At 43.9% G+C, this 1,153,433-nt stretch overlaps 1 long non-coding RNA gene, 1 other non-coding gene and 1 pseudogene across 2 annotated transcripts; all 3 read left to right on the top strand.

Annotated features, from left to right (window-relative positions):
* The first annotated feature begins 146,296 nt into the window (after positions 1 to 146,296).
* LOC126204575 (5S ribosomal RNA) lies at positions 146,297 to 146,414 on the top strand (annotated as a pseudogene).
* Positions 146,415 to 201,738: 55,324 nt separating this feature from the next.
* Positions 201,739 to 917,115, top strand: LOC126203055 (uncharacterized). Its single transcript, XR_007540220.1, has 3 exons — positions 201,739 to 202,072; positions 773,648 to 773,701; positions 917,054 to 917,115. It is a non-coding gene; the product is annotated as an uncharacterized LOC126203055 (long non-coding RNA).
* Positions 917,116 to 1,047,317: 130,202 nt separating this feature from the next.
* Trnaa-cgc (transfer RNA alanine (anticodon CGC)) lies at positions 1,047,318 to 1,047,390 on the top strand. Its single transcript has one exon. It is a non-coding gene; the product is annotated as a tRNA-Ala (tRNA).
* Positions 1,047,391 to 1,153,433: the final 106,043 nt, after the last annotated feature.

The raw sequence follows: 1,153,433 nt of genomic DNA, 5'->3' as shown, positions 1-1,153,433 counted from the left end.
CAAAATGTTTTGAATGCATTTACATGGAATGGACTGGCGTCTCTGTTATGTCCGCTTAGACCATTCATGTACTTCGTGTTCTCAGCAACGATGGAATGTTTATGCATAACAATGAGCCATGTCACCAGTCCACAATTGTTTGCAGTTGTTTTGAAGTAGATTGTGGACAACTGGAGACAATGATTTGGCACGTTGACCTGACACGAATCCCATAGAACATTTGTGGGACACTATCTAGAGGACAGTTCTTGAACAAAATCCTGCTCCGTCAGCAATTTATCATTTATGGACGACTTTAGAAGCAGCATGCATCAATATTTCTGCAGGAAAAGCGATTTTTTTTAAGTCATCAGTCTTCAGACAGGTCAGGTTTGATGCGGCCCGCCACGAGTTCCTCTCCTGTGCGTTTCTCTTAATGTAAGAGTAATACTTGCAACTTACGTCATCGATTGTTAGCTGAATGTATTCCAATCTCAATATTCCTCTTCAGCTTTTCCCGTCTACAGTTCCCTGTAGTTCAATGGAAGACATTCCCTGATGTTTTAACAGTTGTTCTATCATTCAGTCTCTTCTACCTGTCAGTTTTTTCCACATCTTCCTTTCCTATTCTGCTGGGAACCACCTCCTTACCTTATGAATCCAACTAATTTGCAACAGTTGTCTGTCGTACCACATCTCATAAGCTTAGATTCTCTTGTGCTTCCGGTTTTCCCACAGTCCATGTTTCACTAACATACAATGCTGCGCTCCAAAAGTACATTCTCAGAAATTTCTTCCTCAAACTAAGGCATATGTTTGGTACTAGTATACTTCTCTTTGCCAGGAGTCCCCTTTTTGCTAGTGCTAGTCTCCTTTTGAGGTCCTCCTTGCTCTGTCCGTCATTGGTTATTTTACTGCCTAGGTTGCAGAATTCCTTAATTTCATCAACTCGGATGTTAAGTTTCTCGCTGTTCCCCATTACTTTCGTCTTTCGTACCGTCAATCAATATTCTGTACTCATTAGACTGTTCATTCCTTCAGCAGATCACGTAATTCATCTTCACTTTCACTCAGGATAGCAGTGTCATCAGCGAATCGAATCATTGATGCCCATTCACCTTGAATTCTGATTCCACTCCTGAACCTTTGTTTTATTTCCATCATCGCTTCTTTGTTGTACAGATTGAACACTAGGGGAGACAGACTACATCCTTGTCGTACACACTTTTCAATGTGAGCACCTCGTTCTTGGTCTGCCATCCTTTCTATTCCCTTCCGACTCTTGTACGTATTATACGAGTATCTTAACCACGTCTCCCTATAGCTTATCCCTATTTTTCTCAGAATTCCAAACATCTTGCACAATGATACTTCCTGGCAGATTAAAACTGTGTGCCCGACCGAGACTCGAACTCGGGACCTTTGCCTTTCGCGGGCAAGTGCTCTACCATCTGAGCTACCGAAGCACGACTCACGCCCGGTACTCACAGCTTTACTTCTGCCAATATCTCGTCTCCTACCTTCCAAACTTTACAGAAGCTCTCCTGCGAAACTTGCAGGACTAGCACTCCTGAAAGAAAGGATATAGCGGAGACATGGCTTAGCCACAGCCTGAGGGATGTTTCCAGAATGAGATTTTCACTCTATATTTTAACGCTATATCCTTTCTTTCAGGAGTGCTAGTCCTGCAAGTTTCGCAGGAGAGCTTCTGTAAAGTTTGGAAGGTAGGAGACGAGATACTGGCAGAAGTAAAGCTGTGAGTACCGGGCGTGAGTCGTGCTTCGGTAGCTCAGATGGTAGAGCACTTGCCCGCGAAAGGCAAAGGTCCCGAGTTCGAGTCTCGGTCGGGCACACAGTTTTAATCTGCCAGGAAGTTTCATATCAGCGCACACTCCGCTGCAGAGTGAAAATCTCATTCTGGATCTTGCACAATTTTACATTGTCGAAAGCTTTCTTCATGTCGACAAATCCGATGAACGTTCCTTGATTTTTCTACACTCTTGCTTTCATTATCAATCGCAACGTCAGAATTGCTTCTCAGGTGCCTAAAGCCAAGCTTTACACATTACCGACTTTCTTTTACATATTCCGTGTATTGTTGTTGTAAGTAACTTGGATGCATGAGCTGTTAAGCTGATTATGCGAGAAGTCTCGCACTTGTCATCTCTTTTCCCAAAGTCTGATGTGTATCGCCAGACCCATACATTCTACACACCAAGGCGAATAGTTGTTTTGTTGCCACTTCCGCCAATGATTTTAGAAATTCTGATATGAGTTAACCATCTCTTTGCCTTACTTGATCTTAAGTACTCCAGATTCTGTTACTGATGATGATGATGACGATTTTGTTTGTGGGGCGCTCAACATCGTGGTGATCGGCGCCCGTACGTGTTCCAATATTTCCCTATTCAGTCTCGCCAGTCCCAGGGTGGAGAAAATCCCAGACCTGATCGGCAATATAACCCGGGGCTCCGTGATTCAGAGGCAGCAAATTCTGTTACTAGATCCCCTATCTCTTCTAAATCGCTTTCTGTTTCTTCTTCTATCACATCAGACAAATCTTCCGCCTAATATAGGGCTTCCGTGTACTCTTTCTATCTATCCACTCCGTTGAATTTAACAATGGAATTACCGTACACTCTTAATGTTCTCACCCTTGCTTCTTAATTTCACCAAAGGCTGTTTTAACTTTCCTTTGTGCTACTTGAGTCCTTCAGAAAGTCAGGTCTTTTTCGATTTATTCACATTTTTCATGCACCTCCTTGAGACGTGGTACTTTGGGAAAGGCAGGATTCAGTGTGGATGCGGCCATACTCAACCGTTGGTTTCTCAGATTTTTTAAATCACGTACACTTTATTTGAAATAATTGCAAATAAGGTTGACAATAAGGAACAATTATCAAATTTGACTGTTAAGTCGCAATGTATAACAAAAAATTTCTTAAGCAAATTTCACTCACGGCAGAAGGCCTTATTGACCAGAAATTAAACTTAATTGTTGGCTGAAGGCCTCAATAATAATAACTCAAAAACAATTTGACGGCTGAAGTCCTGGATAACAAATTCTTAAGAACGAATTAAACTTCTCCAAGAGATACTAAAATATTGTAAAAACGACAATAATCAAAAATTTTCACTATTAAGAGACAATATCTAAATAAAAATTCTTAAGATGAATTGCATTCACGACTGAAGGCCTAATTGACAATCATCACAATCTGACCAAATCAAAAAAGAAGTGGGTGTCTGACAGTGCTTCAAGGATCGAACTGGTAAAATCGCTCAACTTCGTAAACGATTAGACAGGCAGCTAAGAGTTTTATTCACTAAACCGAATGGCATCTAAAACTAGTGACAGTTAAAACACAGGCCAACACTCTTGTAACCTCTACCTAACGTCTTATAACCAACACAACGATGGAATAACCCAAGCAAGACGGAACCGGCGGACAGCACTGTGACTACAGAATCCGGTGTTTAGAACATCCAAAAGCAGAAGGACACAATACGAACAAAGTAATCCAAAAGAAACAAATATCTGAAGCACAGTCAAGGAGGCTGTCGATTTACATGCCTTACCGGACAGCAGCGGCATGGCAAGGAAAGGTACACAGCCGCAAAAATATGCTAATCTTTAGGGCAGGTAACTGGGGCGTTAGCGGCCACTAGGCAGAAAAGTACCGCTGGTTGAACTTCATAAATAAACACAAGGAATCCAATGATTAATAATAAAAGGTGGATGACGCCTAGTTAATTTTGTCAACTCCAAACACTCCACTCATTGCTCTTCGTCTCAGCGACCCTGCGAGCAGCAACGCGCGAACAAACGGCGTGATCTCAAAGTAGTGGAGGTGTCACAACTGGGTTAATGTTCACTCCGCTAAAACGTCCTGGGTCTGGTGGAAAACGACGTTGTCACCCTCGCAGCTACAGCATCTCGATCTAACAGTGCCTGTGTGCCGCCCAATGTGCTCCGCCCCAACCGAACTACATGATACACTCCAAACTGGAAAGCATTTGATGCCCTTCCCACGATAGGACTAGGGTACTAGATATCGATAACAGCTGCTGCTGCCACTCGCGGACAGACAACGCTAGCAAATGTTGTGGTGCCAGTAAACAAGAGGAGAAAACGAGAAGCCACTGTCCCTCATAACGATGCCAAACTACCAACGGCATCAATGCGAGCCGCAACACGGCTCACTCCTATTCATTTCATTCCTCAGCAACTTGTAGTTCTGTTTCCCAGAATATATGTGAACACTTTTGTACTTCCTTCTTTCATCGACCAACTGAAGTGTTTCTTCTGTTACCGATGGTTTCTCCGCAGTTAGCTTCTTCGTACCTATGTTTCTCTTTCCAACTTCCGAGATAGACCGTTTTAGAGGCGTCAGTCTCTCTTCAACTGTACTGCCTACTGAGCTAGCTATTAGTTCTTGTTGTATCTATAGATTCATAGAACTTTAAGAGAGTCTCGTTATCCCTTATTACGTCTGTATCCCACTTCTTTGCGTATTGATTCTTCCTGTCTAATCTCTTTAACTTCAGTCTACTCTTCATCACTACTATATTATGATTCGTCTACATCTTCACCTGGGTACGCCTTAAATTCGAGTAACTGATTTAGAAATCTAACTGAAATCTTCCTGTAACACCTGGCCTTTCCCAAGTACACCTCCTCCTCTTGTGACTCTTGAACAGAGTATTCGATATTACGAGCTCAACTTAACTTTCTCCTGTCTCATTCCTTGTCCCAAGCCCATAATCTCCAGTAAGCGTCTCTTGTACTCTTTCTGCTACAACTCCATTTCAGTCCCCCCCTCCCAACACCCCCCCCCCCAACCGCTCCCATGACTATTGGATTTTCTGCTCCCTTTACGTACTGTTTTCCCTTTTAATGTGCGCATATACTTTTTCTATCCCTTCAGCTTGCGACGTGGGCGCATGCATCTGAACTATCGTTGTCGGTGTTGGTTTGCTGGCGATTCTGATAACGAAAATCCTATCACTGAACTCTTCACGTTAACACAATCTCTGCCCTACCTTCGTATTCATAACGAATCCAACTCTCGTTATCCCATTTTCTGCTGCTGTTGATATTACCGTACACTCATCTGACGACAGATCCTTGTCTTCTTTCCCTTTCATTTCACTGACCCCTACTATATCTGGATTGAACGTCTGCATTTCCGTTTTCATATTTTCTAGCTTCCCTACCACATTCAAGCTTCTGACATTCCACGCCCCGACTCGTAGAACGTTATCCTTTCGTTAGTAATTCAATCTCTTTCTCATGCTTACCACCCCATTGGCAGTTCGCTCCTGTGATCAGCATGGGGGACAATCCCGGAATCTTTTGCCAATGGAGAGATCACCATGACACTTATTCAATTACAGGCCACATGTACAATGGATATACGTTATGTATTTTTTAATGTAGTGATTTCAGTTGCCTTCTGCATCTTCAGGCCGTTGATGATTGCTGCTATCTGAGCCTGTAGGAGCAGATACCCACCGCAAGGAGAAGAGAACGCACTGAACCTCTGTCCGCTCCTCCGCTCTCTTTGACAAGGCCGTGGGCAGAATGAGATTGACTTCTTATGCCGCAAGTCTTCGGCCGCCAACGCCAAATGTTAATCAGAATGTAATCGGTGGCGTGTTTTGAATCAGGGACCGAGGATTGTTTGATTAATAATCAAAGACGCTATCCCTAGACCTGAGAAAAATGACGCCTGACATATTATTATTAGAAGTTCAATGACGATTGTTACATGAGTGTTATTGGAATGTAATGTAAAGAAGACAGCAGGTGCGCGATTGCAATCCGCGCGTCATAAGTGTGAGACTGATTTTTCCAACGTAGGCGAGCCAGTAAATAAGTTCTTCGATTTTATGGCACACAGACACGCACACTATGCTTAGCATTTCCCCTAAACTACTGCCGGTAATTTATGTGCTTGTTCCTCTAAATTGGCCACAGTGAACTCATTTCCCCTATTTGACTTAGGGCTTGTGAGACTGATAGCCAGTAAATAGATTTAAATCGACATTCGACGATTGTTTCAGGCTGGCGACGCTGAGGGCCGCGTTGCGGCGCTGGTGGCACACGGACGAGGAGCGCTCAGCACCGGACACTGGGGCTGGCTCTGCAGCGGACAACGGAGTATATCACCATGAGGGGCAGAGCGGAGGCATCGGCGGTAGCGGTGGAGCTGTCCCAGCAGCGAATGTCGGCGGTATTGCCCCCACAGTCCATTTTCCACAGAGCTCCACCTTGGCACCTGAGGACAGCTCCACACCCACGCAGAGTGTCGAAGGAGGTACATGGAGCAGTTTCGAAGACTGGACCAGAGGACTGGCCAGTCTCACCTGGAAATACTTTCACCATCAAGTTAGGGGAAAAAGGAATGCAACGAACTGCGCGTGCAAGTCCTGTTCCTCCCGTGTGAACATATGCTCAAAGAGTTCTCATAGCGACGGCGCCACGGTGTACAGGAGTACTGCTGAAGAGGCCAAATGCAGCTCTGCCGATGTGTGTGATAACGAATGCGGCATTAACGCCGACTTCTCCGAGCCATACGAGATCTGGCCCAGTCCACAGCAAGTCACCATCTACCCCATGCTGCGAGGGGAAGCAAGAGCATCGAGCAGCAAATATAACAGCTTGCAACCGGGAGACACGAAGCACATGGTGAGGCGCCGGAAAGACCACGTTGGGAGTCCCAGCAGCAGCGGTCAGAGCGATGACTCTGGCAGCGGCACCAGCAGCGACGCCAGTTGTAATTCGAGGAGGGACAATGCGGCTCGACGGCGGAGCGACTGGCAGCTCTCCTATTGGAGCAGCGACGAGGTCGCAGAGCCCAGTGCCAGGCCGTTCCGAGAGAGCTTCGGGAGTGTCTGCATGTGGGGCGCTCGAGGACACCGCTGGCCACAGTATGTTGTCACCAGGAGAGCCAACATGCGAGCACCCGGCACCAACAGGAGGCGCAGCACTCCAAATAACGCGACGGGTATCTACAGTGGACGGATTGTAGAGAAGTCTGGTTGCCGTGGGGCTGAGACTGTTAGTGATGTGCCACAGAACCTCGACAGCAGTCTTCCTCGCACCACCGATGCTGCTACAGAAGAAAGTACGACATTCAGGCAGAAAGATTTTCCGGAAGAAAGCGACGCCGAGCAGAGTTTGTTGCGAAATGAGTATGGTGGGAGAGGACCGAAAGATGTTGCCAACAGACAGCAGCGTGCGCGACTCAGAGCTCTTGAACAGAACGGACAGGCTATGTTGGCGTGGATTCGGCGTCGGTCGTCGTTCCGACCTGACAACACCAAAGACGACCGGTCCCGCTCAGCCAAAGGTGGGTGCAAACGTCTTCTTTTTCATTCAACTAGGCGCTTAACACCATCCAACCGTTGGTTCTTGATAAGCACGTGAAGGTGTGGCGTTGGCTGTGGGCACAGCGCCCTTTGAGGGTTAAGGAAAGCAAATGTGACACTAAGAAAACAGTCGTGGTTATTACTACAATCTCATGTCTGAAACAGTTCCACTGGACTGAATAATGTAACATGGAACAGAATAAACAGTAGCAGTCCCATTTTAATAATGAAGTGGCAAGTTGTATCGAGAATGAAAGTATAGATTCTGAGTGCAAGAGCACCGGCGGCAGCAAATATACCAATCATAATTCATACGTATAAAATGAATGTACATATGTATGAATGTATGCATGCATACTCCACATTTCCTCCAAAGCCACTGCACCGATTTCAGCCAAACGTGATACGCATATCATTTACTGTCTGGAAAAATCAAATTGGAGGATTTGAAAAAGCAGTTTACCCTACAACGCGTGAATACCCATATTTTAGTCATCCAATGTTTGACAATGAGAGCACTTAATGAATTGCAACATACTTTAAACATCGTTTCAAACACTTAAGAAATTTTTTCTCGCTGACGACCACCACACAATGACGAGAGGAGAAAATTTAATCTGTTACTGCAATTTTGCTGTTCATGCAGCAAAATTGTCGCGTAAGCATGGAGTCTGAATTTACTTCTTCTTTACTACTAACTGTATCCGCCACACATTTGGCAAAGAGTATTCACATATACCACTGAATGTACCATCAACATTTATCATTGTACGACCCATAGTTCAGAAGATATGACGCTTTAAACACAGAGATGCTTGGAAAAGTGCCACATTATGCAAGACGTTTACGTTTGTTACTTCTTTACTACTAACTCCATTCGCAACATATTACGCAAACAGGTTCCACATATGTCGCTTAATTTTCCTACAAAAATACACAGAGTTCAGGAGAATGACATCATAAACACGGAAATACGTGGAATCCTGACGCATCATGCATGACGTTTTCATTTATTACTTCTTTACTATTAACAATTCTTACAATACGTTTAAGAGATAGCAGCAGTGTACAAAACTGATACACCTAAAAAAATTTATCATCGTGCTGCATATACAAGTAGTTCAGGAGATAGGAGACCATAGACATGGAGCTGCATGAAAATGAAATTGCAGGGCGAAGTTCGTTCCAGGTGCAGGTGAAATACATGTACAAATATGTGCGAAATATGTTAAATATACACTCCTGGAAATGGAAAAAAGAACACATTGACACCGGTGTGTCAGACCCACCATACTTGCTCCGGACACTGCGAGAGGGCTGTACAAGCAATGATCACACGCACGGCACAGCGGACACACCAGGAACCGCGGTGTTGGCCGTCGAATGGCGCTAGCTGCGCAGCATTTGTGCACCGCCGCCGTCAGTGTCAGCCAGTTTGCCGTGGCATACGGAGCTCCATCGCAGTCTTTAACACTGGTAGCATGCCGCGACAGCGTGGACGTGAACCGTATGTGCAGTTGACGGACTTTGAGCGAGGGCGTATAGTGGGCATGCGGCAGGCCGGGTGGACGTACCGCCGAATTGCTCAACACGTGGGGCGTGAGGTCTCCACAGTACATCGATGTTGTCGCCAGTGGTCGGCGGAAGGTGCACTTGCCCGTCGACCTGGGACCGGACCGCAGCGACGCACGGATGCACGCCAAGACCGTAGGATCCTACGCAGTGCCGTAGGGGACCGCACCGCCACTTCCCAGCAAATTAGGGACACTGTTGCTTCTGGGGTATCGGCGACGACCATTCGCAACCGTCTCCATGAAGCTGGGCTACGGTCCCGCACACTGTTAGACCGTCTTCCGCTCACGCCCCAACATCGTGCAGCCCGCCTCCAGTGGTGTCGCGACAGGCGTGAATGGAGGGACGAATGGAGACGTGTCGTCTTCAGCGATGAGAGCCGCTTCTGCCTTGATGGTCGTATGCGTGTTTGGCGCCGTGCAGGTGAGCGCCACAATCAGGACTGCATACGACCGAGGCACACAGGGCCAACACCCGGCATCATGGTGTGGGGAGCGATCTCCTACACTGGCCGTACACCACTGGTGATCGTCGAGGGGACACTGAATAGTGCACGGTACATCCAAACCGTCATCGAACCCATCGTTCTACCATTCCTAGACCGGCAAGGGAACTTGCTGTTCCAACAGGACAATGCACGTCCACATGTATCCCGTGCCACCCAACGTGCTCTAGAAGGTGTAAGTCAACTACCCTGGCCAGCAAGATCTCCGGATCTGTCCCCCATTGAGCATGTTTGGGACTGGATGAAGCGTCGTCTCACGCGGTCTGCACGTCCAGCACGAACGCAGGTCCAACTGAGGCGCCAGGTGGAAATGGCATGGCAAGCCGTTCCACAGGACTACATCCAGCATCTCTACGATCGTCTCCATGGGAGAATAGCAGCCTGCATTGCTGCGAAAGGTGGATATACACTGTACTAGTGCCGACATTGTGCATGCTCTGTTGCCTGTGTCTATGTGCCTGTGGTTCTGTCAGTGTGATCATGTGATGTATCTGACCCCAGGAATGTGTCAATAAAGTTTCCCCTTCCTGGGACAATGAATTCACGGTGTTCTTATTTCAATTTCCAGGAGTGTATGTGAAATACATTTTACGTACGCGTAAGCGGTAATAGCCAAGGTAAAAAGCCCATCCTTAAACCATGGAATGATTTCAACCAAATTTCGTCAAGATCTGGAAAAAAATAGTATGTGGATAACAAATATCAGCCTCGTATTGGGATGAGCGTCATAATGTGGAGAAAGTAGGGGGGAGAAGGAGAGGAACAGGCAGCGAGGGGCAAGAAGGAAACGGACAAATATATAGGGGTGAGGAGGAGATGGACAGAGAAAGAAAAGACCAGGAGACGGACAGAGACATGGGGAGGAAGATATCAGCAGGAAGAAGGGGAGGAAGATATGCACAGAGAGAAGGGTGGAGGGATGGACAGAGAAAGGAAAGAGGAGGAGGAGATGAGGAGAGATAGGGAGAAAGAAGATGGGGAGAGAGGAGAAAGGAGGAGTTGGAGAAAGAGAGGCGGAAGAGGAGACGAAATTAGAGTATCAGATGTACACAGGGGGAAGGAACAGAGGGGGAAGGAGCGGATGGACATAAAGCGAGGAGTGGAGGAGCTTAACAGGGAGGGGGGGGGGGGAAGAAAGTGGACGGAATGGGGGGGGGTGAAGGAGGATGTGAAGGAGGAGATGGATTATTACTGTAGTACACTGGAACAAATACGAGGACTCCCAGGCTCTGCCGGATACTAAATCTGGTCCTATATAACACAGCACGTCACCTCAAAGTGACAAAATAGCCAAGATGCTCGTTTAGAATTCTAGTGGTTAACTGCCGAAGTATCTGCAACAAAATGCCAGATTTGAAGTACACATAAAAAGAAGTGAAGCTCACGTAATACTAGATATAGAAAACTGGTTAAAACCTGAAATCGATAGCAGTGAGGTTTTTGGGGAAAATTTAAGCGTATATCGAAAGAGTAGGCTAATACGAAATGGGGGTGGTTTATCTGCGGCAGTAAACAAGAAACTAATACCAATATCGTCTCTGAAAATTGCTTAAAACAAATGGTTCTAAATCCCATTGATGATGTAAATAGGATCCAGTTTCTTTGAGGATGTTTACATTGAAACTGGTATCGTCTATCATGAGATAGTTATAGCAACAATGATTGCCAAAACATAAGCGCAACTGAAACAAGTAGAATGATTTATGTATTGATTAAAGAAAGAAGCAGCTGAGAGCAGGAGCATATAGGGAAACTATGCCTCATTTTCAAAATAACATTTAAAACGCACTAAATACATACGTACGTCGCAGTTCATGGAGGGACTCTCTATGGCGTACAGTCGTTGCGCCGAAACCTCTGAACAAAAGCGAGACTACTGCATAATAGGTGTAAGACAAAGAATAGGGCTACAGATAACAGGTGCCAAATAAAACACGGTTCGCTGTCAAGAGAGCAATGCATGATGCCTTTAGTGACTATCAAAGCAAAATACTGTCGAAAGATATTTCACAAAACTGGAAGAAATTCTGCTCCTACGTAAAGTTCATGTTCATTCATGGACGAGACAGGATCTGAAATTGAGTATAGAGAAGCTAAAACATAATGATTAATCCTGTTTTCAAATGTTCCTTTACAAATGAAAACCCAGCAGTAAAGCCCAATTCAATCCTCTTAGCACTACAAAGTTGAGTAAATAGGTATTAGTGTCAATGGCGTTGATAAAAATCTAATGTCATTTGAACAACGCTCCAGGGTCTAATTGAATTCCTACCAGATTCTATGTCGAATTTGCGTGTGCGTTTGCACCTCTTTTATCTACAATGTACGGAAGATATCGTGAACAAAAGCTGTGCCCAGTGGTTAGAAGAAAGGAGCAGCAGAAGTGATCTACGAAACTACCGTTCAATACCCTTCACATTCAATTGTTATAGAATCTTAGGACGTACTCTGAGCTCAAGTGTACTGACTTATCTGTAACAGAATACCACTTACATGCCAACCAACATGAATTCCGAAAAAATCTATCATGTGAAACACTAACCGCACTGCTCTCACATGACATCCTGGTAACCAGCGATCAAGACAATCAGACACATTGGCACACTGTTTCTTGACTTCCAAAAGGCATTTTACTCTGTATCACACATACATTTACTATCGAAAGTACGTTCCTAAGGTGTGTAAACTAATATATATGACCCTATTGAGGATTTATTGCTGGAGAAGTGCTACAACATAGTATCTCGCATGGAGAGTCATCGTAACTTCAGGGATGCCTCAATTAATTAATTTACTTATTTATTTATTTCGTGTCTAGTTCCGTAGGACGAAATTGAGGAGCAGATCTCTAGGTCGTGGAAAGTGTCAGTACATGAAATTACAACATAAAGTAATAACAGATAAAATAAAATATTTATGAACCCAAGAAAAGTCAACCCATAAGTTTAAGTAAACGCAATGAGCAATATAAAATAACACAGGAATCAGATTAATTTTTCAAGGAACTCCTGGACAGACTAGGAGTGACCCATGAGGGAACTCTTCCGTTTCGATTTGAAAGCGCATGGATTACTGCTAAGAGTTTTGAATTCATGTTGTAGCTTACTGAAAAAGGATGCAGTAGTATACTGCACACCTTTCTGCATAAGAGTTAAGGAAGTGCGATCCAAATGCAGATTGGATTCCTGCCTAATATTAACTGAGTGAAAGCTGCCAATTCTTGGGAATAAGATAACGATAGTAAAGAATGTATAAATTGAGAGGTCAATATCAGAATACCCAGAATAGTGAACGGGGGTCGACAAGAGGTTCGTGAACTTACACCACTTTTTGCCTGAACTTCCCATTTTTGAGCCAAAAATACCCTTTGAGAGTGTTAAGAGTTGGACCAAAGTATAATAATAGATGACATAAGCGAATGAAAATAAAGAAAGTAGATTAATTTTCGTGTAGAACGATCACATACTTCAGATACCGCTCGAATAGTAAAAATGGAAGCATTAGGTCTTTGAATAATATCATGAACGTGGGATTTCCACAACAGCTTACTATCTATTCTATCTGGAAACCCAGAAATTAGAATTGTTCAGTTTCACTTTCATATGCCCAATCTGTGAAATTAAAACGTAGGGTTTTGTTGAATTGTGTGTTAGAAACTGTAAAAACGGAGTTTCACTGCAATTTAGCATCAGTTTGTTTTCTACAAGCCATGAACTTATGATGTCATGAACTGCACTATTTGAAACAGAGGCAATAATGCACACAATATCCTTTAATACCAAGCTATTGTCATCAGAAAAGAGAAATATTTTAGAATTATCTGTAATAGTAGAGGGCATATCATTTATATAAATAAGAAACAGGAGTGGCCCCAACACTGATCCCTGGGGCACCCCCCATTTGACCATAAACCACTCAGACCCCACATCACAGCCATTTTAAATGTTGTGAATAGTGACCCCTTTGCTGTCTGTTGTTAAAGTAAGAGGTGAACTAATTGTGAGCTGCTCCCCGTATTCCATAGTGGTCCAACCTGTGGAGAAAATTATTGTGGTCAACACAATCACATGCCTTAGTTAAATCTGAAAAGATGCCTAGCATTCGAAACCTTTCGGTTAATCCATCCAGTACTTCACAGAGTAAAGATAAATTGGCATTTTCAACTGTTATAAAGCCGAACTGAACATTTGGTAGCAAATTATGTTATATCAAATGATCAATTATATTTAGATACAAAGCCTTTTCAATTTAGCAAATACTGATGGCATAGAAATAGGTATAAAATTGTCTACATGATTCCTTTCTCCATTTTTATAAACCGACTTTACTACTGAGTACTTCAATCGTCAAGAAAACTGACCATTCTTAAGGGAAAAACTACAGGACTAACACGTGCAGCATAGTACTTTAATATCCTACTGGTCACTCCATCACATCCATGAGAGGTCTTAGTCTTCAATGTTTTAATTATTGACACAATCTCTCCCTTGTCGGTATCACAGAGGAGTATTTCAGACGTAAATGTCAGAATGGCTTTTTCCAAGAGAGTTACATATTTGCCTGTAGAAACTGTTTTTATTTAATTCACCAGCAATGCTTAGAAAATGATTGCTATATATTGTACATATATCTGACTTATGAGCAACAAAAATATTTTTACTATGGACTGACTTCATATCGTCGACATTGTCTTGCTGACCGGAACTTGCTTTACCATATGGTTTTAAATTTTTCCTGTGAATTAGCTATTCTATTTGCCTACCACTTACTCTATGCCTTCCTAATAACACTTTTAAGCACCTTACAGTACTGTTAGTAATGGGCAACTGCAGCTTAATTGTGACTATTTCTAACATTTTACTATAATTCACACTTTGTTCTACATGATATACTTATCCCATCATTCTGCCACCCAGGCTGCCTTTTACTGCTAGTACTCTGTTTATAACGTTATAATGGAAAGCAAGTCTCGCAGAGCATGAGAAGTGTGTTAAAGAAAGCATTATATTTTCATTAAGTTATTGGAACTATAAACATCTATAACGCTAGGCATATTTTTTAATTTAACTAAGGCGTTTGATTGTGTTGATCACAAAATAATGCTGCAGAATTTTGACCTCTACGGAATACGGGAGTAGCTCATAATTGGTTCACCTCTTACTTTAGCAACGGACAGAAAAATGCCATTATTCACAATGTTGAGAATAACTGTGATGTCGGGTCTGATTTGGGTACAGTAAAGTGAGGGTTCCCAGGGATCAGTGCCGCACCTGTTCATTATTTAAATAAATGATGTGCCCTGTAGTATTACGAGTAGCTCTAAAATATTTTTGTTTTCTGACGACACTAGCTTCGTAGTAAAGGCTGTTGTGTGCAACACTGGCTCGGTTTCAAAAAGTGCAGTTAATGACCTAAGTTCATGGGTTGTAGAAAATAAACTACTGCAAAATCACAGTAAGACTCAATTTTTATAGTTTCCAACACACAATTCAACAAAACCTGACGTTTTAATTTCACAGAATAGAAATATAATTAGTGAAATTGAACAGTTCAAATTTCTAGATGTTCAGATAGTAAACTGTCGTGGGAGGCCCACGTTCGGGATCTAGTTCAAAGACTTAATGCTGCCATTTTTATTATTCGAATGATATCCGAATTGAGTGACCGTTCGACACGAAAATTAGTCTACTGTGTTTATTTTCACTCGCTTGTGTCGTATGGTATTATATTTTGGGGTAACTCTTCCCATTCTAAGAGGATAGTTTTGGCTCAAATACTTGCCGTTCGGGCAATAAGTGGTTCACGAACATCTTGTCGACCCTTGTTCACGAGTCTGAGTATTTTGACATTGGCCTCTGAGTATATATATTCCTTCCTGTCATGTCTTGTTAATAATATTAGCCTATTCCTAAGAATAAGCAGCATTCACTCAGTTAATACCCGGCAGAAGTCAAACCTGCACTTGGATGGGACTATCTTAACTCTTATGCAGAAAGGTGTGCAGTATACCGCTGCATTCATTTTCAATAAGCTACCACTCGAACTCAAAAATTTTAGCAATAATCCTCGCGCTTTCAAATCGGAACTGAAGAGTTTCCTTGTGGGTCACACCTTCTAGTCTGTCGAAGAGTTCTTTGTAAAATTAAGCTGATTTTTATTGTATTGTAGCTTGCGTTTACCTAAACCTATGGACAGACTTTTTCGGATTTATAAACATTTTATTTTTATATGTTATTACTTTTATGTTGTAATTTCATGTAGTGACACGTTCTGTGACCTTGGAGATTTCCTCCTCAATTTCGTCCTATGGAACTTGACGTGCAAATAAATAAATGAAACGAAATTAATACTGAAATCACCACATATAACTAATTTTTGCTACTTCCTATAAAGTGAACCAAGAACTCACTCTAACTTGAGCAGAAATGCTGTGAAGTCAGACTTAGGGGACCTATAACGAACAATCAGAAATTTAGCTTCACTAAACTCAACTGCTCCTGCACAACATTCAAATACATGTTCAGTGCAGTGCTGTGATATATCCACTCTAATGGAGTACTGTTTTTTACGTACATGGCCATTCCCCCTTGCCGAAAAGAACTCCTTAAAAAACAGCCAGCTAATCTGTCTTCGTAAAGGAAGCCTCTGGATTGCCAAATTATTTAAGTGGTGCGCCTATAAATCAGTAATGGTTGAAATGGCTCGGAGCACTATGGGACTTAACATCTGAGGTCATCCGTCACCTAAAATTTAGAACAAAATAAACCTAACTAACCTAAGGACATCACACACATCCATACCCGAGGCCGGATTCGAACCTGCGACCATTGCGGTCGCTCGGTTCCAGACTGAAGTGCCTAGAATCGCTCGGCCACTTCGACCGGCTATATATCAGTAATGTCAGAGTCAATATCTATAAGCAGTTTACTAACTTTATCTCTAATACCTCTTGTATTCTGGTAAAGTTGTAATGTTGTTGCTTTAATTTGGTATGAGAGCGGTACTGATAGACAATAAAAGCAGGTTAAAGCTGTGAGCTGTCTGGGGAAATTAACCTTGCATTACTGAGCAACTGTTTCACCAGGCATCCAGTCTAGCTTACCGAATTCCCAACCAGACTAACATTAATTATAATCTTTTAATAGTCATACGACAACCGGTGATATATATATATATATATATATATATATATATATATATATATATATATAAGAGAATTTAAATAAAAAGAAATAAATCAGTTTATATTTGGAAATTTATTTTAACATTGATCATTGAAATTTCAGCATATTAAACGTGAGTCATAACTAAGCTGGTGCCTTATTTAGGACTGTGAAAATGTGAGTTTGTAATCTTACGGAACACATCAAATAGGGAGCCAGGATTGGGAGACTACATACAACACTGCATTCATCAAATAACACACAAAGAACGTTGAAACATATGCAAGAGGAAATTAACCACAACCAACCGATTCAATTTTCACCCAAAGAAGTTACGTTCGTAGCGCAATCCTGTCCGTCATGTAATTACCACACAGTGGTATACTAAATTCATACTAACTTTCTGTGAAATCTTCCCGGAAAGAATAGCTGAGGGCTACGTTGATGCTTTCACCACATGCTTCACGTGGTCAACTTGGTTTATACAAAGAGTGTAAATCCACAATAATTTTGATAATTAAAATAAATTACATCGAAACGCAATTTACTAAAGAAAAACCTTGAACTGGTTACTATCGTCTTACTATTAACCTGATGGGTCAAACAGTTATATAAGCACGTGGAACTGGTCTCGCAAAGTACACCCCACGTGGGTTGAACATAAAGAAAAGTTGCTATATTGAAAAATATTGTCAATACGAGACGTTATAATCACACAAGCATTCGCATTTAAGATTGATGATCTTAGTTAGAGTTACTGATCAACACGTGGTTCCACTTTACTCACAAAGTAGTGACAAAGCAACTACCGGAAGATATTCTGAACTTCACACGCAAATTACACTGCGTTGCAATTTAAGATAACATTAGATATTTTAGAGATAAACCTGAAATAAAAGTGATTAAATTTTCAGTTAGGCTGAACTTAAGAAATCCATTGTGCTACGGCTTAGCAGACACGCGCTTAGCCGGAGATCTTACCACTTCAGACGCTCGCCGCGGACCGACTGACCTGCGCTCCTACCGAGCGTGCTTCCCAAATACAAACGGAAGTGACCAGAGAGGCAGCTTCCTAAACCAACATGACAAGGGACAGACAGGACCATACTAAGCATAGAAACCTCTCTGCTTTTAGAAAGCGTAGCTACCTGTTCCGACGTTGGTCCTACTGTTCTCTAGCATACAGGCTTGTCTGCTACCATCCAGCATGCAACTACAAATACATTTGCTCATTCATCCTCTCACACAGAATGGAAGGGGGATGACAGTATTTTATCATATACAGTATATAAAAGAAAGCGGATGTAGGTTCCGTATGAGACTGTGTGACATGAATTACATATAAACTGTGTTTTAAAGTGTAGTAGTGTGACAGATCGTTCTTGTTTATGTGTAAAAGTAACACGTTTCACTGCTCAGTCTCCTCCCAGATAGTCAGAAACACCACAGTAAATTTAGAAGAGGAATTTATGCCGTAAATGACAACAGATTTAAGAAATTAACATGAAAGGAATCCAACAGAGATCTTTCAAAGCAAGCTAATTCCTTCTTTACTTGAATACCTGGCCACCTCTGAAGTTGACTCCTCTGCCAGAGGTACTTCCTTTAAGAATGTATACCTATCAGCTGACTACATTCTAAAAATGGTGCTGCTTCTGCAGGAATTTTTCCATGAGTGACACCACCACCCCCACTACACTGAAACCTATAAGCTTTGCCAGTCTCCTCTTCCCATACCGCCGGCCGCGGTGTCTAGCGGTTCTAGGCGCTCAGTCAGGAACCGCGCGACTGCTACGGTCGCAGGTTCGAATCCTGCCTCGGGCATGGATGTGTGTGATGTCCTTAGGTTAGTTAGGTTTAAGTAGTTCTAAGTTCTAGGGGACTTATGACCACAGATGTTGAGTCCCGTAGTGCTCAGAACCATTTGAACCATTTTCTTCCCATACCCATTGAGGTGCAGGTCATGCCTAGTAAAACTCGATCTACTGATAGACTCAACTGGCACCACTGAAATGTTACCCATGCCCTCTGCCATCAGTGCCTTCTCCAGCCCATGTTAACGCGCCTAACAGCCGCATTAAGATGAGGCCGATCATGACGCTCAAACAGTTGCACGAAATGCACATTAGTGCCACCAGTTTGCCTTGCTGTCTTTACCAGGTCACCAACTACATCAAATTCCCCGTCCCTACCAAGCCTATTCCCTGCCCAACCCACAATCACTAGCTGATCCTCTTTTGTAAAATTCCTAGATACCTTCCCTATGCTGTGTTACCCGAGCCAACCCTGCACTAGGCTCCACAATGCTGGTGACATGGTACTCACTCCCCAACACTTCCTGCAACTGCTGGCCCACACCTTTACCATGCGAACTACCTATCAGCAGAACCTCTTTCTTTCTGTTAGAATTAGCAACTAGCTTAGGATTTCTAGCCGAGGACTGCTGTATCTTCCCTAAACCTACAGCTACAAGAGGCTCCTCTCCACTCAACTCTGACAGTTCGTCAAATCTATTGGATATACGCAAAGCACAACTATCTAAATATCTCCTCCTCCTAGCTGCCTTCTTACCAACAGCCAGTTCGCATCCCCCAGCGCTGTTAACCCTTTTACCATGAGTGAGATGTGTGGGCTTTCTTGTATGTTGGTGAGTAGTGGGTTACGGTGAGCGATATGTTCAAAGTATTTTCATTGGAAGGAATGCAGCGGGGAATCCAGTGGGCATTCTAGTGAGATCCTCTCCTGTCGAATACAGGATATGTAGGAGAAATTAATAGGTGAGGAACAGGAGCCCTTCAGGTGCAGTCACAATAAGCAAAGTAGGCACTAGATAGGTTGAAGCGTTTGCAGTTGGAGTAATATGGGACCTCGGGTACTTCTAGATACGACTATGACAGGTGACACGTACGCAAGCATCCTGTCTCATCACATGCATTCATTCATGTCCCATGTCCATTGTGCATTCCGACGAACTTGGGCAATTCCACCAGGACAATGCGACACCCCAAACTTCCAGAATTGCTACAGAGTGGCTCTAAGAACACTCTTCTGAGTTTAAACGCTTCCAATAGCCACCAAATTCCCCAGACACGAAGATTGTTGAGCGTATCTGGGATGCTCTTACCAACTTATGGACAGCCAAGCAGGATTCATGGTGTCAGTTCCCTCCAGCAATACTTCGTATCCATGCCACGTCGTGTTGTAGCACTTTTGTGTGCTCGCGAGGGTCCTACACGATATTAGGCAGGTGTATCAGTTTCTTTGGCTCTTCAGTGTGTGTTTAGTGCTTCTGACCTTTGTCTTTATTGACACAACTGTTTCTATGGTGTTATTACAGCAGTCAGTTATGTGAATTCCCTATGCATGTTTCATAGTGTGCTCGTTTGACAACAGACTTGACCTGTGTAATTGTGTTTGTTGGTTTTATTGGTTTTAGCTCAGGATTTTATACTTTTTCTAGTTACTTTGCGCTTGGTCCTCTACGAGTATGTCTCTCGTAGCCGTGATATTGCCTTCATCTGCTGATTATTACTTTCGTCGCTTTGAACTTTATTGTAGTTTCTGTTTTACTCGGGTGGGCACACAAGGTGGCTTCGTTTTTAAACTGCAAGATAAGCTAGCAGGTGTCGGAATAATATGAGATTTCACTCCAAAATAATGACTGAGGAATCTTATGACTGCTAAATGAGACACGAATTATAATTACTTTGATTTGTTAGAGGTAAAACTGACAAACATTGTGCCGGGGGAAAGATGGTAATAATCGCACAAACGAATTAACTGCAATCGCAAAGTGCCCAGATGTGAACTGAATACAAATAGTTCTACACAATGCAATACGTAACACCTGTGGTTGGTGTTGAAAGTAGGCTCTTCTTAGCCTTAAAATACAAATCTTCAGAGGGAAGCTTGAAGTAGCCGAAGTACCATAAGACGACTTTGATGTCCCTACACATTATCTCGCGGTTGCAGCTCGATCTCATCATAGTATTGCAGGTGGACGATGAAGTGAGTGCAGAATCAAATACCTGTAAACCAACGACCCTCGCGATTGCCTGAGTCAAGATCTTCCCGAAATACGCACCAATACAACATCTCAGGAGGCGCAGCAGGGAAGCAGAGTCGACGTCGGCTCTCAGTGTGGAATTCTGGCTGCGAACTCTCTCGAAAATCGAGTGATTTCTGATTGACAAGGAAACCAAGCATTCCTGCCGTTTTCTGCTGCTGATTGGCTGGGCTCCGGATCTTCCGAGCACCGACCAACAAAAATGCTGAGAAAACAGTAGTCCCCTTCATGCATCTGGTTACCCAAAAGCGTTCGTCCTAATTCTCCTACCACCTTCTACAGAAAAATATCATTTCACTCTCTCTCTCTCTCTCTCTCTCTCTCTCTCTCTCTCTCTTCCTATCTCTTTATGATCACTGTAGCTATAACCTGCAGTTTATTGACGTTAGCCAACCCTGGCAGTTCATACCTTGAGTAAATATATACGATGGATAAAAAGTAGAGGCCACACGGTTATAACTCATAACAGATTTTATGGACAGATTATTGTATGCCCCAAGCATTTCGATTATCTTTCCCCACACCATCAGCGCATCCATATTTCCCAATGTCTCGCAAAGAACACCCTATGCCACCATGAGGTCCTTTCATTTTGGCGAACAAGTCGTAATCACAAATACTCATATTACGTGAATAGGATGGACGTTCTTGTGCAACGTAGCTAGCTCTTTATTCCCATAAAGTAATGCGTGCTGACGACAAGGGATCTCAGATCGATTCCATATTCCTAGATTTCCACACAAACGACTATTAATCAAATTGCGTGCATATGGAGTATCATCTCTGCTGTGTGACTGGATTCGTGATTTCCTCTCAGAGAGGTCACAGTGCGTAGTGGTAAACGGTAAATCATATAGTTGAGCAGAAGTGATATCTGGCGTTTCGCAAGGTAGTGTCATAGGCCCTCTGTTGTTCCTGATTTACATATATGATCTACGTGATAATCTGAGCAGCCCCCTTAGATTGTTTACAGATGACTGTAATTTACCGTCTAGTAAAATCATCAGACGATCAATTCCAATTACAAAATGATCTAGGTAGAATTGTGTGGTACGAGAAGTGGCAATTGGCACTAAACAAAGTAAACTGCGAGGTCATCGACATAGGTACTAAAAGAAATCCGATAAATTTTGGGTAAACGATAAATCGCACAAATCTAAGGGCTGTCAATTCGACTAAATACCTAGGAATTACAATTACGAGCAACTTAAATTGGAAAAACCACATAGATAATATTGTGGGGAAGGCAAAACGAAGACAGCGCTTTGTTAGCAGAACACTTAGAAGATGCGACAAACCCACTAAACAGGCAGCCTACATTACATTTGTCCGTCCTCTGCTGGTAAGATTGACGGATGACATCGAAAAAGTGCAAAGAATGGCAGCTCATTTTGTGTTATCGCGCAGTAGGGATGAAAGTGTCACTGATATGCTACGCGAGTCGGGGTGACAGTCACTGAAATAAAGGCGGTTTTCTTTGCGGCGAGACCTATTTACGAAATTTCAATCATGAACGGAAAGATTTAGGTGTTCCTTTTTCCCATGCGCCATTCGAGAGTGGAGTGGTAGAGAAATAGTATGAAAATGGTTCGATGAATCCTCTGCCAGGCACTTAAGTGTGAATTGCAGAGTAACCATGGAGCTGTAGATGTAGACGTTTCAGTATCTCTGACTCCGTCGTACTCCGAGGTCCTGCACAGGCTTCGCTGTGTAGCATCGTGCACTGTCATGAAGGATGATGGGTTGCAGTGCCAGAAGGAAACACTCTTGTGCGTTCCGGCCATATGCCACTTCAGTCTTGATCCACACACGTTCGTCTTTCCTAAACATACAGTTAGACCACTTGAAACGGTCTCCCACATTTTCAGACAATGCACCCAGAACCTGACTGAAACATAGCTGTCGCCGCTCTCTGCACTTCTTCAATTGATCTGCTATCAGCTGCAGACAGCGGGTATGCCATGTCGTGCACATCCACCATGATGGGGCAGTAGTAACACTCTTTTTTATTCAATCTATGTATTTGTTTTTTGCAGTCAGTACGTTTAGTGGTGCCTAACGTTTTCAAACGGCCGGACCTTGGGACCTCAATACGGCTTTCACATATTTCTTTGTATTCAACGCTTTCTGCAAACAGTCAGCTACATACAATAGAATCTCCTCACTCCACTTCTTGGTTGTAAAACGTCTTCGACAGGAGTTTGCACCACGGGAGATGCTGCCTGTGTTCATTCTGAACAAAGCTGAACATCCCACCAGAGCGATACAAAAGCTTATCCAATGGCCGGTGGGTGTTTGCACTCGCCTCTCCATCGGCGGGTCTGTTGTGAACTGGCTGTGCGAATGGCAACCTGCTGTTCCTGGCGATCTGCATGCTTTTTCCACCTCTCGGAACGCTTTCAGCGTTGGCTCACACCTACAAGGAACGCAAATTCGAAAAAAGTGTAAAAGAAGAGTAAGATTGCATTAGTCAGTTACCAATTAAACATGCGGTGAAATGTGTTTTTCAATATGATTTTGCATACGTTAGGAGGACATGACCGTATGCAGAGGAATGGTCGTGTAACAGGCGCTCCTCATATCATGTGTACCTTAGTGTATCTTGTAGTCACTCATTTCCCATTCCGTGGATGGAAAATACTCAGGTTATAAAGTGTCCAGTATAAAAGCATGGTCCCTGCTACGAAAACTTGGAGGAACCAGCCGCATCACTCGAGAAGAAAGCCCCACGACACCTAATCAAATTGCTTTGCACGTTATTAAAACATCTAAAGGTTTAAACCACCGAGAGACAACAATACGCAATAAACGTGAACTTAGGAAGCTAAGAGCAACAGCCAGTGTTGACACTGAATATTCATGCGACACCACGCCCGAAGAGATCTCGTCAGCAATAAAGGACAAATGGTTCAAATGGCTCTGAGCACTATGCGACTTAACTTCTGAGGTCATCAGTCGCCTAGAACTTTGAACTAATTAAACCAAACTAACCTAAGGACATCACATACATCCATGCCCGTAGCGGTCGTTCGGTTCCAGACTGTAGCGCCTAGAACCGCACGGCCACTCCGGCCGGCAATAAATGACACAAAACCAGGTAAAGACCCCGGCTCAAATGACATCCAGAGTTTCTTATCAAGTCTGGCAAATATACCAAAATATGGTTAGCAAAGTTCTTCACATCACTACTGCAGACAGGAAACATACCCCAAGAACTTAAACGTGCCAAGATAATTGCCCTCCAAAAGCGAGGTAAACCGGGAAATCTACCGCGAAGCTACCGGTCCATAGCACTGCTTAGCATGGTGTACAAACTTCTGGAACGAGTACTACTTAACAGGATCGGTCAGACAATACTCACGGCCATCCCCATAGAACAAGCCGGCTTTCGTCCCAACCGAAGCTGTGCAGACCAAGTCCTAGCCCTTAAAACACATATTTAAGCTTGATCGTAAAGAAATTAAAACCATCTGTGGCCTTCATTGACTTGTCAGCAGCCTATGATACCATCTGGCGACAAGGCCTACTCTATAAACTGATGAAAATAATTCCCTGTCAAAAAGTGACAAAGCTGGAATGAGATTTGCGCTGTTTCAGTGACAAAGCTAACTGGTAACATGATTGGTAACAGAGGATTCCAGGTCGTCACGGGAAACAGTCAGTAGCCAGAAATTCCTTCAAAATGGCTTACCTCAGGACCCGGTATTAGCCCAACGGCTTTTCAGCCTATGCATTGCTGACATGCCAGAAATAGCTTGTAGGAAACTTTGCTATGCTGATGACTGGTCCATTGCAACAAGGCAGACCGATTTTGATACAATGGAAGAAACCATGACATCCGATCTGTCTGGCCAGGCAGCATACTTCAGTAAATGGAGGCTTAGGCCTAACGCCACGAAGACAGAAGTAACTTGCTTCCACCTCAATAACAGAGAAGCCGACAGAGCTCTGGAAGTATACCGTGACGGCACGCGCCTCAACCACAACAAGGGGCCAAAGTACCTAGGGGTCACGTAACACAGAATCTTGTCATTTAAATCACACCTTACAAAAGCCGCTGCGAAGGTGAGAACATGAAACAACTTCATCCATAAACTCTGCGGAACCACCTGGAATTCAACGCCAACAACTGTGACGACGTCTGCGCTGAGCCTGGTATACTCTGCGGCGGAGTGCTGTACACCAGTATGGCTAAAAAGTAGTTATCTGAACGAAATCGATGTCGATGCGCATTATTTCAGGAACCGTCAGGTCTACACCTAATATATGGCTACCTATTCTGTCATATACCATCCCAAAAATACGGCAAGAAGCAGCCTTGATAAGGGAATACAACAAGATAGAATCAAACCCTGGGCAACCGATAAACAGCGATATACCTGATCTGAGTACCAAGAGTCTCCTTTCAAGACGTCCTCCTCCTCCTCTTGCTCTTGACTGCCTCAGTGGGTCTGACATCAATTCTTGGAGAAGAGAAAAACGCCCCAACAACTTGCCATCTAATACCTTGTATTACTGAGGAAGTTCCTGGGTTTGATCAGCCCCGCTAGACCTGGTCAACTCTGAACCGATTACGAACAGCATGGAAGATGTGCTGACTCACTCTTCAAATCGGGACTGCTGTCTTCACCAGCATGTGACTGCGCCGCGCCTAAGCATACCATCCAACACATCAGAGATCAATGCAGTGCCACAGAGTTCAGAGGGGACTTTGAATAATTCATCATGGCATCCCAAAAATCCACTGAATATACACTACTGGCCATTAAAATTGCTACACCACGAAGATGACGTGCTACAGATGCGAAATTTAACCGACAGGAAGAAGATACTGTGATATGCAAATGATTAGCTTTTCAGAGCATTCACTCAAGTTTGGCGCAGGTGGCGACACCTACAACATGCTAACATGATGAAAGTTTCAACCGATTTCTCATACACAAATAGCAGTTGACCGGCGTTGCCTGGTGAAACATTTTTGTGATGCCTCGTGTAAGTAGGAGAAATGCGTACCCTCACGTCTCCGACTTTGATAAAGGTCGGATTGTAGCCTATCGCGATTCCGGTTTATCGTATCGCGACATTGCTGCTCGCATTGGTCGAGATCCAATGAGTGTTAGCAGAATATGGAATCGGTGGGTTCAGGAGGTATATACGAAACGCCGTGCTGGATCCAAACGGCCTCGTATCACTAGCAGTCGAGATGACAGGCATCTTATCCGCATGGCTGTAACGGCTCTTGTAGCCACGTCTCGATCCCTGAGTCAACAGATGGAGAGCATTGCAAGACAACAACCATCTGCACGAACAGTTCGACGACGTTTGCACCAGCATGGACTATCAGCTCGGAGACCATTGCTGCGGTTAGCCTTGACGCTGCATCACAGACAGGAGCGCCTGTGATGGTGTACTCAACGACGAAGCTGGGAACACGAACGGCAGAACGTCATTTATTCGAATGAATCCAGGTTCTGTTTACAGCATCATGATGGTCGCATCCGTGTTTGGCGACATCGCAGTGAACGTACATTGGAAGCGTGTATTCGTCATGGACATACTGGCGTATCACGCGGAGCGATGGTGTGGGGTGCCATTGGTTACACGTCTCGGTCACGTCTTGTTCGCACTGACGGCACTTTGAACAGTGGACGCTACATTTCAGACGTGTTACGACCCGTTGCTCTACCCTTCATTCGGTCCCTGCGAAACCCTACATTTCAGCAGGATAACGCACGACGGCATGTTGCAGGTCCTGTACGGGCCTTTCTGGATACAAAAAATGTTCGACTGCTGCCCTGGCCAGCACATTCTCCAGATCTCTCACCAATTGAAAACGTCTGGTCAATGGTGTCCGAGCTCGTCACAATACGCCAGTCACTACTCTTGATGAACTGTGGTATCGTGTTGAAGCTGCATGGGGAGCTGTACCTGTACACGCCATCCAAGCTCTGTTTTACTCAATTCCCAGGCGTATCAAGGCCGTTATTACAGCCAGAAGTTTTTGTTCCGGGTACTGATTTCTCAGGATCTATACACCCAAATTACGTGCAAATGTAATCATATGTCAGTTCTAGTATAATATATTCGTCCTGTTAATACCCTTTTATCATCTGCATTTCTTCTTGGTGTAGCAGTTTTAATGGCCAATAGTGTATACAAGGATTAGATGCTTGTCTGTGAATATATGCAATGTTTTGCAATATAGAATAAGGTGATCCAATACTGAAATGTACTTAAATGTCATACGCTAAGTAAATCCCATTCCGTTGATAGGACATACTGCCACTTCCTACGAGGAATTTGTATGTGGCAGACGTTGCACTTGCGTCCTTTTTCAGACGTTTAGTTGCTCAGATACAGATACTTGGTTAGTGTTTTAATCTGTTACAGTTTTTCAGTTTGCTTGCTTCCTAAAGACAGAGCTGTGCAAACAGGGCAGCTGCTGGCCCACTTTTAGCCTTACGTTGTAGCTTCTGGCCTTTCTTATAGTGTCTTATCCGGTTCTACTTGCGTCTATTTAGACTCTGAGTCCTTAGCAGCTCTTGCAACGTAGTTTGACATGTACACTGTGCAGTGATTTTAACTGTGTACATTGTTATCTATACAGTGTGGAGAAAAACTGTGTCACGAAATTGTACCCCAGGATAGCTGATGCCAGTAGGAACCAAAATTACTGATGTTGTATTGATCGACAACCCATCATTTTTAAACTACGGAAACTTGGCGTCACGGGCTCCTATTGACCGCGGGATTGCGCTGTTGCCGGCGAATCCGCCGGGATCCTGACACATGCATTGTAGTTTCTTGATACGACGTACCGGGAACAAACCCGTCAACAGCTGTTAGTTCAGGCACAGAAAGTCTTTTACAAATTGTGTCGGCCCTGAAAACGACCTTTTTTGTAGTCAGGACATCGTTTACTTAAAGCAGGTGGTCGAACTGGCGACCGTCTCACACGACACAAGCTTGGTAACGTGGAACGGTGTCTTGCCGAACTCTTTCAAAGATTCCCGGCATTGCCCTGATGTGATTGGCGGCATGTCCAATGCGATCCATTAATTCCTTTTCGTTTCTGGGTGGCTCGCCTCCGGGTGGGTGAACTGGAACTTTGAAGAACCCCGCGGAAAAAAGTCCGGTGGTGTGAGATCTGATGATAGTGGGGGCTATGTCCTACGAGCAAGTCTGCCAGTTACCCGGCCATTGAAAAGTTCATTTAAATATCCGCGCACAGTAGGACTGTTATGTGCGGGCGCCCCAACATGCTTAAATCACATGCGTACCCTTATGTCCAGGGGAACATCTTCCAACAGGCCGGGCAGAGTTTCTTGCAAAAAGTGAAGGTAATTTCCCCGAAAAGTCGAGGAGGTGGACGGACCGGCCCAATCAGATGGTCACCCACAGTACCTGCGCAAATGTTGAGCGAAAATCGTTCCTGGTGTCCGTGGACGTACGTGACGTGAGAATTTCCCCTTGCCAGTTACGAACGTTGTGAGTGTTGTAAAGGCCATCCCGATGGAAGGTGAACTCGTCGTTGGCGGGGAAGTCTGGATCTCGTGTAGCACGTCGCAGAAACCCTGGCAAAAGCCTAGCCTGTGTTCATAGTCCACCACAGGGTTTAGGTCTTGGACAGGGTGGAAACTAAATGGACGCGGGCCGTCATCCCTCAAAAAACCCCGACTAACCGATGAGTGATCCCCATGTCGTGTTCAACCGCTCGAATACTTGCCATAGGAGCTTGTTTGAAGCGCTCGAGGACAGTCTCTTCAAATGCAGCGTCCCGTCGTGTTCGAGGTTTTCCAGCATTACCATGATATCCCGCTAACGAACCCGTTTCGCCAAGTCGCCAGTGAATTGCTGTAAACGTTTGCGGGTGTGGGTGGCGTGTTTCTGGGTACCGTTCCTCATACAGCGGTCGAGCTTCATGCGCATTACAGTCGGCTAGTCCATAAACGAAAACCATATCTCGTTGTTCTTCAAACGAATACTGTGTCGTCATGCTTACTAAATCCCATGTGAAATGTGTGTGGTCCAAAGCGATACTTACGTGTGAATGCCTCCGACGTGAGGTGGAGACAAACAGAAAGACCTGTTCGACACGTGTGCATATCATGCTGGGTCAGTGACGGGGCGAGGGACGTTTGTATATGGTAACCGACAACCTTAGCGCTGCCCGTCAACCGACGAGCGGCAACAGGGCAATCCCACGGCCAATCGGAGCGCGTGGGACCAAGTTTCCGTAGTTTAAAAATGGTTGCGTTGTCGACCTACACAACAATTGTAATTTTGGTTCCTAGTGGAATCAGCTTCCCAGGGTTAAAATTACGTGACAGAATGTTTCTCTACCCTGTATATTTTTTGACTATTTTCTTTTGTTCCGCTGGTAGCTTTCTCACGGGTCTTACTGTACAGACATAAGTCACTCCTGGATATGGGGCTGAGGCCCTGAAGCTGATTGGTGTAAGACTTCAGTAATAAAACGTTTGTACAGATGTCGCAGAAATTTCAGTTATGAACCACTAAGCAATCATTTTTCTCACCCTCCTTGCCTGAATGGAACGGAAAAATGTCCTATAACCTGGTACAATGAGATGTATTCTCTGCCATACACTTCAATCGTTTTCGGAATATAGATGTGGATGTAGAAACTAATGGTTTGACAATAACAACATATGTCAGCAGCCTTCTTTAGAAATGAAATTATTAAATTCATCATGTATCTTTAGGTTATTTCATATGTCTCATATACCACGCATACGAAGGTTTGTCGTGATATAGGTCTGTAATATTTTCTGCCAAAAAGTCAGTAAATTTGAATATCGTTTATTCGATTCAAGTGCGCTGTTTTCTGCCATTTCATGCTGATCTACCTCCTCTTCCCTTCCCATAGCACTATATTCACCTCCACTGTAAGTTGGTTCTAAATTTCAGGCTTCCATTTCTTTTCTTAGTACTGGCTTGTCATCTGAGCTCTTGACATTCGTATAGCTGATACTCTTTTGTCCAAGGACTGGCTCCGTTTAGTGCTAGCTGGCATCTATCCTTCTCATGCTCATTCTAGTCATTATTGCTTTGTCACTTTGCACTATCAACTTAAGTTTTTGGTGTCTGTGTTTCCTTTTGCTTAACTCGTTCGTTACATCTGTGTTTTTGCTCCATCCGACTTTTTAGTGCTTTTCCCATTGTAGAACAGAAAAACCTTCACAAAACATCACTGTGATCGAGATATGTGTGTGGAGTGGTAGCAGAAATGCGGAAGCGAACAACATAGCCGGCACGAGTAGGGACGCAGTGCACTCGCCACCTGCGCCCGCTAGAGTGCTGACACCCCTCAGCGCCGGCTGCCGTTTGCTGTCGGCTGCCGGCGGCAGACATCGATTATGTAATCCGATTTGCGAGTGGCGTCGCGAGTTGTAGCTGTGGCAGCCGCCGACTAATTCTCTCTTGGGGGTTACCCGGCTCGCCGCGGAACGCTGCGGATACAGCTGATGCCGCTGCTAGACACTACCCCGGCTGTTTGGAGAAGACCTTGAAATCTATGGTGTTATTGCTCAGTGTTTACTGCTTACACGCACTGTCGTCCATTAAGCGGCAACACGAAGAAGAAGTTAAACAATGAAACCACATGCGACCGTGTTGGCATTAATGGTTATACACTTGTCTTGGTTCCAAAACTTTTCTCTTTATTTTTAACTTCTAAAGACGCGTTTCACGTTACCTCATCATTAATACTGAACATCGATAGACAATACCTTGTTACTTATAATCATCGCATTCCAACATCAACCCCCCGAAACAATTGTAGTTATTGTGCATGTGCAGTATAGTGGAAGGAATACGTGATTAAATTTGGAAACGTTATTCCGTGCTGCTCCAATTTAAAAGACACAAGGCCTTATCTTAAGTCAGTTCGGTGGTCTCGCGGTTCTAGGCGCGCAGTCCGGAACTGTGCGACTGCTACGGTCGCAGGTTCGATCCTGCCTCGGGCATGGATGTGTGTGATGTCCTTAGGTTAGTTAGGTTTAAGTAGTTCTAAGTTCTAGGGGACTAATGACCACAGCCGTTGAGTCCCATAGTGCTCAGAGCCATTTGAACCATTTTAAATCAGTTCTTTCAATACGGCTGAAGGCCCAAGCAATCTGACACCTTAAGAGCAAAACAAATTTAATCTAAAATTCGGCTGAAGGGCCATCACTTAAGACTCAAACCAAAATAATTTTTTAAAAGGCCGGAGGCCTTACCTTAAAAGAGTTCCTTAATTAGGCTGAAAGCCCAAGCAAACTGACACCTTAAGAGCAAAACAACTTTAATTAAAAAACAGCTGATGGCCCATCACTTAAGACTCAACAAAATTAAATTTTTAAAAAGGCCAAAGGCCTTACTTAAAACAGTTCTTTAAATTAGTCTGAAAGCCCAAACAATCTTACACCTTAAGGGTAAAACTTAATTTAAAAAATCGGCTAGAAGCAAATACAAACAACAAGAACAAATAAGAAAAGGCGGTACACCCAAGTGCGCTCAGAAGTTATTAGGGTCGGCCTGAAATTCAAACACTAACGCTAAGTTAGGTGAGCCAGGCAGTCGGCCCAACCATTCTCGATCCGATGACAACCCAACCAACCGACAGTCAACGGACCCACCGACAAGATAACTGCCGCTCCACCCGACCAGCACACAACAGGGAGTTCAATGGAACAACGTAGAAGGTATTGGCGCCCACAACCAATTATACATTGAGCTGTCAAACCATACACCATGCTGGACAGCGACAACACGATGAGTAAAATACACTGCATGAATTTAAGTCAATGGCCAGGGCAGGTAACCGGAACATTAACGACCACAAGGCAGAAGATTGTCCGCAGCTCGTGGTCGTGCGGTAGCGTTCTCGCTTCCCGTGCCCGGGTTCCCGGGTTCTATTCCCGGCGGGGTCAAGTATTTTCTCTGCCTCGTAATGACTGGGTGTTGTGTGATGTCCTTAGGTTAGTTAGGTTTAAGTAGTTCTAAGTTCTAGGGGACTGATGACCATAGATGTTAAGTTCAAAAAATGGTTCAAATGGCTCTGAGCACTATGGGACTCAACTGCTGTGGTCATTAGTCCCCTAGAACTTAGAACTACTTAAACCTAACTAACCTAAGGACATCACACACATCCATGCCCGAGGCAGGATTCGAACCTGGGACCGTAGCAGTCGCACGGTTCCGGACTGCGCGCCTAGAACCGCGAGACCACCGCGGCCGGCAGATGTTAAGTCCCATAGTGCTCAGAGAGCAGAAGATTCCGGTGTTGAACTTCATTTCAAACAACCAAATACAGTTAAACTCCACCGGAGGGTGGCTAAAAATTGCCAACTTGAAAACACAAGTTGTTGTTCGCGGGAATGTCCCAACAGCAGACAACGAAGTCCAACGAGGTCCAGAAACGGTGCAAGGACCAAATATACGTCGGCCGATGAGACGACCAACCGGACAACCAACCAACGGTCGTCCCGCTCCAATCTCCCTCCGTCGGACAGTCCATGTATGTCGCCAGCAGTCGGGGAGTACTGGCTGTCCGCGTCTCACCGGCGCTCCGTCCCGACTTCACTGCTGCTGCGTCCCGACTGCACCGCTGGTCCATCTCCAACTGACTACCAGACACACGATGACCCGGAAATACTATCGGTAGCTCCAGAGATGGTACGGCAGTGCAGTGCTGCTGCCGCTCACCGGAAGATAAGGCAGGAAGTTAGTGACGCCAGTAAATGGAATAAGAAAACGAAGGCATTACTTAAAACAGTTTTTTAAATTAGGCTGAAGGCTGAAGCCCAAAACAATCTTACGCCTTAAGGGCAAAACAACCTCAATTTAAAAATCGGCTAGCAGCAAATGCAAACAACAACGATGTCTGTCGTCTTATCTGCTGAGCAGGTACATATATGATTTCGATTTCCCGCTCTAGAGCGCGCTACATGTAACTGACCGCGAAGAAAGCATGTTTCTTTCAACTCAATACCATCATATATAAATGTTTGTCCTTGCGCATTGTTAATAGCAGTACTAAACGATAAACTGGTGGAGAAGTACAGTCTTTTGAACTGAAATGTAGGTTCGTAGATGTTCGTAGATGAATTTTCTTTGCTTTCTTTACATCTCCATTAAAAATCTGAGCACCAGTAATTTCGAACTTAAATCATAATTTTATTAATTCTTTACAAATCAAAAAATGTTTGGCATCAGTCCGGTTCCCAGAACTCCAGAAGAGAGACGTTGACTGTGGATATTTTATAATAGACATTGCTCAGAGATGTTGCTAAGCCCTCCCAAAGATGTGCTATTGTGTAGTAGAGGTACCGGTGTGTACCGCAATTAGAACAACCACCTCTGAAGGTCTCGCTGTATGGTGGTACCACATGCAATGTGTGGTTTTCATGGGCAATAAAAAGGGCGGAAATGATGTTTATGTCGGTCTCTATTCCAATTCTCTGTACAGGTTCCCGAACTTTTCGAACCGAGGTGATACAAAACTTTTTTGATGTGTGTATTCTGGAGGAGCAGTGCCTTTGGCATAAAGTCACTGATGCTATTGGGAGACAAAGGCATCTAGAGGTACACAGATGTACTTCTACGAATGTTGCGTTCAAAGCAACATTCAGCACGCAGTTTGTGCTATATGATTGTAGGAGATTGTGACAATGGTTTTATTTACAGTGAACTTACTGAGGAGGTCTTTGACAGTGAACATAAGTATAACTAACGTTACTATGACGTAAATTTTAGTCTGTAATACTGCATTTATGTGTGGAAATATATACTTTTTATATATTGGTTCAAATGGCTCTGAGCACTATGGGACTCAACTGCTGAGGTCATTAGTCCCCTAGAACGTAGTACTAGTTAAACCTAACTAACCTAAGGACGTCACAAACATCCATGCCCGAGGCAGGATTCGAACCTGCGACCGTAGCGGTCTTGCGGTTCTAGCACGGCCACTTCGGCCGGCTTTTTATATATTAAAGGCCCATTTCTGCTTGTTATTTATGACTATGATTTGTTTTAGGCATTATGAGTTCTTGCTGGTAGCGAGATGTGGAATTGTGTCCAACACAAATGAAAAATTGTTTTCATCTTTTTCTCTCTTTTTCTTGTTGAGACACCGCCTTTTTTTTGTCTCCAGTCTCCTGATTGATGTGATGCGGCCCGCCACGAATTCCTCTCATGTGCCAACCTCTTGATGTCAGAGTAGCACTTGCAACCTACGTCCTCAGTTATTTGCTGGATGTATTCCACTCTCCGTCTGCCTGTACAGTTTTTTCCCTCTACAGCTTCCTCTAGTACCATGGAAGTCATTCCCTGATGTCTTAACAGATGTCCTATCGTCTTGTCCTTTCGCCTTGTCAGTGTTTTCCGACTATTCCTATCCTCTCCGATTCCCCGTGCAGAACCGCCTCATTCCTTATCTATCAATCTACCTAATTTTTAACATTCGTCTGTAGCACCACATCTCAAATGCTTCGATTCACTTCTGTTCCAGTTTTCCCACAGTCCATACTTCACTTCCATACGATGCTGTACTTCAGACGTAGATTCGCAGTAATTTCTTCCTCAAATTAAGGCCTATGTTTCACACTAGTTGACTTCTATTGGCCCGGAATTTCTTTTTCGCCATTGCTACTCTGCTTTTGATGTCCTCCATACTCCGTCCGTAACTGGTTATTTTGCTGCCTAGGTAGCAGAATTCCTTAACTTCATCTACTTCGTGACCATCAATCTCGATTGTTAACATTCCCGCTGTTCTCATTTCTACTACTCATCATTACTTTCCTCTATCTTCTATTTACTCTCAATCCATATTCTGTACTCATTTGATTGTTCATTCCATTCAGCAGATCATGTAATTCTTCTTCACTTTCACTCAGGATAGCAATGTCATCAGCGAGTCTTATCGTTGATATTCTTTCATCTTGAATTTTAATTCCACTCCTGAACCTGTCTTTTATTTACATCATTGCTTCTTCGGTGTACACATTGAACATTAGGGGCGAAAGACTACATTCCAGTTTTACAACCTTTTTAATCCGAGAGATTTGTTCTTGGTCGTCCAGTCTTATTACTCTCTCGTGGCGTAATTACACATTCTATGTTACCCGTCTCTCCCAATAGCTTACCTCATTTTTCCTCAGAATTATGAACATGTTGCTCGGTTTTACATCGTCGAATAATTATTCCTTGTCAACAAATCCTATGAACGGTTCTAGATTTTCTTTAGACTTGCTTCCATTATCAACCACAACGTCAGAATTTACACTTTCTAAGGGTGAACTGATCGTCACGTGGCACATCCTGGATTGTTTTCCATTCATCTGTATATTATTCTTGTCATCAACTTGGATGCAAGAGTTGTTAATATGATTGTGCGATACTTCTCGCGTTTGTCAGCTCTTGCTGTCTTCGGAATTGGGTGGATAATATTCTTCCGAAAGTCAGATGGTATGCACCTGGCTCACACATTCTACACACCTATGTAAATAGTCGTTTTGTTGTCACTTTCCCCAATGATTTTAGAAATTCTTATGGAATGCTATCTATCCCCGCTGTTTTATTTGACCTTGGGTTGGGTTGGGTTGTTTGGGGGAAGAGACCAAACAGCGAGGTAATCGGTCTCATCGGATTAGGGAACGACGGGGAAGGAAGTCGGTCGTGCCCTTTCAAAGAAACCATCCCGGCATTTGCCCGGAGCGATTTATGGAAATGACGGAAAACTTAAATCAGGATGGCCGGACGCGGGATTGAACCGTCGACCTCCCTAATGCGAGTCCAGTGTGCTAACCACTGCTTATTTGACATTAAGTCCTGCATAGCTCTTTCAAATTCTGATTCTAATACTGGATCCCCTATCTCTTCTAAATCGACTCCTGTTCTTTTTCTATCACATCAGACAAATCTCTCCCCTCATAGAGGCTTTCAATGTATTCTTTCCACCTATCCGCTCTCTCCTCTGCATTTAACAGTAGATATCCTGTAGCACTCTTAATATTACCACCCTTTCTTTTAATGTCATCGAAGGTTGTTTTAACTTTCCTGTATGATGAGACGGTCCTTCCGACAATCATTTCCTTTTCGATTTCTTCACATTTTTCATGCAGCCGTATCGTCTTAGCTTCAATACACTTCCTATTTATTTCATTCGTCAGTGACTTGTATTTCTGTATTCCTGAATTTCCTTGAACATTTTTGTACTTCCTCCTTTCATTCAAAATCTGTAGTGCATCTTCTGTTATCCGTGAATTTTTCGCAGTTACCTTCTTTGTACCTATGTTTTTTCTTTACAACTTCTGTGATTGTCCTTTCCAGAGATATCCATTCTTCTTCACTGTACTGCCTACTGAGATACCGCTCTTGCTGTATCTATAGCCCTAGAGACCTTCAAGCGTGTCGTCATTCCGTAGTACTCCCGTATCCCACTTCTTGGCGTATTGATTCTTTGTGACTAATCCTTGAACTTCAGCGTAGTCTTAATCACTACTACATCGAGATCTGAATCTATATCTGCTTACAATCCAGTATCTGATTTCGGAATCCCCGTTTAACGATGAGGCAATCTAACTGAAATCGTCTCGTATCACTCGCCCTTTTCCAAGGATACCTCCTCCTCTTGTGATTCTTGAGCAGTGTAATCACTATTACTAGCTGAAATTTATTGCACAACTCAGTTAGTCATTCTCTTATCTCATGTCCCAAGCCCATGTTCTCCTGTAATCTTTTCTTCTACAGCCTCCACTGCATCTTCATTCGAGTCTCGCATTACTATACATTTCTTATCTCCCTATACGCACTGTATTACAGTCCCGGTATCCTCTTACACTTTATCTATCTCTTCGTCTTTAGCTTGCGGAATGTATAACTGAATCGTCGTTGTCTGTGTTGGTTTGCTGTCGATTCTGATAAGAACAGCTCTATCTCTGAACGGTTTACAATAACACAATCTTAGCCCTATCTTTCCATTCATGTCGAATCTTAGTCCTTTATACCATTTTCTGCTGCTGTTGATGTTACCCTATACTCGTCTGACCAGAAATCCCAATCTTCTTTCCGCTTCACTTCACTGACTCCTACTATATATAAGGTGGTCCATTGATAGTGACCGGGCGAAATATCTCACGAAATAAGCATCAAACGAAAAATCTACAAAGAACGAAACTCGTCTAGCTAGAAGGGGGAATCCAGATAGTGCTATGGTTGGCCCGCTAGATGGTGCTGCCATCGGTCAAACAGAAATCAACTGCGTTTTTTTAAATAGGAACCCCCGTTTTTTATTACATATTCGTGTAGTACGTAGGGAAATATGAATGTTTTAGTTGGACCACTTTTTTCGCTTTGTGATATATGCCGCTGTAATAGTCACAAACGTATAAGTATGTAGTATCACGTAACATTCCGCCAGTGCGGACGGTATTTGCTACGTGATACATTACCCGTTGTTAAAATGGTCCGTTTACCAACTGCGGAAAAGGTCGATATCGTGTTGATGTATGGCTATTGTGATCAAAATGCTCAATAAGCGTGTGTTACGTTTGCTGCTCGGTATCCTGGACGACATCATCCAAGTGTCCGGACCGTTCACCGGATAATTATGTTATTTAAGGAAACAGGAAGTATTCAGCCACACTTAAAACGTCATCCATGACCTGCAACAAATGATGATGCCCAAGTAGGTGTTTTAGCTGCTGTCGTGGCTAATCCACTCATCAGTAGCAGACAAATTGCGCGACAATCGGGAATCTCAAAAACGTCGGTGTTGAGAATGCTACATCAACATCGATTGCACCCGTACCATATTTCTATGCACCAGGAATTGCATGGCAACGACTTTGAATGTCGTGTACAGTTCTGCCACCGGGCACAAGAGAAATTTCGGGACGATGACAGATTTTTTGCACGCGTTCTATTTAGCGACGAAGCGTCATTCACCAACAGCGGTAACATAAACCGGCATAATATGCACTACTGGACAACAGAAAATCCACGATGGCTGCGACAAGTGGAACATCAGCGACCTTGGCGGGTTAATGTATGGTGCACCATTATGGGATGAAGGATAATTGGCCCCCATTGTATCGATGGCAATCTAAATGGTGCAATGTATGTTGATTTCCTACGTAATGTTCTACCGATGTTACTATAAGGTGTTTCACTGCATGACAGAATGGAGATGTACTTCCAACATGATGGATGTTCGATACATAGCTCGCGCGCGATTGAAGCGGTATTGAATAGCATATTTCATGACAGGTGGATTGGTCGTCGTAGCACCATACCATGGCCCGCACGATCACCAGATCTGAAGATCCTGGATTTCTTTCTGTGGAAGAAGTTGAAGGGTATTTGCCATCGTGATCCACCGACAACGCCTGACAACATGCGTCAGCGCATTGTCAACGCATGTGCGAACATTACGGAAGGCGAACTACTCGCTGTTGAGAGTAATGTCGTTACACGTATTGCCAAACGCAATGAGGTTGATGTACATCATTTTGAGCATTTATGACATTAATGTGGTATTTACAGGCAATCACGCTGTAACAGCATGCGTTCTCAGAAATGATAAGTTCACAAAGGTACATGTATCACATTGGAACAACCGAAATAAAATGTTCAAACGTACCTACGTTCTGTATTTTAAATTAAAAAACCTACCTGTTACCAACTGTTCGTCTAAAATTGTGAGCCATATGTTTGTGACTATTACAGCGCCATTTATCACAAAGCGAAAAATGTGGTCCAACTAAAACATTCATATTTATTTACTTACTACGCGAATATGTAATAAAAAATGGGGGTTCCTATTTAAAAAAAAAAAAACGCAGTTGATATCCGTTTGACCTATGGCAGCGCCACCTAGCGGGCCAACCATAGCGCTATCTGGTTTCCCCCTCCAAGCTAGACAACTTTCGTCCTTTGTAGTTTTTTCGTTTGACGCTTATTTCGTGAAATATTTGGCCCGTTCACGATCAATGGACCACCGTGTATACACTGGGCCATTTCACTTCACTTCCCAGCTTCCCTACCACGTTCAAGCTTCTAACATTCCACGCCTGAGTTGTAGATTGTTGTCGTTTCCTTGGTTATTCAATCTTTCTCTCATGGTCACTTCGTCCCTGACAGTCTCCTTCCGTGATCTGATTGGGAGCCTATTCCGGAATCTTTTGCTATGTAATAGTTCATTTTGACACGTTTTCAATTACAGGCCTTATGTCCTGTGGGTACACGTTATGTGTTGTTAATGCAGTGGTTTCAGTCACCTTCTGCATCCTCATGTCGTTGATCATTGCTGTTTCCTCCGACTGTAGGGGCAGTTTCCCACCCCAAGGACAAGAGAGTGCTCTGAACCACTGTTTGCTCCTCCGCCCTGGCAGAATGACGATGACTTCTTATACCAGTAGTCTTCGGCCGCCAATGCTGATTGTTGATCAAAATTTAAATGTTGGAGGGTTGGATCCCGGGACCGATGGCGTTTTGATTAATAAGCAAAGGCGCTACTTCTAGACCACGGGCTTTCAAATATGTCATGAAATTATAAGTAGTTGAAAACTGTATGTCCAGTGATGCTAAAGTGAAACCACCCCCCTAAAACAGGCGTATATTTGCATTTTGCCAATTTTGTCTTGAACACGTGATGCTTCCAAAACGAAACTCCGTCTCTAAATCTCGTAGAAAATCTAAAGATTTCCGGTCGTCTGTAAGGTACACCAGTGGCAACACGCAATAAATATCTTTACTGCACGCTAATAGCAGTGATGTTATTGTTGACCGTGCCACTAAAACGCTGTTACTAAACACGGTTTTCCCAAATTCTTTCGCCGACGAAGGCGATGTAAATATTCCACAACTCGAAATACGAACAGCTGCCAACATGAGTAACATCGAGGCAGGTATCCTCGGTGTAGCAAATCAGCTTAAAACACTTAAGAAAGGCAAGGCTTCCGATCCACATTGCATTCCAGCCAGGTTCTTTCCAGAGTACGCTGACACAATATCTCCATACGTAACAATCATTTGCAATCTCTCGCTCATAGTAAGATCCGTGCTCAAAGACGGGAACGTTGCATAATACCTAAGAAAGCTAACAGACCCATGTCACTGAAGTGGATTTGAAATAGGATTTTGAAACATATATTGTGCTCAATGATTCCTTCTTGTGAAACGCAACTAGCTGTTTATTCTCAAGAAGTAATAAGTGCTATTGACAGGGAACGCCAAATGTATTTGTAATTTTTAGATTTCCAGGACGCTTTTGACACCGTTTCTCATAAACGACTTAATCAAATTGCTTGCCTATTGAGTATCGTCTCAGTTGTGTAAATAGATTCGTTATTCCCTGTCACAAAGGACACAGTTCATAGTAATTGACGGAAGTCTTCTGATTAAACAGAATTAATATTTGGCGTTCCTCAAGGAAATTGTGTAAGCCCTATGTTGTTCCTCACCTACATAAATGATTGAGCGGTCCTCAGAGTATTTGCAGATGATGCTGTGACTTACCGTCTTGTAAAATCATCAGATAATCAAAACGAATTGCAAAATCATTTAGAGATGTCGTGTCCTGCCCACTCGAATAATATGAGATGTCTAGGAAGCTGTTTTCTTGGACAGTTAGACAACAATTCAAGCAAATCTTATTAATGGAGTTAATTACAGTAAGTTAAATTGATAATCTCGTACCGCGCGCTGCAGAATTTGAATCCGCGCCAGACGTCATGGACGTCGAACACCCCTAGAGGTCTCTGCACCATCGCGCCATAAGCTGTGGCGGCGCCCGCCTCCTGGCCCGCACTTAGTGTGAGGGCGCCACAGTGGAACACGTGGTTCCAGCGGCCAAGAGCGGATCCCCAATAGTGTATTTAAGCGCCTGCCTCTCGCTCAGCCAGCCTCCCCCCCCCCCCCCCCCAAATTCCCTGCAGATCCTTGAGCGTCATGCACTCCGCCTCGCCTTCCGTATACGCCTCCAGTCCCCCACGCGGATCCTCTATGATCTCATTCCTTTCCCCCATCTGCTCCTCTTCCTCGAACATATCCGCATCCTTTGCACCTCCCGCCGCCTTGAACCCCCTCACCCCCTGGTTGCTCTTCTCCTCTCCCATCCCCGCCCCCTGCAACGTTTTCACTGTTGCGTCCCCCCTACCCTCCATCTCTACACCCTACATCTCCTTTCCCAAGGTGGCTTCCATCAACTCCCCCTCCCGGATGGTGCCCTCTCTCCCTCCATTTATCCCTCCTAACAACTCTGATCCTCACTCCCCTCCTTTCCTCTGCCCTTTCCCTGGGCTCCTTCTTCCTCCCCCCTTCCATCCTGTGCTTTCTCCCTGCCTACCCTCTCCCTTTCTCCCCCCCCCCCCGAGTCCTTTTGTACTCCCCTCCTCTGCCTTCCCCACTCCCTGGCACGTCTGCTCAGCACCCACCACCTCTCTTATGGAACCTCATCTTCCATTGGCTCCTTTCCCCCCTCCCCCTTCACTTTTCCTCTCCTTCCCCCCTTTTTTTTTACCGTCATCTGACCAGTTTCCCCCCACCTGCTCTTGGGTGTGGTATGTCATATTTGTGCCAATTTTTTAGTGCAGTTTATAAGTGAGTGTTCAGTGTTGTGCGTCTTTCCACTGTGTTGCGAACAGAAATCATGCTGTCGCTGGGTGTGCGTTTTATATCTCTTGCGAACAGAACCCAGACTGTCGCCGTGTTTTTTAATTCTCTGTCTATTATTTTTCTGCTTCCTGTGTATTTTATTAGCATCACCAACCCTGTGTTTTATGTTTTCAGCTCCAGAATTTTCTGCCATTTTACCTTTCAGTCACCGATTTTATCGCCAACTGTTCTTATTATCTTCATCTTTTTAAAACAAATTCTGTAGGCTGAAGAGCGGCGTACTAAGCTGCTGCCAGCCCGCCCCCTTTAGGGGGAATCGAAAATTAAAAAAGGAAAAAAAAAAGCTCAGGCAGCCAGTCTTACCTTGCGTGCGTCTGTGGACTTATCGACTTACCTTAGACAGCTTCTTTCTTGTTTTGCGTACGAGTGGACGTGGTTTTCTTGTGGTACTGTTGTTTCGATCTTGTTGTTGTTCGTTTGGTCCTTCGTTGGTCGTGTCCGTCCTCTCCCCTTTGTGTTATCGTTCGCGGGCCGCTCCGTTGGCCCCGCCGCGCTTTCTTTCACGTCAACCCAGCGACCTACCAGTCGCAGTTACAACAGACAATACTTTACGTATTTTTAAAGATGGGACGCAAGCAAATTGTGACATCCATATAATTCAAGTCCTTCGATATATACAACTTCCGTGCAAGAAAATAATACATTTCAGAAGTGACGGCTATGGCGGCTCATATTTTAGTGCGGCCGCGGCTAGACGGAGCGGCGCTTCTACTCTCTTCGTGTAGCTGCCGCTCGTGTCGTGTCGCCCTTGTCAGCGTGCAATTGGCTGACGTCGCCTCACAGCCCTCTCTGCTGTTACGTTCCAGGCCGACGTGCCGGCGCTTGGTGTTACACCGGGTCATTCCTCCTCCCCCTCCCCCCAAAGCGACGGTCCGTCGTCGTGTAGGGAGCGCGACAACGGCGGAGGAGGCTGGATGGTGGACGCTGGACCGTAACCTGTGGCTGCAGGGTACGTCAAGCTTCCGGTCGTACACAGCCATCCGGCCTCCGATCTGGCGGTAACGTCCCTCGGAAAACGACCAGAAGGGTATGCGTCCACCTCCTAAGGCCCATAACCAGATGTAGAAGACGTCGGCTGCTGCGGCGTGGGTGCTTCCAGCTTGATTGGTAGGACGAGAGGTGGTGGAGGAAGGAGGTGAGGGTTCCGTCTCCATGGATTCGTCCCGCTGTGTCGTGATGACACCCTCTGGTGATTGGCGTGGTCGCGCTATCCTCAGGATCCGCGAATCTGGGGGAACAGGCACAAAACGATCACCATGCACATGACAGTGGGGAATTTGATTGTGATGTCGGCGCTGCAATCCGTCTGGTCCTGATATGAGATACTTGCAAGCCGCAAGTCAACGAACAAGCTCAACTCGCTTTCACAGTCTGCTGCCGCTAAAAACTCTGTAAAACACAATATCATGCGGCGCGAAGCGATACTTGCGGCCTTCTCTCGCGCCTGATGCTGCGGAGAGTGGAGCAGGTGGAGCAGTGTCCGATGGCGGCGTCCGTGAAGCAGTTCCGTCGGAAATGGTCCATCTCGTGAGGGCGAACGATAGGAGGCGAGAGACAGCTGCAGTGCATGATCCCTGGTGAGTGTGGAGAGAGGTTTGGCTGTCTGCTGCTTGAAGGTTCTGACAAAACGTTCCGCTTCGCCGTTTGACTGTGGATGGAACGGTGCACTCGTCAGATGCTGTATGCCATTGCGTTCACAGAATGTTCCAAATTCATTGACGTGAACTAAGGGCCGTTGTCTGACCCAATGGCTTCAAGTCAACATTCAATGCAAAAAGTAAAGAAAAACGCCTGAACTGTGCTACGTGATGTTATTGAGTTCACTGGCACAGCAAAAGGAAACTTGCTATACGAATCAACCACAATTGAAGAACGAGTGTTCCTAAAAAGTCCCTCAATGTCTGTGCACACGTTACCATGGTGACTGCGACAGGCCATGCAGATAATTTTTGTGGCGGAGAAGACTGATTTTCCACACATGCGTCACACTGTGACATCATATGTTGTATTTGGATGTCCATGCCCTGCCAACGACGCGCTGACTGTTTCGTACGACCAATACCCCAGTGTCCTTGGTGAAGTAACTGCAACACTTCTTTTTGCAAAGCTTTAGGGATCAACACTCGTGACTGTCCACTGTAATTTTGAACAAGAATCACTCCTTCCTGTGTAGCGAGGCTATGCCCACAAGCAGAGTATCAGCACACTGCTGAGTCATTTATGCTATGAAAGGAACGAGGCCAAGATGTGAGAATGTATTTTAGCAAAATGTTCAAATCTGAGTTATCTTCCGTGGCCTGTGCAGCATTCCTCTAGTTCAGCGGAAAAGATTGAAGCAATTCAGAATCCTGAGCATCGATGTGACAAGATGCAACAGAAGCGTATCAGGGCCAATCGGAAGACGTGAAAGTGCGTCCGCATTACCATGTTGAGCTGTCGGACGATACATAATCTCGTACTGTTACTGAGACAACAACAAACCCATCTTTGCAGTTTTTCAGCTGTTCGTACAGGATCTGGTTTCGTCGGATGAGACAAAGACTGCAAACGCTTGTGATCCGTTACTAAGTAGAATTTTATGCCACACAAATAATGGGGCAATTTGCTGACGCCATACAAAATAGCCAAGCTTCTTTCTCAATTTGAGAATAGTTACACTGAACTTTGGACAACACTTTTGATGCGAAAGCGATAGGCCTGTCTTTACCACCAATTCTGTGCGAAAGCACCTATTCCATAATAGGAATCGTCAACTTGGAATACAACTTGTTTGTCTTGATCAAAGTGAACTAAGCATCGATCACTGAGCAATGCATTTTTAAGTTTTGGAAAAGCTAATTGGCAAGCATCTGTCCTAACAAATGGGACATTCTTGCGACGCAAGCGAGTTGCAATGGAGCTGCGATTTGTGCAGTATTCGTTTCATCCGCATATAAGAGTTCATTTTACCTAACATTGATTGCAATTCTGTGACCTTGCGAGGAACATACAAATCTCGTATGGCTAAACAAATGCCACTGAAGGGGATGTACACCTTGGCTGTTTATGACACGACGAAGATACTGTAACTCAGGTTTAAAAAATCACACTTGTCCAGTCTACACTTTAGTCCTGCAACCGAAACTAAGTACGCAAATTTTCAGTATCTTCTTCAAGTCTACGACCAGCTACGACAATATCATCTAAATAATTTGGAGAGTTAGGCACTTTAGCAGTCAGCTGTTCCAAATACCGTTGTAAATTTGGGGGTGGGAAGCACTACCAAAAGGCAAATGCAAATATTAAAAGAAGCTCAAATGAGTGTTTACTACACACACTACTTGAGATTCTTCACTGAGCAGTATTTGAAGATATGCATCGCGAAAATCAGTTTTGGAAAAGTAGCGACCAGCGCCTAATCTGTCCATGAGGTCCTCTGGGCATGGCAATGGATAAGTATCAATCATAGTTGTGGGTTGACTGTAGATTTAGTCAACACAGAGGCGAATGCGGCCTGAAGGTTTGGGGAGCAAAACCAGTGGAGTTGCCCATTGTCTAGCTTGTATGGGCACAGTAGGTTCGGTGTCCTGAAATTCTTTAAGTTCAGCAGCGACTTTGTCCCACATGGCAATAGGAATAGTTCTGGCTCGGCAAAGTTTTTGCTGAGCATTTTCTTTCAGAGTAATGTGTGCAACAAAATTGTTAGCCTCGCCTAAACCTTCAGAAAAGAGTTCTGAGAATTCTTTTAGCAAACTAGCTGCACTGTCTTGTGCATGAAATGCAGACGCTGACAACAAATCAAATAGTTTCTCACAATTGCGTGATTTTAGCACCGCAAAAGTCACCGTGTATGCGAGAGATACATGGCAGGCAAAGTACACTTTCTGAGATTGGGATAGTCTTGTCCATCATAAGCCATCAATTGAGTGCTAGTTTTAGAAAGGCGTGGGGAGCCTAACAGCTCATATGTGTGACGATTTAGCAATGTGACAGAGGCACTTGTGCCAATGTGAAATTTTACATGTTTCCCGCAAAGAAACAATTGGACTGGCATATCACTGAAGAAACTGCTTGTGTGCCGGTTTTGTGAATCCCTATTGCAGACTATGAAGATACTGCATTAATGACATGGACCTTATGACTAGATTTTTGTGAGAGGGTCGAATTCTTATGTTTGTCCTTTCTTGCGACAAGCGTAACATTGAGCTTATTGGGAGGGACAGTCCTGGCGTTTCTGCTGTGGATAACACCAGGGGCAAGACTTAAATCCGTTCGCCATGTGGAGCCACCTGTTTAGCTGCATATGCGGCATGGTGCCTATTTACTCGGCATAGCGAGCGCAAACAAGGGACTCAACCTGACAAATTGCTCGCTGCTCAAATTTAATGGCCGACAGGGCACATAAATCTTACTAGTATTTGAACTACCTGTTGAAATGATGGATCGAACTGTTTCAAAATCTGTTTTCTGAGTTTGACAACAGTTACAATTTACAAGATCGAATCACGCAACATAACGTCTGAATATAATGCGCCACAAGCAAATTTGAATTAGCGTTCCCTTGTCATATCCTACAAATCTGTTACCCACTTGTGATAAGCTTTTTCTGGCCGTTTTTAAAATTAAAGAATTGATATCTAGCTGCTACCACATACACTTGTTGGTCATAATAGTGAGTTAGCGAATCTACAATCTGATCATACGAAAGTTCACTCGGAGTGGCGTTAGGAAGTAATTTCCGAGTTAATCTGAACACTGCACTCCGATCGTTGATATCATATAGGGAAGTTTCACAGTACCTGGTACGTTGTGAGCAGTTATGTGGGCTTCAAACTCTTGCAACCACTCGAGCCATTTTTGATCATGAAACTGGCGGAAAGGCGGTATAGCTGCTCTAGGTGTTGCTTGTTCCGTTGGGCGTGCAGCGTTAGCCAGTAGCTTCTGCACTGTGTTAAGCAGTGTAGACATTTGCCGAGTCTGGAACTGAAACATCTGCATGAGCTATGTTGCATCTAAAGCTGTCAGCTGTGACGCCTGAGCAAGGGGTGGGATTAGGGGGGGCGTAGTCATGTTGGAACAGATAAATGAAAGTAACAAAGGCAAGTAAGAAAAAGCAAAGAAAAATTCTGCAAGATGTACCTGAAAACACTGCTAAGCAAAAACACCCTTGCAAAGTAAAAACAAGAGAGAATTAAGACGCCAGCAAAACACAGTAAAAAATTTCGTGGCAGTGAAGCGGGGGGTTTGTTTGTGAATCTTTGTCGTCAAAATGTCGTGTCCTGCCATTCGTCTAACATGGGGTGCCTAGGAGCTGTTTTCTTGGATAGCTAGACAACAATTCAAGCAAATCTTATTAATTGGGTTTTTAATTGACAATAATTAACTTTGCGAATTTACAAAGATGGGTCGCAAACAAATGGTGACATGCAAATAATCAATGTCCTTGGATGTATGTGCAATTTCAATGCAAGCAAACAATACGACTCGTCTTCTAGTGCGCTCATCTTCTAGTGTCGCCGCGCTTTTATTCTCTTCGTATAGCGACCGCTCCTGTCGTGGTGTCGCCCTAGTTAGCGTACTATTGGCTGACATCGTCTCTCAGCCCTGTCTGCTGTATCGTTCTTGGCCGATATGATGGCGCTTGTTGTTACGCCGGAACAACAGAAGGTATCTGTATGGAGAAAAAATGGCAGTTGACTCTAAATAGTGAAAAGTTTGAAGTTATTCATTAAATTTCGGTTACACCATAAGTCACACAAATGTAAAGGCTGTAAATTCAACTAAATATTCAGGGATTACAGTTTTGAATAACTTAAACTGTAATGAGACGTAGAAAACTTTGTGGGGAAAGCAAACCAAAGGCTGTGATTTATTGGCAGAACACTTCGAAAGTGTAAAAGGTCTATCAAAGAAACCGCTTACACTACGCTTGTCCGCCCTTTTGTGGGGTATTGCCGTGTGGTGTGGAATCTGTATCACGTAGGATTGACGGAGGACATCGAAAAAGTTCAAAGGAGGGCACTGCGTTTTGTATTATCGCATAGTAGGGGAGGGAGTGCAATGGATATGATACACGAGCTGAGGTGGCTGTCATTAAAACAAAAGCGTTTTCGTTGCTGCACGACCTTCCATGAAACTTTCAAATATTTTCCTCAGAGTATGAAACATTTTCTGGCACCCACGTACATAGGGAGAAAATAAGAGAAATGAGACCTCGCAAGGGAAGATTTAAGTGTTCATATTTCCCGCGCGCACTTCGAAAGTTGAACGGTGAAGAGTATCTTAAACGTGGTTCGATGAACCCTCTGTCAGGCACTTAATTGTGAACTGCAGAGTAACCAGGTAGATGTAGATGTATTCGTTGCTTACTATGATAGTAAAGGTCATTTTTTTGAAAAATGTAAAATTATATTTTTTTCATATTGCTGGGACTTAAAGGATTATACACTCAAAGATTTTGTACATGTAGTTACTTTCTTTTGCACCATGTATATTTTTTCATTTAATGGAATCATATGAACAGCAGTCTGAAGTTAATTGACTTACACCAGTTCTTTGTTCAATTTCTAACTTAAAATAAAATGGCGAATGTAAAATTTTGCTTGGGGAACTACATGTGGGCGGTTTACCTTATACGGTGGCTATTTTATTCACAGAGAGTTCTGACGTGCTGTAGTTTAACCGTCTGAACGAAACATTGATCGAAGTTACGGCTATAGTTGGCGTTATCAATACTAATTGCTGTACAGCATCTGATGGAGGCGAGAAGTGTAGTCCAAAATAGCTCATTCGTTGTTTTACAGTGAGTAGATCTTTTATTGCGTATTGTCGGTGTGTGAGACCGTGCTCCTGAAAGTGTTTTTTTGCCTGTCTCTCCGACCGGGTATGTCTAAAATTGTTACGTTTTTTGTGGTCTGCTTGACCGGCGTTCCGCTCTACCTAGAGTTCTATTTTCTTTGTCTCATCATCTGATAAGTTCGATTGAAAGGTCTGCAGTCGACGTTTTTGTATTCATAGAGAAACGAATAAAGTAACAACTTGCATTTTACTTTTTAATTTTTCTCGCACATATTCTAATTTACTACACAAATTTGTTGCAGAAATTGAAATATCCCTATTAAAAATTCGTTAAAATGCACTGGATCTAGCCTTCTGGGTTTACAAAAGACATAACCCTACTTTTTTATGTCCCCTCAAAAAACTATGCAGCTTCATTCATCATTGCATCATTACAGTTACACTTACGTTTGAAATGATGAACCTCAAACCATATCTTTTTATAATACCACAAAAAAGTGGAACAATCATACTAGATATGAAGTGTTGCGTTTTTTCTCCTAATCGTGAAACAAGAACGAGGCCGTCGGACATTTCTTACAGCATGGTAACCATGACTGGAATAAGAGCAATTAGTTATTACGGACTGTGTGAAGAAAAAGAAAACCCTACGACGTTTTGATTTCTTGGAATGACTTCCTCTATATGTCGTACATGCTTTCGTGAAATCCCGACTGCCAAATTCGAGGTTGCCTCAAGAACTGTAGAATATTATTTTATCTGTACAAGAAGAGGCAACAAAAGAAAAGAAAATCGTTAGCCTACGCGATAACTTTTTATTTCGAGTTGATGACATTTTTAGTCCATCGGACAAGCTTGAAGAAAGAAAAAGTTTTCAATTCTGCCCGTATATAAAAGAAAAAAACTGCCAACAGGTGTATTCCTTATGAAGAGCCAACGTGCTTGTAGCGTTCGCGTAAAGTGCGCAAAACATTTGCGCTGAGAAATAAACTTTAACTTTTTTCTTGCTTTACTTCTGGCTATTCTGCTTCTTTAAATTGTACCAGTAATTATGTTAAAAATGTATTTCTAAGTGAGAAGAGTGTTATCAATTAAATGTCTTTCTAATAATAAATTTATATTTATTGATATTTTAACAATGGTTATGGTTTATGTTTTTATACCTTAAAGAGTGATAAAAACGATGAAGTGCAAAAACGTTAAAAGAGAGAGAAAAACATAGCTGAAAAGACTTAGAGGTCTAGGGGACTGATGTTACATCTTACTGCCGAATAAAAGAAATTCCACTACTTAGAGGGTTAACAGCTTATACACTAATGGCCATTAAAATTGCTACACCACGAAGATGACGTGCTACAGACGCGAAATTTAACCGACAGGAAGAAGATGCTGTGATATGCAAATGATTAGCTTTTCCGAGAATTCACAAAAGGTTGGCGGCGGTGGCGACACCTACAACGTGCTGATTGATTGATTGGTTTGGGGATGGAGACCAGACAGCGTGGTCATCGGTCTCATCGGAGTAGGGAAGGATGGGGAAGGAAGTCGGCCGTGCCCTTTCACAGGAACCATCCCGGCATTTGCCTGGAGTGATTTAGGGAAATCACGGAAAACCTAAATCAGGATGGCCGGACGCGGGATTGAACCGTCGTCCTCCCGAATGCGAGTCCAGTGTCTTACCACAACGTGCTGACATGAGGAAAGTTTCCAACAGATTTCCCATATGCAAACAGCAGTTGCCTGGTGAGACGTTGTTGTGATGCCTCGTGTAAGGAGAAGAAATGCGTACCATCACGTTTCCGACTTTGATAAAGGTCGGATTGTAGCCTATCGCGATTGAGGTTTGTCGTATCGTGGCATTGCTGCTCGCGTTGGTCGAGATCCAATGACTGTTGGCAGAATATGGAATCGGTGGGTTCTGGAGGGTAATACGGAACGCCGTTCTGGATCGCAACGGCCTCGTATCACTAGCAGTCGAGATGAAAGCATCTTATCCGCAGGGCTGTAACGGATCGTGCAGCCACGTCTCGATCCCTGAATCAACAGATGGGGACGTTTGCAAGACAACAACCATCTGCACGAACAGTTCGACGTCGTTTACATTAGCATGGACTATCTGCTCTGAGACCATGGCTGCGGTTACCCTTGACGCTGCATGACAGACAGGAGCGCCTGCGATGTTGTACTCAACGACGAACCTTGGTGCACCAATGGCAAAACGTCATTTTTTCGGATGAATCCAGTTTCTGCTTACAGAATCATGATGGTCGCATCAGTGTTTGACGACATAGCGATGTACGCACATTGGAGGCGTGTATTCGTCATCGCCATACTGGCGTATCACTCGGCGTGATGGTATGGTATGGGGTGCCATTGGTTACACGTCTCGGTCACCTATTGTTCGCATTGACGGGACTTTGAACATTTCAGATGTGTTACGACCCGTGGCTCTACCCTTCATTCGATCCCTGCGAAACCCTATGTTTCAGCAAGATAATGCACGACGGCATGTTGCAGGTCCTGTACGGGCCTTTCTGGATACAGAAAATGTTCGACTGCTGCCCTGGCCAGCACATTCTCCAGATCTCTCACCAATTGAAAACGTCTGGTCAATGGTGGCCGAGCAAATGGCTCGTCACAATACGCCAGTCACTACTCTTGATGAACTGTGGTATGGTGTTGAAGGTGCATGGTCAGCTGTACATGTACAGGGCATCCAAGCTTTGTTTGACTCAATGCCCAGGCGCATCAAGGCCGTTACTACGGCCAGAGGTGGTTGTTCTAGCTACTGATTTCTCAGGATATTGTTGTTGTTGTTGTGGACTTCAGTCCTGAGACTGGTTTGATGCAGCTCTCCATGCTACTCTATCCTGTGCAAGCTTCTTCATCTCCCAGTACCTACTGCAACCTACATCCTTCTGAATCTGCTTAGTGTATTGATCTCTTGGTCTCCCTCTACGATTTTTACCCTCCACGCTGCCCTCCAATGCTAAATTTGTGATCCCTTGATGCCTCAAAACATGTCCTACCAACCGATCCCTTCTTCTAGTCAAGTTGTGCCACAAACTTCTCTTCTCCCCAATCCTATTCAATACCTCCTCATTAGTTACGTGATCTACCCACCTTATCTTCAGCATTCTTCTGTAGCACCACATTTCGAAAGCTTCTATTCTCTTCTTGTCCAAACTGGTTATCGTCCATGTTTCACTTCCATACATGGCTACACTCCATACAAATACTTTCAGAAACGACTTCCTGACACTTAAATCTATACTCGATGTTAACAAATTTCTCTTCTTCAGAAACGCTTTCCTTGCCATTGCCAGTCTACATTTTATATCCTCTCTACTTCGACCATCATCAGTTATTTTACTCCCTAAATAGCAAAACTCCTTTACTACTTTAAGTGTCTCATTTCCTAATCTAATCCCCTCAGCATCACCCGATTTAATTTGACTACATTCCATTATCCTCGTTTTGTTTTTGTTGATGTTCATCTTATATCCTCCTTTCAAGACACTGTCCATTCCGTTCAACTGCTCTTCCAAGTCCTTTGCTGTCTCTGACAGAATTACAATGTCATCGGCGAACCTCAAAGTTTTTACTTCTTCTCCATGAATTTTAATACCTACTCCGAATTTTTCTTTTGTTTCCTTTACTGCTTGCTCAATATACAGACTGAATAACATCGGGGAGAGGCTACAACCCTGTCTCACTCCTTTCCCAACCATTGCTTCCCTTTCATGCCCCTCGACTCTTATAACTGCCATCTGGTTTCTGTACATCTCAGGATATATGCACCCATATTGCTAGAAAATGTAATCACATGTCAGTTCTAGTATAATATATTTGTCCAATGAATACCTGTTTATCATCTGCATTTCATTTCTTCTTGGTGTAGCAATTTTAGTGGCCAGTAGTGTAAAACGAAGTGCGATCAAGTAGACGGTAGAATACACGAAATGTATTTGCAATTGCGAATATGGAGGGTCATCAGCTGTGTAATGGAAGGACGACAATGAAAAAGTGTACCGGACCGGAACTCGAACCCGGGTTTTCCGCTTATCGCTAGAGGTCTCCTCACTATTAAGCTATACGAGCACGACTCATAGCCAGTCCAAAACCTCTATATGTCGTCAATCACGTGTCTGCGTTCTGTTCTCAAACATCCATTATGTATATTCCCGTACATTCGGGACATTTTACAAGTCGCTTGCCCAGTATCGGCGAATAAATACGACATTGCAGTGACTGTTTTATTCCGAACTACGGTGGAATGTTCCTTTGGACACGCATTCATGTCCAAAGTAACGTCGCATCGTAATTTGGAATAACACATGCACTGTAGTATCATACCGTGTCGTATGTCTAGGTCTGCTAGGCCTGGAGTTCCACGAAAGAGGAGTTAATTTCAGGGGGAAGAATGAGAGTGCCATTACGACGCGGCCTGCCCGCAGTGACTTCATCGCCAGCGCAGAAGGCTGGTGCGCGCGTGACAACAGGGCGCGGCCGTCGCCGGCAAGTGTCTGCCTGCAGCTCGTGCCGCGGCCGCCAACCGCCGGCAAAAACCGCAGCGCCGGTCCGGGCCGCTCAGGCGTTTTTGCTGCGACTGAATAATGGATGCTGCAGCCCAAGCCGCGACGCTCTGGCGACGGCAGACCTCTTACGTGATGTTCTGTGCAGCGTTGTGACTCTACACAAAATGCTGCAGCGTCTCCTCATGCCGCTATTGTAAACGCCAGTTCGGGTTTCCCAGTTTGTGAGGGACGGAGATTATTCTGAGGGCTGGGCTTTCCTTGATCTGTCTGAATGTGGTCTAGGCAGACCATACCGAGTGAAATGGTTCAAATGGCTCTGAGCACTATGGGACTCAACTTCTGAGGTCATTAGTCCCCTAGAACTTAGAACTAGTTAAACTTAACTAACCTAAGGACATCACAAACATCCATGCCCGAGGCAGGATTCGAACCTGCGACCGTAGCGGTCTTGCGGTTCCAGACTGCAGCGCCTTTAACCGCACGGCCACTTCGGCCGGCCATACCGAGTGAAAAAGTGAGAGGTTTCCACAGGATGGCCAGTGTTTCATAACACCTTTCGAGAAAGAAATTTATAAGGAAATAGCAAATGCTATGATCGCTAGCAGGACTTTGCCAATAAGAAGGTCTTAATTCTATTTCAGGAGTAGTTTAGCCAAAAGGCCTAAAATAGGCCAGGAGTCAGCCAGTAACCCTCGTTGGGAGAGATTTGTGATAAGGTGGGGCTTTTCAGCTATCAAACGTCATTGCAGATGACCACCAGCTGTCACTTTTATGCTCAATGCAAGCCAACGTTATTTATTGCACCAGAAGCTATATTTTGCTGCTTAAGTTGAAGTCGTTGACTTCAAATGTTGTAGTGACAAGCTGGTTACACTTTGCTTCCCGTTGATAATGTCTGCTGTTCGAAACAGGTGGCATTGAGTATAAAAATAAACAACTGATGGTTATCTACAAGGTGTACAACTTTGCTTCCACCGTTTTTTCCCCAATGTTTGAGGCGTTAATGAAACAAATTGGTTACACATGTATCATTCAAAATATTTTCCGTGGCTGGATACTACTTTCTCCCATCTTCCGGGCAGTGTACGGATCCCGTGTCGAAAAAATTGTTCATCTTTGGAAGTCATCCACAAATCGATCCAGTTTGTGACTTCTTCATGAAATTGGAAGCCTTGGTCAGCCAGGCCATGCGCCATTGATCTAACCAGGTGATAGAGGGAGCAATGTCTGGAGAATACGCAGGGTGGGGTGGGACTTCCCATTTTAACGTTTCCAAGTACGTTTGGACCTCTTTTGCAACGTGGGGTCGAGCGTTGTTGTCCTGCAAAATCACTTGTCTTTTAATGCCCTGCTCAAACGCATTAATTGCGTTCTATAACGAGCACCTGTGATTGTTTCACTTGGTTTTCACGCCTCATAGTACAAGACGCCGAGGTGGTCCCAACAAATTCATAGTATGATCTTGGAGCCGTGGTTATTCGGTTTGGCCTTCAACGTGGAAGCATGACCGGGATATCCCCATTATTTTTTGCGTTTAGGATTATCGTAATGAACCTATCCCCGGTCACAATGCGATGTAGAACTCTGAAGCAACTGTTCACAAACACACAAACGCTGTTCAACGTCTCTTGGTTTCAGCTCACACGGGACCCAAGTTCCTTCTTTCTGAATCATGCCCATAACCTTGAGACGTTTTGAAATGGCTTTCTGTTGCACTCCCACTAATCGTGCCAATTCTTCTTGAGTTTGACCCGAATCTTCACTCAGCAATGTCTCTAATTCTACATCTTCGGAAACTTACTCTCTTTCACCACTATGTCGGTCTACGAGGTTAAAATCACCGGTTGAGACCACTCACGACACGTTCTTTCACTAATCTTTCACTAGTAGCGTGCTTACCACACGTACTTGAGAGTATTCGATGAGACTCAGCCGCTGTTTTCTTCATATTGAAACGAAACAGTAACACCTCCCGCAAATGACGACAATTAGGCTCGTAAACTGACGTTTTCAATCAAGAACAACTTTATCATGCAGAAAAAAATCGACTAATGTTTGAATGAGGTTATGTTGACCCAGGTCCAAGCTAACTGCCTGAAGTCTGCGATCTGCTTCTTTCGACCGCTACTTACCGTTGTCGCCACCTATCGGCAAACGGAGGAAGCAAAGGTGTACACCTTGTACAATAAAGCATCACAGCTGAAACGCCCCCCTAAACATGCAGGGAAGAACAGGTAATTAAGATTGCGGAAAGGGGAAAATAAGGTTGGTTTCAGTTTCGCCTTCTAATTGTAATTTATTGTAATTTATTAACGCATTTACAACCAAAGCGGCATACAGCCGAAACTTTACCAAATGCAAATCTTTCACGGCTAAAGGCCTCCAAATAAGAAATTTTGAAAATCAACAAGTTAAAAATCCAATTACAATAGCAAATAAATTTAAAAAAGAACTTATATCACAGCTAGGTGGAAAGCCTCAAAGCAAAGTAGATAGAACAAACATATGCAAGGTGCAATACAAATGGCTACAGGACACAAATAAGTTCCAAAATTGTAAAATATATTACCAAAGTCTTTTAGAGGCAGAAGGCCGCAATGTTTAAAAACAAGAAATCTAAAAAAATCAACAAGATAAAAATGAAATTAAAAAAGCAAATAAAATAATTAAAAGAAACATATATCACAGTTAGGTGGAAAGCCTCAAGGCAGGTGCAATACCAATGGCTGAAGGCAACAATTAAGTTTCAAAATTTGAAAATATATTACCATAATTCTTTTAAAAGAAGAGGGCCGCAATGTTTAAGCTTGAAAGATAATTTTAAGAATACAGTTGCAAGGCTGAAAACCCACAGTTAATTTAGCATTAAAAAAAAAAAAACTATAACCATAAGCCTTAAATTTAAAGTAGCTGAAAACAGATAATTAAACACTGTTGGTAAAGACAATAAAGACAACGGCACTCAGAAGCCTCCAGTGAGGTCAGTGAGGTCAGTCTGCCCTCCTTCACTTAGGTGAGACAGGTGGCGAGCCCAACTACTTTTGATCCATCGGAACCCAACCATGGGACAGCCACGGGCCGACCGACACAACGACTTGCTTCACATCAATCAGTACATGAGAACTCAAACAAAAGGTTACAAACGTGATAATCCACAATGGAGTATGTATTATCTGTCAAAATTACACACCATGTTGGACAGCGACAACAGGAGAGGAAAGGACGCTGCCGGAAATTACGTTAGTGGCCAGGGCAGTTAACCGGAAAACTAACGGCCACAAGGCAGAAAATTCCACTGGTGCACTCGAATTGTAGTCAACCGAAATACTTAATCGCACCGAATGGCGGCTAAATTTCAGCAATAGAAACACTCAGTGTTGCTCCAGGAAAACCTCCCCAACAGCAAACCACCGAAACGAACCACCACAACATGAATGGACGTGGCTTGGGTAGTTGAAACCACTACTCCACTTTGACGTCCTGGGTCGGTGAACCACGAAGCTATTAGCGATAGGATAGCCCCACACACGCTCCGACACTGTGCAGGAGCCGCCAGCGGACCCAGCCGTCTGCACCACGTGGAGATAACTTCCCCGGTTCGCAGCAACCGCCGACTCCTCTCAGAATGCCGACAACATCTAAAATAGTCATCAGTGGAAATAACGCCAACTACACACAACCTGACGAACACTTGCACGAAAACCTGAACGATACCCAACAAGCATGACAAATCGGGAGTCGATGCGCACACACACACACACACACACACACACACACACACACACACACACACTCACACACACACACACAGCCGACTCATGAACGATCGGCGAGCCAAAACGCGTCGTTCGGTTGAACGGCCGACCGACGATCAACCAAGACCGTGGCACGGCTCAAGTGATGCCAGGCGGCAATGGTCGAGCGAGCGATGTCGACGCAGACATTACTGCTGCTCCATCCCGACTGCACTAGTGGCACATTGCCACTCCCCGACTGGCAGGTCCGGACTGCGCCCAGACGCGTTCCTACCGACTGGCAGACCCGAACTCGCGACCCGAACTCGCTTACGACAGAAAACGACTGGGAACTAATAGCAGTCAACCAAAGATATTACGAGATGGAATATATCGATAGGCTTCTCACGGTCAGGCAAAGCAGCGAGTCAGTGACAGTAGTAATTTATAGTGAGGTGAAAGTACGTTAAAAACAGGGTGAAAAATACATGATGGCGGGAACAGGAGACACGCACGGCTCAACATCCTTGTGGATTCGTTGCACGACTGTAAATTGGTGCCCTCTCGGGCGGAGGAACACTTCCAGGGTGGAGTTTGGGGGTTGGTAGTCTGTGATCAATGAAAGTCGCTCTCCCAGCGCCAGGCATTTCAAAAGTATTCTAGAATGACTTCCCACGTGCTTGCGTAGGTACATCTACATCTACATGACTACTCTGCAATTCACATTTAAGTGATTGGCAGAGGGTTCATCGAACCACAATCATACTATCTCTCTACCATTCCACTCCCGAACAGCGCGCGGGAAAAACGAACACCTAAACCTTTCTGTTCGAGCTCTGATTTCTCTTATTTTATTTTGATGATAATTCCTACTTATGTAGGTTGGGGTCAACAAAATATTTTCGCATTCGGAAGAGAAAGTTGGTGACTGAAATTTCGTAAATAGATCTCGCCGCGACGAAAAACGTCTTTGCTTTAATGACTCCCATCCCAACTCGCTTATTATATCTGACAGACTCTCTCCCCTATTACGTGATAATACAAAACGAGCTGCCCTTTTTTCCACCCTTTCGATGTCCTCCGTGAATCCCACTTGGTAAGGATCCCACCCCGTGCAGGAATATTCTAACAGAGGACGAACGAGTGTAGTGTAAGCTGTCTCTTTAGTGGGCTTGTTGCATCTTCTAATTGTCCTGCCAATGAAACGCAACCTTTGGCTCGCTTTCCCCACAATATTATCTATGTGGTCTTTCCAACTGAAGTTGTTCGTAATTTTAACACCCAGATACTTAGTTGAATTGACAGCATTGAGAATTGTACTATTTATCGAGTAATCGAATTCCAACGAATTTCTTTTGGAACTCATGTGGATCACCTCACACTTTTCGTTATGTAGCGTCAACTGCCACCTGCCACACCATACAGCAATCTTTTCTAAATCGCTTTGCAACTGACCTTACTAGACGGTAAATTACAGCATCATCTGCGAACAACCTAAGAGAACTTCTCAGATTGTCACCCAGGTCATTTATATAGATCAGGAACAGTAGAGGTCCCAGGACGCTTCCCTGGGGAACACCTGACATCACTTCAGTTTTACTCGATGATTTGCCGTCTATTACTACGAACTGCGACCTTCCTGACAGGAAATCACGAATCCAGTCGCACAACTGATACGATACCCCATAGGCCCGCTGCTTGATTAGAAGTCGCTTGTGAGGAACGGTGTCAAAAGCTTCCCGAAATCTAGAAATACGGAATCAACTTGAGATCCCCTGTCGATAGCGGCCATTACTTCGTGCGAATAAAGAGCTAGCTGTGTTGCACAAGAACAATGTTTTCTGAAACCATGCTGATTACGTATCAATAGATTGTTCCCTTCGAGGTGATTCATAATGTTTGAATACCGTATATAGTCTAAAACCCTACTGCAAACCGACGTCAATGATATAGGTCTGCAGTTCGATGGATTACTCCTAATACCCTTCTTAAACACTGGTGCGACCTGAGCAATTTTCCAATCTGTAGGTACAGATCTATCCGTGAGCGAGCGGTTGTATATGATTGCTAAGTAGGGAGCTATTGTATCAGCGTAATCTGAAAGGAACCTCATCGGTATACAATCTGGACCTGAAGACTTGCCCGTATCAAGCGATTTGAGTTGTTTCGCAACCCCTAAGGTATCTGCTTCTAAGAAACTCATGCTAGCAGCTGTTCGTGTTTCAGATTCTGGAATATTCCATTCGTCTTCCCTGGTGAAGGAATTTCGGAAAACTGCGTTCAATAACTCCGCTTTAGCGGCACAGTCGTCGGTAACAGTACTTTCGGCACTGCGCAGCGAAGGTATTGACTGCGTCTTGCCGCTTGTGTACTTTACATACGACCAGAATTTCTTCGGATTTTGTACCAAATTTCGAGACAATGTTTCGTTGTGGAACCTATTAAAGGCATCTCGCATTGAGGTCCGTGCCAAATTTCGCGCGTCTGTAAATTTTAGCCAATCTTCGGGATTTTGCGTTCTTCTGAACTTCGCATGCTTTTTCCGTTGACCGTGCAACAGCGTTCCGACCTGTTTTGTGTACCACGGGGGATCAGTTCCATCTCTTACCAATTTATGAGGTGTGAATCTTTCAATTGCTGTTGCCACTATATCTTTGAATTTGAGCCACATCTCGTCTACGGGGTCAGGGATTTTCTCTGCCTCGTGATGACTGGGTGTTGTGTGATGTCCTTAGTTAGGTTTAAGTAGTTCTAAGTTCTAGGGGACTGATGACCATAGATGTTAAGTCCCATAGTGCTCAGAGCCATTTGAACCATTTGAACATCTCGTCTACATTTGCATAGTCAGTTCGGAAGGAATGGAGATTGTCTCTTAGGAAGGCTTCTAGTGATACTTTATCCGCTTTTTTAAATAAAATTATTTTGCGTTTGTTTCTGATGGATTTGGAAGAAACGGTATTGAGCCTAGCTACAACGACCTAGTGATCACTAATCCCTGTATCAGTCATGATGCTCTCTATCAGCTCTGGATTGTTTGTGGCTAAGAGGTCAAGTGTGTTTTCGCAACCATTTACAATTCGCGTTGGTTCGTGGACTAACTGCTAGAAATAATTTTCGGAGAAAGCATTTAGGACAATCTCGGAAGATGTTTTCTGCGTACCACCGGTTTTGAACAAGTATTTTTGCCAACATATCGAGGGAAGGTTGAAGTCCCCAGCAACTATAACCGTATGAGTGGGGTATTTATTTGTTACGAGACTCAAATTTTCTCTGAACTGTTCAGCAACTATATCATCGGAGTCTGGGGGTCGGTAGAAGGAGCCAATTATTAACTTAGTTCGGCTGTTAAGTATAACCTCCACCCATACCAATTCGCACGGAGTATCTACTTCGACTTCACTACAAGATAAACCACTACTGACAGACACAAATACTCCACCACCAATTCTACCTAATCTATTTTTCCTGAACACCGTCTGAGACTTCGTAAAAATTTCTGCAGAACTTATTTCAGGCTTAGCCAGGTACTGGTAAAATCGTTTGCCTGTTTTCACGGTGGCTGTTGTTTTCTAGTCAACGTATTCCTACGCTGTCTCACCTATATATAGTGTAGCTCTGACCAGGGGACGGACCTGCCAGTATAATACAAGGAGGCGAATATTGTGTTGTCAGCAGAGAAGCAGTAACAGCTAACGAGTCGGTCAGGAGAGTTGGGTGTCTTTGAACGGGGGCTAGTCATTGGACGTCGCCTGACAGATCCATCAGGAACATTTCCATCCTTCCAAAGCTGCTCACGTCGACTGCTGATGTGTTTATACAAGTGAAAACTCGAAGGAAGAAGCATAGCTAAACAGATACCAGACAGACCTGATATACTGACAGGCAAGCATTTTCGGACATAACAGAGGGTGGTTATAAAAAGGTAGTATGAAATCGGCAGTGGGTATCACTCGTGAGTTCCAAAGTGCAAACAGCAGTCCAGTTAGCATAATGTCCGTGTGTAGCGACGTGACGAGAATGGGATACAACGATCGAGCTGCTCATTTCCGTGGCCATTGATAAGCAACATTTTACGTAGCATTAAGAGCGACACATTTGGACCGTGCGTGACTAGACATGAGTGATTTGGAGTGATGTGCCATACCACACCTTGTAGTAGGGAAGCTTTTCAGTTTCACTGATTCCTGGATAACGCTAGCTGTCATCCTGTGTAGCGCCTGAAATGAAGTTCAGAGGATGCACTTTTGGTGATGTTACAGTAGGAGTGTTTTAAGGGGTTCAAAAATGGTTGAAATGGCTCCAAGCACTATGGGACAAACATCTGAAGTCATCAGTCCCCTAGACCTAGAACTGCTTAAACCTAACTAATCTAAGGGCATCATACACATCCATGCCCGAGGCAGGATTCGAACCTGCGCCCACAGCATCAGCGCGGTTCCGGACTGAAGCGCCTAGAACCGCTCGGTCACAGCATTTTACGTGGGTAAAGTGTGGTGTTCTTAACTGCGCCCAAGGGAACGCTGAATGCAGAAGGATAGAAACACATTTGACAGTACTGTGTACTAGGGTACACCCTGGGATAAGTAAACTAACGAGCATTGTTCTGCTGCAGTAGAGTGGTGTATTATGCGTATCCAGATATCTTCCCCTGCAATGCCAGAGACAGAGCAGACTTGGTTCATACTCAGGGAAAATCCCAGCGAGAAAGGATTGGAGCAGTAGGAAACGAGAGAACTGTTGCAACACCCCGAATGAATTGCACCAGAAACATAACAAAATCACATCTTGGCGATGAAGGGATATAATCATAATCGACACTGCACGAAGTCTCACAAGAAAGCTTAATTCAGATGCAAAGGTAACTCTTCAGAATTCTGACACTGTTGTGGATTGGCAAGACAGCCAATCCACTAGGAGGAAGCCGAAAGGCACGCGTTTAAGCTCACGCAGGCTGGCGTGAGGTCTGGAACAGGACAAGGAATTGAGACTAGCAAAAAAGGTACGTAGCTTCTGGAATACTTAACTTTAACCCATAATTGGTGAACATCGCTCTTGACGGTACGTGTTTTACAGCATCAATAGTGACTGGTGATGACGCCTTGCTAGGTCGTAGCAAATGACGTAGCTGAAGGCTATGCTAACTATCGTCTCGGCAATTCAGAGCGTAATTTGTCAGTGAACCATCGCTAGCAAAGTCGGCTGTACAACTGGGGCGAGTGCTAGGAAATCTCTCTAGACCTGCCGTGTGGCGGCGCTCGGTCTGCAATCACTAATAGTGGCGACACGCGGGTCCGACGTATACTAACGGACCGCGGCCGATTTAAAGGCTACCACCTACCAAATGTGGTGTCTGGCGGTGACACCACTGACACAGCAGGAAGAGCGTCCGAAAGGTGACTTTGTGGAATACTGTAGTGACCAAGAGAGCTGACCAAGCCAAAGAAGCAGAACGAATATGCCGTTCTATTTAGAAGATTCAGAAAGTGTTTCCGCTTACATTAATTCTGGCAGAACATTTATTTCTAGGATCGTTTGGTATGGTGTATATATGCCAAATCTACGTTCTCGAGCTTTAACGTGGAGGGCCGTGTGCGGCTCGCGTTGATGCCGTTCATAGCTTGGAATCTTGTAATAGCGATAGTGGCGTCTCGTTTCCTTAATGTGTTCACTGGAGCCACTACGTTTGCTCGCCTTCTTCCACGTTTCAGGCAACTTTCGGTGGCAGAAAGACCTCGAAATTTTCAGACTTTTCCAGTTTTTCGATTATAACTCGAAATTGGCCCATATTTTGGAAATAACCGTTCTATCGGAACATAAAGAGGACAAAATCCTGCGTCGATGAAAAAAAAACTATAAATTAATCCAGTAATTCGATGTTTATAGGGATACAAAAAACAGCAAATTTTTTCGACAGATATTCTAATAATTGAAGCGCTGTATTAGATCTAAACGCACATTTTCCACGTACCTACTCGTACATCCATTCAAATACATATGATAAAACTGGATTTTATTACAAACTTAGGGGAGTTGATCGTTCTTCATCCAGAATAAATTCTGCCTGAAGGAAATCACACATGACTTATAGCGTCAATGTCATTGAGTAGATAGGTACACGTGTACATCAAAGAAGGCCGCTTTGTGAGTGGTTTCGTAACGTTGAGGTAATGAGGGAAGGAGAGAGTTCGTAGAGAGAGGAGAGCAGGCAGCCCGTTCCCCTCATGTGAGCGGGCGTTGCGCCTCAACGGGATCGAAGAGCTGATCTGACAGGGATAGATGTGGTCCTGTCAGTGACAAATTTTGAAGCTCCTTGAATCTCTTCAACAAAGAGGGACTATTCCAACATTATACGCTATGTACTAGTGAAACGGTCCATAGAGGCAGAACGAATGGGTAACTGGAATCTACAGCTAATTATTATTAAAAGTCTTGCCTTTCTTTCATGCAGCTGGGCATTTGGCATATGCCGAAATTGCTCATATTTACATACACGACATGATAGCCTCGGAAGAAAGGATGGACCCCCCCCTGAGTTCGACCATTTCAACATAGGACATTTCACCATGAGACGAAGTGAAAAATTTTGGCATCCTGTTTGGTCGGACATGACGATACAGCAGGCATTCATGGGGCGACCTCACTGGTGATAGAGCCGTCAGTGAAAGTGACGAAGGGAATATCAACCTGCAATATGCGTGTGAGACGTCATGGGAACCCACTGCCAAGTGACTGCTGTTTCGTCTGGGCATCACGCCGATGCAAATCCTACAAGAGTAGTTCAAGCCAATGTTCACTCTCGCACAAAGAAGGCATGGTTTCACTAGCATCCTCCATTTCGGGAGACTGACATTATCATGTAAACACACAATGGAGTAATTACGAAGGCTTTCCCGGCGTAATAATTGATAATACTCTTCTCGGGTGTGCTGCCGGATCATAACGTCATCTTGACACAATATTTCCGCGGTCCAGCTGGCCGCCATCTTCAGGTGAGAGTGCTGGTACAAGATCTCGCCGGCGAGATCGTGTTTTTCCTGTCGAAAAGGCAGGCCTCAGCTCTTCTAGTCGATTTCGATCTTCCATGGAATCGCATGTACTGTCTGGGGAGGGACAAGAACACAGTGCTGGCTACTGAGCCAAAAGTGATAGAAAGCTGTCTCTGGAACCACCTGGGGGGGGGGGGGGGCCTTTTGGGGGCCGACTGACGGGAACTGGGAGCAGGTCGTCGTCCGTCATCGCCTGGGTGAGCTGCTGCTGTCGCTGACCTCTGTTCCTGTGGCAGACGTGGATGGCGCCAGTCCCTCTCTCCCGATGGGAGGCCACAGCGCTTCTTGAACAGTGTTCGTAGTATTACTTGACAGAAACACACTCAGTTTTGTCATGGAAGGATCATCGAAACAGACTCTGAGGTACATTAATTATATACATTTAGTCACTAGCAAATTACCAACAAATAACAATTTGCGTAGTTATTTTTTTTTCCAAATGACTTGACTTTGACATGCAACAAACACCATAGCCTGCAAACAAAAAGCCACTACAACCTTGCCGACCGCTGCCTTCACAGGAAGTGAGATAAAAATCAAATTAAATTAGAGTTTAAGGACCAGTAATATCCACTAAAAGTGTTACATCCTGGAGAAAATATTAAAAGAAGATAAATTTTGTTTTAAGATAGAAATTTAACGCTTGCAACTTATGTGAACTCAATTCCGGTTTAATATAACCAAATGGTTCAAATGGCTCTGAGCACTATGGGACTCAACTGCTGAGGTCATTAGTCCCCTAGAACTTAGAACTAGTTAAACCTAACTAACCTAATGACATCGCAAACATCCATGCCCGAGGCAGGATTCGAACCTGCGACCGTAGCGGTCTCGCGGTTCCAGACTGCAGCGCCTTTAACCGCACGGCCACTTCGGCCGCCTAATATAACCAGCTGACAGAGAGTTACAACACTTTACAAGCTAGCCAAGATCTTTCCTAACTCTTTGCAAGCATCACGGACACTTAAATTCAAAACAACTACAGAAAATTTACGGCACTAAAATAAGTGGGACCACACATTAAGGACGTTTAAAAGAAATTGTGTCACCAAACTCATAATATAACTTAAACAGTTTAACTTATGTTCTTAAGATAACCAATTCTTAAACCCACAGAAGCATTACACCCAGTGAAATTCAGCAACCTTAAAGCCCAGACACACACCCGAGCGTTCAGAACACAAATGATCCTCTTGTCCAAACGCCACTGAGATTACAACGTAACGCTCACCATATACTGAAGTGTTGCTTCGTTCTCCACCAGAAAACATATCTAGGGAAGCATTCACAATAGACAACTAATATGGACAGTGGTTGATAACTCATTCGGTGTTTCTAGTCGCTGATGTGCAGCACCTCTATTCATAGACCGCGTTCGGCAGCTAATCATGCGTCTAGCACGGTTATTCCACTGCTACGAGTATTACGTCGGCCAAGGAAAGACAGCACGCGTACAAGTGCGAGAGCGTCACCACACAGCTCCGCAGAACCTTCGCGCAAACCGCAAAACAAGAGACTCGCTGTTGCAGACTACTAATCCGGCGTAACGTATAGCACTGCGGGCAGACGGGGCGTGGAACGTACTTAGCCGGCCCGTGCGTACTCCTTCAGTTTAGAGAGGCGCGAGCCTCTCTCCTCCTAGAGAGGCGGAGCATAGCGCTGCATCGATTGCGGCCTGAGATCTACGGCAATCGATCACGGAGCGGCTCAGTTTTCTGCAGGGCTTCAAGTACTATGAGCGGGGTTGGTAGACGCCTTCTCTTTATGCAGTATGATGGGATCACAGGATGCCTGTCCATCATCTTCCAGAAGCTGTCAGTGGCCTCACTTGGTGCAGGCGCCGCGTCCGCTAATGCAGGCGAAGTCTCCAGCCTCAAGTGGCTGAGTCCATACGCCCCCTCAATACGCGCCGGATGCTGACCTGTCTCCAGCACCTCAAATGCAGCCTCAACAGCAGTCCATCCCTACGGTTTCACGAGTTCTGTGTATTTTTGTTTGACTGCAAGGGTAATGACAGATCAAAGATTTTTCTTTTTTCTTGCCAGGTCTCTAGTTCTATTTGTATCTATAAGACTGAAGAGGTGGACGCAGAAGATGTTCAAGGATTGTGTGTGTCAGTTTTTACTTGGTTCAAATGGCTCTGAGCACTATGGGACTTAAATGCTGAGGTCATCAGTCCCCTAGAACTTAGAACTACTTAAACCTAACTAACCTAAGGAAATCACACACATTCATGCCCGAGGCAGGAATCGAACCAGCGACCGTAGCGGTCGCGCGGTTCCAGACTGTAGCGCCTAGAACCGCTCGGCTACTCCGGCCGGCTCAGTTTTCACTGTTTGGTATGTGTTATGCACTTTGGTTTGAGCAAGGGACTCAGTGTACTTAGTTATGCAGTAGTAATATACATGAAGCAATTCTAGCCGAAGAGTAGTTTATGGTTAAGTGTATGCTGGTAGCGTTTTTAAGCGCCTGCCAAGTGTTGTGGTTTTCTATCCTTTGATACTGTTGTATAAACGTCTGAACGCCAGTCGTGTCGTCAATAACAAATGGGAGCAAAATTTGAGAATTTTATCAACTATTGTACGTCAATTACACACGTGCAATTCAAATATGCTGAAGTAAGTATGCCGACCGCGGTGGCCGTGCGGTTCTGGCGCTGCAGTCCGGAACCGCGGGACTGCTACGGTCGCAGGTTCGAATCCTGCCTCGGGCATGGGTGTGTATGATGTCCTTAGGTTAGTTAGGTTTAAGTAGTTCTAAGTTCTAGGGGACTTATGACCTAAGATGTTGAATCCCATAGTGCTCAGAGCCATTTTTGAAGTAAGTATGGGCGATAAAAAAAGACCAAACAGCGTTAGAGGAGAAAAAGAAAAACGCACAAAGAGAGAAAATGATATTGGCTTTTTTGCTGCTCAAGAAGAAGAAGAAGAAGAAGAAGAAGAAGGAGAGAGGAAAAAATTGCCTTCTCGGAGTAAAATTCCCGTTATATTCGTATTTGTCCAGTAATAAAGAATGCTAGTACTACGAGGAAGTCACAGGAATAACGAATGAAAGCTGCTTGTCTGGGAAAATATAGTGCGAACAGGTGTCTGGACTCGAAGGTTATCCTTAATAAGGAAAGTACTGGCAAAGTGGAAATTTCACTGAACACAATAGAAATAAAGTAAATATTCCAACTTCAGTACAATTTCTCTTTGTTGCTGGCATCACTGTTCTGTTGATCTCAAGTGTTGTAACAACTGGAGTGTAACTTGAGTTGGTGGATGCAATTGCTGATCTTCGCTTCCTTGTTAATTGATTTAACGTTAAATGTGGTGTCGGCTAAGGATGAGTATCTTTTTGGTTTTGATATTATACTCTTTCAAATTCTGAAGTTGGCATGGGTCAAATACAGGGAGGAAAAGGCTATTTTCAATTTGTACAGAAACGAGATGGCAGTTGTAAGAGTCGAGTGGCATGAAAGGGAACCAGTAGCAGGGAAGGGAGTGAGATAGGGTTGTACCCTATCACCGATGTTATTCAATCTGTGTATTGAGCAAGCAGTGAAGGAAACAAAACAAAAAAATTCGGAGTAGGAATTAAAATCCACGGAGAAGAAATAAAATCTTTAATGTTTGCCGATGACATTGTGATTTTGACAGAGACAGCAGAGGACCTGGAAGAGCAGTTGATTGGACATTGTCTTGATAGGAGGATATAAGATGAATATCAACAAAAGTAAATCAAGGATAATGGAATGTAGTCGAATTAAATCGGGTGATGCTGACGGAATTAGATAGTTGGTGAAATTCAAAAGAGACGGAAGTTTGATCGTTTGTTCTATTGGGTTCCACATTAAGTAATGCATTTTGGTAAATTGAGCACTGAATAACTTTCTCGTGTCATCTAGTGTATACACTAGAAATTGTTGATGCTCCTTAATGAATATACAATGAAGATCCAAAGAACTTGTACACTTGTGTAATATCTTGTAGTGGTCCCGCGAGCACGCAGATGTACTGGTAGTACATGTCTGAAGTAGTCCTGCAGGACTGTCCATAGATACGTAGGAATACGACGGGGTGGAGATCTTTTCTGAACAATACGTTGCAAGGCATCCGAGATATGTTCAATAATGTTCATTTCTGGAGAGTTTGGTGGCCATCGGAAGCGTTTAAACTCAGAAGAGTATTACTAGGGCCACTCAGTAGCAATTATGGACGTGTGGGGTGTCGCATAGTCCTGCTGGGATTACTCAAGTCCGTCGAAATGAAGAATGGACATAAATGGATGCAGGAGATAAGAAACGATTCTTACGTACGTTCACCTGTCACAGTCATATCTAGACATATCAGGGGTCCCATATCACTGCAACTTCACGCGCCCCACACCATTACAGAGCCTCCACCAACTGAAACAGTCCCCTACTGACATGCAGTGTTTATGGATTCATGAGGTTGTCTTCATACACTTCCATCAACTCGATACAATTTGAAACGAGTCTCGTCCGACCAGGCTACATGTTTCCACTCATTAACAGTCCAATGTCGGTGCTGGCGGGCCCAGGCGAGGCGTAAAGCATTGTGTCGTGACGTCGTCAAGGGTACACGTGTTGACCTCGGCTCCGAAAACCCATATCGATGATGTTTCGTTGAATGGTTCGCTCGCTGACACTTGTTGATGAGCCAGTATTGAACTCTGCAGTAATTTGCGGAAGGGTTGCACTTCTGTTCAAATGGTTGGTTCAAATGGCTCTGTGCACTATGGGACTTAACAGCTATGGTCATCAGTCCCCTAGAACTTAGAACTACTTAAACCTAACTAACCTAAGGACGTCACACAACACCCAGCCATCACGAGGCAGAGAAAATCCCTGACCCCGCCGGGAATCGAACCCGGGAACCCGGGCGTGGGAAGCGAGAACGCTACCGCACGACCACGAGATGCGGGCGCACTTCTGTCACGTTGAACGATTCTCTTCAGTCATCGTTGGTCCCGTTCTTGGAGGATCTTTTTCCTGCAGCAGCGATGTTACCGGATTCCTGACATTGACGGTACACTCGTGAGATGGTCGTAGGGCAAAATCACCACTTCATCGCTACCTCCGAGATGCTGTATCCCATCGCTCGTACGCCGACTATAAAACCACGATGAAACTCACTTAAATCTTGATAAACTGCCACTGTAACAGCAGTTACTGATATAACAACTGGGCCAGACTCTTGTTGTCTTATACAGGGTGTTACAAAAAGGTACGGACAAACTTTCAGGAAACATTCCTCACACACAAATAAAGAAAAGATGTTATGTGGACATGTGTCCGGAAACGCTTAATTTCCATGTTAGAGCTCATTTTAGTTTCGTCAGTATGTACTGTACTTCCTCGATTCACCGCCAGTTGGCCCAATTGAAGGAAGGTAATGTTGACTTCGGTGCTTGTGTTGCCATGCGACTCATTGCTCTACAGTACTAGCATCAAACACGTCAGTACGTAGCATCAACAGGTTAGTGTTCATCACGAACGTGGTTTTGCAGTCAGTGCAATGTTTACAAATGCGGAGTTAGCAGACGCCCATTTGATGTATGGATTAGCACGGGGCAATAGCCGTGGCGCGGTACGTTTGTATCGAGACAGATTTCCAGAACGAAGGTGTCCCGACAGGAAGACGTTCGAAGCAATTGATCGGCGTCTTAGGGAGCATTCCAGCCTATGACTCGCGACTGGGGAAGACCTAGAACGACGAGGGCACCTGCAATGGACGAGGCAATTCTTCGTGTAGTTGACGATAACCTTAATGTCAGCGTCAGAGAAGTTGCTGCCGTACAAGGTGACGTTGACCACGTCACTGTATGGAGAGTGCTACGGGAGAACCAGTTGTTTCCGTACCACGTACAGCGTGTGCAGGCACTATCAGCAGCTGATTGGCCTCCACAGGTACACTTCTGCGAATGGTTTGTAGGGAAGCAGCCTACTCACGCTGTAGTAAATTCACATCAGTCTTTCTATTGTGTGCCAGCCAGTCCGCTGTAACTAGCTCTGACGTCATAAATGTTGCGCAATACTTTAAAAATCAAGCAAATAACCTAAAACTTTTCTAGCATGTCAGAAGTAATACTAAATTAATGTGTGTTGAATATCAATTCGAAAACTTTAACCATTTTCGAAATTTGGACGTTTTTCTGTAAAAATCATTGGCGCAACAGAAAAGAGGCAGAGACTTCAAAATTTATATTTAATGTTTCATAATGATTTAATAAAAACAGTACTTTGGATTTCACAAATTAAGATTTTAGTGGAAATTCATGATTTTCTGGTTTTCGTCTCAAAACTTAAGGACGTAAGATAGATTAAGTAGGCTGATAAATAAGGCTATGATGTTTAGATTTAAATAGGTTGGAGATCCGCTATAACTATGAAGATGTGAAAAGTTTCTTTTGAATACCTATAAAATTATAGCGATAGCGTATCTCCAAATGGCCATTTCAGAGCTCATCTACTGCGTGCAGTGTAATTAAATTAATTCTCTCGCCCAAAATATTCAACTTAGCCACGTCAAAATTTTATTATCAATACTTACCTACTTGCTGAATGCACATTTAAATTGAGAGCTTCATCGGCCATCAGCAAGAGAAGCTATGATTTATTAAATATCTTAAAGTTGTGCATTACTAGCCCAGCGGCTAGTCGGGAGAGCCGATTTGATCAGGCGTTCCCTTAGCCGTCCGCACCGCGGCTTTATATATAAAAACGCTGCGCGAGGAAGCAAGGCCCCAGTTCTCTCCAGACGCTGAATAACACGCCATCTGTATCGGGAGTCGCGTCGCGTCGGTATCACTGCTACAAACAGCCTCGGATGCCGTATTAAGTTACTAGAGATGCGCGTAACCAGGAAATAATTTGCGAGTGAAGTGTTAATTCTGGGATGATTTTCATTATCTAGCTTCAGTTTGCGTATTGTCGTATTCTCATGTACCGTCGCGGGACAGACATTCTACCAATTATTTAGCGTGGCGTTTGATGAAATATTAGCATCAAATTATGGCGAGCATTCATTTTAATATTTAATTCGGACATTTATAGTTGCATCAGCGCATTAGACTCTGAACTGCTCTGTTAGTTAGGTTGCGTGTATACTTGTGTTTTTCATCTGTGACTTTCAGAATATATTCAACTATTTTAGAAAATAGTTTTTGATTATAAATCCCGGACAATCTCCTAATTCCTCAGAGCTATAAGCTGCAGCTATAATTGTATTCTCAGATGAAGTGGGCACTAGGAATTCTAATTACAGGCTTCACGTTTTGCTAATCACTTTCTGGTTGCTAAAGTGTAATTAGAGAGCCAGTGTTGAGAACGGCGAAAGACAGCATAAATAACATTCTAAATAATAGGAACTGATTTTACATTCTTCAAACATTTATACAGCAATCATTATTTTCACAATAAACCGCCGCCTCACAGGTTCATCCAACAATGTGTCAATCCTCATTTCAGTGCAAATGTTCTCTGGCGCTAAAGACTCCACTGTTGAGCGCCCATTACACCATATAAAAAAAAAGTTCTCTTTACGGATGAGGCTTCATTCCAATGTGATCAAATTATAAATTTTCACAAGCAACATGTGTGGGCTGACGAGAATCCGCATGCAATTTTGCAATCACGTCATCAACACAGATTTTCTGTGAAAGTTTAGCCAGGCATTGTTGGTGATGTCTTGATTGGGCCCCATGTTCTTCCACCTACGCTCAATGGAGCACGTTATCATGATTTCATACGGTATAGTCTACCTGTGCTGCTAGAACATGTGCCTTTACAATTACGACACAACATGTGGTTTATGCACGATGGAGCTCCTGCACATTTCAGTCGAAGTGTTCGTACACTTCTCAACAACATATTCGGTGACCGAAGGATTGGTAGAGACGGACCAATTCCATGGCCTCCACGCTCTCCTGACCTCAACCCTCTTGACTTTCATTTATGAGGGCATTTGAAAGCTCTTATCTACGCAACCCCGGTACCAAATGTAGAGACTTTTCGTGCTCGTATTGTGGACGGCTGTGATACAATAGGCCATTCTCCAGGGCTGCATCAGTGCATCAGGGATTTCATGCGACGTAGGGTGGATGCATGTATCCTCGCTAACGTAGGACATTTTGAACATTTCCCGTAACAAAGTGTTTGAAGTCACGCTGGTACGTTCTGTAGCTGCGTGTTTCCATTCCATGATTAATGTGATTTGAAGAGAAGCGTTTCCGAACACATGTCCACATAACATATTTTCTTTCTTTGTGTGTGAGGAATGTTTCCTGAGAGTTTGGCCGTACCTTTTTGTAACACCCTGTATAAGCATTGCCGACCGCAGCGCCGTATTCTTTCTGTTTACATATCTCAGTATTTGAAAACGCATGCCTTTACCAGTTTATTTGGCGCTTCAGTGTATTTAAACATTGTTAAGGCCCAGCAGGCCGTTGTGGCTGAGAGGTTCTAGGCGCTTCAGTCCGGAACCGCGCTGCTGCTACAGTCGCAGATTCGAATCCTGCCTCGGGCATGGATGTGTGTGATGACCTTAGGTTAGTCAGGTTTAAGTAGTTCTGTTCTAGGGGACTGATGACCTCAGATGTTAAGTCCCATAGTGCCTAGAGCCATTTGAACTGTTTAGGCCCACAATCCACAACCACTTCCCACCTCCAATGTTTCCTGCGCCACCATACAGGAGGAGCGTTCAATAAATAATGCAACACATTTTTTTTTCTGAAAGCAGGCTTCTTTTATTCAGGATTCCAGTACGCATTATTCCACACTGTTTTGGCTACTAAACCTTATTTTCTAGGATAATCTTTGTTCAGTACATCTTTATATCACGTTACTGGAAGAGGCTATTTGCCTTGCGTGGTACCACTCTACTGGACATCGGAGCCCATGTCTTGCTGTGTTAATAACCTCCCCATCATACAAGTACTACTTCCCATGGAGTGGACACTTCATTGGGCCAAACAGATGGGTAGGAAGGTGCGAGATCAAGCTGTAAGATAGATGAGGGAAATCAGTCCAAGGACGTTTTGTGAGTCTCTCTCGGGTGCGTAGACGTGTGTGTGTGGCTCTGCGTTATCATGGAGAAGGAGACGTTCATTTGTATTTATGTGGAGACGAAAACGATGGAGCTTTTCTTCAGTTTCCTGAGGGTAGCCTAGCACACTTCAGAGTTGATCGTTGCTCCACGAGGAAGGACATCAAACGGAATAATGCCTTCAGAGTCGCAGAAGACTGTCTCCATGACTTTACTGGTTGAGATTGCAACTATGAACATTTCCTTCGGAAGAGAGATGATTTGGTGCCACGTCGTGGATTGTCGTTTTGTTTCGGTTAAAACCGATGGACACATGTTTCAGCGGCTGTGACGACATTGGGCAAAAAACTGTGACGTTGAGCCTCGTAACGCGCGAGCAATTCCGAACAGATTGTCCTTCGTTGTTCTTTATTGTCTTCTGTTAGGCAACGAGGAACCCCGCAGGCACACACCTGTGAGTACCCAACTGTTGGACGGGTGTGCAAACACTACCAACAGACACGTTCAGTTGAGCAGCGAGGTGTCTGATTGTGATCCATTGACCACCTCAAATGTGTCTGCACGTTCCAACATTGCTGGAGTCATAGACGTGTGCGGCTTACCGGTGCGCGGGAGATCTGACTGGTTTTTCCGACCTTGTTGCGATGATGACAGATGCTTCGTCCAATGACTCACTGTGCTTTTGTTCACTGCCAGGTCTCCGTAGACATTCTGCAAGCGGCTGTGAATGTCTACAATGCCTTGGTTTTCCGCCAAAAGAAACCAAATGACAGCTGTCTTCTTGAAACGCGTCTCCGTTACAACCGCCGTTTTGAAGGCTACGTATAGCACTGCCACCTATAAAAACTTCACGAAATTGTAGAGACTGAAGCGGGAATACTCCACGAAGACCCACAGCACACTCCGCATCTTTGAAAAAAACTTACCAAACGCCCCTCGTATGAACGACATGCTGTATAATTTAGAAAGTTCCGTGAGGCTTTCGTGAATGTCGCTTTTGTATGCAGAGAAGTACCAGCGCTAGAAAGTTGTAATGAAACGCAGAAAGGCTGCAGCGATTGGCAGTTGAATCTCAACGTTAGCTACGGAACGTATCGAGCGTAAATAGAAAGAGCCCTGTTGTATGATTACACGATTGCAGAATAATTCTGGACACAGTCACATCCATTAAATATCTGTAGCGTGCATAAGGAAAGTCTTAAAGTCTGAGGGTCGGTTGCAAACCAGAAAATAATAAGGAGGGAGGAAGACAAAGAAGCAAAATCATCACGAGAGTTACAGAATGTTACTCCCCTTTAACAACAAGCAGTTTCATGGATCCACGGTACGTCGCAGCGGTTACTGAATGGTGCTGATAAAAACAAAGGTAGAAGAGGGCAACCAAGCCACGAGCGGTCGTCCGACACGAGTGCAGTCACGGGTAAGACAGATGACAGACAGATTAATTTGAAAGAATCCTGAAGAGCTGTAGCCCATCAAAGAAGGGGGTAGGTTACGAAACCCTCGTTCGACCAATAGCTAAATATTGCTCGTCAGTTCAAATGTGTGTGAAATCTTATGGGACTTAACTGCTAAGGTCATCAGTCACTAAGCTTACACACTACTTAACACAAATTATCCTAAGGACAAACACACACACCCATGCCGGAGGGAGGTCTCAAACCTCCGCCGGGACCAGTCGCCGAGTCGATGACTGCAGCGCCTTAGACCGCTCGGCTAATCCAGCATGGCTGTTCGTCTGTATGGGGTCCTCACGAGACGGGACTCATAGAGGAATTAGGGTTGATCCTAGATGAACAGCATTTTTCGCCAGGGGTTTGAGTAGTGGCCGTGAAAGCGGCAGGGAGATGACCAGAAACTCAAAGACTATGAAAATGAATCTTACCGAAATCGTTGTTCCTGCGAACCATTAGGGAATGGAACAGGAAAGAAGGAAATTGAAGTACACGACCACGACGTACCATAATGTATCTTACGGAATACAGATGTAGATGGGGCTGTAGACACAGAGTGATAACGACACGCCGGCCGAAGGGGCCGTGCGGTTAAAGGCGCTGCAGTCTGGAACCGCGAGACCGCTACGGTCGCAGGTTCGAATCCTGCCTCGGGCATGGATGTTTGTGATGTCCTTAGGTTAGTTAGGTTTAACTAGTTCTAAGTTCTAGGGGACTAATGACCTCAGCAGTTGAGTCCCATAGTGCTCAGAGCCATTTGAACCATTTTTGATAACGACACAAACACATAAAAACAACGTGGCAAGAAGGACTGCACATGAAAAAATTCTAGGACTATTAGACTGATGCAACAGCTGTAATCTGGGCCGCGATTACTGCAATACTGTGTTCATGAAGTGCCGTAACAGATTACTGGCAGCTAAATTGAGATCTCAAGTTACCACGCGTCGCTTACCACTTCCATCGTACCACAGTCTGCCTCTATGGTCAGCGTGGTTGAATGTCACGTGAAAGCCCCGAGATCGATTCCCTGCTGGTCGGAGGTTTTCCCGGCTCTGGAACTGGGTTCTGTCTTCATCATCATTTCATCATCATAGAAACGCAAGTGGTCGAAGTGGTGTCAAATAAAAAGACTTGCACGAAAGGGCCGATCCGTCCGAAAGGGCAACAGAGACTTGCATGATGCAAAACTGGAGTCAGTGGGGACTTTCTATGGCATTCAGCTTTTCATCGACGCATTGTCCGTCTCAAAAGTGACGAAGGCTCACCAGAGAACCGTAAACTGTTTACGCCTCCAACTGTGCGGGCCACTGCTGAAGTTGCCGGTAGCATCATATTGTACATAGCTGATGATTTCTAGCAGATTTCGCCTATTTTAAGATACGTTTTATTACATAGCAGATTCTGTCATACAACATTGAAAAATTTTGGGACTAATTTTTCTCAAGACAGGATATTCGTAATTAATGTAGAGCTTATTCACGATTGATACCATCCACAAACAGTTACGTTAAATTCTGTTTCCTAGTAAAGCTCAGGCAGATTTCGGAACAACAGTCCCTTTTCACGACATGTCGTATAGACATTCTGTGCACCTCATTAGTTGTGCTTTCCTTTTATTCGAAAACAAAATGCAGATGTATATCATCAGTCATGAATTTCGTCAGTAAAGTCGAACTCTGTTTCGTACTATACCGTTGTACTTACACCAAAGTTCGTCGCGTGTTCCGTACTCACAGATCTAGATGTTTGAGGCAAGATATATCATCTCTTCATATTATACTGGATATAAATATTTCGAAAATCGTATTGTCACACTCAAAACAGTTGTACTGAATACTCTTTGTTAATTCAGTCAGATTCCGCCAGATGCATACGATAACGGATACAACCGGTGTTAGGGGCGAGAACACGCGCTTAAGGATTTGTGGGCTCAATAGTGAGTTCTATGACGCCTTCCTTTTAGGTGTGGGCCATTGCGGCGATCGTTAATGTGGATTCTGCAGATGTGACCAGCAGTAAATTCCAAGGCGTGCGCTGAATTTTACTGTCGCGCATCGGAAGAATATCGAACAGTAACTCGCCTTTGGAGAATGTCGTCCATGATTGAAGACTCCCAGAAAGCTGAAATTTCCCTCGAATCCGGCGGCATGGTTTCTTTTCTAATAAGCGACTGTCAAATTACAACGAGACAGATGTGAAATAAATACGTACCCGTAAACCGTTTATTATATCTAAAGTAGTCGGCACAACTGTTAATACACTTATTCCACTGTGAGACGAGAGGTCAATGCCTTCATAGGAAATTGTCTGCGATTACCTACAAAACTTGTACCAGGCTTGCGACTCTACTTCCAAAACAAATGGACGGTAGCAAATGTCTTCCTTCACGGCGCCAGAAATATTAGAATCTCGTGGGGAGATGTAGGGAGTGTATGGTAGCTTTGCAACTGCTTCTTAGCTGCTACAGTCGAAACATCCTTGCAGCATGTGGGCCTAGGTTGTTTCGCCTGCGCTGCAGAAGTTACGCTGGAAAAAGCACGAAAGGAAGAAGGAAGATTAGTGTTTAACGTCCCGTCGGCATCGAGGTCATTAGAGACGGAGCACAAGCTCGTATGGTCTCAGGGACGGGGAAGGAAATCGGCAGTGGCCTTTCAAAGGAACTATACCGGCACTTTCCCGTAGTGATTTAGGGAAATCACGGAAAACCCAAATTAGTATCACCTCAAGCGGGTTAGAACCGCCGTCCTCCGGAATGTAAGTCCACTGCTCCACCTCGCACGGTAAAATTCGCTGGGAAGCCCAAACGTGTCCTCCACACTGCACTGCTCTCTCCCCACGCGATTTCCATATTTTTGAAGCTCCAAGGTGAGGCATTCGTAGCCGTCCATTTTCTTCCGACGAAGAGGTGTAGACGTCCGTACAATCACGGTTCCGCAGGCAATTGCAAAAAGTTTTCCTCGAAGGCATTCACCGTCTTGTCTCCACTGGGATAAACATATTAACAATCATGGCGATGCGTTCGGAAATGATAAACAGTTTTCTTTCCTCCATCTGCCTCATTTTCATTTGATTGAGGCTTATATAATTTAATAATAAGCTTTCGGCAATGCATATAATAAACTAATTGCGATATTTCAATCTATTATGGGTAACGAAATTCACCGAACCGATGATTAAATAATCAGCGGAAAAAATGCTCCTGTTGGAGTACAAAAAAGGCCAATACGTTCCTCCTCCAAATATTCTGACAGAAAAGTGTGGAATCAACTTCAACCCGCATTCCACTTTCCTGACCAATAATTTTGCCATCCGAACGTATTTGCACCCTTCGAACACAAAATATTTTAAACCGTTTTATCTGTAACTAAGCCTTCGGACTCAGCGTCACCCTCACACTGACACTGCCTATGTAATTATATCTCTATCTCGTTATCTCCTTTATCTATCGTTCATCTGTACTATATTCCACAGAAACTGTCACCTCTCTAACTTACATTATCTCCTTTTGTTTTCTTTCCCAAAGGCACTGTCTCCACTATTCATCGGAAACTCAAAATTTGTGTGATGTTAAACTTATTTTTCCCCTATATACACGTGTTTAAAATTCGGTCTAAAATCTGCTGTCGCCTGTAACTGCGTGCTTGTTCGCATCCAAGCCTATATATGGTCCCCTATCTTCTGTATTTTTCATTTTCACTGTCTGTTCTTTCTTTTGCTCCCACTGCTTCATGCTTCAGTTAGCATCCATCTCTCTTTCTCCTTTACCAGCACTGTCTCTCACTGAACATCAGTACCTCCCCTATCTTTCGTTCCCACTGCTATTGCCTTCATCCATCTCCTTTTTTTTTCTCTGTCACTGTCATTGTCGCTCCCCACATCAGGGTATCCTCTATCTGTCTCTACCACTGACGCAGTCGTAACTGTCTGCCTGTTACTTCTACCATTAGAAATGGCAAATATATTCACACGCCAAAATTTCTGGTGAAGAAGGTGGAACGAGGACTGAAGCAACCGGTTCCCCAATCTTGTCAGTCTTTTAAGAAGGTACATATGAAGGGCTTATTTCAATAGTGATACAAGTCCATTACCTCTACTTTTCTGCCTATAGTGCTTCTGAAATTAATGATCCAGACAAACAGAAAGAAAGGTTCATCTCTAGCAAGAAGCCATATGCTTGATCATTTCTGGTACCTCAACTGCAGATTTTTCAACGCTCATTTAACTTTAGGACTCTGTATCTCAAAATGAACCAAAGTGGACTTGTACGACTATTGAAATAAGCGCTTTATATGGTCCAACAGGAACATATTTCCACTGGTTCCCTTCTGGTGCCGCTTATGTAAAACAAATTCTATATGTTAATAAAATTTTGAGAATTTAACATACTTTGACATATTTCTATACACTGACACATATAGACAATAAATAAATATTTTGCTCATCGATTGTATTTCATCGATAACACACGTTTTTTGATTTGTATGTAACAAAAGTAAAAATGGTGTAAGAACTTTTTTGCTGAATTTACGGGGTTTTTCCGTTTTACATAACTTTTGGCAGTCATTTGAATTTCTTTTGAGGCATGTTTTTAGCCAATGCAATAGCGTTTCGGGCATATTTGTACAGGAGTGAAGTGCCTGTTATACAGAGACAGTACGTCATGATGTTCTATTGGTGAAAAAATGCTGGCTAGAAGCTCAGTTTGATGACGTCAGAAGAACTGCTGTAACCTTCGAGCCCTTGGCACGTGTTCACTACGTCAATTAAAACTATATTTATGCCTCATAACGTGTGTTATGAATACGTGCATGTTTTACGTGCGTAAGTACGGCGACTTAGTATCTGTGGATCTCGGTAACGGATAATGATATTGAAAAAGTATCAAGATTCCGCGAGATCATCTTAAGTACACACGGTAAACATATCGACGATTTGCCATGAATAGGAATTATAGAAATGGACATCCCCACAACTGAAACCAAAAATCATGGTGTTTCGGAAGTACACTGTGTTTTTACAATGGGAAGTGGCGTTTCTAGATGAATGTTTAAAGACAGTAGAGTAAAAATTTAAGCCATTTGCTGTGGTTTGGTATTCAGGTAATTGTGTCACAATTACGGTAACTTTGAAACTCTGGATCTCTGTAACGAATAATAATATGGAAAAATTTTGGATGTTCCTGGATGCTATCACTGTGACACATTGTACAAAATTTCGATGATGTGCCATGTGCAGAAGTTATAGAAATGCCCATCTGCACAACTGGTACTTTTCGTACACAAAAATCACAGTTTTGTCTTTTTTTTCTCAGGAACTGTCCATTAACAAGTGGTGCTTTGTAAGCCGCTTAAGGGGCTCCGGAAAGGCTCAAAATCATGAAAAGTTCAATTACTTTTTTGCGTTTTCTGAATTTGCAGACTATTACCTTTTAATAGATATATAATTTATTCAATTCCGAAGACTACAACTATTTTTAAATTTTTTTTGAAATGTGTTCTACATGGGCGTGACCCACTGTGGCGCTGTTAAACTGCTGTCAAATGGTGTTATGATTAACGTCCGTGTTCATCAGGTACATTTTAGTGATGTGAGATAAAGTATGTATTGTGGCTAACCTGTGATGGTTCAATATATATCGCTGGTGTGATTGTCGATTGTTTCATGTTTATTTACTCTGTCGTTATCTCGAAAATATTCGTAATTCATTCTGTTTCTTGAGTCTCTGTTTTGTTGAAGTATAATAATGAGTAAAAGTAAAGTTATTAGAAATCCTCTGAAGGCTTTTAAGAAAAGGAGAAATGTTGGAAAGCCAAAGGTATTTAGAAATATGGGAATGAAGATAGGTTCTAACATGGTACGAGCGATGCTTGCTTTAGACAAGGAACGCCTTCGGACTGCAGACAGGGCTGTAAAGAGTCTAGAAATACCAGCAAGAGTAAACAGGAGGAGGAACAAGAGGAAGCTGGAGGAGGAGTTTGCAGAGGATGAAGATAATCCACCCTATGGACCTGGAATGCACTAAAAAGTTAATCCAATCTTTGTCGCTCAATTCCCAAAACTTTTATTTTCTCATACTAATTACATGTTTTCTAAGGATCTTCCAAACATATTTGTTTGAAACTTTCATTAAATGTTACACAGTACCTTCTGCATAATTTAACACAGCCTTTTTCCAAAAAACTGTATATTTTTGAATATATAAATAAAAAATTGCAAAAAAATATTGTGAATTTTCATAACAATTGAAAAAAAAATCATCTTTAATAACTGAACTAAAATTTTGTAAAATCCCTGTGTTAAGTTGTAGCCCATATTCCAATAAATAATCTGTAAAAAGTTCAACTTCCTACCTCAAATACTTTGTGAGGAAAGATGTAATTTATAAGCGTTATTTTAACATTGCAAGTATAGGGCGTTCTGGAGCCCCTTAACATACACCATCATAGTGCACACCTAATGCTAAAGAGCCAACCGATTTGATCAATGTGTCTGTGCTAAAGGAAGTATAATTTTGACCCTTTACTGCAGGATAGCTACAGTAGACCCGCTCTTCTGATGGTCGCTAGTCTAAGGGCTATCCCGAACACTTGACCCCTTATATCTGTGATGAATAGGCCCTAAAAAACGAATTTTCGAGCGCGGCTTCTCGTTCCTGTTCGTACTGTGTACTGCCGTGCACCGACCGATACAGAAACGACACAATCCATCATTGACAAAGAAAGGAATAATTATCAGCGAAGTGAGACACTGCGGCCGTATCTTTACACCTTACGAATGCACGGTAATCCGACTCGGACAGGTCGTGTGGCAACAGGAGGGAAATTACATCCGGACAGTTAACGAGCGCCTCTGGCGCAGTGTGATGCACGTTTTTGTGTTCACGAGTCGGGAGGGGAAGGTTGCTCGTTCGTGGCCTTCAGCTAGGAACTCACCGGAGCGGCTCCGTTACGTAACGTCGAAGGGAGATTCACAGCAGCAGAGTCGAAAGATCCACATTTGCGTGATCCGCATTGCAACGAGAACAGGTGAAATCAAGTATCATTAAATTCTTTAGTCACGTTGTGTACAGACTGGTTGCCACCACGTGAGAATAACCGGAGCTAATGCACCGTTTGCGGCAACACTGGATACTGCCTTCTCTCCGCAAACACACGTTCGAGATATTAGCAGTTCGTGGGTATCGACAGTCTACTGCAGTAGACGAACAAAACAGGACGGTCAAAGCGATTCCTTGCCCAAAGCTGTACCCCTCACCAGCAAATAATTGCTGAAGTAACACGTTCCACATCAGCAATAGTGGGTTGCTCCACCAAGTCATTGTATGGGCCTTACTTTACCTTGTCATCTTGGTTAATGTAGAACTGTTGTTTAATTATATTTGTTATCTGTCTACTTTTAATTTATTACAGAATTTGTTTGAACAGCTGGTCTTGTCAGGTATAATAATATAAAATAATTGGTCTTTAGAGCGTTGTACATCCTCGGTGGCTTGCAGCCTGACAGCCTACATACATGCGAAGGTAATGTAATATCACTTGCATTTACAATCCCACTGAGTCTATATGACTCACTTTACACAGTATGTCACTATGAACTCTCGAGTTCTGTATAACTATGACATAGACATCGTTTTATGCCATTCACGGTCTGATTGCTTTGCCTACCTTATATTTTCTAGCACTGATGACAGCTACTGTGTAGATGAAATCTAGATCTGCAAGGAAGTACAGATTGAATCGCGACTGTCTGGGACTTAATTCCAGCTTGAATTACACCACAGTTGCTGTGCACAACTGTTCCAGGCTCATGAGATAATTACTTTCGTTATACATACGAAAATATCAGTTATTTGTAGGAAGATATGAACATTTTGGAGGTGCCATGCATCCTACCTGATATAAAAACTAAAGTAAATCTTTGTATTCAGTAGAGCAGCTACTGTACACGTTTACATACCCAAGCTGCACCATCGAATAGATATCACTGAGTGCTGTGTGCACTGCCCACTTATGTAAGAAAATGATTGTGGGTACAGAACATACGTAGAGATGAAATTATTAGCAGACTGCTGGCCCAGATGGGGCATTGCATCAAACCAATCGAAAGACTGGCTTCCAAAGAACGTGAAAATACATAATGACGGATATGGAAGGTGTTACACCATAAACTCTTGACTGAAGATTACCAAACTGTACTCCAGCACTTCAGCGCCTTTAGTGTACGTAATTAAAATTTCATCATCGTGGTAGATTATTTTTCAGTACGTAAATAAGCGATTCCGAATTGTGCGAGTATGTGTTGGCTAACGTTACTGGAACGTTAAAGGTGGAATTCGCAACACAGAGGCGGCACATAACCACTTTTCGCCATCTGTTGGCTTTTGAGAAAGGTTGAATGATTGGCATGTGAGACTTGGGAGGATTATAGCAACAAATCGCACTATTTGGCCTGTAGTACTATAACTGCAGAAACTGTGGTGACGAAATGGTCTAAGGAAGGACTAGTACGAGAAAAAATCGTAAATTTTTACGACTGAGGTTGATTGAGGTGACCGCAACGGTCGCAGGTTCGAATCCTGCCTCGGGCATGGATGTGTGTGATGAGTTGACCTCCCAGATCGACCGGCGTCTTGTGTTGAATTGCGACCAGCACGGAACTTGGCGTACCTTTCCACAGCTGTGGTTATCGACAAGCGTGATGCCGCATACACATTCTTCATTCTCCGATGGGTGTCTACGGACGTTTGTCCTTCGGCAGCCAAATAAAGGATAATAGCACTGGTTTTAATGTTACCAAGTTCACTTTTCCGCATTTACCGAACACACCTCGGAAAGTCACAATCCCTTACCTACTTGTTTTGTATGCCCACATCAAAGTCGTACTACGTTGCATATACGCTGCAGTAATGCCCATAAACGGAAATTTTATGATCGCACCTTATATTAAAGCTATTTCGAAGACATATTTAAGTTTCGAGTTACATAATGTCATGGCTAGTAAAGTTCTATACATTTTTAAAACTAGTTGTAAAACGAGTGGACGATGAAGACACACGTCTTCCTTCGCTCGCCATCTTCTACTTTGAAACGGAAGATGGTCTTCTATCAACGACCATGTGATAACGAACTGAGTTTATTTAATGTCTTAAGAATTTTAAGCATTTTGAAAATAGAAAGTTGTGTTAATTTTCAATTGGTTCTATTTAAAAATGTATTGAACTAGTAACTGGTCTTCGATTGTATTTTCAGTTTATATGATTTCACTTACTAATTATTGGTGTGTAGTACACAAATAATTTAAGATAGACTGTTATATACAGTATTGACAAGATTTTCTCTATAGCGACCCTTTAATTTTCTTTCTTTTTTTGTTTCATTTGGTACATGGCAGTGCTTAGCGACAATACTTATTTCACCTGGTGAAAGAAGGTACACCCACAACCGCAACTTGTTGTTATTGTAACGGCCTAAATTTATATGTGACTGTATTCAATGCAGCAGATAAAGTTCACTGCAATGAGGCTTCAGTGCAATTTGAACTCTTGACATGTATAGTCCTACTTTTGTTTTTAAACGCTTCTCCACTCTTCAGCAGTCGCCCTGTATTTCCATTCTCCAGCTGTCACGATCATGGCAGTCTTTCTCTTTCAGACCTCTCTTCCTTTTGTAGCCGCTCCCACCCTCCACGTTAATTTCGGCTGTATATGCACCCTCCTTTCTGACGACGACCATTCCAGGATCACTTTGGCCATCGTCTTTGTTACATTTGCTGTACATAACCATACCATTGAAGAGGTATATTCTGAATTCTTTGCTCAACTGGTTGTCCCATATCCATTGTCTCTCTAATTTCCTCACTTCTTCTCCGTTCTGTACTGGATATCCTGACTGCCTTCCTTATTTCATCCATCCTTCCATCTCTGCTGCCTGTATTTTGTTTCTCTGTCACCACCCAAAGTCAATACAAGAGGGATTATGCCAAATAATGGCTGAAATGTATTAACTTTATCTGCTGCATTGAAGATGGTCACTCAGTGATCGAAATCTAGATCTGCTACTGGTTGCTGTAACTTCTTTCACCAATTAACTTTCAAATTTCAATAGAGTATTCTTTATGGATTCATTACCATGTTGTATCTTGGAACAGTTTTTCACATAGGAAAAAATTACTTTTGTGTAAAAATTTGTATTTGCAGAGAAAGGCTTCAGCATATAAAAAGTGAATGCTGTTATTTAAAAATGAAATAATAGAATGTATTAAATTTCTATTGGACAGCTGGCTGGAAGTGACAGTCTGAAAAGTGTTCCAAGGCACAATAGTATCCCCAATGTAACAAATATGTTTTAACTAGCTCTCTACCCTTCAAGACCAGCTTAACAATAGCATTTTCCAAAATGGTTCAAATGGCTCTGAGCACTATGGGACTTAACATCTGAGCTCATCAGTCCCCTTGAACTTAGAACTACTTAAACCTAACTAACCTAAGGACATCACACACATCCATGCCCGAGGCAGGATTCGAACCTGGGACCGTAGCAGTCGCGTGGTTCCAGAATGGAGCGTCTAGAAACGCTCGGCCACAACGGTCAGCAGCATTTTCCAGCAGGGTAATGCACACCGCAGTTAAAACCACAAACGCCTTGAAGAATCTTCGACAGATCTGCCCAGTCCATGAAATGTCACCTACACACCTATTTTCATATCAGCCTCCAGCCAGCATTCTTCATACGCTGGCACAATATGTGTTTCAGGCATAGCAAAACATTCCCGAAGTTGGTATTTGGAGAACACCTACTTCCATACCATAATTAATACTAGAGTCTATAATTTCCGTGCGATAGAGTCTGCAGCTGCGACGAATTTTTGGAACTATTTCGTGATGCCTTCAGTTGCCATTCTCTTTATTTCATGTACAATTGTACAATTTCGGCACTAGGCCGTTTTCAAGTATTTTATGGCTGAGTGTTTAGTAGTAAATTATGCCATGTACTTCCTTGCTCCTATGACTGTATATTATGCTCATAAAATAAATGAGAGTGGTTTTATGCTGTACAATCATAAATGAAATCAAGTGAATGGCAGCTGAAGGCATCAAGAAATCATTAAAAAAGGAGTGTAATCGTGCCTGTGGTATCATATCTTGTGTTAAATATCCGTTATGTGGTGAACATCTCCACAGAATTTCATAAATATCATGTTGGCCTTTCATGGTTTTCATTTCCGTCAGCGTGCGTACACACACACACACACACACACACACACACACACACACACACACACACACACACTGATGAACCAAAACATTATGACCATGTGGCTTAAAAGCGTATTGATCTGAAACTGCCCGCATCTCGTGGTCGTGCGGTAGCGTTCTCGCTTCCCACGCCCGGGTTCCCGGGTTCGATTCCCGGCGGGGTCAGGGATTTTCTCTGCCTCGTGATGGCTGGGTGTTGTGTGCTGTCCTTAGGTTAGTTCTAAGCTCTAGGGGACTTATGACCACAGCAGTTGAGTCCCATAGTGCTCAGAGCCATTTGAACTATTTTTTGATCTGAAACTCAACATAGCAGAGCTCCTGCATAATACAGTTTTAGGAAAGGCCTTATCAAACCATTACAGCAGGATTCTGAGTATGTAATATAATTAGGCAGCCCTCTAGAAGAGATGAAGAATGAACGTATGCAGATGGTTCGCAATAAAGTTCCCGTAATCTACAGTTGTCATCTATCACTGAGGCTTCAGAGCATAATATTAACCCCACTGGCATGCCTCTGTGATCCAGCGAATGCTCTGAGCAACAGTTCGCGTGGATGACTGCGATCATTGACGTGGTGTAGCAAGAAACGTGATTGTTCCGAATAGGCGAGAATTTTCCGATGTTCCACTGACCAATGTCGATAATCCCCTCTCTACTGCAATGAAAGTAGTTAACGGTATCGTAGGGCCGACGTCCGAAAACGTAGCGGTCGTTTACAGCAGAGCTACATGTCGAACAATGTGCAATGAAAGGAGTTGAGCAGAAGACTTGTGCATATACCACAACCGTTCTCTGTCGTGAGGTCTCCTGAAGACCGCCACACATCCTAGTGTACAGAGCGAGGAAGACACCGAATTCTGTGACGAGGAGTGAACGTCCAACACCTTATCTACTCATGATTTCACCGCCCTTCAACCACTTTTCACACATGCTCACAGCAGTAGAACGCAAACTGCTGACAGGTTGACATAGATGTTCCCAGGCGCTGGATAATAACACTGTGCCCTCTGTCGAAGTCACTTACGTCAGCGGATTTCCCCATTAACAGCCCACACCGTAGCTAGGACGATATCCCTTTAGTCTCCACTCCGCTTATATATTGTCCTTATCCTGTCACGTGCCGTACTTTTTTCTAATGACCAGCTTCTCTCTCTCTCTCTCTCTCTCTCGCCTATTACGAAGTAATAGGTGACGGAAATATTTATTGCAGTAGGTCACTACAAGAAACGTTACGCTGTCTGCGGAGCTATGAACATAGTTTGTTGTGTTATTATCCAAACAGATACAGCAAAAAGATACAATTTTTAAATGGAACAATACTTGTTTCTACGAGGGCAGTTCAATAAGTAATGCAACACATTTTTTTTCTCGGCCAATTTTGGTTGAAAAAACCGGAAATTTCTTGTGGAATATTTTCAAACATTCCCGCTTCGTCTCGTATAGTTTCATTGACTTCCGACAGGTGGCAGCGCTGTACGGAGCTGTTAAAATGGCGTCTGTAACGGATGTGCGTTGCAAACAACGGGCAGTGATCGAGTTTCTTTTGGCGGAAAACCAGGGCATCTCAGATATTCGTAGGCGCTTGCAGAATGTCTACGGTGATCTGGCAGTGGACAAAAGCACGGTGAGTCGTTGGGCAAAGCGTGTGTCATCATCGCCGCAAGGTCAAGCAAGACTGTCTGATCTCCCGCGTGCGGGCCGGCCGTGCACAGCTGTGACTCCTGCAATGGCGGAGCGTGCGAACACACTCGTTCGAGATGATCGACAGACCACCATCAAACAACTCAGTGCTCAACTTGACATCTCTGTTGGTAGTGCTGTCACAATTGTTCACCAGTTGGGATATTCAAAGGTTTGTTCTCGCTGGGTCCCTCGTTGTCTAACCGAACACCATAAAGAGCAAAGGAGAACCATCTGTGCGGAATTGCTTGCTCGTCATGTGGCTGAGGGTGACAATTTCTTGTCAAAGATTGTTACAGGCGATGAAACATGGGTTCATCACTTCGAACTTGAAACAAAACGGCAATCAATGGAGTGGCGCCACACCCACTCCCCTACCAAGAAAAAGTTTAAAGCCATACCCTCAGTCACGGTTACAGTCTTCTGGGATGCTGAAGGGGTTATTCTGTGCGATGTCCTTCCCCATGGTCAAACGATCAACTCTGAAGTGTATTGTGCTACTCTTCAGAAATTGAAGAAACGACTTCAGAGTGTTCGTAGGCACAAAAATCTGAACGAACTTCTCCTTCTTCATGACAACGAAAGACCTCACACAAGTCTTCGCACCCGAGAGGAGCTCACAAAACTTCAGTGGACTCTTCTTCCTCATGCACCCTACAGCCCCGATCTCGCACCGTCGGATTTCCATATGTTTGGCCCAATGAAGGACGCAATCCGTGGGAGGCACTATGCGGATGATGAAGAAGTTATTGATGCAGTACGACGTTGGCTCCGACATCGACCAGTGGAATGGTACCGTGCAGGCATACAGGCCCTCATTTCAAGGTGGCGTAAGGCCGTAGCATTGAATGGAGATTACGTTGAAAAATAGTGTTGTGTAGCTAAAAGATTGGGGAATAACCTGGTGTATTTCAATGCTGAATAAAACAACCCCTGTTTCAGAAAAAAATGTGTTGCATTACTTATTGAACTGCCCTCGTATCATGCACTGGAATCAGTAACACCAGCTCTGTATACATCAATTTAAATTACATTCCTATCACTTTTAGTTTGGGAGCTACAACCCTTCCAAGTTTCACGGGCAGATACCACACACGGTGCGCATAACGCAATGCGCCTTCTAAATGCGGTGCGGCCGAGTTGTAACGTCACAGGTGTCACGGAGCGAGAAGCTTCCTCGATGCGCTGTTAGACTGCCGACTGCCGCCGCACCCGGCTGTATACCTGACTGTTCGAGCCACAGAAACAAACGGGGCTCAATATACCAAAGTTACTGACATCGGATGAAGATGGCATACACGAACAACAAGTACGTTGACTTGTTGCTGATGTTCGGCGAGTGCCAACATGATGCTACTGAAGCAGCCATGGCATACGCCGTGAGATATCCAAGGCGAAGAGCTCCGGCAGCCATTACGTTCTTACGTGCCGAACAACGACTTCGGGAAACAGGCAGCTTGGTAATGCGCCGCAGTAACAGACGAAGAACTGCAAGAAGTGAAGAGACGGAGGTGTTTGTTTTAGTTTCAGTACACAACGATCCTCATGTCAGCTTACGAGCCGTTGCTGCAGTCGCTGGTGTCAGTCTGACGTCTGTGTGGCGTATAGTACTCGGCCACAGGTTTCACCCGTACCACCTGTCACTGACCCAGGAGCTGCATGGGAACGATTTCCATGCGAGAGTTACATTCAGTGAATGGGTCATGCGTCATTTCACGCTGGAGTCTTTACAAGGTGTTATGTTCTCTGATGAGTCCACGTTCACAAATTAAGGTGCAGTGAATTGCCATAACGTGCACTACTGGGCCGCAGACAATCCTCGGTGGGTACGACCTGTCGACCATCAACGTAGGTGCTCTATTAATGTATGGTGTGGAATCCTTGGGGATGAAATCAACGGTCCACATTACTTCCCAGGTACACTTACAGGTGAGTTATATCGCGCGTTATTAGTTGATAGTTTGGGTGATCTCCTTGAACATGTGTGTCTACACACATGAGAGTCCGTATGTGGATGCAGCACGATTGTCACCCAGCCCATTCTGCGCATGCTGTTGTGGAAGAACCAAACAACAGGTTTGCAGGAAGGTGGTTGGGGCACCTTGGTCCTCATTCATTTTGTGGGGATATCTGAAGGATCGTGTTTATGTCACTGAGTCCACATCCCCAGGTGATCTAAACCGGTGCCTCGAGGACGCACGTTGCTCCGTGACACCGGCGATGTTACATCTAGTCAACATATCCTTTAGAAGGCGCATTGCATTGTGCATTCAGGAACATTACCACACATTTGAACATCTCATAAATCAACTACCCACCGCCTGAACACCCATCACCCACCGCACAGCCATGTATTATGTACAGCGTGTGGTATCTGCCCCTGAAACTTTGAAGGGCTGTAGCTCCCAACCTAAAAGTGATAGGAATGTAATTTAAATCGATGTATACACTGCTGGTGTTACTAATTCCAGTGCATGATAGAAACAAGTATTGTTCCATTTAAAAAATTGTATCGTTTTGCTGTAGATCTTTGGATCATAACACAATAAATTATTTTCGTAGCTCCGCAGACAGTGTAACGTTTCTTATGGTGACCTACCACAATAAATATTTCCATCGCCTATTACTTCGTAACTTACAGAGACAAACACATTTAATGAAACACTCTGTATATATATACTGATTAAAATATCGCAGCAAAAAGCAATTGATGCAGAGTAATAAAATTTCGGGAATAAATTTGTCTAGGTAACATATTTCAGTGATTAACATTGCAAGATCACAATTTAATCTAAGCGCTAGATAACCGCTGCAAATGTGAATTCCTGGTACAATAGTAACGGGTAGAATCATAAACTGTTAAATACAAACATGCACACGTGCACGCATTCTGTTGTAAAGGTGCCGGATGTCAGTTTGTGGCTTGGATTTCCATGCCTGTTGATCTTACTCGATCAATGCAGTGACCGTTAATGATGGTTGTGGATGAAGCTGTAGTTCGATGATCCCCCATACGTGCTCGATTAACGACAGAGCTGGTGATCCAGCAGGCCAAGGTAACATGTCGACGCTCTGTAGAGTATTATGAATGAAATTCACCAACAGCTGTGTAACTGAAAAGATATTTTGTTTTATTTTGACTACCGGTTTCAGCATTCCACTGTGTCACCTTCAGGCCCCATATACATGTCTCAGACAATGTTGTCATATAATATTGCTTGAGAGAAGCAAGCAGTGTAACTGAAATGTTATTTTATTTTATTTGACTACCGGTTTCGGCATTCGACTACGGCATCTTGAGGCCCATATGCATCCCTCAAACAAAATTGTCATACAATATCGGTTGAGGAAACCATAGTGGACGTCAAGATGGTATAGTGGAACCCCGAAACTGGTGGTCAAAACAAAAAAGAACATTCTATTAGACGGTTTTTGGTGAATTTCATTGATAATTACTAGACCAGCTCATATCCCCTGTCTGTGATCGATCAACAGAGACACTGTAGAGCATGTTGGGTTACAACATCAGTATATGATCGAGCGTTATCCCATTGGAAAAGCACACCCTGCAATGCTGTTCATGCACGGCAGTACAAAAGGTCGAATCACCTGACTGATCTACAGTTTCGCAGAGAGCGTGCGTTGGACGAACATGAGAGTCGTCCTGCTTACCTATGCAATCGCGTCCCAAATCATAACTCAAAGTGTAGATCCAGTGTGACTAGTAAAGCTGCAAACAGGTTTGGTGCAGGTCTTCAGCTATCCTCTTTCTAACTAATACGCGGCCATCACTGACACCGAGACAGAACCAGAGAACACAACACACCTCCACTCCATCCTCCAATGAATTCTCGCTTGCCATCACTGAAGTCGCAAATGACGTTGGTTTGGAGTCAGTGGAATGAATAGTACAGGGCGTTTGTTCCGTAGCTGTCCTTGAAGTAACCGATTTGCAACAGTTCGTTGTGCCATTGAGGTACCACCTGCTGCCCAAACTGCTGCTGCAGATTCAGTATGGTGCGACAGAGCCATACGCCGAAGACGATGGTCTTCCATCTCGGTAGTGTCACGCGGACGTCCGCAGCCCAATCGCCTTGTGACTGTACATTCACGTGACCTCCGCTGCCAGCAATCACGTAAAGTGGCTGCGTCCCTAGCATGTATTTCTGCAGTATCGCAAAACGAGCATCCAGCTTGTCGTAGCCCTATTACACGACCTCGTTTAAACTCAGTGAAGATAACTGCGGCTTTATCGTCTTAAAGGCATACGCACACTTGACTTACATTAACTCACTACGTCCAGCCTCAGAGGTAACCCGATTTACAACCTCACTCTTACGCGTCCAGCCTCAGAGGTAACCCTATTTACAACCTCACTCTTACGCGACTCGCGTGAAATTTGAATGGACACCTTTTTTCAAATGTAGAAACGCGCCCACAAACTCAACTTTCCTATATGTAGCAAACCTCCATCTTGTTGTGATTTTTTCCGTATATATATATATATATATATATATATATATATATATATATATATATATATATATATATATATATATATAATCAGGGCAGCGGAAAAAGCAAAACTGACAAGATAATATTTTTCCATCAGTCTATAGGGACAGCGGAGAAAGCAAAACTAATCAAATAAACTGTTAACTGTTCATATTTGCAGCCATTCTCCTTCAGTACTGGTTCAGTTATGTTTCTAAATTACATAAACAAAAACATTATCCGATTTTTCAACATAAATGTCTGTTATTGTTCTTATCAAGACATGTTTCAGTTGTTTGTATTAGGAATTGTCAGTGGTTTATAAAACTTAAGAGAGATAATTTTTTAGTTGTAGGGGAGAGTTTTGTACCTAGACGATAGTGGAAGTAGTTGATTTTGATCAGTACGTCATTCTAGCTGTGGCGTCGGTGGTTACGATTCCACAACGTAGGTGCACGTTGTCGTAAGTTGACACTAAGAGAGAAGACTAACTACGCCGACCACAGCGCCCTCTGGCCGACGCTGTGGAGCTCATGGAGTGCCGTCTTGATTTTCGCCCATTTCATGAACGGCTGACGGCCTGGAAATATCGCTTCTACTACCGAGTTGGCTACCTTGCTATTGAGACGTTCAGTTAAAGTTTGGACGGCAACGAGTATTTGTTAGTTTTGAGATTATACAGAACAGTCATCCTAACTTCACAGGATTAGACATGGACTACGACTTCACACCTACGTGCTCATCCAAGCTAAAGTTATGTATGCATTTGATATTTACTTGTGTTTTTGACTCTATTAAATCCATGATTACTCCCGTGCCAACTGGGATGCCTACCGCAACTCCATTCACACCCAGGTTGACGGCCACGACCTCACCCTCCAATCTCCTGATGACATCTCTCGCGCTGCTGCCTTCCTGCACCAGACCTTGTCTGACGCCGTCGCCACCCATATCCCAAACAAAGCCATCCTCCCTCACCGCCCCGCCCTGCCTCCACAGGCCGTCCTTCTTCTTCGAGAGTCCCGCCGCCTCTACCGCTCTTTTCTCCGCACTCGTGACCGGGATACACTTACCCGCCACCGGCAATTACAACGACACATCCGCAACCTGCTTACTGCGAAGAAACGCCGTGCCTGGCGCCAGACATGCACACAACTCAACACCACGCTCCCCATAAACTCTTCCAAGTATTGGTCTGCTTTCCACCGCCTTACTGGGAACCGCCCCACCCCCCAGTACCCTCTCTTCCTTCATGACCGTCCCTTTCCTGACAACCTCAGTAAGGCCAACCACTTTGCCTCCCACCTCTCTGATATTTTTTCCATCCCAGATGATCCCCACTTTGATTATTCCCTCTTCCCTGATGTCATGGACTGTACGAATACCTCTGTTCCTCCCCTTGCTCCTAGCTTCCAGTACTTGGGCCACACCCCACCATCTGAATTTAACACTCCCATCACTACCCAGGACATCAGCCTCACACTCCGCACTAAACGCAACACTGCTCCCGGCCACGACTGCGTTACCTACCGCCACCTCAAACACTGCCCTCCCTCGTTCCTTTCCATCCTTGCCACCCTCTACAATGTCATCCTTGCCACTGGCTTCTATCCCGACCTGTGGAAAACCTCCCGTATCTTGATGTTCTCCAAACCCAACAAGCCTCCATCTGATGCCACTTCCTAACGTCCTATCTGTCTCACATCGGTGTTCAGCAAGCTCTTGGAATCCATCCTTTCCCGGCCCATCCATCACCACCTCCGCCAAAACCACCTCCTCCCACACACCCAATGTGGCTTTCGACCTTCCTTCTCTGCTGATGACCAACTCCTCCGCCTCACTCATCTCCTCTCCCTCCAGCTAAACTCCCGTCGCTCCGCCATTTCTGTCTCCCTTGACCTCGAAAAGGCCTATGACCGTGTCTGGCATCCCGGTCTCCTGTTTAAACTCCACACCTACGCCCTTCCTATCAACTACATCCGTCTAGTGGCCTCCTTCCTCTCCCACCGCCCCTCCTATGTTAACATCCATAATGCCAATTCCCACACCTTCTACCCCTCTGCAGGTGTGCCCAAGGGCTCTGTCCTCTCCCCTCTCCTCTACGGCAGATATGCCCAACCCCCCCCCCCCCTTCCAGTACACCTCTTGCAATATGCTGATGACACCGCATTCCTCGCCCTCGCTCCTACCCTCCAACGGTCCCAACGCCTTCTCCAGAATCACCTTGACCTTTTTGCTGCATGGTGTAACCAGTGGCTCCTGAAACTCAACCCTTCCAAGACCCAGGCGATCATCGTAGATCGTACCACTCGCTCCTTCCGACTCCTGGATTTCTCCCTTACTGTCTGTGCCCGTCCTGTCCGCCTCACCCCCACCCTCACCTACCTTGGCCTCACCATTGACCGTCACCTCACCTGGATCCCTCATCTCCGCTCCATCCAATCCGAAGCCCACAACCGCCTCCGACTCCTCAAACTCCTCTCCGTCCGGACATGGGGGTTGCACCCCTCTACCATCCTCCACACCTACCAATCCTTAATCCGTCCCATCTTCTGATATGCCAGTCCTGCCTGGATATCTGCCCCCCCCCCCCCCCCGAATTCTATAAGTCCCTCCAGATCCTTGAGCGTCATGCACTCCGCCTCGCCTTCCGTATACGCCTCCCGTCCCCCACACGGATCCTCTATGATCTCATTCCTTTCCCCCATCTGCTCCTATTCCTCGAACATATCCACATCCTCTACACCTCCCGCCGTCTTGAACCCCCTCTCCCCCTGGTTGCTCCTCTCCTCTCCGATCCCCGCCCCCTGCCACGTCTTCACCGTTGTGTCCCCCCCTTCCCTCCATCTCTACACCCTACATCTCCTTTCCCAAGGTGGCTTCCATCAACTCCCCCTCCCAGATGATGCCCTCTCTCCATTTATCCCTCCTATCAACTCTGATCCTCACTCCCCCTCCTTCCTCTGTCCTTTTCCCGGGCTCCCTCTCCCCCATTCCATCCTCTTTCTTCCACACCTCCCCTCTCTTGGCCCCCTTCTCTCCCCCGAGTACTTTTACATTTCCCTCCTCTGCCTCCTCTCATTCTTTTGGGAAGTGTAGCGAACTGTCGGTGGGTGTGCTCTTTTTATCTCTTGCGAACAGAAACGAGACTGTCGCCATGTTTTTTAATTGTGTGTCTACTATGTTATTTGTCTGATTCCTGTGTATTTTAACAACATTGCCAACCCCTTCTGCTTTCTGTTTTAACTTTCCGCATTTTTACGCCATTTTACACTTTAAGTCACCATTTTATCGCCTGTTTTTTCTTGTTCCTTTCTTCTTCCTTTATTAAAAAAAAAACTCTGTAGGCTGTAGAGCAGCGTAGTAAGCTGCTGCCAGCCCGCCCCCTTCGGGGGGAATTGAAAATCAATAAAGAAAAAAAATTGACTCTATTAAAAGTGTTGAAGTTACATGCAGTACCGAAGTGCTTCATCTCTCCTTCTCCTACTCGCTTCCTTCACTCTCGGCCTATATTGCAGAAGCAGTTCACAGGAGCAGGCCCACGCGCCGCCTATACCGGCGGGATACGAAAGTGGCAATTTATTTTCGTATCATATGAGGGTATGCACGCTAGAGATCTCCAAAAGCATTTTCCGCCATTTGCTACAGTTTTTGTTACTCCTGTTCAAAAGCTTGTCTTTTGTGCAACATGTAAATATTTCGAATTATACATATTTAAGTGCTGTGTAGTATACATTCATGTTCAGAAAAAGCAGAACACCGTCAACAACTTGAGATAGGACGCTCATATTCACAGGACATATATGTTCTGCAGAACTGATTAGCATTTGAAACATGTCGGCTTCTGGTTCAAAGTTACCATCGATATCGGGGCGCGACAACACCTACCACTAAAATGTGCCTGCGGCTCTCGTTGTCACTGTACACAGAGGGTAATGGATCAGTGTGACTAGAACAGGCGTGCAGGGTGCCTCGCAGACGCATGAGCGAAGCTTACCGTCAAATCAGTGAGTCTCAAAGAGGACGCATTGTTGGCATGAGAGAATGTGACACATCGATCCGGAAAACTGTTGCTCGTATGGGACTACGTATTTTGGCAGCGCAACGGACATCTGCAGAATAGTTCACGGATGGCCATAGAACACGACGAGTTGGGTCAGGTCACGCTTCCCATACCTCCCCCGTGAAAATCGACAGCTCACCCGAATGGCACTGCAGGACAGGTCTGCGTCCTCTTCGGCTTTGGCACAACAGTGCAACAATGTAACAAATCGTACACAGTCAGGGGGTGACAGTCCGTCGCCGTTTATCACTGCATCGGTTACGTGCGCGTCGTCTACTTCTCCGCTCACCTTTAACGAATGGGCAGAAACATGGTAGGCGGCAACAGTGTATGGAACGACATCACCGGGAACGGGAATCGTATCAGATATTGTTTTCAGGTGAGTCCAGGTTCTGTTTGTTTGTAAATGATATCCACATATCTTGAGTAACAGAAGAAATATAGCCGGCCGGAGTGGCCGTGCGGTTCTAGGCGCTTCAGTCTGGAACCGCGTGACCGCTACGGTCGCAGGTTCGAATCCTGCCTCGGGCATGGATGTGTGTGATGTCCTTAGGTGAGGTAGGCTTAAGTAGTTCTAAGTTCTAGGGGACTGATGACCACAGATGTTAAGTCCCATAGTGCTCAGAGCCATTTGAACCATTTTTTTTGAAGAAATATTGAATTTAATTGATGAAAGGAGAAAATATAAAACTGCAGTAAATGAAGCAGGCAAAAAGGAATACAAACGTCTCAAAAATGAGATCGACAGGAAGTGCAAAATGGCTAAGCAGGGATGGATAGAGGACAAATGTAAGGATGTAGAGGCTTGTCTCACTAGGAGTAAGATAGATACTGCCTACAGGAAAATTAAAGAGACCTTTCGAGATAAGAGAACCACTTGTATGAATATCAAGAGCTCAGATGGCAACCCAGTTCTAAGCAAAGAAGGGAAGGCAGAAAGGTGGAAGAAGTATATAGAGGGTTTATACAAGGGCGATGTACTTGAGGACAATATTATGGAAATGGAAGAGGATGTAGATGAAGATGAAATGGGAGATAAGATACTGCGTGAAGAGTTTGACAGAGCACTGAAAGACCTGAGTCGAAACAAGGCCCCGGGAGTAGACAACATTCCATTAGAACTACTGATGGCCTTAGGAGAGCCAGTTCTGACAAAACTCTACCATCTGGTGAGCAAGACCTATGAGACAGGTGAAATACCCTCACACTTCAAGAAGAATATAATAATTCCAATCCCAAAGGAAGCAGGTGTTGACAGATGTGAAAATTACCGAACTATCAGTTTAATAACTCACAGCTGCAAAATACTGACGCGAATTCTTTACAGACGAATGGAAAAACTGGTAGAAGCCGACCTCGGGGAAGATCAGTTTGGATTCCGTAGAAATATTCCAACATGTGAGGCAATATTGACCTTACGACTTATCTTAGAACAAAGATTAAGGAAAGGCAAACCTACGTTTCTAGCATTTGCAGACTTAGAGAAAGCTTTTGACAACGTTAACTGGAATACTCTCTTTCAAATTTTGAAAGTGGCAGGAGTAAAATACAGGGAGCGAAAGGCTATTTACAATTTGTACAGAAACCAGATGGCAGTTATAAGAGTCGAGGGGCATGAAAGGGAAGCAGTGGTTGGGAAAGGAGTGGGACAGGGTTGTAGCCTCTCCCCGATGTTATTCAATCTGTATATTGAGCAAGCTGTAAAGGAAACAAAAGAAAAATTCGGAGTAGGTATTAAAATTCATGGAGAAGAAGTAAAAACTTTGAGGTTCGCCGATGACATTGTAATTCTGTCAGAGACACCATAGGACTTGGAAGAGCAGTTGAACGGAATCGACAGTGTCTTGAAAGGAGGATATAAGATGAACATCAACAAAAGCAAAACGAGGCTAATGGAATGTAGTCAAATCGGGTGATGCTGAGGGGATTAGATTAGGAAATGAGACACTTAAAGTAGTAAAGGAGTTTTGCTATTTAGGGATGATGGTCGAAGTAGAGGGGATATAAAATGTAGACTGGCAATGGCAAGGAAATCGTTTCTGAAGAAGACAAATTTGTTAACATCGAGTATAGATTTAAGTGTCAGGAAGTATTTTCTGAAAGTATTTGTATGGAGTGTAGCCATGTATGGAAGTGAAACATGGACAATAACCAGTTTGGACAAGAAGAGAATAGAAGCTTTCGAAATGTGGTGCTACAGAAGAATGCTGAAGATAAGGCGGGTAGATCACGTAACTAATGAGGAGGTTTTGAATAGGATTGGGGAGAAGAGAAGTTTGTGGCACAACTTGACTAGAAGAAGGGATCGGTTGGTAGCACATGTTTTGAGGCATCAAGGGATCACAAATTTAGCATTGGATGGCAGCGTGGTAGGTAAAAATCGTAGAGGGAGACCAAGAGATGAGTACACTAAGCAGATTCAGAAGGATGTAGGTACTGGGAAATGAAGAAGCTTGCACAGGATAGAGTAGCATGGAGAGCTGCATCAAACCAGTCTCAGGACTGAAGACCACAACAACAACATATCGGTTCGGCCCAGACGGGGAGCGGGACCACAGTGACAGCATTAGCAGAAGACACAGTGCCAAATCAAGGCCCTGTGGTGTGGAGTGCTAATGGCTACAACGACAAATCACAGCTGGTGCGGGTTCAGCGCACTGTGACCTGTGTGGCCTACGTGAATGGCATCCAGCGACGCATATTCATACCCTTTCTGCACAACACCAGACGCCGTCTTGCAGAAAGACAATGAAAGACCACATGGTGCTTTCACGGTGTCACAGGATGTTATCCTTGTGCCGTAGCCCGCCAGATCATCAGACTTGTCGCCAATCGGAAATGTTGGATATTGTGAAAGCACGCATGCAGGCTGTGACACAATGCCAACCTCGACAGAAGAATTTTGGCAGCATGGATGGCTATATCACAGGACCCCCATCAAGCCTTACACGCGTCGATGCCATCATGCCAGGTACAAATTATGTGGGCCCGTGGCGGACCCTGTGCCTACCAGGCAACAGGACACATGCTGAACCGAAGTGACTGAAATGCTAATGATTTCTGCAGAACATAGTAATGTTCATGTCCTGTAAATATGAATGTCCTATTTCTATTAATTCTAGGTATTCTGTATTTATCTGAACATGAATGTATTAAAGATATTTGCAATATATTTACTTCTTAGTTTTGTGGCAAGTAAAATTCTACATGTTTTTAGAACTAGTTGTTGTGTCGATTCCCTAAGGTCTCGACACAATGAGTGGCTAGGTGCACGCGAAACTAACGCAGACGGGCGTAAATTCTGAAACAGGAGACTGGATGAAAAACTATAAAGAAAAGAACGTATTGGGTAGATTACTTAACTTTTAATGTAGTCTTGTTCTTGTTGAAATACATCTCTTGCATAGTAGTAAGCAATTAGCAATGATACACATGGCGCCTTGCTAGGTAGTAGCGATGGACTAGCTGAAGGCTATTTAATCTGTCTCTCGGCAAATGAGAGGAATACTTGGTAGGTCTAGTCGCAAGCTATGTCGTCCGTACAACTGGGGCGAGGTCAAGTCCGTGTCTTGTGACCTGCCCTGTGGTGGCGCTACGTTTGCGAATACACAGTGGCGACACGCGGGTCCGACATGTACTACAGGACCGCGGCCGATTTAAGTTACCACCTAGCAAGTGTGGTGTCTAGCGGTGACACCACATTCCTCCCCCGCAAATCGGCGAACGGTCGTGAGATAAGGCTTCCGCCCGCCGTGGGGAGGACCCCATGTTGACGTATGCGATGAGGTGGGGAGCCTAACAACAGGCGAGGCTGTGCCACCCGCACCCGGCCATTCGGTCCGAGGGGAGCTAGGAAACGCCTGCAAACCTAGTCCAGGGTGCACGTCAACATGAGGTGTATGCGCACGTAATGAGACAGAAGGGTCGACCTCCATGTGGTCGGAGCACCCGACGGGCGAAGACGACATCTGGTCCGGAGCGGGCAAGAGGTCCATGGCGGAGGACGGCTGGTCACGGGAAGCAAGCGGCGGCGCGTGACCCAGGGAGGCGCGAGGCGGCTGCAGCGAAGCGTCCGCTGCTGGCGGCGCCGGCGGCGGCTGCGGCGGCGCGCCGCCATGAGGCAAAATGGAAGGCAGCGTCGGGAACACCTGGGGATGAGGCGAGCCAGTAGATGGGTCCCCAGGGCGCTGACCTGACGGCTCCGTCGCTGAAAGCAGACGGGGAGCGGCAGAACCCAGGCGACGACAGAGGCGCAGCTGATTGAGATGCCGACGCACCTCACCAGAGGCCCCCAAAACCAAATACATCGCGCGGCCGAGGCAGCGAAGAATGCGCCCTGCGAGCCAACGCCGTGAACCGCGATAGTTGCGATAATAGACAACGTCGCCAGGAGCAAAAGCAGGAGACTGCCGGTGCACAGGAACCTGATGTGGCGGATGCAGCAAAGACATCAAAGTTCGATGAGGACGACCATGAAGCAAGTCAGCCGGCGAGCGACCATCGCGAGGCTGAGAGCGATATGAAGACAAAAAGAGCAACAAAGCGTCCTCCCGAGAATGCGACTCTTTCAACTTCAACATCTGTGACTTGAAAGTCCGGACCAAACGTTCAGCGGCACCGTTGGACTGAGGCGAAAACGGCGCGGATGTCAGATGTTGAATACCATTGGCCTGGCAGAATGACTGAAATTCTGCGGACATGAATTGTGGGCCATTGTCGGAAACAATAGTCTGCGGAAGACCTTCAATGCAAAAGATAGCAGACAAGGCTTGGATTGTGGCAGAAGACGTCGTGGAAGACATCCGGACAACAAAAGGAAAATTACTGAAAGCATCGACCACAACCAACCATCGAGCATTCCAGAATGGACCAGCAAAATCGATGTGCAAGCGTTGCCAAGGGGAAGTGGCTTTCGGCCATGCAAAGAATTTCCGCGGCGGTGCGGATTGTTGTTCGGCACACGCCACGCAAGAGGAGCACATATTCGCAATCGCAGCATCGATTCCGAACCAAGTACAGTGCTGTCGAGCAAGTTGTTTCGTTCGCACTATACCCCAATGTCCTTGGTGAAGAAGCCGTAAGACAGAGGACTGTAACGAACGTGGGACTACGACTCGGGATTGATCATTATCGGAACGCAACAACAAAACACCACGTCGTACAAAAAGTCTCTCCTTGTGAGCAAAAAAACGGCGAACCAAAGGATCCTCGATCCGTGACTTTGACAAGGGCCATTGCGTAGCAACAAAACGCAAAACGGGAGCAAGGACAGGGTCAGCAGCTGTGGCAGTAGCTACACGACGAAAATCAAACGGAAACGATGCGACCACGTCATCGGCTTCCGAATCTATGAACATGCAAGCAAGTTCGGAAGAATCGAATGCTTTATCCTCAGCAACAGGCAAACGGGACAACGCATCAGCGTTGCCTTGCTTAGCAGTGGACCGATACAAGATATCGTAGCGGTACTGCGAGAGAAAAAGAGACCAGCGAATGAATTTCTGCGCTGTACGTGGAGGTACAGGTTTGTTCGGATGAAAAAGCGATGTCAAAGGTTTGTGGTCCGTGATGATTGTAAAGTGACGACCATACAAGAAGTCATGGAACTTGGTAACACCAAACACTAGAGCTAAAGCTTCTTTCTCTATTTGTGAATAATTTCTTTGCGCAGATGAGAGCAATTTGGACGCAAAGGCAATAGGGCGATCATGCGAGCCATCCTTGTGCGCAAGCACAGCACCGATCCCGAAATCCGATGCATCTACCATCAACAAAAGGGGTTTTCGGGGATCGAATGGCGTAAGGCAAGTATTTGAAAGCAACGCCGATTTCAACTGGCGAAAGGCGCGTTCGCATTCCGTCGTCCAGACGAACGGAACACCTTTACGGCGTAAGCGATGAAGCGGAGCTGAAATGGAAGAAGCATTGCGCACAAATCGATGATAATAATGTACCGTACCCAGCACACTCTGTAGCTGTGTTAAGTTCTGCGGTGACGGCAAGTCCTGAATGGCACGAAGGTGCTCTGGACTCGGATGTATACCTTGGGCGTTTATGACATGGCCCAGGTACGGTAAGTCACGAGCAAAAAACACACATTTGTCCTTCCTCAAGCGAAGCCCATTCTGACGCAAGACCTGAAATAATGTTCGGAGATTCTGCAAATGTTCGGCTTCTGTCTGTCCTGAGATCACAATATCGTCCAGATAGTTCGCAGCAGTAGGGACCGACGCACAAATAGTTTGTAAATATTGCTGAAATAAAGCAGGGGCGGATGCACACCCGAATGGCAGTCTTTTGAAGCGATACAAGCCAAGATGTGTGTTTACCACCAAGACGCGCTGGGATTCTTCGTCCACAGGTATTTGCAAGTACGCATCTGCGAGGTCCAATTTTGAAAAATACTTTCCCGGGCACAGTTTGTCAAAAAGATCTTCCGGGCGGGGCAAAGGAAAAGTAGCAGTCACAAGTTGTGGATTCACAGTTGCCTTGAAGTCCACGCAAAGTCTCAATTTTCCGGAAGGTTTTGGCAAAATTACTAAGGGTGAGGCCCAGAGAGAAGCCTGCACACGTTCAAGTACACCTTGAGATTCTAACTCGGCCAATGTTCTTGCGACCTCATCACGCAATGCGTGGGGAACATTGCGCGCTCTGAAAAATTTCGGTTGCGCGTTGTCTTTCAATTCCAAATGTGCTTCATAGTTCTTAGCGCAACCAAGGCCCGGTGCAAAAATGTCTGCAAATTCTTCACAAAGACTAGAAACACTGGCGGAAGGCACAGTCTGATTCACTGATAGGACCTGATTTACTATAGACACATTAAACAATTGAAACAAATCTAAACCAAACAAGTTCACTGCACTAGAAGAACGAAGAACGTAAAATGATACAAGTTTTGTTTGGCCCTTGTATGTTGCAAGAAGGCTGCACTGTCCTAACACAGGTAGATGCTGTCCTGAGTAACTAGTTAACGTAACATTTGCGGCACGCAATGGCGGGGCGCCCAGTTGTTTGTACGTGTCGTGATTGAGCAAGGAAACTGCAGCTCCGGTATCGAGCTGGAATGGTATCACTTTTCCTGCAAAGTCTAAGTCCACAAAAAGTTTATTGTCCTGTTGACGACAAGAGCGACTGTCTCGTGCAATTTGAACTGATACAGGTCCAGAAGCACTTGCAACTTTACGGGATTTCCGGCGACGTCGACGCACACTTTGGGTGGGACGAACACAGTCACTGTTAGCTAAAGTGTCACTGGACGGGTGGGCATGAACTACATGAATGTCCATGGGCGAAGGTCCACGAGCCTGATTGTCCTGGGTTCGATTCCGGCGCGAAGCAAAAGGCCTGGAAGTATTGCGAGTGTCTGATCTAAGCTTTTTCTGGCAAACACTTTGTACATGTCCTTCCTTTTGACAGTAAAAGCAAATAGCTTGGCGTGACGGGCAATTTTCACGCGAATGTCTAGTTGCACACCGCGGGCAAGATTTCACTGCATTTGCTTGCTTACGCGGCGCACGTGGTTGCAAGCTAGGCGGCCGCAGCGAAGTCGGGCGCGAGGGCCGCTTAGCGTCCCGTGCAGCGGGCCGGACGGGCCGATTAATGTGACACACGGCTGGCGAAGTTTCAAATGATGCCTGAGCAAAGTCAAGTGTGTCTTGCCTGTCCAATATGTCTATCACTTGTTGCAGGGAGGGATTAACTAGCTTCAAAATCTGTTCCCTTATGCGAACATCAGAAACGTTCTGTGCAATTGCATCACGCACCATAGTATCTGAATATGGGAGGCCACATTCACAGGCAAACGCGCAGTCTCTAGTAAGGCCTTGCAAAGTTGCTACCCACTCCCTATTAGTCTGACCGGCCGTACGTTTTGTACGAAAGAACGTATACCGTTTTGCAACTACATTAACCGTTTCTTTGAAATAGGCATCTAAAGCCGACAAAATTTCCTCGTAGGTCAGAGTTGCTACGTCGCGTCGGGGAAACAATTTCACTATCACCCGGTAGGTAGACACACCGACACAAGAAAGCAAAAACGGCTGCCGCTCTTTACCTTGAATTCCATAAGCAGTGAGGTGGAAGTTGAACTGATCGGCCCACTCAGTCCAGCTTTCGGTTGTGGCCTCGAAGGGCCTAAATGGCGGTGCGACAGCGTTGTGTGGCTGCGGTAGCGAAGAAGCGGCTGCCGCCGCATCGGTTTGCAGCGCACGTTGACCCTGGACGAGCTGTCCAAGGGCTTCCAATAACGCCTGCGTCTGCTGATTCTGCAAGCGAAAAAATTCGGACAGTACATCTGGAGAATGCGGCGAAGCCATGACACAAACAAATTAGAGCAAGTATAACACAAAGACTGCAACGTGGGCGCGGCACCACTCCTCGGCGCCAAAATATTGTTGTGTCGATTCCCTAAGGTCTCGACACAATGAGTGGCTAGGTGCACGCGAAACTAACGCAGACGGGCGTAAATTCTGAAACAGGAGACTGGATGAAAAACTATAAAGAAAAGAACGTATTGGGTAGATTACTTAACTTTTAATGTAGTCTTGTTCTTGTTGAAATACATCTCTTGCATAGTAGTAAGCAATTAGCAATGATACACATGGCGCCTTGCTAGGTAGTAGCGATGGACTAGCTGAAGGCTATTTAATCTGTCTCTCGGCAAATGAGAGGAATACTTGGTAGGTCTAGTCGCAAGCTATGTCGTCCGTACAACTGGGGCGAGGTCAAGTCCGTGTCTTGTGACCTGCCCTGTGGTGGCGCTACGTTTGCGAATACACAGTGGCGACACGCGGGTCCGACATGTACTACAGGACCGCGGCCGATTTAAGTTACCACCTAGCAAGTGTGGTGTCTAGCGGTGACACCACACTAGTTATATAACTTCTGGACGGTATAGCCATACTTCGGCACTCGTGCAACATTGCGTACCTCGATAGAGGAGAAGGTCTTTTACCATGGAACATGCGATATCCTTGAAAATGGTAATTTGAGCTAGTTTCCAATAGCTTCGACCTCAAAGTGTACTTAACTTGTAACTTATTTTTGCTAGTACTTCTGCTTTATTTGATGACACTTATCGACTATTAGTATGTTGTTGTGGTATTCAGTCCTGAGACTGGTTCGATGCAGCTCTCCTGTGCAAGCTTCTATATCTCCCAGTACCTACTGCAACCTACATCCTTCTGTATCTGTTTAGCGTATTCATCTCTTGGTCTCCCTCTACGAATTTTACCTTCCACACTGCCCTCCAATACTAAATTTATGATCCCTTGATGCCTCAGAACATGTCCTACCAACCGATCCCTTCTTCTAGTCAAGTTGTGCAACAAACTTCTCCCCAATCCTATTCTGTACCTCCTCATTAGTTATATGATCTGCCCATCTAATCTTCAGCATTCTTCTGTAGCACCACATTTAGAAAGCTTCTATTCTCTTCTTGTCCAAACTAGTTATCGTCCATGTTTCAGTTCCATACATGGCTACACTCCATACAAATACTTTCAGAAACGACTTCCTGACACTTAAATCTATACTCGATGTTAATAAATTTATCTTCTTCAGAAACGCTTTTCTTGCCATTGTTAGTGTACATTTTATATCTTCTCTACTACGACCATCATCATTTTGCTCCCGAAATAGCAAAACTCCTTTACTACTTTAAGTGTCTCATTTCCTAATCTAATTCCCTCAGCATCACTCGACTTAATTCGACTACATTCCATTATCCTCGTTTTGCTTTTGTTGATGTTCATCTTACATCCTCCTTTTCAGACACTACCCATTCTGTTCAACTGCCCTTCTTTGCTGTCTCTGACAGAATTACAATGTCATCGGCAAACCTTAAAGTTTTTATTTCTTCTCCATGGATTTTAATACCTACTCCGAATTTTTCTTTTGTTTCCTTTACTGCTTGCTCAATATACAGATTGAATAACATCGGGGAGGGGCTACAACCCTGTCCCACTCCTTTCCCAACGACTGCTTCCCTTTCATGCCCCTCGACTCTTATAACTGCCATCTGGTTTCTGTACAAGTTGTGAAAAGCCTTTCGCTCCCTGTATTTTACCCCTGCCACCTTCAGAATTTGAAAGAGAGTATTCCAGTCAACATTGTCAAAAGCTTTCTGTAAGTCTACAAATTCTAGAAACGTAGGTTTGCCTTTCCTTAATCTAGCTTCTAAGATGAGTCGTAAGGTCAATATTGCCTCACGTGTTGGAATATTTCTACGGAATCCAAACTGATCTTCCCCGAGGTCGGCTTCTACCAGTTTTTCCATTCGTCTGTAAAGAATTCGCGTTAGTATTTTGCATCCGTGACTTATTAAACTGATAGTTCGGTAATTTTCACACCTGTCAACACCTGCTTTCTCTGGGATTGGAATTATTATATTCTTCTTGAAGTGTGAGGGTATTTCGCCTGTCTCATAGGTCTTGCTCACCAGATGGTAGAGTTTTGTCAGAACTGGTTCTCCCAAGGCCGTCGGTAGTTCTAGTGGACTGTTGTCTACTCCCGGGGCCTTGTTTCGACTCAGGTCTTTCAGTGTTCTGTCAAACTCTTCACGCAGTATCGTACCTCCTATTTCATCTTCATCTACATCCTCTTCCAATTCCATAATATTGTCCTCAAGTACATCGCCTTTGTATAGACTTTCTATATACCCCCTCCACCTTTCTGCTTTCCCTTCTTTCCTTGGAAGTGGGTTTCCATCTGAGCTCTTGATATTCATACAAGTGTTTCTCTTTCCTCCAAAGGTCTCTATAATTTTCCTGTAGGCAGTCACTATCTTACCCCTAATGAGATGAGCTTCTACATCCTTACATTGGTCCTCTAGCCATCACTGCTTAGCCATTTTGCACTTCCTGTCGATCTCATTTTTGAGACGTCTGTATTCCTTTTCGCCTGCTTCATTTACTGCACCTTTATATTTCCTCCTTTCATCAATTATATTCAATGTTTCTTCTGTTACCCAAGGATTTCTACTAACCCTCGTCTTTTTACCTACTTCATCCTCTGCTGCCTTCACTACTTCATCTCTCAAAGCTACCCATTCTTTTTCTACTGTATTTCTTTCCCCCATTTCTGTCAATTGTTCCCTTATGCTCTCCCTGAAACTCTGTACAACCTCTGGTTTAGTCAGTTTATCCAGGTCCCATCTCCTTAAATTCCCACCTTTTAGCAGTTTCTTCAGTTTTAATCTACAGTTCATAACCAACAGATTGTGGTCAGAATCCACATCTGCCCCTGGAAATTTAAAACCTGGTATGTAGTAGAGTAATAATGTAATAGGTAGCACACTAAATACAGTACTGACAAGATTTGCAACGGCTTTAAATTTGAATAGAATATCTTTTTACATTTGGGAAAAACCTTGATTCAAGGGAGAAATTTCTGCTCTGAAAAGTGCTCCACAATATAACGCTTTCCCCTAATTATTTTATAAGGTGGTATGGAATGTTTACTGACTGCACATTTAGGACAAAACTTGGTGATATAGATTTATTTCAAAACTTACATTGTGTTCATTTAGTGCTTACACATGAGCCAACAGGGAGAAAAAGGATAAGTTACACAAAAGTGTGTGCTAAATCACAATCCCGTAATTATAAACTGTAATGTAACCTATATTCTTCGCTAGGAACACTACATACCTGACAAAAAAGTTTCCTTTAGTTAGCAAAATTATCTCTTTCATTGTTCGTTGTTCACATATTTAATTTGCAAAAATAATTGCTAACATTTATTCTTTCCTCGATGATAAATATAACTGATGTAATATTAGGAAGATCAGAATACTGGCTTACTTGGCACTGGTCTGCGTCGGCGTGAGGAAATGACGATGTCAGTCTTCAGAAATGATTAACAGAAATGATGCATATTCAGGGCGTCGGAAACTAGATTATACAACTACGCTATGAAGACCCGGATACAGGTGATAATACGATTGAAGAGAATGACTGAATGGACGGGAAAAGAAAGAATGGAGGAGTAAAAATAGCTTGATAAATAATTTTCAAAACCAAGCCTCAGACATTCTGAAGAGCGAATTCTGCAAGAACTGTGAACTGCAAGGAGATGTAAATTTTAATCTTAAAAACCGCTCAAAACTGGGGATCATTCAATGAGCAATGCGTGAGGTGCGTGTAAGATATTATTAGGATGGACTGGAGACAGATGAGTAGGCTGGAATGAAAGACGTAACTGAACAGTTCATTTCCGAAGCAGTTAAGTGTACTGTTCGAATCATTCGGGAAACCAAAGATAGCATTCTATTGTTAATAATAACACTCTATTTGGCTTTAGAAACTTTGGGGTAGTAGATAACATGCTTTAGAAGTAGATATTTCCTATAGCTAAATTGTAATAATTATTTCTTAATTTAGAAAAATGTAATTACTTCAGTAACGAGTTTCTGACGTAAAAGGTTGTTTTTCTAAAATAAACGTATTTAGAAAGCTAAATAATTAATTTTGGTGCTGTATTCTGCTTTTAAATGAAGATAAAACGAACACAGTGTTATAAGCAATCATCTCCAGTTATTTTATTTGACCGTTCAGTTGCAACAGCATCAGGGTGACACTGACCTTCTGTTCTTATAACCCTACAATATATTTCCTTTACTTTATTAATGCTCGCAAATATTTGACTTGAAATTTTTAATATCTAGTCAAAAAAAGAAACAGTTCCAATTTTAATGTTTTTTTCGTCATCGATCAAGAAACTGCATTTCGTTGGCACCGTCTTACCTTTGTAGTTTCTATAACATTTCGTATGTAATTGTCTTCATTATTAACACCACGGTTCCGGTTTGCTTGATCTTCATCCTCACAGCTGATATTAGACACAGCAAACTAACTGCAAAAGGGTATAAAATTAGAGCAACACTAGTTATTAAAAGAACACTAGGTTAACCTGGATGCAACAACTCACTAAATGACTGGTGTAGAATGACGGCAAAAGACAGGTGGTGTAACTTGGAAAATAGTAATATCCGAAGTCACTAACAGTGCAGTGTTGACAACGGACGTGTTATTTTACTGCAGAAACAAGTTGTGAGATATCACTTGCTGCGTTTCCGCACTAAACTCCATCTATGTTTGCGTAATAACTCATGAGATGCAAGGACAGCTGGCGGGTTTCTCCACTAAAATTCATCTTTACGGAATGGGTTATCGATTCTGTGAGAACACTATTTTGTGAAAAAATATCACTTAACAAGTGTCTGAAATAAACGATTTAGTTATGACTGAAATGAAAATGTAATGCAGGTGCGCAGGGCATCAATCAGGTGATTAGACAGTAATTGATCAAGGATATTCTTTTTCATTTTGTAGAAGATAAGATCAAGTCTACGCTCTAATCGCAATTGGATGGATGACTGCAGGTATCAAAAGTGAAAGAATTAATTCATGTAGCTGAAAATTGTAATTAATGGAGAAATGTAAAGAGATGTTAAACCAACAAGGAATGCCAAATGGTTGGCGATGATGATATTGTGTGTGTCGTGCAAGTATAATTACTTTAGAATGACGTTTTCACTCTGCAGCGAAGTGTGCGCTGATTTTGAAACTTTCTGGCAGATTATAACTCTGTGCCGGACCGAGACTCGAACTCTGGACCTTTGCCTTTCGCGGGCAAGTGCTTTACCGACTGAGCTACCCAAGCAAGACTCACGCCACCTCCTCCCAGCTTTACTTCCGCCAGTACCTCGTCTCCTACCTTCCAAACTTCACAGATGTTCTCCTGCGAAGCACTTGCCCACGAAAGGCAAAGGTCCGAGTTCGTGTCTCGGTCCGGCACACAATCTGCCAGAAGTTTCTATAATTACTCTGTTTTACACTACAGAGTGACTTTCTCCCTGTGCAGTAGTAGAGTGAGGTAAAGACGTAATTGTTTGATAACTTACTTGTTACTCCAGTACCTTCCTAGCGGACTTCAAAATCCCTGGGCAGGCGTCCCATCAGCCACGCGTATTCACTTCTACACACTGATCTACTACGGTGTGCAGAACTTCAGGAAGAACTTACCGGTCGTATGACATTTCATTGGCAAGTAACATAGCTCGTTGAAACTTGAACCACTGGAAAAAAAACTGCTACAGTACAGTAATGAGGTAACTTAAATAAATACGCAATGAGACAAACAGAAATAGCATCTCTATTCAACCACAATAATTAAATAATTACACTGAAGTCACCGCGATTTGTGATGGTTCAAATGGCTCTGAGCACTATGGGACTTAACATCTGAGGTCATCAGTCCTCTAGAACAGAACTACTTACACCTAACTAACCTAAGGACATCACACACATCCATGCCCGAGGCAGGATTTGAACCTGCGACCATAGCGGTCGCGCGGTTCCAGACTGAAGCGCCTAGAACCGCTCGGCCAGACCGGCTGGCTGTGAGGGTTCCCCGGAAATTATACAAGGAGGGTCATGGTCCTTAGTAAGGTGTGTGATTACAACGGATGGAAATGAAATCCTGGCAGCGGGCTCCCACACAAGATTGGTAAGGCGTTGTTGTGGTAGGAAGTTCCATTCCTCCATGAGTGTAGTTGGCAACCCTGGATGGTCGACGGTGAGTGTGGACGTGTGGCAATACGTCTCTCCACCGTATCCCACATACGCTAGATGGGTGCGGGGAAACGGAAAGTCAGTCCACTAGCCGAATGTACTCTCGTTCCAACAGCGCCCCCACGTGTGCTGTTTGATGTGATCGCTCACTGTCATCCATAGAATTGAAGTCTGGGCCAAAAACACGCCTAAAAAGACGCACGTGGCGGGGGAATATAGCGTCATAGTAACCTCGATCTGTGAGTCTGCCATGTTCAAAGATTAGGTCAGTACACCCATGCAACATCATGCCTCCGCACAGCATAACACAACCAGAACAATTACGTTCGGCAATATTCCCGGGTGCATTACGTTTTCCAACCTCTCGCCATATGAGGGTACATCGAAAATCGCTAGCCAGACTGAATCTGGTCTCATCCGAAAAGAGAACATTGGTTCAATCCCTATGCTACTGTGCGTATCGCGAACGGTGCCGACAATGTGCATGTGTCAACGAAATACGACTTACTGTTCGTCTTGCAAAGTGGCCACTCCCATGCAGTCGCTGTCCCTCTGCGGGGCTTGAGGTTGCATGCCTTGCAGTCCTGTTACATATGGTTGCAAGTGCACCCGTTGTTTGCTGTGAGATCCTTTTCACCAGTTGCACAATGCAGTGGCCATCTGTTAGTGTAGATGAGCGTGGTCGAGCACCTCCTCTCCTTCAAGCAGGCCTGCCTGTGGTTCGGAACGCTCAACAATGTTGGGCTATCCTACTTGTATACTACTGGCCATTAAAATTGCTACACCACGAACATGACGTGCTACAGACGCGAAATTTAACTGACAGGAAGAAGATACTGTGATATGCAAATGATTAGCTTTTCAGAGCATTCACACAAGGTTGGTGCCGGTGGCGACACCTACAACGTGCTGACATGAGGAAAGTTTCCAACAGATTTCTCCTACACAAACATCAGTTGACCGGCGTTACATGGTGAAACGTTGTTGTGAGGCCTCGTGTAAAGAGGAGAAATGCGTATCATCACCTTTCCGACTTTGATAAAGGTCGGATTGTGGCCTATCGCGACTGCGGTTTATCGTATCGCGACGCTGCATCACAGACAGGAGTGCCTAGGATGGTGTGCTCAACGACGAACCAGGGTGCACGAATGGCAAAACGTCATTTTTTCGGATGAAACCAGGTTCTGTTTACAGCATCATGATGGTCGCATCCGTGTTTGGCGACATCGCGGTGAACGCACATTACAAGCGTGTATTCGTCAGCGCCATACTGGCGTATCACCCGACATGATGGCATGGGTTGCCATTGGTTACACGTCTCGGTCAGCTCTTGTTCGCATTGACGGCACTTTGAACAGTGGACGTTACATTCCAGATGTGTTACGACCCGTGGCTCTCCATTCCATTCCTGCAAAACCCTACATTTCAGCAGGGTAATGCACGACAGCATGTTGCAAGTCCTGTACCGGCCTTTCTGGATACAGAAAATATTTGACTGCTGCCCTGGCAAGATCTCTCACCAATTGAAAACGTCCGGTCAATGGTGGCCGAGCAACTGGCTCGTCACAATATGTCGGTCACTGCTCTTGATGAACTGTGGTATCGTGTTAAAGGTGCATGGGCAGCTGTACCTGTACACGCCATCCAAGCTCTGTTTGACTCAATGCCCAGGCTTATCAAGGCCAGAGGTGGTTGTTCTGGGTACTGATTTGTCAGGATCTATGTACCCAAATTGCGTCAAAATGTAGTCACACGTCAGTTCTAGTATAATATATTTGTCCAATGAATACCCGTTTATCATCTGCATTTCTACTTCGTGTATCAATTTTAATGGCCTGTAATGTATTTCATCATTCTTCCAGTTTCTCTATGTTTCTTCCTGCTTCGAAGTCCTCCAAATGTGGTCTCTGGTCCATGTTGTAATGAATGACACCGTAACGACGCACAGTAACTGTTCGCTGATTGGCTGATTTTCCCATGTCTTCAGCTGCCTCGTGTTGCGGGGCCAGCCCCATATGGCTCCGTAGTCACTGTGTGCTCACGCTGTGTGACGTACGCGATGGAAGACCTCTGGCAGCATGGTGCAGCACATTCTTTCATTTCCACCGAGTATTTAGTGTATTATATTACATTCTCATATGACCCACAGAGCAACATAATATCGGCCAATCCAACGTAAAGTGAATGGCAGAGGATGCGTTTTGTTTCAGTATCATTTCTCTCCCTTTCTGGTCCATTCGTCAATAGTGCACGGGAAAGCACTAGCAGAATACTGAAGTATTGTTCCATGTACGTTAGCCCAGTACTTGGCCATATCTGTAACTTTTCCTTTACGGGTGGTCGGTTTCCTGACCGTTTAAAGTAGTCGGTAGTGAAGCCACTTTATAAAAAGGGAGACAGGGATAATGTTGATAATAATAGACCTATTTCTATTCCATCTGTGTTTGCTAAAGTTATCGAGAGGGTTGTATATACAAGGTTACTGCAGCATTTAAATTCACATAATTTGCTTTCAAATGTACAGTTTGGTTTTAGAAATGGATTAACAACTGAAAATGCTGTAGTCTCTTTTCTCTGTGAGGTTTTGGACGGATTAAATAAAAGGTTGCGAACGTTAGGTGTTTTCTTTGATTTAACGAAGGCTTTTGACTGTGTTGATCACAAAATATTACTGCAGAAGTTGGACCATTATGGAGTAAGGGGAGTAGCTTACAATTGGTTCGCCTCTTACTTTAAGAACAGAAAGCAGAAGGTAATTCTCCGCAATATTGAGAGTGGTAATGATGTTCAGTCCCAATGGGGCACTGTTAAATGGGGCGTTCCCCAAGGATCGGTGCTGGATATGCCTTCTAGTATTACAGGTGATTCAAAAATATTTCTGTTTGCTGATGACACTAGCTTGGTAGTGAAGGATCTTGTGTGTAATATTGATACATTATCAAATAATGTAGTTCATGAAATAAGTTCGTGGCTTGTGGAAAATAATTTGATGCTAAATCACAGTAAGACTCAGGTTTTACAGTTTCTAACTCACAATTCAACAAGAACTGATATTTTAATCAGACAGAATGGGCATATTATAAGCGAAACGGAACAGTTCAAGTTCCTAGGCGTACGGATAGATACTAAGCTGTTGTGGAAAGCCCATGTTCAGGATCTTGTTCAGAAACTAAATGCCGCTTTATTTACCATTAGAACAGTATCTGAAATAAGTGACATTTCAACACGAAAAGTAGTCTACTTCGCATATTTTCATACGCTTATGTCATATGGTATTATTTTTTTGGGGTAATTCTTCTGATTTAAAAAGGGTATTTTTGGCTCAAAAACGGGCTGTTCGAGCTATGTGTGGTGTAAGTTCGAAAACCTCTTGTCGACCCCTATTCAATAGTCTGGGAATTTTGACATTGCCCTCACAGTATATATTTTCTTTAATGTCGTTTGTTGTTAGCAATATTAGCTTATTCCCAAGAGTTAGCAGCTTTCACTCAGTTAATACTAGGCAGAAATCAAATCTGCATGTGGAATGCACTTCCTTGACTCTTGTGCAGAAAGGAGTGCAGTATTCTGCTGCATCCATTTTCAATAAGCTACCACAAGAACTCAAAAATCTTAGCAGTAGCCCAAACGCTTTTAAGTCTAAACTGAAGAGTTTCCTCATGGCTCACTCCTTCTACTCTGTCGAGGAGCTCCTGGAAGAGCTAAAAAATTAAGCAAATTCCAGTGTTACATTCTTGATTTTCTTTATTTAAACTAACGACGTGTCGCCTGAATATGTTTCTTATATTTCATTTTATCTCTTTCTACAATCTACAACTGAATATGTTTCTTATATTTCATTTTATCTGTTTCTACAATCGTGTTGTAATTTCATGTACTGACTCGTTCCATGACCATGGAGACTTCTACTTAATGTGGTCCCACGGAACAATAAATAAATAAATAAAAATAAATAAATAAAGACGACTTTGGGGAACCCTTAGTTTGAGCTCTGACTTCCGTAATTTCCTCCGCATGGTCATTTCGAAAAATGTAAATCTGAGAAAATAATATGATTCCTGATGCTTGTTGGAACGTCAACTATCGGTATTTCAACACTGCACCTTGCTCTGCTGCACAACGTCTCGCTCGCACGAGAGTTTTATTGAATATTTCCGTAAAGATTTCGCACTTTCTAAATGGAACGGCAACGAAACGCGCCGTCCTTCTTGGGATATTCTCTATCTCTTTTAATAATGTAAACTGGTAGGGTCCAAAACTGTCATACAATACTCACGATACAGTCGAACCAATTATTAGGTGGCCACTTCTTTCTTGGCTGTATTACACAATATGTGTGTGAGACTAATTACATTAACAGGTTAATCTGTGGGAAAACATAATGAGACAACAACAAATTCTTACAAAAGTGCCCTGTCAAGCTAGCATTGGTCCCCCGGCAAACCAACGGTAGTTCTGCTGATAGCTTCTCTGCTTACAACCTCTAAAAATGCTTCTAAGCGAGCCTTGTGCATTAATATCGGCGCCGTCCGTCTATAAATACGACGCCAGATTTACGGGCGGAAGGCTGTGCCCTGAGCCGATGCTGAAGGCACCGTATAATATGTGTGCACTGACAAATGTACCAGTAGCCATCCGTGGTCGTGTGCTTCCATGTTTACGTAGGCTGTTTAATGGCGTTACCAACATAAAAACCTATACAGCCTACTTACACATGGTTGTTTTCCAACACTGCTGCCACCTCAAACATAAGCATGCGGTACTTGTCTCGTCTATGGATTTAATGTTCCTGAAGTAAGCGCATAATTTCAGGATTAAAAAGGAGAGAAATGAGTGCATGTGTACACTGCGCATCACCGTGAAATGAGTGGCAACTTCAAAGACCTTGGCGCCACGTGCTCCGATATGCTTCACAAATTGTATTCCCCGTGCCGAACGAGCTTGCACGGAGTATACGATTAGCCGATTAGGCAGGTACCAAAGGTCCCTACACTGCATGGCGTTTCACCTCTTGTCAGCTGAAGTACTTTGACAGATGCGAGCCAGCAGGACAGCAGTCCGCCAGATTCATTTACACCGACGTGCCATGAAAGGAAGAAGTTGTAGACTTGCGTCTGGTTCCTTCTCTGGTCTAGTTCACATTTCTGGAGGAAGGTGAGGGATTTCGGTTCTTCAGAAAGCTGCCTGTTACAAATAGGTAAGACTACTGCTATTCATTCATAAGCCACTTGTGGAAAAACCGAGCGAGGCGGCGCAGTGGTTAGACACTGGACTCGCATTCGGGAGGACGACGGTTCAATCCCGCGTCCGGCCATCCTGATTTAGGTTTTCCGTGATTTCCCTAAATCGCTCCAGGCAAATGCCGGGATGGTTCCTTTCAAAGGGCACGGCCGACTTCCTTCCCCATCCTTCCCCAATCCGATGAGACCGATGACCTCGCTGTCTGGTCTCCTTCCCCAAACCAACCAACCACTTGTGGATCTCGTGCTTTAACTATATTTTCAGATAGTGAGAATTCAGACCAACATCGCCACCTGTTTGGCGAATTGCTACAGGACTTTCTCATTCCCTTTTGAGCTAGTGGAACAAACGTGCACACCTTGGTGCTGATATCCGGTTACAAATTTAACAAACTTCAGTAGAAATGACGCACGGTATGTCGCTTTCTCTCTTATAAAATATTGGAAAAAGTATGTAGATCTCCTTATAGATATTATCGGATGATTGAGTTTATCAAATGGTGATTCCCAGGTATTGGTGACCTCTGTTGTCCGTTAGGGACTACTATTTCTGTACTATTTATTTTATAATATGGTGGAATTCATTTTCTCAGGTTTTCGTATGAACACTACTGACCATTGCTACACCAAGAAGAAATGCAGATGATAAACGGGTATTCATTGTACAAATGTATTATACTAGAACTGACATGTGATTACATTTTCACGCAATTTGGGTGCATAGATAGTGAGAAATCAGTACCCAGAACAACCACCTCTGGCCGTAATAACGGCCTTGATACGCCTGGGCATTGAGTCAAATAGTTTGGATGACGTGTACAGGTACAGCTGCCCATGCAGCTTCAACACGGTACCACAGTTCATCATGAGTAGTGACTGGCGTATTGTGACGAGCCAGTTGCTCGGCCACCATGGAGCAGACGTTTTCAGTTGATGAGAGATCTGGAGAATGTGCTGGCCAGGGCAGCAGTCGAACATTTTCTGTATCCAGAAAGGCCCGCACAGGACCTGCAGTATGCGGTCGTGTATTATCCTGCTGAAATGTAGGGTTTCGGAGGGATCGAATGAAGGGTACAGCCACGGGTCGTAACACATCTGAAATGTAACGTCCACTGTTCAAAGTGCCGACAATGCGAACAAGAGGTGACAGAGACGTGTAGCCAATGGCACCCCGTACCATCACGCCGGACGATACGCCAGTATGGCGATGACAAATACACGCTTCCAATGTGCGTTCACCGCGATGTCGCCAAACACGGATGCGACCATCATGATGTTATAAACAGAACCTGGATTCATTTGAAAAAATAACGTTTCGCCATTGGTGCACCCAGGTTCGTTGTTGAGTACACCATCGCAGACGCTCCTGTCTGTGATGGAGCGTCAAGGGTAACCGCAGCCATGAACTGATAGTCCATGCTGCTGCAAACGTCGTCGAACTGTTTGTACAGACGGTTGTTGTCTTGCAAACGTCGCCATCTGTTAACTCAGGGATCGAGACGTGGCTGCACGATCCGTTACAGCCATGCGGATAAGATGCCTGTGATCTCGACTGCTAGTAATACGAAGCCGTTGGGATCCAGCACGGCGTTCCGTATTACCCTCCTGAACCCACCGATTCCATATTCTGCTAACAGTCATTGGATCTCGAGCAACGCGAGCAGAAATGTCACGATACGTTAAACCGCAATCGCGATAGGCTACAATCCGACCTTTATCAAAGTCGGAAACGTGATGGTATGCATTTCTCCTCCTTACATGAGGCATCACAACAACGTTTCACCAGGCAACGCCCGTCAACTGCTGTTTGTGTGTGAGAAATCGGTTGAAACTTTCCTCATGTCAGCACGTTGTAGGGTTCACCACCGGCGCCAACCTTGTGTGAATGCTGTGGAAAGCTAATCATTTGTATATCACAGCATCCTATTCCAGTCGGTTAAATTTCGCGTTTGCAGCACGTCATTTTCGTGGTGTAGCAATTTTAATGGCCAGTAGTGTATTCATTAAAGTAAACAAAAATCTTTGTCAATCCATATCGCCACGTGGTTTTCGCTCTGACACCTCATGGCAACTAACTACATTTTCCTGTGAGGTTTACTCTGAAACTGAAGCACCTTCTCACTTTGCAATGCACACGTCTCCTATTTTTCGTAAGCTTTTCAGCCATCAGGCAACGACGCTGTGGTACAGAACCAAAGACGCAGCTTGGAGTAGCAGTTTGATAATTTTTTGGTCCATCACAGCTCATGATACAATAGTTATGGAAAGGTATTTATAGAAAATGGCAAGTGCATCTGCACCACACGAGTCTAGGCTAAAAGCTACTATTAATTACAAATGGTTCAAATGGCTCTGAGCACTATGGGACTTAACATCTATGGTCATCAGTCCCCTAGAACTTAGAACTACTTAAACTTAACTACCTTAAGGACGTCACACAACACCCAGTCATCACGAGGCAGAGAAAATCCCTGACCCCGCCGGGAATCGAACCCGGGAACCCGGGCGTGGGAAACGAGAACGCTACCGCACGACCACGAGCTGCGGACAATTAATTACAACTCTGGTCTTTGTTTAGGAAGCGAGGATACGCAATGTTCCAGTCAGAATAGAGTACACAAAATTAGCCCGATGCTCTGAAAGGTTTTACTCGGGCTTTGCTCAAATTTTGGTAGTCAGATTGTGTTATCCAAAGTATTTAAAAATCAGTATTAGATCAGGGCGAATCTTGTTTTCAATTTTGTTTTAACTTGCAGTAAAGTGTTACAAGACGTGTAGGAGGGTTTCACAAGGGTGAAAAGTTGGAATAATTTGGGTTTGCATCCCTCTGCATAAGCTCTACGGAGTGGATCCTCGAAAACAGTTATTGAATTTTATAAACAGGTTGTAGGAACATATATCGCGTCTTCGTTCGAATGTGTCCCTTCTTAAGATCATTCAGTATATCTGTTACTCCACTACCGCTCGGGGTAGCCGCGCCGTCTTCGGCGCCTCGTCACGGTTCGCCCGGCTCCAACCTTCGGACCTTCGAGTCCTCTCTGGGGAATGGGTGTGTGTGTGTGTGTGTGTGTGTGTTGTCCTTAGCGTAAGTAATTTAGATTAAGCAGTGTGTAAGCCGAAGGACCGATGACCTCAGCAGTTAGGTTCCGTAGTAACTTACCACAAATAAAAAAAAAAGTCCTCTTCACTGGTCATAAAAGCAAGTCATTATTACTGCAGCCCTTCTTTGAGTACGATCGGTGTCTTGATACCGGTATGGTACACAAGAACAGCAGTCAACAAACTGCCTAAAATTGTCTTTTGTAAACAACAGTTTCCCACTACACAAAAACTAAGTCGTAGCCTGCCCTTTGGTTTACCTGAAATTGAGCCTCCGACAAGCGAGGCGTGCTTGGGTAGCTCAGTCGGTAGAGCACTTACCCGCGAAAGGCAAAGGACCCGAGTTCGAGTCTCGGTCTGGCACACAGTTTTAATCTGTCAGGAAGTTTCACAATATGGTGTTGCTTAGTACCTTGGAACATTTTTCCTTTCATTGATAAGGACAACTGAAGTTTTCTGAATAAAGCAGAGCGAACCCGTGCTTTATTTTAATTTATTTCTTAAGGGATATTTTCTGAATATCTCGGCTATAAGGGAATGTGACCTTCCGCGACTCGACAGAGAGTAATTGTGGTTCAAATGGCTCTGAGCACTATGAGACTCAACTTCTCAGGTCATTAGTCCCCTAGAACTTAGAACTAGTTAAACCTAAGTAACCTAAGGACATCACACACATCCATGCCCGAGGCAGGATTCGAACCTGCGACCGTAGCGGTCTCGCGGTTCCAGACTGCAGCGCCTAGAACCGCACGGCCACTTCAGCCGGCAGAGAGTAATTGTATTCAGACTGATTTCTTTCCCCTATTTATTTTCATATTTGTATGTCACAGAAAATTGTTGCCCAACGGGGAAAATGTAGGCGGTATGCGTTGCGTGTTTTACTTGGAAACAAACTTGCCACATTCACTCATTTTAGTTATTTACTTATTTATGTACACGTCAAGTTACGTAGGACCAAATTTAGAAGCAAATATCCAAGGACCTGGAACGCGTCAGTGCATGAAATTAAAACATAAAAGTAATAACACAGAAAAATAAAATATTTATGAACCCAAAATTAGTCAAGCCATAAGTTTCAGTAAACGCAGTCAACAATATGAAAAAATAATCAGCTTAGTTTTTCAATGATCTCCTCAACAGAATAGAAGGAGTGACCCATGAGGAAACTATTGTTTCCATTTGAAAGCCCGTGGATTACGACTAAGTTTCTTGAATTCTTGTAATAGGTTAATGAAAATGGATGCAGCAGTATACTGCACAAGTTTTTGCTCAAGAGTTAAGGAAGTCCGATCCAAATGCAGATTGAATTTCTGCCTAGTATTAACTGAATGAATGCTATATTAGAACAAATAAGCCCTCGGTCACAAATATTAAGTCAAAATTGACCAGGTTTCGACGCTACTATGAGCATCATCTTCAGAATTAAACTAACTGGTCTAAAACACAATAGGTATGTAAAACATTAATAAACTAAAGTGTGTACTGACTGGAAAGAGATGCAGTACTTACAAGTCACATTCTAAAAAAAATCTAAGCCGGAAAGGCGACGTCATGAAAAATTGTAAATAAGATAAGATGGCGAGCCGCTAAGGGCTGCTCGTACCTGAGTGAACACGGGTTGCAACAAAACTGAGGTGCCCACGTTAGAAAGTGTGGGCTAGTAAACATGGTGTTGCTACGAGCGCCATCTAGTAGCCGCAGAAACAACTAGGCTACTGTACATTGAAAATTAGTCACATGAAAATATAATGAAGCTGATTCAGGCATAACGTAACACCAATAATAATAAGATGAAGTTACATATTTATCTGCTTTAAACAGATACATTTTTTAACGTAAAAAACATACAAGAAAACAGCAAAGACGTAACAGGAAAATAACATTTCGGCAAACTGCATGAGGAAATCTGAATCAAAGATCAAGCAACGGCTTTATACAGTCGAAGAAGTTCTTATTTCGAAGCTGCAGCTTTTCGTTGAGAATGAGGCCATCATGACGAGATAGATGTTTGAAAATCTCCAATTCCTCTAAAACATCTAACCAGGCCCCTTCTTTTCTGTATGCAGAATATTGCTATCGCCAATGGCTTTAGGTACGTCTCCAGTAACTAAGAGATGATCGGCAAAGGATGAATTTAGGGGACTGGTGCCGTTTTTTCTCAAAAGATGTTCTTTATATCTGATGGTGAAAGCATGTCCAGTTTGCCCTATATAATAGAAGGAGCAGGTATCACAGACGATCTTATAAACGCCAGAACTTTCTGTAGGGCAGCGAATGGATTTCAAATTATGAATGAAGTTTCTCTTCAGATTGTTATTAGTAGAGAAGGCAACATTGGAGTTGTATTTGTTGCGAAGCATGCGCTGAATCTGATAGAAAATGGGTCCTACGAAACGAATAGAAATACGTTTTTTTGCGTTAACTTCAGTGCATGAGGTGTTGATCGTAGTACTTGCAGTTTTCTTTTTGAGGATATCGTCTACTATGTTAGGCGTTTATTCATTATTGACTGCTATGGTTTTAAGTAAATTAATCTCCTCATTAAACTTTTCTGCTGAAAGTGGTGGACGGGAGAGTGAAAAAAGTTCATTTTTTGAGACTGTGGATGAAAAGAGGAAGCCGGCCGATGTGGCCGTGCGGTTTTCTTAAAAGCATATTTGGTGCGTGGCAATACATCTGCAGAAAGTAGACGTCGCGATGGAAAACGTGAAATCACTCGTCTGGCCTCACCTGCGTTGTGGTGCGTCTCCCCAGACATCAGTATCATATTATTGTAGTCGTCGCTGGAGTAGATTTCAGTTTTACCAGTTTGTAAGATCTGACTCGAAATACAAGCAGACCTTATCGAAGTGAAACCAGGAGGAAAACGCACGCGGATGAAGGCACAGCTCGGCGGAGGTTTGCTTGTACGTGTACTTTCCCCATGGACAGAAATGGCGAGGCAACCCTTCTAGCACTAACGTAGGCGGGACACATAAAACCACAGCGAACGGCTGGTGTGGGCCGCCTGGTAGAGGAACGCCAGAGCGACGCTATGAGGATGCATAAATGACAAGTTGCCGCAGCGACGGTTTTCTGTTGTTCGTTTTGATAATTGCATATTAAATACTTATTATGTAAGAACGATAAGATATCGTGGGTTAAATATAAACGATATAGCAAATCATTCAGAAAATACCACTGAACAACCTGAGAAATTTGGTCGCTGCTCTTCAGGTTTAACCTCTACAAGGTGCATTCAAGTTCTAAGGCCTCCGATTTTTTTTCTAATTAACTACTCATCCGAAATCGATGAGACTGGCGTTACTTCTCGACGTACTCGCCCTGCAGACGTACATATTTTTCACAACGCTGACGCCATGATTCCATGGCAGCGGCGAAGACTTCTTTAGGAGTCTGTTTTGACCACTGGAAAATCGCTGAGGCAATAGCAGCACGGCTGGTGAATGTGCGGCCACGGAGAGTGTCTTTCATTGTTGGAAAAAGCCAAAAGTCACTAGGAGCCAACTTCAAAGTTGTTATCACGAAGAAACTGTTGCGTAACGTCAGCTCGATGTGCGGGTGCGTTGTCTTGGTGAAACAGCACATGCGCAGCCCTTCCCAGACGTTTTTGTTGCAGTGAAGGAAGGAATTTGTTCTTCAAAACATTTTCGTAGGATGCACCTGTTACCGTAGTGCCCTTTGGAACGCAATGGGTAAGGATTACGCCCTCGCTGTCCCAGAACATGGACACCATCATTTTTTCAGCACTGGCGGTTACCCGAAATTTTTTTGGTAGCGGTGAATCTGTGTTCTTCCATTGAGCTGACTGGCGCTTTGTTTCTGGATTGAAAAATGGCATCCATGTCTCATCCATTGTCACAACCGACGAAAAGAAAGTCCCATTCATGCTGTCGTTGCGCGTCAACATTGCTTGGCAACATGCCACACGGGCAGCCGTGTGGTCGTCCGTCAGCATTCGTGGCACCCACCTGGATGACACTTTTCGCATTTTCAGGTCGTCATGCAGGATTGTGTGCACAGAACCCACAGAAATGCCAACTCTGGAGGCGATCTGTTCAACAGTCATTCGGCGATCCCCTAAAACAATTCTCTCCACTTTCTCGATCATGTCGTCAGACCGGCTTGTGCGAGCCAGAGGTTGTTTCGGTTTGTTGTCACACGATGTTCTGCCTTCATTACTGTCGCACCCACGAACGCACTTTCGACACATCCATAACTCCATCACCACATGTCTCCTTCAACTGTGATGAATTTCAATTGGTTTCACCGAGCGAGGTGGCGCAGTGGTAGAACACTGGACTCGCATTCGGGAGGACGACGGTTCGATCCCACGTCTGGCCATCCTGATTTAGGTTTTCCGTGATTTCCCTAAATCGCTCCAGGCAAATGCTGGGATGGTTCCTTTGAAAGGGCACGGCCGATTTCCTTCCCCATCCTTCCCTAATCCGATGAGACCGATGACCTCGCTGTCTCTTCCCCCAAACAACCCAACCCCTCAATTGGTTTCACACCACGCAAGTCAGAAAACGAATGATTGCACGCTGTTCAAGTAAGGAAAACGTCGCCATTTTAAGTATTTAAAACAGTTCTCATTCTCGCCGCTGGCGGTAAAATTCCATCTGCCGTACGGTGCTGCCATCTCTGGGACGTATTGACAATGAATGCGGCCTCATTTTAAAACAGTACGCATTTTTCTATCTCTTTCCAGTCCGGAGAAAAAAAATCAGAGGCCTTAGAACTTCAATGCACCTCGTACTGTAGGCAAAATGTTGTAGGAAATAAGAATTTAACGTGTGTCGCTATCGAACTACAAAGGAATCGCCTGAATGGGGCGGAAACTGGTAGATGCGCATAACAGACAGACAACAGATGATTACAGTATCGTAAGAATTGGCTGACCTATTCAATAGAAAGGGCTACACAAACAGAACAAGTCAATAAAACGGTGGTCCACTTGTAGACCTTATAGAAACAGTGATTCAGGTTGGTATTAATTGACAGAGTTGATGTACGTCCTCGTAAAAGATATCGTGGTAAATTCTGTACAACTGGAGCGTTAAATCTTAAGAAATTACTGGTCGACGTGCCCGGTTTATAATGGTCCAAACGTCGTCAATTGGTGAGACGTCGCCCGCATCTCGTGGTCATGCGGTAGCATTCTCGCTTCCCACGCCCGGGTTCCCGGGTTCGATTCCCGGCGGGGTCAGGGATTTTCTCTGCCTCGTGATGGCTGGGTGTTGTGTGATGTCCTTAGGTTAGTTCGGTTTAAGTAGTTCTAGGGGACTGATGACCATAGATGTTAAGTCCCATAGTTCTCAGAGCCATTTGAACCATTTGGTGAGACGTCCGGCGACCTTGCTGGCCTAGGAAGGGCTCGACAAGCATGAAGTCGTGCAGTAGGGGCTCTCACTGCTCGCTGGTTGGCGTTATCTTGCTGAAATGTGAGCACAGTATGGCTTGCCATTAATGGCAAATAAATGGGGCACAGAACATCGAAACACCGTTATGCTGCAAGGGTGCCGCGAATGACAACCAAACGGTCCTGCTATGAAATGAAATGTTACCTCAGACGTTCATTCCCGGTTGTTGGCCCGTATAGCGGGTGGCTGTCAAATTGGTATCCCACCGCTATCTGAGGCTTCTTCGCTGGACATGTGGGCTCAGTTCAAAGCGGAACTCATCAATGAAGATAATTCTACTCCAGTCTATGAGATGCTAGGCCAAAGACGTGTCTGGAGAACCCCTAGACAGCAGTGGGATACACAATCCCACCTGACTGTCGCCCCATACAGCCCGACAACCAGGTGTGATGGTTTGGTGTTGTTTCATTTCAGCGGGCCCGGTTCAGTTGTCATCCGCGCGACTCTTACAGTACAGCCGTACGTCGACGATATTCAACGCTCCGTTTTATTGTCCTTCATGACAAACCTTCAGGGGTTACATTTCACCAAGATAACACCTGAGCAGTGCGTGGCTCGTGTTCCCGCCGTCATGGATTTTACACCCTGTTTTTAACGTACTTCTACCTCACTACGTTAATTTAAATTACTAATGTTATTGAGTTGCTGCTGTGCCTGACCGTGACCGGCGCTACCAGCGCTTGTTGATATATCCCGTCTGGTAGTATCTTTGCTCGGCTATTATGACTTCCCGGCCGTTGTCTGTCGTAAGCGAGTTCGGATAGCGAGTTCCGGTCTGCCAACCAGCTGGAACGTGTCTGGAGAGCAGTCCGGACCTGGCAGTCGGGAGGTTCAATGCGGCACTAGTGCAGTCGGGTAGGAGCAGTAGTGAGGTCTGCGTCGACATGGCTCGCCCGACCATTGCCGCTACTTATCACTTGAGCCGGGCTACCGTCTTGGTGGATCGTCGGTCGGTCGTCCAACCGGACGACGCGTTTTGGCTCGCCAATCGTTCATGAGTCTGCTGTGTGTGTGTGTGTATGTGTGTGTGTGTGTGTGTGTGTGTGTGTGCATCAACTCCAGATTTGTCATCGTGTGTATTTAGTTACTGCTGGGTATCGTGCAGGTCTTCGTGCAAGTGTTTCTCAGGTTGTGTGTGTAGTTGGCATTATTTCCACTGGCGACTATTTTAGATGTTGTCGGCATTCTCTCGAGGAGTCAGTCGGAATGTGCGAGGAGGAGAGTTCACGGTGGCAGTTCGGGTCGTGAGTTGGACCCTGGCAGTCAGTTGCAACGCGTCTGGAGCGCAACCCGGCCAGCCAGTCGCAGGCTTGCAGCAGCAGTGAGCCCTCCGTGGACATCGCCCGACCGACCATTGCCGCCACTCATCACTTGAGCCGGGCCTGACCTTTGGTGGATTGTTGGTCGGTCGGTTCGTCCGAGGACATGTCAGTGCGGCGTAGTCGACTGGCCCGCTGTCGGTCTCTGCGCAGTGTCGGAGTCTGGAGCTGTCCGCTCTGTACGGGTATCGCCGCTCGCCGACCCAGGACGTGAAGGTTAAGTAGTTTGAGCACTACGTTGTTGGTTCCGCCGTTGCTGTTGTGGAGGTTTTCCTGTGAGCAACAAGGAGTGAAGTGTTCAAGATAGCTACCGTCAGGTGGAATTGATTAAATTAATTTATCCACAGTAAAGTGCACCAGCTGAAACTATCTTCAAAACAACTAATACAGCAGAAATTGACAGAATACTAAAAATAGAAAGAAGAATAATCAGGTCATGTATAAATAAACAATTAAAAATAAATGGACATAGGAGAATAGCATCAAATGAAACAGTATATAAGAAAATAGAACCAGTCATGAGCACAATCAGGAAGAAACGCATCTCATTCTTTGGACATCTGATGAGAACCCCAGAAAACAGAATTAGTAAAAAAATAATTAAAAAATTGTGGAATAGCAAGAGCGACATTAAATGGATCACAGAAATTAAGGAAGATATAAAAGAACTTCAAATTACAGTAGATTACCTAAAAAACAAGACAGAGAAAACCAGAATACTGCAAGACCCGCAAACCAGACTACAAATGAAAATCAATAAAAGGAGTACAGGAAGAGTTGTCTCAGATGAAGAAAGAAAGAAAATATCTGAAAGAATGAAGAAATATTGGGCAGACAGAAGAGCAAAACTTCTTTCATATAAGAATAGCCTCTAATAATTATATTACCTAAACATCATATTAAGTTATTGTCGAACCAAATTGTATCCATGTGTAACAACTTGTTTAGAACTTTGTATTTTTGACTACAGTGGTCCAATGAAAGCCATAAAATAAATAATAATAATAATAATAAAGTGCACCAGCGGAATTTTCTGCCTTGTGGCCGTTAATGTTCTGGTTACCTGCCTGACCGCTAACGTAAATTCAGGCAGTGTTCATTTTGGGTGAAGTTAACCGTATTATCTTCTTTTGCAGTTACGTGATACCAGTGGAATTTTCTGCCTTGTGGCCGTGTTCTGGTTACCTGTACTGGCCGCTAACGTATTTTTTAGGCAGTGTCTTTTCTTCACCGTTTGTTGCTGCCCAACATGGTGTGTAGTTTTGGCAGCTCAGTTAACATACGCGTTTGATTGGGGATGTGATACTTACAACTTTTTGGGACCTTCAACTTTCATCGTCGTCGCAAGCAAGTGGTTGGTAGGTCGGTCCGTGACTGTCCCTTGAATCCGACGAATCGAGTGTAGTTGGGCTCACCGCCTGTCTCGCCTAAGTGAAGGAGGGCAGACCGATCCTCTGGAGGCTCCTGAGTGCTGTTCCATTAATTATTCTTTGACAGTGTTAATGTTGTTGTAATTTATTTTAAAAGGTTTTTTGGGGATTTACTGTATTTTAAATTTTCAATTGGGTGAAGTTAATGGAGGGCATTCAGCCCTGGAAACATGTTCTCAGAGTTTCCTTCAAGTCCAAACATTATTGCCTTCGGCTCTTTAAAGGTTATTGTAATATCCTCTGAAAGATTTTACAAGAGATTGTGGGCCTTCCGCCGTTGGTGTTGCAAAACGAAATTTGTAAACTTAATGTATTGTTTTACCGATTGCTGCAGTATATTATATATTTCCTTGATTTTCAGAATTTAAGTTTGCGGCCTTCAGCCATCTTATTGCGTTTGTTTATCTCCTTCTGTGCACCTTGCGGGGCATCAGCCCTTTTAGCATCTTAAAACATTGTGGCCTTCTGCCTTCAGTAATCATCATAGTATATTTGGAATTTTGAAGATTTAATCCGGTGGCCTTCAGCCGCCCTGGATGCTGATATCGCATATGTATACGATATATATTATTCGTAAATTTAAACGTGTCATGTCTTTCCAAAGTTTAACTTATTCTGCAGCATTTGTTTGGAGGCCTTCAGCCGCGAAGCAAATTTAATTCTTTCAAAAGTGTAGTTGTGAACTAAATGATAATAAATTACAATTGTGAAATGAATCCGACCGCAACTCCCTTGGCCCTTTCCACAACCCTAATTACCCGTTACCGCTGCATGATTTAGCGGGCGTTTCAACGCCCACCTGCACATGGCGAGAGTTTGTTCTGATTGTCTTCTCGGTTGACAGACCTTATCTTGACCAGCAAGGTCGCGGGATCTCTCCCTAATTTAACATTCGAGGCTTTTGACGATCTAACGCCCAGCTGGACAGAATTTGCCACGATGTTTCTGAGGAGGACCATCCAACAACTCTATTAATCAATGCCGAAAGCTCCTCGCATAGGGGCCAGAGGAGGGCCAAAACGTCTTGAATAAAGCATGCAATTCTCCGAAATTGTAATCTTTTGTCTGTCTGCACCTGTATATCAAATCTACCGATTTCCGTCCCACTCGGATATTTCATTCGTAGTGCGCTTTTTTTGTCTTAGAAAGTATAGTTTCAAAGTAACATAGATATTTATAATAATAAACCGAATAAATCGCGACAATTTAATTACTTTGTAAAGATGTCACGGGTCCCTTATTCCAATTTATTCGGAAAGTGTCACTGAACAATCTTCAAAACTTTGTCGGTGCACTTCGTGTTTATAAGCAAATTGTTGGAGAAAAAAATGGTTCAAATGGCTCTGAGAACTATGGGACTCAACATCTGAGGTCATCAGTCCTACTTAAACCTATCCTAAGGACATCACACACATCCATGCCCGATCAGCGATTTGTGCCACATTATAGACAGAAGGCAGAGGTTTCACCGATCTGTTACAAGGGTCGTAAAACCTTAACACAACACTACCGACCTTCCACACTGAAGTCAGTTTTTCTTTTCTATAGAAAATACTGTGTGCTTGAAAGTACAGCGTGCTTGCACAAAAAGTGCTCGGTTTACTTACCGGGGCAAAATCAGAAAAAATACCTGACTTTCGATCTTTGCCTCCATCAGCGTCGTCATGGCTAAGTATTGTGTCTGCTTAAGAGTTATCGGTGATGGAAAGATTTCTATGCCGGCCGGAATGGCCGAACGGTTTTAGGCGCTTCAGTCTGGAACTGCGCGACCGCCACGGTCGAAGGTTCGAATCCTGCCTCGGGCATGGATGTGTGCGCTGTTTTTAAGTTAGTTAGGTTTAGGTAGTTCTACGTTCCAGGGGAACATAGATTTGTATGTAGGAATCAACATGATATACTTCGGCAGCTGTCAAGTGAAACACAATTTGATCTAGTCATGAGTGAGGATTCGAACCTGCGACCGTAGCTGTCGCGTGGTTCCGGACTGAAGGGCCTAGAACCGCTCGGCCACGCCGGCCGGATGTTAGAGAAAATAAGGATTTAATGTGTGTCGTTGGCGTGCAATATACTGTATTATGAGTCGCACACAAAAGTGTTTGACAGAAACGCTGGTTGTTTCTGTAGTGGGGAAGTTAACCAGGATATTGATACGATTACCTTGGCACTGAAGAATTTTATTTTGTACCTCAAAGCACGGGGCGAGTGTTCCGCTACATAGTCCTACACTTCAGTTCAGCAGGTCTCCATGCGTATGTAGGATATGTAATGATGTAATGGCAGCTTCAGCTTTTTCTTTATTTTCTAAAGAAAAAGAACGAACATGAACTACTTTCGCAAGTCGACGTCTTGACCGTAAAAGACGTAGCTCAAGCTCGAATCGGCACGAGCAGGGAACGGGATTAGCCTTGCTGTTGAGTATTCTCCACACAACATTTAGGGAAATAACGGAGTGTGTGTAACTGTAAGGCATGAACGGGAAGCCTGTGCAGCTGATCCCAGAACATACCAGCTGCAAATCCACTACCTCAACAACAGCGCCACCACTTGGGTTTCATCTTGGAAGCCACGTGTGGCGTCAGCGGTGGCCTTGCGAGCGCTGTAGCAAACAACCAGCGCCACGTGGCAAGCAAAACGTGGGTACAGCGCTGCAGCACTAGCGGGTGACTGACGTGGGGGGCGATGTCCCAGGGATCCGGGTCGTCGCCCGGCGCCTGTTTTTGCCGAGAAGGACGCACCTGCCGCGTCCCACGCCGGAATATCTCGTCAGTCGCCCGAGCGGTCCACGGCGCTGTCAGAATCCACAATGACGACATCTGAAATTCATTTCTGTCTGGCGACTCGTTACCTGGATCTTACTGCGCTCCACAAAGAATACGAAAAGATCGCCGAGTCGCTTCTGGGAATCGTTGCTGCCGGTACTTGTCATTCACTAGTACGACACGTATTGTTGTAGCGTCTCCTTTACACAGTCACACGACGCCACTTCTATGGCAAGATTGGGGATGTGGTTGAGTACATATACATTTAGCAAATGAGCACGGAATTGAAAAAAAGAAAAAGAAAAACGCCACCAGATCATACCGATAAGGAAACACTACAGGAATTGATGGAGCAGCCTGATAGATTCAATATTGGATACCGTGGCGCTTCTTGTAGCATCAGTTCAACGTACGTCACTCGATCAGCGATTTGTGCCACGTTATAGACAGAAGGCAGAGGTTTCACCGATCTGTTGCAAGGGTCGCAAAACCTTAACACAAAACTACCGACCTTCTACACTGAAGCCAGTTTTTCTTTTCTATAGAAAATACAGTGTGCTTGAAAGTACAGCGTGCTTGCACAAAAAGTGCTCGGTTTACTTACCGGGACAAAATCGGAAAAAATACCTGACTTTCGATCTTTGCCTCCATCAGCCTCGTCATGGCTAAGTATTGTGTTTGCTTAAGAGTTATCGGTGATGGAAAGATTTCTATGCCGACCGGAGTGGCCGAAAGGTTTTAGGCGCTTCAGTCTGGAACTGCGCGACCGCTACGGTCGCAGGTTCGAATCCTGCCTCGGGCATGGATGTGTGTGCTGTTTTTAAGTTAGTTAGGTTTAGGTAGTTTTACGTTCTAGAGGAACATAGATTTCTATGTAGGAATCAACATGATATACTTCGGCAGCTGTCAAGTGAAACACAATTTGATCTAGTCATGAGTGAGGTTTCGAAGACAATATATGGGGTACAGAAGTTGGACAGAAACATAGAAAAATTTACGAGGAATCTAAGCTTGAACATCAATGCAGATCCTAGCTAAGCCTGCAGGTTTCGCTGTTTTATTTGACCGCAGACGGCATCTTTGCAATGTCCATAATGCTGTGCAACGTCATTTGTCGTCAGAACAGCGTTCTGTGTAGTTGTAAGCATTATGTCGGACCTGAGTGAATGCGAATGTGGGCAAATTGATGGTGCTTGGTGATGGGTGGCCGAAGTGTGCCGTGTTTCAAGAGGCGCCATATCCAAGATTTATACTGCATTCACACCGGGAAAGGGGGGAAAAAAACATATTCCGCTAAGCCAGGAGTGAAAGTGTTACTTTCAGTTATAGTGATAAATAAATGTCGTGTGACTAGGGCCTCCGTCGGGTAGACCGTTTGCCGGGTGCAAGTCTTTCGATTTGACGCCACTTCGGCGACTTGCGCGTCGATGGGGATGAAATGATGATGATTAGGACAACACAACACCCAGTCCCTGAGAGGAGGAAATCTCCAACCCAGCCGGGAATCGAACCCGGGCCCCTAGAATTGACATGCTGTCGTCACGCTGACCACTCAGCTATCGGGGGCGGACAGTGATTGTGATGGACGGTCGTTGGAGAGGTATGAGACAAAGAATAACACGAAGACGGCTTCAACAATCACTGAAAAGCTGAATGTTGCAGTCGCGAACCCGGTTAGCACCTAGAAGCACGAAGGGAGCTCCATGAACCTGGAACTTCAGGGCGAGGCAGGAATTCCAAGATCACTTGTGATGTGAACGCCCGCAACTAGAAAATGTGCTGCCGAATCCTTAAAATCTGGCCTAAGGTGCAATGGCAGGAAATCTGCTGGTCGGATGAGTCTTGTTTCGCACTGTTTCCAAATTTTGGCTGTGTTTACCTCTACCGTGCGCCGCCCCAGATTTCCGATACAAATTGCTTGCTGATAAAAATGAAACATAGCGACTGGTGGGTGATGATTTGGGCAGCCATATTGTGGTATTCTATTGGCCACGTGATACCCTGCAAGGTCGCGTTACACCAACTATTATGTGATTTTGGTTGATAAGGTCCATTCCATGGTACAATGTACGAGGGTCACTCCAAAAGAAATGCACACCATTTTTTTTATCTTATATTCTACATATTTGAAAGTTTTACAGTGTGTAGTTACATCCTTTAGGAACAATATTTTCATTTCTCCACATAATTTCCATCTCTCTCAACTGCCTTACGCCATCCTAGAACCGGCGTCTGTATAACCGCATGATAGGATTCTGGACCAACCTGTTGGAGCCACTGTTTGGCAGCGTGCGCAAAGGAGTCATCATCTTTAAACCTTGTTCCACGAAGAGAGTATTTCAGTTTTCCAAAGAGATGATAGTCATATGGAGCTAGGTCAGGACTGTAAGGCGGGTGTTTCAGTGTTGTCCATCCGAGTTCCATGGTTTTTTGACCGACATGTGACCGTGCATTCTCGTGCAACAGCAAAACATCCTGCTTTTGTCGATGTGGTCGAACACGACTGAGTCGAGCTTGAAGTTTCTTCAGTGTTGTCACATATGCATCAGAATTTATGGTGTTTCCATTTGGCATGATGTCCACAAGCAAGAGTCCTTCGGAATCAAAAAACACCGAGGCCATAACTTTTTCAGCACAAGGTGTGGTTTTGATTTTTTTTTCTTTGGTGAATTTGCATGATGCCACTCCATTGATTGCCTCTTCGTCTCTGGTGAAAAATGATGGAGCCGTGTTTCATCAACTGTCACAATTCTTCCAAGAAATTCATCTCCACCATTCTCGTACTGTTCCAGAAATTCGCAGCATACCGTTTTTCTTGTTTCTTTGTGAGCCACTGTCAACATCCTGGGAACCCACCTGGCACAAACCATTTTTAACGCCAACACTTTCAGTATTCTGCAAACACTTCCTTCCCCTATCCCAACGTAGCATGACAATTCGTTCACTGTGATGCGTCTGTCAGGAGTCACCAATTCGTTAACTCTCTGCACATTGTCTGGAGTGTGTGCAGTGCGAGGCCTGCCGCTGCGAGGACGATAATATTGCCGTGCCCCCTTTCATCACGTAACCTGCTTGCCCACCGACTAACTGTACTGCGATCGACAGCAACATCTCCATAAACCTTTTTCAACCTCTTGTGGATGTTTCCCACTGTCTCGTTTTCACAGCACAGGAATTCTATGACAGCACGTTCCTTCTGACGAACGTCAAGTGTAGCAGCCATCTTGGACATGCTGTGACGGTGCCACTCACGGGAACAGGTTAAACTAAGTTTGAAAACAAGCAGGAAGAATGTATCTACACACTGTAAAACTTTCACACATGCAGAATGAAAACTGTACTTTTACAAAAATAGTGTGCATTTCTTGTGGAGTGACCCTCGTATGTTCCCCTAATTCCGATACTACGTTAAAGACGATAGAGTCCCTGCTCACAGAACCCGCATCGTCCAGGGCTGCTTTAGTGAGCACGAAGATGAATTGTCGCATCTTTTCTGGCATCACAGTCACCCGATTTCAATATTATCGAGCCTTTGTGGTCTACTTTGGAGAGAATGGTGGTTGATCGCTATCCACTTCACCGAGCGAGGTGGCGCAGTGGTTAGTACACTGGACTTGCATTCGGGAGGACGACGGTTCAATCCCGTCTCCGGCCATCCTGATTTAGGTTTTCCGTGATTTCCCTAAATCGCTTCAGGCAAATGCCGGGATGGTTCCTTTGAAAGGGCACGGCCGATTTCCTTCCCCATCCTTCCCTCACCCGAGCTTGCGCTCCGTCTCTAATGACCTCGTTGTCGACGGGACGTTAAACACTAATCTCCTCCTCCTATCCACTTCCATCACCACAACCTGAACATCCCACTATCTGGCAGGAAGAATGGTACAGAATTCCCTTGCAAACCATATATAATCAGTATTTAACAATTACGAGACGACAGGAAGCTGTTTTGAATGCCACTGGGTTACATAGTCTATTTTATTCATAGTAATGTGTAATGGTTTCCTGTGTGTTTTTGTCCGTATCCAGTAGATACTTGATACCATAGTTTTTGAATTCCTGGTGGCCTTCGGTATAATTGCACATTGTCTAGTTGTAAATGGAATGTTTGCTTATCGAATATGGCACAGGGCAAAGAATTCAAATACTGAAATGGAATGAAGGAAGAAATTCCTGACAGTTTATAGTCTTTGACAAAATCCAGCCGCCCCAAAGACTAAGTCCGAAGCGCTCATTTAAGACGACAATAAAACTGCCCGCCATTAATCTAAACAGTTTGGCTACATTGGAATATTAGAAAGTGCTATCCAGCACTAGAGCCACTTGTACCTACACCGACAACGGTAGTTCACGTGTAAATGCAGACGTTGCAAGCGGAAGGCGAAGTGAGAGAGAGAGAGTCCAGCCAGTAACTCGGTATATAAAGATGAAAAATGGCTCTGAGCACTATGGGGGTATATAAAGATGAAAATCTAATACTCATAGAGGATTGCAATGCGGTTGTAGGGAAGAGTTACAGATCCGTGTGGGCTTATCACTAGGAATGAGAAAGGGGAAAGCGTAATTGAGTTCTACAACAAATTTAAGATAGTAATAGCGAATCATAAGTGGAGGAGGCATACTTGCAAAAGACCGAGAGATGCGGGGAGATTTCAGATACTTCATAGGCAGAGATTCCGAAATCAGATATTTGACTTTAAGGCAGATAGATCACAATTTGGTAATGCTAAAGAGTAGGCTGTAGTATAAGGGACCAGTCAGGAAAATACAGTGCGCAATGAAGCAGGATACCGAATTACTAAGGAATCATACTCCTGAACTTCTATTAGTCTATAGATACTGCGATAATGAATAGCTCAGTGGGCTGTTCAAATGAAGAGGAATGGACGGCTCTAAAAAGGGGAATCACAGAAGCTGGAAAGGAAAACTTAGGGCTCTGAAGAATCCATGATAACAGAAGAAATAATTCAGTTGATCGATGAAAGGCTGAAGCATAAAAATGTGCAGACAGATGAAATGATAATGTGGCATTGATGGCTGGGAGGCCCCAACTGTGGTAGTTCGGCCACCGGGTTGCAAGTCTTATTTCAAGTGACGCAACATTGGACGACTTGCACGTCGGTGATGCTGAAACGGTAATGAGGACAGCACAACAACCAGCGGAGGAACTCTCCAACACAACCGGGAATCGAGCCTGGGCCCACTGCATTGTAGTTAAACTCGTTACAACCCAGCAAAGCAGGTGGACTATGTTCGGAGAAATTCAGAAAGAAAATGTTCAAATGTGTGTGGAATCTTATGGGAATAAACTGCTAAGGTCATCAGTCCCTAAGCTTACACACTACTTAACCTAAATTATCCTAAGCACAAACACACACAAGCATGCCCGAGGGAACCTCCGCCGGGACCAGCCGCACAGTCCATGACTGCAGCGCCCTAGACCGCTCGGCTAGAAATTCAGAAAATACTTAGGAATGAAATAAGTAGGAAGTGCTGGGAAGCTAGGAGGAAGTGTCTGCAGGAAAAATGTGAAGAAATCGAAAAAGAAATGATTCTAGAACGACTCAGCATGTAGAAAAATCAAAATCACGTCGGTGAAATTAAAAGCAAAGCCGGTAACACTAAGAGTGCTATGGGAATTCGGCTGTTAAATGCAGAAGAGAAAGTAGATAGGTGGAAAGAGTACATTTACGACGTCTACGAGGAGGAAAACTTGTTTAATGACGTGGTAGGAGAATAAACAGGAGTCCGTATAGAAGAGATAGGCCATCCAGCATTAGAATCACAATTTAAGAGAGATTTGGAAGATTTAATATCAAATAAGGCAAAAGGGTAGATAACATTCCTTCAAAATTTCTAAAATCATTGGGTGAAGTGACAACAAAACGACTATTTAAATCGGTGTGTAGAACGTCTGAGCCTGGCGATATACCATCAAACTTTCGGAAAACATCGGATATTTCAAGAATTGACAAGTGCAAGAAGTATCGCACAGTCAGCTTAGAATCTCGTGCACCCAAGTTGTAGACAAGAATAACAGACAGAAGGATGGAAGAGAGAAAAAAAAAAAAGAAAAAAACGGAAAGAAAAAGTATGTGTTACATGACGATCAGTTTAGCTTTAGGAAAGGTTAAGGCACCAACGAGGCAGTTCCGCTGTTGTGGTTGATAACAAAGGCAAGACTTAGATCACTCAAGACACGTTCATAGGATTAGTTGACAATGTCAAGTGGTTCGGAATTCTGAGAAAAATATGAGTAAGCTATATGGAAAGAAGACAGGTAATATACTGTAGAATGTGTACAAAAATCAAGACGGACCAATAGGAGTGGAAGAGCAAGACCGAAGTGTTTGCATTAAAAGATGTAAGACAGGGACGTAGTCTTTCGACCCTAGTGTCCAGTCTATACACTGAAGAAGCAATGACCAAAGTAAAAGAACAAGAGTAGAATTGAAATTCAAGGTGAAAGGCTATCAACGACAAGAGTCCATGATAACATTGCTATAGTCAGTGGAAGTGAAGAAGAATTACACCCCTTGTTGAACCGAATTAAGGGGCTCCGGAAAGGCTCAAAATCATGAAAAGTTCAATTTTTACTTTTTTGCGTTTTCTGAATCTGCATACTATTACCTTTTAATAGATATATAATTTATTCAATTCCGAAGGCTACAACTATTTTTAATTTTTTTTTGAAATGTGTTCTACATGGGCGTGACCCACTGTGGCGCTGTTAAACTGCTGTCAAATGGTGTTATTATTAACGTCCGTGTTCATCAGGTACATTTTAGTGATGTGAGATAAAGTATGTGTTGTGGCTAACCTGTGATGGTTCAATATATATCGCTGGTGTGATTGTCGATTGTTTCATGTTTATTTACTCTGTCGTTATCTCGAAAATATTCGTAATTAATTCTGTTTCTTGAGTCTCCGTTTTGTTGAAGTATAATAATGAGTAAAAGTGAAGTTATTAAAAATCCTCTGAAGGCTTTTAAGAAAAGGAGAAATGTTGGAAAGCCAAAGGTATTTAGAAATATGGGAATGAAGATAGGTTCTAACATGGTACGAGCGATGCTTGCTTTAGACAAGGAACGCCTTCGGGCTGCAGACAGGGCTGTAAAGAGTCTAGAAATACAAGCAAGAGTAAACAGGAGGAGGAACAAGAGGAAGCAGGAGGAGGAGTTTGCAGAGGATGAAGATAATCCATCCTATGGACCTGGAATGCACTAAAAAATTAATCCAATCTTTGTCGCTCGATTCCCAAAACTTTTATTTTCTCATACTAATTACATGTTTTCTAAGGATCTTCCAAACATATTTGTTTCAAACTCTCAGTAAATGTTACACAGTACCTTCTGCATAATTTAACACAGCCTTTTTCCAAAAAACTGTATATTTTTGAATATATAAATAAAAAATTGCAAAAAATGTTGTGAATTTTCATTACAATTGAAAAAAAATCATCTTTAATAACTGAACTAAAATTTTGTAAAATCCCTGTGTTAAGTTGTAGCCCATATTCCAATAAATAATCTGTAAAAAGTTCAACTTCCTACCTCAAATACTTTGTGAGGAAAGATGTAATTTATAAGCGTTATTTTAACATTGCAAGTATAGGGTGTTCCGGAGCCCCTTAACAGCCTTATCTGTACAGAATATGTACTGTGTGTAAATCAAAGAAAGACGAAAGTAATAAGAAGTAGCAGAAATGAGAACAACGAGCAACGTGACATCGGAATTTGGGATCACGAAGCAGACAATTTATGGAATTCTGCTACTTTGGCAACAAAATAAACAATGGCGGAGCAAGGAGGACTTACGTAGGAGATAAGCACAAGCGTAGAGGCATTCCTCGGCAAAATAAATCTACTAGTATCAAACATAGACCTTAAATTTAGGAAGAAATTTCCGAGAGTGTAAGTTTGGAAGAGGGCTTTGAATGGAAGTGAAACAAACAGGAACAGAAGAGAATCGAAGCATTTGAGATGTACTACAGAATAATGTTGAAAATCAGGTGGGCAGATAAGGTAAAGGATGAATCAATTCTCCGCAGAATCGGCGAGAAAAGAAATATTTGGAAAAAAAAGGACAGGAGGAGGAGCAGGAGCAGGAGAAAATTTGTGTTAAGAGACGGAGAACAAGCTCGAATTATGGGGGATCGAGAAGGAAAGCGGGCGCACCCTTTCGAGGGAACCATGCCCATATTTTCCTTGAGTGATTTAAGGAATTAACCGAAAACCTAAATCAGGATGGTCGGACGCGTGTTTGAAGAGTCGTCCTCCCGGATGGAAGTACAATGTGCCAACCACTGCGCTACCCCGTTCGGTACCGGGGGATAATTTCCATGGCACTAGAGGGATCCCTACAGTGAAAAACTGTAGAGGAAGACAGGCCTTGGAATACACCGAACAAATAATTTAGGACATGATTTGCAGGCACTACTCTGAGATGAAGAAGTTGGCACAGGAGAGGGATCTGTGGCAGGTTGCATTAAATCTGTCAGAAGACTACTGACTCAAGAAAACCTTCTTCTGATCTAGTGGTAAAAGTCGCGCACTTTAGACAGAAAGTTGCGAGTTCGAGTCCTCTCATTCCTTTAACTCTCTGCCACGCACCTAAGTGTGTTTCGCAGAGTAACCATATAAATGTAGAAATCTGAATTTGTTTTCTGCTGTAGCCTCAAAGATAATTTGCTTCGTTTCCATACCGACTAGTAATAGCAAATCCTTCCAGAAACATTTGCCCGAAAGAGCTCGTCTGTGCAGCGAGATAAGAACAATTTATACTCGCGAGTTTTCTCGCAATGTTCCCACCACCGGCCACTGACTACCGGGTCACTAGGTGAACTGATGACATTCAAGCAAATCTGTTTGCTGCTTTGAACTGGAGCTTGCTATATCCCTCCAGCTGTCTACCGAATCTTGTCCGTTCAATGCAGATGTCGCAGTTCAATACATTTGGCATAAATGTTTCGAATTGCTTCCGCTGACTTCATCCTCTCTACTAAACCCTTTGTGCACAATACGTGAAGATTCTACTTCATAAGACTGAGACAACACTTGTAAGATCCGGTCAAACAAAATCCAATACATAAATGATTATAATCAAATTAAAAAATGATATTTGTTAGTAATATACGTGCAGACACAACCAACAAGCAGTGTGTGGAAATGAGACGTCGACCCTTAGACACCGAGAGTAGATACTGAGTAGAGCTATTAAAGCACTCCGTCTTCAGGCCACAAGTGGCCCATCGGGACCATCCGACCGCTGTGTCATCCTCAGATGAGGATGCGGATAGGAGGAGCTTGTGGTCAGCACACTGCTCTCCCTGTCGTTATGATGGTTTTCTGTGACCGAAGCCGCTAGTATTCGGTGGAGTAGCTCCTTAATTGGCATCACGAGGCTGAGAACCCCGAAAAATGGCAACAGCGCATGGCGTCTTGGATAGTCACCCATCCAAGTGCCGGCCACGCACGGAAACGCTTAACTTCGGTGATCTGAGAGGAACCGCTGTATCCACTGCGGCAAGGCCGTTGCCTTTTGGTGCTCTTAACAGACGTCTTTACAGACGAATGGAAAAACTGGTAGAAGCGGACCTCGGGGAAGATCAGTTTGGATTCCGTAGAAATGTTGGAACACGTGAGGCAATACTAACCTTACGACTTATCTTAGAAGAAAGATTAAGAAAAGGCAAACCTACGTTTCTAGCATTTGTAGACTTAGAGAAAGCTTTTGACAACGTTAACTGGAATACTCTCTTTCAAATTCTGAAGGTGGCAGGGGTAAAATACAGGGAGCAAAAGGCTATTTACAATTTGTACAGAAACCAGATGGCAGTTATAAGGGTCGAGGGGCATGAAAGGGAAGCAGTGTTTGGGAAAGGAGTGAGACAGGCTTGTAGCCTCTCCCCGATGTTATTCAATCTGTATATTGAGCAAGCAGTAAAGGAAACAAAAGAAAAATTCGGAGTAGGTATTAAAATTCATGGAAAAGTAAAAACTTTGAGGTTCGCAGATGACATTGTAATTCTGTCAGAGACAGCAAACGACTTGGAAGAGCAGTTGAACGGAATGGACAGTGTCTTGAAAGGAGGATATAAGATGAACATCAACAAAAGCAAAACGAGGATAATGGAATGTAGTCAAATTAAATCGGGTGATGCTGAGGGAATTAGATTAGGAAATGAGACACTTAAAGTAGTGAAGGAGTTTTGCTATTTAGGGAGTAAAATAACTGATGATGGTCGAAGTAGAGAGGATATAAAATGTAGACTGGCAATGGCAAGGAAATCGATTTTGAAGAAGAGAAATTTGTTAACATCGAGTATAGATTTAAGTATCAGGAAATCGTTTCTGAAAGTATTTGTATGGAGTGTAGCCATGTATGGAAGTGAAACATGGACGATAAATAGTTTAGACAAGAAGAGAATAGAAGCTTTCGAAATGTGGTGCTACAGAAGAATGCTGAAGATAAGGTGGGTAGATCACGTAACTAATGAGGAGGTATTGAATAGGATTGGGGAGAAGAGAAGTATGTGGCACAACTTGACTAGAAGAAGGGAATGGATGGTAGGACATGTTTTGAGGCATCAAGGGATCACAAATTTAGCATTGGAGGGCAGCGTGGAGGGTAAAAATCGTAGAGGGAGACCAAGAGATCAATACACTAAGCAGATTCAGAAGGATGTAGGTTGCAGTATGTACTGGGAGATGATGAAGCTTGCACAGGATAGAGTAGCATAGAGAGCTGCATCAAACTAGTCTCAGGACTGAAGACCACAACAACAACAAGAGCTTTAAGAATGAAGTTATAGAGAAAGTGCGGAACTACTGCTCATGAAACTAACACTCTTTTATATAAACGTGCTATGGGATTCGGAAAGCCTTGCAGAAGGCCAGAGTCCAATGCAATTGACCATAAATATTTTTAAAAAATGTGAATAGTCCATATCGTTCGCTTTCACGATCGCAGCTCTATTGCGGTAATAAGACATGTCTTTCAAGTATCTAGGAGTATCGTTGTAAAGTGATTTAAGGTCGCATGACCACATAAATATAGTTATGGAGAAGGTGAATGTCAGACTCAACTTGTTGGGAGAACTCTAATTCACGAACGAAAGAGGTAGCTTACAGGTACCCTTTTCACCCTATTTTTAGTACTTTTTGTAGCTCTCCCATTCTTAACAAGTTCTTGTCACGGAAAACAGAGATGAGATGCAAAGATGGCTAGGATTTATTTAGCCAACGAGAGAGTGTTAACGAATGATCAACTAAATGCTGTGGGAGACGTTACAAGAGAGAGTTGTGCAACGCGGGAAGCCTTACTCAGACAATTCCCGGAGGCCACAGTTCGAATCAGGAAACTTGTAAATCGAATAATGATCGAGACGGTAATAACTGAGTAATTCGGATACAAAGGGATAACGACAACTCTTCTCGCATACTACTGGAGTAGGGAACAGGAAGGGTGGAGGTACACTATGGACCTTCCACCAGACACAATATTGTGGTAAGTTGCTATGGGACAAAACTGCTGAGGTCATCGGTCACTAGGCTTACTCACTACTTAATCTGACTTACGCGAAGGAGAACACACACACCCATGCCCGAGGGATGACTCGAATCTCCGACGTGGCAAGGCGTTTTAGGCACGCGGATACCCCGCGCGGCACAATATTGATGCTCGTCGATTACTCATGTAGCCGTAATGTAGGTGTAGAAGACAACACACGTTGTGTGATATAGGGTCTTATATCTACATCCGAATCCCGCTCCAGCTACTGCCGGGTCTGGGTGCTGATGAGTCCTCTCCATTTGGCTCGATCCTCCCACCACTTTTCTTCCTCCACTTGCTGCCAGGTCACACCTCTCCTTTCTAAAGATATTCTCACTCCCATTTTCCACCGTGTTCTCGCGCGCCCTCTAGGTCTTTTCCCGTCCATCTTTAGTTCTTCCATAATTTTGGGGAGTCCCTGCCCATGCATCCTCTTAACATGACCATACCATCTTAATCTCTTTCTTTCAATTTCTTCTCTCATACTTTCTTGTTTGAGGTCCTCTCTAATCTCTACATTCTTTACTCTGTCCATTCTTGTTTTTTTTTTTTTTTTTTTTTTTTTTGCCGGCCGCAGTGGTCTAGCGGTTCTAGGCGCTCAGTCCGGAACCGCACGACTGCTACGGTCGCAGGTTCCAATCCTGCCTCGGGCATGGATGTGTGTGATGTCCTTAGGTTAGGTAGGTTGAAGTAGTTCTAAGTTCTAGGGGACTCATGACCACAGCAGTTAAGTCCCATAGTGCTCAGAGCCATTTGAACCATATGAACCACTCTTGTCTTTCCCTTAACTGCTCTGAGAAATTTCATTTCCTCTGCTTGCAGTCTGCTCCAGTCCCTTTCTGTCATTGTCCATGTTTCTCCACCATAGGTGCCAATAAGGATGTAATAATTCTTATACATAAGGAGTTTTGCTCTTTCTGAAACATCATTATTCCAAATCAGGTGTTTTATTGTTTGGTAGAAATTGCCTCCCTTCTGTAACCTCCTATTAATTTCTTTCGTTATTCTTCCATCCCTAGATATTTCACTCCCTAAATAAGTAAAACTTTCTAGCACTTTGAGGGGTCTTCGGTATACCAAAGTTCCTCCCCCTCTCCTTCCCCATCCTTCATTTCCAACTGTGAATATTTTACACTGGAGTTAAAATTGTCAATACCCTTCTATATATGACTTAAATTTAATACATTTTAGTGTCATAGTCCAATAATAGCAATCTATTCTTTTCCTAATATTGTTGATATTTCAACCTGGAATTTCCATTGTCTGATAGACGTGTAAATAGTAGGCACCAATTCTCCCTTAATATCTGTCTTAATTTATCAAGAAATAGGGATGACAGTGGTACGAACTGTAAGGTGTAGCCTTCAGAAACTGACTGTAAAGGTAGAGACTGTAGAGATAGCGGGTTCATATGCTTGCCTTGATAGCGCTCGCAGTGACGACTGGCCGCTCTGTCGGGAATCCCCTGACGTCGTTTGAATGCGGCATGCAGGAATACACAGAGCGTACCACTCTCGTGTCTGTTGGCAGCTTTGCAGACCTGGAGATTTAAACTGGCCGAAGTAATATGTTTCTTGCCTCACTGGTATACTCAGAGCAGGGCTCTCTGGTATTCATGACGCCTATCATATGGGATAAATTTCACAGAATTCTCCAAGTTTCCATTCGTAATACACATTTTTTTCCTGATGAATGATTACACAAGCAGATGCTGCACCTTCTCTGCTGACGGACACACTTGAATGTTTTGTTCGCAGTACAAACAACCAGTCTTACTGGATGTGTTAGACCGTTGTTGGACCTTGTGCTTGACATTTGCTTCTAAATCATTGAACCTTCACAATTGACTCACATTTAGCAGTTTGAAGGACACGAAAAGGGTGTGTGGCTCGTGTCCCCTTGTACTCAACAGCTACGCCAAGGCTGCTATTACTATGTATATAGACAGTTTTTCGATCCGGGGAATCAATACTCTCGACGATTTTTGACTGTCAGCGACATTAATACGAGCAAGGTCTCGGTTCTGGGAATCCCAAAACTTTGGACAGTGTTTTAATTTTAAGTTTCAAGTCGAATAACAAATGACAATGAAATATTTTTGTTTGATATAATTACAAATTAACAATTTTCGTATTTTTTGCTTTTCTTGTACTGCGAAACCTCGCTTCTTGCCAAATTTCATGATTCTAGGTCAATGGGAATATTCGACAAATTTTAACAAGTGGGTTTGCGACTATCAAAACAAGTGACATAAACGGCCCTATCTTTTGATTGCATGTCTTAGAAGATAAACTATTTTAGACCACCAAAGGACTACAGTCCTTTCTACGTGAGATGAATTTCAACTTGACACGTTCAGCTACTCCTGAGAAGAACGGGTCGTAACACACGGACAGTAGGATAACATGGCGAAAATATTTTTTTTTATCTGACAGATTTAAAAATTAACAATTTTCTGAAATTTTCTTTTATTATTACTGTGAACGTTGCAGCTCGTCTAGTTTGTGTTTCGATGAGTGACTTAGCGAGTGTCAAAATATGTGTGGTGCCACCGCCAGACACCACACTGGCTAGGTGGTAGCCTTTAAATCGGCCGCGGTCCGGTAGTATATGTCGGACCCGCGTGTCGCCACTATCAGTGATTGCAGACCGAGCGTCGCTACACGGCAGGTCTAGAGAGACTTCCTAGCATTCGCCCCAGTTGTACAGCCGACTTTGCTAGCGATGGTTCACTGTCTACATACGCTCTCATTTGCCGAGACGATAGTTAGCATAGCCTTCAGCTACGTCATTTGCTACGACCTAGCAAGACGCCATGTTCAGTTACTATTGATATTGTAAATAATGTACAGACAAGAGCTACGTTCAGCATTAATGGATTAAAGTTAAGTATTCCACCAGTTACCTCCTTTTTTCTGAAGTCTAAATTCCTTGTCCTGTTCCACACCTCACGCCAGCCTGCGTGAGCTTAAACGCGTGCCTTTCGGCTTCCTCTAACATTCGTGGGTTGGCTCTCCTGCCAATCCACAACAATATGTACCATAAATGGCCATAGTTCTTGATTTCATTGACTCAGAAGCATAGATTTTTTACACTGCTGGGGGCCTATAGACCTTATCATGTGATATAAATTTCAGTTTGATGCATCTAACCGTTAGTGAGAAAAAGGTTTCTAATAGGCAGACAGGCAACAAAGAGATGTTATATATGGGATCCATTTTTACTGATTAACGGACAGAAACCTAGAGACAACAATTTGAATGTGTAGAATGGAATGAGAAGCGTGAAAAGAATCTTGAGAGAGAATGTACCATTGTAGAAGATGATGCAGGTCTTTGTAACTCTCATAAAAAAAAACGGACACAAGAGAACGTGAGGGAAATGTGACTGCATCTAAAAATAAATTTCCCTCCCGGTAAGCTTCTGTGTCTTTACGCACCCCCCTCCCCGCCCGCTCCCCCTCGGAGAGTGCCTTGCCCCCCTCCCACAGGGTGCTGCACCAGCCTGCAGTGAGTGTGCAGTGTCTAGAATACCAAAACTGTTGCTTGACAAACTATTATGACGTCACAACGATTTCTATTAATGTCTTGCCATTACAATACCATAGATTAACGGACAAAGTGCCCAACACACGCAAATTTGACAATGGTGTTTAAGACTTCAGGTTAACAGTATCTCGACAATTCAGCGCGACGCTACAGCTCGCGTCCACCATACTTGACACCGGTATCAAAGGACTCACTGTTTCAGTGCTAACTTCACGGTCTGTCCTTATTGGATAAAATGATTAAGTGAATATCGCAATGGAAAGAGCACTCACTGTGAACAAATAGTGTTTAGCTCCCTTACTAAGAGAGAGATTTCATTCTTCGTTCTTGCACTAACCTGATTTCATCTGATTCAACATATGTAAATTCTGCGCTACCAGCGCCGGCCGGAATGGCCGAGCGGTTCTAGGCGCTACAGTCTGGAACCGCGCGACCGCTACGGCCGCAGGTTCGAATCCTGCCTCGGGCTTGGATGTGTGTGATGTCCTTAGGTTAGTTTGGTTAAGTAGTTCTAAGTTCTAGGGTACTGATGACCTCAGAAGTTAAGTCCCATAGTGATCAGAGCCATTTTTTTGCGCTACCAGCTACTGCAGAACATCCCGATGACGGCTGTGGAGGTACTACTATCTTGATAAGACTAGGAACCGTATATTCGCAACTGAACTTATCTGCCTAGGTGGAAACTCTTGATTTAGTAGGACCAATTTTAAAGGTTTCTGGACATAACACAAAATCTGGTCAGTATATCGCTCATTGAACACTGGTGTGACTTGATCAGTATTACTGACAACAGGTTATGTCAATACTTAGAATTCGGCTTGGGGTCTGATACTTTGTAATCGTTCTTTCCCTGTGGTATTTGATATTAAATGTCAGTCGCAAACGATTACGAAAGTAAATAGAGGTAGTGTGATTATATGAAAGATGCAAGCTGTAATGAAATCAGTTTAACTAGTATTTGTAGATCTGTCGTTAATAAGATGATGGTGTGACCGCGAGGAGAAAATTTGGAAGAAATAACGCCTGTCTAGGCTTTGTAATAAAATGAATCTACCAAAATGACATCGGAATTCGTAATGTAAATTTAAAATGAAGGCAGGTTCTTGCATTGATCATGCGTCATGCATTTAAGGGTGCTACACTGGCGACCAATCACGGCATCATCGAATTAAGACAACCGAACTGATTCAACCTCTCCGAGAAACTGCTGAACAAACGTTTAAAAGGCAGGTTAGGATAAGCAATGTTTAAAACTAAGTAATTGCAGTATACATCTAACTAAGACTGTCATTGTCGTAACATATAAAAAAAGAAAGTGGGACCATCTTCGGCCTGAGGTGGAGTCAGGAGAAGCCCCAGGAGAAGAAAGTAGTAGTTTCTGCAGTGCCAGCATTATATAACTGAAAAATGAACATTGAGTACTTTTATATACACATACCACAGACATACATTACTAGACTGGCAAAGGCGTAGCTTTTACTAAAGCCTAACCTTTGGTGTGGTAAGATGGCGGCGTCAGGAAGTTTGTGTGTGGTACTAACACAATTTTCTGAAACGAAATGGGGCAGTGAGCTTTACGAGATGGTTTAAAGAATTTCTGCAGCTGATCAAATATTTGCGTACTAGTCGAGTGTATAATCGTGTTATGAGAAGTGCATCAAGTTAAATATATACAAGTTTAAAGCAGACTAAAATTATAGTAAGAACACGCAAACGAATAAAGGAACTTGTTATCAACGACAAATAGCACGTTCTACTTATAGCGCACTTTCATAACTAGCATACCATTCGAAGAAGAGCCAAAGTTGATCAAATCTTGCTAAAAGCACACCATTAAGCTGCGTCTTTTAGTATTAGATTATCAAACCTTCTCCAATATACATAAACTATTTAAATAGTGCCGGTATTTCGGATAATGTAATTATTTGCCAACGGACTTGCCGCAGTGGTAACACCGGTTCCCGTCAGATCACCTAAGTTAAGCGCTGTCGGGCTGGGCTAGCACTTGGATGGGTGACCATCCGGTCTGCCGAGCGCTGTTGGCTATCGGGGTGCACTCAGCCCTTGTGAGGCAAACTGAGGAGCTACTTGACTGAAAAGTAGCGGCTTTGGTCTCGTAGACTGACATACGGCCGGGAGAGCGGTGTGCTGACCACATTCTCCTCCATATCCTCATCCAGTGACGCCTGTGGACTGAGGATGACACGGCGGCCGGTCGGTACCGTTGGGCCTGCCAACGCATGTTCGAACGGATTTTGGTTTAATTTAGTAATGTAATTAATTAGGCTTACATGCAGTACAAAAGCAAAAACACGTAAGATGTTTCTAGTTGTGCTAAAGGTAACTTAATAGTAATAGTTAATCCCATTTTTACGAGTGTTTTATCAGTAAATAAAAAGGTGTTTACACGTGCTCTGCACTCACAGCCATACTGCTATTCTAAAGCCCTGGCTTCAGTGACACCAGCGATACTGTATACGGAGCCAGTCTAGTAATGTATGTCTGTGAGACGTACATACTCAATTGTATCATCTCTGGGTTTGGCAAGCTGTCAGTTATATTCTGCAATGTTCTATTACAACGCACTGACAGAATAGGAACAACAGTCGTGAAGATAAATGAAGAGGTCAATCTTACAGTCTTGAACGACGGCGCACCTGCACGTTGCAGGCCATGAAAACGTGCCACTACTTCTACTCGCTTCACATTACGGGAGGTGCTGCAGGAACCACGGAACCACGGAACCACTAGATTCGGACCACCTACCAATTTTTGTAACGGTTCTGAATAACTCACGTGTAAATAAAATGAACGCTCCAGTTTATAAGTGGAACACCCGAAACGCGAACTGGGAACTATGTGAAATGAAGACTGTGAAGGAACTGAACAATTACGCCAATCGTGACAACGTTTACAAAGACTACTCCAATTAATTAAAATGATGTAACATGCCGGTGACACAGTAATCCCACTCTATATCATTACCAGTATTTGAAACTTTACCTTCCACGGACAGTTGCTCTATAGACTGAGCAAATACGAAAGTACGATCCACACCGACATTCACCCCCCCCCCCCCCCCCCCACCCCTCTCACCCGCAGCTCAAAAAAGTCGTATATGAAGAGCGTCCATTATGCCTGATACATTATTCACACATTTTCCACACATTCTGACTGCAATTTTACGTCCATCGTCCTAGATCAAGTGGAAAATGAAGTGAAAAATATTCAACAGGAGAATTATCTACGCCATATTGTCAATAAAGTATTCTGTGAAAATGGCCTGCACAAGGCACTGGTACGGGATACGAATATCGCTCCAGGAACGTTCAACATATCGTATAATACAATCAGTGTGCTTCTTGAAATGAGAAAAATACTCCACACAGTATGATTCAACTCATACTGATACCCCAGAGCTGAAAACAGCATGGAATGTAGCTATTTACAAGAGTGAGATGCCACAGGTAGCGGCCACATCATTTATACATACGGTTTTAGAGAAGGTCGTTATTCCCATCGCATTATTTACAGATATCCAGCTTTCATTTACAAGGAGAAAGTCTGACACCGAGAGCAACGATTTACATCAACTTTTGCTAGGACTTTGTATATTGAAAATTAAGAAACACTCCCTAGTTTTTGAAAATAGAAAACCTAGGTTAGAGGAGATGACGGAAAATCGTATTTTCAACACTATCCATCGATAGGTCCTCTAAAAACCAATGTTTTTATAAATACCTATACTATGGAGCCCAAAGTTCGAGTTATTAATGTTTTTGTGTTTGCATGCTCTAAATTGGGTACCCGTCTACTAAAGCCATGTCGGTGGCGAGCTGGCAAGACGCTAAACTAACAAACGACAGTCCGTGTTCGATTCTTGGTACTCGCTTTATTTTATTCGTTATTTTTTTATATGTGAAAATATTTTTCTTTGCCTTTCGTTGAAATCATACATCGGAAAACATGATAGTCAAACAAGTACATATAACTTACTGACAATTACTTTCATTGTGATTCATGGTGCGCTACGATAAGACTTTCTTAGATAATGTGAAAGTGATACCACCGAAACGTAACTCTATCACCCGTGTGGCGTTTACATTTTGTCCCATGTAAAGAATTTCATCTCACGACTTCAAAATCATGTGATATCACAGCAAAGCAGAAAATGACAACATATGGTTGATGCTATCAAATTTCATTCGTTGGTCCATAACCAGTTGTCCGCGCCTGTCTTTCACAATAGTCTTTTATGCGCTTGGTATGCATGAAAATTGATATCTGTCAGCCCTATTTATAGAAACTTGAATGAGATATGTTTTCCACGAACAGTGGTACCCACAATATTTCGCTCGTGTGTATCGTATGATGCGAGAAATATTTATATTATGCCTGTTTCTATGATGCGTTTCACCCCAGAGATTGCGAGAGCGCTCACGAATAGACCATTACGCAGTAACATACGTTATACTATATATCATGATGAAAATAACTGCAAGACTTTCAGTGTGCCTTTTTGATTGTTAATTACATTTCCCGATGTTTCACTTTAAAAAAATCAATAAAGAGGGCTAAGAGAAGTATTCTGATGCTCGATCACCGGCTTCCCTCTGCTAGGCGTGTAAAATGACGGTTACCCAGGTAACAGCATGAAAACACAGAAACATTAATAACTCGGACGTTACTAATTTGGATCCCACATTACATAAATAAAAATGTTTGCTTTTAGACGATCTATCGACCTATAGCACTGAAAATACGATTTCCCGTCGTCACTTTGACCTAGACTTCTTTAAAAAACTAAACAGTATTTCGCAAAAAAACGAAACATGTGTCTCTTTATTTTCCATATCGAATGTCGTAAGATTTGATCAAAATGAGTGACCCACTTTTCAGACCCCCGCCTTGTTAGTAACAAGGCGTACTACCTGGCCGTTTATATAGACATCACCGATGACTGTGACTCTATCCTGCAGCAGTGCAGCACTTTAAAGAACCCTAGCATACCAAGTATATCTACCCTCTATACTTGTACATTACTGAGCAACACAATATTATTTATACGTCGAGATGATGGGTCATACGAAAAAGTTTGCTGCAAAGTTCAACTTATTGCCGTTCTTTTCTAATCTGTACATTGCGAATCTACATTCATTTCTGACAATGCTTGTTTACTTTACTGTTTGCTCAATATGCAGATTTAATAACATCGCGCGGGTGGGTGGGGGGGGGGGGGTGTAGCTGAGGAACTTGTCTCACTCCCTTCTCAACCACTGCTTCCCTTTCGTGCTCATCAACTGCCATCTGGTTTCTGTAAATATTGTAAATAGCCTTTCGCTGCCTCTATTTTATCCCTCTAGCCTTCAGAATCTGAAGAAGAGTCAACTTTGTCAAAAGCTTTCTTTAAGTCTAGAAATGCTATAAACGTAGGTTTGCCTCTCCATAACCTATCTTCTATGATGAATCATAGGGTCAGTATTGCCTTGCGTGTTCCTAAATTTCTACGGAATCAAAACTGATTTTCCTCGAGGTCAGCTTCTACAGTTTTTCCATTCGTCTTCAGAGAATTAGTATTTTGCAACCGTGACTATTTAAACTGATAGTTCGGTAATTTTCACACCTAATTCTCGCACCTGTCAACACCTGCTTTCTTTGGAACTGGAGTTATTACCTTCACCTTGAAGTCTGAGGGTATTTTGTCTGTCTCATACGTTTTACTCACCAGATGCAAGAGTTTTGTCACGGCTGCGTCTCCCAAGCCTTCCAGTAGTTCTAACGGAACGTTGTCTACACCCCTGGCCTTGTTTCGAGTTAGGTTTTTCAGTGTCCTGTCAAATTCTTCATGCAGTGTGATATCTCTCGCTTCATCTTCATCTACATTCTGTTCCATTTCCATATAATTCCCATCAAGTACATCGCCCTTCTATAGACCCTCTATAAACTCCTTCCACCTTTCTGTTCTCCCTTTTTTGCTTTGGACTGGTTTTCCATCTGACCTCTTGACATTCCTTTAATTTTCCTGTAGGACGATAGTTCAGGTATACATGCCGACGTCGCAAGCTGAAGATGAAGTGTATGACGATACTGAAATGGTAATACAGTACATAAAGGGGGATGAAAATCTAATAGTCATTGGGTAACTGGAATGCAGTTTTAGGGGAAGGAGTAGTACAAAGGTTACAGGAGAATGTAGCCTTGGGACAAGGAATGAGAGAGTTCTGAAACAAGTTTCAGGTAGTAACAGCGAATACCCTGTTCAAAAATCACAAGAGGAGGAGGCATACTTGGAAAAGGCCGGGTGATACGGTAAGATTTCAGTTATATTACATCTTGCTCACTCAGAGATTCCGAAATCAGATACTGGATCGTAATGCGTACCCAGGAGCAGATATAGACTCAGATCACAATATAGTAGTGATGAAGAGTAGTCAGGAAGAACCGATAAGCAAAGAAGTGGGATACGGAAGTACTAAGGAATGACGAGACACGTTTTAAGTTCTCTAAGATTATAGATACAGCAATAAGGAATAGCTCAGTATGCAGTACAGTTGAAGAGGAATGGACATCTCCATCACAGAAGTTGGGAAGGAAAACCTAGGTACAGAAAAGGTAACTGCGAAGAAACCATGGGTAACAGAAGAAATACTTCAGTTGAACGATGAAAGGAGGAAGTACCTAAATGTTCCGAGAAACTCAGGTATAAAGAAACACAAGTCACTGCGAAATGAAATAAATAGATAGTGCAGGGAAGCTACGATGAAATGGCTGCAGGAAAAATGTGAAGATATCGAAAAAGAAATTATTGTCGGAAGGACAGACTCATCATACAGGAAAGTCAAAACAAACTTCGGTGACATTAAAAGCAGGGGTGGTAACATTAAGAGTGCCACGGGAATTCCACTGTTAAATGCAGAGGAGAGAACTGATAGGTGGAAAGAATACATTGAAAGCCTCTATGAGGGGGAAGATTTGTCTGATGTAATAGAAGAAGAAACAGAAGTCGGATTAGAGGTGATAGGGGATCCAGTATTACAATCGGAGATTGAAAGAGCTTTGGAGCACAAACGAGCGCGCGTGCGTTTGTGTGTGTGTGTGTGTGTGTGTGTGTGTGTGTGTGTGTGTGTGTGTGGTTTATTTTTGACGAAGGTCTTACTGGCAGGAAGCTCATTTGTGACAGTCTTTTCGTTGTGGCTATCTGCGACTCAGCATATCCGCTTTATGGTGAGTGGAATCTATCCTTTTCATAATCTGACAGAAATATTTTTTGTAAGTTCACTGTGAGTACACATTGTGTAACTCTTCTGTTACTGATTGTGGAGGACATTTATGTGAAAATGGGATACAGGACTGAATTTTTACTAACGGAAGATACTGTATGGTAAGCATTGTTAGAAAAACACAAAGTGACGTAAGTGACTTTCGTGATGAATGTGGTTCTGAAGCTGATGCTCTTGCGGCAGTTATGGACAATGGGGAAATTGGTCAGTCTGCCGAAGCTCCAAACAGCGATGAAGGGAATACACCATCCCACGGGACTGATCACCCTGTAGTTTGATCCCTTTAGACCCCATACCAACCAACAAACCAAAAGCCGTCCACTGTAGGAATCGTCATTCTTGGAGCACAAACGCCCCTAATACTAGAGGCCTGTTAATTTCTGATAACATTGAAATCCATACTTCAAGAGTGAGGAAATAATAGATGAAGGTTTTTACGAATAATTGGGAATACCTCAGAGTATTTGTGTAGTACGTGCATTTCATGAAATGAATAGCATCTTCGTCTAAGTAATTTGTCAATAAAGTCTTTAGATCCGGATCACTTTGAAGTTTCATCATTTAAAACCTTCCCTAGCAATTTTTGCTTAGTATCGATCTGTGGATGCATTAATACCAATATTGACTGAAAAAGGAAATGACAGAGGTTAAATAAAATGCATTTACTGTGTTAGAGTCCAGTTTAATTACAAAATTATCTTTATTCAGGCAATTTCTCCACAAATAATTCAGGGTTACTGTGACCATAGAGTACAGGTCGTGTGGCAATTTTAGAGGTGTGCACCAGCGAGGACAGTTCCCATTTTGCGGAATGGACTGATGAAGTAAAATAACTTTTACATGGCTGCGACCCACGTAACATATTACACACATAAAAACAAGGTTTTTCGTGAATGTAATCTCTATCACAGTCAAGAATTCAAAAACGAAAGGCGTCTGGGAGGAAAACAGAGTAACTGCCATTCTATCCTGTAACATAGACCGATCTCTGAAGTTGAAGCCACTCATAGTAGGGAAATCTGCGAAAACCACACTGTTCCGAGGGAATAAAATCGCTCGTCATAGCGCATCACTCAAAAAAATCATGGTTGACGAAAGGATTGTCTAATGAATGGTTGAGCTCGGTTAATAGTGATATGAAGAAAGAGGACGTAAAACGACAGCCTACGGTAGAGGGAAGATACAATTCAATCACAAACACGCCACTACAGGCGCACAGCAGGCAGCTAAGATAGGGTCATATTCGTGTTGACAGCTGGAAGCAGGTGGACAGGAGTACGTGGTCGTCTCTGGACTTCCACCAGCCGCTAGGGTGACAGCATGACCGGGAAAACCCGTCCGTTTGGCAACACAATGGCTGCTCATTTCTCATTGCCGCTTTTCGCGTCCAGTGCAAAACTGATGCTTACCCCATAATTAATAACTATTGAACCGTATGTTTCACTGAAGACTCTGTAGCAAAACAGAAGCACAATAACGGGTGTGAAGACGCGCCTTCTATATCCCTGTTAGTTTATAGTTATTGTACGTTAAATGTTCCTGAGTGTAAAAGTGAATATCTCGGAAACGAATTATCCGATTGCAACAAACAAGGTGTCTTCGGGTACATCTCATAGAACTGCACCGTACTGTGATAGGAGCTTTACTGAAGTTGCTCATAAATTTAAATGAGAGTTCAAAAATGGATCTGAGCACTCTGGGACTTAACATCTATGGTCATCAGTCCCCTAGAACTTAGAACTACTTAAACCTAACTAACCTAAGGACATCACACAACACCCAGTCATCACGAGGCAGAGAAAATCCATGACCCCGCTGGGAATCGAACCCAGGAACCCGGGCGCGGGAAGCGAGAACGCTACCGCACTAAATGAGAGTCCGAAAAGCGGAATTCGCACAATTAAAAATTGCTGCAGTACTGTTAACTTGACATACACAGCAAATTATTTAATGTATGATTTAAATTGTTTGTTAATATTTTCAATTATAAATCCGCGAACGGAGTAAAATCACAGAAGTTATTGTTTATAAATAAACTATGGTAGATAAAGAGAACTGATAACAGTACAAAATATCTCGAAAAATTTCACTGTGATTTGATGGATCATGTGTGAATAAAAGGTTAAAATTGAGGATTTCAGCTATTTTCAAGGTCAGCAGTTTAACTCACTTCAGTGGTCCTTGACCGAGGTTTCCTGGGTGAACGCCAGCAATTTGGAGGGAGGCTAGGTTTGGACGTCGTTGGAGGTGTCAGGCTGTGTTAGTCTGTGTTAGGGTAAGATTTTGTCTGATGAGCGATGAAATAGCTGTTAGTTCAGAGTACCTAGTTTGGAGATAGGTATTTTACGACACCTGATGAACTGGTTTCTTTTTAGGTTGCGGGTGGTAAAAACCGCACTTACAAGATTTCAGTGTGTAGCCATTGTGGAATCTATAGTTTGATATACTGTGAAAATTCAACGGCTTTCTAAAGACAACTCACACTATTAATCGTGGATTATTTGACCGCCTCCAAGATCTTAAGAATTTCGGCAAGGCTCTGAAATTAATTTATTGTCATACAATTATTTAAAAACAGCCTTGATCGCTGCCGATGTTAACTTCCAACCGATTTCGGCCTTTTAATTACGAGCCGTCATCAGAGTTTGCACTGTAATAACAAACGTAAGAGTTCTATATTACATAGAGGAGCTGATGATGTAAAAGTATAGCCTAAAATGATGCGTCATTAGCCATCTGTATGACGGCGTTGGCTCCTGACCCGCTGTGCTGGCCTCACTCACTGTAACAGCTGCTGATGGCTAAGTAGCCACGAGTTATATAAGTAGAGAGAGAGGGCGCTCCAGAGCTCAAGGCATCGTCGTCAGCCAATGAGGAACGACTTACATATCGTTTTTAGTCTTCATTATTAAATATTTTCCTTTTAAATTTAACTAATCAGGAAGCGATTTTATATTCATTTAAGGTTCATGACCTATAGTACAGTCAGCCTCATAAAATGCATTAAAACTTAGTGTACTTATTTAACTGACGTCAAGAGCGTTGTCTGGAGGAAATAATTATCAATATAAGTTCGTTAATTGTATAGATACTGCTATTTATTCGCAATAAAGCCAAATGTCTGGCGTATGAATACGAAAATTACGCTTATTGACTTATTTGTATTAGTAGTGTACTACTGACTACAAATACAAATGAGTCAATATGTATAATTTTACTAGAATTCTACAGACTAATAAATATAATTTTCGTGTTAATACGCCAGACATTTGGTTTTATTATAAATTAGCCATCAGCAACAGTTATATGGAGTGAGTCATCCAAAGCGGGTCATCCAGGTGGGTAATGATGTATCATTTTAGGCTATACTTTTACATCATTGGCTTCTTTATGTAATATAGCATTTTTATTTTTGTTGTTACAGTGCAAACTCTGATGATGGCCCGTAATTAAAATTCCGAAACCGGTCAGAAGTTAACATCGGCAGCGAGCAAGACTGTTTTTAAATAATTTTATGACAATAGAGGTCGCCTTTCTCCAACAATATTATATAGGATTATAATTTATTGTGAATTGTGTCCTTCGATTTTTCTATGTCGTAATTAGAAATGAACTCGAACTCGTGTAACTTAAAAAAATACGTGAGTGCGTATGTTATTTTGCATAACACATCTTGCCTGTATTTAAATGAAATACTTTCGTGCAACGAATATGAGTTGGCGCCCCACTGCCGAAACGTATCCAAACGTGTAATTGCAACCACATTTATGGGGGCCTGTTTAAGTGTCTATGCTGTGTAATGTGTGGTATAGATCTTGTGCGCAGTTTACAGCTTTGATATTGGGCGAGCTGATGAGAGAGGCTGTATTTAATTTCGTCATCCACACCACTTGCACATTCTCAAACAATCCACACGGTCGCAAGAAACGCGAAATTTTACGGTTTTTTGACAACTGCACCACACGTAAGAACCCACTACCATGAGACCACGAAGAACTGTTTTTTTCTCACCCGAGAAGAAATTAAGATTGCAACCGTTCGACAAGGGCATAATTCAGATTTTTCAAACTGTCTACAGCAAAGAAATTGTTTCACTTTTGTGGGATAGCATTGAAAAAAATAAAAAAGCGGACATAACAGTTTTGACCGCCTTAACTGTGATTGATAAGGCTTGAAAAAATATCTGCGCTACAACTCTTTCTAGATGCTTCAGAAAGTGCAAGTTTGTAACGCAAAGAGAAAACACGAAACAGCCATCAGTCGTGATAATTAATTAAGTCAATCCCGTCATACTCAGGGTGGGAACTTCCTCCCATCTGTGGTAAGTTAACCTTTGAGGGCTCCATCCATGATGATGTCGGCGCACATGGTGCCCTAACCGATGCTGTCAGGATGAGGACGAAGAAGATGACGAAGAACCAACACGAACTCGAGTCACATTGAACGAGTCAAGGTCCTCTGTCCATACCCTGCACTGCTACACCCTCACAACGGAAACGAGTTAAGGTTTCTTCTCAGCTCTCATCACTATCAAAAGTTCGCTGGACAATACCAGATAGAGGTGTCTCTCAAAAGAAAATTACCTTCTTTTTTTTTTTTTAAATGACGTGTAACATTTTCATTGGTATGTTTTTCACATACGGTAATTACGTACCACATGTATAAATGTATGTTTCATTTTGCGCATAATTAAAATAAAGATGAATGTATATATGTATGTACTACAATCTCCTTTCAGTCAGACTCTCGTTTATTTAAATTTTTTCCTCCGTCCCTCTCGATTATTTGAATTGCTATTATTATGAACTCTCGGTAATTTGAACTTTCTGCATGGTCACTGGAGTTAAAAATCATCGAGAGTGACTGTAGTACATAGATTACAAGTTGTCGCAGTTGTGAATATGGGTGAGGGGATTACCATTTTCCGTATCTGCCGTAAAACCAAGAGAAACTTCCCTAAATATTTGGTCAGAACCAGGGTACTGGATCTACTTTAATTTACATCTCAGTGAATAGGTTCCAGGCAGAAAATATCGTAGTGACGTGAAATGAAAGTGTATTTCTTCATGTATGTCAAGTCGATGGCTTCGTCTACATATGCCCAAGAGGAACTTTATATTGATATTTTCTGAAATAGATGTTTGTTCCATTTCTTAGCTACGAGATATGACCTTTCATTGGTCTTTTGATATGCTAATTCGACTACGGTGTGGAGCCAACAGCCTTTGGTAGTACATATGATTCTTCATTCTTTTTACCCAACTCTGTGTTAGGAAACACTAATGTCTCTGCCGAGGACATGTAAACAATACACTTCGTAGTGAAAGGTTTCGGAGGTATGTGTGATATATGTTGCATGTTCTGACATATATAGAGCTATATTTGTTATTACATGGTCGATACGTTCATTTGCATTTTACACAAGACATCTGTAGATGACTTACGTCGAAAACCGTTATAATGTGGGAAAAGAATTTAACAGAAAGTTATAGTGACCCCCATTTGAGATTCTATTCAGACAACGGTTAGTCAGAGTCCTAGCATGCTCGAGGTTCGTTGCCAACTTTTAGAGAAGTAGAGCTCATTTGTTATATTTACTGACATTGAATACTATTGACTGCATCACCTATTTCAATGCAACTTTATACAAATGACCAGCCATGAAACTTTCTTCAGTTTTTATTGGCATTTGAGCCTTACGACCCTAGTATCATCTTACCAAATCTTGATAGTTGACATACAAACAGCAACTGTCATTCGTGCGTTTTAAGTAAGTTACATTTTTGAAAATCACGTCTTCTCGATAACCACCTTTCAGTAAACCACGTAAAGCACTCAGTGAGGCACTAAAACATGTTAAAACGCAGACCGTATGAAACAAATATTAAAGCATTACAGAATAGAAACATTGAAGGTATGCTGCTATAAATTACATTCCACTCCACATCAAATACTAAGACTGCTAAGCCACATAAATTCAGTGACAGCTATAAGAACTTACACTTTGTTCTCATTCAAAACTTAAAAACTTTTCTGTGGGTGATTGATTTACCTGTTGTACACATAATTTTCCACACAATTGCCTGCGACAAGAGAGGAACACATGGATTAGATTTCTATCAGGAAGGAACACGTAAAACTGTAAGCACCCTGTCGGTATGACTCGATGAATCGGCGACATCATTGAAACGAAACGAATCCTCAGCATCTGGTGGTCCCCAGCGGGCTTCAGCCTTCTCAAAACTTCGCCTTTGTCCCTCTAAGTACTCGAAAGCGCTGAGACTGCTTTTCATTGCAAAGAATCTGGCGGTCTCCTCGCCTCTTAGAATTTTCATTACCCTCTTTCTTTCTCCTTTATCGAGTCCGTTCCTCTATGCTCTCTGTATTTGTGCTGCGAAAGTAATTTAAGGAAATTTCATACTCTGCGAACCACTTAGAAGTGTATGGCAGAGGCTACCAATTGTATCACATCTTAGTGTTTCTTTCTGTTCCAGTCGTGTGCGGTGCACAAAAAGAATGACTGGAATTATGATGCATAAAAAGATTGGCTAGAATGTCTTTTCAAAGCCCCAGTGTGCACTATAACTGGTCTAATGTTGCATTTCCGGCTCGACCGGCACCGATATGTAGGAATCGGAAGTATTTTTCTATATTCTTGTCAGTACTGGTTTTTGAAACTTTGCAAGTAGGCTTTCGCAGAATGGCTGGCATTTGTATAAAGCGTGTGCTAATGTCGGCCTTTTCAGAATTTCCGTTTTACAGGTTTATATGCTGATGAAAAAAACCAACACCAAAAAAATAATTAATAAAGAGTAATGAAATTTCGGGAACACTTTTGTGTGGATAACATATTTAAGAGATTAACATTGCAAAATGACAGGTTAATGTAAGCGCGAGATAAACCATGGAAAATGTGAAATGATGACACATTAATAAGCGATGTAGCCTTCATGATCTTGAATACGAGCATACGAGCATGCAAGCGTGCATGCATTGTATCGTGCAGGAGGCAGATGTCAGTTTGTGGGGAGTTCCATGGCTGCTGCACTTGGTCGGTCAATACAGGGACGGTGGTGGATGATGCTGGAGTTGTCCGATGGTATCCCATATGTTGTCGACTTGAGACGGATCTAGTGGCCAAGCAGGCCAAGGCAACATGTCGACACTGCAGAGCATGTTGGGCTGTAGCAGCGGTATGTGGACAAGCGTTATCTAGTTGGAAAACACCTCCTGGAATGTTGTTCATAGGTGGCGCACGACAGATACAATCATCAGATCGATGTACAGATTTGCAGTCAAGGTGCGTGGGATAACCACGAGATTGCTCCTGCTGTGATACAAAATCGCTTCCCAGACCGTAACTCCAGATGTAGGTCCAGTGCGTCAATCACGCAGGCAGATTGGTTGCAGGCCCTGAGCTTTCGCTTTCTAACCAACTTAGGCCGTTACTGGGACCGAGGCGGAACCGGGTTATATCCCTCCAACGAGCTCCCGATTGACACAGCTGAAGTCGCATATGGCGCTGGTTTGGGTTCAGTGGAACGCACGCAACAGGGCGTCTTGCCCAGAGTTGTCGGTTGAAGAGTCCGTTTCGTAACAGTTCATTTTGTCAGTGTGGACCCAACTGCTGCTCAAATTGCTGCTGCAGATGCGGTACGATGTGTCAGAACCACACGCCGAACACGGTAGTCTTATCCCTCGGTACAGTCACGTTGCAGTGCGCAGGCCAATCTCCTTAATACCAACCAAGTCTTTCTGAAATATCTCAGAAACAATATCTAGTTTCGTGTAGCCGTATTACAAGACCGCATTTAAACTTAGTGAGATGTTGATAGTGTTTTCTTTGTCGTCTTAAAAGCGTTCTTAACTAATACCAACTCATCACTGGGACCTGTTTTCTCAGGATGGGGCAGGGTAAGGTTACGATTGTGGATGGGGCCGTAATCAGCTACTCTCGGTTGCACAACAAATACGTAAACTTTATTCAAAAAATTAAAATTTTAAAACAATCTCTTAAAAAAACACAGTTGACTGTATGACGGCTGAAGGCCTTATCACCAAAATGATGAAATAATTGCTCGGCTGGAGGCCACAACAACAATAATTAGAAAATTATAGCCGGCCGGTGTGGCCGTGCGTTTCTGGGCGCTTCAGTCTGGAACCGCGTGACCGCTACGGTCGCAGGTTCGAATCCTGCCTCAGGCATGGATGTGTGTGATGTCCTTAGGTTAGTTAGGTTTAAGTAGTTCTAAGTTCTAGGGGACTGACGAACTCAGATGTTAAGTCCCATAGTGCTCAGAGCCGTTTGAACCATTTTTTAGAAAATTATAAATACCCTTAAAACATCATCACAATCAGGCCAAGCGGTTCTCAGCAAGTGTTCCAAGGGTCGGCCTGAGAAGGTAACTCAAACATAAGGTAAGGTGAGACAGGCAGCCAAGAGTTTTACTCACGTAACAGGATGGCGACCGAGTAACCAATCCGCCTAACGTCCTGTCACCGGTACACCGACGGAATATTTTTAGGCAAGGTTGAAGAGACAGACAGCACTACGTCTTCAGAAAACACCCAAGGCCGGAGCAAACACTATTACCAAGGTAGGCCTCCCAAAGAAATATGCACAGTACAATACAAGAGGCTGTCGAACTACATGGCGTGTCGGACAGCATCAACATTACGAGGAAAAGTAGACTGCCGGAAAAGTACGCTAATCTCCAGGGGAGGTATCTGGAGCATTAGCGGCCACAAGGCAGAAAATATCGCTCGTTGCACTTCACTAATAAGAATAATACTAAACTCAATGATGAATAACAAATAGAGAAATGCGGCTGCTGTATTTCACCGCCTCGAAACAATTCACTCATTGCTGCCAGGCTCAGCGGCCTTCGGAGCAACAACCCGCCGACCAAAGGCGAGATCTCATAATAGTCGGGGTTGCATTAACAGTTAACTCTTCACTCAGCTTAGACGTCCAGGGTTCGGTGTGCAACGACGTCGTCGCTCTCGCAGCTACCCTCCTCGACCCGGCAGTGGCAGCACGCCGCCAGTGGCCCCGGCTTGCACTCGCGCTGCACGGACCTGCTCGCTGCTGCGCCCCAACCGAACTAATCTCCGTTCGCAACTCCCACCCAGTCCAGTACGCAGACAGCATTAAAATAACTGCTCTTTCAAAACCACAAGATACACACGGATCCGGGAAAACAATTTCATCAGCAATTCACAACCAGACACTGTGAAACAACATGGACGAATTATAAGTCGGCACAAACACAGAGAAGCCAGAAGTGGTCGGAAGACCAAAGGTACGGCGTCCGCTGCGACGACCGACCGAACGACCGACCAACGGTCGTCCCCACTCAAATCAGGCACGGGAAAGATCCCAGTATAAATCGTCGTCTCTTATTGCCATGAGGTCACTTCGACGGTCGAACACACACAAACACACACACACACACAGAGGTGATATTTGCACTACTGGAATATACGGTCCATTCAACTAAAACTCGCTGAATCCAGTCCTTGACGTGGTCGTGCAGCCTCGCGACCACATCCTTCCGTCTTCCCTCGCACAGTGCATGTGTGTCGCCAGCGGTCGGGCGAGTACTGGCTGTCCGAACCTCACTGCTGCTCCGTCCCAACTCCCCTCGCTCGACACACGACGACCCGAAAATACTAGAGGCCACTCCAAACATGGTACCACAGTACACGCTATCGATAAGCGCAGCTGCTGCCACTCACGGGAAGACAAGGCGAGCAAACGTAGTGGCATCAGTGAACACACTAAGAAAACGAGACGCCATTATCACTATTACAAGAAGCCAAACTATGAACGGCATCAACGCGAGCCTCACACGGCTCAATTACGTCAAAGGTAACTGCTGACCGGTACGGTGTATAGTTAAAGCAAACCTGGATTTGCATTCTCATTGAGGCGTTACTAGCCCGACTTTTATGCAACTGGCACGAAATATTGATAGACGTCATCTTTCAGATTTAGAAACACGTCTACCAACTTTTGTTTGTGTTTCACAAATTCTTCGCGTTGCGATTTCCGTCTCTCAGTGTATTTCTCTAAGAAATACAGCATCCAGCCACTTTTTAATGTACTTTTATTTATACTATTACGCGTTTCGGGCTTTCACCCTTCTTCAGTTGCAGCAATACGTATTTAAATATTCAATTAGCACATCGTTAAAAACATCTACTGTAGTTTGGATGATGCAGCTGCAATTCACAAAATAACAATTTCGCTTATCGACCACACTTTGCACAGGGAAGGTGCCAGCATCCGAACTGCAGTCGACGTTTTCCTCGATGTGTTGATTGAAGACTGAAATATATATTACGCCAACTGAAGATGGGCGAATGCCAGAAACTGTATCAGTAGAAACAAAAATACATAAAGAAGTAGCTGGTTGCTCTGTATCATAAGGCATTTGTGCTGCTAATCTTCGAATTCGTCCATCACCACCCGTTACTTCAATTTGGTATGCGTCTTCCACACTGGAGCAATGCTCCAAGACGGGGCGCATAAGTGGTTCAGGAACAATCACCGTTGTGCCTGACTGGATTTTCACAGCAACATTCAATGAATCGAAGTCTGTAACCTGATGTACCTACGTTCAGGTTATGTGATCGTTCAATGTCATTTCCATACAAATTTTCACGCCTTGGTATTCATAAGAGTTGACTGGGTCGTGTTGTGTGACTAGGGCCTCCCGTCGGGTAGACCGTTCGCAGAGTGCAAGTCTTTCGATTTGACGCCACTTAGCGACTTGAGCGTCGATGGGGATGAAATGATGACGATTAGGGCAACACAACACCCAGTCTCTGAGGAGAGAAAATCTCCAACCCAGCCGGGAACCGAACCCGGACCCTTGGGCTTGACATTCTGTCGTCTGCAGCTCGTGGTCGTGCGGTAGCGTTCTCGCTTCCCACGCCCGGGTTCCCGGGTTCGATTCCCGGCGGGGTCAGGGATTTTCTCTGCCTCGTGATGACTGGGTGTTGTGTGCTGTCCTTAGATTAGTTAGGTTTAAGTAGTTCTAAGTTCTAGGGGAATGATGACCATAGATGTTAAGTCCCATAGTGCTCAGAGCCATTTGAACCATTTGACATTCTGTCGCACCGACCACTCAGCTACCGGGGGCGAAGAGTTGACTGACTTCAGAGTTGACGAATCCATTGTAATCATACTTTTACTATTTTTCTGCGTTTTGTGATGTACGTAATTTTACACTATTGCACATTTAAAACAATTTACCGATATCTGCGTCAATTTGAAACTTTCGTCAGATCGGCCTGGATATCTGTCAAGCTTTTCTCAAATAGTACTACTGGGTTGTTATAATTAAAGTGCAGCTACTTACGGAGGTCCAGTAGGGCTATAACCATCGTATCACAGCGAAATTTTGTAAATATGCTCCTGCATTAACGCCGAGCCGATTTACACTGAAAAAAATTGTTTCCAATTACGCTACCAGGTGCGTAGCTGGCGCTGTACAGTTTCTCGTTGACGTCTCCGGTTGTCACATTGAATAAATTGTGTTAATGTTAGTAATGTAATCAACATTGTCTTCCTCAGTTGTTTGAACTTTTGTACGCACATCCCTTTACCACCCAAGTACACATGAAACTATTAATATTCGTCTTTCTTGCGTTCACAGCGCCCGTTTAAACCTGGTGACCAAAATTGGAGCTAATTTTTCTCCAGCGTAAGTCGGGTCCCCATTAACATTTTAGCATATCATCCAAATGAGCTCCCATACAATAACTACAGCCCTCAGTGGACCTCCGTGAGTTGCGCAATGTAATTATAGCCATCTGGTCTATTATAGAGCACTGCATCATCTGCACAATGCCTTTAGTCACTACCTAAGTCGTCTGCAAGGTCATTAATACACAATATCCCCAACAAGGTCCCAGCGCATTTCCCTGGGACAAGCCTGACGTTTCGTCTTCCTCTTTCAACGAATCTCCATTCCAACATAGAGAGTTGCGTCCTCCCTCGAAAGAGATTCTCAACCAAGTCACACATTTTATTTCAAACCAAATGTGATCGTACTATTGTTAACAAACATTGGTGTGGTACACACCCAAATGCTTTCTAGAAACACTGCATCTACATGATTACATTGATCCATGGATTCGAGGAGATAAAGTAAAGAAAAGCGCGAGGTGGGTTCTTGATGACCAATGTTTACGAAGCCCATACTGGTTCACTTGAAGTAAAGCAGATAATAAGTTGCAGGCAGATGTAGATCTTCCGATGACATCAAGTAATAGTTCTGTGGTGTCGTCCGCAGAAGGTCTTATACGAAAGCTGGTATCTCACGACGGCGCCAGAAGTGAAGACATTCGCTCACAAACGCCTCAAGGAATCTGTGACGTCGGTATAGACAACACTCCCTCCTCCTCCACACCAAGTTCTTCCTTATGCCTTCGCAGCCAGAAAGTGATCGGTGTTAGCGCGCAGTGCCAGCCAGCCAGCCTCTACGTAGTCTACCAGCCTCTACGTATTCGGTGATCACTTGCAATCATTGCTAATGACCACTGTAGTGTCTTAGCACAGATCCGGCTGGGTGTTAGTAGTTGTTCTGAACCTATATCCACGTACAGACAATTGTACTCTAATGTGAAACTAAAACTCTGCAATGAATAAAGTGCTAACGTAGCGATAGCATCAGATATGTGTCATCTGTGTGGACAGTAATTGTTTTTCCAAGTTAAGTATTTACATTATTCAAGTTATAATAAATGACTGATACAATAAAGCAGAGTCTATAAAATTCGACGGAATGTTCCTTCGGTCATGTACGAACTGATACTGCTGAAGATTGACAGCCGTATTAAATGATGAAGTTGATCCGCAAATTGCGAATACAATTGTTCACCAGCTACAAATTGACAAGTCGTCGTTCCTGTGCACAGCCTGTAATCATACTCCCCCTTTTGGAGGAGGAGATTTTAACTGAAAGTCGCCGTCGACTGTTGACAGATAAATACGATATTGCAGTGCCTGCAGTGTTAAGAAGATGGGTGTCGTAGCAACGGAACTGCAGTTTTCCATGAGACGCCGAAACCGATCTTGAGGGATCCGGCGACCCAATGGAGCACACCCTCTGAGGCACAATTCTAGCGGCTTGGTTACAAGAGAGCTCTCTGTCGCCACGATATAGGGTCGCTGCTGGCTACAACTCAACCCACTCGCATATGGAGCCACTTACCTTGGTGCGCTATGCAGAAGCCGTCTAGGCACTGCTCCGACTTCTCCACTGTTGCTGTTGTAACAGCTGGACTCTGTTTCTTTCTGCATTATTTGTGACGTCTTTGTACACTTGGAAAAATACTAGTTAAGGAAATCTTTTGTTTGCTATCACGTTTACTAATCAATTCTGCTCTTGTCCTGCTTTCCTATAGGAGAGGTTGCACAACATGTTGTTGTCCAACTCTCCTTACTGCTGTGTACAAGGTCATACACAACAAATGGAACTTGTAAGTTGCGCAACATGTTGTTGTCCACCTGTCTTTACTGCTGTGTACATGGTCATACACACAAATGGAACTTGTAATTTTAGTATCAGCATGTGACTGGTTTGATGTCACCTGCCATGAATTCGTCTCCTGTGCCACCCTCTTCATCTCAGAGTAGCATTTGCAACCTACATCCCTAGTTATTTGCTGCATGTATTCTAGTCTGTGTTTTTCTTTGCAGTTTTTACCGGCTACAGCTGCTTCTAGTACCGTCGTAACAGATGTCCTACCATCCTGTGCCTTCTTCGTTTCAGTGCTTGCCATATATTCCTTTCCTATTCGATTCTCCGGAGAACCTTATCTGTCCACCTAATTTTATCATTCTTCTGTAGCACCACATCTCAAATGCTTCCATTCTTCTCTGTTCCAGTTTTTGCAATGTCCATGTTTCGCTACCGTACACTGCTGTCCTCCAAACGTACATTCTCAAAATTTCATCATCTAATTAAAGCCTATGTTTGATACTAGTAGGCTTCTCTTGGCCCTGAATGCACTTTTTTCCTGTGCTAGTTTGCTTTCAATGTCCTCCTTCGTGCGACCGTCATGGGTTATTTGCTGCCTAAGTTACTGAATTCCTTAACTTCATCTACTTGGTGATCACCAATTCTGATGTTACGTTTCTCACTGTTATCATTTCAGCTACTTCTCATTGCTTTCGTCTTTCTTCAATTCACTGTTAGTCCATTGTCTGTACTATTCATACCATTCAGCATATCCCGTAATTCTTCTTCACTTTCGCTGAGGATAGCAATGTCATCAGCGATTCTTATCATTGATATCGTTTCACCTCCCATTTTAATTCCTCGCTTGAATCTTTCTTTTATTTCCATCGTTTCTTCTTCGATGTTTAGACTGAACAGAATGGGCGTAAGACTGCATCACTGTGTCACATCCTTCTTAATCCGAGCACTCGGTCTTTGTCTCCCACTCTTATTGTCCGTCTTATTTCTTGCACAAAATGCATGTTACCTTCTTTCCCTATTTTTCTCAGTATTCCGAAGATCTTACACAATTGTACATTGTCGAAAGCTATCTTCAGATCGACAAATCCCATGAGCGTTTCTTGATTATTCTTCAGTCTCGATTCAAGCATCAACCGCAACGTCAGAATCAACTCTCTGGTGCGTTTCCATTTCCTAAAGCCAAACTGATCATTACCTAACAGATCCTCATTTTTTTTCCATTCTTCTGTATATTATTCTTGTGATTAATTTGGATCCATTAGCTGTTAACGTGACTGTGCGAAAATTCTCGCACTTGTCGGCTCCCGCAATACTCGGAACTGTGTGGATGATTTTCTTCCGAAAGCCACATAGTATGCTGCTAAACTCATATATTCTACATATCTCTTATCCTATTGACTACTTTACTCGATCGTAAGTCATCCAAAGCTCTCTTCAGCTCTGATTATAACACTGGATCCCCTATCTTTTAAATATCGAATCCTGTATCTTCGTCTATTACGTCATCAGACAAATCTTGCTCCTCATAGAGGCCTTCAATGTACTCATTCCAACCATCTGCCGTCTTCTCTGCATTTAACAGTGTAATCATATTCTACTCTTTATTTAAACGCCCTTACTTTTAAATTCATTGAATTTTGTTTTCACTCTCTCATATGCTGATTTAGTCCGTCGACAATCATTTGTTTTTCAATTTGTTCGCATTCTTGGCTCTGAGCACTATGCTACTTAACTTCTGAGGTCAACAGTCCCCTAGAACGTAGAACTACTTAAACCTAACTAACCTAAGGACATCACACACATCCATTCCCGAGGCAGGATTCGAACCTGCGACCGTAGCGGCCGCTCGATGCCAGACTGTAGCTCCTAGAACCGCACGGCCACTCCGGCCGGCTGTTCGCATTCTTCCTGCTGCCATTTCACCTTAGCTTCCTCGCACTTACTATTTATTTCTTTCCCAAGTGACTTATATTTATGTATTCCTTAATTTCCCTGAACATTTTTGTACCTCCTCCTTTCATCGATCATATAGAGTAGTAGGGTCGCCCAGAAAGTAATGAACCGAATTTTTCTTTCTCAGCCGTAAACAGTGGTACGAATGCGCCAATTTTCCGTCACTTCCGACACATTGCGCAGCTGCAGGACAATTTCAAAATGGCGTCTGTAGGTGGTGTACGTTACAAGCAACGTGCCGTCATTGAATTACTCACTGCAGAGAAAGATACTGTGGGGAATATTCACAAACGCTCGTGCCAAGTCTATGGAGTATCTGCTGTCGGTAGAAGTCCAGTTAGTCGCTGGGCACGGAGGGTGAGGCCATCAGAGGGCTGTTCAGCGCAGCTCCACGATTTGCAGCGGTCGAGGAGACCATCCACTGTTGTCACTGTTGTCACACCTGACACATTGCAGCGAGCTTCCACTTGTTTGGATCATTAAAGGATGCCATTCGTGGAAGACATTTTGAGGACGATGGTGATTCACACGGAAGAAGTAGCTCCACCGCCTTTACAAGGATTGGTACCGACAGGGCATACATGCCATTCTTTTGCGCTGGAGGAAGGCCATAGAATGGGATGGAGATTACGTGGAAAAATAGGGTGTGTAGTTAAAACACCATACTTTCACGTGCGTAATTCTCATTATGTTCAATAAATAATTGTTGAAGGAACAAAATGCAGTGCATTACTTTCTGGGCAACCCTCGTATTTCTTATGTTACCCATGGTTCCTTCGCAGTACCTAAGTTTTTCTTTCCAACTTCTGTGACTGTCCTTTCTAGAGATGTCCATTCCTCTTCAGCTGAACTGTCTACTGAGCTATTCCTTGTCGCTGTATTTATAGTCTCAGAGAACTTCAAACGTATCTCCTCATTCCTTAGTACTTCCGTATCACACTTCTATGCACACTGATTTCTACTGGCTAGCCTCTTAAATTTCAGCCTACTCTTCGTCACTAGTAAATTGTGATCTTAGTCTATTTCTGTCCCTGTATGCACCTGCCAATCCAGTATTTGATTTCGGAACCTCTGCCTCATCCTTATGTAACCTTCCGGTATTTCTTGGCCTTTACCAAGTGTACTACATCGTCTTGTGATTCTTTAACGGTGTATTCGCTGTTACAAGCTGAAATTTTTTTGGAGAATTCTATTTCGCTTGCTAAAAAAACTTTCTGTGGACAAGGTCACATAAATTCTTCTTTATTTTTGACAACAGATTTCGACAGATATGTATTCATCTTACGGCCTTCAAAATACCTATTGTTACAAAACGTGTTCATTGTGAGTTGGAACTTCATGCCATGATGACATTATGGTAGATAGACAGCGGCAAAATGTATAAAGATTTATCAGAAATGAGACATTTACATCTGAAAAGCACTTTGTGTACATGGCCATGTCCACATACATTATGATTCTCATTTCCCTAGAGTCATTTTTGTTTTTCCGTCCAGAACTTGGATCTTCTCGACTGGGGGTTGGAGTCAACCATTCTGTCACATTTCTTAATGCAATAATTTACCAACAGCCGTATGTATTGTAGAAATTTATTTTATGCACTTCTTATATAAGAAGTTGTAGAAATTTATTTTATGAACTTCTTATATAAGAAGTTCATAAAATAAATTTCTACAGTGCATACGGCTATCGCGAAATTCCATGCGAAAGTCGTGTAACTGAAGGCAATAGAGCGAGGCTGGAGTAGTCAGCACGCGAATTAAGGCCAAGGTGAACACGGGCCGCATATTTACAGATGTAAACTGACAGGAACCACCCGCGACACTTAAACAAAAGTACTTCCAGCATTCTGCTCTGGTAGTTTCTCTACCTGAGAATATTCTGCTTCATTTCAACAAACGTTAGGTTCCGGACTGTAGCGCCTAGAACCGCACGGCCACCGCGGCCGCCCTTGTTGTTGCTCTGCTATGGACCGTGGGACAATGGCTGGCATGTATTTCTTGAAGCAATAATTTACCAACGAACCTGCTTTTGTCAGGTGACCTCGCAGGCCATGAAATAGGACCTGCCCGTGAAATCCAGCGACCAGGAAATACTGACCAGTACTGCTTCATCGTATTTTACTGTACATCTCTGAATAGCACTGTGTAATGAATGGGTCTGTCGTTAATTCATAGCACGTTCTGTTTTGGGACAATGTAAAAACGATACAAAAAAGCCACTTTGTGGACAAGTAAAGTATAGTAAACGGGCATCACGTTTTCCTAGTAATAAAGTTCGTCCCCCTTGTTTCGTTGTAGGAAACAATGACTGTAGGCCTACATGTAAATAAACAGCACATTACGTGTAAACTTGTACGCATGTCAGTTGTAAATAAGCTGGAAAATAGTAATTCTAGACAAAGTGGTAAACAAGTTTACTTTCATATCTCCTTAAGATGGCTTTTCCGACCACACGTTCCCTATTTCAAATTGTTCAGTGGGGCATTCTCTATGTCCTGTTACATTTTTGCACGCGCTCACGGAAACACCCTTAACATGAGGTGGCATTTTGGATAACTTACAAATTTACCACGAAGGGGGCAAATCCATCGTATATGTCGATGAAACATATTTTCATAATTCGCTGTCTACATCAAAAGAGTAGTCACATAGACCAAGGGAAGAATAAAAGTACATCTTTCAGAAGAACAACCTCTTACCTGTAACAGAAGCGGGTGCAAACGTATACGATGGTGATTCAGAAAGTGTTTGCACTTTTTTTTTACCAAGTTATGGCTGTAAATGCGAAGTCGATACACTCATTCATAGTGGTGGACCTTTTTTGGACCGACCCGGTGATACCTATCAATAGCTCTGCGGCACGGCACTCCTATGCGTTGCAAAGATGACGGTTGTGTTTCACACGTCCACAGCTTACGAGAAACGAAGTGTGATTCGTTTTCTATGTAGCAAGGAACTAATGCCTATCGAAATCTACAGGGAAATGCAGTCCACTTTTGGGAAAAGTGGCTCGCTTTGAAAAGTGTGAGATGGTGGTGGTGTTGCGAGTTCGGAAAAGGCTGTGAGGAGTTGCTTGACAGTGAGGTTCACCGCTGATTGAGGACGTTTCCTGTGTAGATGCTATGATGAATGCGGTCGGCGTCTGCACTTCAAGGGCATTTCCCGGCAGCTTGGAATTTCGTGTGGTAGAGAGGGATCGTTCACGGGGCTTTAATGTACCGAAATGTTTCATGTCGGTGGGTGCCTCGGCAGTTGGGTGACACAATGAAAGACAATAGGATGATTGTATCGAAATGCCGAGGAGGGTGACAGTTTCTTCGATCGCATAGTTACTGGCGATGAAACGTGGCTACTGCATTTCACATCGGAATAGAAGCAGCAGAGCACGGTGTGGAAACGTAGGGGGTTCGACTGCAAATAAAAAAAAAAAAAAGAAAAGAAAAAGAATCCGTTCAGTGAGATCTATTGGGAAAGTCATTTTAACGGTCATCTGGGACCACCGTGAACAACTCCTGCTGGATTTAATGCTGCTAGGTGCAACCACCGATGCCGGCCGTTTATTGTTCCAGACTGTCAAGTCTGCGCGTAGCCATCAGAAAGAAGCAACTATTGACTCTCTATACGGCCAAAGTGGTTGTAGCGCGGTTATCCTGCACATCAGTTCGGGGCCACATGTGGCAATGAGAAGCACTGAGAAACTCTGGTTATTTCACTTCGACAGTCTGGTCCACCCACCATACAGTTTGGAAATTTGTGCTAAGCTTCAGTGGAACCAAACTGCTGAGGTCACCGGTCCCTAGCCTTACACACTACTTAATCTAACTTAAACTAACTTACGCTAAGGACAACACACACACATGCCCGAGGAAGGACTCGAACCTCCGATGGAGGCAGCCGCGCGAACCGTGACAATACGCCTAAGACAACGCGGCGATCACGCGGCTACTGTCTAGACCTCACCCCCTTGTGGTATCCATGTTTTCGATCCGCTGAAGAAATTCCTCGCACTACAGCAGTTCACCTGCAATAATGAAGCCAAGACATCAGTCCAAAGGTAGTTCCACAGTCGGCCGGACTAATTCTGCCACAGGGACACATCAAATTCGGTGCTGCGATGGCACTGATGTCTGAACCGGGGTGGGAAATATGTGGAAAAATAATGTGAGGTACGTAGAATAGTACGTGTACTTAACTGTATGCATGTTATTTCGGCTACTGAAAAAAAAGGCAAAGACTTCCTGATTCGACCTCGTATCACGCGAATGTATTGCTGTATGAAATGCAAGAAATTTTTTCATCTCTTGGAAATATGTAATGGTTTTGCACCACATACGGACAGAAGAAAGATGTAGTCCTGTCCACTTGTACCAACGACGTATTGTACAATAAAACTGGAACTTAGGATACGCCCTTAAAATGACCAAAGGTTGGAATTGACCAATCACCAAGGTAATAAAAAGATAATACAGCCTACCTGCACCATGTTTTTATTCTCAAAACACTTTGAGGCTGTGAACCCCCCACAAAATAAAACTTTGTTCTGCTCCGAACGCCTTTTAGCATTTGATTGGGCGTAAAATAGATTACGATGAAGAGAAGAAGTAAATTTTTCAAAGTATTGAGCCATAACTATTCACTTAAAGTTCCCGCATAAAATAATACCACATTTCGACTGATTTTCTGTCATCTCTGGAACATAAGTTAATACCGAAAGTGCAGGGTAATTCGTTTATTGTGCTTAACACCGCTGATTTAAACTTTTGTATTTGTCAAATTATTGGTCGTACCGACATAACCTATTAATACGACCGATTACAGGCTAGCTATTGCTCAGAACTTCTGCGTGATACGAGGATTTTGCGCGAAGGCTTTAGCTGTCGAGCAGCAACTACTTTACCCTGTGGTGTCCATTCAAGGAAAGTTCTACCTCTACAATTGTTCACTACCCTACTGCTCCGTCTGCGAGGATAGCGGCCATGTTACTTTCTGCACACAGAACCGTTTGCAACTAGAATACATGGATATTTAGAAGCAAAAATGAAGCGACTTTCGCGACTGGTCACTGGAGAATGCACATGGTGGTTTGGTGAAACAGGGAAGACATGTCTTTCACAGTCTGAAATAACAAAACTGTAGGTGAGAGCCCTTACGATAAAGAAAAAAAGAATCGAGGACCGCCGTACGTCGGTAACCAGAAGGTGGCAGAGTATGTAAAGATTTGGAGGTTACATTATGTGGTGTCACTGCCAGACACCACACTTGCTAGGTGGTAGCTTAAATCGGCCGCGGTCCATTAGTACATGTCGGACCCGCGTGTCGCCACTGTGTGATCGCAGACCGAGCGCCACCACACGGCAGGTCTCGAGAGACGTACGAGAACTCGCCCCAGTTGTACGACGACGTTGCTAGCGACTATACGGACGAAGCCTTTGCTCTCATTTGCCGAGATACAGTTAGAATAGCCTTCCGCTAAGTCCATGTCTACTACCTAGCAAGGCGCCATTAGCCTTAGATAGCGTGTATCTAAAGAGTCTCACTTGTATCGCCACAATCTCCAGATGTCTCATCAAGAACTATGTATACAAAGGATGGATTAAAAGATAAGTACCAAAGGAGCTACGTACTTTTCTTTATAGCATTCATTAAGTCTCCTGTTTCAGACCTCACTCCATCCTTCGTGAGTTAGCACGTGCATCTTGGCCGCCTATTTCAATTAGTGTACGTAGTGTTGGCAAGTCTGCCGACACTACACATTACACTGAGGTGCCAAATGTCGTGGGATACCTCCAAGCGTCGTGTCGGAACTCTTTTTGCCCGGCGTAGTGCAACAACTCAGCTTAGCACTAGCCTGCAGAAATACTGAGCCATGCAGCCTCTCCAGCCGCCGATAGCTGCGAAGGTACTGCCGGTGCGATTTTGTGCACGAGCTGATGTCCCGATTACGTCGTATAAATATACCATGGAATGAATGTCGGGCCATCTGGATGGCCAAATCATTCACTCCAATTGTACAGAATGTTCCTCAAACCAATCGCGAACAACTGTGTTCCAATGACATGACACAATGTCATCCAGAAAACGTCCTTCGTTCAATGGCGGACAACGGCCTCCGAGTGGCTGAACATAACCGTTTACAGTCAATAATCAGTAGAATTGGATCAGAGGACCCAGTCCACACCATTATGGAGCCAGCACCAGCTTGCACAGTGTCTTGTTGACAAATCGGGTCCATGTATTCGTAGGGTCTGCGCCACGCTCGAACCCTACCAACTCATACCAACTGAAATCGGGACTCACCAGACCAGGTCTCGGTTTTCCATTCGTTTAGAGTAAAAGAAAAAAAATCTTCAAATATGTGTGAATTCCTAAGGGACCAAACGGCTGAGGTCATCGGTCTCTGGTCTTACACACTACGGGGTGCATTCAAGTTCTAAGGCCTCCGATTTTTTTTCTCCGGACTGGAAAGAGATAGAAACATGTGCATTGTTTTAAAATGAGGCCGCGTTCATTGTCAATACGTCCCAGAGATGGCAGCACCGTAGGGCAGATGGAATTTTACCGCCAGCGGCGAGAATGAGAACTGTTTTAAATACTTAAAATGGCGACGTTTTCCTTACTTGAACAGCGTGCAATCATTCGTTTTCTGAATTTGCGTGGTGTGAAACCAATTGAAATTCATCGACAGTTGAAGGAGACATGTGGTGATGGAGTTATGGATGTGTCGAAAGTGCGTTCGTGGGTGCGTGACAACAAACCGAAACAACCTCGGGTTCACACAAGCCGGTCTGACGACATGATCGAGAAAGTGGAGAGAATTGTTTTGGGGGATCGCCGAATGACTGTTGAACAGATCGCCTCCAGAGTTGGAATTTCTGTGGGTTCTGTGCACACAGTCCTGCATGACGACCTGAAAATGCGAAAAGTGTCATCCAGGTGGGTGCCACAAATGCTGACAGACGACCACATGGCTGCCCGTGTGGCATGTTGCCAAGCAATGTTGACGCGCAACGACAGCATGAATGGGACTTTCTTCTCGTCGGTTGTGACAATGGATGAGATGTGGATGCCATTTTTCAATCCAGAATCAAAGCGCCAGTCAGCTCAATGGAAGCACACAGATTCACCACTACCAAAAAAATTTGGGGAACCGCCAGTGCTGAAAAAATGATAGTGTCCATGTTCTGAGACAGCGAGGGCGTAATTCTTACCCATTGCGTTCCAAAGGGCACTACGGTAACAGGTGCATCCTACGAAAATGTTTTGAAGAACAAATTCCTTCCTGCACTGCAACAAAAACGTCCGGGAAGGGCTGCGCGTGTGCTGTTTCACCAAGACAACGCACCTGCACATCGAGCTAACGTTGCGCAACAGTTTCTTCGTGATAACAACTTTCAAGTGATTCCTCATGCTCCCTACTCACCTGACCTGGCTCCTAGTGACTTTTGGCTTGTTCCAACAATGAAAGACACTCACCGTGGCCGCACATTCACCAGCCGTGCTGCTATTGCCTCAGCGATTTTCCAGTGGTCAAAACAGACTCCTAAAGAAGCCTTCGCCGCTGCCATGGAATCATGGCGTCAGCGTTCTGAAAAATGTGTACGTCTGCAGGGCGATTACGTCGAGAAGTAACGCCAGTTTCATCGATATCAGGTGAGTAGTTAATTAGAAAAAAAAATCGGTGGCCTTAGAACTTGAATGCACCTCGTACTTAAACTAACGTATGCTAACAACAACACATACACACCCATGCCCGAGGGAGGACTGGAACCATTGGTGGGAGGGGTAGCGCAATCAGTGACATTACACCTCTAACCACGCGGCCACTCCACGCGGCTCATTTAGAGTCCAACCAGTGTGGTCACAAACACAGGAGAGGCGCTGCAGGTGGTGTCGTGCTGTTCGCAAAGACACTCGTGTCGGTCGTCTGCTGGCATAGCCCATTAAAGCCAAATATCGCTTTAATGTCCTAACGCATAAATCAGTCGTACGTCTCACATTGATTTCCCCAGCTACTGCACGTAGTGTTGCTTGTGTATTAGCACAACTCTACGCAAACGCCACAGCTCTAGGTTACTGAGTGAAGGCCGTAGGCCACTGTGTTGTCCATGGTGAGAGGTAATGCCTGTAGTTTTGGCATTGTCTTTCGCGGAATACTGAAATCCCTAACGATTTCCGAGGTGTAGTATCGCATACGTCTACCTCCAACTGCCATTCGACGTTCAGAGTTTGTTAATTCCCTTCGTGAAATTTAATCACATCGGAAACTTTTTCACATGAATCACTTGTGTACAAATGACACCACCACCCATAATACACTGCCTTTTTGTACCTTGCGTACGCAATCTGTATGTGTGCATATCGCTATCCCATAATTTATGTCATGATATCTCAGAGCATCTCGGTGGTAAGATGGTTCGGAGATATTGTACCATCTTCTAAAAAGTTTTTAATGTGTTAAATGTGTCTTTTTTCTCCTTAGTGGAACGAAATTTCTAGCATAACTCGAATAAGGCTTCCTACCGATTGTGGTAGACAGTAAACTAAGTAATCTAAAACTTTGCTGCTACGCCAGTCTACTTTGTAGTAAACCAAAGCAAGCTAATCTGTCATAGTAGTGGACTGCAGTGATAATGAATGGGCCCTAGTAAAGTTATGGAAAATGACGACGACACGATAGAGGTCGTCATCTCTTCTCATCGGGAAAGCGAGCTCTGGAATAAGGAGAAGGAAGGAGGCGAAAGATATCGTAGACACTGGCTGGCATCAAAGAAGTCAGAGAAGTGATAATTTAAAAGCTTGCCAAGAAATTGTTTCACGAAATTAACTGTAATTATTTACAGAAAGAATCATTTTTCTTTTGTACAAACGTTCAGCTGTAAGAAATAAACTCATTCTAAATTACACACGACTGTGAGGTCTGGGAGTGAGTTGGGGCTGCAAACCGGTATGAGTGTTAACCGCGAACAACGTGCTTCTCCACAGATTACCGTCGCTTTCCAACCGCATTCATCACACAATTATATGGACATCAGAGGTAGGCCAGATTCTACTCAGACCACGCAGCAGAGCACTTTCACGTGGGCGGTTGTTAACACTGGGCGTGTAACAGATAGGTGGAGAAAATTCACTGCTGCATCGTTCGCAACTCGTGCAGCTAGTCAGAACGTTTATCATACAGTTCCGAGGCGGACGGGAAACCCAGTCCATAATGAAGTACGGTAAAAAAAAAAGCTGTTCAAATATTGACCGGTGGTATGAGTGTTGGCTATTTGCTTTAAAAGCTCAGTAAAAAAAAGATAAAACCATGCACAAAATGCAAAGACTTGGTATCCTATGCGTAAAGCACAGTTATATACTAAATCAGTTAACACATGTAAGTACTTTTGGAAAACAGTAAATGACGTTTATATTAAATTATTGGCTGGTTTTGCACTGACTACCTTCAAACTTTGGAAACCACAGGTTATTCAGTTTTTCAGTGTAAAAAAATATCCCACCTGCTACGAATGCAGTTTACAAACAAAATATAATAAACACTTAAAAATTCTAAACTCTTACTTGCGCATAGTGATAGTGACTTCAAGTGAAAAAAAATCATATCGCATACCTGCTAAAGCATTAAGGTCCAGGTAATTTTACATAACAATAATTGCCAACTTTAGGGATGTGTAAATCGATAAGCTAACATATTTTCATTCAGTGATGTTCAACGGGATAATACTCTGCAATAACTCCTCACTTAGACAAACTTCTCAAAAGAAAGTAATTAGAACTATACGTGGAGCTCACACATGTAATTCTGGATGTTAACCAGTTTCTCAGTATATTCATTCAATCATGGAATCTATTGTCAACAATTCATTGTCATTTGATAACATTAAAAAAGGTTCACCAATACAATATGAGAAGAATAACTGATCTGCACTTTTCTCTAGTCAATCTAACTTCCTTACGGAAGGTAGTGCAATGGTCAGCTATAGCACTCTTTGTCAATGTGTGAATTATTTTTAAATGTGGATTGCAGTTGTACTTTCTTAACAACTCCTGCTATATTGTAGAGGAATTCCTGAACCGAATGTATACAGTGTGTAACAAGTACAGTATAAGTGGATATATTTCTATTGGTGACTGAGGTTGGTATCCTGAACAGCATTACATCATCTGTAGACTAATAATTGTAGCTGTTACAGGTGATATCTTCTTAGACTGGTTAGTACACCCAAGTACTTGTAACAATAGCAAGCCATTAATGTTTATTTCCTCCTCGGCAGCACGTCAGGTGTTGAAATGTACACCTATGTATGCAAAACGATTAATCTCTTATATACTGACACATTTTGTGATGTGTTGGGAGAAAGACGGCTAGAAGCAGAGAAATAAACAACTAACACACTGCAGTTTGTACACACACTGACGGAAAAAATACCAACACGGACATATGGGAGATGAGATTTGATAGGGGTGTTTTCACATCTGGAGCATGATGTCTATTCAAATGTCGTGCCAGTCGAGTAAGAGTGGCGCCATTGTCACGATGTACATCAAGTTTCCTTTAAATACACGCTGTAACGATCGTGAGCGTTAGTTACCTTTGAGATTGGAAGTGAATAGTCGATGTTAGTCTAGAATACCTTTAGGGAGACAAAGAAGCTTTAATCAACACCTTGTTGAGTTTGGACGATGTCATGTAATAGGGCTACGAGAATCTGGATATTTCTTTTGTGATACTGCGGAAAGATGTAGCAGAAATGGATCTACTGTACATGACAGAAGGCAGCGTTGATCACGAGAACGTGTGGTCGCAAGAAGTCCGGGCTCCGTACGGACAGTTGGCACTAAGGAGAGGGAAGACCATCATGTTTGGCATATGCCTCTGGAGCATCGTACTGCATCTGCAGCAGCAATTTGGGCAGCACTTGGAATCACAGTGACACGACGAACTGACACAAATCGGGTACTTTGACAGCTTCGAGCCCTGCACCGTGCATCCCACTGACTCCAGATCAAAGCCATTTGTGGAGCAGCAGTGTCAAGCGAGAGCTCGTAGGAGGGCAAGATGAAGATCTGTTGTATATTCTGATGAAAGCTGGTTCTGGGTCGGTGTCAGTGATGGATGTGTGGTGGTCAGATCAGTTGATGACATGTAACCAGCCTATCTGCGTGCTAGACACATTGGACCTACACTTGGAGGTACAGTCTGGGGTTCGACTTCCAGTGACAGTAGCAGCAATCTACCCCACGAACCCTGATGGCAAAATCGTACAGTAATCTGGCGATTTGCCTTTGTACTGCCATTCATTAAGACCATTCTGGGGAGGAAGGAGGGGTGGGAGGACGAAATTTCCAACAAAAATGCTCAAATGTGTGTGAAACCTTATGGGACTTAACTGCTAGGGTCATCGGTCCGTAAGCTTACACACCACTTAACCTAAATTATCCTAAGGACAAACACACACCCCAACGCCCGAGGGAGGACTCGAACCAGCCGCACAGTCCTTGACTGCAGCGCCTAGACCGCTCGGCTAATCCCGCGCAGCAATTTTCCAACAGGATAACGCATGCATTCATACCACTGTTGTGATCCAAAATATTGCCTTGGCCTGATCGAGCGCCAAATGCGTCTACAGTTGAGCACATACAGGTACCATTCGACGAAAAGCCCACCTTAATTCACAAACAGTATTAACTGTCTCCATATTGACCAACCAAGTGCAACAGCACAAAGCTCCATTCCACAAACTGACCTCCAGCGCCTTTATACCATGTATGCACCTTCGTATGCTTGCATTAAACATCTGGCGGTGATGTCACTAACGTACCAGAATTTCACATTTGCAATGGCTTATCTCACACTTACATTTAACTGTGAGCTTGCAATGTTAATCATTTAAATACGTAACCTAGAAAAAGGTATTCCCTCTATTTCATGACTTTAATTATTTTTGTGTGCTGGGACTTTTTCCGTCAGTGTACCTAGGTACCAGTGATCGTAATGTCTTCACTTACATCCCCACCACCCTAAACGCAAACAAGGTGAATCACCTAAAGCTTGCGCCACAAATATTGTGGAAATAGAAAGCGCTGTTGATGTACGGTTTTCACAGAATGGACTGGTAGTCAGGGGCTAGTACTGTTAGCCAATTAACAGATTGTAATTGTGGTGTCACAGCCAGATACCACACTTGCTAGGTGGTAGCCTTTTAAATCGGCCGCGGTCCATTAGTATACGTCGGACCCGCGTGTCGCCACTGTCAGTAATTGCAGACCGAGCGCCACCACACGGCAGGTCTAGAGAGACGTCCTGGCACTCGCCCCAGTTGTACAGCCGACTTTGCAAGGAATGGTTCACTGACAAATACGCTCTCATTTGCCGAGACGATAGTTAGCATAGCCTTCAGCTACAATTGCTACGACCTAGCAAGGCGCCGTATTCAATTGATATTGAGATTCTATTAATGTATCATCAAGAGCGATGTTCTACAAATGTGGATTAAAGTTAAGTATTCCAGAAGCTACGTACTTTTCTTTATAGCATTCATTACGTATCCTCTTTCAGACCTCACGCCAGCCTGCGTGAGTTTAAGCGCGTGCCTTTCGGCTTCCTCTCATTGTGTCTAGGCTGTCTTGTCTAGACAAAACAGTAATAATGTTTATAGAGTGCTTTTTGTGCGAACATACAATTTTTTAAACAAACTAACGCCAGTTACACGAACAAACTGGAAATAGGATATATTAAAATGTCAGTGGTGTTTGTTGCAGGATTCTGGTGCGAGTTGTTTATGAGATGTTGTATTTTGAAAAGTTCCCACACTCACACTTGTACAATACCCGTCGTAGCCCTCACTAAAGAACAACATAAGTGCATACTCAAGTTAGGTGGATTCTGACGATTAACGAGGAAACTGATCATTGCAGGTTGCGTTCAAAATGACAAATGGCAGCGGCCGTAACGACTGCTGCACACAGCATTTCAGCGGAATCATCCGACCAGGCTTCAGTAATAGTTCAAATGGCCCTGAGCACTATGGGACTTAACATCTGTGGTCATCAGTCCCCTAGAACATAGAACTACTTAAACCTAACTAACCTAAGGACATCACACACGTCCATTCTCGAGGCAGGATTCGAACCTGCGACCGTAGCGGACACGCGGTTCCAGACTGAAGCGCCTAGAACCGCACGGCCACACTGGCCGGCGCTTCAGTAATACCGGACCGTTAAAATTAAACTTTCCCTATTTAACAAATTATAACTTGGAAACTAATTACAGTACGAGCACCAAACTTGGTAGCATTATTGTCCAGAGTATGTGGGTGTTACTAATCCACCTGAAACACCCAGTATATGTACTTACGTTTTCTGCAATATTTTGAGACTTTCTATGCGTCAGAGCACCATCGTCCAGTTCCAACTATGGCCACCAGGTGCCGTGATCAGTCATCGTGATTCAAAGTCTCACACACCTGACCAGTCGTATTGCGCTTGTTGACGTGTCAACATGAGCTTGGACAAAAGGAGCAGGGCATTACTGGTGAAGCCCTGTTATCGAAACAACAGTAATGCGGCAGCTACACTTCCCGAATATTGCCGGCTGAAAGGATTACGGAAGCTCTTTCTCCATGTGCTGTGCGGAGTATGATGAAGTTCAACAGGAGAACTTGGCGTCACTCTGGGAAGAGGCTGACGACCAGTTGCAACACAGGTGAGGGCATTACTGGTGAAGCCCTGTTATCGAAACAACAGTAATGCGGCAGCTACACTTCCCGAATATTGCCGGCTGAAAGGCTTACGGAAGCTCTTTCTCCATGTGCTGTGCGGAGTATGATGAAGTTCAACAGGAGAACTTGGCGTCACTCTGGGAAGAGGCTGACGACCAGTTGCAACACAGGTGAGGGCATTACTGGTGAAGCCCTGTTATCGAAACAACAGTAATGCGGCAGCTACACTTCCCGAATATTGCCGGCTGAAAGGATTACGGAAGCTCTTTCTCCATGTGCTGTGCGGAGTATGATGAAGTTCAACAGGAGAACTTGGCGTCACTCTGGGAAGAGGCTGACGACCAGTTGCAACACAGGTGAGGGCATTACTGGTGAAGCCCTGTTATCGAAACAACAGTAATGCGGCAGCTACACTTCCCGAATATTGCCGGCTGAAAGGCTTACGGAAGCTCTTTCTCCATGTGCTGTGCGGAGTATGATGAAGTTCAACAGGAGAACTTGGCGTCACTCTGGGAAGAGGCTGACGACCAATTGCAACACAGGTGAGGGCATTACTGGTGAAGCCCTGTTATCGAAACAACAGTAATGCGGCAGCTACACTTCCCGAATATTGCCGGCTGAAAGGATTACGGAAGCTCTTTCTCCATGTGCTGTGCGGAGTATGATGAAGTTCAACAGGAGAACTTGGCGTCACTCTGGGATGAGGCTGACGACCAGTTGCAACACAGGTGAGGGCATTACTGGTGAAGCCCTGTTATCGAAACAACAGTAATGCGGCAGCTACACTTCCCGAATATTGCCGGCTGAAAGGATTACGGAAGCTCTTTCTCCATGTGCTGTGCGGAGTATGATGAAGTTCAACAGGAGAACTTGGCGTCACTCTGGGAAGAGGCTGACGACCAGTTGCAACACAGGTGAGGGCATTACTGGTGAAGCCCTGTTATCGAAACAACAGTAATGCGGCAGCTACACTTCCCGAATATTGCCGGCTGAAAGGATTACGGAAGCTCTTTCTCCATGTGCTGTGCGGAGTATGATGAAGTTCAACAGGAGAACTTGGCGTCACTCTGGGAAGAGGCTGACGACCAGTTGCAACACAGGTGAGGGCATTACTGGTGAAGCCCTGTTATCGAAACAACAGTAATGCGGCAGCTACACTTCCCGAATATTGCCGGCTGAAAGGATTACGGAAGCTCTTTCTCCATGTGCTGTGCGGAGTATGATGAAGTTCAACAGGAGAACTTGGCGTCACTCTGGGAAGAGGTTGACGACCAGTTGCAACACAGGTGATTGATGAAATCGCTGTTGCCATAGCAGACAACGCTGTTCCCGATCGTCGGGCAGTGCGCGTACTGCGTCGCGACTGTTGAACATCCCGTGGTCCACTGTATGGAAAGTGATTAGAACCATTCTCAAATGGTATCCGTACAAGATCCATATCCTACAACAGCTTGCACCGCAGGACGCACAACGACGCGTTGTCTTCGCTTTTCACATTCTCGCAAGGATTGAAGTTGACGAGGTCTGGCCCTGGACCATCCTATGAAGCTCATTTTTCCCTGACGGGTGAGACGAATACACAGAATAGTCAGTCACTATGAATGGAGTTCCTCTGTATGGTGAACGTGTCACCGTATAGTGTGGCCTCACGACTACGTTCGTCATTGGCCCACTCTTTTCTGAACAGGTTGGCACTCGAGCACCCAAGAAGTGGAGTGCGACTGGTCAGCGTTACTGCGATATGCTTTACCAGCAAATCGTATTTATTTTTTCAGACATAAATATCACACTTACAAAAATAGGGTACGGTTCTAAAAAAAACTTTATAATCGTTCTTTAATACTACCTCCTAACTTCTTACTAATCGCCCTGAAACACCCAGTATATGTACTTACGTTTTCTGCAATATTTTGAGACATTCTACTACATAAGGTTTATCATAAACATGGTGTACAGAACATGGTGATAACTAGATAATAGTATGTGAGGATATGAAATGGAACGATCGTATAGTCTCATCTGTATGTAAAGTAGACAGCAGGTTTGAGTTCATTGGTAGGATAGTGAGAAAATGCAATCTACAAAGGGGATCTAGATCAGAATATTGATCAATTTTGTGGAACCCAGATCAAATAAGACTAACAGATTGTGGTGAACGTGTACAAAGAGTCAGCACGAATGGTCACAGAGCTTTTCGAATCATGGAACTGCATCTCGAAGATGCTGAAAAAACCTAAATTCGCAGACGCCTGAAGATAAGACGTCAATTATTCCGCGGGGATCTATTTGTGACGTTTAAAGGACAAGTATTACAGACGGAATCTAGAAAAATACTGAAATTTCCTACTTATCGCTCCCGGAGGACGACGGAGGAAGATCAGACTAGTTCACTCTATCACAAAGTTGAACTCCATACGTGGATGGAGATGGAAGAATTTTACTAGGTGTTGCTGTAAAATTTTCAGCATCATCTACCTTGCAATTCAGAGTATATATATATATATATATATATATATATATATATATACTCTGAATTAAGCGTATACTCTGAATTCATCATTTTCCTTGGGCCCTTATCCCACTTCAACGGGGGGTCGGCTTTGTTACTATGGATGTGGCAATGTTGTGTCAGAGGGCGTCCGGATACGCTTCCTGTCGCCGCCCCTTACTCTCCAGGATGGAATCAGGTTCGCAGGAGAGCTTCTGTAAAGTTTGGAAGGTAGGAGACGAGGTACTGGCAGAAGTAAAGCTGTGAGTACCGGGCGTGAGTCGTGCTTCGGTAGCTCAGTTGGTAGAGCACTTGCCCGCGAAAGGCAAAGGTCCCGAGTTCGAGTCTCGGTCGGGCACACAGTTTTAATCTGCCAGGAAGTTTCATATCAGCGCACACTCCGCTGCAGAGTGAAAATCTCATTATGGCGGATCATATTTATCCTGACCACCCTAAATAACTGTTTGTCCAGACGCAAATTACAAAATGTTTCAAGCAAATGTTCTTTAGCCGTCAGGGGGACATCAATCAGCATGATTGCCTTCGTTGTAGGTTTGTTTTTTTACAAAGATACGAACAGCGGTATGACTTTTTTAAATGGCACCCTGTATTATTTTTCGATAATTCATTTCCTCTCCTACATATCTATTCAAAAATATATCACAGTGTACCATTCACCGAAACACAACGTTATTAATTACATAATACAATATTGACATTCTCCCAGTGCTTAGTGCAGATACTCGGGGTAATGGGACACATCCATGTGCTGACATTGACAGAGGACAAATGTGAACATAAGTAGAATGCACACCCGTCATTCCTTCAACCAGTTGAAGAGTTTTGTGTGTGGAATGTATACCAACGAAGAGAAGACAGAAATGCTACTCATCTATGGGGAATGTAAGTTAGCAAAACAGTAATAGCAGTACTGTTTTCTTATATAAGGGTACATTTAGTACAGTACTTTAGTCCTTTTAAATACTGTTGTGTAGAGCAGGCATACAGTAAAGGTTGCCCTTCGTATAAGCTGTATCGATATAACGTTTCTTTTATTGTTGTTGTTGTTGTTGTTGTTGAAGGTAGGCGAAATGCTACGCAGGCAGTGAAACTGTACAGATAGCGATATCCTGACAAGAACCCACCTTCCCGACGGATGTTTTCCCTTCTTGTTGCGACGCTCCAGGAAACGGGAAGTTTCAACCCATGACAACGCAATCGTCGTAGCACTCGTACAGTTGCTGTTCTCGCTTCCCTTGTTATGAATCCACATGGGAGCTCATTACAGCTTGAACACGAGATTGGCATTCCTAAAACCTGTGTACATCGCATTCTTACACGTCACCGGTTCCACCTTTACCCTGTATACCTACATCAGGAATTGCATGGGAATGGTTTCCAGAATCGTCTACAGTTCTCTCAGTGGGCACAGCAGCAAATCGTCGCGTACCCGAACTTCTTCTCCAGTGTTCTATTTACCGATGTTTGTACCTTCTCAAACAAAGGACAAGTAATTACAAGGAACATGCGTTATTGGTCCAGCGACAACCCACAATAGGTGGAACATCAGCGTCAGTGGAGAGTTAACGTCTGGTGTTGGATCCTTAGTACTACAATTATTGGTTCTTATTTCATCAATGGTAGTCTAAATGGCACAGCGTATGTCAACTTTCTCAGACGACTTCTTCCTGCTCTTCTGGATGAAGTTTTGCTAAGAACCAGTGTGCTTATGCGGTATCAACACGATGGATGTCCAGCATATAATGCCTTGCTTGCACGTCGTGTTATGGTTGGTTGGTTGGTTGTTTTGGGGAAGGAGACCAGACAGCGAGGTCATCGGTCTCATCGGATTAGGGAAGGACGGGGAAGGAAGTCGGCCGTGCCCTTTGAAAGGAACCATCCCGGCATTTGCCTGGAGCGATTTAGGGAAATCACGGAAAACCTAAATCAGGATGGCCGGACGCGGGATTGAACCGTCGTCCTCCCGAATGCGAGGTCGTGTTATGAACCGAAGGTATACTGCCAGATGGATTGGTCGAGGAGCAAGAGTTACTTGGCCTGCTAGCTCTCCTGATTTAAATCCTCTGGACTGTTTTCTTTGGGGATGCATTAAAGACTTTGTCTATCGCGATATCCCAAAAACGAAAGAGGACATGCAGGAAAGTATAGTGCTTGCTTGTAATACTCTTTAGCAGGCAACACTGGAAGCAGTAAATAATTCTTTCATTCGGGCGCACAAGTGTGCCGGCCGGGGTGGCAGAGCGGTTCTAGGCGCTACAGTTTGGAACCACGCGACCGCTGCGGTCGCAGTTTCGAATCCTGCCTCGGGCATGGATGTGTGTGATGTCCTTAGGTTAGTTAGGTTTAAGTAGTTCTAAGTCTAGGGGACTGATGACTTCAGATGTTGTCCCATAGTGCTTAGAGCCAGTTGAACCATTTCTTTGCACCAGAGTACTGGTGTCCAGGGTCGCCACTCTGAGAACCTTTGAATGTTCTACTCCTGGTCAATGGTACTACGAAGGCAATAATACTGATTTTTGTCCCCCTGACGGCTAAAGAGCATCTGTTTGAAACACTTTGTAATTTCCATCTGGACAAACAGTTATTTAGGGTGGTCAAGATAAATGGGACACCACCCATTTTGTTGTTGTGTCTTGATCTGCAGGAAAAAAAATTTGCGTTTCATGCTCAATATGAGCTCTAATCGCTCTTATCTTTCCTCATGATTCCTATGCGACATCTACACATAGGTGAGAGAGGCCATAGAAGAACTTCTGATACCATGTCCGACCACTTTTTCCATATCAAAGTGTAGCAACTCGACGTGGCATGGACTCAACAATTTGTTTGAAGGTCTCCGAAGATATATAATTGAGAAAATGTTGCCGGTCCAGAATTTTCCCATAAATGTTCGATAGAATTCATATTGAGCGAGCTGAATGGCCAAACCATTTCCTCGAATTGTCCAGAACGTTCTTCAAACCAATCGCGAACAATTGTAACTCACTGATATGGCGCACTGTCGACCATAAAAATGCCATTGTTTGCGTATATGAAGTCCATGAACGGCAGAAAATGATCTTCAGGGAGCCGGACATCACAATTACCGCTCAATGATCGGTTCAGTTGGACTAGAGGACCGAGACCATAACATGTAAATACAACCCAGTCAATTAAGGAGTCACCATGAGTTTGCCAGTACTTTGTTGACATCTTGGATCAATGGCTTCAAAGAGTCTGCGCCACGGCCTCATCTGACCAGGCCACGGTTTTCCAGTTGTCTACGGACGGCCGATATGGTCACTCACCAAGGAGAGGCGCTGTTGGCGGTGACGTGCACTCGTGTCGGTCGTGTGCTGCCACAGCCATCAACGACAGATTTCGCTCCACTGTCCCCTACGGATACGTTCGTCGTATGTCCTACATTGATTGCCGTGGTTATTCCACGCACTGTTTCTTGTCTGTTAGCACTGACAACCCTACGTAAACACCACTGCTCTCGGTCGTGAAGTCTGTCGGCCACTACGATGCCCATGGTGAGAGATGATGCCCGCAATTTAGTATTCCCGGCACGTTTTTGATCTCGGAATATTGAATTCCCTAACGATTCTGAAATGTAATGTCCCATGCGTCGAACTCCAACTACAGTTCCGCGTTCAAAGTTTGTCAGTTCCCGCCGTGGGACCCTGATGATGTGGGACACCTTTTCAGATGAATCATCTGAGTGCAAGTAACAACTCTGACAATATGCTGCCATTTTATACATTTTATAATACTACAGCCATCTGTATATGTTCTCATTAATGGCGGCAGAATTTTCGCACAGTTTTAGGCAGTTCTACTCCTTCAAATTTGATTAACCAGATTTCGCGAGTGTAAAGGCAATATTTCCAACATTCGCATTTCTATCTCTCAAGCATCTTTGTTAGACTGTATCATCTGAGATGCACCGACCGGCTGTAATCCAAATTCGTTCAACTTTGCTGTCGTGCCTGCTCGGTGAGGATTCAAACCCTTCTGGATCAGTGTTTTATAGTTAGCGTCTTTTAAATGTTTTTCTTTTCTAATACTGATATGATACGTTCGTTGCATTTAGTCATTTCTTAGAATTTTTTATAAATATTTAAACGATGTGACGTGCTCATCGGACCAAGCGCTTATCTGTGAAGACATTCCAAACTGCTGTAGCCTTATTATCAGTCGACATTCGCACAGTGTTGGATCCATTTCTGAAATACGCTACAAATGTATCTACTTTTTAATCTTCATCTACCAACTGCAAGATGTCGTGTGGGAATACAACAGACTGTGTTTAATGTAAGAGGTTTCTTGTCTAGTTGGATCCCGATCGTAGCTATGGCGAATTTCGAGATCACCATACAAGAAAATCAGAAGCACTCAACCCCGAAATAAGTGCAAAACAGCGTGCATTCAGAAATGTGGTAAGGATTTTGTTCAAACACTGTCATATATGTAACACGCAATTGGTACGTGGCAAATGTCATAACCGACTGGTATCATGTCTTTCTTAGCAGTTGATAAAGGGGCCGGCCAGTGTGGCCGAGCGGTTCTAGGCGCTTCAGTCTCGAACCGCGCGAGCGCTTCAGTCTGAGGTTCGAATCCTGCCTCGGTCATGGATGTGTGTGATGTCCTTAGGTTAGTTAGGTTTAAGTAGTTCTAAGTTCTACGGGACTGATGACCTCAGATATTAAGTACCATAGAGCTCAGATACAGTTTGATAAAGGCATAAGCAGACAACGATGAAGCATATTTATGATAACAAAAGTATTACAAATAAGACTAGAGACAAAAATTGAAGTAACTATGTTACGACAGAAATTGTCCAGTTCAAGTATTGTAAATCTCAAATTCATCCCAGGTCAGACTTCAAGTGTTTCACGTTCTTTAGTTAACAAACAATCAAGCATAATAAAAAAAATCCGAAAGGTCTAGACGTGAATATGCGTAAAATTTTCGCAAGTAAAGTGGTACTTTGCACTCAAACCAAGGATCGGATGACAAGAAACTCAGGTTCAGGTTGAACAGACGACGTACTGCAAGTAACGTCTTGTTCAAGTAATATTGTTATGCGACTTCGTCTCACATATAAAAACAAAACCATTCGTTGCAGAAAATAGTATACTTAAAATGCCTTTAACGTCAAGATTAAATGCATTTGGAACGTAAATAAATATTGTGTTACAGCAACAGAAAAGCTTTTGAATCTACATAACGAATATCTAACGTAAGATAATATGATTACATTAGAAGACATTGAGTGGTAACAGGGATGCGCGTACTTGAGGACTGTAAAATGAGGAAAGTCACATTCATATATTTTTAAGTGAAAGACGAAAAACTTCCCACAAGTTGAAAAACTTTTTTAATCGGTCTTTTTTTTTCCAACCTTTACTTAGGTTGCCATCTCACTGTAATAGGTTACTGCATAATTAAACAAAGATTCATTGTGATATTTATTACAGAAACATGACTGGTCTAGCTCTTTCAACAAACAACTTTCTTTTTTAAATATGATATGAAATATGTAAACAAGACCAAAGAAGCAATAAATATTAGCATTTATAGGTTATTCAATATTGCCAGGAATCCAAGAATTTAAAAAATCAATAACTTAAAAAAAGTCGTAGGTGTGGAAGGTTAATGAAAAGTTCATTGCACTTCTTCTTCTGATGAATTGGAAGAAGCATCCGAAACAGCTCTGAAGCAGACTAACTTGCTATAAAATTCCATGTCTGATGTTGGTACATACTTCTTGGGAAGCTTCATGAAGTTCTGAAATTACACCCATAAGGCATTCCCACAGCAACAAGCGAACAGATACAAAGATCTTTATCTAAATCGCCTGTGCCTTGGAGCTTGTTAGTCCTAGCTATGAGGTGAAATGAAGATCCTATCTCTACATGTTTCTCAGACGCCAGAGTTTTCTTATACGTACAACTGAGGCGGCTGAGGGAAGTGGTTCACTGGCCTACTTGCACTATCAGCAAACATGAAAACATATGAATTTTTATTATGTGTGGCTTTGCACACAATGCCCGGTTTATGACTCCACTGTGTAGATGTGTTGCTTTAGACCATCGCCCCAGCCGAGGCTTCTGCTGGTGCCGTGGCAGGTATCGTGGCATTGTTCTGCTGGAGCCCTGTCTCAACGAGGGGCTGCCCTGTCTGTTCAGTACAGCTGTGGGCTTCTCCAGCAAGATTACTAACTGATGGGCTCGCCACCAATTGCTTTCAACTCCCAACAAGCCATTCCTATGAGTTAAGAATCATAAAAATACCTCATGCTTTTAGTTCCCTCCCACACTCCATCAATGTCTGCTCAGACCATTAACTTTCTAGAGTCTTGCTCAAGGTGAGTCAGTTTGTAATAAAATATTGAATAATTTTCTGTATGCTAAAAATAGGTGAGAGAGTAACTTGTCCTCTCTTATGTTATATGTGTGGCTTTCCATAGCGGTCACCCATACAATTAGCTCACTTAGAGCCACTTGCTAAGTATACATTCGTTCGAATTTCTGGAAACGTTGGAAGACTAGGAGAACTCATAAACAGGCATCATGCCCCCGGTGCTCTGGAGATGTCTGGTACTACTAAAGAATCTGTGTTTATGATAGGTCAGCTTTTCCCCAGCCATGTACTTCGGTCCCTGTAATAGGAGGTATGGCAGATTGGTTTTTAGAATGGAAGTTCCTGGTTTGCTTACAAGTCGAATCGCTATGCTGGCGATGAGTATGTTGGCTTCATTGCACGATTAGACGGCGATTTTGGATGGGAACTAGCTGAATCTTTCTGAGTTCGGAACTCACTAAAGTCATTTGTTAGAAACGGTATGGGTTTCTCATGGGTGCTAATTTTACTATCACTTCAGTATATCCAAAAGAGGCAGAACTCGTACTCTGTCCAGTAATGATTCACCTCATATATCGTGATGTTGAATCCGGTCGTCTTTCCCTTCTACTGTGAAGCACAAGCCATTTTTTGCGACTCACCTTTGGCTAGAAAATGGTGAATATTATTCTGCGAATGTCTGAGAATTTGCGTGTGAGCGTATGTGTGTATATGTTGCGCTTCTCACCTATCGTTATACCTACTGAACAGTTTCGATTAATACAGTTTGTCTTTATGGAGCCATAGTATTAGCATTTTGATGTGTTCCACATTTAATCTCCGTAGTACTTAAACAAACATTCGTATGTTCTGTTCATCAATTATGTTCGTTAAATGTTTCCCCAATGTGCGTAACAGCACCCCATCCCTCCTCCTGTGATCAGTGATCTGAAGCACCTGGTAAGAAAAAGCTGCTAGGAAAAAACTAATGAAGTTGAATCCGTGATCGGACGATCTCAGGTCCGATAGTTGGATTTCAGTTGCGCATTTGTCTTTGAAGTAGACACTAGGACTAAATTCACTTAATCGTTGTAAGACCTCAGACAACGTGGCACTCAGGGAAGGAAGAAAATGTAAAGCACTGTATTTGTTCAATAGGAAGTTCGCAGCTTAGAAATTTCCCTATTATAGGCCGACTGATCTTCCCGCCAAAGAATCAAATACCAATATTCAGACCTTCTTAAAGTCAATAAACGAGGGGTTTCCTATTAGTGTAACATAAATTTACTAAAATATTTAAGTTTTAATGTGTATAATCTCATACTTTTTATTGGTCTGGCTCAAATGTCACTCTTCACACAATGTAGATAGATAATGTAAATAATTTTCTAATTATTTTTTATCTTCTGACAACTTGACCAGACGTAAAAAGTATTGAACGACCTGCAAAGAAACCAAACGACTGCTCAGAATGTCTCTTATACACTGCCCGACGGAAAAGATGAAACACCCAGAAGACATGGTTGGACATCAAAGTAACTCGTACGTATACACTCCATCAGCTGTGACACAAATGATTAGAGTACCGATTCTCTATTACCTGTAGAATGACAATCTGACTGCATTAGTGTTGTTCGTGTGTAGTGATGTTACCAGGTCTGGCTGGATACACGATACAGTATACAGTACAGTACAGTACAGTACAGATACAGTATCACTGTAAAGGACATAGAGACGCCATGCATTCATGTGGAACAGCATTATCAAGACTTGACAAGGACTGAAAGGTGCCTCAATGTTGGGTCTCATTTTGACCGCCTGTTCGAATCGTGCAATATCCAGATTTGTGGAGTATTCAGACGTGACAACGACCCAACATCGGAACGTGACGGCCGGCATATTTCTCTTCAAAATTCTGGTCTGCTACCTCTGGAACAGAGATGGGCGACCTGCTCCTAAGCTGATACAAACGAGTAGATACTTCAATGGAGACTCAAGCAAAAAGAGCGATAAACGTTAACTCTTGCACTTATGGAGTGTGGGACTGTGAGTGGTCGATTAATTGTGAAAATAATATACAAACAGTCGTTATTCTTACAGATTATCTTTTGGGCTCCTGGTTTCGATTTCTCAATTTTCAGGTCTCACACACACACACACACACACACACATGCAAAAATTAATCCTATACGTTCACTGTCCAAAAATATGTAAGGATACAGGCGATATTTTTTAAATGAACGACATGGTAGCCCACTACAATACAGTTGTTTGGTCGTCTTGTCGATCCAGTTGTTTGATATATATTTCCTAATACTAGTCGTTCCTCACATGTTTCCTGTATGTCCGTATTTCATATTTTGGTCTATGTAGATTGAGCTTTTTATTTCCCCGACGCTCGTCTGGTGGTTATGGGTACACTGTTGACGCTTTTGTAGATGTAACTGTTACCTTTAGACAAAGAAAAAATGGTTCAAATGGCTCTGAGCACTATGGGACTTAACATCTGTGGTCATCAGTCCCCTAGAACTTTGAACTACTTAAACCTAACTAACCTAAGGACATCACACACATCCATGCCCGAGGCAGGATTCGAAACTGCGACCGTAGCAGTCGCGCGGTTCCGGACTGAGCACCTAGAACCGCTAGACCACCGCGGCCGGCACCTTTAGACAGGTACGTCGCTATCTCCTGATGAGTTTTCTTATCTGTAGGCTCATCTTGTGGTCACAGGATATCTACATGTTCAGTACCCTACCAGCTCATCTTTCATTTGTGGGTGGGTCACATTTCTCATATTTTCTTCCTCTGCCACTAATCTGATGACCAATAACACTAATATCTATTTTACTAAATTATTTATATTATGTAGTTCTGACACCTTTGTCTCACCACATTCATCGGTTAATTATTACAGTTATTTTCCCAATACGAGCATTTATTATTTCTATTATTTCATTTTACTCTTTTATCGTTTCTTACAATTTTATATTAGTTTTCTGACAGTTTTCTTCAATACTTTCCATAAAAAGTAAAGGAGCCTTGCTGCCTATATCCCTATGTATTTTCCGACAGTAAAAGTATAGGATTAATGTATGCATTGCAATAATACTGCGGCGTTTTTGAGTTATTTCTGACAGATGACTTGTGTCTTGCACAGTGTTTCCAAACTATGTTATATATTCATAGCACATCCTTGATTGTACCCTGATGTCTCGCAATTTTTACTGTATAGGGCCTGAAAATGACTCTATTCGGGAGTCGCAACTGATAGCCTAAGTAAACAGCTATAAAAATATTGGGTGTTGGTATATTATTTTTCCAAAGGAGTACTATTTCTTCGGATTTATAAGTCACTCCGGTGACGTAAATGAATTGAACAAGGATTTTACGGCATGTTGTCACGACAGCATCCCACACATTGCGCTGTATTAGTCTGTGTGGCAAAGAGCGTTACAGTATGAAACGTCTTCCAGGTGGCAGAGAAATACTCTGATACGGTATGTGTGTTCTGTTTACGTCAACCTTACTGGTGTCAGAAGCGTTTGTCAGGCACAGAAGGCACAGAAAATGAAGAAACGGTGGATTAATGCAGAAAACACTTTCTTGCCTTTTATTTCCGCGCAGTCGTTGCCATCGACACCGAAGCCGACAATTGGCAACAACGTCGCAAGTGTTGGGCGGATGCTGGTAGTCGTCGCACAAGATGCCGCTGCAGCCAATGATGCGTGCCCGCAGCGTCCAGCCTCCACCAGCTGCTGACAAGAGCGACCTCTGCGGACTGGATAAAGTTCAGCCATGCGTGGGCCACAGAACAGCTCAATTGGTCATGGGCTAGAGAACACTGCCATGTGTGATGTTGTATTAGATTGTTGTGAAACTTGGATATAGAATTCTACTACTGGACTAAAAGCTAAGTAATGATTAGATTACTGCTTATTCGTGTGGATTAATTATTTACTCTTGTCTAGGCTCCTACTGAGACGGTTCTCTGCTCCACTATGCCTGGCCATCCGTCTTGCTATGGAGGTATCCCATGGAGGGATACCATAATTTCCGTTCTTTATTTGAAAAGGCAGCTCCAAGGAATGCATTGCAGCTCATTTGGGAGTGAACGAGCTTCAGCAAATGACTCAAAAGAGCTGTTTCTGCACTCTCAGCTCCCCTGACACACCTAGCTTGCATACGAACTGGCTCCCACCAGCTGCTCACCATTCACCAACCTGCACATCTCTCGCCAGTCCGCTCATTATTCACCTCTCGCCGATCCACTCACATTAGCTGTTTTCCAAGATGCTTACCATTCACTGCAGATGAAAAAGTTCACCATTTAGTGCTCAACAAAATACTCATCGTCTGCTGCTTGCCAGCCACTCCCCTAGCATTCCCAACTCCAGTTGGAGCAGACCACAGAGTGACTCAGCGGTCTTCGACCTAAATCATCCTTGATACAGCATTCTCCACTGTGTGTAAATTCGACTCATTTTAAGTTCCCACTGTTTAGAAAAGCACGTCTCAGCAGTAAGTATTTTAATTTCTCCACATAACGCATTTGTCTGTGCCTCAGGATTGCCTCTGCCTGAAAGACGTGCAAGTGATATACGAGTATGGCATAAATTTACCAAACTGGATGGGAAAAAGGAAAATGCCGCTTCTCCCAGCAAATAACTCCCTGTTTCTTTGGCTACTTGTCAAGTTTGGAGAGACACATAAGTCAAATACCTCTGGAATGGCATGGATCAGTAACCAGTCAAGATCACAATGAGTCGATGATTCTTCTGATGACACTTAAGAACTAGTTACGAATACTCCTTGCCAGCACCAGCTTTTACATCAGACGAAGTTCCCATTGTATTGTGTTAAAACGTGTCTCAGTCTGCACCTAACTCGTCGTCGTCGTTTGGTTCCTGACCAGATGCTGATTTATTTTCTTTTGTGATGATCTAATCTCCAACAATCGTTTACGACTGCCAATAAGTAAATCTGTCAATGTTATAAAGCTCATCATGTTATACAAAATTATGGTACTGTATTGACAACATTAAAAAATATAAATATTCAGTACTGAATTTACCCAGACTTCTAATTCCCAATTATCTGATGAAATTAAAAAGGATTTGACAGTTTCAAAGACAATGACAGTTGGACAATTACAAACAACATGAGTTCCATGCACTCACGGCACATTTCGTGCATAAGAAATCTTACAATCGTACCTCTTGAGCGGTTCCAATCGGAAGAAAGACAAACTACACAAAATATTTCAAACTGAGTAAAAGTTACTGTCGCTAAACACAGCACCAAGTTTTAAAACGCTGCCATAATGACATATAGTGCCTCAAACATGAAATAAACTGTCAGGCTTTTGAACATTCCACACATTTATGCAAATCCTTGAAAATTAATCGTGCAACGTGCAATAAAGTACAAAATTCAATATTGAGAGCTTTTGACGAGAACAAAATATCGGTTATATTTCTTAAAAAAGGTTTATCTTAAGATAACATACGGAAACGTAATAAAATTAAAAAAAAACACGTCAGCAACCATCTACCACTATAATATGTGCGAATTCTTCAGTCTGAGAGGAATCTGTCAAAGTCAACAAATATACACAGCAGTGATATCGTTGCTTCCCGGTATGTCGCTCCGTCTGAAGCGATCATGGTGGGAAAAAACCTGAAGATGGTTAGAGGAATGGGCTGAAACCGGCTGCTAATGAATAAAAATCAGAAAACGCGGTAGGGACTATTTTTATTTGATTTTTAGCATTTCATACCAATAGCTGCTCTGCTCCAATTACAGAATGATTTATAAAATTTTAAATATTTGTCTGATGTGTATTTGCCAGAAAGTAGTGGTCTTTTCAGCTTGTGAGAATCCAAATAGCTGGTGTTGCTAATGCTTCACCATTTGATTCCTAAAATGTTGTATTATTCCCAATATGTCTAATATACACCGAGAAAAGAAACACGCACACACTTCATGGTGAAACGGGTCAAATTTTGTTTGTAATCATAACTCTCATTAGGTTCTCCTCGTAGACACATATACTGTCACGTTGGTTGCAATTTCAGGAGGTAGGAAATTAATTTCATTTATGTTACAGTTTTTATATTCTATTTTGTTATTAATAAAATTTATAATTTTGGAATTTTGTTGTGGTATTGTTTAATTTTAATGTATATGATATTTAAGCTACTTGGAAATTTTAAAACTAGAATGTAGGTAACAGGAAATTATTAATCCTCTTCTATGTTCTAACAAAACGGGATAAAATAAGGTACAAGTTCAGATACGTTAACACTGAATTAAACAGGGCAGACGCCTTTCTTTAATTTGTTCTCGTAAGTGAATGAAGAGTGCCGAATCCTGGAAAAGAGCTAATTCATTCCAGTGAGTGAGTAGTTCTGATCCGATCCTAGAAACGAACAGTATTGTTCATCTGTGCTGCCATTGCTGGAACACATGGACTGCTGATGAGTGGCGTCTGAATTTCAGTGACGAATCATGGTTGTCAACTACCCTGGATAACCATCGTGAGTGAGTATTTTAGAGAGCTGGCTACAGGTGCAATTCTTCCACTGTTTTGGGTAGGCTCACTGGTGCTACTCGCGGGGTCATGGTGTGAGTAGCCATCTGGTACGACTTCACATCACATCCGTTAGTGAGTGAGAAGATTTTGACAGCTCAGTGGTACTCACGGACATCCTGAGTCCCCGTATGTTAGCCCTCACACGATAGCATCAACGTGCTACTTTCCAACACGACACGCTCGTCCACCCGTGACACGTGTCTCAATGAACTGTTCGCGTACTACTGCAGGCAGCAAGATCTCAGTATTTGTGTGGGACGATCCCCGCATCAAATGCATCCGTGTGCCAGCTTCCAGTGTATCAGAGACCAGCTACAACAGTTGTGGGCTATATTGCCTTAAGAGAGGATAGAATGGCTTCAGGAAATCTTCCCCAAACGAATCAGTGCGTCAATCCGGGCCAGACGGATTGCAACGTCTTACTGATACGTTGACACATACTGTAAAGTTATTCGGGAATTTGACTCGATATTTTTAATTCTCAGTTCGTGACGTTCCATTTCAGTTCCTCATCCCAAGTGCTTCGAGATATTATTATTATTATTATTATTTTTTTTTTAATGAACGAATGAGTTCACTTCAGGGTCAAAAGTCATGGGATAGCGAATTGACGGTAGTATCGAGAACACAAGATATAAAAGGCAGAGCCGGCCGCGGTGGTCTCGCGGTTCTAGGCGCGCAGTCCGGAACCGTGGGACTGCTACGGTCGCAGGTTCGAATCCTGCCTCGGGCATGGATGTGTGTGATGTCCTTAGGTTAGTTAGGTTTAAGTAGTTCTAAGTTCTAGGGGACTGATAACCACAGCAGTTGAGTCCCATAGTGCTCAGAGCCATTTGAACCATTTTTTAAAAGGCAGAGCATTGCCAAAGCTTTCATTTGTACTCACAAGGGAACCTCCCCATCGCACCCCCCTCAGATTTAGTTATAAGTTGGCACAGTGGATAGGCCTTGAAAAACTGAACACAGGTCAATCGAGAAAACAGGAAGAAGTTGTGTGGAACTATGAAAAAAATAAGCAAAATATACAAACTGAGTAGTCCATGTGCAAGGTAAGCAACATCTAGGAGAGTGTCAGCTGACGAGCGCCGTGTCCCGTGGTTAGCGTGAGCAGCTGCGGAACGAGAGGTCTTTGGTTCAAATCTTCTCTCGAGTGAAAAGTTTAATTTTTTATTTTCAGACGATTATTAAAGTTCAGGCACTCACACATAATCAACTTCGCTCTCCAAAATTCTAGGGCATGTTTAGATTTGCTTGGACATATGCAGGATTTGACGGTCTACACACGGAAACATTTGAAAACGTAAAAAACGTATGTTTTGACAGAGCACAGGGAAAACTGTGCGACTGTGAAACTGTTGCATTCATTTGTTGCAGTTTATGTGACAAACTCTTATGTTTTCATCACTTTTTTGGGAGTGATTATCACATCCACAAGAAAACCTAAATCGGGCAAGGTAGAAGAATCTTTTTACCCATTCGCCAAGTGTGCAAGTTAGGTGGGTCGACAACATATTCCTGTCATGTGACGCACATGCCGTCACCAGTGTCGTATAGAATATATCAGACGTGTTTTCCTGTGGAGGAATCGGTTGACCTATGACCTTGCGATCAAATGTTTTCGGTTCCCATCGGAGAGGCACGTCCTTTCGTCTACTAATCGCACGGTTTTGCGGTGCGGTCGCAAAACACAGACACTAAACTTATTACAGTGAACAGAGACGTCAATGAATGAACGGACAGATCGTAACTTTGCGAAAATAAAGAAAGTAAAATTTTCACTCGAGCGAGGACTCGAACCAAGGACCTCTTGTTCTGTATTTGCTCACTCTAACCACGGGACCACGGCGCTCCTCAACCCAGGTTGTCCTTGATGTTGCATATGTTGCACATGGACTACTCAGTTTGTATATTTTGTTCATTTTTTCATAGTTTCACACAACTTCTTCCTGTTTTCTCGATTGATCTGTGTTCAGTTTTTCAAGGCCTATCCACTGCGTCAATTTATAACTAAATCTGAGGGGGGTGCGGTGGGGAGGTTCCCTTGTCAGGTCGTTCCGTGCGGGAAGATTTCCGACGTGATTACGGCCGCCGACGGGATTAACAGACTTTGAACGCGGAATTGTGGTCGGATCTAGACGCTTGAGACATTCCATTTCGGAAATCGTTAGGGTATTCAGTATTACAAGATCCACTGCGTCTAGAGTCTCCCGAGAATACCAGATTTCAGACATCACCTCTCACCACCGACAACGCATTGGACGATGGGCTTCAGTGCCGAGAGCAGCCGTGTTTGTGTACAGTTAGCAGTGCTAGCAACACTGCATGAAATAACCGCAGAGGTAGCCTATGACTTCTTTCACCTTAGTGTATGAAGACCAGCAGAGGACCTATAATGCGTCTTTAAGGAATCTCAGATATAGCTTCTGTTGTACACAGTTATTATTAACTCTGACCCGCCGGCAGAAAACCCCGACTCCAGTTTCACTGCTCGGAACACGGCCGTTGCTAGGCGTTTTGCCGCCATAGCTAAGGATTGAAAAATGTGGGACGTATGACGAACATATCCGTTGGAACAGAGCAGGAAAATGTGGCGTTAAGGGGATGTTGCAGTAGACGACCGACGCGTGTGCCTTCGGTGACAGCTCCAGGACTCGTGACCATATCCGTTGGACCCTAGACATGGTCTGGTCAGATGAGTCATGATTTTAGTTGGCAAGACGGTGGAGATAGAGTGACGCTCAGACCCTGCGAAGTCATGGACACAAGTAGTCAACAAGGCATTGCGCAGACTGGTGGTGGCTCCATAAAGGTGTGTACTGGGTCCTGTGGTCAAACTGAACCGATCATTGTTTGGAAATGGTTATCGTCGGCTACTTGGAGACATCTGCATCCATTGATGGACGTCACGTTCCCAGCCGCGCGGAATTAGCCGAGCGGTCTATGGCGCTACAGTCATGGACTGTGCGGCTGGTCCAGGCGGAGGTTCGAGTCCTCCCTAATCTTTATAAAATATTCACAGTTAGCAATTTTTATTTCGAAACTTCCTGGCAGATTAAAACTGTGTGCCGGACCGAGACTCGAACTCGGGACCTTTGCCTTTCGCGGGCAAGTGCTCTACCGACGAGGTACTAGCAGAAGTAAAGCTGTGAGGACGGAGCGTGAGTCGTGCTTGGGTAGCTCAGTCGGTAGAGCACTTGCCCGCGAAAGGCAAAGGTCCCGAGTTCGAGTCTCGGTCCGGCACACACTTTTAATCTGCCAGGAAGTTTCATATCAGCGCACACTCCGCTGTAGAGTGAAAATTTCTTTCTAGAATTTTTATTTCATTTGTGTACAATATGTGGTGAGAAACAAGATGATCTGTATTTAAAAAAAATAGTTGTGATTATATACATGTAATTAACATATGTTTGGTAGACATTGTCAAGTAGGGGACAGGCTTTCCGTTATTTTTATAAACATCCTAAGTCAAGATTTAAAAAAAATCCTTTATTGAATACTAGTTCCAGCTCAGTAACGAGCCATTTACATATTTAATATACAGAAAATTGCCTATAAGAGGTGAGCAGTAGCATATTACATTTATATTTAAATATTCATTACATCATACATACCAATATAAATTACTACAATTCAGTGCGTGTCAGCCATCAGGCATTACACATCATCATAATCTGTTGAGATGAATCGCTCGTGTTGTCATGTACATACCGAAAAATATAACCTAACGTAGAAGGGCGTCATAGTTATATATATATATATATATATATATATATATATATATATATATATATATATATATATATATATAGAGCAACGACGCTACGTAAGTGGCTGACAGCCGTAATAGAAATACTTCCTTGCTTCTGTAGCTAGCATTGTGAGGGATAAGTGTTATTTACATTTACTGGCCGGCCGGTGTGGCCGTGCGGTTTAGACGCTTCAGTCTGGAACCGCGTGACCGCTACGGTCGCAGGTTCGAATCCTGCCTCGGGCATGGACGTTTGTGATGTCCTTAGGTTAGTTAGGTTTAATTAGTTCTAAGTTCTAGGCGACTGATGACCTCAGAAGTTAAGTCGCATAGTGCTCAGAACCACTTGACCCATTTTACATTTACTGATGTAAATAACATCCACAGATGAAACTAACGCATATCACTCACAATGCTTGCTACAGAAACATGGAACTACGAGTACCTGTATTACTGCTGTCAGAGAACGAACCACTTGCTTAGCGTCGTTGCTACACGGAAACATTAACTGCCAGATGGCGATACTATCCAACGGTTTTTTACAAAGCCGTAGCACTATAGCAGAATAAATAATGGTAGCGTAACGAACTTTTTTAGTAAATTTACATTTTCCATTATAAGATTGTCCTTAGGATAACTTAGGTTAAGTAGGATATAAGCTTAGGGACTGATGACCGTAGCAGTTAAGTCCTATAAGATTTCACACACATTTTCACATTCCCAAACAAAGACGGAGTTTTTACGGATGACAATGTGCCATGTTAGAGGACCACAATTGTTCGCGATTGGTTTGAAGAACATTCTGAACAATTTGAGAGGAAGATTTGGCCAGCCAGTTTACCCGACGGGAATCCCATCAAACATTTATGGGACGTAAAGGAGATGTCAGTTTGTGCACAGAGTCCTGCACCGGCAATATCTTTGCATTGTGGGCGGCCATACAGGCAGTATGGCTCAATATTTCTGCATTGGAGTTGCCACGCTGGGCAATAGTTCACCTTAGTGTATTAAGAACAGCATAGAACTTGTAATGCTTCCTTAAGAAATGTCATAGATGTTTTCCCTTCCGTTATTATTAACTCTGACTCTCCAGCGGGAAACACCGACTCCAGTTTCACTGCTCAGAACACTGCCGTTGCTAGGTGTTTTGGCACCCTAGCTAAGAATTGGAAAATGGAGACACTCTTTTGTGCTGCCATCGGTCTCCCCGTTAACTCCTTCCCTCTTCCTCCTCATCCTCCTCCTCCTCCATCATCACCATCACCACATCCAATTGCACAACAAAGTAAATATACTTTTAAACTGAATGGCCAGACGTTCTCATTTCCTGTGGATTGTATTGAATTATCATGCTTTGTCCTCAATTCTTCTGATTCAACCCTTTGCAGTCCCTAAAATTTTGCGGCAGTAGGTGCCAGCCTATTCTTGCCTGATGGTCGAACCAGCCCTCGCTCAGAATACACAGGAATTGTTCAGCCGGTGTGACTGTTGCCTTTGCTGCCACAATTAGGGGTCCTTCCGTATAAACCAGTGCTGATTCAAGTGACGTCGCTCCAGCAGGGGAGCCAAGAGATGTCTGTTGTTTGAACGTGTGACTGGGGGACCCAGGATGGAAGCGCGGCCACCGCGTCCGGCCGCAGCTTGCGGCGCGCGCCGGTTCGCGGCGCTGCGGTCGCCGTGACCATGACAACGGCCCGCGCTGCCCGCCGCTGGAGCCCCAGCTTTCAGTCTGCCGTCAGCACGGCTGGGCGGCACGTTGCTGCCTGAGCTCTCGCCGCGAATCTCCGCACGCTGACCTGTCAGGACGCTACGCTGCGCTCCGGTGTGACGCTTCCGTTTTGCCGGTGGAAGTTGCGTGTACGTTTCGACAACGTGTCCCTTCTCTTGCTTTTTCCCGTCAGTGACGACTCGCACCTTTTCTCTAATATCAGTTTTTTATCGACTGAGGTGCGGAAGTTAAAAAAAATAATTGTTTTTCATCTTTCCTTCTTTTTATTACTGTGTGGATTCGCGACGAGCTGTGAAGTCAGCAAACGAGCTACCGCGGACGGCTGCTGCAGACATGAATACGATAAAAGGTAAGGCAGTACACACACGGCCCTGTTCATTGTTTACCTTTCGCTGCACGTGGTCTGTGTTACGACCGGCTCGCGCAACACGTGCGGGAAGCTAATTCCTTTCCTATGAGTATGTCTGCAGTCATCTTGGCAGTCACTGTTTTGTACCCTGCAATTTCAGTCATCACCTCCTCGTCTCGTCATAACAATGTCGTAATGTCGTGTGTGTGTTTTATAATGGCGCACTTTTATGTTCCCTGAATATGCACCGCTACAGTTAATCAAAACTGTTATTCACTCACTCACGGCAGCACAAAAGTACAATTACCCACGAGCCTCTATACACAATCGTTCGTGGTGACAGGAAAGACCAAAATATGAGCTTCAAACCGATTATTCATCACCTATTTGTTGGTGTAGCAGTATTTAACTTCAGAAGGCATTTGTAAACCGAAACTCGTAGTGTGTAATATGACTGACAAGAGCTTCCTATTGAAATTACACTCTAAAATGAAAATTGCACCCTCATTTGACAGACCAGCTTTAGAACCTTATGCTAAGTTATTATTGAGGTCGGCATCCAACACACAAAGACAGTCACTTTCTGTCATTGTACCTAATTTATGGCTAGTACTGGGTGAATAAAAATAGTCACACCCATTTCGGCTGATGATGCTATATGAGAGAGTCGTATTAGAGGAGCAAGTGCTAACGGAATTGATGAAGCTTGACCAGAAGGTAATTTAGCACACAAACATGTCATAAGAAGGTATTAAACCATTATTAAACTTGGAATCCGATAAATCTCCCCTCATAGTCGTCTTTAAGTACATAAATAGACTGTCGTGTCGTCAAAGCAATTATCGAATTATTTGTACTTGTTCTTATACAGCTTCATAGTAAGAGCCTTTCGCCACCTCAATAGCACAGACATATGATATGCGTAAGCTTTCATCGTATCACCTGTATTCACCACAGCAATTACACAATTTTCAAGCTAAAATAGAACTAGGCACCACTTCCAAAAGAAAAGCAAACAGCACGATCTCACAATAAACATGAATACTTGTCTGTTGAGATAATAGCTGAAGATCAAAATTCTGCTTAAACTGGTAGCAGTTGTGAAAAACGTAATTTAAATTCTCAGTTTGCTGGTAGCAGTTGCACAGTAGATCTCACAATCCAGCTACGATCATTCCAAAGTGCTGTTCACTGAATTAACTTAACGATATTTCATGAATGCCCAAGAGAGGCGAACGAAGTTGTTACTTTTGCTGTAATTTTTGATACCGCAAGATGATAGGAGGAAGGAAGGAAGGGAGAGTGCACAAGCAAGAATGAAAACAACAGAGTGAAAGTGTCTGGCACTGCTGTATTCAGTTGCGGGACACACCTCGTAATACTCCACTACCACTGGTTGAGAACGCCTACAGAAGGTTTCGAAAGTTCCAAGTGTTTACAAACAATCTAAACCAAGTGTCAGCAGTATTATTAACACTATCCGAAGAAAGTTATTTTAATTTTCTGATGAATAAGAAAGACATAGTTATTATGAAGTTTCAAGAGATAGTTAGGTACATTTTCCTTAGATCTGTTGCACAGTTTTGAATGAAATGATGTAGAAAGAGTCATTTTGAAATCTAGATATGCAAGGAGCTCATTAAGCAGCCGTAGATTGATAGAAACCTTAAAAAGCTTTTCGTTAATACAGCTTATCTCTTTCAAGAGTGAAGAATTCCAGCGTGTTGTCGCACGCGTTGTCACTGTCACCGGAGACGATAAACTGATAGGATACGCGCGTCGTTGTCATGTTTGCGTGACGCGGATCTCTGCTTTTGTGGTCGCATCAAGGTCGCTCTTAGTGCGGCATTCTTCTCGTTTGCCCCTTTTTACGTCCGCTGACTAAGCAAACGTGCAGCCAAGGGAAATCGTGCTGTCCTATTCTTAAAGCTACGGTACATTCTGGTGACATTCCAAATGCCAACGACGTCATTTCTTCTATTTCATGTATGTGTGTCATGGACGATGTGGTACATCATGAAGCTCTGTGCACCAAACATTAGCGTTTTAGTACTTCCTATGATGCTTGTCATTAAAAAGATAAGTTCAGAGTTTGTTGAAATGGTAGGTTGTAATAGTGACAATACGAGAATTTCAGTGGCCCACTTTCAAAGATAAGAAGTTTAGTGTTTCGCTAGTTGTGCAGTTGTGTACATATATCACGCAAGGGATAGTACACATATAGCGGGTCGTCTCTGCACATTTACGTATAGCTAGTACGTGAAGTATGGAATACGTCTGCCAAATATGACTTCAGATGGTTATATGTAATCTCTAACAGCTAAGCGCAACGCACTGAGTCAGGTCTACAACATTCCATCGCCGCTGCTGACGCGCAAATAAAATGTGTTCAGGAGGACAATGACACAAACAAGTTAGTCTCATCGCTAAACGTGTTTAAGATTCAATTATAATAGTGGTCGGAGTGATTACGACCGAGATAACCTAACGTATCGTTAGGGAGGGCGTTATGTGACGCTGGAAAATTAGAAATGAAAGAATTCTTTACGGAAATACACAGGAACTTCCGAAATGATCTTTAAAACTTTGATTACGTGATGGGGATAGGTAGAAAGATGCACGATGTACACACACACACACACACACACACACACACACACACACACACACACACACACCTGTGTTTGCTTGTTTGTTTTTGCTGGTAAGGCGTCGACGAAACCGGCCAACGCCCGACAGGTGGCATAGCGTGTGGAATGATTGACAGGCCAAAGAAAAGATAACACGCTGCTCCAGCGGAACGCAACTAGTTTTTTCTTTCGGGCTTTGTGGAGGATACTTTTTACCAGACCCTGGTACGGGACCTGCACGACCTGTGAGATCGCCTCAGAGCAGCAGTTGAGCACATTAACGATTCTAGGCCGGAGGTGAGAGGAACTGGAATGTAGCTGAGATATGGGGTGTGCTATAGATTTCGCAGACACTGAACTCTGTTGAAACGATTATTAAAACTTGAGGTGGTTGTGACCACTATGCCGCAAACCATATCTTTCTACCAATGTCCAGTTCTGAAATATACGAGATCAAAGTTGTAGAGATCATTTTGGATTACCTTGCGTATGTAGGTATATATGAAAAACAGACACAAAATGACGCACAATACACACAATAAATCACTCAGCACTGCAATATCAAGCTGAATAGCAGCAGCCAGGTGAAACAACGGAGCTAAATGACGTCACAGAGCAGCGCATGGAAAGAAAAGAAATGAATTGACTTACTGGTTATCAACACACCCAAACTGCGTCAGGAAAAATACACATGAAACATAGCAAACAGTCATAGTCAATATAGCACTCAATACATGATTTTAGCTGGAACTGTGAGCTTAGGGCCGGCCGCGGTGGCCGAGCGGTTCTAGGCGCTTCAGTCCGGAACCGAGCGACCGCTACGGTCGCAGGTTCGAATCCTGCCTCGGGCATGGATGTGTGTGATGTCTTCAGGTTAGTTAGGTTTAAGTAGTTCAAAGTTCTAATGGACTGATGACTTCAGATGTTAAGTCACATAGTGCTCAGAGCCATTTGAACCATATGTGAGCTTAGGTGAAACAAAATCTGGTGATTGGCAGATTATGTCTCAAAATAACGTGATACACTTCAGTAACACACTGATTTCCTCGTAATTTGCTCTTAGGATGATGCCTTGTGACTTTAAAATCGATTTTAGTTGGTAGGTAATAGTCAATATAGCTATTAGAAAGTGAAATAATAATAAAAAATATGAATCTACATGGTTACTTCGCAATCCACCTTACGGTGTGCAGTGAGTAAAAATAGAACCAGGGAAAACTAATGATCTATATAACTCCGTGTGGGCCCTTATTTCACGTATCTTACCGTCGTGGTCCTTAGGCGCAATGTATGTTGGAGGCGAGGGAATCATTCGGCAGTCAGCTTCAAATGCTGGTTCTCTAAATTTTCTCAATAGTCGTCCTCAAAAGAAATTCCTCCACGGATTCCCATATGAGTTCCCGAAGCATTTCCCTAACGCTTGCATGCTGTTCGAAACTACCCGTAGGAGGTGTAGCAGCCCGCCTCTGAATTGGATCTCATCCTTGGCTGGGCCAAATAGATGGAAATCTTCTCCTAGCCGACGAGGAACCCGGTGGGGAAACACTTTTGAATGCAACTGTTGGACGAGCGTGTGTCAGCACTGCCAACACAGGCGTCCAGTTGAAGAGCGAGGTGTTTGATGTGATCCATCGATCATCTCTAATAAGAGTGTCCACACGTTCCAACATTGCAGTAGTCACAGTTGCGTGCGGCTGGCATGCACGCGGGAAATCGCACATGTTTGCGTGACCTTGTCGTGATGATGAAAAACGCCTCGCCTAATGACTCGCTGTGCTTTTGCTCACTGTCAGGTGTTCATAGACATTCTTCAATCGTTTATGAATATCTGCTGTGCTTTAGTTTTCCGTCAGAAGATACCCAAAGACAGGTTTTTGCTCGGAACGCATCTCCATTACAGATGCCATTAAGGCTACCCATAGTGCCGCCACCTATAGGAACTTCATGAAGCTACAGGTGCTGAAGCAGGAATATTCTACGATGTCCCACAACTTCCGTTTCTTTTTTTTTTTTCTTCAACTAAACCTGGAAAAGAAAAAATTAAGGGCTGCATTACATATTGAACGACCCTCGTACGATACAGAGACATGTAAACACAGTTCCGCATTCGTTCCATAGACGGGCCACTCGGGTCTGACCGACCACCGTTTCGTCCTCTGCCAATAGCGCCATTGGATGTACGAGGGCAGTTCAATAAGTAATGCAACACATTTTTTTTCTCGGCCAATTTTGGTTGAAAAAACCGGAAATTTCTTGTGGAATATTTTCAAACATTCCCGTTTCGTCTCGTATAGTTTCATTGACTTCCGATAGGTGGCAGCGCTGTACGGAGCTGTTAAAATGGCGTCTGTAACGGATGTGCGTTGCAAACAACGGGCAGTGATCGAGTTTCTTTTGGCGGAAAACCAGGGCATCTCAGATATTCATAGGCGCTTGCAGAATGTCTACGATGATCTGGCAGTGGACAAAAGCACGGTGAGTCGTTGGGCAAAGCGTGTGTCATCATCGCCGCAAGGTCAAGCAAGACTGTCTGATCTCCCGCGTGCGGGCCGGCCGTGCACAGCTGTGACTCCTGCAATGGCGGAGCGTGCAAACACACTCGTTCGAGATGATCGACGGATCACCATCAAACAACTCAGTGCTCAACTTGACATCTCTGTTGGTAGTGCTGTCACAATTGTTCACCAGTTGGGATATTCAAAGATTTGTTCCCGCTGGGTCCCTCGTTGTCTAACCGAACACCATAAAGAGCAAAGGAGAACCATCTGTGCGGAATTGCTTGCTCGTCATGTGGCTGAAGGTGACAATTTCTTGTCAAAGATTGTTACAGGCGATGAAACATGGGTTCATCACTTCGAACCTGAAACAAAACGGCAATCAATGGAGTGGCGCCACACCCACTCCCCTAACAAGTAAAAGTTTAAAGCCATACCCTCAGCCGGTAAAGTCACGGTTAAAGTCTTCTGGGACGCTGAAGGGGTTATTCTGTTCGATGTCCTTCCCCATGGCCAAACGATCAACTCTGAAGTGTATTGTGCTACTCTTCAGAAATTGAAGAAACGACTTCAGCGTGTTCGTAGGCACAAAAATCAGAACGAACTTCTCCTTCTTCATGACAACGCAAGACCTCACACAAGTTACATCAACATTAAATTATATTTTTATACATTTAGAGCTAGCCACCATTCATCATCCCAACTAGCAATTTCGTCACGTCATCTTGTATCCTCCTACAGTCACTCAACTTCGGCACCTTCCCGTACAGCACAGCACCATCAGCAAACAATCGCAGATTACTGGCCCCCTATCCACCGTATCATGTACACAGTAGAATAAATAGTATCTCTTTTCCGTGCCGTGGTGATAGGAATGACCAGCCACGACTCTGCAAATGGGGACCAACAGCTATACGTAAAATAATGCAAATAGCGTGTTCAGCACAATGCAACGTGCAACAATAAGAAAGAACGTTTTTTAGAAGGATAGTGTTTCTAAATACTTCAGAACATCAATGGCTACTTACAGTTACTATGGTTTAGAGGAGCCGATTTTAATTAGGTCTAACAGGAACGAAGTAATAAGATGTAACATACAGTTTCAACTGAACTTCAGTTGTGTTATCCGAAAACATGATTCTACTGGTGTGGTTCGGATTCATAAACAGGTAGGTCCTATGTGAAGATGCAGAAACAGTGTCCGGCGTGTTCCCAATGCAGACGTGTTCCAGTCACTGCAGTCGGCGCCTCCAGTCGCCTTAATCGTGCGCAAGCTGTTGCACATCCAAGTATCACGCACGCGCTTGTGAATCCGTTTCGACATCGTTGACAGAACAATGGGCATTTCCAGGACACTCAACACAGTATTCGCCCCAGCGAACCAGCGCACGTCTGTTCTTCTTGACTGGTGGAACGGGACTCTGTTTCTCTTGTGCACTGTCTCTTTAAGTAAATGCAGTGACATTGTGATACTTAAGATCAAAATTTTACGTTGAATAATTCCAACAAATTAACTGTGTAATCCAAATAAACAATTTTCAGAATTATTAGTCCGCAGCTCGTGCTCGTGCGGTAGCGTTCTCGCTTCCCGCGCCCGGGTTCCCGGGTTCGATTCCCGGCGGGGTCAGGGATTTTCTCTGCCTCGTAATAACTGGGTGTTGTGTGATGGCTTTAGGTTAGTTAGGTTTAAGTAGTTCTAGGGGACTGATGACCATAGATGTTAAGTCCCATAGCGCTCAGAGCCCAGCCAGCCAGAATTATTATCCAGGACAGAAAAGTCACCATCAGTCGTATTATCCTCCCTATTTTATTGCAGATCTAGATTTCAGTTATCATCAGTACGTATCCTCAGTGGGTTACAGGTAGTCACGTAGAGACAACTTAATTCTAGCGATTTATACAACTGTATAACTTCGGTGGATACAGTCATCAGTCTTAACAGTGATAGTTATCCGCTTCTTCTCCATTTGCGAATAGTTCCCTCGAGCTCTAATTAATGCTGGGATATTTCTACAATCATTACACAAACATTTTGCTAGCACAACATTTTAGAGGTCCGCTACTACTCATCATCATCATCATCATCATCATCATCATCATCATCATCATCATCATGTGTTCTTCCAGAAGGCAGGTTTTCGCGTGGTAGTTCTCCAGGCTGTCTTGTCTGTTCAGAGTAAAACTGAAATTTAGGCTACACACACTAAATTCATCAAAATACGCAACCTGTACAATTTATATAAAACAAAACTGTTCGTGTTACTTAAGCACGTATGCAGATGGCGTTGTTAAAGCGCACACAGGACACGAAAGGACAGTGCATTGGGGGTACTGTCATTTGCACTCAGGTGATTCAAGTTAAAAGGTTTCAAAAGGGAATGAACAGACTTTGAATGTGGAATATTAGTTGGAGCTAGATGCATGCGACATTTATTTTTGGAAATTGCTGGGGAATTCAATATTCCGAGTACAAATGGCTCTGAGCACTATGGGACTTAACTTCTAAGGTCATCAGTCCCCTAGAACTTAGAACTACTTAAACCTAACTAACCTAAGGACATCACTCACATCCATGCCCGAGGCAGGATTCGAACCTGCGACCGTAGCGGTCACGCGGTTCCAAACTGAAGCGCCTAGAACCGCACGGCCACACCGGCCGGCTCAATATTCCGAGATCCACAGCGACAAGAGTGTGACGAGAATGCCAGATTACAGGCATTACCTCTCACCACGGACAACGCAGTGGCCGGCGGCCTTCACATAACGATGGACGGCAGCAGTGTCTGAATAGTTCTCAGAGGTAACAGGCAAGTAACTCTGCTTGGCGTAACCGCAGAAATGAGTGTGGGACATACGACTAGCGTAGCCGTTAGGACAGTGGAGCGAAATATGGCATTAATGGGCGCAAGTGCCTTTTCCAACAGCACTACATCGCGTGCAGCCCCTCTCCTGGGCTCGTGACCATGTCGGTAGGGCCCTACGCGACTGAAAAACCGTGGCCTGATGAGTCACGACTTCAGTTGCTAAGAGTTGATGGTACGCCTAGAGCAGGGCTTCACAACATACGTGCTCGCGGAGCAAGCTGTGAGCAGCAAGGCGCGAGCACTGAGCAGCGCGAGCACACTACCCCCACTACCGGACCAGAGCGCAGAGTGGGGAGTCACGTGGGGTACACAACAGCTGCCGCCAGTCGATGTAAATCCGCGGCCACCTGCAGGGATATCACTCACCAATTATTACTGCGACAAATGAAACAAATAAAGGAGAATGTACACATGCCACATAATTTTATTAGCTTAGTGTATGCCTCTACCATCTCTAGATACTGAAACTAAGAATTCCACGACAATCCTATATTTTCAATACTTTCTTCAACACTACTTAAAATATCACCACTGGTTGTAGTGTTCTTCATGGCTACTACATCGAGGAGCTCCTCCCTCACCTGAAGATCTCTATTAACAACTCTAATAAATATGGCAAGCTGCGCTGTTCCAGTGATATCAACACTTTCGTCCAGTGCTAGAGAATACGCCATAAAATCTTTACAGATATTTGCAGGCTGGCTCTGGACGTCGTCTGCCATGTCCTGTATGCGAGGCATAATGGTCATGTTAGATAATGGCACAATCCGAAACTGTTCAACTTGAGATGGACACAAATGTTCCGCTGCAACTACCAAACATTCCTTTATTAAATCGCCATCAGTTAAGGGGCGCAGGGATTTTGCTAAAAGCAAAGCAATTTTGTTACCCACTCTGAGAGCTGCCTCAGTTGATTTTTCTTCGTCGTCCAGATCATCTTCGGATAGCTTCCTTTTAAGTTTAATAACTTCCTATGCACGAGCTGGTCAATCACATTTTCCACATCCGTAGTCTTTCGCGTGGTACGACATATAATGTCACTGCAAATTAAATTTCGTAAAAGAATTCAGCGTTTTGTGACATACTAAACATTTTGCAACACCATCTTTTTCTGTAAACAGATACAATTCCTCCCAATGGGGGTTGAACTGCGAAAGCATGGTTGGGGTTACACAACGGCGACTTCACATGATTCTTAACCAGCGAAGTGACTGTTAAGAGCTGATCTTAGTACTTTAAACGTTACACAGTCGGCGCGAATTCAATAGGCACGCTGCGGCCCTATTCAAACGTGCGCGCACATATCCCCTCCCTCCCCTCCCCTCCCTCCCTACTCCGCGACCTTGCAGCTGCTCGCGAGCACGTGCCTGAGCAGACGCGAGTACTCGCGCTCAAAACCGGCCAGTTGTTAAGCCCTGGCCTAGAGTATGGTGCAGACCCCACGAAACCATGGACCCAGGTCGTCAACAAGGCACTGCGCAACCTGGTGGGGGCTTGATAATGACCTGGACTGCGTCTACATGAAATGAAATGAGGTCCAAATGAGCCGATCATTGTTGTTTTCGATTACTTGGACGTTTGCAGCCATTCATGGACTTCATGTTCCCAAAAAGTGATGGAATTTTTATGGACGACAGTGCACCTTGTCATCGGGCCACAATTGTTCACGATTGGTATGAAGAACATTCCGGACAATACGAGCGAATCATATGCCCATTTATCGGGAGGTCAGTTCGTGCACTAATTTCGGTACTGGCAACACTTTACAACTGTGTACGTCTACAGAGGCGGTATGGTTTAATATTTCTGCAGAGGACTTCCAACGACTTTTTCAGTCCATGCCACGACGAGTTATTGCACCACGTCTGGCAAAAGGAGGTGCGACATGATGTTAGGAGGTATCCTGTTACTTTTGTCACTTCGGTATGGTCTTGCCCGTACTAATCGGCTTGCATCCACGACGTTTCCAACATGTACATCTACATTTATACTCCGCAAGCCACCCAACGGTGTGTGCCGGAGGGCACTTTACGTGTCACTGTCATTACCTCCATTTCCTGTTCCAGTCGCGTATGCTTCGCGGGAAGAACGACTGCAGGAAAGCCTCTGTGCGCGCTCGAATCTCTCCAATTTTACATTCGTGATCTACTCGGGGGGGGGGGGGTATAAGTAGGGGGGAGCAATTTATTCGATACCTCATCCAGAATCGAACCCTCTCGAAACCTGGACAGCAAGCTACAACGCGATGCAGAGCGCCTCTCTTGCAGAGTCTGCCACTTGAGTTTGCTAAACATCTCCGTAACGCTATCACGCTTACAAAATAACCATGTGACGAAACGCGCCGCTCTTCTTTGGATCTTCTGCATCTCATCTGTCAACCCGATCTGGTACGGATCCCACACTGATGAGCAATACTCAAGTCAAGTCTAGGTCGAACGAGTGTTTTGTAAGCCACCTCCTTTGTTGATGGACTATATTTTCTGAGGACTCTCCCAATGAATATCAACATGGCACCCGCCTTACCAACAATTAATTTCATATGATCATTCCACTTCAAATCGTTCCGTACGCATACTCCCAGATATTTTACAGAAGTAGCTGCTACCAGTGTTTGTTCCGCTATCATATAATCATGCAATAAAGGATCCTTCTTTCTATATATTCGCAATACATTACTACATTTGTCTATGTTATCGGTCAGTTGCCACTCCCTGCACCAAGTGCCTGTCCGCTGCGGATCTTCCTGCATTTCGCTGCAATTTCTAATGCTGCAACTTCTCTGTATACTACAGCATCATCCGAGAAAAGCGGCATGGAACTTCCGACACTATCTACTAGGTCATTTATACTGTGAAAAGCAATGATCCCATAACACTCCCCTGTGGCACGCCAGAGGTTTCTTTAACGTCTGTAGACGTCTCTCCATTTATAACAACATGCTGTGTTCTGTTTGCTAAAAACTCTTCAATCCAGCCACACAGCTGATCTGATATTCCGTAGGCTCTTACTTTGTTTATCAGGCGACATTGCGGAACTGTACCGAACGCCTTCCAGAAGTCAAGGAAAATGGCATCTACCTTGAAGCCTGTATCTAATATTTTCTGGTTCTCATGAACAAATAAAGCGAGTTGGGTCTCACACGATCGCTGTTTCCGGAATCCATGTTGATTCATACAGAGTAGATTCTGGGTTTCCAGAAATGACACGATACGCGAGCAAAAAACATGTTCTAAAATTCTACAACAGATCGATTGTGTAGAACTGGTACCCCGTCAGGTCCAGTGGACTTTCCTCTGTTCAGTGATTTCAGTTGCTTTTCTATTCCTTGGACACTTATTTCATGTCAGCCATTTTCTCGTTAATGCGAGGATTTAGAGAAGGAACTGCAGTGCGGTCTTCGTCTGTGAAACAGCTTTGAAAAAAGGGTGTTTAGTATTTCAGCTTTACGCCTGTCATCCTCTGTTTCAATGCCATTATCATCCCGGAGTGTCTGGATATGCTGTTTCGATCCACTTACTGATTTAACGTAAGACCAGAACTTCCTAGGGTTTTCTGTCAAGTCGGTAGATAGAATTTTACTTTCGAATTGACTGAACGCTTCACGCATAGCGCTCCTTACGCTAACTTTGACATCGTTTAGCTTCTGTTTGTCTGAGAGGTTTTGGCTGCGTATAAATTTGCAGTGAAGCTCTCTTTTTGCTTTCGCAGTAGTTTCCTAACTTTGTTGTTGAACCACGGTTGTTGAACCTGTCTAAAACGCATTTTACGATTGCCTTGAACTTCTTCCATAAACACTCAACATTGTCAGTGTCGGAACAGAAATTTTCGTTTTGATCTCTTTTGTAGTCTGAAATCTGCCTCCTATTACTCTTGATAAATAGATAAACCTTTCTCCCTTTTTTTAAAAAATTTCCTATTTACTTCCATATTCAGTGATACTGCAACGGCCTTATGATCACTGATTCAGTGACCATAGCCGATAGGAGTATTACAATTTGCAACACTACCGTCTGCTGTAATTTCATCATCAGTTTATCGGCAATCGGTTCCGACGATACATTTCACCATCATACATTTAGAGGCCGTGGTGTTGACGAAGTGTGTAGTCGAAACCCGTTGCCAATAAATTGACAACGAAATTACAGCTGACGGTAGTGTTGAAAATTGTAATAGGCCTATAAAATGTTAATGTTGTTCACGCACTTTTCTTACCTATTTAATGCACTTCTGTCATTATGTTGCAGGCATTTAGACACGACCAGTAATGAAGTATAAGTGCATGGCTCATTAAAAGCATAAATTTGGCAATGACGAACCGGAGCTGGCGCGCAGACAAATTGAGCGAATCGATTAATTCCTTTTGTGAAAGATTTAAATAGGCTGAAATTATTGCTCAGCTAATGACACCCTTTGTCTGTGCACCGTTCGGATTTTATGTGCAGAAACATGAAAGGAATCACTTTTACCTCGGAGTTTTTAGAAGCGTGCCACTTCTGTACTTTAAAATCATGCGAATCGATTCAAACTGTACACTAAGGTAGATGAATGGATAAAAGTGAAACGAATATTTTTCATCCAGTAATATTTGTCCATTATCGAGATGTTTTTTTTTTAAACAGGGCTAAACGTAGCACGTAAAATTCTTTCTTACGTCAACTGAACGCGCGAGAACAGTTTAAGGGGAATCAGCCAAATAGAGAATGCATTCTTAGGACATAACTGAAAACTTGCTTTCAAAAACTGAGCTTTACTCGGATTTTACCCACAAGAGACACGTTTTTGTGAGTTCTTTTACGTGCGCCGTTTCTGTGTACCAGACTTTAGTGAATCTCTTAAAATCCTGAAGAAGGTAGACGTATACATGCAATTAAGGGGAGGTTTACTATCAGTACTACGAACGGACTGATGTAGTTGCAATGGGAAGCCCGTTGTCACCTATTGTGGCCAATTTGTTGATGGAGAATTTTGAGGAACGTGCATTGGAATCAGCGACCTTGAAACGTGCGTGTTTTTTCAGATATGTAGACGATACTTTTGTTGTTTGGCCTCATGGTAGTGAGAATTTAAATCGGTTTTGGAACACCCGAAATCATTTTACCCGAATATTCAGCTCACTATGGAGGTGGAAAAGAATGGATGCCTTCCCTTCCTTGATGTGTTGGTCAGAAGGAGGACTAATGGTACGTTCGGACATTCTGTGTATAGGAAGCCTACTCACACTGACCTGTATCTGCGAGCTAATAGTTGTCACCATCCAGCTCAGCGTGAAGGAGTATTTCGTACCTTGGTTCACAGGGCCCGCGTTATCTCAGACCCTGAAAGTTTGGCAGCTGAGCTATCACATCTGGAAGACACCTTTCGTCAGAATGGTTATAGTGAGAGGCAGATCAAACGTGCGTTGCTCTATCAGCCTTCTGTGCAACGGGTGAGTGACGATAGCAATGAAGTGGCACATAAGTCTACGGTCTTTTTGCCTTACGCGGGAAGCATTTCCAACAGGACTGACCGTATTTTGCGGAAATATGATGAGAAATGTGTTTTTCGACCACCTTCTAAGATTAAGGCCCTGTTGGCGTCCATAAAAGATGATCTTGGTTTGCGTAAGGCTGGCGTCTATCGTATTCCTTGCAGTTGTGGCATGTCATATATTGGTCAGAAAATCAGGATTGTGGAAGACCGGTGTATTGAACATAAGCGTCACACACGCTTACAACAGCGGAGCAAATCCGCTATAGCAGAACATTGCCTTGACACCGGTCATCCTATGAAATACAACAACACGGAGATTCTGGCTTGCACTTCCAGCTGTTGGGATAGTGTTATTAAGGAAGCTGTTGAAGTCAAACTATCAAGCAACCTTATGAACAGAGATAGTGGGTTTTGTTTAAATACTGCTTGGAATCCGGCTCTGGTCTCTCATCAAAAAACAGAGGGACAGAATTAGTGCTACCTTACGTGTTGATTAATAGTCACTATCTATATTTCAGATGTTGGTTATCTTTGTTTGTATTGACCCTTGTTCTGTGTGTGGTATCTTCGTTGTTTATCCTCTGTGAACCGAGGTATTAAATTCCCTTGCACATTGCTTCCTCCTTGCATTTGTGCCTTGAGGATAGCAGGGTGTGCTCCTGTCGAAATATGGGCGGTGGCCGACGACGTCACCCGGCAGCAAACTCGTAAGTTATTTGAATATCTGAACTATGATGAATTAAAGTGAAATTATGGTAAAGGTGTCATCGTCATCTAACGAAGAGCCGCTACAACTCGAGAAAGCAGCGGCAACCTAACTTCCATTTGGTGTCGCCGTCTAATGGCGCCGGCACCGTAACTCAGCGTACTTGGTCAGAGGACTGGCTGCTCTCCGCAATAATAAAAAAGAAACTAATTAAAGTATTCAACAACCAACCTGGTGTTGTGTGACATCCTCCCGGACCAAATAACTCGAACAATGACAAAAAAACTACGAAGTGTCTGGCAGGAAATTCAAAGGCTGTAGGATCGAATCCTCGCCGCGACATTTTCTTTTTACTCTGCCTTTTAATCTATTCTCCTGTCAATCATGTGGAGATTCGCCAGAAGCGAAACGTTCCCTGGATTCCACGTTACACAGTAGCTCTACTTTACCCTGTTGAACAGCTAGACAGGGGCATGCCCGTCATCTAAGCGTTTCAGAGCAACTGTGTATCGAAAGAACATGCGAGTGCTAAACCTTTTGTTTTCGGTTATTTATGCGTAAAGTAAAATTCTGCATGGGATGCAGCTTTCCTTCTTTTTCTTAAAGTAAGTTTTGTAGCGGCGCAGCAGGTCACTCAACTTTAAGCTTTGTTTTCCTTGAGTCACACAGATGTGAACACTGTTGTATGCGTGGTGGCGCGAGAGATATTTGTTTCGGACATTTCAAATTATTCAGGATACTGGTGAACGAATCTCCACTCACGGGAAAGAAATTCAGGTCTTTTCAAAGTCATATTGACACAGATTTTTTTCACACGGATTCAGAAATTCTTGCTGATATACAACATTTCTAGAAGCCTCTATAGATGGCTGAGGGACGCATTTTGATTTATGACAGTTTTAGACTGTTAATTTCTGCCGCCCTCAGATTAGCGGTCACTATTAGCAGTCTGAGTTCACTGAACATTTTTCAAACAATGAGCAGCCAGTTACTCAGCTTTCAAGTATCGTAGGAATAATGGCGAACAACGGAAAGATAGCACATCACCATCAGACTGTGATGCGAGAGTTACAATTTGAAATAACTAAATATTTAAACCCAGTTACCTTGAACCGATAGAGAATAATTTCATAACAATAGACCATATGAATCCAAAATATGTAGTATTTTGTTTAAAACGTTTTCTGAAATGCTACTTCAGCAACTTTATTTCACTTGTATGCTATATGTTCTTTCAGCAGCGCAGCAAGAAACTCAGCTTTCCTTAAAACAAACGTAGGTATGGACACGACTCTTCGCCTGACGCAGCGAAGAGGTCTGGCGTAAAAGGTATACGACAGAGTTGCGGCTATGAGCCTGAAGAATGTATCACAGTATGTGCTAAGCTTCAAGACAGGAGTGCTTAACACGACCTAGACATGTACAACGCGCATCTTTTCTTGTTTTTCTGTTATGTACACCACCTCATCCAGCCTCCGAACATACTGAATCACTGACGTATACATGTATCCATGATTCACATAGAATGTTGACGTTGATTGTAGAGATATTACTTACGTCACGATGTGCTCCCATCATTACCATGAGATGTCACCCCAAACAACATTTCAGTATGGACCACGTAACATTCATGCCTCCAGACAACTTTCTTTCCATGCACTGGATATACTCCGTATGTTACATGGAAGTGATGAAAATTCGGTTACTTAACGCTGAAACTTGTTCGTATTTATTTAAACTCGCGTCTATATGTGCCTGATTGATATCTGAAGAACTGATATAAAACTTATTTTGATATCAAAATACGTAAATTTTTGGGCAGGACAGCAGAACTGTGTTACAATTAAATTTTGAACAGTAGTATGTGAAGCTCACGCTACAGGATGTGAAATTCAGACTAGCCGGTGAATTAAACAATTCGCCTGTGTAAAAGCAACCCGTTTTCAATAAAACTTATGTTTGTGCTATTTTACTCCAGACAAATGACTCAGCCTAGAATGTCGGTCATACATATTGTTAATATTTATCTTAGTATTGTAAACAATAACTGTGCCACAACTGTAAATGTAATTACAGAGTAGATCAATATAAAAATTAATACATTTGTCTATCTCATACACTACTGGCCATTAAAATTGCTACACCGAGAAGAAATGCAGATCATAAACGGGTATTCATTGGACAAATATATTATACTAGAACTGACATGTGATTGTATTTTCACGGAATTTGGGTGCATAGATCCTGCGAAATCAGTACCCAGAACAACCACCCCTGTCCGTAATAACGGCCTTGATACGCCTGTTCATTAAGTCAGACAGAGCTAGGATGGCGTGTACAGGTACAGCTGCCCATGAAGCTTCAACACTATACCACAGTTCATCAAGAGTAGTGACTGGCGTATTGTGACGAGCCAGTTGCTCGGCCACCATTGACCAGAGGTTTTCAGTGGGTGAGAGATCTGGAGAACTGGCCAGGGCTGCAGTCGAATATTTTCTGTATCCAGAAGGGCCCTTACAGGACCTGCAACATGCGGTCTTGCATTATCCTGCAGAAATGTAGGGTTTCGCAGGAATCGAATGAAGGATAGAGCCACGGGTCGTAACACATGTGAAATGTAATGTCCGTCATTGTGAACAAGATGTGACCGAGAAGTGTAACCAATGGCACCCCATACCATCACGCAGGGTGATACGCCAGTATGGCGAGAACGAATACACGCTTCCAATGTGCGTTCACCGCTATGTCACCAAACACGGATGCGACCATCATGATGCTGTAAACAGAACCTGGATTCATCCGAAAAAATGACGTTTTGCCATTCGTGCACCCAGGTTCGTCGTTGAGTACACCATCGCAGGCGCTCCTGTCTGTGATGCAGCGTCAAGGGTAATGGCAGCAATGGTCTCCGAGCTGATAGTCCATGCTGCTGCAAACGTCGTCGAACTGTTCGTGCAGATGGTTCTTGTATTGCAAACGTCCCCATCTGTTGACTCAGGTACCGAGACGTGGCTGCACGATCCGTTACAGCCATGTGGATAATATGCCTGTCATCTCGACTGCTAGTGATCCGAGGCCGTTGGGATCCAGCGCGGCGTTCTGTATTACCCTCCTGAACCCACCGATTCCATATTCTGCTAACAGTCATTGGATCTCGACCAACGCGAGCAGCGATGTCGCGACACGATAAACCGCAATCGCGATAGGCTACAATCCGACCTTTATCAAAGTCGGAAACGTGATAGTACGCATTTCTCCTCCTTACACGAGGCATCATAACACCGTTTCACCAGGCAACGCCGGTCAACAGCTGTTGGTGTATGAGAAATCGGTTGGAAACGTTCCTCATGTCATCACGTCGTAGTTGTCGCCACCGGCCCCAATCTTGTGTGAATGCTTTGAAAAGCTAATCATTTGCATATCACAGCATCTTCTTCCTGTCGGTTAAATTTCGCGTCTGTAGCACGTCATCTTCGTGGTGTACCAATTTTAATGGCCAGTAGTGTAAAACTGCTTGAAAACTGACAGATATCTACTTAAATCTTTAGCTTGTATTATGGCTCTGAAATGATACTATTTTCGCGATTCACTCTAGTAATCATTCTACCTTACAATGGACACGAATATCGATGTTAATTAAATTTATTGGCCTGCATGTGCTCACGAACGCTCGCCTACACTGCAACCTCTTGCTATTAGGAATCTATTATGACTGTCGATAATAAGATTTCATTTACCGTATTTAGGATGTGCAGTGCAAGGTGGTATCATGCAACCTTTCATAAAACGCTTCTTGTTCTGGCGTAACCACAAGCACCGGCACGAAGACGAAGAGAGCGAGTGCAGTGAAGACGGTGAGACGATTTCGGGCAGTAGCCCGCTGAATAGGACCGCACCAAAACAGGAGCGGCCTCTACAACAAGAGAAAATAACCGCCGCTACTGCCAGCCTCGGCTGCACAGTATTAACACAGTACTAGACTTTGCAAAAATAGACATAATGTCTGGAGGAATACCACAATCACTTTTCATACACTGTTACTTATAATCTGTCTTGATTGCAAAAAAAAAAAAAAAAAAAAAAAAAAAAAAAATTTGCATTTCCGGTTTCGGTTTCTCTAGAACCATCTCATCTTCAGATCTGCAATTTCGGTTACAGGGGTAACCCGTCCACAATCAGCAACCTTCACATGCTGTGTGATAAGGTTGCTGAGTGTGGACGGGTTACTCCTGCAACCGACATTGCAGATCTGAAGATGGTTTTAGAGGAACCGAAACCCGTCATACGAATAAAAAAAATTGCAATCAAGACGGATTATAAGTAACAGTACTAGACAGCATAGTACTAGACGGGCATTAGTAGCACAGTAATAGACCGATACTAGGAGAAATCTCGTCTTAGAAGAGAGCGCTACGATACCAGTTATTAGTGATACATATCCATTGTTTGTATGGACATTGTCTATAGCGAAAGACATTGACTATTTGCATGTCACCTATTGCTTACAACACCGTTGTTAATTCAAAGTTAAGTATTATCAATACGCTTAATTGTAAATAAGACTATTAATGTGGTTTGCTTGACTTGCTGTATAGCCCTCCGAGAAGCAGCATCCTTTAGGCACCCTATAAGCGACGAGTGGGCAGGATCCCACAGTTCTCAATCACAGTTCACGATGTGCAATGCGAGTGTAAAAACACTATCATTAAAAGTAAAGAATGAAAAAGGAGGAACTGAACTTAACGACTGATAGATGAGAACAATAACTTCAGGTTCAAATGCCTTTGAGCACTATGGGACTTAACTTCTGAGGTCATCAGTCCCCTAGAACAGAACCTAACTAACCTAAGGACATGACACATACAGATTCCGGAGGCAGGATTCAAACCTATGACCGTAGCGGTCACGCAGTTCCAGACTGTAGCACCTAGAACCGCTCGGTCACCACTGCCGGCGCCAGAACAAAGACTGAAGTGTAATTATGCTTCATTAAACCATTACAAGAATACACCCTTTAGTAAAATTCTCACAACAAGACAAGTCAGCAAAATATTTCTTAATAATTTTCCTGTGTAAAACCATATTTTGCATTATAAAAATTCTACTGCAAACTTGAGGCATACGCAATATTATGAGAATAAAAAATTACGCAGTTACAAATACATATAGAAGAAAGCTAAATTACTTTAAAATTCCTTTTTTGACATTCTTGCATTCATGTACTCTCATTTCCACAAAAAATTTTCTTCAGAAGATATTATTACAAACTCCTTTTAAAATAATGCTGCTTCCAATGCACGGCAGGTCAGCTTCCATCCTTCCCAAACCATGTACATTGCTATACTGTTAACAAAAGAAGGAACCTCTGAGGTCTCAGGAACAGCCTTACAAAGACTATATCGATACTACAGATACACATTTATCAAATTCACATTCATGGCCAAACTACATGAAACTTGTCATGGCAAATAAAACAGCCCCCATTCTACGCTGTTTTCCGAAATCTGTTCATAACTCTATGGAGTGGCCAGCAAAGAAAATACGCTACGCTACGTATGTCGTCTAGCGGTAACTACTTAGCGCTACCCATGCAAAGCCGGGCAGGGCCTCTGGTACAACATATTACGACACCCTTCCAATCGAATTAGGGCAAACATCTGAGGAATACTAAATGCTTCCCTGCTGTTCGCAGTACATTTGAATCGAAGTTTTAATCACTAAAGTTCCATCACTGAATATCCATCTGATGCCGTCACAATAATGTTTCGTTGCGTTTCCCCTTCTGGATGTTTTCCTTTTTTTACGAACTGTAATCTGACATTTTTTCGCTTCCCTCCAGCGAGTATTCTATGAGCCGTCGCGTCTGACGGGTCCCCTTTGGCAGCGGCACTGCCCGCGCATAGTAAACAACGCCCCCGAGCCGAGCAGCGTGGCTAGCTAGCCGCCCGCGTGCAGCTTTCTCCCGGCCGGCTCTGCCCACGCCGCCGCAGTGACTCGGTCGGCCACACTCGCCACACTCCACAGGCGGGTGTCCTTCTGGCCGGCCGTGGCTGCGATCCGGGTCACGGCGGCCCGCCTGCGGTCTAGGTGAATTCCCTTCCCCGCTCGTAATTTCCTGTGCAAGCACGCCAGCCCGACCTTTATAAGCCACCTGCTGGAACGCGTTCTGCGGCAGCCTGGCGCTTACAATCGTCGGCTTTTGAACTGAAATACGAGGCTGGGGTAGTTAGCTCCTGAGGAACGATGAGTCGCCCTTTATGAACCTCCTGTGTGATGCGTTCGCTGCATGGAATGAACCGTAGCCACAACGGCGCTATGCTGAGCTGCTCTCGTACGTATACACTACGGTACACACTCTTGTCACCAACAAAATCAAATTTAGCATCAATTCCACGACTACGAATAAAAATAGACGAAGTATCGTCTAGTAGGAACACACACAGGTTTATCAATATAAAAGTTCACAGACGTGTCACTTGTGCTTCCAGCCCACGACTCATTGATCATTATTGTTCTGCAGGCAATAACATCACAGGGTGCAAAATTCTCCAAACTCGCCGGCAAAGATTATAGAGGAGAATCAATCCGAACAATAGCTACGCTAAGCGATGCTTGGCCCACTTCTTCCGAAACGTTTGTCACTGCGAAGTCCACTTTGCCACCATGACAAACAGCTGGCACTATTACAATTTCGGACATAGGCCATTATCAAGAACAGATGTTTTAGCTTTAACACTAGAACCGCTGATATTTGGACATAACTAGAACCTCGGCTGGGTCGCTAATGACCCGCGATCTTTTCCTTTATTTCCCCTATGTCAATGGGTTATTGTTACTGCCAATGAATCTATTGTTAGAAGCACTAGGAAATTTAGAATGAAATTATCAAAAATAAACAAGGTTTACACAAATTATAATTTTATATTTTAAAACTTACATGTATTTGCTGAGTGTTTTTACTGGCTACCGTTACATAATGAAAACAAATAATAGTCTTTTGATGTAAATTTGTTGCACACAGTTTTCTTGCAGATGTGACACTTTACAAATGATTTGTTTCCTTCACAGTTAGACATTACAAGGCAACGTGTTCGCTTTTTTTGTGTCAGTAATATCTTCAGGTCTGACAGGGACGCTAGTCTTTCTAGTCGCTGCGTACTTCGCAGCAAGCTCCTCCCCCAGCTGCAGGATGAAATCCTGCGTTTCAATTTTTTATCATTTAGAGAATTGAACAATACCCGCGCATTTATCCTAGCCAAATCCAGCAAGTTGTAAACCGTGTGAACAGGCCAACGTCTCGATGGTGCTTTGACAGAGTATTTGCGAGCCATTTGGTCGACCACGTCCATATTTAGAGCAGTTATAAAACGTAACTGTATCTGGCTTTTTTATACCATGCTCAATCGTCACATAAGGATGCATAGTGCTCAGAATCAGGACATTCTTGTTGATCTTACCCTGATAAACAGTGTGGTGTCATCTTTTTTCAACAATACTGTGCTGTATAACTGTTCTCCTCCCTTCTTGATGCAGACTGGTATTTTCCTGCGAGATCGATTTATTGTGTCCACAAGACTCGTAGAATTAGCTTTCAGTGTCTCAGAGAGCGCTGAGGAGGTGAAAAAATTGTCACATGTTACATTTATTCCTTTGTTGGGGTAAGGTTGCATCAATTTTTTACAACAAAGTCACCGAGACAGTCATCACTCCACCTAGTGTCATCCTCCCCTAGGTAAGGGATAGCATTCACAATATATTTTGAGTCTTTATCTACCACCATTGCCCGTATTTGTCCGGTTTTGAGGCCATAAACGGCGTGAATCTGCAACGGCACTTTGAAGGAAAAAGCTGTTCGTCGGTTGTTATATATGGACCCGGTATGTAGCTAGACTGTGCATTCGCAATGAACTCATTCCAGATTTCTGGTACCAAAGCAAACTTGTCTTCTCTTAGTCGTTCTGATCATTTGGATCTAATGACAGATTTGAGAGAACGCATTATCTCTCTGAATCTGTCGCGAGCCATTGTTGATTTCACAAAATTATTTCCCTACTTCACTGACCACAAAGTGTCTAGTTCTAAGCTCTTAGCTCCAATAGCACCACGGACGTATAATATAGCTATAAAAGCTTCCAGTTCTTCAATTTTTATAGTCCATTCATCTGAGCTCAGTACACGACGTGCTTCAGTTTCTATACATTTTACAATTTGTTTCAAAATTTTGTCCGTTATCATTAGATGCCATGCACTGTAACAGGTCTCATTCACGTTTCGTTTTGCATGCGGAGTTGGTCCTCTCCTATCTTTGAAAACATTCTGTTGTCCATATTTTCCAGCTGAACAGTCACCTATTACTCCAACTTTCCAGGTTGTTCCATCGGGTGCTACAATATCGCTACCTGAAGGAAACTGAAGTAGTCCAGAACCCTGGGCATTTTGTTGTCCACGCCGACCTTGAGGACATCCACTTCCTCGAGTTGACTTAGTCTTTGTGGCAGCTGTTCCTGTAATAGTAGTTATACGTACTGGAACTCGATTTAATATTGAATATATTGTGTAATATTAGAACAAGAAAAACCTTCATAAATGTAATATGTAACTTGTAAAAATTCAACACGAAACAAAGTATAAACATAACTGTTGCAATTGAAAATAGTGTCTACGCAACATATACATAAACAAAAATTATTATAAAACAAACACATAAACAAGCATACCTTTCTCATCAGCATTCAGTAGAACCTTCTCAGGAGTATCATCGTCTTCCTATGAAGAATCCGGAACTACTGGCGATGGAAATTCTTCCTCATATAAAGACTCCAGCGGTTCGCCCTCAGAATCATTATCTAACATCTCAATACTTGGCGCACCATGAGCGGTGGCTTAGTGGTTCACCACCAACGCCATGTACAACACAGGTCTTCTAGTCCTTGACCGTTATATGCACTGAGGCCACACTCTGCACACTCACATCCCACCTCTGGATGGCGCCACTGTCAGTACGGTACATGTACATTTTAAATCAGGGCCCAGAAAACCCCAAAATCTGCCATACATTCTCCTCGTCCTTCATCAGAACGATATACCGTAAGGATCATCAACTGCAAATTCGAAAGCGTCGAATCCTTCAGGATGGCAGCTAATTACTTCATATGTGTCAGTGTCCAAATGTTGTCAGTTGGGAGAGATCCGTCAACTTTGCTGGCCAAGATAGGATATGGCAAGCACGAACTCAAGCAGTAACTGTCACCAGGGGCGGGCAGGCATAATCTTGCTGGAATGTATGTCACGAAGAGTAACAAAAAGGGGCGTAGAACATCACAGATGTACTACTCTGCTGTAGGGGTGACGCGGACGACAACCGGACGGGTCATGTTATGAAAAGAAATGGCGTCCCAGACCATCAGTTCTTTCCGTATGGCTGGCGACAGTCAGGTTGGTATCACACCGCAGTCCGGGTCGTCTCCAGACGCGTCTTCGATCGAGAATCTCAGTGACTGGACTGGAAATTTCTTCAGAGATGAGTCTCGTAGTCTCCTTTGGAATTAATCCCTGATGACTGCATAAGGACTAGAGATAAACCAAAACCTTGTTGACCTACATTGTGAAACTCTTTTCTTCAACAAATCATCCATTTTTTCTTAAACTCTAATCATTTGTTTGTCTGTGCATGTACACCACATCTTCCGATCTCCCTCCCATTCGGATAATTCGTGGTGCATCCGTGTGACTAAGCCATAGTGTTCTCAGTTCTCAACTGCGTAACATTTCTATTATTTCGTATAAAAATGCGGTAATTATGTATTTTTGCATCAGAACTGATTAGTATAAATTCCAACCACAAAATTGTACAACCAAAACCAATTTTAGGATGCCATGGCAACAACCCAATGAGAGTGAGAAGCTACTTGTGCTTAAATGCAGCTAAAGAGCCTCGTTAAAATAACAAACAAACATTGGAGACAATTTCTGGACATAAGGATGTGCTCTGTCATCCCTGATACTGCACGGACGGGTGTAACCGGGACTGGAAGCTGGAATGAACCTATTGCCCACTTCAATGTGCCTGTGATTACTGCTAGGATGGATTGCATCTGCATCGCATCCACGCTAGTACTACGTCGACTGCTGCTAACACTAGGAGCCACATTAAAGTGGTTTAAGGCAGAACCACTAATGTAAATTCAAAAAGCTGAAAAATTCCCTTGACTTACTGTTAAATTAGACGTATACGATTTTTCATTTGCCCAGAATGACAATCCCGTTTCCCTGTGCTGAGTTATTAAAACCTAGCTATTGTCACAACTCAATGACTACGATGTCTGAAATAATAAAATTGTAGGCCTTATACGCTGCTGGCTTGACTGCTGTTAAAGTGAGAGCAATAACAGCCCTCGGTAGCAAAAATAAAGTCTTTTGATCTGGTTCGACACTTCTATGAGTGCCTCCATCAGAAAGTTAAACATCCAAATTGACCTTTACCATAAGTACAAATATTATGGGAAAATTATTTTATAAAAGTATAAGTGCTGACTAACAGCACAAGAAAGAAACTGTACTTACATGTCACGTATAAAATAAATATCAAGTGGTACGTGAGTACTGGTAAGCGAGTGTGACTGTATTACTTTCAGTTACAGCATTGACACAGCGAATGTCAGTTTCGTTACGAAATTCCACTTTCATGGCAATGCGTCGTCGTAATAATAAATTATTAACATCGAAACTTAATTTATATTTCATATTATGTCACTACTTCTAAAGTTTTTCTCAGGTAAGTATTAGAACTTTTGAATGGATTGTGCCGTACTGTACTGCTCTTATGTGTGCTTACTCTCAAAACAGTTTCACGATCAGTCCGGGTGACAACCATTAATTTACGCTGGCTAATTAGTGTGAGAACATTACAGCGTCTCTCTTCACTGTAAACCACCAAAAGCTTGTAGCCAAGGTCTCTTACAGGTGTGCCGAATTCATTACCGATACACACATCAAATAATGGATTATAATTTCGGTTACAAGTGTAATTGGGCATATCCACTTCGTACGTAACCATTTATATATACAGGGTGGTCCATTGATCGTAACTGGGCCAAATATCTCACGAAATAAGCGTCAAACGAAAAAAACTACAAAGAACGAAACTTGTCTAGCTGTAAGGGGGAAACTAGATGGCGCTATGGTTGGCCCGCTAGATGGCGCTGCCAAAGGTCAAAAAAATAGCAACAGCGTTTTTTTAAATGGGACCCCCATTTTTTATCACGATCAATAGACCACTCTATATATATATATATATATATATATATATATATATATATATATATATATATATATATATATATATATATATATGTTGTTACCTTTCTGATAAGAACAACCATCAGCTGTACAAGGGAATGACGACGATGAAAATTTGTGCCAGACCAGTACACGAACTGGATTTATATCTTCACACGATCAATCGGCTTAACTGATTTGACTATCGATGCACGATACGAGCTGTACTCGTACACACATTATATAATTCCTGTACCTGGGAGGACATTTTAATTGAAAGTTGCTGCCTGATATCGAAAGTACTTACACACACACACACACACACACACACACACACACGCACACGCACACGGGCGTTCACAAATATCAAAATGTATATATACCTGCGTTGTTTAGTTTTCCTTCTGCTGTTGTTGTCGTAAATGTGCTACTGTCGTTTAATTTCGTAAATCGTTTGGTAATTCAGTATTCCACGATCCACAATGTAAAGAATGTGCCGACAGCACCACATTTCAGGCATTCTCTCTCACCACATACAACGCAGGGGCCGACAGCCATCACTTAACGACCGAGGGCAGCGGCGTTTGCGTTGAGTTGTCAGTGCTCACAGCCGCAGCAATTAATGTGGGTTGTTCGAACAACACATCCTTTACTACAGCGTTACGAAATTGGGCGTTAATGGGCTATGGCAGCAGACGACCGACGCGAATGCCTTTCATAACAGCACGACATCATCTGCAGCGCCTCTCTTGAGCTCACGACTCCATCGGTAGGATCCTAGACGACTGAAACAGTGGAGTGGCCAGATGAGTCCCAATGTCAGCTGGTAAGAGACCGTGGTAGGGTTCGAGCGTGGTGCAAACACCGTGAAGCCATGGACCAAACTTATCAATGCAAGTTGGTGGTGGCTCCAGAATGGTGTGGGCTGTATTTACGTGGAATGGACTAGGTCCTCTCGTTACTTGGAGACCACTTGCAGCCATTTATGGACTTCACGTTCCCAAAAAAGGATGCAATTTTTATAGGTGACAATATACCATGTCACTGGGCCACAGTTCTTGACCGGACAGTTCGAGCGAATGATTGGGCCATCCACATCGCCAGATGTGAATGCCATCGAACATTTATAGGATATAATCGAGAGGTCAGTTAGTGCACAAAATTTTCCATTGGCAACACTTTTGCAATTATGGACGGCTGTAGAGGTAGCATGGCTTAATATCTCTGCATGGGACGCTGCACTATGCCTGGCGAAAGGAGGTCCAACACGATATTACGAGGTGTCCAATGCCTTTTGCCACATTCGGGTATGTTGTAAATATGAAGTGAAATTACAAAAGAATTTTTGTATATATACAGTACAAAAAAATTACCAAAGAATTTTTGTAAATATATATCTATTGTTCTTCATTTATGAAATACCTTCTCTCTCTAAGCCTATCAGATTTTTTTATATACTGATGATTATAGGTCAGAAAATTGAAGCGCCAAAAAACTGCTATAGGCGTGCATATTGACATACAGAGATATGTAAACAGGAAGGACACGGCACTGTGGGCGGCAACGTCTATATCATACAACAAGTGTCTGTCGCAGTTAGATCGGTTACTGCTGTGACAATGGCGGGTTATCAAGATCTAAATGAGTTTGAACGTGGTGTTACAGTCAGCGCACGAGCGATGGGACACAGCATCTCCGAGATAGCGATGAAGTGGGGATTTTTCCGTACGGGCATTTCACAAGTATGACATGAATATCAGGAATCCGGAAAAACATCAAACCTCCGACATAGTTGCGGCCGGAAAAAGATCATGCAAGAATGGGACCAACGACGACTGAAGAGAATCGTTCACAGACGTGCAGCCGCGCGGGATTAGTCGAGCGGTCTTAGGCGCTGCAGTCATGGACTGTGCGGCTGGTTTCGGCGGAGGTTCGAGTACTCCCTCGAGTGTGTGTGTGTGTGTGTGTGTGTGTGTGTGTGTGTGTGTGTGTGTGTGTGTGTGTGTGTGTGTGTGTCCTTAGGATAATTTAGGTTAAGTAGTGTGTAAGCTTAGTGACTGATGACCTTAGCAGTAAAGTCCCATAAGATTTCACACACATTTGAACAGACGTGCAACCCTTCAGCAAATTGCTGCAGATTTCAATGCTTGGCATTGAACAAGTGTCACCGTGCGAACCATCGACGAAGCATCATCGACATGGGCTTCAGGAGCCAAAGGCCCACTCGTATGTACCTTTGATACGCTGGGCCCCTCAACTCCGACATTGGACTGTTGATCACTGGAAACATGTTGCCTGGTCGATCGAGCCTCGTTTCAAATTGTATGGAGCGGATGGACGTGAACGGGTATGGAGACAGCGTCTCGAATCCATGGACGCCGCATGTCAGCAGGGGACTGTTCAACCTGGTGGTGACTGCGTAATGGTGTGCGGACTGTGCAGTCCCTAATTCGTCTGGATACGAAAATCCCTTGCATCCATTCATTGTGCACTCCTAGGGGGAAATGTTGAGAGGGTGGAGGAGGATGTGGTGGACAAAGAGTATGAGGGGGGGGGGAGGAAGAGATAAGGACATATGTCCAATCCCTGTACATATTTTGCTATATTGTGAAGCATTGCCGAATTCGCTAGTCGTATAGACGTTTAAGTTTAGCCAGTATACCTTTTTTTGTATAACTATAATAAATGGTGTTCTCATATTAACATGAAATTCATAAATACGAGTACATTGAAGTAGAAGATGGAACTTATGTAAATCAACTTGGAATTCGATAATTTGGTTAACATGCTCTGTGGAGATCTATTTTACGTTATAATAGCTGTATCTCTGTAACAATATACGAGTAGAATGCTTTATTTGACTGAGTCAGTCCTGCCGTATCCTAAAATACGTAGTATTCCTCCTGTAACTATAATGTTCCTCCTGTAACAATCCAGATGTTTGAGAAAGGTTTGCTGGACATGCTACCAAATAGGAATGCCACGTAGACAGTACATGAGAGGAAAGCTACGTTACTCTCCGTGTCTGGTTCCCGTGGCTCTTCTCCCCACGTTTAACAATTTTAAAAGTGCTGTGTAAGCTCAGGTAACGAATACTAAATGTTCACTTTCCTTGTTAACCCCGCAGAGGTCTTCTCCGTATTCTGCCACTATATCCTTCAAGTGAATGGGTTTACATTTAACGAGCGATGGGTTCACATTTGACGACTTACTGTGAATTTTGAAATTGTCGCCGGCCGCGGTGGTCTCGCGGTTCTAGGCGCGCAGTCCGGAACCGTGCGACTGCTACGGTCGCAGGTTCGAATCCTGCCTCGGGCATGGATGTCCTTAGATTAGTTAGGTTTAAGTAGTTCTAAGTTCTAGGGGACTAATGACCACAGCAGTTGAGTCCCATAGTGCTCAGAGCCATTTGAACCATTTTTTGAAATTGTCGTTAGTGTTGACCCCACTCAGAAGTTAACGCTTAAATCTGACACAAAACGAATGGACAGATTATTCGTTATTCATTTTTCGATCGGATATTCATGGGAATACTATTTGAATTAATACTAATACTTAACCGAAACATTCTGACACCACGCAGCGTGGTGTAGTGATTTGCTCGTTGGACTCGTGTTCTGGCAGTTAGGGATCATCTCCTTTCATCAATCCCGATTTAGGTGTATCCTCAGATCACTTAAGGCAATGTCAAGGATGCTTCGTTTGTTTGCTAGTGTTTCCCTGACCACAGGTTTGTGCCCTGCGTGGCCGGCCGCGGTGGTCTCGCGGTTCTAGGCGCGCAGTCCGGAACCGTGCGACTGCTACGGTCGCAGGTTCGACTCCTGCCTTGGGCATGGATGTGTGTGATGTACTTAGGTTAGTTAGGTTTAAGTAGTTCTAAGTTATAGGGGACTGATGACCGCAGCAGTTGAGTCCCATAGTGCTCAGAGCCATTTTTTTGTGCCCTGCGTCCAACAATACTGTCGTTGACGGGTCATTACACCATAATTGGCCGTCTTTCTGAAATATGTACTTTCTTTTCATGTATTGGGGTGACATTTTCAACTGTATCTATACTATGTGATGAAGTGCATATCGAGTAATCATCATCATAATACATCTCATAAACAGTCACTAAAATCTATCGGCTATGCAGAACATTTTCCCCTTACTATGATGCGTAGTAAGTTGTTGGTAAGAACCTGGTACACTAGAGATAATTCAATCTAATACTGAAATCGACTGCAGTTGAATAAACACCTGTAAATTACAGATGAAGATGTCCCTAATACATAAAGAACCAGTAACTGCTATCGTCGAATGATCTACAGGAAGAAGCACGTACAGCGCTCTGACATTACCAGTCAGTAGTCTTCTTCTTCATCGGCGTCGTCTTATTCTTTCCACAAGAACTAGGCCTTGGTGACCTGTTCCGGCTTCATAGCATTTATTGCCATCTTTTTCTTGGTCTTCCCGCCCTTTTTCTTCCAACTGGCTTGTATTAAATGCTGCTTTTGGTAGTTTTCTTTCACTCAGATGTTTCTTTTTGCACTAGTATTTTATCGTTTAGATTATGTGTTTGCAGATCTCCTCTAATTTCGTCACTTCTAAATCGATCTCGTTTAGAACGTGTTTTTACACACGTTGGAATATCGTGTCAGCTGTTCGTCCGCGGGTTTTATCTAGTCTCTCTCTCTCTCTCTCTCTCTCTCTCTCTCTCTCTCTCTCGTTCTCTCTCATTATCCACGACTCGCTTCCATAAACCAACACAGGGACAGCTATTACATTATTGAACCTGAGAGGCGCCGCACATCATTTCGAACTTATTTAATATCTATATCTCTGCCGCGTGGGGAACCGAGCGGTCTTGGGCTCCTTGCCCCTGTTCGCGCGGCTACCCCAGTTTGAGGTTCGAGTCCTCCCTCGAGAACGAGTCTGTGTGCTGTACTCAGCGTAAGTTAGATTAAACCTCAGCAGTTTGGACCCTTAGGAGCTTACAACCACTCAACTCCACGCATCCCATCATGCTGGCCAAGCGCGAATGATCTTTCTACCACCAAAAGGATTCGAATTTGCTACGTCTGGACGGTGTATCACAACACTTTCTCTGCTAAGGGCACAGGAGTGTATATGAACAATATTGTAGCCCTTTTCCAGATATATCGGTAGTACGTACGGGAGGAGCACCGATTTTACTGCTAGTCTCCGGCCCATACAGTCGAAGTGGAACACTCATACGTTGTGTATGTCTTAATGAAGTTGCATTCAATTACAGAACTTGTGTACAGCCACCTAGGTTGTGCAAAATTTTTGTCAAATTGACCATGGTTTCGACTACACTGTCTTCATCAGAATAAAAAGTTACATAGGATACATGTAATCACATCGTGGTTGCAAACGTCTGAGCAAAAGTGCTCTCTTCAAACAGAAATGTCACAGGTATACAACCATGGTGTGATTACATGTATCGTATCTAACATTTTAATCTAATGAAGACTGCCATAGTGCAGTCGAAACAATGGTCAATTTGACAAAAATTTGGTGCAATCTAAATGGCTGTATATACGTCCACTAATTAAATATCGAACGGTTGCTGAATCACAGCCAGTCAAAATATTTGAAGTTGCATTCCTAGCCTGACGAACAAAAGAGAGGGTCTTCAAACATGCTGTTGTTGTTGTTGTTGTTGTTGTTGTTGTTGTTGTTGTTGTGGTCTTCAGTCCTGAGACTGGTTTGATGCAGCTCTCCATGCTACTCTATCCTGTGCAATCTTCTTCATCTCCCAGTACCTACTGCAACATACATCCTTCTGAATCTGAATAGTGTATTCATCTCTTGGTCTCCCTCTACGATTTTTACCCTCCACGCTGCCCTCCAATGCTAAATTTGTGATCTCTTGATGCCTCAAAACATGTCCTACCAACCGATCCCTTCTTCTAGTCAAGTTGTGCCACAAAATTCTCTTCTCCCCAATCCTAATCAATACCTCCTCATTAGTTACGTGATCTACCCACCTTATCTTCAGCATTCTTCTGTAGCACCACATTTCGAAAGCTTCTATTCTCTTCTTGTCCAAACTATTTATCGTCCATGTTTCACTTCCATACATGGCTACACTCCATACAAATACTTTCAGAAACTACTTCCTCACACTTAAATCTATACTCGACGTTAACAAATTTCTCTTCTTCAGAAACGATTTCCTTGCCATTGCCATTTTATATCATCTCTACTTCGACCATCATCAGTTATTTTACTCCCTAAATAGCAAAACCCCTTTACTACTTTAAGTGTCTCATTTCCTAATTTAATTCCCTCAGCATCACCCGATTTAATTTGACTACATTCCATTATCCTCGTTTTGCTTTTGTCGATGTTCATCTTATATCCTCCTTTCAAGACACTGTCCATTCCGTTCAACTGCTCTTCCAAGTCCTTTGCTGTCTCTGACAGAATTACAAAGTCATCGGCGAACCTCAAAGTTTTTACTTCTTCTCCATGAATTTTAATACCTACTCCGAATTTTTCTTTTGTTTCCTATACTACTTGCTCAACATACAGATTGAATAACATCGGGGAGACGCTACAACCCTGTCTCACTCCTTTCCCAACCACTGCTTCCCTTTCATGCCCCTCGACTCTTACAACTGCCATCTGGTTTCTATACAAATTGTAAATAGCCTTTCGCTCCCTGTATTTTACCCCTGCCACCTTCAGAATTTGAAAGAGAGTATTCCAGTTAACGTTGTCAAAAGCTTTCTCTATGTCTACAAATGCTAGAAACGTAGGTTTGCCTTTTCTTAATCTTTCTTCTAAGATAAGTCGTAAGGTTAGTATTGCCTCACGTGTTCCAACATTTCTACGGAATCCAAACTGATCTTCCCCGAGGTCCGCTTCTACCAGTTTTTCCATTCGTCTGTAAAGAATTCGCGTTAGTATTTTGCAGCTGTGACTTATTAAACTGATAGTTCGGTAATTTTCACATCTGTCAACACCTGCTTTCTTTGGTATTGGAATTATTATATTCTTCTTGAAGTCTGTGGGTATTTCGCCTGTCTCATACATCTTGCTCACCAGATGGTAGAGTTTTGTCATGACTGGTTCTCCTAAGGCCATCAGTAGTTCTAATGGAATGTTGTCTACTCCCGGGGCCTTGTTTCGACTCAGGTCTTTCAGTGCTCTGTCAAACTCTTCACGCAGTATCTTATCTCCTATTTCATCTTCATCTACATCCTCTTCCATTTCCATAATATTGTCCTCAAGTACATCGCCATTGTATAAACCCTCTATATACTCCTTCCACCTTTCTGCCTTCCCTTCTTTGCCTAGAACTGGGTTGCCATCTGAGCTCTTGATATTCATACAAGTGGTTCTCTTCTCTCCAAAGGTCTCTTTAATTTTCCTATAGGCAGTATCTGTCTTACCCCTAGTGAGACAAGCCTCTACATCCTTACATTTGTCCTCTAGCCATCCCTGGTTAGCCATTTTGCACTTCCTGTCGATCTCATTTTTGAGACGTTTGTATTCCTTTTTGCCTGCTTCATTTACTGCATTTTCATATTTTCTCCTTTCATCAATTAAAGGAAATCGTTTCTGAAGAAGAGAAATTTGTTAACATCGAGTATAGATTTAAGTGTCAGGAAGTCGTTTCTGAAAGTATTTATATGGAGTGTAGCCATGTATGGAAGTGAAACATGGACGATAACCAGTTTGGACAAGAAGAGAATAGAAGTTTTCAAAATGTGGTGCTACAGAAGAATGCTGAAGATAAGGTGGGTAGATCACGTAACTAATGAGGAGGTATTGAATAGGATTGGGGAGAAGAGAAGTTTGTGGCACAACTTGACTACAAGAAGGGACCGGTTGGTAGGACATGTTCTGAGGCATCAAGGGATCACAAATTTAGCATTGGAGGGCAGCGTGGAGGGTAAAAATCGTAGAGGGAGACCAAGAGATCAATACACTAAGCAGATTCAGAAGGATGTAGGTTGCAGTAGGTACTGGGAGATGAAGAAGCTTGCACAGGATAGAGTAGCATGGAGAGCTGCATCAAACCAGTCTCAGGACTGAAGACCACAACAACAACAACAATATCAATTAAATTCAATATTTCTTCTGTTACCCAAGGATTTCTATTACCCTCGTCTTTTTACCTACCTGATCCTCTGCTGCCTTCACTACTTCATCCCTCAGAGCTACCCATTATTCTTCTACTGTATTTCTTTCCCCCATTCCTGTCAATTGTTCTCTTATGCTCTTCCTGAAACTCTCTACAACCTCTGGTTTTTTCAGTTTATCCAGGTCCCATCTCCTTAATTTCCCACCTTTTTGCAGTTTCTTCAGTTTCAATCTGCAGTTCATAACCAACAGATTGGGGTCAGAATCCACATCTGCCCCTGGAAATGTCTTACAATTTAAAACCTGGTTCCTAAATCTCTGTCTTACCATTATATGATCTATCTGATACCTTTTCGTATCTCCAGGATTCTTCCAGGTATACAACCTTCTTTTATGATTCTTGAACCAAGTGTTAGCTATGATTAAGTTATGCTCTGTGCAAAATTCTACAAGGCGGCTTCCTCTTTCATTTCTTCCCCCCAATCCATATTCACCTACTATGTTTCCTTCTCTCCCTTTTCCTACTGATGAATTCTATTCACCCATGACTATTAAATTTTCGTCTCCCTTCACTAACTGAGTAATTTCTTTTATCTCGTCATACATTTCACCTATTTCTTCATCATCTGCAGAGCTAGTTGGCATATAAACTTGTACTACTGTAGTAGGCATGGCCTTTGTGTCTATTGTGGCCACAATAATGCGTTCACTATGCTGTTTGTAGTAGCTGACCCGCACTCCTATTTTTTTATTCATTATTAAACCTACTCCTGCATTACCCCTACTTGATTTTGTGTTTATAACCCTGTATTCACCTGACCAAAAGTCTTGTTCCTCCTACCACCGAACTCCACTAATTCCCGCTATATCTAAATTTAACCTATCCATTTCCCTTTTTAAATTTTCTAACCTACCTGCCCGATTAAGGGATCTGACATTCCACGCTCCGATCCGTAGAACGCCAGTTTTCTTTCTCCTGATAACGACGTCCTCTTGAGTAGTCCCCGCCCGGAGATCCGAATGGGGGACTATTTTACCTCCGGAATATTTTACCCAAGAGGACGCCATCATCAATTAATCATACAGTAAAGCTGCATGTCCTCGGGAAAATTTACGGCTGTAGTTTCCCCTTGCTTCAGCCGTTCGCAGTAGCAGCACAGCAAGGCCGTTTTGGTTAATGTTACAAGGCCAGATCAGTCCATCATCCACACTGTTGCCCCTGCAACTACTGAAAAGGCTGCTGCCCCTCTTCAGGAACCACATGTTTGTTTGGCCTCTCAACAGATACCCCTCCGTTGTGGTTGCACCTTCGGTACGGCCATCTGTATCGCTGAGGCACGCAAGCCTCTCCACCAACGGCAAGGTCCATGGTTCATGGGGGGTCAAACATGCTGGCGGATTAAAACCGTTCGTCGCACCAGATTCGGGTACGCAAGCTTGCTTTTCGCGGGCAGTGCAGTTACCGACTTTTCGTTCATGATAAGAGACCTAACAATCCTAATATTGAACGGCTATCGGAAACATCGGCATCAATTGTCTGGCACATTACGACGTTTTTCACTCGAAACGAGGACCTATCTCATGTTAAGCCCTCCCTTATTCTCAGCAATTTTGGCCAACTCGCTGCTGATTGAGATGCCACTAAAGAATAATGCAATAAATATATAAGAATTTCGTTCTTAATAAAACCGTCTTTTCTCCTGGATTAGATAAATAATTGGTACTTCAGTTAAATTAAAGAAATAATCGTAATAAATTATTCTTCTCTAACAGCTGCAATTTCACATAACGATCTATTTTCATCTTCCCTTCTTTAAAAGGAAAATTATGTAAATAATAAAATACACACATCAAAAAAAGTTTTGCTTCACCCTGGTTCCCAGAATTCCTGAACATAGACGTTGGGCCCGCATCTCGTGGTCGTGCGGTAGCGTTCTCGCTTCCCACGCCCGGGTTCCCGGGTTCGATTCCCGGCGGGGTCAGGGATTTTCTCTGCCTCGTGATGGCTGGGTGTTGTGTGCTGTCCTTAGGTTAGTTAGGTTTAAGTAGTTCTAAGTTCTAGGGGACTTATGACCACAGCAGTTGAGTCCCATAGTGCTCAGAGCCATTTGAACCATAGACGTTGACTGTGGATACTGTATCACAGACACAGCCCCTTTGACTGTTAAGAGATGTCACTAAACCCGCCCAAAGATGTAAAGAACCATGGATGAGCAACGCCTATTAGACGGAGGGGGTCCGACAGCCGATCAGTTCCAGTCATTACACCAGGAGGGATGTACACGGCTCTTATTGTCTGTAATTCAACCATGCCTAGACGGTCAATACCGCTGTTCGATCGCTTGTTACTTTGTGCCAGGAAGGGCTCTCAACAAGGGAAGTGTCCAGGCGTCTCTGAGTGAACCAAAGCGGACATGAAGGAGATACAAAGGGAGACGAACTGTCGATGACATGCCTCGCTCACGCCGCCGAAGGGCTATTACTGCAGTGGACGACCGCTACCTACGGATTATGGCTCGGACGACCCGTGAACGCAACGCCACCATGTTGAATAATGCTTTTCGTGCAGCCACAGGACGTGTTACGACTCAAACTGTGCGCAATAGGCTCCATGATGCGCAACTTCACTCCCAATGTCCATGGCGAGGTCCACCTTTGCAACCACGACACCATGCAGCGCGGTACATATGGGCCCAACAACATGCCGAATGGACCGCTCAGGTTTGGCATCACGTTCTCCTCACCAGTGAATGTGGCATATGCCTCCAACCAGACAATCGTCGGAGACGTGTGTGGTTCCCTGTTGTTTTGGGGTGGCATTATGTGGAGCCGACGTACGCCGCTGGTGGTCGTGGAAGGCGCCGTAACGGCTGTACGATACGTGAATGCCATCCTCCGACCGTTAGTGCAACCATATCGGCAGTATATTGGCGAGGCATTCGTCTTCATGCGCGACAATTCGCGTCCCCATTGTGCACATCTTGTGAATAACTTCCTTCAAGACAGCGACATCGCTCGACTAGAGTGCCCAGCATGTTCTCCAGACATTAACCCTATCGAACGTGCCTGGTATAGATTGAAACGGGCTGTTTATGGACGACATGACTCACCAATCACTCTGAGGGATCTACACCGAAGCAGATGAATTTGAGGAATTCTACTACCTAGGCAGCAAAATAACCAATGATGGACGGAGCAAGGACATCAAAAGCAGACGAGCACTGGAAAAATCGACATTCATATCCAGGAGAAGTCTACTATTATCAAACAGAGGCCTTAATTTGAGGAAGAAATTTCTGAGAATGTACCTCTGGAGGGCAACATTGTGTGCTGAGGAAACTAGAAAAGAAAAGGATAGAAGCATTTGAGATATGGTGCTACAGAAGAATGTTGAATATTAAGTGGACTGATAAAGTAAGGAACGTGGGAGGTCTGCACAGGATCGGAGAGGAAATGAATATGTGGAAAACACTGTCATTGAGAAGGGGTAGAACTATAGGACATCTGTTAAGACTTCAGGGAATGTGTTCCATGGTACTAGAGAGAGCTGTAGATGGCAAGAACTGTAGAGCAAGACTGAAATTGGAATACATCCAGCAAATAACTGAAGACGTAGATTTCAGCAAGTGCAACCCTGAGATGAAGGGATTGGCACCGTCTAGGAATGATGACTGAAAAAAAAGAGAGCGTAATAGATATACCACAACCTATCAACACTCTTCCTAGAATGAATTTTTTATTCAGTAGCGCAGAGTGCTCTGTCTCGAAACTTTCTGGCAGGACGCAATCCACTTTAGAGTAAAATACTTTTTTTGGGTTCTTCAATCTTAAAGGATTTAGGTTGAACCATGAAACAGATTATTCACTTCAATATTTTGGTACCCGTGTAACATTACAAACAGTAGAGGTAGCATTAATATGCTTGGTCTTCTTGTGAATCTTATAGTGCTTCTATTTCTTTCTTGGAGGTATTCGATGTTTGCGCGAGTATCTGTTATTTTCCTTGGAGGTATGGGATGTTTGCGTGAGTACCTTTTTGCTTTACATTGAACCTCTTCTGCTGATTCCAAAGATATAAAAGCTTCCTACAGTTCCGGTGCATTAATAAAATGTATTGCTGGGGTTCGCAGACTGAGCGCTACAGCATATTCGTTACTTTGTCAGTTAGACATACGTACGGCTCAGTGCTTATTGTCGTGCTTTATTTGGAAAAAGATCCAGTTTTTGTGCAGCGATATTTCAATACATATTTTCTGTTTGTGCTTGTCTGTTGTAGTAAACCGATTTCCAGCGATATGGAATAAATCTGGCTGACCTACCGAAATAGAGATAAAAAAAGTCCTTTTAACTAAATGTCCAAAGAGGCTGGCACGACATTTTATCTTGTCTGGTGCAGGAGTATAACCATGGTGCTTTTCGTGAGCATAACGATATAATCTCTTCGTCCTGGAATCTTTTAAGGGAGGTCATTGTGTGAATCAGCCTTTTCACAGGAATGTTCAATCTTATGTATGTTATAAAGTATCTCCTCCGCATGGAGTGACATAGTTGGACCTTTAATCCGCGAAAGTGGCGATTTCCAACGTTTTACTTTTGCAGACCCTGACATCAGAAAGCATTAATCACGCCGAAAAACTTTCAAGTAATGCGTCAGTACTGTAGATAACGTATTCCTTCATACTCGATTACTTGATGTGGTGTTACGTCTGTGTTGGCATCATTGTTGCTGGTACGTGAACCAGCCCTCTTCTCTGTTCCTGTTCGTTCGTGTTGCCACTTTTAGCAGATCATTATCTCCCTTTACCGTAACCGGATGCAGATCGTTCGCGCTCAGGCACTGTTAAAGACCGGGGTAGTACAGTGGTTAGGATACTGCACTGGCATTTAGGAGGACGACGGTTCAAACCGGTATCCAGCCTCACTGATTTAGGTTTTTCGTGATTCCCTTAAATCGTTTAAGGTAAATGCTGGGATGATTCCTTCGAAAGGGCACGGCCGCCTTCCTTCCCTAATCCGAGATTATGCTCAATCTCTAATGACCTCGTTCTCGACGGGACGTTGAACACTAGTCTCTCCCCACTTACTCCTCAAGAAGTTTTGCAGGCCAAGTCATAATGCCCATTCCGTCACACTTTAGTGCGGAATTCACAGTATCTTGCCGTTTCTTAAGAAGTCCATGAGCACCTCGTTACACGGGACACGATTAAATAATCCATCCCCACACGAAAATTAGGCGGTAATTCTTCCATAATGGCCATCGCTCACTTTTCTTTGTAACCAGTCTTCTGGCTGATTTGCTGCAAACCGCAGCATTTTCCCACATTGTGGCAATCTCTTCATCCCAGAATAACACATGCAAACTTCTAAATCATATTTTCTGTACAGCGTATTTCAGGATGGATAGTAAAATTTCACTAATTAGAATGAAATATGTAATGTAACAGGTGTCCACTTTTTATAAGTTACAAACATGGATCTCGTTAGAAAGTATCCGTGTCACGATTTGGAACCCCATATGCTACAGGTTTCTTTGTGGACTACAATTATTATTTTGAAGTTCAAGTTTTGTAGATGTGCTCGAGTTAAAGTAACTGAATTTTTCACCTGAGGATGTCATGATTTCTACTTCTACTGTGTCGTTTTAGAATGCCTCACGGATTAGCACATAGTAAACATCTCGATAAAGAGTTTCTGTACGAGTATTGTAACAGAAACGCTGCTGCTTGTAGAGAATACGCTACGGTATTTCCTGGCCACGGAGCTCCAGACTCAAGAGTGTTTACTCGTGTTTCCACTAAACTGCTTAAGTCTGGTGCAGTGCACAGCAGTAATATTTCATCTGAGTGACAACAGTGGTTCAGGTACGCATGCTGAATTCGGGAACAGAAGATGAAGAGAGAGGGAGAAATATGTGCGCGTACTGAAGAGTAATTCAGTAGATAATGGAAGATAAAAATCTAATAATCACGGAGGATTGGAATGGGGTTATAGGGAAGGAGTAGAAAAATATGGGCTTGGTAGTAGGAACGAGAGGAGAAAGACTAATTGAGTTCTCTAATAAATATCAGTTACTAATACCGAGTACTCTGTTCAAGAATCACAAGAGGAGGAGGTATACTTGGAGAAGGTCAGCAGACACGGGACGATTCCAATGTGGTTTCATCATGGTAAGGTAGAGATTCCGAAGTCAGCTATTAGATTGAAAGGTGTACTCAGGACCAGATACAGACTCAGATCAAAATTTATAATGACGAAGAATAGGCTGAAGTTTAAGATATTATTCAGGAAGAATCAATGAGCGAAGAAGCCTGATACGGAAGTGTTAAGAAAGAGGAGATACGCTTACAGCTCTCTAAGACTACATTTACTGTGATAATGTAGGCAGTTCAGTTGAAGCAGAATGGACATCTCAGGAAAGGGCAATCACAGACGTTGGAAAGAAGAAAACATAGGTACAAAGAAGGTATTTGCAAAGAAACCATGGATAACAGAAGAGATACTTCTGTTGATCGATGAAAGAAGGAAGTACAAGACTGGTCAGGGAAACTCAGGTATATAGAAACAAAAGTCACTTAGAAATGAAATAATGAAAAAGTGCAGGGAAACTGCGAAGACATGACCACATGAAAAATATGAAGAAATCGAAAAGGTAAAGTTTGTCGAAGGTCTGAGGCAGCATATAGAGAAGTTAAAACAACCTTTGATGAAATTAACATCACTGGTGGTAACTTTAAGAGTGCAATGGGAATTCCACTGTTAAATGTAAAGGAGAGAGCTGATACAATGATGGCCTCTATGAGGGGGAAGCCTTGTCTGATGACATGATAGAAGAAGGAACAGGAGTTGGTATAGAAGAGAGGGGATTCAGTAGTAGAATGAAATTTTAAAAAGCTTTATTATACCTAAGATGAAATAAGGTAGAGGTGATAGATAACATTCCATCAGAATTTCGTTTGGGGAAGTGGCAACAAAACGACTATGGATGTGTGGACTGGCCGTATACTACCAGATTTCGGAAAAATTACAGACACAAATCGCGAAGATAGCAAGGAACGATAAGTGCGAGAGCTATACCACAAGCAGTTTAACAGCTCATGCATTCGAATTGCTTACAAGAATAGTACACAGAAGAATGGAAAAGAAAATTTGGGATCTGGTAGATAACGATAAGTTTAGTTTTAGGAAGCGTAAAGGCACCAGGTAGGCAGTTCTGACGTTGATGTTGATAATGAAAGCAAGACTGAAGGAAACCGATACACTTTCACAGAAAAGCGGTTGAGAATGTAAAATGATGCAAGAAGTTCGAAATTCTGAGGAAAATAGGGATAACCTATAGATAAAGACGGATAAAACCAGCACCAGCACCAGAACCAGCAGGAAAATAATGAGACTGGAAAACGAAAAAAAAAGTTTATTAAAAAGGGTGTCAGATAGGTGTAGTTCTGCTTCCCTGCCGTTGACTGTATTCAACGAAGAAGCAACTACGGATATAAAAGGTGGGGATTAAAATTCAAGTGGAAAGGATATCAATTACAGGATTCGTCAATGACATTGCTATCCTCAGTAAATGTGAACAAGAATTACAGAATGTTTCAAATAATGAACTGTTTATTGAGTAAGGAATATGGATTGCGAGTGAATCGAAGAAATTCGAAAGTGATGAGAAGAAGCAGAAATGAGAACTGCGTGGAACTTAACATCAGGATTGGTGATCGTGAATTAGATGAACTTAAGGATTACTGCTCCTAGGCAACAAAATAGCCCATGACGGACGAAGCAAAGAGGACATAAAAAGCAGACTAGCACTGGCAAAAAGGGCATTCTTGGCCAAGAAGAGTCTACTAGTATCGATATAGGTCTTAATTTGAGCAAGAAATTTCTGAGATTTTGCTTTTGGAACGTATGGGAATTGATGCATTTGAGGTGGGGTACTAAAGAAGAATGTTGGGTATAAGGTGAACTGATAAGGAATGTGAATATTCTCCGGAGAATCGGCGAACAAAGGAATATGTGGAAAACACTGGGAAGAAGAAGGGACAGGATGAAGACATTAGGGAATAACTTCTTTCGTACTAGAGGGGGCTGTAGAAGATAAAAACTGTAGAGAAAGATAGACAGGAAGGCATCCAGCTAATAACTGAGGACGTAGGTTACAAGTGATAGCCTGGGATGAAGAGGAGAGGAATTGTTGGTGGGCCGCATCAAACCAGTCAGAAGACTGACTATTTACTCAGAAAAACTTCCTCATAAAAAGATTCGGAGGCCTTCCTTATCAGCACGCCCCTGTAACTATTTTACTGCTGCACGGACAGTACTTCTTTTTCAGTAGATTGGCTTTCAAGACGTGCCCACTCAATTATATTAATAGTAAGACCCAGTCCTCGAGAAGAGAACGACCCGACCGAGAATCGAACCCAGTTCCCTTCGCTTAGCAATCCGCCGCGCTTATCGCGTAGTTACCGAGGTAGAAGCCGATTGACAATGAGCAAGATTACTTCACGAAGTGTCAGACTGCACTCTGGAGACATAATGTATTCAAATTCATTCGTGAATTCAGAATGATCGAAATCGTGAATTGTTAGAGAAACATCTGATAGGCGAAAGATATGGATTTCCGCTCTAAGAAAGAACTAATTTATCGATGTAGTTAATGTAGAAGAGGAAAGCGGTGATCGTAAGTTTCTTAAAGCAGCAGTGATTAAACGTGCTAAAACGAATTTCACGAAAAGTAGAAAGATATGCCTAGTAAGACACGTAACTGAGAGTTATAATTGTCACCGAGAGGGTGGAACTGCGACTCTCGGTGGCAGTGGCGAGGTGTATGGAACGGTTCACGTCGACCACAGAGGGACCGTAGGGCGTGGCCAGTGTTTGGATTCATGACAATTTTCTCTTTGCATTTACAGCAGAGGGGACAGGAGGGGTGGTGGCGTTAAGTTCCTGATCAGAAGCCTTTGTGCCATTGTCCTGGTGGAACCTGCAAACCGCGGTGTCTCATGAAATGAAGGCATACGACACTGTTGGTGGTGATCCGTCTGTCGGATAGGTACGTTAAGGTTGGCGACCTCCTTGGTGCTCTTCGAGAGGTGTTAGGCTATGTGCCGGCACCGTATTTCACCCAGTCCCTTCTCCCATCATTTCCAACACGAACACGACCCTTACAGTACACACAACATGCATCACAGTGACCTACACTTAAATGATGCACTTAGACGAACAACTTTCATAAGTGGTTCATTCAAATGAACCTGGTCAGTGTGTCTACCCTTGCCTTAGACGTAAGGTGGCACCACGTAACTGCGGGGATGGTGGCGCCATCTATTGGCAGAGAGACTGACGCGTGCCACTGTTGTGTTGCATACCGCAGTGTGGTTTCACGCCGAAGAGAAGGTGGTCACGCATGTTATCGTCCTCTACCGAACATGCAGGCGAGTAAGCAGGAACAACGTGGTGTGATTCGATTTTTGGCAGCGGAGGGAGTTGGAGGCAGTGAAATGCATCGATAGATGAAGGCTGCGTACGGTGAGTACAGTCATTAAAGCGTTGTGAAATGGCGCAAACGATTCCTTGAGGAGTACGAATCACTGGAAGACGATGCTAGTTCTGAACAGGCTCATCGTGTCATCACACCGGTAATGGTTGCAGAAGTGAATGCTTGGACAAAAAATGGTTCAAAGGGCTCTCAGCACTATGGGACTTCAGAGGTCATCAGTCCCCTAGAACTTAGAACTACTAAAATCTAAGGACATCCGTGCCCGAGGCAGGATTCTAACCTGCGACCGTAGCGGTCGCGCGGTTCCGGACTAAAACGCCTAGAACCGCTCGGCCACACCGGCCGGCAGTCATGGACAACCGTAGAATCACCGTGGACGAGATCCATCGGTTACTGGGTATTAGCGAGGGCACCGCCCACACCATAATGCATCAAGACTTGAACTTTAGAAAAATCTGTGTGCAGTGGGTTCCCCACCAACTGACCGCCGAACAGCGCAATAGTCGAATGGCGCTATCTTTGAGTCATCTGCAACGTTATCATGAGTAGGAAGAAGGGTTTCTGTCACGTATTGTCACAGGTGGACCGGAAAGCAAGCAGTGTAAACATGCGTCTTCACCACCTCCAAAGAAATCAAAGGCTGTGCACGCCAGTTCTGGTAAGCTCATGATGTCCTTCGTTTTTGACCAAAAGGGCCCTCTGCTTGTCGAGTTGCTGGAACGGGGAACAACCATCAATGCTCAGCGTTATCAAGCCAGTTTACAGAACCTTAGACGAGCCACCAGGTCGAAACGACGAGGCATATGGTCCAAAGGCGCTATCCCCCTGTGTGATAATGCCCGCTCACACACGGCCAGTGCACTGAAGACGGCATTGCAGCAGTTTCTGTGGGAAACAATGGAACATACACCGCACAGTCCAGATCTTTAACCACGTGACTTTCATGTGTTTGGACCTCTAAAACAAGCTATTCAGAGACATCGATTCGCAACGGGTGACGAAGTGTGTGACTGGGTTCAGACCTGGATCCCGACAGCAGCCTTCTTAAAGGATAGAGTCGACCGGCTAGTGTCGTAATGGGATAAATGTGCCAGCAGTTTTGGTGACTATTTTTGAGTATGTGTACTGTGTATAACTACACTTTTGATTTAGTAAAATCGTTACCGTTACTTGACACAAGTGACCCGGTTTCATTTGAATGCCACTTATATTTCGCGAAGGAAAAGTTCTATGGGGGCGAAGGATAGGCTGAACTTGTCCTTCTAGGGCTGCCAGCCTTTCATGCCATACGACTTTACTTATACAACTGTGGCGTATCACTGGCTACAACTGGATAGTATTATATGATCCAGTTCAGACACATACATGACGAGAAAATTTTAGAGGGTGAAAGAAAATAAAAAAACAGCAATCGTTCCGTAGCTGCGTTAGGAATGTAATACCAAAGGAGAGACAGGTTCCAAGAACAGAAAAAAGAGAAGGAAAGCTGAACGAAACAAAAATTAAGGCAAGGCGAGGAGAAATCCGAAAACGGTCACTGACTTTGACAGTAAAATCCTACCTACCAATCCTACACAAATTGTAAAAAATTTTGGTGTTAAACAAAGACAGCAATCACATCACCCATTCAAAGAGTCGTTGATAGGCGTAATTGTACCGAAATTGAGGACAGAGAAGGTTCTTCACTTCATTCATCGCACGAACGCCGAAGCGACAGATATTGAGATAAATGATTGCAGAATTTCAAATTATCTGAAATAGTTTAAAAGAGAACAGGTGACTGGTCCTGATGAGAAACTACTCTGTGTAAATTATTTCGAAAACAACTGGCTCCCTTCTACCTGCAGTTAATCGTTGGTCGCTGGACCAAAAATCAAAGATACTGAAAATCGAATAGAATCTCGGTTTTAGAAGGGTCAGGAGACAGATATCACTGACATTAATGTGTTGTAGATTAAGGGAAACATTATGTGCTCACCTATTATAGCAGTTTTAGAGAACGCAAAACTCTCTCTTCTTTAGAAGTCTAGTTTCTGCAGACGTCGATCTTACGAAAATCAGCTCGCTCATTTCGTCCGTGGGATTCCACAAGGCAATAAATACCGGTCCCTCTTTGATGTCGTGTTCTTGTACAATGTTGGAGCTTACAAGATAGGAGAACAACTCTGCAATTGAATTGAGGACCTCCCGCCGATAGGACCCGGCACGTGTCTCTTAGGGCAAGGAAATCGTTACTGTTCACAATTTGTGTGCTGTGTATAGCTGTAAGCAATGTAATTGCTTTTCAACACGAAGCGTTAGTTGTTTCCTACCGTTATTAGTACGACATTAAACTGATCTTAATAGGTGGACCGTATGCATAAATCTCACACTTGGTGTGTCTATATTGCTAAACGATTGAAATGATCTCACACTCACCCAGCTCGGGCAACATCTCACAATAACTACTGCTAACATGACGTCATATTGTGAGGGTTGCCTAACTAATGGCTTCCAGCGGACCCAAAAAATTGATAAAAATGTTTTAAATGCCGTCATAATGTACTCATTAAGAGGTATAATCTTACGTTGATGATTAATAAACGAAACGGTGTATAGGTCGTGTGAGGTATAAGTCACGACACGCAAATTACCCAGATTACATTCCTCTACTATTTTAGAAAGATATTACTTAACTACTTCCATAAACTTTACACATAATTTCAAACATATTCGAAATCTTTCATCGTAGTCACACTCACAAAACAACAAAATTATATTCGTGCAGTAAAACTGTAGCATGAGGTACGAGGTAATTTATCCTTCCTTGCTACTAACTCTATTCACAATATATTTTGCACACTGTATCGACATATACTACTTAATGTACATGCAAAATTACATCACTGTACGACACACAGTTCAGAAGTATAATGTCACAGACACAGGGATGGGTGAAAAATTTGCTTTCTTGGAAGTGGGGGTGTTTTATACACGGCTTCTAAGAAAGCGAATTTCTTCGTTTACTTCCTGCCTCTTTTCTGCAGTTGTTCCTCTGTATTATAATGTGTTTCCCGAATTGCGACAGCCGTAAGGAACGGCCGCGTACTTTGAGGCGCCATGTGACGGATTCCGCGACCCCTCCCGCTGGAGGTTTGAGTCCTCCCTCGGGCATGGGTGTGTGTGTTGTCCTTAGCGTAGGTTAGTTTAGGTGAATTTCTATATCGTGGAAGTCTAGGGACTGATGACCTCAGCAGTTTGCTCTCTTAGGAATTCATACACCTTTGAACCCTTTTGAATTGCGACGAGATAAATTTTGTTTTCCTTCAGTAGTTTCGATAAACATTCTCTTAGATTTGCCGATGCCGTTTACATTTATTTGGAGAATTCGAGCCGAAGGTACAAGATTTCTTGTCGATAAGTTCTTAGAAGAACAGTTTTCTGAAGGCAGGGTTTACAGTTTTCTGTCTTGCTTGGTCAGTAGAACATTTCCTGGTTTGTCTGACCGCCAGTATTTGGTAGTTCATTTAGCGTTATTCAGGGTGCACCTCGTGTAAGCGAACTAGCTCTGTACCCCAGAACATTAAATAGAATAGCTTTTATACAAAAAATTGTTACATGCGTCCATTCTCACCATCAGTGCTCAACCAACGACTTATTCTGCATTGACGTAAGTCGTCTTAAATAAACATCAACATTCAAGAAAGGCAATAGGAGTAATCCACTAAATTACAGGCCCGTATCATTAAAGGCGATATGAAGCAGGGTTTTGTAACGTGTGTGTTCGAACATTATGATTGACCTCGAAGAGAACGATCTGATGATGGATTTAGAAAACATAGTTCTTGTGAAACACAACTAGGTCTTTACTCACCCAAAATGTTGAGTGCTATCGACAAGGGATTTTAAATTGATTTTGTATTTCTAGACTTCCAGAACGATTTTGACACCGTACCTCGCAAGTGGTTTGTAATCAAATTGGCTGCTTATGGAATATCGTCTCGGTTATGCATCTGGATTCGTGATTTCCTTTCAGAGAGGTTACAGTTCATAGTAACTGACGGAGAGTCATCAAATGAAACAGAAGTGATTTCTGACGTTCCTCAAGGAAGTGTTATAGGCCCTCTGCTGTTTCTCATTTGTGTAAACAATTTAGGACGCAAAAATGTTCAAATGTGTGTGAAATCTTATGGGACTTAACTGCTAAGGTCATCTGTCCCTACGTTTACACACTACTTAACCTAAATTATCGTAAGGACAAACACACACACACACCCATGCCCGAGAGACGACTCGAACCTCTGCTGGGACCAGCCGCACAGTCCATGACTGCAGCTCGGCTAATCTTGCGCGGCTTTAGGACGCAATCTGAGCAGCTGCCTTTGGTGGTGTTTGCAGATGATGCTGTAGTTTATCGTCTGGTAAAGCCTTCAGAAGATCACAACAAACTGCAAAACGATTTAAAAAGATGTCTATATGGTGCGAAAATTTTCAAGTGAGCCTAAATAATCAAAAGTATGAAATCAGCCACATGAGTGCTAAAAGTAGTACGCTAAACTTTGGTTACTCGATGAATCACTAAAGGACGTAAATTCAACTAAATACCTAGGAGTCACAGTTAGGAACAAATTTATTTGGAAAGAACACATAGAAAATATTGTGGGGAAGGCGAACCAAAAATTGCGATTTATTGGCCGAAAACTTATGAGATTCAACAGGTCTACTAAAGAGACTGCCAACACTAAGCTTGACCGTTCTCTTTTGGAGTGCTGCTGTGTGGGATCCTTACCAAAAAGGATTGACACAGTACATCGAGAAAGTTTAAAGAGCAGCAGCACGTTTTGTATTTTCGAGAAAAACAGGGGAGACAGTGTCACGGGCATAATACAGGATTTGGGGTGGACATCTTTGAAACAAAGGTGTTCCTCATTGCGGAGGGATATTCTCGTGAAATTTCAATCACCAAGTATCTCCTCCCAGTACGAAAATATTTTGTTGACGCCGAACTACGTAGGAAGAAACGAATATCATAACAAAATAAGGGAAATCAGAGCTCGCACGGAAGTAGTCCAGTTTTTTCCGTGCTCCATTCGAGAGTGGAATAATAGAGAATTGTTGTGAAGGTAGTTCGATGGACCCGCTACTAGGCACTTATGTGTCATTCGCAGAGTATTTTCGTAGGTGTAGAGACGTCATTGTCGCAGGCCTCCTGAAATGTCTTACCTTAATGTGAAACATTAATTAGTTTTTTCTTTATTTATCTTAAGAATTGAATATAGCGTGACCAAACCATGTTTTTAATTCACTTTTATTAGAAATTTATTGTTATCTTTGCTACACTTTACGAATAAACCATATCAGTAGTGTAGTCAACATGATAGAAGCTCTGTGCGGATGACGAAGTTGTACATAGGTAAGCCGGAAAGCCAGAAAACTAACCACTTAAAGGAGACCCGTGGAGGATCGATACCCCACGTTGACCTGCAGCTAAATCAAACACGTGTTATTGCTAGATTACACGATTGGCGGTCAGTCACAGGAAAGTCGCAACCACAAATATCAGCGAATATGTGCTCGCAATTATTTAAGGTGAAACAATGTTATGAAAGTGGTTGTAAAGGGGACATTTGGCTTAAATTCGTTGTAAATGTGGTCCAGTCACGAAGGTTGTAACTTAGAAAACCCTCGGACGGCTGATTCAGTTGTCTTTATCATATGAGACACTTACAGACAGAATAGACATATCCAGCTATCTAATTTTGCGTCTCGCATTATAACTGAAACCATTTGCTGTAGGTAGGCCGTATCCCTATGTGAAATTAACCGCTAAAAAAAAAGGTTACATAGCCAAATAAAGAAAAATGGACCCAGTTGAAAACAGCCCACTGAGACGATGGCAAGAATTTATATAAAAGTAATCAAGGGTATCCAGGAGAGGCACTAAGTGCCAGCAACGCCGACGATATGGATAGAATCCTTGGTGTTTCTCATGTGTATGTCATATCGAAGGACAGAATGTGATCACTGCTAATATTGATAAATGTTACGACACTGTAATCATCCGTAGCATATTTCAAATGAAGAGATCTTTCTGTTCTTTTTATAATCTATATGAACTGTTTATATCATCTGCAGTACCCTTTACTAAAGTCTTGCATAACTTCTTTTGAACTATGACTAAGTTACATAAATGTACACGGTACGAGCGGTACAGCAAGGAACCTAAATCATAGCCAGCACGCCTTTATGTAGGTGAGTGGCCTTAACCACGCACAAAAATTCTTTTTTATAAATTTGGCCACATTTCTTTAATTACAATTTTATTTCGTATTCCACCTAACGGCCACCATCTGATCTGTCATGTCATAAGATATGCAGTATGAAAATGCGATGTACAATTCTTTGCACATATTACTAAAATATGATGGCAGTTTCCCGAAACACGTTATCAAATTAGAAACAACAGGGTAACCAAGACTGAAAAATATTGTGTGTTAATATAAAAATGAAGAACGAAGACGGCACCGAGTTCAGCGTCACGCCGGTGTCTAGGTTAATGGAGACAGTGGATTGGTGCGGAGGAAGCTACACGCAGCCTGTTTCAAGTATCTATGCCGGCATTCGTCAAAAATCATTTTGGGATTTCCATAGAAACGAAAGATGACTAACATTTTATTGCAGGACTCTGTAACTTATCGATTTAGTTGGTTGGAACGGTTTCTTTTTTCTTTTTTTTTTTTCGTACCAAGTAAGTAATAAATAAATCGGCTTGAATAGCTTTAACGCGGACTGGAACGGAATTGAGGGCTATTTAGAGTTATGTCAAATAACCTTATTGCTGAAACTAAAATGAATTACACTCCAGGACGTAACGAAATAGTAACCAAATAGAAATAACTTTATCTGGCCTGAATAACGTTCACTAGAGTGTGGAACGGAAACAACTATTGGTAACGTCATGTACCTTTCTCGTTGCAACGAAATACAATTATGTTCCGTAAACACAAAAAGGTAACTAAACTAGTGGTGCAGGAGCATTGCACATACTTTCTCGAGCTTATAGTAGCAACATTCATAGTGACAAAGTGAACGGAATTGGGGTCAGTCTGTACACACTAAGTTGGCGTCTGGGCTGCCGGCTAGAGCTTTGAACGACTGGCTCTGCGCCCGTTTGAAAGGAAAAACCGGAGCTAGCCCGTATTCAGCTAATCAGCTCGCCGCCTTGTAACAAAACTCACCACGTTAGGTCTACCACGCTGCTCTGAGCCAGCCGTGCATCGCTTGAAACCGAATCCTCATTCTTGTGCTTCGTCGCCAGTAAGATTACCATTTGGTTCAACCTTTTATTTTAATGATTATTTTATTTATTTATTATTATGAATTTATTGAAATGGTGATTAAAAATGAAGGAAGTTTGTTGAGAAGTTATGGCAATTTTAATTTCACAACGTTCTAGAGAAATTCCGTTGTACTAACGTTTTGCACAAATTTGAAACCTATTTGTTTAACCTTCATCCAACATAACCTATTACGTATTTATATGCATATGAATATACTTACACTAAAGCGCCAAAGAAACTGGTATATTGCCGCTGAGGGTAGCCGAACGGCCTAGGGCCTATTGTCACGGTTCGCGCGGCTTCCACCGTCGGAGGTTCGAGTCCTCCCTCGGGCATGGGTGTGTGTTTCGTCCTTAGCGTAAGTTAGTTTAAGTTAGATTAAGTAGTGTTTAAGCTTAGGGGCCGACGACCTCAGCAGATTGGTCCCATAGGACCTTACCACAAATTTCCAAAAACTGGTACAAGCATGCGTATTCAAATACAGAGATATGTAAGCAGGCAGAATACGGCGCTGCGGTCGGCAACGCCTGTATAAGACAAGTGCCTGGCGCAGTTGCTAGATCGGTTGCTGCTGCTACAATGGCAGGTTATAACGATTTGAGTGAGTTCGAACGTGGTGTTATAGTCGGCGAACGAGCGATGGGACACGCTGTCTCTGAGGTAGCAATGGAGTGTGGATTTTCCAGTACGACCATTTCACGGGTGTACCGTGAATATCAGGAATCCAACAAAACATTTAATCTCCGACATCGCTGCGGCTGGAGAAAGATCCTCCAGGACGGAACCAACGACGACTGAAGAGAATCGTTCAATGTGACACATGTGCAACCCTTTCGCCAATTGCTGCAGATTACAATGCTGGACCATCAAGTGTCACCGTGCGAACCATTCAACAAAACATCATCGATATGGGCGCCGTCCGGGGTGGCCGAGCCGTTCTAGGCGCTTCATTCCGGAACCGCGTGACTTCTACGGTCGCAGGTTCGAATCCTGCCTCGGGCATGGATGTGTGCGATGTCGGTAGGTTAGTTAGGTTTAAGTAGTTCTAAGTTGTAGGGGACTGATGACAGATGTTCAGTCCCATAGTGCTCAGAGCCATTTGAACCATTTTCGGAGCCGAAGGCCCACTCTACCCTTGATGACGGCACGACACAAAGCCTTACGCCTCGCCTGGACCCGTCAATACCGACGTTGTCCTCTTGATGACTGGAAACATGTTGCTTGGTTGGATGAGTCTCTTTTCAAACTGTATCTAGCGGATGGAAATGAACGGGTATGGAGACAATCTTATGAATCCATGATCCCTGCATGTCAGCAGGAGACTGTTCAAGCTGGTGAAAGCTCTGTAATGGTGTGGGGCGTGTGCAGTTGGAGTGATACGGACTCCTGATACGTCTAGGTACGCGTGGGGCATTGACACTTACCTAAGCATCCTGTCCGAACATCTGCATCAATTTGTGTCAATTTTGCATTCCGGCGGACTTAGTCAATGCCAGCAGGACAATGCGACACCTCACACGTCAGTAATTGCTACAGTCTCCAGGAACACTCTTCTGAGTTTAAACGCGTCCGCTGGCCGTCAGACTCCCCAGATATTAACATTATTGAGCATATCTGGGATGGCTTGCAACGTGCTGTTCTGAAGAGATCTATTATCCGTCTTATTCTTACGGATTTATAGACAGCCCTGCAGGATTCATAGTGTCAGTTTCCCCCAGCATAACTGCAGACATTAGTCGAGTGCATGCTACGTGTTCGCTGGGGCCCTACACGGTATTAGGCGGCTATACCAGCTTATTTGTGTATTGTGTATTTATATGCAATATATGAACACAATTTCCTGTAAGTCGTAAAAATATTAACGGGTGCAGTACTCTGGTGGAGTGCTTATCTGACAGGGTGTATGCAGTTGTCTAGTTGGAAGGTAGAAAATGAAAGTTTAACAAAGCGGGAAAGATAGGGAGGGGAATAGCGAGAGGACAGCGCACAAAAATGTGTTAGAGTAGAAGGTCCTGATTCATTCACTCTACCACTACGAATTTTGCTACATATGACTCATATGTAGCAAAGCGAAAGTATGTGAACTGTTTATGCACCATGTGTTCCAAAATTATTTGTCGTTTCCGGAATACATTGATCCTAAAATCCATAAAAAATTACTCTAGGTCGATTTCCTAAACAGTCCTATTCTCTTTTGAAACTTCCAAAATCTGCTGTGCAAATTTTTATGAACATCGTATGTAAGTTTCAGGTTGATTGGGAATTGGCGTAGTTTACACAAAGCTGAACTAATTTGCTGCTACTCACTCCCAGTAGTACCGTACGAGGAAGTAAGTATGTTCACCACTTGTTCTTTTTGTTTGATTTTTGGAGTCTGGACAAAGAGAGGATACTTCATGGTTTTCAAAATATGGAAAGTAAAATGATAGATATTTGTCAGTGAATAATACAATAAACATTTCGTGATAAAACGTAAATTTATATTGCAAACACATTGTCACTCAGTACAAAACCACTACATATACGGCTTACCTTACGTAGCTGTCTCCATCATCGACGACACATATTCCAAATCAGAGAACAGAGAAGAGCATCTGTTTTCCCCAGAAGACAAAGATGATGCAGTTAATGGGGATGGGGGAGGATGGTCAAGGAATGTTTTCTGCACAATATCCTTATTACTGTGCAGGAACAAAACACCGTTCACCTGATCTTCGCCACGTTTGTAGGTCAGTGGGTTCATCGTGTATCGCAGAGACGAGAAGAGCCGCTCCACGGTCATCTGCGTTGCTGCGATAGCGAGAACGGCAAAACAGAGTGCATATAGTTCTGGCTGTACTAAACGGTATCCCTCTCGGTATTGGAGACATCTGTTCTTGAGTTGCTTCGTTCCTTCGAAATAAGTGCGGAGTTTGGTCTTAATATACAAGGCCGTTCGGTTACTCTCTCTCGGAGATTTTTATCGTTCGGCATTCCTCTCCGCCAATAGTCGCTGAAGTTGGTCATCTTCCTCATAGAATTCATCATCCACCGTACGCCCTTTCGCACTTCTTCATTGCCAGTTTCGGAATCAATTACCTTCTGGATGCTAAACCGTATTTTACATAGCTAAGAAATAGCAGCTTCCACGTCGGGGATGCATTAAGAGAGCCGACTTGCAACCTGGATAATCGAATAATGCCTTATATCTCACTACACCACTTTCATACATTTAGGCGCGTTCTCTGTTGTCCATTGCTATTTTCAAGTTCTTCATGAGATCGCTGAAGTTTACAAAGCGCATAAAAGTCTCCCAAGAGCAACCCTTCCTCTTCCAAGGCGGTATTTGTGGGTCTGATAGGGTCAACAGAGGATACGGCGCTGTCGAAAAGGATGAAATTGCCTGTAAAAGAAATAGCGAATGAAAGTTCTGGTTCTTCAGCGGCATCATGACAAGACGACCCCCTTCTAGTGCTGATATCTAGCGGGAGAGAGCCTGTTGCTGTCTTCGTATGAGGAGGGGGACCGTTGCTAAAGAGCAATCTTTGGCCACGAGGTCATCCAATGCGAAGGAGAGAGTCGCCCCGATTCCGTTGTCAACAGCCAACTGCAGGGTATGTGCCGCACATCATTCCCGTCAAATAGTAACTCACACTCAAGCAATGAACAATCCTCATCCCAGACTTCCAACGTAGGACTGTCTTCACGCAAAAGTTCAATGGCCTCCGGCATATTACACCCATTGCCTGTTGTGAAACTGACTACGTTTTTGAGCAGTACATCGAAGCGCTACACGAACAGAAGAGTTTCTCTCTTGAGATGGACCTGCTAGTACTTTTCGAATAGTTCGACACCTCTCAGCGTCCTAACTACGATCTTCCAATCTTTGACATACTGAACGTTTAGTCCTACAAAAGTCGATGGTTTTTCTATGATGTGCCAACTTTTAAGGAGGCCAGTCTGCACTTCAATTCCTGGATTAATTTTGCTCGTACTACGGCAGCAGCCTCCGCAGTGAATGGAGGAATGGTTGCAGAATCCACGATTGAAAAGTCACAGAATATCATTGTGTTATCTTTTCGAAAAACATTAGCACATGAAACAAAAATAATAATTCTAGACAGTTAAATAAACATGAAACTTTGCGTATTTTCCTTTGCAGAGCTTACTAAAACCAACAGAACTGACATTGCTTTATAGCCGATTCAAAGATCTATGAAACTAAAAAAAAAAAAAAAACACGTACATTTATTTTCTATTTAAAAAAAGCTTCGGAGGTAGACCAGGTTAAACAAAAATAATCATCACAGTAAATCTAATTATTTTGCAAGAAACAATTTTTTAGACAATTTTCTAAACCTTGTGATGTGACGTTTAGAAGATATAATGTAAATAAAGAATTTACTGTCAAAATTTGTTCATCATTCAAGAATACACAGCTTCTATTCTTATACTCTTCCATCTAGGATGAATATTTAACAAGGTATTAAAAATTTTTACATTTTATATTTCTTTTGCAATGGCAAGTGAGCATATGATATATTTGCAACTATGGGACGTCGTGGCTAGAGTGATTCATATATTACGTCACTTTGTACAATTTATTTACAACAAAAGAATTAATTACTGATACTAAAGACAACCATGCACACAAAAACATTAACGCCTCCCCTCCCCACCTCCACTCAATGATTGTGAGGGCCTACGAACGCACAATACCCCGTTCAGTGACTGCTGCCCCGTCGCCTTAGAACATACGTGCCTCCCGGCGGACGGCACGCCGTTGCGAGTGAACGTATCCCACCGCAACTAGCACCACGTCGTAATAAACAGCCTTAAAAATGCAAGCTCCCTGCGAATCCCGCAGGCGCTCCTTATGATCAAGAGCGAGCATCTCCCAAAGACAAACACCTTCCATGCGTGGCACTATGGCGTGAGGCAACCACTGACAGCAGTTCATGGTGAAGGCGCAATAATACTATGTCACAAACTTACGCCGGCCGGAGTGGCCGTGCGGTTCTAGGCGCTACAGTCTGGAACCAAGCGACCGCTACGGTCGCAGGTTCGAATCCTGCTTCGGGCATGGATGTGTGTGATGTCCTTAGGTTAGTTAGGTTTAATTAGTTGTAAGTTCTAGGCGACTGATGACCTCAAAAGTTAAGTCACATAGTGCTCAGAGCCATTTGCAGAAACTTACGGCACCGCTTCCTCGTCGCCCCAGTACCTTCTCACGCCAACCATTCGTGCGCTGACATCCACCGTTAGCCACGTATGATCTATGCAGTGTGTTTTCAACTATTGCGACGCTACACAAATAACAAGCAAAAAATATTCTCACTAAAGAAAGACGGCATAAGATCATTCCAAATAGCTTTAATCGTTTGCACAGTAAATTACGTCTGCCAGCGCATTAAAACTGCCCACAATTTAGGGTAATATTATAATCATTAATATTTTATCTAAATTTAATGAACCCTTCTTATGGCCGGCGAAATAAAATCATTCCATTTTGACTGGTTTTCTTTCTGCGATAACAAGTGATTATATGAGACACATTCAAGCGTGGGACATGTCGGGTTTCACTCTTTTCGCCAACATATAAGAAAAATAGACTATTGGCTACTCAATGTCGAAAGGCAGAAGCACAGAAATCGGTTATGGGTTGCTCGGTCTGTAGGTGTTTGCACTTCTGTCAGAAAAATGTAAAGATCTGCTTATGCTGTCTGAAGCATTGGTAACTTGATTTTTTGGGAGGCTTTATTGTCCAGAAGGGTGAACGCGTGTCGTGTCGGGCACCATTTCCTTGCGCATTCCTTATTTGGAGGGCTGGCTTTTCAGGTTTTTGTAGCCTTTGAAAAAATCTTTGTGGCATCTTTGGCTGTGCTTCGTGAGATTCTCACTTTGCCTTCCCTGGGAATGTAAGTTTCCAATTAAAATTTTGCCAAGCATCGCCGGCCGGGATGGCCGAGCGGTTCTAGGCGCTACAGTCTGGAACCGCGCGACCACTGCGATCGCAGGTTCGAATCTTGCCTCGGGCATGGGTGTGTGGGATGTCCTTAGGTTAGTTAGGTTTAAGTAGTTCTAAGTTCTAGGAGACTGATGACCTCAGATGTTAAGTTCCTTGGCCGGCCGTGGTGGTCTAGAGGTTCTAGGCGCTCAGTCCGGAACCGCGCGACTGCTACGGTCGCAGGTTCGAATCCTGCCTCGGGCATGGATGTGTGTGATGTCCTTAGGTTAGTAGGATTTAAGTAGTTCTAAGTTCTAGGCGACTGATGACCACAGATGTTAAGTCCCATAGTGGTCAGAGACTTTTGAACTTTTTTTTTTGTGCCAAACATCACTGAATCGAAATTCTATGCTTTTAAATTCAGTAAGCACATTTCACTTTTTTAGCCATATTCTTGCCATACATGTTCACAGTTAACAAATCGGATTCCTTCGGTTACGTCAAAAAGTGGTTCAAAGCGTGTTACACAGAATGAACCAAGATTATAAAAGCGTGTCAAGCACGTGAATGCAGTGAACATACAGTCTGGGGAACAGCGGCATTTTCGATTAGTCATTTGGGATCATTTAGTTTTGCGTGTAAATGATAGTTTTTAACCTAACTGAGCGTCGGTCGATGATATTATGATATGGCGGTAGGTGTGGATACTGGTCACCCAATCACATGTAAAAATTATTCAAAATGAGGTTACAGGTAATGGGGTGATACTGTAGTGTACGTTTGCACTGTAGCTTGTACGAAAAAGCTCGTCAGCTGGAGAATTATAGGCGTGTTAAATGAGTTCTTCTAGATAAATACGTCAACGTAATGTTCAAGGGACCCGGAGACCCGGAGTAAACTGACATTCTCATTTAAACTAAAGATTCCGTCAAACTTCGTAAAGGTTTCAGATTCCTTTGTAACGAACCGATGAATAAAATCAAATAATGTGCCATTTTGACAGCATTATGGGCAATAGACAGCGGTAACACCCTGAAGAAGCATTGGTGGGTGCATAGAACTATCGACATGGTACTCATCCTAATGATGCAACAGGCGCAAATGTGTTAAGCTTCTAAAATCTAGTCTTTTTAATTCGAATATGCTCTCCATTGTGTTTGGACCCGACAGAACAATAGCCGTGACGTTGTCGATAGTGTGTTCACTGTAATGAAAACAGTATAACAACAAATTGGAATATCTAAATGAGAATATGCAGTTTAATTTTACGATCAGGCAATACGTTTGGGCCCGACCCCATCCCATGCTCTATCTCATTTTTGTACACGACAGGACAGAATTATAATGGAGTATGCAATACACAGGGTGTATAAATAAGTTTTACTTACTGGCACTCTGTAGGTACAGTGCGAAATCAAACACTTTGATTCGCCGAAAACTCAGAAGTCGTGTGATTACAGGTGATATATCCTGGGTTTTTGAGTACGATGAGACAAAACTGCAAGGTGAGGAGGGGCACACTGAGACATCTACTATAATGATAAAGTTCGAATGAGCAAAACAAAGATAAAAATAATGATTATTTGCTTTTTTGACAGTAGGGCCATAGTTCATAAAGAATTTGTTGTTACAGGACAAAATGTCACCCAAGTGTTTACAAACATGTCCTTAAAATGCTCAGGTAGAAGATGATTCAAGTGATACCTGACACTGCAGAAAAGTGTATGCTACATCATGACAGCGCCCCATATCACACGGCCACGTCCTTCATGGTGAATTTTTACCCGAAAAGGCAGTATTGTAGTTTCATAGCCCCCGTGTTCACCTGCTGTGACTGCTTGAGCCTTTATTCTTTCCCCCAAACTAAAAAATATTTTTAAAATAAGTCATTTCGGGACTGTGGAAGACATTCAAAAGAATGTGATCAACACGTTAAAGGCCCTACCAATGGAAGGCTTACAGCGTTGTTGGCAAGACTGGGGATAAGGACTCCGCCGCGGTATAGCTGCCGAAAAGACGTATTTGGCTCAAATGGCTCTGAGCACTATGGGACTTATCTGAGGTCATCAGCCCCGTAGAACTTAAAACTACTTAAACGTAACTAACCTAAGGACATCACACACATCCATTCCCGACGCAGGATTCGAACCTGCGACCGTAGCGGTCGCGCGGTTCCAGACTGAAGCGCCTAGAACCGCTCGGCCAGAAGGCCGGCAGACGTATTTGAAAGGAAACTTTACTGTTATTTGAAAAAAATAAGTAGATAAAATATCAGTTCCATTACTTTTCTCCCACGCCCGCGTTCCCGGGTTCGATTCCCGGCGGGGTCAGGGATTTTCTGTGCCTCGTGATGGCTGGGTGTTGTGTGCTGTCCTTAGGTTAGTTAGGTTTAAGTAGTTCTAAGTTCTAGGGGACTGATGACCATAGATGTTAAGTCCCATAGTGCTCAGAGCCATTTGAACCATTACTTTTCTGACTTACCTCGTATTTTCAATCCCCTATTGCAAATCAGTGTCAATGACTTGGGTTTGTAATTCAGCGAATTACGCCTGTTCCCTTTCTTGAAAATTCTTTCCAGTCTTTAGGTACGGATCTTTCGTGGAGAGGGCGGTTGTGTATATGAAGCTACTATACCAGCATTGAAAGGAACCAATTAGGCATACAGTACGCCTTTACTGATTCAAGTCGCTTCGCTGCTAGTAAGCAAAATTAACCTTATCTTCAGGCAGGAAGAAATACGCATTTTGTGTGGTATTTAAGCTACCTGCTAGAGCTCTTCTCCCCCGCGCCATGCGTGATCTGCAAATGAGCCCACGACGTAGCAGAGACAAAGCGTGCCCGCATGCAGAAGCCAACTTGATAATAATAAGCAGTTCCGGAAAGATCGTCTTGAGCGCATGGCTGTTCCACGTATCAGCATTGTTTCTACCGACCACGTACAAACATTATCATTTCTCAGAACCTTCCGTATCACCTGTAGAAGACAGACATGCTTGATATACAGTGCCGTACGACACAGTGAAGGAGGCTGTTTTAAGAAGTACTCAGCCACGGAAGGAGAACAGGAGACGCTCATGCCAGGTCTGTACCTTCAGTATACTCTATAACAAAACTGTTGTTGTCTCTCGTAACTCAACAAGGACGCTTTAAGAGGCTGCTCCTAGATGCATCCTGAAAAACTACAGTACTAACCATTAAAATTGCTACACCACGAAGATGACGTGCTACAGACGCGAAATTTAACCGACAGGAAGAAGATGCTGTGATATGCAAATGATCAGCATTTCAGAATATTCACACAAGGTTGGCGCCGGTGGTGACACCTACAACGTGGTGACATGAGGGAAGTTCCCAACCGATTTCTCATACACAAACAGCAGTTGACCGGCGTTGTCTAGTGAAACGTTGTTGTGATGCCTCGTGTAAGGAGGAGAAATGAGTAGCATCACGTTTCCGACTATGATAAAGGTCGGATTGTAGCCTATCGCGATTGCGGTTCACCGTATCGCGACAATGCTGCTCGCGTTGGACGAGAACCAATGACTGTTAGCAGAATATGAAATCGGTGGGTTCAGGAGGGTAATACGGAAGGCCGTGCTGGATCCCAACGGCCTCGTATCACTAGCAGTTGAGATGACAGGAACCTTATCCGCATGGCTGTAACGGATCGTGCAGCCACGTCTCGATCCCTGAGTCATCAGATGGGGACGTTTGCATAACAACAACCATCTGCACGAACAGTTCGACGACGTTTGCAGCAGCATGGACTATCAGCTCGGAGACCATGGCTGCGGTTATCCTTGAGGCTGCGTCACAGACAGGAGCGCCTGCGAAGGTGTACTCAACGACGAACCTGGATGCACGAAGGGCAAAACGTCATTTTTTCTGATGAATCCAGGTTCTGTTTTCAGCATCACGATGGTCGCATCCGTGTTTGGCGACATCGCGGTGAACGCACGTTGGAAGCGTGTATTCCTCATCGCCAAACTGGCGTATCACCCTGTGTGGTGATATGGGGTGCCATTGGTTACAGGTCTCGGTCACCTCTTGCTCGCATTGACAGCACTTTGAACAGTGGAAGTTACATTTCAGATGTGTTACGACCCGTGGATCTACCCTTCATTCGATCCCTGCGAAACCCTATATTTCAGCAGGATAATGCACGACCGCATGTTGCAGGTCCTGTACGGCCCTTTCTGGATGCAGAATATGTTCGACTGATGCCCTGGCCAGCACATTTTCCAGATCTCTCACCAACTGAAAACGTCTGGTCAATGGTGGCCGAGCAACTGGCTCGTCACAATACGCCAGTCACTTCACTTGATGAACTGTGATATCGTGTTGAAGCTGCATGGGCGGCTGTGGCTCTACACGCCATCCAAGCTCTGTTTGACTCAATGCCGGTTGTATGAAAGCCATTATTACGGCTAGAGGTGGATGTTCTGGGTACCGATTTCTCAGGATCTATGCATCCAAATTGCGTGAAAATGTAGTCACATGTCGGTTCTATAATAATATATTTTTCCAATGAATACCCGTTCATCATATGCGTTTCTTCTACATCTACATCCATACTCGGCAAGCCACCTGACGGTGTGTGGCGGAGGTGTAGCAATTTTAATGGCCGGTAGTGTATTATGAAGAGGAGAAGGCGTTGGACAGATAATGACCTAACAGTGAGCCACACACGCCGGCGAGCAGTTTCCATTCACAGACAACAATATGTGAAACAATGTGTTTCACTGTGACCCGCGGGGATGAGCTGTGGCTTATTAAGCCTCTATCAGCGGCTTGGACGACCTCCTTTCCGCCCTCCCGCCGGGAGGAGTTTATTTTAACTCGGCTGCGTATTGGGCACTGCCTTTTTACCCACCGTCATATGCTAACTGTCACTACCCCAACACTTTGTCCACATTGCACTCAAGTTTGTCCGCCACTTCCTGACGGAATGTCCATTTTTTAACCTTTTACGTTCCCGTTTTTCTTTGATTTCATCATACATGTATGATGAAATAAAAGAAATTATTCAGATACTGTAGGAAAAGGGAGAGAAGGAAACGTAGTTGGTGAATATGGAGTGGGGGTAAGAAACGAAAGAGGAAGCCGCCTGGTAGAATTTTGCACAGTGCACAATCTAATCATAGCTAACACTTGGTTCAAGAATCATAAAAGAAGATTGTATACATGGAAGAAGCCTGAAGATACTGACAGGTTTCAGATAGATTATATAATGGTAAGACAGAGATTTAGGAACCAGGTTTTAAATTGTAAGACATTTCCAGGGGCAGATGTCGACTCTGATCACAATCTATTGAACTGTAGATTAAAACTGAAGAAACTGCAAAAAGGTGGGAATTTAAGGAGATGGGACCTGGATAAATTGACTAAACCAGAGGTTGTACGGAGTTTCAGGGAGAGCATAAGGGAAGAATTGATAAGAATGGGGGAAAGAAATACAGTAGAAGAAGAATGGGTAGCTTTGAGGGATGAAGTGGTGAAGGCAGCAGAGGATCGAGTAGGTAAAAAGACGAGGGCTAATAGAAATCCTTGGGTAACAGAAGAAATATTGAATTTAATTGATGAAAGGGGAAAATATAAAAGTGCAGTAAATGAAGTAGGCAAAAAGGAATACAAACGTCTCAAAAATGAGATCGACAGGAAGTGCAAAATGGCTAAGCAGGGATGGCTAGAGGACAAACGTCTCAAAAATGAGATCGACAGGAAGTGCAAAATGGCTAAGCAGGGATGGCTAAAGGAAAAATGTAAGGATGTGGAGGCTTATCTCACTAGGGGTAAGATAGATACTGCCTACAGGAAAATTAAAGAGACCTTTAGAGAAAAGAGAGTCACTTGTATGAATATCAAGAGCTCACATGGAAATCCAGTTCTAAGCGAAGAAGGGAAAGCAGAAAGGTGGAAGGAGTATATAGAGGGTCTATACAAGGGCGATGTTCTTGAGGACAATATTGTGGAAATGGAAGAGGATGTAGATGAAGATGAAATGGGAGATATGATACTGCGTGAAGAGTTTGTCAGAGCACTGAAAGTCGAAACAAGGCCCCCGGAGTAGACAACATTCCGTCGGAACTACTGACGGCCTTGGGAGAGCCAGTCCTGACAAAACTCTACCATCTGGTGAGCAAGATGTATGAGACAGGCGAAATACCCTCAGACTTAAAGAAGAATATAATAATTCCAATCCCAAAGAAAGCAGGTGTTGACAGATGTGAAAATTACCGAACTATCAGTTTAATAAGTCACGGCTGCAAAATATTAACACGAATTCTTTATAGACGATTGGCAAAACTAGTAGAAGCCGACCTCGGGGAAGATCAGTTTGGATTCCGTAGAAATATATCAACACGTGAGGCAATACTGCCCTACGGCTTATCTTAGAAGCTCAAACCTACGTTCCTAGCATTTGTAGAGTTAGAGAAAGCTTTTGACAACGTTAACGGGAATACTCTTTCAAATTCTGAAGGTGGCAGGGGTAAAATATAGGGAGCGAAAGCCTATTTACAATTTGTACAGAAACCAGATTGCAGTTATAAGAGTCGAGGGACATGAAAGGGAAGCAGTGGTTGGCAAGGGAGTGATACATGGTTGTAGCCTCTCCCCGATGTTATTCAATCTGTATATTGAGCAAGCAGTAAAGGAAACAAAAGAAAAATTCGGAGTAGGTATTAAAATTCATGGAGAAGAAGTAAAAACTTTGAGGTTCAACGATGACATTGTAATTCTGTCAGAGACAGCAAAGGACTTGGAAGAGCAGTTGAACGGAATGGACAGTATCTTGAAAGGAGGATATAAGATGAACATCAACAAAAGCAAAACGAGGAAAATGGAATGTAGTCGAATTAAGTCGGGTGTTGCTGAGGGAATTAGATTAGGAAATGAGACACTTAAAGTAGTAAAGGAGTTCTGGTATTTGGGGAGCAAAATAACTGATGATGGTCGAAGTGGAGAGGATATAAAATGTAGACTGGCAATGGCAAGGAAAGCATTTCTGAAGAAGAGAAATTTGTTAAAATCGAGTATAGGTTTAAGTGTCAGGAAGTCGTTTCTGAAAGTATTTGTATGGAGCGAAGTGAAACATGGACGATAAATAGTTTGGACAAGAAGAGAATAGAAGCTTTCGAAACGTGGTGCTACAGAAAAATTGCTGAAGATTAGATGGGTAGATCACATAACTAATGAGGAAGTATTGAATAGGACTGGGGAGAAGAGAAGTTTGTGGCACAACTTGACTAGAAGAAGGGATCGGTTGGTAGGACATGGTCTGAGGCATCAAGGGACCACCAGTTTAGTATTGGAAGGCAGTGTGGAGGGTAAAAATCGTAGAGGGAGACCAAGAGCTGAATACACTAAGCAGATTCAGAAGGATGTAGGTTGCAGTAGGTACTGGGAGATAAAGAAGCTTGCACAGGATAGAGTAGCATGGAGAGCTGCATCAAACCAGTCTCAGGATTGAAGACCACAACAACAAGGACAACGTTCCCGTTTGTGTTTGACTTGTGTCATCGGCCTCTTTAGCAAAAGATGCATATGCTATCGACCGCGTCTTACTTTTTATCCACCGAAGCAATATAGCGAGTGGCATTGAATTTTTAGTTTTGGATCTCAGTTTCTGTATGATGTGTTCTTTAGCCCTTTTTCCACGCGCCTGTTTTTAGCTGTCTTCTATTCTGTCTGTTGGGACTGACGTATAGTTGCTTAACTCCTCTCTCTGTTCGTGTTCTATAGTTTTGATTTTGCCGCGTATGACCCCAATGGTTTTTTGCGCCCTAAAGAAAAACAAAACCACTCTGATCCGTGATCTTGGCGGTCGTACATTAAATTGGAAGGCAACGTTTTCACATTACGCTGTGAGCTTTATTTCTAATGGCCATGAATGCATTCCCAGAATAGCGTAAAACTACGCCTTCAAATGTATGAATGCTGTTAAATACACTCATTAGCCAACATGAAATGCAGATTGCGAAGCTACTTCATATTAAGCACGGAACAAACTACATTTGTTGTTGCAGCAGACTTAAAAAAAAAACTTACGCATCCTCTATCGTATACCGGCTGCAGAAAGAGAAAACAGAAAACAAAAGAGAGCGAAGGTCAGGTCAAGGGAAAAAAAAAAGAAAATGAAAAACGATTCGAACGAAATTATGCGTGTAACCATACGTCATAAACGCATATTTTTGTGGGGCTACAGTCAGAGAGACGCGAATGCATGGGGGTCAGTATCTCTGAAGAGCTGTTCGCGAAAGCTTCCTCTCCTACCGAAATCGTTGGCTTTTAGGATATTCTACAGATTTACGTAGCTGCGAATCGAATTTGAATGCAGGAAGCTGGAGTATTTACGGCAAGGAAATAATATTTCGGAAACCAAGCGGGTTTAAATGTAATTTTTTTCCGTTTTCGTCATTATTTTATTTAAGTAATTGATTTAGTTGTTAGAACACGCTATCTTGGCAGAAGTATCATGACACCGCTATGTAATACAGAATTGCTCATTTCGTGCCACGAGAGGAGAATACTCCCTTATAAAATGAAACAGAAAGTATAGGGTTTTCAGTAGAGAAACAAAAACAGCAGAATGGGTCGGCTAGGAGAGCTCACTGACTTCGAATGTGGACTAGTCATCGGATGTCAACTGTTTAACAAATCCAACACATGCATTTTAAACATTCTAAGGCTACCAAAGTCGACTCTTGATGGTGTGGCTGTCAAGTGAAAACACGAAGGATCAACAACAGGTAAGCCAAGCCCAGGCGGCTTTCTCGTACTGATTGAGAGGGACCATGGAGAATTGCAAAAAAGGGTTGTAAGCAATAGCATGAAATCGGTAGAAGGAATCACTCGTGAGTTCGACTGCTAGCAGCACCAAGCTAGACCGAGTATGTGCGTAGAGCGTTAACAGTAATGGGATACAGTGATGTACACTGAAGCGCCAAATAAACTGGTATATGCATTCATATTCAAATACAGAGATGTTTAAACAGGCGGAATATGGCACTGCGGTCGGTATAAGCTCTAGTACCTTCCGCCGCGGAAGTGTAACACGCGGCAGAACAAATGGACGTGGTCAGCCCATGGAGGGCTCCGCTTCCGCGGCGGCTATTCCGCGCAGCGGCTTTCGCGCAGCGAGGGCGCCACCGCTAAACCACGTGGAGACAGCGGCCAATAGCCACTCCCTCCGGTTTCGTATATAGGGACCCGCTCTGCCCTAGTCCAGAAATCCATGATCCGCCCCATCCTTTGTTATGCCAGCATCGCTTGGATTTCCGCCCCGGTTCTATAAAGCCCTCCAAATCCTCGAACGCCATGCACTCCGCCATGCTTTCCGCATCCGCCTTCCGTCCCCCACGCGCATCCTCTACGACCTCATCCCCTTCCCCCACCTTCTCCTTTTCCTTGAACACATCCGCACACTATATATTGTCCGCCGCCTTGATCCCCCTCACCCCCTGGTGTCTCCCTTCCTCACCACTCCCAACCAGTTGCCGCGCCTTTACCGTTGTGTCCCTCCCTCTCTCCATCTCCACACCCTCCATCTCCTTTCCCAACACAACTTCCACCATCTACCCCTCCCGGATGATGAGCTTCGCCCTGATATCTACCCTTCCTACCAACTCTAACCCCTCTTCCTGCCTCCTCCTCGGGGCTCCAACTCCCTCCTCCTGAGCGGCTTTCCCCTCCTACTCCCCCTCCATCTCTTGTGCCTCCTTTCAGTGTCTCTGCGCTCCTCCTGCCCTGTCTTCCCTTTTCCTCTCCCGCCCCACGTGTCTCCTGCCTCTTCGTGAACCCACTGTTGCCCCTCCTCTCTTCATCCCGCCGCTTCCTCAGCTGCCCCATGCTCTCCCCTCCTTTTCCATCCTGTCTGACCTTTCCCTCGGCAGGTCCCACCTGGTAGTTTTGCTCTTCATCGTGTGTGCTCCAAGTGGGTTATAAGTGTGTTGTTTCGGAGTGTTTTTAATACTGTGGCTAACTTTTAACCTGTGCATTCGCATTCAGTGTCTTCTCTGTGTTTCAAGAATCGCCAACTGTGTTTTTAAACTTTCTGGTGACTTTTTTTTAACTGTCCCCCATGAACGTCTACATGTCCATGTCTTTTTACCTCCATTTTCTCCCCTTCCTCTGTTTTATGTTCTCCTTTTTTATCTCCTTATGTATGTATCATTTTATTCTTGTTTTAGTTGTCGTGTCTCTCGGCTGAAGAGCGGCGGATTGTGCCGCTGACAGCCCTCCCCTGCCCATATGGGGCAGGGGAATGAAATCACAATAAAGAAAAAAAAACCTAGTCCAGCCAGTCTGGTACTCGCTCTGGATTTCGTTTCTATCTCGGCGGTACTGCGTTCTGGTCGTTGCTCGTTGTTGACATTTGCCTGGCTCTGGTTCCGAGTGGATTTACGTTTGGTGTTGTGGTTTCCACAAGCCTCCGTTGTTTATCTCTTCCTTGTTGTGTCGCTCATAGTCGGTCGTGGTCGGTTGTTGTCAGTTGTCGTTGGTCTGTCGTCCGACTCGTCCTGTGTTTAGCCTGGTGGTGCGTGCTCCACCACCGGCGGCTTCCCCGCCTGGCGGCTCCGATCCGCAGCCCAAGGTGTTCCCGCTGTTGGTTGCGGTTACAAGATAAGCCAAAAAGTGTCTGGCGCAGTTGTTAGGTTGGTTACTGCTGCTATAATGGCAGGTTATCAAGATTTAAGTGAGTTTGAACGTGGTGTTATAGTCGGCGCACAGTCGACGGGACATGGCATTTCCCGAGGCAGCGATGAAGTAGGGATTTTCCTGTACGACCGACTGTGAATATCAGTAATCATACAAAACATCAAATCCCCGTCATCGCTGCGGCTGGAAAAAGATCCTGCAAGAACAGGACCAACGACGGCTGAAGAGAATCGTTCAGCGTGAGAGAAGTGCAATCTTTCCACAATTTGCTGGCCATCAACGAAACACCATGGATATGGGTTTTCGGAACCGAAGACCGCCTCATGTACCCTTGAGGACAGCACGACACAAAGCTTTACGCCTCGCCTGGACCCGTCACACCGACATTAGACTGTTGATGACTGGAAACATGTTGCCTGATCGGACGAGTCTTCTTTCAAATTGTATCGACCAGATGGATGTATACGGGTATGGAGGCAACCTCATGAATCCATGGACCCTGCATGTCAGAAAGAGACCGTTCAAGCTAGTGGAGGCCGAAATACTGATTTCGGTTTTCCCAAGTTGTTTCTCGGCGCGAGACCGTAACACTGTCCCTCCTTTCAATCGTCGTACGAACATCGAAATGTCAGATATTGAGACAGCCGATCGCGGAACTGAAAATCAGCTGCAATCACTTAGTAGTGGAAAGGCTTCAGGACCAGATGAGATACCTATAAGATTCTATAAAGATTATGCGAAAGAACTTGCTCCCCTTCTAGCAGGAATTTATCGTAGATCGCTTGAGCAACGAAAGGTACCTAACAATTGGAAAAAAGCCATTATAGACCTATATCGTTGTCGTCAATCTGTTGTAGAATTATGGAACATGTTTTATGCTCAAGAAGTATGAGGTTTTTGGAAAATGAACATACCCTCTATAAAAATAAACATGGATTCTGCAAACAGAGATCCTGCGAAACTCAGCTAGCTCTCTTCATGAGATCCACAGTCCAGTGGACAACGGCGCACAGGTTGATGCAGTGTTTCTTGTTTTCAGCAAGGTATTTGACACTGTTCCGCATCACCGTTTAATGAAAAAAATACAATCTTACAGAGTATCTGAGCAGACCTGCAATTTGGCTCAAGAATTTTTTGCAGATAGAACTCAACAAGTCGCTCTTAAGGGAACTAAATCGACAGATGTAAAGGTAATTCCCGGAGTATCACGAGGAAGTGTGGTATGACCGTTGCCGTTTACAATATATACGTAAATGATCTAGTAAAAAGCATCGAATGCTCTTTAAGGCTATTCTCAGATGATGCAGTTCTCTACGCCAAAGAATCAACGCCTGAAGATAGTAAGAATTTGCAGAACGAGCTCGACAGAATTAATGAATGGTGCAGACTCTTCAGTTGACCCTGAACGTAAATAAATGTAACATGCTGCGCATACATAGCAAAAGAAATCCACTACTGTGCAGCTACCCTATTGATGAGAAACAGCTGCAGACAGCGTATGCCGTAAAATACCTTGGCGTAACCAAGGTAATGACCATATAAAACAGATAGTGGGAAAAGCTGACAGGCCGGCCGTTTTGGCCGAGCGGTTCTAGACGCTTCAGTCCCTAACCGTGTGACTGCTACGGTCCTTAAGTTAGTTAGGTTTAAGTAGTTCTAAGTTCTAGGGGACTGATGACCTCAGATGTTAAGTCCCATAGTGCTCAGAGCCGTTTGAACCATTTGAAAAGCAGACGCCAGACAGATCCATCGCAAGAATTTTAAGGAAATGTAACTCATCCACGAAAGAAGTGGCTTATAATGCGCTTGTTCGCTCGATTATTGAGTATTGTTCATCTATCTGGGATCCCTATCAGGCAGGACTGATAGAAGAATAGAAAAGACCCAAAGAAGAGCGGCGCGTTTCGTCAGAGGGTCGCTTAGCTGGCGAGAGGGCGTTACAGAGATGCTAAACAAACTCCACTGGCACACGCTACAAGAGAGGCGTTGTGCATCACGGAGAGATTTTCAATTGAAATTTCAGGACAGCACTTTTCAGGAGTCGGACAACATATTACTTCCCCATACATGTACCTCGCGTATTGACCACGAGGAGAAAATTCCAAAAATTAGAGCCAATAGGCTTACCGACAATCATTCTTACCACGCGCTATTCCCGAGTGGAACAGGTCTGGAGGGATCAGATAGTGGTACCAAAAGTACCCTCCGCACGCACCACTAGGTGGCTTGCGGCAGTTTCAGCAGGACAATGCGACACCCCACACGTCTAGAATTGATACAGAGTGGCTCCAGGAACACGCTTTTGAGCTTAAACACTTCCGCTGGCCACGAAACTCCTCATACATGAACCTAATTGAGCGTATCTGTGATGCCTTGCAACATACTGTTTAGAAGAGATCTCCACCCTCTCGTACTCTTACGGATTTATGGACAGTCCTGCAGGATTCATGGTATCGATTCCCTCCAGCACGGACTCGTGGTTGCGTGGTGAAGAAACCAGTGACAAAACTGCTCCCGATGTGGTCGGTTTGTCCCTAGTATGCCTTGCACACTCTGTAACTGATAAAAACTCTGAGGTTATCAGTCCACTACACTTAGAACTACTTAAACCTAAGGACATCACACGTATTCATGCCCGAGGCAGGATTCGAACCTGCGTCTGTAGCAGGTTTCTTTGGCTATTCAATGTAGTAGCTCCTCACAAGCCAGTTTTGATAGTAAATGCTAAACGACGCTTAGGTGGAGTGACAGCGGCGCTAGTGGAGAGTGAATGACTGGAAACGAGTGTTTCGAGTTGTGAATCACGCTATACGCTGTGGCAGTCCGTTGGACGAGTTTGGGTTGGGCATTATCTGCCACGAAGTGTACCGCCAACACTTTATTGTGTTACGACATGAGGGCGTTTTTCGTGATTAGGGTATGCTCCCCTTATTCCGCTTGAAAGAGCGCTCAATGTAGGTTGATATGAACACATTTTATTGCATTGTATATTGCGTCCGTTAGGTGAACAGTTCGGAAACATGTTAGTGCACCCTGTCATAAAGTGGCAATGGTTTCCTGAAATGAACTGACCTGGCCAGAGTCTCGACCTGAACCCGACGGAGGACAGTTTTTGATGTTTCTGAGCAACAGTCATACAATGATTTTTAAATGAACACAGCGCCATTTGAATGTATTATTGATTATTTAGTTACGACCCAGATTTCGGTCTTTTATGCAATTTTTCAAGAGACTGAGTTTCATTAACATATATTGCAGGACATCAAGCTAAAAATTGGCCATAAAATTAAGAAAAATATTCGCTCCCCACGAAATGCTAACCTAGTGTTTCGTGGGGAGTGAATATGTTTGTTAATTTTATGGCCAATTTTGAGCTTGATGTCCTGTAATACATGTTAATGACATAAACGTATTCACTAGAAAATGACATTAAAGGGCGAAACCTGTGTCGTAATCAAATAAACAACAATACAGTCAAATGGCGGTGTGTTCATATAAAAAGCCAATGGGAGAGCTTTGAGATTTTGAACATCGACTAATTCAAAGTGTCCCTCGAGAGTTTGTCATTAAAACTAAGGGTTGAAGTACCCCATATTAATGTCCACTAAAAGGCATCCGGATATTTTTGATTAGATAGTTTTGCAAACTGTCGTTTGCTTTAATCATAAATACATGTCTGAATGACGCTAAATGTTGTTATTTTTACATAAAGAAAAGTATTTTCTCAGCAACCGTCAAATCGTGAGCTACACTCTTGCTTTTTTTATACAGGATAATTTTTTCCACCGTGCACAATCTCTAGGGTTTGATCGACGAGAGGATTCGGAACAAAAATGGTCTAAGGAACTTAGGTCCGGAAATGCATGGTTTCCGTGCTAGAGACCGTTTATTCAATCATACATTGTTACAGGTGCTGCGGTCTTACGCGCACTGTACCATGCAGGCACAGTTACCGTATGTGTTAGAAATGGTTTCAATGTTCCTCGACGCATGCGTATACGCACCGTAGCATTTTCTGCCTCTCAAGTTCACGTCGGTCAGGCTGCATCCGAACAGTGTCAAAGGCAGCATGAGTATGCTGCTCCAGTATCTCTACATCTAGAATGGGCTCTACATACACGATACTTTTGAGATCTTTCTGAGCGCCTCGTGACAGGCTGGAACTTCCGATAAAATTTCGTTTCCATAAGCCGTAGTTGAATGTGACTACAAAGAAGGCCACGAGGAAATACGTTTTATCTTACTAGATTAAACCTGTTCTTGCTTCATATAACGACGGAGCTTAGCGGTGTTCACCCCTCCAGCAGCCTAATCCGGTCACCACGCCTCGCCAAATGTTCGAACACCAACATTAAAAAGCATTTTATTACTGTTATATTGCAGAATCTATTGTGTTCTACTTAAGACGTTAACTCTAGGGCACTGAGTGTTGCTACAAAACCGTCGTAAATTTTATTACTTCAAATTTTATTCAACGGAAGTCACCAAGTTAGTAAATTACCATTTTTAGATCTCCAGTGGTATGTTACATACAAAAAAAGTACAAAATATCACGTTTTATACCCTACAATGACAATTTATTGCTCCACACGTTACTGTAAAATAAGTCAAAATGTATTTTATGTAGTAGTTACAATATATTATAACACCAACAATATTTGATATACAAAATGAGTGGGGAGTCTTCTGCATTAGACTTTTTTAATTATAGGTAATCAAGACCTATCTCGGTGTTGTGCAAAAATATCCCCTTTTAGCAGTGGTTACAACGTCTTCGTTGTAATCGAAGGACAAAACGAGCATACTTTTTTTCCTTGAGGTGGCTGTTGTTTTCACTAAATTCTCCAGTGTCTGGTTCTTATCAGCTTGTTCAAGCAAATCGTGCGGTATATTAGCGTCAAAATCACTCAGCAATACCCATATGAGGATAATTTCAGCAGCAAAACACGAGATTAGCGCTGAAGGGGGTCAGTGTGATACAAAATAACATTCCTGTAAGAATGACTGCTTGATAGTAAACAGGCAACCCACTGCAAAACATCGTCAATGTTTACGACAAGGGCGCCAGTGCCAGCTAACTGCTGGAGTCGGGCAATAAATAATTCCAACGTTGTTAAGAACATTGTTTGCCGTAAAGCTACGCAAGAACACATGTCGCTCATGTGTCCTGATTGGCGGGAACCGTGAGACATGTCAACGAGGATTTAGTAATCTAGGGTAACTATTAGTAACTGATGAATGGATTTAGGTTTCGAAATATCTGTCGTGATAAAGAAAAAGTTTCTCTCATACTGAATACATTTAGTAAAACACATTGTCTAATACTTCAACATACGCACATGTTACCTCAGGCCACCGAAATGAGAAGAGACACGCTCATTGCTCTGCCCTTCCCACATCCATTGCGTAAGGTCACTTCCGTACCTTGGGTGCTCCACCAAATTATTGCAGTTTAAATTATATCTGTACACAACGAAAATTTGTTGCAGTGACCACTTCTACCATCATCTGCCTGCAATTATCTACTATCTATTGCTGGCCCCAGTTTTGATCACAAGCAAGGTAGATTATTCCTAGACGTCGGTCAGGGGCCTGAAGATGGTGTTGTTAAACGTTGAATCTGGTTGTCCAATAAAATAAGGTTCAAAATTGACGGCTGAATGGCGTTTAATTTGACATCATGAAACGAAGACTCCGAAAAATGCCTTAACCGATAAACTTAAATTTTAGTAGCATATCTCTAAGTATTGTTTTTCTTCTGGGAGTCGAAAAGACTGGGAAAACTGATGCTTGCTTCTCTCTCTCTCTCTCTCTCTCTCTCTCTCTCTGTCTTTCGGCATCTGTCTGATTCCCTTTCACTCTCTACTCATTGGAATAAAAAAAGAATGGGACAACCATCAAACGTACGAGAAATATTGCACTGTGTCTCTGCCGTCGTATTTGCGTAGCAGAAAAATTCCGCACACGTTTATGACCTTAGCAGAAGGTAAAACAGAACGCTGGCTGCCGCAGGAACATATCGCGAGAAATGTGTTCGCCTACTGACAGGAGAGGAGTTTCCAGTGCGAGTGTGAAGCTCGGTCCTGAAAGTCCAGAACAGAAAAAAGTCGCGTGAGTGAAAAGGAACTCTCTCTCTCTATCTCTCTCTCCCTTGTATGGTGGGGAGGGGCGGGCGGTTCTCTTTTGTCCTGCTGGCCCTTCACCCATCGCTGTCAGTAGAGTTCCGCGGTTCCAGCGCTGGAACTCGAGCGTTTGAAACGAGTGCCGTATCCAGTCGCAGTGCCCTCCTGTCATTCATCTGGTGGAAACAATGAAAACTGTGGCGCCAAGGCAACTAGAGAAGTTTCGTAATATGTCGGAATCGACTTTGGAAACAGTGGAGGCAGGTTCTAGTCTGCAAGACTGGGTTTGCGCCGTAGTCCGCCCTCAGACGAGAAAGTGAGAAGGCCATATAAAGCCGTCTAGGTCTGAGGCTACCCTCCCCCTATCGAGCCAAGAGACGGGACAGAAAGACACTGGAATAGCATGCGGGAGGACGTCGTTTCAAATCCACCTGCTATCATCGCAGACACCCAGATTTGGGTTTTCTGCGATTTCCCTAAAACGCTTAAGACGTCGCGATGGTTCAGTTGTAATGTCACGACAGTGTCTCTCATCTACCTTCCCCCATCCTATCCAGTGCTCCAATGATCGTATCGTCGAAGGAAAATTGAAATATAATGTTCCTTCATTTCGTCCAGCATTAAACGTCGGATGGAATGCTTGTTTTCGCGACTGATCCAGTAGCCGAGGGGACAATGAACTGTGCGGATTTCAGGGGTGGAAGAAGCAGTTCTTGCTTCTTGGTGTGAGGAGTCTTCAATCGGCACTCGTAAGCTGCGCATTAAATACGTGTCGAGCACTGAACTGCGTGGATAGTAATGTGGAAACCTTACCCTGCAATTCACAGAACTCGCAAGTTTTAAGTCCTGTAAAATCAGCATCAGATGGAGGTAATGGCTCTTTAGTACTGTGCAATGGAATATCACTTTCCTGTATGAATATCAGGAGCTCAAATGGAAGACCAGTACTAAACAAAGAAGGGGAGGGTGAAAGTGTAAACAGTATAAGCAGGAGCTATATAACCAAAATTAACTGGATGGAGATATTATAGAAAGGAAAGACGAAGTAGATCAAGACGAGATTGGAGATATGATGTTGCGAGAAGAATTTAACAGAGTGCTGAAAGACCTAAGCCGAAACAAGACAGCTGGAGTAGGCGACATTCCCTAAGAACGGCTGATATCGTTGCGAATGCCAGACATGACTAAACCACTCCACTTTGTCGTCAAAATGTGTGAGACAGGGGAAAGACCCTCTGACTTCAAAAGGAATGTAATAGTACCTGTTCAAAGGAAACCAGGTGAAGAAAGGTGAGAATATTCCCGAATTATGGGTACAATATGTCATGATTGCAAAATACTAACATGAATTTTATACAGAAGAATGGAAAAACTGGTAGAAGCCGACTTCCGGGAAGATCAGTATGGGTTCCGGAGAAATGTTGGAACAAGCGAGGCAATACTGATCGTACGACGTATCATAGAAGATACTGCAAGAAAAAATAAACTATATTTTTAGCAATTGTAGATTCAGCGAAATCTTTTGACAATGTAAGTAGCAGGGGTAAAATACAGGGACTGGAACGTTGTTTAAAACCAGGCGATAGTTACAAGAGTCAAAATCCCTAATGTTGTTTGTCTATAAACTGAGCAGTCTGCGAAGGAAAGCAAGGAGAAAGTTGGAAAGGAAATTACAATTCAGGGAGAAGAAATAAAAAGTTTGAGCTTTTGTATGTCCATCCTTTTAGCAGGACGTTGCAAATGCCAGACATGACTATACCACTCCATTGTCGTCAAAATGCGTGAGACAGGAGAAAGACCCTCTGACGGCCGTTTACTATCGAGACAAAAAAAGAGAAAAACACCTATAGCCGTCCTTATGATTTTATTTTATTTTGTCACTACCAGTTTCGATGCTTCATTGCGTCATCTTCAGGCTGTTTTGATGCGGTACAGGTTGATACGATCTCCATGCATAACCCATCAGTTGCCAGCACTACTGGATTCGCAGATAATCTGGAACTCACGTGTCAGCACTCCAACCATCTGCCCTGGGCTTCGCATGTCGACAGAGGGAGAATGCCGACGTCTCTGTAGACTTCATGGAGCAGGATCCTCCAGCCTCTGTCCCGTATTGCAGGGAGTGTTCGAAGGCTGGCACTCGGTTGCTGCCGAGATGACACACCTTTCATTTTTACCCTCCTCCCTTTTCCTCGCTATGACTTTCCTCCAGTGGAACGTTCGTTGCCTTCGAAACAACAGACTTCGACTGCTCTTAGAACTGCAGCATCCACTTGTTCTCTGCCTCCAGGAAACAAAATTGCGTCCTAACGACCGCTCTGAGCTCTCTAATTTCTTCCCGGTTCACTTTGACATTTCCCCCGAGGATGGCATTTCATCTCATAGGGGAGTCATGCAGCTCATCCAGAATTATGTTCAAAGTGAACCCATCTCCCTGACTACCCTGCTTCGAGCCGTTGCAGTCCACATTTTACTTCCTCACTAGCCCTTTTCCCTGAGCACAATTTACATCCCTCCGTCACCAGGGCAGACTTACTTCAGCTTGTTGGGCAACTCCCTCACCCCTTTCTACAGCTCGGTGACCTGATTGAGCACCATCCCGTTTGGGCTCGCCAAGAACCTGTCAGGGAGGTGCCCTCTTGGCTTATATTCTCAGTCACCTTAACTTCATTTGCCCTAACATAGGAGAACCCTTGTTCCTTTCCGATTCCATTCACACCTATTCCTGTTCGGACCTCTCCTTCTGTACTGCACAGCTTGCCCGTCGTCTCGTCTGGTCGATTCTGAGACGTACTCGGCCGTCCCTGGTTGCCGAGCGGTTGTAGGCGCTACAGTCTGGAACCGCGCGACCGCTACGGTCGCAGGTTCGAATTCTGCCTCGGGCATGGATGTGTGTGATGTCCTTAGGTTAGTTAGGTTTAAGTAGTTCTAAGTTCTAGGGGACTAATGACCTCAGAAGTTAAGTCCCATAGTGCTCAGAGCCATTTGAGACGTACTCGGGCAACCATTTACCGTGTGCTATCCGATTGATCCGATTACTGACGCCTTTTCCACCTACGTGCTCACCCAAATTGCAAATTTCTAAGGCTGACTGGCAGCTTTACTCCTCCCTGGCGACCTTCGACGAACAACGTTTCCCGGTTGCGATAAACATTTAGAGCGTCCCACAAATGTTATCATTATCGCCGCAGAACGTTCCATTCCTCGCACTTCCTCTTTGCCGCGCCTTGTCCCGGTCTCTTCGTGCCGCGCGGTGTAGCCGTGAGACCCAAGGCGCCTTGCCATGGTTCGCGTGGCTCCCCCCGTTGAAGGTTCGAGTCCTCCCTTGAGCGCGGGTGTGTGTGATAGATTAAGTAATATGTAAGCCTAGGAACCGATGATCCCAGCAGTTTGGTACGAAAGAACTTACCACAGACTTCGGTCCCTTTGTGGTCTGAGGTGTGCCACGACGCATTTCGCGTGTGGAGACGTGCTCTCCGTGTTTTTAACCATTATCCTACAATGGCCAACTGCAGTCGTTGAAAACAGTTGCGTACACAGTGTCGTCGCGTTCTTCGGGATAGCAGAAAAGCCAGATAGATTCCTTTTACTAGTACTCTTAACAGTTCCACACCATCTGTCGTGCGGGCCAACCTCCGACAGCTGTCTGGGACCGTGGTCCATTCCTCTTTTTCGGGCCTGACAGTAGCAGATAATATCACAGTGGACCCTACTTCTGTCTCACCCTACTTCTGTCTATTGTGTGGAGATTTTGAGCTCCCCCACCCACTCTCACTCTTCCCTCGTCTATCGGAAACGAGTGGAGAATGCTCAGGCGTTACCCTTCTCTTGTTAGAGTGTTACAATGTCGCCTCTCCTATGAGGGATATAGGTCATTCTCCCACTTCATCCTGATCCTCTGCCCCAGGGCGACGATGTTCATATTTAGATGCTGCAGAACCTTTCTTCTTCATACTGTACATACATTCGCATCTAGGCACTTGGAACGTTCCCTAGACGATGGGGTGAAGCCACTGTCATGCCTGTACCTAAGCCTGGTAAACACCTTTCCCCTCGTTATCGCCCCATTTCTCTCAATAGTTGTGTTTGCAAGGTGGCGAAGTACACAATTCATGCCCGGCTGGTAAGGTGGCAAGAGTCTCGCAATTTACTAACCACTGCACAGTGTGGATCCCGAGCACGCCGTTCTGTGGCTGGCCATATCGTCACTTGCCAACCCCGTCATGAATGGTTTTCTGTGGAAATACCAGACTGTGACGGTTTTTCCCGTACTCTCTACTCGTTGGGCTTCCATGGCTGCACGCTCTGTTTCTTTCATGAATCGTTACAAGACTTTTCAAGGTACACATGGGTTCCGCATTGTCGGACACCTTTATCGAGGAAAACAGTGTGCCTCAGGGTTCCGTTCAGAGCCTCGTCCTCTTTGCTATTGCCATTAACCCTTTTAAGGCCTGTCTCCAGCTGGGAATTGCCCAGCTCTCTTTTCGTTGGCGGTTTTGCCATCTATTGCAGTTCTCCATGAGCGGTGTCTTCAGCGATGTCTCGATCGTCTTTTCTCATAGAGCACCTCATAGAGCATCGATAACGGCTTTCGTTTTTCCACCGACAAACCGTTGGTATGAATTTCTGGCAGCGCAATTGGTTTCTTCCGCCGTCTTTACACATTGGGCATGTTGATCATCCGTTAGTTGAAACTACGGAATTCCTGGTGCTCGTGCTCGATAGAAACATTCTCGGGTCTCCCAAGTGTCTTTCTAGCCGCGCGCTGTATGCGGTGCCTGCAGTGTACTACATGTCCAAAGCGGTACTTGCTGGGGAGCAGATCAGACCCCCAACCTCCATTTGTATGTCACTTTTTCGTTCTAAACTATTCTATGGATGTTATGCATCTACACGTCCATCCTTGGTACGCATCCTCAATAATATTCACCGTCATAGGATATGTTTGACATTGGCGCCCTTTACACATGCCCGGTTGAGAATCTGTCTACCACTATCATACCGCTGTGACTTTCCCCTCAGCAGATACGCATGCAGTTTGTCTTCCATTCCTCGCCTACTGCTTTGATGACCCCTTTGACGCCAGTACGGGACGCGTCCTTCTTCTCTGTTACCTCCTAGAGTTCGCCCCCGGCTCTTGCACCAGCTCCTTAAGTACACGCTGCCTGTCACTTTGCCGATAGGTGTGAATTCTTCGCTACCTTGGCTTCGTGCAGCCGCCTTTGTTCACCTTGGCTTTCGTTCACTTCCTAAAGACATTACTCCGGCCTCGCTCTGTCACGTAAGTCCCACGCTCTTCGCACGAGACTTAGCGATAGTACCTTTGTGTACACTAATGGCTCTCGGACTGTGGTGTTGGGTGTGCCTTCGTTATTGTCTATTTTCGGTAACTGCTTCCGGCACACTGCTCAGCTCAAAAAGCCAGTCTTCTGGTCCAGACTGTATACCAATTAGCTTCCTTTCAGAGCATGTTGATGCATTAGCTCCATACTTAATCATATACAACAGTTCGCTCGACGAATGATCCGTACCCAAAGACTGGAAAGTTGCACAAGTTACATCAATATTCAGAAACGGTAGTGGGAGTAATCCATTTAATTACAGGCCCTCGTCATTAACGTCGATATGCAGCACGATTTTGGAACATATATTGTGTTCGAACATTATGAACTACCTCGAAGAAAACTGTCTGTCGACACATTGTAAATATGGGTTTAGGAAACACAGTTCTTGTGTAACACAATTAGCTCTATTCGCATGAAGTGTTGAGTGCTATTGACAAGGATTTCAGATCGATTCCGTATTTCTGGATTTCCGGAAGGCTTTTGACACTATACCACACGAGTGGATTGTAGTGAAATTGCGTGCTTATGGAATATCGTCTCAGTTATTGAATTGTGATATCATGTCAGAGAGGTCAAAGTTCGTAGTAATTGAATGAAAGTCAACGAGTGAAACAGAAGTGATTTATGGCGTTCCCCAAGGTAGTGTTATAGGCCCTTTGCTGTTCCTCATCTATATAAACGATTTGGGAGACAATCTGAGCAGCCGTCTTAGGTTTTCTGCAGATGACGCTGTCGTTTGTCGACTAATAAAGTCAATTTAGTAAAGATATCTGAATGGTGCAAAAATTGGCAGGTGACCCTAAATACCGAAAAGTGTGAGGTCATCCACATGAGTGCTAAAAGGAATTTGTTAAACCTCAGTTACACAATAAATCAGTCTAATCTAAAAGCCGTAAATTCAACTAAATACCTAGGTATTACAATTACGAACAACTTAAATTGAAATGAACACATTGAAAATGTTGTGGGGAAGGCTAATCAAAGGCTTCGTTTTATTGGCAAGACACTTAGAAAATGTAAAAGACCTACTAAGGAGACTGCCTACACTACGCTTGTCCATCCTCTTTTAGAATACTGCTGCGTGGTATGGGATCCTTGACAGATAGGAGAAAGTTCAAAGAAAGGCAGCAAGTTTTGTATTATCGCGAAATACGGGAAAAAGTGTCTCAGAAATGATGCGGGATCTGGGCTGGACATCATTAAAAGAAAGGCATTTTTCGTTGCGACGGAACCTTCTCACGAAATTCCAGTAACCTTCTCCTCAGAATGCGAAAATATTTTATTGCCACCGACCTATAAAGGGAAAAACGATCACCACGATAAAATAAGGAGCCCGCATCTCGTGGTCGTGCGGTAGCGTTCTCGCTTCCCACGCCCGGGTTCCCGGTTTCGATTCCCGGCGGGGTCAGGGATTTTCTCTGCCTCGTGATGGCTGGGTGTTGTGTGCTGTCCTTAGGTTGTTAGGTTTAAGTAGTTCTAAGTTCTAGGGGACTTATGACCACAGCAGTTGAGTCTCATAGTGCTCAGAGCCATTTGATAAAATAAGGAAAATCAGAGCTCGTACGGAAAGATAGAGGTGTTCGTTCTTTCCGCGCGCTATACGAGATTGGAATAATAGAGATTTGTGAATGTGGTTCGATGAACCCTCTGCCAGGCACTTAAATGTGATTTGCAGAGTATCCATGCAGATGTAGCTTTGCAACAGAGCTTTTCGCCCTGTATCGGGACACACAGTACAGGCTTTTCAATGGCGTCATCTTTTCGGACTCTCTCGATGGCCTTCAGATCTTGTACACCGTCCGTCACTGAGTGTAGCGGCTACAGGAAAGCTATCACTTGCTCACACTTGATGGAGCTATTGTGATGGTCACGTCGGTCTGACGGGAAACTTGGCAGTCCTCGTACCTCGGCCCGATAGTTCTTAGCAGGTGGTGTTACTTTGCCATCATCACTGGTCCTCCCTTCACGGGAACAAGCTCTGGTGAATTAAGCCTCTTCCATAGGCTCGGACAACCACCTCGCGGCGAGAGAGCCGCGAGGAGACCAATTTAGCTAGGGTGCGTATCGGGTACTGTCTTTTTTGTCATGGCCATGTGTTAGGTGGTGCTTCTCCACCACTATATGCCCACTGCAGTCAACCTGACGGTTTGCCATTTGCTGACGGAATGCCCTTTCTTTAATCTCATGGTTCCCATATACAAACAATCTTGTCGGCAGAACATCCGCAACTGAGCGGGGACCAGAGCACAGCTACGACACCTGAGGATGGGCTTATAACAGTCGGATACCGGTCGTGTGAAAATAGAGTAATTTACAACTGAAGCTGTATTTTCAACCCCTGTTCGCATATACGTTTGACATCTGAGTTATCAGCTGCTTTTGCGAACGACGTGCGGGCTGTCGACCGCGTTTTACTTTTTATCCATCGTAGCAATGTGGTGAAGGACATTTAATCTTTAGTTCAGAACATCAGGTATTTTATGGACCTTTCTCCAAGTCCCTTATTTTAGGGGTCTTAACTCCATTTTTTCTCTTAGTGTTCTACGGCTCTGACAAGTTGTTTTTGCGCCATAGAATAAAAAATAAGTGTAAGTCTCTCAACCAGCCGAAATCGACCAAACACCTTCGCTTATATCCTAAAGTGGTCAATTTCATTTCATATCGCTTTGCGAACGTACGCCCAGATATTTAATCTACATTTACATCTATACTCTTCAAACCACCGTGAGGTGCATGGTAGAGGGTACTTCCCACTGTACCAGTTATTAGGATTCTTCCTTCACCTTCAAGTATGGAGCGAAGGATGAATGATTGTTTGAATTTCGCTGTGCGTTCATTAGTAATTATCATGTTATCGTCACTATTCCTATGTGAGCGATACGTAGAGGGTTGTAGAATATTCCTAGCGTAATCAGCCGGTTTTTGAAACTTCGTTAACAGATTTTCTGGGATAGTTTGTCTATTTTCAAGAGTCTTCCAGTTCAGTTCCTTCAATATCTCTGTGACACTCCCACGTATTAAACAAAACCTGTGGCCATTCGTGCTGCTCTTCTCTGTAAACGTTCAATATCCCCTGTTCTAGCTGATACAGGTCCCACACACTTGAGAAATATTCTACAACGGGTGGCACAAGTTATTTGCAAGCAATCTCTTTTGTAGACAGATTGCACTTCCCCAGTATTTACCAATAAAACGAAGTCTAGCACCTGCTTTACCCACGACTGAACATACGCCACCATTCCATGTCGTACCCCTACAAAGTGTTAGATCCAGATATTTCTATTAGTTGTACCGTTCCGACTCATTGATATTATAGTCATAGGATACTAAGTTTTTTCATTTAGTGAAGTGCATAATTTTACATCTGAACATTTAGGTCAAGCTGCCAATCTCTGCACCTAATTGAAATCTTATCAAGATCTGAGTAATTATGCAGCTTCTTTCAGATAGTGCTTATTTTACTATTAATATTGTGTGTAAGGTCATTAATATACATCAAGAAAAGCAAGGCTACCGACACAGATCCATGGGTCACACCTGAAGTTACTAAGGGATATGACGATGACTCCCCACCCAAAATTACATGCTGTGCCCTAACTACCAAAGTCCTCAATCTAGTCACAAATTTCACTCGATGATGATGATGATGTCTGGTTTTGTTGAGCCCTCAAATGCGCCGTCATCAGCGCCCATACAAAGACACAATTTTTCACACAGTCTACTTAGTCCAATTTAGCCACTGTCACGAATGATGATGATGATGATGATGATGATGATGATGATGATGATGATGGTGATGACGATGATAATGGTTTTGAGGAGAACACAAACACCCAGTCCCAGAGGCAGCTGCACTAGCCACTAGACCACGAGGTGCGGACATTTTGTTTGATGCCCCAAATAATCACCGTGACTGTGTTATGCAGCACGCCACTAGCGTTGTATTCCAACATTGCAGGATTGTTTCTCCTACCCATCTGCATCAACTTAAATTTTTCTTCATCTACAGCAAGCTATCATTCATCACCACAAATAGAAATCCTGCCAGTGTGATTCTGTATGCTCGTACAGTCACTCGGACATGGCAATGTCCCGTACAGTACAGTCGCATATTGCTGTTCACCCTGTCCGCCCTATCGTTTATGTGTGCAGAGTGTTTCAAAGTCCCTATTACCTGCTTCTAGGGTTTGTAGACGGTATTAGATAAAGTTCTGCTTAGAAACCCAAGTCCAGGACTGTACCGATTCAATAGAATATGAAGGTCGGACCACTTTCAAAGCTCCCCCTTCATGTACGCACACTACGGAGACGTTGCGCTCTGAACCGAGAGAGACCGAGCGAGGAGGCGCAGTGGCTTGCACACTGGACTCGCATTCGGGGGGACGACGGTTCAATCCCGCGTCCCGCCATCCTGATTTAGGTTTTCCGTGATTTCCCTAAATCGCTCCAGGCAAATGCCGGGTGGGTTGCTTTGAAAGGGCACGGCCGACTTTCTTCCCCGTCCTTCCCAAATCCAATGAGACCGATGACCTCGCTGTCTGGTCCCCTCCATAAAAACAACCCACCCCAACTCTGAATCACGAGTTCTGCCTTAGGTGCCCCCCGTGACAACTCTGGTGTTCGTTGCGCGTGTCTGTGGAGCACCACAGTCGACGTACTCGGTTTTTGGAGCTATAGCTGCAGTCAAACGAAAATGGTATGTGATGGACTGAGGCAATCCGGAAAACGTTCTCGATACGTACGTTGGGCAGCTGCACCATTATATACTATACCGTAAAGCGATAGATTTGAAAGTGATTTGATCTTGAAACTTATTGTACAACCGAACGGTACATTTCCGGACTTGGTTTCATTATCAAAAATTTATCTACTAAGTCCCCAGAAGTTTTTAAAATGGTGCCAGAATGTTCAAAATTCTGAGAAAAATAAGGTTTTTTTTTTTTTATAATTAGTCTTCAGAATGGTTTGATGCGGCAAAACATAGGTACAAAGAACGTAGCTGCGAAGAAACCATGGGTAACAGAAGAAATACTTCAGTTGATTGATGAAAGGAGGAAGTACAAACATGTTACGGGAAAATGAGGAATACAGAAATACAAGTCGCTGAGAAATGAAATAAATAGGAAGTGCAGGGAAGGTAAGACGAAATGGCTGCAGGAAAAATGTGAAGACATCGAAAAAGATATGACTGTCGGAAGGACAGACTCAGCATACAGGAAAGTCAAAACAACCTCTGGTGACATTAAAAACAACGATGGTAACATTAAGAGTGCAACGGGAATTTCACTGTTAAATGCAGAGGTGAGAGCAGATAGGTGGAAAGAATACATTGAAAGCCTCTATGAGGGTGAAGATTTGTCTGATGTGTAGAAGAAGAAACAGGAGTCGATTTAGAAGAGATAGAGGATCCAGTATTAGAATCGGAATTTAAAAGAGCTTTGGAGGACTTACGGTCAAATAAGGCAGAAGGGATAGATAACATTCCATCAGCATTTCTAAAATCATTGGGGGAAGTAGCAACAAAACGACTATTCACGTTGGTGTGTAGAATATATGAGTCTGGCGACATACCATCTGACTTTCGGAAAAGGATCATCCACACAATTCCGAAGACGGCAAGAGCTGACAAGTGCGAGAATTATCGCACAATCAGCATAACAGCTCATGCATCGAAGCAGTATACACGAATAATATACAGAAGAGTGGAAAAGAAAATTGAGAATGCGCTAGGTGACGATCAGTTTGGCTGTAGGAAAAGTAAAGGGACGAGAGAGGCAATTCTGACGTTACGGCTAATAATGGAAGCAAGGCTAAAGTAAAAAGTAGGGGTGAGCTATAGGGAGAGACGGGTCATATACAATGTGTACAACAACCAAGAGGGAATAATAAGAGTGGGCGATCAAGAACGAAGTGCTCGTATTAATAAGGGTGTAAGATAAGGTTGTAGCCTTTCGCCCCTACTCTTCAATCTGCACATCGAGGAAGTAATGATGGAAATAAAAGAAAGGTTCAGGAGTGGAATTAAAAAATAAGGTGAAACGATATCAATGATGCGATTCGCTGATGACATTGCTATCCTGAGTGAAAGTGAAGAAGAATTAAGTTATCTGCTGAACGGAATGAACAGTCTAATGAGTACACAGTATGGTTTGAGAGTAAATCGGAGAAAGACGAAGGTAATGAGAAGTAGTAGAAATGAGAAGAGCGAGAAACTTAACATCAGGATTGATGGTCACGAAGTCATTGAAGGTAAGGAAATCTGCTACCTAGGCAGTAAAATAACCAATGACGGACGGAGCAAGGAGGACATCAAAAGCAGACTCGCTATGGCATCAAAGGCATTTCTGGCCAAGAGAAGTCTACTAATATCAAATACCGGCCTTAATTTGAGGAAGAAATTTCTGAGAATGTACGTCTGGAGTACAGCATTGTATGGTAGTGAAACATGGACTGTGGGAAAACCGGAACAGAAGAGAATCGAAGCTTTTGAGATGTGGTGCTATTGACGAATGTTGAAAATTAGGTGGACTGATAAGGTAAGGAATGAGGAGGTTCTACGCAGAATCGGAGAGGAAAGGAATATGTGGAAAACACTGATAAGGAGAAGGGACAGGACGATAGGACATCTGCTAAGACAAGAGGGAATGACTTTCATGGTACTAGAGGGAGCTGTAGAGGGCAAAAACTGTAGAGGAAGACTGGAATACGTCAAGCAAATAATTGAGGACGTAGGTTGCAAGTGCTACTCTGAGATGAAGAGGTTAGCACAGGAAAGGAATTCGTGGCGGGCCGCATCAAACAAAAAAAAAAAAAAAAAAACACACACACCGTTCTTTCGTGTGTGTAATTATTATGTGCGGCGCGGCGCGGCGCGGCGCGGCGCAATACTGTCTGGGCAACCCTCATATCCCGCTGTTGACACCAGTTACACGATAGAATAGGGTTTGAGACCATTTTAAGAGCAATAGGGCTAAGTCAGTGAAGCTGCGATGTAATCTGAGCGCACTGCCAGCAAACTACCTTCATCTGTACAAGACAGTAGCGAGATTTTACTGTCGAAACATCGAGGTGACATCGGCAGACCTGCTTGTACTGCATGCCGGTTCTTTCGCCTGCATTTTCCTTTGTTTTCTCTGTAAACAGCGCTGTCGCTCCGAGCATATGAAATCCAGTGATAGGAAGATTATTTTTAGCAGCCACCGTAATTTAGCATACCTTCTAGAAAGGAACGACTCCTTGCGTCTTCTAAACAACTCAGCATAGCTCACTTGGTGCGACATTATGCGGCTAGCAGCTCGAGAGAGTTTTGTTGCGGCACTACGCCGAGGAGACACCCGCTAGAATAAACATTGCCTACTTTACATATTTAAAAAGTTTCCTTCGTCACACTGCTCTTCCGCTTTCGTCGTTCTCATCAAACTGATTTTTTTAAGCAAGTATTCTCTACACAGAACTGACTAAATGAAGCATTTTAGTGGAATTCAATAACTGGGACTTCTTCTAGCATTACTGCTTTGTACGAAGAGTGACCGCATTGAACGGAAACATACAGGGACTAAAATTTTTATACGTGGCCCCAGAGTCGTAACCGAAATTGCGACGCGCCTGGCCGCAAAAACGGTTCCTGCGACCATTTCCATGTCTGCACTGTCACTACGTACCCGATTATGAACCGGAGCGTGGCTATATCTACTACGTGACGAAGTTAGTTGCCACATCTGGGTCCACCATTCGCATTGCTACGTTATAAATAATCCGTCTGATTGCCAACGCGCATACTGTGCGAAGGTGGACATATACAGTTGGAATCCACATTTATTTGCGGGCAGTTTCAAAATGAGTGGAAATTTCATGTTCCGAGAACGAAGCAGTCACGTGTGACGTCTGCGGAAATTCGACTTACGGCAATGACAGTAGTACCTCAGGAGTTGTGTATCTTCGACTCAGTTGTAGAGCGGACAGCAGTCCAGTGCTGGGCATGAAGTAAGCAGCCAGAACTTTTACCGTAATGCATAAAGGAGGAGAATTTTTCTGAAGGAAGTTGTTAGGAGATATTAATCTGATGGAAGAATTTACAGACGCAGCATTTATGAAACAGAAAGAATGGATTTGTATTGTTGTTGTTGTTGTGGTCTTCAGTCCAGAGACTGATACGGGTTTGATGCAGCACTCCATGCTACTCTATCCTATGCAAGCCTCTTCATCACCCAATAACTACTGCACCCTACCTCCTCCTGAATCTAATCAGTATATTCATCTCTTGGTCTCCCTATACGATTTTTACTCTCCACGCTTCCCTCCAATATTAAACTGGTGCGGCCGCGGTGGCCTGCTGTTCTAGGCGCTCAGTCCGGAACCGCGAGACTGCTACGGTCGCAGGTTCGAATCCTGCCTCGGGCATGCATGTATGTGATGTCCTTAGGTTTTTAAGTAGTTCTAAGTTCTAGGGGACTGATGACCATAGATGTTAAGTCCGATAGTGCTCAGAGCCATGTGAACCATTAAACTGGTGGTCCCTTGATGCCTCAGAACGTGTCCTACCAAATGATCCCGTCTTATAGTCGAGTTCTCTTCTCCCCACTTCTATTTAGTACGTCCTCATTAGTTACATAATCTGCCCGTCTAATGTTCACCATTCTTCTGTAGTACTTCATTTCGATGATTTCTATTCTCTTCTGGTCTACACTATTTATCGTTCACGTTTCACTTCCATGCATGGTTACACATCATACAAATAATTTCGTAAAAGACTTTCTGCCACTTAAATCTTTACACGATGTTAATAAATTTCTCTTCTTCAGAAACGCTTTCCTTGTCGTAGCCAGTCTGCATTTTATATCTTCTCTACTTCGACCATCATCAGCTATTTTTCTCCCCAAAGAGAAAACTCATTTACTACCTTGTCTCATTTCTTAATCTAATTCCCTCAGCATCATCTGATCATCTGGTATAATTCGATTACATTCCATTATCCTCGTTTTGCTTTTGTTGAGGTTCGTCTTATATCCTCCTTTCAAGACGCTGTCCATAACTTTAAGATGTCTTTCCACGTCCATTGCTGTCTCTGACAGAATTATAATGTCGTCGCCAAAGCTCCAAGTTTTTATTTCTTCTCCATAGATTTTAAATCCTACTCCAAATTTTTCTTTTGTTTCCTTTACTGCTTTCTCAATATACCCTGTCTCAATCCCTTTTCAACCACTGCTCCCCTTTCATGCCATTAAACTCTTATAACTGCCATCTGGTTTCTATACAAATTGTAAATAGCCATTCGCTCCCTGTATTTTACACATGCAGCCTTCAGATTTTGAAAGAGAGTATTCCAGGCAACATTGTGAAAAGATTTGTCTAAGTCTATAGATGCCAGAAACTTTGGTTTGCCATCCTTAACGTATATTCTAAGATGAGTCGTAGGTCAGTATCGCCTCGCGTGTTCCAGTATTTCTGCAGAAGTCAGACTGGTCTTCTCAGAGGACGGCTTCTACAAGTTCTCCCATTCGTTTGTAAAGAATTCGTGTTAGTATTTTACAACCATGACTTATAACTGATAGTTCGGTAATTTTCAAATCTGCTTTTTTTTGATTGGAATTATTTTATTCTTCTTGAAGTCTGAAGGTGTTTCGCCTGTCTCATACATCTTGCTCACCAGATGGAAGAGTTTTGTCATGTCTGGCTCTTGCGAGTCTATCAGTAGTCCCGGGACTTAGTTTCGACTTACGTCTTTCAGTGCTCTGTCAAGTTCTTCACGCAGTATCATGCCTCCCATTTCATCTTCATCTACGTCCTTTTCAAATGTTCAAATGAATGTGAAGTCCTATCGGACCAAACTGCTGAGGTCATCGGTCCCTAGTCTTACACACTTCTTAAACTAACTTAAACTAACAACAACACATACACCATGCGCGAGGGAGGACTCGAACATCCGGCGGTAGTGGTCGCGCAGTCCGTGCGTCATTTTCCATTTCCATAATATTACCTTCAAGTACATCGCCCTTTTATAGACCCTCTACGCACTCCTTTCACCTTTCTGCTTTCCCTTCCTTGCTTAGAACTGGCTTTATCATCTGAGCTCTTGATATTCAAACAGGTGGTTCTCTTTTCTCCAAAGGTCTCTTTAATTTCCTTCAGCCAGTATCTGTCTTAACCCTAGTGATGTATACCTCTACATCTTTACGTTTTTCCTCTAGCCATCCCTGCTTAGCCACTTTGCACTTCCAAACGATCTAATTTTTGAGATGTTTCTATTCCTTTTCGCCTGCTTCATCCACTGAATTTTTATATTTTCTTCTTTCATCAGTTCAATATGTCTTCATTTACCCCAGGATTTTTTTCTAGATCTTGTCTTTGTACCTATTTGATCCTCTGCTGCCTTCACTATTTCATCTCTCAAAGCTACCCATTCTTCTTCTACTGTATTTCTTTCCCCTATTCTTGTCAACCGTTCTCGCATGCTCTCTCTGAAACCCTCTACAACCTCTGGATCTTTCAATTTATCCAAATTCCATCTTATATTCCACTCTTTCTGCAGTTTCTTGAGTTTTGATCTACAATTCATAACCAATAAATTGTGGTCAGAGTCCTCATCTGCCCCTGGAAATGTCATACAATTTAAAATTTGTTCCTAAATCTCTGTATTACTATTACATAATCAGTCTGAAACCTTTCAGTGTCTCCTGGCCTCTCCCACATATACAACATACTTTCATGATTCTTAGCCCAAATGTTACCTATGATAGAGCTATGCTGTTTGGAAAATTCTACCAGGTGGCTTCCTCTTTCATTCCTTACCTCCATTCCACATTCACCTACTACTTTTCCTTCTCTTCCTTTTCCTACTATCGAATTCTAGTCCCCCAAGACTATTAAATTTTCGTCTCGATTAACTGTATGAATAATTTTTTTTTTAATCACATCATACATTTCTTGACTCTCTTCATCATATGCGGAGATAGCATATAAAGTTGTACTACTGTGGTAGGCGTGCGCCTCGTGTCTACCTTGTCTACGATAATGCGTTCATTATGCTGTTCGTAGTAACTTATCCGCGTTCCTATTTTTTTATTCATTATTAAAACTGTTCCTGCGTTACCGTTATTTTGTTTTGTATTTACAACCCCGTATTCTCCTTGTTCCTCCTGCCACCAAACTTCACTAAATCCCACGATTACTAACTTTAACATTTCCATTTACCTTTTTAAATTTTCTAACCTACCTGCCCGGTTAAGGGATCTGACATTCCATGCTCTGATCCGTAGAACGCCAGTTTTGTTTCTCCTGATGCCGACGCCCTCCTCAGTAGTCTCCGCTCGGAGATCCGAATGGAGGACCATTTCACCTCTGTAATGTTTTATCCAAGAGGACGCCATCATCATTTAACCATGCAGTAAAGTTGATGCCCTCAACAAAAATCATGGCTGTAATTTCCTCTTGTTTTCAGCAGTTCGCAGTACCAGCACAGCAAGGCAGTTTTGGTTAGTGTTACAAGGCCAGATCAGTCAATCGTCCAGACTGTTTCTCCTGCAACTACTGAAAAGGTTACTGCCCCTCTTCAGGAACCACACGATTGTCAGACCTCTCAACATGTACCCTTCTTCCGTTGTGGTCGCTCCTATCACTATGGTACGCAAGCCGCCCCACTAACGGCTAGGTTCATGGTTCACGGGGAGAAGGGGGGAGGGGGGTTGTACTATGAGTATGTTTTCAATGTAATACTTCTCTTGCTAACGAGTACTGATAGTGTTAGTGATTCTTGTAACGGAATAGTTCACCTCTCCGTCTCAGTTTAGATCATTTCAGTTCAATTTCAATTTGCACAATCGTAAAAGCGTTGCCGTGTAAGGCGCCTGTAAAGAAAGTAAAGTTCTTGGTTTTCTGCTAGTTTTATAGTCTTGTGAAATAAGTGTTTAAAATACAGCATTATCATTATAATGAAAGGATTAATACTAGCCGGCCACTGTAGCCGAGCGGTTCTAGGCGCTTCAGTCTGGAACCGCGCTGCTCCTACGGTTGTATCTTCGAATCCTCCCTCGGACATGGATGTGTGTGATGTTCTTAGGTTAGTTAGGTTTAAGTAGTTCTAAGTCTAGGGGACTGATGATCTGTGATGTTGTGTGCTAAGAGCCATCTGAACCATTTGATTTGGATTAATATTTTAATTACAAGTAAGAATTCTTCTTCTTTTTTTTTTTTTTTTTTTTTTTTTAGTGTGAGGAAATCATCCCAATATTTCTCCCAGTAGTTTAGTTTTACATTAGCATATTTCAACTGGCACACTTTCTTCATGCTGTGCTATTGCTGTTGATTATGTTATAGTTTTTCAGGTGAGATTCTTTTCTTTTTTCTTTTTTGGTTCTTTCGTTTCTTATCTCACGTTTCGATTGCGCAAATTCTAAGAATTTTCTTTGTAATTCAGAATTCTAGTCGGCCAGTGGACAATGTGTGTTCCATAGTATTGGTATGTAATTTCAGTGTTTCAATTTTTTTGTGCAGTTCACAGTTTGATTTTGGTAATGATTTTTGAGTAACAGTTTTGACTGAATTTCCTGTACAGTTATCACCACTTAATTTTGTCTTTAGGTAAACATTTGCACTGAGACACGCTGTTCGCCACAGTGATTTCATTTCAGCCTTTTTATAACATCGGACAGAACATTCAGTTTTGAGTGAAAAGCAGGCAGTACTTTTGAACGAACAAACGATCGATTCGGAGGAAATAACTTTCGTCATTAGTGAGACAGTAGCTGTCGCAGGTAATCTGAGCGAGCTTGAATCTATTTAATCCCATCCGCAATTGCTGTCTGGGCTTCGGCTTACCTGCCTGCGGGTCTCGCGTCGCCTGTTCGTGATCAGAATTCGGCGCGTTGACGCTTGGCTTACCGCTGCTCGTGACGTCACCAGGTGTGGCTTGGCAGTGCGTGACCGACGTAGCGGAGTGCGCGTGCGCGGTCAGTGAGCAATTATGAGGACAACTGAAACCTACAGACCTGCACGCGCTTGCGTCAGCACGCATCACCCCCTCCCGCCAACCTCCGCCCCCTACACCAAATGCGACTACGAGGCTGAGCTACGCAGTGCATCTTCAGAAGCATCAAATTCTGAAGTGTGGTACAAGGACGCCTACTGCAGCAGATACCATACTAAACGCAGGGTTTGTTGAATGACATCAGCTTGGCTTACTGGTTGCTATTGTTGCGATTTAATCACCATTTTATATTGTTCACTACTACGTAGCTTCGGCTGGGTAGCCGTTCTCAAGTTTAAAATACTGGATGATTCAGCAGGAAAAAACAGATTTCAGTTGCTTGTTGCAGACAAACTATGAAATACAGAAAGACATTGTGCACGTCACTGGACAGAGAAAAGTTCAAAGATTAATGTTCGCACAGGCACCATACCATACACTCAGCATAAACACCATGCCTTGCTCAATAAATTTCGAAACAGTGGCCCATTTCATTCACACACGAATCAGCAAGTCCCTGTTTATTGAGTAGACAGTTCCAACAGTTGATTTCGCAGCTCTTGAGGACTAATTGTCTTAGGCAGGAGAAAGACCCTGTATTTTATATACCCTAATCTCCCCCTCCCCCCCCCCAAAAAAAAAAAAAACAAATAGCAAGATGTGACCTGGGAGGCCAAAGCCAATGAACAGGAACTTCTGTTCCACGTCTTCCGATCAGAGGTTGTGGGATGGTGTTGCTGCGATAACGGCGTACCTCCAGGTGCGGGTGAGACTGGGCTCCGTCAACTATAAACATGATATCATTGGAATCTTCGTGAAGTTGAGGAAACAAACTTTACAGCGTGTCAAGATACGACAGTCCTATCACAGTTTCCTCCGCAAAAACGGAAGGACCATGAAGTTTGTAAAAAGAAATAGCGCAAAACACATTCATTTCTGGACAGTCTGTTTCATACTCGACGATCACGTAAGGATTTTGTGCTCCCCCTCCACAAATTTTGCTTTATGGCGGCTCAGTTTACTGGATAGATGAAACGTCGATTCGTCCGAAAAGACGAGTCGTTCGGGAAAAATGGATGATTCAAAGCCGGCCGCAATGGCCGAGCGGTTCTAGAAGCTTCAAAAAATGGTTCAAATGGCTCTCAGCACTATGGGACTCAACTGCTGAAGTCATTAGTCCCCTAGAACTTAGAACTAGTTAAACCTAACTAACCTAAGGACATCACAAACATCCATGCCCGAGGCAGGATTCGAACCTGCGACCGTAGCGGTCTTGCGGTTCCAGGCTGCAGCGCCTTTAACCGCACGGCCATAGGAGCTTCAGTCTGGAACCGCGTGACCGCTACGGTCGCAGGTTCGAATCCTGCCTCGCGCATGGATATGTGTGATGTCCTTAGGTTACTTAGGTTTAAGTAGTTCTAAGTTCTAGGGGACTGATGACCACAGATGTTAAGTCCCATAGTGCTCAGAGCCATTTGAACCATACTCCTGTATTATTTTAAACATTTTACTAGTTTTTCTTCAGTCGATCGAATCATTTGATGATTGAAACGTAAAATTCGCGCCGCCTGGACGAAACTGCTGCAGTAAATATAACGTAAGGAGGAAGACGAAGTCCTGCACGTCTTACGGACTTCCGAGGGCTCCTGTGAACGTGTGTCAGATACGATCGACATTCTCAGCAAAAGTGCATGGCCGACCAGTGCTCTGCCCTTTGTAAATGCAACCAGCTTCCAAGAATATGTTACGCCAGTCACAAATCTGTTAGCGCAGAAGCGGTTGCTTGCTGAATCGACGGCAGAGTGCACGATGCACTTGAATAGTGGAATGACTTGGTGCAAATTCCAACACACAAAATTATTTCTCCTGTGGAGTAGTCACCATTTTGCTACAAACAAACGACACTGAAGCTGTGTCGAAACTTTGAACCCTCCTATATGCAGTGACATTAGGAATGTGTTTCTTTTACAGTTTGTCTTCGTTTTGAATCACCCTGTACAGTCCGTTAAATGCAAATACGAGGGTCATTCAATAATTAAAGAGACAAATTGGTCTGGAGAAAAAGCTGTTAGCAGGGCAAGTTTGGTATTTTTATGGCTTAAGTTGGTATTGCTGGAATGAGTCCTGATCAGCTGGGGTATCAACATTGTTTTGTTTATAACCTCAAAAATACATTTGGAAATTTGTGGTAAGGCCTTATGGGACCAAACTGCTAAGGTCATCGGTCACTAAGCCTACACACTACTTAATCTAACTTAAACTAATTTACGCTATGGACAACACACATACCCATGCAAAAGTACATTTCAAGATGGACTCGCCATCTTGAAATGTACTTTTGCATGAGTATGTGTGTTGTCCATAACAACGTTCTGCTATTCGTACTTAATGAAGGCGAGAAATTAGTGAATATATACTGCAGAAGGACTAAATTTATGGTGAAGGTTGTATGAATGGTGCAAAATTTTACAAGTGGGTAGAGCAGTTATGGTGATTACTTTTGAAATAACAAAGAGTTTATTTATTTATTTTCATCTGTCTCGTTGTATGAATCGTGCAAATTTTTACAAGTGGGTAGAGCAGTTATAGTGATTACTTTTGAAATAATAAAGAGTTTATTTATTTATTTCCATCTGTCTCGTTATTATTTTACTGCCATTACATTTAGATATTTTTGTTTCTGTTGACAAAATGGAAAAGGATAAAAGTCAACCGTTGTTTGTTGTGTAGTTTATGTATCAGTAACAAAGACATATTTTGTAAGACTCACACTTGTCAGTCACGGTTACATGCAGTATAACGTTCTTCCGCAGACGTGATCGTCTAATTATTCTGAGTGCACAAACTCGCAGCGGTTCAGAAACGGCAGTCTCCAATCGCCAACACGTTCTGCTATCTCTACGAGCTGTCAGCTCGATGAAAAGGTTATCTCGCGATAGAAGAGCTAATCCTCTGCTGAAGCGTTGCATTGCCAGAGATGATACGGCGCCGGTAATCTCGCTTTATGGCTGACTGTTCTCGAAAATAAACGCTGTTGATTACAGTAGACTATATTTCAGTGCAGAAAATACGTACCACACCTGACTAATAATGATACAATCTAAGGAAAGACAGTTAAACGTCCGTTTGCGAGCAGATTCGTTAATAATTCAGGCGCAGTACGAGTCGGATGGCACAGTTTCCAGCAATCACTACCTCCACTGTGCGAATCTTTTCGTCTCAGCATAGCACTTACACTCAAGGTCTTAATTATTTGTTAGATATAGCTTCTGCCCTCTTTGCTTCTTGAAGAGTCATGGAATTTATTACCTGATGCGTTGACACCTTTCCTGTGGTCCCGTGTTTTCTTCTTATCGGTGTGTTATACATATTCTTTTCTCGCCGATTCTATTGAGAAACTCCTAATTCCTTACCTTATCAGTTCACGTAATTTTCAACAACCGTCTATAGTACCAAATTTCAAACGCTTCGATTCTCTTCTGTTCCGGTTTAACCCACAGTTCATATCTAAGTGCCATACAACGCTGTCTTCCAAATATACATTCTCAGAAATTTCTTCCTTAAATTAAGCCCTATATTTGATTCTAGCAGACACATTTGAGCCACTTTGCCTGTGCCAATCTGCTTTTTATGTCCACATACCTTCGTCCGTCACACGTTATTTTGCGATCGTAGTAGAAAATGGTTCAAATGGCTCTGAGGACTATGGGACTTAACATCTTAGGTCATCAGTCCCCTAGAACTTAGAATTACTTAAACCTAACCAACCTAAGGACATCACACACATCCATGCCCGAGGCAGGATTCGAACCTGCGACCGTAGCAGTCCCGCGATTCCGGACTGCAGCGCCTAGAACCGCACGGCCACCGCGGCCGGCGATCGTAGTAGAAGTACAACTTCATTTCATCTACTGTTTCACAGGGTGAGGCAGACCGACGTCTGCGTTGTTTAAGTGCGGAATAAAAGCTCATAACATTTATTAATGAAACACTTAAAATTTGTTAGTAAAACGTCTTTGAGCAACAAGGCTTATCTGCCGTGGAAAAGTGCAAAACCATTTATATAAATACAGTGAGAGGTACTGGTAGCTACGTACACTGAGGGAGCATCCACACGGTAAAAGACGTCAGCACCGGTCACTAAATTGGAAGTTACAAACGAAAATGACTCGATCATCAATTAAAAAAAAAAATCAGTATAGAACTGGCAAAGATAAAAGGTTACAGTTCTTATGGAACTAACTAGCACCTCCTCGCCCTCAAATCCAATGACAGCACTCCTCCATAGTATATAAGCATCCAAACTAGTGCTCATTCACCAGTTAGTAACACCCTGAGGAAGGCGTCTTGCAACAGTCGCCGAAACGTCGGAATTTTACGGATGACAACGCGCCCTCAAACCCAGAAGAATTTTATTGACTGTAACTACCACCTGTTACTATTAACTTCCTTCCAGTCCATCTGTAGATATCGATATTATAATCCAGTCCCATCTTGTAATTCATTCCTCGGAATAAATTAAGAAATCCACAAACCGTATTATGTAAAATAATTATTGTATATAGGAGAATATGCCTCAAAACAAGACTCGCTGAGATCGAGGACCAACATTTAACTACATGTAATTCAGTTTGACAAGAAGCAACAGGTAAAACTTATGTTAAGACATCACGTCTCACAATTGGGCCATACAACATTAACACCCATAGTGGTTGGTAAGAAGTTCATAAACACAAACGCCATGGCCTAGCTAGTTATGCTACTAAAGGCCACCACCAAACCGGAGACGCTGCCTGCGAGCTCTGGTCAAATTTCCTTTTTCCAGCCGAACCACACGAGTTCCAAAACGAAACCTCAACAAGTCAGCATGAAATCCACAATCCTGGAGACAGGGTACATTCAAATACGGTTTAGATTAAACAAGACACTTTATTTAGCAGAAGAAACATATCGCTTTTATTTATTGTTCCTTAGAACACCGTATAGCCGTTCACAGAAGATCTCCCCTCGAGATAGTTCAGCTGTACTCATATAATACTACAAAGTAGCTTAGATAATTACAAATCATAAAGTGGTGGACGCTGATCCGAATTCTGCCAGCTAACCGCTAACGGCAGCTTACCTAGGCTGCCTTTATCGTTTTGGTCGTGGGCTCACAATAGACTGCCCCCTCCCTCTCCTCCCCTAACCTGTCAATCTCCGCTGTAACCACTTACAGGTGACGTTACCCCACGCAGCAAGAGATCCTCTTGACCACTACCATGTGTCGCCAAGAGAGACAGAAGTTTCGAGGTCATAAATTTTAATATATTCATCACTAATCTCATTTTTGCTACGCCTCATTACGTTCGACTTCTCAGTACAAATTCTGTATTTCGTAGACCATCCTTTCAATTCAGTAAATCCTGCAATTATTCCTCGCTTTCGCTGATAGCAATGTCGTCAGTGAATGTTATCATTGGTATACTTTCACCCCGAATGCTTAATTTACGTCGTTGTTGCTTCTATATACAGGTCGAATAGTAGGGGCAAATGCCGGCCGGTGTGGCCGAGCGGTTCTAGGCGCTACAGTCTGGAACCGCGCGACCGCTACGGTCGCAAGTTAGAATCCTGCCTCGGGAATGGATGTGTGTGATGTTCTTAGGTTTCTTAGGTTTGAGTAGTTCTAAGTTCTAGGGGACTGATGACCTCAAAGGTCCCATAGTGTTCGGAGCCATTTTACCCATTTGAGTAGGGGTAAATGATCACGTTCCTGTCTTTTACCTTTCGCAATCGGAGCCTTTTGTCACAGGCTTTCTATTCTCATTATTCCTCCTAGTTTCTTGTATATATTCGTATCTCACTATAGCCTACAACTGATTTCCTGAGAATTAGAACGTAACTGAAGCTAAATGTTGTTGATACCAACGCTACTTCTGTACCAATGTGATGCCTTATCACATTTCGCTCACAGGAATACCTTCTTGGCCTGTACGCTGGCGGAATCCATCCGAGCCTTAGGCGCCGTCCTTTGTGGCCCTTGGCACGCCCGGACACACTAGACTACGGCTGACCTTTCCAGCTTCCTGGGCGTCCCTTCTGCACTGCGAGGCGTGCGAGCTGTCGCTATGGACACGGGCCGCCGATCAAAGCGGCCGCCACCAGCCGCCGCTCAGCTGGAACTGACTGTCGTCGAGCGGCCGACATATCGCGCCATGACCCGCGCTGACCCTTCAGAGCACTCTACAAACTTTTCCACGCTCGAGACCTGCCGTCGTGTCTCATTCTTCTTTCTACGCTCCCTACATCGCGTGAGAGTCGAAATAGAGCTGCGACGAATCGTCAGCTTTGCTGAGAAAATCATGTCCACCCACCTTTGCAACGAATCGTCAGCTTTGCTGAGAAAATCATGTCCACCAACCTTCTCTGGCGCTTTAAAATTACATGTCGTGCTTGGACAGTCTTTGCTATTATCTTAAACATGTCCTCACCTTTGAGAAAAATTCTTTTGGTAGTCCGCGCAATCACTCATGCATCGCGTTGCGTACCTCTTCATCAGAACGGAACTTCTTTCCTGCCATTGCGTCTTTGAGTGGTCCAGACACATGGGAATCACTTGGGGCAAGGTCTGGTGAGTATGATGGATGAGGAAGACACTCAAAATGCAGGTCTGTGATTGTTGCAACTGTTGTACGGGCAGTGTGGGGCCTTGCATTGTCATGTTGCAAAAGGACACCTGCTGACAGCAATCCACGTCGCTTTGATTTGATTGCAGGCCGCAGATGATTTTTTAGGAGATCTGCATATGAAGCACCGGTGACACTGGTCCCTCTAGCCATGGAATACTCCAAAATGACGCCTTTTTCGTCCCAAAAGAGAGTCAGCATAACCTTCCCTGCTGATGGTTCTGTTCGAAACTTCCTTGGTTTTGGTGATGAGGAATGACACCATTCCTTGCTCGCTCTCTTCGTTTTCGGTTGGTGGAAGTGAACCCAGGTTTCGTCCACAGTGAAGTTTCTTGCAAGGAAGCCATCGCCTTTTCGTTCAAAGCGCCGAAGAAGTTCTTCACAAGCATCAACACGTCGTTCTCTCATTTCAGGAGTCCATCTTGCAGACACTTTGTGAAACTGGACCACATCACGCACAATGTGGTGTGCTGACCTATGCTGCAATGTCATTCAGTGCCACTCGGCCGTTTTCCTTCACTACGGCCTCAACTGCTGCAATATTCTGTGGAGTCATAACTCGTTGTGCCTGACATGGAGGAGGAGCAGCTTCCACTGAAGTCACACCATTTGCGAACTTCCTACTGCATTCGTAGACTTGTTGCTGTGACAAACATTCATCACCCTACTGAACATTCTTCGATGAATTTCAATACGCTTCACACCTTCACTACACAAAAACCGAATAACAGAACGCTGTTCTTCCCTGGTACAAGTTGCAAGTGGGGCGGCCATCTTTATACTGATACTGCGACGGTATGTGTGCATCTGCACTATGCTACCACCTACAGGCCATACTGCACGCTGTTTGTAGCGCGTTTGTAAAGGCGCGAAATTTCGATTTGTTATTACAAATTTAAGGTTTTCATTTGACTCACCCTCGTACATATAAAGCAGAGTACATGTGTGTGTGTGTGTGTGTGTGTGTGTGTGTGTGTGTGTGTGTGTGTGTGTATGTGTATGTGCAGGATTGCTTCTAAATCCCTGGATCGATTCCAGCCAAATTTGACACAGAAACATCCTCATGAGTACCAGCAATGTTGGATTTATAAACTCCTCGCTCTAATACGAGTTTAGATAGGGCATAAACGTGTCTACTCCACCTTTTGGTATATAGGCTGCCTTTAACAACAGGACTGTTTGTGGGAACAATATTTGTCTGCCAAATAAACTTGTTCTACAGGGCAGGCTAATGTTCTGACCATGAAACAATTTTCCTGGCCAGAACATGTAGGCTGCCCAGCATGACAGGCAAGCTGTGTTGAAGTAGTATCGACCTGCTTTATCGACTTGCTTTGCAGGCTGGCCTGTATGTCAAGGGGCAAATAAATGATTTTCAAGTACTTGGTAAGTCTGTCCTGCGTGATACATACTGTGGAAGTACTATTGGCCTGCTTTAGTTAACTGCTTTGCAGAGGCTGCATATGCACATTAGTTTGGCTTGAGACAGATTGAGGTAGATAGAGACAGGGATGGACAGAGCAAGGGGATGAGAAAATGGACAGAGAGAGAGGAATGGGTGATGTTTGAGGTAGTTAAAGAGGGGGAGGCAGAGGTGGAGAGAGGGAAAAGGATATGGTCAGAGGGAAGGAGGTGGATGGAGAGAGGGAAAAGGATGTGGTCAGAGGGAATGAGGTGGATGGAAAGAGGGGAAAGGATGTGGTCAGAGGGAACGAGGTGGATGATATGGTCAGAGAGAGGTGACCAAGTAGAGGGGGTGAAGGGACAGAGAGAGTGGAGAGAAGGAGACAAATAAAGGTGGGAGGCTGAGGTGGACGGGTAGAGGTGGGAAGATGCAAACACAGAGAGGGTGAGGCGGAGGTGTGTTCAGTATGTGTGTCAGATGCATTTGCAGTGACACTATATTAAACTTATTATCATTCAGGGTCAATTGCCAAAGACTGCACCATTCATTAATTATCGATAGGTAATTTTGCAAATCGATACCATCTTCGTTCGTTGCTACTTTCTTGCAGACAATCGTGTCACCTGCAAACAGTCTTAAAGGGACTTCCTGGCAGATTAAAACTGTGTGCCCGACCGAGACTCGAACTCGGGACCTTTGCCTTTCGCGGGCAAGTGCTCTACCAACTGAGCTACCGAAGCACGACTCACGCCCGGTACTCACAGCTTCACTTCTGCCAGTACCTCGTCTCCTACCTTCCAAACTTTACAGAAGCTCTCCTGCGAACCATGCAGAACTAGCACTCCTGAAAGAAAGGATATTGCGGAGACATGGCTTAGCCACAGCCTGGGGGATGTTTCCAGAAGGAGATTTTCACTCTGCAGCGGAGTGTGCGCTGATATGAAACTTCCTGGCAGATTAAAACTGTGTGCCCGACCGAAACTCGGGACCTTTGCCTTTCGCGGGCAAGTGCTCTACCAACTGAGCTACCGAAGCACGTGCTTCGGTAGCTCAGTTGGTAGAGCACTTGCCCGCGAAAGGCAAAGGTCCCGAGTTCGAGTCTCGGTCGGGCACACAGTTTTAATCTGCCAGGAAGTTTCATATCAGCGCACACTCCGCTGCAGAGTGAAAATCTCATTCTGGAGTCTTAAAGGGCTTCAGACGCTTGCTACTAGATCATTTATATATAAGTACATTGTAGACAGTAACGATTGTATCCCACTTCTTTGGGGTACTCCGGAAAATAGCCTTACATTTATCGATATTGTTCTATTCAGATAGACGTGTTGTGGTTTACCTGTAAGGAAATCTTTTATTCAGTCGCAAATCTGGTCCGATATTCCGTAGGCCCAGCTTTTTTCTTTCCTTCGCTAAATGGAGGTGTGAGACAGTGTCAAATGCCTTCCTGAAGTCAAGGAACAACTACAAAGCAACGGAAAAAACAGAGCGAGCTGAGTTTCGTAAAATTTCTGTTTGCAGAACACGTCTTGATTTATATGGACGAGATCTTCATTCTACAAACACGTCATAATATGTGTCTAGCAAGTGGATATTACGAGCCTTTATTTCAAACGCGGATCAGAAAAGAAGCCACAGATTTTTATTCGTCGTATTAGAGGAAAAAATCTATTAGTAATATTAAGTTTCCCTTAGACAATTAGTGTCATTTGTTCTCATAGCGTAGGAGGTAGCGCACGAGACAGCTCAGCCTTTGAAGCGGATTCGATCCCATGTCCAGATTTTGTAACGTTTTCTTGTTTGCTTTTAGGAATCCAAACTAAGAACACGTTTGGTGACACCTTCTCAGGCCTCTTGAATTTTCGCGCGCATCGGCCAGATTGACTAACTTCAATGTTAAGAACTCGAAACGGAGCAAGGAATAGAATTTTTTTATTCACAGTTTTTCTCAGCACAGCCTATCCTGCAGCACCCTTACAAACTTTTCAGGCTGTATCTGACTATGGTATATAATGCTATACACAGTACTTTATCAATAGATCTACATTAAAATCAGATTCGAAACAAATGATCGCATTTATCACTGCAAATAAAAGTTTAAAAGCACCTGACCGCTGCTTTTGTAGAGAACACGTGTAAAGAAATTGTTGTTCCCTTTGAAATGGCTTTCGAGAGAATTCGACACTATTTAATTTGTCTCGAAATAGTTTAAAGGACTCTAGAGGTTTCGACTATCTTCCTCCAAATTCTCCATTCGGATAGGGCACCCATGTGTACTGCGAACAATAAGGCAAGAAGTTTCCGGCCAACGTAGGAAGTAACGAGTGATTACTAAAGAGCAGACAGCTTGTGATCTACTGGTTGCGGCAGTGTCAGGAAAATGTTTGAGGAATTGTCGAGTATAATTATTGGCGAAATATTCTCTTGTGTTCGTAAAGCCTGCTCCATTCACCGCCTGCCAACATGGTATGAGGTCTGAAGATCGTCAGAAACTCACCGAAACCGGTAACAACAAAAATAAAAATTACTTGCGATCGAGACTGTGTATGTTCATTTTAAAGAATTAAGAAATAAAACCTCCGTTCTCCACGAGAAATGTTCTCATAAATTACTGAAATATTCTCGGGATATCAGCCGAACCGGGGCTTCACTTTGTCGCACTTCTCATGAAGATAACCCAAGAATATTACAGCAGTTAAAGTCGCCGAGAAATCCTGGATCGCCAAATATAATTGCTTTTGAATTTTTTTTTTATAGGTCAACAGTCTTCTGACCGGGCCAAAACGATTTCCTTTTCGGTGTCATCCATTTCATCTTAAAGTAGCACTTGTACTCTACGTTTTCCATTATTCGTTGGATGTATTCCACTCCGGCGTGCCGTATAGTTTTTAGCGTCTACAGATTCTCTCATGTACCAAGGACGCTGTATAAGCCTGTCTCTTCTTGTAAGTGTTTATCACACGTTAGTCTCTCAGACGATTCTGATGATAACCACCTCATTTTTTTAATGCTCCTATAGCAACACATCTTAAAACGGTGCTATTCTCCTAAAGAGCATTCTCTGAAATGTGTTCCCAAAATCAGATTCGATACTAATGGACTTCCTTTGGCCAAGTATCTGAATTTGTTACCTTTGCCTACTTATTGGTCCCCAGTTTTGATGTTACGGTTGTCGCTCAGCTTATTTCTGCTGCTCCTCATTAATTCCGTATTTGCTCTCAATCCTTGGTTTGTGCTCATTAGACTGCGTTCTATTTAAACAGTTGTTCTTCACTTCGACTGAGAATAACAATGTCATCAGGGAATATTATAGGTAATACGCTGTCACCCTGGATGTTAATGCCACTCCTGGATTTTTCGTTTATCACCGTCGTTGGTTCTTCAATGTACAGACTGAACAGTAGGCGCAAAGGACTACATCCCCATTGTATAGTATTTCTAATTAGAGTGATGAGTTATTGTTTTTCGATTTTTATTGTATTACAATGCCAATGAATAAGAGAAACTACCGAAAAGTTAGGCTGGGAAACTCATGGCCACTGAGGAATATGGTATGTAATTCGGAAACAGGAAGGAGCCAAAATAGAAACGTAGCAGAGTAGCAGTGTTTAAATTTTAGTGGTATGGTGCCATACTTAAGAAATTACACGACAGACAGAAACTGTGGTGGCCAGGAATAAGCCGTAACCTTGTCCTTCGCGGAAAACGCTTTTACCGGCTAAGTCACCCAAGCATAACTCGCGCCTAGCCCTGACGCCTCTCTCTTTCTTTTCAAAACTCACACAATCTTTCCGCATATCTTGGCTGAATAACACTGCTTTCATTCAAAAGAGCGCCTAATACCCCAATGTAGGGCTCGCCTGGCTAGCCACGTGGTCTAACTGGCTGCTTCCCCAGCGGGAAGGCGTGCCGGTCCCCGGCACGAATCCTCCCGGCGGATTAATGTCGAGGTCCGGTGTGCTGGCCAACCTGTGGACGGTTTATAGGCACTTCTTCATCTTCCTCGGCGAATGCGTTCTGGTTCCCCTTATTCCGCCTCCGTTAGGTTGTCGGCGACTGCTGTGCAAACACTGTCTCCACATACGCGTATACCATAATTACTCTACCACGCAAACATTTCGGGTTACACTAGCTTGGTAAGAGACGTTCCCGGGGGATTCCACTGGGGGGGGGGGGGGCACAACCATGCGGGGGTTCGGTGTGGGGCGGCGGTGGGGTGGGTGGACCGCTGTGGCCTGTTGTGGGGTTATGAACCACTGAGGGCTACGGCGGGACAAAGACTCTCCGTCGTCTCTTGGTCCCCGGTTCAATACACACACACCCCAAGGTATCCTGATATGTGCGGGCATGGATAGCTCAGTCATTAAGAGCACAACATCTTGGCTGAAGGAGAAGAAAAGATAGAGAGAGAGAGAGAGGAGAATTCTTTCTATTCTCTTTATCTTCATAACAGACGACGTAATAGACTTTGAAGTTTTACAAATCATTTTTCATTCTATCAAAATTTATAACTATACTCTTATGGAATTGAATGGACTGTAGTATTTAAATTATGGTACGAGGGTTATTCGGAAAGTAAGGAATCATCCCTCGCGGAATGGAAACCACAGTGAAAATCTGATGAAGTTTTGCACAGGTGTGATGGGCAGTGTCTCTAGTACGACCGTCGATCGCGTTACGTCGTTCTTTTTAGTTCTGAGCGCACAGGGAGCACATAAACATACCTAGAACAATAGTGTCTCCCGCCAAGTACGAGGGTCTGGTGAGAAATTTCGCCTGAAGCTATGCAGCCAACATTACATAACTGTCGTGCGTTTTCTTCTTCAAGACAGTTCTCAGCCGCATTCTGCAGGGGCAATGAAGATGCTCCTGCATCGTTTTCAGTTGGAAATGTTTGATTACGCACAATACAGCCCGTAAATGTCTCCCTGTGAGTTTCATCTCTGCTCACATGAACCGCTGCCTATGAAGACAACATTTTGGCACAGACAACGAGCTGTAGGCCAGGGTAGAGAATTGGCGAAAAGCATTAGCGGCTGCCTTCTATAACGAGGGTATTGGTACAACGCTACGACAAAAGTCTAAGTCGGATCGATGACTATGGAGATAAGTAGCTGGAAGTTTTAGCTAACTGTTGCAAATAAAACTGTTTTGATTTTCACTGTCGTTTCCATTTCGCGACCTATCGTTCCTTACTTTCCGAATAGCCCTCGTATATGCGAAACTGATATTAATCATAACACTGATACAAATAGCGCTGACTATTACAGTAGTGGTGCTGCTATCCCTAGAGGCGATTCAATTATTTTGACTCCACCTCAACGCACAGGTAGGTAGTGGAAGATTACTTTCTCTCTGGAAAGGTGAAAGGTCACTGGAGATAAGACAGCTCAGCTCAGCTTTAAGAAGGCGCACTTCCTTCGCCGTTACCTCTCTCGACGGGCTGCATAGCTTCCCTTGCTAACTCAGCATTCATAACATCGTGTCCTCTGGGCGTATATGCGGCCTCGGTACACGGTGGAGTAAATACCCTTGCCGCAGGAAGTGTTCAACAGATTATTTACATGGACGGCACCTTATACGTAACCGAGCGAGGTGGCGCAGTGGTTAGCACACTGGACTCGCATTCGGGAGGACGACGGTTCAATCCCGTCTCCGGCCATCCTGATTTAGGTTTTCCGTGATTTCCCTAAATCGTTTCAGGCAAATGCCGGGATGGTTCCTTTGAAAGGGCACGGCCGATTTCCTTCCCAATCCTTCCCTAACCCGAGCTTGCGCTCCGTCTCTAATGACCTCGTTGTCGACGGGACGTTAAACACTAACCACCACCACCACCTTATACGTAGTGGGTATGAGGTAAACTCCTTCAATTGTGGTTTTCTACGAGGCAGGATGCTGAGACGATCGCGGGACTCTGCTGCTGCACATCCGCCTGCTTTTGTTAAGCACTGGCTGCGGCAGCCATAGCAAACTCAAACCTCGAATTTGTTATGGCATGCACAATTCCAGAAAGTAAAGTGTTGGACTACGTGTACATCTGCGGGGGTGGCTCAAAAAATAAGGTAATAAGTCCACTTAGGTAAAAGATTTACGCATGATATCAGAGGTATTCCTGGTTTGATGCGGCTCACCAACGATTCCTCTACCTCGCCAACTTTTTCATTTCAGAGCAGCAATTCCAACCTACGTTCTCCATTATTTGCTGGATGTATCCCTGTCTCTGTAATCCTCTACAGGGAGTTATTCCCTGATGTCTCAACAGATACCCAAACACCTTGTTCTTCTTGTCAGTGTTTTACATACATTTCTTTCGTCTCTGCTGAGAACTTCGTGATTACTCACTTTATCAGTCCACTTAATTTTCAACATTCATCTGTCGCACCTTATCCCAGACGGTTCCACTCACTTATGTTCTGGTTTCTCCACAGTGCATGTTTCGCTGCCATAGAGTGCTGTGCTCCAAACGGACATTCTCAGAAATTTCTTCTTCGAATTAAGTCATACGTTGGTACTAATATACTCTCTTGGCCCCCCTTTTTGCCATTGATAGTGTGCTTTTTACGTCCTCTTTGCTCTGTCCATCATGGGTTATTTTCCTGCCAATGAAGCAGAGTTCCTTAGCTTCGTCGATTTCGTAATCCTCAATCACGATGTCAACTTTCTCGCTTCCCTCATATGTGCTACTTCTCACTATTTTCTTCTTCGATTTACTCTAAATCCATAATTTTATTCATTAGAATGTTCGTTCCATTCAACGGATCCTGTAATTATTATTGTTGAAACCAGACCAAGAGCAGTTATTTGTTACTCAGTAGTTATCATTTTTGGAAGGTCCCTGAAATATGCGTTGTTTGTTCTGGAATATTGCATATTTGTATAAGTAGCTACAATCTCCGTCCAGGAGCTGTTATGGGTGTACATTGGTATTCGAAATGAACGTGCTGTCATTAATAAGCGTTTTACTTCTTTGACAACCCAGCTTTCGTATTTGGAATTGAGATGGTTACGACTTCACAATATGGCCAAAAAGGAAGATTTCCAGAACTAATGAGGAACAGCAGCCACCAACGACGAAGGTTTCCTTCACCTATATAAACTAGATTACAGACCTAATTCAACCAGTTTAGTCAAAGCATGCGATTCACTCCAATTATTTGTTTTACATCGTTTATTAGAGCTTTAATTTCTAATGAATTTCTTCTTTGTTTCATCTGAATGTTCGCATTTCGTTTTGAAACTGATCGAGATGATGATAAATTTGTACACTTCATTCTTTCGTAAGAATAGGGTTCGAGACGTTCATTTGCAACCACTTGTAAATCAATTTACTGTCTGAGTACCAATATTAATATTATTTCTGATGTTGGGTCCACAGTCATGTGCTATTTTAAAAAACTATAAATTTTAATAATTTCCAGAGCATGCTTAAATTTACCAGCAAAACCTTATGGTTGAAAAGACCTTTCGGTCGAAATTAGAATCGACATTACTACAAATAAAGATATCAGAAAACGAACAGACTGTCTTTCAAATGAAATGTGATTGAGTGCGATTACAAAGTGCAGTAGAAAACTTTGAGCGACCAACATAAATCGGTTTGTACTTTTAATAAGAAACATAATTTGTTACATTTTTTATTATATCTTCGGTTTCGCATAGTACTTCTGTGAAGCATAGTGCCACAAAATATGAAAATCTAGAGCCATATCATAACATAATTGGTTATAAGAACAACGTTGTCGACATATTCCACATAAGCTGTTCCGTTGATCAGTGTTCGTTCAATATGAGCTTTGCGTTTGGAAGTATTTCTTCAATTTGGACAAAACTAGCCATACTTTTTGTTTTGCAAGTGTGAATTGTCCTCTATGTTTGATTTCATTCTGTTTGCGACATAGCATAGAATACGCAGAGTGCTGTAGAGGAGCTCGATGTAATGGCACGCCTTTGAGAATAATAATATAGTAACACGTAGGGGATGAGAAAACGGAGTTGGAGATATTTTTATAGGGGGTAAAGTTAGCCTTATCAGAACGTGAAATATAACGAAATCTAAATGGCGCTGTTTACTTTCCGTCAAGAGTGTGTTTCATACATTGTACGTTATGTAATTAACGTACAGATTATTTTAAAATTGCCTATTTGATACCGTATGAGAAAACTTGTGTGTGTAAATGCAACAGGGGTTTGTCCTATGTATGTGTGAGCAGCATTTAACACTGTTGATGCTCCTCTGTTTGGCGGAGTTCTCGAATTTGAAGCAAAGCAGTAGCTTTCTCCCCCTTGTGTCTACTTCGTAGTGTCACGTGTATAACTTGCACTCGCGACGTGATAGTCACGTGTCATGTGATTTGTTTAGGAAATACGCTGTTTTATTTATTTACCTTCCGCGCTTTGCTGCTGTCGTTGGGGTCGCAGTCCCATTGTCAAGTTATCCGTCGAAATGCAGCTATTTGCTGGCACATTACGTAATAGCTATTTTTCACACATCACACCTTGCTTACATAAAAAGAACGGTGGTATGCTAACGCTATTATAATTCATCAAAATTTTTATCTGATGTGTCTTACTACTTCTACAGAGAAGTGCATGAGACTTGGGCTGCGATACTGGTTAGTAACAAAGCTCGAAAGATAAATAAATAAAACGAATACAAAGCGTAGCTACCAAACATACACATGAAAAACAGACTGTTTCACATTTAGGGAGCCGACAGTAAAATTATCCTTCAAAAGTAATGGAGAAGATTATGTCACGTGATTGTTCGTGTTCCGTATGATGTCTAACCTATGTGACAATCTAGAAACGTCGGACACGTTGGATCGAGTGGATGAAACGGTGAACGGTTTTTACGCTTCGACCACGGCCTCGCAGCGCACGGAGGTTTCAACAATGGCCTCATTGCTCTGAGAAAATACACCCTCCGCGACTGTTCGACGCAGCAGTGGCGTGTGTCAGCGAGTTTACGCCCCTCGCAGATGCCCCTTCTCCCACTGGCCTCCATACGGCGAGCTTATTGCCGCGCTACGTGTCATAAAATAGCCGCCGCTGCCGCCCACTGACAATGGAAGTGCCCAGGAGGCGCCAGCAGGACCACGTCACTAACCGCGCCCTCATTTCGACGCTATTTCGTTCAAAAAAGGACAGAAAGTCCCGTATCGGGTGTTTGCTCTGTCCGGGCAAACTCGACGAGATTGCGCTCCTGTGTCTGACAACCGCCGTGCAGCAGCGGTAGGATAGGACTCTTCTGCTGGCCAGCAAGCCATCACCCTGCTGTTACCGCCGGCCACTGTGGCCGAGCGGTTCGAGGCGCTACACTGTGGAACCGCGCGACCGCTACGGTTGCAGGTTCGAATCCTGCCTCGGGCATGGATGTGTGTGATGTCCTTAGGTTAGTTCGGTTCAAGTAGTTCTAAGTTCTAGGGGACTGATGACCTCAGAAGTTAATTCCCATAGTGCTCAGAGCCCTTTCGAACCTGCTACTACACTGACGCAACAAATACTGTATAGGATTTAGAATCGAAAACCACCATCAGGTCTGAGTTTGCCTCTGTTACCGTAATCATTTCTCCGCTTCCCTATTCCATTCGCGACTGGTGCGTGGTAAGGAAGACAGGGATTAAATTTACATCAGATTTTCTCCTCGTGGTGGTTGCGGGATACGTACACTACTGGCCATTAAAATTGCTACACGACGAGGATTACGTGGTACGGGCGCAAAATTTAACAGACAGGAAGAAGATGCTGTGATATGCAAATGATCAGCTTTTCAGAGCATTCACACAAGGTTGGCGCCGGTGGCGACACCTACAACGTGCTGATATGAGGAAAGTTTCCAACCGATTTCTCGTACACCAACAGCAGTTGACCGGCGTTGACTGGTGAAACGTTGTTGTGCTGCCTCGTGTAAGGAGGAGAAATGCGTACCATCACGTTTCCGACTTTGATAAAGGTCGGATTGTAGCCTATCGCGATTGCGGTTTATCGTATCGCGACACTGCTGCTCGCGTTGGTCGAGATCTAATGACTGTTAGCAGAATACGGAATCGGTGGGCTCGGGAGGGTAATACGGAACCCCGTGCTGGATCCCAATGGCCTTGTATCACTAGCAGTCGAGATGACAGGCATCTTATCCGCATGGCTGTAACGGATCGTGCAGCCACGTCTCGATCCCTGAGTCAACAGATGGGGACGTTTGCAAGACGACAACCATCGTCACGAACAGTTCGACGACGTTCGCAGCAGCACGGGCTATCAGCTCGAAGACCATGGTTGCGGTTACCATTGATGCTGCATCACAGACAGGAGCGCCTGCGATGGTGTACTCAACGAGGAACCTGGGTGCACGAATGGCAAAACGTCTTTTTTCGGATGAATCCAGGTCTGTTTACAGCACCATGATGGTAGCATCTGTGTTTGGTGACATAGCGGTGAACGCACATTGGAAGTGTGTATTCGTCATGGCTGTACTGGCGTATCACCTAGTGTGATGGTATGGGGTACCATTGGTTACACGTCTCGGTCACCTCTTGTTCGCATTGAAGGCACTTTGAACAGTGGACGTTACATTTCAGATGTGTTACGACCCGTGGTTCTACCCTTCATCCGATCCCTGCGAAACCCTACATTTCAGCAGTATAATGCACGACCGCATGTTGCAGGTCGTGTACGGGCCTTTCTGGATACAGAAAATGTTCGACTGCTGCCCTGGCCAGCACATTCTCCAGATCTCTCACCAATTGAAAACGTCTGGTCAATGGTGGTCGAGCAACTGGCTCGTCACAATACGCCAGATTGATGAACTGCGGTATCGTCTTGAAGCTGCATGGGCAGCTGTATACGGCATCCAAACTCTGTTTGACTCAATGCCCAGGCGTATCAAGGCCGTTATTACGGCCATAGGTGGTTGTTCTGGGTACTGATTTCTCAGGATCTATGCACCCAATTTGCACGAAAATGTAATCACATGTCAGTTCTAGTATAATATATTTGTCCAATGAATACCCGTTTATCATCTGCATTTCTTCTTGGTGTATCATTTTACAAATTATTTACCCTGATTATTTGCTAGGTCACATTACTGCCAAGAATTGTAAGAACATGGGGCCGATCAGATCCATCCAACGGTAAAATGTTTGTTCCCGAATGGCAATGCTGTGTCCCAAGATGAGAGGACCCCAGCTCACACAGCTCGAGTTTTCCAAGACTGGTTTTGCGAAGACGATGATGAAGCGTCGCATCTGCCCTCGCCATCACAGTCACGAGATGTCTTAAAGAGCCTTTATTGTCTACTTCGGAGATAAGTGTGTGAGATCGCTATCCAACGCTTTCAACATTACCCTATCTTGCCACTATTTTGGATAAAGAATGGTACGATTCCTTTGAAAACTAATCAGGACCAATATTTATCCATTCCGAGACGGCTGTGAGCTCTTTCGAATGCCAACCGTTTTTCTGTGCCTATTATGATAGGTAACGTGTTAGGTTTTCATGTTTCCATATTTTGTCCACACACCCCTCCTCCTGTCTCGTCTTTACCCTTCTGAAATTACAATCATTCAATAGGAAGTTCAAATTCGCATAGGGAAATGTGATGTTATGACACAGACACAATTATCGGGCCCAATTAGTGACACTGCGTTATAATAATTGCATTTATTCTGTTAGATTTTACTCTTTCAGTTCTCAAGAAGCAGACAGACATACAGTTACTAAATATATTTCTCTACATCTTCCGACTGGGAAATGCCTTTCTCTGCCTCGTGATGACTGGGTGTTGTGTGCTGTCCTTAGGTTAGTTAGGTTTAAGTAGTTCTAAGTTCTAGGGGACTGATGACCATAGATGTTAAGTCCCATAGTGCTCAGAGCCATTTGAACCATTTGGGAAATACCACACACATGTCCTAAGGAATGTTGCATCGCATTTCCGAACAGCACAGGCACTACAATATCGCATCTATCCTCCTACACCGGACAAACGCCTTTCAATTAAAATTTCTTCCCTTTACGAGAATATACGCAGTAAACATTATTACAACAGCAATTAATATACGATCAGAAAGTATAACATTAGACCAAACACCTTTATTTGTTTGGTCAGTAGCTATTACAATGAATGTATGAGTGCAGGTTTTAGACACATGGTTTATGAGACATGGAAATTTGGGTATGGCCGTGAGTCGTGTTCGGATAGCCTAATTTTAAGGCGACAACTTGCGTTAAGCGCGAAATCCGGGTTAGAGCCCCGGTCCGGCCGAAATTTTCGTTGTCGCCATTCCATTTCAAGTATTATATCACATCGTGGCGTAGACTTCGTGATAGAAGTAACTTGCTCACCAGTCGTGTAAAAAGTGGGTGGGTTCTGGTATTGTAAATCGTCAAGCTAAAGAACCTAGCCGACGAAGACAAAAATGGTGACCATAAGGAGGGACTGTAGGGGAGGCTGGTAAAAAAGGTAAGGTAAAAGTCTGGAAACATAGATCGCAGGGTCGAATACCCGTCGAGTCAATGAAGTTTTTCCATTTCTCTTTAATCTGGCCTTCATCGCTCAGTGATATTTAGACGACAAAGACATGTCGTTCGGATTCTAGGTTAAACTGTAGGTTCCCTTTCCCCAGCACCTGTACTAGGATGGGTTAGGGACACACGTCATCAAAGTGGTGTCCGATGGAAAGACTTTCATCTAGCGAGTCACAAAACATTATTATTGTTATTATTATTATATAGGTCCTCTGTCCGCACTGACGTTGAAGAACATGATTCGGCAGTTCGAACTGACTGGAGAGTTGGGTATTGCTTGTGGGAGAGGTGGACGGTCAAGTGCGCCACAGATTGTTGAAGTAATTTTGTTTTGGCTGAGATTGCTGGACGCGATTACAAGCAGTGCGCAAGCTGTGTCACGACAACTGGACAGTCCTTGGTCTACCTTCCGAAATGTGCTGCAACAGTTGTATCTGGACTAGTGTCAGGACTGCCACGAACGCAGATCGTCGTTAAATTGCGAAAATTTTGTAGCCTGGATCGCAAAAATGGTACGAAAATAAGGAATGTTACCCTTTCATACGGATATTGCATTGTGTCTCATTCAATAGTTCATTCATTATTTGACTTCGAATGAAGTTGCTGTCTCGCTTTCGTATGCATCAGCTGCACAACCATTAGGATTCATGATATCAAATTTTATTGCCCTATATGATAAGTTAGTTGATTAGAAAAAAAGCGAATGGGGCCTGAAATGGCAAAAGGAATTGCCAAAACTGGCTGCTTCCAAAATAAAATAAAATATTTTAAAGTGCATGGAAATTGGTAAAGTTTATTGAACTGAAAAGTTCTGTGATATGGTTGTTCTCACCAGATCGTCAGCTTACCAAAATCGACAACGATAGCTCAGACATATATGCCGACATCGCAGGATGAAGATGAACTGATAAAGTATAATACTGAAGGGGTAATTCAGTACGTAAAGCGAGATGAAAATATAATAGTCGTGGGAGACTAGAGTGCAGCTGTAGAGGAAGTTGCAGAATGAAGTGTAACAAGAGAATTTGGGCTTCGTGCTAGGAATTAGAGAGGTGATAGACACAGTTCTGTAATAAATTTAAGCATGCAATAGCGAATACTCTATTTAAAAATCACAAGAGGAGGAGGTATACTTGGAAAAGGCCGGGGGGTACGCCGAGACTTCAGTTATATGACAACATGGTCAGGCAGAGATTCCAAAATCAGAAACTGTAGTCTAAGGAGTACCCACGAGAAGATATAGATTCAGTTCACAATGTTGTGGTGATGAGGAGTAGGTTGAAGTTTAGGAGATTAGTTAGGAAAAATCTATGCGCAAAGAATACTAAGGAATGATGAGATGTCCAAGAAGTCCTTTAAGGCTATAGGTACTGAAATAAATGACACCATAGTAGGCAGCGCAGTTAGAAGGAAAGGTACAAGTTAACTAAGAAAAAACCATGGGTAACGGAAGAAAAACTTCAGTTGAACGATGTAAGAAAGAAGTACAACAATGTTCAGGGAAATTCAGGAATTCAGAAATACAAGTCGCTGAGGATTGAAATAAATAGAAAGCGCAGTGAACTTCAGACGAAATGTCTGTATGAAAAATGTGAAGATATCGTAAAAGAAATCATTATCGGAAGGACAGAGACATCATATAGCAAACTGAAAACAATCTTCGGTGAAATTAAAAGCAAGCGTGGCAACATTAGGAGTGCAAAGGGAATTCCACTGCTCAATGCAGATTAGACAGTGGATAGGTGGAAACAATACATTGAAGCCGAGGGGAAACACTTGTCTGATGACGTGGTAGGAAAAGAAATAGGAGTCGCTATACGTAGAAGAGATAGAGGATCCACAATTAGAATCAGAATTTAAAAGAGTTTTGGAGGAGTTAAGATCGAATAAGGCGAAGGGATAGATAGCATTCCGTCAGAATTTCTAAAATCGCTAGGGGAAGTGGCAAGAAAAAGAGTATTCACGTTTGTGTAGAATGTTTGACTTTCGGAAAACTATCATCCCCAGAATAACGAAGGCTGCAAGAGCTGACAAGTGCGAAAATTATCGCACAATCAGATTAACAGCTTATGCATCCAAGTTGCTGACAAGAAAAATATACAGAAGAATGGAAGAGGAAATTGAGGATGTGTTTGATGACGATCAGTTTGGCTTTTACAAAGGGAAAGGCGCCAGAGAGGCAATTTTGACGTTGCGGATGATAGTGGAAACAAGACTAAAGAAAAATCACCCCACGTTCATATGATCCGTCGACGTGGAAAAGCGTTCGACAATGTCATATGCTGCAAGATGTGTCAAATTATGAAGAAAACAGAGGTAATTTATAAGGGGAAACGGGTAACAAACAGTAGATACAAGAGCCAAGAGGGAATAATAGAGGTTAAAGTCCAAAAACGAAGCGCTCGGGTGAAAAAGAGTGTAAGACAAGGATGCAGTCTCTTGCCCCTGTTGTTAAAATGACTGCGCGAAAACTGCAAGACATTGTACACGTATGTGGATAGAGCGTTTTTCGAAGTATTTATCTTATGTTAGAGGTACTAAGTATGGGTACAGTTTTTACGCAGAAGGGGTAACGTGTGCCAGTAATTCATTGAAGTTTCTGACACGATATGCCCGGGAAGGACGGTGGACTGACTCTGAAATCTGTTAATCGGGTTGCGTATCTGTAGCGCGGCCTTGTTAAATGCGACGATACAGAACGGACGTCTATACACTGATCAGAAAGAACATAGCAACCACCTATCTAAGAGCCGGTATGTCCGCCTTTGACACGGATAACAGCGGCGACGCGTCGTGGCGTGGTTGCAGTGAAGCCTTGTAGGTCGATGGAGGGAGTTGGCACCACATCTGCACACACGTCACCTAATTCCCGTAAATTCCGGGGAGGGCGACGAAGAGCTGTGGCCCCAGAATCAATCACACCCCAAATGTTTCTCTTCGGGTTCATATCTGGAGAGTTGCGAGACCATCACATCAATTGGAACTCGTCACTGTGTTCCTCGAACCATTCCATTCTACTTCTGGCCTTGTGACAAAGAGCATAATTTTGTTGAAAAGTGCCACTGATGTCGGAAAATATGTTCATCACGAAGGGCTGTACGTGCTGTGCAAGCAGTATACGATACTCCTTGCTCGTCATGGTGCCTTGCACGATCTCCACTTGATCCATGGATGCCCACGTGAATGTTCCCCAGAGCATACTGTAGCCGCCGCCAGCTTGTCTCCCCCACGCAGTACAGGTGTCAGGGATACTTTCCCCTGGAAGACGACGGATTCGCGCCCTCCCATCGCATGATGACGAAGATATTGGGATTCAGCAGACCTTGCAACACTCTGCCACTGCGCCATCGTCCAGCGCTGATGGTCACGTGCCCATTTCAGTAGTAGTTGCCGATGTCGTGGTGTTGACATTAGCACATGAATTGGTCGTCAGTTGTGGAAGTCTACCTTTAGGAGAGTTCTATGCACAATGTGTTGGGACTGCCGAGCATTTAATGTGGTGTTAGTTCCGCCACAGTTCAAAACATGTCCTGTTTTACAGTCTGCCCAACCTACGACGTCCGACATCTGTAATGAGTGGTTGGTCGCCCAACCCCACGACGTCGCCCCGTGTTGAAGACACTCGCCACAGCGCACCTCGGACGCCCGAAAAGTCGTGCAGTTTCAAAAACAATCGTTCCGAGTCTCCGGACCATCACGACCTGCCCTCGCTCAAAGATATGTCGCGCGCTTTCCCCATTCTACATACGGAAAACACGCACCGAGCGTGTGACTGTCATTCCTCGCCAGGTGATGCTGTTATCACTTTGGCGGGTTTATATCGGTAGTAGGTCAGGGGTATTAATGTTCTGGCATATCAGTGTGTATTCCGTCACGGCTCCCCTACCCCCACCCATGGCAAGTGCATCCGCGCGTTACGAGTTGAAGAGAGATACTCTCTTCACAGATCAGTGTTATTTTATTAAATATGTTGTTGTTGTTTTCGTGCAACTGTCTTCTGAAACCGCAGAGCCACTTACCGATAACACAGTACTTCCCGAAACGAGGTATGCTGCACCTAAATAGAGGGCGAAAGAATTCGCTACTATCAACAGGCTTGCATGCTTATCAAAACTATCAATTGTAGTAGAAAATTTATGTTCTGATAGGCAGCCGGAATAGGATTCACGCACATAGTATCACGCAAATTTTTCGATATAAACAGTTCAACCACTGGTCCGTAAAGCAGTCACGATGCTGCCACTGACGCTTGTTAACATGCGGCCATCATGTTCCAGTAACTGCATTACGGACCGGCGGTTCAACTGTTTATATCGAAAAATGTTAAGGTAATTTACATCTCGTGATAGGTAAACATCACATTCCTTTCAAAAATGGTTCAAATGGCTCTGAGCACTATGGGACTTAACATCTGAGGTCATCAGTCCTCTAGAACTTAGAACTACTTAAACCTAACTAACTTAAGGACATCACACACATCCATGCCCGAGGCAGGATTCGAACCTGCGACCGTAGCAGTCGTGCGGTCCAGGACTGAAGCGCCTAGAACCGCTCGGCCACCGCGGCCGGCCACATTCCGTCTTTTATTACTATTCTTGGTGTTGTTGTGATTAACCTCATTAAACAAACTTAATTATTACCTGTAATCCATTCCTAACAAAGAGTTTAATCGTACCAATGTAAAAATAAATTCTTTTTCTCTCCACAGTTAATCTTCCATTAATCCACAACATAATTTCCAAAAATCGCCATTGTTTGCTGCTTACTACCGCTAAACCAAGACTCGGCTGTTCATATCTATCACCAAAACTCAACTGTCTGTCTCCTCTCCTGTCCTCTTGATGAACAGATAACTCTGGCGTGGGTCTACTCAGAGCAAAGATCAGCTCTAACTCATCTATATGCAACGCAGTTTCTCTACCGAGGCTGCGCGCGCATAAACAATTCAAGCCTTACGGCATGTTTCCAGCCATCAAAAACAAGAAAATTCCACCATTTCAGGTTGCCTTTTGTATTAGACATTTTGTTTACAACTACTGTTCTTAACACTAACTCTTCTGTCCATTATTAAACAAACCAAATGCGATTAGGTACCTTCTATTTAGGTACTTGATCCTCTCACTGAATCTTCTGCTCTCTTCTTTAGCACCACGTTCCAAATGCTTGTAAGGTATTCTCTTTTTGTCTGCCTTGTTCATCTTCCACGTTTGTCCTCAGTAAAAGACTGCACTTCAAACACCTTTTGAATACCGTTACTAACTTTCAAATTTATATTCGATGTTAACAAGCATCAATTTTCAGAACTGCTTTACTTGTAATTGCCAGTCAGCTTTTAAAAGCCGTCTCCTTCAGTCTGTATTACTGAATTTTAAAACCCTTCTGACTGGGTGAACTTTCAGTAGAGAATTCTCGGCAATACAGTGCCTAAGACGACTTTCTGTAGGGTGGAAACTGATTGCCATACGCGAATCTTAGATGTTAAGTAGTTAGAGAAAAGCGATGAAAGTGAGTTATTCCGGTGGGTACGATCTAAAGCCTCGGTTCTGGCAGGGAAACAGCTTAATGTCTTCGTTGGCTCTGTATTTTGTTGCCACCCTGCACGAGGTTCCAACAGAAAACTAGGCCCCTTTCTAAGCGAGAGCCGAGGGAATTCTACACATTCGCAACATTGTTATTATCTGGCTAGAACAGCTAACTCCCTCCAGTAGAGGCGTCCTTGTGCTCATGGTATCGTTCTGCATATAGAGATACCTATGCAACAGTCAACACCATTTTAGTGAAATGTAACCATCATAATCTGAGAGGAACTTAAATTAAAACTATCAACATCCAAAAATATTTCCGTACCTAACGAATAATATTGTCCATTCGTGTTCTCTCAGGAACATATAGAATACAGCTACCCATTTGCACTTATTAATTAACAAATTCTTCATTCCGTATTTCAGTTCAGTCAGGTGTCAGTGCAGTTTTAGCGAACAACTGCATTTAAGGCGTTCAATAAATAATACAACACAGTTTTTGAGAGCATGTTGGTTTTATTCAGGATTCCAGTACACCATATTATTCCTCACTGTTTGGCTACAAAACCCCATTTTTCACATTATCTCCGTTCAGTGCGACTGCCTCACGCATTCTTTCTGTGATGGCCTGTATGCCCGCATGGTACCACTCTACTGGTCGACGTAGGAGCCATGCATAACCTTCGCATCCTCCACGTACTGCTTCCCACAGAGTACATTCTTCATTGGGCCAAACAGATGGAATTCGGAAGGTACGAGATAAGGGCTGTAGGGTGGATGAGGAAGAACAGTCCAATAAAGCTTTGGGAGCACCTCTCGGGTGCGCAGACTTGCGTAATGCCTTCTGTTCTCATAGACAAGTTAATTTTCATTGTGGTGGTGACGAACGTGCACAAGTCGTTCATTCCATTTCCTGAAATACTTAGGAGTTGATCGTTCCACCATGAGTAGGTCATCAAACAGAATAACACATGCATAGTCCAAGAATACCCTTGTTATTGCGGCTGCGGAGCGGCTTTTAATTTTTTCTTCGGAGGAGAAGGTGAGACGTGTCACTCCATGGATTGACGTTTTGTTTCCTGTTCGATATGATGAACTCATTTGTGACGATGTTCGACAAAAAAATTATCGCTATCACCCTCGTAAAGCGCAAGCAGCTCTATGCGGATGGTCCTTCGTTACTCTTTTTAGTCTTCTGCTAGGCGGCGAAGGACGGACACTCGTCTCTGAGTACAATAACTGAAAGACGAGCAAGGTCTTTGTTTGTGATACTTTCCAAAATTGTAGCAGCCACAGCTGTGTGGGGCTGGCCTGTATGCGAGAGATCGGAAAGGTTTGCGCGACCTTGTTGCGATGATGACATACGCCTGGTCCAACGACTTACCGTGATTTTGTTCGCTGCCAGGTTTCCGTAGACATACTGCAAGCGGCTATATATATATCTACGATGCTTTGTACTTCCGCCAAAAGAAACTCAGTGACAGGTCTCTCCTTGGAGCGCACCTCCGTTACAGATGCCATTCTGAATGCTACATATAACGCCGTCACCTATCGGGACTTCATGAGACTATACAGTGCATGAGTCGAGAATACTCCACGATGTCCCCCAACAAATTCTGCAATTTTCTACCGAAACTGGATGACAAAAGAATGTGTTCCATTGCTCGTAGAAAGCCCCTAGCAAATATGCAGACCTTTTGGTGTCGTTTCCATACAAACGACTCTGATGATGGTTTAATCAGTCATGACAGGGCCTCAAGGTGTTCCTCCTCAGTCTACATGAACAAATCTTCGAGGGTTTGAGGTTAGGGTGAGCGGGTATTCAGATCGGGTGAAAGAGGTGAATTCCTTGTCTGACGTAGGAGCTCACCCCAAAGATTGGAAACGCGATAAAAGTGTACTGTATTGTATTTCATGTTAACTGGGGGCCTAGAAACGACGGAGAGGCTCCGCCCCCGCCTCAGCCGCAGTGACCCATTTTTTTTAATTATGGTTTTAGGGCACAAAATTGCTACGGTCATTAGCGCCCAGTCTGTGACTTAGGAAAAGGCAGAAATGCGAACGAAACTCAAAAAATTGGAGGAACTAAAAATAGAAGGAAAGCTTAAAAAACCACTATAGAAGAGGGTTGTTGTCCCTAAAAAGAGCTTCAAATGACTGACGTCATATCACTGGCACTAATAAACTCGAGAACGCGATCGGCTGAGTGCGTGTCATCTGCTAAAATGGAAGATATATCAGGTGACAGCTGTAGACGGACGCGTAACGGAGTAAAATAGGTGCACTCAAGTAAAAGGTGTCTTACCGTCCACAGCTGAGAGCAGTGGGGACACAGTGGGGGAGGATCACGGATCACCACATAAAAGATGTCGATGGCTAAAAAGACAGAGCCCTATCCGGAGTCAAGTTAAAATTACCTCCTCCCAACGACGCGTTCGGGAGGAAGAGGTCCAAGCACAGGGAAGAGCTTTCACGTCCCGCAATTTATTATTGGGAAGTGTCGACCAATTTGCGTGCCATAAAAGAGTAACACGACGACATAAAACACTCCGTAGAGCGGCGAAGGGGATCGTGCGAATAGCTGGCTGAAGAAGAGAGACTGCAGCCTTGGCCGCTATATTCGCCGCCTCATTTCCACAGATACCAACGTGTCCTGGGATCCAGAGGAACGCCACAGAGACGCCCCCCAAGTGGAGCAAGTGGAGGCAGTCCTGTATCCGGTGGACCAGAGGGTGGACAGGGTACAGAGCTTGGAGACTGAGGAGAGAGCTGAGAGAATCTGAACAGATCCGCTGATGGCGACGGATGTATTGGACAGCCTGGAGAACAGCGTAAAGCTCTGCATTTTAAACCGAACACTGGTCGGGAAGCCGAAATTCATTTGGGGTGTCGCCAACAATATAGGCACTCCCTACACCTAACGATCTTTTTGAGCCATCAGTGTAAATAAATGTGGCTTCCTTCATTTGTGCACATAGAGCAGCAAATTCTCGACGATAAACAAGTGAAGGGGTACCATCCTTGGGAAATTGACAAAGGTCACGGAGCAGGTAGGTCCGGGGACGGAGCCAAGGCGGTGCTGTAACCCCAAGTTGTCAAGAAGGTTTTAGGAAAGCGGAAGGAAAGAGAATGGAGCAGTTGACGGAAGCGGACTCCCGATGGTAGTAGGAAGGACGGCCTGCATACCCTAAATCCAAGGAGGCGTCGAAAAAAATGTCATGGGCCGGATTAGCAGGCATGGAAGACAGATGGATAGCATAACGACTCAGAAGGACTGCTCGCCGATTGGACAGCGGAGGTTCAGCAGATCAGCATAAAGGCTTTCCACAGGGCTGGTGTAAAAAGCTCCAGACACTAAACGTAATCCACGGTAGTGGATAGAGTCGAGACGCCGAAGAATAGACGGCCGAGCCGAGGAGTAAACTATGCTTCCATAGTTCAATTTCGATCGCACTAAAGCGTGATAGAGGCTGAGAAGGACCACTCGGTCCGCTCCCCAGGAGGTACCTAGATGTAAGGAGAGTGGAAGAAACTCCTTACGACGCCAAAAACGGTTTTACTGGGAGAAAAGCGGAAGCCGGTTTCGATGCTGTAAGAGTGGAGGCGATCGAGACATCCTTGAAGACGTCGTACAAGAAGGCTGGTCGGCTGAGAGATGTAGTAGATCGCAAAATCGTCCACAACGAGGGAGCCTGAGACATCGGGAAGGGGACAGTCCTTAATTGGATTTATAGCAATGGAAAACAGTACAACACTCAGCACGGAGCCCTGGGGTACCCAGTTTTCTTGGGAGAAAGTACCGGAGAGAGCAGTGTTCACTCGCACTATAAATGTGCGCTCTGCCATAAATTCGCGAAGAAAAAGGGGCAGCCGACCTCGAAAGCCCCAAGAGAACAGTGTGCGGAGAATGCCTGTCCTCCAACAGGTATCGTATGCTCTCTCCAGATCAAAAAATATTGCTACTGTTTGGCGTTTCAGGAGAAAATTGTTCATGAGAGAAGTGGAGAGAGCAACAAGATGGTCAACTGCAGAACGATGCTTTCGGAAATCGCATTGGGCAGGTGTTGAAAGACTGCGGGACACCAGCTACCAAGCTAAACGACAATTCACCATACGCTCCAAAACCTTACATACGCTACTCGTGAGAGAAATGGGGCGATAGGTAGAGGGGAGATGTTTGCCCTTTCCAGGTTTCGGAACAGGAACGACGATAGCTTCCCGCCATCGTCTGGGGAAAGTACTGTCGGTCCAAATTCCACTACAAAGGCGAAGGAGGTAACGCAGTCTATGGTATGATAAATGCAGCAACATTTGGATGTGGATACCATCCGGTCCTGGGGCGGAAGAGCGAGAAGAAGAGAGTGCATGTTGGAGTTCCCGCATGGAGAAAACAGTATTATAGCTTTCGCGATTTCGAGAGGAAAAAGCTAGAGGACGCACTTCCGCTGCACGTTTCTTCGGGAGAAAAGCTGGCGGGTAATTTGAAGAGCTCGAAATCTCAGCAAAGTGTTGACCCGATGAGTTATAAATATCGATGGGGTCCACTAATGCGCGACAGTGAGCCCAGAGACTGGGGAGAAACTAGGCGCGCCTGATAACCGTCGAACCCGACTCTAAACTTCCGAGGAGGGAGTGAAGGTGTTAAAGGAGCTAGTGAAGAAGTCCCAGCTTGCCTCCTTGCTATCGCGGATGACGCAACAGCATCGCGCACGGAACTGCGAATAGCGGATACAGTTGGCCAAAGTAGGATGGTGGCGGAAAACGCGAAGAGCACGTCGTCGCCCACGTATTGCGTCACGGCATGCCTCGTTCCACCAAGGAACTGGGGGGCGCCGGGGCAATTCGGAGGTGCGTGGTATTGAACGTTCCGCAGATGTAAGAATAACGTCTGTAATATGTGTGAACTCATCGTCGACGCTAGGAAAGTGACGGTCATCAAATGTCGCTAGAGACGAAAAAGTGTCCAATCGGCTTGGGCAAACTTCCAGCGTCGCGGGCGCATATATGGCATTTGAGGCTGCAGTCTAAGGACACATGGAAAGTGGTCACTCGAGTGTGTATCATCAAGGACGAACCACTCGAAGCGCCGAGCTAGCGTAACAGTACCGACCGAAAGGTCCAAATGAGAGAAATTTGTCGTGGAGGCAGACAAAAATGTAGGGTCCCCAGGGTTGAGGCAAACAAGATCCGCTTGGTGGAAGACGTCTAGCAATAGTGAGCCACGCGGACAAGGATGTGGAGATATTTAAAGCGGGTGGTGGGCATTGAAGTCCCCAACCAGCAAATAGGGGGGTGGAAGCTGACCAAGAAGATGAAGGAGATCAGCTCGTGCCATTGGTGTGGACAATGGAATGTATATAGTACAAAGAGAGAAGGTGTATCCAGAAAGGGAAAGACGGACAGCGACAGCTTGGAAGGAAGTGTTTAAGGGGATTGGGTGATAATCGAGAGTATCATGGAGAAGAATCATAAGTCCTCGATGTGCTGGAGTGCCTTCAACAGAGGGGGGACCAAATCGGACTGACTGAACATGGTGGAAAACAAAGCGATCATGGGGACGCAGCTTTGTTTCCTGAAGACAGAAGATGACCGGCGAGTAGGAACGTAAGAGGATCGACAATTCATCCCGATTGGCTCGAATGCCGCAGATATTCCAATGGATAATGGACATTGGGTGGACAAGAGAAGAATGTGACCAAGGTTGCCCTGAACTCAACGACTGCTCAGACCTTGCGACCGGCAGCGTGGAACAGCTATCAGCTGAAGGCAGAAGATCCTCATCCACAGGTTGTCTGGGAGCAGCTCCTGCCACCAGCGATCGGCCGGCTGATCGGCCGCCAGGAGTGCGCCTCGGCTACACAGAAGACGGCCGAGGGTAGCTACCGCCAGGTGGTGCTGTAGATGAGACACGCCGTAGCGGAGAAGGAGAGGAACTGGGTTTCTTATTAGCCCTCTTGGAAACTGGACGTTGAGATTGAGGAAGAACCGATGATTGTGAAGTTGGGGTACGCAAAAAATCTTCACGAGTAGGCTCTTTTTTGGAACTCCGGGTGTCTGATATTGGGGCTCGAGATTTAGTAGAACCCGGCGAAGGGTGAGCCATAGAGTGAGCAGGTGAAAGTGGGGAGGTTGAGCGGGCGATCTTAGCGCTCGCCGATCTGACGACCGTGGCACTAAAGGTGAGATCACAAGTCTGCGTGGCCCCGCCTCCTTTGTTGACCGAGGAGAGGCCAGGACAGTGCTGTATTTTCCTGTTGGAGGCACAGTGGGCTTTCGACTGGCGAATAATTTTCGAGCAGCAAAGGTCGACACCATTTCTTTCACTCTGATTCCCTGAACGAGCTTTTCGTCTTTAAAAATGGGACAGTCTCGAGAGGAAGCAGTGTGGTCACCCATACAGTTGATGAAACGAGGGGATGGAGATGGACAAGTACCCTCATAGGCATCCTTGCCACATGTAACACATTTGGCCGGATTGGAACAGGACTGGCTGGTGTAATTGAACCAGTGACACCGATAGCAACGCGTAGGGTTTGGGATGTAAGGGCGAACGGAAATTATCTCATAGCCCACTTTGATTTTTGTTGGGAGTTGAACTTTGTCAAATGTCAAGAAGACAGTACGGGTTGTGGAATGATGTTCGTGTCAACCCTTTTCGTGACTCTATGAACAGCCGTTACGCCCTGGTCAGACAGGTAGTGTTGAATTTCCTCGTCGGACAATCCGTCGAGGGAGCGTGTATACACGACCCCACGTGATGAATTTAAAGTGCGGTGCACTTCCACCCGGATGGGGAAGGTGTCTAGCAGTGAGGAACGCAGCAATTTTTGTGCCTGGAGGGCACTGACTGTTTCTAACAACAAGGTGCCATTTCGTAATCTGGAACAAGACTTTACAGGACCCGCAATTGCAACGAAACCTTTCTGAATAATGAAAGGGTTGACCGTGGAGAAGTCGTGACCTTCGTCAGACCGAGAAAAAACAAGGAACTGTGGCAACGATGGAAGGGCTGTCTGTGGCTGAGACTCATTGAACTTACGCTTCTGAGCAGACATAGTAGAAGAAGAGGAAACCATTGCGAAAGTATTGCCCATGATTACTGGCGTCTCCGATGGCACGCTCCTTCCTTGTGGGGGCCCTCTGAGGGCACTCCCACCTTAGGTGATTGTTCACACCTCAGGTCACACCTCCCGAGAACGGATGGAGGGACCAGTCGGCACTTTCGGAAGGTATCAGCTCGGGTAATCACCCCTCCCTGGGCCTGGCCGTTACCAGGGGGTACGTACGTGTCCTACCTGTCTACCTGGGGCGGGGAATTACGCGTTACCCTGTCACTGGCTACGCATGGAAATGTGTGGGTTGGCCTTCAGACACACACAGGAGGAAAAAAGAGAAAGGGAAAAAACAAAGGGAAAGGAAGGAAGAGAGGTCTCAAACGCCACAGCGGAGAAAAGGGCAAAGAGAAGAGGTAAGGAAAAGAGAAGGACAAAGGAAGGACGAAGACGTGCAAGCAGAGAAAGCAAAGAATGTGTTACATTTTCTAGCGTCCATCTCCGGACGTAGGCACAAAACATACTCCCAGAGGGGGAGAAAGGGAGGGAAAGAGGCGGAGGTGAGGGGGGGGGGGCGAAGATGGGGGATGGGGAAGGATGCGGAAAGGGAAGGTATGCAGCCCAGAAAGGAAGGAGGGCCACATTAGTTCTCTGTCCCGTGCTCGCTACGCACGTATCGACAAAAGAGGTGTGGACCCCCTGGGGGGGCAGTGGTCCAGAACCCCACGACGACTACCGCAGTCCACCCCTCCGCCGCACCCACCCCCCAGGCCACGTCTCACACCAGACGAGTGTAAGCCCTATGCGTGGTAGAGTAATGGTGGTGTACGCGTACGTGTAGAACTTGTTTGTGCAGGAATCGTCGACATAGTGTAGCTGAAGCGGAATAAGTGGAAGCAGGCCGCATTCGCTGAGGCAAATGGAAAACCGCCTAAAAACCATCCACAGACTGGCCGACTAACCGGACCTCGACACAAGTCCGCCGGGCGGATTCATGCCGTGGACCAGGTGCTCATTCCCACTCCGGAAAGCCGTGCGTCAGACCGCACGGCTAACCGGGCGGGCGATGAAAGTGTACTCTTAACTAATCTCTCTAATGGCATTTGCAAAAACAGATTAAATACGTGCCTTACACTGGGGCAGCTCACGACACGTGTACTTGGGCAGCCACTCACTGCGCTGCTACCTTCGTGGCGGTGTCAGCCACCAGGACAGAGCCGTGATAAGAGACTAGTTTTGCGCCACTCGCCGTCGACTGCTTCAAGCGAGCAGTAGATAGCAGCCCTCTCTACTGATACCGCCCTGCTGTTTACGTCCATTTCGTCGCGTCGCTTCGGTTTTGTTGAAAACGAGAACAAGGCTGCGACTGCAAGAGTGCACACAATGTTGTGCGTTCACTACGTGAGCCCGGTGATCACCTATGTGACAAAAGTCATAGATAGCGATACGCACGTATACAGAGGCTGGTAGTATCGTACGCGCAACCCATTGAAAAGCAGTGAATTGACGGAGCTGTCATTTGCAGTCAGATGAATCATGTGAAAACGTTTCCGACGTGTTGAGGACCGCATGACGGGAATTTACAGATTTTGATCGCAGAATTGGTAGTTTCGGCCAGACGCGTGAGATATTCGATTTCGGAAATCGTTGGAAAATTTAATACTGCGAGATCCGCTGTGTCAAGAATGTGCCGAGAATACCAAATTTCAGGCAATGCCTCTCACCATGAACAACTCAGTGGCCGACGGCATTTGACTGGAGCTATCGGTGCCAACAGACGTGCAACAATGCGTGAAGTAACCACAGAAATCTATGTGGGGTGTAGGACAGGGCGACGAAATCTGGCGTCAGCAAGCAGTGGCAGCAGACGATCTACACGAGTGCCTTCGCGCACAGAACGAAACAGCCTGCGCCGCCTCCTAGGTTGGTGACCGTAGTGGTTGACCCGTAACTTTTTTCTTTTTCCTTTTTTTATCAATCTTCTAACTGGTTTGAAGCGACCCGCCACGATTTCCTCTCCTGTGTCAACCTCTTCATCTCAGAGTAGCACTTGAACCTATGTCCTCAGTTATTTGCTGGATGTATTCCGACGTCAGACTTCGTCTACAGCTCTTACCCTCTATCAGTCCCTCTGGTCCATGGAAGTCTTTCGTTTATGGCTTAACAGATGTTCTATCTTTCTGTCCCTTCCCCTTGTCAAGTTTTCCACATATTCCCTTCATGTCCGATTCTGCGCAGAACCACCTCATTCCTTACCGTACCAGTAAACCTAATTTTCAACATTCTTCTGTAGCACCACATCTCAAATTCTTTGATTCCCTTCTGTTCCCATTTGCCAACAGCCCACATTTCACTGCAATACAATTCTGTGCTGCAAACATACAATCTCATACCAGTAGACTTCTCTCTGCCAGAAATGCTCTATTTGCCATTACTAGTCTTCCTTTTATGCACTCCTTGCTCTTTGCGTATCGGTTATTTTTCTGCCAAGATAGCACAGTTCTTTAACAACAAATCCGATGCTAAGCTTCTCAATGTTCTCATTTCTGCTTATTATCATTACTTTGGAGTTTTTTCGATTTTATCTCAAATCATATTCTGCATCCGTTATACCGTTCATTCCGTACAACAGATCATGTAATTCTATTTCACTTTCACAGAGGATGGCGATGTCAACAGCGATTATTAGCACTGGTATCCTTTCACCTTGAATTTTAGTCCCATTGTTGAATCCTTATTATATTTCCGTCACGCTTTTTCGCTGTATAGATTGAACAGTAGGGGTAAAGGAGTATAGTTCTGTCTTATTTTCTTTTTAATCCGAACGCCTCTTCCTCGTCTTCCAATCTTTTGAAATCAGTCGAATGTTTTTGAAGGCCCATGAATTTACTGATTTTCACGATAAGTGCAAAACGCGACTTATTAAACCCAATTTATAAATAAAATTCTTCCACTAATCTAGTTGACACTTTCCTTTCATTACTACACAGTATTTAACAATAAAAACAAACCATTGGTACTGACACCATCTCTGTCACAGAACAAAAATACTCTGCTTCTACTGTAACACGGAAAGAACTGTCATTCCCCGCTATTTCGTAGTTTTATTGTAATCTGTGTTACTGACCTGCGAATTATCACATGCGTGAAGTCATATCAGTAATCTATAGTACTGGGGAAGTGTCACTGATTACCGTCTGGGAATTGCGGAAGGAGTCGGTGCGAAACTGCGGTAAGGCTGATGAAGTGCGTCACTTTTCCTCCTTCAACGTTCTTCTTTAGAATCCATAGCAAGAAATTGAATCCTTGAACTTTGGCATATGTATGGGGAGTTTAACGTTCCACCAAGCCCAGTCAAGTTTCATCCGAGAGAGAGCATTTGTCGTCAGTTGTCAGTGTGTAGATGACTAATTGCGGGGATTAATTGAGCATTCGTCGGATTGCTTACAAGCAGATCGCAGGAGATGACTTACAAGACAGGTATTGTTGGTGGTGCAGAGTCTACTCGTGTTGTTGTCTGCCCGCCGCAGCACACAGTGCGCCATTGTAGTGCTGCGGTGCGAAGAGAGATATAACGCACGTTCACCTCTCGCCGGAGACCGCTGTCTACCGAGCTGGGCAGCGCAGATGACTCGCATGCGGGAGCACGACTGTTACGCGTGCGGTCATCCTGTTTTTTCTTTTCCATGATTTTCCTAAATCGCCTAAGGCGAATACCAGGATGGTTCCTTCGAGGGGGCAGTGCCGCTTTCCTTCTCCATCCTTTCCTAATTCTAGCTTGTGCTCCGTCTCTACTGACCTCGTTTGTCGACGGGTCATTAAACACTAATTTCCTCCTCCTCAACAATGTGTGACGTATCAGCTCTCTCATTGCTGATGAGACGTGGGTGGAAGCGGCCTTTGCAGTGAGGTGTGGTTGATATGCGCCGCACCCACACTATGAAGATATGATAGGAAGCAAAATCTTTAAGGAACTGTAGATCATACAGAAAATGTGTTCGCGGGGTTATTGTATAAGATAATCGATGTTTTGAGATTGATTTTAGAAGCATCGGAAAACATACGATTATTATCGTCACAGTGTTCAACAGAAAAACTCTTAGAAGTTCTATGCCGCGTCGAATTTTGTTGCCTCACTTACCGTTAGATGTCAGTCACATCAGTGGTAGAAAAGAAAAGCGGACGGGAAGAAAAAGCGTTTTGTACTTTTGTATCATTAACATTACTTCGTTACCATAATACAGCGCCATTTCAGAATGAAACCAGTAGACCTCTGATTCCTTAAAAAGTCGAACTCTCGTATATAAAACTGCTTTAAACGTCAGGATACTTTACAAATTAGTTAATATGTGAAATATTTGACGTTCAATATATAAACGAGGAAAAAAATAAAGAAAATATTTGAAATTATACGTAAACTTGGTTGAAAATAGATAAGTGCTTTCGCTATGAAACAGCATGTATATAGTCTAGATAATTTGCACTATATTTTAAGCAAATACAGGTTCACATGCATTTCAGTTGTTATGACGTCATATCTCCTGAACTATGAATCTTACAAAGGTATAATGTTGCAATTACATTTAGTGATACATATGGATACTGTTTGCGAACTTCGTTGCGAATACAGCCGGTAGTAAAGAAGTCAGAAATTTAAACGTCATGTTTGATGCTGAAATTTTACTGCAGAAACAGTAAAAAGGTAAACGATGAACTTTTTCCTTTCAACATTTTGTGCGAGTGTCACCGACAAAAAGTTTTATAAGGGTTTGAGGTTGTGTAAAGTTGGACGGGAGTCAGCAACTGCTCTCATTCTCAAATACTTAATGAATGACGTTTGGGTATTTGCTCGCCGCCAGTTACGTTGCCGCAAGACAAACTGTAATACTTGTGTTATGGTAGATGAATAGATCATGACAGAATTTCAGATTTTTAAATTTAAATATTTAACATAATATTTTAGTTTCCCCAGGAAGTTGTTAGGTAGACAATCTGCAACTTGCACGCGGTTCCGGATTCCTGGAAATTCTTTTAGTGACACACGTACGAGAAGGACTGTCCGACAACTGTTTGCAGTTGGTGTCCTGAATTTGTGGATACGGCTTGTTGACGTAACCGGCCAAGCAATGGGTGTCCTGTGGTATCAGGAGTACAGTGAATTGCCTAACCAAAGGGTACTGTGAAGGTCAAGCAAATCGCATTACGGCGAGTGTTACGAAGGCGCCTGAAGGTGAAGAAGTATCGCTGACAACTATGTCAAGGTTTTAACAGCTAATGACAAGGGCCAAGTTTAGTACCAAACTGCAAAAACACGTGGAAGGACGGTTTTCCTAACATACTAGTTTTCAGCGACGGAGAAACATTCATCAAAGTGGAAATATTAATAAAATAAATAATTCGGTTTCCCAAAAATCGCCGCTGAAATGTTGCGGCTTGAGTGATGAGAGATGGACTGTTTCATAGACGTGTGTCAAGTGATGATGTAGGGACACGCAAGGCATTTCTATCGTAAAAACGTGAGCTGTGATCGATTTTTTTCAAGCTTCAGAATCACTTTACAGTGTTCAACAGAAAAACTCTTAGAAGTTCTATCCCGCGTCAAATTTTGTTGCCTCAGTTACCGTTGGATGTCAGTCACATCCATTACTGAAATTACTTAATTACTCACTTCAGTTAATCAGAAGTACAGCAAAATTACTTAATACAAAGAGGAAACACACAAACAGAAACGCAGAACTAATCATAAAAGTACCACAGACATAAACACTCAGGTTCGGTACTGTATGGTACTTTATCAGAACACCCAGAGGAAGGGAACTTTGAATACAAAAAATTCGTTACATAAAACATTTACAAAATTAATTAGAAATGGAAACTCATGCTATAATTACAACATTGCATTGAACCAATGGTTCTAGTTGCAGAGGCAACCAGCTGCAGGTCTCCACAAAATGTCAACACTGGACACCTGATATCAGCTTTACACAACAATTAACAACAGTATTGACGGGAATTTGTAAAACACACATAAAATAAAACTATGACCACAAGTGAAATATTTCAATAACGTACTGAGTTAGTACAAACACCCTTTAAAAGAAAACCCACCTGAGCTCAGAGACTATACATGACTTTTAACTAACCAGTGGATAACTCATTTGTATCACTTAAACGTGACAGAGCGCTTAAACGTGCAGAGATTTTCAACTTAAAAAATTGCCTATGAAACCTTAAACCAATCGTGTGAATACAGATATTAAACTTAATGGCTCATATGTAAAACTGTAACTGTTAGCCGCTCTATTCTCAAACTGTTTACAAGTGGGCGTAGTTGGTAATTAAATGAGCCAAAATGTGCTTTAAATTAATAACAGTGAAATAAAACTGCTCGTGGCTTGTAAGTGCTAGTTTACACTTTCAAAAGAACAACTAAATTTTTCGAAACCACTAACGCCGCTTAAGCAGCTCAACTGCCATAACATTAGATGGAAGCAAATTAGTAACACCTCGTTGCAATGAAAGAGTAGCATTGGCCATTTTAAGGGGGGAGGGGGGGCACCACTTTAAACCAGTTACCTCGCACCAAAGGCAAGAAATCATTTGATTGTAAGCTGGCCGATGCAAAATGCTGTGCCGTAGAACATCCAAAAATAGGTTTCATGAACCAGATATTCATTCACTGTAGGTATTCGACAACCGTGAGAACACGATTTCTCAGATTCCTTCAGTGAACCAAATCCAATCCACCAAACCCGTTTTATTTCAGACTTGAACACCACCACAGACTGCAATTATACCGGCCACGAGGTGAAGCTAATCCTTGGGATGGACTGGGGACCTGATCAGAAATATTATATTAGTCGTACATATTTAGCCTCTCATTGAACAAAATCTGTCGCAGACTGGATTTGTTGCTGAATTGGTGTGCAACTGTAACCTAAAAGCCATACAGTCAAGCTATCCTTTGGCACAGTTTAAAAATCATCTCAATATTTTGTTCCATTACATAAACATCAAAATTTTTATGTTTCAGTTAATTCTGCCTTATGTGTAAAATACGTGATATGATTCTTTTGTATCGTTCATGCTACTTTAATTATTCTGTTAATGCAGACCAGTCAGTGCTCTGTCAGTTACATAACAATTTATAATCGGCCTTAAAATATGCCGGTTCCGAATGTATAGTGCACTTACGAGCCAGAACAATATCACCGCTTCTATCCAAGAGATTCGATGTCACCTCGTAGCGATGCGGACATGCGTCGTTGTAGGAAAGTATAAAGGGTGTCAGAAACGATCTGAAAAGCTTATAAGTGTGTTTCAGGGTAGACTGTGCTGCGAAATAATTGTTAAGCAAAAGAATTCGATTAGTTTCACCGTTTCCGAGATATCTTGCATTGAAGTTAGCCAATCAGCCCACTGCGTGAGCAAATTCAAGCGAATTGCCAAATACCGGGTGGTTATTATTAAAGTGCTGTTCCACTTTTAGACACAAGGCGCAAATATGGCGCTACAAATGCAAAAAATACTTTGGAAATGTTTCTATATGCACTGGATTAGAATCCGGATTTGGGCAGAAAAGGTGAAACAAGAGAGAAAGACATGATATTGATATTATTGTTAACCACAGCTTACACAGTTTTATTAAATATTAGCAACGGACCTGTCGACGAGATGCTGTACAGCGCCACATTTACACCTGGTGCGCAAAATTGGAACTAATTTCTTTCCAGCGTAAATCGGTTAACTTATTAGCATATGTAACAAGTTTTGCTGCCCTAAGATAATTACACTGCTCATTAGACGCTGGGAGTAGTTGCACTTCTATAATTACAGCCAATCGGTACAATTAGTTGTCTCGTAGAGTCGATGCTAGCGCACGAGACCGCTCAGCCTTTGGATAGGGTTCGATCGTTACTACCGTTCCACGTCCAACTTCTGTATCGCTCGCCTGTTCGGTTTTAAGAAACAAAACTAAGAGCACGTTTGGTAACACCTGCCACTGTTGTCGCAATGGGTCTCATTGGCCAGCTTCAATGATAATTATCTCTGAAACACAGCAATGGTCTAGCGGTTCTAGGCGCTCAGTCCGGAACCGCGCGACTGCTACAGTCGCAGGTTCGAATCCTGCCCCTGGCATGGGTATGTGTGATGTCCTTAGGTTAGTCAGGTTTAAGTAGTTCTAAGTTCTAGGGGACTGATGACCACATGTTAAGTCCCATAGTGCTCAGAGCCATTTGAACCATTTTAACAGAGCAATGTATCGATTTTTTTTTCTTAGCAATTAATTCCAAACACAGCCTTCTCTGACACACCGTTACAAGCTTTTCAGACTTTTTCTGACCATCCTGTTTAAGCGGGACAGAGACAAATTGCGAACCGCACGTGAAAAACGGATGACACGACGTTGTTCAGGACCGGATGGAGGTACGAGACACAAATTCTCCATCGCTAATTGGATCTTACTAGTGATTGGTGACGAAAAAACAAAAACTGGATACGGAACTCTACTAGGTTTTACTTCAGGACGAAAAGGTCTGTATTATGTAATAGTTACATCTCGTGGAACCCTACTGTCCGCTGTCCGGGAGTAAAACTAGAGCAATATCTGTAGGAACTACGAACATAGACGCTCGAGATGGCACTGAAACTAATTCTCCTTTTCCTGCGTTGTGGGTTAAATCTCCAGTAAACTCAAAAGCAATGTACCATCAAAAATACATTATTGTGATACAATCTGGGGCTTAACGGGTAAAACCCACTCAAGAAATGCAAATTCCAAAATAAATGTGGTAAATGGATTCTGAGATAGAAAAGGTACTCGAGGATCACAGACTTCCACCACGAATCACACGGGGAAATATCTGAAACCGCAATTCACGTACGTAAACTCCGTCATGGCGGGCTCATGGGTACCGTCCGACCGCCGTGTCATCCACTGGCAACGGCGCTACTGGATGCATCACGAAACTGAGCGCATCCGTTCCATACATACATAATGAATCCACGTCCGTGCTACTGATTCGAACATTTTAAGACATTAGCCCACATGGCATACAATAATTTTAGCACAAAATTATCTGTCTTAGCCTTCTAGATCCAGTGGCTTTTAAAACACTTCTCCAAAGTGGTCTAACCCTCACGCAGTGATGACGTGAATGGCGCGTAGGGGAGATGAGACATGAAACACAGCCAGAAAAATAGAGACCTGGGATTCAATGTAGCGATGATATGAGCCACAAATGGGAAAACCCACTGTCATATGGGCCTTGTTTATGATGGGCTCTTAGGGCCAAGCACCAGGGAACAAGCACATCGGAAATGGCGAAGCTGCTAGGTCCTTCGTGTCCTGTTGTGTAAACATCTCTGGAAAGTAATTGAAGGACGGTAAACCTGGAGCAGGCCACGAAGTGTTGGAAGTCCACACCTCTTCACAGAAGGTGGGTATCGGAAACTTAACATCTCTGTAGAACAGAGTAGGCAACGATCTATGGTTGATTTCATGACAGAGGTGATACTATTGCACATAGGCTGGTGGAAACTTGATTACAGGACTGGCGACAAATAACTGGAAAGGGTAAGGATCTAGAAACGGTTGCGAGTCTGGAAATAGTGATGGGCTGCGTGTACTAAACAAAAACATTTTAACCAATTTTTTAATTTTGAATTGGTAGTGAATTTTAAACTTCTGAAACATTTAAGAGCTTGCCTTAGAGCAGGGCTTCCTAATGTGTGGTCCGCGGACCCCTTATGGGTCCGCCGGCTCTTTCTAGGGGGTCCGCGGTCGCCCTTCACCAAATCGTTAAAATTATGAGTAAAATTATTGAATAAAAATGTGAAAATCAAATTCATCACTATTTTTTGTTTCGTACTTCGGGTCGTATTCCCAAGCAGCCTTTGCGGTTCCTAAGTGAGAACGCATACACAGTTTAGTGCCGGAGAATGCGGCTTCTCTGATCGACTGTTTCGCAACAATACGGGGATCGTTTGTGCGCCGGCTCACGTCGGTAGATGCGCTGAAACCTTTGACGCATGCGCGGAGCGAGCTTTGTCTACCAATCACAGTGCTCGCTGGCACGTATGCGGTCCCAGGCATCATTAAATGTTAAACTGGCTTTGTCAGTGCACTACCTATTTCATAAGTCGATTTTTGACCTTCAAGTTGTTTTCATTCATCTCTAAACCAAAGACTATTGAAACTCCGCGGGGCGGGGCGGGGAGGGGGGTTATTGGGAACATGGGTTTCGCTCTGTGATTTAAAGTTACTGTGCTCTTGGCTGACTAGGGGTCCGCCATGGATTTTCGACTGAAGAAGGGGTCCACCAGCTGAAATGTTGGGAAGCCCTGCCTTAGAGCCACTCAAGATATTCAGAATTATTGAGACTAATACTTTAGAATAACCACTATTTAAAAAAGTTTAAGGAAAATTTTAAAACTCTGAAAGCATTTAACTATGGCAGTCTTTTATCTTGCATAATCTGATACAAAATGAATATTTAAAACAATAAATGTTGGGAACAGACGCATTGCACAACAGTTTTCAAACACAATTGCAAAGAGCTAAAAATGAGTGCCTTAGCCAACGTAAGGTTACCGACTAGTGCTCGGCCCGTGCGTCACACGATTACTTCGTTCAGCCCTGAGTCTACAACATTCACACAATACACATTAAAATCATATAACGGAGATAATTACACATCGCACAGAAATCTTTGCAACTGGCATGATAAACATAAGAAAACAGTGCCAGTTTAATTCTCAATAACCCTTAAGTCAAACGGATTGTGGAAGACTCAGACATTTTAAAACAGTTTAAACACCTGAACATTCAAAGTATAATGTAAATACAATTATAAAAGGAACAACAGTGCACGAATACTTTAAATAACCACAAAATATTTTATACAGGACTGACACATGATCATCTTTAAGAATCAGTCAATAATGGAACTAGAATCGGCCAAAATGCGAGTCCTTTTACAGCGCTTTCAAGAGTAACTCGGGCATGTTTCAATCACAAGTGATGCTGATCCATATTACGAACAGAGATCGAAATGATGGCTACTAGCAAAAGCTACACAATGTTGTGGGCGGTACCCGTAAAAAGTTTCAGTGACAAGGTTTCAACAAAAGAGTAAGGAACTTCCTGGCAGATTAAAACTGTGTGCCGGACCGAGACTCGAACTCGGGACCTTTGCCTTTCGCGGGCAAGTGCTCTACCAACTGAGCTACCGAAGCACGACTCACGCCAGGTACTCACAGCTTTACTTCTGCCAGTACCTCGTCTCCTACCTTCCAAACTTTACAGAAGCTCTCCTGCGAACCTTAATCTGCCAGGAAGTTTCATATCAGCGCACACTCCGCTGCAGAGTGAAAATCTCATTCTGGAAACATCCCCCAGGCTGTGGCTAAGCCATGTCTCCGCAATATCCTTTCTTTCATGAGTGCTAGTTCTGCTAGGTTCGCAGGAGAGCTTCTGTAAAGTTTGGAAGGTAGGAGACGAGGTACTGGCAGAAGTAAAGCTGTGAGTACCGGGCGTGAGTCGTGCTTCGGTAGCTCAGTTGGTAGAGCACTTGCCCGCGAAAGGCAAAGGTCCCGAGTTCGAGTCTCGGTCCGGCACACAGTTTTAATCTGCCAGGAAGTTTCATATCAGCGCACACTCCGCTGCAGAGTTAAAATCTCATTCTGAAAAGAGTAAGGGTTTTCACGAAATTTATCCAACCCTTCACTACACACAAAACGTGGTTCTCGCCATTTATTACTAGGCCGGACGTTCGGGAATAATGAAGGCTAGCAGGACCACAGCCACGGTAGCAGAAACGAAAAGTGTGTCCACTGAGAATATGCAATCCGCGACCGACCGGAACAGCCAGCAAGACGAGACGCTGCAGAGAGCCAGAATACACGACACACCCATCTGCACCAGCGCCCGAAGGTTACACATTCGGAACAGCAGGCTTAATTCTGTCGTTGACTGTGAAAATTGATATTATTCAAAAGCTGCCGTTTGCTCCTATTGAAGCTTCTGAGAGGTCTAGAATCGTATTTATTAAGCAGTTTCTGGTATCCTGTGCAGATGGAATGAAATTACTTGATGATTATACATAATTATGGACTGAAGTGTTAGTTTTATGTCATGCTGAATGATTATCTATACGTTTCGCAGTATTTTAGACACGGAGGACGTAATTACCTATAAAGCATTTGCCGTGGCGTCGCCGGCCTTAGTCGTTACGAGAAGGGCAGTACGATGACGCAATGCCAAAAGTGGGAACTGCATTCAATCCTGGCTGGGAGGAAAACGTGCAGCCAGAATTTGAGACCCCTAGATCCACAGAAACTTACAAACTCCATCATAATGGATTTGCCTTATTTTTACAAGCTGCTGACGATCGAACATGACGAGATTCACGTAAGTGACACAGTACCGAGGGAAGTTATTTCTCAATAATGCGAGCACAAAGATGCAACACGTATTCATTGCTCGCGAGCGGCTCAAGTGCTCTCACACTTGCGGCTATTCTCTCAACACTATCCTTCCTGGCATGCTGCAATAATACAAAAGATGCAATGATATCAAACATGTGCAGTTCTTTCATCAATGAAGGTGATACGTACAAATCTCTAAAGTAAAATTATATAAACGCAGAATAAAAATCGTAAACGTATCTTATTATGTTACAGCGTATCTAGAGGATCATATAGAGACCTTTCCTTGCTGTATGCCTTAATAAACACAATAATACATTTTTTGTTTCATTGCATTTCTACAACATGAAGCTATCGTTAGATATTACAGTGGCATTGTAGGAACAGTAGAAAGTAGTAAGGCGCCGGGCTAACATTAATTCAGACATGTTTTTAAAACAAATTTATGAACAACAAATTCCGAGTCAATATTTACAAGAGAAAACCTTTTGCGCACGTTGTTGATTAAATATTAATCCTGATCCAGTATTGACGACAAATAGCGAGGATACAAGGATGTCAAATTTAAACTGAAGGCAATCATAGCGTCATCGATTAAACTAGGTAACAACCTGAAAATTAAATTCCAAAACCTACCATAAAAATGCATATAGTAAACGCTTAAATAAAATTTGAAACAATAAATTGGTATCAGTTCATATTTCAACACAATCTTAAGATAAAATCAATTTAGCAACAAATTTAAAACACACAATAACAATTATAGCAGCACCCCTACTCATAAATGTTACTCAAATGCGAGGACCGTTTGGAAAGTCAGTGCAAAAATAAAAACTACTTACGTCTTTGGGGTAAATCATTTTTATTTTTCGACATGGTCTCCTTTTAGTCTTATACACTTCGTCCAACGCTTTTTTAATTTGTTGATCCCTTCTGAATAATAGGAATTGTCCTAGTCTGCAAAATAGCTATTAGTTGCTGCAATCACCTCCTAGTTTGAATAAAATCTTTGTCCCGCCAGCCATTTCTTCAAATCGTGGAACAAATAGTAGTCCAAGGGAGCCAAGTCTGGAGAATAGACGGGATGTGAAACGAGTTGGAATCCTATTTCCATTCATTTTGCTACCACTAATGCTGAGGTGTGTGCTGGTGCATTGTCGTGATGGAAAAGGACATTTTTGCGGTCCAATCGCCGGCGTTTTCCTTGCAGATCGGTTTTAAAACAGTCCATTAACGATGATTAATATTCAACTGTAATAGTTTTACCCTTCTCCAGATAGTCGATGAGGATTATCCTTTGCGAATTCCAAAAGACAGAACCGCAAGACCGCTACGATCGCAGGTTCGAATCCTGCCTCGGGCATGGATGTTTGTGATGTCCTTAGGTTAGTTAGGTTTAACTAGTTCTAAGTTCTAGGGGACTAATGACGTCAGCAGTTGAGTCCCATAGTGCTCAGAGCCATTTTTGAACCAAAAGACAGTCGCCATAACCTTTCTGGCCGAAGGAATGGTTTTCACCTTTCTCGGTGCAGATTATCTCTTGGTAACCCATTGTTTCGATTGTTGTTTTGTCTCAGAAGTATAGAGAGTATCCATGTTTCATCCACAGTGACGAAACGACGCTTAAAGTCCTGCGGAGTCTTCCTGAAGAGCTGCAAACCGTTCTTGAAACACGATTCCGTTTTTGGTCAAGCATGAGCAATCGCGGAACCCTTCTTGCGGATAGCTTTCTCATGTCTAAATGTTTATGCAAAATATTCGAGATGCCCACAGCACTAGAAATCTGACGCACCTTAACTCTTCTGACATCCATCACCATATCATGGATTTTATCAATGATTTCTGGAGTCGTAACCTCCACAGGGCGTCCAGAACGTTCAGCATCACTTGTGCCCATATGGCCACTCCGAAAATTTTGAAACCAGCTATAAACTCTTCTAATCGAAGGTGCAGTCACCGTAATGTTTATCAAGCTTCTCTGTAGTCTCGTGAGGCGTTTTGCCTTTCATAAAGTAATGTTTAATCACCGCAAGAAATTCTTTTTCGTCCATTTTTTGACATTCACTCGACTTCCTTGATTCACACGAATGCCAAACACAAATAAATAGACCAATGTGGCTGAAACTTGGTGTGCGTTCTTTCCGAAGATGCTAACAACTAAACATGACCTTGATACGCGCCGGTGGTGCCATCTCTCGGACTTTGCACGAACTTTCCAAACGCCCCTCGTAATTTCGATCGTGGCTCAATTTAAGATCTATTCAGGTACTACACGGAAGCACCAGACAATTTCACACCAAGCTTAGACGCAGAGCGCCTTCAGGTCAACGTCAAACAAGGGTACGCAAATTGTTCAGTTAGAAAAGGTGATCATTTAACTCAATGCTTGATCTGTAGCATGAGAATTCATCCACGACTACCTCCATGGCTTGCAGTCATGTTCTATTTCACATTTGAGTCCTGCACACACTTCTTCCAGACATTTTTATACATCATTAAACTGGCATGATAACACCTGAAACATCAGTCAGTTACCACCGGTCCCACACATACCATACGACACAAACGGCGCCCACAACATGAGTAGATAAAGTGAATAATAGAACTACTCAGCTTCACATGGAGTGAACATGCATTCGTCCATAAATGCAACCAGCGTTCAGCGACAATGTAGTGAAGCCTGCACAGAACTGTAGCTTTGCTTTGAGCGACAATCTCTTCCGGACCAGGGACACGGGATACGAAAGCGTAGCCACGGTTCACTGTTAGCCTGTATACGAGCACCAGTACAGTGCGACCAGCGGGCACTTGAATCCAGAAGAGGTGGTTCTTTTCGAGATTACAGTCCTTGACCGCAACGAGGCCGCGCTATCACTCCAGGTCCAGACAAGAAGTTTTCCGACACAAACGCGGGTCTGTTCCGAGCACCGGCCCTGCTCGCCATCTTCCTCGTGCCGCTGATAAGCCAAAACCTCTTCGCTGGCCCCACTCGCCACCTAGCGAACCGCTTTCGCACGACAAGCTACGCTCTGCCAAAGATAATCTACACTACCACCTTCCACCATAGATAATACTAGACTGGCCTTGCTCTGCAGAAGCTATAGGGCTGGTGTGGATCCAACATAAACCACGTGACTGTTGGCAAAACGTGGCGGGATTTCAAATCAGCGGTCTGCCATCCTATGTTTGTATCGTATTTTCGCCACATTTCTCAATTGACTGCCAAACGCTTCCAACAAAAATTACTTTTTTATTTGCGAAAAATTATGCCGGAACTACATTTGAGCTGAATTTGTTCACAGTACCATTTATAAAATCTAACAAATACATCGAACGCCTCTCTGGTGGGCAACGGGACGAAATTACTATAAACTATCAATTAAAGTAAAATGGCGTCAAAATTCTTTTAAACAGTAAGAGTGGGCTCGTGTCAATACTTTAAACATTGGATTCGCCGCGTTTTGACCTCTAGTCACTTATGAAAGAAGATGGGATATGGGAATTATGTCAACAGTAGGTGCCAAAATTGTCGACTTTAGGAGCAGGTCCATTTTAGTGTATCAATTTTAGGTGCACGTCAAAGGTTCAGTTCCCACTATTTTTACAGAAGTTTAAACTATCAGATTAAAAAGATATATGATTTACGGAGCTTAGGCCTCTTCGATTTCATTTGCTCCGGAAAATCAAAAAGTGTCGGGATAGCATCACTACTTAGCCAGTTCCCTCCAGTCTTGGCCCTATAAAAACTCAGGTTTAAAAATGACAGGCACTGTAAGTATAAATTATAAATATACATTGTAAATAATAACTAACCTATCAAAACACTTCTCCTCGAAGTGCTTCGAGCAAAGGCGCGTATGTGCAGGGCCTGTATCCAAAGCTGCCTTCGGTTTTCATCCTTAGGGAACCTATGAGTAGGAACGAGAAACAGTTATACTTACTTCTGTAACCGAATTATCACGGATAGTTTCCAAAATGTAATATAAGTCTGACTTAACAGGCATCACTTTCAACACTTTAATTTACGTGATACTCTATTTCGTGTAAAAAACATATAAAAGTCACTTCAGCAGATTTCAATAAACGCATCTGCATTATTACAAAAACACTTACAAGTGAAATGTAATGCCATTTCCCCTGACAAAACGCTGAGTAGAGCCATAAGCGCAACACGAAACAACCATGTTTTGCAACATTCACGTGACTTCAGCCCAGAGATGTTGGACACGAAAACGACGTCAGGGCCAGTCTATTATATTTATGGTCGAAGACTACCACCGACTCCACCAGAGGGGTACAATGTCGAGAAAATATAAAATAACTTTCGGACGTTTTCCGCGCGCGGCACATACAGATTTCCTCAATGGCAATACAAAAAAGAGAAGTTCATTTGTTTTATTACGGTACTGTATTTATAAATAATTATTCGCTGAAAATGTGTAGAATACTCGTGCAATAGGTGAAAGAGTCCACGAGAGCTGGGCTTGCACGGGTCCGCGGGGTAGTAGACGTTTCTGTTTCTCCCCGGTGGATAAACCGTTAGCTACAATCGCAACTTCACCCGCTTTGCCGCTAGGTTGCAGTCCGTCTACACCTGACTTGTACATGTTAGGGGAGCCGTGTAATATCGGCTTAAGTGCCCCCGAAGAGCCGGAAGCCTACCCCCTCAGAGGATTCAAATGGCTCTGAGCACTATGGGACTTAACATCTGAGATCATCAGTCCCCTAGACTTAGAACTACTTAAACCTAACTAACCTAAGGACATCACACACATCCATGCCCGAGGCAGGATTCGAACCTGCGACAGTAGCGGTCGCGCGGGTCCAGACTGATGCGCCTAGAAACGGTCGGCCACCCGGCCGGCGCTATCCCCTCACGGGACGTTAGGCAAGCCGTCACTAGCAATCTGAAACCAGTACTGCGGCTAAAATCGAAAAGAACACACGGCCGGATGAGATTTTAAAATTCAAAGGCTGACCTAAAATGAAATGATAAACTATTCATAGGAATAGAAGGTATCAGACTACGATTCATAGAAAGAATCCTAAGGACTTGCTCTGTGAACACATCTCATTGGTCTGCGACAAATCACAGATGAAATCAATAGAAAGACAACAAATATCCAACACAGAGCGAAAGATTTCATTAGAAAATCGTTTACTTAAATGTGATAGCATCACGATGATTGTCCTCAAACTCCAGTGGTAAGTACACACCCCGACGCACCACGAAGGAATTATATGAATGGGATGGAAATGGGTAGACATTTCGGTTTCGGTCAAAAGAGGGGCCAGAACTCAAAGACTGTAGGTTTTTGAGACAGCGGTCACTTCAGCCATATTAGCACCCGAGCAAAAGTCGCCACAGATCGCATACTTCACCATCGGTAAGAATTAGGGTTCATAAATGTTTTTCTTCACCAGCAGCATATGGTTACACTTGGAATGCCAAGTGGAGACTGGGGACCTTAGCAGAGCAGCTACGCACGGAATGTCGCGTATGGCGAATTGACCCGGTCAGAAAGCGACTTTCCCGAGACGAATTACGAGGGGGCGTGTCTGCGTAGCGACGCGTTTTGAAATACTACGCGGGTTACGGGAGTCTAGGCCGAACGGGCTGATTGACGGGCGGGAGGGCCGATTACGGATGCAAATCACCGGTATTACCTTACATATTTCCCGCGACTGCTATTACCGACCTAGTGAAAGCCGCCATTCGGCTGTTACGGAAGGCTTAATTACTGGCCCGTTCTGAGGTGACCCCGTTCAGCGTGATGGTCACTGACCAGAACCAGCTGAGTGTGACCGCTGGTAGGCTGTTTCAAACTGAGCCCTGCAAATTTTTCTCAATTTTATGCATAAAGCATATACAGAATTTTTTTTCTACCTCACGGCTCAATGTTCGGTCCTACTTTTCCCGGAGTTTGTATAGATGTTAAAAAAGATCCTAACACGAAAAGCTCTTTTAAAAAAAAATGCTATGCTGCAGTAGTATGTGAACGCAGCCCAGAGCCCGAAGGAAAGTAATCGAGCGAGGTGATGGCCTCATATTCGTGAGGATGTTGGCTTAGATCCTTATTCCGGTTTCCCGTGATTTTTCTGTCACTTGAGGTAAATGCCGTGATGCTTCCTTCCAATTTTGGCCAATACCGGAGCTTGTGCTCCGTCTCTAATGATCTCGTCGTCGACTTACTGCCTTCGAAATAAAGTCTTAATAAACGCCGTCATATAGGGGTCGCGTTATACTGTACTCGAAGAACCTAACGATAGTTTCTATCACAGAGGAGCACTATGTCTACCGAAAAATTAGAGAAATAGCATATCACAGGCTTGTAATGATCTGCACTGTGCACGCTCCACGTATACTACTGACAAGAGGAAGGCCTCAGACACTGCCAACCGATTCGGCTCAAATTTGGCAGGTCACTTGTGTACAGCCTAAAACGAAGGACTAAGTATTTCTGGGTCAACACCCCCGCGTTTTTGAGAAAATCACCCCTAAAGGTTATGACAAGGACTCAAAAATTGGGGGATTGATAGGTAATAGTAAATAGAGAATTTTTCATCAACAGGTATGTGGTCCGAAAACGCATACTTTTCCAGAAATCGAGGTAAGAAACTTTTACAACTGCCACTTCTGTACCCACATGGTAAATGCTTTTCGCCGAAAGCACCGAGAGCGCAACGGCCAAGGTAACCAGCTGAGAATCGGAGGACCCGGGTTCGAATCTCGAAAAAACCTAGCGGATGTTCTTATTTTCATTTGTATTTTTCCATGTCTCAATTGATAGGTAGATTAATAAGGTAAGTAAATCAAAAAGGAATCATAATAATAAGGTAGGCAAATAAATTTCTTAAACCTTTTGGGATAGTAAACAACTAAAATGTTAATCCAGGTCACTTTACAATGGCTCTTCCAGTCACTGTTACGTGTCCTCACTTTTCTTCGAACAACTAGATGGATGGTACTTGTCATACAAAGATTCGAAAAAAAATATAATCATGGCACCAAGAACATCTAATGAATGCAATCTTTCGACAACTACACTGTTCCTTCCGAAGAATCGGCGGAAAACAAGATTTACATTTAAAAATATGTCTTTCTCGGGAATTAATTTTGACGCGTACCACGCATACGATATCATTGCCTGAAAAATCGGTGCTGAAAGTTGATTACGAATTATGGTGTGAATAGTTATTGCATCCGTGCGGCTGTGCAATTCCTGCTGGGTTTCCAGAAGCACGCTGCAATTCTGAAGCGTGTGGGACAACAGTTCATCCGTTAGTTTGCAATTCCCATCCTCATCCTCTGCCTGAATACATGCTTGAATTCGCCACGGCAGAGAGTTCCAAAATGGAATAAACACTGGTTGCTGCATAATGGCTACCTACAGATAAGACAAACTCTCAGAGAGAAACAATGAATTCACATCAGACGACCCGTGCAGATTAAGGATTTAGGCCACCTCTGCTTATCCACTGACGTTAGCAATGTGTACTAAGGTGCAGATGGTATTTCAAATGGCCGACTGTTCATAGTACGTCGTCCAAGTAACTGCTGCACTAAGCGCAGACACATCGCCATTGAAACCTGATACTAGTGGGGGGAGAGGGGGGGGGGAGTGTGAATAAGCGATCACAAACAATGGTGAGTCAGTATTTGGCGCCCTGTTACTTGTCTTTTTAAAGACAATACAGTTCTGTATTACCGTCTAGTGATCAGAATAGGAGCCTAGAGACTGTCGTAGTAGCTTTCGGGCTAGAGTTAAGACGTACTATCGAGTAGGGTTTCAACGCGTTTTTCTGAACGACGGGAAGTACTCAGGTGTAGAAGTAATTTCGCCAGCTTCTGCGAGGGAATGGTATATGGTCGTTAATGTTGAAGAAACATCGGGTGTTTCTTCTAAGAGTGGTCAGGCGCATTTTCTCTGATGTCTCGGCAGATGTTTGCAATTTCGTTTTTGCGGTGTGCTGCTGGAGCCAGCCGAAACAAATACAGCTCATCATGTCGTTCGTGCGACCCCCAGTATCGACGGAAAGCGTCGATTTGACTCCAGTTCCAAACAAAATTATATTTGAAGTGGAATGTTACGAGCCCATTCGACTGGCTCGGTCTTTTCGTCCACGAGACTCTGAGGGCCATATACACGGGTTCCCAGGTAGATGCCGTGTTTCTTGACTTCCCAAGGCGTTTGATGCAGTTCCCCACAGTCGTTTAATGAACAAAGTAAGAGCATATGGACTATCAAACCATTTGTGTGATTGGATTGAAGAGTTCCTAGATAACAGAACGCAGCATGTCATTCTCAATGGAGAGAAGTCTTCCGAAGCAAGAGTGACTTCAGGTGTGCCGCAGGGGAGCGTCGTATAACCGTTGCTATTAACAATGTATATAAATGATCTTGTGGATAACATCGGAAGTTCACTGAGGCTTTTTGCGGATGATGCAGTACTATATCGAGATGTTGTAACAATGGAAAATTGTACTGAAATGCAGGAGGATCTGCAACGAATTGACGCATGGTGCAGGGAATGGCAATTGAATCTCAATGTAGAGAAGTCAAATGTGCTGCGAATACACAGAAAGAAAGATCCTTTATCATTTAGCTACAATATAGTAGGTTAGGAACTGGAAGCAGTTGATTCATAAATTATCTGGGAGTAGGCATTAGGAGTGATTTAAATTGGAATGACCGTGTAAAATTAATCGTCGGTAAAGCAGATGCCAGACTGTGATTCATTGGAAGAATCCTAAGGAAATGCATCCCAAAAACAAAGCAAGTAGATTAAGTACACTTGTTTGCTCACTGCTAGAATACTGCTCATCGGTGAGGGATCCGTACCAGACAGGGTTGATAGAAGAGAGAGAGAAGATCCAACGGAGAGCAGCGAGCTTCGTTACAGGATCATTTAGTAATCGCGAAAGCGATACAGAGATGATAGATAAACTCCAGTGGAAGACTCTGCAAGAGAGACGCTCAGTAGCTCGGTACGGGCTTTTGTTGAAGTTTCGAGAACATACCTTCTCCGAGGAGTCAAGCAGTATATTGCTCCCTCCTAGGTATATCTTGCGAAGAGACCATTATGATAAAACCAGAGAGATTAGAGCCCACTCAGAGACATATCGACAATCTTTCTTTCCACGAACAATACGAGACTGGAATAGAAGGGAGAACCAGTTGACATCACAGCAGCTCAGAAGAGTGCTCCACCTGCCATCTTCGAAGGATGCCATGGGTCTGATGATGGTCATGTGATATGACCGAAACTGGTCACCTATGATCTTGTAGCATACGTGGTGCGATCAAGACTGAATTTTAAAAAGAAAAAGTATTTAAGTTAACAAGAGAAACTATTAATAACATGGCGGGTTATTTCCAACATTTTGACGATGCTAGTTACTCTTAAAAAGTTTACTATGATTTCTGTATTGTTAGTTATAATTTAAGACTTTAAATAGTCACTTAGTAAAACAAGTTTCATCATTTTTTTCAAATTTTATTGACTTTCAAAATAAATAAGGTATTCCATCAGAGTAAAAGTTTGCGAACCCTGCGTTAGGGCAACACAGAATGGTTGACGTTGAAAATTGTACAGTTTCGTTGCCACAAGTCACCGATAAAATCAGAAAAAATAGTGTCGCGTTACTCTTCACTGTGACAACGCCAGACCTAACAAAACACAGAGAAAAACATCGATTTATTGTGTTATTGTCCGTAACCATCTCAGTTGTTGAAGGCTTCCAAAATCATGATTTCGAGGCACCAACTTCACACTAAAAGAATATTTCGTGTGTTGTTTTGGACGCATGAAAAGTTTATAAGTTTTGTAGGCAAGTGTTTTTTTACAAAAAAAGTACGTCTTACACTTTCCTCGTAAAAACTGAAATGTCTGGCGCCATAGTGCTATCGCACGCTATGTCATAAAGCAAGAAATAAGAAAAACAAAATGTATATACTCAAAGAGAGTATCACTAACTGTTTTTAAGCTCTTAAACCAGGCGCGATGCCAAATTGAGGAAAGAGGAGACGGTTTTGTCTTATTAGTAAAAAGAAATTTTTCATAGAATTTTCAGATCACTGATTCTGTAATGCTCCTGTCCATTTCGAGGTAACAACGGTGTGATTTGGCAGTCTTTGCACCTTACTAACAGTTGGCCTCAAAGTAAGTGCCGACCAATGCGCCACCGTTAGAAAGATGCAGCTGGTACGACTCGCCTCTGCAAGCTTTTCACTTATTGGTTTTCGTCTCCGATATGTAAATGAGCAATTAATGTTCCAGCTTTAATTTGGGGGATCGCTGTGACACCAGAAAGGTCCTTAAATTCCTGGGGCGACATTGTTTCCACCAGTGAGACAAACTGCTTCACAGCCTACAGAGGGCAAACGACGCAGCTGTGACTTCAAGCTATCCCTCATACATCAAAACCTTCCTAATTAACACATATTAAGCGTACGCAGAGTCACATATAAGAGCATATAGTTTGCAAATTGATTTTTTATTCGTAGCAAGCAGATTTTTTATTTTGCCACTGTCACTGTCACTGAATGACAAATCTTACGAAACACATCAATAATAATTTCATTCTTTAAACAGGTGATATCAAATGGGAACACAAATATCATTCACCAAACATGTTAAAAAGCACCGAAACGGAAGAGGTCGGAATGAAGACACATTTCACGGCGATTCGCTCTTTGTTCTGCGATTGATATTATGTGTGCTTCCACTGTCAAACCATAAATTTCAATGGTATAGGAACTGTCATCATTTCTTGTCAACTTTACACTATGAGCAACCTTGCTTACATTGCTTACACTTTACTTGCGGGGATGACTTCAAGCTGCGCGTAACAAATAAGATACAATTAGACACTTGTTAAAAATAACTGTCTGTCTGACTCTGAAAACGTTCATCTAGATGGATTTCTGTAGTGTTTTCACTGGTAACTGCAGGGCAGCTTTGGCCACCTATCGGCGTTATTTCATCGAAACCACTGGACTGATTTCAGTCAAACGTGGCGCACACATCACCTACTGTCTGCAAACAGTCGGTGTGGGGATCATAACCAATCACCTGTCAAAATAAAATGGTGGGGATGGGTATCCCACGATGCACGAATATCCTAATTTTATACATCCAGTATTTGAGAAAGAAGCACGTAATCATTTGCAACAAACTTCATATATAATCTCAAATTTTTTTTGAACATTTTCTCTCACTTACAGCCCTAACAAGATGACGATAGAAAAACAGTTTATCACTTACTAAGTTTTCGCTGTTCTTGCAACAAAACTATCGCATCAAGCATGACGTTTACATTTATTGCTTCTATGCTATTGACTCTATTTGCAATACATTTAGCAGACGTATCCATATATGCCACAGAATGTACGTCCAAATTAATATCAGTTTGCCATGCACAGAAGCGAGGGGGAAGAAGAGATGGGCAAGAGAGGAGAAAATGGATAGGAGGCAAGAGGTAACGGACAAAGAGAAGAAACATAGAGATAAGAGAGTAGCAGATGGGCAGAAAAAGGGGGGAGGGGGCGCTGGCGGAGTTCGACAGAGACAGGATGAATGAGGAGACTGATTACTAGAATTGAAACAAATACATATCCGGCAACGCAGGATTCTGAGCTAGTTATAGGCCGGCCGTGGTGGCCAAGCGGTTAAAGGCGCTACAGTCTGGAACCGCGCGACCGCTACGGTCGCAGGTTCGAATCCTGCCTCGGGCATGGATGTGTGTGATGTCCTTAGGTTAGTTAGGTTTAAGTAGTTCAAAGTTCTAGGGGACTGATGACCTTAGAAGTTAAGTCACATAGTGCTCAGAGCCATTTGAACCATTTTCAGCTAGTTATACAACAACAATTGCAATTTGATATACGATATTTGACATATGAGCTTCATAAGTATGTTCGCTCTGTTACATATAGCGACACACTACGTCAAATATGCATAGTCCTGCAACGGAGTCTGGAAATGTAAATGTCTCTTGTTAGTGCTCCCCATATAGCTCATATATGTGTTTCACGTGAGCTCCCGAGGCCCACCGCACGCCGTCCATGGAGACGAGGCGCACGCCAGAGCTTAAGTCTTCGTGTTGCCTTGGTACTTATGTACCATATTAGTTTTATTTCTAGACCATGCCCTCTTAGACAAATTATAGATTCAGGTGTATCTTCTGAAGAAGGCTCCATTATTTGGGCTGAAACCTAGGTAAAGGTTGGTTTCATTACCGCAATCGACGCTGTACTTTCTTATATATTAGATTATCACGATCGCTGACTGGGCTGCAATGTTGAAAGCACAGTAATATACACTCCTGGAAATGGAAAAAAGAACACATTGACACCGGTGTGTCAGACCCACCATACTTGCTCCGGACACTGCGAGAGGGCTGTACAAGCAATGATCACACGCACGGCACAGCGGACACACCAAGAACCGCGGTGTTGGCCGTCGAATGGCGCTAGCTGCGCAGCATTTGTGCACCGCCGCCGTCAGTGTCAGCCAGTTTGCCGTGGCATACGGAGCTCCATCGCAGTCTTTAACACTGGTAGCATGCCGCGACAGCGTGGACGTGAACCGTATGTGCAGTTGACGGACTTTGAGCGAGGGCGTATAGTGGGCATGCGGGAGGCCGGGTGGACGTACCGCCGAATTGCTCAACACGTGGGGCGTGAGGTCTCCACAGTACATCGATGTTGTCGCCAGTGGTCGGCGGAAGGTGCACGTGCCCGTCGACCTGGGACCGGACCGCAGCGACGCACGGATGCATGCCAAGACCGTAGGATCCTACGCAGTGCCGTAAGGGACCGCACCGCCACTTCCCAGCAAATTAGGGACACTGTTGCTCCTGGGGTATCGGCGAGGACCATTCGCAACCGTCTCCATGAAGCTGGGCTACGGTCCCGCACACCGTTAGGCCGTCTTCCGCTCACGCCCCAACATCGTGCAGCCCGCCTCCAGTGCTGTCGCGACAGGCGTGAATGGAGGGACGAATGGAGACGTGTCGTCTTCAGCGATGCGAGTCGCTTCTGCCTTGGTGCCAATGATGGTCGTATGCGTGTTTGGCGCCGTGCAGGTGAGCGCCACAATCAGGACTGCATACGACCGAGGCACACAGGGCCAACACCCGGCATCATGGTGTGGGGAGCGATCTCCTACACTGGCCGTACACCACTGGTGATTGTCGAGGGGACACTGAATAGTGCACGGTACATCCAAACCGTCATCGAACCCATCGTTCTACCATTCCTAGACCGGCAAGGGAACTTGCTGTTCCAACAGGACAATGCACGTCCGCATGGATCCCGTGCCACCCAACGTGCTCTAGAAGGTGTAAGTCAACTACCCTGGCCAGCAAGATCTCCGGATCTGTCCCCCATTGAGCATGTTTGGGACTGGATGAAGCGTCGTCTCACGCGGTCTGCACGTCCAGCACGAACGCTGGTCCAACTGAGGCGCCAGGTGGAAATGGCATGGCAAGCCGTTCCACAGGACTACATCCAGCATCTCTATGATCGTCTCCATGGGAGAATAGCAGCCTGCATTGCTGCGAAAGGTGGATATACACTGTACTAGTGCCGACATTGTGCCTGTGTCTATGTGCCTGTGGTTCTGTCAGTGTGATCATGTGATGTATCTGACCCCAGGAATGTGTCAATAAAGTTTCCCCTTCCTGGGACAATGAATGCACGGTGTTCTTATTTCAATTTCCAGGAGTGTATATGTAATCTAACACTTCCAACTAATGTCGCTCTAACAAACTGACATCGTTAACAGTTAGGGGCGTCTGTCATTTAGCCCAACGCACATCTGGCCACTTGCCAATACTCAGCACGCTACTTTGTGCACTGTACAGCGTAACAAACGGTTATCAAGGAGCGTAAATAGCAAGTGCGTGCTGCCAAACTCAGAGCGACGCAAGATGTTCTTTTATCACAGTAACGCTCCGTCGACCAAGGAGGACAATGCACCATCAGGAATGCAGAGTGGGTTTCAGGGTGAGAAATGGACTGGCAGGTGCCGCTGCCCCGCTCTGAGGAGGTGGGGCCGCAGCGTGGGCCGTGAGCTCTCGGCTCGGGCGCGGAGTGTAGGCAGAAGGCGGGCTCTGGCCCGGCCAGTGACGTCACCTGCTCGTAACGGGTGGTCTCACTGCTACGGACGTTCAACGGACCCACACTCTTGCCTTGCTGCCGAGTAGAAATGTCCTCCCACCTCTCCTCAAACTTCTAACTTCTCCCACGTACAGATTCCGTACATCCACCATCCCATACTTCAAAGGAACTATTTTTACACGAGTGTTAGCTTTTCTTCGTTAGGTTAATTTTGTAACTTATTGGATGTATCGAAGTGAGATGATGATTTCTCAGTCTACCAGATTTTTTTATATATAATTCGTATTTACAGACTGGTCAAAGCTGACCATTTAGAGTTGACTTTGGACACGATGAGCCACGTGAATCGTATCATTACTATTATTTAAAAATAGGTCGTTTTCTAGCGGTTTTTCCGTTGTTCTACTGTAAGGAACTAGCGTTAGTATTTTACAATAATTACTTATTAAACCGATAGTTCTGTACTATTCACACCCGTCACCATCTGCTTTTGTTGGAAAGTTTACATTCTTTTTGAAGTCTGGCGATATTTCGCGTGTCTCATACAACTTGCACACCGGGCGGACGAGTTTTGTCATGGCTTGCTCTCCCGAGGCTATCAGTGGTTCTAACGGAACGTCGTCTGCTCCCGCGACCTTGTTGCGACTTCGGTCTTTCAGTGCTCTATCATTACAGTGTGGTCACCATATACGTAGTTTAAATTCTACAGTGACGTGTTACGGAAGTTTAGCATTTAGGAACATTAGATACTTCTATCGAAGGAAAATCATAGTTCAAATCTAAAGACGAATATGTTGTGTATTTGCATAGCACATAAGTGAACGGTAAAGAGTGGGACAGGGATAGGATTAGGCTTTTGAGCACGTTTGTTTGGATACAAGGATCCTTGAATAGATGACAATGAACTTTTAGATTTCCAAATGTGTACTACCACAAAAAAAAACATCATAGGTAGGCATCAATTGCTATCCTATGCAATTCGTAATAGTCCTTAATTTTACACACAAAAAAAAAAAAATTCTTGACACAGGAGCAGTTCATATCTAGGCTCGGCTCTTAGCACTATGGGACTGAACATCTATGGTCATCAGTTCCCTAGAACTTAGAACTACTTAAACCTAACTAACCTAAGGACAGCACACAAAACCCAGTCATCACGAGGCAGAGATAATGTCTAGGAAACAAGCCTTTCAAATAACTACAGTAGTTGGAACTAGGTGACTTAGATCAGCGGGCTTTAATTAACCCTTAGGTCACCATTAAACTCTGGTGGTGTACTGAATTCAGTAAATGAAATTTGGTGGCAAACAGTTTTGCACTTGTACCTAACATCGAGCCCTGCGTCAGACTGGCAGGCTATTGGTACCGACCCACAGAATTCAGCAGCCAATAGCCAGTTTTTAAAAATTGACCATTTATCAATAGTTCGCCGCAACTAATCAGACCGAATAGGCAGAAACGCAAAGGCACGTTGCGCTAGGAAAATACAAATGTGTACTCGAGTTAAGAACACTAACCGACTAAAGTTTACAACTGAAAGTCAGTTAAGAGCGCTTGCTCGCATGAATTAGGACCTAGTCCGCCGCAGTTATTTAGGGAGGTTTAATAAGAAGCATCAACCGGATTTGGTGCTTCTAAAAGAAATCATGAGACAAAGTATTTAACCAGCTGCTCAAGCTAAGGGAAATAGCCAAATTAGATTAAAAATTGAAAATAGTTTTTTTTAGTAGAAACAGTAACCTGAAGTCCACAGGAAGAGCTGTGGTGTCACTGCCAGACACCACACTTGCTAGGTGGTAGCTTAAATCGGCCGCGGTCCATTAGTACATGTCGGACCCGCGTGTCGCCACTGTGTGATCGCAGACCGAGCGCCACCACACGGCAGGTCTCGAGAGACGTAAGAGAACTCGCCCCAGTTGTACGACGACGTTGCTAGCGACTATACGGACGAAGCCATTTCTCTCATTTGCCGAGAGACGGTTAGAATAGCCTTCAGCTAAGTTAATAGCTACGACTTAGCAAGGCGCCATTAGCCTTAAATAGCTTGTATATAAAGAGTCACTTGTATCGCCACAATCTCCAGATGTCTCATCAAGAACGATGTATACAAGGATGTATTAAAAGTTAAGTATATTCCAAAGATACGTAATTTCTTTATCACATTCATTAAGTCTCCTGTTTCAGACCTCACTCCATCCTTCGTGAGTTAGCGCGTGCATCTTGGCCGCCTCTTTCAATTAGTGTGCGTAGTGTTGGCAAGTCTGCCGACACTACAAGAGCAATCTCACGTAAATTAGGCAGATAAAAACGCAATTTTTAAACAGTAAGTTCTGACGAGGATAATAGGGCACGAATGCCTTAACTCACTAGTTAGGGAAATCTGACTTAACTCTAGCCCTTTTAGTGGTAACAAGATTCTTAAACAGATCATCAGCGCTACTCCACCAAAAATTAACATTATTAGAGATGGCTCAATACTGAGCAACTAATTTCTGGCAAATAAACATTGCAAATAATATATTCTTTCAAGAAATACACACAACTTATAGGCCACTGCACTATCAGCCACGCCAAGCAGTGGAAATAATGGGCGGCCGTTAGATAAACATTTTGCCAGCGGCATAGCAATGAGCGGAGTGGGAGCGTGCTCGACAAGTGCGTGATACGTCACTTACAACGCCACCACACTGATCTTACGCAGCACCTTGACCCGCGTGTTTCTGTAAGAAAATAAGGCAAGTTCATTAGTTTACAGAAGTAGAAGGTTCCAGCATTCGGAAAGCACGCTCCGAGCAAATCAACCGGCGAGCACCAGTTAGCACACAAGGAGATGAAATGGTGGTACTCAAAGCATGAAACCGTAACCAAGGAACTCCTATAATAGTAATTTCCCCACATGTGTCTCCTGTCACTTGAGAGTAAACTAGGACTGGAATCCGATACATCGATGTTAAAACATTTGTCACTATCGATCACCAGTATATCGAAACAACGTATCGAGATATAGATATACCGATACATCGACTGAAGACATGTCCAGGTACCCGCCTATAAAAGAACTGGCTGCACGTTGAAAAATATATTACCAGTTTTAGAGCTGTATATTTAAGTATTGATTTATTACCAGATATTCTATACATCAACGACCTAGCACCATGCCTAGTCCGCTTAGAGCACGAACTGAAAGGAAAACGGTGCTCGTTCATGCTTGGCGATAAACACTTTGGTAACAATGGTAACTGTCTGTAAGTGGACAATAAAAGATGTCCGATTGATCTGCCATTCGATTTTGTCGCATTACGGATTTCTCCGGAACACTTCATGTCGACTTCACTATTTTTTCATTTCTGAGAACGTCAGTGACATAGCAGCTGTAGTGTCAAAAATTTCATGGCGAAGCTAAATGTCGCAGTTTCTCTTGGTAGAGACTGTTTTTGAAGAATACTGATGTGAAGAAACAGCACACTAGCTGCATTAAATTTGCTTTTTAACGCCACTGGTGTGCTATTTCTTCACATCGGAACTCTTGTTGTTCCATTCACACCACCATCCACCAGTGCAATCGGAATACTACATCTTTCGTGCCACATACACTTGCTGCGGACAGTCAAAGTGAAAGATTCGACGTGATTGAAACTCAAAAAATAGTGAAACTCCTTCGCACAGTGAAAGTAAAATTTTGCTGTACTACACTTTCAATAGAGCAACTTGAAATATTTACCGAAAGTTTTGAGAAATACTGTAAAATAGAAATATCTGCACTGGATATTGGCTTATTGATATTGATATATCGCAGAAAAAAATGTCGCCGATACGTAACCATATTCCTTGGTGAAAATGTCTATATTTTATCAACAGCCTGCGCCCAGAAATCTGAATTCACACGTAAAAAGGACGACATACAAACACTTCCAGGAAAAATAGTGTACACAGCCCATGGTTCCACTAGGACACTGTCAACGGGATGCACCTCATTCGTCCGCGTCCTCGCGCCAACTGCCTGCAGACTCGCATCGCCTGAAACTTTATTTCCTCGCACTGTGCGCGCTCCCTCTCTCTCTCTCTCTCGATCCCATCCGGCACAGCACTTTATGCTAATCGGTTGACGGAGCGGAGTCGATATACACGTATCAGTAGTGACTTGCCAAAGCCGCTAATGTGAAAATCCCGAATAAATAGAATAGATAAAACTAGTAAAGTGGATCGCCTAACTTTCGGGTAACACTGTTTCTCGTTAAGAACGCAAGTTGTTTTACTTACTGACCTACATCTAATTTTTGTTTCCTATTTCCTTTTTAGGTAAGCTGCCGTGGGTGATCACTGTGACGTAATGGTAAGCCGACGTACAGTGACAGAATTCCTCTACAAACTATGAGACAACACTACAACACCCATTTATGGTAGCCTAATGCCAGTAAATGGGAACAAAATAATGAAGGTAAGTAATACTTCAATGGCTTCAGAGATTTCGGCTGCTACAGTCACCAGTTCATCGGACGAAGGCAGCATTACGATTTGCAAAGTTTCTCCGGCGTCGGTACTGACCACCGATAACGGCAACAAGGGAGGGGCGGGGGGGGGGGGGGAGTCTGACTTTCCACGTTTTACCGGCAAAATCGTTGTTTGTCGTCGGATACCACTGGAGACGTTAGACAGAAAAATGTTTGTTCAAGGAAAACTAATGCGAAGAGGCTTTAGATGATAGAGGAAATGTAACGATCGACTGCAGAAAAACTAGTAAAATGTTTAAAAAAATAGAGCAGTATGGTTCAAATGGCTCTGAGCACTATGGGACAACTTCTGAGGTCATCATTCCTAGAACTTAGAACTACTTAAACCTAACTAACCTAAGGACAACACACACATCCATCCCCGAGGCAGGATTCGAACCTGTTACCGTAGCGGTCGCGCGGTCCCAGACTGAAGAGCCTAGAACCGCTCGGCCACTCCAGCCGGCCTCAGCAGTATGAGTGAGCTGTCCCTCACAAGAGAAAGGTCAAATTACGTTCAAACTCAGTAGTGATTAATCCAAAGGCTACAATTTTTAAATTCACAACACTTGATTACAATCTTATTCGTGAAATAAATCGCTGTAACAGAAGAAACGCAGCTAATTACGAAGGCTGCTACAAACGGGTCCAGGTTCCACAACATGTAAACAGCTGCCGCCAGCCGTATCATGAACACACTGATTACATGTTAGTGCAGGAAACTTCTCAAACAAGAAAAGCGCTTTTATGTAATAACACAGTGATCCCACAATCCCACAACCCGCCCCAAGCTCGGCATTAATATAATATTTTCATAAACAAGGAAACTTTAAAACCATACTTAAAATAAAATGGAGTCGGCGTAGTTACTGGAGCCGCAAAGTTGCTGAGCAGTTAATTGACTTGGAAAAAAGAAAATACTCTCTAGCAACTGTTGCCCAATAACAATCAATTCCTGAGCAGTTCCTGTGATAAGCTAATGGGCCAATGATTGCATATGTAAGGTTATTGCACAAGAGAACGTTTCAATAAACCGGGTCCCGCTTCAGATAAATTCAGTAAAAGGGAAATCACAGGAAAGCTTAAAAAGGAATTTTAACAAACGTATGAAAATAAAACACCTGTTTGATCTATATTTATGAAAGGCAACTAGAACATTGACTTACCAAATGAACATAAGTCTAATAAGGTCAGTGCTGTTAGCAGGGCAGAACACACTAAACGATTAAAGCACAGACAACTAAGTTTTACAGACTTGCAGGAGCTGACCTATCTCAAGCCGAAGCAAAGCTCAACTCTTTTGAGCCACATAGAGTTATTTTCCCATCAGCGTACAACGCCTACCTATTGTGGCAGCAATCAATGGCGTGTAGCTTGGACCGAGTTCCACTTCACCGAGACACAAAATGCCGCCTCCCTGTGCTGTTAACCAACTCGATCCACTTCAACGAGCTATAATTCGCGTTGAGGCCGTCCCTTGATGCAAGCTTGTTCACTACTTACCAACACGTCACGACGTTGATCGGCTTCCATTTCTGTCTACTACACGTTTTGAGGTACACTACGGCGCCTCACCACCTCGTGCCTGCCGTAAACTAAGTTTCGACGAAGCGCTGCAATCCGCTTGGTGGTGAACCATCACCCGTCCACAAATGTTTCCAGCGGTCCGCTTTTTCCTCCTTTCAGTTTGTGCTGCACGTTTGCACCCTTTCTGCAACCGACAACGGACCATATTAATAAATCGACGTAAATAGGAAGCTCACTGAAGCGAAGGATAATCGACTGCAGGAAAATGCGAAGAAATTGAAAAATTAACAGTCCAAATTAATAGTCACAAAAAGAACAGGTTCAGTACATAAAAAAGTCGAAATCACATTCCGTGAAATGCACGAACATTAAGAAGCAAGAGGAATTGCGCTGTTAATCTCAGAGAAGAGGACGGATAGGCTGAAACAGTACCTCGGCCTCTATGACCAGGAGCAGTTGTCTGTTGACCTGATAGTAGAGGAAATGGGAGTCAATATGGAAAACAAAGGGGATCGAGTACTAGAAGTCGAGTAGGATCAAATATAGGCCTTGTTTTGGGAAGAAATTCCTGAGAATGTGCGTTCTGAGCACAGCAGTTGTTTGGTAGTGAATAATGGACTTTGGAGAAACCAGGAAAGAAGAGAATATAAGCTCTCTCTGAGCACTATGGGACTAAACTTCTAAGGTCATCAGTCCCCTAGAACTTAGAACTACTTAAACATAACTAACCTAAGGACATCACACACATCCATGCCCTAGGCAGGATTAGAACCTGCGACCGTAGCGAGAATATAAGCGCTTGTGATGTGATTCCACAATAGGAAGGTGAAAATTAGATGAACAAGGAAGGAAAAGGCTCTCCACAATTGATGAGGGTAGCAACGAGGGGAAAGGAATGGACAAGAAGGTATGCGGTGATAGGACATGCGTTAAATATCGATGAGTGACTTCAACGGAAGGAGCTATAGAAGGTTAAAAGCAATAGGAGAGAACAGAAATTGAAATACATTCTACAAATAATTGAAGATGTTGAGTGCAAGTGCAGCTCTAAGAGGAATACGCGGCAGGCCCGCATCAGACCTGTCAGAAACGACTAAAAGGCATTGCAGAACTGAATGTAAGCACCACTGAGTGACTGGGCTTTGGGCATGTTTCGACTTGCCGATTGCTGCATACAAGGCAGTACGACGTTAGATTTATTACCGTGGAACACATAATCGGCATGGCGCCAGCCCCTCTTGCCTTTATTGATACTATATGAATCATGATGACGCCACTGTTTCTTTATTCATGCACACCCTCATTTGGTCTATGAAGCCGAGTGGACACTGTTACATACCTCCTCAACTCAGGGAGAAAAAATAAATAGAAAACTGAGACGTTACCTGTAATCGAACCCGGGTCTTCGCAAGGGCAGTGACGATAACCATAAATTTTCAAAATTTTACTGAACAAAATAACATTACCCAAATATATCACAGTAACACACGAACAAAATAATGTTTATGCATTAAATGATAATTAATTGAAACCCTCAGCTGCAGACAGGTGTTGTTGATATACCTCGATGGGGACAGCTCAAAATGTGTGCCCCGACCTGGACTCGAACCCGGGATCTCCTGCTTACATGCAGACGCTCTACAATCTGTGCCACCGAGGACACAGATGAATAGCGCGACTGCAGGGACTTACACCTAGCACGCTCCACGTGAGACCCACATTCCCAACTGTCCACAATCTATGTACGTAATGTACCTAATAGATATAGACATCAACAACAACTGTCAGCAGCTGAGGGTTTCGGTTAATTATAATTTATTCTAGAGAAGCTGCACGGTCATCAATAGTATCTGTTCTTTCGAGAGCAGTTACTATCTTCATATGGCTACCCAGCCATTGACGTTCGTCTGTGCGAATGCGCACGTGTTGCCTGAACTCTTACGGGAATCGTCACCATAGCGTGCGCGAGTAGTGAGCGGAAGGGCAAATATCTATTAGGTACATTACGTATGTAGATTGTGGACAGCCGGGAATGTGGGTCTCACGGGGAGCATGCAAGGGATAAGTCCCTGCAGTCGCGCTATTCATCTGTGTCTTCGGTGGCTCAGATGGATAGAGCATCTGCCATGTAAGCAAGGTTCGAGTCCCGGTCGGGGCACGGACTTTCAGCTGTCCTCATCGAGGTATATCAACAACACCTGTCGGCAACTGATGGTTTCAGTTAATTATCATTTATTCTAGAGACGATGCACTGTCATCAATGGAATCTGTTCTTTCGAGAGCAGTTATTATCTTCATATATGTTTATGCATTGTTGTACACAATGCAACAAATTCACACGTGAGTCTTAAGTATCGACAGTTGTGAGAATACACTTCCCGTTTGTTCATCCTTTCCTTGTATCTGCATGCAAAATATCATAAACTTTTAATGTACACCCATTGGCGATGAACTGTCAGAGGCCGCGCGGGGTACCCACGCAATCTGTGGCGTCTTGTCGCGGTCCGCGCGGCTCCCGCCGCCGGAAGTTCGAGTCCTCACAAATTTCAATAAGCTGTCAGATTTGTTCTGTTGAAATTTTCCAAAATAACTTTCATTCAGTTTTATTTTTTCCACTCGATTTCAGTTAGCCTGAAACCGAAAGCGTGCCATCGTTACGTGGACGACACGTTAGAGATTTGGCCGCATGGCTAAGAAAATGTACTAGAATGTCTTAACCACCTCAACGGCATACATGACAATATTAAATTAACCATGGAGGTGGAAGAAAACGGATGTCTGCATTTCCTCGACACTATGATGAAGAAGACTCACGACATGTTAGGCATTCCGTTTACAGGAAGAAGATGCACACCGACCTGTACCTTACCGCCAACAGCTGCCACCGTCTAGCACAACGTAAATCCGTCCTCTCCACCCTGTTAGGGAGATTATGAGACATATGCGACAGAGCAAGTCTACTTTTCGAACTCCTGTAGTCGAGAAAAACCTTACGCAAGAACTGTCATTCTGAGACTCGGATAAGACACGCTTTCCGACCGAACAAGGAGAAGAGAGAAAACGTATGTAAAGAAGAGACTAAGCCCTTGACATTCCTTCCGTATGCCAGGCCACCCACTGCAAATATTGGCAGGATATTAGAAAAGAGTAACATTAAAACCATATTTCGCTCATCCACCAAACTCAAGAATATGCTGGGCTCAGTTAAGGATAAGCCAGGAATATAGACACCTGGAGTCTACAGCATCAGCTGCGAGTGTAGCAAACAGTACATCGGCCAAATGCAATTATGTGTACTGCAGTGCTGCTCAGAACACAAAAGGACAGTTCTCCTAGGCCAAAAGGAGAAATCTGCAGTGGCAGACCACAGTCACCACAAAAACCATGTTGGATTTCGTCCAAAAAACCTGCCGTGCACGGCAAACGGTTCCTGCGATTCGATCTTTAAAGATACTGTGGAGATATGAGTCCATGATAACCTTGAGATACGAGACCACGATAACCTTGTCAATCGAAATAACGGTTCTTAGCTTAGCACTGCGTGGGATGCAGCGATAACAAAAATACGACATGCACGCTCCAATGCGAAACCGGTGAAATCAGAGAATGGAATGACCAGACCCGCGGCCACCAGCACGCAGGGAGCCCTCACCACCACCAGCTGGGACTCCCCTCCCCGCCACGGACCCCTTCCAGTGGCGTGCGATTGGCGCAGCCGACGCAGACGAGCCTGCGGTCCAGCGTCTACATGGACACGGACAGGACACGAAGCCGACACTTCGCATGAAGATGACAAGTAGGAAACTTGTTGAAACGTTGGCGCAGAACGAAGCCTTGACCCAGCCGATAACCCGAGGAGGCTTCATCAATTACTTTTTCGTTACCTATTTGTAAGATCTAAAAAGCACTCCGTCTTCAGGCCACCGGGACCATCCGACCGCCGTGTCATCCTCAGTTGAGGATGCGGATAGGAGGGGCGTGTGGTCAGCACACCGCTCTCCCGGTCGTTATGACGGTTTTCTGTGGCCGGAGCCGCTACTATTCGGTCGAGTAGCTCCTCAATTGGCATCACGAGGCTGAGTGCACCCCGAAAAATGGCAACAGCGCATGGCGGCTGGATGGTCACCCATCCAAGTTCCGACCACGCCCGACAGCGCTTAACGTCGGTGATCTCACGGGAACCGGTGTATCCACTGCGGCAAGGCCGTTGCCTGTAAGATCTAAGAAATTTGCAAATTTTCCCTTATATTTTTGGTTTTACTTAGATTGTGAAGCTTTGTGGTGAGATACAGCCAGAAATCCTTCTTGCTTTTGTTTACTTCTGGCGGAAAGTAGTGTGTTGATGTCCTATGATCCAGTTCACAGCATCGCGTTTTGAGAAAATCTGCTGGGGTAACATATTAGGGAGTTGTTCTTTTCATACTCGCTAGCTTCTGCCTGACGCCAAATTTAAAATAATTTCTTACACACAAATCTGTGCGCTTCGCTGTCAACTAAATTACAAGCCAGACACGACGACGAGGCTACTAGGAGGAAGTCATAAAGTCTAGAGTTCGTCGATACTTTTCTGTTAACCGCTTTATACCAGGTTGCCTTCACATTTGATGGTAGAGTCCGACATCTAATGTTTTCCAGGTGGCTTTTCCAACTCAGGGTGAAAATTTTTATTCTATCGCATTTTTACTTTTGTTTTCCATCGGCGTAAGATATATTTCCTTGCCTTCATCAACCGGCTACAAAGGTGGTACATTGTGTAAGTCCCACAATATTTCAGAGAAAGAACTTTACATCTTCAGGTATTCTTCTTCGTACGTCCATATCTAAATTGAATGATGGTGGGACATCAGGTGGTATAATTTTTATTAAAAATGAAACTCCTCCAGCTGTACTTAAGATTTAATATTTATTTGGCTACTAGTTTCGACGTTGCGTCAACGCCATCTTCCGGCCCGTACACTTTAATAATATCATCGAAGTGTACGGGCCTGAAGATGGCGTTGACGCAACGTCGAAACTAGTAGCTAAATAAATATGAAATCTTAAGTACGGCTGGAGGAGTTTCATTTTCATAAAAATCTTTAGGTATTTGTGGTAGTCATTGCTGGAAGACGTGACTGATGACAATTGCCTGCCGGCGTCCAAATTTGTGAGTCTGAATGGTCTCCAGCGGAATATTCCTCGTGTTGCAATACAAAAAAGACGAAAATTGTCTTTAAACGACTCCAAGAGAAAAGTGGGGAACCAGCCAGCTCAAATCACATTCCGCCTTCCTCATCAAAAATTTTGACTTGCGAACATGTTTGCGCTATTTTAACACAGAATATTCTTTTTATCCAAGCTCTCATTTTAGTGAAGCTTTCACACTCAGCACCTGTCTCTCTCTGCTACTGTCTACGTCTCCCTCCGCCTCTATTTTTCCCACTGACACTTGATGCTGTCTGTCTCTCTCAACGTCACTTTCACGGTCTTCATACCTTTCTCTTGCTCTTCCTTACCACTGTCTCGATCTCTGCGACGTCCGCTGTCTTTCTGTCCTACTGTCATTGTGTTTGTGCCATTCTTTTACACTCTCATTGACAGTGTCTCTTTCTTTCTCGTTTACAGTCTTTCTCTTCATCCACCAGCGTCTCCTCTCCATACTTGTTGTCGTGTTCTTGGGGAGGATATGCTCGGGGTTTCAACCCCTAGACGGGAAAACTTTAACACATGGTAACATCTAGATCTACTTGATTACTCTGCACAATAAAATGCCTCGCAGAGGGTTCAATAAACGACCTTCAAGCCGTCTATCTCCCGTTCCACTCTCGAACGGTGCGCGGGAAAAACGAGTAGTTAAATTTTTCTGTGCGAACCCGTATTTCTCTTACTTTATCGTGATGGTCATTTCTTCCTATGTAGGTGGGTGCCAACAGAATGTTTTTGCAATTGGAGGAGAAAACTGGTGATTGAAATTTCATGAGAAGATCCCGTCGCAACGAAAAACGCCTTTGTTTTAATGATTGCCACTCCATTTCACGTATCATGTCCGTGGCACTATCTCCCCTATTTCGCGATAATACAAAACGAGCCGCCCTTCTTTGTACTTTTTCGATGTCATCCGTCAGTCCCACCCGATGCGGATCCCACACCTCACAGCAATACTCCAGAATAGGGTGGGTAATCGTGGTGTAAGCTATCTCTTTAATAGACCTGTTGCACCTTCTAAGCGTTCTGTCAATGAATCGCAGTCTTTGGTTTGCTCTACCCAGAACATTATCTACGTGATCGTTCCAATTTTAGGTTATTTGTAATTGTAATCCCTAAGTATTTAGTTGAACTTACAGCCTTCAGATATGTGTGACTTATCGTGTAATCGAAATTTAGTGGATTTCTTTTAGTACTCATGTGAATAACTTCACACTTTTCCTTATTCAGGGTCAATTGCCATTTTTCGCACCATACAGATATCTTATATAAATCATTTTGCAATTCGTTTTGGTCATGTGATGACTTTGCAAGACGGTATATGACAGCATCATCTGGAAACAATCTAAGAGGGCTACTAAGATTGTCTCCTACATCGTTAATATAGATCAGGAACAATAGAGGGCCTATAACACCTTCTTGGGAACGCCGGATATTACTTCTGTTTTACTCTATGACTTTTCGTCTATTACTACGAATTGTGACCTTTCTGACAGGAAATCACGAATCCAGTCGCACAACTGAGGCGATATTCCATAGCCACACAGTTTGGTTAAAAGACGCTTGTGAGGAACGGTATTGAAGGCCTTCTGGAAATCTAAAAATATGGAATCAATTTGACATCCCCTCTCGATATCACTAATTTCTTCATGAGTATAAAGAGCTAGTTGTGTTTCGCCAAAACGATATTTTCTGAATCCGTGCTAACAACGTGGCAATAACCCAATTTCTTCGAGGTACTTCATAATGTTCAAATTCAGTATATGTTCCAAAACGCTGCTGCAAATATTCGTTAATGATACGGGCCTGTAATTCAACGGATTACGCCTACTTCCCAATTTTAAATATTTGTGTGACTTGAACAATTTCCCAGTCTTTAGGTGCAGATCTTTCTGTGAGCGAGCGGTTGTATATAATTGCTAAATATGGAGCTATTGTACCAGCAGACTCTGAGAGGCATACAATCTGGACAAAAGCCTTGCCTTTATTGATTAAAGCTGCTTTACGAAACATAGGCTTTGCGACACCGAGATGTTTTAGTAGCACTGTCACCAGTGACTTCGCCGTTGTTATTGCGCAGTGAAGGTATTGATTGCATCTTGCCACTGGTGTGCTTTATGTATGATCAGAATCTCTTTGGATTTTCTGCCAGATTTTGAGACAGAGTTTCGTTATGGAAATAATTAAAAGCATCTCGCATTGAAGTACGCGCTGTACTTAGAACACCTGTAAAACTTTGTCAGTCTTGGCGATTTTGCGCTCTTTTAAATTTGGCATGCTTTTTTCGCTGCTTCTGCAACAGCGTTAGCCGGCCGCGGTGGCCGTGCGGTTCTGGCGCTGCATTCCGGAACCGCGGGACTGCTACGGTCGCAGGTTCGAATCCTGCCTCAGGCATGGGTGTGTGTAATGTCCTTAGGTTAGTTAGGTTTAAGTAGTTCTAAGTTCTAGGGGACTTATGACCTAAGATGTTGAGTCCCATAGTGCTCAGAGCCATTTGAACCATTTCCAACAGCGATCAGACCGTTTTGTGTACCATGGGGGATCAGTACCATCACTTATCAATTTATGTGGTATATATCTCTCAATTGCTGTTGATACTATCTCTTTGAAATCATTCAACAACTTTCCTACGCTTACATGACCAGACCGGAAGCAGTGATCTCTTAAAACGGCGTTAAGAGCATTTTTATCAGTTATTATATATATATATATATATATATATATATATATATATATATATATATATATATATTTATATATATATATATATATATACACATATATATACATATATATATATATATATACACATATATATACATATATATATATATACTCCTGGAAATGGAAAAAAGAACACATTGACACCGGTGTGTCAGACCCACCATACTTGCTCCGGACACTGCGAGAGGGCTGTACAAGCGATGATCACACGCACGGCACAGCGGACACACCTGGGACCGCGGTGTTGGTAGCATGCCGCGACAGCGTGGACGTGAACCGTAGGTGCAGTTAACGGACATTGAGCGAGGGCGTATAGTGGGCATGCGGGAGGCTGGGTGGACGTACCGCCGAATTGCTCAACACGTGGGGCGTGAGGTCTCCACAGTACATCGATGTTGTCGCCAGTGGTCGGCGGAAGGTGCACGTGCCCGTCGACCTGGGACCGGACCGCAGCGACGCACGGATGCACGCCAAGACCGTAGGATCCTACGCAGTGCCGTAGGGGACCGCACCGCCACTTCCCAGCAAATTAGGGACACTGTTGCTCCTGGGGTATCGGCGAGGACCATTCGCAACCGTCTCCATGAAGCTGGGCTACGGTCCCGCACACCGTTAGGCCGTCTTCTGCTCACGCCCCAACATCGTGCAGCCCGCCTCCAGTGGTGTCGCGACAGGCGTGAATGGAGGGACGAATGGAGACGTGTCGTCTTCAGCGATGAGAGTCGCTTCTGCCTTGGTGCCAATGATGGTCGTATGCGCGTTTGGCGCCGTGCAGGTGAGCGCCACAATCAGGACTGCATACGACCGAGGCACACAGGGCCAACACCCGGCATCATGGTGTGGGGAGCGATCTCCTACACTGGCCGTACACCACTGGTGATCGTCGAGGGGACACTGAATAGTGCACGGTACATCCAAACCGTCATCGAACCCATCGTTCTACCATTCCTAGACCGGCAAGGGAACTTGCTGTTCCAACAGGACAATGCACGTCCGCAACTATCCCGTGCCACCCAACGTGCTCTAGAAGGTGTAAGTCAACTACCGTGGCCAGCAAGATCTCCGGATCTGTCCCCCATTGAGCATGTTTGGGACTGGATGAAGCGTCGTCTCACGCGGTCTGCACGTCCAGCACGAACGCTGGTCCAACTGAGGCGCCAGGTGGAAATGGCATGGCAAGCCGTTCCACAGGACTACATCCAGCACCTCTACGATCGTCTCCATGGGAGAATAGCAGCCTGCATTGCTGCGAAAGGTGGATATACACTGTACTAGTGCCGACATTGTGCATGCTCTGTTGCCTGTGTCTATGTGCCTGTGGTTCTGTCAGTGTGATCATGTGATGTATCTGACCCCAGGAATGTGTCAATAAAGTTTCCCCTTCCTGGGACAATGAATTCACGGTGTTCTTATTTCAATTTCCATATATATACTTTGCGCTTTTTTTATGGTTGTAGATGTTATGGTATTCAGCCTAGTAGTAACTGCGTACTGGTCGCTAATCCCTGTATTCGTCACGATACTCACTATTTGTCCAGGATTATTTTTTGCTAAGAGGTGAAGTATGGTTTCGCAACCATTTACGCTTCGAATGGGCACATGAACAAATTGTTCCAAATAATTTTCTGAGAAAGAATTGAGTACAATTTCGGATGACGTTTTATGCCTTCCGACGGCTTTAAGCGTATAATTTTTCCATCACACCAAGTGTATATTGAAATCACTACCGACTATAATTGTATGGGTGGGATGCCTATTTGAAATGAGACTCAACTGTATGTAATCTCTCCTTCCTGAACACTGTTAAATTGTTTGGAAAAGTTTCGGTTGAATTTATTTACAGCATTAGCCAGATTTCTGTACCTATAATTATTTGAGCTTCGGTGCTTTCTATTGGAGCTCTGGTTCTTTCCCAACACATCTACGACAATTTACCATACCGATCGTTTCTACAACTAACTTACTGCGTTTTACCTGTCTCCTAGACGGACGCCCTTTCTGTCGTTCCCTGAGACCCTCTAACCTAAAAAACCGCCCAGTTCCTTCCACACAGCCCCCGCTACCCGATGGTGCAAGTCAAGGAATCTGCAGCCTACACGGTCACAGTACCTCCTGAGCCTCTTATTCAGGCCCTCCACTCGGGCCTGCGCCAAAGGACCACAGCTGGTTCTATCGACGATGTTGCAGATGGAAGAGGAGCATATCTGTGCCATCAACTGTACAACTGTATGTTCAATTTCTACCAGTTTTGGTTATTACAAGCATATTCACAGGAGAAACACAGTATACACCAGTGGATCAAAAACACATTTTCTCAAATATGACCCAATTAGATGTTGAACATACGTAAATGTAACAATAGTCTGTATTAACACAGTCCATATAAATGCACTGTGTCTTGGCACAGTTCCAGGAATGTATATCGGGTGATAACTCCACACTTTATAACTAAGAACATATTTAAAGTGTGCTCCCAAGTCCCGTTAAAGAAGTAAGTTTCATTCATCGGTAGCTATAGTTGCATGCTTCAGAAAATTAGCCACACTGCTCGCTATAACTTACCAAAAACTACAACTAGATATCTTTAGTCATTCTGGATATGCTTATGCTGTCCTGCATTGATTTGCTCAGCCTGAAATCTTCCTGGCCTGGAACCTTACACAAATGTTAAAATGTGTGTGAAATCTTGTGGGGCTTAACTGCTAGGTCATCAGTCCCTACGCTTACACATTACTTAACCTAAATTATCCTATTGACAAACACACACACCCATGTCCGAGGGAGGACTCGAACCCCCGCCGGGATCAGCCGCACAGGAATCTTACACGTTTTCAGTATTTTTGTCGTAATTTTCACTTGACTTACTTTTACGGTTCTAGAGAAATATGTTTCTTCCTCTTAGATACTCAGTTTCAAACAGATGTCTTCTTGCATTGGTAGTGTACTACAGTGGCCTTCTAGCCTTCCTCCTCCCTTCCTAATTGTCCTTAAACCTCGCATGTTTTCTCACACCATTTTCTACTTTTTTACTTTCTAAAAGCACTGAAGCTTGTTGGTATTTCATTTCCAATGTAAAAATTTTACTTCTGTCGTTTTTTTGTTTCTACCTCACGTTTCATTCTTTTATATTCTTTGCTGCCGCTATTTTCTTTTGTCTCCAATCCATTTTAAGACCTGTTTTCCTTGGCAAGTAGTCTGCCTTTCCATAACTCAAGACAGAATAAAAGTTAATTTTATCCATAGTGGATGCTGTTGATCTCTGTAAATATTGCTTTATAGGGTGTAGAAGAATTTCCGCTACCAGTCACAATAAATATTGGTTTCAGGTTTTTGCCCATCGTCAGGTGTTTATACAATTATGTACACGTTGTTGGAGATCACTGTTTGAATACAAAGAAAATTATTTTCTGGTGACTAAACAGAGACAAGTGGAACAATTTTAAGTGGCAAGGCAGCATTTGTTAAAAATATGTCTGTATTTACATAAAGATGAAGTATCCTTATTATAATTGTGCGGTGGTGACAGTTTCTCCACTCAGTTGCACATTTGTTACCATTTCCACGTCCATGTTTCTGGCATCTCAGTAGTTTGGTCCCGTGTTAGTGTACCGGTCTCACATACAGTTTCGGCAGGAACTTTCCAATTAGCACACATTCCGCTGCAGAGTGAAAAATTGATTCCGGATCATTTATTTGTTGTAGAATATTATCAGAGCAGGTAGAGACGCTGAACGCTCCAGTTAAGTAGATTCCAAGTGCCAGAAACAAGCCGCACGTCACGAGTTATGCGGTTCAGACGCAGAACTCAGTGGAACGACTAAACAAAGTGTGAATTACTCGCTGTTGTGCATTTCCCTCTGGTTGCGAGTGAGACTGACACTAGGCAGGATAGCATAATTCACGTTACGCATACAGACAGGTATCGCCGCTCTAATGCATCACTTGGTTAGCAGTTCATTACGTCAGCGCTGCAGGATCCGCGCGGAATAGTCGGCTGGCGGTGACGCAGGGAGCGGCTCTGAAAGCCCCGCCGCCTCACACACTGGTATCTCATCTGACAGGAAGCTGTCGCTCTGCATCCTCCAGCGCACGCAACGGCGTGCATCGACCCGACCTCTGTGTGAACAAAACACTCAGCCGGCGCGGCGCCTCTATGTAGGCGCGCCCACAGCGAGCTAAGGGCTTAAGCGCGACTGTACGGAGCGGTACAGTCCTCCAAGTATACCTAATTATCTGCTACTCACGTGATGACGTTTCGTTTGGAGGGGGAGGGGACCACAGGTCTTCTGACTCCTCTGATACGGTGGCGGTCCACGACGACTTCCTTTCGCAAGTTCACAATCTCTTCATTTATGAGAGGAGCTAGCAGTCAACGCCCTTGATCGCAGGTTGTATTCAAAATACAGCGAGAATGGGTTATATTAGTCGGATACTATATCTTAGCATCTATTCTTTCAGTTTGTGATTTCAATTATTAATATACACTACTGGCCATTAAAATTGCTACACCACGAAGATGACGTGCTACAGACGTGAAATTTAACCGACAGGTAGAAGTTGCTGTGATATGCAAATGATTAGCTTTTCAGACCACTCACACAAGGTTGGCGCCGGTGGCGACACCTACATTGTGCTGACATGAGGAAAGTTTCCAACCGATTTCTCATACACAAACAGCAGTTGACCGGCGTTGCCTGGTGAAACGTTGATGTGATGCCTCGTTTAAGGAGGAGAAATGCGTACCATCACGTTTCCGACTTTGATAAAGGTCGGATTGTAGCCTATCGCGATTCCGGTTTATCGTATCGTGACATTGCTGCTCGCGTTGGTCGAGATCCAATGACTGTTAGCAGAATATGGAATCGATGGGTTCAGGAGGGTAATACGGAACGCCGTGCTGGATCCCAACGGCCTCGTATCACTAGCAGTCGAGATGACACGCATCTTACCCGCATGGCTGTAACGGATCGTGCAGCCACGTCTCAATCCCTGAGTCATCAGATGGAGACGTTTGCAAGACAACAACCAGCTGCACGAACAGCTCGACGACATTTGCAGCAGCATGGACTATCAGCTAGGAGACTATGGCTGCGGTTAGCCTTGACGCTGCATCACGGACAGGAGCGCCTGCGATGGTGTACTCAACAACGAACCCAGGTGCACGACTGGCAAAACGTCATTTTTTCGGATGAATCCAGGTTCTGTTTACAGCACCATGATGGTAGCATCCGTGTTTGGTGATATAACGGTGAACGCACATTGGAAGCGTGTATTCGTCATCGACATACTGGCGTATCACCCGGCGTGATGGTATGGGGTACCATTGGTTACACGTCTCGGTCACCTCTTGTTCGCATTGACGGCACTTTGAGCAGTGGACGTTACATTTCAGATGTGTTACGACGCGTGGCTCTACCCTTCATTCGATCCCTGCGAAACCCTACATTTCAGCACGATAATCCACGACCGCATGTTGCAGGTCCTGTACGGGCCTTGCTGGATACAGAAAATGTTCGATTGTTGCCCTGGCCAGCACATTCTCCAGATGTCTCACCAACTGAAAACGTCTGGTCAATGTTGGCCGAGCAACTGGCTCGTCACAATACGCCACTCACTACTCTTGATGAACTGTGGTATCGTGTTGAAGCTGCAAGGGCAGCTGTACCTGAACACGACATCCAAGCTCTGTTTGACTCAATGCCCAGGTGTATCAAGGCCACAATTACGGCCAGAGGTGATTGTTCTGGGTACTGATTTCTCAGGATCTATGTACCCAAATTGTGTGAAAATGTAATCACATGTCAGTTCTAGTATAATATATTTGTCCAATGAATGCCAGGTTTATCATCTGCATTTCTTCTTGGTGTAGCAATTTTAATGGCCAGTAGTGTACATTCTATTAAAGTTTGCCAGTTGTGAGTGTTATCGAGACGACCCTGTCGCTAGATTAACTATTATTTGCTTAAAACTACAACATTCAGTTCTCTCGCTATCTAAATTATCACAGAACACCATTGCATTTTACCTCCTACAATTCCCTCTGTTGCTATGGGGGTTATTCCCCACCATCCTCTCCCTTCTTCTCGTCAATGTTTTTAGTTTCACCTTATCTCGCCGATGCTGCTAAGAACCTTCTCATTTCTTATCAGTCGACCTAATTTTCAACATCTTTGTCAACTGCTTCTTTTCCTTTTTGGTTTTCCCAATGACTACGTATCACGTCCACACAATGCTTACAAACTTCTTTGTCACATTAATGCCGATGTTTGTTGGTAGGAGACTTCCTTAATCCAAGAATGCACCTCTGATAGTCTGTCTTTTATGTCATTTTTGCGTCTGTCATGTGTTATCTTGCTTCCAGGTTATCAGAATTCCTTCGTTTCGTCTGTGTCATGGCCGCCAGTTATGATGCTAAAGTTATCGCTGCTATCATTCCTGTTTCTGCCCATTTAATTTCGGGTTCCTTTGGCTTAATCTCAATCCATAGTGTGTGCTCGTTAGATTGTTCATTCCATTCAAGAATTCATGTAATTCAGTCCATAATGATAACCACTGCTAAGAGGTACCAAACACCGACTTTTCTCCTCTTTACACATTACGATGTGAACTTTAATAATATGAATTGATATATCTTGCTGGCCATCGTCCTAAATGCCAGTGGTTCTTTTTTTTTTTTTTCTCGTTGGAAGTTTTCTAGATCTCATTATTCGGCAGACATTTCCACTAGCTGGTATCAGATGGGTCTGACGTAGTAACAATGTAATGCAGGATGATTTAAGCTTAGTAATTATCAATTTCGTCTCTCAGTACATAAGATAAAATGCCACAGAACATTAACAACTGTATTAATGTTTCACACAAAATACTAAAAAATACGATTGTGTATTCACTTCATATGACGCATTTTTTTAAAGAAAGATAAAACGAATTCCCTTAGGATCGTCTGCCTGCTTAGCTGGGTGGTAACGTGCTTACCTCCCATTCACTGGGCCCATGTTCGATTCCCGGCCGGATCGGAGATTTTCTCCGCTCGGGGACTGGGTGTTGTGCTGTACTCATCACCATTTCGTCCTCATCATCGGCCGCAAGTCGCTCGATATGGCGCTGAATGAAATAAGACTTGCACTTGGCGTCCGAAACAGACTGGGACATCCCGGCGAACAACGCCATACGATCATTTCATCTACTTTCCTTACGATCGTCCAAGGACGATATTTTCCTATGCACACCACCGTGTCCAGCCAACAACCTTAGAATGTGACTGACCCTGTCTACATTTACATACATACTCTGCAAATCACACTTAAGTGCATGGCAGAGGGTTCATCGAACTACCTTCCCAATAATTCTATATTATTCCCTTATTTTCTTATGATGATCGTTTCTCACTATGTAGGTCGGCGTCAAAAAAATATATTCGCATTCGCAGGAGAAAGATTGTAATCGAAATTTTGTGAGAAATTTCCGCCTCAAGGAAAAACGCTTTTGTTTTAATGTATCCTGTATCACGTCAGTGACACGCTCTCCCGTATTTCTCGATAAAACAAAACGTGCTGCTCTTCTTTGAGCTTTCTCGATGTGCTTTGTTAATCCTACCTGGTAAGGGTCCCAGACCGCAGCTGTACTCCAAAAGAGGACGAATATGCGTAGTGTAGGCAGCTTGTTTAGTAGATCTGTTACATTTTGTAAGTGTTCTGCCAATAAAACGCAATTTTTGGTTTGCCTTCCCCACAACATTTTCTCTATGTTCTTTCCAAATTTAGTTGTTCGTAATTCTAATTTCCAGGCATTTAATTAAATTTTCGACCTTTATATTTGACTGATTTATCGTGTAACCTATGTTTAATGGATTTATTTTAGCACACTTGAGGATGACCTCACACTTTTCATTACTTTGGGTCGATTGCCACTTTTCGCACCATACAGGTATCTTTTCTAATTCGTTTTCAATTTTTTTAATTTTCTGATAACTTTAATAGATGATAAACGACAGCATCGTCTGGAAACTACCTGAGACGGCTGCTCGGATTGTCTCCTAAATCGTTGGTACAGATAAGGAACGGTAGAAATCACTTCTGTTTTACTAAATGGCTTCCCGTCAGTTACTACGAACTGTGACCTCTCTGACAGGAAATCACAAATCCTGTCACGTACATGAGACGATATTCCATAAGCACACAATTTCACTACAACCGCTTGTGTGGTACAGTGTCAAAGTACTGAAATCTAGAAATACGGAATCAAAATGAAATCCCTTGTCAGTACCAACAAACATTTCGTGTATGTATGGAGCTAGTTGTGTTTAACAACAACGATATTTTCTAAATCCATGTCTGTCAGTAAACCGTTCTCTTCGAGGTCATTCGTAATGTTCTAATATAATGTATGTTCCAAAAAACCCTGCCGCATATCGACGTTAATGATACGGCCGGTAATGTAGTAGATTACTCCTACTACCTTTGTCGAAGCTTGGTGTGACTGTACAACTTTCCAGTCTATGAGTACCTGTCTTTCGCCGAGCTTGCGGTGGTACGTGATTGTTAAGTATGTAGGTATTGCATCGTCATATTCTGAAAGGAACCTACCTGGTAAACAGTCTGGCCCGGCAGACTTGATTTTAGCAGCTGTTCTTGATGCCAGTTCTGTAATATTTACTTCATCACTTTTGGTGAAGAAATTTCCGAAGGCTATAATTAGCAACTCTACTTTGCAGCACTATTGTCGATAGTATTCATTGCTGTTACGCAATGACCAGAATCTCTTTGGATTTTTTGCCGAGTTTCGAGACGAAATTCCACTGTGGAAACTATTAGAGCATTTCGCATTGAAGTTTGCTCTAAATTTCTTGCTTCTGTAAAAGATCGCCGCTCTTCAAGATTTTTCGTTGGTTTAAATTTGGCATGCTTTTTTCGTTGTTTGTGCTACAGTATTCTGACCAGTTTTGTGTGTCATAGGGGATCAGCTCCTTTGTTTGTTAATTTAATTCGTATAAATCTCTCAACTGCCGTCATTAGTATTTTTTTGAAGTCAGGCGACATCTGGTCTACACCTACATTGTTAATTTAGAATAAGTGGCGATTGTTTCTAAGGAAAGCGTCAGGTGAATTTTTATCTGTTTTCCTTTTTTTATCAACAGGTATATCTTTCGTTTATTTTTCGATGATTTGGGGCTTACAATATTCAGTCTCGCTGCAACAACCTTGTGTTCACTAATGCCTGTATCCGTTATGATGCTCGTTATTAGCTCAGGATTATTTGTTGCTGAGACGTCAAGTGTGTTTTCAGAACGGTTTGCTATTCGCGTGAGCTCATGAACTAACTAGAAATAATTTTCAGAGAATTGGTTTAGCACAATTCCTAATAATATATATTACTGTACTCTGTCTCTAATCGACAGATACGCCCTTGCAGTGATTTGTAAATATGTATGGGAGAATAAATGTCTCAAATGCCTGTTATTACTGATTTTGATAAAACAGTCACAGGATCGTTGAACAATGACAACAGACTTGAACTTCCATCATATTAATTAGTTAATCATGTTAATTAATCATATTAAGTAATTTAGGTTTCAATATGTAAAACACAAGTTGGTAGGCACCTACTCAACGTTCTTGCAACTAACTGCCGGATACGTCCAGTAATTAGTGCTCGTCCTGTATCTTGTTCCATAATCTAACCGTCCTTCAACCTTAAAAAAAAGAAAGAAATCGTCTGGGAAAGCTCAGCACTGAAGCGTCAGCCACTCGTCTTAAGTCCAACTACCTAACGCTGGAGAAAAATTGAGGACCTGGTAAGATTGGACAGACTGCAACACTTAGTCTCCAAAACACGGTCAACGGGTCTTAGAGACACATGCAAATAGGCACGTGCTAACGTACAATTGTGAGACAATTGACCCAGCTCTAAATTAAATCAGTTTCAATCTCGCTCTTACAACTGTAAATACCCTCCAAACATTACAAACAGCTCCTCCCCCCTTGACTCAATCTCAGATCGTAGGAATTTAGCTTAAAATAACCGGACACGATGACTGGTTCAGCTCTAAAATAGCCAAACTTGCACATCTGGCCAGAAAAGAGATATTAAAAAATAAAAAAAGAGAAAAAGAAAGGAAAAAAAGAAAAATGAAGTCCGTTTCGATTGAACATATTGAGTTCAATTTTCATAATGATTGGAAGATATTTAGAATATACTGTAGATGCGGCCTGAGAACTATGCAATGCTGGGGACGCTATGGGCCTAGGACTGCCTGTAGTAACGTCACATCCTGAGTGCTAGTTACAGGAGCACGTGCGATGGCAATAGCATTTCTTACCGCTATGAAATTTTGATGCGAACCTGTGAACAGTCATGATTGTGCATTTCACTCGGATTACGGTGTGCTGTAGAGGAACTGTGAAGGGAGAATAAGACCTCTAAACATTGTTCAACGATACTACTTGAAATACAACTTACCTTCAAGGCGAATACTTATTTTATTTTCGAGCTTTGCGAAATGTGCCACTTGGGAAATTGATCTAATGTCGGAAGTACAGCTTTTGTGCCGTTTGATACAGAGAAACAAACATTCATAAAGGGACACTGCTAAGGAAAAGACACAAAACTACACACAAATGTGTTATTTTTAATGTTAGTAATTTGTCTGTAGTGTTTTTTAGAAGGAAGATGTTGAATATTTGAGAATATTTTTGTTAAAATGTTTTCTAATAGTGACTTATTCTGAAAAAGTTAATTTCGTAAGAACAGGTCCCAGGAAACCATGTACAGTCATCAGTCATTTCCAAACAGTGTTTCATCTCTTTGAGGAAAATCTCTCAGAATGATATGGTATAAGTGCTTTAGACAAATGAATCACATGTTTCATTTAATCTTCTTTCCTCTTATTCGGTGATTTCCTGTCAGCAGAAATATGTACAGACATGTGGGATTGTTGTCAATAAACAAAGAGGATCAGTTTCGGAATAATTATCCTATGGAGTCGTAATACGGAACCACCTTCTCTCCTCATTCTATCTTGCGTTCAATGTGTTTTTCAGAGAAATGTTGTGTTCGAACTACAGCACTCTTTCCAGACGCGAAAATTGCACGGTGAATTGCTGTTAACCACTCACCGAGAATGTTTGAATCTGGTAACTGAAACCGTGAAATATTTCCTTCTTAGTTCGTCCCATAATTCACAATACTACCTGACAAACAACAGATAAGCCGCATTTCAAATAGCTAAATTACAAACAGATCGATATATCCTTTCAAAAAGGAAAGAGAATACTGCCGCACACTATTAAACAAGGACTATTTGTGATTCTTGAAGTTTACACAGCGGAACGAGTTCCCATGAGTTTTCTGGATACAGCCGGATTACGTTGACATCTCGTCCACGATATTTCGGATGGCAACATATCAGCCCTCGTCATGTGAATGTTTCAGACTGCAGATTGTTGGAGCACGTCGCCAAGCTCATACTAAGCATTGGCTCAGGATCGCTTTCGAATAGGTTGCCACTGCACTCTCTGTCGAAGTTAGATTGATTATAGCTCCATCTACGGCGCGCAGGGCATGCGTAAATACGGCGATACTGCATCACACCTACTGTCGGCATGCGGGCTCGCGAGTTAATATTCAGGTGTTAGCATAATTAACTGCTCTAGACGTGTCATTACGAGTAAATTTTTTTTCTAAAGCTACTAAGCAAGTTGCCATGAATTATACCTGTAGTGTTAGAAATTAAGCTGCAGAAATGTAAAATAATATGAAATTAGGACCACTAATGTACTTGGGTAGTGGATTGATATGTATAATTATACCACTTTGCATGAAGATTTTTTTAAAATTACCATGAATAGAATTTGCCCATTGCAAAACTGTACTGTAGCTCCCTTGTAATAACTGTAATTAGCTACTTACAATAATGACAGTGTAACATGCTACGACCCACTAATCATCTAAGGTGGTGGGTTGCATATGTACATTATAAAGATGAAGAATAAAGAATTAAAAAAAAAAAAACATATCCCACGCCTTATACAGCTTAAAGCCACCAGTGAGATTAATAAGATTTTAAAACAATCGTTCGGTACTTGCACAGATTCCTTTGAATCCAGACAATGTCCTGTTGAGATACAATCTCGGCTATGGCTGAGTGATCTGCAAAAGTCGAGTTTGGGCGATTATGTGCAACACACCTTTCACCTACAGTGCTTATGATGATGTGAGCAATGTAGGGTTCATCATCTAGCATGTTATTTTGCAGATATCTGTCTCCTGAAGTCCCAGATCAACCTTTACCAAAATGGCTCTGAGCACTATGGGACTCAACTGCTGTGGTCATCAGTCCCCTAGAACTTAGAACTACTTAAACCTAACTAGCCCAAGGACAGCACACACATCCATGCCAGAGGCAGGATTCGAACCTGCGACCGTAGCAGTCGCACGGTTCCGGACTGCGAGCCTAGAACCGCGAGACCACCGCGGCCGGCCCAACCTTTACCCAACAGAAAAGCGCACATGTCTTTATAGGTGTCTTCAGTAATACTTTTGAAATATCCATCGACTAAGGATACCCCCAAGACAGAAGACGAGATAGTGTTTAACAAAACTTGTAAGCAAAATTCCAGGACAAGTAACTATGTTGACAAAAGTTAGCGCTTCTCGCATTTTTACATGAAGTACCAAGTAAATAGCATTCTCAAACTTGACCCTTTCAGACCCGTTTTTCCTGGAGGAAGGAAATTTCTCCTTTACGCGGTAATGCTGTTAGGCGATGATTTTAGATGCAAGACTTGTGCAGAGATACGTACCCGTCTTCATCTCGTACTTTGTACTCTTGGTTTCGATTTATGGAGTAAAATAACTAACAACGAAATACTCTCTGTTGCAATAGATAGTATTGTGATCATTCAATAATTACCATAAAAATAACAACCATATTCAGTTATACAGTGGAATGTAGCGAACCGACCACACCCGTGTATTCTGGTAGTCACAAGCTGCAGTGCACTGTTGACATTTTCATTGTGATGCCCAACAGTTGGAAGCACATCCACATAATGGAAAAGTTTGGACATTAACAAATGTCTACCTCAGGTTTCTATTGGAACAAAAATACTTCCGCTGCGGCTAAGACACCGTAAATGTTAATGTACACAATTGCAGCCAGCAACACTAAACATTGACACCACTAATGCACTCTGGTCGCCATTCAATCTGTTACAGAGAACTGTTAACTGTGATCATTTAAATACAAACAGATGGCGTGTAGGTGCACGAAGATACATTGGTATCGGACCGTTTCTTCTGCGTGCTTTATTTCTTTTTTTGTCAGGTGCTGTGTACTGTCGACTTGCGAGTCGGTGTCGCCTGCAGGCAGCAACGGCAGCTGTTTCGGATGACACAACAACGGTCACAGCAGGAAGGCGAGGTCCGCTGTCTGCTTCCGCTTCAGACCGCAGCCGGAAGCCGCCCCGTTCAGACTGTCCTGTTTAGTTCCTCGTCGCGAGACCGTAAGTGTCGCAAATGTCGTCCTACCACAGCTATGATGGGGTACAGGACACCGGACAGAAAGGCGCACACGGAAAATAGTTACCATCCAGTGAGATGTCAAATTGCTGTCAAGCTTCATATAATGAACCACATACGATGTGCCATACTGCCAACGAAGGTAAGAACATACGGAATAGGTGTCCAGATATGTCAGTAGTTCGAAGATTTCTTAAGAAGCAAAACCAAACATCATACAATGTAGGCTTTCACGGCCGGTGTTGTCTTCAGTTGAAACTTCCCGGCTGAGAGGCCGTGTTCGATACATAAAATTTCTACCTGACGTTTCGTCTCCACCTGCGGGAGACATCTTCTGAGGTCGTCCGGCTACTGCCACTGAGGCTCCAGGTACTCTCCCATTTATAGAGCGCACAGAGGGCACCACCATTCCTCACGTGATGCCGACGGTATGCCTATCTTTGGAAGGCGTTATCATTTTCGATTAAGAGTAATCGATTGTCATTCAGTTGGCGCAACGTCGACATCCATATTTTGTCTAACTTTAAACCTTCCTCTTTTCTATTAAAATTGTTATGGTGTTTGTGAATCTCTATCGATTCTCTGTACATGCGCGTATGATAATGGGATGTTCGTGCTAGAACGCTTGTTCCACTAAATTTAATTTATTGATTCCCATCTCGAAAAACATGCTCAGCTACGGCCGATTTTTCAATGTGGTCCCGGCGGAAGTTCGAGTCCTCCCTCGGGCAAGGGTGTGTGTGTGCTTGTCATTAGGATAATTTAGGTTAAGTACTGTGTAATCTTAGGGACTGTTAGCAGTTAAGTCCCATAAGATTTCCCACACACATTCGATGTGTCTTAAGAGACAGTGTCTTTTATGTTCGGCTAAGCGGGTGTTTACACTTCTTTTCGTTGTTCCAATATATACTTGTCCACAACTGCATGGAATTTTATATACCCCAGGTGTTGCTAGGGGGTGTCGGGCATCTTTTTCAGTTCTTAAATATTCCTTAATCTTCTTGGTGGGCCTGAAGATTGTTTCGATCCCATACTTGGCCAGAAGTTTCCCGATACGGTCCGTGACTTTATTAATGAACGGTAGGAAAACTTTTCCAGTAGGTGACCGTTGTTGCTCTGGACTTCTGGCATTCTTTGATGTAGGGCTCGATCAATTTCCTTGGTGGTGTATCCGTTTTACATGAAGGCTGACCGTAAGTGATTTAGTTCATCTTGTAAGCCGGCTCTAAGATTTTGTTGGCTCTGTCCATCAAGATTTTTATGACACCTCTTTTTTTGCCTAGGATGATGGTTAGATTCCTTGTGGAGGTATCGATTCCTGTGAGTGTTCTTTCTATATACCTTGTGGCCCAGCGTCCCATCCACCCGTTTAATTACCGACACGAGTAGGAAATTGACCGTTGCTCTCTTTCTCCATCGTAAACTGTATCTTTGGGTTAACACTGTTCAGATGCACCAAGAAGACATCCAACTCTTCTTCACCATGCGTCCACACTACAAATGTGTCATCAACAAATGGTTCAAATGGCTCTGAGCACTGTGGGATTTAACTGCTGAGGTCATCAGTCCCCCAGAACTTAGAACTACTTACACCTAACTAACCTAAGGACGTCACACACATCCATGGCCGAGGCAGGATTCGAACCTGCGACCGTAGCGGTCGCGCGGTTCCAGACTGTAGTGCCTAGAACCGCTCGGCCACCCCGGCCGGCTGTCATCAGCGGTGCAATTTAGCAGGCTTTTTACTGACAGTCTGCAGCGCTCGTTGTTCGAAGGTCTCATAAATAAATTGGCAACAGCTGGGCTGAGAGGGTTTCCCATCGCCACCCCGTGGATCTGTTCGTAAAACTCGTTGTTATACTGGAAATAAGTTATCGTGAGGCAGTGTTTAAATAAAGCCACTATGTCAGTCGTAAAAATATCTGCTGTATATGAAATAGCTTCATCTACAGGCACCATGGTAAACAATGACACTACATCGAAGCTCACAAAAATATCACTTGGGCTGACGTTAATCTCCCAAGCATGTTGTCCTCGACGCCGCGTGTTCAACATAAGGGTATCGTCAAGAGTGGCCCAGGGAAGGGTGACATGATCGCTGTTGTTTTCTGTGTATATAAATGATCTAGCGGACATTTTAAACAGCAGCCTGCGTGTATTTGCTGCTGGTGCTGTGGTCTACGTGAAGGTGTCGTCGTTGAGTGACTGTAGGAGGATACAAGATAGACAAAATTTTTAGTTGGTGTGATGAATGGCAGCTAGCTCTAAAACTCGAAAAGTACAAGTTGATGCAGATGAGTCGCAAAAAGAAACCACAATGCTCGAATACAGCAATGGTAGTATAGTGCTTGACGCAGTTACACCGAATAAATATTAAGGTGTAACGCTGCAATGCTGTATGAAATCGAATTACCGCGTAAGGATTGTACGAGGGTAATCCCAAAAGTAAGGTCTATTTTTTTATAAGTATATAGGCCTGTTTATTTCTACAATGGTTTACATCAGTTTACAGCTGGAACATTTCGCTATTTTTGGACATAATCATTTCCGTCGTTGCATTTTTGTGGACGCTGTGGCAGTTTTTGTATGCCTATGTCATACCAGCACGCCACCACGCTGTTCAGAAAGTTATTAACCTTTCTTTCACCTCGTCGACGGAGCTGAATCGCTTTCCGGCCAAACGTGCTTTTAACTTAGGGAAGAGGTGATAGTCACTGGGTGCCAAGTCAGGACTATAGGGTGGGTGGGTGATCATGTTCCACTGACACTGTTGCAGGGGAGCAACGGTTTGCCGAACGATGTGTGGGCCAGCGTTGTCATGGAGAATGTGTACGCCCTGGCTCTATATTCCTCTTCTCCGGTTCTGAATTGCCCGTTTTTCAGAGTCTCACAGTACCTGTCAACGTTAATTATGGTCCCAGTGGGCATAAAGTCGACCAAAAATATCCGATCCCAAAAAACGGTTGTCATGACTTCACCCGCAGACTGTGTTTGTTTAAATTTCCGCGGCTCTGGCGAAGAAGGCTGCCGCCATTGGCGTGATTTTTGCTTGGTCTCAGGTGTAAAGTGGTATGCCCAAGTATCGTCACCCGTGACAATCGAGTCCAGGGTTGTCCTGTTCTGCTGCAAGGCGGTGAAGAAATGCACGGGAAGCATCAACTGCTTGCCGCATGTGGTGCTCAGTCAGCATGCGTGGCATCCATCTTGAGCACACCTGCCGGTAGTTCAATGTTTCCGTTAAAATTATGTGAGCAGTGCTTCGAGAAACCTCAGGAACCAACGTGCACAGATCATCCAGGCTGATCCGCCGATCTTCACGCATGCTTTGCTCAACCTTGAATACTGTCTCCTCAAAAATGGACAGCCTCCAGCTCCTTTGTTCGTCGTGAATTTCGGTCCGACCAGCTGCAAACTCTCTGCACCACTTACGAACATTTTTGACACTTCCGTCAATTGGCGATGGATTTCAATCGGCGCAGTGGACTTTGCGTTCAAAAACTGAATAACTGGGCGCAATTCGCACTTGGTGGTAACATACAACGGCAGCAACATTCTCAACGGCTGCCAAGCCAAGACTGAGCGCCTCAGCGCGGCGTGCGCACGTTTGCGCACAGCGCGTGAAGCACTCTTCATAACAGTGTGACCAACTGCCACACAAACAGAGTTCTGTACTTATAAAAAAATAGCAGACCTTACTTTTGGGATTACCCTCGTAGTAAAGAAGGTGACTGGTCGACTGAGTTTTATTGGGAGAGTTTTAGGAAAGTATGGTTCACTGTAAAGGAGACCGCATTTAGGACACGAGCGCGACCCATTGTTGATTTCTGTTCGAGTGTTAGTGATTCACACCAGATCAGATTAAAGGAACACATCGAAGTATTTCAGAGGCGGGTTTCTGGATTTGTTGCCGGTAGGTTCGAATAACACGCAAGTATTACGTACAAGCTTCGGAAGCTCAAATGGAAATCATTGTGGGGAAGGCCACGTTCTTTACGTGGGGCACCATGGAGAAAATTTAGGGAACCGCTATTTGAGGCTGACTGCAGAACGATTCTATAGCCGTCAACGTATATTTCACGTATGGACGGCGAAGATTAGAGTGTTTAGGGCTCGTGTGGAGGCGTATAGATCATCGTTTTTCCCTTGCTCTACTTCCGAGTGATACAGGAAAGCCGCGAGGGTTAGCGGTGCGGTCAGGGACTCCTTGTCCCGGTACCAGCGGCTTCCCCCCCCCCTCCCCCCCCTGTTGGAGGTTCGAGTCCTCCCTCAGGCATGTGTGTGTGTGTGTGTGTGTGTGTGTGTGTGCAAAACTTACGCATAATCCTGCTCATACCCAACCAGACTCTTCTTTGCTTTTCTTCTTCTGTTAAGGGGCTCCGGAAAGGCTCAAAATCATGAAAAGTTCAATTTTTACTTTTTTGCGTTTTCTGAATCTGCATACTATTACCTTTTAATAGACATATAATTTATTCAATTCCGAAGACTACAACTATTTTTAAATTTTTTTGAAATGTGTTCTACATGGGCGTGACCCACTGTGGCGCTGTTAAACTGCTGTCAAATGGTGTTATTATTAACGTCCGTGTTCATCAGGTACATTTTAGTGATGTGAGATAAAGTATGTGTTGTGGCTAACCTGTGATGGTTCAATATATATCGCTGGTGTGATTGTCGATTGTTTCATGTTTATTTACTCTGTCATTATCTCGAAAATATTCGTAATTAATTCTGTTTCTTGAGTCTCTGTTTTGTTGAAGTATAATAATGAGTAAAAGTAAAGTTATTAGAAATCCTCTGAAGGCTTTTAAGAAAAGGAGAAATGTTGGAAAGCCAAAGGTATTTAGAAAAATGGGAATGAAGATAGGTTCTGACATGGAACGAGCGATGCTTGCTTTAGACAAGGAACGCCTTCGGGCTGCAGACAGGGCTGTAAAGAGTCTAGAAATACAAGCAAGAGTAAACAGGAGGAGGAACAAGAGGAAGCTGGAGGAGGAGTTTGCAGAGGATGAAGATAATCCATCGTATGGACCTGGAATGCACTAAAAAGTTAATCCAATCTTTGTCGCTCGATTCCCTAAACTTTTATTTTCTCATACTAATTACATGTTTTCTAAGGACCTTCCAAACATATTTGTTTCAGTAAATGTTACACAGTACCTTCTGCATAATTTAACACAGCCTTTTTCCAAAAAACTGTATAGTTTTGAATATATAAATAAAAAATTGCAAAAAAATGTTGTGAATTTTCATTAAAATTGAAAAAAAATCATCTTTAATAACTGAACTAAAATTTTGTAAAATCCCTGTGTTAAGTTGTAGCCCATATTCCAATAAATAATCTGTAAAAAGTTCAACTTCCTATCTCAAATACTTTGTGAGGAAAGATGTAATTTAAAAGCGTTATTTTAACATTGCAAGTATAGGGCGTTCCGGAGCCCCTTAACCTGATTTTCAAACTATCAATAATGTCAGCCGAAGTAACTTTCATGTTATTCACTTCCTTCAGCATCGACAGCGCGGAAGTTTCTGGATCATATCCTAGCCTTTGTAGAAATCGTGGTCTACCAAGAGCACCACAGTTAAAAAAGTAAAGAAATATCAAATGCTAGTATTTCAACACCAGTTACGGAAACAAACGTTGTCTAGGAACATTGTTTCCTTTTGAGAAAAATTTCATTAGTATTTTGAGTTTTTCATGCATTCACTTCTGTAGAGCTCTTGGATCTGCTAAACAACTAAACATTGATTTTCTTGTATTTAATGCAGTCACAGGTAAAATGAATTTTTGTGAACAGTTGGTGCCATCATGATCAGAATCTTGAATTTTCACAATGATATGTCACACAAATTATGTACAGATTTATCATCAGTAGATACCGTCTACTAAGGAAGATCGTTGTGGTGTTAATCTCTAGAAAAATATATTTGAATAAAAACTGAAACATATACATAATCATATATAACAGAACAAAAATGCAGTTACAATTAATAATAACAATTAATAATACGTCCAGTATCCCTCAGCATCGATAATTCCTTGGCATCTCCAAGGCAAGCTCGAAACCAGGTTTTCTCCATATTCATGTGGAAGAGACCTCCAAATGCGTCGAATCTGGGTTGACAGTGATCTCTCTTTTTCCTTCTAGCTTCTTTTTATGTAAGGCCATAAGTTTCCAGTACGATTAACGTCAGGCGACTATGAGGACCAATCCAGTACCTGCACACCTTCTCCTTTACTAGTAACTGCAAAGCCTGCTGCAGTGGTTCGAATTATCGTCCTCTTCATTGTTGTCGATGAACTAATATTTGGCCGGCAGCATCAAGTATGCTACTCCTTATCAACAGGCATGATGTGCTACCAAGTGCTGATGATAATTCTGAGCCAGCACGGGATAACTCTCATGTGGTGCCAGCGGCCGATTTTTGTGCCCAGTCCTGACCAGTTCAGGGAGTGCTTATGCTTGTCATTGGGAGCTCCAATGTTAGGCGAGTGATCGAGACCCGCAGGAAGATAGCAGGCAAGGCGGGAAAGAACACAAATGTGCACTTGATAAGTTTGCCGGTGGCCTCCTTGTCTATCGAGCGCACTGGGTGAAACCGGTTGGATGTACTGACACATTGCGAGTTGCTGGGGTGGAGAAGAGTTTGTACATATTTAATTCTGAAGAATTTTGCATGAGAACGAGACATGCACTCGACCCCCTCCTTACCTACCACCTAATTAATTATGCACACAATGGTAACGAAAGGAAATGATGGTGGACACTGGTAGCTGGTAGATTAGGAGTGCACACTCACAATAATTTAGTAATAATCGTCATCTACTCAGAGAAAAGAAAGATAACTATCCAAATAAACAAGAGGAAATGGAGTTCTGCATATATCTACGAAATGGTATTCGGATTAAATATTACAATGAGATTTACTATACGTCAGAACATAAAGGCACATGATTATCGACACAGTCTTCCCTCGGTAGCGGAGTGGTCAGCGCGATAAAATGTCAATCCTAAGGGCCCGGGATCGATTCCCAGCTGGGTCGGAGATTTTCTCTGCTCGGGGGCTGGGTGTTGTGTTTTCCTAATCATCATCATTTCATCCCCATAAACGCGCAAGTCGCTGAAGAGGCGTGAAATCGAAAGACTAGCACCCGGCGAACGGTCTTCCCGTCGGGAGGCCCTAGTCACACGACATTTATTTTTATCGACACAAACAGTAGGTTAAAGGATAGCGTCTACTGATTGTGAGAATAAGATTTGGCTTGAGAACAAGGGGCTACTCTCTGTGACATAATAGATTGACGATAATGACTGGAGGTTCTACTGAAACAAATATTACGCTCCCGAATATATTGCAGTATCGCGATTAGTAGAGAGCTCAAATGGGATCACTTGGAGAAACAAGCAAGGTGGAGGTGCAGAAAAGTGAGTGCACGTGCTGCTGAGGGATTCAGTATAAAAATTTTAAGGTGTCAGGCAAATCCAACACCTTCCATGAAAACCCTGAGATGATAAACAAATCCAGTAGTATGTCACATAGCTCCGAATAAATCGTGACATTAAATTAACCAAAGTAATACGAGTAACGAGTGAGCAAATGGAATACCACGGACTAACACAAGAATGCCTAAAAGCATGTCATACCTTCCCACCGTGCGACAGACGCAGTTCCGAGGGGAGAAACGGGAACAGAAGTTGAGACCAGAACCGTGTTAAGCTAGAAGGCCATACGATAAGGGATGGACACCCACGTCGCCAGCTAACCGCCAGAACCACCCCCTAGCCCATGTTAAAAGCTAGAGCCCTCCAGAAGAACAGTATAGATCTTACAATAACACTAAAAGGGCCACACCAGCTGCAAGTTTTAGCGTGAGACTTTTTCGTGTCTCTGTTACGTTGCAAACTTTAGAAACATTGCCCCACCACGAAAAGTATAACGTTTCTCATGGGATGGACAGAATTTTTGTAGGCGGAGCTACAGGTTAACATTGAGACCCTAATTGGTCAGATGAAAACACAGCCAGATAGTTTTTTTTTTAAATCAACTTCGGTAAATTGTAGTAAGGAGAAGTTAGGAGAGAGTTGCTTCCGAGATGGCGAGCTGTATGGAGCTGCCCTGCCCGCGATAACCGGTAAATCCGGTCCGGCAGAACTTTTGTGTGTCACTAATAATTACAACTGCTGCCCGCAAGAGACTTAGAAATTTGCGAATCATTCAAGGTATTACTAAATTCTTTCACCCATATAACAGATTGTATAACTAAACACATAGTGTAACAGTTCGTGGGAAAAGTAAGATACAAGTCCAATGCGTTTTACGACTACAGATTTAACAAAATATGTAACATACATTAAGTAAAAGCTACACTCTCTTTGTGCCACTGCGCTCTTCAGTTTACTTAATTAGGTGGTCAGCATTACACCTTCAGGAGTTTAAAACAGAATGTTCATTGTCATTGGTTAAAATGGTTTAACATGGATCAAGTGCATTTCTAACAGATATCCATTGTTAAATCTAATTAAAATGTGTAGAAGCTGCCTACAGAAAACCATTTTGCACTACAGAGTAAACTGAACAAGTTGTGTGAAAAGTGATTAAATGAAACAGTAACTATTTAATTACTATTGGCGGTCGATATCACATTTAGAAGTGAGTCCTGAAGGTTGTAAGTAGGCTGTTTAGGTTTTTATGTTGGTAACGCCACGTAGCGCCCTATATAAATATCACTGACTGTGCTGTGTGAAGGCTGTGGTTGGTTTGCATTGTTGGAGTAATACTAGCCATTGTAGTGTTGGGCAGTTCGATGTTAACAGCGCGTACCCGTTGCGCAGTTGGAGGTGAGCCGCCAGCAGTGGTGGATGTGGGGAGTGAGATGGCGGAGTTTTGAGAGCGGATGATCTGGACAGAGACAGTAAATTTGTAATATTGGATATCATGAACTGAGATATATATATATATATATATATATATATATATATATATATATATATATATATATATAATGACCTTTGAACACTATTAAGGTAAATACATTGTTTGTTCTCTATCAAAATCTTTCATTTGCTAACTATGCCTGTCAGGAGTTAGTGCCTTCAGTAGTTTGAATCTTTTATTTAGCTGGCAGTTTTGGCGCTCGCTGTATTGCAGTAGTTCGAGTAACGAAGATTTTTGTGAGGTAAGTGATTCATCAAGTATAGGTTATTGTTAGTCAGGGTCATTCTTTTGTAGGGATTATTTAAAGTCAGATTGCGTTGCGCTAAAAATATTGTGTGTCAGTTTAGTGTTGATCAGAATAGGTAAAGAGCGAAATGTCTCAGTACGTTCAGTTCTGCTCAGCTGCTTGAAAATCAAATAATGTAAGAGATTTATGAGCACAGTAATTCATTGAATTTTCAAAGGGGACGTTTCAAGGTGCCGGCTCGTCATCTTCCTCTTCCCCTTGGGCGATGCTTGCGGGGAAAGGTCCACTTTCGATGCCACAGATGGCCAATGTAACTGATATGTTCCATTACTCTTTTCCATTTTGTTTTAACTGATCTGATCATGAAAGAAGGCTGAAAACAGTAACATTCAGAATTAATTACCCTAACAAATAGTCAACATGGCCAATTATTAGTGCTATACTGTGCTACGATCACCTGATATGAACATAACCTAAAAGCAGCTCTGTTATTAAGCTTCTCAGCTACCGGTAGATAAACTAACGATTACTGCTTGGCGTACTATTAGTTTTAATTATCTTCTAAAGCCATTGCTATTTAATCACATATTATTACTGATAGTTCTTTGTTATTTATATCAGTCAGTGATTAGGACGATACGGAATTGGTTTACGGCAGACAACTATTTTGTGTACCACTGAAAGTATTTTAGATTTGGTCGCAGGTGATGCTCCCAAAACGAACAGTAATACTGTGCGCTGACCGTCTGCCGTGGAGGAACGTAATGCGTTATGATAACACCATCGCAGTCGTACGCTAGAATCACCATAACTTTAGACCGCACCATTCCCACCATCAACAGAACAGACTGTGCTAACAGTATACCACTCCTTCCACATTGCTGGCAATGGGTTCTACACAACGCTGCTGACTACTTTGAAGTAACAAGTCCAAACATGTAACACTTTTGTATCGGTTGTGAATAAATAGTTGCCACTATTTAAGTTGCAACACTCGTTAACTAATGTAACTACTTTCTAGATCTGTGAATCACAGGTCTAGACAACTAGACCACTAAATTAGACTAGCTGACGTCCAAATATACAATAAGAATAACTTCAGAAATTTTTTTATTGCTTGCACGATTACTAGCCGGTATGTTTTCAATGTGTATACTATATAAATAAGTTTTCGTAATATAGAAATGGGAAACGTTCTGGTCAAAAATCAAATTTTATGTGATACTGTAATGAGGGGCATGAAATGGAAGCAGTGGTTGGGAATGGAGTGAGACAGGGTTGCAGCCTATCCCCGATGTCATGCAATCTGTATATTGAGCAAGCAGTAAAGGAACCAGAAGAAAAATTCGGAGTAGGAATTAAAATCCATGGAGAAGAAATAAAAACTTTGACGTTCGCCGATGACATTGTAATTCTGTCAGAGACAGCAAAGGACTTGGAAGAGCAGTTGAACGGAATGGATGGTGTCTTGAAAGGAGGATATAAGATGAACATGAACAAAAGCAAAACGAGGATAATGGAATGTAGTCGAATTAAGTCGGATGATGATGAGGCCATTAGATTAGGAAATGAGACACTTAAAGTAGTAAAGGAGTTTTGCTATTTCGGGAGCAAAATAATTGATAATGGTCGAATTAGAGAGGATATAAAATGTAGAGTGGCAATGGCAAGGAAAGCGTTTCTGAAGCAAAGATAAATGTGGCTTCATCACTGAACAAGGTACATGGTAGGAGTATCCTGTTTTAATGCCAGTGCACAGAAGTTAACACGATTCTCGTAATCGTTTCCATGCAGCTCTTAATGGAGAGAAATGGGATGCAGATGGAATCTATGTGGATGGAGAATGTGTAGGACACCTGCCTTACTCTTACCACTTCCTCGTGCAAACGCGCCGAGGCTAACGTGCAGAACAACAACAACAGCAGCAACGACGTTAATTTCCCCCTCTTCTGTTGTCACTTGTGTCCTGTTACTTTGTCTAAGTGTTACTCTATCAAACTCACGTTGAAAGCTCTCTGTTGGATTCCTTTCATGTCCATTTCTGAAATCTGTTGTCATTTACGGCATAAATTCCTCTTCTAAATTTACTGTGGCGTTTCTGACTATCTGGGAGGAGACTGAGTAGTGGAACGTGTTACTTTTACACATAAACAAGAACGATCTGTCACACTACTACACTTTAAAACACAGTTTATATGTAATTCATGTCACACAGTCTCATACGGAACCTACATCCGCTTTCTTTTAGATACTGTTTATGATAAGATACTGTCATCCCCCTTCCCTTCTGTGTGAGAGGATGAATGAGCAAATGTATTTCTAGTTGCATGCTTGAGGGTAGCAGACAAGCCTGTCTGCTAGAGAACAGTAGGACCAACGTCGGAACAGGTAGCTACGCTTTCTATAAGCAAAGAGGTTTCTATCCTTAGTATGGTCCTGTCCGTCCCTTGTCATGTTGGTATAGGAAGCTGCCTCTCTGGCCACTTCCGTTTGTATTTGTGAGCCACCCTCAGGAAGGGACCACGGCAGTCTAACCGCGGCCAGCGTCTGAAGTGGTAAGATCTCCGGCTAAGCGCGTGTCTGCTAAGTCCGTAGGACAGTGGATTTCTTAAGATCAGACTAACTGAAAATTTAATCACCTTTATTTCAGGTTCACCTCTAAAATATATAATGTTGTCTTAAATTGCAACGCAGTGTAATTCGAGTGCGAAGTTCAGAAAATATTCCGGTAGTTGCTTTGTTACTACTTTGTGAGTAAAGTGGAACCACGTGTTGATCAGTAACTCTAACTAGCATCATCAATCTTCAATGCGAATGTGCGTGAGATTATAACGTCTCGTCTTGACAATATTTTTCAATATAGCCTCTTTTCTTTATGTTCAACCCACGTGGGGTGTACTTTGTGAGACCAGTACCACGTGCTTATACAATTGTTTGACCCGTCAGGTTAGTAGTAAGACGATAGTAACCAGTTCGAGGTTTTTCTTTTGTAAACTGCTTTTCGATCTAATTTATTTTAATTATCAAAATTATTGTGGAGTTACACTATTTGTGTAAACCAAGTTGACCACGTGAAGCATGTGGTGTAATCATCAAAGTAGCCCTCAGCTATTCTTTTCGGGAAGATTTCACGGAGAGTTAGTATGAATTTAGCATACCAGTGTGTGGTAATTACATGACGGACAGGATTGTGCCACGAACGTAACTTCTTTGGGCGAATATTGAATCGGTAGGTTGTGGTTAATTTCCTCTTGCATATGTTTCAACGTTCTTCGTGTGTTATTTTATGAATGCAGTGTTGTATGCAGTCTCCCAATCTTGGCTCCATATTTGATGTGTTCCGTAAGATTACAATCTCACATTTTCACAATCCTAAATAAGGCACCAGCTTAGTTTTGATTCAAGATTAATATGCTGAAATTTCAATGATAAATGTTAAAATAAATTTCCAAATGTAAACTGATTTATTTCTTTTTATTTAAATTCTCTTTATATATATATATATATATATATATATATATATATATATATATATATATATATATATATATATATATACTCCTGGAAATTGAAATATGAACACCGTGAATTCATTGTCCCAGGAAGGGGAAACTTTATTGACACATTCCTGGGGTCAGATACATCACATGATCACACTGACAGAACCACAGGCACATAGACACAGGCAACAGAGCATGCACAATGTCGGCACTAGTACAGTGTATATCCACCTTTCGCAGCAACGCAGGCTGCTATTCTCCCATGGAGACGATCGTAGAGATGCTGGATGTAGTCCTGTGGAACGGCTTGCCATGCCATTTCAACCAGGCGCCTCAGTTGGACCAGCGTTCGTGCTGGACGTGCAGACCGCGTGAGACGACGCTTCATCCAGTCCCAAACATGCTCAATGGGGGACAGATCCGGATATCTTGCTGGCCAGGGTAGTTGACTTACACCTTCTAGAGCACGTTGGGTGGCACGGGATACATGCGGACGTGCATTGTCCTGTTGGAACAGCAAGTTCCCTTGCCGGTCTAGGAATGGTAGAACGATGAGTTCGATGACGGTTTGGATGTACCGTGCACTATTCAGTGTCCCCTCGACGATCACCAGTGGTGTACGGCCAGTGTAGGAGATCGCTCCCCACACCATGATGCCGGGTGTTGGCCCTGTGTGCCTCGGTCGTATGCAGTCCTGATTGTGGCGCTCACCTGCACGGCGCCAAACACGCATACGACCATCATTGGCACCAAGGCAGAAGCGACTCTCATCGCTGAAGACGACACGTCTCCATTCGTCCCTCCATTCACGCCTGTCGCGACACCACTGGAGGCGGGCTGCACGATGTTGGGGCGTGAGCGGAAGACGGCCTAACGGTGCGGGACCGTAGCCCAGCTTCATGGAGACGGTTGCGAATGGTCCTCGCCGATACCCCAGGAGCAACAGTGTCCCTAATTTGCTGGGAAGTGGCGGTGCGGTCCCCTACGGCACTGCGTAGGATCCTACGGTCTTGGCGTGCATCCGTGCGTCGCTGCGGTCCGGTCCCAGGTCGACGGGCACGTGCAGCTTCCGCCGACCACTGGCGACAACATCGATGTACTGTGGAGACCTCACGCCCCACGTGTTGAGCAATTCGGCGGTACGTCCACCCGGCCTCCCGCATGCCCACTATACGCCCTCGCTCAAAGTCCGTCAACTGCACATACGGTTCACGTCCACGCTGTCGCGGCATGCTACCAGTGTTAAAGACTGCGATGGAGCTCCGTATGCCACGGCAAGCTGGCTGACACTGACGGCGGCGGTGCACAAATGCTGCGCAGCTAGCGCCATTCGACGGCCAACACCGCGGTTCCTGGTGTGTCCGCTGTGCCGTGCGTGTGATCATTGCTTGTACAGCCCTCTCGCAGTGTCCGGAGCAAGTAAGGTGGGTCTGACACACCGGTGTCAATGTGTTCTTTTTTCCATTTCCAGGAGTATATATCACCGGTTGTCGTATGGCTATTAAAAGATTATAATTAATGTCAGTCTGGTTGGGAATTTGGTAAGCTAGACTGGATACTTGGTGAAACAATTGCTCACTAATGAAAGGTTAACTTCGCCAGACAGCTCACAGCTTTTAAACCGCTTTTATTGTTTATCAGTACCGCTTTGAGAAGAAATTAAAGCAACAACATTACAACGTAACTGGTTGAAGAGATTGATAAATCAGTACCGAGACGCTTGACGTCTACTGGGATATCTTGCCGAATGCTCCGTACAAAAACAAAGTGCATTCTTCCTACACTCGCCATACACCATTAACATGTCGGCTTTATCTGCATTGGTAAACACATCGTCCACTCACGACCTATCGCTGGGATTCTCACACACTGACTAGGAAGTTGCAGTGCACTCAAGGAACACTCAAGCACACTGTAAGCAAACATTACAACATCGTACCGAGCAGCTACGCAGATTAAATGGCACATACAAGAGTCGGTGCGGAAACTTTTCAAAATACTGTATATCGTAAATGACTCGCACTAGACTTATCCAACAAACAACATTGACATTCTAATTTACCTTAATTTTAGTTTCTTAATGTCAACAGGTATTGTTCCATTTAAAAAGCGTAAGTTTATAGAAAAATACACTTTTTAATTATTATTTCAGTCTATTTATTGGACAACAATATGAGCTTCTGCCTGCCAAGTAATTCTGTGAAAATCTACATCAGTAGCAGTTTTCATTTCCTCAACAATTGCGGTGCAAGTTTTAGGTGATTAGGTGGTATGAAACTATCCCAAAGACCGTGGGAAGTATGGGAGGAAACGTCATAAATAACAATGGAAGATTTCTTAGAGACTTTGTTTGTTTTAACATACCACCTCGGCTATGTATCACCAGTTTATATTGGAGGGACGCGTGGAAATAAAAATCTTAGAGACAGACCAAGAGGTGAACGCAGTAGGCAGATGCAGAAGGATGTAGCTTGCAGTAGTTATTCGGAGATGAGAGTCGCATAGGGTAGGGTAGCATGGAGAGTTGCATCAAACCAGCCTTCAGACTGAAGACAATAACAACATAACATATCCAACAACTGCAGCATCTTGACTGTCGTTTGCTACTTTTATTTGTTAGACATTCTTGCAGCTAGCCATGTGCTGTAGTCGCTGGCTTCTCTTTTGTAAATTTGTAACTAAACGTAGACGAAAAACCATCATATTACTTCCTATCCGACTTCTTTTTAATTCGGTACTATTACATCAATGAACAAGAATTAATATTGCTAAGTGTTTCAAGTACGGTGGTAGTAGAGCGAAGCACAGTAGTTCTCCTACAGGGAATGTCGCCAGGGACGTAGTCGCTTAACCGGGCGGGAGCCGTGGGCCACAGGTGGGGTGGGGCACTGTGAAACGCAGCTGGGCCCCATGGGAGAGGCGGCTGGCTTTGATGTTAGATGGAGCGCGCCAAGGCACACGACACCGCCAGGCAGCCGGGAGCTGCTTTGACGGAGAGGTTTCGACATCGCAGGGGACGAGAACTCGATACGCCGCCGAGGCATGAACATGGGATTTTAAGCTTCGCTACCAACTGCCCGCTAGTAGGGGATGTCCCCGCAGGTGACGAGAGATCGAACTCACACGTCTCTTACGTCGCCGTAAAATCACGAAACACAACGGAACAGAGTTCAATACAATTATCCCACCTGTTGCGACGTATTTCACCTATCTCTATTCTCTTTCTCTCTGTGTCAAGAGTTTGTAAAGTGTATGACGAGATAAAAGAAATTATTCAGGTAGTGAAGGGAGACGAAAATTTAATAGTCATTAATGACTGGAATTCGTCAGTAGGAAAAGGGAGAGAAGGAAACATATTAGGTGAATATGGATTGGGGGGAAGAAATGAAAGAGGAAGCCGCTTTGTAGAATTTTGCACAGAGCACAACTTAATCATAGCTAACACTTGGTTCAAGAATAATAAAAGAAGGTTGTATACCTGGAAGAATCCTGGAGATACTAATAGGTATCAGATAGATTATATAATGGTAAGACAGAGATTTAAGAACCAGGTTTTAAATTGTAAGACATTTCCAGGGGCAGATGTGGATTCTGACCACAATCTATTGGTTATGAACTGCAGATTGAAACTGAAGAAACTGCAAAAAGGTGGGAATTTAAGGAGATGGGACCTGGATAAACTGAAAGAACGAGAGGTTGTATGGAGTTTCAGGGAGAGCATAAGGGAACAATTGACAGGAATGGGGGAAAGAAATACAGAAGAAGAAGAATGGGTAGCTCTGAGGGATGAAGTAGTGAAGGCAGCAGAGGATCAAGTAGGTAAAAAGACGAGGGCTAATAGAAATCCTTGGGTAACAGAAGAAATATTGAATTTAATTGATGAAAGGAGAAAATATAAAAATGCAGTAAATGAAGCAGGCAAAAGGGAATACAAACGTCTCAAAAATGGGATCGACAGAAAGTGCAAAATGGCTAAGCAGGGATGGCTAGAGGACAAATGTAAGGATGTAGAGGCTTGTCTCACTAGGGGTAATATAGATACTGCCTACAGGAAAATTAAAGAGACGTTTGGAGAGAAGAGAACCACTTGTATGAATATCAAGAGCTCAGATGACAACCCAGTTCTAAGCAAAGAAGTGAAGGCAGAAAGGTGGAAGGAGTATATAGAGGGTTTATACAAGGGCGATGTACTTGAGGACAGTATTATGGAAATGGAAGAGGATGTAGATGAAGATGAAATGGGAGATAAGATACTGCGTGAAGAGTTTGACAGAGCACTGAAAGACCTGAGTCGAAACAAGGCCCCGGGAGTAGACAACATTCCATTAGAACTACTGATGGCCTTGGGAGAGCCAGTCATGACAAAACTCTACCATCTGGTGAGCAAGATGTATGAGACAGGCGAAATACCCACAGACTTCAAGAAGAATATAATAATTCCAATCCCAAAGAAAGCAGGTGTTGACAGATGTGAAAATTACCGAACTATCAGTTTAATAAGTCACAGCTGCAAAATACTAACGCGAATTCTTTACAGGCGAATGGAAAAACTGGTAGAAGCGGACCTCGGGGAAGATCAGTTTGGATTCCGTAGAAATGTTGGAACACGTGAGGCAATACTAACCTTACGACTTATCTTAGAAGAAAGATTAAGAAAAGGCAAACCTACGTTTCTAGCATTTGTAGACTTAGAGAAAGCTTTTGACAACGTTAACTGGAATACTCTCTTTCAAATTCTGAAGGTGGCAGGGGTAAAATACAGGGAGCGAATGGCTATTTACAATTTGTACAGAAAGCAGATGGCAGTTATAAGAGTCTAGGGGCATGAAAGGGAAGCAGTGGTTGGGAAAGGAGTGACACAGGGTTGTAGCCTCTCCCCGATGTTATTCAATCTGTATATTGAGCAAGCAGCAAAGGAAACAAAAGAAAAATTCGGAGTAGGTATTAACATTCATGGAGAAGAAGTAAAAACTTTGAGGTTCAACGATGACATTGTAATTCTGTCAGAGACAGCAAAGGACTTGGAAGAGCAGTTGAACGGAATGGACAGTGTCTTGAAAGGAGGTTATAAGATGAACATCAACAAAAGCAAAACGAGGATAATGGAATGTAGTCAAATTAAATCGGGTGATGCTGAGGGAATTAGATTAGGAAATGAGACACTTAAAGTAGTAAAGGAGTTTTGCTATTTAGGGAGTAAAATAACTGATGATGGTCGAAGTAGAGAGGATATAAAATGTAGACTGGCAATGGCAAGGAAATCGTTTCTGAAGAAGAGAAATTTGTTAACATCGAGTATAGATTTAAGTGCCAGGAAGTCGTTTCTGAAAGTATTTGTATGGAGTGTAGCCATGTATGGAAGTGAAACATGGACGATAACCAGTTTGGACAAGAAGAGAACAGAAGCTTTCGAAATGTGGTGCTACAGAAGAATGCTGAAGATAAGGTGGGTAGATCACGTAACTAATGAGGAGGTATTGAATAGGATTGGGGAGAAGAGAAATTTGTGGCACAACTTGACTAGAAGAAGGGATCGGTTGGTGGGACATGTTTTGAGGCATCAAGGGATCACAAATTTAGCATTGGAGGGCAGCGTGGAGGGTAAAAATCGTAGAGGGAGACCAAGAGATCAATACACTAAGCAGATTCAGAAGGATGTAGGTTGCAGTAGGTACTGGGAGATGAAGAAGCTTCCACAGGATAGAGTAGCATGGAGAGCTGCATCAAACCAGTCTCAGGACTGAAGACCACAACAACAACAACAACATGACCGATTCTAAGTTCCTTTGGCTTCGTTGGCATCTTACTGGTGACGGCCGAACACCTGTCGCTTTACACTATAACAGTACTGTTGACCTGAAGAGTTTTATTAAATTTCAGCCTGGATTATGGTTATTTAAGTGAATCCATACATATTATAAAAATGGATGCATGTATGAATGTATGTTCCACATTTCCTACTAAACAACTGAACCAATTTAAACCAAACTTGGTTGGTGAATATTTCATGTTACGTAGCGGAACACGAAAACAGCATAAATCAAGCAATTTGCATACATAAACGATGGGGAAAGAAGAGGGACCAAGCTTGAGTATCATTGTAGTTTACGCACCTGATGAAGCGTAAAAGAGAGAGAGGGATATGCAAATTGCTGTCAATTTTGGATAAATATAACAATAAATATCAAATGGTATTGATAAGATATTTAAACGAATGAGTGGGGAATAAATCTATTCCATAGATTGGGCAAACGATTAGAGGAGACGTCATAAATAACGATGTACGATTCCTTAGGGATGTTGTTCATTTTTTCAAACTAAAGACAAGCAATACATTCTTTCGCAAGAAGATGTAAATAAATTTAAATAGTCACTTCGGGAATCAAGTCTCTTACTGACCACATTACCGCTAATTTAAAGTCAGAAGGAAAATTAAGACACACAGGAGTGTACAAGGGATGTGACAGATTCTGGCTATTTCTTGGTGATACCTCAAATTGATATGTGCACAAAATAGAGAAAGAACGAAAAAGTTAACAGAAGAAAAGATGAAGGAACAAATCTATGAATGATATCTACTAAATGAACGAAGCACAGGTCATCTGACCCAGAAGATATTTTATCAATAACTAGGGAAGAAAGAAGAAACGGAAGAAATAGAGAAGTAATGGGAGAATATTGAAACTGCACTTAACAAACGGCCGAAGAAGCCTAAGGGGGAAAAAAAAGATAAGAAAGGAGAAAGGTTTAAAAATTTGGACATCAGAATTAGATAAAGTTATATGGAAGAAACAAGATTCTGAAGCATCTCAATGAACCAACAAAGGATAATCATGAAATTTACTAACAAGAGAGAAATTTAGCAAATCGAGCATTGGAACAAGTTCATCGAGAATCTTAGGCTGGGTTTATAAGCGTAATAGTAAACGGTATTCACGGAAGGGAAATCATAGCGTATAAAACAATGAAAATGCTAAATGGAACAACAGAGGAGAACCATCAAATTTACAAGAGAGAGAGAGAAATTTAGCAAATCGAGCAGTGGAACGAGTTCAAGAACCTTGGGACAGGTTTATAAGCATAATAGATATTCAAGGAAGGCAAACGGCAGCATATTGAACAATGAAAATGCTAAATGGAACAGTTGCTGAAATAAATAGCATCCAGCAGGAAAACTGGATAGAACGTTACAAGGACTTATGATATGAAGAAAATTGCTCCCTAGAGAATATAGAGGATCGATCAACTTGAAATAGAATGTGTAGACAAATAATGTAGGAATGAAGCCTGCAATTCTAGAAATAAAAAAAAAGATGGAAAAGCTACTGCTTTGGATGGTATAAGCGAAGAACTGCTAAAATACGAGAGCACCCAACTACAAAAGAGATTTACTAGATTTAATGTGTGCTGGAGAAAGGGAGTTATTCGAAAAGTGTGGTCACAATCAAAGGTGAAATCACTATTTAAAAAAGGAGACCACAATAGCAGCGAACACTGTCGAGGAATCAGCTTCCTTGACAGCGCATACAAAGTTTGTGCAAGAATAGTGAACAAGAGGTTAAAGATTATAGCTGAGACTTTCTTAGCCGAAGAAAAAGTTGGATTTCAGGGTGGCAGATAGATGCAGTGCGTATAACAAAACAAATAACAGGAAAACAGAGAGAGAGTATAACATGGAATTCAAATTCGCGCTCATTTATTCCATTAAGACATTCGATAATGTTGATCGGGAGAGACTGTGGGGAATTATGAGGCAAATAGGATACCAACAACACCTAATAAACGTCTTAAAATGTCTGTACATACACACGACCATAATTTTGGAAATAAATGGTACTCCAACACAGTTTGTAGCCACGGTAAGAGGAGTAAGACAAGGGTACAGCATTTCACTCACATTTTTTTAACGGGGGAATTAAGATTGACTGTAATTCCCACTTAAACAGCAGTTTTTATGCTGGAAACGTCACACTGCTGGCGGATAATGAAGATGACCTGCAAAGGGGAATACATTTATTAGGTGAATTTTGGGAATAGTACCATTTAACGATTTCAGAAAAGACAAAAATCAGTGGCTTTCAAAAAGGAAAATATCTTGTGCAGACAAAATTTGTGATCAACAATAGAACAATAGAACAGATTATACATTTTAGTTATTTAGGTTGTGACGTCCCTATGGGTATGACGAAAACAGAGAAGAAATTAACAAAGTCTAGGAATATAATTGGAACAACAAACAGATGTCTAAGCAATAATACGAGGGAAGAAACAAGATGGAAACTTCATGAGACAATGGCATTTCCAATGTTTGTTTACAGACGTGAATCGGAATTGCAGCAAACATCAAGAACGTCCCAAGCAAGCAAAGGAGATGAGGTTTCTAAGAGCAGTAAACGGATGCACAAGAGCCCACAGATTTAGAAACTCGTGATACGTGTTAAGAACCCGACACAATAGGAAGGACCAGGCCCCTTTGCTTTTTTTCTTTTATCACTCGTTTATTAAATCAGAGAAATACACATTTTAAGACAAAATTTAACTACATGAAATATTGCTCCAGGTAAAGGTTGACATACGCAGTGTCAAACTTAGTTCTCTTATGGGTTTCTGCTGGCAACGAATTTTAAGGAGGCAATGTAAGGCTTATATCGATTTAACTCAAACACGTAGCTAGTGAATGAATCATGACACAGATACTTTAACAACAACAACAACAACAACAAATAAATAGCGTGAATTTGTACTCTCAGTAACCAACTAATCAACAGCCTTGCCATTGAATAAGTAGTAGGTGATTTGGAACGAATTAGCAACACTACACAACATCTAGGGGAGTTAATACGAACAGTTTTTAAATATCTTGCTCCCCATTAAATAGACAAACTTACAGTAATTAAATGAATAACAAACAGTCTACGCTCCACTCAAACTCTTCAGTGGAAGCCAAGTCAAAATGAAGATTCCATTAACTGACTAGCACAGAAGTTAGACTAAAGCTCATCTCTGTGTTCCCAGACACACATGGGGCAAACTTGTACAAGATTTTGAAGGGAGCACATCAGTAAAAGCGGTAGTGGAGCTAACTCGTGCCACTGAAAATTAAGGTACTAGACCGGGGCACGAGGTGGTATACAGTGAGGTTGCCTTAGTGCTATACTGCGCTCCAAAATATTAATTCAAATGGCCAATTCAAAATTAAGTACACATAAACCTGCATTAAATAACGAGGAGTGACACCAGGTTGCTCGAAGGGATGACCACACTTAATTGAATAGACGAATGCTGGAGGCGGCAGTAACATCAAACACTTTCTCTGAGAGACAAGAAACATCGAAGGATTGACAACGGACATCCAAGAGACTGGTGCGCCAGTAACGAGCACCACAGATCAACTCAGAGTTTAGGAAGAGCTGAAACTATTTAACATTATCAGTAAAATATAAGCAAGTAGAAGACAGAGGAATGAACATCTCACAAGAAAGAGTAGAAAAACCGTACCTTTCAAGATAAGAAGATTTAAGCCAGTCGGGAGAAGAAGTCAAGGAAGACCGAGGAAGCGATGGGTACAGTAACAAAAAATAGGTCTAATGCCTGAAGTGCTGTCTGGATAGAATCATGCAGGGGGGTAAGAACCACCCATGCATGGTAGGAGTGGGAGTGAAAGAGGAGGTTGCCCCAAGACGAGCGAAAACCTAGATTCTTTACTGCTAACTGTATTCTCTACACATGTTGCAGACAGTATACACATGAATGTACCTGCAAAAATTATATCATTCTACGACACATAGTTCAGGATCCCCCCCCAGGGGGTCCACAACTCTTTTGTGGATACGTGCATAGTGAGCACGGGACCCCGAGCTAGTGTGGCCCTCCTTCCTTTCCGGGCTGCATACCTTCCTTTTCCGCATCCTTCCCCATCCCCCATCTCCCCCCCCCCCCACCACCGCCTCTTCCATTTCTCCCCCTCTGGGAGTATGTTTAGTGCCTATGACCGGAGACGGACGCTCGAAACTGTAAATCGGTCTCTGTTCCATGCTTTCTCTGCTGGCAAGTCTTTGTCCTTCCTTCCTTTTTCCTTACCTCTTCTCTTTACCCTTTTCTATGCTGCGGCGTTTGAGACCTCCATTCTTTCCTTTCCTTTCCTTTTCTTTGTTCCTCCCTTTCTCTTTTTTCCTCCCTGTGCGTGTCTGAAGGCTGACCCACGCATTCCCATGCGTAGCCGGTGACAGGGGAACGCATAATTTCCCGCCCCGGGTAGACACGTAGGTGACGTACGTACCCTCTTGTAACGGCCAGGCCCAGGGAGGGGTGATTACCCGAGCTGATACCTTCTGAAAGGGCCGATTGGTCCCTCCGTCCGTTTCTCGGGAGGTGTGACCTGAGGTGTGAACAATCACCTAAGGCGGGAGTGCCCTCAGAGAGGGCCCCCACAAGGGAGGAGCGCGCCATCGGAGACGCCGGTAATCATGGGGGATACTTCCGCAATGGTTTCCTCATCATCTACTGTGTCTGCTCACAAGTGTTAGTTCAATGAGTCTCGGCCACGGACAGTTCTTTCATCGTAGCCACAGTTCCTTGTTGTTTCTCGGTCTGACGAGGGTCAAGACTTCTCCACAGTCAACCCTTTCATTATACAGAAAGGTGTCGACGCAATTTCAGTTCCTGTAAAGTCTTGTTACCGTTTACGAAATAGCACCTTGCAGTCAGAAACAGTCAGTGCCCTCCAGGCACAAAAATTGTTGCGTGCTTCACTGCTACGCACCTTCCCCGTCTGGGTGGAACCGCACCGCACCCCAAATTCATCACGTGGGGTCGTTTATACACGGATTGTCCAACGAGGAAATTCAAAACTACCTGTCTGACCAGGACGTAACGGCTGTTTATCGCGTCATGAAAAGGGTTGACAAGAACATCGTTCCAACCCGAACTGTCTTCTTGACATTTGACAAACTTCCATCGAACATAAAAGCGGGCTATGAGATAATTTCCGTTTGCAGTTACATCCCAAACCCTACGCGTTGCTTTCGGTGTCAGCAGTTCAATCATACCAGCCAGTCCTGTTCCAATCCCGCCAAATGTGTTACATGCGGCAAGGATGCCCATGAGGGTGCTTGTCCACCTCCATCCCCTCATTGCATCAACTGTATGGGTGACCACGATGCTTCCTCTCGAGATTGCCCCATTTTTAAACACGAACGGCTCATTCAGGAAATCAGAGTGAAGGAAAAGGTATCGACCTTTGCTGCTCGGAAGTTATTCGCCAGTTGAAAGCCCACTGTGCCTCACACAGGTAAATACAGCACTGTCCTTGCCTCTCCTCAGCCAACGAAGGAGGCAGCCACGCACACTTGTGATCACCTTTAGTGCCATGGTCGTCAGATCGGCCAGCGCAAAGATCGCCCGTTCAACGTCCCCACTCTCACCTGCTCACTCTATGGCTCACCCTTCATCGGGTTCTACTAAATCTCGAGCCCCAAAATCAGACACCCGGAGTTCGAACATAGAGCCTAATCGTGAAGAGTTTTTACGTACCCCAACTTCACAACCATCGGCTCCTCCTTCATCTCAACATCCAGTTTCCAAGAGGGCTAATAAGAAACCCTCTCCTTCTCCGCCACGGCGGTAGCCACCCTCGGCCGTCTTCTGTGTCGCCGAGGCACACTGCTGGCGGCCGATCAGCCGGCCGATCGCTGGTGGCAGGAGCTGCTCCCGGACAACCTGTGGATGAGGATCTTCTGCCTTCAGCTGATAGCTGTTCCACGCTGTCGGTATGAAGGGCTGAGCACTCGTTGAGGGCAACCTTGGTCACATTCTTCCCTTGTCCACCCAATGTCCATTATCCATTGGAATATCCGCGTCATTCGAGCCAATCGGGATGAATTGTCGATCCTCTTACGATCTTACTCGCCGGTCATCTTCTGTCTTCAGGAAACAAAGCTGCGTCCCCACGATCGCTTTGTTTTCCACCATTTTCAGTCAGTCCGATTTGATCTCTCCTCTGTTGAAATCACTCCAGCACATGGACTACTCATGATTCTTCTCCATGACACTGTCCATTATCACCCAATCCCCTTAAACAGTTCCTTCCAAGCTGTCGCTGTCCGTCTTTCCCTCTCTGGATATACCTTCTCTCTTTGTACTGTATACATTCCATCGTCCACACCAATGGCACGAGCTGATCTCCTCCATCTTCTTGTCATCTTCCGCCTTCCTATTTGCTGTTTAGGGATTTCAATGCCCACCACCCGCTTTGGGGATCACCGCGTCCTTGTCCGCGCGGCTCACTATTGATAGACGTCTTCCACCAAGCGGATCTTGTTTGCCTCAACACTGGGAACCCTACATTTTTGTCTGCCTCAACGACAAATTTCTCTCATTGGGACCTTTCGGTCGGTACTGTTCCGCTAGCTCGGCGCTTCGAATGGTTCGCCCTTGCTGATACACACTCCAGTGACCACTTCCACTGTGTCCTTAGATTAAAGCCACAACGGCAATATATGCGCCTGAGACGCTGGAAGTTCGCCCAAGCCGATTGGACATTTTTTTCGTCTCTAGCGACATTCGATGACCGTCACTTTCCTAGCGTCGACAAGGAGATCACTCATATTACAGTTATTCTTACAGCCGCGGAACTTTAAATACCTCGTAACTCCGAATTGCTCCGGTGCCCCCAGTTCCTTGGTGGAACGAGACATGCCGAGACGCAATGCGTGAGCGGCGACGTGCTTTTCGCGTATTCCGCCACCATCCTACTTCGGCCTACTGTATCCGCTATAAGCAGTTCCGTGCGTGATGCTGTCGCGTCATCCGCGATAGCAAGAAGGCGAGCTGGAAATTCTTTACTAGCTCATTTAACACCTTCACTCCCTCCTCGGAAGTTTAGAGTCGGATTCGACGGTTATCTGGCGCACCTAGTTTCTCCCCGGTCTCTGGGCTCACTGTCGCGCATTGGTGGACCCCGTCGATATTTCTAACTCATTGGGTCAACACTTTGCTGAGATTTCGAGCCCTTCAAATTACCCGCCAGCTTTTCTCCCGAAGAAACGTGCAGCGGAAGTGCGACCTCTAGCTTTTTCCTCTCAAAATCGTGAAAGCTATAATACTGTTTTCTCCATACGGGAACTCCAAGATGCACTCTCTTCTTCTCGCTCTTCCGCCCCAGGACCGGATGGTATCCCCATCCAAATGCTGCTGCATATATCATACCATAGACTGCGTTACCTCCTTCGCCGTTGTAGTGGAATTTGGACCGACAGTACTTTCCCCAGACGATGGCGGAAGCTATCGTCGTTCTTATTCCGAAACCTGGAAAGGACAGACATCTCCCCTCTAGCTATCACCGCATTTCTCTCACGAGTAGTATATGTAAGGTTTTGGAGCGAATGGTGAATTGCCGTTTAGCCTGATGGCTGGAGTCCCGCAGTCTTTTAACACCTGCCCAATGCGATTTCCGAAAGCATCGTTCTGCAGTTGACGACTTTGTTGCTCTCTCCACTTATATCGTGAACAATTTTCTCCGGAAACGCCAAACAGTAGCAATATTTTTTGATCTGCATATGATACCTGTTGGAGGACAGGCATCCTCCACACATTCTTGGGGCTTTCGAGGTCGGCTGCCCCTTTTTCTACGTGAATTTATGGCAGAGCGCACATTTAAAGTGCGGGTGAACACTACTCTCTCCCGCACTTTCTCCCAAGAAAACGGGGTACCCCAGGGTTCCGTGCTAAGTGTTGTACTGTTTGCCATTGCCATCAATCCAATTATGGATTGTCTCCTTCCTGATGTCTCGGGCTCCCTCTTTGTGAACGATTTTGCGAGCTACTACAGCTCTCAACGGACCAGCCTTCTTGAACGACGTCTTCAAGGATGTCTCGATCGCCTCCACTCTTGGAGCATCGAAACTGGCTTTTCTCCCAGTAAGACCGTTTGTGTTAATTTCTGGCGTCGTACAGAGTTTCTTCCGCCTTCCTTACATCTAGGCCCTGTCAACCTTCCGTTCGTGGACGTCGCAATATTCTTGGGTCTTATGTTTGACAGAAAACTGTGCTGGTCCTCCCACGTTTCCTATCTTTCGGCTCGCTGTGTGCGATCCCTCAACACCCTCCGTGTCCTGAATGGCACCTCCTGGGGAGCGGACCGAGTGATCCTTCTCCGCCTCTAACTCGCCTTAGTGCGCTCGAAATTGGACTATGGAAGCATAGTTTACTCCTCTGCTCGGCCGTCTGTTCTTCGGCGTCTCGACTCTGTCCACCACAGTGGATTACGTTTAGTGTCTGGAGCCTTTTACACCAGCCCTGTGGAAAGCCTTTATGCTGAGACCGCTGAACCTCCGCTGTCCAATCGGCGAGCTGTCCTTCTGCGTCGTTATGCTAGCCATCCGTCTTCCACGCGTGCAAATCCGGCCCATGACGTCTTTTCGACGGCTCCTTGGATTTATGGTATGCAGGCCACCCCTCCTCCCTTCTGCCACCAGGAGTCCGCTTCCGTCAACTGCTCCATTCTCTTTACTTCCACTTTCCTAAAACTTTCTTGACAACTTGTGGTACAGCACCGCCTTGGCTCCGGCCACGGACCTGCCTGGTCCGTGAACTTTGTCAGTTTCCCAAGGATGGTATCCCTTCTCTTGTTTATCATCGGGCATTTGCTGCTCTATGCGCACAAATGAAGGATGCCACATTTATTTACACTGATGGCTCAAAAACATCGTTTGGAGTGCCTATATTGTTGACGACACCCCCAATCGATTTCGGCTTGCCGACCAGTGTTCGTTTTTTACTGCGGAGCTTTACGCTGTTCTCCAGGCTGTCCAATACATTCTTCGCCATCAGCGGATACAGTCTGTTATCTGCTGAGATTCGCTCAGCTCTCCTCAGTCTCCAAGCTCTCTACCCTGTCCACCCCCTGGTTCACCGGATTCAGGACTGCCTCCACTTGCTCCACTTGGGGGGCGTGTCTGTGGCGTTCCTCTGGATCCCAGGACATGTTGGTATCTGTTGAAATGAGGCGGCAGATATATCTGCCTGGGCTGCAATCTCTCTTCTTCAGCCAGCCATTCGCATGATTTCCTTCGCCGATCTGCGGAGTGTTTTAGGTCGTCGTGTTGTTCTTTTATGGCACGCACATTGGTCGACACTTCCCAATAATAAATTGCGCGACGTGAAAGCTCTTCCCTGTGCTTGGACCTCTTCCTCCCGAACTCGTCGTCGGGAGGAGGTAATTTTGACTACGGTTAGGGCACTGTCTTTGTAGCCATAGACATATTTTAAGTGGCGATCCTCCCCCACTCTGTCCCCACTGCTCTCAGCTCTGGACGGTGATACACCCTTTACGTGAGTGCCCCTATTTTACTACGTTGCGCGCCCGTCTACAGCTGTCGCCTGATATATCTTCCATTTTAGCAGATGACACGCGCTCAGCCGATCACGTTCTCGAATTTATTAGTGCCAGTGAGATGGCGTCAGTCATTTGAAGCTCTTTTTGGGGACAAACAACCCCCTTATACGAGTATAGTGGTTTTTTAAGCTTTCCTTCAGTTTTTAGTTTCCCCAATTTTTTGAGTTTCTTTCCCATTGCTGCTGGTTTCCAGTTTCATTTTTTTACCTTTTCACAAGTCACAGACCGGGCGCTAATGACCGTAGCAGTTTTGCGCCCTAAAACCATAACAAAAAAAAAAAAAACATAGGAGATACGATGGCGTAAATAATGAGCTGTGTTAAAAGCTGCCGCATCATGCATGACATTTTAATTTATTACGTCTTTCCTATTAACTATATTTGGGGCATATTTCGCAGACAGTGCCCAAATATGCCAATAAATGTGCATGCAAAATTGTATCTGATGTGTCGGCAGAAGTGCCAACACTGTGTTGTTTGAGGAAGCCGAAATGCACGCTATAAGCTCACGCAGGATGGCATGAGGTCTGAAACAGGATACTTAATGAATGCTATAAAGAAAAGTACGTAGCTTCTGGAATACTTAACTTTAATCCAGAATTGGTGAACATTGGTCTTGTTACTGTACATGCTTCATTAGATACATAGCAAAGGATAAATGGTGCCTTGCTAGGTCGTAGCAATTGACTTAGCTGAAGGCTATGCTAACTATCGTCTCGGCAAATGAGAGCGTAATTCTCAGTAAACCTTTCCTAGCAATGTCGGCTGTACAACTGGGGCGAGTGCTAGTAAGTCTCTCTAGACCTGCCGTGTGGCGGCGCTCGGTCTGCAATTACTGACAGTGGCGACACGCGGGTACGACGTATACTAATGGACCGCGGCCGATTTAAAAGCTACCACCTAGCAAGTGTGGTGTCTGGCGGTGACACCACAGTATCATTGTACGACACGTTAGTCAGGAGATGTGACAATGATTGAGCTGTGTGAAAACGAAACTTCAGGGAGAATTTCGCTGCAAATGTAATTGGAATATGTTACTCTGGCAACGCCGCTGAAAAAAAAAAAAATAAGTTCGTGAAGTAGACAGTATTCACATGTACCGATGAACGTTCCTGCAAAAATTATGTCAGTGTGCGGCTCATATGTGAGGAGATACGATGACATGAACAGTAAGCTGTGTAGAGAACTGTCACATCGTTCATGACGTTTTGATTTATTACATGTTTATTATTAACTCTATTTTGAATACAAACCGCAGACAGTATCCAAATATACCATTCAATGTACGTACAAAATTATATGATTGTACGACACGTTAGTCAGGAGCCATGCCAAAGATTGAAAACGAAACTGCAGGGCGAATTTAACCACCCTTAGCCTTGATGACAGCGTCCACTCTCGCAGGCATACGTTCAGTCAGGTGCTGGAAGGTTTCTCGGGGAATGGAAGCCCATTCTTACGGAGCGTTGCACTGAGGAGAGGTGTCCATGTCGTTCGTTGAGGCCTAGCATGAGTTCTGCGTTCCAAAACATCCCAAGGGTGTTCTATAGGATTCAGGTCGGGACTCTGTGCAGGCCAATCCATTACAGGGATGTTATTGTCGTGTAACCACTCCGCAACAGACCGTGCGTTATGAACAGGTGCTCGATCGTGGTGGAAGAAGCAATCGCCATCCCTGAATTGCTTTTCTACAGTGGGAAGCAAGAAGATACTTAAAACATCCTTGTAGGCCTGTACTGTGATCGCGCCACGCAAAACAAGTGTAGCAAGCCCCTCCACGAAAAACACCACCACACCACAACCGAATTTTACTTTGGCACTACACACGCTGGCAGATGACGTTCACCGGGCATTCGCCATACCCACTCCCTGCCATCGGATCGCCACATTTTGTACCGTGATTCGTCATTCCGCACAACTTTTTCCACTGTGCAGTCGTCCAGTGTTTACGCTCCTTACACCAATTGAGGCGTCGTTTGACATTTATGAGCGTGCTATGTGGCTTATGAGGAGCCGCTCGGCCATGAAATCCCAGTTTTCTCAACTCCCGGCTAACTGTCATAGTATTTGCAGTGGGTCCTGATACAGTTTGGAATTCCTGTGTGATGGTTTGGATAGATGTCAGCCTATTACATATTACGACCCTCTTCAAGTGTCGGCAGCCTCTGTCAGTCGAGGTCGGCCTGCACGCGTTTGTGCTGTAAGTGTCCCTTCACGTTTTCACTCCACTATCACGTTGTAAACAGTGCACCTAGGGATGTTTAGGAGTGTGGAAATCTCGCGTACAGACGTATGGCACAAGTGACACCAAATCAACTGACCACATTCGAAGATCCGCGAAGCGTTCCATTCTGCTGAGTGACGATGCCTAATGAATACTGACGTCGCTGATATGGTGTACCTGGCAGTAGGAGGCAGAACAATGCACTTATTCTGAAAAACGTATGCTTTTGGGGGTGTCCGGATACTTTCGATCACATGGTGTTCATATCCACGCATCGCCGAGTATTCAGGCAATAATGTTCATATAAAAATCTAGTTAACGTTTACTAACACCCCAGTAAAGCTCCAGTTTTTCGAAGAAACAAGCTTCCATGTATAAAACAGTTTCAAACTTCTGATTACTTTACAAATGAGTCAATGTCTTAGATATTTGACGTCAAGGCTGTAAGCGAGAAAAAGTCTAGCAAATGTGTGAAATTACAATTAAATTTCGTTGGAAGTAGCTAAGTACTGGATGCAATAGTACTGCGTTCAGGAGTCCACGTATCTAATCGCCGACAAGTTTTCCAAGCTCCAGAAATTCGGTAGGAATTTCACAAGTCCTTAGACCAGTCACCCATTCATTCAGACACTCTAGTCACGACCGACACATCACTCATCGGCAGATACGTTCGCACTCGCTCCCAGGCCAACGTGGCCGCCGTCGTTAATGTAGATGCGATCTGGTGTTGCATAAATGAGTCGCAAAGTTTCACTTTTTCTACGCATTATTATAAAATATACATCGAACGACCACTTACTTCAGATACCGTTCGAACAGTAAAAATGACAGCATTAATTCTTTAAATAAGATCCCTTACATGTGCTTTCCACGACAGTTATATATCTGAACACCTAGAAATTTGAACTGTTCAGTTTCACTAATTATATGCCCATTTTGAGAAATTAAAGCATCGAGTTTTGTTGAATTGTGTGTTAGAAACTGTAAAAATTTAGTCTTGCTGTGGTTTACATTTAGTTTATTTTCTACAAGCCATGAACTTATCTCATGAACTGCACTATTTGAAACAGCCAATGTTGCACGCAACATCCTTTACAACCAAGCTAGTGTCATCAGCAAACAGAAATATTTTAGAACTACCTATAATACTAGAGGGCATATCTTTTATATAAATTAGGAACACGAATGGCCCCAGCACTGACTCTAGGAACCCCCCCGCCCCCCCTCCAATTGTCCGTGCCCCACTCAGACCCCATAGCACAACCATTCTCAACACACTGAATAATGTCTTTTTGCTATTTTTTGCTAAAGTAAGAGGTGAACCTGTTGTGAGCTACTCCCCGTATTCCATAATGGTCCTACTTCTGGGCAATAATTTGTAATCAACACAATCAAACGCCATCGTTCAATCTAAAAATATGCCTAGCGCTCGAAACCGTTTGTTTAAACCATTCAGTACCTTACAGAGAAAAGAGGATGTGGCATTTTCAGTTGTGAAATCGCTTCTAAGGCCGGACTGTACATCAGATAGCAAATTATGTGATATAAAATGATCAATTATTCGTACATACACAGCCTTTTCAATAACTTTAGCAAACACTGGTGGCATAGAAATAGGTCTAAAATTGTCTACATTATCTCTTTCTCCCGTTTTATAAAGCGGCCTACTGAGTACTTTAATCGTTCAAGAAACTTAAAGGAAAAATTTCAAATATGGTTAAGTATAAAGCTAACATGCGCAGCACAGTACTTCAATATTCTGCTAGACGCTCCATCACATCCGTGAGAGTCCTTGGCCTTCAGTGATTTCATTATTGACTACCTTCCATCACAGAGGAGTATTTCAGACATCAATCTCAGAAAGGCAAACTCCAAGACAGTTATATGATTCCCTGTTGAAACTCAATTTTTTAATTTGCCGGCAATTCTTTTATACTTCCTATAAAATGAACCAAGAACCCTCGCTAGCTTGAGCAGAAATGCTCGGAAGTCAGAGATAGGGCATCTATAGACACCACGAGCTAGAAGTATCATTTCTCTAAATTCAACTGCCCCTGACATTCAAATACCTGTTCAGTGCAGTGCGGTGGTACGTTCACGGACTCGTATGGAATACTGTTTTATTACGTACATGGCCACTGTCCCACTCCGCAAAGAACTCCATGAAAAACAGCCAGCTAATCTGTATCCTGGTAAAGGAAGTCACTGAACTCTCAAATTATTTAAGTTGCACTGCGATAAACCAATAATGTCTGAGTGAACATCCATAACCAATCAACTAACTTTATTCTTTGCCAGCGGGACAGTTCTAAAAGTGAAAACACCTGAAAATTTCCTCTCAGCACTGTAATACAAGAGCATAAGCTTTCTACACTCCTGGAAATTGAAATAAGAACACCGTGAATTCATTGTCCCAGGAAGGGGAAACTTTATTGACACATTCCTGGTGTCAGATACATCACATGATCACACTGACAGAACCACAGGCACATAGACACAGGCAACAGAGCATGCACAATGTCGGCACTAGTACAGTGTATATCCACCTTTCGCAGCAATGCAGGCTGCTATTCTCCCATGGAGACGATCGTAGAGATGCTGGATGTAGTCCTGTGGAACGGCTTGCCATGCCATTTCCACCTGGCGCCTCAGTTGGACCAGCGTTCGTGCTGGACGTGCAGACCGCGTGAGACGACGCTTCATCCAGTCCCAAACATGCTCAATGGGGGACAGATCCGGAGATCTTGCTGGCCAGGGTAGTTGACTTACACCTTCTAGAGCACGTTGGGTGGCACGGGATCCATGCGGACGTGCATTGTCCTGTTGGAACAGCAAGTTCCCTTGGCGGTCTAGGAATGGTAGAACGATGGGTTCGATGACGGTTTGGATGTACCGTGCACTATTCAGTGTCCCCTCGACAATCACCAGTGGTGTACGGCCAGTGTAGGAGATCGCTCCCCACACCATGATGCCGGGTGTTGGCCCTGTGTGCCTCGGTCGTATGCAGTCCTGATTGTGGCGCTCACCTGCACGGCGCCAAACACGCATACGACCATCATTGGCACCAAGGCAGAAGCGACTCTCATCGCTGAAGACGACACGTCTCCATTCGTCCCTCCATTCACGCCTGTCGCGACACCACTGGAGGCGGGCTGCACGATGTTGGGGCGTGAGCGGAAGACGGCCTAACGGTGTGCGGGACCGTAGCCCAGCTTCATGGAGACGGTTGCGAATGGTCCTCGCCGATACCCCAGGAGCAACAGTGTCCCTAATTAGCTGGGAAGTGGCGGTGCGGTCCCCTACGGCACTGCGTAGGATCCTACGGTCTTGGCGTGCACCCGTGCGTCGCTGCGGTCCGGTCCCAGGTCGACGGGCACGTGCACCTTCCGCCGACCACTGGCGACAACATCGATGTACTGTGGAGACCTCACGCCCCACGTGTTGAGCAATTCGGCGGTACGTCCACCCGGCCTCCCGCATGCCCACTATACGCCCTCGCTCAATGTCCGTCAACTGCACATACGGTTCACGTCCACGCTGTCGCGGCATGCTACCAGTGTTAAAGACTGCGATGGAGCTCCGTATGCCACGGCAAACTGGCTGACACTGACGGCGGCGGTGCACAAATGCTGCGCAGCTAGCGCCATTGGACGGCCAACACCGCGGTTCCTGGTGTGTCCGCTGTGCCGTGCGTGTGATCATTGCTTGTACAGCCCTCTCGCAGTGTCCGGAGCAAGTATGGTGGGTCTGACACACCGGTGTCAATGTGTTCTTTTTTCCATTTCCAGGAGTGTATTTCCGTATTTGGGAGGATTATAAATACAACGGAAGAATGTTCCAGTAGATGCACATAAACGTGAGTATACCGTTCTTTAATGGACTGACAGAACAGTGGGTAACTAGCTGCATCAATCCTCGTTCCGCCTTCCTCAACAAAAAATTTAGAATAAGAACATACTCGCGCGTTTTTATGCTGAAAGGCAGTTGCTGAGAGACAGAGGCAGTGGAAGAGAGAGGACACAGAATATTTTAAAGAGGAGCGCATTCGCCTTTTTTGTGATCTGACAGGAGTTTCCCCTTCTTCCCTGCTACAGCGGTGTGCGCTGTGTCTATATAATGAATTCTGTAGGTCATTAAATTTTTAAATTTTATTGATACACTTAGACACACACAAAAAATAAATGTGTGTGCATAATATAATGTTAAAATCGTCTCCATGTGACACACATAAAAGTGGACAACAGAATTTGGCTTCACCCACAGTATAAAGAAAAAGGATGTTGTGTTTGTAGTGATTGCTCTCGTATGAGAAAATAATTTTTGTAATGTGCTTACGCTGCCAGGTGGCATCACCGACTAATTTCCATGTGCGAAGTGTCCATTATACAGAGACAGCGGGTCATAAAGTTGTGTTGGTGAAAAAGGGCTACTAGAAACGTAGTTTGGTGTCTTCTGAATCTTTGCTATGACCCCAGGTCCCTTGCCATGCGTTCACTACGTCAGCTAAAACTACATTTTCGTACAATCGATGTTATTATTCACGTGGGAACGGCTGATGATCTTCTCAGTGCGGATCAACGCCAGGCTCGAACTGTTCGAAATCGGCAGGACGCCGCAAGTAATGAGGATAATGGGCAAGCGACACTGCATCATTAGTGTGTGGATAAGTTGAGAATTGGAATCCGGCGGGAGGCGGGTTCGAATCCCGGTCCGCACAAATTATCACCATTCTCCATTGATTTAAACTGAATATTGTGTGCATATCTTGTTCACACAAGTAACTTTGAATATCTGTATTTCGGTAATGGAAACGACATCTCCGAGAGCATCATTATGAGAACAAGTGGTAAAAACTGCGACGAGCTGCCATGAATACAAGTTATAAAAGTCGCCATCACATCAATTACTACTTGTTGTACCAAAAAAAAAAGGTTTTTCTTGATTTTCTCAGGAGCTGCCCATTAAAAAATGGTGTTTCTGTACGCTGTATAAGGCCTTGCGTAGACCACATGTAATGCAAAAGAACCAACTGGTTTACTCAATCGGTATGGGCTGGAGGAAGTCTATAAAGTTTAAATATAGATCCTGTACCGTGGTATAGCTAAAGAATGGCCGGATTTCCTGTACGTATAAAAATGATAGCTAGGCCAAGTGCAGTTCAAAGCATTTGACCCCTTATCTCTGTAATCAATACAACACTAGATGTGTTTCCTCAAAAATTTAGTTTACCCGATCGGCTATTTGGAACATACTATTATCGTGTACTGTCGTGTACGGACCTATAAGATTACAGGTAAAGACAATCTTTACAAACACTAACCGAAGGAAAGTCTGACGTAGGATCGACTGAAGTAAATACAGGGTTATCTGGAAGCACTTCTGGTGGTTCGGAAAGTCGACTGAGCAGAAACAAGGCGCACAGAAAAAATATTAGTGAATAGAGAATCTCTCCAACTTGAGATTCGTAATAAGGACCATAGCGTGGTACACGTGTTCGCCACTAGGGCGCACGCATGTCAGAACGTACAGGCAAATCATCCACTCCCCATTGTCAGCGCGCATTCAGATAGGCATCCAGTTAACTCGTTCCAAAAGCGTACGCCAGTCGTTGCGTCTCCACGGCAACAGCAGCAGCAGCAGCAACATCAATGAAGTGCATTCACATAGTGACGTTCGCCGTGTCACAAATGGTGGCCTTACTGTTCAACTGTTGCGCGAGATAAAAACATAAAAATATTCTCTATCCCCTATTATGTGTCCATTATCCCTATGTCTTGTTTTCGTGCAGTCATCTTCTGAAAACCCTGATATGAAATAATTTACGATTTCTGGAAACCTTCAATAATTATAATCATCAAGGAAACATATAATTCAAGCATCCGACTGCGAAATAATAATACCACAGAAAAGAAAGCAAATTCTTAAATCATTAAACACGAGTATTACATCAAATCCTGCTGCCATTCCTCAGATAACTGAATGAATATCAATACCACCCGTGGTCTAGAACGCTCAGCAAGTTCGGACAGAGGACTCGCTATCGTTTTTAATGAAGCAAAAAATTCGGTGAAGAAGTTGAAGGATTGTGATGTGAGGGCCCTCAAGACCAAATGTGGAGATTAATAACGAAAAAAAATAGAGGAATAAAAAGGTAGCATGTTTGACTAGTAATAGAAACGTCATGAATCACGGAGTCGAAATACACCACTGCTTAAAACTGAGGAGCGGAGGAGCGGGCAGGTGTTCAGGGACTCTTTCGCTCTGTAAGAGTGAAACAGCAGTTATTGGTAAGAGGATGCAGTACGCAATGGAAACCACTTCACTGAAGGTACATACAACATGCATCCATAGGACATGTAGCCTGTAACTAATAATCTCTCCATTGGAAAAAGATTTCAGATTAGTTGTCCCATTCGGATGTTCGGGTAGAAACTGTCAAGGGGAAGGTGACCATAAGAGAAGAATGGAATAACCAACAAAAAAGGGTTGCGTTCTACGGGTTACAGCGTGAAATGACAGAAATTTGAACGTGGCAGGGAAACTATAAAATCTGGAAAAGGAAATGCTGAGGTTGTATCTAGATATGGTAGAGGTCAGTGAAGTTAATGGAACGAGGGGAAGGATTTCTGGTTGAACGAGTATAGGGTATTATTTACGGGAGCAGAAAAAGGTGTAGCGAAAATAGGATTAGTTGTGAATAGGAAAGTAAGGCAGAGACTAAGGTACTGTAAACAGTTCATTGACAGCGTTGTTCTCATCAGAATCGACAACAAACCAACACCGACAACAGCAGTTTCGGTATACATACCGACGTTCCAAACAGAAGATGAACATATAGAGACAGTAAATCAGGATATTAAACAGGTAATTCAGTATGTAAAGGGAGATGATAATCTAATAATCATGGGAGATTAGGGCAGAATGTGGGCTTGGTAGTTCAAATGAGAGAGGATAAAAACAAATTGAGTATCCAGGAATATAGAAAAACAAGTCACTTAGGAATGAAATAAATATGAATCGTAGGAAGGCAAGGCGAAAAGGCTGCATGAAATATATGAAGAAATGGAAAAAGAAATGATTGTAGGAAGAACTCATTCAGAATATAGAAAAGTCAGAACAACCTTCGGTGAAATTAAAAGCAAGGGCGGCATCTTAAATATTGCTTTGGGAATTACACTGTTAAATGCAGATAAGAGAGTTGTTAGCTGGAAATAATACGTTAAAGGTCACTATGAGGGAGACAACATGTCTGTTGACATGTTAAAGGAAAAGACTGGAGTCGTTAGGAAAGAGGTAGGGGACCCAACATTAGACCAAGAATTTAAAAGAGCTTTGTAAGACTTAAGATCAACTAAGTCAGACGGTATAGATAACACTTCGTCGGAATTTCTAAGATCTTTGGGGGAAGTGGCAACTAAATGAATATTCATATTGGTGCGTAGAATGTATGACCCAGGAGATATACCATCATCTGCACCGTTCCTTATGTTGAAAGAGCCGAAAAGTGTGAGAATCAGCTTAACGCCTCATACATACAGGTATCCGACAAGAGTAAGAACAGTTTTTCATCTCTACTGTTTAATCTATACGTCGAAGAAGCAATGACGGAAATAGAAGACGCAGCAACAGCGGGATTATAATTCAGGGTGATAAGGCATCAATGATAAGATTCGCTGATGACATAGCTATCTCCATGAATGTGCTTAAGAATTACAGGATCTGCTGAATGGAAGGAACAGTCTAATGAGTACAGAATATGGATTCAGGGTTAATCGAAGAAGGGCAAAACTAATGAGAAGTAGCAGAAATGAGCAAGAAACTTAACATCAGTATTGCTGGTCATGAAGCAGATGACGTTAAGTGCTTCTTCTACCTAGAGAGCAAAATAATCTATGATGGACGAAGAAAGAATTACATAAAATGCAGTAAACACTGGCAAAAAGGGCAGTCCTGACCAACAGAAGTATTAATTTGAGAAAGAAATTTCTGAGAATGTACGTTTGGAGCACAGCATTATATGGTAGCGAATAGCGGACTGTCGGAAAACCATAACAGAAGAGCATTTGAGATGTGGTGCTACAGAACAGTTCTGAAAATTAGGTGTACTGATAAGATACGGAGTTAGGAAGAATGATAGGAATCTGTTAAGATATCAGGGAATGACTTCCACGATACTAGAGGGAGCTGTCAAGGGAAAAATCTATAGAGGAAGACAGAGATTGGAATGCACCCAGCAAATAATTTAGGACCTAGGTTGAAACTGCTGCTGTGAGATGGAAAGGTTGGCGCAAGAGAGCAATTCATGCCCGGTCGCCTCATACATGTCAGAAGACTGATGGCTGAAAAAAGCAGCTAACAAGAAAAGTCGGACACTGGGGCGAGAGAAGGAAAAATTTTGGCTTTTTTCCGAGTGGCGTCTTGATCGTTCTCGAGGCTCGGTGATAATCGTACGTTCGTGCGACCACCGTGAAATTAACCGTATTGACGTTCCTGGCAAATGATTACTGTTCTCTTGAGGCTTCACCAGTTTGTGAAATCTACCCACATAGCTCCTAAACCAAAAGTCCTGGTGACGTGGTGGCAGAGTATACCGATCGTGAATATAACTGTGTTCTCCTCCAGCTCCACGTGAACAGTGAGGATGGCTGTTCTGCCTGGATGCCATATAAAGTATTGTATGTAGAGAGAAGCAGAAGACCAGCGAAAGTAGAACTACATTTTATGATCAATCCAACTGAGTCTTTGTGCAGGAAGTTCTGAAATAACTACCCTGTAAAGATGACAGGCTCTGTTGACACCTTTATAAATATAACAGCTAAGCCCACCTATTACACGTATCCTTACGTGGGAAGGCAATCTACCACAAAGGCTCCATTTCAAAGGAAATTGTCACTTTCGTGGCAATTGGTAACTTACTATTGCCAATACTTATGGAGCCACCATAAATATGGGGAAATCCCCTATTCGCGATGAAAATAATTATTATCTTCATCTTCCTGCAACCTTAACAACGTAGGTAAAGCTGATATCCAAATTGCAGTGTGTGATGGTTAACCAATGACGACCGCTGGTACGTAACTTTAATTTTCGTAAACATAATGAAGATAATAACAATTATAAAACGATATTGCTGAGCAGCGAAGAGAAATTGTAGATCCGGGAAATGTCATGGACAAATTCTTGTAAAAAATGTTGCAAAAGTTTGTTGTAACGAACCACTTATTATCCAGCGGGGTTGGCGAAGATGAGATTACACAGAACCCACCTGTGTGGGCAGCAACATCAGGGCGATAAAACACGACCAGTGAACGAATGTCGGTGTGCCACTGTGGTAGAACACTGGTGCATATGGAGGGCGCTCAGCATCGCGGCCATCAGCGCTGTAGAACCCGGAAGTGATGTTAATACTATATACACTAGTCTTGCTCGTGTATCATAATGCCACATATTACACAGTTTCTCATTGAATTAATATTTGATCTGAACTATCAGAATTACTAAATGAATAATTAGGGAAATACGGCGGATTGTATGTCGTTGAGTTTTTCAGAATGTGCTTAAAAAAAGGAGCTACAGCCTTAATAGTGTTGCGACTAGTAGTTTTGTACTGTTGAAGTACTAGCAGGTAGCAGTGATAACTGATCTGGAGTCTGTAATTGGTCAGTTATATTTCAGTTAAAAATAAGTACTAGAAGAGGTGAGAGTCAAGTTACTTCTTCGAGCTCATAAATATTACTAGGGAACTGAAAATTTTACATTTAGAGGTTAGTGACGAATTTTAATTCGACGTCGTCACACGTTTAATGTTCAGATATAATTTTAATGAAGCATTGCGAAATTCACTGAGAACATTTTATAGGCCTTCACTGCGGATGGCCCCACGTCTATTGGACGTAATAATCTTTGGGCGCCCAGCATGGGGAGTGTCTGAAGACAGACAATGTAAGACCATTAAAATATTCACCTCCAGATTGTCGGACTGCCACAAAGTGCTTAATAACTTAAAATACTTTGCTATTATTTCTTAGCTTTGATCAATTCTTCTACTTATTCCTAAGTGAAATTTAACTATCGCCACCACATGAGAATCAAGTATTTCATGAGTGTTTTTTTATAGGGACCTCTGCATGACTTAACAATGCAGGATAGAAAGCTTGAGTGCATTGTGTTGTATGTAGTATGCAGGTACCCTAGCTATTCTGAATTTTAATTCAAATTTTTAAATTCAAATTTGTTTCATTCATCAGTTTCACATTGTCATACAACGTTCATGTACAATTCGTTGCAACCTACATGCTAAGTAGGATCGTGGCTTCAAAAAAGGTTGTTTCTTCCCTCTGATCGTTATCTGCTGACAACATGATCACTGTTCACCGGTTCTCGGTAATCATTAGAGAACCTGCGAGACAAATCGCGCCGGCTTTCAGTACAACCTCCCTCTGGCACCGGCTCTCAGCTAGCCAGCTCTAGTTTCAAGGACGTTGTTCCCAGAACACAAAAATTAACACCTTTATATTATTCTTGAAGAATCACGTTTGCCCAGATCGCTAGCAAAAGTTTTTATTACTGTAACCGGTTTCAAAAGATCTACACTTTCATTATCGTATCTTCAAATGGTTCAAATGGCTCTGAGCACTTTGGGACTTAACTTCTGAGGTCATCAGTCCCCTAGAACTGAGAACTACTTAAACCTAACTAACTTATGGACATCACACACATCCATGCCCGAGGCAGGATTCGAACCTGCGACCGTAGCGGTCGCGCGTTTTCAGACTGTAGCGCCTAGAACCGCTAGGCCATTCCAGCCGGCTATCGTATCTTGTAACACTACTAAATGTACATGGTTTTACAGTACGGGGGATAGCAGTGTCATCAGCTAATCTTATCACTAATATCTTTTCACCTTTAATTTTAATACACCTCTTGGACATTTTTTGTTTAAGTCTTGGGTTCTTAAAGTCTACTTCCCCGTCTTACTGCCGTTTTAATCCGATGTCTTGGTTCTCGGCCTAATAGTTTTATTGTTCTCATTTGTTCTTTAACATATTGCATACTTTATGTCTTTCCCTAGCTCATTCCCATTCTTCTCATAATTTCTGGCGAGGCCTTCGGCGCCGGCCAGGTTCTAGGCGCTTCAGTCCGGAACCGCGTGACCGCTACGGTCGCAGGTTCGAATCCTGCCTCGGGCATCGATATGTGTGATGTCCTTAGGTTAGTTAGATTTAAGTAGTTCTAAGTTCTAGGGGACTAATGACCTCAGCTGTTAAGTCGCATAGTGCTCAGAGCCATTTGAAGACCTTCGGAGGAATGAGAATGACTTCTTATGGCGGAAATCTTCGGCATCCAATGCTGATTATTGAAAAAAATTTGGTGAAGAAGCAATGCTGGAAATAAGACAGGTTCAGGAATGGAATTAAGATTCAACGTGAAAGACTATCAGTGACAAAAAAAAAAAAAAAAGTTCAAATGTGTGTGAAATCTTATGGGACTTAAATGCTGAGGTCATCAGTCCCTAAGCATACACACTACTTAACCTACATTATCCTACGGACAAACACTCACACCCATGCCCGAGGGAGGACTCGAACCTCGCCGGGACCAGGCGCACAGTCCATGACTGCAGCGCCTAGACCGCTCGGCTAATCCCGATCGGCGCCATCAGTGACACGATTCGCTGATGACTTTTCTATCGTGAGTGAAACGGAAGACTTACACTATCTTCTGAATGGAATCAGCCGTCTAATGAGTTCAGAATATGGGCTGAGAGTAAATCGAAGAAAGACGAAAGTAATGGGAAGTAGCAGAAACGAGAACAGCGAGAAAATTAACATCAGGACTGATGATTACACAGTAGATGAAGTTAAGGAATTCTACAAGCTAGGCAGCAAAATAACCAATGACAGCCGGAGGAAAGAGGACATCAAAAGCATTCGCAAAAATGGCATTCCTGGCCAAGAGAAGTCTACAAGTAGCAAATATCGGCTTTAATTTGAATAAGAAATTTCTTAGTATGTACGTGTGGAGCACAGCATTGTATGGTAGTGAAACATGGACTGTGGTAAAAGCGAAACAGAAGAGAATCCAAGCATTTGAGATATGGTGCTACAGGCGAATGTTGAAAATTAGGTGGACAGAATCGGAGAAGAAAGGGATAGGTGGGAAACAGTGAAAACGAGAAGGGTCAGGATGGTAGTACGTTAAGACATCAGGGACTGACTTCCAAAGCAACTGGAGGGTCAAAACTGTAGAGGAAGACATCGATTGAAATACATCCAGCAAATAAATAAGAACGTAGGTTGCAAGTGCTGACAAGGGAGGAATTCGCGGATGGCCGCACCAAACCAGTCAGAAAACTGAAGAAGGCGCAACTTGGGTGCTTGAGCTGTTAAGCTGAATATGCGATCTTTCTCCCCCTTGTCTGCTTTTGCAGTAGATGGTGTATTTTCGAAAGATTATTAGTACATCGCTAGTCACATACACTTTACACACCAACGTGAATAATCGTTTTGTTGACAGTTCCCCCAGTGATTGTAGAAATTCTGATGGAATGTTTATTCCTTATGCCTTATTTGATCTTAAGTCCTCCAAAGCTCTTTTAAATTCTAATACTGGATCCCCTATCTCTTCTAAATCACTCCTGTTTCTTCTTCTATCACATCAGACAAATCTTCCCCCTCACAGAGGCTCCAGTGTACTCTTTCCACCTATCCATTCTCTCGTCTGAATTTAACAGTGAAATTATCGTTGCATTCTTAAAGTTAACCACCCTGGCTAACCATTTCACCGAATACTGTTTTGACTTTTCTGTATGCTGAGTCAGTCCTATCGACGACCATTTTCTCTCGATTTTTTCATATTTCTCGTGCTTCCTTGCACTTCCTATTTATTTCATTGCTAAGTGTGGTTCTTTTCTGCATTCCTGAATTTTGCTGCACTCTTTTGTATTTCTTTCTTTCTTTCTGTCGTCGATCAAATGAAGTATTTCTTACGTTAATCGTGGTTTGTTCGCAGTTACCATTCCTCGTACCTGTGTTTTTAATCCAACTTCTGTGATTACCCTTTTTAGAGATGTCCACTGCTCTCCAACTGAACAGCCTATTGAGCTGTTCGCTGTCGCTCTATCTAAAGCCTCTCTTTATTCCTTAGTTCTACCGCATCATACTTCTATGCCCAGTGATTCTTCCTGACTAGTTTGTTAAACTTCAGCATGCTCTTCAACATATTTTTATTTTTTTTAATCGACAGTCTTCTGACTGGTCTGGTGCGGCCCGCCACGAATAACTCTCCTGTGTCAACCTCTTTATCTCCGAGTAGCAATTGCAACCTACTTTATTATTTGCAGGATGTATGCCAATGTCTGACCCCCTCTGCAGTTTTTACCTTTCTACAGGTCCCTGTGGTACTATGGAAATTGTTCCGTCAGAGTTATATTTCTCCCCTTGTCGATACTTCCGAGAACCTCCTCATTCGTAACTTTATCAATCAACTTAATTTTCAGCTTTCTTCTGTAGTATCACATCTGAAATGCTTCGATTCTCTTCTGTTCCAACTTTCCTACAATCCATATTTCACTAACATATAATGCTGTGCTGCAAACGCAATTTCAGAAATTTCCTCCTCATACCCGGTTTGATATTTGCACACTTCTCGTAGGCTGGAATGCCCATTCTGCCAGCGCTAATCTGTTCTTGTCCTTCTTGCTCCGTCTGTCAAGGTTATTTTTCTGCCTAGGTAGCAGAATTCATTAACTTTCACTGCTTCGTGACCACTAATCCTGATGTTAAGTTGCCCGCTTTGCTGATTTCTGCTTCTTCTCATTACTTTCATTTTCCTTCGACTTGCTCTCAATCCATATTCTGTACTCACTTGACTGTTCATTCTATTCAGCAGATCGTGTATATATTTTTCATGACTGTTTATATCTGATCCTGGGTACGCTTTAAAATCCCATATCTGATTTTGGACTCTCTACTGATCATGATATAATCGAACTGGAATCTTCCCGTATCTCTTGACCTTTTCCAAATATACCTCCTCCCCTTGCGAATCTTTAACAAAGTATTCAATAGTAGTAGCCCAAATTTGTTGCGCAAGTCTTCTCCTCCTTCATTCCTACTACCAAGCCCATATTCTCCTCTAACCCTTTCTTCTACTTCTTCCCCGACAACCGCATGCCAATCCCCCATGACTATTAGATTTTCCTCGCATCTTACGTTACGATTTACCCGTTCATCATCCTCCTATACTTTCTAATTCTTCGTCCTCCTGTTCTTGACATTGGTACGTATAGTTCCGCTATTGGTGTTCGTTTACTGTCGAATCTGACACAGTGATAGTATTTGGGAGCCTTATGGAGTCGAACGAATATATTGGCGGTAATATTCTTTAAAAATAATTCTTTGAATGACTGCGTGACAGTGGAATGGATACATAAATATCAGCCAACTCATCTATACTAACGCGCTGGAAAAACTAAAGTCATAATTATGTAACATCTTTACCTTGCTTGCTTGAAGCCTTCTGCTACCATGTTCTGGTAATTCCTATATTAATCTGACACTTAGTGGCTTCACAGAGCATGTAACACCACAGCTCTTATGCTGTATGGATTTTTTTTTTGCTTTATTTAGTGTTACATTGTTGATCGCCTGTAAATGTGTATGAATCGATAACATAAAATTGTGTACTCTTTTCTTTGTCAAGCCTTTGATATCGTGATTTGATTCTATGCAAAGTAGTGTATCTGTAATTTCAAATTCTTTGTCCCACTTGGGGGGAACAAAACTTACTGTATATAATTGTAATTTTGTGTGAATAATTTTTTGTAGAAGTGTCAATATGTGAAAATGTTCTGTCTTATTTAATGTGTTTGTTTGCTGTTATGTAAACTGCTGACCTTCACTTAGGGCTCTTAGTTATTCTGTATGTAAAAGATGTAGTGGTTCCCCTCGGGAACGGAACTGTGTAGCGCACGCAAATTGTGGTTGGCCTATGTGGAAAAGGTGGAACAAGAATCAGTCGGGGACGAGCCAGCAGTCGGGGATGAACTAAGAGTCCATGCACTGCCATGTAAAGGATGCATATTGTGCTGGTTCCGAGAGAGGCTTTCCTGCTTCTTTCCAATGCCTCGGATGGATGGATAAATAGCTGGGCTATTCTGGAATTTGTATCTATCATCGCCACCAAGAAATGACAGAGTCCAGCAATTCTGTCTGCAATTCCACCTACCAACATGCAGTTGCCACCACATTGCGCAATCATTGCAACGTAACACTGTAATGATGTACAGTGAAGGATCAGCTTAATGGATGTGTTATTGTGCTGAAATATAAGGTAATTTATATCTGAATTTATGTACCTACCTTGACTTTTCTCCTCATCGTAACACCTCCCAGGGTCCTCTCCGTTTGAACTGAAGCGATATCCGAGTGTCCTTACTAAAAGAAGTTAAAGCCTAGAGTTTTGCTAATTAATGTTTCTTGAAGTTAGTAAAAAGAAGGTTAAAGTTAATGTGGCAATAGAGTGAGTTAAAGTAAATATTATTTGCTCAAAATAACATTCCTATTAAAACTGCTATTTAAAGTGCTGTTGCTAACTTCAATATTAAAAGTTCTCCAGACTGAGGCTTATAACGTTTTGCTTAGTAAATGATCACATTACTACCTGTTGTTAATCGTAGAAAGTGAGTCAGTATCTTACATTAATATTAATTTTATGTCTCATGGTAGCAAAAGTGGAAAATAGCATAGTAGGAAATTATATACTCATGATTACTAAGTGTTTGTCTCTCTTGTGTGCATATTAATAGTATAAAGACCACTCAGTTTGTGTAAGCCCTGAAAGTGATAGTGTTTTTCTGTACGTGTTATAATTTTGCAAATAGTTTTTTGTGCTGCTCCAGTCGTTAGCTTCAATCTTAAAACATATGTGTGTTAGAGTTCATTGCACTCGCGTGTGGCCAAGTCTAGGTTGTGTTTGTCCGTTATAGTTACTTATACCTACTTTCTTAAACGAGAATGTTAATCATTCTCTTGCCTAGTTAGGCTGGCGACCGTTTTTTTATCCGTTGAACAGTGCAGGTAGGCAAAATTTTGTTTGGTACTGTTCAAATATTTACGTAATTCTGACTTTCATTTCCGGTAAGCCATTTCCGTTAGGTACAACACGGTCAACTTAACAAAAATCCTCCCAGAGGGTAACACTGCTCTGTTGCTTTATACCATAATTGCTATAACAAGATAATTCTGTTTGCAAACTGCCTCCAGCTTCGAGGTTATGGTGTAGCGGTAGCAGACGGGAGTGTTATAAGCACACCACAAAAACTGCCTACTCCATCCTCTTTCGCTCACATACAACTACGCACTACTGTGCGCCACACACCCTCTTACTCCAACACTACAATCTCAGACCAGAAGCAGTATCTTTGGCTCTGCGGCCGCGCACAGTCAGCGATCTGTATTATCAAGCCTATCAGACACCTACGTCATTTATAACATCATAGTTTCATTTTAGTTTACATTAATACTACTATCATGTTCGGGCGCCACATAGAAGTGTACCCCAATAGAATCCCTTTATGACGAGGCTGTAGATTAACATGGATTGGCTCAAAGAAATGCGAGAACGAATGCTCATTAAACATGAATATGCGTCATTACAAGAAGGACCGTAGTGTCGTCGGGAAATCAGTAATCGGACTCCAATAGTTTTGCTGCCTCCATGGCGTACAGCCTTTCCACTGGCGAAGAAGACCCTTAGAGGGAAACGACCAAGCAGCCGCCATCTCTATCAGTGGCTGACGTCAGCCGTCTCCTCGGAACCACGGCGCTCCCTCCGGCAGCGGCGCAGACGGTGGACACAGGAGGAGACGGACGACGGACGGTTTGTTCACGTAGTGCCTGTAGGCGGGGATCGATCCGGGAGCCAGCGGAGCGTCGCTGGGACTCACGGCTACCCTGGCGAGCCGTCCTGGCTCGGGACTTGAATACAGACGGGCAAGTGGTACGCGGTGTACTTAAGGCGTCCTCAAACGGACGAGAAAGCGCTCGTGAACGAGTAGCTGATAGCGCCTTATGACGTCCCAGCGAGAGATTTCACGATTCAGAGCAATCCGTAGCGTGAAACACTGAAGAAGACAGGTCAGATAATCACTTCTTGGAAAGGAACGTGGCCTACGGATTGCAAGGTCACGTTCTACGTCACAAGCAGAATTTAGGATACACCATATTGGATTTCGCCGCTTTTTCTTGAAGTCCGTATTTGGTGGGATTTATGATAGAACTTACGCCCTATGAACATAAAACGTTTCAAAGCGCCAACATAATAAGGATATCCAGAATCCTGACGTAATACGAGGGATGAAACTTTAATAGTGACAACTATTTATTTACAGCTCGTACGAAATATATATTTCAAAGTATTCCTGACCTTCAAAGTAGTCACCAGCATTGTGTATAACCCGTTGCCAAAGATGTGGAAGTCGTAGGATGTCTTTAGCAGTGCCAGTTGTGTTGACAGTTCGAGTGGAGCGGTCTATTTCCCGACGAATTTGTAGCAGTTCTGAAGCTAAAGCGGTGAAGTGTTTCCTTCAGTTTAGAAATCGAGTTGAAATCACGAGGGCATAAGTCAGGGGTGTGCAGTAGGTGGTATAGCACTTAGGTGCCCCATCAGTCAAACAAATCAGTAACAGCTTGCACTGTACGTGCTTGAGCATTGTACTACAAAATGATGGTCAGGTCCTGCAGAAAGTGCCATCACTTTTGTCTCTAAGCTGGTCGTAGGTTGTGTTCCAAAAATGAACACAGCCCGGTTCCGGAATGCAGCGCCAAGACGCGCTCGGTCACAGCGATCGGCGAAAAACTAGCAGCAATAATTCTTAAAAACTTTTGCTACTTCCTACAAACCCAAAAGTCCAACAACAGTCCTTAGTCATATGTGATTGTGGAGAAACAAATTGTTTCCTTGAGACGGCGCTGTCCCCCTTCTATCATCATCAGTCTTCGGACTGGTTTGACGCGGCCCCCCACGAAGACCTCTGCTGTGCAAATCTCTTCATCGCAGAGTAGCATTGCAACATATGTCATTTATTTTCTGGATGTATTCCAAAACTATTGCCTGATGTCTTAACAGACGTCCTAGCATCATGTCACTTCTCTCTGTGAGAGTTTTCCAAATATTCCTTTCCTCTCCAATTCTGCACAAATGCGTGTCAATTCGTAAGGGACCAAACTACTGAGTTCATCGGTCCCAAGACTTAGACATTACTTAAACTAACTTATGTTAAAAACGACACACACACCCATGCCCGAGGGAGGACTCGAACCTCTGGACCGAGCGAGGTGGCGCAGTGGTTAGCACACTGGACTCGCATTCGGGAGGACGACGGTTCAATCCCGCGTCCGGCCATCCTGATTTAGGTTTTCCGTGATTTCCCTAAATCGCTCCAGGCAAATGCCGGGATGGTTCCTTTGAAAGGGCACGGCCGACTTCCTTTCCTGTCCTTCCCTAATCCGATGTGACCGATGACCTCGCTGTTTGGTCTCTTCCCCCAAACAACCCAACCCCAACCCTCGAACCTCTGGCGGAAGGGGCCGCACAATCCACGAAATGGCGCCTCAAAGCGCACGGCCACTCCGCGCAGCGACTCTGCACAGAACTACCTTATTCCTTACCGTATCAGTCCACCTAATTTTCAACATTCTCCTGTAGCACAACATCTCAAATGCTTCAAACCTCTTATGTTCCGTTTTTCCACAGCTCATGTTTCACTACCAAACAATGCTGTGCTCCAGACGTACTTTCTCAGAAATTTCTTCCTCAAATCAAATGCTTCCTCAAATCAAAATGCTTCGTGCTAGTAGACTTTTCTTGGCCATATATGTCCTTTTTGGCAGTGCTATACTCTGCTGTTGACGTCCTCCTTGTTCAGTCATTATTGGTTAATTTACTGCCTAGGTAGCAGTATTCGTCATCTACTTAATGACCATCAATTCTAATGTTCAGTTCTCGCTGTTCCCATTTCTACTAATTCTCATTACTTTCGTCTTTTATCGATTTACTCTCAATCCATATTCTGTACTCATTACATTGTTCATTCCATTCAGCATATACACTCCTGGAAATTGAAATAAGAACACCGTGAATTCATTGTCCCAGGAAGGGGAAACTTTATTGACACATTCCTGGGGTCAGATACATCACATGATCACACTGACAGAACCACAGGCACATAGACACAGGCAACAGAGCATGCACAATGTCGGCACTAGTACAGTGTATATCCACCTTTCGCAGCAATGCAGGCTGCTATTCTCCCATGGAGACGATCGTAGAGATGCTGGATGTAGTCCTGTGGAACGGCTTGCCATGCCATTTCCACCTGGCGCCTTAGTTGGACCAGCGTTCGTGCTGGACGTGCAGACCGCGTGAGACGACGCTTCATCCAGTCCCAAACATGCTCAATGGGGGACAGATCCGGAGATCTTGCTGGCTAGGGTAGTTGACTTACACCTTCTAGAGCACGTTGGGTGGCACGGGAGACATGCGGACGTGCATTGTCCTGTTGGAACAGCAAGTTCCCTTGGCGGTCTAGGAATGATAGAACGATGGGTTTGATGACGGTTTGGATGTACCGTGCACTATTCAGTGTCCCCTCGACGATCATCAGTGGTGTACGGCCAGTGTAGGAGATCGCTCCCCACACCATGATGCCGGGTGTTGGCCCTGTGTGCCTCGGTCGTATGCAGTCCTCATTGTGGCGCTCACCTGCACGGCGCCAAACACGCATACGACCATCATTGGCACCAAGGCAGAAGCGACTCTCATCGCTGAAGACGACACGTCTCCATTCGTCCCTCCATTCACGCCTGTCGCGACACCACTGGAGGCGGGCTGCACGATGTTGGGGCGTGAGCGGAAGACGGCCTAACGGTGTGCGGGACCGTAGCCCAGCTTCATGGAGACGGTTGCGAATGGTCCTCGCCGATACCCCAGGAGCAAAAGTGTCCCTAATTTGCTGGGAAGTGGCGGTGCGGTCCCCTACGGCACTGCGTAGGATCCTACGGTCTTGGCGTGCATCCGTGCGTCACTGCGGTCCGGTCCCAGGTCGACGGGCACGTGCACCTTCCGCCGACCACTGGCGACAACATCGATGTACTGTGGAGACCTCACGCCCCACGTGTTGAGCAATACGGTTCACGTCCACGCTGTCGCGGCATGCTACCAGTGTTAAAGACTGCGATGGAGCTCCGTATGCCACGGCAAACTGGCTGACACTGACGGCCGCGGTGCACAAATGCTGCGCAGCTAGCGCCATTCGACGGCCAACACCGCGGTTCCTGGTGTGTCCGCTGTGCCGTGCGTGTGATCATTGCTTGTACAGCCCTCTCGCAGTGTCCGGAGCAAATATGGTGGGTCTGACACACCGGTGTCAATGTGTTCTTTTTTCCATTTCCAGGAGTGTATTTTGTAATTTTTCCCCTTTCGCTCAGCATACGAATGTCATCAGCGAATCGTATCATCTACATCCTTTCGCCTTGAATTACCAATCCACTCCTGAATCCTTCTTTTAATGCCATCATAGCTTCTTCGATGTTCAGATTTAAAAGGATACGGGGAAGACTGCATCCCTGTCTTACCCCCCTTTTTAATCCGAGTGCTTCATCCACTCTTATTATTCCCTCTTGATTGTTGTTTACATTGTAAATTATCGGTCTCTCAATATAGCGTATTCCCATTTGTCTAAGAATTTCTAGTACCTTACACCATTTTACCTTGTCGAACTCTTTTTCCAGTGCGACAAATCCTGTGAACGTGTCTTGAATTTTCTTTAGTCTTGCGTCCATTATTATCAACCGCAACGACGGAATTGCTTCTCTGGTTCCTTTACCTTTACCAAAGCCAAAGTGATCGTCATCTAGCACATCCTCAATTTTCTTTTCCATTCTTCTGCATATTATTCTTGTCAGCAACTTGGATCATTGAGCTGTTAAGCTGATTGTGCGATGATTGTCGCACTTCTCAGCTCTTGCAATCTTCGGAATTGTGTGTATGATATTTTTTCGAAGGTCAGATGATATGTCGCCAGACTCATAAATTCTACATACCAACGTGAGTGGTCGTTTGGTTACCACTTCCCCCAATGATTTTAGAAACCCTGATTGAAAATGATCTGTTCATTCTGCCATATTTGATCTGAATTCCTTCAAAGCTCTCCTAAATTGACTACTGTTTCTTCTTCTATCATATCGTAAAAATCTTGACCCTCATAGAGGCCTTCAATGTACTCCTTCCTTCTATCCACTCACTCCTCTGCATGTAACAGTGGAATTCTCCTTGCTGTCTTAATGTTACCACCCTTGTTCTTAATGTTGCCGAAGGTTGTTGTTGACTTTCCTGTATGCCGAGTTAGCCCATCCGACAATGATTTCTTTCTCAATTTCTTCACATTTTTCATGCAGTCATTTCATCTTAGCTACCCTGCGCTTCCATTTTATTTCATTCCTCAGCGACATGTATTTCTATATTTCTGAATTTCCATGAACAGTTTTGAACTGTTTCTTTCATCGATCAACTGAAGTATTTCTTCTGTTATCCATGGTTTCTTCGTAGTTACCTTCTTTGTACCTATGTTTTTTTTTTTTTTTTTCAATTTCTGTGACTGCCCGCTTTAGAGATTTCCATTCCCCTTCAACTGTACTGCCAACTGAGTTATTCCTTATTGTTGTGTCTATGGCCTTAGAGAACTTAAAGCTTGTCTCGTCATGCCTTAATACTTCTGTATCCCATTTCTTTGCGTATAGATTCTTTCCGACTACTCTCTTGATTCTCTGCCTACTCTTCATTATTACCACATTGTGATCTGAGTCTGTATCTGCTCCTGGCTATGCCTTACAATCCAGTATGTGACTTCGGAATCTCTGTCTGACTGATGTAATCTAACTGAAATCTTCCCGTATCACCAGGTCTTCTCAAAGTATACCGCCTCCTCTAGTGATTCATAAACAGAGTATTCGCTATTACTAGCTGAAGTTTATTACAGAACTCAATCAGTCTTTCTCCTCTCTCATTTCTTGTCCCAAGGTCAAATTCTCCTGTAACCTTTTCTTCTGCCCCTTCCCCTACAACCGCATTTCAATCCCCCATGACTATCAGATTTCCATGTCCCTTTGTGTACTGTATTACTCTTTGAATATCCTCATATACTTCTTTTGTCCCTTCATTTTCAACTTGCGACATCGGCATGTATACCCGAACTATCGTTAGCGGTGTTGGTTTGCTCTCGATTCTAACAAGAACAACACTATCACTGATCGGTTCATTGTAACACACTCTTTGCCTACATTTCCATTTATAACGAATCCTACTCCAGTTACACCATTTTCTGCTGCTGTTGATATTCTCCTATATTGATCTGACCGTAAATCTTTCTCGTCTTTCCATCTCAATTCACTGGTCCGTACTATATGTAGATTGAACCTTTCCTTTTCCCGATGTTCTAGCTTCCCTACCACATTCAAGCTCCTGTCATTCCACGTCCTGTCTAGTAGATCGTTATGCTTTCGTTGATTATTCAATCTTTTTCTCATGGTCACCTCCCCCTTGGCAGCTCACCCTTTCGCCTATGGAGAGATCATTATAACACTTTTCGAATTACTGCCCGCATATCCTGTGGATACTCGGTCTAGTGTTTTCCATTGCCATCTGGATCCTCGTGTCGTTTTGCGGATTCTTCCGCCTTTAGGTAAGTTTCCCACCCCAAGGGAATGGGAGTTCCTCAACCTGTGTTCGCTCCTCCACCCTCTTTGACAGAGCCATTGGCAGAATGAGGGTGATTTCTTACGCCAGAGGTCCTCGGCCGACAATGCTGATTATTAATCAAATTTAAGTGGTTACGGACATTTTGATTACTAGTCAAAGATGCTACTACCAGACCACTAGCCTTATGCCAGTTTCCTTTGGAGTGGATATGTCGTCGAACGGAAAAATAAAGCATAAAGTCTGGACGATGGTTAAGGTATTGCATAAACTTACAAGTTTATACCAGAAAATGGAAAATGCAAGTCAACTGGAACAAAGATAACGAGTTGTCCTTAGTCTATCGATATTCAAGAGGGTCACGGTTTCACAACAGTTTCCTTCTTTACGTCTGTTACTCTTGCACTTTATAAGAAGACTGCCGAGTTGGAAAGTTTCTGACATGGTGTCCGAGTTCAGGAGGAATTAAAAATGGGCCGAGGCGTTTGAATTGCAGAGGGAGGCGTGCTAGGGTAGCCCATGCCGCCGTGCAAAGCCACTGCGTCAGCTTGTCGTAGTGGTTAGGCATCTGCCTAGTGAACAGGAGATCCGGTTCGAATCCCAGATTTTGTACAAATTGTGAAGCGATCAAAATTTGGAAACGTCTTCGGAACCACATATTGGGTTGTCTCATAAGTTCGCTTGTTTTGCTCGCGCGTCCCATTTACAGCGCCTGTAAACCATGCACCCACTGTGCCCCCCCCCCTCCCCATGGGTTAACACAGTAGCACAATCTGCCCTACGACGTAGAGGTCGAAAAGATGACGTACCACTGGGTATGTCATTGTGTTTTTAAGCCTGGCTTACGCGCTATGGAAAGCAAGAAGGAACGTTTCCGACATCTTGTGCTGTTCTACAATCGTAAGGGAAAAACTGCCTCACAATGCAGGCAGAAGATTTTTGCTGTGTACCGGGATGGTGCAAAAACGGCTAGAGCATGTCAAAGGTGGTTTAGTCGATTTCGAGGTGATAATTTCGTCCTAACAGACAAACCTCGATGTGGACAGTCAACGTTTAAGGATGTCGAACGGCTTAATGACATGATTGCCAACAACCCACGAATCACAAGTCGGCTGTTGGCATTGGAGCCCAATGTCGCTCGTGCTACTGACGGCAGGAACTTGAAGAAGTGGTGTACGGGTTCCTTATGAACTGAGTGAATCGAATTATATTCAACTTGTGTGCATCTACAACTCCTTACTGAGACGCAGTCAGAATGATCCTTCTCTGAAACAGCTCTTGACTGGAGACGAGAAGTGGATCGTGTACAACAACGCCCGGAAGATTGCATCGTGGCGCAAGACAGGGCAGCCACCAACATCCGTTACTAAACCAGGGCTGCATCCGAGAAGGGTCTGCTAAGCATCTGGTGGGATTGCAAAGCCATTCTCTATTACGATCTTCTTCCGAATGAGACTACTACTTCCGAGAGATAGACTTGGCAGTTGTATCATTTCAAGGCAGCCACTAATACGAAACGACCGGGTTTGGGTCACGATGTCATCTTTCACCTCTATGGTGACCTGTCAAATACTGCGTTCTTTTAGATGGGATGTTCTACGTCGACCGCCATATTCGTCAGACATTGCCCCCTTTCCTCTTTCATCATTTCAGTTAGCTGCAAAACTTCCTGGATGGCAAAGGCCTCACCTCCCTGGAAGACTGCACTCTAAGAGGTCATCAGCCTGAAAACCCAACATTTTGGAAGAGTGGCATTCATGAGCTTCCAGAGAAATGGCAATGTATTGTCGACAATAGCGATGTATACTGCAGGGAATAAATAGTTCGTTTAAAAAGCCCTTCCACCTTATTTACCTATATTGTGCACGACCTTGAGTGTGAAGTTTGTAAGTTGTAAGCAGATGGGCCCACAGCCTCTCTGTCGTAGCTGTTCTGCGCGAAGGTGTGTTCCCAAAAAGCATTCTTTGTGATTACATTGCACCGAAAAGCGAACGAACTTGTGAGACAACCCAACAGTTTCATTTATAAGTAGAATCTGACCAGCTGTGGTATCTTCCCAGAACCAGTCACATATTCATAAAGTTAGGCTCCCTAATGCATGAAGGCCAATGGATACCTCTCCTTTTATCTTCAAATATGAACTAACAGTGCTATCCTATGTACTAGAAAAAGTCCGACTGTAATTTTGATAAGTACTGAGCACCACGAAGAGCGAACTGAATATGTAAAAGAAAACCGTAAACCAGATATAAATCTGCAATATAATCAAACAAAATGCGGTGTGGGTAAAGTGGATAAAATTATTGGCGAGTATTCCACAAATCAAACAAGAAGACGATCGCCATGTGTTCTGTTCATGAAAATGACGGAGGATTCCTAAATGCGTTCATATTATGGAAGACGAAACACTCTACATTGAAACGAAAGTCTTCAGACTGTAGAAGATACTTTCTTCTAGAACTTGGAAAGGAGCTGGTAATTTTACTTGTAAAGAAGAGGATACAAACTGCAGTCACGGTACACAAATAGCGGATGCCATTAGAATTCTGATCCTGGGAATGCAGTTCTTTGAAAGTAAGATGTTTTCGTACGACGTCACATCTAGAGCCATAGTTCCTTACGCAAGAAATAAACTATCATTTTCACGTTGTATGCGAACATCAGCCTAGAGAAAAAGTCATCCGATTTCAACATCCAGTAGCTATCAATTCCCGAAGCTGGTGCCCTCAGATTTTTGACAATGTTAGTCCGGAACGGAGATAGCTATGTTTAGCGGCACTCCGTAAAAACCGCCGGTTTTACGTTTTGCCGCTAAAACCACCTATCCTGCTGCATTACTTGCGTTACCGTTCAGGTGAAATTTTTTTGTTACTAAATATCAATAGTTTCGTTATTTACAAAATTGAACTGTAATTCACGTCAAAGTATAAGCAGCAGAAGCGTGACGAGTCTTATTAATGATTTTTCAGTCAAGAGGTAGAGCTTAAACAAAGAAGATGTGTTCTGCATTGAAATCTGAATCTCAGCTGTTAGTGGGGAACATAATTCTCGGGGGAAGCTTGCACCAGATCGGATATGAATTGGCTTCACTCAATTATCGTTTCACTGTGGTACGTTACACTGTATACTGAGAAGCCCTTCAAAAGCCATTATAACATCCCTTGCGAAAGCATTTGCATTATAATGTCTTCTGTAGCGAGAGATGCAGAGCAAAGCAATACTATATTTGTAAAACGGTCGCGTAATATACAAGTATATAAACGAAAAGCTCACGAAAGCTCCCATAGTCATGGAGTGGAAGAAAATCGTTTGCAAGACGGCTTCCACTGAGAGAAGGCTTCCTCTGTCGCTGCAGTACATCGTAAGTCTCCAAAGATTCTTGTGGAGGACTACATGGCGTTTTTATTTTTGGTGTTAATTACAAGAGTTTCGTTCTGTCGTAGTGTGAAGAGGTAGTTTCCCTTTTGGTAACTTTGTTGTCAAATGAAGTCAGATTTAATAGTTACATTATACTTAACCTTGACTCTAACCATTCCTCTGAACGTACCGCAACAAGAAAATGACGCAACGGGCTGCCTAAGTCCTACAATTACAGTTTTCCTAACGGGTTAAGCGGATATGTTGTATTTATTTCGTACTATTGTTGCTCTCAAGTTGTGAATTGCGGCAAAATTGCTCTTTTCGAAACACATGTGCCACCAATTCTGCGGAACGAAGCTTTAGTGGACAGGAAATACTGTATGAAGAAGTGCCAATAGAGTACTTACGAAACAAGTCTCTCGAACAGTCTTGCAGGAGGAAGAGACAGATTAGCATGACATTTACTACAGCATTCAAGAATTGATCACTTGTTTCTGCGTGGAGGAAAAATATACGAATAGAACACGTTGTAAAGGATGTATGGTGTAGTCACGTGGGGATCAGAAGACCAATGGGAAAATATGAAGCGCAGCGTCAAACCATTTCAGAAACTGACCGCAGAAAGAAATACCAATTTGTCTGCCGTTATCTGCAAGATCAGATAAGACTGATAGCGGTATGGTGACATGCAACACCATTTTTCAAATAATTTTCAAATCTGATATGTGATGTGGATTATTTTTTGGATGTGCCAATCTGTTAATGTACCGAAATTTAACTACTTTTCCTGGAAATTTATCAGTTTGATAGGCACACCACAGCAATAAACATATCATTACTTACCACTTTCACATTCGGATGGTCACATTCAGATGTCTGCCAGACAAATACATTTCCAGCAAAAATGCTTAAATTTCGGTGTATAACCTCATAGTGCCAGAACCCACGACCAGAAGTTTTGATGCATAGCAATATGGCCGCAACTATATAAAATCGATAGGTTCGCTTACTCTAACCCAAAAAAGATTAATTTCAAAAAGTTTTTCGCGTTAAGTCTGACCTGACCGCAGTTCCAAAAATGTCAACCAATTTTACTGAATTGTATCGTAACAATACGTCTGAATTTTTGAATGCAATTGAACGATTAGATTTAAGATACCAAAAATGCATTTTTTAGAGGTCTGTAACTTAACACAAAGTTTGGGAACCATTTCAAATAATAAAATATGAAACAAAAACACAAAATCAGAAAGTCTGAATACCTATTTTACTAGTACCTTCCATTTTGAGACAGTTTTAAAAATATAAAAAAAACGGTATTGATGGGTGTCAAAACATTACGACCTAAAACTGTTAGAGATGGTAAAATAAGTTGCCCAGATGCAAAAATATTTAATATCTTACGTATTTAGTGCAGCATCTTGCAAATCAGACAACTCTTCGATACTCGAAATTTATTACAAGATGGTATTGATGCGTATGAAAGTCTATGTTGCAAGCCAGTAAATAAGCTGAAATCCTCAAAATCTGACATTATTAATAAGAACCTTACTCTGCTGCATCGTACTGAAGAATTTTTTAAATAAATTTCTCAGGAAGTTTATTTAAAGGCAAAGAAATTTTAATGTTTTTAATCACTGTAGAAGTCATCTTCATTGTCACCATCATGAAAATCATTCTCCAGGTACTACCAATATCTTCAAAGTCTTCTCTCGAAAACAGATACACTCCTGGAAATTGAAATAAGAACACCGTGAATTCATTGTCCCAGGAAGGGGAAACTTTATTGACACATTCCTGGAGTCAGATACATCACATGATCACACTGACAGAACCACAGGCACATAGACACAGGCAACAGAGCATGCACAATGTCGGCACTAGTACAGTGTATATCCACCTTTCGCAGCAATGCAGGCTGCTATTCTCCCATGGAGACGATCGTAGAGATGCTGGATGTAGTCCTGTGGAACGGCTTGCCATGCCATTTCCACCTGGCGCCTCATTTGGACCAGCGTTCGTGCTGGACGTGCAGACCGCGTGAGACGACGCTTCATCCAGTCCCAAACATGCTCAATGGGGGACAGATCCGGAGATCTTGCTGGCCAGGGTAGTTGACTTACACCTTCTAGAGCACGTTGGGTGGCACGGGATACATGCGGACGTGCATTGTCCTGTTGGAACAGCAAGTTCCCTTGCCGGTCTAGGAATGGTAGAACGATGGGTTCGATGACGGTTTGGATGTACCGTGCACTATTCAGTGTCCCTTCGACGATCACCAGTGGTGTACGGCCAGTGTAGGAGATCGCTCCCCACACCATGATGCCGGGTGTTGGCCCTGTGTGCCTCGGTCGTATGCAGTCCTGATTGTGGCGCTCACCTGCACGGCGCCAAACACGCATACGATCATCATTGGCACCAAGGCAGAAGCGACTCTCATCGCTGAAGACGACACGTCTCCATTCGTCCCTCCATTCACGCCTGTCGCGACACCACTGGAGGCGGGCTGCACGATGTTGGGGCGTGAGCGGAAGACGGCCTAACGGTGTGCGGGACCGTAGCCCAGCTTCATGGAGACGGTTGCGAATGGTCCTCGCCGATACCCCAGGAGCAACAGTGTCACTAATTTGCTGGGAAGTGGCGATGCGGTCCCCTACGGCACTGCGTAGGATCCTACGGTCTTGGCGTGCATCCGTGCGTCGCTGCGGTCCGGTCCCAGGTCGACGGGCACGTGCACCTTCCGCCGACCACTGGCGACAACATCGATGTACTGTGGAGACCTCACGCCCCACGTGTTGAGCAATTCGGCGGTACGTCCACCCGGCCTCCCGCATGCCCACTATACGCCCTCGCTCAAAGTCCGTCAACTGCACATACGGTTCACGTCCACGCTGTCGCGGCATGCTACCAGTGTTAAAGACTGCGATGGAGCTCCGTATGCCACAGCAAACTGGCTGACACTGACGGCGGCGGTGGACAAATGCTGCGCAGCTAGCGCCATTCGACGGCCAACACCGCGGTTCCTGGTGTGTCCGCTGTGCCGTGCGTGTGATCATTGCTTGTACAGCCCTCTCGCAGTGTCCGGAGCAAGTATGGTGGGTCTGACACACCGGTGTCAATGTGTTCTTTTTTCCATTTCCAGGAGTGTATAATTAATCAAAATCACTCAGTGATTTTACAGTAAAATTCATGTTAGTTAAACATTTTGTGTGTGTTTATACTTCGTGTAAAATAACATCATTTATTTCTGGTAATTGGCTACCGGAAGATGACGAAAAATCGTAACGTTACTCGTTGTCACACCATTCGAAAACAGTAGGGTTTAGATTTATTAGATTTTTCGTCTGAACGTTGCTTCATATTTGCGAAATAAACTTTGTTCTCAGTAAATGCTGTATCAGTTCTGTTTTCTGCTGGTAGATTGCCCGCGACAAAATTAGATAATCGAGGTTCACAGTTGCTAAAGAATGATTACTTTTCGTTTTATATCTGTGTGTAAAAGTGCTTAACCTAACCGAATCCACATCATTAACTTTTTTAATTGTATAATCTGCACTTGATTTCCTCTAAGACGTTCAATACATTCACCGTATCAGAATTGTATCTGCTTAAATCTGTGAAAGCCCTTACGTAACAGGTACAATTTTTCGGCACTGCCAGTGCCATTTCTTTTTCATTGCGGTAGAAAGTAAAATTGTAACCATAGCCGGTCATAGCATGAAAAGCAGGTAAAGAATGCAAATGTTGGACTTATTGCCCGACGAAGCGAATAAATTATATAAATGCGTCGTGACTGATCTTTCGGACATGTCCGAAAAAAGCAGATACCGCGCATTCTTATAATGTCTCCATTTGCTTTCTGCAAAATTAATTACAAGTGTTTACATACAACTGGTTACGGAGACTGAATTCACCAATCTAACTATTTGATAGCAAGTATTTTTAATGTTTCGTTTCTGTTTTCCCATTCTAAATTAAAAAGAATCCCGAAGAATGTGATGTTCTAAAGACGCTTTGCATTACTTTGAGTAAGGTATAGTTTGCCAGGCATACAAAATGTCATGACAAGTTGTCAATTTCTCAGATGCTTTTGAATGCTACTGCTGCCATTGCTGACAAAGGAAGCAACAAGCCAAGAGTGAGGTGTAGGGAACACCATCTGCAACAACCCTCCGGAAGCGGCATTCGGTGTTATGACGTGGTGAAGCACCCACATCTTCTTTCACTGTTCGTAGTTCCAGGTAACGAGGGATACCCTTGAACATGGAGGCGTGTGAGTAAGACACTGAACTTGTCAGGAGGGACTTCAGATCGAATTCTTATCTGTCCATTGAGACTTAGCTTTTCCACATTTATCCTAAACTGTTCCTAATTAGAGCACTTGCACATCTTTCCTTTATTACAGCACTCTTGGCGATATCAGTGCTTCTTTTCGAAATAACTTCAAATCCTATTTACGTTTCCTTTCTAATTTTAGTTGCACATTTGAAACTCAATCCTTAATCGGTACGCAAGGGCCAACATGCGCTACCTAATATGTTCCAAAACACCGCACATAAAAAAGGAGCTTTTTCAGGGGCTCTGTTGGCGATAGAAAGGTAGATTCAAGTAATCTGTACACACTACTTTATAGACAGGGCAACCACATCCGAAACATTCCATTATTTGAATAAGCAAGACCGCTGCCCCTGTTAAAAAATCGCCTTACTGCACCTATCCTATAATACAGGGTCAAAATTTGAATATGAGGTAGTTTGAATATTACGTATTACACATTTTCCTTCAAGAGAAGCAGTGAAAAAATGCTCCTACTGGAGCAAACCGGGTGGTTCTTTTTTGTATTACATGTGGTCTACTGTGTGCCTTAAGGACTTATGGAGGCACTATTTAATTCATGGGCGGGTCCTGACAAAACCCGAAGAACGTAGTGTTTGGTTACCAAAATCGAGTCGTGAATTCCAAGACGGCTATGGACAGCTAATGGCTAATTATTTTACACTATATTCCTAAGATACCGATATCGAACAGACTTGAAAATTTTACTGATATTTTTATCCGCTTCCGAAATACACAGGTTCACCTTTATTAACTAGTATACGCAAAATCTTTTGTCAGACCACAACGTAGTTTACAAAGTGACGTTACAGGCACAAATATGCTATAAGGGGTCTCCGTTGTCTTCAGGATTTTGGGCACCCTATCTTGTTTGTACAGAAGCATATGCAAAATTGTTGTGCGCGTGTAGTATGAACTATTATGTAAAATTATATACATTTGTGTTATTTCTATTTCAATCATATCCATAAAGTTCTTTTCCTATGAGTGGCTTGCCATGCTGTAGGAAGGAAAAGAAGAGAAGCAGCGAAAAAATGCTCCTACTGGAGCACAGAAAACAAGAATATCCATGTGTTTATTAAAAATCTCTGAATAAATGTGTGGTCTGCCTCATTTTGCCGTCCTCAGCAGTTTTCAAAGTATTTCCAAAAATTTTTGCATGCGGACATGTTCGCACTTTTTTATGTTCAGAGAGGAGGAAATAGTGGCAGCTGGAAGGAGGCGGAAAAGCAATAAATATCGTATGATAGCAGACATCGATTGTGGTATGGAAAGAGACAAGAAGATAATAGTAAAGGAAGAGACACACGCAGTGGGACGTAGTTGATGGGGACAAAACATGCTAGGGAGGGAGTGGAGGAAACAGTGCTGGTGGGAAGGGAATAAAGAGAACGATAAAGTGGACGTGGATGAGAACCAGTGATAGAGATAATTATTATGACAGTAACGAATATTAGTGATATGAGAGGCGACACCAGTAGTGGAAGGAATGAATGAGATAGTAGCAATAGTGGAGACAGCAGTATTGGGAAGGAATGAATCAGACAATAGCTGTAAGATTGGATAATAGGGCGGCAGTGCAGTGAGAGGAGATAATATTACTATATCGGAATGTTGTACCGAGACGGAAGCAGACTGTGGCTGTGAGACCGAGGTCAGTGACAAAGAGACACAAAGCAATGGGTTGGGCTGAATGAGTGAGAACGAGCAAGTGGATGTTTATGAGCGACTTACAGCGATGGACTAGTGGCTGTGAGCAAGTTAGGGTTAGAGGAGCTTCTGGGAGTGGGAGTCGAGTTGCATGTTGAAAAGAATGCGAATATGTTAGCATGCCAAAATTTTTGAGAAATTATTTGAGGATACTGAGGAAAGGAGAGTGGAGCAGCTAGTACCTCACATTTCAGTCAGTCTCTTAAATAAACAGGAGCATATTTGCCTTTGCTCCTATAGGAGCTGGTTAATGTATGGCTCAGTACTCTCTGTATACAGTGGCGGCATGACCTCCGTGGAGCAAGCACGAAGCCATGTCTGCAGACGACTGTAATTTAAGATCCAGTATAGTGACGGTGAAGTCCCCTATGAAGAGGAGGCCGGCGTGTGACTCCTTTCGAGTCCCCCTGCCATCGGATGAGCGGAGACCAGCCCAGTGAGAATGAGCGGTTAGCGAGAGCTGCTTCGTCTATCCCCGTGGTATCGGCGGAACGCCCAGCTGCCGTGTATAATGCAGCCGCCGCTCGCTCCGCTTACTCGGGGAATCTGTGATGGAGGCTCGCGGGTTGTTGCTCTGAACTATGCGGGCGCCCGAGGCGCCGCAGTGCCACCGGCTTGGCCGCACTAACTGCTCCAGCGGCGTGTTTAACGTTCCTTAATAGCCTGCACCAGTTATGGAACGTGCACACTGATCGATGTCGCGTTAAGGTGATTTTCTTCGTCCCTCCAGATGGAAGTTCGTTCACTGGCTGGCGTTCCAGGTAATATGGAAGCAGCGAAACAACAGTAACTTCATCACGCATTGTGTCTGGGTGAAGATTATAAATTTGTTTTTCTTAAGTTATTACTAACACTTGTTTTACAATATTTCGACTGGTTTTCATTTTAGACATTTGCCATTTTCGCAGTCGTAAACTAAATTTAGTATTTAGGCTAGTTCTTATTACTGAATTAATTCACTGTATCTAAAGTCGATAGCGATATAACAGTGTCATATCGACTATAAGGTGTTTAAGCATTCAAGTCTGCACACACTAACATTTTCACAATATTAAACATTTTGACTGGCTGTGATCCAGCATCCGTACGCTAATTAATTGCAAGGTGTATATACAGCCACATCGGTTGCACAAAATTTTTGTCAGTTGACCGTGGTTTAGATTGCACTAGGGAAATCTTCAGTAGAATAAAAAATTACATCGAATACATGTAATCACATCATGCATTTCATTTAATTTTTTATTCTGGTGAAGATTGCCCTAGAGCAGTCGAAATCATGGTCAACTGACAAAAATTTTGTGCAACCGATGTGGCTGTTTATACATTCTGTAATCCTGTAATTTTTACAACAACTTGGAATTTTGTATCTGTCGGAGCCTCGAACACGGAGCCTTTCTCTTCTGTATGCAGTATGCTACCAATTACGTTACTCATATACTACTAGGACTAAGTTTAACAGTCAAATGCTCACTATATTGCCTCCTTAAGTTACAGGCTCTAAGCTGCGCTTTCCGTTTTCGAGCAGGGACACAAATCCAATTTGTCAGAAAAGTTTTCAACGTAGTAGATATTTTACAGCGAAACATTTACAAATAATTTGAAACGGTAAACAGAGGAATTCACCCCTTTAAGTATCCAGACACTTACATACATTGATCAATACTGCATCACTTTCGTTCTTAAGTTACTCGTACAGCACACACAACGCAAAAATGGAAGTTTGTAACTATTTGAATGTTGAAGACCATTTCGCTTAGCGGTACGTCTAGTATACTGTTTTTAATTAATAACTTAAATGATGTAGGAGCTTCCAGTGTCAAATACACTATGACTATCAATTTTGGCATCTTATCTGATGGACCGTTCGAAGTATAAGACAGACTTACGAAAATAACAGAAGAGCACATTTTCACCTTTTCTTTTTTATTGATGTTACTTGTGACTGACCCGTGATTTATTTTCAAGGAATACTTTTAAGAAATTATTTTATTTACTAGCGATTCATCAAGAACATTAACACATTTAATCACACTATGTAAGCATGGAAGTAGTTGCCAGGGAGCAGCTGATGATATCATAACCAAATTCCTTTTAACAAATGGGAATTTCATTCACTTTAATAGCGCCAAAAGACATTTTTTAAAGAAACATTTAAAATTATAACCAGAAAGCACCCTCTAAATATCAAAGTTACAATTTATTCAGAGGCAGAAAGAAACAAGTTTTGACTGTATGAGCTTTCGGGCCGAGAACCTGGACGCTCCCTTTTGACATGGCCGTAGTTACGACCGCTCACAACAGCCTCTGAAAGACTACACTGGTGCAAATCTGGAACACACCAGATTACTTTAAACTAAGAGTTTTAACAATTTACACAAACACACAAACTATGCACCCCCCGTAGGAGGGATGGAAATGGTACAAAACACTAACAATTTAAATACTTACCTTGCCACCGAAGGTGCAACTTGATTTTAACTACTAAGAAACGTCTTACGGTGAAAGGGTGGCAACTTTATACACTAAAATGATCATTTAAATAAAATCTCATGAAATGCAATCTTATATAAAATTCTACAAGGTTGGCCAAACAATACTTAAGATGCTCTACAGTACACAAATACCGCCTCTCAAGATCATAGGCAATAATATCAAAGATTCCAAAGATCAAAACATATTTCAGGTACTAGGTCGTTACACTCCAAGCAATAAATTCGTTAACACACCGAATCCGACAAACATGACAGAGGCAGCTACTAACGTACGGTAGATTGATAGGGAGATTACCGAACAACCCGAACCGCAGGTTGCTGTAACCTGACCCTACTCCCCAAGGGAAAAACGGACCACCAAATTTATAAACAACCACCTTCCCACGGGTGGGCAAACGGAGAAGAACGGTGGGACGACCCCAATGCAAAACGGCTTGTGACCTCACCAAGAAAACAAGTACAGTTTAACAAGAGAAATCAAACAACATATCACCAATCACTTAACTTCTAATAAACTGCGATTTCTCAAGACGACCTGGCGCAGCACACCCAAATCGCTCTCCCGAACCGTCCGCTGCCAGCCGCTTCAACGGACGCAGGAAGGCGCGCCAATCTCCCGTCTCACGGCGTCGCAGCTCGCACCAGCCAGACTGATGCCGAAGGTTGACTCCTGTTGCTCTCGTGTCGATCGCGAAGTCACTACCCCTTACTATATGCCGCGGCCCACTGGACTCAAGTGGCGACCTCACATGCGCCGACGCTCAAGACGGACAAGTAATCTTGTGTCTCAGTGCACGACCGACCAACCGATCGATCCAACCGCCAATGACCATTGCTTGAGCAAACCCGAGCAGACTGTCGGCCTAACGCGTAGACTCAGATGCAGGAACTAGGCCCCGACTGGGCGACCACTCGCTGAGTTCTTTTACTGGCGGAGTGGAAAGATTCTCATTTTTTCGGCTTTACAGGTTGATCCGAACGACAGACACTAACTGCCTAACAAATGCGGACGAGAGACAGAGTAGCAAGCTGGGGACGAGAGATTGACCCAGACTGACCGACTGGTGAGCTCATAGCGCCCCTTAAATGCACGTGAACAGGCAACCTTTCCCATCAGATGGAGACCCCAAGCTGCGATTGCCACAGCGGCGCCACTACCAGAAACAGAGGGCGACTGCTTCACACTACGCGCTCCGGCGCGCTCTTCAAAACAGCAATTTTCACCACGGGTCAGTGACACTAATGACTGCAGGAATAGTCGTGTGAAGCACAATTAGAGGCGAAAATACATGTTAAAACTAGAAGAAGTATTCTTACGACTATGTTTCACGTCACCCCGTAATTGTCTTCCATAACGGTACAAAAGCTTTTCGCCCTTCGATGTCACACTCGGGCTCGACGACGTTTCACACAGCAAGGTGTCGACACATTCGCAAAAGGCCAGAGCTCAGAAGTTCGTGTGAGGTACAAGATGGGTTAATGATGTCACATTGGCACATGTCACCCATTCTTTTGACGCCTCTGTGATGGGGGGGGGGGGGGGGGGGTCAGAATCGCAACGCCTAGCGTCGAAATCACGCGGTGTTCTTGCGAATGGGCTCAGAATCGACACAAAAGACTTTAAGGGGTGGCATGGAAAACACCCCGTGTCTTGGAGTGTTGATTCTGACACATTTACCGAGCGAGGTGGCGCAGTGGTTAGCACACTGGACTCGCATTCGGGAGGACGACGGTTCAGTCCCGTCTCCGGCCATCCTGATTTAGGTTTTCCGTGATTTCCCTAAATCGCTTCAGGCAAATGCCGGGATGGTTCCTTTGAAAGGGCACGGCCGATTCCCTTCCCCATCCTTCCCTCACCCGAGCTTGCGCTCCGTCTCTAATGACCTCGTTGTCGACGGGACGTTAAACACTAATCGCCTCCTCCTCCTCCTGACACATTTCGCGGTCGAAAACGACAGTTTGCAGTGTGATAAGCAATAGGATGATGTTCTTGACAGCCTTAGACCCTGCTGGCACCGCCCTTCCTCGAACGTTTCAAACCTTTTCTAACGACATTATGGTGCGCCATTTTCCATTCAGTATAATAGAACCCCTTTGGGGCGCAGTGCGACCACAATTTTTGCTGTCGTGTACAACATTTCTGGAGTCCTTCCGTGGAGCGATGAGAGAGGTGGAAGGGGAGGAGGGGCAACTGGAATCGTGGAGCATTAAGGGGTTGCGTGCAGGCGGCTCAGACTACTTCGTAGGTTAGCTCTGTAAAGGCACATTTTTCAAAAACTGAATAAAAGTGAGTGGGCACCACTGAGGATGTTGCTGAAGTGAGGCGACTGGGTATCTCTGAGGGGATGCTTTGCCGTTTAATTCACACGTGTCAATGTTGAGTCCCTCCACACCCGCCCCCCACCCCCACCCCCACCTCCTCCCCCTCCCAGGATGACCCTAGAGGATTGCTGGGGCCGTAAAGGCATTAGCACTCACTCTTTGCTACTTCAGATCGTGTACAATGGTAGTGGTTCCAACCCGTAGACAAGAGCTACAATTGTGAACGCACTGCGCTCCAAAGGAGTGCTACCATGATGAAGGTGTCGAAACATGCGAACAAAAGGCCAGAGCTCAGAAGTTCTTGTGATGTGTAACGTGGGTTAATGACGTCACATTGGCACAAAATTTCACCACAATTCTACCCAGCGCCATTTTGGACCAGTCAACATATGTTAGCCATTGGTTTCCCAAGTCTGCTAAAATCACACGAGGGCCGTATAAGTACATGTAAGTGAATTAATCCATATCGAGTTTTCATTTTAATATTTACTTACTACATTAAAATATTCTTAAATTAATTTACATTTACATTTTACTCCTGTTTGCACTAATCTGTCACCTATCTAACAGAGTGCGCTGTCATTGTTCTTTGAGTGACACCTGACGGCGGTTGAATAATTTACCTTCTTATCTGTGACTGCGTAGCCGCCAGTATGCACACACACTTTTTACCAGTACGTACAATTTGACGATATGCATTGTATTTGGTATGAGTAATTTACATTAAAGTATTTGTATCCTATTAATCGTGAGCATTTTTAAACCTGTGATCTACTGAAATAACGTGCATCTCATAGTTATTTCCTTTTCTTACCGGAAATATTTTGGTAGAATTTGCAAAGAATTGTACATTCCGTGTATATACCTTTTGTACCCGGCAGATCTGATAAAGGCAAATGGCCGAAACGAAGAATCAAAACAGAAAGTATAAAATGCGACCTAGAATGAAAGTTATTATGTGTTTGTAAAAAGAAAATGATAACTTCTATCCTAATAGTGCTTGCGAAAAGTACCTCTGGGATGGATACGTATTCATGTAAAAGATATGCTCTTCAGAAATTTGATAATGGTTTTGAAATTAAACCTTTGTAGTCCTATGTGTACATTAAAATTAACCAAATTAACCACATGTTTCTATCTTCATTCCTATAGAGGACAGTGTCATGTAATCGGATGAATCCTTTTGAAAAGCACGATGTTTCTCTGATCACAAACCAATATATTTCTACGAAATCTAACTCCCAAAGAAAAGGATCGTTATTCAAAGAAACTTGTACTCTGCAGAGTAATGTTTTAACAGCTCTAAGTATTTGTTGTACATAGAAGGGATAGATTCTTGAGAGAGACTGTAGTCATAGCGTGTGTAGGCCTTAGATTAGGTTAAATGTACGGTATGTGCCATACATCCATAGTACGGACAGCCTCAAGATTCTGAACATACCAGAAAAGAAGAATACGCAATAGATATTTTGCAAAGAAAAAAGGTATCTAATATACATTCCACAAATCCGCAAGAATGTGGAATACGTCAAAAAAGTGGCAATTAACTTCTTACAAAATATGTAAATGCACAGTACACTGGCTACTGTAGCCACGTGTCATCAATGATAAACATCAATTGGCAATAGCTATTTGCATTGCTAACATTATTTCACTGAAGATATTGTGAAGTCAGAATTTATGTAACACTCGCGTGATTTGATATTAATAACACATCTACATCAGTCGGTTCTACTACGTAATGCATCACTGTAAGGAGAAGCAACTGGACACCTATAAATACTTTATTCTCTTCTAATAGTTAAACTTCTTCTGGCTGCTGGCAAGTTATTAAAAGTGTGTGTTCCTGAATAATGAAGACCTTTCTGGACCAAAGTAGGTGACTTTGAATCTATGTGGAGATTATTCTTTTTTCTACTACCGATTCCTGGACTGAGGTGTATATTGGTAATAGACATCTATTTTTTATAACAAAACATTGTGAAGCTGTAACAGCACTCCAGTTCCCTGAACAGGCCTCTACAGGAAGTTCTTGGTGCACACTACAAATAACTCGCATTAGTCTGTTTTGAACCCTGAAACCTTTAGCTTGGATTAACGGGTTACCTCATGAGATAAAGGAATGAAGGTCAGCGAAGTTCACCAGCTTTGATGTTTCCTTATTATCTACGTCTGACAATATCTGTAATATCCGTAAGCGTTCCAAAATCCATTGTTGTAATCTGTAGTATAGAGAAATCCCGATTTCTCGATTGCGACAATGTAGGCCTGTCACTAAACGAGGTATTCCAGAGGTTCTCACCTGGACCACGAACGTCAGCTAGGAACGGTGACTCTCCGTCCTGCCACTCTCAGAGAAGCTACACGCCCTTTCTCAAGATCTCTTCGTGGCAAAGGAAAGGTAATATTTCAACAAGCACCTCGTTTATTCATGTCCTTGTCACCCAAGTAAGAAAGTGCTGCATCTGCCTTGTGATGTCACAAGCGATACCTCTCCTTCCAATGGCATAATTTATATCGTGTTTTACATACGAATTAGCACTCACGATAAATTACAGTTACAAGACATCATTTCACGATCAGTTTGCAGTCTTCATTGGCAAGAACTCATGTTTTTGAACTTCGAGTAGCGGAAGCGCTATTGACGGAGGTCCTGTTTCAGTGGTACACTTGTGTGCAGTCCCTTCCTTCACTATTGTAAGTTTAATTTTTACTGCTTCCGATCTTTTCTATTTCTGATCTTCTCCTGATGACTTTTCGACGCTTTCCCTCCGTAACCGATTTTATTTCTTTAGTTTCTTCATCGAGTTTACTTATGTTTCCTCTCCATTGACTAATATTGTTGTCTTCACATGAGACACTGTAGAATGTACGTGAACGACACTTAAAAATTATTTTGTTTCATTAAATCTAATGTGAGATTTGAGATCTTCTCTGAAACTAACTTTATTTCTATTCGGTTGTTGCAGGTAAGAACGAGAGTGCTGGCAAGGGAATCCCAACTGGGTAAGTGTCTTAGAGCTAAGGAAGGAAGCTGCAAGGTTTTTGAAAAGCGTCCCATGCAAGATTTCTAATTGATCACCTCCAGCAGTTCCAAAAGAAGATCAAGTATCTGTATTATTAAATGCAGCACAATCCACGTTGTAAGTCGCCTTTCTAATGGCTTCCAGGGCAAAAAAAATTTTATTTTCACTATTTTATATAATTATCGACCGAATTTAAACATTTAAAATGCTGTCGTCATCTACCCATTAAGAGATATAGTCTTACGTTCAGGGTTTAACACAGTAAGGAAAGTGCTACAGTTAGAAACGTGAGGTAGCGTAATTCATAGTGTGCATGTTACCCAGATCACATTCATCCGGGTTTTGAGAACAAGACTACTTATCGACTCCCAACAAACCTTACATAAAATTTTAAACCCATACGAAACTTTTCTCACTTACATGTTTAACGCCAAAAAATTTTTGCACATTGATGCAGTTGATAATTAGACGCCTGAAGCTGTTTTACAGATGGAAGTTCCATTCTTTAAAGAATCGTGGATGAGGGGAGGATGATTCCGATTCCAGCAATCAATGTAGTATAGTTACTGTAAGTCTATTCAAAATCACACCATTAGTCCACAGAACATCGTAACGTGTAAGTCACTGAAGTCTCCATGGAGGATGTACATAAACAGAAATAAGTAAGAGACATTTGGTTACCTAAATGCCATTTAACCAACAGTGCGCTGAAAATGAGTGGCAAGAACAACAGTTCGCCGCATTTTTGACATATCTTAGTGAAGAATAGGCTTTTAAATGCGAAACCATTCAGAGAGTGACGGTTCTTCATAGGGAAATGAAGAGCTGCGTGTTGGTAATTACTGAGTCTGGTAAACAAGCGCTTGGATCAGGGAATGGACAGTAAAACACATAATTATAACCATTACGAAGATGTAGTCCAAGTGGATAGGACATGTAGCAAGCCGAAAGATTGGTGGATGGACCATGAAGTCCTTCGCTCGAATCCAAGTGAGAAGAGTGCTGAGATGATGACCTAAGGGAAGGTAGGTAGATCAGATGTATTAGACATTAAGAAACACGTTGGAGTAACACGAATTCTAAAACCTGAAGGCCATATTCTGTAGACTGGAGGACAACGTTATTCAGTACAGTAGATTCAGTTAGAGTCAGACCTGGTGAGTTTGGTCGTGAAGCCTGTTTGTGAATAAAAAGACCCATTCCTAAGATCCAATGGAACATAATTTTAATTTATCAAGCATATTACAGACTTTGACCTTTTGGGTACTGAAACGCTGTCTTCGATTCGCTCTCCGGGAGATATTGCTCTTCCACAAAGTCTCAATCAACAATTTTTGAATATTTAATCGCATTCTTGTTTTATAAGTTACTGAAAATGCCAACTCACCCCTGAGGGAGACGTTCTTGTATGTACATAACATTGAATATTACAAAACATACTTTTATTTTGTAAGCGTAAGCTTCTGCAGTCGTTGTCACTGTCAATAAAATTCTTATGGGTTGTCGACTGCTGTGTCAATATATAAAATTAACCGAGGTTTCGGCCACTACTGCAAGTGGCCTTCTTCATGGCTTTGTGCTTTGAGCTGACACAGCAAATGATGTTACAGAATATCTTAGAAACGCAAAATAGCTTTTACAGACTTCCGAAATCAGTGTCCTTACCCTTTACAACAATGTGAGGTTCTGAAACATACGAGCTCTGAAGGCTTTAATCGCCGATATGAACTTACCTGATTTTTAATTAAAACATATTGTACCAAGAACGACGTTATTTATAAAAAATGTGCAGTTGCCTTCAGACAACACACTTTCATAGCATGCAAGCTATAAAACCAAATGAGTCAAATACGAAAATCTTTTAATCAATAATACGTCTTTTTTTTAGACATTGTATTACAGCGAATTGTAACAATAAGAACGAGTTTTCGAGTGATCCTCAATCTGCTGGTGTTTCGAAGCAGCATATTTTCGTAGGACACAAGTTGCAGTGTGAAATCCACCAAATACGAGCTTCTAGAATCAATAACATTCAACATGGTGTCTCCCAACCTATGACGGAAGCCGATGGGTAGTTTGCGCCGCGTTCGGTACAGCGTGTGGCGTCCGGTGTCAACGAGATATACGGGCAACTTGTGACGCCACACTAATCGCCTTGTCCGCTACACTTCGTAAATGCTTGGCTCCGTACTGAGCCCAAGGAAAATCAATACTTAATTGAAAATGTATCTTTTAAAGGTCTTAATTTTCTCGTGTGCTATAGAGAACTTCATGCATTTAAACACGCAATCAAGAACTGTTAAACTCGTCTGAAATAAAACTTCCTGGCAGATTAAAACCGTGTGCCGAACCGAGACTCGAACTCGGGACCTTTGCGTTTCGCGGGCAAGTGCTCTACCATCTGAGGTACCCAATCACGACTCACGCCCCGTGCTTCTGTGAAGTTTGGAAAGGAGGCGACGAGGGCTGGCGGAAGTAAAGCTGTGAGGACGGGGCTTGAATCGTGCATGGGTAGCTCAGTTGGTAGAGCACTTGCCCGCTAAAGGCAAAGGTCCGAGTTCGACTCTCAGTCCGGTACACAGTTTTAATCTGCCAGGAAGTTTCATATCAGCGCACACTCCGCTGCAGAGTGAAAATTTCATTCGTCTGCAATAGTTACTTTATCCCTTGCTGGCAACCATAAGACTTGATGTGTCACGTGCTCTGACGTACGCGCCAAGGCCTGTCTTTCTTGTAGGCCTCGCGTGGCGCCAAAATAACGTCACGTTTGCCTCAAACGTACCTAATGTTACCATGTAGAAGAGAGCGCGCGACATTAACCGTCTCTCGTGACTTTACGAAGCCGTGTCGCCTCAGAAAGGAGGTCACCACGATTTCGGTGGAAGGCGCAGGGCAGTCGTTTTGCTGCGTGGCGAACAGGCGCACCGACGGATGGGGAAATTACATAGCGTGGGGCCGGACCCAGCCGAGGCCAGCTGCCTCCCTGCAGACGACTGTTTCGCCGAGCCCGTCGGCCCACCGTCACGCATATTCTTCGTAATGCCAGGACTGGTAGAGAACCGGTAGAGAGCCTAGAAGTAATCGGCAGAGTTCAGTAGACTTTCAGAGCTATCAGAAGATGAGATAGTGTAACCACTTGTATGGTTTTTCCGGCATGCAATAGATCCAGACGCGGACAGTTGAATACACGGTAGGGATCGCGAGGGTACACGCAGTGGCAAGCTACGCCGCTGACGTCACAGTGAACCCAATGAGCGCTTAGCAGCCCGCAGTTGCTGTAACGTATTGTGACTTCGTTTACCAACGAAAGCAAGGTGGTTTATTGCAGTCTGAACTTGTGTCAGGGACTGGTGACTGAGTAGACGGTTATGTCGTAATTATCAATGTATTTAGGTATATTTAGTATTTAGCCCAAGTTTTTAAGTGAAAACCGTTTGCTGTGCAAGCGGCAGATGTACAAAGTAAGTTAGTTCACTTAATTCCTATAAACATTCAGACGAAACTAAAATGGATAAATACTGGTAAAGGTGATTCGTTTTCAGTTGCAAAAGCACGATGAGACGCCCTACTAAACCCGCAGGACAGGACAAGTAGTAGGAATTGTGGAAGGGCGCCAGAATGAGCGGCTGTCAGTTACACTCCAAACATAACACATTATTTAGTTGTTCAAACATTACAGCGGAACTTCTAAACTTGACTATCGACAGAAAACGTCTTTAACTCTAAAACGGCTGAAGGCCCATGAAATAAATACAACTGCTATATTTTTTTTTAGACAGAAGGCTCTAGGCTTTAACCTTAAATAATATATAAGCCAGAGTGATGTAAGACTTTATAAGTAAGAATCCTAAATTTTAAAGTAGCGGAAGGCCCATCATTTTAAGAACAATACAACTACGATACATTTTCAACAGGCGGAAGGCCCACAGCTTTATCTTTAAAGAATGTAATACTTGATAAATAAGAACCTTAAAACTTAGAGCGGCTGAGGGCCCATGCCTTTTAAAAACAATACAACGACAATAAATTTTCAACAGGCAGAAAGCCCACAGCTTTATGCTCAAACGTGTAAAACTTGATAAGTAGGATCCTTAAAACTTAAAGCGGCTGAAGGCCGATGCTTTTAAAAACAATACACTACAATTACTTTTCAACAGGCAGAAGGCCCAAGCTTTATCTTCACACAACGTAAGATTTGCCCAATTTAGAAAAATATTACTTTTAAAACGGGTGATGGCCTTTGTTTTTAAAAACACAATTACAAGCATACAAATTCCAACCATCGGCTATGAGCCATTAAAAAATACACATTTAAACGCTAATAGGAAGGCAGTATAGGCAACGGCTCTCAGAAGTTTCCACAGGGCTCGGTCTGCCCTTGAAATCTTAACGCTCGCTTAGGTGAGACAAGAAGTCGGCCCAACTATACTCGATCCACCGGCAACACAACCAAGTGACAGTCAGGGACCCACCGACAAGACGACTTGCTAACCACCGACCAGTATACGAGAATTCCAAAGCCAAATCGTTACGGACATAGCCGCCCACAGCCAAAAATACACTCCTGGAAATGGAAAAAAGAACACATTGACACCGGTGTGTCAGACCCACCATACTTGCTCCGGACACTGCGAGAGGGCTGTACAAGCAATGATCACACGCACGGCACCGCGGACTCACCAGGAACCGCGGTGTTGGCCGTCGAATGGCGCTAGCTGCGCAGCATTTGTGCACCGCCGCCGTCAGTGTCAGCCAGTTTGCCGTGGCATACGGAGCTCCATCTCAGTCTTTAACACTGGTAGCATGCCGCGACAGCGTGGACGTGAACCGTATGTGCAGTTGACAGACTTTGAGCGAGGGCGTATCGTGGGCATGTGGGAGGCCGGGTGGACGTACCGCCGAATTGCTCAACACGTGGGGCGTGAGGTCTCCACAGTACATCGATGTTGTCGCCAGTGGTCGGCGGAAGGTGCACGTGCCCGTCGACCTGGGACCGGACCGCAGCGACGCACGGATGCACGCCAAGACCGTAGGATCCTACGCAGTGCCGTAGGGGACCGCACCGCCACTTCCCAGCAAATTAGGGACACTGTTGCTCCTGGGGTATCGGCGAGGACCATTCGCAACCGTCTCCATGAAGCTGGGCTACGGTCCCGCACACCGTTAGGCCGTCTTCCGCTCACGCCCCAACATCGCGCAGCCCGCCTCCAGTGGTGTCGCGACAGGCGTGAATGGAGGGACGAATGGAGACGTGTCGTCTTCAGCGATGAGAGTCGCTTCTGCCTTGGTGCCAATGATGGTCGTATGCGTGTTTGGCGCCGTGCAGGAGAGCGCCACAATCAGGACTGCATACGACCGAGGCACACAGGGCCAACACCCGGCATCATGGTGTGGGGAGCGATCTCCTACACTGGCCGTACACCACTGGTGATCGTCGAGGGGACACTGAATAGTGCACGGTACATCCAAACCGTCATCGAACCCATCGTTCTACCATTCCTAGACCGGCAAGGGAACTTGCTGTTCCAACAGGACAATGCACGTCCGCATGTATCCCGTGCCACCCAACGTGCTCTAGAAGGTGTAAGTCAACTACCCTGGCCAGCAAGATCTCCGGATCTGTCCCCAATTGAGCATGTTTGGGACTGGATGAAGCGTCGTCTCACGCGGTCTGCACGTCCAGCACGAACGCTGGTCCAACTGAGGCGCCATGTGGAAATGGCATGGCAATCCGTTCCACAGGACTACATCCAGCATCTCTACGATCGTCTCCATGGGAGAATAGCAGCCTGCATTGCTGCGAAAGGTGGATATACACTGTACTAGTGCCGACATTGTGCATGCTCTGTTGCCTGTGTCTATGTGCCTGTGGTTCTGTCAGTGTGATCATGTTGGACAGTGACAACAGGTAAGGAAAGGACCAAGGCAGGTAACCGAAACACTAACGGCCACAAGGAGGAAAATTCCCCTGGTGCACTTGCATTTCAAATCGGCAAATCGGCAAATATAGTTAATTCCACCACATGACGGCTAAATCTTCACCAACTCGAACACTCGCTGTTGCTTCCAGGAATACCGCCAACAGCGAACCACCAACCAAGGGGACAACGTGAACAGACGTGGTTTCGGCAATTGTCACCACTCAACTTTGATGTCCTGGGTCGGTGAGCCACGAACCTCGCAGCACTCGGAACGGCCTCCACACGCTCCGACACTGCATAGAGACCGCCAGCAGGACCGGCCGACTGCACCGCGTGGAGACTTTCTTGCTGATCCACTGCAACCGACCATCTCACTGCCAGTACGCCGACAACATTTAAAACAAGTTGTCAGTGGAAATTACACCAACTACACACACAGTTTGACAAACACTTGTACGAAGACTTGAACGACGCTCAGCAGTGGCTGTGCAATCACGAAGACTGTAACCTCCCCAGAGAAATTTGAAAGACAATATTTAATAGGAATGGAGCCAAGTGTAAGCTCCCCAGAGAAATTTAAAGACAATGACAATTAAATGATAATTAGCAATCTGACCCTAATGTAAGCTGCCCACAAAAATGTAAGTCAATTCAATAAAAAAATGAAATCTCAGTGACAATGAAAACGCAAATAGACCGAAATGTCGATCTTAGGCCCTGATTAAACTCAAATTCCTACCTCAGTAAAACTGCATCAATTCTTATTTTTCGCCATAGCTTGGAGCATCGCAATATATATACATATATATTTGTTTTTTTGAAGTTAAAGGGAACTTTTCTTTATGGAAATGTAAGGCAAATATTCTTTCAAAAAAAGATTCTTTGTTAAAAATGGTTGGTTTGAAAACAAAATTATTATTGGGGCGATTCTTGAACAAATTAGTTACAGTTAATTTACATTACATTATCAAATGTGCGCAATGCTGCTTCATTACCTTATTTAAAAATATACCTCGTCCTGAATCTTGACCAGTGTGCCATGTCGACGCCCGCCGACTCCTCACACACAACTGCGACTATCTCTCGCACGCTGCTACCACAGACTACGTCATCTCGCATGCGCTACTACTCTCCAACTCCTAACTCGCAACTGAACTGAACTGCACTGCGACTCGATCGCAACTGAACTGAACTCTCGCGCGGTCAAGCGCAGACAAGGAACTCTCTGGTCAAAGATTTTACCATGCCTCGCCATCGCTGCTACCGAGTACATACGCGTTTCAAGACAAATCGGTAGTCGATACACACACACAACCAACCCATAAACGATTGGCGAGCCAATTCACGTCGTGCAGTAGGACGAGCGACCGACGATCCACGAAGACCGTCCCTGGCTCAAGAGGTGCGTGGCGGCAACGGTCGGGCGAGGCATGGACATCCAGGACTCACTGCTGCTCCAACCGGACTGAACTAGTGCCACGTTCCAACTCAACGACAGGCAGGTCCGAACTGCCCTCCTGGCACCTTCCAACTGACTGCACGACAGACGACATCTGGGAAGTAATAGTAGTGCAGCCAAGATAACAGTTGAGGGCTATATCAATAGGCGCTGCTGCTGCCGCTGACGGGAAGACAAAGCAGCAACTCATTGACAACAGAAATTGAAACTAACATAACGAGGTGGCAACACGAAAAACAGGATGTAAAATAAGAGATGGCACGAGCGCGCGCCACACACGGCTCACACGTGTCTCTTAATTACATTTTACTTATTTGGATTATAAAAAGGATTTAAAATTAGAACCGTTTAATATTCCTTCGAAACGCAAGTGAGAAACTGACGCGGTTCCAATTCTAAATATACCATATTGACTTACAGCGCAGCAATGAGCGCAATAATGACAGAAAAATTCGGGCACAAAAACGAGGCTACCTTAAAGAAGAAGACAGGCCTATTGTGCAGGTAAATACACTCTTGGAAAAAAAAGCACATTGACACCGGTGTGTCAGACACACCATACTTGCTCCGGACACTGCGAGAGGGCTGTACAAGCAATGGTCACACGCACGGCACAGCGGACACACCAGGAACCGCGGTGTTGGCCGTCGAATGGCGCTAGCTGCGCAGCATTTGTGCACCGCCGCCGTCAGTGTCAGCCAGTTTGCCGTGGCATACGGAGCTCCATCTCAGTCTTTAACACTGGTAGCATGCCGCGACAGCGTGGACGTGAACCGTATGTGCAGTTGACGGACTTTGAGCGAGGACGTATAGTGGGCATGCGGGAGGCCGGGTGGACGTACCGCCGAATTGCTCAACACGTGGGGCGTGAGGTCTCCACAGTACATCGATGTTGTCGCCAGTGGTCGGCGGAAGGTGCACGTGCCCGTCGACCTGGGACCGGACCGCAGGGACGCACGGATGCACGCCAAGACCGCAGGATCCTACGCAGTGCCGTAGGGGACCGCACCGCCACTTCCCAGCAAATTAGGGACACTGTTGCTCCTGGGGTATCGGCGAGGACCATTCGCAACCGTCTCCATGAAGCTGGGCTACGGTCCCGCACACCGTTAGGCCGTCTTCCGCTCACGCCCCAACATCGTGCAGCCCGCCTCCAGTGGTGTCGCGACAGGCTTGAATGGAGGGACGAATGGAGACGTGTCGTCTTCAGCGATGAGAGTCGCTTCTGCCTTGGTGCCAATGATGGTCGTATGCGTGTTTGGCGCCGTGCAGGTGAGCGCCACAATCAGGACTGCATACGACCGAGGCACACAGGGCCAACACCCGGCATCATGGTGTGGGGAGCGATCTCCTACACTGGCCGTACACCACTGGTGATCGTCGAGGGGACACTGAATAGTGCACGGTACATCCAAACCGTCATCGAACCCATCGTTCTACCATTCCTAGACCGGCAAGGGAACTTGCTGTTCCAACAGGACAATGCACGTCCGCATGTATCCCGTGCCACCCAACGTGCTCTAGAAGGTGTAAGTCAACTACCCTGGCCAGCAAGATCTCCGGATCTGTCCCCATTGAGCATGTTTGGGACTGGATGAAGCGTCGTCTCACGCGGTCTGCACGTCCAGCACGAACGCTGGTCCAACTGAGGCGCCAGATGGAAGTGGCATGGCAAGCCGTTCCACAGGACTACATCCAGCATCTCTACGATCGTCTCCATGGGAGAATAGCAGCCGGCATTGCTGCGAAAGGTGGATATACACTGTACTAGTGCCGACATTGTGCATGCTCTGTTGCCTGTGTCTATGTGCCTGTGGTTCTGTCAGTGTGATCATGTGATGTATCTGACCCCAGGAATGTGTCAATAAAGTTTCCCCTTCCTGGGACAATGAATTCACGGTGTTCTTATTTCAATTTCCAGGAGTGTATATTACAAGCCACTGAAGAAATTGCTACTACGCAAAACGTTAATCGTGGAAACAGACGCTGCTGTGAGTGCGACAACAGTGCTTATGCAACCATTAGAAATTAAGGAAACCGAAGTAAAATACATGAAACAAAAGAGTGCAGATTTACAGGATCATCTCTTTATGTAGCGCTGAGTTAATGATACTAAAAAACGTTCAGAGAGTAAAAAAAAATGGTTCAAATGGCTCTGAACACTATGGTACTTAACATCTATGGTCATCAGTCCCCTAGAACTTAGAACTACTTAAACCTAACTAACCTAAGGACAGCACACAACACCCAGTCATCAGGAGGCAGAGAAAATTCAGAGAGTCATCCAAGGCTCCATTTCTGACTGTCAACAACAAGTTGTTATGGAAGGACTGTGCACTAATTGGTCAGCTGAAGGTATTACAAAAGATATGCGACTTTACGTTGCCTAGCTTGTAAAGGAGGACGTAGCGAAATATTCTATTCCAAGTGAGGTAATTAGTGAAATAAGACTTAGTTAATTTAGCATTCCATCAGATTTTATTGATACGAGCTTTAGTATTTTGAAACCTCAGACTTAACAAAATTTGGAAAAGACGTAGCTCTAAGCTTCGATGAAGTGAAAGTAAACAGAAGTTATAATCGAGGCACCACACAGCAATGACCAAGTTATGGTCATCATAAGTTTGAAAGGAAAACTGATGCAGCCCATTTATTGTAACTCTGACCAAGCCCTTTTTAATGGGCTTTTTGGCTGAAAGGATTCAAATAATAAAATTTTTGACTTAAGAGAGCGTTGGTGATATGGGGCCATCAAACAGAAAAGTTATAGGGAATCTAAAAATTACATCTGATAAATTTGGATTCTAAAAGCTATCAATTCAAAGTAGGGAAAAATGGGTTACTTGTAATGTGCCTCATGCCTTAAAATTGTTGCTTAAACTCCGCTTGACGATGGTAATCGAATAAATTCTTGTAGTGTCCTCACAAAAGAACCGTTAACTATCTTAGTTGAAGTTCGGTACAATGGTTTCGATTTAGAATATGCCCATAGACATACCACAAAAAAAGCTTTGTAATAGCAGTAATTACACACCAAAACATGGAAAAGCTCTATTACATTCGTACCTGCGTATGAACTGAACATGTGTGCGCTTATTGGCTTCGCTGCAGAGCGGCGTGGCGAGAGGGTCCACGGAGACGTTACAGCTCACAGCCCGCCTGCGCTTGACCATACTGCGTATTCTAGCATCCGTGGGTCCAGACTTCAGCATGGACGGATATGTCTTTCCACGTCGAGCGCTGTCGAATGATTCTCTGGGGCAACCTCTTATGATATGAAACGCTAGGAACATTCTGGGGTTTAGAGAGTGGACTAACTGAAGCATCCTAACCAGCATGGACGGATATGTCTTTCCACCTAACCACCAAAAATTACTAACCTAAATTCCCAAGTTGTTTTCCCCGCAGCAATTTACTTGATTGGTTATAGGGCTCTTGAACCGGTACATGGACAATGACGTGAAAGTGTCAATCATCTATGAGACACTATATCCCCTAATAACCTTTTTTTTGTTTTTTACATAAATGGCTCTAAGAACTATGGGACTTAACATCTGAGGTCATCAGTCCCTTAGACTTAGAACTACTTAAACCTAACTAACCAACGGACATCACACCCATCCATGCCCGAGGCAGGATTCGAACCTGCGACCGTGGCAGCAGCTCCGTTTCTGACTGAAGCGAATAGAACCGTTCGGCCACAGCGGCCGGCCTAATTGTTTTGTTGATTAGAGAACGTATTACGGTTTAGATAACATACAATTTCCCGTCAAAAGTATCCTGGCGCTTATTAACCGTGTTGAGTACCATTTTCACGGTAGTGGAGGGCTTTTAATGATCGCTTTTGACATTTTAAGTCATTCAGAGCACATCACAATTAGGGAGTGCCCACTATAACGGAGTGTGTGCATTTGCAGCCTCAGAATTGATTGTATACACTAAAGAAGCGACCATTAACAGCTGTCCATTGTCGTCTACCCATCGCCTTGAATTTTTCTGGGGACACGTTCAGTGAGCTGCCTGGATGTTTGTGGTGGAATGGCAGCCCATTCTTCCTCAAGAGCTGAATGCAAAGAAGATATGTTGGGAAGGCCAGAGCGAAGCAGACTTTCTAACTGATCCCACAGATGTTCCGTTGGGTTCAGGTCGAGAATACCACAAGGCCAGTGGATTTCGGGAATGTTATTGTCCAGCAACTATTGCCTCAGGCACGCTGTTTATGACAATCTGCAGTGTTATGCTGATATAGTGTTTGTTACCGAAACGCTCCTCTACCGTAGCAGTACACAATGCATTAAAAGGTGCTCATGTCATTCCCAATTTAGTGTTTTCTTTTTAATTTCAGTAGGGGGACCACAAAAGCCACGCGGAAAACGCGCCGATACCGGAACACCACTACCACAGTACATCACTGTTGGCACTACAAATACCCGGCGAGGTGGCGCAATGGTTAGCACACTGGACTCTCATTCGGATGATGGTTCAAAGCCTGAGTCGGCCCTTCCTAATTTACGTTTATCATGATTTCCCAAAATCGCTTCAGGCAAATGCCGGAATGGTTTCTTTGTAAGGGCACGGCCGACTATCTTCCCCATCCTTCCCTAATCCGATGGGACCAAAAACATCTCTGGTTGGTCCCCTCCCCCAAATCAATCAACCAACCACCACACATGAAGGCAGGTAACAATCTCCAGGCATTCACCAAATCCAAATCCTTCTATTCAATTGGAACAGAGTATAGCGTTTCCAGTAATCCATTGTCTAGTCGCGCCCGTCTTTAAACGACCCTAAACTACGCTTAAAATTAGCTGCAGAAATATGTGGCTTATGAGGAGATGCTCAATCATTGTAGCGCTGCTCACAGTCATTGTGCTAGGTGGACTCCTTGTAGCACTTTGGAATTCACGAGTGATTCCTTCCGCTGATTCAGTGCGATTTTTAAACCACTTTCTGCAATGATTGATTTTCCACGTCCGTCTTTAAATAAAGACTGGCTGTTCTTGGATTATCTGCGTCTGTTCCCTCGCAATTCTACTTTACAATCATTAGTTAAAACTTCCTGGCAAAGGGGGCGTAGTCGAACAGTAGAAATTATTCCTCCTGACATTTCATTGCCAGCTGCGGGCACCATCTTCAGAGTTGAGCTAACGACTCACGGGAGGAGGTGCCCACAGTTGGCAACGAAACGTCAGGAGGAAGAATTTCTACTGTTCGACTACGCCAAGTTAGCCCGGAAGTTTTAATTAATGAAGACGCCTGCCGTGCAAGCCTACACGCTATAGTCACATCTCCAACGCTCGACTTTCGCAGCTTTAAAAGCGTTAAAATGTCGCTGACAGATTCGTTAGTTAGGTGATAACCAACGAATACTTCATGTTCGAATTCATGAAGGTCACCTGAACGACCTATTCCACTGTTACCATTTCTCTACTGACAACACAATGCTTGCGCCTCTTTTTATGCTGTCTGCTCCGTCTCTGAAGACATCTAGTGGTCAACTTCGAATAAAATAACGACCTCCGGATAAATTTCATAACACAATCATTTATATACACCGGTTTTATGCCTTTCTTTTCGCTATTTGTTTACACTGATAACTGTGGAACCTAAGTTCAAACTTCGAGTTATTCAGTAATCTTTCCAACACTCCAGTCAGCAAATATGCTATTACTGAGTTTCAGGACCGACTTTTTGTACTTCGAACACGGGGAGTTGGGGGTTGATTTCGGGGGGAAGAGACCAAACTGCGAGGTCATCGGTCACATCAGATTAGGGAAGGATGGGGATGGAAGTCGGCCGTGCCCTTTCAAAGGAACCATCCTGGCATTTGCCTGAAGCGATTTAGGGAAATCACGGAAAACCTAAATCAGGATGGCCGGACGCGGGATTGAACCGTCGTCCTGCCGAATGTCGAACACAGGAAATTAGTGGAAAAAAAGTTTTCTATCCATGACTACTAAATAAAAACTATTATTAAACAGTGGTTGCTCTTCTCCCTTCGAAGAAAAGTCTCTCATTTTACCAGTATGCCATTACAGATTATATTTTACTTTTGGAGCCTGCCTTGTTTCTCTGTTGCACAAGAAATATCAGACATCACAATTAAAATAATGGAAGAATTACATGAGTTTCTTTTTTTTAGAACAAAAACAGTCTGTGTTGCGAAATTACTTAATGTTAATGACGCGTTTCACGTTTTTTTGGTATCATCATATTGTCTACAAAAACGAAAAACCAATGAATTACATACAAATGGAGAAAAAGGCTTAATCCTGTATAACACGGCTACACAGACAAGGTGAATAAAAGCAAAAAAACTTGCGTCAAAGTAGCTGGACACGTGACCCATCATTCATTAAACCACATATTATGTAAAATAGATACAAGGTAAACGGATATGTGCCACAGAAGAATGCTGAAGATTAGATGAGTAGATCACATAACTAATGGGTAGGTATTGAATAGAATTTGGGAGGTGTTAGTGGCACAACTTGACTAGAAGAAGGGATCGGTTGGTAGGGCATGTTCTGAGACATCAAGGGATCACCAATTTAGTATTAGAGGGCAGCGTGAAGGGTAAAAATCGTAGAGGGTGACCAAGAGATGAATTCACTAAGCAGATTCAGAAGGATTTAGGTTGCAGTAGACATTGGGAGACGAAGAAGCTTGCACAGGATAGAGTAGCATGGAGAGCTGCATCAAACCAGTCTCAGGACTGCAAACCACAACAACAACAATCCGTCAAGAAACATCTAAATCATGAAGTGAAACTAGTGAAAGAAGAGAAACAGGAAGAATAACACCGAGAAGAAGCGCAGGGTTGCAATGCGGGATGAGGTGCCTTGCTACGGTTCGCGCGGCTGCCCCAGTCGGAGGTTAGAGTCCTCCCTCGGGCATAGTTGTGTGTGTGGTCCTCAGCGTTAGTTAGTTTAAGTTAATTTAAGTTACATTAAGTAGTGTGTAAGCCTAGGGGCCGATAACCTGCCACAAATTTCCAATTTCTTCCAACACCGAGAAGGTACAAATATGCGATGAAAAAATTATATACACCCAATCGAGAATCTGTGGGACTACTTCGATCAGGCTGCACTCGCAATGGATCCTCAACCGAGGAACGTAGAGCAGCTGGTACGCCACAGCAGTCGACATGGCTCCACATCCCTGTCCGTTCCAGAATCTCACTGTCTTCCTGCACGTCTCGTATCGGCCCACATTTCCAATTGGTTAGTGAAGCTTTTCACTGGGGTCACATTGATGTGCGTCATACCGTAACAGATTGCTTGAATTTCGCGTTGTTGTGTGCAGTTGTGTCTTGTAGGCAAAAGTTTAGAATTATGTTTTTGAGTTCACGATGTTTCAGAAAGCCAACATGTGATATTTCATGAAGAATAAAAAAACATAGGAAACCCGCAGAAATTGGCGCTTTTGAGCTGCCAGTAACAGCCTCACCCCTCTCCAGTCTCACCAGCTCCTCCTCCCTAACTAATGCGAGGAAGCTCATGTAAACAGCTTCCCCAGAACACGATTCCACTGCCTTGCTGCCATTTTGGATCTGCGTCTCCACTCCTCAGTTCCCCTTACGCGGCTTTTTTTTTTTTTTAAAAAAAACCTAGACCTGTTATTAAGTTCATCTGTGAACAAGTTTCTCTTTGTAATTCACAGGACTTAATCCATATATAATTCACTTCCTGTTGTTATATTCCTCACAGCGCATACTGATTTTATTCAACTCTTCCCTCGAGTCTTTCCTGTGTTTTCATATCTGCATAACTCCCTGCCATCCAATTAAACACTAATTTTGTATGCGTGCTTGAAATTCACGACAATGCAATATTAATTCCCACACTGAATCAGACTCAGGAATAGAATAGCTGTTTCCATTATTCATGGTCTCCAAAACAATTTCCATCATTGGTGATCATTTCCATATAGACGCAATCCCTATTACTGCTACTGCTGGTAAGCAGTAGCATTCCGTCGTTCTGACTTTGCAAGGCTGCACACATTGTCTGCAGTCATCGAATAAGCAGCTCTGATTTTTTAGTGGTGACATAATTTCATTAACATTACGATATCGTCAAAAATTAAATATGGAAATAAAATTCACGTAGTTACTTCATCCATCCCTGTACTATTAAAAAAAAAAAAAAAAAAAAAAAACAGTAGCTCTGTTGAAAGTTCCGTTTTGTGTATTGAAACATTATGAACATACTGTGATTTGTACAAGATTTTTTAAAGTAACATTTATTGTTATCTTATTAATTATGCGCAGTAAGTTCAACAGTGTAATTCTGCGTATCACAAATGTCTCGACACAGTCCATAGTAAAGACAAGTGGGTGTTTAACGTTGTTACCAAAAACCTCGAAAAGCACTTCACCGATTTACTTCAAAATTTTACGCGATACTCTAACGAACATTCGGATGCACGTAAGATATTTATATTTGAGTATAATATACTTGTAATATACAAGGAAAAATTTTGGTAAAAAGATCTCGAGAAGTTGTTGAGCAATTTACAGCAAATTTTACAAGATTCTGTTATAGTCATTTGAAAGGATACGGCCTATATACACTATATATTTTACGAAAGTAATATACTAGCAATGTACAGATTTTCTATTAAAATTGCCTGGCAGAAAGAAAATGCAGTGCTGTGCTGTGAAAATGTGCAGTTTCGTTATTTTTCTTGCAGTCAGTTCCTACTGTTTGTAAATAATGTCATATAAAAATGGTATACACAACGATGTGGTGTTCTGTTTTGTCCCTTGCCGTTGGTTTCACAGAAAAAAGGCCAGCTTTATCTATTGGTTTTCGGCTTACGATTATACTACTATTACTCAGCATCTGCTGAAACATGCTCATCTCACCCATTCGCAGATGAAAACTATGTAAAATACTGTCACTGGAACTACTCTTCCCCTAGGTCCAGCAGCAGGAGAAGTCTTTCTCAAACCCCGTACACCTATGATCCAAATCGATATACCTGTTCATTTTAAGCGACTTAAATTTCCAGGGAATGTTTCATTTGCAATAACAGTAAACGAGAACCAAGGTCAGGGGTAAATGGAGAGACAGGTGGGATAGCAGGAGATCGAAAGGGGGGGGGGGCGGGGGAGCGGAGGTGATATATACAGAAGGAGAGGGGGGAAGATGATATATACAGAGAGGGAGGGGGGAGGAGGAGGAGGAGAAAGACATAAAGAGGAGGGGAGGAGTTTAGAGTGTACATTCAATTCCCGCACATATTTAGCATTTGCGAAGCACTGCTGAGTTCGCTAGTAATACAGTAAATGGAGTGATGAAAGACATAAGAAAAGAACTGTAATTCACAAAAAATATGTATTTGATGTTCATGGTTATTGTTCGTTAGCGTTATTTGCAGCCGGGCGTTCGTTGTGGATGGTGTTCCTGGGAAACCAACTCCGTGCTGATATAAAAAGATGATTTTTGGTGCAGTAAACTTCATTACATCAGCAATTAATATACGATCAGAAAGTATAACTTTAGATCAAACACTTCGCTCGGCTGCTGCAGCTGACTTATCTGTCTTGACATATGCGTTGTTGCATCGTTGATAGGAGCCTGTCGGTTGGTGACGCTGTTAAATGACGGTGTTAAACAGATTTTGGTTTGCTTTGTTGGTGACATTCCCCTCAGTTTTTTAAAAACTATTTGTAACGCTGTGGTTTGAAAGTTCACATAGATTTATGCATGTTTTGGTTTTCTCAGTTTTTCTTCATGATTGTCCCACTCGTTGGGTCACAGGTGGAAGATGGCGTTTACTGCGCAAGAAATGGCTTAAAATCTTGTGCCGTGCTTCAGATTGGTTCAGCACGGTTCTCTAGACTACTATGAGCATTTTGGGGTTTGAACGCTGATTTCTGGCCTATCGCGAGCACTTGCCTCTACCATTATGCTATCTAAGCACGTCTCCAGTCCTGACACCAATGTTCGTTGCCACTGTTGTGTCCACCTGTGATTTCTGAAAATTATTACAAGGGGCAACCCCACTGGTTATGTGGCATGCTGTGCCTAAAGGGATATTTACGAAAATAAGATTCTCTGGAATGGCAAAAACAGTTGCAGGATAAAATTTTTTTATTAAAATTCTTGACCTGGTTTCGGTACATATAAATATACCTTCATCAGAAGTAAACTTCCTCAACAGAAAGACACATTCATTGGGAAAGCCATATCAACTAAAGTGAGAAACAGATGCTTAAGTAACGGTGAAATTACCAAAGTAATATAGGCACAAATCTTTAGTACTTACTAAAATTACATCATGCAATGGAGAATAATAAAACAATTATGCCGAAGGCGTCGTCAGTAATTAAGATATCATCTCCATTTGTATAACATGTGTAATGGGCACAGGGTCAAAGTGAACAGTTTAGCACCATTACTTCGCTTGTGAACTTTGAGACACGAGTGTGAAAGCACTAGGGCAGATGGTTTCGCCGAGAGAGGGCGCTTGCATGTGCCAGACTCGCGCATATTAAAAACCCATGAATACGTACATAAGCGCATCAAAAATTATTAAAGGTTGTGTTAATTCAAACTCCGTCTTAATAAATAAAACGTATCAGGCCAATTAAAGACATTTATGTAAAATAGAAATATAGAACCAATTTACATGTGTCCTAGTGTCAAACGAATAAAGCTTGCGTTATGAGAGTAATAACTTTATTTCTATTCCATTTTTGGGGAACGTTTCATATAAGATAAGAAGACTTTTACAGAAGCAATACGGTTATAGAGTTGCCTTTTCCGTAAATAATAGCCTGAAACGTATAGTAATTCATAATATTGGAGCACGAGAAGAACTCAGCACTAAATCCGGGGTATACAAAATTACTTGTAACGACTGCCCAAACTATTACATAGGGCAGACAGGTAGACCCATTAAAGTTAGGTATAAAGAACATATGTTAGGTAAAAATGGGCAAAACGTATATAATTCCACCTTTGCTGAACATCTACGGCTCTTACGGCACACGCCATGTGAACTGGACGACGTAGAGCTCCTTCATGAAGCTAATAAAGGTTACAAACTAGACTTGCTTGATGAACTAGAGATTTTCAAGCATCTGTCTCTAAAAAATGGTTTTGTTCTTAATGAGCAGGTGCAGCTTCGAAACAAAAATTTTTTTAGACAGTTTCAAACCCCTCATTGCCTTAATGTAATATAGTCTGGCTGACTAGTAGTTATTTTCTTGCTTGTTGATGCCGGTGAAATGCGCTTTTCCTGTCTTGTTGGGATTCTACGTATTTTGATGTTTGTTAGTTATGAATTTCAGTGTGTATGTGTGGTTAAATGACTACTATATTTTATTCATAATGACAGATGGTTTCGTTTTATTATAACATTTTTGGTTGTTTTCGCTAGTATGTATTTCACTGCCTACGTTACGCGAGACTCTCGCGCATTACACTAGTGCCCTCTCTCGTTAGATGTTCCAAGCGCAAGCTTTATTCGTTTGACACTAGGACACATGTAAATTGGTTCTATATTTCTATTTTACATAAATGTCTTTAATTGGCCTGATACGTTTTATTTATTAAGACAGAGTTTGAATCAACACAACCTTTAATAATTTTTGATGCGCTTATGTACGTATTCATGGGTTTTTAATATGCGCGAGTCTGGCACATGCAAGCGTCCTCTCTCGGCGAAACCATCTGCCCTAGTGCTTTCACACTCGTGTCTCAAAGTTCACAAGCGAAGTAATGGTGCTAAACTGTTCACTTTGACCCTGTGCCCATTACACATGTTATACAAATGGAGATGATATCTTAATTACTGACGACGCCTACGGCATAATTGTTTTATTATTCTCCATTGCATGATGTAATTTTAGTAAGTACTAAAGATTTGTGCCTATATTACTTTGGTAATTTCACCGTTACTTAAGCTTCTGTTTCTCACTTTAGTTGATATGGCTTTCCTAATGAATGTGTCGTTCTGTTCAGGAAGTTTACTTCTGATCAAGGTATATTTATATGTACCGAAACCAGGTCAAGAATTTTAATAAAAAAAATTTTATCCTGCAACTGTTTTTGGCTGTCATCCTTTTATTGTGAAGAATTTTAACAGTTGCTGCTGCAGCCATGTTTAAAATCTTGATCTCTGGAATGGAATGAGTAGGAAATCGGTGAGGATAAAACCAGTTAAGATGGAATGGCATGAAAACCAGTGACAAATTCATAACCTACAAAGTGATTAATATTTTATGACAAATGGAAATACGTAGCAAACTGGTTAATATGACATACGGTAAAGAAAATCCGGATCAGACCCCCAATTTTGTATGTATTATCAGCTCTTACATTACAGGTTGAGATGTATCAGGTGGTGGGCAAAATTCATTTATTGAAGCCATCGATAGAAATTTCAGTATGTGAACTTATATATGTATGACACGATATAGATGATTAAATAAAAGTTATTTCAGTGAGAACAGGTTGTTACTAATAGAAGAATTTCTTTTGAGTTATTGTATGTTATTCAGGAGCGGAATTAAAATACAAGGTGAAAGGATATCAATGATACGATACGCTGATGACATTGCTATCCTGAGTGAAAGTGAAGAAGAATTAAATGATCTGCTGAACGGAATGAACAGACTAATGAGTACACAGTATGGTTTGAGAGTAAATCGGAGAAAGACGAAGGTAATGAGAAGTAGTAGAAATGAGAACAGCGAGAAACTTAACATCAGGATCGATGGTCACGAAGTCAATGAAGTTAAGGAATCCTGCTACCTAGGCAGTAAAATAACCAATGACGGACGGAGCAAGGAGGACATCAAAAGCAGACTCGCTATGGCAAAAAAGGCATTTCTGGCCAAGAGAAGTCTACTAATATCCAATACCGGCCTTAATTTGAGGAAGAAATTTCTGAGGATGTACGTCTGGAGCACAGCATTGTATGGTAGTGAAACATGGACTGTGGGAAAACCGGAAGAGAATCGAAGCATTTGAGATGTGGTGCTATAGACGAATGTTGAAAATTAGGTGGACTGATAAGGCAAGGAATGAGGAGGTTCTATGCAGAATCGGAGAGGAAGGGAATATGTGGAAAACACTGATAAGGAGAAGGGACAGGATGAAAGGACATCTGCTAAGACATGAGGGAATGACTTCCATGGTACTAGAGGGAGCTGTAGAGGGCAAAAACTGTAGAGGAAGACAGAGATTGGAATACGTCAAGAAATAATTGAGGACGTAGGTTGCAAGTGCTACTCTGAGATGAAGAGGTTAGCACAGGAAAGGAATTCGTGGCGGGCCACATCAAACCAGTCAGTAGACTGATGACAAAAAAAAAATGAAATACTTATGTGTAACATGCAGCTATAAGGATTCGTCATCTCATTATTTGTTTCTGAACAGAGTACATACTGTGAAATAATAATGAAAGGTCTGTCTGTCTGTTACACGCTGTTGTCTTCTGTTATACGATCTATTGAATTCATAATGAGGAACATAAAGATTTCTGAAATTAAGTAAATTTTATTAAGGATGATTTGGATTGAAGTTTATTATTCAGCATTTACGTATCTGTTACCTGGTTTTCATTGATAACTTGTCACTTAAAGCGAGCATAAAGGTATTAAAATGACAACAGAAAGAAACAGAGAGTATGTACGAATTCTACGTAGACAAAAGTTATTTCATTTACTGTCCGCCTGGGTAGCTGAGTGGTGACGTGTTTGCTCACCATGCAGCGGGCCCGAGTTCGATTCCCGTTTGGGGTTGCGATTTTCTCCGCTCGTAGATGGTATTGTCCTCATCATCGCTGCTTCATCACAGACACGTAAGTCCACAGTGTGGCGTCAGTGAAATAAGACTCGCAAGTAGTTGGCCAAACTTCTCCGAATGGGGCCTTCCGGTCATCAATGCCACACGATCATTTCACCTAATTTATTTTTCACATATCTTTAAAGAAACATTTAATTATCTACTAAAGAAAGAATAACTCATTCAATCAAACAAATACATCGTTTTGTAGCACTAAAGTAATAGTTTCCAAAAATCTGTACTTTTGGTGAAATATGTTTTAATAAGGAAATAACTGTAATTAAAAAGTGAAATGGCATACATACTAGCGTGAATAACTATAGTTTTAAATAGTCAAAAAGCATGTCAAGTGCGTATTCAAAAGTTTTGATATTATTCGTTAGCTCAGTTCTTCAGTCACACTGTTGTTAAGACAAGCGTTGGAAAAAATGTTTTTCTGATTTGTACTCATTTTTTGACTATGTCGTTTCCTAAGAAGCGTTTTGAGTTACACGAAAATTGACTTGTAGTGTTTTGTGTCTAGTTTTACGGCTCTGTCTTGACTGGGAAGGAATGTGTTAACAGGTGCAATTTAAAGGCGTTCCATTTTCCATTGATTTTATACATGTTGGCTCTGTAGTCATTTAATTTCATCGCATCCAATGACTTTCACGTAGTAGTATTAATTAAATCCATTTTTTAAAGCAGAAAGAAGTTATATGACAAACCTCTCTCTCCAATTTTTCCTCTCCTCCTCCTCCTCCTCCTCCTCCTCGTCCTCCATCTTCCCCCACACGAAGAATGCACGAAAATATCTCCGAAATTCTGTCAATGAAAGAAATCGTTTGGTCCATAGCGCGGTCCACCCATCATTTCCCTAACTTACGAGAATGCTTCCGTCTCATCGGGAACGCAGAGCACTCAGTAAGTCAGATTTGATGTCTGCACCAATATTTTCAGATTATTTTAGCAGCCGATGAAACTTCGTTGAATACGCAAAGTTTTCATCTCTACTGTTCTCCACGCAAGTCAGGCGACATGCAGAGGATATTCGGAAACTACGAAGCAGTGGAACTTCGCTCTGGCTGATTTGTTTTCCGTCTCTATTGTTCTCCAAAATAACTAAGGTAAACTTTCAACGATTCATTCACGAAACGCAGAGAACCTTCACCTAGGAACCACTGTTCCTTGCTCCGCTCGAAGCTAAATTTTCCTCCTATAGTCCCTCATCGCTCTTTCTCTCTCTCTCTCTCTCTCTCTCTCCGCCTGTCTGTTCCCGCCCTCTCCCACTCTTTCACTCCCCATACCCCATCTACACACACACACACACACACACACACACACACACACACACACACACACATCGTAGACCACCAAGTTTGTTCAACATCATGATGTAAAAGAACAGAGTATTACAAAACGAACATCCTATTGCACAACACATGAATGAAAATGGGAAGATGGGGTGGATGTTAACTCTTACATCTAATCTAAAGTTCACTAAGGCGCCAATTGTTAGTTGCCAGTTCATTTCGTTGGAGTCTCCGAGGTAAAGTTAGTTCGCTCGAACATTACGCAGTTGCCGGAAAGTCCCGAAAATATCGTACAATATTCTGCAAAACTTAAGGACGTGGTACACAAAGTAACATAACATACTAACTAGTCGATGAAAAGGAAAGTAAGGGCGGAAGCGTGTTGCCAGAGGTCTCCCAGACGTGCATAGAAAACGTGACGTCAGCGTGGCTTTAGCGCCAAACTTTTGGACCCACAACACCAGGCAGTTGAAGGACTGAGTGCGACCAGTGTAGCTCAACAAGTTACTAGCTTATTGCCCTTAGCATTGTTCCACACGCATGGGGAGTGTTCCGAACCACAGGCGCAACTACCTAAAGAAAAGGAGACCCTCGATTACGGAAAGTACAGCAGCACATGATCGGTACAACGTGCAACAGGTAAGAAAGGTGTGGTGTCACCGCCAGACACCACACTTACTAGGTAGTATAAATCGGCCGCGGTCTGTTAGAATACGTCGGACCCGCGTGTCGCCACTATCAGTGAATGCAGACCGAGCGCCGCCACACGGCAGGTCTAGTCTAGAGAGACTCCCTAGCACTCGCCACAGTTGTACAGCCGACTTTGCTAGCGATGGTTCACTGTCTACATACGCTCTCATTTGTAGAGACGACAGTTTAATATAGCCTTCAGCTACGTCATTTGCTACGACCTAGCAAGGCGCCATATTCAGTTACTATAATTACTATCTTCAAGATTGTATTCTGAACAGATAATATTGTGAATCATGTACCGTCAAGAGCGACGTTCGTCATTAATGAATTAAAGTTAAATATCAAACTAAGTACATCCGCTTTCTGAATTCTCATTCCTTGTCATGTTCCAGACCTCACGTCAGTATAGTTCTTTCCTCTTCACGTCAGCCTGCGTGAGCTAAAACGCGTGAATGTCAGCCTCCAGTCGTAACACGGTGTTGGCTCTTCTGCTAACACAAAAAACGGCTTAACGTCAAACAGCGGGTGATGTTGCAACCACAGTTAACAGGACTGCAGGACACGCAATCTCACGCATCGCGAATTGTGACTGTAACAATATTAATTTAACTCAAGACTTGATTATGTACGTTGGTTTCTAGGTATTAAGGTCTTCAGGACTAACAGACCATCCCAGCAATTCTTAATACCTTCAGCTCGACACTAGTGATTAGTTTTACGTGTCATCTCATTATAACTAATCACATGCTTCATGTTGCCTCTTTGCCTAACCAAAGGTATTTTTTCCAAAGATATTAAGTCACGTAAACTGAGTGCCCAAAAAATATGGGAAGGATAGTCCCATTTGAAGAGATGCCGTGTGTAACAGTCGAATGTTGTGGCTAGATGCGACCCATGGTGCCAGTGTAGGAAGGATATCTGAGCAGTCTACTGAAGACACGTTGAAAGGTTGCTGTCTCTGTCCTCATATAAGACTGCACGGCTAAATGTGGGATATGACAGCTGTCTTAGTTTGATTTATACTATATCTGTTGCTGAGGTAACTCACCTTGCATTTTCGTACGTCAAATTCAGTTTCCAGACACTCATTGCAGAGAAAAATCGAAGGCTCCGCCGGATAAAATATATGAAATCATTTTTAAAAAATCTGTAACTACGCAACTACGCGGATGATAAGCTGCATGAATAGATACGAGCATGTAAGGGTTGGTGAAAGTGGAGTCGTAAACGAGAGAGATTCTCCGTATCTACTTAAAGCAGGTAACCAGCCCTTGTGACACTTTTTATCAGAACAAGTTGTACTTTGAAGTTGCTTACACTGAGGACATGATGGCTAAAGAACTGATTCGGATTAATTAGCATCTAGACTGGTTTCGTTTAATATAAATAAACTTTGGCATATTACGAGGTTAAGTTCTCTCAATTAGTTATTCGATATGTAAGAAACATTAATGATAAATGTCATCCCTTAAGATGAATTTAAGCTGACAAACTGCAGTTTATTTAATCTTGCACAGTCTGGTTGGAGGTGAGGAAGTAATAATAGGAGCAAATCTCCAAGTTCATAGAATATGTCAGTACATGCAACATAAAAGTAATATGCAATATAAAAGTAAGACAAAATAAAATGTTTATTAACCCAAAGAGGCAAGCCATAATTTTATATAAACGCAATCAACCATATAACACAGGAATAAGCTTAATTTTTCAATTTATTCCTCAACAAAATAGAAGCAGTAACCCGTAAGGAAACTCTTCAGTTTCGATTTGAAAGCGCTGGGATTACTGCTAAGATTTTTGAATTCTTGATGTAGCTTATTGAAAATGCGTGCAGCAGTATACTGCACACATTTTTGCATAACAGTCAAGGAAGTGCGATCTAAATGCAGATTGGATTTGTGACGAGTATTAACTGAGTGAAAGCTGCAAGTTCTTGGGAATAAGGTGATACCGTTTAACAGGAAACGACAGTAAAGAATATATATACTGAGAGGCCAGTGTCAGAATATCCAGACTAGTGAAAAGGGGTCGACAAGAGTTTCGCGAACTTACACCAGTTCTTGCGGTAACCGCCCGTTTCTGAGCCAAAATGGGAAGAGTAGATAACTTTTCGTGTCGGCAGCATTAAGTCTTTGAACAAGATCCTGAATGTGGTCTTTCCAGCATAGTGTACTACGAGGTGCATTCAAGTTCTAAGGCCTCCGATTTTTTTTCTAATTAACTACTCACCCGAAATCGATGAAACTGGCGTTACTTCTCGACGTAATCGCGCTGCAGACGTACACATTTTTCACAACGCTAACGCCATGATTCCATGGCAGCGGCGAAGGCTACTTTAGGAGTCTGTTTTGACCACTGGAAAATCGCTGAGGCAGTAGCAGCACGGCTGGTGAATGTGCGGCCACGGAGAGTGTCTTTCATTGTTGGAAAAAGCCAAAAGTCACTAGGAGCCAGGTCAGGTGAGTAGGGAGCATGAGGAATCACTTCAAAGTTGTTATCACGAAGAAACTGTTGCGTATCGTTAGCTCGATGTGCGGGTGCGTTGTCTTGGTGAAACAGCACACGCGCAGCCCTTCCCGGACGTTTTTGTTGCAGTGCAGGAAGGTATTTGTTCTTCAAAACATTTTCGTAGGATGCACCTGTTACCGTAGTGCCCTTTGGAACGCAATGGGTAAGGATTATGCCCTCGCTGTCCCAGAACATGGACACCATCATTTTTTCAGCACTGGCGGTTACCTGAAATTTTTTTGTTGGCGGTGAATCTGTGTGCTTCCATTGAGCTGACTGGCGCTTTCTTTCTGAATTGAAAAATGGCATCCACGTCTCATCCATTGTCACAACCGACGAAAAGAAAGTCCCATTCATGCTGTCGTTGCGCGTCAACATTGCTTGGCAACATGCCACACGGGCAGCCATGTGGTCATATGTCAGCATTCGTGGCACCCACCTGGATGACACTTTTCGCATTTTCAGGTCGTCATGCAGGATTGTGTGCACAGAACCCACAGAAATGCCAACTCTGGAGGCGATCTGTTCAACAGACATTCGGCGATCCCCAAAACAATTCCCTCCACTTTCTCGATCATGTCGTGAGACCGCTTGTGTGAGGCCGAGGTTGTTTCGGTTTTTTGTCACACGATGTTCTGCCTTCATTAAACTGTCGCACCCACGAACGCACTTGCGACACATCCATAACTACATCACCACATGTCTCCTTCAACTGTCGATGAATTTCAATTGGTTTCACACCACGCAAATTCAGAAAACGAATGATTGCACGCTGTTCAAGTAAGGAAAACGTCGCCATTTTAAGTATTTAAAACAGTTCTCATTCTTGCCGCTGGCGGTAAAATGCCATCTGCCGTATGGTGCTACCATCTCTGGGACGTATTGACAATGAACGCGGCCTCATTTTAAAACAATGAGCTATTTTCGTCGTCGCCGGCGAATGTTGGTTTACAAATCACTTGTCAATGTGGACGGCACTCTTGGTGCTTCGACATCTTCTGCTAAGGGTAAAAAGAACGAAACGAGAGGAGTTTCTAAAACTACTCAATTTGTTCTCATTCATGGACCTACTTTATTTTGTGGTGCGAGGTTAAATTTTTCTGTAATGAAAGTTTCTTCTTCGTCCAGTTTGGGTAACGGATGGCTAACTGTTGCTTTCGTTGCTTGTAACAATGCAGGTAGAGCCGGTTTGGAATCCTTTGAAAGTCGGGAAATCTTAGCTTACCGTACTATACCTGTTTCTGAGATTATTATAGCTAGCGAGGGTTCCTACCTTTTTCCGCATGGGAGTTTGTCTTTGTCATGTCGTAGACGTTGTAAGATAAATTCCGATTGTAGTATTCACTTTTGGGTGAAGGCTAGTGGTCCTTCTTCTTTGGAAGATTGTCGCATTGTGGGTGATTGTACTTTATATAATCATTGAAAGCAGTTCTCAATAAACGGCCCTTTTAAGGGCCACAAATACTACACATTGATCTTGCCAAAAGCCGAGAAGCGATTCTTCTTAGTATTTTAGCTCTCTGGGGCACTCTGGGATGCTCTGTGGGGCACTCTGGGATGCTCAATAGATCTCTTTCCAGTCCGGAGAAAAAAAATCGGAGGCCTTAGAACTTGAATGCACCTCGTATGTATCTGAAAGCAAGAAATTTGAACTGTTCTTGAAACCAATCGCACACAATTGTGACTCGATAACATGGTGCATTGTCATGAAGTCCATGATTGGTTGCAAATGACCTCCAAGCAGCGGAATATAACCATTTCCAGTTGCACCAGAGGGCCTTATCCATTCCATGTAAAGATATTCCACACCATTTTGAAGCCACCATCAGCTTGCACAGTGCCTTGTTGACAACCTTCGGTTCATGGCTTCGGCGGGCTCTGCGCCACACATGAATCCAGCCATCAACTGAAATCGGAATTAATGTAACCAGGTCATGGTTTTCTAGTCGTCTAGGGTCCAACCGATATAATCAGGATCCGAGTAGAGGTGCTGCAGGAGATGCAGTTTTGTTGGCACAGTTACTCTCGTCGGTCGTCTGCTGCCATAGCCCGTTAACGGTGAACTGCGGCGTACCGTTCTTATGCGTTCATCGTACGTCCCACATTGATTTTGCGGTTATTTCAAGCAGTGCTTATCTGTTAGCACTGGTATCTCTACGCAACGCCGCTGCTCTCAATTATTATGAGGGCCGTTGGCCACTTTGTTGTCCACGGTGACACTGTTCTGAATAATGAATTCTCTAACAATTACCAAAACGGAACGTCCCATGCGTCTAGCTCCAACTACCATTCCGCGTTCAAAGTCTGTCGATTCCCGTCCTGCGGCGATAATCGCGTCAGAAATCTCTTGACGCGAATCACTTGAGTACAATGGCAGCTTTGCCAAGCACTGCCCTTTTATACTACCGCCACCTGTATATCGCTGTCCTATGTGTTTTTGTCAGCGTGTATGCACCGGAGCGCGTTTGTTATGATGTGGCCGCCGCAAATGTCACGTATGTCGTGTGCTCAAGTGCCCTGGTTGTGATAACTCGCTTGTCAACGACCGAGCATACAGAGTACGCTTCTAGGCAAGTGGTGCGGTGTAATGCTGTGCCAGCGTATTACGGAAAGTGGCCCTCTAACAGCAGGCTTGGCTCTGCAAAATTGTATGGATGGGTCAAGGGAAACAGCGCGTGTCCAAGGAACCAATCAGATACGTTCGACATTGAGACATGTCTCAGAAAAGGAGTTGCTCTCTCATGTCTTCTGTTCATTGTCATCTTAAAGAAAGCAATAAGGGAATGTAGGCAGGAAGGAGCTGGGGTACGGATGGATGTAATTTCAGTTTTATCGCATAAGCAGATGATATAGTACTACGAAGCGAATCAAACCGTGAGTTAAACGTACCACGAAATGGAGAAATACGCCCAGAAGGTTGAGCTAAAAATGAATCAAGACAAAACGGAGTTCATGCAATTAGGAAGAAGACAAGAAGAGGAAGAATGTCTTGAGATTGATGACATGAGGTTCAAGAGAGTTCACCAGTTCGAGTAATTGGGATCTTGGTTTACCACCAACAACAGCACAGAAATGGACATCAAAGAAAGAATAGTGGCGGGAATGAAATGTATGTAGCCGGCCGATGTGGCCGAGCGGTTCTAGGCGCTTCAGTCTGGAACCGCGCGACCGCTACAGTCGCAGATTCGAATCTTGCCTCGGGCACGGATGCGTGTGATGTCCTTAGGTTGGTTAGGTTTAAGTAGTTCTAAGTTCTAGGGGACTGATGACCTCAGATGTTAATTCTCATAGTGCTCAGAGCCATTTGAACCTTTTTAATACATGTATTCCCTCGGGGGAATGCTGAACTTAAAATCAATACCAGCGAATACTAAGATATACATAACACATGGATGTGCCAAGCAGTCATGTAGTGTTCAGATCCCTGGAGGATGACTAAACAATAAAATTAAAAACTATTAATATTTGAAAGCAGAGCAATGAGGAAACACTTTTTAATCTCAGAGTAGAATTCACTCTGTCTTCCATCAAAGTTTTTACCATATACAGTTTCCACTAATGACATGCTATTTACCGTCTTAATAGATGTCTTGTCAACCTGTCCCCAACAATCCTTCAGAAGCTGAAGAACAGAAGAAAGCAAGCCACGTAGTCCATAAGGAACGAGAAATACAGGTGAAGAAGGCATTTGAGGGGAGACCAAACACTAGACGGCCCATAGGACGAGCAAGGCGGCTCTGGATGGCCGACCTGGCGAAAGACCTGGCAGCCCTGGTGGAGCCAAACACAAAACCGAAAGGAATGGAGGCAGGTCGTGAAAGCAACGCGTTGTCTGCAAAGACTATCAAATCTCACGGTGTAACAGCACGAGACCCTGAATCTGGCTCGAGCCGTTACATAAGGTTCGTACCAAGTTTCACTACAGTTGCTGCAGGACTGCCACAGCTACGAACTTCTACTGAATATACCACGAGTTTAGCTCTACAATCCTCACAGAGATAGATGCTAGAGGTTCTACCCCATAGTAACTGTTATACACTCCTGGAAATGGAAAAAAGAACACATTGACACCGGTGTGTCAGACCCACCATACTTGCTCCGGACACTGCGAGAGGGCTGTACAAGCAATGATCACACGCACGGCACAGCGGACACACCAGGAACCGCGGTGTTGGCCGTCGAATGGCGCTAGCTGCGCAGCATTTGTGCACCGCCGCCGTCAGTGTCAGCCAGTTTGCCGTGGCATACGGAGCTCCATCGCAGTCTTTAACACTGGTAGCATGCCGCGACAGCGTGGACGTGAACCGTATGTGCAGTTGACGGACTTTGAGCGAGGGCGTATAGTGGGCATGCGGGAGGCCGGGTGGACGTACCGCCGAATTGCTCAACACGTGGGGCGTGAGGTCTCCACAGTACATCGATGTTGTCGCCAGTGGTCGGCGGAAGGTGCACGTGCCCGTCGACCTGGGACCGGACCGCAGCGACGCACGGATGCACTCCAAGACCGTAGGATCCTACACAGTGCCGTAGGGGACCGCACCGCCACTTCCCAGCAAATTAGGGACACTGTTGCTCCTGGGGTATCGGCGAGGACCATTCGCAACCGTCTCCATGAAGCTGGGCTACGGTCCCGCACACCGTTAGGCCGTCTTCCGCTCACGCCCCAACATCGTGCAGCCCGCCTCCAGTGGTGTCGCGACAGGCGTGAATGGAGGGACGAATGGAGACGTGTCGTCTTCAGCGATGAGAGTCGCTTCTTCCTTGGTGCCAATGATGGTCGTATGCGTGTTTGGCGCCGTGCAGGTGAGCGCCACAATCAGGATTGCATACGACCGAGGCACACAGGGCCAACACCCGGCATCATGGTGTGGGGAGCGATCTCCTACACCGGCCGTACACCACTGGTGATCGTCGAGGGGACACTGAATAGTTCACGGTACATCCAAACCGTCATCGAACCCATCGTTCTACCATTCCTAGACCGGCAAGGGAACTTGCTGTTCCAACAGGACAATGCACGTCCGCATGTATCCCGTGCCACCCAACGTGCTCTAGAAGGTGTAAGTCAACTACCCTGGCCAGCAAGATTTCCGGATCTGTCCCCCATTGAGCATGTTTGGGACTGGATGAGGCGCCGTCTCACGCGGTCTGCACGTCCAGCACGAACGCTGGTCCAACTGAGGCGCCAGGTGGAAATGGCATGGCAAGCCGTTCCACAGGACTACATCCAGCATCTCTACGATCGTCTCCATGGGAGAATAGCAGCCTGCATTGCTGCGAAAGGTGGATATACACTGTACTAGTGCCGACATTGTGCATGCTCTGTTGCCTGTGTCTATGTGCCTGTGGTTCTGTCAGTGTGATCATGTGATGTATCTGACCCCAGGAATGTGTCAATAAAGTTTCCCCTTCCTGGGACAATTAATTCACGGTGTTCTTATTTCAATTTCCAGGAGTGTATGAATACTAAAGTTCATTTAATACGCTGTAGATGTTCTGAAGATGGAAAAGAGCCACATCATATCCATACAGACAACCGCTTTTACACTTACTAATTCTAACAGAAATGAATACGTCATTGTTGATTTTTTTCATTACACGTACTCAGATAACATTTTACTGAGAGAAATTACCTTGCGTTTATGATTTTTAAGATCTGGCGGTACGTTCATAACACACGGAATTTCATTCTTGCTATAAATATTTATTTGTAACGTAATTTATGGATGACGCTGCTTATTAAAAGCACTCGGTCCATTGTAGCAGTGGCTCTGTCCGCGTGGCTTATGGGTGTCAGAAACAGTGCGCGCTGATGCGCTGCACTGTGTAGCAATCAAGAACCCGCCTTACGCAAGAACGCAAAGGAAAAAAGTGTAACTAATGTGTTGCCTGTCCTGGTCATAACACGCATGGCTGGGTATGCAAATGAGACGAAAGGGCGCCGTCTCTTTGTTTCTTCTTAGAGGCTACTGTGCGCCGTATCGTCCGGGACGCGCCTCTCTCATCTGCTCACTTGCCTTGCAGCGTAGAGGAGCAGGGAATAAAAGAAAGGCGAGTTTGGCAGTGCCTGTCTGGAGTGACGGGACGGGCTTTTAATGAGCCTCGCCTGGGCAACGGGGGGAAGTTTGTTTTGGCAGGCGGCGGCTGCCGGGTAAACACTTCTGAAGCCCTCGGCATACGTAATGGCTCTAATGGAGGTCTTCCGCGTTGCGCCGAGTTGCGAACTCGTACTCAACTCGCGGAACCTCATCCGCTCTGAGGAAAACAAGCGGTTCCACCCTTTTACGGCATCTCGCACAGTGCGCGCACATACGTCGCTACGCTCATAAAGGCTATAAAGATCGTAATGGCATTGTCTGCTCAAATGGCTCTAAACACTAAGGGACTCAACATCTGAGGTCATCAGTCCCCTAGAGTTAGAACTACTTAAGCTAACTAACCTAAGGACAGCACACACATCCATGCCCGAGGCAGGATTCGAACCTGCGACCTTAGCAGCAGACTGAAGCGCCTAGAACCCCTCGGCCACAATTGCTGGCACGGAATGTCAACAGTGTCATTCGCTTACCTCTCCCAGTACTGAACGGAGAAACTGGGTTTTCGAGATACTATCTGTGACACAACTAGTCGGAATATACAAAAAATGGTTCAAATGGCTCTGAGCACTATGGGACTTAACATCTACGGTCATCAGTCCCCTAGAACTTAGCACCACTTAAACCTAACTAACCTAAGGACATCACACAACACCCAGTCATCACGAGGCAGAGAAAATGCCTGACCCGCCGGGAATCGAACCCGGGAACCCGGGCGCGGGAAGCGAGAACGCTACCACACGACCACGAGCTGCGGACGGGAATATACACGTGTTGGATAAAAGCAGTGGCAACAAGATTACAATTCATACCAGTCGTCACTGACAGAGTTTTACGTTATTGCGTGCCCTCAGTATAATCGTCCGTCATCTCTATCACCTCACCTCACAAAGAGAGAAGGCGGCGTTCACTGTCGGTGCATCCATCTTGTCGAATTCTTGGAAACGCCGCCGTATTGCACGGACGCCTATGTTCTCTTTTGTTGCAGCACGTGCCACGAAGAGGTTCCTTCATTTGGTCGAACAGGAAGTAATCGCACAAACTCATATGGCATGAATACGGTGGATGTTCCAGTACCTATGAGCTCCTGCAAGGAGTTTGCCGTTTGCCATTTGCGGTCATAAAGGATGGTGGGATGCAGTACCAGAAGGAAGCACTGTTGTGTGATCTGACCACGAGTCAACCCAATCTTGATCCATGCACGTAGTTCCTGTTTCGTAAACAACATTGTTACGGCGTCCCAGCTGGCCTTCGGTACTTTCATACAGTTCACACTGCAACTGATTCAAACACAGCCGTCGCTGCCCACTGCACTACTTCAACAGACCTTACGATATCAGCTACAGACAGCGGCAATACCATGTGACATACATTTTTCACATTAAAGCGGCGTTCCCACTGCATTGTATCCAACCCATGCCGTACTAGAATTGAACAGCTAGAAGTGAATAATAACCGAAACAGAATTCATAATGGGTGTTCTTGACGGAGGTAGTAGGCAAATTTCCGACGTTTCTGAGATCTGAATGAATAGAAAAAGTGGCTCCGAGGCATTTCAGAACGTGAAAATTTAGCGGATACATAAAATATACAGGGTGAGTCAAGATATCTTTTAAAAACTGACATGGCACATGGGGCGTACAGGAATAATCAATAATCTTATAGGAGCAGGAGGTCGCAAAGACCAATCTGGCATGGAATTAGAATTATATATTAATACCTTCAGCTGCTGATGGGCGTTGATACATGTCAACGTGGACAGGTGGAAACGTGTGCCCCGATCGGGATTCCAACCAGGGAGACGCTCTATCCATCTGAGCCACCGAGGGCACAGAGGATAGTGCGACTGCAGGGACTATCTCGCGCACACCTCCCGCGAGTCCCACATTCTTACCTCATATGTCCACACACTACATTCTTAGTGTCCCTACCCAACACACTCATTACTCGTGGAAGACATTCTAACCAAGTCCCGTAAAAGATTATATGGATATGGTGTCTGTTCTTTCGGACATGTCCGAAAGAACAGACAACATGTCCATATAAGTATAATCTGGCATGGGGTTGTAGTTGTTTAGTCACATGATACAAATGGAAGCTCACTGCAGGAGATGCTTAAGGTTTTGTCCAGATTCATGGAGACATTGACGCTTCGTCGAATGAGGGACCCTGATACGTGATAACTGATTTATTTGGAAGACATACTGCTGCCGCAGCAATTCTGCCCACTGGAAAGTCATCCGGCATGTCTGACAGAACCTCCCGCAGGAATACGAGATACCTGCGACCATCAAGTTGGTACAAATGGTTCAGATGGCTCTGAGCACTATGGGACTTAACAGCTATGGTCATCAGTCCCCTAGAACTTAGAACTACTTAAACCTAACTAACCTAAGGACATCACACAACACCCAGCCATCACGAGGCAGAGAAAATCCCTGACCCCGCCGGGAATCGAGCCCGGGAACCCGGGCGTGGGAAGCGAGAACGCTACCGCACGACCACGAGATGCGGGCTCATCAAGTTGGTGCGGGAGAATGTACGGCACAATTAAACAGTCTCCGACGATGCCACAACACACACGAACCTAGCACCCTCTCATGGCGTTTGCGTCCTCCGGTTCCTGTGTGATTATTGATCCTTGTTGAACGGCCGATGTGCCATGTAAGACTGTAAACGTTTTTTTAATCATCCTGTATATGTACAAACACGTCAAAAAATCTGTTATCCTAAATTGCTTGTAATATTATATCGATTAATTTTACTTTGGATCCATCTAATTACACCCGAACAAAACAATTTCCTTTCTGTCATTCGCGTTTCGCATTTATTACTAATGCGATCTTCAGTGGTTTGAAATATGCACATATTTGTTATAACCTGACATTGTCAGCAGGAGAGCGATCTCTCATTATGTAAAATATAATATTCTTGTCAGAAAAGCCTCGTTTGTCCGCATTAATTAGACGTATGGACCACTGCGTTCGGTAAACATGTACCACGTCAGCCTCGGTTGCCAATAGAAACCAAACTTTACCCAGGTTTCAGCCAAAATAATTTGGCCTTCAGAAGCGAGTGACACTAAACTACTGCATCTCAAAGTTTGGCCATGTCAAGTGTAAAACTGTAGCACCGTAGTAACCAGTCATAACCTACATTACTTGGGCTGAAGGGAGACAGCGGGCCGCACTGCGCGGACGAGGTCGGTAGGGCGCGAGAGCTGCACCGGAACTAAACGCGGCCATCAGCTGTGTACCGAGCACTGCTGACAGTCAAGCGCATGCGCGGGTGAAAATGTAAATACATAACACTAGCTGTCCTTACATTAGGAAGTAGATTAATATAACCATTAAAACCAGTGAGAAAGAATAGCTATTACTCGGCAAAATTATTTCTCAATTTTGAATACATTGCTCAAACTTTATGTGGTTAGTTAATAAACGTGTGTGTGGCTATTTAGAGGAATGATCTGTAATATCGTGGTGAGTACATCAGTGTGACTAAGCATCAATAAAGGCAACAGCAACTAAACTTGAAAGTAAATGGACTTGAATCAACATAGCATTAGTAGCAGTAATGAAGACAGCATTAATAAAAATTGCGTAGGGTAGTTAGAAACTGGGTAGTCCCGGCAGAACATCAGGTAGTAACATAACATGATGTAACACGTTAATCGTGGTACTACAAAAGTGTTAGGTTTCCGAGGACCTTTTTATAAACTTGGCGTATGACGCCATAAATAGAATGGAACAATGTACATGCACGTATATTATGTCAAATTACATATTCTTAGTAAAATATAATGGTTGAGAGAAAGGAAGGCAGCAGTGCCTAAATATTTTGTACTTAAAAATAAGTTAGTGTACAAGTGTGTTAAAACCGACATTGTCTAACACTGATTAATCACAGAACAGAAGTTAACCATCAGTATCAGTAAGACTGGACGTGCAACGCCACAGTCCTCAGTTATATAAAATTTCTTTGACTGAAATTAGGTCAAATTTGCATTTAGGCATTTAAACATGCGTTTCTGTTTACGAATAACATTTAATGTCAGTGCGATTGGGCGTGTAACGCCACAGTCATAACTAACCGTCAAGGTTAAATTTGTACACTTAAATATACATTTATGCCTATGAACGAGACGAAGAATATTGTCTCATTACGAATATTTAACGGCTAATGGCATGATGAATGGGTATGTGTCCCATAGTCATGTCCCAGATTGGATACAAGTGTCCAGACTCGCTATAATTGACAGATAATTAATATCTAAGAAGTGGCATAAGAGAGATCGTTTCACATACGTGTTAGCAGAAATTTACAGCTGATGGTAACATGAGTGGGTGTACAATCCCAAGGTACTAATAACATACAGATCGATTCTGGTCAAACGTTAAATGCTCTTAAAATGAATAACTTTTAACGTGTCGCTAATGTCATTTAGCATTAATCATATGTAGCTACATATGCCTTCGCTTATATGCAAGAGGTTCGTCCTCATAGAGCGGTTCGGAGAGTCGCAAAACATTTTCTTCGGTTCTGTGATGCTCTCGATCGCGCTCTACAGAACGAGATTGTGTTTGCAACTGCACGACCCACTTATGTGCCTGACGAACGTCCTTAGGCCACTCGTTCTGTTGCGTAGCGACTCGGATCAGCTGATCTTTAACTTCACAGATTTCGGCATGTTTGATTTCTATCTGTTCCATTCGCTTGCAGTCTCACCCATTTTTTCCTGCGTTTCTTGAACTACTTTTTTTTTGCCTTGCTTTTGGAGATTTGCAAGTGCCCTCTTTATCTTACACACCTCAGTTCTTGCCAGTTTGACTTGTTCTTTGGTCACTGATGCGTCCATTCTTGCAACTTGCGCTACCAATCACGCTGTTTTGGCATCGCGATTCACCTGGTCCGCGACCTCACGCGTTTCTGCTGCCGTTTCCTTGACATTCTCTAGCTCTTCTTGGATTATTACGATCTCTTTCTTGACTCATCTATACCGTCTGTGACGGTTCTTATGACTAATTTGTGTCTTTCCTCCTCTTCCTCCCGTCTCGTTTTCTCTGCCTCTTGTCTCTTCCTATCTGCTTCATGCACGAATTGCGTGAGAGCGTCAAACTGAGGTCCACCGCTAACACCTTCCGGACAACATGAACAAGATTCCATCATTCTGTGACGTTTCATTCTTGGTTCTGGTCTGCCAATCTCACTGATGGTGCTTCTCGTACCAGCAGCGCCTACATTTCGTTCTGCCGCGGTCTCCCGTTCATTTCGTCACTTCACTCAGACATGTCATCATATTCTGCAGGTCCTACGTTCGACATTTCTGTCCATTCTGCAACTGCATTTACCTGAGAATCCCGGGTAATATCTGTCTGGTCACCGCTAATAATCTGACGTGGATCCATGGGTAAAAAAACACAGTTACTTCCATTACTCTATACTCATAGTGCATTGCTTCTTGTAAGCATGCACTCTAATTCTGACCCAAACGAATTTAAACTCTGCACACTCCTATGACACACGAACTATACTCTAAATTACGCTCCCGTGAGCTACTGATTCCTAGTTCCTGTCAACGTATTCAAGTGACAGCACTCTTGTCTATGCTCACAAACGAAAAAACTCACTCTATCCCAACAAATCAGCACAACACCGTTCGCCATCAGAAGCAAACCATCAAGTCACAACCAAAACTGGAAAATACGCACATGCAATAATTAAATATTAATACTACGTCTAGGCGCCAGCAACGCGAATCTACTCTACTCAGTGCACCACATTAAACATGGAGAACACAGGCTTCACTAGGTAATACTACCTACTATCTGACGGTCGAAGAAGGTGACATCAATTCAAAATTCTGCACAAGGGACGTCAAATTCAATGACTACGCTAGGCAACGCGATCTGAAGGCCACAGAAGGTGCCATCAATCCGAGATCCTGGCAGGGGAGGCCACAATGAAAGTTAACCCTTATATAAATGATTGAGAATGAAGCAAAATTTACTAGATTTCTATCAACCTTTCATTTCCAAAAGAAAAACAAACACAAATTATACGAAACAAGTTATTAATTGAAAACCTTAACCAACTAACAGATGTATGAATGCAGAGTCTCGCGGCGATAACATTGAATAAAATGTTCTCGGGTTTCCAACCGCGTCAATTGCTTAAAACTACACGAGCTTTCGGCCAAGCACTTCTTGGCCATTGTCAAGTGTTACGACTGCCAGTGGGCTGTTGGTGCGCCTTTATATACGCTAGCTGCCGGCTGTGACGTCACTGGTGCCCGTGACATTGCCATATATGGGCATGTTTTGAGTCGGCGTTCGATGTGCCCTCTTCAACCGCGCGATCGCTGGATCCCACGCAGTGCTGAGCTGTAAACCACCGTCTCTATTCAGGGTGTTGGTGGTAATTTTTATTTTTATAGCTTCCTGTATTAAACTGTCCCAGAAGTCGTTAGTGCGAGCCACGACAGAGGTATCGTCAAATTTTATGTGGTGACCGTTTTCTAATGATTGCTCAGCTAACGCAGATTTCTCTGGATAGCGTAGGCGATAATACCTCTCATGTTCTTTCCTGCGTTGTTCCACAGTGCGCACTGTTTGTCCGATGTACTTCTGGCCACACTCACAAGGTATTTCGTAAACTCCAGGTGTTCTGAGACCTACAGCGTCTTTAACTGGTCTCAGTAATTGACGGATTTTCGTTGGAGACCTGAAGATCGATTTGATATTGTGTCTTTTCAACAGGCGGCTTATCTTGTCCGACACAGAGCCACAGAATGGCAGCAAAGCAAGTTTCTTTTCCTGTTCTTCGTCGCTGGTCTTATTCCGATATTTCCCAGCAATCACTTCTTTCCCTTGATGGGCGCTGTAGCCGTTATTCCTGAAAACCTTGCGTAGGTGGCTCAGTTCGAGGGGCAGGTTGTCGTCGTCTGATATTACTCTCGCACGATGCACCAATGTTTGTAACACTGTGCGCTTCTGTGCTGGATGATGATGGCTGGTAGCGTGCAGGTACAGGTCTGTGTGGGTGGGTTTTCTGTAGATGCTGTGGCCAAGGCACCCATTTCGTTTACGGTGGACGTCGAGGAAGTTCAATGCATTATCTTTTTCCACCTCCATGGTGAACTGGATGTTACTGTTGATGCCATTGAGGTGTTCCAAAAACTCTTCTAATTTCTCGCGTCCGTGTGGCCAAATGACGAACGTGTCGTCAACGTATCGAAAGAAACACTTAGGCTTCAGTGGCGCAGTATCTATGGCAATATCCTCAAAATTCTCCATGAAGAGGTTTGCAACAGCTGGAGCCAACGGGCTACCCATTGCTACGCCGTCTCTCTGATCGTAATACTGGCCGTTGTACACGAAGTAGTATGACGTAAGAGTGTGCCTAAATAGCTAGACCACGTCACTTACAAAGTACTGTGAAATTAGATCCAGAATTTGTTTGACAGGCACATTCGAAAACAGCGCCACTACATCAAAACTGACCATAATATCGTCCTCACTAATGCGTAGACGGTTGATTCTGCTGATAAATTCTGCTGAGTTTTTTATATGATGTTCGCAGTGTCCCACATGTGGAGCGAGGAGCTTGGCCAAGTACTTCGCCAGCTTGTATGTTGGAGAACCTATTGTGGACACAATAAGGCGAAATGGCGTCCCGTCCTTGTGTATCTTCGCTAAACCATAAGCAGTAGGTGGTCTAGGCGCCTGTGGGAGAAGATTCTTAACAACGCTGTCTTCCACTGAAGATCGCTTAAGAAGTTCTGATGTTTTTCGTACTATTCTTGATGTCGGGTCGCGTGGGAGCTTCCGATAAGTATCTCCGTTCGGTAGCGCACAGATCTTCGGTCATAGTCCTCGAACTCCGTAATTACGGCGGCATTGCCCTTGTCAGCGGGAAGTACCACAATGCTGTCATCATTACGTAGTGCTCGAAGGCCGTTGCGCTCAGTCCTGGTCATGTTGGATGCTGGTAACTTCGCCTTTGTCAGTATACGGCTGGTTTTTCGCCGTATTTCGTCCGCTGTTTCATGTGGGAGCTTGTGGACTGCCTGTTCAACACCGCTTATTATTTCACAGACAGGAATGTCGGCACTTAAGAAAGGACTTAATTTCGCACCTTCACCGCGGGACATTTAGGCACACTCTTACGTCATACTACTTCGTGTACAACGGCCAGTATTACGATCAGAGAGACGGCGTAGCAATGGGTAGCCCGTTGGCTCCAGCTGTTGCAAACCTCTTCATGGAGAATTTTGAGGATATTGCCATAGATACTGCGCCACTGAAGCCTAAGTGTTTCTTTCGATACGTTGACGACACGTTCGTCATTTGGCCACACGGACGCGAGAAATTAGACGAGTTTTTGGAACACCTCAATGGCATCAACAGTAACATCCAGTTCACCATGGAGGTGGAAAAAGATAATGCATTGAACTTCCTCGACGTCCACCGTAAACGAAATGGGTGCCTTGGCCACAGCATCTACAGAAAACCCACCCACACAGACCTGTACCTGCACGCTACCAGCCATCATCATCCAGCACAGAAGCGCACAGTGTTACAAACATTGGTGCATCGTGCGAGAGTAATATCAGACGACGACAACCTGCCCCTCGAACTGAGCCACCTACGCAAGGTTTTCAGGAATAACGGCTACAGCGCCCATCAAGGGAAAGAAGTGATTGCTGGGAAATATCGGAATAAGACCAGCGACGAAGAACAGGAAAAGAAACTTGATTTGCTGCCATTCTGTGGCTCTGTGTCGGACAAGATAAACAGCCTGTTGAAAAGACACAAGATCAAATCGATCTTCAGGCCTCCAACGAAAATCCGTCAATTACTGAGACCAGTTCAAAAATGGTTCAAATGGCTCTGAGCACTATGGGACTCAACTGCTGTGGTCATAAGTCCCCTAGAACTTAGAACTACTTAAACCTAACGAACCTAAGGACGTCACACACATCCATGCCCGAGGCAGGATTCGAACCGGCGACCGTAGCAGTCGCACGGTTCCGGACTGCGCGCCTAGAACCGCGAGACCACGCCACTGAGACCAGTTAAAGACGCTGTAGGTCTCAGAACACCTGGAGTTTACGAAATACCTTGTGAGTGTGGCCAGAAGTACATCGGACAAACAGTGCGCACTGTGGAACAACGCAGGAAAGAACATGAGAGGTATTATCGCCTACGCTATCCAGAGAAATCTGCGTTAGCTGAGCATGCATTAGAAAACGGTCACCACATACAATTTGACGATACCTCTGTCGTGGCTCGCACTATCGGCTTCTGGGACAGTTTAATACAGGAAGCTATTAAAATAAAAATTACCACAAACACCCTGAATAGAGACGGTGGTTTACAGCTCAGCGCTGCGTGGGATCCAGCGATTGCGCGGTTGAAGAGGGCACATCGAACGCCGAGTCAAAACATGCCCATATATGGCAATGTCACGGGCACCAGTGACGTCACAGCCGGCAGCTGGCGTATATAAGGGCGCACCAACAGCCCACTGACAGTCATAACACTTGAAAATGGCCAAGGAGTGCTTGGCCGAAAGCTCGTGTAGTTTTAAGCAATTGACGCGGTTGGAAACCCGAGAACATTTTATTCAACTAACAGGTGGTTTATGAATACTATGGACATGGATCCTGAGTGTCAGAAATGAGTCAGGTACTCTGCCCCTAAAAATGTGGATAACGCAATCTGAATTGATCTGACGCTGCGCAGATATTGATTGATCAAATCTACAGAAGTTTTTCTATATAGGTGCAGCTAAGAGCAAGTGACAATTGAGATCTGTACGCCCTGACAATGCCAGAGCGGAAATATTTTACGCTGCTTGCTTCGTGCAGCGATGTGGCTTACAGAAGGCGAGACGTGTGCGGCACCATAAATCGATCGCGGCCACGAAAGAAATGCACAAATCTCATGGTCTAGCGATCAGGCACACGGATCGCAATTTACTCTTTACCAGAGCCCTGAAATAATGGTAGATTTCAGTATGTCACACACCCATTTGCTGGTCATACCAAGGACCAATTTGGCACACTTATACGACAGAGCGCACAAGGATACAAAACGTCGAGACTGGTAAGCCGAAAACGAACAATTGTGCCTTCGGCAAACGAGTAGACAGAGACGTTTGGAGTCACACTGTCGGTACAGTAAGAATTTTCCCCAGTCTAAACTATTTGCAAGTGAAGTCAGTCTTAGGAAAGGTCCCAACACACGTGCCAGAGCTTCTACCAGAAGTCCTTTACCAGACCAACGACACCCGAGTTCCTCCACCACTTCAGAAGAAGAAAACACGTTTTCCTACAAAATGCACGAACGACACCGCCTTCACGCCGTCTTGAGCTCATCACAATGCTCTAGAGGCGCTAAATCTCCGCTCCCACACGACAGCACAAACTCATGTCGAACCAAGGCAAGAAATAAGAAACCTGCATTTCCGGAAAAAAAAAAAGAATCCGCCAATTACTGGCCCATTTAAGTTTTCGCTGAGTGGGAAGATGATTTTCTCCGAAATCGTGTCACTTCCCACACCAACCGGTGAACAGAAAAAATCTTAAAGATCTCTATCTAAATCGCCTGTGCCTTGGAGATTGTTAGTCCCAGCTATGAGGTGTAATAACGATTCTACCTTTAAACGTTTCTCAGATGCCAGAGTTTATTATACAACTGTGGTTACCAATGGAAGTGGGTCACAGGCCTATTTGCAGTGTCAGCAAACATGAAAACTTGTCAGTTTTTATTATACATGGCCTGCACACAACACCCAGTTTATGACTCCAGTGTGTAGACAAATTCCTTCAGTCCATCGTCCCAAGCTCAGCCTTCTGCTGCCGCCACTGCAGGTAGCTTTGCATTGTTGTGCTGAAAACCTCTCTTGAGGAGGGGCTGACTTGTCTGCCCTGTACAGGTATGGGAGTGTCTGGCAAGTTTTACTGAGGGATGGGCTCGCCGCCAATTGCTTTCAACTCCCAACATGCCATTTCTATGAGCTAAGAACCATAAAAATACCTCATGCTTTCAGTGCCCTGCCAGGCTCTATTAACATCTGCTCAGACCATTATCTTTCTGAAGTCACACTCAAGGTGCGTCGGATTGTACAAAAGTGTTTAGTAATTTTCTGTATAAAAAGTAGGTAACTTGTCCTCTCTCAAACTGCTTCGAAATTTTGACATGGTCAAGGTCAATACAGATCTCCAAAATGCTAAGAAATATTTCGTTTTTAAAAATTTTAAAAAATTACTTTAACAGAATAGGGAATTTTACAATTCGCCCAAAACAATTGTAGAGGGTAAATGTCTCACTTCAAAGCAACTGTCCCGAGGTGGTCGAATACAACAAATGTAAAAACAGTGACGAAAGTAGGCCTATAGGGGCTTAAGTGTTGAGTGTAAAAATTATGGTGAACTTGACTTGCAATAATGTTCAACTTGGTGAAATTTAGAAACGTCTAATGGCTTCAGACCTTCCTATTTACACGAATTTGAGGCTGAAGTCCTAGAGGGGAAGCCAAGTAACAGCAATGAACATAAAATTAAAATAATCTCCAGGACAGGGCGTCACAATAAGCATAAGAACTTAAGTGATCGACTACAGGCAGTCGCAACTGCGCACAGAATAGTCGCAGTGAGGCCTTAGTAATGTACTCCACCGAGAAGCGCACCAGATTCCTCTCCTATCGTCAAGTCGGTCGGTTGACGAGACTTTTGTTTGAGTCATCAGTTTTCTGACTGGTTTGATGCAGTCCGCCACGAATTCCTCTCCTGTGCCAAACTCTTCATCTCTGAGTAACACTTGTAACCTACGTACTGCTGGATGTATTACAATCTTTGTCTTCCTCTGCAGTTTCTGCCCTCTACAGCGCCCTCTAGTCGCAAGAAAGTCGTTCCCTGATGTCTTGTCCTTTCTCCTTGTCAGTGTTTCTCACATATTCATTTCCTCTCCGATTATTCACAGAAACTCTTCATTCCCTATCTTTCCAGTCCAAGTAATTTTCAACATCTCAAATGCACTCTGCCCTACCTCCTATTCATAATGAATCCTACCATTTCCTGCTACTATTGACATAACCCTATATTCATCTGACCAGAAATCCTCGTCTTCTTTACATTTCACTTCACTCACTCCTACAACATCTACAAAGTTGAATGAGCATTATCAATTTCCTTTTCCATTTTACAGCTACCGTAGTACGGTCAAACTTCTGACATTTCACACACCGACTCGTAAAACGCTGTCCCTTCGTTATTCAGACTCTTTCTGATGGTCACCTCCTCTTTGTCAGTCCCTCCCGGAGGTCCGAATTGGAGACTAGTCCAGAAACTTTAGCCAATAGAGAGATAATCATGACACTTTTCAATTACAGGTCACATTTCCTGTGGAAACACATCATGTATCATCAATAGTGTGGTTTCCATTGCTTTATGCATCCTCATGTTGCGTAAAGGCGGAGGAACCAACAGACAGCAAAACTTTCTGTAACGTTGACTGCACGGGCAGTAGCACTGTATATTTGTTATACCGTCATACAAACTGTGTACAGTGCCAGATTAGAATCTGGTGGTCAAAATTGGATTTTTTTTTTCCAGCGTACATCGTTTCCGCATTAACGCATCGGCATATCTACCAAGTTTCGCTAGTAGAACTCTGTGAGTAGCTGCACTTCAGTTTCAACCATCAGTTGCTTTCTTTTCTCGATTTCTAGGAAAATTGGCGTTTATGGATATCATATTTGATGATGAAAAATGCACAGTTTTCATTTATCTGTGGATTCCGTCACTTTAGTCGATTACGAATTATGAACTTAATGTGTGGTTTTATCAAAAATATATTAGTCTTTCATTTTATTTTATACACAAATGGCCTGCCAAATATGATCCGAATAGGTTGCCGTGGCTGAGACCTTCCCTCTTGTCATTAAACATTTGCTCAATGTTGATTCTGTGTGAAAGCGAGGAAGCAAGCTGTTAGTTCAGCTCCCGCTGTGTTGCGGGCTGAGTTTAATGCAAAGACTAAAGGAAAAAGACCGTACAGAAAACCAAAGACCAAAAATAGTTCTATAAGCGTGGAGAAACCAATATTTCTACGGGACAAAACACCGACTGACATATCCCGGTACTCAAGTTTTAGGTTTGGTAACGGACTAATTCCGAGCTGGAAAAACGGTTGTCAGTACGAATGTCACACAAGGGCTTCGGATAGGAATGATTCCCTAAAAAGAAAACCTAAGCGAGAACATGGACTACAGAACGAAATATTTGGCACTTCAGAAGCCTGTACCAGCGCGGGACAGCAAAATGTAAGGGAAGCGGATGAATGTGGCATAGACTCGCTTGCTATGCAAGATACAAGACGGAGAGAAACCGTGTCTAGAAATGTGTTCCACGGAACCTCGGTAGAAAACCCTTCTCTAGATCACTGTGTACCACTCTTGGACATTTTAAATCAATCAGCCTCAGATTATCACTCGTAGAAACACAAAGTCGCGCATATAAAATGTTATCCCCCTGTAAAGAGAGTGGTTATGTCAAAAAGTCGTATTCTGTGAAAATATCTGACCTGTATAATGGCGTAGGCTTTCGTGGTCAGAGTCAGTTGACATGAAAGTTCTCTATGTATCGTACCGCGTCATAACGTAAAAAACTATACTGAAAAAATCGAAGTTTCGGTTGCGGTTATAATGGCCTTCTTCAGGGTCTTCTGATGACCGAAATGCTGGTTTCTCCAGTATAGTCGTCCGCAGCTCGTGGCCTAGTGTATAGTATTGTTGCCTCTGGTTCACAGGGTACCGGGTTCGATTCCTGGCCGGGTCGGGGATTTTCTCCGCCCAAGAACTGGGTGTTTGTGTTGTACTCGTCTTCTCATCGTCATTAGGAAAGTGCCGAGATTGGAAATGCGAAGATTTGGATCTTGTACGGGCGCTGATGACCACGATGTTGAGCGTCCCACAAACCAACATCATCATCTCCAGTACAGTCTTTCATATTACGACGCGGAGCGACTCTCAGAAAATTTTTATGTGAAAGGTATCCGACATGTATTTCGTGATGGGTGAACTGAACCGGGTTCACATCTACTGGCTATCAGGTTGGGAGTTCATTGCCCTTTTGTAACATCTTGCAGAATCGTACCTGCGAAAGGGTACGGCCGTCACTGTATTGTGTACTCGGTGCAGTCGCATCAATACTGTTAACAAGCAGCGGTCTGCTCCTTCAGCCTTGTTGCAGCGACGTAACTGTGAGACGGACTGCAAAAAACTCTCCTTTGAATGAGGCTATTCAGTATGAGCTCATTACCTTCGACGTTTCTGCGTTGTTCTCAAGATAATGATCACAAGTCATTCAGCGTCTTGCCACAAAATAGTGTAGCAAGTTCATAAGCTACCACTTCTACGTAAGTAAGCCAATTAGACTGATTTTCACGGAAAGAGCTTCCGCCTTTGAAGTAAAAGCATAGCGTCTATGAATATCGTTCAGTAATTGACTGGGACTTAGTGCTGTGCGCTTTTTCCTACTACGTCTGAGTTCTCTAGAAAATACATAGCTTGAAATGCGCATCAAACAGCCGACGTTAGAATATTCCATCGTGATTATAATGCTTTCTGCTCCGCGCTATTTTTTATATGTGAAAGATTTACCACTTCATTAAAATTATGAGATAGAGTTAATCCTCTTTAAAAATACTGTTGTTACACTGATTAAATAATCGTCAGACGAGCAAACAGCAAACAATGCTTTTATGAAAGTAACAACAAAGCTTTACGCAAATGAATTTGCCACGGGCCTAATCCAAAGTCTTTTTTCCCAAATATGAGGCAAGTCATAGGTTTAGATTATGAAAGTAATTTTTTTCGTCTCGTTTAGGGACCATTAGAAACTCCATCAAGTGAATGTCAGCTATTTCTGAAAGTCTTTTTCACAACTCAGGAACACTGTATTCTTTCTATGAACGCCTGCTTTCTCTTCTCTGCCCATCACTTGTTCTGCTTTTTCTTATCGTGGATACCATTAAAACTGTTGACCAGTGGTCTGTACTAGAGGTGTCTTCTTGAGTCAATTCAGTGCTATTGAAGATCTTCCTTATGTCCTTTAATGGTTTATCGGTGTCTCTAGACCTTCTGTCCAGCATAGTCTCTGCGTTCACTCTGCAGAACTTCAGCTGTCGTTTCCTGCTTTGGTTCCATCAACCATTCATAATCTCTGAAAACCAGCGGAAAAATGCTTCTGTCTGAGCACAGAAAAGGCTTTTATGTCTCTCAACAAACTACTGATAGAAAAGTCAGGAAACAGCTGATCATTTCGCCTTCACTGAGTGACATACAACACTGAGAGACGTTCCGTCAGTGTACAAAGTCACTTTCGCTGCAGAAGAGGTGGCCTATTGGCAGGCGCCCGCACCTGTAACTTCGAAGCTCTTCAGCGCTGTTGGATGACGTCTCTGTACACGGGTTCTTTTCCTCTACTCCAAAGAGCTTTAGAGGGTATCTTGAGGAATCTCATTTCTGGGTCACCCTGTGTACGCCTCTCTGCTATTGTCTCCTTTTTCTGCCAGTGGTTTATATCCCGCTGCCACTGTCTCCTCTTTCATATACATTGTCTCCTTTTGTCTTCCTTTCTCACTGACAACGTCTCCATCATACCTCAGTAGTCAAAAGTTCTGAAGGGTCCACCTAATTTGTTCACTGTAGCCACGTGTTTAAATGGTTCAAATAGCTCTGAGCACTATGAGACTTAACATCTGATATCATCAGTCCCTTAGAACCTAGAACTACTTAACCCTAACCTAAGGACATCGCAGACACCCATGTCCGAGACAGGATTCGAACATGCGACCGTAGCGGTCACCCGGTTCCAGAATGAAGCGCCTAGAACCGCTCGGGCAAAATGGCCGGCCCACGTGTTTAAACTTTCGTGCAAAATGTATCCTCCACATACACGTAAAAGTTACCCAGTATGGGTATGTCCAGATTCCCAGAAGCCCTGAGCTGTAGTTTTCATTTACATTCTCTCCTCCCTGTTTTGCTTCCACTTCTCCTTTTTCTTCCACTTTTACTGCCATTGCCTCTCACTGATCATCGATATCTCCTCTCTCTTTGGCTCACAGTGCTGTCGTCTTCATCCAACTCTCTTTCTCTTTCACTACAATTTTCTCTCCCTCCATCACTGTCTCTTTCTTCGTCACTGGCGCTGTCTCCTCTCTCTTCCGCAGCCACAGTCTCTTTGCTACTCTCTTTCAGCGCAGAAAAGCGTGAATATGTCCGCGTGGCAAAATTTTTGGGTGAGGGAGGGTAGTGACGATTAAAGCTCCTGGTTCCCTACTCTTTGTCAGACTTTTAATGATGAAAATATTCGTCGGTTTGTGCTGAGACAATATTTTTCTGCTCCTTCTCTTCTTTTCACTGCTACAGAAGAACGTGCTGCTTAAATAAAACGAATTCCATAGGGCAGTTATGTTTAGACAGTTTATTTATGTATTTCGACATTTTTATTCACATTCATACACAAACAAAAAATAAGTATGCATATTATAAGGGCAACACACAATCGTCTCTTTACGTTTGTTCCGGATGCTTTGCTCATCAGTTGCAATTCATCGATAACGTCTACTTAATGATTTGCATCTTAAAAGAGTAAAAATGTAAATGGAAATATTTTATTGAATTTGCCGTCTTTCCAGATTGACTTGAGTTTTGACAGTCACTTTACGCTTTTTTTTCAACCATGTTAAGGTCCTTTATAGCCCATACTTTGTGACTACAGTAGCACTTCGAGCAAATGTGTAGAGGCGTAAATTGATCATTATATGGTGACAGAGCATCAGAAAGTCTTATTCATGGAAAAGGGCCGACTAAAAACATAGTTTGGTGACTTCAGAACCGCTGGGATGACCGTAGATGCGTTCAATGCGCCTTGTACCGGACATTACGCGCATAAGTGCGCTAACATAACTTCTCCATCTAAGTAACGGATAACGATACAGAAAAGAGTTCGAAGGCTCCCAGAGAACATCATCTTAAGAATATATATGATAAAAATTTTTCATGAATATAAATATAATCCCCACAATTGTTACTTTTTATACCCAAAAATCATAGTGTTTGGGAGTTTTCTCAGAAGCCTCCCATGGTGCTTCTGTAAGCCTCCCAAGGTCCACCCTAGACTTTACGTAAAGCAAATAAACCAACCGATTGACCCAGTACTGTGGAACAGCTACAGTACGCTCGTGAATCCGATAGGTATGTAAATGGTTTCTAGGCTGAGGGCTATCCAAAATATTGGACCCCGTGATCAGTAGAACGAGAAATATGACCCCCTCAAAACTCGAATTTTGCGCGTGGCTTCTCGTGACATGTTGGCACAGTGCACTGTTGTGCAAGAAGTCATGGCTTTTCTATTCCACACGATCTGTACTGTAAGGGACGATGAAAAAATTTCCAAAAAATGGTTCAAATGGCTCTCAGCACTATGGGACTTAACATCTGAGGTCATCCGTCCCCTAGAACTTAGAACTACTTAAACCTAACTAACCTAAGGACATCACACACATCCATGCCCAAGGCAGGATTCGAACCTGCGACAGTAGCGGTCGCGCAATTCCAGACAAAAGCCCCGTAGGACCGCTCGGCCACAGCGGCTGGCAAAAAGTTTCCATTTGAGGACGTTATTGCAGCCTATACGCGACACAGCGCGACTCCGATGCTGTTATATAAGTACCGACATGTTGGCACGGTATTATTGTGGCATTATTGCCAGATTGGCATACTGATTCCGGACTGTATGACCTTCGAACGGAAACGTTTTTCCTTACACACTGGTGTGACAATAGACACACCATATCTACTAATATCGTGTCATATATGGAGTAATGCAGCAACTCGACGTTGGAAGTCCCCAGCAGAAATATTCAGCCATGTTCCCTCTATATCCGTACATAACTGCTACAGTGTTACCGGTGGAGGATTTTGTGCACGAACTGATCTCTTAATTATGTCCCATAAATGATCTATAGGAATCATATCTGGCGGTGTGGATGGCCAAAACATTCGCTCGAAATGTCCATCAAGTTCTTCAGATCAGTCGCGAACAACTGTACTCTAATGACATGGTACATTGTCACCCATAAAAATTTCATCGTTGTTCGAATGGCTGAAAATGGTCTCCAAATAGCTGAACATTCGGAACACTCAGTACATTCCATGTAAACAAAGCCTCCACATTTAAAGACCGACCTTTATTGACAACTTGGGTCCATGACTTCTTGAGCGTCTGCGGCACGCTCGAATCCATCAGCTCTTGCCAACAGAAAGGCACCTAGGGTTCGAATGATATGACCACGAGCCTCGAGAGGCGCTGTAGGCGATTTCGTGCTGGCAGCAAAAGCACTCACGTGGTCGTCCGCTATCGTAGCCCATTAACGCCAGGCCACATTGTCCTGATACGTTCATCGTATCTTCCACATTGACTTCTGCTGTTATTTTAACGCAGAGTTGCTTGTCTGTTAATACTGACAACTCTACGCAAGCGCCGCTGCTCTCGGTCGTTAAGTGGAGGCCGTCGGCCACTGCATTGTTCATAGTGAGAGGTGATGCCTGAAGCGTGGTATTCTCCGTACAGGCTGGACATTGTATCTTTCGGAATACTGAATTACCTAACGATGTCCTAAACAGGATAACACTAGCTCCAACAACCAATCCTTGTTCAAAGTCTGTTAATCCCATCGTGCGGCCGTAATCACGTCGGGAACCTTTTCACATGAATCACCTGCGTACAAATGACAGCTCCGGGAATGCACTGCCCTCTTACACTATGCGTACGCGATACTACCACCATCTTTATATGTGCATTCCGCCACCCCCCGACTTTTTCTCACTTCAATGTACTATCGCAGGACCCATTATATTTCAAAGGATTTTGCGCTCATAAATTCTCATCTTCTCTCAGTCCCGTCTTTCAAGTGCTTCTAAGACTTGCGTTGATCACTGTGTTGCAGAACGTGAGTTCATCTCTTATTGAGATTGCCTATTACCTCTACAGGAAATACGTGCTACGAAAGGAAGCGACCATGTTGTTTTTCTCGCTGTCACGCTGTCGTTGACTTCTTTTCCGTTAGTTTTCATCTGTACTGTAACAAGGTGATGAAACGCTGTTGAGAAGTAGTCTGTGCGCTTTGATCTCTCGATAGATGTCTGGAGACGAGCCTTTTCTGCAAGTTCATTTAGCGCTCCACAGCTCTTCCACAGCTGTGTTGCATGGGAGGATCTCTAGGTCATCCTCGAATGCAGGACACGTGGCTGTTTTTGAACCTCCATTGCGAACTTTGTTCAGAGACCATTTTCCGACTATTTCATTTCACCACACTGGACGAGTTTCTCTAACATGCAGTTGAAGCGTATTTGGGAAAAGTCATCACATCTCTTGGCCACAGTTTTAATTAAAAACTCTGGAAAGTGAATTTCATCCATAGTGGATACTGTTGAACTGAGTGACTTTTCCTTTATAGGGTGTAGAAAAATTTCCGCTATCAGTCACGACCGGTTTCGGGCTTGTGTCCATCCTCAGGTGTTTACACATTCATGTACATGTATACACTGCTGGAGATGCATGAAGATGAAGCATCATTATTATGTTACGCTGTGGTGACAGTTTTTGAACTGAATTGCACACTTGTTATTATTTTCACGTCCATATTTGAGTTTCATAAAGTTTAGTTACATATTTCACTATTACGACTTGCACTCATTAAATACACTGTGTATCACAGGTTTTCTGAAAATCGATGAAGACCGTTGTCAGATTCTTAGAGATGTAATTTCCCATTTGTCGGATTTCAGATCTCGTGAAAGGACTCCTCTTCCCTGAATCGAACCTTAAATTCTGCAGTTTGATAATATACTTGCTCCACAAGCCTAGTCTCTTGTGCCCTTCGGACAGTATGTTTTATGTTTGAGGTACGATAGAAATGCCACGGCAGCTGTTGACACTTCTATCATGTTTTTTTTTTTTTTTTTTTTTAAGTAGAGGGTAAATCAGTGCTTTTTTTCAATTCGTCTGATGTTACTCCAGCACCGCAGCTCTTTTCCATCTGCTAATGTAAGGCCAGATTCTTATTGAAATGAGCAAAAAAAGCTAAGTTTGCATTTTTTTTCAGACAGTGACAAGACATACAAAGGGCCTGTTTGTGGATTAAGACTGATCATACTTTGGAACTTATTTTAAATTTTTAATACAAAAAAAGAAATGGCTCCCGTAATTATGGTCTGATCAAGGGCCTGCGAGTCTGAGGTATGCAGACTGCGTACAATGTAGCCCCCGAGGAGTTAACAGAAATAAAAAATTGGTACCTCTGCAGAGTTCGATTTTCGGGTTTTTCACTCTTTATGACTTTAAAAAAATGGTTAAATTAAAAATTACTGGTATAAGCTTCCAAGAAATGTGTTTATACACGGGAGTCTAAGGTAGAAGTTTTTATTTTATTCTGTTTTTATTTTATATGCAATTTTGAAAAATCGATTCTCGGGAGTAATCTGTTTAGGGTTAAACTTTCATAGTTATTATCAGTTGAATCTGCATAAAAATTACATTGTGTTACATATTTTTGATGTCGCTTAACACAAATCTGAAGTTAGATTTTCAAACTCCAAAAGGCCTAATCGAGTATTGCGAACCAAAAATATTTATTGACCGAAAATTTGAACAAAACAAGATGTTTTCGCTACGTATGTTTAGTGTGCAATTACAGGACCTTATATGGATCCTTCCGCTGTCTCGAATTGTTCCTGGGTAGCAATTCCCTCGTTCTTCTTGGCGAGTAAAGCCGATCCCGCTGAACTGGGTATATTGCGTTCAGCAGTCTGCACACGTGATTCGTCAGCTTTTTCGGCGAATTTGTTTGCATGCATACTGCTATACAAAACCTTTTGTGTACGTGCGTCACGACAAGACAAGATTTCTGTCTGAAGTGGGCGTCTCCGGCTGAGAGCATCCCACTGCTTCGAACAATGGACTTTAGGAACGTTTGTAAAGCACAGATGAAAAAACGTTCTAAACAGATATACCTTTCAAAAACTGCAATGAAAATCGAATTTTTGAGGATTCTGAATGAGAAAATGGCCTTACGGCAAAAAAACTGGTGTGGCCGCTAGATAGAATGTATTGTGCGGTAATTCATTTTGAGGAGCATCGGATATGTTGCAGCTGCGTTGTGTCTAACCCAGAATCCTAAAGCCGTGATATATACTGGTCTGCCACAGCTGTAATGCAATGTTTCTGCCACTATCGTGAACGGATTAACGCTTTATGAATAGGCTGTGCCACTGTGCTTTGGCACTTTGCCGCGGGGGTTCCAACGTGCAGCAGAATTGCACACATGTTCCTCCAAATCCAGTACTCTTGTCCTATATGATAATTAAAACTCTATGGCTGCCCGTCGTATATGTACTCTAAGACAAGGAGGAAACGACGCAGCACAAACGAGTTATCCGAATGGGGCGAAAATCGGTGTTGTGACGTACATGTACAGACAAACAAATGATTATGAATTTAAAAAAGAAAGAAGCGTTCAATCAATAGAATGAGCTTCACGAATTAAGAAAGCCAACAATACATTGTTGCACCTTCGGGCCTTATGACCCTTATACTCTCCACGCTCTGCACTCGTTGGTAGCACACCGCTTCTTGTACTCGTCCACCGCGGTGGTCGAGGTCACACCACCAATTAACGACACCTGAAGATGGGCGTATACGAGCCCGAAACCGGTCGTGTGTTACATAAAAGAACCTTGTCCATTATAATTATCCGGGCTGTTATGCCGTGGTCGGTTGATTAATTGTGTGTCAATTCCCAACGTTTCGTCTCCGACTGCGGGAGACATCTTCAAGGGGGTCCGTCGCTCGATGGAAGGTCCAACACACCCACTGGCACGCTACTGACAGCCCGGATAATTATAATGGACGTGATATTTCCGGCCGTGAAAGTCTACATTTTAGTATAAAAGAACCTTACAGCTGTAGCGGTATTTTCAACCTCTGGCCCATACAAGCAGTTTACCGGCTTGGCACTCATCGTCTCAAATTCTGTCCAATTTGCGCGTTAGATCGCAGAATCTCGAGAGGATGGAGGGCCCTGCCCATAATGGTCCTAAAGTTTTCATTTGGGTAGAGGGCCGGCGAACTTGCTGTAGAAAGTAGGCTTTGGCAAGCACAAAGACAAGCAGTCGAAACTGCTGTGTGCGGACGGACATTATCTTGCTGAAATGTAGGCCGAGGCTTGTTTGCAATGGAGTGCAAGGAAAGGTAACCTAGAGTATCGACAATATACCGCTGTGCTGTAAGAATGTCACGGACGGCAACCGAAGGGCTCCTGCTGTGAAAAGCAATTGCAGCCCAGACAATCACTCCTGACTATGCAGACGTACCGCTGGTGACATCTAGGTTGGTATCCTGCCGCTGTCTGGGATGTTTCCAGACACATCTTCGACCTGGAATTTCATTGACTGGAGCAGAGCTTCCAGTAATGAATCCCGCTCCGATCTGAGCTCTACGCGTTTAGTGGCCCTACATGACAAGCCGTCCTGGGCTTACGTTTCAGCAAGACAATGCCCGACCGCACACGGCGAGTTGTACTACAGCTTATCTTCTTGTCAAACCCTACCATCGCCATCGAAGCCGCTGGATCTCTCAGCAACGGAGAACTCTTACAGCATTATGGGTAGGGTCCTCCAACCATCTCGGGATTTGGACGATCTGGCACAATATGTTTCAGGAAGAAATGTAACAGCTCCGTCACTCAACGCCAAACCGAGTAATTGCTTGCAAAAGGGGCACCGTTGGCCAACGAGTTACTGACTTGCTTAACTTGTGAAGCTTTTTATCTTCAGTAAATCATACAATTACTATGAAATTTTGATGATTGTACTATGAAAGTAGCTTAATTAATTAACACGAGAAATGCTGTACATTCAGTTAAAAAAAAGACATACGAGGGCAGTTCAATAAGTAATGCAACACATTTCTTTCTCGGCCAATTTTGGTTGAAAAAACCGGAAATTTCTTGTGGAATATTTTCAAACATTCCCGCTTCGTCTCGTATAGTTTCATTGACTTCCGACAGGTGGCAGCGCTGTACGGAGCTGTTAAAATGGCGTCTGTAACGGATGTGCGTTGCAAACAATGGGCAGTGATCGAGTTTCTTTTGGCGGAAAACCAGGGCATCTCAGATATTCATAGGCGCTTGCAGAATGTCTACGGTGATCTGGCAGTGGACAAAAGCACGGTGAGTCGTTGGGCAAAGCGTGTGTCATCATCGCCGCAAGGTCAAGCTAGACTGTCTGATCTCCCGCGTGCGGGTCGGCCGTGCACAGCTGTGACTCCTGCAATGGCGGAGCGTGCGAACACACTCGTTCGAGATGATCGACGGATCAGCATCAAACAACTCAGTGCTCAACTTGACATCTCTGTTGGTAGTGCTGTCACAATTGTTCACCAGTTGGGATATTCAAAGGTTTGTTCCCGCTGGGTCCCTCGTTTAACCGAACACCATAAAGAGCAAAGGAGAACCATCTGTGCGGAACTGCTTGCTCGTCATGTGGCTGAGGGCGACAATTTCTTGTCAAAGATTGTTACAGGCGATGAAACATGGGTTCATCACTTCGAACCTGAAACAAAACGGCAATCAATGGAGTGGCGCCACACCCACTCCCCTAACAAGTAAAAGTTTAAAGCCATACCCTCAGCCGGTAAAGTCATGGTTACAGTCTTCTGGGACGCTGAAGGGGTTATTCTGTTCGATGTCCTTCCCCATGGTCAAACGATCAACTCTGAAGTGTATTGTGCTACTCTTCAGAAATTGAAGAAACGACTTCAGCGTGTTCGTAGGCACAAAAATCAGAACGAACTTCTCCTTCTTCATGACAACGCAAGACTTCACACAAGTCTTCGCACCCGAGAGGAGCTCACAAAACTTCAGTGGACTGTTCTTCCTCATGCACCCTACAGCCCCGATCTCGCACCGTCGGATTTCCATATGTTTGGCCCAATGAAGGACGCAATCCGTGGGACGCACTACGCGGATGATGAAGAAGTTATTGATGCAGTACGACGTTGGCTCGGACATCGACCAGTGGAATGGTACCGTGCAGGCATACAGGCCCTCATTTCAAGGTGGCGTAAGGCCGTAGCATTGAATGGAGATTACGTTGAAAAATAGTGTTGTGTAGCTAAAAGATTGGGGAATAACCTGGTGTATTTCAATGCTGAATAAAACAACCCCTGTTTCAGAAAAAAAATGTGTTGCATTACTTATTGAACTGCCCTCGTACATACGTGCATGCAAAACTACGTCAGTCAGGTGATGCGATCTTCTGTGCTGCCATGCGTTAACAGCATCCCAATTAATTTTTACCAAGGGATAACGCTCCCCCACATACATGTGTTGTAACCCAACATGCTCTACACAGTGTCGACATGTTGCCTTGGCCTGCTCGATCACCAGATCTGTCTGCAGTCTAGCACATATGGGACATTATCGGGAGACAACTCCAGCGACGTCCACAACCAGAATTGACCGTCTCCGTATTGCCTGACCAGGTGCAACAGGCATGGGACTGCATCATACAAACTGACATCGAACATCTGTACAACACAATACATTCACGTTTGCTTGCTAACAGTCAACATTTTGTAGGTTACCCCGGTAATTAGAGAACCAGCATTTCACATTTTCAGTGTCATATCTCACGCTTACATTAACACGTGATCTTGCAATATTAATCACTTAAATATATTTATGTTAACCAAACAAACGTATTCCAAAAATTTCATTGCTTTACATTCAATACGGATTTTTCCGTTAATGTATCTTAACAACTCAGTGAAAATAAATCAAATTCGGCCTGCGTGTCAGCAGAAGTCTCCCAGTCTTGCACAGAAAGCTGGACATGGGCCACGGACAACGCGTCTGTAGCCCCAAATGGTGTTGGCTCCGCAAAGTGACTCAGTTGAAGCTCTGCAAGTTTGGTACTGCTCACGGCACTGTTCCGCCTTTGCGGGGATCTTCCTGAACCACAGGTGCTGCTGCCAGAAGGAGAGGATATGATCGGCCTTGGGTAGTTACAGCAGCACATGACAGCAACATTGTGCAAAAGGCAAGAATGGACCCATGTCAAACAGCACGTGGAATTGCAACCACATTTAACAGGGCTGAAAGGCATACTATCTCACGCTGCACAGTAGTACGAGGACTGCACGGATGTGGTCTGCCCATTTCTCCAACTTTAATCCCATCTATCGCGTGTGGGGTGCATTGGGGTGACATATTCCAGCTCGTCCATACACAAAAGATCGGCATCAAGCAGTTGCCATCGACGCTGCTGGCTGAATGGAGCGCCAAATCACAAGAACCAGCATGGGATCACGTTGCTCAGCATGTATTGCCATCCATGATACTCACAAATGCTTTGAAGAACCCTATACTGTCTTTTGTAATGTACACGCGACCATCGTGCATCGCGGCATTTCAATGTAATTACTGTCTTTGGAAAGATGTATCCTTTTGTTCCTTTCAATGCGTATTACGATGTGTACTATAACGTGGCAGTTGTGTCCAAGTATTGTCAAGGTTTCATCGAGGTACTTGGCAATGAGACAGTACAAGGAAGTTATTTTGTCCTTAAGTTTTGCGCAGCAGCTGTGTGTGCTTTTAATAAATGTGCGAAATCATCACGCAATAAATCTCTGAACTCTGCAACACTCATGTCTATTTATACAATAGATGCATGTTATTATATAACGAAGTCTAAGGCGCTGCAGTCATGAACTGTGCGTCTGGTCCCTGCGGAGGTTCGAGTCCTCCCTCGGGCATGGGTGTGCGTGTTTGTCCTTAGGATAATTTAGGTTAAGTAGTGTGTAAGCTTAGGGACTGATGACCTTAGCAGTTAAGTTCCATAAGATTTCACACACATTTGAACATTTTTTATATAACGAAGACTACATCCTACCACCCATTTTTTCTTAATATAGCAAATCAGTCTAACGTACAAGCGATTGTGGCAAGAAGCTATCGTAACGTCCGTATTAAGTCCGTTTGTCGTACTTCCCGGTTATTACTCGTAGTTCACGGAGGCCGTTGGAAAAGGCGTTTCACAGCTTAGAAGTATTTTACGAATATTTTCTTCGCAAATTTTTCTCCTGTTTTCGATAGCCACTGTTCTCCTGAACTAAATTAAACTTTTTACTCTCCTCTGACCCCCCCCCCCCCTCGTCCCCCTCTTTCACCCCACCGATGCGAAGCCATCTCGAAGACGCCAGTATTCTGGCGACCCGGAGACTCGGCCCTTATTTCGCCCGTAGTCGCAAACTCTTCCGCTTCTTAGCATAATTGACTGAAGAATGTGATTTCAGATTCACTTCAAATTGCACATTTCTCGGAGCTTCCCATCCTGAGAAGGCGACTACAGCAACCAAGTAATTGAATTGGCCCAGGCCTGAGGGTCTGTTCTTGAAGACAAGGAACCCAGCCTAGAGGGATTGCAATAACACCACCTCAGGCACAGAGTTCATTCGTAATGTAAGCAAAACTCATTCATTTTAACACGTATTGATTTATGGAAATAACCAGCAACCAGTCGCAAAAAAGAAATTTTATTTCCTTAACCGTTTACAGGCACTTGATGCCATTCTGCAGAAGACTGTACAAAATAGCAGAAGTTCGATATGAATACCACAATTAAAGAATGAAAAGTTATTTTATTTTTTGGAAATTCGAAGATAAAAAGTGATACATATAACCATTTGCGAGTGTCAAATGAAAGATGCATATAGCATATTATTGTTGTGGTCCTAAAAAAAGCAGAAGAACAATATTTAATACAATAACGAATCCATCAGTACAAAAAGAACTCATGAACCAGCTGTATTACTTCAAGCTAAATAGCAGCTTTCCAAGTCCAGAAACGATTACTTTCAAAGATGACTTGTCTTTTTATGTTAATAAATCTGTGTTATAAAAAATAGGTTGCCTGATTTTTTGAATTGTGGATATTCTGGTAAGTTTCTTCTGTGGGGATGTCACCAACTGTAGGGATTTCAGGCAACAAACGTTCCTTCTTCACTCAGTTCATGTAGTCCAGTAACTGCACATTCCATAGCGCTCGCCGTTCCTCGTACAATATAATTAAAAGCACAACTTCGTCTTGAGTCCACATCCTGGCGGCTTCCTTCATTAACTTTCTTTGGTGACATATCGCTGACATTCACACACAGAAATTACCGCTATAAGTTTATAAAGGGTTTCGTTGCAGTGCTGAGCTGACGCATTTGCTGTTGTGCTAGTCTATCATTCATGTATTCACATTAATGTGGAATTGAGTCTCTCAAGTGAGATTATTTTATTTTCATTTGTTAAATCTATTGAAATGTCTATGATATTTTCATATGTAATTTGTTGAGTAGCACGGTTTAAGTCTAGAACTTTCGATACAGATAACTGCTCGTGCTGTTCGTTTGGGAGGTAAAACGGGTGATTTCTTCGCTCAGAAACATGCCACGGCAACATACTATGACTCAAAAGACACAGTTTCGTGGGAATTTTTATTTAATGTGAGCATAAGTACGGGAAAGTATATTACCAAGTTAGGGCAGTGTACAAATACCTAAATACGTTACAGACCTGGGATGCAGCATGGCTATTCAGCACTCTTGGAGAGCTCCCAACTCTCCCGACAGTACTGGTATAGGTTATACTGATAGAGCTGCAGCAAGAAGATGTCGAGACTTGGAGATCTAAATACACCGAGAAAGAGATTTCGCTCCACTCTCGGCCACAGCTGTCTAGCTGACCCACGGCGCTGATCACGCGACACGTATTACACGTAAAAGCTTTCTGGCATAGAAAAACTGCCACATATATACGTAGACGCACAAGACTTAAAAGCATAAAATAACTACACGGTTTTATTTATTAGTACAAAACAAGTAAATAAAATCATTAATTAAATACAAATTTTTACACTACTGGCCATTAAAACTGCTACACCACGAAGATGACGTGCAACAGACGCGAATGTAACTGCCAGGAAGAAGATGCTGTGATATGCAAATGATTGTTTTTCAGAGCATTCACACAAGGTTGGCGCCGGTGGCGACACCTACAACGTGCTGACATGAGGAAACTTTCCAACCGATTTCTCATACACAAACGGCAGTTGACCGACGTTACCTAGTGAAACGTTGTTGTGATGCCTCGTGTAAGGAGGTGAAATGCGTACCATCACGTTTCCGACTTTCATAAAGGTCGGATTGTATCCAATCGCGATTGCCGTTTATCGTATCGCGACATTGCTGCTCGCATTGGTCGAGATCCAAGGACTGTTAGCAGAATATTGAATCGGTGGGTTCAGGAGGGTACTACGGAACGCCGTGCTGGATCCCAACGGCCTCGTATCCCTAGCAGTTGAGATGACAGACATCTTATCCGCATGGCTGTAACGGATCGTGCAGGCATGTCTCGATCCCTCAGTCAACAGATCGGGACGTCTGCAAGACAACAAACATCTGCACGAACAGCTCGACGACGTTTGCAGCTGCATGGACTATCAATTCGGAGACCGTGGCTGCGGTTACCCTTCACGCTGCATCACAGACAGGAGCGCCTGCGATGGTGTACTCAACGACGAGCCTGGGTGCACGAATGGCAAAACGTCATTTTTTCGGATGAATCCAGGTTCTGTTTACAGCATCATGATGGTCGCATCCGTGTTTGGCGACATCGCGGTGAACACTCATTGGAAGCGTGTATTCGTCATCGCCACACTGGCGTATCACCCGGCGTGATGGTATGGGGTGTCATTGGTTACACGTCTCGGTCACCTCTTGCTAGCACTGACGGCACTTTGAACAATGGACGTTACCTTTCAGATGTGTTACGGACCGTGGTTCCACCCGTCATTCGATCCCTGCGAAACCCTACATTTCAGAAGGATAATGCACGACCGCATGTTGCAAGTCCTGTACGGGCCTTTCTGGATACAGAAAACGTTCGACTGCTGCCCTGGGCAGCACGTTCTAGAAATATCTCACCAATTGAAAACGTCTGGTCAATGGTGGCTGAGCAACTGGCTCGTCACAATACGCCAGTCACTACTCATGATAGCCGGCCGGGGTGGCCGAGCAGTTCTAGGCGCTACAGTATGGAGCCGCGCGACTGCTACGGTCGGAGGTTCGAATCCTTGCATGGGTGTGTGTGATGTCCATAGGTTAGATCGGTTTGTTCTAAGTTCTAGGGGACTGATGACCTCTGAAGTTAAGTCCCATATGGATTAGGGCCATTTGAACCATTTCTAACTACCCATGATAAACTGTAATATCGTGTTGAAGCTGCATGGGCAGGTGGACCTGTACACGCCATCCAAGCTCTGTTTGACTCAATGCCCAGGCGTATCAAGACCGTTATTACGGCCAGAGGTGGTTATTCTGGGTACTGATTTCTCAGGATCTATGCACACAAATTGCGTGAAAATGTAAACACATGTCAGTTCTAGTATAATATATTCGTCCAATGAATACTCATTTATCATCTGAATTTCTTCTTGGTGTAGGAATTTTAGCGGCCAGTAGTGTAATATAGCGCCTTTTTATATTGGACATAAAGGTATAAAATAATAATTACTGGCCTCATAGTGATACCTAACCCAGTACAGATATCTGAAAATTTGTGACTCAGTTTTTAATTCCTTTGAAGATATTTGTTAAATTATAATGAAAGAAATGGGGCACATACAATTCATAACTGATGCATGAATACTTCATCTATTATCTGTTGCACACGCTCTAAGCTTTTCTTTATAAATCTTATACGAATTTTCATAGCTACTAAAATTTTACAATCTCAGATTTTCAGACCTATCACTATAAAATCGTGTTTCACTTGAAATTTACTTTTATTTAAATGATCAGTTGTTTTGCTCGTTCTACATCTACTCTTTGTTTTTATGTTATATACTAGCTTAGCGCCTGTTGGTTCGCTCTTGAAGACTATACATTCTGCGCAGGTGGCTTTTCTTTTTATCGAATTTCTATGATGTCCACAAACTGCTACGTCTTCTAAGCTTTTCACGTTAATTAAGGGCATCCAAGCATGGTCTTTTCCAAATGCACTTCTAACCAAAAAGCGATTCTAGTAACTGCTGTCAGTTTTTCTCATTAGTGCTGCCTTTTGACTTCTTGACATGATATTTTCGTAGTATACTTCTGTAGGAGTCAGATTCCAATTTTTAAATTTTTAGCTTAAAAATCTTTTAATATAACGACATATTTTGGCAACCATTTTCATCCGCTATTTCAAACCGTTTTTGTGGTTCAATTTCGAAAAACTACTGGAACACGTATTTGTTTATTTCTAACCGAGAAGCCAAATATAAATTTTCAGATATTTGGATTCAAACATACTTTCGTAATGAAATATTTCTATAAAATGTTTCATACCCTTTGTCACTCCCTTAGGTATTGGATTCCCGAAAGCACTAAAAGGCGAATTTTTTATATGTAACTGAGAAGTCAAATACCAATTTTAACATACGAAGCTTTAAAAATGCGTTAGTGGTACTTTAGTAATGATTTTAAAAAAAAAGAGAAAAAGAAAACTTTCACCCATCATTTTATGCCGTTAGCGGTTGAATTTTCAAAACCGCTGATGCATGTATTTTTTTTATTTATGACCGAGAAACTGAATACCAATAACCGTATTTTTAGCTTCAAAATTAACTGAAAGCGACATACTTCCAAAGAAAAATTCATACCCTACTCATCGTTAGCGGTGGAATTTTGAACAATCGCGTAATAAACGATGCCCACAGCATAAGATCAACACCCTGTCCAGATTTCAAGTTTCTGTCCTTAGCTGTTTGGTCTGATCGAGATGAGTCAGTGAATCATTCAGACCCTATTTTACTCCCTTAGTCAAAAAACGATGAACATGAATTTTTGTATTTCTAACTGAGAAGAGAAATAGCAATTTTCATAGATGTAGCTTTAACAACGCTTTAGTAGTACTTTAATAAAGTTTTGTTTAAAAACAAAATTTCACTCACTATTTTACCCCATAAGGGTTAAATTTGCCAAAAATATTGAGACACATATTTGTTTATTTCTGACCCAGAAATTGAATACCAGTTATCCTAGTTCTAGCTTCAAAATTACCGTAACAGCTAAATATTCTATTTTTACCTCCTTAGGGGTGGAATTTCGAAAAATTCCTTCTCAAACGTTGCCTGTAGTGTAAATTCAACGCCCTCTCCAAATTTCAAGCTTCCGTTCTTAGCGGTTTGGACTGGGCAAGGACAAATGAGTCAGGACCTATCACATGTAAGAGACTTCGTTATTTTTTGCAGTTAGTTTCAGGATAGTAATGGTGGAAGGCTATTTCCAAACAAATGCTCTTTATATGCTATGAACCTATGAACGCGTCAATAAATTAATTTTTCTGGAGTAACAGAGAAGACCAGTTCAATATTTTTATCAACTGTGGCGCTAAATTTTATTTTAAGCCTTTAAACGTGTTACGCACCCAGTCCTATTACAATATATTGTTTCATCTCAGTAGATTTTCCCACGGGTAGAACGTCTTGATGTATGTGATGTTATGTATTACATAGTTCCGTAACCATGCATCTCGCCTTGATTGAGAAAACAGGTGTTCCAGACGAGCCCTGTATTGGTTTTCCATAATTACGCTCGCGTACAGGGAAGCCGCTGCACGCATAACTTGCTGTGATTGACTGTCCCCGTACTCGGTACCCACAGGGACGCCACAGAGCACGTCTTAGGGTGAATGGCCTCGGAAAGCCTCGGCAATCCATCACAGGCGGCTGCTCGTTAGTCGTACGATGTCGACGTCCCTGTCGCTAGCGGCACTGAGGGGCCATGACTCGCAAACTGACAACGGAAAGGGCTTGCTAGGGCAATCAAGTCTGCCGCCGACACATTCACTGAACCAAACTGTGTACCGCATACTGTCGCTGACGGATATCTTGTGGCACTTAGTAGCACTTCAGGACAGGAGCGTAGTCTACTAAATTTAAATAATCTCGTTATGTTACACTGAAAGGACTTGAGTGTGATAGCCAAGAGTGATTAAGTCCATTTGAATCCATTTTGCAAATCAAAAGCATTAAAATTGTACCCAAGTGCAAAAACCGGGATCAAGAAAATTAAATAAACATCATTCTCTGACATTAAATATACCTCCCACATCTGTATAAAACCAATGTTGTTTAATAAGCACCCAGAAATTCCTTACAAGGAACCCCATGAATGCGACGTCGCAAAAGGCCACGGATGTTTTCGGCAGTCGACGGTCCCATATTGTCTGCCGTGTTACTACAATATTAGCTGCTAATGGCAACATAGGGCGAAACTGGAGAATCCAGTGGTGAGAACAGCATGAGGTTACATAGCATAGTAGACAGTAACTCATAACAGTGCTACATTGCTTGTGCTATCGACACGAAGTGCAGTGGCTACGATAAACAAAGCAAACATTGCGTTCTATTTACAACAACAGTTACTAAAGTTGACGTTTCGTCAGCAGAGAACCCAAGGAATTTCGCGGAGTGAAAAATATGCGGCATATGGAATATTACCTTTTCTAGAAAATGAGTCAGTGAAATATGTGGTATCGTATGAACTCGACTGTGCGGATACTCTACGTGGGTAGTTCAATAATGACTTTACGTGCTCAGCAAGTGAAAGTAATGTTTAAACAGGTGTCGAGCCATGTAGTTCATCGTCCTAGCCGAAACACAAATCCCGCTTCCAGGGAAACGTAGTAAAGGACAATCGTTGTTCAAGGAGCGGGTACCAAACATAATTACGTGCCCGCCCGGTTAGCCGTGCGGTCAAACGCACGGGTTTCCGGACTGGGAAGGAGCGCCTGATCCCCGGCACGAATCCACCCGTCGGACTTGTGTGGAGGTCCAGTATGCCTGCCAGTCTGTGGATGATTTTTCGGCGGTTTTCGATCTGCCTCGGCGAATGCGGACTGGTTTCCCCTATTCCGCCTAGTTACACTATGTCGGCGACTGCTGTGCAACCGAGTTCTCCACGTACGTGTGTACCACCGTTACTCTACCACCCAAACATAGGGGCTACGCTCGTCTGGTGTGAGACGTTCCCTGGGGGGTCCACGGGGGGCCGAACCGCACAATAACCCCGAAAGAGTGGGCGGCGGAGGGATGAAGTGGACTGCGGTAGTCGTTGTGGGGTTGTGGACCACTGCGGCTGCGGCGGGGACGGAGCCTCTCCGTCGTTTCTAGGTCCCGGTTATCGTACAATACAATACAAACGTAATTACGTACGTGGTAGATTATCCGCAGCATAATAAAAACCAAAAAGGCAGTTATGGCAGATTTCGAATAAGTCTGCAACAATATGATCTAGCAGTGCATTGAAAAAACTACAGATATTCAAGGAAAGACAAGGCACACTTGTAGCAAAAACGGGTGTTTGCGCTTGCGCCTTTCAAGGATACTCTCTCCAATTTACAGGATGTGCGTGATAGTAACCTACTACGTTATGCACACCGAACTGCGCATGACATAGATTGCAATGATTTCAAGGGAAGCAGTGGAAGGTTGCTACTTCAAACCGTGTTACAGAATTTGAAGACATAAGATAACAAAATTTCAAACAAAGTGTTGACGACGCACAGCAAACTGCGGAAAACGCCTGAAAATTTGTAAGTGAGACAAACAAACTAATCCCGTCTTTCAGTAAGGAAACTGTGTTCAACTCCGATCACTCGGAATTTGGTAGGGAAATCCATGTGAGAGGAAACCTTGAAAATTACAGGTACCAAGAGAGATGTTTGAAGACCAACCAACATCAATGCCTTAGCTCACTCGTATACAATCCTGCTGACTGTTAATCTGAATGGAAAATTGACCGGAAAACTATTTATTGTGCTTCGAGAAGCTGGAGGCGCAGAAAGGAAGAGTGGGAAAGTGGGCAAACCAGCTACGCTGTGAGCACTGCTTTTGGCCAACGTCATGTAAAAAAAAAACTTGCTTTTGCTTGATTCCTGGTCTGCGTATAAAAATCTGACTCCTTTAGAGCAAACTGTCCCTCCTGAAAAGTGCGTGACATTGCAATTCACATCACCTTGACCCATTGGACAAATTGAGCCTCTGGATGTTTGTTTCTCACTTTTTATAAAACATATAATTATACTATCTGCAGCTAAGCCGTAAAGGACAGCCAGTTTCACCATAAGCTCCGCGACAGACTATTTCGCATTGGGTTGCATACCATCACATTTCGTCAGTTCTCATCACCGCGTTACACCAATAGGACTCTCTATATGTGGTTACGTAGCTGAACGTCCTGCCGGATTTGTGGCTCCCAAGGAGTTCGCCTACGATCTTGATGATACGAATCTTTGTAATCGGTGTGGCACGCGAGTTTTCATTCTGTGTTCATTGTGAGAGTTAATGGTTTATTTTGAACATTTTGTAGAGTTCACTAGAAGGTTGATCTCTCCACCATCTCGACACTGATTTTCTTCCGGCCTCCTGATGCACATGGCAAGTCACTGGAAGCTAATATTTTTCCAACTTACGAACCTCGCACTCAAGTGGTTCCTCGTCAGTTACTCCAAATCCACTGTTGCGTCCAAAGCATGTAACATGCGTAACATCGTGAAAAAGCGAGTCCTAGACATGCGTTCATCAGCTGTCAGGTTTGAATGCAGTACCTGCTGTGGTTAACGACCAGTCAGATAGGTTCTAAGTCCCTCAGCTCATCTGCCCGCAGATGGACCCTGGCGATGTCTCTGGCCAGTGGAGGAGGACGGTGAAGGCTCCCAGAGATGAAGTCGAATGCCGAAATTACCATTAATCCGTACCAATTGGTTCTTAAAAGGAAGAGTTGTATTTCTGCGTGTTGTGTTCTTTACTCTGTTCGGAGTGGCTGGTCTACAGATATTCCAAGAGCCGACCAGTTAAAATAACCCGTAAAAGGGGCAGGTCTTCTTCCTTTCTTTCTTCCTACCATTTAGTGCTGAAAAAGGGATCTCTCTCTCTCTCTCTCTATCTCTCTCTCTTTCTGTGGCTAATGAAGTAGGACCTTGGCAGCAGAATCGATTTTCCCTCTTTTGTACACAACTGTATTTCAGCTGCTTCCACTTTTCAGTCCTAAAACAGTCGCTGCTGGTGGCCTCATGCCAAAGCAGCTCGTATCTGTGTTGCCTGTGGGATGCCCAGTGTTCAGTTACAGCAGCTCAAAATAAATAAATAAATAAATAAAGGTCTGGCAGGAGAGTGGCACTGATATGCAGCCGATCCAGTCGACCATTCTGAGAATTCACCTAGTGGTGGTCTTTCTACCCAGCTGTGGGGCCTCATTGTTCTTCCTAGGAAGGACAGTTTACCCCTGTGCGCTTCAAAATACTTTTGTACACCACGCAGATATGAATTAAAAAGTAAATTAAGATAATTAACTAGCGACAACCATTGGTACTAATACGCGTTCCACTACTGTGTGTTGATTAATGTTTTTGATCTGATGGGTCTTTCCATTCTGATTTTATATTTGTTGCATTGCAGTTCTGGGTAAGATAATATCGATATGCTGTGCATAGTACCATCTTTCAAGATGACAATACTGTTGTTCACAGAGCTGCACACATACATTCCTGGGATCATGAACACTCTCACACACTGTTATGCTTCACGTGATCTTAATCCTGCGGAAAATGACTGGGAATATTTGTACCGGCAGGGAAAACGTAGCAATCAGCATTCTCCCAATTTGCTAGTCTTACAGGAGTTTCTTCATCTGGACATGGCACACTGGAGAAACTTGAGGACACTCTCTCGCCAAACTGAGGCCATTGAAATGACAGAGGTGGTGTAACTCGGTATTTTCGTCATGTCTCAATGGGGTGACTAGTTTTTTGTTTACCGTTCTTATTTTAATGCACATTACATAATTTACTTTCGTTTTTTACTTCACAGGGACTTCCAGGTGGCACACAAAAGGGCATTTTTATTTTAGTGTTCAGATGTTCAAATGTGTGTGAAATCTTATGGGACTTAACTGCTAAGGTCATCATTCCCTAAGCTTACACACTACTTAACCTAAATTATCCTAAGGACAAACACCCTCACTCATGCCCGAGGGAGGACTCGAACCTCCGCCGGGACCAGCCGCACAGCCCATGACTGCAGCGTCTAAGACCGCTCGGCTATATGTTAATGTACCAGAACATGAATCACAGATACAGTCTGTGCAATCAACATGGCTGCAGTCATGTCGACTGCTTTTTTACAGTTAACTAAAAGGGAAACATCGTTACAGCTTCGGGAGAAGAGTCCCTTCTGCTTCCCTTATAACATGGAAAGCGTTCAGTTGCTATGTTCACTCTACAACCGACGGCCATTGTGGAGCATTCTATAAACAGAGCATATTTTGTTAGGCATTTTCGAGACCTGAATAATATAGGTGTCTTCATTATCGCAGAATTTCTCGCTGATATAATCTGTCTTTTCTGACAGGTTTGCGTTCAAATAAATGTATTTCAGCTGTCCATCCGATTGCCATGTTAAGATGTGATACTTACGCCAAAACGTATCCCTGCATAGTGGATATGTGCCGTCAATCTAAGTTTACCAGTGCAGAACCTCTTCTAGTGTCTTTAAACCACGGAAAACGATGTGTATCTCTGGAGCAATAGCCGCGAATTCGACAGGTGGTTAGCCTTTAGCAATGGTACCGAAGTGCACATAAATATGTAAGTTTGTTTTAAGAGTTAAAAAGAACAATAGTAATTATTGCACTAACAGCAGAAGTCACAATCACGGAACGAGAGCCAATCATACATCTCCCGAGTAAAAATAAACAAAAGCACAAAACACTTTTTTTTTTACAAGAGGATAAGATTACAGAAGAAATTTCCCAAGGTGAATGGAAAGAATACTAAAAAAGAAGATCAAAAATTTGTGTAGGTAACTAGCTACAGCTGTGAGATATTTAAAGAAAAGCTTTTTTATGTGACATCAGCTGTATATATTACATTTAGTTTCGACCGTTTTCGGTTACTTCCACAATCATCAGATGGAAAGCTGATTAGAAAAAGACCATACGTAGTACACTCAGACAAGAAATAGAAATATAGTATTTGTACCACTAAACATCCGAATCATACACAGCGCTTACAAAATTATAACGTCTGTCGGTTTCAAAATGCATATCTATCGTAGAATATAATTTATTTCCCCAAATGTAAGAACGTCAAAACGTGGAATGTAAAATAACCAGTTTTTGACAAACAGTTGACCAAAGAATCCAATGTCACAAAGTAAAAATATAAGATGTGTAATATATGAGCTGACAAACCCTTCTCTCTCAGTATGTAGTACGGCTGTTGACCTGTAATTTGATTAGTGATAAATGTGACACTTGATATTGTAATTACATTCGTAACCCTGACATTTCTTCATTGATCGATAATGTCGACTACCCCAGGTACTGTTTACAATTTTTTTCATGCGACGCTATTGTTATCTCATTAAATGGCTCTTGCTAGACATATGTTTTATATATGCATTTTATTTGCCTGACGCCTTCTGCAAGATAGCGCCGTTAAGCCTTTGTTTTCCTTATGGTACACTAATAGTACGTTATTTATTGATGGCAACAACATGGTGGCAACAACGTAATTAGACTTTTCAACAGGTATTCCCTCTGACTTCGTCAACGATTGTATTACAATGTTCTTACGGTTCTGCTCTTTGATACTACATTCTTTGGTCATCTGAGGTTACACAGACCTGAGATGGCAGTGGGCTGTGAGCTGCCAGGCATGTATATGCGATTCATCTGAGTATGTCAAGATATTGTCAAAATATGGTTACAGAGCATTCCGCATTTTGTCATAGTTACATTTGGTATACGAAAATGTCTTTTATGAGCAATACGTATTTTTAAGCCAACAGACGTCACAATTTTGTTAGTACTATATATGATGTGGATGTTCAGTGGTACTAGTGCCACATTTCAATTTCTTGTCTGTGTATACTCCGTATGGTTTTTGTCTGTTAAGCACTCCAGTTGATTATAGTTGAAATAAATGAAACTGGTCAAGAATAAATATAATATACACAGCTGATGAAAAATAAGAATGCTTTACTATAAAATTAAAATATTTAAAAAGTCCGTCTATCCAAAACAGGACGTACTACACTCATGGACTATTTTGAGAATGTGGAACAGGAATTTGCAGAAAGTTAATATACATTGGTAATAGGTAGGTATCATTCTGCAGTCTACAGTCGGGCAATAGTGCACCTGGCCATAAAATTTTGTGCTCTGAATCCATTACAGAATATGAATCTGTTTCCTGAGCTCACTATCTTGTTTGTCTGTAGAGGAATACTACCATGTGTAAATAAGCGATTTCGATGAAACTTTTCAGGTATTTATAGGGGTGATAATAATACAATAAGTATGTTTTCGTTTTTGCCCAATTTCACTTTTAAGGGATACAACACATCCTGAAACGTAATTTGACATATTAGGTTTAGAGAGAAAATCTTTGAAACCATGTTATAGAATGAATAGGTTTATATAAAAGTTGATATATAATTAACGCATAAATATATAAACGATACAATTAACGTTTTTAGTAATTCTAAATTATGCAAAGTACCTGATAGCCGTTAATGAATTTAGAAGAATTAAATCTTTTTTTACAACATAAAATAAAGAAGCTTTCACGCCATATTCATCTATGTATAATAAAGCTGGTTTCTGAAATATCATTTTTGGAAAATAAGCTCTACACAGTATACTACCAGAATACTTTCAACATGCCTGATTAAAATATATAAACTTTTATTATTATTCTAATTATTTGTTTCACTTGTTTATGTGTTACGTTTTAAACTGTTATTTTACATTTTTATTTCATGTTTCTTTTAGCGTATTATTTCACACATGTGTATTCTGTTAGCTGAAAATAATAAATAGCTCATTACTATGATACAAAACGATTACAATAATAAAGTCAGTAAAGAAATGCTTAAAACATTACGCTCTTTTTACGCCATACACATAAAATGAAAGATATTTCTACACATAATGCTTATGATGGACAACACAATATGAAAGAAAATCCCGCAGAATTTGCGTGTTGTGGTAGGTGATCCTCTAAATATCTTCATTTGTATCAGGTTCCTTCAGCACTATGGAAAACACTGGCAAAAAACTGAATATCTATTAACGACTGCTGCTTGATTATATTGCTTCTCAAGTGTAGTTTGATGTCATAATCATACAGCGGAAGAAGATCTGAACACATCCGCACACAGGGCTTCCAACATCGAATGCCACATACATCCGTGGCTCTACATGTCCCGCTAAGCCTTTTGGGGTCACCAGATGAACAACTTCCTTGTCTTCAGGTGCGACAATCAAAACGATGCTTTCACACTGACCATCTCAAGAATCTACGAGTAATAATAACAAAGATTTTTTTCTGCTTTTAAAGAAAACTTCTGTCAAATGTCTTTTGACATGAACAGACGTTAATTTTCAAGATTTCTATGCAGTCACAAGAACATTATGGCCTACAAAAAGATGTTCTTAAATTCTCGTTCCAAGCCCTCCATTAGTTTCTCTTTATGAAAAAAGGAGTGGTACCGTGAAAAATAAACCTTCGAGCAGCATATGTGAGGGCCATTAACGTGTTCATCTTGTAATCCTAAAATGCTCTCTCTAACATGTATACCCATTGGCTGTATACGACTTTCGATGTTGGAAGAACTTTGTGAGAAGGTTTTCAGTTATAATCCTGCCGAATGATTATGTCAGTGAGAATTTGAGAAACAATAGACTCAATGTGCAGTGACAACAACATGATCAGTTCTCATCGTCAAGGTTTTACAATGTAATGAAATATGCCTGGAGCAAATCAGGATATTTTAGGATCACTAACCACAACTAAAGCACTGCAAGACTGTTTATCCTAACATATGCATGGTGTAAGGAAAGTTATGTTTTAAGCATTTCTTTATATAATAATAGTGAGTTATTTGTGACTTTCACTTAACAAAATGCACACACTTGAAATAGTAAACTAAAAAACAAAAAAAACACATTAATTTAAAACGTAAAATAACAATTTAAAACATGAAACAAAACGAAGGGAAACAAATAATTAGAATAATTAATGAATTTTCAGAAATTTAAACGGTATGTTGAAAACACTAGACAGCTCACAGTGTATACCTTATTTTCTAAAACTGGTATTTCAGAAAGCGGTTTTATTATACCTGGATCAATGAGTCTTGAAGGCTTCTTTAATTTATGTCGCAACGAACTATTTAATTCCCAAAAATAACGAATTTCCAATTATTTCAAAAGCTGATAAAACTGTTTTGAAGAATGTTAATTACATTTCGGCTTTTACAAGAAACATACCGTGGTTTCGATGATATTGCCTGCAAACTTAACGTGCAAAATTACATTTTCCGGTGCATTTTAACCCCTAAAAGTGAAATTGGCTGGAATCTAGAAAAAGCGATTTGCGTTATTTTCACATCTCTAAATAAGTGCCAAGTTTCATCAATATCTTTTATTTACACCTGGGATATATATATATATGTGTGTGTGTGTGTGTGTGTGTGTGTGTGTGTGTGTAGAGTATGTGGTGGCCAGTCACACTGTATGAAATGATACTGTTTAAGCATTTTGGAGGTTATTGGTTGAATTGATAATAAACAGATAGTTTGCGGAACGTACATACAAAAGAGGCATCGTACATATCATGTAAGTTCCTTCATAGTTAAGATGGACTGTAGTAATGTAATTGTATTTACGACTTACTAGGTTTATTTTTCAATTCTTGGCATTAATATGACATATACATGGTTGTGTAAATTCTATGGACGGATAAAGCGATTAACTGACAAGAGAAGTACGTATTTCGTAAATAGTGACATACCTCTGCGCGCAGTCTTGCGTATACGACTCCGTAGGATAGGTGGCCGTGCTCGCGCTTTTAATGCTTTTTGTGTGAGTATGTGTGTGTGTGTGTGTGTGTGTGTGTGTGTGTGTGTGTGTGTGCGTGCGTGCGCGCGCGCGCGCTCTCACACACACGCAACGAAAGGAGGTCTGCAGGTACGGTCTCGTCACGCCTCAGCTTTTGGTGAGCGTGGCTCCCGGAGCTGTGATCACTTTCTCCTGCCGCGACTGACGCTCCGGCAAATGCCACGGAGCGCTATCGCCCGCTCTCTGACAGATTGGCCATCCGCCAGTCGCAGCGAAATAGGCTCTGATTGCTTTTCGAAACGGCGGCCGAGCACCTGCCTGCTCTTCAACAGGTAATGGACGACTCGGCCAGGGGGAATGACGTAACAAAATTACACCGTCCCCACATGGGTCGAGGTAGCTCTTAAAGAGTTGCGGCGACCGGAAGAGGCACAGCACAACCGGTGCGAGTAGTTTTTTTTTTTTTTTTTTTTTGTCGTCAGTCTACTGACTCGTTTGATGCGGCCCGCCACGAATTCCTTTCCTCTGCTAACCTCTTCATCTCAGAGTAGCGCTTGCAACCTACGTCCTCTATTATTTGCTTGACGTATTCCAATCTCTGTCTTCCTCTACAGTTTTTGCCCTCTACAGCTCCCTCTAGTACCATGGAAGTCATTCCCTCATGTCTTAGCAGACGTCCTATCATCCTGTCCCTTCTCCTTATCAGTGTTTTCCACATATTCCTTTCCTCTCCGATTCTGCGTAGAACCTCCTCATTCCTTACCTTATCAGTCCACCTAATTTTCAACATTCGTCTATAGCACCACATCTCAAGTGCTTCGATTCTCTTCTGTTCCGGTTTTCCCACAGTCCATGTTTCACTACCATACAATGCTGTACTCCAGACGTACATTCTCAGAAATTTCTTCCTCAAATTAAGGCCGGTATTGGATATTAGTAGACTTCTTTTGGCCAGAAATGCCTTTTTTGCCATAGCGAGTCTGCTTTTGATGTCCTCCTTGCTCCGTCCGTCATTGGTTATTTTACTGCCTAGGTGGCAGGATTCCTTAACTTCATTGACTTCGTGACCATCAATCCTGATGTTAAGTTTCTCGCTGTTCTCATTTCTACTACTTCTCATTACCTTCGTCTTTCTCCGATTTACTCTCAAACCATACTGTGTACTCATTAGACTGTTCATTCCGTTCAGCAGACCATTTAATTCTTCTTCACTTTCACTCAGGATAGCAATGTCATCAGCGAATTGTATCATTGATATCCTTTCACCTTGTATTTTAATTCCACTCCTGAACCTTTCTTGTATTTCCATCATTGCTTCCTCGATGCACAGAGTGAAGAGTAGGGGCGAAAGGCTACAGCCTTGTCTTACACCCTTCTTAATACGAACACTTCTTTCTTGATCGTCCACTCTTATTATTCCCTCTTGGTTGTTGTACATATTGTATATGACCCGTCTCTCCCTATAGCTTACCCCTACTTTTTTTAGAATCTCGAACAGCTTGCACCATTTTATATTGTCGAACGCTTTTTCCAGGTCGACAAATCCTATGAAAGTGTCTTGATTTTTCTTTAGCCTTGCTTCCATTATTAGCCGTAACGTCAGAATTGCCTCTCTCGTCCCTTTACTTTTCCTAAAGCCAAACTGATCGTCACCTAGCGCATTCTCAATTTTCTTTTCCATTCTTCTGTATATTATTCTTGTAAGCAGCTTCGATGCATGAGCTGTTAAGCTGATTGTGCGATGATTCTCGCACTTGTCAGCTCTTGCCGTCTTCGGAATTGTGTTGATGATGCTTTTCCGAAAGTCAGATGGTATGTCGCCAGCCCGCATCTCGTGGTCGTGCGGTAGCGTTCTCGCTTCCCACGCCCGGGTTCCCGGGTTCGATTCCCGGCGGGGTCAGGGATTTTCTCTGCCTCGTGATGGCTGGGTGTTGTGTGCTGTCCTTAGGTTAGTTAGGTTTAAGTAGTTCTAAGTTCTAGGGGACTTATGACCACAGCAGTTGAGTCCCATAGTGCTCAGAGCCATTTGAACCATTTTTATGTCGCCAGACTCATATATTCTACACATCAACGTGAATAGTCGTTTTGTTGCCACTTCCCCCAATGATTTTAGAAATTCTGATGGAGTGTTATCTATCCCTTCTGCCTTATTTGACCGTAAGTCCTCCAAAGCCCTTTTAAATTCCGATTCTAATACTGGATCCCCTATCTCTTCTAAATCGAGTCCTGTTTCTTCTTCTATCACATCAAACAAATCTTCACCCTCATAAAGGCTTTGAATGTATTCTTTCCATCTATCTGCTCTCTTCTCTGCATTTAACAGTGGAATTCCCGTTGCACTCTTAATGTTACCACCGTTGCTTTTAATGTCACCAAAAGTTGTTTTGACTTTCCTGTATGCTGAGTCTGTCCTTCCGACAATCATATCTTTTTTGATGTCTTCACATTTTTCCTGCAGCCATTTCGTCTTAGCTTCCTTGCACTTCCTATTTATTTCATTCCTCAGCGACTTGTATTTCTGTATTCCTGATTTTCCCGGAACATGTTTGTACTTCCTCCTTTCATCAATCAACTGAAGTATTTCTTCTGTTACCCATGGTTTCTTCGGAGCTACCTTCTTTGTACCTATGTTTTCCTTCCCAACTTCTGTGATGGCCCTTTTTAGACATGTCCATTCCTCTTCTACTGTACTGCCTACTGCGCTATTCCTTATTGCTATATCTATAGCGTTAGAGATCTTCAAACGTATCTCGTCATTCCTTAGTACTTCGATATCCCACTTCTTTGCGTATTGATTCTTCCTGTCTGATGTCTTGAACTTCAGCCTACTCTTCATCACTACTATATTGTCATCTGAGTCTATATCTGCTCCTAGGTACGCCTTACAATCCAGTATCTGATTTCGGAATCTCTGTCTGACCATGATGTAATCTAATTGAAATCTTCCCGTATCTCCCGGCCTTTTCCAAGTATACCGCCTCCTCTTGTGATTCTTGTACTGGGTATTCGCTATTACTAGCTGAAACTTGTTACAGAACTCAATTAGTCTTTCTCCTCTTTCATTCCTCGTCCAAAGCCTATATTCTCCTGTAACCTTTTCTTCTACTCCTTCCCCTATACCTGCATTCCAGTCGCCCATGACTATTAGATTTTCGTCCCCCTTTACATACTGCATTACCCTTTCAATATCCTCATACACTTTCTCTATCTGTTTATCTTCAGCTTGCGACGTCGGCATGTATACCTGAACTATCGTTGTCGGTGTTGGTCTGCTGTCGATTCTGATTATAACAACCCGGTCACTGAACTGTTCACAGTAACACACCCTCTGCCCTACCTTCCTATTCATAACGAATCCTACACCTGTTATACCATTTTCTGCTGCTGTTGATATTACCCGATAGTCATCTGACCAGAAATCCTTGTCTTCCTTCCACTTCACTTCACTGACCCCTACTATATCTAGATTGAGCCTTTGCATTTCCCTTTTCAGATTTTCTAGTTTCCCTAACACGTTCAAGCTTCTGACATTCCACGCCCTGACTCGTAGAACGTTATCCTTTCGTTGATTATTCAATCTTTTTCTCATGGTAACCTCCCCCTTGGCAGTCCCCTCCCGGATATCCGAATGGGGGACTATTCCGGAATCTTTTGCCAATGGAGAGATCATCATGACACTTCTTCAATTACAGGCCACATGTCCTGTGGATACACGTTACCTGTCTTTAATTCAGTGGTTTCCATTGCCTTCTGCATCCTCATGTCGTTGATCATTGCTGATTCTTCCGCCTTTAGGGGCAATTTCTCACCCCTAGGACAAGAGAGTGCCCTGAACCTCTATCCGCTCCTCCGCCCTCTTTGACAAGGCCGTTGGCAGAATGAGGCTGACTTCTTATGCCGGAAGTCTTCGGCCGCTAATGCTGATTATTTATCAAAATTTAGGCAGTGGCGGGGATCGAACCCGGGACCGAAGACGTTTTGATTATGAATCAAAGACGCTAGCTCTTTTTTTTTTTTTTTTTCGTTGTTGACCGTTGTGTTTGGCCGTTACGGACGTCGCAAGACATCCTGTTCAAGTTCGGTGGTTGATCCTTCCACTCAGTTTTTTATTACAGAGGCCAACCGGCTCTCTGACCGAACACGCTGAGCTACCGTGCCGGCGCGCCCCTAGTCCACGGTGATCCTTCTGTAATACTCACAAAAGAAGAATGTTCTGACTGATTCGTTTCACCCCACCGCAGATTCCCTATGTGTGGCAACCTATTCATCTCGGAGTAGCGTATTGTATGGTTCACCAAAGTTAACGTGGTCCGTCAATGCGGAATAATCACTCACAGACGGCAGGGGCTGCACTAGCAGTAGCGAGTGTACAGAACGCGTGCGAAATTGAGGGGAGTGGGGCGGGGGAAGGGAGACGTGGAAAGGGAGCGATAGAGATTTATCTGACGTCCAGAAGGTCAAGATAATTGCTTTCGGTCCAAGTATGGAAGTATTACCGAAACAGCAAAATTTCTTGACTGTCCGTGTGCCGCCGTGCGTAAAGTGTACCGTGCATGGCAATATGGCGTTGTCCAAAACCGGCGCTTAAGCAAATGTGGTGCACAGTAGGGCTGAACTGCGGCTTCGGAGATGTGTACGAACAAATAACATGCAACTGTTGAGTAACTGACTGCTCTGTTGAGCCAACGACCGTTCATCGAACTTAGCCGCGTATGGGTCTCTGCAGCAACCACTATGGGACAACATCTGAGGTCATCAGTCCTCTAGACTTAGAACTAGTTAGACGTAACTAACCTAAGGACATCACACACATCCATGCCCGAGGGAGGATTCGAACGTGCGAACGTAGCAGCAGCGTGGTTCCGGACTGAAGCGCCTAGAACCGCTCGGTCACAACGGCCGGCAAACTTAAATAGTGGCAACTATTCACACACAACTGATACAAAAAAGTTCCATGTTCGCATGCGTTACTGTCCTTCTAAGTAGTCACCAGCGTTGTGAAGAACCATTAACAGCGATGTAGAAGGCGTAGTATTCCGTTAGCAGAGCCAGTTCGGTTGATGGTGGGAATGGAGCGGTCTATTGCCTGTCGAATTTCTGGTACAGTTCTGAAGCGAATGACACGAAGTGGTTCCCTCATCTTCGGAACCAAATCAAAGTCACAAGGACTTAAATCATATTACTGTTCGTTTTTGGAGCATCACCTGCGACCAGCTTTGCGAAAGAAGCGGCGAAACTTTCTGCGCAACCCACCCATCGTTTTGTACGACAATGCGCGGGTGCATACAGCGCAAGCTGTGGCTGCTCTGTTGGGTCGATGCGCCTGGGAAGTACTGTACCGTCCACCATACTCCCCGGACGTAAGTCCTTGTGGCTTTGATTTGATTCCGAAGATGAAGGAATCACTTCGTGGCATTCGCTTCAGGCCGTAGACCGCTCCATTTGCACCATCAACAGAACAGGCTCTGCTAACGGTATACTATGCCTTCCACATCGCTGGCAACGGGTTCTACACAACGCTGGTGACTACTTTGAAGGACAGTAACATGTTACAACTTGTAACTCTTTTTAATCGGTTGTGAATAAATAGTTGCCACTATTTAAGTTTCATCCCTCGCAAAATGGACCCATTAATTTGCAGGGTATAGACGTTAATGTACAGTAGCGTAAGAGGGGAAGTGAGTGTATTACGCTGCAGGTAGCGCAGCGACGCGTGAATTCAACTGTTGTTCGAGGAGAGAGGAAGCCGTATTGGAGAAACGTTTCTGGTCACCTGGAGTACATTACGTTCGTGGTTCTGTTTGCACAGTAGAGGCTGCCGAGGGCTGAAGTGTAAACACCGGACGGGAGGCAGCGCTGCGCCGGCAGCCGATTGTCGTCCGGATCCAGCCAGAGAGCCTTCGGGCGGCGAGCCGAGGAACCGCTCGCCCTCTCGTGGCAGCTTCACGACTTCTGCCCTAAAATGGCGTCCGTGACGTTGTCAGTTTCACGGCATTTCACATTTACCCTTTGTGGAACTACATTGAGCAGCCCATAGCTGTCAGCAGCTGAAGCAAGTATGGTGCATTTGCCTCCGTCCAGTCCTAGCGGAAGGATACTGAAATACGGAAGAATGATGAGACTCAAGGAAGCGTAACGGATGAAATATTTAAATTACAAACAAGGGAAACCCTAGCATTCATTGGAAATTTGAAACCTTTTTTTTTATTCCATGCAATTTTGTCATATGACGCAGACCGTGGCTGTTATTTGAAAACAAATGTTGATGGTGTTAGGACAGCAACCAGCCACAAATTTACTATAAGTTCCGGTTTCGAATCGTTGTGATTCATCAAATGGTTCAAATGGCTCTGAGCACTATGGGAATTAACTTCTGAGGTCATCAGTCCCCTAGAACTTAGAACTACTTAAACCTAACTAACCTAAGGACATCACATACATCCATGCCCGAGGCAGGATTCGAACCTGCGACCGTAGCAACAGCAGCGGCTCCGGACTGGAGCGCCTAGAACCGCACGGCCACCGCGGCCGGCTGTGATTCATCCTCAGACGGTTTACACACTTTCCTTATGACATGTAGTGTTTTTTACAAATTAATTATCCTAAAATATAAATAATACCTAATTATAATTACGCCATACACTGATGGTTGAGTTACAGATTTTCGTTGCATGTGACTTACGTGAAATGTCGGTTTGGAGTTTCTGTTTTCATAACATTCCTCCAACAGATGTGAATACATTCCCACTGCATTCTTATTGTTGCACATGTAAATTTTTCTCACTGAACACTTTAGATTTGTCACCCAGAAGATTTCTACAACGCACCACATGTTTTGATACATACAAAGAGCTTACAAATGGTTCAAATGGCTCTGAGCACTATGGGACTTAACATCTATGGTCATCAGTCCCCTAGAACTTAGAACTACTTAAACCTAACTAACCTAAGGACATCGCACAACACCCAGTCATCACGAGGCAGAGAAAATCCCTGACCCCGCCGGGAATCGAACCGGGGAACCCGGGCGCGGGAAGCGAGAACGCTACCGCACGACCACGAACTGCGGACAGCTTACAAATATATTAGTGTCAAAGATGCTATGATATAACGTAACATTTGAAGATGTCCTATGTTTGGAAAGGCTCATATATTTACTTATGCAACTGAAATGCCTTTTACACTAGTAAAGAGACATTGATTTTTGGAGCTGATAGTGTTACATTAATTACAAAGTTGGTTTTTTTAGTACTGTATAGGTAAAATAGTACATTATTTAATTACATTTAGCATCATGAGAATAATAGTAACATACAAATTTGCTACTTGATCTGCAGATAGGCATACTAATATTATTTGCTTTGGAGGTTGCAAATAATTTTTGGTGGTGGTGGTGGTTAGTGTTTAACGTCCCGTCGACAACGAGGTCATTAGAGACGGAGCGCAAGCTCGGGTTAGGGAAGGATTGGGAAGGAAATCGACCGTGCCCTTTCAAAGTAACCATCTCGGCATTTGCCCGAAACGATTTAGGGAAATTACGGAAAACCTAAATCTTGATGGCTGGAGACGCGATTGAACCGTCGTCCTCCCGAATGCGAGTCCAGTGTGCTAACCACTGCGCCACCTCGCTCGGTAATAATTTTTTTGGAAATTTAAAGGGGTGTTTTTTATTATTGCATATTTTTATTATTGCATATCCGTTTCAATCACACTGTGATTATCTTCAGTGTGAAACTAAGTCCAGAGGACTCCGATAATAATGCACAAAATACAACTCCAAACGTAAGTGTTCATAGTGAAGAAACGACAACTAAAAGATAACATTGAAACTGAACCAGCTGTTTCTTAATATTTGAATCGCACTGTGTGATGCACATGTCGTCCGTCATATTGCATCAGAAGTGGCTCTGCAGAACCAGCTACTCACATCTAACAATGCGCCATTCGTATTGCGCCTTGGCGTGGGAGGACATGCATAATTTACTTTCTGGAATCCCACCGTACTTACAGAAATACCAAGCGGAGTAAGGTATTGTGCTGTTCATATCTACCTGCTGGTTGAGAATAACTGAACTACTGGTTAAGAAATTGTTTCGGGTTTCCTTGAAGTACCGTGCAGGATGTACCATACAGCTATTTATAAGGCATACAGTATCACACGAAAGTAAGGTACGTAGACAGAATCAATTAAATATCGTAACGGCCAAATGCCGTCTCTTGTGATTAGACACAACATAAATTTTAGCCATTTGGAGAGACTGAACTGCCGGTCGGAGTGGCCGAGCGGTTCTAGGCGCTACAGTCTGGAACCGCGCGACCGCTACGGTCGCAGGTTCGAATCCTGCCCGGGCGTGGATGTATGTGATGTCCTTAGTTAGGTTTAAGTAGCTCTAAGTTCTAGGGGACTGATGACCTCAGAAGTTAATCCCATAGTGCTCAGAGCCATTTGAACCATTTTGAACCAGTCTTCAGGTAAGAACATATGTACTGTGGATCAAATGGAGTATTGAGTGCGTACTAGAGAGGCCACAAAATTAGAAGATATAATATGCTTAAGGGGACGTTTCCTGAGCCGTGCGCGCTATTTTCGCCGTTAGAGTAGTGCCTCTCTGGTTATTGATGATATGTGGGACTTATGGAAAGCAGGAAGGGTTGTGGACGGGGCCTAATCAGTTACCGTTGGTTGCGCAGTGACACATACACTTTATTTAAGGAAATAATTTATTAAAAACAATCATTTTTAAGAAAATTGATTGTAACACTACCTACACTGACGGCTGAAGGCCTTATTAAGAAAGAATTTACATTATTTGTTGGCTGAAGGCCACAAGCGATAGCTATAATTTAAGCAAAAGATTATTTTTAAACAATAGACACAATCAGTCCAAATTAAGGAGGGAGTGATACACAGATAGTGCTCCAAGGATCGAGCGAGAAAGTCCCTACAGCTGCGTAAGCGGTGAGACAGGCAGCCAATAGTTATGGTCACTTAACAGGGTGGGAACTGAAACTAGGGACAATTTAAACGTCAGTCAATCCTCTTACCAAATCCACCTAACATGTGATTACCAGTACAACGATGGAATAATTCAAGCGAGCGTGAAGTGACAGACAGCACTGTGTCTTCAGATTCTGGTATTAAAAACATCGAAACGCTGAAGGAACCACTGCAACCAAGGTAGACAAAAGAAACCAGAATCCACACCGCAATCAAGGAGGCAGTCGAACTACATGCCATGCCGGACAGCATCGTCAAGACGAAGAAAAGTACACGGCTGCAAAACTACGCTAACCTCGACGGCAGGTAAATGGGTCGTTAGTGGCCATTAGGCAGTAAAATACCGCTGGTTGCACTTCACTAATAATAACACAGAATTCAAAAACTAATAACAGGCAGTAGACTAATATATGACTAATAGATTCCACCAATTCGACACGCTCCACTGGTTGCTGTTCGCCTCACGGCAACCCTGTGAGCAGCAACGCATTTGAGTCCGGTGGACAACGAGGTTGTGACCGTCGCAATTACAGCCCCTAGCTCTGGCAATGCCTGCGTGCCGCAAGCGGTCCCGGCATGTCATCGCGCTGCCGGACCTCTCTGCTGCTCCAGCCCAACCGAAGTACTGACACACCCGGCCCGGAAAAAGCTTTACGTCCTTTCAAGGATAGTACGAGTACTAGATATCGATAAACTCTGCTGCTGCTACTCACAGATAGACAACGCTACCAAACGTAGTGGCGCCAGTAAACAGAAGAAGAAGACAAGGCGCCACTTGCCTATTACACGATGCCAACCTACCAACGGCACCAACAAGAGCCGCACACGGCTCATCGTGGTTTGAATTTTCCGATCAGAGACGTTAGGGTCTCTGACTGGAAGACTTCAAACGCGCCCGGCGTGTCCGTTACTCTCGAGTCCTTAAGTCTGGTTCCACGGTGGTGCAAGGCTACTCCGCGAGCTGGCGGATCACGCGGTTGCTGGTAGAGCGAGAGAGTGAGTGGGTGGAGCAATGAGGGGCGTGTTGTCCGCTGTAATTCGCGGAGCCGGCTTGCTTGCTGAGGACGATTCCGGCGAGAGTACTATACTCGAGTCTGAGGAGCCAGTTTGCACTGGTGTTCACAAACAGCGGTGACCATTTGTTAGTTTGGTTGATTTGATGGCTAAAAAGGGCTGTTCAGACCATTAGTGTGTTCCGCAGACTGTTGACAGTAGATGTACGAGTACAGTTATGCTGTTATACTATTCTGTGACCGAATTGCAATACTCAGAGTGTATGTTATGAAACAACTGGTTTGTTTAAGTGATTTGATATTCGTAATTTGCCCACTTTGTACTGTTCAAGTCTCTTTCGCCCGTTAAGAAGTGTTTCAACTTCAGTTGGCTGTAAGTTAGTGCGGTGCGCATGCTTAAAGAACTATCACGTGCTTTTGTTGTTTTACTGTTCGTTAGATATTTCGCCCCTTGAAGGGTTCTTTTTCTCAATCATTACGTAAAACTTGTCTGGGTGATGAGCACTGGACTGCTTATAATTCTACTACGATTAAGTGGGCTGACCCTGCCGGTTCTCGTGAACCGGGCAGGTATTTGTGAACTAGCTGCTGACTTAGGGAGTGCGTGTGGAATACGAGCTGCTGTTTGCACTGCTGTTGATGCGGAATTGCTTCATGAAGTCAAATGCCCTAGCTTGCAGTGGTCAAACAGTTTCTACTTACGTGAAGTATGTGGAGTTATTTAAATTGTTGGTTTGTTAAGTTGTCATGAGAGGGAGCAATCATCTATTGGCTTAATTCACAGACGGCTAAACTAAAAAGTTAAAATCAAATTGGTTTATGGCGTTTAATTCCAATGTATAATTCTAAAACTTTTTACTGCAAATTTTTTGTGTGCGTGTGCGAGGGTTTACGTATGTTTGTTGCAGTTATTAAACATCTTAATTCAGCTCTGTGACTTCTCCTGTATGCCTGGTCCTAACAGGTTCATGTGAAAGGTATAATAAGGTATTCTAAGCAGAAGGACCAAGGGGTGGGCTATTTCAAACAGGAAAGCAAGCAAGTACACTGAAGGAACTACTATTCGTAAAACTAATACTAATATGAAATTAGACTTATATATTAACACCTTCAGCTGCTGACGGGCGTTGATATATATCAACGGGGACAGGTGAAAATGTGTGCCCCCATCGGGACTCGAACCCGGGATCTCCTGCTTAAAAGGCAGATTATCTATCTGAGCCACCGAGGGCACAGGTAGAGTGCGACTGCAGGGACTATCTCGCGCAATCGTCCCGCGAGACCCACATTCTCACCTTGTATGTCCAGACACTACATTCGTAGTGTCCCACCCCAACACACTCATTACTCGTGGAAGACATTCTTACAAAGCCCCGTAAGAGTTCGGCAAGATGTGTACATCAGCACAGAAGAGGAAGGTCATGGCCGGGATTGACAGAACTATATACTTACCTACATATGGCGTCTGTTCTTTCAGACATGTCCAGAAGAACAGACACCATATTCATAAAAATATATAGCACTAACATTGTGGTGCATAACCCCTCCACGCCAACCCCAATTTAAGAACTGTTGTTTATCCCATGGTTGTCAATAGATTTACAAGGCTTGTTCCTGTTGTTTGATTGTCATCAGTCATTTCTCTAGTCAGCCGTTTCCCACATTTAGTTGCAATTATTTGTTTTAAGGAGAAAAAGTCATACGTGAAGATTCTAAGAATTCCTTGTAGCCGGCCGCGGTGGCCGTGCGGTTCTGGCGCTGCAGTCCGGAACCGCGGGACTGCTACGGTCGCAGGTTCGAATCCTGCCTCGGGCATGGGTGTGTGTGATGTCCTTAGGTTAGTTAGGTTTAAGTAGTTCTAAGTTCTAGGGGACTTATGACCTAAGATGTTGAGTCCCATAGTGCTCAGAGCCAAGAGCCAATTCCTTGTACATACTGTTTATTATCAATATTTTGTATTATCCGCAATCAGAGGTGTAAGATTAACAATATTTTTTAATGATGGTTACCACAGTCTGTTTAAAGTTATTTGAACTGACAATCTGTGTTCAAGCGTTAAAAAATTCTGAAGTGACTAACAAATGGTTCAAATGGCTCTGAGCACTATGGGACTTAACTTCTGAGGTCATCAGTCGCCTAGAACTTAGAACTACTTAAACCTAACTAACCTAAGGGCATCACACACATCGATGTCCGAGGCAGGAATCGAACCTGCGACCGTAGCTGTCGCGCGGTTCCAGACTGACGCGCCTAGAACTGCTCGGCCACACCGGCCGGCGAAGAGACTAACAGTACATCAGTTTTAAGGTATGTTTACAAAGTGGCTCAGCACCTTACAACCTCCGTCCCGCTCCTACCATTTTATTTACTTTGATGCTGTTTTACGGAAGATTGTGCGACTTACAGGAGCGGACATCGTAACTCACTTTCTTAGCAATAAGCACATTTGCAAGTCTGCACCGTTTCGCGTCGGGAGCAACCTTGTCATCAGCAGATGTGTATCAGTTAATGCGGTGACGATGTGACGTCGTTAGGCGGTGCAGGTGCGACCATAATCGTGTCACCCCCTGTCAGCCCGAAAACGCGATTTGGGTACACAATGGCGCCGGCCGCGTGTGGCGCCACTGGGATGCGGGCGCGCCGCTATTTTGTACCCAATCTGGCGGTCGCTTATCGGCACCGCAGCACACACAGGAACGTCACACGCCGACCATTACTGACGAAGAGACAAATTACGATACGGTCAACAAAAAATACAAGCCCGCGACCATAACAGCACTGATGCTACAGTATTCCATCTCGTTTTACTACTTATTCCTCTTTTTCTTCACTTCAACCGTTAATCATCTTCCCATTGCAATACCAATCTTTTCTTCGATCTTTCTTGACTGGCCCTAACAGGTTCTGATGTTATGCAATTAAATTTGTCAAGTTTAACGACTTTAATATTTGCGTTTTTTTGTTCTTGACTCATCACTCTTTTGACTGGTTTGATGCGGTCCACCACGAAATCCTGTCCTGTGCCGACCTCATCCTGTTCAGTTTTATTCTGCTTTCCTGGATTTCATTTTCCTGGTATCATCATTCTTAATTCTGACGAATCTACTACGTTCTTTTACTGCTTTCGGATATCTCATTTCAGCTGCCTGAATTCTACTCTCTTGCTTATGTGTGAGCTGTGACTCGATTCCGTACAGGGCAGAGTACTCTGTCCATATCCAGCTCTTTCTAACAGCCACTGTCGCTGTCATTTCCATGCCCTTCTCTTCCTTTATTCACAGTGCTTCTAATGATACTAAACAGCCTTCAAATGCGCTAAACTAGTCTATACCATTCTCAATGTTCTTTACTATTATTATCATTATCATTATTACTATTACGAGGGCAGTTCAATAAGTGAAGCAACACTTTTTTTTTCTCGGCCAATTTTGGTTGAAAAAACCAGAAATTTCTTGTGGAATATTTTCAAACATTCCCGCTTCGTCTCGTATAGTTTCATTGACTTCCGACAGGTGGCAGCGCTGTACGGAGCTGTTAAAATGGCGTCTGTAACGGATGTGCGTTGCAAACAACGGGCAGTGATCGAGTTTCTTTTGGCGGAAAACCAGTGCATCTCAGATATTCATAGGCGCTTGCAGAATGTCTACGGTGATCTGGCAGTGGACAAAAGCACGATGAGTCGTTGGGCAAAGCGTGTGTCATCATCGCCGCAAGGTCAAGCAAGACTGTCTGATCTCCCGCGTGCGGGCCGGCCGTGCACAGCAGTGAGTCCTGCAATGGCGGAGCGTGCGAACACACTCGTTCGAGATGATCGACGGATCAGCATCAAACAACTCAGTGCTCAACTTGACATCTCTGTTGGTAGTGCTGTCACAATTGTTCACCAGTTGGGATATTCAAAGGTTTGTTCCCGCTGGGTCCCTCGTTTAACCGAACACCATAAAGAGCAAAGGAGAACCATCTGTGCGGAATTGCTTGCTCGTCATGTGGCTGAGGGTGACAATTTCTTGTCAAAGATTGTTACAGGCGATGAAACATGGGTTAATCACTTCGAACCTGAAACAAAACGGCAATCAATGGAGTGGCGCCACACCCACTCCGCTACCAAGAAAAAGTTTAAAGCCATACCCTCAGCCGGTAAAGTCATGGTTACAGTCTTCTGGGACGCTGAAGGGGTTATTCTGTTCAATGTCCTTCCCCATGGTCAAATGATCAACTCTGAAGTGTATTGTGCTACTCTTCATAAATTGAAGAAATGACTTCAGCGTGTTCGTAGGCACAAAAATCTGAACGAACTTCTCCTTCTTCATGACAACGCAAGACCTCACACAAGTCTTTGCACCCGAGAGGAGCTCACAAAACTTCAGTGGACTGTTCTTCCTCATGCACCCTACAGCCCCGATCTCGCACCGTCGGATTTCCATATGTTTGGCCCAATGAAGGACGCAATCCGTGGGAGGCACTACGCGGATGATGAAGAAGTTATTGATGCAGTACGACGTTGGCTCCGGGATCGATCAGTGGAATTGTACCGTGCAGGCATACAGGCCCTCATTTCAAGGTGGCGTAAGGCCGTAGCATTGAATGGAGATTACGTTGAAAAATAGTGTTGTGTAGCTAAAAGATTGGGGAATAACCTGGTGTATTTCAATGCTGAATAAAACAACCCCTGTTTCAGGAAAAAATGTGTTGCATTACTTATTGAACTGCCCTCGTATTTGTGTCAGTTGTCGTTATTGGTATTGGGAAGGCTGTTGGTATGTGGTGCTTCATGTCAGATGTAATACGATGTCTTAAGGCCCTGATCTGTTCAGGCTCGACAAGCAATTTAAAATTAAATAAAACAGGAACAACCATCATCATACAAATCTTCAGTCAGATGTATTCCTTTGTTTTCTTTTTGGGAAGCTGTCGAGCTTTCCATGCTAAACTAGAACATTGCTAGCATTTAGGCTGTCTTCTTTATAATACTCATCTGTTAGATTGTACTCTAAGTAGTTACAATATACTGTACAGCTTGTCCTGATATTTCATTACCAACAACAGTTCTCCACTATTTTCTCGTAATGCCCATGGTTTTGTCTTCCCTGTCTCCCAGACGTAAAGTAAATATAAAATGTATTATACATGAATGAGGTAACAGTGACAACAATATATCTGCAATTAAATTTGTCAAGTTTAACGACTTTAATATTTGCATTTTTTTGTTCTTGACTCATCACTCTTTTGACTGGTTTGATGCGGTCCACCACGAAATCCTCTCCTGTGCCGACCTCTTCATTTTAGAAGAACACTTGCACCGTTCGTCCTCATTTGCTGGATGAATTAAAATCTCCGTCTTCCTCACAGTTATTACCCTTTACAGCTCCCTCGAGTATCATGAAAGTTTTCTCCTGACGTCCCAGCAGATATCCTATACTCTTATCCCTTCCTTGTCCCTCCGTTCTTCTCCGATTCTGCGCTGTACCTTATCAGTCCACTTAATTTTCAACATTCTTCTCTAGCATCACATCTCAGTTGCTTGGATCGTCTTCTTTTCCAGTTTGGCCAGCATACAATGCTCCCCTACAGAGATGCATTCTCAGAAATTTCTTCCTCAGATTAAGATTATGTAGGTACTAGTAGATTTTTCTTGAACAGAAAAGCTCTTTTTGCCAATTCCAATCTGCTTGTGATGTCGTCCTTGCTTCTTCCATTATTAACTCCTTGCATCATTGGTTACTTTACTACCTAGGCACCAGAATTATTTTAACTTCATCCACCTCTTGACCCTCAATCCTGATGTTCAGTTTCTCGCTGTTCTCATTTCTGTTACTTCTCATTACTTTCGTCTTTCTTCGATTTGCTCTCAAGCCATATTCTATACTCATTAGACTTTTAATTCAATCATCCCTTCTTCGATGTAGAGATTCAAGAGTATCAGCGAAAGACTAGATCCCTGTGTTAACCTTTAACACCTTTTTTAACCCGATAACTTCATTCTTGGTCTTCCACTCTTGTTATTCCCTGTTGGCTGTTGTGGGTACATGTTGCATATTACCCGTGTGTCCCTATGGCTCAACCCTATCTTCCTCAGATTTTCGGATATCGCACCATTTAACTTTGTCTAAAGCTTTTGCCAGGCTGACAATTGCTATGAAAGAGACTGAGTTTTTCTTTAGTCTTGATTACATTATCAACCAGAACGTCAGAATTGCCACTGTGGTGCCTTCACCTTTCCTGAAGCCAAACAGATCACCATCTAATACACCCTCAATTTCCATTCCTCTGCGTATTATTCTAGTCGCCAACTTCGATTCATGAGCTGTTGAGCTGATTAAGCGATAAATCTTGCACTTGTTAGCACTTGCAGTAAAATTAAAGCAATAACAGCTCTCGGTCGCAAAAAAATGAAGTCTTTCGACCTAGGTTTCGGCAGTACTAAGAATGCCTTCGTCAGAAGTAAAACATTCAGACTGGAATTTCACGTATAAAATAAATACCAAGCGATAAAGCTTTAGTCGCAAAGCTTAAAAATAGAAAACATAGAAGGCAAGTCACTATAGTCTGCTCACAATGTCGAGCTACGGGAGCATCAGACTCAGGGTCTGGTTTTAATATTGGATCCCCTATCTCCTTTATATCGTCTTATGTTTCTTCTTCTACCACAGTATACAAACCTTCCTCCTCGTAGAAGCCTTCAGTGTACTCTTTCGATCTACCTGCGCTCTCCTCTCCCTTTAACAGTGGATTTCCAATTGCATTCTTAATGCCACCACCCTTGCTTCCACCTTCACCGAAGGTTGTTTTGGCTTTTCTGTATACTGAGTCAGTTCTTAGTCATTTTCTTTTCGATTTCTTCTTATCTTTCATGTAAAAATTTCGTCTTAACTTCCCTGTATTTCCTGTTTGTCTTTCCACAGTGACCTACATTTCTGTACTCCTGAATTTCCCTAAAAATTTTGTAGTTTCTTCTTTCATGGATCAACTGAAGTATTTTTTCTGTTACCCATGGTATCTTCGCAGGTACCTTCTTTGTACCTTCGTTTTGCTTCCTAACTGTTACACTGGCTCTTTTTAGAAATTTCCATTCCTCTTCAACTTAATAGCCTACTGAGCTATTCCTTATTACATTATCTGTAGCCTTAGAGAACTTGAAGCGTTTCCATTCATTCCTTAATATTTCCGTATCTCACTTCTTTGCTTATTCAGTCTTGCTGACTGCGCGGCACCAAATTTTGATTTGAGTCTATAGCTGCTCCTGGGACGCCTTGCAATCGTGTATCTGATTTTTAAATCTCTACTGAGCAGGATGTAATCTAACTGAAATCTTCGCGTATCCCCCCTCCCCCGGTCTTTTCCAAGTATACCTCCGCTTCTTATGATTCTTAAACGGAGTATTCGTTATTACTAGCTGAAATTTATTGCAGTAACCAGTTGGTCTTTCTCTTCTCTCGTTGCTACTACTAAGAACAATCCTGCTGGTGCAACATCCGCAACTGAGCATTATACCAAAGGTTGAAAATACCGCTTCAGTTGTAGTTCTTTTATTACCACACGACCGGTTTCTGGCTCTTGTAAGCCCATCTTCAGGTGTCGTGACTTGGTGCTGTGACCCCGAGTGCCGCGGAGGACGTGTACTAGGCGAGGTGCGCTACCTACGAACGTAGAAGAGGAAGTCTTACACCTGAAGCAGTATCTTCAACCTCTGGCCTTCTACTAAGCCCATATTCTCCCGTAACTTTTTCTTCAACTCCTTTCTCTACAACTGTATTCCAATCCTCCATGACTATTAGATTTTCACATCTCTGTTTACGTACTGAATTACCCTTTCAGTATCCTGATATACTTTCCCCGCCTCTTCATCTCCGGTGACGTCGGCTTGTATACCTAAACTATCGTGTTTGGTGTTCGTTTGCTGTATATTATGATGAGAACCATCCTGCCACTGACCTGTTCGCGGTAACCCACTCTCTTCCCTGCGTTCCTATTTATAATGAATCCTGTTCCTATTATACTATTTTCTGCAGCTGTTGATTTTATGCCATAATCATCTGACCATAAATGCGTGCGTACTTTCCATTGCACTTCGATGACCCCACTGTATCTCCAACGAGCCTTTAAATGTGCCTTTTCAGTTTTTCTATGTTCCCTACCACATTCGAACTTTTGACATTCCACGCCCCGTCTCAGAGAGCGTTATCTTTTCCTTGGTGATTAAATAATTTTCTTATAGTCACCTCCACCTTCACAATCCCTTCTCAGATATCCGAATGGGAGACTATTCCGGAATCTTTTTGCAAGTGGAGAGATGATCATCTAAATCGGTTCTGAGCACTATGCGACTTCTGAGGTCATCAGTCGCCTAGAACTTAGAACTAATTAAACCTAACTAACCTAAGGATGTCACACACATCCACGCCCGAGGCAGGATTCGAACCTGCGACCGTAGCGGTCGCTCGGTTCCAGACTGTGGCGCCTAGAACCGCACGGCCACTCCGGCCGGCGATGATCGTCACAATTTTTCATTTACAGACCACATGGTCTCCGGGTACTCATTGTGTCTTTAAAGCAGTGGTTTCCATAGTCTTCTGCATCCTTATGCCGTTGATAATTGCTTCTTCATCCGCCTTCAGGGTAGTTGCCTATACCAACGCAATATTGTCGGCTCCTTCGCCCTCTTTGAGGAGGCTGTTGGAAGAATGAGGTTGACTTGTTAATCCAGAAGTCTTCGGCCGCCAATGCTGATGATTTTTATCCAAAACTTAAGCGGTAACAGGGTTCAAATCCAGGCCATGCGCCGGCCGCTGGTGGCCGAGCGGTTCAGTCTGGAACCGCGCGACAGCTACGGTCGCAGGTTCGAATGCTGCCTCGGGCATGGATGTGTGTGATGTCCTTAGGTTAGTTAGGTTTAAGTAGTTCTAAGTTCTAGGGGACTGATGAGCTGAGATGTTAAGTCCCATAGCGCTCAGAACCATTTTTGAACCAGGCCATGAATATTTTGATATCCAATCAAAGACGCTACACATAGACCACGGGTGCAAATATTCTATATACATAATTACCAACGGCTTTGCAGCAGTGGTAACATCGGTTTCCGTCACATGACTGAAATTCAGCGCTGTCGGTCTTTCTAGCAGTTGGATGGGTGATTGTCCGCTCAGCCGAGCACTGTTGGCAAGCGGGATGCACACAGCGGTGGTGAGGCCAATTGAGGAGCTGCTTGATAGGGAAGTAGTGGCTCTGGTCACAAGAAATGGGAACAGCCAGGGGCCCTGAGGATGAGCCGGCGGTTTGTAGGTAGTGTTGGACGTTCCGATGGCCATTCAGTTGGAGATAAGAGTTATGTAAATAACTGAAATTAATTCCAATCATTTTATCATGTACAAAAAGTGGGACAATCAGGTTAAGAATCTGCATCAAAACGCCTGCAACGATTGAGAATGTATAAGGAGGCCTTTACGGCCTCCTTATACAAACTGGACGTGACTGATCAATATACGGATGCAAGTAGGAGGCTTTAAAGTTCATAGGCACAGATTATTGAACTATGCAAAAAATTTTTCCTTCACTTCTTCTCGCCTCCTCAGCTGACAAACACGTTCGGTGTGTGCTTCATGGTTTGCAGAGACATCAGATTGATTGGGGTTGCTTACATCACTGGTTTATGATTTTCCTGGTTGTTATTTCATTGCCGAATCGTAGGCGAAATTCCTTCTGCAATGAAATTTCCGACGCAGTTTTTCCGAACTCAGGATCGCAGAGAAACTTACGCTGGATACTAGCCGCCTTGCTCACAATTGCTAGGTCGATCACTAGCGGACGTTTACGGAATTATAAGTGCTCTAGTGATGGTGATCGGTACTTTAACCCCTTTAATTGCCAATTATTAATATGCAGTATGTGTTACGTGAAATAAAATTTAATTGGTATTGATCCGTGTGTTTGAGATTTCTGCAATCCACTTGTTCATCTCGGATTTCCTCTCATGATATACACCGAAGGAAAAATTGATGATATGAATGGAAGAAGAGTGTAACTGATAGTAGTCTCGCGACAGTTTAGTTTAAAAAGTTGCTTGCTATAATGTGAAGTTTGTGGGGTGTCTTTTTTCTGACAGGCCTTTATCCAATTGGAGCTACCAATAGCAGATTGACAACTCCACTCATTTCCTGGTCGTTGGTTGTCCAGAACTACAAGTCCACGGCTTCATTTTACGTTTTAGGTGTTTTTTACTTTATAAAACAAAATCTTTCTGGGAGAAAATAACGTATTGGGCCAAGTCATTGTAAACCACAATTTTATCCAAAAAGACGTCGTGGAAGCCAGCGAACTTCAACAAAAATTGTTGCGTAAAGTTTGTTTATTATCGTTCAGCATTAAAATAGACATTGTGTAAAACTTTAACCGGTTGTAGTCCGTGATCCTACCATAATTTTTAATAAAGTCAAATTATCATTATCACTGGCCTAACTAACTTAACACACTGCAGAATTGCTTCTTATATTATGATGGCGTACGACGCAATTTTGTCTGGCAAAAACATATCATACGTCATTATTACGCAGGTCTTATAAATGAAGAGAGTATTTATACAATTTCCAATGACTGTGGACGCCAGATGATTGTCAAATTCAGTGGATCGAAATAGTACTCTCACAGACGGTCAGTTCTTTGAATGCAAATCGAGTTTATAACAAAGAGGTTGAACTCGTTGACAGAGACGTAGAAGGGCTGACATATTTATAAACTAAAGTCATTACAAAAGTGTCCATTTCAAAATTATAAGGAACGATGTTCATTTAGCCACCTATTAGTTGACATTAATACAAAGTGTGTCCAATCTTCGCCTTTATGACGGCTTGAATTCCGCTGGGGGCACTGTCGATAAGGAGTCTTAATTTCCGTAAAGGAATGGCGGAAGATTCTTCTTCAAGAGCCGAAACCGGAGAAGGTACTGATTTTTAACACTGATGTCTGGACCGAAGTCGGCTTTCTATGTCATTCCGAAGCTGTTATGTTAGGTTCTGGTTGGGACTTTGAAATGGCCATTCCATTTCAGGAATGTTACTGTACACTATTGCATCACAGACACTGTTTTATGACAGGGTACATTGTCTTGCTGATACTGTTATGATGCGCGTTGGCGAATGCTTTGTTTCGAGGTGCCAAATTTTGCGTCCTCATTGATAATGATAAATGTGTGAAAGGTGGCAAATGCAATTCGTCACCGTTGGAATCTGATCGGACAATTCAGCGATAGGGTTGTTCGTATCAGAATCGGCGGCAAGTCAACGTCGACAACGATAGTGCAGATATACATGCTGACGTCGCAGGAAGAAGATGAAGAGAGAGAGAAAGTATATGAGGGTATTGAAAGGGCAATACAGAAAACAAAAGGAGACGAAAATGTAGTTGTCGTGGGGAAGTGCAATGCGGTTGTATTGGAAGGAGTAGACGTAACGGTTACGTGAGAAAACGGGCTGGGGACAAGGAATGAGAGAGGCGAGAGACTGAGTTTTGTAATAACAAATACTCTGTTCAAGAATCACAGGACGAGAAGGTACACCTGGAAAATACCGGGCGATACTGACTCTTATCACAATACAGTAGTGATGAAGAGTAGGTTGAAGTTGAAGAGATTAGTCAGGAAGAATCAATAAGCAAAGAAGCGTGATACGTAAGTACTAAGGGATGACGGGATACGCTTGAAATTCTCTAAGGCTGTAGATAGAGCAGTAAGGAATAGCTCAGTTGGCAGTACAGTTGAAAAGGAATCTCTAAAAAGAGGCATCACACAACTTGGAAAGAAAATAGGTACAAAGAGGGTAACTGCAAAGAAACCATGGATAAAAGAAGAAAAACATCAGTTGATCTATGAAAGGAGGAAGTACAGAAATGTTCCGGGAAACTCAGGTTACAGAAATAAATCGAAAGTGCAGGGAAGCTAAGACGAAACAGCTGCATGAAAAATGTGAAAAAATCGAAAAAGAAATGCTTCTCGGGTGGATTGACTCAGACTGCAGGAAAGTCAAAACAACCTTCCATGACGCTAAAAGCAAGGGTGGTGACATTATAAGCGCAAAGGAAATTCCACTGTTAAATACAGAGGAGAGAGCGGATAGGTGGAAAGAATACATTAAAAGCCTCTATGAGGGTTAAGATTTGTCTGATGTGATAGGGAAAGAAACAGGAGTCCATTTAGAAGAGATAGTGTATCCAGTATTAGAATAATAATTTTAGAGCTTCTTAGGACTTAAGATCAAATACGGCAAAGGGATAGATAACATTCCATTAGAATTTTTAAAGTCATTGGGGGAAGTGACAACAAAAGGACTACTCACGTTGGTCTGTAGCAAGTATGAGTCTGGTGACATACCATCTGACTTTCAGAAGCCGGCCAGTGTGGCCGAGTGGTTCTAGGCGCTACGGTCTGGAACCGCGCGACCGCTACAGTCGCAGGTTCGAATCCTGCCTCGGGCATGGATGTGTGTGATGTACTTAGGTTAGTTAGGTTTAAGTAGTTATAAGTTCTAGGGGACTGATGACTTCAGATGTTAAGTCCCATAGTGCTCAGAGCGATTTGAACCATTTTTTGACTTTCAGAAAAATATCATCCACACAATTCCGAAGACTGCAAGAGCTGACTAGCACGAGAATTATCGCACAATCAGCTTGACAGCTCATGCATCCATATTGCTGACAAGAATGTTATACAGAAGAATAAAAAATGCGTTAGACGATGATCACTTTGGCCTTAGGAAAGGTGGTTAATAATAAAAGCGAGACTAAAGAAAAATCAAGACACGTTCATAGGATTTGTCGACGTGGAAAAAGCATTCGACAATGTAAAATGGTGCTAGATGTTCGAAATTCTGAGAAAAATAAGGGTAATCTACAGGTAGAAATGGATAATGACAATACGTACAAGAGCCAAGAGGGAATAGTAAGTGTGGGTGACCAAGAAAGAAGTCCTCGGATCAAAAAGGGTGTAAGACTGGGATGTAGCCTTCGCCCTGTTGTTCAGTCTGCATATCAGAGAAGCAATGATGGAAATAAAAGAAAGGTTCAGGAGTGGAATTAAAATTTAAGGAGAAATTATATCAATAATACGATTCTCTAATGACATTACTATCCTGAATGAAAGTGAAAAAGGACTAAATGATCTGCTCATGAGTACAGTATATGAATTGATAGTAAATCGAAGAAAGGCGAAAGTAATGCGAAGTAGCAGTAATGATAACAGCGAGAAACTGTGTATCAGGATTGATAGTCACGAAGTAGGTGAAATTAAGGAATTCTACAACGTAGGCAGCAAAATAACCAAGCAAGGAGGACATCAAAAGCAGGCTAGCAATAGCAAAACAAATCATTCCTGGCCAAGCGAAGTATACTAGTATCAAACATAGACCTTAATTTGAGGAATAAATTTCTGGGAATGTACGTCTGGAGTACAGTATTATATAGTGAAACATGGACTCCGGGGAAATCAGAACAGAAGACAGTCGAATCATTTCAGATGTTGTGCTACAGACGAATGTTGAAAATTAGCCGGATTGTTAATCAAAGTGGAAATCAATAAGTGGGAAACACTGAAAAGAAGGGACAGGATGATGAGACATCCGTTAAGACTCACAGTTAAAATATTACGGCCTATTATGACGTGGTCGAAGGGATTTCACTTTAAGACGCGTCGTTTCGTCCCCATCTGCGAAGGACTTTCCAAGGTGGATCGTAGCTTTGTTGAATGTCCGGTTTACATCCTGGCTCGCTACTGACTGCAGCAAAATTCCGCTTCCGCGAGTTTCTGCACAGTGGTGTGACATGACATGTTTTGAATACGCGAGCGGAACTGTCCGCTGTTGGTATCATCCCATGGTGGAATACTGGTACACGGCTTCTTCAGCACCGGAACCCAAATTTCATTCAATTTCACGCTCTCCTCCTTCTTATCAACGTTTCACAGTCTCAGTGGTCGCTCTGTATAGCCTTTCTTGTTATCCGTTTGTGGCTGCCAGTTCTTGAGACCGGTCAGAAACTGTGTTGACTGTAGAAGAGGACACATGGCAGCCATTAGTGGCTTGCACCTCTGTCGCATTTTATATTAATTCTATCTGACAGAAATACAAGTCGCTGAGTAATAAAATAAATAGGGAATCTAAGACGAAATGGCCGCAGGAAAAATGTGAAGACATCGAAAAAGATATGATTGTCGGAAGGACAGACTCAGCATACAGGAAAGTCAAAACAACCATTGGTGACATTAAAAGCAACGGTGGTAACATTAAGAGTGCAACGGGAATTCCACTGTTAAATGCAAAAGACAGAGCAGATAGGTGGAAAGAATACATTGAAAGCCTCTATGAGGGTGAAGATTTGTCTGATGTGATAGAAGAAGAAACAGGAGTCGATTTAGAAGAGATAGGGGGTCCAGTATTAGAATCGGAATTTAAAAGAGCTTTGGAGGACTTACGGTCAAATAAGGCAGAAGGGATAGATAACATTCCATCAGAATTTCTAAAATCATTGGGGGAAGTGGCAACAAAACGACTATTCACGTTGGTGTGTAGAATATATGAGTCTGGCGACATACCATCTGACTTTCGGAAAAGCATCATCCACACAATTCCGAAGACGGCAAGAGCTGACAAGTGCGAGAATTATCGCACAATCAGCTTAACAGCTCATGCATCGAAGCTGCTTACAAGAATAATATACAGAAGAATGGAAAAGAAAATTGAGAATGCGCTAGGTGACGATCAGTTTGGCTGTAGGAAAAGTAAAGGGACGAGAGAGGCAATTCTGACGTTACGGCTAATGATGGAAGCAAGGCTAAAGAAAAATCAAGACGCTTTCATAGGATTTGTCGACCTGGAAAAAGCGTTCGACAATATAAAATGGTGCAAGCTGTTCGAGATTCTGAAAAAAAGTAGGGGTAAGCTATAGGGAGAGACGGGTCATATACAATATGTACAACAACCAAGAGGGAATAATAAGAGTGGACGATCAAGAACGAAGGGCTCGTATTAAGAAGGGTGTAAGACAAGGCTGTAGCCTTTCGCCCCTACTCTTCAATCTGTACATCGAGGAAGCAATGATGGAAATATAAGAAAGATTCAGGAGTGGAATTAAAATACAAGGTGAAAGGATATCAATGATACGATTCGCTGATGACATTGCTATCCTGAGTGAAAGTGAAGAAGAATTAAATGGTCTGTTGAACGGAATGAACAGTCTAATGAGTACACAGTATGGTTTGAGAGTAAATCGGAGAAAGACGAAGGTAATGAGAAGTAGTAGAAATGAGAACAGCGAGAAACTTAACATCAAGACTGATGGTAACGAAGTCAATGAAGTTAAGGAATTCTGCTACCTAGGCAGTAAAATAACCAATGACGGACGGAGCAAGGAGGACATCAAAAGCAGACTCGCTATGGCAAAAAAGGCATTTCTGGCCAAGAGAAGTCTACTAATATCCAATACCGGCCTTAATTTGAGGAAGAAATTTCTGAGGATGTACGTCTGGAGCACAGCATTGTATGGTAGTGAAACATGGACTGTGGGAAAACCGGAACAGAAGAGAATCGAAGCATTTGAGATGTGGTGCTATAGACGAATGTTGAAAATTAGGTGGACTGATAAGGTAAGGAATGAGGAGTTTCTACGCAGAATCGGAGAAGGGACAGGATGATAGGACGTCTGCTAATACATGAGGGAATGACTTCCATGGTACTAGAGGGAGCTGTAGAGGGCAAAAACTGTAGAGGAAGACAGAGATTGAAATACGTCAAGCAAATAACTGAGGACGTAGGTTGCAAGTGCTACTCTGAGATGAAGAGGTTAGCAGAGGAAAGGAATTCGTGGCGGGCCGCATCAAACCAGTCAGTAGACTGATGACAAAAAAAAAAAAAAAAAAAAAAAAAAAAGGATCGATTTGAACCATTTGAACTAAGAAGGTGTCCCTTGTGACACCGAAACTAAGGTTACAAGTTAATTGTGTTCGCGACTGAGGGCTGTGTTTTTCAGAATTTTGTATTATACAACAGTCGCTGATTGACAGCCATGTTAAAAACTTTATAATTTATTTGTCTTGTTGCAAATCGATTTCGACTGATATCAGTCATCATCGTTGCATTGTTGTAACCGACACATGCCATAAGTACTGTCCTTGGCAGATTTCTATCATCAAATAAAAATTTTCCAGATCGTGAAGAAGCGGACCCTTTAATGGTCGAGATAAAAGCTATCCAAAAGAAGGAGACCCCGCAAAATCTGTAGGGTAGGTTGGTAGGTAGTAGCTCAGTCAGTAACAAGCTGTCCGCTACGCAAGACACTGCTTTGTGACGAGCTGCAAATAGTGAGTATACACTCGCTGAGCTTGGTGACCGCAGAGCTGTCGTGTCAGAACACTGCGCAGACCTTAGATCTTGCACCAGCCTGCTGAGTGTAACGAGTGACGCCGCAATGTTTGTTGACATCTTGTGTTTGCGCCACGCCGCTTGCTTGTGGCTTGTAATGAAGTGTTTCATACGTCGCCTCTAACAACTACAACAGTTTGTTTAGACTGGAAAAAGTTTGACCTTACTTTTAACGCTGTTGCGTAGAATAAGCCGTTGAAATAAATGAAGAACACTTCGACTCTTTCGACTACAGCAATGCGACAAATTCTATAACAAATCTCCAGCGTTCGGAATCCTCGTCAGGTTAAGAGGACAGAATGACGTCGAAACAATTCAGTGAGGCACTTATAGCGAGGTAACAGTTCAGTACAACCTATGTGTGGCACAGATTCTCACAAGGGAGCTCCCCATCGCATCATCCTCAAAAAATGGTTCAAATGGCTCTGAGCACTATGGGACTCAACTGCTGTGGTCATTAGTCCTCTAGAACTTAGAACTACTTAAACCTAACTAACCTAAGGCCATCACACACATCCATGCCCGAGGCAGGATTCGAACCTGCCACCGTAGCAGTCGCACGGTTCCGGACTGCGCGCCTAGAACCGCGAGACCACCGCGGCCGGCGCATCATCCTCATATTCAGTGGTAAGATGACCAGTGGTTGCCCGTCAAAAACTGAACACAGAACAAGCACGAAAACAGGCAGAAAGTGTACTGTACTGTGGAAAAGAAAGCAATATACAAACAGTGAACGGTCCAAGCTCAACAAGTGCAATACTAAGCGAAAATGGGCAGCCGCGGCGTTGTGGTTTAGTGGATGCCGGCACGGTAGCTCAGCGTGTTCGGTCAGAGGGTTAGTTGTCCTCTGTAAAAACTGAGTGAATGGATCAACGATGAACTGTAACAGGCTTGACGGGACGTCACCCCGAACAAAGACAGCGACCAGTAAGGAACAAATTGAAACTTAAAGAAAAAAAAAAAGTTGTCAAGTTTTTTGACTGTAAAGCGGAGGAATAGTGTTTAAAACTCTCAGGGGCAATTTTATTTTTCACAGCTTTATGAAGTGTTCGTTCTGTTATTGAAATGTTTCGTCTCTTTCTGTAGTCCTGGCAGTTGTCATACTACACATTGGTTATAGAAAATGAGAGATGTGCTAAGAATAAGTTGGCGGCCACTCCAGCCGAACGTTCGAGTCCTCCCTCGGGCATGTGTGTGAGTGTGTGTGTGTGTGTGTGTGTGTGTGTGTGTGTGTGTGTGTGTGTGTGTTGTTGTTGTTGTTGTTGTTAGTGTAAGCTAGTTTACATAATGTTTAAGTCTAGGAAGCGATGACCTCAATTTGGTCCCTTAGGAAGTCACACACGTCTGAACATCTAAGAATAAGTTACCGTCGCAAGTAAACGTGATGAATAGTGGGAGCAGGCGAGATATCACATAGACCTCTCACGGAAATTAAAGCAACAAATAAACTGGGGTGAAATATGTTACAACAAAGGAATTCAAAAGTCAAAATTTTCAAAATCTTAGAAACATATGTTTTGACAGAGCACAGAAAAACTTGTGATTGTAAAACTATTATGTTTTCATCATTTCCTTGGGAGTATTCACATGCATACAAACACCTAAATCGGGCAAGGAGGCATATCTCACTCACTTTGGAGACGTACAAATTAGGTGCGTCGCTAAGAGATTTCTACCATATGACACACGTACTGGTACTGTCACTAATGCCATTTATGACACACCGGACGTGAAGTTCGGTGGAGGATTCGGTTGACTTGTCGCCTTGCCATCAAAGGTTTGCGGTTCCCATTGGAAAGCTACTTCGTTTCGGCCGTTTATAGGTCCCTTCCTTACAACTCTCTGTTGCAAACGGACGTTACACTACGACATAGACACAAATCTGAATAAAGAGAGAGAAAAAAAGAGGAGGAAAGTGGTCAGAAGAAGGGTCGCCTGTTTGGCAGTCCAACACCGTTACCACCTAACCACGGTGCCGTTGCTATTATTGTCTACTCTACATTTCACTTCTTGTTCTCGGGCCATTCTCTGTTACTATTTTGGTTTTTTTTTTTACAGTTCAGTACGCCTTCTTCCTGTTTTCATGCTTGCTCTGTGTTTAGTTGCTTTTTTAACGGGCTGTCCACTGGACCCTGTTACCATTAAATATGAGGAAGGTGCAGTGAGAAGCTTCTCTTATCGGTGAATATTAGTCGGAAAATTCGATGTTTTTCTCATAGAACTCCGCTGCATAGAGTGCACCTTAGAAATCAGGTATCAGAAGAAGATTCTTCAACAAATGTTTCAATAAAATCATGCTTCGGTAGATCACCGCTTTTAAGGAACCCGACTAGAAATTTTGTGGAAAATATTTTACCAACGCAAAATGCAGGGTGACTATAATTATACTTTCGATACTTCAGACGGCCCACATGAAAAAGGAGTGATCGTAGGACAATGAAAATTCGTGGAATGACCTGTAAGGACGTGCGGAAGAGAAGTAACGAATAAACTGTTGACAGAAATACGTTTTAATTTCCACATGGTAGGGTAACATCTGTTAATTGCGTACCATGTGGTGTCTGTAACATACTCTGTGAGCCAGAGCCAAGCCTACACGTACAGACAGTCCTACCACCACCCAGCGCAGAAGAACTCGGCCTTAACGGCTTTGATCAACACGTGGCCATCGCACTGAATATGAATGGCGCACACATATAAATTCTGGATATCATGACAACATACAATTCGAAGGAAAAGGCCACCAATCTTTTTCTTTTCACTATCTATTTTTTTCCGATAAATTCTATAACCTAAACACACAAATTCTATAACCTACAGCAATAACACATGAGAAATTCCGCCCAGTGGGCATGGCTTTACATTGGTGATTCTCTATCTTATGGTCTCGTAATTATTTAACGCTACAGTGCACTTTCTGGATAGGATGGGGGATCTTTTGCTATATCTCACACTTCGACTCTCACACCCATCATCACGAAAATTTCCTCCAAGCCGAGTGGTACAAAAAGGAACATGCATAACCCACTGCCTCTGAAACTATCTTGTTGCTCTCCCATGCCAACCACACATACTTAAATTTCATGAAATACATCACACTGGCAACATACAATACAAAGAATAGTCACAACGTTATAATCACATCACTTTCAGCTTTCCCACTTCAATTAGTATTTATCCCAATTTCACACGACACTGCCCCACTTCGTAACTTTTCTTTCCCAGTATGAACTCTGGAGGATATATGCACGTCTTCCTGTGCAATGCAAGCCAAGTGGCGTTGCTGGATAGACGGCTGACTCACCTTGCTTCTCTCTCAGAGTATTATAGTTTGAATCAAGCGTCACACGGAAACATAACACGCAAAGTAATATTAAGAACATATTCATCACACACGCGAGTCCTCAACTGATACCATGGACGAGTACTTCTCTTTATCCTTTGTCTCATACACAGATTGAGACTCACACAGTACTCACCACGTGGAAGTACTCGTCTCTAATTTCAAGTCCTGCACACGCCATTTCTTAAATATTTCAACTTATAATACACACGCTAGTAATTCAGCTTAACTTAAGCAGTCGGAAGTATTTCAACTTATTGCTACACGTTGTTTCATTGTGACCGTTGGTCACTTCCGAAGATTACTACGATCCCCTTAATATTACCTTCCTGACATTTAATTCTCCCCACGAAAGTTCCTGAAACAGAGAAATTATTATTTAAAACTACTCTTAAATATTCCACATGCATACCATGTCTCCACTCTTTTGTCTTTACGGAGCACAACTAAGACAGGTCTTAACAGCACAAGATCCAGCGGTAGAGTGCTGAAACATGGCCGTTCTTCAGGTCATCTCGCACCTCCGTCGAGGTGGGAAAGACCATGCTACCCATTGGTCAGCCACATTTCAGGCGCTCAATGCTCAGATAAATTTCATCTCTTTGGTTCCACCAAAGGTGACCAAAGGACCGTCTCAAAGATGATCATATATTGCACATTACTATCTGTGGTTAGCAGACGACCATACATTCATTCATTTTGCAGATCTCACCAAATTGGATGTAGGGATTTATTTTGTGGGAGTGCACATGTGATCAATTAAATAAATAAATTGTCATTCTTTCCTACACTGGTATCCGGCGTCGGTGTATTAAGTGAAATTGAGTTATTATTACAGAAAAATATGTTGTTCTGACAAGAATAATGAAGACTGTTGTACCTATTTTCAATGTCGGCGGTACTGTACCCTTTCAATGCTACTGACCAAATAGGCAAACACCTTCGCTGGGTTGGGGTGTAGCCTGTCTTCTATAGTAGTCGAAGGATCCAGCACATGCTAGGTTCCACCAAGGACAAGGAGGATGTAATACACACTGCAGTCATATGCGAGATGGAAAGCGAATGTGGAGAGGCATACTTCGGCGAGACTGGCAGGCCAATGGCAACGCGCATTCGGGAACACGAGCACTACATTCGTCTACGGCAATACAACAAATCTGCAGTGGCAGAACCTCATCAATATTGCGGAAAAGAAATAAAATCTGTGTGTTGGCCAAGCAGCCGGTTGTGACAAAACGCAAAATCAGACAGGCCGCCGAAAAACTTAAAAACACCCTGGCTGCCAGCAATAAGAGCCCAAAGACCGCACTGTCAACACGAGGCGCGAGCTCTACCGGCGAGTAACTGCCGCCGTGAGGCCGACATCCAGCACTTTCTAAACAAGAGCCCACTTCTCATTCACCGGTGACCACCAATCACGGCGCATAATACAAGAGCCAGTAGACAACAGAGGTTACGCTCTCCCTCCACCGCAGTAGTCTATTAAAATAAACTTCCCTCCCCTTCTTCCTTAAGTGACCAATGAAATGAACTATCTTTTTAAAATAATGACGTAATGACATGTGCAGTGAACAGTAATAACAAAATATAAGGGACACTGCATAGCTAGAACGCACAGTAGACGAAGTAGTCGAAACGTTCGCTTTCTCCAGCAGTCGTTTATACAGTATAACGCGGTACCAAGCCCATAAAACTTTTATGCCGACTGACTCTGTACGCGGAAGCCTACGGAACTACATTTTCCATTTGTTCGAAGATATTTTTTCATGCGTTTATAGCTGTTAATGTGTGTTCATGTAACATAAGATATTATTAAAACAAAATTTAACTGTGTGACATCTTTGTTTCAGGTAAAAACAGAATATTTCTGTCAGAAAATCTTTCCGAAGTGAATCTATCAAATGGTAAGTAGCTTTCTAATGTAGCCTTCATGGGATTGCATGAGTATTTCAACAAACATACGTCATCAGCACAGTTAGGGAACCACAATGATATAGGTACTTTTCGTGTAAATATAAAATTTAGATGTATGTCAGAAATAATGTTAAACCCGTTTGCGGAAGTATCAGTAGACAATTGTAATCTTTTAGTTTCTTAAAGCGCAACAATAAATTTTGCCCATTAAAAGAAGTTCGCATTTCCTAGGCAGGACAGACCTAACGTACAAATGTCTTCGTCTGTATGGTACTGCATGATTTGGTCTCACTTGAAAATTACACACCTAGACAAATAAAGGGAACGGAAATCGGTAGATGTCATGCACATGTACAAACGAACATATTATTACACTTTATTGAAGAGAATCGCTCTGATTTGGGGAGAGCTTCAGTGACCTTACTGGCCAAAGTATGGTTTGACAAGCGTGAAGAAATGCGGTAGGAACTATCGCGGGTATGATCTGTCTGAGCTGTAAGCCCAGGATGGCCTGACATGAAGGGCAACAAAACAGGGTGTAGAGCATAACCGACGTCCATCTGAGCTCCAGGGGTTCCGCGGATGACAACCATAGCGGTCCTGCCATAGAAAGTAATGGCACCCCAAACCATCACTCACGGAGCCGGCCGGGGTGGCCGAGCGGTTCTAGGCGCTACAGTCTGGAACCGCTACGGTCGCAGGTTCGAATCCTGCCTCGGCCATGGATGTGTGTGACGTCCTTAGGTCAGTTAGGTTTAAATAGTTCTAAGTTCTAGGGGACTGATGACCTTAGAAGTTAAGTCCCATAGTGCTCAGAGCCATTTGAACCATTTGAACCACCACTCACGGTCGTCGGGCCCTACGGTGGGCGACAGTGGAGCTGTCCGGAGAATCTCAGCTTGGAATCTCACTGACTAAGACAGAATTGTCCTCAGTGATGAGTCATATTTCCAGATGAGCCTTGATGACTGGGGCCCTCCAACCAGCTCGAGATTTTGATGAACTAACGCACACCAGTTGTACAGGATTTGGCACATCAAACAACTTACCCATCTATTCCAAGCGGAATAACTACTTGCGTAATAGCCACAGGTCGACCAACGCGTTGTCGACTTGCTGAGTTGCTGAGAGTGGTTCTCGCGAATAAATCATCCAACTTTTTTTTCTGAAACTGTGATAAATGCCGGCCGGGGTGGCCGAGCGGTTCTAGGCGCTACAGTCTGGAACCGCGCGACCGCTACGGTCGCAGGTTCGAATCCTGCCTCGGCAATGGATGTGTGTGACGTCCTTAGATCAGTTAGGTTTAAATAGTTCTAAGTTCTAGGGGACTGATGACCTTAGAAGTTAAGTCCCATAGTGCTCAGAGCCATTTGAACCATTTGAACCACCACTCACGGTCGTCGGGCCCTACGGTGGGCGACAGTGGAGCTGTCCGGAGAATCTCAGCTTGGAATCTCACTGACTAAGACAGAATTGTCCTCAGTGATGAGTCATATTTCCAGATGAGCCTTGATGACTGGGGCCCTCCAACCAGCTCGAGATTTTGATGAACTAACGCACACCAGTTGTACAGGATTTGGCACATCAAACAACTTACCCCTCTATTCCAAGCGGAATAACTACTTGCGTAATAGCCACAGGTCGACCAAAGCGTTGTCGACTTGCTGAGTTGCCGAGAGTGGTTCTCGCGAATAAATCATCCAACTTTTTTTTTCTGAAACTGTGATAAATGCCGGCCGGGTTGGCCGAGCGGTTCTAGGCGCTACAGTCTGGAACCACGCGACCGCTACAGTCGCAGGTTCTAATCTTGCATCGGGCATGGGTGTGTGTGATGTCCTTAGGTTAGTTAGGTTTAATTAGTTCTAGGGGCTGAAGACCTCAGAAAGTAAGTCCCATATTGCTCAGAGCCATTTGAACCATTTGTGATCATTTGTTTCTTTGTACATGTGCATCACATCTACCGATATCCATCTCATTCTGATAATTCTTTCATGATGCGACGTCGTTTTGTTTTTTGTCTAAGAGTGCATTTCAACACTGTAATTGACCTCATAACAAATGGACCTTCACAGTCTGAGACGGTATGTCATTCTATTTCAGCTATTGTAAAACCAAGATGAATTACGAAGAACTTCGGAGTATGTGCCCACTTATCTGTATAACGGTGTACACCATCAGGCAGCATGTGTGTGTGTGTGTGTGTGTGTGTGTGTGTGTGTGTGTGTGTGTGTGTGTTTGGTTACTGATTCAGTTGGAAAGAGTGTCATCGAGACCTTTTATCTCCCAGATGTTGTAAATGGTATTTAATCTTATTGACACTGGCACTGTAACTTAATTGACAGCTGAGCTGGAAGGTGTGGCCGTGCGGTTCTAGGCGCGTCATTCTGGATCCGCGTGAGCTCTACGGTCGCAGGTTCGAATCCTGCCTCGGGCATGGATGTGTGTGATGTCCTTAGCTTAGTTAGGTTTAGGTAATTCTAAGTTCTAGGGGACTGATGACCACAGATGTTGAGCCCCACAGTGCTCAGAGCCATTTGAACCATTTTTGAACCATCTCCAAAACATTGGAAGAATCGGAGCTCCCATCAGACCGCCACCTTAATGACCTACGGTGGTCATCCTAGTTAGTTGAGAACTTACATTAGTTATCAAACACAATGCAACACCATTCATCAGTAGTCCATGCTTGCCGCTCACAGCCCCACTCCAGACACTGCCGTTTGTGTTCTGGTGTTAACGGCAGCCCACGTGTGGGATCAGATCGTCGTAACATAGAAATAGCATTTACAAAGATGTCAAAACCATATAGCACTACTCAAAAAAGTAAATAATTATTTCATAATGTGGGGCCACAGTCCTATTTCTTGAAAGTCAGTACCGCAGTTAGACTTGTTTGTTTACAGTGTTACACTTACACAATCATGCTTTCGGTTTCAAAGTGCCATTATCAAGTGTTTTAAGTGTTATAAATTGCCAGGGAACGCATATTGTCGTTTTAAAATACACTATTAGACGCATTTCTAAGAGTCGATATTTCTGGCAGAGCCTACTGCTTTATTTCATTACTGATTACACCATCTTGACCGAACAAAGCAGTAGGCTCTGCCAGAAATATCGACATAGACAGTGTATGTAATAGTACGACAGTATGCCTCCCCAGGCAATTTGTAACACTTAAAACACTTGATAATGGCACTTTGAAATCGAAATCATGATTGTGTAAGTGTAAATGTAACACTGTAAATAAACAACAGTCTAATGGCGGTACTGACTTTAAATCAAAAAAGGAAAATTTGCAAGATTCGACTGGCTTTTCGTTGTACTTAGATAGCACACTCTCAGTTGATACAGCGGCCGCAAATATCAAATTTCGAAGGGAAGAGTTGACGTCAGCCGCAGTCAGGCACCGAAGTAATTCAACGACAGCTGAACGAGGATCATCGAATTATATCGATCCCTGATTGTCTCTGGCGTCAAGTACTTCCTTCGGAATTTGATATTTACGGCCCCTGTCTCAAACAACAGCCAACACTGTGGTATCTGTTACGTCGGGCGTGTACGACAGAACAGACGTCCTCCCCCCGCCCCCTTACCCTTCCCCGTTCCCAAATATACACTCCTGGAAATGGAAAAAAGAACACATTGACACCGGTGTGTCAGACCCACCATACTTGCTCCGGACACTGCGAGAGGGCTGTACAAGCAATGATCACACGCACGGCGCAGCGGACACACCAGGAACCGCGGTGTTGGCCGTCGAATGGCGCTAGCTGCGCAGCATTTGTGCACCGCCGCCGTCAGTGTCAGCCAGTTTGCCGTGGCATACGGAGCTCCATCGCAGTCTTTAACACTGGTAGCATGCCGCGACAGCGTGGACGTGAACCGTATGTGCAGTTGACGGACTTTGAGCGAGGGCGTATAGTGGGCATGCGGGAGGCCGGGTGGACGTACCGCCGAATTGCTCAACACGTGGGGCGTGAGGTCTCCACAGTACATCGATGTTGTCGCCAGTGGTCGGCGGAAGGTGCACGTGCCCGTAGACCTGGGACCGGACCGCAGCGACGCACAGATGCACGCCAAGACCGTAGGATCCTACGCAGTGCCTTAGGGGACCGCACCGCCACTTCCCAGCAAATTAGGGACACTGTTGCTCCTGGGGTATCGGCGAGGACCATTCGCAACCGTCTCCATGAAGCTGGGCTACGGTCCCGCACACCGTTAGGCCGTCTTCCGCTCACGCCCCAACATCGTATAGCCCGCCTCCAGTGGTGTCGCGACAGGCGTGAATGGAGGGACGAATGGAGACGTGTCGTCTTCAGCGATGAGAGTCGCTTCTGCCTTGGTGCCAATGATGGTCGTATGCGTGTTTGTCGCCGTGCAGGTGAGCGCCACAATCAGGACTGCATACGACCGAGGCACACAGGGCCAACACCCGGCATCATGGTGTGGGGAGCGATCTCCTACACTGGCCGTACAACACTGGTGATCGTCGAGGGGACACTGAATAGTGCACGGTACATCCAAACCGTCATCGAACCCATCGTTCTACCATTCCTAGACCGGCAAGGGAACTTGCTGTTCCAACAGGACAATGCACGTCCGCATGTATCCCGTGCCACCCAACGTGCTCTGGAATGTGTAAGTCAACTACCCTGGCCAGCAAGATCTCCGGATCTGTCCCCCATTGAGCATGTTTGGGACTGGATGAAGCGTCGTCTCACGCGGTCTGCACGTCCAGCACGAACGCTGGTCCAACTGAGGCGCCAGGTGGAAATGGCATGGCAAGCCGTTCCACAGGACTACATCCAGCATCTCTACGATCGTCTCCATGGGAGAATAGCAGCCTGCATTGCTGCGAAAGGTGGATATACACTGTACTAGTGCCGACATTGTGCATGCTCTGTTGCCTGTGTCTATGTGCCTGTGGTTCTGTCAGTGTGATCATGTGATGTATCTGACCCCAGGAATGTGTCAATAAAGTTTCCCCTTCCTGGGACAATGAATTCACGGTGTTCTTATTTCAATTTCCTGCAGTGTATATACAGGGTGTTTCAAAAATGACCGGTATATTTGAAACGGCAATAAAAACTAAACGAGCAGCGATAGAAATACACCGTTTGTTGCAATATGCTTGAGACAACAGTACATTTTCAGGCAGACAAACTTTCGAAATTACAGTAGTTACAATTTTCAACAACAGATGGCAATGCGGTCCGGGAAACTCTATAGTACGATATTTTCCACATATCCACCATGCGTAGCAATAATATGGCGTAGTCTCTGAATGAAATTACCCGAAACCTTTGACAACGTGTCTGGCGGAATGGCTTCACATGCAGATGAGATGTACTGCTTCAGCTGTTCAATTGTTTCTGGATTCTGGCGGTACACCTGGTCTTTCAAGTGTCCCCACAGAAAGAAGTCGCAGGGGTTCATGTCTGGCGAATAGGGAGGCCAATCCACGCCGCCTCCTGTATGTTTCGGATAGCCCAAAGCAATCACACGATCATCGTAATATTCATTCAGGAAATTAAAGACGTCGGCCGTGCGATGTGGCCGGGCACCATCTTGCATAAACCACGAGGTGTTCGCAGTGTCGTCTAAGGCAGTTTGTACCGCCACAAATTCACGAAGAATGTCCAGATAGCGTGATGCAGTAATCGTTTCGGATCTGAAAAATGGGCCAATGATTCCTTTGGAAGAAATGGCGGCTCAGACCAGTACTTTTTGAGGATGCACGGACGATGGGACTGCAACATGGGGCTTTTCGGTTCCCCATATGCGCCAGTTCTGTTTATTGACGAAGCCGTCCAGGTAAAAATAAGCTTCGTCAGTAATCCAAATGCTGCCCACATGCATATCGCCGTCATCAGTTCTGTGCACTATATCGTTAGCGAATGTCTCTCGTGCAGCAATGGTAGCGGCGCTGAGGGGTTGCCGCGTTTGAATTTTGTATGGATAGAGGTGTAAACTCTGGCGCATGAGACGATACGTGGACGTTGGCGAAATTTGGACCGCAGCTGCAACACGGCGAACGGAAACCCGAGGCCGCTGTTGGATCACCTGCTGCACTAGCTGCGCGTTGCCCTCTGTGGTTGCCGTACGCGGTCGCCCTACCTTTCCAGCACGTTCATCCGTCACGTTCCCAGTCCGTTGAAATTTTTCAAACAGTTTATTGTATCGCTTTTCGGTCCTTTGGTTACATTAAACCTCCGTTGAAAACTTCGTCTTGTTGCAACAACACTGTGTTCTAGGCGGTGGAATTCCAACACCAGAAAAATCCTCTGTTCTAAGGAATAAACCATGTTGTCTACAGCACACTTGCACGTTGTGAACAGCACACGCTTACAGCAGAAAGACGACGTACAGAATGGCACACCCACAGACTGCGTTTTCTTCTATATCTTTCACATCACTTGCAGCGCCATCTGTTGTTGAAAATTGTAACTACTGTAATTTCGAAAGTTTGTCCGCCTGAAAATGTACTGTTGTCCCAAGCATATTGCAACAAACGGTGTATTTCTATCGCTGCTCGTTTAGTTTTTATTGCCGTTTCAAATATACCGGTCATTTTTGAAACACCCTATATATATATATATATATATATATATATATATATATATATATATATATATATACTACTGGCCATTAAAATCGCTACACCACGAAGATGACGTGCTACAGATGCGGAATTTAACTGACAGGAAGAAGATGCTGTGATATGCAAATGATTAGCTTTTCAGAGCACAAGGTTGGCGCCGGTGGCGACACCTACAACATGCTGACATGAGGAAAGTTTCCAACCGATTTGTCATACACAAACAGCAGTTGACCGGCGTTGCCTGGTGAAACGTTGTTCTGATTCCTCGTGTAAGGAGGAGAAATGCGTACCATCACGTTTCCGATTTTGATAAAGGTAGGATTGTAGCCTATCGCAAATGCGGTTTATCGTATGGCGACATTGCTGTTCGCGTTGGTCGAGATCCAATGACTGTTAGCAGAGTATGGAGTCGGTGGGTTCAGGAGGGTAATACGGAACGCCGTGCTGGATCACAACGGCTTCGTATCACTAGCATTCGAGATAACAGGCATCTTATCCGTATGAGTGTAACGGATCGTGCAGCTACGTCTTGATCCCAGAGTCAACATATGGGGATGTTTGCAAGACAACAATCGTCTGCACGGTTCGACGACGTTTGCAGCAGCATGGACTATCAGCTCGGAGACAATGGCTGCGGTTGCCCTTGACGCTGCATCACAGACAGGAGCGCATGCGATGGTGTACTCAAAGGCGAACCTGGGTGCACGAATGGCAAAAAGTCATTTTTTCGGATGAACCCAGGTTCTGTTTAAGCATCATGATGGTCGCATCCGTGTTTGGCGACATCGCGCTGAACGCGCATTGGAAGCGTGTATTCGTCATCGCCATACTGGCGTATCACCCGGCGTGATGGTATGGGGTGCCATTGGTTACCTGTCTCGGTCACCTCTTGTTCGCATTGACGGCACTTTGAACAGCGGACGTTAGATTTCAGATGTGTTACGACCCGTGGCTCTACCCTTCATTGGATCCCTGCGAAACCCTACATTTCAGCAGGATAATGCAAGGCCGCATGTTGCAGGTCCTGTACGGGCCTTTCTGGATACAGAAAATGTTCGACTGCTGCCCTGGTCAGCACATTCTCCAGATCTCTTACCAACTGAAAACATCTTGTCAATGGTGGCCGAGCAACTGTCTCGTCACAATACGCCAGTCACTACTCTAGATGAAGTGTAGTATGGTGTTGAAGCTGCATAGGCAACTGTACCTGTACATCCCATCCAATCGCTGACTCCAGGCGTATCAAGGCCGTTATAACGGCCAGAGGTAGTTGTTCTGGGTACTGGTTTGTCAGGATCTATTCACCCAAATTGCGTGAAAATGTAACCGTATGTCAGTTCTAGCATAAAATATTTGTACAATGAATACCCGTTTATCATCTGCATTTCTTCTTGGTGCAGCAATTTTAATGACCAGTAGTGTATATGACTTATTAAGGCAGAACCGCCAAGTCAGTGGCGCTATCGCTGGGTGGGGGTGATATTTGGAATCACAAACGCCGTCCCGCACTTGCGCGTGAGCTTACACACACACACACACACACACACACACACACACACACACAATTAATACGGGATTTGTCGCCGCTTGCGGTATTGGCAATCGATCGCGCGTGCGGTCGGTCACAGTCGGCACAGTGCAGCGGAAGCGCGGATTAAAAACTCAGCAGATGAAGCGGCACGGCCGCGGGCAACGCTGTGGCGGAAAGAGCGAGGCAGCTGGCTGCCAGGCAGGGAGGAAACGTCAACACCGTCACACGAGCGTTCAAAGTACCTGCTGCTCACGGTCCGATGCTGAAACGTACATGGGCTCCGTCGCTTTGTTTATAAAGGGCGATCTACCAGCAGCAGTGTTTCAAATCCACAACTCCCGCTGAAGCACAGGGTGGGCTTTTGTTATAACTGTCGAAACTAATCTGCATTAGTAAGGGTTTTAACTTCCAAATAAAATAACTTCCGAGTATTACCCCGTAGTGGCCGAAGAAACACGTTTGCAAGTTGCACAACATCCCATTAATAATTCGGCCACCGAGCACAACGGTAACGCCATCACACTGAAACAGCAGCTTACGAAGTGAAGACGGCAAGTGTCATAACCCGATTTCTGAGAAACTTTGCTCAGTCGAAGAGGAGGAGTCCAAATAAGCCGACATGTGTCTTTGCTTATCCGTAAATACCCTAACACTTGTGAGAAAATGACGGTCAAAGTTTTCGACGTAATTTAGCTGCCTTGAGCGCACAATAATGTCAGCCGAAATGGCAGTACTCGGGCTTGAGTCGCGGCCCATCCCTTTTGCGCCCAGTGTTCAAAAGGCGAGTACTGTTTTCATTAGTTTTATTTTATTTTTTCATTTGTCTATTCATCTCTATGGAAATTTACTACACGTACGTTTCTTATCAAGTTAAGAGATACCAAGGCGTTGTTGTTAAGGTAGTGGAATAGTAAACAGGGCACATGGGCTGCTAAAGTGGAATGCTGAACCCATTTTAGGATACAAAAATTTATTTTCACGACGTTAATTCAAACAGAGCATTGGTAGCAAGACGATGATTAACTAGTATTTGCAAATTGCGGTGATCTACACCGACTATTCAGTTGCAAAAAAGCAATGAGAATAATTTAAAAAAATTTTAAAGGAAGACAGCCTTATGGGTCCCAACTCATAAAAAAATTACTTTACACAAATATAACTTTAACTTAACTGCAGATACGAGCTCACAAGTTGTAAATACGAAAAATAAAAATTTTGTAAAAGCTATTATGTTTCAAAAATACTCAAACAGCAAGATGCCATAAATACGTGAATTAACTATCGTAGAAATCATTCAGCAGTATGATGTTATTATAAAAAAAAGGTTCAAATGGCTCTGAGCACTATGGGACTTAACATCTATGGTCATCAGTCCCCTAGAACTTAGAACTACTTAAACCTAACTAACCTAAGGACAGCACACAACACCCAGCCATCACGAGGCAGAGAAAATCCCTGACCCCGCCGGGAATCGAACCCGGGAACCCGGGCGTGGGAAGCGAGAACGCTACCGCACGACCACGAGATGCGGGCTGATATTATAGCCTGAAAGATCTGCATAGCAATTAGCACATTCTCGATGTTTAGCGTTCACATCGGCCGCGGCTTTGAGTTCCGTGTTCGAGAGCTCAACTGACAACAGTAGGCAGGAGGGCCGGCGCACGCCATCAACGGCTTCTAAAACACACAAACCCAGTATTAATAAACAGTTCACTAAAATACTAAGACCAACAGCCAAGCACTGGGTAGCGTCAAATACAGGAGGAGATGTTAAACGATACAGTATGACAACCGCAGTTACTATTGATGCAATAGTTCACTGAACAGTCTCCAATGACGGAAAACCACACTTGATAAGTTGACCATACAATCCGCACACAACTTTAAATACCAAAGCATCGTTTGACGGCGCCAAATTCTTACTATGATAGTTGACAGCAAGAAGTTTGCAATTCCAATTTAAATTGGTGGCTGAAGTTTTGTACAGAGAATAAAATTTAATTCATAAAAATCACCACTTAAAATATTAATGATAACAAACAAAAAAGAGGAAATCGCCGAATGTCGGTGACACTTGTAATGCAACGGAACCAGGGCACACGCAGATAGATGGACTTGAAATGCCACGACCAAGTGGTTCAAGGAATGACTAGCGAAAATCAAAATGGCTACACGGAGTAATGCCATCCAAAGGTTCCACCACAAAATGGCTCACCATTTAAAGTTTGTCCAGGACCTCGCTGTTAACATGCGCGCCAGAGTAAACTCCCGCGCTCTCATCCGGATTCGAGTAAGACACGACTCTTAAACAGAGCGTATGTTGACCGGTGACTGCTCCCGCACTTCAGTTCCTCTCGCCGCCAGACCCAGGCGCCGCAACAACACCGTGCGTCCTCGCAGTACACCAAGAGCCGACTGCACGCCGGCACGGTAGCTCAGCGTGTTCGGTCAGAGGGTTAACTGCCCTCTGTAATAAAAAACTGGGTTAATGGATAAACGACGAACTGAAACGGGTGTCTTGCGACGTCCGCCCCGAGCAGATACAGCGAACCAAAGCGAACAAAATGAGATTAAAAAAAAAAAAACTGCTCCGTGCGCGGTCTTCCCCCTGTGACTGCCGCCGAGCGAGTGTCCTCCCTCCTCGCGAGCCTCGGCCGTCCAAATAGACGACGCTAACCAACCAGCACGCCGCAAAGCGCGTTAACTTCGGCCCAGAAACTACCCTGCCAAGATCATCACAGGAAGTCACGGCTCAGTTGTATTAACTGAATAATACTCGTAGTAACTACGTTTCCTTTATTGTATAACAAATATGTGTGCGTTATTTTTAAGGGTCACATATTCTTATATTTCATTCTTATATCAATTCTTACACCACCGAGTGAGCTGGCGCTGTGGTTAACGCATATCAGAATTAATATAAGAGCAGATTGGTTCAGAAATGGCTCTGAGCACTATGGGAGGTCATCGGTCCCCTAGAACTTGTAACTACTTAAACCTAACTAACCTAAAAACATTACACACATCCATGCCCGAGGTAGGATTCGCACCCGCGACCGTAGCGGTCGCGCTGCCTCAGACTAAAGCGACTAGAACCGCTCGTCCACAACGGCCGGCAGGAGATTGGTGTTTAACGTCCCGTCGACAGTGAGGTCATTAGAGACAGAGTGCAAGCTCGGATTAGGGAAGGATGGAGAAGTAAGTCGGCCGTGCCCTTTGAAAGGAACCATCCCGTCAGTTGCCTGAGACGATTTACGGAAATCGCGGAAAACCTAAATATGGATAGCCGGATGCTACACGAAAATCAGTGAAAACAATTTCAAATATTTTTTTCCATTCATTTACTATTTTTTATTTAATTCGCCGGACACCTGGGGACTGGATTTTGTGTTTCTCTTGTCTTTATCATTTTATCGTCATCATCATCATTCGTGACAGTGGCTAGATTGGATTGTGTAAAAATTGGACTGTGTAAAAATTAGGACTTTGTACGGGCCCTGATTACTGCGCAGTTGAGCGCCCTACAAACCAGACCCTCATTGTCATTAATAGACGAATAGATGAATATACAGATTGAATAACATCGGGGAGAGGCTAGAGCCCTCACTCCGTTCCCAACCACTGCTTCCCTTTCATGACCCTCGACTCTTATAACTGCCATCTGGTTTCTGTTCAAATTGTAAATAGCCTTTCGCTCCCTGTATTCGATCCCTCCCACCTCCACAATTTGAAATAGAGTATTCCAGTCAAAAGCTTTCTCTAAGTCTACAAAGCCGGCCGCGGTGGTCTCGCGGTTCTAGGCGCGCAGTCCGGAACCGTGCGACTGCTACGGTCGCAGGTTCGAATCCTGCCTCGGGCATGGATGTTTGTGATGTCCTTAGGTTAGTTAGGTTTAAGTAGTTCTAAGTTCTAGGGGACTAATGACCACAGTAGTTGAGTCCCATAGTGCTCAGAGCCATTTGAACCATCTTCATCTGTGGAGCAAGTTGGCTAATAAACTTGTACTACTGTGGTAGTGTGGGCTTCGTATCTATCTTGGCTACAATAATGCCTTCACTATGCTGTTCATAGTAGCTTACCCGCGTTCCTATTTTTTTTTTAAATATTAAACCTACTTTTGAACTACCCCTATTCGATTTTGTATTTATAACTCACCAGCTGACCAGAAGTCTTGTTGTCCATGCCTCCTAACTTCACTAATCCCACTATATCTAACTTTAACCTGTCCATTTCCCTTTTTCAGTTTTCTAACCTACCTGCCCGATTAAGGGATCTGACATTCCACGCTCCGATCCGTAAAACGCCAGTTTCCTTTCTGCTGCTAATGACGTCCTCCTGAGAAGTTCGCGCCCGGAGATCCGGATGGGAGACTATGTTAGCACTGGAACAGTTTACCCAACATGATGCCGTTATGATTTAATCATACAGTAAAGCTGCATGTCTTCCCCTTGCTTTCAGTTGTTCGCAGGCCAGATCAGTCAATTATCTGGACTGTTGCCCCTGCAACTAATGACAAGGCTGCTGCCCCTCTTCAGGAACCACAAGTTTGTCTGTCCTCTCAACATGTACCCCTATGTTGTGGTTGCACCTACGGTACGGCTGTATGTATCGCTGAGGCACCCAAGCCTCCCCACCAACGATAAGGTCCATGGTTCATGAGGGGACATATACCCGATTATATGCATTGAGGTATTACTGATGTTTCGCCTGAAGTGATATTTCGACGTACTACTGGAAGCAGCTTGGACATATCCGTTGAAATGCTGGCACGTGTGCAGCAATCGTTCCACATCAGACTATAACCGTGTATTGCCGCTACCGGTCACCATTCTGATGACGACCAGTGACCGTCAGTTGTCTCGTTACTAGTTTGAATCCACTTAACTAGTGTATGCACATATGTTGATCTTTAGATTTCACGAGGAAGAGCGATCCATTCGTCCATCAGCGCGATTGATAACTTCTGGCTGGTGTGTGCTGCACGTGAAAGTGCTGCAGTACGTCATTTCCCACACAGGCCTGATGCGACTGAAGTCGAAAGAATTGGTAGGCCATTCATTCGCCGAATATCCTCTCATTCCAAGATATCCCCCTGCGGAGTTCGATGTGGTCGCGCGTTCTCCTCCATAAAACTGAAGTCAGGTCAGAATGCACGTGTGGAAAAACGCACTTGGGGAGGAGTACAGTGCCACAATGTTGGCCAGTGCGTGTATCGTGTTCAAAGATTGGGAGGTCAATGCGCCCATGCAACATTGTCTCCCAACACCGTAACACCTGTTCTGTCTCACCATATGAGAGTAGTCCAGTATTGTCGGACATGTTCGTACAATAGTTAGTATGGCCAGTTAGTAGCAGTGTTTCAGTTCTTGCTGTGATGTGCTGGGTCTACGACTGCACTTTCTACTTGCTTACCTCCATCCCTGAGGAGACAGTTGGTGCAATGGGTTTTTTATATGCACTTTTTTATATGTTTGACAAACGAACGTGGTGTCCTTTCCTATGAGTGGAAGGTGCTGTCACTCTATTGGAGAGCTGCGCAGTGTGGCCGTGTGGTTCGGTTAGAGACGCCATGTCAGAGGTTGCGCAACTCCTCCCCCCCCCCCCCACTTCCCCCCTCCACCCCCTCCCAGCGACCGATAACCTCAGCAGTTTTAACAATTAGGAATTCACACACGTTTAAACACACTAGTGGTGGCATGTACGAGTATAACTTATTGCGAAATAAACTAAAAATACCAGACGATGTTGCTTGCAGAAAATGTCCTGTTCACGAATGGCAGACCGCTCCTTGGAAACGTGGGCAATCTACATTACTTGGCAACGACACGTCATGGTAAAGTTACTTTCGTCCTTAAGTTCTGTACCCCAATGTATCATTAAAAAGGAGATGAAATTTCGTTCGAGGAAGCCGCATGTCTGCTAGGAAATCCGGAGAAAACGCAACAGAGGCATCCCCGACTTGTTTGCAATGTGATGGGAAGTGTTGGCATCTATATCAAATTCACACAGTGAAAACAATTTGAACCATTCCGCTGATAATAATAGGTCTTGTTTCTGTACAATACATCAGTTATTTTTGAAAAGTTTAGCAGTTCACAATTGGTATATGTAGGGTTGCCACATCTTCGGAAACCTTCGGTCACGTCACATTTTCTTAATTGACCGATGACTAAAACTGTTGTAGTGGTACACAGATCCACTCTGAACCCAGACAAATTTTTATATAGAGTTAGATAGTAGAAAGCATCTGTAAGAAGAGGATATTCTTTAGAAGAACATTGTACTCATCAGCAAATATTATAAAGCCATGTGGTACCAGTCCTTGAAAACCAGAGCATGTGAAGACCGGAAGCTAAACCCCGGACACTAACGTAGTTTGCGTGGTGAACGTGAGGATGCTGTACATGTATTGAGATAGTTAACAGATCCCGAAAGAATAATCAGGGAACACGCTGTAATTCTTAAAAAAGAAAATTATTGAACAGGTTGTATTTTAACAAAGTGAGGAACAGAATGAAATAATTTGGTCCAATTAGTGATATTGTTGTATAAAAACTGTTGGTGTCGAAAACAAATTGTAAATTACAACTGATAACTAAAGAATAATTATTGCAGTTCTATTATTACATCGGAACAAGTCCGCCTGCTTCGCTGAGTGGTAACGCGCTTGCCTACCCTGCAGAGGGCATGGGTTCGAATCCCTGCCGGGTCGGGATTTTTTTTTCCCCCCGCTCGTGGCTCCGACTGAAATAATTTTTGCACCCGGCGGCCGAACTTACCCGATTGGGACCTCCCGGCTAACAATGCCACACGATCATTTCGTTTACATCGAAACGATCAGCAACCGTTTCCATATGACAAGTTTAATGTCTTAACCGGTTCCAGGCACTTCTTCAGAAAATCAAGCCTCAGCTTGCGGCCCCATGATGCGCTTCGCACTTTGCTTTTGCTGACACGTTCCCTGTTAGCTTCTTAGCGCATCAAGGGGCTGGAATCTCTGACTGGAAATTCAGAAGAAGGGCAATAAGTGATTAACCAGGTTACTGATTATTTCGACGTATACAACTACATTCGCTGAAGATGGATAAATCAATATTGAGAGAAGATCAACACACAATTTGAGCATTCCGTCATCATAATGGCAACGCAGTGCCTATTACACGGATGTGTAGCAGATAACTATTTCACGTTAAAGATTCGTGTATTTCATGGATCCAGAGAAACGTCTGCATGCAGCAGATTCTTTCACGAGCATTGACTAGCAGTCGGGTTACATCAAATAAAAATGCGCAGCACTAATAAACACAGATGAATTAAAACTAAAAGTTCTAATCAGTAAGAAGCCAATAGGAGGTACTTTATAAACCGTATATAACAAGGCATATACCTGGCGTCCCACGTGAGGTTAAGACAGGCTATAAAGTGGGGATTAAAAAGTTTCCATTCGAAGCTCTTAAAGTCAGAATAGGTTTGCCAATTAACTAAAATCGCCGCTAGTCTTGAGGCAATCATCCCAGGTTGAAGATTATCTTTTGGTGAAACATCATAGCCTTCTGCGTGAAGAAGTCCGAAACTGCCTCCTACACATATTCGTCCTACAGGAATAATCGATCCTTCACAGCTCTTTTTATGGGACCAAAGGCATGATAACAGCATGGAGACGGATCAGGACTATAGGGATGCTCGAGAGCCTCTCACTTCAGTTGGTGCACCTTGTGCATTACGACATTTGTAAATGGGTAAGTGCGTTATCAGAAATCAGCATCACCTTTTGTCGCCGTTTTCCTGGACATCTTAACAGTACGCCTTAATTTCTCCAGAACTGCGCAATTCCGTTCTCTAATGATTAAGAGGCCAGGCTTCTGGTAAACAGTATGCAATGAGTTCCAGCAATCAAGGAACAGAATAAGCATCACATTTCCGGCAGATGGCTGGCTCCTGAACTTCTTGAGCAAAGGGGACAATGGTAGACACCACTGCATCTTCGACGCTTTCAATTCCGGTTCCCAGCTTTCTTCGCCTGCAACTGTGTGGTCAAAAAACGTGTTGCCTTCAAAATTTAAATGCATCAGGTGCTTCAGCAAACAGCCATCCTCTTTCATTTTTGTTGTTCATTCAGCGCCAAGGATGTTTACTGCCTGCAGGCCTTATGGTAGTCTAAATCCGGCTGGACAATGTGCTGCAAGGTACCGAAGCTAACGCCGAGGTCCTTTGCTAGCGCACGAATAGTTTACGCACTAATTGCATCATCAGCGCTCACTTGTTGTCCGTAATTGATGAGGCTGGCCTGGCCTCCCCAGATTGACCGTCCAGCGCGGAACTTGGCACTCCACTCAACAACAGTAATTTTGAAGACAGACTGGCTGACCCATAAACATTCTTCGTTCTCCGATGTTTGTCTGCCGGTATTTGACCTTCGGCAGCCAAGGAAAGATTATCAGTATGTAGGTCCTGTTTGCTAATAACGTCGTCGTAGTTCACTTTTCCGCATTTGTCACATTCCTATCGGAAAGACACGAATGCCACACTAATCCCTTGCCTATATGTCGATGTTTTTATACCCGCATCACAGTCGCGATACGCCGCATATACTCTGCAGCAATGCTCTCAAACGGAATCTTTTTAATCGCCTTCCTATACGAGGTGAATCATCTAAAATTAGCACAGCAAACATTGCGGAAATGGAAAGTGCTAATGATGTACGGCTTACACAGAATGGATTGACGTTCAGGAACTCGCACTGTTTGCCAATCAATAGACTGTCATAATATTTAGACAGATTTGTGCAATTTTTTTTAATGGAACAATGCTTACTGACACTAACAAACTAAAAGTAGGCTTCATTAGAATATCAGTGGTGTCTCTTACAGGATTTTAGTGAGAGTCGTTTACGAGATATCGTGTTGTGAAAAGCCCTCACACCGATACTATAAGTACCCTTGGTACGTACTGCAGCACTTTCACGTGCAGCACACACCAGCCAGAAGTTATCAATCGCGCTGATGGACGAATGGATCGCTCTTCCTCGTGAAATTCTTACCAGTCTTCTCGCCAGCATAGTGGCACTTTTCAGAGCATGTATTTCCGTCTTCGGTGTTCACATGCTGTTAAGAACAGCGTTCCGACAACGTTATGTCCAGGGGACCACCGTGAAGCGCAGATATTTAAGTGTAATATTACCTTTGAACAGGAGTGTCATTTGTGTTCGTCTCATTGGATATGTCCTTGAATTGCCTTCTGTAGTACATTGTAGTAGTTCTTTCCGTGTGTAATCCGAGTTTCATCGAGTTATGTTATTTGGCAATGTCACATCATGCGAAAGTTACTTTCGTCCTTTGCACTAAGTCTAGATATAAAACCCTAGATAAATGTGCTTACATATTATATAAATACATAAAATGACTAAAGGGACTTCATTACAAAAGTAATGCTATTATACAAACATTACACATTTTTACTGTGCAGTTCACTTGGTAATTAAAATAAAAGGTCTGAAGTTCGATACTAAATAAAGAATAAAACTTGAGAGCAAATGGCGCGCTCGCACAATCAGCTTTTCGGTGGACATCACAGAACCATTCACACAATTACATGCAAGAAAATGTTAAAAAAGTGTCACCGGACCTAATCAACTTTATTGTCACACATTTCGTACGTTCTTATGAGCTGCAGATGGAACCCGGAAACTGTACTACAGCTGCGAAAAATATATGAGCACGCAAAATATGCCCGAACTAAGGATCAGTAGAAACTTGACAATATATATATATATATATATATATATATATATATATATATATATATATTGGTCCATTGATCGCGAATGGGCCAAATATCTCACGAAATAAGCATCAATATATATATGTAGTGGTCCATTGATCGTGAATGGGCCAAATATCTCACGAAATAAGCATCAAACGGAAAAAACTACAAAGAACGAAACTTATCTAGCTTGAAGGGGGAAACCAGATGTCGCTATGGTTGCCCCGCTATATTGCGCTGCCATAGGTCAAACGGATATCAACTGCGTTTTTTAAAATAGGAACCCCCATTTTTATTACATACTCGTGTAGTACGTAAATAAATATGAATGTTTTAGTTGGACCACATTTTTCGCTTTGTGATAGATGATGCTATAATAGTCACAAACATATGCCTCACAATTTTAGACGAACAGTTAGTAACAGGTAGGTCTTTTAAATTAAAATACAGAACGTAGGTGTGTTTGAACATTTTATTTCGGTTGTTCGAATGTGATACATGTAGCTTTGTGAACTTATCATTTCTGAGAACCCATTCTGTTACAGCGTGATTACCTGTAAATACTACAGTAATCCAATAAATCCTCAAAATGATGTCCGTCTACCTCAATGCATTTGGCAATACGTGTAACGACATTCCTCTCAAAAGCAAGTAGTTCGCCTTCCGTAATGTTCGCACATGCATTGACAATGCTCTGACGCATGTTGTCAGGCGTTGTAGGTGGATCACGATAGCAAATATCCTTCAACTTTCCCCAAAGAAAGAAATTCGGGGACGTCAGATCCGGTGAACGTGGGGGCCGTGGTATGGTGCTTCCACGACCAATACACCTGTCAGGAAATATGATATTCAATACCACTTCAACTGCACGCGAGCTATGTGCCGGGCATCCATCATTCGTCATTCTGTCATGCAGTGAAACATCTTGTGGTAACATCGGTAGACCATTACGTAGGAAATCAGCATACACTGCACCATTTAGATTGCCATCGATAAAATGGGGGCCAGTTATCCTTCCTCCCCTAAATCCACACCATACCTTAACCCGCCAAGGTCGCTGATGTTCCACTTGTCGCAGCCATCGTGGATTTTCCGTTGCCCAATAGCTCATATTATGCCTGTTTACGTTACCGCTGTTGGTGAATGACGCTTCGTCGCTAAATAAAATGCGTGCAAAAAATCTGTCATCGTCCCGTAATTTCTCTTGTGCCCAATGGCAGAACTGTACCCGACGTTCAAAGTCGTCGCCATGCAATTCCTGATGCATTGAAATATGGTACGGATGCAATCGGTGTTGATGTAGCATTCTCAACACCGACATTTTTTGAGATTCCCGATTCTCGCGCAGTTTGTCTGCTACTGATGTGCGGATTAGCCGCGACAGCAGCTAAAACACTTACTTGGGCCGGACACTAGGATGATGTCGTCCACGATACCGAGCAGCATACATACCACACGCCCGTTGGGCATTTTGATCACAATAGCCATACATCAACACGATATCGACCTTTTCCGCAGTTGGTAAACGGTCCATTTTAACACGGGTAATGTATCACGAAGCAAATACCGTCCGCACTGACGGAATGTTACGTGATACCACGTACTTATACGTTTGTGACTATTATAGAGCTATCTATCACATAACGAAAAAAGTGGTCCAACTAAAACAGTCATATTTCCTTACGTACTACACGAATATGTAATAAAAATGGGGGTTCCTATTTAAAAACGCTGTTGATATCCGTTTTACCTATGGCAGCGCCATCTAGTGGGCCAACCATAGTGCCATCTCGTTTCCCCCTTCAAGCTAGATGAGTTTCGTTCTTTGTAGTTTTTCGTTTGATGCTTATTTCGTGAGATATTTGGGCCGGTCACTATCAATGGACCACCCTGTATATAGCAGCCACGTAAATAGAGATAAAACACGCACCACTAATGAGTAAAGGCAACAATAAAAACTTAGTACAATATACAAATGTTCAAACTGTTGCATCGCAAGGCTTCGTGCCTGGTCCATCGTGCGCTGTTTTGTTTGCAGTTTAGCATAATTCCTTCATTTCGTTTACTTCCACGTCTCGACTTGCGATATTAATTTTATATTTAATTTAATCTCCGTTCTTACTTCACGCTTTCATCTTTTTTTTATTTTGTATTTATTATACACTCCTGGAAATTGAAATAAGAACACCGTGAATTCATTGTCCCAGGAAGGGGAAACTTTATTGACACATTCCTGGGGTCAGATACATCACATGATCACACTGACAGAACCACAGGCACATAGACACAGGCAACAGAGCATGCACAATGTCGGCACTAGTACAGTGTATATCCACCTTTCGCAGCAATGCAGGCTGCTATTCTCCCATGGAGACGATCGTAGAGATGCTGGATGTAGTCCTGTGGAACGTCTTGCCATGCCATTTCCACCTGGCGCCTCAGTTGGACCAGCGTTCGTGCTGGACCTGCAGACCGCGTGAGACGACGCTTCATCCAGTCCCAAACATGCTCAATGGGGGACAGATCCGGAGATCTTGCTGGCCAGGGTAGTTGACTTACACCTTCTAGAGCACGTTCGGTGGCACGGGATACATGCGGACGTGCATTGTCCTGTTGGAACAGCAAGTTCCCTTGCCGGTCTAGGAATGGTAGAACGATGGGTTCGATGACGGTTTGGATGTACCGTGCACTATTCAGTGTCCCCTCGACGATCACCAGTGGTGTACGGCCAGTGTAGGAGATCGCTCCCCACACCATGATGCCGGGTGTTGGCCATGTGTGCCTCGGTCGTATGCAGTCCTGATTGTGGCGATCACCTGCACGGCGCCAAACACGCATACGACCATCATTGGCACCAAGGCAGAAGCGACCCTCATCGCTGAAGACGACACGTCTCCATTCGTCCCTCCATTCACGCCTGTCGCGACACCACTGGAGGCGGGCTGCACGATGTTGGGGCGTGAGCGGAAGACGGCCTAACGGTGTGCGGGACCGTAGCCCAGCTTCATGGAGACGGTTGCGAATGGTCCTCGCCGATACCCCAGGAGCAACAGTGTCCCTAATTTGCTGGGAAGTGGCGGTGCGGTCCCCTACAGTACTGCGTAGGATCCTACGGTCTTGGCGTGCATCCGTGCGTCGCTGCGGTCCGGTCCCAAATCGACGGGCACGTGCACCTTCCGCCGACCACTGGCGACAACATCGATGTACTGTGGAGACCTCACGCCGCACGTGTTGAGCAATTCGGCGGTACGTCCACCTGGCCTCCCGCATGCCCACTATACGCCCTCGCTCAAAGTCCGTCAACTGCACATACGGTTCACGTCCACGCTGTCGCGGCATGCTACCAGTGTTAAAGACTGCGATGGAGCTCCGTATGCCACGGCAAACTGGCTGACACTGACGGCGGCGGTGCGCAAATGCTGCGCAGCTAGCGCCATTCGACGGCCAACACCGCGGTTCCTGGTGTGTCCGCTGTGCCGTGCGTGTGATCATTGCTTATACAGCCCTCTCGCAGTGTCCGGAGCAAGTATGGTGGGTCTGACACACCGGTGTCAATGTGTTCTTTTTTCCATTTCCAGGAGTGTATTTTCATGCTGTTCACCGTATCCTCTAAATACCCGTCACTTTCAAAGAGGATAGCAACGTCGTCGGTTACCTTCGCCACTCATGTTGTCCACCCTCACTGAACCTTTCCTTTATTTTCTTCATTGCTTCCTCAGTATACAGGTTGAACAATACGGAAAGGATGTCCTGACACAATAAGCCGAGCACTTGATTGATGAATCTTCCATTCTTACTGTTATCTTTTAGTTCTCGTACATATGGTATTGTATGTTAACCGGGGGTCTAGAAACGACGGAGAGACTCCGTCCCCGTCGCAGCCGCAGTGGTCCACAACCCCACGACGACTACCCCGCAGTCCACTTCACCCCTCCGCAGCCCCACACCGAACCAGGCTTTCAGGGTTATTGTGCGGCTCTGCACCCGGTGGACCCCCCCCCCCCCCCCGGCAACGTCCCACACGAGACGAGTGCAAACCCTATATTTTGCGTGGTGGAGTAATGGTGGTGTACACGTACGTGGAGAACTTGCTTGCGCAGTAATCGCCGACATAGTGTGGCTGAGGCGGAATGCGGGGAACCAGCCCGCATTCGCTGAAGCACATGGAAAACTGGGTACTTCCGAGAAATACCGAGACAGACCGAGTCTCGGCCGACCCTTGTCGGAACATACGGCACGCTTGCGACTTGGCACGCCGTGGGCGGCCTTGCATTAGATCGTTAACGGCCTCATTTCATCTTACACCAACCTATACACCCACCACATCCTCCCTCATTCACACACACACACACGTACACCTACTCTTCCACTCATGTGCCGGCGAGACAGACTCGTATGTCCCTGTAGGGTATTAGCAGAGACGTGGACTCGGGAAAGCTTTCTGGCAATCTCCCGCCGTATCTGTAGTGCGCACCGCAGCACACGTCCCCTGCCGCGTCCAATTAAGCTAATGGAGGAGAAGCAATGAAGCCTGAAAGGCGCGGAGCCATCAGCCACGGCTGTCCTACCGTGCCCTGCCCCCGGTTCCCGCCCCGCTGCGAGACACTTGGCTCTCCGGGACACGGCCTCATCACACAACGGGTGAACGCCACTCTCCACCAAAGGTCACAGCGTGACTTGGCACTTGAAGGCGCGGTGGCCCCTTAGCGTCGTAAAAGAGCTAGTTCAGACTACGTGTGACACAGGCCGCTGGTGTAAATCAGTAACTTTTAAGTCATATCCGGAAAAATCCCATCTACACCAAGGATCATCGTTTGAAAATCTTGGCTCTCAACAGTGCAATGTGGCAATCGATGATGAACTGATTTGTTGCACGTAAAACATTTCAATGAAAAAACTCACAAAAGAAAGATTGCACATTTTAAAGCTAAACAGACACCCAACACGGCCACAAATTATACCTAGTCTAACGAAAAACGTCATTTCTATCCAAGACTGGTAAAACTCAGCGACACTTTTGCTCACAAAAGAAATAAAACTGCTCGAAAATGGTCTGAAACACGTCAGCATACAAATTGACGGAAAATGGATAGAAAATCTCATCGTTGAATGAGGAAGCATTCTCACACAGGAAAACAGAAACGAAAGAAGTGATGTAAACATTGGCCTGACGCGAAAGCTAGTCAGTAATGGAATCAAAAACAAAATACAGCCGCGCGGGGTAGCCGTCCGGTCTAGGGCGTCTTGTCACGGTTCTCGCGGCTCCCTCCGTCAGGGGTTCGAGTCCTCCTTCGACTATGCGTGTGTGTTCTCCTTAGCATATTTTAAAGTTAGATTAAGTAGTGCGTAATCTTAAGGACCGATGACCTCAGCAGTTTGGTCCCATAAGACCTTACCACAAATTTCCAAAACAAAATGACAGACGAAAGAAAACAGAGGAAACCAAAACACTACAAATTCCATGACACTGACGAAACTTGGAAAGAAACTACAGGGACACAACACCTACATCACAAGGGCATATAAAGGAAACACTGTGACTGTCCTGGATAAAGAGCAATATATTAATAGTAAAAGATTTCATCACAAAAAATAAAATCACTAAACTGAAGTCAGAGCCAAGTAACGGATTCCAAACGAAATTGAGAAGCACTCTGAAAGACACGGCATGCAATAGAAAACAATGAAACTGCTACAAACAAGTCCCAGTGCACCTTCTCTCTGATGCCAACCAGAGTTACACAATTAAGACCTCTATATGAATTACAGAAAAGTTCCCACTTACCCACTTCCAAGATATATGTCGAAAATCTCAACAGAAAACTAAAAGTTAAAAGAGGACAGAACTGTATGAAACACTACACAATTGATTCATAATATATAAGACATATAGATTCCAGACACATAAACCTTCTTGTAATTAGATGTAGAGAATATGTCCTACATGTCAACAAATGAAACAATAAACATTTTAGAAAAATTTTTTAAGACCAATGATACACTTCCATGTGAGCACATCAAAGGAACTTCAGGCTTGTAGAGCTAATAACAGAACTATTTTCAGTTCAATAATGAGTTCTACTTACAAAGTTAATGATTATCAGTGGGATCCCCAGTGTCTGGATCCATAGCGAACATTTACGAACCATGTGGAACACATGATATTTAACAATATAGTGCCGAACAGGAACATCATCTTATACCGGGTTACATATATTTATGACATCTTACGTCCAATAGATGAACCAAGCAATAAAATTGATCAGTCACACACAGACAAATTCTGTTTTGATATATTTTACAACAGAGAAAGAGTAAAATAGTCAGTTAAATTTCTTCGACATCATCATAAAGTTTCAAAACAGCCAACACGCTTTTGACGTATATCGAAAACTGACAACTACAGAGAGAGTTATACATCAGACATCACAACATTCCAATTTTCAGAAGCAGGAAGCACTTAGAAGACTAGAAACAGCACAATCAGATACAGACAAGATACTTAGAAATAAGGCTGAACAAAAAAAAATAAAAAAAAACAGAAAAGAACAAACACCCAGACGTCACCAACACAAGGACAGGATCACACGAAAAACAAACACACAAAATACAAGAACAAGATAAACGCAGTGAAAGAAACAGAAGACAAAAGGTGGTACACAGTGACATACAACCAAAAATACACATACAGAATATCCAATATTCTCATAAAACGAGGCTACAAAATAGCGCAACAACAATTCAATTCAGAAATACTTCTAAAAACAATAGAGAAAGCTCATCTGTATTAGAAATTGGGAATATACCAACTGAAATACAATACCTGTGATGGACCAGGACTTTGGACACCTGATACGAAGACATTGAAATCAGAAGAATAAACAACAACAAAAACACCAGATCTTACTAGGAAACTACCACATTCACAAAACCATAACAGAAAAGAAACAGCTCATAAACGATCAGAGTAACTTGGCAAACCACAAACTCTTTAAACTGATTGACCTCTTAATTAAATAACCACAGGGCGCTTTTACCACTACCATCTCCTCCCAGACTGTGTCCTATAATCTTCATCCAGGACCCCGCACCACCCACCAAACAAAAAGAAACCTTGCAATCATACCCACCATCTCCTCTCATATCTCTGCCTAATATACATTTTCACTAATTTACTGAAACACCCCCCCCCCCCACACACACACACACACACACGCACATGCACGCACGCCCGCACTCAAAATATGGCTTCACAGGTTGGCAACACTCATAAAGAACGAGAACAAACGATCAGACATAACCACTGTTAGTTTGCAGAGAGAGAAACACACAACTTCAGTTAAGTTTACAAAAGTGAAGCGTAAATAATGCAGCGCAAGAAATACCTCAGAATGGCAAAACTGCATAAATGAAAAGTCTTTCAACATCAGCCGCTGCTAGTAAGGAGGGGAGAAGGAGTAGTTTGGAGAACATGTAAAGAAACACCGTAAGTAACTTGCACACCACCTTTATAAGCAAAACGTTGTTTTTAACGTAAAAAACTAATAATGTAAGAACGTATGTATCCAATTTGCAGAATAGCCACGGAAGATGCTTTATAAATAAAAGCAAAACGCGTCTGGTGTAATCCTCTTCAATGAAATTGCAGTAAGCCCAAGACGGAAAACAGAAAAAAACTGAAGAAATAAGCCGCTCAGGAAACAGAACGTTTGTGCTCAAACAATTAACCAGTGGCGAATTAAGAGAATAAGAAAACATCAAAGCAGCAGGAAAGGCTTTATAAGCCTCATGCCCGCCGGCCGTGATGGCCAAGCGGTTAAAGGCGCTACAGTCTGGAACCGCGCGACGGCTACGGTCGCAGGTTCGGATCCTGCCTCGGGCATGGATGTGTGTGATGTCCTTAGGTTAGTTAGGTTTAAGTAGTTCTAAGTTCTAGGGGACTGATGACCTTAGAAGTTAAGTCCCATAGTGCTCAGAGCCATTTGAACCAAGCCTCATGCTGCGCTGAATTGAAGGCAGCATTAATCCAAGGGGTGGGTATGTACCATTAATTCTGACTTTTAGCGTGATAATTACGCTGGCCGTATGATTACGATTAATCCTCTGTAAAAAGGAAGCTTGAGGGTAATAAGGGGTGGTCGCAATATGCTTAATGGCATTACTTAGACAAAACTGCTTAAAGTCTCGTGACACAAAAACAGGGAAATTGTCACGGACACACGCCTTTGGCTGACCGAACCAGGAAAATATTTGAGTCAAATGACGAATATTTAGCGAGACTGTAACTTCTGTACTTGACCAAAGCCACACAGAACGAGAAAAGGCATCCACGCTGACTAATATATAACGGTTTCTAGTTCTTGTTCGAGGCAGGGGACCGATATAATCAATAAACTTTATTTCCATAGGTCTTTTCTCCCGTTCGGAATACAATAAGCTTTTACGTGAGCTGCAAGTGGGCTTCGCGGTTTTGCGTGATTGCACTCCTTATACAAGGACGACCATGTAAGATGAGCACCGACCTTTGCAAAGGTTTTATAAGGGCGTAGATGCCCATCTAACAAGGAACTATGGAAATAACAATACGGATGGCTTGAGTTCAACACACAAACAAGTTTTGGGGACGGCTAATTTTCCAGTTTCACGACAAAGTATGCTCCTTCTCAAGGAATAACCGGGAAGTTGCTCATCACTGCATTCTTATGGGATCTAAATATGGATCTCGGTCTTGTTTCTTCTTGACATCAGAAAATAACTGAGGTATTATGAGACGTTAAAAAAAGAAGGGCTAGTGACTGAACAACACTCCACGGATTCGTGGGCGCCCTCCTCAAACATGGAGCTGAGCATTTCGGCCACCTGGTTATTTGGACCCTTGATAAGCCGGACCTTGAAACGAAGGGCCGATATATGGATCGCCCACCTTGAACTCGTGCCTATCTTTCTTGGGCGAGCCAAAACCCAACATGATGCCTCATTATCACTCTTTACTTGGTAATTATTGAATGATCATTTTACTATTTATTACCATATAGAATACTTCTTAATTACTTATTTTAGTCCATAAAATGAAGCCATGTGTACAAAGAATGTTTTCAAAACGGGTGCATTTTAATATAAATCTTGCATCTGAAATCATTGAAAAGGTAACCTAATAGTGCGACCACATAAAGACAAATTTTTCGTTCTTTATAAATATTCAGGACTGAAAGGTTTACAGCAGTCGTATAAAAGGTGGTTCCTCATTTAGTAGAAAAATCAATAATTTATGATATTTTGTTTACATAATAACATTGTTAAAAATATTTATAAATATCGTATTGAAGATTTGTGAAATGATATTGCGATTTATTCATACAGTACCTAAGTAGACAGAAAAAGGTTTGCCATGTAACTGAAATAAACAATCAAGGCACTTAGGGTACAAGCGCCCTCTTCATGAAGTCTAATCCCATAGATCAAGCCAATGAGGGCTTTTACTAAAGCTTCTGACAATACCACCACTTGCAAAGTAGGTTAGAAATCAGATTAATAATGTTGCTCACGCTGCATATGTTCGCTCTACCACGCAACAACAAAGTTATTGATTGTGGATGGTATCGTCAGAATGGAAATAATGAAGTCACTGTAAAAAAGTCATTAATTTTGGCACTTATCTTGAATGGATTCCCACGTAGATTTCGTCGAAGTTGTTATGGCTCATCTTGTTGTTTCTAGGGTGATTCCACTTTGACTGCTAGAAGGTCCAGATCTATATTTTAGCAGTATTTGAAGACCTAACAAATTCGTTTTTCAAGAAGTTCTTAATGATCAAACAATCCCAGATCACATATACTTCTTCTTAATTGTCACATCATCAAGAAAACAGTTTTGTATCAATCTTCATATATTTAATTTCCACTTTAACCAAACTCAATACTTGACCTTTTACAAAGCGAAATAACAACTTAACTCATGCAAAGTGAAACAAAGACTGCTCTGTGCGCATTCGCGCCAAAACGGTTACAAGTAAGTCAAAGATTATGACAGTCTCACAGAAATGAATACACACAAGAACTATATCACTGTAATATATCGATACATCGGAGTACCTATACATTAATAAAACCAAATGTGAATATTGTCACAAAAATATGTCTGTTACTTCGCAGAAAAGTAGTACGCTATTACTGGTATCGAGAACTGGGGTTGGAGTGCCGTAATGGTCACGTAAATAAAGAACCATTAAAAGCTCTAAGCCATAAATGAATCAAACTTATCAATCGATACATCTTCTGTTTTACGAGTTATAATCATGTAACGATCAGAGGCTTTTGTTTCCCATTACGCAAAACATAAAAAAAATGGGCTGGCAGAGAAGTATAAACACGTTTCTGCGTTTAGACGAGTCAGAGCAGATGATAATGACGTCACTTATGTTCCAAGACTATACTGGTCTTGTGGTCTGATTTGAAAGTTTACTGCCGACTGCAAGACTACACCCTGATACGATTGCTTTCTTGTAAGCCTTTCACTTGTCTACCTGAATATATATTTGCTAAATTAAATCTGCCCTCTGACAGTAATTGTTAATGCTACAGTGCATTGGAGATATCACTTTTATCAGAATCTAAAGAAAAAAAAACTAAATACTGGAAAAGTTTAATAAAATGGTGGCCCTGTCATTCTTGTACTCAATTAGCGATGGGTGATTAATATATCAACACAGCATTAATATTTCATAAAAATGGCAAGAGTTTATTAATCATTAAATAGGACAAATAACACAAGTTAAGCGGTATGACAAAGATATCGTGAACTGTTGACAAGGCATATCGAAGCACTCGACAGGGTGGCAACTGGTTGACAAAGACTAAAGTTTATCTCCTTACTCTATTTAACATGGCTCAAAGCGTCGATAAAATAATCCGAAATTATGTAATACTGGATGGATCTTGATGGAGTGATTCTACGTTTGTGTAGCTGAGAAGAAGTGGAGAGACTGAGATTTTCTTTGCCCTAACAAGTCAGGGCAGCAATACTGTATCTCTTTCATGATGCATAGCGCTGTCTCAGGTGACAGTCATAGCACAAGTCTTGGCAAAGTAACGATGCGCGGAGCCTGTAATTCGTCATGACGGGCACGAAATATGCAAGTTCGCGGACAGATGATCTGCAGACTGCTCGCAATTACTCTCTAACGGAGCCATGGAATCTCCTCAGTTTCAGCGTGTGACACTCCCATTTACTGCTCACACCGTGGACTAATTTGTGTCATTTATATGGCAGTGTGCACAAGGAGATCAAACGTCATGGCGACAGACTGTCCGAGGTACTGTGAATTGTCTGAGATACAGCTGACTTCACCACAGGCTCCCCAGTCAAGACAAGTGCCAGTACAAAGTTACACTCAGGGCGAGTGTTCCAAGTGCAAACCACTCAAGGTCAATGCCAGAATCTTATCTCCAACCTGGAGTCTGAATCAGAACCCTTTTCCTCTTTGCCTTTCAATCAAAATTTGGTAAGTCCACCAATGCAACCACTCCCAATATGAGTTTCGTGCCAATCACAAGACTCCACGAATTCATTTCCTCTCTAGCTCGTCTTCTCAACCACCTGGCCAACTCTAACCAAGTTAACAATAATCTTTTCAATGCTACAAAAGAAGCCAATCCTGATGTGTGAATTTCCACACAGGAGAAGACGTTACACTCTCGATCTGTATTTCACATTGCCACTTTAGGCACCATGTTCTGAGAGTTTTTTAGGCTTAAAGTAAACGACGCTTTTATTACAGAGATCATAATCTTGACAAGTAGAATGTTACAGCATGTCCGACCTCGGGTCTCGACTAAACTAAAAGAATTGCTTTTATGACACAAAATGGCCTACTTCAGAGCCATCTTAAATGTTGGATTCCATCCCAAAATTCTTCAGTAGGCCCAGGGCTTGCCAAAAACTCAGGAGACACATGATGGCGCAGTCTATAGTGTCTGGTCCGAGACAAACATGGAAACTCACTCATTTTTGTGGACGGCAGCTCTGTACACATTGGGTGTTGATGATACTTTCAAAGCGCCTTTGCCAGACGACCTACTTTTTCTCGTGCACCCCTCTCCCGCCATAGCCAGAAGCACCCTACAGGTAGATCCAGGTACACTGTTTTTCGCTTCTTCGGCTGAAAGCATTATCTACACACTGATGGGAGAAGTTCTTGAGGCCAGCATTCTGTCTCTGGTAGGTACTTTGAGATGTTCCTCTCCATGACAGCTGTACATGGTTTCCAAACCGCGAATGTCCACTGCAAGACTTACTGTTGAATAACCAAACTACCTGATTTTCTCAGTTCCAAAAAATATAAGAAGGAGAGCTACCATCAAGATCCCACGTGCATTAACACTGTACATGGTCCCATCAGTGCCTTCTCATGTGGTATCTTTACCATAAACATACCACATGACACATGCATTAACACTGTACATGCTCCAATCAGTGCCTGCTCATATTGATAACTTCCAGTTTTCTCACAGAAAATGATATCTGGATTCAAATAACAACATTAAAAAATACGCTTGTTAATCATATTTGGTATGAAGCCCACACCAAGGATCCCGATACATTTGACTGGGGGTACATTGACTTTCAGTCCAAGAGAACATGCTCTCTCTAATAAGAAACCTATAATCTACCTACTACCTTTAATCTTTTATTTATTACCGAATTCGAAAAACCCCATCATGTGCTACTTCTTGGTAACTAGATTAACGTCCTTCGAAGTGCACATATCGGTCAACTATTAACATAGTGATACACTTTTTGCACCAAGCTTTCCAGCGCACCATATGCAGCAAAATTCACTTCACAAAACAGAGCAGAAAATTTCGCCGTTTTTCTGACGTGAATTTGAAATGACCACCATTCCTTCCTTTTCTGTGAGAAAATGCTGGCGGCACAGTAGTTGTTTCGCCAGTAACCCACAAAGGCAAGCGTAAAACGTCGACCTTTCAGCAGCTGCGTACATTGACGCTTTAAATGTCGCACTTTGTGGTTCAGCAGTTGAAAAGCACCCCAGAGAGAACTTTGTTTTTCGCCTTTTGGCCGGCTATTCAGGGTCTCGTAATACTGTGCAGCGGGCGGCATGTGTTTTCAATACCCGCCGTCTTTTTAAACTTTTTTTAGATGTTCCTGGAAATTATTCAAAGGCAGCGGTAAACGACAAGCGAAATGTGCTGTTTTCAGTCCAGTTACCCTCTCTGCCACTTTCTGTATCACTGCGGTTGGGAGAATTGTGTGCGACATTTCATATGAAGTAGTAGGGTTTCACAAACGGTGCTTTGTAACTTTGCCGCAAAAGAACGGGACTTTTATTGGGTGTAGAAAAGTGAAATGGGATGAATGTGCCATATTAATTCAAATGACCTTCTATATCGTCAGTTTTATTGTGTGCTCATTTTCGTCATGAGCAATATGCAACTGGATGTCCATTTCTGATTTATTTAACATGTCTTTAGTTACGTAGGTAGCCCAGCTATTGATTCTGGCTTTCAGATAGCTACAGACATCTGATAAAAAAATCGCACTATAATGATCCCAATGAAGACCTGAACTCTTTCTGCTTCTGATTTTCAACAGAACAATTTATATGCTCGATAAACTCTTGCTCTGCCTTGTCAAAACAATAGTTAACAATCATAACATGTAAGCTTTCACGGCCGGCGTCTTCATTAATTAAAACTTCCGGGCTGAATTTCCGTGGTCCATTATATAAAACTGCTTCTCCTTCCTGATGTTGCGTTGCCTATTGCGGGCAACATCTTCTGAGGTGAGTCGCCGACTCACAGCAAGCTACACCGCGATGCAGAGCGCCTGTCTTGCAGAGTCTGCCACTTCAGTTTGTTAAACATCTCCGTAACGCTATCACGCTTACCAAATAACCCTGTGACGAAACGCGCCGCTCTTCTTTGGATCTTCTGTATCTCCTCTGTCAACCCGACCTGGTACGGATCCCACACTGATGACTCGCCGACTCACCTCAGAAGATGTTGCCCGCAGTAGGCAACGTAACGTCAGGAAGGAGAAGCAGTTCTATGTATGGACCACGGCAATTAAGCCCGGAAGTTTTAATTAATGAATAGTTGACAAGTTTAGTTTAGACTGTCCATAATGTATACTAGAATGGCTAAATACTCTGTCCATATCCAAGTGGGCATTAGAATAAAACTGAATGTTCTCCACACTCCGAAGCACATGTTGCTAGGGAGACGCAGCAGAATAGCACTCTTCACCATGTGCTCTTGCTACTGCCCATCGCTCCACGAGCCGCCTTTTTGTGTAAGAACCTATGTACAAGGAACAGTGCTGTTCAGGACACGTCTCACTTCAAAGACTAACCAGTTCCGCTGGCAAAAATCTTGTTTTAAACAAGTGGTTTCTCTAATTAACATTTACGATACAACGTCAGTATTTTGACATACACTCCTGGAAATTGAAATAAGAACACCGTGAATTCATTGTCCCAAGAAGGGGAAACTTTATTGACACATTCCTGGGGTCAGATACATCACATGATCACACTGACAGAACCACAGGCACATAGACACAGGCAACAGAGCATGCACAATGTCGGCACTAGTACAGTGTATATCCACCTTTCGCAGCAATGCAGGCTGCTATTCTCCCATGGAGACGATCGTAGAGATGCTGGATGTAGTCCTGTGGAACGGCTTGCCATGCCATTTCCACCTGGCGCCTCAGTTGGACCAGCGTTCTTGCTGGACGTGCACACCGCGTGAGACGACGCTTCATCCAGTCCCATACATGCTCAATGGGGGACAGATCCGGAGATCTTGCTGGCCAGGGTAGTTCACTTACACCTTCTAGAGCACGTTGGGTGGCACGGGATACATGCGGACGTGCATTGTCTTGTTGGAACAGCAAGTTCCCTTGCCGGTCTAGGAATGGTAGAACGATGGGTTCGATGACGGTTTGGATGTACCGTGCACTATTCAGTGTCCCCTCGACGATCACCAGTGGTGTACGGCCAGTGTAGGAGATCGCTCCCCACACCATGATGCCGGGTGTTGGCCCTGTGTGCCTCGGTCGTATGCAGTCCTGATTGTGGCGCTCACCTGCACGGCGCCAAACACGCAGAAGCGACTCTCATCGCTGAAGACGACACGTCTCCATTCGTCCCTCCATTCACGCCTGTCGCGACACCACTGGAGGCGGGCTGCACGATGTTGGGGCGTGAGCGGAAGACGGCCTAACGGTGTGCGGGACCGTAGCCCAGCTTCATGGAGATGGTTGCGAATGGTCCTCGCCGATACCCCAGGAGCAACAGTGTCCCTAATTTGCTGGGAAGTGGCGGTGCGGTCCCCTACGGCACTGCGTAGGATCCTACGGTCTTGGCGTGCATCCGTGCGTCGCTGCGGTCCGATCCCAGGTCGACGGGCACGTGCACCTTCCGCCGACCACTGGCGACAACATCGATGTACTGTGGAGACCTCACGCCCCACGTGTTGAGCAATTCGGCGGTACGTCCACCCGGCCTCCCGCATGCCCACTCTACGCCCTCGCTCAAAGTCCGTCAACTGCACATACGGTTCACGTCCACGCTGTCGCGGCATGCTACCAGTGTTAAAGACTGCGATGGAGCTCCGTATGCCACGGCAAACTGGCTGACACTGACGGCGGCGGTGCACAAATGCTGCGCAGCTAGCGCCATTCGACGGCCAACACCGCGGTTCCTGGTGTGTCCGCTGTGCCGTGCGTGTGATCATTGCTTGTACAGCCCTCTCGCAGTGTCCGGAGCAAGTATGGTGGGTCTGACACACCGGTGTCAATGTGTTCTTTTTTCCATTTCCAGGAATGTATAATTATCCGACGAAAGACATTGGATAGCGATACCCATTTATACAGATGGCGGTGGTAACAAGGTATAAAAGGGCAACATTCGCAGAGATGTCATTTGTACTCCGGTAATTCACAGGAAAACGTTTCCCACACGACGAGAATTAACAGACATTGAAGGCGGGATGGTGGAGCTAGACGCATTTCCATTTCGGAAATCGTTAGAGAATTCGTTATTCAGAGATCCAAGTTTCAATAGGATGTCTAGAACACCAAATTTCAAGACCAGTGCGCTTAAAATACCAAATTTATGGTATTACCTCTCACCACAGAAAACTCGGTGTCCGACGGTCTTCACTTAACGACCGAAAGCAGCGGCGTGTGCGTAGAGTAAGTGCTAACAGACAACCAACACTGCGTGATATAACCGCAGAAATCAAAGTGAAACGTAGGACAAACGTATCCGTTAGTACAGTGCAACGAAATTTTGGGTTGATGGGCTGCGGAAGCGGACGGCCGACGCGAGTATCTTTGCTAACAGCACGAGATCGCTTGCAGCGCCTTTCCTAGCCTCGTGATCTTATCGGTTGGAACCTAGACGACGGAAAAACCGTTGTCTAGTCAGATGAGTCCCGATTCCTGTTGGTAAGAGCTGATGGTAAGGTGCAAGTGTCGCATAGACCCCACGAAGCCATCGACCAAAGCTCTCAACGAGGTCTTGCGGAAGCGTGGGCTTGTGCACTGTATTTACATGGAACGACCTGGGTCTTCTCTTCCAAATAAATCATCATTGACTGCAGAAAGCTATGTTTGGCTGTCTGGGCACCATTCTCAGACAACTAACGATGGAATTTTTATGGATGGCAATGCGCCACGTCACAGGGCCATAATCGTTCGTGATTGGTTTGAAGAACATTCTGGACAATCGGAGTGACTGCCAGATACGAATCCCATCGAACGTGTATGGGTCTTAATCGAGAGGTCAGTTCTTTCATAAAATCGTGCACGGGCAACACTTTCGCAGTTATGGACGGCTGTAGAGGCAGCACGGCTTATTTTTGCAGGCCCTCCTAACGACTTGTTGCTTCCCTGCAACGTCGAGTTGCTGCACTACGCCGGGCAAAATAAGTTTCTACACCATATTAGGAATTATCTCATGGCTTTTGTCACCTCAGAGTGCTGTGCACTTTCAACTGTATTTTTTTCTAAATGTAATGGAGTCAACCAATTGACAACACCACTCATTAACTTTCACACAGTCACATTGCATTGCATGTCAGTATTATGAACCTTGGCTCTGACTGGGACAGCAAGTGTAGTTAGCGCAGTGTGCGGCCTGCATATCCTCGAATAGTGGTCCCATGTGACTATTCTGGCGATAACGTTCAGAGTTTTGTTTGACTATTTGTAGTAGTGGAGTTTGCAAGGCGTCCGGATTTTACGGACCTTACTTGAGCTAGATCCATAACGACAGTAAAATACATTATGTCAGCCTCAGAAAATAATAATTACAATATATCAACAAAAGTCAATTACAGTTATCCTCATGTACTGAAAACTAACAAAACAATATCTAGCAATATATGGACAGGGGCATGAATAAACAAGTTAAAGTGAAACGAATTTTGGAGACGAACCGATCAGGTGGTTGATGGCATCGGGAAACCCCATTTAACAAGAGAACGGCGAGCTTCAGTGCAGAAAGGGATAAGGCCAGAATTATACATTCTTTTAATGTAAATACGGCCACGACCGAGGATAAGTGGCTGCACGGCATTAATAGGGCTGGGCTGCGACCCAGCAACAAAAACAAAATTCACCTGGTGAGACGGTGGTTGCGTGAATCCATACAGGGCGACGAAGGCGTGACACGGTGGTTAAAATGGTTCAAATGGCTCTGAGCATTATGGGACTTAACATCTGTGGTCATCAGTCTCCTAGAACTTAGAACTACGTAAACCTAACTAACCTAAGGACATCAGACACATCCATGCCCGAGGCAGGATTCGAACCTGCGACCGTAGCAGTCGCGCGGTTCCGGACTGAGCGCCTAGAACCGATAGACCACCGCGGCCGGCCTGACACGGTGGGGAGATCCCCATTATATAAAAGCATTTTGAGAACTAAAACTGAGACCTCACTTTTCTCGCGACGGACCACAAAAGACTGTGGAAAATAGCAAGAGCATTGAGAGCTTTGGTTTCTGTAATGTGAGACCGATACGCTTCACATATTGTGGCGACAGACAGCAAAGAGGTAGTTAATTATTCATGCGAGAATTTTTGTGGGAAAAGAAAATGTGCTTGTCGCTCTCGGCCTTAGCGAGTGTGAAATAGCCGTTATTTTGACTTGGAAAAGATTAACATTATAAGGAACGCAGGAAAGTTGAGACTGAATGAATTCAGTCAAGGCCAGAGTACGGAATTAGCGTTTCAGATCCAGCATGGAGACAACGCCGTTGTAGATGCTGCTTGGTAAAGCACCACTGAGCATTAGGCCGCAGTAAATGTTGAGTCTAGATTTTGCTCGCTCCAACTTGTGTTTGCTTTGACCCTTGAATATCAAAACCTAGGATACTAACCTACCCTCACATTGCGTACATGAGAGTTTTTTCATTGATTCAAAAATGTTAATTTAGTCTCCACCAGCTCAGGGCATTGACCAGCTACGACAACATAGATGTAAATGAGCTGATAATGAGTTTTGATCATTCCTTCCTGTGATAAAAAATTTTTATATATAGAGAAAACGATTTTAATAATCGTAAATTCAAAATGTCAAAGCATTAAATATTTTTAATTGAGTGTCAAAAGTAACTGAACATGATTGTTGTTATCACTTGAGCCCTGAAAGCACAGTTGATAAATTATATGTAGAATAAAAAAGGCAATAGCTGTTTTGTCTACCTAGTATAGATCCCAAACTTTCACTTTTATTAATTCATACATTCTTGTTACGTGGCAGCAGCATTTCTAACGATTTTTGTTACGATCCGCAACTAATATTAGCTACCTTACAGGGCCAGGTTCATATTCATTTAGAATGTCTGTCTCACACCCTGGGCTTGAGAAGACAGTTCAGTTGTTTTGTCCATTGCACGCTAAGTAGTAAGCTAAGTTTGCAAACATTAGTACACTCACTGTGCAGATACAAAGTTCGGGTTATGACAGGTTTTTTTTTTTTTTTATTATGAATTTGGCCAGCTATGGACCGCATACAACTTAAGACTTATGGTGTTTCTTTTTCTTCCGTTCTTCCCAGTACTTCTTCATTTTCTCGCCAACTGCTCGTCTCTGCTCATCTGTCCACACTCTCTTGGGTCGAGGTTTTGGCGCATTTTCTTCATAGTTTGCGTTTTCTATAAGTAGCCTAAAGTTATTCCTGTCACGTATTATTTCTTCTGTAACACCTATTTTGTTGGCGTCTTTCTTTACTGCTTCTATCCATCCTACAGTGTTTTTCAGCTTACTAACGTAATTAAAAATTTTCTTTGTAATACGTGTTTCTTCCATTCTTTTTAAATGTCCATAAAATTTTAGCCGTCTCTTCCTCATTGTATCTGTGATCTTTTCTGTATTTTTGTATAGGTCTTCATTTCTCCTTTTAATCCACCTATTTTCCTTGTTTTTCTCAGGAACTAGAATTTTTCTTAATATTTTTCTCTCTCTTTTTTCTAGTTCTCTTAATTCGCCTTTCTTTTTCAACACTAGAGACTTCTATAAGACTTTCAGAGAAGTTTTAACAGGATTCCAGTCTCCAAGTTTACATTTTAAAGATAAAAATGGAAAAATGGTTTTAAGCAATAAAGAGAACTGCCAAATCTTAGCTGAATACTTTGAAAATCTATTAAATTGTGAGGAGTCTAATGACAGGTTACAGTTTCAAAAACCACAACATGAAAATCCACCGTCGGAACCACCTATAGTAGAAGAAATAGAAAAGATTATCAAAGCATTGAAGAATAACAAAGCACCAGGTGAGGATGGGATAGTGGCAGAAATGTAGAAACTAGGGGGCTTATCCACATGTCAGAAAATTCACAAAGTAATTAAAGACATTTGGACAAAAGGAATCATACCCAGTGACTGGAAACAAGCATTGATCCACCCTCTCCATAAAAAGGAGATAAAACAGACACCAACAACTACAGGGGCATATCCTTGTTACCAGTGACATACAAAATACTTTCCAAAGCACTTTTTAATAGAATAGAGGAACAAGCAGGACCTAATATAGGAGATTATCAAGCAGGATTTAGAAAAGGTAGATCATGTGCAGAACAGATTCTTAAATTAAAAACAATTTTGAGAGTGAGAGCTATACAAAATAAAAATACAGTAGTTACTTTCGTAGACTTCAAGAAGGGCTACGACTCAGTTGACAGACAAACACTATTCCAGATACTTTATGAATCGGGGGTAGATGAAAACACCAGAAGACTTGTTGAACAAACGCTCACAGATACAACATCAAGAATTAAGTTTCAAGGCGAAATTTCTGAACCATTCAAAATTAAAGGTTTTTTTGGCACCCTACGTGCTGTCCGCTTTTACTCGCAGCTCGGAGCAGTCGTGCGTTGCATTTCTAGAGGTCTTTGTATATTTTCGTATTATAAAATATTGTTTAAAGATTACTCTGAATTTAATTCTATTGATGGGGTTGTTTAATTTCTGTTGCCTGATAAAGCACTCTATCTTCAGGCCACAAGTGGCCCATCGGGACCATCTGACCGCCGTGTCATCTCAGCTGAGCATGCGGATTGGTGGGGCGTGCGTTCAGCACACCGCTCTCCCGGTCGTTATGATGGTTTTCTGTGACCGTAGGCGCTACTGTTCGGTGGAGTAGCTCCTCAATTGGCATCACGAGGCTGAGTACACCGTGAAAAACGGCAACAGCGAATGGCAGCCCGGATGGTCACCCATCCAAGTGCCGGCCACACCCGACAGCGCTTAACTTCCGTGATCTGACGGTAACCGGTGTATCCACTGCGGCAAGGCCGTTACCCCTCTGTTGTCTGATAAATACAGGAAAATACCTGAGTTGTGTTTGGGCCGACTTGCACCTGTTGATTGATTTCCTTATTGCATATCGTAGCTTGGCTCATCTGTGGCCGTACTGTAACCAGACAACGAATTTACTGCAATATGGATGTTAGACGTAGTCAAGTGGACTCGCCTATGGAAAAGGAATTATGATAGTTATTCAATGAATTTACTTATTATGAGCTCAACAAAATTAGGAAGCGTCATTTCTGGTAAGTGGTAAGTTTGTGGTACATATCTAAGTAGTGATTTGTCCGATTAATGCCTGTTGACTGATTTTTAATGGTACATTGTCGTCTTACAGCACTGTCGCTGTATTGTAACTAGACAAATAAATTATATTGCAAACTTGACGTGGAATGTATGAAGCGAGAATTCCCTGTGGGGAAGGCTGCATTATAGTTATTTAATTGACCTGCTTAGAATTAATCTAGCTACATGAGTTAGTATCTTCGTGGGATGGACAGTACGGTAGCACCTACACCCACTGGCAGTCTGTTCTCGCTAAAGGTTTGTTGTCTGATGCAGTCGATGCGACCCATCACAGTGGGATACAAAATGTTCAAATGTATGTGAAATCTTATGGGACTTAACTGCTAAGGTCATCAGTCCATAAGCTTACACACTACTTAACCTAAATCATTCTAAGGACAAACACACACACACACACACACACACACACACACACACACACACATCCATGCCCGAGGGAGGACTCGAACCTCCGCCGGGAGTAGCCGCACAGTCCATGACTGCAGCGCTTTAGACCGCTCGGCTAATCCCGTGCGGCTCGGTGGGATACGTTACAGAATGCACTGTTTTCAGATACATTTCTAAGATCTTATTTAATCCCCAATTTTAGAACTGAGTAATGCTCTATTCCTGCTGCGCGAACTGCCCTGACCACTGCGGGCCGTAGAATGTCAGGCAGACGGCTACCGTATACGAGGCCTGTTCAGAAAGTAAGCTCCGATTGATTGCCAAATTGAAACCACAGTGAACATCAGAAATGTTTTACTTGTAACAATTAGCTACACCTTTCAGCTACTTCTCTACGTGTCGCCGTTCTGACTTAGACTTTTGTCATAGCGTTGTACCAACTTTTGAATAGCCTCATCATAGAAGGCAGCCGCCAGTGCTTTCCGCCAATTCTCCACACTGGCCTACACCTCGTTGTCTGTGTCAAAATGTTGTCTTCAAAGACAGCGGTTCATGTGACCAGAGATGAAACTCAGGGGGAGACAATTGCGGACTGTATTGTGGGTAATCTCACATTTCCATTTGAAAACAATACAGGAGCATCTTCATTGCCCTGCAGAATGCGGCTGAGAATTGTCTTGAAGACGAAACAGCACGACAGTTATGTAATGTTAGCTGCGTAGCTTCAGGCGAAATTTCTCACCAGGCCCTCGTACTTGGCGGCAGACACTATTTTCTAGACATCTTTACGCACTCACTGCGAGCTCAGAAATGAGAAGAGCGACGTGATACTAACTGGGGTTATACTAGAGATACTACCCAACACATCTGTGCAAAGCTTTATCGGATTTTCATAGTCGTTTCCATTTCGCGACCGATCGGAGCTTACTTTCTGAACGCCCCTCGTACATGCAGCTACACACTCGCAGCGCTGCATGACGTGGGGTCCGTAGTGATTTTCGACAGGTTTTAGTGCCAGTAAGCTATCAGCAGGGAGTGGGGCTTACATTTGCTAACAGTGTGGAACGTACAACAAATCACTGAATTTACGTCGAAATAGGTTTTACGCTGAAATCAATAAATATTGTACCTACATCAATGAATTTAGCGTCGTCTCTCTCCTCACAGTTTCGTCTGGCGTATGCGTACATTTTATGATCCTAGCAGGGCGTCTCCAATTTCGTTCGGCATCGGGTGTCATGCTTACTTCACAACCCCTCCTACTTCACAACTGCCCCTCACGAGTGGCATCCTTACTAACAGACTGGTGCAGCGCACCTTAGCAGGATGAACGGTTAAAATGGCTCTGAGCACTATGGGACAACATCTGTGGTCATCAGTCCCCTGGAACTTAGAACTACTTAAACCTAACTAACCTGCCCGAGGCAGGATTGGAATCTGCGACCGTAGCGATCACGCGGTTCCAGACTGAAGCGCCTAGAACCGCATGGCCACACCGGCCGTCACCTTAGCAGGATGGTACAGTATAGTGAAGTAAGTAAACGCAAATACCGGTCGGTTACCTGGACGGTACAGTATGGTGCTCCACCCAAAGGCAATGGATTTTGTGGCACGGGATAGCGTAGCAGCTATGAGGGGCTGTCTCCTTAGCTCCCTTCCCCCAGCAGACACAGTGTATGAATAATATGTACATACTTTAATTCCAAACAGTTCGATGCATGTAACTGAGGCATAGGGCATACTTGGGTGAATATATCTAGGATCAAGCATCTGGCAAAAGACGTGTTACTACTTTGGATTCTGGAATATACATACGGATAAAAAGCTTTAAACCATGAATACATATTTTGCTTCATGTAATAATACAAAGAAGATATTGTAGCTAGCAAAATGTAAGTCAGTTTCATGTGGTTTTGCTTATCGTGCCATACGTATTAGTCTTTTGGAACAGGTGGATCGTGATAGCAGCCTCTTCCACAGACATATATAAGACTGTAAAATTTTGTCACCTGTGATGGATGAATGCCATAGAAGTCACACGTGGAAGAAATTTCATAAGAAACATATTATATAGTCAAGGTTTACTACAGGAACACATAGCTCTCCAATGTATCCAACTAAACAAATTTTACGCAGGTGAACATTATCGATATCCCTCACACTCACATGTTGTTTGTTTAACAGCTGAACTCCATGCTTTAGTATTAACAGCCATTAACAGCTTCCTGAAATATAATGAGAATTTCTTTCCTTGCTGTAATTAATGTGTCTTTGTCCTGACATAAGCAGCCGTGAATCCGAAATTTGTTTCCAGCACCACAATGCTCCACTGGGCACAGACTTGTCGGAGGCGGTATGCCACTGCCTTCTAGAGGTCTGCATCATCTCCGATTTTTACCGGCGTGTCCCGCTCGACCCTCTGGCTCTCGGGAGTACGCGGCCGAGCGTCCTCTTCCGCCGGCTGTGGGCAGCCGATCGCCAGCGCTCGGCCGAGTGCGCCAAACGCTCGGCCGGTCGCCAGTAACCGGTGGACTCAGTGCCAGCGAGCGGCGCTTCGTCACACTGCTTGAGATCAAAGACCACCGCTTCACGTTAACCACTCACTTATTTCTTTTACAAATGTCTTTCGTTGTTTACTACCAGTTCTATTACCTAAACAATACACTTGTATATGTTACATTTGATGTTTGTTAATATGTTGCAGACTACTGGAGTTTCGCCTTTGAGGTTATCATGTATTCCAGTAATTGTAACGTTAAAAACTGTAATGTCTTTATTTAGTATTTTGTTCCGTTCGGTAGACAAACGGGAACACAGTGGACTATGTGTAGCCTATCTCCAAACTCGGCCACGTATACGTTGTACTAACATTGAATGCAGGATCGGGAAGGAATGACGGAGTTAAAAGTAATACTCACGAAATTTTGTTGCACAAACGTTAATTTCTGAACAAATTATGACCTGTAAATAACGTTACAAGTGAATCATGACTATACAATTCGTTTTTCGTCATTGGTGCGTCCTGATAGACAGGCGTCATTTTTGTTCCTGGAGCTATTACTACAGCTGGCGGTTTGGACTTCTTCCTGTGAAGTCAATGAAAGTGGAATCATACATTTATAGAGTTTGAAGAATGTTTCCTTCCTTGTGATTACGTTGTATGTTGTGAATACTTACGTAATTGTGATGGATCAATAAGAGATCATCCACCTTGTCGGATACCAGGCACGATCTTTTGCTGGACAGCAGGTGACCGGCCTGGCTACAATTTCTCTCGCTGGCAGCACTAGTGGCAGGAATACAGAGAACTCTTCTCGCTACTACCGACAGCCTTGGAAATAACCCCGCGTGCGTTTTCCACCACTGCAAAATTTGTCCATCGGCACAGCTACAGTCGGATTTGGAGAGCGAAAGGTACCTGTCGAGTTCATTGGTAGTAACTGTGTGTCCATCTTCGTCGTCCTCATCCGAACTCCAGTCCATCCTGGACATTTTCATGGGAAGAACTTGGTCACTGTTTGCTTGAATGGACTCTAAACATGAATGAAAACATCCGTAAGATATTCCTGTCACCTTCCAATATGCATACACCGTAGTTAGAATTACTGGTTACTAAACGACTATATTTACGGTGACATTTTATATATATATCGCACAAATTACATCAAAACGCATTGTGGAATGTTTAAGCTGCGAAACCTTTCCCAAATATCACATTGTAGACGTAATAAATGTTGATCTAACGAAAGATGGCAGATTAGACAAACAAACATTCGTTTACTAATTGGTTTCAGTGAATGAACCTTACCATTTACGGGCAGTTCCGAGTACAATCGTACTCGCATACGCAGCTTGCTTTTCGTCTGCTGTGAGTTTCTTCAAATGACGCCGTGATGGCCATAGAACCGTGGCAACGTAATGGATAGCCTCAATTTTGCACTTCTCCGTGATGAAGTATGCTGCCATGAGCTGAAAAGGAAACCCAATATACATAACTGCACTCTGATAATTCAGCAGTTGTATAAAGGATCGTAACCTATAGAAAGTGTTCTTACCTCGTTGTCACTGTCTATTGGTTCACAATAATGTAAGAGACTCTTGTACCACGGCAGCACACGTTCCAGCGTTGTTACCTTTGCAGTTTCCAAATCCAAACTCGCTTCTTTAAAGGGGGTTAGAAAAGCGGCAACGTCTCGTACGCATCCTTCTTGGAAGGTTTCTAAGAGTGTCGATTGCCCCCGGGATTCTAGCAGATCTCGAATATCGTCGATTTGACTTATGACGGAATTGAGCATTAACAGTATACTGTTCCACCGAGTTACAGCTTCTTGATTCACAGAGTGCCGCAGACGCCCCGAGTGACCCGATCTCTTCAAATAGCCTACTATAGCTCTTGCTGATAGTAGACACGACAGGATTTCAGGGGCTTCGTCTTCTAAAAACGTCTCTTGAAATGTGTGACGAAGCGCAGTCATCAAGCAGTGATCAAAGCAAGGCAAACGGTCGTAAGATTCAAGTGCCTTCTTCATATTAGCTCCTTGGTCGGTGACAAAGTAACATTTCGTAAGACCATTCTTGATAATTCCTAACTCAAATATCCACTCTTCGATTTCGTGCCTTATGTTCTCTCCTGTCTTAGGTACGTCCGGAAACTCGGCTGTTATCAAAACAAGCGTTTCTAGCTGCCACTCATCATTCACATAATGCGACGTCACAGTCAAAAAATTTCTCTTCTTGTAGTTATCAGACCACAGATCAGCGTCTAAAGCGCACATTTTGTTCTTTAAGGCACATATTAGCTTGGGCACCATTGTCACCCGTATTTTGTCTGCCTTTTCTTTAATATGCCGCGATACAGTGATAGGGTGCGGAAGAACATCTTCTATACTGACTTCGCCGTAAGTGGCGCCAACATTGATGAGCTCCTGCGAATAATTCTTGAAGTCAATCTTACTACAAGTATTTAACGATAGCAAATCTATTCTACTCATATCGACCAACCTATCAACAACAACTTTCTTTATGTTACTTGGTACTGCAAGTGGCCGGTGGACTTCTGCCCCGCATTTACTTTTGCAGTGCCGAATCATACCTGTTGTACTTGACTGGTACGGATGTATGGTATCACCTGTGGTACATTGCACGAAACCAGCAGAAGCCTGCGTGACAGGATCCACTATAAGTGCAAACGATTTCCAAGCTTCACTTTTCGCCTCCTCTTCCGACATGTCTTTCTTCTTCAGGACTAATGAGCCGCTTCTAATTCTCTCCATAATACTTTTCGTTTCATGAATGGAACGTTTACGACCTATACTTGGTTTATCCATAACGCTGTCTGCGCTGCACAAGGCCAGGTCGTCAACTGCGTTCACACACGGTTTATAATGCGATTCGGCACTGCAGAGCGCGCGGCGGTTGTACCGTCACCGGCCGAGATTGTGAGTACGCTCGAGCGTCCGGCAGTGCTCGACCGTCCAACCGATAACCGAGAGGTGGAGCACAACCGGCCACATGGCGCATTAGACGGTCACAGCCGTATCGCAGCGTGGGTCTTTCCCAGCCGTCGAGCAGCGGCACGAAATGGGAAATGCTCGAGCGGTTGTTTTCATCGAAATGCAGAGCTCTACTGCCTTCCTCCGACCACTGATCTGACTTAGCCAGCCACTTACAGGGGCCGACAATTTAACGTGGGTCTCGAAACGCGGTGGAACGCTGCACTGTGGTGTTTAATACAATCTTTGGATCCACGACTGCTTTACCTATTCTAAAACAAAGACGTGTGAATTATTGTAATGGATGCAGCTCTTATTAAACTTCAGGAACCTGTAATGGTTGCTAGCCCTAAAGTACCGAGTTCAGTTGATAAATAAACAACGTGTGGCTATGAGTGACACCGACAATGTTCATGTGTGTAATATTTGTTTCCCTGAATACAATGAAGTGCTATTCCTTCTGTGCAGCCAGACACAGGTAAGAGGATAATTAGAGTAGCAGCATAAGCACCCGCTCCCATACATCGTATGGTGACTTGTGGTGTGCGCATCTATATCTACATGTGCATCTTACACTGCAAGCCACCTAACGGTACGTGGTACGTCTGGTACCCCTATCCTGTTCCACTCGCGGTAGGTGCGTCTCAAAACTTACCATCAGCGCATTTCTTTTCTTTTTTTTCTTGAGTCACCAGTCTTACTCTACAGTTTTTGCAGCTCCCTTTAGTACCATGAAATCATTCCCTTGTCTCTTGAGAGGTTTCCTATCATCCTGTTCCTTCTCCTTGTCAGTGTTTCCACATATTCCTTTCCTCAACGATTCTGCGTAGAACCTCTTCGTTCCTTATCTTATCAGTCCACATTCGTGTGTAGCACCACACCTCAAATGCTTCGGTTCTCTTCTGTTCCGGTTTTATGACAGTCCATGTTTCACTACCATACAATGCTGTGCTCCAAACGTACATTCTTAGCAATTTCTTGCACAAATTAAGGCGTGTGTTTGACACTAGTTGACTTCTGTTGGCTAGGAGTGCCGTTTCTCCGAGTGCTAGTATGCTTTTGATGTTCTCCTTGTTCCGTCCGTCATTGGTTATTTTGCTTCCTAAGTAGCAGAATTCCTTAACTTCATCTACTTCATCAATCCTGATGTAAAATTTCTCGCAGTTCTCATTCCTGCAACTTCTCATTACTTTCGTCTTTCTTCAATTTACACCCAAGTATTCTGTAAAGATTAGACTGTTCATTCCATTGAGCAGATAATGTAATTCTTCTTCACTTTCACTCAGAATACCAATGTCATCAGCAAATCATATCATTGATGTTCTTCCACCTTCAATTTTGATTCCACTGCTCTGTATTAGTTCGAATTTCGCGAATTCCCTGGTCCTGGTCATTTCTAGAGATGTAGGTGGGAGAAAATATTTATAGTAAACCTCAACTCTCATATAAAAGCCTTTCACACTATTTTCGTAACACATAACTGATGCAAATTTATCTGCGTCCTGTACAGTCTGTTATATACATAGTCAACCACAAAGAAGAAAACCAGCACAAGACATCACTGATTTCGATTTCTAGCCGTACACTGTCCCCCTCCTCCCCCCCCCCCCAAACACCACACCAGCAGCTGCAGTGAAAATCAATGGACAAAGAGTTCTAGATTAATCTAGTTTAAGACTGTTTATTTTTAAGTAACATTTCTCTATATGTATGTATGTATGCATAAACGCCTGAAGATGAACAGAACATGTTCGAAACGCGTGGCATTATGTTAGATTAAGCACAAAATAAAAAGTGACTGGTAGGAGAAATTTGAAATAAATAATTATTCCACACAGTCACGGTGCACAAACATAACCATTATGGCTCAAAATAAACCTCACCATGATGGACAACGGCTCTCTCATAGCGTCTGCCACTGTAGTTCGTTGAGTATGTCTGTATTGCTCCCGCACTGACTAAACTACTCCGTGACGAAACGCGCCGCTCTGTGTTAGATCTTTTCTTTTATGAATCCTACCGAGTAAGGACAACATATCTATGAACATTACCCAATAATCTATCGAACAAGTGACTTATAAACCACTTTCCCCGTGCGTCAGTTACATTTCCTTAAGATTCTTCATAGATGTCTTAGTGTTTCTGCTTTTCCTAATATTTGTTTTCTGTGGTCATTTCACTTAAGGTCGCTCTGGATAGTTACTCCTAGATACAAATTTTGATCTAGATTAGTTTGGCAAATCCATTACATTTCGGACATGCAGCCGCGCAAATAAAATTTCCTCTACTGATATTTCGGCCGCGTATCGTCCGTCCATCCTCAGAGCGAGTCTCAAGACTGACGACAAGGCGCCAAGCGCGGCCTTATATGCTCCACCGCGGCGGTACTGCGCATGCGGGTCACAGATGCTGGTCGGCGGCAGACTTACGCTTACACATGCGCCGCCTGTGGCGAAGGCGTACAGACATTCGATTCGCTTATCGATGTTTGATCGGCGGCGGTGACACGATGACGACTTCTCTGCAGTTTAATTACTCCAAGAGCCGGATTCCATGCTTTGTCCAAATTAAAACCATTATCTCAGTTTATTAAATTGTTAGCTAATCGAATTTCTATAGCTTCCTTTGTATTCAAAAAGAAGAGGTGGATGTTAAAATCTTCACATCACTGTAATTCATGGAATGACCCGTATCAATACAATGCTCGGCCACAGCTGACTTGTCTGGTTGTAATAAGCGTGTGTATCTTCGATGCTCCACACACCTGTCATGAACGGTGCGTGTTGTTTGACCTATGTGTGACTGCTCACAAATTCCGCAAGGAATCTGGTACACACCCGCTTTACGAAGCAGTAAATCGTCCTTCACAGAACCGAGTAAAGCTGCAATCTTCGTGGGGGGCCGGAAAATCACCTTAATACAGTGTTTCTCAAGAATATGGCCTATCTTTGAAGAAACAGCACCCACATAGGGCAAAAACGCACTAGATCTGAAGAAATTAATATCTTCTTCCCCATCACATACCTGCTTTTTAGGTTTTGCATCGAATGCTCTACTAATTTGTTGAGGAGAATATCCATTCAATTTAAAAATGTACTTGAGGTATGTTAGCTCTCCTTGCAAATTGTCTTTATCGGATACTGCTTCGTAAAGCGGGTGTGTACCAGATTCCTTGAGGAAATTGTGAGCAGTCATGCATAGGTCAAACAACACGTACCGTTCATGACAGGTGTGTGGAGCATCGAAGATACACACGCTTGTTACAACCAGACAAGTCAGCTGTGGCCGAACATTGTATTGATATGGGTCATTCCATGAATCACAGTGACGTGAAGATTTTAACATCCACCTCTTCTTTTTGGGACTTCGTATTCAAGTAAGCTATAGAAATTCGATTAGCTAACAATTTAATAAACAGAGATAATGGTTTTAATTGGGACAAAGCATGGAATCCGGCTCTTGGAGTAATTAAACTGCAGAGAAGTGTCACCGCCGCCGATCAAACATCGATAAGCGAATCGAATGTCTGTACGCCTTCGCCACAGGCGGCGCATGTGTAAGCGTAAGTCTGCCGCCGACCAGCATCTGTGACCTGCATGCGCAGTACTGCCGCGGTGGAGCATATAAGGCCACGCTTGGCACCTTGTCGTCCAGGCGATCATTGTAGGCAAAACCACCCCTTCCTTCCGCCTCCTTGATTTCTATCTCACCATTTACGGCCGTCCTATCGCCCTCACCCCACACCCTTAAGTATCTTGGCGTCACCCTCGACCGTCGACTCTCCTGGACCCATCTCTGGACAATCCAAGCCAAGGCACGCTCCTTTCCGGCCGTACGGGGGGTCTGGACCCCTCCACCATACTCCACACCTATAAATCCCTCATCCGTCCTATCCTTTGTTACGCCCATCCGGCCTGGATCTCCCCCCCCCTCCCCCTACCTTTTATAAATCCCTTCAAATCCTTGAACGCCATGCTCTCCGCCTCACCTATCGCATCCGTCTCCCCTCCCCCACGCGGATCCTGTACGATCTCATTCCGTTCCCCCACCTCCTCCTTTCCCTTGAAAGGATACGGATCCTGTACACCTCCCGCAAACTCGATCCTCCTCACCCGCTTGTCTCGCCCATCCTCTCCCACTCCCGCCGACTGTCGCGCCTGTATTCCCACGTCCCACCCGGTCTCCATCTCTCCACCCTCCTTACCCTCTCCCAAGATGGCTTCCGGCAGCTCCCTCTCCCTGATGATGCCCTCCTCCCCTCCATCTACCCCTCCCACCAACTTTGATCCTCCCTCCCTCTTCCTGTGTTTGCTCCTTTGGGCACCCTCCCAACCTTCTCTCCCACTTCCACCCCTCCTCCATTTCTCCCCACTCCTCCCCCAGGCTTCCCCTCCCCTCTCCTCCTCCCCCATCTTCTCAGCCATTGACATCCTTGTTCTCCCCTCTCCCCCACCTCACCCTTCTTCCCCTTTTGGCAGGTCCCCGGACTCGCACACGCTAAGTGGACATTCGCGCGCCGGAGATCATCGCCATCAGTGTCTCGTGTGTGCCGTCGTGTTTAGTGTTCAGTGTTCACCGTCACACTCCATCGTTCACCAGTGCCATCGACATCTTCAGTGTTTGTGCTATGTGTCAACAGTTTGTAGTGTGGATTGTCATCGAGTGTGAACGGCTTCATGTTATGTTCATGTGTCTACTGTTTTTTCCCCGCCGTTTTGTTCCAACCCATGTGTCTTCTCTGTTTTATCATTATCTTTGGCTGAAGAGCGGCATATTTTGTTGCTGCCAGCCTACCTGTTATACTGGTATTAAAATCACAATAAAGAAAAAAAAGTCTTGAGACTCGCTCTGAGGATGACCGGACGATATGCGGCCGAAATATCAGTAGAGGAAATTTTATTTGCCCGGCTGCATGCCCGAAATTTAATGGATTATTCATTACGCCGCGAGAAGTTGAAAATAGCTTGGCAAAGTTCGCGGGCGTGGAGGACACTTTATACCCTGCGGAGAACAGAAGCGCAGCCTCTGGGTGCCCGTGCAGCCAGGTAGCCGGCTAGAGTGCCACAGCCGGTCGCTGCCCGGAGTCCCCGGACGGCCTTTCACTGCGGACAGAGTTACGGCGGCCCCGGTAGCCGCTCCACTCACTGCGGTCGCACTTCGCCTTAACTCGATCGAGCGGGACCCGGCTCCGCCGCTACCCCGGCGGGTAATAGCACCTCTAAGTGGCAGGTTGGGTGGCTCGGACGGCCGCAGATAAGCCCCTAATGACGCGTCCACTCTCCGCTAACTGGCCCCGCCGGCCGAGGCGCCTCAATTACCAGGTCGCGAGTAGTTAAACGCTTCGCCACGGCTGTCACCGGCGGGCATTCCACCACCACAGAGGCGCCTGCAGCGCTAATTTCTTAAACGGGGAGCTCCGTAATTGGCAACGCTGCATCGCAAAACGAGCTGTCCTTGCAAACGGCCAGTATTTCAGACAGATAAGTTTCCAGTTGTACGTCTCGTAATCGTAAGAAGTTACTAATTGCGTACAACTGGCTTAGCAGGTAGGCTATGGATAAGAGCTCGGTTGGGTACCCCTCTATGGGTCTGCAGTTGGGATCAAATACATTTACGGAAAGAAAGTAACGCAGAGTAATGGAATTTCGAGGTAACATTTTTAAGTGATCAACTTTTCAAGATCACAGGATAATGTAAACATGAGATAAGCCATTGCAAATGTGATATGCTGGTACTTTAATAACCGGTGTAGCCGCGAGAGTGTTCAATGCAAGCATGCAGACGTAGATGCATTTTATTGTACAGATGTCGGATATCAGTTAGTGGAATAAAGTTGTATGCCTTTTGGAACGTTAATTATTTTTGAACTGCAAATTCCTTAACCTTTACCATAATGTGGAAGGACTTAACCCATACAGTGACCATTTCATTTCAACATATTTATTTGCATCATAGGTAAATCATTAACAGAATTACAATCATAAATCAGATAATAATTTTTTAAGAAACGCCACTCAGTCAAACTTTACAAACTGCTTGTTATAAAACCACAAATGAATTAATCTCTTTGAAAACATTTAAAAACCCGCCAGTTGGGCAAATTTTACAAACTGCTTGTTACATGAAACCACAAGAGAATTAATCTCTTTGCAAACATTTAAAAAAAACACTCGGGGCAAGTAAATCATTTAAAATAAACTTTACATCAAATAACCAGGCAATCAATTATTATTTCCACATAGATTGAAAAGCACCCCCGCCCCACCCCCCACCCCCCACCCCACCCCTGAGCGAAATATTGCCAGACAACTTTACACGGTTACAGACAGTTTGCTCAGTATTAACCCAATTATTTCCCCATCAAAATTGACATACGCCACAAAGGCTGAATTGCACTGCAAAAAAAAAAAAAAAAGAGAGAGAGAGAAAAGAAAAAGCGGTTTCAATTAAGACACGTTCTTCTAGAAATCCCTAAAATTCTTAAGACAAATATTTAAAACATTTAACCCGGGCAACCTTGCAGAGCCACCACAAGCTTTAAAAAACTACAGCTTGTTGGCCTACAGTATCTGAGGCCCGAGATTGAGAGGCCACGGCTTGGCCACGAACGATGGAGGTGACTGAGTACTTATCTTAGAATTAAGCTGTGGACTCCGTTTGTACTTCCACCTCGTTCAGAACGCCGAAATAGGAACCAAACAGCACACGTGAGCTCAGGCGAAGCCCACCGCCCGTACGCCCGCTAGTAATTTAAAAGGGGAGGCTCTACAGTTGTGTTGTCCACTGCTTCCGATCTCTGAAACATAAATCAGAAGCGACTACAGGGATCCAAACAAAGCTTCCTTCACCTTAATACTCGAACTTATACAGGAAACTACTTCGATAAAATTGACAATAATAAAACTAATTTCATTCCTTTAAGCAGAACCACGTACACTAATGATGCAAACGAAATTGGCTCATTAAAACCACATAGAGCACCATATGTGGGACTGTAAGGTACCACACGGCAATCTTTAGACACAAAATGTAGATCTCTCGGTAAGGCTGCGTTCGGGTATCAATTTATTTATTTATTTATTTATTTTTGACACTTGCCAGCTGAAGTAAGAACAATACTATTAAGGAGCGAAGCACACACTTAATAATTAATCATCCTTATATTTCACTAATCGTTGGTAGGACTTGAGTTACTTAACTTGATGCCAGCTGCTGGATCGATGTGGCGAAGACGCTAGGCGTTGCTTAGTCCGATAGTAACAGCGTGTTCCTTCACGGAAGCGAGCACATGCATAGTTTCACGAGGTTGTCAAGAAGCCACAGAGCCGGCCCGCTGTTACTGACCCCAGTAGAACCAAGCGCTAACTGCCGCCCATACTCAGGCACACCATGCTCGCTGTTGTCTCTCCAACGTCTCGCTAATACGCACACTTCCGCGTGCCGTCCCCAACGTTCTTCTCCCCCTTCCACTCGGTACTGCCGCTATATCCTGAGCTGGCCCAGGTTCCAAACTTCTGCCAGAGGGAATCGATAGTGCCTCAGCCAAAGACATCCCTGGCGGAAGTCCCGGCCCGACTCACCTTTTGCACTTGGTCGGTCAGTACAGGGACGGTTAATACTGTTTACGGATGACATTGGAGTTGCGTCCGATAATTTCACATTTGTGCTTCACTGGAGGTAGTTCTGGTGATCGAGGAGTCCAAGGCGACACATCGACACAGCGGTATGTGGGTGAGCGTTATGCTGTTAGAAAACGCCCACTGGTATGCTCTTCATGACTGGCCGTACAACAGGTTAAATCACCAGACTGACGTAAAGATTTGCATTCAGGGTGCCTGGGATACTGACGAGAGCTGCTGACATAAGAAATCGAATCCCAGATCGTAACTGCGGTGTAAGTCCAGTGTGTGTAGTACGCAGCTGGCCCCCTAGTCAACACATGGCCATCACTGGCAGCGACGCAGGATCAGTTTCCACCAGAATACACAATTGATCTGCACCCTGCCGTCCAATGAGCTCTCGCTTGACACCACTGAAGTCTCGAACGACTGCGTTTTTGGGGTCAGAGGAATGCACGCAGAAGGTCGTCTGTCTCGGAGCTGTCCTTGAAATAGTCGACCTGTAATTGTTCTTTGTGTCACTGAGATGCCAGCTCCTACTCAGATTGCTGTTCTAGATGCAGTACAATCCGCCACAGCCATACCCCAAACACGATGGTCTTTACTTTCGGTAGTGCCACGTGGCCGTCCGGAGCCTTGTCACCTCGCTACTGCACATTCTTTGACTGCCGCTGCCAGCAGTCGTGTACAGTGGCTACAGTTCTGAAATACAGCGGAATATCCAGCTTCTCGTAGTTCCATTACACAATGTCGCTCGAACGCTACGACGTGTTAATAATGGCGTCTTTGTCGCCGTAAGGGAATTTTTGACTACTTTTGACTAACATCAGCTCCCCGCTTCCAATTTCAGATGTGAATAAGCTCACGCTCGTTACAAGCGTGTATTTAAATCATATCCTATTTGCATCCTCTAGCGCAACTCTTATGCGACTGGTACGAAATTTGAATAGATTTCATCGCTCAGATATAGAAACACGCCTACCTACTTAAGTCTATGTCGCGAAAAAGCATTTTCATGTTGAAAGTTTGCTTCTTCCGTTACTGCAGTAAATCTGAATCTTTCCGTCCGTGTAATAAGTCAAAATCTTTTCAAAAATTTATATAAAATCTTTTAACTGTCATCATCGCTATAATACAGTATTTTCCAGTTGATCAGTACGAGGGCACTGCACATTGATACTAATCGACATCACTTCGAATACCTTCTGTAAATGGACGTTCATGACACTTTTGGGACCTTCAAAGACCTTACTGTTACACGTCATTGGATTCGTCTCGATAGCCGCTATCAGAAAATAAGTACCAAACTACAGCATCCCTTAAGAACAAAGTTGACCTTCATATCTCTGACACGACCCCACATAGGGACAAAAAACCACCGTCATATTATGCGCCCCATTGTCAAATGCAACACTTGTCCTACAAACTTTTAGCTAGTGCCATACTTTCGGAACTATTATAGGTGGCAATAATTAGTGACTCACCCTGTGTATCTACCAACGTCCTATTATGGCCCCCATTGCCCCATGCCACACTTGTCCCACATACTTCTTAGCTACTACCATACTTTCGGAGCTATTCTAGGTGGCAATAGTTAGTGACTCACCCTATGTATCTGCAGACCTCTGCTGCTAAACGCTGCGAATTGCAGCATGTAACATGGCCGTGTGGCGGGGCTCCCTATAAAGACAGGCCATGGCGCGTAAGTCACAGCGTGTGTGAGTGCATGTATGACGAGCCCCAGTAGCCGTCTCCGGCGGGGAGCGAATAACTATTTCAGACGATTTTAATCATTCTTAACTTCATCTTTGAATGCATGCAAGCTCTCGATACCATATGGAAAAGTGAAGACCTTTAGTCGGTACCTTCTCATTGACATAGTGATTTCCTGTGGGTCCTGCACGGAGCCGAGTGCTCGGGAAGTATGGGAACAAGGCGACTAGTGTGACTTCATTAGTTCGACGCGAAGCCCGAATTTCATCTACATCTACATGGATGGTCCACGAATCACACTTAAGTGCCTGGAAGAGGGTTCACTGAACCACTTTAACTATATTTATGTGTTATTCCAACCTCGAACAGCGAGCGCGAAAAATTAGCATCTATACCTTTCCGTGTGAGCTCTGATCTCCCTTATTTTATTATGATGACCGTTTCTCCCTATGTAGGTCGGCATCAACAAAATATTTTCGCATTCGGAAGAGAAAGTTGGTGATTGCAATTTTGTGAGAAGATTCCGCCGAAAAGAAAAACGCCTTCTTTTTAATGATTCCCACCCCAAATCATGTCAGTGACACTCTCTCTCCTATTTCGCAACTACACGCAACATACAGCTCTTCTTTAAACGTTCTCGATGGACTCTGTTAATAATGTCAGGTGAGGAGGATCCCAGTCTGCGCAGCATTAGCCCAGTAGTTGTCGGACAAGCGTAGTGAGGGCAATCTCTTTAATAGATCTGTTACATTTTCGAAGTGTTCTGCCGGTAAAATGCAGACTTTGGTTTGCCTTCCCGTGGGCCCCGACGGTGTGTGATGTAACTATGTCCGTGCGTGATAAAGACAGTGCTGTAATCGAGCTTCGAAGATTTTGTCCAGGCATGGAGCATCCCCATCTTCAGAAAGACCATGGCAGACATCTGAGACATCTGCAACAATCCGACGTGTTGGCTTCACTGTCGATTATCCTCCATACAGTACCGACTTGGAGCCATCCGATTTTCACCCGTTTCCAAAACTAAAAGAGCGCGAAGCGGTGCAGGCAAAGGTAAAGTTGTCTCTGCGTCAACAGTCAAACATCCTACAATGAAGGTATCAACAAACTGGTCACTCGTTGGGAAAAATGTGTTCGTCGCCAGGATGACTACGTTAGAAATAAATAGACATGAATAATAAAGATATAGAGGGTTAACTACGTTTGATTTTAAAATCTTGAAGAATTTAATACAAAGTATTCGGAGGCAGTAATTTTCAGTTCGCACCCGTAGTTTCCGTTGCTGAACGACGGTATTCACATCATTCATGCTAGCAACTGTGTGTACATACACTGTAGACTAGAATGTCATCGTCCGATAAGAGTATCTCGGAACATGTTCGCTAATTAGCCTTGTTTTGAGTACACTGTTCGTTATACCAAAGAACTTATACAGAGCAATTTTAAACCACGCTTAATTCGAAATGTACTTGATTTCAATACTGAAATGCTCTTATTACGAATTATAGCTCGTCAACGATAAAAATGTAAAACAAAGTACATTTGCTATATGTAACACCTTTATTAGTTAGTAACTAGGATATGTCAACTACATAAAATATAATACAATGTTTATATCTTAAATTTTCATCACTGACGTCTGAGGAGACACAGTCTATAGCATGATTTATCTGAAGGTAGTTGTTTTGCAACCTAAACTAGTAATCAATTTAAAACAATATAATGTTAGGGGCAAAACAATTAAGACATTTTATGTAAAAACAACTTTAGAAATACACCGGATCGCTTATCTTCGTCAATTGACGACGCCGACAGTACCTGTATGTTTAGTGGAGTTGTTACAATTATAGATTTACTTGTGGAGGAGGCAGAGCAGATGCTGTAACATTAAATATTATATCACTTTATTAAAACTTGAACAAGATAAAGTTTGGAACAATCCAAGTCCACCGTGTGCATGGACATGTTACTGTCACTGAATAGTAAAACTAATCACTTGGCTCTATACACAATGATAACCATATCTCAACATACAATTGAAAGTAAACTTTGATAGAATATTATAAGTTTGAACGCGGTAGGGAAGCTAGAAAATCTGAACAGGTAATACTCTGTCCAAGAATCAAATGAGCAGGAGACATATTTTGAAAAGGCCCGGAGATACAAGAATATCTCATTTAGATTATACCATGTTCAGGCAGGGATTCCACAATCAGATACTGGAGTTTAAGGTGTACACGGGAGCAGTTATAGACTCAGACCATAATTTAGTAGTGATGAAGAGTAGGGTGAGGTTTAACGTACAAGTCAGGAAGAATCAGTACGCAAAGAATTTGGATACGAAAGTACTAAGGAATGAAGAGAATTCTCGACGTTTTCTGAGGCTATAGATACTGCGGTGAGGAACAGCTCGATGGTTAATTCAGTTGAAGGTGAATGACCATCTCTGCAAATGGCAATCACAGAAGCTGGAATGAAAACCATAGGTACAAAGAAGGGAACTGTCAAGGAACCATGGGGTAACAGAAGTACTTCAGGTGATAAACTGAATGAAAAACGGAAGTACAAAACGTTCCTGGAAATTCAGGAACATAGAAGTGTAAGTCAGTTAAGAATAAAATAAATAGGACTGTGAGTAAACAGAAAAAAAGCGAAAATAATGAGAAGTTGCAGAAATGAGAATAGCGATAAGCTTAACGCCATAAATGGTGATCATAAGTAGATGAAGTTAAGGAGTTTTGTTACCTAGGAAACAAAGTAACGCTTGATGGACGGAGCAAGTTGGACGCAAAAAGCAGACTAACGCTGGAAAGAAAAAGCAAACCTTGCCGAGAGAAGTCTGCTATTGTGAAACACAGGCCTTAATTTGAGGCAGAAATTTCTAATAATTTATGTTTGGAGCACAGTATTGTATGGTAGTGGAACATGAACTGTGGGAAAACTGGAGCAGAGGAGAATAGAAGTATTTGAGATGTACTAGTATAGATGAATGTTGAAAAGTAGGTAGACTGAGGTGGTAAGGAATGATGAAAATTGCCGCAGAATCGGCGAGGAAAGAAACATACGGAAAATTCTGACGGGTAGAAGGGACAGGATGCTACATCTGTTAAGACTTCGTGAAATAACTTTTTTTTCCAAGGTACTAGAGGGAGCTGTAGAGAGTACGAACTGTAAAGGAAGACAGATATTAAAATTTATCCAGCAAATAACTGAGGAAGCAGGTTGCATGTGCTACTCTGAGATGAAGAGGTCAGCAGAGGAATCCGTGGCAGGCTGCATGAAACCAGTCAGAAGACTGACAAAAATAAAGAAAAAAAGCTTCTAGTCTCTAATGCAACTCGCATCTAGCGCTGCTGGATGTGAAGGAAGACGTTGCTGTCGTTGTAAGCGATGATTAATGAGAGCTTAGTGGCAGTGCGCTCTGCCCTAGTTAAGCATCTGGCAGCGGCGGCAGATGGAACCTCTTGAGCCATGTTTACGCCGACGTCTTTCATTGCTGCGTCAGGCAGTGAGCGTCCTTACTTGTGTTCCCGTCCCGAGGTACCCACTTCGACATCAGATCTGTTTCTTCGGGCGCCACCACAGTATGGCTAGCTGAAATTATTACATACAATACAGTTCGGTGAAAGAGTAACATCGCACTTTAATCGAAATAGCTGTGCTCTGCATCAGAAGACATCAGTTCAATCCCATTTGCAGGGCTCTTGTAGATTTTCGCCTGGAGGCCTTACAAGTTCCTCTAAATGTTTTAGCAGTTTTCTACAATGTTATAGGATAAGGTTTATTTCCTTGAAAATTTCATAAATTTTAAAATCAATACATTATTTTGTGAAGAAGGGATGCTATAGTAGTTGTTAATCGCTGACTAGGTCTTACTGTTGAATGAACTAAAGTTATTAGGTTTTTTCGGACATTTTACATTCCAAAAAACTTCGATTGATATCTTCCGCTGTTAGGCCATCACATTCAAAAAATTATCATCTCCATCGTGCAATCGGGGGATATGGCTCAGGAATTATCCATGAATAAATCTCATGCGAATTATGTAACTTACATCCTTCTTACTTGTCTCAGTTGCATTACACCAGGGCTTCCAGGGACTGTTTGGCTGTATTTGTCCATAATATTCCCTTAACAGCGTATCAATGATTAATACTCGTCTTCTCGTTGGCGCCTTCTTCTATATCACTTGTTTGAGTCTGTTGAGGAAAACATATTTTTAAAAATGCCGTTGTGAATGGTAGTCTTCGCTTATTCATCGACTGTTTCATTATATTTAATTTAATGTCACTGTGCCTCTTGCTCCACACAAATGTTAGCTTTTTTTTTTAGATTTGCGTTTCTCTTGGTGGTTGCAGTATGCCAATTGCCGGTGCCGCTGTCAAAACGACACGTGTTGATAGATCTTTTTTCCTCCCGCGACTCTTAATACAATCTTCTCACAAACAACCAACGTTCAAATGCCATTGCTAAATGAGAAACACTTTACTCCAATTTTCTTTATATGTAGAATTCAGATCGTTACCCTTCGCAGTCGCGCTGAAATTCCAATAATTAGCGTATCCACTCTTGTAGTAAAGTTTACGTCGATTGATTTTTGTTGCACTTCAACCTTCTTGCTACCGTAGAAGTTGATCAAATCAGGAAAGATGTGAGCAGCGCTAGCACGTGGTTACTGCAAAGAACGAAACATCGATGACACTTATGAACCTTTTACTTTTTACATATAGCGTTAGAGAAACAGCTCGAGTAACACGATCTGATGGCGAATCGAAATTCCATTTACAAAAACTGACTCAAATAGGACTCTTCTTCTCAATTACCGGAACTGCTTGTTACAAACGGCAAAATATGGCTGCACGCTACAATGATGCGTGGAAGATCAGGTCGTGGAAGTAAAATTAATTTCCTAGAGTGAAAACATACAAGTCTTGGTTATCGTTTCAGCCAGGTAATTTCAGTATGTAATGTGATGCTTCCTTCAATTCTTAGTAGAATTCTCCAATATTAATTTATTTCCCTAACCGACTCCACGTTTGCTGAGCATGTACTGAGCGAGGACGACAGCTACCAGCCACAAGTTCGTGTCCTCTAATCACCAAATGAAGTTCAGAAACTGAATGTGTTCGAAGCCTTGGAAATTAATGAAAATCTGACCCATAGTAATTATTTAAAATGAAATAATGAAGTAAATTTCAATATTTCCCCACTTTCAAACTTCACTTTATATTAACATTTCTCCAGTTTATCCCAACTTCGTGTGACACTCCGTTCCTCCACTTTGTATTTATTTATTTCATTGTAATTATCTGTGTCATCCACACATTCAGGTGTTTTATAGTACGTACAAACTGTACATCTTCCTTACAATAAGAAAAATTTGTCAAACCACCTATACGTAATTTAGTTTATCCATTTCCTGTTACAAATGCCAATTCTGTCTTTTACTGTGTTTATACATAATACTTCTTCGAGCTGTTCTAAAGAATAGTAAGATAAAGATAAGAGAACATACAGACAAAAATTGTCTTATATCAATATTATTTTATTAAGGTTGTTAATTTAATCTAAATTGAATTAAATCACTTTCTGTGATGTACCACATCATTATGATACACTAAAATAACTGAAATGCCGACGTTTCATGTCTGCAGCGATGCTCTTTGAGGCGACAAACCGAAAATAATTTTATAGTAATAGACACTAATTTCTTATACGAGATATCAGGTTGTTTTACCGTAGGTACATTGTCTTTTGTGTAAGTGTTTACTAAGTATGTCCTCCACCCTTCCACCTCATGACACACACACACCCACCCACCCACACACACACACACACACACACACACACCACGAACCGTTTGCTGCTTTGTTCGACTTATATTTATTTACTATTTAACTTTCACATTTTCAGTTTCGATATCACGGAACTGTCAAAGATGTCAACTCTGTGGTTAAACCACACTCTCGCCGGCCGAAGTGGCCGCGCGGTTCTGGCGCTGCAGTCTGGAACCGCGAGACCGCTACGGTCGCAGGTTCGAATCCTGCCTCGGGCATGGATGTGTGTGATGTCCTTAGGTTAGTTAGGTTTAACTAGTTCTAAGTTCTAGGGGACTGATGACCTCAGAAGTTGAGTCCCATAGTGCTCAGAGCCATTTGAACCATTTGAACCACACTCTCGACGACTAACATGTTTTGCAATATATACACTATGTGATCGGAAGTATCCGGACACCCCCAAAAACATACGTTTTTCATATTAGGTGTATTTTGCAGCCACCTGATGCCAGGTACTCCATATCAGAGACCTCAGTAGTCATTATACATCGTGAGAGAGCAGAATGGGGCGTTCCGAGGAACTTACGTGCTTCGAACGTGGTCAAGTGATTGGGTGTCACTTGTGTCATACGTCTGTACACTGTTTCCGAAGAGATAATGAAGTGGAAACATAAAGGGACACGAACAGCACAAAAGCGGATCTGCCGACCTCGTCTGTTGACTGACAGAGACAGCCGACCGTCTAAGAGGTTCGTAAAGGCAGACATCTATCCAGACCATCACACAGGAATACCAAACTGCATCAGGATCCACTGCAAGTACTATGACAGTTAGGCGGGAGGTGGAAATATTTCGATTTCATGGTCCAGCGGCTGATTATAAGCCACACATCACGCCGGTAAATGCCAAACGACGCTTCGCTTGGTGTAAGGAGCGTAAACATTGGTAAATGTGTGGAGTAACGAATCATGGTACACAAGTGGCATTCCGGTGGCAGGCTGTGGTATGGCGAATGCCTGGTGAACGTGATCTGTCAGCGTGTGTAGGAGGCGGCGGTGCTATAGTGTAGTCGTAATTTTCATGGAGGGGGTTTGCACCTCTCGTTGTTTTGCGTGACACTATCTTAGCACAGTCCTGCATTGATGTTTTAAGCACCATCTTGCTTCCAACTGTTGAAGCGTAATTCTAGGACGGCGACTGCATCTTTCAACACTATCGAGCACCTGTTCGTAATGGACGACCTCTGGCGGAGTGGTTACACGACAATAACATGCAATGGACTGGCCTGCGGAGAGTCCTGACCTGAATCCTACAGTACACCTCTGGGATGTTTTGGAACGCCAACTTCGTCCCAGGCCTCACCGACCGACACCTCAGTGCGGCACATCGTGAAGAATGGGCTGCCATTCCCGAAGAAACCTTCCAGCGCTTGACTGAACGGATGCCCGCGAGAATGGAGGCTGTCACCAAGGTTAACGGGGGTCAGCACCATATTGAATTGCAGCATTACCGATGGAGGGCGCCACGAACTTGTAAGTCATTTTCAGCCAGGTGTCCGGATGTTTTTGATCACATAGTGTATGTGGTGGCTGCAAGTCGCATTGATTTGAATCAATAGGGAATGTTGAAAATTTGTGCCAAACCGGGATTAGAACCCAGGTTTCCTGCTTATTAGACAGATGCTCTGACCACTAAGCCATCCAAACACAGTGATCGTCGCAACTGCATTGACTACCCAGCACGCCTCCCGTCTGACAACTTATTCACACACTAATTAAGTTCTGCCCCTTGGCGATTATCCCCATTACTCTTGACATTTCGCCAATTTTGTAAGAGTTCGAGCCTGTTGTACATCCGCACTGGCGATCGTTGGCCGTATCCGTGTGTGTGTGTGTGTGTGTGTGTGTGTGTGTGTGTGTGTGTGTGTGAGTGTGTATTGTGTTATATAAATAGCTACACTCCTGGAAATTGAAATAAGAACACCGTGAATTCATTGTCCCAGGAAGGGGAAACTTTATTGACACATTCCTGGGGTCAGATACATCACATGATCACACTGACAGAACTACAGGCACATAGACACAGGCAACAGAGCATGCACAATGTCGGCACTAGTACAGTGTATATCCACCTTTCGCAGCAATGCAGGCTGCTATTCTCCCATGGAGACGATCGTAGAGATGCTGGATGTAGTCCTGTGGAACGGCTTGCCATGCCATTTCCACCTGGCGCCTCAGTTGGACCAGCGTTCGTGCTGGACGTGCAGACCGCGTGAGACGACGCTTCATCCAGTCCCAAACATGCTCAATGGGGGACAGATCCGGAGATCTTGCTGGCCAGGGTAGTTGACTTACACCTTCTAGAGCACGTTGGGTGGCACGGGATACATGCGGACGTGCATTGTCCTGTTGGAACAGCAAGTTCCCTTGCCGGTCTAGGAATGGTAGAACAATGGGTTCGATGACGGTTTGGATGTACCGTGCACTATTCAGTGTCCCCTCGACGATCACCAGTGGTGTACGGCCAGTGTAGGAGATCGCTCCCCACACCATGATGCCGGGTGTTGGCCCTGTGTGCCTCGGTCGTATGCAGTCCTGATTGTGGCGCTCACCTGCACGGCGCCAAACATGCATACGACCATCATTGGCGCCAAGGCAGAAGCGACTCTCATCGCTGAAGACGACACGTCTCCATTCGTCCCTCCATTCACGCCTGTCGCGACACCACTGGAGGCGGGCTGCACGATGTTGGGGCGTGAGCGGAAGACGGCCTAACGGTGTGCGGGACCGTAGCCCAGCTTCATGGAGATGGTTGCGAATGGTCCTCGCCGATACCCCAGGAGCAACAGTGTCCCTAATTTGCTGGGAAGTGGCGGTGCGGTCCCCTACGGCACTGCGTAGGATCCTACGGTCTTGGCGTGCATCCGTGCGTCGCTGCGGTCCGGTCCCAGGTCGACGGGCACGTGCACCTTCCGCCGACCACTGGCGACAACATCGATGTACTGTGGAGACCTCACGCCCCACGTGTTGAGCAATTCGGCGGTACGTCCACCCGGCCTCCCGCATGCCCACTATACGCCCTCGCTCAAAGTCCGTCAACTGCACATACGGTTCACGTCCACGCTGTCGCGGCATGCTACCAGTGTTAAAGACTGCGATGGAGCTCCGTATGCCACGGCAAACTGGCTGACACTGACGGCGGCGGTGCACAAATGCTGCGCAGCTAGCGCCATTCGACGGCCAACACCGCGGGTCCTGGTGTGTCCGCTGTGCCGTGCGTGTGATCATTGCTTGTACAGCCCTCTCGCAGTGTGCGGAGCAAGTATGGTGGGCCTGACACACCGGTGTCAATGTGTTCTTTTTTCCATTTCCAGGAGTGTATATAGCCAATGTACGCCTGAATGTTTATTAGAGAACAGTGAAACTGTGCAAAATTTGTAAGTTCTTGATCAATATATATACAATTAAGGCGAAGAAGACCAATGATCGATTCCGTGAAGATGCCCACCGAACTCTAAGTGTCGCGGGAATAGGCGAAATTTCGTGAGCAATGAAGGTAATGGGTAAGGGGCACAGCATAAGTAGTGCGTGGTTAAGTGGAGAATTGGGGCCTGACGGAAGGAGTCATAGGGTAGACCACTGCTTTTGGATGGCTTTGTGGTCGGAGCATGTGCCTAATACGGAGACAACCTGGTTTCGAATCCCGGTTGGGCACAAATTGTCAACTTTCCCCCTGTTTTAAATCAATATCCACTTGAAGCCAATGTCTGTAATTCCTTTGTGTCTGAATTTTTTGCAATGATGTTTTCCAGTATTCCTTCTTTGACAACAGTAGTTAGCATCTGATGGTGGCCTTGTGACCCGGAAACCGGTTAGTACTGTAGAAGATCAACAATATTGTGCTTTTCATATACAGTTTATTTTGATTACATTTTCATCAGACAGTAGCGAGAGGAATTTCTTGAAGCCTCAGATATGCCAACCAATACTGCACCGCTTCAATACCTTGAGAAAATTCAGTTTCTAACTTGCATGTCTTGCAAAAACTCCATTCGAAAGCTCTGGCGGGATCCTTAGCGTGTGTTGCTGAGTTTGGGAAGCTCTGGTCGGTAAGTGCAGCCGTCAGTCTATTTCGGGGTCTCGCTGTACGCGAACACGGGAACCAGCTTTAGAATGGCGGGCATGTCTTTCATCGCGCGAGGCGTTGTGAAACTCGTTCCTGACCGGGGCGCCATGAATTATGTAAGAGCCCGGCCAGTTTCTGGCCGCGCTCCTTTTTCGCCCTTCCACATTAGCATTGGTCGCTGCACTTGGCCGCCGAGGCGTCGTGTTGGCGCTGCAGGTCTGATTAAGTCGCCGACACAGCCTTTTCGGAAGTGTCCAGCCGTCTTGTGGAACAAGTCTCGTAATCTCTCACTGCAAAGCGTGTTGTCTCCATCAAGCAAAGCGGCAGTGTTACTTTTGCTGGAATGGCCGACTTCCCGCAACAGGTGTCCGTACTATTTGTTTGGTTTTATATGCATACAATGTGCTACGTATTATCAGCATACCCTGTTATTGACGTCTATCATGTCCCAACAAGGTTTTCGTTTAAGTGATTTATTTCTGTAAGGTTTAAATCTATTAACTGATGACATTGTGATCCTCAGTGAAATGAAAGTGAGGAAGAAATTACAGGACCTCTTGAATGCTATGAACAGTTTAATCAGCGCACATTATGGAATAGCTAAAAAGCAAAGACCGACGAAAGTGAGGAGTAGGAACAGAAATGAGTTTAGTGATAAACTAAACATTAAAATTTGGGGACCATGTGGCAGACGAAGGAATTTTCTGCCTAAGACAGAAAATAACGCAGCAAGAGGGAGAGTTCGTAGTTTCCTTTTACCTTTTTTTTTATAATTAGATCTAAGGAAGTGAATATTGGACTGTGGGAATCGGACGAGAATCGAAATGATCTAAATGTGATACTATAGAAGGATGTAGAAATTTAAAAGGATTGATAAGAAATGGATAGATTCTTCAAAGAATGGCCGAGCCAAGATATGTCTGAAAACAGTGTCAAGAAGAAAGGACTTGATAGTACATGTGTTGAGATGTCAGGGAGTAACTTTCACTGTACTAGAGGAAGCTTAGGAGGGAAGAAACTACGTATTGCTCATGCGTCGTGGGACCTTATCAGATACCGTTAGTACAGGGTGCTCAATAAGTAACTATGGATTTCATAGCTTGCTGTATTAAAGTCATGAAAGTTATAAGAGATGCTGCAAGTGATGTCCTTCAAATTGAAGACACAGTTGCACAGGTTCCTGCATGCTCTTGAAGACGTTGTGCAGAACTTCGGGACTGATGCTCCGAATGTTACGTGTCAGTGAAGCTTGGAGTTCTTGTATGGTGTGCGGATTGCCTTCATAGGCATTTCCCTTCGACGTACCCCATAGAACGTAATCCGGTGCAGCCAAGTCAGATAAACGTGGTTGCCAGAGTCTTAGAGAGATGATGCGGTCACTGAAGATGCCATTTAAAAAGTTCATCGACTTGTGGACGGTATTTGCAATCGCCCCATCCTGCTGGAACCACACATTCTCAATTTCGTTCTCATTCAGTTCACCTGGGAAGGGCTCCTGAATGCAGTTGCAATACCGTTGTGCATTTATGGTGTCCTGAAAGAAGTTCGGCCCATTGATGCCTTTACAAGTCACGGCGCATCAAACACCAACCTTTTGATCATGCAGTGGGGACACCTTAAATTCATGAAGATTTGTCGTAGTCCACACACGACTACTCTGGTTATTCATGTAACCGGAGAGGTGAAACCACGCCTCATCCATGGAAAACATTGTGTCAAGAATCCCCTCACCATTGTGCTGAAGGAAGGACAGCAACCAGTTACAAAAGTTCACACGCACCGGGCGATCGGTGTGTCTCAGTTCATGCACGATCGACATTTTGTGTGGATACATGGACAGTGGTTGCCGTAAATCTTGTGAGCAGAACCCACGGACATGTGGGCCAGTTGAGCTAGTCGTCTAACCCATTTCTTTGGATTTTGCAGCATCATATCTTGCACCTCCGCCAACTTTTCTTCTGGTGTGGACATCGACGGCCAGCCTTATTTTGGAGCATTATGAACTCTTCCGGTCTTTCCAAACTTGGTGATGAGGTTCCGTACAGCATTCCGGTTAGGCATCTCCACTCGTGAGAACTCTGCTGCAAATGCAGTTTCTAAGTTTCTCCTGCTGGGGTGAACTTGTCTCCGTTGCGGAACACACGCTCCACAAGAAACACTCTTTGTTCAATCGTCAGCATGATCACCTGGATCACAATTATGTCACACAAGACGTTGGTCTTCAATGAAACCTGACCTGCGAACAAATACAAATACCTCATCAAATATGGTTCAGATACGTTAAACAATGGAAAATGTTGTATTAATAATTGACAATCATATCAGTCATTAGTTAGCACACCACAACATGACACTGCATAGTTACTTTCTGAACACCCGGTAGAACGAAGGAATAGCGACCCATTTCAAAGCAGGTTCATTAAGAAGCGCGAAAGTGTCGATAGAGGTAAAGTTGTATTCGAGAAAACACTGAAACTTACCAACAAATGTTCTTCTGGAGTAACTTTCTCTGTATGGGACTTTCTATATTAGCGTAAAACTCTGCAACATTATCCACAGCACCATTCGGTGCAATTAAATACGTAATAAATAACCGATGTATATTCAGTCACTATACACAACGTAAACCACGTTTATCAATTCATGCAGATGCTTTTATAGAAATTAAGGACAAGTGATGCGTGCCATTGATGATGATTAATTCAGTCACCCGACTAAAACGTACTTTGCGCGCTCAATTATGCATACCTTTTCGGTTGCGTCTCTATCCAGTTTATTAGCCGTAACTGCTATCATTTACGCATTTGTACTATCACAGCATAGTTTGAAATTTTACAAGCGGCCTGTTCCTGTAGGTCCTATTAATTACACAACATTAATAGAACCGCACAAAATAAAAATTGCTAGTGGTTTAAATCTTTACTCTGAATGGAAGTCTGAACACGGATCATTGTCTTTCGCTAACAGTACTGTCGTGGCTGTTTTGTACGACCGCATCTCAGACTCGATGCGAAGCTACAACACGCCTTTCGACTCCCATGCTCTGTAAAATGCCAGAGACACTCTCTTGCATACCTTGATGGACTGTTTAGTGAGGAAACGTGTGGGAATGAATGTTTCACCCCTAACGACATTAATATATTTATTTATATAACCCTATATGATTAGGGTCGCCAGACCGCCTCTTACAACGAATCAGGGTCTCGCACATACTATACCTATTTTATGTCATGTTTGCCTAAGAAATGACAATTTTAATGCGACAAATAAGTATTAATATGGTATGAGAGTCTATAGTGACAATGTGTGTAAATAACACAATAAACCAAGAAGTTAATAGTGGCAGTACTTTTACTACTGCTGCCACTAATAACGGTGATACTAATAATATAATGATAGTGGGAGATATAAAAAGGATTTATTGGCGTACGAAGTAGATGTTTTGTGATAAAGCTAGTTCGGGGAAAAGAAAATTTGAGGTGACTGCAACAGGTAAGAATACTGGGAAACGACGAAGATCTGGTTGTAAATAAGGATTGGCTCGGGCAACGAGTGCGGAGAAGAACAACGGTAGTCATTGCATAATTGGAGCGTGCATCACAATGGTAGTCATTATTGTTGCTTCAGTAAGTATGTCATTAAGTGTCTTCTGAAGATGGGGATGTTATTCAGTTGTCCAATATAAAGCGGGAGGTTATTCGAGGGACAGGTTCCTGTTACTGAGAATGACTTCGAGAAAATGGCTGAATGGTGGAGTGGGACAGAAAGTATCATTAACAAACTAAAACTTGAGTATCTAATTCGGACTACAGATAGTGGTTACATTTGAGCCGTAAATACTCGGAGAAACGGCACGTCCGAGCGCACATTAAGGACTTCTGAGCTCATAGTTCAGCTGCCTTTATTACGCCCACTTAGGAAAGTTAATTTAAGTGGTGACGGATTTAAGCACTCACGTTTCCCAGCATGATAACCTAGCGTCCATAAATTTTCTCATAAACAATGCCATTGTGTGTGGCGTTTGCAATCAGTGCCAAATAGAAAGATACTTGCGTCAGCTACTTGCTTGTAACTAAAATACATTATAACATTGTCATGGGTTAGCTGTAGTGTTAAATCCTCCGGAAGACAACATTTTTGTCATGTATTGCACCACGTATTATATTTTCCACTATTTCAGTTTCGACTTTTAAATCATTTTTAAACAGTTAAGCTGCAACTAATAAATTCTGAAGTGCTGTATTTCATATGAAATGCTTAAACGCGTTTCGCAATACTTTCACGAAATTACATGAATCGATGATCGAGAAAGCGAACTTACGTGCTGAGAACACAACGGTTGCCTACAAGAGTATAATAAGTCAAAGGGACCTTAGGTTACATGCCTTATGACAGCATTCTACACATACACTATCTGCATAAATGGTTATGTCATAAAACTGACAGATCAGTACGGCATTCTTGACTATATGCCAAGTGACTTTCGCGGCGGAAAGCTAACTGAACTGCCAAAATGCAGAATTCCATAACGGAGACCACTTCCAAGTCATCCGTCGTTGGGAAAAACGAGTCGCGTTCAGGGTGAAAGTGTAGGTAACGCCGTCACCAAGTATTCTGGTCACAGCCTGGTATTATCGAGGTGGTAATGTGCTATAGGAAGAGACGAGAAAACGCAAGACGCGCTCATTTGACGAAAACGAGCAAACAGACTTCCACGCCGTCTCTTCCGGTCTATTTTACATACCACAGGGACAAGAAATTTTTTCGAGAGTTTTCTCGCGTACACAGTGTGTTCTAGAAAAACACCGAAAAGCTTCAGAGGCAGGTTCCTTACACTAAAACAAGAAAAGAAACTCAGTAAACATAGGTTCTAAAATGCACATCTTAAGTGCTGTGAGCACTTGGTCATCTTGTACATTATGAAACAGAACTCTCCTACTGCAAGCTCATTGCTTTCCATATTTCGGGAAAAGGTAGTATGGATCAAACCAAGAAACAAAAGTATGGTAAACGTGGCGTGTAAAATGCATACTTTAAGGGCTATGAACGCTTGGTCTTCTTCGCTAGTGTGACACAAATCTCTTCTACTAAACAATAGATCTTAAGGTGCACAGTTCAGAGCCCATTGTTACAAGTCTCATTTTCTTGTTTTGGTCCTCCAAGAATATGAAAAGCAAAGAATTTGGAGTAGAAGAGATGTATTTTGATCTATCGAAGAGGAACAAGTGATAATAGCTTTTAAGGTATGCATTTTAGAGCCCATGTTATCTAGCAATATTCTTCTTGTAAGTCTGCATGCTTTCGTGGCCGTTGTCACTGAAGTTAAAATCTTCTGGGTTATTAGGCCGCGTCATGTTTTTTCTAAAATGATCGCCGTTTCGTTCTCTCTGCTGGGATCTTCCTCAGGATCTTGTGGTGTCCACTACTGTTAGAACACTGTCAGAGACGAGTGTCGCGCCCTCTTATAAAAGGGGAGTTTTCACGCGTCCGTGCTGGAGAAGTGATAGTATTGGTTGAAATTCATATGGCTACCACTGGTGGGCCATAGTCATAGGCTAATATTCCCGCTCTGATGCAGAAGAAGGGGCGTTGTTGGCTAATTTCCTGCGGATGCCATTGGCGGCCCATCGTCTACATCTACATCTACATCCATACACCGCAAGCCTAATCTCTCTGATTTTATCCTCATGGTCTCTTCGCGAGATATACGTAGGAGGGAGCAATATACTGCTTGACTCTTGGGTGAAGGTATGTTCTCGAAACTTTAACAAAAGCCCGTACCGAGCTACTGAGCGTTTCTCCTGCAGTCTTCCACTGGAGTTATCTATCATCTCCGTGACGCTTTCGCGATTACTAAATGATCCTGTAACGAAGCGCGCTGCTCTCTGTTGGATCTTCTCCATCTCTTCTATCAACCCTCTCTGGTACGGATCCCACACTGCTGTGCAGTATTCAATCAGTGGGCGAACAAGCGTACTGTAACCTACTTCCTTTGTTTTCGGATTGCATTTCCTTAGGATTCTTCCAATGAATCTCAGTCTGGCATCTGCTTTTCCGACGATCAACTTTATATGATCATTCCATTTTAAATCACTCCTAATGCGTATTCCCAGATAATTTATGGAATTAACTGCTTCCATTTGCTGACCTGCTATTTTGTAGCTAAATGATAAGGGATCTATCTTTCTGTGTATTCGCAGCACATTACACTTGTCTACATTGAGATTCAATTGCCATTCCCCGCACCATGCGTCAATTTGCTGCAGATCCTCCTGCATTTCAGTACAATTTTACATTGTTACAATCCCTCGATACATCACAGCATCATCTGCAAAAAGCCTCAGTGAACTTCCGATGTCATCCACAAGGTCATTTATGTATATTGTGAATAGCAACGGTCCTATGACACTCCCCTGCGGCACACCTGAAATCACTCTTACTTCGGAAGACTTCTCTCCATTGAGAATGACATGCTGCGTTCTGTTATCTGGGAACTCTTCAATCCAATCACACAATTGGTCTGATAGTCCATATGCTCTTACTTTGTTCATTAAACGACTGTGGAGAACTGTATCGAATGCCTTGCGGAAGTCAAGAAACACGGCATCTACCTGTGAACCCGTGTCTATGCCCTCTGAGTCTCGTGGACGAATAGCGCGAGCTGGGTTTCACACGACCGTCTTTTTCTAAACACATGATGATGCCTACAGAGTAGATTTCTAGTCTCCAGAAAAGTCATTATACTCGAACATAATACGTGTTCCAAAATTCTACAACTGATCGACGTTAGAGATATAAGTCTATAGTTCTGAACATCTGTTCGACGTCCCTTCTTGAAAATGGGGATGACCTGTGCCATTTTCCAATCCTTTGGAACGCTACGCTCTTCTAGAGACCTACGGTACACCGCTGCAAGAAGGGGGGCAAGTTCCTTCGCGTACTCTGTGTAAAATGGAACTGGTATCCCATCAGGTCCAGCGGCCTTTCCTCTTTTGAGCGATTTTAATTGTTTCTCTATCCCTCTGTCGTCTGTTTCGATATCTACCATTTTGTCATCAGTGCGACAATCTAGAGAAGGAACTACAGTGCAGTTTTCCTCTGTGAAACAGCTTTGGAAAAAGACATTTAGTATTTCGGCCTTTAGTCTGTCATCCTCTGTTTCAGTACCATTTTGGATACAAAGGCACTATTCCACAATTACGCTGGAAAAGGGTTATTGGTTGTAATTCCTGCTACCGCTATTGGTTGGTCGTCACCATTGGCTAGATTTAGAAGAAACATGACGCGGCCTAATAACCCAGAAGATTTCAACTTCAATGTTTTTCTTGTTTTGGAGCATGGGACATGTCCCTAAAAGTGAAAGCCCGATTTTTTTACATGCGAAAATTATGATTGCGTATGAACCATTGTGAACAGAATCATTGAGGTTACGGAAGGTACCGAGAGGGATGTGGAGTCATGCCGACTCCAGAGCCGTGGTCAGCTGCGATAAGTTTCTCAGCTGAGTATCGATGGCGCGAACAGACCGATCGAGATGGTCGCACGTATTCTCGCTTGGGTTTAAATCCGGGGATTTCTGTGGCCAGGGCAGTACAGTAAACTCGTCCTGGTACTTTTTTCACCACGCACGTACACTGCGAGTCGTGCGTTCAGCTGGTAGATACCATCGTGCCGAGGGAAAACAAACTACACGTGGGGATGCATATAGTCTCCAAGGAAAACAAGCACTTCGTGTTGACACATTTTGCCTTCCAGAATGATAAAATCAAGCAGGGAAGGCCACTAGAAAATTATTCAGACCATAATGCTCCATACTAAGGCCTAGCCGCTTCCAATGATTGTTTCAAGGCGTTTGCTTTTACACGTTTCATGCCGTACACGCCGGCGACCATCTGTCCGATATACCGTAAGACGTGATTCGAATGAAAATGTCACCTGTTGCCAATCAGTAGACAGCCATTTGCATTCGTCACCGGTGAACAGCAGTCATGTACCAGGCGCCTGTTGGCGGAGACCTTTATGTTCGCCTTATTGATGACGATATGAGACAAACTGCTAGCCAGTTTGGCTATTAGCCTTTTTCTCTAGAATAGCACAGAGGGGTCCACCGTGTTTGTTGCCCATTATATTTAGAATTTTCACTATTTTTACCGCAGGTTTTCTGCAAAGATGCATTTATATATCTAGTTATCAGTATGTGCCTTTAGCACAGGTGTTTAAGGACAATTTTCTGGGTTCTGTTTTAGCGGGCCAATCAGGTCCCAGCCTACCTCGTGACGACCTATAGGTAGCTAGTCGCGTGAAGACTTGTTCTGGCGGTCTCATGTGTAGGTTGGTTGTTTACAGCAAACCGACGAGGTAAGATGCAGTTTGGCTGTGTTAGGCGAGAAAACATGCAGTCATCCCTAGTCTGGAAAAATGTCGATGTACACGTGCATAGATGGAGCAGCGTGTAGGCTTCAACACCCTCTCAGTTCTCGCAAGACCAATTAACTATGTGGGTTTTGTTTCTCCGCTACAGGAACTCATCGACTCTTCAGCTAAATTCTAGCTGTCAGCAAAAGTGAACGCAGTGTTCACATAAAATTCCTCTTTTGACGTCATACAAAGCATGATGTGCCCTGTTATACACTTGATGCTGGTTCAGAGGAGAGTCCCCGAAGTTTTCGGTCTTGTGTCTTTCATGGCAAACTGTCCCCCACCTGTCGTGTTTCACGTCACGGCTTTTTCAGACCTACCTTTGAACTGCGTCGAAATGTTGCCACTTCTACTCCTTCAGAGTTTATTTCAGACAATCGGACATTTTGTGCCCACTCCTGACACCTATAAGTTACATGGATACATCAAGAGAGCACCACGGTCATTTCACGTGATCAGTAATTGCGTTTCTGGTCTGTTTGTATCCGTCTGGAAATTCCTCAATGCAGTTTTCTAAAGAATTTCTGCGTCACAGGCAGCGCTAACCCGCTACCTGCTCCCCTCGATGTATCTCTCTCGCCACTGGTTACCAAACCTTGTTAGAAGCCTTTCATTGTCTGCGGGCCATCAAGGGGCAACTCGCATCTGCCCCCAAACTAATGCATTTCTTCCAGTGGCTTTTCTCACGTTTTGCTCATTGACATACAGGATTTGGGTTTGGTGTGTTAATACTGTCAAATCGAGTGTTATCCCTTTTGGTATTACCTACTGTGCGTTTTGATAGGAAAATCCGCTCACTATCACCGAAGTATGGCAGTTGACAATCAGTCTACGTGTTATGAAGTATATAATCTCATGTAAGGTGCGAAATTAACATTCATTCAAGCTGCCACCTTACAATGTTTTTCTCGTTTTTATGTGGAGTTCCGTTTCAGCATATGTTATAATGAGACAGCAGTAAACTGTGAATGAGCAAGTGAACTAAATGAACACCTACACAACAAATTAGTAATCTAAAACATTACGCTGAAGTGCTTTCGTTGTAAGCTAAAATAATGCAACTACCTGAAACACATGAAAGGCTCGTATAAACCAGGCGCAGTGAGACTAACAAAGGAACAGTGAAACTTCTTCTCTCATGGCTCTAACAGGTATACTACACAACAGTATGTGACAAAGTAGTCATGCTGTCATGCCTTTCCTTAATTTATATTTTTCTGATATAACGTTGTAAGTCTATTTTCCAATGTGAATACACCTGTGCAGCTGACGTTTTCCGCATTGCCTACAGATCTGGGGCTCAAGCGAGTAGAAAGTCACGGAAAAAGAAACATAATCTAAAGATGATATTGGACATAAAACACAATGTTTACAACAGCAATAAACGAATGTTGACATATCATAAGCTAACTAACAGACTGAATATTTTATTTAATAGTAGAGTGTTCAGTGGTATGAAACTCCCTGAAAGATAAATATTGGGCCATATAGGGCAGACTGCCTATGTCTGAAGAACCGCGAGGTGTCTGGATTGCTCAGAAGGTAACAGTGTTGGTCGACAAAGGAGCGATGACAGACCCGAAGCCCAGAGCCTGCACGCACACAGAGAGAATTTGTTTTTTATACAAAATTATAGATCGAAAATTGGCAATCCTTGGTGCAGATTTGCTTTTTGTAAAGTGTCACAATTCTAAAGTGCCCACATCTCTATCAGAAGTATGTGCATCTGATCCAACATACATTACTTACCAACCATATCGTGTAAGATGGGACACACCTTCCAGAAGAAGCGCTGGTTTTGTAAAGCAAAATTCTTTGGAATCCTTTCCCTCAAGACTTACTGAGCTCCCTTACTCTCTGCTCATTAACTGTGCCCTTCCTGCTACGCGGTCATCGAAAATTATTTCCTTCCACCGCCGCCGTCGAAAGACGAGTAAGGAAAAAAGAAAAGAGGGACTTTTTCTCAGTGGCCTCTGATGCCACTTTGAAGGATCTTTTCTCGTGTGTGAAATCTACCATAAAGATTTCCATCCTAGAATTCCCAAGATGCGTAGCAAAATCAGGCAGCAAAAAAGACGTTTCACACACAGTTATGTTTGCTGGTTTTATTCACGCAGACGTATGCATTTCACGTATTTTCACAACTTACGAATCACTTCGTTTTTTTCTGTGATTGTATCCCAGTATTGCGAAGACATGACCCCTTTTTCACATCAGGTGTCCTGAAGTCACAATGAAAATTGAATTCATTTAGAAGAATGCTGCATACATACATTGTTTTCTGTTGTATTTACTTCAGACGATGACTGGATGAGTATAAGACATTACATTGCTATGAGCCGACGCAACGTCTGCTTTGTTAGACTGAACAGAGAGTTTACGTTATTTTATTGATTGCACGATTCAACCAATCTCTCTCTCTCTCTCTCTCTCTCTCTCTCTCTCTCTCTGTGTGTGTGTGTGTGTGTGTGTGTGTGTGTGTGTGTGTGTGTACGTGTTTTTAAGCTGGAGCTAATGTTTAATGCAATTTAACATTTTAAGGAATACCTCCATTCCTAGCTTATTTTAAAGATTCTTATTTTCTATCCCTGACATATTAATAAATGAGCATACATAGCCTCGCAGTTCAGCACCTGAAAGTTAAATCAATCCACCTCAGTTTTTGTATGTTTCCGTCGTTTAACAGTTGTGTGTATTTCACTGTTACGGTGTAATCGTCATATTGATAACATTCACTTCACTGAGGTGAACCGCCTAGAACACGATCAGGTTGGCCGCCAGTGGAAAGTAAAAAAGAAGTAATGATATTGCAGTGCCCGTGTTGTTACGAAGAACGACGTAATGTGTGAATGATCAGACACTGCGGCAACTACAGCCGTTATGAAATACATGAAATGTATTCACTGTTGCGAATACGGTCACCCATCAGCTGTATCAAGGGAATGACGAGAGTTAAAATCTGTGGTGGGCAGTTTTCATTGTTGTCGTTCTCTAAATACAACTGTTAGTTGTTTGTTACTGTGGACGACGATTCTCCCTGCATCTGGCCCTACTCTCCTATCTCGCACGTCACCGCGCCACGCATTAATATACATGAGGAGTAAATTTTGACATTTCCAGTGAATGCACCGAAAGATTGTTACATTTGTATTGCAAGAAGTAGTACTTGCAGCTTGTTGAATAGTTCTTCCACGGTAGCAGAGGTTCTTCCGTTCATAAGTTGCAGAACGAAGAATCAAAACCGAACATCATCTATTGCAAAGTAACTGTCAGTGCCGGAAAAAATACATTCTTGTACGATGCTATTCATTGAAATCCTTACTAACGTATTTTGGCGGAAAATCGAACCGTTTCTCAACGACCAGTAAATTAATAAAATTCACGATCGAAAAATCGTACGTGATGCAAATAACCCACGGTTCAGTCACGACCATTTTTTCGCAGCTCACTCGAAAAAAATGGTTCAAATGGCTCTGAGCACTATGGGACTCAACTGCTGAGGTCATTAGTCCCCTAGAACTTAGAACTAGTTAAACCTAACTAACCTAAGGACATCACAAACATCCATGCCCGAGGCAGGATTCGAACCTGCGACCGTAGCGGACTTGCGGTTCCAGACTGCAGCGCCTTTAACCGCACGGCCACTTCGGCCGGCCAGCTCACTCGAACTCTGCGCTAATTTTCATTGAAAACGCAGATTAAAACGCTGCACTCTATTCTGCTACAGTTATGACAGTTTAATAGCTTTACAGAGCATACAGATTTGCAAGAAAGAAAGAATTGCTTTACCGGCAATTTTTTGTAATCTTGTGCATTAGTTCATCAATATTTGGTAGCAATTGAGTTCTTTTCCTTCGCCTGTGCCAGTTTGTCTCTGATACCTTCCCTGCTTCGCGCAACCTCTGTAATCTTGCTTCCCAGACAGGAAAATTCTCTCACCACTACTTTTTTGTTTCCAAGTTTGTGATAAACAAGTAGTTCAAATGGTTCAAATGGCTCTGAGCACTATGGGACTTAACATCTGAGGTCATCAGTCCCCTAGAACTTAGACTTAAACCTAACTAACCTAAGGACATCACACACATCCATGCCCGAGGCAGGATTCGAACCTGTGACCGTAGCAGTCGCGCGGTTGCGGACTGAGCGCCTAGAACCGCGAGACCACCGCGGCCGGCAAACAAGTAGTTACTCAACTTCTCATGAACCTCTGGCTTTTGATCAATTTTGTCCCTAAACCACACTCCGAATTAAATAAGTTGTCCAATCGTTTCAAATTTGCCCACCGAGCGAGGTGGCGCAGTGGTTAGCACACTGGACTCGCATTCGGGAGGACGACGGTTCAATCCCGCGTCCGGCCATCCTGATTTAGGTTTTCCGTGATTTCCCTAGATCACTTCAGGCAAATGCCGGGATGGTTCCTTCGGCCGATTTCCTTCCCCATCCTTCCCTAATCCGAGCTTGTGCTCCGTCTCTAATGACCTCGTTGTCGACGGGACGTTAAACACTAATCTCCTCCTCCTCCTCCTCCTCAAATTTGCCCAAGAATCGGCTAGAACGGCAAAATCGTCTCCGTATCTCACTATTAATGTGTGTTCTCCTTCAACTTTTATTCTTGTTTCGAACATTTACTGAATTGTCTTTGCTGTTACTTCGTTACTGGTGGGATACACGTTTCAAACACCTTAATTTTCAAATATATAAGGCTAATCGGTTTACGGAGAGTGTAACCAAGTTACCCGAATGTCATATAGGTGAGGCCAATACACCGGGGTATCCATGTTGTCTTGTTATCTTTTCCAAGCAGAAATTTTTGTCCCAGATAAATGTATTAATTTACTGTTTACAGGACATGGTTTTCCATGGAGACCGTAATGCGGACTGGCGCCTTATGACGTTGGTCTTTGAAAGGTTTATTTAGACGCCTACGGCATGGGAAGCGTCTGTGAGTTATCGGATCATTGCTGACAGTTCCTTTGTGTTGTTGCTAAAAAGAATGACATCATCTGCCACAAACAACATATGCGATCGAAACAATGCCCCTGCAAGCAGCAAAAACTGACTTCGCATCTGTCAAACGGCAGTAGAGAGATAAGGGGAAGAGCACAGGTTTATGATGATCTTAATCGGACGGTGAGACTGAAGTATCGTTGAACAGTACGCGTGGCCAGGAACAACATCAAATGGACCAAAATCTGATGCAAGGGATTCAAAAAGCGTCGGACATCGTCTGACGAGATGGAGTAACGGCATATAAAGATATGTATGAAAAAATTGGAGTCAGACTAGCCACAGAAGGTTGATAGGAAAATCTTTGGGTTTGGATATCTATAGGCCGAAGAAGAAGACTGCTTGATCGACGTAAAAGTTACAGAGATACGGTACTAAGCTATCGCCTGAACTTATACCTTTCCTAACACTAACTTCTCTTTCTTGACCCTAGACTTCTATTTTTATTTTCTCTTGAGAAGAATTACTATAAAACAAATTCTCGATTCTGTGCGTCGCATCTCTTCGAACACGATCGTTACGTTCTGTAATCTCAGAGGTACGTAATGCTCGACGATTGCATTGAGACCTGTCCACGGTAATCACGAAAAATATTTAGCTTCTGTTTCAGCAACGTATGTTTGTGTTGGTTGCGCGGACACGACCTCAGCATTGCAACCTTGTGGAATTCGCCAAGGCCAGCGAGACCGGTTTCTGCACACACACTCACATATTCTCTCTCTCTCTCTCTCTCTCTCTCTTTCTGCGGTAGTATGCTAGCAGCTCTGCACAGCCACGCCACTGTTCGAGAAGCTCACGAGTTTCGCTCCGATATTTCCGTCGCGCTTTCTGGCCAGACCGCAATATTGGGCCTGCCGCCATGTCCCACGCAGATGACAAATGCCCAATAACCCGCCTCAGACTATATATAACGCAGGCACAGTTATAGTGCACATCCCGTGTGGGTGGCAAAAAAAAAAAAAAAGGTGGAAAACGACCTGCGTCATCCTCCAACTCTATCACATAGAAATATTCCCCGTTTGGAATTACGTTCTGTCCCACTTTATACGCACTAAGTCGGGGATAAGGTTTCTCCAGACCATCTGTGAAAAGAGAAACGTCATTCTAGGACGTATCCTTCATGCGTGATTAATCGCGGTTATAAAACGGTTTCCAATTAAGACAATTCCAACAAATATGCTGCGCTTTGTTTCACAGCATTATCAGCAGTAATTTTAACAATTACCGTTTCGCCTACCACGTGATTAACCGAGATAGAAAACAGCTCTTACTTCGTATTCTATCCATCGTCGATAGCATTAGTCTATATTCGTTGGTCGGTTGTGATATGACAGAGAAAAAAGTTAATTATTTACGGCAGAAAACATAGTATTTAGGTGAAAGGTTGGGTCAGCTTACACTGCATAAATATGATTTACTAAAAACAGCATATCTGTTGCAAGACGCCCTGTGTTCATGTGGGCATGTTCTAATTGAATATGTTGTTCTGATTTTTTTTCATCTCCAGCTATATACGTATATGTATCAATAAATTACAGACTTACAGCGACTTCAGATGATTGGTTCAAATGGCTCTGAGCACTATTCGACTTAACTTCTGAGGTCATCAGTCGCCTAGAACTTAGAACTAATTAAACCTAACTAACCTAAGGACATCACACGCATCCATTCCCGATGCAGGATTCGAACCTGCGACCGTAGCGGTTGCTCCGCTCCAGACTGTAGCGCCTAGAACCGCACGGCCACTCTGGCCGGCTTCAGATGTTTCTAACATATTCAGGATCCTCGAATACGTCCTCACCCATGAAAAGAAGGAATATATGAGTTTTTAGAAAACAATATGAGCTTTGTACAGGGTGTCTCATGAGGAATTTTCACTATTCAGGCATGGAACAGGAACGGTCATTCGAAGCAAAAGAAAAAAGTCTGCCAAGCATAGGCTCTAAAACCATGTACAATGTCGGAAATAACTCGCTACGCCAACAAGTAATTATGCAGAGTAATGACATTTCGGGAATACGTTTGTCTAGGTAACATATTTAATTGACTAATACTGCAAGATCACAAGTTAATGTAAGCGCGAGATAAGCCATTAGAAATATTGCTGGTACATTAACAAATAACCGGCATAACTGGCAGAATGTTCAATGAAATCATGCAAACGTGTTCTACAGCTACCGTATGTCAGCTTGTGGGATGGAGTTCGATGCCTGTTGCACTTTTTCGGTCAATACAGGGACGCAGGGGTTGTCTTCCGATGACGTCCGATATGTGCTCGATGGGAGACAGTTCTGTTCATCGAGCAGGCCAAGGCAACATGTCAGCACACTGCAGAGCAGGTTGCGTTACAACAGCGTCAGGGGGCGAGCGATATCTTGTTGGAAAATATCCACTGGAATGCTGTTCATGAATAGCAGCACTACAGGTCGAATTAATTGACGTACAGATTTGCAATCTGGATGCGTGAGGTAACCATGAGAGTGGTGTTGCTGTCGTACGAAATCGCACCCCAGACCACAGCTCCAGGTGTAGGTGTACGTACACGGATAGGTCGGTTGCAGGGCCTCAGTTGGCCTACTCCTAACCGACCCACGGACATCAGTGGCATCGCGGCAGAACCAGCTTTTTTATGTTGCTTAGCAACTGTCATGCAATAATTTTTAAAGAAACACACCACCATATGATTGTATTTTGGTTTATTTAATTACGCCCCAGGATCCGGCCTGTTATGTAATTTTCAAGTTTATTTCACTAAAATATAATATTTAGGGGAGAGCTCTCAAAATCGTTTGAAATAAAGTCAGGTGTTCGACAGGGAGATGGTCTGTCACCACTGCTTTTCAGTTGTGTCTTGGAGAAGGTAGTTCGAGAATGGAGGAAGGCCATCAATACTAAAGGGATTCAACTAGGGAGAAATCCAAACAAGATCACTGTCGACTGTTTAGCCTTCGCAGATGACATGGCATTGATTACAGATTCACTAGACAATGCCCAAGAACAAATAAGAGAACTACAAAAACAAGCAGCCAAAGTAGGACTACAAATATCCTATGAAAAAACAAAGTTTATGACAAACATCTGTGATGCTCCTCAAAATATTGCAGTTGACAACAACACAATACACAAAACAGATTCCTTTAAATACCTAGGAGAGTGGATTACATACAATGCCAAAGAAAAGATAGCTATAGAAACTAGAGTGCACAAAATGGAAAGAGTGTTTCATATGACCAAAAACGTTTATAATAAAAAATCCTTGTCCTGGAACACGAAATTAAGACACTACCAAACAGCGGCCAGACCTGAAGCTCTCTATGCGGCAGAAACAAACTAACAAGAAATGGAGATCTTGAGAAACTAGAGAAGGTCGAAAGAAGAATTTTAAGGAAAATACTGAGAGCTAAAAGAAACGATAATGCTGAATACAGGTTAAGACCAAACAGAGAGCTGTATCTGAAAACGGAGAAACTAACAGATGTAATGAGGAAGAGGAGACTACAGTTTTTTGGACATATATTCAGAATGGATAACAACAGACTAACCAAGCGGATATTCACATTACTCAATAGCTACAAATCCAAGCCAGCATGGTTCATAGAGACTGAAAAGGACATTGAAAATGCTGGAGTTACAATAGACACAATAGAAAACAGAACAAATTTCAGAAAGGCAGTTCAAAAGGCAGAATTTCAGGAGAGAAAGAAAATAACTAGACGAAAGTGGACTCAAGAAGAAAGGGAACAACACTCTAAAAGGATGAAGGAAATTTGGAAACTGAAGAAATCTAATACAATGAAGAGTAGCCAAAGTTGATTCATCGTACCCTCCAAATGGGTCATTCGAAAGAAAAAAATATATAATAACAACATAAAAAAGAACCGGCTTTCATCAGAATACACAAATCCAGTGAGCTCTCGCTTGACGCCACTGAAATTTTAAATGACGCTGTTATGGGGTCAGTGGAAATCACGCTGCAGGACGTCTGGCTTGGGGCTTTTCTTGAAGTAACCGATTTGTAGCAGTTCGTTGTGTCACTGTGGTGCCGACTGCTGCTCAGATTGCTGTTGCCGATGCAATACGATGCGCCTGGACCGTACACCGAACATGGTTGTCTTTCCTGTCGATAGTGCCACGTGGCCGTCCGGAGACCGATCTTCTTGCGGTCATTCATTCTTGTGACCACCGCTGCTAACAGTAACGTACAGCGGCTACATTCCCGCCAAGTCTTGCTGCATTATCGCGGAAGGAACAACTAGCTTCTAGTAACGCTATTACACGATCTCTGTCAAACTCAGTGAGATGTTGATAATGGCGTGTTACTCGCCTTAAAGGCGTTCTTGACTAACATCTACTCACCACGTCCAATCTCAGAGGTAACGAACGCTCAGGGTCTTTAAAGCAAACCTGATTTTCATCCTTATAGTCGCACAATTAGGGCCACTCTTCGGCTACTGGTGCTAACTTTGAATGGGACGCGCCTACCAACTATCGTCTATGTCGTACAACTCCGTCTGGAGTGCGACTTTTTTCCGTCAGTGTACTTTCAGTATGCTGAAAGATGTTCTAACTTATAGAAAGAAATAATAGGCAATTATTAAGGGAAAAAGTAAGAGATCTAAACTGGGTCCCCGAACAGGAGTGGTCAGTATTGAGGGATAAGACAGGAACGATTATTAGAAACAAAAAATGTCTAGTACCACTGATACAAAAATTTGTGGTTTAAGAGCTGCGATCACTTCTTCATCTTCGATACAGTGAGACAAAGCTCTTCTACACACATCAAAAAAATATTTGTATCAACACGGTTCCCAGAAATTCTGGAGATAGACGTTGGCTGTGGATATTGTATTACCATTACAGTACCTTCGACTCTTCAGTCACTAAACCTGCCCAGAGCTGTAAACAACCATGCATGAGCAGCTCCTATTAGACGGAGGGGGTCCGACAGCCAACCAGTTCCATTCGTTCCACCAGAAATGAGGTACACGACTCGTGTTGTCTGTAGTTCGGAGAAACACTGACAGTAATGCCAACATGTTGAATAATGCTTTTCGTGTATTTACAGGAGGTCGTGTTACGATTCAAACTGTGCGCAGTAGGCTGCATGAGGCACAACTTCACTCCCGAAGTCCATGGCGATGTCCATCTTTGCAATCACGACACCATGCAGCCCGGTACAGATGGGGTCAACAATGTGCCGAAGGGACCGCTGAGGATTGGCACCACGTTCTCTTCACCGATGAGTGTCGCATATTCCGTCAACCAGACAATCGTCGGAGACGTGTTTGGAGGCAATCCGGTCAGGCTAAACCCCTTAGACACACTGTCTATCGAGTGTATCCATGTGCAGGTTACCTGCAGGTTTGGGGTGTTATTATGTGTTCCGATGTACGCCGCTGGCGGTCATGGAAGGCGCCGTAACTGCTGTACGTGAATGCCATCCTCTGACCGATAGTGCAACCAAATTGGCAGCAAATTGGCAAGGCATTCTTCTTCATGCGCGACAATTCGTGCCCCCATCGTGCACATCTTGTGAATGACTTCCTTCAGGGTAACGACATCGCTCGATTAGAGTGGCCAGCATGTTCTCCAGAATGAACCCTATTGAACATGCCTGGGATAGACTGAAAAGGGCTGTTTTTGGACGACGGTACCCACCAACCACTCTGAGGGAACTACGCCGAATCCCCGTTGAGGAGAGGATAGTATGTCACGACGAATACAGGTATGCATCAATGCAAGGGGATGTGCTGCTCGGTTTTAGAGGTATCGACGAGTACAGTAATCTGGACCGCCTCCTCAGAAGGTCTCGCTGTATGGTGGTACAATATGCAATGTATGGTTTTCATGAGCAATAAAATTGGCGGAAATGATGTTTATGTAGATCTATGTTCCAATTTTCTGTAAAGGTTCCGGAACTGTCGGAACCTTGGAGATACAAATGTAATACTTACTAATGTAAATCCACCCGATGATGGAGGTTTAAACCTTCGAAACGCGTCGTGGAAATAAATAAAACGGTGACTGGTAACAGTGAACTTATTGTTTCATTTAATGTCAGTAACAGTCACGGTAAAGCCTAACCTAAAAATGTTCGCATTTAAAGTCCAAAACAAGTTAAAATTGTCTAGTAATCATTGGCTCTAAAATGTAAAATCTGTGACTTGTTAGGTGCCTACTTCCCTCGTAAGATGCGACGGACGGTCATCGCGGCTCTAGCAATACCTTCCGTATAAATAACTTCCAATATTTGCTGTGCTACTAATATTTCGTAATGTATGTCGCAACACGGCTTTTCCCTCTTGCCAGTAGTGTTTTTTTTTCTCTTTTTTTTTACGCTGTAAACTCTGCAGTGTTGTGAAGTGAAGCTGTCAAACGCACAACACGGCAAACTCGGCGTGATGTGCCCGTCTGTGGTGGTTGGGCAACGCGCCGGTCTTGACCCACTGCCAAACCACGCGCAGAGTACGGTGGAATGGCGCAACCCGCTTTCCACAGCCACGTCTGTTTGCTGCCACGCCTCGAGCCGCCATCGGCTTCCTTCAGGACCGTAATGCTTCCTCGTCTCTCAGCGTAACATTCCCCTCCCGCTAACTATGAGCCTAGCACGTGGGTGGCTCCCTGAACTCGCGTCAACAAGATGTCTGTGTTTCTGTTCAGCTTAGCGCATGCGCTTGTCACTTTTAGCGCAACAGACGCATGCGTTTCGCGCATGCGTCTTTGTCGAAAACGGATGGTGTGCTCTGAAGCACATTGGCGTGATTTGTGGGGCAATAGCCAAGAGCGAGAGCATTGAATTGTGTGATTTCTGATGAAAACAAATATGAATTACATATTTAAATGCTTAAATTTCGGTGCTATATTTGATAACCATGTTGCAAGTTTGGGAGCGTGTGTAGAATCCGGCTGTTCTCGTGTAGCAGAGGTGCTAGTAGGCCGTAGCCTGCTTTTTATGATACTGCACTTTAAATGGTACTATATTCATTCACAGTTTGAAAACTATTTTTTACAAAGAAAGTCTGTAAAACCCAAATTAATATCAACACTATTAGAATCACTTATCTAAAGAAAGAATGCACCACGAAGGAATTATCCAAATGGAACCAGGTGTATATTATATACGTACAGACAAACAATTCCTCAAAGTGTGAATTTTTATTCGAGAGATAGAGCTTGACAAACTGAGAAACTCAATAACGCGTCGGTCTGCATGTGGCCCTCACGCAAGCAGTTATTCGCCTTGGCATTGATTGATGTAATTGTTCTGCTGAGGGATGTCATTCCAAATTCTGTACAATCGGACTTCAGATCGCTAAATCTCGAGCCGGTTGGAGGTTCCTGACCATAACGCTCCAGACATTCTCAATTGGGGAGAGATCAGTCGTCCTTGATAGCCAAGGTAATGTTTGGAAAGAACGAAGACAAGCAGTAGAAACCCTGGTTTTGTGCTGGCGGGCGTATCTTGCTGAAATGTAAGCCAAGGATGGTTTACTTTGAAGGACAACAAAATGGAGTGTAGAATAGCGTGTGCTGTAAGAGTGCCACGGATGGGAACCAAAGCCGTCCTGCTATGAAAATAAATTGCTTCCCAGACCATCACTCCCGGCTGTCGCCCAGTATGACGGGGGAAAGTGAGGTTGTTGCCTGCTCGTTGTCCGGAAGTCTCCAGACACGTCTTCAGCCTGAAATCTCATTGTCTGGAGTAGAATTGCCTTCAGTAATGTCCCGCTTCGAACCAAACCCTACCTCGCGCATGGATGTGTGTGATGTCCTTAGGTTAGTTAGGTTTAAGTAGTTCTAAGTTTTAGGGGACTGATGACCTCAGCAGTTAAGTCCCATAGTGCTCAGAGCCATTTGAACCAAACCCCGATGACTAGCGAATGCGCGTCTGGAGATGACCCAGATTGTGGTAAGTTACGAACCCGACTAGCCTGTCATACGGGCCGACAATCAGGAATGCCATTTTATTTCGTAGCAGGATCCCTTTGGTTGTTATCAGTGGCACGCTAACAGCAGAGCGGTAGGCCGACGATATTCTACGACCGGCGTCGTTGCTCCTTATTGTGAGCCATCCTGGGTTAAATTCAGCAAGACAGAGCCTGCACTGATTCGGCGAGAATTTGTTTTCGTGCTTGCGAAACCCTATCTTGGCCAGCAAGGTCACAGGTTCTTTCCCTCAACTGTTTTGAGCATTATGTGCGGCGCCCTCCAGTCAGCTCGGGATTTTAACGATCTAACGTACCAATTGAACTTGGCGCGATATCTCTCAGGAAGGTAAAACATATCAAGCTTGCATAAGGGACAGAGGTGGACCAACGCGTTGAATTGCACAGTTTGTGAAGCTCTTTCACCTGAATAAATTATCCGTTTCTTCTGAAATTTTGGTAATTTGTTTGTCTGTACATATACCTACTTGTTTTTGTCCCATTCGGATACTTTTTTCGTATTGCGTCGCCTTTTTTACTTATTCTGTGGTAGCAACACACTGTAAAACCTTCTGTTCTCTTCATGTCTGAAGTGCTAATCGTCCACCTATCACACCTGTGCAAGGCTACTCTCCAGACACCTGCATAATAGACAACACTTAAAACTATATTCGTTTTAACATTTTTTTTTTTTTTTACAAATGCTTTACTTGGTATTTCCAGTCAGCGTGTCTGTCAACGTCGGCTGAAGAACAAGACGTATCTCTTACTTTTAGCTACTCGTTTCCTAATCTGGCAATAATCCTAACAGCTACGGTACACAGTGGTACTATATTGTTAGGAGGCTGATTGTCAGTACCTGGAACCAGAAGAGGGGGCCCAAGTTGACGAACTTATACTGACTTCATTCAGAATAATGCAGCTGTCGTTCAGGACGCTGCGGTATTGTATATTCCATTACTCTTGTTTTATTTAGCTGATATTCACCTCACAAACTCTTTTGAAGATGCTATCCACAAAACGTTTTATTTCTTCTTCCTCAATTTCATTCCCACTTTTCAAGTTCCTCCTTGGTTTTCTTCACTGCCTGCTAATTGATAATACTGATAATGAAGTCCCATACTCCGTAACAGAGCGTAGGGGACGATGCGGGAGACCCGCACGCCCGTAATAGGCTAGGTACTGGTGGAGGTGGTTTGCTATTGCCTTCCTCCGACCGTAATGGGGATGAATGATGATGATGATGAAGACGACGCAACAAGCAGTCATCTCGAGACAGGTTAAAATCCCTGCTGACCCGGCCGGGAATCGAACCCGGGACCCCGTGCTCGGGAAGCGAGAACGCTACCTCGAGACTACGAGCTGCGGACTTCTTGCTAATTACAAAAATTAAATGATGTGCCCGTTCGAGGGGATATAACAATGTTTAACTCGTAACTGCTGCTGAACTTCGATACGATATATTCTTCGTCTACTGAGTGGGCTCCATCCTATTTGTTCTCACAATTTAGATCTGATGGTGATACACAAGGGACTGAAACCGATCACACATAAATAAAACTGTTGTAAAATCTAGACGGAATTATTTTCTGGAAGGCAATAAGAACATTCTGCAGTTCCGGTTCAGGTTACCATCTTCACAAAATACTTTATAATTGGTCACGAATTAGTAAAATTTACCTGAAAACTTAATAACTCGCGATTTTTAAATAAAATCTTTGACATGAAAATCCATAATTGTAGGAATGAATTTCATAGACTGTGTGGAGCCAGCTGCCCACAAAATGCCAGAATTTCCATAATTTCAGAAACAACTCCCTAATAGAATAATGAATGGTTTTATCAATTTTTAAAATCAGAAAATAGTGTCATGATACAGTTTAATAACATGAGAAATACAGTAGAAATGCAATTAAATTACACAGTCGCTCAGAACATTGTGTTTTACGGTTTCAAAAACGATAAGGAATAAGTTTTCTTTTCAGAGAAAGATAGTCGTGCAAATTTGGATATGAATAATTCAGAATAAAATTCAGTCGTCAGTTGCACACACATTTTTATTTTGCTGTACTGGTTTCAACAAGTTAGTATGTCATCTTTAGAAGCTTAGTGTGAATATCTTCTTGAAGAAGTATAATGTCATCATTTGTTAAAAAATATACATAGTGTATGTGGGTATTGTAAACACAGACTCACAAATTCATAATTTACAGTAAATGAATTACATAGATCAAATTAATTTACTGCAAATTATCGGTCTATAACATCCATTTACTCTAAATTACCAGTATGACTGCCTGTATTTACAATAATCATACACAATAAGTACATTTTGGGAGATTGGCGTTATGCTACTGGAGATGATAAATGAATTTATGGAAACCAGCAAAGCGAGATAAAAATATGTGTGCAACTGACGACTGAATTGTATTCTAAAATATTTACCATAGTTGTTATGAACAGAATAATATGAATAATTTTTCTCCAGGTAACAAGGTGGTCCTGACATCGTTAATCTCCGCGTAAATCGCTTCACAACTAATCGTAACCTGCATGTAGATACCGATAAATAATCTTTGATGCTGAATACCAAAATCTTCCAGGAGAATTTAACTGGAAAGGTACTGACGTAACGTTGTGCCGCTTTCGACGCATATACTTTTGGCTTCGCGCGTCTACGTTAGCTCAAGAGGACAGAAGCATCGTGTCTCCGTAAGAAAGGAACGCCGCGGCCGATACCTTTCACAGACCTAGTACGACGAAACAAGGTGAATAGCCTCAGTACGTGCTCTCTCTCCCTCCCTCCCCCCCTCTCTCTCACTCCATCTCTCCCACTCTCTATCCCTCTCTCCCACTCTCTCTCTCTCTCTCTCTCTCTCTCTCTCTCTCTCTCTCTCTCCCCATTCCCACCTTCACCTTCCTCTGTCCTCTTTCGCGCTATACTCTTCTCACACGTTTTCTTTTATTCTCTCTATCTTTTTCAATCTTTCATTTCTTTTTACACGGTGTCAGTTCGTCTGTACTACCCTTTTTACGTCGTCTCAGATGTATTCGTTCATAACTCTTCAGATACAACCGAGTCGCTTCACGGTTTACAAACACTGTCACATAGCAGAGATATGTACTCTGCCGAGTAATACGAAATCGTGAATCTCCCTGGCAGATATAACTATGATTTTCATAACTCGAAGCCGAAACGTTTTCATTGTTGAAACAATCCTTACAATGTGCACAGCCATATTTTTGTATTATCCATATTATTAGTATTATTAATGTTATCCGTATTATTATTCATAGTCATACTTCCGTGTTATCCTTTCTTTCACGAGTGCAAGTCATGCTGGAGGGGTTCTGTGAATTTCAGAGTCTACCTATGTCCGTCAGCAAGGACACATCTTCCGGCACTTACTAGGCGAAATGTATTTTCGTTCCTTCCTTTTACACCATTGTGATGTATCTGCTGTATTTAGTAGTGTTGTGAGTGCAACATAATGCCTTTACTGTTATTTAAACTGTAAAACAGTTATGGCAGAATGTCTAACTATAAATACCGACACAGGCACTACTGCATTGTACTAAATGACCTCAAGATGGCAATGTTTTTCATCACCTCGGTTCCGAGAGTTCCGGAACCGGCACAGAAAATTGAAATAGAGATCAACGTAAACATTATTTTTGCCCTTTTTATCCTCATGAAAACTACACATTGCATGTTGTACCGCCTTACAGCGAGACCTTCAGAGGTGGTGGTCCAGACTGCTGTACACACCGGTACCTATAATACCCAGTAGCACGTCCTCGCATTGGTGCTTGCCTCTATTCGTCGTGACATACTATCCACAAGTTCATCAAGGTACTGTTGGTCCAGATAGTGCCACTCCTCAATGTCGATTCGGGATGGATCCCTCAGAGTGGTTGGTGGGTCACGTCGCTACAAACAGCCCATTTCAATCTATCCCAGGCATGATCGATGGGTTTCATGTCTGGAGAAAATGCTGGCCACTCTAGTCTAACGATGTCGTTATCCTGAATGAAGTAGTTCAAATGGCTCTGAGCACTATGGGACTCAACTGCTGAGGTCATTCGTCCCCTAGAACTTAGAACTAGTTAAACCTAACTAACCTAAGGACATCACACACATCCATGCCCGAGGCAGGATTCGAACCTGCGACCGTAGCGGTCTCGCGGTTCCAGACTGCAGCGCCAGAACCGCGCGGCCACTTCGGCCGGCCCTGAATGAAGTCATTCACAAGATGTGCACGATGGGGGCGCGAATTGTCGTCCATGAAGACGAATGCGTCGTTACTATTCTGGCGATATGGTTGCACCATCGGTCGGAGGATGGCATTCCAGTATCGTACAGCCGTTACGGCGCCTTCAATGACCACTAGCGGCGTACGTCGGCCCCACATAATGCCACGCCAAAACATCAGGGAACATGCACCTGGCTGCACTCGTTGGACAGTGTGTCTAAGGCGTTCAGCCTGACCGGGTTGCCTCCAAACACGTCTCCGACGATTGTCTGGTTGAAGGCATAGGTGAAACTCATCGTTGAAGAGAACGTGATGCCAATCCTGAGCGATCCATTCGGCATGTTGTTGGACCCATCTGTACCTCGCTGCATGGTGTCGCAGTTGCAAAGATAGACCTCACTATGGACGTCGGGAGTGAAGTTGCACCTCATGCAGCCTATTGCACACAGTTTGAGTCGTAACACAACGTCCTGTGACTGTACGAAAAGCATTATTCAACATGGTAGCGGTCATCTACTGCAGTAGTAGCCCTTGGGCGGCCTGAGCGAGGCATGTCACCGACAGTTCCTGTCTCTGTATATCCTCCATGTCAGAACAACATATCTTTGGTTCACTCCGAGACGCCTGGACACTTCCCTTGTTGGAAACTCTTCCTGCACAAAGTAACAATACAGACACGTCCGAACCGCGGTATTGACCGTCTAGGCATGGTTTAACTACAGAAAACATAGGCCATGTACCTCCTTCCTGCTGGAATGACTGGAACTGATCGGCTGTCGGACCCCGTCCGTCTAATAGGTGCTGCTCATGCATGGTTGTTTGCTTCTTTGGGCGGGTTAAGTGACATCTCTGAACAAAGTGACTGTGTGTGTGATACAATATCATCAGTCAACGTCTATCTTCCCGCGTTCTGGGAACTGGGGTGATGCATAACTTTTTTTGATGTGTATATACAAAAATATTTACGAACAAAGCTAATAAATTGTTCCCACAAGAAGGCTACACCATTGTATTACATATGCCTCTCATCTCCTTGCTACTGTAAACTTCGCTATAATTTCATATAATGACACTTCGTGCTGTCTCTCTCGCCAGGAGGATTTACGACTAGAGCAACTGAGTATGGCAGGTGGTGAAATTCCGAGAGAGGAGGTCCATCCAAGTCTTGATTCACTGAGGATAGTACACAGTAGCTGCAATCTATCTGCAACGAACCCATTAAAATGTTTACGACCGATGCTGCCCTTTCTCCTACCTTGCATCTCATTAATGAGATCGTGGAGCACGTTGTTCCTGACGGAAATCAACCTGAAGAAATACATACTTATGTTGTCCGTGGTTTCTCTGAATACCTCACAGTGAATATCGCGAATACATGAATGGTTACACTATGCGCCGATTCTAGTTCCTCTCCATAGCTAAATGATCACTCGTCGACGGACCTTTAAACCCCAAACATCCTCATTCTTTTTTCCGTTTTCCGAAAGACTGGCTTCATGTACACATACGTCCATCTTGATGTATGTCTGCTTTCTCTTAATCATTGCTATCGAGCGACCGGTTCTTTAAGATTAGTGCAGAGTGATAGAGTTACCGGTAGGTTCGTTCAGCACGTGAGTATTACACGGATGCTTCGTGAGCTCTGGAGGAAAGAAGACGTTGTTTTGGCGAGGCCGTCTGCATTTGAGGCCGACTGCGGGACGTTTTTACTGCCGCCAGTGCATATTCCGCGTAAGGACCACGAAGATGAGATGGGAGAAATTACGACTCATACGTAGGCTTTTAGGTCATCGTTTGTCCTCTCTCTATTTGCGAATGGAACAGGAAGGGTAATAACTAGTAGTCGTACGTGGTACCCTCTATCATGCCGAGGCAGATGACTTATATTGAGGTCAGTGTTGAACTACGTCCGTCCTTAATGGCATCTGTTCACTCGTGCCTCATTTTGCTAAAGCAAGTACAATAATACCTATTCAACGTCCGCCTGAAAATTTCCTTTAGTCACATTTTTGAGCCGTGCTGGCCTCGGGCTATGCGTTGGTTTATACTTTGATTGTTACTCTGCGTTTGGTTTCCCGCGATTATTGCGGTTATTCCGTGGTTCATCCTCTTTCTACGTGTGACAGCAGCCGTGTGTATCGACCGATATTAGCACCTTGTACTATGTTTGGCCTGGTGCTTATAGTTGCCGGCTAGCCGGTGTGCGGCAGTCGGTCGGTCAGTGTGGATCAGCCAAAAAATGTCCGTGGGGCGCAGTAGGCCGGGCCCGCTGGCGGTCTCTACGCAGTGTCGGAGTGTATGGGAGCTGTTCCGATTGCTATGAGATTCGTGGCTCACCGACGCAGGACATCAAAGTTGAGCGTTGATTTAATTACCGAATCCAGTCCACATTGTGCCGTTGGTTTTCATGGTTGACTGTTTGGGGTATTCCCGTGAGAAACGGCGAGTGTTCGAGTTGGCGGAAGTTTGCGGCCAACCGGTGGAGTTTAACATTAATTTGGTTGTGTGAAGTCCAATTGCACCAGTGGAATCTTCTGCCCTGGCCGCTGACGTAATATTCAGGCAGTGTCCTTTCCTCACTGTGTTGTCGCTGTCCAATACGTGTGCATAGTTTTGACGGCTTATGCGTACTTGGTTGTGGGCTACGCCTGTTACGTTTTGGCTTTGGAGTTCCTTGTGTACTGGTCAGGTGGAAAGCAAGTCGTCTTTTCGGTGGGTTCGTTGACTGTCTCTTGGTTGGGTTACCGGCAGATCAGATATAGTTGGGCCGACTACCTGTCTTCCTTAACGTTAATATTTCAAGTGCAGACCGATCCCCGGAAACTTCTGAGCGCCGCTGACTGTACTGCATTTCCTTATTGGTGTTTGATTGTGTATTTTAATGGCTCATAGCCGATTGTTTGAATATGTATGCTTTTACTTGGGTTTTAAGTACTGGGCCTTCAGCCTTATTTAAAATATTTTTTTTTGGGGGGCGGGGGGGGGGGTAAATCTTCGAGCCTTCTGCCTTTTGAAAATTTATTGTAGTTGTGTTTTTCAGTAATGAGCATTCAGCCATCTTAAAATTAAAATTCCTTACTTGTCAAGTCTTTGATTGTTTGGGTCTTCCGACTCATTTGAAATATTATTTTAGGATAAAACCTTGCACTTTCTGCCTTATAAAAATTTATTGTAGTTGTGTTTTAAATCATGGGCCTTCAGTCGTTTTAAAATTAGAGAGATTGTGCCCTTAAGCCATAAGATGGTGTGACATATTCAGTCGATAGTTATGTTCGGAAATTTTCGCTGTAATGTTTGGTTAACTAAATAAAGTTATATGTGTTCGAGTGTAACTGACAGCCGCTCATTTTTGGCCGCTTTCCACAATTCCAACTACCTGTTCTGTCCTGCGGATTTAACCAGACGTTTCAATTATTGTGTAGGGCACATCACAGTTCTGTTAAAGTTTTTACTGTTTTGTAAATAATTTCGAAGTAAAATCTGCCTGAGGATGACACACTATCGAAGTCAGTTGCACAAAGAGTGAAGATTTTAGTATCTTTACGCTTCCCCAACGTAAAAGTATTGTCTAATTTATAACAAATGTGAAGCATAATTTGAAAGAACATTTTAGCTTTAGCGTTTTATCAAGTAAAAAGTTACTCTTTGTCTGTGGCTCACAGGACCCAAATCATAAGTAATTTCTTTCCACTGCCATTCTCCTTGAGCAGGGGATTTTCCCTGTTGACGAACAAATGCCCTTGTGAGGGTTTTGAGAAGTTTTGGGTATTCTCTTGTTGTAACGTTACGAATTTCCTATAACTTTGCCAAACGTCGTCCTATTATACACTGATGGAATTGCGATATACACATATAAAACGGCTATAGTCTGGCGTACACAGGCTATAAAAGGGTTGTGCGTTGGCGGAGCTGTCATTTGTACTTATATAAGTCATGTGAAAGGGTTTCCGACGTGATTATGGCCGCACGTTGCGAATTAACAAACTTTGAACGCAGAATCCTAGTTGGAGCTAGATGCATGGGACGTTCCATATAGGAAATCGTTAGGGAATTGACCATTCTTAAATCCACATTGTTACCTCTCACCACTAACAACGCAGTGGCCGACGGCTTAGAGTTGCCAGTGCTAATAGAGAAGCAACACTGATTGAAATAACCACAGAAACCAACATGAGACGTACTACGAACTCATCCTTTAGGGCAGTGGTCCGAAATTTTGCGTTAATATGGCTATGGCAGCAGACGACCCATGCGAGTGCCTTTGCTGACAACACGACATCGCCTGCAACGTCTCTCCTGGGCTCGTGACGATATCGCTGGACCCTAAACGCCTGGAAAAATGTGGCCTGATCGGATGAATCCCGATTTCAGTTGGTAAGAGCTGATGTCAAATTTCGAGTGTAACCCAGACCCCACGAAGCCATGGACCACGTTTACAAGAAGGTGCGGGCTGTGTTAACATAGAATGAATTGAGTCCTCTAGATCTTCGGCTAATTGAACACCACTGCAGCCATTGATGGACGTCGTGTGCTCAAACAACGACGGAATTTTTATGGATGACAAAGCGCCATGTCACCCACAATCGTTCACGATTGGTGTGCTGAACATTCTGGACATTTGGAGGGATAAAACTCTTCAGGGTATCAGACCGCATCGTCATAATTTAAAATGCGGCAACGTTTCGGCCAGCGTTGCAGCTAGCCTTCATCAGGGCCTTACGTTAACTGCTAAATAAACACACTTGGTTCCTTAAATAGCAGCACGAGAAAACCGTGTCGTTACTTGATTGGCTGTAAAAGGAGGAGGAGGAGGGGTGAAAGGTATGCTTTATTGGTGTTTCCTTTATTATCTGTCATTGGCTGAAATAGCTGCACTGCGTTTAAAAAGATGTAAACTGCTGAATGACCTTGCTTTTTTGAAGAGATGCAGAGACACGAGTGTGGTGCCGTATTCTTTGCGGTTGACGTCTCACATAAAAACGAACAAGGCGTGGAATATCTGTGTTAAAGCCAGTAAATAATTGCTACGGGAAAGGATCCGCCACATCCGCATAAGTCTCGATGCTCACAACAGGAATTTGTGTGATCTGCACCTATTTCTGGCCGGAAAACTTCAGATGGAAGACTGGGATAAAGTCGACAGGTTAACCTTTCAGCAAGCATCAAGGACCAGCAATAGTATTACTAACCGCCAGATGAGAAAGTACGACAAACTACAACAGAAAGCCACGGACGAAACATTGACGCTGGACAGGCGACGGACAGTGGTCAACCTCTCCAGCCACACCTTGAGCGAAGCAACCACAGCAATTCTGGCCAAGGGGATGAATTTCGCAGTCGCACCTAAGCGAGTTCCAAAAGAAGATATCATAGAATCCGTAGAGGCTTCGGTACGTCATCTGCCACAGGCCGAGGCGGAGAAGATCCGGCAGGAAACGGTCAAAGTTCTGAATAAAGCAAAGCCACCGAAGCAAAACATCAACGCTGAGGAATACCATGCCATCAAGGAACTCAGGGACAACCCCCACTTAGTAGTGGTACAGGCAGATAAGGGCAACGCCACTGTAGTCTTGGACACAACTGATTACAACAAACGAATGGAAGATATTCTCGCAGAACCTATCTACAAGAAACTTCAGGGAGATCCGACGGCCAAGGTAATAAAAACGACGCAGGCACTGCTCAAGCACTCTAGAATCAACTTCGACAAGGCCAGAAGATTCATCCCGCAAGTGACACAGGCACCAAGGATATATGGTGTACCGAAGGTACACAAAACCGACTTTCGCTTAAGGCCCATAGTAAACAGTATAAATTCGCCGACCTACTACCTAGCGAAAGAACTGGCACCTAGGCCATCTTCGGAACTAATGGCTATGGGAAGCAGATGATAGACAGCACCATGTCGACAAGGGAGAAGACTAATAGGGAAGAGGAGAAGGAGGCACAGAGCATTGCTGTGTTACCATATGTACAAGGGGTCACCGAACGTATTGGCAAAATTCTACGAAAAGCCGACATCAAACCAATTTTCCGAAGCAGAAACAAAATATCAGATATGCTCGGTTCTACCAAGGATGCAGTTGACAAACTACACACAGCTGGCGTGTATGAAATTGGTTGTGCGTGTGGATTAGTCTACATAGGTGAGACGGGACGTCCGATTAGCACAAGGCTCTCGGAACATGGAAGATATATCCGCCTGAAACAACACACTAAGTCAGCAGTGGCGGAACACCGAGACGAGTGCGGGAAACCAATATTTTTTCAAGAAGCCCGCGTCCTGGCGAAACAGCCTCTCACTTTCAAAAGAAAGATTAGAGAGGCGATAGAAATAGCCAAAAGACCCGCCAACATGAATAGAGAGGACGGGTACAAGCTTCCGAGGTCTTGGCTGCCTGCAATAGCAGGGCTACGGAGCGGCGGCAGAGCCGTGGCGGCCCATGCGGACGCGCGGAGGGCCGCAGTGGTGGTCGCGAGCACACAAAGCAATGGCACGCCGCAGCCGGCTTCTGGACAACATGGAAACAGTGTGACGTCACAGCCATCACCTGTTCGCTATTCGTCCGTCTCCTCCAATGGGGTGGATTAATATAGAGACCAATAGTAAACAGCTATTTCAGCCAATGACAGATAATGAAGGAAACACCAATAAAGCATACCTTTCGCCCCTCCTCCTCCTCCTTTTACAGCCAATCAAGTAACGACACGGTTTTCTCGTGCAGCTATTTAAGGAACCAAGTGTGTTTATTTAGCAGTTAACGTAAGGCCCTGATGAAGGCTAGCTGCAACGCTGGCCGAAACGTTGGCGCATTTTAAATTATGACGATGCGGTCTGATACCCTGAAGAATTTTATTGAAGAAGACAACGGCCGCGGAAGCCCACGCTTACATTTGGAGGGAATGATTTCGCCACCTAGATCGCCCGAAATGAATCACATCGAACCTTTGTGAGACACAATCGAGATGTCGCTTCGTGCACAAAATCCTGTACCTCAAGGGACTTCCAACGACTTGTTGATTTCATGCCATGTCGAGTTGCTGCCCTTACCCGGGCACAAGGATGTGCGATACGATATTAGAATGAATCGCATGAGTTTCGTCATTTCAGTGTACACTTCCATGAATACGTCTGCTGATGTATGATTAGGTAATTTGTTTATTATTAGCGTAGACGAGCAAGGAACGCAAACTTAATGAAGACGTCACATTAGTCAATACTTTCAGGCTGTTCGCTTAATCCCGCCATCTGGTGTGTTCTCTAAACCATTTCATACAAATGAATTTTTAACTCATTTCTCTGAACATTATTTAATCCCCTGTCACCGTTAATACTTTATTTTCTGACATCCATACACGACAGTGATTCGTGACAACTTACGCTTCGGTACAGTGATCCAAAGAAGAGGCGATCGCTCTCCAGGTGCGTCGGACCCATTGGTGACCGTTCGGCCTTTTGTGACGGGCTGTATCTGCAGGCGATGGCGGGCTATGGCGTCATCGCTAACTTCTGCCCTAACTGCCCCGGCGGAACGAAACGCGCTGCAGGTTACAAGCTCACAACTCACAGAACATTGAATACCTTACGCTAGGCTTCACGCGATCATAAATACAACCACGTGGTCCCGTTTTGCCAAAACACTGCGGAATAGAGATTCCTTTGATTTTCACTTTATTACTGATAATGTATTTGCGCGTCATGACAGCTGGCGGCAAATAAAAATCTCTTAGATTGGGGAAAGGAAGGGAATGGATTAGATAGATAAACTGCGTGAGTGTGAAGTAATAGTGCCTCCTAGTTCCGCAGTGGCCTAATGGATATGGCATTATCGCGTAGCACAGTTCGTGACATTGTACTAAATTCTCTCTGCGAATGGGTACTCAGTTCTGTGTGCAGATTACAATCTCTTACAAACGCCGCAATAATTTTTAAGTTGTGGTGTTTCCTGATATAAAACTAGTGGATATATTAGAAGAAACTGGAAATAAGCTTTGCGTAGTCTCTTGTACAAGGATACTTCGTAGCGCTGCTGCTACGGTCGCAGGTTCGAATCCTCCCTCGGGCATGGATGTGTGTGATGTTCTTAGGTTAGTTAGGTTTAAGTAGTTCTAAGTCTAGGGGACTGATGACCTCAGGTGTTAAGTCTCATAGTGCTCAGAGCAATTTGAACCATTTGATACTTCATAACTATGACACCACTCACACGGAAAGCCTGTCTAATATTAATCACCTTCTGGTGTTCAATAGCGTGAAAGGTTTCGGGTTTATATAACTCTCATTTGTGGAGGTGATGGGTACGCTTCCGTCATGCAAACGTGTGCTTATTAGAGACCGTAGATATCCACCGAGTGCCCAGTTAATAAACCACGATCTTCTGGATGGAGCACGTTAGAAATTATAGTACTGGCGTCCTTACTGCCAGTGTAATTCTTCCTGTTCTTCTTCCCATCGGCTATATTCCTTGGTTTCAAGATGATCGATGTTACCAGATGCTCTGAACTTACATGCCGTACCTTTCAGTCCAAAAATGTTGTTGAGAGTACTGATGTCGGGAATTAAGTAAGTGCCCATTCAACATTACGTACTTTGTGAGGAGAACAATATACACATTTTATTGGATGCCTTGGTGTGCAAGTATCCAGAAAAAGTTCAAAAATGTTCCAAACCGTTGCAGCTCAGCCACCTTCCGTGTTATATTCGTAAGACGAACGCTGTTGCCCCGCCGAGTTGCAATGGTGTTCAGAGCTCATATTGCGCTTAACGAGTCAGATATGATAAAGATCTCATTCGGATCATGCAACCAGATGAACTAGGGGGCTTGCACAATGGGTCCTGCCTATGCAGTAAACTCTGACGTGTTCTACGGGATTTAAGTACAAAAGAGATCACTACCTCCAAATGATTGAACAGTTCCTTCCTAGTCAGTGAAGATTTGAATCACACCTGGCCATCGTACGAGTGCTGGTATACTGTATGTATTGTTAAAGTTCAGTGCTTCATATCTGGGAAACAGATGGAAATCGTGCAGATGTGTTACTGAGAAACAGGAATTTTCAATTTCTGGCTCATCCGGTAATCGCCACAGTAGGGAAACTTTCTTGTTAAGTAGCTATTACTATAAAGTAACTCGTTTTTTCTTTCTGTAGAGAAACAAAAGATGGTCCATAACAGTTTCTGTAGATAGTTGATTTCTGAATATCAGGTGCTCCAGATTTTGGATTCTCAGTGACAAATTTATCCACTAGTGGCTAATGTCCAATATACAGGACTATTTTCATTGCCTCCACCAGCAGAGCAGATCAGGGTACTAACAGCAGTCCTCTGCATCGGGTGAGGCAGTGGCTTCTGCATCCCATCTCTAAAACATGGTTTTTGATGGTGCGACAGATCACCACTGCAGGGAAATGATCCCAGAACGTTCCCATTTGGTTGCAATCCAATCGCTGCATTCCTCCACAGTTTTTACTCCCTGCACCTCCCTATAGTAACATGGAAGTTATTACCTGATGTCTTAACAGATGTCCTATGATCCGATCCCTTCTTCTTGTCAGTGTTTCCCATAAGTTTCTTTCTTTGCTGATTCTTCGGAAAACCTCCCCATTTCTAATCGCATCAGTCCACCAAATTTTCAACATTCCTCTTAGTACCACACTTCAGATGCTTAGGCTCTCCTCTGCTTTTACCACAATCCATGAGTCATAAACATACAATGCTGAATTTCAAACCCACATCCTCACAAATTTCTTCCTCAGAATAAGGCAGACTTCCCATATCCAGAGAAGCCAGCTAAGGCTGTGTTCAAAATGTTCAAATGGCTGTGAGCACTATGGGACTTAACATCTGAGGTCATCAGTCCCCTAGAACTTAGAACTACTTAAACCTAACTAACCTAAGGACATCACACACATCCATGCCCGAGGCAGGATTCGAACCTGCGACCGTAGCGGTCGCGCGGTTCCAGACTGAAGCGCCTAGAACCGCTGAGCCACAACGGCCGGCAAGGCTGTGTTAATTTGATTTTTATGTCCTCCTTGCACTACATTAATTCGCTTTCAAGTTAGCAGGATTCCTTATCTTTATCTACATTTAAGTTACCAATTTTGATTTTTAGCAATGAAATTATCATTTCTGAGGCTCTGCAATGTTTCGTCTTTCTTCGTTCTTCTCTCTATATTCTGTACTCATTAGACTGTTCATTCCACGCACCAGATCCTGTAGATCTTCTTCCCTTTCACAGGGAATAGCAAAGACATCAACGAATCTTATCATTGATATTCTCTCACTCTTTATTTTAATTCCACTCTTGAACCTTTCTTTTATTTCAATCATTGCTTTTCGTTGTATAGATTGTACAGTAGGGGCAATAGACTGCATCCGTATCTCGCATCCTTTTCAATGTAGGGCTATCACGCGAAAATGTTAATCTGGATGGTCAGATGAGAATTTGAACCAGCGCCTCACGATTGGACTACAGATTAGGGAGTTACTCATTTCACTTGGCTTTTTTGGTTGTGGATTATTTGAGGTAGAGTGTGTTTGCTTCGATTCATGTGAGCGCATGACCATACCTAAAGTGAGCCATTTTCTAATATCGAAGTTGTTCCTATCACATTAATTACACGTTCCAGATACATCGAATTTGGCGTGACACTAGATACAGAACAAGTTCAGAAATACACTGCTAGAATCTGAAAGACCGAATAGGTAAAGGTCATAAAAAATATGTTACAGGGATTCTATGGGGCCGGCCTCGGTGGCCGGGCGGTTCTAGGCGCTGCAGTCCGGAACCGCAGGACTGCTACGGTCGCAGGCTCGAATCCTGCCTTGGGCATGGATGTGTGTGATGTCCTTAGGTTAGTTAGGTTTAAGTAGTTCTAAGTTCTAGGGGACTGATGACCTAAGATGTTAAGTCCCATAGTGCTCAGAGCCATTTGAATCATAGAGCACCATAGAGCACCTGAATTGCACGGTGAACCAATGTGAGATTTAGGTGCCTTGGTCACAAGTATCATAGCGTCCCGCGTACTCCGATTCCTCAGAACGTTTCCTGCTATCGCCCCATTTCACAGCCTCAGTGTGAGCACTTGTTATCCATATCAGCCTAACTGTGTCTACAGGAAACACAAAAAAAATGTTCAAGTGTGTGTGAAATCTTATGGGACTTAACTGCTAAGGTCATCAGTCCCTAAGTTTACACACAAATTAAATCTTCCTAAGGACAAACACACACACCCATACCTGAGGGAGGACTCGAACCTCCGCCGGGGTCAGCCGCACAGCCCATGACTGCAGCGCCCTTGACCGCTCGGCTAATCCCGCGCGGCAGGAAACACAGAACATGTTCTCTCTTCTGACAAAACGCCATTCTTGTTGCGCAGTGATGCTTGCATGGGACGACACGTTTAACTTTTTGATGTCTCCTAGTATTACCCTTTGAAGTCTCATCGACGACGAGTTTACTAGAGTTTGAATTGGGAAGGTAATCGGCCGTACCGTTTCAAAAGAACCTTCCCGACGTTTGCATTGTATGATTTCGGGGAATCAAGGAAAACCTTTCATGGATTTGAAGCATTGTCTTCTCAAATATGAGTCCAGCACGTTAGCAATGCGCCGCCAAACTCGGTATCTCTCTTACAGCCCGTGAGAATATTTACAAGTCAGAACGGGGCCCATACCGAGTCTCAATACCTGAATGGAATGGGAGAAAATAACCTCTATCATGGTCTATACAATGGCTTTCGGAATACAGATGTACAGTGATGGAGAAAAATACGGAAATATTGCGAGAAAAAAAAATGGCAGATGCTTACCAAGACTGCAGGTTGCACTGTTGTTTGAACACAAACAGCAGCTGTGCAGTGTACTCAACACGTTATATATTCCATTCGTGATCATAACAGTATTCTGTGTAGTTGTGAGAGCATTATGTCGGATCTAAGTGAATTCGAACGTGGTCAAATTGTTGATACTCTAGGGTGGGTTCTTCCGTGACTGAAACAGCTGTATCGAAGATTTATACCGCACATAGGGAAAGCGGAGAAACATTATCAGCTACGACACAACGCTGACGAAAGCGAGTGCTGAGACATCGTGACGAACGCTCATTGCAAAGGATAGTGAGGGTAAACAAGAGGACGATGACTGTGAAAGTTACCGGAGAACATAATGTCGCACACGTGAGTCCTGTCAGCACCAAAAAGCACGAAGGAAGCCCCTTAAGCAGCGGATTCCAAACCTACCCATTAGTGACGCAAATACCCGTAACAGAAAAACATGGTGCCGAATCCGTAAAACCTGCACTGTGGAATAATGGAAGAAAGTCACTTGACCGGATGACTCATGCTTCACACTGTTTACAACTTGCGCTCGAGTTTTATGCCCAAGAGTGAAACATGACGGGGATGACGATTTGGACAGCAATACCGTGGTCTTCCAGGACTGATTTTTCAATGTCCACCACAGCCACCAGATGTCAATATTATCAAGCCTTTGTGGTCTACTCTCGTGAGAAGGGTGCATGTTCGCTTTACACCTCCATCATCACATCCCTCCCGGTTCGGTTTCTGGCCAGATTGGGAATTTTCTCTGCCCGGAGACTGGGCGTTTGTGTTTTCCTCATCATTTTTCATAGTCCACATCATCATTTGTGACAGTGGCCAGATGGGATTGTGTAAAAATTGGACTGTGTATAAATGGGACTGTGTAAAAATTGGGACTTCGTACGGGCGCTGATGACCGCGCAGTTGAGAGCCCCACAAACCAAAAATCATCCATCATCATTAACTGAACTTGGAGCTATTTTGCAGGAAAAATGTTATGAAATTTCCTTGGAAACCACGTGGGGCCGGTATTTATCTATTGCAAGGTAACTGGAAGCATTTTTGAATGCCTACGACTTCCTGCAGCGTATTGGGCGTGGTAATGTGTGTTCCTGGTTTGTCCACAACCACTGTATAACGAAACCAGTGACACAATAAAGCGCAGTACGTTCCCATTACCTTGCACGTCATTTGTAGCTACGGGGTTGGCAGCTGGTAAGAAGAGTCAATGGCAAAGTTACGTCGGGCAGGCGATGCAAGGTCCAGGAGAATTTATCGTCGTACTTGATTCTTGGCGGCGACGGAATGAGACCACTCCGCCTTAAACGGCGGGGAATGCAGCTTTGCTACAACAGCCGACCTTGCTGACTCACACACACACACACACACACACACACACACACACACACACACACCACAGTTTCAAGTGTCCCTGCCGCTACTGACAAGAAGTCCCGTTCAACAGCGTGGTAGCTGTCTTAATTGACGTTCGCGTGTGCTGGCTCAGTTGAATTTCTGCTTACATTTTCTGTGCCCGTAAGTTGTCCACTGTAGAAGTCAATGACATTGTGTCTGATCAGCCCAAAGCGTTGTCGCGACATATGATCGTATATCCATTGAATATCCGGTACTCAATAGAAAAGCTTTGTTGACAGTTATCTCGGAAAATACGCATTTTGTTGAACAAGCCTCAGGCAACATTTTTCTGTGAAACTTACTGTAAGATAAATATTACTAATATTAATTTTTATGCTCTCGGATTTTCATCATTGCCAGTGCTTCGGCATCTAGTGCTAGATAAGACTTTATCTATACTTCCCCATTCCCCATTCATTATAATCTTAGCTGAATACAACCATGCTACAGTTTTTGCAATTATCCACACACTTCCCCTACTTTGCTCACTGTCATTCGTATTTGGCCAACTCAGGATCGCATTGATTTATGACATCATATTCTTTCCTTTTTTTCTTCGCTTCCCAATACTTCCTCATTCTCTGCTATTGTTTCTTCTGCCGATGTCCTTTTTTTCATTTGTTTTTTTTTCTCGATACCCTTAACTTTTTTCTCTCTTCTCTGAATTCATGTCTGCTTTCTATGAATTTATCCATTATTTTCTAACTCCTGTAGATCTCTCTTAAATGAATGATGAAAGTTTGGTTTTTAGATTATTGTCAAGGTATTGAAATGACTATTTTGTTAGTCATTATCCATTCTCGGTAAGTGGTCATAAAATGTAATCCTGCTGTTTATCATTGTAGCTATTGTATTACAGTTTTTAGCAAACGCAAGTGTCGTCTGCAGGGGTAACAGCGACATTTATAAATTAAAATAAGTTTTTTCGTACACCGCTTCCTTGCCTCTCAATTTCCAAAACATATTTTTATTCTCTGGAACAGATATTTTTATAATTCTCCTTCTTCTCCAAATTATTTAACTGTTTCGCTGCGTTTGTGGTGAAGCATTCTTAGGCATGTAAACACCCGATTTAAATCATCACATTGCAAAGTATCAATTTTGTATTAACATGTAACGATTTTTTATTGTACGTCTTCTTTTTCGAATGTTAAGCGTTTTTTTTTTTTTTATCTGTTCATGACAGCTGCTTCATCCGGAGCAATTCCCTGGATTATTTCTCCCATGTACTTTACATTCTGAAACTTATTTGATTTTCTTCGTTTTGGTGCACCTTTAACGTTGATCTCGTATACGACATTTTCAAATGATATTTGTAGTGCACTTTTTTGCTACCTCTGCTTCGTTGCAACTTATAGGTTTTCTGCCAACATTCTAAATCGTGAAGACAGTCTATGCTGTCAATTTCAAGGTACTCCCTCTCCCATCTAGATTTGGCTTTATTTATACCCTCCTCTTCTGTTCCGTTTTCTTCATTCTCATATTGCTTTCTCCAAAACACAACTGAATCATGAGTTAATGGAGGCAGTCCCTCCCCCTGCCTCACTTCTTAGAAAAAGCGTTTGATTTTCATTTAAGAACTTAACTTTGGAAATTGTATTAGTCAGTGTTTTCTCAGTGATCGTCATTGTTTTATTGTCAGCTCAAAATTGTTCTAAGACACTAGATAATGTACCTCTGTCTACGGAATCGTAGGTTTTTTTTTTTAAAAATCATAAAGATTCTGGACTCCGAGTTTCCTATACACCTGATCAAGAGCTTTATGTTTAACCCGTGATCGACATATGATCTTCCAGTCCTAATCCTCCACAACCCTTTCTAATCTATAATGCAAAACTTCTAACGCAATTTTATGTGTCGCTGGGAGGTGATATACTGCTCGGCAGCTGTTTATATCTCTTTTGTTCCCTCCTCTCTCCCATATTGATTAATGAATGATTAAGAGCTATTTAACAATTTGTTGATATTTGTTCAGTCCCGAGATGTCTTCAGTTCCCTTTTGTAGTTGCTTGACTGTTCCATCATCCACATTTTTCCCACATTTCTGCAACTTATTTTCTTTACCATGTTGTCTGTTGTTTTATTAGTTCTTTAATTTGCTGAAAATTAGGCGGCTGTTAACTTTCAAATTTATGTTGTGTAACTTGCTTAGGGGAAATTCTCTTTCGGTTCTTCACTATTTAGGAGTTTCTGAAAATATATTGTAAGTATTCTACAGTTTCCCGTTTTATTTGGGGCAAGCGCTCCTTCTTGGTCTTTCAAACAAAGATTCTTGGTTAATGTTTTTTTTTTTCAAATTAGATTTAAAGGTTTTGTAGAACTCATATTTTTCTGGACGTCCTCATTAAGCTGCAAATATTGGTCCTTCGCTTGGTTCCGTTCAGCTAATCTTGTTTTTTCGTTATCTGCCTGTCTTTGAAATTCGACGCAATGTTCAGTTAGGAAGAGCGTCGTTTCATCCGTTTTCTTAGTTCTAGTGCGTCCACACATTGTCTTTAGTCTGACATGTTTATAAGATTGACTAATTTAGATGGATTCTTTTTTTACTGTTACAACAAACAAATAAACCTAATAAGCACAGGTGCAGAAAACAATGGTACGGTGAATTACAACTGAATCCACTACTCCCTACTTTGATTAATATCTATAATAAAATACCGCTCTGTATTTTCTCATAACCTCGGGTTCTCCCAACCTGCACCGACATTGGCGGAGGCTATTATTCGTGACGTATTCAAAATGGTTCAAATGGCTCTGAGCACTATGGGACTTAACAGCTGTGGTCATCAGTCCCCTAGAACTTAGAACTACTTAAACCTAACTAACCTAAGGACATCACTCACATCCATGCCCGAGGCAGGATTCGAACCTACGACCGTAGCAGTCGCGCGGCGTGACGTATTCGGAGGTATCTGTATGTGTGCACATCTTCAGCTCATAACGGTACTTTGCGGGCAGGCATGTCAGTTAGCATCATATTAATTAAAATCGGGGATAAATAGACTTCATTTTGGAAGAATTAAAAAGGGGAAAGTAATACGAAACTTTAGTAACCTGCACAGTATTACTAACAAGCAATATAATGAAAAGTAATAAAAAGCAAAGCAGCAAAGACCAAGCGGGGCAGAAAGATATAGGGGCGCGTCTGCTTTTTAATACATATAAAAGAACATGTAACACATTATTGAGCTTCCTACCTTCAGTTATCGCGATTGGGCTAGTCGATGAAAAAGTGGTGAGCGACTGCGAAATTCGTTAAGGAGATTATTTAAAGACTCTTCAAGCACGGAGTGATCAGAGACGTTTATTGTCGGGTGAAGTGAAACTGATTCCGACAACATAATTCGAACTTTGTGTTTGCTGGGAAAAATACTCTTGGGAAACTATTATGGTTGTGGAACCCACGAAAGTTGTTCGCAACGGAAAGCTATAGTTTACGTAATTCTGCATTTTTTTAAATTGTGAAACGCGTGTGCGTTGGAAGGTTGCGGGGGTATCTGATACAAACAACGCGCCAACATAAAAATTGTTCGCTTATTAACTACCAGATATTAATCAACCGGGACCTAAAATACTAAAAACAGTGCATACGCCGTTAAATTGAACCCTGCGTGTGAAAGACAATCACATCGAACATTTCGAGAGCGAAGAATAGATATTTAATTGCCGAATTGATGGCCTGGGTCGTGACACGCGTTATTCAGAACACGATATCGACCATTTTAAAATTTTAATACTGAAAAGAAGGATAGGATCATCACCCCCAATCCCGATTCATATTTCATATTTAGTTAGTGAAAAGAAATGTGTTAATAAACAAACTACATTTCAATTTCACCCACGATTTTGGCTTCATTACGTAGTCTTCATGATAAACAATATCTGTGGAAGTTGTATACAACGTATCGTCATAATATTTATCCAACCAGTATTGTGGGACACCAAAAAATGTAAATGCATGAAATTGTTTTTACAGCGGACGTATAAGAGTGCGACGAACTATATTGAGAAACTGAATATCAATTACGTACTTGCATGTTTATCTGCGAAAATGGTCCTTGTCAGTACATCAGCATACAGTTCGAATAGAATCGCTGGAACATTGCAAACCATTCAGATTAATCGAACATCTAAATACGCATAATGCTGGTGTCACCAGGATGTGTTCTTTCTCCTCACCCCCGTGGCAGTAATTGAATTAAGAGTCAGCCGGGAATAACATTTAAATCAATTGACGACCATTGAGCCAGCGTCACAAATTTTCAAACGTCCACTGCCATGTATGAAGGCGAGTCACACCACGAGTGCTAACGTCGATCGAAGGGTGTCGTCGTGGTCGTATTGAATGACATTGAGCGGTTACAAGCTGTGTGGGAGTTTCACAGAGATGATGTTCGGGCCGGCGCAGCCTGTAACACTGTACAAACATCATCTCAGCTCTCCGTGACAGCAAGTACGAGGCGTGTGCACGCACGCGATCCTCAAGGCCGCGACGTTTCCGTGGGGAGTGCCTCTCGTCGTAAATCACGGTTAACAGCCACGCCAGCACGGCGGCGCTTTTTGCTCGCGTTGCTTCGTGCTGCCTTGCGGGCGCGGCGCAGGATTTTTGTCTCTGTGTGGAGTCACACCTTCTGCAAACCAAGCCGAACAGCGAAACACACACTGTGAGCGAATGTTTATGCTGTAGCCTCGCTACTGACACTGAGCCGGCGTTCTCCAGCCATGATGAAACGCCCTTGCCGTCTCGTTTAACCTGCAGCAGTAGTTAGCAGGCTGGTCTCGCATTCTGGAGGACTACGGTTCAATCCCGCGTCCGGTCATCCTGATTTAGGCTTTCCGTGATTTTCCTAAATCGCTCCAGGCAAATGCCGGGATGATTCCTTTGAAAGGGCACGGCCGACTTCCTTCCCTGTCCTTCCCTGTCCTTCCCTAATCGCATGAGACCGATGACCTCGCTGTCTTCTCCCAAACAACCCAGCCCCGGGATGATTCCTTTGAAAAGGCACGGCGGACTTCCTACCCCACCCTTGACACCATCCGATCTCGTGCTCCCTCTCTAATGACCCCGATATCGACAGGACGCTAAGCCCCGTCTTCCTTCTTCTTTCCATTTAACCATCAGGCCCTTGTACCCGTTCTCGCCCCGATTCACCCAGGACGGTGGATAACTCTGCTCGTGAGTCGATGAAGAACGCATCAATTGCGCGTCGACATGTGAAATGCGGGACACATGAACAATGACATTTTGAACACACATTCCGGTCCATGGATTCCGTTCCAGGGCCACGTCTGGCTGAGGGTCGGTATGTGATTTCAATTATGCCGTAGGGGAGTGTCGTAGGACCGTTGCTATTCACAATATACATAAATGACTTTGTGGATAACATCTGAAGTTCATTCAGGCTTTTTGCGGATGATGCTGTAGTATATCGAGTTGTTGTAACAATGGAAAATTGTACTTAAATGCAGGAGGATCTGCAACGAACTGACGCATGGTGCAGGTAATGGCAACTGAATCTCAATGTAGACAAGTGTAACGTGCTGCGAATACGTAGAAAGAAAGGTCCTTTATCATTTAGCTACAATAAAGCAGGTCAGCAACTGGAAGCAGTTAATTCCATATATTATCTGGGAGTAGGCATTAGGAGTGATTTAAAATGAAATGACCATATAAAATTAATCGTCGGTAAGGCAGATGCCGGACTGTGATTCATTGGAAGAAGCCTAATGAAATGCAGTCCGAAAACAATGGAAGTAGGTTACAGTACATTTGTTCGCTCACTGCTTGAATACTGCTGATGAGTGTGGGATCCGTACCAGATTGGGTTGATAGAAGAGATAGAGAAGATCCAACGGAGAGCAGTGCGCTTCGTTACAGGATCATTTATTATTCGCGAAAGCATTACGGAGATGATAGATAAACTCCAGTGGAAGACTGCAGGAGAGACGGTCCGTAGCTCGGTACGGGCTTTTGTTGAAGTTTCGAGAACATACCTTCACCGAGGTAGTATATTGCTCCCTCCTACGTAACCATGAGGAAAAAATCAGACAGATTAGAGCCCACACAGACGCATGATCAAGGTACCCTCCGCCACACACCGTCAGGTGGCTTGCGGAGTATGGATGTAGATGTAGGTTCGAGCTCCCATCCGCACCAGACTAGGATATCAAGCTGCTCTGTTTCACTCGGCGACAATCGCCGACTATCATGAGATATGAGCTACGACTGCCTTTTGTGATATTTGTAAGTGGAATGCTAGTCGTTACACAGTTTGTCTGGCCCCATAAGCAGTTTCGGAGGTAATTTGGTAAGTGAGAACTCTTGGCGACGATGTTATACAGGTAGATATTTCAGCCGTTTTTGGATCTAAAGCTATCTCGGACCAGAGGCATACACAACATCAGAACGTGTTCGTACGGTATAACATTAGGTCTATCAATTTTTGGGTATTATTGTCACTGCTTACGTAACTCATCATTTTTGTTCGACAATATATCAACACAAAAATATACCTGTTGTAGGTTTAGTACATGTAGAAGACTGATGAAATAATACTCACAGTGAGTATAAATAGCTTTTCGAAAGAAACTGCACCACCAATTTTGAGACGAAATGTTCGTTGTGATATTCATAAGGGCACGCAAGTGAGTTCTGGATAGTTTTTGAGCTTAATCTTGTAAAATATACTCTATCCGGAAAGAAAGAAAGAAAGAAAGAAAAATAGAAAGGAAGAAAAACTGTACAGTACGCAGAAACTTTCCGAATGGGAGGAAATCGGTTCATGCCATGTACAAGTACACTTAAATAAATGATTACAAATTCGGAAAAAAATGGATAATTTAGTCAAGAGAAACGGCTTCACAAACTGAGCAAGCCGGTAACGCTTTGAAAGACCTCTGGCTCTTACGCAAGCAGTTACCAGGCTTGTCACTGATTCGCAGAGCTGTCGGATGTCCTGATATGCAACAAATATGAAAAATCTTGCATAAAGCACCTAAAGGAAGCAAACTCATCGTTTTGGAATACATCGAAATTTACAAAAACAGAAAGAGGTTTCCAAGGAAATGCTGAACGACTAATTAGAATCGGCGGACCATAATTTCTGACATATTTGGTGCGGTGCTCTAGAGAGCCTGTCCGGCCTATTCACACATTACGATGTGTGTTACGATGTGTGTTGTGTGTCTATAATGCTTGCAAGACAACCTATAGAATACTGCTAATGTCATTTATTGGTCACGTTTTTTAGCAGGACGTGACCTGCCATGTTTAGGTAGATGTTATAAGGCTTGACTTGTAGTTGGTCAGCCTCGCCAGTAAATCTTTTCTTGATGATTACCATTGCCCACCTGGAATGGGTGTTTTCTTGGCAATCGTAGTACTATTGTTTTCCATTACTACCCATTCGGAGATTTGAATGGATGAAACGAGTGCCATGCCGATGGGAGCGCACGTTGAATGGCTGTGCATCTTGGTGTGCATGTCTGTCCCCCCCCCCCCCTTGTTCCCGTGTACCCACGGTTTGATTCTGACCTGGTATTCCTTGATTTCATGTGCCAGTGCAGGTATTCATATTCGGTCCGTACTATGTTCATAATGAGTGTATAGATGGTGATAGCCTTTTATATAGCAAGTTAGTACTTTTTTAGCGCTTACAGTACCTAAGACCGAAGTACCCAGACAGGTAAAGCCCAGCATACAGGCTTTAATCACTCGTCATATTGTATCTAAGTAGTGTTACGGACAGCTTAGTATGTGTATATTCCTGACTTCCATATATGAATAAGGGTAAATTATAATATCTAGTTTTCTATGCCCTAATATGGATAATGCCTTTGCTTCAGATGTTTTAATCTGTAACTGACGTAGTTTATAGTAAGTATAGTATGTACAATATGTACAGTATGCATAGTAGGTATAGTATGTACAGTAAGTGTATGCGAAAGTGTTCTTTGCGTAGCTATTTGATTAGCAGTAATTGTAAAGTTGTATTGTACTCTACTGGCCATTAAAATTGCAACACCTCGAAGATGACGTGCTACAGACGCGAAATTTAACCGACAGGAAGAAGATGAAATATGCAAATGATTAGCTTTTCAGACCACTCACACAAGGTTGGCGCCGGTGGCGACACCCACAACGTGCTGACATAAGGAAACTATTGCAACCGAATTTTCATACACAAACAGCAGTTGACCGGCGTTGCCTGGTGAAACGTTATTGTGATGCCTCGTGTAAGGAGGATAAATGCGTACCATCACGTTTCCGACTTTGATAAAAGTCGGATTGTAGCCTATCACGATTGCGGTTTATCGTATCGCGACATTGCTGCTCGTGTTGGTCGAGATCCAATGACTGTTAGCAGAATATGGAATCGGTGGGTTCAGGAGGGTAATACGGAACGCCGTTCTCGAGCCCAACGGCCTCGTATAAGTCGAGATGACAGGCATCTTATCCGCGTGGCTGTGTCGGATCGTGCAGCCACGTCTCGATCCCTCAGTCAACAGATGACGTTTGCAGTACAACAACCTTCTGCACGAACAGTGAGACGACGTTTGCAGCAGCATGGACTATCAGCTCGGAGACCATGGCTGCGGTTACCCTTGACGCTGCATCACAGACGGGAGCACCTGCGATGGTGTACTCAACGACGAAACTATGTGCACCAATGGCAAAAAGTTATTTTTTCGGATGAATCCAGGTTCTGTTTACAGCATCATAATGGTCGCATAAGTGTTAAGCGTCATCGTGGTGAAAGCACATTGGAAGCGTGTATTCGTCATCGCCATACTGGCTTATCACCCGGCTTGATGGTATGGGGTGCCATTGGTCGCGCACACCTCTTGTTCGCATTGACGGCACTTTGAACAGTATACGTTACATTTCAGATGTATTATTACCTGTGGCTCTAACCTTCATTCGATCCCTGCGAAACCCTACATTTCAGCAGGATAATGCACTACCCCATGTTTCAGGTCCTGTACGGGCCTTTCTGAATACAGAAAATGTTCGACTGCTGCCCTGGCCAGCACATTCTCCAGAGCTCTGACCAATTGAAAACGTCTGGTCAATAGTCGCCGAGCAACTGGCGCGTGACAATACGTCAGTCACTACTCTTGATGAACTGTGGTATCGTGCTGAAGCTGTATGGGCAGCTGTACCTGTACACGCCATCCAAGCTCTGATTGACTCAGTGCCCAGGCGTATCAAGGCCGTTATTACGGCCAGAGGTGGTTGTTCTGGGTACTGATTTCTTAGGATCTATGTACCCAAATTGCGTGAAAATGTAATCACATGTCAGTTCTAGTATAATATTTTTGTCCAATGAATACCCGTTTATCATCTGCATTACTTCTTGGTGTAGCAAAAAAATTTAATGGTCAGTAGTGTAGTAGTAATGAGTGGTTATACCGAGGGACTGTGTCTGCACTGCTTAGACAGCGCTATCTAGTTGCCGGTTGTGAACCACCAGAATCGCAGCAGGTAAACCTTTTCGGAATAGGGCAGTGTGATGCCGACAATTGTTAGTCGAGCAGCAGAAATGTACCAAATAGATTTATCTTTTGACTTCGATTTTACATGTTGTTGTTGTTGTGGTGGTGGTCTTCAGTCCAGAGACTAGTTTGATGCAGGTCTCCATGCTACTCTGTCCTGTGCAAGCTTCTTGAACTCCCAGTACGTAGTACAACCTACATCCTTCTGAATCTGCTTAGTGTATTCATCTCTTGGTCTCCCTCTACGATTTTTATCCTCCACGCTGCCCTCAAATGCTAACTTGGTGATCCCTTGATACCTCAGAATATGCCCTACCAACCTATCCCTTCTTCTAGTCTTGCCACAAATATCTCTTTTCTCCAATTCTATTCAATTCCTCCTCGTTAGTTATGTGATCTACTAATCTAATCTTCAGCATTCTTCTGTAGCACCACACTTCGAAAGCTTCTATTCGCTTCTTGTCTAAACTATTTATCGTCCTTGTTTCACTTCCACACATGGCTACACTCCATACAAATACTTTCAGAAACGACTTCCTGACACTTAAATCTATTCTCGATGTTAACAAATTTCTCTTCTTCAGAAACGCTTTCCTTTCCATTGCCAGTCTACATTTTATATCCTCTCTACTTCGACCATCATCAGTTATTTTGCTCCCCAAAGAGCAAAACTCATTTACTACTTTAAGCGTCTCATTTCCTAATTTAATTCCCGCAGCATCACCGGATTTAATTTGACTACATTCCATTATCCTCGTTTTGACTTTGTTGATGTTCATCTTATATCCTCCTTTCAAGACACTATCCATTCCGTTCAGTTGCTCTTCCAGGTCCTTAGCTGTCTCTGATAGCATTACAATGTCGTCGGCGAACCTCAAAGTTTTTATTTCTTCTCCGTGGATTTTAATTCCTACTCCGAATTTTTCTTTTGTTTCCTTTACTGCTTACTCAATCATTTTACATATCTTATGGAAAAGAATGACAATGAGAGTACTTGTTTTTTATTTTTTGTGACAATGATTTTATATCAGCTGTTCTGCCTCATGTATCGTTATATCCAAATGGTTTGTAAATGTTAATCTACATTCAGATACATGGTACTGTAGTAACAGCAATGTATATAGTGGAACTCATGTAAGCGCTCCCTCAAGTATGTTGTGTTATATCTTCACAGAGCCGATGATGGCACCTTCAGTGTGTTGAAACCGGTTATCCAGTAAACAGTATTTAAGCGATCTTGGCTTTGGAATTATTTCTAGTTCTGAGAAATATCGAGTAGGATCTTTAGCGCATCAAGATCCAGAGTTGGTCATAGGACCCTTCCCACAATGCTCCAAACATTCTGAGTTGGGTAGAGATGGGGAACCTTGACAGAGTTCGGCAAACACGAGGACAAACCACCGGGTGCGGGCGGGCATTGTCTTGATGAAACGTAAGCCCTGGATGGCTTACCAAGAAGGGCAACAAAACGGGGCGTACATTATAGTCGACGTACCCTTGTGTCGTAAGGGTGCCGTGGATGAAAACCGAAGGGTTCCTGCTGTGAAAAGAAATGCCACCTCAGACCATAACTCCTGGTTTATCGGGCCGTATGGTGAGTGACAACCAGGTGGTGTCCCACTGCTGTCTACGGGGTCTCCAGAAACATCTTCGCCGTTTATCTGCGCTCAATTCGAAGCGGGCGCCTCATCACTGAAGGCAATTCTACTCCAGTCGTTGGGATTCCATGCCGAATACAACCAACATTACTGGAAACGCTTGTTGGGGTACAGAGATCGATGGCAGTCGGTGCAAGGGGTACTGTGAGCTGAGCTCCTTTCTGTGAGCCGCCTATTAATAGTGCTTGAGGTCACTGAAGCACCTGCTGCATGTTGAATTGACGACAGTGGTGAATCTGGGGCTCTGAGTGCCTGTTTGACGATTGCTGGTCCTCCTCTCTCTACGTCAACCCCTTCCTTCTTGACGCTGTGTTCGACTGTAGTTCGCGCACTCCTGTCAACATCGTGGAATGGTGGCACCCCTCCTATTCAAATCTCGAGCGATTCGTCGATTACTCCAATCGCCTTCTTTGAGTCTGATTACACGTCCTGTGTCAGCTGCTGACAACTGCATCACGCGACTGTCTATAAGGCAGAGTTACTGTCCAACAAGCAGAATGAAATTTGCAAAGACTTTATGTACTGGAATCGACATGTATCGTACTTATTTCCCTCACTAGCAGCGCCAGGAAATTTTGCTTCAGCGTCACATATTCATCCATCGATCGCCAAATTTTAATTTGTTTTTAATTTCCGTCGATAGCTGAATGAGAATCAGTTTGTGAACCGTTTGAATAATTCCTTCGTTGTGTGTCATCCTTGTTTTCTGTCCTTTTCTTTGTCTTAACGTGTATAATAAGGAAAACAATATGGACGCAACCACTAACCCAAATGGCAATCCAATACAAAGAACAATGGAGGGAACATGTACATCCTATGCCGCCAGTTAGACTTCCTAATTAAACTAGCAATGGGACAACAGAAGAGTGAGAAGACGAAAAACAAGATAATGAGACGTGTCCTAGTCCTAAGTGAGAAGAAGATGAAGAAGAAGAAGAAGAAGAAGAAGAAGAAGAAGAAGAAAGAAGTAGAAAAATAAGTAGTTTTGAAATTTTCCTTGGTTTGTAGAAGATTCCATTATTTTTGACAGTGTTATTGCATTTCTTTAATGTTTCAGCTGTAAACTTTAAGCCATCTTCAAGGCAAAACGGTGACTCCGAGTTTCAAAGAGGGATTCTTTACTCAGTGAACTGCGACATAATGGTATAATTTTAAAGTGTTACTTCCACCGTTTTGGCTCATCAATATGTTGGCACTCCTGTTCGCACTGATGGCTGTCTCTCCCTCTTCATATGTTATATATCTACGTATAAAGGTTATGAATAATTACAACTGCCACTACTTATCAAGTGAATTTTATAACAGTAGACTGGTGAAGATTGCCCTCGCCAGGCTCGGTGCTGAAGAAGTTACACCTAGGCAAACGAAAAAAAAAAAAAAAAAAAAACAGGAAACAACATAAATTCACTCTTCTCCGTCCTGCACTAGAAATGAAAAAGAACACTAAATGGTTTAGCAGTCAAAGGAAAAGTTTAAGACTTCTGGTAGGATACGAAAAAGCTAGTCAGTTCACCTTGAAGGTCTAGTACACTGTTTGATAAAGTCTGTCACAAGAACCACGAGTTAGGACGACAGTTTCAGAGAACAATCGCAATAACAAACCAAGACACCAAAGTCGAGAGGTCAACTCAGCTCAGCAAGGACGAAGACTGCTGGCGGCTCCATATGGCTACGGGAGTAGCGTTACCTGCTTGGCGAGCCGGTTTTAACCGTCAGACAGGAAAAGGTCGTCCTAAGTGTATGATATGTATATACCGACGGAAGCGAGGAGCACTGGTGATCACCCGAAATATCTTATTTTGCTGGGCCTGCGACCGTCGAATATCAGTGTCAGCAGCCATCAACCACACTATCGTATAATACAGGGTGACTGAGCCGTGCGTGGCTCGTGTTCCCGCCATCATTTATTTTACACCCTGTTTCTAACGTACTTCCACTTAACTACGTTAATTTAAATTACTGGTGTCACTGAGTTGCTGCTTTGCCTGACCGTGACCGGCGCTACCAGTGCGTATCAATATATCCCCTCTCGTAGTATCTTTGCTGGACTGCTATTACTTACCGGTCGTTGTCTGTCGTAAGCAGTTCGAGTCGCCAGTTAGTAGGGACGCGTCTGGAGCGCAGTCTGGACCTGCCAGTCAGGGTGTTGCACTCGGCACTAACAAAGTCGGGTTGGAGCTGTGAGGTCTGCGTCGACATGGCTCGCCCGACTATTGCCGCCACGCATCACTTGAGCCGGGCCACCGTCTTGGTGGATCGTCGGTCGGTCGTCATACCGGACGATGCGTTTTGGCTCGCCGATCGTTCATGAGTAGGCTGTGTCTATGTGCATTGACTCCCGATTTGTCTTCACGCGTGCTGTTTGGTATCGTTGAGGTCTATGTACAAGTGTTCGCTAGTGTTCGGCAGGTTGTGTGTGTAGTTGGCGTTATTTCCACTGGCGGCTATTTTAGATGTTGTCAGCATTCTGAGAGCAGCCGGTCTGTTGCTGCGGACCATGGAGGATATCTCCATGCGTCGCAGTCGGCCCTGACCACTGGCGTAAATTCAGGCAGTGTTCTTTTTTGGAGTTAACTGTATTACCTTATTTCAAATTCAAGAGTACAAGCGGATTTTTCTGCCTAGTGGCCGTTAGTGTCCCGGGTACCTGCCCTGGCCACTAACGTAATTCCAGGCAGTGTCCTTTCCTCACCTGTTGTCGTTGTCCAACCCGGTGTGTAGTTTTGATACATATTCCATTGTGGATAATCACATCTGTAACAGTTTGATCCTTGAGTTCATGTACCGATTGGTGGCTAGCAAGTCGTTTGGTCGGTCGGTCCGTGACTGTCTCTTGGTTGGGATACCGACTGATCAAGCGTAGTTGGACCCACCATCTGTTTCATCTAAGTCAACGTTTGTGTTTAGAGGACAGCCCCCCCCCTCCCCCTCCCCACCCTGGAGGCGTCTGAGTGCCGTTGTCTATAATGTCTTTTTAATGGGTGTTCAATGGTCTGTTAGTAATCTATTATAGGCAATGCGTTAAAAGAAAAAAAAATGTGTTTTATGTAAATCAAGTGCCTTAAGCCGTGTAAGTAATTTTGAATTCTGGCAAATGGATATTTTGCTGAAAGTTGCTGTTGTTGCACTATCTTTTCATTTAGTGCGCTGTCAGCCACTTAAAGATATTTTGAATTTTTTGAAAATCAATTGTGGCCCTTCAGCCGCTTAAAACCTTATTCTTAAATTTGGTTATTGTCGTTGCGTTGCTTTTTCATTTAGTGACCTTTCAGCCACTTAAAACGTGAAGGTTAAGGTATTTTTTGAATATTTTGAAAATCAACAGAGGGCATTCAGCCGCTTAAAGCCTTATTCCCAAAATTTCCCCTTAATCGAAAACATTGTGGCCTTATGCCTTAAAACATTATGGTAATATATTTTAAAATTTTGAAATTTAAATTTGTTCTTCAGCCGTTTGTATTGCACCTTGTATTATTTAATCTGCAGTTTTAACTGTGTGTCTTCAGTCGCTTGAGAGTTTTTTATTTTTTTATTTATAAGATTTCTTGTTTGGAGACCTTCAGCCGTGAAAGAATTTGATTTGGAAACTCGTAATTGTGAAGGTTCGACTATTTGCCGTTTTGGTTTAAATGTGTTATTAAATTACAATAAAAATACAATTTTGAAGAGAAACTGACTGCCACCGTTTTGGACATTTCCACAATCCTATTCACCTCTTCTGCCCTGCAGGTTTAGCGGGCGTTTCAGTGACAATTACTGAACTATATGAAAGAAACGTAAAATACTGACAAACTAAGGAGTGTACACACTTTATTCAACATATAAACGTCACTACAGATGTTCGGATTGAGGTTATGACATGTTTGATATGCCTGAGATCTTGCAAATGATGTGGTGCACACGGATAGCGAAATTCTTCATGCCCCTCTGAATTGCTGGTTGGTTGGATGGTTGGTCGGTTGGTTGGTTTGGGGTGTAAAGGGACGAAACTGCATGGTCGTCAATTTTTCCTGACGCAAGCAAGGCTCGAGGTACAAATCACCCAACACCATGCCTAAAAAGAAAACGAATGGAATGAACAAAAAACGAGGAAAACATAAACCACAAGGAAACGTGGAAGAAGGCATTAAAACCATAGCTCATATGGTCTGGGCTGGCTGGTCACAATAAAAGAGGATGAACCAGCCACTGCAACACATTAAAATGTCCACCCCAAAAAGGCAAGGCGAGATGAACATATGTAGGGAAAAGACTACCACCAAGACAAAAAAATGCAAAGAAACGGTGACAGAGTTATTATGGGGGTAGGATGGCGACTTCAGAGAGATGGCTAACTGCCCACCCTTAGATGGTTCGATGAAAAAAACCCTTACGAATGAAACATAAAACTAAATCTGTTTTTTAGACATTGTCGCCCAACACCGAATGTAAAGTACTTGGAAGGTTAAAAGTCTGCCGCAGAGCTGCTAAAATTGGGCAGCCCAGCAAGATGTGGACGACAGTCATATGTGAGACACAGTGACACCGAGGTGGGTTCTTGCAGCGGAGGAAGTAGCCATGTATTAGCCACGTATGGACAATGTGGAGCCGGCAGAGAACCACAGAGTCCCTGTGAAAGGCCCACATGAAGGGCATTCACTTGTTGTGCGTTCTGAGATTATGCCATTCCGTCTCCCAAAGCAGAAAAATAATGATGGCAGGTCAGTTACAGGGATGCCGATCTCCATACGCGGTTTCCGTGCAGCCTGTTTGGCCAGCCTGTCGGCAAGTTCATTTCCTGGGATTCAAATGCAGCCTGGGGTCTACAGAAACACCATGGAACGACTGGACCATTCCATGGCATAGATTGACTCTTGGAGGCCGCTACCAAGGGATGGCATGGGTAGTACTGGTCGATAGCTTGTAGTCTGCTCAAGGAGTCAGTATAGAGGAACGACTCACCAGGGAATGAGTGGATGCGCACGACTAATTGCCGCCAGCTCTGCACTGAAAACACTGCCGCCGTCTGGCAAGGAGTGCTGTTCAATCTCTCTTCCATGAAAATATGCGAAGCCAACGTGACCATCAGCCATCGCGCAGTGTCTAAACCACTTCATGGTCTCGGTACATGTCAAGGTCCTTACGAGCATGTGAAAGGTCCAGGCGAAGCTTCGGTCTAGGTGTACACCATGGAGGTGTACGTGAATGGAACTCGAGTATAGGTGGTATAGGCAAGGACTCCAGACAGAAGAGATCGGATGCGAACCGCAATCTTTAGACCTAACCTGGGCATCTGATGCGGAAGATGAACCACCGTAGATGGGAAAAGGGTATAGTAATTCGGATACTCAGAAGAACTATGAATCTGTGCAATGTAACTGGCGAGCAGCTGTGAATGCATAACCTTCAATGGAGGGAATCCAGCCTCCACCAGGACACTGGTCTCCGAACTCGTTCTAAAAGCTCCTGTTGCCAGTTGAACGCAACAGTGGTGCACTGCGTCGAGTAAACGCAACGCTGAGGGCGCCGCCGAACCACAAACCAGACTCTCATAGTCAAGGCGGGATTGAACAACGGCTCTGTAGCGCTGAAGCAGCGTAGAGCGAGCGCTCTGCATGCCAGTTGGTGTTGCTCACGGAGCGGAGGGCATTGAGGTGCTGCCAGCACTTCCGCTTCACCTAACGAAGATGAGGAAGCCACTTCAATCGGGCATCGAAAACCAGTTCTAAGAATCGATATGTCTCCACTACAGTGAGTGGATCGTCATTAATGTAACGTTCTGCTTCCGGAAAAACAGTACGACGCCGACAGAAATGCATGACACACGACTTCGCGGCTGAAAATTGGAAGCCGTGGACTAGGGCCCATGATTGGCCCTTTTGGATGGCTCCCTATAGGCACCGCTCGGCAACACCAGTACTGGAGCAGCAGTAATAAATCCAGAAGTCGTCTGCGTACAGAGAAGGTAAGACCTTCTGTCCGACACGTGCTGGACCGTTAACGGCCACTAAAAATATACATTCGCTACAGAGCCCTGTCGGACCTCATTCTTCTGGATATGGGGAAGGGACTATGGGACGCACCACCTTCGACACGGAAAGTACGGAGCGATAGGAAATTTTGGATAAAAATCAGGAGCGCGCCCTGGAGACGCCATTTCTATAATGTGGCAACGATATGATGTCGCCAGTTCGTGTAGTAAGCTTTTCGTAAATCAAAAAAGACCGCAACCATGTATTGGCGCTTGTTAAAGGCTGTTCGGATGGCAAACTCGAGGGAAACTAGATTGTCAGTGGTAGAGCGACCTTGCTGGAAACCGCCCTGGCATGGAGCCAGTGGGTCATGTGAATCCAGGACCCAACAAAACCTCAAACTTATCACACGTTCTAACAGCTTACAAAGAACGTTGGTGAGGCTGATGGGCCAATAGCTATCGACATCAAGTGGGTGTTTACCAGGTTTGAGCACTGGAATGATGATGCTCTCTCGTCATTGCGATAGAAAGACGCCATCGACCCAGATCCGGTTGAAGATGACGAGGAGATGTTGCTTGTAGACGGACGAGAGATGTTTGATCATCTGACTGTGGATCCGATCTCATCCAGGAGTTGTGTCGGGGCAATGTGCAAGGACCATCTGTATTGTTTTCTTTATTATAACTACAAAATCTATGTATTTCACGTTACAAGTCAACAATTAAATAAACATTAACAGTATTAATTTTGCTACAAATACAGCTTACTTTTAAGTAACAGGAGGATAACTATGTAGAATGGAAGTGTACCGTAAGTTACCCGGCCCTTATATATATATATATATATATATATATATATATATATATATATATATATACTCAGTTTCTAGACGGTTCTCTGCTTCCGGTTTCTTGGGGAATCTAGACACTGAACGCTACGTGAGGAAAACGATCGTTATGTGGTAATGCTCGATAGGTATGCAACACCGCTATGGCACAGGTAACTCGAGTACGACTCTAACTGACCAAAGCTACTTGGAAAACGGCGTTAGTCTACGCTTACCTATGATATCTACACTAGTACACGTAAGTTTTAAAACTCTACGGGCGTGGTGTGAGTGCATAACCGACTACAAAAGGGTGATATTTGTGAGCAGAGGGACTGTCCGTAGAGTACGTCCACAGAGAAATTGGTCCCATGTATGGTTAGCACTGTATTTCATGAAACATTTTGTTTCATTCTCTACAGGAATTCAGCGCAGGACGAAATAAACCCCAAACTCGTCCTGGCCACCGTGGTTATCCTGTGATGATGGAACATTGCTTCCGCGTCTAGGGGTATTTCACTACCAGTGGGACACATCAGTATTGGAGGTTGCAGCAGTATAAGGAACCAAATAAAACAGTTGCATCCTGAGAGGCTAGTCATTAGATGCGAACGCTGCCACAAGAATTCTACGCTGCATGCTTTTAACGCCTTATCGAGCGATGGGATAAATTTTTCAGTTTACAAGAGCGAGTATGTTGAAAAGGGAAATAAATTTCAGGCTGGTGCACGCAGGTCTGATGTTTCTATTCCAGTTTGCGACTTATTCATTGCCTCAACGTGAGGAGAGGGGCTAGGGTAATTGGTTAATACAAACCATTAAAAAGTGCACGGAAGTATGTTTTTTAACACAAACCTACGTGTTTTTAAATGGAACCCCGTTAGTTTTGGTAGCACATCTGAACGTATAAACAAATACGTAATCAGTGCCGTTTGTTGCATTGTAAAATGTCAATTACGTCCGGAGATATTGTAACCTAAAGTTGACGCTTGAGTACCACTCCTCCGCTGTTCGATCGTGTGTATCGTAGAGCACCGAATTACGTAGGGATCCAAAGGGAACGGTGATGGACCTTAGGTACAGAAGAGACTGGAACACCACATTACGTCCACATGCTAACACCTTTTTATTGGTCTTTTTTACTGACGCACATGTACATTACCATGAGGGGTGAGGTACACGTACACACGTGGTTTCCGTTTTCAATTACGGAGTGGAATAGAGTGTGTCCCGACATGTCAGGCCAATAGATGTTCAATGTGGTGGCCATCATTTGCTGCACACAATTGCAATCTCTGGCGTAATGAATGTCGTACACGCCGCAGTACATCTGGTGTAATGTCACCGCAGGCTGCCACAATACGTTGCTTCATATCCTCTGGGGTTGTAGGCACATCACGGTACACATTCTCCTTTAACGTACCCCACAGAAAGAAGTCCAGAGGTGTAAGATCAGTAGAACGGGCTGGCCAATTTATGCGTCCTCCACGTCCTATGAAACGCCTGTCGAACGTGTACCTCACACCTCATGGTAATGTACATGTGCGTCATTGAAAAAGACCAATAAAAAGGTGTTAGCATGTGGACGTAATGTGCTGTTCCAGTCTCTTCTGTACCTAAGGTCCATCACCGTTCCCTTTGGATCCCTACGTAATTCGGTGCTCTCCGATACACACGATCGAACAGCGGAGGAGTGGTACTCAAGCGCCAACTTTAGGTTACAATATCTCCGGACGTAATTAACATTTTACAATGCAACAAACGGCACTGATTACGTATTTGTTTGTACGTTCAGATGTGCTACCAAAACTAACGGGGTTCCATTTAAAAAAACGTAGGTTTGTGTTAAAAGACATACTTCCGTGCACTTTTTAATGGTTTGTATTAACCAATTATCCTAGCCCCTCTCCTCACGTTCGGTCTGTGGAATCGATTCGTCAGTATTTGATGTGGTTTACGAAGTATATCCAGCGGTAATGTTAGGTGACTCACCCTGTATATATACTCTTGACATGGTTCTATGCTATTTCGGAAAATACTTTTTTCTATGTCTTCAAGATTGTAAAATAGTTTCAGTTAACCCGTAACTAGTTATCAATTAAATAAGAAGTGGGTCTTGCAAGTTTGGCTGTTTCTATATCGAAATGGTTGAGACACGTTTTGTCCTGGAATTAATCCAGTATACTGGAAATCCATAAAAGGAAACATGTACAACCGACTGCGTGGCACATGCTTTCTTGCAGCCGTTCCAACTTAAACCGTTCAGGGAAAATAGCAAGTGTCCATAGACGCGAAAAAATGTAAGTCTGAAACCCCTAGCGGGCAAATCGCCCTCCAGAGAGACACGGTCGTTGCCCCTTCAAACGCTTCCAGCACTGTGGCGCTAATGCTACGCTCCACTGCTATCCGCACCAGCCTCCCGCCCAACGTCAGAGCGGTATGCAGGTCAGCGAACGAGCGCTCAGACCGAAACGGGCCACCTCAGAGCTCTTTTTAGTCTGCCGTGTCACAATTTACCACATCGTCAGTCAAAGATACGCCGTAGTGTAAATGTTTATTTATCGCACATAATACAGGTGGCACAACTGTGCCAACCTCGGATGGAACTAATAAGTCTAGCATGAAAATGTTGCAAGCTCTGAGAGTGATAATCCACAGTGCTTATCAGTTAGTCAGTTCCTCTTTCACCCTATCATGATTAAAACTTATTTTACATATACACTCCTGGAAATTGAAATAAGAACACCGTGAATTCATTGTCCCAGGTAGGGGAAACTTTATTGACACATTCCTGGGGTCAGATACATCACATGATCACACTGACAGAACCACAGGCACATAGACACAGGCAACAGAGCATGCACAATGTCGGCACTAGTACAGTGTATATCCACCTTTCGCAGCAATGCAGGCTGCTATTCTCCCATGGAGACGATCGTAGACATGCTGGATGTAGTCCTGTGGAACGGCTTGCCATGCCATTTCCACCTGGCACCTCAGTTGGACCAGCGTTCGTGCTGGACGTGCAGACCGCGTGAGACGACGCTTCATCCAGTCCCAAACATGCTCAATGGGGGACAGATCCGGAGATCTTGCTGGCCAGGGTAGTTGACTTACACCTTCTAGAGCACGTTGGGTGGCACGGGATACATGCGGACGTGCATTGTCCTGTTGGAACAGCAAGTTCCCTTGCCGGTCTAGGAATAGTAGAACGATGGGTTCGATGACGGTTTGGATGTACCGTGCACTATTCAGTGTCCACTCGACGATCACCAGTGGTGTACGGCCAGTGTAGGAGATCGCTCCCCACACCATGATGCCGGATGTTGGCCCTGTGTGCCTCGGTCGTATGCAGTCCTGATTGTGGCGCTCACCTGCACGGCGCCAAACACGCATACGACCACCATTGGCACCAAGGCAGAAGCGACTCTCATCGCTGAAGACGACACGTCTCCATTCGTCCCTCCATTCACGCCTGTCGCGACACCACTGGAGGCGGGCTGCACGATGTTGGGGCGTGAGCGGAAGACGGCGTAACGGTGTGCGGGACCGTAGCCCAGCTTCATGGAGACGGTTGCGAATGGTCCTCGCCGATACCCCAGGAGCAACAGTGTCCCTAATTTGCTGGGAAGTGGCGGTGCGGTCCCCTACGGCACTGCGTAGGATCCTACGGTCTTGGCGTGCATCCGTGCGTCGCTGCGGTCCGGTCCCAGGTCGACGGGCACGTGCACCTTCCGCCGACCACTGGCGACAACATCGATGTACTGTGGAGACCTCACGCCCCACGTGTTGAGCAATTCGGCGGTACGTCCACCCGGCTTCCCGCATGCCCACTATACGCCCTCGCTCAAAGCCCGTCAACTGCACATACGGTTCACGTCCACGCTGTCGCGGCATGCTACCAGTGTTAAAGACTGCGACGGAGCTCCGTATGCCACGGCAAACTGGCTGACACTGACGGCGGCGGTGCATAAATGCTGCGCAGCTAGCGCCATTCGACGGCCAACACCGCGGTTCCTGGTGTGTCCGCTGTGCCGTGCGTGTGATCATTGCTTGTACAGCCCTCTCGCAGTGTCCGGAGCAAGTATGGTGGGTCTGACACACCGGTGTCAATGTGTTCTTTTTTCCATTTCCAGGAGTGTATTTGAGAAACAAAAGGTGAAAAACTGTCTTCTTACGAGATAAATAATATACTTTCACTACCAAAAAAGTTTTTAAGGTGACCGATTTTGAAAACTGTTTAAGTGGGACAAATGTTCCCCACACATCTAACTAGATCCATGTTTTCGAGTGAATCTAGGATTTTCAGAGTTAAATTTTTAATTTTAGAATAATTTTATCGCGACGGTAATTATGCAAGAATTATGGAAGTGTAGAAATCAATAGCAAAACACATTTATTCTCCAGACAATGAAGAACAGGAAATACCCTACACATAACTTTACACTTGAGATGGCTTTGACGTACCACACACCTATGTTTTCTACATTGTATGAAGTTTTCTGGGACATTTACGTCCCACCATATTCAAATTATGCACAAACCAGCAGAATTACTGAGGTTTGTTGTCACGTTTCAGAACAACTGGTTGCGTCAGACGTTCTTGGAATGGAGAAGATGGTGATCTGATTTTCGTTAAATAGAAGCACGGCGCCACATATAAACACACACAGCCTCATTTGATCGGGCACGACTTTCTGTGCCGGCCTTAGTGGCACTTCAGTCTGGTACCACGCGACCGCTACGGTCGCAGGTTCGAATCTTGCCTCGGGCATGGATGTGTGTGATATCCTTAGGTTAGTTAGGTTTAAGTAGTTCTAAGTTCTAGGGGACTGCTGACCTCAGATGTTCCGATAATGTTCATAGCCATTTGAGCCATTTTGAACGACTTTCTGTACATCCATCCGGTGGTCCGTAGTGTTTTTCTTCAAGTACCAAAAGCTCCTCGTTACATGCTAGACTCTGATATTGACGTTCCAACGCTCAAAACTGCGTACTACATCAGCGGAGCATGTGTGTTCCCCCAACTAAGAACGGGTTAAATGGACGTCAGGTGTCCGAATGCCAGACAGTGAAGATACAGACCAAAAGTGTCTTTGAGAGTGCAGACGTGAAGTGAAAGGATTAAGTAAACTGTCGACATCTTCTCGGTTGAGCCGATCTCTGCAACTTATATTTCCAATGCTTTCTTGAACACTGAATCACATTAGGTTGAGGATGCGACAAATCTTTTACATTTTTCAAAATTGTGTGAGTCGGTTTTTCAGTCGTTTCTTGGCACCACAACCTCATAATTATAAGTGTGAAGCACGACGTTATGGGCGTCCTGGAGTAAGTTACAAACACAGTAAGCGTCCCTTCAACAACGGTCTGTCAAAGACGAAACCTGCTGTGTCTTTATACCACACTCGACATGTAACATATCTTTCATTGTTGTTCATCAGTAATGTATCCTCTTTGATGACAACAGTAAAGCCACGCGGGTTTAGCCGAGCGGTCAAAGGCGCTGCAGTCATGGACTGTGCGTCTGGTGCCGGCGGAGGTTCGAGCCCTCCCTCGGGCATGGGTATGTGTGTTTGTCCTTAGGATAATTTAGATTAAGTAGTGTGTAAGCTTAGGGACTGATGACCTTAGCAGTTAAGTCCCATAAGATTTCACACACATTTGAACATTTGAACAACAGTAAAAACATGACGGTGTCATTCGAAATAATGTAGTACTGTCCATCATCCACAATATTGCAGTTTTCACTTATAATTTTCAATAATCCATGAGTCAGCCAGCGATAGTATAATGTTCAGCCAAAACAGATTTGCAAGTTGTAGAAGGCAGTTTTGCCGTTGGCGTTCGATGCAGCGTTCTCGTACAGTGCGAATGGTTCCTTACATATAACTGTTTTAAAATAAAGGAATGCTCTTTGGGATGCACGTCTGATAAAGTTTTTGATAGAATTGTTGCAATTATCCTTAGGTGGAAGCTCTGCACTGAAAAAGTGAAATCCCTATTTCCTCCTGTTTATTGTTGTCAATAACATCGTTTTTGTCGGCTGCAAATCACTGTCACTTAAGACATAGGATACAGAAGATATAGTTTTAGCTTCATACCATTGCAAGCAACACATTGCACAAGCGACGTGAAAGCTAGATGGAAAATTTTCTCTAAGAGCAGCGTAATAACACGCTCTTTCTAACTACTATGATATTTGCATGTCTCGCTGCATGTGCTGTATACGAGATAGCCGTAAGACTACTTTAATTTTGTAAATATTCTTCACGGGTGTGCCGCCGGATGACGTTGTGCAAATCCCACTTTTATTTTCCTTGTACGTTCGCGATTTATGATCTTCGGTTGACCAGAAAAATTTAACGTTAACTGTAAACTCCGTTAACGAAGATCATTTAGCTATTCGTATCTGGTCCATTAAATTAGGAACCAAATTGAGCGCTACCAGATCGCACGCGCCGGCCTCGGTAGCCGAGCGGTTCTCGACGCGATGTCCGGAACCGCGTGACTGCTGCGGTCGCAGGGTCGAATCCCGCCTCCGGCATGGATGTGTCTGATGTCCTTAGGTTAGGTTTAAGTAGTTCTAAGTTCTAGGGGACTGATGACCTCAGATGTTAAGTCCCATAGTGCTCAGAGCCATTTGAACCACTTTTTTAAGATCGCATGCAATTCCCATAGCGTGTTCATAGCTAAGCGGCTCACATACATGCCATTCACCCCGCTCTGGAGAAATCACTATTAGTTTCTTCACTGAAACTATTGGTGTAATTACAGAAATCAGTTGCTTCCTATAATATCAAGTTCCTGTATGTTGGTGTACCTGAGGACTGTGCGAAAACCAGAAAAGAAGACAATGTGTGTGTTTGAGATGTGGTGCTACAGTATCACGTTGAAAATTAAGTGGACTGATAGGGTGACGTATGGCGAGGTTTTCCGAACAAATAACGAGGAAAGCAAAAGGTGAGAAACACTCACAAGAACTAGGGACAGGCTGATAGCGAATGTGTTAAGATATCAGGTAAGGCTTCCATTGTATTCGAGAAAGACTTCAAGGATCGAAATTGCAGGGGAAAATAAGAATGTATCCAACAAATAACTAAGTACGTAGAGTGTAAGTACTGCTCTGAGATGTAGAGGTTGCCAGAAGATGTAAATTCGTGGCAGATCACACCACATCAGTCAGCAGACTGATAAAAAAAATCTTTTAATTATCTGCTGCAGCATTTATAATCTATTTTTTGAATGAAACGAATTAAAATGCTAGGGTAGGAAATACCACACCGTGCCACCACTACCTTTATCTCCGTCTGAGACACGCCAGCTTCGCCGCTGTTCCCGTCGGTGTCTCCTCGCAGAAACCGATCTGCCGCCGCCGTCGCCTGGAGATACGGTTTTGCCGGTCGGTTGCTTCACTTGATCGCCAACGTGAAACGGCCACGTCTCCTTCAACTCCCACCTCACCACACCCCACCCCACGGGCTCCCTCTCTCGCCTCTCCCCTCCCAGTCTACCACCCTATTTATCTTTTTCTGTTTACCATACTGATGCTATGTACGAAAGTTTTCCCCAGCGTACATTCTTGGTTCCTTCACTTTCGCTGCAGTGTAAGAGTAAAATTTAGAGAGCTTTCCTTGTAATTGATATCTGTTTCGCAACTATAATCAATATCCATACTTGATAGTAGGAAAGACTGTTGTGGCTCGGAACGCTTTGTGCTCAATGATACAAATTCATGCGTGCAACGATAAGAATGTGGTGAAAACTACGAACAGCTTTTGTTGGACGAAAACTATGAAAACAAATACTCCAGACCGATATTTCACGTAAGTCACATCCAAACGCAAATCTGTAACCCAACCATCTGTGTGGTGCGCTTATAATTATGTATTATTTATATTTTGCAACGCCTAATCAATAAAATACGCACCACATGTTCTAATGAAAGCATGAAAGCCGTCTGACGATTAATTGTAATGATTCGAAGCCGGTAATGGTACGTTTTGAATAAATGAACCTGAGTTTGTGGCTGGTTGCTGTCGCAACACCATCAACATTTGTTTTCAAATAACAGCCATGGTCTCTAACCATGTCATCATAAGCCAAAATTGCATAGAGCAATTTTGTATCTTCACTTTCTGCAGTATTCAGTAGAAGAGTTTTAGAATTTACTAGGAACTGCCTCTATATTTCTTTAACATAATGAACCATTTAGAGGGGGTAGGACATCGAACGGGCCGACTTGGAGCAGGAGAGGCACCACAGGACATTTCAATTTCCACTGTCTATACTTTTACAAATAAACTCATAAAACTTTAACAGCATGACCAGGAAGGATTCAGGACTCATACTAATAGCACTGGAAGCTCAAAAACGTAACAAAACACATTTCTTTGACATGTAAAGTTTCATCATTTTCTCACTTCCTTCTGGCTGCATTTGTTGCTATAGGTACACTTTTCTTCCTAAGTAAGAGAGATTCTTCGATGACTTTTGCACAGCATACAAACCATAGTTACAGGTGTATGAAACTCTAGAAGTTATTTAATTTATGAAAAAATGAATGAACTGTTATATTTTAAACTTCATGTTTAGAAAAAACTCAAGTTTTATAGTTAATTACCTAAATTTTTTCCACAGTTTTTAAATAGATTTGGAAAATTCTAGAGTTTCATAAAACTGTAACTACTGTTTGTATGCTATGAAAAATTCATCGAAGAATCTCTCTTACTTAGGAAGAAAAGTGTACCTATAGCAACAAATGCAGCCAGTAATAAGTGAAAAAATGATGAAATTTCACGTGTAGAAAAAGGAATTTTGCTACGTTTTTGAACTTCAGCTGCGATGAGTGTGAGTCCTCAATCCTTCCTGGTCATGGTGACAATGTTTTATGAATTTATTTGTAAAAGTATAGACAGTAAAAATTAAAATGTCCTGTGGTGACTCTCCTGCTCCAAGTCGGCCCGTTTGACGTCCTACCCCCCTTAAAAAGACTGAATATACTTGACGTTTGACATTCGTCGCCAGTTTACTGCAAACTTCGTGTTTAAAGCTTGTGTGTTAGCCATCATCACAATCCTTCTTTGTAACGTTCAGCTTCATTTTCTATTGTTACCTCATAAAATGAAGCAATGACTGCAACAAACTTACAGGCATTTATTGACATATACAAGACTCCAAACATTAAAGAATTCCACAAATTATAACAAATGCCATATCTAAAACTGCTGAGGCTTGACTGTTGGCAAAATAATGCCTAGACAAATTTATCTACAACGATATCTTCAACATAAGACGTGTTCTCTGATGCGTAATCAGGCATTACATCATTTTCTTCAATAAATGAATATCTGTCATCGTTACATATGTTTGCTCAAATACAATACCCCGACATCGCTTCCGTATTGATTCTGTGGCATGAAACTATTTTCATGTAAATACATGGAAACAAATAAGGTGAGACAAAACGATGTATATAGCCAACAAAACTTTATAGCCCATGAAATGGAACTGCTTGTTGCTAGCGTGTAGTGCAGTTGAAACCAAACTAGAGAGCGTGGTCAGATAAACTGTTATTAAAATGAGGGTTAGAACTTTCTGCTGCCAACCCCTTCAAAAGAAACGAAAAAAAGATATAAAATGATACCAGCAGCCCAGACCTTTCCTTTATTCTTCTATGCGGGTCGCTTACTCGCTACCTCTGGTGTAGTTGGACGTCTGCCCTTCGGTAAAGCTGGGCTTTTAACAAGCACAGTGTCCTTTATGGCGGACTCATTGCAAGTGATCCATCTCCTGGCCTTAGGCATTAAGAGCTCAGAGACAGTTCCATGCCACTGCGGACAGCAGAGTTACGGGGCGACCGCTCTCTCTCTCTCTCTCTCTCTCTCTCTCTCTCTCTCTCACACACACACACACACACACACACACACACGCCTTGCACCGGCGGAAGGTCTCGCGGCTACCGGCTGGTCTTGACCGCGATACCCACTATCTGAGCCGAAGTCGATCCGGCCGCTCGCGCTCTCGAGAGCACCAGGTGTGGAGCGAGGAGAGTGGCAGCGATGTGAAGGATTTATAGCGGTAGGCAACCTCAGCCAGGTATGGCGCATCTATTACATTATCGTCGTGCTGTTCGGAAAACTGAGACCACACGGCAATTCTTCATATGGAACAATTTTACTGTAGCTCACAGAAGCAATGGGGCGCGCCATGTGACTGGGATTGGGTACAAGGCACTGCATGTTTTTTTAGCAGATGACATAAAGGGCTGAGCAAAAGGTAGCAGTGTACTTATGGTGTCCGTAGCTGTTGCGTTGCGTGCTGATGCTGCTAACCAACTGCGTGACGAGCGATGGGAACTGAATACGAAGAATCTGGCATTCCCGTCCAACGGTTTAGTGTCGTAAGTATACAATTCACCGACTTGCAGCACATACCTTCGTATGATTTGCGAATAATACAATATTCTTCCAAACAATTCTTACAGCTGCTTTTCCATCCGTCTGTATAAAAATGGGATGAGTTCATGGCGGATTTATTTAGCTAGACAACAGTTTTAGTTTCTCGTTAGGTAGTACAACTGTGAAATGACATCGAAGGATTCAGAAGATGTGGACACCTCACAGAACTGCTTGCCTATCGACGTACCATGATGAACAACACACAGTACTCTGTTATGTGTCCACTGTGACATTCAGCTCTGTTTGCAGTTTATGACTTGTTCTAGAAGACTGAACACTACCCCTTGCTAACGTGAATGTAATGTGTGGTGCAGAAGGATTAAAGGCATTTCATCAATAAGCAGCCCACACTTGTTCCGTAAACCGCGCACTTCTTTAGAGAATAGGTGTAGAGCAGCAATTATACCCCATCATAAGTCATTTGTGCAACGCATGAGGGCCAAATCATTTTAACGCTTAGTTTTACAGTCTTGTTAATAAACAGTGCCACATTCATCAGTACATCTAATAATAATTTGTTCCAATCACAGCTAGAAAATGATTCCAGTGACCAACTGTTTTCACTTGCCAGAGGCTATTGCAATACATCACGGAATGTCACTATATGATACCGCACTACTTTTGAATGATTTTTGTTCCTTTGCATGAACGTATTTTTAATTCTTTTTGTAACGCAGACGATTCAGCTGCCCCTACCTGTGGGTTTCATGTTATGGACAACGACTTCAAAAACCAAGTTCAAATTTTCATATTCTCTCCTTCGCTGTTCGCGAATTATTACTCCTACATTAAAAAAATAAACAACTTTTTGTAGGAAACATAATGTAGTAGAATTTTATACTGGACTATGTTCTTTCTGTATTACACGAATTTCAAGTTATTGAGGAAAAACGGGTTTGAATATCACTTTTGTACGTTTCTGTTTAATAATTCGAAGACTACGGCCTCTAGCGAAAATGTATTGCAGTAAAAAATTAAACTACATTAAATTTCCTACAAAAAGGTCCTGTTAATTTTTTCTGTAGGACCAATAATCCGCACGTAGTGAGTGAAAGAATATGAAAATCTTGCACGTGGTATTTGAAGGTACTGTGAGTTGCAGTTTCAACAGTAGGTGAATTTTCTTAAACAGAACGTGAATTTGTTGTAAACGATTAAAAACATTTCTTGTAACTTCCATATAGGATATAATTGTGTGTTGAGTCAATGATGATGTCTGAGTAGATAAATGTCTTTGGAGTCGTACGGAGAGTAGCAAGCAGACGCAGATGTGATTTAATTACCAGTGACAATGGAGGCAAGAGCATGTGACTAAGTGTGCAACAGTGTCTTGTGGTTGCAAGAGCCAGTGCAAGTTCCTATGGCCACTGTAGGCCTCCACTGGTGATTTAATGACAGCAGTAAAAAGAGTACTTTTGGGCCACCGGATGCGCATGGGGAACTTACATTTAGAGACGAAACATGATTATCGCTATTGTGGCCGCCAAGTTACAACTGCGTGGCTACAGCGTCTCAAACTTTAGTTTTGGAAAAGGCTTCCAAGTGTTTTGAGTTATTGGGACAATGTACCATTTCAGTTAACCTTAACGATAAATTTGCGATTATCATTAACACAACAAATTATCACATAAAACAGTGCCGATATTGTATTATCCTAAATTCCGAGCGTCACAATGCGAACGAAAAAGTCAATGAAACTGAAATATTGGCAACTTTGCCAGAAGACATTCTTAAGTTTTCCTTTTGAATTGAAAAATCATTTACTTTAACTAACTAAAGTAATTGCATAATTTTTGAACAACAGTCAAGAATAAGTTTTCAATTTATAATCATTGGATCTAGCTAATCCTAATGGATTTTAAGTTTTTCTCAACTACGCTCATTACATTTGTGTTTTTTAGTAAATTTTTGTGTTGATGTCTTGAATGTCGTATTTCAAAGATTTCATAGTATTTTAGTGTTGTTTTGGAGTCACACAAAGCTGTTCTGTAACATTCCTGACTGAATTGCAATCACTGGAAAAGATATGTTAGTCAAAATTATTAGCAGTTACGATGGTACTCTACAGAAGCTCCCGCGTAATGATCAATGCCTTTCATACGTGTGTTATCGATTCTTATGCAAACCTAACTTCTGCAATAAATATTTGGTTTCATGAATAAATTGTTAGGTTTGGTCTGGCGATCGTCTTATATCATTATGTAATAAAATTTTCACTTAATTTCATTTCTTCATTACTTACAAACTCGACTAACCGTTCAAAATTAATCTTTGTAATTAGATGTATTATTAGGAGAGTGTATTCACATGTCTAACGACTACAATTTTCCACATCGTTAATGCCAATTTTCTTGGGAAACGATACATTTCCAAAAAATAATATACACGCAGTCATTGTCCATTACAGCGTATACCGGAGCTGTGGGAACGTGACAAGGCTATCTATGGATCACAAAAATAAATCATAAAAAATGAAGAAAAGAGAATCGTTGCGTTGTACTCTTCAGCTGTTTGCCCTATATAAGTGCAATGTACCTTTACTGATTGCTTTCAGTGTTTCTCTACTGGAAAGGGTTGCTTCAACAACAAAATTACGCCGCGGAGTGTAGCTGTACAGACGTCAAATTAAGCCATATATGGAAAATAGGAATGTCTGTGACTCGCTATATATTTTTTAAAAAAAAGCTAAAATTGAGAAAATTGCTTTTGCAGCATTCTTCCGAAGCTAAATTGTTTTCAAGTCGGTATGAATCACAGTGACCACCGCAGGAATTAAACATGAGAATCATGAGTGAATCAAGGAATATCGATGTGTTACTACTTCTTCTCCTTTGACCCGCTATCTTTCAGCATCTTAACATGTAAGTACCATCGCAATTACATTTCAGTTGGGTAATAACAATTAATGTCTCTACTTTTGTCTACGCATCATTTATTGGGAAGTGTTGTTACCTTTTGTCATTAATGCAATAAAATTTTCTGTGTTTCATTGTAATAGAAGTTGGAAGGAGATATGTTTGTAACGTGTTGGTCAGTGTGCCAACAATGCACCATTACCGAAAAGTCGAACCCCTGCAATCTAAATTTTCTTATCGAATTCCGATACTTGTTTCTCAACGTAATTCTAAATTATTTGTTGAATTATATTTAATACGGTCATGGTCCGCTGTCACCAACGTATCTGCTCGCAACAACGATTCGGAGCCTGACTACCAGCAAAGCAGGTAATCAGTAGTGATTATAAGAGACCATTCACAGCAAAGGTGGTAATACATCGATATTATTTGTTCCAATTACGATTTTCAAGCTTAATTCGTGGGGTGGTCACTGTGACTCATCCCGACCTCCAAATCATTAAGATTAGGAATAATGATGCAATAGCAAACTTCCAAACTGAATCTTTTATTTTATTTTATTGGGTGAGAAACATGTGTAACAAGAATGAAAATGGTTACTGAAGGGTATGTTACTCGTACTTAGATATCAGAAACATCTTATTAAGTAACAAAATTTTAGAAACATAAGAAGCGCCATAAAAATAATTGACCCTTTTTTGATGTGTTTTGATTTCATAATGTCCTGAATTGGTAATTATATATATATATATATATATATATATATATATATATATATATATATATATATATATAATATTTCTTAAATGTAATGCACACTGGTCGTTTGTAGTCTCGTATGTCCATCACTACCGGCCTCTCTTCGAATGCATAATTTTGCAGTCCACTATTTTAGTGTCGAGGCACTCATATGCCGTGAGAAATGTGATTTATACTGCTCGTGAACATTTTAGTGTGATTTAGCACAGTATCATCGACTTTACCCAACATTTATTTCGAAGACGTAGCAAAAAATCTTCCTTAAAGGAGCAATAGGAGAAGCAGTTGGTAGAAGGAAGATAAAGTGCAAAAGATTTGCTACTCACATGTTGATGAAAAAGGCAGTCAGCAGCATTCTTGGAGAACGGAACAACAGGTGTGAACAATACGAGAATGCTATGATTCTTATTGTTAAAAAAGGTAATGGCAGTCTCTGAATCAAACGAAAAGGAAGAGAAATGTGTGAGTTGAGAAAAAAATAATGACGCAGAAACAGAAAGACAATGCAGCGCGTTTCTCCTCTTACCTCTCTATATAATATAATTATTGTTTTTCTAGATCATAAGCAATCATTTTAATTAAATGATAACTGGATAATTGAAATTCCTCAACAAAGAATTCCTTGCCAGAGAGGGAAATACATCATTTATACTATGGAAATACGAGCTTAATAACACGCCGCTATTGTGAGTGGTATGATCATGCAGTAAGCTCAGTAAAGGCAGTAGATATATTGCTAGCAAATACCTGAGATCATTTTATCAGCCACCATCCGTCAGTATTTTTTAGTGGGGTCTGTATCTGACTGGATCGAAGCTCGACAGAATCATTGATCAGACACTAGTGACAACCTCTGACAATAATTTGTCGCTCGTGCTAAGCGCAAGAAACATTGAAATGATCCGCATGTAACCTAAGGGCTGTGATTTACTACGAGCAGTAAGAAACTAATGACTGCTACTACATTGAAACAGGGGTAATTAGTACACAAACATGTAAATATCCGCACAAGGAGAAATTAGGATAAGAAAAATAATTAAGGTGATTTACATCTGTTTTGTACTTAATTCTAAGGACAAAACCAGCAAACATCTCTATGCTTAGAGTGGCATCTGCTCACTATGGTAGGCCCAGGAAGAAGACAAGTGAAAAACATGCAATTACTTTTAAATTTGATGGGTCTTGAATTACAGAGATTTACGAAAAACTTGGTGTATTCAAAGGAAGGAAAGCGCATACTCGCGCAAGAAACAGGTTTCCACTGCATCACACAAGAAAAATAAAACCTTTGATGAAGTAATACTTAGTATGTAGAATGAGCTGCAATATGAGATGGAACAAGAACTGGAATCAAGGGAGGCACTTGTAAACGCTGTACAGTAAAACAGGTTTTCCAGTTGTTGGATAAGCAACTAAGAAAAAGGTTAAAGTCATATGGCTGTAGTGTTGCCATAGTTAGTCACATGGACACTTGGAATGTTTGAAGACGGGTGTTTATGAATTATGCTGAGCTAGGGGAAGACAGAAGGCGTCAACTGAAAAGATACAATATGTCATGTGGAGATACTAAAGTGAATAAGTACATACTGTTAATAAGAGAAGAAAAATAGTGCGAGGCGTGCAAAGATAACGCCTCCGTTATGAAGGGCTCTTTAGTCAGAGTTATAACTGAACCGTAGGTCATTGAACAGAGAAGAGACCAGCTAACGGAAGGAGATTCGTCATACGACAAAACGAAACGGCCATCGGACTGAGCAAAGAACGGAAGGCCCTGAGTTTGCAGAAGCGAACCGCAATCAGCCGTATATAATTTAGTTAGTTTTAAAGCCTACGGTCATTTATTTTTGCAACTCAGATAAATCGCTCCCCTTAGCAATGATAACAGGGAGATAAATTCTTACAGACATATAGTCAGCTTGCTTATGTTCGTACTTTGCCAGAGGAAATCGCATGACATTCATCGTGCCTACAAGCCGTATACGCCGAAAGTAATATGTAGTCCCGATGGGTCGACATTGTGTTATCACACAAAACGAAAGAGAAAAATCGCAATTTAAATGAAAATTTTTCGTATGGTACCATTAAAATATACATTGTTCACAGTCATGGCAACGAGAAAGGGGTGAAAGGAGCGAACGACGAAATTAGCATTCTTCAGCTATATGAAGTGTGACGGCACGTTTCTGTGGCGATTGCTGGTGCAGCAAATTTTCAGCAGCGCCGTTGCTCGTAAATAACTCATGCGGAAACTGGCAAACGCAGAGCACTGTAACAACTGGAAAATGAGTTGTAGGGAGTCCAACAGGTCGCTAATCCGTGGCAGGCGAAGTAATGTTGGTTGTTGTTTTTGGGGAAGGAGACCAGACAGCGAGGTCATCGGTCTCATCGGATTAGGGAAGGACGGGGAAGGAAGTCGGCCGTGCCCTTTGAAAGGAACCATCCCGGCATTTGCCTGGAGCGATTTAGGGAAATCACGGAAAACCTAAATCAGGATGGCCGGACGCGGGATTGAACCGTCGTCCTCCCGAATGCGAGGGCGAAGTAATGGTTCTGGTCGTTACGCAGCAGCATGAACACACGAACTATATATTCACACAGAAGACGTAGACCCGTAAAGACATGAGAAGCTGGGTGTTGTATCTGCTCATATTTATTAGTTTCTTCTTATGGAGCAAATCATCATACCAGTGTTAAACTTCAGCCTTAATCGTTTCTTCCATTCTCTGTTGTGTATAGTGCCCTTCGTTGTGTTACTGTATAACATCAAGCAGTTTCGACTCATTTCTCGTGTGACGAGCACCAGAAATTATATAGTCAAAGGGAAAATACGACGAGTATCCTCTTGTGGTGAAACTGTCCCTGCAACGCACTTGCCGACAGTCAAGTATCTGAACTTCTGTTAATACGAGGGTGAGTCAAATGAAAACATTAAATATTTTTTTAAATATTATTTATAGTGCAGAAGTGGTACAAAGCTGTATCACTTTTCAACATAATCTCCCCCACGCCCAATGCAAGTCTTCCAGCACTTACAAAGTGCATAAATTCCTTTAGAAAAAAATTCTTTTGGTAGTCCGCGCAACCACTCATGCACCGCGTGGCGCACCTCTTCATCAGAACGGAACTTCTTTCCTCCCATTGCGTCTATGAGTGGTCCAAACATATGGAAATCACTTGGGGCAAGGTCTGGCGAGTATGGTGGATGAGGAAGACACTCAAAATCCAGGTCTGTGCAACTGTTGTACGGGCAGCGTGGGGCCTTGCATTGTCATGTTGGAAAAGGACTCCTGCTACAGCAATCCACGTCGCTTTGATTTGATTGCAGGCCGCAGATGATTTTTAGGAGGTCTGTGTATGATGCACTGGTGACAGTGGTCCCTTTAGTCATGTAATGCTCCAAAATGTCGCCTTTTTCGTCCCAAAAGAGCAAAACCTTCTGACGGTTCTGTTGGAAACTTCTTTCGTTTTGGTGATGAAGAATGGCGCCATTGCTCGCTCTCTTCGTTTCTGGTTGATGGAAGTGAACCCAGGTTTCGTCCCCAGTAACGATTCTTGCAAGGAAGACATCACCTTCTCGTTAAAAGCGCCAAAGAAGTTCTCTCATTTCAGGAGTCAGCTGCCGTGGCACCCATCTTGCAGACACTTCCTGAAACTGGAGCACAAGATGCACAATGTGGTGTACTGACCTATGACTAATCTGTAAACTTGCTGCAATGTCATTCAGTGTCACTCGGCAGTTTTCCTGCACTATGGCTTCAACTGCTGCAATGTTCCATGGAGTCACAACTCGTTGTGCCTGACCTGGACGAGGAGCATCTTCCACTGAAGTCACACCATTTGCGAACTTCCTACTCCATTCGTAGACTTGCTGCTGTGACAAACATGCATCACCGTACTGAACCTTCATTCGCGATGAATTTCAATAGGTTCCACACCTTCACTAAGCAAAAATCGAATAACAGGTCCCTGTTCTTCCCTGCTGCAAGCCGGCCGCGGTGGTCTCGCGGTTCTAGGCGCGCAGTCTGGAACCGTGGGACTGCTACGGTCGCAGGTTCGAATCCTGCCTCGGGCATGGATGTGTGTGATGTCCTTAGGTTAGTTAGGTTTAAGTAGTTCTAAGTTCTAGGGGACTGATAACCACAGCAGTTGAGTCCCATAGTGCTCAGAGCCATTTGAACCCTGCTGCAAGTCGCAAGTGGGACGGCCATCTTTATGCTGATACTGCGACGGTATGTATGCATCTGCACTATGCTGCCACCTACAGGCCATTCTGCACGCTGTTTGTAGCACGCTTACCAACTTACAGGATAACGGAGCGAAATTTCGATTTGTTATTAGAAATTTAAGGTTTTCATTTGACTCACCCTGCTAGCATTCTGAGTTAAAGGCAACTATCACATCGTTCTAAAAGCTCTACTGCATTTTAGATTTGGCAAAGAAGAAATGGAACAGCAAGCGTGACTAAGTAATTACATATTATTTGCAGAGGCATGCGGTTTTCGGCGTCTATTTACAGCCGTCACTCTAGACTGTTCCAGATTGCTCGCGAAGTCATTTACATTAGTAGGCGAGCTGTTTATTACAGCCAAATCTTCCACTTGCATGGAAGGCAAAAACTGCAAAGATCCTGCTTATCCTTTCGGAAAACGATACTCAGGAATGCTAGAGGAAGTGGATGGAACTAAAGCAGACGTGCGTGAGTTTCGGCGGCCGCTCCAGGGAACTGAATGTAAACTTTTTTTATAGTGATTTAATACAACATTTTAGTTGTTTCTCTTAGACAAGCTAGCTTCCAAAGCCTCCTGTCTTTCCATCACGAAAACATTCTCATCCATTCACATGGGATAACAATACACGTTGACATGTGTGTTACACAAATTCCGTCTCGGCGGGAGGGGCGTGATGCGTAGCGGGAACGGTGGGTGCGGCGGACGGTGGGGGGAGGGGGGGAGGGCGAGGGGGGGGAAGAGGGGAGGCTGGAGAAGAGCTGGCTACAGTAATGACATGCGGCCGCCCTCGACCACCATGTTAACATGTCAACTCCGTGAAGACCAGGCCAGGAAAAGAACATAAAGGGGTTCCTTTGTTGCTGGTGAGAGATTACTCTCGAATAGTGCTGATTGTAAAACAAATGTTCCTTCAGCAGTATTCCACAGCTTCAACTTATTTAAAAAATCGTCATTATATCTGGAGCTATTATATTGTCTGCTTCACTAGTCGAACCCGCTTTCAGTTACTGATCATCTTCAGTTGGCGAATATTTCAGCAGCGAAGCTTACGAGACGAAATCTTTGATGGCAAAAAATATAAAAATCTTACAATCATACTGATGTCATTTGTACAAACTTTCTCCGTCTTAACATCGCAGCTCGTGTTCGATATTTCTGGCACCAAGTGCCCATTCACACATACTTTATCCCTGTAAGGATTTCTTCTTGTAAGCTTCCCTGCTAAAGCAAAACTTCTTCGACTGAAAGTGATCGTGTGGCTGAAACCCATCTCTGCAAATATACAAAGACAGCACCTTTAGACAAAATGCAATGACTAAGTGCTGCATATGTCGGCAAGCTGAATACGCTGTCAATAGATACAGGAGTTGCTGGAATGACTGAACAAATACATGGAACACATGTCGTAAGATGACTCCTCAGCTAATAATAATTAATTTATCCATGTTGATGCTGCTTGAGATACGTGGCTTTGCACTGAATCACGTGAAGAAATACAGAAACCATCCACTTGTATAATTCTATTTATACAAAGATGGATTTCATGTTTCACCAATTTTCACCTGGCGTAATGCAATCATTTTATCAACTACATCTGCACTGTGCAAAACAACGATTCGTTTTGCTACCACCTTTCCGTAGTTGCATATTTACATTAAATTAACAGGTGTCTCGACATGAACTGGGACGCCAATAGCCATTCTGTTTATTATCAAAAGGCTTTTCCTGAAGTACAACATTACATGATGGTCGATGTGCTGAAAAGATAGTGAGTTAGCCCTCCGTATCATAATTAATCTATATTGGAACCAATATGCTCCTGAGAGTAGAAATTGATAAATTTTTCACATTAAAGGTCTGAAAGAGAGTTGTATTTTGTCGCCATTGATATTTAATGCTTACTCGGAATCTGTCTTCAAAGACGCCCTTGGAAACGTCGGAGCAGACGTCGTCTTGAATAAACAGAGGCTGAATAATATCCGCTACGCTGATAATACTGTAATATTTTCTCACAGCTTGAGTAATGGGCGTTACAGAGTAGAAATGTAACATAATTAATAGTTAGAAAGAACAGAAAAACAGTCATCTAAACATTAATGGTAAACTTACTGGGCAGTACGGAAAAAAACATATCTAACATTTACAACGAGTGGGTAACTCACAAGAAGCTATAGTCCGAAATGGAAAAGCCGGAGCTGCAGACTGTAAATGATTAATGTGATCGAGAGGCAGCACCTCTCATTCAAAACAAAATTTGTGATTTTTGCGTTGCTACACATTTTCGATTCTTGTCTATCAAGCTGAGACCTGGATTTTAACCGAGACTACGGACAAACGACTTCAGGCGTTTGCTAAGAACGCTATAGACAGATTCTCCTCGTAATAAAGAAAGAAGACCTGAACGTATTAAAATGTAGAAAAGTACAGTATCGAGATCATGTAATGAGGAATGGAAATACGTACAAGCAACTGCAGAAAATTCTTCAAGGAAAGATATCTGGTGAAAGAGGACGCCCAAGAAGAACATCTTGACCTGGAAACCTATGGACATTGACTTCACACACGAGCAAGGAACTTTTTCGACCAAGCGTCTGAAACGGATAGGCATCTGACCTGGAAACCTATGGACATGGACTTCACACACGAGCAAAGAAATTTTTAGAGCACGCATCGGAAACGGATAGGCACTAGAATAAGAAAAGTTAATTGAACTTGTGTTCGTTAATTACTGGTTCCTCTTTCTGTCTTTATTTGCTTATCTCAAACAGTTACAGCTTCACTGATGCAGCGTGGCCGGATAATATTCGTGTATATCGAAAACTACATCTAACGTCAAGTCAGCATTTTCTCCCACATGACGATACTTCCAAAGTCATTTCTGTTTAAGTAGATTCAGAATTATAAATTGACTGTAGATGTGATATCCGATAGGCCTACACACAAGCCAATTGGCGAGTTCTGCGCTCTACCATTGCATAAGTGAAACTAAACGTTTTTGTGATCTCCGTAGTTTTCGTGCTCCTTATACAAAGGGGAAAAAAGGAGCTACAAGTAAGAACATTGAACTATTAATGAAAAGCAAATATAAATCTCTAGAAACGAGGTAGCTAAACGAATTGTTGTTGTGTTCAAGGCCGCAACTGTAGCAGCGTCCAAAATGCAATCGTTAAAAACGTTTCACGGAAGATGGGACAAATCCCGAAACTTGATTGAATGCTATATTCTTCAAGTAATAATTAATTGCTCAGTACGTCATACTCAATGCAATAACCTATAGCTTTAATGCAAGATCTCCGGCTTCACCTCACATGCTGTTACTGGCTGTCGAGTCTCGCATTTACATTTCTTCTGAACAGCAGGGCTCCTTCGGCCGATAAACATCGGTTCTCGTCGTGGGAGTGTGGTGTCCCGCTTGTAATTCACGGAACAACCGACAGAAGTCGAGCGGCCATAAGAAAGGCGAAGTAATATTCTCTCGCCGATTCGTGCGACGTACTGAACTGTTCGCCACGGTCCATTGCGTGATTTCTCTCCCCGCGGGCAGTAGTGAGTCGACGGCAACGGTACAGAGCTGCAAATTTGTTAGCACAGAGAAAGCAGGCCCCACTACAAGAGGCACTCTTTTCTTCGAAACATTGGCTCCAAAATCAGGTGCATTTTACACTCGAAATACATATAAAAATTTCCAGTGTTTGATTCAAAATTCCAGCCAGTCTTAAGAATGGACATATGTTCGATAACCCGAGATACCTGTCTCTGTATGGCAACATTGGATTCAACTGCGGCAACAGTGCACCGATGCGACAAACATGAAATGCGGGGATTCACAGGCTTGCTAACATGGTCTTCCTCCCGCCCCGCCATTACAAACCCAGAACATTATCTAGCCCTTGATGGCTTCATCGCAGTTTATGATTCCAGCGAACTGAAAGTGATTTGTGTTCCGGTATCAGAAAAACCGTGCAAAGGAAAGTTAGAAGTTTGTAATACAAAGTGCCCTAATGTCGATGGAGTGTCACGGTGAAAATTAAAGTGCCCAAAGTAGACAGAGCAGAAACTAATGCTACCTCCATTACGTAGAATTAGTGATTTCTGCACTTTCGCGGTAGTGAAAAAAAAGAAGAAAAAACGCTGAGCGTAACAGTTATCGGAATATGACAGAAACCAGTTGCTGTGACGTGCATCCACAGACAAGTAAATGATAACAGTTTCTTAAAAACTGAATTATTTATTAAAGAGAAAGAGCTTCACGAACTGAGCAAGTCAATAACGAGCTAGGCAACTTCTGGCCATTATGTAAGCAGTTTTTCGACTTTCCCCTCTTTGAGACCGTAGTCAGATGTCCTCCTGAGGGACATTGTGCCACCTTCTGTCCAACTAGCGCGCTGGATCGTCAAAATCCCGAGCTCCTGGGAGGGCGCTACCCATAATGCTCGAAACTGCCCGCGCACAGTGTTTGTCCTGCTTGTCTTAGTGCTCGCCGAACCCTATCTTGGTCAGCGAGGTTAACGCGTCTCTCCCAAACTGAGAACGTTTGGAACTTTATCGGCAGACCCCTGTAAGCAATTCCGGAGTTTGACGACCTAACTCCCCAATGAATAGAATTTTGCACTGTGTCCTCCAGGACAGCTTCCAACAGCTCTGTCAGACAATTTCAAGGCTAATACCTGCTTGCCTAAGGGACAGGAGATTGAGCAACGCATTATTTATTTGCTCAACCTCTTGCTCTTCAATAAATTACATAATTTTTGTGCAATTATAACATTTGTTTGTCTGTTCATGTACATCATGTCTACTGATTTCAGTCGTATTCGGATAATTCGTTCGTTGTGTGTCGCTATTTTTGTCCTGATGTGTGTGTACGGTAAGCAAAAAGAAAAAGCGATCCGGAAAATAGTGCTAAGGGACCCTTGTTCACGGAAAGGAGCATTGCCCATTATGCGAAATACTGAAAACCGTGGATACGTTGCAGCAATCGGTTGCTAACAGATGTCTCCACATGCGCACCTTCCGCATACTCAATCCCGAGTACTTGGCTACGTCATTACGTCTGAGTGAGTGAGAAGAGCAGACGTGTTTAGAGGTTAGTGGAATGCAGCACAGAATGGTGCTCACGATAAAGCAGCGCGAATTCATTATCGAGTGTTATGCGGAGCGCAGTTCGTGGAAAGACTAGTGCGCAATCTCTGGTATCCGTATTATAACACGGTTCTTTCACGATATTATTAATCTAATTAGCATGTCCAGAAAATTTCTAACACATATTTTGATCATATCACAGAAGACGAATGGGTGTACGGACATTTTCTGGAAGGCAGAACTACAGCACTCACAGCCTTTCCAACCTCGTCTCGAGTGCATGAGGTGTACGCTAGAAGAGGACAATCAGCAGATGGATCTCCTGACTCTTGGTCACCTCGCCGGCCGAAGTGGCCGAGCGGTTCTAGGCGCTTCAGTCTGGAACCGCGAGACCGCTACGGTCGCAGGTTCGAATCCTGCCTCGGGCATGGATGTGTGTGGTGTCCTTAGGTTAGTTAGGTTTAAGTAGTTCTAAGTTCTAGGGGACTAATGACCTCAGCAGTTGAGTCCCATAGTGCTCAGAGCCATTTGAACCATTTTTGAACCTGCTCACCTTATCTCTGTCCCTGCAATTTTTACCTGTGGGTAAAATTAAAGGCTGAAATGTACTGACATAATCATCACACACACTGAAAGCGCGTTTTTTGCTACCTTTCAGCCAGAGCTGCTACACATGTCTCACAGTTTGATAAATCGAGCACAGCGCTCCATCGACGTGTAGGGTATTGTTTATGGAAAAGGGTTTGCAAAGGACCAGGAAAATATTATTTAGATGGGTAAGATTATTCTGGAATATATTACCGGCCAAGGGAGGGGTATCGGCTATCCGAACAGTCACCTGAAGCTAATGAAGAAAAGGTTAAACATTTCCCTAATAATATATAAATATAAAAATTAAAAATGTTCTTATGCTACTTCTTGAAATAATTTTCTTTTTATACCTCTTCAACGTTGTGTTGTCATGTAGGTGTTTCCTCCTGTTATTACTACTGTCCTCGCAGGTCCTCAGGATCGTCCAAAACTGTTATGGTGGATATTGCCCGGCTGATAAACAAATATTCAAACAACTTTTTTACAACTGTCCGGAATACATTTGCAGACACAGCCTTACGTAATACATTCGAATTATTACTCATATTTGCCGAGCGTATAGGTGCGTCTAGTCTCTAAGATCCCAATACACACAGCAACTACCTAATTAATGAGCCCTGGATTGTAAGTTAAAAGTACTTGGTGTATGCGGTATGAAATGAATGAGAAAATTATAAGTGAAATTAAAGTATTTTCACGACTTCGTTGTGTTCAATCAGAATCATATTAAAATGTTACGCAAGTTTAGTCTGTGATACGAAGGCATTTAAGTCTGTAGGAGTTAGCTAGTAATCGACTTGTAGCTATCGACTATGTACAAACCGTAGATCTCGTATTATACGTGAGGGTCAGCAGATAAATTAAATTTCATCACACACTCGAGTGCATATTTACTCTTGTTTGGTCGAGCAGGAGATAAGTGGTTATAATGGATAGGATTAATATTCCACAGTAGCTACCTTTGACACTAGCATTCGCGTTACAACACTGTCTTCAAGGAAATGCCCTGTCCGTACCACAAACGGTAGTATATCTCCAAAGAGAACATTACCCTTGGTCGAACAATATAACTGTATTATACGTCTTAAGTCTTGAAACGGAGTGAATCTTGCTTTTCATGTAACTGAAATGACTGTAATTCCAGTGACGAGCAAAACATTACAACTAATCAGTTTCCGAAATAATAGGATAGCTACGTATTTTCCCGGCGGTGGTGTATATATCTTGTAAAAATTGCGTACACTTTCATTAATTTACCTTCTAATGTTTGTATACGTGCGTCTAGTCTCTGTGATCGCAACACACATAGCAACCAGCTAGTTTATGCACCCTGGATTGTTCATTAGTAATCATCTCTAGCCGCGCTGTCTTTCATCGTTGTCACACATGGTATCCGTATCTAGCGGTGAGAGAGCGCGTCTATTAATCGACTTAAGAAATTACCGCCACAGACCTAATTTGTGATGTTCGCTAACTCGGGAGATTTCTGTGTCGTATTGTAAACATTTTCCCGCCAGTTTTATTTTGCGATTATTTATAAAACATACGATAAAAAAGAGGAATCAAATAGAAACAACTGGAATAATACGGCAGATGAATGTGCTCCCTGATCTCAACTCTGTGACACTCGGGAATCTCCAGCCTAAAAGCACAATCACAGTAGTCGCATTATTTGAAATTTATTTATAACATTTTATTAATAGTATTTTCTTGCATATCTTACTTGCGTTCCAGTCTAAGAAACAACAATCTCACGGAGTGTACATGGGGTCGCTGCAAAACCTGTGTGGCTTTAGTTGAGGATAGTTCTTGGACGAAACAATATGAGGTTTACGAGGGTAAAAAGGCGAACAAAACAATAGAATCGTTATAATTAACAATCACATCATTCCAAGCTTCTGAATTACGCGTTAATTCATGGCGTCCAGACGCAGTGAAATTCATTCATTGTGGTATTTTTCTCGTTTTCGGTGTTTCTTTTTCTTACATATCGACCAATTAATCGGTGTGCTCTAGAAAGTCGATGGACAGCTTCCCAGAAATTTCTCAATGACGTGACGGCCGTCACGAAGCGAGTGCTATGTGATGCAACAGGTGACAGGTCTCGGCTTTTCTTCGAACGACGTGCTTTCAGATTTTCATCCAGGTCGCCCTAATTTCCATGGAGTTGTCAACATGAATAAATAGAATATTTCAAAATCTGTGTCACTCCTCACCATTTCTAATAAGCTTACCTTAGCTCGTAACAGTTTTTTTTAGTCCGTCACCGTACTTCATGTTTCGCTGACAATTTGTTACATAACGAGTTTTCTGGTGAAATTATTCAGGGCGCTTAACTGTTCAGTAGCGTTTCACGTCGGCTGAGAAAGAGATCGACGAAATCTCTGGCTGTTCTTGAAATGCGAAAGCCTCTGGCTTTCATAAAATGAGTATCTCCTACCGTTCACTGTATTTTGTTTTGATGAGCACGATGCTTTTCGAGAATTTATCCTCATTTTCATGACAAGTTGCACTCGCTCGTACATTATCGTGATACTCCTGGCGTTGGTTCCATGGAGGATGCCTGTATTTGCTTAATGTTTTAGCTGACCATTTGGTGTTTACTTGAAGCTACTGAGCGTGTTTGCACCTGTAAAATAAATTAATTCTCAAACTGTATCGTACCTTTGGAATTAAAACATACTCCTGGTAGCATAAATTCCTTTCATCTATAAGGACCAACTTTAGCGCTGTAGCCCTCATTAAAACAAGGAGATTGCTAATTTCACTCGTGGAGTTCTTGAGTGGTTTCATGTTTTAGGCATATGTCCAAATACTTGTGACAAGCGCCACAAATGTAATAACGTCCATCTACATACTAACTGAAAAATCTTACTTTATGCTCCATTGCGATATGAAGGATTGAGAAATCCATAGCTTCACAGTCTGAAAGTTACTATTTGTTTGATGTCAACTCATTGATTCAAAAATAGCCAACTTGCTACGTTTTTCGTTCTTAAAGTGAACAAAGACAATTGCTACGCAATCCCATAAATCTAACATAATGTGAACTTAAAATTACCAGCTTGCAGACGCCCACAACAGACACGATTCTGTTTCAGAGCCAAGTGCCAATTCCGTGTGAAACTGTCCTACTCAAAAACGTGGCTACTTACGATCATTCAGGAATCAAGTAACTTCATAGCTTTATTGTTGATTAAAGACCAGATTCAAATGCAAAAAATGCAAATGGCTCTGAGCACTACGGGACTTAACAACTGAGGTCATCAGTCCCCTAGAACTTAGAACTACTTAAACCTAAGGACATCACACATATCCATGCCCGACGCAGGATTCGAACCTGCAACCGTAGCAGTCGCGCGCTTCCTGACTGAAGCGCCTAGAACCGCACGGCCACCGCGGCCGGCTCAGATTCAAATCTAAGAAAGTAAATTAAAGTGTGGTCCCTTTCAGAACGCCAATTATTATGGTTTGAAGTTATTATTTAAAATTATTTGACTCAACTTAGTTTGTAAGAAGCAAACAATGTGAGTGACACACAAAAATAAAAGTCGCTACTTTCCCCCAGAACTATGAAGAGGTAAAACTAATTTTCTAATACATGATATTCACTTCAGTTATGTATGAACATGTCATTTCTCACATCAACATCTTCCTGTGATCAATTTTCATGGAGTTATTTAATGCGGCTGTACAAATAAGTTGATTAAAATGTAGCGTTTTGCTTACTGTGCGCGTCCCAAAGTTACTTGACACCTTGTTTCGTCAGCAATGACAGTCACTTCAATGCGTCATCAAATCAAAACTAAAGCCTGTTCAAACCACCACATATCAGTTGCGAGTTTTCAGTGAAACGAAGCAGTCTCATAGCAGATTATGTTTCTATGAAACGTGTGTCCTCTTGACTTATAATAAATGTTTGAATGGGCATGTGCACAAAATTGAGAATGGGAGTAGTGTATTGGATTTACTAGTAAATATCCATACCAGCACAAGTATTTGGTGTATGCGGTATGAAATGAATGAAAATAAGTAAAATTAAGGAGCTTTCACAATTTCATTGAGATCAGTCAGAATCCAATTAAATTGTTACGCAAATTTAGTCTGTGATACAAAGACATTTAAGTCTGTAGGAGTTAGCTAGTAATCGACGTTATAGTTATCGACTATGTACAAACAGTAGATCTCGTGTTATACATGAGGGTCACCAGATAAATTAAATTTCATCACATACTCGAGTGCTTATTTACTCTTGTCTAGTGGAGCAAGAGACACGTGGTTCTAATGGACGGGATTAATATTCCACAATAGCTACTTTTGCACCAGCATTCGCGTTACAGCGCTTGCCTTGTCGGTACCACACTCGTTAGTATATCTCCTAAGAGAACATTAGCCTTGGTCGAACAAAATTATTATACGTCCTAAGTCTTGAAACGAAGTGAATCTTGAAACTTCCTAAGAGATTAAAACTGTGTGCCTGACCGAGACTCGAACTCGGGACCTTTGCCTTTCGCGGCCAAGTGCTCTACCAACTGAGCTACCTAAGCACGACTCACGCCCCGTCACAAAATTCATCTGCCAGGAAGTTTCATATCAGCGCACACTCCGCTGCAGAGTGAAAATCTCATTCTAGAAGTGAATCTTGCTTTTGTTGTAAGTGAAGTGACCGTGATTACAGTGACGAGCAAAACATTACAACTAATCACTTTCCCAAAATAATAAGATAGTTATGTATTTTCCCGGCTGTGGTATATATATGTTGTAAAAACTGCGTACAGTTTCATTAATTTATTTTGTAATGTCTGTGAGAACATTTCAGCCAAAGAATCTCGAACATGGAGCGCTTCACTACATACTTAGCAGAATGCTATAAATATTTTATGGCATTAGTACTTATAAATAAACATAATACTACAACGAAATTGCCTACACTATTGCAGCCAACTCTTATTTCACAGAGTGCGTCGCAGGGAACTGAATGCAGCTCTTAAGGCTGCGATCCTCACCAGATATACTGGTGTGCAAAACTAAAGGACGAAAAAAGCTTGCGTATGATGTGTCATGAGAAGTGATATAGCTGGATGAAATTTGGACCGTACATGGGAAGAACTGTTACAGTATAGTACAGAAAATAACTGAAACAAACTGAAATTTGGAAATTTGTGGTAAGGTCTTATGAGACCAAACTGCTGAGGTCATCAGTCCCTAAGTTTACGCACTACTTAAGCTAACTTAACTTACTCTAAGGACAACACACACACACGGACACACACACACACACACACACACACACACACACACACACACACACACACACACACAGACGGACACACACACACATACAGCCGTGCCCGAGGGAAGACTCGAACCTCCAATGGGGGCAGTCGTGCGGACCATGTCAAGGCGCCCTAGGCAGCGCGGCTCAGACTAACTGCAGTGATACTCTTATTCAAAGACAGTAACTATACTGTGTAGTCATTTCGATTCAAGATGATCTCCAATGTTCGTCACAAAGTTCGTGAGTAGTTCTTGTGGTACAGTGTTCCATTCCACCGAGCGAGGTGGCGCAGTGGTTAGCACACTGGACTTGCATTCGGGAGGACGACGGTTCAATCCCGTCTCCGGCCATCCTGATTTAGGTTTTCCGTGATTTCCCTAAATCGTTTCAGGCAAATGCCGGGATGGTTCCTTTGAAAGGGCACGGCCGATTTCCTTCCCCATCCTTTCATAACCCGAGCTTGCGCTCCGTCTCTAATGACCTCGTTGTCGACGGGACGTTAAACACCACTAACCTAACCTAACCTGTTCCATTCCTCCAGAGAGTGGTGGGCAACTGCTGCACAGTCTATGGTGCATGTTGATGTGGTGCAGTTCGAAGTACGTCTAACCAACACATCGCACACGTGCACGATGAGATTTCAGTCGGGGACAACGGGCAGGGCAGCCCATACGCTGAATATTTTCTCTTTCATAGATAATGGCTCTAAGCACTATGGGACTTAAAATTTGAGGTCATCAGTCCTCTAGACTTAAAACTACTTAAACCTAGCTAACCTAAGGAAAAATGGCTCTGAGCACTACGGGACTCAACTGCTGTGGTCATCAGTCCCATAGAACTTAGAACTACTTAAACCTAACTAACCTAAGGACATCACACACATCCATGGCCGAGGCAGGATTCGAACCTGCGACCGTAGCAGTCGCACGGTTCCGGACTGCGCGCCTAGAACCGCGAGACCACCGCGACCGGCATAACCTAAGGACATTACACATCCATGCCCAAGGCAGGATTCGAACCTGCTACCGTAGCAGCGGCGCAGTTCAGGACTGAAGCGCCTAGAACCCCTCGGCCACTACGGCCGGCTTATCTCTTTCCAAGAGCTCCTCTATATGAACTGTTCGCTGCGGTCGCACATTGTTATCCATAAGAATTACATCAGGGCCGATTACACCGCTGGGAAGCAGCACATAGCGAGGGAGTACAGTGTCACAACGTTGACTGGTGGCCGTTAAACGTTCAAGGATTTCAGGATCAGTACGTCCATGCAACATTATGTCTCTCCACATCTTAACACCTTGTTCGACGATGCTGGAAGTACTCTGAAATGAGGAGGAGCGAGAAATCTTAATACACGCAAGATAATTGTCTAACGTGATTGCTTTGGTCGTCCAGGTGTTGCACTGTGGGATGGCATGTCATAGCATAGGCGTATTGACCTCCAATTCTTTGAATATGGTACACTCACCAGTCAAACTTCCTGTGTGACACTGTACAGCCTTCTCATATGTGTCTATTCAGCGGTGCATTCGGTCCTGTATTAATTTCTATGGACGATAGTGTGCGACTTCAACGAACAGTGCAGGTGGAGGACTCTTGGAAGCAGAGTTTATTCGGTAAATGGATCGGCGTGCCCGTTCCCCCTACATTATCTGATCGAGCGCATATGGCATGCATTAGGGGACGTATCGCAGAACGTTCACGTGAACCAACGACCATCCGGCAGTTGTAGTCAATAGGAATAGATCGTCCTGCCTCAAAAGCTTCTTATTAGCCTTGGCCGGCCTCTGTGACCGAGCAGTTCTAGGTGCTTCAGTCCGGAACCGCGCTGCTGCTACGGTCGCAGGTTCGAATCCTGCCTCGGGCATGGATGTGTGTGATGTCCTTAGGTTAGTTAAGTTTAAGTAGTTCTAAGTCTAGGGGACTGATGACCTCAGATGTTAAGTCCCATACTGCTCAGAGCCATTTGAACCATTTGAACCAGCGTTATGACCAGCCTGAAAACACATTGTGGAGCACACATTGCTGTTCGTGATGATCACACCCCCTGTTGTAATATCCAGGGAAGCATCATTAATTGCGATGACTTCATTGTAATACTGTCTCTGAATAAACGTGTTATTTCTGTTCGTTTGAATGTGTATTTCTTCATGTTAACTTCTGTACAATACCGTAGCAGTTCTTTCTGTGTGATCCCAGTTACAGCGAGCTACGACACTTGGCATTGTCACACAATGCGAAAGAACTTTCATCGACACATAATCCGAAAGCCACCATCATCCTTAAGCGTTGCCCACAGCGTTGCGTTTAAGAGGCGACATAGAAAAGATACGTAGATGAACATCACTGTTGGTCACGGGTTTGTATAGTTAGTGCGTTAGCATCGCAGGGTTGCTCATTCTTCAGTGGCCGATGCTATCAGACACAAGTTGTGCATCACGGAGAGGTCTGCTGTGGGAAATCCAAGAGGAAACGTTTCAAGTAGAATCAGGCGGCACTGAACTCCCTCTCAAATAGCTCTCGCGAAATGACCATGGCATGGCGGGAGAAACCTGATGAATTAGATATCATAGCGAGCTGTGCCCACTCCGCGTAGGTTTCGAGACAAGTTAATTAAAAGTGGAAATGACGGTGCGGGTGCATGTAGATAGAGGGAACCCACAATTCACCTCCTACATCCTAGAAGGCAGATCAATTATCAAATTTTGCCAGATACTAACAACTCCGAAATTATTCAAATATTCTGTGTTTTAAGCCGACCAGGTGTGAGGTACATACTTATTGGCGAGCCATGTGATAGTTCTTTTTTTTTTTTTTTGTCATCAGTTTTCTGACTGGTTTGATGCGGCCCGCCACGAATTCCTCTCCTTTACTTACCTCTTCATCTCACAGTAGCACTTGCAACAACGTCCTCAATTATTTGCTGGATGCATTCCGATCTCTGTCTTCCTCTACAATTTTTGCCCTCTATAGCTCCTTCTAGTTCCATGGAAGCCATTCCCTCATGTCTTAACAGATATCCTATCATCCTGTCCCTTCTCCTTATCAGTGTTTTCCAAATGTTCCTTTCCTCTGTGCAGAACCTCCTCTTTCCTTACCATATCAGTGCACCTAATTTTCAACATTCGTCTGTAGCAGCTCGTCTCAAATGCTTAGATTCTCTTCCGTACCGGTTTTCCCACAGTCCATGTTTCCCTAACATACAATTCTGTACTCCAGACGTACATTCTCAGAAATTACTTCCTCAAATTACGGCCGATATTTGATATTAGTAGACTTCTCTTGGCCAGGAATGCCATTTTTGCCATTGCTATTCTGCTTTTGATGTCCTCCTTGCTCCGTCCGTCAGTGGTTATTTTACTGCCTAGGTAGCAGAATTCCTTAATTTCATGAATTTCGTGACCATCAATCATGATGCTAAGTTTCTCGCTCTTCTCATTTCTATTACTTCTCATTACTTTCGTATCTTCTAACTACTGTGATACGTGTCTGGGGAAAAATGTCATGTCCGTGTATTTAGTATCTCGTTATATGTTTAACTATTTTTCTCTCTTTTGTAAACAATAAATCTAAGATAAAAATATTACGGTGCTTATGAATTTGTGCGTTGCATCTTGCAGTCTTCGAACAATGTTTCCCTCTTCATGACTCACTCTGTATTAACTAGTGGACCTACAACAGAAGCCGGTGACAATCCCCATATTACAAGACCACCGTCCTATTTAAATCAGTTTCCCGTTCGTTTGACACTGCAGGACAATCTTCTGCATTGTATTTTCTAGGCAAGGACGATTTTGGTACGGAGGGGAATGTTCGACTTCGGTTTACTGGTAGAATTTTGGGAAAGCGTGGTTCATCTGTAAAAGAGGCCGCACATAGAGCGCTAATGCGACTTATTCTTGAGTACGGCTCGAGTGGTTGGGGTCCATACCAGGTTGGATTAAAGCGATTCAAAGGCGGGTTGTTAGAATTGTTAGCGGTAGGTTCGAACAACACAAAAGTGTTACGGAGATGCTTCGGGAATTCAAATGGGAATCCCTGCAGGGAAGGCTATGTCCTTTTCGAGAAACACTGTTGAGAAAATTTAGTGAACCGGCATTTTAAGCTGACTGCAGAACGGTTCTAATGATACCAACAAACATTGCGCGTAAGGTCCACGAAGATAAGGCATGAGAAAATAAGGTTCATACGGAGACTTATAGACAGTCGTTTTCCCTCGCTCTATTTGCGAATGTAACAAGAAAGACAACGACAAGTAGCGGTAAAGTGTACTCTCCGTCGCGCACTCTACGGTGGCTTGTGGAGTATGTTTGTAGATAGAGATATAGATGTATACGAATGAACCAGTCGTGAGCTTTTTCTCGCCCTCTGTAATGCTACGACTTATGGAAGAGTAAGCACTATCATAAAATATTTTAAGGCCATAGTAGATAACTACTGTCCCTTACCCATAACTTCGGCCCGCAGCTGCCGTACAGTGTTGAAGCTTCCTTCCTGAGACCAAACTGCGAGTCTGACAAAAAATTGTACGTACTCAAAAATATTAAAAGGACATTGACAGCACGGAAATTACTCTGTAATACCTTACAGTATCATTTGCTTCCCGTCTGAGGTTTCTTAATGGATACATTAACATTTGTGGCTAATGACTGCCCCTCAGAGACACAGGTTGCTGGTGACTGCGTATGAAACAGGTTACTTAGCATGTTGCATTAGCCAACTTGAGCGTACCTGATGTTTCGTTGGTCCTATTTGAAACTTAACTCTCTAATAATTTAATAACTGATTCAGTTTTCCTTGTTTGTTCTTAACATAAACTTCTCGCACTTTAATTTTTTAAAAGTTCTTCTTATTTACCTGTGGCATTAAAACTTATATCAAACTTACCAACTACTGCCAGCACCAAGAACACGTAAAGTGCCTGCGGATGAGTTTTCCCCAGTTAAAAGAAATAGCTCCACGTCTGAATTCCACGCAGCCACGGATTTCTTCAGCCATCGTGCATAAAATAACGAGAGGACAATGTTGTCAGCTTAATGACTCGGAGGCACAGAGCGAAAGGTGGTGTTTGTTAGTGCAGAACAAATGAGGCCGGTGGAAGGAAGACATAAAATAAAACAGCGAGTTCTGGTGTTCCTATTATAGACAACGTAACAAAGACAATGGCGCAATGTGCAAACCACGTCTGAAAACAGAGGTAAAGGTGTTGTATGCTATGAAGCTAGATTCGTTCCATTTTGGTCCTTGTCTATACGTATTTTGGTTCTTGCTTTTTTTTACCCAGGCACGAACCTATGTGCCCTATTGGTAGATACTTATTTTTTTACTATGTGCGTGTATGGTTGGCTGCAGTTATTTTCGTAATATCTGTAGCATTATGACACGGTGTTCTTGTTTTACGCCTTTGCCTGCCCTAATATTACGTTGCTATGTCTAGCATATATTAATTAACGACGAAATGACTGGAAAAACACATGTGCAGCAGAGTGGTTTGCGGGTTCATCTGTCCAAGCACAGGTTAAAAGGAGTTGATTTCCCTGCCTAGTGAGACTTCTAGTTTTTCTGCACAAGCTATACTACTTTACATTTATGTTACTTTAAGTCTTACATTACTTGCGGAACGATACCATAAATACATTTTGATTTTAGTCGGTTGTAGAAGCGTTTTTCCAAGAAATGCAGACGGATTATTTTCTTTTGAAAGCTAATTCATTGGTAACGAACCCTATTAAAGTTACGAAGGAGTACGAAAATCTCGGGAACAAGGTAGAATTTATGGGAATCAAGTGTCACCTTAACATTTAACACAATGAAATTGTTGACGACTTATCGAAGACCGCCGGTAAAAACGGCACGTTTAAAACGTGTTATAATTGACATGAAACCTGAAGACTACATTATACATAAGAGCACGACGCCTATGGGGTGCGAATAACAATCATTCGTACGCAGTAAAGAAAAATGTTATGAAGTAATACAGCCAAAAGTTTCCTCGAAGCACTGGTTACAACACTGGACTCGAATTCGGGAGAACGACGGTTCAATCCCGCGTCCGGCCATCCTGATTTAGGTTTTCCGTGATTTCCCTACATCGCTGCAGGCAAATGCCGGGACGGTTCCTTTCAAAGGGCACGGCCGACTTCCTTCCCCGTCCCTCCCTAATGCGATGAGACCGATGACCTCGCTGTCTGGTCTCCTTCCCCAAAAGAACCAACCAACCAACTGGTTACACATATATAAGGCTAGTCAAAAGTGTACAACTTCCACAATTCGTATGACGTTTAACCATGAATCACTCCACAGCAGTCTTCGCCGAATATACGTCGGTGGTGATGGAGTAACAGTGCAAGATATCATTCACGTGTTTTTCTATTGTCAACTGTGTGCAAACCTGCAAATTTCATACAACAGTTAACCAGATCTCATCAAACTAACCAACAATTATAGCAGCTGTCCTTAATGGTTTATTAGTTTTAAAATTTATCATGAGATTTTTAATTACATGTAACCTCACATAAAATTCCTAAAACAAAACAAAAAAGGTCGTTTAGTTGCCGGACTTAAAATAAACATCGTTTGTAGATATATCGTTTCTAGAACAACTGTAACTGTAGCCGATATGTATTCTTTTGGCGCATTCTTATACGAAACAGTAAAGATGGACTACACAATCGAACATCAGTAGTTGCGAAAAAGAAAACAAAAAACATGAAAAACAGTGCAGAAAAGTATTGTAGTTAAGGAAAAATTTGCAGCAGAGACTGACAAATTACCTGCTGGCTTTTGTCTCGTGCTGTTCGTCCGCCGTTTCTTTGATCATTTTTCTGATGTTTCGCCAGGACGAGAAGCTGGCATTGTCAAAGCTTCACCATCCATTGGTGGTGGTGGTGGTGGTGGACTGGAGTCGAGGTCGCAGCTGTAGATTATACGTACCTGGCGAACCAACTTCCCAGGTCTTACCCGTGATTATTTGCGCCGCCGTTCTCCTCCTGCTATTTGCAACGGTCGTTCTCTGCAGCACCGGACTCTAGGATCGGTTCACCTTCAGGCTTTCTTCTTTCTTGTTGAAGCTATTGTCATGTTTCTGTATTTGTATACCTTCCCTGAACAAGCGGGTGTAAGAGCTCTCCTTCACAGCAAGAACTTCCGTATCGCAAAACACTATGAGTCGGTCTCAAACGGCGCGTGTTCCGCCGCGGACGATTTCTCTTCCTGCCCCAACCTGCAATGCCGCGTATGTGCGGCGATCCTACTGTTGATTGATGGTCCAGTCATTTGAACAAAGACTTTTCCACATTCACATGGTATTCAGTATATACCCGACATAGCAAATTGTCCCTTTTCTCCTTTGCCAATCTGAGACACGCTATAATCTTCTTTGTCGATCTATAAACAGCCTTTACGCGGTGTTTGTGCAATATACGGCCGATTCTGTCCGTCACTCTGGGAATGTAATGTAGGAAGACCGTATCCGATAAATCTTTTTCTGATGTGTCACTTCGCCGAGTGTTTGACTCAGTGACACTTCTCGTACGTAATTGGTGGGAACTCATTGCTCCTCTGAACACTTTTCAGGTGTTGCATCTCGCGTCTGAAGTGCCATGACTCGCATATTCGTCTTGTTGACGTTAAGAGCGTGTCGACCATGCCTCTTTTCTCACTCAGATGGTTAATTGACAGTTTTTGCAGGTACCAGTTCTTGTGTGTCTATTTTCGATACACGCTGTGGCCCAGCTTTTCACCATCCTTCGTGACCAGTACATCAAGAAAGAGTAGGTGTTTGTTCTTTCCTGCCTCGATGGTAAATTTTATGGGGCAGAGAGGCCGTTCAAATGTCTAAGGAAGTCACCGAAATGTTCCTCACCACTGCTCCACACAACAAAGATGTCGTCGACTTATCGACATATCGGTGCCATACCTTATGTTTACAAGATGCCATGTCCAAAGTCTGAAATGTTCAAGAAGTTGTCCACCACTCGACTAAATGGACTGCGCATGACAACGCCTTCTAGCTGCTCCTAGAAGTTGACGTTCCAGATGAAATAGCTCATGGTGAGACATTCATGATAGAGCTAGGTGATGTCTTGCGAGTGAATGGAACCGAAATACTCCGTAGAATTAATCAGTTGCGTTTTGGTAAATCCCAAATTTGATCAGGATGTCGTTTAGTCCAAGTTTTAGTTTATTCAGATTCTCAATGAAATGTCCAGAACCTTTTATGTATGCGTCAGTTTTCCCTGTATGCGGCTGGAGCAGAGAGCCCAAGTGCTTCGCCGGTTTATTCGGCGGTGATCCAGGAGCGCAGACGGTCGGTCTCAATGGAACATTATTCTTACGGATCTTCGGTACTTACAGCCTAGGTAGTAGGGCTTTTGTGTTGCCCAGCTTTGAATGTGGCAGCCACTCGTATTGACGAAACGTCAGAATAATTGTCAAGCAAACAGCAGTCGAAGAACCAGAGACAGAAGTCAACAGGCAATTTGTGAACAAATATCCACGAAAGCCTTAAAAGTTTCGTAGATCAGAGACTCTTTTAATATGTGATGGAATGAGGCACATTTTATTGACATTTTATTGACATTTTTTTGTCATTTCACGATGTTCAGTATCTTTATAACTAGATTTTAGACATGGCGAAACTGTTCGTGGATTAATTACGAGGGTTGGAACTTAAGTAGTGGCAACTGTTTATTCACAACCGATACAAAAGAGTTACATGTTTGCACCTGTAACTGTCCTTCATAGTAGTCACCAGCGTTGTGTAGAACCCGTTGCCAGCGATGTGGAAGGCGTAGTATACCGTTAGCAGAGCCTGATCTGTTGATGGTGCGAATGGGGCGGTCTACTGCCTCTCGAATCTCTGGAACAGTTCTGAAGCGAATGACACGAAGTGGTTCCTTCATCTTCGGAATCAAATCAGAGTCAGAAGGACTTAAGTCCGGATAGTATGATAGATGGAACAGTTCTTCCCAGTCCCATAGACCGAACAGAGCAGCCACAGCTTGCGTTGTATGCGCCGGAGCATTGTCGAAATTGCGTGGGTTGCGTAGAAAGTGTCAATGTTTATTTCGCAAAGCTGGTCGCAGGTGATGCTCCAAAAACTAACAGTAATAATATGCATTGACGGTCTGCCGTGGAGGAACGTAATGCGTTAGGATAACACCATCACAGTCGTACACGAGAATCACCATAACTCCATTCGCAGGCTCTGTTAACGGTGTACTACGCCTTCCACAACGCTGGCAACTGGTTCTACACAAAGCTGGTGACTACTTTGAAGGTCAGTAACAGGTGCGAACATGTAACTCTTTTGTATCGGTTGTGAATAAGTAGTAGTCACTATTTAAGTTCCAACCTTGTATCACGTCTGAAAACGGTAATGTGAATATTTGTAGTAATTAAACGAGCTTGACATATAAACATTATTATACGATCTATTATAAGGTTGCATGGTTTCATTTGCCCATATGTCCTTAAAACTCTCCCACATGCATTGTCATAAACCCAAGTATTTCACTGATGGAAGCTGATACGAGCAAGGAAAAATATGTTACCGGTGCACTAACCGAAACGGCAGCTTATGCAATATTTGAAATAGCAACAAATGGTTCAAGGCAAACGAATCTCAATTACTTTTAGACAAGACTCAGTACAAACATCTCTTTACTCCCCATACAACGCCACACACTGTAGAAACAATTTCTTTAAACAATGGAATACGACATGTGAATAGTGTTCAATTTTTGTAACATGACGAGCTTAATTATAAAGCACATAGTCTTAAATTTAAGAATCACCTTAGCTCAAGTAAATTTGGAGGCCCACACGATTATAGCTTAGTTGGGGCTCGTCCAAACTGTGCCCCTGGGGCGCCAGCGCCCTCGATCGCCCGCGGCCAGCGCCCCGGGCGAATTCGTATGTTGTCGCAGTGTCCCAGCCGAGCCGCTTAGCTGGCCGTGCGGACCGCCCGAAGTATATTTGTTCGCCCGTTTTCGCTTCGGGCAGAGGACGTCTCACAAGTGCTTCAACTAGAGCTGATTGACCTACAGTGCCAGATCCGCCTGAAGGACCGCTTTCTTATGTGTAACTTCCTAAAACTAAGAACCGATCATTCCTTGGCGATAAAAAATTGACCAATTCTTTGAGGTTAGCAGTCTCACGGAATATTGTACCAAGCCTAGACAAAATCGTTTCCCGAAAAAGAAAAACGTGTAAAATGTTAATTGTCTTCTTTAACAATGTTGACTGTAAGAATAAAAGAGCTTTATAACCTTAATTCTATTGTAATAAGTTTTCAAACTTTGTCAGTTAAAATTATTACGTACAAAGCAGCAAACTAAGGGTCCGATTTCCAAACTCTGAAAAGGGATACAAAAAATTGTAGTACGAACAACAAATACTTGTAACTCAGCAGTAAGAATCACACTCTATATCCCTTACATAAAATTAATTCTAAAATAGAATATTTTGTTTACGTTAGATCTGACCGCGGGGCAGTCCAGCGCAGAGCAGTGCTGTGCGGTCTCCCTCCCTCTCTCTCTCTCTCTCTCTCTCTCTCTCTCTCTCTCGCTCCTATGGCGACACTAGCGACACACGGTGGCGGACGGGGCGCTGAACTACACTGTCTTGCGCCCGCGGGGCGCAATTCTTGGATGATCCTGGTTTAGTTGATTTAACAGTAGAGAAGTTAGTGTATTCTGCGTATTTCCATTCACGAATGAGACATGAAATTATTTTTTTGGGGAAACTCAACTTTCAGGTATTAAATTTCAAGAAAACGGCAGAGTATTAGAAGAATTACTTCTGGTGTCGGTTCACGAATACTTGGGGATACCTCTACGAAAAGTGTTTTTGGTAACTGCTTCACAATAGATACATACAGGACCAAAATCATTTAACGGAACAACATTCATCTTTATCTCAATTTTTATTATAATACAATTTAATAATTTTATAGGACTTTATATCCCTTTGCATTTAGCAACGTTTATTGATGGAGAACTGTACGAATGCAATACAAAGATTATAGGATGGCCATTGACGTGTAGAACTAGCATGCTGAGGGTTCCGTACAAACTTAACTCTGTATATTCTGAGTTTATCCATTCCGGAAATCCATAATGTCCACTGTTCTCGCGTGCTATCAGCATAAATAATGGCTAAATATCGTTCCCGGGAATTTCAAGATTTTCGAAAATGTTTTAGTTTTAATAATGTAAATGTGACGCAGTCGGGCAGGAGACAGGTGACCATTCTTATAATAATCAGTAGTTCTCTATGCAGGCCGAGTGAGTGATAGTAATAGAAATCAAACGTCAAGCAAGGTATGACAATACTGCTCGTATGTTGCGTTTCGGAATTTTTCCATCATCAAACATGCAGAAGCGATTACGGCACGTAGATATGGCGTTTCAAGTTGTATATAAAACATTTGCCGACTAGTATGATGATGGATGAATTCCGAAACGGATCACATAAGCAATAAGGTTATTTCTTCAGTAGTATATGACTTTACATTTGGACCCCGTTCGGCCTGAATTCAGTTTTAATTTCAGTTTTGACGTCAAATAACGAATGAGAAAATTCTTATTTTGTGTGATGTAATTAAAAATTAACGATTTTGGGATTTTTTTCCTTTTCCTGTACATGGCAACCTTTCTTCGCCGAATTTCATGGTTGTAAGTCAACGGGAAGTACCCTACAGTTTCGATAAGTGTGTTTGCGGATATCGAAATGTGTGACATAAATGGCCGTTTCTTTTAACTGCACTGATTAAGAAGCTTCAGTTTTTCACACCTTGGGCCTTAGTATGTGTCATAAATTTCACCTTAATAAATCTACCCCTTCCAGAGAAAAAGGATTTTTTACGGTAGGACAGACAGTCAAAGTGATCCTGTAAGGGTTCCGTTTTTACTTTGTAAGGCACGGAACCCTAAAACCAAGCTCTGCGAAGACTCCTGCGACTTGATAGTGGTACACAAAGAACTTATTCAGAAATATACGTGCATCTAGTAGACTGGTAGAGTTTAGTGAATGACACATGAGAAATGTGATGGAGTATCACAATTGAACTAAAGAAATTTCTGTAAACATTCTCTCCTACATTTATTAAAATCTTAGCGAGAACCTTAAACTACAATGTAAGTAACATAGGAATCTAAAAGTTTTAATTAGCACCATGGAACACGGAACTAGGGAATTAATATTTTGTTTGTCTCCAGGTACTGCAGTCTGAGTAAACAATAATATTCCGGCGCCGCAGTCCCGTATAACAAGGCCACAGGAGCCAACAGAGACTTGTGCAGTCAGTTTGTCAAGTGCAGAATTGCGCCGTAATTCATTTTCAGCAATGCCGAAAGTATTTCAGTGGTGTCTGGCCAATTCAAACGACTGAAGAAGTTATTTGGATTGGCGTGACGCAGATGCAAAAATTCTGCTGCTGTCGAAAACGAAACGGCGGAGGATACTATACATCGTGAATGCGCTACACCATTTTCTCGAGACGAGATACGCTACACTGTCCTTGGAATTGGATTACCCAGACAGCAGAGACGCAGCTGCAAACAAACTAAATGTTAAGTAATTATCTCTGTGTATCGTCATGGTAATTAAAACTTCACGACTACGATTTGTAATATGACTATCGTAATACAATAATCTGTACTACTATATAAACAGAAGTTGTTGTTACCAAATACACCATGTGATCAAAAGTATTCGGACATCTGACTGAAAATGACTTACAAGTTCGTTGCGCCCTCGATCGGTAATGCTGGAATTCAGTATGGTGCTCGACCATCCTTAGCCTTGATGACGGCTTCCAACCTCGCAGTCATACGTTCAGTCAGGTACTGGAAGGTTTCTTGGGGAATGGCAGCCCATTATTCACGGAGTGCTGCACTGAGGAGAGGTATCGATGTCGGTCGGTGAGGCCTGGCATGAAGTCGGCATTCCAAAATATCCCAAAGGTGTTCTATAGGATTCAAGTCCGCACTCTCTGCAGGCCACTCCATTACAATGACGTTATTATCTTTTAACTACCCCGCAACAGGCTGTGCATTATGAACAGGTGCTCGATAGTGTAAAACGATGCAATCGCCGTCTCCGAATTACTCTTCAGTTGAAGAGCACAGGCCGACATTGATGTTTTAAGCACCTTCTTGCTTTACACAGTTGTGTAAAGCAAGAAGGTGCTTAAAACATCAATGTCGGCCTGTGCTGTGATAGTGCCACGCAAAACAACGAGGGGTGCAAGCCCTCTCCATGAAAAACACGTCTACACCATAACACCACCGCCTCCGAATTTTACTGTTGGCACTACACACGCTGGCAGATAACGTTCACCGAGCATTCGTCATACCCACACCTCGCCATCGGATCGCCATATTGAGTACCGTGATTCATCACTCCACACAACGTATTTCCACTGTTCAATCGTCCACTGTTTACGTTTCTTACACCAAGCGAGGCGTCGTTTGGCATTTACCGGCGTGATATGTGGCTTATGAGCAGCGGCTGGAATATGAAATCCAAGTTTTCTCACTTCCCCCTTAACTGTCATAGTACTTGCACTGGATCCTAATGCTGTTTGAAATTCCAGTGTGATGGTCTGGATACATGTCTGCCTATTACACATTATTACCCTCTTCAACTGTCGGCGGTGTCTGTCATCAACAGACCAGGTCACCCTGTACTGTTTTGTGCTGTACATGTCCTTTCAGGTTTCCGCTCCACTATCACATCTGAAACAATGGACCTAGGGATGTTTAGGAGTGTGGAAATCTCGCGTATAGACGTATGACACAAGTGAGACCAAACCACTGACCACGTTTGAAGTCCGTGAGTTCCGCGGAGCGCCCCATTCTGCTCCCTCAAGATGTCGAATGGCTACTGACGTCGTTGATATGGCGTCCTGGCAGTAAGTGGCAGCACTAGCAGTGGCCAAAAGGATATTCCTAGTGAAGAGAAGTTTACTGCTATCAAACATATGTCTTAATGTGAGGAAGAAATTTCTGAAATATACGTGTAGAGCACAGTGTTGCACTGCAGTGAGGTATGGAATGCGGGAAAACTGGAAAGAAGAGAATGGGAGCATTTGAGATGTGTTGCGGTATAATGTTGAAAATTAGATGGACTGATAAAGAAAGGACTCAGGAAGTTCTCCGCAGATTCCTCGAGGAATGGCAAATGTGGAGAACACTGACAAGAAGAACTGACACGTTCGTAGGTATCTGTTAAGGTGTTAGGAAATTATTTCCATGGTACTACCGGGAGCTGCAGAGGGTAAAAACTATAGCTGAAATCAGCCTAAATACATCCAGAAAACAATTCAGGATGTTGCTTCCACGTGCTGTTGTGAGATGTGAACGCAGGAGAGGAATTATTGGCTGAACGCATCGAACCAGTCTAAAATTGATGACTTATAAAAAACAAAAGTCGCCGGATACTTATGACAGTGTGTATAAGTCATTCGCGGCGAACGATTAATACTATGTTTCCAAATGCCTCAACACAACTTCTGAACGGGTCTGAATAGAGGAGATCTCGAAGGTCTTCACCGTTATAGGCGCAGACAACTTCCTCGGGAAGGCTAAGATTTTTCTAGAACAGTACTAGTGTAGCTGTAAAACAATTCCCACATGCTCGTGTTGTCATTAAGGTAGAAGCTTTGGCTAAATCTCTAGAGAATGGATCCCTGATCACCCCGGATATGAGCCCATTGTGGCACGCCACCTCGCTTACCGGTAATGAAGTCCGTATCGATCTAGCGCCAAACTAATAACATCTCCACTACGGCGGACTACTAAACTCGTTGACATCAGTCGCTGTAGAATTATGGAACATGTTCTGGGCTCAAGAATTATGACGTTTATGGACAATTCCTTCTATAAAAATCAACATGGATTCCGGAAATGGATATATTGCGAAAACCAGCTCCCTCTGCTCCTCCATGAGACTTACAGATCCGTAGAAAAGGCACATTCTTTGATGCTGTGTTCGCTGACTTCAGTAAGACATTTGACACCGTCTCCCACTGCTGTTTAGTGAAAAAAAATACAACCTTTTCAGGTAGCGGATCAGATTTGCGACTGGACTCAACACTTCCTTATAAAAGAATACGCCACTCTCAACCGACAGATGTAAAGGTAATTTCCAGAATACCCCAAGAAGTGTGACACGACTGTTAATGTTTAAAATGTATATAAATGATCTAGTAGAATGCATCAGATTCACTTTAAGGCTCTTCGCAGAAAATACAGTTGTCTCTAACAATGTAGCAATGCCAGAAAATACTAACGATTTGCAGAGTGGCTTCCAGAGAATCTATGAATGGTGCAGGCTGTGGCAGTTCACTATGAACGTAAAGTATCTTGGAGTAACTATCCAGACTGACTTTAAGTGGAATGACCATATAAAAGAAAAGGAAAAGCAGCCAGAGTCTGACTCATAGGAAGAATCTCAAGGAAATGTAACTCATCCTCGAAGGAAGTGGATTATCTGGAGTTTGTTCGACCGATTCTTGAATACTATTCATGTTCAGATGGTTCTGAGCACTATGGGACTTAACATCTGAGGTAATGAGTCCCCTAGATTTATACTACTTAAACCTAACTAATCTAAGGACAGCACACACAGCCATGCCCGTGGCAGGATACGAACCGTAGCAGCAGCGCGGTTCCGGACTGAAGCGCCTAGAACCGCTCGGCCACAACGGCCGGCACTGTTCGTGTATATTGGATCACTACCAGGTACGACTGATAGAAGAGATAGAGAAAAGCCAACGAAGAGCAGTGCGTTTCGTCACGGGATCGTTTAGCCGACACCCCCGGGATAACAAGGCTGCCCACCAGTGTTAGTGACGTCACACTAAGCGGCCCATAGCCGACGCAGCAGTCCACGGACACCTCCGTACAGACGCGCCTGATGCTAACGATCTTCTGTCCGTCATACAGAAAGGAGCGAACTATAATTCGAACCAAAGACCAAATTATATATATTCTTGTAAACAGCATAAAGGTTCATAACGAAATACCGATTACATATACGGGCAGGAATAAGTTTAATCGATTGAGGAACTTTGCCACTATTTTATAATTGTCAGAACACTATTTAGCTTTAAAACTCGCATACAGGTGGTGACAAATGCCAACTGACAGCAGGACTTAACATTTTCAAGCTATTACACTGAAAGTAAATTATCTTAAACACTGTCATACGTAGCAAAACCCTCACAACTTTCGTTTACAATAAGGTAACAAGAGTTCGCTTTATCTCATAAAACACATGACTATTGTGAATTTACTCATATGTTCATGGTGACAGCACTTTTCAAGAATTTTTACAAGAGTATCCCCAGTAATAAAGAATGGAAACAAAAGATAGATATCAAATATTCTCCTTTTAACATAGACATCACTGAACACAAGATTCTGTCTTGCACTGTGATACTAAGGGACTGCTCTTTCCTTTAAGAAAAGCCTGACAATTTGAAGTTCACTCTGCTATTGAAGATACACTTCTTGAAACAATATTAAAAATGTTATGAAAGGTAAGGAAATGAAAAACAACCAAGTGCATTACATGTAAGAATGTGAGCAAAAGGCTGAGGCTCTCTTTACTTATCATTTTCAATCTCTCTACAGCTTTTCCACGTAGAAATCACCAACTGCAAGTCTCATTATTGCTGTATGTTACTAACAAAGTGCTTTTCTATTTCGAAAACCTGACAATTTCATGTTCATTCTGGTACTGAAGATAAACACTTTTCAGAGGAGTTCTAGAACCTATTCCTGCCCGTACATGTAATCGGTATTTCGTTATGAACCTTTATGCTGTTTACAAGAATATATATAATTTAGTCTTTGGTTCGAATTATAGTTGGCTCCTTTCTGTATGACGGACAGAAGATCGTTAGCATCAGGCGCGTCTGTACGGAGGTGTCCGTGGACTGCTGCGTCGGCTATGGGCCGCTTAGTGTGATGTCACTAACACTGCTGGACGGCCTTGTTATACCGGGGGTATCAGTTTAGCTGACACGAGAGCGTCACGAAGATGCTCAACGAACTCCATCAGCAGATGGTACGAGAGAGCCGTCGTGCAACCCGAAACACGAACAGAAATTTGGAGAGAGCGCTTTTCGGGCACATTCGGGCAGCGTATTATTTCCTCCCACATACGTCACGCGTAATGATCACGAGGAGAAGATTCGAGAGATTAGAGCCAATACGGAGGAAATTCGTGAGTGGTGCAGGGTTGGAGTTCTCAGTTAGTGGTACAAAAGTACCCTCCGCCACGCACCATTATGTTGTTTGTGGAGTGTGATATAGATGTAGACGTAAAATGGTTCAAATGGTATAAATGGCTCTGAGCACTATGGGACAACATCTGAGGTCATCAGTCCCCTAGAACTTAGAACTACTTAAACCTAACTAACCTAAAGACATCACACACACATCCATACCCGAGGCAGGAATCGGACCTGCGACCGCAGTGGTCGCGCGGTTCCAGACTGAAGCGCCTAGAACCGCATGGCCACTCCGGCCGGCTAGATGTAAAATAAACTGTTGGATGCCGACACCGTGGGAGCTGTGCGGGATGGAGAAACGGCCCGCGGGATTTGTGAAACAAAGGCGGCGCAGCGGACTCAGAGCCTTAATCCCCGAGAGGAGCCGTCCGCTTTCCGCCCTGACAGAGCTCTGTACTTCACTGACGGCAGTGCCGGCAGGCGCCGGTCGCCAAATATACGCCAGCAGAGTGTCTCCTAATGAAAAAGCTCCCACCTGCTGCAAGTGCTCTGCTTCTACACGTGCTTAGTGCCGATGCTGCTGCGTCAGATCGCCTATGTGGACATCGGAGGCGATGTTCGGATCTCTTCTTGAAGATCCTAATGACCGCAGAGGAAAATTAGAGCAGGTTTATTTTAACTGAATACGGTCGTGATTACGGCCAAGAGCTGCCGATAAAATGTCTTTATTTAACAACCAGTTTCGGAGCACAGAGCATCATAAGTTTCTCTAAAGAATTTACAGCATGATAACGTTCGGTGGACCGAAAGTTGTTGTTAAATATTACGAGAACTACTATTATAAATATATACAGTACTGTTCTGTATACATTAGAATGGGGACGTTTGCTTTTAAAGTCTTGGAAATTTGGAAGATTGTGGTAAGATCCTATAGGGCCAAATTGCTGTCATCGGTCCCTAAGCTTACACACTACTTAAACTAACTGAAACTAACTTATGTTAAGGGCAACACCGACACCCATGCGAGGACTTGAAACTCCAACGGGAGCAGCCGCGCGAACCGTGACAAGGCGCTTTTGACCGCGCGGGTACCCCGCGTGGCTTGAAGTCCTATCTCATATACAGGGTGTTTCAAAATCAATATACGGGTTTTAAGACTTTGTAGCACATATTACATTCACCTTAAAATTATAAGTAATACACAAAATGAAAGTGAAACACACACAGCTTTTCTTACAATTATTCAGTGTGAACACCGATCACACATGGAGCTGATAGGCGCGTTGTTCCGAAATCTTGATCAGTATGTCAGGAGTAACTGTTGCAATAACACTGTTTCTAAAGTCGGATTGATCAGCTGGTATCGGAGGCACATACACATGATCGCGTCAGATCGTGTGTGAACGTTGCGGTCATGCATAAAATGCTGTGTGAATCGGCCCCTTGCTTCTAATCCACCAGTCGGATACAACGTCATTTAAAAAGTCGCGTACTGAGTTATGCCAGTGAGTCGGCGCACCATTTTGCTCCCAAATAAAGATGTGTTGTTCAGCTTCTTCCCAGTGAGGCACGGACCGTACCTGTAGCACATCAAATTGAGAAACATCAGTTGCAGTTGATTCACTGAATAAGGAAAGCCCGTAAACTTGTCGCGGGGATATTTCTGGGGGCTTAGCGTGGAAGACTCGCATTCGTTCAACACGTTTTTCAGTCACTCTTTGTCACTCCATACTCTTCCCATGGCACACAGGTATACAAACAAAACTGCTTGAAATTACCATAATGCAGCAACCAGTCGCAAAATCACGTTTTATTTATTCACTTTTGGAAATCGATTTTAACTGATTAACAGCCATCATCGGTGATTTCAACCAATATGTGCCCTGAGTAGTAATACTGTCTTAAGCAGAGGTCAAACACCTCTGCACGGCTTGGGGACCACACGGAGCCCACCATTCAAACCTGTTTGAGTTCCTGTTATTTGTAACTGTATTATTGTATTATTTACGATTTCAAGGTGAACGTAATAAATGCTACAACGCCTTAAAACCGGTACATTCATTTTGAAACACCCTGTATTTACATTCATAGCATGCACTACAAATTTTCAGTAACGACTAATGCAATATGGTGGCTTAAACAGTTTTAACCTTTCTTCCGTGAAGATCGTCCAAGACCGAAACCGATGGAATTTGGGTTTAAAAAAGAAACAGCTGTTGGTTCAAATATGCTTTTTATACGTTATTAACATTCTACATCTTCATATTCAGGTGTCAGTATTTCTATGATGATGAGTGATGGTGAACTATTCAGAAGCAAGTGTGTGTTCGGGCAAGCATACCTCGTGATATACACTCCTGGAAATTGAAATAAGAACACCGTGAATTCATTGTCCCAGGAAGGGGAAACTTTATTGACACATTCCTGGGGTCAGATACATCACATGATCACACTGACAGAACCACAGGCACATAGACACAGGCAACAGAGCATGCACAATGTCGGCACTAGTACAGTGTATATCCACCTTTCGCAGCAATGCAGGCTGCTATTCTCCCATGGAGACGATCGTAGAGATGCTGGATGTAGTCCTGTGGAACGGCTTGCCATGCCATTTCCACCTGGCGCCTCAGTTGGACCAGCGTTCGTGCTGGACGTGCAGACCGCGTGACACGACGCTTCATCCAGTCCCAAACATGCTCAATGGGGGACAGATCCGGAGATCTTGCTGGCCAGGGTAGTTGACTTACACCTTCTAGAGCACGTTGGGTGGCACGGGATACATGCGGACGTGCATTGTCCTGTTGGAACAGCAAGTTCCCTTGCCGATCTAGGAATGGTAGAACGATGGGTTCGATGACGGTTTGGATGTACCGTGCACTATTCAGTGTCCCCTCGACGATCACCAGTGGTGTACGGCCAGTGTAGGAGATCGCTCCCCACACCATGATGCCGGGTGTTGGCCCTGTGTGCCTCGGTCGTATGCAGTCCTGATTGTGGCGCTCACCTGCACGGCGCCAAACACGCATACGACCATCATTGGCACCAAGGCAGAAGCGACTCTCATCGCTGAAGACGACACGTCTCCATTCGTCCCTCCATTCACGCCTGTCGCGACACCACTGGAGGCGGGCTGCACGATGTTGGGGCGTGAGCGGAAGACGGCCTAACGGTGTGCGGGACCGTAGCCCAGCTTCATGGAGACGGTTGCGAATGGTCCTCGCCGATACCCCAGGAGCAACAGTGTCCCTAATTTGCTGGGAAGTGGCGGTGCGGTCCCCTACGCCACTGCGTAGGACACTACGGTCTTGGCGTGCATTCGTGCGTCGCTGCGGTCCGGTCCCAGGTCGACGGGCACGTGCACCTTCCGCCGACCACTGGCGACAACATCGATGTACTGTGGAGACCTCACGCCCCACGTGTTGAGCAATTCGGCGGTACGTCCACCCGGCCTCCCGCATGCCCACTATACGCCCTCGCTCAAAGTCCGTCAACTGCACATACGGTTCACGTCCACGCTGTCGCGGCATGTTACCAGTGTTAAAGACTGCGATGGAGCTCCGTATGCCACGGCAAACTGGCTGACACTGACGGCGGCGGTGCACAAATGCTGCGCAGCTAGCGCCATTCGACGGCCAACACCGCGGTTCCTGGTGTGTCCGCTGTGCCGTGCGTGTGATCATTGCTTGTACAGCCCTCTCGCAGTGTCCGGAGCAAGTATGGTGGGTCTGACACACCGGTGTCAATGTGTTCTTTTTTCCATTTCCAGGAGTGTATATCATGATCTCTCCTCTCCCGAGCTTTCGGAACGCTTAGCGCAGGGCGGCGTTTTTCATATAAGCATTGTGCTTCTGAACTATCAACACATGATGCAAAGTGTACGTTACGCAAGAAGTTGTCTGGAAGTATGAATTAAACACGTTGAAAATTGTATAAGCAATGTATTCATTACTTTAAATCGTATCACGTAGCACATATCAACCAATTAAAGCATTTTCGCAAATAATGAAGTCAAAGAGCAGACAGATTTTCCAATAAGTAAATAATTTAATCTAACTGTTGTTATATGCACTTTCTAAAGTATCCTATGTTCTTCGTCAGGGTTCCAGCTATCCCCATACCAAATTTTATCGAAACTGGTTCAGCTTGTTAATCGTGATGACTTAGAATATTTACTCTTGCATTAGTAATATTAGAGTGGATGAACTTTAAAGCACGATACCATTTTTCCTTCCTTATCTGATTTTGAAGAAGGAAAGCCTGTACGGTGTTCCAAGCTACGCTCAGGTTGCCAGTGGAAACACCATGAAAATTAGTCAAACAGTTTTGGAAGAGCGTGCTCAGACACACAAAGAGACGCGACTGTCTAGGTTTATTATTAACATACAGAACTCTACGTACTTGCAGCCCCCTACCGCTAGAAGTTCCGCCAACATGGCGGTGTGTAACATAACTATGTCAGTGCGAAAGAAGCAGCGAGCTATAACCGAGATTCTAATTCGGAAATTTCGTCCACGCATAGATCGACGTCTCCTTGAGAACGACGGCGCCAGACCACACACGGGTGCAGCTATATCTACAACAAACCAACGCCGTGGATTCAACGTCATCGGCTGTCCTCCACACAGTCCCGACTTGGCCCCATCCAATCTTCACCTGTTCCCAAAACTTGCTAGTAATGAAACGGTGCAAGCAGAGTTCAGGTTATGGTTTCTTCAATGAAGTCAGACATTCTGCAATTGACGGTCTCAGCAAACGGTTCTCTCGTTGGTGCATTGTGTTCCTCGCCAAGTGATTATGTCGAGGAATAAATATGTAGACATGAAGAATAAAAATTCAAAATGTTAACGGAGTGTGTTTTGCGTGGAAAGCCTTAAACGTTCTCACATAAAAAAAAAACTTGAAAACACTACTTATCAGCAAACCTTTATACGCACCCCCCGATCGTGTGTACGTACTGAGTTGCATTGACATCCAGCCTTGTGTTTTGGGTAGTCCACTTTTTTTGTCAGACTGCATATTTTGAGTAATATACAGCATTCACAATTACCTTATTAGCCTTTGGTAGACTTGACAGTTTGTCGGTATCGATTCGTGTTATCATCTGATCCAGTATCTTGTTACGGAAGTAACAAGTCAAATAGTCATCAAGCATCCAACGTTGTTACTTTAAGTAACGACGTAGGTTGGTCGAGGCCTATTTGACGAGTTACTTTCGTAACAACATACTGCCTCTAAACTCGCAAGAGTCAAAATCGGTTAAGTCGTAACTCCACCAGCTGCTGTGAAGATAACTGTAAATAAATAAGTACGAAACTGCTGTCTCGGTTGATTAAGTTTTCCGACATACGAGTTGCGATAAAAAAATACGGTGAATGAATTTTTTCGCCAACATCGAGTTGGAACACGTTCTGAGTTGTTGGTCAGCGTCCAGAGATGTTAGAGTGAGATAGTGTTTACAGTGTCTGTCACGCATCATGGGTTTCGAAAAGCGCGCGAAGAAGAAGTTCTGTTTCACGTTGCAAAAAATGACAAAGAAAGACGTGAAATGTTGGGGTATGACAGTAAAGATGTAACTCTGAAGACTGTTTGCTAGTAATATGGGCTGTTTAATGGCGGAAATTGGTCGTTAGAAGACGAGCAACGTTAATAACGTCCATTAACTTCGAAAACAGAAGAAACTCCGGAAAGTCGAAAAAATTGTTTGTTCAAACAGACGAGTAACTATTCGAGATGTTACCGAAGAAGTAAGCATCTCTCACGGGTCCATGCAAAGCATTTTGACCCATAATGTGCGCATGCGACGAGTGAGTGCATGATTGATCTCCACACTTGAGTTATGAACAGAAGGAAAATCTTCGGCGACGGCAGAAGCTGAAGCAGTGAATTGAAATCTGTGCTACAGCTGGAACTTAAACCTAGGTCTCCTCCTTAATATTCACACCTGCTAACCACTACAGCACCGTACATTAGACTTGACGCCTGCAACGACTACCGTAGTCCAATGCCCGCCCTAACACAAACTCTCCTTGATAAATCGTCAGTATTCCCAAGGCTCTCTAAGACTGGCATAGCACCCCAGCTTTGCATGCAATGAGGAAATCCTGCCTGTACCTCAATTGTAGATGACAGCTTAATTTGATGGGATTACAGTACATTTTCCTGTAGACGTATGAGTCTCAACTTTATCTTCAGTAAGGGTAGAAGCTGAAGCATTCAATTAAAATTCACGGACATTAACACAGGTCTCCTGCTTACTAGGAAAGGCAGTGTATTATGAAACTGTCGTAGCCACGATTCTATGGTGATGTAGCGATTAGCACATCTGCATAGTAAACAGGAAACGCCTGTTCAACTCCTGGCTGTGTAACGAATTTTGATTCATTGTTTCAGCTTCTGTCCTTGTCAAAGATAAAGTTGAGGTTCATATGTCTCCAGGAAAATGTAATTACATCACAATGAAAATCGTGTGGCAGATTGCATACAGTTGAAGGATTGTCTCCATTCAGATCTGGACTTCGTGTCCAAAATTATCAGTAGAGGTGAAATTTGGATCTGTGGATACGGCTTTGGGTTCCCAATGGACAAGCTGTCAATCTCCTCTCCCTAAAACGGCATGTCAGTCATAATCGAATATCAAAATAATGTTTTGCAGTGAACACATAGTGTGCTGCAAGGCGATCACTGTGTTGTATAAATAACTCAAAAGCCAAGATCGCTTACTGTAATAGATGACCGGTTTCAACACACTTAAGGTGCCATCATGATTTTATATCAGCTGGACTGCCTCATGTATCGTTTTATCCACATGATCTATGCATGTTAAGCTAGATTCAGATCCGATGATGGAACCATTAGTGTGTTGAAACCGGTCATTTAGTAAACAGTGTATAAGCGATCTTGGCTTTTGAATTATTTATAAAACAATGTTCCTTGTTTTTTTCGATATTGAGGGCAAAGTGTCATCAGAGTTCGTTCCAAGGAAAAAATCTGTAAACGGTGAATTTTACAAGGATTTACTGTACTGTTTGCGGAACGATGTACGAAGAAAGAGGCCAGAAAAATAGGCTAATTGCTTCCTTTATCATCACGACAACACGCCGTGCCACACATCGGTTTTGCTTCGCGTGTTTTTGCCGGAAAAGTGATCTGTCCGTCCATATCCACCTTACTCAAAAGATTTGGTACCGTGCGACTTTCGGCTCTTTCCAAAAATTAAAACAGTGCTCAAAGGAACACGTTTCGATACCACTGGTGACATTGAGAGGGCCACAGCAGAGCAGCTGAAAGCCTTTCCGAAAGAAGCCTTGCAGAGATGCTTCCAGCCATGAATTCAAAACTGAAATAATGTACTGCTAGCCAAGAACGGTACTTTGAAGAAGATTAATTAAAATTCCGTGTACACTTATTACTTTGTTTCTAATAAATTTATTCGCCGTATTTTTTGATCGCACCTCGTATTTATTACTACAGGTTCTTTACCAGTACTCTCCCAGAAACCTGGTGTTTCACCCACCGAACTGATCTCGTGGTATTTCCCTTCATGATTGCCTAGCGTGCAACCAAGAGCGGCACGACCACCAAAACAAAAAGTGAATATATTTTTTTAATAAAAACATGGAGGGAGATAAGGAAAGGAGATAAGGATAGGACAGAACACACTTTATTGTCTATAATAAATCATACAGTCACCGTTGATCTTTATTTTACAGTTGCCATTGCCGACTTTGGCCCATATAAACAGGTAGTCATCAGCATTGAGTTTCTTCTTCTTTCTAGTAGTCAAAACAAATGGCATGCTTGGAACAAGAGTACCATAAGGCTGTTTGGCCAACAGTCCTGTAATTTCTGCTATACTCTATGTTTTCCAAGCCAATATGTTAGCATCTGGAAAAGCTTCAAGGCCACCATAATCTGCTTGGTTGCCCCATACAACGGCAAGTGAAAGCCATGTACTACCTCCAAACACAGCCTGAACATCACAAGTGAAGTTCAGATGCAGTCCACGGAAACCATTTGGACCTCCAATCAGTTGCTGTTTATTAAACTGCCCAGCCAAATCAATATCAATCGCCTTCAAACTGCGATACACAGGTACGCTGCGCCGCCAGCGACGACGCCATGCACGTCGCAGAGGCAGTGATCGATGACAGCTGATTTGTCTGGTGTTTTCGTCGGGTGTGATGTTGTTTTACTGGCACCACTCTCTTTTGCTCTGATGTGCCCCAGGTAAGACGCGCCACAGTCATTGGCCATCTCACCAGCCAAGAGATGGAGTGTTGAACATTTCCATGTGGAACTACAAATAAACGCAACGGAACTGACCACTAAACTGTAATTCATGAGACATTAAGCGTTTCGGCGTCTTTCTTCGATCACCGTGTGACAATTTCTCTTTGTTGGCAGTGAGTTAGTAACACACAAATGTAAACATCTCGACGAAAATACGCAACGCGGACGCACAGAAAACACGAAATTTCTACGTTTGCTAAAAACCAAACTGTCACCCGGTGACGCACTAAATCCTCCGAAACGTGTTGAAATTGAGAAATTAAAGTGTAGTTCATCGTTAGGTTTTGTTTATTTACTGTGTGGAACGGTGGTTGAAACGGAATAGTATACATGCCCTCGCTGTGCTAGATCTATGTGGGCCTAATGAGAGATGGGTTGCTTCAGTTGGATCTGACTCACGTCACACAACACGAGAACGCTCTCCAACGCTGAAGTGAGGCCATCAACAGGAGGAGATTCTGTGGTAGAAGGTATTTCTGTGAAGTCTTCTCGTGATGATAAAGTTTTTCCAGCGAGCATATCAAAAATAAACTGTTTTATTATAATTCATATTATGGAAGTAATGAATTTGCGTTAGTCTACCAGTTGAAGGTGAAATACGTTATGTGGTCACCCCAAATGTTTTGTAAATGATTATATTTAACATAGTGAGTTTCCAGCAAAAGGTACTACGCGAATGGGACGGTAATTTTGTGTACTGGTAGAAAATTTGTAGATGTTTACACAGAAATTTTCTTAAAAAAGTAGGTAATGATCAGTCAGTAGTGTCAAGCTAAATGGAAAAAGACACTCTCCCCTTCGGCCAGATACGGGAAACGATGCACTTAAACAGAACTATTCGACTAGTTGACACGTGACGCATGTAGTTGCGCAACTAACCAACTTATAAAGACATACGTGAAGGACATTATGAACGTCAGCTGAAAACAATACTCACCCATCCGTAGGTGAGTAATCATACGTATAGAAAGTTTTTTAAGCTATTATGTAAGTTGCGTGCAAACATTTTTGCTCCTCATATCAAATGGCTCTCAGCACTATGGGACTTAACTTCTAGTCATCAGTCCCCTAGAACTTAGAAATACTTAAACCTAACTAACCTAAGGACATCACACACATCCATGCCCGAGGCAGGATTCGAACCTGCGACCGTTGGGGTCGCGCGGTTCCAGACTGTAGCGCCTAGAACCGTTCGGCCACCCCGGCCGACATTTTTTTTCTTTTTGTTTTCCTCCTCAGTCTATACTTTCTAAACAGGGTGTCGAACAATGATACAAGACTTATATCGTAATTATGTCTTTTGTTTTCTGAACAGTAAAACCGGCCTAGTTCAGATGCGCTCTGCAAGCTCTGTTCTTTGATCATTGTCGGCAATTCTAAAACGCATTCTGCGATTGCATCTCACTTCATGTAGGACGAGTACCAACTGCACCAAGGTGTATGATGGGTTGTCTATAGGGAGGGCGTCATCAGTCGCACAACGTCTACAGTTATAGGTACACGTTTTTGCACTAACGAAAGACGTTACGAAATGGTATATATTCATTTTCAGTACTGGGGTTTCATAAAATGGCAAAAAAATCACTAAAGCTTTGGCGTCGTCCAGCGTTTCTTCTTGAAATGTGTATTTCGTGTAGGTTTACTAGGCTCGATAATTGTGTTCTAAAAAAGAAGCTGTTGGAGTCGGAAAACAAAAGTGTCTGACATTGCCATTCAGTGAGACGAGTAACAAAGAAGAGCACTTTGATCAAATTTTCTTCAGAACATTTCTACTTTTACACACACAAGTATTGGCTGCCATGATATAACCTATCGCTACTCCTTCCAAAACCCTAGTCCCGACGTGGTATATAGTGAATGTCATTCTTGTCATGATACTCCTAACGCGCTACATATGTTTTCCAGATGAACACGATTTTTTTTCGTTTTTCATTACATCTTATAAGGTACAATTTTGCACAGGGTGTCCGTAATATCTATCACTGTAAAAATTCTAACTTGGAAACTTTTAGAGATCATTGTGTTTGATGTAAGACAATTAACATTTCTCAGAGATTTTTTTTTTTTTGTGCTATGCCATAATTTCAAAATGTGCCACATCCTCCGCTCCTAGAATTTGAAGGTGATGTTATAAGTAAGTTATGCCCATGTACGGGTCAGCATTGTAGTGCTAACAATCCTGATTGCTTCATTGATTTGTGCACCAAGGGTAGCAGCGTCATTACGTTGTATACAACCGATTCTTCTCGTAACTGCACAGACAAGTAGTCTAATTAGAATTATATATTAATACATTCAGCTGCTGACAGGCGTTGATATATGTCAACAGGGACAGGTGAAAATGTGTGCCCCGACCGGGACTCGAACCTGGGATCTCCCACTTACATGGCAGACGCTCTATACATCTGAGCCACCGAGGGCACAGTGGATAGTGCGACTGCAGGGATTATCTCGGGCAAGCCTCCCGTGAGACCCACATACCCAACTTATTGTTCCGCACTATATTCATACTGCCTCTTCCCATTATACTCATTACTCTCGGCTTGTTGCCGATTCCCGTAAGAATTCTGGCACTGTTTGTGCATCCGCACAGAAGAAGATGGTCTGATATCGATATGGTGTCTGTTCTTTCGGACATGTCTGAAAGAACAGACACATATCCATATAAGTATATAGTTCTGGCAATATCGGTCATGCCTTTCTTCTTCTGTGCGGAAACACACATATTACCCGAACTCTTAGGGGACTTGGTAAGAATGTCTCCCACGAGTAACTAGTGTGTTGTGTAGGGACACTACGAACGTAGTGTGTGGACATGTAAGGTGAGACTGGGGGTCTCACGGGAGGCGTGAACGGGATAGTCCCTGCAGTCGCACTATCCTCTGTGCCCTCAGTGGCTCAGCAGCTGAATGTGTTAATATATAATTCTAATCTCGTTCTAGACGGCTGCAGGTCATCAATGGTGTCCGAAAGAACAGACTCGTTATCCATATGTCTAATGGCGTAATATAGGAAGAGCGTGGTGGTCATGCAATGGGACAATCACTACCCATCCACTTCCCAGGAAATGTGTCATTCAGCACATCCCACACTTTCAAATTCAAAGTGGCAGATAATGGACGGCTGCACCTGTTCGATCAGCAGTAACATTAACTGTTCGGGCATGTCCAAGCAAACGGTTCCGGTTGTGGTTTTTTCTGCCAAGAGAATTAGATCTATCAGGTATCGTACACTAGCGCACACCAAACATTAAGCATCGGGCCGTCACGGATGTGTTCGCCTTGTGTTACGTGGGTTTTCGGAACGATATCGGCGATACCCATGTAAAGAAATATGGTACGTTACATCATTTGATAATTTTCTCTGACAATCACTGTCAGCTCCTATGGACACCGGTATTATAGACGCGATTGCTTGTCGCAAACGACGATCGTTTGGCTGCAATGCTTAGACCATTTACGTTTTGTTCCGAAAAAAGGCATAACCGCTTGTTCAATGCTTATTTCTTCCTGGAATTCGTGTGATACACGACGAATTGACTTCCTGATAACTGTGTTGATATGCATCTTGCCCTCCGTCAACAAGCTCTCGGGACACTGGGGGGCCGCTGACACAAAGAAAGGCCTTTGACACTGACCGTCTGAAGTTTAGGCAGCAGCTTATTATGCTCACTTTTGTCGACGGTGACCACCCATGCTTGCATCGATACTGTCGCAGTATCGTTGTCACAGATTTGTATGCTGCCTACCAGATGACACATTGATCCTCATCATGGTCTGTAGCCATTTTAATGTACTCAGATATCTGCAATAGAGGACAAAGGAGAAAACTAGCTACGTGCAAGTAGCACCCGCGTACTGACAGTTCCGTATAAAGTTAGTTATGTATATAGACAATTCATCCACCATGGAAATCGAGATTTTCGACAAATGTTTGCCTGTTACTTTCGATACTGACAAGGTATCAGTTCGAGGAATTCCAAGACTCGAGAATGTTTTAATTTTAAGTGTTATTTTAATTCGTTCGTTATTTTGCACTTACTATTGTAATTCCTGTAAAGAAGGGGTCTTACGAGACGAACAGACAGACCGTCGGATAATAAATGACCCAGAAATTTCTGTGGAATATAATTACGAAGTAAAATTTTCTCATTCTTTTCGTTTACATTTACTGTGAAACATTGCTGCATGCCAAATTTCATGGTTCTAGGACAACAGGAAAAGCCGTATAAGTTCCAAATATGTGTCAAACACTGATGACCCAAAACATTACGACCACCTACTTAACAGCTTGTTTCTCCGTCTTTGGAACGAAATACAGCACTGATCCTGCATATCAGGAATCCGACAATTTTTTGGCAGGTTTGTGGAGATATGTAGGATTAGATGTCTACGCACAGGTCATGTAACTCGTGTAAATAACGGACCGCAGATTTACGTCCTTGACAATGGCGCCGAATAGACCCAGATGGTCTCCATAGGACTTACATTAGGCAAATTTAGTCGCCGAGACGTGAACTTCAGCTCATTATAATGCTCCTCAATCCACTATAGCTCCATTGTGGCTCCGAGACTCGGACAATTATACTGACATCGAGGAAGACATAAAACGTGAAGGGATGCAGGTGGATCGCGGCTCTCAGCTTGTCTCCGATTGCTACCACAGGTCCCATGCAAGTGCTGGAGAACGTCTGCCATAGCACAATACTGCCGCCTCCTGCGTCCGCGGCGTGCTGCACTTTCGAGCCACCGTTAACCTCGATGACGATGCCGTTGGGTCAACATGTGAACAAGTGGGGATGGTCTGGTGTGAAGCCCCATGTTCAACAATGTTCGATGAATGGTGTGCTGCAAAATACTTGTGCGTGCACCAACATTGTGCTCTTTCGGCAAAGATTCCACAGATCACCGTCTGCCGTTCTTCACAGAGCAGACATTCCTCCGAACGCCATGTTCTGTGAAGAGTCGTGGACGTACAACCATTCAGCACCTGGTAGCAGTTTCACTGTCCTACCCCTTTCCGTAGATACTCACGACAATAGCACGTGAACATTCGACCAGATTTGCCGTTTTCGAAATACTCGTTTACAGGCTCTCCGTGATAATAACCTACCCTTTGTGAAACTCGATTACTTCAGTTGACTTCATCATTTGCAGCCAGTATCTTCGCTAGGGTGATCCCCCGGCCGTGTCTGCTCCTGTTACATACTTTTGTTACCGCGTAACGTACCAATTACGCCACCAGGCGGCATCCAGCGTCACGGTGAGCAGTGGTCATAATGTTTTGGAGGTCAGAGTTAATGGCCATATCATTTGACTGCGTTGACTTAGGAGCTTAAATTTTTCCCACAGGCCTGGCACCGTAGACCTTAGTTTACGTGTATGACATAAATTTCTACGTGATACGCCTGCCGTTGAGACGCTTCTCAAATAGGACTAGCATGGAGGTATTGAATGTGTACTGGAAGGAGCAGCACAAAATGTCAGATTCATTTCTCACGAAAGATGGCCGCGGCTGTGCTCTGAAACCGGACTTGGCTGACAACTGAAGAGAGACGTCACCTATCTTGTTTAGGACAAGTGTTTGCAGTTGCGAATATGAACCGTCTCCAGCTGTCAGGCTGGGACTCGAAGCCGTACTTTCCACTTTACGCTAGCGATCGCCTTAACCGCTTAGGCTATTGAAGCGCGAATCACGGCCAGATCCAAACTTCCATACATCGTCCTCCATGTGTCATACTTGTACTCGCACATCCCATTCACGTTATTGCCTTACTCTGGAGACATTTTATTTGTAAGTCGTAGGTCCGGTATCAGCCGATAAGTACGAACTAGCAGTACCTGTATCATAAGGAACATTGCATCGCATTTCTTGACAACACAGGCACTGAAGTTTTACGTGAAGTTTGAGATTCCTAAAAAATTTCAGCAAACTGGTATTCGCTGAGGAAATAAAAACACAGTGATGTGTCGCTACTTTAGTCGCCAAGGGGGAAAGAGTGAGTTATTACGAAAGCATGTAACTAGTCATACTTCCTGCACTCCATACGCTAATGGAACGGTAGAAATCTTAATACGTGCTACTAAGAGAAGTTTCCTCTCCAGTGCTCTGCACAACCGTTTCCAGAGCATGTATGTAGATAAGACAGTTTAATACGGGCGCTAATGTATACGCTTTTGTGCCTTCAAAATCTCCATATCATCGCCGTCGGAAGACGAATGTACTAAAGGCAGGCAAGGGAACACTTCGTCACTGTCTGCTGTGTAAGCACAAACAGAGGACAGACGGTGTGTACATTGTGTGTGTGTCTTGTATAGGCGTGTGGGTCTCTTTCTCTCTCTCTCTCTCTCTCTCTCTCTCTCTCTCTCTCTCTGTGTGTGTGTGTGTGTGTGTGTGTGTGTGTGTGTTTTCAGCGCGGCGCGAGAATACACAAGTACTCTGAGACGCGAGAAGCCCCAAGCCGTACGTAAATCAGTGTAGGCGGAGAGAACCGCGTGTAGACAGGTCGTAATAAAGCCACCTGCTAGCGGCAAGTGGAGGAAAGAGCAAACAGACCGTCTGGCAGAGGGGCTCGCGGCATTGCAGGCTTTCCACGAACAGTACACACTGGTCAATGGCGGTGCAGTCCAGAAGCGTAGAAGGTCACAGTTTGGAAATGACGGCAGTCGATCGAGAGGATAAATTTCGTGTGGTGTCAGCTAGACAGGGCGGGAGGTTTTTGTTTCCTATCCTGTTAGATACGTATTTTTGCAGTAATTCCTATCCTGTGTTCGCCGGCCCCTGTGGCCGAGCGGTTCTAGGCGCTTCAGTCCGGAACCGCGCTGCTGCTATGGCCGCAGGTTCGAATCCTGCCTCGGGCATGGATGTGTGTGATGTCCTTAGGTTAGTTAGGTTTAAGTAGTTCTAAGTCTAGGGGACTGTTGACCTCCCATAGTGCTTAGAGCCATTTGAACCTATCCTGTGTTCTTCTCTGAGGGCTTACCCCCATAGTCCTTTTTATTCATATTTAATGAGCTCAGCTTCAGAGGCAATAGTGGATAACGTAGTGTTCTGTCGCTGGCACCTAATACTCGGGTTGCAGATACGTCGCCCGTCTACATTCTTCGTAAATATGACCACAATCTTTTTATGAGCTAAAACATAACAGTCATAACAGTGCTACTCGGTAGCGTATTGATCCACCTTTGGAGCACAGTACATCAGCGACTGCGTGATATGGATACGATAAGTCCTTGATATGAACTTCAAATATGCTGGAGTAGATTGGGTCAGCAACGTCTGTTAAACAGTAGAACGAAAAACCAGCCCAAGTTGCTAATTTTTACTTTTTATTTATGTAGTTTTGGGCCGAGATCCGTTTTCATACCATCATAACATAGCAAAAAATAGCATTTCCGAAGATGTAACAAATGTTCATTGCACGTTTTTGACATCTTCGGAAATGCTATCTTCGGAAACGCCGACTATGTTATGATGTATAAGAATATACTGCCTACAGTTGCAGGTTAACTTTATCGTTTACCTAGGTTTCACCGTTAGTAACAAGGTGTTCTTCAGAACATAAAATATTATTTAAATGTTTGCCTAAAACAAGCCATGTCCTAAGTCAACTTTATAAAACTTGATGCATAACCATAAGGTTTTGTCACTTCTATTAAACAAGCTGTAGCAAATTCACTTTAAGCCCGTTGTATGGGCCTCGTCGTGTGACTAGAGACTCTTTTAAGCAAACATTTAAATAATATTTTATGTTCTGAAGAAGACGTTATTACTAACGTTGAATCCTAGGTAAACGATAAAGTTAACCTGCAACTGTAGGCTGTATATTCTTATATAAACAATATCAGTTGCTGTCGCTGCAAAAAATATGTTAAAAATTATGTTATGATGATTTGAAAATGAGTCTCGGCCCGAAACTCGTCTTCCAATGAATAAAAAGTAAAAACTGGCAGTTTGGACTGCTTTTTCGTTCTACTGAAGTCTTTGGTAGTTTTCCGGAAGTATGTGGTACCAGATGTCTAGTCACACGTTACGCAGTTTCTATTTAAAAACAGTCGTACGTTGCACAGTGTTCGTTATAACTCACGCCGTTTCGCCCGGATAGGGCATCGTCAGGTTACATGAAAATGTAACGTGGGGGGGGAGGGGGGGGCAATAAATCCAGCGTGGTCCTCTCCTGGACTACTATAACAGCAAAGTAATCCTCAAACACCCAACGAATAAAATTACATAGAGAATCATAGTATAACGCACGTTAAAAAATTAGAAATTTTAGCCAAAAAGCATTCGTCAAAGAAAGTATGATACAGAACCAAAGTAACAGTATCAGACATGCATAGAGAACGAACCAGAAACCGAGAAATGCGCGTTACCTCATGGAGCGACGACAGGCATAGCAGCGCAGGACAGAACGACGACAGAGGCCGTTCGTGTTCACATAGTGCGGCGGGCGTACTTGTATGAATGATAGGTCACTCAATCAGAATACTGCGCTACTAGTAATGACAGGCGCAATGCAGCCCTGCTATCGTGTACGATAATGGCGTGAAACTCAAATAGTAATAGGTAAATTAAGAATTAAATATGACATAATAGAGCATATGGGAATATACACAATGCAGGACATGCTGGACCGAAAGTAAATACAGCAACTTAGACAACCCTTATGCTCAAAGGCAATGAATTAAAATACGTAGAGCAATAAAATAAATACACGTGACAAGCAAAAACGCGGTGGTAATAAAAAGCTTCAAGCTGTTTTTGGAAATCATGGAAAACCTGAGTTTTGCCTCATAACTGATCATTGAGTAATATATCCTTCTTCAAGCAGACCGAGCTTCTTCCCTTTGGAAGCCTAGTGTAAAACCCCTACGTTCCTGGTTGTAGTTAGCTAGAGGTCACTGGATTGTAGGTGATCAACGAAGGCGGAATTATGCTTAACTTGCCACTTCACAGTGAGTAAATGCTCCTGAAACCTAATTGTAAAAGCGTCTCCCGTACGGCAAATATAAGACGCTTAAATAGTAGCAACAGAAGGTTGCTTTAGAGCCAAATGGAATGGAATAATTTTGACGCATTTTCCGTAAATAACGTACCGATGGATTGTTGGCGTGGATCTGGCTGCCAACAGTGTCCCAGATGGGTTCCATGAGGTTAACATCTGGCGAATGTGGCAGCCGAGACATCAAAACACTTTTGCACGATTCTGTCCTTGTGACACGGACCATTATCCTGCTGGAAGATTCCATCGACGTTGGGGAAGATATCAAGCGTGACACGATGCAGGTGCCCCGCGATAATGTTCACATATTCCACAGTTGTCTTGGTCCCGTTCACTACAACCATAGGTTCCGTCAGAACAACGACGGCTCTGCATCACGAGCCATGAGCGTTCCTTATAATCTTATCTTGATTCTATACGTTGTTACGATTCTAATCATGGCTAATAACTAACGTCCAAACGATAAAATACAGCGTAAGTACCATAACCACTTAATCTCACATATTTATTTACGCTGTAATTTATCGTTTGGAGGTTAGATATTTTCACGCAGGGCGCTTCTAACACTGTTTTCTACCGTAGGGCAACACACCAAAAATACTTCGCCACAGTGGGAGAATAAAAATCGAAAACGGACGATAATGTAAAGTGTATCTGGAAAATCACCTGAACAGCCGTCTGATGATGAAATTGCCAGTTCGAAACCGGTAACGGCTCTATTTACCAAAATAAATAGCAGTATTAATAGTGAATGGTTGCTGTTTTATTCTTTGTAAGAATTAACCAACATTAATTGTACAGAGCCACGGTCTCACCATGTCAGTTTTAGACAAAATAGCGCTATACTACATATCACTACACTACACCACTGTTCTTGGTATTAGAACCAAGCTAGATCTCTCATTTGTCAGGATGGTTAGTACCGAGCCCGCTAAGGTCACTTCACTACTCACAGGAGCTATGCTGATGTGCAACCCAATGTATGCAGATATCTGTCAACGTCTCAGAAAGTCGTTCCCGCTCCTCCGCGAGGTTCGTCTCTTCACTGCCTCCAGAAGGTTATTGTAGGTGGGTGTGGCGCGTCATAATGTAAAGCCTCTTCTCGGTTGCCTGTGAGCCACGTGGGCTTGCATTTCATAACCTCATATCTTACCTGCAAGCGACTTCAGCTTATGCTACAGTCGGTGTCGTTCTATACGCGCCTGTCAGGGCCAGGAGCACACTCCTCTGAGCTCGCCGTAGACCTTGTGCTGTCCTTACCTTGCTGGCTGTATGAGCCCAAACCATCGACCCATAGCCTACAATAACGACTAAGAATGCGTTGTGGTAGTTTATACTGCACTTAGTGACAGCTGAAAATTATTTGGTCAATTGTTGCCATCTTATTTAGCAGAGGTTGAAATTATTCGGTTGTAAGGTTCTTTTTACTACTTAAACAAGAACAGTTTCGGGCTCTTACACGCCCATGATTAGGTGTTACGCTGAAAATAAACAAGAGACAGGAGCTAATAATAGCTTTTATACGCAAGTAGAACACATAAGAAAGAAAAAAACATTAAGTTCCGTCTAACAATTTAAAAACCAACGGTCGGTCAAGGTGCGGCAAAACGTAAATCAATGGCCAAGTAACGCCACATAATACTATGGACGACTGTCTGGGTAAAGATATGTGCAATGGACACCAGGACACTTGCTTCGGAGCGCCACGGTGGTCGGTTACAGGACGCGGTGTATTACCTGCGAGCGCAGAGCACGGAGTAGCGTATAAGAAGGGGAGAAGCAAACTGGTAAATTTGGCAAAATTACGGCCATTTTTTGAGGGGAAGAGGACCGCGGGGCCAAGTACCCCGGAAGTTCACAATATGAACTAACGTTTTACATTAAAAATGAAAAAAAGAACATTAAATGGAAATTTACCTGAAAGGCATTCAAAGTACATTGTTAGTGGTAAAGGAACATATTGAACAGGAGCAGTACAGAACTGTTGTAAAAACAACTGGAAGCCGGCGACATGAAATTTATGTATTAACCGTAAATAACAATGAAAATATTCACTTGGCCCCGCGTTCTTCGTCTCTTCATCAAATGGCAGTACTTCAGACGTCCGTAGTGTTGTGTGGTGTCAATTTGCCATTTACTTAGGTTTAGGCGCACCTAGCCCGACCGCTGATTTCTAAATTGTTATATGGAACTTCCTTTCTGCTTCTTTAAGTGTACTACTGCGTGTAAAAACTATTATTAGTTCCGGTTCTCCTGTTTCTTTTCAGTATAACACTTGATACAACAGTCAGGAACCGGCCGTGTTTTAATAATGAAAAAGAACCTTACAACTGAAGCGCTATTTTCAATCTTTGCTGTAATGCTGCATTACGGATGTTCCATTGACGGAATTGTTTATTTTATTTACGATCTTCATCCCTCTGCAGACGGTTTCTACTTGTGGATGGGAGTTTTGCTTTTCTTTGCTGTTAATCCTGAGAGACCTACATAGTTCTTTTCTTTTCACAAGTTGGTTGCGGGGTTTCTCGTTCTTGATAATGTTCCTCTTAGTTACATGTACACTGTTTTGTGCGCTGCTATCGGTACTTTGTTTTCTACACACCAGTTGCTAAAGTCTTTCGAGAACTACCCTACTGTTTTCCTCTAACTTAGCCCTTGCCTTAGCAGATACTACAATTAACAGATTTTCAAAGGGAGGAAATGATATATTTCCAAACTACTAGTTTTCAAACAATTGAGGTATATGAAACTTCCTTGCTAATTAAACCAGTGCGCCAGCTCGAGGCTAGAACTCGAGACCTTTACCTTTCGTAGGCAAGTGTTCTACTAACTGAGTTACCCAAGCACGATTCATGAAGCGTCTTCACCCCTTGGTTTCCATCAGCACCTCCTCTGCTACCTTCCAAACATAACAGAAGTTCTCCTGCGAAACTTGCAAGACTAACACTCATGTGTATATGTGGCCATAGAGGCGTAGTGCAGGAGTAGCGTCTCTCAATAGTAATCTAAAATGGCTTCTGTCTCCAGTTAGAACCTAGATGCTGCTTAAATTTCAAATAGAAATCGTCAGCACTGAAGGCGAAGGTTTCTAGAATAAGAAGCGCCCTCGTTGTTTTCGTTTTGCCAATTAACTTGTGACATAGGGCGGAGGAGCAAACAGAGGTTCAGGGTGCCTTCTTGCTCTTGGGCTGGAAAAATGGTGCTTAAAAGGGGTAGAATCAGCAATGATCAAAGGCATGATTATGCAGAAGGCAATAGAAGCCACTCCATTAAAGATACAAAAAGTGTGATCATGATGTATACTTCGCCAAAATATTTTATACCCTCCAATCGAATCTTTGAGATGGGACTGCCGAGAGGGAAGTGACTATTAGGTCTTCAAAGGGTTGACCCTTCATATAAATATCTGTACTTTGTCGTTTTGGGGTGAGTTCGTATTGATAATACCAACTCCCGTCATCCCTGATGATTATTTCCACAACAGAATTTTTTTTTTTTTTCATTTGATCAAATGGAGGCACGCATATAAACTTCGTTGTTTTTGTTAGGTAATTAGGTAATCAAAGTGTGTGGGACAAATTTTACACACACTTTTTTCTTCTTCAAAACATTGTGCAGACTGTCTTAAATGAATTAGAGATATTCAGTGTGTTGCTCCATTCCGACAGGGGACACAAAAGTATGAGACGCTACAGCCGCGCTAATGTCGCTTGTACTCTACGAAGTCTCTGAAGGTTTTCGAAGGATGGTGTACAATGATGGTTTGATAAATCTGGTAAGAAAGAAAAAAGTACGCTTGTTTCGTTAATTCACCTTACTTCTCGTCTCCTTTGAGGGATGTATACTTGGTCCAGAGATCCTCCAGCTCTTTTAATCCTATCTGGAAAATACGTTCAGTTAGACTTAGCAAAGCACTTGTTGAGTGCAACTATCACATTTGATAAAAGCTTCTTCCCATTGAGATAACGTCTCAAGTTAACGAACAGGAAATAGTCACTTGCGGTTAAGTCTGGTAAACAGCGTGGATGAGGAACCAATTCAAAACCTAATTCATGCACTTTAGCCATTCTTACGTCTAATGTGTGGGATGATACATTATCCTTGTGAAAGAGCAGTTTTGTGTGCCAATCCTTTATTTTCCAACCAACGCAAGTTTCAAACGATCGAACAATGAAGCATAATAGGATACAGTTATGCTTCTTCCTTTTTTCAAGTAATCTATGAGAATTTTTCCTTTGGAATCCCAAAATTTATTCTTTTTTGACGCTAGTGGTTAATGATAGATCCAAGTTTCATAAAAAAGGTCACAAATCAGTGCAAAAACTCTTGCGTGTTGCGATTAAACATCCCTAATATTGTTCTCAAATGGTGTGCCAGATGCGCCTTTAGCAGACTGTGAGCAACTGTGGAACCTACCTTGCACACAGCTTCTTCATAGCCAGTTCTCTGTGCCTAACATTACATACTCGTTTAGCTGAGAAGTTTGCACTGCCAGTAATCTCACAAATTTTTGTTCGGAAGTTTTGCATTACCGTATCATGGATTGTGTCAATGGTTTTCTTTGTGGTGACCTGAACTGGATCGCCAGTGTGCGCTTCGTTTTCGTTGCTTGTCCAGTTACTTTTAAATTCATTAAATTTATTTAGTAAACAAAGCCGTGGTCGCATATAAGTTTTTTACTTTTTACTTGTGGATGACCGTTTCGACCTAATACAGAGATCATCTTCAAATCTAGATTCCTTGGCGATAAAAAGATTCGCTGGCTTGGAGGAGAACAGTGTTCTCAACGCCAGCACGGACGGTCCTGCTCCACGCCAGCGAATCTTATTATCGCCAAGGAATCTAGATCTGAAGATGATCTCTGTAGCAGATCGAAATCTGTCAACCACAAATAAAGAGTAACAACTGATATGCAACGACGACTGTGTTTACTAAATAAAATATTTTAATATCAGAGCGCTGTTTCCTGGCACAAAGTTAAAAAAAAATGGCTCTGAGCACTATGGGACTTAACATCTATGGTCATCAGTCTCCTAGAACTTAGAACTACTTAAACCTAACTAACCTAAGGACATCACACAACACCCAGTCATCACGAGGCAGAGAAAAGTCCCTGGTCCCGCCGGGAATCGAACCCGGGAACCCGGGCGTGGGAAGCGAAAAGTTCAAGAATAAATAAATACACTGATTAATTCAAAATCAAATGATCTTCAAATGATTCAAATGGCTCTGAGCACAATGTGACTTAACTTTTGAGGTCATCAGTCCCCTAGAACTCAGAACTACTTAAACCTAACTAACCTAATGACATCCCACACATCCATGCCCGAGGCAGGATTCGAACCTGCGACCATAGCAGCAGCGTGGTTCCGGACTGAAGTGCCTAGAAACACTCGGCCACACCGGTGGGCAAATGATCTTCAATTATGGTGCATGGTCCGAGTGAACTTCATCCACTTCGGTTTTGATTTGTGCGGCAGTTCAACACTTCAAATGGAAATGTTTCGTAATGGCACGAAACTCCGTTTTATTCATTTTCAGTCGCAGTCGATACACTCATCTCTTCAGACAGCTGTCAACACTGAGCTGTACGATGTACGCAGTTGAATTTCCTTATACGATTCTTGGAATAATCAAGCTTCAAAACCATCAAAGCACAACAAACATATTATATTCCTTCACAGTATTTTATCCTACTAGTAAACCACCATTGTATATGTTAAAGTCCTATATGTGCTTTGTGAATGTCTCCGAATGAAAGATATCTAGCTGCATAACATTAGTAATTTGGAAATTTGTAAATGAAGTTATACTTAGATAAATATGTAATTCTGCATTTATGAGAGCGTGTATGCAAAGTTATTCAGCTCTTCTAGTCCATAATGGCAAAGTCTGTTTCCTGGTTCCTTTACTGTGAGAGAGCGCGTTACATGATGTAATGAGTAGTAAATTCAACCGTCCATCTTACGTATAATTACCTCGAGTCACGGCCCCATCATAGCTGAAGAGCATACGGTCAGGAAAGCCTTCAGATGGGCAGACGAACAGCCGACTGTCCGCTCTGCGTGTAGTTGAGCTGTGGCTGCGGCTTGATCCCGGCGCGACGCCACACGGTTCAAGGTGTGGACGCTGGCGGTGGCGGTGGTGTGGCAGAACCCACTAATTGCCGGCGCCGCTAATTGGACAAGCCGCAGCTGGGAGGAAGAGGGTGGGGGGAGGGGGGGAGCAGGGGCCAGGCCAGGGTGGCGGGGCCAGTTGTTAATTAACGTCTCGCCTCCGCAGCCCACCACCCGCAGCACGCGGTCCGTGTCCACGCACTGACCTGCCAACCGTGTGCGGCTGGGGGACGGCCTAATCGCGTGTGAGTCCCTTTCCGAAACGAGAACACCTGGCACCCGACACTGACGAAAAGTAGCCGGATAACTACGAGGTGCGGCTAGAAAAAAACCCGACTGATGCTGGAAAAAACATTTATTTACAATTATTTACAATTTCATGTTATCTCCTTCAATGTACTCTCCTCCTCGGTCTCTACACCGCTCCATACGAATTTTCCACTGTTCATAGCAATGCTGCAGATCATTTTCGGTAAGTCCATACATTACTTCCGTCGCTTTTTCTTTTACTGCTTCAACAGTCTCAAATCTAGTTCCTTTCAAACCTGACTTGACTTTAGGGAAAAGAAAAAAGTCACAGGGGGCCAAATCAGGTGAGTAGGGTGGATGATCTAAGATGGGAATGTTGTGTTTTGCCAAAAACGTCTTCACTGACAACGCACTGTCTTGGTGAAGGATCCATGACTTTTTTCTCCACAAATCGTTCCGTTTTCTCCGTACTCGCTCACGTAGGGTATCCAGGACGCTAATGTAGTAATGCTGATTCACTGTTTGTCCCTCTGGTACCCAATCAATGTGCACAATCCCTTTGATGTCAAAAAAAACAATCATCATTGCCTTGAATTTCGATTTTGACATTTGTGCTTTTTTTTGTCGTGGAGAACCAGGAGTTTTCCAATGCATCGATTGACGTTTAGTTTCGGGATCGTAAGTAAAAAACCACGATTCATCGCAAGTAATAACATTTTGTAAGAAGGTGGGATCACTTTCAATGTTTTCCAGGATGTCAGAACAAATCATTCTTCGGCGTTCCTTCTGTTCAATTGTGAGACACTTTGGAACCATTTTTGAACACACTTTGTTCGTGTTGAAACTTTCATGAAGAATCTGCCTAACACTTTCCTTGTCAACTCCTGTTAACTCAGACACTGCTCTGATTGTTAAACGGCGATCTTGTCGAACAAGTTTACCGATTTTTTCAATGTTTGCATCAGTTTTTGCTGACAATGGTCTGCCAGTGCGAGTGTCATCACTGGTGTCTTCGCGGCCATCTTTAAATCGTTTAAACCACTCAAACACTTGTGTTCGCGATAAAAAATCATCGCCGTACACTTGTTGTAACATTACAAACGTTTCACTTGCAGATTTTCCTAGTTTGAAACAAAATTTGATGTTAACACGCTGTTCTTTCTGTACACTCAACATTTTCCGACGCACAGACAAAACGTCAACTACTTAAAACAGACGTCACGGGCAGACTGAGTGCAGGAGGCAGATGAAACTCGAGCAGTAGGCGGAGCGAGAGTCACGTGACAGGCCACGCGACTTTCAGCCTTATTGCATTCGTTTTATTGTTTCACCAGTAATAGTCCGGTTTTTTTCTAGCCACACCTCGTATTAGTGGACATCGATATGGGGAAACCGTACGACAATCCTAACTGTTCCGTAGACACTTTCAGTGAGGAGTCTGAATATCTATAGAAGAATGAAAGCCCATTCTTCCTGGAAAGCCGAAACTAAACAAGGTAGGGTCCGGAGCGAAGTCGACGTCGAACTCACCACAAACGTGTCCCATTTGGGTTCAGGTGGGGACTGGGCACGCTAGTCCGTTTCAGGGATTTTATTGCCCACCAGCCATTGCCTCACCACTGCCACCGGTGACAAACGTCATGGGATACCTGCTAATGCCGTGGCACGATGTCAACACGTCGTTGGAAGCCTCCTGCAGAGATATTGAGCCTTGCTGTCGCTGTAGCGGTCCATAATTGCTGAAGTGATCAAATGATTCAAATGGCTCTAAGCACTATGGGACTTAACATCTGAGGTCATCAGTCCCCTAGACTTAGAACTACTTAAACCTAACTAACCTAAGGACATCACACACATCCATGAGCGAAGCACGATTTGACTCTGCGTCCGTAGCAGCCGCATGGCTCCGGACTGAAGCGCCTACAACTGCTCGGCCACCGTGGCCGAAGTGTAGCCAGTGCCTTATGTCCTACCAACGCTCGGTGGAATTCATTTTAGGTGATCTGGGTGGCCAAATCATTCGCTCGAATTGTCCAGAAAGTTCTTCGATCCCTTCGTGAAGAATTGTGGTCCTGTGACATGACGTCGTTGTTTGGGAACATTAAATCCATACAGGCTGCAATAGTTTTCCAGGTAGCCGAAGACAACCATTCACAGTCAGTGACCCAGTACAGCCCGTGAAAACGCAGCCCATACCATTATGGAACCACCACCGGCTTGCACAGTACAAGGCAAGCTGGGCGCTTAGCTTTGTGGAATCTGCGCCGCGCTAGTCAGTACCATCAGCTCTTAAGACTTAAATCCGTATTCACCTGACCAGACCACGATTTTGCAGTCGGCTACGGTCCACTGGGCCAGTACAGGCGCTCCACGCGTTGTGCTGTTAGCGAAGGCATCCGCGTCAGTCTTCTGCAGCCACAGGAAATTGCCGCCAAATTTTGACGCCCAGTCCTAAGAAATATGTTATTCGTATGTCCCACATTAACTCCTGAGATTATTTCGCGCAGAGTTGCTTGTCTATTAGCACTGACAACTCTACGCAAATGCCTCTGCTTTAGGTCGTCAAGTAGAAGCCGTCGGTCACTGCGTTGTGCATGGTGGAAGGTAATGTGTGAAAGTTGGTATTCACGGCACACTCTTGACAATGTGGTTCTCGGAATATTGAAATCCGTAACGATTTCCGAAATGGAACCTCCCATGCGTCTAGCTGCAACTAACATTCCTTGTTCAAGTCCATTAATTCATGTCGTGCGGCCATCGCCGCATTCACGTGGAGCACCTGAGTACAAATGATAACTCCGCCAATGCACTGCTCTTGCATACCTTTATTACGCGATGCTACCGCCGTATGTACACTGCTGGCCACCGTAAATGCAACACCAAGAAAAACAAGAGGTAGCACAACAAAATTTATTTTGTAGATAACATGTCGACCAAGTATCAAATGATTACGTTTACAGACGTCTGTGACATGTGGTTCCTGCCAGAATCAGTAGCCAGAGTAGCCGCCATTGTTGGAGATCACCTCTGCCACACGTCTCGGCATTGAGTCAAAGAGACGTTGGATGTGTTTCTGGGGTACAGCAGCCCAAGCAGCTTCCACACGTTGCCAAAGATCATCTGGTGTGTCAGCTGGGGATGTAATCTGGGTCACTCGTTGAGCAACCATGGACCACATGTTTTCTATCGGCGAAAGATCCGGAGAGCGAGCCGGCCAGGGAAGCAATTCAATCTGGTTATTGACGAAGAACCTTTGGACAATGCGTGCCACGTGTGGTCGCGCATTATCCTGTTGAAATATGGCTGTGGCCGAGCCCTGAAGGTAAGGAAGGACAACTGGCTCCAGCACCTCGGATATGTAGCGCCGGCTATTTAAAGTACCGGCAATGCGTACTAGAGGCGTGCGAGAGTAATATCCAATACCACCCCATACCATAATACCCGGTGCAAGACCAGTGTGGCGGTGCATAATGCGGCTGTCCAGCATCCTCTCTCCACGGTGTCTCCACACTCGAATCCGACCATCGTGGTGCTGCAGACAGAAGCGTGCCGCGTCAGCAAAGACAACGTCATTCCATTCTGCCGTCCACATCCGTCTGTCATCACACCATTGGCGACGGAGACGTCTGTGGTTCTGCGTCAATAGTAGACGAAGCAATGGACGTCTTGCGGACAGACCACTCTGCTGTAAACGGCGTCGAATGGTACGCGCAGACACTGGATGATGCGTTACAGACGCAATGTGCTGTGCTATGGTTCGGGATGTCACTGCCATGTGCACAATTTGCCTATCAGCACGTGGAGTGGTGCACCGAGGTGAATGCGATCGACCACGTCGGTCCGTCGTACCCTCCTGCACCCAACGGTCACATATCCGCATTACAGTTGTTTGGTTTCGTCCAACACGACTAGCGATTTGTCTGTATGATAATCCACAATCTCGGTAAGCCACTATCCTTCCTCTGTCGAACTCGGATACTTGATCAAACGATGTTCGCTGTTGTCTACGAGGCATAACTGATCGTCTTGTGAAACAACCACAAGGTAAACACACGTGCCGAAGGTACACTCGTCGAAATCGCCAAGCCTTAAATGGCGCTATGAGGTGGCGCCACAGGCGCGCGTGATGTGCGTCTGCGCTGAAATTCTAATCAGTTGCATATCTCATCGCTGCAAACTCATGGTGTAAATTTCACTTGATTCGGATGCTTCCTTCAGGGTGTTGCATTTACGGTGGCCAGCAGTGTATATGAGCGTATTGGTATCACATGACTTTGGCACATCGATGTATGACAGGTTGCATCGCAATTCATTCAGACAACCAACGTCTTCGAATAGTTGTGCCCTATAAGTGCTACACAATGCTGTAAAATATGCATTTAGCATTTTCTGAAGCACAATAGGGGGACTACAGTCCAACTAAAAAACAAAACCTACATTCCAATAACTTAACACCATATCTTCCTCATTTCACTGTTAGTACTATATGACGACAGGTAAGGTTCTCCGTACATTCGTTATTCCCAAACAGTCTCATTGGATTGCCACAGAGTACAGCAAGATTCATATCTCCAAGTCAGTCATCCATTTCTCAGTGGTGCCGCTCCTTACACTATGTCAAGTGTCGCACAGAAATAAATGCCTTACGTAGAACTCCCGTCGCCCACCGTTCTTTTTAACTCCATACACAAGACCATTGTGCCATCTGGACATCTGGTAGGACTTGGGAACTCGAGAGTGATTACTTTCGCTGATTTCAAACGTTTTTTTACAACCAATCTCTGCAATGCTAGACGGCCCCTATCCATAGTATGAGGTCGGCCTAATCTTGGCTAAGCAGTCGTTGTTCCATCGCATTTCCTTATCACAACAGTCGAACAACAGTGGATTCTGGGAGCATTAGATGGTTTGAGATGTCCCTGATGGATCTGTTATTCAATTTCAGTGAGTAGTCTATGTTGTGAGCTGTGGATATCATTTTGGTCACCCTGTAAATTCTGTCCCTTACTTCCATATCGATATGTGTAGCTCATACTGAGCAAAACCAAGTAGCTGACCAACCTTCGGCAACTGCTTCAATATTTTTGTGTTGCTGCATCACCTATGGCTGAGAGCGCTGGCAACGTTACACTTATTCAGAGTTGAGCAGTGTTGAATAGTAGACGCATTTTGAAGAATGGCCAGAAAATTTTCCTTGTAAGTATGATATAACATTGACGAAATTGCAGTATCAATATTTTTGATGCAATTGTGAAGAAAGAAGCTAAGAAGATTATACACTACTGGAAATTGAAATAAGAACACTGTGAATTCATTGTCCGAGGAACGGGAAACTTTATTGACACATTCCTGGGATCAGATACATCACATGATCACACTGACAGAACCACAGGCACATAGACACAGGCAACAGAGCATGCACAATGTCGGCACTAGTACAGTGTATATCCACCTTTCGCAGCAATGCAGGCTGCTATTCTCCCATGGAGACGATCGTAGAGATGCTGGATGTAGTCCTGTGGAACGGCTTGCCATGCCATTTCCACCTGGCGCCTCAGTTGGACCAGCGTACGTGCTGGACGTGCAGACCGCGTGAGACGACGCTTCATCCAGTCCCAAACATGCTCAATGGGGGACAGATCCGGAGATCTTGCTGGCCAGGGTAGTTGACTTACACCTTCTAGAGCACGTTGGGTGGCACGGGATACATGCGGACGTGCATTGTCCTGTTGGAACAGCAAGTTCCCTTGCCGGTCTAGGAATGGTAGAACGATGGGTTCGATGACGGTTTGGATGTTCCGTGCACTATTCAGTGTCCCCTCGACGATCACCAGTGGTGTACGGCCAGTGTAGGAGATCGCTCCCCACACCATGATGCCGGGTGTTGGCCCTGTGTGCCTCGGTCGTATGCAGTCCTGATTGTGGCGCTCACCTGCACGGCGCCAAACACGCATACGACCATCATTGGCACCAAGGCAGAAGCGACTCTCATCGCTGAAGACGACACGTCTCCATTCGTCCCTCCATTCACGCCTGTCGCGACACCACTGGAGGCGGGCTGCACGATGTTGGGGCGTGAGCGGAAGACGGCCTAACGGTGTGCGGGACCGTAGCCCAGCTTCATGGAGACGGTTGCGAATGGTCCTCACCGATACCCCAGGAGAAACAGTGTCCCTAATATGCTGGGAAGTGGCGTTGCGGTCCCCTACGGCACTGCGTAGGATCCTACGGTCTTGGCGTGCATCCGTGCGTCGCTGCGGTCCGGTCCCAGGTCGACGGGCACGTGCACCTTCCGCCGACCACTGGCGACAACATCGATGTACTGTGGAGACCTCACGCCCCACGTGTTGAGCAATTCGGCGGTACGTCCACCCGGCCTCCCGCATGCCCACTATACGCCCTCGCTCAAAGTCCGTCAACTGCACATACGGTTCACGTCCACGCTGTCGCGGCATGCTACCAGTGTTAAAGACTGCGATGGAGCTCCGGATGCCACGGCAAACTGGCTGACACTGACGGCAGCGGTGCACAAATGCTGCTCAGCTAGCGCCATTCGACGGCCAACACCGCGGTTCCTGGTGTGTCCGCTGTGCCGTGCGTGTGATCATTGCTTGTACAGCCCTCTCGCAGTGTCCGGAGCAAGTATGGTGGGTCTGACACACCGGTGTCAATGTGTTCTTTTTTCCATTTCCAGGAGTGTATGTGAGCATTTCTTGAATGTTGAGGGGTTGAGGAGAGCACGCAAATGCGTGGCATTGTTTTGTATTATTGATATTGTAGTAACGAAGCTCAGATAGGATTCTTACATGTATTGCTCTGTTACGAAGATAAGATCCCCCTCGGTTAAAGCTATTTTTTAAAGTCATGTTATGTAAATACTATTCTGAGTTGATTTTGAAGCATTAGCTTTGAATATAGAGTTTCATTTGGGTTTTGTGAGAGTTTATTTCTTACCAGCCAAAATTCGCACCCTTAATTCAGTTTATTATGTACGTCCGCACATTGCAGTTTGTGGTACCGACTTTTCAGTCGTAGTTTCTAATGGTGCTTTGCTGCTGTATGCTGTGCACTGTTTTTGAGAAATCTGGAAGAATGTTTCTCAAGACACGAGGTGAGTGACAATACAGTTTAGGGCCAGGAATTTCTTTGTAAATTCAGCTGCGAATTTGTTTCAGAAATCAGGCCACATTCAGTCTAACATTGCATTTTTATAGGAACAATTATATTCAATTTGTAGACAGTGATGTGCAAATTATATTAAGTCTTTTTATAATTCAGTATAGTCAGAGTTTTGCACAGCACATGACTTTAAGTATGGAATTAGTTTGTTTGGTAATCATTTTTGTGAAGTATTAGTAGACAGTTTTAGGAAGATTCATTCAGACAGAGAGAAGCAGACAAGTGGCTAATTTGCAACATTAGAAGTCACTGACCTCTTATGACCAACCCATTCTACGGTTTCTGCTTCACTACTGACAACACATTATCAAGCTATTTCACTTTAGACTGGGTGGTCCACCTCTCGTGATATATGGTAGTCAATTCGACATTACATAGACGTGTCGGGTTACTTTAATCACACAGTATAGGTGGTACCTGTTACTAAGGTTGCGACGTACTCTATTTCTTACGGGCTTCTTTGTTGCTTGGATGCTGCATTGGTCAATAGCTGGACGAAATACAATGCCAGCTGTATTGCATATCAACTTTGCTTTCACCTTATTCTGGACTTAGCAGTATCCGGCGAAAATCGTAGCGGCGGTCTCCTATCCTAAGACTCAAAACCAGCCAAAGCAGTTATTTCCAACGGAGGACAAACGTCGTAGACTTTTCTCTACTGTAAGAACAATTTTCTCTATCTCACTAAAGAAACCTGCTCTAAATGTAAATTGACAGTATTCCTTTTGGCCTTCACGTTTAGTTCAACACAAAATACGAGGACACAAAATACGAGGGCTACTCATAAATTAATCTAATCATAACGTGTAGGCTTTCACAGCGGGCTGAGAGGCCGTGGTCGATCTGTAGACGTCTTCTTGCTGACGTTTCGTTGCCAACTGCGGGCAACATTTTCCGAGTTGAATAGCTGTGGTTCTTCCATCGCATTCGCTTGACTCACCTCGGAAGGTGTTGCCCGCTGTTGACAACGAAACGTCAGGCAGAAGAAGTTTTACAAATCGACCACGGCTTGTCAGCCCGGAAGTAACTAATGTAATCTAGACTAGCAACTAAAAATAGAAAACTGCTTGTAGTTTCATGGCGCTTGTTTGATCATAAAGCAACACTTCCAAGTTCACTCTCAGTTGTCAGCTTTGTGATGTAAAGTGGTGTCCCAGAAAATTTAAATGATTGGGATGAAATTACTTGTCGTACTTCTAATGTGTTCGAAGTGTGTAATAGAAATATAGGTACAGCTTATTTTAATGAGTCTATACCATTTGCTGTGAGAACACGAAGTCGAAGGTTTGACCTGATGAGGCGTAAAGGACGTGGTGCATGTAGAACTGTAAATTTTGTTGGTGACTGCGTGAATGTGAGTCAGCTACAACAGATTTACTTGGACGATACTGCTGCGCCGCCCGCCAGTTACGAGGTGCATTATGTCATTTTCATCCTGCTAGCAGAAGTAGTCAGCGCTGATCAGATTGGCCGTAGATTTTGTTATGTCTATAGAGAGGCGATTATGAGTGACGGCGCAGGGTATGGCGCAGGAAATTGAAGGGTGGTGGCGTAGACATGCGTGATGCAATTGGCTGAGGAAGACTTTGAGTTGTGACTGATGAATTTGTGCAACATGTTAACGAAATTATCTGTGCGGTTCGTTAAAAAAAAGTTTCCGAACTTTCTGAATTTATTAAGGACAACCCTCGTCAACACTAGGTTAACGTAAGTATTGGGCACGGGGTACACCGAAATGTCTAATCGATGTTCACAAAAGTGGAAATAAACTGGATCGGTGCTCGCATTGCTTTAGCACTAACATGAAGAGCGGACTGTTCGTTGGGTACAGAATACGAGCAATGTGACAAAAAAAAGTTAACCTAGTATGCCACATAGAAGTCTCACAGAAATGAAACCAGCAAATAAACGAGTGTGAACTGTATTTTGACAGACCTCCGAGGAACTGTGTCATTGTGAAACTGTTACGTTCATTTGTTGCAGCTTATGTGAGTATTATGTTTTCATTATTTCCTTGGTACGGATCGCATGCACATAAAAACCTAATCGGCCAAGGAGTCATATCTCACTCACTTTATCAGAGACACAAATTAGATGCGTCGGTAAGAGATTCTTGTCACTAATGTCGTGTAAGACACACCACACACATTTTTCGGTGAAGGATTAGAATGACTTGTCGCCTGGTCTCAAACGTTTGCGGTTCCCATTCGAAAGTTATTTCCTTTCGGCTGCTGGAAGGGCACTTGTGCATAATCAAATGCCATTATAGGTCCCTTCCTTACACCACGCTACTGCAGTCAGACCTTACACAACGATCGAGACACGAATTTCAACACAGCGAAAAGCAGAAAAAAATTAAATAAATAAATAAACAGAAAAAAATTGGCGGAAGAGCGATTCGAACACGGCTCGCCTGCTTCACCACCTAACCACGACGCGATTGCTCCTTCAGGCTGCTCGATATTGCACTTCTTCTCCTTGGACCGTCCACTGTTTCTATTTTGCTATTTTTCACAGTACCTCTTCTTCCTGTTTTCACGCTTTATCTGTATTCAGTTTTTGACGTGATGTCCACTGGGCAATCTTACCACTAAATATGAGGGACGTGCAATGGGAGTTTCCCTCGTCTGCAATTTATTGCCGACGATGAGCTGAATGATGTCAGAAACTGGCTGACGCACCAGGGGCACCATTGTTTGAGAAAGGGATAAAAAATAGCTGAAGTTACGATCCGATAAATGTTTCATTTTGGGTAGCGGCCATATGCAGAGATAAAAATGAACATATAAGTACAAAATGCATACTAAACAAATTATCTTTTAATTGTTAGTTTAAGAATAATTATCGTAAATTAGCTTATGCACTGAAAGACACACGCTGGGCCATTCCATCACTCTATTCCGAAGGAGCGGACTCGTCAGCTGACTTCCAACTTGTCAAAGTGCGCACCTCGAGCGTTCTCATTACCATCTATGCATTACATGAAACAAACAAAAATGGTTCAAGTGGCTCTGAGCACTATGGGACTTAACTTCTGAGGTCATCAGTCCCCTAGACTTAGAACTACTTCAACCTAACTAACCTAAGGACATCACACACATCCATGCCCGAGGCAGGATTTGACCCCGCAACCGTAGCGCTCGCGCGGTTCCAGACTGTAGCGCCTAGAACCGCTCGGCCACTTCGGCCGGCTTACATGAAACAGCACAATAGTCTTCGCACACCCAGGAGTTCGTTTTTGAGGATGTGCAATGCCATACCAAGGCAGACATGTGACCCAGCGAGAAGATAAACTTTTACTTTCGGCACAAAATTAAATATTAAACCCAAGAAACTGTCTTCTTGTAGAAGATTTAATTTTGCAAAACCACATGAAACATACCAATAATCGAATTTCTATAAAACAACAGCTACTGCCATCCAACAAAATAAACCTGAAATAAAATAAAGGACTAGATCGCTATAAATCGACGGGGGCTATCAGGAAAGTAATTTCCGGTCAGTCTCGAAATGGAAATCACTCTTAAAATAAAAAATGCTTTATTTGCAACAATTAGCTTTACTTTTCCTTCCAGCCACCTTAGTTATTTGTCGTAGTGTTGTACTAACTTTCCTTGTCATAGCAGGCAGCCACCCGTCCTTTCCTCCTGGTCTCTACGCTGATCTAGAGCTCGTTGCCTGTGGCAAAGCATTGTCTTCATAGCCAGCAGTCATGAAACTCAGCGGGGACCAATTACTGGCTGTACTACTGTCAAACACTTCTCATGGAAAACGTTGCAGGAGCGTCTTCATCGCCCCTGCAGAGTGCGGATGAGAATTGTCACGGAGAAGAAACCGAATGACAGTTGTGTCAGATGGGCTGCGTGACATCAGTCAGAATCTCTCACCAGGCTCTCATACTTGGCTGGAGACACTACTTTCTATGCATTTTTACGGGCTCACAGTGCGCTCTGAAATGAAATGGTTCAAATGGCTCTGAGCACTATGGGACTTGACTTCTGAGGTCATGAGTCTCCTAGAACTTAGAACTACTTAAACCTAACTAACCTAAGGACATCACACACATCCATGCCGGAGGCAGAATTCGAACCTGCGATCGTAGCGGTCGCTCGGCTCCAGACTGTTGCGCCTAGAACCGCTCGGCCACTGCGGCTGGCGGTCGGAAGTATGCCGTGGCGTCGTAGTGTAGCGGATGTCCGTCTGTAGCTCTGGTTCCACGTCAGCTGACTACAAGGCGGAGCACAGTTGTAAATACTGACACGCGGCGGGATATTGCAGGAACTGTTTTCGTTTACGAGCGTCGCGGGTGTCAATAGGTCCTACCCCGGTCTGCGACCCCTGGTGTCGTAGCTAGGGCCGTCTAGTGGAACTCTTGCAAAACTGTTTTTGTGGTGCATAGTTGTTCTGTGGCGTGTAGGCTACCCGCGACATTGTTACGTCAGATTGGCTGCGAGCCATACGGGCGGAACATCGCACAAATATTGCAAAATTTGCTCTCCAACAAACAATATAGTATGTACACTACTGGAAATTGAAATAAGAACACCGTGAATTCATTGTCCCAGGGAGGGGAAACTTTATTGACACATTCCTGGGGTCAGATACATCACATGATCACACTGACAGAACCACAGGCACATAGACACAGGCAACAGAGCATGCACAATGTCGGCACTAGTACAGTGTATATCCACCTTTCGCAGCAATGCAGGCTGCTATTCTCCCATGGAGACGATCGTAGAGATGCTGGATGTAGTCCTGTGGAACGGCTTGCCATGCCATTTCCACCTGGCGCCTCAGTTGGACCAGCGTTCGTGCTGGACGTGCAGACCGCGTGACACGACGCTTCATCCAGTCCCAAACATGCTCAATGGGGGACAGATCCGGAGATCTTGCTGGCCAGGGTAGTTGACTTACACCTTCTAGAGCACGTTGGGTGGCACGGGATACATGCGGACGTGCATTGTCCTGTTGGAACAGCAAGTTCCCTTGCCGGTCTAGGAATGGTAGAACGATGGATTCGATGACGGTTTGGATGTACCGTGCACTATTCAGTGTCCCCTCGACGATCACCAGTGGTGTACGGCCAGTGTAGGAGATCGCTCCCCACACCATGATGCCGGGTGTTGGCCCTGTGTGCCTCGGTCGTATGCAGTCCTGATTGTGGCGCCCACCTGCACGGCGCCAAACACGCATACGACCATCATTGGCACCAAGGCAGAAGCGACTCTCATCGCTGAAGACGACACGTCTCCATTCGTCCCTCCATTCACGCCTGTCGCGACACCACTGGAGGCGGGCTGCACGATGTTGGGGCGTGAGCGGAAGACGGCCTAACGGTGTGCGGGACCGTAGCCCAGCTTCATGGAGACGGTTGCGAATGGTTCTCGCTGATACCCCAGGAGCAACAGTGTCCCTAATTTGCTGGGAAGTGGCGGTGCGGTCCCCTACGGCACTGCGTAGGATCCTACGGTCTTGGCGTGCATCCGTGCGTCGCTGCGGTCCGGTCCCAGGTCGACGGGCACGTGCACCTTCCGCCGACCACTGGCGACAACATCGATGTACTGTGGAGACCTCACGCCCCACGTGTTGAGCAATTCGGCGGTACGTCCACCCGGCCTCCCGCATGCCCACTATACGCCCTCGCTCTAAGTCCGTCAACTGCACATACGGTTCACGTCCATGCTGTCGCGGCATGCTACCAGTGTTAAAGACTGCGATGGAGCTCCGTATGCCACGGCAAACTGGCTGACACTGACGGCGGCGGTGCACAAATGCTGCGCAGCTAGCGCCATTCGACGGCCAACACCGCGGGTCCTGGTGTGTCCGCTGTACCGTGCGTGTGATCATTGCTTGTACAGCCCTCTCGCAGTGTCCGGAGCAAGTATGGTGGGTCTGACACACCGGTGTCAATGTGTTCTTTTTTCCATTTCCAGGAGTGTATTTCGTTTCTTTCTCAGGTTTATTCAGTGATATTGCAGACAGTCCACTTTTCATCTTAATGCATCATTCCTCGAAACAGGCATCCATTTTATAGCAGATAATAGATTCTTTGTAATTTTCAATGTCGATTTTGATTTAGTTTTGATAACACAGCCACAAATTAAGCGGTTGTTTCTGAAAAAATATGGTGGCTCTTTTTCGTGATCCTTTCCACTAAGAATACTATTTACTGGTTTCTTAAATAAGTAGTCGTTAAAAAGTTAAACAATGTTGTTTTTCTCAACATTTTTACAAAAAATCTGTTCAAATGAATAGTTGTTCAGCATACGGCAAAATAATAACAACACATTCATAATGTACTCGTACTACATACATTTACGCATACGCGAGCAGATACGTGCATCATATTGTATAACTTAGTAGTTTTATTATTCACTATCACTAACAAAACTACTAATCTGCGAGTGCAGGGGCTGGTCAAAGCTGGTCCTAAATACGTTGAAGACAAGTTGAAAACTGTATCATACTAGCTTGAAAGTTGATGATCAAACAAAAGCAAAATTGGTTCTATCCAAAGTGCAATGCTTGACTCATGAAGTATAGCGAACGAGTGGTCAGTCCTAGTAACACTCACTTATAACACTTACCTACGCATACATTGATTTCGATCTTGTCGTTTTTGCATCTGTATATTTTTATGTACTAGCCATTTGACATAATGGTGCACGTAGACATTGGCACTCACCCAGTTTAGTGAAGAAAGCGACAAAAAAGTAATAGATGCAGTTTAACTACGCTGATTTTCCACTCCGATAACGTTTTCCAGCCGAGTAGTATCTAGAACTTTACTATCGTCATAAATATTTTGCAGCGGAGATTGAGGAGTTTATTTCCTACTAAAGAAACCTGTTTCACTAATTTCCTTCCAGTTTGCCAACTATTTCTTACAGACGGAAAACTGCAGCATTGACTCGTTGCCGCCACACATTCAGCAAACTAATAACGACTAATGATGCTGAAGTGCTACCTTCTCGACAAAGGTGTGGATAGTTGAGATACAGCACGACTATACTTCATAGTAAGGGATAAGCACAACAGACATTATTTCATAAACACGTTAAAGGAGCACACCGAACGTTTGGAGCGTTGCTGTTAGTGCAGAAGGGTTACTAGGCGGTCATGTGACACCGTATAGCTGACGTAACTCATGGCAGGTAAACAGCGTGAATGATCCAGTCGGCAGAGTGTTGGAAAATTCTCGTTAAAAGCTTCTAGGGCTTGCAGAGGGGAGTGAGAAGATATCATTCTGATTTCGAACCTACGTCCGGAAACATACGTTTCCGTGCTACATCCGTCTGAAAACGTGTTGGTAACCGACCACTTTTACTAGTAATTTATTAGGTGTGATCCAGCTCATTATTTATATCACAATTACAATTAATAGCCAAAGAAATTGTTCGTGTACTTGTCGACGGGTTCTCTTCAAGGTGATGTAGTATGGCTTCTTCCAGTTTGGGTGTGCGGTCTTTCCTTCACCACTGTCACATCTACTGACGGTGAAGGTGCTCATTCTCGAAGCCATTGCGTGAAAAGGGCAGTCGGTGATGTTGGACTTTGTTGATAACGATCTTGAAAAAGACGGCGAGCAGCTATTTCACTTTCGTGAGCTTCGGCATACAGAAGGTGTACTACGCATGTGCTTACTAAGCCACGTTGCTCCAACAATCACAGACGCTGTAATGGGGCTTGAACCAGCTCAGGGATGTAAGGCAGACGTCAAATGACAGTAGCCGATCCGAGGTACGCAACCTCCCCCCCCCCCCCCCCCGCACCCAACCCTCTACACAGCATGACTATCCTGTTGGATACCTGCCTAGCAAATGTTTTGAAACAGTTGTAGCAACGAAATGGTACGTTTCCGTACATTGGTTCCACGACAAAATATTATGTACTCAGCTCCCTCTATAAATCCTACAAGTCTGTAAATCTTACAAGTCTTTCCAAAATTCCAAATTTCCAAACTTCCTGTAGAATCATCGCAGTAAAATGGGTCGACATGGAGACGTGACAGAAAAACGGAAACGAGCTGTCGTACTATGGCTGTTCTCCGACTTTTTAATACTGTAACGTGGACTGACCAGGGCGGAGGCTCAGAGGAGCACGAAAATTCGCCATCAAATGGTTCAAATGCCTCTGAGCACAATGGGACTTAACTTCTGAGGTCACGAGTCCCCTAGAACTTAGAACTACTTAAACCTAACCAACCTAAGGACGTCACACACACCCATGCCCGAGGCAGGATTCGAACCTGCGACCGTAGTGGTCGCGCGGTTCCAGACTGTAGCGCCTAAAACCGCTCGGCCACCTCGGCCGGCCATTCGCCATCGTCGAATGTGTTTCGCACATGGCGTAGTTGTCTGAGGTACTGAGTACACGATAACATCTGGTTCACGTTGCCAGTAATCAGTGCAGCAGGTCAAATCCGTAACCTGGCTGAAACCTGTGTCAGTGAAGTTCTCAGCAATTTGACAGATGACCGCATTTTGGCTGTGCTTTCCTGACCTATGTTGAAACAGAGGGTCTTGCACTGTAGGCGCTGGCCAACCCGTTCTCTCTCTCTCTCTCTCATTTATCTAAAACATTTTTATCTAGACTGTCATCATACACTCCACCAGTCGCTGTTATAAATGACGATCTCCGGCACAGAAATGAAACGACACAGATCGACGCACCCTTATTTATCGCAGCAATTGTTCTTGTTAGAGGAGGACGCTCTGTGTACTAAATTTCGCACTGAATGTCCTCAAGTCGCCTACAAGCTTAGTCATGTATTATTATTATTACCTCTACAAACGTTGTCATATAGCGTATTGGCGGTGTTAGCAGCATTTCGTGGCCGAATTCCCCTCCACAATCCCAGGAAGGAATTTAAAGCAGTATTGTGAGTGCCTTGTAACGCCGGAAATGCATATCCTCCTATTTCCATCTATTGTACTATAATTTTTTTCCTTATTTTGTTACCTGAAGATATAACATTTCTGTGTCTTTGTATATTGTAATTGTTTTACTATTTGTATATATATGCATTTATGCCGATGTATAATTGGTTTGTTTTGTGAATATTATATGTAGTTATACGCTGGGTCTGGCCTAGGGAAAACTATGCTATCGAACGAATACATCGATAGGTCGTGTGGAGAACCAAAGTGTTTAGGATCTTTGGTAGTGTTAACTCTGTCGCGTGGAGCGCGAGCAGATGAGAGTCTGGCTGGAGTAGTGCAGTGGAGCAGGTGTGTTGTGTGACGCTCCCGCGAGTTGCCGCGCTTTCGGGGTTTGGCAGCATGTAATTGCGCTCGACTAGCTATGATAGTTTCTGACACGGTATCGCGGACGGGGAGCATTAGCTGGCGCACATCAAGAGCCCGTTTCGCCTGGTGACAGTGTCGAGAAGGAGGCGCGCCAACATCCAGCTTCTGCAACAGCGACGGCCGACAATGAGTGACTGTCGTCACCTGCTCGAACGACCACTGCAAACCTTCAATCAACCAACAAGGAAGACTGGAAGCACGTAAAGTTTTAGAACTGTATAGCAGACCTCAGCTTTTAAAATTGTTGCATCACAGAATTACAGCAACTTAGCATGAACCTTTGTTGCGCGTTGTCCCAATTGCCTTACCAAGCAGGGTCCCTTCCTTTTCCGAAATGAACCCGAGTGTCGTTGAAATTCAGACGCCAGCGTTGAAGTAATATCATTCCATTTCACTGCTTTAATTTCAATGTCCAGTTAAGGTATTCATAGCTGGCTACAATATTTAGATTACACAAGCACAAATTAAGGGTGCGAGTTTTGTTAGCATATTTTAGCTTACCTGTGACTGCAGCTCAGCTTGGTACGTACTAAATGTTACTGTTGTTAATTGTCCAGAATCATTTAATTCAACTTCAAAGTTAAATCTCTTATTTCTAAATTGCGTAGATTCAAGTAGCTTTTGCAATGATTGTTGAGGTAGCCGAAGACTAACCTTATTTTACTGAATTTCGTAGTGCTTCAGAAACAAATCTCACTATTAATTTCAGTCACAAAATTAACTTTAAATTTTCCGGTTTTATTAATTCTTTTGCTAAATTAAGTCAGAGTGTAGCGAAATTTATTACTTCTGACAAACTTTCAGTTTTCACACAACACGTGTCGACCTTCAGTTGCCACGCTTTTAGTGCTAATTATATGTGCAATAAACTTTCTTTTTCAGTTGTTATAGTAGTTGTTCATAGACTGGCGACCGTAATTTTCCCCAAATCTCAAATATCTAATTAACGCCAGTTAATTTTTGACGTGACGACCGCACATTTACTTTCTTTATTAATTTTATCCTTTTCTCAAAATTAATTTCCACCAATTTCACTTGCACTTTTCCTTTCATTTAGATGTAACCCTTTCCTCCCTCTTTACCGACAGATTAACTTAGTTGACAATTGCTTTTCCCAAATTTCCATTAGGTACCCGCGGTTTAATTTTTCACTGCCATTAAGGTCGATAAGTGAGTGGGAGGTTACAACCTCTCACGGCAGAAAGTCATGCCTAATACCTGTCTAGTGCGATCAGAAATATCAGAAGTCAATCAGCTGATTGCTGCATTACCATATGATCTGACATTAATCTTTCCTTACTTTTTAAGTCAATAACCGAGCTGATGTGTTTTATTTCTATAGCTTTTCCAATATGTATGAGGACGAGTTGTATCAATATGATGGGCTAAGAAAAATGGTCAACAGGTACAGTAGGTTTCTCAGAAAAGTAACTGGCGAAGCTAAACTCAGCGATTGGCTCAAATGGCTCTGAGCACTATGGGACTTAACATCTGAGGTCATCAGTCCCCTAGAACTGAGAACTACTTAAACCTAACTAACCTAAGGACATCACACACATCCATGCCCGAGGCAGGATTCGAACCTGCGACCGTAGCAGTCACGCGGTTCCGGACTGAGCGCCTAGAACCGCTAGACCACCGCGGCCGGCAACACAGCGATTGATTGAGACACTTCAGAAAGATCGGTCCTGAGGAGTGTAGAGCGCGGAGGTTGGTCTTCAACCAATAGGAACGTGGCAGTTCTAACAACGGCCGTGTTGGCAGGTCGGTAGTATGGCATGTGAACAGGTAGTCGGGAGATGCTGAAGAGAGGTGGCAGTATGGAGGCGCTCAATCTGGGAGGTGATAAGGTGCAGTAAAATGCAATATATCATCATAGATACAGTTCGCGATGTGTTACTTAAGTTTGTCTTGGCTACCGAGGTATGTTTTATCAAGTACTTTTCTCTCTAACAAAGATGCGAGCACACGTTGGCGCCATTCCCATGTGGAACCCTCAGTGCTAGAAATGAAGTGTTTTCTGAGCGTGAAAGAGTAGTAAATGCTGGCTAGTAGAAAAAGAACCTGGATCGCGCAACTTTAGTACAATAATTTTATGAATTTTTGTGTCTTACATTGGCGCCACCTGTGCGTGAGCACCGTATTCTGTTGCAGTTATCGCTACTTTCTTTGTGGCTTCATTGTACTAATGTTAAGCTAATAACTCCTCCAGAGTGATTTATTGAAAGTTTACGTAATTCTAATATGACTTCGTGGATATTAAGGTACAGTGCCTATGATGTTTGAAATAGCCGTTTGCGTGCTTATCACATTCACAAGCCTTTTATTTTGTTATGTTCCGTGTGCGATGTGTTATTTACCTTTATTTCAGTGTGATAATGGCCTCCAGCCACCGCCTCGTGTAATTCCATGTGGGATTTTGTTGAAATTTTCCAAGGATGTAATATGGCTTTGACTGTTCTCACAGAGCGCATCTGATCAATTGAGATTAATACTGTCTAAATTCTGTAAATAACCAGTGTCCACTATTGGGCTCGTCCCTCGAGAGCAGTTGAGTCTCGTGTGCTCAGACATCTCTGTGGGTAACTTTCCAACTCTGTGCGATCGCACTTTTGCTACAATTTATATAGTTGCTGAATTTTGCGTAGCGCTTAACTGTGTACTTCACCGTGTCGATGCACGGGAAGGTTGTGCGGTAGTGTGTGGTAATTAATGTGTTTCGGTCTTGCTATAGACTATAGAAATTTCAGTACGTATCAGGACCGATAACAGTGTAGACCAATGATTCACGAGTATGTTCAACTATACAATCTTAATTTGTAATAAAATTTCAGTCACGTAAAGTCAGTGTTGAAATTTTAGAAAATTACTCCTTTTATCGAAATTGGTTATTATCAAGCTCAAATTACAATTATAAAAGTATTTGAAGCCCCTAATTACTTTATTAAATAAAGTCGAGTAAAATAGCCATTCCCTCTCTTGATAACCCAGTAGGAATGTGAGTGTTGGGATGAATAAAGCTAGCGGCTGTCACCACCATTACTGAGTGCGTTGATTCCGTCTGTGTCACGTTGTCCGTTGAATGCACTAGTCTTTTGTCGATAATTAGAATACGAGATCGTTGTTTGTAAACGCACGCACACTCAACGAGAGCATGCAATAGGGGAGAAATACAGGTAAGAATACAGTGCCATACTAGTGAATGAGCACACAACAAGCAGGCAAACAGCACAGGCAAGCACACACAAAAAAAATTGCCGCACAGAATCTGTGCATCCCCTCTGTTTAAGTCTAGTGTAGATGCAATGGGAGTCATATAGGCAACCAGGTGCACGTTAAAAGTTCATTCAAGTTCAGGAGACGTAATAACACGTTTTACATGTTATTGGAAAAGAGAACGGAAGTTATAAGGCCTAGCCACCAGTAAAATGATCCATATAAATGCTGTGGCTTAGTTAACAGTAAAAATGATCAACGTAAAATCTAAGGTTACGTGCATCATACACACAAACAGTTGTCTGTCGTGCGCCTTATCGCTCTCAGCTGTCCGGGAGGGGTACTTGCGTTCTTCATCAACACACAGGAAATATCTCATAAACAGAATAGTAAATTTTGTCCAGCCATCACATGTTAACGTATGACTAAACAATAAACTCTAATTACTTCACAGCAATATAATACTATTCAGAGCCGTGTTAGTGCTATAGTTATTACGCTCGCCTATCCTTACTCAGATATTCGTATATCTTCCCCGGCCGGCAGAGAGGGAATGGGCGGAAAAGGCGATCCAAGGGGCTCCGCCGTTGAGGAGAAGGGGGTTGCGACTGTTGTTGCCGGGCCTGTTATTGTTGTTTGGAAGGATTTGCTAGTCTTCCATTCAGTCGCATATTGCTAGAGCTGGTAAGCTCATGAAAGGTTGTTGGCTGGGGGTCAGATAGCTCACTATAAATTTAGAATTGTCACCAATAAGCGGAATCAATCTGTCATGACTGGATTTTGAATGTCCTTGCAGCAGAAATAAAATTGTTCTTTTTCGTTGTTTTTGTAAGGCATCTAATATTCATTTCGCTAAACCTTGGCATTTCACCACATTTGGCATTTGTTTCATTTCTTATGTGCTTAACATAATGTCACAACTCTGCATTTTGGCTTCTGCGCACTTCGAATAATCTCGCCTTTCAGCGAAGTTGGCTTGTAGGTAGCCTATATTTCTGATGAAAAAGTATTCCTTGCAAACTTGTAACTGAATAAGTGCCTTCTGTCTGATTAAGAGTCTTCAGCTGATCAAACCTTCTGTTTCCTTTGAATCTGCTTGCTTGTTTTTGAACTGTTTTGTTATTATGGATGCACTTTCATTATTCTCTAAGTATGTCACCTTCTGCACAATCTTGCCAAATACTGATTGGTTCCTGATCGCCTTCCGCAAATTCTATTATCCGACTTGTAATTTTCTTCAGTAATTTCGATTAAAAATTTTGTAACTGTGTTAAAATGCCTCCTGAATTTCTTGTTATCGTTCTGGAATTTTCTTCAGTGATTTTGTAAAGGATGTCTGTCTGACCTTTTCATTAAATATTTTTGTAAGTGTGTGCTAAGCACCTCCCGCCGGATGTTCGAGACCTCCGTCGGGCATGACAGTGTGTGTTTTTCTTAGCATAGGTTAGTTTAATTTAGTTTAAGCAGTGTGTAAGCCTAGGGACGGATGACCTCTGCAGTTTGGTCCCTTAAGAACTCACACACATTTGAACGTTTGTGCTAAGCAATAGTCGATAAAATGTTGTGCGATATTCCTAGCAAATAAATTTACCCTGGCAGTCTTCAATCCATTTCCCTCCCCTCCCCCCTAATTATATTCACAGCATTGTATTGTCATATTAATACAATTTATAATTTTGTGTGGCAGGAGTATCTCATTTCAGTGCTTTATAAATTAAAGTTGATCTCTATCAACATTTTTACTGAATTTATTTATTAATGTCCCATATGATACAATATTGTGGACTATTGCTAAAACCTCGTACAATCTTACATCTCCAGTATCAGTTCCTGATCCATTAGATAATTTCATCCGATGCGTCGTGCTTGTCCGTCATCGTTTCTCCGTATGCTCGAAAAGGACTCTCGGCAGTGATTTGGTGGATTGATTGCAAGGAGGTATCGCAGAACTAGGACATCCCCACTTGTCCATCAGATAACCGCGTGTGCCTTGCTTAGTGTTCGGTTCATGATCCTCCATTGACGCCTGGGACATCGAATGTATCCGCACGGATGGGTTGTCGACTAGATGTTTGGTGACCGCAGCTAACTGCCCCCACTTGATTTTCGATGAGTGGTTGTCACTGGAACAGGACCCAACAAAGTTACCTGCTGGGCGCCACTAAGATTCCCTTGATACCAAGCGTTGGTGTTGTATCTGTGCAATAACTTACTGGGTGGGTAGCTGTGGTTCTTCTGAATGTTGGTCCAGACCTTCAAGACAGCTTCTGATCTTCTTCGATCTTGTGGTGGGATTTTACCATGAACAGGAAGCCGTAGGGTGTTTTTACTTGGAATAAATTCAGTAATTATCCGGGTAGCTTGGTTAAGTTGCACGTCTGTCTTCCAAATGTGAGCACTGTTGATCCAGGTCGAACAGCGGTGTTCAGCAAGAAGATTAGGGCTGAGGCTGTGCATCTTAAAATTTGAGCATTAGCATCCGACGAGATACAGGAAAGTTTTTGAAGGGCGCTGTTTCTCATTTTGACTATAGCAGCTACCTTCGAAAGATGCTGCTTGTAAATTACATTTCTGTATAATGCTATTCCCAGGTATTTTGGTGTGCTGCAATTACACACATATACCAATAAACATATGTTTATGACGCATATGACACGTATCATCTACAACACCGCTTACAAATTAAGCCTCCCTGGAGCGGCTGGAGAATGTAGTTTTGCTCGCAATTGGTTGCTAATGATGCTCCTCGATACAGCGGTATGCTTATTTTTGCGGTAGGTTTTCTTAAGCGTTTTCTTTTATGTTGGAGTCATAAATATACTTTCACTTATACGTCATCATTATGTCTCAAGTTGTAAGTTACGAGACTTATTACAATTGCACCGAATGTACTTTTTCGAAACCACCATGTTCTGCTCGTGTATAATGTCCTGACTTTTGTACAAGATGTTTCTGTATATCTGTGCTTATTGTGACACTGTTTCGTAAATATTAATATGATATGCTCTCCCATCTTCAATGTAACTGTAAATATAGAGCGGAAGATGTACTTGAGTTAGTATATCAATAATACTGTAAGATTTTTGTTGGGATACTCTTTGACTGGCAGATGCAACTTCCCCGTGCACACTTGTACACGCGTGAGTCTACAATAAAGAGGTAGGAGTAAGTGAAGTTTGTGAGGATGCATGGCGAGGTTTGTCTTCTTGTTGTCACTGGTTATTTTCAGTTTCCAAGTTGTGTGTTAATACTAAAGCTGTAGCAGTCATTACCCCTCCATGCATTCTACACTGAAGGACCAAAGAAACTCGTATAGCCCGCATCTCGTGGTCGTGCGGTAGCGTTCTCGCTTCCCACGCCCGGGATCCCGGGTTCCATTCCCGGCGGGGTCAGGGATTTTCTCTGCCTCGTGATGGCTGGGTGTTGTGTGCTGTCCTTAGGTTAGTTAGGTTTAAGTAGTTCTAAGTTCTAGGGGACTGATGACCATAGCTGTTAAGTCCCATAGTGCTCAGAGCCATTTGAACCATTTGAACCAAACTCGTATAGGCATTCATAATCAAATACACAGATATGTAAACAGGCAGAATATGATGCTGCGGTCGGCAACGCCTATATAAGACCACAAGTGCCTGGCGCGGTTGTTAGATTACTGCTGCTGCAATGGCAGGTTATAAAGATTTAAGTATGTCTGAAAGTGGTTTTATAGTCGGCTGACGAGCGAAGGGAGACAGCATCTCCGAGGGAGCGGTGCAGTGGGGATTTTCCCGTACGACCGTTTCACGACTGTACCGTGAATATCAGGAATCCGGTAAAATATCAGATCACCGTCATCGCTGTGGCCGGGAAAAGATCCTGCAAGAACGGAATCATCGACGACTGAAGAGAATCGTTCATCGTGTTATAAGTGCAACCCTTCCGTAGATTGCTGCAGATTTCAATGCTGCGCCATCAACAAGTGTCAGTGTGCGAACCATTCAACAAAACATCTCATATAGCCTTGATGACTGCACAACACAAAGGTCTACGCCTCGCCTAGGCGATCTCCACCCACCCCCTCGTTCCGATGTATGGACAGTCCTGCAGGAATCATGGTGTTAATTCCCTCCAGCGCTACTTCAGACATTAGCCGAGTCCATGCCACGTTGTGTTGCGGCGCTTCTCGCTGGGGCCCTACACGATATCAGGCATGTCTAACTGTATCTTCGGCTCTTCAACGTATGTCTTAGATTATGCACTCCCATCTCTCCTGGCAAACTAATTTCACTTAGCAAGGATGAGGTACGCTTGTAAGTGATGATAATAACTGAGGAAATACTACATCCATTGCAGTTGTACAGAGTTTATATTGTAACTTTCACTTAAACTGGTATGTTGCAACGTTTTTAGAAGCATATGAAAAAAAAAAAAACAGGCACGAAGCTAGTGGTGCGTCATCATAATTTGTAAAATTCAACTTTGTAGAACAATTCTTTCTTCGTATTCATCAAGCTTACCAGGAAGAACTTCATCAAAACAAAAAGGATTTCAAAGTGTAGTAGTGTGGAAGACTGTTGGTCATTTGGGTGGATAGTATAACTAATGTAAATGTAAATTCCGTTTGACTAGGGCCTCCTTTCGGGTAGACCGTTCGCCGGGTGCAAGTCTTTCTATTTGATGCCACTTCGGCGACTTGCGCGTCGATGGGGATGAAATGATGAAGATTAGGACAACACAACACCCAGTCCCTGAGCGGAGAAAATCTCCGACCCAGCGGGGAATCGAACCCGGACGCTCAGAACTGACATTCTGCCGCGTTGACCACTCAGATACCGGGGACGGACAGTATAACTGATAAAACTATATGAGTCGAATTGGGGAGAAAAGAAATACTTTCTACAACTTGATATTGCGTATGATGAGGTTTCAAGGAATCTGAGGGAACGTCTGTTGGGAGGGGAAATTGTAAAGAGAGACCAAGGTTTAACTGTAATACACTCCTGGAAATTGAAATAAGAACACCGTGAATTCATTGTCCCAGGAAGGGGAAACTTTAGTGACACATTCCTGGGGTCAGATACATCACATGATCACACTGACAGAACCACAGGCACATAGACACAGGCCACAGAGCATGCACAATGTCGGCACTAGTACAGTGTATATCCACCTTTCGCAGCAATGCAGGCTGCTATTCTCCCATGGAGACGATCGTAGAGATGCTGGATGTAGTCCTGTGGAACGGCTTGCCATGCCATTTCCACCTGGCGCCTCAGTTGGACCAGCGTTCGTGCTGGACGTGCAGACCGCGTGAGACGACGCTTCATCCAGTCCCAAACATGCTCAATGGGGGACAGATCCGGAGATCTTGCTGCCCAGGGTAGTTGACTTACACCTTCTAGAGCACGTTGGGTGGCACGGGATACATGCGGACGTGCATTGTCCTGTTGGAACAGCAAGTTCCCTTGCCGGTCTAGGAATGGTAGAACGATGGGTTCGATGACGGTTTGGATGTACCGTGCACTATTCAGTGTCCCCTCGACGATCACCAGTGGTGTAGGGCCAGTGTAGGAGATCGCTCCCCACACCATGATGCCGGGTGTTGGCCCTGTGTGCCTCGGTCGTATGCAGTCCTGATTGTGGCGCTCACCTGCACGGCGCCAAACACGCATACGACCATCATTGGCACCAAGGCAGAAGCGACTCTCATCGCTGAAGACGACACGTCTCCATTCGTCCCTCCATTCACGCCTGTCGCGACACCACTGGAGGCGGGCTGCACGATGTTGGGGCGTGAGCGGAAGACGGCCTAACCGTGTGCGGGACCGTAGCCCAGCTTCATGGAGACGGTTGCGAATGGTCCTCGCCGATACCCCAGGAGCAACAGTGTCCCTAATTTGCTGGGAAGTGGCGGTGCGGTCCCCTACGGCACTGCGTAGGATCCTACGGTCTTGGCGTGCATCCGTGCGTCGCTGCGGTCCGGTCCCAGGTCGACGGGCACGTGCACCTTCCGCCGACCACTGGCGACAACATCGATGTACTGTGGAGACCTCACGCCCCACGTGTTGAGCAATTCGGCGGTACGTCCACCCGGCCTCCCGCATGCCCACTATACGCCCTCGCTCAAAGTCCGTCAACTGCACATACGGTTCACGTCCACGCTGTCGCGGCATGCTACCAGTGTTAAAGACTGCGATGGAGCTCCGTATGCCACGGCAAACTGGCTGACACTGACGGCGGCGGTGCACAAATGCTGCGCAGCTAGCGCCATTCGACGGCCAACACCGCGGTTCCTGGTGTGTCCGCTGTGCCGTGCGTGTGATCATTGCTTGTACAGCCCTCTCGCAGTGTCCGGAGCAAGTATGGTGGGTCTGACACACCGGTGTCAATGTGTTCTTTTTTCCATTTCCAGGAGTGTACATGGGTTTAAAGTAGGTGTAGGGTGCAGTACCTATGAAGGGATGAAGGAGCTACCACAATATAGGCTAGTGCTGTAGAAATTACGTGGTACGCTGGAAGATACTATCAAATCTAACGATATCTTTCTGTTGAGAGAAAAGTACTGAACTCTACCTGGTAGAATTACACAAACGCCTGTCTCATTTTACGTTTTTTTCGTTTTTCAATGGAGTGTTAAATATCGAGCAAACAATTTTAAGTTCATTTGCATGCCTTGAAATAAACTGTAGTATGCATCACGTCATAAGATGGCAAAGTTCAGTGTTCTGCACATCTGCCTGTACTAACCGCTGGTACATAATGAGGTTTAGTCTGCCTCCTGACACGTGCCGCAAATAGCAATGGACGTATCGTCCTCCAATTTCTAATGTTGTCATTCTTCACTTGCTATTCAGTTTTATAGATTGCTGTCGACAGCAAGACCTTCTAAGGCTAAGGCATGCCAATAATGAACGTGTGTGCTGCAACACATTAGCAAATATCATCCCCCTCCATGCTCCCTCCCTCTCTCTCCCTCCCTCCCTCTCTCTCCCTCCCTCCCTCCCTCTCTCTCCCTCCCTCCCTCTCCCTCTCCCTCCCTCTCCCTCTCCCCCTCCCTCCTTCTCTCCCTCTCTCTCCCTCTCTCTCCCTCTCCCCCTCTCTCTCCCTCTCCCCCTCCCTCCCTCTCCCCCTCTCCCCCTCTCCCTCCCTCTCCCCCTCTCTCCCTCTCCCCATCTCCCTCCCTCTCGCCCTCTCCCTCCACCTCTCTCTCCCTCCGCCTCTCTCTCCCTCCGCCTCTCTCTCCCCCCCGCCTCTCCCCCCCCCTCTCTCTCTCCTCCCCGCCTCTCTCTCCCCCCCCGCCTCTCCCTCTTCCCCCACCCTCTCCCTCTCCCCCCACCCTCTCCCTATATATATATATATATATATATATATATATATATATATATATATATATATATATATATCTGTGACTAGAGCCACCTTCTGACGCTATACGCGTAGTTGATTTGTCTTCAGAAAATCAGTGTACTGCAGCGAATGTGATCATACTTTCTCACTCTTTCAGGAGAACGATCACCATCCTGTGTCCCTCCGGTGGCAGACATCAGCTCCAGAGACGGTGAGTCACAACACTGCAATGTTTCGTAAAATTAGATATCTCTGTACTCCTATAATACACTAAATTATATATGATAGTAACTCTGTATGAATACTACGTATGGAGTGGATCTGTATATGCAACGTCGTTGGTAAGGTGTGGGATTGGTAAGCAGGGCACAAGGGCTGGTGGACTGGAATGCTGACCCGTTAGAGGATGCAAAAATTTATTTTCACCATGTTAATTGAAATTTGCAAACTGCGGTGATCTACACCGATTATTCAATTGTATAAAAGCAATGAGAATAATTCAGAAAATCTTTGAAAGAAAACCAGCCTTGTGACCTCAACTTTAAATTAATAAAACATTACTTTACACAAATATAGCTTTAATATAACTGCAGATCAGAGCTCGCTAGTTGTGAAATTAAGTCAATTATCAGGCCTTGTGAATATGAAAAATATCAATTTGTAAAGTCTATTAGGTTTCATAAATACGTGAACCAACTATTATATTATGAAAGGCTGAAAGATCTACACAGCAATCAGCACATTCTCGTCGTTTGGCGTTTACATAGGCCACGCGTCTCAACTCCTCACTCGAGAGCTCAAGTGACAACAACAGGCATGAAGTCCTGCGCACACCAATAACGGCTTCTGGAACACACAAACCCAGTATTAATACACAATTCACTAAAATACTAAAAATCAACAGCCAAGCACTGGGTAGCGCGAAATACAGGACAAGACGTTAAACGTTTGGTGTGATAACCTCAGTTACTATTAAAGCAATAGTTCATTAAACAGTCTCCAATGACGAGGTCGCCACGATACCTAACTGCAGCCGGCCGGGGTGGCCGAGCCGTTCTAGGCGCTACAGTCTGGAACCGCGAGACCGCTCCGGTCGCAGGTTCGAATCCTGCCCGGGGCATGGATGTGTGTGATGTCCTTAGGTTAGTTAGGTTTAAGAAGTTCTAGGGGACTGATGACCTCAGAAGTCCTATAGTGCTTAGAGCCATTTGAACCTAACTGCACAATATTTTTTTGAAGGGCATGTGAATGGTAATTCTTATTTTGACATGCTGCAAAAATCTTAATGCCGTAGTTCGAAGAAAAGGGATTCGCGGATGGAGCTCTACCTACAAATTGTTATTCACATGCGTGACTTCGTTGCCAGATGATTTTGAGGTCACTGGACTGAGTGTTGTTCAGCAACATCTTCAGCTACACTCAAACGGCCAACACGAAGCGCGGACTTAACTATGGCATGTAACTAACTGTCAGGATTAATTAAGTTACGTGCGGCTCAGTTTCGGCACAAGATTAAAGAAGAAGTAAGCAGTAATCAACATTTACCGTTAGCTACTTGAAATTAATGTAAAGTTGAAAATCCACTCTTGAAAATTGTAATAAATAGTACAGTCGACGACGAATGTGATATTTATGGAACGTTAGTTCAGGTACTTAAGCTGACGGGACAAGCAGAACATGCACAAGAAGTTGTAATAGCAGGGAAATAGTATTTCAGTACGTAAAGGGAAATTCGATTATACTCTGATAACGATGAAGAATTGGAACTCTGTAGAAGGGGACGGAATAGAAGATACGTGAGAATACAGCCTTGGTAGTTGGAATCAGAGGGGAGAAAAACTAATCGAATTCTGCAGCAAATTTTAGTTAGTAATAGCGAATACACTGTGCAAAAGTCACAGAGGGAGAGGTACACTTGAAAAATTCCAAGACTCATGAGAAGCTTCCAGCTGGATTACATCATGGTCAACAGAGAATCCGAAATCGGGTATTGCTTTGTAAGACCTATCCAGGATCAGACATAAACGCCGATCACAGTTTAGTAATGATGAAAATTAGACAGAAATGTGGTATACAGAAGTACTGAAGAATGATGAAATAAGTTATGCTGATGAATATAGGTAGATGGAAAGCAACTGCTAAGAAACCTTGCGTCATAGAAGAAATAGTTCAATAGACTGAAAAAAGGAGGAAGCTAAATGTGTTTACTGAAGAACAGGAATACAGCCGTACAAGTCACTTACAACAAATCGAAGGACTGAATCAGCATATACACACATCAAAAAAAGTTTTGCACTACCCTGGTTCTCAGAAATCCTGAAGATAGACGTTGGATGTGGATATTGTATCACAGACACCGTCCCTTTGACTTTCAGAGATGTCACTAAACCAGGACAAAGATGTAAACAACCAAGAATGAGCAGTTCCTATGAGGCAGAGGAGGTCCGACAGGTGATCAGTTCTAGTTATTATACCAGGAAGTACTCCGCTCCTGTTGTCTGTAGTTCAACCATGCCTAAACGGTCAATACCGCGGTTAGATCGCGTCCACATTATTACTTTGTGCCAGGAGGGTTCTCAACAAGGAAAGTGCTCAGGCGTCTCGGAGTGAACCAAAGCGATGTTGTTCGGACATGGAGGACGTAGAAGGAGACAGGAACTGTCGATGACACGCCTCGCTCAGGCCACCCAACGGCCACTACTTCAGTGCATGACCGCTACCTACGGATTATGACTCGGAGGAACCCTGACAGCAACGCCACCATTTAGAGTAATGCTTTCCGTGCAGCTGCAGTACGTTATGTACTGTGAGCAATAGGCTGTATGATGCGCAACTTCACTCCCGACGTTCATGGTGAGGTCCATCTTTGCAGTCACAACACCATGCGGCGCGGTAGAGATGGGCCCAACAACATGCCGAATGGACCGCTCAGGATTGACATCACGTTATCTTCACCGATGAGTGTCGCATATACCTTCAACTAGACAATCGTCGGAGACATTTTTGAGGGCAACCCGGTCAGTCTGAACGCCCTAGACACACTGTCCACCCAGTGCAGCAAGGCGGAGGTTAGCTGCTACTGTCTTGAGGTGGCATCACGTGGGGCAGACGTATTCCTCTGGTAGTCACGGTAGGCGCCGTAACGTCTGTACGATACGTGAATGCCATCCTCCGACAGATAGTGCGACCATATCGGCAGCATATTGGCCAGACGTTCGTCTTCACGGACGACAATTTGCGCCCCCATCGTGCACATCTTGAGAATGACGTACTTCAGAACAACGACATCGCTCGACTAAAGTGTCCAGCATGTTCTCCAGACATACACCCTATCGATCATGCCTGGGATGGGTTGGAAAGGGCTGTTTATGGACGACGTGACCCACCAACCACTCTAAGGGATCCACGCCGAACCGCCGTTGAGGTTTGGGGCAATCTGGACCAACAGTTCCTTGATGAACTTGTGGATAGTATGCCACTACGAATACAGCCACTAGGACGTGTTACTGGGTATTAGAGGTACCGGTGTGCACAGCGTTCTGGACCACCACCTCTGGTGGTACAACATAGAATGTGTGGTTTTCATGAACAGTAAAAAGGGTGGAAATGATGTTTATGTTGATCTCTATTCCAATTTTCTGTAAAGGAACTCTCGGAACCGAGGTGATGCAAACCTTTTTTGGTGTGTGTAGGAAAGTCATAAGAACCTTCACTGAAAATTAAAGCCATAGAGTCAACATTAGAAATTTTTCCATTATATGTTGGCGTTGGTGCAGTCTTCTATTGCTACTATTTGAAAACCAGTCATAGGTTGCAGAATGTTTCTTATTAAGAATGACGCGTTTCGCAGAATAGGACATCATCGGGTTACCTGAAAATATAAGGGGACGACCATATTACAATAAATCCAGCGTGGTCCTATTCTGGACTATTATAAAAACAAATAAGCTCCAAAAACCGACCGAATATAATTATATAAAGAAACGTATTGTAACTCATGGTAAAAGATCCGAAATTGCCTGACAATAAATATCTGTCAAAAATGTTCAAATGTGTGTGAAATCTTATGGGGCTTAACTGCTGAGGTCATGAGTCCCTAAGCTTACACACTACTTAACCTAAATTATCCTAAGGACAGAGACACACACACACCCATGCCCGAGGGAGGAGTCGAACCTCAGCCGGGACCAGCCGCACAGTCCATGACTGCAGCGCCAAGACCGCTCGGCTAATCCCGCGCGGCAAATATCTGACAAGAAGACATGATTCCGCATAAAACATACCAAAGGAAACCTATATGGAAAAATTAAAAATTAATGAAATAAATCAGGCATTAGTAGAGAGCGAAGGAGGAAGCGAAAAATGCGAACGTACACTACAACACTGCAAGAGGCCGGTCCATATTCACACAGCACCTACATATGAGTGATAGGAGTTCATACAAAATTATTTAGTAGTAATGACCGTTACCAAGCGCCGCCGCCGTCGGGTTTCCAGTCTGATACGGCGTAAAATTCAAATACTAGCCGTTAAATTAAGAAGTAAATAGAACATAATAAAGCATTTGGAAATGTACACACTGCAGGGAATTCCAGATCGGCGGCGAGTGTGGCCGAGCGGTTCTAGGCGCTGCAGTCTGGAACCGTGCAAACCGCTACGGTCGCAAGTTCGAATCCTGCCTCGGGCAGGGATGTGTGTGATGTCCTTATGTTAGTTAGGTTTAAATAGGTCTAATTTCTAGGGGACTAATGACCTCAGATGTTGTCCCTTAGTGCTCAGAGCCAATTCCAGATCGAAAACTATACACGGAGACATAGAAAACCTTATGCTCAAAAGCGGTGTAAGAGGATAAAGAAAAATAATATGTAAAACAATAAAATAAGCATTAGGCCAGCAGTCTATGGCTTAAAGTTACCAATGCCAAAAGGATAAAATACAACTCCATACTCATGACAAGCGCCCAAGGTCCTGGGAATAAAAAGCTAAAAACTAATAAGCCGTTTTAAAATCGGAAACAGGCAATCGTAGAAAATCTGATACCTGATTCTTGCTTGATAACTGATAATTCAGTATCGTATCTTTCTTAGAGTGTCAGTCTTTAACAATCTGGATCTCTTCAAGCAGAATCAAACTCTTACCTTTGGGAGCGTGGTGCAAAACCCTTAAAGTTTCAGAGCGAAGGTGGCCAGTGGCCACTGGAGTTAGGGTGCTCAGCAAATGCGGAAATATGCTTAACCTCTCCCTCCTTAGTGAGTAAATGCTCCTGAAGCATGATTTTAAAAGTCCTTCCCGTCTGGCCGAAATAATTCACATTACTCGAGCATATATGCGCCAGAGACCGCGTGTTTATCTTTCTTGGGACGACCTTTATATTTTCAGATAACCTGACGATGCCTTACCTCGGGCGAAATCGTTCTTAAGTTAATGAAGAACATTTTGCAACCCACGACTTTTTTATACATATAGAGTCAAGACTAGAGTCCAGTTAAAATTCCATTGTTAAACGCAGAGGAGAGAGCGTATCCATAAAGAAAGTTTACTGTACGCCTTTAAGAAAAAGAGGCTAGGTCTACTGATGCGATAGAAGGAGCAATGGAGACAAGATGGAAGACGTAAGGGATCCAGTATTATAGTTTAGCAAAACTTTAGAAGTTTAGCAATGAAATAAGGCAGGAGGGACAGATAAAATTCCTTCTGAATTGTTAAGATCATTATGGGAACTGGCAACAAACGACTATTCAAGTTGGTATGTAGTCTTCGAGAAATATCATTCCATACAACCCCAAAGATAGGACAGGTAGAGAAGCGCGAGATCTGTTGCACAATCAGCTTCTGATGTATCCAGAATGCTGTCAAGATTCATACGCCGAAGAATGGAAAAGAAACTCGAGGAGCTCATATATGAAAATCAGTTGGGCGTTAGAAAAAAAAATCATCAGATAAGCAGTTCTGACTTAGCGGTTGATGATGGAAGAAAGACTAAAGAAAAATCAAGAGATGCTCACAGGATTTCTCGACTGGAAAAATTGTTTCATAGTGTAAAATGGTGCGAGGCGTTCGATATTCTGAGAAAAATAGTGGTAAGTTCTATGGAAAGACAGGTGATATACAATATGTAGGTGATATACAATATGTGCAACAACCAGGAGGGAAACATAAGATTGGAAAATCAAGAACAAAGTGCTCACGTGGCTAAGGCACGTAGTCTCTCTTCAGTACTGTTCAATCTATACATCGAAGAAGCAATGACGGAAGACTCGGGTGGGATCAAAATTCGAGATTATGAAGAACAAGTCATAAGATTCACAGGTGACATTGTTACCCTCAATGAAAGTGAGGAAGAACACGACCTGCCGTATGGAATCACGATCTAACGAGCAAAAGCTATGGACTGAGAGTAAACTGGTCCTTGCGCAGCCTTGATGGGTCCAAGCCCGTACACTGAGGTCGGAAAGCGATATGCGAATATGCAGGTAGCGATAGTATCGCGTACACAAGGCATAAACGGGTAGCACAATGGTGGAACTGTCATTTGCACTCAGGTAATCCATGTGAAAAGGCTTCCGACAGTATTCTGGACTCAAGACGGGGATTTACAAACTTTGAACCGGGAGTGGTAGTTTGAGCTAGAAGTATGGGACATTCCATTTCGGAGTTCGTTAAGGAAACCAGGATTCCGAGGTACACAGAGTCAAGAGTGTGCCGAGCATACCAAACTTCAGGCGCTACCTCTCACCATGGAGAACGTCATGGCCGAAATCCTTCAATTACACAAGCTGCGACGTGGTCGCGAATTGAACAGTGACCCGAGAGAGAATACATTTCCTTTACTTCATGTCTATGGTCACAAATTTTTATGTCATCGGACCACCGGTTCCGGTCTATGACTATTCTCAGAGCTGTTTTATCAAACAATATATTAGGACATGTTTTTATAGAACAGATATGAAGATGGTCATTATACACCGAAATCGGCAGTCTGATGACAAACATTTGTGACCATACACGTGAAGGAAATTTATGCCTTCAATTACGACCGAGAGCAGTGGCGTTTGTAGAGCTAGCAGACAGGCAACACTGCAAAATAACCGCACAAATCAATGTGGGACGTACGACTAACGTATCCCTTAGGAAAATGCGGCAAAATTTGGCTTTAATGAGCTATGCACTCTGATGACCGACGTGAGTTCCTCTCCTGAGCTCGTGACCATATCGGTTGGTCGGGTGGAGATTTTTTTTTTACGTCATCTTTCTTCTGACTAGTTTGATGCGGGCCACCACGAACTGCTCCCCTGTACCAACAACTTCACCTCAGGGTAGCACTTGTTGCCACATTCGTCCTCAATTATTTGCTAATGTATTCCAATCTCTGTCTTCCTCTACACTTTTTGCCCTGTACAACTCCCTCTAGGATCATGGAAGTCATTTCTTGGCATCTTAACTGATGTCCTATCATCCTGTCCTTTCTCCTTGTTACTGTTTTCCACGTATGCATTTCCTCTCCGATTCAGTGCAGAACCTCCTCATTCCTTACCTGACCATACCACCTAATTTTCGTCTGTAGCACCACATCTCAAATGCTTACGTTCCCCTCTGTTCCGGTTTCCCCACAGTCTACATATACATCCATACTCCGCAAGCCACCTGACGGTGTGTGGCGGAGGGTACGTTGAGTACCTCTATCGGTTCTCCCTTCTATTCCAGTCTCGTATTGTTCGTGGAAAGAACAATTGTAGGTAAGCTTCTGTGTGGGCTCTTCGCGAGATATACGTAGGAGGGAGCAATATACTGCTTGACTCATCAGTGAAGGTATGTTCTCGAAACTTCAACAGAGGCCCGTACCGAGCTACTGAGCGTCTCTCCTGCAGAGTCTTCCACTGGAGTTTATCTATCATCTGCTTAACGCTTTCGCGATTACTAAATGATCCTGTAACGAAGCGCGCTGCTCTCAGTTGGATCTTCTCTCTCTCTTCTATCAACCCTATCTTGTATCGATCCCACACTGCCGAGCAGTATTCAAGCAGTGGGCGAACAAGCGTACTGTAACCTAATTCCTTTGTTTTCGGATTGCATTTCCTTAGGATTCTTCCAATGAATCTGTCTGGCGTCTGCTTTACCGACGATCAACTTTATATGATCATTCCATTTTAAATCACTCCTAAACCGTACTCCCAGATAATTTATGGAATTAACTGCTTCCAGTTGCTGACCTGCTGTTTTGTAGCTAAATGATAAGGGATCTATCTTTCTATGTATTCGCAGCACAATACACTTGTCTACATTGACATTCAATTTCCATTCCCTGCACCATGCTTCAATTTGCTGCAGATCGTCCTGCATTTCAGTACAATTTTCCATTGTTACAACCTCTCGATACACCACAGCATCATCTGCAAAAAGCCTCAGTGAACTTCCGATGTCATCCACAAGGTCATTTATGTATATTGTGAATAGCAACGGTCCTATGACACTCCCCTGCGGCACACTTGAAATCACTCTTACTTCGGAAGACTTCTCTCCATTGAGAATGTCATGCTGCGTTCTGTTATCTAGGAACTCTTCAATCCAATCACACAATTGGTCTGATAGTTCATATGCTCTTACTTTGTTCATTAAACGACTCTGGGGAACTGTATCGAACGCCTTGCGGAAGTCAAGAAACACGGCATCTACCTGTGAACCCGTGTCTGTGTCCCTCAGAGTCTCGTGGACGAATAGCGCGAGCTGGGTTTCACACGACCTTTTTCGAAACCCATGCTGATTCCTACAGAGTAGAGTCCAAATGCTGTACTCCAGACGCAAACTCTCAGAAATTTCTTCCTCGAACTGGCGCTAAGTTTGATGCTAATACACTTCTCTTGGTCAGGAATGCTCTTTTTGCCAGTGTTACTCTGCTTTTGATGTCCTTCTCGCTCCGTCCGTCATTTGTCATTTTGCTACCTAGGCAGCAGAATTCCTTAACTTCATCTACTTAGTTACTATCAATCCTAATGCTACGTTCCTCGCTGTTCTCATTTCTGCTACTTCTCATTACTTTCGTCTTTCTTTGAATTACTCTCAGTCAATATTCTGTACTCATTAGACTGTTCATTCCATTCAGCAGATCACGTAATTCTTCTTCACTTTCACTCAGATCACGTAATTCTTTTTCACTCTCACTCAGATTAGCAATGTCATCAGCGAATCGTATCATATAATCCTTTCACCGTGAATTTTAATTCCTTTCCTGAATCTTTTTATTATTTCCATCAGTGCTTCTTAGATGTACAGATTGAACGGTAGGGGCGAATTACTACATCCATGTCTTGCATTTTTAAACCGCGCGCTTCGGCTTTGGTCGTCCACTCTTATTATTCGTCGTGGCTGTTGTACATGTTCTATATTACCCGTCTCTCCATATAGCTTACATTTTTCTCAGAATTATGAACCCCCGCAAGCCTTTTACTTTTTCTAATGCTTTTTCCAGCTCGACAAACACATTTGAAGGTGTTATGATTTTTCGTTAGCCTTGCTTGCTTTATCATTCGCTACGTCATAATTGCCTCTCTGGTGCCTTCACCTTTACTAGAGCCAAACTGATCATCTAGCACATCCTTAAGTTTCTTTTTCTTTCTCCTGTATGTTATTGTTGTCAGCAGTTTGGATGCATGTGCTGTTCCGGTGATTGTGCGATAATTCTTGTCAACTCTTGCAGTCTTCGGAATTGTGTGGATGATATTTTTCCGAAAGCCAGATGGGATGTCACCAGACTCATACATTCTACATACCAACGTGAATAGTCGGTTTGTTGCCACTTGCTCAATTGATTTTAGGTCCTCCAAAGCTCTTTTAAATTCTAATACTGAATAAGCTATCTCCTCTAAATCGACTCCTGTTTCTTCTTCTGTCACATCAGACGAACCTTCCCCCTCATAGAGGCTTTCAATGTACTATTTTCACCTCTCCGCTCTCTCCTCTGCATTTAACGGTGGGATTCCCGTTGCTCCATTAACGTTACCACGCCTGCTTTTAATGTCACAGAAGTTTTTTGTTACTTATCTGTATGCTGAGTCAGTACTTGCGACATTTATTACTTTTTCGATTTCTTCACATTTTCCATGCAGCCATTTTGTCTTAGCTTGGCTGCAATTATTTAATTCCTCAGCGACTTGTATTTCTGTATTCCTGAATTTCCATGAACATTTCTGTATCTCCTTCTTTCGTCTATCAACTGAAGTATTTCTTCTGTTACCCATGGTTTCTTCGCAATTACCATCTTTGCAGCTATGTTTTCCTTTCCAACTTCTGTGATTTAATTTTTTAGAGATATCAATTCCTCTTCAACTGCAGTGACTACTGAGCCATTCCTTTCCAATGTGTCTATAGTCTTAAAGAACTTAAACCGTATACCGTCGTGATGTTTGGCTTGCGGGGTGCTCAACTGCTCGGTTATTAGCACCCGTACAAAGACGCAATTTCTACACTGTCCATTTTCTTTCCACAGTCCAATCTAGTCACTCTCACAAATGATGATGATGATGATGATGATGATGATGATGATGATGATGATGATGATGATGATGATGATGATGATGAAATGATGGGGAGAACACAAACACCCAGTTCCCGGGCAGAGAAATCCCCAACCCGACCGGGAATCGAACCAGGGACCCCGTGATCCAGAGGCAGAAACGTTAGCCCCCAGACCACGAGTTGCAGACAAGCGTGGACCTCCGTCGCTTAGTACTTCCGTATCACACTTCTTTGAGTATTGATTTTTCCTGAGTAATCTCTGAAATATCAGCTCTTCATTGCTTCATATAATCTAACATATCTTCCCTCGTCCCCTGGCCTTTTCCAGGTATACCTCCTCCTCTTGCGATTCTTGAACAGAGATTCACTATTACTAGCTGAAATTTATTACAGAACTCAAATAGTCTTTATAATTCCTTTCCCTTTTCGTCTGCCCCTTCCCCTGCAACTGAATTCCAGCCTCCTATGACTGTACTGTGTTACCCTTTCAGTATCCCTACATACTTTCTTTGTCTCTCCAATTTGTAACGTCGTCATGTATACATGAACTATCGATGTCGGTATTGGTTTGCTGTCGATTCTGAAACGAACAATCCTATCATTGATTTCTTCACAGTAACACAATCATTGCCCTACCTTCCTACTCGTATCGAATCCTACCCGCTTTATACGACTTTGAAATTACAGTATCTTCATCTGACCAAAAATCCTTGTCTTCTTTCCATTTCACTTTACTGACCCAGACTATATCTAGATTGAGCCCTTCCATTTCTAGCTTCCCTACCAGACTCAAGACTCTGACATTTCACGTCCCGACGTACAACGTTATCCTTTCGTTGGTTATTCAATCATTTCCTCATGGTCACCTCCCCCTTGGCAGTCTTCCGCTGGAGATCCGAATTGGGGACTATTCTGGAATCTTTTGCCAATGAAGAGATCACCGTAACACTTTTCGAATTACCGACCACTGTCCTGTGGATACACGCTACATTTCTTTGATGCATTGGTTACCATTGCCTTCTGTGTTCTCATGCCGTTGATCACTGCTACTTGTTTCCTCTTTAGGGTCAGTTTCCCACACGAAGGACAAGAGAGTATCCTGAACCTCTATCCGATCCTCCACCTTCTACGACAAGGTCGTTGGCAGAAGGAGGATTTTCTCCTCCGACTGCACCCACCTACATAGGGAGAAATGATCATCGCGACAAAATAAGAAAAATCAGGGCTCGCACAGCAAAATTTAAGTGCTCGTTTTTCCCGCGTGCCGTTCGATATTGGAACGGTAGACAGACATCTTGAAGGTTTTTCATTGAATCCTGTGCCAGGCACTTTATTGTAAATAGCAGAGTAATCACGTAGATGTAGATGTTATCGTTATGCCGGAATTCTTCGTCCGCCAATGCTGATTATTAATCAAAATTTAATCGGTGACAGGATTCGAACCTGGGAAGAAGACTGTTTCCATTACTAATAAAAGACGCTACCCGTAGACCATGGGTTGGAATCTACTACAATGGAAAACTGTGGCCTTCACAGATGAATCCCGCTTTCAGATGATAAGAGCTAATGGTAGATTTCGAGTGTCCCCGCGAAGTTATTGACCCAGCAGGTTATCAAAAAGATAGTGTGCAAGCTGGTGGTGGCTCCATAATGGAGTTGGCTGCGTTGACAAGAAATGGACTGTATGCCCTGTACCAGTCATTCACTGGAAATAGTTATATTGGGTTACTGGGAGACCATTTGCAACCATTCATGGACTTCATGGTCCACAACAGTGGCATCGTCATGGATAACATGCGCCTTGTCACCGAGCTATAACTGTTCGCGATCGGTATGGAGAACATTCCGGACAATTCTCATTAATGATTTCGTCACCTAGATCGCCCTACATGAATTCATCGAACATTTAAGGGACATAATCGAGAGCACAAAATCCTGCACCGACAACACATTCAGAATTTTGGATGTCTATAGAGGCGACATGGCTCAATGTTTCTGCAGGGGACGTCCAACCACTCGTTTAGTCCATACAATGTCGAGTTGCTGCACTACGCTGGCCATAGTAGGGTCCGGCACGATAGCAGGACTTTTTCACATCAGGGTATAATCAGGCTCTGAATTGCACTACTGGCCATTAAAATTGCTACACCATGAAGATGCCGTGCTACAGATGCGAAATTTAACCGACAGGAACAACATGCTGTCATATGCAAACGATTAGCTTTTCAGAGCGTTCACACAAGGTTGGCGCCGGAGGCGACACCTACAACATGCTGACATGAGAAAAGTTTCCAACCGATTTCTCATACACAAACAGCAGTTGACTGGCGTTTCCTGGTGAAACGTTGTTGTGATGCCTCGTGTAAGGAGGAGAAATGCGTACCATCACGTTTCCGACTTTGATAAAGGTCGGATTGTAGCCTGTCGCGATTGCGGTTTATCGTATCGCGACATTACTGCTCGTGTTGGTCGAGATCCAATGACTGTTAGCAGAATATGGAATCGGTGGGTTCAGAAGGGTAGTACGGAACGCCGTGCTGGATCCCAACGGCCTCGTATCACTAGCAGTCGAGATGACAGCCATCTTATCCACATGGCAGTAACGGATCGTGCAGCCACGTCTCGAGCCCTGAGTCAACAGATATGACGTTTGCAAGACAACAACGATCTGCACGAACAGTTCGACGACGTTTGCAGCAGCGGGGACTGTCAGCTCGGAGACCATTTCTGCGGTTACCTTGACGCTGCATCACAGACAGGAGCGCCTGCGATAGTGTACTTAACGACGAACCTGTGTGCAAAAATGGAAAAACGTCATCTTTTCGGATGAATGCAGATTCTGTGTACAGCATCATGATGGTCGCATCCGTGTTTGGCGACATCGCGGTGAACGCACATTAGAAGCGTGTATTCGTCATCGCCATACTTGCGTATCACCCGGCGTTATCGTGTTGGGTGCCATTGGTTACACGTCTCAGTCCCCTTTTATTCGCATTGACGGCACTTTGAACAGTGGGCGTTACATTTCAGATGTATTACGACCCGTGGCTCTACCCTTCATTCGATCCCTGCGAAACCCTACATTTCAGCAGGATAATGCACGACCGCATTTTGCGGGTCCTGTACGGGCCTTTCTGGATACAGGAAAATGTCCGACTGCTGCCCTGGCCAGCACATTCTCCAGATCTCTAACCAATTGAAAATGTCTGGTCAATGGTGGCCGAGCAACTGGCTCGTCACAATACGCCAGGCACTACTCTTGAACTGATGATACACTAGGAACTGTGGTATCGTGTTGAAACTGCATGGGCAGCTGTACCTGTACAATCCATCCCTGTTTGACTCGATGCCCCGGCGTATAAAGGCCGGTATTATGGCCTGAGGTGGTTGTTCTGTGTACTGATTTCTTAGGATCTATGCACCGAAATCGCATGAAAATGTGATCACATGTCTGTTCTAATATAATATATTTGTCCAATGAATACCGGTTTATCATCTGCATTTCTTCTTGCTGTAGCAATTTTAATGGCCAATAGAGTACATTCCATGATGGACACAGAATTACTTGAACATGGAGTTTATCACTTCCTTTTACGAGTACTTGCTCTGCGTGTAATTTATTTGCTCTAGTACTATTCTCTGATGTATTCTAAATCCACTACACCCGCTATCCTCGAAAAGTACTACACTAATATTCCCTATGAAAGGATGCGCATTGAGGAAAAAACGATGAAACGAAATTTTTTGAACCAACACCGTCATTAGCGGAGGAGTGCGTTTGGAATAGTTACTGCAGCGAAATTGCGCGTGCGTGGCGTAGAAAACAGAATTTGTAGAATCACTGTTGTCTGGTTCATTAGAGTAATTTCGCTGAAGAGCTCGAGTGCAGGTTTTAACGAGCGAGAAATGGGCTGTTTGTTGAATGGCGTAGGTCACTCAACGTTCCATCTGATTATGCCACAGTCCCTCTCATCGCTAAAAAATTGCACTGCTGCCCAGCGGTATTTCTAGCGGTTCCGTCATAGACCACAAAATTCATACAGAATAAGGGATTTGAAATTCGACGCAATGTTCTAGGTAAAATATTGGCGGATGTATCGTCGCTATGGCTGCGGAAATGATCGCGAAATACAAATCAGTAGATCTGTATCGAAAATGTTCTGGTGCTCTGAGTGCTTTCAGTATTACACCAGCGGAAAGCTCCTATCGGAGCACAAAAAATGCGGAAAAGCATCCTTTGTAAGATTCTGGCTGGAAAGTGGAGTACCATCTACCTCACTCTACTTTCGTCAACACCTTTAAAAATTTTCAGAAATATTTTAGCATGCGAACATATTTGCGCTGTTTTTAACATGCAACTCACGGCCCACAAGCTGCCCTAACTATCACTCGCCCATACCCGCTAATCCGTCGCTGTAATTCGCTCATCCAATCCACTCCCTCCAGCACATTCTCCCTCACTGATTCTTCCCAACTAATTGTCACTAATTCCTTGTGTGTGTGTCCCCCTCTCACAGCCAAAAGTCCTCTTCATTTTGTACCACGCCTGTCTCTCCTCTCACTGTCAATTCACTGCTGCTATCTCATTCACTCCTTCCACTGATTTTATCTCTTCTCTCTCTCTGTCTCTTCTTCCTCTTCATCGTCATAAACCCTGTCTCTCATCATCACAGGCTTTATTCCACTTCGACTTTCTGCTTCCGTTTATTTATCTCCCACTGGCGCAGTCTTCTGCACTCTTACCAGTATTGTTCTGTCAACTATTTTCTACTGCCACTGTGTCCCTCACTCTCTCACCATCATAATCAGTGGCTCCTTCAGTCTATCTATACCACAATCACTGTCTACTGTTTTCTAGTATTTATTGCTTTTCCGTCGGTTTCCCGCTGCCACTGTCTCGTATCTCAGCATAAAAAATAGAGAATATATTCGCATGCAAAAATTTTTAAAAGTGGTGATGGAGGTGGAATGAGGTAACTGGTACCGCACTTGTCAGTCAGTCTTTTCCCTACTGTGGCAGCGTTTGTGACTCATTTGAAAATATCTTCATGGATCAGTACAATCTGATAGTTTAATTACGTGAAATTGAAATAATTCAAGACTAATTTTACGTCACAGATCGGATAATAAGTGAAACATAAATTTGCATCTGCTTCAGTACTACAACATGGGGCTCCCAGAACCCTTCTCATGATAACAGAGACACTTTACAGAATAGTTCTCCGCGCTTCGTCACATTATAAAGTATGATTTCACCTCACGCCATACGCATATTTAACGTGAACATGTGAATTAATTTGGCCGGCCGAAGTGTCCGTGTGGTTCTAGGCGCTGCAGTCTGGAACCGCGAGACCACTACGGTCGCAGGTTCGAATCCTGCTTTAGGCATGGTTGTGTGTGATGTCCTTAGGTTAGTTACGTTTAACTAGTTCCAAGTTCTGGGGGACTAATGACCTCAGAAGTTGAGTCCCATAGTGCTCAGAGCCATTTGAACCATTTGTGAATTAATTTTGAACCTTCGTGTCAAGTAAATGGGTGAAAATTTCAACGAAATGTTCAAGGTTATTCGAGATCAGGATCGTCGGAATATATTTTAATAATTTCAGCCATTTGTTGTGCCTAGTCTTCTCGGTCAAAGTTATCTAAGGAACCGTCCATTAATAAATTTGAACCTCTGTATTTCGGGAACGGATAAAGATCCTAAGAAAACTTTTGAGGTTATTCGAGATCAAGATCTTAGAAATCGTAATTGTTGTTTCCGTTTTATACGCATAATAGCCGAATCCGCGGCTCGATTTAGTTACGAAAGAAGAAATTGGTAAAAGAATTGATTTTCTTTGGCGGTGGGAGGGGGAGAGGAGGGGAGAGTTGTCTGTGGAACTGTCCATGAACTTACGCCGCCTTCATAAGCGTCATAAGCCTCTTTAAGCTCACCGTAGACCACATCAGATGCAACAAGAACCAGCCGATTTGCTCCATTTGTCTAAACACGATGTGTGTAATACTCCTAATTTGAACCTGCACTGTATGATACTGATAGTGAGACGTGCCTTCTGTTTCATGTACAAATGGTCTCTAGACCAAGGGCTACCCGAAACATAGACCACAGCTTTCTATAACCAATAGAATTCGAGGTATGAGCCCCGGAATAATCCCGTTCTCATGCGCGACGTTTTTGAACATACCATGTACCGCATGCAGTCACACGTATACGAAGAGCCACCAGCTGCGTATAAAGCACGGTAGGGAACAAAGGTAGTCGTGGGGGCTCTCTTGTCGACGGGAGAGCGTGGTACGTGAGTTGCACAGCAGGAGCCCTTACACAAATGCCTGTCACGAAAAACTTTTAGGCTACAGCTAGCAAGTTCGTAAACGATCGTCTTAGTAGGTTATGCCAGGACGACCAACTATTCGACAATCAACAATTTCTTACTAAAAACACAGTAAGTTATGGAATTGCGCCGAAACCTCAACAGAAACAGAGATATATTTTCGCAAAACTTGTAAAACATTTTCCTTTCCTATGTTAAAATTAGCTTATTTTGCCAAAATACGGCAGGGGTTCACATATTTTCACCACATAAACATGCTAATGTTATTTCAAATGTGGCAGAATAGCGAAACAATCTATTGTTAAACAAACTACTGAGGGCTAGTCAGGTAAGTAGCTTCTGAGAAGCTCATGCATGGTACAAAAATAAACGTATGACTACTTACGTATGTTATTACAAAATCCGGTTAGAGAGATATCGATGGAGTTTCAAACAATTTTTTCACATCACTTCATTAGAAAAATAACTATTACCTCGTATGTCACAGAAGATAAGCAAGTTTCGCTGATTAAGTACTAGCGACACGTTCCGGCTTCGCATGGGTTGTGTTAAACACCTACGACGAGACGAGTAGCGTGTCGTGTTTTTCTTGCGGGCCACGAATGAAGTTATTCAGAGAACAACGTTAAGTAAGTGAATATCATCAGTTTCATATAATTTACGCGATGTAAGCAGCGCACCACAGGAAAGCGGTAAGGAGACGCGAATGTAGTGTGTTCCATACTGAATTCGCGTTTGGAGTGACATCTGTTGGCAGTGATGGGGACCTACAGTGATTTAAGTACCATGTTACGACCAATGTTAATATTGTATGCAGATCACGAATTTATATGTGTGTGAGTGATTTAAAATGTATCTGAGGCTGGCTGAAGTGGCACCAATAGAAGAAAAAAAATAAAGAAAAAAGAACACGTATGATGTACGTGTTTAGTTCGTGTTACAGCACAGTTCTTGTGAAACTTAGTACACACTGTGATGCATTGTTGAAACTCATTGCTGCAATTCTCTGACGTGGACCATTTATTGCGAAATTCTTCCCCATGCCACGGAAAGAACCTAGGTTTTATTCTAGGAGTGCATAAAGCTGAAAACTCGGTCGTCTCCTGTGCTGCTGAAAAGACGTATTGCATATAAACGACGTGAAGTATCTGAAGTAATTTTTCGGAACGTTTTACGCGAAGCATAAAAAATAAAACATCTTATACTTTGGATTCGCATGTTTTAATCCTACACAGTTGTCCTCAAGCTATTGTAGGGAATCTATTGGTTAAAATTATTTGCTTATTTCAAATTGTATGTCTCACATCGCATGGTGAAGTGGTTATCTTTTCGTTGTTCCTCATATTTATTAGAATGCTTGGAACTTGCTGGCAGCTTTAGTTATCACAGCCGTAATTATCTGTTTCCGCCATTAGAGGCCGGAGTGATCAGATTCACATTGTTTATGGAAGTTAGAAGACGAACTTTGTTTTCCAGTTACCAGAAGTTTTTGAAAGGTTGTATACAAATTCTTTTTATGCTGTCGTTATTTACAAATTATCATACTGTTTATATTGCACTAATTAGCAGTAAAACTAAACCTACAAATGGTAATTTTAATTACTTGTAATTGTTTATCGAATATCTAGGTTCATCGATTATTTTCGATAATGGCGTTGGATGGAAATACTGGATATACGACATACACTTTTCCACATTACAGACCCCTCTATTGTGTTATATGTGTCACCATCCCAAGAAGCAGGTTGTGGTCTGAAAAAGCGAATGCGAAAGAAATGGCAACCTGAAGATACTCTTCAAGCAATAATGGCTATAAAAGATAAAACTAAAACACTAAATGAAGCAGCAAGATGTTTCAGTATTCCAAAACATACACCGTTGAAAAAGGTTACTAGGAAGGATATATATATATATATATATATATATATATATATATATATATATATATACTACTGGCCATTAAAAATTGCTACACCAAGAAGAAATGCAGATGATAAACGGGTATTCATTGGACAAATATATTATACTAGAACTGACATGTGATTTCATTTTCACGCAATTTGGGTGCATAGATCCTGAGAAATCAGTACCCAGAACAATCACCTCTGGCCGTAATAACGGCCTCGATACGCCTGGCTATTGCGTCAAACAGAGCTTGGATGGCGTGTACAGGTACAGATGCCCATGCAACTTCAACTCGATACAACAGTTCATCAAGAGTAGTGACTGGCGTATTGCGACGAGCTAGTTGCTCGGCCACCATCGTCCAGATGTTTTAGATTGGTGAGAGATCTAGAGAATGTGCTGGCCAGGGTAGCAGTCGAACATTTTATGTATCCAGAAAGACCCGTATAGGACCTGCAACATGCGGTCGTGCATTGTCCTGCTGAAATGTAGGGTTTCGCAGGGATCGAATGAAGGGTAGAGCCACGGGTCGTAACACACCTGAAATGCAACGTCCACTGTTCAAAGTGACGTCAATGCGAACAAGAGGTGACCGAGACGTGTAACCAATGGCCCCCCCATACCATCACGCCGGGTGAGGAGGAGGAGGATATTAGTGTTTAACGTCCCGTCGACAACGAGGTCATTAGAGACGGAACGCGAGCTCGGGTGAGGGAAGGATGGGGAAGGAAATCGGCCGTGCCCTTTCAAAGGAACAATCCCGGCATTTACCTGAAGCGATTTAGGGAAATCACGGAAAACCTAAATCAGGATGGCCGGAGACGGGATTGAACCGTCGTCCTCCCGAATGCGAGTCCAGTGTGCTAACCACTGCGCCACCTCGCTCGGTCTACGCCGGGTGATACGCCAGTATGGCGATGGTGATTACGCGCTTCCAATGTGGGTTTACCGCGATGTCGCCAAACACGGATGCGACCATCATGATGCTGTAAACAGAACCTGGATTCATCCGAAAAATTACGTTTTGCCAATCGTGCACCCAGGCGCTCCTGACTGTGATGTAGCGTCGAGGGTAACCGCAGCCGTGGGCTCCAAGCTGATAGTCCATGCTGCTTCAAACATCGTCGAACTATTGTCTTGCAGACGTCCCCATCTGTTGACTCAGGGATCGAGACGTGGCTGCCCGATCCGTTACAGCCAAGCGGATAAGATGCCTGTCATCTCGGCTGCTAGTGGTACGAGGCCGTTGGGATCCATCACGACGTTCCGTATTACCCTCCTGAACCCAGCGATTTCATATTCTGCTAACAGTCATTGGATATCGACCAACACGAGCAGCAATGTCACGACATGATAAACCACAATCGTGATAGGCTACAATCCGACCTTTATCAACGTCGGAGACGTGATGGTACGCATTTCTCCTCCTTACACGAGGCACCACAATAATGTTTCACCAGGAAACGCCGGTCAACTGCTGTTTGTGTATGAGAAATCGGTTGGAAATTTTCCTCATGTCAGCACGGTGTAGGTGTCGCCACCGGCGCCAATCTTGTGTGAATGCTCTGAAAAGCTAATCATTTGCGTATCACAGCATGTTGTTCCTGTGAGTTAAATTTCGCGTCTGTAGCACGTCATCTTCGTGGTATGGCAATTTTAGTGGCCAGTAGTGTACTTTAACGCTTGAAAAATAAGCTACAAAAACCTGTTTTATATTACGCTCCCACTTGAAAAAGCTCATAATTTACACAAGAAATTTACTGTTCTTACTGATCATGTCCATTTTCATCACAATTATTAGTGATTCTTTACAATAGTGAAATAAACTAAGTTAGGTGACAGTTTTGAAGTAACAGCAACATTTTAAATTCAGTTCATAGCTTAAAGGAGAAAGTGTTTCGTATTACCACCACTTCTCCTAAGTCTCCAAACAAATAATGTCTTTTACCCTACGAGGGAGAGAATCATGTTCGTTTTTATGTTTGGCTTAAGGAAAGTGGAAATCTCAACGGTAAGTCATTTGCTACGCTCATGTAAAACATTCTTTATATAAACGAAGCAAAGCTGCATTTTACTTTATACATAAAGAATTGAAAACCATAAGCTATAGATGCGAGGACAATGTGAAGGCTGATTTAAGGAGCCTCGGTATTGAAGGTGAATGGAAGGAAATAGCCCAAGACAGGGACAGATGGCGAAAATATGTTGCTGCGGTAATGGACTCTAGAGTCCGCTATGACCAGTGAGGAAGTAAGTAATAAGCTATGGATATGCATATTGTTTCCGCTACGCAGTTGTCCGAAACAATTACAGTCATCTGAGTGTTACCAACCAGTACCCAGGTGTAATACAGAAAATTAGTGTAAAATGGAATCTGAGCCACGTTTCGTTTCTGACGAATTTCCATATCATTGAGAGCTGAATGCTAGATTAACAGGCAGAATGAAAAAAATGTCCGAGCAGGGATTTGATACTGGAACATTTCGGTTGTTAGACAGACGCTTTAGCGCTAGGGCACCAGGCAAGATGCAAATTGTGACACGATTTTTACGCTTAGACGATCGCTCGTCTTTCGAGTTATGGAAGTCGCTTACGGAGTGGCAATGGCATTCCTTTCACAAATAAAGTTTACTTCATTATAATTAAGAGAATCTGTACGAAATGTTTATAAATATGTACAAAGACCTTCGTCAGGAATCAGGATATTAATTAGTCAAAACCAGGTCAAACTCCCTACAGCAAATCCTGAGATTAGTCTGCACATACAGTCGAACGAATGTGAGAAGGTGACTTCACTTTATATATGGAGTGACAGAGATATGGCAAAATCCCTCCAGTTTTCGTACTATCATTTGAACCATTCATGAGGTATGAGGGACATTATAAATATTTTACTATCACTGTAACGTTTGCACAAGGTTGGACGTCAGTGCACTTTATACAGTCCATTTCCTCGATGCTATAGGTTTCGTCTCACGTTTAGGAATTATTTCCATATGTTATCTATATTTTGCGACAGCAGTGCGTGACCTGACATCTACCAAACGTTAAATCGTAGCGCCCCCTATTTTTCATAGCAAACTATTCAAGTTTCACGTGGCTCCTTAATATAGAAATAATAACATAACTACGACCATTAACGAAATGTCTCTGACGAATGATGCTATGAGATGAGAGAGAAACACTCACTCTTCCAAATAGTTTGTTTAAAATCGTTTGAGACAGGCTGCAGAGCAGCCAGCGTGTGCACGCCCCCATTCCTGCAGTGCAGCGGAGGTGGGCAGACAATGTTTCGTGACTAACTTCACAGCACAGTAGGAGACATGCAACTGAGATGCCTCCCCTTCGGAGCGGAGGGGTGGACTCACCCAGCCCTAAGAATCTAAACGTGTTCCTCCGCAAAGGCTAAGTTACCTTGCTCTATGCTCTATTACTACTATGACATCAACGCTCGCAATATCAGTGTGTTTTCCTTAATGTGTACTACATGACCAGATGGGAAGGTGAGGGGGGTGGTGAGTCGGGGGGGGGGGGGGGGAGAGGATAGGGGCGGTATTTTATGTCCATCACAAAAATTAAAAAAAAAAACGAAATTTCGTTAGTTGTTCCTCAGTTCTATTAACATTCATTACATGTACACACACAAAGTGAATGGGAAATTTGTGACCTCAACTAAAATTTTCTAAGAAATACGTATTTCATCAATTCTCGTTGACTTTTATCACAGCATGCTTTTCAATGATTATATATATATATATATATATAACTGCCTGCACTCTGTGCAAGAAAGTGTTTCTACTTACATAGAACCCACGTCCGGATGATGAAAGTTACCGCTTGATTTAAATTGGAGTCGTTTCCACTAGTCACCCCAGACATTTTTTGTTTTCGGTATATTTCTGCTGCTTTGTATAAGTTGGTTATGAAGACTGTTGCGAACTTTCGATGCAGACTGAAGACGTTCATTTAGAAAGGAACCGTTTGCGGCGTAGTAAACGTACCTAAATTACAGCTATGGCAGTTTCTATTAACGTTTACGTAAGCTTAATCATTTCATTACTAAGTGTTATGTTTTATGTTGTTCTTTGTTATTTTTGTGGACTAAACTAGACTAATTTCCTAGTCTTAAACGCTTACGTAAACACCATATGATGAAAAGAGTCGCCAAATCAATCTGAAACCTTGTAATTGTATCCCAAATGAACTAAAACTCTTTATTGTGGAGCGTTGTGAACAATGCTAAAATGCGTGACGTCACAGTGCGTAACTTGTAGTCGCAACACAACACCTAAGCAGTAAACATTGTGTATAGAATTACAAAACCAGTTTTGAAAGTGTTATAAGGTCCTATGAATTTACGCACATAAACTGACTAAATAAAATTACGAACATCAAATGATGAATGTGACGCTGGACCGTAAAAAGATAACTGGCTGAATAAGAAGTGAAATATGAACCGAAATTTACCTATACTGAGCCAGGTAATAATTTTGAAATGCGAAGCTTATGTCTGACTGATTCAACGGTGTCCTGGGTGTAATGTCAAACTGGTTCTAGCAGATTTTCGTGGATTACCTGTGGTAACAGAATCTCGGTATTGCTCGAATCCGCTGAAAATAAAAATAGAGCGCAACAGCAAACTAGTTACAGAAAAAGGCTTTAGCAGTGCACTGGAAGGACATGTAACTATTGTAAGCAGCGACACATATTAGAAAATAAAATTTTCGTCAGGAGATTGTGGTAAAAACTTGACTTACTAAATGACTGAACAGAGATTAGCACTCAAAATTTATATCGCGAAACTCAAAAATCAAAATGACGTGCCCACCTTACAAAAGTACTTAACATTCACGAGCTTTCTCGTGGACGACGGCACGTAGTACAAACTACACTCCTGGAAATGGAAAAAAGAACACATTGACACCGGTGTGTCAGACCCACCATACTTGCTCCGGACACTGCGAGAGGGCTGTACAAGCAATGATCACACGCACGGCACAGCGGACACACCAGGAACCGCGGTGTTAGCCGTCGAATGGCGCTAGCTGCGCAGCTTTTGTGCACCGCCGCCGTCAGTGTCAGCCAGTTTGCCGTGGCATACGGAGCTCCATCGCAGTCTTTAACACTGGTAGCATGCCGCGACAGCGTGGACGTGAACCGTATGTGCAGTTGACGGACTTTGAGCGAGGGCGTATAGTGGGCATGCGGGAGGCCGGGTGGACGTGCCGCCGAATTGCTCAACACGTGGGGCGTGAGGTCTCCACAGTACATCGATGTTGTCGCCAGTGGTCGGCGGAAGGTGCACGTGCCCGTCGACCTGGGACCGGACCGCAGCGACGCACGGATGCACGCCAAGACCGTAGGATCCTACGCAGTGCCGTAGGGGACCGCATCGCCACTTCCCAGCAAATTAGGGACACTGTTGCTCCTGGGGTATCGGCGAGGACCATTCGCAACCGTCTCCATGAAGCTGGGCTACGGTCCCGCACACCGTTAGTCCGTCTTCCGCTCACGCCCCAACATCGTGCAGCCCGCCTCCAGTGGTGTCGCGACAGGCGTGAATGGAGGGACGAATGGAGACGTGTCGTCTTCAGCGATGAGAGTCGCTTCTGCCTTGGTGCCAATGATGGTCGTATGCGTGTTTGGCGCCGTGCAGGTGAGCGCCACAATCAGGACTGCATACGACCGAGGCACACAGGGCCAACACCCGGCATCATGGTGTGGGGAGCGATCTCCTACACTGGCCGTACACCACTGGTGATCGTCGAGGGGACACTGAATAGTGCACGGTGCATCCAAACCGTCATCGAACCCATCGTTCTACCATTCCTAGACCGGCAAGGGAACTTGCTGTTCCAACAGGACAATGCACGTCCGCATGTATCCCGTGCCACCCAACGTGCTCTAGAAGGTGTAAGTCAACTACCCTGGCCAGCAAGATCTCCGGATCTGTCCCCCATTGAGCATGTTTGGGACTGGATGAAGCGTCGTCTCACGCGGTCTGCACGTCCAGCACGAACGCTGGTCCAACTGAGGCGCCAGGTGGAAATGGCATGGCAAGCCGTTCCACAGGACTACATCCAGCATCTCTACGATCGTCTCTATGGGAGAATAGCAGCCTGCATTGCTGCGAAAGGTGGATATACACCGTACTAGTGGCGACATTGTGCATGCTCTGTTGCCTGTGTCTATGTGCCTGTGGTTCTGTCAGTGTGATCATGTGATGTATCTGACCCCAGGAATGTGTCAATAAAGTTTCCCCTTCCTGGGACAATGAATTCACGGTGTTCTTATTTCAACTTCCAGGACTGTATTCAGGATTTTTGGTTTGTACTCTGTCGATAAATAGCGTCTGGTACCAGTCTGACTATCGGGGAAATGGATGCTTGGGTGTGAGTGCAACTGTGTTAACAGCTCGTCCCGACTACCGCAAGAGCTACCCCGTATCAGTAAATAGGAAATTGCTCAGTATTTGTCTTTCTCAAACTTATGATAGATTACGCGCCAGTGATCAATGCGGCGACAACTTAACCGAACAACTTTTTCACTTCTCAAATCGGTCTATATAATATTCCATTTCCAGAATAATGCATCCTCTGCATTTGTATCTCTGCGTTGTGATATTTCCAGACCGCACAACAGCTTAACCAACACCCGACTCCTTCATGTATCTGTCATTGAATGCTATTTGCAACGAAAACCCTACAGGCAAGCTAAGATCACACTGCTTCTACTCAGGATCTCTGTGGCGCAACATATAGACTGTTGAAGACTTCTGCTTGTAAAATGCAGAGCGTACAAACATGAAGTATGACACGTCGAATAAAATAATAACTCATATCGTTTCACAGAAGGGAGTAACCTTACATATTCTCAAATAAACAGCTTCCGGTCACCTTTAAAACATTATTGTGGGACGTACGCTTATGCGACCAAAAATGCGAAAAATTTATTCGGTCTTCATTTACTACAAGTTCCACTTTTATGGTTCAAATGGCTCTGAGCACTATGGGATTTAACTGGTGAGGTCATCAGTCCCCTAGAAGTTAGAACTACTTAAACCTAACTAACCTAAAGATATCACACACATCCATGCGCGAGGCAGGATTCGAACCTGCGACCGTAGCGGTGGCGCGGTTCTAGACTGTAGCACCTAGAACCGGCCGGCTCCACTTTTATATGTGATAAAACTAATAACCAACGAAAGCTTGCACGGGACCACTCTCCTTTGTTGTTCTGTATTTCCTTATATTATTTGTACCTGCGGTGTTTCCTTCCAGTTCTACGCCGTCAGTATATGGGGAATATTTCGGTGTTTAGCAGAACCAGAAATTCTACAAAAGTGTGTGCATGGAAAAAACCCTAATGAAAGCTACATCTCTGTGATAGGAAAACCATGTCACAAGACATGTGTTTCCACAACTGCTGATGACGTTCAACACATGATACTTGCTTAGTTTCTAACTGTGCTGATCGTGGCAGACTACAGACTCTATAGAGGCTATGATTTGATCCAGGATCTTTCGCACTGTCGATATTCGAGGAAATCGATAAGGGGACAATTGATGCGACTGACATTATTGTTACTCACTTTGAATATCAGGTCATCCTAGGAGGACAAGCGAAGAAAAGACTGCTCGAGAACGAAGAGGAGAATGCGCGTCGTTCGCAGTAGTTCATCCAGATAAGCTAAGGCCTAATACAAACACTGTCGAACCTTATACGTAACTTAAATTTGTCCACCTTTTTGAATCTTTCCCTCACAAACTACTGACATTATATTACTTAAATTTGTCGTGCAGTTAGTCAATACTGCAGCGAAACATTCTGTGCAAGGAATTTTCATTTACTACAACAACAAAGCATTCATGCAAGAGTAAAGATTTTGTATTTTGTTATATAGTAATTTGGAGATTTATAAGAATCTAGCAGAAGAAGATCTGTATTCTGTTCCTCAGATATTTATAATAATGGATTATCAAACTTTTTACAAAAATACACTATTGGCCATTAAAATTGCTACACCAAGAAGAAATGCAGATGATAAACGGGTATTCATTGGACAAATATATTATACTAGAACTGACATGTGATTACATTTTCACGCGATCTCGGTGCATAGATCCTGAGAAATCAGTACCCAGAACAACCACCTCTGGCCGTAATAACGGCGTTGATACGCCTGGGCATTGAGTCGAACAGAGCTTGGATGGCGTGTACGGGTGCAGCTGCCCATGCAGCTTCAACACCATACCACAGTTCATCAAGAGTAGTGATTGGCGTATTGTGACGAGCCAGTTGCTCGGCCACCATTGACCAGACTTTTCAGTTGGTGAGAGATCTGGAGAACATGCAGGCCAGGTCAGCAGCCGAACATTTTCTGTATCCAAAAAGGCCCGTACGGGACCTGAAACATGTGGTCGTGCATTATTCTGCTGAATGTAGGGTATCGCAGGGATGGAATGAAGGGTAGAGCCACGGGTCGTAACATATCTGAAATGTAACGTCCACTGTTCAAAGTGGCATCAATGCGAACAAGAGGTGACCGAGAGGTGTAACCAATGGCACGCCATAATCACGCCGGGTGATATGCCAGTATGGCGATGACGAATACATGCTTTCAATCTGCGTTCACCACGATTTCGCCAAACACTTATGCGGCCATCATGATGCTGTAAGCAGAAGCTGGATTCATCCGAAAAAATGCCGTTTTGCCAGTCGTGCACCCTGGTTCGTCGTTGAGTACACCATCGCAGGCGCTCCTGTCTGTGATGCAGCGTCCAGGGTAACCGCAGCCATGGTCTCCGAGCTGATAGTCCATGCTGTTGGAAACGTCATCGAACCGTTAGTGCAGGTGGTTGTTGTCTTACAAACGTCCCGTCCCCATCTGTTGACTGAGGGTTCGAGACGTGGCTGCACGATCCTTTACAGCCATGCGGATAAGATGGTTGTCATCTCGACTGCTAATCATACGAGGCCATTGGGATCCATCACGGTGTTCCGTATTACCCTCCTGAACGCACCGGTTCCATATTCTGCTAACAGCCATTGGATCTCGAACAACACGAGCAGCAATGTCGTCATACGATAAACCACAATCGCGACAGGCTACAATCCGACCTTTATCAAAGTCGGAAACGTGATGGTATGCATTTCTCCTCCGTACACGAGACATCACAACAACGTTGCCCGCATCTCGTGGTCGTGCGGTAGCGTTCTCGCTTCCCGCGCCCGGGTTCCCGGGTTCGATTCCCGGCGGGGTCGGGGATTTTCTCTGCCTCGTGATGGCTGGGTGTTGTGTGCTGTCCTTAGGTTAGTTAGGTTTAAGTAGTTCTAAGTTCTAGGGGACTGATGACCATAGATGTTAAGTCCCATAGTGCTCAGAGCCATTTGAACCATTTGAACAACAACGTTTCACGAGGCAACGCCGGTCAACCGCCGTTTGTGTATGAGAAATCGGTTGGAAACTTTCCTCATGTCAGCACGTTGTAGGTGTCGCCACCTGCGCCAACCTTGCGTGAATGCTCTGAAAAGCTAATCATTTGCATATCATAGCGTCTTCTTCCTGTCGGTTAAATTTCGCGTCTATAGCACGTCATCTTCGTGGTGTAGCAGTTTTAATGGACAGTAGTGTATGTTGATTTTGTTGTGGCACATTTGTCACGAAAGGATGATTTGTATTGACCTTGTCTAAGAATTTCCAATTATTTATAATAAAAATATACAATTTCAATAAGGATGAAGACGTATATATGTATCCATGTAACGTTTCTTGACAAGTGTGCCAAATTTAGTTACATTGTCCTTATAAGGTTTTTTCAAAGCATAGCAACTTCATAAACGTCACCACTTAATTTGTCACGGTGTGGCTCTAGGACGTCGACACTGTGTAGGAGCAGCCTGCATCTGTTGCCGTGAGACCCACGCCCGAGCGCGCTCGCCTCGTTGTCCGCTGCCGCTCCCCACTCGTCACGAGTGGGCAGCTCCCAGCCTGCGGCACTCTGCCAGACCAGCCCCGTGGACAGGAGAGAAAGCGCCCCTCCACAGCTCCGCTCCGCCCAGCCTTCGTTTCCATATCGGATTTCTGTTCCGCGATGCGGAAATTGCCCCTGGAGAGGCTGCCAGCTGAGATGCTGCCACCCTTCCCTCGTGGTTTCGACCCCCGGGCTGTTAGCACCAATCCCCTCCGTCTTTGTTCTCCCTGCCCTCATTGTCAGTCCAGCGTTACCGTCGACAAACTTTTCAGGCCGCACCGCTTCGTATGTCGTAGAGAACACCTCTTTCTTCCTTTCCCATTTCAGTCATGGTAGTGCGGCGCAGGAAACTTAGGCAGTGGTAACTGACTAGGGTTGTCAGCGCAAGACGCACCACGCACTGTTATCTCTGGAGGGCACCGCACGCTAGGCAGTAGCAGCGTGGCAGCTCACGCACAGTCTGCGCCATCGCCTCCAAATGGCACTTATATTAAGAACTACTTTGTGCTTCAGCGCCGGCCGAAGTGGCCGAAGTGCGGTTCAAGGCGCTACAGTCTGGAACCGCGTGACCGCTACGGCCGCAGGTTCGAATCCTGCCTTGGGCATTGATGTGTATGATGTCCTTAGGTTAGGTTTAAGTAGTTCTAAGTTCTAGGGGACTGATGACCTCAGAAGTCCCATAGTGCTCAGAGCCATTTGAACCCTTTTTTTTTTTTTTTTGTGCTTCTGCTCCAAGACATTCCGTAGCCCATGCATTCCCAACAGACGGAGAGCGCTGAAACACGGAACTGCGTGATGCATCCGAAAATGGTTCATAGAATTACATTAGTACAGGAGTGAGTTGTTTATGCGATCGCTCGGCATCACTTTTTTTTCCATTCGTTCGTTGTTGATCGTTGTGTTTCTTCATGCGGACGTCACATGACATCTATTCAACTTCGTTTGTTGATCCTTCCACTCAGTTTTTTTTTATTACAGAGGCCAATTGACTCTCTGATCGAACACGCTGCGCTGCCGTGCCGGCATGGTCGTTCTCATTAGTGATAGTCAGATCCTCACTTCTTGATAGACTGAAGTTAAACCATTTACACGGTAATTTATACTGAACTTCAAACGGATTACTTAGTAATCATTTACTGTGTTTGCTTACGATGAAAACTCCCCATCACCCGCCCCCTTCCCCCTCCCCCAAATTTAGTGGTAAAATGGCGCAGTGGATAGTCCGTCAAAAACTCAACGCAGATGAAGCATGAAAACAGGAAGAAGTCTTGCTTGAATCAGATTATAGTACATACAGATAGTACAAGACATTTGATAAACAATAACATACTACAACGTCTGTCATTTCCTGGATGGTATATTCATGCTCCACAAAATCACTAATCTTGTTCTGATTGCAGCTCAATCACAAAATGACATGTATGGGATGGATGCTATAAGTGATATGTTTGACTATAGCGTCACAGTCAGAGGGTTAATTACAGAGACAAACACAACCCACGAAAAGAGCAATGAATGCCAACGCTGCTGAGTATTGGTCATTCTTCACACATGTAAAATGACCCATATGTCAACCAGTATTTACTTGCAGGCATATATTTATAGAATATTTCTTTCTAGCCTCGACCTGTACAAATACGGAATACTTCTTTTGTTTTACAAACACTACTGTGCGGCTGGTCCCGGCGGAGGTTCGAGTCCTCTCTCGGGCATGGGTGTGTGTGTTTGTCCTTAGTAAGGTTAAGTAGTAGTAGGAGGAGGAGATTAGTGTTTAACGTCCCGTCGACAACGAGGTCATTAGAGACGGAGCGCAAGCTCGGGGGAGGGAAGGATGGGGAAGGAAATCGGCCGTGCCCTTTCAAAGGAACCATCCCGGCATTTGCCTGAAGCGATTTAGGGAAATCACGGAAAACCTAAATCAGGATGGCCGGAGACGGGATTGAACCGTCGTCCTCCCGAATGCGAGTCCAGTGTGCTAACCACTGCGCCACCTCGCTCGGTAGGTTAAGTAGTGTGTAAGCTTAGGGACTGATGACGTTAGAAGTCCCATAAGATTTCACACGCATTTGAACATTTTTGAACAAACACTACATTACCTAGAGCAAAGGGAAATAATAGTGCTAACATCCTTTATGAAATGCATGGCGTCAGCTGAAAAGTAATAATAAAATTTTGACTCACTAATTACGCAATTCATTCTGTAATTAAGGTACTATCTATAAATGAAATAAGAGAGCCACTTGGAACCGTTGTACCTTAACTACTTACATAACAATTCTATATTGGAGTATGACTGTATAAAGTTCATTGAAGAGAGAAACACTCTAAAAAATTGAAATTAAAAGACTTTATCATATGTTCAATCCAAGATGATTTTTAAGGCTTTCAGGTACTGCAAGCATCTAGCATAAGAAAGTCATTTGTATTTACACTCATGAAACCCGCTATAGGAACCAATGTCTAATCCTTGTCAGAAGGCTGTTCGATTGCGTTGGTGGGCTAAACGGACGAAGAAATTTGAGTACACTGATACGTGGCTGGTCTCCCATTGGTCCCGTGGGAAATTTATTAAGAAGTATTGGGAAGCTTTTCAGGAAAATCGGAAGGAGCTGAACTATGGAAAACGAAGCAAAACAGGAACAGTGAACGGTCCAGGCTCGAGATGTGCAGCATCCAGCTAATTCGAATAGTCATTGCGTCGTGGCTGTGTGATCACGATGTTGGACTGCAAAGCCGGAGATCTGTGTTCAGATCTCCCTTGTGCCCCTTTATTTCTACAAAATTATGAACTTTCCTTCCGGTTGTGGACGTTTCTGTTCTCCTTCTACAGTCTTGGCAGCTGTCATACTATACAATGGTTACAGAATATCAGTTAAGTGCTAAGAATACCTAACCGTCACAAGCAAATGCATGAAGAGTGAGAGCAGGCGAGATGCCACATAAAGATCTAACAGAAATGAAAGTAACAAGTAAACAGATATGAACTATGTTACACCAAAGAAATTAAAGTGTCATAACTTCTAAAACGGAAAGCAAGAGTCACAACATGTATTTGGGTAGAACAAATAGGATGTACGTACGTCTGTAGATACATTCCTTGCACTTCGCTGTTACAAACGAACGTTACACCACGATACAGACACAAATTTGATTACAGCGAACGAACATGTGAATGACCGGACGCACTGATCATAATTTTATGGAAAAAAATATATGGGATACGAGGGAGGTAAGAGTATGAATCTCTTCCTTGACAGTCCATCACGGTGACCACATAATCACGACACCGCGGCTATTCAAAGTCGCTCGATGTTGCACATGTTAAGCTTAGACCGTTCGCTGTTTATATTTTGCTTTTTCTTTCCCAGTTCATTACAACTTCTTCCTGTTTTCATGCCTGATATGTGTTCGGTTTTGGACGGGCTATCCACTGGCCTATTTTACCTCTAAATCTGAGATATACATACACATTCCTGGGGTCAGATACATCACATGATCACACTGACAGAACCACAGGCACATAGACACAGGCAACAGAGCATGCACAATGTCGGCACTAGTACAGTGTATATCCACCTTTCGCAGCAATGCAGGCTGCTATTCTCCCATGGAGACGATCGTAGAGATGCTGGATGTAGTCCTGTGGAACGGCTTGCCATGCCATTTCCACCTGGCGCCTCAGTTGGACCAGCGTTCGTGCCGGACGTGGAGACCGCGTGAGACGACGCTTCATCCAGTCCCAAACATGCTCAATGGGGGACAGATCCGGAGATCTTGCTGGCCAGGGTAGTTGCCTTACACCTTCTAGAGCACGTTGGGTGGCACGGGATACATGCGGACGTGCATTGTCCTGTTGGAACAGCAAGTTCCCTTGCCCGTCTAGGAATGGTAGAACGATGGGTTCGATGACGGTTTGGATGTGCCGTGCACTATTCAGTGTCCCCTCGACGATCACCAGTGGTGTACGGCCAGTGTAGGAGATCGCTCCCCACACCATGATGCCGGGTGTTGGCCCTGTGTGCCTCGGTCGTATGCAGTCCTGATTGTGGCGCTCACCTGCACGGCGCCAAACACGCATACGACCATCATTGGCACCAAGGCAGAAGCGACTCTCATCGCTGAAGACGACACGTCTCCATTCGTCCCTCCATTCACGCCTGTCGCGACACCACTGGAGGCGGGCTGCACGATGTTGGGGCGTGAGCGGAAGACGGCCTAACGGTGTGCGGGACCGTAGCCCAGCTTCATGGAGACGGTTGCGAATGGTCCTCGCCGATACCCCAGGAGCAACAGTGTCCCTAATTTGCTGGGAAGTGGCGGTGCGGTCCCCTACGGCACTGCGTAGGATCCTACGGTCTTGGCGTGCATCCGTGCGTCGCTGCGGTCCGGTCCCAGGTCGACGGGCACGTGCACCTTCCGCCGACCACTGGCGACAACATCGATGTACTGTGGAGACCTCACGCCCCACGTGTTGAGCAATTCGGCGGTACGTCCACCCGGCCTCCCGCATGCCCACTATACGCCCTCGCTCAAAGTCCGTCAACTGCACATACGGTTCACGTCCACGCTGTCGCGGCATGCTACCAGTGTTAAAGACTGCGATGGAGCTCCGTATGCCACGGCAAACTGGCTGACACTGACGGCGGCGGTGCACAAATGCTGCGCAGCTAGCGCCATTCGACGGCCAACACCGCGGTTCCTGGTGTGTCCGCTGTGCCGTGCGTGTGATCATTGCTTGTACAGCCCTCTCGCAGTGTCCGGAGCAAGTATGGTGGGTCTGACACACCGGTGTCAATGTGTTCTTTTTTCCATTTCCAGGAGTGTATAATGAAACAAATTAATTGTATGCCATCGATATATTTGTTATTTTTATGATTTTTTTGCAGCGAATAAATTCTTTTATCACGATTATTTCACTTATTCCGTAAATTGTGATCCAGTGGTGTCGTGAACTTACTTCTGGTGTCCTTGGCTATATTCGTCTCCTTCCGCCATAGGTATTTATCTCTTGATCGTGTGCATAACAGTTCTTAGGGTTGGGTTGTTTGGGGGAAGAGACCAAACAGCGAGGTCATCGGTCTCATAGGATTAGGGAAGGACGGAGAAGGAAGTCGGCCGTGCCCTTTCGAAGGAACCATCCCGGCATTTGCCTCGAGCGACTTAGGGAAATCACGGAAAACCTAAATCAGGATGGCTGGACGCGGGATTGAACCGTCGTCCTCCCGAATGCGAGTCCAGTGTGCTAACCATTGCGCCACTTCGCTCGGTTGACAGTTCTTAAATGGGGCTTCTTCCGATGCAGGCCGCCTGCTGACCTGACATTGAGATGATGCACCGAAGAAAAGAAAACTTTCGTGGTTTTGCACAAAAACGAATTTTCAGACTTAGTATTTTTAGGCTTATTATTCAGACAACACCTTGATTCACAAGAAAAACGTATTCTCGCCACGCATTCTAAAGAGTCCCTATATTAATTGACAAAAAATTGAATGAGGTTTCCCTCATTTGTTACCGCCTTCCGTCATAGTAAAATAAATCTTTTGCTGACGCTTACAGCGGTCGCGCTAATGTTTTTCGTCAGTGCTTTTCTTATGTACCAATACGAGGGTTGCGATGGAAACTTTCCCTTGTCAGAACAAACCAAATGCTAAATGTTTTATTTTGATATACATAATTTTGTTGCGCCGCTACCATTTAAGGGCAAAATCTGTGAGAGGGTGGGGAGGAATATTACATAAGCCACCGGCCGGTAGCTGTTGAGGACGGCTCGTCGTTGTTTGGGCTAAGTCAACAACGATGCTCATTTCTGGATAACTCGGTGTAACTGCCAGCACGGCGGTAATGCACCGCACAGGCAAGGCGATTTCTCTATCACCAAGGTATGTAGCTGTTCTGAACAAAAATAAATGATGCTGTGAACTGTAACTGTACTGGACAGAATAGTTTACCTGTTTTTGACTTCAAGTACGGTGGTGGTGGTTGTTAGTGTTTAACGTCCCGTCGACAACGAGGTCATTAGAGACGGAGCGCAAGCTCGGGTTAGGGAAGGATTGGGAAGGAAATCGGCCGTGCTCTTTCAAAGAAACCATCTCGGCATTCGCCTGAAACGATTTAGGGAAATCACGGAAAACCTAAATCAGGATGGCCGGAGACGGGATTGAACCGTCGTCCTCCCGAATGCGAGCTTCAAGTACGTCCCTGTTGTAATCCTGAACAATGCAAATGTTGTAATTATGGAAACGCCCAAAACTTTCTGAAACTATGTAACTACATTTGTATTAAAATTTACCAAATTAATTATAAAACGTAGAATTGTACGTTAAATAAACCGTCCTGTGAAACTCTGTACGGTCTAGTGAAGCGGACAGTGCTACCAATCGTGACGTCACAATACGTGACTTGCAATTCCAACACACAAATGTAACAGAATACAATTGCTTCAAGAAACTATGAAACGAATTTGTAAATCACACGTAACCAAAAACGTATCCCAAAAGAGCGTCCTTCCTTGTGTGACACGCAAGAGACACACCAACAGAGAAGAGAACACCACCGAAGAAGAAAGCAAGAAACTTTGCCTTTCTGTGGTACTGTATCGGGAAAGATTAGCTGGTTCCTGAGGAGATATAACATTTCATCGGTGTTCAGCCACCCAGCAAAAATTCGACAGCTCATGAGGTCTGTGAAGGACGATCTAGGGAATAGAACACTTGGAGTGTACAAGATACCATGTCATCGTGGCTGTTACTATGTCGGCCAGACAGTACGCACTGTGGCCGGCCGCGGTGGTCTCGCGGTTCTAGGCGCGCAGTCCGGAACCGTGCGACTGCTACGGTCGCAGGTTCGAATCCTGCCTCGGGCATGGATGTGTGTGATGTCCTTAGGTTAGTTAGGTTTAAGTAGTTCTAACTTCTAGGGGACTTATGACCACAGCAGTTGAGTCCCATAGTGCTCAGAGCCATTTGAACCATTTGAGTACGCACTGTGGAGCAACGCCGGACGGAACACAAGAGGTGCTTACGCCTTCGCCTACGCCAGAAAAATCAGCCGTGGCAGAACACGCCTTAGAAAATGGACACCTAATTCTATTCGACGAAACATCTGTCGTTATGAGGACGAAAGGATTTTGGGATAGCGTCATAAAAGATGCTATTGGAATAAAAACCTCTGAAAACAGCATCAACAAGGACGGCGGTTTGCACGTTAGCACAGGCTGGGATCGGGCCATCGCGAGGTTAAAACGGGCGCGACGGATGCGGGATGAAAACATTACCATTTATGGCGAAGAAGAGAACACTAGTGACGTCACAGCCAGCAGTGCGGTTATATAACGACGCGGCCACGGCGGCACAGCAGTCATTCTTACCAGTACACAATGACTAAGGAGTCCTCGGTCGAAAGCTCGTGGGATTTTAACCATCTGACGAGGCTGGAAGCCCGAGAATATTTTATTAATAAATTACTTCTTATTAAAAACTATGGCTCTGCCGTAAAATTAATTATTGACAGGATGAAAGTATGGTAAATCGAAACCTTCTGAGCGCAACCCATGTGAACAGATTACTTAATCAGTAATCGAACTAATCCAAAACCAATGAAAAGAAATCTCGCTAAACTTCTCTTTTTCCAAACATACTACAAATTACGCGCAGGCAACCTAAGCAGCAACAACATTGCCTGTAAATCTTCACACTTCTCGATTTAATCTGTACCAAATAATATTTACAAAAAAAAAAATGGTTCAAATGGCTCTGAGCACTATGGGACTTAACATTTATGGTCATCAGTCCCCTAGAACTTAGAACTACTTACACCTAACTAGCCTAAGGACAGCACACAACACCCAACCATCACGAGGCAGACAAAATCCCTGACCCCGCCGGGAATCGAACCCGGGAACCCGGGAACCCGGGCGTGGGAAGCTAGAACGCTACCGCACGACCACGAGATGCGGGCAATATTTACAAAACTCAAAATCATATGTATCTTTACCTCTCTATGTTCTGCAAGCTATTTCAAGTGCGCTCAGTAGTGTCCAACACTCGACTCACTCATTTCCTTTCCACAAAATGCTACTGGCAAGGACAACGCTAGGACGACCAAACATCAAACTGCTTGTCTTAGGAAGCTCTGTGGCGTAACATATCGACTATTAAAGACTACTATTTGAAAAAACCATCCACAGTACAAATGTGAAGTATGACACATCGAATAAAAATACAGAACTCACATCACAATTATGAAGACCAGAACTAAACTAGAAAACGTACGGGTTTATGTGGTGTTGCCGGCTACGTGACAAGAATCAGAGCTACGGCATAACTGGTGCGCTGCTGCCTGGAATAATTAGCTGTCGTGTTTGTACCCGGTTCATTCTCAACCTAGAAGTGTACCAGGACAAAGGGGCTTGCACTTTTCTTGGTATACAGACCCATCTTCGTATATCAGTTTACTACCATCATCAGCGTAGTCGTTAAAACACGATGGAGGAGTGAGTTTAAACCTTACTTGGTCCTCAGGATTCGAATTTCCGATTTCCCTAGATCACTTAAAAACAATATTCGCATTGTTACTTGGAAAATTATACGGACGGTTACCTTCGTTATCTTAGTACAATCAGAGATTGCGCTCGCTACTCTTTTTCGTCGACGTGATCAGTAATGTACTTTACTTCCCCCTTTCCGCAGGTTCTATGTCACAACGCTACCGTACACAGCAACACATTTGTTCGAACGAACTTCACCTCATTTGCAACTGCTTTTGTTTCGGAGGCGACGTCCCAAAGGTCGTACTGTAAATGGTTTTTGGTGAAGATTGGTAATCGGCGTGTTGTAATTGAGACTCTTGGTCATTCAAAGGTATGCTCAAAATGGGTTTGACAAAAGCTCTCAACAGACAATAAAAGTAAGAGACAAACCATATCTGAACTGTCGGAGCCTCGGTGCTTCATTATCTGCTCTAAAGAAAATGGTAGTTACTGGTAGCAGCCGCTGTAACCAAATAAGAAATTTAAGGCAGCACCTTTGCTGGCAAAACTTAGGCTACAGTGTCCAGTCACATAAATGTGACTACCTATCACAAGCATGGTTCAGATGGGTCAAATGGCTCTAAGCACTATGGGACTTAACTGCTGAGGTCATCAGTCCCCTAGAACATAGAACCACTTAAACCTAACTAACCTAAGGACATCACACACATCCATGCCCGAGGCAGGATTCGAACCTGCGACCGTAGCAGCAGCGCGGTTCAGGACCGAAGCGCATATAACCGCTCGGTCACAGCGGCCTGCCACAAGCATGAATGTTGTTGTTGTGGTCTTCAGTCCAGAGACTGGTTTGATGCAGCTCTCCATGCCACTCTACCCTGTGCAAGCTTCTTCATCTCCCAGTAGCTACTGCAACCTACATACTTCTGAATCTGCTTAGTCTATTCATCTCTTGGTCGCTCTCAACGATTTTTACCCTCCACTCTGCCCTCCAATACTAAATTGGTGACCCTTGATACCTCATAACATGTCCTACCAACCGATCCCTTCCTCTAGTGAAGTTGTGCCACAAACTTCTCTGCTCCCCAATCCTATTCAATACCTCCTCATTAGTTATGTGATCTACCCATCTAACCTTCAGCATTCTTCTGTAGCATCTCCCACATTTCGAAAGCTTCTGTTCTCTTCTTGTCCAAACTATTTACCGTCCATGTTTCACTTCCATACATGGCTACACTCCATACAAATACTTTCAGAAACGACTTTCTGACACTTAAATCCATACTCGACGTTAACATATTTCTCTTCTTCAGAAACGCTTCCCTTGCTATTGCCACTCTATATTTTATATCCTCCCTACATCGACCATCATCAGTTGTTTTGCTCCCCAAATAGTAAAACTCCTTTCCTACTTTAAGTGTCTCATTTCCTAATCTAATTCCCTCAGCATCACCCGACTTCATTCGACTACATTCCATTATCCTCGTTTTGCTTTTTTTGATGCTCATCTTATATTCTCCTTTCAAGACACTGTCCATTCCGTTCAACTGGTCTTTTGTTGCACGTATCGCAGTGAGACTTGCAGGGAGAGTGTCAGTGATATTCAAGAAGGTACCGACAGGGGTGAGGGGCCACGCCGTCTCCAGTGTCGTGGCCAGCTGAGCTAGGATTCGCGGCTGACAGTCCATGGCACGAACAGCATGACCTAGCCAGTCACACAGATTCGATTAAGTTTAAATACGGGGCGTTTGTGGGCCAGGGGTGTACGGTAAACGTTTCTGGTGCTTTTCGAATCACGCACGTACATTGCGAGCTGTGTGACACGTTTATACGTTTCACTCTCCTGATGGCAAATACCATCGTGCCGAAGAAAAAAACTCCATGTATGGAATGTACATGATCCCCACGGATATACCCATACTTGGACTGATCCATTGTGCCTTTCAGAGTCACGGGATCGTCCTAAATTCCAAGGAAACATTCCCCAGACTACAACGCACGCTCCTCCGTCCTGGTCTCCTCCGACGACTATTACAGCGTTTGCTTGCAGACTTTTCACGTCGTACACGCCAACAGCCATCTGCCAGATAGAGGGTACAACGTGATTAATCTCAAGAGACGACGTGTCGCACTCAGTGGATTTCCTGTTGCGGTATTGGCGTGCAAATTCCAGCCTTTCTCATCGATGAACCGCAGTCAGCTTACGTGCATAAAACAGGCGCCTGCTGCAGTATCCCATAATCAGCAACGTTCGCGGAGCGGTCATTGGCGAGACTCTGTTATTAGCCCCTTTCTTTAGCTGGGCGGTTAGTAGGTCAACAGTTGCACGACCATTCGCCCGTAGACATAGCGGGTCGTCATTCCTCTCTGTCATCTATGGCCCGTGGTACACCACAGTTTCCTCGGCTCTGCTTTTGGATAGCATCATTTTGTCATGCACGGTATACTTAAACCACGGCATCAAACCAACACAGCTGTTTCGGAACTGCTTCCGGCCTCGGTCCGAGGTTCCTTCGAAAGGGCAGGGCCGATTCTCTTCCCCGCCCTTCCCTAATCCGATGGGCCCGAAAACCTCGCTGGTTGGTCAGCCCCCCCGCCGCCTCCCCCCCGTCTAACCGACCAACCAACCTTGCCCCGAAAGCCAGAGAGCATGCCCTATTGGACATCAGATAAACTGCTCCATTTCCAGTTTCTGAAAGCAACTGTAGTGTTTGCCGTTTTATATACACTACACTGCCACCAGCTGCCTGTGAATGGTTATTGCACTTGACGTCGAACACGAGCAGTAGTCTCATTAATGTGACTGGACCAGGTATGGCGACAACATTTGGGTTTGTTCTGCTGTTACTCTAGTGGATATGTTCGCAAAAGGGCCAATTATTAAGGGGGGGGGGGGGGTAGGACGTCAAACGGGCCGCCTCGGAGAGGCACCACAGGACATTTTAATTTCCACTGTCTATACTTTTACCAATAAATTTATAAAACTTTGTCAGCATGACTAGGAAGGATTCAGGATTAACACGCATAGCAGTGGAAGTTCACAAACATGACAAAATAATTTTTTTACATGTGAAATTTCATTATTTTTTCAGTTACTGTTGGCAGAATTTGTTGCTATAGATACACTTTTCTTGATAAGTAGGAGAGACTCTTCAATGAATTATGCACAGCATACCAACCATACTTACAGCTGTATGAAACTCGATAGTTTATTTCATTTATAAAAAAAAATGAATGTTTAGAAAAAACTCAAATTTTATAGTAAATTATCTCAATTTTTACCACAGTTTTTAATAGATTTGGAAAATTCTAGATTTTCATACACCTGTAACTATGATTCGTATGCTGTGCAAAATTCATCGAAGAATCTCTTCTAGTTGTGAAAAAAAGTGCAGCCAATAAGAAGTGAAAAACTGATGAAATTTCAGATATAAGAAAAAATATTTTTTTCGGTTTTGAACTTCCATTGATATGGGTGTGAATCCTGAATCCTTCCTGGTAATGCTGAAAAAGTTTTATACAGTCCTGGAAATTGAAATAAGAACACCGTGAATTCATTGTCCCAGGAAGGGGAAACTTTATTGACACATTCCTGGGGTCAGATACATCACATGATCACACTGACAGAACCACAGGCACATAGACACAGGCAACAGAGCATGCACAATGTCGCCACTAGTACAGTGTATATCCACCTTTCGCAGCAATGCAGGCTGCTATTCTCCCATGGGGACGATCGTAGAGATGCTGGATGTAGTCCTGTGGAACGGCTTGCCATGCCATTTCCACCTGGCGCCTCAGTTGGACCAGCGTTCGTGCTGGACGTGCAGACTGCGTGAGACGACGCTTCATCCAGTCCCAAACATGCTCAATGGGGGACAGATCCGGAGATCTTGCTGGCCAGGGTAGTTGCCGTCCACCTTCTAGAGCACGTTGGGTGGCACGGGATACATGCGGACGTGCATTGTCCTGTTGGAACAGCAAGTTCCCTTGCCGGTCTAGGAATGGTAGAACGATGGATTCGATGACGGTTTGGATGTACCGTGCACTATTCAGTGTCCCCTCGACGATCACCAGTGGTGTACGGCCAGTGTAGGAGATCGCTCCCCACACCATGATGCCGGGTGTTGGCCCTGTGTGCCTCGGTCGTATGCAGTCCTGATTGTGGCGCTCACCTGCACGGCGCCAAACACGCATACGACCATCATTGGCACCAAGACAGAAGCGACTCTCATCGCTGAAGACGACACGTCTCCATTCGTCCCTCCATTCACGCCTGTCGCGACACCACTGGAGGTGGGCTGCACGATGTTGGGGCGTGAGCGGAAGACGGCCTAACGGTGTGCGGGACCGTAGCCCAGCTTCATGGAGACGGTTGCGAATGGTCCTCGCCGATACCCCAGGAGCAACAGTGTCCCTAATTTGCTGGGAAGTGGCGGTGCGGTCCCCTACGGCACTGCGTAGGATCCTACGGTCTTGGCGTGCATCCGTGCGTCGCTGCGGTCCGGTCCCAGGTCGACGGGCACGTGCACCTTCCGCCCACCACTGGCGACAACATCGATGTACTGTGGAGACCTCACGCCCCACGTGTTGAGCAATTCGGCGGTACGTCCACCCGGCCTCCCGCATGCCCACTATACGCCCTCGCTCAAAGTCCGTCAACTGCACATACGGTTCACGTCCACGCTTTCGCGGCATGCTACCAGTGTTAAAGACTGCGATGGAGCTCCGTATGCCACGGCAAACTGGCTGACACTGACGGCGGCGGTGCACAAATGCTGCGCAGCTAGCGCCATTCGACGGCCAACACCGCGGTTCCTGGTGTGTCCGCTGTGCCGTGCGTGTGATCATTGCTTGTACAGCCCTCTCGCAGTGTCCGGAGCAAGTATGGTGGGTCTGACACACCGGTGTCAATGTGTTCTTTTTTCCATTTCCAGGAGTGTACATTTATTTGTAAAAGTATAGACAGTGGAAATTAAAATGTCCTGTAGTGCCTCTCCTGCTCCAAATCAGCCCGTTTGACGTCCTACCTCCCTTAATTCAGAGGCGTATTTGAAGACAGAAAATTCAAAAACCGTTTCCGTCGTGTTCTGTGTGGTAATAAACCAAAATAAATCTTGCTCCAAGAAGAAATTGCACGCTTACACAAGAGTTTTATTAGAACACGGAAATATATCGCCAAATGGGGTTGGACGTCGTTGCCTCGCCCATACTATATCCAGACGTAGCATTCCATACTTTTGGCCACCACAGGATTCTCTGTGTGGACCACACTTTAAAGACGATAAGTCCGAGCGGTTCTAGGCGCTTCAATTAGGTACTGTGCTGCTGCCACGGTCGCAGGTTCGCATCCTGCCTCGGGCAGGAACGTGTATGATGTCCTTAGGTCAGTTAGGTTTAAGTAGTTGTAAGATAGGGGACTAATGACCTCAGATGTTAAGTCCCATAGCGCTTAGAGCCATTTGAACGATTTTGAAAGACAATAAGAGTGCAATTCATCCAGCGGAAAGATAGCTACGAGCACAGGAAAATAGCTTTTACAGTGAAAGCGCCATCTTAACACGTTGGTGGTGTAATGCCTCAGAACGAATGGGCACTATGAAGAAAAATAGCACGTATGGGAAAAAGGCTGACTGATGCCACTAAATTCAAAATAATAAATGTATTCTTAAAAAAATACTGTGGGGCATTAATTACTGAATGAGCCTCCTACAAGTAGCAAAATTCGTCCCTTTTACTTCATGAAGGATGTGAAGATGGTTGGGAGCGATGCACTTATGCCTAATAGTTGAGACTTCCTCCTTTTTATATACAGTAGTAACTGAAATAGTTATTTAAATAATGAACGGATGTTACCAGTGCTTACTTAAAAATTTTTGTGTTCAGTTAATAACAGCTTTATCCTACGTATTCTGGATAAAACTTGACTATCGTTTACGAAGAAAGCATTCACCGTAGGTAATTAATCTCTTTGTTTCCGCATTTCCCTGCCAGCTATTTTATTTCAAAATAGCCTTATTTCTGCTTTTCGTAGTTGCTTTTATTTGAAAGTGACCGGTTCGAACAGCGGCGTCCATCTTTAGTTTATATCTCGTAGTTAGAGAGAAGCTAATCTTAACGGAACTACTATATTCACTGTCGTTAGGTATACTGTTTATGACATTCAAACTAATAGTTACGTTTGAGCAAATTACTCTGTAACTATGAGACCTCATGGGCGACATTGGCCGAAATTGCTCATTTTGGAATTAAATCAGTGATTAACAGACAGCATGCACGCATGTTTTCCATAAATGAGGATCGCAGATAACTCCCAGTGGCGATTAAAACCAGTTTTGAAATTTTGTTTCAGTCAACAGTCTGTTATCACTTATGCGGAAAAAAACATTAAACACTCATCCTACTGGAAATAAGATCCGAAATTAGTTTAAATTGGCCGTTTTCAGTATGCTTGCTATATTGCAACTACAGTAATTTTGCTGTCAGACAAACGACCGGTCAGTGTGTATAAGCAGTTGTGCACACAGCTACATGTAAACTTCATTAGTTCCCCACTGGTACTAAGGCTCCATTCGCTGGTAAACACCAAACACACTATTCAGGAACGTTGTACGTGTTCACATCATGTGAAGGTATTAAAGATATGTTTGAATATTCGTCTCAGCTTGCTCTATTTTACGGACAGTAATAAAACAATGCAATCAGATAAATACACTACTACCGCGCGGCCGCTACGGTCGCAGGTTCGAATCCTGCCTCGGGTATGGATGTGTGTGATGTCCTTAGGTTAGTTAGGTTTAAATAGTTCTAAGTTCTAGGGGACTGATGACCTTAGAAGTTAAGTCCCATAGTGCTCAGAGCCATTTGAAATACACTACTGGCCATTAAAATTGCTACACCACGAAGATGACGTGCTAAAGACGCAAAATTTAACCGACAGGAAGAAGATGCTGCGATATGAAAATGATGAGTTTTTCAGAGCATTCACACAAGGGTGGCCCGGTGGCGAACCCTACAACGCGCTGACATGAGGAAAGTTTCCAACAGACTTCTCATACACAAACAGCAGTTGACCGGCGTTGCCTGGTGAAACGTTGTTGTGATACCTTGTGTAAGGAGGAGAAATGCGTACCATCATCTTTCCGTCTTTGATAAAGGTCGGATTGTAGCCTATCGCGATTGCGGTTTATCGTATCGCGACATTGCTGCTCGAGTTGGTCGAGATCCAATTACTGTTAGCGGAATATGGAATCAGTGGGTTCAGTAGGTTAATACGGAACGCCGTGCTGGATCCCAACGGCCTCGTATCAGTAGCAGTCGAGATGACAGGCATCTTATCCGTATGGCTGTAAAGGATCGTGCAGTCACGTCTCGATCCCTGAGTCAACAGATGGGGACGTTTGCAAGACAACAACCATCTGCACGAAAAGTTCGACGACGTTTGCAGAAGCATGGACAACCAGCTCGGAGACCATGGCTGTGCTTACCCTTGACGCTGCATCACAGACAGGAGCGCCAGCGATGGTGTACTCAACGACGAACCTGGGTGCACGAATGGCAAAACGTCATTTGTTCGACTGCTGCCCTGGCCAGCACATTCTCCAGATGTCTCGCCAGTTGTAAACGTCTGGTCGATATTGGCCGAGCAACTGGCTCGTCACAATACGCCAGTCACTATTCTTGATTAACTGTAGTATCGTGTTGAAGCTGCATGGGCAGCTGTACCGGTACACGCCATCTAAGCTCTGTTTGACTCAATGCCCAGGCGTATCAAAAGAATGGCTCTGAGCACTATGGGACTTAACATCTGTGTTCATCAGTCCCCTAGAGCTTAGAACTACTTAAACCTAACTAACCTAAGGACATCACACACATCCATGCCCGAGGCAGGATTCGAACCTGCGACCGTAGCAGTCGCGCGGTGCCGGACTGAGCGCCTAGAACCGCTAGACCACCGCGGCCGGCCCCAGACGTATCAAGGCCGTTATTACGGCCAGAGGTGTACTGATTTCTCAGGATCTATGCACCCAAATTACATGAAAATGTAATCACATATCAGTTCTAGTATAATACCTGTTTATCATCTGCATTTCTTTGCAGCAATTTTAATAGCCAGTAGTGTATTTACAACATAGCTTTTTAAGTAGTGGTCAGTGACAAAATCGACAACTTACATACATGTCCCAGAAATTACGTACAAATGACAGAGTTAAGTAATTGGCAGTTATGAGGCACTGTGTCGAAGCATTATTACCTGTCCAGGACTCACTAAGCAATAGTCTCCAGGGAGATGAAGTACAAATTACAATGAATACCTCATTAAAATGGTTCAAATGGCTCTGAGCACTATGGGACTCAACTGCTGTGGTCATCAGTCCCCTAGAACTTAGAACTACTTAAACCTAACTAACCTAAGGACATCACACACATCCATGCCCGAGGCAGGATTCGAACCTGCGACCGTAGCAGTCGCACGGTTCCGGACTGCGCGCCTAGAACCGCGAGACCACCGCGGCCGGCAATACCTCATTACAAAGCACATTAGAAACATTCTTATTAAACCACAAGGTTCCAATTAATTCAGTCGCTGAATCCCAAGAATACCTGAATCAGCCTGAAAGCTGATACTCTGTTTTCTAACTATACGATCACTGCCAACCTAACAGTATTAATTCTATGCCCAGATGGGCTATTGTTTGGATGACTGTTCAGAATTCACAATCACAGAAAAAGTCTAAGATCGTTGGCTTGCAGGCCATGGCGCTGGACACCGCAGAGGCCAAGGTCACTGTGCATTGCTCGTGGGAACAGCGATCGCCTCGTGAGGCCTCCGAAAGCGAAAATGTCCATAATTGTGAGTCGGATTCAACTGGTATGGCTGCGCCCGTACGACGGCCTCAATACAGTCGCGGCGGAACTACATACTACGGACTACTTAAGGACACATGACATCACAGACGCAAATAATGCCACAATAACCGTGGTTCGAACGGCGATGTGGCCGCCGCCCGTTGGCGAAGCGGACCGCTTTGGTCGTAGCGGCGGCTGCCCGAGTTTGCCGTGAAAAACAAACCGTTTCTGTTGTCTCTTTTCGGAGATGTTATTTTTGGTTCACAATACCGTGGCGCCTACAGGACTCTGCTTAGGCCACCAGTCTCACTGGCATGTTATCCTGGTGGACTACTTGTCCCGACAGAATAACGTCATGGTGAAGATCAGTTCTGTACGGAAGTGAAAGGTTAATCATTTACTAGCCATTATGTGATATTTGTCATTTCCGTCTATCAGTCTCATATTACTTATAGCACAGTGAATAATCTGTTATATCCTGAGATTTGTCTAACATTGGCGAATTTATCAACCGTTCACATTTTCAGTATGGTGGCGTCGTAACGCACGTTTTTACGACAATCTAAAGTTTACAGGAAGCTTATGCATGTTAGTATTCACTTCTTACTAGAGAACTAACCACTGTTAACAATATTTCAGGAATATTTCAACCATCTAGAAGGATACAATGAGAGATTTAAACACAGAATAGGCAGCTTGAGTCTGGTGTTAATTTGAATCGGTACGCCTAAGACGTATCGATTCACAAAGCTGATTTCTGTGTATCTTCATCTCATTAAGCTACTTACAATGTTCTTGATGACGACATGGTATGTTACTTTGTGGTACAGTGTAGAATGGCGCAGAGTCGGCCAGCTTTAGTTTTTGACTTTACTGTATGACCGTGTTTTGTTAACCGGAATATTCAAATGGTTCAAATGGCTCTGAGCACTATGGGACTCAACATCTTAGGTCATAAGTCCCCTAGAACTTAGAACTACTTCAGCCTAACTAACCTAAGGACATCACACACACCCATGCCCGAGGCAGGATTCGAACCTGCGACCGTAGCAGTCCCGCGGTTCCGGACTGCAGCGCCAGAACCGCACGGCCACCGCGGCCGGCAATCGGAATATTAATATGCTACTCTCTTACCTAAGACATGTTGTATGAATTGCACAGTGTAATGATATTTATTTTTACTTATAGTACCTCATTACATCGAAACTAAAAAAGCTACAATTAGAAAGCTTGTGCAAAGTGTCTTGTAGTATTGCTCATTGACTCTTATGCGGTAATATCCGTTGCTATTGATACACTGAACTGAAAATAAGTGATAAAAGACAAATTAGCGTGGGAACTTTTGGGTAATTATTTCAGCTGAGTTCACTGTTTACAGAGATAGCAAATAAAATTAAAAATGCGCTCCTGATCCACACGTGCAACATGTTCCCAACCGTTTCATTTGGTACACAGCACTCAGTCTTCTTCAGATGACTCCAAACACGGAATGCACTTTTCAGTCTCTTCTCTTGACCCATTATTTCCAGTAAATTCCAGTTTTCTTCGCCGCTTTGTAATTGGCCTTCCATGGCCACCCTTTGCGTGTTTGTTGTATTCTTGAACACCCACTTTAAGGTCAGCGGTCTCGTAAACATACGGCAGGGAGAGCGATGAGCTGACCACATGCCCCCCATATACGCATGCAGTGTATGCCCGCACACCCACCGTCGTTGCGACTGTATGATCAGATTTCGCTTGGACGTCCTCCCTCCGCCCCCTCTCCTCTCCCCCCCCCCTCCGCTCCACCCCCCACGCCAGCCCCCCCGCCAACCCCCCCCGCCACCGCAGCGAAGCTGATAGCTGATCTCAAAGTTTGTGTTAAGAACAATTCCCTGCCTTGTGGGTCGGGCATAAAACATCACTGAATCACATTGTGAATCTAGTCATGTGAACTAGCAGTTGAAAATTGATGGTGGTTTTTTTTTTTTTTTTTACCCTGGAGTAAGATATCAGTTGAGTTCCAGTTTATTTTTAACTAATTTGTTTCCCTGAGTAATTTCATTTAGTTACTTTAGCAGTCTGTGTGCATTCATTGAATCCTATTAAATATGTTTGTAAAAGATTTATCAGCTTCCTTCAATAACCCTTGAATATTCACAGATATTATTTTCTATGTACTAGCTGATTATTGACACATTAAAGTTCTTAAATTAATGAGAGATATCACAGGGATATAAATGAAAGGAGAGTTGATCGTATTGTGTATTGTGCAGTCACTACCACATTCCTTCGTGTACCTATCACCAAAGATATGATTTCCCATAAAACTGTCCTTTCCCATTAATGTCCAATAAATGCCAAATATGTCTCTGGGCCTTACAATGTCTAAGCTTCTCAATTCTCACGACACGATATTAATTATGGGTTCTAAATCCTTTCAATGTCTGTTAATCTTTTAACGGGCACTAATTTTCACTTCTCATTTATTAGCGGAATCACCTTGACAACGAGCGGCAAAGATAATAGTGTGATAAGGTCCAAACGATTTTCGGTCCCTATACTCTTCAATAATTCGCATATTGCTAATAAAGGTCTCCCTATTGTCAATAAATCTATTCGCAATCGTAAGTACACGATCGTAGCGTTTCCTTTAACACGTACAATCACCATTCACTTGAATATCAATGTTCGTACACCGAGTCAACTCTAATTGACTCCGTCTCTGAATTTATCCCAAAATAATCTATTCTCCACCACTCCAATGTCTAACCAAGTTCTACGAAAGCAATTTAATTAGGCTTCTAATTCCAAAATTCCGACTACCACGGAAGAACAGCGAACACAATCGCCACCGCCGAAAACAAAAGCGCAAGAGACCTAACAAGGCTGCGCATTGATTTATATATTACATTGAAAACAAAACGCAGCTCTATTATGTATTCCTTGGATTCGCTTTGTACTACTTTGTGTTACTCTATTTCGAATATCTACTCTTCGTAAAGATTTAGCTAACTATTACTTCGAAATACTATTACCGTTTTTTGGCTCTTAGGTCATTTCGTATTACAGAATTTAATCTAATACTCGTTTCTGTATAGCCACTCTCTAGAGAGCGGTTACAAGTGCCACCTATGGGCTCAGGATGACACGGCGACCGGTCCGTGCCGTTGGGCCTTTGTGGCCTGTTAGGGCGAAGTTAAGTTTTTTAATTTAAGGTCAGCTACCTTCATTTCTCTTTCAGACTATTTTTTTTTCCTGGTCTCTCCGCTGGCGATCTCTCTCTCGTAATTTTTTAAAACGCCACATGTGCCTCGCTCACGGTTTTTTTGTAAGACATAACCTTCTTCACAGCCGTTTTCATGCACTCTCCATTCTCTCTTCCTTTTGCACCATTTCATTATCAAAAGAAGTAAGAAAAAATGTAATTTTAAAACAGAAATTACCTGTGGCAGGTACCGAAATGCAATCGGGTGCTCGGTACTGCACGACACGCGCAGTAGGATCTAGCTGTATTGCGCATTCTTTTATAGAATCATCACGAAACGTTTGTTAGATGCGTTCCTTAAATTGTATAAATAACCAAAATATAGCAACGAAATTAGTCACCTTAAAAACTGTTGCTCTAAGACCTGCAACATCACCATCAGGCTTTCAGAGCAGGCAGTTCACTGAATAAGACATCCGACTGCAGTGCACATGTACACGAAAGCTTGCTTCTTCTTACTGTACTCATCCGCCATTTCGAGGCGGAAAAGCAACTCACAGTAGTGGCCGATACCGTAAACCGGCCGATTTTGCGCCACACTCCCCTAATAATTTCTATGCAAGTCGCCGGTGGTTTTACAAATTCAGAATCGATGGTGACAAGTTAATATGTTGCAGATCTACTGCTCCAGATGCAGTATGCTTGTGTTATCAGAACTTTAGTTGTACGTAATAAAAGTTGGTTCTGATTTAACGTTACACGCAAACTTTCGGCCACTACATAAAATTACTTAACGTTACGTGCTCATTTCCATATCGGCCTTCTTATTTGCATTTATTTTGTCAACTGTGTTCTTGTGGTTCAAGTTTACATACTTATATTTCTTTTAGAAATTATCCCCAGCTACGCTAACATGTATTGTAAGTCACGTCTTATTGACAGCAGACAAATTCGATGAGTGAATCCTGTGGTGACTGATGTGAGAAGTTTGATCATCTCAATTTTGACACATTTTAAGCAACTGATGTAACAAAATACGGAATTATGCCACATTTTGATAGTGTCAAAGTTCGTTGGACTTCTCACAAACTCCGGGAAATACGTGAGAAGGAATGCGCATCTTAATCTACTTGTGGATCAAACCGAACATTTGTAAAATGCATGCAGTAATAAATATCAGCATTGCCCTGGGCCCAATTTGTACCTACCCACTAACATTAGCCCGGTCAGAATATTACGGCTGGTCGACACAAATAGAGCGTGTTCCTTGTATAACCCGTGCTGTGACTGGCCATCCTTTTTAACTGGGCAAAGTAAAGCTCTCGCTCACCCTGACAAAGGCGGCTGCGACCGCAACGAAAATAAAGCGTCCGTTCCAGCGTGCGGCTCACTAACGTGGAAGCGTCCAGGTCAGCGCGCGGTGCAGGGAGGCGCGAGGACTCTGCGTTGCGGCGCGACCTTGCCAGGCGTGCATCGGCACTCCAGAACGGACCAACACTGAGAACGGCAGTCTGAGGGGATGCCCTCTGTTGGGCCGCTAGTACTGATAGGGTAGTTTTGCTGGCTCTCTGCTTTCTTACTGTTCGCGTAACAACTAATATATGAGATAAAATATGTTACTACGAAAAGAGCCCTGAAATACCTTTTAGGGATGCTGTGCTGTGACTTTCTTTGGATCATTAATTTTCAGCAAAACACAATATATTATGTTCTTATTATTCTGGATCTGGCTTTCGATTAGAAGAACATTTTTTTCGTTACTGTAACTCGCTATAAAGTTCAACATATCTTCCTTACTTTACAGTTATTGAAAAGGTTACTGAAAATTATTTCGTTATCAATACTGATGTTACAGTACGCAGTGTTTCTTCAACATCAAAATTTTGCAGTGGGTTTTTGTTAACAGTAAACCACCAATAAGTACCATGACTAACACTAGAACATGAGACTATTATCAGATAAAAAGATGTTTTTATTATAATGTTTGCCAGACCAGAACTACGCACAGTAAGATTTCTTTTATGTTATGAAGGTAAATTATCTCTTTGCACTGTTAATAATATATCATCCGCAGCCCGCGTCCACCTGTAAAAACGCATCGTAAAATCTGCTGCTCTGCCCTGCAATTTCGGAAGCTGAAAGAAATAATTTTAGTTCACTCTCACCTGTCCGGTTCTTTGCGGTATGATTGGTTTCATTTAACGCAGTTTGAATGCGCCGCGGCAGCGGCTCGTTCGTTCGTAGCTCAGCTCTGCACAACGAATCATATTTAAATAGCTGAAAATGTCTTAAAAGGATGGGATGAAATACCAGGCAAGTTTATTACAAATCATAATGCAAGTTTTAACCAAGTAACTCTATTCAAAACATTTAGACAGATTAAATTATTACACACCTTTACAAATCAGTACCTAATGGCGTCCTTCTCTCAATCTTGACAAAAGAATACTACACAAGCATACAATATAGCGTCACAGGCTCTTCCTACTCATGTAACTCCAAGAAGACGACAGAGAAATTAATGCTCGGTCACTACCATTTCTACTCGTTGTGACATATTCTCATCTTTGTTTGATGTTTAACAAGTATCGTCTGTGGCGGTTTCAGTACTCGCCGATACAGATATCTTTTAAAAAATTGGTACATACTTCTACACAAGTACAAAACATGACACATAATGGTTTCTGTTTATTACATAAAGTTCACACAATCATTGTCCACGCAGAAAAAAAATTACAGTTATCCAGTTGAATTATTTTTTTATTTTTACCACATGTGTTTTGCCAGGAGACGTTACAGTAGGCATTGGGTAGACACAGCGTTCAGACTTAGCTACATTAAGGATCACTTTAGAAGTCAATGAAGGGTGCCTTTCTTGGGAAGAGAGAGAGGGGAATGGGGTCATACGTATACTGACTGACTGGTTCGATGTGGTCCACCATTAATTGCTTTCCTGTGCTCTCAAAATCTCATAGTAACACTTCCACCTTAGATCTTCAATTATTTGTTATATGTATCCCAGTCACTGCCTTCCGCTGTAGTTTTTACTCTTTACAGCTCCCTCTAGTACCTAGAGTTGTGCTCCAAACGTATATTTTCAGAAATTTTTTCCTCACATTAAGGCCGATGTCTAATACTAGCAGACTTTGCTTAGTCAAGTATCCCCTCTTTGACTGTAATAATCTGCGTTTTCTGCTTTCTTTTCGTGGTCCGGCATGTGTTATTTTTCTTTCAAAGTAGGAAAATTCGTCTACTTCGTGACACGTTTATCGCTGACGATATATCGCCAGTCTCATGTAAATTCTACACAGCAACGAAAATAGGCGCCTTGTTGTGTCATACTCCAAAAATGTTAGAAATTCCGATGAAATAATAACTTTAGCCTTATTTGAAGTTTTACCAATCTCTGTTTGACTCTAACACTGGTTCCAAAGCGCCTAGAACAGCTCGGCCACACAGCCCGGCTTCCCTCTACTACCCAAGGTTTCTTCGCAATTACCCTTGTACGTATGTTTGTCTGTACAAACTCTGTGATTGCCATTGTGAGAGATAGCCACTCCTCTTCAGCTGAACTGCCTGCTGAGCTATTCACTGGGCAGAATCTATAGTATCAGATAACTTCAAGCCTACTTCTTCATTCGCAAGCTCTTATGTATCCCACTTCTTTGCGTACTTATCCTTCCTGACTAGTCCCTTAACCTTCAGCCCTCTCGTCATAATTATCAAATTATTTCCAGTCTATATAATCTGCTGTGTACGCCTTACAATCCAGTATCGGGTTTCGTAATCTCTATACAAGGAGCGAAAGGCTATTTACAATTTGTACAGAAACCAGATGGCAGTTATAAGAGTCGAGGGGCATGAAAGGGAAGCAGTGGTTAGGAAAGGAGTGAGACAGGGTTGTAGCCTCTCCCCGATGTTATTCAATCTGTATATTGAGCAAGCAGTAAAGGAAACAAAAGAAAAATTCGGAGTACGTATTAAAATTCATGGAGAAGTAAAAACTTTGAGGTTCGCCGATGACATTGTAATTCTGTCAGAGACAGCAAAGGAATTGGAAGAGCAGTTGAACGGAATGGACAGTGTCTTGAAAGGAGGATAAGAGATGAACATCAACAAAAGCAAAACGAGGATAATGGAATGTAGTAGAATTAAATCGGGTGATGCTGAGGGGATTAGATTAGGAAATGAGACACTTAAAGTAGTAAAGGAGTTTTGCTATTTAGGGAGTAAAATAACTGATGATGGTCGAAGTAGAGAGGATATAAAATGTAGACTGGCAATGGCAAGGAAATCGTTTCTGAAGAAGAGAAATTTGTTAACATCTAGTATAGATTTAAGTGTCAGGAAGTCGTTTCTGAAAGTATTTGTATGGAGTGTAGCCATGTATGGAAGTGAAACATGGACGATAACCAGTTTGGACAAGAAGAGAATATTCGAAATGTGGTGCTACAGAAGAATGCTGAAGATAAGGTGGGTAGATCACGTAACTATTGAGGAGGTATTGAATAGGATTGGGGAGAAGAGAAATTTGTGGCACAACTTGACTAGAAGAAGGGATCGGTTGGTATGACATGTTTTGAGGCATCAAGGGATCACAAATTTAGCATTGGATGACAGCGTGGAGGGTAAAAATCGTAGAGGGAGACCAAGAGATCAATACACTAAGCAGATTCAGAAGGATGTAGGTTGCAGTAGGTACTGGGAGATGAAGAAGCTTGCACAGGATAGAGTAGCATGGAGAGCTGCATCAAACCAGTCTCAGGACTGAAGACCACAACAACAACAACATCTGACCATGATAAAATACCCCTGGAATCTTTCCATATCACCATGACATTACGTTTGAGACCTTAGTTTCTCCTGGCGTATACAACTTTCAAATAACTTCCGGCAATTCAGCCAGGTAACATTTTCAGCGACCGCCACTATTTCGGCGGAAGAACACTGAACACTAGTCCAACAAAGATGACCAAAGTCAGAGCTATGGATAGTGAGACTGCGAACTCGCAGGTGACGTAGGATTGACTCTGTCCCTCTGCTTTTTGACAAGAAACAGAGGGACAGTCAATGCTACCTCTTCTGCGAGTTCGTACTCTCACTATCCATAGCTCTGACTTTGATCATCTTTGGTGTCACTAGTGTTCAGTGTGTGTGCTATCTTTCCTGCATCAGTCCGAGAACCGAGGTTTTAAATTTGCATGTACGTCGCCTGTTCGTTGCAGTTTGCCTTGAAAATGGCTGGATGTTCTCCCGCCGAAATACTGGCGGTCGCTGAAAGTGTTACCTGGCTGAATTTCCGGAAGTTATTTGAAAATGGCATTACCTGCTTCTCTTGTGGTTTTTTAACAGTGAATATTCTCTCATCAGATGATATTTATTACAGAACTCAGGCATTCTTTCTCGTTCATCAAGACCATATTCTCCAGTAAACCTATATTTTACTCCTTTTCCTACAACCAACCCCCATGATCATTAAATTATCACCTCCTTTTACCAGGTGAGTTCCCTGATCAATATCCTCATACACTTTCTCTGTCTCTTGACCTTCCGCTTGTGACATCGCCATGTATATCTGGACTTCTGCTGATGCGCTTTTGCTATGAGCCGAGTCGGTGGAAGACATAGGTTGGAGTACCGTGAAGCAGAATCCCTTGGATAGTCCAGTTCTAGAGCGGGGTTGAAATCCTGATGAAGGCGATCCGAATGGTGTGGCGTCTTGGAATCGACGGTAGTGACGGACGAGTGAGGTGTTGCATGCTTTTATAAATATGTGTAGGCATGTCCCCAACGTCAATGAGTGGCTATTTGACCTGGGGACTCCGGCCGGGCTTTGCTATGTTATCCCGGAGGCAGCAAAGCGTAAGGGTCGCGCCTGCGCTGTCCAAATCGTCAGCACTGTGCCTGCGCTATGAACAGCCAATCACGGGCCGTCTGACATATGACCTGCGATCACATGGCGGCCGCCACCATGGTGTAGCCATTGATGAGACCATAGTGACGTCTTTCAGTTAGTGATTTCTGTGCTCCACATGAAAAGCTTTACGGCAGTGTTGATGTCCGTTGGCCTGTGATCACTATCATAAGGCGCTCTGCAAATGTGGAATGGCAACTATTTTTCCTTACAGGCCTTCTCTTTTCTGTCTATCTAATGTTGAAATTCATGCCTGTCTGTCCAATATAATTGGATGCAGAAGAACAAAATTGTATTTTATCAAGCCGTAATCCTTTTCAAAAACATGTGTTTACAATCAAAGACGGAAAGAAATAATTAATCTCGAGATGAACATTGTTTCGAATTGACCCAACATTCGTTACGTAGATTAACAGTGGAAATTTAAAAGTTTTCAAGCGTGAAAAAGTGGATGAATCTAGCAACCTGAACGATGCCATCTGCTCGCCGGTGCGTTACATATGACAAAGGATGATGTAATTGCAGCAGCGGAAGCTCGATGATACCAGCACCGTATATCTCTGCACTGTCACTGCATAAAAGAGATGGTCCACCAGACGGGTGCGTTTTGTTCTGAGCTAGTGCACCCGTGAATTTGTAACAGCACGAGTCACTGCGTTCGCGGAAAATCAGCTTACTCTATGTACCATCCATAACTCAAATCCGAAAATACAATTGCATTTAACGCCACACACGCCGGCGGGAGAATACACGGACCTTGCTAGTCTATCGGGATATTCCTGGAAATAATAACTCGTGCGATGCGATATGACAGGCTACATCTGTGGTTATTATCCTGAAAGCTACCGTCCGGTGTATGTCGAAATTATTCATTGTTAACTTTCCTCAGCAGTCTGAATCGCGTCTTTCTTCATTTCTCATCACGAACTTGCAGACCCAATTCTTCACTACCATTGCACTGTGCTACATGTTCTCTTCTACATCTACATACGCACTCTGCAAACCACCGTATGGTCGGAGGGTACCTTGTACCACTGCTAGTCATTTTCTTCCCTAATGCTCTCACAAATAGAGCGAGGGAAAAACGACTATCTATATGCCTCCGTGCGAGTCGTAATTTTTCTTATCTTGGAGGCCCTTACGCGAAATGTACGTTGGCAGTAGCAGAATCATTGCACAGTCAAAATCAAATATAAAGAAAATGGTTGAAATGGCTCTGAGCACTATGGGACGTAACATCTGTGGTCATCAGTCCCCTAGAACTTACAACTACTTAAACCTAACTAAGGACGTCACACACATCCATGCCCGAGGCAGGATTCGAACCTGCGACCGTAGCGGTCACGCGGTTCCAGACTGAAGCGCCTAGAACCGCACGGCCACACCGGCCGGCTCCAATTTTCTCAACATCGTTTTACGTGAAGCACGACGTCATCCCTCCAGTGATTCCCATTTGAGTTCTGGAAGCACCTCCATAATACTTGCGTGAAGACAGAACCTACCGACAACAAAATTAGGAACCCAATGAATGTCCGACCTGGTCGGGATCCCAAAGAATCGAGCAGTACTCTAGAAAACAATTGCGAGCATAATAGATGACACTGCGGGGTTAGGCCCTTCTGTAGATTGTAATTAAGGAGGCTCCCAGTAGCAAATAGACCACATTTAATACCAAAGTCCCTGCGTACCACCAGTTTCCCAAACGTTATGCAGATATTAATCTAGTCTCTTGACTTGCATTTAACCCGAAACTGATGTCCATCAACCTTGAATTGTACTGTATGGAACTGGGTACCTAGAAATGACGGAGAGGCTTGGTACCCATCGTAGCCCTCAGTGGTTCACAACCCCACAACAGGCTACAGCAGTCCACTCACCCCATCGCCGCCCCATACCGAACCCAGGGTTATTGTGCAGTTCGTCCTCCAGTGGACCGCCGCCCCCCCTCCCAAACCACCGTGAACGTCTCACACCAGACGAGTGTAACCCAAATGATTGCGTTGTAGAATGATTATGGTGTATGCGTAAGTGGAGAGTGTGTTTGCGCAGCAGTCGACGACGTAGTGTAACTGAGGCTGAATAAAGGAAACCAGCTCGCATTCGCCGAGGCAGATGGAAAACCGCCTTAAAAACCATCCACAGACTGGCCGGCACACCGGACCTCGACACTAATCCGCCGGGCGGATTCGACGTGCAGGGTATCGGCACGCCTTTCCGCTCGGAAAGCAGTGTGTTAGACCAGTCGGCTAACCGGGCGGGCTTCCATCAACCTTAGTTTGAGATATAATCCCCAGAGGTACGAATGCATTCTTGTATTCTTTGTGGCTTGGAAGCAAACGGCATCCGAAAGTCATCTTCAAGAATATGTTACCTTATGTGTGTCATCTGTTGCGTCAGTTAATGAAAGGATAACATAAAAGAAAAAGTATACCTGTCGCGTCTCAGACATGCTCCATGGGTATATTATCTGGTGACCAGCCAGGCCCATCCAAGATCTGCACATCACTCAACGCGTTGGTAATGTGAGCTGCACTGTGGATTTCGAATTAGCCTAATGGAATATGCGAGTTAGTATCCCTGTGAGGAGAGGTATGAAAGTAATTTTACCATTCTTGATACTAACTGGCTAGTGTTCGGTGCCTCTTCAACAATTACAAAATCAGCCCTCCTCATATCCAATAGTTCCTCACACCACGGTAAGAAATCGGAGGGGTATTGATTTGGAGAATTGTCGTTTCGTGCGACCTTTCGCTGTCTACGGACACGATGGTGTTGATCTGACAGCTACGAAAAGAAGTGAGACTCAACATTATTCAAGTTAAGACCTTTTCGAATCAAAATGTTTATTTGTTGTGAACTAAATCTGGACTGGTTTCCTGTCCTTATCTTCGTGTGTGTGTGTGTGTGTGTGTGTGTGTGTGTGTGTGTGTGTGTGTGTGTGTGTATGTGTGTGTGTTGTTATCCTCAACAATGCAAGTGGTGCAGTTACAGAATGAGGCACCGAAACTGAAATTGTACAACTGTGTGTTCATTAACTTCAACCAAATTAATCAGAAAGCCAAAACTGATAAACTAAGTAATCTGTCTGTGAAACTCTGTTGTACAATAGAGTGAGCGGTGCTACCATACGTGACTTGCAATCCCTACACAAGAGCTAATTGCTACATAAGTGTATCAATCGAATTATGAAAGAATAACTAATCAGAATTTTTCTACTAAAATCCCCCTGTGCTTTTATGTGCGCAATCTGACTGAATAAACTTCCAAACACAGTACGCACACAAACGTAACTGTACACCGTCAAAAATAAAACTACGTGCATTTAAAAAGAAATCTATACTGCACTTTATCTAAACTGAATACATAACTAATTTTGGAAACCACAGCTAACTGGGAATGGCATAACGGTAACCTGATTGTAAGGTAAAACTGACGCTAAAAACTTCTTAAGGCTTACATGTGGTAACAAAAACTCAGTACTGCTGTAAGTGATGGAAACAAAATATGCAGCACAGCAGAAAGCAACCTAAATAAGAATCAAAAGCCTGGCGCAGAGCAATGCAAGGATATGCTACTATTCTAAATACCTCATGCTTCAATCTTGCTGTATGCAGCAAAATGCAATGCGGCGACACACACAGTCAGATAATACGAAGCACTTTCGTGGAATTTTAATATGCTAAACGGTTGAAAATAATTTGTCGTTTAAAGAGCTGTATCACGGAAACTGATAGCCATTCTTCAAGAATTAGAATGATCTTTAAGAAAAATTACCTTTTACAACAAATTTTATTTTGCCACGTGATTAATTACAGAAAAACTACATCTACATCTACACGGATACTCTGCAAAGGCAGAGCGTTCATCGAACATCGTGCAGAGAAAACGAATACCTATAACTTTCCGTGAGAGTTCCGATTTTCCTTCTCTTATTATGATGATCGTTTCTCTCTATGTAGGTCGGCGCCAACAAAATATTTCCACATTCAGAGGAGGAACTTTGTGACAGAAATTTCGTGAGGTGATCCCGCCGCAACTTGAAACACCTTTGTTTCAATAATGTTCAACCCAATTCCTGTATCATGTCCGAATGACTCCACTATTTCTCGATGATACAAAACGTGCTGCTCTTCTTAGAACTTGTTCGATGTACTTCGTTAATCCTATCAGGTAAGAATCCCACACCGCACAACAATACTGCAAAACGTAATGCAGGTAGTCTCCTTAGTAGGTCTGTTGCATATTCTAAGTTTTGTGCCAACAAAACGGAGTCTTTGGTTCGCCTTAATCACAACATTTTTTAACTTTAAGTTGTTCGTAATTGTAATGCCAAGGTAATTATTAGAACTTATGGCCTTAAGATTTGATAGCTTTATGGTTTAATGAGTTCGTTTTAGCACTCGTGAGGATGTCCTCACACTTTTCATTGTTTATAGTCAACTGGCAAGTTAAACCATTTTAAATAAATCAGACAATTAAATTAATTAAAACAGTTCTACACAAATTTATTCAAGCGAATTCAAATGGAATGGAACAGATAGGAAATGGCCTTTGAGGATTACCCAAAAGGTTTACACAAAAAAATTACATCGAAATTTAGAACAAGAATACAATGTGTAGTAAGTATTAAAGGGAAATTTCTTGTGCGTAGCCAATTAACCAAAGGTCCCTTGGAAGGCAGCAAAGTTTCGTTTACAGTGCAAGTCAGAAAATATAAGGTACTCAGCTTGAGCCAAAAAGCCAGGGAGTGCGGCTACAAACAAATAGCAGGCCGCGCTGGGAAATGCTCGAGAGTCGTTCAAACGGCCGCGAGTGAGACAGGCCCACGCGGCAAGAAGCTGCCGACACGGAGCACTCTCACAGAAATTTTGTAGGAGCTGTTAACGAACAGGAAATATAGGTGTCTGAATGGATTATACTACAACTAAAAGATAGTTTAGCCATTACTGAACTTATAGATCATTTCTAGTATGCTGATACGCCCCACGAAATAAGCTTCGCTAACAGCTGTAATTTCTTCCAGGAAGGAATACAAATAACTCTGTAGGGTCTTACCATTAGCTAGAGCTTACGACATGGTGAGCTAGATGATTGTACCAGAGAGCCAACCAGATCCTAAGACATCGTGAAAACAAATATTAAAAATCAGAAACAGTGGTTTTTCTTGCACAGGAACTTTAAAATAAACAGTTGCTTTTAATTTTCAAACTCTAGGTAAGGCGCATGCCCCTGATATTGCTATGCATGATAGCTGGGAACATTACATAACCGTTACAACATTAACGATGGCAAATTTATTGAGAGAGAACGCTGGCCAGCAGATTAACACAAGTTACTTCAAAATCACACAAAGCAGACGTGGCAATACACTAGTCCTAGCATCCCGAAGCTAAATAATAAGGCTTGCACGACGACTCAATGAACATACACACGAAAATCTGCGCAAACAGCTTGCGGAACTGACCAAATGGTTGCACACTACATAAGCGAACCAGGCCTTTGATTTCTGCCCAGTCCTGACGAAGAAGAGTGTTTGACGACCCGGAAGGGACGTCGTGCTGATCCGCATCGCGTTTCCGTTGTTTGAAGCACCGCTGCCACCCCCGGCTCCACACTGTGGGAAAACTACCCGTCAACTGCCTGTGCCGCGTTCTTCGGAGGCCTCTTTTGAAGCCTAGCCGAGGCAGCGATAGCCGCAAAAGGGAGTAATCCGCGCCCCATGGTGAGACGCCAGCTAAAAGTTATCGATAGTTGGAAGGTGAAACGATCCGAAACGGCTCACCAGCCAATGCGTTCTCTTTATATCGGTATAGATATCGGAAATGGATCCGAAAGCATAACACAAACAAGATAAGATTTATGGCCATCGTGTTTCGCTGTTTCCAATTGAATGGTTCCAGTGTTCCACAAGACTCCAGAACTGTCTGCTCCAGGTCATTGGCTCCTGCTTTCACCAAGGAGTGAAAAAAGTTTCTGATTATTTTATTATAAAAGACCGAAACCAGACTGAAACGACATATTAGGTTACTGCATAAGTTCGTTGCGTCTTTCCGTAAATTGAATTAACACAACAGATATACATACAAGAGATTTTAGTCATGAGAAATATATTCTTCTCCCAACGTTGGCGTACCTTTTCGATTCCACGACTGTAGGAATAGCGTGGTTTTAAGCGTAGAGCGCGTCGAACCATTCTCGGAAAGCATTTTCATCCCGAATGGAAGTTCCTAGGAAGTTGTTCGATAGTGAGCGGAGAAGGTGTGGGCGCAAGATCAGGTGAATAAGGTTGGTACGGAATTACCTCCCAATCGATCACTGTGTTGTGTATAACGAAATAATAAGCAACCAGTTGCATAAAAGAAATTTAATTTCTTGGCTGGTTAGCGCCCTTCTTCAGAAGATTATGGTTATAGCATTATTTGCGAGTGTCGATAATAAAGTGTACACAACAAAATGCCATGGTCATGATAGTTCAAAGTGTCATGCAGTAGTGCATGGAGTAGCATCGGCAAGCCACCTCAGTTGTTGACAAATGTCAGCAGTGGTGGAACCAATTCGTAGAGTACCGCACCATCACCGTTCCATCAGATGCATCACATTCTTTTCTGGATGCACGCAGATATTTGTACGAGGTCCCATAAGTTACTTTAGCAAGTCATCTTGTATTCTCTGCTATACTCAGTCTTCCAAGCGATGATGTTAGCATCAGGGAAACCTTCAAGGCCACCATAATCTGCATGATTGCCCCAAACAAAGGCCAAGGTCAGCCATGTACTGTCTCCAGAAACAGCTTGTATATCACAGGTAAACTCCATTCTTTGTCCACGAAAAACATTAGGGCCACCCATAAGCTGCTGCTTATTAAAGTGTCCACTCAAATCAATGTCTATTGCTCTCAGTGTCTTATACACTGGAGGACTGCACCGCCGGCTACGACGATACGCTCGTCGCAAAGGCATTGCTGAGGCACGTTAATACCAGTCCCTTATTTTCCTTGCGTTACCGTAAAGACACCACAGTTCTTCATCATTAGCAATGCAGGGTAGGAATAGTCAGTGCCGTTCAGGAGTCAGCAGAGATGTCCACACGACCGTGCGGTTTTGGGCGCTACAGTCTGGAACCGAGCGACCGCTACGGTCGCAGGTTCGAAACCTGCCTAGGGCATGGATGTGTGTGATGTCCTTAGGTTAGTTAGGTTTAATTAGTTCTAGGCGACTGATGACCTCAGAAGTTAAGTCGCATAGTTCTCAGAGAAAGCCAGATGTCCACACGCTGATTTTTGTGGTTTTGGTTTAGAACATGCGGTACCCATGCACCCGAGTATTGAACCTTCCCCACTGCGCGTAAATGTCGCATGACGGTGGAATGATCACATCTGATCATATTTGCCAGTTCTCAAACACACTGAAGTGAATCATTGTGTAAATGTTTGAACGATCCTCATCAAACCCTAAAGGTCTTCCTGAACATGAAGGGTCATTAATATCAAACTATGGTCCATTAAACCGAGAAATTCATTTTCTTTGCGTGTTGTGTCCAGTGACATTATCCCTATATACGGCGCAAATGTTTCTGACCGCCTCCGTTGCTGTCACCCCTCCACTGAACTCGACCAGAAGGATATTTCGGAAACGTTCCGAATTCTCCAATTGGTACTAAATTTTCTAGCATCCGCTGCACCACTCACTGTATCCAAACATAAAAATCACATTACGTAAACTTGAATAGCAACAATGAACTGTAAATAAAAAAAGATATCGATAAATATATCCATAGTAATCGTCATATCAACATGCAAAACAAAAATACTACGAACTTATGCACCAACCTAATAATATACATACGATCAACACTGTTTTACTGAAATAATTTTCAGTAATGTTCGATACAGCCAACAGGTATCATGTACACACATCATTTTTCATCTGTAAGAATGTTCATAAGCTCGTATATGGATGAAGCTGTAATCAGCATATACTCTGTTATGGCCCAAGCAGGCTTCGACGTAGGACCAGGGAGACTCTGAATAAGTTCACTGATGAAAACATAGATTTTCTTCTGCTGCTTTGGAGCTTAATTACTCAAACAGAAGAAACAGTTCTGAGTCAAGTCTCTATCTTGGAATGGGTGAGAGCCTTACGTCCTGTGGAGTGTCAATCATGGAAGATTGAATCACAATTTCTAGAGTCACAGTTTGTCTTACAATGGGCACTAATCGTCGATGCACGATCACTAGGTCACACCGTAATACCGAAATTCTGAAGGTCCACTCTGATGGACGCGAAGCCTCAGTGTAGCACTGCTGGCAACTCCACGTAGCGTCGGAGGCGCAGATCCGAGCTAGGCAAACAGGGCAGCCTGATGGAGGTTCCAGGAGAGTCTCTCTGGTAGACATCTCTCTGATAGACAGCGGCAGAGGTTTGAGTAATCTCTAGAGAACTCGCCCGTGGAGAGCTCGGTGTGAAATGCCGTTCCGTGTTTGTGTGCCAGTACACATGGGGTTGAGGAGGACGAATACGGTGCAATCTTCTTGGGAACAATCACGCGCAGAGGTGAAGCAGTGTCCACGATAGCAGCACCCCAGTCGTGGCTGTACGTGCTTCTGCCAGTGAACCTGGCGCCTCTCGTGGCGGTTGCCGAACATTCTGTGGATAACAAAACCAGCCGTTTGGTTTCTGTCTGAGGTATTCGCTATTAAGGCCACTGCTGGTTGTGTGATGGGCTTGCCGGCATATACACTCCTGGAAATTGAAATAAGAACACCGTGAATTCATTGTCCCAGGAAGGGGAAACTTTATTGACACATTCCTGGGGTCAGATACATCACATGATCACACTGACAGAACCACAGGCACATAGACACAGGCAACAGAGCATGCACAATGTCGGCACTAGTACAGTGTATATCCACCTTTCGCAGCAATGCAGGCTGCTATTCTCCCATGGAGACGATCGTAGAGATGCTGGATGTAGTCCTGTGGAACGGCTTGCCATGCCATTTCCACCTGGCGCCTCAGTTGGACCAGCGTTCGTGCTGGACGTGCAGACCGCGTGAGACGACGCTTCATCCAGTCCCAAACATGCTCAATGGGGGACAGATCCGGAGATCTTGCTGGCCAGGGTAGTTGACTTACACCTTCTAGAGCACGTTGGGTGGCACGGGATACATGCGGACGTGCATTGCCCTGTTGGAACAGCAAGTTCCCTTGCCGGTCTACGAATGGTAGAACGATGGGTTCGATGACGGTTTGGATGTACCGTGCACTATTCAGTGTCCCCTCGACGATCACCAGTGGTGTACGGCCAGTGTAGGAGATCGCTCCCCACGCCATGATGCCGGGTGTTGGCCCTGTGTGCCTCGGTCGTATGCAGTCCTGATTGTGGCGCTCACCTGCACGGCGCCAAACACGCATACGACCATCATTGGCACCAAGGCAGAAGCGACTCTCATCGCTGAAGACGACACGTCTCCATTCGTCCCTCCATTCACGCCTGTCGCGACACCACTGGAGGCGGGCTGCACGATGTTGGGGCGTGAGCGGAAGACGGCCTAACGGTGTGCGGGACCGTAGCCCAGCTTCATGGAGACGGTTGCGAATGGTCCTCGCCGATACCCCAGGAGCAACAGTGTCCCTAATTTGCTGGGAAGTGGCGGTGCGGTCCCCTATGGCACTGCGTAGGATCCTACGGTCTTGGCGTGCATCCGTGCGTCGCTGCGGTCCGGTCCCAGGTCGACGGGCACGTGCACCTTCCGCCGACCACTGGCGACAACATCGATGTACTGTGGAGACCTCACGCCCCACGTGTTGAGCAATTCGGCGGTACGTCCACCCGGCCTCCCGCATGCCCACTATACGCCCTCGCTCAAAGTCCGTCAACTGCACATACGGTTCACGTCCACGCTGTCGCGGCATGCTACCAGTGTTAAAGACTGCGATGGAGCTCCGTATGCCACGGCAAACTGGCTGACACTGACGGCGGCGGTGCACAAATGCTGCGCAGCTAGCGCCATTCGACGGCCAACACTGCGGTTCCTGGTGTGTCCGCTGTGCCGTGCGTGTGATCATTGCTTGTACAGCCCTCTCGCAGTGTCCGGAGCAAGTATGGTGGGTCTGACACACCGGTGTCAATGTGTTCTTTTTTCCATTTCCAGGAGTGTAAGTTGTCTGCCGAGGATGTTACCTGCCACACAGCCACCTGCACGACATGGGTGTGCGACAGATTGCCGACCATTAGGCGCGTGGCTGCAGACACTGCATGGCACGCCGTAAAGATGCAGGAGCGCCGGGTTGGTAGCTTTTCGTCACGGTGTTTATCGTTTAAACATTCCATTTCAGTAAGTGTAGCAGAGGTAGATCTTGCTAGTTTTCGGAAGTGCGTCTGATGCTGTACCCCATTCTCGAGTGATACCAAGACAGGGCTATAGAGAGTATCTTCACGAGATTCGTTCGATTAATTTTTAACCGATAGAACCAATTTCATTATACTGGACGACTGATGCTAAACAGAAACGGAAGTAGTGTCAGGTGTGTTACATTTCCTTACGATATGTAACAGTAGTGTCAATAATATTCTCAATATAAATAAACGATAGCGTAAACAGGGCTGTCTGATTGCTCGCCAATGCAGTTGTACAGAACAAAGTATCGTCTTTGGACGAGCGCAAGAAAATGCGGAATGCAGAAAGACTTGGAAATAATTTCGACTTGATACAATGAATTGCAGCTCTCATTGAATATAGGTAAATGTAGAAGTAGGAGGAGAAAGAACCCAATAGTATCCAATTTTAGAACAATTTTAGAATTCGGGAACTGTCAAATCTATTAACAAAGTGGTGTGTTTTGGTTCGAACATGTGAAGACAGTAATACGCAGCTACATAGTGTTGTGAATATGTGCAGCAAACAGCGTGCAAGAAGGATGTTGTTGTTGTGGTGGTGTTGGTGGTCGTGATGGTGGTAGTTGTCTTCAGTTCAGCCTATATCCATTTAAACCTTCTTGCAGTATTCATGCCCTATCCTTCGTTCCACAGTCTACTCCCTACACTTTCCTGCTTTACCAAATTGACTTTGTTGTTACCTCAAGACGTAGCATACTAACCGACCCCTTGTCATGAATTTCTAGTCTCCCCAATTCTTTTATTATCTACGTTATTCGAGCTACTCACCGAATTTGCAGCATCTTTTTGTAGCATCATACATATTTCAGAAAACTATTGTCTTTTTGTCTTAATTGCTTATCGTGCATATTTCACTTCATGGCTAAGCTCCAGACAAATACCTTCAGAAGAGACATTCTAACCCCTAAAATTATTATTATATTTTAACAAATTCCTGTTTTGTGAAACGTTTTTCTTTCTCTTGCCAATCTGCGTTTTTTTCTACTCCGGCCACATTAGTTATTTTGCTGTCCATGTCGTCTAACAGTCATAATGCGTTATTTTGTAATCCAATTGCTTCGTAATCTCCAGAGTTAAATCAACAACATTACATTACATATTTATTTTTTATTTAATTTTTATTTTATTTTATCTTTCTTTGGGGGGGGGGGGGGGGGAGATTAACAGCATCAACGTGTTTAGAGAATGAAAACATGGTCCTGGTAGGCTGCAATCTTCTTATTTTACATGCAACTGGCCAAATTCAACGGTGGGTCATTATCAAGAACGTATCTGAAGCTTCCAATGTGGAATTAAGCTGGAAACGTTAGATACGCGCTTAGAATTTCGCCTCATAGTCGCTTTTCAAAACACTATCCATTCTGTTTAACTGTTCTTCCGAGTTCTTTTCCATCCCAGACAGAACTGAAATGTCATCAGCGGACTGCCAAATTTTTATTTCTTCTCCCTGAGCTTTAATTATATTTCCAAATTCCTCCTTGGTTTCTGTTTGCTGCTTTTCCAGTGTGTATGGCGAGTAAAAATGGGGATACACTGCAAACCCTACACTCCCTTGTCGAACACCGCTTCTCTTTCACCTCTTTTAACTCTTTATAACTGTCTTCTGGTTTCTGTAGAAGTTGTAAGTAGCTCGTCGCTTCATGTATTTTATCACTGCTATTTCCGAAATTTAAAAATTTGCAACAACACAGCCTGCATACCAGAGCGCTGCTCCAGTGTCTAGAATGCTTTTATAGTAGGAATGAGACCAAATGTAGGAATAATTGAGAGACGTGGTGTTGTGATATAAACCAGTCAGTGCCACCCATACGTAAACCTTAATGTGGGCTATTACGATACGTGTCACATCTCACGTGTATCCATATACGAATGGAGCAGGACAGAACGTAGCTAAATTTAACACGAAGAACCCTCGGCCATGCAGTGTAATTGTAGCAAACGACATCAGTCTCCGACAGGTATGTGCACTCAATAAATAAAGAATTTCACAGTCGTACAAATAAAATGTAATTATTCACTACAGCAGAAACAACAGGCGGATTTGATTGTCCTCTGCGATAGCTGTCGTTAACGATAAATAAATTGCACAGTTTAAGGGGTACGAAAAGGACGGCGATCAAGCTACGGCGCCCGGGTGTCAGAAGCAATTTCTCTCAGTTTAATTAAATGAAGGGAGCTTTCCGGAAAGCTCTCAAGTCCAAGTGACGGAATTCTAAATTGAGACTCGATTGACTCTATTTTAATCAGATTCGTGTTTACACCGGAGATCGAAGATCTCGAAGCGAGAGATAACCTATCGGAGTTTCGATTAAAAGGTACGGCTGGAATTAATTTTCTTGTTTTTGGCCATAATAGATTCCAGTAACTGGTATTTATTTGGCGATTCCGGTGCCATGTGATATCTCATGCAATGCCGGTGGAGATATCGACGCTGTGCTTGAGCCGTGGGTGACTGATGTTAGTCGGAAATGTGATTAGCATATTTTTACGTTTGTTGCGGAGATGATGATGTTTGGTTTGTGGGGCGCTCAAATTCGCGGTCATCAGCGCCCACTTTGTTGCGGAGAGATTATATGGTGGCATAATATCTAAAAAAAATCTGGTCCTAAATATACTCCTGGAAAATACAAACGAACACACTGAAGTAGTGATTTCACATAAACGAAGTAGAATACGCATCATAAACAGATTACGTACTGCATGCACATAAATTTACGAGTGGCCCAAAGTACGAGTAACGACTCATAAATAAGTGTCAGATATGGCACTGCAGGTTTAAGGCTGTTCTTAAATTTGTAGGTCTCTGTGCTTCTGTCCGAATATCCAATTTATCTGTGATAACTTCTTTGATTGCACGTAATTAATATCCGAACATGAATGGTTGCCTTCAGAACTAATTACATCGGAACTGAATTATACACACATACTCATAAATACAACTAGTGTGCAAAACGTTAGGACAAAAGTAACTCCCGCATGATTTGTTACCGCCAGGTAACATAGTTCGATGAAACGCGGACGACATGTAGAAAGAAATGCTCCAGTGAAGTACAGAAGATAACTGAAAGAAATACACAATGAAACGAACGGAAATGACACTTTCATCCAAAGACAATTATTACACTAAAGTCGCAACGATTCTTGCTGGTCACCTGAAAAAAGGCGGAGCAAGGCTCTTAACTGTGTGCGTGTGTGTGTGTGTGTGTGTGTGTTAAACAAGCACCGCAATGTTCGCAATACAACGAGCGTTCTTGCTGGCCGCAAGGTGTGTAAGGAGATCTTATGATAGGGAGTTCCATCTCTTCGCCAGCTCGGTTAACAACTGCTTGCTGGTCGTTTGTGCTTGCAGTAAGTCTCTCAGACACATCCTATACGTGCTCGAAGGGGTTTATGTCGATGGTTCGGGTAGGCCAGTCCATTCGCCGAATATCCTGTCGTTCCAAGAGCTCCTTCACCTGCTCTGTTCGATGCGGTAGCACGTTGTCATCCGAATGCACACCATAAAGGAAGCATATGGGGAAGGCGTATTGTGTCACAATAACGTTGCCTGATGAGTGTACTGTTTTCAAAGATTTGGAGGTCGGTATGCCAGTGCAAAGTTATACCGCTACCCAAACCATAACATTTGGATCATCTAAACGATCATGTTCGACGTCGGACATACCCACATATGGCGAGAGTTAAGAACACGTAACGCACTCAGGGAAATTTCGCTATGTTACTTGGCGGTGAAGCATTGTGCGGAAGTTACTTTCTTCCTTAAGTTTTTCACATCAGTGTATTATTAATGATAGCTACAAATAAGGCTGTCGCATTTATTCGGAACTGTGTAACTACAATGGTCAAAAATAAATGTTGCGTATTACTTTATTGGAAACACTGGACACAATAAGGGACGAAACCCATATATTTCTGTCAGATACAGTCATAGGGAAACAAAAATAAACAGGATATAGAAAATAAAGAAGATAAAAGCATTTAGATTGGTAAACACAATAATACCAAACCAAATCTTAATAAAGATTCCAATGCAAACTCAATTTCTTCTTACTGTCATCTTGAAGGACCAAATGGCCCTCCTCGTAATGGGAGTCACTTTTAAGGGGAGGTTTACTATCTTTTGGTTCAAAAAATCTATTTTTTAAAATTGCATTTTTGGATCCATAAAAGTGTTTAGAATCCACCCCTGAAACGGTTTTTCCGAATACGGAGCGGTAATGTTTGTTATTCGCGGTCGAAAGAAAAAAAATGCACCTGCCTGAAATCGGCCTTTTTCATGAACCAGTTTTTTTCTTCCGGAGGACGAGTTATTGTACCGGTGCTTGGGAGGAAACACATAATTCGAATTAAAATTTGAACCCGAGTGTTTGGAAGGTAGCCCCCATGTATTTGCATTCTGGTGTGAAGACTGTGGAGATTGCGACTTTCCTGGCAGTGAACAGCTTCAACGAAGGGTATTCAACAATTCTGAAGACCATGACAACGATTTACGTCACCCTGGGACTCTGTTCGATGCAGTTCGCCAAGCATTCGGACGACCACCGGATTCAAGCAGCTGAAAACCGCTTGTCGCAGGATGAGCCAGATTCAGCAGAACGCCCTTTATGAGGAAGGACTAGTTTATGGACTCGGAATAGCAGATTGAATGTACGTTGCATAATATAGCATTTATATGTAGTCAAAACTTCAAACGCGTTTTTCTCGAAATGACCTTTTTTTATCGCGCGGTATGGTAATTTCAAAACTACTGAACCGATTGGCATGATTCTTTGTTTCCGACGAAGCTAACTAAATTGTCTAGGAGTTGTACCACTTTTATTCCGATCCATCGACTGGAAAGATAGTAAACCTCCCCTTAAAGGCGATTTGGTATACTCCTTAGCAAACTGTCCGCAAAAACCTGTGGGATATTGTCAGATTCCTCCACTGCCACCTGTATGCTACCCTTATGGTTTCTGGTAGGACAAAAAGATTGCAAACCGTTGGTTTTTGCACGCCCCATGCATTCTCAATAGAACTGAGATCCGGAGAATATGGAGGCCATTCCATTCGACCTGTCCTATGATTTAGAGGAGGAACCTTGAGCGGTCTTCTGGCACATAATCCCTTCCCGTGGAGCCTATTGCGTACCGTTTGTTTTGAAACTAGCACTTCTGCAATTACTCGGAAGAGCCGTCGTAAACGTATAGCGTTGTGTTGAGGGTTGGTGCTTACTATTTTACGCAGCTTTTGGCTCTGCGCACCTGTTGTTTTTCTTCGGCAGCCACTTCTGTATCCATCTTCAGCTGGTCCTGTCGCTAGAAACTTGTTCCAGATTCTAGAGACGTCACTTCGACTCTCAGCGATATTCGCTGCCACGTCCACCTCTCTTACTCCCTCCTTAATTATACGCAGCCTCTGATCGAGCGGTATTGTTGCACGAACCGTCCAGAAACAAAACAACTATCGTAATGACACACAAATAATGCGTTGTTTACAGATGACTAATCTGGCACAGCCTGCACAGCCCCGTCACGGTAGAAACAGACTGTTTCACCTAGGATTACATTACAAATAAACCAGTGTTTCTATATCAAAAAGTATATCTGGATAACAACGAATAATATTAAAGTTTCTTCAATATGCAACATTTATTTCGACCTCTGTAGCATTTGACGAGATCCGTAGTATCGTTTCGATACTGTTTCAAACTTTCGTCACTCAGTTTTTTTTCCTTTCTCATACGCATATGGTGCCCGACTAGGGGCAAGACGTAAATTTTTTTATTCCTCCGATTCTTTACGCTCAGCGGACTCAGAATAACGGAAGTGTTTTGTTACTTTGCCTGTCTTCTTTCCGGCAGCTTTCGTATTCCTCTAATTCACTGTTCTGAGCGGAACAAGTGTTAGAGACACGGAGTATCGAATACGTTTTGCTATTCGCCATATTTTCTTTCCCGCATCCGATTCGCACCCGACTCGGGTGGCGTCTGCACACGCTACGGGATCCGCCGTGTGGCAAAGCGCTGGCCTTTCGACAGCTCACAGCGTTAAGTGGGGGTGTTAACCAGATCTTCGATCAGTGGCCGTAATGCAGCTTCTGCCATCCTGCGATCGTGTGACGTGTGCGCGTGCTTGTGTCTTACCACTAGAGACCAGCTGCCGAACGGCAGCAATGCCATTTCCGTCGCAAGTGGCTTAAATGAGGCAGTGGCGTGGCGAAGCAATTTGGAATTATTCTGATGACAGTGAGTTAGCTCTTATCACTAATGTGTCAGTACAGTCGTGGTGACTGTTCATCACATGCAGAAGAGAAAAATGTGTCCGTTACTCTTATACAAGGGAACACGAATCGAATGAAGGAAAGAAAACTTGTTGAATGGAAGTTTGGGTCGGCCTGGGGAGCGTGCTCGGATAGCCTAGGTCGTCTACATCTATATCGTTACTCTGCAATTCCACTCTCGAATGGTGCGTGGGGAAAAAAGGAACATCTAAATCTTTCCGTTCGAGCTCTGATGATCATTTCTCCATATGTAGGTGTGTATCAACAAAATATTCTCGCATTCTGAAGAGAAAGTTGGTGATCGAGATTTCGTAGCCGACCGGAGTGGCCTAGCGGTTCTAGGCGCTTCAGTCTGGAACCGCGTGACCGCTACGGTCGCAGGTTCGAATCCTGCCTCGGGCATGGATGTGTGTCCTTAGGTTAGCTAGGTTTAAGTAGTTCTAAGTTCTAGGGGACTGATGACCTCAGATGTTAAGTCCCATAGTGCTCAGAGCCATTTGAACCATTTTTTTTAATTTCGTAAATAGATCTCGCCGCAAAGAAAACCGCCTTCGTTTCAGTGACTGCCACCATAACTTCTCGATAACACGAAACGAGCTGCCCTTCTTTGCACTTTTTCGATGTCGTCCGTCAATCCCAACTGATAAGGATCCCATTCCACGCAGCAATATTCCAGCAGAGAACGGACAAGTGTATTGTAGACTCTCTCTTTAGTAGTTTGTCGCATCTTCTAAGTGTTCTGCCAACAAAGCGCAGTCTTTGCTTCGCCTTCCCCACTATATTATCTATGTGGTCTTTCCAAATTAAGTTGCTCGTAATTGTAATTCCTAGGTATTTAGTCGAATTGACAGTCCCTAGACTCTTGCGATTTATCGTATACCCTAAATTTATCCGATTTCTTTAAGTACTCATGTGGATGACCTCGCACTTGTCTTTGTATAGTGCCAATTGCCACTTTTCGCACCATACAGAAATTCTCACTAGATCATTTTGTAATTGGAATTGATCGTCTGATGATTTTACTACACAGTAAGTCACAGCGTCATGTTCAAACAGCGCAAGGGGGCTGCTCAGATCATCGCCCAGATCATTTAGTTAAATCAGGAACAGCAGACGGCCTAGGACACTACCTTGCGGAACGCCAGGTATCACTTCTACTCGATGATTTACCGTCCATCACTACGAACTGTGACCTATCTGAGAGGAAATCACGAATCCAGTCGCACAAGTGACACGATACTGCAGATGCACGTAATTTGTTTAACATTCGCTTGTGAGGAACGGTATCAAAAGCCTTCTGGAGATCTAGGAATATGGAATCGATCTGAGATCCCTTGTCCACAGCACTCATTACTTCATGGGAATAAAGAGCTAGCTGTGTTGCACAAGAACGATATTTTCTGACCGCTCGTGATAGGCGGGAAGTCCGGATTTGAGTTCCGGTCCTGCACAAATTTTCATTAGGTAGCACATCTATACGAATTACGCTTGAACTGAATTTCAGGAATAAAGTTCAATACTGATTTTTAATACATGATTATATCACTATTGTTGAGTTAGGCTGAGAGATAATTCTGATTTTCTTTCATTGTGTTATGTGGCAGTGCTTGCGGACATGATCAACTACAGAAACCGTTATGTGTATTTGTGACACTGGTATAGTGTGATTTACTGACGTTCCATAGCCTACTCCCTCCATTTGTTTTGTGCTTATTACTGAACCTTGTAATTCTACCTGAATTGTTTTTATTCCATGTCTAATTTTAAATATTTTGGTTAGTATCCCTTTTATCGTACCGGGCGTATTCTTTCACAGTGCATTTTACTTATTCTTGTTGTAGCTCTCCTATTCTGCCTCTGCTGGGGCAAGATGCTAAATGTTTTTGTTTTGACACTCTATGGTTCTTTAAGAAAATTTATTTTTATTCTGAATTTATTGTAAATTATATATATTTGTTTTTATTTTGCTACTATAGTGTGTGATTTAAAATATTTAATTGATGTTCAGTATTTATTGTGAACTAAATATTTGTTTTTAATTTGCCACTCTGGTTTGTGTTGAAAGTCTGTTATGAAGGTTCATTGTAAACAGAAAATGTATACATGTTGCAAAATACAAATATTAAAAGATATTTAGCATATTACACCTTTCATGCAATATACCTAGCGATTTTATAGTGTTTAGAGGAGATTATGAACTTGGTTTCTGTCTCGAAATCTCCCCCCCCCTCCCCCCTCCCCCCTCCCCCCTCCTCCCTCCTAGCAACCACGGAGCATGACCATAAATAATGCAATCTGACGATAATGACGACGTTTCGTTGATGGCAAAACTTTCAGTAAGCACAACCAAGAAAGGAACACACTCAAAATTTAAATTAGAACACTGATTATAAACATCGCGATGTATCACTTCTAATGTAATAGGTTGAGAAATTTGGCTCACATTGTGGACCCGTGAACGAAGGAACGTGTGGAAGACAAATTCGGAAAAACCAAACGTACGAAAAATGTCTGCAATGTTTGAAAAAGCCAACATACATAAGGTCGTCTTTCATGTACAAATACAAAGTATCATATCAACATTGCCACCGAAACCAAAGCACAAAGAAAATGCAAAATAAAGATTCAACTTTCTGAAACGTGACCATACGTGTGACAGAAACTGTTTGTCACATGGATTCACGGATTATCAACTTACAAACAGATACCGATCACTAACGTGTTCTGATCACATCAAAAGAAAGAACAAAGGCGCAGCGTTACCCACGGCAAGTTCGAATGCAAAATGCGACACGGCTAGAACAAATACTTCATTTCTGACTCTGATGCTTAGGATCCTGTAAATCTTCGAACTAGTGTAGACTTCAGATGACGCTGTTTTCGCTCTCACATATCTCGAAGTACGTGTCATGTAGTGTTAAATGTGGCGCTGTAAAATTCTTCAGATAACTGCAAGAGCTGCGTAATTCTGCTCCGCTGCCTCTGAATTTAACAAGGGAAATTAATGGGGCAAGTTTCCATGAAACAAATCTTAAGTATCCACACGAAGAGATTTGGTACAAGTTTTGGACCGATGAACAAAGGAAGGTGTGGAAGACAAATCGGCGAAAACCAAACGTATGAAAAATGTCTATGAAATTTGAAAACAAAGGTGTCTTTCGTGTACAAATATAAAGTACAATACCAACATTTTCACCGGATCCAAAGCTTAAAGAAGATGCAAAATAATGTTGCAACTTTCTCAAACGTGACCATACGAGTGACGGAAGCAGTTTTTCACATGAATTCGCGGATCGTCCAACTGCAAAAAGATACCGATCATTAACGGGTCCTGATCCGATCAAAAAACAGAACAAAGGCATAGCTTTCCCTACAAAAGACCGAATGCAAAATGCCATACCAGAGGAACACATTCCTGGATAACCAAAGCTGTAGTAAATTCCAAACACGCAACTGCAACCCGAAACCCGTCGCTTGCTGCGATCTCACCGCATGCTAATGTCGGTCGAATTCGCTCATCTGGAATGCATAGACGTCTAAATCACGTGCATTCGATGCGCTGCCAGTCACAAGTGGGCTTTATGCGAAGCTTCGACGTGCACTAATTGGTCGGCACCAGTCAAAGCTTTGTTTTATTTAATAAAATTGCAGCCATTTAGCCATATACAGCTACTTTGCGTAACATTTTACATTTACATTTTACATTTTTGCATATTCATTTATAGATTTCACTTTTTTTCTGCACAGTTCTATGTGATATCGTTCACAGGCTTCGTTACGTAGTTCACACACACACATGTTGTGGTTGGGTCGTAATAATTTTCACTTTTGGAATTTCGATGATGTAAGCCGTGAATAGATAATCTAGTTACGACATCTCGCAGTTCGAAATTTGTTGCTGTCCATGGGCGGTCCGTCATTGCTTCGGTGCCATAGAACTCCGGCCATACTTTGTCTCGTTTATCCTCAATGACTTTCAGTTGATTTCTGGAAGCCTTCGTGTGTGGCATCATTATATCGAAGTTTGATGTCTCCGATTAGAAATGTCTCTCTCGCTAGCAAGTATATTAGTTTAGATCTTGTTGTCTTTCAGAGACCTAGTGCTCTTTTTAGATAAGTTGATTTTACCTTTTCTAGTGTTTCTAGATTTTTTCTGTCAGTGGCCCCATATAGACTCAGTAGGCGGATGTTTTCGATGTCCTGTATTGCTATTATTGATGGGCTGCACGTCCTGTTGTATATTTTGTGAAGCATTTGGCTGTTGGTTGCAGTGTCACCCCTAGATATTTAAAGTCTGATGAGATTTTTATTTTTTGTCCTCTGATGTTGATTTCGCCATTCTTGGGTGTTTTGCCTCCTTTTCTGAAAATCACCATTTCTGTCTTTGTTATGTTTTTGTGTGTAGTTTTAGTTCACTGCACCCTTTGTCTATTTTCTCAATGTTTTTCTGCAGCTTCTGTATAGCTGTTGATCCTACAGCTATGTCGTCAGCGTATGCACATATGTATAAAATGGCTCTGAGCTCTATGGGACTTAACATCTGTGGCCATCAGTCCCCTACCTTAGAACTACTTAAACCTAACTAACCTAAGGACATCACACACATCCATGCCCGAGGCAGGATTCGAACCTGCGACCGTAGCGGTCGCTCGGTTCCAGACTGTAGCGACTAGAACCGCACGGCCACCACGGCCGGCGCATATGTGTATACATCTTCTTCATTTTCTACAATTCGCAGTACTTTTTCAGTGGCAAGAATGTACTGCAAAAGCCTCACTGGGTCACCCTATAAGACTCCGTTCGATTGCTAAATGAGGTTTGAAAAAGGTTGTATGATGTTGTGACTGAGTTATATTCAAGGATTGAATTTGTAAGTAGGCTGTTTAGGTTTCTATGTTGGTAAACTCACGAAGCGCTCTGTATGAAAATCATTGACAGTGCTGTTTGCAGTCTGTGGCTGGTTGGCATTGTTGGAATATTCGTTATTGTAGTGCTGGGTAGTTGGATGTGAACAGTGCGTAGCGTTGGGCAGTTGGAGGTGAGCCGCCAGCAGTGGTGGATGTGGAGAGAGACATGGCAGAGTTTTGAGAGCGGACGATCTGAACGTGTGTCCGTCAGAAAAAGCTAATTTGTAAGCCTGGATGTCATGAACTGATATATGTATTATGACTTTTGAACACTATTAAGGTAAATACACTCCTGGAAATGGAAAAAAGAACACATTGACACCGGTGTGTCAGACCCACCATACTTGCTCCGGACACTGCGAGAGCGCTGTACAAGCAATGATCACACGCACGGCACAGCGGACACACCAGGAACCGCGGTGTTGGCCGTCGAATGGCGCTAGCTGCGCAGCATTTGTGCACCGCCGCCGTCAGTGTCAGCCAGATTGCCATGGCATACGGAGCTCCATCGCAGTCTTTAACACTGGTAGCATGCCGCGACAGCGTGGACGTGAACCGTATGTGCAGTTGACGGACTTTGAGCGAGGGCGTATAGTGGGCATGCGGGAGGCCGGGTTGACGTACCGCCGAATTGCTCAACACGTGGGGCGTGAGGTCTCCACAGTACATCGATGTTGTCGCCAGTGGTCGGCGGACGGTGCACGTGCCCGTCGACCTGGGACCGGACCGCAGCGACGCACGGATGCACGCCAAGACCGTAGGATCCTACGCAGTGCCGTAGGGGACCGCACCGCCACTTCCCAGCAAATTAGGGACACTGTTGCTCCTGGAGTATCGGCGAGGACCATTCGCAACCGTCTCCATGAAGCTGGGCTACGGTCCCGCACACCGTTAGGCCGTCTTCCGCTCACGCCCCGACATCGTGCAGCCCGCCTCCAGTGGTGTCGCGACAGGCGTGAATGGAGGGACGAATGGAGACGTGTCGTCTTCAGCGATGAGAGTCGCTTCTGCCTTGGTGCCAATGATGGTCGTATGCGTGTTTGGCGCCGTGCAGGTGAGCGCCACAATCAGGACTGCATACGACCGAGGCACACAGGGCCAACACCCGGCATCATGGTGTGGGGAGCGATCTCCTACACTGGCCGTACACCACTGGTGATCGTCGAGGGGACACTGAATAGTGCACGGTACATCCAAACCGTCATCGAACCCATCGTTCTACCATTCCTAGACCGGCAAGGGAACTTGCTGTTCCAACAGGACAATGCACGTCCGCATGTATCCCGTGCCACCCAACGTGCTCTAGAAGGTGTAAGTCAACTACCCTGGCCAGCAAGATCTCCGGATCTGTCCCCCATTGAGCATGTTTGGGACTGGATGAAGCGTCGTCTCACGCGGTCTGCACGTCCAGCACGAACGCTGGTCCAACTGAGGCGCCAGGTGGAAATGGCATGGCAAGCCGTTCCACAGGACTACATCCAGCATCTCTACGATCGTCTCCATGGGAGAATAGCAGCCTGCATTGCTGCGAAAGTTGGATATACACTGTACTAGTGCCGACATTGTGCATGCTCTGTTGCCTGTGTCTATGTGCTTGTGGTTCTGTCAGTGTGATCATGTGATGTATCTGACCCCAGGAATGTGTCAATAAAGTTTCCCCTTCCTGGGACAATGAATTCACGGTGTTCTTATTTCAATTTCCAGGAGTGTACATTGTTTGTTCTCTGTCAAAATCTTTCATTTGCAACTATGCCTATCGGTAGTTAGTGTTTTCCGTAGTTAGAATCTTTCATTTAGCTGGCAGTATTGGCGCTCGCTGTATTGCAGTAGTTCGAGTAACGAAGATTTTTGTGTGGTAAGTCATTCATGGAATGTATAGGTTATTGTTAGTCAGGGTGAGTCTTTTGTAAGGATTATTGAAAGTCAGATTGCGTTGTGCTAAAAAAAAAAGTATTGTGTGTCAATTTAGTGATGATAAGAATAAGTAATGAGAGAAATGTCTGTGTAGGTTCAGTTTTGTTCAGGTGTTTGAAAATCAAATAACGTAAGAGGTTTATCAGCACAGTCATTTAAAATAGTTTTCATGTAACCTCCCACTGCCCGACGCTACGCGCTGTGCACATCCAACTGCCTAACAGTGCAATAGCGAATATTCCAACAGTGCCAACCTGCCACAGACTGCACACAGCAGAGTCAGTGATTTTCATACAGAGCGCTACGTGGCATTACCAACATAAAAACCTAAACAGCCTATTTAAAACTTGATTATTCTTGCCCATACGCTATCTTCTCCCGCTATGTTTCCCAGTTTTCGGACTACGAGATCTCTTTCCGTTAGGTCAAAGGCTTCGGTGAAGTTTATGAACACTGTGTAGAATATTTGTTTCAAAAGCTTAGTGTGTACCTAACAGATACCTGCCGATCCCTCTCGAAAGATGCACCGCACTAGAAGACACAAAGCGGGTAGCATCCCGTCGTCTTAAAGTTGGCAAGTGACTTACCAATGGTGGGCTGTTTTCGTCGTTGGTATGTGGATTCCTTGTTGCTCTTAAGAAAACGTCAAACGCGGTAGCACATGAACGTTCTACAAAGAACATTGTGTGCTGCGACTGGTACGAGGTTCGGAAATGATGACTGTATTTGCATGACAGTGCAGCCTGCCACAAAGCAGCATCTGTGGACAGCAACATTCCTGAAATGGACTAGTCTGCCAAGACCACTATTTCACCCCAATGAGCACACTTGTAATGAATTAGAATGACGACTTTTCTTGTGACCGCAACGTGCATCACCATTACGTTCGGTGATTTTGGCTCTTGAGGAAGCAAAGACTTCGATTCCTCCGCAGATATCCGAGCACGTCACTGAAACTATCTCCGGCAGAATTTAAGTCACCTTTGGAGGAGACGAAGGGTGTATCCACCTCGTAACATCCACTATCAGGTGCCGGGTACTTTTCATCAGATAGTGCTTAAACGATTTCGAAAGTATTTGTTGATGAAGGCAATACTGTTTCATTCATAAACTTTGGGCTTTGTTTGCATTTATTTTTAAAATCATTCAGGTATGTTGATACTTACATAGGATTGGTACTCAAAAGAGTAATATCCATACTGAATTAAATATAAAAAGAATTAAAAACATCATTTATCTTCTGACAAACAGGACTTTGGTTAATGGGTTTTTTGCAACTAGGGGCGCTAGTACGTCTGTAACTGTTAAAATGTTAGATTGTTAGGCTATGAATGTGTGACAGATAGTCGAGGAATTTAAGTGGAAATCTATAGAACAGCAACGCTCTCTTCAGGAAACTGTTTAGAGAAAAATGTCATAGAACCGATATTTGCTTAGGCTGTGTACAATTTACTCTTTATCGATCACACATCTTGCGTAGTTAGCCTTAGGAACCCACAGAGAGAGTTATTTTGTTACTTCAACCACATAATGCAATAAATGTGGAGTGACTGTTGCTGGCAACAGGTACTCTCCGCCAGCCACTGTACAGTGATTTGCGAAATATGTATGCACGTTTGTCAAAGCAAGTGACGCGGCGACTGATGTTCTGAACTCACATTTGACGTTTGCTGCCTTCGACCATGCAACGATTCTATAAAAAGATCAAGAAGAATGCCGAGATCGTTTCTTTTCGTAAAAGTAGATGGTCTGTTTCCTTCCTACAGTGGTCCAAATCAAGCTTTGCACTTCATCTTTAATGAGCTCGTTGACGTTACGTCCCTGTCCTTTTTTTTTTAAAGTCGGGTAAACTGTACGTATTGTACAGATCATTCCTAATGCTGTATTCGTCAAGTAGTTGTAAATGTCTTTCGGATATTACGCTAGCGAGGCGCCACCGCCTTTGTTAATGGCGTGCGAGGAGGCAGTTTGTAGCTCAATCATGACAGCGGCCTTGCACTGCAGTACTGAGCTACCGTCTTAATGGTTTCTGCGCGCTTTGGCTCCATCGGGACACAGCGGCTTCCTTTTGTGTTATGCAGTCTGGCTCCTGGGGACTTTCCTTCAGATCTCATTGCACGCTAAAGTGAACTGATACCTCTAGTAGCCCCCTACGAAGTAGAGAGGCATTATGTTGATTATTCGTAAGCATGATTAGGTCGAACTTAGAAACAGCTGTATCGTGAACGTACTTATTGCAGGTTACAATTAATGACTGGCCTCACAAATTAGAAGAAAAAAGATACAAATATGCAGCATGAACGATAAACCATTCTTATTAAGACGTAGCCGGCCGCTGGCGGCCGAGCGGTTCTGGCGCTACAGTCTGGAACCGCGCGACCGCTACGGTCGCAGGTTCGAATCCTGCCTCGGGCATGGATGTGTGTGTTGTCCTTAGGTTAGTTAGGTTTAAGTAGTTCTAAGTTCTAGGTGACTTATGACCTCAGCAGTTGAGTCCCATAGTGCTCAGAGCCATTTTTTTTTATTAAGAAGTACAATTCAATTTCCAAGTACAAATTAAGATAATTTCGCGGAGTTCACACACCAGTGGCCTGCTTAGAGCCGATACGCATAGTGAGTCAGTTGTCCGTAGAAGCCATGTTATTGGCGTAAATTCTTTAATCCCTGATTCAGTTTCAACTGGCTAGCCATAGTCAGTAGCTTATGAGTAGTCGGCTTGGCATCAAAATTACAACAATATGAGATCGACACGCAACGAACGTCTAATTCCCATGAATTGTGTTTCACGCTTGGTTGGCTGTACATGCAAATGATTAGCATTTCAGTACGACGGCATGTACAGCATAGGAGTAAAACAATGTAGATTCCGTACGTACCGAAAGCGTATACACGACTCAAATTTGAATACTCTTTTTAATGAGAAGCAAGTTTTAGGCCTTGCTTAAGAAGGAGAAAGGTGTAATTCGGGGTGGTTATAATTAAACTGCAGCAATTCAGAGGTACTATGTGGGCCGTAACTACTGTACGACAGCGAAACTAGGAAGGTATTCTAAAGAGTTAGTGCGGAACCGACTTAAGCTGGGAAAAAAATAGTTCCAATTTTGGCCGCCAGGTATAGATCTGACGTTGTGAAAGCAAGAAAGATGTACAGAAACGGTTCCATATTGTGGTGTGCATACTGTAAGACCTTCGGTACACACACCATCAGATTATTTGACTTGTCGCTCTAACGAAGTAGGCAAGTGTCAGCAATATGTCTTGTGGTCTTATTCGTGGCGTGTTTATCTTCTGCCGTTAGGTCAGACGATAGATATGCCACTTTCACGCTTAGAGTAGCAGTTTGACGGTGACCAACTTCAAGCAGAACTTGATTAATTTTCACACACATTTATTAAAATAATAAAAAGTATAGACATTACGTAACTTGATTCTGGAGGGTATTTGCAATTGACAATCTGAAGTTCCTTTGGTCTTGGTAGGTTAATCTTATTCTCACATATATCTGATACTTGACAAAGTGTCTATACACTTATCTTCATGGCTATGTTCAGGAATATGATAATCTTCTTAGGTGCAGACTGAAACTTGACTATAGACTGGTACAGACTAATGCAGACTGGTACAGACAAATGCAGACTCGTACCGACTAACGCAGACTAACTAATCGGAGGTCTGTACACTTGTTGTAATACCTCGCGCGTTCAGGTATTACTGTACAAGTGTGATCCGCGAGGGGAAAAGGTTCTACGTTAGCAGCAATCTCATTGGCTGCGTTACATATTAATACGCGGATCGGCGGAAGCAGAATTTGGTCCGTCTCTAAGGCAGCGCCATCTCGTAGTGCGGAGACGGACGAGCACTGCGCCTGCGCTGTTGTGCTTAGCGGGGCACGCTCTAGTGGGAAAGTTGTGTAAGCGCTGACTACGCGGAACTATGTACAGAACACGTATCTCATAGATTAGAAACTGGACGAGGCCAAGGAAGGTCAAACAAGTGAGAAAGGCAATGGAAATCAAGTCCCATGCTTCTTGAGAGAGCCCTACGGAACGATGCCCTACTAGGCAAGGTCCTAATGGAGGTGGTTTTCCGTAGCCTTCCTCCGACCGTAATGGGGAAAATGATGATGAAGACGACGCAATGCCCCATCATCTCGGGGCAGGTGAAAACCCATGAACCCACCAGGAATCGAAACTGGGATCCTGTGCTCGGGAAGCGAGAACGTTACCGCGAGACCACGAGTGGCGTACGAGAAAGGCCTAATGTTGATTTTATTATTAACCGCAAGTTACTACGTTTGGTCAATATGAGCACCGAAGACGTAGACAGGATGATGTAGAATGTCCGTTTTGCACCTGGTGACCGAATTCTTTTTCCCAGCATGAATCTGTTCCACATAAGAACATTACCAAAGTAGCTGCCCTTTAATTACAAGCAACTGGTAAGTTAAGTGTGGAAATTTGACAACAGCAGCATCGTAGCTCATCAAGACAGCAATCATTATGCGGTACTGCCAATCACAATGGCCTGAATCTCTCGGTTGTCGTGTGAATATGGATTCAACGGGTCCAGGAGGGCGATAGCATCATGCAGTATAGCCACCTCACGCGTCCTTGCTAGCTCAAGCAGTCACGTCATGTACCTTGAGCCAGGAAATATTCATAGCATGCGCACAGTGACAGTCGTGGGACATACGTTAACGCACCACCAGAGAGCGGCAAACACAAGTAATAACAACGACGACAAGGGACATAGAAGTTCTTGTTCTGCAGGATAGGCATGTACGTATCCATGTAATTAGGCTCCAAAGACAACAAACGTAACGATGTTATGTTAGTCAGCATAACAGAGGTTCAGCGCCAGGAGTGCCCTTGGGTATACCACACAATCAGCTCCTGTTCGCATACCAGGCGTTTCATTTCTGACATGTTAAGCTTGTGGCTGTGTCACGTTTTCGAGATCTATGTGATGACGTCTTTCAACAAGATAACGCAAGACCGCATGTTGCCTGTGCTTTTCAGTCCTTCCTGACACGGAGGACGGCGGGCGTTAGGCTGTTGCTTTGCCAGCACGTTCACCAGATCTCGCACACATTGGAAACACCTGCTCATGGGTTGTGGGGACACTGTTACATCGCCGCTCTCCAGCCACCACGATTGGCATAAGGCTGGTTGAGCATGTTGTGTCTTATCCGTATCTATTATCTATGCTGTGGGGTCGTGCACAGTTGTACCTCGTGACGATAACCACAATTCCGACAGTCGCTGCCTCCCACAGCAAACAATGAGGGATGTCGGCGTACACACGTCCTCAGGAGGTTCCATATGACACCACTGCTGCAAAGAATGAGCAGTGCCGCTCGTTTTGCTTTTGTTGATGTTTATCTTATATGCTCCTTTCAAGTCACTGTACACTCCTTTCAACTGCTCTTTCAAGTCCTGCACTGTCTCTGACAGAATTTCAATGTCTTCGGGAAACCTCAGAGTTTTTATTTCTTCTCCTTGGACTTTAATTCCTACTCCAAATTTTTCTTTTGTTTCCTTTACTGCTTGTTCAATACACAAATTGAATCACATCTGGGATAGGCTAAAACCCTGTCTCACTCCATTCACAACCACTGCTTCCCTTTCGTATCCCTCCAGTCTTGTAACTACTGATACGCTCGCTAAACGAGCAGAGCAGAACAGGTAATAAGATTGTAGAAAGGACCAAAGGTTGAGGTCAGTTTCTCATTCTAATTATTTATCGTAATTTAATAACCTCTACAACCAAAGCTGCACATAGCCGCCTCTTTACTGAATGCAACTCTTTCACGGCTGAAGGCCTCCAAACAAGAAATCTTAACATGTCAACAAGATAAAATCGAGTTAAGATAGCAATAAAATAATTTAAAAAGAAGCAGCAAACACATGCAAAGTGCTACACAAATGGCTGAGGGCGACAATTAAGTTTCAAAATTTTAGAATATATTACCATAGACGTTTAAGGCAGAAGGCCAGAATGTTTAACAACAAGTAATCTCAACAAGATTAAAATGCAATTAGAGAGGTAATTCAAATAAATTAAAAACGTATCACGGTTACGTGGCAAGCCCTAAGGCTAAGCAAATAGAACATACGTATGCAAGGTGCAATACCTATGGCTGAAGGCCACAATTAAGTTTAAAAATTTTAAAATATATTACCATAATCTTTTAAAAGCAGAAGGCCGCAATGTTTAAGCTTGAAAGATAAATTTAAAAATTAATTTTGTAAAACTTTTAAGAAAATATAAAATAACCATAAGCCTTAAATTTGAAGTAGCTGACAACAGATAATTAAACACCGGTGGCACTCAGGAGCCTCCAGGATGGTTGGCCTGCCCTGGTTCACACAGGCGAAACAGGTGGTGAGCCCAACTATACTTGATCCGTCAGAACCCAACCAGGGGACAGCCACGGACAGACCGACACAACGACTTGCCTCCCGACAATCAGTACATGAGTACTCAAACCAAAAAGGTTACTTACGTGATAATCCACAACGGAGTATGTATTAGCTGTCAAAATTACACACCATGTTGGACAGTGACAACAGGTGAGGAAAGGACGCTGCCTGAAATTACGTTAGTGGCCAGGGCAGGTAACCGGAACACTAACGGCCACTAGGCAGAAAATTCCGCTTGTACACTTGAATCTGAAACACGGTAATATAGTTAACTTCACTCCAAAGAACACTGCCTGAATTTACGTCAGTGCCCAAGGCAGGTAACCAGAACACTAACGGCCACAAGACAGAAAGTTCAACTGGTGCACTGAAATTCTAGTCGACCAAAATAGTTAATTGCACCACATAGCGGCTAAATTTCAGCAGTAGAAACACTCGGTGTTGCTCACAGGAAAACCTCCGCAACAGCAAACGAACGGAACGAACCACCACAAGATGATTGGACGTGGCTTAGGTAGTTAAAACCAGTACTTAATCTTACGTCTTGGGTAGCTCGTAGCGATCGGACAGCTCCACACACGCTCCGACACTGCGCAGGCGCTGCCAGCGGCCCTAGCCGACTGCAACCACGCGGAGATAACTTCCTTCGTCCGCAACAACCGAACGACTGCCTGCAGAAGCCCTACCCAGAAACTATATGCACCAAACCACAGATGGTACATGGCGCAAATATCGATACACATCACTGCTGCCACACGTAGAAGGAAGAAGAACCACGACGTAACCGCATCAAGGGCGTTAAACCAAACACAGATAGACAGCGAAGTTCACGAAGACCCATAGTTGGGAGTATGGCTCTGAGCACTATGGGACTCAACTGCTGAGGTCATTAGTCCCCTAGAACTTAGAACTAGTTAAACCTAACTAACCTAAGGACATCACAAACATCCATGCCCGAGGCAGGATTCGAACCTGCGACCGTAGCGGTCTTGCGGTTCCAGACTGCAGCGCCTGTAACCGCACGGCCACTTCGGCCGGCTAGTTGGGAGTAAGCGCGGCTCATCTACCATCTGGGTTCTGTACAAATTGTAAATAGGCTTCGTTCCCTGTATTTTAGCCTTGTCGTCTTTAGAACTTGGAAGAGAGTATTCCAGTCAACACCGTCAAAAGCTTTCTCTAAGTGTACACATGCTACAAACGTACGGTAGCGTTTCCTTAACCTGTCTTCTATGAGAAATTGGAGGGTTAATATTGCCTCGCATGTTTCTACATTTCTACGGAATCCAAATTGATATTCTCCGAGGTCAGCTTCTACCAGATATCCATTCTTTTGTAAAGAATAGGGATAGTATTTTACACGTTACTTATTAAACTGACGTTTCGGTATTTTTCATACCGGTCAGCACCTGCTTTCTTTGGAATTTGAATTATTATATTCTTGTTTAAGTTTGAGGGTATTTCGCCTGTCTCATACATCTTGCTCACCAGATGGAAGAATTCTGTCATGGCTAGCTCTCCCGAGGCTATCAACAGCTATAACGGAATGTGGTCTATTCCCGGGGCCCTGTTTCGAGTTAGGCCACTCAGTGCTCTGTCAAACTCATCACTTTTGTATAGACCCTCTGTACACTCCTTCCACCTTTCTGCTTTAGCTTCTTTGCTCAGAACTGGTTTTCCTTCTGAGCTCTTGATATTCATACACGTGGTTATCTTTTCTTCAAACATCTCATTAATTTCCTGTAGGCGGCGTCTACATTACCCCTACTGATACAAGCTTCTACATCCTTACATTTGGCCTCTAGCCATTCCTGCTTAGCCGTTTGGCACTTCCGGTCGATCTCAATTTTAGACGTTTGTATTCCATTTTGCCTTCTTCCTTTAGAGCATTTTGATATTTTCTCATTTCATCACGCACGTAGAATAACAATTCCCGTAATCCCCAGATTACAGCGACTCAAGTCTGCTGAGCTCAACGTTCTCACTCGAAATGTCGTGCGTGCGGGCGACCTCGCGCAAACATATTCGCTCTCGAGCAGAGGTCAAACTTCTACCGACGCCTGACCGCCACTGTCAACACTCGCGATTCGGCTCACAGTCCCCTCTCTCAGCCCTCTGCGCCTGCAGATGTACACTTCCTCCGCCAGAGTGTCATGCACGACAGCCAGCGGCATGAACTTCCCGCCAGATTAAAACTGTGTGCCGGACCGAGACTCAAACTCGGGACCTTTGCCTTTCGCGGGAAGTGCTCTACTAACTGAGCTACCCAAGAACGACTCACGCCCCGTCCTCACAGCTGTGCTTCTGCCAGTACCTCGTCTCCTACCTTCCAAACTTTACAGAAGCTCTCCTCCGAACCTTGCAGAAACTAGCACTCCTGAAAGAAAGGATATTGCGGAGACATGGCTTAGCCACAGCCTGGGGGATGTTTCCAGAATGAGGTTTTCACCCTTCAGCAGAGTGTGCGCTTATATGAAACTTCCTGGAAGATTAAAACTGTGTGCCGTAGGTCTCTAGAAGAGCGTAGCGTTCCAAAGGATTGGAAAAGGGCACAGGTCATCCCCGTTTTCAAGAAGGGACGTCGAACAGATGTGCAGAACTATAGACCTATATCTCTAACGTCGATCAGTTGTAGAATTTTGGAACACGTATTATGTTCGAGTATAATGACTTTTCTGGAGACTATAAATCTACTATGTAGGAATCAGCATGGGTTTCAAAAAAGACGAACGTGTGAAACCCAGCTCGCGCTATTCGTCCACGAGACTCAGAGAGCCATAGACACGGGTTCACAGGTAGATACCGTGTTTATTGACATCCGCAAGGCGTTCGATACAGTTCCACACAGTCGTTTAATGAACAAAGTAAGAGCATATGGACTATCAGACCAATTGTGTGATCGGATTGAAGAGTTCCTAGATAACAGAACGCAGCATGTCATTCTCAATGGAGAGAAGCCTTCCGAAGTAAGAGTGATTTCAGGTGTGCCGCAGGGGAGTGTCATAGGACCGTTGCTATTCACAATATACACTCCTGGAAATGGAAAAAAGAACACATTGACACCGGTGTGTCAGACCCACCATACTTGTTCCGGACACTGCGAGAGGGCTGTACAAGCAATGATCACACGCACGGCACAGCGGACACACCAGGAACCGCGGTGTTGGCCGTCGAATGGCGCTAGCTGCGCAGCATTTGTGCACCGCCGCCGTCAGTGTCAGCCAGTTTGCCGTGGCATACGGAGCTCCATCGCAGTCTTTAATACTGGTAGCATGCCGCGACAGCGTGGACGTGAACCGTATGCGCAGTTGACGGACTTTGAGCGAGGGCGTATAGTGGGCATGCGGGAGGCCGGGTGGACGTACCGCCGAATTGCTCAACACGTGGGGCGTGAGGTCTCCACAGTACATCGATGTTGTCGCCAGTGGTCGGCGGAAGGTGCACGTGCCCGTCGACCTGGGACCGGACCGCAGCGACGCACGGATGCACGCCAAGACCGTAGGATCCTACGCAGTGCCGTAGGGGACCGCACCGCCACTTCCCAGCAAATTAGGGACACTGTTGCTCCTGGGGTATCGGCGAGGACCATTCGCAACCGTCTCCATGAAGCTGGGCTACGGTCCCGCACACCGTTAGGCCGTCTTCCGCTCACGCCCCAACATCGTGCAGCCCGCCTCCAGTGGTGTCGCGACAGGCGTGAATGGAGGGACGAATGGAGACGTGTCGTCTTCAGCGATGAGAGTCGCTTCTGCCTTGGTGCCAATGATGGTCGTATGCGTGTTTGGCGCCGTGCAGGTGAGCGCCACAATTAGGACTGCATACGACCGAGGCACACAGGGCCAACACCCGGCATCATGGTGTGGGGAGCGATCTCCTACACTGGCCGTACACCACTGGTGATCGTCGAGGGGACACTGAATAGTGCACGGTGCATCCAAACCGTCATAGAACCCATCGTTCTACCATTCCTAGACCGGCAAGGGAACTTGCTGTTCCAACAGGACAATGCACGTCCGCATGTATCCCGTGCCACCCAACGTGCTCTAGAAGGTGTAAGTCAACTACCCTGGCCAGCAAGATCTCCGGATCTGTCCCCCATTGAGCATGTTTGGGACTGGATGAAGCGTCGTCTCACGCGGTCTGCACGTCCAGCACGAACGCTGGTCCAACTGAGGCGCCAGGTGGAAATGGCATGGCAAGCCGTTCTACAGGACTACATCCAGCATCTCTACGATCGTCTCCATGGGAGAATAGCAGCCTGCATTGCTGCGAAAGGTGGATATACACTGTACTAGTGCCGACATTGTGCATGCTCTGTTGCTTGTGTCTATGTGCCTGTGGTTCTGTCAGTGTGATCATGTGAAGTATCAGACCCCAGGAATGTGTCAATAAAGTTTCCCCTTCCTGGGACAATGAATTCACGGTGTTCTTATTTCAATTTCCAGGAGAGTACATAAATGACCTTGTGGATGACGTCGGAGGTTCACTGAGGCTTTTTGCAGATGATGCTGTGGTGTATCGAGATGTTGTAACAATGGAAGATTGTACTGACATGCAGGAGGATCTGCAGCGAATAGACGCATGGTGCAGGGAGTGGCAATTGAGTCTCAATGTAGACAAGTGTAGTGCTGCGAGTACATAGAAAGATAGTTCCCTTATCATTTAACTACAAAATAGCAGGTCAGCAACTGGAAGCAGTTAATTCCATAAATTATCTGGAAGTACGCATTAGGAGTGATTTAAAATGGAATGATCATATAAAGTTGGTCGTCGGTAAAGCGGATGCCTGACTGAGATTCATTGGAAGAATCCTAAGGAAATGCAATCCGAAAACAAAGGAAGTAGGTTACAGTACGCTTGTTCGCCCACTGCTTGAATACTGCTCGGCAGTGTGGGATCCATACAAGATAGGGTTGGTACAAGAGAGAGAGAAGTTCCAACGGAGAGCAGCGCGCTTCGTTACAGGATCATTTAGTAATCGCGAAAGCGTTAAGCAGATGATAGATAAACTCCAGTGGAAGACTCTGCAGGAGAGACGCTCAGTAGCTCGGTACGGGCCTCTGTTGAAGTTTCGAGAACATACCTTCACCGATGAGTCAAGCAGTATATTGCTCCCTCCTACGTATATCTCGCGAAGAGACCATGAGGATAAAATCAGAGAGATTAGAGCCCACACAGAAGCATACCGAAAATCCTTCTTTCCACGAACACTACGAGACTGGAATAGAAGGGAGAACAGATAGAGATACTCAGGGTACTCTCCGCCACACACCATCAAGTGGATGTAGATGTAGATGTAGACTCGAGCTCGGGACCTTTGACTATCGCGGGCAAGTGCTCTACCAACTGAGCTACCCAAGCACGACTCACGCCCCGTTTGGAAGGTAGGAGACGAGGTACTGGCAGAAGTAAAGCTATGAAGACGGGACGTGAGTCATGCTTAGATAGCTCAGATTGCAGAGCACTTGCCCGCGAAAGGCAAAGTTCCCGAGTTCGTGTCTCGGTCCGGCACACAATCTGCCAGGAAGTTTCATATAAGCGCACACTCCGCTGCAGTGCGGAAACCTCATTCTGGAGCCAGCGGCAAACTACCAGAAGTAATGGCCAGTCTAGGAAACCTATACAAAAGAAGGCCACAAATGGAAATTTGTGGTAAGGGCTATGGGACCGAACTGCTGACGACATCGGTCCCTAGGCTTACGCACTACTTAATCTAAAACTAACTTAACGCTAAGAACAATACACACACCCATGCCCGAGGGAGGACTCGAACCTCCGACGGGGGAGCCGCAAGAAACGCGACAAGATGCCATAGACAGCACGGCTAACTCGCGCGGCAAAGAAGGCCACACTTGGCTCAGTGTCGAGCCAGGCTAGAGTTATTATTGTTGTCAGTGGTGGCAGTCCGTGCACAAAATTGCGCGCCATGTAGGTAGCCCTTGTGCAACTCATTGTTTCATTTCGTAATGAAGTCACATACTTAAGCATACAATAGCAATGTGTTCGGTATTCGAAACGAAAGAGTTCTACAGTGTAGTCACTTCAGGTTCTTCTAAAGTACCTTTCTTATTTCAGGAACGGAAGTGCCACTTAAATCGCCTTTCAGATCTATGGTACTAGCTATATTGGAAAAAAGAAAGAGAGAGAAATTCAACTCAAACTGTCTATGTAATGATGTTGTGACAATAGATGACGTGTTGCTTCGAAGTTATTTTGTAGGAATTGCTATCGACGAGAACATAATGAGGAAGTATCTATTTAATTGTTTCACTCGCTTTGACTTTTAAAGTAATACAGGCATCTACAATACATGAAAAACACTGTTATTTACTCACAGAATCACAGTACCACATATATGACTTACCTGCATCAATACATTCTCAAGTCCACTTCGCGAGTTTGCCATGACATACTTAAACGACTCTGGTTGGGTTCATGACATCTCGTACAAACTTGAAAGCTACAAATCGTAAAAACACAAAATAGCGAGAGACATCCTGGCAGATTACAATTGTATGAGAGATCGAAACTCGAACCCTGGACAATAGTTTATTGCAAACAAGTGTACTTCATCTAAGAATTTTTAATATCATGCAGCCGCGTCAGCAACTATGATAATTAAACATGTAACACGTCAGCCTCAGTTGCAAAAAGAAACCAGTCTTTACATAGGTTTCAGCCACAATAATTTGGCCTTCTTCAGAAGCTATTGAAACTAAACTATTGCATGCCAAATTTTTATACTTGACATGGCCAAACTTTGGCATGAAATAGTTATGTGTCAATAGTTTCTGAAGAAGGACAAATTATTTTGGCTGAAACCTAGGTAAAGACTGGTTCTATTTGCAACTGAGGCTGACGTGTTACATGTGCACTTCGTCTTCCTGTCAGATCAAAACTGTGTGACGAACCGAATCGAGACTCGAACTCGGGACCTTTGCTTTTCGCGTGCAAGTGCCAGGAAGCTTCATATCAGCGCATACTCCACTGCAGAGTGAAATTTTCATTCTGAATAAAATATCATATGCATAAACAATGATTCAATTAATGGAAGTTCTTTTACGTCTTTCTCTGGAAGAACTATATACCGCCAGGGTCCCACTTCCAGCGACACTATGCGATGTTTAAAACATCCCAAGCGTTAGTGAACTCATATCGACTATTGAAAACAACTATTTGATAAGTGAACAGAGTACAAATGCGCAGTATGTAATGAAAACACAAGACTCACATCACATTCCTCGAATACCACAAATAAACTAGAAACTTTACGGGTGTCATTGGCGTTGCCGACTACGTGGCCAGAATCGTCGCCACGACATAATTGGTGCGCTGCTGTCTGGAATAATTAGCTATGGTGTTTGTACCAGGTTGATTTTCAGCCAAGCAGTGTACCAGGACAAAGGGGCAGCACTTTTCAAAAAAATGGCTCTGAGCACTATGGGACTCAACATCTTAGGTCATAAGTCCCCTAGAACTTAGAACTACTTAAACCTAACTAACCTAAGGACATCACACACCCATGCCCGAGGCAGGATTCGAACCTGCGACCGTAGCAGTCCCGTGGTTCCGGACTGCAGCGCCAGAACCGCTAGACCACCGCGGCCGGCCAGCACTTTTCCTTAGTATACAGACCCATCTTTGTTAGTGAACTTTTAACATCCACTTATGTAACACCTACGGCTAGATTTTCTGGGGAAACGCTCAAAAGAGAATGATCAGAACTTAAACTACAGACCATCATCAATGCTCTTGCAGTAAATTATTCAAAAACTTGGGATTCTCACATAGTCACAATTTTGTACCTCGTAAAAAAACACCGATTAAAATAGGAACTAAGCATACAATCAACAACATACGAAAAGTAATCACAATTTACACTCTTACGTAAGAAAATCTCATAACTGTACAGAGAGGACTAAATAACTGGCATTGAAAACTATGAGCTATGAACCGTTTAAGATATTGGTACTGAAGTGTTATCAGTATGCAATCAGTTACTTCAGTTCATGTCATGTCTGCCGTTGTTGGCCTGATGCAGTACACTTTTACATATGCGCTCATCTTCATTGGAATGTTTGGACAGCGTCTTTTACGTGCTGTGGATGTAGTGTCTTAGAGTATGTTCCGTTACTGTCGTTATCTGGTGATGCTCAGCGTCTTCTTCTCCAGTTTTTGCGGTTTGTAGTTGCACTTACCCCTTACGTTCTTAAATATTAGAGGTATTTATTAGAATCTCCATTTTCCCGTGAAGTTTTTGTCCTCTACGTCTGACACTCATTTGACGGAAGCTACTTTCTGATATCCTAAATCTTGTCTTATGTCACTTCTTCTTGTTTGCGCTTTCCGCATACTATTTTCCTTTGCGATTTTGCAGGGAAAGCCCTCATTTCTTATCAGTCGAACTTTCGATCTTATGTTCAGCATCTTCCTGTAGCAACATATCTCAGATGCTTTTATTCTAATCTTTTCTCGTTTTCACAAAGCTGAAGAAGTTCTATCACGTTATAAAAACAACTATTCTGCTCTGAATCTCACTGTAAGCCTACGTAAAATAAATAATATGCTTCGCTTTCGCTTTCGCTTATGCCATGGTCCCACAGCGATCGCAGGGTCGGTGTGGTTACAACGGATTTGGCAGTGTTAGCGTCAGAGGGTGGCCAGATGCCCTTCCTGCCGCCACCCCGTACTCCTCCAGGACGGAATCAGTGTACTCCAACTGTCTGCGTCTACTGTAAATCGTGAAATAGTGCGGACGTGTTTCAAACGTCTGCGACGCTTGTAACTGAGGCGGAACGTGGGGACCAGCCTGATATTCACCTATCGGGATGTGGAAAACCGCCTAAAAACATCATCCATCCTGGCCGGCACACCGGCCCTCGTCGTTAATCCGCTGGGCGGATTCGATCCGGGGCCGGCGCGCCTACCCGAGTCCAGGAAGTAGCGCTCGACTACCCTGGCGGGTAAAATAAATAATATGCTGACTTGACGTTATTCTCTGATTTATGCACCACACCATTTCTGTTTTTATCGTGTATTCACTATTACACAATAAAACTTAATTATTCGTAATTCAGTGGAATGCTATTAATTTCGTCCAGCAGCGTTGCTACTGTGACAAGTCACGTATTTTCCAACAATTTTAATTTCGCATAACGCATTCCAGCTCACAAAAGCTGTTTCATTACGCATAAATTCGAATACAAAGTTACATCGAAGCACAAAGCGTTCTGCCCTGCATTACTGCAGGATGATTGTCGCAACGCTCTGACAAATATGGCAATGAAAACTGCTTCTCGATGGACTGAATGATGCCTCGTGAAGTGCGAGATAGCATGATCTGGACTGACAGCGTGACATGACGTCCGGCAGATAAGTCGTATGTGGATTGAGTCCGTGCACCATATACACCGGCCTCTCGCAATCCGACAACAGCTGGGTAAGCAGCCTTTGTCGCTCACAAAAGACACATTGCCCACAGTTCATAATTTCTTCCACCTTTAATCCAAAATAGCCCAGAAATAACTTTTTCTTGGTCTATGAAGAACTTAGTGATAAGTGCGACCATCATTTAGACTGGACTGAATACGAATTGTGTGTCTGTAAGGTGTCAGCGACACTTCATTAACTACAGAAATAAAAAAGTATTTTCCTTCGAGCTTAAAAAAAACCTCGTAGAGTCACTAATACTCCCCTTCATTGGTTATGATAATGCTTCTCTCATTAACCTTCTTACGAAACCTTACGGAGACTGAAAATGGCTATGAACGCATACGATACATTTGTGACTTACGCTTATCATCCATATCACTCCTGCCAAAGAACAGCTATCATATCTACGTGCTCATAAGGGAAGAGACTACGATTATGTTTGCTCCATCGTGTTCTCAACCAGTGCCCATCCTCTTATTCATCTCAATTCTTACATTACTACAAACAATCCTGTTGGAGAAACATCCGCAACTGAGCATTATAACAGAGGTTGAAAATAAGGCTTCAGTTGTAAATTACTTTATTTTCACACGACCGGTTTCGGACTGTTATAAGCCCATCCTCAGGTGTCGTAGCTGTGCTTTGGTCCCCAAGCGCCGTGTGAACCAGGCGCGGTGTGCTGCCTATGAGCGCTACTCCCTGTTCTGCGCTTATAACAGTCCGAAAGTAATTTACAAATGAAGCGGTATTTTCAACCCTGCTTTTACACTATTGTCTGAAGCAGCACAGCAGAAATACTCGTTCTCAACAAAGTAATATCCTGTCTGTACAATTACGTAAGACTGTCATGCTCCGTAAATCATTTACTGCAGGAGAAACCAAACTTTGAAACAGTCTTCCTCAAAATAAACTATCGTCAATACCTCCCCCAGTTTTTTCCCCACCCCGTTCCGCAGAGTTCCTTAACTTCTTCTCTTTCCTAATACCCACTGTCCTCTTTCTTTATCCGTGGATTCAAATTTGCAAATCTTTAAACGTACCAATATTAATGTCTTTTACAATTATTATTGTTATTTCTTTCTTGTCTCAGACGTTATGTCTGATTAAAAATGGAAGGTGACGCGGACCTTGATCAAGCGTGACTTCCTTTTAACTGTACGGTATATGTTACATTGCATTTAGGAACTTTCGGGTAATTGAACAAGTGTCAATAATTACAGATTTCTGTAGTTGTATATATAAGTTTGGATGTAGCTGTATTGCATTGATGTACTGGTGGATATAGTGTTGTATGACTCCTGTAGTTGATAGTATAATTGGTATAATGTCAACTTTATCCTGATGCCACATGTCCTTGACTTCCTCAGCCAGTTGGATGTATTTTTCAATTTTTTCTCCTGTTTTCTTTTGTATATTTGTTGTATTGGGTATGAATATTTCGATTAGTTGTGTTAATTTCTTCTTTTTATTGGCGAGTATGATGTCAGGTTTGTTATGTGGTGTTGTTTTATCTGTTATAATGCTTCTGATCCAGTATAATTTGTATTCATCGTTCTCCAGTACATTTTGTGGTGCATACTTGTACGTGGGAACATGTTGTTTTATAAGTTTATGTTGTAAGGCAAGCTGTTGATGTATTATTTTTGCTACATTGTCATGTCTTATGGGGTATTCTGTATTTGCTAGTATTGTACATCCACTTGTGATGTGATCTACTGTTTCTATTTGTTGTCTGCAAAGTCTGCATTTATCTGTTGTGGTATTGGGATCTTTAATAATATGCTTGCTGTAATATCTGGTGTTTATTGTTTGATCCTGTATTGCAATCATGAATCCTTCCGTCTCACTGTATATATTGCCTTTTCTTAGCCATGTGTTGGATGCGTCTTGATCGATGTGTGGCTGTGTTAGATGATACGGGTGCTTACCATGTAGTGTTTTCTTTTTCCAATTGACTTTCTTCGTATCTGTTGATGTTATGTGATCTAAAGGGTTGTAGAAGTGGTTATGAAATTGCACTGGTGTAGCCGATGTATTAATATGAGTGATTGCTTTGTGTATTTTGCTAGTTTCTGCTCGTTCTATAAAAAATTTTCTTAAATTGTCTACCTGTCCATAATGTAGGTTTTTTAAGTCGATAAATCCCCTTCCTCCTTCCTTTCTGCTTAATGTGAATCTTTCAGTTGCTGAATGTATGTGATGTATTCTATATTTGTGGCATTGTGATCGTGTAAGTGTATTGAGTGCTTCTAGGTCTGTGTTACTCCATTTCACTACTCCATATGAGTAGGTCAATATTGGTATAGCGTAAGTATTTATAGCTTTTGTCTTGTTTCTTGCTGTCAATTCTGTTTTCAGTATTTTTGTTAGTCTTTGTCTATATTTTTCTTTTAGTTCTTCTTTAATATTTGTATTATCTATTCCTATTTTTGTCTGTATCCTAGATATTTATAGGCATCTGTTTTTTCCATCGCTTCTATGCAGTCGCTGTGGTTATCCAATATGTAATCTTCTTGTTTAGTGTGTTTGCCCTGGACTATGCTATTTTTCTTACATTTTTCTGTTCGAAAAGCCATATTTATATCATTGCTGAATACTTCTGTTATCTTTAGTAATTGGTTGAGTTGTTGATTTGTTGATTTGTTGCTGCCAGTAGTTTTAGATCATCCATGTATAGCAGATGAGTGATTTTGTGTGGGTATGTTCCAGTAATATTGTATCCATAATTTGTATTATTTAGCATGTTGGATAGTGGGTTCAGAGCAAGGCAGAACCAAAAAGGACTTAATGAGTCTCCTTGGTATATTCCACGCTTAATCTGTATTGGCTGTGATGTGATATTATTTGAATTTGTTTGGATATTAAGTGTGGTTTTCCAATTTTTCATTACTATGTTTAGGAACTGTATCAATTTAGGATCTACTTTGTATATTTCCAATATTTGTAGTAACCATGAGTGGGGTACACTATCAAAAGCTTTTTGGTAATCAATGTATGCGTAGTGTAGCGACCTTTGTTTAGTTTTAGCTTGATATGTCACCTCTGCATCTATTATCAGTTGCTCTTTACATCCTCGTGCTCCTTTGCAACAGCCTTTTTGTTCTTCATTTATAATTTTGTTCTGTGTCGTATGTGTCATTAATTTCTGTGTAATGACTGAAGTTAATATTTTGTATATTATTGGTAGGCATGTTATGGGGCGATATTTAGCGGGGTTTGCTGTGTCTGCTTGATCTTTAGGTTTCAGATAAGTTATTCCATGTGCAAGTGTATCAGGGAATGTGTATGGGTCTGCAATGTAACTGTTAAATAATTTAGTTAGATGTGAATGTGTTGAGGTGAATTTCTTTAGCCAGAAATTTGCTATTTTATCTTTTCCAGGGGCTTTCCAATTGTGAGTAGAATTAATTGCTTGGGTGACTTCATGTTGCAAAATTACCACTTCAGGCATTTGTGGTATCATCTTGTACGTATCTGTTTCTGCTTGTATCCACCGTGCATGCCTGTTATGTTTTACCGGGTTTGACCATATGTTGCTCCAGAAATGTTCCATGTCTGATATGTTTGGTGGATTGTCTATTTTAATGTGTGTGTTATCTGTTGTCTGGTAAAATTTCTTTTGGTTTGTGTTGAATGTTTGGTTTTGTTTCCTTCTATTTTCACTTTTTTTGTATCTTCTAAGTCGTTTGGCCAATGCTTGTAATTTCTGCTTCTTTTCATCTAATTGCTCTATCACTTCTTGTTGTGAGATTTTACCTAACCTTTTTCGTTTTTTTTCTGACATTTCATTTCTTATAAATTGTGTTAGCTGTCCGATGTCTTTTCTCAGTTTTTTTATTCTGATCTGTAGCCTGTGTTGCCATGCTGGTTGTGTGGGTTTCTTGTGTGTGTTGGTTGGTTCTGATCTCTGCCTAGTGTGTATATTTAGTGTAGTGAGTGCTCCTATATAAACCAGTAGTTGTAACTCTTCCATAGTTGTGCTTTCATTTATTTTGTTGTGTATGATTGTGTTGATAGTTTTTATGGTTGTTTCGACTTGTGGGTTATTTGGCGGTCTATGCAAGAATGGTCTAATGTCTGTATTTGTGTCTTTGTATTCTATATATGTCAGCTGAAATTTTTCTTCTATATCTAACATGTGTGTCACTTCGTGTTCTATTTGTGCTTGTTCTGGTGGCTGTCTTAAGATTTCGTTTTCCTCTGACTGTTTAATTGATGCGTGTTGTTCTTTGTTTGTTTGCTCTGGGATGTTTCAGTCCATTACTGTATTTTCTTCTTCTTCTGATTGCTCATTATTTTGTTCCAGTATTTGTTGGACTTGTTGTTTGATGTTTTCTAATTCTGACTGGGGTATCCTGTTATTTTTGATTACTACACGGATCTGATCAGCTAGTCGTTTTTCTAATAAAATTTTTAATTCTGGGTATCTGGTGATAAATGTTGTGTATACTTGTGATCTGTATCCAGTTGTGTTGGTTGCTAGATTTGTTGCTTGGTAATAACAGACCTTGAGGTGTCGATTAACTTCATCTGACCATCTCATCCTCTGTCTTTGTTTTCCTTCTAGGGTGGTTGCAGGAAGCATATCCTGCAAAACACCTCTATTTGGATTTGAATCATTTTCCAGTTGGCTAGCAGTGTCGTTACCATTGTGGGCGGGCATAGGGTTCAAGCGTCGTCCCCGACCATGACGGCGGTTGTCCGAGGCTTCTTTAGTTCTGTCCTGAACCAACTAATCACACTAAAAGGGGGGTTAGCCCTATTAGTGGTTTGTTCTTTTCGTCGCCTTTATTATTATTATTATTAATGTGAATGTCCTGTAATATTTTTAGCATTTGTTGTGTTAACTATTTAGAGTTAATGGTTTCTGACGAGTGTTACTGAACCTGTCAGTAGTGTGCAAGTGTGGCGTTAAGAGTTCGTTGTTACTTTTCTACTTTAAATGTAGCAAAAGGAAAAGATGTCTAACGAAATGTGGATTTAGGACTGTGTGATCGGACAAAGTTTTTTGGATACCGTCAGGGACTTTCATTCGCTTCCGCATATTAAATTAGCAAAAGGCGAAGATCCCGAGATTGAGTCTCGGTCCGGCGCACACTTTTAATCTACCAGGAAGTTTCAAGATCTACATTGATGCTAAATACTAGTAATTACAAGCCAGTCTTAAAGAGATAAATCAGTTACTTTGTGGTGTCACCGCCAGACACCACACTTGCTAGGTAGTAGTCTTTAAATCAGCCGCGGTCCGTTAGTATACGTCGGACCCGCGTATCGCCACTATCAGTGATTGCAGACCGAGCGCCGCCACACGGCAGGACTAGTCTAGAGAGACTCCCTAGCACTCGCCCAAGTTGTACAGCCGACTTTGTTAGCGATGGTTCACTGTCTACATACGCTCTCATTTGCGGAGACGACAGTTTAACATAGCCTTCAGCTACGTCATTTGCTACGACTTAGCAAGGCGCCATATTCAGTTGCTATAAGTAATATCTTCAAGAATGTATTCTGAACAGATAATATTGACTCATGTACCGTCAAGAGCGACGTTCATCATTAATGGATTAAAGTATCAAACTAACTTCGTCCGCTTTCTGAGTTCTAATTCCTTGTCATGGTCCAGACCTCACGTCAGTATAGTTCTTCCCTCTTCACGCCAGCCTGCGTGAGCTAAAACGCATGCATTTCGGCCTCCACTCGAAACACGGTGTTGGCTCTTCTGCTAACACAAAATATTCCATGTCAAAGAACCAGATTCAAAAAATCAGTGTCATACTGAGATTTTATTACGACTTTAAAAATCGATAATTAGAAAGATTTAATTAACTTAAATTACATAAAAGGGAAGGATGTTAACTTCTTTATTTACGTAACGATTATTTTAAGGCTAAGAAAGAAAGAAATGAGGAAAAGGGACAGCAAGAAACATTTACAGGTCGTAAGAGAATTAATAGTAACGCAGAGATCGCTATCGGTATATCGCCAGTTCGCAAAGAAATTATAACTTAGGTTGCTACGTTTGGAATTATCGTAATAAGAAACGGTTTATTAAATTTAACTGCAAGGTGTAAGAAATTGAGATTCACCGTAAGTTAAACGCTGGTCACGGTAAATATTTGTTTTTTTTTAAGTGAATTTGTTTTATAGAAGTGAGTGAAAGATCTTCGCGTAGCAAACTATACAGATTGTTAGCGTGAATAACGTAAATAATCAGCGGTAACTACAGCTATTTTGTGTTAGAAACTTGTTTGATGTCAGTAAGAAATTTTAATCATTTAAAAAATTAGCAATAATCCCATAATCGGCGCAAGTTACGAAAAATAACGTACGCACTTTTACTGAGAGTTGTTGAACTATTGTTGTCAACAACAACCCACGTTGCATCTCATTGAATGAGCGCATTTAGGTTCTGATAACGTGCAGTATTTACAGGATTTAACTAAATCCTAACTGCTATGACGATAAGTATCAGAGACTAAGATGTGTTGATCCTTCACAACACTATCGACGAGTGTAGTATTGACGGAGTGTGTGATGTGATAGGGGCATGTAACCCGTTCAGTCTTAGTCGAATTAGTAGTTTCTGAGAAGTTCCTATTACATTAAATCAAGTAAACATCTTGGACTAAAATTTAACGATCTATGTTAGTACTGGAACGAAGTGTATGTAATCTTGAAGGCAGGGCCTTTGTCTGCATACGGATTATATTCACGTCTCGTCCCGTTACCCTCCATAAATCAAAGTGGCATAGCTTAGTAACAGTAGTTCATTCGTAGATATTACATGCCTTAAACATATATGAGAAAAAATAACATATGAAAGAGATTAATACCATATTCAATGAAATGAAGACCTATAACTGCATTCTAGTCAAGAAAAATTATGGAAAGCCATGGACGACATATAAAGTTGGCTGAGTGTTCCAATGCAATATTTTATACCTTACTAATGAAAAACAAAGGACAGTCGTATCATAATTTAAAGTTAACTAAGTGGTTGGGTAAGTAATAATTTTTGTAGAATACGCAAATTTTATGAATATAGATAAATAACATGTTGAGTATCGTGAGCTGTAACTATACTGGACTGAATTTGTTTCCTGTCTTCAACTTCGCATGTGTCTGTTATAATCCTGAACAATGCAAGTGGTGAAATTACGGAAACGCTATCTGATAAGGATATGTTGCCAGAACTACCTGAAACTTTACAGCTTTATTTGAATTAATATTTGAGCCTTTTTTTTTTTGTCATCAGTCTTCTGACTAGCTTGATGCGGTCTGCCACGAATACCTCTCCTGTGCCAACCTCTTCATCTCAGAGTACCACTTGCAACATTGCAACATACGTCCGAAATTATTTTCTGGACGTACTTCGATCTCTGTCTTAGTCTACAGTCTCTGCCCTCTACAGCTCCATTTGGTACCATGGAAGTCATTTCTTGATGTCTAAACAGATGTCGTATCGTCCTGCCCCTTTTCCCTGTCAGTGTTTTCCACATATTTTCCGCTCCGATTCTAAATGGTTCAAATGGCTCTGAGCACTATGGGACTTAACTTCTATGGTCATCAGTCCCCTAGAACTACTTAAACCTAAGGACATCACACACATCCAAGCCCGAGGCAGGATTCGAACCTGCGACCGTAGCGGTCGCGCGGTTCCAGGCTGTAGCGCCTAGAACCGCTCGGCCACTCCGTCCAGCTCTCCGACTCTGCGCAGAACCTTACCTTATTTACTTAACTTTCAACATTCGTCTGTAGCACTACGTCTCAAATGCTTAGATTCTCTCCAGTTCCGATTTTCCCATAGTCAATGTTTCACTACCATACAACGCTGTTCTCCAAATGTACAAGCTCAGAAATTTCTTCCTCAAAGAAAGGCCTGTGTTTGATACTAGCAGACTTCTCTTGGCCAGGATTGCCGCTTTTGCCATTGCTAGCCTGCTTTTTAAGTCTTCCTTGCACCGTCCGTCAATGGTTATTTTGCTGACTACGTAGTAGAATTCCTCAACATCATCTACTTCGTGACCATCGATCCTGATGTTAAATTTCTCGCTATTCTCATTTCTGCTTCTTTTGATTACTTTCATCCTTCTTCGCTTTACTTTCAGTCCACATACTGTACTCATTAGACTGTTCGTTTCATTCAGCATATCATGCAGTTCTTCTTCATTTTCACTCAGGATAGCAATGTAATCAGCCAGTCGTATCATTGATATCCCTTCATCTTGAATTTTAATCCCACTTCTCAACTTTTCTTTTATTTCCATCATCGGTTCTCCGTGGTACAAGGTGAACTTTCAGCGCGAAAGACTACACCCCTGTCTTATATCCTTTTTAATCTGAACACTTCGTTCTTCGTCGTCCACTCTTATTTCCCCTTGCCTCTTGTACGTATTGTGTACTATCAACCTCTCCCTGTAGCTTACCCCCATTTTCTCAGAACTTCGAACACGTTGCACCATTTTACACTGTCGAACGCTTTCTCCAGGTAGACAAATCCTATGAAGGTGTGTTGATTTTTCTTAAGCCTTATGAACCGGAATGTCAGAATAGACTTTCGGTGCCTTTATCTTTCCGAAACCCAAACTGATTGTCATCTAACACATCCACAACAAAAGGAAACACACGAATACATTTACTATTTGTATGTTTGCTTTTGAAGTCCTGTGCCATATACTCGCGTTCACATTCATGGCATGCACTTAACATTTTAAGTAATGACTACTGAAATATCGTTTCTTAAAACATGTTAACCCTTATCCATGACGATGGTTCAAGACCGAAACTGGTAGGTACTTGGGTTTAAAATAAAAACAGCTGATGGTTCAAATTTGCATTTTATACGTAATGTTTGACAAGTGTCCAGTGTACAAATATTAAGTGCGACACATCGAATGAAAATATGGAGCTCACATGACATTCGTGGAATATCAAAAATAAACTAAACTCCTTACAAACTTTGCGCAAGTGTAGTTGTTTTACGGTTCGTAATGAGGACAAAAAGGTCGTACAATTTAAATCAGAGCAGTAAAACAACCATACAAGGACGAAAAAGTGGAGTCAAACTGATTACAGGCTGTAGCAAGAGTTTCGTACAAGAGAGTGAAATAACGTTTCTTTGTCTACCGTAAACCATTCAATTTATGTATTGATAAAGTTCTTAAATGCTAAAGAATAAAATGTAAGTGTGGTGTCACCGCCAGACACCACACTTGCTAGGTGGTAGCTTTAAATCGGCCGCGGTCCATTAGTACATGTCGGACCCGTGTGTCGCCACTGTCAGTGATCGCAGACCGAGCGCCACCACACGGCAGGTCTCGAGAGACTTACTAGCACTCGCCCCAGTTGTACGGACGACTTAGCTAGCGATGCAACACTGACGAAGCCTCGCTTATTTGCAGAGAAGATAGTTAGAATAGCCTTCAGCTAAGTCAATGGCTACGACCTAGCAAGGCGCCATAGCAATTGATAGTTATCGTATGAAGCATGTCTCATCAAGAACGATGTATACAAATGATGGATTAAAGTTAAGTATTCCAGAAGCTACGTACTTTTCTTTATAGCATTCATTACGTATCCTGTTTCAGACCTCACGCCATCCTGCGTGGGCTTTTAGCGTGCATTTCGGCCTCCTCTAGCAATATAACAGTAAGGGTGTGGGATTTACAAGTAGCAGTTGAGACTATAGTTAACCGCAGCCGAGAATGCGTAAGGCATAAATTACATGGTTAGATAATTAGTGTAGGAATACTAAGAATCCACATGGTGGTGAATGTGCAGTCGAATCCGGTCTCGGGCATGTCTGTGTGTGATGTCGTTACGTTAATTAGGTTTAAGTAGTTGTAAGTTCTAGGGGACTGATGAGCTCAGATGTTAAGTCCCACAGTGCTCAGAGCCAATTGAACCATTTGCACAAAAATCATGGGATAGCGATATGCACATATACAGATTGCAGGGTATGGGGTATGTAAGATATAAAGAGGCAGTGTATTGTCGGATCTCTCACTTGCACTTAGATAATTCATGTGAAAAGGTTTACAGCGTGATTAAGGCCGCACGACGGGAACTAAGGAACTTTGAATGCGGAATGGTAGTTGAAGATAGAAGCACGGAACATTCCATTTCGGGAAACGTTAGAAAATTCAGTATTCTGAGATCCACAGCGTCATGAAGAGTGCGCCAAGAATACCAGATTTCAGGCACAACGGTTAACGCAGTGGCCGACGGCCTTCACTTCACGACCGAGAGCAGCGGCCGTTGCGCAGAGTTGTCAGTGCTAACAGACAAGGAACACAACGTGACATAACCACAGAAGTCAATGTGGGACGTACGGCGAACGTATCCATTAAGAAAGTGCGGCGAAATTTGGCGTTAATGAGCTTTAGCAGCAGACTACCGACGCGAATGTCTCTGGCAACAGCACGACATCGGCTGCAGCTCCTCTCTTGGATATCTGACCATATCGATTGGACGCCAAACGATTGGAAAACCGTGGCCTCAGTTGGTAAGAGCTGACGGTAGGGCTCGAGCGTGGCCCACTCCCCACGAGGCCATGGACACCTGTTGTCATCAAGGCACTGAGCAAGCTGTTGGTTTCTCCATAATGGTATGGGCTGTGTTTATAGGGGATGGAGTAGGTTCTCTGGCGCAACTGAACTCATCAATGGTTGTGTTCGGATACTTGGAGACCATTTGTAGACATCCACGAATTTCATGTTCCCAAACAACAATGGAATTTTTACGGATGACAGTGCTCCGTGTCACCGGACAACATGTTCGTTTGAGGAACATTCTGGATGATTCGAGGGCATGATTTGGTCACCCAGATCGCCATTTATAGGATATAATCGAGAGGTCCGTTCGTGAACAATATCCTTCACCGCAACACTTTCGGAATTATCGACTCGTGTAGAGGTGGAATGGCTCAGTATTGTACAAGAGACTTCCAACGACTTGCTGAGCCCATTCTACGACCGGCAAAAGGAGGTCCGACACAGGAGGCATCCCACGGCGTTTGTCATCTGAGTGTAAGTAGTTGGATGTCATGATGATAGCATATGTAATGGTTACTTAAGTGTAATATAGAGAATACAATCAGGAAAGCGAAGTTCACAGATCAGCTGCAATACACAGTATTTTGGATGACAGGTTTTCCGAAGTAACCAAGAAAAGTCTGCACCTGAATAACGAGAAAAGTATGGTGCCGTATGGGGCAGATGTGAAGACATGGAAAAAGAACTGAAGGAACGGCTCCACATGACGGAAGAAATAGCCATAATATACAGCTAAGGAAAGAAGAAATAAAATGTTACTCGATGAATCATTGGAAAGGTAACAATACCAACGGTGGTGTGGCCATATGAGATGAACCGATGCTAATGGAATATCTTCTGAAATGTGAACATGAAGATCACTAAGAAGATAGTCATACGATGGTCAGAATTCAGAAGTTGTGGACGCAATGTAGTAAAGGCAGGGTATACTGCTTCCTACAAACAAGGTTCAAGTTGAGCTGCAGTAAACGACCAAGCATGCTGCGAAACTACCGCTGCAAATCTATTTGTTTATTTTTCTTATGGGAAGTGGACACCATTGTAAGGACCACATTTCATCTTCAGTTTTCTCTTTGTTATTTATTTACTTTTTTACAAGCTCTGTGTGTCCTGGCCTAATTGGTATTAGATTAATACCCTGTCACTGATTTTATATAAAGCTAGCTGTACTCAATCACGCTTTGCTATGGCTCCTCTCCACCTCTCTCCTTCCTGTTTTCTATGTTCATTTGCCCCACCCCTCTGTCCATCAACTCTTCCCCCTCTCTCACACATAAGGTGTTGTTTATTGTTACTGCAAATTCCTATCTAGTGGTGTTTTAATCATAAGCCAATTAGCCATAAATACAACTTTCCCGTTTGCTAACAACACTTCACTATCGTGAATTATATATTTCAAAATTATATTGTGTATGTGTGTCTAAACGCTTATTACATTAAACTGTAAAAGATTGAAGTAGAGCGCAAAGATAGATTTGAGATTTTCGGTAACAGTTTTCCCCTAATGTAGTACGTACATCTTTTTATACGTTATCTGTTTTTAGTATCTAAAAAGACGCCCATATTATAATTCAACGTTGTGTCAAATTTTCAAACCAATCTGTCAAGAACTTTCAGAAATTAACGATTTAGAGCAAACTAACATTTCCATTTTTATAACATTTCCGCTTTCATTACACAAACATGTCTATGACATATATACCAAATGGCGTTCCAGTAGGTATATAAAAACACTTGGGTATTCCAACGCAGTGTTGTGTCAAAATTTCAAAGCAATCCATGAAGAGCTTTCGCAGATCAGAGAGATTGAAGTAACGAACATCTACGTTTGTACTTATGTAGAAACTGTAAATGTTCCTAATCTCAAAACTTCGGAAGTTTTTGACCGAATACTTTGCTCTTTTGATATAACGTTGCTTTGGAATAAGTAAGTGCTTTATATACTTATATTTTGATGCACGTAAAAAAATTTTCCTAGAAGTTTGATAATAGGGCAGCGTTGTTACAAACAATCGAAATATGTACCTAAAAGCATGCTTGTATCAGAATGCAACGTTGTCTCAAAATTCCAAAGCAATCAGTCAAGAAATTTCGGAGACAGACGATTGTCAATAAACCAACATTTACAATTTTCTTTATATTGATTAGAAGTGTCTGGAAGTTTTGGAAACTTCGGCAAGTGAATTTATGTTCCAGATTGACAAAATGTTCCGTTCAGTAACAATGAGATAGCCGCCACAGGGACTCAGCAGCATAGTTGTGTGCTTGTTAGCATCGCTCCTTGCCGTCGACCACTCGCTTTTGTTCTTAATCGAGGCCAGTATCGATTGCCAAGCTGTGCGAAATGTAATTATGGGCGCAGTGAAGCGCAGCGTTAGACCCATCCCGCAAAGCATTCGTTTTAATCGCTTCCGGCCTCGTTGCCAAAGGACGAGGACCGCTTAGCGAATTAATTTTGCGATCCTCCATGCAGTACAGGCGACTGCCGTTAGATGTCGTCTGTGTAACCAACATCGGCGTGGTGGTTCACCAGTGCGGCCGCTAGAGCACGCAATATCAGTAAACGTAATTAATATTGTGCTTAACACCGAGAAGATCCGGTTATTATCTGAGTCATGCTAGTTATATGTTTAAATATCTTATAAGATACGTTATGACTAATAAGATAAATCACTGTAAAGGAAGGAAAGTAATTGGGTTGTGATCCCCTATTGTCAAATCCGAGAGACATACATACATGTCTTGCTGATAATGGAGAAGAAATATTTTCATGATTTTAGCTGTATGGGTTTTATGCCATGGTCCAAGAAATATTTGTCTGCATAGCGTTTTGTCTGCCGAAGATGGAGAAACGAAAACAAACTCAGCAAGGCTAACTGTTTATATGCATCTAGTTGCAAAGGTTGGTTCATGACGTCATCGGACCGCTCCAGAGGTGTGTAATGGAGCCTGTACTGGGGAAGTGCTGTCGCTGATTGCTTTGTACTTTATAGCCATTCATGATATATCCGATACTGGGAGACGAAACATTTGGCAGGATCACAGCCTAAAGCCTGCCAAACAACGATCACCAACGACTTGAAAACTGGCCTTGAAAGCCTGCACTGTATGTTTAAAGAGAGTTGTCGATCCCCGAATCGCTTTGTCATTAGTGTTCTCAGGGTCATTACTTTGGTTCGTTTTGATTTGAATGTTCAAATCATTTACGGGTTTGCTGCCGGTTGGCGTCGTCGACCACCGCCGATATTTCGGCAGAAGCCCACCCTGCCATTCTCAAGGCGCAAACCACCCGAATATTCAGTTCACTATGGAGGTGGAAAAGAATGAATGCCTTCCCTTCCTTGATGTGTTGGTCAGAAGGAAGACTGATGGTACGTTGGGACATTCTGTTTATAGGAAGCCTACTCACGCTGACTTGTATCCGCTTGCTGATACTTGTCACCATCCAGCTCAGCGTGAAGGAGTACTTCGTACCTTCGTTCACAGGGCCCACGTTATCTCAGACCCTGAAAGTTTGGCAGCTGAGCTATCACATCTCGAAGTCAGCTTTCGTCAGAATGGTTATGGTTGGAGGCAGATCAAACGTGCGTTGCGCTATCAGCCTCCTGTGCAACGGGTGTGACGATAGCAACGAATTTGTACCTCAGTCTACGGCCTTTTTGCCTGAAGCAGGAAGCATTTCTAACAGGATTGGCCATATTTTGCGGAAATATGTGAAATGTGTTTTTCGACCACATTTTAAGATTAAGGCCCTGTTTTCGTCCGTAAAAGATGATCTTGGTTTGCGTAAGGCTGGTGCCTATCGTATCTCCTGCAGTTGTGGCATATCATATAATGATCAGACAATCAGAACTGTGTAAGACCGGTGTATTGAACACAAGCGTCACACAGGCTTACAACAGCCGAGCAATTCCGCTATTGCAGAACATTGCCTTGACACCGGTCATCCTATGGAATACAACTGTGGTGTCACCGCCAGACACCACACTTGCTAGGTGGTAGCTTTTAAATCGGCCGCGGTCCGGTAGTATACGTCGGACCCGCGTGTCGCCACTGTCAGTAATTGCAGACCGAGCGCCACCACACGGCAGGTCTAGAGAGACGTCCTGGCACTCGCCCCAGTTGTACAGCCGACTTTGCCTGAAATGGTTCACTAACAAATACGCTCTCATTTGCCGAGACGATAGTTAGCATAGCCTTCAGCTACATTTGCTACGACCTAACAAGGCGCCGTATCAATTGATATTGAGACTCTATTAATGTATCATCAAGAGCGATGTTCTACAAATGTGGATTAAAGTTAAGTATTCCAGAAGCTACGTACTTTTCTTTATAGCATTCATTACGTATCCTGTTTCAGACCTCACGCCAGCCTGCGTGAGTTTAAGCGCGTGCCTTTCGGCTACCTCTCATTGTGTCTAGGCCGTCTTGTCTAGACACAACAACAACAACACGGATATTCTGGCTTGCACGTCCAGCTATTGGGATAGTGTCATTAAGGAAGCTGTTCAAATCAAACTATCAACCAACCTTATAAACAGAGATGGTGGATTTTGTCTAAATGCTGCTTGGGATCCGGCTCTGTCTATCATCAAAAAACAGACGGACTGAATTAGGGCTACCTCACCTGTTAATTAATAGTTACTATCGATATTTCAGATGTTGGTTATCTTTGGTTGTGTGTTGACTTTGCGGTTACTTCTTCTCTGTGTGGTATCTTCCTTGTTTCTCCTCTGTGAACCGAGGTATTAAATTCCCTTGCACATTGTTTCCTCTTTGCAGTCGTGCCTTCAGAATGGCAGGATGTGCTCCTGCCGAAGTATCGGCTGTGGTCGACGACGTCACCTGCAGCAAACCCGTAAATGATTTAAACAGTACATTGAGAGCCTCTATGGGAAGGAAGACTTGTCTGATGACCTGATAGAAGAATCAGGAGTCGATAGGTCCAGTACCACCTAAAAGAAAGTTCTCCTAACGAACTACCCTCCTGTGGCAACGACTTCATCTCAGAACAGCACTTGCAACCTGAGTTCTCAGTTATTTGCCGCATGTATTCCAGTCTCTGACGGTGATGTCATCTTCCAGAAGTATAATTGTCCGTATCTCGAAGCCACACTTTTTCTAGGTCGACATACTATGAACGTGTCTTGATTTTTCTTTAGTCTTGCTTCCATTATCTACCGCAACTTCAGAATTGGCACTCTGGTGCCTTTACCTTTACTAAAGCCAAACTGATCATCTGACACGTCCTCACTTTTCTTTTCCATTCTTCTGTATATTGTTCTTGTCAGCAACACGGTTGCAGGAGCTGTTAAGATGATTGTGCGATAATTGACAGATTTTGCTCTTGAAATTTTGAGAATTGTGTGGATGATGATTTTCCGGATGTCAGATGGTATATCGCAGGGTAGTGAATAGTCGTTTTGTTGCCACTTCGCTCAATGATTTCAGAAATTCTAATGGAATCTCGTCTATCCCAAGAGTCTAATTCGATTTAAGACCTGAACTGTGATTCTAATACTGGATGCTCTATATCTTCTATATTGACTCCCGTTTCTTCTTCTATTACACGAGACAACCAGCTCATGGAGACCTTCAATGTACTCCTTCCACCTATCCACTCTCTCCTCTGCATTTAACAATAGAATTCCCACTGCGCTCTTGATGCTATCGCCCTTTCTTTTAATTTCACCGAAGGTTCTACATCTACATCCATACTCCGCAAGTCAGCTGACTGTGTGGCGGAGGGTACCTTGAGTACCTCTATCGGTTCTCCCTTCCATTCCAGTCTCGTATTGTTCGTGGAAAGGAGGATTGTCGGTATGCCTCTGTGTGCGCTCTAATCTCTCTGATTTTATCCTCATGGTCTCTTCGGGAGATATACGTAGGAGGGAGCAATATAATGCTTGACTCCTCGGTGAAGGTATTTTCTCGAAACTTCAACAAAAGCCCGTACCGAGCTACTGAGCGTCTCTCCTGCAGAGTCTTCCACTGGAGTTTATCTATCATCTCCGTAACGCTTTCGCGATTACTAAATGATCCTGTAACGATGCGTTCTGCTATCCGTTGGATCAAGGTTGTTTTGACTTTTCTATATTCTGAGTCAAGGTGGCGTACAGGTTAGCACACTGGACTGGCATGTGGGAGGACGACGGTTCAAACCCCCAGCCGGCCATCCTGATTTCATTTTTCCTTCTCCGTAAATCGCTTCAGTCAAATGCCGGGATAGTTTTTTTGGAAAGGGCAGGGTCGAATTCCTTCCCATCCTTTCCTAATCCGATGACATCGCTGTTTGGCCTCTCCCCCAAATCAACCATCCAACCTATCCTTCTGATAATCATTTCTTTTTATTCGCATTTTTCATGTAGCCATTTGGCCTTAGCATCCCACCACTTCCTGTTTATTTCATTCATAAGTATGATGCATTTCTTCTGTTAGCCATGGCTTCTTCGCAGTTATCTTATAAAAATTCTTTGTACCTATGTCTTTCTTTCAAAACTCTGTGATTGCCCTTTTTAGAGGTACCCATTCGTCTTCAACCAAACTGCAAATTGAGCTATTCCTTATCACTGTATCTACAGCCTCGGAGGACTCTTCCTTCTTTAGAACTTCCGTTTTTCTCTTCTTTGCGCAATGGGTTTTCCTAACTGACCTCTTCAACTTCAGCCTACGCTTCGTCACTACTAAACTGTGATCTGAGTCTATATCTCATGAAAGTCTCTTCGGGTTTGCTGCCGGATTCTATAATCAACTTAACTCGATATTTCGGCTATCCAACTGTTCGCCATCTTCAGGAAATGCTGCTTCTGCTGATGAGTCCCGCTGAGAACTGACGCCAAGTTGCAAATCCACGTCCTATATAGGCCACCGTTTAGTACACGGCGCATGCGGCGGCCATCACGGTTTCTGCCTTCCAAAACAGGGAGGTGGCGCCGCCCTTAGTGAAACACTGCTGGCAACGATATATCGCAATCAAGGCCGAACAGAAGAACGTTCAGTTTTGATGCGAGTTAATACAGGATTCCACGTTTTGCTAAGAGGAAACCCATTGTCCCTGTTGATTAAATTATCACCCAACCTAATTTCAATCACCTGTTTATAGACACTGTTCCAAAAACCGGAAATGTTGGCAACCACAACAGTTTCCTCAAATTTCATTTTCATCAAAATCAATCATCAAATGCTCAAGTTCTTGGGTTAAGCTGTCTGCGTCGGAAATGGCGTATGCTCTCTGTACCCAAGTCCTAAGAACGCCACTGCGTTGGTGTGGTGGATGACAACTCTTAGGATGCAGATAACAATCTGTGTGTCGGCTTTCGGTGAACACTGTGTCCCAAAGTAACATCTGATTTTTCATAAACCATTGAGTCTAAAAATGGAAGCATCCCGTCACTTTCAACCTCCATAGTAAATTTGATACGGGGATGAAGAAAATGGATACACCGAGAAGCAGATTCGTCGGGCTATGGAGTTTGGACCATCTCCGGAGGTGTACGAAGAGCAACATAGATCTGTGGCCTTTCTTCCTTGTGCTGGAGGCTTATCGTTTAAGATTGGACGAATTTTAAGGAATTTTAACATTAAGAGTGTGTTCCGTCCCCCTAAGATTAGGGCTCTGCTCGGCTCTGTGAAGGATGATTTGGGGCTTAGGAAACCCGGGGTGTACAAAATTCCGTGTCGATGTGGGAAAACTTACGTTGGCCGATCTATTCGCACAGTGCATGACAGGTGTGTGGAACATCGCCGTCATACGTGGCTACAACAACCGGAAAAATCGGCGGTAGCAGAACACTGGCTAAATGAGGGACACAAAATGAAGTTTGAGGAAACTGTTGTGGTTGCCAACATTTCCGGTTTTTGGAACAGTGTCTATAAAGAGGCGATTTAAATTAGATTGGCTGATAATTTAATCAACAGGGACAATGGGTTTCCTCTTAGCAAAACGTGGAATCCTGTATTATCTCGCATCAAAACTGAACGTTCTTCTGTTCGGCCTTGATTGCGATATATCGTTGCCAGCAGTGTTTCACTAAGGGCGGCGCCACCTCCCTGTTTTGGAAGGCAGAAACCGTGATGGGCGGCGCACGCGCCGTGTACTGAACGGTGGCCTATATAGGACGTGGATTTGCAACCTGGCGTCAGTTCTCAGCGGGACTCATCAGCAGAAGCAGCATTTCCTGAAGATGGCGAACAGTTGGATCGCCGAATTATCGAGTGAAGTTGATTTTAGGATCCGGCAGCAAACCCGAAGAGACTTTCATGACTTATTACGCCGGGAAAGCCTACGTAATCACATGAGTCTATATCTGCTTCCCTTTGCCCTGTACGCTTCACTCTGTACTCTGTACCCTTTACACTTTTCACCTTTTGCTTTCCTTTTCCTTCCCTTCTTCCTTACCTTTTCCTTCTCCTTTCCTTCTTTCATTCACTTTTCCTTCCCTTTATTCCCTTTTTTCATTTAATTTCCTTTCCTTTCCTTTTCCTTTCCTTTCTTTTTTCTTTTCGTTCTTTCTTTTCTTTCCCTTCACCTTTTCCCGCCATCCCCCCATCCCTCATTCACCGTCAATTAAATTATGTCATTAGTATTTTTATTACGTCAGTGTACGTTTTGAAGTCACAGTTTCATCACCAGGATCTTTGTTACGTATGGACCTTAATTCTGTTATCAGCCATGTATGTTGAACAAGTGGTAGTTGCTCCTTTGTAATGCTGTACACAACTGTTCACTTTCAGACCTCTGCCTTATTATAGTGGACAAGTTAACCGGTCAGGTTGCAAAGTATGGTACCAGATGCCACTCCAAGAAACTCGGACCGAACAGACTGCAAGGCCCAATGGTACCAACAAACCGCCGTGTTATCCTCAGTCGGTACTCGTCATTGGAAGTGGATATGGATGTGGATGTGGTCAGCACATCTTTCTCGCGGCCGTTGTCAGCTTTCATGACCGGAGCCGCTACTTCTCAATCAAGTAGCTATTCCAACAGACTCAGAAGGGCTGTATGCGTCCAGTTTGTCAACAATAGGCAGACCCAGAGTGCCATCCGTATTAGTTCTAGCCAAGATCGACAGCGCTTAACTTCGTTGACCAATGATACCATTGCGACAATGTCGTCGTCTACTGCGTCCACTTCGAGTGACAAAACTGTATGACAGGACTCAACAGATGTCATGTACAGAACACAACGACAAAATTCAGGGATGCACTGTTCTGGCACGTTGACATCCCTGTGAAGATCCTAATGGCGAAGCTGTGTTCAAAATGTAAAACAGCATAGTAAAAACCCTGTAAAAGACAATAGGAGGAATTTGTTGCTGTTGTTGTTGTTGTTGTGGTCTTCAGTCCTGAGACTGGTTTGATGCAGCTCTCCATGCTACTCTATCCTGTGTAAGCTTCTTCATCTCCCAGTACCTACTGCAACCTACATCCTTCTGAATCTGCTTAGTGTATTGATCTCTTGGTCTCCCTCTACGATTTTTACCCTCCACGCTGCCCTCCAATGCTAAATTTGTGATCCCTTGATGCCTCAAAACATGTCCTACCAACCGACCCCTTCTTCTAGTCAAGTTGTGCCACAAACTTCTCTTCTCCCCAATCCTATTCAATACCTCCTCATTAGTTACGTGATCTACCCACCTTATCTTCAGCATTCTTCTGTAGCACCACATTTCGAAAGCTTCTATTCTCTTCTTGTCCAAACTGGTTATCGTCCATGTTTCACTTCCATACATGGCTACACTCCATACAAATACTTTCAGAAACGACTTCCTGACACTTAAATCTATACTCGATGTTAACAAATTTCTCTTCTTCAGAAACGATTTCCTTGCCATTGCCAGTCTACATTTTATATCCTCTCTACTTCTACCATCATCAGTTATTTTACTCCCTAAATAGCAAAACTCCTTTACTACTTTAAGTGTCTCATTTCCTAATCTAATCCCCTCAGCATCACCCGATTTAATTTGACTACATTCCATTATCCTCGTTTTGCTTTTGTTGATGTTCATCTTATATCCTCCTTTCAAGACACTGTCCATTCCGTTCAACTGCTCTTCCAAGTCCTTTGCCGTCTCTGACAGAATTACAATGTCATCGGCGAACCTCAAAGTTTTTACTTCTTCTCCATGAATTTTAATACCTACTCCGAATTTTTCTTTTGTTTCCTTTACTGCTTGCTCAATATACAGATTGAATAACATCGGGGAGAGGCTACAACCCTGTCTCACTCCTTTCCCAACCACTGCTTCCCTTTCATGCCCCTCGACTCTTATAACTGCCATCTGGTTTCTGTACAAATTGTAAATAGCCTTTCGCTCCCTGTATTTTACCCCCGCCACCTTCAGAATTTGAAAGAGAGTATTCCAGTTAACGTTGTCAAAAGCTTTCTCTAAGTCTACAAATGCTAGAAACGTAGGTTTGTCTTTTCTAAATCTTTCTTCTAAGATAAGTCGTAACGTTAGTATTGCCTCACGTGTTCCAACATTTCTACGGAATCCAAACTGATCTTCCCCGATGTCCGCTTCTACCAGTTTTTCCATTCGTCTGTAAAGAATTCGCGTTAGTATTTTGCAGCTGTGACTTATTAAACTGATAGTTCGGTAATTTTCACATCTGTCAACACCTGCTTTCTTTGGTATTGGAATTATTATATTCTTCTTGAAGTCTGCGGGTATTTCGCCTGTCTCATACATCTTGCTCACCAGATGGTAGAGTTTTGTCATGACTGGGTCTCCCAAGGCCATCAGTAGTTCTAATGGAATGTTGTCTACTCCTGGGGCCTTGTTTCGACTCAGGTCTTTCAGTGCTCTGTCAAACTCTTCGCGCAGTATCTTTTCTCCCATTTCATCTTCATCTACATCCTCTTCCATTTCCATAATATTGTCCTCAAGTACATCGACCTTGTATAAACCCTCTATATACTCCTTCCACCTTTCTGCCTTCCCTTCTTTGCTTAGAACTGGGTTGCCATCTGAGCTCTTGATATTCATACAAGTGGTTTTCTTCTCTCCAAAGGTCTCTTTAATTTTCCTGTAGGCAGTATCTATCTTACCCCTAGTGAGACAAGCCTCTACATCCTTACATTTGTCCTCTAGCCATCCCTGCTTAGCCATTTTGCACTTTCTGTCGATCTCATTTTTGAGACGTTTGTATTCCCTTTTGCCTGCTTCATTTACTGCATTTTTATATTTTCTCCTTTCATCAATTAAATTCAATATTTCTTCTGTTACCCAAGGATTTCTATTAGCCCTCGTCTTTTTACCTACTTGATCCTCTGCTGCCTTCACTACTTCATCCCTCAGAGCTACCCATTCTTCTTCTACTGTATTTCCTTTCCCCATTCCTGTCAATTGTTCCCTTATGCTCTCCCTGAAACTCTCTACAACCTCTGGTTCTTTCAGTTTATCCAGGTCCCATCTCCTTAAATTCCCACCTTTTTGCAGTTTCTTCAGTTTCAATCTGCAGTTCATAACCAATAGATTGTGGTCAGAATCCACATCTGCCCCTATGGTTGTCAAATTTTCATGTGAAGTTTACCCCTTTGTCTAGGTTTCAGAGTGGTACATACACTCTGCTGCAAAACCACTCATCAAGGTTGCCATTTACCCATCTATTAGAGATGGAACTTCAGATTAAAAGACATTTAAGAACTTTTGCCTGTTTTTAGTCTTTAATGATTTTAATTTTGTAAGTGTATCCTTAAACACTTTCAAACGATTGTGTATACGTGGCAGACAAGTTTGACCCACTTTTGCGTGCCTGAGCAGGAGGATTTATTGTGCTGGGAAAAGAAATGGATCCACCCGGTTTATAAAATTGTGCAACAGCGTTTTGACTGCTCCACGGGGAAGACTGAAGTGGGTAAGCAATTACCAGTGTCTGCTTTTTTTCTGATAGTTGACAGATCGGTCCCTAGGCGGCTCTGGCAGCCGGCCGCAGGCGCTGCCTGGCGGCGACTGCGGGTACCAGCAGCGCAGCCAATTTAGACACGGGCCCCTCGGCGTTGGCGTTAACGGCCGCCAAACAATGGCGCACCTCTGCTGTCTGAGCGTCTAATTAGGGCCGCTGTGTCAACACTCACCCCGGCCCGGCGCTGTTTACGGTCTCGGGGGGAGGAGGAAGTACCGGCCAGTCTCGGGGCCGTAGGGTGCGCGTACAACATAGCAAGCGAGCAGGGATTCGTCTGAATCCTCAGAGGTGACGGGTTTCAGATAAATATCAGATTTAGAGCGGACTGGAAACTGTAAATGCTCCCCCTCTGGAAGAGCATACAAAGGCCATAATGGAGAGATATACACTGATGATAAATTATTGGATGATCTGAATATTGTATGAAACACTAAACATAAAAGCATGATGTGGGGACGGACCTCTTACCCGATTTTGGACATAAAGAAAAACTAAACTATTTGATGCTATTTTGTCTAAAACTGACATGATGAGACCGGGGCTGTGAACAATTAATGTAGATTAATTCTTACAAAAAAGAGAACAGCAACCAGCCACTATTAATACTGCTATTTATTTAGGTAAATAGCGCCGTTACCGGTTTCGAACTGGCAAGTTCATCATCAGACCGCTGTTCACATGATTTTCAAGATACACTTTACATTATCGTCCGTTTTCGATTTTTATTTCACTGTGGCGAAGTGTTTTTGTTGTGTTGTTGCCGTCGAAATTTCCGCGCGATTTTGTTACGAAGTTGCAGGATTGTATTTTTCGAATCTTCCTAAATATATCCAGCACTTCCGTAATTTGAACATCACCATCTTGTGCGAAGCACCACACAAACACCAAAAAGAATTTGCTACATGTGAAGTTATCACAGAGATTGTAAATCTGCAATCTCTGTGATAACTTCACATGTGGCAAATTCTTTTTGGTGTGTGTGTGTGTGTGTGTGTGTGTGTGTAGCTTTGCACAAGATAGTGATGTTCAAATTACGTAACGAAAACGGACGATAATGTAAAGTGTATCTTGAAAATCAAGTGAACAGCGGTCTGATGATGAATTTGCCAGTTCGAAACCGGTAACGGCGCTATTTAACTAAATAAATAGCAGTATTAATAGTGGCTGGTTGCTGTTTTCTTCTTTTTAAGAATTAACCTACATTAAAATAATTGATTCGTGGAATCAGACCACTACCAACTTATTTTTGTAAATGAGTATCAACAGTTAAACAATCTGTACTGATATCGACCGTTCTTTGATCGTGGGTCTTTGTGTATGTATGTATGTATGTGTGCGTATATAAATATTCTTAGTACTTCACACCTCCTAAGAATACTTCTTTGTTCTGGTTTTTCTCAATAACTATGCAGGTAGGTAAATGTGAGTGTAGGTGTGTAATCTGAAGGTTCAGGGGTGAGCCCTTAGTTGGTGCTGCGATTTATTTTTTGGCAGATTAAGCTTTTCAGTTATGAATACTGTAGAGCAGGGTGATTTCATATTAATTCGTGAGTAGTCAATCTTCTTTACCTGCCGTCGACGTTTGTAACCCTGGCAGAACTAAAATTTTCAAACTGTCTACCGATTCCTAAGAACGGAAGTAATTTTACAAAATTTGTGAAAGAGAGTAAGTGCAAGCTTTGGCATATAGTAAGTGCTTGCCAAATACCTTATGTCAAAATTTTTTGAAAACTTAGTAAAACTGTTGTTGAAATCCATACTGCTAACCATCCACCATGTACGCTAGATCGCCCACTAGTGTCCAGTAGGGACCAGGTTCACTACTAATCCATTAACTGAACATAAATATAGAAAACATATGATTGTTCCCGTGAGCTGGTTTTCGCGAAATTTCAAGACGATGCATTCCAAATGTCACATATTTATGCTTTAAGGGTGATGACTGGTACTGGGTCCTCAATTCATGGAGGAATAAAACTGCAATACTGTGTACCTTATACAGGACCATGTATGCAACTGATAACAACTTGGATCAGAAGAACTAAATAGACCTAAAGTTTCATAAAGGTGTATTCTGTCTGTGCAGGTAAATGAAAAACTGTCTTTTTTTGCTACACGCATTTCGCTTCTTTTATTTGTGAAGCATCTTCATTGACCTGCAATAGATGTTTGTTGTATGAATATTATAAATGAGTTGCACAGACGTTAGAAGTTTTCTCTTCTTATGCTCTCTCTTTTCAGGTTACAGACAACGTTTTGCAGCACAAGTTTCGTGAAGTTGAATTATTTGGTATTACTTACGATTTCCGATGTTTTCAATCTACGTGCGTTGACACACAGAAACACAAACAGAAGCACTCATTACAAGATTGACAGATAGAAATGGTGTATTGTAACACACAAACACAAATAAACACACAGAATAGCAACTATAGTAAAGAAACAGAAAAAGAAGCCCAGTCCAATCATACTTACAAATAGCAGTAGGAAAAAACCAGATAAATACGAAACAGCAAGTATGTAGCAGATAAAATGTGAAGAACGTGAGTTAGCAGATTTGGGAACGACAGGCATGAATTCCAAAACTAGGTGCTAAGAACATAAAACAAACTGGAAATATGAATATAGTCGCTCTACATTTGTTAAAAGTCTGATAAAAAATGGGTGTAAACCACCAACATGGAACACATGAAAATTTATTTGACTGAACAGTTAAAACAAAACATTTCTGACACTGCAGAAAAACTTCCATGTAGAAGGAATATTTGAAATGAAAACCAAAATAAGTAACGACCAAACCAATACAAACTATAGGTCACTGAACATGTTAGCCACAGAAACAACAACAAACGGATGTAAAACATAACCTGACAATAATAAATCTCTCTCTCTCTCTCTCACGAACACACACACACACACACACACACACACACACACACACACACACACACACACACTTCGTGCGCGACTTGCCAGTCACACCTTTATTTACACTGATGGCTCCAAAACTGACGATGGTGTCGGCTGTGCCTTTGTCGTCGTGGTCGCCACCTTTAAATACCGGCTCCTCGACCAGTGTTCCAGCTTTACGGCCGAGCTTTTTGCTCTCCATCAGGCCGTTCAGTATGCCCGTCGCCACCGCCATTCATCGTATGTACTCTGCTCTGATTCACTCAGTGCTCTTGAGAGCCTTGGAGCTCCATATCCGGTCCATCCCTTGGTGCAACGGATCCAGCAGTCCCTCCATTCTTCTGCTGCTGATGGCTCTGCCAGCTTTCTGTGGGTTCCCGGCCATGTAGGAGAGCCTTGGAATGAGGCTGCTGATGCTGCAGCCAAGGCTGCAGTCCTCCTGCCTCGGCCAGCCTCACATTGTGTCCCGTCATCTGACATTAGTGGGGTTGTTTGTAAGAGGCTTGTGTCTTTGTGGTGGGATACTTGGTCATCACTTCAAGGAAACAAGCTCCGGGCAGTAAAACCGTTCCCAACTGCTTGGACAACCTCCTCCCGACCATCTCGGCGCCCGCATCTCGTGGTCGTGCGGTAGCGTTCTCGCTTCCCACGCCCGGGTTCCCGGGTTCGATTCCCGGCGGGGTCAGGGATTTTCTCTGCCTCGTGATGGCTGGGTGTTGTGTGCTGTCCTTAGGTTAGTTAGGTTTAAGTAGTTCTGAGTTCTAGGGGACTGATGACCATAGATGTTAAGTCCCATAGTGCTCGGAGCCACTTGAACCATTTGAACCATCTCGGCGAGAAGAGGTCCTTCTGACCAGGTTGCGGATTGGGCATTGCCGGTTTAGCCACCGCTACCTGCTCTCCGGTGACCCAGCCCCGCAGTGCCCTTGTGGTCATGCATTAACAGTGCGCCATGTTTTATTGTCGTGTCCCCGTTTTAGTCAATCACGTGTTGTCCTGTCTCTGCCATCTACTTTACAGGATATTTTAACTGATGACGCTCGAGCAGCTGCTCGTGTTCTTCGTTTCATTACTTTGACTGGCTTGTCCAAAGACATCAAACTCCTTCACTTATTTTATCTGCATCTTTGTAAGAACTTTCTGGTGTGCGCCCCCCCCCCCCCCCCCCCCCCCGCCCTTGAGTTTTACTAGATTCTATGTGCTCTAACAATTGTGACTGGGCGCTAATGACCTCAGTAGTTGAGCGCCCTTAAACCCCAAACAAAAAACAGAAAACAAAAAAAAAAGACACACACACACAAAACAAATGAACAAATACCAAACTATAGATGCAGAGCACAACATAAACAAAAGATGACGGATAAACAGACAACTACACTTGGCAACATTGAATGCTGAAATAAATAGCCGTGGTCGATGGAATTATTCTATTCCTAACGTTTCGTCCAATACTACGTTGGACATTCTCAGAGGTATGGCTGGTCCTGCTGAGCCCTGCCGACCACGGCCATATAACCCGGAAGAATTATCAACAAAAGTACCATCCGGTCGTGAAAGCCTTCATTGTATGAAATAAATGTGGTCAAAAACGCCGAAAATCGGCCATTTGGAGGATGCAAATAGAGTAAACACATCTCCGGAACGACATATGTGGATTACAAACATCGGAAATCGAAAGAAACACCAAAAATTAATTCCTCACTAAACGTTTGCTGCAAAAAGTTGATTCTGACCTGAATAACGAGAGAAAACGTAATATTCACTACCGGAAAAAAATCAGAATTCCACAATATAATAAGTGTAGACTAATGGAATTTCTGGAATACATTCATCTAGGACAAACATTTAAGTAATTTATGTTGCAAAATTACAGGTTAATGTTAGCGTTAGATCAACCACTGCAAATGTGAAATTCTGATGCATTAATAACCTGTGTAACGCCCAGAATGTTGAATGCAAGCATAAAACATGCATACATTGTGTCGTACAGATGCCGAATGTCAGTTTGTGAGACGGAGTTCCATAGCTGATGGCTGTTGCACTCGATTACTCAATACACAGACGGATTTGTGGATTACGCTGGAGCTGTCGTCCAATTATGTCCCATATGTGCTGGAAATGAGACAGATCAGGTGATCGAGCAGGCGATGGCAACATGGCGACAAACTGTAGAGCATGGGCTCTAACAGCAGTTAGTGGGCGAACGTTGTGCCTTTGGAAAACACCCCCTGGAATACTGCTCATGAATGGCAGCACGACAGTTCTAATCTCCAAACATACGAAATCGCATCCCAGACCATACCTCCAGGTGTAGGTACAGGCCCTCGACTGGCATCCTCCTAACCAACACACGGCCATCATTGACACAGAGACAGAACCACCTTGCATTAGAAGATACGACGGACCTCCAACTTGACATGCAGTGAGCTATCGCTTGACGCCACTGCGGTCGCAAATGGTGGTGGTGTAAGATCGCTGGAATGTACACTTCATCGCGTCTACCTCGGAGCTGCCTTTGAAGTAACCAGTTTGATACGGTTCGCTGTGTCCCTGTGGTGTCAACTACTGCTCAAATGACTGTTCCAGATGCAGTATGATTCACTAGAGCCATAAGCCGATCACGAGCCTCTCACAAGGGAACCTCCTCATCGCACCCCCCCTCAGATTTAGTTATAAGTTGGCACAGTGGGTAGGCCTTGAAAAACTGAACACACATCAATCGAGAAAAAAGGAAGAAGTTGTGTGTAACTATGAAAAAAATAAGCAAAATGTACAAACTGAGTAGTCCATGCGCAAGATAGGCAACATAACAGGAAACTGTGAGCTCAGGACCGCCGTGGTCCCGTGGTTAGCGTGTGCAACTGCGGTGCGAGAGGTCCTTGGTTCATGTCTTCCCTCGAGTGAAAAGCTTAATTTTTTATTTTCAGACAGTTATACAAAGTTCAGGCACTCACACATAATCAACTTCGCTCTCCAAAATTCCAGGACATGTTCAGATTTGCTTGGACATATGCAGGATTTGACGTTCTACTCACGGAAAAATTTGAAAACGTTAAAAACATATGTTTTGACAGAACACAGGGAAAACTATGCGAATGTGAAACTGTTGCATTCATTTGTTGCAGTTTATGTGCCAAACTCTTATGTTTTCATCACTTTTTTGGGAGTGATTATCACATATACAACAAAACCTAAATCGGGCATGGTAGAAGAATCTTTTTACCCACTCGCCAAGTGTACAAGTTAGGTGGGTCGACAACGTATTCCTGTCATGTGACGCACATGCCGTGGCTCAAATGGCTCTGAGCACTATGGGACTTAACATCTGTGGTCATCAGTCCCCTAGAACTTAGAACTAATTAAACCTAACTAACCTAAGGACATCACACACATCCATGCCCGAGGCAGGATTCGAACCTGCGACCGTAGCAGTCGCGCGATTCCGGACTGAGCGCCTAGAACCGCTAGACCACCGCGGGCGGCGCACATGCCGTCACCAGTGTCGTATAGAATATATCAGACGTGTTTTCCCGTGGAGGAATCGGTTAACCTATGACCTTGCGATCAAATGTTTTCGGTTCCCATTGGAGAGGCACGTCCTTTCGTCTACTAATCGCACGGTTTTGCGGTGCGGTCGCAAAACACAGACACTAAACTTATTACAGTGAACAGAGACGTCAATGAACGAACGGATCATAACTTTGTGAAAATAAAGAAAGAAAAATTTTTCACTTAAGGGGAGACTTGAACCAAAGACCTCTCGTACGGCAGTTGCTCACGCTATCCACGGGACCAAGGCGCTTCTGACCTCAGAGTTTCCTGTTATGTTACCTATCTTTCTCATGGACTACTCAATTTGTATATTTTGCTTATTTTTTTCATAGTTCCACACAACTTCTTCCTGTTTTCTCGATTGATCCGTGTTCAGTTTTGCAAGGCCTATCCACTGTGCCAACTTATAACTAAATCTGAGGGGGGTGCGATGGGGAGGTTCCCTTGTCAGAGGTGCCACGTGGCTGTCCAGAGCCCAGTCCTCTTGCCAACGTACATTCTTGTGACTACCGCTGCCAGCAGTCATGTGCAGATTCTACATTCCTGCCAAGTCTTTCTGCAGAATGAACATTCAGCTTCTCGTAGCCCTGGTACACGATATCGTTCGATCTCAGTGAGATGTTCGTAACAGCGTCTTTGCTGTCTTAAACACATTCGTGACTAACATCAACCCACTATGTCCAATGCCAAAAGTAACTAACGCTCAAGACCGTTCAAAAAAAAAAAAAAAAAAATGGTTCAAATGGCTCTGAGCACTATGGGACTCAACTGCTGAGGTCATTAGTCCCCTAGAACTTACAACTAGTTAAACCTAACTAACCTAACGACATCACAAACATCCATGCCCGAGACAGGATTCGAACCTGCGACCGTAGCGGTCTTGCGGTTCCAGACTGCAGAGCCTTTAACCACACGGCCACTTCGGCCGGCAAGACCGTTACACCGTACCTTTAGAGCAAAGCTAATTTACATCCTCAAATGGTTCAAATGGCTCTGAGCACTATGGGACTTAACATCTGAGGTCATCAGTGCCTTAGAACTACTTAAACCTAACTAACCTAAGGACATCACATACATCCATGCCAGGGGCAGGATTCGAACCCGCGACCTTAGTGGTCGCACGGTTCTAGACTGAAGCGCCTAGAACCGCTCGGCCACTGCGGCCGGCTACATCCTCATAGTGGTGCTACTTGTGCCACTCTTATGCGACTGGCGCGAAATTTCAATAGACATCGTCTTTCAGATGTATAAACACGACTACCAACTTTCTTCCACATCGCACAACTCCTTGGTGTTGGGATTTTTTTTCTGTCTGTGTATTTTGATGTAATAAGCAACCACTTCTGCTTGAATGTAATACAATTTATTGTGGGATTAAGTATTGAAAAATCGCAACTTTCTACTGACCACAATGAAATGTGTAAATAAACCACAGGCTTCCATTCTAAATCTCAGATTAGAATTCATAATACTGGTTGTCTCATATATTCCACTGTAAGTGCCATAGACAGTTAGAATGCAAAATGACCATAAATAGATTTTCCATGAGCAACAGTTCTGAATCATTCACAACCGTAAAGGATGTGTGAGTGTCACACACAGGAACTCTTTTGACATGGTAACCTCTAGACAGATATCCCCTGAAAAAAAGAAAAACTTTTTTCATTAATACAAATCAATATAATCAAGTACAAAAAGAAAGTAACTTAGAATTTCATGAACTAGTAAGTTACTTAATCCTTTCACAGAACTGATTTTCATTCAAAGCAAAACAGTGGTCAGGCGATGCACAGTAGCCTTGCAGGCGTGTTTGTTCACATATTTATAAATAACCTTGTACAGTAAATCTTGTCAACCCATACACAATTTACAAATAGTATTATTTCCTGTCACTCATTTATGGATGAGTCAATACCACTGTTAATGGGCCAAAGACAGAATAAAATAAGCTAGTAGAATAAATTATTAATGATTACAATGTCTGCCTACATACAATGTGTGTATCTTCACCAAAAGAAAAAGTAAACAACTAAGTAGATGAAACTAATAAAGCATTGATGGTTGCAGTGTCTCGTTGTTAGAGCCTGTACCTTCACATTACAATGTCCTTTAGTCATTCATACGTGCAAGTGGAAATCTGGGTTAGAGTTTCGCTCCATCACAAATTTTCATCTGTCACAAACAGCTCATGTCTATCCTGATTCGCAGAACACAAATCAATTTGTAAAATGATGCACCCAAAGATCAAATTGAGGTTTGAACATCACGTAACAAAAGGAGTTAATTTCCTTGACATGACTACTTCCAGTCAAAATAGCAAGCATATGTTTATCTCATATAGAAAACCCAGAATCGGAAGCCTACATTCTTGATATATAGAAAAGCAATACCACTGATGTAAGCATTAACAATAATACCACTTGAACCAACATAAAATTGATTTATTCAGGACAACTGCAAATCGTTCTGCATCCCTGTCAGTGAACCAGATGAAAATAATGAAATGAACGTATATCTGTAGCAAAAAATAATAGATATTATCCCTCCCTCGTAAGCAGCCTACGTGAACAAATGTAAAGTAAACTGAAGCAACCACCATCACCACAGCGCGCTAGAAAAGAAATGTCAGTTGAATTTGTTTTTGGATAGGTTCCGTCTTAAGCAATCACCAATTTCTCCTTTTATTTACCTAGACATGTTCCGCACACGATATAGCATCATCACATTTTCTCTTATTTTTCTATTAAACAACAGGAATAATTCCTTTTTACTGTATGTACGTATAGGATTTCCGTTTTGAAGTAAATAAAACTCAAATTTGAAAAGGAAATCTTTTATCAACCTTGTTAATATATATTGTGGTGACTATACCTTTCTGTATCTTGTATCCTTCAAATTTTGTTCTGTTATCAAATTTGTGAACACTTTACTTGAAAACTGAAGTTCTATACGTACATATAATAAAAATAAATTTTTCCTGTTATGTAATACAGGTTGTAATCGGTCATTACCGCAACAGTTTTCCCAGTGTGCGGCTGGCCGGCGAGGTTGGCTGCTAAGCCCGTGGCACGGGTGACTGGAGTTCCGCACTTTAGTACAGTTTGCCACGTCATTTATATCTAACATACGTAAAATAAATATTTAATAATGAACGTATACTACTCATGTTTATTAAGCAACGATATTGTGGAAATGCCTCCCTTCGTTGTTCAAGGATATCTGACACCACATTAGGAAACTTCTCGTTACGCTCAGCAATTTGCTCTTAGCAATGACAGCAATTTCTTGTCGAATATTAGTTTTAGCTTCATCTTAAGTGTGTGGTTTTTATTTTTATACTTTCAATACCTCCTCTCCCTCGAGGTAAAAATAGCGGCCCACTGAGGAGGGCCATTGTTCTCAATCTTGAAACGCGTCACGAATTTCCTGTAATGAGAAGTTGGCTGCATGTAACCCAGCAGATTTTTCTGAAATGGCGCGGAACCCCGTTCTCTCTCTGTTAACTGGCCAAAAAGAAGGCCGCAAAATGTTTTCCATTCCTTTATCGCTGCTTTACGTTTCCTGGAAGAAAAATGGATCTATTATTGTCTCACTGCTAATAGCGCACCACGATCCTATTTCTTTATCATGCAAAGGTACATCGAGCCTCTCGTATTACGTTAGTTTTTCAGAACTTTTGTAACGGTTATCTAGTGAATTAGCTTCTCCACTTTGTTGGAAATCCAAAAAGAAAGGTGGGGATCAATTTCTGTATCATGCTTCCTATTCGACATCCATGCATGGTCACTCGGCTTAAGTTATTGTGCAGCAGTTATTTCATAGGGTTGTAACTTCAGTAACTTTGTAGCCATTTGAACACAGGCAAAGAAATTACTATTTGTTGAGAAAGACATAGAACAGATTTTTTAGGAGATCTCTTCAGAGCATGCCCTATTTTACTGAGAGTTTTCTCAGTGAGTATTTCCTCTGTGAGTACTGTAGGTGTTTCCTGTCAAGAGCACTTCGCGGTTCACAAAATGTATTTGTCAATCTGTAAATGGTACTCCGATCAGTAATCTAAAATCAGGGAAATTCCTCTTGAAATAATTTCATTATGGAACGCGTATATTCCGTACGCAGGTACGAATCATACGTGAATACTCTTTCGTGGAAACAGTACTTGCATTTCCACATTGAGCTTGAAACACTTACGCTCAGTACAAGGCAATCTGTCGCCTAACAAACCTTTGCTACCTGCACAATAATACTACACAAACAAAGGCCACGAAGCAAAGAGGAAATATGACCCCTACCAACACTACCGACTGGTTGCCGGTGGGAAAAAAATACCGCCAAGCTATTGGTTTAAATATTGATCACCCTGTACAAAACAAATAAAAGAACTCATTGATGATGCTTCAGCGAAACATGGCTCGGTAGGTGAGAAGAATTAATGTTTGTTCAAGGCAGGACCTATTCAAAATTATTAATAAGTAAACATGGATACAAAAGTGAGTTTCAACCTCAAGGTAAGAAATACTAAATTTTAAGTCACTGATATCTAGTAAAATGTTAAACAAACTTTCATGACTTTTCAGATCACATATTATAAAAATACCCTTCCATGTAGATAATAAACTACAAAATAAAATTATTAGAAATAATAAATCGGCAGCAGAATGGTATCAAAACTTTGGCATACATAAATTCACGTGAACTAGTTCTTGCTTCTGTAAGTGACAGATTCACTTTTCATCACTCGGTTGAGTTACTGGTACAATAAATTGTATCAAATTCAAAAAGCGACTGGCTGGATGCTATAGTTACATGGAAAGCCAATATACGAGGGCTACTCAGAAGGTAAGGTCCGATCTGTCGTGAAATGGACACCAGAGTCAAAATCAAATCTGTATTATTTGCAACATTTCGCTACACTTTCCAGCTACTAATCTATATAATCGTCGCTCTTCCGAGTTACACATATATCGCAGTGTTGTACCATCTTTGCAACACCTTCATCACAGAAGCCAAACGCCTGTGACTTAGACCAATTCTCTGCACTCCTCTACAGCTCGACGTCTGTGCTAAATTGTTGCCTTCGTAGCCAGTGATTCATGTGAGCAGAGATGAAACTCAGACGGAGGCAAGCAGGGACTGTATTGTGGGTGATCAAACAGTTCCTATAGGAAACGCTGCAGGAACATCCTCTGTACAGAATGCGGTCGAGAACTGTAATGTAACAGGAAACGGATGACTCTTACGTTGTGTGGGATGCATGATATCAGGCGAAATCTCTCACCAGGCAGTCATACATGGCGGCAGTCACTACTTTCTGGGCATCTTGACGTACTCACTATATGCTCAGAACTGAGAACAGCGAAGTGGAGCGCTCGACAAGAATACTAACAAGACTGTGCAAAGCTTCATCGGATTTTCACTGCGGTTTCTAATCCTCGATGGATCGGATCTTACTTTTCTAATAGTCCTCGTAAATTACCGTAGTTGTTGATCTATAATGGATGTACTGAATATTATAATTACAATCTGCTTTATTTACAAATAGTGTATAACCGTTCGTTCGCTGCATTTTACCCATGCAACATTGAGGCCTGTGCACACTGAATATTGTTTATATTTGTGTGAATATGCACCTAACGTAGCTGATAAAACCAGTGTAAACTGTTAATAAGGAAATATAAGAAATACGAAGAGAAGCTATGTATGTGTTTTGTGGCTTTCGATAACGAGGCCTCATTTTTTAGTCTGACGTCATTGTAACACTCGGACGATATCAGTGCATGTTACGCAAGAAGACTTTAATTACGGGTGCCGCAGTAATTTATTGACCAGTAGTAATTAATGGAGGACGTTTTCCAGGTTAGCCTTTATGACTCGATTAGTTGGGTGTCCTTCATTAGGACTATCAATCACGTAAAGCCACGGAGTTATGAGTGGAGCCCTGATGAATTATGGACGATGCTGAAGAATGTTTTAATAAGTTTCAGTCTGACCCCGCCTCTGTAATCCTCGAGTAATAAGAGGCACAAGCCGGCCGGCCGAGAGCTCTCGTGGAGACCGCTGTTCGGCTGACTCCACGAGGCGAGCAACTTTGCCAGCAATCATAGATGAAAATAATACTGTAAGACACCGGAAACTAAAACTATAATTTGAAAACTGAAAACCTTACTTACCTAATACAGTTGCAAACAAAATTTTTAATTGGCTGTTTATCGACAATTTGTTTGGTTTAAATCTGTCACGGTTAAAATTTATTCTGGATATATCTGAGAAATAAAAGGACAAAAACTTCCTTCCTGTGTGATAAATAGTGTACTGTCACTACAAAAAATAATTTTAAGCTTATCAATTTTGATAATCGGTCAAATGGGTCATATGTGTTCCACATCTTAACCTAGGTTTTCATGAAAACCTAGGATTCTCAAAGCTACATTTTTAATTTTAGAACTATTTTATCACGGTGCCAATTATGGAAAAAGTATAACGAATCAGCAGCCTAACATATTTATTCTCCGACCTAAGAAACACATGAAACCTCACAGAAAAGTTTTTAATTTTGAAGAAGGCTTTTACATGCCATACATGAACGATTTTTACATCCTACGAAGTCTTCTGGGGCATATAGGTCTTATTTATAGAAACAAGCAGAATTGCAGAGGTGCATAGTCATGTTTCTAAACACAGACTATTATGTTTCAGAAATCTGATTTTCATGAAAAGGCACGCTACAAACACGCTGCACCATCTGTTCACTCACAGCCTTCTATATATCCACCTCACGGTCAGTAGTATTTCTCTCCAAGTTCCGAAGGCATCGCGCTACATGCTGTCATTAGAAAGATATGAAATATAGATGTCCCCACACACAAAACCGCGTATTATTTTAGTAGGACATGTGTATCCCATCAACCAACGTGTGATGTATTTACGGTGGGGTCGGCTGCGGGTTGTGTGATATTTAGTAAACAAAATGTCTTTCTCTACAATAAATAAAATATCTTTAAGAAATTGTATTCAAACTTTTCTCACAGTTAAAGTTCCTGAAACTGTGGGCATTCGAACAATACAATAAAGGAATTGAAAATTTTCCTGTGAAATAATAAAGCAATTTGAAATTAACACTGTACATAGGCAACAAGTACAAACGCGCTGGGCTACACAGCTCTGTGTTGCGAATGCACAAATCATGAGTCATGACTGACAGAGATGCACAGTTGTGCCTCAGAGAGCATCGCAGCGTGCCCCTAAGAGTTAGCGCACCAAGAATCACTTCTCGGCTTTTGGTGAGATTAACACCTGCAAGCTACGGTGTACAAGGCTGTTGATAATACTGAAATCCATAGTGGAGCCAAGGAGAAAAATAAAGTGAATGTGAAAGGCATGGTTTCCCATGCTGTTCTTGATAGCCCTTGTATTTTTGCATGTGGTATTTTGAATTTTTGTTTAGTAAGGAATGAAAAATTTGGTAATGGTAGTGAACGGCTTACTGTAGATGTTGTTAGCTATGGAGGTATTGAGAGTATTGGTGTCCTTGAAAGATTTAATAACCTTGACGCCATTACTTAAGGTACTTTTAATGTTGGTGAAGTAACGGTGGCAATAACGAAGACATTCACATGTCATAATATTCAGTCACTTGGCTTGGAAATACAGTTATCACAATGTTAAAGTTAGTCTTTAGTGAGAGCCAATTTCATACATATAATAAAATCAGGATAGCAACCCTCAGATGTTATAATTGCGCATTCATAAGTTTACAATAACACCAGATTCTTCTTTACTTGATTCTGGGTATTCCTCCTATAGCCATCTACGTAAATAAACTTTAATGATATATAACTGGTAGAGGCACAAAAGCAAATTTTATCAAGCAAACACTAATGAAAGTGACACAGGACATAGACAAAAGATACCGGTACTTAAAATAAGAAACTGGAATTAAAAGAACTGAACGATATTTACCGAGACAGAGTAGTGAGAATAGCGACGCAGTCTATCCAATGGAATGAAATTTATCTGTACGTTAAGGAACTTGCTCATTTGATAGAGGTATACATTCATCAGCCAGAACATTACGGCCGGTACGTCCTCTGTGGCACGGATAACAGCGGCGACACGTCGTGGTATGGAACCAGTGAGGCGTTGGTAGGTCCCTGGAGGGAGCTGGCGCCACACTGTACACACGAGTCACTAATTCCCATACGTACCGGGAGGGAGGCGATGAACTCTAACTCCACGTTCAACCAAATCCTAGATGTGCTCCTTCGGGCTCAGATCTGGTGAGTTGAGGGGACCAGCACGTCAGTCGGGACTCGCCATTGTGTTGCTGGGACCACTCCACCACACTCCTGTCCTTGTAATTTGGCGCTGATGGGCTCGTAAATCATTAGGTCTTAATATCTTAATAAAGGAGGAATAACTAGAAGATAAGGAGGTACAGGCACACACACTCACTAAAACAAAACAAATTAGAACTGCAACAAGTATCAAAGTCACGTATGGCTGACAAAAGGTTTGTTCCAGCGGCCTAACGCATAACACAGAAAACTCGAGACGTCTAAATAAGCCCTACGAGTTTAGAACGAGAACTGAAAACCGACGAACTGAGGGCTCGGTCATTTTTTAAACACTTAGCCCAGGCCACACCAAGCCAGCCAGACCAAGAAAAAAATATAAAAACGCCAATAATTTAGTCACTTGATAGAAGGAATTACCCAGGTAAATAAATTATCGCTGAATAATTGCAAGATGAAACAGATTCCGAGAACTGATGGCTCTTCAAATGAGCGACGAACATGTACTGTTCAACCAAGGAAGGAGCGAGTACTGACAAGTAGAAGATACTGAATACGGATTAAACTAAGCAGAAGATCAACTAATATTAGAAACTCAAGCACGCACAAAATTCACACTGGGAAATACGAATATTAACTGAAATTGGACTGACACCAATTTCCCACATTCTTAAGTTCCGGTTGAACAAAGTAACTACCAATAAAACTGAATAGTTATGAAAATTCTATTACTTCCTATTATTAATGAATTATCGTGTATGATTATTTAAGTCTGAAGACGCAAAAAGGATCAAAATGGTTCAAATGGCTCTGAGCACTAAGGGACTTAACATCTGAGGTCATCAGTCCCCTAGAACTTAGAACTACTTAAACCTAACTGAACTAAGGACATCTCAAACATCCACGCCTGAGGCAGGATTCGAACCTGTGATCGTAGTTGTCGCGCGGTTCCGGGCTGAAGCGCCTAGAACTGCTCGGTCACCGCGGCCGACAAAAGGATCAAGTGACGAACTCAGTAGGCTGAAACTTACACAAACTCAGGCACCATACTCTGCTTTGCACACGAGCTCCCACAAACAGACTCTCTTTCCAAAATCCCTGGAACCAGTAAACAGCACTCTATCCAAACCACAGTCTGCTAAGATAAAAAGAAAGATAAAAAAACATTTCCACGCCTTACCAACTTAAACATATTAAAGCTTCACCCATGCGGAACGAAAATCTCTTTGCCTTCCTCTCAAAGCTTGCACAAAAGTTGGCTAAATCTGCCACAGTAGTAGCAGAATAGTTTACCCGCCGCCAAACACTATGAAACCCCAATATCCAGACGCATTCACTCATTCTATAACTGTAAGAGGGAAGAAATTGAAAATAATAGATGGAATGCAATATTAAAACATCATGATAAAGTGTGGGTAAGGTGGAGGATACTTGCTAAATGGACTTATATATGTGTAAAGTAGATGCAAAACTAATATGAATCCAAATAAGGTCTGATGTTGTGGATAATTAGGGCTTGTTCAGCTGCCGATTATACGTGAGTAGCTAGACACTTGCGAAATCAAGTTAATTTTAACAGATCTTTATGAAATGGTTCGTATAGAGACGTCACAAAAATTATTTAGTTCATATACCTCATTTTCACTTGGTTTGGATGGAATCCGAACTCGGTTTTTCAAAGAATACTCTTCGCATTTGCCTCTTGCATTTGTCATGAATCTCTAGCCCAGTGCAAAGTCCCAAGCAACTGCAAAAAGCGCAGGTGACTCCTGTGTATAAGAAGGGCTAAAAACTGACCCACAAAATTGCAGACCAATGTCCTTAACATCCTTCAACATATTCTCAATTCGAATATCATAATGCTTACGTCCATGAATAAGCACAGTTTCAGAAGGCATCACTTTAGAAAGCGTTACTCATACGAAACTCAGCTTTCCCTTTTCTCACATGATATACTGTAAATTTTGGATGAAGGACAGTCAACAGATTCCACATTTCGAGATTTCCAGATAGTGTTTGACACGGTGCTCCATTGCACACTGTTAAAGAGTGTAGGAGTATATGGAATAGGTTCAGAGATATGTGAGCGGCTCGAAGACTTCTTAGCTTATAGAGGCGTGATAGGACCGCTATTATTATTTATGTACATAAATAATTTAGTGGACAAGATGAGCATCAACCTGCAGTTGTTTGCTGACGATGCTGTGGTGTTCGGTAAAGTGTCAAAGTTGAGTGCCTGTTGGAGGATATAAGTCGATTTCTAGGTGCTATCATGAATTTCAGATGGCTCTAAATGTAGAGAAACGCAAGTTAATGCGGGTGAGTAAGAAAAAGAAAGTCATAATGTTCGGATACATCATTAGTAGCGTTCTGCTTGACCCAGTAATGTCGTTTAAATATCTGTGCGTAGCGTTGCAAATCGATAGGATTGTGGTAGGAAAGGCGAATGATCGACTTTGGTTTCTTGGGAGAATTCTAGGGACGTGTGGTTCATCTGTAAAGGAGACCCCATATAGGACGATGGTGCGACTCATTCTTGAGTACTGCTTGAGTGATTGGGATCTGTACCAGGTCTACGATCCCTTGATGATATAAAAATGTGCACGGTTCGGGGTCAGAGTATTCAAAAGATGGAGCCATGTTTTGATATTTGCAAACTCACTCATCAAAACTTATATGGTTCCTCCCGTTGACTTAGAATCAAGAAGAATCGGCAGGAAGGAAGATTTCGCGGTACAAGTAAAGGAGAAAAAAACTGAAAATTCTTAATTTTTAATTATATCACAGCACTTCCCATTATAGACTTTAATTGCATTCATTATCCGTTTAAAGTGCCAGGAACTGCTGTAGAGATTTTGATTTGATTTTCAGTAATAGGTAACAGTGATTCGTGAGGAAGATTTGTGTATACAGGGTGTTACAAAAAGGTACGGTCAAACTTTCAGGAAACATTCCTCACACACAAAGAAAGAAAATATGTTATGTGGACATGTGTCCGGAAACGCTTACTTTCCATTGTTAGAGCTCATTTTATTACTTCAAATCACATTAATCATGGAATGGAAACACACAGCAACAGAACGTACCAGCGTGACTTCAAACACTTTGTTACAGGAAACGTTCAAAAAGTCCTCCGGTAGCGAGGATACATGCATCCACCCTCCGTCGCATGGAATCCCTGATGCGCTGATGCAGCCCTGGAGAATGGCGTATTGTATCACAGCCGTCCACAATACGAGCACGAAGAGTCTCTACATTTGGTACCGGGGTTGCGTAGACAAGAGCTTTCAAATGCCCCCATAAATGAAAGTCAAGAGGGTTGAGGTCAGGAGAGCGTGGAGGCCATGGAATTGGTCCGCCTCTACCAATCTATCGGTCACCGAATCTGTTGTATCCCGTATGAAATCATGATAACGTGCTCCATTGAGCGTAGGTGGAAGAACATGGGGCCCAATCAAGACATCACCAACAATGCCTTCCCAAACGTTCACAGAAACTCTGTGTTGATGACGTGATTGCACAACTGCGTGCGGATTCTCGTCAGCCCACACACGTTGATTGTGAAAATTTACAATCTGATCACCCTGGAAAGATACCTCATCCGTAAAGAGAACATTTGCACTGAAATGAGGATTGACACATTGTTGGATGAACCATTCGCAGAAGTGTACCTGTGGAGGCCAATCAGCTGCTGATAGTGCCTGCACACTCTGTTCATGGTACGGAGACAACTGGTTCTCCCGTAGCACTCTCCATACAGTGACGTTGTCAACGTTACCTTGTACAGCAGCAACTTCTCTGACACTGACATTAGTGTTATCGTCAACTGCACGAAGAATTGCCTCGTCCATTGCAATTGTCCTCGTCGTTCTAGGTCTTCCCCAGTCGCGAGTCATAGGATGGAATGTTCCATGCTCCCTAAGACGCCGATCAATTGCTTCGAACGTCTACCTGTCGGGACACCTTCGTTCTGGAAATCTGTCTCGATACAAACGTACCGCGCCACGGCTATTGCCCCGTGCTAATCCATACATCAATTGGGCATCTGCCAACTCCGCATTTGTAAACATTGCACTGACTGCAAAACCACGTTCATCATGAACGCTAACCTGTTGATGCTACGTACTGATTTGCTTGATGCTAGTACTGTAGAGCAATGAGTCGCATGTCATCACAAGCACCGAAGTCAACATTACCTTCCTTCAATTGGGCCAACTGGTGGTGAATCGAGGAAGTACAGTACATACTGACGAAACTAAAATGAGCTCTAACATGGAAATTAAGTGTTTCCGGACACATGTCCACATAACATCTTTTCTTTATTTGTGTGTGAGTAATGTTTCCTGAAAGTTCGGCCGTACCTTTTTCTAACACCCTGTACAATGTACAAATACTTTCTGCCAAATGAGCTACAATGAAGTGAAGTCCGCTGTCAATGTGAAAATGACGTGTGTCCAAACCAGTCTTTGTAGGCGTCAGGTCACCAGATTACCACACCACATCACAACGACACAGGTCTTTCAAGGACTGCTCATTCTTCACTCATCACTAACAGTCTACGTCTACGACAGGTACAGTATCTGTAATGTTTGGGAGGAAAATAACACTAGTAACTGATGCAACATTGCGCTACCATTAACTAGAATAAGGTCCCAATATCCAATCAAATATCCGTTCAATCATTCCACAGAACAGTTTGACATTATATAACAGCAAAAGCCCTATGACCAGCTGCATCGTGTTCTTCTCCAAAGACTTTCATCCAGTCTTGCCAGTAATCACAACAGGGGCGACTGCAGACGAAGAGAACGCATCTCCAACTGCCACTCAGCAAAGCATGTGAATAAAACTCGAAAATTAAGAAAATGAATAAATATTACAAAGGGAAAACCTACACTACTGGCCATCAAATTTGATATACCGCGAAGATGACGTGCTACACACGTGAAATTTAACCGTCAGGAAGAAGATGCTGTGATATGCACATGATTAGATTTTCAGAGCATTCACACAAGGTTGGCTCCGGTGGCGACACCTACAACGTGCGGACATGATGAAATTTCCAACCGATTTCTCATACACAAACAGCAGTTGACCGGCGTTTACTGGTGAAACGTTGTTGTGATGCCTCGTGTAAGGAGGAGAAATGCGTACCATCACGTTTCCGACTTTGATAAAGGTCGGATTGTACCCTATCACGATTGCGGTTTATCGTATCGCGACACTGCTCTTCGCGTTGGTCGAGATCCAATGACTGTTAGCAGAATATGGAATCGGTGGGATCAGGAGGGTCATACGGAATGCCGTGCTGGATCCCAACGGCCTCGTATCACTAGCAGTCGCGATGACAGGTATCTTATACGCATGGCTGTAATGGATCGTGCAGCCACGTCTCGATCCCTGAGTCGACAGATGGGGACGTTTGCAAGACAACAACATCTGCACGAACAGTTCGACGACGTTTGCAGCAGCATGGACTATCAGCTCGGAGACCATGGCTGCTGTTATCTTTGACGCTGCATCAAAGAGAGGAGCGCCTGCGATGTTGTACTCAACGACGAACGTGAGTGCACAAATGGCAAAAGGTCACTTTTTCGGATGAATCCAGGTTCTGTTTACAGCATCATGATGGTCGCATCTGTGTTTGGCGACATCGCAGTGAACGCACATTGGAAACATGTATTCGTCATCGCCATACTGGCGTGTCACCCAGCGTGGTTGTATGGGATGCCATTGGTTTCACGTCTCGGTCAGCTCTTGTTCGCATTGACGGCACTTTGAACAGTGGACGTTACATTTCAGCTGTGTTACGACCCGTCGCTCTACCATTTATTCGATCCCTGTGAAACCATACGTTTCAGCAGGATAATGGACGACCGCATGTTGCGGGTCCTGTACGGCCTTTCTGGATTCAGCACATTCTCCAGATTCACCAATTGCAAACGTCTGGTCTATGGTGGCCGAGCAAATGGCTCGTCACAATACGCCATTCACTACTCTTGATGAACTGTGGTATCGTGTTGAAGCTGGATTTGCAGCTGTACCTGTACACGCTATCCAAGCTCTGTTTGACTCTATGCCCAGGCGTATCAAGGCCGTTATTACGGCCAGAGGTGGTTGTTCTGGGTACTGATTTCTCAGGATCTATGCACCCAAACTGCGTGAAAATGTAATCACATGTCAGTTCTAGTATAATATATTTGTCCAATGAATACCCGTTTATCATCTGCATTTCTTCTTGGTGTAACAATTATAATGGCCAGTACTGTAAATTACACCTAAAATTTTAAGCTGAAATTAAATTCTTGCAATTGTTGGGTCCTTTATCTTGGCCGTATCGATGTCTATAATATGCAAACATCTATGAGATTCTCGACCCCCGGGAAGGATTAACAATGTGGCTTCACTGACGAGCATTTCAGTCGGCCAGGAAACTGAGTGCACCCAAAAGACGCACTGGACACGTAACTGACAACAGAACTAAACTACAGCGAACTAATCTTCGCAGTCCTGCCTGTGCAGTAACTGAGTAAATTTCCCACTGCGCATCCCGCCTCGTGCTGTAGCGGTGGAGTGCGAGCCAGCTTCGTTCGTCCCGGCGGCGAGAGGGAGCGCGCCGTATTTCTCCCCCGGAGCGCTCGTTCCGCTCCCTGCTCCAGCGGTGAACTAGGTCAGGCGGGCGCCGGCTCCTGAAAAATGCCCGCCACACGGGACATTTATGGTGCGCTCTCTTCCACGTGTCGCGCCGTCCTGGGCGCAGCGAGCGAGCCTTTACTCAACCTGCCACGTATTTTGTGGACGACGGGGCTCTCAACCACTGGCACTTGCCGAGATTTATGCAATTTGCAAAGGATAGCGCTTGCGAAATGATATTAATTGGGTGATTGTGCACTCCTATTTCTAGTTCAGTCTTGCGTGACTTGAATGCCAGGTGTAGTAGTCTATATCCATACGAACCACAATAATTCATGTACATACATGTATATGGATTCATGTTCCACGTCTGATTATACACCACTGGACCGATTTCAAGCAAACTTGGAACACATATAATGTACTGTCTGGAAAGAATCACTGTGTCGGTAAGAACCATCCACCTATAAAAGTACCGGGGGTGAAAAAGCAGTGTAGCCCATGACACGAATATACCCTTACTTTAGTTAGCCAAGATTTCAGATTGACAGCAGTTTGAGATTTGCAACAAACTTTACACATAATTTAAAAGCCTTACGAAAATTTTTGTCGCTGACGTCGCCCACAGAATGATGAAAGGAAAAGTATACATCGCGTACTACATGCATGCTGGTCATGCGATAAAACTGGCACATGAAGCTTGACGCTTTAATTTACAACCATTTAACTACTAATTGTATTCGTGACACATTGTTCAGGTAGTATTCGTATATAACACTGAATGTACCAGAAAAATTACATCATTTTACGACACTAGAATGACATTTTCACTCTGCAGCGGAGTGTGCGTTGATATGAAATTTCCTGGCAGATTAAAACTGTGTGTCGGACCGAGACTGAAACTCGGATCCTTTGCCTTTCACGGGCAAATGCTCTACCACTTGCCTGCAAAAGACGAAGTTCCCGAGTTTGAGTCTCGGTCCGGCACACATTTTTAATCTGCCAGGAAGTTCCATTTCACGACACTTACTTCACGTAATAAGACGTCATAAACACAGAGATGCATGAAGAACTTCCGTATCACGCAACACGTTTAAATTTATTTATTTGTTGGAACTTGCTTTAATCGCAAAACTTTTCGTAGGCGGTACCCACATCTGCCGCTGAATGCACCTACAGAAATATCTTATAGTTCAGGAGATACACTGCTGGCCACCGTAAATGCAACACCAAGAAAGACAAGAGGTAGCACAACAAAATTTATTTTGTAGATAACATGTTGACCAAGTATCAAATGATTACGTTTACAGACGTCTGTGACATGTGGTTCCTGCCAGAATCAGTAGCCAGAGTAGCCGCCATTGTTGGAGATCACCGCTGCCATAAGTCTCGGCATTGAGTCAAAGAGACGTTGGATGTGTTCCTGGGGTACAGCAGCCCAAGCAGCTTCCACACGTTGCCAAAGATCATCTGGTGTGGCAGCTGGGGATGTAATCTGGGTCACTCGTTGAGCAACCATGGACCACATGTTTTCTATCGGCGAAAGATCCGGAGAGCGAGCCGGCCAGGGAAGCAATTCAATCTGGTTATTGACGAAGAACCTTTGGACAATGCGTGCCACGTGTGGTCGCGCATTATCCTGTTGAAATATGGCTGTGGCCGAGCCCTGAAGGTAAGGAAGTACAACTGGCTCCAGCACCTCGGATATGTAGCGCCGGCTATTTAAAGTACCGGCAATGTGTTGGTGGTGGTGGTGGTTAGTGTTTAACGTCCCGTCGACAACGAGGTCATTAGAGACGGAGCGCAAGCTCGGGTTGGGGAATGATTGGGAAGGAAATCGGCCGTGCCCTTTCAATGCAACCATCTCGGCATTCGCCTGAAACGATTTAGGGAAATCACGGAAAACCTAAATCAGGATGGCCGGAGACGGGATTGAACCGTCGTCCTCCCGAATGCGAGTCCATCCGGCAATGCGTACTAGACGCGTGCGAGAGTAATATCCAATACCGCCCCATACCATAATACCCGGTGCAAGACCAGTGTGGCGGTGCATAATGCAGCTGTCCAGCATCCTCTCTCCACGGTGTCTCCACACTCGAATCCGACCATCGTGGTGCTGCAGACAGAAGCGTGCCTCGTCAGTAAAGACAACGTCATTCCATTCTGCCGTCCACATCCGTCTGTCATCACACCATTGGCGACGGAGACGTCTGTGGTTCTGCGTCAATGGTAGACGAAGCAATGGACGTCTTGCGCACAGACCACTCTGCTGTAAACGGCGTCGAATGGTACGCGCAGACACTGGATGATGCGTTACAGACGCAATGTGCTGTGCTATGGTTCGGTATGTCACTGAGCGATCCGTCACTGCCATGCGCACAATTTGCCTATCAGCACATGCAGTGGTGCACCGAGGTGAATGCGATCGACCACGTCGGTCCGTCGTACCCTCCTGCATCCAACGGTCACATATCCGCATTACAGTTGTTTGGTTTTGTCCAACACGACTAGCGATTTCTCTGTATGATAATCCACAATCTCGGTAAGCCACAATCCTTCCTCTGTCGAACTCGGATACTTGATCAAAAGACGTTCGCTGTTGTCTACGAGGCATAACTGATCGTCTTGTGAAACAACCACAAGGTAAACACACGTGCCGAACGTACACTCGTCGAAATCGCCAAGCCTTAAATGGCGCTATGAGGTGGCGCCACAGGCGCGCGTGATGTGCGTCTGCGCTGAAATTCTAATCATTTGCATATCTCATCGCTGCAAACTTATGGTGTAAATTTCACTTGATTCGGATGCTTCCTTCAGGGTGTTGCATTTACGGTGGCCAGCAGTGTATGACGTCAAATACAGTATACGTGACATATTAATTTACTACTTCTTTGCTACTCACTATATTCGCAACACACTTTGCAGACATTGTCTACGTATGCTGCTGAATGTATTTTAAAAATATATCATTGTATCACACATAGTTCAGGGGACATCATGTCATAAATACTGAGATGCGTGAGAAACTGCCTAATCATGCATGACTTTTCAATTTATTAGTGCTAACTGCATTCGCAACACATTTTGCCGAATACACCTAGGAAATCGTGTTCTTGTACAACACATCGCTCAGGAGGTATGACGTCATATAATGAATGCATGAACAACTTCCACTTAAAAAAAAAAACAAAAAAACAAAAAAAAATGCGTGCCGGCCGAGGTGGCCGAGCGGTTCTACGCGCTACAGTCTGGAACCGCGCGACCGCTACGGTCGCAGGTTCGAATCCTGCCTCGGGCATGGATGTGTGTGATGTCCTTAGTTAGGATTACGTAGTTCTAGGGGACTGATGACCTCAGAAGTTGAGTCCCATAGTGCTCAGAGCCATTTTGAACCAAAAAAATGTGTGACGTTTTAATTTCATGATTCTTTACTGTTAACTCTATTCACATCACATTTAGTAGACAGTAGTTACAAATACCACTGGGTGTACCTGCACAATTACATCCTTGTACAAAGCAGATAGTTTATAAGATACGAAATCATAAGTATAAGCTCCGTGAAAATGGAACTGCAGTTTGAAATTCGCTAGACATAGAGGTGAGATACGTTTACAAATACGCTTTAAATTTGTTAAATATGTGTGACACATATCTGAAATGTGCGTATATGGGCAAACCACATGTAAATAGCTCATCCTAAACGGTCAGATCAAATTTGATGAACAGGTTAGTTAGTCTGGAAAGACACACTGTAGGTCTAAGAACCACCTGACTTCTATTGGGATGAATCTGCTAACAGGGAGAGAGAAGGGAAGACAAGGAGATGGACAGGTATGAGAAGAAGGACATAGGTAAATATAGGAGGAGGAGGAGCAGATGGCCAGAAATTGGGGACAGGCACAAAGAGAGGGAAAGGATAGGTGGACAGAGTCAAGAGGAAGAAAAGCAGAGAATTGTGGAGAGCAGAGATGAAAAGAAAGGGTGGCTGGAAGAAATGGACAGAAAAAGGTAAGTGTTGGAACCTGGAGAGGAGGAGATGGACTTATGGAGGGACAGGTGGATGTGGACAAACAGTGGGGGATGGAGGAGGTGGACAGAGGGATGGTGTGGTGGAGATGATGGAGAGAGTGAGGGTGGAGGTAATGGATGGGGGAGGTGATAAAGGAGAGAGGATGAGATGGAAAAAGACGGGGTGCAAGAGAAAATGGACAGAGGGGAAAGGAAGCGATGGACAGCGACAGATGGAATGGACTAATTCTGTCTTGGAGGACAGAAACCGTGATGGGGGGCGCATGCGCCGTGTACTGAACGGTGGCCTATATAGGATGGCGATTTGGAACCTGGCGTCAGTTCTCAGAGGGACTCATCAGCAGAAACAGCATTCTCCTGAAGACGGCGACCAGTTGGATCGCCGAAATATAAAGCTGATTTTAGGATCCGACAGCAAACCCGAAGAGACTTTCAAGACTTATTACGGTGGAAAAGCCTACGTAGTCAGAGTTTTCTGCGTCATTTGCAAAATTTATTTTATGTGGCGTGACAGATCTCGAAAATGACTAATTGATTTTCTCCTCGTGGAAAAATTTATGCGTACGCCCAGGCTATAGGACGCCCTTACTGTACTCGAATCTATCGAATGCCTGAGTGCCAAAGCGGGAACACTTTAGGTACGGCGGTCAACACCGCATAGGCAGGCTCTATGCAGGTGTTTAATCAGAACGTAGAGGGAATTAGTTCTGATCTCAGAAAATCCGACCGAGTTGCCCTCATAAAAAGACGAAGGTAGCACGTTATGGTGGGCTGGCGCCTGGAAATAAGGCTTTGCTAGTACATACTGTAGTTTTTATAATTTTACCATGCTTTGGGGCCACTGTCATGTACTACTTTTCAAATGAAACTTCCTCCAGCTGACTGTATAGATCAATTATTCTGCTGTGATTTCGGCCTTAGGCCGTTTTTAAGTACCCCAATGTTGGCTATGAACGAAGTCATCGATCGAAACCTGCAATATTATTATAATGAAAATTAATATATTTCGACGATGACTTCCTTCATAGAGGTCTGATCACGGCCAACGTTGTGTTACTTGAAAGCGGCGAAATGCCGAAAGCATGATAGTACAGCAGAATAAATCGTCTATACAGCCAAATGGCGGAATGTTCGGTTTAAAAAATTTAGTTTTGGTACGGATATTGTACAGCCTCTCTGATGATTTCCTTTGTTGCAGGCGGCAGATGGTTTGAGGGTTGCCGACGCGGCCGAGCGCCCAAGATCGGAGACATCCCAAGGTGAGTAGTGACGAGTGACTAGTGCTGTCACTTCTGTCCGTCTCTGCTAACCACGCGCAAACTCATCTGCTGCAAATTGTCGCCGTGTAAATAAACCTTATTCAAGTTAACTATTTTCCATTTCTGAGCACTGGTATGTACAGTATCTGATCGAGACTATCATCTATTAGTGGACACTAATAAGCGGTATGTCCGCCCATCGCCCTTAAGACGGCATGAACTGTGCTGCGAACACCACCGCCTTCGTAGTTCCGTGTTGGCACTCCACGTGATGGAAGGTAACGTTCTCTAGGGACTGATCGGCCGAGATTGGCCTAGACACGCGATACGGTCTTGAGGACGAGTTCTTCATTCTTCTATCGTATAGCAATATTTGATTTAATAAAAGTATTTATCCTGTTATTGTTTGTTTGATGTTTTGAATTTATCCCATACGGGTCATTTTGCAACCAACTTTTTTTCGCAGTTGTGTAACGTTTCATAAAGCGAATTACGTTTTTTGTGTCATGGAGAAGACAATGAATGCCCTCGCGCATTGTGTACGAGAAGTCAAATTAGGTACAGGTGCATGTAATATGTAGTAATAGAGAAGACGGAGTAGAGAGGACGTTCGCTGTGTTGAACCTTCATTCTTGTTTCTGTTCAGTTGCAAAGGTTAGTCTCAAGACAATCAGCGATCTCTAGCGTACAGGTTCCTCCTTACTATTCTAAAACCCGTTTTTTTTTCCAATCTTAACATTTGTGCCTTTTGGACGTGTATACGTGCTAACTTTTGTACTCTCAATGTAGAACTTAAAAGTATATGGAATTTTATATACGCTGGATACCGACAGAAAGGGGCAATTGTCCTTCGATTATCTGAGGGGTTGATATATTTTGTATCTCGGTCTAAAACCGATCTGATGTTATGTTTCTGTAAAATCCTATTACTCTGATCAGTTATCATTTTATTTAAAGGGAGACAGAATGCATCATTCTTTGGTTCTTTTTTGTCTTTCTTCTCTGGCCTGCACTTATTCGGTTGTAGAACTCTTTATACTTTTTCGTTCTGCAAAGCCTGCTTCACGTGCTTTAATTCAGCGTATAAGTTTTCTGGTGTACAAATTCTTTTCTCTCTGTCGACAAGAGGTTTAATAACAACCCTTTTCTGCTGCGGATGATGACTGAACGACAGTACAATCAGTAAGATTTAGTACCAACTAGGACATCTGCTAGTAGAATATTTCATTGTAATCAATCATCAGTAGATTTCTTGGTATCTAATCTACATCTACCTCTCTACTCCGCAGGTCACTTTATGGTATGTGGCGGAGGGTACTTTGTGTAGCTCTGTGACGTCTGCCTTTTCCTGTTGCAGTTATAAATGGTTCGCGGGAAGTACGGTAAGTGGTAAGCCTCCGCGTGGGTTCGAAGCTCTATAATTTTATCTTCGCGGCCCTTTCGCTAGATATGCTTAGGAGGAAGCAATGTATTGGTTGGCATTTCTGAGGAGGTACACTTTAGGAACTTGAACAGCACACCAAACTGTGATGCAGAATGGCTTTTTTTTCACGCGATGGGTCCGAAAGGAGCAGAGAAACTTTGCAGCAGAGGAAGCAGGAACGAGGAAAGTTGTTTCCGTCTCGGGCAGAGACGCCCACGGCATTCTCAGCTCGCCGTTCGAGACACGTATCTGTGTCGGGCCTACGGCCGCTGTGTGAATGTCGGCGGCGGCGGCAAGACGTGAGTGGCGTTTCGAGCACGCGTATCTCTTCCAGCCGAACGGGGCGGCCCTTGCAAAGGGCGCGCAGCCCTAAAAGCGCGCGCCTCCGCCTCGCCGGCCGATTTTACGTGTGCGCCCTTCAAAGCGTGACCGGCCGCGCGGACCACCAGCGCCGTTACACACAGCTTACCTTATTGGGACGCCGGCGCCTATTCGTGGGCGGCCTAAAACAGCTCTCTCGCCCGCCGCCGTCTCGAGAGCCATGCCGGCCCCGCAGCCCTCTCAAACGACGTGCCCTCAGCCACTTGGCCCCACAACACAGTTCCACAGCGAGCGAAATACCCGGGCAGCGGTGTTCATGCTATCGCTGGGAAGCTCCACTCGCCTGTCGGTGTATCTCTTACAGAAATTTGTTAAATCTCTTTCTTTCGCTTACGCCATAGTCCCGCAGCGATCACAGGGTCGGCGTGGTTAGAACGGATTTGGCAAGATTAGTTTGAGGGGTGGCCGAATGCCCTTCGTGCCGTCAGCCCGTACCCCCAGGGAACAAATCAGTGTACCCCAGCTGTCTGCATCTAGTGTAAATCGTGAAATAGTACCAACGTGTTTCAGATGTCTGCGACGCGTGTAACTCAGGCGGAACGTGGGGACCAGCCCGGTGTTCACCTAGCGGGATGTATAAAACCGCCTAAAAACCACATCCAGGCTGGCCCTCACACCGGCCCTCGTCGTTAATCCGCCGGGAGGGTTCGATCCGGGGCCGGCGCGCCTACCCGAGTCCAGGAAGCAGCGCGTTACCGCTCTTGGCTACCCTTGCGGGTAAATTTGTTAAATCACTGTGTAACAGAAAAAAGGTGAGAGTAAGCGGCACACGCAGATGAAATTTTTTCTTTCCTTTCTGTCGTAGGTTACGATGGGCATTCCTCATTGATTTGCGCTTTATTTTTCTCCGTCTTCACGGTCTGACATTCGACTTACCATTACATTAAACAAAGTACTAGTAGGCTCTATTCTTTTCATTATCTGTTCAGTCATCATTTTATTTAAAGGGAGACAGAATGCATCATTCTTTGGTTCTTTTTTGTCTTTCTTCTCTGGCCTGCACTTATTCGGTTGTAGAACTCTTTACACTTTTTTCGTTCTGCAAAGCCTGCTTCACGTGCTTTAATTCAGCGTATAAGTTTTCTGGTGTACAAATTCTTTTCTCTCTGTCGACAAGAGCTTTAATAACAACCCTTTTCTGCTGCAGAAAGTTGTAACTGTCAATTTCTACCTTGTGTCATTCTGAAGCACGTATCTTAGAGTCGTTCCACACCTACTCGGCTGCCTGGAGAATGGCGCCGAATGCAAGGCTGTCGGATAGGCTATTTCACATTGTCACAGCTGCCGTGCAAACGGCGCGCTAGCTTGGGCGAGAGTAGCAACACGTGAGATGTTTACACTCATACACGCTTTCCTAAATCGCGACGTAGAATTACTGCCATGGATGGTTTTGCTGAGGAGACCGCAGGAAAAAAAAAAAAAGAAAAAGGATGCATAGAGTTCATCCAATCAACACGCGAAGAGGCGATGTTGGGCAATTGTTTATATTTTTAGGGATTTCAGAAATAAAGGTGATAATTCCTTCAGCTATTTTAGTATGAATATGCAAATTTTTGGTGATGTACGCATAATGATAAAGGATATAATTCAACGCCTAAATACCTCATTTGGAGACTTTCCAGCCTTGGAAGTAAAAAATAATTGAAAAATTGAAGCATTGTAACTTTTTGTAAGTTTTATTCCTATCTCATAGGACATGACAATGTTTTGTTTTGTTAAGAGATTTGTCCGCTGCTCGTGTTTTTGCAGTAGCATTCTCGATTCCTGAGCGTGGAGTCCCCGGTTCGATTTTTCACCTGCCTCAAGATGACTGGGTGTTGTTGTTGTCGTCTTCATCATCATCATCATCATTCATCCCCATTACGGTCTGAGGAAGGCAACGGCAAACCACCTCCATTCAGACCTTGCCTAATACGGTGGTGCGGGTTTCCCGCATCATTCCCCTACGGTCTGTCAAGAAGCGTGGGACTTTATTTTCATTTCCATAAAGAGATTTAACAACCGAAGACATACGTCCTGACAGAGAACAATCTCAAATTAATAACTACTCTTGAGAAAAAAGAACTAAATCTTTCATTTAGAAACAGGATGAATGAACTGTTGAGGTTTCGCAGTGACTGGAGACAGTAGCGAACTCGCAAAGCGTCCCTGTGAGGTGCTGGTAGCGGAAATGTAGGATAAGGTTCTGGCTATCCTATTTTGAGTGGAATCAGCGGGATATGCTAAGATAAGCAGCCACACTTCTACTTTTTGATTCTTTTTTGGCGTTTTTATTTTATTTCAGAAAGTTCCGCTACGTTATTACAGTAGGACGGAATTACTACATACCAAACTGACATTTGCTTCCCGAGACTTCGTCATTCACCTGGGTCCGATTTCCTTATTTCGTTTCAAGTAATGCTGTTTTTCTTTAATGTTATTAGTACTTATAGATCTACTTCTACCATCAAAAAGAAAGATAAGTACTGTCAAGACAAGCATAATTTCAAACGAAGTGAAACACAGGCACTGAAGACTAGAACAAATATTGCCAGACGTGAACGCCAACGATGTTCCCCAGACGCCCCACTTGGAACACGTTGAGGCTGTGATGTGAGGCTGTGGACTCCAACTAAAATGTAATTTAAAGTTGCAAGTATGTAGTAGAGTGTGATCTACAATGAAGGGGCAAAGGTATAGGTATGCGTAATAAAAGAGATTATAAACAGGCACAATAAAGCAATGCGGTCGGCAACGCATATATAAGACAAGAAGTGCCTGGCGCAATTGTTAGATCAAGTACTGCTGCTACAATACCAGGTTTTCAAGAATTAAGTGTTATAGTCGGTGAAGAAACCATGGGACACACCATATCCGAGGTAGCGATGAGGTGGGGATTTTCCTGTACGACCATTTCACGAGTGTTCCCTGAATATCAGGAATCGGGTAAAAATCTCCAACGTCGTCGCGGGCGGAAAATGATACTGCAAGAACGGGACCAGCGACGAATGAAGAGAATCGTTCAGCGTGGCAGAAGTGCAACCCTTCTGCAAATTGCTGCAGATTCCAATGCTTGGCCATCCACAAGTGTCATCGAGCGAACCATTCAACGAAATATCATCATATTGATGACTGCAAGACACAAACCTTTACGCCTCGCCTGGGCCCGTCAACACCGATATTGGGCTGTTGATGACTGGAAACATGTTGCCTAGTCGGACGAGTCTCGTTCAAAGTTGTATCGAGAGGATGGACGTCTACTGGTATGGAGAAACCCTCATGAATCCATGGACCCTGCACGTAAGCAGGAGACTATTAAAGCTGCTGGAGGTTCTGTAATGCTGTGGGGCGTGTGCATTTGGAGTGATATGGGAGCCCTGAAACGTCTAGATAACACTCTGACAGGTGACATGTACGTAAGCATCCTGTCTGATCACCTGTATCCATTCCTGCCCGGTGTGCATTCCGACGTACTTGCGCAATTCCAGCAGGATAATGCGACAACCCAGACGTCTAGAACTGCTACAGAGTGGTTCCAGGAACACTCTTCTGAGATTAAACACTTCCGCTGGCCACCAAACTCCCCAGCCATGAACATTGTTGACCATATCTGGAATGCCTTGCAACGTGCTGCTCAGAGGAGATCTCTTCGTAATCTTACGGATGTATGGACAGCCCTGCGGGATTCGTGGTGTCAGTTCCCTCCAGCACTACTTCAGACATTATTTGAGTCCATGCAACGTCGTGTTTCGGCACTTCTGCGTGATTGCGGGGGCTCTACACGATATGAAGCAGATTTACCGGTTTCTTTGGCTCTTCGGCGTATATAAATACACTCCTGGAAATTGAAATAAGAACACCGTGAATTCATTGTCCCAGTAAGGGGAAACTTTATTGACACATTCCTGGGGTCAGATACATCACATGATCACACTGACAGAACCACAGGCACATAGACACAGGCAACAGAGCATGCACAATGTCGGCACTAGTACAGTGTATATCCACCTTTCGCAGCAATGCAGGCTGCTATTCTCCCATGGAGACGATCGTAGAGATGCTGGATGTAGTCCTGTGGAACGGCTTGCCATGCCATTTCCACCTGGTGCCTCAGTTGGACCAGCGTTCGTGCTGGACGTGCAGACCGCGTGAGACGACGCTTCATCCAGTCCCAAACATGCTCAATGGGGGACAGATCCGGAGATCTTGCTGGCCAGGGTAGTTGACTTACACCTTCTAGAGCACGTTGGGTGGCACGGGATACATGCGGACGTGCAGTGTCCTGTTGGAACAGCAAGTTCCCTTGCCGGTCTAGGAATGGTAGAACGATGGGTTCGATGACGGTTTGGATGTACCGTGCACTATTCAGTGTCCCCTCGACGATCACCAGTGGTGTACGGCCAGTGTAGGAGATCGCTCCCCACACCATGATGCCGGGTGTTGGCCCTGTGTGCCTCGGTCGTATGCAGTCCTGATTGTGGCGCTCACCTGCACGGCGCCAAACACGCATACGACCATCATTGGCACCAAGGCAGAAGCGACTCTCATCGCTGAAGACGACACGTCTCCATTCGTCCCTCCATTCACGCCTGTCGCGACACCACTGGAGGCGGGCTGCACGATGTTGGGGCGTGAGCGGAAGACGGCCTAACGGTGTGCGGGACCGTAGCCCAGCTTCATGGAGACGGTTGCGAATGGTCCTCGCCGATACCCCGGGAGCAACAGTGTCCCTAATTTGCTGGGAAGTGGCGGTGCGGTCCCCTACGGCACTGCGTAGGATCCTACGGTCTTGGCGTGCATCCGTGCGTCGCTGCGGTCCGGTCCCAGGTCGACGGGCACGTGCACCGTCCGCCGACCACTGGCGACAACATCGATGTACTGTGGAGACCTCACGCCCCACGTGTTGAGCAATTCGGCGGTACGTCCACCCGGCCTCCCGCATGCCCACTATACGCCCTCGCTCAAAGTCCGTCAACTGCACATACGGTTCACGTCCACGCTGTCGCGGCATGCTACCAGTGTTAAAGACTGCGATGGAGCTCCGTATGCCACGGCAAACTGGCTGACACTGACGGCGGCGGTGCACAAATGCTGCGCAGCTAGTGCCATTCGACGGCCAACACCGCGGTTCCTGGTGTGTCCGCTGTGCCGTGCGTGTGATCATTGCTTGTACAGCCCTCTCGCAGTGTCCGGAGCAAGTATGGTGGGTCTGACACACCGGTGTCAATGTGTTCTTTTTTCCATTTCCAGGAGTGTAGGAGCTACTTCAGTGGGTCATAATTTCCCTCCGAAAGCTCGTAGGAACGAGGAAGTTGTTGTAATGGTCTCAGTATCTGTATGACAATCAGAAGTACCACCCGTTGTTGGCAGGAGGTCCTTTCTCCGGCATCATGCCGCGCTTGCTCGATTACTATTAGTTCATTCGTAACCTCGTCGGTCGTGGTTTGTGATGTCTGTGAATTCGGGCCGCGTGACAATAACGAGTAGAATAGTGATTCGTTCGCAGTCTTCAGCTGGCAGAAATATGCAGTGCACACTTCGAGATAGCGTATTGTGAAAACGTCTAGAAAGACAGACTCATGGGTTACAAAACAACGGGCATACCGGAGAGAATTCAGTGAGCGTGAGATTCCGACAAAGGCAGAAATATTATCGGTGGAAGGAAGCTGAGACAACTGGTGAAGTAAACAGTGATAGTGGTAAACACAGGCCATCACTGAGTGCACAGATTTGCTGATAATGTTCGAAGATGCTTGTAGAACTTTCCAAGGAAGTGGTTGCGTTCATTGAGTTAGAAGACAGGCATTTCGTATGGCACATATCAGAGAAGTTACAATCAATTGAACACCCTTAGCTGCTTACAGGCGTTGACGTATGTAAGCGGCCGGCCGTAGTGGCCGTGCGGTTAAAAAGGCGCTGCAGTTTGGAACCGCAAGACCGCTACGGTCGCAGGTTCGAATCCTGCCTCGGGCATGGATGTTTGTGATGTCCTTAGGTTAGTTAGGTTTAGCTAGTTCTAAGTTCTAGGGGACTAATGACCTCAGCAGTTGAGTCCCATAGTGCTCAGAGCCATTTGAACCACGTATGTAAGCAGCTAAGGGTGTTCAATTCATTGTAATTTCATTCTAACGAGCTGCATGGTCACCGATGGTACCTGTTCTTTCGGACATGTCCGAAAGAACAGATACCATCTTAGTATACATATCAGAGAGTTGCGAAGAAATCGAAATTATCAAAATGTCGAGTTCACGTGATGCACGAATTACAAGAAACATATCATGAGAAAAAAATGCGTCACTATCAAGTGTTTCAATGGTGTCTTGCTCAACGTCCAGATATTGTCTCCATAACTTGGTTTACGAATGAGGCGTGGTTCCATCTGCCACATTACGTCAACATACAATCCAGCAGATACTGGACTGATGTAACGCACTACATCGTCCACGAAACACCACTGCTTGATGAAAATGTTGGAGCGTAAGTTTGCAGGATTCTTGACCCCATTACCTTTGATAGAGACTTCAGCTTATACGGCCATCATCAGTACATTTGTGGAGCAGCTGGGTGACGTCAAACTTACTGTAGGTTATTTCCAACAAGATGGAGCGACGTTTCGCACGTCTGAATGCTTTCGTGCAGTTAGGAACCAGTTCCTTTGGTGACCGAATAATCCCAAAAAATTTTTGGCCCCTGATCACCTGACCTAACCCCGAAGATTTTTTCTTGTGGAGGTATCCCAAAAGCCGACCGTACGAGAACAGACCACGGGCAGCTTCAGAACTCCGTGAGGCCGTTGCACACGAAATACGGAACATTTCCGAGGATATACTCCACAGAACTTCACCAAGTATGGTGAAACGAGTATAGTTGTGCATCGATGTTGGTGGAGGGCACTTTCAGCAGTTGCTGGGAGTCCTTTGCATGTATTGTATGCGTGTATGAATACAATTTCCCAATCGTGATCATTTTCCAAAATTGCAAAGTTCGCATTATTGGTTTAAATCTTATGATTAAATAAAATAATTCAGGTTTATGCCGGCCGCACTGTACTTTGGTGTAACCTTAGGCGGCTGGATGATCACTAGAAGTGTAATGTGATTCATTTTTGATATTGTTGTTTCATCCCCATCGTTTCATGTGGCAGCGTATTGACAGTCTTCGGTACAATATTGCCCTCTTCAGCCAATAGCATTTTCAAAAATATAACAAAGATGAGAAAATACGTTAGGACTGTTTTTATTTTTAAGTTGAAAATCAAATACGGACACGGAAATATGTAGAACTTAAAAACTCATCAAAGAATGGCGAAATTCTTCGATGAATAAGCACTGAAGCACCACACTTTCACTTGAAATCTGAAGGACGTGAGCTTGGATAGGATGATTTTGGGAGGAGAGTATATGTTACATAGCGCTAAGGGTGTGGGTAGTAAAGGCAGGGGCCTGTTATGCAGGAAAACTATGGAGGTGGGGAGGAGTTCGGTGTGTGGGAAGGTTAATGGCAACAAGAGGAAAGAGTTGGGGATGGATGGAGAGAGAAGGGGAGAGGGAAGTCCCGATGTGGAGAGGGGTGTAATTTGAGCCGTGCATGGCTGCAGTATGTAATCGAAAGCGCAATTCAGCCTCTTTAACTGTAGCTAAGCAACGGTCCGGTTAATGTCCCGCCAGGGGCACGTGCGCTATTTGCCGTCCCGGAATAGCTCTGCCTCAGCTGTTCCGCTCACCAAAGAGGGGAGGATGGCCATCCAACAGCAGTTCCTCGCGGGTATGTGGGACATTTACATTTCAACTGAGTAGTCCCCTGAGCGAAAGTCTACATTGCTAATCTATCAATTACATGCCTGTGAAATGTGACGCTCGGATCTGGTGGAAGAGGGCCTCGTTATTATGTCTGCTGTTTCTACATATATTACGGGCCGAGCGTACTGGCTGTATGATATGGACTTAACTGATGAGCATCTTGATGTCTTGACGTCGCCGGCCGAAGTGGCCGTGCGGTTAAAGGCGCTGCAGTCTGGAACCGCAAGACCGCTACGGTCGCAGATTCGAATCCTGCCTCGGGCATGGATGTTTGTGATGTCCTTAGGTTATTTAGGTTTAACTAGTTCTAAGTTCTAGGGGACTAATGACCTCAGCAGTTGAGTCCCATAGTGCTCAGAGCCATTTGAACCATTTGTCTTGACGTTACGTGAAGCTATCTAGAGTTACCTGCTATGGGGTGGGGTCCTTGTACGGTAGATTTTAAGCATCAGTTAACCACAGTGTTGTTATAGACGCGTTTACCAGTAGTTATAATGATAATCTTGCGTTTACTCCAAGGATATTCCTTTCTGCTACGGTTCTGGTCTCTTGACAATTTACAGAGACTACGAGTAGTTCCTGTAATGTGTATAAGTATAAAGGCAAGTTCACTTTTCTGTCTTAATTGAAGCCTAGTGGCTGCTCTGGTACAAATTTTATCTACGAGTGTATATCTTTTCGTTGAATTTCACACCAAGCCATGTATATTACTAATGACCTCACTCCACGTTGCAAATTTTCGTGTTTATTGGCTGTGACCCTAGTTAGTAACTTACCAATATTATTTAGCTGGCTTTGCGCACGTAGGGATGAATATATCACTTGTGGTTGAAGCCAGTAGGACGTCGTTTTTAAAATTTTATTTAAGTACCTTTATCTTCCGCTTTTGTTTTACAATGCTGTTTAATAGTGGCTCATTGTCTGTTCTGAGCTGGTAACTAAATGTACTTTTATCGGCATTTAATATTTTCTAATGGAATAAAAGAACTGGAGAGGACAGACTCAACAGGTGGCTTTACCAAGTTAAATTGTTCAGTTTCTAATTCTCAAATTTTACTGTTCTTTTGCTTGTATTTATTCAAGTCTCTCAGAGCTACTAAACACGTGTAAAGGAATACATAAATATTTGTATTACCTCATTTATAAATAAATTGCCATTTGTATTTGAGCTGTTTCGTAATGCACAGTGCAGCCTATTTACCTAAATGGTGTCATTACGTGAGCGGACAACATGGACTGTGATCATCAAGGACAGCACTGGATGCTGTCATTTCTCTGGGAGGATATGTAACCACTATGAGTATTCACAGCCGGTTGGTGGCGTTCTGTGGACAGCATCCATCGCCACTGAAAGCGCTGTTGCAATTTAACAAAGCTCGTCCCCATACGAATCGAAAAGTGACGGGTGCCATCGCTGAAATGATGTTCGTGGTGTCGATACAAACTACCGTTTCATCTTGATTTCGTGCCGTTAACTTCTGTAGGCTCCCCTTGAACCGCTTTTCAGGAGTCTGTCGCACCAATAGCGGGACAGCTGCTCGCAGTCTCAGGAAGTCTGCGAAATGACCACCGCGCAGATGCCTCTTAATAGTCCCGTCCACGTGGTAATCGGAAGAAGTAAAATCACGAGAAAATGGTCGGAATGACAGTACCTGGAACCACATATCAGAGATGACAGCCGTGATTTTCTAACTCGTGTGGAGACGAGACTCGTCGTGTTACGAGGGCGTCGTTAGTGACTGCGAACACTGACCACACACTACCGCCAGTCGCTTACGTTTAGTGTTTTCAATGTCGTTCCTTCGAAACCACGTCTCGCAGCGCTGTCCTTCATGATAACACTGTATGTTGTCCACTCACGTAAAGCCAGCAGTTGAGAAGAGGGGTAAACTTTTAGTTGGTTCAAATGGCTCTGAGCACTATGCGACTTAACTTCTGAGGTCATCAGTCGCCTAGAACTTAGAACTAATTAAAATTAACGAACCTAAGGACATCACACACATCCATGCCTGAGGCAGGATTCGAACCTGCGAGAGGAGCGGTCGCTCGTCTCCAAACTTTTACTGAATGTGCTACCACCTACGGTTAGATCAAAGTACTACGTACCTGAGAATGTAGTGTGAGCCGAAAGGGCACCACGAATGATGGGAGAAATATAATGTAGATCAAATTGGAACGTATCTTATACTTTGTAATTAAAAAAAACGCTCGAGGAGAATACTAAAAAAAGAGAAGAGAAAGTAGGTGAAGAGATGGGACACAGTACACATTGCGAGAAGAATTTCTCAGAGGGCAGTAAGTCGAAACAAGATCTCTCGAGTAGACAATACATTATGTGAGCAAAAGTATCCGGACACCTGGCTGAAATGACTTACAAATTCGTGGTGCCCTCCACCAGTAATGCTGTAATTCAGTATGGTGTTGGCCAACACTTAGCCTTGATGACAACTTCCACTCTCGCAGGCATAAGTTCAGTCAGGTGCTGGAAGGTTTCTTGGGGAATGGCAGCCCATCCTTCACGGAGTGCTGCACTGAGGGGTATCGATGTCGGTCGGCGAGGTCTGGCACGAATTCGGCGTTCCAAAACATCCCAAAGGTGTTCTATAAGATTCAGGTGAGGACTCTGAGCAGGCCAGTCCATTACAGGGATGTTATTGTATAACCACTCCACCACAGGCCGTGCATTACCAGTGTTCGATCGTGTTGCAAGATGCAATCGCCCTCCTCGAATTGCTCTTCAACAGTAGGCAGCGAGAAGGTGCTAAAAACATCAATGTAGGCCAGTGCTGTGACAGTACCACGCAGAACAACAAGGTGTGCAAGCCCATACGCTGGCATATGACGTTCAACGGGCATTCGCCATACCCACACCCTAACAGAGGATCGCGACATTGTGTACTGTGATTTGTCACTCCACACAACGTTTTTCCGCTGTTCAATCGTCCAATGCTTACACTCCTTACACCAGACGAGGCGTCGTTTGGCATTTATCAGCGTTATGCGTGACTTATGAGCAGCTGCTCGACCATGAAATCCAAATTTTCTCACCACCCGCCTAACAGTCATAATACTTGTAGTGGATCTTGATGCAGTTTGGAATTCCTGTGTGATGGTCTGGATAGATGTCTGCCTATTACACACTGCGACCCTCTTCAACTGTCGGCGGCCTCTGTCAGTCAACACCCGAGGTCGGTCTGTACTCTTTTGTGCTGTACGTGTCCCTTCACATTTCCACTTCACTATAAGATCGGAAACAGTGGACGTAGGGATGTTTAGGAGTGTGGAAGTCTTGCGTACGGACGTATGATTCAAGTGACACCCAGTCACCTGACTGTGTTCGAAGTCCGTGAGTTCCGCGGAGCGCCCCATTCTGCTCTCTCACCACGGTGTCTATTGACCACTGAGGTCGGTGATATGGAGTACCTGGCAGTAGGTGGCAGCACAATGCACTTAGTACGAGAAACGTGTGTTTTTGGGAGGTCTGGATACTTTTGATCGAATACCTGAGCATTACTGTGATCCTAGGGAAAGATGGCCGTGACACTGTACACTCAGATTGAAATAAAAATTTAATAATTCATATTTCAAAGAAGACAGAAGCTGACAGGTGTGAATATTAAAGAACTTTCAGTCACAGATGCAAAATATTTACACGAATTGTTTACAGAACAATGTAAAAACTGGCCGGCCGCGGTGGTCTAGCGGTTCTAGGCGCTCAGTCCGGAACCGCGCGACTGCTACGGTCGCAGGTTCGAATCCTGCCTCGGGCATGGATGTGTGTGATGTCCTTAGGTTAGTTAGGTTTAAGTAGTTCTATTTCTAGGGGACTTATGACCACAGATGTTAAGTCCCATAGTGCTCAGAGCCATTTGAACCATTTTGTAAAAACTGAACAAGCTCATCTCGGGGAAGATCAGTCTGAGTTCAATAGAAATTTAATAACATGCCAGGAACTAAAAATGAAGCAACTCTAATGCAATGCATTCGAATGAAATCGGGTGATGCTGATAAAATTACATTCGCAAATGAGATACTCAGAACAGTTACGGAGGTCCGTTATTTGGGCAGCGAGGTAACTGACGACGGCCGAAGTCGAAAGGATATAAAATTCAGAACTGCAGCAGTAAGAAAAGCGTTTCTGAATTTGTTACATCGAATATAAACTCAGATAACAGGGAGTCGTTCGTGGAGCTTCTTGTGTGGAATGTAGCCTTGTATGGAAGTGAAAAGTGGGCGACTAACAATGCAGACAAGAACAAAACAGAAGCCTTTCAAATGTCTTATTATAGAAGAAAGTTGAAGGTTAAAAATAAAAAAAATAATAAAAAGAGTATCATTGAAACAGGGGGAAAATTGTGGCACGGCTTGTGCAAAAGAAGGAATCCTGTTTCCTTTATTTAATAATCTTCCTGGGATATAATTTCAAATTTGTTTTTCGCACGCAGGTATTGCAGATAACAGGTAAGCACATTATAGCATAATGACGCAACTGTCGCGAAACAGAGTCACAGCTCAATGTATTACACAAACGTTTTTTTAATTGATCGAGAAATCTAAACCTGTGATTTTCTTTATTTTCAGGGAATTATAATAGATGTTCCTACGAAAACGTACTATATGATCTTCAGGCCTGTGTAAGTATATTCCACGCCAGTAGGGATTTTCTGGATCCAGCCAGTCGGTTTTATTAAGATCTCTACCTGTTTCGGTTCACACACGTTCTCAACAAATGCAATCCACCCACAAAGGAGGTAACTTGAAGAACCCTCGTTTGACCGATACTTGAATATTACTCATAGAGCGGATAATATAAGATACAAAGAAGAGCAGAGCGTTCTGTAACGTTGATTTGGTGGTCGTGAAAATCTTCCAGCGAGGCTCCACCGATTCCGTTTACAGTTCTTACGAGAGAGGCTTATGATCGTGTTATTTACGTTTACTGTTTCGTAAGTCAGTTTTGGTACAATATTTAACCAGTATATGGATTCCTGCTAAGTATATCTTGTCAACGGCCTTGCCGCTGCGGTAGCACCTGTTCCCGTCAGATCACCTAAGTTAAGCGCTGTCCGGCTGGGCTAGCATTTGGATGTGCTGCCGAGCGCTGTTGGCAAGCGGGGTGCACTCAGCCCTTGTGAGGCAAACTGAGGAGCTACGTGATTGAGAAGTAGCAGCTCCGGTCTCGTATACTGACATGCGGCCGAGAGAGCGCTGTGCTGACCACATGCGCCTCCATATCCGTATCCAGTGATGCCTATGGTCTGAGGATGACACGGCGGCCGGTCGGTACCGTTGGGCCTGTTCGGGAGGCGTTTGGTTTTTAAGTATATCTTGTGGAAAGGCTATGGATGCTAGATTAGCGAGATTAAAGGTCTTACGGAGGCTTTAAAAAAATGTTTTTCTCTTCCACCATTCGGGACTGCAATAAGAAAGGGGAGAGTGAGAATGCAATACAAAATACTCTCCGCCACATACCGGAAGCGGGCTTGCGAAGAGTCGATGTATGTGTAAAGGGGTTAGACAGAAACATGGAACCATCGCGATAAATGCATGTCTGAATATAAATCCAGATGGTAGCTGTGGTGTCGATAGTTACGATGCCACAACGTGGGTGCACACTCTCGTAAGTTGGCACTACGAGAGAAGACTAACTACGCCGACCACAGCGCTCTCTGGCCGACGCTGTGGAGCTCAGGGAGTGCCGTCTTCATTTCAGCCCATTTCATCAAGAGCAGGCGGCTTGGAAACTTCGCTTCGACTACCGAGTGGGCTACCTTGCTATTGAGGCTTTGATCCGACATGGACTACGGCTTCACACCTAGGTGCTCATCCTCGCCAAAGTTATCATCATCATCATCAGTTATCTGCTATGTTAGCAGGTCCTTTGCCTCTCCATTTTTTGCGATCCATTGCTTCCTTCTTCAGGCTGCTGTATGCTGTACCGTCCATCATGTCATTCAGTATCTGGAATCTCTTCCTTCCTCGCTTCCTTTTCCCTTCTACATAACCTTCTAAAACTGTTTTTATCAGCCCGTCATTCTTTCTTAATATATGCCTAATCCAATTTCTTTTCCTTCTCTTTATTACATCTAGTAACTGTATTTTCTCTTCCACTATTTTCAGTACCTCTTCATTTTTTACTCTGTCCATCCTACTTATTCTTTCCATCCTCTGCCATGTCCAGATCTCAAAAGCCTCCAGTCTTTCTGTGTCTTTTTTTTTCCTCATAGCTCATGTTTCAGCACCACAGAACACTCCATACAAGACATTTTATGAGTCTCTTTCTGAGTTCTCTGTCCAGACCGCTGCAGAAAATTCTCCTTTTCTTATGTAAGCCTTTAATAACTTGTGTTTTATGACTCTAGTAAAAAAATGTTAGTTACATGCAGTACCGAACTGCTTCACCTCTCCTGCTCCTACTCGCTTCCTCCACTCTCGGCCTATACTGCAGTAGCACTTCACAGGATCAGACCCACGCGCCGCCTATCCAGGCGGGATACAGAAGTAGCCAAACCTGCAAGTTTCACTGTTATATTTGACCACTGAACAGTACCTGCGCAATGCCCTCAGTAGGTTGAATGTTCTGTGCAGTTACGACTGCATTATGTTGTTGCAGCTTAGAGCATTCTAACGTAGACAGATTGTTAGTGCTCTTATGGTGAGTGCTTCCGTAACCAAGGTATCTGTAGTGTTTCGTGTTTCAAGACTACCCTCATAAAGGGATAATGGAAAAACATGTTCCCTATGTCACAACCCGGAAGAAAGTGTTTGTTGAGTGCTAGTAAATGGTTTAAATAGCTCTAAGCACTATGGTTCAAATGGCTCTGTGCACTATGGGACTTAACCTCTGAGGTCATCAGTCCCCTAGAACCTAGAACTAATTAAACCTAACGAAACTAAGGACATCACACACATCCATGTCCGAGGCAGAATTCGAACCTGCAACCGTAGCGGTCACGTGGTTCCAGACTGTAGAGCCTAGAAGCGCTCGGCCACTGCGGCCGGCTAAGCACTTTGGGACAACTTCTGAAGTCATCAGGCCCCTAGACTTAGAACTACTTAAACCTAACTAACCTAAAGGCATCACAAACATCCATACCCGAGGCAGGACTCGAACCTGCCACCGTAGCAGTAGCGCGGTTCCGGACAAGCGCCTAGAACCGCTCGGCCACAGCGGCCGGCGAGTGATAGTAACAGAGAGTCATTGAAGAGGTTTGCGAAGAACAATGAGAGGCCGACAGCTGGAGAAGTCGCTACAGAAGTGAATGTAGCACTCGCAAACGCTGTCAGCAGCAGAACAACCCGAAGGAAATTCCGTAGGCAGGGGATCGCAGGGCGAGCTGGAGCTCAAAATCACTTCGCAGTGATACAAATGCCCTTAACAGCAAAACGTGATGCCGAGGCCATAAAACCTGGCAGGTGAGGCAGTCGAAGTAAGACATTTGGTTGGATAAGTTTTGTCTCTCACTATTTCCAACTGCCGGTCGGGTTCACTTCCTAACAGTCAAACACGGATGGGGTTCGGTGATGATTGGGCACCCATGTCGTGGGTGGCCGCCGCAGTCGCCAGACCTCAATATTATCTATCCATTGTGGTCTACTTTGGATAAATGGGTGCATGACAGCTATGGACCTCCTATTACCTGAACTTGCCACTATTTTGTAGGGATAATGGTATAAGGACGCTTGAAAAGCATGCAGTGCCTGCATGTACCCATTCCGAGACGGCTGGAAACTGTTTTGAATGTCATCGTATTCCCTGCATTGTACTATGCATGGTAATGTGTTGTGTTTTATGCTTTTCCATGATTTTGTCCACCCTGTGTAAGTGAACCGCTCTTAGTTTAGTGTGTCGTAGGGTGTTACTAAATTACACGACGACACACGCTGGCTGGGGAGAGTTTGTGCGCTGAACGTGCGGCTTTACGGTTTCGTGATAGTGTTTACGCTTCCGTGACTCACACAGGCCGGCGGCCTCTTGTCAACAGCGCAGTAATTACCGCTTACGGGCTCGCATGCGCAGTTGCGGCACGCACATGGGCGTGACATGTGAGCACGCGTGTACTGCTCGCCATTCGTCTATATTTATGCTTACCTGGAACTGTTTTGTACCGCGCGCGAAGCATACTGGAAGATGCGGCTCTCCGTGTTGCGATGCAATGACGTCTGCTATCAGTCTAGTCTCACGTTCTGGTTTTCCGACGACTTAGGCTGTCGCTCTGACTAACCAAAGGTTTTCTGCATATCGACAGGAAAGGATGTTACTTTTATTCTTGTTATATCACGTATTGTGTTAGAAGTAGCATCTACACCCCTTCTACAACAGACTTGATTTAAAAAAAGTTGAAATTTGTTTCCGAAATTTTATGAAATGGCCCCATTGAAAGAGATCTATATGTATCAGAAATAACCGTAACTCGAGGAGAAAGCTTCTGAGAAAATACTCTTCTAGCGCAGCATGGTATGAAGGGAGAATCGAAACGTGTAAGATGTAGCGCTTTAAGAGAATGGAGAAAATTAGGTGGGCTGCTAAAAATGAGGCGAGAAAAGGAATATATGGAGAAATACTGGCTAAGAAGAAGGGACAGGACGATCAAAACGCGGTACCTGACGAGAGTAAAAACTATACGGTTAGAGGTTTGAATGCATCCAACAACAAATAACTGAGGATGTGGGGCGCTACTGGGTAGAGACACAAATCACAGTTGATGCGTGTGCAGGGCACTGTGACCAGTTAGACCTACGTGAATGACCTCATGCGGCCCTTAGCCATACCCTAACTGCACAAAGCCCCAGACGCCATTTTTCAACAAGACAAGGCACGACCACATGTCGTTTTACGAACACGTGCCATCTAGGTGTCAGAGGATTTCAGCCTTTTGCCCTTGCCCACCAGATCACCAAACTTGTCACCAGTCGAAAATGTGCGGTATATGGTGAAATGACAGGTGCAGTGCTGTGATCAAATGGCAACCACAAGAAATGAACTTTGGAACCAGGTGAACGCAGCATGGATGACTATACCACAGGAAAGCATTCGCGCCATATACGCGTTGATGTTATCACGCACGGAACAAGTTAATACGGCACCTGGTGGACGCTGTGCCTACTACGCAACAGGACACATGCTGAACCGAGGTGACTGAAATGGTAACCATTTCAGCAAAACGTAATAATATACATGTCCTATGAATATGAACATCATATCTTTAGTCGTTCAAGGTAACATGAGTATATTATGCAGCGAACGTTAGCGTACCTTGTACAAAGAGCTACATCATTACAAACGTGAGACTTTTGAGAATCGACTCCATTCGAACAGACTAACCACTGACAAGCAATTTGTCGAACTCCGAGGGTAAAGTGCAACTAAAATAAATGATGAGCATATTCTATGTTGGATGCAGTCACTATATATACAACTGTAGCCTGAAATGTAGAGCTTCAGAGCGGGGGAGTGGCTCTTTAGTAGTTATACGCACACACAAATATGTGTGACTTCAGATAGTGTGCATGATCAGTGAAATTTCCCTACTGTCAGTTTGTTTCCCGTTTTGCTGCGACTTGTCGATTCCTAAGCGATGCTTCAAGAGTTCCCTCCACTCCATAGCTGATATAGATTGACGTACCCTTCAAAATCGCGTGGAAAGTACTGGGTCTTCTCTCTTGAGGCCTGGGGGTGCGGGGGAAGAACAGAGCCTCCTGAAAGTGGGCATGGCAGGTATTGATGGTCCTGCTGGGCGTTTGGGCGCACTCCTTCCTCTGGCCTCAATTGCTGTGTCCAGTTACAGACCTCGTAGATCCCACAAAAACTATTTATTACGCACATCAAATACGTTTTAATTGCCATTTAATTAAGATCCGATCGGTCGCGAAATGCAATCAGCAATGAAGATCCGATAAAGGTTTGCACAGATTTGTAGGCCGGCCGGTGTGGTCGTGTGGTTCTAGGCGCTTCAGCCTGGAACCGCGTGACCACTACGGTCGCGGGTTCGAATCCTGCCTCGGGCATGTATGTGTGTGATGTCCTTAGGTTAGTTAGGTTTAAGTAGTTCTAAGTTCTAGGGGACTGATGACCACAGATGTTAAGTCCCATAGTGCTCAGAGCCATTTGAACCACTTGAACAGATTTGTATGGCCGTGTCTGTATCTTGCCCGTCGATCACGTCATTTCGCTCTGTTCAATTCTGAGCACATAGTGAGTACGTACGGATACAGGGTGACAATTACTGAACTATATGAAATAAAATCATCATAACTTCTGAACAGTTTGTTTTAGGACGTTCCGCTACGGTCGCAGGTTCGAATCCTGCCTCGGGCATGGATGTGTGTGATGTTCTTAGGTTAGTTAGGTTTAAGTAGTTCTAAGTTCTAGGGGACTGATGACCACAGCAGTTGAGTCCCATAGTGCTCAGAGCCATTTGAACCGTTTTAGGACGTTCAAACTGCACGGTTGGTCGCGGGGTATAATGGAACTAGAATGGTTTGTTTTAGCGACGAAGTCCACTTTCATATGGATGCGTTCGTCAGTAAGCAAACTTGGGGCAGTTGTGAGACTGAGAATCAGCATTTCGCTACGAGAAGTCTCTTCACCTTCATCCGGTCACTGTGTGCTGTGCAGTTTCCAGTCACAGTACGACCGGTGCGACATTCCTTGATGCGAATGGTACGTGAAAGCTTTGGAATATGATCTCATTATCTAAAGTGAACCTCATTTCGAGAAGACGGAGCACGACCCCATGGAAACAGGAGAGTTTTTGAAGTACTGGAGGAGCACTTTGGAGACTGCATTCTGGCTCTGGGGCACCCAGAGGCCACTGGCATGGTCCTCGATTGGTCACCCTATTCTCCGGATCTGAACATATGCGACTCCTTTTTCTGGGGCTATATTATAATATACAGCAATAAACCAAAAAACATTGCTTAGCTGAAAACAGCCACTCAGGGCGTCTTTGACAGCATCGACGTTCCGACATTTCATCGGGTCATGCAGAATTTCGATGTTCGTCTGCACCAAATCATCGTCCATAACGACAGGTGTATCGAACATGTCATAACCTAAATCCGAATATCTGTAGTGACGTTTACATGATGAATAAAGTAAGTACGCCGTAGTTTGCAACTAATTTACGGTTTTTTTCATATAGTTCTATAATTGTCACCCGGTACCAATTATGAGGGCTTGCTGAGAGATGTCGATTGATTTCATGCAGCGCACATAACGTGGTTCTGAAACATTTCTTTCTTCATGAATGTTCTTGGCGGCATACTTCAGGGGCACTGAAGACGCTCCTGCAGCGTTTTCCATTGGAAGTGTTTGATCACTCGCCATATAGCCCTGACTTGACCGCTGGCAGAAATAAGAAAACCGAGAAACTTAACATCAGAATCGAGTAGAACGAAGTAGACCAAGTTAAGTAATTATGCTAACTAGGCAGCAAAATAACCCGTGACTTGCGGAATAAGTACTACATTAAAAAGTGTTGTGCTGGCTGTAGGGCCAACACCGTGTTACTAGAGGAGGCCGAAATGCACGCGTTTTAGCTCACGCAGGCTGGCGTGAGGAGGGAAGGAGTATACTGACGTGAGGTCTGGACCATGACAAGGAATGAGAACTCAGAAAGCGGACGAAGTTAATTTGATACTTAAATTTAATCCATTAATGATGAACGTTGCTCTTGATGGTAGATGATTCACAATATTATCTGTTCAGGATACATAGTAACTGAATATGGCGCCTTGCTAGGTCGTAGCAAATGACGTAGCTGAAGGCTGTGCTAAACTGTCGTCTCTGCAAATGAGAGCGTATGTAGGCAGTGAACCATCGCTTGCAAAGTCGGCTGTACAACTGGGGCGAGTGCTAGGGAGCCTCTCTCGACTAGACCTGCCGTGTGGCGGCGATCGGTCTGCAATCACTGATAGTGGTGACACGCGGGTCCGACGTATACTAACGGACCGCGGCCGATTTAAAGTCTACCATCTAGCAAGTGTGGTGTCTGGCGGTGACACCACAAAAAGTAGACTAGCACTGGCAAAAGGGCATTCTTGGCCAAGAGAAATCTGCAAGTAACAAACGCAGATCTTAATTTTAGGAACAAATTTCTCACAGTTTACGCCATCACCCCAACGCTCTATCGTAGTGAATTCTGGACTGTGAGAAAACCATACAAGAGGACAATCGAAGCTTTTGAAATGTAGTTCTTTTAAAGGATATTGATCATATGTACTAATGTGTAGCACGTTAACGCACATACATACAAAAAGCGTGCGTATACACACACACACACACACACACACATCAAATAATTAACGTATTTCTAAACGTATTTTGTTTGCATCTGTAAAGAAATTGCTGCTACCGGCTGAGGGTTAGAACTCGATCCCACTCCGGGCCTCTTCTTTCCTGGACCACCCCATCCGCGGTGTGGTGTAGGCGACAGGCACTGGTCCAGCACTACTGCCGGCCTTGTAGACCCAGCACCCGGAGGAGCTCAGGTGTATTGGACGGTGGTCCGCCGGAAACCCTGGTCGTCGTCTTCCGTCCCGCACTCAGAGAGTACAGCACCTGCTGCTGCACTGCTGCTGGTAGTTCATAAGCCCTCCCCTCAGTAGTGGTTAGTGTGACACAGCATGAAGTTCGTCAGTGGAGTTCAGCTCTGCGGTACTACACGACTGGCTGGTACTGCGCTGTTTGATCTCAGACTTGACTTGCTAAAACAACATGGTCAGGGAACGGAATATCATCCACGCGGACTACATCGTTCCCATTGACCTGAACCGTTCTCCTCTTCTTGGAGCTGGGGTTCCGGTATTTAAACAGCTCTCCTTAGTTGTGTGACGTGCGGCTTACAAGCATGACCGCATGTAGCCTCGTTATTCTGCTACCCTTGCTTTAATTCTGTCTTAGCAGCTAGTTAAATTGTTCTATGACTATTTTCCCTACCCGTGTCTATTGCTTCTTGCATTGTGCCTAGTCGCTGTCCTTCTCTGTTCCCGCTGCGTGTGTTCTCTCTCTCACTCAGCTACTGAAGAGTTGCTCGTCTGGTCCGTCCCTAATCGTAGCCAGGCTATCTTACGTCACGGTTGTTAAACTCCGTTAAAATTTTATAACTCGGAACCCGTATTACTCTGTGCCGTAACAGTTCCTTCCCTATGCCAACTCCTCATTAGGTTTACCAGTGAGCATCTTATTTTACAAAGAAGTTTATTACTCTTTTCGTTTTCAGAATAAAAATCTCTGTGAAAGGGTTTTTTATACACCGTTAGTGATATTAAGTGATAATGACTGGCATTGAAGAACACTAAAAATATTTATTCTGAAGGGCATTGCGAAATGCAGAGACCACCAAACGTGTATAAAGAAGCGAAATTCTGCATAGCCGCTGAAGTGTCGGAGCATCATGATCTCCTGAACGGCTGTTTTCGGCTCAGAAATTGTTTTGAGGTTACTGCTGTACCCCTTGTCTTTAATATAGCCCCATAAAAAGGAGTCGCATGTGTTCAGATCCGGAGAATACGGTGGCCAATCAAGGCACATTCCAGTAGCCTCTGTATACCCCAGAGCCACAATGCAGTCCACAAAGTGCACCTCCAGAACATCAGACTCTCTCCTGTTTCTATGAGGTCAAGCTCCGTCTTTCTTGAACCACATCTTTTCGAAATTAGCGTCACTTTGGACAATTTTGATGAAATCATCTTCCAAAACCTTCACGTACCGTTCGGTAGTCACCGCTCCATCGAGGAATATCGCGCCGATCATTCTTTGATTGGACATTACACAGCTTACAGTCACCCGTTGAGGGTGAAGAGACTTCTCGATTGCGAAATGCAGATTCTCAGTACCCCAAATGAGCAAATTTTGCTTATTGACGAGCCTATCCAAATGACAGTTGGCCTGGACGCTAACCAAACCGTGCGCATTCGTATACTAAAATTCCCGCCATGCTCCGTGGCCAGCCGTGCAGTTTCAACGTCCTAAAGCAAACCGTTCAGAAGTTATGACAATTCAATTTTATTTCCAAAATTCAGTAATTGTCACTCTGCAAGTCCGCCTCGTCCATTGCACTTTACTTTGTTTCCAACTAAACTCCGCCCGAACAGGCCTCGGAATACCCAAAGGTACTGACCAACCGCCATGTCGTCGTCAGCCTATAGGCGTCACAGAATGCGGATATGGAGGGGAATGTGGTCACACACCGCTCTCCCGGCCGTTGACAGTTTTCGTGACCGGAGTCAGTTCTTCTCAGTCACTTAGTATAGCAATGTAATCAAAAATGGTTCAAATGGCTCTGAGCACTATGGGACTTAACATCTATGGTCATCAGTCCCCTAGAACTACTTAAACCTAACTAACCAAGGGACAGCTTACAACACCCAGCCTTCACGAGGCAGAGAAAATCCCTGACCCCGCCGGGAATCGAACCTGGGAACCCGGGCGTGGGAAGCGAGAACGCTACCGCACGACCACGAGATGCGGGCGCAATATAATCACCAATACTTATTACTGACATCCTTTCAGCATGATATATACGAAGGCAGTAACTAGTTCTCGAAAGAACAGTTACTGTTGATGACCGTGCAGCTTTTCCCTGGAATAAATGATGACTAACTAACAACCTCAGCTGCCGACAGGTGTTGTTGTTATACCTCGATGTGGACAGCTGAAAATGTGTGCCCCGATCGGGACTCGAACCCGGGATCTCCTGCTTACATGGCAGACGCTCTATCCATCTGAGCCACCGAGGACAGTCGCGCTATTCATCTGTGTCCTGTGTCAGCTGTCCACATCGAGGTATAACAACAGCACCTGTCGGCAGCTGAGGTTTTCAGTCATCATTTATTCTTTCAGCAAGAATTTTTATCCCACTGCTGAAGCTTTTCCTTATTTCCTTCTTTGCTGATACAGTAATCGATGGAATTGCGACGAAATTCGTGTGCTTATGCACCTCATACACAGTCATGCATGTTTTTCATACTCACAGCTCACCGCATATCACAGCTGGAGTCTTTTGTGCATTGAACTGTAAATAACAGCCCGGAGTATTTTGTTACAAAAGTTTCATAGGTAACAGCGCAAAAGGAGAAATAAACGAGCAGCTGAAAACACAAGTACACGGGTGTAATTGTGGGGTTTAATTAAGGGGAAAAAGCTATTCAGAACTTATACTAGCATGTATAGAGCTTCGAATTACTAAACGGCAGGAAACAGTCGCGGCGAAGTCCATCGCTGCACGCACGACATGACGTTACTGCAGGGGGCCTATTGGCTTCACAACAGGGGATCGGTTGGACGACATGTTGAGAAATATGATTCAGGCAGACTGCCATGCAGAGAGAGAGAGAGAGAGAGAGAGAGAGAGAGAGAGAGAGAGTGAGTGAGGGGGGGGGGAGAGGAGTTAGCTAGCATTGGCTACCGGATTATTCATTTAGTAACCAGCAACTCCACCTCACGATTCTTTACGCATTATACCTCCCTTATATACAACAGCTTCGTTTAAAGAGAACCTTGCTTTTCACGCACCTCAATGTTTATTACGTTAATTCTTCTCAACTACGTGCCACCAATTGAATTGCAAAATACTGCAGCTGCATTCAGTGGAATATGTGGATCCTGTGTACAAAAGAGATTAGTAGTGAAGAAGTAATAAAATAAAGCGTCATGCCCGTTGCTAAAGTTTCAGCAAGAAAATTTTTAGGAAATGTTTGAAATTATGTGTAAACTTTGTTGGAAGTCGCTAAGTTCTCTCGTTCTCAAATATTGGATGAATAGTCTGGGTAATTTGTGCACCCTGATTTTCGCTTCCTCGAGACACACACTGAGTCTCTAACTTCAATACCTCTTACTGTGCCTAATCTTAAACGTAAGAATATAACTCTTAGTAAGTAGATCATGACAGCATTTCAAAAGGTTAAATTCGGTCAATAAATGAACGAAATAGTGGAACATGAAATTTTTTGTTCCACCGAATCGTTTAATTAGTAGTTACTTCTCCTCAATTGCTCGCAAAAACTCAGAGTTTTTCAAAAATTTCGAACACCAACAAGAGTGCCAGAGGCTGAAATGAATATTTTAGAGTAGATTTGCGACAGCATGCGATACTGCATTTAATTTATTGCAGAATTAAGTTGTGAATTAAAATTTAAAAAAATCTTAGCTCCCGATTTTCTGTGTGTCTCTAACACAGTCAAGGCGGAAAACTTGTCGTTTCTTTGCTGCTCAGTTTCGATGACTAGTGGCTCGTCATAAGCAAGCCATATGATGCTGTTCCTCAGCCCATAAAAAACCAGTCCCAACCCGCGTAGTTACATAGTTCCCTCGACGGCTCCTCTGCACATAAGTGATGACAATGAGCAACCCAGTTTAACATGTGTCCTGATTTTGGTCTCTCTTGTCGTCCCATTAGTGCTGAACAGACTGCTTCGCGTTAAGAGAGTGGATTACCCTTGTATCGAGAGGATCGTATGGAAATTTGTTTTAGTTTAACTTCTTTATTTACAAGTGCTTCACTGCAACTTCAGTTTTACAATTGTAGTACACTTTCTTAGTGTAAAGAAAGGCTTCATGCTGATCATTTACATGATTATGGGTAGCTCTTCGTTCTTTTCTTTCAAATACGAGTACTTGACTATGTTTAAGTTTAATCTCTCTCTCTCTCTCTCTCTCTCTCTCTCTCTCTCTCTCACGCACACGCACACACACACACACACACACACACACACACACACACACACACACACACACACACACACACTAACACTTACACACTCACCCACTAACACACACACACTCACCCACTAACACACACACACTCACCCACTAACACACACACACACTCACCCACTAACACACACACACAGACACACACACACACACACACACATGGGACAGTGATACGCACTTATACAGATGGCGGTAGTGTCGCGTGCTCAAGATATGAAACACTAGTGCACTGACGGAGCTGTCATTTGCACTCAGGTGATTCTTCTGAAAACGTGTCCGAAGCGATTGTGGCCGCACGATGGGTATTAACTGAGTTTGGACGCGGAACCGTAATCCGAAGTAGACGTATGGCACATTTCATTTCTGAAATCGTTAGGGAATTCAATATTCCGAGATCCACAGTGTCAATAATGAGCTGAGAATTCCACATTTCAGGCATCACCTCTCACCACCGACAACGCAGTGGCCGACAGCCTTCACTTAACGACCGAGTGCAACGGCGTTTGGGTAGTGATTTCAGTGCTCAAACACAAGCAGTACTGTGTGAAATAACAGCAGAAATCAATGTAGGACGTACGACGAATGAATTCGCTAGGAGAGTGTGGTAAAACGCCCGCATCTCGTGGTCGTGCGGTAGCGTTCTCGCTTCCCACGCCCGGGTTCCCGGGTTCGATTCCCGGCGGGGTCAGGGATTTTCTCTGCCTCGTGATGGCTGGGTGTTGTGTGATGTCCTTAGGTTAGTTAGGTTTAAGTAGTTCTAAGTTATAGGGGACTGATGACCATAGATGTTAAGTCCCATAGTGCTCAGAGCCATTTTTTGTGGTAAAACATGGCGTTAATGGGAAATGGCAGCAGAGGATCGACGTGGGTGCCATTCCTAACAGCACGATATCGCCTGCAGAGCCTCTCCTGCCTCTTGACCATAGCGACTGGACCCTAGACGACTTGAAAACATAGGCCTGGTGAGATGAGCCCCGATGTAGCCTGGTAAAAGCATATGATTTGGTTCGAGTGTCGTGCAGACCCCACAAAGCCATTGAGGCCTAAGGCACTGTGCATGCCGGTAATGGCTCCATAATTGTGTGAGCTACGTTTACATGGAATCGACGGGGCCCTCTGATCCAAGTGAGCGATCGTTGACTCGGAATGGTTCTTTTCTGCTACTTGGAGACGATTTGCAGCATTCATGAACTCCATGTTCCCAAACAACGAAGGGAATTTTTATGGATAAATGATTAGTACGTTATCGGACTACAGTTGCTCGTAGCTGATTCGAAAAACATTTTGGACAGTTCGAGTAAATGATTTGGCCACCCAGATCGCGTGACATGGACATAATCAAGAGGTCAGTTCTTGCACAAAATTTTGCACCGGCAACACTTTTCCAATTATGGACTGTTATAGAGGCAGCACGGCTCAGTATTTCTGCTGGGGACTTCCAACGACTTGTTGAGTCAATGCCATGTCGTGTTGCTACTCTACGCCGGGCAAAAGGGAGCCGACACGATATTAGGAGGTATCCCTTGATTTTTTTTCATCGTAGTGTAAAAGTTACTGTTATTTTCGAAATATGGCGGAATGTGGACAACCTGACAAATATATGAGTAGATTTACTCTGAGCCTATTGTCAATCTGCCGCATAAAGAACTGTGTGCGAGGCAGTGTAGAATCGACGACATGTTATCATCATTACACGTTTCTGTCGAACCAACACTTTTTTCTTGAATTACGCATGTAAGACGTTGATAAATGGAATAAGGAAAACAAATTAAGTCAAGTTTTTTATACTTCCATCTCGAGAATCCTTAAAACTGCAGAGCTGAGGTTTTTTGATATTTAACGTGTTTATTTTATAAGAGGCAGTCTAAAAGTTTCCATTCGAAGGTCTTACAATCTAGAACGTTAATGCCAAGCAGGAAAAATTGCCCTGAGCATTCAGGAAATCTTCCCACGGACGCACCAGGCTGAAGATTCTCATTTAGTACGACACCGTGTCCTACTGCGTGATGCAGTCCCGAACTGCCACTGGACATCCTCGTCGGACAGGAATCTTCGACCTTTCAAGGTCTTTCTTAAGGAATGGAGGAGTGTAAATCGCATGGCGATGGATTAGGAGTATAAGGCCAAAGCTCGAGTGCCTCCCACTTGACGTAAGTTATGTGTTGCGACATTTTCGATATATGAACGTCTTGAGTCGGATCGCGACCAGAAGGGAACTTCGTTCACCGTTCCACAACGTTAGTTGTCAGGTATGCTGCCCTATGCACAGCTTCATTCTCCTATGGATATCTATCGGTGCCTGTCCTTCATCAGCCAAGGAAATAACGACAGGTGTTGCTTGGAAATATTTTGTAACAACACGCTATAGTTCACGTCTCCGCGGTCACCGCCTGCACCTCGGAAAGACACCAATGTCACACTAATCCCTTGCATAGATGTCGGTGCTTATATACAAGCACCGGAGTCGCGCTAAATTTCGTATATGCTGCAGAGGCGCCCTCAGATGGAAACTTTTTGATCGTCTCTTCACATGATTTTCGTTTCATTCAACCTGGCTAGATAAGGGCTATCTTACATTTAGCAACACGATCTACATATTTTGCATGACTTGTTAGAAGTTAAACCTAGTATACAATATCATAAGACATTTAGGAATCATGAAGTGCAAGAAGTGAAAATAAAAACAGTTTACATTCGGACATGAGAATTAGAACAATAGAGACAAGTTACAGGAACGTAGATTTACACCATTAGAGGTAGCAGCAACAGATGTGAGTGGAGAGGCGGGAGAGAGGGTGGGAAAAAAAACTAATGCGATAAAATATAATATTATAACGACAGGAGAAAAGGAAGTGACTAGACTGATTAAGAAATCGAAAGAGAAGTAAGAGGAACTTGGAGACTATGAGATCACTTGTTTCATCATTTGACAGAGGAAAACTGCTTGCACTTTAATTTGTGGGCAGTTCTTGTTAAAAGCAACAGGGAATTCAGATTCTTTGATTTGTTCATTTACGCTAGCCCATTGTTGCTACTGGTGTGATCAAGCTCTGTGCAATACAGACTAAATGCATTCCTTAGAGTGGTAGAGACGCCGCAGGGCTCTCCGGGGCTTTAGTCAAAGGTAGCTCAGCCTGTTGGTGGGATTGCGTCGTGCGTGTGACACGCCATTAGCCCGCGACGGGAAGCGTTTCACAGAGGGCCGCTGGACCTTCTATTACGATCAGTTGGATTAAAGCCAACTTCCTGCAGAGGTGCAATTAGGGTTACTAAAGTCCACAGAATATACATGCTCGGCGCGAGGCACTCCCTTCTCCCCCCCCCCCCCCCACCACCACCACCCACCCTCTCATCCAACTTACCCCCACCACCGCACGTAACGTGTTTTCAATAAGCTCCAGCAGTTTGGGCAGACTTGCTGCCGCGGTCATGGACTGGAACGCTTGCGTTCCCCTCCTAAACCCCCACCCCTACCTCCCTGCCCAGCAGACTTTTCACTCACGCTTCGTTCTCCTGGGGCCGGTAGAGTTTCGCTAACTTAATAATTTGTTTCCTGTCCCTGCTTCGCTTCCTAACTGCCAGGTGACACAGATTTCCTTTTTCCCTCCGCCAGCCGTCCAACCTGGCAAACTACGTTTACTACTTCCTAACAAAAGCGTTTCTCAGTGGAAATAATGGGGGACAGACTCGTAAACAACCCCTTCGCCATAGCCCTCAAATCAATCACGTGGTTTATTGACGTGCAGTTGTTAATATATTTTTGACTATTGCTTTTCAATTTTCTTTATAACAGTTTGCTTCTTTGATCCATACATTTTTTCTAATACTGTTTTTGTTATTAATTTTTCCCTCTAGTTCACACATATTCCTTCAAAGCTAATCCTTACAACTATGCCATCTAGTGCCATGCATGGCTACTTTTTGAAATGGTACTGATGTCGAGAATCTAATTATGTGAGACATACTATGTATTAAGGCATCTTAGTACATGAATGCAGTTGTGAATGATTTTACGTATATTGACTCTGAACACCATCTACGCGTTATGCTTGGACATTCATTGCAGTAGTGGTTTAGTTATGACAACATACTGCCTCCGAAACGTGTCAGAAGACACAGTTCTTTGAAACAAGTGATCTGTTGCCATTAGCCTCCTACTAAGGAGTGATATAAGACATGCTTAGAGTTTACATAATGCTCGCAGGCCTCTTACACGATTTTGTGTCACAGTTTAAGCACGAGAAAAGTGCTGAATAAACCACTCTACAATTTATGAAAATTACATCAATAAGATAGCAAACAAACAGGACAAGGAGGGTGATCCACCGGACAATTTGAAGTAGGAAACCTGGGGTCGGAAAAGCCAGCTTAAGCAGATAATAGGAATAAAGTCACAGTAATCTATATTTTTTATTTACATTAGTTAACTGCAAATACCATCATTGACGCAATGAGCGTACCATTTGTACTGTACCTTACAAAACGTGCTGAAACTGACGGCCATCAATGCAAGCATACATCGACGAACAAGATTCTAACGCACCCTGACAAATATCTCTGCTGTGTTTCGAATCACACCACAGACATCTACAATTCTGGCAACCTTTTCTATCTTCTTGTCCACTGGGGTCTCATGCACAGGTGACTTAAGATATTCCCATAGCAAATAATCGAGGGGATTCAAGTGACGTCGCAGGCCATGGAATAGAATTTCCCCTTCCAGTCCAGCGACCAGGAAATACAGCATTGAGATGGTTGCAGACATCCACATTGAAGTTGGGCAGTGAAGCGTCATGTTGTATCCACATCCTCTGACGAACGACCAAGGTTCTTTGCAGGAACCTGAAGTTCAGGTGACCATTCAGACGGTCACATGTATCACAATTTCCTAGTAATCAGGATTGTCCTCCTTGTTTCCTTGCAGAAGAAAAAGAATTTAAATGTAAATAAGCAGCACAATGCGTATACACTTGTGCGCATGTTATTTGTAAATAAGCTGGAAAATAGTAATGCTAGAAAAAGCGGTAGACAAGTTTACTTCCATACCTCCTTAAGCAGGCTTCTCCGACCCCAGGTTCCCTGACTCAAATTGTTCAGTGGAGCATCCTCAATGTCCTGTTACGTTTTTGCACGCTCTTACAGAAGACAATTATGAACAGGGCCATGCTACTCGAGGGAGACGTAGAGGGCAAAAATAGTACAAAGTTTGAAATATATGCAACAATTAACTTTGCATGCAAGTGCTACATTGAGATGAAGAGGTTGGTACAGGAAAAGATATGGTGGTGGACAGTGTTATGTCGGACGACTGTCCAAAAAAAGTATGTATTAATTTTGGTTGCTGTTGCTCCAGGGTGAAAGGATATCAATGATATGTTCACACACAGGGTCTGTTGAATGGATGCGTCTAATGAGAACAGGAAATGCACTGAGGAAAAAAAAAGAGAAAGATTAAAGCAATTGATAGTCCTATAAACCAGATTAGCAATAGGGTTCACATTAAAAGTGGGAACCACACAGAAGAAGAAAGGAATCCTTCTGGATTGGAAACAAAATAACAGAGCACTTACAAATCAAGTACAACATAAGAAGCAGGCTAGCACAGGCAAAAAGGGTTTTCATCACTAAAAGAACTCTTGTTGTACCACACATAGGCATAATTTAGGGAGGGGGGGGAGGAAATTTCTTAGAATGCACGTTTGGAGAACAGCATCTTATGGGTGGAGAAAAAGGAACAGATGATAATAAAAGGGTAAGAAAAGAGAAGTTGCAAAAACATCTATAAAATTAAGTAAAGTGGTAAGAAATGAGGACGTTCTCGGCAGAATAGACAAAGAACGGAATATGAGGAAATCATGACTATTAGAAGGGTGAGGATGATGGCACATGTGTTAACACACACGTAATAACTGCCACAGCAATACAGGGCAACACAGAAAGCAAAAACTGCAGTGAAGAGAGACAGAAATTAGAATTCATGATCGAGGATGTTGCGTGGATATGGTGTCCTGAGACAAAGAGGTTGGCATTGCAGAGGAAGTCGTGTTAGATCGTGAGAAATTAGTGACAACCCAACAAACGTGCGAACCACAGGTATGTTTGAACGATCATAAGCGCGTCCACGCACATACACGTAAATTGTCATGGGTAGCAAGAGGCTTGGATTTTGGGACTCTACAGGATGCCCGCTGTAGGAAACCCAAGGAACTCGGGCGCGTTTAATGTAATTCTAATTAACTGTTCTATCTCAGTTGCACAGTTTTATTCGATTCAATGACATGTTTAGATCACTCAAATTGATATAGTTGCGTCAGAAATCCCTCTTGTCTATGCAGAACTACGTATCAGGGTACTGTACTCTGATAGGTGGTGCTGAGTAAAAAAGGACTACGTCGATCTGAAGATGTCCCTCACTGATCAAAACATGTAATTTAATTTTAAAAATATGTTCAACTGAGATGAAAATTATCTTAAATGTCAATATATTTGAAGATTATCACAAGACCAGAATGTCAGCTATAGTAACTCAGCCGTCTAACACCATTTATTTGCAATCAGACTAACTGCTCATCTGTAGGTTAGTTCTAAACATTAGAAACAACAAAGGATGTAACTCATGCACAACAATAGTCCATGTCTGAGTCCTTGAGGTGACTGCTAACAGATCTAGCAACATTAGCAGAATTATAAGTAGAAATTTTGAGACTAGCATTCCAGATGAGAAAACAGACTTGTCGGAGCTTACCCATGGCTGGTGACAAGTGACAAGTGATATGGAGTTGACGCCCCAACGGAATGAGAACCCTCTCTACTCAAAAACCTGGGTTTTTAAAGTATTGTAACGGCGCACTGTTTCTCCCTATCTGCTGTTGACCCGCCAGCCCACTGGCACTGTACAAGCATCGGCTAGTCCGACGTGGAGCTCTACAGCCTGTGGCCAACCACGTTTACTTTCTTTCCCTCCTCCTACGCCATAGATGGGGAAATTTATTGTCTTTACCTTAACAAACGTCAAATTTCTTAGCTAGACGTCACTGTCGGCCCTATTATGTCCAGAAACAACAGCGTTTCGTGTCACGTGGCCCCCTTCGTGAGGCCTCTCGTGATTTGGGACCGCTGCCCTGGCATTTTTATCCATTTTCCATCTCACTCTAACGTGTGGAAACCCACTGAAATTTCGGTTCGCAGGAACAATTATCAAGGTTCCTGCTTGTACTAAGACGCCCCTATCTGTGACCGTCTTCTAATGTGTCACTTGTGGCAGCATCTAGGCGGCGGATAGGGCTACCAGTTAATAACTGGAAGTCCACTGGGACAGCTGCCCAGAACGTACGTAGTTCGTAGGCCTCTAGCGTTAATATTTATCTCACAAGGGAACCTCCCCATCGCACCCCCCTCAGATTTAGTTACAAGTTGGCACAGTGGATAGGCCTTGAGAAACTGAACACTGATCAATCGAGAAAACAGGAAGAAGTTGTGTGGAACTATGAAAAAAATACACAAAATATACAAACTGAGTAGTCCATGCGCAATATAGGCAACATCAAGGATATTACAAACTCAAGAGCGCCGTGGTCCCGTGGTTAGCGTGAGCAGCTGCGAAACGAAAGGTCTTTGGTTCAATTCTCCCTCGAGTGAAAAGTTTTAATTTTCTATTATCACACAATTATCAAATTTCAGGCACTCAAACATAACCAGCTTCGCTCTCCAGAATTCCAGGACATGTTCAGATTTGCTTGGACACATGCAGGATTTGACGGTCTACACACGGAAAAATTTGAAAACGTTAAAAACATATGTTTTGACAGAGCACAGGGAAAACTGTGCGACTATGAAACTGTTGCATTCATTTGTTGCAGTTTGTGACAAACTCTTATGTTTTCATCACTTTTTTGGGAGTGATTATCACATCCACAAGAAAACCTAAATCGGGCAAGGTAGAAGAATCTTTTTACCCATTCGCCAAGTGTACAAGTTAGGTGGGTCGACAACACATTCCTGTCACGTGACGCACATGCCGTCACTAGTGTCGTATAGAATATATCAGACGTGTTGTCCGGTGGGGGAATCGGTTGACCTATGACCTTGCGAGCAAATGTTTTCGGTTCCCATTGGAGTGGCACGTCCTTTCGTCTACTATTCGCACGGTTTTGCGGTGCGGTCGCAAAACACAGACACTAAGCTTATTACAGTGAACAGAGACGTCAATGAACGAACGGACGGATCATAACTTTGCGAAAATAAAATTTTCACTCGAGGGATGACTTGAACCAAGTACCTCTTATGCCGGAGCTGCTCACGCTAACTACGGGACCACGGCGCTCCTGATCTCACAATATCCTTAATGTTGCCTATCTTGCACATGGACTACTCAGTTCGTAGATTTTGCTTATTTTTTTCATAGTTCCACACAACTTCTTCCTGTTTTCTCGATTGATCTGTGTCCAGTTTTGCAAGGCCTATCCACTGTGCCAACTTATAACAAAATCTGACGGGGGTGCGATGGGGAGGTTCCCTTGTCAGTAAGCTAAATGCTAACGCTTTCCCTGCTATTTGCATTGCCCCCTGCCTTCATATCTGGAAATGCCCTCGCTGGTTCTCATCAGCTTTATGATTCTCAATATAAAGACCTAAATGAATACATGCTAAATCAAATAGGAAATTTTTTGAAATTTGTGGTAAGGTTCTATGGAACCAAACTGCTGAGGTCATCGGTCCCTAGACATACACACTACTTAATCTAACTTAAACTAACTTATGCTAAGGACGGCACACACACCCATGCCCGAGGGAGGATTTGAACCTCCAACGGGGGGAGCCGCGCGAACCGTGACAAGATGCCTTTGACGGCACAGCTACCCCGCGCGGCTCAAATACGAGATCATGCCAAAAAGTAATGCGTACTAACTTTTTATGTGAAAACACTTAAAGTTTTTTTAAATAAAACGAAGTTTACAAACATTGTATGTCCTTATTCTTCTTGTGCACATATTTATTTCACCAATATACTCATCCTAGCGACGAAAACACTCTCCCCCAACGAGAGACCAGTTCGTTTACACTATCATTGTAGAATGTTTTGCTTTGTTTACGGGCCCCCAACATCACCTTTCCTTGGACCGAGTCATTACTATCAAAATAGAGTGCCTCGAAAATGTTCTTTAAGTTTTGGCCACAGATGAAAATCGGATGGGGCAAAGTCGGTGCTGTATGATGGATGATCGATGACAGCGAACCCAAGGCGTCCGATTGTTGTAGGTGTCGCAGCGCTCGTGTGTGATCATGCTGAAGAAGAGACGGTTCTCCGTGTGTTGACAAACTCTTCGAATTTGAAACTGGATTACAGCACGCTACTTTTTATAAAGTGATATTGTTACGTTGCACACCGACACGCTAAACGCTACAGTTCAGTGACCTCTAGCAGCAGGGGTTGCAACTTGAGTAAGCGGAGCGGGGAAGTTGATCTAGTAATATGCATGACATGTAATTCTGTAGGATCAAAGAATGATGTATTTAGGTTTCACCGGCCTTTGGTGGCCGAGCGGTTCTAGGCGCTTCAGTCGACACATAAATATTACAACTACTGAAATAACTACAAATGTATATGTTCACTGATTTATTCAGTAACACAGATACTGTACTCAAATTACAGGTGCGCATTGTAAACATAGTCCAAGCACTTCCATTGTTTTTGTCAGAGACAAAAGTCAATGTCGGTGTATAGAACTATCTTCTTCCCAGCATAGCCACGGCTCAATGGTTATGTGCTGCGACACCATTGTGTTGCTGATTTCACGCCGGACTCTTCGTCGGCGAGCGTGGCGATTCTTTCGGTGAACACATCGATGCTCTTTGGCAGGTGCAGGTGTTGAGCATGATAGACCTTGACCTGCCCGTTAAACCGTAAACCACAGTTTGAATACTGGTCTGCGCAGTGATACGAAGCAGCAAGCTACGCGTTCCGTGTCATTGCTGATGTGCGACGCAGGTGCTGTTACTCTGGCTACTACTATTGTGGGTCTCTGGAATTGCTAGCGGTCTCGATGCGCCTGAATAGACGGCAGCCCCGTGCAACCTGCGGTGTTGGAGGGAAGGCTACGTTGCAGAGAAGTTGCGACCACGCTGCACATGCTGTGACAAAGCTCTGGAGCAAATTACAACGCAGTTGCCACCCCAGAGTGACTTTTTGTTGCTGAAACCACTCTTTTAAACAAAACGAGAAACACACTAAATCCAAATCAGGCAGCGAAAATAGGAAGATATACCAACGTTACTTCGACATGAAGATACAGAGATTAAAATTCTACGGTCATACACTGCTGGCCACCGTAAATGCAACACCCTGAAGGAAGCATCCAAATCAAGTGAAATTTACATCATGGGTTTGCAGCGATGAGATATGCAACTGATTAGAATTTCAGCGCAGACGCACATCACGCGCGCCTGTGGCGCCACCTCATAGCGCCATTTAAGGCTTGGCGATTTCGACGAGTGTACGTTTGGCACATGTGTTTACCTTGTGGTTGTTTCACAAGACGATCAGTTATGCCTCGTAGACAACAGCGAACATCTTTTGATCAAGTATCCGAGTTCGACAGAGGAAGGATAGTGGCTTACCGAGATTGTGGATTATCATACAGAGAAATCGCTAGTCGTGTTGGACGAAACCAAACAACTGTAATGCGGATATGTGACGGTTGGATGCAGGAGGGTACGACGGACCGACGTGGTCGATCGCATTCACCTCGGTGCACCACTGCACGTGCTGATAGGCAAATAGTGCGCATGGCAGTGGCGGATCGCTCAGTGACATCCCGATCCATAGCACAGCACATTGCGTCTGTAACGCATCATCCAGTGTCTGCGCGTACCATTCGACGCCGTTTACAGCAGAGTGGTCTGTCCGCAAGACGTCCATTGCTTCGTCTACCATTGACGCAGAACCACAGACGTCTCCGTCGCCAATGGTGTGATGACAGACGGATGTGGACGGCAGAATGGAATGACGTTGTCTTTACTGACGAGGCACGCTTCTGTCTGCAGCATCACGATGGTCGGATTCGAGTGTGGAGACACCGTGGAGAGAGGATGCTGGACAGCTGCATTATGTACCGCCACACTGGTCTTGCACCGGGTATTATGGTATGGGGCGGCATTAGATATTACTCTCGCACGCCTCTAGTACGCATTGCCGGTACTTTAAATAGCTGACGCTACATATCCGAGGTGCTGGAGCCAGTTGTCCTTCCTTACCTTCAGGGCTCGGCCACAGCCATATTTCAACAGGATAATGCGCGACCACACGTGGCACGCATTGTCCAAAGGTTCTTCGTCAATAACCAGATTGAATTGCTTCCCTGGCCGGCTCGCTCTCCGGATCTTTCGCCGATAGAAAACATGTGGTCCATGGTTGCTCAACGAGTGACCCAGATTACATCCCCAGCTGCCACACCAGATGATCTTTGGCAACGTGTGGAAACTGCTTGGGCTGCTGTACCCCAGGAACACATCCAACGTCTCTTTGACTCAATGCCGAGACGTGTGGCAGCGGTGATCCCCAACAATGGCGGCTACTCTGGCTACTGATTCTGGCAGGAACCACATGTCACAGACGTCTGTAAACGTAATCATTTGATACTTGGTCAACATGTTATCTACAAAATAAATTTTGTTGTGCTACCTCTTGTCTTTCTTGGTGTTGCATTTACGGTGGCCAGCAGTGTATTATGACACACAAAATACACAGGCTGTGCAATTACATGAAACTCTTAGTAAAATGCACAACAATGAAAACTTTGGAATGGATCGGTGAAGTGTAAGAGGATCTTAAGGAAGAAGGCATAATAGTACTTCATATAGCAGACGGTCACATGTTAACGCCGAAAATTCACGAATAGCTAGCTGGTCTGTAAGAAAAAATGCAAAAGCTCTGAAAGACTTGGCGTTACAAGCGGAAAAATGCCCATTCTAAGACAGTGAGAGTACACTTCTTATATGTATTTAGGGACGAAAGTAACTTCAACACGATGTTTCACTGAGTAACATTGCTCAAACTCAATCATACATACAAATAACTGCTTCAATATAGTACACAAGGGGCCTGAAAGTAACACAGGATGAGATAAATAGAAATGACAATGACAAAATCTTCTCGAATGATCTGCCTTGTGCTGCGTCGTTTTCCAGCAAAATTTCTATGATTTTCGTACCCAAAATCTTCAGGCGAAGTTTCACGATGCTCGTCGTCTACTGCATTCAACTGTTTCTTCTGCGAGACTGTTTTTCTGAAGGCATTGTCTTCAAATTTACGGTGTTATGATTTGAATGGCGTGGTGTTTGGTGGGCCTTGTATGTTTGTAGTTCTGGTGTGGCTTCATCATGATAAACTAATAGCGATTTTGGTCTTTTGCACATACCTTGTGCAGGTTCATATTGTCGTAGGTTTTTGATGAAGTAGTTGTCTAACTCCGCAGCATTTGGGTAAAATATACGATCCAGATTGCGAAATCTAGCTCTCAGTGTTTTGACACCGAGAACGTTATGCAGGCCTCCTGTTGGTAGTCTTTGGGGCAGGTGTAGAGCATGACGAAGAGCCTGTGCACCCTTAATCCTGAGCCGTATGACCACATTGGGCAGGCTTACTCCAAAATCGGGCGTATCAGGCTGACTACTATCGATACCGATAGTCAGCAATCGACATTTTGAAAGAAGTATAGCATCTTCATCTTACCACTGGCTTTCTGCCTGACTTGCTCTATGTAATTTTTTCACGTGAGTCTTTTGTCAGGAGTTACCCCTAAGTACCTCTTGCCTCTCTCCATGGAAGGTACTGCCCATGGAGCCTAAGTATTTGTACGGATCGTCGCAAGAGGCGTCCTTTCCCAAGGCGCCTGGTAATCATAATAGCTTGTGCCTTATTTGAGTATATTGTAATGTACCATTTTTACCCAATGTTCCATTTTATTGAGTACGTTTTGTAGGCGCCGTGTGACCGAGTTCCTGTTCGTAGAGGAGAAGGGTCATCCGCATATAGCGTTGTGCCTGCCTGGGGTTCGGTGGATGTGTCGACGGTTTACAGATTACAGAGTACTCGACCTAATATCGGCCCTTGATTAATACTGCTCTTATGGGCCTTCTGGTGGACGTTGAGGATCCTTTTTCCACAGAGAAGTTCCTTCTTGAGACACAGCTTTTATACTGCTTTCCCAAGGGAATCCTCGGGAGTATAGCGTGTATAAATGACCGGCTCAGGCTATAGCTAGTAGCACTACCCCGCAACAGCCTTTTTCTGTTAAAGTTTCCTGTGGCTGCTTCACCCACACTCGTTATTTGTTGTGTGGCGGAGTGCTTCTGGCGAAATCTAAACTGGAATTTGGGCAGTTCTTGTTCACTTTCTATATGTTGCCTGACGGTATTAAGCAAGAAACTCTGCTGAGGGTTCGTAATAGACTAATTGGCCTATAGTGTCGTGGGAAAATGGAATCTTTTCCTGGTTTCGCGAAGGTTTGAACTTCCGTGTGTTTCCATTGGTTTTGAAGCCACAGTGATCGCGAGATCTCATTGTAGAAATTCTCGGGGTGAGTTATCGTTCTGGCGGGGGGTTACAATAATTCGTTGCTTAGATGGTCGTGGCCAGAGATCTTTCTGTTGGGCAGCGATTTGATTACTTTTGTAACGTCGTCTCGCCTGAAGTGCGGTCATCCTTCTTCCTCGTCTGCTGCGAGATATACAGCAAGTTGCCGCCAAGCAGTGGCTTCAGTTTCTCAGTCCTGTGCCTCTCCGGGTGTGAACAGCTTTCCAGACGCGTAGGCGAGCGCATTGACCGTGTCTACATCGCTGAAAGGAAGTTCGCACTCTCTGTTAAGATGGAGTATTGTAGCGTGCCTTTTTGTGAGTTGTTTGATTGCTCGACACTGTGTATTACCGTCTACTTGAAGAGCCGAAAGGGGTTTCGACCATTAATGCTTTGTGTGCTCAGTGAGGTCAACTTTCAGCTCTCTTTGCAGGCGATTGAGTAACCTTCTGGCATTTACATTCCTTGTGAGTTTCCACTTCCTGGCGATGCTGTTTCTGTGTCTAATTTATAACTCTATTAAGAACCATGTCCCGCCTTTTTTTATTTACGGGGAACCGTTATAAATCGTGGTGGGTTCAGTGGAATAATGGTCTCTGAACAAAAGTGTCATTTCCGTTTATGTCATTGCGTAATACTTTCAGTCTTTTGCACTGTATTGTAGCAATTCTTTCTTTGCATGGTCCAAGATTCATCGAGACAGGTACACATCATGCGGAAGTTACTTTCCTTAAGTTTTGCACACCTACACTGATCAGCCAAGACATTATGACAGTTGCACATTGCGATGTTGGATACCGCCTGGTGCCGTTGTGTGCACATTATAACGGTAGCATGGCGATGTGAGTGCTGCTCTGTCACCTTAAGACATATATAACGATAGTATGTTGACGCAGTAAATGTTCTAGTCCTGTCTTAACGCCGCTTACAACACTCACAGTTTCTACTTTTGCAATTACGTATAGTACTTCAGATGTTATTCTAGCTTCGGTAGTTGAAGCACTGAAGCACAACTTCCTCCTTAACAACAGCTAGTGACCTCAGATAACCGCGTAATGAATAAAGCTCTGTCATATGTGAAGTTATCATATAGTCTTGGTTGCAACTTTGCTTTTTAGTCAAACTACTTCTTGCTAGTGATAATAATACTGAAAAACACGGTCACCAGCCAAAATGACGAATCGATTGATGTAATTCAACAAATTCACCAAAGTTGGTATTTACTATATTTTGGTTCTTATTAACACATTTCTCTTTTAATAATATCATTGGAGGAACAGGCTAACGCACATAGATAGCTGAATAATGACTGCTTTCAGAATTGGTCACAAGCACACACTTAGAAAATTTTGGACCATGAAACCAACGCTGGAACGACAACAATGCCTACTTACGTTTCTGAAGGTAAGATCAGCAACACTACCTCTGAAAACAAGTATTATACACAAGAAATACTTTTACTATACTTTCGTTAGAATCGAAAGGAACGAAAAAGGTTTTATACTCGGTTCTTCTCAGTTTTATTGAAATAGTTACTTTACGTAATTTCTTGGACAGAAGGCCCCAATAACACACTTGGTAGAATTTTTATTTACTTTAAATACTTTCAAGGCAATCTACAATTCCCCAAATTTACTTTAATTGTTGCACTTGAGTGATAATTTGCATTTACTTTGCAAGAAAACAGTCATTTGCTCAATAATGTTTCACACCAATGGATTCTCCCTACTTGGAACACTTTAGGTTAAATGAGTCGTTTTGCGTTAAAAAAAAGCAATTTAATGATTATTGAATAAAACAAACAAAAGCTTGTCAACACAGTTCGTATACAAAACTATGGACGGTTATTTTCAGTATTGTCGTTCTGAGCGCCGTTGCTGGAGATCTAGGTGCTTAGAAGGCACGTACCGGTTTGCAGCGACGGAGATTATTATTTGACTTCATGGCGTCGAATCATGCTACTTATACGACCGCAATTATGAGTTTGCTTTTCCTGGGGATCTGCGTCGGTGTAAGTAATGGAGACCTTCGACCTTTCCCATCCAGGAACCAACACTCGTTGCTGACGTAATTTTATATCTTCTCTAATGCGTTGCAAACTTGTACCTTAGCACTTCCCCTTCACTCACAACTATTAAGCAGCTAAACTTTAGCTTTGTTTAAACAATACTGTGGAGTACAGAGCGTACCAGCTTTCGTAACCTGCCTCCACAGTGTCTTGCGTCTGCCTGACACACTCTGCTTCTCCCCTCTCCTACATGCTTCCGTTAGCACCAAAAATAATCCACCTTTTCCGACCTTCCAAAACGTTGGTGGATCCGTACTGATTTTCACCTATATTTAACTTAAGGCCTGAGCTGGTGCTGACTTCACTTTACAAACAATTATACATGGTAAAATAAAGATAATTATTGTTACTTACATAAAATTATGAACATTTGTTAATTAAATATAAACATTAAACTTAACACAGTCAAAGAATATTGTCTTCTGCAGACACACTTATACACTGCATACTGTACAAATCTCATTCTTTGCTTCATTAGTGCAAAGTCTCTCGACTCTAAAAAGGTCGATAGTGTTACAACGTGACGCAGAAACAAAAGTATGGAAGTGGAGCAGACACGGACGGCGGATCACCCTAGCGAAGATATGGGCTGCAAATGGGGTAATCCATCGTGTTAAGCGACTTTCACAAAGGGCAGAGCCTGTAAACGAGTCTCGGAAACGGTGAAACTCGTCGAATGTTCACGTGCTACCGTTGTAAGCATCTACGGAAAGAGGTAGAAGGACGGTGAAAATACCATTAGGCGCTAAATGCTTGGTCGTCCACGACTCCTCACAGAATGTTGGGTACGGAGGCTTGTGTAATCTGTATAGTATGACAGATGGTGATCTGTGGCATCACTGCCGAAAGCGCAGGTGCACGGAGAAGTCATTCAGAGCACACTGTTCATCGTACATTGCAGAACAATGAACTCCGCAACAGACCACTACCCCATCGTCAGTTATAATTGCAGTGGGCACGGTGCCATCGGGATTCGATCGTAGAACAATAGAAACTTATCGGCTCTTCGGGTGATTCACATTTTTGCTGCACTAGGTTGCTGTTCGCCTCAACGAACTCACTCATCTACGTTTATATAAACGATGTAGGAGACAATCTGAGCAGCCGTCTTCGGTTGTTTGCAGATGACGCTGTCGTTTATCGGCTAATAAAGTCATCAGAAGATTAAAACAAATTACAAAACGATTTAGAAAAGATATCTGTATGGTTCGAAAATTGGCAGTTGACCCTAAATAACGAAAGGTGTGATCATCCACATGAGTGCTAAACGGAATCCGTGAAACTACGGCTACGCTATAAATCACTCAAATTTAAAGGCCGTAAATTCAACTAAGTACCTAAGACTTACAATAACGAACAGCTTAAATTGGAAGAAATACATAGAAAATGTAGTGGGGAAGCCTAATCAAAGACTGTGTTTTATTGGCAGGACACTTAGGAAATGTAACAGGTGTACTAAGGAGACTGCCTACACTGCGCTTGTGCGTCCTCTTTCAGAATACTGCTGCGCGGTGTGGGATCCTTACCTGATAGGACTGACGGAGTACATGGAAAATGTTCAAAGAACAGAAGCACTTTTGTATTATCGCGAAATATGGGAGAGAGTGTCACTGAAATGATGCAGGATTTGGGCTGGACATCATTAAAAGAAAGGCGCTTTTCGTTGCGACGAAAACTGATCACTAAATTCCAATCACCAACTTTCTCGTCCGAAAGCGAAAATATTTTGTTGACATTGGGAGGAACGATCACTACGATAAAATAAGGGAAATCAGAGCACGTACGGAAAGATACAGGTGTTCGTTCATTCCACGCGCTATACGAGATTGGAATAAGAGAATTGTGAAGGTGTTTCGATGAACCCTCTGCCAGGTACATAAATGTGGTTTGCAGAGGCGGCTAGAAGCATGTAGAACGCTATGGACGCAGGTTGGTGGGAGCAATATTATGCTACGGAAGAATTACATGACCTGTGTGTAGACATGTAATGCGAAATACCTCCACTAACAAACGTCGGATCTCTGATTTGCAGAATGAGGGATTTATTTCGTTGCAAAGGTGGACAAACAAATTGTTAAGCAGATAGTCATAATGTTTTGGCTCATTACTGTATGTTTTGCCCTTTCTGCTCATCAGAATCTAGCACAAGCTTTGTGTTTGACAATGGAGGCGACCTGTTGCCACTACGGCTATCCATGTCTGTGGTTAGTCGCTTCTGATGACAGAAATTAGTTGACAGTTAAATAACACAGATATGTGGCTGTTTACCTGTACGTTAATAGAAAACTGCGTACATTGCTTTGTGAAAATTTCTCTCGGACGTGACGTCCCTGGCGGGACTGAGTTGTCTGCAACTTGTTGGGCACCCGGTGTTCGCCGGCCCGCTGGTCTTCGCTCGTGCCTTTTGAAGAGGCCCCAGCGCTGCCTTATTCGCCCCCAAAGTTCCCGAGTAAATCCCCTGCGCAGCCAACACATCGCGGCGGAGTTCAACAGAGCAAGTTCGGCGCAGACTTAGTGAAGCCACCTATCACGTTCCATACGAGGAGGCGGCACAGTTCCGTTCGTCACACCTGTCGGCTTCCGCAGTTCACCGTCGTCGTCCATAACTCCTCGAGATCCTGCTGGCTAGCAGATGCTTCAGATTCACTGGAATCTCACAGAAACTACAACACGTGTTCGTCACCTGCAAATAACATACGTGCACGAATTATACACACTGAAAATACTGGTGTATCTGAGAACTTCAAAGTCGCCACATGCCAATGTATGAGTATACCTACTCTCAATGACTTGCCTTATCTATTACACTATTGGTCATTTAAATTGCTACACCACGAAGATGACGTGCTACAGACGCGAAATTTAACCGTCAGGAAGTTGATGCTGTGATATGCAAATGATTATCTTTCCGGAGCATTCACCCAAGGTTGACGCCGGTGGTGACACCTACAACATGCTGACACGAAAAAAGTTTCCAACCGGTTTCTCATACACAAACAGCAGTTGACCGGCGTTGCCTGGTGAAACGTTGTTGTGATGCCTCGTGTAAGGAGGAGAAATGCGTGCCATCACGTTTCCGACTTTGATAAAGGTCGAATTGTAGCCTATCGCCACTGTGGTTGAAAGTATCGCGACATTGCTGCTCGCGTTGGTCGATATCCAGTGACTGTTAGCAGAATATGGAAACGGTGGGTTCAGGAGGGTAATACGGAACGCCGAGCTGGATCCCAACGGCCTCGTATCACTAGCAGTCGAGATGACAGGCATCTTATCCGCATGGATCGTGCAGCCACGTCTCGATCCCTGAGTCAACACATGGGGACGTTTGCAAGACAACAACCATCTGCACGAACAGTTCGACGACGTCTGCAGCAGCATGGACTATCAGCTCGGAGACCATGGCTGCGGTTACCCTTGACGCTGCATCACAGACAGGATCGCCTGCGATGGTGTACTCAACGACGAACGTGGGTGCACGAATGGCAAAACATCATGTTTTCTTATGAGTACAGGTTCTGTTTACAGCATCATGATGGTCGCGTCCGTGTTTGGCGACATGGCAGTAAACGCACATCAGAAGCGTGTATTCGTCATCGTCATACTGGCGTATCACCCGGCGTGATGGTATGGGGTGCTATTGGTTACGCGTCTCGGTCACCTCTTGTTCGCATTTACGGCACTTTGAACAGTGGATGTTACATTTCAGATGTGTCACGACCTGTGGCTCTACGCGTCATTCGATCCCTACGAAACCCTACATTTCAGCAGGGTAATGCACGACCGCATGTTGCAGGTCCTGTGCGGGCATTTCTGGATACAGAAAATGTTCGACTGCTACCCTGGCCAGCACATTTTTCAGATCTCTCACCAAATGAAAACGTCTGGTCAATGGTGGCCGAGCAACTGGCTCGTCACAATACGCCAGTCACTACTCTTGATGAACTGTGGTATCGTGTTGAAACTGTATGGGCAGCTGTACCTGTACACGCCATACAAGCTCTGTTTGACTCAATGCCCAGGCGTATCAAGGCCATTATTACGGCCAGAGGTGGTTGTTCTGGGTACTGATTTCTCAGGATGTATGCACCCAAATTGCGTGAAAATGTAATTATATGTCAGTTACAGTATAATATATTTGTCCAATGAATACCCGTTTATCATCTGCATTTCTTTTTGGTGTAGCATTTTTAATGGCCAGTAGCGTATTACATACATAATTTAATTGTATGTTTCTCTTCAGATATCTGCCTTTGTGTTAATTTCTTATCGTATTCCGGCCGCTAATGATCTGGTAAATAGTGCAATCCGCTTTTAGTGTTCTGTTCTTCATAATATAATATAAATACTTTTTCCACTATAGCTATTGCTGATTTCCTCTAATTACGCACTTTCTAAAAAGGTAGCGTCATCAGCTTCTTTATATTGAGGACAAAGAAGTATATTTAAAACACGCCAGTCGCAGCAGTCGATCCCGTTCGAAAATTTGGGCCGTAATTGTGATAGTAGGCTGTTAAAGCTTTTAAACATTCGCACGAGCCGCTTGTGTTTCGCTCGCTCCGCCCGAAAGCAGCCGCTTTATGCCCGAGCGCGAAGTACTGTACAACGTCTAGGAGGTCTCTGAAATAATGTTTTGTTTTGTTATAAATACAGTCATGGTTAACGAAAGTTTTATTAATGTGGTAATTTGTAGCTGTGATTATCTTCGGACCTATGTGAATCCAGCACTTTACATAATCTGTCATGTCGTTATAGATGCATTCATTAGTAGCAAGGTGACATTTTACCCCTTTAGTATTCTAGGGGTAAAATCGCTATTTTGCGTTATTTGGATTTTAAATATTCCCAGCTGTCTAAAGCCTGAGTGATTACTTTCAATAGCGCGGCCTGCTGCAAGACGTGCAGGAAGAGTGTCAGTGAAGTTCTGGAAGGTACGACAGTGGTGTGCCATGGTGAACCCAGTGTGCTGGGTTTCCCGATTGAGAATACACGTGCGAACACCCCGATCGAGAGGGCCCTACAGATTCTGGACTGGTTTTTAATCTGGGGAGTTTTGTGTCCAGGGGAGTACGATAAACTCATCCTGCTGCTCTTAGAACGACGCACGCACACTGCGAGCAGAGTGACACGTTGCTTTCTCCTGCTGATACATGCTGTCGTGCCGACGAAAAACAAACCACATGTGGATGTGAACATAGTCCTTAAAGAAAGATGCATACTTGTAATGATCCACTGTGCTTTTCAGAAGGACGAAATTGCCCAGGAATGACACGAAATCATTCCCCAGATCGTAATAGTCCCTCCTCCTGCAGTGTGTTTGCTTTCAGACGTTACACGCCGCACACTCCAACGGCCATGTGTCCGACAGACATGAAACGTGATTCTTCTGAAAAGGCCATCTGTCGCCATGCAGTGGACGTCCGTTTACTGGGGTGCAGTTTTGGCCTTCCTCGCCGTCCAACAGCAGACAACATGGGTGCATGAATCAATAGCCTGCTACGGAGGCCCTTACGCTGCAATGTTCGCTGAACGTTCGTTAAAAGGACGCTGTTGATAGATCCTTGATTCATCTGGGCTGTCAATAGTTGCACGCTGATTCACCCGTACACTTTTCCGCAGCCGTCGTCCACCCTTGTGATGTATGGCCCGTAGTTCGCCATACTTGCCTCGGCAACGGTGTTAGATACACTTTAACCAGGACATTACGCGAATGGTTTAAAAACAGAGCCTCTTCAGAAATACTTCCACAGTTGGCGAGAAAGCGAATGATCAAGCCCTTTTAGACGTCAGATAAATCGCTCTGTTTCCGTACAACGACAATGATCGCACTGTTTTCGGTATTCCCCCCAAAAATGGCTCTGAGCACTATGGGACTTAACATCTGAGGTAATCAGTCCCCTAGACTTAGAACTTCTTAAACCTAACTAACCTATGGACATCACACATATCCGTGCCCGAGGCGGGATTCGAACCTGCGACCGTAGCAGCAGCGCGGTTCCGGACTGAAGCGCCTAGAACCGCTCGGCCACATCCGCCGGCGGGTATTCCCCGATACGCTTGGTATACCCTCCGCTGCTAGCATTTTCGGTCACCTACAGTTTTCATGCTTACTCCACTTTGAAGCCTAACTTACGCCGTGGTCATATCAATGTGACTGGTCCTTACAACTGTTCTCAATAACAATCCTAGAATGTTGTTAAAATGATATTGTACGTATACGTGCATGAGATATTCATATTACAATGTACTCGTATTACTTAACACTCTCTCATGTAAAGTAGCATGTCCGGCAGGACTGACCCCCTCACCGTTTCCCATCTCTTACCATAAACATCCTGTGAATAGGAGGGCTTTGGTTTCCCCTCCGCCGTTTGTAGCTGGGCCATTAGGCGGCTGTAGTGGGACGTGGAGCGAGTGACATTGCGCGTGAACATTTAAAAGCTTTATACTCAGAAGGCCATAACCGCGACCTATCTGAATTATGGCCCTAGTTTTCGCGCGGAATCAAAAATGGCTCTGAGCACTATGGGACTTAACATCTGAGGTCATTAGTCCCCTAGAACTTAGAACTACTTAAACCTAACTAACCTAGGGATATCACACACACCCTTGCCCGAGGCAGGATTCGAACCTGCGACCGTAGCAGCAGCGCGGTTCCGGACTGAAGCGCCTAGAACCGCTCGGCCACATCCGCCGGCGGGTATTCCCCGATACGCTTGGTATACCCTCCGCTGCTAGCATTTTCGGTCACCTACAGTTTTCATGCTTACTCCACTTTGAAGCCTAACTTACGCCGTGGTCATATCAATGTGACTGGTCCTTACAACTGTTCTCAATAACAATCCTAGAATGTTGTTAAAATGATATTGTACGTATACGTGCATGAGATATTCATATTACAATGTAGTCGTATTACTTAACACTCTCTCATGTAAAATAGCATGTCCGGCAGGACTGACCCCCTCACCGTTTCCCATCTCTTACCATAAACATCCTGTGAATAGGAGGGCTTTGGTTTCCCCTCCGCCGTTTGTAGCTGGGCCATTAGGCGGCTGTAGTGGGACGTGGAGCGAGTGACATTGCGCGTGAACATTTAAAAGCTTTATACTCAGAAGGCCATAACCGCGACCTATCTGAATTATGGCCCTAGTTTTCGCGCGGAATCAAAAATGGCTCTGAGCACTATGGGACTTAACATCTGAGGTCATTAGTCCCCTAGAACTTAGAACTACTTAAACCTAACTAACCTAGGGACATCACACACACCCTTGCCCGAGGCAGGATTCGAACCTGCGACCGTAGCAGCAGCGCGGTTCCGGACTGAAGCGCCTAGAACCGCTCGGCCACATCCGCCGGCGGGTATTCCCCGATACGCTTGGTATACCCTCCGCTGCTAGCATTTTCGGTCACCTACAGTTTTCATGCTTACTCCACTTTGAAGCCTAACTTACGCCGTGGTCATATCAATGTGACTGGTCCTTACAACTGTTCTCAATAACAATCCTAGAATGTTGTTAAAATGATATTGTACGTATACGTGCATGAGATATTCATATTACAATGTAGTCGTATTACTTAACACTCTCTCATGTAAAATAGCATGTCCGGCAGGACTGACCCCCTCACCGTTTCCCATCTCTTACCATAAACATCCTGTGAATAGGAGGGCTTTGGTTTCCCCTCCGCCGTTTGTAGCTGGGCCATTAGGCGGCTGTAGTGGGACGTGGAGCGAGTGACATTGCGCGTGAACATTTAAAAGCTTTATAGTCAGAAGGCCATAACCGCGACCTATCTGAATTATGGCCCTAGTTTTCGCGCGGAATCAAAAATGGCTCTGAGCACTATGGGACTTAACATCTGAGGTCATTAGTCCCCTAGAACTTAGAACTACTTAAACCTAACTAACCTAGGGACATCACACACACCCTTGCCCGAGGCAGGATTCGAACCTGCGACCGTAGCAGCAGCGCGGTTTCAGACTGAAGCGCCTAGAACCGCTCGGCCACACCGGCCTGCCACGCGGAATCGATTGCTGTCGCCAATATTTTGAAAGTGTGTTTTTCTCTCCTTAAAAATGTTTGGTCGAGAAGTTGAAGATGTTCTCTTATAAATGTTGTATCCCATATAATTCCACACATTTTCAGGAATTTTACTGGTCTCATACAGATATGACTTTATGTATCTAAACCTAAGCGGCAAGTGAAAATTTGTATCAAGGTCGAGAATCAAAACCGAGTCTCCTGCCTAATAGCCACCTTGACACAGCGGTTCAGACAACTGCACAGACAACCTGGCATACCTCCCTCCTCGATCCAGATTCTCACTGCCGTTCCAGTCTCAATCATATCTGTACGAGACCAGTGAAGTTAATAATTGGCCACCAATACTGTACAATCGCAATAAAATCATGAGATGTTCAGCTGAATCTCTTGAACATCTCATGACTTTATTGCGACTATACGGCATTGGTTTCCAATTATGAACATAAATATTGATCGCAGGCCTCAGACGGGATTTTATGTCCTATATATCGCCAGTGAAGTCTCTGAAATTGTGTCACTTCATTTGTACAAGTACCTGTACCTTCGTTTCAAGCTGGATCCCACATCTATGTTCAATGCTGAGGTACTATTTCAGAACATATAGAACCTCGGCAATTCAGTTCGTGAGTAACGGGGGAATTTAAAGTAGACTGGGGTGGCAGGGAGAATTCGGATCGAGGAAGGAGACGTGGCAGGGTAGTTCGTGCAGCACTGTGAACCGCTGTGTCCAGGTAGCTTATTGTGAAACGCACCTGCCTAGTAAGCGGTAGACCCGTCTTCGATTGCGGACCTTAGTAGAAATTTTCACTCGCCGCTTCAGTCTACACTCCTGGAAATGGAAAAAGGAACACATTGACACCGGTGTGTCAGACCCACCATACTTGCTCCGGACACTGCGAGAGGGCTGTACAAGCAATGATCACACGCACGGCACAGCGGACACACCGGGAACCGCGGTGTTGGCCGTCGAATGGCGCTAGCTGCACCGCCGCCGTCAGTGTCAGCCAGTTTGCCATGGCATACGGAGCTCCATCGCAGTCTTTAACACTGGTAGCATGCCGCGACAGCGTGGACGTGAACCGTATGTGCAGTTGACGGACTTTGAGCGAGGGCGTATAGTGGGCATGCGGGAGGCCGGGTGGACGTACCGCCGAATTGCTCAACACGTGGGGCGTGAGGTCTCCACAGTACATCGATGTTGTCGCCAGTGGTCGGCGGAAGGTGCACGTGCCCGTCGACCTGGGACCGGACCGCAGCGACGCACGGATGCACGCCAAGACCGTAGGATCCTACGCAGTGCCGTAGGGGACCGCACCGCCACTTCCCAGCAAATTAGGGACACTGTTGCTCCTGGGGTATCGGCGAGGACCATTCGCAACCGTCTCCATGAAGCTGGGCTACGGTCCCGCACACCGTTAGGCCGTCTTCCGCTCACGCCCCAACATCGTGCAGCCCGCCTCCAGTGGTGTCGCGACAGGCGTGAATGGAGGGACGAATGGAGACGTGTCGTCTTCAGCGATGAGAGTCGCTTCTGCCTTGGTGCCAATGATGGTCGTATGCGTGTTTGGCGCCGTGCAGGTGAGCGCCACAATCAGGACTGCATACGACCGAGGCACACAGGGCCAACACCCGGCATCATGGTGTGGGGAGCGATCTCCTACACTGGCCGTACACCACTGGTGATCGTCGAGGGGACACTGAATAGTGCACGGTACATCCAAACCGTCATCGAACCCATCGTTCTACCATTCCTAGACCGGCAAGGGAACTTGCTGTTCCAACAGGACAATGCACGTCCGCATGTATCCCGTGCCACCCAACGTGCTCTAGAAGGTGTAAGTCAACTACCCTGGCCAGCAAGATCTCCGGATCTGTTCCCCATTGAGCATGTTTGGGACTGGATGAAGCGTCGTCTCACGCGGTCTGCACGTCCAGCACGAACGCTGGTCCAACTGAGGCGCCAGGTGGAAATGGCATGGCAAGCCGTTCCACAGGACTACATCCAGCATCTCTACGATCGTCTCCATGGGAGAATAGCAGCCTGCATTGGTGCGAAAGGTGGATATACACTGTACTAGTGCCGACATTGTGCATGCTCTGTTGCCTGTGTCTATGTGCCTGTGGTTCTGTCAGTGTGATCATGTGATGTATCTGACCCCAGGAATGTGTCAATAAAGTTTCCCCTTCCTGGGACAATGAATTCACGGTGTTCTTATTTCAATTTCCAGGAGTGTATATACATGATATCATCAGTGTATTTTTATAGCAACTTAGTCAATATAACGATCATAATGTAAAATGCGTAGCATGTCGCTTAGATGCTACAGAGAGGCCGATAGTCATAATCTCGTCAAAATAAATAAAAAAGTAAACAAATAAATATTTTGTGCAGCTGATCTCAGCCTCCTCACTCTGTATATATTGCGCTTTTTGACCGCCGGTGCTTCATTGTTTTCGACGCCGTGCGGCTGTCGCTCCCTTTCTCTCTGCTTCCCCTCTCCCCTCCCTCTTCCTCATCCTCCACCCGAGGCATTGCGGCTGGCCGCGTCCTCGTCTTTCCCACGGTTCCATTTCCTCGCAAAGTGGCTTTCCAGCAGCGCGGTCCGCTGCCCCGGGAAGAGGCGGCCACTGTTTCCATGAATGCAGATGGCGGCATCACAAGGCGTGCCGCTGTCTAGCACTGCGACCTAGTAGCTCGGAATGATCTTTGGGTTGCTCCTACTATCGTGGAACCGCTCAGAATCTAATTGCACTCGTTTTTTGATGAGTGTGGATGCTCCGTTGAGTGGATTCGTCACTTTCATTGTGTCTTATCCACTTTAGTTACACACCTGTAGTGTTAATTCGATTACATAAGGCTGACCTGTATTCGGCAGCTTACATTTACACGGTGATTCAAAATTCCTATTTCAGCGTTCTAGGAGTTATGGGGGGTACTTAGTAGATGAAGTTTTTTTTAGGAACCCACGTCCGGAAATAAATCTCTCGCTTAGTACGTAAATTGCCAAGACAACGACCCGCGTGCTGTTTGATAACATGGCGTGAGCTACGTTACGAGTACTGTGTACTCGGGTTCTGTTCTACGTGACTTAGGGCGTGCTGTTCAGAGTGGATAGTGCAGCGCGTCCGTAGAGCACGTCAGCCAGCCCTCGTGGTTTCGAACGTACCAACTTTTCGCAGCCGTTCATGTGTTCAGACGAAGGCGTTATGTGACGTCATAATTACAACAGGGCCTGCCGACGGCGCCATCTTCTCAGCTTGTGTGCGTAGCGTGATGTGGGAGATTTGAAAGCGATTCAACTTTCAAACTTATGCTATATCCAAACGGTTCATTTCCAGACAAGGGTTCCTTATAAAAATTTCATCTACTAACCCCCCTCTGTAACACGTAGAAGCTTCTAACAGGAATTTTGAATCATTCTGTATACCAGGCAAGCCACAGTACGGTGCATGGTGGAGGGCACATTGTACCACTCCTACCATTGTACCATTCCTACTTCACTCTCTAAATGTTCTGAACAGTTTTAAAAGGTAAGGCAGTCCAGATTGCCATTGAGTATTTATTTCTAATTACGGTTATCTGTTTCGGGTCATGCGACCATTTTCAGACCAAAGGGTCCATTTGTCGTGAGGAGCTGATTCACGGAGATAATGATAGTACCAATTGGTACCTCTCCAGTTTCAAATGCTAGTTGGTACTCACCGCAGCTCTGTGACCGGTTTCGGTTTATACGACCATTTTCAAATCAAAGGCTCCATTTTTCGCAAGGAGCCGATTTACGCAATGAATACCAATTCGTGCCTCTTCGCAGTTGCAGGTACCTGCTGGTACTCACCACAGCTCCGTGAACCCAGTGCTTAAGTGAACTGGAGACTATGGTCTGAAGATGATAGTATAGGCCGAAACCGGTACTCGGAAGTAAGAATAAATAATTAAAAGCGATCTACCGAGTATTTTTTGTTAAAATATCGGATACCATCGTTGAAGTCCTTCAATGATGTGAAAATTACTTTTCGATAGTGTTTCGCGAAAAGAAAAGCTGTCTTCCCTCCCGTGATTCCCAAATGAGTTCAAGAAGCATCTTCATAATACTAGTTCGTTGATCGAACCTATCGGCAACAAATCTACCAAGATGCGTCAGAATTGTTTCGACCTCTTCCTTTAATCTGAAGGAATTCCAAACACTCCAGCATTACTCAACAATGGGTCACACTATTTTTCTGTCAGTAAATCCGCGATTATTCAAAGACCCGAACTTCCACGAATAAAACAGATTCAAACATCAGTTAATTTGTTAAATATTTGTCATTACTCATGCAAACAGGAAAAATGTTAGAAAACGGTTGACATTGTGCTTGAAATGTGCCGTAAGTCGCTAAGTGCTCTCATTATGAAACACTGGATGAATATTGTGGTGTCACCGCCAGACACCACACTTGCTAGGTGGTAGCTTTAAATCGGCCGCGGTCCATTAGTACATGTCGGACCCGCGTGTCGCCACTGGTAGTGATCGCAGACCAAGCGCCACCACACGGCAGGTCTCGAGAGACGGACTAGCACTCGCCCCAGTTGTACGACGATTTTGCTAGCGACTACACTGACGAAGTCTTTCTCTCATTTGCCGAGAGACAGTTAGAATAGCCTTCAGCTAAGTACATGTCTACTACCTAGCAAGGCGCCATTAGCCTTAGATAGCTTGTATCTAAAGAGTCTCACTTGTATCTCCACAATCTCCAGATGTCTCATCAAGAACGATGTATACAAGGATGGATTAAAAGTTAAGTAGTCCAGAAGTTACGTACTTTTCTTTATAGCATTCATTAAGTCTCCTGTTTCAGACCTCACTCCATCCTTCGTGAGTTAGCGCGTGCATCTTGGCCGCCTCTTTCAATTAGTGTGCGTAGTGTTGGCAAGTCTGCCGACACTACAAATATAATGTCTACATCTACATACATACTCCGCAATCCACGATACGGTGCGTGGCGGAGGGTACCTCGTACCACAACTAGCATCTTCTCTCCCTGTTTCACTCCCAAACCTAACGAGGCAAAAATGACTGCCTATATGAATTTGTACGAGCCCTAATCTCTCTTATCTTGACTTTGTGGTCTTTCCGCGAAATATATGTTGGCGGCAGTAAAATTGTACAGCAGTCAGCCTGAAATGTTGGTTCTCTAAATTTCCTCAGTAGCGATTCATGAAAAGAACGTCTCCTTTTCTTTAGAGACTCCCACCCGAGTTCCTGAAGCATTACCGTAACACTCGCGTGATGATCAAACCTACCAGTAACAAATCTAGCAGCCCGCCTCTGAATTGCTTCTATGCCCTCCCTCAATCCGACCTAACAGGGATCCCAAACGCTCGAGCAGTACTCAAGAATAAGTCGTTTTAATGTTTTATAAGCGGTCTCCTTTACAGATGAACCACGTCTTCCCACAATTCTACCAATGAACCGAAGACGACTATCCGCCTTCCCTGCAACTGCCATTACATGCGTGTCCCTGTTTATATCGCTCTGCAATGTTACGCCCAACATTTAATCGACGTGACTGTGTCAAGCGATACACTACGAATGGAGTATTCAAACGTTACGCGATTCTTTTTCCTATTAATCTGCATTAATTTACATTTATCTATATTTAGAATTAGCTGCCATTCCTTACACCAATCACAAATCCCGTCCAAGTCATCCTGTATCCTCCTACAGTCACTCAATGACGACACCTTCCCGTACGCCACAGAATCCAGCAAACAGCCGCACATTGCTATCCACCCTATCCAAAAGATCATTTATGTAGATAGAAAACAACAGCGGACCTACCACACTTCCCTGGGGCACTCCAGATGATACCATCACCTGCGATGAACACTCACCATCGAGGACAACGTACTGGGTTCTATTACTTAAGAAGTCTTCGAGCCACTCACATATTTGGGAACCAATCCCTTATGCTCATACCTTAGTTAGGAGTCTGCAGTGGGGCACCGGGTCAAACGCTTTCCGGAAGTCAAGGAATATGGCATCCGTCTGGTACCCTTCATCCGTGGTTCGCAAGATATCATGCGAAAAAAGGGCGAGTTGCGTTTCGCAGGAGCGATGCTTTCTAAAGCCGTGCTGATGCATGGACATCAACTTCTCTGTCTCAAGGAAATTCATTGTATTCGAACTGAGAATATGGATAATTTGAGCTCTGTTTTAAGCACACGAAAGTTTTTCACGCGTGTCAATGCTTTTGACGTCATGTCTCCTGATCTACGTGTCACACGATGATGAACTTTTGCAGATACATTCAGTAGTACATGTACGAGGGCTATTCCGAAAGTAAGGTCCGATCGGTCACGAAATGGAAACGACTATGAAAATCCGAGAAAGCTTTGCACAGATGTGTTGGGTAGTGTCTCTAGTATAACCGCAGTTAGCATCACGTCGCTCTTCTCATTTCTGAGCTCGCAGTGAGTGCGTAAAGATGTCTAGAAAATAGTGTCTGCCGCCAAGTACGGGGGCCTGGTGAGACATTTCCCCTGAAGCTATGCAGCTAACATTACATAACTGTCGTGCTGTTTCGTCTTCAAGACAATTCTCAGCCGCATTCTGCAGGGGCAATGAAGATGCTCCTGCATCGTTTTCAAATGGAAATGTGAGATTACCCACAATACAGCCCGTAATTGTCTCCCTCTGAGTTTCAGCTCAGGTCACATGAACCGCTGATTATGAAGACAACATTTCGGCACAAGACAACGAGCCGTAGGCCAGCGTAGAGAATTGGCGGAGAGCACTGGCGGCTGCCTTCTATAGCGAGGGTATGGGAAAGTTGGTACAACGCTACGATACACGTCTAAGTCGGGTCGGCGACTATGGAGATAAGTAGCTGCAAGGTGTATCTAACTGTTGCAAATAAAACATTTTTGATTTTTACCGTGGTTTCCATTTCGCGACCTATCGGACCTTACTTTCGGAATAGCCCTCGTAGATAGTGCCTGCAACATGAGTTGTCAATATAGTAGAATAGAACTAATAAATTGAAACCTGATATCTCATGCTGAAACTTTACTACATGGACAGCGAAAATGTAGTAATGAACTTTTACCATTTGAGCATTTTGTGAGGGTGTCAGCTGGGAAATGTGTCTTAAAGGTTTGAAAGGACGTATAAGGTTTGTTGGATTGGGTAAGTGCTCTGATTCTCAAATACTGAACGAATGAGGTCTGTATATTTGCTCTAGGTCACTGTCTCAAAAGAAACAAACAGTTTCTAACTGTAATACTTGCCTTATTGTGTTAAACGTTTTACATAAAATTGTACCTCTTAACGAGAAGAGCCGGCCGCGGTGGTCTAGCGGTTCTGGCGCTGCAGTCCGGAACCGCGGGACTGCTCCGGTCGCAGGTTCGAATCCTGCCTCGGGCATGGGTGTGTGTGATGTCCTTAGGTTAGTTAGGTTTAGGTAGTTCTAAGTTCTAGGGGACTTATGACCTAAGATGTTGAGTCCCATAGTGCTCAGAGCCATTTGAACCATTTCTTAACGAGAAGACCATGGCAGAATTTTGAAATTTTAAACTCGGTGAGTTACTACGCGAAATACTGAAAATCAAATTTTTGTTGCTCTAGAAGCCGTTAGATAGGCAACATGGAACTTGTATTTAGTTCTGGGAGATTGACGTAGTAACGTACAGGATGTTTCTGCAAGAACATGCAAAAATGTAACAAGACGTAGAGGATGCTCCACTGAACAATTTGAGGTGGGGAACTTTGTGTCGGATAAACCAGCTTAAGGATATATGGGAGTAAACTTGTCTACCACTTTCTCTAGCGTTATTCTTTTCCAGTATATTTACTACTGACATTCTTACAAGTTTACAGGTACTGTGCTTTTTATTTACATGTACCTCTTTATTTGCCTGATTATTAGGAAGTTATGATCCAGGTTTTCTTTACTTTATTGTCCATAAGGTGAATCTGTTGTACCGTATTTACGTTGTCGCAAGGGAGAACGTGCTATGAATCAACGACAGATCCATTCATTACTCACTGCTTTTCAGAGACGTACAGTGCAGTACGATGGAGCAGTACCACTACAGTTTCGCAGAAGTCACTGGCATGTTCCTTGTGCGTGGGGAAGTAGGTTGCAATGCTCCCGCTGTTGAAAGGCTGTACAGGGAACGATTTACTAACAGGTATCCTGCACGACGACTGTTTATTTCTCTAGACCCACGAAACCGGGAGACTGGTTCATTCGAAAGAAGAAACGAGGAACCTGGCAACTTGAGAATCACACCAGGGCGCCAGAATATTGTTCGCCGATGTCATGCTTGCATTGAGATTTATAGCCGTGAGTTTCAGCACATTTTGTAAGATACAGTACAAATGGTACGTTCATTGTGTCATTCATGGTATTTGCCGTTAACCGTAACAAATGTAAATAAAAATGTACACAGTAATGTGATTTTATACCTATTATCTTCTTAAGCTGTCTTTCCGTCCTCGGGTTCCGTACCTCAAATTGTTCAGTAGACATCCTCTATGACCTGTTAAATTGTTGCAAACTCTTTCGAAAACACCCCGTAGATACGTGGCCTCCTTTCTACGTAGATGGCTTAAATTTCTCCAAAATACTCTATATAAACCAAATCTGGTCATTTACTTTCCTTATTACCGTTTTACGTACTCCTAGGATTTCTTATCGTTTCGCGACCTTACGCCGAGGTTTTTAATCGACGTGACTGCATTAAACAGTGCACCAATAACACTGTATTAGGACATTACAGAACTATTTTTCCTGCTCATCTGTGTTACCTTCCATTTTTATTCATTTAGGGGAAGTTGCCATTCAACACTCTAAGTGTAAATTCCGTCTGAAGTCATCCTGTATCCTTCTACAGTTACTCAACGACAACACTTCCTCGTTCTGGGTGACAATGGAATATGGAAATGAGCGTTTGGAGTCACACTCCGGGAGGCCCCTTGCGGGGCAGGTCCGGCCGCCTCAGTGGAGGTCTTTTTACATTCGACGCCACACAGGGCGACCTGTGCGCCGGATGGGGATGAAATGATGAAGAAGACAACACAACACCCAGTCCCTGAGCGGAGAAAATCCCCGACCCTGCGGGGCATCGAACCCGGGCCCGTAGGACGGCAATCCGTCACGCTGACCACTCAGCCATTGGGGCGGATAGGGCGACAATTACTAAGCTATATGAAGTAAAATCGTCACCACTTCTGAAAGGTTTGCTTTAGGATGTTCAAAGGGCACGGTTATCAGTGCTGCATGATGGGATTTACTGTGCTCATTATGGTTTCGTGTAGCGTCGGAGCCCACTTTCATTTGCATGGGTTCGTCAGTAATCAAAATTGGCGCATTTCAGGTACTGAGAATCCGCATTTCGCTATCGAGAAGCCTCTACACCTTCAGCTCGTGACTGTGTGGTGTGCAGTGTCCAGTCACGAAATAATCGGTGCGGTATTCCGTGATGGCATGGTGACTACCGAACGGTACGTGAATGTTTTGGAAGATTATTTCAACTCCACTATGGAAAGTGGCCCTGATTTCGGCAATATGTGGTTCATACAAGACGGAGATGGACCACATCGAAGCAGGAGAGTGTTTGATGTCCTGGAGGAGCACTCTGGGGACCGCTTTCTGGCTCTGGGGTACCCAGAGGCCACTAGCATGGGCTTCGATTGGCCGCCATATTCTCCGGATCGGAACACATGCGACTCCTTCATGTGTACATCAAAAACCCCAAAACCATTGCTGACACTTCAGTGGGTCACGCAGAATTTCGCTGTTCGTCTGCCCCGCATCATCGCCAATGATGGCAGGCATGTCGAAAATGTCGTAGCCTAAATCCTAATATCTTTAGTGACGTTTACAGGTTGAATAAAGTGTGTGTACGCCGTAGTTTGTAAATAATTTTCGTTTTTTTCATATAGTTCAATAATTGTCACACTGTGAACTACAGCGTCGTCAGCAATCAGTCGCAGATTACTATTCACCCTTCCCGTCAATTCTATATCTTTTTGGCGCTTCAGACGTTTTAGAGGTGGTGTAAGGTCCTCATATGTTTTCTGCTATTGTAAATAATTCTCATTTACAGCGATGGGACAAAGGTGAATGAGCGCACTTGCGTGAGTGATGAATAAGATACTTGACTCTGTATTTAGTTTTATCTGTGGTTCCCATGCTAGTCAGTCAGTTCTGCAGCACTGGGACTCTCCTGTTTGAGGCATAGTAGCGAGCAGCTGAGTTTTACTGAGAATAAGATATGTTACTTGCGAATTTGGGGGGAAACTATCTGCAATACCTCATTAAGGAGATGAAAACTCGTATATAATGTTTTCTAGCATTTTATATTTATGGAGAGGAATTTGGAGGAATTTTAAAGTTAACAAAAGCAGGCGCAGGAATGAAATGTTTGTTTCACAGAACTGTTAACTGAAGGAAATCTGTGTTCCTCAGATTACTAATAACTGTTTTAATGTGTTGCCTGTGTTTTCATTATGTCACAAATTACGCAACAGCTTGAGATGCCTGTAATTTTTGTAATGAGAGAATTTCGCAATTCTTAGAGTTTTATTATGTTGTACAGTCCTTTTCGCAATATTCAAAGTTTAATTTTTCAAGAATAATTTTCTCTAAAGTAAAACAGCCCGCATCTCGTGGTCGTGCGGTAGCGTTCTCGCTTCCCACGCCCGGGTTCCCAGGTTCGATTCCCGGCGGGGTCAGGGATTTTCTCTGCCTCGTGATGGCTGGGTGTTGTGTGCTGTCCTTAGGTTAGTTAGGTTTAAGTAGTTCTAAGTTCTCGGGGACTGATGACCACAGATTTTAAGTCCCATAGTGCTCAGAGCCATTTGAACCATTTTAAAGTAAAACACACTTCCATGATTTATAGTAACGTTTTGAATATTGTGCCGTGTTTGCATCTCCCCTTACGCCACACGAAGTCGCAGATTGCTTCTGAGAAGCAAGAAGAAAGAAATTAGTAGCGAGTAGTTTATTTTCCTTAATCTGCTACGTCTCCCGATTTGTTTTTGCTTTCGAGAACGTCAGTAGTCCAGACACATAAACAGTCTGCTGAGCAAGAGGTATGTCACCTTTATTTCTGGGCAGATCTCACCTTGCATACTCGAAAGCAGTGTTTACCCGGCAATGTCAGGTATCATGCTAGCAAATATATTAATTTTCATTGAACAGTGCTGGAAGTTTCAAACAGTTATTTTCTTCTGAGTAGAGCAGTAATTTACTTTTGTGGATGTTCCAAGTCAGACATTGCATTTCACATAACGCAACGTTCTTACTGAGCTTCAGTACTGAATTCTAGTTATATAGCTTTCATTGCGCTCACAGTGAGTTTCTTTTGGAATTTAATTATATTCATTCTCTGTTTCAAATTAAAGTTTTGTTTCACAACACTGTTCACAAGCGCAACACAGGGTCAGACAAGAGTAAAGTTTTGCTCAGCAATTAATACGATATCTAAAATACACGTTACGTGAGAAGAAAGCTTTTAAAATCAATATATTCATTTTTCTCAAATAGCAACAATTTTTTATAGAAAACATACGAAGGACGTCCCCCATTGCCGTCTACGTGTAACCAAATCTGTATGCTGTCTCTATTAACAATTTGCAGCTGTGGCACTTCTTCCGAAATCAGTGGTACATTGTGGCAGTATCCCTTTGTTGATCTCCAACTGATATTACTCGCCGTGCTGGATTAGCCGAGCGGTCTGAGGCGCTGCAGTTATGGATTGTGCGGCTGGTCCCGGCGGAGGTTCGAGTCTTCCCTCGGGCATGGGTGTGCGTGTTTGTCCTTAGGATAATTTAGGTTAAGTAGTGTGTAAGCTTAGGGACTGATGACCTTAGCAGTTAAGTCCCATAAGATTTCATACACATTTAAACATTTTTTTTTTCTTTCATATTACACATGGCACCGACTACGACCCGTCCTCCTCCTCCTTCTTCTTCTTCTTCTTCTTCTTCTCCTTCTCTTTCTTCCTTAGGGTTTCTCCCCCTGTTTCTTTTCTTCTTGCGATCTTGTGCCTGATCAGGGTGAAGGCCTGAGACCTTGAGGTCTTCATGCAGGCTGTCAAGCCATCGCTGCCTTCGTCGTCCTGCTGGCCTTTTCCATTTACCTTTAGGTTGAAACTGGTCTTTTCCACTGTTGTCTCGTCTGCTCTAAGGACCTGCCAGTAACAACGTAGGCGGCTTTCTCTCATTTTGTGCATTTGTGGTTATTGGTGCACAACCGTCTAGCCTGCGAACTTCATTATTTGTGACGTGGTCATGCAATGTTAATCCCATTGTCCAGCTAAGCACTGTCGTCTCTGTAACAGCAAGTCTTTGCTCTAATTCCTTTGTTAAAGGCCAGCATTCAGCCCCATACAGTGCAACTGGACGGATTACCGATCGGTGAACTTTTGATAGGAGCCTGTTTGGAATTTTCTTGTCGCATAGTAATTCCGTAACGGAATACCATTGGAGTCATGCGCTACTAAAGCGGTTGGAGATCCCTGCATTGAGATTTCCCTCGGCAGCAATTGTCTAGTCCAGGTACTTAAAAGTCCTTGCTGTTGGGAGTTCAACACCATTCATCCTGATGGTTACAGAGTCATTTAAATAGGTGGAAACACATTGAGCCGTAGTCCTCCATCTGCAAGGCTGTCATTCTTAGTTTCATTTGCCAGTATCACATCATCAGCATACAGTAAAGTCCAGGGTGAGGTTTCCTGCAGGTTTCTTGTGACGATATCCACGACAGTGGTATATAGGAGCGGTGAGAGAGCAGATCCCTGATGAACGCCTATGGAAGTAGGGGTCGTCAGATAGTTCGGCAGCTGACTGTATCCGGCTGCTCAGGTTCTGGTAGAGCAGTCTGACCCACCTCTCCGTAGGTATTCCGTGCTCTCGACAGGGCAAGCCAAATTAACTGTGGCACTAAGTGAGCCTTTTGGAGGTCGAGAAAGGCTAAGTCTAGATGTTTTGACTTTTCACGATGCTTTTCGATAAGCAGGCGAGCTGTATGGATGGCATCTGTCGTCCGACAGCCCTTCACAAATCCACATTGATTGATGGAGAGGCTGATAATTTATCAGGTCCTTTTACCACGATGTGCTCGAATACTTTCATGGTGTGCGACAGAAGGCGTATTGGGCCGCAGTTGTTACATTCAGCTGGACTTCCCTTCTGATTCCAAATTGGAACTGTTGTGTTACATGCCCAGTCAGCCGTAATCTTTCCCTTCTCAACGATCTTATTAAAGTAATCAGTCAACCATTCAGCTGAATCCCAGTGTTTTGATTTCCACAAGTCTGCAGGAAGGTCATTTGGCCCCCGCTGCCTTTCCAGTTTTCATTTTCCGTAATTTTTGGTGACTGGTGCAATGGGTCTCTCTACTGGAGTTGACACTGGAATTGGGGAATTTGGAAACTCCTCATTGCAAACTTCCTTAAAGTATTTCTTCAATCGCTCTGCTACTTTATTTCTGTTGATGATGTTTGTCTTCTTCATCATTGATTCCACAGAATTTTTCAGTGTCTGCAGTTTGTTTATGGCGCTGCTTCGCTCGTCGATAAATTTCTTGTTCTCCAGCGTGTTTATCTTGATTATCGCAGACTCCGCTGCAGTGGGCTGATTTGGCTGCCGCAACTGCATTCCTAGCTTCACGGTAATCTTTCCATTTTTCATCTGTCTTACAGACGAGGAACTTTTGGTATAGCTGCTTTTAAAAGTGCACAACCTTCTTCACCTCCTCAGTCCAAGGCAATGTTTGGAGATCGATTTTACACTGGCCTGGTTTTGTGGTGCCTAATTTTTCCTGGTCCGCTGTTATGACACTGTCTTTCAAGGCATTCCATGTTGTCCCTACACCAGTAATAGGGGAAAGAGTTATGGATGAAGTAATGTCTCTTTCTGCTTCTTTGAGTCGCCTCCATTTAGTAGGCCCTGGGCCATGACATTCTCTCTTCCTTTGATATGATGGTTTGATGCGCAATTTGACAACTTGCGGGCGGTATTGTGGAGCAGCTGTTTCGTATGGAATAGCTTTTACAACCAAAACGAAGTTTAGGTCTGGCTCATGTTGTTACTACTATAGTAAGTACAAAGGTAGACCATCCTCTTCTTGAAGCGGGTGCACGTGATGACTAGTTCGTGTGTTTCTGCAAAGTTCAATATTCTCTCCCCATCTACATTTCAATGTTCAGCCCTATTACCACCATGACATCGGTATCCATTGCATTGGAATCAGCATGACCGTTGAGATCGCCAGATACGATGAGAGTATCTTCAGGTAGCACTTCTAAGATCTTACCATCAGGCAACATCCAAAAGTTATCTTTAGTCTTTTGCGTGCAGCTTGTTTGCGGAGTTTAACAAGAGAATATATGGATCTTCCTCTCTTCCTAGCCAAGACATCTTTAAACGGACAATCGTCAAATCGATCTAAGTTTGCTACAGAGTCACGAAATTTCAAGCTAACAGGTATCCCAACTTCTTTGACTGATTTTGGGCTGCCGATATAGATGATTTTACATCTATCACCATTATCTCGTGATTTTGCTCCACTCCATCTGGTCTCCTGCACTGTGCAAATGTCAATTTTACGCCTTTCTAATGCTGCCGCTGCTTCACGTGCTCTTCTTGTCATAGAGCCGACATTAAGACTGGAAAATTTTCTTACTAGAGCTCGCTTGTTTAGCTGAACTCGCTCTGAAAAAGTCGGTAACCCTTGCTCATTTCTCACGCTATTCGGGCCTGGAGGATGTGCGTCGCCTGCTAGGGATTCCCTAGCCTTTCCCATTCCTTTACATTTCGACATTGAGCCATGATGATGTGACGGAAGTGTATCGGCCGGCCTGCCACGAGGTTCTGTCACCAACCCACAGTTTTAAGCTGTGGGCCTAGGCCTTGATGAGTCAACATCCGACTGCAGAACGGCAGTTTTCCTGTTGGTCCGCGGGAGGTATTTTATTTCACTCCTACCACCCATATCTGGGGGGCATTCACCTATCCGCCACCTGCTGACGCCCACTCTAGGTGTTACAGGCTGCCCCGAGGGACCGACTACGACTGTATAACTGATTCAAATAGCCGAATAACGTATGGCCTCCAGATCTCTTGGCTCCTCTGATAGAGTAACCGGTCACATTAATAGAAACGGAAATGCTATGGATCAGACGCTACTTTCAGTGTTGGACAGCAATATGTTGACCATGAACTGATTTCAGAACTGCAACAGTGATGGAGAAAGCAACACACAGTCTACTGTTTGGGCTCATAATGCGAAGAATTTAAGAACATAGGACTCTGGTTGAAAGTGCAAGTATTCTTAAAGCATTTCAATGTAAAAGCTTTAAAACCTCATAAGTGCGAGAAGGGATCGAGCTCCGAGAGTTCCCTACAAACTTTTGTATATAGATGATCGTAACAACACTGCCATATGGCCCTGTGGCCTGAGGCAAGATTTTACATCCCATGCCACTTCACGATGGCCCCAACCTACCTCATTTATCGAACCGTGGAAGGGGACGTACTATTTAACCTAAAATCAAAACTTCCTGTTGTTTCTGGCGACTGCTCATATCGTTGAGAGGTGAGTACTAGGTTAAAACGAAGACGAAGAATCAATAATTCGATCGAGATTCGTTAGCGCGACCTTTCGATATTTTGACTGCATTGAATTAGGAGCTTAAATGTTTCACACCATCAAGAGACCGCATACTTTAACATCAGATGTAAATTTCACTTGATACTTGTACGCATTCCTGAGAAAAAGTGGCCTTACTAGAAGGACAGATAGATGGACAAAAAGTGGCACTATTTTTTTGTGTCACATAATTATAAATTAATTACCTTATTTTGAAACCATGTTTCCTGTCAAATTTCATGATTCTTGGTCAACAGGAAACTAGACTTGCATGTTGTTGTTATTGTGGTCTTCAGTCCTGAGACTGGTTTGATGCAGCTCTCCAAAAATAGTTCAAATGGCTCTGAGCACTATGGGACTCAACTGCTGTGGTCATAAGTCCCGTAGAACTTAGAACTACTTAAACCAAACTAACCTAAGGACAGCACACACAGCCATGCCCGAGGCAGGATTCGAACCTGCGACCGTAGCGGTCGTGCGGTTCCAGACTGTAGCGCCTTTAACCGCTCGGCCACTCCGGCCGGCGATGCAGCTCTCCATGCTACTCTATCCTGAGCAAGCTTCTTCATCTTCCAGTACCTACTGCTACCTACATCCTTCTGAATCTGCTTAATGTATTGATCTCTTGGTCTCCCTCTACGATTTTTACCCTCCACGCTGCCCTCCAATGCTAAATTTGTGATCCCTTGATGCCTCAAAACATGTCCTACCAACCGATCCCTTCTTCTAGTCAATGCATGTGCGAGTATCGAAATATGACATAAATGGCCATATCTTCTGACTGAATTAGCTGAGAAGCTTAAAAGTTTGACATCGCTGAGCGACCGTGTACCTATCGTGTGACATAAATTTCAGCTTGCAACTTACCCGTTCGTGAGAAAAGATATCTTAACTGTCAGACAGACAGACAAACAGACAGACAGACAACAAATTGGTCCTGGAAGGGTTCCGTATTTACCAAGTCATGTACGGAATCCTAAAAATGAACAGGAATACAGTGAGTGTGAAATATATCAGAGGAACACCTGTGTCAGGGTTTTGCTACCCACGGAGTATTTATCCGCATATTTCTGCGTGTGCTGTTGCAGCATGTGCCCCTGTTCTAACACTGCCTGTCTAGAAGCGAGTTCTTGTTTCACCCCGAAAACCTTTGGTCTTTAACGCCGGTTTACTTCAGTGAACATGATGAATCGGCTCACTGCATGCTGATAACCCAGTTGGTGGCCTAGGCTCACTCTTCCCATAGCTACGACTGAAGAATTTGATCTGTTCAGCTTTCTATAAGGTCCATTTTTCTCGGGACCTGAGACGACATTATCATTGTCTTCTCCTTCTCGAGCTCACTTGCTGTCCCAAGAAGCAGTTTTATAACATTCCACCATTATTTCCCCCCACCTTCCCCCAACTCAGCAATACTCGTATACTGAGAGTTTTCAAAAGAAATATATCTGTAAATAACTTGAATGACACGATATCACACATCCAGCGTTGTGATGACGGATCTCAATGTTCTTATCACTAGAATGTGTTGCGTAAATATCAGGACTGTGAAGTGCTAGCCACTAAAGTCAGCGTCTTTTTGTAGTCATGTCGAGTTTGTGACTTAGCTGTTGCTGCTGCAGTTCATATCACACAGCTCATTCCTGCATTTTGATTTTTTTCTCATGATTTATCGTTCTAAGGTTTTTTTCTTTTTTGGAGCTATTATGTCGAACATGGTACCCAAAAGATTAATTTTTCTTCTTTGTATTATGTCAACTAATGTTCTCTTCTCTTCAGTTCTTTTTAGTTTCTTCTCATTGTATTCTCTTTCAGTTCAGGATGATTTATTGATCTTCTGCAGTGCAACATCTTTATCGCTTCTGTTTGCTTTTTCGTTTCTTTTCCGGTATCCCCAGAGCCTCCCTTTCACTACCGTAGCTTAAAATGATCCAAATAAATGTCTTGATGCATTATTTCTTCTTTCCATTTTAAGGTGGTCGTTTGTCAATAAATTCTTCTTGTTAATTCTAGAGGTTTGTCTAATCATTGCAATTCTTTTAATGTCAGTTATACTTTTGTTATCATCTCCTGTTGTGCAGAACTTACTAAACAGCAGAATTCATTTACCTAGATTACTACTTTATTTCCTATCTTAATGTGTTTCCCTTACTTTTCTGCCTCATTTCGCCTCCCTCAATATTTTAGTGTTTATTTGCAGGTTGTGGAGCTCGTACGCATGAGAAAATTTTTTATCGGGATGTGCTTTTAAGAAACTTATTGCCGAATTACCAAATCGAATACAGTGGGACTGTGTAACGATGATGTTGATCCATTTGGTGCCGATTTTCAATGGCTGTATTGCTGTTCTACAAAAAAAAAAAAAAAAAAAAAAAAAAATCAAATAAATGTAGAGAGACGGGTCAGTATTGTCTGACACCTTATTGTAGCCTCTGTCTTCATGCCATAGATACTATTTATGTGCTCTGATTTTTGTGTGGACAGAAAATAAATCTCTTATCACTTCAGTCTACTCTAGTTATAGTCATTTCTCCAACCAATTTCTTCCACTCCAGTCACTCAAAAGGCTACTATAGATCACTGAATGTGGAATAAGTATTTCTGCTCATCTGAATGCATCATTCATGGTGCCATAGTAGTTTCTTGGTTCCTGTTCCTTTCCTATATCCAAATTGGTTTTCTCCTACATGTTGGTTAATCTTAACTTTAGCAATATTGTGCGAAATTTTTAAAGCATAATGCAGTATGTGGTTGAAGTACAGTGATACGCAAGTTGGTGAACTTTCTCTGGATTGTTTATACAGTGAATTTTCACTCTTCAGTGCAGTGTGCGTTAATTTAAAATAATGTATATCTAAGATGTGCGCACTGTGCACGTTGTGGTCCCTATGTGTTGCTCGGAAGTTGGGTACTACTAGCATACTAAACGAGTCAGCATGGAAGATACCTTGTTACGACGCTCATTTGCTCAATGAAGCAACGAAAATGGAAGAAAGCGTGGCTCATTCCTGTTTTTGAGAAGGTTCGGACAGATGCCCATAAGTGTACAGTTATCGCTATTATTAACTCTGGAACATGTTTTTGCCTTACAGTTGATGACTGTTTCGGTGAAAGACAACGTTCAATAGAAAAATCAACATGTCTTCCACAGACATAGAACTTTCACAACATAGCTCGCCTTGTTTGTCGATGAAATATAGAGCTCCATAGGCAAAGGTGCCCCGCTTCATCTCGTGCTGATTTGCCTCTGTGAGATATTTTATACAGCTCTGCACTATTTAGCTTACCGGGTAACGGACCAGATTTGTGAATGGGTGCAGAACTTCCTAGCAGATGAAACTCGACACGTTGTTGTTAACCGGACGAAATCGAGAGATGTTGGGGTAATTTTGGGAGTATTCCAAAATTATAGAGGCAGCACAGTTTATATGATCAAACTTGATAATATCGAAAGATGCGTGACGTTGTTCGCAGACGATGCTATTGTCCAGAGTACCATTGCAATGCCAGAAGACTGCGGCGAATCACTAGTAGATCGATGAGTAGTGAACACAAATGTAACGCCTAAGTAGATAGGTTATACAGTCTTATAATGCGTAAATAAGTGAAGACATCCAATAATGTTTAATAAGGCCTGCCGGGGTTGTATTGCAGTCTGGAACCGCGCGACCGCCACGGTCGCAGGTTCGAATCCTGCCTCGGGCATTGATGTGTGTGATGTCCTTAACTTGGCTAGGTTTAAGTAGTTCTAAGTTCTAGGGGACTGATGACCTTAGAAGTTAAGTCCCATAGTGCTCAGAGCCATTTTAACCATTTTTTGTTTCATAAGGACACAGTAAAAACCTTTAAATAGCTAGAAGCAAATGTCCGGAGCGCCCTAAAGATCACCACATAAAACTATATGAAGTAAAATAAGACTCAAGTCTGAGTTTCGCGGGGAGATTCTTAAAGACTTGTAGTTCATCCACGAGAGAAATGACTCGCAAGACACTTATTCGACAGTCCGTGACCCGCACTTAGTTGTATTGACAGAAGCGATAGGATGTAATGAAGAGAGGTATATCTCGTCACCTGATAGTTTAGCAAGCGAAGGAGTGGTACGGAATTACACTGATCAGACAAAACATCACGAGCACGTTTAAAGTTAGAATCAACAGTTTAAACCGCAAAAGTATTTGATTATTTATCGGTTTCGGCTTATGTTAAAGCCATCTTCAGAATTTCTCGTGATACCACGATCGTACACTGTGTACTAACGTTGTATCACGAGAAAACCGAAGAGCTGCCAGCATCAGCCATAGGGGACCAAAAATTCTGAAGAAGGCTTTAACTTAAACTGAAACCGATAAATAAACAAATATTATTGCGATCTAGACTGTTGACTATATATTGCACCAGATCGCTGCAGTCCATACACATGTTGTCTAAATTTATGATTATGACCAATGATTCCTCGCGACGCTGGATGCTGCCTGGTGGTCTTGTGGTCACGTGACAAGGTAACAAAAGTATTTAATCGGAGCCATCCTCTTCCACCTCCACCGGGAAACAAATGTTCGGGTCGACTGAACTGAGGTGTTCTAAAAAGTCGTTCAAATTCTGATTTCCATGAGGCCAAACAACAAAAGGGTCGTCTACACACGTGAGAAAAAAAGAACACGCAGATTTCAAAGCCGCTGACTTCAAGGCACGTTTCTCGAAATCTTTCATAAACAGATTGGTGATAACAGGTGATAATTCCATCATCTGTCTACTCGTAGTACTGGCCATTGAATAAAAAGTAAAGGAAGTCAACACATGTCGAAATAGGTTCGTTAATTCAGCATGAAATCAAACCTCAACCATAAAGTTTTAAACATGGCTGTTTAACCGTATATAATTTTCAGACCGGTTGCAAGTAACTTTTTGGTACACTGACCTAGGTTTGGACACTACTAAGGATGTCTTCATCAGAATGAAATTTTCAGACACCGTATAAAATAATACATAGAAAATTAAGTGTGACAAGGAAACGCATTAACCAAGATGACAGTTGTCATGACGGACAGACGTTAGTTATGTAAAACACTTTGTGAAAAAGTAATGGTCAGAATTTAGAGCAGCTATGTTCAAGTAAAAAATAAAATAAAACACGTTCCACCTTTGTCACTTATACCTAGCTAGGAACAACGTCTGACTGCTGGACCCAGTGGCTTACATTCCTACCAGGAAAACAACAGAAGTTGCGACAGCTGTTGGACGTGTACAGTAACATGTGCCCATTTGAAATATTATGAAGAAATAATTGAAAAAACGACCGTTAATTATAAAAAAATTACAAAGGAAAAGAGCTTAATGTACTTGTTAAAATACACAGGAGTCAAGCAGATGAAGTATAGGAGCCATATATTATGCTTCACGGAAATTACTGTTACGTAAAGAACACAATAATGTAGAAAATTTATACAAACAGCAGTACAACCCAAAAAATGTCTACATGAAGGTAGCTATACGTGTATAAATCTATGAGATTCGAAGAAAATGATGTTTCTGAACTACAGGCAAAAAATATAGTAAAAAAAAATAGAAGAATCCAAGTTCTGCGAGTAGTGGATTAAAACCATTGAAAACATTTTTGTTGCGTGATTGTAACTGTTCATTGAGTAAGAGGTGATGGTTCTTAGAAATATGCTTGAAAATCTCCAGCTCTTCGAGTACGTCGAGCCTACGTACTTTCTCTTATCTACGTAAAATGGAAATTTTCTCAACGCTTTTTAGTTTGTGACCGGAAATTAACAGATGACCAGCAGGAGTGGAATTATGTACATTAGTGCCTCTTTTTCTCAATAAATGTTCTTTGTACCTGATACTAAAAGAACTTCCAGTGTGTCCTATATAATATACAGGACATGTATCACAAGTGATTTTATATCGTCCTGTAGTGTCTGGGACGAAATTTGGACTTGAGATTATGAATGACATTTTCCTGCAAATTGTTTTTAAAAAAGGTGGCTTTGCCTCCGTATTTTTTAATAAGAAGATGACGAATTTTATAAGAATTAGGGCCTAGAAATGGAATCGGGTACAAATTTTTGTTCTCGTTACTGTCAGAAGTTTCGCTGACGCCTAAAGTGGCCACTTTAGCGTCAGTTTTAACTTTGAAGATCTTGTCAAATATCGAGAGATTATAGCTGTTATTAACTGCAATAGTTTTTATTATATTCAACAATTCATTGAACTTGTCAGTTGACAAAGGTACAGAGACTGCACAATGAATGGCCGAATGGGAAAACGCTTCTTTATGGGAGTGAGGAAGCACTGAAATACCGGGCACAATTTGTTCTGTATTAGTTGCTTTTCGAAAATCACCGAAAGAAATTCTGTCTTTGTCAACAGCAGTACTGAGGTCCAAGTAGTTAAGCTGACGATTGTTATTTTCTAATTCACACGTGAAGCTGCTTTTTCATAAAGACTACTGAAAATTTCAAACAAATGCTGAATTCCTGGCCTGATACCATGCATATTATCAAAATGTCATACACATACCGAGATTATGACAAAATACCCAGATCGGCAGGAGAGAAATTATTGAAGAATTTCTGTTCTAGCAAACTGACGAAAACTTAAGAATCACATTCAACTTCTCACTCGACGAAAGATCCATACCCAAAGACTGAGAAGCTGCACAGATCAAACCAGTATTCAAGTAAAGCAATAGGAGTTATCCATTAAATTACAGACCCGTATTATTAACGTCGATAACCAGCAGTATTCTAGAACATATGAGTATACTGTTTTCGTACAGTATTAATTACCTCGAAGAGTACGGTCTATTAACACATTGTCACCACGGATTTAGAAAACATCGTTCTTCTGAAACAGAGCTACCTCTTTATTTACAAGAAATGTTGAGCGCTACTGACGAGGGGTTCCAAATTGGTTCCGTGTTTCTAGATTTCCAGAATGCTATTGACGCAGTACCTAACAAGTGGCTTGTAATCAAATTGCATGCTTATGCAACACCTTCTCAGTTATGCTACTGCGTTCGTGATTTCTTTTCAGAGAAGTTACAGTTCGTAGTAACTGACGCACAGTCACCGAGTGAAACAGGAATGATGTCTGGCGTTCCACTACGTTGGGTTATAGCCCCTCTGCCGTTTCTTATCTATATAAACGATTTAGCAGCCATTTTAGGTTTCCGCAGATGATGCTCTCGTTTATCGTCTAGTAAAGTCATCAGAAGGCCAAACCAGACCGCAAAATGACTTAGAAAACAATTATGTATGTTAAGAAAATTGGAAGGTAATCCCAAATAATGTAAAGTGTGAGTTCATGCAAATGAGTGGTAAAAGGAATCCGCTAAACTTCGGCTACACGACAAATCAGTTAAATCTAAAGGCTGCAAATTCAGCTAAATACACGGGAAATGCAATTACAACAAACTTAAATTCGAAAGAACACGTAAAAATGTTGTGGGGAAGGTGAATCAAATACTGCGTTTTGTTGGCAGAACAGGTAGAAGATGAGACAGATCTATTAAAGGGACTGCGTTCACTACTCTTCCTCTTTTTGAGTGTCCTTGCACGGTATGGGATTCTTACCTCATAGGATTAACGGAATGCAAAGTTCAAAGAAGAGCAGCGTGTTTTGTACTATCGAGAAACAGGGGAGAGAGTGTCACGGATGTCACACAGGATTTGGAGTGGACGTAATTAAAACATGGGCTGAAATGATAATTAAATCGAAAACCCAGCTGCAAACAGGCGTTGATGTACATCATTGGGCATACATTTTCATCATGTCCCCAATGTTGTATACCAACGCCTGTTTGCAGCTAGGGTGTCTGTTTAACTATCATTTCATTCTAGAGAAGCTGCACGGTCATCAATGGTATCTGTTCTTCCGGGAAAAGATACTGCCTTCATATATAGTTAAAACTATGGCGTTTCTCGGTGCGGTGGGATCTGCTCACTAAATTTCAATCAACACAACAATTTCCTGCTCCGAATGCGAAAATATTTTGTTGACGCTGAGAATTGATAATTCATAATAAAATAAGACAAATTTAATCTGTACAAAGATATAGGCGTTTGCTTTTTCCGCGCTGTTTGAGGGTGGAATAATAGGGAATTAATGAGTAGGTCGTTCGCTGAACCGTCTGCCAGGCACGTCAGTGTGATTTGCAGAGTACCCATGTAGATAGTTACAGAATGAAATTCCTAGTCAGACTGCGACCATGAAGCACCGACCACTCATTAAGAAAAAAAGGAAAAAAATGCCGAAATTTTTGGAGAAGCATTAAATGAAGCTGAAACAATTCCTTGAAGACAAAATTCACTTGTGGATGAGTGAAATGGATCCTTTCGAGAACTAGACCAGCGAGTTGCTTGTTGTGATTGGTGTTGAAATGAGTGTGAAATCTTACGGGACTTAACTGCAAAGGTCATCAGTCCCTAAACTTACACACTAAACCTAAATTATCCTAAGGACAAACACACCCACCCAATCCCGAGGGAGGACTCGAACCTCCGCCGGGACTAGCCGCACAGTCCATGACTGCAACGTCGTAGACCCGCGTGGCTGTGACTGGTGTCAGGGGGACACAGGTCTCACAGTGATGTAGATGTGCCACAATGAAATTTTCACATTCTGAACAATTTGAGCGAATCCCGAATGAGATTTTCACTCTGCAACGGAGTGTGTGCTGATATGAAACTTCCTGGCAGATTAAAACTGTGTGCTGGTCTTACACCCGAACTTGGGAACTTTGCCTTTCGCGGGAAAGGGCTCTACCATTTGAGCTGACCAAGCAAGACTCACTACCCGTCTCACATCTTTATACACTCCTGGAAATGGAAAAAAGAACACATTGACCCCGGTGTGTCAGACCCACCATACTTGCTCCGGACACTGCGAGAGGGCTGTACAAGCAATGATCACACGCACGGCACAGCGGACACACCAGGAACCGCGGTGTTGGCCGTCGAATGGCGCTAGCTGCGCAGCATTTGTGCACCGCCGCCGTCAGTGTCAGCCAGTTTGCCGTGGCATACGGAGCTCCATCGCAGTCTTTAACACTGGTAGCATGCCGCGACAGCGTGGACGTGAACCGTATGTGCAGTTGACGGACTTTGAGCGAGGGCGTATAGTGGGCATGCGGGAGGCCGGGTGGACGTACCGCCGAATTGCTCAACACGTGGGGCGTGAGGTCTCCACAGTACATCGATGTTGTCGCAAGTGGTCGGCGGAAGGTGCACGTGCCCGTCGACCTGGGACCGGACCGCAGCGACGCACGGATGCACGCCAAGACCGTAGGATCCTACGCAGTGCCGTAGGGCACCGCACCGCCACTTCCCAGCAAATTAGGGACACTGTTGCTCCTGGGGTATCGGCGAGGACCATTCGCAACCGTCTCCATGAAGCTGGGCTACGGTCCCGCACACCGTTAGTCCGTCTTCCGCTCACGCCCCAACATCGTGCAGCCCGCCTCCAGTGGTGTCGCGACAGGCGTGAATGGAGGGACGAATGGAGACGTGTCGTCTTCAGCGATGAGAGTCGCTTCTGCCTTGGTGCCAATGATGGTCGTATGCGTGTTTGGCGCCGTGCAGGTGAGCGCCACAATCAGGACTGCATACGACCGAGGCACACAGGGCCAACACCCGGCATCATGGTGTGGGGAGCGATCTCCTACACTGACCGTACACCACTGGTGATCGTCGAGGGGACACTGAATAGTGCACGGTACATCCAAACCGTCATCGAACCCATCGTTCTACCATTCCTAGACCGGCAAGGGAACTTGCTGTTCCAACAGGACAATGCACGTCCGCATGTATCCCGTGCCACCCAACGTGCTGTAGAAGGTGAAAGTCAACTACCCTGGCCAGCAAGATCTCCGGATCTGTCCCCCATTGAGCATGTTTGGGACTGGATGAAGTGTCGTCTCACGCGGTCTGCACGTCCAGCACGAACGCTGGTCCAACTGAGGCGCCAGGTGGAAATGGCATGGCAAGCCGTTCCACAGGACTACATCCAGCATCTCTACGATGGTCTCCATGGGAGAATAGCAGCCTGCATTGCTGCGAATGGTGGATATACACTGTACTAGTGCCGACATTGTGCATGCTCTGTTGCCTGTGTCTATGTGCCTGTGGTTCTGTCAGTGTGATCATGTGATGTATCTGACCCCCAGGAATGTGTCAATAAAGTTTCCCCTTCCTGGGACAATGAATTCACGGTGTTCTTATTTCAATTTCCAGGAGTGTATCTGCCACTACATTGTTTCCTACCTTCCAAATTTTACAGAAGCTCTACTGTGAACCTTGCAAAACTAGCACTCCTGAAAGAAAGGATACTGCGGAGACATGGCTTAGCCAGAGCCTGGGAGATGTTTCCAGAATGAGATATTCACTCTGCATCGGAGTGTGCGATGATATGAAACTTCCCGGCAGATTAAAAATGTGTGTTGGATCGAGACTCGAACTCGGGAACTTTGCCTCTCTCGGGCAACTGCTCTACCATCTGAGCTAACAAAGCACGACTCACTACCCGTCCTCACATCATTAATTCCGCCTGTACCTCATCTCCTACCTTCCAAATTTGACAGAAGCTCTCCTGCGAACCTTGCAGAACCAGCACTCCTGCAAAAAGGATATGTACCAGAAGCATCCTCTGCCACACTCCGTATAGTGGCTTGCAGGTTAAAAATGCCGATGTAGATATCTAAATGGCGAGACGAACTTGGAGAGGGCGCGATGACGACTGCCTACCCGGTAATCAGTGTCCAGAGGGAGGCAGCAGGACCACCCCAGTGCAGCTCCCCTCGACGCGTCGTTGCCATGGCGACGGAAGCCGCGTGGCGCATGCGTAGCGCGTCCCGCGGCCCGCCTGGCGCGCCGCTATGTGGGACGGGCAGTCAGTAGCCGGCCTGGCCCCCGGGCGACGCGGATGGTTGGGCTGCTGTGCCGGGGTCGGCGCCGCCGCTGCCGCCGCCGATACGTGCTCGCCGACGCCTGGGACGCGGAGACGCGGTCGAGCCAGGTACCTAGGCTGCGAGCGCCACAGCCGCACTGTGCGGTTGCGCCAGCTCTAAGAGGATGTTTTTGCTGCTCAGTCATCGACTTACCTTGTTGTAGTATGACTAGATTATCCTCGCCCATAACATATGAACAGTCTAGAGCAGTGCCTCACTGGGGAAAAAATGTTCTGTGAGATATATGGGTTCAAATGGCTCTGAGCACTATGGGACTTAACTTCTGAGGTCATCAGCTCCCAAGAACTTAGAACTACTTAAACCTAACTAACATAAGATCATCACACACATCCATGCCCGAGGCAGGATTCGAACCTGCGACCGTAGCGGTCGCGCGGTTCCAGACTGTAGAACCTAGAACCACTCGGCCACTTCGGCCGGCTGTGAGATATAAAAACAAAAAAATTAGATTATGGGAATTCAGAAAAATGTGTTCAAATGTGCGTGAAATCTTATGGCACTTAACTGCTATGGTCATCAGTCCCTAAGCTTACATAGTATTTAACCTAAATTATCCTAAGGCACACACCCATGCCCGAGGGAGGACTCGAACCTCCGCGGGACCAGCCGCACAGTGGGAATTCAGTACCCCTGTTATGCAGATAACTATTACTGTTAGTGCCCAAACGTGTTTCAGCACATGTCCACTGTCATAACACTGATTATTTAAATCGAAATGAATTCTTTACATATCACCTTCTTAAATTAAACTAAAAACTATTAACTAATTTCTCCTAGCCCCATGCAATAACAGCATACAGCCAGTATTGAAAATGTGAGAGTTACGAAAAGCTTACACACAGTGGATACTAGTGTGGAGGTGAACCATTTATGCATCATTTAATATGTAGTATAAGAGTAAGGAGGTGAACTATTCATACATCAGGTATGTACCGCATGCACTCCTCGTCTTTCGTTTTAAACCTTACAAGTATTTTCAGAGCTATTAATTATTCAAAAAATGGTTCAAATGGCTCTGAGCACTATGGGACTTAACATCTGAGGTCATGAGTCCCCTAGAACTTAGAACTACGTAAACCTAACTAACCCAAGGACATCACACACACGTGACCGTAGCGGTCGCGCGGTTCCAGACTGAAGCGCTTACAACCGCTCGGCCGCTCCGGCCGACTATTAATTATTCACAACGACAAAATTTTGAGGCTATCTGAATGGGGTTACAAATCTGTATGGGGCTAAAATAAATTAATTTACACATTTTAGTCCAATTTAAAATCAAACGATTTATATTAAAATTGATTTTTATTTAAATAGCTATTTTCTGCCTTTTACTCTTCAGTGTATAAGATTTTTCAAACGATTTCAAATATTGTTATGAGATTGCGACAGGGAGATGTGGTAAATTTCATGTTCATGTCAGTTTCTCTTCACCTGATTCAATCATATATTGCTTCCTCCTACATGTAGCTCGCGGAAAGAACGTAGGGGCCAAAATTATAGAGACCCAATGGAAGACCATAAGAGCAATCGTCCTCCCGCCGACCTTATTCCCGCGAACCCTTAGCCAGCGGAACAGGAAAAAGGGGAAATTGCAATGTTACACGAAGTACTCTCCGACGCACGCCAGACATGAAAGGGAAGTAATATTAAATTGTCATCTAGCTCTAAGCAATGTTCAAAATTTCAAATGTGCCGACCCCTCGGAAAGTTAGTTTAAAGTAAACTGCATATTTGCTTTGAACAGAGAGACAGAGCAGAAAGCGACCTGATAACTACGTGGTAAAAATAATAAAAATGGTTCAAATGGCTCTGAGCACTATGGGACTCAACTGCTGAGGTTATTAGTCCCCTAGAACTTAGAACTAGTTAAACCTAACTAACCTAAGGACATCACACACATCCATGCCCGAGGCAGGATTCGAACCTGCGACCGTAGCGGTCTTGCGGTTCCAGACTGCAGCGCCTTTAACCGCACGGCCACTTCGGCCGGCGGTAAAAATAATACCCGCTGATAATAGAACAATGGCGAAACAGGTATGGACGTGAAACAACATCTTTCCTTGTTTAGTAGACGGACCTGAATTCCCATAATTTAGTATGCAATCTTGGCTGGTATTAGAGCTTCAGTACCAAACGATGACGAAAGAATGTTAAACTACACCAGGATGCGATGTCGGTAGCCACCTGTCAACTGAAATAGGACAGTGTATAGAGGAATTGCGTCACCAGAATCCAACAGTTAGTTGTGCTTAAGAGAACCACTGAGAAGCCTGTCGAAACATCAGCGTTTTTAATGTTTCGTAATGCCGGAGCCTTACACCCAAAATGAATGTATTCAGATTGTTAGCTTATTGTTCAGTCACTGCACTAAAACATTTTTCTTAAACCAGAGTTTTAACACTAGCTCGTTAGAATGTGCGTCCAGCTGTTCAACCAAATTAAAGTCTTCCTTCTCAGTAATTGTTTCGCCAGTCAGCGTAATGTGAGGGTATCAAAAGTAAGCTGACTTGAGATGTGAAACTATACATGTATTTGTATGTAAACACGCACACCTCCTAGATTAATTTGCCTCGGCTTGGGAGGAAATATGGGTAATATTTGAACAGAACAAAATATGGTTTCCAATTTTCATCGCAAATGGAGCCTTATCAACAAGGGGCTGAACTTGAGGACGTTCCGATGTTCACAGAACCAACTATGACGCTCGACGCAAGCAATACAAAATGTTCCGTGGTGTATGAAGTACTGTAAGTCACCATTTGGCATCAATAACAGATTCTACTAGCGACCGTTTCGCTGATTTTTAGAATCGAGAAATAAATGAGTGGCCCATAAGACTACTTTCAAAAAATAAACGAAAGTATTTAGACAACGAAATACAAGCCTAATTATAATTTTTACAAATCCGCAAGGACAATACTCTGAAAGAATTATTTGATAAAAGACGAAACGGGTACCATTTTGACGAAAGTCTGGACGATTATGTGCTTCTATGAGAACAAAACTTTCAGACTAATGATTACATTCGCTGCATCTTGAAAGTGTGAATATGAGAGTGTGTACTGATGAGTAAGCCTCCGAGTATTTTATGTGAAAACTTTTAAAGCTGTCTAGATAAAACAAACGTTATTAGCATTCTACATCTCTGTCGCTAGAGGGCTCGGGGCTGCACGAGTAACGTGGCGATGTGTAACGAAACTATGTCGGTGCTTCTAAGAGTACGTTCGTACACAGAGCAATCTCTGCTTCAGCACGACAATGCCGGACCACACAGGGCACTGCGACATCTGTAACAATCCGACACGTTGGGTTCACTGTCATCGATCATCCTCCATTGAGACGCGACTTGGCTAAGTGATTTTCGTCTGATTCCAAAATTTAAAGAACACCTTTGACAGTGATGAAGCGGTGCAGGCAGAGGTGCGGCTGTGGCTCCGACAACGGTATCAAAGAAGTGATCTTTCGTTAGGAGAAGTGTGTTCGACGCCACGATGACTTTGTTAAGAAATAAATATGTAGGCACAATGAATAAAGATGTGGAATCACTTTTATTTAAAAAGTTTTAAAAAATTTCCAAGTAAAAACTTTTAAAAATTTTAAAAGTTTTCACGTAAAATCGTCGGAGGTATTATTTTTTAGCAAGCCCTCGTACTTTTTCTTTTAATCTAAGGCTTGCACAGGAGCTAAAGTTTGTGGGATATAGCTATTCTTGCAGAGGATTGAGGATAACGGGTGTTGAATTTGTACTCATTCATGTATTCAATATGTCTTTCAGGTTCGTTCCGCTTCCAGTTAGACTAAAATTCTCGTTATAAAACCATATTTAAAAAAGGAGAGAAAACCATAATATAAATACTGTTACTGGATTATCCATTCAGCTTCTTTATTGATTGTATTTAATTCACATATTAGATTTCGAAACTATACGCTTTTATCTTCGGACTTGCTATTCGCAAAATATATAACAAAAAAGCTCATTACAAGACACCAGACTACGAAGTATCATTAATAAATTTCTTGTCTTATCAATTACCTGCCTAAGCATCACAGCGCTATGTAAGAACTTCAGACGAAGTCAGGGAATCCGAGGGACCTGTCAAATGATCAAATTACGACTACAGACGTCGAGAATCTATGTTAATCACGGCCAAAGAAACTGGTACACCTGCCTAATATCGTGTAGGCCACCCGCGTGCACGCACAAAAGCTGCAACACGAATTAGCATGGATTCGACTAATGTCTAAACTAGTGCTAAGGGAATTTACACCGTGATTCCCGCAGGGCTGTCCATAAATCCGTAAGAGTATGACGGGGAGGAGATCTCTTCTGAACAGCACGTTGCAAGGCATCCCATATATGCTCAATAGTGTTCATGTCTGGGGTGGTTGGTGGCCAGCGGAAGTGTTTAAACTCAGAATAACGCTCCTGGAGTCATTCTGTAAGAATTCTGGACGTATGGGGTGTCGCATTGTCGTGCTGAAATTGCCCAAGTTCATCGGAATGCACATGAATGGATGCAAGTGATCAGGCAGGATGTCTACGTACGTGTCACCTGTTAGAGTCATATCTAGACGTATCAGGAGTCCCATATCATTCCAGCTGCACATGTCTCACATCGTTACACAGCCTCCACCAGCTTCAACAGTCCCCTGCTGACAAGCAGGGTCCATAGATTCATGAGGTTAAGTCCATACCTGTACTCGTCCATCCTTTCGTTACAACTTGAAACGTGACTCGTCCGACCAGGCAACAAGTTTCCAGTCATATACGCTCCAGTGTCGGTGTTCACGGGCCCATACGAGGCGTAAAGCTTTGTGTCGTGCAGTCATCAAGGGTCCACGAGTGGGCCTTTGGCTCCGAAAGCCCGTATCGATGATATTTCATTGAATGGTTCGCTCGCTGACATTTTTTGATGGCCCAGCATTGAAATCTACAGCAATATGCTCAAGACATGCACTTCTGTCACGTTGAACGATTCTCTTCCGTCGTCGTTGGTCCTGTTCTTATCGGATCTCTTTCCGGTTGCAACTATGTCGGAGAACTGATGTTTTACCGGATTTCTGATATTCACGGTACACTTGTGAAGTGGTCGTACGGGAGATTCCGTGTCCCATCGCTCGTGTACCACGTTCAAACTCACTTAAATCTTGGAAACCTGCCATTGCAGCAGCAGTAAGCTATCTAACAACTGTGTCAGTAACTTGTTGTCTTATGTGGGCGTTGCCGACCAATTTCTTTTGCGCTTCGTTGTATATAGGCCACGCCTGTCGTTATTGTAGTGTCGGCAGACTTTCCAACACTACGCACACTAATTGAAAGAGGCGGCCAAGATGCACGCGCTAACTCACGAAGGATGGAGTGTGGTCTGAAACAGGATACGTAATGAATGTTATAAAGAAAAGTACGTAGCTCCTTGAATACTTAACTTTTAATCCGTCCTTGTATACATCGTTCTTGATGAGACATCTGGAGATTGTGGCGATACGACTCTTTAGATACATGCAATGTTACAAATGGCGCCTTGCTAGGTCGTAGACATGGACTTAGCTGAAGGCTATTCTAACTGTCTCTCAGCAAATGAGAGAAAGGGTTCGTCAGTGTAGTCGCTAGCAAAGTCGTCGTGCAACTGGGGCGAGTGCTAGTACGTCTCTCGAGACCTGCCGTGTGGTGGCGCTCGGTCTGCGATCACTGCCAGTGGCGACACGCGGGCCCGACATGTACTAATGGACCGCGGCCGATTTAAGCTACCACCTAGCAAGTGTGGTGTCTGGCGGTGACACCACAGTTATCTTTTACCTTTCGGCACCGTTATCTGGCAAAGTTTTAGAAAGGTTGCCCTTTTCTCACTTAATATACTATGAGCTATGAATGAAGGACAACAAGCACATTCCATGTCTCTACATTTAGGAAAAAAATACGACATGGCCTAAAGTAGACTAGTAACAAAGCATATGGAATGCGTTGCCAGAGGTAAGTGGCTGGAAGACTTCTTAAGTACGTTGTCCTTGACGGCGATTGTTCTTCAGAGAAAGCGTATCACCAAGAGTGCCCTAAGGAAGTCAGATAGGACCGCCTTTGTTCTCTATATACATAAGTGAGCTTACGGAAACGGTTGGCAGGAATTTGTGGCTGTTGGTTGATGATGCCGTGGTGTACGGTAAGACGTCGAAGATCAGTGCCTGCAGGAGGGTACTAGATAACTTAGACAAATCTTCTAGTTGGTTTAATGAATAATAGCTAACTCAAAATGGAGAAACGTAAGTTAATGCGGTTGAGCAGGAAGAGCAAACCCTTAACGTTCAGAAACACTATTAGGCAGCTTACTGCTTGATACAGTCAGTCGTTTAAATATCTGAGAATAAAGTTGCAGTGCAGTATGAAATGGAACGAATATGTGAGAATTGTAGTAGGGACGATGACTGGTCGACTTCGGCTTATAGGGAGAATCTTAGGAAAGTGTGGTTCATCTGCAAAGGAAACCGCATATGGGACGCTATTGCGATCTATTCTTGAGAATTGCTCGAGTCTTTATGATCCAAAACAGATCGGATTAAAGGAAGACATCGAAGCAGTTCAGAGGCCGGCTACTAGATTTGGTACCGGTAGGTTCGAACAACACTCAAGTGTTGCGGAGGTGCTTCGGGGACTCAAATGGACATTCCTAGAGACAAGACAGCTTTTCTTTTGGAGAAACATGGTTGAGAAAATTTAAGGAACGTGCATTTTAGGCTAACTGCAGAACGATTCCGCTGCCGCCAACATATAATTTGCTTTAGGAGTACGAAAATAAGATATGAAAAATTAGGGCTCATTTGGAGGCATGGACAGTCCTCTTCCCTCTCTCTGTTTGCGAGTGGAACAGGAAAGGAAATGACTATAGTTCAATTCTTTTATCTTGGCGGCTCGCGCATGCCCGCCCAGACGCTGGAGATTGCTGCGTTGCCAGTTGCACACGACGCACGCGCCAATAGAAGCAGCGCCATAGTATAGCATAGTTCGCAAGCTTACGTGTAGGGGGGAGCGCGCAGTTCATGAAGTAAAGCCACCACAGCCGCATTAACCCTTTCGCTGCTACAAAGACGTGCTCCCTGCATTCCGCGCTGTGGGCGATTTTGTCACTGCACTGCTCGCCTGTGCAGACACATTGTGTTCCGACTGCTTTGACACTCTTTATCATTCGATTCCACAAAGCTATTTGGCTCAATAATTAGATTTTTACCTATCTTCTTGACTGATACCTTCCCCCCATAAATGACTTAATTTTGTTTCGATGTTCAACGCAGTTATTATGCAGCATTAAATATAGTAAACCTTTGCACGAAATTTTGAAGAGTTTGCAGAGGTAAAAGTCCATAGAGTATACTTTCCGTATGGTCGATTTTAGTTGCCACAATGTTGAGAATGAAATGTGGACAAGATACCTATATATTTCATTTAATTTAAGTACCACATAAGTGTCGTATGTAATATTGAGAAATATTCCACCTTTCGCGACTGTAACAAAAGTTTTACTTACACTGGGCACGTTTGGCTTTATTTTAAAGCACTTCAATCATTCAAAAGGAAGTAGACAAAATACATTAAACAAAACTGTGGACTTACAAAAACATTAGGACTTGAATATACCGTCTGTAAGTGAAGTGCTCAGAGCTATGTCAAATATAATTTTGTGTGTGGCACACACAAACAGCATTTATTTGCTAAAACACTGATGAGCCAACACAAACGCTGAATATTGTGCTACCGCAGCACAAAACTACGAAAGGTGACTTGGCAATAGAGGACACAAAATACAGTCCTCTTATGATGCTTCAAAAGAGAGAAACGCGTCTGGTCTAAATAAGTCGCTTATTACAGTTGCAGAAGAGGGATATATTTCAATACCATTGGTAAAACTGCGACTGTGGAACAAAAACAACAAATAGAACATGAATACCATTGTGTGTGTGCCATACCTTTCACCGATGGAAGTGCTTTAAAATAAAGCCAAACGCGCCGTGTGTATATAAAACTTTTATTACAGTCGCGAAAGACGGAATATTTCTCAATATTACATACGACACCTATGTGGTACTTAAATTAAATGAGATATTGTTATACAGTAAATATTATATAAAATTTAGGTATCTTGTCCACATTTCATTCTCAACATTGTGGCAACTAAAATCGACCATACGGAAAGTATACGCTATGGACTTTTACCTCTGCAAACTCTTCAAAATTTCGTGCAATGGTTTACTACATTTAATGCTGCACATCAAAACAAAATTAAGTAATTTGTGGGGGGAAGGTATCAGGCAAGAAGACGAGTAAAAATCAAATTTTTTGGCCAAATAGTTTTTGTGAAATCGAATGATAAGTGTGTCAAAGCAGTGGGAACACCATGTGTCTGCACAGGCGAGAAGTGCAGTGATGACAAAATCGCGCACAGCGCGGAATGCGGGGAGCACGTGTCTGCAACAGCGAAAAAGTTAATGAAGAGGCAAAGCACTAGAAATTTCATTCAAACGAATAAAATTCGTGAAGTAAGGCACTACAATATTGTTTTTAAAAAAAGAAAATATTAAGCACCGCACAAGGTTTGAACTCATAACCTCTCACTCAGCAGCCCAACACCTAAACCGTTCCGCTACCTCAGCTAATCGAAAATTGTAACTCCATAAGGACTCTAACACCTCACGCAACTACTTATAAACACAGTTGGTATGACTATGAATTACTCACGCTTCGTCGAAGTACAATAGGAAATAAACAATTACCGCTGTTATTGCGAAAAAGCGGTTAGTGAGAATGATACAAACACCTTTCCTTGCTATCGCCTGAATTAGGAGTCTTATTGCTTGTTTGGTTTAATTAATTAATAGAATATGAAGCAATTGGTATAAAGAATGCTTTTTCCAAACTTTCTGTAAAAGAAAGCCTGGTATCAAGACATTGCTTTTGTTCTATTACTTTATTTATGACTGAACGTTTCTAAAACTGAAGACACTCGTCCGTGCTCTGCACTGCTGTCGAGATCTGGCAATGTCGTTCTCTGTTCATTGGCTGACTGTGTTTTGTGACGTCAAATGCGCAGAACGAACCTAAACTCGGCCGCCAAGATATATGACGCGCACTTTAGTACTGGTTTAAGGTACCCCCAGTCATGCACCGTAAGCTGACTTGCGGATTGTGTAGTAAATGTAATTGTAAATGTAATATATTATGTACTTGGACTCACTTATTTTGACCGATCGAGGTGGCGCAGTGGTTAGACACTGGACTCGCATTCGGGAGGACGACGGTTCGATGCCGCGTCCGGCCATCCTTCCCCGTCCTTCCCTAATCCGATGAGACCGATGACCTCGCTGTCTGGTCTCCTTCCCCAAAACAAACAACAAACCAACTCACTTATTTCTTCTGACACATGGCCTAGCACTGTATAGATGGATGATGGTCATATTAAGATAATTTCTAGGATTACATTGCTACATCAACCAACATTCTTTTTTCCAGCGATCATTGGTACTTATGAGGCGCGTGGAAGTGAATCACATAATTAAATACCAATTTATTATCAGGGTAAGCGAAGTTTTTTGAGAATATCGTGTACAAAAGGTGCAACTTGCGTCAGACTTGCAGTTTACCTTCAGTGGCAGGTTGATGATAGTAAAAAAATTTAAATCCTGTAACTTGTTTCAGACATGTGGTTTACCTTTAGAAAAGGAGCAATGGTACGTTGAGTAATGTGCTCCTTGACTTTCATTAAGGAATTGATCAGCTCCACACTGTCTTTTGAGGAATAAAATAAAAGTTTACCCAAAACTGTGACTAGGTTCATGACCTTTTAGCAGTTAGAGCCTAGACAGATTTGTAAGCAGTAGCCAAGGGACTGCTGCAGGGATGAACAGTTCAGAAAATATCAGCGATCGGCTCCAGCGTCGCTCAGGTATGCAGGTATCGAACCGGACGATTTATCTGACGTAGCGGTAATAAATGTTATATACACTAACACTCCCTGTAAATTAGCTTATTAGTGAAAACCGTACCGACGTCCTTAAAGGAACTCCTGAGATTAAGGATCACATAAACAGTGAAAAACGCGGTGTGGGACTTTGTACATATAGTATTAATACGTGAACATCGAAAATTGAAGAACCGATTTTTAATATTAAATACTTAAGCCAAGGAAACTTACATAATTCGACAGTTAATTTGCCATAGACGTGCAAAAAAAAAGTGTGTACTTGGCCGTTTAGGGGACTTTCTCGTCGAGAGGTACGAGAAATCGGCGAATTTTAGAATTTTCTTAAACGATTGTTTTTATGAAAATGGAGATTTTACCACTTTATTATTCTTTTATTTGTGTATGCGGAATATTTTTTTCAACCCATAAAAAATTGAAAACATTTGCTGCAGCCTTTGGCCGGCCGGTGTGGCCGAGCGGTTCTAGGCACTTCAGTCTGGAACCGCACGACCGCTACGGTCGCCAGTTCGAATCCTGCTTCGGGCATGGATGTGTTTGATGTCCTTAGGTTAATTAGGTTTAAGGATTTCTAAGTTCTAGGACAGTGATGACCTCAGATGTTAAGTCCCATATTGCTCAGAGCCATTTTTTTGCTGCAGACTTTGTCAAACTATGCGCCTCGCTGGTCGTTCTGGTTTGTGCAAAGCAATGTACCGACTCCCGGCTCGTGACTGTTTCTGAAACTCATAAAAATAGAAAATTCTTGAATTACAATGAATTTTGAGGGGCCAACATCATGGGAAAAGAATCTCGAAGTTATAACCTCTTTCATTTCTTTGAACATCAATGACACGAAACAGGTCTTAACATGGTAAATATGTAAAAATGCAGCTGTATCAAGAAAGAAAATGGCCGCTATTTGGAAAACATGTCAATTTCTTGACATAATTTTCTAAGTTGTAATGTTGAAAAAATATTTAAAATTCAAATACAAAGAAATCTCTTGATAAGGCCCTCTAAATTTAATCATCTTTTATTTCAAAGAAAGCCATACGAATCGGCTTGTTAGTCGAGGATCTAGAGCGCTTCGCGTGCTGAGAAATGTTGTTTCCAGATGAAAATGTTTAAGCTTAAAAAATAAAAAAGAGTTGTCTCAAGAATTCCGGTTGATCTGCGATCTCAGAATCATATAGGATTGCTTCCTCTTCCGCAGCATGCTTTGGTTCTGAACGTGGTGCTGTAACTTTTTTTCCAGGATCTTTCAATAAACTGAGATATTCGTGCGTCGCGGCGGTCACGTTCTTCCTGTCAGATAACTCCCCGAAGTTTTCTTTCCATTTCAACCGATATTGTTTTATTACGTCAATTGCATTTTTCATGTTAAGCTGAGCACGGATGTTGATTTCTCTTCTTATCCAACCAAGTATATCGAGCTATGTATCTAAGGAAATTCATTCCACATATTTCTATTCTCTTTTCATGACTCTTCTTAAGGGTCTGGTTTTCGCATCCATAGAGTAGTGCTGGTACAACCGTAGCCTTTAAGAACTTTAGTAGAGTATCTCTGTGGACATTCTTTCCCGATGTTCTGTGTAAAGTTCTACAGAAATAGACAAATAGGTCTAATTTCTTTTGTGTTTCATTATTCTCTCTGTATGCAATGCCGCACCCTACATATTTTAATATGTTAACTTGCTCTATGATTTGCGTGTCAGTTTCCGTCTTAGCTCGCATGCGTAGGTGTGCTAAAGATGACACTGATTTTGTCTTTGCGTTGGCTATTTGACTTACATTAAAATGTTCAAATGTGTGTGAAATTTTATGGAGCCTAACTGCTAACGTCATGTCCCTAAGCTTACACACTACTTCACCTAAATTATCCTAAGGACAAACACGCACACCCATGGCCGAGGGAGGACTCGAACCTCCACCGGGTCCACTTACATTAAAGACAGGTTGCTCTAAGTCATTTCCATTCTAACAGTTACTTAGCAGTCATCAAAAAACACTATACTAATATCCACATGTTTTATTGTCCGTACCCAAGGTTTTATTACATGCTTACATCGTCTAACTCCATGCTTGATTTCAACCATGTTACGTCGGCTGCCTGCTATTTTTATTTGTAATTTGTTGTTCGTATATAAGCCCCGTAACGCTCTGTTTCTTAAACTTTTCACACAGTTTGTTTCGATTTATTTTATCAAACGCTTTTTCGTATTCAGTGAAGGCAAGAAGAGTTCGTAAATTGAATTTAAGGTGTTTTCCGTTAGTTTCTCTCTGTGAAGGTACAGTCCGAGCCTGATCTGCCTATTAGAGAACCACGTTGGGCATCAGATAATACAGTTTCTGCGATTGGCTATAGTCACTACGCAAAATTTCTAGTTCTGACATTCATGTCTGTTTCCTTTTTTATATATATGGAATTACTGTACAATATCCATTTTTAAAGTGTATGACCACTTTGTCAGCAGATATTCATAAAATTGATTAATCTTATTCCCAATGAAACGTAATTCATTCACGAAGGAATTAGCTTACGTATGACTGATTCTGGAGTATTTCTCGTCATTCAGAGACCCTTACCAGGTTGGGCTGATAAAGGCAACGAGAACACAGAAGCAAGAGCGGTGCACTTCGTCAGGATCTAGTGTAGTAAGCAGAAGAGTTCTTGCGAAGATGCTCAGTAACCCCTGCGGCAGACGCTGTGCCATTGGCGTTGTGCGCCGTGGGGTGGCTGATTATTAACTTTCCGAGAGCGTGAGTTTCAAGAAGATTCACGTAGCGTATGACTCTCTTCGATGTATACCTCATGAAGTGAAATGATAATCAAGAGAAAAACAGAGAAATTACGACTCATACGACGACTTAATGCTTCTAGAACTACTCTACGGGTTGAGGGGATTGCTCTATAGTTTGTATGGAGATGTTATGTCTAAGCAGAAGAAGAAGAAGAAGAGCCGTTGCCACTTGATCAAAGATGTACAAACTACCTTCCGTTGCTCCCCATCTGCATTTATGTCTGAAGGAACAAATACTGTTCAAACAGTTACAGCTGTGTGAATATTACGAAATGAATTCTCATTTTGCGAATCTGGATAGGCGTTAGCGGTTTGTGACAAGCGAAAATTTGAAAATTTGTGAACCAACCCGAGTCTCCCACTAATCGTAAGCGGTGCCATTAGCAACTTTTATCTTTTTTTATCGTTTAAAGAAGTCGGTCTCGGACACATGTCTGTTATAGCCGCTACCTGCAGGTATTTACAGTACAGTTATCAAGTACTTGTTCAAATTCAAGCAAGTTTCTTACGAAATAGTTCACAAATTTTGATTGAGGGACACATGCAGGCACGTATAGACAAACAAAAACTCAAGTCAATATGGTTTCCGTCATGTGTGTGATACGAACCCACGACCCCTGTGAAAGCATTTCTATCTTAGCGATTGCGGCCTTCACACACTGGAGTTATGTAGGTTTACGGGCAGGCCATTTCTTTGCTATTAAATTTTACAAGAACTGTTTTCCAGCATTACAAAGAAGAATATTTCCGTTAGGAATATATAAGCATTTAACATCCATAGTTTTTACTTGAAACATCACTTTTACTGGAATAAATTTGTATACATTTACTATAAATTGGAGAATACAGGTACCGAAAGAAGAAATTTTCTATGGTCTTCTTTCTTTTTTTATTTCTTTGTTGTATAGTGTAAAAAGAACAACAGGAAACTCAAGCCAGCCGGTGTGGCCGAGCGGCTCTAGGCGCTTCAGTCTGGATCCGCGCGACCGCTATGGTCGCAGGTTCGAATCCTGCCTCGGGTATGGATATGTGTGATGTCCTTAGGTTAGTTACGTTTAAGTAGTTCTAAGTTCTAGGGGACTGATGACCTCAGATGTTAAGTCCCATAGTGCTCAGAGTCATTTTTGACAGAAAAATCGTTTTTTAAACATAGGAAACAGGAAAAATATTGCAAAGACGCTCCTGGTGTGCGAAAAATTCTCGGAGACAGCTCGTTTTGAAGAGGCCGGTTGGAGACATGCCTTCGGAAAGCAGCGCCTAGCCTTTCATGATCATGAGAATGGAGCTGCACCTGTCAACCCCTCTCACCGGAAGGTTCCATCTCCGGGTCACATAGAAAAATGTTCCCTAAATAGTTATCAAAAGTAGTATTTTACGTGTCGTCTCTTGGGTCCATTTCGGGAAAGATCAATCAAGGCCACACTCCTTATCCAGGTCACCGCATGCATCTTTGACGATGAAAAATACTCTCGTCGTGATAGAGGGGCGTACTGGGGACGATTATGTGCGCTGGCAGCAGGAGATAAATGGCCATTATCTCCTGGAGAAGGAACCATATGTCCGCCGCTGCGTCGCAGAGGAGACGGTGTTCGTCAGTGTCGTTCAATTTACACCTCACGCAGAAGGGGATGTCTGCCAAGGCGATGGCACGGAATTTGTGTCGCGTCCGGTATTTACCGGTAACGACGTTGTTGCAGGTGTCGCTCATTTCCGTGCTGAAGTATGATTGATGTACTAGGTGCAGCACTGCCGGCCACGTAACCTGTGTGTTACGTCCTTCGACAGCGTTCCGGGGCGTGAGTCCGCATTAACAGGTGATAAATATCTCGTGTAGTTGGGGCTCTAGTGCGAGGCAGTCTTCATGGATATAAAGGTGTTCCAGAAGAAACAGTTTGATATGTGATAGCGCTGGTGGAATACGGACCAGGGCGATTGGTGGTTGACATGAAGTACGTAGGTGCGAGTTGGTCGACAAAAACTCCAGTGATATTATTGAGGTCGTATGTAAAGAACTGTAGTGCTGACGTGGAGACTGACAAGGATAAGACCTCCGTTTAGAGAGTGTGAGGGTGTCGCACTTTACCTTGAAGATGTAATCAGGGGTGACAATATAATCGAAAGGTACTGGGATCCGACGTGCCATCACTTTAGAAATGGTTCAAATGGCTCTGAGCACTATGGGACTTAACATCTGTGGTCATCAGTCCCGTAGAACTTAGAACTACTTAAACCTAACTAACCTAAGGACATCAGACACATCGATGCCCGAGGCAGGATTCGAACCTGCGACCGTAGCAGTCGCGCGGTGCCGGACTGAGCGCCTAGAACCGCTAGACCACCGCGGCCGGCCTATCACTTTAGAGATAGGCAAAATTAGTGCGCTGCGTGTTATGTCGAATGTAATATAAATGTTAGTAAACTGCACCTTACTTAACATGTCCACTGCTCGCCACCCGTTCTCATCTTCTGAAGAAGGTGTCGCAAGTTTATCGCTGTGGTGTGACGGATGTCCCTAGTGAAAACTATTCCTAGACAGCTTAGAATCTCCGTAGTCCAGAGTGGACTCACACTTCCAACCGGCAGTCCAACGGTCATGCACAGGGTTTGGCGACTTTCATATGGCTGACTGTTCAGATGCCGTATTGCTCGATCCACTGTACTGCCACTTGAACCTTGTCGATGGTACGTGCGACGAAGACTAGGTTCTTTACGTAGGTGTCGCTTTTGAATGTGTGTCCTCGCAGGGTGGTCGCTGATAAACAACGTTGCAGGCCGCAGAGAAGTGGTTCTAGTGCGATGTCGTACATGATCGTTAAGAAGGGGAGAGCGCTGTCGGACTGACTGTGCGACCGATATTGGTGCCGTCATCCGTCTATTGACCATTACTCTCGACGAAGTGTCACGAAGTAGGCGCAGAAGAGTGGGAAAGCCATCCGTTGCATCACCTTCGCGAGTAATGCGCGGTTCACGTGATCGAATCATGACTCCCTGCAGTCGATAGACCCTTGCAATGGCTATGACTTTTCTATAATCACATAGCGTTGATTGTATCTAAGTATCTTCACCAAAGGTCGTCTGCGTGGGCGACCTTGGGTGGAGAAACGTATAGGAGTCGTCTAAGAGGAATTGAGGAGGTGCGTAAAAATCTAAAAATCCGAGCTGAGTAAAGTGATTGACCGATATCTTCCTCCAGAGGGTTTGGATATGGGAATAATTAGACCTTCCAGAAATTCCGGTTTGGTGTTGCTGTAGAGGACAGTAGTTCCTGGTACATTTCCCTTCTTTGGAGCAATGTTAAGTTCGTGAAGGTCCTATATAATTTTAAAAACTGGCTGTCAGGTCCTGTCGAAATGTTGAGAGCCCCCTTGGCGAGCGCGTAAGTGGTGTCTTCGGTGGATATGTTTACTAAAAGAGAGTCCGCCGCATGGCCCACACGGGTACGATGACCAATCTGTAGTATTTCTGTAAATGCCTCAATGTTAGGGTTTTTCACGACAGAAGTGACGATAGTGAGCTTCGAAGGCGGTGGCGATGTCTAAAGAACGGATGAGCGCCTGTCGATGACGTCTAAGATTTGCGAACATGATACACTGAGAGAGTTGACGCTGTCTTGACATCGCGCTTGAACAACGATGCCTAGTAAGGTCCAAAATCTTGGACTTCACTTGCTGAAACTCGACTTTACTTTCTGGGGATGGCGTGTACTCCATAATGTCCAGTAGGATCGGTGCTATTCGATTCGTTCCTTGCCGTACTGTACCAGTGTGCGGCGTAGGGCTGGATTTACGCATTATACCCTCAACAGAAGTATGGACGAGAATTGCTTGATGTCACAGAATTCTTATATGGTCGTGCCAATTCGTTGACATTCTGTTTCCTGTAAGTAGTTTCCATTGACCCCGACTGCGCCACATTGTTTGACGTCGGAGATTGATCGTGCGTACATTAGGGTCTGAAATGGTCGGAAGCCACTGATCCGCTTTCAGGAAGTCCGAAGCGAGCGGGGAAGTCACGTAGAAGTGATCCAATCGACTGCTCGGGTGGCTAGTGATGTACATATATCCCAGACGATCGCTATGTGCCACTTCACAGGTGTCTAGGAGACTGAGTCGACGCACAAAGCAACGAAGTTCGTGCCAGGTGGTAAAATTTGGATACTGGTCATCTCTCGTGAGCACTCGGTTAAAATTTCGGCAACTAATTATGTGCTCATATCATGCAAGAAAAAGCGGCGTGATTGTTTGAGAATATAAGTACGAGCGCCCACGACGTTGGTCTGTGCCGAATGGCACGTAGACATTCTCCGGTCTGAAGCCATGCCCTGTTAGTGCTAGACCTCGTGTTGGCTCCAAGTAAGTGACGCCATTTAGTGCAATGTCACTGTGCACGATAATCGCTGCTTCACTACCTCCGTCGGCGGCTGGGGTGACGTGTAGAGTACAACAATAAAAATTGGACGAAGACTCCGTCCGTTGCAGAGAAACGTTCGCTGTTCGTAACGTGCGACATGAGAATTGAAGGTTAACATAGTAATCGGTCATATTTAAATTTATGATGGCAGTTATATACACCTGCATCGGCAGCACTTTGCCGTGCGTGCTCATGTTCGTAAGAACGAATGTCATAGAGTCTTAAGTATTGTCTGTCTCCTGACCATGGCCAGTTCACCGGAGCAGCCTGTGGCATTTCTTCGTGTTCAGGAACGATGTCGTCTGCTCACGTAATGGGGCTGTCATCCGATCAGCGCTGATATAGGAAGAGCCATGGTCATCAGGGCGTCCACGATGGCGGCGTGAGAAACCTCGAAATTGGGGTGTTCAGGATGTTGCTGTGTTATGGAGTCACTCAGTAGATTGTCCTGCCCGTAGTAGGGGTGCACGCCAGCAACTCGGCTTGAGTGGACTCTGGTGGGCGTGTGGCAGATTCATACTAGAAGCTCGACTCCGACTCTGCCGTCGATGCCATTCTCCTCTTCTAGCGTCGTTCTGGTGCTGTTTACGGGTAAGTATTTCTGAATCGGACTACAGGACGGAGTCACGACTTTCAGGAACGACGGCGGCTGTAGGCACAAACAATGCATTGAGGTACATGTCATTTACATGTCTGCCAACACCTTTTTCCTATACTGGGATCTCCAGGCGAGGGACAGATCGCAGCTGAAGACGGTCAGCCTCGTCTCGTCTGCTCTCTGCAGATTGTGAAAGGAGTTGCTGTGCCGGAACCTGGGGGCATCGGGTCTCTGTGCCAGCGTACATATGTTTTTAAACACTGCATACATAGTCTTTTTTAGATTTAAAACCAGTTCATTTTCCAACAGCCATTGAGCTGTGACATTTGCAGATATGTATGCTCTTCTCTCAAGCTGTTCCATATTTTGGTCACAATTTAGTATTGTAATGTGGAAGTGGTGTCATAGTTGGTAGGGGAGGAGTATCGTCAGTCCACAACTGCGTTCGAGACATTCATTTCGCACGTCCTTCTTTACCACATCCTGACCAGGTCATTGGCTGCCTGTCGTATATGTCCATCAACCATCAATGAAGGGATAGAACAGGACATCTTTCTTTAGCATAATGCTGACTTGCCAAACTCCATTCAAAACTAGCTACAGAGGAGTGTGCCCATTTCTATACTACATGCCTGAGTAGTTCCATGGGCGAGCAGTACCACCATCAAACCCCCTTCCGGAATTCGACCGGACATGCGAAGATATGGATCGTGCACAATTACAGGGTGGTATGTTCAACAATTAATTGACTGACACTGGTCCGAAAGCTGGAACTTGAGGACGACTTTCTTCCATGCTAAGGTTTTGTCGCAGGCTGCGTCGTTCGTCAGTTCGATGTAAACCACGCCACTATTGGCAGACAGGGGTATTCCGATCATGACTATAGAGGAAATCTTCACTTTGTCCAATAATACTTGTTCTATGGCGAGTGCTTTTGGTTGCGCATATTTGTTCGAAATATTGAAATACATTGTGGTTTTATGGTAGGAGTGGGTCATTTTATCGGTGATCGTAACACGCGGGGACTGGAGGCACGAGAACAGTTTTGTCCGCATCACTTCTCTGCCGAAGGCAAAATGCCACCTCAGCTGTCGGACCATGCCCCCAGGACTGGCCCAAATTTCCATTTTTCACTGAATCTACAAGCCCTACACTCGCAGATTCCGTGATTGCTGCCTGGGGCGAAGCAAATATTTAATTGTTATTTCATAACATATGTGGCAATATCTAGTTTAATTGTCCAGGAGATGTGCTTGGATAGCTGTAGTGGTTAAGGCGACTCCTCGCGATAAGTGGAAAATCCAGATTCGAGTCCTAGTGCGGCAAAATTTTTCCTTTGCCTCAGGTAGCTGACGTCAGTCCAGATTCGCAAAATGCGAACCCATTTCTTAATAACGATAGTAATGTACGGTTTCTGAGGAAATTATCATGTTTATTATTAACTTACGAACTTGGTGACATTACCCAAATATGTGGGATAAACGAAAGTAAAGGATTCGTATGTCAGTTTAAAATGTCTGCGTTTCTTCATCCATAGTACGATGTCTGATAAATTGGATTAGCCTTGGACATACATACCACAAGAAGAATATGATTGATAATTAATTAAAACCCTCACCTGCCGACAGGTGGTGTTAATATACCTTGATGACCACAGCAGAAAATGTGTGCCCCGACTGGGACTCGAATCCGGGATCTCCTGCTTACATGGCAGACGCTCTATCCATCTGAGCCACCGAGTACACAGATGAATAGCGCGACTGCAGGGACTTATCCATTGCACGCTTCCCGTGAGACCCACATTCCCTACTGTCAACAATCTACATACGTAATGTTCCTAATAGATACTTGCACAACCACTCGCTACTCGCGCCCACTTAAGTTGACGATTCTCGTAAGAGTTCGGGCAACCTGTGCGCACTCGCACAGATGAAGGTCAATTGGCCAGGTGGCCATTTAACTGTATATGAAGATAGTTCAAATGGTTCAAATGGTTCAAATGGCTCTGAGCACTGTGCGACTTCTGAGGTCATCAGTCGCCTAGAACTTTGAACTAATTAAACCTAACTAACCTAAGGACATCACACACATCCATGCCCGAGGCAGGATTCGAACCTGCGACGTAGCGGTCGCTCGGTTCCAGACTGTAGCGCCCAGAACCGCACAGCCACTCTGGCTGGCATGAAGATAGTAACCGTTCTCGAAAGAACAGATATGATTGTAGATATAAAAAGTTACTAGGCACACAATAAGTTGCTATTGCTGTTTCACCCGACTATTAGGGGTCAATAGAACACATTTTTTACATGAAATAAAGTGATTAACAGCTAGTAAAACAAATTTTGAAGCTAGCTTCTTCTAGACAATTATCTCATAGACTAATTATAAACTGAAAGGAGTACCTGTAACTATACGGTAATAATGACAGTTGCCTCACTTTCAGTGTATGACTAGCTAGCTATAAGGGATATTAGTTTATTAAGGTCTTATCGGTTGTGAAATGGAAAACATAGTTCAGAGTCAATGATCCTTTGCACAGATATGTTGGGCAGTGTCTCTAGTATGCCTGTCGATAGCATCACGTCGCTTTTTTAGTTCTGAGCGCACAGTGAACACGTAAAGATGCCTAGAACATTGTGTCTCCCGCCAAGTATGACTGCCTGCTGAGAGATTTCGCTTGATTTCATGCAACCCACATAGCGTAACTGCTACGCACTTCCTTCTTCGCGAAAATTCTCATCCGCACACTACAGGGGCAATGAAGACAAATTGGTTCAAATGGTTCTAACCACTATTGGACTCAACATCTGAGGTCATCAGTCCCCTAGACTTAGGACTACTTAAACCTAATCAAACTTAACTAACCCAAGTACATCACACACATTTACGCCCGAGAGAGGATTCTAACCTGTGACCGTAGCAGCAGTGCAGTTCTGGACTGAAGGTCCTACAACCGCTCGACCACAGCGGCCGGCGCAATGAAGATATTCCTACAGCATTTCCGATAGGAAGTGTTTAGTCACCTACCACACAGTCTGGCCCTGGCTCCCTCTGAGTTTCATCTCTGCTCACATGAACCGTTCGTTACGAAGAGAACAGTTTGTCACAGAACACCGAGCTGCAGACCAGTGCAGAGAACTGGTGGAAAGCACTGGCGGCTGCCTCCTATGACGAGGATATGGAAAAGTTGGTACCACATTACAACAAATGTGTAAGTCTGAGCAGCGGCTATACAGAGAAGTAGCTGGAAGTTTGCAAATAAAACATTTTTTTTTTTCATTTTCACTGCAGTTTACACTTCGCGATAGACCACACCTTAATAAACGAATAGACATCGTTCATGAATAGTATTAAAGACTAATATTTTCGTTCTAATTAAATTATAACCAGTGTGCTAATTAATCACTCGTAAATGATCAGCAGGGAGACTATAATATAATTCGTCTTCATCTTTTCGGTAAAAGTCGTGCGGAAGTTCTGTGGGAAACGTAAGTATCTCTGTAACTAACTTAGTTCCTGCACGACAGACTAATTATGTGTACAGATGTGAATTCTTATTCCAGCAGCTCTTAACTCCGCAGTGTGTAAGACGATTTTCCAAATACGCTGTAAACACTAAACCAGAAATGTTCGAAGAAGAGCCGTGTTGTTCGTGTCGATGCAGCTGCCTTTCATCGGTGAGAGAGCATTGAGAGAGGTGCTCGACGAACTTCAAAGAGACTCCACAGCAAAGTCTGAGAGCCTCATTTGAAATTCGTAGAAACAGTCTTCACAGAAGATTGCAGCAGTGCGTATGTACCCACCACACAAGCATCGGGAAAGTAGCTCGTGGTAAAATTAGAGAATCAAGTTCTCCGAATTGAGGATGCATGCAGTCATTAACAAAGAAGAAAGTGTGACAGTAATTGTGGTAACCTTTTACCAACACCGTGCATCATACAGTGAAATGAACAAAATCATTGTAGATGTAGAATTTTTGCACGGGAAGTATTGGTGATGATTTTTGAAGTCTCCTAAGCTGTCAGTTACTCATCAGTAGGTATACTTCACTTCTACAATGCTAAAATTTTTTCCTGCTACTCGTGATATTTTTTAACTATTTCTCAAAGCTAGCACAATTCACTTCAAAAAGAGAAAGGCATTTGTTGAGATGAGCTATATGGGTGATTTTGAAAGAAAACAGTTATCCTCTTGCGCTAATTTTCGGCGTTTTCGAGATGTCGTTCGTTGATACTATTCAGGAACAGGAGTAGTGCAAGTAACGAAAAATCTGTTGTTTCGTTGCAAATTTTTCTGTACAACTAGCGTAAATCTGCCAGGTACGTAAATGCGAATTTCAGAGTAGTCATGCAGATACAGATGTGTTGCGTATTAAGAAAACTGACTTGCTGATGTGAACAAGCATTTCCTTCTGCTTCAGTGTTTCCTCAAACGTTTCAAACGAGAACAAGAAACGAATCCCATTTTCTCAGTTACCTACAGCCACCTAATACGATAAAAAACCTAACACAAAAGAAATTATTGATCAAATCTGACATACGCCGTTTTCAATCAAATATACAGTGGAAAGACAAAAATATGAAATCACCACAAACGCATCTTTACCACTCCTCATACTGTTTAGGAAACCCATTCACATTCGAAACAGCTTCCATTCGTCTCGGAATGGCTAAAAACAAGCCCTGTATAGAGTGACCCGTGGTCTAGGGGTCAGTCCGGCTTTCGCCGCCGTGCAGTACGGACGTGTTGTTATTTCCGCCTGCGGAGCGCGCGCGCTCGCTGTTGTTTACATTTCAGCGGCCGTCACTTACGTGTCGCTTACGTGCACTAGAATCATGGCCAACCGTTTTCGAAAATCAACTTTACGTTTCAACTTCTGCAACGACTACGCACGACCAAAGGCCTTGGAAGTGGAACGCTTCCTACGCGACGTTGCTAAGATCCCAGCTTCTGACATCTTGGGCATCCATTTGTCCATATTAAGCAGTACTGTGTACGTCAAAGTCGTCAATGACGCGGTATGTGAAAGAATACTTCGTGACACCAACCATGGATTACGCTTTTGCCATGCCGACGGAAATGTCGGAGCGGTCACTGTCGACCATGCCGGCTTAGGAATGCGCACCATACGAGTTTTCGAACTCCCGTTCGAGCTTCCAGCGGAAGACGTTATCGCGGCTTTCCGCCCCTATGGCACTGTACATGGCCACACTGCCGAACGCTGGGCGCAATTTCAAACGTACCCCGTTCTTAACGGTGTACGGCAGATCACCATCGACCTCCATCGCCACGTGCCATCTTACCTGCAAATTAGCGGGTGCCGCGCGGTTGTCATATACGACGGCCAACCCAAGACCTGTTCCGGGTGCGGCAAAGAAGGCCACCTCAGATCTGAGTGTCTTCAGCGACGAATCACCCAATTGCCAGCCGCTACCGTGGCACCTCCGGCTCCGACGACGGTTTTACCGATCACCTACGCCTCGGCGCTCTCTTCTCCTCCCACCGGCCGCCACCCATCGGACCATGCACCGGTGACCCTTCCAGCTGCTACGGATACCGCTGGGGCCGACGCGTCGCGCTCAAAGCCTGACGCTACTCCGGCGCCACTACCAACAGCGACGACTTCCGACACCCACCCGCCTGAACATATGGACGCCCCTTCATTTGACGTTCCCGCGGCGGCCTTCCTCTCAGAGCGACGCGACTCCCTCCCGTCTTCCGACACGGAGGGGCGAACCCGCAAACAACGTTCACCTAAGAGGCGCAAGAGGAGGCGCCGTACGGTCTCGGACCGAGACGGATCACCACCCCCCCGATGCTCCAGAGGCCGTCCGACCCGACGAGGCCTCGGAGAACCTACACGACGATACGAATGACGACAACATGACGCCGACTGTGGATACGTCGATGCCTACACTACAGGCTCGCTCAGGTGCTCCTGAACCAATGGACTCCACAGATGCGACTGTCGCCGAGACGTCCTCTGCCCCTACGACCGAAGTGGAACGTACGACCATCACAACGACAACGCCTTCAATGGTGTGGAGTGAGGACGTCGATGAGGACCCGGACCACACGCTGGGGACAGAGTTACCCCAGACGGAAGCATCGTTACGCCGCTGATAACGCCGTCGGGTGGCGTACGGCATGACTCACCGTTGCCTCGTCCCCCTTCATCCTCCGCCGGTGGAGTTCCCCTCCACGGCGGGGTACGGCTCCAAACCTACCGAATAGCGACGATCAACACTAACACCATTAGCTCACCCGTGAAACTTCAACTGCTGCGAGAGATGATATGGGCGTCGGACGTCGATATCGCACTACTACAGGAAGTACACCTGGCCACACTTCCAGACGTCGCGGGATACAACACTTATCCTTCTCCTGGTGACCACCTGGGACGCGGCGTAGCCATCTACGCCAGAGAAGGCATTCCCGTGGCCGATATCACATACCTTCCATCTGCCAGAGGCATGGCCGTTACCGTCATGGGGACCCGTATCATCAACATTTACGCTCCGTCAGGCTCCACCCGCAGACGCGACAGGGCACTCTTCTATTCAGAAGACATCGCTCCTTTGTTTCTTGGACGCTGCGACCATTACTTGCTTGGGGGTGATTTTAATTGTGTCTTGCACCCTAAAGATCAAGTGCCCCACTACAACACCTGTCAAGAACTGCGTCTTGTCGTCCGAGATCTGTTGCTCCGCGACACTTGGGAAGTTCGGCACGGCGACGCGCCTGGACATACTTACCAGACGAGTCACTCCGCGAGCCGCCTTGATAGAATTTACGTCTCTCGGGAACTCACGCCTGCAGTCCAAGGTGCAGAACTTTGGCCCCTGGCCTTTTCGGACCACTGTGCCTACATCTGCAACATTCTCTTCCCCAAGCAAGTGGTCTGGCGTAGTCGTGCACCGTGGAAGCTAAACACCTCCCATCTTCATGATCCCGAATGTCTTCAACGTGTTACCGAGACATGGGCCACCTGTGAACGTCGCTTACCTAAATACGGCACGACCTTGACCTGGTGGCTAGAATGTGCCAAACCTGCCATTCGACGTACTTTGATTCAGTATGGAAATGAAGTTGCTATGTGGCGCCGGCACACTACCGACTATTTCTACGCCGTTCTCCGCGACCTGGACGCCCAACCGCCCACCCCCGACACCCAGAGGGAACGCAGCAGGATTAAGGCGCAAATTGTAACTTTGACACGCCGTAGACTGCAGGGGGCTATGGTGCGAACCCGACGTCAAGATTCGGCGGAACAAGAACATCCGACCATGCATCATATCGCCTCCGATAGGAAACACCGACGACGACAACTCATCACCGAGATCACCACCTGTCGCGGCCAGCACGTCACTTGCCAGGCCGAAATCGTCAGTGCCTTTGTCGACCACTACCGCACAATGTACCAGGAGGAGACTACCAACAACCACCCTGAGGAGTCTGTGTTACCACACGTAACTCGCACCCTCACCAGCGACGAAGCGGACGAGCTGATGGAGCCCATTATGCGTGACGAAATCCACGTTGCGATCAAAAAAGGTGCTCTGAATAAGTCACCTGGTGTCGACGGATTGCCGATAGAATTTTATCGCGCTTTCTTCACACTAATGGCGTCACGGTGGACAACGATGTTTAATGAACTGCTGACGATGGGGAACGCCGTACCGCCGTCCTTCGTCACGGGAATTATTATACCCATCCACAAACCGACACCAGGTGTGACGACAGCACATTACCGTCCCCTGACTCTGCTTAACGCAGACTGTAAAATTTTTACACACCTACTGGCAACGCGATGCCGCAAGATCCTGCCTAGCATTCTATCCCCGGAACAGACAACTCCGGGCGGCTCAGTTAATATACAAACGGCCACAGGAGAATGTCGCGATTTAATTGCACTGGCAGCGGCGTGCAGACTCCGCGCAGCAGTGGTTGCCATTGATTTTGACAGCGCATTCGACAAATTGCGGCATCTTTTTCTGTTCTCAGTGATGAACCGCATGGGTTTTCCACCAACCTTTATCGACGTGATCCGGCGCCTGTACGGCACCGCCGAATCTCTGATTCAGGTTAACGGCCGTGTGGCGGGACCAGTGGCAATCCAGCGTTCCGTACGGCAAGGCTGCCCACTTTCGACCCTACTGTATGCCATAAGCCTGGAGCCACTCATCGGGAGTCTGACGAGCCACCTTTCTGGTCTCACTTTGCGACAGCACAGTTTTCGATGTCGTGCGTATGCGGACGACCTCCTCATCTTGATCCGCTCACGGAGTGAAACGCACACGGTACTTGATTTGATATCAACGTACGGCACTGCAGCGGGCAGTAACATGAATGTGGCTAAATCCGCGGCGATGCCCATTGGACGCGGCCTCTCACACGACGACTTAGCACCTCTCCCGTGTGTACAACAACTACGATATCTTGGTATCATTTTCACCTCCACCGTGCGTCGCTCCGCTGCCATCAATTTTCGGCGTGCACTCCAAACTATCCGCACGACGGTGCGACAAAATCTTCTCCGACGACTCGATTCTTTACAACGTGTCCAATACCTCAATCAACATGTGGCGGCCAGAATGGTCCACATGGCACAGGTCCTCCCGCTGCCATCAACTATTGGACGCAGCCTCCAGGCTGCCCTCGGATACTTCCTTACGGCCGGTACGATCTTTAAGGTCCGCTACGACACGCTCACCCTTCCCCCGCGAGCAGGAGGCCTCGGCCTTGTCAATGTGCGACTCCGAGCGGCGTCCTTGTACCTGTCCACCATGCACAAGCAGTGGCACGGGGGCACCTCCCTTACGCGCAGCTTGCTGGAAATTCTTGTGCCCGCGACCATAACACCACCAGTACCAGTCGGACACATCAAGCACCATTTGACCCACATTTCTGATTTCATCGTCGACTTCAGTTATGCTCATACGCACTTACCGACCACGCGTTCTCCTCGACCTAAAGATTTTTACACCCCACTCCTTCGTTCCATATCCAGCAACAATATCGAACTGAGACATCCGTCCACGCGGTGGCCAACGGTTTGGCGTCACATCCACCAGCCTTTTCTTCCCTCCAACGTCCGGGCAACATGGTACCAAGTCGCAAATGAAAAATTCGCCACAAATCATCGCCTTCACGCCATCGGACTACAGGACTCTCCACTTTGTTCCCTTTGCCACCTCGTGGATGACGATGTCCACCAACTGACTTGTGCTGCCACCAGTGACGTCTGGAAACTTGCCCGACAGTTTGTTGCCTGTTACCTCCGCGTTCCGCCGGACTCGGTTGACCCACGGACTTTTATCCATCCTGAGAATTCTTATTTCCCCGCCTCCAAAAATCATGCGATTGTATGGGTCAAGGGGTGGACGATCACCTACATCTATAATGGTGGCGACAAATCACGCCTTGATTTCTGGCAGTACTTACAAACCGCCCACAGTGAAGTTGAACAGCGACCGTGCTACCGCGCCTTCTTCGCCAACTACCTACATGCGATCTTTACTTCACCCCCGCTCAGTTGGATGGTGCCACACGCCGACAGCACTCCCGCCCCCCCTGCTGACATGTGAAACTCCCCGCGCTACTTTCTACATTTGTACCCCACAGTGGAGTAGGCGCATGGACACGCGCCTCCTTTCTTCACTGCACTACCCCAGACAACACTGGTCTTTCCCTCACTCCACTGTATATTGCTTCACACCTCTTAGATTACATCAGAATTATTATTCTTTTTTCCCTACACCTTGTTCATAAAAAAAAAAAAATTCCTCGTCTTGTACGAGTATATTGTCTTGTGTTCTTTTCGCCGGAAGGATGGCATTTCTGTTGTATTTAAGTTTGTACCAATAAAGATCTTTTCTTCATTTACCCTTTTCCTGGTAAAAAAAAAATTATAAATTACAATAAAACAAAAAAAAGTGGTTAGCAAAAAAAATAAAAAAAAAGGGGGTAGCGTCTTTGATTCATAATCAAAACGTCTACGGTCCCGGGTTCGATCCCCGCCACTGCCTATATTTTCATACATAATCAGCATTGGCGGCCGAAGACTTCCGGCATGAGAAGTCAGCCTCATTCTGCCAACGGCCTTGTCAAAGAGGGCGGAGGAGCGGATAGAGGTTCAGGGCACTCTCTTGTCCTAGGGGTGAGAAATTGCCCCTAAAGGCGGAAGAATCAGCAATGATCAACGACATGAGGATGCAGAAGGCAATGGAAACAACTGCATTAAAGACGCGTAACGTGTATCCACAGAATGGTTCAAATGGTTCTGAGCACTATGGGACTCAACTGCTGAGGTCATTAGTCCCCTAGAACTTAGAACTAGTTAAACCTAACTAACCTAAGGACATCACAAACATCCATGCCCGAGGCAGGATTCGAACCTGCGACCGTAGCGGTCTTGCGGTTCCCGACTGCAGCGCCTTTAACCGCACGGCCACTTCGGCCGCCGGTATCCACAGAACATGTGGCCTGTAAATGAAGATGATCTCTCCATTGGCAAAAGATTCCGGAATAGTCCCCCATTCGGATATCCGGGAGGGGACTGCCAAGGGGGAGGTTACCATGAGAAAAAGATTGAATAATCAACGAAAGGATAACGTTCTACGAGTCGGGGCGTGGAATGTCAGAAGCTTGAACGTGGTAGGGAAACTAGAAAATATGAAAAGGGAAATGCAAAGGCTCAATCTAGATATAGTAGGCGTCAGTGAAGTGGAAGGAAGACAAGGATTTCTGGTCAGATGAGTATCGGGTAATATCAACAGCAGCAGAAAATTGTATAACAGGTGTAGGATTCGTTATGAATAGGAAGGTATGGCAGAGGGTGTGTTACTGTGAACAGTTCAGTGACCGGGTTGTTCTAATCAGAATCGACAGCAAACCAACACCGACAACGATAGTTCAGGTATACATGCCGACGTCGCAAACTGAAGATTAACAGATAGAGAAAGTGTATGAGGATATTGAAAGGGTAATGCAGTATGTAAAGGGGGACGAAAATCTAATAGTCATGGGCGACTGGAATGCAGTTGTAGGGGAAGGAGTAGAAGAGAAGGTTACAGGAGAATATGGGCTTGGGACAAGGAATGAAAGAGGAGAAAGACTGAGTTCTGTAACAAGTTTCAGCTAGTAATAGCGAATACCCTGTTCAAGAATCACAAGAGGAGGAGGTATACTTGGAAAAGGACGGGAGATACGGGAAGATTTCAATTAGATTACATCATGGTCAGACAGAGATTCCGAAATCAGATACTGGATTGTAAGGGGTACCCAGGAGCAGATACAGACCCAGATCACAATATAGTAGTGATGAAGAGTAGGCTGAAGTTCAAGACATTAGTCAGGAAGAATCAATACGCAAAGAAGTGGGATACGGAAGTACTAAGGAATGACGAGATACGTTTGAAGCTCTCTAACGCTGTAGATACAGCAATAAGGAATAGCACGGTAGGCAGTACAGTTGAAGAGGAATGGACATCTCTAAAAAGGGCCACCACAGAAGTTGGGAAGGAAAACATAGGTACAAAGAAGGTAGCTGCGAAGAAACCATGGGTAACAGAAGAAATACTTCAGTTGATTGACGAAAGGAGAAAGTAGAAACATGTTCCGGGAAAATCTTGAATGCAGAAATATAAGTCGCTGAGAAATGAAATAAATAGGAAGTGCAGGGAAGCTAAGACGAAACGGCTGCAGGAAAAATGTGAAGACATCGAAAAAGATATGATTGTCGGAAGGACAGACTCAGCATACAGGAAAGTCAAAACAACCTTTGGTGACATTAAAAGCAACGGTGGTATCATTAAGAGTACAATGGGAATTCCACTGTTAAATGCAGAGGAGAGAGCAGATAGGTGGAAAGAATACATTGAAAGCCTCTATGAGGGTGAAGATTTGTCTGATGTGATAGAAGAAGAAACAGGAGTCGATTTAGAAGAGATAGGGGATCCAGTATTAGAATCGGAATTTAAAAGAGCTTTGGAGGACTTACGGTCAAATAAGGCAGAAGGGATAGATAACATTCCATCAGAATTTCTAAAATTATTGGGGGAAGTGGCAACAAAACGACTATTCACGTTGGTGTGTAGAATATATGAGTCTGCCGACATACCATCTGACTTTCGGAAAAGCATCATCCACACAATTCCGAAGACGGCAAGAGCTGACAAGTGCGATAATTATCGCACAATCAGCTTAACAGCTCATGCGTCGAAGCTGCTTACAAGAATAATATACAGAAGAATGGAAAAGAAAATTGAGAATGCGCTAGGTGACGATCAGTTTGGCTTTAGGAAAAGTAAAGGGACGAGAGAGGCAATTCTGACGTTACGGCTAATAATGGAAGCAAGGCTAAAGAACAATCAAGACACTTTCATAGGATTTGTCGACCTGGAAAAAGCGTTCGAACATATAAAATGGTGCAAGCTGTTCGGGATTCAGAAAAAGTAGGGGTAAGCTATAGGGAGAGACGGGTCATATGCAATATGTACAACAACCAAGAGGGAATAATAAGAGTGGACGATCAAGAACGAAGTGCTCGTATTAAGAAGGTTGTAAGACAAGGCTGTAGCCTATCGCCCCTACTCTTCAATCTGTACATCGAGGAAGCAATGATGGAAATGAAAGAAAGGTTCAGGAGTGGAATTAAAATACAAGGTGAAAGGATATCAATGATACGATTCGCTGATGACATTGCTATCCTGAGTGAAAGTGAAGAAGAATTACATGATCTGCTGAACAGAATGAACAGTCTAATGAGTACACAGTATGGTTTGAGAGTAAATCGGAGAAAGACGAAGGTAATGAGAAGTAGTAGAAATGAGAACAGCGAGGTAGTTAACATCAGGATTGATTGTCACGAAGTCAATGAAGTTAAGGAATTCTGCTACCTAGGCAGTAAAATAACCAATGACGGACGGAGCAAGGAGGACATCAAAAGCAGACTCGCTATGGCAAAAAAGGCCAAGAGAAGTCTACTAATATCTAATACCGGCCTTAATTTGAGGAAGAAATTTCTGAGGATGTACGTCTGGAGTACAGCATTGTATGGTAGTGAAACATGGACTGTGGGAAAACCGGAACAGAAGAGAATCGAAGCATTTGAGATGTGGTGCTATAGACGAATGTTGAAAATTAGGTGGACTGATAAGGTAAGGAATGAGGAGGTTCTATGCAAAATCGGAGAGGAAAGGAATATGTGGAAAACACTGATAAGGAGAAGGGACAGGATGATAGGACATCTGCTAATACATGAGGGAATGACTTCCATGGTACTAGAGGGAGCTGTAGAGGGCAAAAGACAGAGTTTGGAAATAATTGAGGACGTAGGTTGCAAGTGCTTCTCTGAGATGAAGAGGTTAGCACAGGAAAGGAATCCGTGGCGGGCCGCATCAAACCAGTCAGTAGACTGATGACCAAAAAAAGAAATGTTTTAAAACATTCTGCCTGCAAAATAGTGGCAAATTCAGGTAACAATTGAAAGTGATTAGCTATCAGGCAACCGTTTGGCCAAAGTAGACCACAAAGGGTCAATAATATCGCGATTTGGTAACTGTGTTGGCCAGGGGAGATGCGGCAATTCATCCTCTTGCTGACACTAGTCCTGATCGCTGCGAGGTGTCTGATGTGACGACCTGTCGTCTTGGAACACAGCATCACCATTGGGGAAGAACATTGTATCACGTGATGGATCTGATCAGCCAAAACGGTCACATAATCTCTGTCAGTAATGTGACCTATCAAACTAACCAAGGTGCATAAGGAATACTTTCGCTGTCCAAATCACCACAGCACGTCCACCGCGTTTCACTGTTGGAACGTAAACTCGGCCAGAAGTTGGAAACAGCTTATAACAAGTCTCATCAACTGAATGACTTTATTCCTTTGCTCCATAGTTTAGGTTTTATGCCTTCGGTATCTCATTTTCCTGTTCCGGGTATTTGCACCTCTGATGAGTGGTTCTGAAATTCCAGCTTCTCCTGCAATTCCCTGCATATAGAGCATCATTCGTGTTGGTTTATTCTTGGCAGGGTTGGCAATTGTAACGTTCAGTCCTGTTATGACTTTTCAGCTGTCATAATATTTTTGCCGCAATCCTCTTCAATAACCGCCTATCACAATCGCTCAGCAAACATTTTCGACCACGTTGTGACGTAGCGGATCGCTGTTTTCCGTTTTCCCTGTATGAGATATAAATCTTCGACACGGTGCCCCCTGAACAGCCTTTAAGCAGGCCATTTACAATAATGGCCGAAACGTCTGACAATTTTATGTATTGACAGTGCGATCAACTTCCCAATACAATTTTATTGACACTATACACTTAGGTTACCTTGGTATCGGAGTTATCCACCGTATGAGCAGCATCAACTGGCTACCTTCGAAGTCACGTAGCTCCGACATAATACTCCCACAGGTACACACAACACTGTTCTGGCCAAAACTGACACTATACTGACGGCTTTGCAAATGTTTCGTTCGTGATCAAATACAACAGCGCAACCTGCAAGCTTGCCTAGTATCTGCATGTACACTTTATCATCAAAAGTATCCGGACACCCTTAAAAACAATAGGTGCGTCGTGCTGCCACTCACAGTCAGGTACTCCATATCAGCGACCTCAGTAGTCATTAGACATCGTGAGAGAGCAGAATGGGGCGCTCCGCGAAACTCACGGACTTCGAACTTTTTCCTTCTCCATGAACTTCGATTTTCTTCGCAGCTTGCTCAATATACAGATTGAATAACATTAGGGATAGGCTATAACACTATCGAATTTCATTCTAGATTACTGCCTCTCCTTCACGTCTCTAACAACTACAGACTGCTTTCTCTACAGGTTGTAGATAACCATTCATCCCCTTACAGAAAAACAGTACCCCAAAAGAGGTAGGGAGATGAGCAGACACCGCACTCACATTTCTCATGTCGAGCCTTTCATTGACGTTACTCCTATAATGATAATAATAATAATAACAATACTCAAGATAGGACTGAGTGCTTGTTACAGTCAACTTCTGTCGAGCGATGTTTTGGTTGGCGTCTCGCCAGAGGGCACGGAATCGCTCGCTGAACTCACTTGAACTCATACGTGCCCCTTCAGGGCCTCAGTGTTTGTCTGCTGTTCAGCACAGTAATTGCGATCTCTCACCAAGCACGGAGGTCCGATACATCGTGTTATCGGTGGCTGTGGAAACGGTGTGCTTACGACAGTTTAACAATTATTGCTCGCTTCTGGCTTAATGCTCCGCGGGGTCACGTTTTCAGGGTCAGAAGGTTTCTGTCTTCTGCTGCCTTGATTGCGGGTGATGTGCTCCCGGAATTTAGTTACAGACGAACAAAGGTGTAAAAAAGTAACGGTCGGTACCTTTGTTCTCTGTAACGGAAGGACCAAAGAGAGTCACTGGCAGTTGGGAAATCCGTTGTTCGTTCAGCGAAATTATGCTTGTTATCCCGTGTATAATGCTGCATAGCTTTGGACAGTGACATTTATAGTGTTGCCTTATTCCTCTATCCATATCTTCATTCGGAGTTAATAGTACAAGCCGAGTTATTTCAAGCTTACAGGAATCACATTTTAATGTTGATTGGTTTGTCAAAGTCTTATGCGTTATTTATTTAAAAGAAACTATTATTAATTATTTCTTAATTTATGTGTTTTCGTGTAAAGGCACATAGGCAAAAATCGACATTCGTTTTGCATTGTTTTTTCTTTCGATTTCATACTACACTCCTGCAAACGGAAAAAAGAACACATTGACACCGGTGTGTCAGACCCACCATACTTGCTCCGGACACTGCGAGAGGGCTGTACAAGCAATGATCACACGCACGACACAGCGGACACACCAGGAACCGCGGTGTTGGCCGTCGAATGGCGCTAGCTGCGCAGCATTTGTGCACCGCCGCCGTCAGTGTCAGACAGTTTGCCGTGGCATACGGAGCTCCATCGCAGTCTTTAACACTGGTAGCATGCCGCGACAGCGTGGACGTGAACCGTATGTGCAGTTGACGGACTTTGAGCGAGGGCGTATAGTGGGCATGCGGGAGGCCGGGTGGACGTACCGCCGAATTGCTCAACACGTGGGGCGTGAGGTCTCCACAGTACATCGATGTTGTCGCCAGTGGTCGGCGGAAGGTGCACGTGCCCGTCGACCTGGGACCGGACCGCAGCGACGCACGGATGCACGCCAAGACCGTAGGATCCTACGCAGTGCCGTAGGGGACCGCACCGCCACTTCCCAGCAAATTAGGGACACTGTTGCTCCTGGGGTATCGGCGAGGACCATTCGCAACCGTCTCCATGAAGCTGGGCTACGGTCCCGCACACCGTTAGGCCGTCTTCCGCTCACGCCCCAACATCGTGCAGCCCGCCTCCAGTGGTGTCGCGACAGGCGTGAATGGAGGGACGAATGGAGACGTGTCGTCTTCAGCGATGAGAGTCGCTTCTGCCTTGGTGCCAATGATGGTCGTATGCGTGTTTGGCGCCGTGCAGGTGAGCGCCACAATCAGGACTGCATACGACCGAGGCACACAGGGCCAACACCCGGCATCATGGTGTGGGGAGCGATCTCCTACACTGGCCGTACACCACTGGTGATCGTCGAGGGGACACTGAATAGTGCACGGTACATCCAAACCGTCATCGAACCCATCGTTCTACCATTCCTAGACCGGCAAGGGAACTTGCTGTTCCAACAGGACAATGCACGTCCGCATGTATCCCGTGCCACCCAACGTGCTCTAGAAGGTGTAAGTCAACTACCCTGGCCAGCAAGATCTCCGGATCTGTCCCCCATTGAGCATGTTTGGGACTGGATGAAGCGTCGTCTCACGCGGTCTGCACGTCCAGCACGAACGCTGGTCCAATTGAGGCGCCAGGTGGAAATGGCATGGCAAGCCGTTCCACAGGACTACATCCAGCATCTCTACGATCGTCTCCATGGGAGAATAGCAGCCTGCATTGCTGCGAGAGGTGGATATACACTGTACTAGTGCCGACATTGTGCATGCTCTGTTGCCTGTGTCTATGTGCCTGTGGTTCTGTCAGTGTGATCATGTGATGTATCTGACCCCAGGAATGTGTCAATAAAGTTTCCCCTTCCTGGGACAATGAATTCACGGTGTTCTTATTTCAATTTCCAGGAGTGTATAATTCTTGGAATGCAAGATTATTGTGCCAATCTACACATATTACTTATTTAATATCATAAAGGCTTTGTAAGATATTCAGGAGTGCGATTTCTGATTGTATTATTTTAATGTTTGCCCTGTGTGTGTGTTTTAGATTTGAAGGGATCGATCGAAATTTGAAGTAGCTTGGGTTTTAACCTGATCTTAACGCACTATTTGTTTCCACTTCTCTTTCGTGACTTTTTTAAACTTACGAACTTTTTAACGTTGACAATACTACTGTTTGTTGAATCTGAGAAGCGTGTGTGCTACTTTTAAATTTTCTGATAAATATTGTTAGTTTCATAGATAGAGTTATGGATTTTATAGTGGCTATTATAACGCCTCTTGTGACTTGCTTTTCGTCAATGTTAAATTGTCGTTAATACAAACAAACTTTATTAAAATATTTTTTTGTATTTTGGCTCAGTCACAGATCTTCTCTTTTGTTGTTCAGTCTCAGTTACACATTTTAATTACAAGACATGCTTCGATCACTCTGCATCATCTGCAGATCTTAGTAGTTGCGTCAGCTTACAGTGACCGCCAGTGTTGGCGTACATGCTGTATCAATGCGTGTGGCCGAAACGGTGTTGAGAATATACTGTTTCTATGGCCCTCTAAGAAATGGTTCAGATGGCTCTGAGCACTATGGGACTTAACTTCTGAGGTCATCACTCCCCTAGAACTTAGAACTAGTTAAACTTAACTAACCTAAGGTCGAAACTTCCTGGCAGATTAAAACTGTGTGCCCGACCGAGACTCGGTCGGGCACACAGTTTTAATCTGCCAGGAAGTTTCATATCAGCGCACACTCCGCTGCAGAGTGAAAATCTCATTCTGGTAACCTAAGGTCATCACACACGTCCATGCCCGAGGCAGGATTCGAACTAGCGACCTTCCAGACTGAAGCATCTGGAACCGCTCGGCCACTCCGGCCGGCTATGTCCCTCTAAACGTACCTTAACGCATCTCCGCCTTTCGTAACAGTGCCGTAGGCAGCACTGGGCACCGCGACTGTAGAGGCGGCAGTTCCATTACCCACGTTTAGTGTCCAAGGGCTATTGGTATTCGTTGTACCCCCTAAAGTCGACGACCTCTAGCGACTTCAGATGACGTTTCTACACATACGTTCTTGTCCTAAATTCGTTCTTCAACAGACGCTCCAGACGAAGTTGGTTGGTATATTATTCTTGCAACATAACAGGCCAAGCACATTTTCATATTAATCACATAACTGTTTCAGTGTTAGAGGTATCGCTAATCATTGTTAAGACGTTTTTTTCGACGTGTTTTCCCAGTTTTGGTGATCATATAATCGTACTCTCTAATTCACACTATTTCTCTACTGCCTACTATAGTCATCTCAATAATTTTTATCCATTGTGGTCTTCTTTGGAGAGACGCGAGCATGATTGCTATCTGCCTCCATCATAGTTAACTAAACTTACCACTACGTTGCAGGAACAGTTGAATAAGATTTCCTTGAAAACTGCACAGCACCTATATTTATCTATATTCAACGTAGAATTTATGGCGATTTCTCTTATTTGTAAGGCACATACCAGCGCTGTTCATCCTCTCACACACATACCGATTTGGGAACTCTGCAACCCCACTCCCTGCTCCCTGGGATGTGGCTGATGTAACCCGAAATGAACCTCTCCATTCGAAATGAATCCCATTAGAGAAAAATAGCTCCTGCCATTAAGTTTTGTCAGTGCTTCCCGATTGTTACTCTGCCACGCCTGGGGAGGTACTTGTTCGCGGTTGGAATTCTCATGGTAGCGCTCGTCATGAAGTATTCACGCTGGCGTTCTTCAAACCCCACAGTTTATCAAAGGTAGTATCCGTACTACTGTCCGAAAGTACGTTAACAACGATGTTTCAGTTTTCCTTTTGGTTCAATAAACGACAGTTGACTGTACGAAGAACGAGGAATTGTTAAATCGGCCTATCCTGATATTTTGTGTTACCTCTCAGCTCCACTTGTTATTCAGCTCTCCTGACTTCTGAATTAGCTGTAGATCAGAAATCCGACGCATTATAATCTGTGCGTTAGTATAACTCTTTGATAGATCGTAAATGTATGTTCCCTAAAGTGTCGTTTGAATTACAGCCTGAATTTTTTTGGGGTGAGAAGTTCTTGGGCTAATTAATTTATGATTATATCGATAAGAATTTGATACGCATAAAATTTTAAGGATTTTTGATGAATCACGTATTACATTGCACTAAGTATTGCCAAATAAATACTGAAAACCAGACAATATACAAAATAAGTGAATAAATAACATGAAGAAGAAAAGATCCTTTTCCATCCTTCGCCCTCTCCCACCCAACCCTCCCCTTCCCAATTTAATTTCACTTCTTGCTCCTCACCTTCTCCTCCAACTCATACTCCGCTTATGACACTTATCATGGCTTCCCTTCCACCACCTACAAAATCCCTCTCCATCATTATACTTTCAGTACCCTTACACAGTATATAAATACATAGCAACATAATTAAATAGAACTACACACGCAGAATTAACTAAAATTTTTTTAAAAATGTATAAGTTGGTTGCGTTGGGTTGTTTGGGGAGAAGACCAGACAGAGGGGTCATCGGTCTCATCGGATTATGGAAGGACGGGGAAGTCGACCGTGCCCTTTCAAAGGAACCATCCCAGCAGTTGCCTGGAGCGATTTAGGGAAATCACGGAAAACCTAAATCAGGATGCCCGTACGCGGGATCGCAAAAAAAAAGTATAAGTCAAAGATAAAGTTGTGGCAATGTTATGTTGGTAAAACTACAAAACACAAACGACAAAACACACTCAGAAGCATAAAAATAAACAGTGGTGAGCGAAAAAGTGTGCTATAAGAAATGCACAGTTCTGCAGAGAAACTAAAAATTAGACTGCATATTTCAGTTTCCAATGAAGAAAAACTCCAAAGGTGTGCTAGTAGGCGGCATTTCCCGATGTAGGCGACGAACGATGCGGGAATCACCGTAAGTAAAAAGCAAAATTTTTCTAACAAAGATTTTCTATTTTAAAAACAAGTGAAATTGGAAATATCTTCAGTTACCGAGCACTGATGAGGCAACGACAGAACGAAAATACGCTCAGGAATTGCCTAATATGTGTGCTGAGAGTAAACCAACTTGATGTTCTATGTTGCGTGTAGTCTACAGACGTTTGAGGTGACTGTAGACGGCCAAAGACGATACACCCTAAATTTAGGGGATTGTAGGAATTATGACGCCAGGCCAAACTCTTAAGTTTTGTGATGTCTGATATTCTGTCGCACTTAAGGAGCAGATACAGTTGATAACATAGGCCAGCGAATAGTAGCTGACCATACGAATTATGTGTGATCTCTAACACTCTGGTCTGTTGTGAGCCCAAGGTATTTGACCGAGTCGCATCAAATCAAGTTGGCGCCAATAATTTTGAGTTTGTGGTTTTTTAGGCATGAATTTGATAGTGAACATAATTGCTTGGATTTTGTTAGAACTGATGAACTGTAAGATTTAAATTCATATTACAAAATAAACCTGCTGACCAAATTAACACTTTTGGATTCTCAGGCTGTAACATAACACCACAGTGAAGTTGATTTTGAGAAAAGAGTGAGAGATGAAGAAAAAAAAATGCACTCACGGGAAAAGCACAACAGGACACAACAGTACTAAAATTTAGTGAAGTTATGTCAGTTCACATGGACTAAATGGAAGTGAAAATGTACAGTAGAGACTGTGGTGTCACCGCTAGACACCACACTTGCAAGGTGGTAACTTAAATCGGCCGCGGTCCTGTAGTACATGTCGGACCCGCGTGTCGCCACTGTGTAATCGCAATCCTAGCGCCACCACATGGCAGGTCACAAGACACGGACATGACCTCGCCCCAGTTGTACAGACGACATAGCTTGCGACCAGACCTACCAAGTCTTCCTCTCATTTGCCGAGAGACTGATAGAATAGCCTTCAGCTAGGCCATAGCTACTACCTAGCAAGGCGCCATTTGTATCAGTGCTTATAGCTTACTACTATTCAAGAGATGTATTCCAACAAGAGTATAAAGTTAAGTATATTATTCCAGCTACGTACTTTTCTTCTTATTCATTAATAAGTCTCATGTTCCAGTACTTCACGCCCGTCTGCGTTAGTTTAGCGTGCACTTTCAGCCACTTCATTCTACAAGGTGTTGGCCCAGCTGCCGACACATCAGAGACACTAAAATACGTAGAATATACTCGTATTTTTGAGAACAGTACAGGGAGTAACAGGAGTTTTTTTAAAACAGGATAAGTGAGTCAAAGAGTTTAGAACAAACTTAATTGTGTATATAGATAATGAAGCTGATGATTTCGTGCAGCTCAGTGGTATGTCTTTCTACTGGACGCCACTTCGTCGACCCGCATGTCCTTAGCCTACTCAAAAAATTCAACTGGGGAAAGGAGACCGACAGTTTAACGTGGAGTCCGAACCACGTGTCTTTCCCGGCGACTCTTCACGTCGTTGAGAGGTGAAAACTCAGACTGATAAAAACGTGATATGGCCGAGATTTGATACAGCGACTTTCCGGTTGCAAGCACGTGTATTACCGCTAGCCCAAAAGTCCGCCTTTTGTCTGGATAGTTTATTTGTAGGTTTCGATAAGTGAGTTTGTGAATATCGAAATGTGTGAGAAATTGATGTACCTCTTGATTACACTGACTTACAAGCATACACTTTTCACACTACCAAATGATCATGGACCTTGGTAAGTGACATAAATTTCAGGTTGATGCCGTTACTGACCAAAAGGTGTCCTAACAGTCGGACAGACAGACAGACAAAAAAGTGATTCTATAAGTGTTGCATTTTTGTCGATTGAGACTCGGAAACACAAATACGAGACCATCTGTAACAATATAGGAACTTACAACTTAAGGAACATAGAAAAGAATGGAAAGAACGCATAAAGAATGGCCGATGAACATATTCCAGAGCAAATGCTCCACTTCATCACCAAGGGACGAAGACACATCGATACAACCAAGTGAAGATCGACTGGTCAAGAAGTGTCAGAGGAACAGCTGGTCCAATGATTGAGAGAGACGAAAACAAAAAATGAAAAGAAAAGCAGAATATTTATTTTCATATTGCAGACATTGGACCTTCAGACACTTTTCTCTAAATGCCTTTGAAGGAGCGTAACATATACGAGTTAGTCTCCACAGAATCACGAAGTATGTTAGTTAAATTCCCCTTCTCCCTTCCTTCCGCTTCCTTAAAGATTGATCTCCCGTGTATAAAACGACATGTTTCCCGAACCGTGTGTCTTACAGTTATATCATTTTGTATGTACATTCAGCAGTACATCTTAACACGGTCAACAAAACGTGTCACTAATAGTTAGTATTAAAAAAATGATAAATTCAAACGACACGGCTGATACGGCACTCTTAATGCATGAAAAATGTACATACAGTAAACATCAAAGTCTTTAGTTTTGTCATTTTTTCGGAGGGTGGAGTGTGAGAGAGGAAAAGTTTCGTAAAGGTCTGAAACTATGTGTGAAGTTTCTTGGAAGTCGCTAAGATGTCTCATTCCCAAACACTGAATGGATTCAGTCTAGGTAGCTTCTGCACCGTGAGTTAGGCTGTCTTAACACACATACAAAGGTTCTAATTGTAATACTTACTGATTTAAGCCTTTAGTATAAGATTATAGCTCTTAATGAGTACATTATGACACCATTAAAATTTTTCAATTCTGTCAGTACTTACATGAAATACTGAAAATAAAATTTGTGTTCAAAGCTCTTGAAGAGGCAACCGCTAACTGAGATATTACCTTCGGACAGCCGTTTAGTAAATTATTTCTTACAAAGATCTTTTTCTGCAACACAACGTTGAGAGTATATCGCAGGGAGCAAATAAATCGATCCCAGATTTTCTTGCTCTTTTTAAATGCACCCTGGATGTCTTCCATTGGTTGTGTGTTTAGTACCCTCTGTGATGCTGCTTGCATGTCCTTCACTGTATTAATTTTCGTATATTAATTTTTATTTTCATCTTAGGGAAGACAAAAAGTTACGTAGATTGGCGAGGTAGGAAGATGGGGAACAACTGCCATAGTATACTTCGTCAGAAAGCGCTGCCTAATGTAAGACATGGGCGGTCGTACATTGTCATGGAGAAGCACCACACCGCTCTGCACGCTTTCTCCCCCGTCCTCACACTGACGTCTCAGAACATCGCGAGAGAACTCTGACCGTTCTACCACGAGGAGTGAACTCTTCCTAAACAGTCCCGCTAATATACAGTGCGTTTGGAAAAAATGATAACTTCCTTCAACGATATGTACGGAAGCCAACAGCTGTTGAGATGCAGGTCAATCTGTTCTCTCATTCCCATTTATATTTTGTCAATGTCGGTGAATTGGGTGCATACGATGTGACTTCGATGTTTCCATAGCGAGAAATGCAACGGATTCAAGTCCAACGAATGGGAGACCATGGAATCGAAAAAAAAAATGGCTCTGCGCACTATGGGACTCAACATCTTAGGTCATAAGTCCCCTAGAACTTAGAACTACTTAAACCTAACTAACCTAGGGACATCACACACACCCATGCCCGAGGCAGGATTCGAACCTGCGACCGTAGCAGCCCCGCGGTTCCGTACTGCAGCGCCAGAACCGCACAGCCACCGCGGCCGGCACCATGGAATCGGAAATCCTCGATAACAAGCCATCGACCATGAAACGTTGCAGTGTGGTATTGTCACACGATCCGTATTATGGGATGGTGCACAGTAGTGCATGAGCCACAACTCCTTTCATCCTGTAAGTGTAACGTTGAACAGTGGCGCTGATAATTCATCGAGCAGAGATCGGTGACAAGAGGGGATACCCAAAGAAACAAATGGTTCAAATGGCTCTGAGCACTATGGGACTTAACTTCGGAGGTCATCAGTCCCCTAGAACTTAGAAGTACTTAAACCTAACTAACCTAAGGACATCACACACATCCATGCCTGAGGCAGGATTCGAACCTGTGACCGTAGCAGTCGCGCGGTTCCAGACTATAGCGCCTAGAACCGCTCGGCCACACCGGCCGGCCCAAAAGAAAGAGGAATAATTTTTTAAAAGCTATATGTTTTCAAATTGTTTACCAAAAAACCTTATTCGCTTCAAAATACTCTTCATTACCCTAACACATTTGTTCCTCCTGTTATTCCACTGTGCGAAACATCAGCTTTAGAAAAGGCTGACAGCTTCTACCTCGTTTTTTTCCTTGACTTCTTCCATAATGTCAAATCGGTGTCCTTTCATGCACCTCTTCATGCGTGGAAATAAGAAAAAGCCGTGTGGGGTCACGTCAGTCGAGTTAGGTGCGTGGCACAGTGGAATCATGTCTTTTTTAGCCAAAAACTGTTTAACAGAGACGATTATGTATGCAGGTGCGAAGAACAAATTTGGCAGCAACCATTTTCATCCCCAAATCTCCCGTTAAAATTTTTACAATATTTTCGTCGATTCGTGGAGTTTATGGACGTTCAGAACGAGGTTTGACAGCAATCGACATGTCACCATTTTTAAATCGGGCAAACCCCTCGTACACTTGAGTCTTTCGAATAGCGTCATCTTGATAAGCTGAAATCAACGCTAAAACAGTTCGAGCAGCATTTTAACCAAGCAGGAAACAAAATTTCACAGCTGTACGACGTTCATTTAAATTTTTCATCGTTAGGAAGCGAAGTAAGAGCAAAGCAACTCCAGCGAAAACAATCACTGCAGATGAATAGAACAAACCAGGTCAACAACAAAGGCGGCACTAAACTGGTAATGAGTTGCGCTCTACACGCCCTGCCGCAGTTATGCGTACAAGCTCCACCTATGGCAATGTCTTTTTTTTTTTTTTTTTCACCTCATACACAGCACACTATAAACTGTTCGGCGAAGTGTACACTGAGGTAACAAAAGTCATGGGACACAATATGCACGGATGCCGATGGCGGAGGTATCGCGTACACAAGGTATGACAGGATAGTGCATTGGCGGAGATGTCACTTGCACTCAGGTGATTCATATATCATTTCGGACGTGTTTATGGCCACACGACTGGAATTAATAGACTTTGAGAGCAGGATGGTGGCTGGAGCTAGGCGCGTGGGAAAATCCATTTTGAAAATGAAAATACTACAAATATAACCATCAACAGGACGATCCGCACATACATCAACCGGCTGCAGTTCCATAAACGACGGCGAGAAGGCGGTAGAACGCGAAACCAGATATGATGCAATTTAGCTAAAATATTGCGGTTATTTGATAAGGGGGCCTAACAAAGAATACTGTCGTATAAGATACGATTTTAAAGAACACCATACGATGTGTGCAAATAAACCATAACCTCTGATGCGACAGCATTGATGTGGAACTATGAAGACTAGCTTCAACGCTTACATTTCAGGTGACAAGTCCGAGCAGGGACAAACAATTTTCTCCAAAGTATTCCGAGATCCACAGAGCCATCAGTGTGCCGGGAATACCAGATGTCAGGCATTAACTCCCACCACGGACAACGCAGTGGCTGACGGCCTTCACTTAACGACCCAGAGCGGCGTTTGCCTAGAGTTGCCAGAAGTAACAGACAATCAGTACTGTAACAAAAGCAGAAATAAGTGTGAGACGTACAACTAACGTAACCGTTAGGACCGTGCAGCAAAATTTGGCATTATTGGGCTATGGCTGCAGACGACCGACGAGAGTACCTTTGTTATCAGCACGACATAGTCTGCAGAGCCTCTCATGAGCCCATGACAGTATCGTTAGGATCCTAGACGACTGGAAAACTGTGGCCTCGTCAGATGAATCCAAATTTGCAGGTAGCGTTAGTGTGGTGCAGACGCGATGAAGCTATGCCAAGTTGTCATCAATGCACTGAGCAAGTTAGTGGTGGCTCCATAATGGTGTGGGCTATATTCACATGGAATGCATTGGGTTCTCTGGTCCAACTGAACTGGAAATGGTTATGTTGGGAAACTTGGAAACCCTTGCATCCAGTCGTGGACATCAGGTACCCAAACCACTATGTCATGTCGCGGGGTCACAATTTTTGGTGATTACTTTGAAGTACATTATCAGCAATTTGGGCGAATCCAGAATGAGATTTTCAGTCTGCAGCGGAGTGTGCGCCGATGGTATAGCACTTGCCCGTGAAAGGCAAAGGTCCCGAGTTCGGATCTCGGTCCGGCATACAGTTGTAATCTGCCAGGAAGTTTTAATTTGAGCGTATGATTTGGTCACTCAGATCGCCCGACATGCATCCCATAGAACATTTATGGGATATAATCGGGGAGTCAGTTAATGCACATCATCACGCACCAGCAGCACTTGCGCAATTATAGACGGCTATAAAGGCAACCCGTGGTCTCGCGGTAGCGTTCTCGTTTTCCGAGCACAGGGTCCCGTGTTCGATTCCCGGCGGCATCAGGGATTTTCACTTGCCCCGAGATGAGTGGGTGTTGGTGTGTGGTCTACATCATTCATTCCCATTACGGTCGTAGGTAGGCAAGAGCAAACCACCTCCATCAGGACCATTTACGGCGGTGCGGGTCTCCTGCATCGTTCCCCTACGGTCTGTCAAAAAGCATGGGATTTCATTTTCATTTCCATAGAGGCAGCATGGCTCATTATTTCTACAGGGGAGTTCCAACTACTTGTTGAATCCTTGCTAGGTCGATTTGCAGCACTAAGCCGTGCGAAAGGACGTCCGACGCTATGCTAGGAGGTATCCCTTGACTGTGTCACTTCAGTGCAAGTCCCTATGCGCCTGTCAACGAAAATTACTGATCATAAGTTGATGCGGAAACCATTCCTAAGCCTAATATTCATGATTTGTACCTTACCACAAGTGGATACTGTGGTAATTTACTGTACCATCATTTCTGAACACTTCCCCATCTGTAATTAAACTGCAGCTTGTGATTTACCGGTTTCCAATGGCCTATATATCAAATAGATATTTACTACCTGACATTTCTATATAGGAACTTTTCTTCTAGTTCTGACTAGTACTATAGTGATCTTCCGTGGTTTTCTGATGGTGTGGTGTAAGTAAAAATGTCGTCGTTGACTGACTACAGGATATTACAAATTTACAAAATTTCTAGTTGCTGTGATGAATGGAGTCATCCTCTAAATCCAGAAAAATCTGAGTTAATGCAAATGAGTAAGAAAAACAATCGAATAATATTAGAATACAGCATTACAACTATACTGTTTGATACAGTCACGTCTATTAAATATCTGGAGGCAACATTGCAAAGCGATATGAAGTGGAACAAGTATGCAATGACTGTGGTGTCGAAAGAGAATGGTTAGCTTCGGTTTATTGGGAGAGTTTCACGGAAGTATGGTTCATCTGTATAGGAGACGGCATATAGAATACTTGTGAAACCCATTCTTGAATACCGCTTGAGGGCTCGGAAAACCTACCAGGTCGCGATAAAGGAAGTCATCGAAGCAATTCAGAGGCCGGATGCTAGATTTGTTATCGGTAGTTTCGATCAACAAGAGAGTCTTACGGAGACGTTTCGTGAACTCCGTGGAGGGAAGATGACGTTCTTTTCGCAGAACACTATTGAGAAAATTTAGACATCCGGCCAATGAAGCTGACTTCAGAACGATTCAACTGCTAGCAAGCTACATTTCGCGTAAGGGCCACAAACAAAAGAAAAGAGAAATTATGGCTCGTACAAAAGCATAGGGAAAGTGGTCTTTCTGTCGCTCTATTTGCGAGTGGAGCAGGAAAAGGAAATGACTACTACAGGTACAATGTGACTTTCGCCAAGCACTTTACGGTGGCTTGAGGAGTATATCTGTAGATGTTGATACTAAACGGATATGAACATCTTCTTTACACTGCGTATTAAAACAAACATATGTACAAGGGCTTTAAGTACTCTCGACTTGCAGATTTTTATTATGATATAATTCAAGAACGACTTTTACACTACAACTATTGCTGCTTAGTTTCAGAGTCATAGGCGTAAACCGAAATTTAGTCAGCATAAATAACGTTTTGAAAGTGAGTTTAAATAATCCTGAAGTACTGTTTATACCGAGCGGGGTAGCGCAGTGCTTAGCACACGGGACTCACATTCGGACGAACGACGGTCCAAACCAGCGCCCGCCCATCTTGATTTAGATTTTCCGTGATTTCCCTAAAACGCTTAAGGCAAATGCAGGGTTGGTTCCTTCGAAAGACCACGGCCGTATTCTTCTCCATCCTTCCCTAATCTGAGCTAGTGCTCCGTACCCAATGACTTCGCTGTCGCCGGCCGCTGTGACCGAGCGGTTCTAGGTGCTTCAGGCCGGACCTAATCAGCTGCTACGGTTGCAGGTTCGAATCCTGCCTCGGGCATGGATGTGTGTGATGTCCTTAGTTAGGTCTAAGTAGTTCTAAGTCTAGGAGACTGATGACCTCGGATGTTAAGTCCCATAGTGCTTAGAGTCATGTGAACCAATTTTTGAACCTCGTTGTCGACAGGACAGTAAACACTATTCTCCTCTTCCTGTTGGTACTTTTATGTTGTCTGCAGACTTTCACGTGGGTTGATTCAGTTGTGGCACAAATTTCTTCTGACAGCGTACATTCAGACGTACCAAAACTCATTGTTAAACTATTGCACATGTCTTGAATGGCCTGACTACGATCTTACAGAATCACATCCCTCACTTCCTGAACATTTTCCGACGCGATGCCAGTTGACGGGTGAACAGAGCAGTCGTCATATCAGTCACTGTACGCCCATTTTTGAAACGCGTAGAACAGTTGTTAACCTTAAATGAAACAACAAGTTCACTGTTACCAGTCACCGTTTTATTTATTTCCACGACGCGTTACGAACTTCCATCATCGGGTGGATTTACATTAGTAAGTATTACATTTGTGTGTGTGTTGTGTTACGATGTTTGGAGGAACTTGTGGCACCGCCAAAAATCGTAACACAACACACACACAAATGTAATACTTACTAATGTAAATCCACCCGATGATAGAGGTTTAAACCTTCGAAACGCGTCGTGGAAATAAATAAAACGGTGACTGGTAACAGTGAACTTGTTGTTTCATTTAATGTCAGTAACAGTCACGGTATAGACTAACCTAAAAAGTTCGCATTTAAAGTTGTTAACCTGTCCGGCAAAAAGCTTTGTGTCTATATTCCACATCAGTCATCGCAAAACTGGAAACCCACGGAAGCAGTGCAATGGAAATATGCTAACTAAACCACTTAGCTCGCAAGCGCTTACCATACTGCTTTAAGAAAAATTTACTGTGTGACTCGTAGCTATATATCAAAGTAGTTGTAATCTTTTTCGTCCAAAATTAACGTTTATTGACCTTCTGGATACCATTTCACCATTTAAGGTTGCGGCACCGCTATTTATCGGCGTACAGGTCTTTCTTCACGCCAGCTTTTGCATATCGATTTTCCAGATATAGTTTAGCAGGGATCTCAGAACGATTTCGTGCAGTAGCCCAAGTGCAATTTGTTTTTTCTGTTGCCATGCTGCTAAGAATCGTCTCACCTTTAGGAACGAAACAGCAATTTTGAGCACATGTCCTGGACAGCTTATCCTGTCTAATTTAGATATCAGTCCATAATGCCAGATGCACTCAAGAGCCTCTTCTGGCCCTTTTTTTTTGGTCATCAGTCTACTCACTGGTTTGATGACGCCCGCCACGAATTCCTTTCCTGTGCTAACCTCTTCATCTCAAGGTAGCACTTGCAACCTACGTCCTCAATTATTTGCTTGACGTATTCCAATCTCTGTCTTCCTCTACAATTTCTGCCCTCTACAGCTCCCTCTAGTACCATGGAAGTCATTCCCTCATGTCTTAGCAGATGTCCTATCATCCTGTCCCTTCTCCTTATCAGTGTTTCCCACATATTCCTTTCCTCTCCGATTCTGCGTAGAACCTCCTCATTCCTTACCTTATCAGTCCACCTAATTTTCAACATTCGTCTACAGCACCACATCTCAAATGCTTCGATTCTCTTCTGTTCCGGTTTTCCCACAGTCCATGTTTCACTACCATACACTGCTGTACTCCAGACGTACATCCTCAGGAATGTCTTCCTCAAATTAAGGCCGGTATTTGATATTAGTAGACTTCTCTAGGCCAGAAATGCCTTTTTTGCGATAGCGAGTCTGCTTTTGATGTCCTCCTTGCTCCGTCCGTCATTGGTTATTTTACTGCCTAGGTAGCAGAATTCCTTAACTTCATTGACTTCGTGACAATCGATACTGATGTTAACTTTCTCGCTGTTCTCATTTCTACTACTTCTCATTACCTTCGTCTTACTCCGAGTTACTCTCAAACCATACTGTGTACTCATTAGACTGTTCATTCCGTTCAGCAGATCATTTAATTCTTCTTCACTTTCACTCAGGATAGCAATGTCATCAGCGAATCGTATCATTGATATCCTTTCACCTTGTATTTTAATTCCACTCCTGAACCTTTCTTTTATTTCCATCATTGCTTCCTCGATGTAGAGATTGAAGAGTAGGGGCCAAAGGCTACAGCCTTGTCTTACACCCTTCTTAATACGAGCAATTCGTTCTTGATCGTCCACTCTTATTATTTCCTCTTGGTTGTTGTACATATTGTATATGACTCGTCTGTCCCTATGGCTTACCCCTACTTTTTTTGAATCTCGACCAGCTTGCACCATTTTATATATTCGAATGCTTTTTCCAGGTCGATAAATCCTATGAAAGTGTCTTGATTATTCTTTAGCCTTGCTTCCATTATTAGCCGTAACGTCAGAATTGCCTCTATCGTCCCTTTACTTTTCCTAAAGCCAAACTGATCGTCACCTAGCGCATTCTCAATTTTCTTTTCCATTCTTCTGTATATTATTCTTGTAAGCAGTTTCGACGCATGGACTGTTAAGCTGATTGTGCGATAATTTTCGCACTTGTCAGCTCTTGCCGTCACGGAATTGTGTGGATGATGCTTTTCCGAAAGTCAGATGATATGTCGCCAGACTCATATATTCTACACACCAACGTGAATAGTCGTTTTGTTGCCACTTCCCCCAATGATTTTAGAAATTCTGATGGAATGTTATCCATCCCTTCTGCCTTATTTGACCGTAAGTCCTCCAAAGCTCTTTTAAATTCCGATTCTAATACTGGATCCCCCATCTCTTCTAAATCGACTTCTAAATCTATCACATGAGACAAATCTTCACCCTCATAGAGGCTTTCAATGTATTCTTTCCACCTATCTGCTCTCTTCTCTACATTTAACAGTGGAATTCCCGTTGCACTCTTAATGTTACCACCGTTGCTTTTAATGTCACCAAAGGTTGTTTTGACTTTCCCGTATGCTGAGTCTGTCCTTCCGACAATCATATCTTTTTTGATGTCTTCACATTTTTCCTGCAGGCATTTCGTCTTAGCTTCCCTGCACTTCCTATTTATTTCATTCCTCAGCGACTTGTATCTCTGTATTCCTCATTTTCCCGGAACATGTTTGTACTTCCTCCTTTCATCAATCAACTGAAGTATTTCTTCTGTTACCCATGGTTTCTTCGCAGCTACCTTCTTTGTACCTATGTTTTCCTTCCCAATTTCTGTGATGGCCCTTTTTAGAGATGTCCATTCCTCTTCAACTGCACTGCCTACTGCGCTATTCCTTATTGCTGTATCTATAGCGTTAGAGAACTTCAAACGTATCTCGTCATTCCTTAGTACTTCCGTATCCCAATTCTTTGCGTATTGATTCTTCCTGACTAATGTCTTGAACTTCAGCCTACTCTTCATCACTACTACACTCCTGAAAATGGAAAAAAGAACACATTGACACCGGTGTGTCAGACCCACCATACTTGCTCCGGACACTGCTAGAGGGCTGTACAAGCAATGATCACACGCACGGCACAGCGGACACACCAGGAACCGCGGTGTTGGCCGTCGAATGGCGCTAGCTGCGCAGCATTTGTGCACCGCCGCCGTCAGTGTCAGCCAGTTTGCCGTGGCATACGGAGCTCCATCGCAGTCTTTAACACTGGTAGCATGCCGCGACAGCGTGGACGTGAACCGTATGTGCAGTTGACGGACTTTGAGCGAGGGCGTATAGTGGGCATGCGGGAGGCCGGGTGGACGTACCGCCGAATTGCTCAACACGTGGGGCGTGAGGTCTCCACAGTACATCGATGTTGTCGCCAGTGGTCGGCGGAAGGTGCACGTGCCCGTCGACCTGGGACCGGACCGCAGCGACTCACGGATGCACGCCAAGACCGTAGGATCCTACGCAGTGCCGTAGGGGACCGCACCGCCACTTCCCAGCAAATTAAGGACACTGTTGCTCCTGGGGTATCGGCGAGGACCATTCGCAACCGTCTCCATGAAGCTGGGCTACGGTCCCGCACACCGTTAGGCCGTCTTCCGCTCACGCCCCAACATCGTGCAGCCCGCCTCCAGTGGTGTCGCGACAGGCGTGAATGGAGGGACGAATGGAGACGTGTCGTCTTCAGCGATGAGAGTCGCTTCTGCCTTGGTGCCAATGATGGTCGTATGCGTGTTTGGCGCCGTGCAGGTGAGCGCCACAATCAGGACTGCATACGACCGAGGCACACAGGGCCAACACCCGGCATCATGGTGTGGGGAGCGATCTCCTACACTGGCCGTACACCACTGGTGATCGTCGAGGGGACACTGAATAGTGCACGGTACATCCAAACCGTCATCGAACCCATTGTTCTACCATTCCTAGACCGGCAAGGGAACTTGCTGTTCCAACAGGACAATGCACGTCCGCATGTATCCCGTGCCACCCAACGTGCTCTAGAAGGTGTAAGTCAACTACCCTGGCCAGCAAGATCTCCGGATCTGTCCCCCATTGAGCATGTTTGGGACTGGATGAAGCGTCGTCTCACGCGGTCTGCACGCCTAGCACGAACGCTGGTCCAACTGAGGCGCCAGGTGGAAATGACATGGCAAGCCGTTCCACAGGACTACATCCAGCATCTCTACGATCGTCTCCATTGGAGAATAGCAGCCTGCATTGCTGCGAAAGGTGGATATACACTGTACTAGTGCCGACATTGTGCATGCTCTGTTGCCTGTGTCTATGTGCCTGTGGTTCTGTCAGTGTGATCATGTGATGTATCTGACCCCAGGAATGTGTCAATAAAGTTTCCCCTTATTCTTATTTCAATTTCCAGGTGTGTATATTGTGATCTGGGTCTATATATTCTCCTGGTACGCCTTGCAATCCAGTATCTGATTTCGGAATCTCTGTCTGACCATGATGTAATCTAATTGAAATCTTCCCGTATCTCCCGTCCTTTTCCAAGTATACCTCGCCCGCATCTTGTGGTCGTGCGGTAGCGTTCTCGCTTCCCACGCCCGGGTTCCCGGGTTCGATTCCCGGCGGGGTCAGGTATTTTCTCTGCCTCGTGATGGCTGGGTGTCGTGTGCTGTCCTTAGGTTAGTTAGGTTTAAGTAGTTCTAAGTTCTAGGGGACTTATGACCACAGCAGTTGAGTCCCATAGTGCTCAGAGCCATTTGAACCATTTGAACCAAGTATACCTCCTCCTCTTGTGATTCTTGAACAGGGTATTCGCTATTACAGAACTCAATTAGACTTTCTCCTCTTTCATTCTTTGTCCCAAGCCCATATTCTCCTGTAACCTTTTCTTCTACTCCTTCCCCTACAACTGCATTCCAGTCGCTCATGACTATTAGATTTTCGTCCCCCTTTGCATTACGCTTTCAATATCCTCATACACTTTCTGTATCTGTTCATCTTCAGTTTGCGACGTCGGCATGTATACCTGAACTATCGTTGTCGGTGTTGGTCTGCTGTCGATTCTGATTAGGACAACCCGGTCACTGAACTTGGTTCAAATGGTTCAAATGGCTCTGAGCACTATGGGACTCAACTGCTGAGGTCATGAGTCCCCTAGAACTTAGAACTAGTTAAACCTAACTAACCTAAGGACATCACAAACATCCATGCCCGAGGCAGGATTCGAACCTGCGACCGTAGCGGTCTTGCGGTTCCAGACTGCAGCGCCTTTAACCGCACGGCCACTTCGGCCGGCGGTCACTGAACTGTTCACAGTAAGACACCCTCTGCCCTACCTACCTATTCATAACGAATCCTACACCTGTTATACCATTTTTTGCTGCTGTTGATATTACCAGGTACTCATCTGACCAGAAATCCTTGTCTTCGTTCCACTTCACTTCATTGACCCCTACTATATCTAGATTGAGCCTTTGCATTTCCCTTTTCCGATTTTCTAGTTTCCCTACCACGTTCAAGCTTCTGACATTCCACGCCCCGACTCGTAGAACGTTATCCTTTCGTTGGTTATTCAATCTTTTTCTCATGGTAACCTCCCCATTGGCAGTCCCCTCCTGGAGATCCGAATGGGGGACTATTCCGGAATCTTTTGCCAATGGAGAGATCATCATGACACTTCTTCAATTACAGGCCACATGTCCTGTGGATACACGTTACGTGTCTTTAATGTAATGGTTTCCATTGCATTCTGCATCCTCATGTCGTTGATCATCGCTGATTCTTCCGCCTTTAGGGGCAATTTCCCACCCCTAGGACAAGAGAGTGCCCTAAACCTCTATCCGCTCCTCCGCCCTCTTTGACAAGGCCGTTGGCAGAATGAGGCTGACTTCTCATGCCGGAAGTCTTCGGCCGCCAATGCTGATTATTTATCAAAATATAGACAGTGGCGTGGATTGAACCCGGGACCGAAGACGTTTTGATTATGAATATAAGACATTACCCCTAGACCACGGGTACTTCCTGTCTCAAGGAACACAACACCAGTGTCACTCTCCTTGATTCCCGTGAGTACAGATGTGCTCTACCGCGTTCAGAACGGAAGCACTGTGTAATGCACGCTTGTTGCTTACGTTTTGCCCGTCTGCCAAGGGGCTTCTGGATGTCTTCCAAGAGACGAGCACAGTTTCTGTCATCTCCTTCGAGTCGATATAGCTGTCGTATGATATTAATATTTATTGACCGAAATCTACTATTTCTACTGTTTCTTTTGTCCTGACGCTTTTACTTGATCAGGAGTCATCTTCGTTCATCAATAAGATCATCCAGGTGTGTGCCTGTCAAAACGCAGATGTACTCACTCCGCCCTGCTACCATTGTGCTGGCAAACAATGCCTTGCCACTGCAGCAGCAATCAAACGCCCCCACCATTGTTCTGCGGATACAGTGGTAACATCATCGTGTCTTCAGGAAGCGAAGGCCAGAGGGTGAAATCGACAGCTGTGTTCGACAAGGCGACAGCGCACAGGGTTCAATGCTTGTACTGTATTGCTTGCCACCCAGGCTATTCATAGAGTGCGACTGAACAGTGACTGTGTCTACGGAAACAACACCGACAACACAACCCATACATTCCTAAGGGGAAAACGATCACGTGATGGTTCCATGTAATTTACTGCGGTGTATCTGTGATGAACGATTGTAAACACTAATGAGTAATTGTTTCCATAGTTTATATAGAGCACGACCCTTCATTTCTGCGTTACAATTGCACATTACGTCCACTTGAATTTGCCTACTGTTGCAAGCTGTTCCATGAAGCCCATTTTTCTGTTCTATTCAGGAACTCTTCAGTAGTTCACCGAGCGAGGTGGTGCAGTGGTTAGCACACTGGACTCGCATTCGGGAGGACGACGGTTCAATCCCGTCTCCGGCTATCCTGATGTAGGTCTTTCGTGATTTCCCTAAATCGCTTCAGGCAAATGCCGGGATGGTTCCTTTGAAAGGGCACGGCCGATTTCCTTCCCCATCCTTCCCTCACCCGCGCTTGCGCTCCGTCTCTAATGACCCCGTTGTCGACGGGACGTTCAACACAAAACTCCTCCTCCTTCTCTTCAGTAGTTCCCCTCAACACTTACCTAAGCTTCAACAATCTTTTGTAACATAAAATTGTGAGAAATTCAATCCTCTCATTATATTTATGTGTAGTACTCACCCTCCATGATTCACTTCCATATAATGCTACTCAAACACAGATACTTTCAGAAAATACTTCATAGCACTTACACTGACATTCCTTTTCTAACCTGTGTTGCTCCTTTAGAAAAGATATCTTGCTACTACCAGTTTACTCCACCCACTCTCTTTACTTTTGACGCCATCATTTTTTTATGATGTAACTTAACGTATCTATAATTTTTAGTGTATCATTTCCTAATCTAATACTCGTACCACCACATGGCTTAATTCAGATCCAAACCAGTAATTTCATTTTCCAACTTCTTATGCTCGTTTTACACCGTGTGCCCACGTCACTATCCATTTCTCTTAACCCATCTTCAGAAGGTTGGAAATTACGACGTAATGCTGAAATATACCAAATATCGAAAACATTTAAAACGTAATGAGAAAATATTTATTTCGAATGCAAGACAATAGAGTAACTAATAAGATTTTTAAATATTTGTGGGGTAAGGAGTCTACAACAAGCTGTGTCAACGAAGCTAATAAGAATTTAGAAAGAAACAATATAAAAACAAAAGATATAAAAAGTATTGAAAATGGAGGGATTCCAAGGAAGGGTAGCTAAAAAGACTAGTTCAATCTGCTCCGAAGACAGGAAGGTGAAACGTAGTGAACGGATGAAACCATACCGGAAAAGAAGAAAGAACAAAGAACGACGAACTGAAATTGAAACGTGGACCTCATATGATCTATTTACAGTAAAAAAGTTGCAGGACATATTCACCGAGTAAAAACACTCTAAGACCACTGGCAAGAGAGCATAAAGTCCCGAAGTCCCCTAAAATCCCACGTCATCCAAAAAATGTACAGGACACATCCATTAGGGTGTTCGCTCTTAACACAACACAGGACATGTTTACAACGTAGGTCAGGTGTATAAAGCGTCCTATGGGCCGTAAACGTGTGCCTTAAGAACACCTGGTCTAGGTTTTAAACTTGCCCTGTATTAAGAGCGAGTTAGTGCAAACACAGGTGGCTGTGTTCCTTATATGTTTGCATGACGTACCATTTTTGGTGATTGCGGGACTTTCTGTACACGTGCCAGTCCTCGAGTGCTTTTATCCGATGTCTGATGATGCTCCTGTGAGAATGAAAAGCGCCACAAATTAAATAAATAAAACCAGCCACGTGGAGTGGCCGTGCGTAAAGAGGCGTCATGTCACGAATCGTGCGGCCCCTCCCACCGGAGGTTCCAATCCTCCCTCAGGCGTGGGTGTGTGTGTTGTCCTTAGCGTAAGTTAGTTTAAGTTAGATTAAGCAGTGTGTAAGTCCAGGGACCGATGGCCTCTGCAGTTTGGTATCTTAAGAATTCACTCACAATTGAAAATTTTTTGAAATAAAACCACTTTGCAACGAAGACTGCCTATTCTTTGTTGAACATCGGAAGAGGGATGCTATACAATTAGCCGAAAGGTGGAGTGGTGTGATATTCATTATTTATTTTGTGTGCATTTTAATCTTTAGCAAATTTATGGTGAGTTTCAGTGACTGCATCATATTAATACAGGATGATTAAATGAAGGACAGTTTACAGTCCTTCCTCATTCCCTTCTCAATAACTGCCTACGTCATTTTAACTCGATTCTTAAAATTATACTCAGGTTTCAGCGTAAACTGTAGACTATTTTTCGCCCTTGAATTTTAACCGCAACGACTATATACCCTACTGGCCATTAAAATTGCTACACCACGAAGATGACGTGCTACAGACGCGAAATTTAACCAACGGGAAGAAGATGCTATGATATGAAAATGATTAGCTTTTCAGAACATTCACACAAGGATGTCGCCGGTGGCGACACCTACAACGTGCTCACATGAGGAAAGCTTCCAACCGATTTCTCTTACACAAACAGCAGTTGACCGGCGTTCCCTGGTGACACGCTGTTGTGATTCCTCGTGTAAGGAGGAGAAATGCGTGCCAACAGGTTTCCGACTTTCATAAAGGCCGGATTTTAGCCTATCGCCATTGCAGTTTATCGTATCGCGACATGGCTGCTCGCGTTGGTCGAGATCTAATGACTGTCAGCAGTATATAGAATCCGTTGGTTCAGGAGAGTTATACGGAACGCCGTGCTGGATCCCAAAGGCCTCGTATCACTAGCAGTCGAGATGACAGGCATCCTATCCGCATGGCAGCCACGTCTCGATCTCTGAGTCAACAGATGGAGATGTTTGCAAGACAACAAACATCTGCACGAACAGTTCGATGACGTTTGAAGCAGCATGGACTATCAGCTCGGAGACCATGGCTGCGGTTACCCTTGACGCTGCATCACAGACAGGAGCGCCTGCGATGGTGTACTCAACGACAAACCTGGGTGCACGAATGGCAAAACGTCATTTTTTCGGATTAATCCAGGTTCTGTTTACAGCATCATGATGGTCGCATCCGTGTTTGGCAACATCGCGGTGAACGCACATTGGAAGCGTGTATTCGTCATCGCCATACTGGCGTATCACCCGGCGTGATGCTATGGGGTGCCACTGGTTACACTTCTCGGTCACCTCTTGACACACTGACGGCACTTTGAACAGTGGACGTTACACTTCAGATGTGTTACGACTCGTGGGTCTACACTTCATTCGATCCCTGCGAAACCCTACATTTCAGCAGGATAATGCACGACCGCATGTTGCAGGTCCTGTACGGGCCTTTCTGGACACAGAAAATGTTCGACTGCTGCCCTGGCCAGCACATTCTCCAGATCTCTCACAAATTGAACACGTCTGGTCAGTGGTGGCCGAGCAACTGGCTCGTCACAATATGCCAGCCACTACTATTGATGAAGGGTAGTATTGTGTTGAAGCTGCATGGGCAGCTGTACCTGTACAGGCCATCCAAGCTCTGTTTGACTCTATGCCCAGGCCTATCAAGGCCGTTATTACGGCCAGAGGTGATTGTTCTGGGTACTGATTTTTCAGGATCTATGTACCCAAATTGCGTGAAAATGTAATCACATGTCAGTTCTAGTACAATATATTCGTCCAATGAATACCCGTTTATCATCTGCATTTCTTCTTGGTGTAGCAATTTTAATGGCCAGTAGTCTAACTTCAGATAGGTTATTCCATCCTACGTTGTGAAACGCTTTTTTTAAATATAAAAATAATGGATTCATATTCTAGCCCATGTTAATTTAACCGTATAAAATACGCAGCGTAATAGAAAGGCATCCGCAGCTCGTGTTCGTGCGGTAGCGTTCTCGCTTCCCACGCCAGGGTTCCCGGGTTCGATTCCCTGCGGGGTCAGGGATTTTCTCTGCCTCGTGATGACTGGGTGTTGTGTGATGTCCTTAGGTTAGTTAGGTTTAAGTAGTTCTAAGTTCAAGGGGACTGATGACCGTAGATGTTAAGTCCCATAGTGCTCAGAGCCATTTGAACCATTTGAATAGAAAGGCATATTCAAAACATTTCACCGATGCGGTGGTCAGATACAAGAGATTTTAGATATCCCCATGTCGCGATTCATTGAAATCAACTGAAACTGCACGTTTACTATTAGCAGTCATAAATCATATTCGTAAACTGCGATTACGGTTAGGCATCAGCTGTGCAATTGCTTAGTGACACTTTACATTTTGTGCCGACGCTGGGAATCTGACCAGGATTACACACTTAACGCGTAGCTGGCGCCTTAGCAAACTATCTGAGCTCGCCTTCCGGACGGATCCAAACTTTCATATGTCACCGTCCCTTAGGGCCCGCTTATTTTGTGTGATTCCCACACGGGAAGAGACATTATTACTATCGTCGTTTTTGCCTTTCTTGTCATGTAATTAAATGTTGTATAGTCTGTATTTTACAGTGTGTGTATAGTGCCTGATGCATGTCCGTAGGACACACACAGTAAAATACAGACTTTTGGAAAATTATCTAATTAATTTCATTTCCACTACACGTTTTAGAGATTTAAATCTCCATTACGAGGCGGAATTATGTCACTTAATAAGACATGTAGTGTAGTGTGTACGATTTTTGGGGTTAACCTGTTCACCGTCTAGTAGAAGAAGACAAAACATTATTTCAGTACATGGTAGAAAATCTTGTGGAGCTCTTTGATTGCGAAGATAAAAAAACATGTAGGTGTAAATACTTTCAATGTCACATGCTCCTTTTTTGGTCGTATTTACACCACTTATGTCATCACATACACTTTGTTTACAGTGAAGTAAGTAAAAAATGGTGTTTTGGATCAGCTACCTGGGATCGCTGGATGTATTTAGGTTTACATTTTTGTTCATTTTTTCAACCCAGGAGCTCCACAAAACTTCGAGTGATTTTCTAAAATAATGCCACAGGTAGCCCAAACGTCGTACACACAACAATTAATACATGTCTCATAAATACGCAGAAACCCACATTTTCATAGATTTTTAATATGCGAAACGTGTAGTGGAAGTAAAGTATATTATGACTGATAACAGAAAACTTGTTAATTTTAAATGACTAAAGGAAGCTTAATAATTTCTTGATAAGCTCGACCCTCTGTTTGACTTTCAGCGTACTACAAAGAGGGCCCCAATTGAAAAACGGGTGATCGTAGAGCAATGAAATTTGGTGAATACGTTTGTAACCACATACGCAGGAGAAATAATGAATAAACCATTGAAAGAAACACATTTCAATTTCTACATGAGAGGAATCACTTGTTAATTACGTACCTTGTTTACATTCCAAGTTACAAACTTTTCTCCGTGTGACTACCTCTACGCCCTCGAGAGCCTGGAAGTTTATACGGATGCCATTTCACAATAGTTCACTACACTTTTCGAACTCTGGACTTATTGAGTGTTCAGCTGTCGTTTTACAGCTCGCGCACTGATCGAAGGCCGGACATTGCGTTCAGCATTCTCAGTCGTCGCAATAGTAACTTCTTGAACAACATGTGGTACAACTGCCGTCGTTCTCTCCACGAAGCGAATCCAAAATCGCCATTTGATTCGAACTTCCTAACCACGTTATCCAACACCGGTGTGGAAAGAGGACCTCTCCTTGTCCATGTAATGCGTCAATACTCTCGAAATGCTGCGGCACTATTGTTGCTGTCTCGATAAAGCTGCTTTTCTAGTAAAGCCCTACTCACCTTGTCCAGACCCATGTACACTGCCTGCGACTGTAATAACTACTGGTGCTTGTGTTTCAACTCTACGTCGCCGTACCTTTACCGGTGGTTAACGGGAAGTCATGGTGGACTACTAACAACGCAAATCCAGCAGCGCAGAGTCTGCACAATACTCCTATAACGTTGAGTACCTATACGGTGAAGAGGTCCCGTCTACACTAGCTCCAGTTTCGAAAGTTATATTATAATCATCCTGTAAAACAAGATATACACTCCTGGAAATTGAAATAAGAACACCGTGAATTCATTGTCCCAGGAAGGGGAAACTTTATTGACACATTCCTGGGGTTCAGATACATCACATGATCACACTGACAGAACCACAGGCACATAGACACAGGCAACAGAGCATGCACAATGTCGGCACTAGTACAGTGTATATCCACCTTTCGCAGCAATGCAGGCTGCTATTCTCCCATGGAGACGATCGTAGAGATGCTGGATGTAGTCCTGAGGAACGGCTTGCCATGCCATTTCCACCTGGCGCCTCAGTTGGACCAGCGTTCGTGCTAGACATGCAGACCGCGTGAGACGACGCTTCATCCAGCCCCAAACATGCTCAATGGGGGACAGATCCGGAGATCTTGCTGGCCAGGGTAGTTGACTTACACCTTCTAGAGCACGTTGGGTGGCACGGGATACATGCGGACGTGCATTGTCCTGTTGGAACAGCAAGTTCCCTTGCCGGTCTAGGAATGGTAGAACGATGGGTTCGATGACGGTTTGGATGTACCGTGCACTATTCAGTGTCCCCTCGACGATCACCAGTAGTGTACGGCCAGTGTAGGAGATCGCTCCCAACACCATGATGCCGGGTGTTGGCCCTGTGTGCCTCGGTCGTATGCAGTCCTGATTGTGGCGCTCACCTGCACGGCGCCAAACACGCATACGACCATCATTGGCACCAAGGCAGAAGCGACTCTCATCGCTGAAGACGACACGTCTCCATTCGTCCCTCCATTCACGCCTGTCGCGACACCACTGGAGGCGGGCTGCACGATGTTGGGGCGTGAGCGGAAGACGGCCTAACGGTGTGCGGGACCGTAGCCCAGCTTCATGGAGACGGTTTCGAATGGTCCTCGCCGATACCCCAGGAGCAACAGTGTCCCTAATTTGCTGGGAAGTGGCGGTGCGGTCCCCTACGGCACTGCGTAGGATCCTACGGTCTTGGCGTGCATCCGTGCGTCGCTGCGGTCCGGTCCCAGGTCGACGGGCACGTGCACCTTCCGCCGACCACTGGCGACAACATCGATGTACTGTGGAGACCTCACGCCCCACGTGTTGAGCAATTCGGCGGTACGTCCACCCGCATGCCCACTATACGCCCTCGCTCAAAGTCCGTCAACTGCACATACGGTTCACGTCCACGCTGTCGCGGCATGCTACCAGTGTTAAAGACTGCGATGGAGCTCCGTATGCCACGGCAAACTGGCTGACACTGACGGCGGCGGTGCACAAATGCTGCGCAGCTAGCGCCATTCGACGGCCAACACCGCGGTTCCTGGTGTGTCCGCTGTGCCGTGCGTGTGATCATTGCTTGTACAGCCCTCTAGCAGTGTCCGGAGCAAGTATGGTGAGTCTGACACACCGGTGTCAATGTGTTCTTTTTTCCATTTCCAGGAGTGTAGTATAGATACTGTGTAAAATAGACGATATCAGATAGAAAAGTACGTAACTATGTAAGTTTGGCACCAATTATTTAGTTACATGAAACAGTGCGACTTAAGTGCAGTGAAACGAGCGGGTTTCCGTTTCTGCGAAAGTCCAGCAGTTGTAAACAGAGCAAGGGGGCGTGGAGCGTGCGACGCCATGGAGCGACTCGTTAGCGGAGCCACGTGCGCGTATCGATATATCGACCGCGGTGTGACGCCACGAGCTATCGCGCTGACCGTGCCACTCGTCGCTGTGCCATTACCCCCTGCTACCCCCCCTCCACCCCCCACGCCCTCACGCCTTTTTCCATCCCACCAGCCTGGTGACCCGGTGTGTCGCGTTCTGCTGTGTCCCTCCTCATGCGAGGGAATGCTTTATTAAATTCGTCGCAGTTAAGTGATGGCTGCCCGTCTCAAGTGCCGCGGCGAAATTAACGCATGCCGCGCCCGAGTCGTAGCGTCAGAGTGATGGTTGCGAGCCATACTGGCTCATCATGGCGCTAGAATCGGAATTCCTTCACGTATCGAAAAATATCGCTGATCTGCCTCTAGACGCGACAGATCAATCATTACATTTTCTCTCTGCAGATAAAACAAGTGTTATTCTGAGGGACTAGCATTTTTCCTGAGGCTTCCCCTGCGTCCACATATGTCACACATCTTTCACACATAAATATGTTTCACAAATATTTTAAATTTTCACACATATTTAATCCGTATTTGTCACGAATTTCACCCGGTAGGTTCATCTGAATTCTGACGAAACTAATTCTGTTAGTAGTTGATATTCGTTTCGAGAAAAATGGCCTGTCACTTGAAACAGTATGATTGTCCGATATTTTACTCCAAGCGACTTTAGAGAGGACCGCAGTTGGGATACTGAACTGTGTGTCACGATCTTCAGCTCCGACACAAGCAGGGGAAATTACCGGCTCGTAACACTGTGTTCTTAATGCAGATTAGAGACAGATTGCGTTTCATACTTTTCAAATACTCCATGTCAACCACTTACTGGAAAGATATACCAAAACGTTGTTTCATGACGTTTCTACACGTCACCTCATCTCATCACCAGCCACAGCTCTAGCGGTAGCAAACATATTTTAACACCCACAGTATTTTTATACAACTAACGAATCATGTAAATAACAGTTTTGGTTGAAATTGCTCCATTCGTTCCACGTTGATGCTTCTGTGTCCGCTCCTTTCACGCTAAACCCTCAGTTAAGGGGACCACATCGTGGGTTAGGTCGAAAAAAATCGATTTTCGGTTTTCATCATATTTCGATAGATTAAGGTTTTATTTAAGTACTATGAAAAGGATTTTGCTGTAAAAAAATTTTTTTAGCATTTAAATAGTATTTTCCTACCCACTTTTCTTGCACCCACTTTTGTGCATATATTTTAAAACTTTATATCTCTTACATTGCACGTTCGGGATTTTTTTTTACTCCCGAGTGTGTTGGCTATCCTTGGAATGCAACGGTCGGTATTCTTTTGTTTCTGCTGTTTGTAAACAACACGCTTTCAAACACGCGGTTAATTTTGTTCAAGTGTGATTGAAAACTTGCAGGTATACTATGGGCAGGCAATTAGGAGAAATAAAGATAATATGGAGGCAATGAAGGAGATATGAAGACCAATGAAGACCATATTCTCCCATAAGTCCTCTACTGATGATAAGCCATGTCATGGATTGTGTCCATCAGGAGAAAATTCGTGGTGCAAATACAATAGGGCTCAGGCAACTGGAGAATCTTATTCTGACCAGCATTTTCTTCCTGCTGCTGTTATTACAGCAATGAAACCTATTTTCAGAGACTTGGCTCATCCTGACCTGCTAAGAAAATGTCTGCATGGGCAGACACAGAACCCAAATGAATGTTTCAACAGCATCATTTTGAGCTGCCTTCCTGAAACTGTATTTGTAGGCATGTATAGAATGAAACTAGGAGTTCATGATGCAGTTATTGCTTTAAGTTGTGGTAATATTGGAATGTGTTGGGTACTAAAAAAAAACGGATAAAGTAGATTCTAGTAGAATGGACTTGATTAGCATCATGTAACTTACAGTAATAATATTAAGGTCCTGCATCACATAGTTTTGTCAGAAATGGGTCAAATACTTGCATAAATTAACATGGGTTAGATAGGCAGGGAGTGGTCCCCTTAAAGGGATCCTAAGCTTGTCTTCCTGTGACATACATTCCTCAAGACAGCAAGTCATGCTAGTGCCAGTTTTTGTAGAATTTCCTTCAGACTTTACACAAATTTGCTGATATTTCACTGTCCAGAAATAGGTATACAATACTAATATCGTCGTTATAAAATCCTTTTGCCTGTCACGTCTTCCACCCCAACCCACACCGCGATGGATCGTCGGGGTATATTACGCCAAAATATTTCTGTACAAATAATGAGTCACGTTTGTACAAAATTTGATTGAATTTGCTTCAGACGATCCTGAGTTAAGTTTCTATGTCACTCCATTTTTATCCCCACCCCTCTTGATGGTTGGTCGTTCTTACCCTCACAGAAACCTTTTCGGGCGTCCGAAGAACAGCGCACCAAAGTTTCATCGTAATCGGATGACTGGTATATGGCTGCACGGTCAAGAACAAACAAATACGAAATAAAAAAACGTGTCTCTGCCTTGACCAAACCTAGTTTTTGTTGTTTCACTGCCCATACAGGTTTAGAAGAAATTTCTCCATTTTCAGTGCGTTTTATTTATTATCTTATTATTGCGTATTGGCGTTCCCAAGCATGTTTGGTATTTGCAGCACAACTATAATTATTGCCTTACATTTTTTTGTTGATCTCGGGTTTTTCGTGTTTCTGTTCGAGTGAACTTCCTAACACAAACTGTTTCACTGGTTCTCGGTACGTGAGTATCACACAAACAGTGAAACAGTGTGTTGTAGGAAGCTCACTCGAACATCCTGCAGAAACACGAAAACTAGGGTTCTACAAAAACTGACGTACTGGAAGCCAGTAATTATAACTGTGCTGCAAATGATAACATTATAATGCAATAATAAGATAATACATAAAACCCACTAAGGAAGGAGAAACTTTTCAGAAGCTAAATTAAGAAGAACTGCGTTTGCTCAAGGCAGAACCACATTTCCTTTCTACAAAACAGATAATTTCATTTTTTGTATTAGTTGTAGCTGATAAAGTGGTAAGTGACATTAGCACTTGCCTACATAATACATATCAACGCTTAACTGCAACAAAACGCAGTGTTTTATTGTTCTGACACGAAACTAGTGTATAAGCGGAACTGGGTTCTCCAATGTGATAAGTCACTGAAGCCGACCATTTGAACTTTCTGGACTAAGTGTAGATGGAAAGCTTTCTTGGTTGTATCAGATACATTCTAAGACTTGTGTAGGAAATGTATGCTTCTGTAGTCACTATAACAATGACCTGCACTGTCAGTGACAGTGAAACGTCAACCAGCTTGCTTTGGCGCTGGTCAGCAGCATGTACGAATTTTACAAAATGCGTAACACTGTGCTCTCTGTGATAATGTTACTTATTCTGCTACGGGTTTCGCTCTTAAACCATCATCAACGGCAGGAATATTATCGCCGATGTATCACATGACGTACATGATGTGCCATACGTTACTACTGAAAACCATAATTACCAACAAAAATTAGGAATTGTGCTTTTATGTTAGGCACCTCTGTCCTTTCAGCAAGAGAATGCTTACCACAGAAGTGCGGTCAGACTGAACTGGGTTGCCAGTTCGCAAACCTTGGCTGTTAACAGCGCGTAGCGTTGCGCAGTTGGAGGTGAGCCGCCAGCAGTGGTAGATGTGGGGAGAGAGATGGCGGAGTTTTGAGAGCGGATGATCTGGACGTGTGTCCATCAGACACAGTAAATTTGTAAGACAGGATGTCATGAACTGATATATATATTTTATGACGTATGAACACTATTAAGGTAAATACATTGTTTGTTCTCTATCAAAATCTTTCATTTGCTAACTATGCCTACCAGTAGTTGGTGCCTTCAGTAGTTTGAATCTTTTATTTAGCTCGCGGTATTGGCGCTCGCTGTATTGCAGTTGTTCGAGTAATGAAGACTTTTGTGAGGTAAGTGATTTGTGAAACGTATAGGTTATTGTTAGGGCCATTCTTTTGTAGGGATTTTTGAAAGTCAGATTGCGTTGCGCTGAAAATATTGTGTTTTAGTGTAGTGATGATCAGAGTAAGTAAAGAGAGAAACGTCTGAATACGTTCAGTTTTGCTCAGCTGTTTGAAAATCAAATAACGTAAGGGGTTTACCAGCACAATAATTCATAAATTTTTCTAAGGGGACGTTTCACATTGTACGGAAGGTGTGCACTGTTCAACAGCTTTCATTTTCAATAGGAATCCAGCAGGACTGGAAAAAAATTATTGACGAATGCTAAATATTCAAAACCAAGTTGAAAACTTGCCTCATAGCACAATCCTATTCTTTACAGGAGCGCCTGCTTTGTTTGAGAACCTTTCACTGTAATGTGTTACTCATTTGTATACTCACTCACATTTTTTATTGTTTTACCAATTTTTAATTTTTTTGTTTACAAATTTTTTAATCGTCGTTCAGTAATCTGTGTATTTACTCTTTCACTGACCAAGTAACTTGGCCTCGCGTAGTTTCAAGGACGTTTATAAATAAAAACAAATTAAAAAATTCACTTCCTAACAAAAAACAGAACATCTGATAATTTATTTATTTTGTCCATCTCAACTGCACGAATACACTATTATTGCTGCAGTGGTTACAGGTTTCAGGCTGACACACCCACTCTCAAACGACGCACTTTCTTGCTAACCATGACTAGTTGTACAACATAATGGCAAACGGCACGATTAACTCCTGTACAGAAAGTCAAACTGTGCGCAACAGGTACTCCTACCGATATCTGTCTATGTGTCTCCAGTATGTACCTAGGTGCGCGAGAACGAAACTTGTGGAGACATTGCTGCTATGATTCCCGATATATCACAGATAATTTTTTGCTGTTTTACTATGTACATCATCTCTCTCGCAAATACCGGTATTAAAAGCTCCAATTGCGTATGCCCTTAAAAGTCATTAGAATTCTGTTCATGGGTCTGACAGGATTATTCCGATAAGTAGGAAATTCCACTCTCGCTTTGATTTGACCGAATAATCACCGCCTTTCTTTTGAAAGATGAAATCTTTCCTCAAATTTCCTGTCCCTGTAATCTTCGAAAAAAAAATTCCCTGTGCACAAACATATCACTTGTTTGTGGGCACGGTTTAAATGGTCAAGATATAACATTTAGTCACCTTCTATGCCATCTATAACATCAATGCGCGCTGCCATGTTAATACAGTACGTATTTACCTTATTTTAACGGCGATCAATTCATGATAAAAGAGCCTCCAATCTCGGTCACCTTTAACCGGGAACAACTCCTTCATTTAACTGTAACCTAGGTTGATGACGAATTTTGCGTTGACCAGGGTTAAATGCTGACTTAACTGCAGTTAACTCAAAATGGTTCAAATGGCTCTGAGCACTATGGGACTTAACATCTATGGCCATCAGTCCCCTAGAACTGAGAACTACTTAAACCTAACTAACCTAAGGACATCACACAACAGCCAGTCATCACGAGGCAGAGAAAATCCCTGACCCCGCCGGGAATCGAACCCGGGAACCCGGGCGTGGGAAGCGAGAACGCTACCGCACGACCACGAGCTGTGGACTGCAGTTAACTTTTGGGTGCCGTCGTTGCTGTCGGCCCCCAGTGTTGACTATTCGAAACCCCAGTGCTTTGGTGGTTCCACAATATCCCCTCCTAGTGCAAGCAGCACTGAAGAGCTTCGTCAAGGTATCTTCGCTTTCTCCAGCGGAATCCTACAGCCGGACTGCTCCGCTGCGCCTCTTGTCGCCAACCATAGGAGCTGCTCGTCGCACTATCCACGCACTGCTGGCTGCGTCAAATGCGTCCCTTTATGGAATCAAATTGATGACCCCTCACCAGCGGCGAGGCAGGAGGCACAGATATGAATGAGATTACGATGTATTTGGATCACAATGCGGCGATGCTGCCTTGAGATAGTCGCACATCGTCCACCAGAACCTGGACGACGTGTATGCCTCCTCTTACATTCCCATGCAGTCCAACATCAGGCCTGGATATTGTATGATTCGACGACCCACAAAATGGAGGCAATGAGGCCCCCTCAAACTCCGCTGCATCACACAAGTATGCCGCATCTCTGTCTCCTTCACTGTAATCACTAAACATGAGACGCTTTTCACGCCCCTTTTATAACATATCAGGACTGGTACTAAAACTGATCACGAACAACACTGGGAACTACACGAACGCACTTCTGTTTCCAGTCTACCTGTCACAGAAATTGCAACTCAAATCATTTACAAAGCCGCAGATTGCGTCTACGTTCACAAAGTTACACTTACATCAGACCATGGTATCTGGATGATTCATTTTGCTGCTCTCAGTACCTCAGTCGGTAAAAACGGCATCCTTATACGATCACTTTGTCTGTCCTCCAGTCTATCTGTCCGTCCGACTGGTAAGAACCCATTTTCTCAGAATCGGATAGACGTATGAAGTTCTAAATTTACGTCACATACTTAAGTCAGTGGCCGCTTGGCTTTGTGAAAAATTTGGTTTTCTAAATCAATACAGTTGAAAGATACGACAATTTATCTCCAATACTTTTACATTAGTAAACTAACTCTTCAAAATCTGTTGGGTACCCCCGTTGAAGCAGAACCATGAAACTTGGCTAGAAGCTAGGTTTCACATTACACGTAAAGGAAAAATTCGAAGATTGTTAATTTGGGATTATACCACATAAAATACTTATTTTCTTTTGTATTAGAACTCAATTGCATTCATCATTCGTCTAAAGCACAACAGAAAAATATTATTGCATGTAAACATAAAATTTAAGTTGTAGTCACGTTTCAATAAGTAAATAAAAAATATTTCATTAAATCTCTTCTCTCGACATGTATAAACTGAACTACCCTGGACGCTTCTTTTTGTATATCTGTGCTTGCCTCATGAAATACTATAGAGAATTTGGTACAGTCTTGGAATTTATGAGGCTGATATCGATAACAGGCAAAAATCGTCAAAATTCTCGATTTCAGGGACGGATGAACTATCCACATACGTAGTATGTTTGTGCAGAACACTAAGTATGACACTCACACTCGAACTTGGACATTTTTTGTCAGGCAGTATATTTTCTAATGATGTCATTCCACCTTCCATTACAGCATCTCCTTAGTTTTTTTGTTATCTCGTGGGATCTAGAAAATTACTTACATGGTGCATTCACCATCTATCCCCGCGTACCCGCACCCTCCGATTCAATTCATAATGTATTCTTATCCCACAGCTGACAAGTGCGAGAATTATCGCACAATCAGCTTAACAGCTCATGCATCGAAGCTGCTTACAAGAATAATATACAGAAGAATGGTAAAGAAAATTGAGAATGCGCTAGGTGACGATCAGTTTGGCTTTAGGAAAAGTAAAGGGACGAGAGAGGCAATTCTGACGTTACGACTAATAATGGAAGCAAGGCTAAAGAAAAATCAAGACACTTTCATAGGATTTGTCGACCTGGAAAAAGCGTTCGACAATATTAAATGGTGCAAGTTGTTCGAGATTCTGAAAAAAGTAGGGGTAAGCTATAGAGAGAGACCGGTCATATACAATATGTACAACAACCAAGAGGGAATAAAAAGAGTAGACGATCAAGAACGAAGTGCTCGTATTAAGAAGGGTGTAAGACAAGGCTGTAGCCTTTCGCCCCTACTCTTCAATCTGTACATCGAGGATGCAATGATGGAAATAAAAGAAAGGTTCAGGAGTGGAAATAAAATACAAGGTGAAAGGATATCAATGATACGATTCGCTGATGACATTGCTATCCTGAGTGAAAGTGAAGAAGAATTAAATGATCTGCTGACAGGAATGAAAGTCTAATGGGTACACAGTATGGTTTGAGAGTAAATTGGAGAAAGACGAAGGTATTGAGAAGTAGTAGAAATGAGAACAGCGAGAAAGTTAACATCAGGATTGATGGTCACGAAGTCAGTGAAGTTAAGGAATTCTGCTACCTAGGCAGTAAAATAACCAATGACGGACGGAGCAAGGAGGACATCAAAAGCAGACTCGCTATGGCAAAAAAGGCATTTCTGGCCAAGAGAAGTCTACTAATATCAAATACCGGGCTTAATTTGAGGATGACATTTCTGAGGATGTACGTCTGGAGTACAGCATTGTATGGTAGTGAAACATGGACTGTGGGAAAACCTTAACAGAAGAGAATCGAAGCATTTGAGATGTGGTGCTGTAGACGAATGTTGAAAATTAGGTGGACTGATAAGGTAAGGAATGAGGAGGTTCTACGCAGAATCGGAGAGGAAAGGAATATGTGGAAAACACTGATAAGGAGAAGGGACAGGATGATAGGACATCTGCTAAGACATGAGGGAATGACTTCCATGGTACTAGAGGGAGCTGTAGAGGGCAGAAATTGTAGAGGAAGACAGAGATTGGAATACGTCAAGCAAATAATTGAGGACGTAGGTTGCAAGTGCTACTCTGAGTTGAAGAGGTTAGCACAGGATAGGAATTCGTGGCGGGCATCATCAAACCAGTCAGTAGACTGATGACAAAGAAAAAATCCCGGAGTACCGCTGATCTACCTGACATTCCAGATTAAAGTTCTCCGCGATTTTCCTAAACTGCTTGACATAAATTGGAACATTTTCTTTCTAAAGGGCACTGATAGTTTTCACCCTTCCTTTGTCAATCCCAGCTGCGTTCATTTCCATTTAATTTTGATAGTGATTATGACTTCATCTTCCTCTGCAGTCGGTTTCCTGATTACTTTTTGAAGAAGGAACTTATCAAAAAAGAGTTCCTCAACACTTGTTTGTCTAATCAGCGCGAAGGCGCTACATAAATATTAAAGTTGAGACGAGGTAGTTACTGGGATTAAGGAAAACTTGGAAGGGAGGACCCACCAGTATAACTTTCTTTCAACACGACCTGTTTATTTAACAATATACAAACTGTGTTTGAGAGCTAATCAAAGCATTTAACCATAAAATTTTCTTTAAAAAAATTAACAAATTTGCAAAATTATTTTGACCCTAAATCTTAAGTTGAATAAGCTTAAAAAGAAATCTGAAGGGCTGTATTGGAAAACAGCAAACAATACGACAATGATCACAACACGGCCGCACCTGCAGCCCTACGGTTTTCGGATGAAACAGCGGTGTTTACTACCGCGCCGGACACAGGCGTAGGTAAATGATGCATTAGAACAGCGATTTCTCTGAGGTTACCATTGCTACTAAACATGTTCGAGTGAATGAAAACTAACGAAACTGTGTCTTGCAATCTGTCCTTAAAAAACACCATCTGCTTTCAATAGTTAATGCAGCACACTCTTTTTGTAAAAGCAGATTGGTGTACTGAAAGCAGGTATACAGCATATTACTCCCGATTTTTTGGCTACAAAACCCTGTTTTTCACCGTAATTTCCGCTGAATGCAACGGTCATACGCCGGGGAGTCCTGCATGATGCCACTCTTCGGCTCGACTTCGGCCTCAACCATGAGCGAGGTCATCAGAGAGAATAACGTCTTCAGACACGCAGACGACGGCTGAGGGTTCGCTTTTGAACTTATTCTTCATAGGAGATGTGGTGTGGCAGCAGTCCATCGATTACCGTTTTGAACCCTTGTGTCACAGCCTGTAATGATGTTCAACAAAATAGTTTGTCATTACCAGCCTCGTAACGAGCAAGCAATTACGCACATATGGTCCTTCGTCGCTCATTGTGGCCTTCTATTAGGCAGCGAGGAACCCGAAGGACACACGCCGTTGAGTAGCCAAACTGGTGGACGAGTGTGTCAGCGCCACCAACAGAGAAGTCTAGTTGCCCAGAGGAGTTATTGATTGTGATTCGTCCATCACCTCGAATGATAGTGTCTTCGTGCTCCAGCATCGCAGTCACAGGTATGTACAACCGGCCAGCATGCGAGAGATAGGACTGGTTTGCGCGACCTTGTTGTGATGATGGCAGATACCTTGCCCAACGACCTCCCGTGCTCTTATTCTCTATAAAAAATGGCTGAGAACTATGGGACTTAACGTCTGAGGACTTAGAACTACTTAAACCTAACTAACCTAAAGACATCACACACATCCATGCCCGAGGCAGGATTCGAACCTGCGACCGTAGCAGCAATGCGGTTCCGGACTGAAGCACCTAGAACAGCTCGGCCACAACTAATCACTATCAGGACTCTATAAACATTCTGCAAGCGCCTCTGAATATCTACAACGCTACGTTTTTCCGCCAAAAGAAAGTCAATGATATGTCTCTGCTTGGACCGTAGTTCCGTAAAAGACGCCATTCTGAAGCCTCTGTACATCGCCGCCATGAATGTATAAGGGCTGAAGGGGAAATATTCCACGCTCCACATATCAAAATCAGAATTTTTTTCAACCTAAATTGGCCAAGAAAAAAATGCGTTTCGTTACTTATCGCATGCCCCTCGTAGATACGGGCATAATTGTGTAAATGTTGGATGCGTTGAACGATTTCTTTGTGAGGTAACGTGCTATTGGTTTACGCTGCATGCGAGACCAGCTGTGTAGAACGAAGATATCTGTTCTGTATGGAGAGAAAGGTGTCGCTCGCAGTGAGAGGCAATCACCCACAGGGTGTGGAGAAGAGGGGAGGGGCGAAGGGGGAAAGGAGGGAGCTCCAGCTCCGCCCAGCCCTCAGGTCTTCATTAGTTTCTTTCCTTTCCCACTTCTATTCAGAGCCATACAATCGGTACGACTGCATATCATCCGGCGGGTAGAAAACAAATTTGCATCTTCGTTTGCATTTACCACTCAAGTAGCATATTTTAAAGAATCCCTCTGTTCTCTTAGATACTCCACCTCTCTCGCAATATAATGGCCAGAAAAAATGAAACATATGTGCCAACGTCAGATAACGACTTTCTCTCTCTCTCAGGACGGACGAGCGCGCGAGGTAATAAATAGGGCGCGACTTGTGTTGAGGAGCTTTGGAAAGTAGCAAGTTGCAACCCTCTTGTTTTCGTAATACTTCTCCTTTATTAACAGACACGACCGTAGTTTAACGTAAACTTTCTCGGCGTATTTCAGTGTTTAATTCCTCCCATAGTACCTGCCGTCAACTGAAAGTAACGTTTCAACGAGTTTTCTGCTCGTTTCTTTCTACTGAAGTTGACAAACAGAAAACATGTTAAAGTATTTCTCCAAAGCCGGCCGGAGTGGTTGTGCAGTTCTAGGCGCTACAGTCTGGAACCGAGCAAGCGCTACGGTCGCAGGTTCGAATCCTGCCTCGGGTATGGATGTGTGTGATGTCCTTAGGTTAGTTAGGTTTAATTAGTTCTAAGTTCTAGGCGACTGATGACCTCAGAAGTTACGTCGCATAGTGCTCAGAGCCATTTGAACCATTTTTTTTTTTTTTTTTTTTGTTTCTCCAAGACTACACTGCCGCTCGGCTGATAACCGCAGAAAACTTCTTCCATATTCAAACACCGTATTTGCCAAATTAACCACGACATTTTCGTAGCTGTATCCCTCTTGAACTTAGCTGTGTTGGCTGAGAATTCTGACAGTGTGAAGTTGTGTCGGAAGAGACGATTGAAGTTATGCGGATTCTGATTAGTCTATGTTGTAGAGGGACGTGTGCTGAGACCTGGCTAGTGGCTTTCCTAGCCTTTGGCCCCGAGTTTTCGGGATAATCGATGTTGAAGTTTCGTGCGTTCCACCTGTAACTGTAACGTAAGACACATTTTAAGCAAGTTAAAGTAGCGCAGCGACTAAGGTTCGGTAAGAGTTCAAATCCAGACCATGCACATTTTTGTGAGTTTCAAGGTACAGAAAATCATGAAAGAAAAGGCATTTTTGTTGAGATCCCGGGACCCACAAACTATGCTGACATTCGCCATGTTTATAAGGCGAGGTGACAAAAGTCATGTGATGCGTCCTAACATCGCATTGGATCCCCTTTTTCCCGGCGTAATGCAGCAGCACGACGTGGCATGGACTCAACAAGTCGTTGCAAGTCCACTGCGAAAACAATGAGCCATGCTGTCTCCAAAGCCGTCCATAATAGCGAAAATGTTGCCAGTACAAGATTTTGTGCCCCAAATAACGTCTCTATTACGTCCCATAAATGCTCAGAGGAATTCCTGTCGGCTCGTCGGGGTAGCTAAATCATTCCCTCGAACTGTTCTGAATGTTCGTTAAACCAGTCGCGAACTATTGTGGCCCAGTGACATTGTGCATTGTCACCCATGAAAGTTCCTTCATTATTTGGGGACATGAAGGCTATGAATTCCTCTAAATGTTATTCAGGTAGCCGAACACAGCCATTTCCTGTCAACATTTGATTCAGTTGGACCCAAGGACCCAGTCCATTCCACTATGGAGCCAACACCAGCTTCCTCAGTGTCTCGTTGGCAACTTGTGTCCGTGGCTTTGTGAGGTCTGGTCCACTCTCCAATTCTCCCAACAGCTCTCACCGACGGAAATCGGGACTCACGTGACCAGGCCACGGTTTTCCATTCGCCTAGCGCCCGACCGATATGATCGCGGGTCCAGGAGAGGCGTCGCATGTGATGTCGTGCTCTCAGCAAAAGCACTCCCGCTGATCGTCTGCTGCCGTAGCCCATTAACGCCAAATTTAGCCGCACTGTCCTTACTGATTCGTTCATCGTACGTCCCACATTGATTTCTACGTTCATTTCAAGTAGGTTTACTTGTCTGTTAGCGATGAAAACTCCTGACAGCTATACGCAAACGCCCATACTACCTGTCGTTAAATGAAGGCGTTGTCGTGTGAGAGGTAATGTCTGAAGTTTGGTATCTTCGCCACGCTGTTGACACTGTCCATCTAAGATTATTGGATTCTCTAACAATTTCCGAAATTCATATGTCCACTTGGCAGTCCACATTCAGTCTGTTAATTCCCGTCATGCGTTCCACAGGAATCACGTGCGCACAAATAACAGCTTCACCAATGCAATGCCGTTTTATGGCTTGTGTACGCCATACTATCACCATGTGTGTATGTCTATATCGTCACGTAATTACTTTTGTCAACCCAGTGTATAGACACCGTGACGTCGAGGAGATTAAACAACCAGCCAGTATAACATTGGTGAGACAATCCATTATACAAGGTTAATTAGAGAGTGTCTCCAGGAGCTTCCTTTCATCTGAATACCTCTTCGCATCTGGTAGCGGATTCCTGCTTTCTGATTGGACGTGACTATATGCCGTGACGAGTGAAACTTCCGAGATCCATCCCCTTACTCGCCAATCATCACAGAAACACAAGCTAAGTAGAAACACTGTGTTTAATTACACAAATAAAAAACTGATTATGCTGCGATATGGATGTTGGATAAGGGACTAACATTTGTGAACACCCCATAGATCTTGCCCGTCAAGTACGTTATCAGTGCCGTTGAGCAAGTCATCTTATAACTTCCCAGTGAGACTGCTGAAGAAATAAAGCAAGAATGTTGCAGACCTGTAACCAGGATGCTCGCAACCAAGCGGAACATCAAGAGTGAAGAAAAAAAAAGCTCCGCTCCTTAAGAGAAGACACAGAAATAGTAATTTTACCTGCTGGAAAGGGAAATGCTGCTATTGGTTCAAATGGCTCTGAGCACTATGGGACTCAACTGCTGAGGTTATTAGTCCCCTAGAACTTAGAACTAGTTAAACCTAACTAACCTAAGGACATCACAAACATCCATGCCCGAGGCAGGATTCGAACCTGCGACCGTAGCGGTCTTGCGGTTCCAGACTGCAGCGCCTTTAACCGCACGGCCACTTCGGCCGGCCCAATGCTGCTATTCTCCGGTCTGTAACATCTTACTTAGGCAACGTGACGAATCTGCTGCAGGACTCAGCGTATCGTGCTCTCCAGAAGGATCGAACTGATACAGTACAACGGAATGCAACTGCCCTACTCAAATCGAGCCAGTTTCTTGAACGTCTTAAAAAGTGCTTAAAAGTGCCAGCTCCACCACGACTATGGGCTGCCTAAGATACATAAAGAAGTGCTTCCGCTTCGCCTCATTGTGAGCAGTATAACAACCCCAACATTACCTAGCACAATTTTTGTAAAACGTGAAAATCGTATTCGAAAGACGATTTTATGCAGCGGCTGAGAACAGTGTCTCGAACCAGCAGACGTATTAGTGTGTGTCGATGTGGTTTCTGTTCACACGAGTGTCTCTGGTGGATTCACTACAACTTTTAAGAGATAAGCTGAGGGAGGACATGTGCTTTCCTCGATTTATTTCTATTTAATAAGCAATATTTTGAGCAAACTGACGGTGATGCTATGGGTAGCCCACAGTAGCTAATTATTTTATCGAAGACTTCGAGAGAAAAGCACTTCATCCGGCGGATTTAAAATCGAAATATTTCTGGAATACGTGGACAACACCTTTGTAGATTGTCCACATGGGGCAGCAACGCTTCCTACATTTCTGGAATACCTCCCTCCATCCGAGCGTTTGCTTCGCCATGGAGTGGAGACCTTCAGTTCTTAAATGCCTTGGTCCGTTGAAAAGAAGACCGTTCCTTGGACCATAGTATGTTCTATATACAAACTCACACTGACATGTATCTACGAGCTACGGGCTGCCATCATCCACCTCGACGTAGCGTGTTACGAACTCTTGATCATGGGGCTAGAGTTATCTCACATCCAGGTAGCCTGTTAACAGAGCTTAACCATCTTCACTCTTTAATGAATGTAACTCCGTCTTGTGGTGGAATATGGGAATACGGCTATGGTTCAAATGGCTCTGAGCACTATGGGACTCAACTGCTGAGGTCATTAGTCCCCTAGAACTTAGAACTAGTTAAACCTAACTAACCTAAGGACATCACAAACATCCATGCCCGAGGCAGGATTCGAACCTGCGACCGTAGCGGTCTTGCGGTTCCAGACTGCAGCGCCTTGAACCGCACGGCCACTTCGGCCGGCGGAATACGGCTATTCAATGTTCAATAAAAAGAATATCAATCCCTGTTATATAGGTATATTTCTAGGCGACCAGATTCGGCGTTACACTACATCATCAGGCCAAAACTGCTCCAATCCAGTAACCTTCGTGTTACAAATACAGGAGTGCCTTTAAGTGGTCTCGTAATAGCTATTACGGGCATAGGTGCTCGTTGGAGTGATGCGGGACCCCTGATACGTCTAGATGTGTGACAGGTGACACATACGTAAGCATCCTGTCTGATCACCAGCATCCATTCATGCCCATTGTGCATTCCGACGTACGCGGGCAATTCCATCAGTGTAATGCGACACCTCACACATCCAGAATTTTTACAGAATGGCTCCTGGAGCATTCTTCTGAGTTTAAACACTTCCGCAGGCCACCAAACCTCCCAGAAAAGAATGTTATTGAGCATAACTGTGATGCCTTGCAAGTGCTGTCCAGAAGAGATCTCGGATTTATGGACAGGATTCATGGTGTCAGTTCCTTTCAGCACTGCTTCAGACATTATTCGAGTCCATGCCATGTGGTGTTGCGGTGCTTCTATGTGTTTTCGATGACCCTACATGATTTTTGACAGGTGTGTCAGTTTTTTTGGCTCTTCAGTATACAAGTTAATAAAACATTGGTTAGTTTAAATATCTGTTGTTCCTTGTTAGCCGCTTTCCTTTCTCGTAATGATTACTGAAATTTTGTATGTTTTAGCGTTGTTCGACTACTTTGCTTAACAAACGGCCCAGAAGACATGGTTTGGAGATTATCCCGAGAAACTTGGTGCCTGCGAAACAGATCTTCACAGTAGACGGTAATTTTCGATGATGTAATGGAAACAGCCTCCTAAGGCAGCAAGGTAGCCGCGCCCGTCTGGTGATTGGCTTGGGTTAAAAGAAATGCTTCTCCACTTAACTGGCTAGGTGGCTGACTCAAAGACGTCAATATAATGACCGCGGAAAGGGCGCAGATAGGTGGGAAGAGTACCTTCGTGGAGACGAGGGAGGGCAAGTATCTGATAATATGAAAGATAGGAAATCCAATACTATAGTCAGTGTGCGGAACCCATGATAGTACAGACATTACATCGGATTTGGTAACAATGTCATCGCACATTTCTAAAGATCTAAGAGATCGATAAATGCGAGCATCAGCATAAGAACCAATATATCGAAGGTCCTGTCAGAATAATATACATATCAATAGCAATTCTGACTTCGCGCTTGATAACAAAGGCAAGACAAAAAAAATCAGTTAACATCCATAGCATTTGTAGGCAAGAAAAAGTATTCGAAAATGTAAAATCGTGATAGAGGTTTTAAATTTTCAGAAAAATAGCTATAAGTTGTTGGCGGAAGAGGGGTAATTTATATTATGTTAGAGAACCAGGAGGGAACAATAAAAAAGGAAGACCAAGAACAAAGTATTCGAATTTAAAGGGGCGTAAGACAAGGATGCGAATTGTCTCTTTTTTTTCTACCTTGACGTCGAAGAAACATGACGGAACCAAAGAAACTTCCAAATGTAAGATGAAAATTCAAGGTGTATGCATATCGATTCGTCGATGGCATTGCTGTCCTCAGAGAAAGTGAGGAAGAATTACAGGAGCTGTTGTATGCAACTAACAAACACCCTATGGACTGACATTAAACCGAAAAACTACGAATGTAATAAGGAGTGGCCGCAATGTGACTGGTGATGGTCGAAACATCGAAGCTGGGGACCACGAATTAGACGAAGTGAATGAACTTTGCTATCCTTGAAGCAAAATTGCCCGTGACGTACGAATCAAAGACGTTGTAAGAAGCAGAGTAGCAAAAGTAACGGGGACATTCCTCGCTAGCAGAAGTCGACAATTCTACATTCTGGAATAAGGATACAAAAGATGATAGAACGTGTGTTGCAACATCAGGGAATAATCTCCGTGTTACTGGATGCAGGTGTAGATGGCGAGACAACTGTAGGGGAAACAGAAATTGGAAGACATGCAGCACGTAATTTAAGACGTTAGCTATCAGTGCTACTCTGGCATTATTGCATAGCTCCCCCCTTAATGGGGTAGACTTACTAAGACTCCGTCCCAGCAGGCCATGAAGGCCTAACGGTAGCGAGCGGCCGCCGTGTCATCCTCAGCCGACAGATGTCACTGGATGCGGATATGGAGGGTCATGTGGTCACCGCTCTCCCAGCCATATTTCGGGTTACGTGTCCGGACGCGCTACTTCTCAAGCAAATAGTTCCTAAGTTTGCCTCATAAGGGCTGAGTGCACTCCGCATGCCAGCAGCGCTTGGCAGACTGGATGGTCACCCAGCCAAGTGTTAGTCCAGCCCGATAGCGCTTAACCTCGGTTATCTGACTGGAACCAATTTTACCACTGCGGCAAGGCCCTATACTTGGTCGACCAGAAACCTGCTGACGTGTTTGCGACCCTTACGTTTGTTTAAATCAGACATCAGGCTAGCGTGACGTCCGAACACTCCACATTGTGAACTCTGTTTGATTCGACCGTCTGCGCACATGCAGACGCAGGACGTTAACGGACTCTGTTAAATACTGGTAACGCTGCGTCAATACGAGCACGCGGCTCTGTGGTTCTTCTCAGTTCGCGCTATCCATCTGAACCGTCTGGCACTGTACACCCGTTACACACCATTTGATGCCTAATGATATGGTCACGTTGTGGCGGCCCTACAGTAGCTTGGTGGCAGTTTTAGCCGTCACAGATAATGCGACATTAATCACTTACATTTTTGCTGAAGGTACGCAAGCGTACGAAATTAGACTTGCATCTGACCATTCCATCGCAGTGCTTCTTGGTACTGTCAGTAAGCGTAGAAGTTCCAGAGCAGAAACGTTGTACAAACTTGTCAAGCTTCATTTGCAGTCGTTAATAATGGCATGACAGCAAAAGAACCATCTTATTTATTCTCCGACAATACCTTTTTGCTTACGGTGGACATATTAGAGGTTAGGAGAGTATGGGGCCAACAGGCCAGAGGTGTGGGCTGAGATGGCAACCCAGCGAGCTACGGCTGCAGGCAGACGCCTGGGCAATGTCAGCCTCTCGGGGGCGTTCAAGAGGCGGGGGAGAGCGGGGTGGGGACGGAATGCCCGCTTGCTGCCTGCTTTCTAGCGATACCACGCAGAGCATCCAAAGATCTACAACACTTCGCTGGTTCGACAGAGGGCCACCACCGAAAAATTACGCAAATTAGTTAATTATAAAGTATATAATTCTGAAGAATGAAGGGAATATACTGTTATGCACATGTTATTCACAGACTTCAGTTGCAAGAGCCTAAGGGCATGAAACGGTAGCAGTGGTTGCGAAGGGAGTGATATAGGGTGGTAACCTATCCTTATCTTTTCCAGACTGGACATCGAGGAATCTGTGGAGAGTTAGTAGAAATTTGAAAAGTAAATTAAACTTAGAAGGAACAGAAAACATGACGTTTCCCGATGATCTGTGATACTGTTACAGACGGCAAGGAAAGCATCAGATAGTGTTTTGAAAATAGGTTGCGAGATGAATGGCAAGAAACGTAAAACATTAGTATAAGAACAAAGGTGAATTACATCCGGCGATTCTAAGGGATTTAGAGTACGAAATGAGATACAAAATGTGGTAGACAAGTTTCGCTATTTGGACAGCAAAATAGCTGGCGTTGGCCGATGTTGTGAGGACGGCTGACTGGCAGTTGAGTAGCAAGAGCTACTATATCTAATATAAATTTTCGTGTTAGGTAGTATTCTATGTAGATATTTATCTAGCTCGTAGCCCTGTATGGAAGTGAAATGTAGACACTGAAGAGCGCACACAAGAAGAAAATAGAAGTTTCCCAAATGTGGTTATGCAAAAGAATGCTGAACATTAGCTGCGTAGATTGAGAAACTAATGAGGAGGCACTAAATCAAAATGAGGAAAAAAAGCAATTTATGGAGCAACTTTATTAAAAGATCAGAAGATAAGACATATCGTGTGGCATCAAGGAATAGTCATTATCGTAGTGGAGGGAATTGCGGAAGCTACGAACAGCGACCACCAATGTTTAACGACAGTAAGCAGGTTCCAATGTGCGTAAGTTGTAGTATTTATGCTGAGAGCAAAAGAGCCTACCTCCTCGCCGCTACTCACCCCGCAATGAAGAAAGAAGTTTCTTTAAGTCGTCCGATCCTCTTTCACGCATTGCCTCCGCGCTGCTAATGTCCCATAACTTCTGATCCTACCACACTTTAGTTTGGATACATTTCCAAAACAGGAATCAGAAGACGTCACATGGAACCAGACCCGGTGACAAGGGTGGTTACTAAACCTAAGGAAGATATTGTAATTGATCCGTCCGTCGCTGCTTGCTCACCATGTTCGCGTTTTTAAATGAGAGGCAGAGAAAAGTGCATGTCGTACATTACTAATTTATTTAGATAGCCCGTTTTCGGTTGCAAGATCATTGACAGACATTAAATGATGATCGTTTCCAGACGGAGGTAGTACTGGTGAACACATTTGAACTACATGTTACACGTGGAGATTGAGATTGAAATTCGGAGTAAATGTCATCTTCGACAATGAAATTCTAACATGAGTGACAAAACTTAAACAGTAAACAAATGTAAAGGGAGCATAGCAGGAAACATTAAAAACTAATTATTGGAAAAAATCTTCGTTTGTGTGTGTGTGTGTGTGTGTGTGTGTGTGTGTGTGTGTGTGCGTGTGCGAGCGAGCGCGCGCGCATGTATTCACGTACTGAGCAGTACACTCGGGTCACAGGACACGGCGCCAGTGGAATCGAATCAATAGCAGTTTACTTGTAGTGACCGCTGCGAGGTATCTGTAACTTGCGGGCATCCAGTCAAGTCACGTGTGTCTTCCTGATCGAACGCGCAATTTTGAAACTCGATTTCTGCAGTTGCTTCTAGCGATGTTCTCAGTGAGTCTACGTAATTTGCAATCAAGATAGACCATTTAAATATGCTAAGTGCATTGAAGTTCAAATACAAAAAATGTGATACACCCAATGATTGTAGTATTCTTGGTTTTCGATATTCGTTGTTGCGCCAAAATATACGGATCCACGTAATAAAATCACTGGATTAATAAAACTGAGCTACTCTAATCAACGGTAATATTCGCATGTGTTAATAATGGAAGGGAGGCAAATGGAATAACAAGAAGGTGCATAACACAGAATGGTGGAAATAGAACAGACCACAATAGGTTTATAATTTTGCAAGATAATTCACATTTATTGTTCAGTCTCAGATACACATTTTTAATTACATGACATGCTTTGAACCCTCAGGATTATCTTCAGATCCAAAACAAAGTAAGCTAAATAAGTACCGTCTGATATTTTACAATAAATAGATAAAGGAATTATACATAATGTAGAATGTACCAAAGCAGTTCAGTGAGCAGCCGGTCTTGTCAACATTAGAGTGCTGTGTGTTGCAGTGTTGCAACTGCGGTCAATGTTTTAAATAGGTATTTGTTGGTGGTATGGGAGTCAGTGGGACGGAGAAAGAGAGAGAGGGGATAATGGAGTGGGGAAGATTGGGGGAGGGGAAAGGAAGCAGGGAGAGGGTGGAGGAGACGTCACGAGTTTAATAGGAGGGAACTTGTCAAAATTGCGGAAAGTATAATTACGTAAAGACACTCGTTAAAATACGAATAGTGTAGAAAAAATGGGCATGTAAAAGGTAAACAGTATAAGTGAGGGGAACTGAGAATGGAAAGGAGGCAAGGGAGGAGGGAGAGAAGATAGTGAGAGGGATGCTGAGGGCTTAAGAAGCCATGGTCGCATACTAAAATTGCAAAAAATCAATTATATAAAAAAACCTCGTGTTAAAATACCAGAAGCGTAGATCAACGCATGTGTAAAACTGCAAAAGGGATCAAATAGTAAAATAGAGTAGCTAAAACTGATATGAAACTTCCTGGCAGATTAAAACTGTGTGCCCGACCCAGACTCGAACTCGGGACCTTTGCCTTTCGGGGGCAAGTGCTCTACCATCTGAGCTACCGAAGCACGACTCACGCCCGGTCCCACAGCTCCATTTCTGCCAGTATCTCGTCTCCTACCTTCCTTTCTTTCAGGAGTGCTAGTTCTGCAAGGTTCGCAGGAGAGCTTCTGTAAAGTTTGGAAGGTAGGAGACGAGATACTGGCAGAAGTGGAGCTGTGGGACCAGGCGGGAGTCGTGCTTCGGTAGCTCAGATGGTAGAGCACTTGCCCGCGAAAGGCAAAGGTCCCGAGTTCGAGTCTCGGTCGGGCACACAGTTTTAATCCGCCAGGAAGTTTCATATCAGCGCACACTCCGCTGCAGAGTGAAAATCTCATTGTAGCTAAAACTGAATTGGTGTCTTAAGATATGAAAAGTATGAGCCTTTGGATGTATAAAACCATAAGACATTACTCTGAGAGTATAAACAATAAAATATTATAGAAATTCTCGTTAAAATATTAACAGTTTGGGGCTAGAACAATGGATGCATACATGGAGAAAGATATAAAGATAATAAAATTATAGAAGTCCAATTATATACAGACCTACATGAACTGTCGTTAAATATTCAATGATTTTAAAACATGGAAAGTATAAAAGTTTAACAATAATTCATATACGAAAAGTTAGTCAATGAATACGATAACTTCTCTGAGCATTTGTTGTTCAGTCTCAGATACACATTTTTAATTAGATGACGTACTTCGAACCCTCAAGATTATCTTCAGATCTAAAACAAAGTAAGCTAAGTATGTGCTGCCTGATATTTTACAATGCGTAGAAAAAAGAATTGTACATAGATATAGAATTTACCGAAGCAGCCTCCGTTGACGACGATGGTGCTCTGTGCGCCACGTATCAAACTGTGAATCAGGCCTAACAGCTTATAGCACCTCCGGATAGTAGATTTCCCTCAGGACGCACTCTATTTGCTCTGTATTAATCCTACTCACCGGACCAGTCATTACGTTCTTTTATTTTAAAATGGTTCAAATGGCTCTGAGCGCTATGGGACTTAACATCTGAGGTCATCAGTCCCCTAGAACTTAGAACTACTTAAACCTAACTAACCTAAGGACATCACACACATCCATGCCCGAGGCAGGATTCGAACCTGCGACCGTAGCGGTCGTGCGTTTCCAGACTGAAGCGCCTTGAACCGCTCGACCACTGCGGCCGGCTTTTATTTTAACCAACTTTCAAATCGGGCATTGATCACCATTCAAACATTCAAAGATAAGGGTAACTAGAGCTCGCAATGAGACATTCAGACACTCGTTTTTCCCTCGTGCGATCCACGAGTGGAACAGAGGGGGAGGGGGAGGGATATGACTTTGTGCCCTCCGCCACACACCGCTTGGTGGCTAGCGGAAATCATATGTAGATTTAGATCTAATCACTGGCCAGCTGTTTATGAGCGCAGAACTGGAGCATCCTAGGTATGTTCCACCCGGGTCAGATATGGCGAATTTGGTGTTCAAGATATCAGTGTGAGATCGCTGTCATGCGCCTCAAATCACTGCAGCAGTGGCCTTATGAGACAGGCAGTTATGCTGCTGGAAGATGCCATGGCCGTCGGGGAAGACATTTGCAGTTGGTAGAAATAATTTGTGCTATGAAGTTCAAATATTAACAAGGGTGGTTCAAAATGTAAGGCAAGAACACATTTGCTGCGATATTACGTTCGCGTGAGTATTTCTTTATGTTGTGGAGACTCTTCAGAGGAATGTTAGACTTATTCAGTACACAATTCGGTCGTTGACGACACACTAGGTCACTAGGGTGCGCCTCTTATATTATCTGCCGATAATGTTAGACATTTACAACTCATTGGGGGTTTCTGACTCGAGCGTGTTACTTAAACCGAGGCTACCATTTGTGCGTGATTCCTTACACGTCATTCGCTAAGGCTGTCGACAACAATGGGGATTTTTTTGCGTCCATTATTACTGGTGATTACAAATAAGGCCATAACTGATGACTGACGGTTAGAAAAGCGAATAACTGATATGAGAGCAGACATAACGTCTCCTTCAAGCAAAGCGGGAAGAGAGAACGATAGAGAAGTATTTGTAATACTTGAAAGTGGGAATTACATGTAATGAATTACGGCTTCTCCTGTCTGATTAGACATATAGAATAAAAGTAGAGTGAGATGTCACAGGGGTAAGGCTCCGGCCTGAATTTGGGAAAACAGCGGTTCAGATCCATGTCGGGTCATCCACATTCAGGTTCTACGTGGTTTCAATAAATCGCTTAAGGTGAAGGCTTTAATATGGAATAGCCGATTTCCTTTCACAATCCAACACTGTGCTCCTCCAACACTGTGCTCTACTCTTCCATTTTACGCAACGTAAAAAGTTTCGCACACTCCATCTTGATAATGTGATTCATTACATATTTACAACACGCTTATGGCTGTAAGAAAATGACTGCGGCACATATTTTCCATGGAAAATGGTTGTCGATGAATAGCAGTTTGGCAACATTCTAGCAAAACCCACGATAATTATCTATATTAGACAGCCATATCTATCTGTGTAGGCGAGTAGTACTCCAAGCCATGAGAAATAATGCGGACAACTAATGTGGCTGTCTGAAGCCTGTGGTTAAGGTGAAACAACCTAAGAGATGAAGAAATTCAGTTGTTCTCCATTTGTTACTCTTTTTCTACATGACAAAGAGATTTTCCGTGGCTACGACGGTTGCGCTTAGTAATGGAAGCAAGGCGGAAGAAATATGAAGACACGCTCATAGGATATGTTCTACCGGAGAAAATCTTTCTGCAATGTAAAAGGGTGTAAAATGTTCTAAATTCTGAGAAAAATATTAGAATGTTACAGAGAAAGACGCATAATTTACAATGTGTAGAAGAACCAACAAGAAACAATAAGACAGGACGAAGTGCTCAAATTGAAAAGAGTGTAAGGCAGGGTAGCTGTGTTTCGCCCTTACTGCTCAATCTATGCATCGAAGAAGTAATCAAGTAAATAAAAAAAAAGGTTCAAGAAGAGAATTAAAATTCATGGTGAAAGCATATCAGCATAAGATCTTCTGGTGCTGCTATGTTCGGTGAAGATGAAGCAGAATTACACTATCTGTTGAATGGAATAAACCGTCTAATGAGTACAGTATATTGACTGAAAGTAAACCGTAAAAGACGAAGGTAATGAGATGTATCTGTAATGAGATTAGCGAGAAACTTAACATGAAAAATAGTGATCACGAAGCAGAGAAAGTGAAGGAATTATGCTACCTTGGAAGCGAACTAATCCATCACGGGCGAAATAAGGAGGACATAAAAAACAGGCTAGCACAGGTCATACATGACTACGTATCAAATAATGGCACTAATTTGAGGGAAAAATGCCTGCAAATGTGCGTTTGGAGCGCAGCATTGTTTGGTAGTGAAACATGGACACCGGGAAAAGCAGATGGGAATCGTTGCGTTTGAGATGTGGTACCACAGAAGAACGTTAAAAATCAAGTGGGTTGATACGATTAAGTGTTGAAAATCAGGTGGGTTCATGAGATAAGGAGAGACGAGTTCCTCCGAAGATTCAGTAAAGGAACTAAATTAACGGAAACATTAACAACAAGAAGGGAAAGGATGATAGGACATGCTTTAAGATCTCAAGGAATAACATCCATGGTGCTAGAGGGACCTACAGAGGGTAAAAATATTAGGGCAAGACAGACATTGGAATACATCCAGCCCAAGTGCTGTCCTGAGATGAAGATATTGGCGCAGGAGAAGAATTTGTAGCAGTGCGCATCATGCTAGGCAGAAGACTGATAATATCAAAAGACTATAATAAAGGAAACAAATCAGTCATTTTTATTTAATATTAATTTTAGGGATGAAATTTTACTGAAGAAGGGCGAATGATAGATAATGGTAAGTGCAAGTTGTGGTAAGAAGACAAAGTGAACCCCTAAAGTGCCAAATTTTTTAGATGTGAATTAATAAAAAGACTTTCATTTTTATAGTAATATTGTGTTGTTATAGGTGTTTTGTACAAACCTTGTCTTAATGGCTATATACCGTCAGTTGTAATCCAACCGATTCTGCAAGTTTTTTTAACCCAACACTCTTCCGACTAAAGTAAGTGGGCAGTGCTGAAACAACCTCGTGAGTGAATACACTTACCGTATATGACTTTACCGTATCGCCAGATTGCATTTCCTTGACGAATGTTTCCTAATAAGAACAACCACTCTACTAAAATACACTCCTGGAAATGGAAAAAAGAACACATTGACACCGGTGTGTCAGACCCACCATACTTGCTCCGGACACTGCGAGAGGGCTGTACAAGCAATGATCACACGCACGGCACAGCGGACACACCAGGAACCGCGGTGTTGGCCGTCGAATGGCGCTAGCTGCGCAGCATTTGTGCACCGCCGCCGTCAGTGTCAGCCAGTTTGTCGTGGCATACGGAGCTCCATCGCAGTCTTTAACACTGGTAGCATGCCGCGACAGCGTGGACGTGAACCGTATGTGCAGTTGACGGACTTTGAGCGAGGGCGTATAGCGGGCATGCGGGAGGCCGGGTGGACGTACCGCCGAATTGCTCAACACGTGGGGCGTGAGGTCTCCACAGTACATCGATGTTGTCGCCAGTGGTCGGCGGAAGGTGCACGTGCCCGTCGACCTGGGACCGGACCGCAGCGACGCACGGATGCACGCCAAGACCGTAGGATCCTACGCAGTGCCGTAGGGGACCGCTCCGCCACTTCCCAGCAAATTAGGGACACTGTTGCTCCTGGGGTATCGGCGAGGACCATTCGCAACCGTCTCCATGAAGCTGGGCTACGGTCCCGCACACCGTTAGGCCGTCTTCCGCTCACGCCCCAACATCGTGCAGCCCGCCTCCAGTGGTGTCGCGACAGGCGTGAATGGAGGGACGAATGGAGACGTGTCGTCTTCAGCGATGAGAGTCGCTTCTGCCTTGGTGCCAATGATGGTCGTATGCGTGTTTGGCGCCGTGCAGGTGAGCGCCACAATCAGGACTGCATACGACCGAAGCACACAGGGCCAACACCCGGCATCATGGTGTGGGGAGCGATCTCCTACACTGGCCGTACACCACTGGTGATCGTCGAGGGGACACTGAATAGTGCACGGTACATCCAAACCGTCATCGAACCCATCGTTCTACCATTCCTAGACCGGCAAGGGAACTTGCTGTTCCAACAGGACAATGCACGTCCGCATGTATCCCGTGCCACCCAACGTGCTCTAGAAGGTGTAAGTCAACTACCCTGGCCAGCAAGATCTCCGGATCTGTCCCCCATTGAGCACGTTTCGGACTGGATGAAGCGTCGTCTCACGCGGTCTGCACGTCCAGCACGAACGCTGGTCCAACTGAGGCGCCAGGTGGAAATGGCATGGCAAGCCGTTCCACAGGACTACATCCAGCATCTCTACGATCGTCTCCATGGGAGAATAGCAGCCTGCATTGCTGCGAAAGGTGGATATACACTGTACTAATGCCGACATTGTGCATGCTCTGTTGCCTGTGTCTATGTGCCTGTGGTTCTGTCAGTGTGATCATGTGATGTATCTGACCCCAGGAATGTGTCAATAAAGTTTCCCCTTCCTGGGACAATGAATTCACGGTGTTCTTATTTCAATTGCCAGGAGTGTATATTACCGAAAGTTTTGTAATCGTATTTCCTCACTGTTGTACTGTGATCGGAAAATTATGATGTGATCATGTAAAAGACAAATTGAAACAGTTTTCCTTGTCTATTAATTTTATTTTCATCTGCGACGCATTTTGAGCTTTACAACGTCACTAGTGCTTTATATGCGTGTTTCTTTCAGGGGATGCTGGTAGCAGATTGTCTTACGCTTCATTTACCTACAATTTAATTATTGTGTCACTTGCTGTCATAATAAGGTACTGAAGACGTAAACTATAAACGATAAACCTATCTGCAAGGTGTTCCAATAACAATTACACCTCATTGTACACTCAAGAACCGAAACATCATAACCCGTCATTAACAGCGTGTCAAATCACAGGCAATACACCAGCGATTATGCATGGCGTGTAGTCGAAAAGTGCTTGGTAAGTATTCGGAGGTACGTGAAATCAGATATCTAGGCACAGTTCACGGTATTTCCGTTAGTTACTGGGCAGCGGTTTACGAGCGCAGGACTGGAGCATCCCAGGAGTGTTCCATCCGAGCCAGATCCGGCGAATTTGGTGCTCAAGATATCAACGAGAAATCACTATCAAGCGCCTCAGATCACTGAAGCTGTGACCTTATGAGACAGGCAGTTACGCTGCTGGAAGATGTCACCGCCTTCGGGGAAGTCATTAAGCGCGAAGGGATGCAGGTGGTCCAGAGTTATGTTTATGTAGACCGCAGATGTTTAGATGTTTTCGATTAATACCATAGACATCAATACGCCAGTTCTCGAGGTGACTGTCGACCGTGACATAGTGCTGGCTCCTCATCGGTCGTTGTGCACTGCATATTTCGAGCAGCCATCGGCTGGATGACTACGTGTCCGAAAACGAACACCGACCTGGAGTAACAAGAAACACACAATTCTATCAGGCGACAAGTTTCTATTGCTCCACGGTCCCATGTCGACGATCCTGTGACTACTGGAACCGCAGCTGACGATGTCTTTGAGTCGATATCGAAACACGTAGGAGTCGTCTGCTTGAGAGACCATTTTCAACGGCATATACTGGAAGTGTGCTCCAAAACGGGTGCCTGCGTCGGCAAAGTACTCAGGCATGCCCGCCTATCGTGCTTTACAGCGTGGCAAGCCTTCAGTCTCCATGTCCTGTGATGAGGCGTAAATGTCCAACATCTTGTCTACTCGTCGTTCAACCACGGTCCTCATAGCAGGGGTACGGCCGACCGGATTCACTATTTCCAAGGTCCTTATTCCTAGACGCCGTTCCGTAGTAATCTGCCCTTGTCAGTGGATTTCCTCATTTGTGGCGCGTATCGTCTCTAAATGACTCCCCATATTTCTATGCTCAGCTTATTTACTTTACTTACCGCGTCACATCGCCGCAACACCACTAAGTGGCATTTGTTCTCACGGTGGGCAATGATCATAGTGTTCTGGCACACCAGTGAACGTGTGGCACTGAATACCAGTCATGAACGCGAAACAGAAACAGCCCAGTTAACTTGTAGGTATAGAAATGTAGTGCCCTTGTAAGAAAACAGCATTACCAGCCTAGATTGCGAGTCAGAGATGTAGACAACATGCACATAAATGTTTGAATTTGTAGAATTTTCTCACATAAACATTGCCTTTTTTTTATTATATCAAAACCTCTGAGACACCTGCAGCAATGTCAACATGATTAAGTGTACATACAGTTTGCTATTAAGTGACAATTATCGTAGAGGTAACACACTCCTAGCACCCACAATTTCGGTAATGAGGATGGTAGTCGGAAAGTAGCGTCATGTTAGCGTCAGTGTATAATTCGGTTTTGACCAAGTTGGGAATGTAGGTCTCACGGGAGGCGTGCCAGAGATAAGTCCCGCAGTCGCACTATCCTATGAGTTCTCGGTGGCTCAGGTGTATAGAGCGTCTGCCATGTAAGCAACAGATCCCGGGTTCGAGTCTCGGTTGGGGCATACATTCTCAACTGTCCCCGTTGACGTATATGAATGCCTGTATGCAGCTAGGGGTATCCATTTCATTGTAATCCAACCAAACTCATTATACAGGGTGTTACGGGTATAATTGCAGACATTTTTCAAAATTGGTTCAAATTGCTCTGAGCACTATGGGACTTAACATCTAATGTCATCAGTCCCCTAGACTTAGAACTACTTAAACCTAACTAACCTAACGACATCACACACAACCATTCCCGACGCAGGATTCAAACCTGCGACCGTAGCAGAAGCGCGGTTCCGGACTGAAGCGCCTAGAACCGCTCGGCCACAACGGCCATCTAGACATTTTTGTTGGTGACTGAGACAGTGTACTGAACAACATTACATTCGTATATACTTCATTTTCAAATAATTATAGCTAGTATGTTTGTAAGTGGCAAGAGTAACCCATTAGTGCTTATTTTCCTTTGGGCAGCAGGTCAGGTGTTGAAATGCGGACACGCGGACTAAATCAGTTAGTCTATATAGGCGTAGTCCACTTACGTTTAGGGGGCAGTTACGAGCTTGCAGAAAAATTCAGGTAGTAAATTAGTGACGTATTTATGGGACGACTGTTAGATGCAGAGAAGAAACAACTAATACACGAAGTGGGTACATATTAAGTTACCATAGTCACAATATCAGCACTTAGACCACTAACATATTATGTACATGTACCTTATTATCAGGAGAAACACAACGCTGGCGTATGATACTTCTAGCACCATTATGTATGTGGTAATGGACTGAACAGGCTAAAGTGTGAATATAATCGAAAAGTAACAACACCAGTGTTGAATCCAGAGTTCTTTTACGACTGCTGCACCGATTAGTAACCTCAACTCTGGATAACGTGGAGCAATTTCAGCCGAAGTTCATGCAAATGATATTGAACCATGGCACAGTTGACTTCGTTCTGTGTATGTGTAGTTATCTTTGTTCGACATCTCGCGCTATTCCTGGGCTCTGATATCCTGAGGAGCTCTGGAACGTGTAGTTAAAAGGGAAAGCACATATATTATCCCTTCCTTTCTGTGGTTATTAATTATTATTATTATTATTATTATTATTATTATTATTATTATGATTAAGTGAAAAACAAGAAAGGGATAATATATCACTTCGATCATTTCTTCTACTGTATGTAGGGTACGATTGCTATTGTAAAGTGGTAGCTTTTCTTCTATTTGTTCTCTTTCTTAGCGAATAATTCAAGCGTGTATTCTGTGCTTAGTGGAAATACACTCCTGGAAATTGAAATAAGAACACCGTGAATTCATTGTCCCAGGAAGGGGAAACTTTATTGACACATTCCTGGGGTCAGATACATCACATGATCACACTGACAGAACCACAAGCACATAGACACAGGCAACAGAGCATGCACAATGTCGGCACTAGTACAGTGTATATCCACCTTTCGCAGCAATGCAGGCTGCTATTCTCCCATGGAGACGATCGTAGAGATGCTGGATGTAGTCCTGTGGAACGGCTTGCCATGCCATTTCCACCTGGCGCCTCAGTTGGACCAGCGTTCGTGCTGGACGTGCAGACCGCGTGAGACGACGCTTCATCCAGTCCCAAACATGCTCAATGGGGGACAGATCCGGAGATCTTGCTGGCCAGGGTAGTTGACTTACACCTTCTAGAGCACGTTGGGTGGCACGGGATACATGCGGACGTGCATTGTCCTGTTGGAACAGCAAGTTCCCTTGCCGGTCTAGGAATGGTAGAACGATGGGTTCGATGACGGTTTGGATGTACCGTGCACTATTCAGTGTCCCCTCGACGATCACCAGTGGTGTACGGCCAGTGTAGGAGATCGCTCCCCACACCATGATGCCGGGTGTTGGCCCTGTGTGCCTCGGTCGTATGCAGTCCTGATTGTGGCGCTCACCTGCACGGCGCCAAACACGCATACGACCATCATTGGCACCAAGGCAGAAGCGACCCTCATCGCTGAAGACGACACGTCTCCATTCGTCCCTCCATTCACGCCTGTCGCGACACCACTGGAGGCGGGCTGCACGATGTTGGGGCGTGAGCGGAAGACGGCCTAACGGTGTGCGGGACCGTAGCCCAGCTTCATGGAGACGGTTGCGAATGGTCCTCGCCGATACCCCAGGAGCAACAGTGTCCCTAATTTGCTGGGAAGTGGCGGTGCGGTCCCCTACGGCACTGCGTAGGATCCTACGGTCTTGGCATGCATCCGTGCGTCGCTGTGGTCCGGTCCCAGGTCGACGGGCACGTGCACCTTCCGCCGACCACTGGCGACAACATCGATGTACTGTGGAGACCTCACGCCCCACGTGTTGAGCAATTCGGCGGTACGTCCACCCGGCCTCCCGCATGCCCACTATACGCCCTCGCTCAAAGTCCGTCAACTGCACATACGGTTCACGTCCACGCTGTCGCGGCATGCTACCAGTGTTAAAGACTGCGATGGAGCTCCGTATGCCACGGCAAACTGGCTGACACTGACGGCGGCGGTGCACAAATGCTGCGCAGCTAGCGCCATTCGACGGCCAACACCGCGGTTCCTGGTGTGTCCGCTGTGCCGTGCGTGTGATCGTTGCTTGTACAGCCCTCTCGCAGTGTCCGGAGCAAGTATGGTGGGTCTGACACACCGGTGTCAATGTGTTCTTTTTTCAATTTCCAAGAGTGTATTTCCACTAAGCACAGAATACACGCTTGAATTATTCGCTACGAAAGAGAACAAATAGAAGAAAAGCTACCACTTTACAATAGCAATCGTACCCTACATACAGTAGAAGAAATGATCTGACTCGAAGTGATTGTAAATATCTTTTTTCTCTGGTATATAATGACAAATATGTTAGTTTCGAGAACGTTATACACTATATCTCTTCTATTCTAAATAATGTCTTTTTATTACATTGCAATCGATATAGTGTTTCTTTGAAGCTTATTTAATACATTTTCATAATTAATTTGTCGTTTATGTCCATATAATATTATTCAGAGTCCTGTTATTATTTACTGCAAATATATCGGCTTGAATGTTTCGAAAGGGACACTATACACGGTGGCGTTAAGGGTGGGGAGTTGGGGATGGGAGGGGGAGCGGGGATAGTGAGACTAGCGGCTTGGAGGGTTACGCTGAGTGCGCGACCGGAGAGGAAACGCTCTTCCTTGCTGACGAGGGAGTAGAGGTGGAGTCACCTGGTGGACTACCAGTACGCCGCGGAGCTGTGTGTTGTGCCCTGTGTGGACTGGCTGTTGTGTTTGCCGCTGTTGGGCTCTACGAGCCGGAACGAAGTACACAGTGTCTTCTTGTCGGCAATGTACGTGTGTTACCTTGGTTTAATTCGAAGAGTGGATCGCGGTTCTCGGCAAATGTAATTACTGTTTGTTCCCTGTTGAAGGCACCGCTCCATATGCAGTTTCTGAAACAAGGTATTCCCGACAGCGGGCCGAAGGCGAACAGCTTTCTATGCGCCACGAAGTGTGGTGATGTCTGTGACAATAGATTACTGCACTAACGGTGAAGAACCTGGTCAGAGTTTAATTTCTGGTAAGCACCCTGTTCTAAAGCTACGTGTTATAGTTAACCTGCGTGAGAATCACCATTCTGGTTACCAGAAGTAGATTTTTTTTTCGGTTAAGTGATTCTTTTGATGTTCTCGTAGTAGCGCGACGAAAAGACCATTCATTAATGGCATGCCAAGTGATTTGAGTGCTACTGAATAATATTTAAATTGGTAGTTGTTACTGTTGTTCATTTCTGTGAATCAGGTCCATTTATTGTGGGTAGTAGACTGTGGTTATTCTTGCGTTTTATTTGCAACTGCTGTAGGTATTCGGTGCAATCCTTCATTAAAGCACTGATAACCCCCCAAGGTGCTTCTGGCGATTAAACTGACCATCATACTTAGGTCTTGGATCCTTTCCTTATTAATCAACTAATATTCTTCATGACTTAAATTCTTAGTCTGGAATAAAATGAAGTAAGCATTCGTTAATTGCGCCCGGTTCTGGTGGTTTTAAGTATTAAAAGATTCAATGTTCGTTCAGGTTTCCCGGTTATTGTTAGTGCTTAACAGCATTTATGTTGCAGAAGCTACCGCTATGTGCTGAAATTTGTACTATTAAACTGATTCAAAATCCAACTGGCAGTCACAGAGGTGGCATGTGTAACTGATGTGAGCAGGGGGCTCAATGTTGGCGTTAATAATGCCATGAAAATGGCCTCATTTTGGATACGAGGAGCCGTACTTCCACTTACTGTCATAGTGGTTCACCTAGTTTTGAGATTTAATTGCGTATTTTTAAAATTGTTTTATTCTTTTGTAATTCTGAAATATCTTGTTATTTTTCTTTAATTCATTGTTAAGTTTTACTTACGAATTTAAAATTGAAAGATTCTGATGTTTTGATCCACCGCAAGATTTTACTTACATTTTTAAAAAAAGTTAGTTAAACTCTCGTGATTTTGTAGCAAAAGTGAATGAACGCATTTCGTGAATTACAGGAGACTTCAAGATGTTGTAACATCGAAATTCATCGTCTTTTGTGTTCAGTTCAATAAATAAGTTCTTTTAAAATAGTAGTTACACTTCTTTCCCCAGCATCTCTCTTGGTGCACAAGTTTACAACTGCCAATTTGGTCCATAATGATTAAAATTTGTCCGCTTAAAAGCTGGTTGAAACACATCCTAAAGATGTTGTGCAACATTTATTACCTTAAAAGTATACTGTGGAGCAAAGACTTCCCCAGTATTTCTTAGGATGGGAATGGAGGTAAGAAACGGAATGGGGTTAGTTGTAAGCGTACGTGTGGTATGAGGAAAAATTTTAACCATACTTTTTACTCACGTAACTTACTGTCTAGGAAAGATTACTGTGGGAATAAGTCTCCAGTAGCTTGTTTAGTGGTAAGGTGCGTGTGTGGTGTAGATGACATGCAGAAGTAGTAGAAAAATCAGATTTATGTGGAAGCCATAGTTTTCGAGGCCGCTAGACTAGTTGATGACTGTCGTAATTACGTTTAACCACTAGGGGATGTGTGGATGGCGGTAGGAATGAGGTGTATGTAAAACATAGCTGTATAGACTGAAGCGCCTAGAACCACTCGGCCACTGCGGCCGGCTATCCACGGGGTGTGTTGAAGTCTCAGTTTAATTTAGTATTCGAATAAATAAGGTACCAGACTACTATGGGTCGTAGTTAAGCTTGTACCTTACACAACTTACCAGTGAATATGAGTCTCAACAATGTTTTGGCTATACTGAACAAAGGCATTTTTTCAGACAGGGAAAGTAAAGTGTCGTTAATCCGAGTTCATTTGCTGTTTTATCGACTGAAGCATCATTCAATCTTTAATAGTGGACTCCAAAAGACGGAACCAATTTATGAAGTAGACTAGTCGCGAGTATTTGTCATTTTGTTTGAAGTGCAATGATTTGAGAGGCAGCTACGGAAAGACACTTTCCAAGTCGCAAAGAAGTTTATCGCTACAGTCAAACAGTGAAGAAAATAAGCCGCGGAAGTGATGATGGACGACTGGAAAAATAGCGAAGAAGCGAAAACATGGCCCGGGTCTTGACATTGAATAATGGGTGTGGGCGACAGACGGACGAGCACTAGTTCGCAGTCACTGCAGAAACAAATGGTTAGTTTACGCTGGCGCCGACCCCGGGCGATGTTGGCACTCACAGGCAGAAAGAAACTCTACGGGGACAACAAGCACAGCTGCTCACAAAAATCCACACACGACAAAATAAAAGATCAGATATGCCACGGTTGAGCGGCGTAGACGATGTCGAACTGGAGCCAGACGGCCACATGACGAACGTCTTGACAGTGAAGTGGTGTGTATTTGCCTGTTGACTGCATTGAATATGTGCAGTGAGATGCATCGGCGAGGAATCATCACAGTAGAGAGGATCTACCGTGTTTTGGCGACACCACAAACTCACCATACATTAATTTTTTCGATTTTTTGGGACTATCCAACGTTTCTATAAGGAATGGAGTACAGCTTGCTGCCATGTAAAACAGTTTAAAAAAATCTAGCTAACATGGATAGAAGACGTGTTGTAACGTCGCGAGTCAATATACAATAGCATTTATTGCACTACTTTGCAGTATGGCTCGTAGCTTTGGAGCCGTTGGCGGTGACAGAAACAGCCGCTTGTATTTTAGCGTGATTCATTCGCACCTGTCGCTAGCCTAGCCGTAGGAAGCGGTACCTGTGTCAATTCGAGCGACAGAATATTCAAGCGCCAAAGAATCTAAATAAACTATATTAAATATTATTCAGTTTAGTTAAAAGTCGCCGGTCGCGGCGGCCGTGCTATTCTAGGCGCTTGGGTCCGGAACCGCATGACTGTTACGGTCGCAGGTTCGAATCCTGCCTCGGGCATGGGTGTGTGTGATGTCCTTAGGTTAGTTACGTTTAAGTAGTTCTAGGGGACTGATGACCTCAGATGTTAAGTCCCATAGTGTTCAGAGCCATTTGAACCATTTGAAAGTTAAAAGTCAATATACTGAGCTTTGTTATTAAAAGGAAGATTGTGTAAAAATCTCAGCTTTCTAGCTGGCATACTTCCAGAGTTAGAGAAAATTATTTAAAACACCCCAAAACGAACACTTGTAAGATAAAAGTAAGTTAGGATTCATAGCAGTTTGTCTTTTAGTATCGTTTGGTATCATTACTGAGGTTCACATAATGTTAAGTAAATTTGTTTGAATTTTCGTAATTAAAAACGTTAACTATTTTTCATTTTCGTAATATAAAATTCAGAAAAGGTCAGTATTTATATAATGTTGTGTGAGTAAATGAGAATGAGCGAGAGTGAGGGTGTGGGACAAACGAAAAAATTCAATATTATCTCATGTTAAACATTATGTAACTATGTCATCGGAAAGTGTGAAGCAAGCAAGTTGCAATGAAAAATGTAATTTCCCCAGCGACAACCGTTTCTAGCCTATCCTGAAAGGTCATTTAAGACTATATATAAAATAAATATATAAAAATATATACACTATTTGATCGAAAGTATCCGGACACCTATTAGTGAACATTAATATGAGATGTGTATACTCTTCGCCTTTTCTACGACTGCTGCGTACACTTTCAATGAAAAGTCTAAATGTTTTCGAAGGAACGGGCGCGCAATGTTCCCCAAGAGCCGCAACCAGACAAGTTAGTTATGTTGTACGCTGGGGTCTGGCTCGAAATTCACTGCTTAAATCATCGCAAATGCGTTCCACTGGATACAGGGCAGTTCTCTGGGCAGGCCAGTCCACTTCAGGAATGTCATTCTCCAAAACTATTGCCTCACAGATGCCGCTTTATGACAAGGTGCGTTGTCATGCTGTTACGACCACCGTCTCCTAACTATTGCTCTTAAAACATAATGCTGTAGAATTTCCGTATTTAGCGTTTTCTTAGGTGCTATAAGGTGACGAGAGTCTAACCGCAAAAAACACTCACGTACAGTAACACCACCTCCTCTTTACCTCACTGTCGGCATGCGAGGACAGCTAACGCCCTCCAAGCATTCGCCAAACTGAAACTCTTCTACCGGATTGCCACAGAGTATAGCGTTATTTGTGACTGCAAATCACTCGTTTCCAGGCTACAACAGTCCATTGGAGTCGTTCGTAACACAATTTCAAGTGTCACTTGGAATTGTCTACAGATGTTCAAATGTGTGTGAATTCCTAAGGGACCAAACTGTTGAGGTTAGCGGTCCCTAGACTTACACACTACTTAAACTAACTTAACGCTAAGGATAACACTCACACCCTTGCCCGAGGGAGGACTCGAACCTCCGTCGGGAGGGTCCGCACGATTAGTGACATGGCTCCTCTAACCGTGCGGCCACTCTGCCCGGCTGACGACAGAAATATGTGGTTTATGAGGAGCTTATCGACCGTTGTAACCCACTGCTATGGTTCACTACGCATGGCCAGTGTGCCAGCTGTCCTGCTGTTAGCTCTGTGGAAATCACTAGGGATTCCTTCCGCAGGTTTCAAGCGACTTTTACAACCAGCGTTCGCAATGCTCGACGGTGCCTCTGAGTCAGTACATGTGGTGGATGGTGGATGTTGCCAGTCACATCACTAACAGTCCCCTTGGACAGATGTATAAGGAGTGAAAAGTTCCTGATGGGTTTCTTACTCGGATCATATACAGTGAGCCATACACCTCTGTGTAATACGGAATTGATCCTATCTCCGCATTTGAACATGTCACTGTATATAACTTGAGTAAGAAACCCATCAGGAAAATTTCACTCCTTCTAAATGCTTTAGGTGCGAGCCAATCGCAGGCCTGCACAGGCGATACGTCTGTTTTGAGCCTCGTGGAACGGGGGATATCTCCTAATATCGTGCTGAAGATCGACGTGGCATTGACTCAAAAGGTCGTTTGAAGTTCCCTGGAGAAATATTGAGCCATGTTTCCTTTACACCCATCCACAATTGCGAAAATATAGCGGTGCAGGATTTTTTGCGCGAAATAACCTCTCGACTGTGTCTCATAAATGTTCGATGGAATCACGTCGGGTGGGTTGCCAAATCTTTCGCTGCAATGATCCAGAATGTTCTTCAAACGTTCGGAAACAATTGTGGCTCGGTGGTATGAAGCCCGCGAATGGCTGCAAATGAAGTGGCTGAATATAACCATTTCCAGTCAATGGTCAGTTCACTTGGACAAGAGGACACTGTCCATTCCATATATACACATTCAACACCACTATGGAGCCCCCACCAACTTGCGCACTTCTTTGTTGACAACTTCCGTCCAGCAGCTCTTACCAAGTGAAATCGGGACTCAGCTGACCAGGGCGCGGTTATCTAGTTGCCTCGGGTCCAAACGATACGGTAACGAGCCCAGGAGAGACGTTGCAGGCGATGTCGTGCTGTCAGCTAAGGCACTCTCGTCGGTCGTCTGCCGCCATAGCCCATTAACACCAAATTTTTCCGCTCTGTCCTAAGGGCGACGTTCGTCGTACGTCCAAGAATTTCTGCAATTATTCCAGGCAGCGTTTCTTGTCCATTAGCGCTGAGAACTCCACGCAAATTCCGCTGTGCTCGGTCGTTAATTGCAGGTTGTCGGCCACTGCGTTGTCCGTGATGAGAGGTAATGTCTGACATTTGGCATTCTCGGCACGCTCTTCACACTGTGGATTTCGAAATACTGAATTCCCTAATGATTTCGGCAACGAAACGTCCCATGCGTCTAGCTAAAACTACAATTCTGTGTTTAGAGTCTGCTAATCTTCGTCGTGCGGGCACAGTTCACATGAACCACCTGAGTACAAATGGCAGCTCCTCCAATGGACTGCCCTTTCATACCCTGTGTACGCGATAATACCGCATCTGTATACGTGCATACCGCTTGCGAGGTGCCGGGGCTAGCAGTGTATTTATCACTAAATTCTACTAGAATCCACATATGTAAATCATGCTCTAAGCCCCCCCTATTCTAACTCCGACTTTTGCTGTTGCACAAGGATAAGAAAATACGCGAACTGACTCTAATCAACCCTGCCAGTGGAGTAGAAGAGAGTTTGGCACCTGCAATAATTTAATTTGATAAATAAGTTAAATAAACAAAGGTTTCATTAGCATAGTGAGGAGTGATACGGTTGCTCTATCGATTAACAGAATGAAAGTTCTGTCCAAAATAACAATATGATTTATTAAGACTAAACACAAATTAATAAACAAAAACACATGAATTCTAATTTATGATACATTAAATTGGCTCGAATTGGAGACTCATACAAACACTGTAAAGGTGAAGTTGTCCCTAAACTAGATCGTGAGGTTTAAGACGAAGTGGTATGTGGAGCCAATTCCTTGCCACTCAAATCTCAAGAGAGACACACCGCTAACCCAACAGTAATTGCTGCTACTCAAGACAGAACAAAGTTAGAAAAAGACGAACAGGCGCGCTCTGCTGAGCTCTGATTATCACCTAGGAAAATCCCTATCTGCCGGTGCTGCGGACATACGTTACCAAAACTGTCTTCTTGACTGCCAGAACACGATCTGGCGTACCGGAGCCGTTGGCTGGTTGCTTCTACGTCCTCGACCGAAAGGCGACTGCCGAGTCTCCACAAGAGCACCCGTACAGGCCGAACACAGAACATTCCCGCCCCCACGACAGTGGCCGTGGTTAAACGTTCCAATCAGCAACTCGAAAACCGGCGGAAATTCCACGCCATTGCCGGAGCACTACCATTCCACCAATGGAGATTCTTGGCGCCAATTTCTGTGCTGATTTTGCTACGTCACGGCGCTATGCCCTGAGCAAACCAATCACCGTTACTATTTTGCAGAAAGTGCGGGAATTTTCCCGCCACAACTGCCTGGGTACACAAGTCATTCCCACGCCTCGCTGGTAGCCCGCCAGAAAGTGTTTTCGCTAAGTTTCTCCGAAGTAACGGAACCTCTAGCCCAGCCGCTACTTCACACCCCAGCGGGCGTGTCTCTTGACAATGTCGGCGTCTGCCAAGCATTCACTCGACTGCCTCACACACGTCGGCTTAACCCGCCTGTCACCGGACCACCCGGGTGACGAGAGACGCTGTGTGGGAAGTCTGCGTGTGAAGGAATAGCAACTTCCCACCGCATGCAATTAGAGAGGAGAATCGTAAGATAGAAATATGAGAGGGGGCTCATGCCACGCTATCCGACGTCTTTTAGCACTTCCGTGTGCAACGTAACCTTCCAGTACTGGTGGTGGTAAAAGTCCACCTACGTAGGTAGATTACCGTCGCTTTGACATGCCCTAACGCTCCGGCAAGCTGCAGTCTGTAGCAAATGGTTTCTTAAATTCGTGTGATCCACGAAATTACTGGCCCCTGCGAGTTATTGCTGGGTATTAATAATTTCTAGCGGAAGGTTTTAACGAACCGGTAGAAATTTGAACACAACGGATAACGCATTTCTTGAACCACTACATAAGGCACCACCTATACAGGGCTTAATAGGCATTATATAGATTTTATTGGCTTTTACGACCCAGAATTCGACTGCGGTACTGACTGCCACCAATTCTTCATGGTGGCAGGAGTAAATAATCAGTCGGAGGTAGAGATTAATTCATATTTATTCAGTACCGATGGTATTTCCACAACTAGTCGTGTTTCTCTTGCAACTTAATCATCAAAACCGGTCTCTAGTTAACATCGTTCAGTTTCGACACGTAATTATGGAATGGGACAGAGGAGCGCAGACCTGGCTTCAATGTAATTCTATACAACCGCACAATTATACCTAAAGCCTCGGTTATTACATTCAGTTACTATAGATTACTCAGAACAAGTTCCGCAAAGACAATACAAGAAAACCTAGGTCAGGGTGGAAGAGTATTTCGCAAATCTTTATCAAATCAGTGGGCATTAAAATCCGATACTTTCCTAGTGGCACTAGTATTTTACTTAACGCACAACATCGCCAACAAATCAACTCGTTATGGGGGTGCACAAGAAACATCACTTCAATGCTGTTCAACCCACATGGCCAAGTTTCAGTAGCCAACAGAAACCCAGAAAAATATGGACACACACGATTATTCCTTCCCTATTTTACACTCGCTCACTATCGTATGATTATTCATCGTGTACAATATATTTTCAGACCGAAACTAAAATTTATCAATGCGGCCGTTGTTCCAACCGACCACGTGGCGCGAAAGCAAGTTCAGAAAGAAAACACGTGGAAAATAAATCAAAATCCCCAAAATATTACTGTAAATGGAAGATCAGATTAAAATACGTTGAATGAGTGAATTTCCGTTAAGCACAGAGCAATAACGTGACAGTGAGCTTAAGGCACATGGTGAGTTGCCTGAACAAGGCACTAAAGCAAGGTCTACTGAAATTCGAAAAAATTAAGGAAATCCATTCCCTTATGGGGTTCGGTGGTAATTTAGCACCTGATTTCAACATATGGACTTCATTACACAGTAGATTTCAGACAATCTAATACCTATTTTAACATGTCTGTCCAGCACCGCGACCCAGGAACAACTGCTCCTCTAACTGAATTCTCTTAACCGTTCCGCCTACAAGCGTGGTGGGGGTGGCGCACCAACCTGACAGAGCCAATACGCGCGTCTTCGTGTCATCTTTGCCCTGACCAATAAACTTTGTCTCTGCTAAACTTCTTCACGCTTGGGGGGTTGGTACTACCCTACCCCAGAACGACCATTCATGCAGTGTTACAACCTGTGCCTAAAGCTTTCTGCTAGTTCACACACTCACTCATTTATACCGTCCAGGCCGCACAAAGGAAAGGAAATGGGAAACGTGGCACACAACAGAAAAAATTCAATAAATTACCCTGTTTACCCCAGCTGAGGTATTACCTGCAATATAAGAAACTAATAATTTCTGCGTGCTAGCAATTTAATAAAACATTGGAACGGTACAACAAGTTCAGTTTCACGTGTAATGAAGAGCGGCATGATTTGTATCTAGCTAATTAATGCCTGAGGTGCGGAAGTCATCTTGCAGTGGTCGCAAGGTACCCTCATTAGCTACTGTGTCATAGGCAGCTCATCTGCAAACCTCCTCCGAGGACATAGCTTAAATGAGACCTACTGCTCATATCTGGGTCGACCAGTGGGTGTGTGAATGCATTTCCACCATTGCTACTTCAGTCACTGTTCGCCTATACATGTGGAGTCCGTTAGTTCTGCATTCAGAAGTACGGTGGTGAGATTCGAAAGTTCCAGAACGCAGGAAACTACGATTGCATATGCCAGTCAAATGGCATCTATTGATTCTTAGTTCTGAGACTGTAATAGCAATGGTGGTTAAAGGCTCCGTGTTCTCCATACGCCACGGAATTTAAACTGCCACATTGTTTCAAGGAAGAAACCAATTACTCAGCCGGAACAAAAAAGGGCCAGTAAAAATTGTGCATTGTGTAGTAGGTGCTTGTAATAAGAAGGAATATAAAATATAGTACGGCATTGTTCTCCGGACAGTCCTTTCCCCTCATATTTACTGTGCACTTCACTTTACGAACTGTGACTGCTAGATGCGTAAAATATCCTGTAGGGCACTATTAAGAGTTAACAGCAAGGTGAGGTATTGCTTTTTGTTTTGTCCGATGACTCACTGATAGAGGATAAAGACGGCGAAATACCCTGTCGCCACTTCTCTCTAAGAGTGCCATCGAGCTTGACGTTCCAATTGGAATGATGGATCACTTGCAATAGCGTCAATGACGAGGCGACTGTGAAATGCAAAGAAGCAACAACTAATGTGACTGCTGCAGTGGACGATATGGAACTTACGGGACACTCTTTCGGCAAGACACAGTTAGGGGAGTGGCGCACAGCTTTATTCCATTCTCTTCTGTGCTTGGCTCTGTTCACTACGTAGGCTGCAGACAACACCAGAGATTTCGCTGGGAGAAGCACCTCTAGAGCAGAACAAAAGATAAAGAGGAAGGGAAGTACCGAAAGCCGTAAAACTCCCCCAATGTGTGCATATTAAAAAATGCTGGAAGACAATTGAAGGCAACGCCAGGGGACTTCCACAGACTCAGCACGAACAATTGCTATCTTCTGCAGAAGTCATACTAAAGAGATGGAATAGACGGTTTTAATCAGACGATGCTGCCAGAGTTTGGAAAGGACAATGCCGCAGAGTGGTTATTGTCCACGCGTCAGCACAAGCGACAACTAGCGGCAAAGGACAGAGCCTGCAGAGAAGCCGTGGTAACGAAATTTTAACCGTTTTGTGTCCCGAAGAGAACGGGACACTTGATATACAAGAGATCCGAATGAATATTCCATTCGTAGAAGTTTGAGTTAAGTGTCTGATTATTATGACAATCTACGATCACTGATATATATAATATAATACAATGACCGTACTTGATCCGTGTGGGATGCCGTGCCACCACTTAACAAGGAAAAATTGTAGGTACAAAAAAAAGGTGCTTAACACATTTAAACAAATGAGAGTGTAATGTCGTCAACACACCACCTGTGCGAATATTGTAATGAAAAATCGATACTGTTTTGCATACACTCATAGTTATCTAATTCGCTGAGCCACGGACGTCAAGTTTACACATTCCCTGACGGAAAAAACACGCACTACCAAGAGAGAGTTGCGACAGAAACAAAAGTGCGTAAGCATGACTCTACACCTGAAATAGGATGTCTGTTCAAATATTGTGCCAGTCGTATGAGAGAGGCGCTAGTAGCACCACCACTCACTCCGTCGTCAGGCCACCAGTGGCCTACCGGGACCATCCGACCGCCGTGTCATCCTCAGTGGAGGATGCGGATAGGAGGGGCCTGGGTAAGCAAACCGCTCTCCCGGTCGTTATGATGGTATTCTTGACCGAAGCCGCTAATATTCGGTCCAGTAGCTCCTCAATTGGCATCACGAGGCTGAGTGCGCCCCGAAAAATGGCAACAGTGCCTGGCGGCGTGGATGGTCACCCATCCAAGTGCCGACCACGCCCGACAGCACCTAACTTCGGCGATCTCACGGGAACCGGTGTGTCCACTGCGGCAAGGCTGTTGCCCTACTAGCACCACCGTGAGTATGCAAATCAGGTTTACATTAAATTCACTCTGTAACAGTCGTGAGCGTTAATTTCCTTTGAGATTGGGGGTAGTGAGTTGGTGTAAGTCAAGAATGCCTTTGACAAACACGCAATTATCAACACCTCACTGAGTTTGCACGAGGTCGTCCTATAGGGCAACGAGAAGCTGCTCGTCTGTTCCTTCTGCGATGCCGCAGAAAGAATTGGCAGAAATGTAGCCACTATACATGACTGCTGACACTGGCGGTGACGAGAATGTACGGTCGCAAGAAGACCGTGCACCAGACGGCCAAGTGGCACTACGGAACGCTAAGACCATCGTGGCCGCTCTGTGGCTCTTGCGCGTTGTATTGCATCTGCAGCAGTGATTTGGGTTGCAATTGGTACCACAGTCACAACGAACTGTTACAAATCCTTTACCAGGCAGACGCCTCATAGCGTTTGTTCCACTGGCCCAAACCACCACCATTTTCCACATCAGTAGTGTCAAGTGAGAGCTCATAGGAGGAGAAGGTGGAGGTCTGTTGTGTTTTCTGATGAAAGCTGGTTCTGCCTCGGTGGCAGTGATGGTTGTGTATTGGTTAGGATGATGCCAATTGAGAGCCTGTGAGCTAGGCACACTGGAATTACACCTGGGGTGCGATTTCGTATGACGGCTGGAGCACTCTCATGGTTATCACACGCGTCCTCCAAATTTGTATGATAATCCGTTGATTCGACTCGTTGTGTCGCCGTTTATGAACAGTATCGCAGGGAGTGTTTTCCAACAGGATAGCGCTCACCCACATACGGCCGTTCTAACTTAACGTGCACTGCAGACTGCCGACGTGTTTCCTTAACCTGCTCGATCACCAGATCTCTCTGCAATTACGCAAATATTGGACACATCAGACGACAACTCAAGCCAACTTTAACCGTCCCTGTACTGACCGACCAAGTGCAACAGGCATGGAACTCCATCCCACAAACTGACATGCAGCACCTGTACGATGCAATGCATGCACGTTTGCATCCTTGCATTCAACCTTTTTGGCGGTTACACCAGTCATTAACGTATCAGCGTTCCACGTTGGCAATGGATTTTCTTGCGCGTATGTTAACATGTGATCGTGCAGTGTTAATCACTTAAATATGTTACTGGACAAATGTATTTCCGAAATTTCATAATCCTACATTTATTTTTACCGTCGGCGTATGTGAAGATACATTAAGGACTTGGAAATACGCCAAAAATTACGCCAAGCTGGAAAATGCAGCCTGCTGCAGTTCATTGCACGAGAATTGCCTGTGAAAGTAAATTCAGAGCATGCTACCACAGCGGCCCTCTGTAGAAGACACGTGGAAGCAACAGTCAAGACCATCAGAGCGGCTCGTGGAAAGCCGGGAGGAGAGACACGGAGGTACAGCGTAGAATAGAGACTGGAATGCCTCATTTCTCGTTCCACGAGGCTCAAAACAGACGCACCGATTGTGCAGGCCTCCCACCTAGAGCCTCCAAAGTGTACCCTAGTAGACACGCCTTTATTTGACTAGTCAAACACTGTGATATTTTCAGTAATACACTACTGCCCATTAAAATCCCTACACCATGAAGATGACATGCTACAGACGCGAAATTTAACCAACAGGAAGAAGATACTGTGATGTGCAAATGACTAGCTTTTCAGAGCATTCACACAACGTTGGCGCCGGTGGCGACACCTACAACGTGCTGACATGAGGAAAGTTTCCAACCGATTTCTCATATACAAACAGCAGTTGACCGGCGTTGCCTGGTGAAATGTTGTTGTGATGCCTCGTGTAAGGAGAAGAAATGCGTACCATCACGTTTCCGACTTTGATAAAGGTCGGATTGTTGCCTATCGCGATAGCGGTTTATCGTATGGCGACATTGCTGGCGAGATACAACTACTGTTAGCAGGAGCGCCTGTGTACTCAACGACGAACCTGGGTGCACGAATGGCAAAACGTCATTTTTCCGGATGAATCCAGGTTCTGTTTACAGCATCATGATGGTCGCATCCGTATTTGGCAACATCGCGGTGAACGCACATTGGAAGCGTGTATTCGTCATCGCCATACTGGACCCCCCAGGGGATCCACAACTCTTTTGTGGATACGTGCGTAGCGAGCACGGGACCCCGAGCTGATGTGGCCTTCCTTCCTTTCCGGGCTGCATTCCTTCCCTTTCCGCATCCTTCCCCATCCCCCATCTTCGCCCCCCCCCCTCACCTCTGGCTCTTTCCTTCCTTTTCTCCCCCTCTGGGGGAATGGTTTGTGCCTACGTCCGGAGACGGACGCTTGTAAATGTACCACATTCTTCGCCTTCCTTACTTGTAAGTCTTTGTCCTTCCTTTGTCCCTCTCTTTTCCTTACCTCTTCTCTCTACCCTTTTCTCCGCTGCGGCGTTTGAGACCGCTTCTTTCCTTTCCCTTTCCCTTTCTCTTTCTTCCTCCCTGTGCGTGTCTGAAGGCCGACCCACGCACTTCCATGCGTAGCCGGTGACGGGGTAACGCGTAATTCCCCGCCCCGGGTAGACAGGTAGGACACGTACGTACCCCCTGGTAACGGCCAGGCCCAGGGAGGGGTGATTACCCGAGCTGATACCTTCCGAAAGTGCCGATTGGTCCCTCCGTCCGTTTGTCGGGAGGTGTGACCTGAGGTGTGAACAATCACCTAAGGCGGGAGTGCCCTCAGAGAGGGCCCCCACAAGGGAGGAGCGCGCCATCGGAGACGCCGGTAATCATGGGGGATTCTTCCGCAATGGTTTCCTCATCTTCCACTATGTCTGCTCACAAACGTAAGTTCACTGAGTCTCAACCACAGTCAGTTCTTCCATCGTTGCCACAGTTCCTTGTTGTTTCTCGGTCTGACGACGGTCACGACTTCTCCACAGTCAACCCTTTCATAATTCAGAAAGGTGTCGACGCAATTGCAGGTCCTGTAAAGTCTTGTTCCAGATTACGGAATGGCACCCTGTTGTTAGAAACACACAGTGCCCTCCAGGCACAAAAATTGCTGCGTACCTCACTACTACACACTTTCCCTGTCCGGGTGGAACCGCACCGTACCTTAAATTCCTCGCGTGGAGTTGTTTATACACGCTCCCTCGATGGACTGTCTGACGAAGAAATTCAGCACTACCTGTCAGACCAGGGCGTAACGGCTGTTCATAGGGTTATGAAAAGGGTTGACACGAAGATCATTCCAACCCGCACTGTCTTTTTGACATTCGACAAAGTGCAACTCCCATCGAAAATCAAAGCAGGCTATGAGATAATTTCCGTTCGTCCTTACGTCCCAAACCCTACGCGTTGCTATCGGTGCCAGCGATTCAATCACACCAGCCAGTCCTGTTCTAATCCGGCCAAATGTGTTACGTGTGGCAGGGATGCCCATGAGGGTGCTTGTCCACCTCCATCCCCTCGCTGCATCAACAGTATGGGTGACCACGCTGCTTCCTCTAGAGATTGCCCAGTTTTTAAGGACGAAAAGCTCATCCAGGAAATAAGAGTGAAGGAAAAGGTGTCGACCTTTGCTGCTCGGAAGTTGTTCGCCAGTCGACAGCCCACCGTGCCTCAGACAGGCAAATACAGCACTGTCCTTGCTTCTCCTCGGCCAACAAAGGAGGCGGCCACGCAGACTTGCGACCTCACCTTTAGTGCCACGGTCGTCCGATCGGCCAGCGCAAAGATCGCCCGTTCAACTTCACCACTTTCGCCTGCCCACTCTTTGGCTCACCCTTCGTCGGGTTCTGCTAAATCTCGAGCCCAAAAGTCAGACACCAAGTCTTCGAAGAAAGAGCATACTCGTGAAGAGTTTTTACGTACGGCAACTTCACCACCATCGGTTCCTCCTTCCTCTAAACCTCATACTTCCAAGAAGGCTACAAAGAAACCCAGTTCCTCTCCTTCTCCGCCAAGGCGTGTCCCATCCACAGCGCCACCTGGCGGAAATCGCCCTCGGCCGTCTTCTGTGTCGCCGAGGCGCACTGCTGGTGGCCGGTCAACCGGCCGATCGCTGGTGGCAGGAGCTGCTCCTGACCAACCTATGGATCAGGATCTTCTGCCTTCGGCCGAATGCCATTCCGTGCTGTCGGTCGCAAGCTCTGAGCAGTCGTTGAGTTAACAGCACCCTTGGTCACATTCCTCCATTTTCTGTTCACCCTATGTCCATTATCCACTGGAATATCCGCGGCATTCGAGCCAATCGGGATGAATTGTCGATCCTCTTACGATCCTACTCGCCGGTCATCTTCTGTCTTCAGGAAACAAAGCTGCGTCCTAATGACCGCTTTGTTCTCCCTCATTTTCAGTCCGTCCGATATGACCTCCCCTCTGTGGAAGGCACTCCAGCCCATGGAGGACTCATGATTCTTCTCCATGATACTCTCCATTATCATCCAATCCCCTTAGACAGTTCCGTCCAAGCTGTCGCCGTCCGTCTTTCCCTTTCTGGATACACGTTCTCTCTTTGTACTGTATACATTCCATCGTCCACACCAATGGCACGAGCTGATCTCCTTCATCTTCTTGGTCAGCTTCCACCCCCCTATTTGCTGGTTGGGGACTTCAATGCCCACCACCCGCTTTGGGGATCTCCACATCCTTGTCCACGTGGCTCCCTATTGCTAGACGTCTTCCACCAAGCGGATCTAGTTTGCCTCAACACTGGGGTCCCCACGTTTTTGTCTGCCTCCACGACAAATTTATCTCATTTGGACCTTGCGATCGATACTTTTCCGCTTGCTCGGCGCTTCGAATGGTTCGCCCTTGATGATACACACTCGAGTGACCACTTTCCATGTGTCCTTAGGCTGCAGCCTCAACTGCCATATACGCGCCCGCGACGCTGGAAGTTTGCCCAAGCCGATTGGACACTTTTTTCGTCTCTAGCGACATTCGATGACCGTCGCTTTCCCAGCGTCGACGATGAGGTCACACATATTACCGACGTTATTCTTACAGCTGCGGAACGTTCCATTCCACGCACCTCCGAATTGCCCCGGCGCCCCCCAGTTCCTTGGTGGAACGAGGCATGCCGTGACGCAATCCGTGAGCGGCGACGTGCTCTTCGCATTTTCCGTCACCATCCTACTTTAGCAAACTGTATCCGCTATAAGCAACTCCGTGCGCGATGCCGTCGCGTCATCCGCGATAGCAAGAAGGCAAGCTGGCAATTCTTTATTAGCTCCTTTAACACCTTCACTCCCTCCTCGGAAGTTTGGAGTCGGCTTCGACGGTTCTCAGGCGCGCCTAGTTTCTCCCCGGTCTCTGGGCTCACTGTCGCGCATGATACCTTAGTGGACCCCGTCGCAATTTCTAACTCATTGGGTCAGCACTTTGCTGAGATTTCGAGCTCTTCAAATTACCCGCCAGCGTTTCTCCCGAAGAAACGTGCAGCGGAAGTGCGACCTCTTGCTTTCTCCTCTCAAAATCGCGAAAGCTACAATACTGTTTTCTCCATGCGGGAACTCCAACATGCCCTCTCTTCTTCTCGCTCCTCCGCCCCTGGATCGGATGGTATCCATGTCCAAATGTTGCTGCATTTATCAACCCATAGTCTGCGTTACCTCCTTCGCCTTTATAATCGAATTTGGACCGACAGTACCTTTCCCAGACGATGGCGGGAAGCTATCGTCGTTCCCATTCCGAAACCTGGAAAGGACAAACATCTCCCCTCTAGTTATCGCCCCATTTCTCTCACGAGTAGTGTCTGTAAGATTTTGGAGCGTATGGTGAATTACCGTTTAGCGTGGTGGCTGGAATCCCGCAGTCTTTTAACACCTGCCCAATGCGGATTCCGAAAGCATCGCTCTGCAGTTGACCATCTTGTTGCTCTCTCCACTTATATCATGAACAATTTTCTCCGGCAACGCCAAACAGTCGCAATATTTTTTGATCTGGAGAGAGCATACGATACCTGTTGGAGGACAGGCATCCTCCGCACACTGTTCTCTTGGGGCTTTCGAGGCCGGCTGCCCCTTTTTCTTCGCGAATTTATGGCAGAGCGAACATTTAGGGTGCGGGTGAACACTACTCTCTCCCGTACTTTCTCTCAAGAAAACGGGGTACCCCAGGGCTCCGTGCTGAGTGTTGTACTGTTTGCCATCGCTATAAATCCAATTATGGATTGTCTCCTTCCTGACGTCTCGGGCTCCCTCTTTGTGGACGATTTTGCGATCTACTACAGCTCTCAACGGACCAGCCTTGTTGAACGACGTCTTCAAGGATGTCTCGATCGCCTCCACTCTTGGAGCCTCGAAACCGGCTTCCGTTTTTCTCCCAGTAAGACCGTTTGTATTAATTTTTGGCGACGTAAGGAGTTTCTTCCGCCCTCCTTACATCTAGGTCCTGTCAACCTTCCGTTTTCAGACGTCACTAAATTCTTGGGTCTTATGTTTGACAGAAAACTGTGCTGGTCCTCCCACGTTTCCTATCTTTCGGCTCGCTGTCTGCGAACGCTCAACACCCTCCGTGTCCTGAATGGTACCTCCTGGGGAGCGGACCGAGTGGTCCTTCTCCGCCTCTATCGCGCCTTAGTGCGCTCGAAATTGGACTATGGAAGCATCGTCTACTCCTCTGCTCGGCCGTCTATTCTTCGGCGTCTCGACTCTATCCACCACCGTGGATTACGTTTAGCGTCTGGCGCTTTTTACACTAGCCCTGTGGAAAGCCTTTATGCTGAGACTGCTGAGCCTCCGCTGTCCAATCGGCGAGCGGTCCTTCTGAGCCGTTATGCTAGCCATCTGTCTTCCATGCCTGCTAATCCAGCCCACGACCCTTTTTTCGACGCCTCCTTTGATGTAGGGTATGCAGGCCGCTCCTCCTCCCTACTACCCCCGGGAGTCCGCTTCCGTCAACTGCTCCATTCTCTTTCCTTCCGCTTTCCTAAAACCTTCTTGACAACTTGGGGTACAGCACCGCCTTGGCTTCGTCCCCGGATCTGTCTGCTCCGTGATCTTTGTCAATTTCCCAAGGATGGTACGCCTTCACTTGTTTATCGTCGGGCATTTGCTGCTCTATGTGCACAAATGACAGACGCCACCTTTATTTACACCGACGGCTCGAAAACATCGTTGGGTGTAGGGGGTGCCTATATTGTTGGCGACGCCCCAAATCACTTTCGGCTTCCCGACCAGTGTTCTGTTTATACTGCGGAGCTTTTCGCTGTTCTCCAGGCTGTCCACTACATCCGCCGCCATCAGCGGATACAGTACGTAATCTGCTCAGATTCTCTCAGCTCTCTCCTCAGTCTCCAAGCTCTTTACCCTGTGCACCCTCTGGTCCACCGGATTCAGGACTGTCTGCGCTTGCTCCACCTGGGGGGCGTCTCGGTGGCGTTCCTCTGGCTCCCGGGACACGCTGGTATCTGTGGGAATGAGGCGGCTGATATAGCAGCCAAGGCTGCAGTTTCTCTTCCTCGGCCAGCTATTCAGTCGCTTCCCTTCACCGATCTACGGAGCGGTTTATGTCGCAAAGTTGCTCAATTATGGCATGCGCATTGGTCAACACTTTCCCGCAATAAATTGCGGGAAGTGAAAGCCCTTCCTTGCGCTTGGACCTCTTCCTCCCGAACGCGTCGTCGGGAGGAGGTACTTTTAGCTAGACTCCGGATAGGGCACTGTCGTTTTAGCCATCGGCATCTTTTAAGCGGCGATCCTCCCCCACTCTGTCCCCACTGCTCTCAGCTGTGGACGGTAAGACACCTTTTAATTGAATGCCCCTATTTTAATCCGTTACGCTCCCGTCTACAGCTATCGCCTGATCTATCGTCGATTTTAGCAGATGACACGCGCTCAGCCGACCGCGTTCTCCAGTTTATTAGTGACAGTGAAATGACGTCAGTCATTTGAAGTTTTATCGGGGACCATCAACCCCTCTCTGTAGTGGACTTTTAAGCCTTGTTTCTGCTTTTCGTGTCCAATTTTTTGAGTTTTGTTCCCATTTTTGCTGTTTTCCATTTTCAGTTTTTATTCTTTCCCCAGTCGCGGACCGGGCGCTAATGACCATAGCAGTTTTGCGCCCTAAAACCAAAATAAAAAAAAAAAAAAAAAAATCGCCATACTGGCGTGTCACCCGGCGTGATGGTTAGGGATGCCACGTCTCGGTCACCTCTTGTTCACATTGACGGCACTTTGAACAGTGGACGTTACATTTTAGATGTGTTACGACTCGTGGGTCTACCCTTCATTCGATCCCTGCGAAACCCTACATTTAAGCAGGATAATGCACGACCGCATATTGCAGATCATGTACGGGCCTTTTTGGATACAGAAAATGTTCGACTGCTGCCCTGGCCAGCACATTCTCCAGATCTCTCACGAACTGAAAACGTGGCCGAGCAACTGGCTCGTCACAGTAAGTCATACCCTTGATGAACTGTGGTATCGTGTTGAAGCTGCATGGGCATCTGTACCTGTACACGCCATCCAAGCTCTGTTTGACTCAATGCTCAGGCATATCCATGCCGTTATTACGGCCAGAGATGGTTGTTCTGGGTACTGATTTTTCAGGGTCTATGCATCCCAATTGCGTGAAAATGTAATCACATGTCAATTCTAGTATAATATATTTGTCCAATGAATACCCATTTATCATCTGCATTTATTCTTGGTGTAGCAATTTTAATATCCAGTAGTGTTCATCACCTGATAAAGAGCATCGTTTCAACATGTGTACGATTCAGAATTGGCGCAAGTACGAGTAGCTTGAAACTTGACATTGTAATGGGCAGTTTTCAAAGTTTAGCGCAGTATTTGCTTCATGTATGTCTGCTACTGCAGAGCTACAATCTTGACAGGAAGGTTAATTGTACTACTGCTCTATGAATCTCTGTCTACATACAAGCAGCTCACCAGTAACTACGACGCGCGAACGACATTTGCGATGAAAGATATATGTGGTACATGTGACGGCCACAGGAAGCCACCACATACGGGCGGCTACGAGTGCAGTTGGACACGGGTTGACTTGTAAGCCACTTAGCCAGGTGTCCAGAGCGTACGAACCCGGAGCAGAGACGGAACATCATTCTGGTTGCTCGCCGAACTGCTGTGTGATGCAAATAAAGCTTTGTAAACGGCAGACCCGCCTGACCTTTAAACTCACGGAAGCTCTGAGTGAATCTAAATAAGGAGCGGAGTAGAAGTCCTTAGCGAAAGAAACGTGAAGCCATTTCTGTAGATATTTTCCAGTGTTTAAGCCGTTGGAACATACAAAATCTAATGTTCGTATACGGCGTCCCTCCTAAGAATCGACAGGAACATTCTCTCGGTGTTTCGGCATACACACTACAGGCCATTAAAATTGCTACACCAACAATAAACGCAGATGATAAACGGGTATTCATGGGACAAATATATTATACTATAACCGACATGCGATACCAAAAAAATGGCTCTGAAGACTATGGGACTTAATTGCTGAGGTCATCAGTTCCCTACAACTTAGAACTACTTAAACCTAACAAACCTAAGGACATCACACACATCCATGCCCGAGGCATGATTCGAACATGCGACACTAGCGGTCGCGCGGTTCCAGACTGTAGCGCCTAGAACCGCTCGGCCAACCCTGCCAGCCACATGTGATTACATTCTCACGCAATTTGGGTGCATAGATCCTGAGAAATCAGTACCCAGAACAACAACCTCTGGCCGTAATAACGGCCTTGATACGCCTGGGCATTGTGTCAAACAGAGCTTGGATGGCGTGTACACTTACAGCTGCCCATCCAGCTTTCAACACGATACCACAGTTCATCAAGAGTAGTGACTGGCGTATTGTGACGAGCCAGTTGCTCGGCCACCATTGACCAGTCGTTTTCAGTTGGTGATAGATCTGGAGAATATGATGGCCAGGGCAGTAAGCGAACATTATCTGTATCCAGAAAGGCCCCTACAGGACCTGCACCATGCGGTCGGGCATTATCCTGCTGAAATGTAGGGTTTCGCAGGGATCGAATGAGGGGTAGAGCCACAGGTCGTAACACATGTGAAATATAAAGTCCACTGTCCAAAGTGCCGTCAATGCGAACAAGAAGTGACCGAAACGTGTGACCATTGGCACCCCATACCGCCACGCCAAGTGATACGTCAGTATGGCGATGACGAATACACGCTTCCAATGTGCGTTCATCGCAATGTCACCAAACACTGATGTGACCCATCATGATGCTGTAAACAGAACCTGGATTGTGATTCTTGAGTTTCTCCCGGCGTATTTGATAATCAAAATATCCACGGGTGTGCTGCCGGTCTATAGTGTCCAACGGGCACAATATTTCGGCGATCATACATGTCGCCATCATCAGGTGAACTGACGGACTGAGCTCCTGTGAACGTTCCGGCACGGAGATCCGTACGCTAAGGCTGCTCAGTTCCCTCTGAGCAGCCTTAGCGTACGGATCTCCGTGCCGGAACGTTCACAGGAGCTCAGTCCGTCAGTTCACCTGATGATGGCGACATGTATGATCGCCGAAATATTGTGCCCGTTGGACACTATAGACCGGCAGCACACCCGTGGATATTTTGAGAACCTGGATTCATCCAAAAACATGATGTTTTTCCATTCGTGCACCCACGTTCGTCGTTGAGTACACCATCGCAGGCGATCCTGTCTGTGATGGAGCGTCAAGGGTAACCGCAGCCATGGTCTCCGAGCTGATAGTCCGTGCTGCTGCAAATGTCGTCGAACTGTTCGTGCAGATGGTTGTTGTCTTGCAAACGTCCCCAAGTGTTGACTCAGGGATCGAGACGTGGCTGCACGATCCGATACAGCCATGCGGATAAGATGCCTGTCATATCGACTGCTAGTGATACGAGGCCGTTGGGATCCAGCACGGCGTTCCGTATTACCCTCCTGAACCTACCGATTCCATATTCTGCAAACAGTCATTGGCTCTCGACCAAGCAAGCAGCAATGTCGCGACACAATAAACTGCAATCGCGATAGGCTACAAACTGACCTTTATCAAAGTCGGAAACGTGATGGTAGGCATTTCTCCTCCTTACACGAGGCATCACAACAACGTTTCACCAGGCAAGGCCGGTCAACTGCTGTTTGTGTTTGAGAAATCGGTTGGAAACTTTCCTCATGTCAGCTCGTTGTAGGTATCGCCACCGCGCCAACCTTGTGTGAATGCTCTGAAAAGCTAATAATTTGCATATCACAGCATCTTCTTCCTATCAGTTAAATTTCGCGTCTGTAGCACGTCATCTTCGTGGTGTAGCAATTTTAACGGCTAGTAGTGTACTTGCAATTTTCGTTTTTTCAACGTTCAAGTAGAGAGAGTTCAGACAAATTCTGCTCATCACGTCTTTTATGCGACGCCCGGTGTTGTTGGAAAGTGTCGGTAGAGATATCCCAAATTAATCTAGTGTGTTATTCGTTATATCGCTGTATGTTAAAAGGAACAACAAAGTAGGAAGAGTAGCCAGTGCCCCAGCGGCAACGGCACCGCGCCGTGCCGCTCTGAAGGCTACAGCCACGCAAAGCCGCTGTTCAGTCGCTGCTTGGGTGCTGAGTATTCTTCGTGTTTTACTATTCCTGTTAATACACACGGATAAAAGTAAATTCGAACTAGACTAATCTTGAGCACGTCCAATTCTACTTTAATAATCTTTATGCTCGTAACGGGCTTCAAAAACGGCCGCGCATGAGAAACAGAATGAACAATATTTGTTCTTGTTGGCTACAGCTACACATCGCAAAAACGAAACTGCAAATATCTGTCGAAACACCAGAGAAAATTCACCTGACGATTCTTAGATGAGTCAGGATTTTTCATTTCCTCATGTACGAGTGTACGACTGCGGGATCAAGAATGTTGTCTCATGTCCAGAAGTAAATTTTCACTCTGCAGCTGAGTGTGCTCTGATATGAAACTTCCTGGCACATTAAAACTCTGTGCCAAACCGAGACATGAACTAAGGTCCTTTGAATTCTGTGGGCAATGGGGGCAAGTGCTCTACCGTCATTTTTACTGTTATAGCTATTTTTGTTTTTTCTCTTTTTAGACTTGTTCTTTAATTGAAAAGAAGAGAGTCTTTGTCTGCTTTATGGCAAAAAACAATTACTGCATTTCTTATACCTCTTGCATACGGAAACGGAACAATAAATTAAAAAGAAATGCATCGCCCGTGCTGCCGACTTTTTTTTTTTTTTATAGTAGCAATCAGCGGCAGGTTGCAGGATGCAAGGCCGGTAGGGGACAAATTCCGAGGTCCAGCCACCACGATAATATACACGACCTGAAGGGGTACGATATGAGTGGTGCACGATATGGCGATCGTACCTGCAGGCGCTCGTATGTGGAAGACCAAAACCTTGGCGATGAGTGCGGCTGTCCGTCCGTTCCCATGGAGTCCGACATCCGGCACTGCCACGTCCGAATGTCCCTCAAATCTGGAAATAACATAGTCCACCAGCTCTCCAAACAGTGGTCTATAGGAGGGACCCTTTGAAAGCGTGTAAGGTGCTGATAATTCAGTCCATAATAGCACTAATTACAAGGTAATTTATGAATGCTTCGATACCTCTAAAACTTAGCAGACTGTATATTACCAGATCCACAATACGCAATGGACAAAAGTTAGAGTGTTTGGTTTTTCTTAACTTCTATCAGCAAATTAATTTACGGTTCACTTCTATACCGAATGAACACCATTAACATTATTTTACGTTAATTTAGCTGTTATCAACAGAATGTTATCAATAGTTAGAGAACTTGATGTTGTGAATTACCATACTGTCGTAAATTGTAGCAAAATTTATAGTTTTAATTCTCGTGCTTGAAGTGTTACATTCCCATACAAATGTTAGGAGAATTGTGTTGTGTCGATTCCCTAAGGTCTCGACACAATGAGTGGCTAGGTGCACGCGAAACTAACGCAGACGGGCGTAAATTCTGAAACAGGAGACTGGATGAAAACTATAAAGAAAAGAAGAGAGATTTTAATATACTTAACTTTAATGTAGTCTTGTTCTTGTTGAAATACATCTCTTGCATAGTAGTAAGCAATTAGCAATGATACACATGGCGCCTTGCTAGGTAGTAGCGATGGACTAGCTGAAGGCTATTTAATCTGTCTCTCGGCAAATGAGAGGAATACTTGGTAGGTCTTGTCGCAAGCTATGTCGTCCGTACAACTGGGGCGAGGTCATGTCCGTGTCTTGTGACCTGCCCTGTGGTGGCGCTACGTTTGCGAATACACAGTGGCGACACGCGGGTCCGACATGTACTACAGGACCGCGGCCGATTTAAGTTACCACCTAGCAAGTGTGGTGTCTAGCGGTGACACCACATTCCTCCCCCGCAAATCGGCGAACGGTCGTGAGATAAGGCTTCCGCCCGCCGTGGGGAGGACCCCATGTTGACGTATGCGATGAGGTGGGGAGCCTAACAACAGGCGAGGCTGTGCCACCCGCACCCGGCCATTCGGTCCGAGGGGAGCTAGGAAACGCCTGCAAACCTAGTCCAGGGTGCACGTCAACATGAGGTGTTTGCGCACGTAATGATATAAGAGGAGCCGCGGGGTCGACCTCCATGTGGTCGGAGCACCCGACGGGCGAAGACGACATCTGGTCCGGAGCGGGCAAGAGGTCCATGGCGGAGGACGGCCGGTCACGGGAAGCAAGCGGCGGCGCGTGACCCAGGGAGGCGCGAGGCGGCTGCAGCGAAGCGTCCGCTGCTGGCGGCGCCGGCGGCGGCTGCGGCGGCGCGACGCCATGAGGCAAAATGGAAGGCATCGGCGGTAACACCTGGGGATGAGGCGAGCCAGTAGATGGGTCCCCAAGGCGCTGACCGGACGGCTCCGTCGCTGAAAGCAGACGGGGAGCGGCAGAACCCAGGCGACGACAGAGGCGCAGCTGATTGAGATGCCGACGCACCTCACCAGAGGCCCCCAAAACCAAATACATCGCGCGGCCGAGGCAGCGAAGAATGCGCCCTGCGAGCCAACGCTGTGAACCGCGATAGTTGCGATAATAGACAACGTCGCCAGGAGCAAAAGCAGGAGACTGCCGCTGCACAGGAACCTGATGTGGCGGATGCAGCAAAGACATCAGAGTTCGATGAGGACGACCATGGAGCAACTCAGCCGGCGAGCGACCATCGCGGGGCTGAGAGCGATATGAGGACAAAAAGAGCAACAAAGCGTCCTCCCGAGAATGCGACTCTTTCAACTTCAACATCTGCGACTTGAAAGTCCGGACCAATCGTTCCGCGGCACCGTTTGACTGAGGCGAAAACGGCGCGGATGTCAGATGTTGAATACCATTGGCCGTGCAGAATGACTGAAATTCTGCGGACATGAATTGTGGGCCATTGTCGGAAACAAGAGTCTGCGGAAGACCTTCAATGCAAAAGATAGCAGACAAGGCTTGGATTGTGGCAGAAGACGTCGTGGAAGACATCCGGACAACAAAAGGAAAATTACTGAAAGCATCGACCACAACCAACCATCGAGCATTCCAGAATGGACCAGCAAAATCGATGTGCAAGCGTTGCCAAGGGGAAGTGGCTTTCGGCCATGCAAAGAATTTCCGCGGCGGTGCGGATTGTAGTTCGGCACACGCCACGCAAGAGGAGCACATATTTGTAATCGCAGCATCGATTCCGAACCAAGTACAGTGCTGTCGAGCAAGTTGTTTCGTTCGCACTATACCCCAATGTCCTTGGTGAAGAAGCCGTAAGACAGAGGACTGTAACGAACGTGGGACGACGACTCGGGATTGATCATTATCAGAACGCAACAACAAAACACCACGTCGTACAAAAAGTCTCTCCTTGTGAGCAAAAAATCGGCGAACCAAAGGATCCTCGATCCGTGACTTTGACAAGGGCCATTGCGTAGCAACAAAACGCAAAACGGGAGCAAGGACAGGGTCAGCAGCTGTGGCAGTAGCTACACGACGAAAATCAATCGGAAACGATGCGACCACGTCATCGGCTGCCGAATCAAGGAACATGCAAGCAAGTTCGGAAGAATCGAATGCTTGATCCTCAGCAACAGGCAAACGGGACAACGCATCAGCGTTGCCGTGCTTAGCAGTGGACCGATACAAGATATCGTAGCGGTACTGCGAGAGAAAAAGTGACCAGCGAATGAATTTCTGCGCTGTACGTGGAGGTACAGGCTTGTTCGGATGAAAAAGCGATGTCAAAGGCTTGTGGTCCGTGATGATGGTAAAGTGACGACCATACAAGAAATCGTGAAACTTTGTTACACCAAACACAAGAGCCAAAGCTGCCTTCTCTATTTGTGAACAATTTCTTTGCGCAGATGAGAGCAATTTTGACGCAAAGGCAATAGGGCGATCATGCGAACCATCTTTGTGCGCAAGCACCGCACCGATCCCGAAATCCGATGCATCAACCATCAACAAAAGGGGTTTTCGGGGATCGAATGGCGTAAGGCAAGTATTGGAAAGTAACGCCGATGTCAACTGGCGAAAGGCGCGTTCGCATTCCGTCGTCCAGACGAACGGAACACCTTTACGGCGTAAGCGATGAAGCGGAGCTGAAATAGAAGAAGCATTGCGCACAAACCGATGATAATAATTTACCTTACCCAGCACACTCTGTAGCTGTTTTAAGTTCTGCGGTGACGGCAAGTCCTGAATGGCACGAAGGTGCTCTGGACTCGGATGTATACCTTGGGCGTTAAGGACATGGCCCAGGTACGGTAAGTCCCGAGCAAAGAACACACATTTGTCCTTCCTCAAGCGAAGACCATTTTGTCGCAATACCTGAAATAACGTTCGGAGATTTTGCAAATGTTCGGCTTCTGTCTTTCCTGAGATCACAATATCGTCCAGATAGTTCGCAGCAGTAGGGACCGACGCACAAATAGTTTGTAAATATTGCTGAAATAAAGCAGGGGCGGATGCACACCCGAATGGCAGTCTTTTGAAGCGATACAAGCCAAGATGCGTGTTGACCACTAAGACGCGCTGGGATTCTTCGTCCACAGGTATTTGCAAGTACGCATCTGCTAGGTCCAATTTTGAAAAATATTTTCCCGGGCACAGTTTGTCAAAAAGATCTTCCGGGCGGGGCAAAGGAAAAGTAGCAGTCACAAGTTGTGGATTCACAGTTGCCTTGAAGTCCACGCAAAGTCTCAATTTTCCGGAAGGTTTGGGCAAAATTACTAAGGGCGAGGCCCAGAGAGAAGCCTGCACTCGTTCAATTACACCTTGATATTCTAAATCGTGCAATGTTCTTGCGACCGCATCACGCAATGCGTGGGGAACATTGCGCGCTCTGAAAAATTTTGGTTGCGCGTTATCTTGCAGTTGCAAATGCGCTTCATAGTTCTTAGCGCAACCAAGGCCCGGTGCAAAAATGTCTGCAAATTCTTCACAAAGACTAGAAACACTGGCGGAAGGCACAGTCTGATTCACTGATAGGACCTGATTTACAATAGACATATTAAACAATTGAAACAAATCTAAGCCAAACAAGTTCACTGCACTAGAGGAACGAAGAACATAAAATGACACAAGTTTTGTCTGTCCCCTGTATGTTGCAATAAGGCTGCACTGTCCTAACACAGGTATAGGCTGTCCTGAGTAACTAGTTAACGTAACATTTGCGGCACGCAACGGCGGGGCGCCCAGTTGTGTGTACGTGTCGTGATTGAGCAATGAAACTGCAGCTCCGGTATCGAGCTGGAATGGTATCACTTTTCCTGCAAAGTTTAAGTCCACAAAAAGTTTATTGTCTTGTTGACGACAAGAGCGACTGTCTCGTGCAATTTGAACTGATACAGGTCCAGAAGCACTTGCAACTTTACGGGATTGCCGGCGACGTCGACGCACTTTTTGGGTGGGACGAACACAGTCACTGTTAGCTAAAGTGGCACTGGACGGGTGGGAATGAACCACATGAATGTCCATGGGCGAAGGTCCACGAGCCTGATTGTCCTGGGTTCGATTCCGGCGCGAAGCAAAAGGCCTGGAATTTGTGTGATTGTCTGATCTTAACTTTTTCTGGCAAACACTTTGTACATGTCCTTTCTTGTGACAGTAAAAGCAAATAGCTTGGCGTGACGGGCAATTTTCACGCGAATGTCTAGTTGCACACCGCGGGCAAGATTTCACTGCATTTGCTTGCTTACGCGGCGCACGTGGTTGCAAGCTAGGCGGCCGCTGCGAAGTCGGGCGCGAGGGCCGCTTAGCGTCCCGTGCAGCGGGCCCGGCGGGCCGATTAATGTGACACACTGCTGGCGAAGTTTCAAATGATTCCTGAGCAAAGTCAAGTGTGTCTTGCCTGTCCAATATGTCTATCACTTGTTGCAGGGAGGGATTAACTAGCTTCAAAATCTGTTCCCTTATGCGAACATCAGAAACGTTCTGTGCAATTGCATCACGCACCATAGTATCTGAATATGGGAGGCCACATTCACAGGCAAACGCACAGTCTCTAGTAAGTCCTTGCAAAGTTGCTACCCACTCCCTATTAGTCTGACCGGCGGTACGTTTTGTACGAAAAAACGTATACCGTTTTGCAACAACATTAACTGTTTCTTTGAAATAGGCATCTAAAGCCGACAAAATTTCCTCGTAGGTCAGAGTTGCTACGTCGCGTCGGGGAAACAATTTCACTATCACCCGGTAGGTAGACACACCGACACAAGAAAGCAAAAACGGCTGCCGCTCTTTACCTTGAATTCCATAAGCAGTGAGGTGGAAGTTGAACTGATCGGCCCACTCAGTCCAGCTTTCGGTTGTGGCCTCGAAGGGCCTAAATGGCGGTGCGACAGCGTTGTGTGGCTGCGGTAGCGAAGAAGCGGCTGCCGCCGCATCGGTTTGCAGCGCACGTTGACCCTGGACGAGCTGTCCAAGGGCTTCCAATAACGCCTGCGTCTGCTGATTCTGCAAGCGAAAAAATTCGGACAGTACATCTGGAGAATGCGGCGAAGCCATGACACAAGCAAATTAGAGCAAGTATAACACAAAGACTGCAACGTGGGCGCGGCACCACTCCTCGTCGCCAAAATATTGTTGTGTCGATTCCCTAAGGTCTCGACACAATGAGTGGCTAGGTGCACGCGAAACTAACGCAGACGGGCGTAAATTCTGAAACAGGAGACTGGATGAAAACTATAAAGAAAAGAAGAGAGATTTTAATATACTTAACTTTAATGTAGTCTTGTTCTTGTTGAAATACATCTCTTGCATAGTAGTAAGCAATTAGCAATGATACACATGGCGCCTTGCTAGGTAGTAGCGATGGACTAGCTGAAGGCTATTTAATCTGTCTCTCGGCAAATGAGAGGAATACTTGGTAGGTCTTGTCGCAAGCTATGTCGTCCGTACAACTGGGGCGAGGTCATGTCCGTGTCTTGTGACCTGCCCTGTGGTGGCGCTACGTTTGCGAATACACAGTGGCGACACGCGGGTCCGACATGTACTACAGGACCGCGGCCGATTTAAGTTACCACCTAGCAAGTGTGGTGTCTAGCGGTGACACCACAAATTGTGTAAAGCCGGCCGGTGAGGCCGAGCGGTTCTAAGTGCTTCAGTCTGGAACCGCGCGACCGCTATGGTCGCAGGTTGGAATCCTGCCTCGAGCATGGATGTGTGTGATGTCCTTAGGTTAGTTAGGTTTAAGTAGTTCTAAGTTCTAGGGGACTGATGACCTCAGCAGTTAAGTCCCATATTGCTCAGAGCCATTTGAACCATTTTTTTGAAAGAATTGTCTATGTTGTAATTAAACCAACAATTAACTTGTATTTAATGTGAATTGTGCACTTTATGTGAATAACGAAAAATCCATTATAACAGTTGTAATTAACTTTTTCGTTTACGATCCTTGAACATTCTGATGTAAGCACTATTGGTTTTCAATCATTTTGATACTACGAAATCATCACACAGAACTTTAACCTGAAATTCATTTTTGGCATTTTTCATTGTACCTCAGTTAACGTTAGGAATAAAATCCAACCTGAAATCAAGATGTAATTAATGATTTTACGCTAGGTATTGTTATTGTAATTTCGTAACCAAATTTCCACACAAAAGTCAAAAGAACAGTATTTAGAAAAGTATGTAGAATGAATCCTCATTTTAGTGTCTATAAGATCGTACTAAGAGTTTGTTGCAAATCATTAACTTTTCATTATCAATGAGTAAAAGTAATTGTTTTTCACAATCGGTCAAAGAACATACATCGTTAAGACAGGGTATATATTGATCGGCGCAAAGTACTTGCAGTCAGTCGCAGTTTGGCCAATTTAATGACGCAAGGTCTATAAGAGTTGCTGTTTTGTTAGTCAGGTTGGTAGAAGTTAGTTTCATGTATGAACATCGTTGTAAATGCTGACGAACAATTTAATCAGTATATTGGAAAATATTATTTTAAAATCCAAGTGTTAATCACGTCCGAAATCCAGGAAATCCTGCAACCTATATCCCGTAATAGACTCTATTGGTGGAGGAGATGAGACGTTCCAAAGCTAACTAGTCCTCTTCATAAACTACATCACTCGCATACTACGATGAATTTCTCTTAATGAGAAATATTTTAGCCAGAACTGAAGTTAAAGTAGGATGAGCTCGCGGCATCCTTTCAGTTGTTACTGATCATCTGAACACCTTCACGCCCCAACAAGGGCTTCAGACAACACTAAATGCGAACAACACTGATTCCCTCTGATGGCTGTTCTACCTAACACAAAGCATTGCGACTGTACTCAGAGGGCCATAGACACGGTTTCACAGGTAGATGCCCTGTTTCTTGACTTCCGCAAGGCGTTCGATACAGTTCCCCACAGTCGTTTAATGAACAAAGTAAGAGCATATGGACTATCAGACCAATTGTGTGATTGGATTGAAGAGTTCCTAGATAACAGGACGCAGCATGTCATTCTCAATGGAGAGAAGTCTTCCGAAGTAAGGGTGATTTCAGGTGTGCCGCAGGGGAGTGTCATAGGACCGTTGCTTTCACAATATACATAAATGACCTGGTGGATGACATCGGAAGTTCACTGAGGCTTTTTGCAGATGATGCTGTGGTGTATCAATAGGTTGCAACACTGGAAAATTGTACTGAAATGCAGGAGGATCTGCAGCGAATTGACGCATGGTGCAGGGAATGGCAATTGAATCTCAATGTAGACAAGTGCAATGTGCTGTGAATACACAGAAAGATAGATCCTTTATCATTTAGCTACAAAATAGCAGGTCAGCAACTGGAAGCAGTAAATACCATAAATTATCTGGGGGTACGCATTAGGAGTGATTTAAAATGGAATGATCATATAATGTTGATCGTCGGTAAAGCAGATGCCAGGCTGAGATTCATTGGAAGAATCCTAAGGAAAAGCAATCCGAAAACAAAGGAAATAGATTACAGTACGCTTGTTCGCCCACTGCTTGAATACTGCTCAGCAGTGTGGGATCCGTACCAGATAGGGTTGATAGAAGAGATAGAGAAGATCCAACGGAGAGCAGCGCGCTTCGTTACAGGATCATTTAGTAATCGCGAAAGCGTTACGGAGATGATAGATAAACTCCAGTGGAAGACTCTGCAGGAGAGACGCTCAGTAGCTCGGTACGGGCTTTTGTTGAAGTTTCGAGAACATACCTTCACCGAAGAGTCAAGCAGTATATTGCTCCCTCCTACGTATATCTCGCGAAGAGACCATGAGGATAAAATCAGAGAGACTAGAGCCCACACAGAGGCATACCGAAATCCTTCTTTCCACGAACAATACGAGACTGGAATAGAAGGGAGAACCGATAGAGGTACTCAAGGTACCCTCTGCCACACACCGTCGGGTGGCTTGCGGAGTATGGATGTAGATGTAGATGTAGATGTACTCATTTATAAATCCTTCGAAGGTGTGTACGTGTATTAAGTTTCATAGACATCCAACCATGTCTTCTGGATATTTCATTTTTTTATCGGGCAGAGTATATTAATGATCCAGCAGGTGATGTTGTATGCTGCGTGAGGTTATGCACGGTCGATGTGTTGCCTATGGCAAAGTTTCATCGTCAGAAGACTGTAGTGAAAAGCAGGAATAACTGTTAGTGGTACGTGTTCTGTGCAGAGTTCGGCAGCTGATACCAAACCTAAATAAATGTAACGTAGTTCCAAAGCAGAAGAATTCGTGGCGGTCCGCATCAAGCCAGTCAGAAGATACATGACTGAAAATAAAGTTGCATAAGCAGGCGAATAGGACAACTACTGTTCGATTGCGCTATTGGTGACAGATAACTGAAAACAGTAACTGGCGTACAGTACTTAGGAACAACCTTCCTGAACGCGGAACTATCTAATTTAGAATGACCATTTAATACAAACTCCAGGAAAATCTAATGCCAGGCTGCGATTCAGTGAGAGACTCTTGAAGCAATGCAATTCATCCTCAAAAGAAGTGGCTAATAAAACACTTGACCGATAGTTTCTTGGGAACTGTTCACCCGTCTGGGACCTTTACCAGGTTGGTTTAATAGAAGAAATAGAGAATGTGTAACGTAGAGTGACGCATTTCGTCGTCGGGTCGTTTAGACAGTGCATGAGCGTCACGGATATGTTCAACAAACTGCAATGGGTGACAGTACAAGAGAGGGACTGTTTATCACGGAGAGGTTTTATGTTGAAATTCAGAGTATACCTTCCAAGAAGAGCCCGACAACAGATTACTTCCTCCCACATACGTCTCGCTAATGACCATTTGAAGCCGTAAGGAGGTATGAGTGGCAGTTGTTCTTCCCTTGAGAGACTCTTGAATATATCAGGAAAGAGGAGAAAAAAAGTTACGGTACCTGAAGTATCTTCGTTACTTACCGTAAGGTGGCTTGCGGATTACAGATTCAGATGTATATCTACAACATATGACTTTTATGCTAAAAGATGCAAAAGCAGCAACCAAAATGAGCTCTTAGCTGGACATCACGTGGAGCTGATAACACATTTCTATCATCAACCCGATGTGAATGTAATGGACAACGTTTTGGAGTGTCCGACGGTATGTGGTTACAAGTGGTGAATGCCCAAGCACAGTGGTCTTTGTAAATATTTGTGCATCTAAATGTCTTTCAAAACCAATGGTCATAATTTTAATTTTTAAAATCATTGTTAAGACGTAGACTCAACTACCTTCCACAATGCAAAAGTACTAAAATTGACGCTTTTCGAGGGAGCAAGCCATCATCATCAGGGTCTTATGAGGGAGTAATTTAAGTGATATTTTGTTAATCATCGCAAGTAACATGTGAGACGCATTCAATATACCGGAAGCTTTTGCACCAGGCAACATTCACCAATGTTAAAATTCAAAGTGAGATCAAATATTAAGAATCTTTGACCAGTCACGCTCTTAAAGGTGCACGTTAACAATGTAATGGTGTACCACATGTTCATTAAAACGAGCATGGAGATATGTAATCAGACCAAATAAAGGAGCGTCGTTCCAGGCAGAATCGTACAGAATACATCAATACCACAGTAAGATTCTACTGTGTGTATCAAACCTCGAAGGATAAATAAAGCAGAAGTTTTAAAACACACCTTAGGGAATCCTTTGATAAGATCAGTTACAAACATTTGGAAAGATAGCGAATAAAGTTGGTTTTTGGACAAAGTTCACAAAACGACAGAATGTTGCATGTATGGACAAATTACCGATAGGATTTCATCAAAACAATGTTCATTGAATTTATTCAGTTTAAAAAAAAATTCAGAATGAGATGTAACTTGCGAAATTTTTCGTTTAATGTTGTGATATATACGGTATCCCATAGCAAAATAAATTCGTTTTAGCATTTGCTAGAGTTTCCACCACTACTTTCTATAAACATACGATGAGTAATCATAAACTTTATATTATCAGCTCGAAAAATTAAAGTTACGTAACTAATTAATTGTTCAGCTGCAGGTAAAGGTCTGCAGCCCAGGTATACACAGAAATCACAAACTCACAGGAACGTATCACACATCTAGAGGTGCCAGACACGCTATGCATAGAGTATCGTGTGATAATGTTTTCTACTGCAGCGGAAATTTTCAGCTGTGCCTACGAAATCCAGATGACGTTTGTAGCCACTATGAACGAGTCCTGGGTCAGTGACCTCTCTGTCTACACTGAACCACTGATCTCGTGTGTGTCCTAACACCCACTGTTAAATAGTGCAATTCCGAAAGATATTCACGCCTTGTCATAACTATAGCTACATCAAATTGACAGTACGTTGGAGGGATGAAGGTGCTATCTACCAGAAGATAACAGTTATTTCTATTATTTTTCACTCTTTTAGGAACACAAGGTTACTCTTTAGAAATAAAAAACGAGTCAGCCAATATCAGCCAGACGCGTTTCAAGTTTAGTCGAGCTGAAATGGAAAGAATCAAGGATTTCGTTCCGTAGTTAAGTGCCTCCCGTATAGAAGAAACGTGAAAGAACTGACTGACTCAGTTACAGACCAGTATCCTTAACATCGGTTTGCTGCTAATTTCTTGAACTCATTCTGCTTTCAAAAATAATAAATTTCCATGAGACAGAGAAGCTTCTGTCTACAAGCAACCACGAATTTGGAAAGCATCGAAAGTGTGAGTTTCGGCTTGCCCTTTTCTCACACGATATCCTGCAAACAGCGGATGAAGGCCAACTGGCGGATTCCTAGGTTTTCAGAAGGCGTTTTACACGGTGTCCCATTGCAGGCTGTTGACGGTCCAAGCATAAGTTTTCCAGATACACGAGTGGCTCGAAGACATTTTAAGTAACAGAACCCACTATGCTCTCCTCGACAGCGAGTGTTCATCAGAGTCAGAAGTGTATTGGGAAAGTATGAAAGTAACTCTTTTGTTTTCCATGTGCATAAATGATCTGAGGGGCAGTATGGGCAGCAATTTATGGCTGATCGCTGATGACGCTCCGTTTTAAGGGAAGATCTCGTCGTTGAATGACATCGTTGAGTGACTTAAACATAACTTCTAGTTTGTGTGATGATATGCAGAAACATGTAAGTTAATGCGGAAAAGAATACTGGAACTTTCGAATACATTATTAGCAGGGTGCAGGTTGACACATTTACATCGATTAAATACACTGCTGGCCACCGTAAATGCAACACCAAGAAAGACAAGAGGTAGCTCAACAAAATTTATTTTGTAGATAACATGTTGACCAAGTATCAAATGATTATGTTTACAGAAGTCTGTGACATGTGGTTCCTGCCAGAATCAGTAGCCAGAGTAGCCGCCATTGTTGGAGATCACAGCTGCCACACGTCTCGGCATTGAGTCAAAGAGACGTTGGATGTATTCCTGGGGTAGAGCAGCCCAAGCAGCTTCCACACGTTGCCAAAGATCATCTGGTGTGGCAGCTGGGGATGTAATCTGGGTCACTCGTTGAGCAACCATGGACCACATGTTTTCTATCGGCGAAAGATTCGGAGAGCGAGCTGACCAGGGAAGCAATTCAATCTGGTTATTGACGAAGAACCTTTGGACAATGCATGCCACGTGTGGTCGCACATTATCCTGTTGAAATATGGCTGTGGCCGAGCCCTGAAGGTAAGGAAGGACAACTAGCTCCAGCACCTCGGATATGTAGCGCCGGCTATTTAAAGTACCGGCAATGCGTACTAGAGGCGTGCGAGAGTAATATCCAATACCGCCCCATACCATAATACCCGGTGCAAGACCAGTGTGGTGGTGCATAATGCAGCTGTCCAGCATCCTCTCTCCACGGTGTCTCCACACTCGAATCCGACCATCGTGGTGCTGCAGTCAGAAGCGTGCCTCGTCAGTAAAGACAACGTCATTCCATTCTGCCGTCCACATCCGTCTGTCATCACACCATTGGCGACGGAGGTCTGTGGTTCTGCATCAGTGGTAGACGAAGCAATGGACGTCTTGCGGACAGACCACTCTGCTGTAAACGGCGTCGAATGGTACGCGCAGACACTGGATGATGCGTTACAGACGCAATGTGCTGTGCTATGGTTCGGGATGTCGCTGAGCGATCCGTCACTGCCATGCGCACAATTTTCCTATCAGCACGTGCAGTGGTGTACCGAGGTGAATGCGATCGACCACGTCGGTCCGTCGTACCCTCCTGCATCCAACTGTCACATATCCGAATTCAGTTGTTTGGTTTCGTCCAACACGACTAGCGATTTCTCTGTATGATAATCCACAATCTGGGTAAGCCACTATCCTTCCTCTGTCGAACTCGGATACTTGATCAAAAGATGTTCGCTGTTGTCTACGAGGCATAACTGATCGTCTTGTGAAACAACCACAAGGTAAACACACGTGCCGAACGTACACTCGTCGAAATCGCCAAGCCTTAAATGGCGCTATGAGGTGGCGCCACAGGCGCGCGTGATGTGCGTGCTGAAATTCTAATCACTTGCATATCTCATCGCTGCAAACTCATGGTGTAATTTTCACTTGATACGGATGCTTCCTTCAGGGTGTTGCATTTACGGTGGCCAGCAGTGTATTTAGGCATAACGGTGTAAAGTGATATGAAACGGAATTAGCACCTCAGGTTGGCAGTTGAAAAAGTGAATGTTGGACTTTGTTATATCGGGCGAATTTCGGAAAAATGTAGCTCATCCATAAGGGAGACGGCATGTAGAAAGTTGGTGCGATCCATTCTTGAGTCACGTTCTAGATTTTGGAATCACCGCTTTCTCGGATGAAGGAACGACATCGGAGCAATTCAGAGGCCTAGTGTTTGATTTGTTACCTGTAGGTGCGATCGACAGGCAAGTACGAGGGTTGGAAATTAAATAGTGGCCACTATTCATTCACATCCGATACAAAAGAGTTACATGTTTGCACCTGTAACTATCTTTCAAAGTAGTCACTAGGGTTGTGTAGGACCCTTTGCAGCGATATGGAAGGCAGAGCCTGTTCTGTTGATGGTGTGAATGGAGCCGTCTACTGCCTGTGGAATCTCTGGAACAATTCTAAAGCGAATATCATGAAGTGGTCCCTTCATCTTCGGAATCAAATCAAAGTCACAAGGACTTAAGTTCGGGGAGTATGGTGGATGGTACAGTACTTCCCAGTCCCATCGACCGAACCGAGCAGCCACAGCTTGCGCTGTATGCGCTCGCGCGTTGTCGTGCAAAATCATGGTTGGGTTGCGTAGAAAGTTGCGCCGCCTCTTTGGCAAAGCTGATCGCAGTTGATGCTCCTGAAACGAACAGTAATACTGTGCATTGACGGTCTGCCGTGGAGGAACGTGATGCGTTAGGATAACACCATCACAGTCGTACACGATAATCGCCACAACTTTTGACCGATCCATTCGCACCATCAACATAACAGGGTCTACTAACGGTATACTAAGCCTTCCGCATGGCTGGAAACGGGTTCTACACAATGTTGGTGACTACTTTGACGGACAGTAACAGGTGCAATCATGTAACTTTTGTATGGGTTGTGAATAAGTAGTTGCCACTATTTAAGTTACAACCCTCTTATAAAGGAGATGCTTCGTGTACTCGTGTGGGAATCCCTGTATGGAAGACGACGTTCTTTCACGTGGTACTATTGCCGAAATTTTGAGATTTGGAGTTTGAGACGAATTGCAAAACGATTCTACTGTCAGCATCGTACATTTCCCCAAAGGATCACGAAAACTAGCTGCGAGAAATTAGGGCTTGTACGGGAGCTTAGTCGTTTCTCCCTCGCTGTGTTTGCGAATGAAACAGGAAAGGAAATATGTAGTGCTGGCACAAGGAACCCTCGGCCATACACCATACCGTGGTTTTCGGAGTTTGTGTATAGACGTAGATGCAGATGTTGTCGGCGGAGCAGTTGAGTGTAGACTCGGGCGGCTGCATAGACCCAGGAATCCGCGAATACGAACTATCCGGCACGCAGAACGTTACACTTCGCCACGAGCTTTCGCCATGGCTGAAGAGCGCGCTTGCTGGCATTCCGCTGACTCTTGTTTCTCGCTGGCTGTCTGCACCGGTGGCTGATGGACTCCAGTTTCCTCCGACGCCGCGTCGAGTGAGCGGAAGCAACAAACAGAACTGCTGGAGAGGGCGAACGCTATTTCTGTACCTGCAGGCCGGAGGAGTGTACGCCGGCACAGCCTACAGCTCAGGGGCACAGCGGCGCAGCGGTAGTCACAGTTTAAGGGGGAACGACAGGATAACGGACGAAAATATTGTCCAAATTCAGGAAATTTTCTCCGTTCTGGGATGTAGTGGACAAAGGGGGTTTGCTGCAAAGAAAAACGCGTACACTAAAGTTTCATTGGTAAATTTTTATCGAAAAACATATGTTCGCTTTTTAGCTGGGATTTGTAGCTGTAATCCCGGTTGTAGTTGTTTGAATTATCAAATTAACGTATCTAAAAAAATATGGATATTTGAAAAAAAATGGCTGTTTTTTGGAACCCTCTTTTTTGGCAGGAAAATAAGAGAATTCAGTTTGCTTCAAGGGAGACGAAAAATCGTTAAAATCGGATAAAAATTGCTGCGTGGACGATGACAACCATATTGAAAAATATAGTTTTGAGAAAGCGCGATAAAAGTTTGACAAGTACTTACCATATAAAAAAGGGGCAAAGCTTGAAACAAATGGGATATCATCGATTCCTGGTTCATACCAAGTACCGCCCCGGCTAGTGGATGGCTGCTTTCTGCTATTTGACCTGATAAGTCCTCATATTCGTCCTCAAAGCCCTTTTTGTCGCTAAGTGCAATGGCCACTGCCCTCTGTTTCACCGAATCGGTGCATTTCATCGGCGATTTTAATATGAAGGCCATCTGCCACGTGCTTTAATGGAGCATGGTCTACATTGTATAGACATGCGGCCAAATTTTAAGCAGTGCTTACAATTTCTCTTCAGCTGGAAGTTATAATTGGAGCGTACCTCCACATGAGACTATTGAAACTTTCGTTCACATTTTCAGCAAAACCACCCAAGAAATACTCCTTCGAATCAGGTTTACTCAAAACCCTAAATATCTCATGGCCATAACGAAGGGAGCATGAGCACGGAGCCGGTTCTCTAATGGCGAGACGTGCATGCACGCTCGGCTTGAGACGCTCACAGAATCGTTACCTTTGGAGTTCGCGCATAATACTGTAGGGAATAATTCTTCAATGTATATACGTTGGAATTCCGTAATAAAAAATAGAGTTTTGTCGACCGTCATCCTGTCGTTCCCCGTTAAACCCGAGCGTCCATTGGAAGTGTATTCGTCCGACTAGTAGCACGGTCCCTTACGCTCGCACACGGGAGACTAGCCCCAAGATGAGATGCACCACTTGCAAGCGTCGACTACACACGATGAAGTCGGCCGCATACGGTTTTACACGGCCGGCTAACGGACGGATTACTGTGAAATCAGTGAAATGGGATTAGTTGGCCGTAGTCGGCCGTAGTAGCTGCAAACGAGCTCTTGTTGTTGTTTGTGTTTGGGAGCTTTTCGTACTTAATTACCAACATGGACGTAGAGGCTAAATGGTTCAAATGGCTCTGAGCACTATGGGACTTAACATCTATGGTCATTGTGGTGTCACCGCCAGACCCCACACTTGCTTTTAAATCGGCCGCGGTCCGGTAGTATACGTCGGACCCGTGTGTCGCCACTATCAGTGATTGCAGACCGAGCGCCGCCACAAGGCAGGTCTAGAGACACTTTCTAGCACTCGCCCCAGTTGTACAGCCGACTTTGCGAGCGATGGTTCACTGACAAATTACGCTCTCATTTGCCGAGACGATAGTTAGCATAGCCTTCAGCTACGTCATTTGCTACGACCTAACAAGGCGCCATTATCAATTGCTATTTATCTTGTGATGCATGTACCGTCAGACCGATGCTCACCAACTATGGATTAAAGTTAAGTATTCCAGAAGCTACGTACTTTTTTACTAGTCTCATTCCCTGTCCTGTTCCAGACCTCACGCCAGCCTGCGTGAGCTTAACGTGTGCCTTTCGGCTACCGGTCATAGTGGATTGGCTGTCTTGCCAGTCCACAACAGTCATCAGTCCCCTAGAACTTACAACTACTTAAACCTAACTAACCTAAGGACAGCACACAACATCCAGTCATCACGAGGCAGAGAAAATCCCTGACCCCGCCGCGAATCGAAACCGGGAACCCGGGCGTGGGAAGAGAGAACGCTACTGCATGGACGTAAAGGTTATCAGTCATGCGAATGAAAACATGTCACTGTGTGATATGTCAGGCAAGAGATACCACCTCCGAGAATTACAATGGAAACTATGGCTGGGTGTACGGGTAAGGAAGCTAAGTCGAAACGCTAATCGTAATGAAGCTTTTGCATAACATTGTGCAATCATATGTAGTCAATACATGATATTTGAGGTAAAACATACGTTCAATAACACTGTTTTAACTATTGTAGAAACCGTATTTAAAAACAAAATACATCCCCAGTATTTTGTACTCACACATCTTTCACTCTTGCATATTCCATGAGTGAAACGCTACACTAATACCGTTTGATTCGTTGGCAAGTGAATGCATCTGGCGGTTCTTCCCACTCTTTGTCAATTATGATGATGTGTAACAAGCGTATACATTTGACTATATTGTCAACATTTGCACCCTTATTAATTTCAATAGCACTTTGTAGTAATTTTCATTTACTAGTAGTCAGATTGTGGTACTCTGTCATGTTACTGCACAGCTGGTAACATTCTTGTCCTTGTGCTACCTTCGCACTTGCATTTCTGTAGGTACTCATAATTCTGAAATGCGTGATCGATAAAGTCATTATTCGCCCGCTATGTGACTTTTTACGTGACCTATCTAGCTTAACTACAGATCTACTTACATTTACTAGAAACGTCGTCGTCCTCCAACATGACTTTATGTTACACGTTTAACACTTCCTCCTCTCGTGATTTTTGAAGAGAGTATTCATCGTTACTGTGGTGTCACCGCCAGACACCACACTTGCTAGGTGGTAGCTTTAAATCGGCCGCGGTCCATTAGTACATGTCGGACCCGCGTGTCGCCACTGTGTGATCGCAGACCGAGCGCCACCACAAGGCAGGTCTCGAGAGACGTACTAGCACTCGTCCCAGTTGTACGACGACGTTGCTAGCGATTACACTGACGAAGCCTTTCTCTCATTTGCCGAGAGACAGTTAGAATAGCCTTCAGCTAAGTTAATGGCTACGACCTAGCAAGGCGCCATTAACCATTTGTAACGTTGCATGTACCTCGAGATAGAGTCTCACTTGTATCATCCAGAATACTGTATACCAAAGGACAATATAAAAGTTAAGTGTTCTAGTAGCTACGTTCTTTTCTTTATCACATTCATTACGAATCCTGTTCCAGACTTAACGCCAGACGGCGTGAGTTGACGCGTGCCCTTTCGGCTACTTCACTGTGGATTGGCTGCCTTAACAGTCCACTACAATTACAGTCTGAAATTTAGTGCAGAACTCAATTAGCGTTTGTCCTCTCTTATTCGTACCACCGGTGCATAATCTTCTATTCCGTCTCACACAATTGCGTTCCAATCCCCCATTTTATTAGATTTTCATCTCCCTTTACATGCTGAATTATCTGTTGAATATCCTCATATACTCTGGCTATCTCTTCTTCTGCTGTAGCGACATTGTCATGTGTACCTGAACTATCGTTGTCGGCGTTGGTTTGCCGTCGAATCTCATGAGAACCACCTTATCTCCTGTTCACAGTAACTCGCTCTCTTCCCTACCTCCCTGTTCATAAAGAATCCTACTCCCGTTATACTACTTTCTGCTGCCGATGATATCATCCTGTACTCATATGACCATAAATCCTTGTCTTCCTTCCATTTCCCTTTACTGACGCCCACTATATTTAGGCTGACCGTTTTTCCCTTTTCCTAGCCCCGTCTTGTAGAACACTATCCTTTCATTGGTTATTCAGTCTATTTCTCATTGTCACCTCCCCCTTGACAGTTCCCTCCAAGAGATCCGGAGACTAGTCCGGAATCTTCTGCCAGTGAAGAGATCATCATGACACTTTTTAAATGACAGGGCACATGTTCTAGGGATACACATTATGCGTCTTTAATGCAGTGGTTTCCATTGCCTTCTGCATCCTTTGATCAGTGTTGATTCTTCAGAGTTTTAGGGGTATTTTCCCACCCCAAGGGTGACAGAATGCCCTGAGCCTCTGTCCACTCCTCCGACCTCTTTGAAAAGGCCGTTGGCAACACGTGGGTGACTTCTATTTTTGGAATTCAGCTGCCATTGACAATTAATTTTATTCAAAATTTAAGGTGCCTGGGTTACAACCCTGGATGCTATACGTTTTGGTTGCTACTCGAAACGATGCCCCTAGACCACGAGCGATTCTGTCGATTTATCTGTATCAGAAGGACGGATGCGGTCGCCTTTGAATTACGATCTACACTCCTGGAAATGGAAAAAACAACACATTGACACCGGTGTGTCAGACCCACCATACTTGCTCCGGACACTGCGAGAGGGCTGTACAAGCAATGATCACACGCACGGCACAGCGGACACACGAGGAACCGCGGTGTTGGCCGTCGAATGGCGCTAGCTGCGCAGCATTTGTGCACCGCCGCCGTCAGTGTCAGCCAGTTTGCCGTGGCATACGGAGCTCCATCGCAGTCTTTAACACTGGTAGCATGCCGCGACAGCGTGGACGTGAACCGTATGTGCAGTTGACGGACTTTGAGCGAGGGCGTATAGTGGGCATGCGGGAGGCCGGGTGGACGTACCGCCGAATTGCTCAACACGTGGGGCGTGAGGTCTCCACAGTACATCGATGTTGTCGCCAGTGGTCGGCGGAAGATGCAATTGCCCGTCGACCAGGGACCGGACCGCAGCGACGCACGGACGCACGCCAAGACCGTAGGATCCTACGCAGTGCCGTAGGGGACCGCACCGCCACTTCCCAGCAAATTAGGGACACTGTTGCTCCTGGGGTATCGGCGAGGACCAGTCGCAACCGTCTCCATGAAGCTGGGCTACGGTCCCGCACACCGTTAGGCCGTCTTCCGCTCACGCCCCAACATCGTGCAGCCCGCCTCCAGTGGTGTCGTGACTGGCGTGAATGGAGGGACGAATGGAGACGTGTCGTCTTCAGCGATGAGAGTCGCTTCTGCCTTGGTGCCAATGATGGTCGTATGCGTGTTTGGCGCCGTGCAGGTGAGCGCCACAATCAGGACTGCATACGACCGAGGCACACAGGGCCAACACCCGGCATCATGGTGTGGGGAGCGATCTCCTACACTGGCCGTATACCACTGGTGATCGTCGAGGGGCACTGAATAGTGCACGGTACATCCAAACCGTCATCGAACCCATCGTTCTACCATTCCTAGACCGGCAAGGGAACTTGTTGCTCCAACAGGACAATGCACGTCCGCATGTATCCCGTGCCACCCAACGTGCTCTAGATGGTGTAAGTCAACTACCCTGGCCAGCAAGATCTCCGGATCTGTCCCCCATTGAGCATGTTTGGGACTGGATGAAGCGTCGTCTCAGGCGGTCTGCACGTCCAGCACGAACGCTGGTCCAACTGAGGCGCCAGGTGGAAATGGCATGGCAAGCCGTTCCACAGGACTACATCCAGCATCTCTACGATCGTCTCCTTGGGAGAATAGCAGCCTGCATTGCTGCGAAAGGTGGATATACACTGTACTAGTGCCGACATTGTGCATGCTCTGTTGCCTGTGTCTATGTGCCTGTGGTTCTGTCAGTGTGATCATGTGATGTATCTGACCCCAGGAATGTGTCAATAAAGTTTCCCCTTCCTGGGACAATGAATTCACGTTCTTATTTCAATTTCCAGGAGTGTAGTTACGAGAAAATTTTATCCAGTACAGGAGCCGCATTTCTTACGTGCTGACCAAAAGAAAACGAGTAAACGAAATTAATCTGTTCACTTAAAAGTAAATTCAACTTATTTTGTGTCCTAACTGTTGTTCTCGATGAGGCTGGAAACGAAAATGCAGTCAAAGCAGCTGGCAAATGCTAATGTCCCAGCAATGAGAAACAATTATGTCGATTTTAGCCGACTCAAATGTTATATTGTCTAAATGAAAACGCTGTCGCCATTTGGCTGTTCATTTAATCCCTTTCCGACGCCATTTCAAATTTCAACTCTATGTCAATTTTCAAAATGATTCGTTACTATTAGTTCAAACTGGTTATATAGCCGAAATGACAGTAGTATGCGAAAGGAAGTAAAAACTCAGTATAATGGCGCAACTGCCATATCCAGACAACTCTACATGCCTCTCTCACAAAAAATAGGAAAATTATATAGAAATGTTTTCTGGAATTCAAAAGCGAACTCTCTTTATTTTAGCATCTTTTCGAAGAGTAAAGCAGTAACCGGCATATATTGCGCAAGATGACACATTTAAATACTCATCTCGAGGTGAATGTAATGGACAATGTTTTGAAGTGTGCGTCAGTATGTGGATGCCCAAGCACAGTGCTCTTTGTAAATGTATGTGCATGTAAATGTCTTTCAAAACCAATGTCAAAATTGTGACTCTTATGATCATTGTTAAAACGTAGCCTCAACTACCTTTCACAATGGAAAAATACTGAAATTGAAGCGTTTTGAAGGAGCAAGCTATCACCGTAAGAATTATTGTACAAGGGTCTTATAAGAGCGATAAATGTAAAAATATAAGTGAGATATTAAAAATTAATGTTTTTCTAAAACGTGAGTCAAAAAGTTCGTCTGGTAGTGTCTTCGTAGTTCTTGCCCTTCACCTTGAAGGACCTAAGTCCAACTGATGTAATTCATATTGTAACTGTCACAATGAATTTAATAGATAACAACTCAATCATATTTATCAACCTCTTGCTTTAAATCATTACTTAACTTACATCGTTGTGTGTAGTTAGTTTTAAACGCGGCTTTAACTTCAAATACACTCCTGGAAATTGAAATAGGAACACCGTGAATTCATTGTCCCAGGAAGGGGAAACTTTATTGACACATTCCTGGGGTCAGGTACATCACATGATCACACTGACAGAACCACAGGCACATAGACACAGGCAACAGAGCATGCACAATGTCGGCACTAGTACAGTGTATATCCACCTTTCGCAGCAATGCAGGCTGCTATTCTCCCATGGAGACGATCGTAGAGATGCTGGATGTAGTCCTGTGGAACGGCTTGCCATGCCATTTCCACCTGGCGCCTCAGTTGCACCAGCGTTCGTGCTGGACGTGCAGACCGCGTGAGACGACGCTTCATCCAGTCCCAAACATGCTCAATGGGGGACAGATCCGGAGATCTTGCTGGCCAGGGTAGTTGACTTACACCTTCTAGAGCACGTTGGGTGGCACGGGATACATGCGGACGTGCATTGTCCTGTTGGAACAGCAAGTTCCCTTGCCGGTCTAGGAATGGTAGAACGATGGGTTCGATGACGGTTTGGATGTACCGTGCACTATTCAGTGTCCCCTCGACGATCACCAGTGGTGTACGGCCCACACCATGATGCCGGGTGTTGGCCCTGTGTGCCTCGGTCGTATGCAGTCCTGATTGTGGCGCTCACCTGCACGGCGCCAAACACGCATACGACCATCATTGGCACCAAGGCAGAAGCGACTCTCATCGCTGAAGACGACATGTCTCCATTCGTCCCTCTATTCACGCCTGTCGCGACACCACTGGAGGCGGGCTGCACGATGTTGGGGCGTGAGCGGAAGACGGCCTAACGGTGTGCGGGACCGTAGCCCAGCTTCATGGAGACGGTTGCGAATGGTCCTCGCCGATACCCCAGGAGCAACAGTGTCCCTAATTTGCTGGGAAGTGGCGGTGCGGTCCCCTACGGCACTGCGTAGGATCCTACGGTCTTGGCGTGCATCCGTGCGTCGCTGCGGTCCGGTCCCAGGTCGACGGGCACGTGCACCTTCCGCCGACCACTGGCAACAACATCGATGTACTGTGGAGACCTCACGCCCCACGTGTTGAGCAATTCGGCGGTACGTCCACCCGGCCTCCCGCATGCCCACTATACGCCCTCGCTCAAAGTCCGTCAACTGCACATACGGTTCACGTCCACGCTGTCGCGGCATGCTACCAGTGTTAAAGACTGCGATGGAGCTCCGTATGCCACGGCAAACTGGCTGACACTGACGGCGGCGGTGCACAAATGCTGCGCAGCTAGCGCCATTCGACGGCCAACACCGCGGTTCCTCGTGTGTCCGCTGTGCCGTGCGTGTGATCATTGCTTGTACAGCCCTCTCGCAGTGTCCGGAGCAAGTATGGTGGGTCTGACACACCGGTGTCAATGTGTTCTTTTTTCCATTTCCAGGAGTGTAGCTTTAAATTCCGTTTTCGGTAATTCGTCTCTAAAGTTAGTTAACGTTTTTAACCTCTGTTTTTGTTATACACTATCTGATGAAAGGTATCCGGTCACCTGTGAGCGGACATTATTGCGGCTTGTACTCTGCTGGGGATTTTAAATAAAATAATTTTGTGTATTAGGAAGCGTTACTATAAAATTAAGCAACTAAACTGCCGACGTTCCGACCGACTTTGCAGCTGTCCTGGTTGAAATGGCTGTGAGCACTATGGGACGTAACTTCTGAGGTTATCAGTCTCCTAGAATTTAGAACCACTTAAACCTAACTAACGACATCACACACATCCATGCCCGAAGCAGGATTCGAACCTGCGACCGTAGCGGTCACTCGGTTCCAGACTGTAGTGCCTAGAACCGCTCGGCCACTCCGGCCGGCTGCAGCGGTCCTATTCAAAGCTTTTACATACCCTGAAGAAGACTGCTGCAAATTCGCTCCACACGTTGTTTAGCTGTTTTAGAATGAATCGCCATGATATTCAAAATTATTCTATTCAAAATGACACTGGTCGTAAAAGACTACGGACGTATATCAGCTGGGAACAGTTTCAGTGCCAGCCATTGTGGCCGAGCGGTTCTAGGCGCGTCAGTCTGGAACCGCGCGACCGCTACGGTCGCAGGTTCGAATCCTGCCTCGGGCATGGATGTGTGTGATGTCCTTAGATTAGTTAGGTTTAAGTAGTTCTAAGTTCTAGGGGACTGATGACCACAGCCATTTGAAACATTTTTGAACACTTTCAGTATGGTGTCAGAAGATCTGTGAAGAAATGGTGGCCCATTCAGCCCGAAGAGCAGAATCGAGAGAAATTACAGATGTTAAACGCTGGGTTCTGGAGCCGATCCGACGTTTTGATTCATACCAAATCTGTTCCATTCGGTTCAGGTGGTGCGAGCTCTGAACAGACCAGTCCATTTAAGGACTGTAAACATTGTCTCACAGATGCTGCGTTATGACAGGGAGCATTGTCATGTTGATACAAACAACAATCGTCTAAAACTGTCCTTTCACTGTACGGAGTAGACATTGCTGTTAAATTATGTTCATACGATGCCAGATGTAGAGGTTCCGTAAGAGACATCCCCATAACACCATTTCCTCGGTACTTCACTGTGGTCATTACATACGATGGCAGGAAAAGTTCTCCAAACATTCACTAAACCCAATCCTTCCACCAGATTGCCACACGGTATTGCGTGATCCATCATTCCATATCACTGGTTCCAATCACCAATCTTTCAGTGGCGTTGCGCTTCACACTACTACAAGCGTCTTTTAGCAGTGACTACAGAAATGTAGTTATTGGATCACTGTAGCCCATACTGTTTAACTCTCTACCTATAATCAATGTGCTTGTCTGCAACGCTAACACTTAGTACGTGACGTCAGTCTGTTCAGCTGTAGTGGTTCCTTCGCGTTCCCACTTCCCACTCACATCACTAAAAGTCATTTGGGCGGCTTTAGAAGGATTGAAATACCACTGATGGGCTTGTTACGCAGGTGGTATCCAATGACTAGTCCACGATCGAAGTTTCTGTGCACGCCTAAACCTACCCATTACTGTTTCGCTACTGACAACACTACAAACCTCACCTACTTTTATGCTTGTGAGTCCGCCTCTCGTGACGTTCAGTGGTGAATGCCGTATTACGTAGAAGTGTCCCGATACTTTTGATCAAATGATGAAAAACACAGAGAATCAGGCTTGGCCGAACTATCCCGGCAACCGCCTGCCGCAGTATACAAAATCGACGAGGAACCTAGATAAAGGTGAGCGGATGGGTTTTAAACACCGCTCTTACCGAATACTATTCCTGTTTCTTAATTATTTGGCTACTTATATTTGGGGTTGCGTACTACTTCCATCACTGTAAAATGGTACTGATTCATTAGGAACTAAAACTATTAATCTGACCGGGGATGTAATATACCGTTTGCTGTTAATTGTGAATGTCCTTCTAGTACAGTTATTCGAGCACGCTTTACGGACCAGCTTAAGCTGGAACTCAAGACCAGAGTATGAGATAAGCGATAGTCCGTTTTTCTTTAAAAAATTGCAGTTAACGAGAAGCGTAATGGGCGTTTATAAGGGTTTATAATAGTGTAGCTGTAATGACTATAACATCCCGTCTCGGTAACAAGCTAGCCAGTTTGAGGTGGTCACATGAGATGATGATATTCACATATATTAATCGCACTGGAGCCGCTAAATTGGTCTCCATTTGGCTCTCACGTGGGACACGGCTTGAATTACCTGAGAGGGCTGCGGTTAGCGATGCGGGGATCCATTTAGCCGCTCTCGCCACGAAGCTAATGGAATGCTCTCGCACTGCCGGCTCCAAACAAGTTAAACTACCCATCTCTACTCTTCTGAAGATGAATTTACGGATTGTAAACAGTGTGTATTAACCACACTCCTGAGTTTTTCAACGTAGGCGAGGATAGTATTCTAGGCATGCTTAAGTATAGTTCATATAAACTTCGTATTTTTGTGCGGTAGCGACGACGACGACGACGACGACAACTAGGAAGATGCCGATGGTGATGGTGAAGATGGTTGCACCTGCTAGCCGTTTAGCCTTTTTAGCGAAAAATTTGTTTTTCTTTTAGTTTGTGGTAAGGTCCTATGTGACCAAAAGGCTAAGCCCTAGCCTTACACACTAATTAATGTAACTTAAACTAACTTACGGTAAGGACAACTCGCGCGCGCGCACACACACACACACACACACACACACACACACACACACACACACACACACACCAATGCCCGAGGGAGGACTCGAACCTCTGACGGGAGAGCCGTAAATTTACTTACTATGTCTGTCGCGAAGTCGTAGTCCCACTCTATCACGATGTTACTGCGGCCATTATACGCATCACTCTCCAAATGCATGATTTATTCACTAAGAAAAACACGACGTTTTTTAGGTATAAGTGTTCCATTATCATTTTTTAAAAACGAAGAAAAGCATCTCTTATAATTTCAGATGTTAACATACACAAGTTGCATAACTGTGTTCGCTTGTGAGCCAAAACATTATGACCACCTGCTTAAAAGCTTGTTTGTCCTGAGACTTCTGCGATTTTACTTAAACTTCTGAAAGCAACTGAACCTGCTTAAACTGCTGAATGCTTTACTTGTTTTCATAATTTCAACCCTGACCTACAAACATTTCTCTGACAAATACAACTCAGATTTATGCTATTCATTTATGACCCACAATATACAAACGCAACGCAATCTGACTGCAAATAATCAACACAAAAGAATGGCCCTGAATCAGAAGAAATCCTAATGACAACCCATACATTTAATAAGTCACCCAACAGAAAATCTTCATGACACGGACTATAGCAAATACATGCGAAAAACAGCGACTACAGCCAGCTAAATAAAAAGATTCTAACTACTATACGCTCTAACTACTAGTATGCATTTGGTTGGAAAAGGAAAGACTTTGTTTCAGAGCAAGCAATGTACTCGTATTTAACAGATTACCTTGTATTGTATTGTATGTTAGCCGGGGGTCTGGAAGCGACGGAGAGGCTCCGTCCCCGCCGCAGTCGCAGTGTTCACAACCCCACGACGGCTACCGCAGTCCACTTCACCCCTCCGCCGCCCCACACCGAAGCCAGGGTTATTGTGCGGTTCGGCCCCCGGTGGACCTCCCTCAGGGAACGTCTCACACCAGACGAGGGCAGCCTCTGTATTTGCGTGGTGGAGTAATGGTGGTGTACGCGTACGTGTACGTGGAGAGCTTGTTTGCGCAGCAGTCGCCGACATAGTGTAGCTGAGGCGGAATAAGGGGAGCCAGCACGCATTCGCCGTGGTGGATGGAAGGCCGCCGAAAGGCTACACACAAGTCCGCAAGGCGGATACATAGCGGGGACCAGGAGCTCCTTCCCTTCCCGCCCGGAACGCCGTGCGTAATCGTCAATAATTCCATTTCCGAAACATTAGCAGATACATCAATCATCATTTTACAGTCCATAACGGCACACGTCCAAACCGTCCGCTCGCAGTAAGATTGCTAACTATTAACTACTAACTGCGAGTCCGACCAGCTACTGAGGCTCTTACGGAGGGCGCACGACGTTGTCAGTGATACTGATGCAGTCTAAGGCGCTGCCAACATACAAACATATAAACAGGCTACTTACAGTCCGTCTTCAGAACGAAATACGTCACTGATTCTTCGCGTTAGGGAAGATGTAGTTGTTTACTATGTGATCAAAAGCATCCGTACACTCGCTGGAAATGACTTACAAGTTCTTGGCGCCCTCCATCGGTAAAGTTGAAATTCGATATGGTGTTGTCTCATTCCTTAGCCGTGATGACACCTACCACTCTCGCAGGCATACGTTCAATCAGGTGCCGGGAGGTTGCTTGGGGCATGGCAGCCCATTCCTCACGGAGTGCTGCACTGAGGTATCGATGTCGGTCGGTCAGGCCTGGCACAAAGTCGGCGTACCAAAACATCCCAAAGGTTGGCAGGCCAGTCCATTACAGGGATGTTATTGTCGTGTAACAACTCCGTGCTTGATCGTGTTGAAAGATGCAGTCGCCATCCCCGTATTGCTCTTAAATAGTGGGAAGCCAGAACGTGCTTAAAATATCAATGTAGGCCTGTGCTGTGATAGTGCCACGCAAACCAACAAGGGTTGCAAGCCACCCTCCCCCACCATGGAAAACACTACCACACGGTAACACCACCGCCTCCGAATTTTACTGTTGGCACTACACACGTTGGCAGATGACGTTCACCGGGCATTCGCCGTACCCACGCCCTGCCATCGGATCGCCACATTGTGTAGCGTGATTCGTCACTCCGCACAACGTTTTTCCACTGTTCAATCGTCCAATGTTTACGCTCCTTACGCCAAGCGAGGCGTCCTTTGGCATTTACCGCTCGACCATGAAATCCAAGTTTTCTCATCACCCGACTAACCAAGGCCGTGAATCGAACCCGGTTCTCTGTTTTCTAGGTAGGTGCATAAGCCACTAAGCCACCTTGGCACAGCGGTTCACACAATTGCAGGAACTACCCTGGCACACCTCTCTCCTCGAGCCAAATTCTCAGTATCGCCTCAGTCTACTTTGAATTCCTTATGAAATACGATGCTGAGGCACTCTATGTTCTGGAATAGCACCTCAGCATCAAACATAAATGGGGGCTCCAGCTTCCAACCCAGGTGCAGGTACTTATACAAATAAAATGACACAATTTCAGAGACTTTACTGATCTCATACAGATATGCAGCGCAAGTAGGAATCACGGGTTTGATTAGCAGCCTTATCACAAATAGGTGACAGCATAGGTGGGGTTGGTGGGATCACTCATGGGAAAATTCCTGCAGTAGTGTGTGTTAGAGCTGCACCTTTTTTAGATTGAAGTCAGCTGATAGGTATTCCTGCTTAAGGGAAGTCTCTCTAACAAGGGAATCACTTTTGACAAAGCTTAGGTATCCGAGTAATGAGGGAATTAGTATATTTCATCAAAATATACAAGGTATTAGGGATAAAGTTAGTGAACTGCTTATAGATGTTGACTCTGAAATTATTGGTATATCTGAACACTTCTTAAATAAGGAGATAATTCAGAGGCTTCCTTTACCAGGATACAGGTTGGCTGGCTGCTTTTCGAGGAGCTCTTTGCGGTGTGGGGGAGTAGCCATGTATGTGAAAAACGGCATCGCATTTGAGTCAATTGATGTTTCAAAGTACTGCACTGAAAAGGTGTTTGAATGTTGTGCAGGTGTGGTTAAATTTAACGGAGTTAAACTTTTAACTGTTGTTATTTATAGATCCCCAGACTCCGATTTCACAGCATTTTTGCTAAAGCTAGAGGAGGTTCTTGGTTCACTTTATAGGAAATACAAAAAGTTAGTTATATGTGGTGACTTCAATATTAATTGTATAAGTGATTGTGCAAGGAAGAGGATGCTGGTAGACCTCTTTAATTCATATAATCTTATGCAAACCGTATTCTTTCCAACGAGAGTGCAAGGGAACAGTAGAACAACCATAGACAACATTTTTGTTCATTCCTCATTACTAGAAGGGCATTCTGTTAGAAAAAAGGTGAATGGCCTTTCAGATCATGATGCGCAAATTTTAACTTTAAAAGATTTTTATGCTGCAACTCGTGTTAAATATAGTCATCAGCTGTTCAGGAAAGCTGATCCGGTTGCTGTAGAGACCTTTGTAAACCTTATAAAGGAACAAGAGTGGCAAGATGTTTATAGCGCTGAGACAGTAAACGATAAATATAATGCTTTTCTAAAGACCTTTCTCATGCTCTTTGAAAGTTGCTGTCCGTTACAACGTTTAAAACAGGGTACTAGCACAAACAGGCAGCCTGGGTGGCTGACTAGAGGGATAAGAATATCTTGTAGAACAAAGTGGCAATTATATCAAAACGTTAGAAACAGTCAAAATCTAAATGCAGCAGCCCATTACAAACAGTATTGTAAGGTGCTTAAAAATGTTATTAGGAAGGCAAAAAGTATGTGGTATGCAGATAGAATAGCTAAGTCTCAGGATAAAATTAAAACCATATGGTCAGTCGTAAAGGAAGTTGCTGGTCTGCAGAGACAGGTCGAGGATATAGAATCAGTGCGTAGTGGGAATGTCCGTGTTACTGATAAGTCGCATATATGTACAGTATTTAATAATCACTTTCTGAATATAGCAGGTGAACTAAATAGAAACCTAATTCCAACAGGGAATCATATAGCGCTCTTAGAAAAAAGTGTTCCGAGACTGTTACCTGAAATGCTCCTCCATGATACTGACAAGAGGGAGATTGAGTTAATAATTAAATCACTAAAGACCAAGAACTCTCATGGATATGACGGGGTATCTAGCAGAATACTGAAGTATTGTTCTATGTATGTTAGCCCAGTACTTAGCCATATCTGTAACTTTTCCTTTAGGAGTGGTCGGTTTCCTGATCGATTAAAATACTCGGTAGTGAAGCCACTTTATAAAAAGGGAGACATTGATAATGTTGACAATTTTAGACCTATTTCTATGCCATCGGTGTTTGCTAAAGTTATCGAGAAGGTTGTATATACAAGGTTACTGGAGCATTTAAATTCACATAATTTGCTGTCAAATGTTCAGTTTGGTTTTAGAAATGGTTTAACAACTGAAAATGCTATATTCTCTTTTCTCTGTGAGGTTTTCGACGGATTAAATAAAAGGTTGCGAACGCTAGGTGTTTTCTTTGATTTAACGAAGGCTTTTGACTGTGTTGACCACAAAATATTACTGCAGAAGTTGGACCATTATGGAGTAAGGGGAGTAGCTTACAATTGGTTCGCCTCTTACTTTAAGAACAGAAAGCAGAGGGTAATTCTCCGCAATATTGAGAGTGGTAGTGATGTTCAGTCCCAATGGGGCACTCTTAAGTGGGGCGTTCCCCAAGGGTCGGTGCTGGGGCCACTGCTGTTTCTTATTTATATAAATGATATGCCTTCTAGTATTACAGGTGATTCAAAAATATTTCTGTTTGCTGATGACACCAGCTTGATAGTGAAGGATCTTGTGTGTAATATTGAAACAGTAACAAATAATTTAGTTCATGAAATAAGTTCGTGGCTTGTGGAAAATAATTTGATGCTAAATCACAGTAAGACTCAGTTTTTACAGTTTCTAACTCACAATTCAACAAGAACTGACATTTTAATCAGACAGAATGGGCATGTTATAAGCGAGACGGAACAGTTCAAGTTCCTAGGCGTACGGATAGATAGTAAGCTGTTGTGGAAAGCCCATGTTCATGATCTTGTTCAGAAACTAAATGCTGCTTTATTTACCATTAGAACAGTATCTGAAATAAGTGACACTTCAACACGAAAAGTGGTCTACTTCGCATATTTTCATACGCTTATGTCGTATGGTATTATTTTTTGGGGTAATTCTTCTGATTCAAAAAGGGTATTTTTGGCTCAAAAACGGGCTGTTCGAGCTATATGTGGTGTAAGTTCGAGAACCTCTTGTCGACCCCTATTCAAAAATCTGGGAATTCTGACATTGCCCTCACAGTATATATTTTCTTTAATGTCGTTTGTTGTTAGCAATATTAGCCTATTCCCAAGAGTTAGCAGCTTTCACTCAGTTAATACTAGGCAGAAATCAAATCTGCATGTAGAATGCAGTTCCTTGACTCTTGTGCAGAAAGGAGTGCAGTATTCTGCTGCATCCATTTTCAATAAGCTACCACAAGAACTCAAAAATCTTAGCAGTAGCCCAAACTCTTTTAAGTCTAAACTGAAGAGTTTCCTCATGGCTCACTCCTTCTATTCTGTCGAGGAGCTCCTGGAAGAGCTAAAAAATTAAGCATATTCCAGTGTTACATTGTTGATTGTCTTCATTTAAACTTATGACTTGTCACCTGAATATGTTTTTTTTTTCTATATTTCATTTTATCTGTTTCTAATATCGTGTTATAATTTCATGTATTGACTCGTTCCATGACCATGGAGATTTCTCCTTAATTTGGTCCCACGGAACAATAAATAAATAAATAAATAAACAAATTCTTACTTGCCGCTTCAGTCCGCATGTAAAAAAAATCATATCTTTATGAGGCCAGTAAAGTCTCGAAATTGTGTTAGTCCATTTCTAATAAACGTTTAGATATATGAATGCTAGGTTTCTGTTCTTGCGGAAATATTCGAAAGAGCAGACACCATACAAAATCCGCAATTTATGCAAACTGATGGGGGAGGGGGGAGGTGAGAAGAGAGGAAAGGAAAGGAAAGGAAAGGAAGAAACTGTTGATATCAGCTGCATCGGGACTTAATGCGGAATCAGTGGCAACGAGCGAAAATGTGTGCCGGACCGGGACTCGAACTCATGATCTCATGACTACTAGACAGTTACGTTAACAACTGCGTCATCCGTACACAGCGTTGGTCTTGAATCGCGCTGTCTCGGCAGGCTCCCCGGCCGACTCATACTACCACACAGCACTACTCATCCGCAGCCCCGTACTCGCTAATTGTTTTTAGATTCCCGCAGGAGGACGATATACTTGTTCTTCCACACTGGACATTGCGGATTCATTGCCCACCGAGACGAGTCAATGCACGGCGCCTGTTCTTTCGGACATAGGCCTGTATAAACGTTTATGTTATCAGCTAAAGTGACAGGTAGCTCACTGCCAACTTGCCAGAAATGAAATACAGTTGCTTAAAATCAGATGCCACAACGGTCGCATATGAGAAGCTCATTTCGCAGGTCAAGAAGCCGTGTGCCATTTGGCAGTATTCTACTCATATTTTGGCTTTACCAACACCATCCACAAAGAATGATCAGAGGAGATAAGCTGATTGAAATTACGAAACTCCGTATCTTTCATTCGATATATGTCAGTTTGGAAAATTACCATAAAAGTATCTAAATATTCTTCAGTGTACTCTGATTCAAGCTCACTCTTCCTTCGTAAATATCTTTCATGCTAATGAATTTTTTAAAATTTTATGCACATCAAGTATGGTCGTAAATAAGAGCAACCAGCAATTTCGCCTCATATGAGTAGTGGCAAATGTATAGACACTAAACTCCCACTATCATGGCACACGCTACATTTTCTGGCGGTATTTATTCGAGCAATGTTTTTCTTGGTTACAATAGATCACTTTGCGAACATCCGTCGTGCAGGGTGGCCAAAATAAGTTTCTCCGTATTTATGGGCCAAACAACAATCTATGCAACAGCTCTTCAGCTTACTAATGAAGAATTTTTGGCTAGTGACGATTTTGCAGCTGACTTGATTTGGCCGTGCAGGTCGAACCATGTTTCATCTGACGGAACAGAAATATAAGGACCCAAATGTTCCCATGCCGCTTTATTCGGCATTCGCTTATGGAACTGAACAGGCGCAGATTGGTCTGGAAGTACTCACCCATCATAGAAATTTTGTGAGGGTAAATGCACTGATCATTTTCTACGAAGTTCTGACACAATGAAGTTTTAATTTTTACTTGCACAGCCTAACTGAAGTCGCGCTTTTTTCCGCACTTCTCTATTTACTATTTTTCACTTGGGTGTTACCTTATGATGATCGTCCACGCTTCGATGTTTTCAAGTCCTCCGTTCATTGCTGTTTCACAAAAATTCCGAAAACACAGTTTACGGGAATTTTACCGTTGCATCCAAATCGAACGTCGGTCCTTTCTTTTTTTCTGTCTGTGAGACGTTATCAATGACCTTCCTGTCATTTGGGTATAGTGTGCAGGTTGCTCTGCTTGTTTCCATACAATGCGATATACTTAGAGGACAAGACTACTCAACTGTGCGTGCCCACTTTTGCATTTACCATCATGCTATAGTCCACATCATAAAGATCAACTGCCGTTTCGGTTGGTAACGGCTACAATCACCGACATTGGAGTCCGAGAAAATATGAGTGGCTACAACAACACACTATCTGACTCATGGTTCTAACTTTGCTTGTTTCAAGCAACAGTCATTGTAATATGATATGACTTACTGCAGGTGTTGCTGTTTATTGTGAATAAATCGAACAAATTTGTCCTTTTTCCCCAAATTAAAATGTGAATTAAGTTTATCAGTGAATGCCAAGGTACACAATTGAAGCAGTGTTCGGCTCATAAACTCGAAAGCCCATAACCTGTTACACGTATCCAATTGTTATGAGCTGAATTAGTGTAAAATTGTCGACGTTAAATCAGTAATGTGCGATATGTTATATACATGAAAAATGGTGTCGCAACCTCAGGTAGGTGACTGGCAGTGGCTATGGTCGTTAAGTGTCAAGTAATTCTGATCGCTATACCACCTCACACGTATAGTACGGGTCTTTTTATAAGTTTGGCTATGCATTTTCTCAGGCTTTTGTGTTTTTCAAATTCAAATGGCTCGGAGCACTATGGGACTTAACTTCTGAGGTCATTAGTCCCCTAGTGCTTAGAACTAGTTAAACCTAACTAACCTAAGGACATCACAAACATCCATGCCCGAGGCAGGATTCGAACCTGCGACCGTAGCGGTCTTGCGGTTCCAGACTGCAGCGCCTATAACCGCACGGCCACTTCGGCCGGCAAAATGGCTCTGAGCACTATGGGACTTAACAGCTGTGGTCATCAGTCCCCTAGAACTTAGAACTACTTAAACCTAACTAACCTAAGGACATCACACACATCCATGCCCGAGGCAGGATTCGAACCTGCGACCGGAGCAGTCGCACGGTTCCGGACTGCGCGCCTAGAACCGCGAGTTTTGTGTTTTTGGCTGTGCGTAGTGGCATAATACGTTTCGGGTACGTGGACAAAAGACACTGAAAAGCCAAAACATTATGACCACTGTCTACCGTTACGTTGGCGTTGAGGGCACGTGACGCGGTAAAAATCGCCAGTAAGCGGAGCAGACACGGACGAGGAATCAACCTAGCGAAGATATGGCCTGTAAATGGGGAAAACCATTACATAAACGACTTTGAGAAAGGACACATTCTTATTACGGAGAGCCTCTGAACGAGTATCTCGAAAACGGCGAGGCTGGTCGAATTTTCACGTCCTACTGTCGTGAGCATCTACGGAGAGTGTTTGGACAGTGAAACTACCGCTTGAAGCTAAGCTGTTGGACGACCACGACTCTTTACAGAATGTGGGGTTTGGAGACTTGCCTGGCTTGTGAAGTAGGATAGATGGTGATCAGTGACGTCTCTGCTGGAAGAGCACAATGCTGGCGTATGCACAAGCGTTTCGGAGCACACCGTTCATGGAACGTTGTTGAACACGGAGCTCCGCAACAGGCCATGCTTACGTATTCACAATCTGACACAACGACATCTTCAGTTACCATTGTAGTGGGCACAAGGGTTCGACCGTCGATCAATGGAAACGTGTCCGGTCTTCGGGGTTAATTACACAATTGCTTCACTAGGTCGATGATCGCCGCCGCAAACACCGTCATCGAGGTGAACGGCGCATCGAAACGTGCAGCGCGCCACAGACGCAAGCTAGTGGGAGACATTCACCTGTGCTTTCATAGGATCTGTGATAGTGATCGAAGACACACCGTCAGCTGCCAACCTTCATGCCTGATGTTTTCCCCGAAGGTGATATCATATTTCAGCAGTATAACAGTCCGTGTCTAGGAGCCAGAATTGTACTACAATGGTTTGAGGAATATTATAGTGAACTAATGTTGATGTCTCGGCTACCAGTTTCGCCTGATGTAAATCCTATGGAATTCATGTGACTCCCTGTCAGGCTCCATCCACGTGTACGCGAATCAGCGACCCGTTATTTCCGAGATTTATCTGAACTGTGGATAGGTAACTAATGCCACCTACCTCCAAAAATCTATCAACGAACTATCGGACATGCAAATCAAAGTTAAGTGCCTAGCAGAGGGTCCATGGAATCCCCTTAAAACCCTCTCTACAGTTCCGCTCTAGAACACCACGCAAGAAAGACGAACTCTTAAATCTTTCCGTGTGAACTCTTATTTCTCTTATATTTTTATGATGATCATTCCTTCCTATGTATGTCGCCACCAGCAAAATATTTATACACCCTGATGACAAAGTCGGGGTGAGGAGGTACATCACTAAAGAATATGCGTCGACGACTCAGGAACACTGACATTATGTACCTCTTTTTGTTCCTGTACTCCTGATTGGTGCTATGGATATTTTGTTTAGCAAGTTTAAAACGTTTGAGAAACCAGTGTGGAGGAGTATTATTGTGACTGGAGCATGTTCTCAGTATGTCAACGAGTCTGCTGGGTAATTACATTTTTGCGAGATCTGAGAATCTCCCAATGACAGCTACTTACTGTCGAAACTGGTCGTGAAATAAACTATTTCATATCAATCAAACTTCGTTTCTAATATTGTAAATTGCAATGTTCGATCGCTCCAACATCATGTGTAAATTATATACACACAAAGTGTTACACAGACATGGAAATAAAATGAATATTAAAAAATAAAATACACTAGACTATTAATTGTAACATGGAGATCAAAATACCGTAGTAGAGTAAATCTGACTTTAATGGATTAGAGCCTCTGTCTTTGTTATTTGACCTCGAGCTCATGTACATGAGATGTATCGGCACATGGCTGCGAGGCTAGCTTCTGATATAGAGTTACGACGCACGTGAGAGTTTTCGAGACAGTTCGTTCTCAACTCACGTTTAGAGCTTTAAGACGACGGCACTCTCCTAATGTATGCAAGTCACTGAGCGAACACCACACATCGTGCACAACTACACTTCCCTTCTTCCAGCGCGGCGCAGCTGCAGAGACAGGGTCGGTTGACGCCATTCTTGGTAAAAGTTGAGACCGCCACCCTAATGTCTTTCGTACGAGCGTCGTTAAAGAACACTCCCATTACATGGCCTGCGCTCTGCATAAGACCTCCCAAAGTTTCATCTCTCGTAGCTCGACGGAACAGCATGAATCTAAATCTGCTTAAGTCTGTCTATATAGGGGAAGGCGTGGCAAGATGGGGAAGCTAACTTTAAACCCTTACAAAAGGGACAAAAATAAACAAATTCAACTAGCTTTGATTATCATTTATTTACTTAACCATTGAATTACAATAGCATGCAAAGAAACCTGCGAACGTGTTACATTTAGTTAGAAATATCTCAATTTGAAACATAAACTACCAATTCCCCGTCTTAACCCATGTGCGGGGTAAGATGAGGAACTAGCATGAATTCATCTCTAAAGCTTAAATAAGGACTGTAATAATGAAATCATGTGTCGATAAGGTTTCGAAACATGCTTCTGCGAATTGTAGTATCAGGTATTACGTTTTATTTAGGCCTCTTACATTCACATAGTACACAAGTGTGGACAGCCTCGTCATCATCACTTTCTGTCCCTGCACAAGTATCGTGGCCATCCCGACGCTGAAACACATATTTCTGTGACACGTTGAACTGTCGAGCAGCCATGAAAGAACTCATATGACCTTCTATAACCGCATTTACAGCGCCTTCCATTGACTCCAATGACCAATCTTGCCTACACGTTTGTCGCCGATACTTGCTAACCATCTGAAATAGAACACGTGGAACGTACTATTGAGTCAGATCATTCCTGGTAATCTATATTATATAGTAAATACCATATTTCCAATAGTCAGTCGTTAAAGCATAGCAAGAATACTGACTTTGCACGTTTTGTGTATTTTTATTCACCATATAGCCTAAGGCATACTTTGTAATTAATTAGGAAACGTTTGAATAACGAATACCATTCTAGTTAGAATTGTGTTCAACGTATAATGTGCGTGTTCAAAACCCGCAGCGAGGCGATAAGAACGTAATGGTTGGACAAATAGTAGGGGCGAGACGGGGAAGCTCCCCATCTTGCCCCATCCCGTCTTGCCCCCTACTATGCTGTCAGGTTATATTACGCCTACATGAACACTATGTAGTGAACATTGACTACTGACACAGCAGTTTACTGTTAATAAGACGTACTATTCAGCGCTATATATACAGTCTGGACAAATGTTCACGAAACACATGTTGTAGGACCTCGAAAGTTGTAAAACATTGCAAATCAGTATAGCAATTGTACGTACCTTGCAAAGCTCATAGAAACCGCCGCGAAACTAAGGTTCAGCAATGTCAACACACTGAAACCCGTGTACTGATGATGCTGATGTAGCTATCCACAGATGCCAATACTCTAACTGTAGCTTATAGCGCTTCCCCGTCTTATCCCACCTCCCCGTCTTGCCCCACCTTCCCCTATAGCTGCACCCCATCAAGTTACAAACTTTCACCACAGGTGGTCATTTATCAAATATTTCTTAGTTTTCATCTTTCAATAATAGTTTTAGTTTGACATGACCTTTTTAGTTTGACATGACCTTTCATGCGGCGACCTCTTTCGCCTACACGTACATCCTACGTCCTCGGTTTTCTATAGGGTGTATCCCACTCTCTGTCTTCCCCCACATGCGTAACAGCATCAGTCTTAATATGTCGATGAGGGACCGTGAACAGTATTGGCAGAAAGAAGGCCAGAACCGTCGTCCTACCAAGAAATCCTTAATCCAGTCACATTTTGAATGATATCGCATATGATTTTATTTCAGTTCATAAAATGAAATCCTTTTGCAAACGAGGAATATTAAGGTGTCAGATCATAAAAAAGCAACACTCCATCCGGACAAGAAAAACAAGAAAACTTTTTTGAAAAATTCTCTGAACAGTTATTATTATTTTAACTTGTGAAATCTGACAAAACACCATTACGTTCTAGAAGACCACCAGTAAACAGTCAATATATGAAACTCAATGTTTGCAATAGTTAGTATATGAAACTTAAGGTTTCCAATAGTGAAACGGACAGATAAACATTTCAGGTAACACATTTCCAAAGAGGAGAACATAAATCAGCATTAAACATTTACTTTTTTATTATAATCAACGACCAGTTGCACAAAAGAAATTTGATTCATTTACTGGTATCATGCACCTAGCGTCCTCCTTCAGCAGGTATCACATTTAAGTAGAAGTTAGACCAGAGTATTAAAATGTCACAACCAAAAGTTTAAAAATTTAAAAATTTAAAGATTAAAAGAATGACACATAATTACAACTATTGCATTATTTTCCAACGTTAAAAGTGAGATGTGTACAACATATGGCTGCTGTCCTAGAATATAGGGGAACAATACGTAATAAATAATGAATGCGTTAATGCAAAAAGACGTCGTAAATGCTTACATGTATTTTATAGTGCCTGTTCAAACATGCTATAAGGAATACAAACAACAAATGCAGACAGCGTGCCAAAAAAGGCGCTCATCAGTTAGTGACATATCTCGAGGTTGATCTCAAGGTGGGGGTAAGAGTGCAATAAAATAATGGAACAAAAACTTAAGAACTGTCGTTGTCGTATGGAAACGTCTCGCCTTCAACAAATATAAATACAGCAGCTGATGATGGATAAAATACTAAACATTTAGTCAACACATCAACTGACACCCGTAAGCCCAGCAATCAAACCAGCCAACTGGTAATTATAAAATAACGAGAAATATAAACTCTCTCTTAATCAAAGAAATATTACTTTATCTCTTAAAGTAGAATGCAAATGTCCCACACTAGTTCTATAACAGAACGTATAAATAAAAGCTAAACACAATGCCCACAAGATTTCCGCTTCAAGAGCAAGTACCAAAATTAATACTGAGTACAAAATCAAATCAGATACGGCCATCACAAATAGAATTAAAAAATTACAGACCAGGCTCAATCTCGACAAACAGAAATAACGTAGTCAAGCCGGAACTGGGGAGAGGGGGGTGGGGGTGTAGACGTGAAAAGGAAGGACATTTTAATTTCCACTGTCTACACGTTTACAAATCAATTAATAAAACTGTCAGCACGATCAGGAAGGATTCAGGATTCAGACTCATAGCAGTAGAGGTTCTAAAACATAAAAAATAACTACTCCCGAACAGGCAATGAATGCGCAACGGTACCGACCGACCGGCCACCGTGTCTTCCTCAGACGATAGGCGTCACTGGATGCGGATATGGAGGAGCGTGTGGTCAGCACAATGCTCTCCCGGCCGTATGTCAGTGTGCGATACCGTCTAAAACATAACAAAATAACTTTTTTTACATGTGAAATTTCATCATATTTTGACTAACTATTGGCTGCATTTGTTGCTAAAAGTACACTTTTCTTCATAAGTAAGAGAGATTCTTCGATGAATTTTGCAAAGCATACAAACCATTCTTACAGGTATATGAACCTCCAGATTTTGTTTAATGCAAATGAGTGAGCTCTTACATTTTAAAACTCATGTTTAGAAAAACCGCAAATTTTATAGTTAATTATCTCAATTTTTATCACTGTTTCTTATACATTCCTTAGAAATTGTTAATCCGTGTACGTAGTCAGGAACAAGTGATTTTTTCAATATCCAGTACACTTCATTATTACCGTTTCGTGCCTTATGCATGTGAATCCTGATACTTGACAATGTAGTATTCGCACCAACAACTGAGTTATTTTACAGCACTCGAAACTGAAACATTTTGAGCCCAATGTCCAGATGTAGTTTCAAAAATAGCCGCTACTGTTAAAAAAAATATAAAATTAGTGTTGAGGCCCTTTTGGAAACTATGACTGGAAGTCCTGATATAAAACATCCAAACATATCCACATACCTTTGTTCCTTTTCCTAATTTATTCGTGCAATTGAACACTACTCAACTCTTCATCATTTTCCTTCGCGTACACTGCATTTTGTAGGCAGCACAGTTACGACTAACGAATACTGTATGTACTGACGAGCCAAAACATGATGATCACCTGTTTCATAGCATGTTGGTCAACCTTTGAAGCGCAATACAGCAGAGACTATGCTTGATACGAATTCGACACGTTCTTAGTAGTTTTCCGGACTTATGTGGTAGCGTACGTCAATGTACAGATCAATGTAGTTTTCGTAAACTACAGGCTGGTGATTTTTCCGTGCGGAGCTGACGCCTGGCAGCATCGCTGGTTTGGGTTCATATAAGGCGAATTTGATGACCAAAACATGAGCGTGAGTTCTTTGTCACGCTCTGCAAATCACTGTATCACAATTCTGGCCTTGTGACACGGACAGCTAACCGGCTGGAAGACGCCATCGCAGTTGTGGATGACGTCAACATATAAGCATGCAGGTAGCTTCAATAATGTTATTTCAGTCCACAGCTGTCACGATGCCTTAGGTTACTAGCACAGGCCTCATAGAAACCCAAGTAAGTGTCCTTCCTAGCGTTACACTGCTTCCAACGGCGTGTAACTCTGCTGTGGCTCATGTATCGGTCTTCCTCCCGGGTGACGACTTACCTGTACACGACTGTCGAACTCGTGTTAACAAGAAACGTGATTTTTCTAACCGAGCGACCCTTTCATTGGTTTACGGTCCAGCCTCGATGACCCCGGCTCCACTGAAATCGTAACTGACCTTCTTCCTGCATGAACATGATAATACGTAGAGGTCTTGTGCTGCAGAGTCCCTTGTCCACCAATGTATCTCGAACGGTGTGCTCCAAAACACCTATGCCTGCACCGGAATAGTAAGATGTTGTCACAACTGCAGTAGATCGCCGCCCATTCTACTTTTCAGAGCGGGCAAGCCTCTAGAGCACTACACTCTGTGATGAGGCTTGCACGTCCATCACCTTGTCGCCTTCTTGTCGCTTCACTGCCCATCAGATACTTTTCATAGACGCCCACGACAACATAGCGAAAGCTTCTCAATTGTTGACATATTCGTCCCTGGGCGCCGGCTCAGAGCAATCTGACCTTTTTCAAAGTCATTTTCAGTAGTTTATTTCCCCATTTGCGGCCCATATTATCGCTAGAACTTCCGTATTCGTCTCTGCTCCGCCTACATATACATTTCTTACCGCGCCACGCGACAGCCAACTCCACCAGGCGGCATTCACTCTCGCGGTGGGTATTGATCATAATGTTTTCGTTGATCAGTGTATGTGCACCAATAAATATATGATGTTCGGTATGAGTCCTTACAAACCACAGTACCCTTCAACTTACAACGTTCGCGTACAGCAGAAAGTTCAAAATAACGTCCTTTGACGCGACACTGAAGGGACAGTTGGTAACTTGACATCGTAGTTTCGGTATCATATCGAATCGCCACACACGTCATAATAATTGGTGAAACTGAGTAAAATAAAACAAACTGGCATGATTTAGCAGATTCTAAACACTATCTTTGTCTGTGTGTTTCAGGTAAGCCATTTCCTCGGCTGGCTGCTCTGCGTCGTCACCCAGCTGACGCACTAGTAAGTCATATTCGACGGCAGCGTAGTCAGACGTAGATTCGGAACAGTTTCCAAGCCATTCTGTTAACAGACGTCTGTTCGTCTGCCATGCTGCTTCTTTCGTGCCGCACAGTTCGCTGTTTCATTTATTTTTTTTCTTAAAAAAAAGGCCTGACAGCTTTGCTTGACGCTCGGACTTCAACATAGCTACAAGTTCTTTTTCAGATATTCTACTCCTACAAGATCTAGAAACGTGTCCAAAATTCTCGTTATCGTAAGAAAATTGTGAGGTTTGGCATATACATGTGTATTGGAATGAGAAGTTGTTTCTGCAGAAAGCTTGACCTAGGAACCTCGGTGTGGTTCAGCATAGGTCTACGTCCCAACGACTGCTGTAATATACTCCTCTGCAGTTTTTACACTCCCCAAATGGTTCAAATGGCTCTGAGCACTATGGGACTCAACTACTGAGGTCATTAGTCCCCTAGAACTTAGAACTAGTTAAACCTAACTAACCTAAGGACATCACAAACATCCATGCCCGAGGCAGGATTCGAACCTGCGACCGTAGCGGTCTTGCGGTTCCAGACTGCAGCGCCTTTAACCGCACGGCCACTTCGGCCGGCTTACACTCCCCAGCTTCCGCCAGTAACATCGAAGCTATCCCTCGGCCACCTAAACATGTGCACTGTCATCCTGGCCCGCATCTCGTGGTCGTGCGGTAGCGTTCTCGCTTCCCACGCCCGGGTTCCCGGGTTCGATTCCCGGCGGGGTCAGGGATTTTCTCTGCCTCGTGATGGCTGGGTGTTGTGTGCTGTCCTTAGGTTAGTTAGGTTTAAGTAGTTCTAAGTTCTAGGGGACTTATGACCACAGCAGTTGAGTCCCATAGTGCTCAGAGCCATTTGAACCATTTTTGAACTGTCATCCTGTCCCTTTTCCTCGTTAATGTTTTCCATGTGGTACCCTCCTCGCCGATTACGTAGAGAGCCTCCTCATTCCTTATCAACTCGTCAAATTTTGAACATCCTGCTGTAATACCATACCGCAAATGCTTCTATTATCCTCTTTCCCAGTTTCCCCGAGTCACTGATTCCACTTCCAAGCAATGTTGAACTGGAAATATACAGTCTCAGAGACTTTTTCCTCATTTTGAAACCCATTCTTGATAACAGTAGAGATCTTTTGGACAAGTCTGCCTCGAGAGCCTACGATGGTTTTATTTGTTTGCTGTTGTTTCGTTCCTCAAGAATTAGCTCGCTTTCAAGGTAGCAGAATTCCTTCCCTTTCCTCGTAATCCCCAATTTTGGAGTTAAGAAAATGGCTCTGAGCACTATGGGACTTAACATCTGAGGTCATCAGTCCCCTAGAACTTAGTCCTACTTATACCTAACTAACCTAAGGGCATCACCTACATCCATTCCCAAGGCAGGATTCGAAACTGCGACCGTAGCAGTCACGGGGTTCCAGACTAAAGCGCCTAGAACCACTCGGCCACAGTAGCTTGCTTTAAGCTCATTGCAAG

Source organism: Schistocerca nitens, chromosome 9 (assembly GCF_023898315.1).
Source record: "Schistocerca nitens isolate TAMUIC-IGC-003100 chromosome 9, iqSchNite1.1, whole genome shotgun sequence".
Classification (NCBI taxonomy): Eukaryota; Metazoa; Arthropoda; class Insecta; order Orthoptera; family Acrididae; genus Schistocerca; species Schistocerca nitens.
Note: the sequence above shows the minus strand (reverse complement) of the source record. Positions and strands in the feature narration are given on the sequence as shown.